Below are 1129451 nucleotides of genomic sequence, written 5' to 3'. Positions count from 1 at the left end.
GATAACTAAATATTTGTAGGTCCTTATTGAATTCTCAATTTTATTCTGTGTGTAAGCGGATGAAGAAAACAGTTATCTGTGTGAAATATGGTTCTGTTTTCTGGTTAGAACCCCGGAAAAGTGTTTTCTACTGGCTGCTTTCGATGACTGCTTTCGGGTTAAATCGTGAATAAGAAAATCGAGTGGAGATAAGTTCGCTGCGTTTTGTAGTGGTTGACGTGTTCACTTACCATTCTTGCGATCCTTATTCGAACTGTGAAATTTCATTGTTCCTGGACTGGAACCTGAAGCGTAAAACTGATCACCTTACCTTCATACAACAAATGATCGAACTATGATGCGTTTGGTTTACCGATGCAGTTCCCAATGCGCCACTGAACGCGGAAAAGGATGATGATGATAATGAAATATAAGAAAAAAAATCTTGATCAGCTATGTAGGTACTGCGTTACTTTGCTTCGCGCAAATTGTACACTTTGAACAGTGACTTGTCTAGCCGTCTAGATCTAGATCAGCGGCTCCTGAACTTTTAAAGAAGTCTCAAAAACTTTACAAGTACAGAAAACACCGTTTTTTTAAGCAATTGTTTATTAAAACCAAGATACTCACTTACTATGCAAGTCTTGAGTAAGACGGTTGATATTGATTAGTTCTAACAATTTGTATAATATTCGGTGTAGTTTCAACCAATGCATATCATAGGTTGTGCTTCAAGTTCAATCGGTTCCATGCTTTTGTTTTCATTGTCATCATTGCTGAAAATCCACATTCCCACCTGTAAGTAATGGCGAATGGGATCAGTATTTTCAAGGCAATTGCAAAGGATTTATTTTACGACATTAACTTATGCTTATGGCTATGATCTATGATAGATTTTTAATTTATTACAACAGAAAGGGAGACCATTTTTGAGGAGGAAATATGGAAGTCTAGGCATTTACAGGGCTTATGATATGTTAACGTTTATAATGAATTTTACACAGTGTGTAAAGTGGCCACTTTAAACAGTCAATGACAGGTCATAAGCCATGTAAATGCCTAGACTTCTAACTTTTTTTTATTTTTTTTATTTATTTACAATTTTAAAAAACCCGTTAGGGTTACATTAGAAATTTAATATTGTCTAGTCATTTTATGTCTCGTCTAGTCTAGTTAGTTCAGTCATCATGTGCTTTTTCAGATTGATTTTAAATTTGTCTCCAGTAAAAGTTTTCAAGTAGTAAGGTAGGTCGTTGTAGTGTTTAAGTCCATTATGTAGTATTTTTGACTGTCCTGTGTTTGTCTTTGCTTTTTCAATATGATAGTGTTTTTGTTGTCTGGTGTTATATTTATGTATGTCAGCATTTTTGACTAATATTATGTCGTCGTCTTGTATGTTTCCCAGTGTTATTTTGTGCACAATTTTTAAGGTCTCAATTTTAGTCAAGTAGTTTATGTCAAACTGGTGTGTTTTTTTGTACAGTTCAGTCGTAGAGGTCAGGTCAACTTCTCTTTTCATTGTTTAAAGTTGATATTTAGTCGATTTGTATTTCTTAAAAATATATATACGTACCACATAAATGTTTTGTTTTATAATGAAAAAATATTATTATATATTTATGTTCATATACCACTGATTTTCTCAAATTAAACGGTTTGGGTAGGTAGGAAAAAATAGCCTTAAGGCAACATGCCTGCCTGTATGGATATGTACGTAAACTGTATATTTATATAAAGTGTTTAAATAAAATAAAATAAACTCCTTTCTCAAAAATGTTTTCCCCATCAGTTGCAATAAATTTAGATTTTAATAGCTTCTAGAGGGGTGAAATCCAGCTTGTCTACACAAATATGTGGGCATACTCAAAACAGATGATAGATTTTATCTATCACTGCAAAGTTGAGATTATGAAATGACCAACAATTAATAAAATTAATCGCATACAGATTATTACCTTTAAAATACTTTCAGTATTTATGCGTATAATATGTTTTCTTCATTTTAAATTTTAGCATTTCAAATTTCTGTCAGTGAAGAGAAAACTATTTTTTATGAAAATCACAAATAATTTAGTCTAAGATACTTACGTATAATAATATAATAAGATGTTTCAAAATGGGAAATATAAAATACTCTCTACGAGACTTTTCAAAGACTACAGAAATTTTTCGTCGTTTTAAGTCAAGTACCTCAAGGTATATTCAAAGGACTTTTTCAGCCTTTGAAGTTCGCAAAAAATAATGTAGGTACCCACGTACTTCAGTAACCTAATCCTTATATAATAATTATTAACGTCTACTCTTGAAATTTAATTGAGAAATCGAAGACCACGGTCGGCTTATGCTTTGAGCATTAAAAAGCTGTCGTAAGTAAGTTTGAGTTCGACCCTTGATTAACAAATAAGTACATACTTAATGCCATTTTAGCTGACTGAAAAAAGTCATCTTCAAAATAACGCCATTTAAACTGAATAGTATGTAGGTACCTGTTTTCAATGATTTGTATGTGAATTTTTACTCCAGCTCAGGGCAAAAACTACAAAGCAAAAAAAGCGTTTTGAATTTTGATGGCTAGTTCACTAGGTAAAGTTTAAATAAGTTCCCTGCTTTCAGAAAACAAACGAAACGGTTTATTTATACTTATTTATCGATTATAAATAAAATTTGCCCTATAAAATAATTGCATGTCTTCAAAGGAGTTATACCTACGTTCTTAGTAAGACAGGACGCAATCCAGAGAAATAAAAAAAACCCCTTTTATGAGTTGAAATCAATGGTGTAACAATAATAGTTATTATATTTAGACATAGCAATGTCAAAAATATCAATATTGTGATGGTAAGTAAAATTTATACAGCTGAACAAGACTGATTACAGAAATATAATGACGAATTTATTATTTCGAATTGATAATCCCATATTGTCATGATCGCAGAACAACGACGCGTGTGATTTTCTTCAACTTTACACGAGAGCAATTAATTTTTTTTTGACTAAATTGCCACGACTCTATAAGTTCAAAATTACATCCTTTGATACCTAGGTTTTTATATGTATAAATATCGATTTTTCAAATCTGGAATGTAACTTTTACAACTTGGGTTTATTCATTGGCTTTCAAATCCATCTCCTTTTAGAACTAATTTGATTACAAAAATAAGTATCAGTTGCAAAATCAGTTACATCCACCGGTTGCCATTTATATATTTTTTCCACCAGTAGCTTCAAAGTAGGTTACGTCCAGAAATAATTTTGGATTATTTCGATAAATATCTGTATTTTAAGAACATTACTTGTTTTACAATATTTGAGTTTGTCCAAACGTTTGTAGACAAATGACCGGATTTCACCTCCTCGGGAGTCACTAAGATTAACAAATTACAACAGGGACGGAGAATACCTCCAATAAGGGAATATGGAAGTCTAGGCATTTACAGGGCTTATGACCTGTCATTGGCTGGTTTAAGTGGCCACTTTACACACCGTGTAAAATTTTCAATAAATTTTCTTTCAGTCAAAAATTGCTTTCAAGCGTTGCCTAGTATGTGAAATAATTCAGTCAAATGAATCTCTTCACAACAATAAAGCTTTCAGCTCTTTAACTTCACTAAAATAAAAAAATGGAAGAGTTGAAGAAATATGGATGTTCAAACATAGGCGAAATGGTGAATGTTACACGGTGTGTAAAGTGGCCACTTAAACCAGCCAATGACAGGTCATAAGCCCTGTAAATGCCTAGACTTCCATATTCCATTATTTGAGGTATTCTCCATCCCTGTTGTAATTTGTTAATTACTTGTTAATAAAGCCCTTTTTACTTTTCTCGATAAAGCTGAGAAAAAAAAGTGCGAAAAAGAAACCTAAAATGCCTATAACAGTTTTATGCGATTTTCTCACTACAAAAATTGGTGGAGGTAACTGACTTTGCAACTAGTACCCTCAAATATAAAAGAAAGTCGATGTCGCATTTTTCGCACATCCGCCGTTGTTCTACGATCACGACAATATGAAAACGATGCCTAAGGGTGTTCTAGAGCCTTCTCAGATAAAATCTACATTCATATTTATAGCATATTTTGAATCGGGTTGTGGTCCCGTGGCTAGTGTTGCGGACTCACGGGCCAAAGGCCCGAGGTTCAAATCCCACTCTACCCCAACTTGATTTCCATATTCTAATAGTGAGTTATTTACAACTCGTTGAAAATGTCCACCAAAATTGAAATATATGTGTTAATTATAAGAACGCTAATATTTATTTTTACTTTAAAAAAATAATAAATATATATATATGGGGAAACCTTTAGCTAACGTTTACATGTATGTAACTTTATTATATGTATTAAATTAGCAGTAGGTCTTTGCTTTGGGGATCGTTCATTTAGGCCATTCAAGTGATAGATGAACTTATAGAAGGTGTAAGGGTTACCTGAGGGAATAATTAAATTTATTCTGTTGTGATAATTGATGCCCAGGGTCGCATAAATACAATCTGAAACATTTTTATTGAATACCAAATGCCGACCTTCTTGAGCACTTTGTCCTCAACCTTAATCAGTAGGTACGCAACTTTTTTTGACTGGCAAAAATCTGTTTGTATTGAATATACTAATTTTTAGATTTCTTCGGAATTTATTTCAGTGCACATCATATTCAAATAGCAAAAATTGATTTGAAATTAAATTTGATAAATATATTGTTACAAATTTTTATGCAGAGTCATTATGTATTTTTTTAAAGAAAAATAAATATTTGCATTCTTACGATTGACTAATTTCGATTTCGGGACCATTTTCCACGAGTTGTAAATAACTCACTATTAGAAAATGGGTATCAAATTGGGGTGGTATTCCATGGTGGTAGTTCGAACCTCGGACCTCTGATCCGTGCCATGGGACCACAATCCGACTAATTTATAAATCTTATTGTATATCGTAATCATAAATTTGAATTGATGTAAATGAAATGTCTCACACGTCATTTGAAAAAGTAATTTTTGTTACTCCTTTATTGAAGAATGTCTCCCTTCGATTATTTATCGACTTAAAATTTTTTTTGACGAATATATATTGCGTTCTAATTTAATTTAAAAAAAAAAAATTAATACCTCTTAAAGAACTTTTTGGCGTATATGTGAAAGTAAACACACAAAGAAAATATCTCACTTTTTATTTCAACCATAACTACAAACACATACACCCAAGTTATTTTAAATCACACAAAATAATATCAAACATATATGAATACTTGACTACTGAAAAAAGGAATGTTTTTCAAAAAAAAAAAAATCAACCATGGAATGATAATATGCAATACAAGAATAACATACATAATTAGTTCATTGATAAAAGTTATAAAAAGCATATTTGTTTTTATTAATAAAACAATATTCATAATTTCGAAGACAAACAAAATGAATTACAAAGTATAAACAACATCGTAATTTTCTTTGATTTTCATTGTATGCATTTCATAAAAAAATAGATTCCAAGAAGAATATCACAAAATTACATTGTTAAATTACGTATATTTATATTCAAAACTAAGTCCGTACCAGGTTAATACAGTTATTCAGAAGTAAAAGTGGATTTAATTAATTTAAAATTTATTAAATATAAAAAGGTTCAAAGTAAGATTACGACATTAAATATTAAAAAGAAAACCTTTTTATTTTTATGAAAACCTTTTTCATTTCAGAAAAGATTCACGATCAACATGATGATATTTAAAGAGACAGTTGTAAAGATAATAAACAACAAATGCAATGCAAAACTTGCACAATTCAAAATTTTCGTTAAATTTTATATTTACATATAAATAAATAGTGTTGTCTTGGATCAGGGGGTCCGAGTTTAGAATCCCGCTCGAACACAAATTGTTTCCTATTTTCTAACACGGTTATATCTGACGAAAAAAAATGTCCCTAAAATTGAAATATTTGGATAAATCATAAGAATGCACTAAAAATAATTTTATGTTTAAAAAAAAAATACTCTTAAGAATATCGTGCATAATTGACAAGCGAATAAAATTATACATGTCAAACATATTTTAAGTATTTAGGTAAATAAATATGTATTTGTATGTAAGTATAATAATATATTTATTTACTCAAGAATTTGGTCAGAATACATATGTATATAATATTATGTTTCAATCCAGTCACTATTACGACAGTGTTTTACACTTACATAATTGAAAATACAGTGTGTTCGTAAAAATATACAGTTTTGCATTTTTCCCTTTTTAATATATTTATTAGCTACATAATAAATGTCACTCCAATTGATCCTAAGGCACATTTAAATATTAGTATTAACACTTATTAACTAAACAGCAACATGTTTTATTTCTTTATATATTATACAATATGCATATGATAATAATTGACTAGTTTAAACAATACGACAAATACATATTTTATATCTACTAATAAACTTATAGCATTTTACAATACAATACAAGTATCGATGCCTTAAAATGTAAATTTATAACTCCACATTTTTTTGTAATTATGACATTTAGCTCCCTGCATTCATACACAACAATATGTCCCCATTCTCAGCCAGTGCTGCATAGGGCACTGCATTGGAACTACAGTTGGTCCGTAACTTGATCATTCAATACACGCGTAGGATTTTGTTTGTAAGTGCAGGGTGGAGCTTCTACCCCAGTTGGAGATAGACAGAAGAAACGAGATTGTGGTTTGATGTATATTCATTACAAGGCGAATAAGATACGGAACTTAGTTATGAAGCGCAACAGTAACTGGTAACTGGAATAGACTGGACTGCATGACTGGCCTTAGCTGATTGACTGAACTACACGATGTTACCACGTCCTGCGGTCCACTGATAGGTTGTGATCTTCTGTTTATCGCGTCTTCATGGCGTTGATGAAGTTAATGTCCTGTAGAAGGTTGCACCGTATTGGCCATACGATTTTGTTACTGAGGTAATGTCCTGAGGGTAATAATGTATTAAATAGAAAATGCTGAATTGGTTTCTTTGCGTGTGCGTGTCATCGATCTATGAACGTTGTCCCCCATATATTTATTTATTTAAACGCCTTTTAGGATTTTACATGTTTTACATATATACAAATAAAGACGAAATGTGTTTTAACAAAGAAGTAGCAAAAAATATATAAATGATTTTTAGAAGAAAAAGAAAAATATCAAAAATATCATCTTTTCATATTATTATAAAAGTGGAAATAACAGAAGTGCATTTTTAAATATGAAGACAGAAATGCATTTTACACAAAGAAAGGAGCAAAAATAAAAATGAATTAAGAAGAGAAAGAAAAATGTAAATTAATTAAAAAAATTGAAAAAAATCATTACATATTGGTAGAAAATATATGAGGATACATAATAATACATACATCTATTGCAGTGGAGAACAGGAGTACATTTTTGCGTTGTATTAAAATAATCTTAAAAGTAGAAGAAGTTAGGAAAATACTTATTTAGAATACATATATAAGTCAATAAACGGTAAACAATTGAAATCAACATAGTATTATTTAGGTATTACAATTTGAAGATAGTAAATTGATACACTGCCTTTTAAAATTCAAAAGTGTTCTGTTAAAAATATCTACATCATTTTTGTATTCATTTGCAAACGCATGAATTCTCCTTATTGGCGAGTGTGCACTGTAGTTTGTTGTAGATACATTTATATATGAAAGTAAGATGATCAGTCTTACGCTTCAGACCCAGTCCGGGTCTTTTTTTTATTTATTCTTTAGATAACATACATTCGTGGAAAAAAAAACAAAAATCACAAAAATAAATCGACCAATTAAGTTATCATAAATTACTTACATATCATAATAAAAATACAATTTGAAAAATACGAGTTATGAGCTAAAAGAAAAAGTAAAGATATTTTTAAAAAATAGAATGGATAAATCTCTTATATGCATACATGCCACTACTTACAGTAGGATACGAAGCGCCCTAACTTGCATTCGATTTTCTTTTTCAGGATATTTACTTAAGAAATGTCGTTAAATCAAAAACATTGTTCAAGGTTCTGTTTCTAATACTAAAACTAGGTGTGGTTAAAAAAATGAAAAAGTTATTTTAAAATAGTTGTTTTTCCGAAACAGCTAAAACAGTTTCAACAAAAACTAAATTATTATTTAAAAAAAGATAATCTTTGGAAACAGCAGAAACAGATTTTAAACTGGTACTGTTAGAATAAATATTTAAAATATTAAATTAAACTCTTTCTAAAAAGAATGGTTTAAAGGTGCGTGGCAAAACTGTGGCTACCCCCACCCCCATGGAAACAAAAATGAGTACGAATATGTGAAACTGCATAAATAATTGTTTCGAGCAGCGTTGCTCATAACAAGTAACAATTTAATTCATCATCATCATCATCATCACCATTCCCTTCCCGCACCTAATGGAGCATAGGAAACTGGATTGGCACACCAATCGCCGCGTATTTTGATCATTTTTGATAAATGAAGGTAGGAAGATCAGTCTCACGCTTCAGGTACCAGTTCAGGGACTATGAAATATTTTTGGTGTAAAAACACCCTTTTAAATAAATATTTCACAAAATCGTTATTAACGTTGAAAATATGTTTAGTGTCATTTAGAGCGGTTTTTTACAGTTCTAATTATTTAACTATCAATCCAAAAAATATAAGTTTTCAATCATAAATTTCAAGTTAAATATAATGTCTATACAAAACAACTCGCCCTTAGCGTCACGTCACTTTGACGTCAAACGTCATGCTCGCTGAGTGCGCTTTTAACAAACATCAGGTTCAAGTATGGGCGCGAATAATACATGCCGTTTGTCCCTAAGTCCGCAGAACGTCTCGTTTTCAGGTGATTTAAAATAGTCGTATGGTAAACATTGTAATTATTCATTTATTCAAAAATTTCAATGAAAAAAAAAACGTTAAAAGACCTATGGAGTTATCAAATTTACAAATTAAGGTATTGATATTAGAAGTAAACCTAGTTATTTTATTACACAAAAACGAACCTACATATTACTATATTGACTTTTACTCTTTTATGTGACTAATATAAAATACATTCTTATTGCTAATAAAGGTATAAGACAAAATAAAACTTTTGACCCTCGAGGGGTTTGATAGAAATATATCACAAGAAGGACGGAGAAAATTATTTGAGGAAGAAATATTTAAATCCTGATATATACAGAGCTTATGACTTCTGATACACGCAAATGACGAAGTTAAGTTTACAAATTCACGAACTTATGGCTTTTTAGGCTGTGCCCGTATTAAACCATAATAATCAGCAAAAAGAAAAAATACATATCAATATAAATTAAATTAAAAATGACATGTGAAAAATAGAAAAATAATTTTAAATAATAAATAATACGAATAACAATACAAAAAAAGGAACGTTAAAAAAAATCTAAAAGACCTAAATAATAAAATATGAATCATACAAATTTGGGTGCATACATAATCAAATATACAAAATAATAGAATCATTAAAATTATTAGAAAAAAATACAAAAGCGTACTTGAGATATATGCCTTATAAAGTAAAAAATTAAAGTAATCAAAGTACTAAATAAAATATAACTAAATAACAGTGAGTACTTAATGATGAAATAGTAAAGAAAAACACCAAAATATATAAGGTAATAAAAGTACAGAAGGAAAGCAGATTAGTAAATTTTCACTCGTAAATAATATTAGTAATAAATTATATAATATGAATAATATTAGTGCTTCTCGAAATTGTATTTTGAAAATAGCAATACAAGTAACATCATTCCATGTCCGCTCTCCAGTTGTAGTACACGGTGTCCACAAAGAGCCTCCAGGCATCTCTGTCAGCTGTTAGCTGCCAGCTCCTGTGCAGCCTCCTAAGTCAGGTTTGCGTTCCGTAGTTCTGACATGAACTGCTGACGAATAGTCAGCAGCGACCGTCCATGACCCGAGAACCCGATGTCTTGTAAAGTAGGCCCGCGTGGTTAAGGCTCTCAGGAGGCATCCGCAGTAGGGTAAAGCTAGCAAAGAGTGCGCACTACAAAGAGTACGCGTTGAAATTTATTCGAGACACGTTTCCAAAGTTAACAACGCTGCAATTTTAATTAGTTACGATGGAATTTAAAGAAAGCAGAGAGGAAACAAAAACCGATGGGAAACTAATGAGTTGAGATAATTAAACGAGCTTACAATTCCTCCGTTGCTCTTTTTGCAAAGAAGCCATCGCAAATGGATTAGATACATTCGTCGAATGTGGGAGGCCCGACGTGAAGCATGGTGGCACATTGGTTTTGGAGCATTTAATAATAATTTGTGTACGAAATACTAACATTGTATTATATGCCTACTCTAACCTAACCTAATGGTTGTGCGCATTCTTACTTAGTATAGTATAAAAAATGTAAATGATTTTATAATAAAAAATCATGTTAATAAATGCCTCGACACGAATTATGCCCAGTGAGGTATTCATACAGAAAGTAAAAAAATATAAAGTTGTATGTGAAATAAATAAATAGTAGAAAAGTTCGCAAAACGCTACTTTTAAACGTATTTATTTATTTAATTTTTTTATTATATTTATTTATTTATTCATATTTTTCGCTTACTAACTATAATTAATAATAAAAATAATGTGACCTCACTGGGGTTTCCCGTGCCGAGGACACTTAACAATTTAGTTTTTTGAAATTACATTTGAGAATAAACAATGAAGACTAACTTAAAAAACAAACATAATTAACAAATATTCAGACAGTTTTAAAAACAAGGTATTTATGTACATCTATATTATTTATATTACAAAACACACAATGAAAATAACAAAAACCTAACATAAGCTATACAGTTGTGGAGATGAGACAATCCATTTTAATTCTACCTAGCTCCACTATCCATTTTTTTATAGCCTTTTTAAACATTTTGTCATTACTAATCGCTTTAATATATAGTGGAAGTAGGTTATAGATTTTAATTGAATAATACTCAAAATCCTTTTGTCCGAAATTGGTATTGGTTTGTATTTGTTTAAGTTGTCTATGTGTTGAGGATCTAGTGATTATATTATTTGTATGTGATGTATTATGGGGGTTATGTCTTTCATTTGAGTAAGAGTAGTTTTTGAATCTATAAATGAGTATTGTTTTAGCGTATAATTGTTTTGGTGTCATAAGTTGTGATTTATGGAATATTTCTTCAGTAGATGTCTGTATCGGGACTCTGAGTATTGTTTTAATTATGGATTTTTGTGAAACAAATACACTATTTAAAACTGTGTCACTCGCACCACACCAACTGATTATACCGTACTCCAAAATTGATTGGCACAATGCAAAATAAATCTTTAAAAGTTCCTGTACATTAATTATATTTCAAATTGTTTCGAATATTTACGTTAATCTCTTAAGTTTATTAGTAATATTTTCAATCTGCAGTTTCCACTTTAAATTTAAATCAATAATAACTCCTCAGTATTTGACATTGTCTGTCCTATCCAGTTTTGGGCAATTACAATGAGCACTTTGAAGACAATTATTATTATGTAGTTTGATGTTAAGATAAGCATTTTGTGAATAGTTTCTAGAACTGATTTGAATTTGCTTTTAGTATTGGTCACCCATTAACAATATATTCTTTTATTTATAAAAATGTTGTATTTTTTTATGATTATAGTTGTTGGTAAGTTTTTCATTGCAAAAATTATTAAAATAAAACGTTTGTCAAGAGTACACTCTTTGCTTGCTTTGCTTCATATGGCTTACCCAACCGAATTGCCTCCGCTTGATGACAGTTGTCACCGGAGTTTGCTGCGTCCATTCCATTATTTCTTCGATGCAATACGGGCATTTAATGGTACTGCAAAACTTCTCTAAAATATACAAAAATAATATAAAAATAGTCGTAAGTGTAACAGTTTTATTACATGCCTGGTATATGTAATAAAACTGTAACCGTTAATGTCGAAAATAAATAAATGTCGTTATGATTCACAAATAAATTTGCCAATGATAAACGCCCGTTAGACTATACAGGAAAAAAATCGAGTCAGAAGCACTTAAAATTAGGTTAAGTTAAATAAATGTTGCATTTTCAACAAAATGGGCAGAGTGGATTGAATGTAAAAAGTATGATGAAATAATCCACTTGCATTTACAAAGCTCATGATCTGTAATCAGGTGGTTTAAGTGATCACTTTACATATTGTATAATATTGACTTTTGTGACAAAATTTTCAAAATAAATAATTTTTCGCCTAGCGGTCTAATGGTTAGTGCGTTTGCCCACCATGCGAGAGGTTTTGGGTCCCATTTTCCATGTATTTATATAAAGAGGTGTTTTTGCACTAGAATATTTCATAGTTCCTGGACTGACACCCGAACCACCTTCATATAACAAAAATGATTAAAACACGTTGCGGTTGGTGTACTAATACAGTGTCCTATGCATCATTAGGTGCGGAGAAGGAATGAGAGTGATGACGGTAAACTTATTTTGGAGCACTTCTGTAGATTATATTGTAATATAGAGTTTTGGAAAGCACAGATCTTTCTATCTACATGAGTATAGAGTTTACAAACAACTATGGAATATGGAAAATCTGTGCTATCCAGAACAATAATTATAATAATGACCCGAAATAATTTTAAGTGGTCTCATAAAAAAGTACTTTATTTAATAAATACCATCATGTTAGTCCACTATGTTAATGCCGATTCAGTAAATAATATAAAACAACACACTTTTCCCATTTTCACGAAAATATTTGGATGATATAATTTTTAATTTTTGTGGTCCTAAAATAAACATAATTTTAAATCGAAGTTTAAAAATCACAGTGTCGTCAAAATAATAAGAAATATGTTTCACAATATTAAATTAATAGTACCTAGTATAATACCACAAGGATAGTATTTTTTTAAATCACTAAACTTTTTCATTGATCAATTTAACCAATTAAAAGCTCTGTAAATCCTGGACTAAATCCATTTTAAATATATTTTCTTCGTCTTTGTTGAGATCTATCTTGTGTGGTATATTTTAAAAAATAAAATACATTTTATTACAGAAATAGCTTTTTCGCCTTACATAAACTTCATTCTTACATTAATTTAGTGTTACTCTTTTTGTGACACGTTAACACAAAAAACTCAGCCACCCTACTATTATATCACTATTATGAACAATTACTATAGTGACTTATATTTTTACATATAGGAATATTATAAAACATAATGAACAAACTAAAAGAAGTAATCATTTGATGGACAACAAAGAAAAGCAATAAATGAATATTTATTATGATTAAAAAGTCATAATCTGGATAATTCTTTTTTTTCTGACTCGATGAACTGGATGATCGATGTTCTGTATAAATATTACATTTAATACAAATGATAACTGAGTTATTCATTAAGTGTTGCAATACGGACATGATTGAAATACGACAAAGAGGGAAAATACAAAAATCACAGAATAAATAAAAAAAATAATAACATTAATGATCGACAAGATACCACGATAATTAACTAAAGATGCAAAAGATAATATTACTTTTGTTATTTTTTTAGCGAGTTTTTCAATTTCAAAAATAAATAATCCATAATGTGTACTTTTTTATTTTCATTCATTATATTCTTGTCCTGGTGAGTGTATGCGAAAAATACACCTTGTTTACATGTTGATGCTAACAGAAAAATATTTTTTTTGGTTTTGATTAAACAGAAGTACGATATGTAAATATTTGTACCTCAGAGGCAGACGGATGCAAATCCAGAATTTGATGAAATGACATTTAGATTTTCGTATCCAGTTTATGATAATGTCCATTGATTTTGAAGAAATGTAACTCTTTTAATGAAAGAACCGATGTATTAAGATACTGAAAATACAAATGAATGGTATAAATTATTAGAAATCACTTAGAGAAAGTAGATTCTCTAGGCTTTGGTTGAACATTTGACGTTTGGATTTGCATCCGTCTGCCTCTGAGGTACAGATATAAAAAAAAATGAAAATAATCGTATCATGAAAACGAAGTTAATTAAAATTAAAATTCAATTGTTTGAAAGTATGATATTTTAATTACATTGCGACAAACAGTTTAATTGACCTTAGGCCAGACCTTGTGGGGTAAAAGGCTACATGAAAAAAAATGTAATATAATCTCGTAATTAAGGTTGCAGTTAAAAATATTTAATTTCGACCCAGTCAGGAAGCGAAACCAAAACGTTATGTTTGGTCGGTTAACACGCTCACTATTACGCCACAGGGCATTTAAGGACTTATATTACAATATTAGATTTTACAGATAATTGTATATTACATTTAAAATGTATAAAAATTAAGTTAAAATTGAGATGTTACTAAGTCAAGCTAGTACCTAAAAAAACAAACTTTCGATAATAGATACATATAAAATGTTTAAGAAATAGTGTATTTTTAGAAATAATACAATTTATCGCAACTAGGCAAATATCTTTGGTCTTCCAAATCTATACGTAGGGAAAAATAAATTTAACAATGTTTGAGTATGTCCAAATGCTTGCAGACTGGCTGGATTTCCTCCCTAGGAAATTATTCATATTTAAATTTATTTCAACAGAGGGAAAACATTTTGAGAAGAGAATATGGAAGTCTAGACATTTACAGGGCTTAATACATTTCATTGGCTGGTTTAAGTGTCCCCTTTACACACACGTAACATTCACCATTCTGCCTATTTTTAAACATCCACACTAACTCAACTTCCTTCTTACATCTGTTAACTTTTGTGAAGTAAACAGTCAGTGGAGTAAGAAGTCAACAGATGGAAGAGTTGAGGAAATAGGGATGTCCAAACATAGGCAGAATGGTGAATGTTAAATAGTGTGTAAAGTGACCACTTAAACTAGCTAATGACAGGTCATTAGCCCTGTAAATGCTTAGTCTTCCATATTCCGTTCTCATAATGTCTTCCATCTCTGATGCAACAAATTTAGATCTAAATAACTCCCTGGGGAGGAAATTCTGCTTGTTTACAAACGTTTGGACATACTTAAAACCTTGTGGATTATTTGTAATTCAAATGAGTAACAAGGTGGTGATTTTTTTTCACACAACACATAGAAAATCTAATTTATTCTTATTTTATCAGAAACATTTTAAAACGATATGTTTTTTCTAAAAACTTCAAATGAAACATTTATAATTCTCTTTTTTAACTCGAAACTAACTTATTAATAAGCCACACAATCTCACTTTTTGACAATCTTACTACATAGTTTAAAATTAAAAAAATATAACACTCACAACAAACGTGTAGGTTTTTTAACACTAACAAATAAACGCAATTATTATTAAATAAGGACATAATTTGCTAACATTCAACAGACAGACATTAATTTTAAAACAAGTAACACGCGAAAATAGTTGTTCATAGTACAATAAAAACAATACAAATGACTTAAATCCATTACAAGAAGTGCTGCTCTTTTATTATAAGGTTCTACACGATAAATTAAGGGCATTAGAGAAAATCTCTTCACTAGTTATTAACTACCAGATTTTTCATTATTTGTAACGTAACTTCAAACTTTATTGGTATGTGACAAGAAATATCTGTAAAACTATCGTACAGTTTTTATCATAAATTGCCTATACAAATATAAACTTAGATTTAACCCAAAATGTCGGCTTCGAGCTTTAAAATGATGGGGTAGTTATTACGAGCTCTTTCATTTCACGTTTACCAAATGCGGTGAAAATTTTATTAATTACCTATGGGATTCGGTGTGAAAACTGTATGAAACCCTGTCGTAAAAAAATAAAGATACCTACATTACACGTATACATACTTGGCCCATATTATTTTATGTCCTACAAATTACCTAACATAACAGGTTTTATGTAACGAAAGATTTTATTTTTTAAACCGAGACAACATTCAAAACCTTTCTCAAAATACTATTTAAGATTTACACTAGTAATATTTAGAATTGTTAAAACCAAAAATATATAGGCCTCATTGATAAATAGTATTTTCACACATCTACGAATAACTTCATTAAGAATATTGTCAAAAAACACATGAAAATAGTTTTATTTTAAATAATATTCTTATAACCGTGGTTTAGCGAAGTTATTTAAATAAAAAACATTTTGTATTTAATTCATTTCTGCCAACAAAAATCTACTTAAACAGGAAATCTACTGAGAAAATAACCGTACAATTTTTTCTGTAGTAAAATTTTGAATTATTTTATAAACCAAAAATTTCACCCTCCATGGCCTTTTCTGAAATTATAATCTTGATCAGTTTTCATTGCAGAACAAAGCAATTTAAAGGAGGGTATTTTAAGATTCCATTTTGTTGATTTATCAAGAAATATAGAATTGAGTTATAGCTTGGGAAGGTTTTTATTAAAATCATTCATAATTTAAATGAACTTTTGTATAGACGAAGAAGGTTACAGAAAGTATCGTACGTACTTGGGTAAGGCAACGTAAAATTCTTATGAAATCTCAGAGAAAAATGCGAGGGCCGGTAATTTTCGTCGTAAATAAAACGACTTCTTGGTTTACGTCTCTTAACAGCACATGGAAGGTGTGCTGACGTCACGCGGCGCGCCGCCAGGAAGGAGTTTCGGCAGCAAATGTATCTCTTGTGGATTAACAAGAAAGGATCGACTTTATAATATCAATTAGGGTAATTTGTCTCTCTGGAGCTGTTTTACACGGAATCTATCTTGAATTTTATGTGCCTATCGAGAAAGAATATTTAAGCACATGAAAACAACGTCACAAAGATTAGACGTCACACACATATTGCGTATTTTGTTGTATAAAGTCACCCAACTTTGATAAAAATTTCAATATCTCTGTAATCAATGACTGTGTTTAGTAAAACACTGTTTAAAATGCAATCTCTCACCGTTTTCTGCTTACTTATTTAAAAAATAATTATTTCACTGAATCAGTTATTTATTTTTTTATTGAAAGCAAATAGTTACACAAATTATGAAAATGGAATACCCACGAAAATGATGAAAATAACGAGTTTTTGGTGTTTATTGCTTTTAGAAAACGGAAACGATTATTATATTTAAACGCACGTTTTATTGCTCAAAATAATAGGAATTTATTTTTCAGAAAAAAAAACAAATACAGATAAGAAGGGTTTAAATCAACGGACTGATACAACTCTTGTAAAATAAAAATAGCTAATAAATAAGAAAAAACACACACAAATTTAGAAAATAACAATAAAAAACTCAGGCGATAGTAAATCAAATGCCATAAAATCTCTTTGATAGACTAGTTTTACCACACTTCTAGCAGATTACGGAAAAATTATCAGAATAGATTATAATTATTACTATTTGAAAAACACGAACGAAGAATGTGAATTGACTAAGCATAGAAAAAGCTCAATTTTATAATCAGTACCAAAATACGGCCCACTTTATATACATACATGTTATAGACACCCTGTAAACTTTAAGTGCTTTTAAGCATAATTTTCCCCCAAGAATGTACACATTCATAAAAGTACCAAGCTTTTTATGAAAGCTCGCTATTAACACATCCCATACCATGTAAAAAATACATTTCTTAGAACTAATATTAGTTAAATAATTTTATTAAGAACACGAACTTGTACTAATAGAGTTAATAGGAACAGGGGAGGAATGAATATTTGTTTTAGGATTTTATTAGCACAAACCCCTCGTTCCATGCTAATCGACAAAGAAATTAAATATACGTTTTGATAGACATTCGTTTTCTTAATAATTTAAATAGCAATGTAATAACTCACTGAAGAATTTATCGACAGCTCGATGGAAAGTGGAAATTGAATTTTCCGATATAAATTATAACATTTAAAATAGCCGTCTACATTTTACATCTTCGATTTTATTCATTCTCGCGATTGTATCATTTAGAAGTTGACATAACATTCATGAAATACAATAAATTTTCATTATGAAGATTTCTTTAATTAGATTTCCCCATACAGTTTTCCTACAAAAATTTTACCAAGAGTAGTATTTTACGGGAATTTTTTTTTTGTCAACAAGACAATATACAGATGGGGCAAAGGGTATGCCCGGGTTTTAAAAATCCGCTGCGGCCGGTGGAAAGGGTAGGGAGTTGGGCAGGGTCTCATTGTGACCCTTACGCTCTACCGTTTTCAGAGCGCATCATGGTTTGGACCGGAGAGTATCGTGGCTTCGCCGCCGCAACTTTTTTACAAAATGGCCGTTCTGTCATCGCGACGCAGAGAGCCATGCGCTTGCGTTTCAACATTCCGCGCAACATTTCGATCCCCGATGGAAAGACGATTAGACGCTGGGTTCGTGCTTTAGAAGAAACTGGATCCACAGCAACGCTTCGTGTAGTTGGAAGACCCAGAACTGCAACAACACGCGAAAATGTGGCCTTGGTGAGGGCAGCAGTCGAAAAGTCACCCAGGCGCTCTGCTCAGAGGCCTACGAGATCATGCTCGCTCAGGAAATTACACCTCTTGATTATGTAAACCGCCTTAGTCTGTCAAGAAATGCTCAACCGAATCCCTGAAACTTTTGGAGAACTGACGAGGTCCATTTTCACCTTTCTGGTGCTGTTAACAAACAAAATTTTCAGTTCTAGTCCGACACCAACCCACGGTAACTCCGTAAGAGGCGATATGTGCCAAAACACTGCCAGAAGTTTCAGAAATCGACTACAACTACTACAACATTATATTGCTGCTGAAGGCCACCATCTTGAAGAAATAATTTTCAAAACTACGTGAAAATAAACTGTTAGAACTAACAAATCTAATAAAAAAAGCATGTCTACAAGGTCAGTAGTTTTTTTATTGCTCCTCAAAACCCGAGCATACCTTTTGCCCCGCCTGTACAATAGAATCATAGATTTTAAAAGAGAAAAATAATGTACAGTCTTGAGAAAATTCTTAGATTTATATCTAAAACAGAAAACCTGTCAGATTAAACAACGCTCTACAAATAAAACCTATTAATCTTAAAACATTCGTCGGAAAAATAACGATATATATACATTTGCGTTTACCAGATAAAAGTGATATGTGACATTGAGAATATTTATTTTAGTTTATAAAATAATCGATTAAAAAATTAGAAAAACACGCTGGAACCTCATTTTATACGGCTTCGAAATAACACGGCCCAAAAATAAAATAAAAAGTTTTTTTGACCGTTAATTTAACAATGATTAATAGCAATATGATTATACTATTTATTGTTGTATGCCCCACACAGCTCTTTTACTTACTTAGTGTATAATATATGATAGTTATAGTAAATATTTTTTATTACCATTTAAAAAAAATATTTTATTACCATGTTATATTTAAGAAAAAAAAACTTTACAGGATTAAGCAAATTATTTTTTTAGAATCCAGAATCGATTTTTTTACGAGAAAATCTATCAAATATTGTTTTTGTGGTAAACCTTTTTTACATAGTGTTTTTTACAGTAAGGTGTGGAACGTATTCTCCGCGTAAAAAGGTTCTTGTGAATATTAAAGGAATTGTTTGGATAATCTGATCGATTGTATAGTGTAAAAAATAACATACAAAAAATCTTAATTCCAAAAGGATGGAAATCCAAAATAAAGGAAATACTTTTAAATTTGAAAAAAACAGTACATTATATCACAGAAAATTAACCGAAAATAGTCAAACCTGAAAAGTTCCTAAAAAAAAAGTTAAATTTGTCTAATTGTTTCTAAAACCCGTCTTGCAATAGATTTGAAACATCCAATATTTGTAAAATCCTATTGGCAGTTGAATGGTAATAATATTTATTTATCATTTTATGTCTTATGTATGTCTTGTATGTCTTTCATATGGTAACTTTAATTTAAAAGAACTTGTATGTTACCACCGAAAAGCGTTCTTATCTATTTTTAAATATAAAATCATAATGTACAAAAATGTAGTCACAAACATAAAAAATCACAAAAAATAATTCTGCGCTTTTGAATCCGATAGTGGTTAGCATAATAACGTGCAACTGTGTGCAAAATATCAACCAAACATTTTGTTGGCTTTATTTTTAATACACTTTGTAGGCATTTCGTTCTGTGTTCAATTCATAATTCTCTTTCAAAATATGGCTTCTCTCCGTTCATATATTCCACTTGTGACAGAGCTTTGCGAAAACATAACATGTGTAGTATGTATCCCAGCGTTTCATTCAAATTTCGCGATTACCGGCTTTGAGATGATTTACAACTGGGAATTCTTCGCAGTTAATATTGATTAACTTTACGATAAAGGAATAAATAGTGCGAGATATGTTAGCGTTTAGACGTCTTTTACGTTTTGCAAAAAAACATTTTGTCCTTGGTTTTAAAATGGGGTTTCAAGTAGTAATCGAATCTTCGGATTTCATTCGTTGGATTTTTTGCACGACCTTTTTAATGCTGTTGGGTCGCTGCATAAATTGCGGCTTGACGTACCACGAGGGGGGTTGCAGATCCTCGTTACCGTCTATCGTTTTAGGGAGCTCACTAATGTCGATTCCCTTCGTCACACAGTGGGTAGAGATAGTCTTGATACATTCAACCGCCGGAGTGACGCTGTGGCCAAGACCGCGCCTGGAGGAGGCATCCGCGCTCGGTTCCATGGACACCTGCTTCTTACCAAAGGGGACTTTCCCCATCTCCACCACCTCCACATCGTCCTCGCTCGTTATTTCGTGGTCCCTTATGGTACTCTGCAATCTGTGGTTTTGCTGATCGACGGACCAACCCTGGCGGACGGTACTCCGGCGACGTCTCTCCTTTTTGGAAAGAAGTAAATTCTCACACTCCTGCCGAAATTTTGGATGGGTTACAACATACACGAAAGGGTCGATACAACTAGCCAACTTGCAGCACATCGCGGGAATCATAGATATAATAGGTTTGATTAAGTGCTTGTACCCAGAGATACCCATGAGAGCCACGATGGAGTAGGGCGTCCAAGCCGCGAAGAATAGGCCTATTACACAGATAACGATTCCCGCTAACTTCAACTCAGTCTTCATCTTCTCCTTTTCTTTGCAGTGCTTGGACGATAGTCGCACGCTTCCGGTCACCTTTCTGCCGATATTTCTAGTGGCTATGACGACGCGTAGAATTTTGGCGTAGCAGAAGAAGATAATTACAAATGGAAGAACCCAAGCGGCGAGAAAAAATGCGAATATGAATATCTTGTGGTTTCTGTCGTCAGAGAGATAGTCGAAACTGCAGCTGGTGAGGTAGCCTTCGGGAACATAGCGCCCGAGGCCGATGTCCAAGGCGGGGATGATGGCGAAGAAGCCCCCGTAGAGCCAGACCAGGACCACGGACAGCTTGGCCCTCAGGCCCGTGATGGAGCGGAGGGGCTCTAGGGGGTACACCACTACACTGTAGCGGTCGAAGGCGATGGCGGCAAGAGTGCCGATGGATACTGTACCTGATAAGCCACCGACGAACCCGTATATATTGCAAGCTGAAAAATATATAAAATCACATAAAAAAATTACACTATAAAGAGTTATAAATAAATGCTTAAAGCTGGGTTTACACGAGGACAATACCTTGTCTTGTCCCAGTTCCGTGAATAGCCTCGACCCCACGGGACTTGGAATTGTCGGAAGACGATAGTTCCGATGTTGGGGCAGGACAATATTGTATTGTTCTCTTGTGAACGCTTCTTTATTGATAACTTTTGGACGATAAAATTTTACGATGAGTCATTTTCAATACTCATAAAATTTCCGACTTTTAACTATAAATCGGAGTTGAAAACATTTACTTTTCAACAATACCTGGCAGGTGTACTTCAGTGGGGATTGAATTGAAATAGCCTTCTCCGTTATGCATTTTCCCTCTTAACGGCTCAAAAGATTTAGCCTTGCGACAACTAAAAATCTGGTGAATGACTGCTGAAATTTTTCAGATTGCTTTACATGAGTGCTCTGCTAGATAGCCGTTGTGTGTTTCTTCCGTCTGCCGGAATCCTGAATTTAGTGTAGATGCGGTACGTTTTCAATTTCATTCGAAACAATTCCATTCCTCTGATTAATTTCTAAAAACGACATTTAAAAAGTCCTTTCCAGCATTATTCTAGTATAAAAGTACAAAAAGGCACTATAAAAGTTATTCTCAAGGTACCAATAAGATCACCATTTATAGAAATCTTTAAAGTCTTTTTTGAGCATGAGATATGCCTAATAAACGCTAAAAGTATTCTTCAAGGTGGATTTAGACATGGACATCGTCATTTTCCTGCTCAGGGACATAAACATATTTTTATTTTTATTTTTTATTTATTTTTTATTTTTGCACCACAACAGGCCAGGAGGCCCAATTACAGTGGTGAATTACATCACAGAACACCCAAGCTTGAGAAAAATCACATTTTAATTTTTGTGTTCTCACCGGGAATCGAACCCGGAACCTTCCGTCTGTGAGTTAAGCGTCTTGACCACTACACCACGGAGGCCGCCATAACAAGGACAAGAAATAATATAATTGTCAATATTTCTGACTTAAATACAACATTTGGTCAAAGATGCGAAGATTATTTTTCCGCCAAATTGTTTAATATGCTTATCTTAAATTTAATTACCCGATAACTAACACATTTCTTAAAATAATTCAAAATCTGACTAAAGCAAATAAGCATAGAAGAAATAAAAAAAATAAAATAAGTGACATTTTTTTATTTACGTTTTTACATCACAACAAGGCCCAATTAGAGTGGTGAATCCATAGCACAAAACACCCAGGCATTTGAAATATTTAAATTTAATTTTCAACCCTGTTCAGTCCTTATTAGAACGATTAACTTTGTACTAAAAAAATCCTATTGTATATAAAAATTATAGAAAAATGAAAACAATTTTTTAATAATATTGATAGTATACACGTGTTTGCACTGTTTAATTTCTAAAATATAAATAGTAAGCACTTAGTTACTAAACAAATAATCCTACAATATATAAAATAACTACACTGCTTAAAGCATTTTTAATCATTACCAATATTAGAATACACTTTATTCAATTATTAAGCTAAAGAAAAGTTACGAAAATATTAATTACACAGTATTATTTAATATGGTAACAAGCATATTATATATACAAATAATGTGTTTCCTTATTGTAATCACGTATTACGTGGTAAAAAATATGTATTATATAAATATGGACATCATTTTTATAAATCTTGTTCAGTAAATTCAGTTTATTTTATTTGAGATTTATTGTATGTTCATTGAGTATAACCAAGAAGAGTAGAACACATTTCGGAAGATTGCACACGGTGATACCTATTAAAACTTGAACATGAATTTTAATATGAAAAAAAATATACTAATAAAATATAACAAAGATAATAATGTAATAATAAAATAAATAATATAATTCTGCTCGATACATAAGAAGAAACAAAAATAGGGGAGTTTTCAAATGCTATTAAATATTTGTATTTAACCGATTTTATTTAACTGCTTTAATTTTTTAAGATCCTCATGACTTTTTAATTTGTTTTAACTATTTAAATTTTTTTATTACATCTTTTACTTTATTTTTAATATGTTTTTTTCTCTTTCTACTCGGTATTTTGCTATGTTTTTTTTAAATATGCTTTTTGCTATACACATACATTATTTTTTTTACTATGACTTTAAATATGTTTCTTACTATGTATTCTGTTTTTGTTTCGCATTTTACTGAGTTTTAAAATATTTTAATATACATATTTATATATTTTTAATGTTTTTTTACTATGTTTTCACTACATTTATTTATTTTTTTTATAATGTTTTCGCTTCGTTTTTTTACTACATTTTTACTATATTTTTACAACATTTTTTAATATGTTTTTACTCCATTTTTTACTTTGTTTTTCACTTTGTCCTCTATCCTTATAACTGTTTCTATATATTGATTACTGTTTTTTATATTTTTTTGACTGTCTTAGAACGGGGTAAATAACCATAGTTAGTAGTACCCGTCTCTTTGTCAGGACACCAATTAAACCAACAGGCAACCCTAAAATGCACTGTTAATAATTGTCATGGTATACATTGGAATAATCACCCTATAACTATTAAAATCAAGCCCCTCCTTTTATTCCCTCCCTCTTTTTCCAACTATTTCTCCCACAACATAAAATATTTTTATGACCTAATCAGTGCATGTAAGAATTGCCTTTTAAAATGCATGGCATGTTGGGTATTTGGTGATTTTTGCGCAACAACTATGGTGAAGATGTATAGTGGGTTTTGCATGCAGGTTTAATTGGTGTCCTGACGAAGAGACAGGTACGTCTCGAAACCGGTAGACATTGAAAAGTCGCTAAGTGGTTATATAAAAATATTTAATAACATTAAGTAAAATGTTTAACCACAAAGTTAATGCTTTAAATATTAAAAATAATTTGATAAATTGGCGAATGACTGCTATTCTCGTTTAAGATTCAAATTATTGATTGTACAAACTGCTTACTGATTAATTCTGTTTAATATTTTTTGTGATCAAACAGTACTTTCTATGATTGTTTATATTTCTTTTATTTAAAAAATGTGTTTAAATTATTATTCTATCTTCTTTTACAATATATTTTTCTTATATTTCTTAGTTTATATAATCAATATGTTATAATTTCGTTATTTTTCGCTTTGGTTTATTCGATAGCTTTGTCAAAATTAATCATTATTATAAGAATTTGTATTTATAAGATTATCATTACTATAAGATTTTTTAATGAACAATTTTTATCTACCTATGTACCTAAATTTATTTTACTAAAAGTATCTATTTTCCGTTAAATATGAACGAGAGGTTTTAAGTGTTTTTTTTGACAGTGCTTATTTCAATTTGTGTTGCAATGTTATTAGTTTAGTTGTTTTAATTATTACGAATATCATTAATTTTATACTATTCTTGTATATTCGCATTATTTTTATATTTTTGTTGTTTATACGCTTATTATAATTACCGTACCTACTATACAACCGCGATTCTTCCGAAATGTGTTCTACTGTAATTGGTTTATTTAGTGTACCGAAAGATGAGGTGGCTTTGGCCCAAAATTTGCTTTGATTCCAAAGAACATTAAATAAAATTAAACTTGTACATGACGATTTGTTGATTATTTTTACGTTAGTAGAAAAATTCTTAGTAAACTGTTTTTTTTTTTAATTTCAGCATTTAAGTATAATAGCGATATAATTTAGTTCTAAAATTTGGGTTAAAGTATTCCCAATATAATTAAAAAATATATTTTAGGGTAATTTTTTTTCATTTTTGTGCGGAATAAAGTAAACTCATCGTTATTTTATCTTAAAAGTATTCGTACACAAATATTAGATAAAATTTAACAACAAGAAATATATTTAAATGCCCCGAAATTCTTTCAGCACAAATATGCTTGGGTTACCAGAGAGCTCTTTCGAGCAATTTTTTTTATTCAACAACGAGCGATTTTCCCGTGTATGTGGGCACCGCCAAAGAGACTTATGTCCTCAGATACAAGCTAATTCAAAACTAAATACATAATTTGAAAGACGAAATATAAGTGAAGTAAAAATGTTTTCTTCGTTAAATCACTTAAGTTATATGTAGGGTATTTTTATAATGATAAGGAAACAGCTAAATTTCCCAATATTTTGATATTTCATTCTCTCAAATTTTTTTTTTCGAAATGATTGTTTTTCAGAGGCCTTATTTTTTAACAATTTCATCCCAGGAATAAAAAAACATCATTTTCCTCGTCCGGCCATTTTCAGAGTTTTCTGCATGGAGCTAATCAATTGCATCTTTATTTTGTACTCGTAAGTAAATGTGTTAGGGATGTGTTTGATACTCTGGGTGTGCCATCTAACATTGAAGTTTTAAAACGCTTCCTGGGCCTTCCACTTCTTTGTCTGGGAATTGTAACGGGCCATTGGAATTATACAAATCTTTTAACGAAAAAATATTTTCTGGTTCAGGTGAAGATGAACTTAAGACTCTGGTAGCCTTTTGTTTAAGAGTAATGGGGCAGGTTGATTATTTATGGTACATATTAGTGATATCAGAAATCAAATTAACTTTCCCAGCTTCAATACGCATTTCCTTTATTCGTGGAGCTATTTTACTATTTGATGTAACCCTTTTTTTTGACCCAGCATATGTTCCAACTCCTAGGCACCTAAGATACATTTTGGGAATTTCAACTGCAAAAATATGCATACTTTATTTCATAACTGAAGATCCTTTAATAGTTTTAATTATTCAAACAAAATTATGGTTGTTCACAACATCTAAATATTCAAATTCTTGTTTGGAGATACTTTGGCAAGGGCCAAAGTTGGGTAAAAAAATCATATTTCTGCCAAAAACGTATGATATTGTGTTGATAAATTATTTTAATTTTTGTATTATATTTCAACACAAAATTATTGCACGATATCACATCTCTCATAAATTCCAGATATAAGAAACGTTTACATACCTGTTTATATGATAATACGCAGTGTTTGCACACATACTTTGTTGATACACTTTTTTAACGAAATTCATACGTGACTGAGTTTATCTTACAGCTTTGGAACAATGGTGTGTTGCTTGTTCAAAACTGATAGAATGGCTAAATAACGTCTTTGTAGGAATGGGGACCGAGATATAGCTGTTTAATATATATTTTTTATTTTTAGACAAAGTATACCCCCAGGGCCAAAGTCAACCCACTTTACGGTAACTATGCAGTTGGTTCATTTATTATAACAATGCAATTGGTTTGTTTAGTATAATTATGCAGTTGTTTAATTTAGTATAACTGTGCAGTAGGTTAATTTAATAACACTAGGGAGTTGAGTCAGTTAGTATAACCATGTATGCAGTTGGTTCATTTAGTATAACTGTAGGTTTATATAATATAACTGTACAGTAGGTTAATTCAATAACACTAAGGAGTTGAGTCAGTTAGTATAACCATGTATGCAGTTGGTTCATTTAGTATAACTGTAGGTTTATATAATATAACTGTACAGTAGGTTAATTTAATAACACTAGGGAGTTGAGTCAGTTAGTATAACCATGTATGCAGTTGGTTCATTTAGTATAACTTTAGGTTTATATAATATAACTGTACAGTAGGTTAATTTAATAACACTAGGGAGTTGAGTCAGTTAGTATAACCATGTATGCAGTTGGTTCATTTAGTATAACTGTAGGTTTATATAATATAACTGTACAGTAGGTTAATTTAATAACACTAGGGAGTTGAGTCAGTTAGTATAACCATGTATGCAGTTGGTTCATTTAGTATAACTGTAGGTTTATATAATATAACTGTACAGTAGGTTAATTTAATAACACTAGGGAGTTGAGTCAGTTAGTATAACCATGTATGCAGTTGGTTCATTTAGTATAACTGTAGGTTTATATAATATAGCTGTACAGTAGGTTAATTTAATAACACTAGGGAGTTGAGTCAGTTAGTATAACCATGTATGCAGTTGGTTCATTTAGTATAACTGTAGGTTTATATAATATAACTGTACAGTAGGTTAATTTAATAACACTAGGGAGTTGAGTCAGTTAGTATAACCATGTATGCAGTTGGTTCATTTAGTATAACTGTGCAGTAGGTTTATATAATATAACTGTACAGTAGGTTAATAAAATAACACCAGTGGTGGTATTCTGAATCTTCTCTATCTCCTAGAGAGTAATTAAATAACATTTTTTTTGTATGCGTTTACATTTTGCTTCATATTTAACCACACTGATGATTAAACGTTAAATAAATATTAACACTTGAAATCAAACATAACGATTTTCATTAAGAACATTAGTGCGACCTTAAGCACTACTCAAAAAACTTTATGATGTTGAATTAACCAAACCGCACTGGCGTTTTCTGTTTTTTAAACAGTTTTATACGTCATTTGACGTTTCATTATCAGTGTGGCCATTATATGAAGCAAACAGTCGTTGTATTAAAAAAAAAAAAATCCCCGAATTTACCACTCTCTAGGGGGTAGAGAAGATTCAGAATACCACCACAGGGAGTTGATTCAGTTAGTATACTTATGGATGCAGTTGGTTCATGAAGTATACCTGGGCAGTAGGGTTAATTTAGTAAAACTGTATAGTAGGTTAATAAAATAACACCAGTGGCCCCGATTATAATTGGAAGTTAACAGAGTTATCTTCGACTGTCTATAAAGAAAAACCGATATATGTGTACGAACATGAGTATATTTGCATGGAAATTTAAAGTATCTTCGTCGGGAACCTATAATTGAAAATGTTGACCAGAAAAAATTGTATGCATATTCTGCTTTTCATACAGAAAACTTAATTTTACTTTGTAGATAAAATTGAAGATAAATGTTAACTTCCCATTGTAATCGGGACCCAGGGAGTTGATTCAGTAAGTATAACTATGTATGCAGTTGGTTCATTTAGTAGGACTATGCAGTGGGTTAATTTAATAACATAATGCAGTTCACTGAGTAAGTAACCTTCAATGTATGCAGTTGATATTTTTACTATATCTATGTAGTTGGTCCCTTGTAAAGTAGGTGAAATATTTATATTGCACTAAATACTTTATTGTTTTATTAGTATGTAATGTAAAGTAGGTATATATAATAGTAATGTTTATGGGAAAACATATATTTATATCAAATATAAATGTATTTGATAATTAAGTAGAAGTTATGGCATTTCATACAAACTGACTTGCAATAGTAATTACTATAAGAGCTAACGAGTCAATATTATATTTTAAATGTGGGACTTAGCACAGACCAAACGAACTACAAGGAAAATATTAATTACAACTGACTGTCATGCATAAGGTACTAAGGAATGTAAACTAATGGTTATTTCGGGTAAAGAAGATAAGTACAAGTAGCAATGATGATGTTTTGGAAAGCTAAGGGGTTTAGACTATGGCTCAGATATTTGTAGAAGCTCAGGACTCAGACACAGCTACTTAACAAGCCAAGTCTAGCAGCTCTAAGCTGAATTGCAATCGTTACCTCTCTGCCCAGTCGCTGGACCCAAGTGAATAGAGTTGTAAACGAAAGCTGGCATCTCACACATCATCATTAAGTCACTGAACGCAAGATTGACCACGAGGATATTGGCAGGTGTCCGAAGAGATCGGCATCTAAAAGAAACCAGCGAGAGCAATGAGTCGTCGAAATAATGTGACACGGGGTTACCTGTCGTGCCAAGGGTTGGCCCCAGGAATATGGAGTTGTAGACGAAGATGGGCATCTTGGATATCATCATGAAATCACTAATGGCGAGATTGCAGACTAATATATTAGCTGGAGTCCGCAGCGATCGGCATCTAAAATAAACAAAACGGATTTATCACGATGTTCCTCAATATTGTTAAAAACATCATTTTATAATTTACAAAATGTTCTTGGTCGGTTTTGTACAATTTATTATTTACTATCGTTTTTGTATTTGGAATTTAATTATCGTGAGGTGGAATTTAAAAAAAAAAAACTTGATTTTACCCTTATTTATACTATACTTAAGACATATGATATTAAAAAAAAACGAACGGCAATCTCCATTTACTGCATATTTTGAAAAATTAAAAAAAACTTAACTGCAATATACTGCTATTGAATTTAAAAGAGTCAAAGAAAAGTACGGTATGCATAGTTTTTTTTCAAAATTTGAGATAAATTATTGAGTTTATCTAATTGATTTTATGCATACCTATATTGATTTAATTTAAAATTTTAATAAAAATATGACAATAATCAACCAATTCTTTGCAAAACTATTATTTTTCGTCACCATCATGCTGTTTTGATGAAATTTACATTTCAAATCCATTGTTACACATAAATATTTGATATTTTAAAAATTAATATTTGTTCCTATGAAATTTTTTATTTCAAATCAAATTGAAGCAAATAGTGTTGGCAGTTGTCAGAAGAAATTTATAATAAAAGTAGGTTTTTCTCTACCTAGTAAAAAAATTAAAGTTATTTTTCAGGTTCAAAAACATAATATAATTTAAACAGATAAAACAAATTACAAGCAAAAGCACTTACAACAAACTTGAAATAGAATTACCTGCCATTGTTTTTACTATTGTATAAAGTGGTCTAAATAACAAAGTTTGCTTAATTAAGATTCAATATAAATAATCAAATATCTTTGAGAATATTTGCATTAAAATATAATTCACCACAATAATTTTATTCAACTACACCAGTGGTCGGCAAACCGTGGTTCGCGAGCCGTATGTGGCTCTTTTGCCACTCGAGTGTGGCTCACACAGCCTAAATTTTACTTTTCGCGCATATTGTCAACGGTCCTAATGAAGAACTTTTAGGATTATTGTCACTGATAGGTCAAACACGTGGCGAAGATATTGCAAATGTTGTCGTTAAATGCACAGAGAAACTTCCTCTTAAACTGATGGGGTAAAAAGCGGAATGAGAAATGGTTTTGTTTCTATTTTGAAGGCGAAAATTGATCACGAGATACGAGTTTACTATTGAACCATTCACCAAGAAGTGCTTTGTGCGTAGACATTTCTAGAAACAAATCGAATTCTTTGCAATTAGTAATCAATATTATCAACATAATTGTACAATGAGGAAGTTCAGTGTCTTTTTTAAATTTTTTTATTTGTTAATAAAATATTAAACTAAGCCAAATTTTTTAAATTAAAATTTTTATATATCGTATTATCAGCGCTATGATTTTTTAAAGTTTTGTGTTTCTGAAATAACTCCGCGTGTGACGCCAGAGAATGTTCTATGACAGTTCTTCCGATTGGTTCGTTTACGGTGACCAAACCGGATATCCTTCCATGCTTTCATATCATTGGATCGTTCACTTGAACCAGTGACGCCATTCAAAGTAGTGCGTTTTTATTAAAATAATTTTTTTTTTTTTTTTCGTACATTTTTAAGAAATTTCACGACACAATTTAATGCTCTAATTTTTACCGCGCGCAAGAGTACATTTTTTGTATCCAATTTCCCATAGGGCTGAAGTTCCTCATTGCTTAAGCTCTTTACCATAGTCAATTCTTTTTTTTTTTAATGGAGAGTGAATAAGCAAATCTTCTGCTGCTTAATAAGGTTCGTTGGCTTTCAAGAAAAAATGTTTCAAAACAAAAAGAAATTTGGCTCTCAAAAGAATTCTTAATTGTTGTACTGCTGATTTTTGGCTCTTTTGACTAATGAGCTTGCCGACCACTGTACTAAACCAATTGAGAAGCAATTTCGAAACGAGTTTTTGTCGGTAAATGTATATCTGGGTAATTATTTGTTGACGACAAAACTTAAAGTCAAATTAAGGTCTTCTTAGGAATCGGTAATTATTAAGGATTTGAGATCACGCAGGTCACCTGAGATATAATGTCAAAGTTTATCTCATTTCACCTGCTAATTGGATTGAGTGCGGTTCTCACGACAAACGTGATACGAGGAAAGGTTCACTTTTCTAGGTCCCCCATTAAATTAAACTTACAAGCAAATGGGAATTAAGGACCACAGTAATATTATACATCCAGAAATAATGCACAAATAAATAGGCTTAAAAAGATCTGATGAATTTACTTAAATTTGGTGCCTTTTTAAAGTAACTTTAAAAGCAACTTGAAGTTGACATTAAAGAAGTAAATATTTGTTGGAATGAGTTTGTGTCATTTAAACAAATGTGGTTTTTTAAAAAATGATAACTGACATATTATATCTGTACCTTAAGGGATAAAACGCGGAAGCCAACCTTTTGCCGTTTAAAAGTTAAGAATGCAGAAATTATCGCAATAAGCTATTTTATACTTAAACTAGCTGACCCGACAGCCCTTGTCCTGCCCGAACGTTGGCTTGCCTTGGAAGAAGACTTTTTATTGATAAGTAGGTACATAGGTACTTAATTTGTTTCTTTTTTGGGTGTTACCATTGCTCCTGCAATGGTAGCCGAAACGTCGGAACAAATCCAACACACACGGTATCACCCAAAAAAGAAACAAATTGATTATAGTGACCGTGAAAACCTTCGTACTTTTTTACCTAGGTACTTGTTTGTGATTAAATTCCAAAACTAAAAATTGTTCATATTTAAATATTGAAACATAAAATAAATATTTTTTCAAATATGGCATTATTTTTGCAAACGTCAAACTCTGGTCTTCTCACCAATATATGGGTGTACTTATGTAGGAATACGACTTTCAAGAATGCATTAAATTTAATATTATTTAAGTATAACCAAAAATCCAGTAAAAATAAATAAATGTAAAATATAAGGAATTTAAATAAAGAATCTGATTGAGATCCACAAAAAACGAATGCTGTTTGTAAACATTCAAAAACAAACTTTTTTTATACACAAAAAAACAACATATTTCCATTTTTTTGTAAATGCATTCTCCTCGAATGCAACCCTGGTAGATCAATGAATAAAATGTTTATGCTCCTTAATTCTTTTTTAAATATTTGACTGAAGATTTTAATATCTACGAACACACACAGCGCAAAGATCTATATCTAATCGAGTTGTGGTCCCGTGGCTAGTGTCTCGGACTCACGGACCAAAGGTCCGTGGTTTAAATCCCACTCTACCCCAACTTGATTCCATTTTCTAATAGTGAGTTATTTACAACTCGTTGAAAATGGCCCTCAAAATTAAATATTTGGGTAAATCATAAGAACGCAAATATTTCTTTTTTCTAAAAAAAATAATATTTCTCCGAAAACCGCACGTAAATTGGTTAAGCCGTTTAGGAGGAGTTCAGCGACATCACACGTATAGAGGAATTATATATATATATATATAACGAAGATAAAACACCGAAGTCCACTTTCGTCGTAAAAACAATGATAATATTACCTCTATGCGTGAAAATGCCCTTTTAAGTTGAAATAAAAATCGGAAGTTCATTTTGTTCTAATTCTAATCTAACATTTGTAGTCCCAGATACGGTATTTTAATATGTAGGTATTATTATTAAAAAAAATCATTATGTTACCTTTAAAGTGTTTTATAGATTGAAATTATCTCATTTGGTTAAAAATTAATGATGTTTTGAAAATCGTATAACCACAAAATTATGTTTCCTGAACATTTCGTTCAATGTGACTCCCGTGGTTTATCCTTAGACATGGTACAGCTGATATTATAATATGTCCTCCGTGAGTCGCGAGGACATACATAGGTACATCGCGGACCTCGACTACCAGTTGCGTGGCGCATTCTGTCGGTTCAATTGTTGTCCATGGATGTTAGTTTGTTTCCATTGACCATGGATGTAAGGAGAGGAACTGGGCTAGCGAGCACGCGTGAGTTAGGTATTTTATACGATTCGCGAAAACACGTCCGTCCGGCTCTTAAAGGTATTTTTTAGCATTTTTACCCATATTTAGGTATGATTATCTGTGTTGACGTATTCCATATAGAAATAATAATTTGTTTATAGTTAACCTTGCTTCTTTTTCTTGGCGTAAATATTTTAAACATATTTTTTTACTTTACTATATGCCAGTAGTTCGCCCACAGTATACGTTGTTTGCCGTAGCCCTGCAGGAAAGAATCCCATGGCATTAGAGCATTATTGCGGCCTTAAGTATTATCGAAACACTTAATTAGGTTGAATTGACCATACAGTATTAGTTTTTTCTGTTTTTTTAAACAGCTTTATTCATAATTTTATGTTTAATCATCAATGTGGCCATATATTGGTCGTCCTATCTCAACACAGGACTTTTAGTCCCATGGAGTTGGGACTTATGTCTCAAATAATGTGCAATAATCTAATGTATGTAAATAAATAAATAAATATGAAGCAAAGAGTATTTGCATGCAGAAAATAAAAATGACCTAATTACTCTAGGAGTAGAGAAGATTTAGAATAGTACCCCAGGGGCTAAAATTGAAAAACCAGAAGCAGGTGGTTAAAAGTACTTATTTTTTGCTTTTGTACTATATAAGCTGGGTCTTAGATTAACACTTATATTTTTACCACCAGCAACAGCTTTCATAAAATTTGTTACTCCGAAATTTTTTGTCTAAAATTCTTCACGTGTTATTTTATTTTATTTATTAGTGTTTACACGGCACAAATGCCTTTTATAAACATAAACATAAAAACATAATAGTGTTCTATTACAATACTATATGATAATATAATAACAATATATCTATACATACTCGTATTACACAGTTGTTTTATACATTATTCTATATAATAACTTTGGGATTTTAATACTTGACATACTTAGGTAAAAAAAATAAAAAAATAATAAAGATAACGCAGTATATTCGAAAAAGCAAAAAATCATAAATTATTGATTTGTTGGGATTGTTGCAATGTATATTGAAAGCCCTAGGTATAATACTAACTTATGTGTTATGTGTTTGAAATTGTGCTTCGTTAATAATATTTCTCTTATTGATTCAACTGACAATTTGTTTCTTTCCTTTGTCCACTGAGATGTCACGAGGGAAAAAATCCTTTCCATATTCGCGTTGTGTGGCATAGTACAAAAAAATATTGACAAATTAAATCATGAATTTTTCGCAAAATCGAGTGCTGTCTTTACAATGCATTGAATAAATGGCAAGACGCGTTGCTTATCCTCGGCCCCGCACCTACCTGCATAATGTTTTAAGATTTTGAGTGAATTATATAATGGTTTTTTGTGTGGCATGACAAAAATCCGGTCTCGAGTGTATATATATATATATAATAAAATACGGGCGGAGTGTTATCAAGTACTTGAAATCCGGTAAAAACTTGATTCGTGCGGTCAGAGCGTAACCCTAGGCAAACTTAACACTGATCTACATATAAATTAAATTTCCAAAATTTGCAAGCATTGTTCGAGTGTAAAGCGTTCCATTATAAATTTGAGTTACTGATTTTTTAATTTTTTTAAGGAATAACCCGCTAAGTCTCTATTAAGAGGCTTATCAGCAGGTGGGAAAGATGGGATATGGAAAGAGGTTTGCGATGGATTATTTCAAGTTATAGTACTCAATCATAAATATGTACCTAATTCGTACTCACCGATGTAAAGTTAAACCATCTTTTTTACGTTAAAGCGGACGGTTTTTATACGCTTTTACGACACAATCAGGCATTTTTCATTCCTGGTTTCAAATTAAATGTCAATCTCACGTTAACTCGGCTGGCGGTTAAAGAAAGACTAAATACGCGTTGGGCATGACTAAGCATTTAGGCATGAGTTGAATGTCATAATTTTAGAGGGCTCAGAGTGCGTCTATGTTTATTGATAGGTCGACGGTTTTATTTAAGAACACCGAACCTGTTTCTATGGTTACGTAAAATAATTTTAGAGTAAAGTTTTGTAAGAATACTTAATAAGGAGCGGAAAACGAGACAACGAAACGCCGATTTTGTATATTTTAGTTAGGTATAAAAGGTTTCGCACATAATCGGGGAAGCTTCTGCAAGACAGACAATTTATGAAAACCAAAACACAAAAATAGTCATTTACACATATTTAATTAGACATATTTAATTTTAACCAAATAAAATAATTGAAACTCAACTTTCGATTGTATTAATTTAATTTAAATATGATTATACTCGTATACTCAAATCTAGTAATAGAAAATCGTTGCCAGGTTCAGGTCGTATGATATATAATACGTTAAAATCCAAATTCACAAGTACACAAAACTATTAGTTACTGAGTCGAATAACACCAAGCATCTGTTTTTCAGTTGTTCTCTATTTTAAAAACCATTTTTTTTTTTAAATCTGTCAAGGTCAAAATATTTTTGAGAATTTTATTATAAAATTGCATAATACTATAGTCCCCCATGAATGCCTATGGGAGGGTCAGGTAACTTCACTTTCTAATAATTGTCATGTGTCTATCATTCACTCTATTAAATGACATTAATGTATTGTTACGTTACAGTGCGAAAAATATAAAAAAAGAAATATTAATTAACGGTTCTTCTGAACCTAGTTTGTAAAAAACCGAATGGCTCTCGTCCGCAACATGCAAATTGCTTGTATATTCGCGCGAACCATTACACTACGGGGTGGACTTTTCTCCACTCGATTTTCATTTTCAGGATTTTTGCCTTAAAAATAGGGGTCCAGAATTTTGGTACTATTTCCACACAGTACTATATTTTTTGTTTGCCTGGACGCATATTCGTAAATACCCAACGCGTTATCTGTTCGGGGTATTTTGGAATCCACCCGAAGTGTCTTCGTAAACAGTAGACGTGACGGATGGAGATGCCTAACGCGTTATCTTCTTCTTCAACCTTCTTTTCTCCACAGCTGGATATAGGCCTCTTCCATATCCTTCCAGTTTTTTCGGTCGGTTGCTGCTCGCTGCCAATTTTTACCCCCCCCCCCCCTTATCCACCCCAATAACAACGGAACAAACCTAATTATTGTATAAGACATTTATTGCGTAGCCGAGACACTTCAACGAAAAGGAGAATATTTATGTTGAGTGACGTTAGTACGCGTTACTTAGGGGCGCTAAATTTTTCGGTGAAATTGAACAGTGCTTATTAATAACGAATAGTACATTATTTACAAATATGCCTTTGGGACACGAATACATGATAACATTTTATGCTACTATTATCTTACGATAGAAATGCAAAAATATGAGATATAGTTCCATGTGTCAAGTCGTAAATATAGAAAGTATACAGGATTGTCATACTACGCACAAAAAATATCGTAAAGTTATGGGGCGACACTCATCAACAAATTTTCGTTTTGGGTGAAAAATACATATTTTAATAATATGAAGTTTAGTATAAACGTACTATACACACACAAATACATAGGTGTTATGTCATGGTGTCCTTGTTCTGGTTCCGTAATATATTCCACCAGATGACCCCCATAAAAAGGTTATGGGGTGTGAAATTCGTTAATGATACCGAAAAATTAACCCTTATCTTGGCCGAACGAAATTTTTTTTTTTCATAAATTTGAAAATCAGGTTGAAAATGCTTTAAAATTCCAAACAATTTTTTTTTTGTTTTAATCAAAGTTTATTATTAGTTGTGACAATGCAGTTACGAATGAAAAATGTCGTAAAGCAGTTTTAACTGAATGCCGTTTTAGTTCATAAGAAAAAAAAAATCGTATGTATCCTGTAGAAAATATTGTCAAGAAAAGGGTTAAAGGACTTAAAATACGTTTTTCAGCAAAACACGAGTGATTCAAAGCTGATGTTTTTAAGTTATTTTTTGCAAGGAGCGTTTGTTTCGCATTTAAATAAAGTATTCTATATAATGGGTCATACTTTATAGCAAAAATACATATTTCACGTAGTTCAAGGTAACTTCTAAAATAAAAAAAATGTCTTCATTATTACCGAAAAAACATATTTTTCTCGAATATTAGAAAAAAAATAAGTAAATCTTCAAAGCAATACCATTTTTTTTTTGATAGCTCTCCTCATAAAGACGATCAAAGGTAAAATGAACACCTGGAGGCATTGAGAACTCAAATGTGGCTTTATTTTTCAAATACTCACGTTAGGTTAGTGTTAGTGTAAAGTATGCAAAATTGCTAGTAAAATATACATTTTATGGTCATTTATATACATGAATGAACATGGAGACTTTTTACTTGTTTTTTTGGTATTTTAAATTTACCGTAATTTTAAACCGAGTACCCGAGTGCTCGTAAATTGGCAACTAGGAGACTGTATTAGTTTTTTTTAAATTTTTCCTAAGTTATTAGTTTTTTCGTTTTCTACCCAAAATGACCGTATTTAATGATGGTATTTTACGGAAAAATGGTAAATTACCGTAAAATACCAAGGAAATTTTACCGCTTTTCATCTTTGCCTACGGTATAAGCATGTGTTTACATAAACAAACAAACAAACCATCACACCGTTTCCTCGTAAGACTAGGCAAAGAGAATAGAACGCCACATCACTCCATCTTTGTATACAGATCTTGCTTCCTCTACATTCATACATCTTCTCATACACGCGCGCCGATTATTCCGACTTTTTACGTGTCCATCTTAAAGTATTTGTTAGATTTGGTCATGCCACGTCTTTCTTGGTCTTCCTCTATTTTTGCATCCATTAACATTCGCATTGTAAATATTTTTAGTCGTTCTTTCGCTGCCTATTCGCTCTACATGTCCAAACCAACGCTGAGCTCCGTTCTTGATTTTGTCGATAATGCTTATCTCAGCCTTACATAATGTGTGAATCTCAACATTCGTGCATCTATCGTACATAGTTTTACCAAACGTTCGCCTGAGAGATCGCATTTCGACAGCATTCACAAAGTCCATACTTCGCTCCCAAAAATCAGAGTCGGAAACAGAACTCCGTGAACTGCTAATTTCGCGTCTTGCGGCAAACATTTATTTGCCAAGGTTGATTTAAGTGCGCCGTTCACTCTATTCCTGGCACTCACCCTTCTTTCAATATCTTTCTCAGCCATTCCGTCCCTAGTAAACATACTGCCCAACACATCATCATCATAATTCCCTTATGATCATGCTCCTGATGGTCTATGAAATAGAACAATCCTGGACGAGCGTTTTACTCTCGGTCGAAAATCCTGTCTGCGTCATTCTGTCCTGTGGCCTTATTCTGTAACTAATTCGTTTCGTAAACTCATTCGTTTCGTATGAGAGGAACGAGAGCGAAATCGATCTTGATTGCGGATATATACATAGTATGACGAACGAAAGAACTTACGAAACTAAATGGTGACAGAATAACCCTGCTGATTAGTTATTTGCCCATGCTTACTATTCCTGAGATCCCAAGTTCGATTCCTGGCAAGGTCGATGTGAAATATTTATTTAACATATGTTTTTTTAGAGAAATATTTCACAGTCCTTAGAATTGGCGCCGAAAGCGTACGAATGATCATATTACTCTCATTTAACTAGATATTTGTTGAAACGCTGCAATTTAATAACTAATGCGTACGTCCTATGCACTGTTGGGTAAAGATAAGAGTACGACGATGATTATTTATTTATTATTGTAACTTATCGGCCTTAGCCAGCCTGACTATTAGTGGTGACCTCGTGGTCAGCGCGTTAGCTTACCAAGCAAGGGGTCTCGGGTTCGATTCCCGGCATGGTTGATATGAGTATTTACTAAAAAGGGTGTTTTCACACCAGAGTGTAAGACTGATCATCGTGTAACAAAAAATGATTAAGAAACGCTGCGATTAGTGTACCAATGCAGTGCTCAATGCACCATTAGGTGCGGAAAGGGAATGATGATGAACTTATTAGAAAATGTTGTAATAGAACCTTTCAAGGTAGAAGTATCAATGAATGAGCCGCAATTTAGTAAGCAATGATTTTATTCTGAAATGAAATACGTGCCATTCTGGTAAATAAGATGATTTTCTCAAGTGGAAGGAATAAAGAATTTACTACTTCTTTCTCGTATACGCTTATTACGTGTTATAGTAAAGGTTTTCGTTTATGCCAACGGATTCATTCACCTTAATACGAGTATGAAAATTGGTCAAATTCACAATTGAGAACTATTTATGTCAGTACGTAACTCATTTCATCCAATAAATAATTAACAAAATAGCTTGACTCTATTTAGTACATCAATTGTGAGTCGCGAGTATAATATAATGAACTCTATCTGACAGCTCATCACCTCTCAGGCTTTGTACGCTGATAACAGAAGGGAATGGTGGACTGTATAGAAATTGTGCTTACTTTTAAGTTCTTCCGTTTGTTTCCTTTATGAAGCACTTCACTTTTACTATTGCACAGATACCGGTATCGTGTAGATGATGATGACATGTATATTTTAGGCTGTCTCTGTAACACTAGTTTAACTTTGTTAGAAGTATGCAAACGCGGGTATATGATAAATACTTATCAGAGTTTTGACACAATGTGACTTGCTCACAGGACGGTAAGACACAACAATTTGAATTAGGAAGGATGTAGGTAGGATCGAAATATTTACAGTCTTATATGAGTTGCAAGTATAAAAAATGTAAATTCAGTACTTAACAGTTTTCATAATGCAAATAATTTTGTCAAATCAATATCAATACAAATTATGAATAAATAACCATTAAATTAATTAATCGAATTTCATAATTTTTTTTTCATTGGCAACCTTCAAACACACAGACGTACCTATTTAAAATTTGTGTCAATGGCTTTGACACAGCCCACGCTATTGATTTAAAAAAATATATGTTGATTACTCCTTACTTAATCCATGTCCACTCCTGAGGTGTAGCATATGGTGTCCACAAAAACTCTCCAGACCTCTTGGTCCGCGGCCAACTTCCGTGTGTCCTTCTAAGTCAGGTCGGCGTCGTCCCGGACTGCAGACGTTAACTGCCGACTACTCGTCGCCTCAGTTCGTTTTTATCCAACATACCAAAACACAATACTACAGAAATAGAGCTTTAAGGTTTTCTTTACTAAGTTGGCATAAATAATGACCACAACTTAAGCCAAAATTCGTTAAAAACCCCTTGAACAATACCATTTTTTTATTGTTATATGAATTCTATAAACTAAGGCTTTCTCAGAACTTTTGTACACAATCTCGATCTCAAATCTTCACAACAATTTCGTTAAAAATGATCTGTTGGACAAACACGAACTAAAGCTACGACCTGTCGGTCGTGGAAGTCCAGGACCGCGAGAACTGGATGCCTTGTAAAGTAGGTAAACGTGGTTAAGACTCTCGGGAGGCATCCGATATATCACCCAGCCAGCCATATCGCCCCCGCTTGATGACGGTTTTTACCGGAGTTCGCTGCCGATGTGTGCTGTCCATTAGTTAACTTCTGATCTCCAGACAGCTTTCATACTGTTGAATACGACGCTTGCTAATTGACTTCAGAATATTAAAATATTGTGTTCAATTTTTGTATCTTCCTCACATAATGTTATTAAATTTTTATTTTAATAATAATTTACCAATTTTGTACATGAGACGCATCTGTAAACTATCGATTATAAAACAATATTCCGAATATATAGCTTAAACCAGCCAATTATTATTATTATGGATAACTTATAAAGCGCCATTTTCGTAATATAATACCTCACTGGCGCTTTACAAAGTGATTCTATAGATAAATAAATCTAATTGAATTTTTTTAATTTGTAATTTAAGTAAAACAGTTTATTGGGTTATGACATGCTACGATTTATTCAAATGATTTAGAGAACAAGTAGGTTTTAAGTTTTTTCCAACACTTCACTTCACTCTCACAGCCTCCCACTTCTGCCGGGAAAGCATTCTATGCCATAGGGCCTGCAACCGCAAATACGCGTTCACCAAATTTAGTGCGCTGTTTGCGTAGAGGTATCATGCCTTTCCCTCTCGCCGTAGACGTAGCTGATCTAAACGTAAGACATCTGTCAGCTAGTTCCTCAGAAATGCATGATTCCCTCAAATATTCCGGAGCAGAGCTGTAACAGAGTTTGTATTCCACCTTCTGTGGAAAACGTAGTCAGTATAATTCCCGAAGTAGTGGAGTGATATGACTGAACTTAGAGATTCCGAAAATAAGTCATAATGTCGGGTCATAAGCTCTGCATATGTCTAGACTTCTACATTAATTCTATCTTTCAACAATATTTTGAGTTTGTCCAAACTTTTGTAGACAAGGACTGGATTCAACTCCCTGGTCCATGAAGAAGTATAGAAATTGAAAAAATAATATTTTCAGGCGTTGCCTAGTATGTAGGTGAAATAATTCAATTAGATAAATCTCACCTGCATAAATAAATGTTTCAGCTCTTTGACTTCTCAAACATTAACAGATGAAAGAATTGAAGGAATATAGATGTTTAAATATAGGCAGAATGGTAAATGTTACACAGTGTGTAAAGTGGCCACTTAAACCAGCCATTGACAGGTCAAAAGCCCTGTAGATGCCTAGACTTCTATATTACCTTCTCTTAAATGTTCTTCATCTCTGTTGTAATATGTTAAAATTCTATCTTTGTTGAAATTTTTCAAAAAATCCACCAAAATTACTTTGGCGCGATTTAGCTTTAGTTTATTATTAAAAAATATTATTATGTTTGTTTAAAAAATAAAGAATTACAGCAGGGCTTTAATCAGCAGCTAATCCGAACGCCTCTATAATCCGAACGAACCCCCTACCCCTGTGAAGCCCCTGTGGCTCTGGTTATTTGAATCAGATGGCATTTCCGGCAAAGATGCGAAAGATTTTGACCCCGAAGATCACTTCCATTAAGCCTTTTTGAAACAAAGGATTTTCAGTAGTAGAAATTAACAATTTCTTGATAAACAATCCTGATATTGATTGTCTAGAGCCTTTGACTGATGAATATATGGTAAAAAAGTTTAAAAAATGGCAGAGAAAAAGATGCATGGGCACCAGTCTGCAAGGATTCCACATACTCCAGCTGTGTCCGCTTCAAATATTTGCTTAAATTGGGCGGATAAAGTCGATATCTTAATTCCAGAGAAAATGCTTTTACGTACATTGACGGATTTAGCGTTTTCAATGTCGCTAAATAACACTCGTAAAAGAATTCAATTGGAATTCTTTGAAAAAGTATCAATAGAATTATACTTTAATAATACAACGTTTTGCATGATTAAAATATTTGCATACTAAATATTAGATGTACCCATAAGTAATAAATTATTTAAGTACCAACAAAAAAAAGAATTAAAGTACATTTCATTTTATTTTTAATCGATTTAATAATCTTGATCGTTATCTAGGACCTTTTGCCATCTTGTTAGTAGACTTTAATTTCCCTATTCATAAAATTCAGCATCTTTTGAAGAAAAATACGCTTCTAGGTGAGTTCGAACATCGGTATTTTTATTTTTTTCATTTTTCAGGTAGTGTTCCATGGACCGGAATAAATAAAAATCAGAAGGTGGTATATCTGGGAAATATGGGGGAGGTGGTAAAACCTCCCAGTTTAGCTGCCTTATTTTTTCTCGGGTTAATCTTGCTGCATGTGGCCGGGCATTAACATGTTGCAATACTACTCCTTTAAAAAAATAAAATTTTACTTGTTACGAGTCACAAGACCACGGATTGTAATATTGCGTATAAAACATGTTTACATGGTTATGCTCTGAGCTAGACTGAAGCAAACATTCCACGCTAAAAATAATTGATTACTTATGGGTACGCTTCGTACATCCGAACAGGGTATAAATTTTAGGTGTTCGGACTATCGAGGTCCTGCTGTATGTAAACAGGAAGTAAGTAACGACATGATTAAATAGTAAATACCTATATTTATGTTTTAGAAAATCTTCCTGTGGGATTTATCATTTCGTATTAAAGCAATTAAACAAAATGTTCTTGTAATGTTATATTAATAATAAAATAAATTAAATTAAATCTAGATACTAATTTTAATGGTCAGCGCGTTTGCCTACCATGCAAGACGTCTCGGGTTCGATTCCCGATATGATGGGTATGAAATATTTATTGAAAAGGTTGTTTTATTATTATTCCATAGTTCCCGGACTGGTACCTAAAGCGCAAGACTAATCATCTAACCTCCATGTAACAAAAATGATTAAGATACGCTGCGATTCGTGTACCAATGCAGTGCCTATGCACCATTGGGTGCGGAAAGGGAATGATGATGAAATATAGTAATATCTCAACAGAAAGGAAGGAAACAACATTGATGGAAATCTCAATTGAGATGAAGGAGTTGTAATGGAATGTGGAAATCTAGGCATTTACAGGGCTTATGAATGGAATCCTGATAGGGTTAAATTTCCGAAATAGTCTAAAAAGATTTTCCCGAATTCTTTATATGAAATCTCATCAAATTTATATCGCAACCAACTGGTCGTTTTATCGTAAATTTTCTGTTTAGCAGTTGTATCTAAAATTACCAGTTGAAAAATAAAAACAAAAAAAAAAACGATTTTTGGGAGAAATCTGTTTTGAACTTATTAAAGTGTTTGCTATACACTTTATTTCTTCTAGAATTTCACTTCAAAACTTTCTTACTTAACATATTTCCAGAATTCCAGGGAATTTGATATCGGGTATGTCTTGTTGGGTTTGGTCTCAGGTTCAATTCCCGACTAGGTTGACATAAAATATTTATTTAAAAAGGCGTTTATGCACTAGAATATTTCATAGTCCCTGGACTATTACATTACTATACACATGACGCGTGAGAGTGATCATCTTAGCTTTATTTTTTGTATTTTTTTGTATTTATTTTTATTAGAGAAGGTAAACATGAACAGAAATTATAAAAGGAAAAATAACGAAACCCATTAAACCGCGAAACCGGTATGTCAGCAGGTTTCTTATTTTTCCTTTACAAAGAAAAACGTTAGATAAATTATATACGTTTAAAAAGTAATATAATCATTGTTAAAAAATAAAAGCATATGTATTTTTTACACAAAATTGATTTACAAAAATTTAAATAGATTACTGTTAACATAAAATAATAATAAATATAAAGCCTTGTTACATTTTAGCCACTTAATTATTTTTTTCTTAAATATTTAGTCAACATTTTTTTTTATGGTCTGCTTAGGAATCTCATTGAAAATTTTAGTAATTATATATTGAAGTGTTCTTTGACCATACTATTGATTTGTAATAAAAAATATCAAAATACGCTGCGATTGGTATTCCAAAGCAGTACCTTATGGGCTATTAGGCGCGGAAAAGGAATGATGATTAATGTTTTTTTTTCAAATTTAAATTTGGAATTTATTTTAAAAAACGAGTACTAAAAGTAAAATTGTAGATGTGGGTAATTGGAAAGAAAAATTTTTGCTCTACAAGATATTGTGTTTGCTTTTACGTTACATTTATTATTTTATTTAATTACGCCTAAGCCTTAAAAATGTAATGTCGTAAATGTAGACAAAGTGTGCATTTTCGACACCTCTTTCAGTTCGCGTTCAATCGAGAGAATAAAGTTGCCAAAACTCCACGCGATATTTACGCAGTGTACGGTAAAGATGCTTTGCTTTATTTTATTTTTATTTTAATAGTATAATTATACATTTTTACAATTAAAAAAAAAACACTTGTTATATTTTTACAAAAACTAAAATCCCACCAATCCACTTTCTGTAGCTTGTTGGTGAAGATTATATTTATACTAACTTAATAATATTATTTACATTTATAAAAACAATGAATAACAAATAAAAATTAACAGCCGGAAAGATCAGAATATACATGTTTATACAAATAATAATATGAATTTGAAAACTTTGAATGAAGGGACATCTTGTTGATGGTTTTTAAGTTTTCTGATGTTGTTTTTAATGCGTTTTGTAATTTAAACAATATCGCGCGGTAATTACTACAACAACGTAACTTCAAAATTAGCATTAATCATCATCATTCCCTTTACGCACCAAATAGTGCGTAGGGTACTGCATTGGCACACCAATCGCGAGTATCTTGATTTTTTTTGTTACATGATGGTAATATGATCAGTCTCACGTTTCAGGTACCAGTCCAGGGATTATGAAATAGTTTTAGTGTGAAAACACCCATTTAAATAAATATTTTATATAAACCATGTCGGGAATCGAACCACAGACCTCCTGCATGGTAGGCAAATGCGCTGACCATTATACCGCGAGGCCGACGATGAGCATTTATGAGTTACCCACTAAAATACATATTTATCCTCATCCGAATGCTACAAATAAACAAGTCGTGCATTTAAATCATCATATTATTTATAGTTGGAATGAATCATGACTTGTCTATTCGTAGCATTCACGGAGCAAGATAGAAATATGTTTGGGAGATCCGCAATGAAAAGGCCACTTTTATTCAAGCTTTAATTTGATTAAAACTGTTGTTTCTAAACACAAACCAAGCATTTAAAATTAATAAAAAATATATCTGCTTCACACATTTAAAATAAAATTTGATAATCAAATTATTATAAAATAATAAAAAAATAGTTTTCGAAAAGAACTTTTGTGAAAACACCGTCGCTTTGAAAGGGCCAGTGGGTTTTATAAAACGGACGTAGAAATGAAATGAAAGATTTATTAACAAATACAAATTTAACAACTCAGCGGAGTAATTTTGGTGGACAAGCATACAGTAATATTTATATATTAAAAAGGTGAGACATGAGTATATCAGTGAAGATAAGTAAATATTTTTGATGAAAATAATCAATTTTTGACAAAGTTATCTCAGTAGTAATTTTGACAGAAAAAAAAAGTATTCCTTTTATACCACACTAGTAGGCAATGATCCATGTTAAGGAATTCGGCCTTTTGGGCCTCAAGAAATAGGCTTGTTTTACAGCCCTACGGGGCTCAGTTGATCGGCCCCTTGAGCCTCAGTTGATCGACTTCAGGTCTCGTTTGGCTAGGATCTCGAGCATCCTAAAATATCGCCCCTTTGGTCTTCACGACTTTTTTGTTCAGTGCAATTTAAATGTAAGGCATCACTTATATTTTTGTTGTTTTACAATTCACGCACTACTTTTTTACATTAAAGATTACTGGGGTATCCCGTGCCGATGGAGACGTTTTATGCAATTTTAAAACATGCTTTATTTAACATAATTAAATCATAATGTCAAATGAATCGGGTTGTGATCCCGTGGCTAGTGTCTCGGACTTACGGCTCAAAGGTCCGTGGTTCGAATCCCACTCTAATATTGAATTATTTACCACTTGTTGAAAATGGCCCTCAAAATGAAATATTTGGGTAAATCACAAGATCGCCAATATTTTTTTTTCATTAAAAAACAATACTAAGTTTAATTTATAGATCAAGAATAAAATTATGCTTAGGCATAGTGGTAGAATAAGGATGGTATAGTAAAATGTCTTAAACCTCGCAAAGAGTTATACTGGGTATAGGGCTGTGATAGCGACCATAGTTACTTATTCCACGCTCATACCTGGGTCCAACGTGGTAAGGCGCTGGGGCAAACCCGCGATCCATTATCTGTGATTTTTTTATTTTGTAAAATGGATTGCATTCATCTAAAATTTGAACAATTTATAAAACCTGCTATTTTGCCAGAGATTTTAAAGTAAAATATCGTTTATGAGTGTAAAAGTAACCATCAAACTTTCGTTTTATTCAGATTAATTTTATTCAGCACATATTTTAACAATGATCCTCGTTATGTTTTGCCGTATTTATACGAAAAAAAAATGTAATACATATTTAAATTGACATTCATCCAATCGTCTAAACATTTTTATCAATAGCATATTTAGGTATGCAATTCATTGTTTTTATGACCAATGTCGATGCTAAGATCAATAATTTGTAAGGGGTGTAATATTTAAGAATTGTTTTTCTTTATTCAAATAGAATATTACCTTTCTAAAGTTTCGTGACGCCCAGAAAATATTTTTTATTTACAGCCATAGAGATAATATATCATTGTTTACAGCTTGTTTTTTATAACAAACTCCGAGTGTTAAACACCACAGTTATCAAATAATACATAAATAAAAAAATACCATTATCTATTTTGATCGATTTAGATTCCGTAAGATGCTTGACATTAGTATAGTTTGTTTGGTTATAAATACGAATAACGTGTTAGTATTTGCAACTGCACATACGTAGGCCAAAACGATGCATCGTTAAAAAATAAATAATGGAATAAGCTTAGAAATAAATAATTTATTGAAAGTTTAGATATTTAATTATGTATATTTAAAAAATGGCTCTGTCTAATTTATCTATAAAAATTAAAATAATAAAAGCATATTATTATTTACATTATTGAATATAATTATTTTTTTCGATACATAAAAAAATTTATAATAATGTTAATATTCAAATAGGTAATAATGTGTAAATAAAAAAAAATTGTAAATGTAAAACGTAAATGTTAGATTCAAGAGAATTCATAAATAAAAAATATACAAACAGAAAAAAGGACCTATTTACCCCTTAAAATATTTATAAGGCTAAATATTTGAGAGCGCATAATTAGCAGCCTTATTTTTGTCCAAATAAATAACCTTAAAATTGCCACACGTTGCTTTTCGTACACAGCGTAATTCATTTAATCAGTTTTATAAAATCAGTTTAAATTAAAATAATCGGAACATTTAAGTTTGTAAGTGAAAATTCTTGATGGAAGTTCATTGTAATTTATTATATAAATAAAACACGAGTAATACTTTAATCCACAAATTTGGAATATCCAGTGACCGGTTTCATCGCTTTTGCGACATCTTCGAGATGAAACCGGTCACTGGATATTCCAAATTTGTGGATTAAAGTATCACTCGTGTTTTATTTTTTTAATAAATTAAAATAATCAGCTCTAAATCAGATGGAAAACATTTTTGAGAACGGATATGAAAGTCTAGGCATTTACAGGGTGACCGCTTAGCACACTGCGTATCATCCACCATTCTGCCTACATTTAATCATCCACATTTCATCAATTCTTCTATCTGTTGACTTTTGGGAAGTAAAAGATCTGAAACCTTTATCACTTGGGTGAGATTCATCCGGCTGAACCAATTCACCCACTAGGCAACAGTTTGTCAATTTTCAAACTTCTTGTATCAGTTAGTTTGATAAACAATGTTTTGAGTATGTCCAAGTGTTTGTAGACAGGCCGGATAGGGAGTTATTTAGATCTAAATTTGTTGCAACGGAGATGGAAAACATTTTCGAGAGGGAAATACGAAAGTCTCTATAATTGTTTTCGTGATGCCATAACGTCTATGTAGATTAGTTGGATAGTGTATATTAAATTCGACTCAATATTAAATAAATACCGCCCTGGAATTTCATAATAAATTATTAAGATTCCCTGGATGAGAAAATAAAAATACCGGAAACGCTATGAAGATATTTAAAACAAAATATAAAAAACCGGTCAATAGACTAATTAAATCTCAGACATTAATTTAATAAATCGTTTAATATTTAGCATTTCAATGTTACCATTTCCAAGTAATCGTTTGGTGTGTTAATTTTCAGTTAAAACGTTTATCTTTTATTATTTTTATTAATATTTTTTCTCTATATTTTTCCGCCTGAATTAGTCGCCTCATCAAACGGCTAGCGCATTTGTCGACCATGCCTGCAATGGTCTCGTCTTCGATCCCAAAAAAAATATTTTTACACTATTTTATTAAATTATGTTTTGCGGTTGGTGTAACAATGTAGTGTAATATTAGGCGCGGAAAGGGAATTGTGGTGACAATTTTAAAATTAGACGAAAAGAAAGTTTTTTTTTCTAAAAATAATAATAATAATAAACTGATAGATATTTTAACAGAAAACTATTTTAATAAAGGGGTATATGGAAGTCTAGGCATTTTATAGGGCGTTTTTGACTGGTTCTAGTGGCCATTTTGCACGTTGTGTAACATTTAGTGTTTCCTATGTTCAAACTTCCGTACAGCATTATTATTTGTTACAATTAAATATTTTTTCATCTCCAAAATAATTTAATGTGAACGTTCTGTTTTTCTGGTATTAACGCTTTATTTTTACGTTTGTATATTTATTCTTATTATTCCCTTCTAAAATAACACTTTCGTATAACAATATTTGAGTTTGTCAAAGACAGCATTTCACCCCCTCGGGAGTCAACAAATTACAGCAGGGATGGAGAACACCTTAAAGAAGGGAATATGGAAGTCAAGGCATTTACAGGGCTTATGGCCTGTCATTGGCTGGTTTGAGTGGCCACTTTATTAATTTTAAATACCCAACTACTTACTTATTTTTTACCAAACGCATGAAATTTGTTATTTCCTAAAAAAAATTTACTTTGCTATTGGTTAATTAAACTAATTTTTAAATGACAATAAACTCGTGAAAATTTTATTATTTACAAAAACATTAAACTGTATTATCCTTACAAAAAATATGATTAGTAAATAACACTTAACTTAAAAATAACAATTAAATTGTATTGATATTAATAACATATCTTTCACTTAACATATAAAAACAGAGATGAAGAACATTTTAGAGAAGGAAATACAGAAGTCTAGGCATCTACAGGGTTTATGAGCTGTCAATGGCTAGTTTGAGTGGCCACTTTACACACAAATATGAATGTTCAAACACAGGGAAAATAGTGAATGTTACACAGTGTTTAAAGTGGCCACTAAAACCAGCCAATGACAGTTCATAAGCCCTGTAAATGCCTAGACTTCTATATTCCCTTCTTTATGGTGTTCTCCATCCCTGCTGTAATTTGTTTGTAACCTGCTGTAACTTTCGTATAACCTTCTTAAAAATTATCTCAATTTTTATTGCCATAAAATTCCCTATGGGGGAACTAAGTTACGGACACACTAAACATATTGCTGATTCCGAGGTCGTGTACTGGAGTGCCCCCCTGAAGTGCAGTGCCATATTTTCCGTTGGATGCGTAAAAGAGATGGTGATATTTTTAATTTGTACATTTTTTTGCATTTTTAATAGACGTTTCAACATTTCGTCGCTTCAGTTCGTTTTTGTCCAACAAACCACAAACACAAATCAGCCAAAATAGAGCTGAATTATTATCTTTTCCGAAATTGGCATAAATAATGACCATAACTTAAAACAACATTCGTTATAAAGGTCCTTAAACATTTAAAAAAATATATTTTCATAATTTTATTTTTTTAAATAAAGGCTTTCTCAGAATTCCTGTACACTTAACTAAATTCGTTAAAAATGGTCTGTTGGACAGAAAAGAACTTTTTTCTTCCCATTTATCACATAGACACAGGTAGTGTTCTGCCACATGATTTTTCACTTGAAATTAAGCCTATTAAAATTAACTTTTTATTTTTGCTTGACGTTATGAATCTTTATTATATGTAAAGTATGATATATTTTTCGTTTAAGTAAAAAATAAAACTTTGTTATTTGAAGTCATGTCCATTTCAGGGCAAATGAATAGGAAAAACAATAATCGTAGACAGAGAAAGGTGTATAGTCAACAAATACAATAAATATTGTGTGATTTTTTAATTAAAAAAACGTGTCGAATATAACGTATTATCGATTAATTTAACTGACAAAACTGAACAATATAATATTTAAAAAAAGATAAAAAGCATACTAAGGAAATAAATATTCTACCACATATAACAAAAGTGTGTACAAGAGTAGTGAACTTTATAGTTCTCCTTAAAACATATTTTTCATACAGTGTAATATTTTTAAAATGTGACAGCATGTTAAAAAAAAATTGGAATATAAACAATTATTTCATATCAACTTTTCCAAGAATCGCACTCAGGGCCTTAAGCATGGTAGGCGGACGCGTCAACCAAACTAGGTGGCCCGTTTTCCTTTTTCAGGTGTTTTACCCTAGAGAAGCCGGAATGTCTATATTATAAAACTGAAAAAACATGTGTTTGTTTGTTTGTCCGTCACAGCATCTCTTCCAAAATGGCAAGTCGTAGCGACGTGAAATTTAGACACGCTATTCTAGATGCAATTTGTAGTTTATCTGTGATATTTCTAAGTCAAATCGACTTCTACTTCATAAATGCTCATACTTTTTAGTAGTACGTCGCGTCGAAGTCGTTCTACATCAACCACTTTTTTCTAGGTCTTCTTCAGAATTATTTATTTTTATTCTAGTCGAAAATACTCATAAAAGATTAAAGTTCTATTTCACACACAAAACGGTATTTTTAGGTACGGAAAAATGTCCAGTATAAAATATGATCGTTTGTTTACTTATTTTCGGTTTGCTTAGTCAGAAATAAATATTTTATTTAATGCTTAAGAGGAAACGCTCTCTGACAACATATTCCCGTATTTCCTCCCAGAATTATGGCGCAAGAGCAGTGATTTGTCTACAAACTTTAGATATTTACCATTGGCGTATCTTTTGGCATTTCCATGCTCTTCTGTATTTCTATTCGTATTTCGTTTAAAAAATTGGTTTAGTTTAGTTTCGGAGCTCTGAAATCGGGAATACGAGACCTTGATTTTGTCGATTTGAGTTCAGCATAATCGGTCCGACATGCAGTTGTCTTATTTGCACAGTATCGGGGAGGCATCTGCGAAGGAGTAACAGAAAAAAACTATGTTCAAATATACATTCATCAAACTACTTTGGTACCGCATATCCTCTAAACGTGTTTCTTAACAAACTACTTCAGTTTCGAAAACTAGCTGTCATCGTCAACACATGTAGCGTACTATCTAAAAAATCTATTGTCGTATTGTTACATACAAAAAGAAGAGAAAAACACTTTCAATATAAGAATCGAATGACGCCGAACGCATTTTGTAAAGTACTTGGCTAAGTATTTTTTATTACGTCACATCATTATTTTTTTGGAATCTACGGATTATTGGAGCAACAAAATTACACGCGTGGAATAAAATTCTGTCATTTAAATCTCGGAAAAGGGATTGAATGAGAAGGAGAATTCGGAAAATGGTCTAGCTTAAATGTAGTCACGGATTTTGGTACTAAGTTCTCAGATAATATTATATTATCAGCGAAGGACTCGGCATTTTTTTTCAAATATTCCCATGACTGGTACGACTTTACCAAGAGTGACACGTTTAACAGTGATACAATTTTAAGTGTTTTTGACAGATTGGTGTCATGTCGTTTAAATTCGCCAGGGGCGTAATTTCTTAAAGGATGTACCGAGTTGTTTAAAAATATACGTGTAATTGACGGAATTTCGAAAAGCTGCAAGAGACAAGCTGCAAATTATACAGCAGAGAGCAAAAATGTCAAACAAGTGTTCCGTTTCATTTTAATCTCAATCCGTATTTTTGGAAATTCGCACATTTAAATTATATTTACCAATAAAGCTACTAAAATCTCATCAGATTTAGAGGATTTTAAAACAGGGTAATATTTATTTATTTATGTTACAATATTGTAGTTAGCGTACTTTACAGGTTAAACTTCCATTACCTAAAAAACAGGAAGAATATTATTCAAAATCTTAAAACAGTAAATACATATTTAATCTGAGCGATGATAATGGCACAAATTCAAAATTATTATTTTTGGATTGAGTATGGCAAAAAGTTCCTGAGTATATTTTCTATTTGCACAATGCACAGCATAAATTCTCAAATTATTTATGTGACCAAAAGAAAAAATAATGCCAATCATTAAAAAAATAATAATAGTGGTACAGTTATTATTTAAAAAAACATTTATAACTCTATTGAAAAAAAAGTGAACAGTAAGTTGTGCCTTGGTTGTTAAATATTAATATTAGTTTACCAAGAGCATGGGTACAAAATTGCTTTCCTGTAAAAATGAGTTTTTTGAGTTGTCCGAGTGTTATTCTTATTGTTGCGATATATGTTAATGCCATACACTACACATGCAAACATGCATTGCTACATTATCTACATATACAGAAATATATATCTATATTGTATGATTTAAGTAACCACTTTAGACGTTGTAATACCTATTTGAAATTCAGCATCTAAATGTTTTCAATTTTTCCGTCTATTTATTTTTGTAAAGTAAAAGAGCTTAAACCTCAACTGACACAAATGTAATGCATTTTAATTACTCCTGTGAATGAAATTATATTCTAAGTGTCCTTTTTTTATTATGCCAGTATATATATTACGTTAGTTCCTTAGTTTAGGATTATATAGAAATTCAATTACAGGGAAATATCACATACTGCGAATACCGATAAAAATATATGAAATGGATTTAGAATAATCAATTTAGAATAATCAATTGTACCTATATAAACAAAATCAATATGAATATTGCGGAGAAATGTTTTCAAATACAACTTTAAAAAAGACAATATAAAAAAAATATGTCACTAGAAAAACGCGACATGTTTGGCATTGATAGTTGTGACGTCAAGATTCATAACGACGTTCTATAAAAAAATGAATGGTTTGGAGTAAAAAATGATCATGAATCGTGACGTATTAGGTGCGTGGCATGACTGTTTTTGCGGGAGCTCAAAATTACAAATCAAAAAATTATAAACATATATATATGCTACTAATAAGTTGCTTTTTTTACTGTACAGTATTTTATAGACCTTTAGTACTTTTGAAAAAACGTGATATTTTTCTATTTTTATCCAAATTAATCAAGAACATATTTGAACATTTTTACGGATTTCTATTTATTCAAGTAACTCTTTGGACAATTTTAAACTATTTTGCATTTAGTTTTGAGACCGTTTCTCTCCTCATTGGTATTTTTATCTTTTTTTTTGTGTTTAAGATGTAGGTGGTGAAATTTGAATTTTTTTAATTGATTCAGCCCATAATTATTTTAAAGATAAACATTATATGTTATCTGCACGTGACTGTGAAAAAGCCAATTCCTTTTTTAAATATGCATATATATTTTTTTAATAATAAAGGCAATGAGTAAATCCTTAATTTCTCGGACAAGCATCCCTTCCACAAATCCCTACCTCTCCCCCACATAAAAACGCATTTGACCAACGAAGCGATAAGCACCAGACGCGGAAAGGGAAGCGGCTAAGTAGGAGAGGGGCATGGGTTTGTGGAAGAAATGCTAGACCGATGAATTAAGGGTTCACTCCATTTTGTGATTGTAAAAAAATATTTTTTGTTAAAAAATTGTTAGGATTTAAAAAAAAGTTTACCATGAGGAATGTTCCCCTGAAGTTTCCGGTCTGGCCCTGAAACACCATGTATAAGAATTCTAATGTTTATATCTATCATATTTCTTAATCTACCCATAAATGAGATTTAAAAAAAAATTATAGTTGTCCGAAGTAATTTATTTAATCTATGGAATTTATCGCTTCATCATCAACATTAATGTTGTATTCGAAATTAAAAATACGAGTTATTACGCCTATTAAAAAATACCTAAAAATACACTCTTTTACGCATAATTCATATTTATATTTAGACCAACCTTATGTATATACTATTTAATGAGTATTTAAATACATAAACAAATAATTTATAAATACGACAGTAATGCACAACAATATTAAATAAATTAATAAAGAAATAAAAATCTAATCGAATTTTTTTAACTATGCAACCATCAATATTTGCTATATTTTAAAAATTTTAGTCATTTAAAATGAAAAAAATTACTTTTACTTTCCGTCGCTCATAAGTGGAAAATTTTGTAAATACCATATTTATTATAACGGCTGAAATAAAGTTTTATAAAAAAAGGGTTTCATTTTATGAAATCAAAAAAATGACGAACATTTTACATGAAAAGAAAATTGACAGGAAATTGATTAAATTATTTTTTTAACCTTTATTTGAGAAAACCTCACTTATCGCGAGAGAATATGAGAAAAATAAGAAAATAATATTTATACAAGGAGCAAATTCAGCAGCATGGGTCATTAAATAAATATAAAATTGCTATTAAGAATTGGATAGTGGAGGTGGGTTGCGCACGGATCGATGAGTAGATCAAGCCAAATAGGTAAAATTTGTGCACTGTATATGAAATTTGGTCTACAGATCTATATAAATTGGTTATTTTTCATGGTTATTTAAGTTTATATTGCTTATTAAATTAATGATAATTAGGTTTAATAGATTAAAAACGCTTTTATTTTTATTTTTATTATTATGTTAACTTTGTTAAATAGCTAATTTAAGGCATGTTTCACTTTTTGTCAAATGTTTCCCGTAGCATGGGACACCCCAGTGAGCGAACATTATTCTGTATAAAAAAGAAAAGAAACGTTGTTTAACTATAAATACATAAAAATATGTACAAAGATCAAAGGGTCTGAAATTTTTCAATACTGAATTCATAAGTTTTTTGTAAAAAACAGATTTTGAGTCTACGCATTTTCGAATTTCGACAATTTAATTTTTTGCCTACTGTGAACATTTTCAAAGTAAACATTAAGTTGACTGAAAACTCTTATCTGAATACTGTTTTCATGAATATGTATTTTAATATGAAGGACTTGAAAATAAACGCCAGCATAACGGAAAACTTTTACCTGCAAAACACCAAAAATCGAAAAGATATCTATTCGGATTTTTATAAGGACCCTCTTTTCATCGCACTGGTTTTAAATCCAGAATATAATACTCACTTAATCCTGTATACGTATACTACAACACAATATTCTCCCTTTAAGGAGCAGTATGCACAAGGTTTAAGCAGTTAGAAATATTTTAATCACTTGAGTTAAAAAATAACAACATGCTTCTTATCCTTCCTGGGCCTCGATTATAAAGGGATGTCAACAGAGTTATCTTTGATTTTCTATATAGAAAAACCTATAATTGGGTATGAAAATGAGTATATTTGCATAAACATTTAAAGTATCTTCGTCGGTAACCTATAATCAAATATGTTAAGAAGAAACAATTGTATGCATATTCTGCTTTTCCTACAGAAAACTTAATTTTACTTTGTAGATAAAATTGAAGATAAATGATAACTTTCCATTGTAATCGGTCCCTGGAGGATTTTTTTACAGAACGATTAAGTACCTACTTAGGCGATATAGATTCAATATGTAGGTAACAACGACAAATCTAATGTTGTATCAGCATCGGCTTATGGAAGCTATGGAGAAACGCCGGCAAACTGATACGATCTATACTGACTTTAGTAAAGCTTTTGATAAGGTGTCACATGCGATTTTAGTACACAAATTAAAACTATTAGGAATCTCGGGAAACATTTTAAAATGGTTCAAAAGCTACTTATCATCTAGGAAAATTTTAGTCAAAGTATTCGGTTATGGGTCGTATCAGTTTGAGGCATCTAGTGGAGTTCCTCAGGGATCTCACTTAGGTCCTGTTTTGTTTTTGCTTTTCGTTAATGATATTGTATCGATATTCGAGGGAGTGGACATTCTTTTATTTGCTGATGACCTGAAATTATCTAAGACTATTGCTTCTGTTAGTGACTGCGAATCTCTTCAATTAAACCTGGCGAGTCTATATACTTGGTGTCAGAGAAATGAGCTCTTTCTTAATATTGACAAGTGCAGTGTTATTACGTTTACCCGTAATAGAACTTCAATCAACTTCTCTTATAATATAAATAACACAGATCTCGTAAGAGTTACAGAAATAAAAGATTTAGGTATAGTGTTCGATGACAAGTTGTCATTTGCTCCACACATTGATGCAGTTACTAACAAGGCAATGAAGTGTCTCGGATATTTGCTGAGAACGGTGAAGGATTTTAATTCCATCGATTCGCTTAAATCTTTATATGTTGCTTTAGTTCGGAGTAACTTAGAGTATAATTCAATAATTTGGTCACCTTGCTATAAAATACATAACATAAAATTAGAAAAAGTCCAACATAAATTCCTTCGCTTCATAAATTTTAAACTTAATATTCCCGTTGACCAAATCGACTACAACTTCCTATCAAATAATTTAAAATTGTCTACTCTCTCGAATAGGAGAATCTTAACCGATTTAGTAAACCTATATAAAATTGTAAATGGCGCGCTGGACAGCCCTGATTTAACGCGACTGGTCAATATTAAAATACCTTCCCGTCGCACACGAAATAAGTCGGTGTTTGTCGAGGTGTCCAGCGGGCACAACTACTATGTAAATTCACCTATAGCTAGACTTCATCGCCTTGGTAATGAATATGGCGATGTTGATATATTTCGTTACTCATTGAGCATATTCAAGACCAAAGTACTACAGGCGACCGACGCGACTGAGTCTAGTCAATAAATCCTCGATCGTATTTATGTATGCTTAAAAGTTAGCCCGTGTTATGTTTTATATTTTTAGTCTATAAAACCCTTTTCAGTTTTCAACATTTTAAATAACTTCACTTTAAAGTTTAGTTTACCGGTGTAAAAAAATAATTATGTTTTATTTAAATCCTGTTATGCCTTATATTATAAACATAATATAATGTATGTATTATGTCTTAATAGTGTATTATGTTAACTATGTAACTTTATTTTTAAATTTTAATAATATTTTTTTTTTTTTTTTTAATTTTTATATTTGAAAAATGTTAATTATGTTTAATGTGTAACTTTTTCTTATGATATAGTATGTATAATGTAAAAGCCCCATGGGCGTCAACAGAAAGAAATAAAAATAAAAAAAACAGACAAAATTGATCCAAATTGAAGTCAAATGCACCCTAGAACATATTGACATGTTTATATTTGATGACTGTGACTCCAAAAGACTTGTCATGTTTTTAGTCACGTTTGTAAATTTATTTATCCATTTCTTTTAAGTATGTAAATAGCTGCTGTCATTTGAAAAAGTTTTTATCTTATTATTAAAATAAAAAAATATATATAATACACTTTTGTTCTTGGGTAAACAGCGATTTGTTTACCAAGCAGTTCAATAGCAAATTTATTGAATCTGGGCAGTATTTTTATTACATAGATCCTATGCACCTACATTTGAACGTAGTTATGCAGAAATATGCCAGTCCACAATTTTGAAAAATGAGATATTAGTGTTATTGGGTGCATTAAGGTCAATCAAATGTTATACTAAAAACAGCCAGTCCGCATTCATACAAAAAACTGTAATTATCACATTTTAAAGATAGTGTTGATCACAAAAATGGCATTTCTCAATTTGCTATGAACACCAATAGCACTAGAAAAATCTTACTAATTAAATATAGTTCTCTTAAATAAATGAAAAAGAAGAAATTCATAAGCATTTTAATTTTATTCATTTGTCAAAGTAAAAAGCATTCCAACTGTTGGGTAAATTTGATTATAAACTCTTTTCACAAAAGTGCTATTATCTCAGTTTATTTTTTTATGGCTGGCTGTTTTCTGCATAACTACGTTCATTTAATATGTCAACTGTTAAACCATTGCATTTTTTTACAGACCTTCGCATATATCAAGAAAATGTAATTTTAAAATCGCTTTATAATATTTTGGATGTTTGTAGCACTAACTTTGTAGTTCATTTTTATATTTAAAAGGTATACATAAAATTATTTTATTTACATTTATTGCAACAGAGAGGGAAAACATTATTGAGAAGAGAATATATGAGTCTAGGCATTTACACGGCTTATAACTTGTCATTGGCTGGTTTAAGTGGTCACTTTGCACACTGTGTAACATTCACCATTCTGCCCATGTTTGAACATCCACATTTCCTCAACTCTTCCATTCGCTGACTTTTGTGAAGTAAAAGAGCTGAAAACAAACTCCCTAGGGAGGAAATCCAGCCAGTCTGCAAGCATTTGGACATACTCAAACATTGTCAAAATCATTTTTATTTAAATTTATTGCAACAGAGACGGTAAACATTATTGAGAAGGGAATATGGAAGTATAGGCATTTATAGGGCTTATGACCTGTCGTTGGCTGGTTTAAGTGGCCACCCTTTTCCCTCTCTGTTGCGATAAATGTTTCCAGAAGTAAAAATCTGCCATTTGTAAAATCTTCTTAGAGCAACTTTGGTTTTTATGCCCCAATGTCCAGAATGTGTAGATTAGTCAAATTCATCACACGACTTGGAATTTTTTGGGATAGATCTTCCGGCTTTTCGTAGATCTCTTTGCGACTAAACAGTGTGGGATGAAGTTGGATTGGCATGGTTTAGCTCAAAGTTTTTGGTCTTTCGTTTTATTGAATATATTGTATACAATTATTGTTTTGCCCTTGTTTGTCTTTGCCAAATAGTTTTATGTTATTTTTGTTGAGTTTCTTGCATTTATGTTTCTTCATGTAACTGTTGTAATTGGCTTAGGCCGTATTTATATAATAAATAAATAAATGTAAATATGATTAACTCCCTAGGGAGGAAATCCAACCATTCTGCAAGCATTTGGACATACTTAAACATTGTAAAAAATATTTTTGTTTTATGAACCACTTTTTTTTGTCTTGTATTTATACCTTTAAAAGAAATCGCTTTAAAATCTTTATATTTAAAAAAAATCATACAATATTTCCTACGTTAGCACAGTTTTCTATTTCCATATCTCTTTCACGAAGTAAACACAGGAGAATTGATATTTCCGATTATAAATAGGTAACAGAACATTTCGCCGATAGGCACGTTTTTTTTGTTATCGGCCTCAAGGTGTGCTCGTTTTGTTATATTAAAGGCGGTGTCTGTCGATCCCCGATAGGTAACAATTTATTCAAAGCCAACTGAAGTGAAATGCAATGTTAACTCACACATACGCATTTTATTTATAAACATGTCTACCATTTTGGTAAGTGGACGAGGCATTTTAATTTACTCCCCTTTTGCTGTAAAGGGAAGGGATTTTAGGAGGAATTAATGCGATAATTAAGTAAACATTTTTCTTTTTAAAATTTTTACGTTACGATAAAATACGTTTATGTGTGCTCTACTTCAAGATTCAAAATAAAAATTAAATAAAATAAAATAATTATGTATTAGTATTTATATGACAACTAGCGGACCCGACAGACGTTGTCCGGCCCGAACGTTGGCTTGCCTGCTATTACCCTGGAAAAAGACTTTTCATTAATAATTAGGTACCTAGATATTTGTTTGTGATTAAATTCTAAAACTAAAAATTGTTAATATTCAAATATTGAATTCAATTAGGTACCTTGGTATTTGTTTATGGTTGAATTACAAAACATAAAATAAATATTTTTTCAAATATGGCATTCTTTTTGGAAACGTCACACTCCGGTCTTCTCACCAACAGAGGGATGTACTTATGTAGAAATACGATTTTTAAAAATGTATTGAATTTAATGTTATTTTAGTTTTACCAAAAATCCAGTATAAAGAAATAAATGGGTAGAAATTAAAAGGAATTTAAGGAAAGAATCTGATTAAGATCCACAAAAAAGAAATGCCGTTTCTAAACATTCAAAAACAAACTTTTTTTCACCATCTATCCATTTTTTGTAAATGCATTCTCCTCGAATGCAACCCTGGTAGATCGATAAATAAAACATTTATGCTCCTTACATCTTTTTTACAAAATATATTGGAGATTTTAAAATCTACGAACACGCACAGCGCAAAAATCTATGTTTCTCTGAAAACCGCACGTAAATCGGTTCAGCCGTTTAAAAGGAGTTCAGTGACATCACACGTACAGAGGAATTATGTATATAAAAATGAGGATCTTCAGCCCAACAGAAAATTGGATACAAAAAATGATTTCTTACGCGCGGTAAAAAATAGAGCAATTAGTTGTACGGAAAAGTTTCTTGAAAATGATTTTTTATTAATAAAAACGAACTACTTTAAACAACGCCACTAGTTCATATAAATCAACCAATTATAAAATAGTATTTTAAGATTTCCGGTTTTCGGTAATTCAACGGGCCAATCAGAATAATCGACCGAGAAGAAGCGGAAGATAACTTGAGACGTCACACGCGCAGTTATTTCTTAAATAAAGAACTTTAAAAAATCATTGCGCTGACAAAACGATACAACAAAATTGAAAAAAAAAAATTGGCTTACTAAAAATAGTCTATTAACAAACATAAAATATTTTTAAAAACCACTGAACTTCTTCTGGATATTTGCCTATATGGAATGCACGTCATTGCCTTTATATTAAGTAGATCTTTCTACTTCTCCAGGTATCGATATTGAGGGTAATCTCATCCTTATTTCCTATAAAATAAAAAAAAGTAGCAAGAGGATTATCCAGAATTTTCTTGACGCTTTAGATTATAAATAATGTAAACCGTTAACACCATTTTATTGACAGTAAAAAAAATTAACGGTTAAGCAACCTAGTGCCTCATTTAACGTTAAAAGATTCATAAACTCGTTTATCATAATCATTACTGTTTTTTGCAAATTAATGTAACAATTATTTTTTTGGTTGGATGATAAAATTTCAATCAAAATGGTACAAGGTAAAATTAATAGTAAAAATCAGTTTTTTTTTCTGTAAAAAAACGAGATATATAATAATAATCTCTTTGCGTTGTACAATAATATTGAAATTCGTATCCTCTTCTTTATATTTAATTACCCAATAATCTAGTTACCCGAGTTGATAGTTTAGTCTAGTTACCCGAAATAAACGAATTACCCAATTATTAAAATTTGAAGATCATTTTCTATCAGTCGTAAATAACCGTGTTAGAAAATAGGAAACTAATTGTGATAAAGGGGAGTGCGAAACTCGGTTCTTCTGATCCGGAGTTCAAAACATCGCAAAATGGTTTTATCATAATAATATGGAGATGAACATATTTTTTTATTTATTTGCCTAAATTTTTTTTTTATTTTCAAAATATTATTGGTTCAATTTTTTTTAATGAACATAAACATTTGGGTTACTGTCGTTGTTAACACAATAAATTAATCATAGAAGAACATTTTTTTTTGTTATTCTTAGATGAATTTATTGTGATAACGCATTTAAGAAGGAAAAATATGGTAAAGCAGATTTAACTGCATGCTGTTTTACTCGTGTTTAAGTTCATAACAAAAGAGATCGTATGTAAATAAATGTACCATAGGATATAATGCCTAGAAAAGGTTTAAGTAAAGACAATACCTTTTGTCCATTTCCACAAGTATAGTACGAGAAATGGGGGTGATTTCAGGCTTCATAAGTTAGACTTTGAACTCAAAACAACATGTCGTCGCTTAAGCGGCAACATGACCAATCTCATGTTTTTACTGCGAGGGTTAAAGATCTAGGCATCACTTTGGTGAGTTTCCTGACATTTCACGATCAGATCGAAACAGTTTGTAGTAGTTCGTTGAAGATGTTAGGATTCGTCTTGCGTACTGCCAGGGTTTTTGGTAGTACACGAGTACTGAGAATTCTTTTTAACTCGTTGGTGCGAAGTAGACTCGAGCGTAGCTCGATGATTTGGGGACCGTGTGAGTTGAAGTACTCTCTTATACTGGAGAAGGTTCAGAAGAAATTTCTTCGGTTTCTCTACATGAGGGAGTACGGATATTATCCATGGCTTTATCCCACTGAGTTCCTCCAGGGTATGCTCGGTTACAGTAGTTTGAAGACTAGAAGGAATGTGTATTTAACTACGCACTTCTTTCGATTGTTACGCGGTATTATTGACAACCCTGAAATTATGCGGGGCATTGGCTTTTATGTTCCGGATAATTACCTTAGACAGCGTCAGCATAGACTGTTTCACATTCCAATATACAGGACCAACCTGCCAATGGTTATGCCTGTTAGAAGGGCTATCTCTATTTTAATAATATTACTTTGGACATTGACATTTTTCACGTCTCTGAGGGAATTTTCGTTACAAGATTCTCTTACTTTTTTAACATACTATTCTCTGGATATTTTGGAAACTTATGTGTTTTTTTTATATATACCTAATTTTACCTTATTCTTTTAATTATTTTTATATGTGTGAGTAAAGATTCCATTTTGTAATGTAAATATATATGAATAAATGAAATTGAAATTGAAATTGAATTTACCAGATTGAGATAAGTATGTACAAAGCTTTGTAGCCCTCTGAATCAACCTGCATGCTTAGTTTTGACAAACTCCCACTAGAGTAGGGTTGCCATCCGTCCCGATATATCGGGACTGTCACTGTTATTGAGCCCTTTGTCCCGACGTCCCGATGAAACCTATAATATCCCGATTTAAACTTACCCAGTGCAACGCTGTTAATCAACAAAAAACGTCCAATGAATGTGAACATAAGGTGGCAGATGGTTTCAGCAATTGATGCATCTAAAGAACTTCATCAGAAGCTGAACTTGTATCGATAGAGTAGAAATCGATAGGTTCTGTGAAGGAAAAATGTATTTTTATGTCAATTTTGGAAATTGAGCGTGTATTTATTTTCCATTCCTGCATTCGTAGTGAAAAAAGTAATATAATTGATGTTGGCCCAGTGAAAAGAACCAATAAAAAATGTCATCTGCTGCTAGGTATTGTAAAATCAATGGTGCAGTAATATGTTAATTTTAAATCATAGAAAAAATATGGCTAGTGGTACTTTTTTTGCAAGAAGCACCAAGTAAAATGTCAGAAAAACATTTCAAATATATTTCTAAAAAACCGTTATAAAATTGCCTTTTGGTAATTACATATTCCCATTCCAGAACGTCCCGACGAAACCCTACGGAAATATGGCAACCCTACAGCAGAGCCGCCACAAATCGACTCATATTAACGTGACATATCAAAAATTTCTAGACAACATGACGTATATCTTATTCAGTTCTTTGTCTTTCCTGTAAAGTGCGAAAAATGAGATAGGTCATGTTGCGATATACCATAAAGGTTTAATGAGTTGCAAGAAAATCTCAGGGAAGCTATAAGCGTCTTCGCATTTAGATCAAAATGCTTAGTTTACATTGGGAATAAATAATAATACGACATGCAGAATTATATCAATGTACATTTGTTTTGATTATTAATGTACTGTTATTAAATTTACAAGCTAAATAAATAAATACAAGTTATTAAAAACAAAACCACTTTTGTTTGATTTAATAATATTTTGAGGCGTTTCCTAAGCGAACAATCCACATGTGAATACAGATTTCACCGCATAAAATCAAGATATAAAAATTAAAGAAATATTGTTGTTCAAAGACTAGTAAAATAGTGAATTTTAAACCGTTAATAAAATTACAGCCTACATAAGCCCTGTAAATGCACAAGCTCTGTATTATCCGGCTGTATATGTTCTTCATCCCTGCTAAAACAAACATCATTTTAACTTTATTATTAAAAAAATAGACGCGTTTTTTAAAATCTACTAAAAATATAACGTAGAAAACATTAGTCATTATCATCATCATTCCCTATCCACGCCTAATGCATTGGTACACCAATCGCAGCGTATCTTAATCCCTTCTATTACACGAAGGTAAGATGATCAGGCTTATGCTTCGGGTACCAGTCCAGGGATTATAAAATATTCTAGTGTGAAAACACTCTTTGAAAAAAATAAATTCATATCAACCATGTCGGAGTCAAACTCGTAACCTCTTGCATAGTAGGCAACAAGCTGACCATTATACCACGAGGCCGACGATAGAACATTAGTGCATATGTACATTTAAAACGTTAAAAAAAATATATATTTCAACTTTTTCGTCCGAAATATGTTTTCCAATTTACTTTTTACTTTATTTATTAATTTACACACTTAATAAATTACTTTTCACTCGGGTATCGAGCTACTATCGTGTCGAAACATTTTAACGATAAAATAAATCCAAATTGTATTAAAACGTGGAAAATAATGAGTTAAACGTGTACCCCACCCCTTATTTCTTGTACAATTTTGTTAAAAGCAAAATATGATTCTGTTTTCAGCCAATCATTAAAAATATATTTCACCATTGCAAATAATACGGGTATATTGCTGATCGATGAACATTTTCAACAAAGGCGGTCAGACGTACAACGTTTTTGCGAAGAGAATATAAATGGCGTTAATATGACTTATTTAAATTTGTTGCAACAAAGAGGGAAAACATTTTTGAGAAGGGAATATGGGAGTCTAGGCATTTACAGGGCTTATGACATGTCATTGGCTGGTTTAAGTGGCCACTTTACATCGGTAGTCAGATGGCAGTCTATGTTTTAATTTTCAAAAGTTTTAATTAATATTTCAGTAAATACACGCAGCAAAAAAATAAAAAAGTCAGCGTCATTTAGAATGGTAATTTATTATTGAAAAGCAACACTAAAATATTTTAGTTTGTGGATTAAAGTCTTAAAATTGAGACGTATGTCAGCTCTCCTGAACATTTTTGAAAATTACAGATGGTCGCTTCTGCCATCTGACTACCGACATGTAACATTCACCATTTCCCCTTTGTTTGAACATCCACATTTCCTCAACTCTTCTATCTGTGGACTTTTGTAAAGTAAAAGAGTTGAAACCTTTATCATGTGGGTGAGATTCATCCGGCTGAACCAATTCACCTACTAGGCAACACCTAAAAACAATTTTCCAATTTTGTATACTTCTTCTTTTACCAGGTAGTTAATTTAACGATGTTTTGAGTATGTCCAAATGCTTGCAGACTGGTTGGAATTTCCCCCTAGGGAGCTGTTCATATTTAAATTTGTTGCAACAGACAGGGAAAACATTTTTAAGCAGGGAATATGGGAGTGTAGGCATTTTTTCAGGCGTTGCCTACTAAGTGAATTGGTTCAGCCGGATGAATCTCACCCACATAATAAAGGTTTCAGCTCTTTTACTTCACAAAAGTCAACAGATGGAAGAGTTGAGAAAATGTGGATGTTCAAACAAAGGGGGAATGGTGAATGTTACACAGTGCGTAATGTGGCCACTTAAACCAGCCAATAGACCCACGTGTAAATTATGAGCTGCTATGATTTTTATTTTTTATGCTAAATCATGGCTAAATTATATGTTTATTTGAATAAATATGGAAAGGGACATTATTAAACTGTATGTTTCCATGTTTTTTTTTATTGTCTTAGGTTTAGAATAGTCCGTCTTTTACTAGTGGTAACACGATGTTACATCACCGCGAGCAAAGGGATTATTTGCCACCGTTTTTAAAAAGTTAATTAGTAAATTTGTTTAGTTTTAGAGCTTTTCGGTTCGTTATTATATTATACGCAATATGTGACAGTTCTCATATGTACCCTATAGGAACTTTGACTTGTTAACTATAAAGGAATTACAAAAATGAAAATTTGAAAGATATTATTGTTGAATTGATTTGTTGATCTGTAGTCAACAAATCATAAAATCTGACTAGTTTTTACTGTTTATGTCAGACCAATACCACAGTAATTCAATATCTCTAATCGTGTTAATTTTCTACCCGAGTACAGCCAAACGTTATATGACTTATCCTGACCAGAGGTTTTAGAGCCGAAGAATCATCCAATTACTGACTGAAACCGAAATTGCGGCTGAAACTCGTTTTATTGGCTGAAACTGGCCGAAACTGAAACCGGAACTTCGGTTGATCACTAAAAGCACGTTAAAAAAATATATCATCACTGCACTTCCGTCATATTTATTTTATTCTAAAGTGAGAAAAAAATAAATCGAAAGGAACCTAATTTTCGCCTAATTTTTAGTTAGGTATTATTCGGGTAACCAAGCATCTAAGATCACTAAAACCAGCCAATGACATAATTCCTGTAAAATAATACTGTTTTATTTTGTTCTCCATCTCTGTGAAAATATTTGTTAATGTTGGTGAAAACCCGAGCGGATTGAATCCGATATTATATTTATATCGGATTTGATCCGCTCGATATTTCTGCTTAAAATATTTTTCAATTTCCGAATTCTGTTCAATTTTAGAACATGACGTAAATTTTACGGAGAGCTGCATACAAACACTTATTCATAAGAAATTTTGGGTTTTAGATATAAAATCGTTATTTAAAAGAATGGTTGACTTCAAAACCATAAAGACAACATAAGTTGTGGTGTTTCAACATCACAAAACGTAAGTACGCGACCCAGGACTACTGGTAACATTTTAATTCCAAAATTAAAAACAACTACAGCACTAGTACAGCACAACATCATTTTACTTACAGAGGAATATTTTTCTATGACGAAATTAACAAAGGAAATAAAAAATGCAGTCAGGAATACAACATATTTAAGAAATAAGTGAATAGTTATATTTATAATTATTTTTTGTGTGGCACTTATTGAAAACACCGTTTATTTATTTTTTTGTAATTAATATGTTATACTAAAAAGATTAATAATTCAAAATAAAATAAACAAATTATTGAGACATCACTTCCCCGTTATGTAGAAAAATAATTGTTTTTTCTTTTACGTAATGAGAAACGTTAATGTAAATACATGTATTAAATATATATAAAAAATGTATTTAGTAGTAATATTGTATACTTTAAAAAAAATAGGTAAAATTACAGGATTCTGGATAAATGATATCATCTGTAAATCTCCGATTTCCTTACAGTATTCTTGAAAGTGGAAAAAACCATTAAGCAGCTTATAAAACAAAGATAAAAAAACACGTAATAATTGTAATAAATTTTCATAAAAGAAACTTAGGTACGTAAGTACTTTTTTCAACATATTGAATTTTAAGTAACTACACATTTTTCAACATACTGTATTTTAGATGGCTACACATATTTCAGCATATTGTATTTTAAGTACCCCTACTTTTTTACATGAATATTTATTTACATAATAATTGGTCGAGAAGCCTTGTTACAGTATATAAAACACAAGACTTGAGAAAAAACATATTTGATATTTCTAATCTCTCCGGAAATCGAAATCGAAACTCTTGTGTTTGTGGTAAGTGTTTTGATCATTATACCCAAAAAGTTTTAATTACAGTATAAATATTAAACCATTTTTTCTACTTGACTCTTACATGGTGAGTTAAGGCATGCATAAGAAGTGGAATTAGGTAAGCAGTTAGGAAGAAGAAATGGAGAGAATCTAGAAAAAAAGGGATAGTATGATGAAAAGTTGGGGTTCTAAGGATAGATAATAATGTTTTAGGTGTTCTTAAAGATTATCAGGAAGCTGCGTTTTTCACGCGAAGACGTAATTTATTAGGGTCGGGTATCTGTTTTAAACCCAACATGGATTTTGCAGTGAGTCGGAGCAAGTACATACGTAGGTATGAGTCGTTCCTGAGTGTCACATACACCGTACTTGAATATATATCTGCACCTCAAAGGATAAACCACGGAAGTCAGATTGAACGAAATGATCAGAAAACAAGATTTTGTGATTGTACGATTTCCGAAACAAAATAATTTCTTAACCAAATGAGACAATTTTCATAGCTTATAAAGAATTTTCAATTAAAAATAGACATTATTTTGATAATAGGAGTACATGTTGAAATTGTGCATCTAGGTAGACTTCTGATTTTGATTACAATTTAAAAAATCATTTTTACAACGAAAGTGGACTTTGATGTTTTGTTCACGTATAAAATAGCTTCTTGCGATAGTTTCTGCTTTTTAACAATACGGTAAAAAGTAGACTCCCGTGTTTAATCATCTAAGGCACAGATATTTTTTTGTCTTTGTGATACCTTTTTAAGGAATATCCCGGCTTGTCAGCAGATGGAAAAGAGAGGGTAGGTACGGAAGGAAGTTTTAAAAAATACGCCACAACGTCCGTATTAGTTGAGAAAATGATTTTCTTAATTTTTTTTTCGAATTTAGCCCGCGACCCCTAGTTTCAAAGAGTTCTTGTGCATCTTTTGGAGGTGTCCAATACAAGAATTCAAGCCCATATCACCGCTTTTAATAGCTACTGATTATTTTGTCTATATGCAACAACAAAATATTGCGATATATTGCGATTGATGCATCAATGTACTGTCTTATACACCATTAGTCGCTGACAAGGGAATTACTTTTAAAAAAAAAATTGGGTGTATTATTCTAAATTATGGCAGCGATAAACAACTGAATATTAATAATTCTGAAATACAGTATGTAGGTAAATAAATTTTCTATCCCTAGAGAAAACTGATATTATTACCGTCCTTTTTATTATTTGTTTCTTGGCTAGAAATAACAGCGATGCAATTCCTGCGAGGAAAATATTGTATTGAAAATATGTTGATATCTTTCCAAGTCAAGTGGAAGTTATACGAGGTACGTCGGTATTATTTTCTACAAAGTTCAAACAAATAGTCGTCTACTTGCTTCACAAATTGTTTCTGAGTTTCTGAATATATTTTCTCGTTAAGAATTTTACACTATTGGTATTTTCGAAGATGTTTAAAGCACCCTCTTGGAATTTGCATTCAGATTTATTCAACTGTTATTATTTGATAAGCTGTGTACTTGAATAATGCACGACACTTAGATTTCGTACATCGATGTTTGTACATACATTGATTATACAATAATTATACATTTACGTCAATTATTGTTTTTGTCACTTTTTAATGCCCTTTAACTAATTAATTATTATAATAATAAAAATACGTTTATAAATAAAAGTGAAATTAAACTATTTACGTATTTTTATTATTATAATTAAAATACAGTTCCACCAATGAATATCAATAGAAAAACTTAATATAGTTAATTATCGTTACGTATATGTTTAAAGTACTTAATTTTGAAGTACTTACCTGTATTTTACTTTAAAACGTTTGTAATTTAAATAAATTGTAACATCTCTCTGCAGGGCTCCGATAACAATAGAAAGTTAACGTCGACAGTTCATAAAGTAAAATCGAAATTTGTTTATAAAAATGTGAATATTTGTATGAAAATAAAACAAATTATCTAAGATCAAATCAACTTCCCATTGTAATACGTGCACAAGTATTAATTTTGTCAAGCAAATAAATAAATAGTTTTAAACACATCTTAGAATAGAATGCACCATGCAGAATACATTGATGTAAACATTCTAGTTTGTTGGCGAAAATTCTTGGTGGAAGTTCATTGTAATTTATTATAGAAATAAAGGACGAGTGATACTTAAATCCAAAAATTTGGAATAACCGTTAACCGGTTTCATCACGTTCGGAAAATCTTCGAGAATGGTATTTTAATTATAAAATTACATTTATTTATAGAAAAACAGCAAGGATATAATTAAAAATTTACAATAGTAATAGAATTTATTTACTTTCCGCCGAAGAACCTTTTGACAGTGTTCCAGGATAAATAAGATCAACTGAGTCATTTTTCTGTGAAGACAGCTTGCCCGACTATCCATTGTCCATTGTCCTGTCCTCGTGTGGACCCTACTTAATTAACCACCTTACTCAGTGTGTCAAGTGGTCATAATTCTAGTTATTTCTTTTAAACCCTTTTCCAATTAATCCACAAATTCACAGCTAAAATATTTTTCGTTTGTTGAATTACTTCGAAGCGATCTTCAGATTTTTACGGAACTCACTGATATAATATTATGATTCATTTAGGAATATTTCATTTTCAAGCACCATTCAATATTTTTCAGCAAGATTCCATGACCCAAAACTCTCTTGAAAAAGGTCATAGTGAACTTGCATTTATTCCAACTGTGCAGAATAATAAGGGTATGTCATTTGTATAACTGGATTATTTCTGATTTTGAATTCACAGTAAAGTTTTAAGTATTCGAGCTAAGAGCTACCGATATAATTTATAATCGGAAACGCAATCATTGCCTTGGAATTGAAACACCATTATTATTATCCTAAACAATCTCTAAAATAATTATATTTGAGTTCAAATATACGGAAAATGGATATAAGGGAAATGTTACCAAGTATCGTATTGAAATCGAATAAAACTTGTACTAAAATTTAATTAAAATTGTTTCGCAATTTGTAATGCCACTAGAACTTCCGGATTAAAAATCATACGTTTAAATTGAACTTTTTGACATCGTATTAATGAAAAATCGTCAATTAATAAATTTTATATTACTATTCATTCTTTGTATTATTTTTTTTAGATTATTTAGAAAAAAAATACGGTTATTTATATTTAAATCTAAAACATTGATAAATAATGTAAATAATTAAAGCGACCAAAATTTTTGAATGAAATAAAATACATTGATGTTTTCTATGAAGTAAGTTATTAACCCTAGTTATTAATCTTGGTGGAACGAATTTTTTTTTACTCGTTTGATGGTTAAAAAAGCTTCAGAACCCCAAACAAAAATGTCTGTTTTGTTTTAATTAAAGTTTATTGTAAATTGTGGTAATGCGGTTAAGGGTGAAAAATACGTTAAACCAATTTTAATAGAGTATTGGTTTACTCGTGTTTTAATAGTTCATGAGAAAAAATGAGATCATATGTATCCTAGAAGGATACACTAATAAGAAAAGGGTTAAGAATAAACAAACAATATGAATAAAAACTATTTTGAGTAATGAAAATTTTTGTAAATTAAGTACATTCAACTTGAAAAATATATGTTTTCTGATTTTTTAATTTTAAGAGTTTTTATTCAATAAAACACATGTGTTATTACAATATTAATACATTATAGGAATAAAAACATAAAGTATTAAAACATATTTGTCCCGGTAAACTATTAAATAATAGTTTTTCATCGGGTGCTCACACATTAGTTTTTATTAAGATTCAAATAAAAGAGTACAGACATTGTAACAATAATAATATTTATTTTGTTTTTAATTCTTTGTAAAAATAAAAATAGCATTAAGAAGAAAGAAAGAAAAAAAACTCAACAAAACCAAATAAAATGGGTTAAAATATTTTTTGAAATAGAAAAAAAGGTTTAAAAATCAATTAAGTTAAAGAATAAACATATTCTTGGACATATTTGAAAAAAAATGAAAAATTAGTGTCTGCTCGTAAATGCAACCAACAATTAAGAAATTATTTATTATTTTTAAAAAGGTCTTTTTCGATAAAAGTTATTAATATATATTTTTTTATTTCTGTTTTTAAATACAGTTATGTGAAAAAGAACCAAAATTTTAATTTCAACATTTTAGAAAAAATCCCGAAAATGGAAATAAAGTTAAGAAAAGTTCGTCTCGTTGTGTAGTGGATGACGTATTAGCCTGCCATGATTGAGTTTCTCATTTCGATTCCTGGTACGGTAGACATTCAATATTAATTTCAGAGGTTTTTCAAACTGCAATATTTCAGTGCTCCTGGACTAGAATCTGAAGCGTAGAACTGATCCTTACATTACCTTACTTTAATGTAATAGATGATCGAAATGCGAGGCATTTGACTTACGAATTCAGTGCCCTATGCACCATTATGTGCTTATTAGGGTTTGACGTTGATGATATATATAAAAAATAATGGCTACACAGCAGGGGCGAACCGTGTATAGAAGCGATTATGCGCAGCTTACCATTATATTTGACTAACAATAATAATGCTCTACTGTAACATTTTTTACAGAAAAACAAACAAATAATTACCATTTAGTTTTAATCATTTCCACTGTTTGTATTTTTATCCTAATATAAATATTAATATTAATAAAGCGCGCACAGCGCCTGCGGTGAGCTAAGAAACTAGCCGATTATTCCAGCTTATTTTTTCATTCAAATAAGTATACTATATTTTGAATGTCTTAACCCATGCGGGTTTTTTTACTAGATTAAACTTGCAGATTACACAAATTATTTGAAGATTCTTGATTTGGAAAACAGTATTTTAAACATTATTTCTTAAGGGTTTTTTTTCTTTGAGATGGTACTTTTGACATAAGACCATAATTATTTTTATGCGTTCTATTACAGGACATAATATGGCACTCGACGCGGCCGTTTTTAGCACTATTAATTTCTAGAACAATTCAGCCAGTTGACATTTCAATTAAATATCTAATATCGACTGAATTCATAGTGCTTTTAAAAAAAATAATTAATGAGTTATGTATGAAAGTAATGGATAATATATATTTATAATATAATATATCACGAAGTTACGTCGTTTGAGTTGATTTCATGGAAGAAAGTTATTGTATTTGTACACAGAACCACAGAAAAATATCAATTTATAGTATGTTTTACATACATTATATTATGTCCCTTTTATGTAGATAGAAATATATGATATTTTTTTATAGATTACCTGTTAATAAAATCACCATTCGCACTGCTACATAGGGGCTACGCACATGAAACACGAATTTTTTTATGCTGAATTTTTAACAGTAGCTAAATATTATTAAATTATTATTATTGTAGTTGGATAATTTATATAGCGCCATTTTTGTGAAAATCACCTCAAAAGCACTGTACAATTAATAAATATCCCAGTATGTCTTGCAGCTACAGAGCGCATGGATGGTTGGGATTCAAGTTCTAGTAAATATTTGTATATAACCACTAACCAACTTTTCAACGTCTACCGGTTTCGAGACGTACTCGTTTCTTCGTCAGGTTACCAATTAAACCAACATGCCAACCCACTATACACCTTTATCATAGTTGTTGCACAAAAATATAAAACCAACGTGACATGCATGCGAGATGGAGGGTTTTGAAACCACGCTAAACGTTTGTTAAAAGAGAAAACTACAGAATGTAACATTAACATACACACGGTCTTTATAGATCGTAAAGCATTCGATTCTGTGGAAACCTGGGCAATCATAAATTCACTTGAAAATGACAGGATTGATTTTAGACATACGAGGCTGATTAAATATGTATATGAAAATGTTACCATGGATGTAAAAGTAAACGATGATCTAAAGAAGAGGAAACTCAAGATCAAAAAGGGTGTCAGACAAGGTGTGACGATTTTTTTTATTATCCTTGGAAGACGTTTTCAAGATGCTAAATTGAAATAACAAAGGCATAAAAATAGATAGTAAGTATCTAAATTACCTCTGCAGACGATATAGTAATAATAAGTGAAGAGGTAAATGAACTGGTAACTAAAGTAAAATGATTATACGAAGCCTCTAGAAATATCGGCCTGGAATAGAATATAGACAAAACCAAGATTTTAAGTCTAATACCTAGCAACATATGTACTAGAAGTAAAACTATTGTTAACTGCTGTTGATAAGTACATTTACCTTGAGCACAAAATCAAGTTGGGAAAATTAAATCAAACTGCGGAACTAACTAGATGAATCGGGTTAAGTTGGGCTGCGTTTGGGAAGCTAAAACACGTTTTCAGAAATAAGGAAATCCCAAATAATCTGAAGGCCAAAGTCAACAACTCTTGTGTTCTGCTTGTGGCAACATGCGGTCTTAAAACCATGTCACTCAATGCTAGAAGTGTTCAAAATAAAGTGAACTCAGCGGTCTATGGAAAGACAAATCTTGGGCGTCTCCTTTAGAGACCGAATAAGGAATGAGGAGATGTATTAATGTAAGAAGCCTATGTAAAAACTAAAATATGTTATATGCAACTACTATGGGGAACAGGAAATCGAAATGATATAAACAGACTACAAAGACAGCAAAATAAAATATTAATGTTAGTATATGACCTACCCTATCTAACAGTAACGTAAGAACTTTTTAAACAAACCAAGCAATTAAATGTAACCAAACTCTTTAAACTAGAATCCTTAAAACTTATTCATAAATTAATCACTGATGTAATTGTAGACAAATAACTAAAACTTGAAAAACATGGACACAATACGAGAATATCAGAAAAATATCATATCCAACCTTCTAAAACGAGACAAGAACAGTCGAGACTAATAAACCATGGACTGAACCAGACAAAACTAAGCAAATGACTCAGAAAACCTTTACAAAAGACGCTAAAAATATTATCATTAACAGTAGAATGTGAATTTCAAAAGTAAAAATATTTTGTTAAATGTATGTAACCCGTAAGTGTTTATCAATGAAATTTTCAAATAAAAAAAAAATATATAAAAAAAACAGCCAATGACAGGTCATAATCCCTGTAAATGCCTAGACTTCCATATCCCTTCTCAAAAATGTTTTCCCTCTCTGTTGCCCAAATTTCAATACATTTATATTCATAATAATACAGATTCAACAATACATATATATATTTATATACACATATATATTGTTATGTGGATTCCAAATGGTTGATCAATATAAAATATATGAAAATAGTCGTTCGTGTTGGACACAATTGTCATTATATATTTTTTTCTCCTATCAACATTATTTGCCAACGAATGAAATCGTATTTATTAAAGATACCTGGCACAAAAAAATAAGGAAAATAAATTAAATCTTTTAAGAAAAAAATACCAAGTTACAAATTATAGCCCCCTGACATAACAGTCGCTATGAGTGTCTTAAAATTAGACTAAGCTGGCATCTTTTTTAATTACTTGATCTGCGGCCTCAGGCTCTAGGGCTCACTTAGATTGTTAATTCATCATATCAAAAGAAAGTCATCCCAGTGTTGTTTCAAAAAAATAATTAAGGAGGTTTGGATTTTATAATTAATATTTAAAAATAGAAACATATTAAAATTTATTTACCAAAAACCAAATGCAGTGTATTTCGACCACCTGTTTTATAAAACTAATGTGATCAGTTCTATGCTTCATGTGCCAGTCCAGGAACAATGAAATATTGTATTTAAACAACCTTTAAAATAAATATTTCACGTCCACTCCTACCGGGAATCGAATCCAGGACAAACGCGCCAACCCCTACACAACAAGGCGGACTTATCTCCAATCCCTTTCCTTATTCAGGATTTTTACCTAGGGTAGACGTTAGGGCAGACGTCGAGTCAAGTCTATTTTACGGACAGAACAGTCGAGTCTATTTCACAGACAGAAATGTATCTTTATCCGCCGGGACACATTTTTTTTAAAAATTGTTATTTATTTTTTTACGCTTTTCCCAGTTTTGGGTCAGGGTCGAGTCAAGGGGTGATTCATGCTGTAAAAGAAAAGCCTTCTGTCGACAAATGTATAAAATATAGTTCACAGATCAGAATCACATTTTGTGAAAACGGAAGACTAGAAAGAAAATAAACGGAAATTGTATGACTATTCATAAGAACTTTAATATCACGGGTATATTAAATTTATGAAATTTTCTGAACGGTGGCGTTGATATTAAAAACGAATTCAATGAAAAATAATATTAACAAATTATTGTAAGACTTCACTTATGTAAACAAGAATTGATTTTTTTTAACGTTAAAAGAAATGTTAATGTAAACATAAATATGTATTTAGTTTATATAATAATTGTATTTAGTTGTAATATTGTGTACTGATATTTTTTATCTGAATAAACTTATCCAACTAAACGAATTGTATTCATAAAAAAATGTCTTCTTCTTCTTTTTATCAGTCCGTTTCTCTCCACTGCTAAATATAGGCCTGTTCCAAAATTTTCCATGTTTTTTGGCCTGGGCACTCGGTTTCCACCCATGGCCCACAAGTTCGACGACGTCTTCAGTCCATCTCTTCTGTGGTCTTCCTACTTTCCTTTCACTTTCATAGGGTCTCCAGTTTAGTATTCTGGGGGTCCACCTATCGACTTCTTGTCTTGCCACATGATCCGCCCACTGCCATTTTAGTCTTCCAACTCTTTCTGCGATATCGGTCACTTTTGTATGGCGTCTTATCTCCTCATTCCTTATTCGGTCTCTTAAGGAGACGCCCGAGATTTGTCTTTCCATAGACCGCTGAGTGCACTTTATTTTGTGAACACTTCTAGCCGTGAGTGACATGGTTTCAAGACCGCATGTTTCCACAGGCAGTGATGTGAAAAGAAAACACATTGAATCAACAGAAAAATGTATTTGTAAAATAATAAACATTATTAACAATTTGAACAATAAAAAATATTAATTAAGACAAATAAATCAAACAATATTGCATATTCTATTTGAAATAAAACCAATTATCAATGACCACTTCTTTCAGTGAGAGTTGAGTTTCTTTTCGCTAACTTAATTTTTCTAAACCTATTTCAATAGTTGAAGTTGCACACCTTAGTTGGTTTTCCAAATTTACGTCTGTTATTGACGCCTTATTTTTATTTTTTTTATGTTTCATTTTGGACAAAAAGGCTTCACAGACGTTTGTAGATCCGAAGGTACTAATAATTTATTGGGCAAAATATCTTATATTTGGAATTTTTGTTGTTCTTATGTACGTTATTAAATTCTATATTTGGAATCGTGGGGTATACATTTTTTAGTTCAATATTGCATTTTAGGTAGATTAATTCCATTTGTAAGGTTTCTGAAACAGTGGAAACATTAAAACCAAATGGAAAACTGAACATTTCAAATGTTTTATAACAATTTACTAGTTCTGAAAAAAAAAGTATTGGTCATACAAAGAGATGCAAGGCGGTAATATTACCGCGGTATTTTACGGAAAATTTTACCAGATTTTGGTAAAATTTGATGTACTAATTTTATTTTCAAAGATATTACAAATACGAGTAGCTTTGTTTTAGGAACAATTATTAAAAAAATATTATTACTAATTACAATTACAATATAATTTACAATTATTAACAATTACATGACTGCGAAAACTAGGTTTAGATCCATTGAGTGGTTGTCGAGATTTATTATAAGTAAAAGACGTTCAAGGTCATTCCGTATGTACTTTTTTCACTTTTTTTTATAAAAAAGGTTATTTTGTTTTGAAATTTAACAGGATCGGTGGACATAGGGTCTTAAGTAAAACCTTAAGTTTGTGACCTTGAACGACCACCACTCATCCCGTTTTTAGTGTAAAATTACGTCCCTGTAGATTTTATAGGAAAAAAAAATATACAAAAGTCTGAGAAAATAAAATTTACTTAAAAATCGTAATTGTGTTTTTATTTTTTAGACCAATATTTTCCAAGATACACGTTTGAACAAAATAGCGGAAAAGCGGTATTTACACTAACTTTTTACTAAGTCTTTGACAGTTGACCTACGAAAAAACATCATCATCATCATCATCATTTCATGTCCGCTACTTAGTTTGAGCATAAATGGAAGTATAAACTATGTTGTGCAATATTAATTAGTTAGTTAACGAAATTATTATGATTTTTGACAACTATATGGATGCCGCCCGTCAATTGATATAGACTTTTGTACTGTCTAGAGTCGAATATCGTAATAGAATCTAGACGGGGCCGTATTACAATGGGAAGTTGACATTTATCTTTAATTTTATCAATGTGAAATTAAGTTTTCTGTTTGAAAAATAGAATTTGATTTTTTTTCTAAACATGTTCAATTACTGGTTGCCGATAAAGATACTTAAAATTTTCATGTAAATAAACACATTTTCGTATTTAAATATCGATGTTACCGTCTCGATATGTATCGATGAGGACGGTGTTTGTAATTGCCCCGTCTACCAATGAATAAAATGACTCGCATTCAATCTGTATGAAATGCCGCAGCGAGACTTATTTTTGGAATCTTTGAGTTCAATCACATCACTCCACTACTTCAGGAATTACATTGGCTACGTTTTCCACAGAGAAACGGAACACTCGTACAAATTCTGTTATTGGCATATGTACAAGTCACTGCACAACTCTGCCTCGGAATATCCGAAAGAACTATGCATTAATGAACTAGCTGACAGACGTCTTATGCTTAAATAAGCTGCAACCATGGTGATAGTAAAAGTTTTTGTGCCTGTACGCAACCATCGCGCTAATTTGGAGAATGCGTCTTTGCTGTAGCAGGCTCAATGGCATGGAATGCTTTCCAGCAGAGGTGCAAAACTGTTATAGTGAAGAGATGTTTTGGAAGAAACATAAACTCACATTTTCTTTAAATCATTTGAATAAATCCGTAGCATGTACAGACAAAATAAATTGTTTTACTCACTACAAATTATTATTTTAAAACAAAATAATTATTATTCATTTGCGGCCTACGTGGTGTAGTGGTCAAGACGCTTGGTTCCGGGTTCGATTCCCGGTGAGAATACCAAAATTAAAATGTGATTTTTCTTAAGCCTGGGTGTTCTGTGATGTAAGTCACCACTGTAATTGGGCCTCCTGGCCTGTTGCCGTAAAAAAAAGAATAAATATATAATCACTTTGTAAAGCGCACTTGAGGATACAAAAAAATAGTGTTGTTAGAAATCACAAACTCTTTTCATATCGCAAGTAACAACGATAGATATTATAATTATATTATTGATTGTTAGCAAGTATCAATCAACGTCAAAATTTCTCTTTCCACACATAATGGTACATATGGCACTGCGATGGTACACCAACTGCTACGTATCTTAATCGATTACATGAAAATAAGATGACTAGTCTTAAGCTTCAATTGCTAGTCCAGGGACTATAAAATATTAACATATATTCTAGTCAATAACTATGTCAGGAAACTAAAAGAAATAAAAAAATATCAAAAAGTGAAAAATTCATGAAATCAACGCCAACGATTTATTGATATTGACTGTGTTTGTAAAAATAGAAGTAACCCTTATTGTTTGAAAAATTGACATTTTATGCATAAATACATTTGTTAGTGTTCAATATACAGTCTTGAAAGTGAATTCAACCCGGAAATAAAAAATATCAAAAATATATTTGTGTGAAAAAACAAAGGCCCGGATATCTTGCTATCCGGCTAAGGGGCTCGCTGAATATCCGGTATCCGGCCAAACCACTATCCATTCCAAAAAAATTACACTGTCTACCATTTTTTTAAATATTTTTATTTTATTTAAATCTTAAAGTAGGTATCAGTAAAGTATCACATATCATACATATTGTTATGTGTGTTCTAATAATAACATTGCAAATATATTTAATTTATAAATTGTTTATCACATATGTCTAGACCATTATTTTAAATTTTGATATGTTTTTTTCTTAATAAATATTTTTTTCCATTTCGTAATACTTTTTAATTGCTTTAAATAAAATTGAATTTTGTGACTTTGCCTTTTTCCTAAATGGAAGTCTAATTTTGTTCTTTTCTCTAGTATTGTGATCGTGTTCATGCTGGTTCCGATCAATTTTTTTCCAAAATTCTGTTTTTTTTATTAGAGTTTATAATTTTATGAACAAATATCATTGTATTGTAAAATATTCTTTGTTTATATGTTAATAATTTCATTTCGTTTACCATCGGCTTTACCCTCGTATATCTGTTTTTTTTCAAAATGATTCTAAAGGCTTTATTTTGTAATACAGTTAGTTTATCTATGTTTTCTTTGTTTGATAAAAATAAAATGCTACTACAGTAGTTAACGTGTGGTACCTTATTTTTTTTCTCAATATAACATGATATTTAAAATACTGTAAACAATCGTAACAAAGATTATCAACTCTCAATAACAGAATCAAATAAATGGCCAAGTTTTCATAGAAAATAGTTCGTCGTTGCGCTTTAGAATTTAGCTCTGTTTAACAAAATATGTTCAGGAGACAAAAAACATCGCAGATTTAATGAGAAAAGAAATGCCTGGAACGTTAATTTTTCAATGTTATACTTAACTGAAGTACTTTTATCAAAATTGATACATTTTCATTTTAATTGTGATTAAAAATATTTTTTGCCATTTTTTGGCGTAGAAAACGTATTTAATAAAATAAATGCACATAGCCCGTTTCCAAGGCGCAACAACGATTTTTTGTGTTGATATTCATATACGCTGTTTGATTAATTTATTATTATGATGAACAAACGAAGCGAACGTGACAAAAAAATATTTTAATATTTCCAGAATATATAATTAAGTAAAAAAGGTTGTTTTTGCTAATTCAAGAAATTTTTGATATTCATCGCGTTCAAATATCCAACATTAAACTCAATTCGCAACAACCATTAGAATATTGTTTGGGAGTTTTCCAGAATATTGGTAATAGATCACGAGAAAAATATTAATATTTCGATTGTTGCTTAGATACACCGTTCGATGAATCTTGTATTTTTATAACAAATATTTATTTAAACAAGTTCGAAATACATAGTTTAAAAAAAAAAAATTCGGTGAAAAAACAAACAAATAACGCGCATCGGTCCATTTCCCCGTGGAGATAAACAGAGAGAACAGAACGCCATATCGCGTTGTATTTGCCTATTTATGAACGTACTCCGATTATTCTGACTTTTTGCATGTCCACCTTTCATCTTTTTGGCGGGGATTCACAATTTAAAGCCAGCAAATTTTAAGTAGCAATAATTAATTCAATGTCTGGAATTTATGAATGTAAGTTATTTATGTATGTATTTACTGTTTTTTTTAAATTGTTATTTAAGCCCAATGGACTTTTTTTTAAAATATACAATAAAACGAATGGATAGAAATATTTATATATAAATAGGAAGACAATATTAAAAAAAATTAATGTAAGATGGTTACGTTCGAATTTTCCTTTCAGCCTGGGTGTTCATTCAAATTCACTTTATGATTTTTTAACTCTCGTACTTACCGAAATTCAAAAGCGGATAATTTATTTTTTATTACTGGAACCCCTAAGTATGTCTCTATTTATTTTTTGAATACGCCAGTAAAAGCCATTACGCAGAAAGCTCGTTTTAAGCATTTGACAGCTGGATTCTGGCTGGTTTGTTTGTTTCGGAGCGACTTCCTGTCGTCCTTATAAATTAATAATGTGAGTTACGAACGTCAATACGGAAAGCGGCTCTTGTAGGAACTGCCACCGCGCTAACTTAAGTATTTAGAATTAGGGATCTCGGTATGTGTTAGAAAATGAGCTACCTCCCTAGAATAGGTATTTAGTTTGTAAATTAGAATAAGAATATTTTTGAGTAAACATTGTTTCGCGCTGCGCTGCCGCCGCTAGAATGCCGTGAGAACTGGAGGGGGTAGTGTCTATATACGTGGAGGGAGTGAGACAGATAGAGCGGGCGGGCGGCCTTCTCTATAGCTCTCTCTCTCTCCACGCGGCATACTACGACTAGGCACCGCTCGGCGGGGTGAATGGTGGGGCACACAGTGCTAACGGTATATAATGTGCACTTTTAAAATAAACAATCACCCCCCATCGCCGGCGACTTCAACTCAAAACATTAATCATTGAACAGCTGGCGCAACAACACAAACGGCATCTTCCTTACACAATACCTGGACAGACACGACAAACTCGACGTCATCGCCCCGGCTGACGTATTGGACATTGCAATCACATCCAACTTCAACCATTCACACTCCATTTTTACCACTAACGAACTCAATTCTGACCACAACTCCGTTTTCCTTATCTTAGACGAATTTACCAAAGTAAAAAAACTGTCTTCTCAATGAATTCTCCCTCCCCTGCTCAATAACAAACAGCGATGAACTAGACGTTAAAATCGACAAATTCAACTCTATCACCACTGACGCCATATCTGCAGTCTCTACCTCCAATCCTTTCCCTTGCAACAATCTGAAACAACTGATCTTATCTGCAACAACTGATCTTATCCAAAAATAAAGCACGAAGAAAATGGCAAAAATCTCAAGACCCCAGCGACAAAAGCTCACAACCATCTTCAGAGTAAGGTTAGAGTGACTGTCTCAGAATTTAGAAATAAATCCTGCAGAGATAAACTCCACAGCGTCAATCCTCAAAACGGCATCTTTTGTAAAATTTCTAAAATTCTACGAAACCCTTAACCCTCCTCATAATTCACGCCCCAACCGGCCTCCTCTTCGAGAACATAGACAAAACCGAAGCCTTTGCAGATAGTCTCGAGCTCCAATTCAGCCCAAACTACTCTAACACATCAACATTTCATTCATAGAAAAAAATAATTAGAAAATCAACTCAGTCCCCAGATCCCCTCAGAAAAACAACACAGTTTTCGTCACATTATCTTAAAAATTATCCAAAACCACCAAAACAAAAAAGCTCCGGGACCCAATGGAATCCCCAATATCGCCCTAAAATCTCTTCCCTTCAAAGGTGTCCTTCACCTGACATACCTCATCAACTACGCCTTCAGACTTCAGTACTTTCCAAACATTTTGAAAGACGCTAACGTAGTTCTTTTCCCCAAATCGGGAAAAGACCCAAAATTCTGTGACAACTACACACCTATAAGCCTTATTTCAGACGTTGCGCGTTGGCAAGATCTTCAAGAAAGATATTCTAGCTCAACTTTCAAAACACATCCAGACCAAAAACATCCTACCCGACGAACATCACGGCTTCAAAGCCATTCATTCGACCATACATCAATTGTTCAGAGTTTTCGAAAGCATTATGGAAGGATTCCAGAAAAATCTGACCACCGGCACAATTTTTCTGCGTAGCCAAAGCTTTCGAAAAAGTCTGGCACAACGGACTTTTTTACAAACTTCATCAAACCGACATTCACCCTAAACTATATGGACTTCAAAAATCTTTTCTTAAACACATAACATTTAAAGTTAAATAAAAAAACGCCTCATCCACCATCAGACGAATGACAGCCGGGGTTCCCCAAGGCTCCATACTCTCTCCCCTTCTATATAATATTTACACGCACGACTTTTCCATCCCCGATGACCGCTATTCCTTTATAGCACTCTACGCCGATGACACAGCCATTCTCACCCAATCAACCAGTACAAAAACTATCACTAATAAGCTACAGACTCACATCGACAAACTCCAGAGGTGGTTCGAACCGTTGGAGGATCGCCATAAACCCCACAAAAAGCATCGCTACCCTCTTCTCCCGACAACTCCTGCGCAAAAACCCGCAAGGCAATATCATCATGTCTGGAGAGAGGATAGCTTGGCACCCAACGGTAAAATATATCTTGGAGTTACACCCGACAAAAAACTCACCTGGCGCGAATACATTTAACTCATCATTCGCAAAGCCACCTCCGCCAGAGCATCACTTGGCCCCCTCATTTACAATAACAGCACGCTAAACATAAAAAAAACTACTGATATACACAGCACTTCTTTGTCCCATCATTACCTACGCCTGCCCCATCTGGGGTACCGCCACAAACTACAGTCTTTCCAAAACAAAACTCTACGAATCATTGTACAAGCCCCGTGGTTTATCAGAAACACAATCACACACCGGAAAACGAACAAACACTCAAACACTCGACACTTACATAAAAAAACTCGCAACAAAGTTTTTCTAATCTGTACATCGAAATTCCAACACTTCAGCTCCCATAACTGATCCGCCAATCTCCGACCTGCATCCATCATCTACTTCACCCCTTCCGTCCTCTGTATAAAAGAGGCAAAAAAAAGAAAAAAGTTAAAAAAATACGTTATTAATTTTTCAAAATTTAAAATGTATAAAAAAAGACTTCTTTCTTTTATAATATTTTTTAAAAAATAAAAAAAATAAAAAAAAATATATACCAGCCCACCATTAAAAGACCAAAGCCACGACTCACCATAGATTATGGAGGTGAGAGGGCAACCCTGGGAACTCCATTTCGCCACTTAAAGATATATAAAAACAATCACTTCTTCTCTGACGTTTGGCTTTTATTCATCTCTACTCGCTACTCCCCGAACAGGATTTCTACTCGACTTTACTTCACCTTCGCTTCACCCTGGACTTGGATTTTGGACTTCTCTCCCTACGGATTCCTGACCATGGTGAACTGGAAACCTGAAGTAAGAGGCCCTTCTGAGGACATCTCCGGCCTTGACGAGTGATCAAAATCGCCTAGCCTCCACTGCCTTACATCCAATGGACCGAAACGTGTGCTCTAGTGACTGCAGCGGAACCACAACACGACGCTGGTAGCGCGTTAGCTACAGATGTGTAAGGTAAATTTTTAACATATCTCAGTAATAATAACTTAATTTTATTGAATAAATATATACTTTAAGATACTAAAATATTTAAAACAAAATTTAGCGGTTAATTATCCGTTTGAGACTTATTGTCAACGGTTAATCGTTTTTAAAGTTACTATGAAAGATAAAAAAATATTAAAGCTACAAAAAAAAAAACCGAAAAATTCCTTTATTGCATACATTATAAAAATATAAAAAAATGTGTGTGCAGGAATTATTTCAGGTCGCGAATCCCATAATAGCACAAAAGAAGACTATTTGTTACTAAATAATTTGTACTAGGGTTATTGTTAGCTGACAGGAAGATTTTTGGTAAAAATTATAAAAACCATAAATGGATATATGGTTTTCTGTATAAAAGAGTTAATTCTGTACTCATAACACCTTCATCGTTTCCCCATCCAAACTCAGTGGTGCATAGGTCAATGAATTGTTACTCTAATTTGAGCGTATCTTGATCATAATTGTTACACATAAGGTAAGGTGATCAGCCTTAGGTTTTAGGTGCCAGTGTTCGAGAACTATAAAGTATAGTAGTATAGAACCTCAAAATTGTCAGGTCCACCATGCCAGGAATCAAATCAAGCATCTCAAACACCTTTGGGAAAATGCGCCAACCACTACACTACGAGGCGGACTTATCTCAATAAGGAAGTTCAGGGGTACGGGAAATTGGATATAAAAAATGTTTTCTTACGCGCGGTAAAAAATAATTGCACCGCGTAGTTTCTTGAAAATGAATGAAAAATAAATACAAATGATTTAAATTAAAACGATGTTAAAGTATTGGCAGAATGGTAAATGTTACCCCTCTGTTTCACCAAATTAAGATCTAAAAAAACGAACTACTTTGAGCGGTGTCATTAGTTCTACCGAATCAACCAATGATAGAATGTCATGACATATTTCCGGTTTACGGGAAGCCAACTCAGAACAACAGCAGAATACACTCAGTAATTTTAAAATCACAAAACTGCAAAAAATCAGAACGTCGATAATACGATACATAAAAACACATCTTTTAAAAAAAACTTGGCTTCGTTTGATAGTAACCACCTAATTCGATTTCCTTTTTCAGGATTTTTACCTGAGAGTAGCCATCGAGTCGAAAGCATTATTTAGTGTATTTACGGTAGTATACCGTAATAGTAAGTGATAATTTTAAAACGTAGCTTTAATATATTTTTTTGTTACTAACGCTTATGTTTTATTTTGTAAGATTTCAATTAACGGGTTCAAATCTAAATCAAAGACAATCCCGCTAGGGAATCAAGAAGGTTCACACTGCAGAATAAAACTACGTGACATAAAATTTTACTTCAACGGAACGAGGAAAACACACAAAAAACAAATGAATCAAACGACGTAAAATGAGTGTCGTTCAAATAATGTATACTCAGGATAAAACTAAGTTATTTTCGCAATGTAAAAAATAATTAAATTTAATAGAATCTATAATAATAAATATGGGTATTCAAGGAGTCGTTTAAATTTCGTCAACCAATAATAAATATTTCTTACATAATGAATTATAAAAAAATAAGATAAATATTAAATTTTAAAATATAATAATAATTATTATTGTTACTCATTTTTAAAATTTGTCAGAAAAATAAAAATGAGAGATAAATTTATTTGTTAATTCAAAATTACACTCGTTTAAATATAAGTGAACTTATTAAGGCTCTTTAGGCTGTGCCCGTGTCAAGCCATAATAATTAACAATAAAAATACATAGTAAAATTCATTAGATTAAAATAAAATGACATGTAATGCAATATAATAACAATCCAAAAAAAGGTACAAGTAAAGATAATAAAATTCCAAAGAATACAATTTTAAAAAGATAATCACACATAAATATTAAAATGTATATTATAAATTGTACAAATTTAGATTCATACATAATCGAATATACAAAATAACAGTATCATTGAAATCAACAATATAAAATTATAATAGTTAAATATAGTGGTATGCAAAAAGAATAATAATATTAATAGTATCATTGAAATCATTAGAAAAATAAAATGTTTATAAAAACATAATTGGAATGATAATTGAGATATGGTTTCTATAAACTCACCCTACACTGTAGTAGTAAATAGGAGTAATAAATAATATGCCAAATAAGATTGAGTACTTAATTGAATAATACAAAAATGCATAATGAAAAAAACATATAAATATCTAAATATATAAAAGCAAATAAAAGTAAAAGTATGGAAGGAAAGCAGATTTGTCAATTTTTGCTAATTGCTAATCTCAAACGTTAAAAAAAATATTACAAACTCGTCCCTATCGATGTGCATAATTATTTATATATATATATATACAAGAGCATATATGTATAAAAGCATAATTATTTTTGGCATCGAACGTAGCGTTATGAACACGTGCAAAAATGATATAAAAGTAAAAAAGATCGACGCATCTTTTGAACTTTTCAATTAATGTTTTAAAGATTTTGACTCAATATTTTTTTTTCATTATTCATCTTTCACTGCGTAAGCAAGATGCCCGGATCACTAAATAGAGGACCATACTGAAACAAATTATCCAAACAACTGATTTTTTTGTATTATTCGTGTGAAACAGAAAGGCTTAGTAGCCCGGGCAGGACTGAAAGAATATATATTTATAATTACAGATATAATTTTAAGTCGTTACATTATTTTATATTATTGGGAGAGCAAAAAGATATACCAAAAAACCTGCTATCCAATTACATATGTTTACTTAAATTAAACCAAATGAAGAAACGATTAAGAAATACAAAAAATATAATAATTAGTAGTTAAAAAAATATTCTTGATCACAAATAAAAAGACGAGAAATACCGACGCGCAAGCAGGTGGGGAGAAGGGAAAATAAGAAAAGAGATAAGGAGTGGTAGACGATAAATAAAAAAAGTGGGAGTGGGAAATTGCATTTTACCAAGGAAAATACTAAAAACGCTTATCATAAATAATATACAATAATGTTAATATAAAAATAAAAGACAAATACGAAATTGTTCCCACAAGAATAAAATGTCTGTGCGTGAGCAATCCCTATTTAGAGAAATACGTATTTTTATTTAAAAGATAATAATACGAGAACGCACATTTTGTAAAAGAAAAAAAAATCTGAAATAACTAAAATATTAAAAAAAACAGTACAAGTTAAAACAACGGAGGAATGTTAAAATAATACCATTCTCGTCTCAAACATAAAAGATAAATAAAGTAATATATTTTACGAACTGTATTTTTAAATATGGTTAAAGTTATTTTGTATTGTTTGTCCATTAATCCGAAAATTTTATCTCAAATCTAAAACCTCACAGAATTCCGTTTATAGAAAAATCGAAATATTTTAAACACGTATCTACGTAACTTTTAATAGTAGGATGAATGTTTTGTCGCGAACCTTTTAACAATGGATCGGATGAAATGAAATGAGTCGGATAAAAACACGGGTATAATAATTTGATTATATTGTTTGTTCTAGCTGTAAACATCTGAAAGTGATTTCTTTGATAATACAAAAACGCTTATAAGAGTTAATAAAAATAACACAAAATATCATATTATCATTCCCTTATTTCTTTATTTTTTTTAAAAGAAATATTTGCGTTCTTATGATTTACCTGAATATTTAATTTTGAGGGTCATTTTCAACGAGTTATAAATAACTCACTATTGGAAAATGGGAATCCAGTTGGGTTAGAGTGGGATTCGGAAAGCATGCCATAAAAGTCATTAAAAATAACAAAATTCTGTTTTTTAGATTCGCATCAGTTACTGCGGACAAATAGTTGCCAAAAACAAGTTTTTATTTTTTATTAATTAATAAAACATTAAACGATATTTTTTTTTTTAAGACAATCTACTTTTGTAAATTTAGTTAATGTTATTTATTTATTTATTTACGGACTAAGTCCATTCAAATAAATTGTAATGTAATTGTAAACGAAGAACTAAAACTTGTTAAAAATTGTTGTCAACATGGACATAATACGAGAATATCAGAAAAATATCACACACAACTTTCTAAAACAAGACAAGGACAATCAAGACTAATAAATCAGGGACTGAAATTTTACAATAAACTACCAGACAAAACTAAAGAAAAAGACTCAGACAAACTTTTCAAATGATTCAAAAAATATTATTTTGAACAACAGAGTATGAATAAAAATTGTTTATATAATTTTTGCTAAATGAATGTAATAATCCGTAAAGGTTAATAAATTAATTTTCAAATAAAATAAATAAATAAAAAAAAGGTAAACACAAATCTTTATAATACATACATGCACTATTGAAGTAAAATACAAATAAAGAAAATTAAAGCTAGGACAAAAAAAAAACACTACCTCAAGACAAGGTCTGGTCTATTTTAGTGATTATTTAAATCTAAAAAGACTTAAACAAAAAAGTCTGGGACATAACTGTCACTTCCAAAAAGAGACTAACTCTTGTGCTTGGAAAGCGACTTACACTGTTATAGTTATTTTGTAATTTGAAGTTATTTAATTTCGAATATACGTGAGAAAAATATAAACAAAATAAACAGTAAATAATATAGTAACACTAATTAGTATATAAAAAAAGAATGCAGTTTTTACTCGGGTTTAAATTTTTTTTTAAATGTACTTAGAATTTATTTACTGATATTTTAGTTTTCATAGTTTTTAGTTCCTCGGGGAGCTTTTCTTTATTTTTTATTCCTTTAAAAAAAAACTTTTTTGACCATGACTTGTGTGGAATTTAGACATTTTGGTATCTAAGTGACTTCTTTATCTAGATTTCGTTTATTTTTTCTTCTTTTTAAATTCATATTATAAAGTTTATTTTGTTAATAGTGTCTATTGTATGAACTTTAAATAATTTATAAAGATATTCCGTATTGAATGTTAAGGGTTTCTTTAAGATTGCTTTGATAATTAATCTTTGTACTATTTTAAAAGGTTTTTATATATTGGCATATGCACCAACCCCATCCAACAATACCATATTAAGTATTAGCAATTTTTAGATTTTTGATTCTTGGACTTTTTATTTTATATATTTAATTTTATTTGTTGTATCCAGTACTGAACAGGTAAGATTGCAATTCGTTTCATTGCAATTGCTTTGGTGAATAATTATTTTTATTACTAAATCTTAATTAGTTTTGTTAATAAAAAAATGGAATAACTTTTGTCTTTTCCGTATTTGAAGATAAAATATTTTGGTCAACAATAATTTCAATTTATTCAAAACGTCATTAGCTACTAAATTTACTGACTTCTAGTTGATTAAATCAACTTCAACAACTGTATCATCGGCATATGGTATTATTTTTTAATTTAAATTTTGATAAAATATGTTATTGACCAAGAACATAAATAGAAACGGGCCTATTACTGTACACTGAGGTATCCTAAAATCGCTAGTCTCCATTTGACCATATGTATCTATTAAAATACAGAATAAAAATTTTATACTGCAAAAAAAATAATTTAGTAATGATTGCAGCCAAAAATGAAGTATTTTAAGTAAGGTTTACTACCGTTTAGTTTGTTTTTGGAGAAAACTGATATCAGATACTTCTTTTGATTTTATCCTAAAAAAGGTCTTTTTTAATTAATTACTGTATGTATGTTGAAAATGGGAGAAAAAAACTATTTTTAAAGAAAAAAAGCGTTCAATTAATCAAACAAAAAGGCAACGCTTTTACATGTTTAGCATAGTTACAAGTGCTGTACATCAGTACAATATGTAGGTACCATACGGTAAATTAATGTCATTGCTTGCTGAACATCTCAGTCAAGGTAAGCTGTTTGACTGTCATCATCCGTTTTCAGGCAGCCAAGTTGCGCATCATATGATTTTCTAGAGTGCAAGTCAACGCGGACTAGGAAACACTTTTTCCTAATTTACGAAGCACATAGTCAAGAAACCATTAAGTTCTTTGTTCTCCTATAGAATACAGCGTTTGTTGTGGATATGATCCGCACATGACGTAAGAAAGTCACCTGGTTCTTGGTGCGTAATTTGAAAATATATATAAATCATTAAAATATGCGTGCTTATATTATAAACAAATGTATGTTTACATGGTTCACCGACAGGCACTAACACATTAACGTAGCCTTTTTATCATTTAAACGCACTGTACTCATGTAAGTTTATGCAAAATAAAACATCCGTTTTTTAGAAAATTAACAAAACTAATGGCTCTTACTATTAGTTATTTCTATAGAATTTTAAAGGCGTTCATTTAATAAAAGTATTAAATATCAAAGATAATCGGATACGTTAATAAATCAAATGAATTGTTCGTTTTATACCGATTCTCAATAAATGAGGGTTGCGAAAGGGGAAAAAATAACTTTGGTGAAATTCAAAAAAATGTATGAAGTAATCCTAAAATTTAATTCACCGTTTTAAATGGTAATGATCTATTTGAACAAAGGGATTATTTCTGAATACTAACATGGTCCAATTTAAATGACCTTTATTTCAAAAAGCATACTTCATGATCAAAAAACATAGTTTATATTCTGAAAACCTTTAATTCGTATATAAAAGAAAATGGACGTATTTACCACACTTGTACAATATAACCTTTTCATAAGAGCAAATCATTTAAAAAGAACGAAATGTATCTTTGTCAGTCAGGTTAGATATAATATTTTTATACGATCTAACGATTTACCCGAAAACACCTGTTGTCATTTAAAAATAAACATAGGCATCTAAGTCCATTTAAGAGGCAGAAAGATTTAGTAAAAAATGTACAAATATCATACATATTTTTTTATTAAATAAAAAAAATAGCTGTAAATATATAATTGTGCAAAAAATGGGAACCAATGTCGTACATTTCAACTTGTAATCTATTTACATGCTAAATCATTTGAAGAAATCCGTAGCATGTGACAAAAAAAAAATATTTTAATTAAATTACAAATTTAAAAGAATCACTATGTAAAGCGCCCTTCAGGTATTTTGTTACGAAAATGGCGCTGTATAAGTTATCCATAATAATAATGATGTAATAACTTTTTACATAAAAGTTATTAATTTTAAAAATACTTGGTACACTTCCACTTATTTATTTTGACCAATTAGCGCTTTCACCCTCTAATGGGCATCTTCAGACTGGTGAATATTATACAGTGTATGGATAATTTATATAAAACTAAATATTATCTTAAGTGAAGTTAAGTTAAATGTACCTACACTTAAGTACCTACACTTAATTACCTACACGTAAGTTAAATGTACCTACACTTAAGATAATATTTAGTTTTATATTAATTATCCATACACTGTATAATATTCACCAGTCTGAAGATGCCCATTAGAGGGTGAAAGCGCTAATTGGTCAAAATAAATAAGTGGAAGTGTACCAAGTATTTTTAAAATTAATAACTTATATGTAAATATAAGTTATTACATCATTACAATGGAATTCCATCAAGAATTGTCAATAAATATTCAAAATGAAATATTTACATGCAATTTAAACGAGTAAAAAGTAATAATGACTGACACATTTTTAGAAATTGAAATATTTTCAGTTACAAATAAAAATAAATTTCAAAAAAGGTTAATTAAAAGAAAAAACATTATATAGCGTAAAAAAATACGAATTTAAAAATCATAATTATCGTGATTGTTCTATTCGCACCTAGTCTTTTCACCTAATTTTTATTAGTTAGGTTAGTTGATCATTATTAATTAAGAGGATATGCGGTGCCTGACAATTTCGAAGAATTGGTATTTGAACATTGTTCTCGCAAATTCCTCCCTGATACTATAGCTTGCCCACCACATACCGCACACCGCATCTGAGGACATTGACAATAAGGACGTTTCGCTGTCGGGTTTTCTGCACCCTAAAACTTAACTGGTTTAGTTTTATGTGTCAATACATTTTCCGCTTTTCAAAAATATTTACCATATTTGTATACAGTACGTCCGAAGACGGCAGATAAAGTTAAAGTTTTTATTGGTTTTTGGGTGGTCGTAGCTCCAACAAGAAACAATTTATTAAAAAAGAAAAATGATAGAAACACGTCGCCAATGGTGAATATCTATATTATTTTAAAAAAAAAACACTACTTTAGTATCATAATAAGGTAGAGAATACGATAATACGTTTGTACGAAGAAAAGTCAGATCGCCTTTCCTCCTAAGTGCCAGTACAGGGACAGAGAAATATCATTTTTGATCAATTTAACACATATCAATATAAAATACAATGTTTGTTCACTAGATTCCTTGGCATTATCCCAAGATAAAATCAATAACCTCTACCTCTACTAAACTTTATAAAGGGATCTGGGTACGCTTTTTATGTGCATATATGCTTAGGACTTACTTAAAGAATAAACTAGAATATTTTATTGAAATACCAGCTAGCTAATGACCTATGTCAATTGAACAAAACAAATATCCACTAACAAAATTTTATTTAATTTGTACACCGAATTAACAAATGTCAGCGTTTAATATTGAAGCTAATTACCACACTATTTAGATTAAATATTTACGTAGGTTTACACACTTTTCCAATTTAGGTTTATAGGCACAAGGGTTAAGTTGACTTTAAATGCCTATTATTTATTTCTAACGTAGTAATAGTTTGACGGTTTTAATTTGTTGTACACTAATTGAAAAACATTCCAACAATATAAAAAATCCAAAAAATTAACTTAACAATTAGGTATGACTAAAAAAAAAGCGTTTCTATTTATTTTTATTTTGGGATCATTTTCAAATAATCGTAAATAAATAACCTTGAAATAACAGGGGTATTAAGATACATAGATGTAACAATAATAAATATTATGTAAAATATAAAATAAATATACGTGTATTTAAATGTAAACAAGTAATGGGATTAAGTGTTTCTTTTACTTCGTAGTGAATTGATTTTGACTTTGGACTATTATTTATAAGGTTCAATTTTCGCCAAGGCTCACATGTAATTTACTGGAGAGGCATCTGAATTTCTGAGGCTTTCAAGTGGTAAATTTTCATGATACGCGACATTTTGCCAATGTAGTTTTAGGCGACGATTTTTTTAAACGCTAAGTTTCAGCTTCTCAACAAGTTGTGAACGCAAGAGTAAAACGAATTTTCGGATGAGAAATTTGGACATGGAAAGTTGTAAGAAATCAATACCTTAAAAACAGCAATAATAACTTTGCGAAAGGATTGATTTGAACACCAAATTTTATATTTGTACGAACATCTATGAAGTTTGAACCTTCGTCGGATCTGAAAAATAACTTATTTGGTTTCTGATTTATTCTTGTCATGCTTAAAAACCAACTTACCTTTCTGTATCCCCCAGGAAAAGTATACAAAGCGTGGCTGCAAATATACTTTTCAGCAAGTTTTGATAGATTTAGATTGGGTTCCATTATGTTTTTGCTATTTTGTAAATTTAAATATGAAAGAATTGTGTAGGAAATTATCACCTGGTTTATATCCAAGTTGGTATTAAAATATATGAGAAAAAATGCTTACTTGAAAAACATGAAAATAACCAAGGCATTTCCAAATATCCCAGCTGTAAGGACAAACACGTACACCACTGCAAGAGTATAATGGGAAGCCTTGGAAGGTGGGGGAAACTGCAACCAGTGTGCGTTGATGATGTACAAATAATCCTCTTCGAACCAGCCATGCTCCTTCCACAACGATATGGGATAAAGCCGTTTAAATTGTTCCACAAGAGCGGCGAATGTTTCATTATCATTTGGGGCACTGTCGTTATAGGCCGTTGATTGAGGTATTTCTGTAGGATGCACGTCCTTAACCCAAATACGTTTATTACTGATAGCCGGAGAATTCTCCGATGAGTGATCCATACTTCCTCTAGGCATCTGTTGATTCACGTTAATCTCGACGGTATCGCTATAAATATGTTTAATCGCCGATCGGTTTTTGTTTCCACCGGCGTTTGATATGTTACTTAAATTACGAGTGCGTCGATTCTCTAATGTGGAATTGTCAGCGAGCAAACTATTATTAATTTTTTTATCAAACACATCCGCGTAATTAGTACGTGTAGCTATGCGAGAATTCCTCTTCGATCTAATGTTTCTTCTGAGATGTGTAGTTTTTGGAAACGATTGTTTATTGTTCGTCTGAATAGCCAACTGCTCCACCGAATTATTTATAAACATTTCGGTTAAAGCGTTATGTTTTAGTTTTTGCCACGATATGTGATTTCGGTTTGATAGAGAACGCGATGTGTGTCCGCGGCTTCGATCCGAACAGTGTATTTTTGGAATTAACATGAATTTATTATATTCACTCCGACCGCAGTAGTAAAAACTATGCAACAAAAGAATCCATAACCACCAAACCACATTTTTCGAATTCATTTTACAAAACAGTTTCATCACATTGATTTAAACAAGAAAATAGGACGTACAAGGAATAAAATTATTTTGAGGATCAAAAACACACAAAGAACAGTCAAGATTTTTTTTCGATTATTTCGATCCTTGTTAAAACTTTCTGTTCGTATCTGTTGTTAAGCGCGATGTTTCGCATTCGTAAATTTTCAAACGTAAAATCTTCTCGAGAGGATCCCTCCACGCCGGAAGTTTACGTCGTACTGACAAACTACGAGTCCTAATTTCCTCCCTGCGCGCATTCCTTAAAAACTCGAGCCAGCCTTCGTTACTCAGTGGGCTGGAATCCCCCGGGGTTATTTTGATTAAGAAAGTCTTTTGCGAAACATTATTTAAAAAACCTAAATGACGATCGTGTGATTTCAATCACGGTAATGCAAAACTTTATTTTGTAACACGAATTTTCGTTACGAACATAACATGTATAATTTAATAATATTGAGTATTTTCCCCCGAGTAAAACATTGATATCACTTTAATAGTAAAAGTGAATTAGATTTGATACATTGAAAACATAATGTATAATACCTGGATTTATGCAACCCACGCATAAAACTGTTTTATTAAAGCTTTAGGCAAATTACATATTATATTTATCAAATACGGGATAGTAACCAAGTCCGAAATATGTAATACGTTTTTAGGAACACGTTTAAGTTATCGGTACATAGTAAACATTTCTATGTCTAATAAAAAAAGGAAAACTTGTTGACGACGCCGACGTCTATTTGAAGTCATTTTTATAGGTACAGATATAATTAAGATTTATTTATTACACCAGACAAATATTTTATTAATCAATTTATTCATTAACATCAATATATTGCAACAGAGATGTAGACTATTTTAGAAAAGAGAATATGGAAGTCTAGGCCAGCGGTTTCTACTTTTTTTTGGGTATGGAACCCTAATTAATTTACATTTTTTTGGCAGAACAGTATCCCGTCAGTAAAAAAGTAAACTGACAAAAAATATATTATTAAGACCTATGACGCCTTTTTGTTTGCATGTTGTAATGTTTGACTTAAAAAAAAATACTATTTTGTACCACTACTTGTTTTCCATTTTCTAACGCATTTATTTACGACTAAAAGAAAATGGTCCTAAAATTGAAATATTTGGATAAATATTAAGAACACAGAATACATAAAAAAAACCATAATACAATTTCTTAAAATAGAATGAAAAATGTACTGCATGTTTAATGTTTTTTATTAACAGGTAAGAAATTCATGAATTGCAGTTCATTACGTTAAAAAACATTGAAATGCCTTGTGGTTTGTTCGTTAATTAGCAATACTAGAGTCTTAGGTTTACGGGTTTGGAAAAAGTAAACAGAAGTATTTTTTTACTTGAATACAAACTATTGGCCTGTATTCTTGGAACTTATTATTAAGTACCTTTTTTTAATGTGGCAACAGAGAAGGGAAACATTTATGAGAAGGTAGTATTGCAGTTTAGGCATTTACATGGTAAAAACCTGTCATTAGATGGTTTTTCTAAATGAAAATTCTCTAAAAATGCAGGGTTGTAATTAGGCACTTGGAAAAATATATACAAAAGAAAACCGCTTGAATCGCAGGAGGTATAAGGCCTCAAATCTTCTTAGTTTACGATGAAGCTTTACCGAGTCTCTGTTTTGCCTACATATCTGTTTTAATTTTATTGCCTAGTAAAAGAGAGAACCTTTGTTTAGCAAAAAGTGATCGGTAGTAAAAAATCTTCTATGTAGTGGGAGTCTTGGATGTATTTTTGTAAACAAGCTTAAAAATAATTATTATTAATATTTAAAGCAAGAAATTTTGATATTCGTGTTAAAAAACACATGAGGTGTCTTCACAAGAACAATTTCTCCGAATTCACAAATCACCTAATCAATTTTAATAATGACTTATAAAAATTCAGGAGTTAGAATCTTACACAGATAATAAAGAATTAAAAGTCAATAACATAAAAATATTTTACATTAGGAAAGCTTTAAAAAATAATGTCTCTTTTATCAATAACTAAACAACTTTTCAATGTAGCCCATTATACAATGTTCCATTGTAATGTTCATCCTTTACCTATTAAACTCACACCCCTCCCTTCCCCCCCTCCCTTTTTAAAAAACCATTTCTCCCACAATATCAAACTATTTCATAGGGCATGTAAGGGTTGCCTATTAAATGCATGTCATGTTGGTTTTGCTTAATATTTTTGTTCAACAACTATGGTAAAGATGTATGGCGGGTTTTGCACGTTGGTTTAATTGATATCCTGACGAAGAGACGGGTACGTCTCGAAACCTAAATAGAAAAGTGGGTAAGTTGTTATTTACAAGTATTTTGTAACATTTGATAAAAATGATTATTATGCTTGTTTATTAATTAAGATCGTGTTCAAGAAACACAGACTATTACGTAGCTGATATTTTATCAAGTTTAGTTTATATAAATCAACTCTGAGAACGAACTGTAACGTAGGACGATGACGACTTAGAAAAATGTGGCATGATCAGATAAACCAAAATCTTAAGTCTGGTCGTGTCAAAAGCGAGCAGAACCAGATATTATGTATGACAAGATGTATGAATTTGGAAAAAGCTAGAATATATGTATGCCAGGATAATAGAGGTGAGGGTGGTCAATCCTCTTTGCCTACTCCTACGGGGAAATGGCGAGATAGTAGTAGAACTCTAATTAATTCTAAAATCGTGAATGGCAACTTACCTTTTTTGCAAGATTATTGTTATGTATCTATATTGTATATTTACATTTTTATTCTTCATTTACTTAATCTCGCTTTGAATGTTTACTTTTACTACATTTTACATAATATTTTTATAATGTATGTTTAATTGAATTGTTATTTTTTAACATACAAGAAAAAATCTTTTTAGTATGTATAATAAAATTTTGTACCTCTTTTGTTTAATCTAACTACATGTACGTTTAATGATGAACTTTTGTTATTTTTATTGTTCTAACTTTTTATTTTTTATATGCGTTTTTAGATTTAGAAACTGCTGTGTTCTTTTTGCACTACAACAAGCCAGAAGGCACAATTAGAGTGATAATTTACATTACGAAATACTCCGGCTTGAGAAAAATGATATTTTAATTCATGTGTTCTCACCGGGAATCTCAATCCGAAAGCATCCGTTTGTAAGGCAAGCATCTTAACAACTAACAACGGAGGCCGCCATCATTAAGATGATGCTATATCTTCTAGCCAATAAACAATTAACTGATATTATTATGTATGTATTAGAAATATTTTCTAATTACACGAGAAAGGTGTATTTTTTATATTCCAAGGTAGATTATATTAAAAACCAGCTACGAATACTGTAAACCTTTACACCTGTAAAAAAACTTTAAAAAAAGCATTATGATGCACGATATGCAAAAAGTTTTTTTTTAATAAAAAGATCAAAGTAGAAACGCAGCTTTCTTATAGATTGGTTGAAAGAATATTCTCTAAACCATTTTTTTATGTCACGTATTCAGAGTTCTTTGACTACGATTAAACGAAATGGCTTCATAATATGAAAATGAGCTTTTGATTATAAAAATAGTAAAACTTGTAAGTGCTAGTTTCGTCCAAACTTCTAAAAAGTAAATCTACCCAACCAGCTTAAAAGATTCACTTCTTATTAACTAAAGTTTCTCAGCTTTTTATTAAAACAGATAGGTGTACCTTATGCGGGAATAAGAAACAAAACAGTGAAGGAAAAATATTATTTTGCAAGAAATAATAAAGGGAAGTTAACTTTGAGAAAATATTCTAAGTATTTCTCCGAAATTTTGCAGCCAAGCTCTACATTTAACGCCTTTCGAATTTTATCAAGATCGATAAATGTTTTAACGAAGATAGAAAACCTATTCAACAAACAGTATAAAGATTATAATAATAATCTACGTCTGTTATTTTATTTATTTTATTAAATTTTACAATACGCCCAAGGGGCATTTACAAAAAATATACAGGTAAGTACAAACATAGTAAGTAGTAATTTAAAAGATAAACAACGCTTTTTTTGTATACATGTAGAAACAATAAAAAGCATACTGCTCTGCAAAATAAAAAGTGCAACTTTACATAGTAAAAAAGAAAAAAATATATATGGATATAAGAAAAGTAATTGAATTAAAAAGCAAATTGTAAATAACTTGTAAAGAATTTACACAAAAAAATATATACATTTACATATACCTACTTATAAATAAAAAAAATGGTTTTAACATTTTTATTGTTAAAAACAAACAATAAAAGTTAGTTTACAGTAAGTATATATAAGATAATAACATAATATCTGGTACACAAAAATATTTGATACATCAATTTCAGAAAAAGATAATAAATAATAATACACATCAAAAACAGAGAAAAAATTATGTTATAACAACAGTTTAAAAATTATTTTTGGCGGGTCATCTGTGCGATTGGTTTGCTTCATGCACGGTCAGTCTCCACCCGTCTCTATTCTCCGCTTGTCTCTTCAACTCAGCGTACCCGCTACAACGCATGTCGGAGATAATCTGGTCCATGTAGCTTCAACGGGGTCGTCCTCTGTAATTTGTGCCATCTCACGTGCCCTCCGCAATCGTAAGAAGCAGGCCTGGGTGTCTTATGTAATGGCCTATCCAGTTGGCTCGCTGTTGTGCAACTTCATTGAGCGAGCATCTGGACTTCGCGCCCTGTTTAGTACCTCGGTGTTGGGTGTTCCCAACATGTTCCGACCGATGAATCCAGGAGGGGGCTGCAGGGGGCTCGGAGCCCCTCGTTAAATTTAACTTAGGCCGGCGAGCCACTTGTTAAATTAAGAGAAATCAATATTCTCAGATCAAATCAGTACATAAATGCAATTTCAGTGGATGGTTTAATTTAGATGTATCATAAAAATAAGAAAAATTGTTGCCTTTTGATATTTCTCGAGAAATATATTTATTAGGGATGCGCAATAAAAAAAACCTATTGGTTTTTTGTCTACAAAGTGTAACAATAGCCTGCAATCACCTAACAATGCTTTAAAACGCCGATGTTTGATATAACACTATATTTCTTCCATATGTTCTTAAATTATAATAATAAAAATACTTTATAGTTTTATTCCACTTTTATTTATAATTATTTTATAAATTTTTTACCAGTGACCGGGTTTCATCGTGACCGACATCGTCAGACTGGTGGGAGACTAAACAAATTTCTATGTTATATACAAGTGCAAACAGGGGTTGTAAATCATGATTTTATATAATTATGTAAATAAAAGAATTTAAATTAAAATCATTTAAGTATAAGGTAATAACAATTTTAAAAATATAAGTTTTGTTTGAATGTATATAATAAAAACTGGTGTAAAATATATAATTTTATGAAGTTTTATAATGAAAATGTATTTGAATTACATGTATTTAAATTTGATTAAAACTATAACAGGGGCCGCTGGTTAGTAGTTCCATCCACAGCTATGTCTCCGGGCCCGGGGGGTAATTAAGTGATTCTTAGGTTCTTAGATGTTCAACGCAACATTTTTGCGGTTCTTTGAACGATTGCCCGTCTTGCTTCACACGTGCACATTTTTCTTCCTTATACTGTAGTTATAATAATAATAATTGGGCATTGTTTTTTGTCATAATATAGCAAAACATTTTTAATCAATTTAAAATTTCTGCGTCAATCTTGGAACACTTCACTCTTGAAATCTGAGGTAGGTAAGTACATTTACTACTAATATTCAATATTTGATTTGTTGAATTAAATAATTTTCTACCATAAAAAACAAGTCATATCTATATTTTGTCGCTTGCTGTGCATATTAAGTATTTAAAATTATTTTTAATTATTATGTATTAGTGTTTTGGATAGTTAGAACAAAATAATACACATCCTTCTCCCCCTTCCACCTCCAACCCATCTAACGAATCCCCTTCCAACCACCTCCCCCCGTGAGCCGCTCGTTAAAAAATTGGCAGCCCACCCCTAGATGAATCCCCAACATGCGCCTGTAGCAACACATCTCAAACGTCTCTAGCCGCCCCGTTCTGCCTGTCCGATAGCTCACGTTTCATTTTCATACAATAGTATGCTCAATTGCATACAATAGTAGCTAAATAGAAAATTAAAAGCATAATAAAACAAAAAAACGTAAAATTCTAAAAAAATACAAAGAAAACTTGTACTTAAATTTGATTCTACATGTATTTTTTCTATTCAATAATAATGTTCATAAAATCATAGAGCATTGTGGGCCATTATGTCGTCTACGAAAAGTTTCCCATTTCCTTGAAGTTTTTCTTTCGTTTTTAAATCTAATTTTAAAAAGATTTTCGTTCGAATAAAGTAAATATTGTGGCCTGGTTTAGTGTATATATATAATATTCCTTTAGAATCCTTTCGTATTTTTTTCGCAGACTATACTCTCGAGAATATTTTTAAAAAAATGGCCGATGAATAAGATGGTCAACTCAAAACACCATTACAATCGATATTGTGTTACCCAAAATATGTTGGTATGGTATTTTAAGTTCATTACATTTTTAAATCAATTTAGTAATCCCTATAATATATTTTTTTTACCATGCAAAAATTTATTTGTGCATCAAAAAGCTTTATTAGTTCCTTCGCGAAGTGCTTGCCAGCAGGGCCGCGATTACAAAACCTATCTCCATTGGTACATAACGAGACGGTATAAAGTAAATCTTCATCGGTAACCTGAAATTGAACACGTATAAAAAAATAAATTGTTAACCTAAAAAAACATTTTTCATACAGAAAAATTATTTTTCTAGATAAAATTGGAGATTGGGATTCAAAGAAACGATGAGAAGAATCTTTAAATGAAATAATATAAGACAAAAAATTTAAGTCAATTTAAAAAACATCTTCAAAATAAATGAAACATTATAGTAAGAGCAGCATTATATTGATTTTATACACAAATACAATATAAGTAATTAAAGTAGTTTAAAAGTATAAAAGCATGTCAATGCAGCAGATAAAAAAAAAGAGTGACAGGTATAGCAAGTAATCTTTAAAATGTGAAAAAGCAATATAAGGAGAATATTTTAAATCAAAAGTAGTTGATAAAATTTCATTAAAGTGATTTTAGCAGTAATACAAATTTCAGTAGAGAAATTTGATGAAAAATAACAATATTCATATATGTAATGTGAAGTGATGTAAGAGAAAAAGGGATCAACGGGAGTTTGAGATTATAACCGAGCGTTTCCATTAACCAAAGTAGGTAGATGAAAATTTGAATGATCTTCATTCTGTAATTTATATTTCTTTTGAAAAAATCAACAACAAAAAAAAGTTATTTTTTAAAGCGTTATAATTCGGCAATATTTAAAAATATACCTTATATTTTTATTATTTAACTTTTCATTCATTGGAAATTGACGAGCTGATAGCCTAATGGGATTTTTTTCAACCAGCCATTTAAATAAAATATGTTTTTTATTGTTTGGTTCCAATGCGTATGTGAAAAAAAGCTGAATAAAATAGTTACTTAAAATAGAGACCAATTTGTGTTTAAGTAAATATATGTGAATCAATATAGAATCTAGTGTTTTATGAGAAAAAGAAAAGAAAAAGAGAGGAACTGAATAAAGTGTAAAGAAGAGATGAGAAATGTCGTTTTAGACGTGATTTAAATAAAGTTTTTTATTTGTTTTTATTTTTATTAAATCATACAATTTTTTTTTGTACTCCCAGGAGTTACAATAAACTTATTTTGGGACAGAATAATATTTCCATAAAGGTATGGAAATAATTATAAAATCGTAACAAATAATAATTTGTGCATAAAACTGAAATAAGATAGCAAGTAAAGTATATAATACAAAGAAATTAAAAAAAATAACAAAATAAAAATTGATATTTAACATTTACATACCGTAAGAAAGAAATATCCAAGGAAAAAGAAGAACTTAAAACTAAATTTCACCTTCAACGTACCTTCTCAAGTAGTAATTTTTTAAAGGAATATAGTTATTTTTGACGTTCTATAGGACTCCGGTAGCCTGCTGTACTCACTACAAGCAAGGTACAGCAGAGACCTTAGACCATACCTTGTCGTGCGTGATCCAGGTACGAGAATATTTTGACTCTGTCGCGTATTACATTAAGTTGCTGTAGAAACATTGATAGTGGATAGGATATGATTCCACAGCCGAGCTGCATGGACACTAAATGAGTTCGAAGAGTTTTGAGAGTATGAACGAAGAGCTAAGCCATAATCCGATTAGTGTTGAAAATTTTCAAGGAAGTATTGTAGAATCTTAGAGTACAGCGGACAGAAGTGAGAGGATGTGATAGTTTCACCACTCCGTTTTAAGCCATTTCAGTTGCCTAAGATAATCAGACATGTGGTCATATTTCTTAAGACCAAATATATTTTATTATTGCACCAGTAGTACCGGAAACATTAACCTTGGGTTGTAATTTTTGCGAATGAAAAAATGTTGGCAAAATAGAGTAACTAAATCAAATTTGAACTGCATATTGCAAACAATTTATTTAAGCGAAATCAATGTCTTTTACTTACGTAGATGAATGTATTAAAGAAGGCAATGCGCTATAAGACATAAGCTGTTTTATCAATCATCCTCATAATAAGTCATGGGCCGCGATTACGAATGCTTTATCGATATAACTTGGATTCCATTTTCTAATAGTGAGTTATTTACAACTCGTTGAAAATGGCCCTTAAAATTAAATATTTGGGTAAATCATAAGAACGCAAATGTTTATTTGAAAAAAAAAAAAAAAATTCATTTAAAAAGAAAACATAATTTTATTTTGTAGATAAAATGGATATATCTTAATGAAAAATAGAATAAGTAAACATTTTTTTTATAGACGTGTTCATTTACTGGTTACCGACAAATATACTTTAAATGCACACGGCCTCGTGGTGTAATGGTCAGCGCGTTTGCCTACTATGCAAGAGGTTTAGGGTTCGATTCCCGACATGGTTGTTATGAAATATTTATTTTGAAGGGTGTTTTCACACTAGAATATTTTATAGTCCCTGGACTGGTACCTGAAGCGTAAGACTGATTATCTTACCTTCATGTAACAAAAATGATCAAGATATACTGCGATACCAATGCAATGCCTTATGCACCATTATGCGCGGAAAGGAAATGATGATGTAAACGAAACGTTTTGTTCATAAATAAAGATTTTACTTTATACCGGTCTCGGTATGTACCGATATGCCTATATATATGAATGAGAACTATTTAAAAATATTACTAAGTAAGGAACGCGGAGAAAAGTTTCGGCGTCATTTATTGGTTGAATTCAACCATATGACGTCAGAGATGATAAGTCGGTTGAACATACTAAGATATATAGAGATAATAAAGAAGTAAAGAATATAATGATGAAGTAATAATTGTTCTCCTAAACCCCTCCCTTCTTTTTCCCTATTAACCATACATCATAAGCAGTTGTTAATATCAAACCCGTACAATCTTACACGCCAATACTAACATTGATACTGTCACACCTACACACAAACAAGCACAAATCAACATGCACATATCTACACTACACAAATAAATAAGAACATAAACTCACCTTCATTTACATTCCATTTTATTTAAATAGCGTATGGGCATTTACAACATTGGACTCATCAAACTCCAGGTGACAGGCCTGCCAACACAGAGAAGCAACACGGCGCTAACGACTGAAAACCTGAGACAAACTCAACCCGACCACCATTGATTCCTGTTGCCTTTAACACGTCATTCTTTCTCTCTTATAATATTCACCGTTAAATTGTTCCAATTTCCACGGTTAGGTTCAAACAGGATTGTTCGGTGTTCATATCGTTTTATTATATGTCGATAAAGTTGTAAATGAAACTCCAGACAAAATACGTAAGTTGAAATCATATATTTTATTATACGCTACCTTGCAACAAAGCACTTGGTAAATAATAATTTTATACAATTATAATAATCACACGAAACAGATTCCACTAGTGGAATTCACCAACAGGTCTTATATTCATACAATGTTTTTATTGTTTAATTTTCCAAAAAACATTTCGCTCTTTGATTTACCATTGAATTGTTATACACTTTTGTAATTTCTAATTGATCAAGTTTATATGGCAACATCGTATTATGTTCCACCATTATCGCAACTAAACAATATCATGTTGGGATCATTCTATTTGGTAGTAGATGAAAAAATCCGTGGGTGTATGATACTGTTCTCATCTAAAAACTTTATCGCAAATATAAAAGAAAAACTCGTCGAGATTATGTGCGTGCTACCCTTGAGTTTAATACCGAAGTTCTCGTAATGTTAATGTTTTGTACGTGAAATGTCTTCCTCTATCAATACCAGATATTTACCTCGATAATGCCAATCGAGGAAACTTCCTAAAGGTTTATTACTTTGAAAAATCCATATTATCTTATATTTCAACAGTACTTAGGTGATTTTCTCAAATTAACTTAATGTTTTTACTGATTGAATCGTGGAGTTTAGAAGTGAAAATAAGTATAAAAATAAACAGAATAAAATATATCCTAAAAAAAAATATTTATTGATTTAGATGTTTTCATAAGTAGAATATAAGATAATCAATATTTTGCGGAATTTTCACTCGACTCTGAATATTGAATTACTCGTATCAAATGACAGCTTTCATGGACTGTGAGTTATTCAAAGATAAGTGTCACTTTGTTATTGCTCAGAAGTTTATCTCACTTTATTCAATCTTTTAAGCCCAATTACTTGATATAATTTCAATAAAAAAATCTTAATTGGATTTCAACTCGCATAAGAGAACATTGTAATTCATTCCATAATAAGAAAACGGCTATCCAATTACATTTTTTCAAAGTACATATGGTAAAATAATAGAACATAAAAAGCGTTTTTAAATGGAGGTGGGATTTAAAGTTTTTCCAAAGTACTTCGATAGTAAGATTAGTGCTGACAGAGTATGGCTTAATATAAACTAACTACTTTGAATGCCGTCACTGGTTCATATGAATCAATGTATGATATGAGAGTTATGGAAGACTTCCGGTGTGCTTGCCGTGGATGGACCATGTCGAATCAAATCCGAGACCTCTTGCATGGTAGGCAAATGCACTGGCCATTGCACCACGAGGCCGACATGAAAACAACTAGTTACAACTTACATTATAATTAATATGTATAGTACAAAAATAATTTTAGTTGCTTAATTACAAGTTATTAAATTTAGACCCATTGTGTACAATTTTTTTCATATTTTCCATTCTTCAACTGATTGAATTATTTGAGCCAGTTTGTGTGAGTCATCTCTCTGTTTCTGAAGTACACACAAGGGTTGTGAATACCCTTATTTGTTAGTTTGCTTATATATTATTACTTTATTGTTTGCACTGCAATCTTTTATTTGTTATTATTTTTTTTTTTACAATGAGCCTTTTTTGCGGGAATTTAAAATCATAAATTTAAAAATACAAAAAAAAAAAATTTTAGTCGACAGTATTTCAGACCCTTATTAATTTAAAATTGTAAAAAAGACTTGATATTTCCCAAGTATGATTTTGCTCGAATAATGCTTTTTACGGCCGTTTTTTTTTATAGATTTTGTGAATTAAATTCTCTTTACTATAAAAAAATATAAAGGATTGAAAAGTCCGTATTTTAAACAATAAAATTCGTATATTTACAAAACATAATGGATTTTGTGTGATTATTACACTGTACAACTCTTCTTTTATTTTCTATAATTTTCCTGCTTCCTTTATACGAAGTATCCGATGCAATGTAAATACACTGACAAATAATACCATTCGTACCTTCATTATACTCGTACAATACACACAAATGCTACAAAGCTTGGGAAGTTTTCAAAGTGTTGACGTACACAGGAAGGTAGTAGAAGTGAACAAATAGATTCAAGAATTTAGCGAAGCAATATACTGAGCGCGATAAAATATCATCATCCCTATCCGCACATATAGCACTCCATTTTACTATTATTATTTTATCTAAAAGTTTCACTATTTAAAAATATATTTACGAGAGTAAGTCAAAAACTAATGCCTCCTATTTTTTCTACTTAAATACAGTTAGTTTAGTGAATTTTTCAATTTGGCGCTATTCCTAAAACCTTATTTTACAATCTACTGCAGTAGTAACTTCTTGCGTAAACAGGTGGCAGCATTGCAGTGGCTTGCAAAATGGCCGACATCGATGTTCGTATAAGATAGCGTTCTGTGATTGAATTCTTGAATACAGAGGTGAAACGCCCATTCAAATTCATGAAAGACGGAAAAATGTGAACGGTGATGCAACAGTGTATGTCAGCAGAGTTAGACGATGGATTCGTCGCTGTTACGAAGCTGAAAGATAAATACCGTTGGCTGACGAAAAGTGAAATGGCAGGCCGTTGACTGCATTCCACGATTGACTCCATGCAACATTCGTGGTGACTACAGTTGAATTGTGTCGTATTTTTTTCCTTAGTAAATGCAGAGTGGTTTAGAAAGCAAGATCGTGCATTTAATTACAGTGGAATACATGCCCTTGTTCCAAAACCGTGGAAATGGACGGAAATTATATTGAAAAGTGACAAATTAATCGTGGTTTTTAACCTATGCAATTGCATTTTAATTTCTTGTCAGTTAAAAGGAGAGAAAAATTAGGGGGCATTAGTTTTTGACTGACCCTCGTGTACATGAAATATTTTTAATATCTTTAACGTTTCTTCCTCTCCAATTAAGCAAGATGATGGCATTTAAAGATGGAGTTCAGGGGTCAAAATAGAGTGCGTTTCATAAGATTCTGTAGTTTGGCTAAGAATACTTTTTTTTTAAATTTATTAAAATTATTAGGAGACTGCAGTCTGATAAACAGTAAGAAAATCATACGATCGAACTGTTTACAAACGCCGTTTTTTCTAAATTGTTCCGTTAAAAAAAATATACGTCAATGCGTCACACAACTGAGAATTCTTCGAGATAGATCTTCCGGCTTTTCGTAGATCTCGTCGCCACTAGACAAGTGTGGGATGAAGATGGATTAGCATGGTTTAGCTCGAAGCCTTATATGTTTATCGTGTTTATGAATATATTGTGTACTATTATTTTATTTCCCTTGTTCGTCTTTGCCACATAGTTCTATGTTATTTTTTTTAAGTTTCTTGTAAATAAGTTTCTTTATGTAACTGTTGTAATTGGCTTAGGTCGTATGTGTAATAAATAAATAAATACTGTAGGAATTAAATATTCACAACCAAAATATTTTTCTTCAAACATATACGAGTATATATGATTAAATAAAAAAGGTATTAACAAAAATATTACAACTGTTAAGTTTTTGTAATGTTTAGTGAAGGCAAAATTTAACCCAGAATTTAAGAAAAAAGGAAACAAAATCAAATGCTTGTATTTCTTTTTTAAAATATGCATATATATTTTGTTCACATTTTTTCCGTTCATTCTATTGAAATAACTATGTATTTTATATATGCAACACATTAAAGTATTTTTTTGTGTTTTCTTCTTCTCTTAGTGCCCTGTCAGGTATATCCAACGTTGGCAATCACTCTGGCAAAAGTCTCCCTGTCCTGCGCTGCCCGGAAAATCTGCTCCACAGTCCTGAAGCCAGTCCAGTCTCGTATATTTCGCAGCCAGGACATCTGTCTTCTTCCAGCTCCTCTGTGACCCTCAATCTTGCCTTTTAAAATTAAATGAAGCAAGTGGTACTTTTCTCCACGCATTATATGCCCCAGATATGAAATTTTACAAACCTTTATGGTGGTTAAGAAGTCTCTGTGCGTTTTTGCTCGACTTAAGACTTCGGAGTTCATTATCAGGTCTGTCCAAGATATCTTAAACATTCTGCGATGCAACCACATATCACAAGTCTCCAGCCTATTCATAATGTTCACTTTCAGAGTCCAAGTCTCACAGCCATCCAACAATCCAAACCCCACATAACATTTTACCAATCTTTGCCGTATTTTTAAGTTGAGATTATCATTTCAGAAGAGGGATTTCATTTGATTAAAAGCAGCTCTTGCTGTCTTAATTCTGCATTTAATCTCTATATCTGGGTCGAGGGTCTCTGTTAGATTTTTTTGTGTGTTAATATTTTTTTTTTCATGTAACAATATTTCATTTGTTATTTTTGAATTTTATTATATGGTTGTAATTTATTGACGTTTATAAGTGATTCATGAATCCTATGTAAAAAATATACTTCTCTAAATTAAACTTACCTAAACCAAACCACTGGATGCGAAAGGGGGATGATGATGATTTTTATACTTTAAAATTCTTTAACACGAGGCGGACTAATTTACGACTTTGACATGAATTTATCTTTAACCATAAAACAAATATTTTGAGTTTGTCCAAATATTTCAAGAAAAAGGCTGGATTCAACCCCTTAGGGAGCTGTTAGAAATAAATATATTACAACGGAGATGGAGAATATTGCAGAGAAGAGAATATGGATGAATAGGCATTCATAGGGCTGTCATTGACTGGTTTAAATGCCACTTTACACGCTGTAAAATCAACAGATAGAAGAATTAATATAATATGGATGTTCAAATATAGGCAGAATGGTAAATCTTACACAATGTAAAAAGTGGACACTTAAACTAGCCAATGAAAGGTCATATGTAAGTACTGTGAATTATTTGACTTCTATATTACCTATTTTATGATGTACTGCATCTCTGTAATATATTTATCATAATAAAAACAAGCTGTAATCAAAAATAAAAATTGGTCAACTTTTTTTATTAAATTTAAAAATCAATTTAAGTCTTATTGGATCCTATAAAGTTCAAAGTTAATATGTCTGTCACGTAGTATCAGAATTTTCTTTGGAAATGTTAAAGAAGAATTTTTCTACAGTGTATTCGAGCCATGATCGCCAAAACTTAGTAACCGACAAAAACGATATTTTACAGGAAAACACTTCTTCCTTCCAATTAACAAGAAATACACTATGAGAATCAAGCTCTTGTTCTCAAAGAAAATGCCTAATAATTAAGAAGAAACAATATTTTTCCGTAAAATATTCCTATGGTCGGTTACGATGTTTGGCGATCATAGCTCGATATGTATAGTACTTTAAAAGTTCTTTAGACAACTGACGTCTAAATCAGCGGTTTCCAACTTTCATGTTACTGAGCCTCTCAAAAATAAATGTATTCCCTCGCTCCCGAACCGTTTATTTATTTTTTGATAGATTCAATAATATTAACTAAAAATGGGCGTTTTGGTTATTTAAAAGAAGTAGCAGCAACAGTTACTGTTTCGCAAATTAAACTGATTCTACATAACAGAACATAAAGCAGCGTGAGAAAAAACCTGGTACAAGCAAGTGCTATAGGTGGTCACAGTTCACGCCGCTTTAAAAACTGTTATATCTGTTTTTTAATAGTTTCATTTTACATCTTGACGGTATTTTTTTTTTACATTAACAGACTAAATTTCTTATGAGGCTTTTACAGCTGTTTATGAAAAATGACTGTAACCCATAGAATTAAGAATAGTCCAGAAACCGCATACGCGCATCAAACAGAAGGCGACTAAACTACTCATAAACGAGTAGTTTTACGTTTTGTGTTGCCAGGGTAGTCAATTTTTTTACGCTACTTTGCTCATTCAACGAGAGAGCTAATGAAAATTGGACCTCTCGGATTAAACAACGCCGTGGTTGACATTCGACCGAAATTATCTTTAAAACATCAAATATTATTTAACATGACATAAAAATATCCATTTAACATAAAATAAAACTTGTTTAATTTTTTAATTTCGAAGTTCATCAATTAAATTACTCTTGTTTAATTACGCTTTATTTATCTACTCTGTAGTGTCAATCAATGTCTCCATGTGTACAATAAAATCTTAAGAAAATTAATGAATTGTTTTTTTATTTAATATAATTATTTTTAATTTGTGTTATTTTTATATTTTTTGCAATCTGGCAACACGCATGCGCGAAGAGAATGCGCGATAAAGAATAACTGTATTAGAACAAGAGTCTTTTTTTTTTCCACCTTAGATACAAAAGTTTTAAATAATAAGAAATAGCACTATTCCAATGATTGCATTAAATTTATGGATTAAAATGTAAAACAAAAAATAAACTTTCTTTCACTGACTTTTTACTACTACGCTATGAAGTGAAATTTTATTTATTTTTAGGTATTATGGTATGAAAACAGCTTTTTTATTTTTTTTAATTGGTGCCTCATTTGGCAATAGTCCGCGCCTCCCAGGTTGGAAGCCACTGGTCTAAATTCAAGTCTCCTACAATAGTACGTAAACAGCTCGCCGTAACATAAATATTATATATGTCTCGCATACATCACATTCCAAAAAGTAACAAGTTGCATTTCTCACGAAGAAAACTGAGTCAGGATTAAATTTATTCAGCTCTTAATACAATATGAAAATGCAAGCCCCAGTACTGCAAATATTCAGTACTAAAGGTGCCTTTTCACGTAAGAGATAAGAAGAGAAATTTATGTTTATTTATTTCATTTTGTGTAAAGTAAAACATAATTGAACGTAGTTATGCAGAAAGCAGCCAGCCATACAAAAGCGAAACTGAGATAATAGCACCTTTATAAAACGAGTGAACTATTAAATTTACACATCAGTTGGAATGTTTTTGACTTTGACAACAATGATAAACAATGAATAGATTAGTTTTTTTTTGTATTACAAACAAGAATCTAATTTTGTATTTGACCATTTTTAATGAGTTTTACAGCACCATCAGATTTTTCCATTGCTGTGGGGTTTTTTGCAGATTGAGAAATGCCGTTTTTGTGATCGACCATATTTTCAGAAGGCGATTATTACAATTTTTTGTATGAAACCGGTCTGGCTGTTTTTAGCATAACATAGAATTGACCTTACTGCACCCGAAAAAACAAAAACCCCATTTTTGTAAAATTGTGGACTGGCTGCTTTCTGCATAACTATGTTCAATTCTGGAGATAACAAAATACGATTACCGATAAAAATATATTAAGAATAAATAATTGTATTTTTAAATTAATATGGATATTGCAGAGAAATGTTTTCATACATAAATGTAAAAAAGTAATTCAATAAAAATATGTTAGTAGAAAAACGCGACGTGTTTGGCCTTGGTTGTTGTGACGTCAAGACTCGTGAAATTTTTCTACACAAATTTCAATGGTAGGAACAAATAAACACAAATTTCATATTTAATTTTTTTAAAGGTTTATTATTTTGTTTCTTTTTATGTTTTATTTTTAAAAACGGTTGAGAACCCCTGAGCTCTTATTAGGAGACAGTTAGTATTATTCCTAGGGCATTTAATATACATTGCAACAATACCAACAAATCAATGATTTATGATTTTTGCTATTTCGAATATACCGCGTTATCATTATTTTTATTATTTTTCTACCTTAGTATGTTAAGTATTGAAATTCCAAAGTTATTATATAGAATATTTTAAAAACAACTGTGTAATATGTATCGATATATTGTTATTATATTATTTCATAATTTTGTAATAGAACACTGTATGTTAATTGTATTTATGATTATGTTTATAAAAGGCATTTGTGCCGTGTATACACTAATAAATAAATAAATAAATAAATCGTGACGTATTAGGGACGTGGCCAATGGAATGACGGATTTTGCGGCAAAAGTATTTTAAATTTATAATTAATACTTTGCATTTTTTTTTTAATGGACAGTATTTCATAGACCGTAATTACTTTAAAAATGTAATAAAAACGTGGTAATTTCCTATAAATTAATTACGCTACTTTTAAACTACTGACATATTACCAGACTACCTCCATCTTAGATATAGAAAATATTACGTTGCCCTCTATGTACAGTAAAAAAAAGAGGTAGAAAATTACAATACACATGCAATAATTCATGCAGAGCATCGTTGACATGTGGACAATACAATAGATATGGTCAAAATAACTTTGTCTTTAAAGGTGTAAAAAATTATAATAATCTTCCCAATGAACTAAAAACTATTAAAAATAATATATCAATAAATTAATTTAAAGTTAATCTAAAGAAATTTTTTGAACACGTGTAAAAACAACATTAAATTTTAATTAGTATGAATGTATTATTGTTTTATGTTTTTTCTTGATTCTATGTTTTTATTTATCTTTTTCATGTACTCGTATTTAAAATTATATAAACTCCTATAAATAAACAACATAAACAGTGTAAGTCACTCTCCAAGCACAAGAGTTAGTCTATTTTTTCGGAGACTTACAGTGATAACATTTACTAGATGTATAAAAGTAGATATGTTTAGAATTTTACAAAAACTTGTACTTTTTATGAAATTTATGAATAAAAAAATTAAAAAGATATGACAATATTGTCTTTTCCTAGCTCCGTGAACAGCCTCGACCTCACGAAATCACGAAAAATACTTTTTATGTAATACCAAGATGTATTGGAATAGTTAAAAAACGAACTAAATAAAAAAATCTGCCTCCGTTCTCAACGGAAAAAATACGTGGGAGCGACGCATTCGCGGTCCTGTCCGTGCGCGTTCACACGAGGACGATGCGGCGGCGCGCGATGGGGGGGGGGGGGGGTTATCATTGTTCCGCGCAGATAGCCGCCCGTCAATCTTGGTGGCAATGTCTGGGAACAATGTTTTGTTCTACAAATTGCTGTTTACACGTAGATAATGGTCGAGTTCTGGGAAAAAACATTATTGTATTGTCTACGTGTAAACGGCAATATTTAAACGGAAAATCAGGACTCAAAATGTAAAACAAATTTTAAAATAAAAGTGCACGTATAAATAGTGTAGCGAGCGGTATTTTTGAAAAATTTATGTAGAAATGTATTACTTAACATAATTGGTACACATTTTATTTAGTAGCCGTTCTTTCTGCACCAGCGAAGGTATTTGAAATTATCACATGTATAATCGCCACTTCCCGAGTAGAGCCATTTATTATTGATGAACAACATAGGTTCAGGAAAGACCGCTCGGTTGTGACAAATTCAATGGTTTTTACGATCTACGTAACGGAATATCTGGATGCAGGACATCAGGTAAACTGTTCATATAATGACTTCGCCAAAGCCTTTGATGCTGTCGACCATGATGTCTTATTAAATAAGCTGTATGAGATCGGTTTCTCGGATGGTATGCTAAAATCAATGGCGAGTTACCTCTAAAATAGAAACCAATTGGGCTCCTACGGTCTATTTGCGTCAAAGTGTTTCTATACTTTTTTGGGTGTCCCGCAATGCTCTAACCTGGGTCCATTGTTGTTCTCAATTTTCATTAATAATATTAAAAATGTAATTTTGAACTCGCGTTTCTGTTATTTGCGGATGACTTAAAACTATTTTTAAAGGTGACAAGTCCTGACGATTTTCGTCTTCTCCAAGCAGATATTTCTAATATATCTGAACGGAGAAGGCGAAACAAACTTAATTTTATTGTATTTGATTCTGTAAATGGCCTTGCGAAGTGTGTAAAATCAATTAAAAAAAATATTTGATCCGGGTCGTGGTCTCGTCAGAGATCCGAGATTCAAACTAATTCATAAATTAATACCATTTTCTATTAGAGTTGTTTAAGACCAGTTGAAAATGATGGCAAATTTTGTTTTTTTTTTTTGCAATGTTTGTATTGTCATTTTGTCCAAAATGAAAAAAAAAATGAAAAAAACAATTTTTTGGGTAGCACAAAATATTTATGTCAAGTCGAAATACCAGTCATTAATCAAGGGGCAAAAGCTTTATATTGTTTGGATTTAAAAAAATCATTTGCTTAAAATACGATTATATTTCAAATTAATTACAAAGAAAATCACCCCTAGGATGAAAATACTTTCAATTGACTTTGTACATTGATTGTAAAACAACTTTATCAAGTACTAAAGTTAAAATTAATTTTTTAGATAAATAGCTTCCAACGAATACGTTCATACAAAATAATGAGAAAGTTAAATTATTTTTTTAATTTTTACATTTTTTTTTTTAGACTATCAACCTTAGAAAAAAAAATACTAATAAAAATAAATGATTATTAAAAAGCTTACCTTGTAAAAAACATATCACAATGCTAGGACAGTATACTACCGCAAATACAGTAAATAATTCTTTCTACTCTCAGGTGAAAATCCCGAAAAAGGAAATCGAATGAGAAAGTTAAGCAGTTTTTTTATATTTTTATTATTTGTTAAAAGACTATAAAAGTTACCCAATATTTTTATGTATCGAATTATTAGTGCGAATTTTGCAATTTTTAAATTACTCCGCATGTTCGTCACATGTCCTCTTCAGTGAGTTCGGCTAAATTTATGAATGAATTGGAATTGTTCTGGTGAATTGGCTTCCCGTAAACCGGAAATCTATCACAACAATCTATCATTGGTTAATTCGGAAGAACTAGTGACGTTGTTCAAAGCAATTATTTTTTATTAAAATCATTTATCAAACCGCTCTACCATAACTTGATTTCCACTTTCTAATAGTGAGTTATTTACAACTCGTTGAAAATGACCCCCAAAAGCGAAATATTTGAGTACATCATGAGAACGCATATGTTTCACATTGTTTTAAAAATAAAAAATATATATATAATACTTTCAAGAGTCTTCACCGTATGCTCTAATTTTTACCGCGCGTTAGAAAACATTTTTTATATCAAATACAAGTACAATTTTTTCGTACCGATACTTTGGTGTGAAATATGGTGACAGCGAAAACAATGTTTGAAAGAAAATATAATATGTAGTAAGGTGTTCTGTCAGAAAAATTAAACCGCTGTCAAAACAAATAAGCAGCATTGTCAGAATATCCAATATTAATTGTTCAATCTATGATGTAATAAAAGGAAATGACTGAGAGGGTATTTATTCTTACTTCCGCGTTCGTTAATTAGAGTTCACTTGCCTGGATAATTGAACGAATACAAGTACATAAGTACAGAAGGGTCATATTGAGTAAAATTGATACCATGGAGAAGCGAACTATACATATAAAGACAAGCAAATGCAGAATCTATAGTGCATATTAGTAAGTAGAGTATTCCTTGCCGTTATTATTCAAATGATTATGTAGTGAAGACATTTAAAAAAAATGTAAAATGTAAAAAAGAAAAAAAAAACATTGCAATTCGATTCTTTACAAATTTAATAAATATGTAAATTTAAAAATCTCTTATTGTTTTAATGTATATTTCATTTTTACTTTCTATGTTTATTCATTTACATATGTTTTATTTTTCTTTTTAATACTAGTATTTTACACGTATCTTATTTAAAAAAAATTATAAATGGTATATTCTGTAATTTATTTTTGTTCTTCAATTTTTAATTACTAACGATATATTTTCAAATTTGTATTTAAAGCTTCAATTTTTATTATTATCGGTATGTTTTTCAATTTATATTTTTGTTTAATTTCTTAATTACTAATTTTATATTTTATAATGTGTATTTGTGGTTCGATTTTTATTACTATCTGTATGTTTTATAATTTATAATAATTATGTTTCATTTATTTACTATTAATGGCATGTTTTCTAATTTATTTTTATGATTCAATTTTTATTATTATTACTTGCATGTTTTCTAATTTATATTTATATTGATTTTTTCTAATGTTATTATTACTCTTTGAATTTATTAAGCATCATTTAATGATATTAAAAATATAAAAAAACACATGAAAAAAATAAGGTCCTTCCTAAACACAGGAATTTCCTAGCTAGTCGGGACCTGAAACAAATAAACTCTGTACATTTTAAAACTGTGAAATACATAAATAAATAAAAATAAAAAAATAAAATAAATGTAGGATTTTCGCTTGTTAATGTGAGGAACTTCTAGCCCAGTTGGAGGGGACAGAAAAAACTATGGCGATGCTTCTGTGTATTTATTATATGTGGAATAATGTAACCCGCTGACTGTGACTTTTTGTCACGGTGACATTTTGTCACTGTCACGTTGTGTCACTGTGGGTGCGCTCACTACTCATTACTGGTGACAAAATGTTCATTTGGCAGTGGATTTCGTAGAGGTCGCAGTTATTTGCGCTCTTGAATTGCGCAGAAGGAAAATTAAACGAAAGAAACACTATTGGGTACATCCCATATATAATGAACGATTATTAAAAGGAAAATTTTACTCCTTGTATTCTGAATTACGTCAATATCCTCTCAAGTTTTTAAAATTGTTTTCGTATGTCAATAAACAGTTTTGAAATAATTCAATTGAAATCTCGTCCCACAATTTCCTTTTCAAATGAATATCAGAGAATTCCTTTAATTTTTTTGTATTCAATGCTGGCCTTTTCTCTATGTCTTCTATTAACAATTCGTATCAATATCATCTTCTTTCAGAGAAGCAGCCATTTTAAATTTTGCCCGCATAAATAAAGGTTTCAGCTCCTTAACTTCACAAACATCAACAGATGAAAGGGTTGAAGGAATATAGGTGAATGTTTTACAGCGTGTAAAATGGCTGCTTAAACCAGTCAATGACAGGTCGTAAGCCCTGTAAATGCCTAGACTTTTATATTATCTTGTCTAAAATGTTCTTCATCACTGTTATAATAATATGTTAATCATAAATATAACTGAAAAATTCACAACACACGTCCGTTCGGTAGACGTCTGCCGGCCTAGTGAGCGCACTCCCATAGCAATGTACAGGCCGGGGCCGGGTGACAGTCACGTCACGCTGGAACTTTTAGTCACCGTATTGTCATGTTGTCACAGTGAGTGCACTATTATATATCTCCATAGCACTTGAAACTGTGACAAAAAGTGACCGTGACTTTTTGACACAATCAGCGGGGGGGGGCTCTAATGGAATTTTTCGAACTGATAAACTAAACCGACTGACTATTAAACTAGGGTTTCCTAGGACAGCGGTGCCCGTATTTTAACGGCCGTAGTGAACGGTGATGCAGTGGACAGCCATCGTAAAGGTGATTAGAGAGTGGTTTCCTAGGAAAACGTTGTTAAATGGTTTAATGACTCAATACTGACCGACTAACTATAATAAGGGTTTCACGGTTTTTTTAGTAAACGTCCCTATTGTTATTTCTTCCTTCGAGTGAGAAATCGAGGTCATTTTCAATTTCCCTGACTGTCAGCAATTTGATATCCGTGGTAGGTAATCAGTTCTTTGGTGGGTTTTGATTATTTGTTGATAACGTACAGAGAATGCATGATTCACTTTCTGCGCCGTTTTTAGGACGATATGCGCAGTGAAGCATTGGTTTCCGGATGAGTCCTACATTACCCCGCTCATATTAACGTATATTGACATTTATATTATTAACACATATTAATGTATCCCAATTTTTGTATATATGTAACATACCATAAAAGGGATTGAGGTAAAAAAAACACTGAAAAGTTCTAGGAACATTAGCAGAATTGTGGACTTGGACGGTAGACTTGCTACCTACCCTATGTTTTTGACCTTGACCGACTGCCGCTTACGCCGCCGTGCGCCATCTTTAAGAAATGTCGTTTTTAATCAGTACTATACATTATATAACTTCGTCCCTGTAGGGCCTGAGAAAAGTTTTTTTTAGAATTTGGAGAAAATTTTGTCTTCTGCATATTCAGAAATATTTCATCCTCTTATACGTACATAAACGGATATCTGGCAACTTTTTCAAAGCAATATTTCATAGTTTTACTAAACAAATACTAAAAAGTATTCTACAGTGATGAAGTTCAGTGTTTTCTTTTTATACATATTAATATACTATCAAACTAAGCCAAAATTTTAAAAAAATGTGTATCGTATTATCAGCGCTATGGTATGAAGCGTTGTGATTTTGAAATTTTTTCTAGTTCTCTAGAAGTTCTAGTCGGCGAGTTCTGCTGATTGTAGGTTGGCTTCCCGGAAACCGGAAATTTATTTATTTATTTATTTATTTGACGTAGTTTGAATTAGTTTTTGTTTTTAAATTTTCGAGAAACTTCGCTGTACAATTAAACGCTTTTATTTTTACCGCGTATAAGAAAACAATTTATATTCAATTTCCTGTAGCACTGAACTTCCTTATTAGTGCAAATTTTCAGTATGGCATTACCCTGATAAGGAGTAAAGAAAAAAGACAAATATTATACATGGAAAAATACAATATCTTTATAAAAGTTCTAACTGAGTGAAGAAATAATATTTGAACAATCAGGTTAGGCTAAAAAAATATTAATTAAAAAATTTACTTGACAAGTCTAGAATTAATTTAAAAAGTAGTATAATGCATAAATTGGTTAGAGATTCCTATTAACATCTGTTTATAACAGATAAATATTTTGAAAAAAAGTATGAAAATCTAAATTTATTGCAAAAAAAAGGGAAAATCTTTTTAAGACGATATGGAAGCCTAGACATTTTCAGGGCTTATGACCTCTTATTGGCTGGTTTATGTAGCCACTTTACACACTGTGTAACATTCACTATTCTTCATATTTGGACATATTCTAAACATTATTTAAAATGAAAACCAGTTATTTTTACTTGTTTATTTTCGAGTAACGGCGAAGTTTCTCGAAAATTGATAAAAAAATAATAGAAACGATTATTATAATATTAAATTACTTCAAAAGACGTCACTAGTTTTCCGAAATCAACCAATGGCAGAGTGTTTTGATACATTTCCGGTTACCTGGAAGCCAACCCACCAATCAGGACAACTCACCGTAGAAAACTTGAGATGTCAAAGGCGGAGTAATTTAAAAGTCACAAAGGTTTATAACATAGCGTTAAAAAAATATAATGTAATTATGGTAATACGAATTTAAGTATTGTTTGAATGAATATAATAAAAACAGAATGATTTTTAAAATCAAATTTATAATGAACCCGTATTTGTAGATGTAAAGAATAGCTCGTCCTAGGAGGAGGAAAATTTAGTTAGTGGACTGTATTGTTAAGGTAAGAAGGTTGCGCAACTCCACTAACCTGCTGATGATGAGGCGTGATGAGTGCTGGAACCTTATAATGCTGCTGGAAAATTATAAAATAAAAGAGGAATAAAACTTAAAACAGTATTTTTATCATGATAATTAAAACTCAGTTTCGTCAAGAAATGTCAGTAGAGAAACTCAATCCATTTTTATTAATTACGATATTTTTTTAATACTTAATATGGAATTACTCCTAGGGATACAGCTGTTGTGGAATTAAGTGGTAGAAAATGTAAATATTTCTCATCTTGATTTGAAACGTGAAACTATAATTTTTATCCATCGGACGAATTTTCAGTACAAACTTTTTATACATAGAAGTGTGAAATCAGATCTACAAATTATATTATTTAACTTAAGTACGGTGGAATATTAAAAGAAAAGTCAATGTATTACTGATCTTGTTATGAATTAATTTGATGAAAATCTTTTAATACGTATTCGTATAAACGTAAAATGTGTACAGGAAAGTTCGAATATTGTTGAAGTAACGGTTCAAAATGGATATACCAACTTGGTGAAAGTTTGATACACTTGTAACTTTTCTCAAAGAGTCCTTTATAAATTCATTTAAAGATAAAAGTTATTTTGATTTTACTTACCTACGTTATATTATTAACATTTGTTTAGTTTGATTATTTTTACCAAAAAAATTTATGAAACGCCATTAAAAATAAGTATGAAATATTTTACCAGTACCTAGATATTTATTTTATTCACTAGATATTCATTAATTTAAGGTAAAGCTTTTATATTTCTCACTTTTTTTTAAATTCCAGTATTCTATGAAATGTTATAGGTAGCACTATATAATATCAATAACACGACAGGAAAACACGTCAAAATATAACGGGTAAGAAATTCAAAGAGAAGAAAAAGGTATTATGTTATATTTTGAGTTTTATATTTTATACTTCATTTTGGACAAAAGATTTCGGAACATAAAATGAATAAGCCTGGCATTGTTCGGTTGAAAATATTTCAATACGAACACAATTTTTCACGAAGAACCTAAATCATTAGAATTTTAGTAAATGAGGATGAGATGTTCTTAGAACAATATAAGGCTGAAAATTATTTTTATTTATTTTAGTCACAATATATTTATGTAATATTTATTGAGACACAAATCCTAACTCCATGGAACCAAAGTCCTGTGTTGAGTTAGGACGAATAAATGTATAACACTTTAACAACATACATATCACCATATATATTATAAAGAACAAAAACATTATAAAAAAAGTACACGGAATATCAACATTTAAAATAACATATAATAAAAAAAATAAATTAAGTACATGAAAAAATAAAATGATATAAACCAATTTTTATACTTCTTCTTTTACCAGGTGTAAATGCCTAGACTCTCTATTCCCTTCTCAAAAATGTTTTCCCTCTCTGTTGAAATATATTTAAATATTAATAGCTCCCTAGGGAGGAAATCCAGCTAGTCTGTAAGCATTTGGACATACTCAAACATTGTTGAATTAACTACCTGGTAAAAAAAAGTAGTATAAAAATTGTAAAATTGTTTTCAAGCGTTGCCTAGTAGGTGATTTGGTTCAGCCGGATGAATCTCACCGAAGTGATAATGGTTTCAGCTCTTTTACTTCACAAAAGTCAACAGATGGAATAGTTGAGGAAATGTGGATGTTCAAACATGGGCAGAAGGGTGAATGTTACACAGTGTGTAAAAAGTGGTCACTTAAACAAGCCAATGACAGGTCAAAAGGTCGGTTCAGGTGCCAGTTCAGGGACTATGAAATATTCTAGTGTAAAAACACCACTTTTATTTATTGTTTTTTTTATTTTATTTATTAGGGATATTAACAGTAATATATGGAAAAAAATATAACAAATAAACTATACAGAGAATAAAACCAACAACAGATATCCACAGAAATACAATAAATATTCGTACAATACATACATGTTAGAGTGTTTGTGTGAGTGTAAGTGTAAGTGTGTGAGAGGGTGGGTGAGTGGGTGTTATAATGGAATGAGGGTGAAGATGTGTGTAAATATCATTACACAAGTGTCAAAAATAAAAATAAAAAAAAAATATTAAGAATTAGAGATAAAATAAGATTATTTTTTTATTTATTTTTTATTCAGAAAACAAACAGTCATACAAATTAAGTATAAAAAACAACAATTTTTAAAAATAAAAGACCAATTAAGTTTTCATAAATTATGCAAAAGATATAAACACATATAAAACATACACAAACATATATATTACATGCGGCACATATACATAGCATAAACCACTCAAGATGCACTTTCAGCAATTATCCCAAATAATCGACCCCGAAGAAATTTTCTGTACAAATGCAACATGCAGTTAAAAATGTCTACATCAATACTGAGTCCATTATAATGTCTACAGGTACGTCTAATGAATGAATTCGAGGTATAATTGTTTTTACAAGTTGGTACATAAAATTATGGAAATTAAGTATAAGACACAAAAGTGTGTTTTAAACTTAGAGTATATATATCTTATACTCTAAGGTTTTAAAACGCGCATTTTAAATGTTAATTTGTTACAATCAACGGGATTAATAAGGGGAAAGTTCAAATTATATTCACGAGCAAAACGTATAAGTAGAGATTTCTGGGCATAGTTCGTACGAACTGCTGGCACATAAAATAGAGCGCTCGACGTGTGACGGGTGCGGTAGCCAGGGACATTTAATGATAACTCCGACATAAGAGCCGGACTAATAAAATATATATTATTATACTCAATATTTCATGTCAACCATATCAGCAATCGAACCAGAGACCTTTTGCATGGTCGGCAAACGTGCTGAACACTACACCACGAGGCTGACATAAATATATTGCTTACATATTATATAAAATATTATAATTTTGACAAAGAAAAAGCCCCTTACAAAATTAATCGCAATATTCAGAAATCCCATAAGTCAACAAGTATTTAAGGGCTTCACAAAAAAACCGCTATTTATTTACCGCATTTTTTGCTGTATGAAAGCGTCTTATTTTTAAATAGAATGAGCATTATTGCCATTGTTATTTTATGAAAAAAAAAGTATTTTCAAAAAGAATTTTGAAGTAGCTTGACTTGTGGCATTTAGTTGATGACTTGGGGTATCTGAAAATTAAAATTAAAAATTTATCTTTCATTTATATAAATATATTCCCTCTATGGTACACTCAACACAGGACTAACGCCTACAGCCTCATGGAACAATTTTATGCAATAGTGCAGACACTACACATGAAAGAGGTTTTTAGTTTTCGCTGTGTGAACATTTGTAATAAGATTCCAAAAAAGATCACCTCCATTCCTGTCTGTAGTGAATTAAAATCCGGTCTCAAGCTGCTTGAACAGAATTTCCACGACATAAAATATTTAGTCGTCGTAAAATAGTTTTCATTGTTACCGTTTTATTATATCTTATATTAAATTTAACATACAAAGTGTTTTTTTTTTTTTACTAAGAATCATGAATTTTTACTCTTTCATTTAATTAACATTTAATATTTTATCGTAATAAATTGTAGAAATAACTACAGACTAATAAGGAACACTCTCACACTACCAAAAGTCAAACTAAAGGATGGGTCATAGGGTCTACCACAAACTTTGAATTCGGGCTAAGAAAAATCAGGTTTCTGGGCCCCAAAATATTCAATATGTTACCCAAACATTACAAAACCATGACCCAATTCAATTAAATAAATTTGTAAAAAAATGGTAATAGGATTATGTTTACTGGATTAGATGTAGAGAAAAAAAGGAAAACTTACTCAAAAACATTCTAAAATAATAAATGGTATATTTAAATATTGTATAACTCTATAATAAATTAACTAGTAGGTAGTCATGTTATTGTTTATTTTTGCATAAAAATGTCTGCCTTAAATAGGTTGTACCTAGTTAGGCAGACTAGACATAATCCAGCAAAATTGATTACCTAAGTATGTATGTAGTAGATAAAGAAATAGTATTTTTTTGTAAATAAACCATGATTACAATTATTGTTTTTATTTATGAATAATACTAACAATACCCATTTGCAGAAAGTTTTTTTGGGGTTTTCAATAAAATAATTGTTCATAAGGTGCAACATTTCACTGTCCCTGGATCGCCACCCGAAGCGTAAGACTGATTACCTTAACTTAATGTAACAGATGATCGAGATATACTGCATGCAATACAGTGACCTATGCACCTTCAGGTGCTGATTAATATTTAATAATGATGGTCATTTTTTTAGGGTTTATTTCTATCTTTTGACTTTCCTGGGTTGGTATTCCAAACGCTTTTATAGAGCGGTGTAGTGCGTTTTTACGTACTAAATTTGCGTTATACCGCACTATGAATGCGTTCAGAATAGCAGCTCTGGGGAGTCTACTTGTATTTCAGATGCCTTTCAGTTTATTTTTGGGCCCTTCGGAATATATTCAGAAACTAGTCAATAGATTTCCATTGCTTTCAATCGTTTTTATTTTATTTACTATCACCGTCAATTATTAATTATTGAATTAAAAATATATGTATATATATATGAATGTTATTTGGCTATTCCTACAAGGAATATCACTGTTAAATTAAGAGGCATAAAAAACGAACAAAGAATAAAAATGCCACGAGATAAAGAAGTTATTAAAGTGTAAGGGACGAAAACTTTAGAGAGATATGAAAGCTCGGCATTATATGAGTTTCAAAGAAATTAAATTGAGCTTTATAATAAGTAGCCGACTCAGACATATAAAAAGTTTTACATATTGAAAATTAAATTAAATTTATTATTTGCATTAAAAATTAATTATTTGAATCGAGTTGTGGTCCCCTGGCTAGTGTCTGGGACTCATGTTTCAAAAGTCCGTGGTTTGAATCCCACTCTACCCTAACTTGATTTACATTTTCTAATAGTGAGTTATTTACAACTCGTTGAAAATCGCCCTTAAATTTAAATATTTGGGTAAATCACAAGAACGCAAATATTTTTTTTTGTTTTTTTTTTCAAATAAAAAAGACTAATAGTTGGTTATCTATCTAATTTCCTTAAAAAGTTATTTTAACGATAATCCTAAATTAATTTATTCACGTATTTTTTATTTATTGTTATTCACATTTTTTTCGTTTACATTTGGTACATTTTTTATTACATAATATATAACTTTACAACTACATATACATGAAAACAAAAAAAAACACACATGGGCATAGCCTGTACGCGGGTATACTAAATATAGAATACATAAATCTATTGTGTAGATGCCTAATACATAAAAAATAAATATAAGTTAAAATTGAATGTTACATTCAGGTTGTTTTTTTTTAAATTGAGTTAGAGTAAAGAATCTGAATATAAGAAATAGAAAAAAATAAAAAATACTTCTAGGACAAAAAAATATTTAGTTGAAGTCGATAATTTAATTAGGAAAAAAATCAAATTAAAAGTTTATCAGGAAAAGAATACATTTACATTCATATTTTTGACCCAGTTTATAAATGAAATATTAGTAGAAGAGATGCTCAGAAACTTAAGATGAAACGTTGTTTTAACTTATTTATTTCTTACACAAATTACAGAATAATTGTGAATCTACACGTTTTAAAAATAAATCGATATATTTATTATTTCAGTCAGAGGCCCGGCCCATCCGGGTCCATCCGGCGTTTCTGTTTCACACAAATAATACAGTAGGTTCACTTTTTGTATTGTTTCTTCCAGCATCTTCCCGTATCTGCTGATTTAGGGGGTTAGCTAACTTCGTATTTTGTCTCCGTAAGAATAGATGTTAAAAGTAAAAAGTAAAAAACACGATTCAAAAAGTTCGAAAGTCGTTAAAATTTTCTTGCAATATGTGTTGACCCTTTTTACTCTCTGCCCAAGCAAGGATTCATTTTGAATGCTTAGAATATATTCCTGCACAAATATGTAAAGTACTTTGAATGTTGGAATAATAATATGAATTCCCTTTTTTCTGACGAAATTTCAAAACAAGTCGAGAGTATATTTTTTTTAAATTCTAACAATTTAATATTCTGACTTTTTAATTATGGTATTAATAATGATTGTATGAACACTTTTAATTTTTGTTTTTTTTTTTAATTGTATAAATAAGTATTCTAAATAACATAAAATATTGTATTTTATTACCATTACCATGGATAACATATACAGCGCCATTTTCGTGATATAATATCATAATTCCGCTTTACAAAGTGATTCATAAATTTAGATTTTAATTTGTCTCATAGATAACTTGTACAGCGCATCCTAGATCCCACTTGACTGAGGCCTGAAGAACCCATCAATTCAGGCCCATAGGGCTGATTTTATAAGCCAAGTGGGCAAACGCATTGAACCCCGTACGCCGATTAAATGAGGCCCGAAAGGCAGAATTTACTCGCATTTTACAGTTATCGTTAGCTGACTGTTATTATTTTAAATGACAGATTCTTTACTATTCAATTTTAATCACTTTACCAACCGAACTTTTTGTGAAGATATGTTTTTTTTTAATTAAACATTTACGTTTTTATGATTTACCCAAACATTTTAATTTCAGGGTAATTTTTAACGTGTCGTAAATAACTCACTATTAGAAAATTGGAATCAAGTGGAATTGGAATTTTGGTAGAGCGGGGGTTCGAACCTCGGAACTTTGATCCGTGAGTCAGTAACATTAGCTAAAGGACCATAACCTAGTCCTAACAATTCAGTGTTCCGACTGTTTCTGCTAGTTTATATTGATTTTTTTTTTTTTTTTTAAAAAGAAATATTTGCGTTCTTATGATTTACCCAAATATTTAATTTTGAGGGCCATTTTCAACGAGTTGTAAATAACTCACTATTAGAAGGAATCGAGTTGGGGTAGAGTGGGATTCGAACCACGGACCTTCGGCTCGTGAGTCCGAGACACTAGCCACAGGACCACAACCCGATTTTGATTAGAAAACAAGAGTTGCCTAGTAGGTGAATTAGTTCATCTGGACGAATCTCACCCACATGAGAAAGGTTTCAGCTCTTTTACTTCACGTAAGTTAACAGATGAAATAGTTGAGGAAATGTGGATGTTTAAACATAAGCAGAATCGTGAATGTTACACAGTGTGTAAAGTGGCCACTTAAACCAGCCAATGACAGATCATCAGCCCTGTAAATGCCTAGACTTCAAAATTGCCTTCTCGAAAATATTTTCCATCAATTTTCTCCACTCAAAAAGATCCTGTTTATTGACATGGTATTTTAATCGTTGAGTTTATTCGAAGACGCATCGGCTTATAAATTATTTTAGAAGTTATATTATTATAAAAAACGCCACAAATTTATATAACATATTTATTTTAAATTATTTTTCTTAATAGTTATTTAAATAAATGTTAGATTTATTTAATATGAATGGGTATATACTTTTACATGGGTGGGTTAGTTAAGATAGATAACTATATGTATTTATTTAATTATTTAAAAAAGCTTTTTTTAAGTAAACGACATTCAATAATTATTTTATATAATTCGCAGTAAAAATATTTTTGAAATTCGCTTAACATTTTATTTTTTATAATAAGATTGGTAGACAGTTTTATTTCATTGAAAAAAAACTAATATTTATTTTTAAAATAATAATGAAAGAAATCATGAATGGCCCTTAAAAATATGGTCTTAAAAACAAGTCTCAAAAATGCGTTCCTGGAGTAAAGAATTTGGAAAGTAGTATTTTTTTAAAAAATAACGTTAAGGTAATGAATACATTTTTAAACTTCTGGCTGCTAAAAAAACGACACGGGGGGAAAATCAGAGGGAAGAATCGTACAATATTTACTAAAAATCCAGAAGGATACACCTTTGAATTGTTCAATTCTATGTGTAACCAATTGATAAAAAATTGCTATGTCGTCATCATTTCCTTATCCGCACTAAGTGGAGGGGTGGTACATCTGGTACTCTATTGATTCACCAAGGAGGAAGTTCGGTGGTTCAAAAAAAATAAATTTTGTAATAGAATTAAACTAGGCCAAAAAAAATTTTTTTCGTATTGTTTTATAACAATAATAAAAATGCTGACATTTTTTATAGCTTTGTTTTCGTGAGAAATCACTTCAAAGGGCGCTGTACATTATGCTAAATTAAAATAAATAAAGTCTATCTTTAGTCAGACTCTTAATTACTATTTTCTTACAGACAAATTTTACAAATAACTTAAAACACATATTATGTTATAAAAAGTAGCACTTTTAAGTCAGGAAACGATTTTCCAAACATACAAGTTTGAATTTTTTCCTGAAATGCGATACCGTTGCATAATTTCAAGCTTTTAGAGGTTTAAGCGTTCTATGCCGAAGGTCCGGCTATTGCAAAAACTCTATCGCCAATTTGGCATAGCTAGGATTGTTTAATGTTTTGTTATTTTAAAAATCCCCATCGAAACTTTGAAAGTATTCCACCCGCGACAAGTCGAGATCAAGTCGGTGAGTTTTTCGGAAATCAAAAAGTAGAACAAAAAAAACTAACGGGATTAAAATTATTGTCTAAACACCCGATGACAAACTATAATTTAATAGTTAATTGGGACAAAATTTATGTTTTTCTATTTTTAATGTATTAATATGTGTATTTTATTGAACAAAGACTCTAAAATCATTATTATTACTAACCCAGTACAATTGTTAAAACAAATTATTTATACCCGTTAAACTTGCCAAACCCACTAAACCCGATAAAGCCGCTAAAGCCGCTAAACCCGCTCCTCTATCGTTCTTTGTTAGAGTTAGGATTATATACATGTATATTTATATATTTAACGATATATTTAACATGCCCCTTAATTTATTTAAAAATAAATTACGACTCATTCTATCTGGCTACGATACAATCCCACTTGCTTTTGAATGATGCACACGCTTACGCATACCTGAACACTTACGCTTATACAAATACACACAAACACACCCTCTTACATATTTAAGAATGTATCATAATTTAATAAGTATGATTATTATTTAGAAACTTCGCTGGTCTGTCTTTCAATCTTAACTTTATTATGTAATTTAATCATTGTTGACTGTTTGCTTCTATAAAATAAATAAAATAATATAACGTGAAACACGTTAAACGTCGATAAACATGGCTACCCCGGAAACCGGAAATCGATCACAAATCACAACAACATAGTTACGCTATAATTGATTGATTATTGTAAACACGTGTTCACATGAACCTGTGACGCTTCAAAGTAATTCGTTATCATTTCAACTATTTTTATTATTTTTTTCATACGTTTACGAGAAATTTTGCGGTGCAATTAAATGCTTTAATTTTTACCGCGTCTAAAAAAAAAATATGTATCCATTTTCCTATAGAACTAAACTCGCTCATTGCAGCGTATATGAATCGTTTGCTACATGAAGACAATATAAGTCTTACACTAAGATGACAAAAATATTTGTTTACATTGAAGGACATAATTACAAAGAATAAAAACAGTTTTACAGAAAAGTTACTGCGAAAATAGGAAAAAGCAGAAAAATCCAAGACATTTCTTGGTTATTATAATACGAGTATGTGGTACCCAAATACGTGATAAATGTATTATGTTTTGTAAGAAATCTTGTGATCACAAACATGTTTATGGCATAAACTATGTAGATACTTACTAAGTTCGATTTTGGCATAACAAAGACATCAATATATTTTATGAGTCAAGGTCCCCAAAGAAAATAAAGTAGGTACCCAGTACCTGCCGTCACAGAAAGTTCGTTTTAACTCAATTGGGGTGCTATTCTGAATCTCCTCGTGTAGGTGGAGAAGATTTGTAATTGAGGCTTTTTGTTTTCTGGATGCAACTACACTTTGCTTCTTATATGGCCACACTGATGATTACAGTCAAATTACGTAAAATAAATACGAACACGTGAAACCAAACATGAAAATGTTCATTTAGAGCATTATTGCGACCTAAAGCATTACCCAAAAGTGTGTTCATTTTTTCCGTTTTTTATACAGTTTTATAATGTCAAACTATGAAATGTTAAAATGGTTTATTTTACGTCATTTGACGTTGAATCATCAGTGTGGCCATTAGGTAAAAAATAAAAATCTTTACTTCCCCGCGAGAAGATTTTTTTTTTTTGTAAAAGAAATATTAGCGTTCTTATAATGTACAGAAATATTTCAATTTTGGAGGCCATTTTCAACGAGTTGTAGATAACTCGCTATTAGAAAATGGAAATCAAGTTGTGGTAGAGTGGGGTTTCAACCTCGGACCTCTGGCCCGTGAGTCCGCAACACTAGCCACGGGACCACAACCTGATTAAAAATAGAACACAAAGTTAAACGGTATAGCGAATATAAATAACATTTTTGACAAAGGAATATGGATGTCAGGGCATTTACACGGCTTATGACCTGTCATTGCTGCGTTGTGTTCATTTAACAGAGAATAACTTTTTATAAATTTTTGTTTTTTTTTTCATTTATTGATTTTTATGAAGTAAAAGAGCTGATACCTTTATAGGTAGGTGAGATTCATCCGAATTATTTCTCTTGTTATTTTGTACGGGTGCTTCTTTTGAACTAGTTGTTTAAATCAACAATACTCTGAGAAAATTAAAATTTTAGTTTTTATCATAAAAATGTGATAAAATTTACAACTAAAAAACCAAAATAAAATTCAACACAGATACAGTATACAGTGCTTTTGAATATTTAAACTTATGTTCAAGCGTGAGTGCAAGGCGTTCAACAAAGCAAGCATGCAATTTTTGCTTGTGTAAGAGCAAATAATGAGGAAGTTCAGTGCTACGGTAAATTCGATAAAAAAGCGCGGTTACAATTAGAGCATCAAATTGTAACACCGAGTTTGTTGAAAATGTATGAAATAAATAATAAAAATGATTTTAACAAAAAAGAAATAACTTTATATGACGTCACTAGTTCTTCAGAATCAACCAATTATAGTGTTGTGATAGATATCCAGTTTCAGGAAGCCAAATCACCAATCAGAAAAAACTCATCAACTACAATTTGTGACGTCACAGGGGTGTAATTTTAAAATTGTAAAAAGTAAGGAAATCGTAGCGCTGATAATACGAATTATATGTTTTTTTAATTGGCTTTGTTTGATAGTCTATAAACGAATAAAAAAAAACAATGAACCCCCTCATTGTATAATGTATATTAAAACTTTTTGTTACGCACACATGAGCAAAGTTTAATAAATATTTGAATGGACTGTGCATTATGGTATAAAGTTTCATTAAACGTAATTTTCGTAATAAACTACTGAAAAATGGGCTTAATGATATTACAACAGATATGAAGAACATTTTACAGAAGGGATTATAGAAGTCTAGGCATCCACAGGGCTTATGACCTGTCATTTGCTGGTTTATGTGGCCACTTAACGCACCGTTTAACATTCACCATTCTGCCTATAATTGAACATCCATATTCCTTCGACTTTTCCATCTGTTGACGTTTGTGAATCTAAAAAACCAGCCATGACAGGTCATAAGCCCTGAGGATGGGCTTTTATTTCCTTCTGTAAAATGTTATTTGTGTCTGTTGTAATATGTTAATATTGACAGCTCCCTAGGGGTTTAAATCCAATCCTTGCCTACAAAAATTCGGACAAACTCAAAACATTGATGGGCTTAAAGTGTCAACCTTTCCCCTATAGATATTATATTAATATTTTTCACACGGTTATTTCCGACTAGAGGAAAATGGTCCCAAAATTCAAATATTTGGGTAATTCTTAAGAGAGCAAATATTTTACATTTTGTTTGTTAAACCCTGTCACATCCGAAACCATGATTGATCGGTATGAGCAAAAAGACATATTCAACAAAAAAAAAATAGGACCGTATCGTCTTATCATCATGTTATCATCTCACCGCATGGCGGCCTCCGTGGTGTAGTGGTCAAGACGCTTGACTCACAAACGGAAGGTTCCGGGTTCGATTCCCGGTGAGAACACAAAAATTAAATGTGATTTTTCTGAAGCCTGGGTATTCTGTGATGTAATTCACCACTGTAATTGGGCGTCCTGGCCTGTTGTGGTGCAAAAAAAATATTAAATAAAAAAAATGAAAAAAATAAGTATCAACAAAAATTACCCAGGTACACTCTGGTTAGTGTAACAATGCAGTGCCACTAGGCTTGGAAGAGAAATGATATTGTAAAAAGTCGCCGCCAAATAGTTAAATTAGCCACTCAAGAGAGCGGCTAGGCTATTCATTAAAAGGTGTGAATAATACCTCGTCCTAAGAGGAGGAAAATTTAGTATGTGGACTGTATTGTTAGGGAAGAAAGGTTGCGCAACTCCACTAACCTGCTGATGATGAGGCGTGCCGAGTGCTGAAACCCTGGTGAAGATGGCGGTCTAAAATGAAATATTAGTAAAGCACTTCACTTGTTAATATTAGATTTTGTACTGATTTTTAATGTTGTTACCGGCACTCACACGTAGTATTATTGTTACATGTAGTGCGCTAGGAAATAGGAAGGACAGGTGGGTAGATATGGATGTGGTCCGAACACCGGCATTCATCCGAATGGCTAGGCAGCTCGTTGAATGAACATTTAACGAAAAGGTTGAAGGTCGCTTAGCTTTAACAATGTTTTGAGTATGCCCAAATGGTTGCAGACTGACTGGATTTCATATTTACATTTGTTGCAACAGAGAGGGAAAACATTTATGAGAAGGGAATATGGAAGTCTGGGCATTTATAGGTATTATGACCTGTCGTTGGCTGGTTTAAGTGGTCACTTTACAGACTGTGTAACATTTACCATGCTGCCTAGAGTTTAAGAAATGTGGGTGTTCAGACATTATTATTTTTTTATTTTTTTAGTTTGTTAATAGACTATCGAACCGAGTCAAAATGATTTATTTTTTATTTTTATGTAGCGTATGATCAATATGATTTTTTAAAGTTGTGAAATTACTCCTCCTGTGATGTCACTAGTTGTGGTCGGTGAGTTGTCCTGACATTTAAAATTGAACCTCGTATATATTGATTTTATTTATTTATTTATTAATTCAAAATTACAATAGTTTAAATATAAGTGAACTTATTAAGGCTTTTTAGGCTGAGCTCGTGTCAAGCCATAATAATTAACAATAAAAAGTACATAATAAAATTAATTAGATTAAAATGAAATGACATGTGATGCAATATAATAACAATCCAGGAAAAACGAGGTATAACTTATAAATAATACAATTCCAAAGGATACAATTTAAAAAAAAAAATCAGACCTAGATATAAAAATCATTGAAATCAATAGAAAAAGAATATTTACATAAAAACACAATTGAAATGATAATTGAGATATGGTTTCTAGAAACTAACTCTACACTGTAGTAAGATATAGAAGTTATAAATAATATGTCAAATAAGATTTATTACTAAATTAAATAATACAAAAATACACAATGGATAAACATAAAAATATATAAAAGTGATATAAGAAGCAAAGCAAAGGAAAAGTATAAAAACACGCTGAACGTGGCTTCTCGGAAGCAGGATGGCTATTCTAAACAGCGGTTTTAAAGTAGTTCATTTTTATTAAAACGTGTTTTTATTAATTTTTCCATTTATTTTCGAAAATCTTCGCCCTACATTGAAAATCTCTCATTTTTACCGCATGCAAGAAAAAATGTATATATCCAAATTCCGTAGCACTGAACTTCATTATTACAATCAGATGCAGAGTTGTTTAAGACTGTCTTTAAAGTAAAATAAATATTAATGTACACAAATTTGTATATTTGTGTGAAAATTTTAAGTTCATTCGTCGGCAACCTGTAATTGAACATATTTTTTTTTATACAGAAAACTTAATTCTACTTTGTAGATAAAATAGAAGATAAATGTTAAATTCCCATAGTAATACGGGCCCTGGGCTGCGATTATGATGTGAAGCTAAGGACGTCATACCTTCACCATGACGGTATAGTTGAAGATAAATTTTTCCAACCGATTACGAAGATACACTCTTGATCCCCCCACCTTCAAGTTTTGATGTAAGTACATCGGTTTAGTACCGACGGGTCTAGTTCCCCTCGATATGCATATCTACGCATTAAAAAATGGTGGCAAAATTTATTCCACCCGCCAATTTTTTCGTTAATTACGATTTATTTAAATTTTTAATCGTTCCAAGGTTAGCACTTTTTTCTTAAAAGCCTGTTTAAAATATGAGATAGAAATAAGTAAATTTTGAAGTCGAATTAAGTTCAGACATAACTGTCAGTTTTGAAAACGAACGCCTAGATGCACAGATATTGTGGCTAGATTCTGCTTTATGAACATATAAGAGCATCTAAGCGCAAAAATGTTGCCTCTATAAAAAAATAATTTCATCATCATTCCATAATGGTGCATTGGTAACCAATCGCAGCGTATCCTGATCATTTTTTGTTGTATGAAGGTAAAATGATCAGTTTTACGCTTCCGGTACCGGTCCGGGACTATGAAATATTCTAGTGTGAAAACATTATTTTTAATAAATATTTCATATCAAATATGTCGGGAATCGAACCTGAGACCTCTTGCATGGTAGGCAAACGCGCTGACCATTACACCACGAGGCCGACTAATAATTTAGTTATTGTATTTTTTCCATCTGTTTTATTATCTTCCTGAGTGCATTATCGAGACGTAAAAGGTCACTTTTAATCACTCTGTAGATAAATACTAACGACCGTTAAGCATACCGTCTTGGTAATCAAAAGTCATATAAAAATCGTATTCAAGCGATCATTTTTGGCTTGAATTGTGGTTTATAATCGCTTTGAAGTATCCATTTTTTATCACATAAATTTGAAATATAAATGAGAACTATTTCAAATTTTAATTACGTAAAGAACGCGGACTAAATTTTCGGGGTCATTCATTGGTTGGATTCGATTATATGATGTCGAGAAGACAAGTCGGTAGAACAAACCGAGGTAGATAGAGCCAGTACATTAAGTATACCGTCTCGGTATGTACCGATGAAGATAGCCATTATAATCGCGGCCCAGGTTCTATTTCACGCGCCGAACTGTATATCTATTCTTCTTTCTCCCGGACACGAGAATATGTTAATAAACCTATCTTATATACTTTTGTATATTCGATATTTGTATAAAATACCTGTTAAAGGTAACGAGTATGCTAATACAATACAGTAACAATCAAATTAATAAGGGGGAAGACTAACCTACCGATTAATTTCTTTTCAACATTCCCCTGTGAATAACCATTGCATGTTAAATGAGATTGGATCACGTAATATAAAAAACAACAAGAACAGCAAAAATTAAGTACTCGAGTACATACATATACTACATAAATATTTATTTATTCATTTTTACATAAACAGCATAAATTGCCTTTAGCATAACGGGTTTTTTTTGGCGTGATATAACTTTCGATTGGTAATACAAATCTTTTCAAACTAATGAAAATAGTTTTTTTACATTCGTGCCTTGTAACAACACTCAAATTATCATATTATTTATTTATTTATTAAACTTCTTTTACATATAAACTCCTATATGGACTTTAGCAGGCCTATTACTAAAATCAATACCTTCCAGCTAACCAAAAAAATAGACTGGTCAAACAAAATTAGAATTTTATAAAAATATTACAAATATATGTACATATTGTCAAAGTGTTGTAGTGACCATTAGCCTTAACATTACCTCGTCGTAAGATAAGTAATTTCATATAAAAATCATGTTTAAACCAGCATTTTTGGCTTTAACTGCGATTAATTTCAGTTTCAAATCATTTTGAAGTGGCTGATTTTCATCACAGAAGCCTATTTAAAATACGAAAAAGAAACGCATTAATTTTAATTTAGGATTAAACGCGGAGTAAAGTTTCATAACCACATATTCGTTGAATTTGAAAACTCGAGTAGTAACGGCCCATGTGTCTGATGATAAATGTGACGTCTGAGATTACGTAATGAAAACACGTATCGACAAGTCGATAGATCATACCGAGGTAGATAAAGATTAAAGAAAACTTAAGTATACTGTCTCAATATATACCGATAAAGATAGTTTTTGTAATCGAGGCCCACGGACTTTGAAATATTATAGGCATGGCCCCCTACTTTGTAAATTATTCAAGTTTGTTTTAAAATGTTTACTTTTAAATGAGAATAGTGGCTTCGAAAACTCGTAAACGTGATATTTGATTCCCATCAAAGCTTTCTAACAACTCTCGTTTTATTTCATCTACAAATTTGTTTTGTATACCTAATACCTACCAACATCAGGTACTTTTTGATGTTTGATAGGTATCTATCCGTCTAAAAACAAGTCAAACAATACCTTTTGTTCCCTTGTACATAAAAAGCAAAAGTAATACATTTATAAATCATTCTCAGTCAGATAAAGTTTGCAAGATGTAAAAATAATCTTGGACAAGGGTGGGTTTTATGTTTCATATCTCAATAAAATATTTTCTTTTTCTTAGCTGGATTAATATCTATCCAATGAAGGAATTTTTCGGAAAATTATTTACATAAGACATTTTATTGCAAGTATGTGAGTCCTATCAATTTTCAATTAAAAGATTTTTTGTGATTAAGTACTTATACATATTACCTCCGGAAAGTTCACTCACTTTACAGTAGTTTCATTTAAACTTGACTCACGGTAATTTTGAATATCTGATGAAATAGTATATTAGCGCAATTTTCATTACAAATAAACCAACTAAAAATTAACGGCAGTCAAATATTCAAATTTCAAAACCTAGTAAGGTACAATTTTTCTAATGGGGGACCAACAGTTTGCAACTAAGAAGGGATGGGTTCTCATTGACCTATTTTTTTGGACTGATAAGAGGTTTTATCAAAAACTCAGCCATTTGAAAAAGTATCCATATTTATATTCCTGATGGATATCTCCGACAGCGTCAGCACAGACTTTTTTACCTCACGGCATCCAGAATCAACCTGCTTCTGGTTATGCCGATTGAAAGAGCAATCAGGCAGCTGAACATTATCACTCGGGAGATCGACATCTTTCACATCAGTGAAACTATGTTTAAGGGGCAAATAACCTTACCCTTGGAGAGTAGGGGAGACCAAGGAAAGTTGAAACAGTTTTTACATTCCCCAGTTCATCTCAGCCAAAAAAAGCCCTACCTCTGTGAATTTTATACTTCAACATAGCCAATTTTATACACTATGTAATCTTAATAAAAAAAGCTAAAAATAATCAGGGTCAGTGAGAAAATCGGCTAAAACTGAAAGAACTCCCCACCTTACAACTCTCCTAGTACCGAAGTAAGTTAAACAGAGGTCAAGGTAAGTTGTAACTGTTTGGTATTTTTTATTGGACTGGATGTAATAAATGGACATGATTTTTCCAGTATTTGAACACGACCAATTATCACAGACTGTGTGTTTTCTTTTTCACAAATCGAAAGAGTAAAATGTAGTTAAGATTGTATGATGATGCGGCATTTCTGAGTCTCTGCTCTCTTAAGTCACCTTCTCATAGGCTAGTTTATAGATTTTTACGCTAGCCATGCTCCTGTCTGTCTTTCTTACATATTGATTGGGCATTCTGGAACAAGAACTAAACACAATTAAGTTTTAAAGTGTACACCACAAAACATTAGATTTGAGAAAATAGATTAAAGAGGAGAGTTGAAACAAGCTGGTTCAACTCTTCTAGGCCCAAAAAATTACACCATGTTTAGAATAATGGCTTTTACTTCAAAACAAGAGGCGAGATATAAAAAACAATATCACGCTTTGAAACTTAAATAGCAAGTGCATATTGGAAATAATATCACGTCAGCATTTAAGTAATACATACCGATTAACAGGCCATCAAAGTACCAGCCAAAAACATACTTTTGGTATTTTTTTTCGTTCAGATGTCGTATATACCCAACCACTCCCTGTAGGCGGCTGTTGCCAACTCCGTCATGTGGCGCATTAAAAAGGCAATAAATGCGCGATGTTGCCAGTTCTCTATCGATCATAGATTTTTTTTAAATTGCCATTGTTACAACTCTCCTCTGTTACAACTTTCTTCGTTCTCCCGTATTGTACCTTAATAATATCGAACCATTGATCAAGACTTCCTGGCTGAATTTGTCGTCCAAATATAACGGCTTAAACATTTTGTTTTATCTGTAACGTTATATTGGTAGAATAAATTTGAATTTAAAAATCCTTGTTGCTGTTGAAGTTTATAAGTTCGTATAAAGGTAAATGTAATGTTCCAAAATCTAGCAAAGAACATTCCATTCTTCGATAACAACAAAAAAAGCTATTGACTAACATTCACTTATTGGGTTATGAAATTGCAACAGGCACGTACTAGGTTTCGACATTGTTTCCATTGCTTTCCTTAATTCATATTTTTATCTATAATATATATTATTTCATCTTTAATTCCTGAAAAAAAAATTCGACCCACATGTACCTGAAACATTAATTTTTAATGTGTTTCTGGAGTAGCACCGCAAGCTTAAGATTGCTCACCCTCTCCGTGTAACAGAAATGATCTAGATACGCTGCAATCGAAGTACCAACGATCAGAGATTTTGACTCGGTTTATGTAATGAAAATTTTATATGTAGCCAACTTGAATACAACTCGGTCATATGGTCACCATATTAAAAAGTGCATATAAATAATATCGAAAGAGTTTAACATAAATTTTTAAGTTTCGTCAATTTTAAATTAGGATTTGCTATTTTTATTTTAAATGTTAAATTCAATATTTGATAGTTTCGAACTGTTACAACTAATTAACTTTCGAGTTCCGGGCCGGGTTGTCCGATTTAATAAACTATTCTACGTAAATGTATCTTCAACAAACTACAGTGCACACTCGCCAATAAGGAGAATTCATGCGTTTGCAAATGAATACAAAAATGATGTAGATATTTTTAATAGAACACTTTTGAATTTTAAAAGGCAGTGTATCAATTTAATATCTTTAATTTGAAATACCTAAATAATATGTTGATTTCAATTTTTTACCGTTTATTGACATATATCTGTATTCAAGATTAGTATATTTCTAACTTCTTCTTTTTTAAAGATTATTTTAATATAACTTATACGAAAAATGCACTTCTGTTCTCTCCACTGCAAAATATGTATGTATTATTATATATACCCATATATTTTCTACTAATATGTAATGATAGGCGGCCTCCGTGGTGTAGCGGTCAAGACGCTTGACTCACGCACGGAAGGTTCCGGGTTCGATTCCCGGTGAGAACACAAAAAATATAAATGTGATTTTTCTCAAGCCTGGGTGTTCTGTGATATGTAATTCGCCACTGTAATTGGGCCTCCTGGCCTTTTGTGGTGCAAAAATAAATGTAAATGTAAATGTAAATGATGATTATTTTTTTATTTTTTTTCTTACTCTTCTTAATTAATTTTTGTTTTTTGTTACTTTTGAGAAAAGAAAATTTCTGTCCTTATATTTAAAAATGCACTTCCGTTCTTTCCACTGCAATATATGTATGTACTATATGTTTAGTATACCCATATATTTTATACTAATATGTATGATATTTTTAATATTTTTCTTTTTGTCATTTATTTTTTTGCTACTTTTGTTTAAAATACATGTCTGTCTTTATTTGTATATATGTACGTAAAACATGTAAAAGCCTACAAGGCGTTTAAATAAATAAAATAATGGAGTGACCTATGCACCACTGGGTGCGGATATGGAAATAATAATAAGTAGTGAATAGAAACGAAATCTTCGTTTGTTGATTTCTATGGCACGTATGAGCACATGCTAAATTATAAATTTTTTTTCATAAATTAATAAAATGATTTAAACAAAACGTAAATTAGTACTATAAGTACTTTAAAACATGGGAATCGAATTTTAATAATAATTTAAATGGTTCAGCTTGTACATCAAGATATACACAAGATTTGCAACATATCAAATTTGCAAACTGTTTGTGGGTAGATGAAGGCCACGATTGAATATGTTTTTTGGCTTCCTGAATATTTATTTTAAAACACTTCAGGTTTTGAACACTTCAGGTTTTAATAGTCGTGAAACTCAATAAACATTGTTTGTCCTCAAATATGTTTGAATACTTAAAATCACCAACAGAAGTTTGTTATTAGTTGTAAATGACATGGTCGTTTTATAATTTTTTTAAATATTTTATTTTTAATCTTGAAGTAGGGGCCACAAACATATTTTTATGTATGATTTGTACATTTATTTTACTTATAAGTTGTTAAACACATATTTCTTGACCTTCTGTTTAAATTTATGTAATAAATAAAACCGGTCAGAGAACAGATCCTCGTGGTTATTCCTAATGCAATTTTTAGCGGATCAGAAACTTCGTCATTCACTTTTGTTATTTGTCACTCAGATACTCGTTAGACCATTTTATTTCTGTTGCTTTTATTTCTATTTTCTTTAATTAAAAAAAAGCTTTTTTGGCATCTAAAAAAACTACAATTACGAACATGTTTTTGACGGTTTCTTCTTTCCAGTCTTCCGAAACAAGGTTAATAGCCATTTTGCAGGATTGATTGGTTTAAATCCACATTTTTTTTATAGAACTCATCCCCTTATCCCAAAAAGTTAACTAGTTCATTATTTATAATATACGAGTATATCAATAATCGTTCATGCGTTCATCATTTGAAAGGATGTTAATCGGTCAATAACCGTCAATTTAATTGATCTTTTTTAAGTTTTAGTATTGGAATGACACATTATATTTTCCAAAATTTAGGGAACTCTCCATGTAATGTGGATTCATTTAAAATATCCAGTAAAAATGTTCGTATGTTCGGTAGCATTTCTTTTAATAATTTAATTGTTATTCCGTCAGGACAGGGTACAGATTTAATTATATTAATTATCATGTAAATATTTTTGGGTGCTAATTTATTTTATTTATTCATTCAAAATTATACTCGTTTACAGATTCATGAATTTATCAAGGGTTTTTAGGCTGTGCCCGTCATAAACCATAATAATTAATAAAAATAAAAATATTGACATAGTAAAATTACTTAAATTACAATAACATACGATGCAATAGAATAACAACACAGAAAAATAAAACATAAATACTAAAGAATAAAACAATAAATAATAACATTCCAAAGAAGATTACATAAAAAATAATCAGATATAAATAAAAATATAAAGTACCCATACAATTTTAGTTACATCAAATACAAATTATTTTTTAAAATAAATATTTGCGTTCTTAAGATTTGCCCAAATATTTTATTTGTGGGGGACATTTTCAACGAGTTGTAAATAACGCACTTTTAGAAAAATAAGAATCAAGTTGTGGTAAAGTAAAGTTCGAAACACGGACCTTTGGTTCGTGAGTCCGAGACAACACTAGCCACGGTACCACAACCAGGTTCTAATATTAAATAATATCCCAAATAACATTAAGTACTCAAGTCAATAATGAAAAAATGTCAAAATATATAATGAGCAAATAAAAGTATGGGAGGAAAGCGGATTAGTAAACTTTCACTAGTCTCGAACTTTAAAGTTTGACAACCTAGTTAAAATACAAATCCAAAGACATTTAAATTCCGGTTCTCCCTCTTCATTAAAATTATTAAAATTTAATTATTACCATTTATGTGTTGTATATTCGTATGCATCTCTTCCAAACTTCTTATAAACTATTTGTTAAATTTATTAGCTATATTAGATCCTTCTATTTCGTGTGGAAATTGGATGTTTTAATTTATTTGGTTTTTATTTTTTCTCAGCAAAGATTTAATTGTTGATCACAATTTATTTGGATCTCCCCTTTCAGCTTCAATCTTTGTCCTAAAGTACCTATTCATTTTTTATTATTATTTCGATCTTTATTTTATTTCCCTGTGATTGAATTTCTTCCAGTCATTATTATTTTGTGCTATTTTTGCAATTTTATACAATCTTTTCCTTTCGAACTGCATATTTTCAAAACAATTATTGTACCTTTTTATTATTAAATATTCTAATTTTTTATCGTTTTGTTGGTACAGTGTTAATAAGGGTATGTTTTTTTTTAATTAAATTCTAACTCTTATTTCATTCCATTTACATTAAGTTAGGTAAGTTTAAGTTTCTTCACGTCATATTGATTATAATTTGTAAATACTTTGAATGATGATTTGGTAGATTACTTTATATTTTGTTTTTCCAGTAACATTTGAATTATGATATGGTCCGTAATTTATGGAGAGTCCAGTAGATTTACTCACAATTCAAATATTTTTGACGTTTTAGTTACCCTTGTAGATTCTTAGACAAGTTGTTTCATTCCATTTACATGCATGACATCCATCAGCTTTTTGGTATATATTCATTACTATTATGCATATTAATATTGTAATCACTGACAATGATATAAGCTTCGTTATATTTAGTTATATTAGTTATGCACTGTCATTTTGATTTAAAATATTTTAGCACAATTACATAATTTTGACCTCTATAAAATTATTAATCTTCTAATACAAATTCCATTAAAAAAATGAAGAAATGCTATTTTACTCTCGGAGCAAAATATCATCTAGTAAGTAAAATAAATTAGTATGTGACATATAAAATATATTTTTTTAATGTGCAAAGTATTAATCCATAAGTCTTCATGTACATTTTACATTCAATAAAAAAAAAACAATTATAATAATATCCAAGAACAGGTATTATGAAAATCATAGAATATCTTTATTATATCTTCATCAATTTAATATTTAATTGTTACATACTGAATTTTCAAAGATAACGAAAAGGTGAATCACGTGTCAAAAGGAAACTAACAATATGTTTGAAGAAGGAAGCAGGTATTGATTATGCGAACTCTTTGATGCTAGAAACTCAATAGCAGTTATGTACGTAAATATCATGTCACTGTTTATATTATAATATCTAATTAATCATATAAGGGATGTCGGTTCATAAAGCAGAGCACCCTTAGTTTATGATACGATGGAAAATTATTAACAAAACCCTTTAAATTCTCAGACCTTTACCCTAAATTCCTTCATACCTAATTTAAATCCCCTCTCATGAGATAATGTTTTTTTAATGAAATATTCACATTCTTATAATTTACGCAAATATTTCAATTTTGGTGGCCATTTTCAGCGAGTTGTATGTAACTCTCTGTCAGAAAATGGAAATCAGGTTGGAGTAGAGTGGGGTTCGAACCTCGGACCTATGATCCGTGAGTTCACAACTCTAGCCACGGAACCACAACGCAATTTATTGTTTTCATTATATGGCGGCACCCCGTAAAATATAATACAGTTAGTTATCATTTTTACTTTATATCTTACATAAACGATTGCATCAGTCATTGAAACAAAAATTGTAATATTTTCCCATTAAAGTTTAGCGGAACACGAACGAGTGCAACTGCTCATATAATTGTTATAATTACTAGATACATGTTTATTTGTTATATTTTACTAGCCCAGAGATTGAATTTAGTTTAAGGAAGAGTAAAGAGACCACAAATATAAAATATTATGAGAATAAAAATAATGTGCTGAGGGAGTCTGATATAAGGAAATCATCCGATTTTACTATTTTGAAACTCCGTTATTTTAATATCGCGTCATTAAAAAATAAAATCAATAAACATTAGATAAACACAATTATTTTCTAAGATACTTTCGATGAAAAATATACTTAAAAATTGTATTTAAATATAATATAATTACCTTTTGACCGTCAGATTACGCCTATTGAAATTTAAACTAAACTTAGGTAGGTACAACATTGGTACTCAAATAAAGACAAAGTAAAATTTTAACGATTTAAATAGAAATTAAAAATAAATGAAAAATTTAATAGGTGAGTTATTAAAGAATAAAAAGTTTTTTAAAAAGAAATAAAGGCAATTTACGCATCACAAATTTCGCTGTATTTTTAAAATTATAAGCGAAATTTTGCCTTCAATAATTGCATAAAAAATCAAACAATAATCCACTTATACATATTGTACATTCTCTCACTAAAGTAAAACATTTTCAATTTGATATTTAGAAATAACAGTGCAAAAATTTTTTTTTTAAACTTACCAATATTTTATTTCAGGATTCAGATTCAATAGGCTTTTTACCTTTTCCCTGTAAAAAAAACAAGCCATATAATATTTGTACATATTTAACTTTTTGAATGTTTTATATTTTCATGAGAATTGATTATAAATGATTACCGGAAAACAATTGTAATTTTGAAAAAAATTTCACGATCAGTTGAAATCCAACAAGGCGATTACACTCTTTATCTTCCTTTGAGATTCGTTCTGCTCGACCTCAACTCTCCACAGTAGATATTCTACGCCCGCACAATACATAATGCAGACCCTTTAGTATTTGATGCTACGAGAGATTCTTGATTTTTATTCATAAAGGATATAAAAAGGAAGGACTCGACTTTGTAAGACGGAGAATGAAAGAAAGAGAACAATAGAGGCCGTTGAAGTGAAGAGAAGCAAGTAGCGAAGTTAATGATACGTATTATATTTACCAGACTTATGTTATTTACAAGTTTAATCAAATATTTTTTTACTGTCCATATTTGACACTAGATCGTTGTGACAGACCACAATTCAGGAATTTAGTTAAAGGAACTGTTGTACCCACCTACGTAACAATAATATGTTATTTATTATTATGTAATAAATTACAAGCGCTAAATTAGTGTTTTTCAACCCTTTTGAAAAAACGACCCCCTAACTCTTAAGTTAAAAAAATCTGGCGACCCCCATGGACCTTAATTTTATTATATCTACTACTCGTATGTTCGCGATTTGAACGGCAACGTATTTCGTTTTTTTTCTATTTAGAACCATATCGACGCCGACGCACGGTGGAAAGGCAAAATTGACTAAGTGAGAAAAATACTGCGCTAAGTAATGACAGTTCAAAGCTTATGGGTCTAATATTTCCGTCATTTTCAAATGCAAAAAATGAACTAAGTGAACAATACATGTTTATAATTTTTTTTGTGCACCTATCGTTCGCTTACATCTTTGCACATAATCGCGAAATACTGAAATGCTGTAAGGCAGCGTTTCCTATCCTTTTTAAGCCTGCGGACTGGTGAAAATAGAAATAAAAAATTGTGGACGAGTAACGCAGGTATACAAACTTTTACTTGTGCAATATTTTGTTTATTGGTTTTAATATTATATTATGTCAGGTATAGATATAACAAATCACGCTTTTATTAGTACAGGAATTTTAAAATGGGCGACAAGTATTTCTGCGGACCGGCGGTTGGGAAACGCTGCTGTAAGGGACATTGTGCAAATTGTTTAGAAGTGCGAAAAGAATACTTATAAAAAAAATATCAATATTAAAAATATTTTTTATCTAAATAATTTTTTTCAATTATTTGATGAATAATCTTTTGTGCATAGAAATCGGTAGGTTTATACGGCCTTTCAGATAATTCCTAAACAGAAAAACACCACATGTAACAAAAATGGTATTTGTAAGTTAGCAAACAGTTTCCCTCTCCTGAATAATTGACACTTTTTCAAATTTCATCCTATATGTGTATCGTGATTTATTATTTTTTAAATTTTCATGTGTGGTTCGATGTTTTGATATTCGAATGGAAAGTAAAGGTAGGGGAAAATAGCGTGTCCATTTGTGATTTATTATTACTATGCAACATCATATAACATAATCTCATAAAAAAACATATCTGTACCTACCTTGAATTAGGTAAATAAGTGAAATATTTGACATGTGTAAAAAACTGCATGTGTCAACCGCATTATTACTCTGAGGTAAAAAAAACAGTAGTTATAATACGAGTATAAATAATCATCTCAGATTGATTATTTTATTTTGTAGGTATTAGATGCCTACAATTACTTTTAAAAAATACACCAGTGAAAATTCTTCGAACAATTCAAAATGGTTCTTCATATATATGGAATTTTTGTTTAATGAAACAATAAAATAAATAATAGTGAATGTGTGATAGTTTTTTATTTGAGAATGTTTGAGAAAAACGTACAAGGAATGTTATTATTTTACTTATATTTTTTAAATATCAAACAATTTAGACCGACCCACTCTGTCTTGTTCAACAATTGAAAATAAATAACAAAGCAGATGATTGATATATTAAGTTATTTTTCTTGGATTTATCAAAATTATAAGACTTACCTACATTGGAAAGATCAGTTGGACTAGCCCTTCAATTATATATTTTTTTCGGACGTTATATTCTAGTATTGTACTACTTATAAATGATTGCGCAATCTGTAGGACTTACGTCTAAAGTACAAACTACACATACTAACTTAACTACAAGTTTCATGAGTGGGTAAGTTTTATCTAAGTATTTATGATAAAATTATAATGGATATTGTCAATTAAACATAAAAATAAATATTTCAATAGATCTTTTAAGAGTTATTTTAAACTATTTTTTCATTTTCGTTCAAAATATTATTTTTACATTACTTGCGTTAGTATTGACAACTCATATTTTTACATGACTGCAATTACTCAGTTAGTGGCTTTTATGTTTACTTTTAATATTTTTTTCAGGAAATACAAGTGGAGTTTTTAAATATCTACCTACTCAAAATATGTGAATGGTAAAAAAATAACAAACAATGTGAACAACGACATTGTTTTTTTGTTATTATTAAAATTTAAAAACATAAAAAAGAAAACATTTTTTTGCAAATTACAAAAACACCGCAAATAGGTGAAAGTAAAAAATACTTTGAATTAACGAGTTTCAATAAGTTCAAATCGTTAATGAATATTTAGAACAAGCTCTTAAGTAAATACATAATATTTTATTCAGAAATAATATTGTTTTAAACTGTGGCTACATTTCCGGTAAAAATATATTTTGTTTCTAGCAACATTAATTCTGCGCAAGCGCAAACCGCGTAAATTTAGCGACATTCGAATTTGCTCGATAGAAATGGTTCTAACCCGATTTGCCCGCTCACCTCTTTCATTTGTGAGAAAGTTCGTCTGCGCGGGTGTTTGTGCAGTTCGTCAAGAGCGAGTTTGTAATTCCATTTTTTTTAGTAAACGTTATTTTAGTAAAATGTATACGACCGTCGAAAGAGGTGCGCCTGAATCCACCAACTATAGGATATTTTTCAGTGAGTATTATCTATTGTATATATTGAGACATAACCTTTAACCGCCAGATATTCCGTTCGAGATGCGTGTTTGCCGCGTGCCGTGTATTGTTTTATGTTACACGTTTATAATGTGATGACGTTTAAAGTTTAAAGATTGAACAATTCAATTTATAAAATCCTGTTGACAGCTGTCAATACGGTACAATTTCCGATTCATTCTCCCGGCCTGTCAAGACACCAAATTCCGTTACATATTTCCCAATATTTATATAATTTTCGTATGATAGATTTTCAATGAAAATTTTAACTTTGCGTATTGGCATTTCTGTATAACTTAAATTTGTGCAATTTTTGTTATATTATTGAATTGTACGCCAATACTCAAAGCAGTTAATAATCTGGTGTGTTGCACCAAAATGAATTCCGGTTTCACGGTCTTGACCTTATCCGAATTCATAAACGTTGTATACTGAATTCGTGTTTTGTACAATTGAAAACAGTCTGTAATCGATAGATATTCACTTTATAATTCTCTACCTACTTAATACGACAATAATACTATTTTATCAAAATATTATCATTCCTCTGTGTCCAGGCGGGTGAAGAATACAGTTCTGTGTGTGAAATAGAACCCGAATCCTGGACGACTCGATGGCTGCTGTAAAAATCCTGATTAAGAAATCGAGCGATGATACATCAGTCTCATGTAGTGGTTGATGCGATCGTCTTCCATTCTTGAGATCTTCGAGGTGAGGTTTCGATTCCCCGCAGGGTGGACGTGAAATATTGATTTAAAAGGTTTTTTGAACTGCAGTATCTTATTGTTCCTGGACTGGCACCTGAAGTGTAAGACTGATCACCTTACCTTCATGTAACAAATGATCAAACTACGCTGCATTTGGCTAACCAATGTAGTGTCCTATGCACCACTGGCTGCGGAAAGGGGAGTGATGAACGATGATAACATAATATTTCAATTATTTTAAGTCAACAGTTAGATAAATCATTCAAAGTATTTTAATGCTCAGGGTCCGGAATGTAAATGCAGACAAAATTTATTCAGTGCTGACATTATTTTGCATTTATTGAATTTTTGCAGATGATCAGAATGGACCAATTTCACCCCTTCACGACATTCCCTTATATTCTGATGCAGCTAATACAATTCTCAATATGGTTGTAGAAGTTCCTCGTTGGACTAATGCTAAGATGGAGGTTAGTCCTATAATCATATTTAATTCACTTAAAATAATTACTTGTAATATATTTTTTTCTACTATTCCTGATTCAATATTTATCAAACAAACTATTTCGTTATTTTCCTGTACATGAACACACAACACTCTGTCTTTCCATACAGACTTTGCTGCCGCCGTGTTTTCATTGACAATAAATTTATTAAGCGTACATAATTATGTTGTCTCATTGTTAAACGCAGTTATCTATGAATCATCTGTTTTCATACCCATCATTTCCATAATGGATTATTTATTTTGGCAGACTGATGAAAAAGTTGAAATTTAAAGGATTTATAGATACCCTGTCTGCGTAATCTATAAGTGTGAAAGCACTACAATTAATTATATGAATCATACACGTATAAAACATGTGAGTCGAGGTCCTGTAAAAATACCAAGAAGGGAACATGGAAGTCTGGGCATTTACAGGGCTTATGTCATTGGCTGGTCCAAGTGGCCACATTACACACTGTGTATTCAGTATATTTTTAAACATCTACATTTTCTCAACCCTTTCATCTGTTGACTTCTATGAAGTAAAAGATCTGAAACTTTTATTGATTTGTGTTAGATTTTTTTTATTAAGAATTTCAATTATTTTACTATTGTAATTTTTGTAATGAGCACACTGAATCCACGCCTACATTCAGAGCGAATTAGTGGTCAATATAAGGATGCAGAATGCCGTTTTGCGCTCTCTTTTTGTAGAGTCACTTAGCAGATTAAAGTTCCATGATTTCAAATGATTATTGGCCCACATGAAGTTAGCTACCATTTTCATTTACTTATGGTTATGCCAGTAAAGTAATTAAGTAAATCTCTGTTAAGTTACAATAAACCATCAAGTGTTCGAAACAAAATGATTGGTCTATTTATTTGATCAAAAAACATATAGTTCACACTGCAATGTTAGTGAGATTCATCTGGCTTTAATTCTCAGCTCTTTTACTTCCCAAAAGTCAACAGATTGAAAAGTTGAGGAAATGTGTATGTTCAAACATAGACAAAATGGCTTCAGTTCATTCATTTCAGAATGGTGAATGTTACTCAGTGTGTAAAGCGGCCACCTTAATCAGCCAATGATAGGTCATAAGCCCTGTAAGTGCATGGACTTGAATATTCACTTCTCCAAAAAGTTCTTCATCTCTGTTGTAATATATTCTTTCTATAAGATCTTAAAATAAAATAAAGCAAATAATATGGTAACAAGGAACAAATTATGAGCTTTACTTTTTTCTATTTTTTTAATAAAACAGCTCAATTTTACTCCAAAAATCATTCAGGGTGTAGGTACCTGTAAGTCGTAGTTTATCATTCAATAATTTAAATTTTACTCTGCAAATAAATTTAATATAAGAATTAAGCCACTCATATTTTATGTCTACTTTCAGATCTAACTTCGTGGTTTTTCTACTGTAAAAAAGAACCTTGTAAACTGTGTTGACAAAAAACCTTTTTGTATTACGATTATATTTATATTTTCTGATTTGAAATGCTCAAATGTTTTTTGAATTAACTTATTATAAATACAATTGTATTGAATTATGTACAGCCAGAAATTAGGATAGAGCGAGATTTCTGAGTTTGAGAGAAAAGTGTCATAGAATCGAACCACATTGAGTTAAAAAAAACTCTGTTTTGTTTACAGTGCATAGATATACTTATTTACTATAAAATTAAATTTGTCTGCCTCGTGGACAATGCACCATTAGGTGCTAAAAGGTAATAATGAATAAATTAATGAAATATTAGTTTATGTATAAAAAGTCATATGAACTGGCTTTAAGCATCCATTATTTATTTATTTATTTATGGCTGTAGGTATTTTACATTATACATATTATTAATAAAAACAATTAACAAGAAATATGTTTACATCAATTACTTTGAAATACTCAGTCAAATCTGTATACTTGATAATACAAGTAAAAATAAAACGATCAATAAATTAACAAGATAAGTATTTAAGGCATGTCTCAAAATAATGTAAAATGTTTCCCTCGGCATGGGACACACCAGTGTGACACTATCCTTAATTTAAAAAACAATATAATGAATTAAACTTCTTAGATTTTCACGGCTATTCAGACGCACAATAAGTTTTTCTGGGTTATTATGCCGTATGTCATTCGTACTATTTACCGACGTTTCGGTTCGCATAACAGCGTCCATCATCAGGGTTGATGTTATTTGTGTAGATATATGTGTAACGTTTGGTACTCGGGATTTGTATCTGGTCGAGTTAAATAAATCAATATCTTTAGTATGTTTGTTCGCTGGAAAATAGAGTCTTGGAAACAAAGAATTAATATCCGCATTTGTTTTGAGAAATATATTATTGAATGGATTGAGAATCGATTCATTCATAGAATGAATTGTAAAAACAAAACAGTTAATAAAAAAATAATTAAGTTTCATTTGAAATGTATTTCATGTCTTTCTTTATTTAGAATTTGTTCAAAACATGAATGTTTTTATTGGCCTTGCTCAAATACTCTAGCCATTATTTCCTCCTTCGTATTGTGCCTTTCCAAATAATGAGGCTGTTTCATGTTTACCTTGTAATTAAGTTGACTTTCCTTGCATGAATACCTTTTCTTTCTTTCAATGTTTTGAAAAATACTTCAGTATTTTTTGACTAAATAGAATTGAATCAATTTTAATATTTGTTTGATACACAAATTATTATATCTTTTAATTTTATTCACATCATAAATGATTATATCTATTGATTGTGTAACCACTTTATTATTTTCAAGACCATTATCAATGCTTATTTATTTCTTTACTATGATTGGTCATAGAAATATAATCATATCATAACAATGATAAGAGAAGATATTTCTTGATTTGATCTTAATTTGTCACCTTGACTTTCAATTAATACATTATTCTTGTAATTATTATCTTAACTTATAATTTTGTTAACATATTGCAACAGAGATGAAGAACATTTTAGAGAAGGTAATATAGAAATCTCGAAGAACTCAAAATATTGTTGATATCCACCTGGTCCATGAAAAAGAATAGGAATTTAAAAAAAATAAATTTTTAGGCGTTGCCTAGTATGTAGGTGAAATAATTCAATTAGATGAATCTTACCCGCACAAATAAAGGTTTCAGCTCTTTAACTTCACAGACATCTAGAGATGAACGAGTTGAAGGAATATAGATGTTCAAATATGGGCAGAATGGTGAATGTTACACAGTGTGTAAAGTGGCCACTTAAACCAGCCAATGACAGATCATAAGCCCTGTAGATGCCAAGACTTCTATATTGCCTTTTCTAAAATGTTTTTCATCTTTGTTGTAATATGTTGATGTTAACAGCTACCCAGGGAGTTGAATCTAGTCCTTGTCTACAAAAATTTGGACAAATTTTGTAACAAATATTTATTTTTTAATAAAAAAAAAACTAATGAGGAAACGGATAGTTGTTTAGCCAGATCTCCGGATATTCGGCGAGCCCCTAAGCTGGATTGCCGAATATCCGGCCCATTGTCTCTCACCGCGACGCATTTAGTAGATCCGAAACGTTTTTATGCAAAAAAGATAATTTTTTAAATAACAAAGTTTACTTCCCTTTTCCCAAACACGGTCGATATCGATTAATCAATTTAGTGACGTTGATTTCATGAAATCTTCGCAGTTTAATAAATATTAGGTATCCACTGGATATTGAGCTACTATCCGGTATCCAGTCAGATAGTAAAATTACGCCGGATACCGGATATCCGATTCATCCCTAATAAAATCATTAATTCTTTATTATGAATTTAAATTATCTCTCATTTAAAATTGACAGGTTCCTTCATGGTACCTCTATCCTGTCTTAAATTAACCACAAAATAAAATAATTGGTGTTCTTATGTTATTTAGGTTTTTAAGTTGTACCGGTAACCCTCCTACAACACATTAGATAGGTACCTATAAAATGCTGTGTTATGTGAAACCATGTACACGAGACTCAGAGCCAGTTTGAAAAGGGAGACTTGGTGCTAAACAATTCAAAAATATTTTTTAAGGATAGATAACTAGAAAGAACTTTACAAGTTTTCTATGGTTTTGGTTTTACTTACTTTTGAAACTTTTTGTGTCAGTCCTTTTGCTCTATATTTCCTCTGGGCACAAAATTCTACACACGCTTTTTTTATAAATCTTTTGAATAAACCATATTATATATAGTTTAACTCTGATAATAATTATTAATGTCTTTTTAAGTCCCTAGGTCTAATAAAAATGCCATAAAATAATAATCTTTACTTTATTTGTTATATAGCTGATACATATTATGGCTCTTTGTACTGAATTTAAATAAATATTTTATGACTGACTGTATATACATTTATACATACATTATGTATTTATTTATCGATACTGGATAAATTTGAATACTTAAATTCATTTATTGCATTAAAATAATTTACTTTGGAATAAAAAATATCTTTTTTGTTAAAGTAAATTATTTTATTTTTTGTTCCACTCGATTAATCAACTATAGTTTGATAATCCCTTACTCATTGACAAACAAAAAGCTGTTATAAACAAAATCACGTTCAACAAAAACATTATCATTTGTTTTTTTTTAATATATGTTATGCACCTAAAAATTTAATACCTTTTTAAAAGGGGTCTGAACTGCAGTTAGAATATACAGGTCTTAAAAAACCTTTATTTACTTCAATTATTATATCTCTATCTGGATAAGGTCCAGCCGTTTCAACATAAGTAGGCATACACCTATATTCACAAGCTCTATCCACCAAAAACAGCTGTAAATTTAAAGAAAATATTTTAAAAAGTACTCAATATCACTAATTTTGTCTAGTCGGTTTTTTTTTTATTGGTTGGAAGATATTTTGTTTTTAGTAATAAACTTGCCAAAGTGCGTTAAAGTAAACGTTTAGATTAATGAATAAATTATAGTTGAAAATCAGAAGAAATAATTGTATTTTTTTAAACCTATACAATCGACTTAAGAGGGTTAATCCAGTATTCAAAATAAAAACTATTGTGGTTTAAACACAATCATGCTTATATAATCTATGCTGCATTGTTATGCATTACCCGGTTGATGACAGGCAGTAGAAAGGTGGTGCAGTTTTCCTGCCACCGGCCAAATATAAAATAGCTGCGCTGTCAATACGAAGAAGAAATCGTTCTGTTTCTGACACAAGTTGTAACTATATATTTTCGAAAAATGAGATGTCTTCATAAATGACATCAAATAATCTTTATTTGAAAATAAATGAAAACATTTCGCATTTGATAAATACAAAAAATAATATTTTATAACATTCGGCTTGCAGTTTTATTTGATGATTTGGGATGAGCTTTTAATTTTAAAAGCGGAGTATCTCACAACTAGTCAAATGTAGTTACCAACATGTGCCAGAAACCAGACAAATAGAACACAACTACGCCCCTAAAGTTATCTAATTTTTTATGCTGTTTTTAGATTTGCCTAGGGGAATCACTAAACCCAATCAAGCAAGATGTAAAGAAAGGCAAGCTCCGCTATGTGGCCAATTGTTTCCCTCATCACGGATACATCTGGAATTACGGAGCCCTTCCACAAACTTGGGAGAATCCTCAACATATCGATCCCAACACAAATTGCAAAGGAGATAATGATCCAATTGATGTTCTTGAGATTGGGTTAGTTTGAATTCTATGTTTAATTATCATTATGGTGTTTGATTATTTGAGTCCGGGCGGCTGAAGAATACAGTTCTGTGTTTGAAATAGAACCAGAACCCTAGAGAAATGTTTTTGACTCAATGACTGCTCTCAGGTAAAAATCCTGAAAAGGAAATCTATCGGGCATGAGTCTACCTTGTAGTGTAGTGGTTGGCGCGTTCGCCTACCGTGCTTGAGTTCCTAAGTTTGATTTCTGGCAGGGTAGACATGAAATATAGGTTTTAAAGCTGTCAGGTGGTGGTTTGCGGACTGGCACCTGAGGAGTAAGACTGATCACTTTTCCATGCAACAAAAATTATTTTCATACCCATAAATGGGAAAACCAATTCAATACTGTGTGCGGATAGAAAAATGAAAATGTCTAATTATTTTTTTTTTTAATATGTCATTTATTGATTTATCGTTTAGTTTAATAAACCATCAATTTCTTATATAATTTACTGTCTATTTTATTGATTAAAATTAATTTGTATTTTTTTTCTCTTCTTATCAGCCTATTTCTCTCTACTGCTGGATATAGGCCTCTTCTAAATGTTTCCATGTTTTTCTGTCCTGGGCACTCTGTTTCCATCTGTGGCCCACGAGTTCGACGACGTCGTCAGTCCATCTCCTCTGTGGTCTCCCTACTTTCCTTTTACTTTCGTAGGGTCTCCGGGGTTCACCCATTGACTACTTGTCTCGCCACATGACCCGCCCATTGCCATTATCGTCTTCCCACTCTTTTTGCGATATCGGTCACCTTTGTACGGTGTCTTATCTCCTCATTCCTTATTTGGTCTTTTAAGGAGACTCCCTACATTTGTCTTTCCATAGACCTTTTTTTTTCTGAATTTTTAATTTATTAACTTATTATGTCGGCCTCGTAATGTACGGGTCAGCGCGTTTGCCTACCTCGGGATCGATTCCCGACACGGTTGACATGAAATATTTATTTAAAAAAATGTTTTTACATTAGAATATTCAATAGTCCCTAGACTGGTACCTGAAGTATAAGACTGATCATCTTACCTTCATGTAACAAAAATGATCAAGATATACTGCGAGATCGGTGTACTAGGTGCGGAATGGGAATGATTTATTTATTTATATGTCAACGGTTCAAAGAACTTTTTACAATAAAAAGTTTTACAGAAATAATCACAGCAGTGAACAGTTCATTATGTATTATATAATATGAAATATAAGTATATAATTCAACTGAATAATTCAAACTAAACAAATTAGTTAAAGTAAAATATTTTTTAAAAAAAACTGCAAAAAAGTAAAAAAGAAACGTAACATATCTAAGATAACAATGAAAGTGAGAAAATCTTATGTTCTAAATATAAATATAACAAAGTAAAACTGAGAATAATTTAAGATAAACATAAAGTCTCCTAGTAATAATAAAAAAGAAAAATAATGCTACAATAATACTTTATAAATAATACGTTTTTTGAATCAACATGAAAGTTTGAATAATCTTAATAACACCTTTATTTTATCAGTTAGTTGGAAGAAGTCGGAATTTGGCAATAAATCCACAAATGTATAATTTATATATAAAGAAATAAACAAAATTACGAATTCAAATATGATGATTATGATGATGATGATGAGCTAATTATTTGGGTAGGTAAGAAGAAATTGACTGAAGCCAATATGCCCACCCATATGCATATGTATGTGTATGTAAACTGTATGTGTGTATAAAGTGTTCAAATAAATAAATAATGTGATGTATTCACGCATAACTGGGTCAGCCTGAAACTTATTAATAATAATATCATAATTGCAGTCTCAAACAAAACAATTCAAATTTTATGTAATTATTTTGGATCATTATCATACAATTAAACTTAACTGTAACCTTAAACTGGAAGAAAGGGTAGTAAAATAAGGGTTCAAGTCGAAAAGTTCGAAATATGTGTTGACCTTTTTTTTTTTTTACCTATTACCCATTTTATACATGTGTACACTGGATGCAAGGTAGAGAAAGATAATATTATTATCAAAATAATAATATTACTTTAATTTATTTTCTGACAAACTTTTAAAATGAATTTTATTATTCAGTTTATTCCTTTAAATATATTATTATGTTTTTAAACAGTTAAGAATTTGTAATTGTATTGAAAATATAAGAATATTATTTTTACATTGCGAAAATAAGGAAGTATCCTAAATAGTATAATATGTCTTAAATTATTATTATGGATAATGTATATAGCGCCAATTTCATTATTCAAAACCTCAAGGAATGTTTATTATTTGCTGAGGAAATTAAAATGACTTATAGATTCCCTTAAATTTTTGGTTTTTTCATTGTAAAAATAATTAAGTTGTGGTCTAAATAACAAATGTCTTTTATTATTATTATTATGTATAACTAATATAGTACCAAGATTCATGAATATTGATTTTAATTTGTATTATGGATAACTAATATAGCACATTCGAGATTCTAATTATCCAAGGCCTTAAGAGCAGATCGACGAAGAGGCCTGTAGGGCCGATTTAATAAGGTCAAGAAGACAGATTCACTATGGGTTGATTGAATGAGACCTAAATGGCCTAATTTACTAGCATGTAAAAGTTGGCGACTGCTAACTGTTATTATTTTTAATTACAGATTCTTCGCCATTTAATTTTAATCGCTTACTAACCGAACTTTTAGACTAGATATTTAATATCTGTATTAATATAACTGAGGCCCTTAGGATAAATTTATTAAGGCCCGTAAGGCAGACTTATTAAGGCCTAAAGCGCAGAATTTACTAGTATGTAACAGTCGGTGACAGCTGACTGTTGTTATTTTAAATTACAGATTCTTAAAAAAATCACTTGCTAACTGAATATTTGCCTAGGTATTTAATATATCTGTAAATTTTGTGTGGTTTTGGTAGCATAATTTTGAGTAGCAGATTCTTTATTATTGCTCCGAACTGCAAAAAAAAATCTGTGAGAGGCCCTAAGGGGTGATATTTTTAAGTGACAATGATCTTAATCCCCTAAGGCCTATAGGGCTGATGAAACGAAGCCTGGGGGCGTTTACTTGAGGCCCGAAGTGCTGAATCTTTCAGCACGTAAGAGTCTGCGATAGCCAACCGTTTCTTTCTATTTATTATTATTGCCTTGATTTGATTAATTATAGTTTAAAATGTAGAAGGTATAAGTTCTAACCTAGGATCTTAACTTATTTACAAATCAAACATATTTCAGTATTATGCATAATGAAATATTTAAATTACAGTGACCAATATCTACATTCTTTTTTTTTATTGGTCTTAATTTAAACATCGGCTACAGTTTTTTATTTTTGTGTTTGTAAATGTATGTAAAATATTGGTAAAAACATTCTGATATGAGGATAATATTGTATTTTTATATTAACTGTTTTTTTATCTTCTTATCAGGTACCGAGTTGCAAAGAGAGGAGAAGTGATGCAAGTCAAAGTACTCGGTACATTAGCACTCATAGATGAAGGTAAACGCACTACAAAAATAAACTTGCTAATACAAATGTAGATGTAGAATAGTGCTATAAACATTTATTTTATTTTATTTATATTATACTTACATACAGCTAACTGAGACAGTCTTTGTAATAAAATATATCTATAAACTCTGTCACATTATAATTACCATTTATTTTATTTTAATACTCCTTAAATGCTACATAGTTTAAAATAGCTTCAAATGTGTTCGTCCATAAAAATAATTTATTTACTAAAAACGCACTGATTTTCCATTTCACCTTACAAGTTAATAACTCCATAACTTGAGGTTACGGAGTTTGATAATACGAGTTGAGATAATAGGTTTGGTTAGTAAATGGCCAGCTGTGAAACTGGCATTGCAGGTTCAATTATCTCGGGTAAGGTATCCAAAATAAAAAACTTTTATTGGATTTAATTCTAATTTTATTTTTTCAAAATATGTGTGACGCGTTTCATCTTATTAGGACATTAAATATTTACAAAGTATTCTTATATACTAACAATAATTGCTGTTTGATGATATAGGTGTACAATAGTGCTAATCATTTATGGGGGTATTTAATAAGTACTGAGGATTTTTATATACACTGAGAAAAGTAAAGTAATTAAAAATCTAAAAAGGGTATACCAAGTTTATATTTTATTATATTTATATATTATTTTTTTTTTGTTTTTTTACCATATACATAAGAGGTAAAACAGAGTATACAGAAAATAAAGGATAATTACATAGCAATGAAATACATATTAACAGTAAAAATAGTAAACAAAAAATCCCACAAAGGCATGGCCTGTTCATAGGTATACAAGAAATGTTTATGAATTGACTTTGACTAATTGACTCAGTATGCCCTATACATTAAACAGCGGTTATTGTTAGTATTTAAGGATACTTAGTTATATTTAAGTCAGTTTGATAGTGTCCTAACAAGACGAAACGCGTCACATATATTTTTTAAAAAAAGGTTAATTAAATCCAATAAAAATGTTTTAATTTGGATACCTTACCAAATTTTAATATGGAATTCTACCAGTTATTTGCATACACAATAAATAGGTTTAATTCCAATTTGCAAAAATAATATTTTTTCTGTTGGTCTGGTTATGAATTATTTTTCCTTCCATATCCTCTGTTTTCAACCTGCAAACAATCCTCTAAAAAAAGGGCTTAGCAGGTTATTCTTTTATAAAAAAGCGCAGAAACTTGAGTATTTTACATATGATTTGTTTGAGTTGTTTGGTCAAAATAGATTGTATGGAAAACCAGATAAACCGATTGCATATATTTTTATTCACTAACAGCATCCTGATATTTAAAAATAATAATTCTATTTTCTGTTTGTAGGTGAAACTGATTGGAAACTTATCGCCATTGATGTAAGAGATCCTCTGGCAAGTCAGATGTCAGACATTGCCGATGTGGAGAAACACTTCCCCGGGTTATTGAAAGCCTCTGTAGAATGGTTTAAGATTTACAAGATCCCTGATGGAAAACCAGAAAACCAATTTGCTTTCAATGGAGAAGCGAAAAATGCAGCTTTTGCCAACAATGTGATTAAAGAGGTAAGATTGAACGTATCAACACGAATTGATTATATGTAGGTTTATTTATTTGTGTTAATGGCAATTGTATTAAAAAAAAAAATTCTCTGATATAACAAGTAGTGCTAACAACGAGTAAATCCATTAGATCCCATCTTCCTCGTAATAACCAAGTTTGAATATATGTAATTAAAAGTCTCGACAGTAACATTTTTATATGAAAAAATAATCAATCAACTTCGCTAGAAATACTGAGATCTTTATTTAAATTGTTGCTGAATTATTTTCGAAGATTCAAACAAAAGTGTCGTATTGTAATCGTATTCAAAAATATTGTATGTTTTTTTTAGTATTCATAGTAATATACATTATTTAAAAAATAAATTGCTGTTTTTTGCAGGTTCACGATTACTGGAAGTCCTTGATATTGAAGGAAATTGAAGTGGATAATATTAACTGGTAAATATACGAAAGATTTTATTATATGTATTCACTCAACCGTGAGTTTATATCATTTTCCTCAAGTTTAATCTTGCTGCAACAGTTAACTTAACTGTTTTTGTGCATTTTTTGCAATTTAAAACAGGTATATTATATATATGCATTATATATTTATAAACAATATTTTGCGCAAAGTACATTGTATAATTGTATACATACAGCACATTGTATAATTAAAATCAAAGCACTTTGTTTTTACCACTCATTATATATTTAATTACCGTCTGGTTCCGAAGCTATGCCAGCTTACTTGTCAAGACATAGTTTAGAAAAAAATAAACATTTATATATCAACGGTGGAAAGGCAAAATTTACTAAACGACGTGTAGCCAACTTTACAATACAATCCAAGCCAATCAAAGTTTGTTATTTTAATTAATAAAAAATCTCATATTTATTTTTTTTAACTGAATTATATAGGAATCATGTCAAAATGATAGGTATTATATGAGAGTTTTTATTAATTAAAAAAAAAAAAAAATACTTTAATTGGCTCTTCTGTAAAGTTGTTGCATTTTGCTTAGGAAATTTTGCCTTTCTACCGTCGATATATAACTATCAAAATTATACCTCGATGAGGAAGCTTGTGTAGCTTCGAAACCGGTCAGTAATTAAAAAAATAATAAGTGGTTAAAAACAAAGTGTTCTTATTTTAAATTTATAAATTAATACAATCACCCAGTTATATTACCAACCTATTACCTATATCTTTATTAAATTTAACATAACTGAAAAATATTTTCAATCTATTAGATATGTATTATTTTATCTCATTTTAATGATCAGAATTTTATTTTGCGGCGCATTTTAATGGATTTAAATATTCAAAAGATAAGTTTTTTAAAATTTAGATATTTCTTAATATTAAATGAAGAGAGGTTTTTTCTCAATATTAATTAATTTATTTTAAGAATGCGGTCATCTAAATAAAAGGTAACCTTAGGTTAAGTTCTTAACCAGCCTTAAGCATTTTAACAATTAAAAATATTTTCAGTGCAACTGTTACTGTTGAAGACAGCCCCTATAAAATAGATGTTGATGCAGCTAATGCCTTCCTCAATGCCAGTGATCCCCCCGCACCTGCCCTTTCAGTCGACGCTATAGGTAAATAATTTTCTGTCAGCACTGAGAATGTTCTAGTGTGGTACATTAGCTATCTTAATTTTTTTTTAAATTAGTAACAATCCTGTTTTGCTACTACATAATTCACTTAGTGTCTCTCTACATGTCTCTGTGGGTGTTTGAATCACTTTTAGTAATCTTACTATCATTTTTCCAATAATGCAAATCTCTTTTTGTCGGTCGACAGATAAAACTCATTAAGTACAGATTTATGGTAGAATAACTTTATGTCACTAAGTTCTTCATTTTTCAACAATCTCTTGCAAAACTGTAGTTAGTGAAATTAAACAATTCTAAAGAGCTGTTTCGGGGATCGCTTAATGAGCTTAGTAATTTTTCCATGCAAGAAATTGTGGAGAAATAGAGAACTTAGTGACATTGAGTCAATCTACCGCGAATCTGTACTTATTGGGCTTTACTCATAAACTTGGCGTAAAGTTACGCCTAAGCATAGTGGTATAATTTGGATGGGAATACCATCCTTCTTTTACCACTTTTATAAGGATGGTATTCTCATTCGAATTATACCACTATTCTTAAGTGTAAATTTATTCCAAGTTTATGAGTAAAGCCCAGTGAGTTTTACTTGTCAACTGACATATTGTAAGCACTTATGATATGGTTTAAATATTTTTTACTAGAATTTGGTTTATTATTGAAATATTTGTCATCTCTTTATTATCATAGATTTTTAAAGGTTTTTATCATTAATATTAATTTTTAAATATCTCTTTTACCATGTTTTTATGAAATACACCATTTTAAAAAACCTACCATAAATAAATAAGCAATAGGTTAAATAAGAAAAACAAAAAAAAATATGGTAATTGTGTATATGTGTATTAATTATGTTGTATACCGACAAATTATGCATATATTATTATTTTATTTCTTTGTCAATCTATTCTCCGCTATTTCATGAATCATTTCCTATGTTCGCAGTTAATAGATGGATATTTTTAAGCAACGATAGTGCAAAATTGAAACTATGAACTTATGCGAAGACTTATAAGAGAGTATGAATGTTCATACTTAATAGCAATGGTAATAATATACTAAATAAAAGTTGCTAAAAAATATGTAATTATGTAATATGCACGACTTTAACGCTTTTGATGTTTGTATGGTGGCATTCTTATTGTAAATATTTACATACATATTTTGCAATAATTAGGTAATAACTTGTAATTTCATGTGAGGTATAAAAACTTGTTACTCTATCACTTTTTTTTTACACACCGGGCCGGGGTGTGTATCCAGATAAGTCCTAAATTGTCATTTTGAGATACAGCAATAACAAAGTTTAAAAATTCCTCTCATTCATCTAATTATAGTTATGTTTGCTCATGTGAAGTAAATAATGATTTATTTTATTGACTTTTAATTTTATGTCCAAAATGCTGGCTTATTAATAAATATAATATTGCATTACGTTTTTGACGATTAAAAAAAGTGGCGGACTTATCTGGATTGGCACAAAATCTAATTAACTTAATGGACTTAACTTACTATACACATTATTGATTTATTTATTTATACAGTCAAAAACCAATGTGATGGTTATTTATTGTAGATTAAACCCGTGCGATGCTCTATTAAATGCTTTTTCATAATTTAAATAGTATAATCGGTTTTTAGCTAATCACTTTTTTTAGCTAATCACAATTTGCAATGTTTTACAGCAGAAAAACTGTTCATTGTACTGCAAATTTCCGAAGATTTCACCAAAAATGTTTTTAGTCTAATGCAAACAAAGGTTGGAAATTGGGTGTAGGTGCATATCTTTTTGCATGTTCACTTTCTGCTATTTCTCTATTCTAATTTGATGCACGGGTGTCTTCTTAAGCATACTAAAACAAAAACTAACTAGGAAAAACTATTAGTTGATAATGTAATGATATATGTATGTACATTCCTCATTGATTATTAAATCATCCTTAAATGCAATATTATTATAGTTAATATTTATAATTTGCTATTTAATAACCACTATCGGGATCACTGCTCGGTAGTGTTATACTGTACTCAAAATAAAGTGAAATGTACATATTTTTTTTATAGTAGCTAAATGATTACTACAAAAACTTAGAAAATTCACTACATTTGTATGTACTAAGGATCAAAATTGTTGATACCAACATTTAATTTTTTTTTTCAAGTTCATGGATCATTGAAATAAAACAAATATACAATAAATTACTGCATAAAATGTTTTCCTCATAGACAAATTCCAAGGTCAATAAAATAAATGTACTGACTTTTTTTGCTTTTATCTCGGTATTTGATAGTTCTACAGCTGATCAAGCCGGTACATGGTCTGAAAAATACTCGTATATGTATTTTCTTATGTTTTTTTATTTTATTTACAATAAATAAAATATAAGTATATGAACCAGTAACTTTAACCGATTTTTTCAAACGTATTATAAAAATAACTTCTTAAATTTTAATTCCTGATTTATTTTGTTTCGAAATTAATATCAAAATTGAATTTTGTATACTTTATAGACGTAATTCTGCATACCGAAATACCTGGTTAATCATCTAGCAGTCTTGAGGTCCTATGTTCGATTCCTGGCAGGGTGGACAGTAAAATTTGATTTTAAAGATTGTTTTACACTGCAATGTTTCATGGTTCCAGGACTGACACCTGAACCGTAAGACCGATCACCTTACCTTCAAAAAAGAAAAGTCAATTTTCAGAAATGAAATTGATATTTTGTAAATTCAATCAGAGAGTTAGCACATCCCTAAGTAAAACTGTCAGTCACCTACTCCTAGTAGAGGTAGTAAAAAAATTAAGCAGTTATTATAAAACAGTTATTTTTCCAAAAACTGGAATGGATATCTGAAACTGTTTTTAAAATAACAGTTTAGAGTAGTGTGGGCAAAACCCGTAGCCACCTCACGCTACGGGTTTTCGGGTTACGGGTCACGCTCCTCCAAACTGTTTTTAAAAAACCGTTTTTCAAAACAGTTTAATTTGTGTAACGGTAACTGTTACTGCTACTCCTTTTTAATAACCGAAACGCCCCTCTCTAGTTCCTAGATTTTTTTTGTCTAATTTTTAAAAAGTTAAATCTTTGTTTTTTAATTCAATAAATATAATGTGTACTGATTCTGTTTTTTTGTTGTTTCAGTGGATAAATGGCACTATTTGAACCTGAAGTAATGTTACATATTCCAATAAGTTAAGCACACCTTTTTATTGTCCTTTATGCTGTGGGATGTGATCCAATAATTTATTACATTCACCCTTTTTGGTTGTTATTTATTTTGTGAGATATACAATGTAATAGAAAAAATAAAAAGTTGTTTCAAACATATTTATTTATTTATTAATATACACGGCACGTAGTTCCTTTTACTTTACAAAAAATATATATCTTGTTTAGAAACAAAGTCTACAATACAATAGATAAAAGAGAAAAAAAAGTATAAAAAGTTCATATGTACATATTATATCACAATGGTTTTATTAATACATTACAACAGAGATGGAGATCATTTTAAATATTGAAATATGGAAGAATGGGCATTTACAGGGCTTATAACCTGTCTTTGTTTCATTGTTTATATTTTGTATGAAAGTTAACTTTCGAATAATGCGTGTTCCCAGCAGTACATATTGATTAAGTTCAGGTTTTTTTTATATTTTTTCATTTGCTTTTTTTTAAAAATTTTATGTATCGTATTGTCAGCGCTATGATTTTTTAAAGTTTTTATATTTCTGAAATTACTTTGCATGTGACATCAGAGGTTCTCTTCCGTTTATTCTCGGTCAGTTCTGCCCATTGGTCCATTCACGTTAAGTAAACCGGATATTTTTCTCAGCTCTCTTATTATTGGCTGATTCATATGAACTAGTGATGTTGTTCAAAGTTGTTCATTTTTATTAAAATGTTTTGAATTTTTTTTTTCATACATTTTCAAGAAACTCTATCTTTTACCAAACGCAAAAAAACATTTTTTGTATCCAATTGATTGAATCCGCAATAACTTTGTATCAACTCATGATAAATTATTATAAAATAAAATCTTTATTAGTATTAACATTTACAAAACAGATAAAGAACATTTTAGTGAAAAAAATGTGAGGTTTAGACATTACAGAGCTTATGACCTGTCATGGGCTGGTTTGAACATCCATATTTCTCCAGTACTAAATAGTTTTTTTTTTAATTCAAAGAATTATTTGCGTTCTTATGATTTACCCAAATATTTCAATTTTGGGTTCCATTTTCAAAGAGTTGCAAATAACTCATTAGTAAATGGGAACCAAGTTGTGGTAGAGTGGGGTGCGAACCTTGGGCCTCTGATCCAAGAGTCAGGACACTAGCCACAGGACCACGCCCCGGTTCTGTAAAAATATAGCTGAAGGTACTCATATAAGTTATATTAAAATAACACAACTATTTTCGGGAGAGCGCTAGTCCCATCGACAGGTCTAAAATCATTTAAAAATAAAAATGACAATATTTTATTTCTTATTTTAAATATAGTAGAAAATAATTATCTATAGTAGTGCAGCATGTTATAGTATATGGGCCTGACACATTCGGGAAGTAGCTAGGAAAGGAGGCAGAGACGCAGTGTGGAAACATTACTCGTCATGCCGCACGTCATGCTCCTCGTCGTGCCCATCGCTCCATATTTTGTTGGTTTTTTGAGCGCGAGTCAAAGGACCGGCAATATGAGCGCGAGTGAGTGGCCACATAATCGCGCGGTCGCAGTCTCGCAGTACGCATAGAGCGCTCACACAAGACATACGCGTCATTTTTGAATGATGTATATTTCTTTGTATGACATTTAAAAAAAAAATTATTATTTTAATTTATTTGTTTTTTTTACAATATACATAAGAGGTAAAACAGAGTATTAAAAAAAAAAAGGATAATTACATAGCAATGAAATACATATATTAACAGTAAAAATAGTAAACAAAAAATCCTACAAAGGTTCGTACTAGAAATGTTTATGAATTTTTGCTCCTATAATAAATAGACAGGTATAATATTTTTGTGTAATATATAAGAAAGAGAAAAGAAAATATTCTGTAAAAGATTATAAGGTATTTTTTTTATTTTATAGTAATTAAAAAAGGAAATAAAAAAAACATAAAAACATTCCATTCTAATATACATTGATATAATTAGCTGTACTAAAAATGCATAGCGCGCATGCTGTCACAGTTTCATCGTTCGTTGTGTAGAAAGACAAATGACAAGTGCGGAACGTCGCGATTAATTGCGCGAGTAGAGCAGTTTGAGTGAGGAGAGGGCAACATCGCGCGAGAGGGCGGCAGCGCAAGGAGCATGAGCAGCGCAAGGAGCATAGTGTTAGATACTACAACAATAATGGTTATCTTTAACCCTTTTTCAATCAATATTTAATGTCAACCTTGTTATGTATCGAGTCAGATACCTCATGCATGGTAAGAAAACATGCAAACCACTAGACCACAAGGTAGGATAAGAATTTAGGAGTTTCAATGTAACTTCAGGCAATATTAAGTCATATTTTTTAAACTTGCGAATTATAATGCATTTCACCAAAACTCAAAAGGATTATTTTTAATTATAAAAAAGGGTTTTATTTTTTTGTTAAGAAAATGGTTTAGGGTTTTGTGCACATTCTATGCAAACTGGGATTACATTTTTGCCTTGAACCCCCACTCAACTTACGTACATGGCCGTAGTTTTAATTTGTTCTGCCCACCCTTTCTATATAATCCTAGGTAATTATATCTAGTAGAGAATAGCGTAGGTAGTGCGAATGTGAAATGGACTACCTAATAAGTAATTAGTGCAAGAATAATACAAACAAATTAAAAACTAATCTATTTGAAAGAACGGGGATAATTTAGACTCATCAGGGCCGTATGACAATTCGTCGCCTCAGTTCGTTTTTATCCAACAGACCATAACCCAAATCTGCAGAAATAGAGGTTTAAAGTTTTTTTTACGAAATAGGCATGAATAATGACCAAAACTTGAGACGAAATTCGTTTAAAAAACCCCTCAAACAATTAACAAAAAACATTTCAATTGTATAAAAGGCTTTTTCAGAACTGTACACTCAACTGATCGGGTTGTGGTCCTGTGGCTAGTGTCTCGGACTCACGGACCAAAGGTCTGTGGTTCGAATCCCACTCTACCCCAACTTGATTCCATTTTCTAATAGTGAGTTATTTACAACTCGTTGAAAATGGCCCTCAAAATTAAATATTTGGGTAAATCATAAGAACGCAAATATTTCTTTTTAAAAAAAAAAAAAAAAAACTCAATTTCGTTAAAAATGGTCTGTTGGACAAAAACGAACTAAAGCGACAAATTCGTCGTCCATCTTTCAAAAAGGCGTATCTCATTTTTTGTCGAAATTGCGTTGTGAATATTAAAAAAAAAAGTTATATTTATGGACTAAATGGGCATCATACTGTCTTAAAATAATTTAAAAAACCCAGCGATATTCTGAATGATTTTTTTTAAAGGCAAAAATTTTCCCTACAAATTCTTAAAAAGTTGTCTCAAAAATTAACTAATTCGAGAAATGCCTTTTTAAAAGATGGACGACGAATTGTCTATAAAACCTAATTTTCTGGATGAAAAATTTTTAAACATTTTATTTATTTGTTCATTATAATAAAATTACGTATTCCAAACTCCATGAGACCAAAAAAGCCCCGTGTTGAGTTAATATGAAATTATTGAAAGTGGAAGCATAAATACAAATATATACACCTTTAAAAATACAAATTTAATATATCCATATTAATATTATAAATGAAAACGTGTGTTTGTCTAATTATTTGTATTTCCTTCAAGTCGCAACGGAGCTACCGATCGATGTATTTTTTTCCTTAGGGATGGCCGTAGAGCTTTATTTCGTCCCAAAAAAAATATCACTCCAACGAGAAAATTCTTAGTGGAAAAATCAGGAGCGGGAGAGCTGATAAGTGTCATAAAAGTACTTTTCATCCCGAAAAAAAATATCAGTCTTAGGAAAATTCTCAAGAAAAATTAATGAATATTAAAAGAGAATAACGATGCTACGTCGCCATTGACTTATTGACCGTCGTATTTTTTTGCACAGCGTTAGTTGGAAGACTGACAATCCATACAGGCTACTTATTATCTTGAAAAAATATATCATTCCACCGGAAAAAATCTTATTGTTAAGCGACGAAACCTATAATTAACACTTCAATGCCCATTTTTTAAAATTCTAACTAAAACATATTTTTATGTAAGTTTTTTTATGCAAATACTGGGAAAAATTATGAAAAAAAACTTTTTTTTTTTCAGTTTTAATTTCATATTTTAGTTTATGTGGACAATATGCTACATTGGGCATTAAAAGGTTAAATATACAAGAATATATGAAAAACAAGAAATAACGATTTTTATGAACATCTTTTAAAATAATAATGAAAGTTGCGGAAACAATTATAACTTAAAATCTTTTAAAAAAACTCAAATCACCCTTTGAACTTTAGCTAAATTCCACATTTGACAGAATACGTGCAACTGACTTTTTGTTTAAAATTTTACCAAAAAATTTTACCCTTATGGCGACTTTGTAAAATAAATTATAATGACTAGTAATACAATATAAGAAACTAGTCGCCGACTGATAAATATGTTTGAAATCACTTTTATACGCCGATTATCGGTATGCAGCAAATCGTCTACATAGGGCATTATAGGGTTAATTAACTAATTTCGCTCTAATACTACGCGAGCTAGGCCGCGGGTCAAAAACTAGTTTACATACAGTATATATATTTTATACGTGCTCAACAATTAATTACAGTCTACCGACGAAGATCCTTCAAATTTTCATACAAATTTACACTTTTTGTACAGAAAATTCTATTTCACTTTATAGACTGATAACTTTTCATTGTTTCCGGGGTCCAACTATAAGTTGCCAGCCTATATTATTGTGGATCACTTATATTTATAACGCCATTTTTGCCCGGGCGGATGACGAATAAAGTTGTGTGTGAAATAGAACTGGAATCCTGAACGAGTATTTTCGACTTGACTCCTCTCAGGTAAAAGTCCTGAAAAAGAAAATTGGCTGGAGAAAAGTCCGCGTAGTGTAGGTTGTTGTTTACACATTTGCTTACCAAGCTTGAGGTCCCAGGGGCCGTATTACAATGGAAAGTTAACAATTATAGCGTTTGTAATCGCGGCCCAGATTTGATTCTTTGCTGGATGGATGTGAAATATTTGTTTCAATGGTGGTGCTACTCTACTTTATTTAATTTTTCTTGAACTGGCACCTCAATCGTTAGATTGATCACCTTACTATCCACGTAGCAGAAAGTATATAGATACGCTGCGATTGGAGTGTCAGTGCAGTGCCCTATGCACCACTAGGTATGAAAAGGGAAATTATGACGATGATTGTCTTTTGTCAAAAACATCGATAAGTGTATCATTTAAAATTGTGAAGTTTCATTATTTTTATTTATGCTACACGCAAAATTAAACATAATGCTCAGAAAAAAATGAGGTGAAATCATGATAATAAATGAGAAAAATAACAAATTTAATAATATTTGCTAAATAAAATTATTTATGTGGTTTTTTAAAGGGAAAAATTTCATTCAGGAACAAAACGTGATTTTAGTTTTCTGTTATTATTGCAGAACTAGATTAATCGTTTTTTACTGACAAAATACACATTGAGTAAAGAAAAACCGTTGCTTTTCCTCAATAATTAGAATTATTTTGATGTTATTTTTAATGTCTCTCGATCCGGTCCAAATTAGGTAAGTAGGTATTTATTTACATCGTGATAAAATGTATTCATTTATCACTTATTAGATTCTAATAGTGTTCTACTTAGTGTTTCCACGCACCGCATGTCGGAGTATTTCTCGAGGAAGTTACTATTATAGCATCGTAATTATTTTTAAACAATCTATGCCTCGTATAATAAAAATACCAGACGTTTGTGACTTATAATTCGTGCAGGTATTAAATTTTCGGGACGGCATGCGCCATCGTAATAGTTAGGAAAAATTTATACAGTAATAGAACAATACAGGTGATGCGTTAGTGTTTATGGATATTTAATGAGTTTTGTTTTTTATTGTTTCAAGTCGAGCTGTAGCGTGTACATAGTGATCCTTTGCAATGGCAAGAAAGCTCTCTAGTCAGCATTCAGTTTAGATTCGGTATTCCACGCGCGGCAGTAATACTGTGTACGCGGACGAGTGAGCGAGTAACCCATTCTTCGGCGGAATAACTTATCTCTCATTCCCAGACATGCGCAAGAATCTCGCATCGATTACTGCACGCTCTCCACTCTAGAAGTGTATATAATACAGACGCACACCTCCCGTCAGTCGGGACCTCCTATATAGGCTATCCGTGTAGCCACAGTTCCTACCTCTCCACCGTCGACTGGATGCACCGCTCCAAACCACTTTTGTGAGACCGCCGCGGTCAGTCTGTTTCGATCGTCTGGTAAAAAAACGTCCCGTCTCACGGTCGAGTTCGCACGTAGAAAACATTGAGCTCAAACTCTGAAAAGTGGCCGCAAATCCTCCGGGATGAAGTTAACTTGGACTCTAGTGGTTGTGGGTATTCTCGCGGTAGCTGCTGCGGATGCCAAGAAAAAAAAGAAGTTTGACGGAGACTTCGAATTTGCCGACGAGGTAATTAGTGTATTAATTTTTCAATGTCGTTTTTGACAAAGCGCTAACACCACGGGCCATATATTGATTTCTGGCGTGAGATTCACCACCCCCCTTTTCGCCAAGGCTTATGGCCGAGTAATGCTGTAGGAACGCACTTGTGCGAAATAGGTTTTGGGCTGGATCGTTGTATAATTGGTTTTTATTGACCAAACTCGTACCTACACGGCCAAGTGTGTTATTGTGCGGTTTTATACCTGAGCTGGGCGCGGGCGTAGCTTCGCCTCGGGCAGGTGTAGAATGTATTAGTGATCGCTAGTCTCGTACACAAACACAACCATGCCTATTCACATATAAATATTTTTGTTGACATGTATTCTCATAAATAAAAATATGTCCTATTCAAATAAAATAACCAAGTTGAATCCTTTATCTTAAAATAAAATAATTATTATCAACATTAATACAGTTGTAATGAGTACAACATTTTATATTGGAAAAAATATATTGGCGTTTTTATGATTTATCAAAATATTTCGATTTTATATGCTCTTTCCATTTTTTTTACCAGAAAATGGCAATCACATTGTGGTATAGCAGAAAGCACATTTGGACCTCTTATCCAGAGTCCACAACATTATCATGCAACCACGACTCAACTCGTTATAGGCATTGTTTATATGTCTAATAGTAGAGTAGAGTAGTAATTAATTATTAAACTTATTCTGGGTTCGATTATGAAATATTTAAATCGTTTATATTTATAAATTATTTATATTTATTGATTTTAAAGGTATATTATGGTGTAGTGGCAATCGCATTTGACTACTACTATTTATTTATTTATTTAACACTTTATGTACATATACCTTTTATATAAATAGAAGGGCGGGCATATTCCCGTAAGGCGATTTCTTCCTATCTACCCAAACCTTTCAGTTTGAGAAAATAAGAAGTACATGAACATATTTTAGGTATTAATACAGAATCTTATAATTTTATACAAAATTTGAAACAAAAATAAACTAAAAATCTACACTATACAATAAAGAGAGATTAAGTTCCACTACTAATTAGGTTTCGGGCTCGTTTCCCAAAAGGTTAACGCGAATTTTTTTTTTCAACTATCTTTAATTTCGTCAGAAGCGTATGCTTATAACTTTACTTTCATAATATGTAATAAATTATCAAGATACACTAAAATTATTGTACTAATGAAGTGCTCTATGAACCGTTCATAAATGTGTCAAAACGCAATTTTTATAATATATTTTTATATGAAAGCGAAATTATTTCAGTTTTATGTTTCAGATGTAGCTAAAAAAACACCTTTGCAAATAAATCATATTTTATGTAGATCTTATCGGGAATCGAACCCGGGATCTAATACATGCTAGTCAAAGACCCTTGCCAGTATACCACGAAGCGAGAAATTCCTTCCGGTACCCGTTGGTCCCGAAACCAACGCCTATAAAGTACTATCACAAGAAAATCGTACAATCAACAGTTTTATTACAAAAATGATACTATTTAATTTATCCATAAAAAATGATAAGTATTTTGAAATAGATTGTTACACGAAATTTTTACAAAATTTTAAACTAAAAACTATTATTTTTGATTAAATTTTGTCTCGTACATGGAGGTATGCACTTATTTTCTTAGATATTAAAAATATAACCTACCTAATTCCATTAAGTAATTATTATAAATACTAAATAAATCTAAGAATTAGAACGTTGAGCTACAATGTATGAGGTTTCAGGTTCGATTCCTGATTGAGTCAAAAGATAAAAGATGCTATAAAATAGAAATTAAAAAATAAATGTAAAGTATTATAAGTATAAATAACGTTTCACTGTAGAATATTCGTTCAATATGTTATTTTATTGAATCTGAATGTCTTATTTAAAAAAGGTTTTACAAATCACACGCCATCAGCATGATAAAATTAAGATGGATTGATTTTTACTGTTTTATTTTTTTTCACTGTCATTTTCCTATCTGCACCCGATGGTGCATAGGGCACTGTATTGATACGCCAAATACAAAGTGATAAATTAATGTGATCAGTTTTACGCTTCAGATGCCAGTCTAAGGACAGTGAAATATTGCAGCGTGGAACCACCTTTAACACAAATATTTAACCTCAAACTTGCCAGGAATCGAACCTGGGACCACTAGCATGGTAGGTGAACGCGCCAACTACTACTCTGGAGGCGGTTTTATCTCCACTCGATTTACTTTTTCAGGAATTTTACCTGAGAGTACCCACCGAGTGCTAAACACTCGTAAAGGGTTTTAGTTTTATTTTACACCCATAACTTTATAAAAACATCCATCCCGCCCGGGTCAGAACTTAATATTTCTTATTTTATTAAAAAATATATAAGGTTTAACTTTCAGAATCACATTTTAAGACAAGTACGTACAAAATAAAGTTGTATAAAAGGTAATGGATTCGTGATATGTTCGTGAGATTATAATCAAGTCCATAATGTAAATTATAGGCGTAGGTATTATACACACCATTGTACAGAGTAACCTAAAAATAGTTATGCTTTGTCATTAGGTAGGAAATGCTAATTTACATCTAATACCTACTTGTGTTATATCATACATTACTATTTGGTAGTCAGATGGCAGAAGGGACCATCTGTAATTTTCGAAAATATTCAGGAGAGCTAAATTTAAGAATTTAATCCACAAACCAAAATATTTTAGACTTAAATTTCAATAATTAATTTCCATTTTAAATGATGCTGTTTTTTTTCTTTTTTCTATGTGCTATGTATTTACTGAAATATAGATTAAAACTCTTGAAAATTGGAAAACCGAAGAAATTATAGGTGGTCCCTTCTGCCATCTGACTACCGAATTAAAATATTATAGAAAAACATTTTATGTTAGTGCCAGAATAATGTACTAATAGCTTTTTATTATTTCGCCAAAAAGGAGAATGTTCACCCGGTGATAAATAAAATATTACCTGCATTATTTTTTTCAATTCGTGTTATTTTAACGCCATTATGTTTTTCTTTAAAGATTTACATAAAAAAAAAAACCTAATTGATTTTTTTTGTTCTACAAAAAATATGATATTTTTTTGGCTATGATCGAATGAAATTAGATATTTTAAAACACATTAAAACAGAAATAATATTTTAGGGTAGAAAATGTGGAATCCTAGGCATTACAGGGCTTATGACCTGTAATTGGCTGGTGTAAGTGGCCACTTTACACTCTGTTTAACATTCACCATTTACCTATGTTTGAACATCCATATATCCCTGTTAATGCCTAGACTTCTATATTTCCTTCTCTAAAATGTTCTCCATCTCCGTTGAAATATGTTGATCTTAATAATTCCCTAGGGGATGAAATTCGGTGTTTATATACTAGCATTTGGATTTTTGAAATACTGTCGAATTTTTCGTCATTGATTTTTAAAATGGAATAACCTGATAAAAAAATTTTGGGGCTTGTCAGCGGGTGGGAAAGAGAGGAAATGGGAGGAAGATATGAAAAATATACCATAACACTCAGACCAATTGAGAAAAAAAAATCTTGCAAATGGCGGAAATTCAACACGAGACGCCGGTTTCACTGCTGGTCGTCCCACCGTCCCACCAACTGCAAACTGCGCCACGGCGCTGTCAGTTCATAAAATTGTTTTTTTTTCCTAAACCGTGGCATATTTAAACATGTTTTTTGAAGCACATAATTGCATACTTCATAACATTTTAAAAATGCAAAGACATCGTTTATTTTACATTTTGAAGCAGCTTTTCTCGTCCTCGGCATTTATAATGCCCATTGAAAATTAATCATAAATTTAGAAATGTTTAACCTTACACGTTGACTGATTTATTATCGTTGAATACTATAAATTTATATATTCTTTACAATATTTAGGATAATTCCAGTTCGTCCATTTATCTGAGAGAGCTCTTCCAGCCTCTATCACAACATGGACTAGATATCTCTTCCTTCTAGTTACGAGAAAACCCTTTTAATACCCATTGACCGCTTTAACTTTTTTGCCTCTTTCTCATCTTTCACAGTATTAGCTGCTATATTGTGGAATAATCTACTCACTAATGACAGAGACGCCCCCTTTTTATTTACATTTAAATCAATATTGAAATGTCACTATCTAAATATTTTAGTTTTTCCTTTCTCCTTTTTTTTCCTTCCCATCCCCCTCCTTGCTTCATAGTATAGTGCAGATTTTTAGTTTATTTTTGTTTCAAATTATAAGATTCAGTATTAATACCTCAAATACGTTTTCTCGTTTTCTTGGTTCTCTGGATGGTTTGGTTTGCCCATCCTTATGTGAATATAAAATGTAAACGTATATAAAGTGTTAAATAAATAAATACATTTTTTAACGTTTTTACCAGATGCGTTGATCTTCACTTTTTCATATTCATACAGCGCGCAGCGGAGGGATTAATTTCTGAATGATGGCGACATTCCAATTTTATTTTTGTATTTATATTATACTAACTTGTACCCGCGGCTTTGCTCATATGGTATTATGGAGCAATTATTTAGGTATTTAATTGGTTGTGTCGTTTATCGATAAGAGTTTTTGTTAATCGATATGATTTTTCCAGATGGAATGGTATATTTTTTTAATTATTATTTTTTTATTATTTTTTTAAAATATTTTATTCCAGTAAAATGGATACATAGTGCAGAGCCAATTCTACCATATAAACATAAACATAAACACAAACATTTTATCGGGATTGAAAGTAGCTTGGTCTTGAAAGAAATACGATGATGTTTTTTTTTTTAAAGAAATATTTGCGTTCTTATGATTTACCCAAATATTTAATTTTTCGTGCCATTTTCAACGAGTTGTAAATAACTCACTATTAGAAAATGGAAATAAAGTTGGAGTAGAGTGGGATTCGAACCACGGACCATTAGTCCGTGAGTCTGAGACACTAGCCACAGGACCATAACCCGATTTTAAAAATTTTCATTTCAAACTTTCATGCCTCGAAAAAATTATGAATCCACATAGAACCTTGTTTCCCCAACGCGACGATATGGTGACATAGTATCGTTATTCTGAATCCAAAATTCTACTACAAACCAAAATTAAAAGCAAACCCAACAAACCATAGATAAAGCAAGTCAATTATAGAAATTAAGGTAACTAATTTCAAATAGATTATTTTCACATTCCACCTTACCGCCTACTCATTTTCAAAGAACGTTGCTGATTGTTGATATAATTTTTTTATTGTATTTTTTTATTCGGGATGAAAAAATAGTATCTTATTTTACTTCTTATTTCTCCGGCTATCCCTATGTAAAATATTATGTAAATCGTCGCTCCGTTGAGACGCGAAGGACACAAACAAACACACTTTCGCATTTATAATTTTAGTATGGAAGTAAGTGGAAGATGCAAAGAACGACGTTTGGGCGAATGAAATATGTGCTTCATTTATTGAATATTTGGTACTAATTAATTCGATACTTCATCATTGATATTGATGCTATCCATTTTGGTTTTAACTCTTTTTTTTTCATCTATCAAAATATTTTTAGGCGTTTACATTTAAATCCCTGTTTTATTTTTTTCGGAGTCGATAAAAGAATATTTTCAATGTTTAATATACCATAGACGTAATTCTGCGTTCCTAAATACGTATGTGCATAATAGGTGTAAGCTTTTTTAAGCTTTCGATAATGCTTTTTAACTTATATGACTTTATATTTCTCTTCTTCTTCTTTTCCACATTCGCTCCTAAGTGGAGCATGTGGACATCACCAGTTGCCTCCAGGAGACCCTATCGCCAGCCAGCACTCTCGCTTCTTCCCATGTCAATTCAGCGCCCCTTAATTCCGCCGAATAAAGTCTAAAGATCGTCATTGACGGCCTTCCAGGACGGCGTGATCCCGAAGGTTTAAAGAAGAGGCAACTAGGGTTTATGTTCTCTTGAGGCATGCGCAGCACGTGTCCAAGCCAGGTCTACCTCCGCATTCTCAAGACGCTCGTTATAGGAGGCTGCTGCGTCCGTTCTCGGACTTCAATGTTAGTTATAAAATCGAACCACCTTATACCTAATATTCTTCTCAAGCACTTACTCTCAAAACTCAGAAGTTTAGTGTTCTGAGCTTTGGTAAGGTGCCAAGATTTACACCCATATGGAGAACTGGCATTATACAAGAGTTAAATAATCGGCATTTCGTTTTGACCGAGTATAGACTAGAGTTCCAGACAACACGCATCATGTTAAAAGTTACTCCAGCAATTCCTAGGCGGGTTGCGAGCTCTTTATGCATGCTTCCATCCTCAGTTATGTGTACTCCCAAGTATTTAAAGCTGTCAACTTTCTCAATCCTCCGTCCATTATTATAGAGAGGCTGATCAGGGTCAGGACAGGATTTGTTGCACATAATCTGAGTCTTTTTTGTATTAATATTAAGACTCAGACGAGTTGAGTTTTCCTGCAGTGTGATTTTCAGGAAATTGTTGACACACTGCAGACTTTATATTTAGAGAGGACTTATATCGTCTACTATTTTCCTATGAAAAATCGGTTTATGGAACTGAAATCGACATTTCGCGATTAGATTTAGGAGTCGGCACATTCTTAAATTAGGCGACCGTATGGCGGCGCCCGTTCTTAGAAAAATTACATTGTTAATGTTCCCATTGTCCGAGCAAGTTATGTAAAAATATTATGATTTCCGGTAGCATTGAATTTCCCCAATGTCAATAATTGACAGATTTATCGTTTTTGTTTATTTATGATTCTTGGTTAGCATAGCAGATCACCGATAGATTGGAAATACGTAGAAAAATAGAGGAAAAAACACATACCTACAATAACTACATACGTAAAATATGTTAGTTTAGTAACTGTGGGAGGTAGGTAATTTCACAGTTAAATTAAGTCAATTTCTTAAATTGGGTCTAAAATTCTAACCATCCATGCGCTCTGTAGCTGCAGGACTTGTTGTAATCTAGCTCTTATATGGAAAAGGTTAAAAAAATTCTCAAAAGCCAACTTTTAATCATGCAACTGGTAGCTAGATTTCATAACGTCCGCACCCATGCTCTCTGTAGCTGGAAGCCATGTTTTAATCTAGCCCTCACCTGTTATTAAATTATAATTTCACAACGAGGAAGTTCAGTGCTACGGAAAATTGGGTTTAAAAATGTATGAAAAAAATAATTTAATAAAAACACACTACTTTGAACGACGTCGCTAGTTTTTCTGCCAGCTGAACTCACCGAAGAGAACTTGCAACGTCACACGTGGAGTAATTTCAAAATTACATAACTTTAAAAATCTTAGCGCTGATAATACGATGCATAAAAATATTTTTTTGGGTTGGTTTGATGGTCTTTTAATAAATATCAAAAACTAAATTACTGAACTTCCTCATGGAAACGAAAAACTAGATTTCCAACCGTCCATTCGCTATGCTAAGACGTGTTGGGATACTTATTGAACAGAACACTGGAGGCTGGAGGTGAATTTCACAAAAATGGCGCTATGTCACACGTCCTATTAATTCAATAGGACTTGTGTTTTCATTTTTCCGTAGGCGATATTATGCCTTTGCTATCGAGTTTTTTCTGTGAAAGACTCGATGGTCGGTACTTTCAGTATGCCTCTATTATGCATATACCTTCATAACTTTGATAGTACTGTAGGTACATATTTTTAATGGGTTAAGTAATCCATCCAATTAATTCTTAAAATAGATGTCAAAACAATTTTTATTAACAAGCACGCGACAGTATACGTACGTCCTCATCCATTTAATTAACATCTGCAGTTTGAGAAACTCTTGGCAACTTGGCACAACGCCATTACTCAGTAATAGGACATGAACAGTGACTCGAAAACATCGTTGTGGCCTGCCTTTATTTTCTGAAAAATATCCGCGCTTAGATGTATTAAATAATGCGTAATTATTGTGTTTTCCCAATTTCACAATTGAGGGTATAATTGATTTAAGCTGTAAACTACTCGATAAACTTGAACGATTTCGGAACGCGTGCATTCGGTATATTTTTGGTTTTAGAAAATATGAATACAAATCTGACTATCGTAGGCAACTGAAATGGCTCAAAATTAGACAGCGGAGAGACTATCACTCCCTCTCTTATTCTGTCTTAGTGGTGGGGGTCAGTGCTATGCAAGCTCCTGACCTCACTGCGACCTGTGAAGATCTATTGTGACAGGCCCCCGTGAATAGTTCTCGCCCTCCGAGGCCAGGATTATAAAGAGCCTGGCTACTGTGTGGAAGGCGAGAGTTTATATTTTGCTAAATCTCCCCCTCCAAGATTAGGTAGGGGCGAGTTCTTTAACATCCTCAGGTTTAACCAGTGGTCCCCCGAGGATGAGGCTCCTTTTATGGTGTAAAGCAGCACTCCATCTCACTTCTGTTCACTGTTCTTCATTGTTCCAACATTCTTATAAACCTCCGTGAAAAATATCAACTCTTATCAGTTTCTGGTTTACCTCTTCGTTCTAATTCTCAAAGTACCCTTTAAATTTCCATCCACAATTGAACGTGGTTATGCAGAAAACTGCCAGCCATAGAAAAGTGAAACTGAGATAATAGCACTTGAATGAAAAGAGTGAATAATTAAATCTACACAACAGTATGACATGTTTTTGACTTAATAAATTATAAACAATGAATGAATTAGTTATTTTTCATTTTGTAAATAAAAATATAATTACGTATTTGACCAGTTTTAATGATTTTTTAAGTATCGTAAGATTTTGTTGGTGTTGTGGTGTTTTCTGCAAATTGAGAATAGCTGTTTTGTGATTGACGCTATTTTCAAAAGGTGATTATTACTGTTTTTTTTATGAAAACGGTCTGGCTGTTTTTATGAGAACATAGAATTGACCTTGCTGCACCCGATAACACCAATATTTTATTATTTCAAAATAGTGGACTGGCTGCTTTCTGCAAAACTACGTTCAATTATTCCTCTTTCTTCTCTAACTCATAAAGTGTCAAAGCGGCTCGACTGTCGAATCGTCTCCTATCCAATAAAAGAGATGTCTCTTATTATCATTCCCTTTCCGCACCTAATGGTGCATAGGGCACTGCATTGTTACATCAATTCCAGTGTATCTTGATCATTTTTGTTACATGAAGGTAAGATGATTAGTCTTACCCTCCACGTACCAGTCCAGGGACTATGAAATATTCTAATGTAAAAACAGCTTTTTAAAATAAATATTTCATGTCAACCATGTCGGGAATCGAACCCGATACCTTTTGCATAGTAGGCAATCGCGCTGACCACTGTACTCTACTGTACTGAAGCCGAAAGATGTCTCTGCAGTATATTTATTAAAATCACGTCTAAAGAAATATCTCCTTTCTCTTCCTTAATCTATCCTCCTTTTTTATTTTCTTTTTATTTCCTTTTCCCATTGGTAATTTATAAACAAATATTGTTATTTCTATTTTTGTGTAACCTACCGTTTTAAAAAAACAAATTTTTTTGTTCAAAATGCTTTGAAACTTAAATTATAAAAAAAACACTTGTATTTTAGTGGTTTTTTGAAAGAAATTCCATTTAAATTATCTACAAAAGTTTAAAAAAATTAAATATTACTTGCAAACAATTGTTTCTTAATTATTGCATTACTAGTTACGTATAAAATATTAACTAGTTGTAATAAAAAAAAAATATATAAAAAAAAATCAAGCTATTATTTTACCAGTTTTTTGTGATTTGCTCAAAACAAAGACATGTGAACTTTGCCGGATTTGCAAATGATAGTACACTCAAAACAAAGAAATATGATATTTTCCGGATTTGCAAATAATAGTACACTCAATTAATTACATTTAAATCAGGTGACGGAAATTCTCTATACATCGCGTATTAAAAAAACTCAGAGGCCTTATTGCGTGAACTAGATCATATTATATTTCTAATAAACAAACAAACCATCACGCCCGTTGCTCTGTGGGGGTAGGCAGATAGGATAGAACCCCACTTAAGTCTGTCTTTGCAAACAGACCTCGCTTCATCCGCATTCATACATCTTCTCATGCACTCACGATAACAATTCCGACTTTTGATCGTTTTCAAGTATTAACTTTGTTGAATTTGGTCATGCCCTGTCTTTCTCGGTCTTTTTCGGTGTCTGCATCCATTAACATTTGCATCGTAATTCTTTTTAGCAGTGCTTTTGCTGTTCATTCGCTCCACATGTCCAAACCAACACAGGACTCCTCGATTGATCTTGTCGATAATGCTTGTCTCAGCATTATATAATGCAGGGATCTCGACATTTGTGCATCTATTACGCATACTTTCACCACACATTCGCTTGAGAGATCACATTTTGACAGCTTTCAGCCTACTTTCATTCTTGTATTTCCAGTATGGAATTGGAAAAACAATGATGCACTAAAAGTCCACATCAAAAGTTATATGCACATAATCATCAAGCAGCAATAAGAATTGCATCTTCTTTAGGAGTCAAAATAGAGGAACATGCATATCGCTATAATACTATAATCCTAAATAATACTTTTTATTGGTGTACACATTTAATTTTATTTAGTTCTTTGTTTCCCATTTTAAAGTAACATACACAATCATTTGTGTGCCAGTATTTATCTTTTTATAATTTTTCATTCAGACGTCATCAATAAAACATAGTAATTTTTCTGTTCTTAAATGAGTTTTTTGACAAAAACTCTAGGGAAACATTACATGCAATTATGAATAGGTTAGGTACCTAATATTTTGAAATTTATAGCAACAGTAAGGCGGCGTCGTAGCTAGGGTCATGGGCGGCATGAGCGGCCCGGACAAGATGTGAATTTTGCGCACCCAAGACTTATTTTCTAGGAAGAGAAAGAGAAAAGATGGCTGTGGGTCTGCAAAGTGCCTACCCTTCCTGAGGCAGACGTCCAACTGGCTAACCCCTAACTACGACGCTGCAGAGATGAAAAATGTTTTTAAGGAAGGGACATATGAAGTCTAGGCATTTACAGGGCTTATGACTTGTCATTGGCTGGTCTGAGTGTCCACTTTACACACTGTGTAATATTCAACAATCTGCTTAAGTTTTACATCCACATATTCTTAACTCTTCCATCTGTTGGCTTTTGTGAAGTAAAAGAGCTGAAACTTTTATTGAAGTGGGCGAAATTTATCTGGCTGAATTATTTCAGATATAAGAGTTGAGGAACTGTGAATGTTCACCTAGCGTAAAGTTGCCACTTAAATCAGCTAACGACATGTTATAATCTTCGTATGCTATGCCTAGACTTCACATTCCCCCCTTTAAAAATGTTTTTTATTTATTTATTTTATTTATTAAAAGAAAACAACAGCCATTACAACCAAAAAATAAATATTTACAAATAAACCAAAATTATAGGTCAATTATAGTTTTTTATACATTACTAAATACAATGTCAAAAAAAGAAGAAGAAAAGCGTACATTGAAATAGCCACTCCGCATCATTCCACGCGTAAAAAATAAATAAAATATTACAGTAATAATGAAATAATAAATAAAATAAAATATATATTTTTTGTTTATTCGGACTTAAAATCATTTCGCCGGCGGATCCATACGGAGCTATCAATCCTCCCTTCTTTCTTCTTTCAAACAAGATAAAATAATTACAATATTAAAGTGTACAAGAAAATAAAATATAAGGTGGTACAGTTAGATAAAAAAAAAAAAAAATTATTGGGGTTCTAGCATTTTCTTTAAATTTGTGTAAAATGAGGAAATATATATCTATTTCAGCAAAAAACGTGTTATAGTTATTTACAATTCTGGGAAAAGATGAATTCTTATTATTATTCGTGCTTGAAATACCAATATGAAATAATTGTTGCTGCCGAATTGTACGTTGCGGGATACGATTTTAATTTTCTCAAGCAGTTGAGGGTAATCTAAGTTGTTATTGCATATTTTGTAAAGGAAAACGGTATCATTGATGATTCTTCTTGATTGTAAGGTATCAATTTTGTGATGTACTGCAGCTTCTTCATAGTTATTGAAATGTCGATAGTTTAGGTTATTCAACTTTTTTTAAAAATTTATTCAATTCTTTTAATTCTTTAAATATATTTGGAATATTGAGGAGACCAGACAGTGGAATAATATTCAAGGATACTGCGTAAATGTTTGTCTCTCTGTTGCAATAAATTTAAACCTTAATAACTCCCCGGGGAGTAAAATCCAGCCTTTGCGTTAAACATTTGGATATACATATTTAAAAATTTTGGATTAAACTAATCCGCTGTTAAAATAAACGAAACAATTATTGCTTGTAATACGATGTATGTTTTTCTTAAAAATCAAATAAATAAATTTACGAAAGTAGCATTAGAAAGCAAAGCATGTTTTAATATCAGTAATGGTTTTTCTGAAAGCTTGCTTACATAAGGAAATATATAGGAAGTCTCGCTTATTTTATTGCGTTTGGAGGTAGGTAAATTACGGAATATGGGTTACTACTTGGCTACATAACAGTACTTCGTATGAATGTAAACAGTTTTACCAAATATATCAAACAAACATCGTAGCTATACGTCGGTTTATACTCGTTCGTAAATAAATTACCTAATGGGAAGTGGATCATTGGATCACGTACTAGACTAAAAATTATTGAAGAACAGGGTAGATATAATATTACATTTATGTACCAGTATTTTATGATGTATAACGCACATACATATCAATTATGTAAGTGAGGCGAAAGGGAAGGTTGCCTAATCGAAGAAGTATTCAAACATTTCGATTAAGGTAGCTTAACTCTTTTTTAATATACATAATGTATTATTTTAAAGAAATGTGGAGCCTTCATCTTCCCACTAAGAAACATCTGATATTTTTAATTAATGAGGTTTTTTACATATCGCACCTTTAGAACGAAAACGACTTAACTAAAAAAAACCTTAAAATGAGTTAAGATCATAAAACGACTTTAATGAACACTATCCATCTTTTTGTATTAAAAAATGCAACATTCGGGTGGTAATAGGACACAACCGTTACACTGTTACTCAGAGAATTTTGGTTCCGTGTCAATACGGAAGCGACGCTATTAGTGTTGTGTTCATATTGCTGTGTGAAGGACGCAACGCAGACAAACATATAGTGACCGAAAGCCGGTTGAGTCGATTTTATTCCGGTACAAATGGCAACTTTACTTTATTTTTGAAAAAAAAAATAAAACGACTAATTTAGCTTTGTGATTATTTCTTTCCGACTTGCCGATAATCTTAGTGACTTATTTAAGTTTATGTCATTTCGCGAATAAATAAAAACATTTGTTTGGTGACCTGATCTGACCTAATTAAAATAGTTCCACTGATGTAAAAGATGTCGATCTCCAAAGTAATAACGTTTAGCTGACTGACTGCTCTTGCAATCGGCATAACCAGAGGCAGGTTGGCTCTCGAAGTCGGGAGGTAAAATAGTATGTGCTGACGCTGTCGGAGATAACCATCGGGAACATCAAAATGTATGTTCTCTAAAATAACTGAGTTCTCGATAAAACCTCTCATCAGTCTGAAAAAATGGTTCAGTGTGAATCCATCTCTTCTAAATTGCAAACTGTTGGTCCCAAGCATGCCCAAGATAAATGCAGTGGAGTGGGATAGAGCCACGGATAACTACCATACTCCCTCATGTAGAGATACCTCAGATTTTTTTTCTGAACCCTCTCCAACATGAGGGAATATCTCGCTTCGTGCGGATTCCATAACACCTTGGCACTTCCAAACCTAGTCCAAACCAACGAGTTTTTTGGCTGGCTGGATGATAATGCTTTTAGCTATAAATCTGTCAAAGTACTTTTATTCTGTGCTTGAAGATTTAAACAAATAAATAAACTTTTAATTACTTATAGTAAAAATAAAATTAAAGGCACTTTATTTTTAACCACATAATATTTATTTAAGTACCTACCGAGCGGTTTTTGAGTTATACGGGCTCCTTTACGGGGTATATTATTTGAGAATTGTATATAAATCCCATTTGATAATTTTAACAGCGTATACTCGTACATACGTCTAATACATATGGAGGTAATAAATCAAGTATTTACGTAAAATATTGTTTTGTTTTTGTGGAGGTATAAGGTGAAGAGTGAGGGGGGTCGAAATTTATTAACCCGTGCCAGAGAAATTTCCGTGTCAGGACGGAATGAAGAAAACGGTTATGTTTGTGAAATATAACAAGTATCCTGGAGACTATTGTTCAATAATTCGATGACTACTACTTAGTACTACTTCTTTCTGCCTGGACACGGGAATCTTTTTGGTACAGGTCAAGCCAATCAATCCGTTATTTAAATAAAAAAATAATGCTTTAAAAATGAGTCCACTCTGAGTTTACCATATCATTTGGACTCGTACGATGCATGTGAAATAAGCCATATTATTTTACAGATTCATTCCACGCAGAAATTTGAAAATTAGAAAATAAAACTACGCGTACGAATACGTACATCAAGAGGAAACGCGGTCTCATTTTTCTTCATACAAACGTATTCTCGAATTTGCTCTCTGGATTATGGCACTTGAGCAATGATTTTTTAAACACTATAGATTGGCGTGACTTTTTACATACTATTTTATTATTTACACCATTGGAGTGTCCCTATCGTTTTGTTATTTTGATCAATTATTTACTATGAGAACTGCAATAGAACCATCCAAAAACCCCTAAAAGCGCCCAATTTCATCTGCTGTCTTCGGAAGTACGGTAAACCAATATTTAACAACTGAAAAACGCAAAAATACCAGCATAGAATATTGCGTTTTGATATTCTTTCTAAAAAAAAACTACAAAATCGGAACAAGTTTTTCGGGGCGGAAAACGGGATAGCGAAACGTCGATTTTTGCTAGGCATAATCAGTCCGAAATGCAGTTGTCTTTTTCGCACAGCGTCGGAGAGGCATTTGCTAGATAGTGACAGAAAAACAATGTTAAAATCTTAGAGTAACCTAATAGAGTCGGCCATACGGAGAAAAACCATTATATGTTTATTTATCACGAAGTTAGCCACAGATTACAGCAATACAACGGGCCGTAGGTACTTGAGCTGAGAATTCCGAGCGCTAACTGAAACCGTCCATTACACGTTTGTTGTGAAACTAAAAACTAAACCAAAACAAAAATTGATAATGCTTTTGTTCCATGCAATAGAGCTTCTCTAAAGAAGTTTTACTATGAGGTTCAAATACATATTTACTAAAGTTGCCTTGCACCGCATACTTCCTTTAACGTAAATATTACATATCAATGGTGGAAGAGATAGAAAAAAGGTGCGAGGAAAAGGTGAGTGATAAGTATTTTCAGCTATTTAACAAAGTAAACATAATAATAACAACAATTAAAACGTAATAAATCCAATTAACCTAATTATCATCAACAATAAAAAACTAAAATAATCATAAAAAAACATAGTCAATTTATATAGACCACATTTTTCCTATTTGGCTTGATCCACTCATCGATCCGTGTGCAACCCACCTCCACTATCCATTTCTTAATAGCAATTTTCTATTGTGAGAACTTACTAATTGTCCTTATGGATAATATAAGTAGATTGTACACGTTAACCGAGTAGTAGGGCAATCCTCTTTAACCGAAGGTTGTATTTATTTTTTTATTTTTTTTGCAGCATCAGGGTGGAGTATCTAGTAACTCTTGTATTTGTAACGGAAGGTAGAGAATAATGTTTACGTGCGCATAGTAACAAAGCTTTTACATAAAGTCGTTTTGGGAGCTAGTACTGTTAGATCGTGTTACAAAAATATTAAAGTTGCATTTAAATATAACGTGAGGTATACGATGAATTCTCTCAAGAGACTCCGAGTAAGTAATTTATCAACCAATAAATTAATTACAGACCTTCTGATGAAAGATAGCGTTATTTCGTGAATGTTTTCAATGTTTATTTATTTTATGATGTGAGTCAATTTTTATCAAAAAATCGATCTTAATCTATTAAAAAACACGTTTTTAGGTCGTGTCGAATTTCTCAACCAAAAAATCATAACTCGTTAGTGGTGCGTTTCGTAACAAAAGATCTTCACAGGTCACAGTGACGTCAGGAGCTTATAATTTAGCACTGACCCCCATTTCAATGAGGGGTGTGTTTCGGTTTTCAGCCTGTTTTAGGTTATTTCTGCTCACTACCACTGGTACATCAGTACATCCGGGATTTCCTCTAGCCCGCCTTACTATAAAAAAAGTTTCAAGTACGACATTATAGATATCCAAAATGTATTAAATATGTGGGTAATCTACCATAAAAGGCCTACCTTGATAATATAACTGATTAAGGATTAAATGAATACAAAAAGCTCAAATACCTACTAAAATACCCGCTATATTATCAGATTGTTTAAGTATTTATTTTACATATTTATTAATTAATCGGCTTTTAATTAATAACCCTTAGGGCTTTTACATATAAAAAACAATGTTTTGAGTAATTGAATAAGTCTATATTGAACCCCTTTTTTCTTCTCAAAAATGATTTTCTTTCTGTTACAATAAATGTCGATCGTTTACAGTTACAATTTTTAAAAAAAAACACATTTCAATATAAAAGTACAACGCGGTTCTATTGCGTATAAAATAGTCAAATTATAGAGGCAGTAAAAAATATTTTGGTAAAGAAATCCAAATTTTGCTGAGGCATATTATCATAGAAGAAAATAAAAAACATTAAATAAATTTGAGTGACTTGTGAACAATGTCAATTAAATTTTGAAAACTGTAAAGTCTTCCTTAGAACAAATTATCCTTGCTCGGACTCTTAAATCATTTTGGTATACATTTTTTTCATTAAAAATAAAAACCTTTAGTACACCTATTTGAAAAAAAAACGGATTATATTTTAATTATTGATCTTTCATAAAACAACGTCACCTCTATTATGTAATTCATTAATGTAACTCTAGTATGTAAGGTATTTTTGTAAGGTGTGTTTTTGTAGTGATTTTCTTCCGACTAAAGTAAACAAAAAGAAAGCGGTTTTGTTTGTAAGACGAATACCCTTCCATCGCATTCCTAATCCGGAGACAAACATTAATAATTTCACTAGTACCGTGAGAGTTGAAATGTGTACCTAAGTTTCTTCTGCGCTTTGCTTTGTTCCAACAACCTTATACTTCATGCTTATGTTTATAGGTAGGTGTACTTTGTCCCTAACAACTAGGTAAGGTTATGTTCGTGACCCTTTTCTGAAAACATAATCTCGAACTAACTCTGAAATATTTCATTGCTTTTAATGAATAAACTAATGGTAAATCTAATACTTTGTACTCTATTTTATGGGTGAAAAAGAATGATAAAGTAGAATAAGGTTTTAAACATTATATCATGTAAGTTATACACGTACACAGACAAAAATAATAGACCAGTGTTAGAAAATATAACTTTTGTCAGGTTACTCTCAAATTTGAAAGTTTTCCTTTGTAAATTCCCAAATCAAGAAAAATTACGCAACATTTCTATGTATTTTTTTACAATTATTGTGAGACAGTAGGAAATTATAACATATATTTTGAAATAGGCCCGCAAATGAAACTATGCGATGACTCTATTTCAAATATACATTTATTCGAAATTTTGACTAAAGGGACGGGTGAACCAAGAAATAAAATAAATAATTTATTGAGCGTCTCTAATAAACGTTCTTAAAATTAAGGTAAGCATCGCACATCGGGGTTCCACGCGGATTCGAGTAATTATAGTTTAAGTTTTTCTTATTTAGGTATGACTTTTTGTGCCGTTGTATCATATACATACACTTTTTCTCAATGTATTTTATTTGTAAACCTCTGAAATAATTTTTAGGTTGCTATAATTCTATTCGCTCACGCGCTTTATACTACGGCTGCAAAATGTTTGCTAATAATATTAGCTTTGTATGTCCATTAAATTTACAATAACATAATTTCTAACTGAACTTTCAACTATAAATAAGGTTTAGATTTCCATATGCCTATGCGCTCTGTAGCTGCAGGCCGTGTTGGGATATTTATTGAGGTGATTTTCAGGGAAATGGCGCTATAAAAATTATCCAGAATAAATAAAGAGAATGTATGATTTGGCGATAACGTGTTAATGTTGTATTATTTGTTCCTCACTGTGAAAATGTGATATTCCTTTAGTCTGGGTTTTTTATTCTAGAATATGTGACTATTTAGGCAGTTGTTGATGCCGTGTAAACAATAAATAAAAACAACACGTTTATGGATATAACAGTTTTACAAATATAAAAAAATATGGATGCATAATACATAATTATATTAAAAACAAGTTTGACAAAAACAAAAAAGGATTCTCACAAACATGATTCTTTTTGCACTTTTAACTCGGAAATTATAGGTTTAAAGATACACATTTGACCATGAATGGAAATTCGAGTGTGGAGGTATATTTTGCCAGTCGGGTTGAGTTGTTTTTTCAACAATCTTTTGATTCTTCTTCTTCTGCTGGTGGATCTGGTTCCACTGGCAGGGGTGTTGGTTCTGATGGTAAATCTTCGATAAATTTTGAGTTGTAGATTGGTAAATATTGAAGAACAGTCTTCCACTCGGTAAAATACAGTAACGCACAGAAACCAGTTGTTGCAAAACCAAGAAATGACCCAGTCCACGCTCTTACTAAAGTGAAATGCTTTTTCTTAATCATTTCTTAAATAACTGTGAATAGTTAAAAGCAATAATTTGAATATGCGGAATTTTGAAAAATTTTGCCCATAAATTTCATTATACCTCAGTTCATAGAATTATAAATAGTCAATTCTATGACTCAGTGCTAATAAACGAATAAACTGAATACTGACGATTGTTTTGAAATATTACACGTAGGTGCCTACAAAGCGCTCTAGTTCTTAAATTTAATCTTATTATTTTGAAAACTCGGTTGTGCCAAGGTAGGTACTAAAGTAGAGGGTAAGAAGGTATTACATATTTATGAATAAAATCTAAAAATGGACAAAATATGTGTCTTTACTTAATGAATTTGTTTGACCCGTGAATAAATCAATAAGTACTCTTAGTTAAAAATACGTTTACTAAAATAAATATAAAGCATCGTGTCTCTTGTTTTAAAAATTAGTGTAGCGTTGTTTTTTGAAAAGTTTGTAAAAAAATCGAATGAATAATAAATTTACATAGAATAAATTAATATTTAATATTTGTCATTTCATTTATAGAATTCTTTTGATTCGAATAAAGCAATTGAAAAAAACTATGATGTACCTATACGTCAGTGAAAAAAAAACGCACAAAGTACCATTGTTGTGTAAAAAAAACAAATAATATCCTTACGAAAGTATATTCAACCGAAACTGAAATTGAAACAGATAATTGAAAAGATTTAATCGAAAGAAAAAAAATGTTTCTCGGGATCTCTAATGTATGATCTCTAATGTATTTTGACATAGTTTTTTTTGTAATAAATTAGTGAAGTTTCCTTTTATTAGGTACATATATCTTTATTGTACAAACAACTGTTTTTGCGTCGGAAAAGGAAATTTTTGTGGGGGTAACGAAGGAAAAATCCATTCAGCTGATGTAAATGAGCTTAAGTTAGGTCTCGTGAATACACAATTTAGTTAAGAAATAGTAAGGAAGGTACAGATTAGCATGAGTAAGTTACCAGTGACCTTTCTCTTTTGATATTCACACACGCAATGTTTGCATCCATTACTCAAGTTGCGTGACTAAGACTAAGAAATATATAAATACTGAAATGCATATGATAAAGGTAAACATAGACATACGCCATAAAAATGCCTTTAATTTTAAAGTATAGGGTATGTGTTGGTAATGTAATATTTGCATTGTGGTAGTGAAGAGTTTTAGGACACGGTATATATTTGTAAATAAATAAATTAAGATTTTGTTTCAAAATTTAAAAGTAAATTCGTTAAAACTTTTATTGATTGTATTTTTTAGCATTACTGTTTTTTTACAAATTATTTTAAGTAATTATGTAATTACCAAGATTTTTATAGAAATATTTAGGTAATTGTATTTTTCTATGAGTTGTTAACTGATGTCGATTAGTAACGTTTAAAAAATAAAACACCGACCATTAAATTATTAGCCTCACTTAAAATAGCTGGTCGTAATTTTTACTCCTTTCAAATACCATAAAAAATAGGTCGGGATTTTTTTCCGGCTTATAGCAATTTTCTTATACTGACAACATTTTATTTCGGATATTCAAATTTTAAAATATCGTACTGTCAAATTCTTTTTACTTTTATCATATTACCAGAGATAATGTAGAACTATTACTAGTTCTGTAAATGCCTAGGCTTCCGTATTCCCTGTCTATAATGTCTTAGAGTTCAAGTGAAGATGATATATTCTTCGACTAACAATATCACTTTTATTTACAGGATGAAGGAAGAATCGTCTCTAGTAAATCCAATGAAAACAAACGATGGGTGTACTATCCTGACAGTGAGTACATATGTTTGTTTTTTTATTATTTCAAATAATATAATATTTATGGACTGAATGAATCTGTAAACAAATGAAATAAATAAATAAATATAATTTGTATATAGAGCTTAGAATGTTTTTTTTTTTAAGTTACAAGTTTTACTATCTATATTTATACTTTTTTTGTTTTTAGGTGATCTTTGTCAGCCTTTGAAGTGTCAGAAGAAAGAAATATGTTTACTGAAAGATTCGTATACTGCGGTGTGCGTATCTAAAAAAGAACTTCACAAAAATGGGTATGTTTGAAAATTATTTTCCTTTTCCTGGATTTATCTTAATATCATTGTTCTAGAACTAAATCTTACTGGACATAATTGTTATTATAGTGATCTGGTTGTCCCTGGAGGTCCAACTAACTTGGGAGTAATTCCTAACGAAAAAGAATCATCCGACAAAGATGATGATGTGTTTTATGATTCTGAAGATGAATCGGAAGATCAGTCAGACACTTTTGCGTGAGTAATGATCATGTTATCACCATAAATAATGTATTTGAATCCACAGTGATATCGTCTGTAGAAATATGAAATGCTGTAAGGGACAACGTGTAAATCGTTTAATAAAGCAAAAAAAAAATATAAAAATAATTATAATATTGTTTTTATATTTTTGAAACACCCTAAGCGAGCATTTCCTTTTTTATAAAATATTAAATTAGTAGGTTTACATATTTGTAAACTAAGAAGTAATATAGGTAGGTCCCATACAAAATAAATAAAACACAAAATAAATAAAACAAAAGGAAAAAAAATATATAAATATTTTTATTGAGCAATGTAATTACATAATTGATATTTTTTTTTTCTATACAATCTACTTTTATAATTTTTTAATGTTATAGCTGTTACTTTCCAAAAAAGAGATTAGGTCTTGTGCTTATAAATACATAAATAAAACTAAAAAAACAATAATGGGACTAAAATACAAAATGGCTAAATAATAACCCATTAAATAATAATAATTATTGTTAATAATGTAATTGATAGCCCAGAAATTGTTATAGGCATTTCATATCGAGTCCCTGTCCGTAGAACTCGTCAATCTGTACTCTTCGACATTCCTAACTCAATGACTAATTATTTTAAAAAATAGCACTCTACGAAGAATACAGATTACCTATAATGACAGTTTTAGTGACATTGACATACTACATTGTAAATACCATATTTTTATCAGATCTGTTAAAGACATTTTAAATTTATCTCCTGCTTGACTTTTAACTTTTAATTTGATTTTTAATTTTATCTTTCAATTTTAACTTTTTAATTTTAATTCTTAATTTTAACTTTTGATTTAAACTTTTAACTTAATTTTAATTTTAACTTTTCATTTTAACTTTAACTTTTACTCTTGATTTTAATTTTAACTTTTGATTTCAACTCTTAATTTACATTTACTTACATCTACTACCTGCATCTAATAATTTATTGTTGGTTGTGATTTTTTACAAATAAATTTAAATGTTCATGGAAGCAGAGAGAGAGGGAGGAAAGTAGAGTAGCTATACAATGTCTTCTACTTTTTATGTACTTTTTATGTAATATTTTTAGTTTAACTTTTTTAAAATTCAATTATTTTTCCCATCTCCTCTTGCATTCATAATAAATTAGTGTGAAATCTGTAATTGGTCTTACTTTTTTTAATTTATTCTTTTGTACCTTGTTTTATATAAAGACTGTATGATTTCATTAATAAATAAATAAATAGGGTATTTTCACAAGTAGAGAATAATGTTAAATATATCGTTTACATTTAGAGGGTATTTTTACGATGCTAATGATATAACTATCAATGTATTCAAAACGAGTTTTCATTAATAATTTTCGGGTTTCAAAATGAGCCGATATGAAACTCAGCATCTCGGCATCACGTCATTTTGACGACATTGTTACGACCGCCTACTAATCTTTTAATAAACATTGCGTACTAGTTTGGCGCCAAAATGCCATACGTGCAGTTTGTCCCACAGGGCGCATAACGTCTAGTTTTAGGGGTTATTCAAAATATGCATATTTTAAATCTTTGTAGAAAATTTATCCAACATCGCACAAAAAAAATATAAATACCGTTACCATCGTAATTTTTTGCCTATTTAAAAAAAAAGTGAAAATACCCTATTATTCTCTTTGAATTTTGTTATTGAACAGCAAAAGATATCAATAGAGATAAATTCATCGCCAAGTTTACGTTGTCTCTAAATAGGCGAGTAAACATTTAAATCTAGATTTATTAACATAAAATATTGCTGCCTGTGTTAGTGCGTACGAGTTTAAAAAAATATTTAAAGTTGTGAGATTCCTTAAACCAAGGACGTCCAACAAGCCATTAAAATTTTTATATGTAATCATCAAATCACCGGTTGTCCTTCAACTAAAAAATGTTTTTAAATTTAGTTTGCACATTAATGAATTATACTTAATTTGTTCAAGGGAAATCGATTAAAATTTATGTTGAGCTTTTTCTAGATTATAATACAAAGTGGAGAACAAATTGTATTCTAGATTACTTCTTACTAATGCAACAAACAACATTTTGAATAAACTAAATGAATTGAATATAAATTCACTATAGCACTCTATTATTTTTTTGCACCACATGCCAGGAGACCCAACTTCACTGGTAAATTACAGCACAGAACACCCAGGATGGAGAAAAATCATATTAATTATTTTTTTGTTCTCACCGGGAATCGAACCCAGAACCTTGCGTGCGTGAGTCAAGTGTCTTGACCATAACACCACGGAGGCCTTTTGCTGATGGTATAATGAGGAAGTTTAGTGCTATTGGATATTGAATATAAAAAATATCATTCTGACCATTTAATTGTACCATGAAGTTTCTCAAAAACCTGGAAAAATGAATTAAAATGAACTACTCTGAACTATATGTTACAAGTTTTAGTGAATCAACCAACAATAGAGTGTTCTGATAGGTTTCCGGGTAGCTAAATCTCCAATCAGCAGAATTCACAGACTAGAACTTTTGACGTCACACTCGCAGTAATTTAAAAATTACAAAACTTAAAAAAATCAAAGCGCTTATAATACGATAGATAAAAAAAGGGTTAGTTTGATAATCCATTCACTAGTAAAAAAACAAACGCAAACTACTAAAATTCTTCATTGTGGATATTTATGTTTATGTTTTATTTTTTATGTTTTTTTTTTTATTATTATCTGCATTTCGTAAACCAAATTAAAAAAAAAAAAAAAATGTGTTTATAAAGGAGTAATGTAATTTATCTCCATTGCAGATGCGAGTCTTGCCCAGTTGTGAAGCCGGTATTTTTGTGCGGTGCGGATAACCGGACTTACTCATCGCTCTGTCGATTAGACTACCATAATTGCATTCACCATACTGCTATTAAAGTTTCATGCAAAGGATTCTGTCCCTGCAAAGGTAATATCTTAATAGGCATTTACAAATCTTCGATTGATTCTATTGCACTCAAAATAAAATTGTCTATCCACTTTATCGGCTGCACTTAGTCACATTGTGATCTTGTGGTAGTAATGTGGACTTCGGATAAGAGATCTGAGGTTCACTCGTTGCTACCATAACTTAATTCCCATTTTCTAACACGGTTATTTATGACTAAACGCACGTAAGATTGAGTGATAATTTGGATGTATTACAATGGCAAATACAAAAAAAATGTATTCAAAAACTAAATACTGTTTTCAATATAAAACTTTATTTATCCCAATAAATAATTAATTTTACACTAAAGATTTCGGCGTGAGAAGTAATAAAAATGAACAAAATGATAATACAATCATTTGTCTGATACAGAATTATAAATATGAATAAAGTACCTACATATTTAAGTTTTATTGAGTACAAATTGATTTGATTTCCATTATTATAGATGTGGATAAAGCATACAAAAAGAAGAAGACGTATGGGGATCATCGAGCTAAGAAAACACCACCCGTGTCTCTCCATCGACCTCACGCTCAGTACAGTTTCACCCCGGAAGACTTTAAATATGACAACAAACATTATAAATATATCAAGTACACAAAATATAACAATGTAAGTTATATTATTGGTTGGTTATTCCATAAAAAAAACAAACGGATTTGACAATCTACATTTTTTTTTCCTTTGTTGATATTTTTAGAGTAACATTGTTTTTATTATTTTTGCAGATGCTCCAGGAAAAAGCACGTGAAAATTCTTTCAATGATGTCCTCGATACTAAACCTAACAGAGTGTCTTCTATTCATGGTAAAAATTTATAACGTTTTAAACATTATATAACACTACCATAAAAACAAAATATGCTCACAGGCGGCAGCGCAAATTATTATCTCTATGAGCATTACATACTATCGAATATCAAAATCAGTTTTCTTTCTAAGGTGTTTATCAGGAATCTTTTTTGAACATCAAAACATTTTTTTTTATTTATTAACAAAAGCAGAGAGAAAATAATATTTTTATCACACCCTTTTCAAAGACTTATCTACTCATAAATAATAAAAAATATAGCAATATCTAAGTAAGCGAAATAGATGTTCTCAAATAAAGCAATAACTGGATGTGATATTATTTCTTCATCACCAAATGTTTACGTGTTTTTTTAAATATATTTTTTTCGTATCAGGACGAGAAATGTATCATAATCTACTTAATTTTTTTTTCAGATAATAATATTTGGGATGAAGGTAACAATGCTGAAAATGGCGGAAAATCAAATGGCTGTAGTTCTTCAGCATTTGAGAGTATGGCAGATCGCTTGCTCGATTGGTTTGCAGTTCTCATGAATGATAACAATAAAAAGCCCAACTCACATTACCAATCAACAAAAGGTAAATATGTAAATTTAAATAAAATTTTACCCATAAAATTTTATTTTGTAGGTGTTTATTACATAAAATGTTCACACTCAAATTTAATTGATTTTGTAGGATTCCCATCAGAATGTAAAAATGAAGTTCGGTGGATGTTTGGACATTTGGATCGAGATAATGACGCAAGATTATCAATAAAGGATCTCTACTCATTAGGTATGAAAAGAGGTACAAAACATTGTTGACTTGTTGGCAATGTTAATGAGGAAATACAACATGTTCTATGACATTTTATTATTTATTTCTAACTTTTGTACAAAGTACTTGGGGGGGGGGGGGGGGGGGGGGGGGGGGGGGGGAGAGGGTGTTTATTGCTACATAGCAATTTATTCTAATGAAACATTCCAGTTGTAGTACATATTTTAAACATTAAAAAAAAAACATCCTTTTGTATTCATGTGACTTGATACCTGAAAAAAAAAAATCCTGTATTCCGAAAATTTAACCAATGCATACATAAATTTGCATGATTAATTCAAGCGTGCAATTTTAATGGGCATACCAAATCATTTTTTGGGTAGTTCATTTCAAGATAAAATTACTAAAACATAGGTAGGTATTCAAATAGTATCTACTCACTCCACATTGTATTAGTACATTGTGGAGTGAGTATCTAAGGTCTAGGTACTAGTTGTTAAGTTTTTGATTTATTAAAAGTTACCATGATTTTAAATGATTTTTTTTATGACTAAATATAGTTCAATTAAAATATAAGCAATTATTGTTTTTCTTTCATAGAATGCCATTTTTCTCATACAACTTTGATTGAGTGAAAATTTTTGGACTCGGCTAATCTCTCCACTGAATACATATTAGAAATATATTTCTATGTTGCATCTATTTTGTTTTGCAGAGCACGATGAGCAAGAAAGATGTATGAGGCCATTCTTGACAGCTTGTGACGTTAATAAAGATGCCTTCGTGACACGCAGTGAATGGTGTCGCTGCTTCCAAAAAGCTGATAGACCCTGTGTAGCTGTCACTAGAAGGACAGCTCGTAATCATTTCAGTGGTAATTTTGTCACATAAATATATTAATATTGAGCTATTTTTAATATGCGCATCATTTTTGTACATTCTCATTTTCATCTCTTTGAAAATAAGGAAGTTCACTGGTTTTTAAATTTTATTTGTTAATAGACCATTAAACTAAACCAAAATCGTTATCGCCAATGAGCTGAGTTGATATTTCAAAAAAGAACCCCGTGCGTATAAAAACACGCTAAACATGGCTTCCTGAAAACCAGAAATCTATCCCAACACATAATTGATTTGCTATTTTAAACAGCTGTTGACCAGAACCTATGTTTTAAAGTACTTAGTTCATTTTATTCAAAACATATTTTTATTGATTTTTTCAATAAACTTTGCTTTACAATAAAATGCTCCAAAGTTCTACTGCATGTAAGAAAACATTTTTTAGTGTGCAAAAGTATTAGTCAAATTTATTCCGTTTTACAAAAGTAACAAAATTATATAAATGTGATATTATCCAGTGTGGATTTTTAATTCTTAGAATCAATTAAAAGATTAAAATTATGTTATAATATTTTTATAACCTTTAAACGACGAAACAATTTGATTTAACATGAATATTTTTCAGTTTAATCAAAAAGTAAAATAAAGCTTTCATTGAAATTTCATAAAGTCGACCGCGATTCTAGTTGAGTGATTTCACAGTATTCAAATTTATATTATGTATTTACACCCAAGGCGCATTTACAAAATAAAAATAAGTACAAACATCAGTTATAATAATAAAATAACATAAATTATGCTAAAAACAGTGTTATATTATAAATAAAATAAAAACGAAAAATTAGCATGCTGTAATACAAATATTTGGAATTATTTAAATTTTTATTATTGTTATTGTTTTATTTATTCTTTTGAGATTTCAAAGAATTTTATTGCTCTTTGTATTTCAAATACTTATATTTTGTACCTTTTTTTTTTAAATTATTTTTTTTTAATTTAAAATTTTATATTCACACATTGTTTAATTAAAAAAAATAAAAATAAGATCTATACTTAAGCATGTTCTTTATATAAAACTGCTGTGTTATAGTATTTATGTAACATAATACTGTTTTTTTCTTCTTTTTCACAGTATATTGAAGTGTTTATGTTCTACTAAATATGTATTTTTGTAGGGTGAATTAATAAATGAATGAAAAAATAATGTTGCAAAAGAAAAATCAATGTAAGCATATTTTTACTTATGTACAAACTAGAAACAATGTTATAAAGTGACGTTAAAACAGTGTATTAATAGAGAAAATATACAAATAAAATAAAATACAATTTAATGTGATATGAATGTTAAATAAATCATTACAAAAATCTAAAAAAAAAAAAAACATCACAAATTTTAATACATTTAGTGTAATTTTTTTTATACAATAAGAGGTATCATTTATATGTGGTGTTTAAAAGTGTTTTTTTTTTATAAAACCCTTTAGGTGCATATGTTCCACAATGCGATTCTTTGGGCTACTACCGACCCTTACAGTGTCATGCGACTGTTGGCTTATGTTGGTGCACAGATAAACATGGAAATGAACGTGCAGGAACGCGCACAAAAGGAGAACCACGTTGCCCAGGTATTTTATATCTCTCTTTGTTTACAGCATACCACTACGCGCCTTTTTATCGTATTAAGTCTGCTCTCTTTCATCTCATGCTTTCATTTCTCTAGATACAATAATTAAATAATATAATTTTATTAAACATACAGAAAAACCTTGTTTTTTACTTTCCTCGATTTTACGTTTTCCCGCTTTTTACACCGAAATGTTCAGAACCAATTTTTCTTCATACATTCTCTGTTTTTTACATTTTCTATAACCCCGGTTAAAACCGCTTAAAAAAATTCGGAATTCATTTGATGCGTCAAAAATGTATGTCGTGAAAAATGAATGTATGTATGTATGTCGTAATAATGATGCCGCGGCCCGCGCGCCACCGCGTATGCAACGCGAATGAAGAATAAAAACAAGTAAACAACTAATAAAGGATAAATTATTTTCTTAACCTAAATTCAAAGCAGGTGCAGTGTAATGGACCTTTTTGTTTAAGTGTCTTTCTTTAGGGTTAGTCTTATACCCGTATGCAGAGACAAAACTTAAGGTGAGGAAAGTACATTCTAATCTTAAAGGCAGAGAATAACCCGAAGGTGAAGACAATAGAATGTACTTTCCTCACCTTAAGTTTTGTCTCTGCATACGGGTATTAGTTTTCATTTGAACAAAAACGTCATATTGACTTGTACAAATCATGATACACAGTTGACAAACGTTTAGAAACAATAATGTTTTAATATCATTAAATTCTGATGTTTAAAGCATATCAATATAAATATTTAAAGTTATAAAAAAGATGGTTCAAAAGGCCGCGATCTATATGACAGTTGTTTTTAGTGATGCCATAGAAAAAAAAGTGATACCGTATAAATAAAATTTCCCAACATTTAGGGGAAAAATTATTTTATGCAAATTCAAAATTCTGTTTTCGTTTTTTTTTATTTACACATAAAATAATTTTAACATGTTTTTTGATCAAATAAAAAAAAAACGATTACACAATATTGTTTGAAAAAATATAAAAATATTTTTTGTGAAATCATTAAAAAGGGTAAAAAAAAATATTGACAATTTCCACTTATCACCGTTTTTACTATTTTTCTGGAAGTATATGTACACTAGGGTGTCCCAGACTATAAGGGCAATTTTTTTTTTTACAGATTGAGACACGCATACCCTCTTATTTTGTTCCATTTGACCTTAATAACTGAAATAATAAATATTATTGAAATCGGATAGCGATAACCTGTGCCGACTTGATGTCAAACTTTGAATATAAAAGTTTGTATGGAAACCATAGAGGAATATTTTAACTTAATATTTACTTTGTAAATAAAACAATGGTACTTTGATTATTTTATCATATTTATTATGTTTTATACATATTAATTATTTAAAGGACATTATTAATTACATTTTCTTTTTAAGGTTTGTTTTTTACAGTCAGGATATACTTTTCTGTGTTCTTGTACGCAACGTAATAAATATTGTTTTTGTTCCTTGTCCACTGTGATTAAGCCATGAAAGTCTTGCATCAACTTAACAGCTCTTTCAGCCGTATTATTAACTGCTTTCAGTGACTGCACCTTCATTTTAGCGTTTTGAAACGAAGCATTAGCAGGCCACGAAGTAGGACACTCCATGATAAAACTGTCATCAATTTTGAGTCGCCTGAAAAAGGATCTGCTGTTCATGGAAACAAAGTCATCGATGTTTTTTTCAAAAAGAGGCCCGCTAAGTTCTTCTCTCGATGGAATGTAGCGTTTATTGTGGACCGATAGATTTTTTTTGGCCAAATTAGCAACTATTTTTACATTACTTTCTTGGTTAATATCATCGTCAAATAGAGACAAGATAGATACTTTGTCTGCTAAATACCACAAATGCTGGCAAAACTTCTGTATAGCCGCTTTTGATATAGTTTTGTCGACCATTTCGTATGCCTTCACAGCTTTCAAAAAGCACAAGTCCTGGTAGGGCGCTTTTACCGGTAAAGTGCATTGCAGCCAAGGCTTGACATAGGATGTCGCGATAAACAGGCAGACGTCTAATAGAGCTGTTTTGTCCTTATTTGACATTTTGAATTGAGAGCTAAACAACAATATTTTTAATTAATAAATAGCTCTCGCCATCCATCTTGCTTGGTGCATGGCGCCTGGAGGCCGAATTTTAAATTCATTAACTTTATCTCCGCCAAGAAATATTATGCAGAGCTCTATTAACTCTCAATAGTCATCTCTTACAATTTCTTTGGTCAATTCAGTTCTGTAATACTCTAAAGGTTCATCAATTTTAGAATTGTTCAGACGTAATAGCGTTTCTTTGTGGCTTTGTTTCTTCTCTACATTGATGTTTTTCCAGTTTAATCGAAAATTTTTGAATAAAGGGATATCGGGACTTGTAGTGACTTGGCTGATTTTGGCCTCGAACACAGCTTTTAGTACCAATTCGTAGATGTGATGGCGGCAAGCAAAAATCAACATTTCTCTGTTCAATTTCTGTTCGAGAAGCACGCATGCACCATTAATTCGGCCTGTGTTAGAAGCAGTAGTATCACAACAGAGGATCTGTGCTTTATCTTCAAGATTCCAGTCAACAATAGCATTCCAAACTGCTTGTGCCTGTTCGCTTCCCGATGAGTTTTCTAATTTTGGCACAGCAATAAGTTGTTCTTTATCATCTTATGAAATAACAATTGGTAGACATTCCTCTTTAGATTTGCGTACATCTAAAGCCGGCAACAATTTTCTATCCCAGTGGACAGTTACAGTATCTGGTACATCGTTTTGAAAATTAAATTTTATAGTTTCTGCGCGCTGTTTTCGCCTTTCTGTACGAATTCTTTGGATGGAGGACTTGCTTATAGGAAATTCGTCAGTGTTGTGGCCAAGTGCTTCAATAGTTGCTTTAATAATATTGACAGAATCTCTCATACTTAACTGACACCTGTCTAATGCCGCCACCAGTTTCGGAGTAACGAAATTTCTCTTTCTCAGAAGGTTTAATAGTATCGGGCTGTTTCCTCTCAATTGGAATGGACAAATCTTCTTGTAAGTCCGTTACTTCAGAATCAGAAGATGAAGTTTCTTGTAATGGCTCATGAGAAGACGTAGAGGGTGTTATGGATGCCAAATAAATGGCCAGCCGCTTTTGCTCCTGGATATTTCTAAGACTCGTCTTTTCTTCCTTTTCTGTCAATTTTTTGTCCACTCCAGCTAAATGACCGGGTCGTCCTGGCTCTCTCTGTGTTTTTGTAAGAAAATCTTATCTTCATTTATCTTTATTAATTGAAGCGCATCGGCATGTGCAATATCAAACAATTTTTTTGTATTTGTAACAAACTCTTGTCGACGCTGCTCAAACACATCTTGAGTTTTGTTTGCATCTTTTTGCAAATTTCTCCAATCTTGGTATAAGGCTACAAGTTTCTTAACACAGTTAGGTAAAGATTTAGTCGGTATACGTGCCTTTTCCCAATAAATAATTCACTCACGAATAGTAAGATTTGCACTTTCATTGACGCTTAAATTGACTTTGCGAATATTATAAAAGAAAATCACCAGCACTTGTCCATTAGAGGGAAGTTTAGAACCTGTAATTTGATGTTTTATATCCCCAACCAAAAATATTTCCTTTTTAGAACTGCGTAACTCCACAGACATGTTGACATAATGAAAACAATGCGTTCACTAATAAAAACAAACACGATATAACAAGCACATTAACACTTAGTTTGCACGCGCCGTACTATGTAAGTTCTGACAAGTTCCGATGCAAGTCGGCACGGGTTGCTGTGATTAAATTTAGGTGAAATTTTATTTATAAGTGTTTTGACATCATTCAAACAAAATTAGAGGGTATGCATTGAAAAAATAAAATTTTAATATTTCTGGGACACCCTAATGTACACTATAGTGTAGCAAATCAATTTTATTTTTATGTAATTCCTATTTTTTCATACATTTTTCATTTCCTCACTTTAGGTTTTTCCTCAGTTTTACACTTTTTTTCTTGCTCCCTTGAAAAACGTAAAAAGGGAGTTTTACTGTAATTTAATAAAAATGATGGGATACTAACCCCAAGTGTTAAGTGCTTATCATCTCTACTTTAATTTACAAAATTTATTCTTATTTAAAAATATATAAAATATGTCCTCCTCTGAATGGGTTTTCCCAATGAGGAATACATTGTTAATTCAATTATATAATGTATTCTTGTGAAGTACCTAACAAATAAATAAATAAACAAATATGAAAACTCAAAATCTGTGATCTCAAGTCTGAATGTTTTTATAAGGACTGCAAAATAAACATCAATTTCATATTTATTGCCATCAGTTTATTTTTTCAATATCAATGTTTAAACACTTCATACACCCAATGCCTAAGTACTTACGTATTTTATAAAATGTTGTTATATTATGAAAAAACAACATTCATTTATTTAATTATCAATAAGAATTTTTATTGTAAAGTGGCTTAAAATAGGTGGTTTATTCAAAATTATAAACAAAAGTTTCAAATTTCGTACCATTAAGTGAAAAATGTTTTTGGGATTAATAATAAATATATGTGTACCAAATTATAGTATAAAATTCTAAGCATGACCTAACTAGCTTGTAAAATAAATTCTTGCTGTTTTATTTTTTCAGAATCTGATGAAGCTGTCAGTTTACCATCTGATGATGAAGATGGTGCGGGAGAAGGCAGTGCTGACCAACCTCTCGATTTTTAAGAAAATATTTTCACAAGAAAACATTTTTGAAATAAAATTGGCCATGCCAATTATGTAGTGAACAAATTAAATCCTGGAAACAATATACTCGGGTAATTTACAGCATCAAGCGGGATCCATTAATATATATTATACATCTTTACCTAATAATTACTTTAGGTTTCCTATTTGTATTTTTACATCTTGTATTCACGAAACAACAAAGTTAGAACAAATGCTTATTGCACCCTATAGCATATGTGACCCAAGTGATGTGTGTTAGAATGAAAGAAAGAGTGACGCCACATGCTATTCCATCCTTTCCTTGCCATTAGATGATATTCTGTAAAACAAATTCTACTCTATACAAAATCCTTTTTACCTCAATTTTTTTTAAACATTTATATTGTATAATGTGTGGTTATAGTCTTTTTACATTATAAAATTATTTGGGTAGTCGATAAGATATTTTTTTTGTTCTATTGAAAGATTTTAAAAGATCATTCTTTCATGATTTTGAACTGAAGGTTTCATATGACAAGTATGTATGCCATTCTCAGAGAACCAAGAAACTACTCAGTAAACAGAAATTATATCCAATGGCTATCCACTATAATTTTATAGTAAAATGGTATTATGGGAGATCTTAATGAAATTTTGGAAATCAATTTGATATTTAGAAGTTATAAATTATTACATTTTCATTCTAAGTTGTATTTAGTGGATATGAAGTATTTGATGAGACATGAGTTTTCAAATGATTTAAGATTTGACTCCATGAAAAACAAATGGATGTATTTTAATTTCATTGTAATCTCATGATTGCATTAAATGTATGTATTGCATTTTTAGAATAAACGCAATTTGGCCTACTAAAAATGTTATTAACATAGTGAAGTGGGTTGTGCATCAAATGTGTAGTAGGCAATATTTACAAAGTATGAATAAATCTTAGAGGTGAATGTGCTTGAAATAATATGAACTAGTTGTAAAGATTTGTATAAGCCATTTAATCTTATGAGAGGGCATTCCTTAGGAATATGAAGATAATTAATCACTGAAAGATAATCCGTTTATGAATATCTTTTAGTAGCTGAAAATGCTTTGGACGCGATGATATAAAATAAAATAATCATAAACTCAACATTCCATTATTTATCAACCAATAAAATCTAAATTTGTGATGAAATGCTGAAAGAAAGCTTTTAAGCAATTGTCCTATTCCTGAAACGTCAATGAGAATATTTTCTAATACAGAATCCACTTAATTCTTTCATAAGGCAGAATATTTGATATTTTTACATGCAGCAGGGTCAATTTATTGTCATGTATGTAATCTATTTCTTATAGAAATATAATATTATATGACGTGACATTTAAAATAATTATTCCGTATCTATAAGTTGATTCAGTAGCTTCCCTGGCAATTCAAATGTCAACACGTAAGGTTGTTGTCAAGTGTGTTATAATATGCGCAAAACAAAAATCTATTATACAAATTGCCTGAAATATTATTATATTACATAAATACTTAACTGTCGATAGTATAGAATTATTTGTTAGTTTTTTTAGTATATTTTATGACATAGTAGTTGAAAAATAAAATTGCACACTAAGCTATATACATAATTTTAAGTTAAAAGAATACTTTGGAACACAAAACGAATTGTGCTCTAATTTATAGAATCAATAATTCTCAGGAAGTTTTACTTATTATGTAGTGCAATGAATTTATTTTGATGTCACTGGCTTTAATAGATTAGTCGTGATCTTTTCAAACTTCTTTGTAGGCTTTATTTTAAAATGAATACTCAAGTCCTATTGCGTCCCACAAAAAGTCTCACTAATTATGTTAGCAAATGTTTTCGATTGGTGTTTTTCCTAAATATTTTAAACAAAATATAGTACTGTTACCGTATAGTTTACAAAATAATCATGTGTTTTATTTCAAAAAACCTATGGGGAACATTTATTAAGATACAATATTGTGTGGTTACCAGGCTACGTATTTTAAAACAAACAAAATAACAATCATCGACCTTTATATTAACAACATAAAATATTATTAACAATATTTTGAGTTTGTCCAAATTTTTGTAGACAAGAACTGGATTCAACTCCCTGGGGAGCTGTTTATATTAACATATTACAACAGAGATGCAGTATGCAGGTGAAATAATTCAATTAGTTGAATCTCACTCGCATAAATAAAGGTTTCAGCTCTTTAACTTCACAAAATCAACAGATGAAAGAATTGAAGGAATATAGATGTTCAAATATAGGCAAAATGGTGAATGTTACACAGTGTGTAAAGTGGCCACTTAAACCAGCCATTGACAGGTCATAAGCCCTGTAGATGCCTGGACTTCTATATTACCTTCTCTTAAATGTTCTTCATCTCTGTTGTAATATGTTAAAATATTATTGTTGAAAGAAAAAGAAAAGGATTTGTAATCCCGCATTAAATAAGTGCACACTTACCTACATAGGTAAATTATTAATAAATCAACCATTTTGAAATATGGCATTGGTATGAGACTCCTTACCCAAGCCAATCGTAATAAAATTCTGTACTGGAAAAGATAAAAAAATTGCCACATTGGGAGTTGAACGGAGACCTCTTGTAGAGTATATTATCTACAGTCTGTTCAAATGTTTAATAAGTCTATGTTAGTATGTTAGTTTACTAATGTGTTAGTGCCTATCGGTGAACCAAGCCCAAATTTTGCTTGTGTTAGTGGGCACATCAGAATATTTTATTTGAAAATGTTCTGTCATGCACACATAAGGAAAGGTTTATTAAAGATTTGAATAGACTGTAGATACTGAATATTATATTACTTCGTAACAAAGGTTTCTTATTGTGTACGAGGATAAAGAATACAGCGCTGTGTGTGAAATAGAACCAGAATCCTGGATGATTGTTTTCAATTCGATGGCTACTTTTGGGTGAAAACCCTGGAAAATATGGTTAACACGTTTGCCTACCATTGCTGATGTCCCGGGTTTGATTCCCAGCAACATAAGGTCAATATTAAATATCACTTGATAAGGTGGTTTTATACTGCGATATCTCATTGTACTTGGACTCTGGAAATCCAACACTGTCATTGGGCTGCTTAGCAAAAATATATGACCAAAGTATCACCAAATTGTGATTCCTTTGCCATAAATTTGATAAAATCTAGAGTAAACAATATTGTGGGAATCTTGCAAACTGCCTGTAGTTGCACCATCTTTATGGAGACACTGATTGCAACAACCACACTACCAGTATTCTAATCATGCTTTTGAGTTTGATGGTTCACCAAAAGTATTCATAAAGCCGTCTAGGATGAATACGTTTCTTTTTTTGTTTGATTTGTTCCGATGTTTCGGCTACCATTGCAGGAGCCATCTTCAGGGTAAACTGAGTCATATAGTAGTTGCATATATCACTCAGTTTACCCTGAAGATGACTCCTGCAATGGTAGCCGAAATGCCGGAACAAATCCAACACACGGTATCACCCAAAAAAAAACACTGATAACAGTGACCGTGAAAACCTTCGCACCTATCTGCCTAGGATGCATCGTTGCACACCGTGAGAGCATTCGCGATGTGTGGACGAAATAGATGTGAAAAATTAAAAACTATAACTTCTACGAGTTGATAAAGAAAAAAGTGTTTTTACTTCATAAATAAAATAAACTCGAAAATAAAAGTCTTCTTTTTCTTATATCTCATATAAACAAAATAATTTTTGCATTGTTGTTGCACTAACAATTTAAAATGTATCTAAAATAATATTATAAATATTACTTAGATGTGCAGGATGTGTTCAAAGGGGAATATGACATATTTAAGTAAAACAATAGTTAAGTATGATATTTACATGTATTCGGTTAAATAATAAGCTATCAGAATTCCTCGATGTTATATCCAAAGGTGGTAAAGGAATAAATGTTTAGGTGGGTTTTCATTTCCTTTTCATTTTAATCTTTCTTTTCTACTGGGTCGTCAGCAAACTTCGTGTTGTAGATGGGAAGATATTGAAGCACTAATTTCCATTCGGTAAAATACAACAAGGAGGCGACTCCTACAGCTCCAAAAGCCGATCCTGTTCCAGCCCACAATCCCAAAAGCTGTATTTGTCTCTGACCAAATTTCATTTTTGAGATTTTTCCTTCAATAGACGGTTACGTAAAAATGTTCAGGAAACGCACGACTCAGCACCCGTAAGACCAAAATCTGACAGATTGCCACAGAGACAATGTTGTCAGCATACCAAATCAATATCTTTTAAAGACAATATTCACAGATATAAGAAATGAAAGTTAGAACTTGTCACAAAATAAAGGTTTATTATATATTAAAAAAAATAAATACGTATATTTACATTTATGCCGCCAATATAAGCGATCATAAAGTATGTATGTATTTTTAAATCTTAATTATCGTAGGGCCAATTTAATAGGTCACATTTGACACTTCATCAAAATTCAACAACATAACCTTGTAAAAGCGGTAGTAAAATATTATTTATTTTTTCGAATTTAGAACTGCACAATTGCTTAACTTTTTTCAATTACGATTACATATTTATTGTAATAGTGACAAAAGAAGGTAATTTTATGATTTACTTTCACTAATAAACCATTCTAAACATAATAAACTTTTTCTGTTCTAAACGTCGTTACAATGTTGCATCAGTGAACCCTTTTTCTTTTTAAACACTAGGGATGTTACCCAGAAAAATCAAATGTTTATAGTTTTGTTAAATTATGTACTTATTTTGTTCCTTTAATTTAAGATAGAAAATAATAATGGGACAGGGATTCGACTTATGATTTTGAAAATAAAATTACAGTACCCATAAATACTTTTTCATAGCAACTGAATTCAATTGACATATATTATGTTTGAAGTCCGAATCGATTAATTTACTTTAATCGATGTTTTTAAGCAGGTTACCTTAATATAATGCTAAAACCGACAAATGTCAAATGTGACCTATTAAATTGGCCCTACTATAATTTGTGATTTTTTTTTTAATGTTAAGATTTTGGCTCTGTTTCACACTGTTATTAATCCACCCAGACACGGAAACACGATAGCTACTTATTTAAAACAAGATTGAGAGAATAAATTGAAATTATTGAAAATGATAAATAATTAAATGGACTTAATAAATAATAAAAAATAAAAAAAATGGAACATTCAGTGCGCGTGCATGAGAAGATGAATTAATGTAGAAGAAGCGAGATCTGTATGCAAATATAGAGTGATGTGGCGTTCTACACTCTCTGCCTAAACTTACGAGGAAACAACGTTGTAATTTGTTTGTTTATAATGAATAAATTGAGATGTCGCTTACTTTGAGAAGAATATCTCGATTCTGTGTATATCTCTAAGGATGCACTTGTTATGGATTAGTGTCCGCGGTGAGCCAACACCGACCATGGATCTAATAGGAATTGGGTGAGCCGTGAGTCTACAATCTGCATTGGCTACAATGGTTACTGGTAACACTAGAAATAGCAGGCTCTGGCATTTCAGACAATTTCAGGTTCAGAAAATATCAAGATCAGGCAACACTGTTAAAGTTAGCCACTTTGTTGTAGCGATTGTCAAATCGTTGTTTTTTTAAAAATATTTTTTACGAATGTATAAAGTTGCGAATACTTGACTCTCAAATACTTTTATATTCGCTAATAAATATGTGGGATTCCAGTATATTTTTAAGTACCTTGACTCCGAAATTTTACGTAGCTTTAACCGGCACATCTTCTCTTATTTCGGGATTAATACTTATTTTTGAATGGTGGTATTTTCGCAAATATGGAACCTCTTTTATTGAACAGGTTTCCTTAAATCATATCAGTCCGTGGATTGGCGGCGGTGACAATAATTCTGATCAAAATGTAAACTCGAGTCAGAATGTCGCGGGAAATAATTGTCCTCAAACAATTCCCGAGTGTAAAGTATGGAGGAACCCTCTGAATTTATTTAGAGGAGCGGAGTATCAAAGGTTTTACTGGGCGACTAACAAAGAGCCCCTTACGTACTATGACATGAACTTGTCAGCTCAAGATCATCAAACTTTCTTTACCTGCGAGGGAGATGCGGGCAAAGCCGAGTACGAAATTATGCAGACAGCTTGGAGAGAGCGTAATCCCGTGGTTCGTATCAAATCAGCACAGACAGCGATGGAAAGGAATGCCGACTGTGCTCCTGCCTATATACTTCTAGCTGAAGAGGAAGCTACTACCATATTGGAATCTGAGAGAATACTCAAGCAAGCTTTGAAAGTGGCTGAGGCCAACTACAGAAAGTCTCAAAATTTATTACACCAAGGAGCTATAATGGAATCCATTCACAGGCGAGATATCAACATATTGATATACATCAAGAGACGATTGGCTATGTGTGCTAGGAAGCTCGGTAAACTAAAGGAAGCCGCTAAAACTTTCAAGGATCTGACCAAAGAAGTACCGCCAATTATGAATGTTCTCAACATACACGAGAATCTCATAGAAACATTGTTAGAGCAACAGGCTTACGCGGATGTCCAAGCTGTGTTAGCTCGATATGATGACATTAGTTTACCGAAATCTGCCACTATTTGTTATACTGCGGCTCTTCTAAAGGCTCGATTGGTCGCTGATCGCTTTTCTCCCGATATTGCATCTAAAAGAGGTTTAACAGCGGCCGAAATGACCGCTGTTGAAGCTATACACAGAGCTGTGGAATTCAATCCACACGTTCCCAAGTATATTTTGGAGATGAAACCGTTGATTTTGCCACCCGAACACATCCTAAAGCGCGGAGATTCAGAGGCCATTGCGTATGCATTCTTTCATCTCGCTCACTGGAAGAATGTAGAAGGAGCGTTGAACTTGCTACACTGTACGTGGGAAGGGACCTTCCGCATGCTGCCGTACCCCCTGGAGAGAGGCCACCTGTTCTACCCGTACCCCTCCTGTACGGAGTGCGCTGACAGGGAGTTGCTGCCATCGTTTCACGAGGTATCGGTATATCCTAAAAAGGAATTACCGTTTTTCATCTTATTTACAGCTGCCCTCTGTTCGTGCACCGCCCTGTTAGCCCTGATGACCCACCAATACCCCGAGCTCATGGGCCATTATGCGACAGCTTTGTTTTGCTACATATCACGGCCGTTTCAATATATCATCGACAAGATAGAGTGGGTCTTGCCTATAAATATTTTACAGCAACTATCAAAAATATAGTATCAAATTGACCAATTTTAAATCTCCATTGTGTTGTGTGAAATTCGTTCGTACGAGAGGAGAGTAATAATGTAATATCTCGTTTTTACCAGAACCAGTTATGTAAGTATTTGTGAATTGATTGATTTTATTTTTGGTTTACAATATCACATTTCAACTATTTTTGAATAAGTATGTTTCACAATATTGCATATTTTTTTATTCCCGAGTAAGATCTGAATTTAAAATGTTCCTGTTTAGTAATTATTTCTTATTAATAATTTATTCTTATTTGTATATTTTTCTTTTAAATTTAATATTTGATCTCATCATTATGTAGGTTATTGTGCACTCCAAACATGTTTAACAGCAATACTTTTTATTAAAAAATATTAAATACATTAATTTTAAAACTCATTATTTTACATAATACATATGTATGTATAATTGTCCTCCGTACTTTTAAATAAGTATATGCATAATGTAAAAAACCCATTTTTCATCATTATAATGAAACATAATATTTATGTATAATAATATTATCTAAGTATTATATTCAAAATAGGTTTAAAAAGTCAGCATTTGAGATATAGCAATATATATTATCCTTCATACCCAGCATAGTTAGATCAAATACAAATATTTTTTATAAATCAAATATATATTATTGCGTATAAATTTGAATTAAAATAAAATTATCACTTACATGTTTGATTTTATTACAGTAAAAAACATTTTCCTGAATTTTCCATACTGATCATTTATCTGCAATTTAGTAGTGCCGACAAAACATTTTGATTTTTTTTTGAATTGTGAGTATAAAACAAAATAAGATTTTTGAAAGAAAACAATGATGTAAACCAGTGTTTTTCAACCTTTTTGAATACGGGACCTTCTTGCGGGAAAATTATCTGGCGTCATCCCCTTAGGACCAACTTTTGCGAGGGTAGCAGTTATGAGAAAGGCCAGTTAAATAAAATTAAGGTCCCTGGGGGTGGGAGGTGGTGTCAGAGATATTAAACGATCTGGCGCTACCCCCCCACCCTCTCCTCCTAAATGCCAGTGTTTTTCATTACTTAGTTTTTATTTTTTACCTTGCTTGCGCCACAATGTGCCAGGGTGCGATTATTTGTACACTAGGAACACGTGTGAAATTGAAAAAAATGCCTCTTAAAGCAATGCTGGCCGCACGCCTCTCTAAACCTTAAAATGTCTGTCAAATGCGGGAAACGCTTGTCATAAATATGGTAATCTTAGTCGCCACCCCCCTGTCAACCCATAGGTTGAAAAACACTGATGTAAACATCAACACAATGACATACTTTTAATAAAAAACATTTTACTTATTGTAATAATTTAAAATGTACATGAAAAATGTGAATCAGGTTATTAAGACGTGACCAGATAATTTATTGATGAAAGTAATTAAGTAAAATTTAAATAATTTCTCCTACACAAGTTTGATCTTTACATTGCAGTATGTGTGTTTGTAATAAATATATTTTTGTCTGTTGATATTGTATAATTGTTGTTATTTATTATTATTAATATTAAACGTGTTTTAATGAATTTTAAAGATGTAAGTATCTGAATGTACTTAAATGTTAGTCAAATAAATTGTGTGCCAAAATTATTAGGCTTTTTATTTTCATAAATTATGTACGATTTGTATTGAGGAAATGATACAGTAAAATATCTGTGAAAAAATGTAAACAAGGTTTTTTTCATTAATATTCGTGAAGAAATCTTGAGCGCCGTTTTGGTTGCCTTAATTTGTAACTTTAGTTTTAAATAAATGAATCCAAAAGTTGTCACTTGGTTGCAAACAGTTTCCCTATGAGGCGTTTGTATATTTGTTTGAGTTCTTAACTAATTATCAGACTGTAGAAAAATGGAAGAACTGGTTTTAAATAAATTCATACCTTTTAACCCTTTCCCCGTGTTCAAAATTTACATATTTTATTTATTATTTTAATCACTTATTTAACATATTTTATCTTTTAGTTTAAACACTAATTTTGTTATTGACCATGAATATATAGACTGTTGATGAATACTTGAGCTACGAACCTTTTTGAAAGAAAAATTCTTACATATGCAGTGAGAACCGCGTAGTAGTGCTGTCATAGGCGCTCACAGATATACGTGAGGACCGCGGTGAACGAGTTAAACAAAATTAGTACTTTTAACAAGGTGATCGAAGGGTTATTTTTATGATTATCCTTTATAAAATCACAAAATGCATAATGCAGATGCAAAACAATAATTCTACACTCTAATTCCATAATATATACTGCAACAGACTGGAAAAGTAAAAATACCAAGTAAATGCCTTAATCTAAAATACATCTCGAGCAATGTAACAATAAATCTCATTTTTCTTCTTGCGGTGCCTTGTAAGGTCCCCCGATGTTGGCAATCACCACAGTGAAAGCATCTCGGAACTACTCTTGTATTCCGCAGCCAGGACAACTGCTTATTGGATATACTCACCATAGTGATTCCTGGGAAAAGATGACCAGAGTGGTTTCCAGTTGCCTTCTCTGGTGGATTTTTTGTCAGGTTTACCTTCCCTTAGCTGGACAGTTCTAGTATGGGGGCGCCAGAAACTCGCCTTTCATCCTCTCGTTATCTATTGTGATCACACCGTTATGAGTGTGATCCCATTGCCCGGGATTCGAGTAGGACTAGTCAGTAGTGTTGCCGGTGGAATGCAACTGGGGGTTCGCAGCATTTTATAGAATCACACCCTCCAGCAAGATGTGACTCACTGCGACCCTACTGACAGTTTGAACCTCATTCTTATGTTATTTAAAAAAAAAAAATTTTTCATTCCCAAGTATTACAATTTCGGAGGGCATTTTCAATGAGCTGTAGGTTTTCCACTACTAGAAAATGGGAACCGAGTTGTGGTAGAGTGGGGTTTGAACCATGGATCTGTGAGTCTGCGACATTAGCCACGGGACCACAACCCTTTGTCGTCAAGTTGTTTGTTATGTCTATTGGCAGGAACGTGATAAACAATACTACTATGCAATATGCATTGGAAATTTTTAAATATTAAATGGAACTATTTTTATTGTTTTTTCATACCTTTTAGAGAAGATCCATTGTACAATGAAATGTTTGCATGTTAAGTGATTTCGGACACTCGTGGGGGTAGAGAAAACATTGCTAGCACGTAATTAGTAGGTAAATTACGCGCTAGCAACCCATTCTCTGCCTCCGCAAGAGCATCCATAATACCAGCCAAAGAATATAAGATTGAACATAAAATTTTTGGAAGCAGTAAATTCTCTCATTTATAGAAATAATAAAACAAACATTTCACTATAATGTAACGATAGTTACAATACCACCAATTTATTTATTTTATGACTATAGATTTGAGACATACATTTTTTGCTCATTACAGAAGGCTTATAATAACTAAGAACATATTACAACATCCTCTATTCTGATTAAAAATTAACAAACGCCTTAAAAATAATGATAATGCACATAATATTATAATTACTATGACACATCAAAAGTTTATATAAAAGATATTTTCGAGTCTTTAAATCTTCTACACATGGAATGAATTAGTGTCCTTTGAACTAAAATGAATAATATTATCAACAACTAAAAAAATATTAACTTAATTTCTTAAGATTATTCAAATAAAATATATTCTGTATATTTATTTTTATGCTTTTAATTTTCTTCCAAGGCTTGTAGTACTCGAATGTTTGGATTCTCTTTTCAGTCGTCTCTGTTCTCTTAACACATCAGTTGGATCAATGTTCTGTTCATCCCACCCAGAGTTAGCTTCTTCCATCCATTCTCCCAAATCTGTAAGCTGTGCACCGAATATGTTAGAGAAGTGTTGTTATAAACAACCACGAACAGCAGGACCCTTTGTATTTTAGAACTTATAACAATTTCAATACATTTTATAATGGTGCAGAAAGAATTAACCCTCCCTTAGGAGTGATGTGTAGCCAGTACACATTGCATCTAATAACTTTAATTTCTCCATAAATATAATAAATTATGGGTTAAGATTTTTGGTATTCCTTCGTTATACATTTATGTACCGGTTAAAATATTTTTTTATCAAATAATTTACGTTTATTGGGAACAGAAAAAGCATTTTATCAAAAATCAGAGATAAATCACTGATACGATAGAAAGTTTACTAACGTGTCACATGTTGCAGAGTACGTAATAAAAGAGAAATCTCACAATATTTACGTCTCACTTTCGATAATACAGGTAAATTCGGGAGCGAGAGAGACAATAAAATGGTGTGATAGAAATAAACATATATACAATACACCGTACAATAACTACAAACTTATCTATTTGTCAAATAGTAAGTATATAATACTTTGTTAAAACTTTTGATTTCATGTTTACTTGGAATACAATAATTACAAGGTTGAGCTGAGCATATCCAGAGGTTGGCACAAACTTAAAATTTAATTTTTTTTTTGGTTTTAAATCTAAAGCTTGAAACCAACTATTCTTATGTACTTGTGACAAACTCTCACTGTGATCAGTCTACATTTCTTTTGTGTCATTAAGTGTAAGTGAAAAAATAATGTATTTATATCAAAAGTAATACTTACACGTACACTGTCTGATGAAACAGCAAGTCGGGATAAATCAGGGGCATTATTTAGTAATCTATCAGAGGAGTTTCCTATCACAACTTTTTTTTGTTTGATATAACGAGGAGTCATTTCCTGTAAAATAAAAAGTAATATATATATATACGAGGGGGGGGCCCAAAAGCAATGGGAATCGCGTTATGGTGGGAAGGAAAAGTGAGGATATTCATTTTTTGATCCGGTGTCTATTAGGGATATGTCTCCTGAGTTAGTTTGCGAAGTTCTGTCACTGTGAGTGTATCAATTTGTCTGTGGGAATATTTTAGTGAAACAACTTTTTCCATTTCACCAAAAATGTGATGGCCAATTGTCGAGAACAACGCGCGGCTGTAAAATTTTGTTTCCTGTTGGGGAAATCGGCCGCGGAAACTATTGTAATTCTTAAGACTGCTTATGGGGATGCTGCCCTAAGTAAAACCTGAGTCTACGAGTGGTTTTCACATTTTGAAAATAAAGAAATGTCAATTGAAGACCAACCCCGTTAAGGACGCCCCTCAACGTCAAGAACTGATGAAAACATCAACAAAATCAATGCTCTGATCAACTCTGTGAGATGTCTGGAATATAATGAAGTTTGATTCAGAGGGTTTGAAAAGATTGAGGGAGAGTATCTGGAAAAAAAGGGCAGATCTTTGGCGCACAAGGGACTGGTTTTTTCATCATGACAACGCGCCGACCCACACCGCTCTATCCGTAAAGCTGTTTTTGACCAAAAACGGCAGGACACCAATTTTTCACCTCCCCTACTCACCGGATCTAGCCCCCTGTGATTTCTTTTTGTTCCCCAGACTCAAAAGGGACATGAGAGGAAAGGGTTTTGCCACTGTGAAGGTGCAAAAATCGCTGGAAGGCCTAATAAATAAAAATAAAAACACATAATTTAATTTTATACATTGCTGTATGTTTTTGGATGGTAGGGTTCTTTCATTTGATTTCTTGCTAGAATCGAGAATTCGTAGGAGTCAGAAGAAAGTCGGAAAAAAAGGAACTTTCTGTTTCATATAGTTCAACCATTGGCAAACTCACCAGTGACACTGAAAATATATTTGGGTAGGTATGGGAAAAATTTGAACACTTAAAAACAAGGAAGGCATAGATCCCCTACTCTCCCGAAATAAAGTTATTGATACCTATTGTTATCAATACGCCGAGACTCTGTGACTGTAGATGAAGAGAGGTAAATTAAAAAACATAGTAAAAAACAAACCAAAATAGTAAAATTAAATTTACCTGAAATAAGTTATCCAAAACTTGATCATCGGGATTATATTGAGGAACATTAGGATGTGCTACCTTTTCTCGATACAACTGAATGTGATCTTGAACAGTTTGGGGTTTTCTGTTTGTCTCATCTCCCCAATATTCATTCCATCCAACAGACTCCTGAAACATAAAAATATTAATACTAATACAGCCTTAGCACTCCAAACATTCAAAACAATAACAAAACAAAAGTAAATACATCATTTCATCTGTATTTTTATTACATCTTGTTGTCTTTGTTAGAATTTGTATTGTATATTGATTTCTGTACGTAATTGGCGCTGTGTTAGGTTTGTGTTTTTTTATAATAATTTTCATAATATATTATACCAACATTGACTATAAATAAATGCATGTAATATTACAAACATGTTTTATAACTATGGTAACTTTTTAGTATTAAATTTATAAACAATCAATATGTTCCATATATGAAAGAAAAGGAACTGCAGATTATTCCTTTAACCCAATCCCAGCGGGAACTATCTTTAGACAGTCTGAAAAATCGTGCCCCGTACGCGGCAACTGTCTTTAGACATTTTTGACTTTACAGGTTGATACTTTGATAAGTGCACGATAGATGGCCAAACAGTTTGAATGAACATTTGTGGATGAGTGACATCTCTGAATAACTCCCAGGATTATATTTGTTTATTTTATAAAAGATTTTAATCAGAGCGGGCGAAAAAGTGACCCAACAGTTTTAAAATTCCACTCGGCAATGACCCCGAGCCGTATCTTGATTGTCGTATTTCGTTATATCTATAGAACTGTGCGTTGATCGTGTTATTGAATACCTCGTATTACTGTTGTACTGAAAAGATGTAAGAATTTTATTTGCAATATTAACGACTTTAAGTAATAACTACTATACTAAATGCATTAAAAACCTAATTTTGTTTAGTTCGCGTTTGGTTTTTCTAAAAATATACATTAGTTAAAAAATAATAAAAAATGAAAATAATCATAATATGTCAAACCGATGTGCATATTTGTGAGGGACAGATTTTAAAGTAAGCGAGAAGAGTTTTTTATGTTGAAAACGATATTCAAAATATTGTTGTTTCTATATATGCCACGGAAAACTCGGATATTAACTGACGATAAATTCACTTTTATTATTTTATATGTAGAATCTTAAAATCATAAGTATAAGTATTTTTATTTTAACAATAAAAACGACATAAATATGAGTTTTACTCCTCACGCATCTTGAAATTTGAACCGATGCGATGTTAAAAAATAAATAAAACAAAATTACTAAAGCAGTGCATTGCACATACTAAAGGAACCGCCTCTGTTTGCAACCCAATTTTAAACTGATAAGACAAGAATGTATGTCCTATTAGAGAACTTATCATAAATTAAAAATAAAACAAAGATATTCAATTTACAGCTGTGTCAATATCTTCAATTTGTAGACCCTATGAAACGTGATGTGGTACATTTGATTCTACATTCACAATGCAACATAGACGTCATAAACTGTGAACTGGAAAAAACTTAATGTTGAGAATTTAAAGAAAATTTGATGTTGAAAAAATATTTTGATTTATGTTGTAAAAAAATAATTAATAAAAACACCACGATATTTCATATGTGAAGTTTCACAATATTTTTCATGCAAATTAAGACAAATTAAAGTAACAAGTCATAGAAATATTGAAAGGAGCACATATTATTATAAAGTTACATAAGTTATTGTTATTATTATATATTTGATTTGTTAATATACTTTGTTTTTTTAACGCTTAAAATAAGTAAAATACGATACTATAAATCCGATTGACGAATCAGTCAGGGGTCTTCAAGTAACTATTGATAGGTTAAATAGGCACTCCGTTTGCATGGGTTTAAAAATCAATATTACAAAAACCCGTTTACTGTATAACACTATGTGCCTTGATGCCCAAAATCCCTAGACGAATCAAACCGAGTCATCGAAAGGGTCAAGAGTTTAAAAATACCTGGAGCATATGTTAAGGAAAAAGGCAGCTTTCAAAAATAACTGGGAGTGCGCCTAGGAATAGCAGGCGCATCATTCAACAGTATGTAGGCTCGTGTATCAGTATGAGTTTGTTTGAAAATGTTCTAACAAGACGAAACGCGTCACAATATACCCTTTGTATATTTTATAAAAAAAAAAGTAGAATTATAATCCAATAAACTTTTTTATTTTGGATACATTATCAAATTAAGTATGTAGGCTGTCTAGTGATCAAATAAGTGAAAAATAAATGCCGGCTATAAAACGCCTGCATAACACTTATTCTCCTATACGGATGCGAATCATGGCACCCAATAAGGTCCAAAACAGAAAAACACTGAGTTTTGAGAATAGATTTCTCAGAAGAGTCTTGGGTGTGCAGTGGATTGACTTTGTAAGGAATGAATAAAGAAGGTAATGTACGCAGCAAACTCCGATGACCACTGTCATCAAACGGAGGCGATACGGTTGTCTGGCCCGTATACTGTGGACGCCCTCAACCACGCTTGTCTACTTTATAAGGCATCAGGTTATCAACATCCTGGACATCCGCTGCTGATTGTTCATGTCAAAACTACAGGACGAAAACCTGACATGGGAAGATGCACAGGAGCTGGCAGCTGACAGATGCCTGGAGGCTCTTTGAGGACACAATATATTATGCTCCAACAAGGGAGTGGACACGGAATGTTAGTAACTATGATAAATCTATTTACATTTAAAGAATCATAAGCAGCTGTAATGGAAGGAAGGAGAGGAAAGATAAGAAAAATTCACCACATCTTTAAAATCAGTTTTAAGTAATATTTATTTTATTGAGCAACCATTCTTGCAAGATCTTACATATTAATGTGGTAAATATAAAGTCAAAATGAACTAAATGCAAAGTTAAGTTTTAATTTGAAATATTTAAAGGTTTGTGTAAAACAAAGCAAAGAATCTGGTCATTTGATTAGAGATGCTTCAAATTGTTAAAACATCATTGCGATTTCATAAGCACAATCGAATTGTTGATTTTTTTTTGATTGGAAAACAATCTCCAAACAATTTAATTAATTTTGTTATTAGTCCATGACAATGTTCCTCTTTCTGTAACTCGCTTTACATGGATATCAGTATCAGATAATAAATAATTGGTTTAGTATAAACATTTTCTAAATGTTTTAATAATTCAGTACTTACTTCATTTTCACTATTGTTAGGAACAATGACATGAGTGAGACATTCATCCGCATCATAACTCTGAGATCTTCGTCTTCCCCGAAAACAACATAATGCTCTTTTAACAGCACCGATTATGATCAGTATAAGGGCTTTTATTCTGTTAATAATGAAGTGCATATTTAGGTTATGTTTTCAATACCTGCAAAAACCATAGCGGTATCATGAAATTTAATTAGAAAAATATATAATTAAGTTAATAAGAAAGGAAAAGCATGATTTATAATGTTATAAATTAATAAAATACAACTATGTATGTCAATCTTTCAATGATACTATTTATTAAAGTGTGTCAAATGTAAATTAAAACTATTGAACCTACCATATAATATTTTGTTAGTAGTTCTTTCAAGAGATAAATATTGAAGATTCAATCCATACCAAATGAGTTCGAATATTACTATCTGGATTCAGAATTATAGAAATAAACTGACGGAGATAAGAGACATTTTAGATTTTTTATGAAAATTTGTGTTGACAGCTAATTGCAAGTCTCACCATAGAAAAATAAAATCATTGGCTTGCCGTAAAGTAGGTACCTATTTTGGTTTAGCTGGATGAATATTTTCTAACTTAACAACATAGTAGGAATAATTGAAAACATAATTATTGTGCTTAGAAGTTTTTCCAAAAGAAAAAATAAGTTTCTTAATTGAAAATGTCTAAAATATTATGTGAATTATGTTCGTCAAAAGACAAACTGCAGATTCCTTTGTTTGGCGAATATGCAAGTGAAAAAAGTTTGATTCATAAAATAAAAACGTGTTTACAAATTAAAGTTGTACCAGATGTGAATTCTGTCGCAAAGTGGATTTGTTACATTTGTATTCACAAAATTGAAATGTTTTTTGAGTACAAATCAATTATAACTGATACTCGACAAACACGGATGCAATTATTCAATCCGGAGCGTAGTTATATAATATCGAAAAGAAAACCAAAAGTTGTACGACAGCATGAAAATTCTTCTAGTGACGAACTTTTCAACACGAGTGAAAAAAGAAGCGGATGTAAAAAAAACGTTTTTATGAATTCTTCCAATAATAACAAAGAAGGAAGCAAAAGCAATAAACACTATAATTATCCCAAAGATTCCGAATGTATCCCCAGTCATAAATTTAATGAATCGATCAACCGAGAAAGTAATGAAAATTTGTACGAATTTCAGGAGTAGCGAAAATAAAATTCAACCTGTAACTCAAAAATCAAAACCGTTTGGAAATTGGAATCTTCGAAAACACATTACCAAAAAACCAGCGATATTGTTTGAAAAAAACAAACTTGATGCTAATGTTACCGCTTTACAAGAATCATTTTCAATTATTACAGAGATGAAAAATGAAGATCGATTTTCGTATATAAATAAACTGAAATTAAATACCCCCGCTGTTTCTAAGAACGACATATTGACGGAAAATTTATTTTCCGATATAGGGCTTTTGAAAAGACACCCTGTTCAAGTAAAACTCGAAGAAAATAATTACAACATTAAATCAAATAACGATGTAAAGTATTCTAACGACATGTTTGCAACACAGACACAAGAAGCAAATCTTTTTGAAGAGAGTGACCAATCTAATGATTTCAGTTTAACCCCTGATGTTAGTATTATAAATAGGTTAAGGCATGAACGGCATAATTAATAAGTTAAGGCAAAAGCTATACATGAATAATTTATAATTTCAAATTATACGTAGGTTAATGCATGACGTTTATGTATATTTTAACTCATTCCTATGTACTACAAATCCAATTAAAATATAAATGTTTCTTAAATTATTATTTTATGTTTTCTCTAATTTATGCAAGTAAAATAAATAACAAACAATCACGCCGTTTCCCGTAAAGGTAGGCAGAGAGGATAGAATAATATATTTCTCTGTCTCTGCATACAGATCTCGCTTTTTCTACATTCATATATCTTATCATGCACGCGGGTCGATTAATTATTTAAAAATATATAAAATCCCCCAATATTGCCAGCTTCGGAATAAAAAAATATTTAATTTCATCTATATAAAACATCACTTACGCATTGGATTTTTATAAAATTAAAACTATTCAAAAAAGATCATCTATTCTAATTTTCGTTAGGTGTGGATATGTAATGAAAGAGAACGTAAATAAGAAAAATCAATGTAATAAATACAAAAGATATTTTATTATTTATCATATTTTTCATTGTAATAATATATTATACTTAGATACTTACCTGTATACAAATAATACAAGTTTCAATAAAATACTCATGTTTTGGTATACATATAGTAGAGTAGAGGAGACAGGGGAAGGCCTATGTCGTGCAGTGGACTAACATGGGCCGATTATGATGATGATGGTGAAAGTAAATAGGTAATATAATATTTTTTGCTAGATTTAAAAATGTAATTTCATAGTTTCCTTATACTAGCGTCTAAAACCTGAGACTGATCATTCAGGAGTGGTATTCTGAATTTTCTCTACCCCCTAGAGAGTGGTAAATTTTGGGATTTTTATTTTTTAAATGCGACGACACTTTGCTTTATGTAATGGCCACACTGATGATTAAATGTCAAATGACGTATAACACCGTTGAAAAAACGAAAAAAAAAAATATGATTTGGTCAATTCAACCTAATGAAATATTTTTTATTATTTTTTTTTATATTTTCATGAAACTTTGCAGAACAATTAAATGCTCCATTTTTTTTCCGCGCGCAAGAAAACATTTTTTGTATCCAATTTCCTGTAAGGCTGAAGTTCCTCATTATAAGAAATTGTTGATGGAGTTTTACGAATGAGAAATTATAACTTACCCACCTTTATTAGTTTTATCATAATTGTAAATTGCGATAAAATTTTACGATAGTGTATGTTTTTTGTAAAAATTGTATAAATTTTAATAATTTGAACTTGTTTTAATTACTTACTAACATGCTTATTCAAAATAACCATTTAGTTTTAAGTGCACCGACGTTATCAAAACAAAACGTATTATTACCATGTTCGTGGGCCTGCCTTTAAAGGTTCTGCCAGAATAGAAGGCTTTGAAATCACAAATCAGTGGACGCCCAGCGTCGGCCGGGAAAGGACGTTGCATCGGTTGTGTTCGGGAAGCCGAGAAATCTCTAAGAGAATCGCGAGCGAACATATTTACGCAACAAAACTTAGTTAAATAGTTTATAATCTAGATTTCGCAATATTTTCGGGGTGTTTTTTTAAAAAGAGAATACTATGATTTTTTGTTTTTGTTAAATATTTTTTTTAAATGGCATTATAAATTATATTATGTGTGTAAATTTTTGGTTAAAAATATTAGTATTCTGTCATGACAAACATGTTGAATAAATTGGATTTGAAATAACGCATATAGTAAAACATTCATTTTTAATAGTTTAAAAGTTAAATGTTGATTTCACGCGTATTAAATAATAGTATTGCAACAGTTTGTTGAAATAATTATTGTTGTTAGGAGATTTTTATAGTTACAGCGACATTTTGTTTTTGTAACGTCGTCATTAATAAGTCAGTTACGAATGATGACTGTAACAGAAAGTAATGCCACCCGCAGTTTAACTCTGAACGGCTTAACAGTGACAGCTAAGATCCCTCTCCAGGGCTCAGTCTCTTGTTCTTCTACCCCGGAGAATTTATCCGAGAGCGACTTTTATCACGAACTAGAGATATATCAAAAATTATTAAGGGGCGACTGCGAAAATGGCTCTCCGAAAACACCGGCCAAGTGCACACGTGTTACTGAAGGGACGGATGACAGGGAGGGGGCTGAGGGCAGCGAGGGGCAGGGGAAAGAAAGTAAAGAAAACGAAAAAGAAAAAGAAAAAAGTCAGCATGAAGAAAAAAATGAAGTTGTTAGAAGCAAAGAAAAGAGATTTAGATCTTCCAGATCATGTAGCGTAGAAAGAATCAGGAGGATCAAACATGGAGAGCGTTGTAAGTATAACTACAGTATATTTCTCGTAAATTAGCTAATAAATTATACAGTTTTCATTAAAAGATCATGCATTTTGTTTACTCCGCTGAATTGATTACTTGTAAATTAAGTAAAAATTGGTAGTTTGAAAACTTAATAGTATAATGTACTACCATAATGTTTACAAATATTATTGGTGCAAATTATTTTATTACATCACCACTCAAATAATAAATTATTGTAGTTTGCGTTATTGGCATTTTTTCCAAAAATAAAAATAGCATGGAAAAATAATTGTTACCAACAAACAGCATGTGCTGTTGATTAATTTCATTTCTTTCGATTGACTTATTTTATTTATTTTATTAACATATACGGCAAATCTGCCTTTTACAAAAATTATAAATATGAAAATACTTGGTTTAATTTTTAAAAAAAGAATTACCTTTAACCCAAGATTTATAAACAAAAATTAAGCCTAAAAATTAAACAACATATTCAGTAGAACAATTTAAGAATAAATGTGAACATCAAATTAAATAATAATACATTTTTAAGTAATATAACAAGAAAATTGTAAAGTATTGTTTCATATAGCTGGGCAAAGTGAACAAAAAAATGTATAGATGATGAAATGTATAAATAAATAAATATAATTACCATTTACCATCTTTGAAAAAGTTTTGTTCAAACGGTTTTTTCTGTGGGATTGTTCTTTGGATATAATAGGTTTTTGCGTGTAGCGGTCTTTAAATTTATAAAAAAAGGTGCAAAATAGTTAAAAACACGTATCTTTAAAAATTAATGTAAAATTAAATAAAAAATGGGAAAATTATATATTTTTGAATATAAATTATGAAATGGAAAACAAGACATTTAATATCGATGAAAACTCAGTATTGAGGAAGAAAGTTGTTTTGTAAAAATATTTTTTAACTAGATACATTTTGATAAAAATATAATATCTCTTAATTTTCGCATTCAAGCAGTCTGCTAGCTGGTTTTGTTTGTGTATTGTGTCAATAAATTACAGTTTTTTAGCGAGGAAACTTGACAAATTGAATAAAATCAAAACAATTGTATACAACTTACTTTAATTTCTCATTCATTTAGTAAAAGGTGTTTTGAAAAGGTTTTATTTGGCTTTGTAATAAAGCTTTTACCAACTAGGTACACGTTAGTGGTAAATTGTATTTCCAAAATACATTAATAAATTGACAGTTCATGAAAGCTAATAATAAAACCGAATCAGCGTTTTTGATTTGTCTCTCGCAAGACAGTGTGTAAATTAAAACTATATAAAAATGCATGTATCTACCCAATTAAAGTAGGTACTTACGGATAAAAGTAAAACAGTTTTTAAAAAATATTTAGTATTATAAAAAAATGCAATAAACGTATCATTGAAATTCATCATAATTTCGTTTTTCGAACCTTATAAGATACATTTGTACTCCAATCGCCCCGTTTCAGTTATCGTTTGTAAATAAATAAGGCAGTTTCAGACGCCATTCAAGAATCATGAAACATTGCAGTAAAAATCAATTAAAGCGAACTTGAGAATTAAAGATTTTAAGCATGGTAGGCAGACGCTCTAACCAGTAGCCGAATCAATCTTTATTTAGTTATCTTTTTTAGGATTTTAACCTGAAAGTAGCCATATAAAAACACAATGCACACATAACTACATACGTATATTATATCCTACCGAAATTTATTCTGTCACAGCAAATTAATTAATCAATCTAGGGCAATAAGGAAATTCATTGGTTTTTAATATTTTTTTATTAGTTAATAGACTATCAAACTAATTATGATTTTTAAACATCGTGTTATCAGGGCTATGATTTTTAAAGTTTTGTAATTACTTCGTCAGTGACCGTATAATTTTTACCGCACGTTAGAAAATATTTTTTATATCCTATTTTCCGTAGTATTGAACTTCCTTGTTATTGTGAGAACATAAATTTCTTTTTAATTTGGTCTAGATATCTCTCAAAAGGTATCACCGTTTCTTGCGTTGTTTTTGTGTTTGTCAAATAATATTTTTTACTCGTGTGATATATGGAATTTCAATATTATAATGTTCGAGGAGAAATGTAAAACTTTTAGGTCAACTTATATGTCCAGATATATTTAAAATTTCAAACAAACAAACAAACAATCACGCCGTTTCCCCGTAGGGGTAGGCAGGGAGGATAGAACGCCATAAACACTCTATCTTGGCATACAGACCTCGCTTCCTCTACATTCATACATCTTCTCATCTTCAAGTATTTGATGGACTTGATCGTGCCATGTCTTTCTCGGTCTTCTTCGTTTTCTGCATCCATCAACATTTGCATCGTAGATCTTTTAGCCGTTCTTTCGCTGTCCATTCGCTTTACATGTCCAAACCAACGCAGCACCCTTTTCCTGATTCTGTCGATAATGCATGTCTCAGTCTTACACACTTAACGGATCTCGACATTTGTGCACCTATCGTACATCGTTTTACCACACATTCGCCCGAGGGATCGCATTTCGACAGCATTCAACCTACTTTCATCACCATTTTTCCAATTCCATATGCCGTGCTTCTTGCTAGCAGCAAAGCAGACCTGCAATTCTTGGTAACGAAAGTCTACGAGGTATGCAAGAAAAGCGATTTGCTTATGAATGTTGATAAATCAAAAGTGATGGTTTTTGAAAGGGATGAAAACATAACTAAATGTGATATCAGTGTGAACGGAGATATTCTGAATCAGGTAGAAGAATTTGTGCACCTGGGAAGTATGTTTACTAGGGACGGAAAGGCCGAGAAAGATATTGAAAGGAGGGTGAGTTCCGGGAACAGGGTGAACGGTGCACTGAAATCTACTTTGGCAAACAAATGTTTATCGCAGGAGGCTAAACTAGCAGTTCACAACGGAGTTCTAGTGCCAACTCTAATATTTAAAATTTCAATTCGTTGATTTCTGTTATACATATAAACTCTACGTCCAGGTGGATGAAGAACACATTGCTGTTTATGAAATAGAACCAGAACCCTTGACGAGAGTTTTCGACTTGACAGCTGTTCTCTGTTTATTTTTTATAAAAAAAATAAATATATGTTTTTACTATTATCACTTCAGTAATTTTAAAAATTATTTTTACAAGAAACTAAAATCCCACCAAGCCATTTTCTGTGGCTTGTTGGTGGTTGAAGCGGTGAAATACTGATTAGAAGAGTTGTTAAAACTGCAATATTCCATTGTTCCCGGACTGGCACCTGAAGCGAAGACTGATCACCTTTATGTAACAGATGATCGAAACATGCTACAGTTTACAAATGCAGTACCCTATGCACCACTGGGTGCGGAACGGGGTAATAATGATGATGCAAACTTAACATGTTTTTTTCTTAAAATAATTAATAAACTATAAGCTACAAATATTTGTTTACCTGGGGTACCAACGTATATATTTTATGAACGTTACTTCACCAACATTTTATAAAATACATTTTCAAGAGTTTTTCACTCATTTTACGAAGTAATACACACATATTATGTTCTTCTAGAGTAAAGCGTATCTCGAATGCACCCCCTCCATATGTTATTTATTATATAAACTGCTACAAAAACACATTATATATCAAAAACTTAATTAAATAGAGTGGAACAATATTTATGTGAATAAATAACAGTTTCAATTTATCAACAACAGAAGCAACAACAAACCATCACCCCGTTTCCCCGCAAAGGTAGGCAAAGAAGATAGAACGCCATATCACTCTGTCTTTGAATACAGACCTCGCTTCGTCTACATCCATACATCTTCTGATGCACGCACGCCGATTATTCCTACTCTTGACATGTTCATCTTCAAACATTTGATGGACTTGATCATGCCATGTCTTTCTCGGTCTTCCTCGTTTTTTGCATCCATCAACATTCGCATCGTAGATCCTTTTAGCCGTTCTTTCGCTGTCCATTCGCTCTACATGTCCAAACCAACGCGCACCCCTTTCTTGATTCTGTCGATAATGCATGTCTCAGCCTTACACAGTTCACGGATCTCGACATTTGTGCACCTATCATACATCGTTTTACCACACATTCACCCGAGGGATCGCATTTCGACAGCATTTCACCTACTTTCATTTTTGTTTTTCCATTTCCATACTTCGCTCCCATACATTAGAGTTGGCACTAGAACTCCATTGTGAAATGCTAGTTTTACCTCCTGAGATAAACATTTGTTTGCCAAGGTAGATTTCAGTGCACCGTTCACACTGTTCCCGGCACTCTTAGTTTTCCCTTCTCAGTCTTTCCATCCCTAGTAAACATACTTCCCAGATACATAAATTCTTTTTTCTGATTCAGAATATCTCCTTTCAAACTGATCTCACATTTAGTTATATTTTCGTCCCTTTCAAAAGCCATCACTTTCGATTTATTAACATTCATGAGCAAATTGCTTTTCTTGCATAAATCATAGACTTTAATATAAATATATTCAATAAGTACGCCAAAGTACTTATTTTTTGTATGTGAAGATAAAAACAAAAAATAAAAAAACAAAAAAATTGAAAAACTAAATATAAGTACTCGTAATGAGAATGTTCAGCGCTCTGGGAAATTGTGTATAATTTTTTTTCTTAAACGCGGTAAAAATTACTTCTCGAAAATGTTATAAAGAACTACGTCACAATTTCTTGTGAATTAACCAATCAATTACAGCGTTGACATGTGTTGTGATAGATTTCCGTTTTCCGGGTATCCATTTTTTAAACATTAAGTGTATTTTTAAATGTCAGCACGATTAACCAATATCAACTTTTTTTTGGTATACAATTGGTTTTGATATACTTACTTGTTTGTGAAATAGAATCAGAATCCCGGATGAGTGCTTTTGACTCGATGAGTATTGTCTGAAAAAATCTTGGAAAAGGAAATCGAGTGGGGATAAGTCGGCCTCGTAGGGCAGAGCTTGATGCATTCAACTACCATACTCGAGATCCCGGGCTCGATTCCCGTGATCAACGTAAAATATATTTATTCAAATGGTGGTTTAACGCTGTAAGATTTCACTGTCTCTGGACTACCTGAAGCGTAAGACTGATTACTTTGCATCCATGAAATGATAATAAACATGAGTGATAATGAGCTATTTAAAAAAAAAACAAAAAATTTACCTAATTTGGTTATGCAAATAGTTTATAAAAAAAGTGGATACGTATTTTTTTTAAATATTCGAGTGGATACGTATTTTTTTTATAAGATATTGGTTTATGGTTAATTGAGCATGCGATGATTGAATAAGTACAATGCTTCTGATGTCTGTGCTAAAATCTTATTAATGAAATAAAAAAAAATAGTTTAGTTTAGAGATTAAAGGACAATATTTTCTGATTTTGTTGCAGTTCCAAGTTTTCTATTTGGAGAGTTTTTTAAACTCAATTTCTTTCAACACCTACTTCAGTATCTTTGTTTCAGAATTTACTGCGGATTTCTCGATTTACTCGTTTCAGATTAATTCATATTTTTTTGAGAAAAAAACCGTTATTCTAAATTAAAGAATTGCCATTTTAAAAATTCATGTAAAATTCAAAACGATTAGTAATAATTTTTTCTTTTTATAAAATAATCAATTTGCAAATACTTTTTCTTCGTTGTATGTTTTTATAAAAGTTAATCGCAAACTCAGAAAATTCATATTCGTATTGTTATTGAGTAAAATTATAATTATTCATAAAATTTTAATTATGATGTACGGCTCACAATTTAAATTTTACTCTTAATTTATTAATTCGGTTCATATCACGGATGCATATAAATCGTGCTTATAAAAAAGTTGTTTACCATGTTAGTAAATCAAAATAATATGAACATAAAATATTAAATAATAAATTAAGATATAAAAGTAAAACAAAAGTTGTTTCTTAAAATGTATTTTTATCTTTATAGAGGCAATCTAGGAGTAATATATTTGACCAAAAAGAAATTATGTTTCTTCTCAGCTTGAATACGATGTTTACCTACAACTTTTGATTTATGTTTTCTAAAAATATATATCTGCTTACTTGTGGAAACATGTGCCAGTAAGAACTAACTGGAAAATGATATTTGATTTATTTTGCGATAGTAGTCAAGAAAGATTAATTCCAAAAATATCAGATGCCGTGAATTCTGAGAGAATAACTTTCAGATAGCCAAAATGTTGAAAGAAGTTAGCCATTGTGTTTACATCAGGTGAATATTCATTGAAATAGGGGAATCGCTAACGAAAGCTAAGGAATTATAAACGGAAATTCAGAAATCTTGTAAATTAGCGTAATTAATGCTTTTGTCGATAAGAATTTAAGAAATTCATCCATTAAATATAACTTTTAGTATCGAGTTCAAGGTTTCAGAAAAACATGCAAAACGCTAGAGGAAAATTGCTTGCCAGCCTTTATTCAGAAAACATAAATTAACTCGTATTTTAAAATAAATAATATGTTTTTGACAGAATTTTATATAGATACATGTTTTGATGTAAACAATAAAAATACTTTTTAAAAACAGTTTTTTTTTTAAGATTAGAAGCGCGAATTTATCAAGTAAACGGTTTAAAATGTACCTGTGTACCTTTTAATAATTTGTATTTTTATTTAAATATAACTATCGAAAATAAATAAACAATATGAGCATTATATTATTGTTATTAAAAACATTTTTCACTTTGTGTTATGACATTTTATACTCATTTGTTTATAAATTTGTATAAACCACTTTAATTTTCTTAATTACACTTCGATCGGTTTCGAGGTTACTACCTCATCGTCAGGAATTTAACTAACTTATAATTACACGCGTTGCTATTTATATAATAAAATATTGTATGGAAGAGACAGAAAATTGAAAGAAAGAGAGAGAAAGAAGATAAAATATATCATAACGGGAAAAGTTTTAAAAGAGGACTCAAAGTTAAATTTAATTGATTGTTTATTATTTAAAGTTTTTGATTAATGGCTTTACTAATTTCTAATCGTTCTAAATTATCTAAATGAAAACCATTTTTATTGACGTGCAAAATTTCACACCTGTTTCTTGATTAAATTCATGGTTTTCGGATATAAGTTGATTTGCAAATTCTGAAAAAATATTATTAATCAGACATCTTATATGTTCTTTGATTCTAACTTTAAATTTACGTGAAGTTTTTCCAATGTAGAAATTTGGGCAATTTATTCCTCTTTTAAAACTATTCCCGTTATGATATATTTTATCTTCTTTCTCTCTCTTTCTTTCAATTTTCTGTCTCTTTCATACAATATTTTATTATATAAATAGCAACGCGTGTAATTATAAGTTAGTTAAATTCGAAACCGGTCGAAGTGTAATTAAAAAAATTAAAGTGGTTTATACAAATTTATAAACAAATAAGTGTGGAATATTAGCATCGTTTAAATTATTCAGTAAAAGAAATATTATGTGAGGCAAATGTTTACTATCTGCTTGAATGATTTTAAGCAATCAAAAACATTTCGTGATTTATATATTAAATTAATAATAAGTGCATATATTTTCAAAATCGCACTATGGAATGTCTTTTATATTTTAATTATTTTAATTTTTTATATTATTTATATTATTAATTCCGTATTTATTGACCAAAAATTATGAACTTCGTTGAAAAAACATTTGATTAAGTTTTTTGGGATCGACGATCAAAAACGTTTAAACATTTTCATTTGAATTTTATGAGATTTCTGTATTGTTAACGTATATGTTAATTTAAATTTGAACTATATTTATTTATGATTAAAGAACAGATGCGTTATGTTTTATTTTTATTTTTACTAGTGTCTGCCCTTAAGAGACATAAAATTATTAGAATTGACTTGACATAAAAAAACAGAATCAAACAGATGCAATGTATTCATTAAAAATATAAGTACTATCATAGTAAAATGTACAAAGTGAAAATCTCTTTTGATTGGTACATTTTTGTTGTAAAAGTAAAGTAAAAATATTACGAACCGTTTTTCTATGTGAAATATTCTCTTTTACAAAGAATACCCGTAAACTTTAACAAAAACTTTTCAGTGGGAAAACGAGAAAATTATAACATAAATCCTAATAGCGAACTTGTTGATATCAAAATACAACAGTGGGTTTACACTGCAGAGAATAAAAACAGCTATTTTGTGTCAAGAGTTAAAAAAAGCGGAGAAATTAATTTGGAACCGGGTGTTAACTCACTCAAGAAGAACAAAGGAGTGGCGTTTTTATAAGATAGGAAGTTAAAATTATGCCGTTTATTGTGAGGTTAAAGAGAGAGAGATTCGTGGAATGTTGGTGTCAAAAGAAAATGGCGCTCAAGTGTATGTATGCGTTAAGAAATTTTGTGGTAAGATAAGCAATGTTTTATTTAAGACTGTTAGGCATTCCTGTTTTAGTCTTTTCATCCTTTTGTATTTAAGACCTAGGGGGAATTTAAATACAAATTTAGCCTAAGTAAATTCATTTCTCATTGTTTGTGTAGCGTTTCTTTTAAAACCGTAAAAAATCCTGGATACTTTTTAACTTGATGAAGAAATTAGGAAAAATTGTTACGGGTAGCAGTTGAACATATCTGAATTTATCGCAAGAGAGAGGAAAACATTTGGAAGGCTCGGCATTTACAGGGCTAGTGACCTGTTGTTGGCTGGTTTAAGTAGTCACTTTACAAAGTGTGTAACATTCAGCGTTTGTCGTTTGAAAATCCACATTTCCTGTATTTATAAGCCCTGTAAATGCCTCGACCGCCATATTTTTTTTTCTTAAATTTTCTCCATCTTTGTTTTAATATGTTGATCTTAATAACTCCCCAGGGGATGAAATCTAGTCTTTTTCTGCCAACATTTGGACCAACTCAAAATACTGCTGATTTCATGTAGGTACTATTTTTACTAAAACAGAAAATGCAAAAAGCCGTTTTAAATATTGCGTTCTTTATTCAACTGTTCAACATACGGATTTTTCAAATAAGGTGGTTTGGTGTGAGAAAAAACAAAATTAAAAGTGAAGTGGAGGAAATTACTTATAAGCACAAAAACCTTTTCCATTAGAGCAGCGAAATTGAAACTAGGCATCGTATACAAACCATCCCTAACAGATTATGTCAGTTCTTGTTGAGTATCTGCATTTTATCTATTGTCGATTAATACAGCTAAATCGACAGAAAACTTTATCCGAATCACACAGACCATCGAAAAAAACGTCGAAAAAATTTCTTTCGGAGAGGAAATAATCAATGGAACGGATAATGTATCGAAATGTCCCCCTACCTAAAAGTTCCAGACATGGGGATCATTTTAAATAAAGAACGTATCTTTTTCCGTTTTAATCCGCACTGGTGCGATATTTAACTGCTGACTAGTGTTGCGCGTAACTGATTGATGAATAATCTAAAAATTATTCATCATCGGTTTTTATAATATTCAATTAATTAAACTATAATTGATCTTCGCTGTTAATACCAGTATTAAAAAGAATATTAAGACAATTGTTAGTAAATGTTCATGATGAATTCAATGTTTTTTTGGGTGTACTAGACTGGATCTAGCAGTTCATTTCTAAGTTTTTTATAATTTATGACAATAAATATTTTTTTTGACTTCTTATGTTTTTTTAACCAATAAGGTACATATCTAAAGTATTATTTTTAAAAAATAATGTGAAAAATAATTATTTGATAAATTCCTTAACACATTGCAATTTTTATGATTCTCAACCATTTTTTTCCCGTAATGTTTTTAAACTGGACTTAAATAATTGTATTAACATAAATTTGATTTATTTATAATAATTTGTTAGTATCCAGGTAGACGAAAAAAAAAGTTTTTGGTAAAATAGAACTAGAATCCTAGACGCGATTTTTCCACTCGATGGCTACTCTCAACTAAAAATCCTGAAAGAGGAAACCCAGTAAGGATAAGTTAGCCTCGAAGTGGAGCGGTTTTATAAATCGACTTTTAGGTCATTTTTTGTGGGTTTTAAAATATTATTTAATCATCAAAATGCCGTCTGATTCAATAAAAAGACGCGTATTAGGGGTTTGATTTAGATTTTTCCTTCAGATATGTCGATGTCAATTTGAAAAAAAACTCTTTCACATCAATTTTTTCATATCAATCAATCAATCACTTTTTTTCTTCGTGTTTTCACCGGGAATCGAACCCGAAATCTCCCGTTTGTGAGTCTATATGTATTTTAAATACGCATACATATATCGTGCTGTTTTTTTTATTAATAGTCGTTACCAAACAAGTCAAAACGTTAATTATAACACCATAAAATGGCTGAAAAATTGCTCTACTACAATATTGCGATTCACGCTATTGGTCCTTTTATTCTTCATAACTACACATTTTTTCACGACTGATTATAAAATCGGTTATTTGATATGTAACTGATTTTTTAAAATGGTTATCGAATAATTCGGATATGAAAATAATAAAAAGATTCGATTATCACATCGCTACTGTCGACTAGACATCTGACGGCCGCCCGGGGGCGCAGGATGTCCTTCCGTCGTGTAATTGAAATTCCTTAGTACGCAACCCGCTCGACGCCGACGCCGACGCGGCGTTACCCTTCACACTCCACACTTGTTCCTTCAACTGGGATACAAGTCTAATAAATTACCAGCGTGCCATCTTGTCATGTAATCGTTACAGTTACTGACGCGGTATTTTCGGTCATATTATCTGTTGACTTGTAATTTCATCGCTGTCAGATTCCAAATTCAACTTGTCTTATTAACGACTAAACTATTTGCCGCCCATAACTTTCGGAGGATTCCTACACACGACTTAAATTTTCTGTTTAGTGGGTACGACAGAACTATTTTTTAGAGGAAACAAACAGTAGAATACCTTACATTATTTTCAGGTGTTTTTAAGAAGTTGAAATAATTTGGCAAAACCTCACCTACACCTCACCGCATAAACACTATTAAAGCTTTAGTTTTTTTTACTTCACAAAAAAAACCGAAAGATTTTTTTTTTTAGTTATGTATACTTTTACATTGTTTGTATTATTTTTTTATACAGAATAACGTTCCTTCACTGGGGCGTCCTGTGCCGAGAGAAACATTTTACAAAATGTAAAACATGCCTTAAATTAGCTATTTAACAAAGTTAACATAATAATAACAATAAAAAAACGTAATAAATCGTAATAGATTTCAACTGAATTATAGATCAACGACCGATGAAGCAAGTGATCATTTTAAATTGAATATAATACAACATATTCTGCAAGACTAACAGTATTTCACATTAGACACCCGTCCACATAAGTGCAACGTCCCGGAGTACATTAACTTCGTTCCTACCATAGAGTCATGAAGAACAAATGACTTGTAAAGAGACCACAGGGCGTGGTAACTTCAGCTAGTCCAATCAAGTGAGCTCAACGCAGTCACTTAGTTCCAACACGTAGTCCAAGTGCAGTCACTTTAACCTATCGTCGCGGCTACGCTCGTGCTTCAATTCTGAATATTTTTACGCCATGTAATGAATACACCATACAAATATATACTTCGCGTTTTCTGTCTACCTCCAACTGGGGTAGGAGCTTTAACCTTCAAGAACCTAAATCCTCTAGATTCGTCTTTATTGCATTTTGATCAATCACTAAACTATTTTTTTACGTGGATATTTGCTCAATATTGTGTGTGGTTCTGGTAGCATTATTTATGATGACGAAAATTCTAATTAGATTTCTAACTAACCTATTAAATGTGGCCGCAAGAGCGGATTAAACGAGACCCAATGATCCATTTTTTTATCGTTTAACAGTCGATGACAGCCGATGAAAGCTAATGAATGCCAATAAGTTGTGGGTGTATAAATTAAAAAATAAAATAACACTTAATTTCATTTTGAGACCAAATGCAATAACTATCTAAATTCAAACTTTCCTTATTGAAAGGCAATTATTATTTTACTTTTGAGTTAAGCGTCCTTAATAATTTTGGCTGTTTGTTTTATACGGTCAGTGTTTATCGAGTAAACTTCGCTTATTTTTGGAAAGGCTGGCTGGAATAATACAATTGGTAGGAATTATTTTGCTCCCAAAGGGACAAGCTCTATTTATAACTCCAATGTCCTTGTCACATTTATTAAACCATACATCATCGCTTGTGTCTACTGAGATTTATTCCATGGTGACAATTTGTCTCTGTTAAAAAGCTTTATTAAAGTTGGCAAATTGCTGGCATTTAAGTACTAACAAAATGTTATTTTAACGCGCATTATGTTTTTAATAAATGTACAACAGGGCCTCGGCAATCCGGACAGGTAAAAAATGGGACCTTTGCGGATCACCAAAGCATCCGGATTGCGATTTGCAAGACTTTAACAAAACATAATGTTTAACTTTAGAAATTTCTTTAATTATAAATAAAGAAATCGACAGTACAAACAATAGTAAGTAATAAACATGTTGGATACAGCGCGTTTGAAATTAAGCTAAAACTAAAATAATAAACTAATATGAAAACAGAAGCACGGCGCTTGAGATAGGTGAAATGCCTCCCGCATCCTCCGCGTATGCCTCACCCCATCCGTCCGGATTACCGCGATTGCTGGATAAGCGGGGGTCCGGACTAGCGAGGTCCTACTATAGTACCTTTAGATAAGAAACAAACAACGTTAACTTCAATAAAGATATCTGTTAAAATTAACAAATAACAACAGGGATCGAGAATACCTTAAATAAGGGAATATAGAAGTCTAGGCATTTACAGGGCTTATGACCTGTCATTGGCTGGTTTGAGTGACCACTTTAAACACTGTGTAACGTTCACCATTTTTTCTATGTTCTAACATCCACGTTTCTTCTATTTGTTTAAACATAGGCAAAATGGTGAATGTTACACAGTGTGTAAAGTGGCCACTTAAACCAGCCAATGGCAGGTCATAAGCCCTGTAAATGCCCAGACTTCCATATTCCCTTATTTAAGGTATTCTCCATCCCTGTTGTTATTTGTTAATCTTAATGACTCCCGAGGGGGTGAAATCCAGTCTTTTGTCTACAAACATTTGGACAAACTCAAATATTGTAAAGATATCTGTGTTTTTTTTAGTTCATAAAAACCAACAGGTGGAAAAATAGTAGAAATATGGATGTTTTAACGTTGGCTGAATGCTGAGTGTTGCCAATGTGTAAAATGCTCACGTTTACACATTTTAAACTGCGTATTATTCAATATTCTGCCTACGTTACTTTATGAGCATGATCAATATAATTTATTTATTAACTTAATTCAATTTATTCAAATATTCTCGAGTTATTCACATGATAAGAACACAAGTCCCAACTCCATAGGACTGAAGTCCTGGGTCGAGTTAAACAAAAATAAATACAATAGTTTCTAGATTATAAACACTGCGTTTCAATAAAAAAAGAACAAACAATGATAAATATTTGATTTGCACAGGACAATTAAAGGTTTATTTAAATATAACGTCTGATTTGTAATAACACTTTCATTTTAAACCCATGTTTTTTATTTTCTTCATAACTCTCATTTTGTTTAATTTAAGTGCATTCCTATTACATATGTAAATATTTTTAGATGCTATATTTCTCTTTTATCGATTATTTCTACTAATGTACCCTTTTTTATATTTTAAAATATTACTTTATTATGTTATTTTTTGTTGTAATTTTTTCAAGCAGTTGTTATTTTTACAATTCATAATACAATTTTATAAAAGTTCACCGAACCTCGAATAAAAAATAAAAATCATTGAAAAATCATATTGGTGCATTCATTCTAATATATATTTTTAAAATAAGCTTTCGGTTGGGCGCCACATTAGAAAAATGATTTAATCTCTTCAAGCATAGTGGCATCATACGATACCGGTTATTTAAATTTGTTTTCCTGAAGTCCCATGAATTTTTTGAATAGTTATTAATGCATAATGGTATCATACGCTACCTCTAAATACTAAGTATCAACCATATGGGGGTTGTAGCAATATTTTTTTTAGGGGTTACTTTGTTTGACAAGTGTGTTTCAGTGTGAATTAATATAGAAAATCACATGAAATTAAAGTTGGAAAATTTCGATTATTTTTTGTTGTTAATAATCTTAAGTAAATAATAATGAACATTTTTTTTATTTTCATCTTTAATTCATGCATGAAAAGGTTAAAATAAATAAATTATTAAACTTAATTTAAAAGCTAAAGATCTGCAGAGAGCTTATTATAAAAAAAATATCATAATATTAGGAAGATAGAGAAGATTTAACATTGTATCTCTTCAAGTTGTGTATTTATAATACATGATTATTTTCATAAAAACATCTTTAATATTTATCCCAGTAAAACCTCTATCTCTCCTTTTTTAGTAATTAAATTCAAGAGTAAGTGAAACATCTAGATTTATTTTACTCACACGTAACAGCAACTCTACCCCTCCGTGGTGTAGTGTTTAAAACGCTTGACTCGGGTACAGAAGGTTCCGGATTCGTTTTCTGGTGAGAACACAAAAAAATAATTGTGATTTTTCTCAAGCCTGGGTGTTCTGTAATTCACCACTGTAATTGGGCTTCCTGGCCTGTTGGGGTGCAAAAATAAACGAATGAACTTTGCGCTTCTAGTACATAATACGAGTTTTATGGTACGAATGCTAACAACATCGATAACTTTAACGCAAGTCTTGAGAATTTTGAAAATCAGTGTATATAATATTATGTACCTAGCTGCTTTAAACTCTATTTCTTGAATATGTTTGTATTTTATTTGTTTAACTGCTTTTTTGAAATATCTTTAATATTTCATCATTTTAATTTCCTTTTTGCATCTAATGGTGCAAAAGGCACTGCATTGGTGCACCAATCGCAGCGTATCTTGATCATTTTTGTTTCATAAATATGATGATCAGTCTTAAGCTTCAGGTGCCAGTCCAGAGACTATAGACTATAGATTACACAAACATCACTCTGTCAGATTTAAAATTTACACTAAAAATGTATTATGTAACTTAGTAGACATTATAATAATAAATATGTACATCTCCCCTCCCCTCCTTATCCTCTCTTCAAGCATTCTTGTTCTTATCCCGCCCAGTTTACAGAAACTTAATGATCTTAAAATAAATATGAAAAAAATCTTTGATTATTGAGTACATGAAAATAACATTTTTATATGTATAAATTGTATGTATTTATTTGATATGTAATAAATTTTCTTTACTAACTTTGTATACTATGTGGAAATCTGTTATTAGTTCTGAGTTTATACACTACATCTGTTTGTTTACTAAAAATATGTATGTAGAACTGTTGATTTCCCAAATAAAATAAAATAAAATAAAATAAAATAAAATAAAATAAAATAAAATAAAATAAAATAAAATAAAATAAAATAAAATTGAATAAAATAAAATAAAATAAAATAAAATAAAATAGAATAAAATAAAATAAAATAAAATAAAATAAAATAAAATAAAATAAAATAAAATAAAATAAAATAAAATAAAATCAATAAAATAAAATATCTACATGTATAAAAATAAATCTAATGCAAAATTTTCTCTATTTTACAGCTTATTTATATTTTTCTACACCAACTAACTATACTTCTAAACACTGATCTTTTTATGTATATTTATATTGTATTATTAAAATTTAATTTTGTTTATATGCTTATATATATTTTATTTTTTATGTGAGTAAAAGCCCCATGGACGCGAAAAAAAAAATAATAATTACTATTTTTTTAATGAAAATATCTTTACAAAGTTACACTTAATTAGTACTATGATTAAAGTTGTGTAATATTCTCTAGATTGGGTTCTTTTCCTGTTTTTATTTGATGGCGTTAGTGTTTGTTAAAAAATACCAATAAGACTCTAGAACCAATAAATAAAAAGAACTTATTTGATCAAGGTCTGTTCAGAGTTTCCCGGAATTTTGTTATATGTTAAACTAGTAAACTATGCATAAACACGTGTAACCAAATAATGACATTATTAATCATTATTACGTTACTATGGTTCTGCTCTGACTCAATATATTATTACATGTACATATATATATGTAGTAATTAAGTAAGCTTCTGAATATTAAGTAGCTGATTACACGAATACACGACTACTTCCTCTACCACCACCATAACGCCATTCCTCCATCATATACTACTAGCTTCTTCCACATTTATACTTTTTGTCAAACATGTCTTTCTACTTTTCAAATTACTAGATTTGAGATTTTGGTTTTTTGATCATGCCATGTCTTTCTTGGCCGTCTTCGCATAATGTTACACACAATATATATTTGAACATTGTTTTATCATCGTCCATTATTAAACATAATAAATTATTAAAAACAACCTTTTGGCTAATATTTTACCTTTTTTAGAGATAGAGTGAATTTTACCATTAAAATATTGCATTTATATTTAAAGTGGTGTAGATTTCATTGAAATTGAAAATCACGTTTTGAAAAACAGTAAAACATTTTTTTTAAATTTGGTGATTTGGGGGCTTTTTCCCAAAGGGCAAATTACTTCCAACCTAAAGGCAAAACAGCACTAAAGCGGCGCTGCGCGACAAAATTTTATATGGGGTACTGCGCAGAGTAGCACAGCTGTAATTTTGTTTGTTCATTCCAAAACAGTGAAAATAATATTGGGGACGCGCTGTTCAGTGCCGCGCAGTGCTGCTTTAGTGCGGTTTGACCTTAACCAATAAATCGTGTTTTTTATATTTTCTCAAGTGCAGCATTAAATTAATTATCTGTATTATATTTTGATGTGACGTGTTATTTTTTTATGTATTTTTTATATTGACGTGTTCGTCATAACATCAATACATTTATTTAAGAGTCCCGACTTAACATGCAGATTTCTAGCAAGTCGAGATATGAACATTAGTAATTTTGTCATAATGGAATATATTTATTTATTTAGATACATAAGTTTATTGTACATTATTTGAGGCATAAGTTCCAACTCCATGGGACTAGCAATTAGTTGACACAGACACATAAATATATCACTACAAATATAGGATAAAAAATATCAAAAAAAGTAAAACTCAAACATTCGGAAAATTGTCAGGGAGTTTCCTACTCAAATCCCTCCCACTAAGGAAAATTCAGTCCTTAACTACTTTCTTAAAAATAGTTTTTATCCTTGAGAGCTTAATACGCTCTTCCAAAATATTGTATACATATTTAAAAAAAATACTTATTCAATAAATAAAACAAAACAAAACAAATGATGTTAAAATAAAAACTAGAGATATGTGTTTATAAATAAATGAATTTGCTACTGGTCTCCAGTAGAAAAAAAGGAATTAAAAAAAGAGTTTGAGAGGGGTTTTGAAATGAAGAGACAGGAAATTAGTCATATTTTAAAACAGACAACATTTTAACAGTATTATTTATATTAATGAACTGAACTATATTTATATATTTATATTTAATGAACGAAATACACAATTTTATCATAGAGGACAATTATATTTTTTTTATATCCCGACTTGTTTGAAAATTCCGTCCGGACTCTTCTATATATAAAACAGAAACACTTATTAACATATTAAACATACAAAATAATAAAAGAAAAAGACAAAATAATGATCGAAAAATATAAATTTAAAAAAATTATACATGTCGAAAAATGGATTGCAGAAAGGTCGTATAAGAATACATGGCAATATGTTATTAATTATTTATAGTAATTTTATAATTCAAATTGGTAATTGATTAATGGTAAAAATAAGTACAAAATAACACAATAAAGTAATAATAGTAACACAACTACATATATGGTTGAATATGTTATTTACTAAACATAATTATAAAGTTAAAATATATATTTACAAATAATTATGCATCACTATTAAGTTTATTCAAAGATGATATACATATGTACGTATATGGATAATAATTAAGACAGCATCGATATCATATTTCGGGAGAGTACAGTAAATGTAATGAAACTCCCAGGTTTAATGATTTATGTGCTCGGTCTATTATTTCACAATAATCTACAACGTGTAAGGAAGTGATTGCCAATTAAATCAATAAAAAAATTACATATCTGTTAGATGTGTCCGTTCAATAATATAAACTTTTCAATGGGAAAATATTACATACTACGAATACAGATGAAGATATTGAAATAAAATGGATTTAGATAAATTAATTGTATTTTTAAAATCAGTATGGATATTGTGGAGAAATGTTTTCAGAAATAACTTTAAAAAATAAGTTATTAAAAAAAATATCCCTACAAAAACGCGACATGTTTGTCCTTTGTAACGTGAAGATTCGTGACGATGCTGAATTTAAATTTAAACGGCCACAAACAACGTTCAAAATTTACACGAATCGCGACGTATTGCGGGCTTGGCCAATGCAATCGTTTGATCTCGTGGGAATTCATAATTATCCATTTAAATGATTTTTTTATGCTACTAATAAGTGGTAAAAAACTTTTTTTACTCGGTAGTATTTTAAAGACCCCCCCCATTAATTTAAATGTGCGTAAAAAAAGGTGATATTTCCCTATTATTGGAAGTATTCATTTTAAACAAGAAATTGTTGACGAGACTAAATGCTGATTTAACTATGGCAGCATTGAAGTTTTCTCGGAGAAAACAGTTTTTCCGCCATCTCCTGATTTTCCGCTCTTGGCCAGAGAAGTTTGGCGCTCAAAATGAAATTCCCGCGTACTCAAAAAGAGCGCCATATTACGTCTGACGCCATTTTAGAATTTCCTTTTGGCGAATTAAACCTTTAACGACCAAGTTTGAATAGCGAAAAGCCAAACTAAACGAATAATAATTTCAGTTAACTATAAAATATAGATTGGCATTGTCAAAACGTTAAAAACCTTAATTCCTGTGCAATATGAACTATTTATGTATGTACATTTTATATATGTATAATATATTTAAACTTCATTTGAGTCCAATCAAATCGCAAAGATAAAATATACGTCATGTATCGTACTTTTATATTATTGCTTTGAACTCATGGATCAGAGGGCCAAATTTCGAACCCTGCTCTATCACAACTTTTTTCCCATTTTCTAACACGATTATTTACGACTTAAATAAAATGGCCACAAAATGAAAATATTTACGTAAATCATATAAGTAACAGTTTTAATTATATTGTTATTTATTTATTTGAAAAGAAATTTGACTTTTATTTAATAAAAAAACATGCCCTCCAGGTTACATATAGAAATTCATAAAGCTGACGAAAAAATACCACTTGCCTATTTATCATATTTATGTTATCTACAAAGTCTTTTTAAGCCCTTCTGCCAGTGGCCAGATCTCTCGCGTCCTCCGAAGTCAAGTCCGCGTCCAGTAGTTTAGACGTGAACTGCCGACGTTAGCCGACATATTATAAATGTAATTTCAATTTATGAGAGGAAGTAAGTATTAGGTGTTGACATCAGTTGTGTCGGTATTTTTTAAAATTTAAAAATGAGCACGAAAACTAAAACATAGTGGCAAATCTCATGCGTCATTCGAAACATTTTTTTTTGTTCTACAAGAAAATGTGCTTTTTTACGTTACACATGTTATTTTATTTGATTGCATGCCTTCAAAATGGAATATAAATAAGCATAAAAAATAAGCATCTTCGACACCTCCCTCTGTTCGCGTTCAATCGAGGAATAAAGCTGCCAAAGATGCTCGCGATATTTGCACAGTGTGTACGGTGAGGACATTATGAATTACTGACAAATTCGTTGTGAAAAAATAAAGGAGAATACATTATTGACTAAATTGTTGTACTTTTTTGTGGTGTCCTCTTGTCCTCTTCATTTGGAAAAAAACGGATACAACTGCCAGTTTCATAAAAAAACTTTTTTTTTCTCAATTGGTCAGGGTGTTGAGGTATATTTTTTATGACATCTAAAATTACTAACGTCTGAAATAGAAGCTTAGTGAGTGATTAAAAAAAAACACAAACAAAACAACCATCGCTCCCTTTTTTTCTGTAGGGGTAGGCAGATATGTCTTCTTCTTCGCAGTATTAATCCTGGGGATTGGTTTGCAGCAAAGTCCTGCATCTCGTCCTCTATTGGTCTCTATTCTCTGCAGCTCTCTTCAGCTGTAATGTGTCCCCTCAGCCATTCCCTCTATGATGTCATGCAGGAGACCCTCATGGCTTAAAATGTGGCCGATCCATTGGGATCGCCTCTCTGAAATGGTTTTGATAAGGCGCCTCCTTTCTTCGATTCTGCTGATAACCTCGTCATAAGTAATGCAGTCACTCCAGGAAATTTCTTATATTTTTCTGTAGTACCACATCTCGCAGATATAATAGAACGCCATATCACTCGTTCTTTGCATGCAATCTCGCTTTTTCTACATTCATACATCCTCTCATGCACAATTTGTTTATTATTCCATTTTTTATTATAATTCCAACTTTGACCCGTCCATCTTTAAGGATTTGTTGTATTAGATCATGCCACATTTTTTCGGTCTTTCTCGTTTTCTGTATCAATCAACGTTCGCATGGTTGATCTTTTTAGCCGTTATTTCACCGTCCATTCTCTCTAGATGTCCAAACCGCCGCAAAACTCCTTTATTGATGTTGTTGGTGATGATTTTTTTAAGCCTTTCATAATACTCATCTCCACATTTGTGCAACTGTCGTAAAGTTTTTCAACAAATTCACCTAAACATGCCATTTCGACAGCATTCAGCCTACTTTTATCCTTGTTTTTCTAATTCCAAGCTTAAGTTCCATACATAAGTGTCGGCACCAGGACTCCATCGTGAACGGGTGTTTTCTACTCCCACGACATACATTTATTTGCTTAAAACAAAAAAATATGGGGAGTTAAAAATATTAATGAATAGAGTCCAAATTTAATAAATTTGAGTGTGATGTTTTTATGGGTAGATTAAACAGATTTCTTTTTTGTGTGTTAATAACAGAATAGTACTCTTCCCATTTTCTCCATAAATTGCAATACTAGTATTGGCTGGAGATTATAATTTGAAATATTTTTTGGGAAAAATTTTATTGTATCCATATTTGTTTATATAATTATATTTTAAAATACTGTTAAAGCTTGTTTATAAATATACTCGATGTTTCAACCGTATGTTAACGTGAATTCATTTACTATCAAAAGATGTTAAATATTTGCGGTGAAATAGCATTGAATTTTATTAAAGGCTCCAAACTTTAAATCTCAATATAGTTTAGGATAAACCGACTTTATCTATTAAATTAGGATTTAAAATGAATAATTTTTGTGTATTAATATTGTATTTTTCCGATTTACAGATGCAAAAGGTCTCTTTGTTTAATATATTGTAAATAAATACACTAACACAATGAAACACAGCTTAAGGGGTGAATGGTGAATAAAATGGAACTTAAGAGGTTAAAGATCTATGCGAACCCTTTCATTAATTTCCCAATTTAGAGGATTATAATCGCACTGCTTTCAAATCCCGATAACACTCGATTTTCAAGTAAACAATGCGATTTCATTATAATGAAATATGCTTTTACGTATCGACTACCTTGTACTAACATTAAAGACACAGCTCCGGGTTAATTAAAGAAGTTGTTTTATTAACAACAGTTTGGCAGTAAATTTGGAAAACAATTTAATTAACTTGAAGTTCAAAATGTGTTTATCAAACTTAACTTACTGCTAAATGAAACAAAATATGTTTTTCCAAATATGAACAAGAATTCTGATTTGAATACGTATTTTATAAAATACAATAAAGGTATTTTATTTATTGTGAATGCAGTTAGTTAGTAAAACTTCTTTGTAATTTTTGGTAAGGTATTCAAAGCAAAATTTATTTAATAATATATGAGTATACCATGTTATGCATTAGGTTCGAATATTATCAAACTAACCTTATTATTAAAATAGTCGTCCTTATAATATACTAACAATAATAATTGCTGTTTATAATATACATAATAGGGAAATCTCATCCTTTTTTAGCATTTTTAAAGTAAAAAGAGTCAATGAAATACTGTCCAGTAAAAAAATACTTTTTTGCTACTTATTAGGAGATTTTTTTTTTAAATTTTTAATTTTGAATTCCTGAAAAAAGGCCCTTACAGTGGTCACACCCCTAATACGTCACGATTCATGTTCATTTTAAACTTTATTTCAAACCGTTCGATTTTTTTGAGAACATCGTCACATTGGTGGCCTCTGTGGTGTAGTGGTCAAGACGCTTGACTCACGCACGGAAGGTTCCGGGTTCGATTCTTGGTGAGAACACAAAAATGAAAATGTGATTTTTCTCAAGCCTGGGTGTAATTCACCACTGTAATTTGACTTTCTGGCCTGTTGTGGTGCAAAAAAATTATAAAAAAAATAAAAATTAAATATTGACGTCACAACTATCAATGCCAAACATGTCGCGTTTTTCTAGTGACATGTTTTTTATATTTTCTTTTTTAAAGTTATACATGAAAACGTTTCTCCACAATACCCATTAATTTAGAAAATACAATTAATTATTGTAAATTTAATTCATATTTTTGTATCGGTATTCGAAGTACGTGATATTTTCCTATTGTAAGAATCAAACATTCGGATCAATATTTCACGTCCATCTAAATCAAACCTAGAAAATAAAGAACGGTAGGTATATGCACCAACCACTACACAGCGAAGCGGATCCTTATCGACTAGATTTACTTATGTAGGATTTTTACCCGAGAGCAGTCATCGAGTCGAAAACGCTCGTTCAGAGTTCTGGTTTTATTTCACATACAGAACAGTATTCTTTATCCGCAATGCTGACAAAATATAAAAAATGCTCGAGGGAACATCGTTTCTAATTAAAAAAAAAAAAAAAAGTTTACTTTTTTCAACTACAATATACTGAATATTTGTCTGATGTATCAGAACTTTCACTAAAATCGGCAATACTTTTAACAAAAAATACAGCTTCCGCAATTTGGAAATAATGCCCACAAGGACTTCACCGTCTGAGCGTGGACCATTTTTTTTTATTACTCTATGTAAAATTATAGCATATGCATGTATGAATGAAATCGACATTTATACAAACCTACATAGGAACGAACTTATAAAGGGATGCATAAGTTATTTTAGTTGATAATAAATAGAAAAATTATACAGAAAAAAATAATAACAAAGAAAAACAGGAAAAGAAAAATTCATACTTATGATATTTTACCAATACGATTTGAATTTTAATGAAACAACGCTTAATTATTATTCTTATTCCACACAAGTCATGATCAAAATAACTTTGTCTTCGAAGGTGTAAAAAATTATAATAATGAACTAAAAACCACCAAAAATAATATATTAATTAATAAATTTAAAGTAAATCTAAAGAAATTTTTCGAACACGTGTAAAACTACATGAAGTTTTAATTAGTATGAATGTATTATTATTTTATGTTTTTTTCTTTAAAATGATATAAACTCTTATAAATAAACAACTACAACAGTGTAAGTCACTCTCCAAGCACAAGAGTTATTCTCTTTTTTTGGAGAGTTACAGTGATAACATTTACTAGATGTATAAAAGTAGATCTGGTTGGAATTTTTTAAAAACATGTACCTTTTATGAAATTTATTAGTAAAAAAAAATATTAAAAAATTAGGGGCCTATGTTCCTCTATTTCCAAAAAGAACTTATTAACAGCTAATGGAATTGATTAAGTACCAAAAAGAATAACGCCTTCACTTACAGAATATCTCCAATTAAAATTTTAATGATATTCTTGTTTACTTTGTGCGCAATTTTCTAATTAACTCCGTCTTTTAAAATAGGTCACCGCGCTTCATTTTATAGAGATAAGGGGTGATTTTTACAAGGAAACTTGAACCTGTATGCATTCACGAATCGACTCTTTTCCCAGGCAGTTGGCACAATCCCACCTTAGGCATTCTTAACTAAAGAGACATCTTTAGGTGGATGAGGCCGGTTTTATTCCGTAAATAACTGTAATTACTATTTGCCTTTATTATATGTTTTTCTATAAAATGTTGTATATATTTTGAAAAACTGTTATTTTGCCTTAAAAATAAAATGAGAAAATATTTACATTCCACCACTATCATAATAATTTTTCTTTCTGCGCCTAGTGGTGTTAATTGTTACTCCAGAACACGAGTATTTATTTCATTCAAACATTTTGGGAGACTCTAAAAAAAAATTATTCTTAATGTGGGTGGTGGGCGAAATAAGTTTGAGAACCAATGTACTAGGGTGATCAATTAACTATATCCGTTGTTTTTTGAAATTACAGGCATGATAATTAAAAGGTAAAAAAACAATACAAAAAGTAATTAAACAAAAAAATTAAAGTAATAAAAATAATTTCAAGATTCAAAATAAAAAACTAAAAAAATAAAAAAAAACAAGCTCAAAGTAATTACAAGAACAAACAATATTTTATAATTCTTGGATACCTAAAGCGTAAGATTGACTATTTTGCCTTCTTGCATAAAACAAATGATTGCTGAGACGATTAAAATTCCAACAAAATGCCCTACGCATCGTTAGGGTTTGATTTTTTATCAGCCGAAAAGGAAACAATACATTCATGATATTCACGCAAGAGAACCGTTATATTAACCATTTTTTTTACGTATACATTATATTAAACAAAAAACTATGCTATGAAAAACAAATTCTTTCTTGTTGACTCACCTCACGAGAATTTTTATTTACTAATATCATTGACGTCTTTTGCATTGTTTTTTTTTGTTAAAGACTATGATTTTAACAATAAAAAAGTTTTTTTTGCCAATAATACGTACTTTCGTTTAATTTCGTACAATATTGTAAAAATGAAATAAATAATGTTTGTACACGCCATTTCTTCTGATTGTAATACAAAATCTTCACACCATATCTCTATGATTTAAACATTCTTGTACCAAACATACATTCCAATAAACTTAAGCCACCATTTGCATTCAAATGAAATGTAAACGTGAATAATTCAGCTAACAACCCAAACAATCTCAATTAGATCGACGTACAATTGTCAAAATGAATTAACTTTGTCGTCAGTCCCTAGTGTTAGGGTTGCGACACGCTAACCGGTTTCGAATTTATTAATTAAAAAAAGGTTTGAAATAGTTTAATAATTCTTTGATGGGCAAACATGACATTATAACTGGAAAAGTGTGACTTTTCAGGAGAGCAAAATAACGTTCTTATGAACCCAATTATTTAGTTACCAAACCCATATTTGACAAATAATTCATTTGTGTTACCACATTCAAGCGATTTGTATAAATAACAGAAATATTCAAGATATACTACTTGAACCATTAAATATGGGACAGAAATGAGTCTGTTTATGCTACTAGAACTAATTTATACTATTTGTACCACCCAATGAACGATAGAAATAAGTCTACGTATTTATAAAAAAAAAAAACATTGTTTTGAATTATTATTAGTATACACGACACCTCGCCGTGCATACAGTTGAACTGTAGATAGGAGGTGGCTTGGAGCTGCTATTTGACCGGCTATCGGGTGATAGCTTTCTTCAGGCTTCAGTTTTCTTCTTCGGAAGGGCAGGCGGCGACATCAGAGGCGGAGAGGGCGTAGATATAATAAAAACGCAGTCTTGGTTATACACTATACACACTTTATTCAATAAAAATACAGAGGTTCTATCAAGTAATTTGTACCGTGCCGCAGTCGGGCACGGTACGAGACAGCATACATAAGCCGCAAGGGAGAGCGAGAAGGGGTCGGACTTTCCCGGCTTACGCCGTAGCACGCTCTCCTATTGGCTGGACAATTTCAGATATTGTTTTTACACGTATGCTTATAAGATAAAATAACTCCCTCGAGATGAGTTTTACATGTAAAGGGAGTATGTAGGCCTCTTCCCCGTATCTTATTTAATGTAGAAATGATACAGGGAAAGGTCCCACATACTGAGAAAAAGGGTGACATGAGTTTTAGAGGATTTGACAGGGTCTGATTCCCCGCAATCTGATACAAATATGTGGCTAGGGTCTCGATATCCTAACTTCTGCCCCTGCGAGTGACATAATTAACCGTCTTTATTTTAGGGGCAGCTAGTTAGATTACAAATCGAGACTCCTAGCCGAAAATAAACATAAAAACATGATATACAAATATTAACCTAAAAACACTGGCACCGCACACTCTCGTCCGAGCGCCATTCGTCGCCCTAGCGGCCACTCGGGAAGCTTCAGTCGCGGCCGGGGGTTCGACCGTCTCTCCGCGGTCATTCCGTCCATTTTCCCCGTGCAGCTACCATCTCCGCCTGGGCGCCCGCAAAAGGGCCGCTCGGCTTGGTGTCGGTGCCTAACGTTTGGCGCTCGTTCGCCGCGTCACAGGCCGTGTTGTATGTTGTATTATCGCACGCGCGGCGATGTCCGATACAATTAGAATCAGGTTGTGGTACTGTGGCAAGTGTCTCGGACTCACGGACCAAAGGTCCATGGTTTAAATATCTCTCTACCACAACTCGATTCCATTTTTTAATAGTGAGTTATTTACAACTCATTGAAAATGACCCTCAAATGAAATATTTGGGTAAATTATAAAAACGCAAATGTTTCTTTAAAAAAAAAAAACAAGTATTTTTAAAAAATCTTTTGAGTAGTTACATAAGTGTACTGTTAATAAAAATGATACATGCATACACAAGGAACATTTTTTGATATAAATTGCAAAATGAACAAAACAAAAAAATATTAACCGGGCTGTGGTCCCACGGCTCGTGTCGCGGACTTAAGTCCGAGGTTTGAACCCCACTCCGCTCTACCAGTGAGTTGTACACAACTCGTTGAAAATGGCCTCAAAATTGAAGTATTTGAGTATCTAAAAGGAGAATTATTATATAATATGTTATTGTACACCACAAAAAATAATTTAAATTTCCATGCGTTATATGAAAAGCGTCGATCGTCTGGTCAATAAATAAAATCATATAGTTCACGGTAGAAAACCATTTTTGTGATGTGGAATTAACGAATCTATACGATAATATAAAATTAATTTTAGAAATAAAGACGAGTAATACCATATAATCCACAAACTTGGAGTAATCAGTAACTGGTTTTATCACTTTTGCGAAACTTTCCGGACTATTATCTTTATTTTAAAATTTAATCTACACCCAACAAGGATAAATAATTGTAATTAAATTTTTATCTGATGGACCATTTTAAAAGTATTTTCTGAATTCACGGAAATAAATTCTATTTAACTCTGATTTAATTTCAATAATAAATTACAATGAATTTACACGAATTTTTTTTTAATGTTTTGCTTAAAAAATGGTTGAAGATTTAAAACGTCAATTCTTTCTCTCTCTCTTCCACGTCCGCTTCTAAAGGGAGCATGTGGACATTATCAGATGCCACCAGGAGACATTATCGTCAGCCAGAATTCTCGCCTCCTCCCACATCTATCCCGTGTCTCTTAGTTCCGCCAAATAAAGCCGAAAGATCGTCATCGACGAGACGTGTAAATAAGAGTCAACTTGGGTTTAGGTTCTCCTGAGGCATGCGCAGCACTTGACCAAGCCAGGTATACCACCGCATCCTCAAGAGGCTGCTGCGTACGTTCTCAGACTTCGTGAAATCGAACCTCTTTATGCCTAATATTCTCCTCAAGAACATTATCTCAGAACTCAGAAGTTTGGTGTTTTGAGTTTTAGTAAGGTGCCAAGATTCCCACCCATATAGAAGTACTGGCATTATACAAGGGTTGAATAATCGGCATTTTGTGTTCACCGAGTATCGACTAGAATTCCAGACAACAAGAATCGTGTTAAAAGTTGCTCCAGTAATTTCTAGGTGGGTTGCCAGCTCTTTGTTCGTGTTTTTAAAAAAAAATAAAAAAATATTCTTCAAAGTAAGCATAATTTACACGCTTATTGAAAGTTAATATATATATGAATAAACAAAACAACACAAAAAGATATTCAAGTTTCAAAAATAAACAAATAAATTAACACAAATAAAATAATATTGTCAGTTCCATACACTGCTGTCTTCTACGTATTCATTTAGTCCATAATAGACCTTTTTTCGCCTTTTATAAAAATGTTGAATTAATTGTCCGTCATAATTCAGACATTGTCGGGTATTCTAATGTAGAAGCGTAGGTACGCTGTGCCCCACAAACGATGTGCTTACCTTGCTAAGCCTTAATTTTGGGATAGCCAATTTGTCTTTTCTTTTAGTGCTATAATTATGTTTGTCGCTATTTTTTGAAAGAGAGATGTATTTTTAAGCACATAAATAATATTCTCACAAATATACCGTCACTATGTTTATTTAAAAAAAAAACTTTCTTAAAGAATCACAAAAATGTCATTTGTATATACCTCTCACTGCCCTCTTTTGCAAAACAAAAACTGCGGAAATATTGGCAGCCCGACCCCACACTAAAATGCCATAAGACACAATAGTGTGAAAGTAGCTAAAATAGATTATTATCGCTGTACAAACGTTATTAGTCGGATCTTCCTGACGGCGTATGCTGATGCACTAAGTCTTGCCGCTAAAGTTTTTATACGATTTTATCCTCAGTTATGTGAACTCCCAAGCATTTTAAAGTTTATAGATCCTCTGCACATTATTATGGAGAGGCTGATCAGGGACAATAAAAAAATGACACAGTTATGGATTTGTGAAGTTCAAGAAAAAACATTTCATATTAAAGAGTAATTAGTTTTTGACTTACATAAATTATTGCTTTAGAAAAATTTAGTGCATTTAGGTATAAGTGAATAAAAATAACAGGTAATTTTTATGCGATGGATTAAGACGGTATCTTGTTTGAAATAAATAATAAACCGGTGATTCGACTAAGCGATTAATCAAATGCCCTTGTATATTTGGGTGCCTTTATTTATCGATACACAACCTTCTAAATTTCGTATGTAGACATTTTGAAGCGGAAATTAGAATATAGCAAGTTAAATGGTTAGGAAAACATCCCTTGATTTCAGATTATTTTACATACATAGTTAAATGCTTCTATCCATATTTTGAAATAGTTTGTTTTGAGGTGCATTCTAGAAATTAACGAAATAAACGGACTCATTGACAGAGAGGGAAAAAGTTTTCGAGAAGGGAAAATGGAAGTCTAGGCATTTACAGGGCTTATGACCTGTCATTGGCTGGTTTGAGTGGCCACTTTACACACTGTGTAACATTCACCATTCTGCCCATGTTTGAACATCCACATTTCCTCAACTCTTCCATCTGTTGACTTTTGTGAAGTGAAAGAGCTGAAACCTTTATCGCGTGGGTGAGATTCATCCGGCTGAACCAAATCACCTACAGCCAATGACAGGTCATAAGCCCTGTAAATGCCTAGACTTCCATATTCCCTTCTCGAAAACTTTTTCCCTCTCTGTTGAAATAAATTTAAATATGAACAACTCCCTAGGGAGGAAATCCAGCCAGTCTGCAAGCATTTGGACATAATCAAACATTGTTGAATTACTACCTGGTAAAAGAAGAAGTATAAAAATTGGAAAATTGTTTCCAGGCGTTGCCTAGTAGGTGATTTGGTTCAGCCGGATGAATCTCACCCACGCGATAAAGGTTTCAGCTCTTTCACTTCACAAAAGTCAACAGATGGAAGAGTTGAGGAAATGTGGATGTTCAAACATGGGCAGAATGGTGAATGTTACACAGTGTGTAAAGTGGCCACTTAAACCAGCCAATGACAGGTCATAAGCCCTGTAAATGCCTAGACTTCCATATTCCCTTCTCGAAAACTTTTTCCCTCTCTGTTGAAATAAATTTAAATATGAACAACTCCCTAAGGAAATCCAGCCAGTCTGCAAGCATTTGGACATAATCAAACATTGTTGGACTCATTGACGTTTATTGCAACAGAGAGGGAAAATATTTTTGAGATAAAAATAGTATGGGGTTTTACTAGGCTTGTGAATTTGCTCATTTTTATTTCTTTGGGAAAATAACAACAATTTCAACATGAAATGTATACAATTTAACACTGTGCAAAGTATACCCTTCTGTTTTTTGTTTAAACATCCACATTTGTTTAACCATTCCATCTGTTGACTTTTGTGAAGAAAATTTGCTGAAACCTTTAATAATATTGGGTGAGATTCACCCGGCTGATGTATTTCACCTACTAGACAACGCCTGAAAATACTTTTAATTTTATTAAATGTTATAAAATATCTGTATATAACTACTTACCGACTTTTCTATATCTACCAGTTTCGAGACATACCCGTATATTCGTCAGGACACCAACCAAACTAACATGCCAAACCCATTATACACCTTCACCATTGTTGCGTTAAAATATAAAACCAAAATGCCGATTTGTTAGTTAAATCAACAATATTTTTAGTTTGTCCAAATTTTTGTATACAAAACCGGATTCAATCTCCTAGGGAGCTGTTAATGTTAACATATTACAACAGGCATGGAGAACATTTTAGAGAAGTGAATATAGAAGCTTAGGCATCTACAGGGCTTATGACCTGTCATTAGCCGGTTTATGTGGCCACTTTACACACTATGCAACATTAACCATGCTATCTATATTTGAACATCTATATTCCTTCAATTCTTTAGTATGTTGATAAATGTGAAGTTAAAGAGCTGAAACTTTTATTAATGTGTTTGAGATTCATCTGATTGAAATATTTCTCTCACATACTAGGCAACGATTAAATTAAAAAAAAAAAAATATGCTTCTTGGACCAGAAGGATTCATCAATCAGATGAATCTCAAACACATAAAAAAAGGTTCTAGCTCTTTAACTTCACAAACATCAACCGACGGTAGAATTGAAAGAATGTAGATATTCAAATATATGCAGAATAGTGAATGTTACAAAGCGTGTAAAGTGGCCACTTAAACCAGCCAATGACAGGCCATAAGCCCTGTAGATGCTTAGACTTCTATATTCCTTTCTCTAAAATGGTCTCCATCTCTGTTGTAATATGTTGAATGTTAGTTTGATTGGTGTCTTGACGAAGAGACAGCTACGTCTCGAAACCGATAGACATAGAAAAGTCAGTGAGCGGTTATTTACAATTATTTAATAACATTTAGTAAAATGATTGACCACAAAGTTAATGATAAAATAACTTATATTTAATATAAGTTCCTTATTAAAAAATATTTGGTACCCTTCCACCTATTCAGTCTTCAGACTGAAGATGCCCATTAGAGGGTGAAAGCGCTAGTTAGTAACTTATAATTACAATGGGATTACATCAAGAATTGTCAATAAATAACTGAAATAAAAACAAAGTAAATGCTTTAAATATCAATAGCTTTAAATTTTCTTTTATTAACACCGTTTGATTTGAGAACATATTATTAATTTAAATTATATATATATACATAACAAATTAAAATTCAAGACGTACATATTATAAAAAGAAAACACCAAAAATAATCTTTCCAAATAGTAGGGAAATCCTGCTCCGGAAAACCCCTTCGGATACATGGAACAGGTCAACATCCAGAGCGACGTTGTTCAACAAACTGTTGTAGCTAAGCACACCCTGGAGAAACTCGATCGGGTAGAGCCGAGGATAATACCCGCAATCTCTCATGTAGAGATATCTCAGAAACTTCTTTTAGATTTTCTCTATCATAAGAGAGTACCTCAGTTCACGTGGACCCCAAATCATCACAGACACTTTTGAGTCTACTTCGCAACAAGGAGTTGTAAAAAGTTCTTACTAGGCGGGTATTTTCGAAAACCCTGGTAGTCTGCAGAACGAATCCTAACATCTTTAATGAGTTATCTCTAATTGCCTCTATGTGATCAAATGCCGGGGCACCCACAAATCTAACACCCCGATCCTTAGCATTTGATTTTTGTATCAGATTCTGGTTGTTCATTTTGTAGCGAAAAAATTGAGTATTTTGGGCCCTAGTGAAAGATGCTTGGAAATATTAAACCTTTAAATTTGGATATGATTGAAGAAAACGACGTTATGTTTCGATGCGTATTTACTATATGATTAGTTATATACTACATAATTGATAATTGAGCTGTTCAAACTGATGAACTACTAAACTATTACTTCATGTTTGAACTAAATTATACTAAACTACTGATCTACGACTGATGGTACCTAATTCTACTGCTTTTATAGTAGTTGCTCATAGTGTTCTTTTTACTTCCGAGTGGAGAATTAAGGTCCTCTTCTATTTCGGCTTACTGTAAGCAATTTGACATCCGTGCTAAGTTATCAGTATTGTAATTGTGTTTATTTATTTTATTTATTTACAATTTTTATCAAAAATACAATTGTACGATCACTTTGCCCAGCTAACAAGGGTACATACCCCGTTCCAAGCTAGGCAATTACATTTCTATATATGATAATAGTTAACAAATTAATAGAGAGCACATACTAATAAAATATAAACTTACTCGTTACCCCATTTATATATTTTTAATAAAAAAATTGTGACTTCAAAAAAAAAAACTTTTTGATACACTGTAAAATAAAACATTTGTCAATGTCCAATAAGTTTATGTTCCTTTAATTATGTTTATTTTATTATAATACCAAAATTTTAAATTGTTCAACTATATTATGAAAACCCCTCTCCTCCACTCCTCCACTCTATTTCCTCATCCCTTAACCTTCTTAAGAGCTCTTTTTTTTCAAATGTCTTATATAATATATTATTTTTCTCTTTACTGTGTAACATGTTCTCTCATTATATTTGTGAACAACTTTAACTGGATGTATGTACCATTTTTCATATTTTGTATTCTTGTATAACAACTGTTGTTTTTCCTTAATAAAAAAAAAAAAAAAGTAAACACATTTTGATACATATACATACAGACATACACAAATATATATCTTTATATGTACACACACATATATACAGATAAATAAATAGAAATACATACATACATACACATATATACACATATACACACCCTTATACACATGTACATACATACAGACGTACATACACCCATGCGCATACACATACATACATTCATAAAACATAGACAATTTATTTATAATTCGAAACTTCATGTTTGCCTTCTGTATAAATATTTTTTTAAATTATTCTTTATTTTCATATCTTGTTTTCGACATTCAGTAAGAATCTCCAATCCGCGGCATGCATCAACCTTTCTGACTCCCTACGACCAATGTCATGAAAGAGCGAGGTCAACACCTTCCGCAACTTGACAACACTTGCGTCTTTCCACGATTCTGGCAAAAAGTAATGGACCTTTTTGCCTACGCAATAGTGTTGTCTCGATGCCAGAACAGTGTTGACCCCTTCACTTAGTATCAGATCCCTATTAAAGTATCTTGTATTATGGTTGTGGTTGACGCTTGAGTAAATGTCTCTATTTATGTGTGTAACCACTACCGTTCTCAATATATACTGTTGAATAACATTCAGTACTACAGTAATTCTTTGAAGAGCAAGTCGCTTGGATAACGAAATGTTTTTTTCAAAATTGCTCGGATTAAAGATTTCTGTGCAATTGCTTCCGGTTCAAGGGCGGGTTTTGTGCAAGCTTCCCAACCAATTAGACCGTAAGTCAACCCAGAATTTGCCAGTACATGGTATAGGTGTTTCAAGTCCGCGACTTTAATTATATTTCTAAGTGGGATGAAAAAATGTATCGAGCGCTATTATTTTGTTGTTTACGCACAACAAATGTATGATTCACCTTCTGCAGTGTTCTCAAAACGATAGTAGGTCAGGTGACAGTGGGCATTGGTTTCTGGGTGAGTTCCACGATACTATTAACTAATTTTAATAATATTTCTTCTTATAAATATTTCATCTCATTCTTACATAAACCCCCTTTTCTGTAATTTTACAGTTCACAAATTAGGTACTCGTTTATGTGTTAAACGTTTAATTAAGATACTCTTGTGACAGTAGAGTTAGGTTCGCAATTTGTACGTGTGTTAGGTATTAACATATATAGTTAGAGAACTTCCTTAAGTAACTAGGGTGATACCTCTGTGGTTGTTGAGAGTGTATTGCTTGTTTGTGACACTGGCACTATCAACTATTCTCACTGATACTGTGTTAGTATAGGAGTGTGGAGTATTTGTGTACAGAATTAAATAACATGTGAGTTTACACCGCCATTTTTATTCCCAATACAGGTATTAAGATTTTTTAAATATACAGATTAATGATAATTCTAGCCAATGACAGGTAATCACAGTTCTGTATATGCTTAGGCATCATCATGGATCGTACAGCTTAATTAAAATGGAAGTGGGTTGGAAACTTGGTGAGCCAAAATTATGGCCAGAATAATACAAATTGGCAAACAAAAGAGGTATTGGCCACAAAAAAATGGGTCGACGACATTCCTTCAATGATCGGTAGAACGTGGTTGGTAAAAGCGGTTGAATTAAGGTCTATAATAAGCAAAAAGGCAGCTGTTTGCAAAAGTCATATTTTAAAATATAAAGCTTTTGAGTATCTATCTTACCTTACACAAAAAAAAAAAAACTGTAAATAATCATAAGTAAAAACACAGTATGTCCGAAACCTGTGTGTGTTATATCTAAACTGAGCTTTTGCTTATGTACCTCTAGATATTTTTTATTTTATTGAAATAAACGGCACTTAGTTCCTTTTACATATAAATTGCATATAATAAAACACATACATGTAAGCGGAATAAGTAAAATAAAGTATTTAAAACAAATTATTTCCAAACAGTTATTTACAAATTAAGGAGTAAAAAAAAACAGTTAAAATTATATTACTTGTAAAAATACTCGAAAAATTAAATATTTGGTCATAGAAATATTTTGAACCTGTAAAAAAAAAAAAAAAGTAAGAAAGCAACACATTAATAAAAAAATAAAACAATTTTGGGTAACACTAAACGAAGATTTTTCTTTTTTAAATTACATGTATTATTATTTAAAACTACTACTTTGGTAACTTATATAAATATACATTTAAATACATACTGAAAAAAAAAATTGATAAGAGAAGTATTTTGTACCTTAAAATTAAATCTAGAAAAGAAAATAAAAAAAAACATTAGTAAAGAAATTTAATCAATTTTGAAGAGTACTAAATAATAATAAAAAAATGTTATCTAGAACTATTAGGTACTAACTTCTCCTACCCATGAAATACAGGTGAAGGGCCGTCCTACATATTGCTTAAAAATTTATAAAACATTATATCGTTTTTGGTATAGAAATAATTATTCTTATCGCTCATTGCTGTATATAAAATTTTCTTGTAGAACATATTATTGTTTAAATCTGCATTAACTTTGTGGATTAACATGATTAAATATATATTTAATAAAACGAATTGTTTTTAGACCACTTGAATTTATTTCAATGCACTTCAACGCATTTCCCATTTTTCTGCAATGCAATTTTTGTTGAATATTACCTCATATTTAACCCAGTTAGTGATTTTTGTCTAAAAACTGCCCCTTTGTTTATGATGACAGAATAGATGAAGCTAATTTTCTTCATACTTTCATTACACATAATAAACCAACACGCAATACACGCATGGGAATGAAATAATAATAAAAATATATTCCAGTAAAATCCCTAAATTGTGCAGAGCCAATTCTACCACATTAAACAAAAGCATATTTAATTTTAATAAAATATTGTAGAGATAACTTACATAATATGTATGATATATTATTTTAAAAGATAATAAATTCCTAAAAAATTTAAACTGAAGTAAGGAGAGAATTTTTTTGCACAAGTGAGATACAATAAAATAAAATTATTTATATTATGTCCTAATGGTTGTCTCAGCATTTCCAGTTATCGCGCAAACAGAGGAATATGAACCCACCCTGCAATGGTTTGTAGAAGTGTGTTGTCGGAGCTTTTTAGGCTTTCCCATAGGCTCCACGCTTTTTGGCGAAGTAGGGCAGCAAAGGTGTTCACCTGTCTAATATCTAAACGATATTTTCTTTTTCCACATTTGCCGCTCCTGAAGCAGGTGGACATCACCAGACTTTTCTAGGAAACCCTATGTCTAGTCAGCACTCTCGCTTCCTCCCACGTCAATCATGCGTCCCTTAGTTGCACCGAATAAAGCCGAAAGATCGTCATCAACAGCCTTCCAGGATGGCGCGAGCTAGCAGGTGTGAAGAAGAAGAGACTTGGGTTGAGGTTCTCCTGAGGCATGTCCAAGCCTAGTCCGCTGCTGCACCTTCAAAACGCTCGTTATAGGAGGCCGCTGCGTTCGTTCTCAGAGTGAAAGATGCCATACGTAAATATGAAAATCAATCATATGAATAGGGGAATATCACATGCCACGAATTCCGATAAAAATGTACAAAATAGATTAAGAAAAAATAATTGTATTTTAAAAATCAATATGGATGTTGTTGAGAAATGTTTTCATATTTAAATTTAAAATATAAATTATTAAAAAATATGTCCCTACAAAAATGCGACATGTTTGGCTTTAATAAATGTTTCGTCAAGATTCGTGACGATGCTCTATTTAAATTTCAATGGTCACAAACAAAGTACAAAATTTACACAAATCGTGAAGTATTAGGGGCTTGGCCAATGAATGTATAAGAATTTTTTATGCAAATTTAAAATTATTCATAAAAAAAAAATTATGCTACTAACAAGTAGATAGAAAAAACTTTTTTTTTACGAGACAGTATTTCATAGAACATTATTAATTCAATTGTAAAAAAAGTTATGATACTCTATTATGCTTGCTTAACTCAGCCGATGACAGAATTACGGGCTTTGTAAATGCCTGAATTTCTATAAACGTAGATAGTTTTTTTACACGGGTTAAAAATATTATGGTAAAAAATTTTTTTTACTTTCATTTAACAATGCTTTGTGGCAATATAATAAGAATAATCTTCGTTTTTGGAACTCCATTCAATGTTTTTTTTGCATACTAGGCACAGAAAAGTATGCACCTTTCTAACACTTTTTGTTTTTATGTTTTATTTTTTAATAAAATTAAAGTACAATCATACGTTAACGTTTTTTTTTATAATTCCTAAATGAATTTCAAACCTGAAAATCTAGCCACCATTGTTCTTTTTTAAGTGTACTTTTTTATACGATCTACGTAGAACGTATCCTCCATGTAAAAAGAAGTTCCAGTGAATATGCATATCGTATATTATTTTATTTACTTACGTAGAATCCTAAAATCTCTCTTGAGTAAACTCGGCCTATGGCAGGGGTGGGGTACACACCGCCCCACCCTCGCCTTAGCCGGGTAATTGCCAGTCGGTGACACGTCTCTAGAACACACGTGGATAGCTATATCGCCGCTAGAATGCTGTTCACATAACTTCCGCACATCCGGAGCAGGGGTTGTAATGCATGTTTTGATTCAGTTGAGTACAGTAAATGAAAAAAAGACGCCGTGTTTAATTATGTGCAAGCAAATTGCTTTGAGTTGTTATTACGAGCAAAATACCAATTATGGTTTCGTGGTAGCTTTGCAAACTTTTAAAAGCTAGAGGTTCGACCCTACTCTACCACAAATTGATTTCCATTTTCCCATAGCACTATTATTAACACATAGAGTAATGTCACTTGCACTCGAGCATATCTCTTCATGGACAAAAAACATGGACTTCTCATAAATCCAACAAAAACCCAAATCGTACTTCTTAGTAGTAAACGAATGTATTCAAAAGTGAAATTTTCCACACTTCCTCTTTTCAAAATATATGGTGCAGAAATTCCATTCATGACTTCAGTCAAAAACTTAGGTATTGTCATTCATAAGCATTTAGGGTGGCACGATCAGGTTAACGAAGTTAGTCGTAAACTTTATAGCAGTTTGCAGTCACTTAAAAGATTACAGAATTTATTGCCAATTAATGTTATGCAAACATTAGTCCAGAGCTTACTTTTTCCACTCCTTGACTATGCGAATGTATGTTATCCAGATGCTCACTCTGAATTACTTGATAAGTTAAAACGATTGCAGAATATTTGTAAATGTTATATCTTTGATCTTCGCAAATTTGACCACATAACCGAGTATCGCACGCAACTATACTGGCTCAGTATCAGGCATAGAAGAAACATTCACATTCTCTCACTTCTTCACATTATCTTAAATAATCCCACTTTGCCTATTTATCTGAGAGAGCTCTTCTAACCTCTTTCACAACACGGACTATTTCTTCGTTCTAGTAACGAGAAAACCTTTTTAATACCCTGTCATCGCTTTAACTTTCTTGCCTTCTCTTTCACAGTAGTAGTCGCTCGATTGTGGAATAATCTACCCACTAATGTTAGAGACGCCCCTTCTTTATTTACATTTAAGTCGAGATTAAAAAGTCACTATCTAAATATTAAAATTATTCTCATTTCCTTCTTTTTTCCTTCCCATCCCCGCTCCACTCTTCATAGTATAGTGTTAATTTTTAATTTTTTTTATTGTTAATTTTTGTTTTTAATTTTTGTATAAAATTGTAAGATTCAATATGTCCATGTATTTGTAATTTTCTCAAACTGAACGGTTTGGGTAGGTAGAAAGAAATTGCCTTAAGGCAATATGCCCGCCCTTATATGTATATATATATTGTATATATATATAAAGTGTTCAATAAATAAATAAATATTATTTACGACTAGCTGTTAATTAATTTTTTTAGGTACAAATTTTTTTATATTTTATTTTTAGTACAAATTTTTGATCAATCTATGTTTTGTTGGCTGGAAGAAGATATTAACAATAAGTCCGCCAAAGTTCTTATTCTTTAGGCTTGAAAATATAAAATAAAATAATTATTGTAGAGAATAAAAAGTAATAATTTTATTCATACCTGTGCGGTTCTGTGGATTAAATGATCCCTGTAGTACCATTAAATTTTTTTAAAGATAAAACTGTTTAAAGAGAACCGACATTTTACGAAACGTAAAAGTTTTGGTCTGATCTAAATAATTATGTTGCTATAAAGTTTCCCTTCATAGTATATTTGTTTGCATACTAATACATTAAAAAATGTACCAAAATTTGATGTTAAGATTTTCTATGACTTTTTTATACTTTGAAGATAGTAGCTAGAAACTGACCGAAGTATCAGAAGAGAAAATGCCACCCGGCGCTGAGTCCTGTAAAAAAACTCGCAATGAATGGCGCGGAGTGTAGACGCCAGCTGTGGTATACTCATTATATTCCAACGAAAAACTCCAGAAATTATATCAAGAGAAGATTTCATTCTACGCGTAGAAGAGTATATTGGAACACAACTGAAAATGACCGAACGTTTTAAAAGAATTAGTGTTTCGACGGAAGTAATACAATGTAAACATTGAAAGTTAAATTAAATTTACAGTTTAATGATGTTCTCCACCCGTGTTTGTTAGGTTAATTAAATAGAAATTCGTTCAATTCGTTATGAAAATACCACCAGAAAACACAAAGCTTGAAGACATATCCGATTAGCCGTTAGCCATATTCACTTTGCGGCGCATATTACAAGTTAAAATGTTGACGCGCGTACGTACTGCATATGAATCTACATAACAAATACCCGTAATATTACGTATGTACATACATTATGGTCACCATACGGGAAACAGCTATAGATTTAATTAAAGATAAGGATTTCATCTGGTGACCCACTTCTACGGTACATTATTATTTTTGTGTGAGCGCTTTCTTTTCAGATAAAGCCTTTTCGCTTGGACAGTAGTCAAAAGCAGACCGTATTTTAAGATGAATTTTGCATCACGAAAAACTCGCCAAAGGTTCTAAAAGCGGAAAGCTCCATCTGAATTGCTATGGCGTGATGTATTTTAATTTAATTTATTAAACAGTTTTCCAGCGTAACGAGCGAACCTCTACCAACCTAACTTGTGTAAAATTTTAAGGTAGTTAAGCTTAGCTGAGCGAGTTTTTATAAAGTTATTTTTATTCTTTACAAGCAGAATATGCCTCTTGGTTATTCTTTTTATGTCGTAACACATTAAATTACCCCATAAAAGTACAATAAACACACAAATAAGGAACTAAAGGTCTTTCAAATTATTTTACTCTTTGAAAAAGGTTACTTTAAATAACGGTACACACGAGAATTTGTCCTGTATACATTAAATGAATTTAGCCATTCTGTATTTTTAATCCAATGATTATTTTAACATTTTAAAAAGGTTTTTCTAGATAAATGCGGCATGCGACATGCAGTATGTTTGTTTTGAGTAAGTTCTAAGTAAAACGTTTGAAAACTTTGTCATTGTCTGGATTTTTTTTTTGAGAATCTAAGCCTAACTGACACCCAACATTTAATAGAAAATGACCGATAAATTTCAATATCGAGAACTGGAAAAAACAGAGATTTTGGTCAAAATTTAGCTAAAATCGCATTTATTTTTGTTTGGTTGTTGAATTCCTATAAAAAAGGATTTTTGTAATAAATTTACAAAACTATCGAATAAATCTGTTTTGTACACTTAATCTCATTTAAAATTATAGGAAAAGCAATTGAAGATAAGCGATTCGCAATAAACTGGTAATATCAAGTGTTCAAGGGAGGAATTTGAGACGATATCCCCTTTTATAGAACTCTCCGCGTAAGAAACGTAATAATACTTTTTGTCGAAAGGGCAAATAGCCAAGCATTTTCTAAACGATGGCCCAACGTTACCCAATACTTGAGATAAATATCTATTTTGGTAAGCGGCTCCGGTTTATAATTTGAGATACAAAATGGTATAAAATAAAAACAAATCGACTGTGAGCAGTATTATAAACAAATGACTTTCTTATCAGAAACTGCCTATAAGGGGTATTCTTGTAATGGAAAAGTAACGAATAAAGTAAGTAAAAACAACTTTGTTTTTAACCACTTATTTATTTTTCTACCGACCGGTTTCAAAGCATAGAAAAAGATAAAAACTTAAGCCATCTTGACTTGTCTTTAACAATAAAAAAAATAAAAATGATTTCGATATCTACCGTAAACCAACAAATACAGATACATTTACAAGGCCTATGACCTGTAATTGCATGGTTTAAGTCGCCACTTTACATACTGTGTAACATTCACCATTTTTCTCATGTTTAAGCATCCATAATTCTTCAATTGTTGATTTTAATGAAGCTAAAGAGCTGAAATCTTTATTGCTGTGAAGAGATTCATCTGATTGAATCATTTCACATACTAGGCAACGCCTGAAAACAATTTTCCAATTTTTAAACTTCTTGGACCAGTTGGTTGTATTACAATATTTGAGTTTGTCCAAATGTTTGTTGCCAAAATACTGGATTTCACTCTCTCGGGAGTCATTAAGATTAACAAATTACAACAGGGATGGAGGATACCTTAAAGAAGGGAATATGGAAGTCGAGGCATTTACAGGGCTTATGCCCTGTCATTGGCTGGGTTAAGTGGCCACTTTACACACTGTGTAACATTCGACATTTTGCCTATGTTTGAAAATCCATATTTCTTAAATTCTTTGATTTGAAGTTCCATATTTCTAAAGTTGTGAAGAGATTCATCTGTCATTGTTTCACATACTAGGCAACGCCTGAAAACATTTTTCCAACTATTAAACTTCTTCTTGGACCAGTTATATATTTAAGTATTAATGTAGTATTCACGAAATGATCAATACTTTTCGAAACTAGCGACAAAACTTAAGTATAACTCATCAAAATCGAACCATTTAGAGACTTAACCTTAAATTACCCCACTGTAAAACTAGATTAGCACAGAGACATGCACTTTTTGCTTCAAGATTATACAATATATTATATACTAATGATATGACAGGCATGAGAAGTTTTACCAATCAAACCTTTAAAAAACATGCAAAAATATTGGTATTAAATATTTATATTGTGAATTTTTACATATGCGTAAGTGTATGTGTATATATGTATGTGTATATATACTATGTATGTGTTAGTACATATATGTATGTACGTATGTATGACACTATATAATTGCTTTCAAGAAATGAATAATAAAGGTGGGCTGGTCACCGATTAAAGAGTTAATCAGGCCAAATAGGTAAAAAAGGATATAGATTTGTAATTTTATCTTATAGGATAAATGTATTAGTTAAAATTTTATAGAATATCTATTCAAAATTAAACATTTTTTTCTTCTGCACGGGACACCCGAGTGGAAGGAACCGCCGTGATAAAGGAATGCGTAGTAGCTCAAAAACCGGTTGGTAATAAAATAAATAATAAATGGTTGAAAATAAAGTGACTTTATTTCAATTATATATAATACATAGCCACGAAGTAAGCCCTTTTACTAATAAAAATACCGCTTACCTCATTGTTCTTCTTACCCATTTATTTCGTTTATCTTATAATATAATTTTCTCTTTTTCTTTATCAGGTAGAGGTGACCAGAGAAGCAAGACTTTGGGAATAGAATCATCAAATATTCCTCCCCAAAAATCAACTTTATTGTTCTCAACATCTTCAAGAGCAGCAAATGTAAGTAGAAACTATATTTTAAATTTGATTGAACGCTAACTTTTACAGACTAACGCATAGTAAAAAAATATTCTTATAAATTTTCACATAATATAAGTATTTTACAATTTACATTTTATGGGTTGAATTAGAAGACATTTTTAGAGGTAAGTATCAAGTTGTTAATAATTTTTACATTTTATAATTATTAAGGTGAGTTAAAACTAATATTCCCTTGTCAAACATACTAACCGACATACAAAAATAATTCTCTTCAAGGTAATGCCACTGCCTGGTATCACCAATACTATTTTGTATATCATAAACTTTTCTGCTCAAATTTACAAATTTAAAACACACGTTTAATCATGATATTCACAACCACATGACACGAAATTCAAAGAATCTTCATGTATCTAAATTTGGCTCAACGAAGTTCGGCAAAAAGTCTCGGGAAAATATTGGCCATTTCTAATTTAAACTGCCCGATGAATTAAAAAACGAAATGTAGAATGGCGAATCTAAAAATGTTGCAATTATTATTTTTACTCAAATATGTTGGATAGTGAAAGTTTTTAATTTAATTTATATAAATAGTGTACTATACTGCATTTCATGTTTCTAATATTATGTTTTATTACTATTTTGGATTGTTTTAACTTAAATTATATTGTGTCTCAATAATGTTTTCTTTTTATGTTCTGCCCCAAATCAGTGTTTTTTTATAACTCCTGGGAGTATTATATATTGTTCAATTCGACAATAATTATAATAAAATATAAATGTATTTTTACGAGGTTTTTAGTTTCTTGTTAGTTAAGGTTAATTCGTCATCATTTATCTAAGAATCTACACTGATAGATTGACTAATTTTTATAAATATAAGTTCTAGTAAAAATAGTTCAAAACGTTGTTACATCAGTTAAATTATAAATGTTTGTCATCAAAACTTAGATTGTTATGACTGAACTGAGTATTGCTCTAAAATGCAATATTTAGGAGAAAAAGTCTATACGGAAATGTAAATGGCTAAATCAAACGGCATTGGAGACCTTTTTCAGAAATATATCAAAGTTAGTATATGATTGGAACTTACAACTTTTAAGATTACAGTACAACTTCAATAAAGGGTACAATTTAATCTCAAAACGTGAAACCCGATAAATGCTCGTTATTTCGTATCGAAATAAATCAATACACTTTTCATTTCATATTTCGGGTCAATTGTGAACTATTTTAGACCGCAAATATTACCAAAGACTCAAAATAACAGAAATGTTGAGGTTTGTATCCAACAGAACAACATAGATACTTCAGCTTTAGGGAAACTATTGCAAAGCCAACTGCTGACAATAATAACTTTTCCCGAAACAAATCAGTAGACAGATTGTTCCATAAGTGGGATTATTTTGTTTTTGATAAGAATTTACTTTAAAATTTCATTCATATTATAGATAAACTTTTGATTTATGTAGTTGGATACTTCGATCTGGAAAAAAACATCTGGTGTTTTGTTAAATTTACTACTTTTAATTTTCCAATGAACTTTTCATAAACGACTTATATTTAATACCTCGAGATTGTTATCTATACTTTTTTCTAACCCAATTCCAAAATTTAGATTCTTAGAAATATGTACAAGTACAAGCAGCATTATCATTAGAAACTTTTGTAAACAAACTTGCTCGCTGTTTTAATAAAACAGATAAAGTTTTAGATTTTATAAATCTTAGCGTGGAAGTTTTAGGACATCATTTTGTAAACAACAAATTTGTATTTTTTGCTCATTTAAAGTACAAACATTTGAGAACGAATTACAGTTAAGATTTTTACAGATTTCTAATTGTTATTAAATATTTGTATACAACAACTTAATAACTTTTTTATTTTTACCGGTTTTTTGACGTACTCGTCTCAAAATTACCTTCACTATAGTTGTTGCACTTAAATGTAAAACCAACGTGCCATGCATTTTAATAAGCAACCTTTGCGTGCACTGATAAGGTTATGACATTTTAAAACATTAAAAGAATAACTAGAAATAGAACAAGAAATATTTTTAAAAATATATAAGTAGTATTAGAATGTTGATAATATTTTACAGATCATTACCAAACATAAATTACTTAAACAGGTTTGAATAGATTTGTAATTTCTGTTGATTATGTGTAGTATTTTGCTTTGCTAAAAATACAGTAGTAAAAACTAATTGATTAAACGTGTAACTAACTTTATATTATTCTACCTTTTAATTCTTAATTTCTAGATGTCGTCGAGCGAAAAACTCGGAAATTTTACTTAAATAATTAAGTTTTCTAAAAAGGGAAAATAACGTTTCGCTCTAAAAAGGACCAGAGTTCCTGATGCTTCACACCTAACGAAAATTGCTTCTTCACAAAACGAGGCGGGTATTCTTTTGGAAAATCGTTGAAAATTAAGGTCGGCAGTAACAAAACTTTATGGCTACACCCAAATAGAGGGCTTCTGTTCTATTTACAAGTGACAAGAACAGAAAAAGAAAGGAGTTTTTTTCAATTTAGAATACAAATTAATATATTGTCCTAAATTGAATTCGAAAAGACCGCACACGAAGTCTCTACACGATTAAAAACTCTTACAATATTGGTTTACGGATAAAAAAATGTCTTTAACATTTTGTGTGAAAAAACTCCCCCGTGTCACAGTGTGTTAACCTTAGGTAACCTGAGGTTAGGAAATGATTGCCTGATAATCCTTGTCTCTTTTCATATTATGTAAATTATATGTGTTTCTTGCTTAGTTATCTAATTAAATTACATCTCTTTGATTCAAATGATTTTTTTTATATATCTGTTTAACTGACCATTTGAGAAAATATTTCATTTGAAATTATTTAATATACGTAAATATGAGATATAGTTTTTTTCTCATGTCTTTAATTTTACTTGAAGCTTACAAAAAAATGTGGCAATCGTGGCAACATTTGTGGTAGTTGCCGAGTTATTAATGAATTTGGTGCAATTCGCAACACTTGTTACATCACAAGAACGGGCGAGTTCAAGTAAAATTAATAGAATGACGATCTTTATTATTTTTCATGAGGAAATTGAATATATTTTTTATCCCCTTATACATGGTAAAAAATGTATAATTTAATAGTCAAATATCACATACCACGAATACCGATAAAAGTAAATAAAATGGATTTAGAATAAATAATTTTATTTTCAAAATCAATATGGATATATAAATATATTTTTTTTAAAATTAAAATTACGTCCATAGAAAAATGCGTCATGTTTGACCTTGATAGTTGTAGCGTCAAGATTTGTGACAATATTCTAAACAAATTTGAATGGTCAGAAACAAATAAACATGAATCTTAACGTATTAGGGGCGTGGGCAATGGAATGACCATTTTTGCGGGAATTCAAAATAACAAATTAAAAAATATTTTTTATGCCACTAATAAATAACTTTTTTTTTACTGGATAGTGTTTTATAGATCTTTATTACTTTAAAAATGTAATAAAAAAAGTGATTTTTCTCTATTGCAAAGCGAAGTTTCGTGAAAATGTAAAAAAAATAAATGAAAATGAACTATTTTGATCGACGTTACTAGTTCTTCCGAATCAAGCAATGATAGAGTATTGTTATAGATTTACAGTTTATGAGAATCCAACCCACCAATCAGCAGAAATCACCGAAGGGAAATTATTACTGCCTAACGGTGTTCATTTTAAAATTCTATTTAAAGAATTACAAGACTACTGGTTCGGGAGACGATTAAATTTAATATTTAAGATACTTATATTTAACATTTTACGAAGTCCAAGCAGTCGGTTTTTTTCAATTAAGACTTAAGTAGAAATAAAATTTATAGAATCGGATTTTTCGTCGTTAAAAGGATGCGCGGTCTGACGTTTTGTCATGCAAACGTATTCACGTATTTTCTCCCTGGATTATAGCACTAAAGCGATGATTTTTTTACACACTATAGATATCGATCAGTGTTATTAATTTGAGGAGATGTCTTTTATAGAAGCTAGGATCATATATCAACCCTTAAGCGCCTTAAAGTTCCTTGTTTTATCTGCCGTCTTCGGACGTACGGTATTCAAATTTGATAACTGTCTTTGGAAAAAGTAAAGAGAACGGTGTATAGGGTGTGTTTGGAACACTAAATGCAACGCATCTCAATTATCTGTTACCTGAAGCGTAAGACCAACTACCTTATCTTCGCGAAACAGATAATTGAGATGCGTTACACATTGTATTCGAAACTAGTTCGTTAAAGGATTTATTTTGGATATTATTAGAAAATTATATCAAAATGATTTTCAAAGAATAGAAAATTTAGAGAAAAAAAATTCTACCTCATCTCTGTAGGAATATTGATAAAAAAATATATACCTACTTCCCCTCGGGAGAAATCCAGATTTGTGTATGTACAAAAATACACATACCAAAAAATAATGTTGTGTAATAAGATCTGGTCAAAATATAAGTATAAATAAATTGCAGAATCATCTGCAGGCGATTACTAGTACTTAATTTAACTCGGAAGAGTCTTAAATACATAAAATAAAGTAATATGCTAATTAAAAATACTTAACTTCAATATCAATACATAGATGGTGCTCCAACACGCTAGTGAATGCTTTCTCATTTAATAAGATATATACAAGAATCAAAATGATACCAATGTCGATATTCGCTAATAAGCGGAATGGGGAATGTTGTACGTAAAGTGGCCACTCAACCCAGCCAATGACAGGTCATAAGCCCTGTAAACGCTCGAATATCGATAATCCTGAATTTGAAAAAAAATTCTACCTCATCTCTGTAGGAATATTGATAAAAAAATAAATAGAAAATTTGTTTAAAAAAGCATGTTTCTTGACGGTTACTCAGGTAAAACTCCTAAAAACGAAACCAAATGATGATAAGTCCGCCTCGTAGTGTAGTTGTTGGCCCATACACCTACCATGCTTAAAGACCAGGGATTGATTCCTGGCATGGTCGACGTGTAATAATAGTTTTAATCGAGGTTTAACATTGCAATATTTAACTGTCACTAAATTGGTTGGAAAATTATTTTTAAATAATTTTGAATAAGACACTGTTTTTAAAAAATAAATGTTGCATATTATCTTTATATTTTTGTGCCAATATTTCTTATTCTGTTTTTTTACCAATTGGTATAATATGTAAATATTATTAATTGTCAAATTTATGGCAAAAGTGCCTTTTGTAATTTAAAAATAAATAAAGACTCATTCTTTCTGGCTGCGATACGATCCCACTTGCTATTTAATGATGCTCACACTTACACACACCTGAACGCTTAATCTCACACAAATACACACAAACACACCTCTACTCTTACTCTCATACAAATACACTTTAACACACCCTTTTGTTGTACCACGATTTAATATGTATGATTTTTATTTATAAACTTCGCTGGTCTGTTTTTAAACCGTATCTTTTTTATGTTATTATATCATTGTCGTCAGTTTGTTTCCGTAAAATCAATAAATAAGATAATAAATAATAAGTACTTGTCAAGAAAGGTACACGATACGTATAAGTAAAGCAATAAAAGGTATCAATGATAGCAGGATACTAAATGCCTAACACTCTTCAATTGGATGAGTCCGCCTTCTCCAGGCGAGTTTTCTGTGATCTCGTCATCAGAGCAAATGCGGAGAAGCCCCTGAAGCAGGCCGCAGTCGAAACATTTCACCTAATCCTGACATATTATAAATATTACTTCAATAACACAGTAACACTTATGGAACGGCTGCAGACATTCTGTCCAATTCTTTACCACCTTATAAGTCCACAATATCAAGTTTATTTGTAGCTGCTCGTCAAACTATTATTGACAATTCAATTTCATAAATTAAAAAAAATACTTACTTATTTATTTTTATTACCTTATATTTGTTTTTTATTTTTTACTATTATATCAAATATTATTGTAGTATTGGCAAATACGCATTTCATAGATATATATTTTTATTTCTTATTTTTTCGTGATAATATATGCTTGCTTGTTTATTAATTTAACTTAAAATTGTCTTTCTTGCTTACCGTAACACTTTATTTATTGTTTGCTTTATAGAATTTATTTCATAAGCTTATATATTTGCATTTTTTGTTTATATGCTTACTGTTTTTTCTTGCATACCTTTGTTATTATTGTTTTTTTTTTTACTTTGTAAAACTTTTGATCATATCCTTTTTAACTAATTTCACAATTTTTTTCTGTATATTCTGTTTATTATTTAGTATGTTAGCATGTATTTCATTTTTATTTTTTGTAAATGCCTTTTGGGCGTAATGAACAAAATAAATAAATAAATATTAAGTTTTTGATAGAAGTAAATAAATATTTTTTTTAAGTAAACAAAAAATACACTCTCCCTTTGAAGTAATTATTAACCTTGAAATTATGTTATCCACAGGAATTTTAAATAGTAAAATATAAAAGAAACGTTAAATAGTAATTAATGGAAAATATTTGTGGTAATGTATTGTATCTGCATTTCCTTCTTTCCTTTATTTGCTCATTATATATTTTGGTGTTTTGTTTTATTTTTTAATTTAATTTTGTATAAAATGTTATTTGGTGACATTTATTAGTTTAACTACTTTAATTCATACTTAACAGACTATATTGTCATTTTTATTGCAATTATGTTTTTGTATAGTTTTCTATTGATTTAAATAAATCTATTTATTTATTCATATAAAGATACATATTACAACAAAAAAAAGCGTATACCGAACCATATTATTTTGTTTATGAAATTATAATTCTTTAAATCTTTATTGCTTTGCATGTAGTAATTATGGATTTTAATTTCCTGTATATATTTAATTATTATGGCATAACAAGGGAAAAGCCTAAAAAGCCATAAAAAATTGTTCAATTTGATAGAAAATGTGATTTGAAATAAATAAAATAAATAAATGAATGAATAAATAAGTATCAGGAAAATGTAAAACTCCCTGTAGAATTTTTCAATATAAAAGACTGTCGATCGCAGTCGCTTAGTCATTTAGACTGCCATATTATTGCAAACTCTTCCGTTGGCTGAATTTGTTTCCGCTTTTTACGAATGACGATAGCGACAGAATCCAGATGAATCTCCTATTTACATAACTCTCCCTGGATAACTCGGCTGCTATAAATATCAAAACTTCCTTACTTTCTAGGGATTTATCTTCCACACAGTCAGATTTAGAAACGCGAATAACCGATTGATGTAATAAATCGAATAACTCAAAACCGATTCATGACCGGTCATCGATAACGCCGATTAAAGGTCACTGGTAACTGGCCAGTTGTACAAATCTATTTAACACGGTACACTCTGGTAAATCCTGCAAAAGGGAATTCAGTGAAGGTGAGTCGGTCTTAAGGTGTACTAGTTAGTGCTTTTGCCTGCCTGTAAATAATAATATTAAAAATATTATGATGCAAATGAATACTCCCTTTTTATTTATGATTTATTAAGTTAGTTCATAACATTTTAAGAACTAATATAAACTTTTAATAACATTACAATTTTTTTTTCAAAATTTCTCAATAACATATTTTTTCTAATTAATTTGAAATATTTCCATATTTTATATATCTTTTATTTCTTCAGGTAACTCACTGTAAAGCTTCAATCCCTTACACGATGAGTTTTGAAATTCTGTTTTTCGTCTCATTATCTTATCTTTTTTTATCCCTTGTTTCATATGTGTAACATTGTTGGTTACATTTAATTATTGTTTTTATTTTATTCATCCCCTTAATTATTTTATGCATAAAACTTGCTACATTATATTTAATTTACTGTTTTACTGTGAGCAAGCCAATTTTTTCGTGTATTATTTCTACATTAGAATAGATATTTCTTTCGAGTATAATCCTCATCGCCTTATTTTAAAGAATTTGTATTTTTTAAATTTCTCCTTCATTACTTACATAAATAATAGAAGAACAGTATTTTATGTGTGGACACATGATTGTTTTATATATAAAAACACTACTCTTTACATCTATTACATTTCACAATCTTCCCATAAATGATTTTTTTTTGTTACATATTGGAAATGTGTTTTGAAATTCAAATATCTATCCAAGTAAACCCAGAGATATTTTATTTTGTCCCCAGAATTTATATTTAAATTATCAATATTAATATTTTATTCCTATGTAATTTCATCATATCGTGCGTTTTTTTATGTTCGTCAGAAATGGGCCAAATCGTTTCAGAAAATAAATTAGGTGATGGAAAAATAACTGGCTTAAAATTAATTATCGAGTCGGTTATTGAATAATTATTAAGATATGTTGAACCGATATTTTAAAAGCTACTTTGTTGACGCGTTAACGCCATAAGAATTCGGTTTATTCGTAGTGTCTTATTAATATTTTATTTTTTCCTTTTATTTGTTTTTGGTACATTCTTCGTTTTGGTGTAATTTTTAATCAATCGACTTTTGATTATTTTAGAAAAACTTTTATTAGTTATTTTTATTGCTAAATTTTTTATATTTTTTTGTGTCTGTTTAATAAAGTTAGCTCTGTACAACTACTGTGTATTTTTACTAGGGTAAAAATTGGTCATCGTACCTAGTTGTCTCTGATTTTTTCGTTTTTTTTCAGGATTCGGTTTTAGCATACAAATTGTGTATAACTCTATGATAATCCATCATATTGGAAATTTGAACATTTGGAAAAACCAACTTTAAAAAAAGTCAACCTTTATTTATTGGCACCTAAACAGACTTATTTTTATTCTTAGTGATAAGAGTCAGTGCTATGCAAGCTCCCGATGTCACTGCGACCTGTGAAGATCTATTGTGATGGGTCCTCGTGAATAGTTTTTGCCCTCCAAGCCCAGGTTTTTAAAGAGCCTGACTACTGTGTGGAAGGCGAGAGTTTCCATTTTACTAAATCTCCCCATCCAAGCGTAGATCCGTAAAATATCGGGCTATCAGGTAGAAGGCGAGCTCTTCAGGTTTAACCAGTGGTTCCCGGAGGATAAGTCTACTTTTATGATGAAAAGGATCACATCACATAAACTGTGTATTGATGTTTCCTCATCTGCACTTCAGAACTTGTATCTAGAAGTTTCAGAATGATTCATTCTAGCAAGGTGTTTGTTCATTCTACACATTTACATTTACAACTTACACATTTTTTGGATTTTATGAAAAAAAAATTTTTTTTTAGGATCGGATACCACAAAGATACCAAATAAAAAAAAACCTTTTGCAATCTTAAGATCGCATTTTAAATAACCTTTTTTCAAAACCGATAACTTTTGATTTGATAACTATTCATTGCTTCGAGTATTTCAATATCATGAAATTTGATTATCGTAACCAGTTATTTGCATCACTAGTCACAATATTTTTTGTTAGATAGTTGCTGGATGCTTTGTGTTGCTCAAAAAAGATGTACTGTTGTACAGGCTTCGAGAAAATACCTATAGAAGATGTCCCAAATATTTAGGACGGTAACTAGGTCGAGTTGATGAAAGTTATTGTATATCAAAACTTTGTGATAGAAGAAAATAATTGCAGGATGTTTTAAAACTCAACTGAAAGCAGAACTTTTATTTAAGATTTCGTATAAGTACAAAACTCTTAAGAAATATTACCTGCGTCATCATTATTTTAGGGCACACTTATGTTTGTGATAGGTTTCCGGTTTACGGGTTACTATTTTTCTCAACGTTTAGTGTATTTTGACAGCTACGGGGTTCTACTTTTGAATGGCAGCACAACTAACCAACGAGAATATGTGACGTCACTAGTAGAGTAATTTAAAAAGTACGAAACTTTTAAATTCATACTTATCATATTTTTTTCGCAACATATCGGTTCCTCAGAACAGGCATTACTTATATAGGAACCGATAGATCCTCTCATGTATTCCGCTATACCGCACTTCTTTGCTTGTTTGATTTAACCATAGTGTTTAAGTAGAATATTTGTTTGTAATTTGGCTTATGTGATTTTTCTAATATATAAATAAACTAGCGAACCCGACAGACGTTCTCCTGCCCTAACGTTGGTTTGCCTGCTATTACTTTGGAAAAAGACTTTTCATTAATAAGTAGGTACTGAGGTACTTGTTTGTGATTACATTCCAAAACTAAAAATTGTTAATATTTAAATATTGTATTTAAGTAGGTACCTGTTTATGGTTAAATTCCAAAACATTGAATAAATATTTTTTCAAACATGGCATTCTTTTTGCTAACGTCAAACTCCGGTCTTCCAACCAACAAAGGGGTGTACTTATATAGGAATGCGATTTTTACAATGTTTTAAATTTAATATTATTTAAGTATTACCAAAAATCCATTTGAAAAAAAAATGGGTAGAAATTATAAGGAATTTAAGGAAAGAATCTGATTGAGATCCACAAAAAACAAATGCTGTTTGTAAAAATTCAAAAACAAACTTTTTTTATACACAAAAAACAAGATCTTTTTCAAAATGCATTCTCCTCGAATGCAACCCTGGTAGATCTATGAATAAACCATTTATGCTCTATACTTCTTTTTTACATATTAGATTAAAGACTTTAATATCTACGAACACGCACAGCGCAAAGATCTATATTTCTCTGAAAACCGCACGTAAATCGGTTAAGCCGTTTAGGAGGAGTTCGGTGACATCACACGTACAGAGGAATTATATATATAAAAATAAAGTTAAATATCATAAACAACCTTCTAAACGAGACAAGGACAGTCGAGACTAATAAACCAAGGACTGAAATTATACAATAAACTACCAGACAAAACTAAACCAAGGACTGAAATTATACAATAAACTACCAGACAAAACTAAACAAATGACTCCCACGGCCTTTACAAAAGATGTTTAAAATATTATCAGTAACAGTAGAACATGAATTTAAAAAACAAAAAAATATTTTGTAACATGTATGAAATTTGTAAAGGTTTATAAATATTTTTTAACATATTTTATTTATTAAAACAGGGCCAAGTCCATGTTGTAAGAATCAATTAATATCCTCACCAATTGAGAAAAATCTTTCTTGGATTTTTTTCTTGCAACTGGCGGCAATCGAATCCGCGACGCCTTGCCAATTTCACAGTTGACCGTCTAACCAACTGTGCTACGGCTCCTGTCTCGTCATGATCGTAGAACAACGACGCATGCGGTTTAATGTATTATTTACCCTTTATATCACAACTCAATAAGTACAAAAGTGAATAATTTAATACTTTGGTTAGTTACACATATACTCGTACTCTTATATTAGATTTTTTCAAACCTGGAATATTATGTCTTTTTAAAACGCACATTTTTCGCTCATCCATCGTTGTTCTACGACCCCGACGGTCTCTTGATTCAAATCGTGCCACCAGATATGAGTCTAATAATTTGATCAAGCGATAGAAGCACCACATGGAGACGTGACATTTGTATTTTGAAAATAATGACAAAAACCGAAATCATTGTGTATTTATATGTGACCTTTGCAGTGCGAATATCTATTTAACATGCAAATCACGAAACGTAAGCTGGGTGGCGAATTTGAATACAAATATGTTGTGCAATCAAACATGCGGTTGCTATATTTTTGCAATCAATGCAAAAACGCAGTTATCGCAAAATTGGAATATTTTGATACAAAACACATTTCAGGGAATCACAATGCCAAGCAAATTTGTAAAATTGTATAAATTAGTATAATTTACCATATAATACTGTTTTTTTTTGCAAAAAAAAACAGTTTGTTTCTTTCATGTATTAAAAAATTAAATTTATGTGGGACTACATTTTAATAAACCAAAAATATTGTACCATGACATATAAAAAATATTTTTTTAACGTTTCACAATATAAATATTGTTATACAGAGAGAAATGAAATACATGTACTTGTCTGTATAGTGTTTTAAACTGTGGGCAATACTGTTTAATTTTTTTGAATTTTCTCTCTATATGTTATGTTTTCTGTGTATTCTCACATGTAAAAAAAAGTAGGCCGTAGTGAGGACACATTATTTTGAATTTTTGATATTGTATACATATAATGCAAAAAGATAATTGGTAAATAAATTTTACAGCAGAGATATACCAACGTAATATTTACTAGCTAAAGGGAAAAAAATAGAGAGCTTCGTAGTTGGTAAGACGACCGACTGTAAAACTGGCGTTGGGGGTTCGATTTCCTCCAGTTACAAGAAAAAAATCCAAGAACTTTATTTTCCTGGTTAGTCTGGGTGCTGTGGTGTATTTTCCATAACTTTCTTTCATATCTTCTCTTTCCCCTCTGCTGAAAAGCCTCTAATAGATGCTCATCGGTTAAAATATATTCCTTTAAAAAATGCGTATATAAATAATAAAAAAATAAAAAAGCTTTAGAAAAGGAACTATGGACTTTACTAATTTACGGGGCTAATGACCTTTCGTTGTTTTAATGTTGTGGTGGCTACTTAAATTACAAAACGTGCCTTTTTTATTATTTTATTAACAATTTCACAGCAGGTACACGTTTTTAAAAAATTCTATACATATCTACTTTTACACATCTAGTAAATATTATCACTGCAACTCTTCAAAAAAAGAGACTAACTCTTGTACTCGGAGAGTAACTTACACTGTTGTAGTTGTTTATTTATAAGAGATTATATAATTTTAAATACGAGTACATAAGAAAAAAAAAACATAGGAAATATTAAGAAAAAATCGTAAAACAATAATACCTTCATACTAATTAAAATTTTATGCAGTTTTTACACGTGTTCGAAAAATTTCTTTAGATTTCCTTTAAATTCATTTATTGAAATAGTTCATTGGGAAGATTATTTTAATTTTTTACACCTTTAAAGTCAAAGCTATTTAAAATTGATAATTTTGACGAGTTGCGTAGACCATAGAGACAGGCGTCTCACGCTTAAATCAGCTACGTCTACGGCGAAAGGAAAAGTTATTATACATCTACGCAAACAGCGCACTAAATTTAGTGAACGCGCATTTGCGGTCGCAAGCCCTATGGCATGGAATGCTCTCCCAGCAGAGGTGCGAGGCTGTAAAACTGAAATGATGTTTCGGAAAAAACTTCAAACCCACTTGTTCTTTAAATCATTTGAATAAATCCGTAGCATGTGTCAACAAAATAAATTGTTTTAATTAAATTACAAATTTAAAATCTTCAATAAAAAAAAACAATAGCCGTAGAATCACTTTGTAAAATGCCCCTGGAGGTATTATATTACGAAAATGGCGCTATATAAGTTATCCATTATAATAATTTTGCATTAGCAAAACTACTACGGAACTATCTTGATAATTAAACTCTTATCTGAACCTGATGGTGCACAGGGCAGTTTTTCTAGTTGTTTTATGAATGTAAGGTAATCAGTCTTACTTTTCAGGCGTAATTCAGGATAAATGTAATATTGTAGGGTAAAATCACCTTCCAAACAAATATTTAATGCTGACCTTTCTATGAATCTAACCCGTGCCTCAAATACGTTTAGAAAACGAGCAAGCCACTAGACTACGGGTGGACCTTAATTCACTTTTTTTTTAGAATCCTACTCGACTAGAATTCTGGTTCTTTTTCAAAACTAAGAACTATGTTCTTCATCCACCAAGACACAGACCTAACTACCACGGAATCCACAACCTATTTATTAAAACTAATGTGTTCCAGAAATATTATTGGTTTTTGGTTTCTGAGCTACCGGAAATTAAATAGGACCGGTCGGCATATAAATCGAAACGAACGTTAATTAAATAAATATAAGGTAGTTTAAAATAAAAAATAAATATTTTAATTTAAATTATATAATGAGTAACCATAAAATAAGTGCTTTAAGTATAATTACTCCAATATTTATCTTTCAATATTAACCTTTAATGAATATTTTATTTAAATTTTACCACTACTTTTTGATATTTCAGACTATTAAAAAAAATCTGAAATTGATAATTAATTTTAAGGTTTTTGAATAATTTAATTAATTTTGGAAGAGAAATTTTCATAGCCATACTTCATGTGACTACAAGTTCTCTCCGTAATGTAAGTTTTGCAATTATTTATAACCCAAAAACAACCGAGAACTCTGAGACTACGCTGTTGTTGTTTTAAGTCATAAGATAAAACTAACTTTAAGTAACTAAAAAATATGAACTAGAAACCAATTAATAATATTAAGAAAATAAATAACTAAGGCTCTGCGATGTACAATCTATCTACAATCCTAATAACATTTCTTATTCAATTTACTTAACGATTTAGAAGAATTTGAATCGGCTTGTGGTCCCGTGGCTACTGTCGTGGGCTCACAGATCAAAAGTCCGAAGTACGCATCCCACTTTACCACAACCTGATTCCCATTTTCTAGTAGTGAATTATTTACAGCTCGTTGAAAATGGCCACGAAAGTGAAAATGTTTGAGTAAATCATAAAAACCCAAATCTTTCTTTTCTAAAAAAAAAGAAAAGATCCGATTTGATTAAGATATCATTAGATAATAAAACAGGTTTCTGCACCAAAATGTGCTAAAAAGTCAAATGAAGATGTTTAGTGCTACGAGAAATAAAATATAAAAAATGTTGCGGTAAAAATAAGAGCATTTAACTGTACGGCGAAGTTTTTTAGAAAATGCATGAAAAAATTAATAAAAATGAACGACGTCACAAGTTCTTGTGAATCAACCGATCAGCTACAGTGTTGACATATAATGTGATAAATTTCCGGTTTAAGGGAAGGCATTTTTTCAACTTTTAGTCAATTTTGATAGCTACGACATTCTTCTTTTAAATGTCACGACGACTAATCGACGAGAACTACTGACGTCACTGGCGGAGTAATTTAAAAATCACAAGACCTTAAAAAAATATGTCTACGATACATAATGTAAAATGTTTTTTTTTTTACATAGTTTTATAATCTATTAATTAATAAAAAAATAAATTAAAACCACTGAACTTTTATTAAATACATAGGGGAAAAGTAGTATAGAATACCTAGGCTTGAAGAACATCACATTCAATTATATTTTTAATGGAAATTGTTGAGCTTGGAGCTCTCATGCGTGAGATAAGTGTCAAATAGCTAAATGTTGTACTTGGCAGAATAAAATCGTAATAAGAAAACTCATGTCTGAGAAAAAAAAAATATATCGGATATATATTTTTTTTTTTTTTTACATATTTTTTTCTTTACATTTTACAGTTGGTATAAATAAGTCGCAAATAAAAAATACACTTTTAAATAAACGGAAAAAAATCCACAAACGCATAGCTTGTGTGTGGGTATACATTTTGATATAAATTTCAATAAAGGATGCTGGAAGAATACGATAGATATAAAAAAATAAACACCTTTATTAGAACCCAATTTTTTTGTCAATTAAAATAAGAAAACTACAATCAAAGTAAATGTTAGTCATAAAAAAAGAAGCGGTTTAAATCTGCTTTTTAACCATAATTTAAACAAAAAATTAATTCAAAATAAATAAAAAAAGTTAATCTCAATCATATTGTCCTTATAAAATGGGTTAAACAGTTTTGGAGTTTTAAAAAACGAGTGTCTTTACGTGAGTCGGGATTTATTTAGTATAAGAGATTTTAAGTTTTAGATCATTAACCAATTAGAAAAATCAAAATCACGAGTATATTTTTCACAAAAAGAGGATATATCCTTTAATAAATCGCGATCGAGTTTAAATAACCATGTATGTTTTCTGTAATGTGTTCAATTATTATATCGGAAATATCTTATTTTAAATCAATAACCATTAAATATGTTTATTGTGATTTCATATATTGCTTCATTTAATTTTTATTATTCCAACAAAAAAAATGGACAAAATATTACCAAAATTTTATATATCACATAAAGATTTTTTTTTATCGTTTTCTTTGTGAATGTAACTACTACTCTATAGCTCATAGACACGTTCCGAAGTGTCAAGTGTATTTTTAATACGTAAGTTGACTTTCAAATTAATAACAATTCCAGTTTAATATTTTATTAAAATATGTAACAGTTTTTCAATGTACGCTATGAAGACTTTAACTTATTAACTAAAAAGCAATTTCAAAGATAAATATATATAAGATCTTAGAACTACTTACTACATTCAGCAAATCACAAAATTAGTTCTGTTTTTATTTTTTATGGTAGCCAATGAAAATACTAAATCTAATTATTTGAATAGACAACCGTCCAATATCTCTAATTGTGCTAATTTTCCACCCAAGTACAGCTAAACGTAATCCGACAAATACCGACCGCAGGTTTCGGCCAAATTTTGGGTGAATCCGAAACCGCGGTCGGAACTCGTTTTTTTGGCTGAAACTGACTGATAACAAAAACAAAACCAAAACCAAAACTTTTGTCGGTCACTATAAATAACCATGTTAGAATGTTAAAAAACAAGTTATGGTAGAGCAGGGTTCGAACCTTAGACCTCCTGATCCGGAGTCCACGGCACTATCCACGGCACCACAATCCGTTACAAACTATTATAACATAAATATGTAATATTATTTTAAATTGGTTCTACTTTATAATTTGTAGGCCTTTAAAAAATAATATTGAGTCGGAAAAAAATTATGGGTAGATTTTATTTTTTGCAACTGATATTAAAATTACTATATTTGAGTTTGTCTAAATGTTTGTAGATAAAATAATGGATTTCACCTCCTCGGGAGTCATTAAGATTAACATGGTGAATTAGCACAGTTTGTAAGGTGTCCATTTAAACCAGCAAATGACAGATCATAAGCCCTGTCAATGCCTAGACTTTCTTATTCCTTTCTTTAAAGTATTCTCCATCCCTGCTGTAATTCGTCAATTGATATAAAAATATTTAAGAAGGTAAACATGAACAGAAAATATAAAAGAAAAAATAATGAAACCCACTAAACCGCGAAACCGGCTTGTCAGCAGGTTTCTTATTTTTTCTTTACAAAGAAAAAAAGTTAAATAAATTATATTATTAAGTCGGGTTGTGGTCCCGTGGCTAGCGATGCGGACTCACGGATCAGAGGTCCGAGGTTCGAGCCCCACTCTACCCCAACTTGATTTCCATTTTCTAATAGTGAGTTATTTACAACTCATTGAAAATGGCCACCAAAATTGAAATATTTGGGCAAATTATAAGAGCGCTAAAGTTTCTTTAAAAAAAAAAAAAAATATATGAATTTAAAAATTTTTACAAACATTATTTAGAACTAAAAGCTTACGTATTTTTCACAAAAAATATATTGACAAAGATTTAAATAGTTGACTTTTAACATAAAATAATAATCAATTTAAAACCTTGTTACGTATTGGCCATTGAATTATTTTTTCCAATATATTTTGTTAATATATTCGTCAATATATTTTAATTTTATTTTCGTGAAATTTCTTATGCTCGTCGAGTCATTAAACAATTACAGCAGTCTATTTACATAATAATTTATTTAAGAAGTGTATTCGTGAATGTATTTGACAAATTGAACAATAGAACGCCAGAAATTCATCTCACATCCGATATTGGAGAGCAAACACTATTTCGCAACAGCTCCTGGAAATGAATACCGTAATCTAAAACTGAAACAGGGATTTGCAAGACTATCGTTATAAAATAGAATATCCGAAGTTAAAGTATATAAACCGTGGTACTGTCTATCTATATCATGTACATTTTAGTAACTGCACATATTTACCTAGAGCGAAGTATTCAATGATAGGTATTGCCGGGGGATACGTTCGTGGCGTGCTGAAGAAATGTAGCTTGTGCTGTTCACGTTTTTTGAAAATCAATACAAATAGACATACTGGTAGGTTTCCACATATATGAAAATTCTTTTAAGAAGAAAAAATCATTTTTTTTGCACCACAAAAAGTGGAGGAGGCCCAAGTCGAGTGGTGAATTATAAAACAGAACACCCAGGCTTGTGGAAAATCACATTTAATTTTTGTGTTCTTATCGGGAATTGAACCCGAAATCTTCCGTGCTTGGGCCAAGCGTCTAAAGAACTAAGCTACGGTGGCATATAGAGGAATATTATGTTCGCAATGCATAAATAAAAAAGTACACAGGCAGCATTTGTGTAAATAAAAATCATGCATTAAAAAAAAAAATACAATACTTAAACTGAATCACAATCTAAATCGCTAAAGCTTTCCATGCTTTTATTATTGTCTTTGCTATTGTAGCCTCCTCGAGGTGCTATTTTAAATCTTCTCGCGGGGGTTGAGAAGAAAGAAATTCAAAAACTTTTGTTTTTTGCATGGGACTACATTTTGCTTCATATATGGCCAAATTGATGACTAAACGTCAAATAATTACAAACATGATGATTTTCGTTTAGAACATTATTGTTACCTAAAGCATTACCCAATACTTCATTAGATTGAATTGACTAAACGGTACGTATTTTTTTTCCCGTTTTTTAAACCGTTTTATAATGTCTAAGTGATTAATGTCAATTATATAACTGTTTATTTGACGTTTAATCATCGTGGCTATATATGAAACATAGTGTAGTCGCATGCAAAAAAATTAAAATCTACAAATTAACCACTCTCTATCTCCGCGAGAAAATTCAGAATAGCACCTTTGATGAATAATAAAATCGTCCATTGCGGTTTTTATAAATCCATTGTTCTTCAAACATCCCTCTTCAATGGACCTAACATTCATAATTCACACAGTTTTTCAGGGACATACCGCGAAATATAAATATTTTTTGTAATGCTCTTTCAAAACCATCCTTAATATTTAATGATAATGATAAAATTATAAATAAACTTATCAATGAAACTTCTTGATTTAGTTTTATTTTAAATTATTTTGACCAACGAGCGCTTTCACCTAAGTAGGCATCTTCAAGACTGCTGAGGACTGCTTAGACCTTCTTGGGCGAAAGCGCTAGTTGGTCAAAATAATAAAAAGTAAAACTAAACCAAGAAGTTTCATTGATAAGTTTATTTATAATTTTATCATAGTCATTAACTATGCAGTTTTATCAAGAAATATCAACAAAACACATCAACAAAACACATGACAGATCACTTCCTCGATTGCAATTTCAAATCCAAAATAAACCACCAAATCATGACCCGACAAGTATCGGCACAGCAGCTGATGGTACCACGACAGAAAAACTACTATGGTGACAGAACAATGGGTAGTGTAGTACCAAAACTGTACAATTTAATACCAGCCAAAAATCGTGAAGAAAAAAACCTAATTTCATTTAAAAAAATAGTCAAAAAATTATTAAACAGCAAGTGAAACTTAAGTGTATAAATATATCTTATGCTTTAATTATTATTAAACTATGTACTTACTTATAAATTAAAAAAAAAAAAAATTGTAATGTAACCCGCAGACAAGCTTCGGCTTTGCGGGAACAAAAATACAATTTTGTATGTTATTTACTTGTTAAAATGAATAAAACTTAATAAAAAATAAAAAAAATATCCTTAATATTTCGCAATTTTAAAAAAAAATTTTTTTTCGTATTTATTTTAAAATTTGCCCTTCTGAAGTTTCGCGATCTGGTCCTGAAACACAATGTATATATGAGGTGTTGCATTGAATGTCAAAATTGAATGATCTCAATGAATTTTCGTTTTATTTCCGATTTTCTTATTTTATTTTAATTATAATAATATATATAATAATAATAATATAATAATATAATAATAATAATAATAATAATAATATATATATATGTATAATAAGCAATCACATTACTCGCGATATTTTGTGCTTGACTGCGCAAATAAACTCGTTTCGTGGTCATTTTAAACAAGAAAGAGTAGGATTACGTCAACTGTTGGTAGGTAATAGTATGCCCAGCATTTATAATTGTTTTCATGTATTAGGAGAAAGCGGGAAAAGAAATGCACTTAGTTCGTTCACCGATTGCCACGAACGCATTTCCTGACAGTATTTTGTGATTTAGATTCACAAGAAATCTCATTTCTTGTATGATGAGTTTCCTTGCCGTATTTTTATTAAAGGCCTATAATTAATATTTTCCTAAAGTTTATACCTGAATTAACCATGTTTATTTATTTCCACACTTTATATGCGTATAAGGGTGGCCATATTACAATATGGAAATTTTTTCCTACCTACTCAAACCGTCCGATTTGAGAAAATAAATAGTACATGCGCATATTGTAGGTTTATAACAATATTTTATTATAAAACAAAACACTTTTTTTTAGACACAAATGAACTAAATTTTTAAACTATACAATGGAAAACGAGGGGGAAAAGGGAGAAGAAAAGAAGAGGGAGAAGGAAAAACTGAAATTCTAGAGTGATACGTCAATCGTGATTTAAATGTGAATAAAGAAGGGGGAGAGCGTCTGTAAATCATACCTAGATTGCAAAGAAACCTTGTAGTGAATTATGGCCACCATTTTTTTTACATACTTTCTCTGCATAAAACACAGCAGACAGCTATGTTTAAATCACGCCTGAAGAAACATCTCCTTTCTCTTCCTTAATATCTGCGTTTTTTTTGTCCCTTCATTAATTTTATCTCATTGAAGACACGTTTCGACATTAATTCATTTGAATACACATAATAGAAGTTCTATTTATTTTCGCATAGGTTTTGAAACTAAAATTATTCAACAATATTTTGAGTTTGTCCAAATTTTTGTAGACAAGGACTGGATTCAACTCCCTGGCGATCTGATAACATTTACACATTACAACAGAGATGAAGAACATTTCAGAAAAGGTAATATAGAAGTCTAGGCATCTACAGGGCTTATGACCTATCATTGGCGGGTTCACGTGGCCACACCAAAATTTTGGACAAACTCAAAATATTGTTGATAAATTCACCTGGTCCATGAAGAAGTATAGAAATTAAAAAAATTAAATTTTCAGGCGTTGCCTAGTATGTAGGTGAAATAATTTAATCACACAAATCTCACCCGCATAAATAAAGGATTCAGCTCTTTTACTTCACAAACATCAACAGATGGAAGAATTGAAGGAATATAGATGTTCAAATATGGGCAGAATGGTGAATGTTACACAGTGTGTAAAGTGGTCACATAAACCAGCCAATGATAGGTCATAAGCCTCGTAGATGCCTAGACTTCTATATTACTTCTTTTGAAATGTTCTTCATCTCTGTTATAATATGTTAAAATTATTCATAAAAATAACGCGTTTAATTTAGGAACATAACAACAAAAGCGTAAATATGAACTTATATGTCACCATCAAATTATTAAATCTGCCAATCAATCGAACCATTAGGCTGTTCATAAAATGCTGACATTCAATTGAACGACTAAGCCATTTGTTGAATAAATTAAGATATGTAGCTTAACGTTCAAAATATTAGTTGGTTAAAAGCCAGCCCTTTAGGACAGGTTAGATAAAAACAAAAAAATGCTATCTTAACCTAGTCGGCCTCGTATTGTAATGGTCAGTGCATTTAACTACCATGTAAGTGGTCTCGGTTCGATTCCTGACATGGTAGATATGAAATATTTATGGAAAAGAGTATTTTTACACTATAATATTTAATAGTACCTGGACTGGTACCTGAAGCGTAAGACTGATCATATTATCTTCATGTAGCAAAAAAAAATCACAATACTCTGCAACCGGTGTACCAATGCAATGCTCTATGCACCATCAGGTGCGGCAAAGGAATGATGATGATGATCTTAACCTAACCCAACATCACATAACAAAATGAAAGAAACATAAGAAAATAAAATTTAAGAGGTAATGTGACATTCAGCCCTTTCGTCAAACGTTGCTGACAACATTTCAACTAAGCGTCCATTAGCCATTAAATTGAATTTTGGCATTTTATCAACATCCTAGACGTCTATTGAGTGGATAATTAAACTATTTGGCGGTGACATATCGCCGCTTTTGTTCGTTTTTGTCCAACATACCATTTTTTATGTAATTGAGTTGAGCGTATAGGAGTTCTGAGAAAGCCTTTACGTACAATTAATAAATTCAAATGAAAAATACATCTGAAAAAATTTGTTTAAAGGGTTTTTTAACGAATTTTGTCCAAGATGTGGTGATTTTTTATGCCTATTTCGTAAAAAAATTAAAGCTCTATTTCTGCAGATTTGCGTTTTGGTCTGTTGGACAAAAACGAACTGACGTGACGATATATATGTAGAAATCATTAATAAAAAAGAAACATAAAATCTGTAGGAAATAAAGAAATCAAACAAATTAACAGTTCAGAAAGAAAAAAAACTTTAAGTGGAAAGCAAAATTTATTTAAAATGACAGTAAACGTATTTCGTACACATATCCAAAATTCGCTTTATAGATAGAGGGGTCTTCCTATCGGTCTCATTCATTCTAATTATTGAAAGTTTTAAATTAATGAACCAAGTTTTTAATTTAGTTCAAATCTTGCTTTCATTGCTCTATTCATTGTGAGTTTGGCAAGTTGCATGGAAGACTCATGTGAGATATTGTCATAAAATAACAAAGTAAAAAATAAATATTTGTTTTTTTTTTTTTAAAAAAGAAATGTTTGCGTTCTTATGATTTACTCAAAATTTTAATTTTGACGGCCATTTTGAACGAGTTGTAAATAACTCATTATTATAAAATGGGAATCAAGTTGGGGTAGAGTGAGATTCGAACCACGGACCTTTGGTCCGTGAGTCCGAGATACTAGCCACTGAACCACAACCCGGTTCAATTATTAAAATAGATAAAATTCGAATAAACATATTATGTTTTATATTTATTTGAATTTAAAATGCATCTTATTACGAAATGCTCCCGAAATAAAATATAATATCCGCCAGGGCAGAGTTAGTGTAAATAACAAATAAATAACAATATTTCAATAACCAGATTAAGGTGAAACATTTCTGACACTCTTAATTAAGATATATTGTCAAGTTACTTTAATTAAGGCAAATTCTCAATACCAGCGTGTTTGTCATTAGGATCCATCACGGCACGTCACACAGCGCTGAATGGCGTTACGTAGCGACGTTACACTGTCAATCAATCGCCTCTAGATATGTTACGTATCCATAGGAAAAGCATACAATTCATTACTGACGTACATCATACACGTTTGTTATCACTTTTGGCCATGTTGGTTCAAGAAACGGAAATTGAGATAATGGAAAAAATAACAGACAGTCAAACAGAGATGGAGATTCTAAGTTTTAAAGCGGATATCTATTTATTTATTCACAAATTAACTTATTATGGCTTTTTAGCCTATGTCCGTGTTAAGTTATAACTTGTCATTGCATTGTGTGCCTATGTCAAGTGGCTGCTGAAAGGGTTAAAATAGGGGGGGGGGGGGGGCATTTTTTTTACTAAATTGCAACACATGTATTTTACAATAATTTTATAATGAATTTTTTTGTAAAAATACATTAATATTTACCTGTCAATATAGATGATTCCAACATAATACAGAAATTCACAATGTACTATTTAACAATTTAACTATTTATTTGATTTAAGTACTTACTTAATAACTAATAACAAATTCGTTCTTCTTTAGTGTAGATATGTAAAATATATTAGAATTCATGTATCATTGTATCTCTTCCAGTCTAGACCAATGCCAATATTAAAATTATTTTTTTCAATCTTATTTTAATCCTAATTTTTTTATATTGTTATCTCTACCGGGACAATGCCCGCATTCCAACGAAACGTTTCGATATTCATGTACGTACGACACCTTTCATCTCTTTCTTTCTCATGCGAAAATGTAGGGAGAAAACATTAGCTCTGGAACAGTTACAGAAATGACCCGCGCGTGCAGTAATTTTTCTTTGTAATATTATAGCTGACATGTATAAAAATATTAAGATTAATAAGTGCTACTTAGATTTGAAAAAAAATATATATATAAAATCAAATTACTTTATATTATAAACTTTATTTATAATGTATTTAGGCACATTTTTTTTTTAATTAGTAGCAAATTTTGGGGGTCGTTGACCCAATGAACATAAGGAAAAGCCACCGCTGCCTATGTCTTTACTTTTAAAAATTTTATAAGGATTTTTTTGGTCAATTGTAAAAAAAAAATTGAGTTTAGAAATATATTTGACTAACGATACAATACGTACCGGTTGCGTATTAGGGAAGCGGTTTGGTAGAGAAGTGGTAGGCGTCTGTGGAAGGGATGCTAGTACCGAGACATAAAAAAGAAAGAAATTAAAATTATGAATTTTATTTATTAAAAAAAAAAGTTTTTAGGTTTTTTAAAAAAAGTATCCACTTTACTAACGTTACAAAAAACGTAACATAGGAATGGAAAGTATTATTTCCTGAGAAGACCGAAGTGTAGACCATGATCAAAAAGGCATATAAATTCTCAGCAAGGTATTTTTAAACATTTAGACCTAGTTAAAATAATATTGACTAAAAACCGGTATAAAAAGAAAAAGAAAATTTGTATTTACAAGCGTTGCCTAGTAGCTGAAATTTTCGTAATTTAGTCAGATTAATCTCTCCCACCTCATTAAGGTTTCAGTCAATTCCACAAAGCCAACAGTTGGAAAAGTTGGAATGTGGATGTTCAAACATAAGCAGAATGGTAAGTGTTACACAGTATGTAAAACCAGCTTCCTTGTCTTTTGAAAAATGTCTTTCCTCTCTGTTGCGATAAATTTTAATTTGAAAAAAAAACGATCTCATTAAATTATTATAAATTTATAATAAAGTTAATATTTTTATTAAAAAAAAAATAAACGTGTTTACATAGGTTTTGTCAGTTTTTTTCCAAATTTCAAAATGAGCACCAAAAGTTTAAAAGAATTGAAAAAGTTTAAGTCATCATCATTCTCTTTCCACACCTAATGGTGCATAGGGCACTGCATTGGTAATCCAATTGCAGCCTATATTGATCATTTTTATAACATGAAGGTAAGATGATCAGTCTTACACTTCAGGTACCAGTCCAGGGACTATGATATATTCTAGTGTGTAAACACCCTTTTAAATAAATAGTTCATATCAACAATGTTGAAAATCGAACCCGAGACCTCTCGCATGATAGGCAAACGCGCTGACTATTACGCCACGAGGCTGACCTGAAGTTTTATGTCATTCGAAAGAAAATTATCTGTTCCATAAGATGTTGAGTTTGTTTTTACCTTATAAATATTACTTTATTTGATTACGAGCCTTCAGAGTATAATGTTAAGTAGATGAAAGTGAGCATTTTCGACACGTCCTTCTCTTTGTGTTTAATCGAAGGCATAAAACTGCTCGCAATATACGTGCAGTGTACGGTGAAGATATTATGAATTATATACTTATTTGTTGATAAATAATGAAAGAGAATATATATTTGATTAATTTGTTGTATATTTTTTGTGTTCTATTGTTATCTTTATTTAAAAATAACGGACACAGCTTAAGTTAAAACCCAATATTTAAACGTAAAAAAAAATAATTTATGTATGTTAGTTATTCAGTAAAATAAATTTTAATGGGAAAGTTTGATATTAGAATATTATTTTAACTTAAGCATGAAATTAATTAAAGCACTAATTTTTTTAAAAAGTGAACAAATAAAAAAAAAAACGTTGAAAAAAAAGTAAACTTGTAATGTAACATGCTTTACATGCAAACTGTTTCAATGAATTTTGCATCTCGATGCATTCTCAAAGTATTTTGTTTGTTCGGATCTTTATCGTTCCCTTCAAATCCCACGTAACATGCTTTACATGCAAACTGTTTCAATGAATTTGCATCTCGATGCATTCTCAAAGTATTTTGTTTGTTCGGATCTTTATCGTTCCCTTCAAATCCCACGGGAGTTCCCATACTTTATCGTGATCAAAGCTTCCCTGACACGCGACCGAAAATTCATGGCTTATCCAACCTGAAAATCATTGTATGCCTAGAGATACATACTACAGTTCCGTACCTCTGCTTGACATATTATGGAGGTGACGTTTAGTGAATGTCTGGCAGTTTTGGAGGCCGGATCACCACATCTGGTCTAAATGAACAACGCCGTTAGATGAAATCACGTGTCTGGGAGAAATAAATATTATTTTTTTATGTGTAAAAATTGACATTTACAATTCAATAGACACGTCATAAGCGCGTAATATATGATATTCTTTTCCTTTTAAAATTTTATCTGCACACATTGTTTAATTTAAAAAAAAACTAAATATGTTCTTTATACAAAGATGCTGTGTTATACGTATAGTATTTATGTAAAATAATACTTTTGTATTTAATTATAAGTTTTTTACATTATATTGAAATGTTTATGTTATTTTTAAAATGTATCTTTTTAAGGTTAAAGGCACTGCGTGCCGTGTATATTAATAAATAAATATTTCGATTTGTGGATACTAATAACCTTGCTTGCCTTTATTCACTAAAGCTAGGAAACTGTTATGCGTTAAGAAAATTATTCAATATGAATCGAAAGGTCCCGTTGGTAGTATTGCGGACAAACGAATAAGAGGTTCGAGGTTCGAACCTCACACTATCCCGACTTGATTACCATTTTTTGATAGTGAGTAATAAACAACTTTTTAGACATGGCCCCAAAATTAAAATATTTGGGTAAATCGTAAGATAAAAAAAAAAACACAACTTCATTTAAAAATACAATAAATTTATTTGAATATGTAGAAAATAAGTAACATGCATTTTAAGTTCAAAAGCTTTTTCTGTTAAATAAAAAAAAAAATTACTTTCTTATGATTTACCTAAATATTCAATTTTGAGGGCTATTTTCAACAAGTTGCAAATAATTCACTATGAGAAAATGGGAATGAAGTAAGGGTAAAGTGGGATTCGATCCACGGATCTTTGAGCCGTGAGTACGAGAATAGCCAGGGTAGCTACAGGATCACAACCCTATTCATAATAAGTTATAACCTAATTGATACCAAGCAAATTGTCGAAAACTTTCTAGATCGAGTCCCTGTCCGTAAAACTCGGCAATCCGTACTCTTCAAAATTCCGTGCTGACAGACTTATTGTATGAAAAATATCCGATATTTATATAATCTTATACCTTGTGTTAATTAAAAATAATGTATGATTTCTATAATAAAGAAAATGCAAATCAAAGTACAAAAACAATAGTCGGTCAGCCAGCGTCGTATCTATGGTATAGAGTTATACAGAAATATGAATTAAAAATACATCTTATTTTCTTTATTTTTTCAAATGTTTTATTGCTCTGTTTTCTCGTTGGCGTGTCGTGGCACCACGACACACCACGCGAGAACAGTGTGATTCTAACCATATGAAATACACAGTCAGACAGGTCCTCAACACTCCGGTCCACATCACGACATCATGCCATAACAATGTAACCCTGCCTTAACATGCAGATAGCTAGATTATAATGTGACTATTAAATATACGTTAATGGTGGGAAAAGTGTTTTCCGCTCAATGGTTATTCTTTCAGGTGAAAATCCTGAAACTTGTTCAGTGAAACAAATTCAATTCCTAGTTTACTTAAAAAGGTGAAGTGTAAGACTTATCATTTTGCCTTTGTGTATATGTGTAACAAATGATTGGAAATGAGGAAAATTTCTTTTCAGATTCTCTCTTTTCCATCTACTGACAAACCCTCAAAATAAAGACCTAGCGGGTTATTCGTGTATTTTTTATTTGTAAATTTCAAGATTTTCACACTTCTTTCTCAGATAAGTTCTTTACATTTATTCAAACATATATTTGATAAACTTTCCAGAGAGTTAAATTCACAATTTAAATGGTAAAAATTTGACAAGCCTTCTTTAAAATATTTAAATAATTTACTTTGAAGGCTTACCTCTTTTTCAGATACAGCATGTCCTATTATAGAAAATCATCGGGAGTACTGACATGAATAAATGTACATTCAAAATGTTTGATATTTATAGTGTGAATCCTTTAAAGGCGGGTTTCAATGGTAAACCTAACAAAAGAAGCCATTTCGGATTGCGTTGTTGTGAGCTTTGTGTGCGTTTTTTGGATCTACCATTTTGATGTATTGAAAAGATCTGATTAAATTCATCTCCTCTCCTCGTTTACGCAGAAAATTCAGCCAAATTCACACTTAGGGGGCGACTTAGAGATTCAAGATACGCATTTCCATAAAATCATGAATTTTTCTGTACCTAACAGTGAATTTCTAACCAATTATGCGAGATATAATATATAGTCATATCGAAATAAAGAAAATATGAGAAAATTTCATTTCTGGAAAAAATTTAATAACGTCGAATGTTCCATATAAATATTCTAATTTTTCTTAAATCATATCGTGGAAATGAAATATTTAAAACGGAAAGTTTATATATTATATTGTGGGGACCAGAGAGTGAAAGACGAGGGTGAGTTGTTGTCTATGGCCGCAGTGCCCAATGGACCTATATAAGGGCGCGTAACTCGTCACTCACCCTTTGTCTTCACCAGTTAACAAATTCACTTCAAAGTATTCTTTGTTTAATCTTTGTATTTTCGTGAGTAATAAACCAAAAATTGTAAGTAGCTTAAATTATTTTGTTTATTTATTCCTTGAAGTTAAATCCATTTAAATTTATGTTTAATGTAAAATAACAAATAGCTTTTATCTAGTAGAGTATAATAAAACATCTATACACTATCATAAAATATAAAAACACAATCTGAAAACAAAATAATTAATTTATTTGAACAATTATTGAAGAAATCATTCATTGAACCTAAAATTTTAGAAAAACATCACAGAATTTATGGGATTTAAAATGTTTGTATTTGCTTAAAAAGCTCTTTAAAAAATAAATTAAGCAAATAGAAATTTAGAACAGTAAAAACTTTTATTTCTTAAAAATTTTGTACCCACCAATGTACCTAACTTTAGTTTAAATTTCAAGAGGTGTAATCTGACGGTTGAAAAGTAATTGTATTTTATTTATGTTTAACTTTCAAGTATATTTTTAATCAGAGAACGACTGTTTTTATTTGTTTATCAACTTAATTTTTTCAAAGGCGCGATTTAGAAAAAATAGCGTTTCGAAATGGCAAATAGTATGTTTTCCTCACTTTTTATCAGACTACAACCTTAATAAGAATGCTTTTTATAATTTGCATGCTGTGGACAGTTAAAAAGATTACTGGTCTAGTTGAGTATATTTTGATTTCTAATGTGTTTATGTGAGCGTTGCTAGTAATTTATTATTGTTTTACTAGTAAATACTTAATCCGCCTGGGCTCACACCAAAAACGGAGGATAGTGAATTTAATGCGTTAAGATTAGGTTAACAGATAATGTTGCCTGAAAAATGTTATGGTATCTAGGAATCTATGTAAGAGGAACTTTATAATTATGTATGTATCTAAGAAGTTTTGAGTTGGGTTTCATTATACAACTTGAACATGACGTGAAAAGGCCTTTAAAAATCAAAGTTTGGAAGATGCTACCTAAGTGGTGTGAAACTCCACATTGAAATGGTTGGTGCTAAGTGGTGTAAAATTCAGTATATCCCCCCCGTTGGTATAAAGAACTTTCTCAAAGTATGTAAGCATTCGAATAATGGGAGGCACATTTACAGGCTCTCGATATCCTTGCGTGCTCCGTAATATCCTTATCGGATTTTACTAGAAAAAGGTTCTAGATACACATTTACCGGTTAAGTGAAATTGATAAGGTTAAATATGCGTCTTCTTTGATGGGGAATTTATTGTAATAGCGTATCGTGCTACGAATATTATCGAAGGTATATTGTTATGTTTTTCTAAGGGAAGATACGAGTACGTACAAGAAGATTACAAGGCGTATTTTTCATAAAATAGAAATTTAGGAAAGCCAGTATTCTGTAACGTAATTTTGTGGGTTGTAAATATTTTTGGCTGATATTTAATGTTTATGTCGTAATTATTTTATGTAGGTTTTGTATTATTACGCATAAAGTTGGTTTATAAAGTTTTTTTAAATTTTAATTAAAAAATAATATTGTTGTTTCATCATCAAAAAAGGGTTGACCTTACATACCGCCATTTTCGTAAAAATTGCACTTGACATTATCTGTTTAAAGTCTCGACAGTGCGTTCGAATGAAATATAAATTTCTTTTGAGTTAGTAGTTATATTTAAACGATTTATATCAAAACTTATTATGCACTCATAAAGCTGAAGGTACTGTATATTATGCGGTATGTAGCTTCAAATAATACGAACTAAGCACAAAAATAATGATTGTTGCCAGAAACTAATTAATCATCAATATAAAACAATTGATTTTTGCTTGTTTTATTTTCATGCTTAAACTAGCGTTTTTGTATCATGTTTTAAAAACAAAAAAAGGTTCATAAATATGTACCAAATGGATCCTAACGTTTCGCTCTTTTTAACGTTTGAAAGGACATTGGGTATTCATTGGTTGTGTCCTTTTTACGGTTTCCTGTGGTGTTAAATTAACCTATTGACAACCTGCTTCACGCGGTAAATCCAGAATTTATGTTTTCGAAATTTAGTTGACAGACCACTTTGCTTTATTGCATGTCAAATAGCATTGCGTAGCTGACTGCGTTTTATAAAAAGTATTTTCAAGCGTTTTCCAGTAAGTGCAACGATTTCGTGAATTTTCATCCACATCAATACAGATTTGAGCACGAAAATGAATTGATAGAAATTTTATTACGAATAAAAAACTTTAATAGCCTTCCTACTGAAATTTATCAAATGAAAGGTACAAATAAATTTAAAAATTAAATTAAACGTACATTAAAAAAAAAAAACAAATTGATAATCTTTATTATATATATATATAAAAGGCAATGCTTGTATGTGTGTCTTCGATAGACTTAATAACAACTGGACAACTGGACAACTTAACGAATAGTTTTTCTCAAAATGAGGGGCTCTACGCTGAGTATTTTTATACTAACTCTAAAATCTTCAATTTAGTATGGAGAAAAAAAGTTAGGCGTGTTAATATTTTCTTTATCATTCACTAGGGTTGCGTTCGACGAGAATGAAAACACTAAAAATTAGAAGGATATTAATTTTTAATTTATAAAAGAGTTTGTATTTGAATTTTTAAAAAATAACATTAGTTTTTAATCAGATTCTTCCCAATCAGATTCTTCCCTTCAATTCCTTATAATTTCTACAAAAAAATATTTCTATATACTGGATTTTTGGTTATGCTAAAATGATATTAACTGACATTTAATACATTTTTCAAAATTGTATTCATACATATAGTGCAACCCTGTTGGTAAGAAAAGCAGAGTTTGATATTTAAGAAAAAAAAAAAAAATTTAATCAATCAATCATAAATAAGTACCCAGGTACGTACTTACCAGTCACACCGTCACACCGAATTGTTTATGTTTATTGAACAGTGTAAAATAAAGCAGTGTTTTTTTTTACAATCTATAGGCATTTATTAGTGGCGAATCCCTGTTGCTCATTTTTTTTCGATACACTGTTTATTATGGGAGCTAGAGCCATTCAAAAACCCGTAAAAATGGCCAGTTTTATCCCCTGTCTTCGGGTGGACGGTAAACAAATATGATAACTATTTTTGAAAAACACTTAACGTACCAACACAGAAAATTTTATTTTGATACTCTGTTCTAAAAAAGTTACAAAATTGGTTCAGTTTTGAGGTACCGGAAACGGGATCTATTTATCGAAAATCCATGTCACTGCATATCCACACAATTTATTTAAACCGATGCACTAAAATCATCATGTAATTGCACACACCAAATTTTAACTAAATACAATAATTGATTTCAAACTTTCGATATTGTTCATTTAATCTATATACTCCAATCTAGCAATAGCAACGCATCGCCGGGTTAAGTTCGTAATACACAAAAAACAATTATTGTAAAATGTAAATATTTTATATTTTTTATAACATATATTCTTTTGATACTCGTATTCATAATAATCCAGTATAAGTCCCTCTTAAAGCGCAATAGCTTGTCTTTTTTTAAAAGAGGAACAGTATTTAATAAAAATTATTAAATTATTGTCTAAATACATGTGATGTTTTGTGATGTTTGGCGTAGTAACAAAATTCATCGCTATCCTACGAGGGGAGGTGAAGGTTTCAGACTCCCCAAAACAAGAATACAGGCAACTAAAAACAATCATTATCATAGAGGACTTAAGATGTTTAATGAGTTGCCGTAAGAGATTAGCCATAGATCGTTTTGTGGGATGTCGATGATTTTTGTTAACAGCAAACATCCATATAAGTAGATATAGTGTCATTGTTTTGTTTTTGAAATTATTTTTGTATACATATTGTTTATAAGTTAGGTTTTAACTTGTTGTTCAAATTTTATTTATACAACTATCTAAATAAATAAACATAAACCTGGTCAGGAGTTACAGGATTCATAAATATTCGCCTCTCAGGAGAATATTATGTTATATTGATGATTTTATATTTTTGAGAGTACAAAGTACAACATTTAAAAACTAAAATGTTGTTTATTAATCAATAAATTAAATTAAACGAAAACGATCGAAATATATTAAAGCTTACTACTTCAAAGATGAACTTTTTATCTCTTCCACTACAAAAGTTACAAGTGTTTACGAGTTTTGCGCGGTCTGTGAGACTAATGGTTATCAATCTACTTTAAAAAATTTGGTATTAAAATTTAATATGTACAGAAATGTACCTCAATTATTATGTTTTATAAAATAAAGAAGTAATAAATTAAAAAAAACAAAAAAGATAAGAATAGAAAGGACAAAATGTAGAACAACATTGGTCTAGAGGTATTTCTCAGTGATAGGTCCAAAGATCTTTAACCAACCGGATCAAGTGACAAAGGAGTCTGAGTCCTTTAAAACTGTAAATTTGGTTTTAGTTATTGGTTTATTCAATGGGAATATATCTCTATGATCGAATGTAAAATAACTAAAGTGAAAGTTATGTAATGTTCCTAAATTCAATTGTGTTTTTTTAAAGAATGTATGAATTTTAAAGGAAGAATGCCATTGTAATCACAATTAAAATCAGCAAAGAAATTAGTTTACTTTCTCTAAATCTGATACTGTAAGGCTTTGAAATTGAACATATTTCCTCGAAATGCCTTAAAAAATTCTTATTTGTAAAAGAATGTTGGTGATAACAAATTACCAAAGTATGTGTAAGTGATCTGATTGAATGAATTGAGTCTAAATTAACTTTGATATCTCATATAAATATTATAAAAAACATTGACTTAATAAAAACGGACGAAACACAAAAAACCGTTTTTCTCTAAACCATATTTATTGACTTACGTCTCTTTGAAAAATTACTCTTCAATTACTTGTATATATAATATGATATCTACAAAGAGTCGAAGCAACCGTCTAGGGTTCAAACCCAAAACGGTATTCTTCATCACCCGAATACATAAAAAAAAGTAAAAAAAATATTAGAAGCGAGAGATAAATGTTGCTATGAATAAAAATGCCCATGCATTGTATGGTCAGAAAAATCAAAGCAGAAAATTTGAGAGTCAAAAGAAGTGGATGAGAATAAGATGTGTGAAGATGGATGTATATGGTGTTCCATCCTCCCTGCTTACCTTTACGGGAAAATGGCGTGATAGAAGTAACGGAAATGCAAGAAAATCGTGAAGAAAAAAACCTAATTTCATTTAAAAAAATAGTCAAAAAATTATTAAACAGCAAGTGAAACTTAAGTGTATAAATATATTTTATTCTTTAATTATTATTAAAGTATGTACTTACTTATAAATTTTAAAAAAAATGTAATGAAACCCGCAGACAAGCTTCGGCTTTGCGGGAGCAAAAATACAATTATGTATGTTACTTATTTGTTAAAATGGATAAAACTTTAAAAAAAAAAAAGGTACAGTGCGTATTTCCGTACATCACTGCAGTTTGAATGGCAACTAAGCGAAGTGTCCCCGTGTCCATTGTCAGAGAATTAATCAATTGCATATGAGCGCAACTTTTTACTAGAGGCATTTAAAAAAAAAAGAAAAATCCCTGTTATCAAATACTTTTATATTTAAAAAAAATATATAACATGTGATTGTTCTTAGAGTCATATTAAAAAACAAAAAATCTCAATTCACACGAATTAATTTACACAAAAAAGGTAAAGATGATATTTAAGATGAAAAATAATAAAATATAAAATTAAATTTTAACAACAATTGTTATCCAAAAAATACAAGAGCGTCAAATAATTTAACTTACAACCAACTTAAAACTAACAAAAAAAAAAAACAGTTTTAAGTATACAGCAATAAAGTTCAACCATTCACTTAATAATGACTTAAAAGATATACAAAACATATAAGTACTTAAAAAACCCAACAAAAAAAAAATTCTTGCAGCCCATGTGACGGGTGACATGCGAAGTTATTTTATCAACTTTTAATAGTGTCATGAAATATTTTATCCCCTCAAACCCGCATTTTTGCTAATTGGGAATATTTTGATAAAATATGCAGTATAATGTTTTGTGTAATTTAATATGAAAAGTAAAACGATGTATTTTGTCATGCATAAATGAATATATCTATCTATTTTATATCATAACAGAGACTGACAATTTTTTGAGATGAAAATATGGAAGTGTTAGTGGCTTGTTTAAGATATCAGTTAACTCACGGTGATCATAATTTTATTTTTATCCGCGCGGATACAGAAAACGGTTCTGAGTTTGAAATTTAAGTTTAATCCATTAATCCAGGACGAGTGTTTTCGACTCAATGTTTGACTCAAGAATGAAAAATGTCTTGTCTCTGGTAAAAATCCTAGATAAGGAAATCGTGAGCAGAAAAGTCCGCCCCGTAGTGTAGTGGCGTTTGTCTACTTTGCTTAATTAGTTTATAGGACGGTAAACACAGAAATATTTATAAGTCCCTGGACTGGTATTGAATTTCAATTTTATTTATTCATAAATATGTACATTATAAAATGGAATATTTTAATTCGTACATATAGAAATAATTAAAATAATAAGGTGAAATTAGGTAAATATAAAAATAACACATAAGTATACATAATATTCAGATAATAATATGTTAAAAAAGTATGAGAATCTTGTAACGAAAAACTCCCTCAGAGACGTGAAAAATGTCAATGTTCAAAGTAAAGTATTCAACATAGAGATAGGCTCTTCTTACAGGCATAACCATTGGCAGGTTGGTCCTGCTTATTGGAATGTGAAACAGTATATGCCGACGCTGTCTAAGGAATCTAATCCGGAACATAAAAGCTAATGCTCCGCATAATTTCAGGGTTGTCAATAATACCGCACAACAATCGAAAGAAGTGCGTAGTTAAATACACATTCCTTCTGGTCTTCAAACTGCTGTGACCGAGAATACCCTGGAGGAACTCAGTAGGATAAAGCCATGGATAATATCCGCACTCCCTCATGTAGAGAAACCAAAGATATTTCTTCTGAACCCTCTACCATAAGAGAGTTCTTCAACTCACACGGTCCCCAAATTATCGAGCTACTCTCGAGTTTACTTTGCACCAACGAGTTATAAAGAATTCTCAGTACTCGTGCACTACCAAAAACCCTGGCAGTACGCAAGACGAATCCTAATATCTTGAACGAACTACTAAAAACTGTTTCGATCTGATCATGAAATGTCAGGGAACTCACAAAAGCGATGCTTAGATCTTTTACCTTTGAAATCCGCATAATATTCGGTTCATTCATTTTACAGCGGAAGAAAAGAGTAGTAGACTCTTTTAACCCACTCTCCAAAAATATCCGAATGTCCCATTTCGCGTGACAAAAAATAAGTAATTGTTTCATCTGCCAGTCTGTAGCACTAACTATGCACAACGCTCTTTCCTCTATCGTTCTTGCTCTAATATAATGCTTTTTTTTCATCTAAAGGTATATTTTACATGCCCCTTAATTTATTTTAAAATAAATTAAGACTCCCTATTTCTGGCTGCGATACGACCACACTTACTATTTAATGATGCTCACACTTACACACACCTAAACACTTACTCCTACACTAATACACATAAACACACATCTACACTTAATCTAATACAAATACACATAAACACACCCTTTTGTTGAAAAACAATTTAAAAATATGTATGATTCTTATTTAGAAACTTTGCTGGTCTGTCTTTAAACTGTATTTTTTTTAATGTTACCACATCATTGTTGACTGTTTGTTTCTTCAAAATTAATAAAAACATAAATAATTTATTTCGTCTTCCCCATTCAGGTCAAGACAGGAAATCGTTCCTTCGTGTTCCTAACCGAAATTTAGTGTAGCCATTAATTACCCTATGCACCAACAAATACGGATAAAGGAATGCTTTTGTTTTTTTTTACTTGTAATTTACTAGTAAAATATGAATTATTTTATTGATTTTCTATTTTATAGTTTAAAAAAATAAGGACATTGGCGTCGTCGCGTCGTTGGCTTAAAAATAAGGCATCTATAAAAAATTAACTTGACATAAGTTACACAGAAAGTAAATAAAATAATCGAAGAAAATATTTTAATGAAAGTCATTTTAAATTAACAATCCACAACAGTTATTAATTTGAAAAATGTTTATTTCATAAACCAAGTCCCTGCGTCCGATGAATTCGTATTGTGTTATTGAAGAGTTATATTCAGAAATAAAGGAATAGTTCATTTCAACAACTGTCATTGTTTTTATTCTTTTGTTTTGATGCGGTGAAAATATCACGTGTATTTGGTATCACAATTGTGAATTGATGAAACATCAAGAAAAAAATAAGGTTTTTTTGAAATGCATTAAAATTAAACTCTCTTAAGAAAATTCTGTACAAGTTAAACAGCTTTTAAAGTATATATTAAAATCGTTATTATACATAATTATAGTATTTAATGAAGGTCCCGTTGTACACAATGTGTGACACGTTTTCAAAAAGTATAATTTTCCAAAAACATTAAGAGTTTGTCTGAATTTTTGTAGTCAAGGACTGATGAATCTGATGACTCACCCGCATAAATAAAGGTTTCAGCTCTTTAACTTTGAATTTAAAAAAATATTAAAATCATCAATCAAAATATATGTACTTTATTGAATGATAAGTCATTATATTTCTACCTACGATATTTTTTAATTTTTCCCATTTATATTTTTTATTACAAACGTAATTCATTAGTTAAAATGAATGTTTCAGATTACTTATTTTCAAAAAGATTTAAACTAGATAACGTTTATTGTATATTTACACTTTTCTCTCTGTTTTTACTAAAAAAAAGTTTTGTTAAATTATTATAAATCTTCGTCTCGAACTCAAAGGCTTTGTTCAATCGATTGACTGAGGATTTAAAGGCCAAAGAGAATACTTTATGGACCGTGACGCGGAGCTCAATGTCCTGGAAACTGGCCTTTTAACCACATTTTAACATCTTATCCATAATAAACGCCTGATCCTTGTTATAAATCCATTTGGAACTTATATTAAACGTAATAAATAAATAATATCGCTTCAACCACCTGGGCAAACGTATTTGAATAGGAAAGTTAACGCATTTATACCTAACAAGGTACGATTGCGTATTTTGGCTATAGAATTATGCCATACTAATTATGTATTTCAGAACTGGCATGTATTGGATGTTAATATAAGTTGTGTCCCAAATAAAGAAAACAGGAGAAATAAACAAAAAATAACAATAAATTGCTCAATAAAGTATTTTCCTCCATTATTTTACAACAAATAAGTCAAAAATTTGTAACCTCTTCACCGTGCACTGCGCAAATATCGCGATAATCTTTGGCAGCTTTATTTCCGTAAACAAAAATACAGAAAAAACGGAAACAAAATATGTCAACACCTAATATTTATATCTATTGAAGTGTTGTTTTGACTTTAAGCTTGCAATTCGATATTTTAAAATTGCAATTATTTTCAAATTGTCTTTGCAATACAGTACCTATTATTATATGTACTATGTCATATAAAAATTGGTACTTTAGTAAGGGCAGTTGTTATGCCGTTATACAAGGGAAAGGGTTCTAAGGTGGAGTGTGGGAATTACAGAGCTATCAGTCTTCTGAGCGCTGTCGGCAAAATGTATGGAAGAATACTGATAGAAAGAGTAAGAAACGTGACCAAGGAGAAAGTATGGGATGTACAGAGTGGATTTATGAATGGTAGAGGATGTATGGATCAAATATTTGCATTACGCAATATGACAGAAAAGTTTTTGGCGAAAAACCAGAAGCTTTTTCGCGCTTTTGTTGATTTGCAAAAAGCATTTGATCGAGTTGATAGGATAAAATTATGGATGGTTCTATCAGAGTATGGAGTGAGTGACAACCTTGTCCGCGCTATTGCTTCTTTGTACAAAGATAGTGTAGCGTGTGTAAGGGTAAATGGGTCATTAACTTCCTGGTTTGACATCCCTAAAGGAGTCAAACAGGGATGTGTAATGTCACCGTGGTTATTCAACATATACATGGATAAATGTATGAAAGAATTGAAAAGTATAGATGTGGGAGCGAAAATGAGTAATCTAACTGTCAGTTGCCTTCTGTACGCCGATGACGCAGTCCTCCTAGCTGACAGCGAAGAGGAACTACAATCCTTGGTTACAAAGGTTTACGAAGTGTGCAAGGAGAGTGATTTGCTAATAAATGTGCAAAAGTCGAACGTCATGGTCTTTGAAAGAAATGTAACTATGACTGAATGTAAGATTGTAGTAAATGGTTTGAAACAGATCGAAGAATTTGTATATCTGGGTAGTATGTTTACTAGAGATGGAAATATGGACAAGGATATTGAAAGGAGGGTTAGTGCCGGTAACAGAGTTAATGGTGCCTTAAAGTCTGTCGTAGCAAATAAGTGTCTATCGCAAGAGGCTAAATTAGCAGTTCATAATGGAGTTCTGGTACCAACCCTAATGTATGGAAGCGAAGCATGGAGTTGGAAAAAAAGGGACGAAAGTAGACTGAATGCTGTTGAAATGCGATCCCTCAGGCGAATGTGCGGAAAAACAATGTATGATAGGTGCCCTAATGTCGAAATTAGAGCAGAATGCAAGGCTGAGTTAAGCATTATCGACAAAATTAAGAAAGGTCTTTTGCGATGGTTCGGTCATGTGGAGCGAATGAATGATGAAAGAACGGCTGAAAAGATTTATGATGCGAATGTGTCTGGTTGTAGAAGTCGAGGAAGGCCGAGAAAGACATGGCATGATCAAGTACAACAAATTCTTGAAAGTGGTCATGTGAAAAGTCGGAATAATCGACGTGCGTGCATGAGAAGATGTATGAATGTGAAGGAAGCAAAGGAAGTGTGCCAGGACAGAGTGGTGTGGCGTTCTATCCTCTCTGCCTACCCCTCCGGGGAAATGGCGTGATGGTTAGTTAGTTAGTTAGTTAGTTATTTTAGAAAGTAACGATGTTCTATCCGAAACTGAAACTGAACTTAAAAAATGTGTACAGCATAGACAAAATGGTAAATGTTACACAGTGTGTAATGTTGCTATTTAAACTATCCAATGACAGGTTATAAGCCTTGTATATGTCTAGACTTCCATATATCCTTCTCTAAAATGTTCTTTATCTCCGTTGTAATTTGTTAAATATTAATTTTATCAATAAATAGTTAAGTTTAGTTTACAAATTAAACAAATAAAGAAAAATATAATGGTATCTAAAATGCTTAAAAAATCAACTAACATTTTGGCTAATTTTGTCTTGCTTTAAATATGGTTCCATCGCAATTTCCTTCTTTTTTACTTTTGTATCTTGTCACAAAGCACGTTTTTAAAATAATTACTTATTTATTGATTTACACAAATAGTCTGAAATAATAGGTAATTACATTGTTATTGCACGTCAATGTCCCAGCAAAAAATGATTTTACGTCAATAAATGGACAAGAAAAAAAACTTAAAGTTAGGCGTTAAAATAATTGAAAAATCTCCCAATTTTAACATGAATTTTAAATATTGGTTGGAAATTTTGTTAAGATTTTGATAGATATTTCAGCGAAAAAACATTTTGACAAGCGAACATGAAAGTCATAACTTGTCATTGACTTATCAAATGCCTGGGTTTTTTATGTTCCACAGTCACGAGTACCAACGACCCTTAAGGCTTTGGTATTCATATACAGTTGAAGTTTTTAAGCTTTACTAGATGGTTCGTTCAGTATTTAAGGAGAAAGAACTGGAACAAACTCGTTTTCGTTCATTTGATTTGAGAGAAGATGTTTTAAATTCAAAACAAGTATTCAGTATAGTTTAGTTACATTTCGTTACCTGTTACAAAAATAACAAGTAAAGAAAGTACCAGGAAAGTACAAGTCGTTAAAAGACAACAGATTTTTACTACGAGTCGTATTATGTCAATTATTATAAATTAAAATGATAACATATTATTAATGCTTAAAGCATTAACTCTGTGGTAAAATATTAAAAATTGGATCGACGATTACCTTAAAATTGTATGTTTTCTAATTTTTTTATATTTTTTAAAATTATTTATTTGCACCACAATAGGCCAGGAGGCCTAATTACAGTGGTGAATTACATCACAGAACACCCAGGCTTGAGAAAAATCACATTTTTAATTTTTGTGTTCTCATCGAGAATCGAATCCGGAACCTTCCGTGCGTGAGTCAAGCGTCTTGACCACTACACCTTATAAAATAAAATAATTAGTCATAATGAAATATTATCATTTTTTGTTGTATATGGGATTTTATGTATCCGTGGGGAGACACAAATAATTATGTTATACACAAGTACATTATTTATAATAAAAAACTACGAATTATAACAGGTCGAATAACTCATCTTATAAGGTACTATATTATATTTGAACTTATGTTTAAAGAGTTATAAATTATAAGTTAAAAAATTGAAATACTTGCTGCACTTCCATTCATGAATTGTTTAGCCCTTTTAGTTTGACCCTGTACATTGCAATAAAAAAAATTATTTGGATCGAATAGAATCCTTCCTTACTGTACATCGCCAACACCTGCATCCAATAGCTTTGTACCATTCTGTTTCATTGAAGTATTATTGTGTCTCTTTTGACGTATTTAAAAAAAGTTTAAATACTTTAGATAAATATTAGTTTAGTTTGAAAGATCCTTACACTGTATAATACTTATCAGTCTAAAGATGCCCATTAGATGTTGAAAGCACTTATTAGTCAAATAAATAAGTGGAAGCGTGCCAATTTTTTTTATTTTATAACTTGAATTTTAATAAAGTTTATCAAGAATCGTCAACAATTAACTTAATTAGAAATATTAGACACTGTTTGTCGATACATTTTTAAGCAATGGAAATAAAAAACATTTTAGTATAAGACGCCACCTACGCCAAACATATTTGTATATTAAAATATAACAATATTATAGGAAGAAATCAGTTTTCTCGCAGTAAAGCAATAAAATAAAACAAATGCTGGAAGCATAAACTTAGATTTAAAACCATAGATAAACATGAAAACTGACAAGTTTGAAATTGTACAGTAAATAACCCATTGGAGCAAAAAGACCTTGAATGAAAAAAAAAATATATGTAAATTTTTCATTGATAAACACTTACAGGTTACATACATTTAACAAAATATTTTTATTTTTAAAATTCACATTCCACTGTTGATGATAGTATTTTTAACATCTTTTGTAAAGGTTGTCTGAGTCTTTTGTTTAGTTTTGTCTGGTAGTTTATTGTATAATTTCAGTCCATGGTTTATTAGTTTCGATTGTCCTTTTCTCATTTTAGAAGGTTGTATATGATATTTTTCTGATATTCTCGTATTGTGTTCATATTTACTACAGTTTTTTTCCAGTTTTAATTCTTCATCTATAATTGCACCAGTGGCTAATTTATGAATACATTTTAAGGATTCTAGTTTAAAGAGTTCAGATACATTTAATGGTTTAGTTTGTTAAAAAAGTTATTTAGTTGCTATTAGATAGGGTAGGTCATATACTAACTTTAAAATTTTATTTTGCTGTCTTTGTAGTCTGTTTATGTCATTTTGACTTACTGTTCCTTATAGTAGTTGTATATAACATAATTTAGTTTGTATATAGGTTTCGTACATTCAATTTTTTTTCTGTTTTTGGAATAAAGTTTTTGCTATAATATTTGAGTTTTTCTAAATGTTCGTAGACAAAATTTTTTAATAAAAAAAAAGACTATAATGTCACCACTTTGCTAATTAAATTGTTGATATGAATTGTCCATGTCAATTGTTAGTCCTAACATGTTCAATTTGTACAATTTCAAATTCAGTTAGTCATTCATTATTTTTGTAAGCATCTACTTTATGAAATTTTTTTCTAGATTCTAAATGGACATTATTGCTTTTTTTTTTCAATAAGTGTAAGTAAGTTTGTGTTTGTCCATTTAGTCAACATAGTAAGGTTGAAATTTGAAATCATTATGTTTGTGGTTTTGATGTTAAATGTGATGTAAATGAAATGTTTTTCAGATCTAATGAAACAACCCAATAAAGAACAAATAAATCAATACAAACAAGATACGAATTTGGTTGAAAATAATTCTAGGAGACCTTCTCAGAATCTTCTCTTTATACTTTAAACCTATTGTGATGTACCTATGAAAGTTTATAGGCTCACAAAACCAAATAATGAATATTTATCAGGTTGTTTACCATTTCCAATATATGTTAAACAGTAGTTGACTGTAACTTGTAATATTATATTACCTCGTATCTCCCGGGTGTCATATAAACGAAAACTTCAAAAACTTTATTACTGCCTTATTTGTGCTTATTGGTGCATAGGATATTTAATTTACTCTCTATTTTTTATGAATGAATTATTTAACATCACGATAAATTGCAGCACTCATAATATTCCAATTTTAACAACTTAAATCCCATCAAGCCACTTTGTGTGGCTTGCTGGTTGAGATTTTTATAAATAACAATTTGATAATAATGTGACCTAAAAAAATGAAAAAAAAAAATTTAACAAATATGACTAATAGCCTCAAAGACCAGTTACATACATATAAAATATAAATATTATTTTTATTTACGCATACTACATAAACAAAATGACCAGAATGGATTGTACATCAATTCATACACAAACTCTTGATCGAGTAGCCATTCTCTTATTTTGCTCTTGTTCCACGGTATAATATATTTTAGACCTTTTGGCAATAAATTAAACATGCTAGGTACTAAATATTTATAAAACACGCCAAACCAGAATGGAGGATATAACGGATCGTGTAGCGAAGTTAAAGTGGCAATGGGCAGGGTATATCGCAAGGCAGAATGCCACAAGATGGACTCTTACAGTTTTGAAGCGGAGACCTTGACAGAATAAAAGAGGCATCGGAAGACCTGAAAAGAGTTGTTCAGACGATACAACCACTGCGGGGGGGAAAAATGGCTACAAAAAGCAAACTACGTAGGAGGATAGAAGGGTACGGAAGAGGCCAGCAGTGGATTGATGAAGGCTGAAGAAGAAGAAGAAAAAAAACCAGCACTGTATTTTTAAAAAATGGCCTAATGTTTCAGGTGACCGGAACCATGAAACATTGAACTGAAAAACCGTAATATGTTTAATAAGTATTTTACATCAACCTCTCCGGGAATCAAACCCGGGCCAAAGCTTCAAGTTTGGTAAACAAACCCCCTAAACTGGACTTATATTCGCTCAATTTCTCTTTTCAGGATTTTAAGTCAGGGGTTCTGATTCTATTCCACCCTGATACAGAAAGTGAAGCTTCATCGATATTGTTTATTTATTTATTCATTTATGTACGGCATTTCTGCCATTTACATATATGTGGTTTAAAGAGTGCCAAATATAAAAATACAAAAATATCTAAAATGATACATTAATATACTTGTACTATACATATTATAAATTACTTGAAATACATACATATTTTAAAGTAATTTTACAATAACAAAATACAAAAATCAATTAAATTATAACTATTCTAACCAAATCTCCTGAAGTTGATTTGCTCTTTTTAATATGTTGGTCACTTTTTTTTTAAAGTTAGGCAGAGATAAACTAAATATATCAAAATATGATGCATATTTATTCCCAGTGTTCTGTAATCTTAAAAAAGGTGAGTTATATTGAGCTACCGTTTGAGAATTTTTACAGTAAAATATTGTAGATGTTCTGCTAAATCTAGGTGGTACACATAATGAAATCTCTTCAGTAGATCAGGGGTATCAAACATTGGTTTTATTATTTTATATAAAGTCGTAACATTGGACAATGTTCTTCGTTCTTGTAATTTAATTAATTTTATAGTCTAAAATTTTGTTACAATTTAATTGGTAACTAGAAAAACTCATCTTAAAATAAATACATCTAAAAAACTTATTCTGAATTCTCTCAATAGAATCTGAGAAAGTGATTTGATAAGGTGAACATATTGGAGTATTTTAATCCAGACCCATCCATCTATGTTCAAAACTTCAACATCGAGACCAAATCTATAGTATATTAAATTAATGTTGGATGTCATTATTTTTCGCGTTATTTTACTATGAATGAGTTCAATAGCATTTGGTAAAATATCGAAGTCTCTATGGTAAACGCACACAAAATGAAAGAGGAAAAATTAACAACGCGCGCGAGAGATAAAGATAGGTTACTTATGTTTGATTTTAAGTTCGAATGAAGGCAAGTAAGGTAAATATGCTAACTTCGACTGGCCACTTTTTCGCGCTTGTCACCTATTTACTGTTCGGTAGAGAAAACAATTGGATTGAACTATACGTGATCTACATACAAACAGTGAGTGCTCGCTTTATAATACTCAAGGATATTTGTTTATTTAACTCACGTAACTAATTATTCATTTCAATATTTTTTTCTCTTATTACATTATAAAAAAAAAACGTTAAGTATTAAAGCATAATTTGTCTCAATAAACTATTGAATAATGGTTTATCATTAAGTGCTCAGACATTAGTTTTAATTGATATTAAAATAAAAGAGTACGGACATGATATTGGACACAAAAAATAATGAAAATATATTATTTCGTTTATTAAAAAAAAACATATAAAACGGTTAAAAATGTTTTTAAAAAAGTAAAAAAAAAAACCAATTACATAAAAAAATAAACATGCAAGTACTTAAATATTTTTGAAATATAATAAGACAAAAAAAAGATTTCAAAAAAGTGGGTGCTCATAAATGTAACCAAAGCAAGATAAAAAAAATAGAAGAAAAAAAAAAATTAATTTATATGTAGGTACAAAACAAAAATCAAATAAACCAATTGAAATAAAGATCTAAAATATGTAAATAAAATTAAAAAAGAAAGTATAAAAAAATTAAATCCGGAATTATTTTTTAGCATATTATTCCTTTATTTTTTTAATGCCTTATTTGTTTTTACTAGAGTGCTTGCAGTGTGAGCATTTAAGTATTGGGAAGTATATACCTAGTTTTCAACATTTTGTATGATTTCATTTTTTATTTTCAAATGTTTGCGTTACCAAAATATAACAAAATATAGTAAAACCGATTTTATTTATTAACCCTTACCCATGGCTGAAAATAAAAAAGTCATTTTTGCATATCACTATTAAAATCTAGTGACTGACCAAAATATTGGTTTCGGCCATTTACATCTAAATCAAGATTGAAATGTCACTGTCTAAATACTTGAGTTTTTTCTTTATTATTCTTCTTTTCTTCCATTCCTTCCTTTTCATTTCGTCGCATAGTGTAGATTTTTAGTTTATTTTTGTTTCAAATTTGGTATTAAATAATCAAATTCTTAATTAAAACTAATAATATGTCCGTATCAGGGGCGAGCCGTGATTTATTTTATAGGTAATCTATTAAAAATGTTCATTAATTTGTACTACATATAAGTACTTACATAACATGTAAGTAATGTTATTATAAATTACTACTTTTTCTGTGGTTCTGTGAAAATCAACTCAAACAACAATTATAACTAACCACGCGATATACGTAGCTTTTATCAACACTATTTTATTAGAATACTAAACTTGTACAAAAGTTTATTAACACATACCACAATGACATTCAACAGATATTTTCATTATGATCTGTCATTGACAGTACTGTCAAGACTTGAGCACTGGCCGATTTCTTTTAAAATGAATAATGCCTAAAACGGCCACTGCGAACGCCACCTGTCCTATGTGATACATAATATGTCAACGGTATCCCATCAAAGAAAAATAGTCCTTCGGAAAAAATGTTCGAAATACTAGTTTCCAAATAGAGAATCTTCTAAAAATATTTGTAATCTGCAAGTTTGTTTTAGTACTAAAAAAGCCGACTTGGGTTAAAGACGAAAAATACAGTGTACTTTTTTGTATGGAAGAATAAGCTGAGGTAATCGGCTAGTTTTATCGTTCAGTGAGAATGGACTGGGCGCTGGCGCTGGGCGCACTTCATAGATATTTTTTTGTAGAGAGATATAAACGGTGATTTATAATAAATAACAATTACTTTATATATTTTCCCACAAACATGGTTACTATAAATTATTATAATTTAAAGTCAAATATAATGGTAAGCTGTGCATAATCGCTTACTTTGACGATTCGCCCCTGGTCCGTATACTTCTTTTTTTCTCAAACCAAACGGTTTGGGTAGGTAGGAAGAAATTGCCTTAAGGCAATATGCCTGCCTTTATATGTATGTAAAGTGTTAAAATAAATAAATAAATGAAACATTGTATTCTGAACAATTTTTAAAATCAATATTTCACATCCACCCCAGCCTGGAATCAAACCCAGGACCCCAAATATGTTAGGCAATTGGGCCAACGACTTCACAATAAGACGGACTTATCTCCATTCGATTTCGATTTTACCTGAGAGCAGCTATTGAGTCGAAAACACTCGTCTAGAGTTTCGGTTCTATTTCACAGACAGAACTGTATTCTTCATCAGCCTGGATACAGAGTTATGAAATTACAATAATTTGAAATAAAAAAACAGCTCTCGTTACACATGCAAACATTAGTAAGACAATAAGATTTCCATAGTTTATATTCACATGTAATTCGTTGCCATAGTTACGACACTGGCAGTCTACGTTTTTATTTATGAATTAAAAACTATACGTAAATATATAATTGGATTATGTTTACGAATGAAAATATATTTATCGCCGGTGGAAAAGAAAAGTTCCTAAGCGACATGTAGCCAACGTTACAAAAGAGTTCATGTTTTTTTTCAAAATTAATAAAAAATTTCATATTTTAAATTTTTATTTAAATTATGTAGGAATCGTGGCAAAATTATAGGTAAACACGATTTTTTTGTTAATAAAAAACTTCAGCCTTACGGAAAATTGGATACAAAAAATGTATTCTTACGTGCGGTAAAATTTGTAGCATTAAATTATCTGGCAAAGTTTCTTGAAAATACAGGAAAAACAAATTGAAAAATATTTTAATAAAAACGAACTTCTTTGAATGACGTCACTAGTTTATAAGAATCACCTTCCACAACGACAAGAGAATTGTGAAAAATTTCCGGTTTAGTTACCGTTAACGGAACAATCGGCAGAACTGAAAGAGTAGAAACGGAAGATAACTTAAAACGTCACACGCGTATTAATTTCAGAAATGTAAAACTTTAAAAAATCATTGCGCTGATAATACGATGCATAAAACACAAAAAAATATTTTATCAATTGGTTTATTAAAAAATATAAAAAATCACTTAAGTTTCTCATTAAAAGTAATTTTTTTTTTTTTATTGGCTTTTCTGTAAAGCTGCTACATGTCGCTTAGGAAATTTTTCTTTTCCACCATCGATACTATTTATTCTATTTATCATAGTTGCAGTGGATTAAAAACATTTTTTCATCGCACATACATAAACACTGTTGATCAATCATTAATATAATTTTTCATTTTAAAATTTATTTTATTCAAAGTACGTCGCATTTTTGTTTAAAATTCACACGTAAAGTTATTTCATTCTATTTCATTATTGGTATTCTAAATCCTCGTAGCAATTATTTATTTATTTATAAATTTATTCCTATATAAACCAATTAATGTTAAATGAAAATGGAGTGTTTTGTGTTTATGATAGCCTCCATCTAACATGGCACAGCCTGTTCTAAGATGGAGATTTTCTATATTTAGAGCATAAGTAGTACTATACTAATAAAAGAATACCATAAAAAAGAAAAACTAAAACTACTTAATTATAAATGCCTAGCTAATCAAATGTAAGAAATTAAAAACCGTTATTATAAAAATATAAAGTATATATATGTGCAAAGAATACATGTTATTTAAACATAAATAACTGTTTGATTTACTGTCTTACATAATAGTAATTTTTCTTATCACGCTCTTTGCGCGTTATTTCAGCCTGCTTCCCATTATCACGACCATATTTCCAATTTTAATATAAAGGATATTACAGAATGTCGCCAGGATGAAACACGTCCACCGTTCTTTGCGTACCCAACCGAACACAATATAGATCCAGGATCAATTTGCTCCGCGTCATATTATGGTCACTGGCTAATTGATTTATTACAAGAATTTATGACCTGCTTTGATCCTACGCTCACGGAAAATTTACAGGCCGTTGTTAAAGAAAATTTAAATTTATAACCATAACTTTTATCCTAATCCTTAACGGTAATAGCATTTTTTTAAATGATTTTTTATTTTTTATTTATTAATCGAATACATAGAATATTACAAAGTATAATATAAATAGATTATAAATCCTAGGAGTTACTAAAACTTTATTAAGGTCTAAATACTAACAGTTTTTTAAAAGTACCTACATATTCAGAACAACAAAGAAACGAGACAAGTTAAACATTTTTATAACTATACATCACAATAAAATGAAAACCAAGAAACCTGCACAGTTTCTTATATAAAATATTTTTTCCGTTTTGTAGTCTAGTTTGTTTCTCATGCAAGAGGTCTCTGGTTTGACTCCCGACATGGCTAATAATAAATTTGTATTTTAAAACTTTTTTCAGACTAGAAATTTCATAGTCTCTGGATTGACACCTGAAACATTATAATGATGATTTAAAAAAATAATTGAAAAATAGATTATTTGCGTTCTTATGATTAATGCAAATATTTAAATTTTTGGGGCTATTTTTAATGAGTTGTAAATAACTGACTTTTTGAAAACGGAAATAAATTTGTGGTAGAGTGGTATTTGAATTTCCGACCTCTAATCCGAGAGTTCGCTCCAGCCACGGGACCGCAACCCAGTTCTTTACCTTCATGGAACAAAAATATTAAAAATACGCTGTACTTGGTATATCAGTGCTATGCCCTACGCACCATTTAAGGCAGAAAGATAACGATGATGATGAAATTATAAAATAAATAGTATAACTTTGGAGAGTACTTTTTGTGAATTCTGTTTTGTGGTGTAGTCCTTATCGAATAAGTATTATAAATGAGGACGCGAATTTCATTCGATACATTATTAGTTATTTATTTTATAAGGCAAACAAACAGTATGTACACAAATATTGCCCGTTTCTTTGTATATTAAAATAAGACACTAATGCATACACGAAAATTTACACTTAATACAAACACATAAATTATAAAATAATAAAGTTAAATATCTGCTTCTCTCAAAATTCTTATAATTTTTTACTTAAATTTACATACATTGGCACAAAAAATATCAGCCTCGGTAAATGTATTGTTTTATTGGTCGCATATTCTAGGTATTGTAGATTGTTTAAAATAGTTTGTTAACGCGTTTCCTATGTTAAACAGAAAATTTTGTCTTGTCGGTCTAGATGCCACACGGAATGGAAGTCTTTCAAGTAGGTTGGGATAATCAATTTTATTATTTATTAATTTGAATAAAAATAACTGGTCTAACATTATTCTTTGATTTTTAAGAGAGTTTATTCGATGGTACTGCATACTTTAAGCATGGTTAGAGAAGTTAATGTTTAACCGGTAGTCAACCTGCTTAAAAAGTCTTGTTGGACCCTTTCTAGTCTATTAATACTTACATTATACTAAGGTGACCAAATAAGAGTACGGTATTTTAGCTGGGGACGAACAAATGTTTTGTAGAGTTTTTCATACGTCTCTTATTGTTATGTTTTTAAAAGGCTTATAAAAAAAAAAGATTTTCATTAGTCAATTTAATATCGGCGTTCAGACGTTTAAATAATATAGTTCAGTGGATGAAATAGATTAGACTTGTAGTGCAGGAGTGGCACGTTTGCCTACCATGCCTGAGGTCCCGGGTTCGATTCCTGGCAAGAAGGATTCGAACTATTGATTTTGAAGATTTAATATATGCAAAATGGCATTTTTACACGTAAGTACCATAAATTTATTACAGAACTGAAGAAAGAAAACAGTTTGAAAATGAAAATATTAATAGTTCTGAAGATTTAAAATAAATACGTTTGCTTCAAATAACGCCATTGTGACAGTTTCAACATCGTATGATGTATTTGGTGCAGATTTTAAAATCCCTCGAGCAGTTCTGTAACCCGGATACTCGGTAGCTCGGGACGGGGAACAGTAGACAGTCGAGGGTAGACAGTCTGTTTCCATAAATCTGCTGACATTTCTGAAAGGAACACATACAGTGGAACTCAATTTCTAAGCTCTCAAGATGACTGTCCATCGTTTTATGCCAATTTTCCATTTGAAAGCACCCGTGAACAGACTTAAGAAAAACGCAATTTAAAGTCTTCTCGAAAATGTTATTTTATATTAATTTATTTATTTTATTTATTTATAGTTGGATAATTTATATAGCACCATTTTTGTGAAAATCACCTCAAGGGCACTGTACAATTAATAAATATCCCAGTACGTCTTGCAGCTACAGAGCGCATGGACGGTTGGGATTCTAGTTCCTCGTTTTCAATTAAGATCAATCAAAAATTATAACAGATAGGAGCTAGATTACAGTACGTTTTGCAGCTACAGAGCGCATAGACAGTTAGAAATTTAGCCCCCATGTACACATTTTAAAAATTGATAAATAAATTTAGTGTATTAATGATATTTAAAAAAAAAAATATGAAAAATAAAAAGGAGTAAGATTACAACACGTCTTGCAGCTACTAAGCGCATAGATAATTGGAATTCTAGACCCCATTTACAAAGTTTAGATATTTTAAAGTTGATATATGAAAGCTAGATAACCAATCATCGTGCAGCTACAAAGCGCATGGACGAGTGGAATTCTAGTAAAGTTAAAACAATATCAATAAATTTATAAAAAATAGAGCATAGTAGTAAATTGGTCAAGTGTTCATGCCAAGAAGTAAGCAAAAAAAAACTTAATAAATCAAACACTGTTTCATCTCCACGGTGAACAAAGGTAAAATGAACTGAAAAAAAAAAAAAAACAGGTACGTACGGGGGCGGACGTAATATATTTTACATTTTACGCAACTAAGCGTTAAAGCTTATCCATTAAAAGTAAATACATTTTAAAAACCCCAAATCACACAGGCGAATGAAAAATACAGTGCTGTATGTGAAATAGGGCCAGAACCCCGAGTAAGTATTTTCAACTCGATAGCTGCTATCATCTTGAATAAGAGAATTGAGTGGAGATAAGTAGGTCTCGCTGTAAAGTAGTTGGTGCTTTTGATTACCATTATTGAGGTCCTGGTTTTGATTCCAGGCCGGATGGACGAGAAATATTGTATTTTAATGTTGTTAAAACTGCGTCAATTCATTGTTACTTTACTTGCATCTGAGAGCGTAAGACTGCTTATCAATTAATTGCCCTTTGCACCGCTAGATGCAATAAAGAAAATGGTAATGAAAGACTTGTTTTTAAACAACATTTATTTTATGCAGCATACCTAACAACAGCAACATAACAGGGGTGAACTACGGTAGAAAAAAAAGGCTTAGGAAAAATCACGTGACCACATCTAGGAACCGAGGTCTAAATCCCTGTAAGAAAATAAGTAAAACAAGCATCTAAGCCATTACAACACGAGTGGTACTTTGTAATATAAGGATCAAATAGTGTATATAAACTTTTTTAGTCATTATATAAAGGGCTTTATACCGGTAAAACGTATAACTGATATATTATCATATTATTCAAAATTTTCCTTTGATAATAAATAATTTTGTCTAAGTATTAATATTTTTCTTCTTAAAAATATTCTCCATCGATGTTTTAATGTGTTCAACTTAATAACTTCCCAGGGGGTTTAATCCAGTCCTTGTCTACCAAAAGTTGGACTAACTTAATTATGAATAAATCAACTGGTAAAAGTCTAGTACTAATAAAGTTTTTACCTCTAACTTCTCAAAAATTAACGGTGGGGAAAAAAAAATACAGATGAAAAAAAAAGTTAGAAAGGTATTATCTTCACTCGATTTTCTGATTTAGAATTTTTCCCTGAAAGCAACCATTGAGTCAAAAACACTCGTCCGAGGTTCCGGTGCTATTACACACAGAATTGTATTCGTTACCCGCCTAGACACCAATTAGTATTTTATTGGTCTCAACTCAACCCTGGACTTTATTCTCATGGAGTTGAGACTTGTGTCTGAATTAATGTTTTTATTTGTATTATTAAAGAATAACCCGCTAAGCCTCTATAAAGAGGCTAATCAGCAAATGAGATATGGCTAGTTAAGAGGGTATATGGAAAGAGGTAATGAAAAATTCCCCACAACACCCAGACCAATTGCGAAAAAACTCTTTCTGGGATTTTTTTCTTGCAACTGTCGGGAGCCGAACCCATGACGCCAGCTTTACAGTTGGCCGTCTAACCAACTGTACCACGGCACCATGGCACCGGTCAAAATGGCGCCAGTCAATTATTATTTTTTTGTAAAAGAATAAATTAATACAATATAAATGAATTATGAAAAAAAAAACATTTTGCGAAGGTATAATATGAAAATTTACGAAAGAAAAAAAAAATATCGCAGCTTAACCTAACCCAATCTGATAAAATTTATAAAATATTATTTCTTTGATCGTACTCTGAATTTCATTAATCTCTTCCAAAGTTCAAGAGTACCTACGAACATTAAGGAATTCTGTTTGTTTAGGTAAGATAATGCTATTCTCTGACGTCACATTAATATTAAAATTTCATTCATACTTTCACGAAAAAGATTACAAGTTAACTGAGTTCACTATATTCCCGCGGGAAATGCTTATGGAAAATTAAAATGTTAAAATTACGCACCCGTTCGCTTAATAATTATCAATGAAAAATATAAAATTAGTTCCAAAAGTCGCAAAGCTAATTTATATGGCTTGTCGGTAAAGTTTCTTTACAAAAAAATAAACAATTATGATAATATTTATTTCATACTAATTACTGCTAACATAACTATAAGGAGCGTAAAAAAAAATATGCTTCTTTAAAAAAATACGCTTTCGTAGAATATCTTGAATGTCATCATTGGAAATTTTTTGTAAATACGTCGATGAACGCGTTTAAATTTTGATATTAAGAACTGGGAAAAATTACCTCGATTCATTTTGTTTTGGCTGTAATTACATATCTATTCCCTGAGAGTTTTTTGAAGTTAACGTTTCACAGATGCCATTTTCGTAAGACCACAGAGCTGGGCAGCTTCCTGTACCTGAGTACTTACACTTGTAGCTAACTTCCTTTTGCTGCACAGGGAAAACTGCATTATGTGAAAATCCTTTGAGATGAATCTGAGTGAAACCGCTTTATTTCCCACCTTATCTCGCCCTACGGAGGGCGGCGCGTAATTTATAAGGGCGATGCAACACAACTATTCACAATTTCCCGGAAGAACAATATCTCGTTGAAGCTTTTATGCGCGGCTGATAGGATGCGAAGTGGTAAATAAAAGTTGCGGGAATTTTCTGGCACTTTGCGCCCTGAGTTTGAAAAATATTAGGTGCGGAGAATAAATGTCCGCACCATTAAGTTAATTGCTGTACGCGAAGGATTGTAATCCCCGGTATGCCAGATGGTTTATATCGTCCGTTTATTTATGTATCTTACAACTAATTACTTCAAGAATTTTCTAATAAAGGTCTAGAAAATTTAATTCATGGTGAAATTTTTTAATGAAATTTGAATTCTCGTCTTCACGATATTCGCGATGAGATCATGCTAATTTATTACGTACCCTTGTGTTGAACGAATTATCAATATACGATATACACTGGGATTATACTGCCATCATAAGCAAAAAAGCAGGCAGCCTTTTTTTTTTTTTTTTTTTTTTTTAAGTGAAAAAGAAATATTTGCGTTCTTATGATTTACCCAAATATTTAATTTTGAGGGCCATTTTCAACGAGTTGTAAATAACTCACTATTAGAAAATGGAATCGAGTTGGGGTAGAGTGGGATTCGAACCACGGACCTTCGGTCCGTGAGTCCAAGACACTAGCCACAGGACCACAACCCGATTTAAATTATTTAAACCCGATTTAGATTAATTTTTGACAATAATTACGAAATGAGTTAATTTTCTTTAAAAAAAACAACCATTTGATATATCTATGGCAATGAGCGGTAATTTTTTTTCTCAGTACGAAAAACGATGTAATATTTTTAAAGCAATAATACAATATCTAGAGATTCACAAGCAAAAACTCGTATATATTTTATTTTATTTCATTTATTTATTTAAACGCCTTTTAGGCTTTTACATGTTTTAACATACATATATAAAAATAAAGACAGACATAAATTTTACACAGAAGTGGCAAAAAAAATACTAATGATTTTTAGAAGCAAAAGAAAAATATCAAAAATATCATCTTTACATATTAGTATAAAAGTGAAAAGAACATCAATGCATTTTTAAATATGAAGACAGAAATGCATTTTACATATATGATACATACAGGTTTAATGCTTTAGAAACAATTGACATACTGTGTTAATTTATGAATAATTACAGTTTTTTTAAATTTGCATAAAGTTTATATGTACTAAAAAGCATTGGCGAATGGTGATTTCATTTACAGGTCAGCCATAAAAATATAATTTATTTGTACCTACATAGTAGGTTCATAATATAATGTAAGTTAAATATACTATAAAATTGCTATTTTTTTATGTGGTTCTGTGTGATACAACAACTCTTATCTATGAAATCAACTCAAACTAAGTAATTTTGTGATATACTATATTGTGTAGCTATATTATCCATTAATTTAACACACAACTCATATAAAAGTTTATAATTCAGTCAGTGTTAGGTATTCTCATAATGATTAAAATGTCAACTGGCTGACTTGTTCAAGAAATGAATAATGCCAAAAACGGCCGCGTCGAGCGCCACGTATGTTGCGAGTCATATGTCAAAAGTATCATCGCAAAGAAAAATAGTCCTTTAGAAATAATGTTTGAAATACTGTTTTCCCAATCGAGAATTTTCAAAGAAATCTGCAAGTTAACTATAGGAGAAAAATTCCGCTACTGGGTTTAATATGTTCAAAATATGGTACACTTATTTGTATGAAGAAATAAGCTGGAGTAATCGGCTAGTTCCTTGGCTTATTGCTGGCGCTGCGCTGGGCGCGCTTTATTAGTATTTTTATTTATATTTGGAGAAACGAATGGTGGCAATGATTTATAAGAAATAGTCATTATTTGTTTGTTTTTCTATAAATAAAGTCACCGTAAAACATAATTACGGCTAGTTCAATATAATGGTTAGCCACGCATAATCGCTTCTATACACGATTCGCCCCTGCTAAAAAGTGTCTTATCTCAAATTATGACTTTTGCAAATAACTGCCCTTTTGCTTATGACGGCAGTATGGTACAAAAGCAGTACCTTCTTACACCAGAGGAAAATAATGATGATGAATGTTGAGGGTATTGGATCATACGACAGATCATGTGAGTATGTAATGTACAAATATTTGAATAAATAAAATTTAATTAAAATTTCATGTTATTATTTTGGGTTCCGATTGGCAAACCAACGAAGTGCTCTGTGCATAGTTAAGGTAGATATGTGTATAAAAAAGGGTGTCAATGTATATTTTTTCGCTTTTTAAAAATAACATGCTTTAATTTATGGTCGCATGCGTATCGTTAAAAAATAATATTGCATTAGCTTGTCTGTGTCCATGTGGATAAAGAATACAGTTCAGTGTATGAAAAAAACAAGCTAAAGGGCCGAATTTACTAAAATGAAACGGACGCTAATAGCTGACTGTTATTATTTTAAATTACAGATTCTTCATTATTCAATTTCAATAGCGTACTTACCGAACTTTTTGGATAGATACAAAATATATCTGTAAATTTTGAGTGGTTTTGGTAGCATTATTTTGAGTGACAGATTATTTTTTATTACTAATTAAGAAAAATAACTTAAAAAAAGTCCACCTCGTGGTATTATGGTCAGCTCGTTTGTCTACCATGCAAGAGATTTTAGGTTCGATTTCCGTCATAAAATATATATTTTTAAAAAAAATCTCAATTTGATATTTCATAGTCTCTGGAATGTCATCTGACGCGTAAGAATTATATTTTTATTGTGAAAAAACTTGACTTTGTAATGTTTAAATGACGTTTGCTTGAATGCAGCAAATAATATAGAATATTATTCTGAAGTGGCTTTTGCAGACCTCGGTACTCGTATTTGCTTCTAAAGTTACTCCAAGATAATGCAGTTTCAACTTAATGCAGTGACAGGAACTATGAAATGTCCTAAATTTAATGCAAACATGTCCTATTTGTACACAAACTTATTTAACGTAGAATTCACATGCTGCGATAAAGCAAGCATGCTTCTAAAAAAAATATTCCTAACAAAAGTGGTGAATTTCAAAATCGTAATAACACTCACAAAAATTTTTTTGAGAAGGATAAAAAATAAAAGTATTTTAAAAGTTTGCGTTGCCTAGTAGATGAAATATATTTAAGCGTGATGAATCTAACTCGCGTCAAAAAGGGATTCAGCTGATGGAATAATTAAAAAAATATGATAAGTGATCACTTGAACTACCAGGTCATAAATCAAGTCAAAATAAAGATTTTAAAAACCTATTTTAAAACATTTATGTTTATAGATATTTAAAGGTATGCAATATTTAAAAAAATGTGTTTTTTATATTAAGGACGCAAAATAGGTAAACAAGGTATTCCGTGGGCGTAACTACTGGCATAGTAAGGTATTACAAAAACACTATGTATCTTAACCTAGTGGGCCTCGTGGTGCAGTGCTCAGCGCGTACGCCTACCACGCAAAAAGTCTTGGGTTCGATTCCCGACATGGTTGACATGAAAAATTTATTTAAAAAGGTGTTTTTACACTAAAATATTTCATAGACCCTGGACTGGTACCTAAAGCGTAATACTGATCATCTTACCTTCATTAAAAAAAAATCAAGATACACAACGATTGGTGTACCGATGCAGTGCCCTATGCATCATTAAGTTTGAAAGGGAATGACGATGAAAAGTATACAATATTTTTTTAAATGTGCTTTTTATATTAAGGACGCAAAATACGCAAAAAGGTATTCCGTGGGCGTAACAACTGGCATTGGTATAGTAAGGTATTGAAGTTTTAAAAAAATATATGTGTGTAGTCAAAGAAAAATAAGTAAAGTTTACCATCAGTAAACAATTATTTCTATTTTAAATAATACGCGAACACAGATAATCATACCTTAATACGAGAGAAAACACAAAAAATGCTTTAGCTGTGGGCAAAATTAAAAGTCACAGAACCAAGTTGATTTCTATATTATATACGAAAAAGAATAAAGACAATATAAAAATAAATATGTATATTTGTTATGTCATACACTAAAATATTATCAATAGGGAAATATCACCCTTTCTTTTCTATATTTTTAAACTAATAAAGGTCTATAAAATACTGTCCAGTGAAAAAATATTTTTTTCCTAATTATCAGCAGCATAAAAAATACTTTTAAATTTGTAATTTTGAATTCCCGCTAAAACGGCCATTCTATTGGCCACGCCCGTATATGTCACGATTCATATTTATTTGTTCCTGGCTCTTGAATTTTGTTTGAAACATTATCAGGAATCTTGACGTAACAACAACCAAGGCCAAACACGTCGCGTTTTTCTACGAAAGTATTTTGAATGAATTATTTTATTTATATTTCTTAATGAAAAAGTTTGTCTACAATATCCACATTGATTTCGAAAATACAATCAATTATTCTAAATTCATTTCATATATTTTTATCGGTATTCGTAGTAAGTGATATTTTACTATTATAATTGATTTTGCCGAGCGTGATATTTATATAAATTTGTAAGGAGTGAACCGAGTGAATAATTATTTTCTGTCGAATGCAAACTTAGTCCTTAAAAAAATGTCTGAGATGAATATTGAAGCCGCATAAAAAAGCGCAGTCCTGCGTATTCACTAGTCTTCTGCCTCTCTTTAATGGTGCATTTACATATAACAATGACACAATTCCTTAACACAAAATAATACGAGACAAGAAAGTGAACACTTATCTTTTATTGTAACCAAACAATGTTCAAACGTCACGATTAGAATGATATAAAAGCTATTGTTTAATTTGAAAATAAATTTGAAAAGCTCTCGAGGGAAATTGAGGAGATAAAAAGAAAAACAAATATCGCGACACAAATGCGCCTGTTGTTTTACAATTTGGATATTAAGTCTTCAAACAGGGTGTTTTTGAGCGTTTATTGCTTGAATTCATTAATGAAATTAATTTTTAAAAATATGAAATTAGTTTAAATAGCAATATAGGAGGGGCGAGCCCTCCCAATAACCGATTATTTGCAGCTTACCATATTTTTTTGACATCGAAAGTAATGTTTTATATTACATTATTATTAGGAAAAAATATATAACAAATATAGTAATAATAATAATACATTGCATTACTTCGGTTAATCAATTTGCATCATATTCCATACAGTGAGGAAACTACACCTTTATCGGCCAAAATTATTACTACCGGATTACAGAAACTTGCGTAGCCGAAGATAAGACATGAATTTCGTTACGTTTCCAAACTCCAAATTTAAGATTTACCTTAGAAACTTACGATTACAGTAAAATCTTGCAGCTTTCCTAAATGCAATTTAGTCTTTCAACACTTTTTTATAAGGGCTCTATTTTTTTTTTCTGTTTTTTTCCTCCACTAGATGTACATTCTACATCCAAATAATTAACATTTGTTTTAAAACTCTAATAAATAAACCATAAAATACTATTATTTGAAAAGATAGAAATACTGTATGTATAATGCTCAGGTAAACTAATTAAATTTAAGTGCATACTTGTATGGTCTGTACGAAACATAAATGCATTACTTGTTTATGCATGTATACAGTTCTTTGTAAGCTGCTGTTTCCAGAACGACAGTAAAAAATATTCATTTTGACGAATGAAACAAAGTGAACAAAAATTATCCATTTATTATTTACTATTATTCTTTAAAATAAAACTGCTTCACTTAAGACAATGCAAGTGAGATAGTATTATACGCACCCGCTATAATGTGAAAAGGAGATAACGAATATGTGTACGAGTATAAAATATAGAACTAAGATTAGGATATTAATTAAGTCCTGTTCAGTGGTTTATAAGTTAATTTTTTGTAAAATACATAATATTACGAATTGACATTTTAATCCTTAGTTTCAGTATGAATACTAAAGTGAGTTTTTAAAAACAAAGATTCGCTAAACAAGAATAAAATATATATGAATTAAATAATGTTTTTAACGGACGATGACATTTATAGGTTATTCTTCAGTATCCATTTAAACTTTAAAAATAATGTTAGAGTTATAATAAAAACGTAACTAGAAAATTAAAATTGAATAGTGTCGAGAGTAAATTATGCATAAAGAATAGTTAAATGTATGACTTACACCGTTTTGTGAATATTAAAATGATATAAAAATCGATGGAAGAATGGTTCTAAAAAAGCAATAATTAGTGTTTTCGGTGAAGAATACTTTAAAATAATTTAGATTTCATCATTATTTACTAAGAAATAGTGTTTTACTTCAAGGCATGTAAAGGTAGTCACAATTAAGCGAAAATTATCGGTACGCTTATGAATAATACTATTTTATAAATTACTTTTTCGACGATTCATCTTGTATCTTGGATATGTCGTTGCTTCCGATGTAGGGGTTCGAGTCCTTGCGGGGTTCCAGTTTTTTGCAATTATGTTTTTTTTCTTAAATTCATTTTTTTGTTTATGAAATGTTTATGTTAAATTAGAAAACATTTTAACTGAAACTATTAGCCGCTGCTGCCATTTGTCATTGATTATTTATCAAATATAAAATAGTCCAGTTTTTTGCAATTATGTTTTTTTTAAATGCATTTTTTTGTTAATTAAATGTGCGTCTTGAATTAGAAAATATTTTTCTTAAAACTATAAGCCGTTAGTGCCATTTTTTATAGATAATTGATCAAATATAAAATATACTTTTTTTTATGTGCACCACCGCTATGGACATTTTATCAGAATTTTTGCAGCCTACCAATCTAAAAACTTACCGCTTGACACTGCAATATAGTAAAGTTAATATGCAAATTATACAATCTAAGGAAACCATATTATGAAAATTGTCTATTTCGAATAAAATAACACGTTTATGTATATGACAGAAGAGAAGATTTGTCATAGGTTAATTAAATTGGCTACTATACACATTGTTGATTTTTGTGAAGTTTAAAAGCATAAACCTAGATCAATTTTACCTACATACTAGGCAATGCCAGAAAATATACTTAATCATGGACAAATTGTTTTGATCAACAATATTTTCAATTTGTCCAAATGTTTGTTGATAAGAATTAGGTTTTAGCACCCAGAGAGTTATAAAGATTAATCAATAAAGGTTTCAGAAGATAAAAATGGAAGAAATATGGATGTAAAAAACAATTGAAAAGGGATTATGGAACATTTGTCGTTGGATGGTTTGATTGGCCCATTTACATACTGTATAACATTCAACATTCTGCTTATGTTATACATCAACATTTTCTCAACTTTGCCATCTGTTGACACCAACAAACATTTGGACATACTTACTCAAAATATTGTTAAAACGGATATCACGTTTAATAAACATATATTTTTATTTTTTTTTTAATGTTTTTCTTATTATAATTTTTTACCACAATAGGCCAGAAACCCCAATTACAGCGGCGAATTACATCACAGGCTTGCGAAAAATTACAAAAAAAAAATTGTGTTCTCACCGGGAATCGAATCCGGAACCTTCCGTGTGTGAGTCAAGCATCTTGACCACTACACCACGGAGGCCGCCTACATGTACAGTGCATCGAGAGCCTGGTCCTCTAAGGAGACAGTAAGGATATTGTTTTGGATGGTAACCAGAGATGAAATTTGGGTTCATCATTATGAACAAGTAATGAAATAACATTCCATGCAGTGGCATTAAAAGGGCACACCGCCCCCCTAGAAGTTTATGGTGTCGCAATCGGTTGGAAGGTCATGGCCACTATTTTTTGGCACGGTATCCTGCTATCTGGATTCATTGACTACATAGAAAATGGTGTTAATATAACCGTAACATACTACATTAATATATTAAAGTAGTTAAAAAACGTTTTAAAGGAGAAAACGAAAGGAAAATTAAATGGGTGCCTTGTTTTTAAAACAACAAGACCGTAACCTTTCTTCACAATGCGTCGCTTTAGTTTTGTTTAGTTTTTGTCAAACAGACCATTTTTAACAAAATTGAGTGTACAGGAGTTCTGAGAAAGCCATTATTTACAAAATACAAATGATAATAATATATATTCAAAGTCTAAAGTCATGGTCATTATTTATGCCTATTTCGTAAAAAAAAACTTTAAATCTCTTCTGCAGATTTGTGTTTTGGTCTGTTTGACAAAAATGAAGTGAAGCGACGAAATGTGGCATTGCATATAAAACCACCCTACGTTTAGTCCAGACTTGGCCCAGTCTGATAAACTAAATAAATAAATAAGAAAATACAAATTCTCAAATTAAATAAAAAAGGAGGATTCACATTTTCAAGTGACGAATACGTCAATCATGTTTTTGATAATTTTTTACATGGTGTGATGTAATCAATCGTTTTTATTTAAAAAAAAATAAAGCATGAATAATAATGTCCCCCATGTGTATTATAAATGAAAGCCTTGTTAAAGATGATAAAATCGTTGAGGAATTTTTTCAATGCGTTATTTTTATCCAATTTATTATTGATTTATCGTTTAAAGTTAAACTTGCGCTATGATTGAGTTAATTCAACCACGTTTACCGAGACTTATGTCAGATTAAATATTTAGTTATTTTGATGGACACTACATCTCTCTCAATCAATAACTGGTTTAGATGCGGTGATCTATTATGAATGTTGACGGTTGGGCGGATTTATGGGATTGATCATCTGTGAAAATGTCTAACAATTTGACAAAGTACCTCCGGTGAAGGGTTTGAACTCAGACAAGTAATTTGATATATTGAATCAAAAAGCTATTTGGAACAATATGAAACTGAAAAACCGGGATTTACGAATTCGTTATTTATGGTTACCCGTTTAAATATTTGACAAATTCAGCAGATTTTAATATGATTTTGGGATAAGATGTTATGTTATGTTTATTGTAATAATGTCTAAACTAGTAAACAATAATTTAAATCATTTTAAATATTTGTTTAAATATTAAAAAAATTACATTAACTATCTTAAAGTAGAATATTGATTGAAAGAGTAAGGAAAGTGATTAAAGATAGACTATGGGATATACAAAGTGGCTTTACGAATAGAAGATGATGTATTGATTAAATATTTGCTGTACCGACATGTATATAAAAACCGTCCCAACTGTAGAAAGGTAGGTAGACTAAAAAATAACATTTTTCCCATTAACACAATTCCCACGCCGAGCTCAAAAGATTGTCTCTTATTTTTGGTATATTTCGTTTTGTTTTTTTTATTGGTTTTTTGCTTAATATGGATCACTTATGTAAATATTGTTTCTGTTTAAAATCAGTTCAATTCAACTAACTCACGGTTCAAAACTCGAAAATTCGGACTTCGTCTCATACAATACGTATTTAAATTTTTTATTTACCTACGTCTTTGCGATTTTCTTTGATATTTTAAATTATACACTCACTCCTTGTGAAAATCCGTTTACTAAAAATTTTTACTGCATGTTTGAATTCGATTAAATATTATTTTTTGGTATCGTTAATCCAGTTATAAGGTAAATCAAAATTCCTTTTTGACAGCACAGGTTTAAAACGACCAACCAGTCATACATTTTGAAAGGTAATAGAATATCAATCTTTATTTGTGAAGTTTTTATGATTCTTCATATCGTTTAATATACAATCAGATGTTCCATTAAAATTATTAAATATAATAAAATAAACAATCATATTAAGTACATAAAACAGCGCGATTTGTGGTAGGAAAATCATATTTCGCACGCAAATTAATACAATTATGAGATAAGCTCTTTAAAATCTATTTTCCATTATAAAATCGATAAATTTAATGCTCTGTGGAAAATTTTGTAAAGCATTATAATTAAGTAGTCTGATGAGTTCATATGTGAAAGCGTATTATGGAATACGCGGTCAATAGAGTATGAAAATCAAATTACGCTTTTTATTTTCGGAAAAAACGAACCTTCTCTAATAATCATTTTTTGTTAATACATTCATTTAAAAATAAAATCATGTTGATTTTTAAAATTTGCCGTTTGCCAAAATCATGATTATAAATATACCCCATTAATCATATATATTTAACACCTATACACGGTAAATAATACTAATTTATTAACACAACACTTCCTATTATCTATTATGTTTTCATGGTAATAGATTTCTCTGGATTACGTAAAGTCTTCCTAAATAAGTTATGTAAGGCATACATTTTTAATACATTTCAAAATAATAAAAAAAACATGACAACCTTTTTATATATTAATTACACAAGTTCAATTGTTTATGCTATTATTTATCAATGTGCTTAAGAAGTTATTTTGACTTCTCTCTAAGCAAACTTACCAGGCATTTTCTTAATAAATTTATTCAATTGAATCCGGGACACAATTCTACAATGTTTGAGTTTACATATAATGTTTTGGATCCTAAAAATCTAAAATTTCTTTGTCCGAATTCAGAGTTTGTGGTAGACACCATGACGCATTCTCAAGTTTGTCTTCTGGTAGTGTGCGAGTGTTCCTTTTGATATTAACGATTTTGGTCTTTAAACAAACAATCGCCTTTTATCTCAAACCCCACTTTTTTTTAAATAACTTGACGCTGGGATTAAGGGCTTTTAAATTTCTTTAATGATCGATTTTTGAGCAGACTCGAGACGTTTCAGTTAGGATTTGTTATTTCCTCGCCATCTAATTATACTAAAAGTTATAATTGAGTAACACAAGACAATGAGTTGTAGTGTAACGTATTCTCTTTTTCATCTAAATAATATCAGTGGATTTCTATGACTGTTACTAGGTACATATGTACAATAACAGAAACGGATTAAATATAATTGTTATAAACATACCTAGTAAGCAATTGGTATGGTCATAATTTTTATTAAGTTAAGAAATTATAAATGTTGCATTTTTAACTTATCTTGAGATAGAAGCGTTTTTAGCTTGAATCTTGTAATCGAAGTCGAACTCTTTAAAATCAGAAGTTTGGTGTTTTGAGTTTTAGTAAGGTATTAGGATTTGCACCTACAAAGAAGTACTAGCATTACACAAGAGTTGAATGACCGGGCATTTTATTTAGGTGTATCGTAATGCAAATCTTTAAAAATGTAAATTGACTAGAATCAGAAAGTGATGTTTTTTCTTTAAAAAAAGGAAGCATTTACGTTTTTAATTTTACCCAAGTGTTTCGATTTTTGGGGACATTTTCAACGAGTTGTAAATAACTCAGTATTAGAAAATGGGCATGAAGTTGGGGTAGTGTGAGATTTTAACCACGGGCCTTTGATCCACAATCCGACTCATTTCGTCAAAGATTTGTTCGTTTATTTCATAAGGCAAACTACGATGATGTTTGTGCCCATTTAGATGATATTAATTGGTTCGATACTTTGTCTAATCTGAACATGGAAGACGCAACCCAGCAATTTTACGTTGTTCTAAATGGAGTTATAAACAATTTTGTTCCCAAGCGTCTTACAAATAATAATTGCCGATATCCTCCATGGTACACTCGACCGCTAATTAAGTTAATTTCAGAAAAAAAAAAAAATTCACAAAAAATGGAAAAAGTACTCTCAAGCGTCTGATTATCATACTTTTTCTTTGCTGAGGGAAAGACAAAAACGCATGAATAAGGAATGTTACCTACATTTTATCACAACTGCTGAATATAACATTAACCGAGAACCTAAACTTTTCTGGTCTTTTGTCAAGTCCAAGCGAGCTGGGTGTGATGTGCCTCTTCAAATGTCCTACAAAGATAATTTGGTAATTGGCGGTCAGAATATTTGTAATGCTTTTGCGGAATATTTCCATTCTGAATTTTTGGAAACTAATGCATCTAGTTGTAGTGTTCCTGCCGAAGAAAATAGTGTAATTGATCTTAATGCTATAGAAATAAATGAGTCATTGGTAACAAAATATCTCAAAAAACTTAAAGTCAGCAAGGGTGCTGGCTTTGATGGCATACACCCTTTTTTTTATTTCTAAATGTATTAAACAGCTTGCGCGTCCTCTTACTTATCTTTTTCAATTATCAATAAAGGAAGGCACGTTTCCTGAAATATGGAAAAAGGCAAATATTACACCTGTGCATAAAAAAGGAAATAAGAGTCTTTTAGTAAATTATCGACCCATTTCTCTTCTTCCCATTTTTAGTAAAATCCTTGAAAATATAGTAACCGATCAGCTCTTCGATGTTATAAAACCACATATTAATCCCAATCAACATGGATTCTATAAGAAACGGTCAGTTGAATCAAATCTTTGTGAATTTACCGATATTGTTTTGAATGCAATGGATGCAGGTTTTCAGGTAGACGTTTTATATACGGATTATTCAAAGGCTTTCGATAAAATAAGTCATTCGGTCTTACTTCGCAAGCTTTGGAACATTGGTATACGGGGGAATCTGTATCGTTGGATATGTTCCTACATTAGTAACCGCAGTCAATCGGTCTCACTCAAGGGATTTAATTCATCATTTAAACCAATCCCATCAGGTGTCCCTCAAGGTTCGCATCTTGGACCCTTATTTTTTATTATTTATATCAATGATATAAGTTTATGCATTCAAAACTCAAATTTTTTGCTATACGCTGATGACAATAAAGTATTTAAAATTGTGTCTTCAATAAATGATTGCGAAGTTCTTCAAGCTGACTTAGATAGAATCTGTTGCTATTGCAAGGACAATCAGTTATTATTGAATTCTGATAAATGTCTTGTCATGTCATTTACTCGAAAGAAAAAAAGTATACTATTTGACTACAAACTATCTGGGAAAATTGTCAATCGTTCAATGAAAGCAAGAGATTTGGGTGTACTGATGGATGATAAGCTTTTATTTAGAGATCACATAAATACAATAGTAGATAAGGCGTACAGACTTCTAGGGTTTATCTTACGAATCTCCAAGCCATTCTCATCACCAAATACATTAAAACTTCTTTACTATACTTATGTGCGAAGTCAACTCGAATTCGCTTCATTAGTATGGTCCCCTCAATATAATGTATATATTAATCAAATTGAAAACATTCAAAAGAAATTTATAAGGAGCCTGGAATATCGTTTTGGTAACATTGAAAATGATTACGGCGCATCTTTGATCAATTTTAATATAGAATCACTACAAAAAAGGCGCCTTAGATATGATTTAATTTTTCTTTTCAAAATTCTCAATAACATAGTTGATTCGCCGTATCTTTTACAAAATATTGGTTTCCGTTGTCCTCTTCGCTATACTAGATTAAATTCCCTTTTTTATGTACCAACTTGTAAAAACAATTATACCTCGAATTCATTCATTAGACGTACCTGTAGAAATTATAACGGACTCAGTATTGATGTAGACATTTTTAACTGCACGTTGCATTTGTACAGAAAATTTCTTCATGGGGTCGATTATTTGGGATAGTTGCTGAATGTACATCTTAAGTGGTTTATGCTATGTATATGTGCCGCATGTAATGTATATGTTTGTGTATGTTTTATATGTGCGTTCATGTGTGTGCGTGGATGGCTCGGAGTGTACATTCGGTATTTTTATTTATTTTAATTTATTACCTCCATGGAAAACGCAAATGTCAACAATTATCCTTTTTTCACTTAAAATTATTATTTATTTTTTATTTTTTGTCACATTTAATGTTTATATCTTTTTAATTTATGAAAACTTAATTGGTCTTTTTATGTTAAAAAATTGTTGTTTTTAATACTGATTTTGTATGACTGTATGTTTTCTAAATAAAATAAAATAAAAATAAAAATTTGAAATTCTAGTGCTAGAGACCACCACGAAGTGATTAATTCAGGCTTTTGTAATTATTTCAAATTTTTATTCTGCCATAGTAAAAAAATAAAAAAAAGCGTTCGCAGAAACATTCATAAAGTTTTTGCTAACGAAACCAAGTTATACAGTAAATTTAAAACATACCTACATGTTTTAAAACAAATTTTCAAACTAAATGTTATTAAATATTGGTACATAACCACTTACCAACTTTCTTATGTCTACCGGTTTCGAAACATATCCGTTTCTTTGTCAAGACACCAATTAAAAAAACATGCAAAACCCACTATACACATTCATCATAGTTGTCGCACAAAAATATAAAACCAACACGACATGCATTTTCATAAGAACGTGCACTGATTAGGACTAACATGTACTGATTAGAATATGAAAATATTTAATGTTGTTTAAAAAATAGTTGAAAAAAAGGAGAGGGGATAAAAAGAGGAGCTTGAGTTTAATAGGTTTGGGGTGACCATTACAATGGAACATCGTAGAACGGGCTATGTTGAAAGGTTGTTTGATTATTGATCAAAAAAACCGGTAGACATAGAAAAGTCGGTAAGTGGTTATATACAAATATAATATTTAATAACGTTTAATAAAATGATTGACCACAAAGTTAATGCTTGAAATATGAATAATTTTTCAGACGTTTATTTGAAGTGATTTCTTAAAAGTAGAGTAAATATTGTAACTGAGTACAATATATTATGGTGATGTGTTCAATAATCAGCTGGGAAAAAGTGTGCCAAACACTTTCTTTTGTTTGCCCAACATTGAGAAAGATTGTTTCGATATACAAAGAATGGAACCATATTGTTTCAAACTTTACCGTACGATACAGCAGTAACATGGCTTTGGTTTAGTTAGGGTAATGCTAACATAGAAATGATATTGCAGATATTTTTTATTGTAACGTTTTTTTAGAAGAAGAAGACAGTACTGTCGAGTTTGTTTTATTCATTTAAATTAAAAAAAACTGTAATTCAGTTTCAATTTACATATTCAATAATAATACCGTTTTTATTTGTTTTACATGATAAATTATGAATAGTGTTTTTTTTTAGAAAGTTGATATTTTTTTAGAGTTAATTTAAGGATTGGACATAACCTTCTGTAATACAATTTGCAAGTATCATAATGTATGTGGTAATCTGGACAAGAAACTTCCGATGTCATTCATTTTCAGCCTCCTGCCAATACTGACAGTTGGAGCTGCTCTTCCCCAGGGATGTTTATCGACTTTTCAGCCTAGATCCGTTATGTTCAGCGTAAACGAAAGTACCTCTTGTAGGGTGTGTTTCTTCTCCAAGCTTGGCAGTTCGGTGACCAGAGATCTTGTTATTTTTATCAACCTCAAATAAGATGCCAACAAGTGCTCAGTTGTCTTGAAACGAAAATGCTATATATTCTTTATTTTTACAAATAGGGGTAAGCGAGCAAAAATATAGTATTCACCAAGATAGACCGAACAAATAAACGAATAAATGGGGTTCTTAACTTGTCCTATAACCGGAACGAATATAAACATATCATAAACCTATCGCTTGATGTTCTTAGATACCACGACGCTCAGCACTGAGCAAGATGACAAAGAAGAAAAGGATTTTATAATTATCCTCTTGCCATATTGTTCATCAAGAACTTACCAATAAATTAATATACCTACGCTAAAAAAATAAAGCTGTTACGTGGTTAGTAAGCTGGCAAGCTTTCATCCCGTTTCAATGCTATATTATTATCGTTGCCATGTTCGCATTTAGTAGTACATAGGGCACGTATCGCAGCGTATAAGCAGATTATTTATGTGCCTTAGATAATAAAACACGGGAGTTTGCTTTTTGGTGTTTTGAGCAGTTAGATATGCAGAAATTATCCCAATAAACTGTTTTATACGGGAATAAAACACCAAAGTCCACTTTGTTATAAAAAATATTATAAAGTTGAAATAAATATCTGAAGTCCACTTTGTTTTAATGCAAGAAACATCAGAAAATTTTACATGGAGACTTTTTTTTGATTAAAATTATTGCATTTGTTTAAAAAATTTTGGAAATAGCACAATCACAAAATCTTATTTCCTGAACATGTCGTTTAATGTGTTTCCCGTGGTTAATCTTTTAAGGTACATATTTTTTATACACATGCAGGCAATATGATAAATTGATTATTTTTATGCTTAAGGCGCTAGTTTAAGGACAATGTAATTTTGCAGTTAAAATATTACAAGCGACTTATACTTTACAATGTTTTTATTTCGATAGGAATTTAATGCTAGAAAAAAAGTTTCAATAATTATCAATAAACGTCCCAATCACATATTTAAATACAAATAAATTAAATAGATTAACGTTAACATATTCTTCTATTAATTTACTTTTTCCGTAGAAAACTCGAGTTTAATATGCTGAAAAACATGGGAACCTTAAAGTTTTCTGGGCCGATAAAATGATATTACAAGTCAACTAGCATGATGAAGCAAAGGATAATTTTTTACCATATTGGTAGCAATATTAAACCTTTTCATCCCTTTAAAGAAAATAACGGGTAAACATTTTCTTCGCTACAATGCAAGTCTGACAAAAGTTTTTTTTTTAATAAAAAAATAACAGTGGTTTGAGAAGAAACGTATTCTTTGTTTCAAAGTTAGATACGGTTAGATTTTCAGTGGACTGCGAAGCTCTACATTGAAAAATCGACAAGGAAGATATTAAGAGAGATTACAAATAATAGTTCCATTCCTGACCATGTCTACCAGTAACATTAATTTTCAAATACGTTTTTTCATTATAATTCATCGTCTTTCAATAGCTCAGATTAAGACTTTTTTTCACTTTCACGTAATATACGTACATATTGCACATGCCAGTATAAATTTATTTTTATTTTTACATTTTATATTATACATATAAAATCCATATACGTATAAGGGCGAGCATATTGCCTTAAAAAGATTAGTCCTACCTACCCAAACCGTTTAATTTTTTTAAAAAAAGTAGTATTGAACATATCATAGGTAAATATATAATAATAACTACAGTTAATTAAAAATCTATGCAAAGAAGAGGTAATAAAAATAGGTAGGAAAGAAAAAGTAGAATGTAAAAACTCAAATATTGATTCAGTGACATTTAAAAAGTGATTTAAATGTGAATAAAAGGCGTCTCTGATATAAGTGGACTTCTCTGATTTTAGTGGGTTTCTTTGATATTTATTTATTTATTAAGAAAATCATACAACAATTAAAAAAGTAAGACCAATTACAGATTTTACTGAACAACAGGCTAGATTCGTAGCGATGTTCTATTTAAATTTAAATGGTCACAAAAAAGTTCAAAATTTAACCGAATCATGACGTATTAAGGGCGTGGCCAATGCAATGAACCTTTTTCGAGGGACTTACAAATTATAAATTTAAAAATATTTTTTATGCTACTTGAGTACAAGAATCCCAGATCCTTTTTTATTTAAAACTGTAAAACAAACAAACACGTTATTTCCGTATCTGCCTCTATTATTGGCCACTGGTTTGTTGTAGTACAAAAAACAGAATACAAAAATACACAATATATATCAGATTTTGGTCTAGATATACTGTTGTTAAAATATATTGCCATCGCATAGTTAGAAATTTATGTTAATATAAATTTAAATAGGGTAACAAATTATAAGACAACTTTTATTATTTTCCGATAGTCTTAATCGTATCCAGAGTCTCCAACACTACCACGGGATCAGAACCCGTGTTTCTTCGCAACGGTAAATTCATTTGAATTGTACAGATTATATTATATTAATAAGTTTGATTAGTTAGCAATAAAATAAAATATTTAAAAAAAAACTAAGTAAAAGAAAAAAGAAGCAGATAAGTAAAATTAAAATAACGTTAGTTAAGCTACGAGAATTAGTGATGTCCCATCTCTGTTGCAATTATGTTCTTTTCATGTTCCCAACCACGTAATCAGAAGTATAAATCTGTTATTTATCAAATCTTCTAAGAGCAACTTTTGTTATTATGCTCCAATGTTCAATATATGTAGATTAGTAAATTTGTCTCACAACATAGAAGGCTTTTGTATTTTTTTTTGCCATTAACAAATAATGGGATGAAGATGGATTGGCATGGGTAGGATTGAAGTCCTTTATGTTGATCATGTTAATTAATTGTTTTCTTTATTTATAACAATATTAAATTTTTTTGTCCAAATGTCCGTAGACAAAAAAATTGATTTGAAAACATTTTATAGAAGGGAATATGGAGGTCCAGGCATTTACAAGGTTTATGACCTGTCGTTTGCTGGTTTAAGTGGCCACTTCACACACTGTGTAACATTTCATATTCCCTTCTCTAAAATGTTCTCCATCTCTGTTGTAATTTGTTAATCTTAATGACTCCCTAGGGGGTAAAATCCAGTCTTTTGTCTTACAACATTTGGACAAACTCAAAATATTGTAATAAAACCAACTGGTTCAAGAAGTTTAAAAATGCCTAGTGTGTGAAATAATTCGATCAAATGAATCTCTTCACAACAAAAAAGGCTCCCAGCTCTTAATTTCAATAAAGTCAACAGATAGAGAATCGAAGAAATATGGCTGTTCAAACATAGACAAAATGGTTAATGTTAGACAGTGTGTACAATGGCTACTTAAACCATCCAATGGCAGGTTATAAACCCTGTAAATGCTTGGATTGCCATATTTCCTTCTCTAAAATGTTCTGTATTTCGGTTGTAATTTATTAATTTTATTTATTTATTGTTTATAAATATATTGTATACAATTATTTGATTGCCCTCGTTTGTCTTTGTCTTTTGTTTTTTTTTATTTAATAAAATATAAAGTTATAAAAATAAATACAAGATAAAACAAAAGTACAAAAACATAAAACGAAACTAAATACCACACCGAAAAAGAGGCAACCTCTTGAGGCTGGCTGTGGGATTTTAATATTATTAATTTAAGTCCCAAATAAACATATATTTTTAAAAATAAATGACGGTATATAAAATATTTTTTTATAATTAAGTGCATATATATATGCATGCAAATGCACATGCGTGTGCAAGTGTGCATGCATGCATAATTATACACATACATACACGCCTCACACTCACTCACACGCACATACACACCTACTTTCATTAGGGTGGTCCTTGTATAGGTAAAAAAAATATTACATTTCATACATTTTTTCGTGTAACTGTTGTAAATGGCTTAGGCCATGTACATTTTTAAAAAAAAAGTTAATTTCATCAACAAAAAACTGATGCAATTACCCTGAAGAAGTGATAGCGTCTGGTGTTATTTTTATAAATGGTTGGCGAATGTCCCAAATAAGTTTTATGTGCAGATGGTTCGGAAGTTTAGGGGAAGTTTCTTCCCAAAAAAAGAAACAGGAATTAGATGCTGCAGGCGTCAGGCGGACATGGGACACGGAGGGGAGACAGATGTGGCTGAAGTCTGGACACAGAGATCGTATCTCTGATATTAGTTGGGACGATACATGAACATGAACATATTGTATTTCGTAAGAAATGTGACATGTACATATTAATTTATTGACGGCATTTCTGTTTTTTATATTAATACAAGCTGAACCCGGCAATGCTTTGCTATTGCTAGATTTAAGTATTTACTCGCATATATATATATATATATATATATATTAGATTTAAGTATATACTCGTAGAAGATCAAGTGCCGAAATTTAACTATTTATTATAAAACAATTTCTGTATGATATAGTGCTACCTATCTTTGTTCATTCACTCGAATATCAAAAGTAATACACAAGTTTATCTGACATCTTAATCAAAGTAAAATAATAATAATAAGAATATTTAGGCGGGAAACATGCGTTTAGTAATAATAAACAAAATTAAAAAGAAGCGGATATACTCGTATTCCTTGGTACCTACACTCTACACTATGCACACAGATGCGTTTCTACTATCATCTCCCAAGGAACAGCCAAATGTGAACCAAGTGTTTTTACAGTTATTTATTAGGAAAAAGACAATAGATCCTGTTTACTGCACACCAAAATAAAACAACTGTCTTGTTAACCTTAATAATAAGTTAAGGAATGGTATCTTTGTTTAGTGTTTTATATATTGCTTTTTGTGCTGTTACACGTTCACTTAATTGCCATACTTACTAGTTCTTTGCTCAATGTATTTTTATTGCGTTTCTTAAAATTATTTTTTATTATAAACTTTTTAAATCATTCTACTGTTGTTGAAATTCCAATTGTCGATGCATTTATAAGCTGCAAGACTTTTTGTGAAGTTAGCTATCATATTAATTTTATCATATTATGTAAATGTTATCAACTATCAAATATCTAAATTTAGTAAATGGGGTCTAGAGTTTCAACCGTCCATGCGCTCAGTAGCTGCAAGACTTATTGTTATCTAAATTCTATTTTTTTTAAATTTGCTTTTTATTTCGTTTTTAAAATATCACTTAAACTCTAAATTTCATTGTCAAATAAAAAATTTGAAAATAAAAATGTAAAAAGGGGCTAGATTTCTTATTGTCCATGCGCTCTGTAGCTGCAAGATGTTCTGTTATCTAGCTCATATATATCATAATTGTAATATATCATAATTGGAGACGAGGAACTAGAATCCCAACCGTCCATGCGCTCTGTAGCTGCAAGACGTGTTGGGATATTTATTTATTGTACAGCGCCCTTGAGGTGATTTCACAAAAATGGCGCTATATAAATTATCCAAAAATTATTATTATATCATTAGATATGTACATATACATAATTGTTTTTGTGTTTCAAATGACACAAATTGCGAGTAAATGCGCTGTCAGGGAAAATTATTGAATAGGTATTTGATCATTGCTTTTCTGCCACTGGCTCGCAGATACCTCTCCGACACTGCATGTCAAACATTTTTTGCTCAATTAAAATAAACAAAATCCATGTTTCGGTGTCCCGTTTTCTGCGCCTCAAAACTGAACCGATTTTGTTTTTTTAGACAGTATAAAAATGAAATTTTCTTTATCGGAACGTAATGCGATTTAAAAACATAGTTATATTTCTATCACAATTTTACAGGTTTTGGGATGGTTCTAGTTCCCATAATAAACAATTTATCAAGAAACTAAAATTAGAAAACGCTATATGTTAATATCTACGGTGTGTAAAAAAGTAACTGCTTTAATGTCATAGAAGAAAATATGTAATAATACCTTTGCATAAAAAATAAATAAATACAGAATTTTTATTGAGTATACTGAGAAAAAATTATTTCATAGTAGTTTTACGTAACCATAAAAACAGATTTGGTGCTTTTTAATAAAACTATCGACCTATTAATACACATAGACGCACCCTGAGCACTAAAAAAATATGATGCTTAAGGCTGTAGTCTGGTAAAACGAACGCAAAATTAGGAAATCATATGATTTCGCCATTTAAAATCGACTGTTTTTTTTTAACCGTGCAATAATAAAAACATTAAAAAAACATAAGTCATATAAAAATACTATTTTTAAAGATATTTCTGTTCAAGAATATACTTGAAAGTTTTATGTAACTAAAATATAATTACTTTCAGACAGACAGATTACGCTATTTTAAATTGAGACTAAACTAAGGTATCTGAGATCTCAAAAAACCAAGTATTGAACTAAAATTTATTGTTATAATGTAAATGTTATAAATTGAACATGAAAGTGGCCACAGCAAAATTTTGATTTTAAAAAGAAATACTAGCATTTTAAATCAGATACATTTTTGGGGAATTTTCCTTTGTTTCTACTTAAAATTATGCCTTTGGTAATAATTTTTTTTAAAAATTTATTTAAATACTTTAGTTGAAACCTTTTTTTATAGAATTGTATTCTCTTTATTTGAAAAACGAAAATAATTCTGGTTGTAATATTAAATTTAAAACAACATCTTATAGACTTTTTTATGATCTTCAGTCCAGCCCTTACCGACAACGGATAGGCATCAAATGTTTTTTTTCCGTTTGGTTATTAAAATTTATTTTAAATATTTAAAAATCATTATTTTTTATTAGAAATGTTACGTTCTCACGATTTACCAAAAATTGAAATTTTTGGGTTCGTTTTTAGAGTTGTAAACAACTAAGTATTTTAAAATTTACTTTAATTGTAATCATTTTTATTTTTGACGAGCGGATAAAGAATACTTGATGGCTTGTTTTCAACTCGATGGCTGCTCCTAGGTAAAAATCCTGAAAAAGGAAATCGATTGGAGAAAAATTCACCTGGTAGGGTAGTTGCTAGCGTGTTCGCCTATCATGTTAGAGGTTTTGGTTTCGATTAGATATGAAATATGTGTTCATAAGGTGGTTTTACAGTGCAATATATATCCCTGGGATGCCACCGAAAGCGTTAAACTGATCACTTTACCCTTCTGTAACACATGGTCGAATACACTGCATATTCTTTTGACAGTGCCCAATGCGCACCAGGTGCTAATGGGGGTTAAGTTGTTGCAGAGTGGGATTTGAACTTCAAACTTCTGATCTGTAAGTCAGCGGTACTAGCCACAGAATGACAACTCATCTTAAAGACCCTATTATTAAGTGTAATAGGGTAATGTTATGTTATTTTAATGATTTAAATATGTACTACTTTTCTTTGCACAGATATTTGATTTCACTTGTAAATTGATTATGATTGTAAATTAGGATGTCTGAAAATAAAAAAATGTTATTAATCTCAGTAAAAAAAATGAATGTCAACTGTTTATTTAGTATTTTACCACTCCCTGTTACTACCAGTTTTTAGGGTGATTCTAAAAAAAATAATTGAATTAGTTATTTTTTGTTTTGTACACCATTTTGTAAACGAGATCTCAATTATATTGTCATGGTATGTTTTACAATCAATAAAGTGTAAAGCTTCGCAAAGCAAGTTTAGTAAAATTTCCATTGAAATTAAAAAATGGCATTTTTCAATAAAAAATTGGTTTATATTTTCGTTTAGAATTACCTTAATTCTTTTCTCAATTTTCCTTGCATTATTTCTAAAATTTGATTATTTTTCTGGATGTTCAATAGCACTTTTTGCTTATTTATAATTTTTAGATATTGGAAGACGTTTGTGCGTCTTGCAGTCCACACATGTGTAAATCCAACACAAAATTTAAAACGTACCAAGAAAATACATTTGTTTCATTAGGTAGGTATCCATGTTTCCATTCCATACCATATAATAGAGAACAGAGGAGAGAACAATTTTTTTTATGGTTATTCAAAAGTGTTTAGTAATTAAAATTCTGTCAAAGTTATTTGAATATTTTAACTGACAAAGAAACGTTCGTTTTAACCTTTACATTAGAGCAATGGAGTGAGAATGTCAACCCTGCTTTCCCCCGAGATGCCGATGTAATTTGAAAGATTTCACAATTTGGGGTTCGGATGACACGGTCCAGCCATGTAACTGGTAAAAGATAATGTTAAGTTTTCCACCCCCAGACGATAGGGGTGTGATAATCCTCGGAGGCTGTGTCCTGCTGACAGGTCTATTACTATGTACGAGACACGCCATGATTTATGGTGCTAGAAGGTAGAACCTTTCCCCGCACCTTGCAAGGCAGGCTGTGCAACCTAAATTCCCGTAAAGATAAAGGTAACTTTCCGAAAAGACCGACTTAGCGATACTAAAAAACGATTTGAAAAAATCAGATGAAATTAATTAGTTTTCATTATGTCTTAAGAAAAACGTTTATCTTTTAAGTAAGGTTATTAAAATGTATGTACAACACGTATTTTTTTTATTCTTATGCTCTTTCCAAAAATCACCAAATCGGTTTAGTCATAGAAAAATTAGTCCGACGAGCAGTTGTCTTTTTTGCACAGTATCTGGGAAGCGTTTGCGAGAGAGTGCAAAAAAAACAATGTTTATGTACCTGTACATAATTTTTTTTTTGGGATCGAATATCCTTTTTAGGTTTTGAAAGTTTGAATAAAAATTGTGATTGAAAGTGGGAATTATGTTGGAGTGGAGCGTTCGAGCATCGGATCTCTGATACATGAGTTCAGGAAACTCATGTGGGGGCACAGCCCGGTTTTATTTTTATAAATATTTGTTTATATTCTTATGCAATTTTGAATCAAATGAAAAAAAAGGTTTTTATGAACAATTAGTATTTATAATCAATTTTGATATTTTTAAAACAGAATTGATGTACGTTTTTAAATAGGTACTAGCGGACCCAACAGACGTTGTCCTGCCAGATCGTTATTTATTATCTTGGAAAAAGACATTACATTGATAAGTAGGTACCTAGGTACTTGTTTGTGATTAAATTCCAAAACTAAAAATTGTAATTATTCAAATAATATTGAATTTGACTAGGTACCAAAATACTTGTTTATGGTTGAATTCCAAAACATAAAGTCAAAATTATTTTAAATATGACATTCTATTTGCGAACGTCAAACTCCGGTCTTCTCACCAACAAATGGATGTATTTATAAAGGAATACGATTTAAATAAATGTTTTGAATTTAATATTATTTTAGTATTACCAAAAGTCCAATAAAAATAAAAATGAATAAATGGGTAGAAATTATAAGGAATTTAGAAAAGAATCTGATTGAGATCCACAAAAAACAAATGTTGTTTGTGAATATTCAAAACAAACTTTTTTTATACACAAAAAAACATTTTCTTTCTATTTTTTGCCAATGCATTCTCTTCGAATGCAATCCTGGTAGGTCGATAAATAAAACATTTATGCTCCTAACTTCTTTTTTACACATTCGATTGAAAATTTTAAAGCAAAGAATTGTCTGAAAACCGCACATAAATCGGTTAAGCCGTTTAAGAGGAGTTCGGTGACATCCCACGTACAGAGGAATTATATATGTAAAGACATACTGGTAAATTTAAATAGAATATGAGATATGACAACAAAAGAAACTAGAAAACTGGAGATTAAACAGAAAAAAGTGTTAATTAATATTCCTAATACAATTTTTTTATTTATTAACGTTTTTGATAAAACTGCACTTATAAATGCAAATAATAATCAATTAGCTATTTTTAAATTAAGGTGATTTTTAGATATAAATATTTAATACACAATCATAGACTAAAAATGGAAAATATTATTAGATTTATAAATATTAATAATTGTATGTATCAACAAATTTTGAGTTCGTCCAAAGTTGGTAAACAAAAACCTGCAATTCAAAACACATAATTACAGTTTTAGCCCATTATCTTCACTAAAATCAACAGATGAAAGAATTAAAGAAGCATGGAGCATAGCACACGTTACGCAGTGCGTAAAGTGATCACTCAAATCACCTAATGACAGATCATAAGCCCTGTAAATGCGAAGACTTCCATATTTCCTTCTCGAAAATATTTTACATCTCCGTTGTAATTTAATAATTGTATATATTCTAATCATGTTGACATTTCGTATCCCGGTATGAACATTTGTTAAATAAAATTTTTCAGTATTGAATATTATTTAATCTTCATAATATAAAAGCTAGTTTTGGTAGAACCATAATATAAGGTTGTGTTAGAATATTATGAAGAATGTCACTTTCTTTCCGGGTGGATAGTAGTGGAATGTGTGTTTATTTAGTTAAAACGGGGTGGTTTTGTGTTATTTTACATTTTATAATGTAATTTATAATTTAATCTCGTGGGAAAATACAAATACCCACAAAAGACAGATAACAACTTTTTTTGGTATTACAGCGTTTATTTGAGTTATTATGCATTGTACCGTTAGCAAGATATTTTGTTAGAGACAGATAATTTGTTCTTGAAAGGAGTATGAAAAACTAGACATTTTCAGGACTTATGACCTATCTTTACATACTTAAAATTATTTATGTGTTTCATTGTTTTTGCAATGTACATGGGTTCTATGTTTCAGGACTCGACTTTAAAGTATGCTTTTGTGTTAAGACAGGACCTGATTATAAAATAATTTTAATCAAAATCTAATAAAAAGATTACCACAATTTTTTGCAGTATAAAAGGTGATAACTTAAATTATTTACTAACTAATGAAACGTCATATAAAACTCAACAAAAACTTATAACTCTGCACTGCCTTCTTGAAAATAATTTTATTGGAATTAAAATAAATGTTAATATATTACAACAGAGATGAAGAACATCTTAAAGAAGGGAATATATAAGTCAAGTAATTTAAAGGTTTATGCTCTATCGCTGGCTGGTTTATGTGACCACTTTACACACTGTGTAACATTGAAAAAATAAGGAATATTTTCTGGCGTTGCCTAGTATGTAGCTGAAATCATTTGGTCAGAACGTAACCTGTGTCAAAAAAGGTTTCAGCTTTTTAACTTCACAAAGATAAAAAATAAATAAAAATTGAACGAATGTAGATGTTCAAACATAGGCAGAATGGTGAATACCCTACAGTGCTTAAAGTGGCAACTCAAATCAGCCAACGACAAGTCATAAGAAATGTCAAAGCTTAGAATTACATAACCCCTTCTATAATTTATTCTTCATTTCTTTGTAATGTACATTTTTTATTTTTGAATATTGAAATGGGGCACACATAAATACATTCATATGTGTGCTTTTATAATAACAATGTACAAATATTCCATTTATAAGTTGTTAAACACTTGTTTCATTTTAAACCTTTTTTTAAATTTTGTTTTTTTTCCATACATGTTTTTTCCCATATCATAATATCTTTTGTCTTTCATAATAATAACTCTCAAAGGGGTTGAATCCAGTTCTTGTCTTAAAAAATTTGGATAGACTCAAAATATTGTTGATAATATAAATAAAATAAACAGTTTTTTTAACAGCAAATTCCAATAATTTAGTGTTTGCGGCAACGTCCAAGTATAGGAGAAACGTGTCTAAAATGATCCCTCCAAGAGGAAATTGATATTTAATATATATATATATTTTTTTAAATAGACAAGTTTCAAAAAGTGTAATCATTTTTCTATCTACTACAATTCGTCAAATTGTGTTATTATTCAACCTGTTATTTCTATATCGATTTTAGCAAAATCCTACCAAAGGATTATTTTGCCCTACCGCGTGTACAAAATAATACCTTAAGGATCATTCAGAAGTTATTGTTACTAATAAAACAAAAACATTAAAAAACTGACAATTGAATAATGATGGAGATAGGTATTGTTTTATTTATATTGTTTGTGCAGTATAAAAAATGTGCTGTATTACAACTTTATATGATGTTTAAAAATGACTAACCTTAGATCAGACAGGTAAAAATTATAGTTTTTACGTACACTCGTTCTCGCGTCTCTCCACCATTACTGTAAAATGATAAAAACTTTATTGTTTATGTGTTTAAAGAATGAAATAAAAGATGATATTAGAAGGTTCGCTAAAATCTCAAAGGATCGTTTTACCTCGAGGGATCATTTTGTACATGTTGACCCTACTTTATTTATTTATAGATAATGAAAATATTCTGTCAGGCCAAGAAAAAAATAGAATAAAAGTCCTAGACGAGTGTTTAATACTCGATAGGCCACTCTTGGGTAAAAATCTTGACAAAGGAAAACGGGCGGAGAAAGTCCACCTCGTAGCTTAGTAGCTGGGGTATTCACCATCATACTTCAGGTTGCGGGATCGATTATAGTCAGAGTGGACGTGCACTATTAGTTTTAAAGGTGCGGTTCACTGCAACAGTTCCCTGTTCGTATCTGAACTTCCATGTTACAAAAATGATACGCTTTAAATGGAGTTAAAATGAAGCACCCAATGCACCACCGGTTGTGGGTAGAAGAATGGTGATGATGACTTTCGAAGTAAAATAAATGGACGGCTTTTGATTGTTTACGGTTTCCCCATAATATGTAGCCATTTTATCATCCCCGCACTGATAAATAAAACATGATACAGCCTACATATAAATGAGTGTTAAACGTAGTTAATTTGAATTCATGGGAGAATAAATTCTCTTTTCTCTCTGGAAAATAATAAAAAGCTATCAATCTTGTAACGCTATACGTAATTATATGATGGGAATTCCAACGAACTCATTAAGTTAATTTTTTTTAGGATTTTTGTATTTCTGTTTTATGATTATTAAAGAATAATAATAATATTTGGCTGATTTATATAGCGCCATTTTTGTGAAAAATCACCTCAAGGGCGTTTTACAATTGTATACCTAAACTTACATTTTAACTTAACTAAAGTGATATATTATAATTCCAGATTTAAAATTGAGGTTATGATAGTCTAAAGAAGTGGAATTTTAGTTGTGATTTGAACGGATTGTCGATGATTTGTAAGTTTGAAGGCTATTGGTTCCAGGCAGAAGGGCCGGCAACGGCAAAAGCACGATCCTCAAATCTAGTTTTTGAGGAGCGCCGGATTTCGACAAGTTTTTCTCTTCCTGAATCAAACGCTGACCTAAGAGAAGATTATCTTTGACATGTATTTTCCCTAATACAAAGGTCCAATAAATATATTTGATCCATTTCATGAAGGAATTTGAATACTGTTCAGCAAAGCTTGTATTTTATTCTCTCTGGGCTCTCGAAGATGTTGCGAGATGTGAGAATATTTTTTCACTCCCGTAATAAACCTTGCTGCTGCGTTAAAAAAAACAGATTGAAGTTTATTAGGTTAAAAGTTTTTATTTATTAGTAAGAAATATGTATTAAATGATACAATATTTCAAATTAATATGTAAAAACAGAGATGAAGAACATTCTTTAGAAGGTAATATATAAGTTTAGGCATTTACAGGGTAAATGACCTGTAATTGTCTGGTTTGAGTGGCCACTTAACAAATAAAAGTAGTTAAGCAAAAGCAACTGAGATAATAACACCTTTATGCAAATAGTGAATAATCAAATCTACACCATAGTTGGAATGTTTTTGACTTCGTTAAATGATAAACAATGAAAGCATGAGTTTTTTGTAATACAAACAATAATTTCATTACGTATTTAACCAGTTTTAATGATTTTCAAAGTACCGTAGGATTTTTTTAGTACTGTGGGTGTTTTCTGCTAGTTAAAAAATGCTGTTTTTGTGATCGACACTATTTTCAGAAGGTGATTATTACAGTTTTTTTGTGTGAAAGCGGTCTGGCCGTTTTAAGCACAACATATATAATTGACTTTGCTGCACCCGATACCATCAATATCCGATTTTTTCTAAGTTTTGGACTTGCTGCTTTCTGCATAACTACGTTTAATTGTTCTTTATATGTGTTGTAATATATTAATATAAGTAACTACCAAGAGGGTTGAATCCAGTGCGTATCTACAAAAATTTGGACAAACTCAAAAAATTGTTGAAAATGTTTCGATTGAAAATGTGTTATTTTGCTAAAAATGTATTAATTTATTTAAATCTACAATATAGCACAACGGCCAATAAAAATTTTTAACTCTACGGAAAATTGGATACAAAAAAAATTTTCTTATCAGCGCGAGCGGTGAAAATAAAAGCATTTAATTATAAGGAAAAGTTTCTTGAAATTGTGCGAAAAAAATATTGCGATAAAAACGAGCGGCTTTAAATGTCGTCACTAGTTCATATGAATTAACAAATGATATGAGAGTTATGGAATATTTCCGGTTAACTTATCGTCAACGGATCAATCGACAGAACTGACCGAGAAGAAGCAGAAGTGAACTTGGAACGTCACACGTGATGTTATTTCAGAAATCCAAAAACTTTATCACCGATAATACGATACATAAAATTTTAAATCAATATTTTTATGGCTTAGTTTATAAAGCTATTGACAAATTAATATATTTTATAAAACCACTGAAATTATGTTTTATATATATTAACAAGCGGACACAACAGTCGTTGTCCTGCCCGAACGTTGGCTTGCCTGCTATTATCTTTGAAAAAACTTTTCATTGATAAGCAGGTACTTAAGAACTTGTTTATAATTGAATCCCAAAACTAAAAATTATTAATATTCAGTACATATATTTTTGATATCTATTGTTTGTATCTACATTGTTATTTCTTTCTGTTTGTGTTGTTCTTATGTTTATTGTAAATGAGTGTAACTTGTTTTCGGCCGATGTAATCATATTTTGGTAGAATACCCTAATAAAGGAAAAAAATAGATACTTGTTTGTGATTGAATTCCAAAACATCAAATAATAAATTTTCAAATATTTAATTATTTTTACAAATGTCGTTCTCGGCTCTTATCACCAACAGAGGTGCACTTTATTCATGAATACGATTTTCAAAAATGTATTGAATGTCAGTTAACATTATTTCAGTATTACCAAAAATAATGTAAGGAAAGAATTCTAATTCTAATGTATGAAGTCTATGTAAAAACTAAAATATGTTATACAAATAAATTTTCAAATTGAAAAAAAAAAAATCTGATTGGGATTTATAAAAAGCGAATGTTGTTTGTAAACATTCAAAAACAAACTTGAAAAAAACAACAACTTTAAACAAGTCGAATGCAACCCTGGTAAGTGAATGAAAAAAAGATTTATGCTCCTTACTTTTTTTTTACAGATAAGATTGAAAATTTTAATATGTATGAACATGCGCAGCGCAAAGATCTGCATTTCACTAAAAACCGCACGTAAATCAGCTAAACCGTTTAGGAGGAGCTCAGTGACATCACACGTACAGAAGAATTATATATTTAAAGATAAATATTTACTGAAACACGTTAAAAAAGTGCAAAATATAATATTAAGGAAGAACACGTAGTTCATAAAAAATTTAGTAAACGTCTAAATTACTAATACACATTACGATACATAGTTAGAGAGGAAGAGTCCAAAGATGGTAATCCTAGCATGGAAAAGATTTACCACAATAAATTAAGCATGTACCCACATTTGTCATTTAGACACCAGCATCAAATTTAATATGCAACGCCATTTTGTTTTTGAAAAAAAATGCATTTGTTGTTAATTTGTAAGTTGTCATTTATATTCTTGTTCAGCTTTGCCGATTGGTACCGTAATTCGGAAAATTTTCACAACTCTCTTATCATTGGTATGAACTAGTGACGAACTAGTGACGTCGTTCAAAGTAGTTCATTTTTATTAAAATATGTTTTTTTTTTAATTTTCACACATGCTCAACAAACTTTGTTTTACAATTTAAAGGTTTTTTTTCTAAGCGTCAGAAAACAATTTTTTGTAGGGCTGAACTTCTTCATTCTGGTTAATTTTCATGCACATAACCGTCTCCTTAATCCACTCAGATATTTGTAGATCAAATACTAAAAGTATATTGCAAAAATTAACATCAAGGCTAAGTTCTATTTTTTACTGTCACGAAAATATAAATTTTCTAAGGAGAGCAAAAATTTGTCCATCACATTTGATAAAATGAAATTTCTTTAACTTATTCTGATGCTTGATTTCAGATTCGGCTTTTTCTCTCTCGAATTCACCCACAATTCAGTGGCAGTAACTCCGTCAATGTGGAAAGGGAAGGTTCTCTGAGATAAATAAAAAATGGTGGTATTGTCTACGTGAGGCTATGTATTCAATAAAGTATGTAATAAAATTGTGATTCCGAAAGCCTACTGGAATAGGAGTCTACGTCCACGATAGCATGTGAGTCGGAAGACAATCGTATTTGAAACGGACGACCGCATCAAAAGTTTCAGATTAAAATTTCTTCATGCTAAGCAAACATTTTTTTTTTCTTTTTAAGCGTAACGTAATGCATCCAAATTATATAAATTCAAAACATTATCTGATATTTTCTTTGCTGGTGAAATAAAATGTTTTATAATACAATATGTCCATGCAAGTATTTTTAATAATAAATTGGAAAATTAAAAGTTTATTAATAATTCAAAAAATAGTTTTTTCGATTTCATGTATTCTGAATAGACTCAATTTATTTATTTGGGTAGAAAACAATTGTTTAGACATATTCTTAAACTTAAATTGTAAAAACAGTCAATAATCATTTTTTATTGTTCATCATTATTACCTTTCTGCACTTAATGGTGCATAGGACACTGCATTGGTACACCAATCGCAGCGTATCTTGATATTTGTAACATGAAGGTAAGATGATCAGCCTTACGCTTCAGGTACCAGTCCAGGGACGATGAAATATTTTAGTGAAAAAACACCCTTTCAAATAAATATTTCATATCAACCTTGTCGGGAATCATACCCCAGAATTTACGCATGGTAGGCAAACGCGCTGACCATTGCGCCACGAGGCCGACTTACGTTACATAAGTTATTTATTATGTACGAGTTTGTAAGATTTTGCTGGTTGAGGGTTGGAGCTCGTACTTCAGTTGGAGGTTGACGAGAGGAACAATGTCGATGTTTGGTGGTGTAATTCTGCATGTTGAATAAGAGACAATACTTGGTTATGGAACGCGAGAGTAACGGCGATGATGAGTCAAACTGGCAGCACATAAACTACATGCTGAAACTGATTTTCTGCATGATAGGGTTGACTTGGTTGGGCTGACTACTTGGGCTGACTTTGCTTACTTGGCTGATTGGGAGTTACCACGCCCTGAAGTTCCTTTATAGGCCACGTTCCTTTATTCTTCATGTCTCTAAGGCGTGAATACGCTGCAGGACGTTGCTCTAATGTAGACGGATGACTAATGTGCAAAACTGTTGGTCTTGCTTCAGTATAAAATAATGACCTGCTTCATCGGTCGTTGCTCTAAATTTCAGGTGAAATCATTGAACGTTTATGTGCCGTCGATCAATGGACTAAGATTCCCAGAAGTATATGATAATAACCTAGTAAATAAATTTAAACTTTATCGAATTTCATCAATTCAGAAACTGCAAAAAAATATTTGCATATGTAATGCATGTATAAATTATAATAAAATTAAAACACCATGTACGACAAAAAATATGTAAATTTATTCATATACTTTTAAAATATGAGAAAAAAGGTGATGTTAAAATTAGGTGCGGAAAGGGAATAGTAAAATAATTTATGAAATTTGTTTTTTTTCAAGTTTATTGATTTTTAAGACAAGTAATGATGAGATAGTTCGATTTTCTTTTTTTGTATTTGTTTATAAACTATTAAACTAAGCCAAAAGAAATTAAAAAATATTTCTTTGTATCGTATTATCAGCGCTACAATTTTTTTAAAGATTTTAAATTTTGATATTACGACGCCCGTTACGTCATAAGTTTTCGGTGAAAAGTTCTGCTAATTGGTGAGCTGGTTTTCTAGAAACCGGAAATCTATCACAACACTATCATCGGTTGATTCAGAAGAACTTGTGATAATGTACAATGTTGTTAATTTTTGTTGAAAAGTTTGACCACAAAGTTAATGCTTTAAATATTATTTAAAATATCAATATATTTTATAACGTATTTTCAAAAAACATGCGCAGAGGGCTTTCAAGGAGAACCCGCAGGCATTCAGGTCATCGCTTTAAGACGTCCGATATAAATTTAGCATACAAATTTATATCGCATATTTTAATAATATGATGAAGTTCAATTTGGGATTACGGAAAATATTCCGTCCTATTTTCATAACAAAAAATGGGTATTGTAATAAACTTGAAAACAGAGCGTATAAAAATATATTGATATTTTGCGTAATCTGTGTTTCAAATAACAATTTAAATATGTATTGAGTTTACCGGATGAAACTATTTTTATATGAAATTTTTACTTAAATCTATTTGGAAGTGATGGTTATTAATGTAATTTATATAAATGGTGTGAAGTATTGTGTTTTATGTTTCTTTTATAACGTTTTCTTACGATTTCGGATCTATTAACGATTTATGATATTATGTATTGTCACAAAAATGTTTTTTTTTTATGTACGGTCCCAAATAAGGTTTTTAATAACTCCTGGGAAAATATTAGGTAATATATATATTTCATGTTTTATTAATACTTAAAAATATAAAAAAATGATTTTACAAACCCCTACGGCTTAAAATATTATTTAATACAATAATTTTTACTTTTTAATTCAAAATATGTGTTTGAAATCTTTGTAAAGAAGTCTTTCGGTTAGTTTGGTCTGGAAGTTTGTTGTATAATTTCAGTCCAGTACGTTGTATGTGATGTTGTTTTGATATTTGTTTATTTATTAAACGGACTTATGCAGTCTATTCTAACGATGGTAAATACAATTGATTTTAATAAATACAGGTACTAATGAAATACAATGCAACTAAATAAAATTAAAGCCTGGACATAAAAAAAAAATACTACCTCAAAACAAGATCCGGTTTATTTAGTGGTTTTTTAAATCTATACAGACTATTCCCCAAAAAAGTCCAGATCTTGTCTCGAGTTTACAATACGACACGATCGGGACATTGGTGCATGCAAACCATAGTTTTAGTGCTGTGTTAATCAAGGAACAGCTCATTATTATTTCGCAACCGGCGGATTAGAACATTGAATGCCACGTATTCCAGTAACGATGGTACATCAATAAAACTCTTCAGTAAATTAAACATAAATATGTAGTCAATGTTATTTCTACGTTTTTGTAGACTTGAGATTTTTAACATTGACTCCATTTCTCCGTAGGTGTAGTCTCCCTTCTCATGGCCAATCATCCATGCTACGTTTCTTAGTAAACGATATTGCACCGATTCGATATGATTTATTCGGCCTACATAGAAGGGAGACCAGATCACGGATGCATATTCTAAAAAAGAACAAACAAGTGAGCAATAAAGTGTTTTAACGATGAACATATTAGTAAAGTCACTAGATGTCCTGCTAACAAAACCTAAGAGTTTTAGTGACTTGATAATCATAGTATCAATATGTTCATTAAAGGTCAGTTTACAGTCCATGACAACCCCGAGGTCCTTAATAGACTTGACTACATCTAAATTAATATTTTCTATTTTGTAATCGAAGGAGATAGGTTTTTTTATTCCATAAAAATACATTATTTTACATTTTTTAATATTTAATTCTAGGTAGCTTGTTTTGCACCACATATTAAAAGAATCAATATCTGACTGAAGCAGCAAACAGTCATTTCTATTTTAAATTATTTTAAGAATTTTACTTTCGTCCGTAAAGAGCCAAAAACGAGTAAAGGAGAATACATTTGCTACATTTTTAATAAACAAATTAAAGAGAAGGGGCGCCAGATGGGCACCCTGGGGTACACCTGATGTAACATCGATACTGGCTGATAAATAGTTCCCAATACTAACCTTTTGTTGTCTTCCACATAGGTTCTATGAATGACAAAAACGGGTCTTTTAATCCAAGAGCATGTAATTTAGCAATAAGAATTTTATGATTACCTTTATCAAATGCCTTTGCAAAGTCTGTGTAGAGAACATCAACTTGCTGACCACTCTCAAGTGCGTTGGTAATAGTATGTGAATATTCCAGCAAATTTGAGGTACTTGATCTAGCAGTTCTAAATCCGTGTTGTTCCTCAATCAATACATTTTTAAATAGTGGGGTAATTTACGAGTTATTAAAGAATCAAATAATTTAGGGATATTCTCGTATTGTGTCCTTGTCTGTTTAAAAAAATAAAAAAAATCGGATTGGACCGAGTTGTAGCTAGTGGCTAGATACCAAGTTTGCACCCTGCTTCACTACAACTTAATTCCTATTTTCTAACATTGTTTGAGTATGTCAAAATGCTTGCAGAATTTTCCAATATCGAGTTATTTTAAACTCCCTAAAAATTACCCTTAAAATTGAAATATTTGTGAAAATCATAAAAACAACTTTCTTTCAAAACTAGACGTTAATATGGTCTAGGTTTATAATTGTCAATTCGCTTTGTAACTGCAGGACGTGTTGTAAACAAAGTCTTATGTATTATTAAAATAAAATTTCATTGGGAACGAAGAGCTAAAATCTCAATAGCTTTTGCGCTCTGTAGCTGCAAGACGTGTACAGATGTTTATTGTACAGCGCTTTTGAGGTGATTTTTACAAATTTCAATGGCGCTCTAGAAATTATTCTAAATAATTAAATACATTGAATAAATGCATTGGCAGCTTATAGTCACACAATTAGGAACGACCCATGCCTGTAAACTTACCCTGACTCGCTAGAAAATCCACAATGAGTCGGAAAACTTGTAATGTATTCCTTAAAACACTTTATGTGGATACACATTGCGCATTTATTCAAAGATTGTACAAATACATACATAAATACATATATGTAAATATTCATACACAATACACACATGTACATACTATATTTATGCAATCTATATTTTATTAAATGTGTTTTATGTATTTATTTATATAGATTTATGATAAGGTTCTAGAAAAATAATTTTGTAACTGATTTAAATTTTCAGGCTTAATGACTGAGTGAGAAATTATGAATGATACCATATTTATTTTAAGAAAATAATATTTTAATAAATTTAAAATAATTTCCATTTGACATTTGTCAGATACAAGTGTACCTAATGACAAAATTAGTTATCCTCCAAGAAAATGGTCCATTTCCACTCATAGATTACGAGGGGCGGGTGGAGGTCACGGGCGGACCGGAAACAGGAAATAGCCAATGATGGATGAACTCAACTCCTTCCGAAATTGAAAACTCATTTCACCAACATAAGGGCGTAATTTTTGAAAGGGGTTGTGACACGCTAAGCACGTCGTAAAAATATTATTTATTTTCGTTGAATTTTCCCGCGTTTCTTACCAGTCATGGCGATATTTTAGGAAAATATCAATCTTCTGAAAATAATATTTTACATGTTATAAATGATATGCATATAAAATTGCTAAAAGCTTATAATCCTAGTGGGGTTATTCCATTTGTAAAAATACTCCATATCGAGGTGAATAAAGAATACAGTTATGTTAAAAAAACTAGAAACCTGGTCAAGTGTTTTCGACTCGACGGCTACTCTCAGGTAAAAGTCTTTTAAAAAAATCGAGAAGGCGTGAGTTCCCCTAGTTGTGTTGAAGAATTTGATGCATGAAATCTTCTACCTAACGTGTGTATAACATGTCATAAAAACAGAATAACAAAAAGTAACTATATTAACGCTTTACGTTAGTAAGTAATTAAGTAAGTACTGAACTACATGATAGAACTAACTGTATGAACTGACTGAGGCTGACCAAACTGACAAAGTTGCTATCACTTATTTATCGTTATTTTACTTTTTTGTTGAATCTTGAGGTTATTTACTAATTCCGTGTGTCTTAGCGATTTTATACTCGCTCGTATCAGCATTTTGTAATTAGTTATTTGAATGTTTTGAAAATCTATTGTTTGCATACAGCAAATGTATGATTCACCCTTAAGTCCCACAGTTTACTGGTTGGCGCATTTGTCTATCATGCTTAAGCTCCCGAATTCGAATCACTGCGAGAAATATTTTTTTAAGCAGTTTTTATACTGCAATATTTCACTGTTCCTAGATTGGCCAATATCACAGACCAATATTGCATTAGTATAATGAACTGCAGCATATCTCAATGATTCATAACAAGAAAGTTGAAAAATAGACTAATTTAAGTTTGTGTTTTTTAATAGTAGCTTTAACCATTTTTTTCAACACGCCAGTTGGCGTGAGGTATCTATGTGTTTTCAATAAATTAATTGTAAATAAGATTCTGCAGAGAAAACTGATTGCAAACATAAAAATACCAATCTTATTTTATAGTACAGGTAATAAAGTAGTACAGCGACTGTAATGAAAGAAAATGAGAAACAAAGTAATTTTCTCCTTTATGCCCTTTACAATAAAAACACTGTTTAAATATTCATTAGATATTTTATAACGATTATGCATATTTTCATAAGAAATTTTGGTTTAATTATATTTTTAAACTAAGTTTTGGTTATTTGTTGAACATTACATGGGTTTATAATAAATTGAAAAAAAAAAAACGGTTTACATCTAAGTGATCAAATGACACAGTTATTGATATTAAATTATAATAATCCTAAAAAATAAATAAAACAACTTTGTTTTAAACCACTAATTTTTTATTATTTTTTACCACTGACCGTTTTTAAAGCAAACAAGCTTCTTCGTCAAGGTTTACGTAACTAACGAATTAATTCCTATTTTATATTTATCATGTTTACTAAATACTACACGTGGATCCAATAAATCAATTCTTTTTTTCTTTACAAGGGTGGTAATTTGATATCTTTATTTTCGAAGCTAGACAGGAGAGGACTAAAAGAAATATTGTTTATTTTGTTATTAATGATTTTTTTCTTAATATCAATCGCTTTTTTCAGTTATAGGTGAAACAATTCAATATATGAATCTCACCCGCAACAATAAAGGCTTCAGCTCTCTAACTTCACAAATGTCAACAGGTGGAAGAATCGAAGGAATATAGATGTTCAAATATAAGCAGAATGGTGGATATTACACAGTGTGTAAAGTGGCCACTTAAACCAGTCAATGACAGGTCATAAGCCCTGTAGATACCTAGTATTCTATATTCCCTTCTCTAAACAGTTTTTCATATCTGTTGTAATATGTTTATATTAAGAGCTCCCGAGGGGGTTGAATCCAGTCATTGTCTACAAAAATTTAAACAAACTCAAACATTGTTGAGAAACAAAAAAGTAAAATAATGTACCCTTTACTAGTGCGGTGATTTCAACAAGTTTTTAAAAAGTTCTAAGAAAAAGAATCTTGTAACGTAAAAATCATGTATATACTTTAAAAAAATGATTTCTTTCCTGTATTTTTATTGTTTTTTTTTTGATTTGTTATGATTTACATAAGTAAATAAGTATCACCAAAAGTCAAAGTATCAAATTTTTCCCTTTATACTAGTATTTTACCCCTTTGACTGTCAGTTTAGGGTATATCTAGAATCAAACTCTAAATAAAACTTGTGCATTCATTACTAAAATATTATTATTATTAATTTATTACGTTTCTCATTGTTATATATTTATAGATATAATAACAAACATTCTACCAATTATAGTTTTGGTTTTTTGAGTTTTTATTGCGTAGAGTTTTTTAAGCCCATAAAATAGAACAAGTATCTCTAAGCATAGCAAGCGAATGAATCATAAATGTTACTCGTAAAAGTGTTCAGACTTACAGACATATATTTTCTTTCAATGAGGAAGTTCAGTATTTTTTTAATGTTTTTCATTTGTTTATAGAATATGAAACTAAGCGAAATTTATATTTTTATATATCGTATTACCAGCGTTATGATTTTTCAAAGTTTTGTATTTCTGAATTAACTCCGCGTGCGACGTCAGAGGTTGTTGACATGACAGTTCTTTCGATTGGTTCGATTACGGTGACCAAACCGGATATCCTTCAATGCTCTCATATCATTGGATGGTTTATATAAATCAGTGAAGTCATTCAAAGTAGTACGTTTTTATTGAAATATATATTTTTTAAAAAAATGTACATTTTCAAGAAATTTTAATGTACAATTTCATGCTCTAATTTTTACCGCGCGCAAGAAAAAAAATTTGGTATCCAATTTCCCGTAGGGCTGAAGTTCCCCATTCAAACACTGACAGTTTAAATAATTTGAATGCGACAGAGAAGTTGAAAATAATGGTTGAATTTTGTCTCTAGCGAATAGGTATATACATTCCTTTTGTATCAGGCGTTTTTATAAGCGTCATGTTTAAAAAAAAAAATGAATGAAATACGTTAACGTATTTCATTCATTTTTTTTTTTTCAAACTCATTTAAATGAGTTTGTTATAATTGTGTTAGAAATAATGAAACAACACATTTAAAAAAAAATTATATCCGACAAATGAACGTAGTTATGCAGAAACAAGCCAGTCCACGATTTTGAAAAAATGAGATATTGGTGTTACCGGGTGCAATAATGCCTATTTTATGTTTTGCTTAAAACAGCCAGGCCAATTTCATAGAAAAACTTTAATAATCACTTTCTGAAAATAGTGTTGATCACAAAAACGGCATTTCTCAATTTGCAGAAAACACCCACAGCACTAGAAAAATCTTACGGTTTAAATGGTGATGGAAAGATTAATAATAATGGTGAAATCTAGTTCTCTTAACCTAGCCAGACCAAATAGGGGGATTTGAATCCCTTATAAAACTATTTTAATTCGATAACTCGAGTATTATTAAAGCTATTGGCCATATATTTTCTGAAATAGTTAAAATAACAGAAAGAAGCATTTTCCTGTTTTTATTATTAATTTTTCAAATCCTTTTATATTAAAACAAAAAAGAAGACGTAAATAATACTAGGGTCGATTTCACTTTATTAACATTGGCGTTCGGCAAACTAGCAAAAATGAATAAAATACACGAATGAGTCAAATATTTGTACGTGAATACATAGATAAATTATTGCACGATCATAAACACTTCCAACTTTTTATTCTCGTGACGCGATAATAAACAAGTAGGCGTTGGGGTCGTTTGATCCTCCCGTTCGGATGATGATGTAATTTTTTGATGCTTAGCGAGGAAAAGGTTAAATAAATTGAAGTGGATGAATACTCAAGTATTTTAATTTCATGAATTTATGAATTTGAAAATAGCTGTAATAAAAAATGGTTTTAATAAAGAATGCTTTTATATTCCAAGTTTGAATGAGGTATTATTCAATATAAGATCTGGCTGTTTTCTGCAAAATGCATATTTTGGGTTGTGTGTTCAGCCAGACTTAAAGAAGTCTCCTCAATTCCTTTAGCACATAATTAAATTACGTCGTTTGAAGTTAGAATGATTCTTTACAATAAAGTACCCTAATATAAATATAAAATAATATGTTAAATCTTCTTTTAAAAACGGTCAATAAGTCCCTCCCTTTGTTCATAATACTTAAAACCGCTTCATTGGAGACACGATCAGGCCATGAGATTCGAAGCAATCTTCTGCACAATCAAAGCCTGTGCGAAAAACCAATTGCCTTTATAACGATTATATTTTATAAATTACGAGAATTGAAAAAAAAACATTTCTATAATAAAAACTATTGCTTTTATCATTACTGAGATTACAATTTAGCCCCCGTAAATTGCGGGCCACTCGAGTATTGTAATGGAAAAGAGGCTGATGACAGAAAGAAATATATTATGGAAAGAAATACATATACCACAAGACCAGCAAGATGGATTGGCGACATTTTAAGGTTCACAAAATAAAAGAAACAAGAAAAGGCTTGTGCACGTCATTAGGCGACAAAGCTGAATAGGTTCATACCAAAATATCGTATTTTGTGTATGTAGAAAAACAAGTTACAAAATATAAAACATTACTAAAAACATTAATACTTATTTACTTATTTAAACACTTAACATACATATACAGTTTACATACATATGCACAAGGGCGGGCACATTGGCTGTATTATTATTATTATTATTATGGATAACTTATATAGCGCCATTTTCGTAACAAAATACCTCAAGGGCGCTTTACATAATGATTCTTTTAAATTTGTAATTTAATTAAAATAATTTATTTTATAGTCACATGCTACGGATTTATTCAAATGATTTAGAGAACAAGTGGGTTTTAAGTTTTTTCCGAAACATCACTTCACTTTCACAGCCTCGCACCTCTGCTGGGAGAGCATTCCATGCCATAGGGCCTGCGAATGCAAATGCACGTTCACTAAATTTAGTGTGCTGTTTGCGTAGAGGTATAATAACTTTTCCTCTCGCCGTAGACGTAGCTGATCTAAGCGTTAGACGCCTGTCAGCTAGTTTATCTGGAATGCACAGTTCCCTTAGATATTCCGGAGCAGAGTGTGCAGTGACTTATACATAAGCTAACAGAGTTTGTATTCGACCCTCTGTGGAAAACGTAGTAAGTGTAGTTCCCGAAGTAGTGGAGTGATATGACTAAACTTAGAGATTCCGAAAATAAGTCTAGCTGCGGAATTCAATACAGATTGTAGGCGAGTCATTTTGTTCATTGGTAGACCTGCATAGTAACCATTACAATAATCGACTCTAGACACTACAAACGCATTTATTAATTGACGGGCGGCATTAACCGGCAAATTTTTGCGAATGCATTTAATTTGTCTCAGCTGGTAGAAGCATGGACTTATCGTTTTACTAATTTGAGCGTCAAGAGAAAGGTCAGAATTGAGTAGAACTCCCAGTAGTTTAACGGTGGGTAAAGCGGTACTCCCAACATTGGGTAGAGCCGTATCCTGGATCAAATTCTGTCGTCTGGCTGAAGCCACCCACAGTTGTTCAGTTTTTGATGGGTTTAATGTTAGTCTGTTTTCAGCCATCCAGTTTCTTATTTTTTTTATGCATCCATCAATTAAATTGACAATCACACTTCTCTCGCCTGGTTTGCAATAAAAATATATCTGCGTATCATCTGCATAGCAGTGAGACCACAATCCACATTCTTTGATAATGTTCTCTATATCTTTAGTGTAAATGAGATAGAGGAGTGGTCCGAGTACTGACCCTTGAGACACTCCTGTAGACACCCGAAAGTTGGTATATAAGGGTATGTATATGTATATTATACCCTTATGATATACGTTTTAATTAAAAATCGGTAAGCTATGTAATTAAAACTTTTCGATAAGATTTCTAACCTTAAATCTAATGTTTGTGACATGAAAAAAACACGTTCAAGTGAAAATTGAATGAAAATGTAAATTGGTTTCTTAAATTGTAAATAAGATAATTATTTGATCGAAAACAAGAAAACACGTTATGATATAATAACGTGTTAGTAAATATGTACAATGTATCCTTTTTAAGATTACCCTTATACTATTTACATATTACAACTGAGATGAATAACGTTTTGAATTAAGGAAGGAAGGAAATATAGAAGTCTAGGCATCTACAGGGCTTATGACCTGTCGTTAGCGGGTTTCTTTATGTATCATTTAATATTATGATTATATTTGAACATCTATATTCTTCCAATTCTTCCATATGTTGGTGTTTGTGATGTTAAATAGCTGAAATCTGTAATGTGGCCACTTAAATCAGCCAATGACAGGTCATAAGCTCTGTAGATACCCAGATTGCTATATTCCCTTCCCTAAAACATTCTTTACATAGGTTGTGTATGTGTGTAAATATGATTTAGACAATACGCAGTTTGGATTCAGAAAGGCTTTTGGTACACGTGAAGCACTGTTTAGAATGAATGTCCTTCTACAAAAATGTAGAGATCAGCAAAAATACGCTTTTCCTTGCATTATTGACTACAAGAAAGCATTAAATCAGCAAGTGCCAGCTGGACGACAAGGATGTTGACTTCACAAATAATCTTTACTGTCAGCAGGTAAGATTAGGTCGCAATGAACCGAAAGATATTGCAATTAGGCCTGGAAATGAGACAAGATCGTATATTAGCGCTTTTTCTATTTAACCTTATCTCGAACAAGATCTTTAAGAATGCTCTCTCTGATGTCGGTAAGGGAAAAAACGAAATTATAAAAAACATTAAATATGCTGACGATACCGTTATCTTGGCTGACAACGCATGAGTCCTTAAAAAACTCCTTAATAAAATTGACGAAGCCGGTAGAGTACTGGGCTTGAAAATCAATGTGGTTAATACAAAAATAATGGTGTTTAGCCAAAAACCCTCACAATAATTCTGTATTGCCACTTTATGGTAAAACAATCGAAAGAGTGACTAACTTCAAATACCTTGGCAGTCAAATAAATTCTGATCTGGATCCAGATAGGGAAATTAGATGCAGAATAGAGATAGAGCGATCAGCATTCAATGGTATGAAATCATTTTTCTGCAGTCTTAATTTAAAACTGAGACAGAGACGGGTCAATACTGTTCTACGCGGTTAGAACATGGACTTTCAAGGTGAACTCCACGAACCAGTTAAAGGCTTTTGAAATGTGTTTTCACCGTAGAATCGTAGGAATCCTGTGGACAGATTTAGTAACCACCGTGGAGCTGCTGAGACGAGCCGGTGCCGAAAAAAAACTACTGTCTTGAATTAAACAGAGAAAACTCGCATATCTAGGCCATATTACGCGCGGAAGCAAATACGTGGTTCTACTGCTTATTATGATGAAAAAAATCGAGGAAAAGCGTGAAGTTGGAAAACGACAGATGACGGACAGGACAGACGGGAGTGCTCGGGGTTGAGGCGCTGTTCTAGTTGGCACAGGACTGGAATGCCTACTCTAGAGTGTCCACCAACCTGGACGTGACGGACCTGATATGGCACAGAAATAAGAAGATATATGTTGTAATATGTTAATATTTACAGGTTCTTAGATAGTTGAATCCAGTTCTTGTCTGCAAAAACTTGGATAAACTCAAAACGTTGTTGACTTATTCCATTTGTTTTGAAATACAATTTATTTAATAAACACATTTATATGTAAACTTTACTACGGTACCTAGGTATATACACGTTTGTAGACAACTACCTAAGTTTATTCTCTAGAAGTTTTTTGAAAATAGACAAATACACCCGTATTCATGTATATAAATAAGATAAACCACTTTTGGAAAGGGTATACGGAAGTCTAGGCATTACCAGAGCTTATAATCTGTCACAAACTGGTTTAAATGGCACTATATACAGTTCCTACTGATGTAACATTCAACATTCTGGCCATCCGTGTGTTGTTATATAGGTATATTATATAAACGAATTATCATCATAATAATTATGATGGTATTAATAAACGTATACATAATATACCTATTTTTAAAGCATTTTTTAATTCAATAAAAAAAAATATTACATTTAAAAAATAATAATTAAACATTTATTTATTTTTTTAATCGACTCTTTCCATGCTGCCAAGTTATAAAAAAATATTCCTCTTTCCGCAACCACTGGTACAAAAGGCACGGTAAACCAAATGCAGCGTATTTCAATCATCTGTTGCATGAAGCTAAGGCTGATTAGTCTTACGCTTCACGTACCGGTCCAGGAGCAATGAGATATTTCAGTTTAAACAACAGTTAAAATTAATATTTCACATTTTTCCTGCAAGAAATCGAACCCAGAACCTCAAAAATGATAAGTGAACTACAATAATGCGAGGCGTACTTATCTCCACTTAATTTCCTTTTTCAGGATTTTTATCCGAGAGTAGCTACAGAGTAAAAAAAATTCGTTCAAGGTTTTTGTTCTATTTCACACACAAAACTTTTTTTTTATCCTCCTGGACAAAGAGGTGTTCATAATATATTGAAACAACTTTCAAGCGGTAAACTTTAATACTTTTTATTGTAAAAACGGTACTTTTAAATCTTCTTAAAAGCTCTTCGTTTTTATCTTTAAAGTACTTTTAACCTTGTAACACGAGTCAACATCGAATAAAAAACTTGATATATCTGTCTTATTTATTTAAGTTGTATTTTTTGTAATCTTCAAATGGATATTTTTACGTCAGATTTGAAAAGTAAAGTTTGTTTAAATATGCTGGATACAGTATTTCTCCTATTATAATTAATTATCCAAAGTAAAGTGATGCCGATACTACAATAAATCTGTTTAACTGTATAAAAAAAAAAACGATAATATAATCTAAATAAAAAAGACAGAGATGCTGTTTTATGGCCAGTGTTTGTATGAAAGAGACAATAACAATGAAAAAATTCGTTTAATCAGTCGGTTATTTGGCAGTAAGCGAGAGTGCACGCTAGTTATATGACCGGCGTAATTATGTTTTTTTAATTTTGCTAAAACAAGCCTAAATTATGTTATGATTTGTTTAAACTATAGAAAATAAATTATTTAACAATATGCTTCTATGTTTTTTTTTTAATGTCTTAACTTCAGCATATTCCATCTTTTGTTTGTGGTACTACGATGTTACACCACCGCGTGTAAATGAATTTTTTAGCCATTTAAGAGTTAAAGAAGTATTTGAATTTTATTGTTTTCAGGAATTTTCTAGTAATTGAAGTAATTCAAACGAATCTCACCCAGATCTTAAAAAAATCAACGTTTTTACTTTCTCAAAAAACAAAAGAACATTTTAAGAAATATGAATGTCCCAAGATATAAATAAAATAGCGGCTCTCGTGGTGTAATAGCTAAAACGCTTGACTCACACAAGGTTGGTTCTAAGTTTAATTTCCGGTTAGTTGGCAAAAATGATTTTTTTTAAGCCTGCCTATTCTGTGCTATGAATCAACACTTTTAATGAGCCATGACATAAATGCAGGTGACGATGCGAAAGAGATAAGTATAGAAGAAATTAAAAATGCTGCTAAGTATATGAAGAATGGGAAAGGGCAAGGTTATGATAACATTGCCACAGAGTTTATAAAGGCTGGTGGAGAGGTATTTTTTGTATGGCCACATAAGCTTTTTAACCTATGTATAAAGGAGAAATACACTCCCCTTGATTGGAGGAGAGCTGTTGTTATGGCTTTATACATTTGCTTATGAATGTTGATAAATCGAATGCGATGGTTTTTGAGAGGGATGAAAATATAACTAAATGTGAGATCAGTGTGAACGGAGATATTCTGAATCAGGTAGAAGAATTTGTGTATCTGGGAAGTATGTTTACTAGGGACGGAAAGACCCAGAAAAATATTGAAAGAAGGGTGCGGGGAACAGGGTGAACGGTGCATTGAAATCTACTTTGGCAAACAAATGTTAATCGTAGCAGGCTAAACTGGTCGTTCACAATGGAGTTCTGGTGCCAACTTTAATGTATACGAGAGAAGTATGGAATTGGAAAAATGATGATGAAAGTAGGTTAAATGCTATCAAAATGCGATCCCTCAGGCGAATGTGTGGTAAAACGATGTATGATATGTGAATAAATGGCGAGATACGTGATCTGTGTAAGGCTGAGATATGCATTATCGACAGAATCAAGAAAGGGGTGCTGCGTTGGTTTGGACATGTCGAGCGAATGGACGACGAAAGAACGGCTAAAACGATCTACGATGCGAATGTTGATGGATGCAGAAAACGAGAAAGATCGAGAAAGACATGGCACGATCAAGTCATGAGAAGATGTATGAATGTAAAGGAAGCGAGGTCTGTATGCAAAAATAGAGTGATATGGCGTTCTATCCTCTCTGTCTACCCCTACGGGGAAACGGCGTGATGGTTTGTTTGTTTGTTTAATGAGCCTCCTGACCTGTTGTGGAGCACAAAATAAATAAAATGGTAAAAGTTACACTTTGTGAAATGTGACCACATAAGTCACATAATCAGAAATCATGGACACATAGATACGTAAATACCTCGACACAATTCTTTTTCTCAAAAACGTACCCATTATTATTGTAATGTTATTCAAAACGCAGATAAATTTGTGTGCGGTAGCAAGGAGAAAATTTTTGTGTTTTTTTAATCCTAAAATATATCCACTCTTCTTTGTGAAGTTATAGTGTATCAACAAAATGTCACGCTCATTTCAGTTTCAACTGCCAGAGACGAGGAAAGTCACGGTATGCCGTATACTACCCATGTATATTGCATAAGAAGGGCACTTAATTTGCATTCGTTTATTTTGAGCGTGCCCCTGCATAAACTTCTGAAGGAAGCAGTGACATAATATACATAATATATCCCAGGTGTAAGCAAACATACGAACATACATTCTTTCAAGGATAGAATTACCAAAGGGAGAACGAGTGATGGAATAATTAGCATTAGCATCTTGAAATCATTTTGAAATATGAAAAGTATTATTTGATTTTTCTATTTAGTTTTTCTATTCAGTTTTTCTACTTGGTTTTTCGTATTTTTTTTTCTCTCACAACACCCCTTCTACGGAGGTGTCTTTGGCATAGAGATCAACTTATTAATCACATTTATTAAATCAATGCTTTCACAAAGATAAGATAAACCAAAAAGGAAACAAAAGACGATAAAAATTATTTTCTAGCTCGCTTTTATTTGTTTATTTATTCCATTTTTAATAGAAATTTATTTATTTCGAAATAGATACCATGATTTGGTCTGACACACGTTTTGTATATCCGAATTATGTTTCCAATAACCATTTGTTCATTGTACTATACGACATTTCTTAGGCATCCAGATGTTTACTAACTGAGATTGATATGTTCTCATCATCACTATGGCTGCATCATCTGCATGGTATGTGATGTCAATAACCTTTTCTCCGTTAGTAGATTTATTACTTTTTTTTAATCTTAAAAGCGTTTTTTTTATATATTTATTCCGCTGGTTTAAGAAAAGGTTTTCGGCGTTTATACTGTTGTGCTATATTTAGTTATAAAGGTGCTAAACTTGCTTTGTTTCTTTGTTGTTCTCAATGTGTTATTTATTAAATGTTACAATTTACAATTTGAAAATATGGGAAAAAGTTATTGTAATAATATGCTTTGCTATTTTGGATAGCAAAGTGAAATGAGAAAATAGCATTCATTTTCATGATTCGAGAAAACACGTTTTCAAAAGTATCTATGCATGAAAACTGCCGGGATATTCTTGCCAAAACGGTAAATAAAATTCTATTGTTTTGGAAAGGGCCCGTTAAAATATTCAGGATAAATGGTAAGGGCTTAAATAAATACCACCACGTTTTAAGGGACGCTGCATGCCTTTGAAACGGCCTTTTTTAAACACCTTATAGCCACAAACTAAGATATATTACGCCGTATGAAGTAATTGTTTATTTCTGCGTACATTTTGAATTGGTTGAATTTCATAAGCGCGTTAACGTGCTCTCGGAGGGCCGCCATATAAAAATAGCACGTAAAGACGTGCTCCTTTGTACGCGTTTTACGGGCCAAGGTCAAGTATTCTAAACGATTTTAGATTTTATACACTCGGAGACATTTTATTAAATTCTATGACGCGAGGAATTATTAAAATTATCGGCATAACAGTGGTTCAAATGAAATCTATGTTTAATGATTGACACGCGTCAATAATGCAGGGTTGTCAATTATTTTTAAGAGTCCCCTTTATTATTGCGTATTAGTTTTTGTCAAACTTAGTTTGTCATAATATTTAATTATTTTGCCACGGTTTTATTGTTTATTTTTTTCCTGTGTTTTATAAAACTATTATTTGTGCGTAGAATAAAGCGAGTTTTATATTATTGCTCAATTGTTTCAGATCTTTTTTTAATAAAAAAAATATTTATTTTTATTTTTAAACACCAGTTAAAGTTATATAAAAAATATCACAAGGTCTAGTCATGTTATGTCTCGTCTGGTAAGTGTGGTCATCGTGTGTTTTTTCAGGTTGATTTTAAATTATTCTTCAGTTTAATTTTTTAAGTGGTAAAGTAAGTCATTGTAGCATTTTAGTCCATTGTCTAGTATTTTTGAATGTCCTTCGTTTGTCTTTGCTTTATTGATTTGGTAATGTTTTTGTTGTCTGTGATTATATTTGTGCAAATGAGTATTTTTGGTAATAGTTATGTCATAGTCTTTTATGTTTCTTAATGCTTACAATTTTTTAAGTCAAACTAGTGTTTTTTCGTAGAGTTTAATCGTAGGGGTCAGGTAGGGTAAGTGACATGTTAATAAAATTATTTTATTTTGTTGTCTTTGCATTCTTGTTACGTCTGCCTTGCTACCGGTTCCCCAGAAGGTGATCTGGTTGCTCAATTTGCATTTTACGTAAGTTGAGTACACCATGTTTTTTTCTTTTTTTGGCATGAAGTCTTTAATTTTGGAGAAGAAGCTATGAAACGATGTCATCACTTTGGTAAGTCCGTCTGTGTGTTTCGTTTATTTTGATTGTCTGTCCATGGCGAGTTCAAGGTATGTTTGTTTACTTCACAAAAGTCAACAGATTGATGAGTTATAAAAATGTCAATGAACAAAAACAGGAAGAATGGTGAATGTTACACAGTGTGTAAAGTGTCACTTTAAATAGCCAATGACGGATCATAAACCCTTAAAATGCTTATGATTTTTACATTCCCTTCTCAAATTTTTTTTCCTCTCTGCTGCAATCAATTTTGATCATAATAACTTTCGAGGGAGTGAATGAAATCCAGTCCGTTTTCGAACATAAAGATAAACTTAAAATATTGTAGATATGTATTTAAATTTTTTAGTAAACAAAATATATGCACTTTGGTAGGCTTGTTACTTAAAGCAATCCCAAAGAACAGACTGGTTACTATATGAATATGAATATGCATTTTTATTTTAAAACTAGAGCTGTTTTTTAATGGACAAATAAAGCTTGCACATACTAACGGATTATTAACGATCATGTAATACACATTATTTTATGAGAAATGTGGATATTACAGCAAGAAATTTCAAATAAACATGAAGTTTAATCGTTCCACCATAAGGCTTGAGAAGTGATGTATTATTATATCACTGCTGAAAGTTAGATCTTCTTTGTTGTTAGTTTTAGTACGAGTTTCGTCCGTATACATTACACAAAATCCTTCTTTTTGATATCGATTCTAAAGCAAAGCATCTGACCCCATCTGGGCTAAAGGAACTCTAACAATAATACATTAAAACTTGCTGAATACGTCACGTTGAAGGACTAGATAGGATTGTTATACAAAGTGGGTATTTCTAGCTTAACCTTCCAACTTACAGTCTACCGGGAAGGCTGTAATCCATTTTTATTTTTAGAGAGGTCGGCTGTCCAATTTTCAAACCAGGCAACTAGAGCAAATTTTTGTCAAGGGATGGCTATAACTAGAAATGATCCTCGATTTACATACAAATGCATTGATATACAACGCTTTTTACAAATATCCGTCCAAAATTGTAACTCATTCCCTGAGTCTTACAAATGCTTAACATTGTATTGGATATATATTTAAATATATCTAAACCTAAAAATCAAATTTAGTAACGGCATAGGACGGTGAGATAAGCCAGACTAGAGTTTTTTTCTGATGTTGAAAAGATACAATTTAAAATTGAATGGTGGTGTTCGACTTAAGCTTTTTTATAAACACAGTATTTTTTAATGGGTTGTCGAAAAAATGTTATATATTGTGGAATAATTATAATTGAAAGAGTTAAGATTTATCTAAAGTCAAACGATTTTCAGGCGTAGCATAATAATGTTACCTCGACTGTAAAAGGAAAGTGTTATTATGATTCCATTGATTTTTTTTAGTAACTCTTTTATTTTTATTTCACTTTAATTATGTTTTATTAGAAAATAAATTTTTGCGTTCTTATGATTTACCAAAATATTTTCAACGAGTTGTAAATAACTAATTATTAGAAAATGGGACCTTACCTGCCCTTCTCGGGACCAATCATGGCAGGTAAAAAGGTAATAAAAACGTAAAAAAGATATTCTTAGAAATTAAATATTCCATCCAGAATTATCTTCTTTTTAAGAAAGAAAAAAATTCAATTTTCTAAAAAAAGGTTTCAAATAAAATACTTCAATAATTTGTATTTTTTTAAAGTACTATTGAAGGCATAATTTTCCATAAAAATAAAGGAAAATGTCACAATTTGAAAATGTATTTCTTTTAAAACAAAAAAATTAAGATTTTGCTTCGGCCACTTTCATGTTCAATTTATTACCTTCAAATAATTACAAGAAATTTTAGTTCAATAGTCTTTATATGAAAACTCAGATACCTAAGTTGTGTCAAAGTTTAAAATGGCGTAATCTGCTGGTCCAAAAGTAATTATATTTTAGTTACATAAAGCTTTTAAGCATATTTTTTTAAATAGAAGTACCTTTAAAAATTATTGTTTCTACGTAATTTATGTTTATTTATTTTTTTATTATTCCACAATTAAAAACACCTTCGTTTTACAAGGGTAAAATCGTATAATTTCCTCATTTTGCAGGCATTTTACCAGACTACAGCTTTAAAGTAAAATAAACATCTTGAATAATTTTTTAACCCGTTTTCATAAACTTCTCATTTTGCTTTCCAAATTTTCTCCTGCGAGAGAAAAATAAAATTATGTTGTATTATAAAATTTGCTGTAATATGATAGAGTTTAACATGATTGCATTCAATTGTGGTCGAATTCAATTTACAAATCGATTTCTGTGCCTCTTTAAATTTATTTTGAATCTTCAAGTACAAACTTAGACTTACTGCTAAAAATAATATCTTACAGGCAAACAAATTTTATATAAATAAATATGTCTTTAAAACACGAGTGCTCAAATTTTAATTAATAAATCGAAAAAACACTTGGACGAAAAAATGCATAAAGCTTGAAATATTTTTTAAAATCTAGAAATTAGAGTCTGACATATTCTTATGGTAAAATATATAGGAATATGCATATTTAGAACAACATCAGATCATCGCCTTCCAAGCCAGATTGTGCATACTAAGATTCTACTAGAAACCGTTTACTATGCAAAATATATGCCTCTAACATCTTGATCGATTTCTAATATTCAACCTACATACATAAATTATTTAAATATTTTTCTTCTTCTTCATTTTAACGTTCACAGTTCGTACCAAAAAGTAAAGAAGGCGTCGCATAGTTTAGGCTGATATAAAATGAGGTAAAACAAATCTTATATTTGGGAATCCACATAGATTCACAGCTCTCGTGGATTCACCATTTTGATTATGTTGAATCTAAAATCTCTTCAATCACTGGTATAATGCATAGGTTAAGGGGAGTTCTTCTACTATTTAATGATACACTCTCATTTGGTATACTTGTCGTGCATCTGGGGATTTGCCACAAAAAAGTATGTATAAGAAATACAAGCAATATAAAATAGAGCTATAAGAAACAAATACGGTATACCAATAGAAACGCATGTCAAAGACATTTACAAACTTACTTACATTGTCCAATTTTTTGTCATACCGTATGATGAGATTGAAAAAACGGTGCTTCAAGGCGTAAATAAAGACTCTCACTAATATTGGCCATACCTTCAATCGTGACGTCCACCAGTATAATACGCGACAGAGTCAAAATATTCACGTACCTGGATCACGCACGACAAGGTATGGTCTAAGGTCTCTGCTGTACTTTGCTTGTAGTGAGTACAACAGGCTACCGGAGCCCTATAGAACGTTAAAAAATGAGTATAAAGAGGTACGTGGATGATGAAATGTTGTTTTAAGTTCTTCTTTTTCCTCGGATATTTCTTTATTACTATATGTAAATATTAAATATTAATTTTTATTTTAATTTCTTTGTAATATAAACAAAACTTGCTATCTTATTTCAGTTTTACGTACATTTTATTACTTGTTACTATATTATTATTATTACCATACCTTTATATGAATATTATTCTGTCCTAAATTGAGATTGTTGTAACTCCTGGGAGTACAAAAAAAATGGTATGATTTAATAAAATAAATTTAAAAAAACTGCAATCCACTAACTGAAATGATTTAGTTGTTGATTTATTTTATTTAGTTCAGTTATCGGCGTAAATTTATAAATTTGTTATGACATCTTATGACATATCCAAGCATTATTATTTTATAGGAATCAAAACTTTCAGAGTGTCTTCCAACTGTTTTCCCCATCTAACACGGCTAAGTCTGTTCACTGATGGATATTTTTGCTAATACAATTAACATCATCATTATCATCTTCCTTTTCGGTACATAATGGTGCATAGGGCACTGCATTGGTACACGAATCACAGCGTATCTTGATCATTTTTTTGTTACATGTAGGAAAAGTGATCATTCTAACGCTTCAAGTAACTAGTCCAGGGACCATGAAATATTCTAGTGTAAAAACACCCTTTTAAATAAATATTTCATATCAACCATGTCAGATATCAAACCCGAGACTTCATGTATGGTAGACAAATGCGCTGACCACGAAATTATAAGCAGTTAAATATCAATACTGGAAAAACTGTTATAACGGAAACTAGAACTACTTTAATATTTTTTTTAATGAAGCAAGTTAAATATAAAAATTAAAATTTTTTGAGAAATATAAAGTAAAGTACTTACCTAAATAAACAGTAATCCGAAAAATTCAAGTGAAAAAACCTTTACCTGTAATACACAAAATTCATGTTACGTTACCTTTAAAAACGTATTCTATCTTTTTATTTATCTTTCTTTTATATGTCCAGGTAGGCGAAGAATACAGTTATGCTCATTAAACATTGTATTTCATTTTTAGGATAGTATATTATGTTCTTTTTGTAAACAAAGGTTGCCAAAAATAAAATAAGTGAGGTGTGAACGTATACAAAATATTATCAAAAGATTCCGACTTGTATTAAAAAGGCCATTTTATGACGGGGTACATCTTAGGATTATTTCTGTGGAGTAGGAAAAGGTTTTCATTTGTATAAAATCTGCAGTTACCAGGATAACAGAAGATAGGGAGGCTAAACGAGTACGCTAGAAATATCAACTGAAACGCTACTGGCGTACATTTACAGTTGGATTCCACCATTCAAATTTTTCTTTTCTTTATTATAAATAAGAAGACTTATTCATCATTTCTGCTTTCCTGTGACGGTTGGGGTAGGTATGGTTCTACTCCATCTTGTTGTGATGAATACTTAGGAAAATTAAGGCTTACCATCCCTTTGTTTGAAATTTTCTTTGTATTTTCTGGATAAAAACAATACTAGCAAAGAAAATAATTTGGTTTTGTTTTGATTCTGGGTCAAGTTTTTTTTTTATGTTCAAAAGAAAAGAATGTTTATGTGTCTCAACTTTTACCATAAAATTCTGTTTTTAACAGCTTAAATAAAATAGTTGTAATCAAATAAAAAAAAATTAAATGTATATAATGCAAAATAATATAAAAAAAAAAAAAAAATGAGGTAGTATTTTATGAATACCTATATGTTACAGAATTCTTTTAAAAATATAGAGTAACAAATAATTCAAAGTATTAATATTATAATTCATAATAGGGAAATATCACATTCTACGAATACCGATAAAAATATATGAAATGGATTTTAAATAATAAGTTGTATTTTCAAAATCAATATGGATATCGTGGAGAAATGTTTTCATACATAAATGTAAAAAATAAATTTAATAAAAATACTTTGCCAGAAAAATGCGACGTGTTTGGCCTTGGTTGTTGTGAAGTCAAGATTTGTGATATTGTTCTAAACAAAGTTCAATGGCCAGGAACAAATAAACCAGAATCGTGACGTATTAGGGGCGTGGCCAATGGAATCACCATTTTTGCGGGAATTCAAAATTACAAATATAAAAGTATTTTTTATGCTACTAATATTTGGCAAAAAAATTTGTTTTACTGAACAGTATTTTATAGATCTTAATTACCTTAAAAATGTTTAAAAAAATGTCCCTATTTTAGATTTTGTGGGATTGATTCCGTTTGCAGCACATAAAAATAATTTTTGACGGTCTCCGTAAGTTCGGGCGTGGCTAAGTGGTTAGTGCATCCACGTCTAGTATATAATATAGTTTATAAATGGCCGAGTTATTAGTTGTAAGTTAGGTAGAAGGGTGTTTTCTTGCTTAGCCATGACCGATTTTTCCGTCTCGGGTGCTTTTTTACACGTTGTTGGTCAATATTTTCTAAATATTTTTTTTACGTTTTTGTATTCTTGGAATTTTGTGTTTTTATTAATATTTTTTTAAAATAATATTAGAATTTCGTCTCGATGTTTTTCAATTATATTTTAATCATTGTCTGAGATCCTTTTTTTCAAATTATTATTTTATTTTAGAAAAAAAATGCATATAATTTACAACGAGATAGAACGCCGTACAGATTTTTCTTAATACATATACTTTCGCATATTTTCATAAAGCAGGATTGATATCTTAAAGTGTTGCTTTCCTAATATTCACATCATCATTCCATTATCCACACCTAATAGTACATAGGCCACTATATTGCTACACCACCGCTTACCATCATCATTTTTCTAAATAAAGGCAAGATAATTAGTCGTACGCTACAGTTACCAGTCCAGGCTCTGTGAAATAGCATTAATATTACAGCTAATGGAAGTCCTGTAAAAAGCTTGATAGTCATATTCCTTTTCATATGGAAATAATGTATGAAAAGAAATATGAATTTATAATAACCAACAATATTATGAGTTTATCCAAATTTTTGTAGACAAAGACTGGTGATCGCACCACTCGCCAGATGCGCGTGGCTGAATGCTCGATTTTTCCGTGTTGCTGGTTTGCGGATTTTGGCGTTGCTATTGCGTTATCTTTATTCACTTTTCCACCAAATCCCAATACGAATGAATGCAAAAACCTAACTTGTAATGGATTTTTCAAACTCTAATGTTCGAACTTCTCTCGCGGCAGGCTTTATCAGATGTTTTGTGGTCAAATCAGTGCTTGTCGGTTTCTAGATTATTGATTCATGCGAGAGCACGTCACAGTAGATCAGAATGACTTATTGATAAGTAAAATAACTTGCTAATGATTGAATTGAGAATATCATGATCACATGCACATTTGAAGACAGTTCAGTTGTAATTGGGCTGTAGAGAAAAATATTGTATCCACAGTAGAGATAGACATTTTGTTTTTTTTAAATAAAATTAGCAGTTAAAGTTATTGTTTCACAAATTAAGGTGTTTCGTGAAGACGTTTAAAAAATAATAGTTTGCTGCAGTGTGTGGACCCCCTCCCCAATGTTGAAAATCAATGGTTTAGTGAAATGCAGGTTTTTTAGTCCTAGGTTTTTTTAAGTTCTAAAACCTTTTTTAAATATTATTTTATGCGTTTTAAAGAAATATTATTTTATGGAAAAACATTAATATTTTTAAGCATAATACTTTTTTAAAATGGAAATACAAACCTTTTAATTCACAAAATGCCATTTTGTTGATACCCCTATTTATGTTTTCATTCGGTTTATATGCGTACTATATGTGCATTAATATTAATTTCAAATTTACAATAAATTATCTACGCTAAATTATCCATATTTTTTTTAATAAATAAAAAAAACTGTATGACACAAAGTTTACCCTTAAGATGGCTCTTGCAACGGTAGCCAAAACGTCGAAATAAATTGAACACACACGTTATCACCCAAAAAAGAAACATTTTGATAATAGTGACCGTGAAAACCTACGCACCAATTTACTCCATACCTGTCTTTAAAATAATTCAGCAAGATGAATCCTACCACATCAATAAAGATTTCAGTTTTTTTTACTTTACAAAAACCAACAGGTAAATAAATAAAGAAATATGAACATTCAAACAGAGGCAAGATTGTGAATTTTACACAGTGATAAATAATCACTTTCATCATCATCAAACCCTTATTGGCAACCGATGGTGCATAGGGAATGGCATTGTTAAATAAAACGCAGTGTATATCGATGGTTTGTTGCAAGATTGTAAGGTGATCAATATTACGCTTCAGGAGCCAGTCCGGGGACAGTAAAATAATTCATTGTAAAATCACATTTGAAAACAAATATTTTATGTCAACCCTCTCAGAAATCAAATCTGGGACCTCAACCATGGTAGGCAAACGTGCCAACCACTGCGTTACGGGGCAGACGTCTTTTTGTCAGTATGTTATTGTTAAGATAGGAAATGTGAAGTGAGATGGATATGATATTTAAAACTAGACAGGAGTAGACTAAAGTAAATATTATTTTATTTCAACCTCCATCTCATTTTACACTTTTCATCTTTATAAGAACAATATGACAAAAAGACTTGACATATAATCTTCATATGTTGATTCATTCGTTAATTGTACCTTGGTAAGGGTGCTTTTGTAGCTTTATAAACGGTCGGTTAAAAAAAAAAAATTTGGTTAAAACCAAAGTTGTTTTGTATTTACTTTTTAATTAAAAAAAATAAATATTTTTGGCCGTTTGATAACTCCTCCTCACAGGGGTGTCGAGTTTAATTCACATGATACAAATTCCATTAATCTATGTAACCAACACGTGACTAAGCGTAGTGTAGATTCTAACCCGGTGTAAAATTTAGAAATCTCCGAACCTGTGAACCAAAGGGTTTCCTATGCCACGTGCCATTTTTACAGCAAATATTTGAGAGCTTTGATGTATGTAGATGCATTATTGAATTAAAAAGAACGGAACTATAAATTGGCCTAAATTTACAATCAGTAGCGTAAAAATGAGAAGCAAACTGAAAAGTTTATTTATTTATATTTAATTTGTTTATTTTTTACTCGGAGTAGATATACATATTAATCATTTGAGTGCATTTAGGCTCTTTAGGTATAATTCGCGTTGAATATATTAAATAATATTTTTAATATCAAAAACATTATTCACTCGAAATTTACAACTTTTAATACTATTTGTTTATAAATTTGTATAAACCACTTAAACTATTAAGTTGTTCCTTCAACAGTTGTGAGGTTCACTGCCTCATCATCGGGAATTTGATTAACTTTGAATATTTAAAGCATTAATTTTGTGGTAAAACATTTTTCTGAACGTGGTTAAATATTTGTAAAAAACCAGTTACCGACTTTTCTATGTATACTGGTTTCAAGATGTACCTGTCTCTTCGTCAAAACGCCAATTAAACCAACATGCAAACCCACTATACACCTTCACCATAGTTGTTTCTCAAAAATATTAAACCAACATTTTAATAGGCAATCCTTACATGCACTGATAAGGTTATAAACATATTTAAAGTTATGGGAAAAATAATTGAAAAAAGAGGAAAGAGATGAAGGGAGGGGCCTTAATTTAATAGGTTTAGAGTGACCATTACAATGGAATATGGTATAATGGGCCATATTGAAAGGTTGTTTGATTATTATAAAAGGAACATTATTTTTTAAAGCTATTATAATGTAAAATATTTCAATATTATTTCATTTTAACCCTTTATTATAAGATTTTCTCTCCTGTATCTTTTTTAAAGTCATGATTTAAATTAATTAGACAATTCGCAAATTTGGAGAAATCGTTATTGAGAAGACAAATTATGTGTGCTTTAGCACAAATGTCGAAATTTCTTAATGTTCTTCCAATGTTAACTTTAGGACAAGAATTACATTTTAATTGGTAAACAACTGAATTATTTAATAAAGTATTTTTATTTGTTTTGCACGTTGGTTTTATTGGCATCCTGACGAAAAGATGGGTACGTCTCGAAACCGGTAGATATAAAAAAAGTCGATAAATAGTTATATACAAATATGAAATAATATTTAGTCATTTAGAATCACTCGCGTTAAATATTGTGAGAATGGAATAGAAGCCAAAAAAACAGAGAATTATGCATAATTGATTATTTATTACGTGAAGTTTTTGGTCATGGCTTTACTTATGTCTAATCATCCTTGATTGTCAAAACGATAAACATTTTTTATTTATGCACCCTTTTCTTGATTAAAATTGTCGTTTCCAGATAAAAGGTGAGTGCGAATTCCGAGAAGTAATGAGAATGTTCAATAGTTTAAAAAATATATATTTGTTAATTGACTATTAAAATAATCTAATTTAAAAAAAAACTTTTCAACTATCGTTTTATCAGCGTTATGATTTTTAAAAGTTCTGTAATTCTGAAATTACTCCTCGTGTGACATTTCAAATTCTCTTCCGCTTTTACTTAGTCAGTTCTGTCAATTGGTCCCTTGACTTACGATAAACCGGAAACCTTTCACAACCCTCTTATCATTGGTCAATTCATATAAACGAGTGACGTCTTTCAAAGAATTCGGTTTTATTAATTAAAAAAAAATCCATACATTTCAAGGAACTTCGCCGTACAATTCAATGCTCTAATTTAAACCACGCGTAAAAAAACATTTTTTATATCCAATTTCCAGTAGAGCTTATCATCCTTATTGTTGTTAAGAAATCTTGTGTGTTCTTGTAAATCAGATAAAAACAAAATCAAAAACAAGATAAATAACAAACAAACAAGCTCAACAGCACCTTTAAATTAATTTGTTAATTAAGTTCTCAAGAAAAATGTTTATGTAAGAGTCGTTTAAAGCAATATTTGAGAATTAATACGTTTTTATTTATTCGATTTCATATTTCATCACATCCCCCCTCTTTTAAAAACCCGGTGGTGCATAGAGCACTGCGGGAAACAAATGTAGCGGAATTCAATCACCTCTTACTACAAAGTATGGCGATCAGTTTTACGCCTTATGTCCCAGTCCTGTTTTGAAAAAAGTTAAAAATAATTTTACTACTTTAAATAGAAATAATATATTTAAAGAAAAAAAAAATATTTGCGTTCTTATGATTAACCCAAATATTTAATTTTGAGGGCCATTTTGTAAATAACTCACTATTAGAAAATGGAATCGAGTTGGGGTAGAGTGGGATTCGAACCACGGACATTTGGTCCTTAAGTCCGAGACACTAGTCACAAGACCACAACCCGATTTACATTACATAGTGAAAATTGATGTCTTGACTTGGGTTGTGGCCAGTGAGGTTTTCATACAAATATATAAATTGAAATAAATAAAATATCCCAAGTTACATTTTTTATTAAATATTTGAGGACATCTTTGTTACTTATATTTTTGATTCTTTACCGACCTTTCGTTCTAAAGAGTCGATACAAAATACTTATTTTAACAATCCATGTAACATATTGCTTACTGTGATTAAATGTAATTAAATGATGAGCTTTGATTAATTTAGTTTATGCTCCTAATCGTGTTACCTAAAAGCGCCAGAGAAGTGGGTTGAACAGTGTGTGTTACTGTTACTCTAGAGCTCCGTTATTCACCTCATTCTAGAATATTCCAAGTCAGGTATTCTCATTTACCTAAAATAAGGACAATCTCTGTTCTCAACCACCTTCTTAAAATAATAATTTGCTATTGAGCCTTGTAAATTTTTACTGTTTTTTTATATACCTACAGTAAAAGCGTCTTTCCTTTTCCAAAAAGTATTCTTTAATACTAGTATATTTCTTCAGTTTTGCATATTTAATATCAATTGTTAAAAATAATTTGGCGAAAATTTTATATATCTTTTCCAACAGCAAAAATAACAGAACTTTGAAACTTTAAATGCCTTCATTGTACACCTAACTGCGGTGTCGTTAATTTGCAATTAATCAGATAGACACGCTTGGTACATTATATTCTAGTTTCCCAGTAGTAAGACAAAGAAGGAATATAGTAATATTTCCAAATTTAACCACAGCTTTACTTCTCAGATCCCGCTTCGAAAAGAATAAAATCGCAGTAAAACAAACAAAATAAACACCGACACGAAACCCCTTTACCCCATACTTACATCTAGAAAACGTTAAAATAATTCGCCCCATACAACATGCAAAATATTTTTCAGTCTACACTCACTTAGAAGGTTGGAAAAATTCTTACCCATTAGTACTAAATGCACCCTTGTACAAGCATAACTACATCCCATTCCAGATTACGCTAATGTTTCCACGAGCTGTGAGCAACTCGATAAACTTGAACGACTTCAGAATACATGCATAAGGTACATTTTTGGTCTTAGGAAATATGACCTCATTTCTGATTATCGTAGGCAACTGAAATGGCTCAAAATTAGACAGCGGAGAGACTATCACTCCCTCTCACTTCTGTTCAATGTAATTCATAGTCCTTACGCTCCTATATACCTGCGTGAAAAATTTCAACGCTTATCAGTTCATGGTTTACCTCTTCGTTCTAATTCTCAAGGCACTCTCTTAATACCCATCCACAATACCTCTTTCATCTCTGACTCATATAGTATCCATGCGGCTCGACTGTGGAATCATCTCCCACCCACCATCAAAGATGTTACTACATCATCTCTGTTTAAATCACGTCTGAAAAAACATCTCCTTTTTCTTCCTTAATTTCTCCTCCTTTCCTTTTTCCTCTTTCCTCTTTTTCTCTTTTTCTCATTGAGTAATAGTTTTGATTTAAGGTAATTTATAAACAAATACGTTTATTTCTATTTTTATATACTTTTAGCTTTTTAATAAATTTTTTTATTGAATATGTTCTGTAACTTGAATTATAAAAATAAAACTTTTATTTTATTTGTTGGTTGGAAGAAATTGCCATTTGGCAATAAGCCCGCCAATGCATCAATAACCTTATGAACAAAAAGTCAAATAAAAAAAACATGCACTCAAACAATGAAAGAAAAATAATTATCTTTCCAAAGCGCGTTAGTAGGACATCAAATTGTCAATATAATACTTGCAAAAACACAGAGTATAAAATTATCCTATTGAATTTACGCGAACTGACACGCCGCATAATAATAGCGAAAAAAACAAATTATGTCATTAAAAAAACCTTGTTCTTGTTGTTTTTGGATTATCAAGCTTTAGAGAAGAATATGGTGTTATGACAAAAGGGAATATGTGAAACTAAGGAAAGACGCTAGTCTTTAAAAATAGTTTCAGGAAATGGATGGACGTTTTTACTGTAGGCATTTAAAAAACAGTTAAAATTTTGCTAGTTTTAATAACAAATTATTATTCTTGGGAATGTTTGGGATTTAAAAAAAAATCTTGAAAATATAGACTGTCCTGATTTCAGGTAAATAAAAATATCCGACGTAGAATATTCTAGAATAATATAACGACGTAGAATATTCTAGAATAAGGTGAATAACGGAGCAATAGTAACATATTTGGTTTAACCAACTTCTCTAGTGCTTTTAGGTAATTGAACTCACGCGATATTCCCTTTCATCATAATGCTTTATCCTTTAATAAACCCAAATAATCTCAATAAGAGCAGTAAGTAAAAGGCTTTTTATAAATTATATGATTTGCATTTTTCGCTGTTATTATGCCGCGTGTCAGTAAAGTTTAGACTGCACCGCAGTGCAGCTTGTTTAATTCACATTGCTAATTAAAAACATGCGAAATATATGAAATTCAAATAATAAAAAATATAAGTACTGTACCAACAGTTTGTCGACTCTAAAAACTCCAATGTAAAATCATTTTTTTTTATGAAAAAGCTTCAAGTTTAGATTTATCAACAATTTTAATATTAAAAAGGTTGAAGAGTCCTGTATGGCAGATTTATCCCAGTTTGCCAACCCCTTTCAATAGCAGCTGAAAGCTCTCATCGCATTCTCTTCTCGGTGCAAAGTTCTCATCAAAAGCTTTGACTTTCCCGGCGTGATGTACTCTGAGGAGCGCTTCAAAATAATGATCAAACTTTCGATTTTTTCATCTAATACGGTAATCATCAATTCTTTATCAATAATTTGCCAAAAAAACACGAAGAAATAAAAACAAGATTGTTATGGAATCACGTTTGCGTTTGTAATGGATACGGTTTTGCACTAATTTTAGTAATATATTTTTTTACTAACCATGTTAAATGTCATGCAATTGAGATATTTTTTAATTTGTGATATAAATATTTAACATTTAAGTTAAGAGAAATGTTTTAAATTAAGAATAACTTTAAAAATAAAAATAAATCATTTTATATAAGTAATATAATATTTTGTAGGATAATACTTATTGATTATTTTTTTTATTTACATTGTGTTTATTTTGTAGAAATAATTGTATATAATATGTTTTTGTTTCATTTATATGTTTGTGTTTAATTTATTTCACAGAAACAAGCAGTCGATAATGATATAATAAAATAAAAAAATACGGTTTAAAGATAGACCAGCGAAGTTTCTAAATAGAAAATATACATATTTAATTGTGGTACAAAAAAAGGGTGTGTTTATGTATATTTGTATGAGAGTAAGTGTAGATACAAAAAGATTCAAAAAAATAAATGACTTGACTCAATTCAGTGTAAAATTAAAATATTAATATTCAATGACTATTATTTTACTCACTCATAAACTGGTAGTTTTTTTGTTCTACTTATATATTTCTATTTATGCTTTATTCAATTAGTTCGTTAGAATTCATATAAATATTATCACACGTTATATGAAAAATATTCATTCAATATTTTTATTAATTGATTTGAAATATTTTACGACTATTCCATTTACTTATTTGGAAAATTTATTAAAAAATATAAATCCTTGTACAATGCGTTTTAAAGATCTGTTTTTTTTATTGGTCTTCTCATCTTTTTTATCACTTGATTCATATGAATTGCATTGTTATTTAAATTATTTCATGTTTTTGATTTTGAATGTCCACACAAGAGATAAATTTAATTTATAAATCAAATTCCCAATTGACTCCTTTTTAGTGAACAAGACTTGATCATTGATGGAAATATAAATAATAGAATACAAATCTAAATCATCATCGCATTGATGAACAAGCTGCATGCAGATAACCGGCAAAATTTATGTTTAATTAGTATTAGGATGATACTGTGAAACAAAAAGATAAAGTATAGTTTGTCTAGTTTGATAAGAAAATGTATAAAACCAACGGTTCGGGGATATCAATTTTATTATTCGACAATTTAAAAATAAAAAACAGTTAATTTATATTTATCTTGCTTGATAGTAATAGAAGCTTTATATTACTCATTAGTAGTTTATATTTTAAATTATTTTTTTAATTCGGTTGTGTCGACCGGTGTTTTTCGCAAAAATGTTAAGGATAAAAAAAAACATAATGAGGAATTCCACTATTTTCAATTTTTTTTTTTTTTCTATTAACGTACTATTTAACTGAGCAATTTTTTTTTTGTGCGTTATTTACAAAGATATGATTTTTTAAAGTTACATTTATCAAATACCGCGCCAAATGACTGTAATCAGTGTGTTAATTTTCAGTAGTGACGTCATTTAACGGTTGGCGTTCTTACTTTCACTAACCGCGGTTAGTTGTATTTCTCCAGCCAATAACAAAACTGACAAGAATCTATGGAATATTGCTTTGATGACTTCATTTAGTTGATCGTAATTTGCTCATTTCTATGTTATGGTTGTTTTTACGAACGTTTCGATTTGGAAAAACCTAGAAAATTGACATAATCTCTGGTTGAAATGTCAACAAAGTATTATTTGCCGGATTTCAGGTCGTAGATTGTAATCGAATTATTTGCCGCCAAAAAGTTTGAGTTTCCAATTTTGTGAGCTGTTTAAATGTCAAAACTTTTCAATCACAGATTATACTCTTTTTTTTCTATGGTCAAAACGTTCCTTACATGGTGCGGAGGCTTTAAAGCGGAAACCGAAAATACCACATGTAGATAAGGAGTGTCGTCATTATTTACGATTTTAAAATAAATACCATTTTTATCATTTTTTATTTATTTTTGCGTGCGTTTTTGAATGTGGTATCGTTTTTGAGCGTGGATCATCTAGATTCGAACCCTGCTCTACCACAAATAGTTTCTTATTTTCTACCACGGTTATTAACAACTAAAAGAAAATAGCCCCGAAGTTGGAATATTTCTATAAATAATAAAATCGCAAATCTTTTTTAAAACAAATGAGAAACTGGAATAAAAAACACAGTGTGGAACAGTGTGTTGTTATATTAGTCTATTTTTATTTATAGAACATATTTATTAGAATTCATGCAAATCTCATATTTTTTATGTTTTCAAAAATTAAATGAATAGTAATATTTTGTAAAGAATTACATTTATTTCAAATTATTAGTGTTTTTAAAAGATTCACCGCCTTTTAAAGTTTTTCAATCGTATCAAATTTGCGTTTGTAGGTTACGCAATAAAGACAAATATGTCATTATTTTCTTGTATATTCATGTAGATACTTCAGTAGATGAAATACAAGCGATTGGTTCAATTATGTTTTTTATAGCTTTCTTTTAGTTTCCAACTTTTAATGACAAGAAATAAGAAAACCTTCGAAAACATTTTATGAGATTTTCCGATACATTCATGCTCAGAGGACGTAAAATAATTTGGGTAGTTTTTTAATTTCTTCAGTAACAAAAAAGTAGGTAACTGTTTATGTACCCTTCGGACTCTTACCGTAGTAACGTAATAAAAAAAATTCGCCTTGTGAATTTGTAGTAAGCGCCTTTGCCTACCATGAAAACCTTTTTGGGTTCGAATCATGACATAAATTCCACGGAATATCTAATTAAAAGTGTGTATTTTTACTGACATATCTGATTTTAATTTCGACGATTATCAGATCATGGATTACCTCTTTGTTTACATTCTTAAAGCCACGTTTATTCTGATCCATAATCCTTTCATTTAAGAAAATAAGAATGTTTTCATACATTTGACTATTTGTTGGTATACATTTGTACATTGGCAGGTTTATTACGAAATGGCATTTTCTTCCAATCAAGTAATACAATTAAAGGTGTTGTGTAATATGGTTTTAGCTTCAAAGCGAATGCGAGAGAAAAAAAATCCACAAAAATAAAAAAAATGTAAATAAATTTATATCGATGTTATTTTTTAATGAAAGAAAAGGAATAAAGATAGAGGAAAATATGATAGATCAAAGAAGAAAAAATAAATATATATTTAAGCGTAATTTAAATGGAGCTTAAGTCTTAACACTTATTTATGGAAGTTAAACATGGAACTAGCGGAGGAAGGATGAATGCCGACTGAACGTGGTAGAAATGCGATTTCTTAAACGAATGTGTTGGGAATCGATGTATGACAGGGTTACGAATGATGGAATCAGGCGAGAGTGTAAATCTTAGTAAGGTTTAATTGATAAGATTAAGAAAGGGTCTCTGAGATGATTTGGTCATATAGAACGAATGGATGATGAAATAATGGTAAAAAAAAGAGTTAACTTTCTTTTTTTTCCTTCAATCCGTCAGCACTTAAAATTTCCTTTGGTTATCCCTGATCACTGAACACGTATTATAGTCTTGTTCCTTTCCCCCTCTCCTCTATTATTTCTGAATGCAGCTTCTCGCTACTATCCGTGACCCTGTTACAGGTCATGTCCGATATACAGATCTGGTAGCTTTCAAAAATGATTTCAAGGCTATTAAAAAGTTTTGTGATCATTTCGGCGAATTAAATCGGTCCATTCAATTTAATCCCTGTCAGTAAAAAAATCACTTCCCTGTTTTCCATAATCCAATGAAATGCTTAGATTACCTTCTTTCAGCACAAATATGCTAAGGCTACCAGATTACAAAGAGGTCCTTTGATCAGCTTTTCTCGTTCGGCAACGAGCAATTTTTCCGTGTACGTGAGCACCGCCAAGGAGACTTATGTCCTCAGATGTGGTATGCTGTATGTGGTGGCAAGTTGTGTCTGCTTTTTATATTTATGTACTTTAATGTATAACCGCGTAAAAAACTCTTGTCAAAACATTCAATTCATCCTCTGAAACTTACAACGAAACGTCTATTTATACTTTTTCGTTTTATTGAAATGCTAAACTTGATCATGTAACGTATTACAACCAACAAAATAAATATTTGTATTTATGCAAAATGTTCAACTATCCCAAAGTTTCACAGAACCTTGAACAACCTAAGAAGACGATAAAACCACTTATGCTAACTCAATCAAAACTTTAGCGTTTAACTCTTGTGGTTGATCAAGACTCACTCTACTAAATAATCGCTTATTTAAGGCCGTATATGTATATTAATTCGCCAGAACATCATTATATTAGTAGTAACTAAGTAAGCAACCGTACGTTTAAAATCATCTACCTTAATATTTATCTTTCCTCATAGTAAAGTGTAGATTTTATCTAAAATATTTTCTTGTCCTTTTTTTAAAAATTAAGAAATATTTTATCTTTAATTAAAATATTTCACAGTTATCCCTTTACTGACTGTAACAATTAAAATTCTTAACATTGCACGGTGGTCCCGCGTTCATATAGGAGCGGTCATAGCCTTTTGCTGCTGTAATAAACATTCAAAGCATATGCTACTATATTTTAAAAAAATACTTTTCATGAGAATGACTCATTTCAGAAAAAAAAACAACTCATGTTTATTGAAAAATATAGTTTATTAGTTAAATAAAATAGGAAAAAAAATCATAACAATGAAACTTAGTATAAACACATCAAAACCTTATAATTTCTTAATATCGGTTTATTTAGTAGGTACACAAAAATTACAATTTGACACAAAAATACATAGTGAAAGAGTACAAATATAAAACTAAATGTACAAAAAAGTAACGGTTAATTAGAAATCTAGCATGGGTGTATTCATTTTACATAAAATAAAAATTTCAGCACATAATATTAACCGAAATCCATATTTTCAAAAAACTATTAGTTGCACTTTAAAAAAATAACAATTGTCATACCTCTTTTGACAATATAGACTTCTTCTTACGAGGTAAATTCCTAAGGCTTGAACTTCAAGGATCTGAAGTAAGAAGAAGTCTATGTAGGAGATCGGTATTAGATAAAGTGCGTGAAAGTTATCGTGTGTTATCACGCCCATAAAGATTAATATTTTTGTTGCTTGATTAATTCTGAAAATATTGAACAGTTAACACGGTAACTAATAAACGTACTGATTACTATAATTATCACTTTCTTGGATGAACTCACTTTCGATGCAAATGAACCCTTTTGGAATCCTAGGTAGTTCTTATACTTAAAGTTGATTTGGCCATAAGTCACTTATTACCTGCAGTGACACATCATAATTCGTACATCAATATTGGAGGGCTGTGACCTACGGGAGTACCACCGAGGCATTGCAATAAAGTCGGTTATGGTAATTTTTTTTATCCCTTTCCGCACCTAATGGTGCATAGGGCACTGTGTTGGTACACCAATCGCATCGTATCTTGATCTTTTTTTGTTACATGAAGGTAAGATGATCAGTCTTACGCTTCAGGTACCAGTCCAGGGACTATGAAATATTCTAGTGTGAAAACACCCATTTAAATAAATATTTCACATCAACCATGTCCAAAAGGAACATATTTTGTACTCTTGCTCGATTGTGTGGGTACCGAAATACCCAGCCAGCCATTTAACCATTACACAGTATAAATCATCGGAAAAAAATATTTTAAAAGCAAAATTCATATTATAGAAAAAGATATAAAGAATAAAAAATAAGTAAGGTAAAATCAAAAAGGATTTAAAGTTAAAGAAAAAAAAAAATATTTCAATGTGTAACAAAATTAAGAAGAGCGGCAGTTAAGCGCCCTGCTCCAAAGCTACCATATCCTCGATTTATTTAAATATTTCACCAGTTGGCTGATTATGATTTTAGAGTTTTTCCCCAGCCGTTCTTGAGGCTCCGGTTCCACAGTAGTCAATCATAGTGATTTTTTCAAAAGCGCTTAGTAAGTTTCCGAATTTGAAAATGTTTCTAGCAGTATCTTATATAATAAAATGAAATATGAATATATATACTGCAGTAACTAGATGAGATGTCAATTTCATGACACTACACATAAACTCTTCCTGTATTAGCCTACATTAGCGGATCACGAAAGGCTTAGACAATAATTAAGCTGTGGTAGGTATACTTCCCCTTGCTGATGAGACAAAAGGAAAGTTTCCGTTTGATGTACTTCTTGAGCTTGTAAAATTACTCAAAGTTGGAAGAGACCTTCAACCCTTGACGTTGTATATAATAGATTGCTTTTAAAAAAGAGTTTTTAAGAATATTCCATATTAAAAGTTTCGTAAAAGCATTTAAAATGAATAAATATTTTTCATCATACTTACAAAAAACATAGATAATTTTATCAACAATTGCTAAGTGAAACTAGATTTTTTTTTACAAAATGGTACAAAAACTTTTAACAAAACGTGGTGCAAGTCTCGATCAAATTCACTACATTTTTTAGCTGGTGGAATTGTGTTGTTTTACAGAATGAAATCCAGTTATGTTTCAAATTTAGTTCTGTTGTACTAAATTTATTCGATTTTGTTAATTAAAACCAACCTTTTCAATAAAATTAGTTTTTTAGTACCGAACAGCATTTTTCACTTACTTATTTTCCTGTTGAAATGTCTTAAAATAATATCTGGAAGTTTTTTTTTCTTTGCTTTTGTTTTATATATCCTCCACTTAGTTTACGAAACAGAAATAAGGAAATTTGATTTAAAAAAAACATTTAAAGTTCCCGGCATTATATATCGTACATCGGTCCTTAGAAAGCGTCTGTCAGGCATTTCATCAAATTCGACATTGTAGAGCGTCGTCTCTGTTGCACGATTCAAATTTAAATCAGAGCAGGGCTGTTAAAGTTTTCATACTTATAATTATTGTAAGCATGTTAAGCGGTGGCCTCCGTGGTGTAGTGGTCAAGACGCTTGACTCACGCACGGAATGTTCCGGGTTCGATTCCCGGTGAGAACACAAAAATTAAAAATGTGATTTTTCTCAAGCCTGGTTGTTCTGTAACGTAATTCACCACTGTAATTGGGCATCCTGGCCTGTTGTGGTGCAAAAAATGAAATGAAATAATAAATAACATTATAAATAACTGTAAGTATTTTTATATCTGATTAATAATGAGATGTCAAACGATTGAGAAAATATATCGTTTTTTTTTGTTCTATTTACAAATTAGTACGGTATTTTTAGGTTTACAGATTGTTGGGAACAAAAAAAAACATAACTAGAAGGTAATAATGAAGAGTAACTGAAAACACATCACAATTTAAAAAGGTGTGTACATTAATATTCAATCAATTTTGAAAATCCGAAATAAGAAAAAAAATCCCGATTAAAACAATTAATAAATTCAATCTGCAAGTTATTAGATTCTTCTTCTTCTTCTTATCAGCCCGTTTCTCTCTACTGCGGGATAAAAGCCTTTTCCAAATTTTTCCATGTTTTCCTGTCCTAGGCACTCTGTTTTTATCCATGGCCCACGAGCTCGACGACGTCGTCAGTCCATCTCCCCTGCGGTCTCCTTACTTTATTTTTACTTTCTTCGGGTCTCTAGTTTAGTATTCTGGGGGTCCACCTATCGACTTCTTGTCTCGCCACATGATCTGCCCTACTCTTTCTGCGATATCGGTCACCTTTGTACTGCGTCTTATCTCCTCATTCCTAATTCGGTCTCTTAAGGAGACGCCCAACATTTATCTTTCCACAAGCTGCTGAGTGCACTTAATTTTGTAAACACTTCTAGCAGTGAGTGACATGGTTTCAAGACCGTTTGTTGCCACCGGCAGAAGACAAGAGTTTTAGACTTTGGTCTTCAGATTATTTGGGATCCATATTTCTGAAAACGTGTTTCAGCTTTCCAAACGCAGCCCAACTTAACCTAATTCGTCTGGGCAGTTCCGCAGTTTGTTTAAATTTTTCCTATTTAATTTTGCACCCAAGGTAAATGTTTTCGTCAATAGCAGCACCAAAAGTTTTACTTATCTGGAGTAACTGAAATAACTCCGCATGTGACGTCAGAGGTTGTTCACTGACAGTTCTTCCAACTGGTTCGTTTACGGTGACCAAATCGGATATCCTTTAAAGCTCTCATATCATTGGATGGGTTATATGAATCAGTGACGTCATTCAAAGTAGTGCATTTTTATTGAACTATTTGCGTTTATTTTTTTCGTACATTTTTAAGAAATTTCACCGTACAATTTAATGCTTTATTTTTTACCGCGTGCAAGAAAACATGTTTTTATCTAATTTCCCAAAGGGCTGAAGTTCCTCATGGTCTCAACCATCCTTAAGAACGCTTAACAACCACTGGCGGACATTACACGTGACACGTGTATGACAAAGACGGAGCTCTACAAAGCCAAATATAGGCGAAGGTCTCTTTCTTTTTTTCTAAATAGGGAGAGTAAGAGGACACAACCAAAAAAAATCTCCTTTAATTCAGTGACTCAATGTGTTAAGGATACGTTCCTAGAAACACATTGTCGTGGTGTGTTGTGACGCGCCACAATCCCCTTCAATCACTCTGGCGCAGTCTGGCGTTGAATAGGGACTGCACCGTGGCGCGCCACGACACACCACACTAGAGCAATGTAATTCTGACAAAAACGAATGATATTTATTTATTCAATGTATGCGTAAACACTAAATAATAGTATCAAAACTATTTGAATACCTTACTGTATTTATGAGTGGTGTTCATATTAAATGGTAATAATTTGATAAAATCTATTGCACTATAGGTCTCCACACAGTAGTCAAGCTCTTTATAGACCTGGGCGTGGAGAGCGAGAACTATTTACGGGGACCCGTCACAATAGCTCTTTAAAGGTCGCAGTGACGTCAAGAGCTTGCATAGCACTGACCCTCACCTCAAAGAATAAAATAAGAGTAGGTCTCAAAACGGCAATGTTTAGTCGTAAAATACGTAAACAAATAATTTCTTAAATAAACATGTTTAGATGTAGATATCGTAGAATCAGGTTTTGGTCCCGTGGCTAGTGTTGCGGACTCACAGATCAAATATCTGAGGTTCAAATTCTACTCTACTCCAACAAATCATCATTTTATAATAAAGTGATTTATTTACATTTCGTTAAAAATGTTTCAAGAATTTAATTATTTGAGTTAATCTTGTAAATAACAATGATATCGATATATTTGCTAACTTCTTTCAGTAAGGTAATAAATCGACATTTATTACCTTACTGAAAGAAGTGAACGCAAAAAGGCGTAGTAAATATAGAACAATAAGTCTTATGAGCCACATTCTAAAATTTTTTCTGAAAATCATTCACGGAAGAATATATAAAAAGTGTGAGGAAAATTTTAGTGAAACACAATTTGGTTTTAGGAATGGATATGGTTCAAGAGAAGCTCTCTGTTGTATTCAATTGCTTGTTGAAAGATGCCGTGACATGAACGTAGATGTATATGCATGTTTCATAGACTATGCCAAAGCTTTTGACAAAATACGTCACCAAGAACTTCTAGAAATTTTAAAAATAAACAACCTAGATTCTAGAGATATAAGGATAATTGGTAACCTATACTGGCATCAAAAAGCTGCAGTGAAAGTGGATGATGAATTGACATCGGATATAGACATATTATGTCGAGGAGTCCGGCAAGGATGCATTCTGTCTCCTCTCCTTTTTAATATGTACTCGGAAGCCATTTTTAGAAATGCACCAAATGAACTAACAAACGGCATTTGCATAAATGGACAAATTATAAACAATATCCGATACGCGGATGATACTGTCCTTATAGCAGATAGTATGGAAAGCCTGCAACTATTATTGGACAAAGTTTACACGGCAAGTTTGAATAAAGGGCTAGAGATGAATATTTCCAAGACTAAATGTATGGTAGTTCGGAAAAAGCCACAAACTTTCCCAATGACTTTAAAACTTGGAGCGCAGTTTATTGAGCAAGTTCATCAATATAAATATTAAGGATGCTGGCTGAATGATAAATTGGATCATTCGCAAGAGATCAAAGTCAGAATAGAGGTGGCGCGAGACTGCTTTTTCAGGATGCGTGACCTTCTTTGCTGTAGACCTCCGAATGCGCATTACTCGATGTTACGTCTTCTCAGTACTTTTTTACGGCGTCGAAACGTGGACACTCACCCAAAACACTTCAAAAAAGATCAAAGCCTTTGAAATGGGGTGCTACAGGAGGATACTAAAAATCTCCTGGGTGGATAGAGTCCGAAACGATGATGTTCTCCGACGGATGGAAAAAGATAAAGAGGTACTGAATACCATAAAGAAAAGAAAACTTGAGTACTTAGGGCATGTGATGAGAGGTGAAAAATATAAAATTTTACAAGTCATTCTACAGGGAAGGATTGAAGGCAGGTAGAAGGCGCTTCTCTTGGCTTAAGAACTTGCACGACTGGTTCCATTGCAGCACTCAGTCCTTATTCAGGGCAGCTGCCAATAAAGTAAGAATCGCAATGATGATTTCCAACCTCCATCGGGGAGAGGAACCATAAGAAAAAGAAGAAGAGTTAGTCATAAAAACACAAAAAAGCCAAATAAGTAAACCAATTTAAAAATCTGCTTGAAAAAATATGTTTTCAATATCTTCCTGTCCCCTAACTCATTTTGTTCAATACAGCAGTACTGTCGGTTTTGTGTATTATGACTTCGGTTGGAATAAACTAAACGAATTTTTATTATTAAATGTTTTTTACGAGTACTTTACAAATATCCCTAAATGTTTGTTCTCAATATTTATGTAAATAAATATTGTTGTTGTTGGTAAGGCTATCATTAAATCGACGTGAAATACAAAAGAAATTAGGAATTTATTATTCTATTATGAGATTCTCTATCTAAAAGAAGCACTTAAGTAGATGTTTTCGAAAACAATTCTAAATAGGAAAAACAAATTCTTTTCATTTCTTCTTAAGAATTTTTTTTATGCGAAGTCCACGTTAATATTTTATCCTTATTCTTTTATTCGTATTAAGAGCAATACAACTAGACATTATCACTAGAGATGGAAAAAATATGTTGATACCTATAAGCAGAAAAACAGTATATTTGTCACCGCCAGATACTTAAATCAGCCACTCAACTGAGCGATTAGGCTGTTCATTAGATGCCGACATTCAACAGAATGGCTAAGCCGTTCGTTGAATAAACGTTTAACGAATGGGTTGGATACCCCTTTAATTTTAACTCTTGTGTGGCTATGATGTAACACTAGTCTACGAAGGATACAAGATTTGATATATTATCTCTCTTATTCATTCGAATAATTAAGTTGGGATTTTTGTAATTTTCAAAAGGGCGTTTTCACATCGGATTTTGAAAGTAAAATTTGTATAAACATGCTGGATACAAAAAATATTTACCCTTACTACGCTAAATAAAATATACGAATGAAAGTGATGCCAATACCATAATAAATCCCTTAAACTGTATAAATAATTAAACGAAAATATAACTTATAACAAATAAGACAGAGACGTTGTTCTGTGGCAGGTGTTTGTGTGGAAGAGACAAAAACAAAATAATAAATTCGTATAATCAGGCGGTTATTGGCAGTAGGCAAAAGTGCACGCTGGTTGTATATACGGCGTATTTATGATTTTTTAATTCATTTTGCCAAAGCATAAAGCATGCCTAAATTTTTTTTATTTTTTTATTTAACAGCATCAACAATATTTTTAGTTCGTCCAAACTTATGTAGAAAAGGACTGGATTCAACTCCTTGGAGAGCTGTTAATATTGACATATTACAACCACCAATGCCAATGACAGGTCATAAGCCCTGTAGATGCCTAGACTTCTAAATTACCTTCTCTAAAATGTTCTTCCCCTCTGTTGTAATATGTTAATTTTAACAGTATGTCCGTTTTTTTTTTTTAATGTCTGAACTTCAGAATATTCAGTCTTTTGTTCGTGGTAACATGATATTACATCACTTCATGTTATTAAATTTTGTAGAACTGCAACAATAATAATAACTGTCTTATTTTTTAAATTAATTTGTTATGTGGGGTTAGATTAGGTTGGGATACGTTGGGTTATGTTTAACAATAAATATAAAAAGTTGTTTTACTAAACTTAACGCAATAATTAATCCTTAATTTAATAAAAAAAGTTAAGTAAAAAAACTACATTCTTTATTATTTTACTTATCCTAACGTATCCCAACCTAACACGGCGGCTTTTGGTTTGGCCGTTTCCGAAGGCCTAGTTTTAACCAGCCAACACGTTGAATGTTGGGATATTTTAATTCATTCCACGAACGGCCTAACCATATAGTTAAAAGCCGGCATTTTATGAACAAACTAGCTGCTCAGTTAAGTGGCTGATTTGACTATTTGGTGGCGACAAATACATTTTAAGACTTTATAAACGGGATTTGCAGAATGAGTTATTCGCGGAAATAAGAGAAAAAGCATGTTTTCTAAAAATGCATTATGTGATTTTTGTAAGAACATTATTAAATAACAAAATAAAGTATTCATTTCATGAAAAAAACAAGATTAGTCTTTTATTTTAATAACTATATTATTATAATTCATTTTTTTAACACCTGTTTTTGACTGTTTGCTTTATAAATGATGGTTGATAAGGCTCTCTTGGCATAAAGATACCAGTTCAGGTGCAATAAAATATTGTACAAAATGTTACACGTTCTGTAAAGGGTCTATAAATCAGCTAATTACTAAATTATCTTTAGGTATTTCTGTAAATGCCTAGTTTTCCATAAACATTTTCACAGAGGTTCTCCATCATTGTTAAAATATCCATAAATGAAACGTTGTCTTCAAAGAACTCATTAAAAAAAGAACTCTGCCATTAAATTACACTCGATACATTTTATCTATTAAATAAGTTTTCCAAGGAAATCGGAAATCAAAACCGGTACCTCATGCACGGTAGGCAAACGCACTGACCATTACACCATGAAGTGGGTTTGGTTTGGTTTAAAAATGATATCCAACAATAATGTGTTTTGTCTTGTTAAGAATACATGTGTATATATGAGAGTGATTTTACATAATATTTATATTTTAATTGAAATAATTAAGATATTCTGCTTTAGATCTCTTATGAATAATCTTAATTAAGTATAAACTTAAAATCCTTCTTTTCCTATTTATCAAACGTTAAAAAAATGATTTAGAATACCTACAATCGATCATCTGAATCTGTTCCAACTTTCTGTTTAAATACACAAATATACCTACAGTTTTAAAAACTTTGTTTTATAAAGTTCTTATTCTTCAGGTTCTAGTGACAATGAAATACTGTAGTGCAGGACCACCTTTATAACGTATATTTCACATTCACCCTGAATCTAACCTAAGACCTCAAGAATGCAACGTGAACACAGCGATGCGGCATTCTCAGAATTTTTAACTGTGAGTAGTCATTGAGTCCAGGGATTTTATTTCCAGGGACGTTTTAGGCCTTTGTGCACACAGAAATTGAGACTTTTAGAATGGGGTCCTTTTAGAATTTCGAGGCCCCCATCAGGCCGGGGGCCCTGGGTTCATGCCTCACGTGCCCTTATGGAAAAGATGGCCCTTCCTATTTCACATACAAAACTGTTCACTTACCCCGCCTGGACACAGGATACCAAAACAATAAGGACTGTTCTAATGTGTTAAGGCAGATAGCCGCAAGTTGAATACAGTCGTTTCGAGATAAACGCGTTTGTATTTTTGTTTTTTTTTTGTTGCTGGTTTTTAGTTATTTAAATAATTTTTTGAATGTATAGGGTTTTAAAGGTATAAGATAAGTACATAGATATTAACAAATTAACAATGTTATTGACACAAAAGTATAGTAAGTTCCACATTACTAAAGAAAATATATTTTTCCGTTATATATTTCCATTAGTTCTGTACACGGTAAGTACAAGGAACTTAAATTGATGCTCTTTGGCAAAAAAATATCAAAATTTAACAACGCTGTGGTTTTTTGGTTAGTGAATATCTCAGTAAAGGAAAAATTAGCAAATTTAAGTTTTTTATTAATTTATACTTTTCGCCTTATTTGTATTGTTTAAATTTAAATTAGTATCTGTTTATAAAACCTTTTCAGTAAATAAAAAAAAAAAACAAAATGGCTGGTGCCATATGATAGATGGAATATAGAGCCGCTACTTATAGGAATGCATTGATATATATTACGCTTAACGACCGCAATTACGGCGGTTTGGCTTTGCACGTGTGAGTTGAAAGGCATTTTTTTTAATACGCCTCCACTCGATTGCGAGTGATTTTGGCTCTTAAAAATAAGAATAAGAAAGTAAAACAATATACGCTTTTGTAAAACGACAAAAATTAAGAGTAGTTAGACTTGTGGATTTTATTTTTTTTTAGTTTATGATAATCCACGGCAGGGTAAAAGAAATGTATTTTGTGAGTATCGTGATGACTGAAATTACATAGATATCATGCTCCAAGTCTGATATAATAGAATATGTCTTCATGATAACAAACCATTGCTCAGTAGTAGCCTGATACTATATTTGGTCTCGATTTAACGTCTTGAATATTGAGTTTGATTTGTAATGATCTTTTGGTCCAATAAAAATTAATTTGAATTTAAAATATAAGATACCTTTATGTATTACATATATCTCATTTATCGCACTAAGAGTGTTCAATATTTTGGAAGAGCGTATTAAGCTCTCAAGGACTAAAACAATTTTCAAAAAAGGAGATAAGGACTGAATTTTCCTTAGTGGGAGGGATTTGAGTAGGAAACTCCTTGATTATTTTCCGAATGTTTGAGTTTACTGTTTATCATATTGATGTGCCATGCATGTGTTTTTTTTTCTTTTTATGTTTCTGATCTTACAATTGTGGTGATATACTCATGTGTCTGCGTCCTATCTCCACACAGGACTTTTAGTCCCATGGAGTTGGGACTTATGTCTTAAATAATGCACAATAAACTTATGTCTGCAAATAAATAAATAAAAAAATTGAACAACGGTTGAAATAACGCAGCTGTAAAGGAAGTTCTAATGTTGGACAAATCGATTTCAAACACATTCTTAAATAGTTCACGACCTTAAAGTCCGTTTTCGCGAATGGCTTTCCCATGAAGAAAAACGCTTTCGAATGGGTTTATTACCATACTGAACAGAAGGTGCTCACTATTTTTGCATATACTTGGTGAAGATATACTACGTTCTCCTCACACACGATGAGAATATTATAAGAAGCGTCAGCTGTCAAAGATTTTCATGCCTTTTATATTCTGGCCTCGAAGACAATTTGAGAGGATTGCTTTCTCGGAAGAACAAAATATGATTACATTTGAATACAAAAAATTGCACCAACATAATAAATGTACGTACATACAAATCAGCATGCTTAATACATACTGGAAATATGAAATTGGAAAGTTTCACAACATTTTGAGGGTATCTAAGATGTTTATAGATATTAATAAATTAAAAGTAGTTATTTAGTTATTTCGTAACGTTTGGGAGGAGTTTTTAAATTAACAAAAAATTGACGAATAGTTATCTTCAAGTCTACTTTAGTTGAAAATAATATACTTGCCTGTAAAAAAAAATATTGCATGAACAATATAATTTTTAAAAAATACTTTTATTTTTCTGCTTATAATAGAATTTGTCCTATCAGCACGTTGGTTTTATTATTTGTGTACCTACTATGGTGAAGGCGTAAAGTTGTATTTGAATGTTATTGCAATATATGTCCTGGCGAAGAGGCGGGTGCGTCTCGAAATCGGTATTCATGAAAAAGTCGGTAAATGGTTACATATATGGTCACTGTAATCAATATGAATATTTTTTGGATGATCCCGTGTAAGTTGGATTCGTTCTGACGTTTCAGCTACAATCGCTGGAGCCAATTTCAGGGTTAACTATAACTATATAAAGTAGGAACAAATCCAACTTACACTAAATCACAAAGAAATCAAAAAGATACTAATTGATAACATGTAACTGTTAATATTGCAATTAATGTCATCGTGCCTCAACGGTAAATATATTATTTAATTATTCCATATCCTTACAAGTAACATTAATTGTGGAAACTTTTAGTAAAATTGAAATTCATATGGCATCTTAGTCAAAGTTTTCTATTCTGTTACGCTTAATCAGTAGTAAAAAAATATCATTATTATCTATTGTGTTTCTGTACGATATTTACCATATTTAAAGAAAAATGGTTGTCATTGTCTTCAGTAAAAAAAAAAAAAATATTTTCTCCAAGACCACACAATTTCCAGATTTTGTAAACTAATGACAGGGCGCGTGAGATTGTAGTGTCCATTAGGGGAGTTTTAGTAAAAGTTTCAGAAAAATTTATTATCCTTTTTATTAACTTATATAATTGAAGTAGAAAGGACCTAACTCACTTGCATTGAAGTGCGGTAAAAGTTCAAATATTGAAAAAAAGGCCCCAAATATGCCTAAACGTGCTGATCGGTCAACAAATAAAAGTAGTAAGGGAATAATACTTCACGAAGAAAGTTATTTTTACGAAGATATCGCAAACTGGTTGGGTGGTGGTGCCACAAAGTTTGCTGTGAGGAAAAATTTCCAATGGAAACTGTTTAAAAAACTGGAAGAAACCCGAAATTAACCAACCAAGGTATTGGCAGATTCTGCTGCCTGTCTTTACAGAACCGCCACGCCGTCGAACATATAAAGACATTAACGCCATCTTGAAGACGTCACAAGTGCACTCTGATAACCAAACGATTAAGATGAAACTTTGTGAAAATGGTTTGCGAGTGAGAATTCTTTGAGAAGTCATATTTTTATCAAAATCAGGGAAGAAATTTTCTGGATTACGCCTTAGAATGCAGAAATTGAACGGAAGAAGATAGCTGGGCCAAAATAATTTAAAATGACAAAACTTGAATCTGCATCCTTGAGAGTAATAATGTCAGGTTTGTTAGTCATCGGCCGGGCAAAAATTTGTTGCCTGAGTTCACCACGGCCATCGCAGCCACTATGAAACACCCCATGAGTGTCACGGTGTGAGCCGAAATGGCAAGGCGTGGTGTTGGATATCTGACAGTCGTTGAGGGTAATGTCAAAGCCAAAAAATATCAAGACGTGGTCTTGAAGCCAAAACTGCTGCGTGATTCTGAGCAGCTCATCTTTCAGCAGGATGATGCTCTATACCATATCGCTTTTTTAAATGTTACATGTAATCAAAAGCATGCCAATATGTCGTCAAATGGTTGAGAAACGCAAATGCATGGATTTACTATTCCAGTACAGACATTTTCGACTATAATTAAAATTAAATCACAATTAAACCAAAAGTTTTCATAATTAATGTCACAAGTGTACAACGTATAAAGCAATTGCATTAATCAGTCAATGTCAACAGTCCGAATAGATGATTATTTTTATACTTACTTAAATTGCTGTTCTAAAAAGGAATAAGATATCTGATGAAAATATTATTTTTTTAACTAAAATTATGGATACAATTAGTTGGTTAGCGTTATTTAATATACAATAATTATTAAAAGACAATGAGTGCCTTATTACGAAAGAATTTGTTAATTTCTTTGTCAGAAATAATTTTTGTTTCACCGTACAAGACAAAGGACTCGTCCGGCAATTAGGACGACTAATATTAAAATCTCGTAGCGAACAGTATTTTTTTTCCTGTTTGTACAGGTTTTTTTTTATGTATAGTCTTTGTTATTTATTTTTTATCTTTTTTGAATATTTAACTAATTGTAAATCAGATTTAGGTAAAGTCTTTGTGATTTATTAAATTCTTAGGTACTTAAAATAAGAAAATATAAGAATTTTGTTGGATTAATAAATTTTTCGGGTGACGTGATTCGGTCAAGCTTGGGACGTAATTAGATTGTATATGGGGTGAAATTGCCGACCCTAAATATAATAATAAAAGCATGTTTCTAAATAATATAAAAGCAAATATTTTTTCAGTAATTGAATTATGTTATAAGATTCTTATAATCATAAAATGAATAATACTTAAATCCACAAATAAAATAACCAGTCACCGACTTAATCGCTTTCGCGACATCTTCGAGATAAGCATCTTTATACGTCTAAAAAGCAAAGTTAAAAAAAATATTATTAAATATTTCTATATAACCAATAACCGACTTTTCTGTGTCTACCAGTTTCGAGACGTACCCGTTTCTTCGTAAGGACAACAATTAAACCAACATGCAAACCAACATGCAAAACCCACTATACACCTTCACCATAGTTGTTGAACAAAAATATAAAACCAACACGACATGCTCTTTAATAAGCACATGGACTGATTAGGACAAACTAGCACTGATTCAATTATGAAAATATTCTATGTTGTTTAAGACATAGTTGGCAAACGGAAGAGGGGATTTTAAAATTTATTTGACACTTTATATACATATACAATATTTATACATATAAGGGCGGGCATATTGCATTACGGCAATTTCTTCCTACCAACCCAAACCCTTCAGTTTGAGAAAATTATAAATACATGGACATATTGAATCTTACAATTTTACACAAAAATTAAAAACAAAGATTAACAAAATAAAAATATATAAAAAAAATACACTATTCTATGAAGACAGGAGAGGGGATGGGAAGAAAAGAAGAAGGATAAAGGAGCAATTTAAATATTTAGATAGTTAAATTTCAATCTTGACTTAAATGTTAATAAAGAAGAGGCGTCTCTAACATTAGTGGGTAGATTATTCCACAATCGAGCGGCTACTACTGTGAAAGAGGAGGCAAAAAAATTAGAGCTATGACAGGGTATTAAAAGGGTTTTATTAAAGGAGGATGGAGGGAGGGGGTGAGTTAAATAGGTTTAGGGTTGACTATTATAGTGGAACATCGTATAAAGGACTACATTAAAAGTTTGTTTGGTTATTGATAAAAATAACATTATTTTTTAAAGCTTTATTAATGTAAAATATTTACATATTATTTACTTTTAACTTTTAATATTTTTTTAATGTTTGATCACAAAGTTAATGCTTTGAATATTAATAATATATAAAAAAAAAGTTAATCATAATTTACTATGCTTCTATGAGCATCTTTCCTTTTTATGTCCAAAATTTGCAGATTTGTCAATTCATCACAAAACTTAGAATTCTTTGGGGTAGATCTTCCTGGTTTTCGAAGATCTCTTCGCCATTAACACTGTGTGACATGAAGACGAATTTGTATGAGTTAGCTTGAAGTTTTATATATACAAGTATGTTGATCGTGTTTTTAATTATATTAAATACCATTATTGGATTGTCTTTGTTTGTCCTTGCTACATGTTTATATGTTTTTTTTTGTTCTTGTACATATGTTTCTTCATATAACTGAGACGAGTCTTATTTACTTATAAAATCATCTGACACCTTTTATCTTCCATTTTTTACAAGCAATATGGCACATTTTAACCCTCTTGCAAAAATTTTCAGACTATAACAAAATAGAAAAAAAGTTCATATTGACATTTATAATGATAATAATAATAAAAAATATATGACAATGTTTCCTAAATTAAATGTGTAATCTTTATTTTTGTGTATGTAAATTAATTATAGTTTATTTGATTCTATTATTAATTAATTCTGATATCACTCGTCACTCGTATCACTACTAAGTATCACTCGTCTTTTATTTATATAATAAATTACTTCCGACATGTTCTTATTTTCTTTTAGTCTTTTCTTTATTAAAAAAAATAGTTTCTTATCTTTAACTCAACATTTTTTCTTAAACTCAATTTTTATTTTTTTAACTCAATCTTTATAAGATAAAAATCTTTCACTTAATCTTTATTATTACTTAAAATGTTTAATTAAGCGACAAACTTATTTGATATAATTAATGAAAGATGGTGGAATTCTATAATTGAGGATATGTATAAAGAATTTAAGCAGTGCTTACTTACAAATTGTATGTAGTATTTTATGTATCCTTGTTGAACTTCCAAATAAAATTAAATGAAAAAATTAGAAAAAAACTCTTGTAATTGGCTAAGGTAGTATAAACATGAAATAAATCTGTGTCTTGGGTCTAAAAGGGCCAATGTCAGATTTAATATTTTTCTTGCCGACATTTTGTAGAGGGTCAATGTTAATTAAAAAAAATATGCGTTTTAATATTTCGTGTACTCTTGAATATGTGGTAGTGTTTTTAATTTGTTTTCTTTTTCAAACATGTCGAATAGTTGATTATATTTCTTTAAAATGGCTGAAAAATAACTCTCCTCAAAATTTTTGATTTACGACATTGGGGCCCCTTTAAAACCAAGCCACAGAAATAATGGATTCAGCAATGGGAAATATATATGTAAGGTGTTCATGAAGTAATTCTACATTTGCTTTATTTTTTTACGAATCGATGTTAGGAATTCCCAATTTTTTAAATTAATTTATGGTCTTTAGAAGTAATCCATTATTGTTCAAATCAAAGTGTGTTCTTTTAACCGTGTTATAAAAGCTCTCTCTGCTCGTTTTGCCTACGTAGCGTATTTTTTTACAGTATTAACAATACATTAAAAAGGTATATTCCAGAGTTTGGATACTTATCTCTATATGATGACTGGTTATTTCAAACCTGTGGATTAAAGTTTAACTAGTATTTTTTTTCTGTAATAAATAACAGTGAACTTCCGCTAAGAATCTATCAAAGGTGAATTACAATAAAATAAAACAGGCAGTCTTTATTGTACACAATCATTCAATTCTAGATTTATGTGTTCCGAACCGAAAATATTTTTTCCAATATTAATACAGGATGAATGTGTGATATAAATATTATTAATTATGTACAAGAATCAAATAAAAGGAAACCCAGACTTCGCGAAATCAGGCCACAAAAATAATATCCCTTGCCCGAGAAAAATCGAATGAAAAATGACTGGTAATAATGTCATAATAAGAATCAACAAAAGAGCGTAAAGTATTTATCAGGTCACTATGCTTAAGAATTAAATAATGAAAAAAAAAACATTTGTAAAGTAAAATTTTCTGAGTTAAACCTAGACATGCGTAAAAAGCAACAATGTTTTGAGTTTTTTCAAATTTTTGTTGACAAGAACTGGATTTGACTCCCTTGGGAGCTGTAAACATCAATAAAGTTTTTAGCTCTTTGACTTCACAAAAATCAACAGATGGAAGAATTGGAGGAATGAAAATGTTTAAATGCAGGCAGCATGGTAAATGTTACACAGTGTGTAAAGTGGCCACTTAAATCAGCCAACGACAGTTCATAAGCACTGTGGTTGCCTATACTTTTATATTACCTTCACTTAAATATTCTGCATCTCTGTTATAATATGTTAATGCATAAATAAGTTTAACAGCAACAACTTCTTGTGATGTGTTATATGTCTGATGTTAATAATTAAACAGTTATTTTGCAAAAAACAGTAATTTTAATAAAAAGTTTTATGTATAGGGCACTGTGTCTTAATCAAATATAACATGAAGGTAGGGTGATCAGTCTTACGCTTCATTTACCAGTCCAGTGACAATGAAATATTCAGTGAAAATTTATGAACAAATATTTCATGTTGACCCTCCTTAAATCAAACTCAACACCTCAAGCACGGTACGCGAACGCGCCATTCACCATAACCTAATATTTCTCTACTCGATTTCCCTTTTCACGATTTTTGCCAAAGAGTAGGCATCGAATCAAAAACACTTGTCCAGGATTATTTCAATTTCAATTTATTATTACAAACATATATTCTCCTTCTTCGCAGTCTCAATCCTGGGGATTGGTTTGGAGCAAAGTCCTGCATCTCGTCCTCTATTGGTCTATTTTCTCTGCAGCCCTCTTCAACTCGGTATATGAGGCGCAGTTTAAATTCTCGCACACTTGCTCTAAATACTCCCTTCGGGGGCGCCCTTTGTTATTTGTCCCTTCAGCCGTTCTCTCTATGATGACATGCAGGAGACAGTCATGGCGTATAATGTGGCCAATCTATTGGTCTTGTCTCTCTGAGATGGTTTTAATTAGGTTCCTCCCTTCTTCGATTCAGCTGAGAACCTCGTCATTAGTGATGTGGTTTCTCCAGGAAAGTTCTAATATTTTTCTGCAGCACCACATATCGAAGCTTTCTGTTTTTATCTCTTTTGGTAAGGCAAAATGTCTCACAACCGTACATCAATATGCTCCATACATGTCTTGGAAATTTGCTTGCGGAGTTTTAGATTTAAATTATTTGACTCAAAAATCTTTGATTTTTTGTTAAACGCAAGCCTTGCTCGGTGTATGCGGCAGTCGACTTTTCTTTTTGTTCTCCTATCCCAGGTGATTCTGTTTCCAAGGTACACAAACTTTTTTGCATTTTTAAGAGTTGCTCCTGACATTAGAATATTCATTCGCTGCTCATTACGGGCCACATTCATTACTTAACTTTTGCTTCTGTTTATTTTTATTATTTAAAACATTTCCCATGGATGTCAAAGCTTCAGTGAGTTCTTCTTCACATTTAACAATCAGGGTGATGTCATCGGCAAACCTTATCAAATATATGTTTTTTCAAAATATATTCAAGGCCTACAGAACACGAAAAAAAATTTTGCGATATAATTTAAATGAGATCAAATAGTTAAATTAAATTTCTATTGTTCTCTTTCACAGACAGAACTATATTCTTCATCCGCCCAGACACAGACAATTTCTATAAACGAACCAAAATATTAAAACGTTTCAGTATATATTTCCTTGTATGCCGCCAAAAACTCAAGGGGCCGTATAAACTTGGTACAAAGTTACGCCTAGGCATTGTGGTAAAATACGAATAGGAATACCATCCTTATTCTGATTTTTTAATGAAGATGGTATTACTGTCCTTATCCAACACCAAGCCTAGGCATAACTTTATATTAGGTTTATATGTAAGGTATTTAGCCCCTATTTTACTGTGAAATCAGATTTACTTAATAGTCTACATAAAAATTGTATGAAACGAGTATAATACAATTTTAGTTGTACATCTAGAACTTAATTAAGGCTCGAGGATCTTGACAATGACAGTTCAATTAGGATTGATTTCACAAAGCGCGTTACAATCGTCAATCTGAAGTAGCTCTCATTAGCCTCGGGCAGACAAATACAAGCTAGTACGGGGATCTCCAAATCATTATGATGATAATTATTCATCTGTGATGCTTCCAAGTTTCAAATAAATTATCAGTTGAATGATCACTTTGTGAAAGTATGATCAATTTACGAAGATGCTGCGATTTGAGAGAAAAGTCTTTTACACAGATATTTCGCTTATTTTCCATCAAATTTATTATGCATTCATATCAGTTAGACACACAATAACATAGCTACAAAAACGTAAGAATTATAAAATAATATATATGCAGATATCTAGACCTTACCTGGTACCTTGGACGATAAAACACAAAAGGCTACTTCTTGCCGTTATGAAGTTAAAAATGCAGAAAATATCGCTATTTCATTCGTGAATAAAACACCGAAGCTCACTGTCGTCATAAAAATGAATAAAAGTTCACATTTTTTAGCGCGAAAAACATCACTTGGCCCAGACAAGCTATTTTTTAAAACTAATCAACAGGCTATTAGAGCCCTAATGGATTGCCTATAATGAAATATAATACATTCCATTAATTTAACCTAAACAATCTTAAAATCTATTTAAATGTACAATGGGTATAATCATGGCATGATCTAGGCAGACATGGCGAGTTTACATCTCAAGTCAGGAGTGATAACACCGCTTGCTTCTTTAATGTTTTTTTTGCTTTTTAAACACATCGATAGTACTGTTTAGTGAGATTTTGTTAACTGTTCCGAGGGTCATTGGCTGTCTGAGCAAGGATATTATTGGCATCTACTCAGTGAGATATTATTTTGTGCAAGAATATTAAAGCAGCCAAAACCGGCGGCCTCCGTGGTGTAGTGGTCAAGACGCTAGACTCACGCACGGAAGGTTCCGGGTTCGATTCCCGGTGAGAACACAAAAATTAAAAATGTGATTTTTCTCAAGCCTGGGTGCTCTGTGATGTAATTCACCACTGTAATTAGGCCTCCTGGCCTGTTGTGGTGCAAAAAAAAAAAAACATTCTAAATGACCATAAAATTGGTTAACAGCAGATTATTAGCATAAGTTGCTTTTAAAAATAAATCGTTAATCGTTATTATAGAACATCATAACATTTTTATAAAGAGATGATTTGAATTCCCAAAGACTCGAGTTAAAAATATCAATATGAGAGGTACATTCATTTCCTAGTCTGTGTATGCGCGGTATAGGTGAACAACAAAGATAGTTGATTTGAAAAGGGTGACAATAATATTGGCGAGTATTTTGTCTAGTTCTACGTGTTGGTATGTAAATATTTATTAACACTGTATCCCGGAGCCGTGTAAACACGTGATTATATAACCACGCGTTGTGTCCCAGTCCCGTGTTTTTACGTGGTTTACCAGCTGTCTAAAAAAGTGCATTTTATTGACATCTAGTGGCTTTTATTAGTATTTTTTTGCTATTTGTAAACTACGTGAAAACACGGGACCGGGACACAACGCGTGGTTATTATAATCACGTGTTTACACGGCTCCGGGATATAAAGCACAAAAAAAGACTGAAACCCTGTTTATGTGCTAACATTGGAATGTGGCTCTCCATAAAGACCAATGTTGGCAAAACTATCATACAAAAATGTTTCAAATTGTTTGAATTAAACACGAGAAGTTTCAATTGATTGAATTCAGTATTTTTATAATTATAACATTTTTAAGAAACCCTTCACAAAGCAGGAAATTTCACAAAAATTGGCCAAGCACAGGGTAAATTCTATGTGTATTGGGCCGGTACTCATAGTGTTAAAACTAGGGGTCCTGCGATACTCTAGTTATGTCAATAATTAGGATTTCGTCTGGCACTCTTTGATCCAGATAATTGGAGTTTTGATGGACTGGGTTTATGACCTGCAATTGTCATGTTCATTTAATGATGACATATTGTGCAATATTCATCATAATTGAACATTAATGTTTCTGATCTCATGATGTCCCATTTCGTATATAAATAGAACCTTAATATACGGTGTGCCAAAAAATGTTCGTCCCATATTAAAATACTCAAAATACAAGCAGAAATTAAAAAAAATATTATCACAATAGGTGGAACTGAAATTAATCATGAAACTATGATCACCCTATACTCCACATTACCTGAATTTTGTTGAAATTTGTAGCAATGTATTTAAATTTAAAATCAATCATATCATCATCATCATTCCCTTTCCACCCCTAATGGTACATAGGACACTAAATTATTACACCAATCGCAGCGTTTCTTGTTCATTTTTGTTACATAAAGGTAAGAAGATCAGTCTTACGCTTCAGGTGCTAGTCCAGGGAATATAAAATATTCTAGTGTGAAAACACCCTTTTTAAATAAAATTTCATATCAACCATATCGGGAATCGAACCCGAGATCTCTCGCATGGTAGGCAAACGCGTTGACTATTACACTACGAGGCCGACGACTTAAATTATTAATTAATAAAAATGCAAATTATTATGGTTTATCAACAAAAAATACCATTTCTTTATCTACTACATACATAATTAGGTTATAGATTCCTCTGGAGTTTGTCTAGTTTACCTTACTAGGTACAACTTGTTTTAAGGCAGACATTTTTATGCAAAATAAACTATAACCCGACTACCTACTAGATGATTTATTATACAGTTACACAATATTCAATTAAACCATTTATTATTTAAGAATGTTTTTGAGTAAGTTTTCAAATTTTTTTCTACCCAAATCCAGTACCCATTTTTTTTACAAATTTATTTAGTTTAATCCGGGTCATGGTTTTGCAATGATCGGGATATATTTGTAAAAAATATTTTGGGGCCCAGAAACCTGAATTGCATTGTCTGTATTTGACATAATATTGAAAACCCTAATTGAATTCAAAATAACAATTCAAATAGAATTAAGTATGTAAAAAAAAATGCATTGATGTAATAACTTATATATATGCATACGTTATTAATTTAAAATATTTGGTACAATTCCTCTTATTACAAGTGGAAGTTATTAATAAGTGGAAGTGTACCAAGTATTTTAAAAATAATAACTTGTATGTAAATATAAGTTATTACATCATTTCAATGGTATTCCATAAAGAATTGTTAAAATATAATTTAAATAAAATAAATAATACAAATGAAGTTACAAACATAAATCAGTGTACAAAATAGTATATATTTTATTATTTTATTTTATTAACGTAAAACGCAAATTAGTATATTACACAAAAATATAATACTTGTATATTTGACTATATATATATTTTTTTTAAAAACGTAAGTTTCCCTTTGCCCGAGATTTATAAAAAAATTAAACCTAAAAATTATACAACATATTCAGTAGATAGTTTAAATAATTTATGAATAAATGTAAAAAACAAACTAAATAATATAATATTTAAGAATAAAATAACAAGAAAATCATGAGTACTCTTTCATACAGCTGGACAAACTGAACAAAAAATTGTTTATATTATGAAATGCATAAATAAATAAATATAATTACCATTCACAATCTTTGAAAAAATTCAAAAGGTTTGTTCTATAAGAACAATACCTACATTCAATCTATCGGATATCATCTTTATATATATAATTCCTCTGTACGTGTGATGTCAACGTACTCCTCCTAAACGGCTTAACCGATTTACTATAAATATAAATCAGTATAAATAAGTTTGTTTTTGAATGTTTACAAAAAACATTTGTTTATGTGGATCTTAATCGGATTCTTTCCTTATAATTTCTACCTATTTATTAATTTTATTGGATTTTGATAATACTTAAATAATATTAAGTTCAACACATTTTTAAAAATCGTATTCCTACATAAGTACACTCCTTTGTCGGTGAAACGACCGGAGTTTGACGTTTGCAAAAAGAATGCCATATTTAAAAAATATTTAACTTATGTTTTGGAATTCAACTATAAACAAGTACCTACTTAATTCAATACTTTTTGAATACAGAAAATTTTTAGTTTTGGAATTTAATCACAAACAAGTACCTAGATAAAAAGTATTTTTCCAAGATAATAGCAAGCTAGCCAACGTTAGGGCAGGACAACGTCTGTCGGGTCCGCTAGTATATTATAAAAATTAATAGAATTTAGTAGAAAGTCATAATTGTTGAGAAGCATAAATTAAAGTAATCAATCATGTACAAAAAAACGGTTTTTAAAATTAATATTTTTATAATAAAGGTACGTAATGTGTACATGTGTATATGCGCATGTTATGTAAATTTATGATTACCGATGCATTAAAAGTTCTCAGACTCACGAGTCGTTCCTAGTTGTGTCACTTTAAGCCTGGTCTTTGTATTTAATAAATGTATAAACTAAAGATTACTTATAAGATGGTAATATTAGATGCTCTTAAATAACGAAAACCCAGTTTTTACGTAATAAGAAAAAAAATTGCCATGGATCTAATGTAATGCGTTTGCGTCCTTTATTCTATTTATCACACGTCTTGTGGTTACATAGCTCGAGCTAAGCATAAGCCATCTTGATTCATTTCTTCCATTAGGGATGTTTTTATTAGGGACTGTTCATCAAATTTATTGAAAGAATCTTTTGTATTAATTTTATTAAAGTTTTTATTATTAAAATTTTATTTTTGTATGAAAATACATTTGCTATGATTTCGATAAGAATCTTTTGTTAAAATGATACATTTGAGAATATTTTTTAATTTAAACACAAATTAATCAGGAAGAATGAAGAATACAGTTCTTTGTGTGAAATAAAACCAAAACCCTGGATGAGTGTATTGGATTCGATGACTTCTCTTAAGTAAAAAGCCTAAAAATCGAGTGATGATTAGTCCATTTCATGTTCTACTTACTTTTCTTTCTATTTGCCTACTTCTCCTATTCTCTTAGGTTTGATTTCCAGCAAATTCAACAAGAAGTATCAAATAGATAGATTTTTTTGTAATGATTTATAGTCATTATAATGATCATATTAATTTTATGTAAATATAACCGGGTTGTAGTCCCGCGATAGTGTTGTGGTTTTACGGGGTATAATTCCTAATCGTATTCTACATTCTCTCGATCCCATTTATCCAGCACAAGTTATTTAGGACTTATTTTAACATAAAACTAGTCTAAAAAAATGTATGTATTTTGTTAATAATAAGAACTCAAATATTACATTATTTCGTTTTTTTATGTGTATTAAATATGATTGCTGATACGCTGCGATGAGATCCCGACGCAACGAGAATGCAATGTTTTATACACCATTGTGCGGAGAGGAATGATAATGATAATTTTAACTTTTAAATCAGATTTATCGCTTTTAATAATTAGCTGTGCATTTATTTTTTACTTACTTCAACGGCATGTACTTACTATAGATAACTATAGAGTCTTGAATGCATTTTTTTTAGAGTTTTGTGTTATCATTTTCTTTACTCACCTTTCCTTTTTAATATCCGTTTCGACGTATCAAACAAAATATTGATAAGACTATTTTTCTTCTTGAGGTGCCTTACCAGGTCCCCTCGACGTTGGCAATCACCACAGTGAAAGCATCTTGGTCCTGTGCTACTCCGAGGCCAGGACAATTGTTTGTTGGGTATACTTGCAATAGTGATTCCTGGGAAAAGATGAGCAAAATGGGTTCCTGTTGCCTTCTCTGGTAGATTTTTCTGGCAAGGTTACCTTCCCTTAGCTGGGTGGTTCTGGTTCGGAGGTGCCAGAAACTCGCCTTTCATCCTCTCGCTATCTGCTGTGATCACACCGTTATGAGTGTGATTTCATTGCCCGTGGTTCGAGACGTGGACAATAACGGTTTGGACTAGTCGGTTGCGTTACCGGTGGAATGCAACTGGGTTTTCGCAGCATTTGAAAGAATCACACCCTCCAGCAAGACGTGACTCACTGCAACCCTACTGACACTTCGAAACCCTATTAACAACATAAAAATATGTTTCAAAATCCTAGCTGTAAGTAAATACAAATGCTGTCAAAACTATGGCAATTAACCTGCATGATTTTACTATCAAAGATTATATCGCGAGATACTTGCAACTAGATAAATTAAAAATCAGCATTTGTCAGTTACTCACTAAAAAAAAATTTTTTATGATTAAGATAAAATTATAAATAAACTTATCAATGAAACTTCTTGGTTTAGTTTTACTTTTTGTTATTTTGACGAACGAGCGCTTTCGCCTAAGTAGGCATCTTCAAGACTGGAAAATTGTTTCCAACGTTTACAGTTTTTGTACTATTCATAACATATTTTGGAGATAAGATCAAATAATTATTTTTTAACAAGGGACAGAAAACATAAATACTGGTGACCATTTTTGAGGATGCCTACTTAGGCGAGTCGTAAAGTCGTGCATTCTAATTAACATAATGTGATGTTAATAAATCACGACTTGCCTATTTGTAACATTTTTGTAGGAAGATACAAATATGTGTTTTTAGTGGGTAACTCAAATATGCTGATTTTGATGTCACGTAGTTGTAGTAATTACTTTAACAATATTGCTCTCAACCCTCCCAAAATACGAATTAAGGAAATACGTATTTTCGTTTCTTTTACAAGCATTTTTGTATAATGTGTCAAGATGTCTCAAGTTTTAAATATTGTATTCCGATGATGCGGTTATAATTGACGATTCAGTGGTGGTTTTTAGGTCACTGTGGATAAGCTAAATAAAACTCCGCATACATAAGTTTAAAAATCAGTATTGCAAAAACCCACGTACTGTGTAACACTTCGTGCCTTGATGCTCGAAATCCCCCGAGTCTGTCAAACCAAATCTTTGAATGGGTCGAGAGTTTCAAATACTTGGGAGTACATGTTATAGAAAATGGCAGCTTTCAAAAATAGCTGGGAGTGCGGCTAGGATTAACAAGCGTCACATTCAACAGTATGAAGGCTGTCTGGAGATCAAATATTTAATCAGTGAAAACCAAATACAACCTATATAACGCGTGCATAACACCTTTTCTCCTCTACGGATGCGGATCAAAGCACTTTACTAGCGGCCAAACAGCAAAATACTGAGTTTTGAGAATAGGTGTCTCAGACTAATCTCGGGTGTGCGGTGGTTTGGCTTGGTGAGGAATGAAGTAATAAGAGAACGGACGCAGCGAACTCCGGTGACAACTATCATCAGGCGGAGGCGATACGGTTGGCTGAGCCATATACTGCGTATGTCTCCTGAGAGCCTTAACCACGTTGCCTACTTTACAAGACATCAGGTTCTTGACGTCCTGGGGTGGTATTATAAAGGCTTTCGCGGCTGTATTATCTCGTGTAATTACATATTAATTACACGAGAAAAACTGTTTTCTCGTGCCACGAGAGCGGTTCAAAATATCACCCCTGGACGTCCACCGGTAACTGTTTGTCGGCAGTAGATGATTTATATTTTTACCTCGTTCTACGCATTTGACATATCCCCGAGAGTCACAAAAGTCAATTAATTTATAACGTTTATTTAAATATCTCCGTTTTTCAAAAGTTAGAAGAGAAAAATAATTTTGCGATTAAGCGGAGCAAGATATTTTTATTTTCTTTCGTGTAAATGAGATAAAATTCCTTTGCCAGTACAGAATGTATTGGAAAATAGAGACTTGATTGAATAACACGAGTCCCTGGGCATTTATAACTAACTTTGATAAGCCTATCTCTAGAATTTACTATCTTCTTATTTCCCCGAGGAAATTGGATTATTTATAGTAAATTAGCATGTCCTTTTTTATGTTACAAAAAAAGATATCGTATTGAAAAAATCACTTTGCATTTCAGATGAAACAGTTATTCAGATCGACGTCAATGAGATTTAAAAAAAAAAATGTATTTTTGCGCTGATCAAAAAAAATTTTCACATGATGATCACCATTTAATGAGTTTCAACACTCATGGAATAAGTTTAGAAAATCTGCATTGATTTGTGACAAAACAGTTTTTAAAAAAATTGAAAACGGATTATAATTTTGAAAAAAAATCATATTTTTTATTTAATATATAAAAACATACAAAAAATAAATGAAAAACCCGCCAAGCCATGCGGCCGGCTGGTCAGCTGGTTTCTATTTTGAATAGATAGATAAATTTAGAAGGTAATGTAAGCAATACAACGCATAAAACTAAATACACATTTTGTCTTTATAACATTAAATTGTTTTGAAAAGTGTAATCAAATGTTCATAAATTGCCTTTTTAAAAAAACGGTAAATGTATAGGAATGTAGATTAAAGAGAAAGTAACAAGGCGTTATTGCAAAAGCTGTAGTAAGAAATAAAATAATTTAACATATAAAAAATAGAATTTTTGATCAAAATATTGTAAGGATCAAAAAATCTGTATTTCTGAGAGTAAACAAAGTAAATAAATGATAAAATAACAAGTACAGTACGGCCTCGACAATCCGAATAGGCAAAAAACAGAACCTTTGCGGATTACCAATGGGTCCGGATTGTGGTCTGCAAAACAATAATGGTAATAAAACAAATATGTTTAACAAATTACAACAGGGATGGAGAATACCTTAAATAAGGGAATATGGAAGTCAAGGCATTTACAGGGCTTATGACCTGTCATTGGCTGGTTTAAGTGGCCACATTACACACTGTGTAACATTCACCATTTTGCCTATGTTTGAACATCCATATTTCTTCAATTCTTCCATCTGTTGATTTTAGTGAAGTTAAAGAGCTGAAACCTTTATTGTTGCGAAGAGATTCGTCTGACTGAATTATTTCACATACTAGGCAACGCCTGAAAACAATTTTTCAATTTTTAAACTTCTTCTTGGACCAGTTGGTTTCATTACAATATTTGAGTTTGTCCAAATGTTCGTAGACAAAAGACTGGATTTCCAGCCAATGACAGGTCATAAGCCCTGTAAATGCCTTGACTTCCATATCCCCTTATTTAGAGTATTCTCCATCCCTGTTGTAATTTGTTAATCTTAATGACCCCCGAGGGGGTGAAATCCAGTTTTTTGTCTACGAACATTTGGACAAACTCAAATATTGTAAATATGTTTAACTTTAGAAATTTATTTAATTATGTTAATACATTGTAAAAGTTGTCCTTGTCGAGAATAATAAACACATAGGATGGCTGTGCGTTTGAAATGAACCTAAAAACAGACAACGAAAACAGAAAAACAGAAGTGAAATGCTTCCCGTCTCCCCCGCGATCGCCCCCTTCCCATCTGTCCGGATTACCGCGATCACCAGATAATCGGGGGTCCAAATTGATAAACAACGTAATATTAGACTCAACTTATAGTCAACAATGTTTCGAGTTTGTCCAAATTGTAGACAAAGACTGGATTTAACCCCTTAGGGAGCTGTTAATATGAACATATTACAACAGAGATAAAGAGATTTTTATCCAAAGGAATATAGAAGTCTAGGCATCTACAGGGCTTATGACCTGTCATTAGCTGGTTTAAATGGCCACTTTACACACTGTGTAAAATTTACCATTCCGCCTATATTTAAACATCTATATTCCTTCGATTCTTCAACCCGTTGACGTTTGTGAAGATTCTTCCATCACGCAACAATAAAGGTTTCAGCTCTTTAACTTCACGAACGTCAACGGATGGAAGAATCGATGGAATATGGATGTTAAAATAAAGGCAGAATGATGAATGTTACACAGTGTGTAAAGTGGCCACTTAAACCAGTCAATGACAGGTCATAAGCTCTGTAGATGCCTAGACCTCTATATTCCTTTCTTAAAAAAGTTCTTCATCTCTGTTGTAATATGTCAATATTAACAGCTCCCTAGGGTGTTGAATTCAGTCCTTGTCTACAAATATTTGGACAAACTCGAAACATTGTTGATAAATCTACCTGATCTAAGAAGAAGTGTATAAATTGATAAATAATTTAAGGCGTTGTCGAGTATGTAGGTGAAATAATTCAATCATATAAATCTCACCCGCAACAATAAAGGTTTCAGCTGCTTTACTTCACAAACGTCAACGGATGGAAGAATTGAAGGAATATATATGTTCAAATATAGGCAGAATGGTGAATGTTACACAGTGTTTAAAGTGGCCACTTAAACCAGCCAATGACAGGTCATAAGCTCTGTAGATGCCTAGACTTCTATATTCCTTTCTACAAAAAGTTCTTCATCTCTGTTGTAGTATGTTAACAACTAATAGTTATACAACTAGGGCCCCGATTACAATGGAAAGTTAACAGAGTTATCATTTCTTTTCTAGTAGATTTTTCTGTACAAAAATGTGTGATTTAAGTATCTTCGTCGGCAATCTGTAATCAAACATGTTTTTAAAGAAATAATTATTTGTATGAAAAATTTCAAACAGAAAGTTCGAAATAACTTTATAAACAACGAACAGAACCCGGCAATGCTTTGCTATTGTTATATTTCAGTACATACTCGTTTAGGTATATATTATAGACTAGGGGACCCGTGAGACATTGGCTTCCCTGCTATTATCTTGGAAAAAGACTTTTCATTGATAAGTAGGTACCTGACTACTTGTTTGTGATATAATTCCAAAACTTAAAATTGATAATATAAAAATATTTCATTTAAGTAGGTTCCTAGGTACTTGTTTATGATTGAATTCCAAAACATTTAAAAAATATTTTTTCAAACATGGCATTCTTATTGCAAACGTCAAACTCCGGTCGTCTCACCAACAAAGGGACGTTACTTATGGAGGAATACGAATTTTAAAAATGTATTGAATTTAATATTATTTAAGTGTTACCAAAAATCCAATAAAAAGAAACAAATGGTCTGGAAAGAATCTGATTTGAGATCCACAAAAAACAAATGCGGTTTGTAAACATTCAAAACAACCTTTTTTATCCACAAAAAAAACATCTTTCCATTATTTTGCAAATGCATTCTCCTCGAATGCAACCCTGGTAGATCAATGAAATAAACATTTATGCTCCTAACTTATTTTTTACATATTCGATTGAAGATTTTAATATTTACGAACACGCACAGCGCAAAGATCTATGTTTTTCTGAAAACCGCACGTAAATCGGTTAAGCCATTTAGGAGGAGTACGGCGACATCACACGTACAGAAAAATTATATATATAAAGATAGACAGAACAAAGTTTTTTTGATGTTAATAATTGTGTTAACCTCTCGTTGGAATACGGGCTTAGGAACGACCCATCTCTGTAAATTAAAAAAAAAAAAGAAAATGTGCTCGTTATATGCCTTGTATATATGAAACAAATACTGGTTATATCCGAAAAAAAAGTATATTTGTATAAATGTAATATCGTAATCAATGTTTTTGAAGGAAAAGTATAATAAAAGGCTGTGATGATATTTTCTATTTTCATACAAAAAAGTCGACATGTATTGCCGGAGGGGTTCGTGTAGAAATATTTTTATTCCCCGTTTTCTGTTAGGAAAAATACATTACATATTTAACTGTTACAGTTGAGAAGAAAAGGGTTGCGGCAAAAAATCGAGAAAAGTTCCAGACCCAAACATTCATAATATGTTTTGATCTTCGATATCATTGTCATACAGGTTAAAATCGAGTTAATTAATTTTAGTAAATATTAGTATATTTACAGTTACTTACTTTTTATTTGTACCGGTATCTAGACGCGCCTGTCTCTTCATCAGGATACTCACTACACCAAATATGAAAATACTGTAATGCACTTTTGCCTTTACCATACTATAAATAGTATTTACGAAAAAATACATAAATTACATGCATATCTAAAGGGGATGCAAACACCACCATGTCCGAACATTTACTAAAATAAGGTTAATAATGTTAAGCGATATGTTGCAGAATGTGTAGGAGGGGGGGTTAGAAGGGCAGGGGTTAAGAGGTTGAAAGTTCGCAATTGGTTAATTTTTAAATCAAAAGTAGGCTGCATCTAAAAGATATTTGATCGTTTATTCATCATTATCATTCCCTTTCTGCACCTAATAGTACATAGGGCACTGCATTGGTACACTAATCGCAGCATATCTTGATCATTTTTTGTTACACGAAGGTAAGGTGATCAGTCTTACGCTTCAGGTACCAGTTTAGGGACTATGACATATTCTAGTATAAAAACACCCTTTTTAATAATATTTCATGTCAACCATGTCGGGAATCGAACCCGAGAGCTCTTACATGGTAGGCAAACGCGCTGACCATTACACCACGAGGCCGATCGTTTATTAGGGGAATATTATTTTTCAAAGCTTTTTAAATGTGAAATACCTCAATGTTGATTAATTTAAGTCCTCTTTTATTATTTAAATGGAAATTTAAGTACTGTATCTTGATTTTAATTTACTAGATGATTGGCAAACTCTGAAAAATTACTATTATTTCAATATCTCATGTGTTCTTTAATGCAAATATTAAAACTACGTGACATTCCCCAATATACCTTGATAGACATGAATTGCATTGTAATTCGTACGCCCCTGAGTTGTTCAATATGTCATTTTTATCTTTAAGGTTTAGAAGTAATTTTCTAATATTATTTTTTGTACATTTTTAAATATATTCTTTGTCAAGAATTTGGATATTGTAGTCAAGCTATTATTAACATAAATATTTTTTCTTCATTTACAAATATTTTTATATCTTTGTTGGTATTTATAGGAGGATATAAGAATTTATCGACCAATTTTTGTTTAAGTGATCGATTTAAAAGGTTTTGTGTTTTTATTTAAAATCGAGGTAGTTGCTGTTTCAGTATCAAAATAAATTCCTGGGCATTTATTGTTTGGTGCACATCATTATATTGTTATGCTTGCCATGCTTATGTGATGAATCTTCCTGTATTTTCTCCGTCAATTTCATTCAAAACTATTATGTAGTCCAAGGAAACTCTTAATCGGTCACAATTTTAACGATTTTTAAGTAATTTTGTTAACAATAGGGAAATATCATATACTACAAATATAGATGAAAATATATGAAATTGATTTAGAATAATTGATTGTATTTTAATCATATAGATATTGTGGAGAAATGTTTTCGTTTTTTGTAAATGTGTTTGTTTTTTGTAATTTAAAAAAAAATACGTTTTTCAAAAAACGCAACATGTTCGGCCTTGACATTTGTGACGTCAAGATTTAAGACAATGATCTTAAAAAATTTAAATGGGCAAAATAATAATAAAAAAATAGCCATACTATGAAATGTTCGTATTTTTATACTGTAATTTTTAAACTAAGCTAAATTATTGCTGTATTATTTTTAATTTTGTAGTACCAATATATATTGTTATATAATTAACCCTTCAGGTAATTTTAATAAAAGTGGCGCTTTAATATAAATAAATCGTCTCAGAACACTTAAACTCTTCAATGTTACATAAATAATTTTCATTGAATAAGTAATGTAAAACTCTTTTTATTGATACGGTGAAAATACTGGGAAAAAACGAGTTCGGGTTGAAGGATAAAAGAAAGTTTTAAATTATATTCTAAATCCAATAATCGGTTGGGTACCAAAACGAAACTAATGTTCCGTAAAATTGATATTGACGCAGAAACGTATCACGTCAAACATGATTTTGGCAAGGAATGTGAAATAATTTAGGATTGGAAGGGCACTTGTGACGTCACATTTACGATGCACGCAATTCGTTACAAGGGCCCCTCTTAGCAAAATTCTCATGGGAGAGCTCTAAAAAAATCATGTTATTTTATGTATGTATACATGGCTGTGTTTGCCTTTGATTGTACGCTGTATTTTCCATATTTCATACGGTTGAGACTCGGATTTTCGTTTGCATTGTATAAAAACTAAGATTTAAAATATTTACTTCATTATTTTGCTATGAAATATTAAATGGTTGTCTTAGTTTAGGTTCACTACATTATTTATAACAACAACAACAACAAACCATCACGCCGTTTCCCCGTAAGGATAGGCAGAGAGGATTGAACGTCACGTCACTATCTTTGCATACATATACCGCTTCTTCTACATTCATACATCTTCTCATGCACGCGCGCTGATTATTCCGACTTATGACATGTCCGTTTTCAAGTATTTGTTGGATTTGGTTATGCCATGTCTTTCTCGGTCTTCTTCTATTTCTGCATCCATCAACATTCGCAATGTAAAAATTTTTAGTCGTTCTTTTGCTGTCCATTCGGTCTACATGTCCAAACCAACGCAGAGCTTCTTTCTGGATTTTATAGATAATATCGCATTAAAAAACACATACAATTTTGAGCTAATAATGGTTTTTCAGGGTTTGCTGACCATCTTATAACTTCAAATCACGATTTGATAAGGATAAAGGAGTAAAAATTTTACATTCAAATAATTAAAAAAAGGACTGAAATGAAATAATATGGAGATTTTTCCCATTAAAAAGCCTTAAAAAAAGATATTCCCGTAAATAAATAAATAACTTTTCAGTCTAGCCTATTTTTTAAATTAAAAATGAACCAATCGGGTTACCCCACATCTACCCCCCTCCTTCACAACTCCCAACCAATTCTTCAATATAAGATTAAATATTTTTCAATTAAGCCTAATGCATGTTTAGACATGGTGTTGTTCGCATCTCTTTAAATCTGCATGTGATTTATGTATTTTTGGAAATATAATAATAATAAGAGTGAAGATGGAGTTGTATTTTAGTATTTTCATGTTGGTGTAGTGAGTGTTTTTTTTTTTTTTTTTAATATTTATAAATCATAAAACACAAAGTATTTTACAAGTATAATACGTTGAATTACATTCCCAGAAGTTACAACAACTCAATTCAAGACATAAATAATATATGCATTTGGAAAATAACACATATTGAGAACAACAAAGAAACAACGTAAGTTTAGCACCATTACAACTAAACGTTTTGACAAAGAAACGGGTACTTCTCGAAACTGGTAGACTAAAAAAGTCGGTAAATGGTTATATATTATAAACTAATGTTTACTAAAATTAGTTAAATTATCAAAGTTAAAAAAAAACTTGTTTTGGCATTGACACGAGCCGTAAGATATATTATTATTTTATAAGATGCAGTTCAAATATGGTTATGGGCGGGTTAATCAGGATTCAGGATCAAACGGTTATTCGCCATCCATACAATCTGTGACCCTAAAGTCAATGAACTGCAACTCTTAATGGCTACTTTATATATATTATTGTGCATATGTCTATAAATCACGCCCACTTGTACTATTTTTCAAACCACTATCACAGCGGCTCTCAAACCTTATCGTGTATTTCGGATGCCGTTTTGGGTAAGTATTTTTTTTAAATAAAGAAATAGGCAAAACAATAGGCACTTTCTAATGATACAAATATAAAAAAAACAAAATAGAAGGTCCATTTTATCTTAAATATAGAGGTTTTCGTAATTATTGACGAATACAGCGACATTTTCGAGAATGGAATTATACTCAGTAAAAAATATTAATGCTTTTTGTAGATATTTTTAGATTAAATTAAAAAATTTAATGATTTTAATAAAAATGTCTTATCTATAAATGAATAACTATTATTATTTTATGAAAAAAAGTTCTATCAATATTAATTACAAATCAATATAAAGTTATTAATGAAATATGAATAAAAATTTTAGATACATCTTAGTTTCACTATGTATTATTTAATAATTTATTTGTATTGTATTTCTTTACGTGTTTATATTTTAATGTTGTATGTTGATGTGTCTAAGTATTTATAAATGTATTGATTTAAGTACAGAAGGGACACGGAATTTTCTAAACATTCGGGACACAAAAAAAAAAAAAAATGCTTATATAAAATTGTGTATGTTAAATAAATAAAATCAATCAAATTTCTAAGTTAAGTTTTACTTTGTTTAATTAGACCAACGATCATTTTCGCCTTAGAGGGCATCTTCAGGACTGGTTCTGTTGATGTATAAATAGCAAAAAAGATTTGTTTGTCGAAAATCAAGATATGTAAGATTTTAAGAAATATGGATTTAGGCGAAAGAGAGCTAACAAAAAGGATGTGGAATATGTTATAATGTGGTATATAACACGAGTTTTAGATCTGATAGTCTCTACCATAAGGGTAAAACTGTTTTGGTGAGCGGGCATTGTAATTTGAGAACTGCTTAAGAAAACAACTTTTAATAACGCAAATACTAAGATAATGCTTAAAATTTTTTCCGTTGTTGAAGAAAAAGAGTTCCGTTGTATAAAAAAATTACAAAGATTGCGCCGCATTTGAAAAATAAAATTTGAAATCATACGCCGCGCACACAAATGTGAATTGTACAATGGCTTTTAGAAAAAATGCTCTCAATGCTCTGAATTTTGATTTTGTACGAATATTTGTAGAAAAAGGCGAAATTCTATCCCCTGGGGAATTATTAAGATTGAAATTCTTGAGTGTGCTTTATCTCTGCGGCATTATTTTTCAATAAACATTTTGTTAGAAACAGAACAGTCAATTGATTCCGGTGTTTTTTTAAATATATTTTATGATGATTTAAAATACAAAATACAAAATGAGCACGTGATAATTTCGCACTTCCATGAATTTTGCAAAATTATTCCGGGGCAGTTGCAATGAATAAGATAAAGACATAATCAGACAACGTGTTTTTGAATTTACACAATGCAAAGTAAATTAAGCTAAGTGTGGATACTTAAATATTTGTGTGATGCATGAGTGGGTATGCGCGAATGTGTGCGCGGTGATTTGGCCTTGTTGATGTAGAATATCCGCAATCGTGTTTGTGTAAAAGAAATACGAAAACTTAGTAAAAAAAATCTAATATTTTGAAATTTTTGGGTTGAGTTATTCGACCTCACAGGTCACAAATTAGTCACCTGCAACTCTTAGATCCGGAAACGAACAGCATGCTTATTTTGTCACAATTTCGTTGCGTTTGTTTGTTCGTTCTATATATATCCATCTCACTTTAACGCAATAAAAATCGTATTTCGCTCTCGTTTCCTTTCGTACGATACGACCGAATTTACGAAACGAATTATGTTTCTTTGTTTTTGTTTTTTAGAAATATAAACAAGGGTCAATTTTATAATTTTGTGATGAAATTGGCGCTGCATTATTTCGCCTTTTAAAAAAAAATCGTATTTAGATAATAAGTTTAAAAAAAAACAATATTCTCCATTAGAATATCTATACGAAAATATGTAAAGAGAGCAAAGAAACAAAATACATAATCAGAGTAAATATTCAATTTTATATCTTATATTTTGGATACAGAAATTTACAAAACAGATTCACTTAACAATGATTGATTAGATTTGGTTCAATCTGATTTTATTTAAATCAGGTCCGTCATATTCATTAATCAATCATCAATCATAGCTTAATGAGTTCGTTTATAGGATAAATGTGTTTAAGGTAACATATTAAACAAAATTTTAAAAAAAGAAAAAAAAAACACCATATTAAAAAAGGAAATGAGAAGGAAAGAAAAAGGATAAAAAAACAAGTTAAATATTGAGACTGTTACATTTTAATCTTGACTTAAATAAAAATAAAGAAGGGGTCTCTGACATTAGTGGGTAGATTATTCCACAATCGAGCAGCTACTAATGTGAAAGAGGAGGCAAGAAAATGTTTATGTTACATAGTGTATAATGGAGCCAGTTAAAACATACAATGACAAATCATAAGCCCGATAAATGCCTAGACTTTCATATTTCCTTGTATAAAATGTTCTTCATCTCTGATACAACATTTTTATATTTATGTTCAAAGCATCAACTTTGTGGTCAAACATTGAATAATTTATTTATTTATTTATTAACGGACATTGTCCATGTATACAATTTATAAGGTTTAAATATTACAATAAAAGAATAGTTTAAAACATTAAAAAAAAAGAAAGAAGCATTGACAAATATAAGGGACATCGAGACAAGATCTGGACTATTTACTTAGTGCTCGTTTAAATCGTTGTAATCTTAAACCAAAAAAGTCCAGATCTTGTTAAATGTTAGTAAATATAAGTATTTAACCACTTACCGACCTTTCATGATTAGAGACGTCCCCGTCTCTTCGTCAGGACACTCAACACACCAACGTGCCAATTCTAAAATACACTTTCACCTTAACCTCTAGGATAACTCTATTAACTTCATATTGTAATCGGAGCTCGATGTTACTTGTACAAATGAGCCAACTATTTCTTAATCATTTAATAATTATTGTAAAAAAACACTGAAATTATATCCGTCACTGCCCTAGAAGAATAAATATAATCTTTGTCTGCAAATATTTTTGATTAACAAAACTCAATATATTGTTAAGAGGTAGTTTTATTAGGGTTTAAGGTCTAGTTTTATACGTATCTTTTCTAATGGGGATGACTTTTTAATTAATCATTTACCTATCTCATTTAAAGTGCTTTAAAGGTTAATGAATTTAAATGTCAACCGATTTCGATGTTTAAATGTTTCGTGGCTTACCTGTATCAAAAGAACACGCGACGTGTAAACTGACCTTTTGTAAATACCGATAAATCTTCAAGATGATCAAGTAAATGAAAAGTAACTTTTTAGAATCGTCATCATCATCATCATCATTTGCGCCCATTGCAGGGGAAAATAACTAACGGATGATTCAAAGGTACAGGATACAGGAGTTAAAATTTTACATTCAAATAATAAAAAACGACTTAAATTAAACAACATGGCAAAAAAATAACATTTCTCAAATAAATAATTAAACATCTTTTGAGTAAAGCCCACTATTTTAGATTTTTGAATTGATCAATCGTAAAACGTTCAACCCCTTAGCTCCTCCCCTTCCTAATCCCTACCACCACACATGCTGCAACATTACCTAATTTTAGTGCATGTTTGGACATGGTGGTGTTTGGATCTCCTTTAACTCTGCATGTGTTTTTTGTATTTTTTCGTAAATACTATGTGTACTACGGTGATGATAAACGTGAAAGTGTATTTTAGTACTTGCGTTTTGGTGTAGTAGTGGGTAGTCATAAAAAGTCGGTAAGTGGTTAAATACTAATATTAACTAGTATTAATTAAAATGTATGACCACAAAGTTAATGCATAGAACATAAATAATAGTTTTAATTCTGTTTATTGACGTACTTTGCAATGTAAAAATAGGTCTTCTAAGACAAAAGTTGTTCAAACTTGTCAGTGGTAGAGAATCCTTTAAAAATGATTCTAGCATAGTTTTCTTTTCGTGTGTGGTAATTTTCTTTCAACTGCTGGGTGATTTTTAGCTCGTAGGGATAAAATATAAAAAAAAATATCTTCAAAATGTAGTATACCGAGGTCTTTTTAATGCCAGTAGATGCTGCAACCTTACGGTTACATTTAAGAGAATTTCGAAAAATTTTGTCTCACACGGTTCTTCTTACCTCAGACCTTCAACTTTTGTTGAAGGTCCGAGGTTGATTTTCAATTAACACTGTTTTTTAACTGTATAACGTTTAGCATTTTGTTTTATTTTCGGTGTTGAAATTTGAAAATAAACGGACACAACTTATGTTAACACCTAATACAAGACATCCACATTCATTCAAAAAATCAAAACTGTATAAAAGAAAATAGGCAAAAATTTACAGAGCTTAAAGTTTGACCGCTTTGTCAATTGGTTCATTGATCTTGCAATGAGCTATTTTTAGGTTCGTTGCCTAGTTGGAGCATATAATGTCCACAAATAGCCTCCACGCCTCTCTGTTAGGTGCCAGCGTCTAAGCATCCAGGTTCGTGTCCCGTTGTTCTGAATTAAACTGCCGAAAAGTCAGAAGCAGTCGTCCAGAACTTCGTGGTTAAGGCAAACGTGGTCAAGACTCTCAGAAGATATTCAGTCAACCGCATCGCCTCTGCTTGATGACATTTGTCACTGCGTTCGTTCTCTCATTTCTACATTTTTAACAATGCAAAAAGTCTTTGGACATTATTTCATCTTATAAAAAATTCAATGTCATACTGACTGGAGCTAGATGAATTGCTGGAGTAACTTTTAACACGATGCCTGCCGTCAGGAACTGTAGTATATACTAGATCAAAATGAAATGCCGATTATTCAGCTAGATGGATTTTAGATCATCATTATAATATTCAATCAGTTTTATTAAGCCTTTCGTATTCCCGAATTCCCATAGGGTTGTTAAAATACCAAACATCAGTTTTAAAAAATACTTTGAGACATTTATGCAAAATTAAATTATTATGTCGGAATGAATTCACAAAAAAGGAACCAAATGAAACTGACGTAACATTTCAAGTGAATTAAACTATAAATGAAAGAGACTTCATGAAAATTAACTTTTCCATTGACGTATTGAAAAAGGAATTTGAAGCCAGCTTGTTATCCTTTTCAGCCCGGGTGTTTAATTAAAAATACACTAAATTAAAGTTTTACTTACTTCAATTTTTTTTTCTGCGCATACTTGTAGTCGACATTACACGGAAAAGTGATTTTTTAAGTTTGATAGCTGGCTTCTGGCTGGTTGGTTTTGTTGTGGAAAATCCCCCTTTATTGTAATTATTAATGATTATTTTTATAAATTTTTTTTGTACAATCGCTTCAACGGTTGGAATTCTAGATCCTCGTTTCCAATTGTGATATATTTTTTTAACTGATAGAAGCTAGATTACAATCCGTGAACATATAATTTGTAGAGTTTTTCTTTCTTTTCTTTTTGAATTATGTTATTAATAGCTTGAAAACGATTATCTATTTTAGTTGTTTTTCTTTTCAACTCCATTAATTTTCTAATACAAAATATTTACAACAAAAATAAAAAACCCGCATTCGTGTTTTACAAACTAATTTGCAATTATAATATTGAAGTTTGTAAAAGAGTAGTAATCTTGTACAATCAAATGACAGGTGTAGGCAAATCTAATGCGAGGTTTTTTTAAAAACTAATTAATTCAAAATGGTCGAATCTACTCGAAAACCAATCACCAACGGTGATTAGTGTTTCATTCAATGCATTTTTTTAAAAGCTAAGAGTTATTTTACATAATAACAAATTTGTTCCGTCAGGAAGTAAAGAGTTAACATCATTTCTTAATTGATTCTTTAGAGTTTTTATATTAAAAAAATCGATTACAAATAAAAGCTAGATTACAAAATGTTTTGCAGCTACAGAGCGCACAGTCGATTAGAATTCAAGACTCCATTTATGAAATTTAAGTTTGAAATAATTTTATAGTCTTTTCGTCCTTATTAATAATACATAAGCCAAGTTTTGCAAATATTTTACAAAAAGTAAACTTATTTGATTGAATAATCATATATTGTATGACAAAATTTTACTTTTGGTAAAAACAAACATCCATATGGGTAGAATGTCATCGGAAAGCGTCTGGATTCTATAACAATGTTTTGATTTTGAAATTATTTATATTTTGTTTATTAGTTAAAGCATAACTAAATGTTAAAATTTTATTTGTGCAACTATCTAAAATAAATACAATACAATACAAAATAACACATGTTTTCTTAACTATATTGTTTTATATCTGATTTGAACCCATTGATGTTAAAATAAACCTCAAATAATTTCTAAAGTATTGTAGCGTAGAGCGAAGTACTTAAAATTAACATTAACACTGAAACGCTTTTTCAGTTGGCAAATCTTTCTGGTCTTGTTAGGACATTACTCGCTGCATTTCTTCACGATCTTTTGTCTCCTCTGCGCGCAGGGCCCTTGGTCAGTTTGAACTATATTGTGAATGCTTTTTGATAAAATTATATGGTGATAAGGTGTATAACTTCTAGTAATAAATATTTCAAACCTAATTGGTATTGATCATTATAAATCCAACTCGCAAATCAATATCCTATACATGGAAACCCCGATGTGATCTGAACACGCAACCTTTTAACAAAAATAAGTTTTTCAATAAATATAGGCTTTCATCGATTATCCGAAAAATTCCCTAAGTATTTATAATACAATGAGTTTTTTGTGTCCACAATAATTAATTCAGGTCTGAAAGAGTTGAGCAAAATGCCTCAAGGAATTCCAATATTACCAGCCTTGTAATACCCTGGTAGTATTGCAACGTATTATGTTAATGTATAGATAGTTGCCATTATACTTTGAAATGCAAACTATTGAAATTGCAGTATTTCGTGGGTATTAAAGTAGTAATAATGGGCCGTAGAAATAAGAACGATAAGTTTATAGGATGGTTTTCATTATTTTTCCTCTTTTCGCGATGAATTTTGTACTTAAAATATGTAGATACTTTTTTTTTTTTTTTGCAATTATGTTTTTTTAAATTGTATTTTTTTAATCAAATATTTGTTACATTAGAAAATATTTTTACTGAAACTATTAGCTGCTGGAGCTATTTGTTAGGGATTATTTATTAAATATAAAATAGACTTGTTTCTTATATGCCATACTACCGCTATGGACATTATATCAAAATTTTCGTAGCTTACCAATTTAAAAACTCACCGCTCGCAACTGGTAGATATATAGATGTATTAGGTTTGTTATGTAACACGTGAAAAGTATTTGAAGTAGTGACTGAGGTATTTATTATGTTAATATTTAAACAACACTTCAAAATATTTTAACAGGAATTTGTATTTTGTTAAATTTATATTTCATTTAAGTAATCGGTACTATGTGTCATTCACACCTAGGGAGAGAAACATTTTCTGTAAAATTTAGGTACATTCAAATCCATATGGTTTAGTTTTTTTGCGCGGCAAAAGTCCAGGAGGCACAATTACAGTTTTAAATAACAGCACAAAACACCCAGGCTTCAGAAAAATTAAACTAAAATTTTGAGTTCTCGCCGGAAATCGAACCCGGAACCTTCCGTGCATGAGTCAAGCGTATTAACTACTACACCACAAAGGGCGCTAATTATTAAAACTAGTTATCTATAAAAAAAAACACTATTGAATTTTTTTTATATGTTTGAAAACGACATTATTATGTTTTATTTCAAAAAACGCTACTTTGTGTCTTTTTTAGGAAATTATACAAATGCATTTTAAAAAACAAGCGTACAAACACAGTAAAGAGGGTTTTGACATGTAAAAAAGAAGATATTTTAAAATGTTTTAACATGACTTTATTTTATTTTAATTTTATTCTGCAATTTTATATTTGCATTTAACATGTGATAATTAAACAAACATATTACTTACCCAAACTTTTTCTTAAACTAAACTGTGCAAAAAAAATACATCAGTTTGACCATAGATATATTAAATACAGTTTGACATAAAATTCTTGACAAAAGTTGAGACGCTAAAAATTGTACAGAATATTGCTTTGGGAAACAAAGGACGATGACATGATATTAACAAAAAACGCTGACATGCACAAATATAATACCAGACAACATCAACAGCACTACCACATTAAAAAAAGCAACGACAAACGCAGGACAATGATTCACACAACTTGAAAAATTACACTGGAGACAAATTCAAAATCAACCTGAAAAAGAACACGATGACTGCACTAATCAGATGAGACATAAAATAAATAGATCTTATAATATTTCTTATATAATCCTAACGGTTTTTTTGAAATAATAAATAAATAAGAAGAAGAAAAAACGCAATATAAAATATACTTACAAGTGAGCAAAGATAAGTTCTTTATAAAAAAAATATATTTAAAAATAAATTAATGCGAAATGAGAGTAAACCAACAATTAACAAATACTCAAAAAGCGTGATAAGGGTAAATAATATTAATATATATAATATACAGAAATATTAATTAAATGCAGAGGAAAACAGTCAAATCAGCAATTTCGAAATAGAAGTGTTAACACATCAAAATATAAATAAGTTAACACGTGAAATAAATAACTTATTTGTTAGTTAGTATTTAAAAAGCAACCAGCGAATTGAAAAAAACTTATGTACAGATATTATTGTTAAAAAATTATTTATTTTAACGCCGGTTTTTTAAAGTACATTGGAACTTAAATTATTCGAACTTCGACTATCCGAATTCGCTTTCAGCAAGCAATGACTTTCATTTACTGTACGGTATGTATTTGGTATGTATATACAGTACTAATGTTCAGCACTTGTAACTACGCTTAACATGTTAACGTGTTGCCTTTTAATTTAATTAATCATAAGCTCCTTTTCTTTAAAAATAGTTTTTCTCCCATTTTCAAAATAAATACAGTAATTAATTAAAATATACAATTTTTTCGGGAAAAATCTAACGATCGGATCTTTTTATTATCCGAATGGGGTCCGGTCCAAGTGTTTAGGATAATTGTCGCTCTACTGTACATTAAAAGTGTGCTAGAAAATGGAAATTTTATTGTGGTTGAGCGGGGTTAAAACCATATTCCGTGATATAACCACGGGACCACAACCCAATTCAAATGTATACCGTACAGGAGAAATATATTTAATTTGGAGAATATGAACATTGTAATTAAATGTATTACACAATAGATTTAATTTTTACTTATTAAAAAAAGTCAATTATCAAAGTTGTATACCGTTTGTTACACAAAAAAAACATGACTTATAAAAATACTTTTCGGGTTTGATTTCCGGTAATATCACAATGAATTAGTGTAAATTTTTGGAAGGGTGTTTCGCACTATGTTATATAATACTGTATTAAGCCCATAAGTCTCTCGTAATATATTATGTTAATTATAATATTGTTTTAATTAGATTTTTTCAAATTTTAAAAATACCTTTCGTAAAAAGTAAATTTAACGCCAATAATATTTCTTTATTAATAAATTACATAATAAGTACATGTTTTTTTTTATTCTACACAAATCTACTTTTATACATCTAGTAAATGTTATAACTGTAACTTCAAAAAAGAGACTAACTCTTATGCTTGGAGTGTGACTTACACTATTATAATTATTTATTTATTAGTTTATACAATTTTGAATATACAAGTACATCAGAAAAAAACAAATACATAGGGTATATAAAGAAAAACAAAAAATAATAATACATTCATACTTATAAAAAATTTATGCAGTTTTTACACTTGTCCATAAAATTTCTTTATATTTACTTTGAATTTATTTATAGATATATTCGTTTTAATTGTTTTTGGTTCATTGGAGAGGTTATTGTCGGAATATAATACGAAATTCAGTTGTTATTTTCATTTAATGTAGTAAAACACTAAAAACATAAACCACATTTATATTTTTTAGTAAAATCTTCAGAATTCACCTATTCACACTCAGTGGTGCATAAGGCAATAAAAATATCAGTCTTATGCTTCATAAGCTAGTCCAAAAACGACGTATTGTTATGTAGTAGTACCTTTAAAACTATATTTTTCGTTCACCCTGCCAGGAATTGATTCCGGGATCAAATACATGGTAGCAAATTGCGCTTAACACAACACTAAAGGGTAGTGTTATCTTCCTTTGGCTTCCTTTTTCAGGTTTTTTTAATTTTTTTTATAGTACATATCGGGTCAAATAAACACTTGTCCAGGGTTCTGGTTCTATTCCATACACGGAACTTTATTCTGCATTTTTCGGGCACGGACTCAATACTTTACTTTTTATTTAAAATACAATGGAGAGTAAAAAATTACATTATGCACTGAAAAGTGCTGTGAGCTGTATGTGAAATTCAAACAGGAATTTTAAACGATAAAATGTTTTACAAACTCGGTTTTATTCCTGAGCTTTAAATTAAATTCTTCAACAATTTTATCTCAAAGCTCAACATCGTGGATCCTTTTAATGGAAACAAAACAGGGAAATTAATTATCTTATTTGTAAAATCAGCTAATTTCCTGGAAATCCTCTTCTCATTAAGCTTGGGAAAAAAAAGAATTTGAATACTTATATACCTGGCCCGCGATTACAAACGCAATTTTCTCAAGTACATTTTGAGATGGTATCAAGCAAAATTGATATTTATGTACCAAAATGTGAATATTTATAAGAAAGTTTAAAATATCTTCATCGATAACCTGTAAATGAACATGTTTTTAGAGAAAATTTAGTTTTAATTTATAGATAAATTGAAGATAAATGTTAACTTTTCATTATAATACGGGGCCAGGTTATTATACAAAGGTAAAAAAACAGCATTTTGCTTAGGATTAAGATTAAAAAGGGGTAAAAAGGTAATTTTAAATTAATTAATTGGCGGCCTTTGTGGTGTGGTGGTTAAGACACTTGACTCACGTACGGAAGGTTCCACGTTCAATTCCCGGTGAGAATACAAAAATAATAATGTGATTTTTTCAAGCCTGTGCCGTAATTCATCACTGTAATAGGGCCTCCTGGCCTGTTGAGACGCAATAAGAAAGTATATACATTAAAAATAACTCACTATTAGAAAATAGGTACCCGGGCCTCGATTATGAACTCTATCTTCATCTGCACATATCGAGACGGTATACTTAACATCTGTATAATCTGTATCTACCCTGGTTATGCTTGTCAAGCTATCTTGGAAGCCATGTCATTTTAGTGCGTATATATGTATGTGTGCCATGACGTTCGCTTCCCCTTGTTTCATATCGATGTGCATACCCAAAACTTGAAATCAATAGAGAAAATTTATCTTCAACTTTACCTCATGGTGGAGGTATGACGTCTTTATCCCTCTATCATTAAATTATTCAAAATACAAATTACTGTTTACTGTTTTAGTCAGATATTGAATTGAACTAGAATTAAAGATGAAAAAATGTAAAATAATGTATTTTTGTAGAATGAAAAAACCTATCTCCTTTGATTACAAAATAGAAAATATTGATTTAGATATAGTCAAGTCTATTAAGGACCTTGGAGTTATCATGGACTCTAAACTTACCTTTAATGAACATATTGATACTATAATTAACAAGTCACTAAAACTCTTGGGTTTAGTTAGCAGGACATCTAGTTACTTTACTAATATGTTCACGGTTAAAACACTGTATTGTTCACTTGTTTAATTAATTGTATTTTATTTTATTGGTGTTTGTATTTATTATACAAAATTGTATTTACCATTTTTAGAATGGACTGCATAAGTCCGTCAAATAAATTAATAAATAAATAAATCATAATCAAGGCCCAGGTTGTAGTAAAGTGGGGATCGAGCCATGGTTCTCTGTTTCGTAAGTCTTTGACCTTAGTAACGGAACCACAAATAGATTTAAGCATGTATTTTAATGCAAAAAAAACCAAGGAACTTTAAAGCACCGTGAAAATGCAATCTGAAAATAGAATGAACATAGGTGGGAATATTATAGTTCTCTGTCTATGGTAAGCTCAGAGCCTTTGACGCTGATGTGCCATAGACCACAATATTCTGCTTTAACGCCTTCATAATAATTGTGATAAAGTCCAAGTAAAGTTAATTTTACACCTTCATGCAAAGCGTCCGTGCAAAATTCAAAACACGACGAATTTTACGAATTTTATTTCCATAATAAATTACAATGAACGAATTTTCACTAAAAAACTTGAAGAATTAACTCATAGACTTCAAAAAATTAAAGAAGTTAAAAATTTTCTAACATAAGAAGCTTGACGAATTTTGGTGCTGATAGAAATTTCAACAGTAGTGCCTATCACCTACGTAAATGGTGTTAAAGACCCATGGTAGTGTATCGAATTCACAAATCAGTGATGCGAGGATCAAATCCCGCTTTACGACAAACATTTCCAATTAGAGCTAGTTAAAAAGGCTAGAAATGAAATATTAGTTTAACAACTCATAAAAACGCAAATATTTTATTTAAAAAAAAATCCCAGTTCTTGGTATCGGTTAAGAAATGAGATACGTTCATAAATTAACTTGGCAGATCTGATATTGCGAAAGCTCTCAACAAGCTGCGTAAAGCAGTTTGGCTGCACTTACCACAAATAATAAGGAATATAATACCTTATAATGTGGCTTATGTTGGTTGTGATCGAGGGAGTGGAGGAGGGGACAGGGGAGAAACACGAGGAAGGTCGCTATAGGCTTTCGCTGTATTTTTACTTGGTCAAACCGCTTCCAACGGTCCACTGGTTATGGCAAAATTAGCGTTAGCATCGTGAAATTATGATAAATTAAAAATACCAATAGCAAATGCTAAATGAACGTAATAATTTTAAAGATATTTTATTCTGAAGTCCTAAGAAAATTTTATCACGAAGATCAATGAAAAATACGTAAATATAGTCGGGTAGTATATTATATATTTGTCGGCCACGCGGTGAAATGACCAGCGCGTTTGCCTGCCATGCAAGAGGTTTTGAATTTGATTCCCGACATGGTTGATGTGAAACATTTATTTTAAACGGTGTTTCAACACTAGAATATTTCATGGTCTCTGGACTGGCACCCGAAACGTAAGACTTTCATTTTTTTTTTTCATCTTTCCTTCATGCAACAAAAATGATCAAGATACACTGCAATAGGTGTACCAATGCAAAATGAAGAATAGGGAATATAGAAGTCTATGCGTTAACCTAGCCGGACCGGATAGGGAGATTTGAATCTCCCATATACAGATTTTTATTATTAAAGCTATTTGCCGTATATTTTTTGTAATCGTAAAATTAATGGAATAAAGCATTTTCCTGTTTTTGTTTTGAAATTTTGAAATTGTTGTTTTTTTTTAAATATTAAAACAAAAAAAGAAATAAACAATACAAGGGTCAATCTCACTTTATGTATATAAGTATTTGGAAAACTAACAACAATGAATAAAATACACGAATGAGTAAAATTTGTGTACGCGAAAACATGAATAAATTATTGCACGGTCATAAACACTTCCAACGTTTCATTCTCTTGACGCCATATACAAGTAGGCGCTGGGGTCGTTTGGTAACTCCGTTCGGATCATGTGTAAATTTTGCATGCTCAGTGAGGGAAAGGTTAATAGAGTTTATGACCCGTCATTGACTGGTTTAAGTGATCATTATACACTATGTAACATTTACCGTTCTGCCATGTTTGAACATCTATATTTATAACTTCAAGTACAAAAAATAAGTATTTTGGCGGACTTATTGCTAAATGCAATATCTTCCAGCCAACCAAAAACCAGACTGGTAAAAAGAAGAGATTGGTCAAAAATTTGTATTAACAAAACATAAATACATATATAAAGATACATTCACATGATAAAAAAAACCTTATTAATTAAAAATAACAGCTGTTTTTTAATTGGGAGATAAGGCTTGCACCTATAAGCATTAAAATATATTTTTTAAAGTACTTTATGCTATACGTATTTTAATGATGAGTAATGGGGGATCAGATAATGAGTTTGGAAGGAGAGAGAAAAAAGAACCAAGAAAAGAAAAAGAGACAGAAAAAAATATTTGAGAAAAAGAAAGCAGTAAAAACTCTACCAGTTCAGGATTCTGGGTATATATAATAATGTTTCAGGCGTTTCTTGAAGGTGGCTATAGAAGGTGCATTTTTTATATGAATAGGTAGCTAATTCCAAAGTCTGGCAGCTTGGATGGAAAATGAATAGTTGAAAAATAATGTGCTATGTCGAGGAATGGAAAGTGTTCTTTTATTTTATCAATTTCTACAATTTTGTAAAGCTCCTTAAGGAGATACACTTATTGCAAATGTCTACTAAAATAAGGTATTGGTCCTAATAAGTAAATATTTAAATCTACGCCATAATCGTTTTCCTTCAGAAACTAAAAGGGCATAGGACACTGCTTTGGAACACCAAAAATGGCAAGATGATCATTATTACACTTAAGGTGTCGTCAGTCCAGGGATTGTGAAATATTCTAGGGTAAAAACACCTTATTAATCAATATTTGGGGCAAACTGTATCAGGAATAGAACATGAGAACAGATGCGATGATTATTTAACCACTAAGAAGTTTAGGAAATCTTACTTATTCAAAATAAAAGAGAAAGGACAGAGTTCAAATAAACAAAATTACTTTAAATAATTCCGCTCTTAGAAATTCCAATAAAAGCTGATAGGTTTGTCACAAAGACAATATCTTACATGCTTCTAAGAATCCTGACAGATTAAAGAATCTGTGATTTTTTATTCTGTTTTATTGAGTTTTTTTTAGTATTTTTCTTTGTTGTTATTTATGTATTTTTATCTGTATCCAGGCATATGAAGAACACAGTAAAGTATATGAAAACCCCCAGAAAACTAGTTCGTCTCGTATGAAAAAAATGAAGTCACAAATATTTTGGTTTTTTCATTTTCATACAATTTCTAGGAGTTAGAAAAATATTAATAGAATTTCATTTTCAATTTCTTATGAGAAAAATTGTTTCTACATTCGTCAAATTCTATATTCGCTAGATCCCAAGAAACCGATTTTGACGAATATGAAGATTCTTGTACTCTGAACAATAAAAGTTCACTTGCTAATCTAACAACTTTCGCACGCTAATAAAATTGAATAACAATGCCAATAATTGGCATCAGTATGGTCCACCGCGATTTCAGTTTACTCTGAGTCTCCGGTACAAGCAGAGCCTGTTAAAAGGCCGTCGATACTCGCATATAATACGTACCGCGTGTGTGTGCCACTAAAAACATAACATATCTTCCACTTTTTCATTGGTCCAGTCTTTGTTTGAACGACGGCCAGGAATGTTTTGTTTTGCAATTTAGTTTTGTGCGGTCTGGTTACGAAGATTTGATAAACGTGAAAGTTTTTTTTCAAAAATGTTAATCTCTCGTTTAATAAATAAGTGTTGTTTAATCAAAAATCTTAGAACCACGCAGACATTCTGGATTTGATTCCAGTCTGGATCTATAATCAACGATGTTCCTATGGTGTTGTCACTTTGATTTAAAATGTCATCCTTTATTTTACCTATTTTAACTATTTTACCATTGTTTTTAAAATTTCATTTGCTTTCGCGGGACTACGTAAAATCATGAGCTTTTATTAATGAATTATTAATTAGTACATAAAATAATTACTTTGTGATACCTTCAGATTTGTTTCACTGGTTTCTTGAACTAAATATTTTAGCAATTATATAAACAATTTTTTTCCCTGAAATAGAACCAAAATATCAGATGAGTGCTTTGGACTCGATGGAATAAAATGGAGAAAAAATCACCTCGTAATGAGATGGTTTGCAATTCACCCACTCTTTTGAATTCTTGGATTCGATTTCTGGCAGGGTGGACGTAAAATATTGATTTAAAATGTTGCTTAAACCACAATATTTCATTGTTTCTGGACTAAGGCCCGAAGCGTAATATAGATCACCTTGTTTTCATCTTATAGATGATCAATGTATGCTGCATTTGTTTCACAAATGCGGTGCCCTTTGCACTACTGGGCGCGGAAAGAAGAATGAATTAATAAAGACACTGTTATTTATATTGTTTTTTTTTTTAATATATCGCCATTCTAATTTTTAATGTTATGATCACTATGTCTATCGGCTAAATTAATGATATCAAAATATTTGTTTTTTAGAGAAAATTGACAAAAATTAGTATTTTTGGTAGTATAATATGAAAAAAGTGCAACTTTTTTAAAATACGAGAACGTGTTTTAATATAAAAACATGGTAATTCTGAAATTTATATTCATTTACTTTTAACAAAAAAATTGTCGGTAATGTGTGACTAATTTTATAATTGCGAAATATTTTAGTGTTGTGATTAAAATAATTTATTTTATATGCGAGGTGTGAAAGTGACATTTCGTGTGCTTTGGAAAACATCCGATAGATGGCAGTCATGCGACGGCTTTTAGCGAAGACGCTAAGTTGCCATGACAACACTGAGATCAGCGAAGGTTTGTTATTTTTTATTTCTTTATTTCGTTATTCAATGCAGGCATTATCGATGTATGATGGAGGGATGGAAATTAAAATAACATATTTTTTCAATTTAAATACAGAATAATTCTTTTGGACTCAAAATTAAATTACAATAGTCATGTGGAAACTACAATAAACAAGGCATATAAAATGACTGGATTTATCATGCGGTTGTGTAAATCTTTTTAAAACTTAAATACATTTATAATGCTTTACATAACATATGTACGCTCCCATCTTGAATATTGCACTGCTATCTGGTTCCCTGTTTATAAATTGAATATGAAAAAAAATAGAGAGTGTTCGAAAAAATTCCGATACAAGTAGAATACAAATTTCATTTGCAGTTTCCAAATTATAAAGCTTCTTTAAAATTCCATAACCTTGGTTCATTAACACACAGAAGAGATATTAGAACAGAACAGAACTAATTAATCTACTGGCTCACCGTGCAGGCCAACCAGACTGTCTGATATTTTCTATATTCCTAACATTAAAACTAATTATCGGAATCATTCAACCATCCCTCGTATATGTGAAACACTGAACAAACATATTAATAATCTTGATATATTTAATATTTCAAATAATAATAACAAATTACAACAGGGATGGAGAATACCTTATATAAGGGAATATGGAAGTCTAGACATTTAAAGGGCTTATGATCTGTCATTGGCTGGTTAGGGTGGCCACTTTACACACTGTGCCTATGTTTGAACATCCATATTTCTTCAGTTCCTCCATCTGCTGATTTTAGTGAAGTTAAAGAGCTGAAACCTTTATTGTTGCGAAGAAATTCATCTCACTGAATTATTTCACATACTAGGCAACGCCTGAATAGGTACAAAAAAGAACTAATATGCTTGATTTAGAATAACAGAGAATAAACGTTTTAGCCTTTTTTGCTCTTTATTTCTCGTCATCAAATCAAATGCAATTTTACAATCCTACTTTCCTTCACCACTCCTCATCAATTTCATAATATTTTCCTTACTATTTCCTTATTTTGTCCATATTTCTTTTATTTAAACCGTCGACGCTATATTTAAGTATAATTAAGTCTATCCATATTATTAGATGGCAGACTCTACTTTTTTTGTATATACATTTTTTAGTTTGTATTAAAAATAAATAAAAATTATAAAATAATACATTGTTATGGTCTGATCAATGCGCGTTATACATTTATATTCATTGTGCTATTTATCATTCTCATTTTAAAATATTGCTTTATATTTTAAAATACACACGTAAATTGAACATTTTGTGTATGAAATCATTTTTAGTCTTGCAATACTTACATATTCGGTAAATCAATGGCATTTAATTAAAAATGTACGTTTTTGGAGAAAATAAAATGAGATTTATTAGATTTGATGTTACGTAAAAACGTGCATTCGTGTGTGTTGATAAATTGCTTTTATAGCAAATAATAAAATCTATGTTGTTGTGTTTACTTAAAGTTAGATTTAGCTATATATATTTGTATTTAGTTATGTATACAATAGTTGTGAATTATTTATTTATCTAAACCTTCAAGTACAAATCATAAGTACTTTGCCAGACTTATTGCCAATATCAATATCTTCCAGCTATCCAAAAATCAGACGGGTCAAAAGAAGGGTTGGTCAAAAATTTGTACGAAAAAACAAAATATAAATCAAAAGATGCGTACATGAAAAAAAACATAAATTATTAGAAATAACAGATTTTTTCAAATAGCAAGATGAGGTTTGCACATATTTAGTTCAATAAAAGTGAATAAATTAAATTTATTTTAACAGAGACGGAATTTTCTTTTGAGAAGGGAATATGGAAGTCTCGGTATTTACAGGGCTTATGACCTGTCATTGGCTGGTTTAAGTGGCCACTTTACACACATTTAAATATGACTAACTCCCTAGGGAGGAAATTCAGCCAGTCTGCAAGAGTTTGGACATACTCAAACATTGTTAAAAATAAATAACATTATACATATTAAAGTATGAGGAATGTGGAATCAAGTATTGAGTTAGGAAGGAGAGAGAAAGAGGAACCAAGGAAAAAAAACATGTTTTTAAAAAACAGTAAAATGAAGAGAGCTTAGGATTTTATGGACATGAAGTAAAATATTATAATAATAAAAATACGTGTTAAGTATTATTCCACTTTGATTTATAATTTTTACCAGTGACCGACATCCAGTCTGACGGTCATTAGTAAAAATTATAAATAAAAGTGAAATAAAACTATCTATTTTTTTAAAATAATTATAATTAAAATTCAGTTCGACCAAGAAATGTCAGTAGAAAAACTAAAATCCATATACAGTATAGGAATGTTTCAGACATTTCTTGAAGGTGGCTAGAGAACGTGCATTTTTTATAAGAAGAGGAAGCTTGTTCCAAAGTTATATCTATAAATAAACATTTAAAAATAAATAAATACATTTATTTGACAACCGTATTCTTCTTCTTTTGCAGTTACAGAGTGCATGGACGGTAACAAATCAAACTCTTATTTACATTTTCATAATTATTCCCTAATTAAAAAAATTATTATGATGTGAATGGAAGATTACCAAATATATCACTATTATCAGCCTTCTCTTGTTCAACGGTGAACATAGGCCTCCCCCTGAAGTTTTCATATCTTCCTTCCCTGAGCTAATCTAACCACTTCCTGCTACCTGTCGTACGTCATCAGACCACCTTGTCTAAGGCCTACCTACAGTTCTTCTGTCTATTCTAGGTCACCATTGTGGTTCCAGTTATATGACCAATCTAGCTTCATTTTTGGTTGGCTATTCTATGGACCACATCTGTGACTTTTGATCTTGCTCTTATCAATGTTGGTTCTTCTGTTCAGTTCTGTCAACGAAATACCATGCATTTTTTTTCATAGTTTTTTGTGTCATTGAAAATTAATGTTAATTATTTTTTAATTTTTAATTTTTTAATTTTTTCTTACTTTCCTTATTCAATTTTTATTTTTTGCTCCTTTTTTGTGTAAAATACATTTTTGTCTCCATATTAAAAAAAAAACTTCTGTTATTTCCACTTTTATACTAATATGTAAAGATAATGTTATTATATCGTTGTCGACTGTTTGTTTCATTAAAATCAATAAATTATATTTTTATTCTTTTTCTTTTTCTTTTAAAAATTATATATATATTTTGCTACTTCTGTGTAAAATACATGTCTGTCTTTATTTGTATATATGTATGTAAAACATGTAAAAGTCTAAAAGGCGTTTAAATAAAAAAATAATAAAGCATTTAGTATATATTTCTCATTTAAAATAAAATATGTTTCTAGATACATATATAATTCATCTCTATTTGTTAGACAAATTTTCGGTTGCATCTGCAATTTAAGCCTGAAATCTCCTCGCGACTTTCCTATCTTAAATGGAGTTAAAAGTTTACAAAGTACTTCTGTTCCCCTCTCGTCTCTTCCAGAGTGACCTAAATTTGTGCACTTCATCTCTCCTCTTCTACACCGGTTTTCCTCTGCAATCAAGAATCTTCCGTTACGGTTCGCGTAGAAATGCAATTCAATATTACGGGCACTGCAAGTATTTCTAGGTTTGTATGAATATGGATAAACGTGGCTACAGTAAGACGCATCACGTTAGGATCTGTAGAAGTTATCGTCACTTGTCAATCGTCGTGTAAAGAATGTAATAAAAATCACTCTCATGAAGATATGCGAGGAAGAGTTGTATGATGCCTATTAATGATTATGCCTGACTAAAATCGACAAAATCGGGGTCTTGCATTTACGGTTTTTCTACCCCCAATTTACACTTATTTATTTTGAGAAAGAGTGAAAAAAATACAATTTATGTGTAGCCATTTTTTTTTAAACAAATACTTATCACATTTGTACACCGTACCTCTGAAGACGGAAAATAAAACTAGGCTCTTTCAAGGGTTTTTGATTAGTCCTAGCTCCTCTAAAAGACAATAAAAAAATTAACGAACAATGGGGACACGTTAATAGTAGATATCTTTCGGGCGTACAAAAACCATGGCCCTAGAGTCAGAATCCAGGGAAAAAATAAAGAAATAGTGAAAGTGTATATAAGTTTGCAGCGTTGTGTAGTAGTGGCACTTTTTACTATATACCTTAGTTTTGATTCCCGGGTTCGATTTCAAAGCAGAGATATAAAATTTGCTAACAAAGTGGTTTGATACTCCAACATTTTTCTGTCCATGGAGTCGTAATTGAAGAGTAAGAATAATCACCTTAGTTCCAAGGAACAGAGGTTTAAGATACACTGCATTTGGTGCACCAATGCAGTGTCCTATGTACCGTCGAGTGCTGATAGGCATAATATGATGAAATCAAAAACGCTAATATTACCTTTAGCGTAAACATAAGGTAGCTTACCTCGCTTGTAAAGGTCCACGTTTCTGTGGCCAATTGATAGATACATAATATCGTGAGCATACAAGGAAAACCTCTATTAACTAACCACTATTATCAAATCACTTTCTCAGAGTCTATTGAGAGAATTCAGAATAAGTTTCTTAGATATATTTATGTTAAGATGAGTTTTCCTTGTCATTAATTAAATTATAATAAAATTCTAGAATCTCTAAAATTAACTAAATTTCAAGAACGAAAAACATCGACCGATCTTACGACTTTGTTTTATTCCCCTGATCTACTGAAGTTGATTTCATTCTATGTACCACCTAGGTTAAGCACAACATCTACAATATTTTATTGTAAAAATTTTCAAACGGAAGCCCAATATAACTCACCTATTTTTAGATTATAGAATACCGGGAATGAATATGCATCATATTTTGTTATATTTAGTTTATCTCTGCCTTACTTAAAAAATAAAGTGACCAACATATTCTTATCAAAAAGAGCAAATCAACTTCAAGAAATCGGTCTAGAATTGTTATAATTAGATTGCTCAAAGTATTTTGTTATTTTACAATTAATTGAAAACATATATGTATTTCAAGTAATTTATGATAAGTATAGTACGAGTATATTAATATTTTATAATCGATTTTTTATTTCTTTTTATTTACAAGCACTCTTTAAACTACATATTTGTAAATGGCAGGAATGCCGGATTTACCGTAAATGTGTTTTTCTATGCATTTCATTAATATTTTTTTTTATTTTTTTTTAATTTGCTAAATAATTCTTTCGCACGTTTTGAGGATTTATAAATTGGTGGTTCATTTTTATTTGTAATTTATTTCAAAATGTTTTTTTATTCTATTTACTTTTTGCCATGTTTATTGTATAGACTATATTTTTTTCCTAGCGCAAAGTTCCGTTTATTGGAATAATAAAACCGTCAATGTTGTTAATCGACACAAGTTAAAAATGCAACATTTAATTTATGAGTAGTATGTGATAAATAAATATTAAAATTGTTATTTATAAACATAATAAAGTATTTAGATTACACATAGTTTTCTTGATTAAAAGTTTTTGAATTTTTTATTTTAAAATATACTAACACGTTTTATGGTCCAATGCTGTCAAAATTAAACCTATTTATAGGTGGTTGGTCGAACTTTTGAAAAGTAGATGTTATAGGTCAAATATTTTTGCAAGGAAATTGGAAGGGTTATTTAAACGACATTTTGTGAAAGAAAAAAGGTAAGATTGATATTTTAGTGCTTCTTTTAGGGTTGAAATAAGATTGATATTACTTTGGAAAATATTTCATTTTAGACTAAATATTTACAAACAAGCAATCGGAAGAAGAAATTCTTTGAAATATTATATTGGTAATATATTTTGAATCAAAAACTTTTTCGCTTATGAATCTTTTTCATACGAAGTGAATTTCTTACTTCAAATTTCAATCACTATCATCGTTCTCCTTTTTTTTATACCCAGTCGTGCATAGAGCACTGCATTTGTAAACCAAATACAGCGTATTTCGATCATCAGTCATATAAAGGTAAAGTAATTGCTCTTAAGTTTTAGTTCCCAGTCCAGGACTAATAAAATATTGCAGTTTAAACTACCTTTTAAATCAAAACTTCATGTCCACCCTGCCAGAAATCAAATACGGGATCTCAAAAATGAAAAACGTACGCCTTAACCACTACACTGCGAGGCGAAATTATCTCTACTCGATTTCCTTGTTCAGAATTTTTACCTGAGAGTAGCCATAAAGATCATGGATCAAAGGTTCGAGGTTCGAACACCATTTTCTTTTAGTGAGTTATTTACAGCTCGTCGAAATGGCCCCTAAAATTAAAATATTTTGGATAACAACAAGAATGCAAATATATAAATAAAAAAACACACAGTTTTATTTTTAAAATTTGAATTAACGCAGTTTTTTAATTTATAATGAAACGCTTTTATTTAATCACACCAACTTTATTTATGTACAAAAAATTGATTGATTAAAATTTATATAAAACAACAACAACAAATTAAGTCTCTACTCCACTAAATTAAAGTCCAGACCTGCTATTACAAATGCTGTCGTGGTCATAGAAAAAGCTTTTATAGCGCGTATTTACATACAAAATACGCGCCATAAAAGTGTTTTTTTACGGTTGCGAGAGCGTTGGGAATAGCAGCGCTGGCGCTGGGTTGAGTTAAGACAAGTAATGTACTAATAAAACAACACATTTTTGTAGAAAAAAATATATTTATCTTAATAAATATCTGATTTGCATGGAATAATAGCTTCATCAGTTTATACAATTAAAACATCATTAAGCAGTAATCCAACCCAAATCCCCTGGTTAACTTAAATTCAGCCCTAAACCATAAAAAAATTGTTTTGTTCTTATAAAACTTTTGAGTATGTCCAGCTGTTTATAAAGATGTAAAAAGGTGATTTAATCAAATTTTATTAATATATAATCAAATATAAATGTCGATGATTTCTTTTCCAGACGAACTTTTTATTTGCTTTCGTAATTTTTCTTTATTTAATTTTATGCTTAAATTTTATTATTTTTTGGTCTCTTCATCTAGGTTTAATTTTCTTTTTTTATTCTTAACAAAAATCTATTTTTGTATAAAAGCAAATCTGAATGAAAGTTTATATTTTTATTTTATATCTCAATTTTACTTCCACACCATCGATTTTACAATATAAAGTAGATTTAATATACCCATACACAGGCATGCTCATATGTTTTTTTTTGTTTTAACAAGTATATATTATGTTATAAGAAATTTACTAAAATGCAAATAAAAAAATGAATATAAAAAGTGATTTTATCGAAAATGACGTTTATGGATAATCTTTCATATTTGCCCCTTTATGAGGTAAAATAGTTCATCTGTGATGAAGACGTTTGTCATAACTCAAGATAATTTTTATTTTTTACCACAATAGGCAAGGAGGCCCAATTATAGTGGTGAATAAATTATTTCAGAAAGATGAACTTTAAGAAATCTATCGCCAGCAATGCTTAAAATATGTTTTTGAGCGCCCACATTTCTTTCCTAAAAGTTTTAATGGATCTAGTCAAAGATTGAATAGTTAACTTGAAATCCCTTATTGTAAATCCAGACTCGGACACTCATTTTTCACAATTCCAATATTGTTCAATGCATTTCATAAGGACGATGAAGATAAATTATTTGAATTTGTTTTGATTTAAATTTGTGTTGAAATTATGGATAAAAAAAATAATTTAAACGGCTTTTTTTTTTAATGAATAGAATACACTTAAATGAAAAGTTTCATATTTTTATTGACAAAAATATTGTGTTCTAATATTAGCACTATTTTTTTATTTTTTGATGTCTATTGTGTACTTCCAGTAGCCTTTATTTAAAATAAAATGAATGCAATTCATGATGTAAAAACTTAAATATTAATGTAATTTAAAATATCATTACAATGGAATTCCATCAAGAATTGTCAATAAATTATTTAAATCAAATAATGTGTACTATTAACATTAAACATTAATGTATACCAACACACAGGCCATGCATTTGTGGGATTTGTTTTGTGTTTATTTAAGTTTTTTGTATTTGTAAAGTGCAATGAAAAAAAAGCAATAATTAAAAATAGGATATAAAAAAAATCACAGTACAGGACAGTAAAAAAATGAGAATTTAGTTCTTCTGTGCGTGAGACAAGCGTCTTAACCACTTTAAAATAGAGGCCGTCAATTTGTATATATCAACATTCAACCCGTTTCTAACGACACAATATTACTTGCAATCAAGTAGTTTCTAATTCACTCACGATACCAAATTTCCCGAACTCACATAGAAGAGCTTTAAAGTCCATTAAACAATTCTGCGCCCCCATTAATACAGACATGGGAATACGTGGATTCAGACCCCCGCTGGGCTTTCGTCACACGTAAACGAATAGTAGTGGTTAAACAATGGATATTGCCCATAGAGCGCTTAATCCACAGCCGTTAGGCTGTATCACGACTTTTAATCCGTTGGTGGGAGTTGTAAAAAGGTTGGGATTAAATCGCGATATAGCCAACCCACCCTAACAATACTCGCTTGAATAACAATTTAGTTACGGTCCATGATTCAGTTACTATTCGCTTACAGGTGAGATACAGGGGCGTGCGGTGATCTTTTCGAAAGTAGAGTTAGACAAAACATATTCTCTTTGTAATATGTTGTTATGTTTATTAACGCGGTTCTTCTATTACATAAGTTTATTTTCGATAGAAATAACCAATTTTAGATTTGTCAACGTCATCTATTTTCATCATTTTTAAGATGTTATAAAAAATAAATCATTAGTTTTTTGTTTATTTATATTTTATGAAAAAAACATCAATAAATAAAATATTTGAAATACTTTTTTTTATATAGACTCGAAACTACGTTTTTTTCATTGAACGAATTTTAATTTTACAAGTAAAAATTTAAATGCATAATTCGTTACAGAATGTTCAAACAATGAGTTAGGATAAAATAAATAAAAAGTTTAAATACATTTGTTCCTTTCGTGTAGGTACTCCTTTCGTGTAGGTAATCAAGGCATTTTGATTGCTGAAACATTTATCTGATTATTAAAACAAAAGTTTTTATTGTTGATTTGTATACTTTGTTTGATACGTATTTTTTTTGTTTGTTTTTATTTTCACTTCCATTAATCAATATATATTTTTTCAAATGTTAAGATTATTTGCACGCCCTTGGTAATAGGGTGTGTTTAGAGATTTGAAACTGAAATAAGGCTCCCTTTACCATTGTGAATTTTCTCTCTTTCACATTTAAATCCAGTCAAATTTATGGCTAGGTTTAAGGTGGGAAGTTCCCTTAATTGAGCGCGCAAGAAGGTTTTGTGAATATTAGGTACGCTCCCCGAACAATATTTTTTCATGTAGGGATGTAAATAAATCTTTCCATACTGTTTGTAACGCAGTTTAGGTGAGAATTTTTCACATTGTGACAGTTGTAGCATTTTTATTTTACCCCTTTTAAAATATTTGTAATAAATACATGCAAAGCTATACTAAAAAGCATTATATACGCACAACGAGTAAATATAATGCCCTGTGTTGCAAAGTAAGTTAAGTTTTCAAATTACCGGTCAATGCACTAACAATTTGAAAACGCTAGCTTCTCAATAAGGGTCAGCCGAGAAAGTAAGTTTGCAATAAAATAAATGTGGTGATTTTTTCATTTTTCTCTTTATCGCAAAAAAGGCGCTTGAGTTACTTTTTTTTAATCCATTCAACGAAGATGTAATAATTATTTTATAAAAATGTATTTTAATAAAAAAACTTGGTAAATCACTAAATATTTTAGCCTTTAGTAATGAGATTTTAAAATCCTTTGCAAAATTCATATTAACGAATAAATACGCAAACAAAAAATATGAATACGAACCATTTAATGTTATTTTAAATTGGGTTTTATTTCACTTATATTCTCAATTATTAAATTCTAATAATTAAAACTAGGAAATTCATTAAGCTATCAAATATTTGGTTTTCATTTCTGAATTCGATAAATACACAATTTTTTAAAGGCAAGTAATGTTTAAATATATTAAGGCTTCCATAAAACAAACTCTTTGAAATATGAATTACTAACACCTGCACCACGTGTAAATAGTAATTAGTTTCACGTTTTTTAGTCAAAATGAATGAAACACTCTTTTTTACTGAACCCCAGACACTAGAAAATAATCGATAAAAATTGTTAAAACTAAAAATTGTGTTTTAAAATTATAAGCAAAATGCTGTTCCATCTAAAAAGCAGAAGAAAAACCAAAGAAAAATAAATTATTTTTTGGCACCACTACAGGCCAAGAGACCGAATGGAAAACCTAGGCTTAGAAGTTACATTCAATTTTTGTGTTCTCACTGGAAACCGAACCCGGAATCACCCGTGCATAAATTAAGCGTCTTAGCCATTACACCACGAAGACCTCCTTTTTCAGTAATTTACTGTAGGTGCTGCGTTAAAAGGTGTTTTTTCAATTAATCAATAAACATTATGTATTAATTTTGTAGGGTTTTAAAGGATAAATAAATATTGGAGACGATATTTTACTGGTATGTAATATTTGAATCCATTTAATCTAATTGGTAAAATAAATATTAGTCAGACATTCCTACATAAAAACAATATGTTATGATTAAAAAATTAAAACAAGGACAGAGAATATCTTAAAAAGGGAACATAGAAGTCTAGGCATTTACAGGGCTTATGACCTGTCATTGGCTGATTTTTCAGTAGCCACTTTGCACACTGTGTAACATTTACCATTTTGCCTCTGTTTGATTATCCATATTTCTTCAATTCTTTCATTTGTTGATTTAAGGAAAGTTAAATAGTTGAAACCTTTATCGTTGTGAAGATATTCATCTGACTTCATTATTTTACATACTAGGCAACGCCTGAAAACAATTTTCCGATTTTTAAACTTTTTCTTGGACTAGTTGGTTTTATTACAATATTTGAATTTGTTCGAACGAAATATGGATGTTCAAACATAAGCAAAATGATGAATGTTATACAGTGTGTACAGTGGCCACTTTAACCAGCCAATGATAAGTTATAAGCCCTGTAAATGCCTAGACTTCCATATTCCCTTCTTTAAGGTATTTTCCGCCCTTGTTGTAATTTGTTAATCTTAATGACTTTCGAGGGGGTGAAATCCAGTCTTATGTCTACAAACATTTGAACAGATTCAAATATTGTATTATGTTTTGATAATTATTTTCAATTACCATTTTTTTATCCAATTATATTTGATTCGTGTATATGTATTTAATAAAATCCACGATACTGTTTTTTAATTGTGATTAAAATAATATGTTAAACCTTTCATATTCTATTTTTGAATATTTTATTTACACGTTAGTTAAAAAAGCAAGCATTAAAATCTATTTTACTTACTAAAAGTGTAATTTTAATGGAATATCTAAACTTGTTTGAAGTCAAGCGAACTGGAGAAAGCTAATTTCCTGTTAGCTGGTATTGGGATTTCATATTTTGGTTTTTTATTTAGCGATGTTTTTATTTAAAAATATAGACAAAGCAGAAGGGCTATCAAAATCTTGATAAACGATCGAACTAACATTAATTAAATTGCTCTTGTGAAAATGCATCAAATTACACAAAAAATGTGCAAGCAATTAGCTTTTTCCCATTTTTTTATAATTATTATTTTCACGTTAGCAATATATTACAATGGCGCGGTAACGGTAATATTGTTTTTTTCCGAAAGACTTCAGATTAACTTTCTTAAATGGTCTAAATAATGCCCATTTAGAATTACATGAAAACATGATATTTCGCGCCCTGTTGGACAAACGGCACATATTTCGTTACCGCGCCATACTTGTACCCAATGTTAAGAGCGCACCCGGCGGGCATAGTCATAGTGACGTGACGCCAACTGCGTGCCGTTTTGTATGTGCTAGTTTTCAACCTTTAAAATACGAATAAACTCTAATTTTTGTAAATACGGATAGTTATGTAATTAGAATTGTAAAAATTCGCTTTAAATATTCAATATTTTTTAAACATTAAGCCCGATTTAAGAAAAATAAATACTTGTATTAAAATACAGGATTTTTTAAAGACATGAGTCATGTTTTTTTGTTTTTTTTATTATTGTTGTTTTATTTTTATTTTTTTTAATTGGATTTATACGTAGAAGCTTTTCACGGATACGATTTTTTTCATATTTTTATTCTATTGTATTTGTTTACATATAGAAAGCTATAATAATTAACGCGTAATTTTGGTTTATTTGTAGATATTGTTTTTTTTTGTTGTTGCAATTGCTGCCGTTTTCTTTCAGTAAATAAAATATTTGCATTTGTAATTGACTTATTTTTTGTAAAAAAATAAATATTTAAGGAATTATAATTTAGAAAGGATAATCTTTCGGATTCCGATGGAAACTTTTGTGTCCAAGCTCAGAACCATTCTGTTCATTTGTGAGGCACATTTTCCGGAAAACTAAGTATTTTCCTTCAACCGGTTTGGAACTTGGCTACTGTGTATTTGGGTTTTGTCGATAGATGACAGGGTATTTTCATATTTTAATAACCAAAACGTTCATGAGTTGCCGGGTAAAAACCGTTGCTTAAATAACAATCGAATAAATTAAGATAATAAAAAAGTTACAGATTATAAAAAGTCCTTTATATTTTTTTCCAATAACAACAATACTTACTTAAACCGGGTTGTAGACCTGTGGCTAGTGTCTAGGACTCACGGATCATAAGTCTGAGGTTCAAACTCACTCCCATTTTCTCAAAGTGAATTTTTTACAATTCATTTAAAATGACGTCTAGAAATTGAGTATTTGGATTCATCATAAAAACGCAGATATTTATTTTTCATAAAATTTAATTTTAACCGAATATTACTTATTTACTTTATAAATGTCCTCTCCCTTAGTGGAGAACTAAAATATATATTTTAAAGTGTATAGTTCTGTGTTATCGTTTTTTGAATTTCAATCAAATAATATATGAAAAGTTAGTAAAATATTTTTGTAAAACTTACTTATTTTTCATTTTTTCAAACAAAAAATACTTAAATTAGTCGAACAAAAATATGAAAATTTCAAATTCTTTGTTGGATTCAATATTTACCCATATGTACGAACCGATATATTGGTAAACTCACTGGAACAAATAAAGCCAGAACGTGGAAAAAAGCTTTGAAAAAAGAGCTTATAAAGCTCTAGATGAGGAAAAAACTCAAATGAATTTAATTCGCAGACTGAAGCACTGTCTGTGTTTGTTTAGACTTTGCACACAAAATATTCGATTGTTTGTTGTACGGGAAAATTCTGCTAATAAAATCTTTCCGATGTTTTATCTGAGCTCAAACTTCACTTAAGTGTAAGGCACTGTTATAAAAGCATTTTTGTTTGTATTTGTTAATTAAAAAAGACCTTTATAAAAACAGATATTGAACTAACCATGGCTAAAGCTTATAGTAACTATAAGTATTTTTCATCAATATTTTAAGTTAGTTTTAATGTTTATAAACAAAGCTGGATTCTACCAGCTTGGGATTTTTGATGATTGACGTTTCTAGATATTAATATTTCTCTTTTAAAAATATTTTCAATTAAATTTAGTACTAAGTTCTCGCAACGCATAGCATTTGAATATTTCATGAAGGTAATTTTAGTCTTACAATTCAGGTGCCAGTTCAGAGACAATGAAATAAAGAGTAAATTCACTTTTTAATTAATATTTCACAAATGAATATCTCGCTTGAAATTGATACCAGAACGCACGAATCACTTTACGGTGGATTAATCTCTACTAAAACTTCTTTTTATGATTTTTATCTAAGAGTTTGTGAGTCTTGAGTCAAAACCACTAGTCCAGAATTATTCTAGTTCTATTTCAAACGCAAAATTGAATTTTTCATTCCTTCAGGACATTGAAATAAACAAATGTATAATGACAATTGTGAAATACGAGAATTGATGTTCGAATCTTTTCAATAAAACAATAATATAAACGATAAATGTTATGTTGTCATTTCCCCTCTTAATAGTTTTCTCGAGTTTCGCCATTAAAGCTCGAGTCCCTTTATAAGCTCCTAATGCGATATATTGGTCGTAATAGCCTCTGAAAATGAGAAAATTAATTGAAAAGCTCTCTTTATAGACTTCAACTTTATGGCAGAAATAAACATCGTAATAAGAGGGTATTATTCAAATGGTTATTCGTGTCATTTTGTTTGCTTCCCCTTGGTTTATTGGAACCCAATATAAACAGCAATGATACATTTTGTATTTGGTTTAATCTTCTCGTTATTTGGGAGTTGAGTCCATTTTGTTTTAACGGCTACATAAATTTTCATCCTTAAATGTTCCTGAATAATAATTGTTTGTGAATCGTAAAAAATAAATTCAAATTTGGAATTTAAATAGCGTTATCAGTTCATTTATACATTAATGGTTTGAGATATGAGACTTCGTCATGATTTGAGATACGAGACTTCGTCGTTTTAAAATTATGCAAACATGTTACGAAATTCTTTTGAATGATAACGTAGGACACATAAGTTTTCGATTTTAAATCAAGTTGTACAATAAGACAGATGTGGTTATTAATTTGATTTTATTAAGGTTCAAACTTGATTCAGTATATCAGCAAATAAACGTTATGTTTTTCATTATTCTTTTTAGTATTTTTGTTACTAAAATGTAATTTTACACTAAACTTTCCTTCATTTATCCTCTTCGTAATTCTCCGTATATTCCCTACCCACCACTTTCTTCTTTTGCCAGTATTTTTAAGTTTCAAGAATATTATTTTAATTAATATTTTTTTATGATGCCATCATTATTTTAAATTGGTAAATTTAAAACACATCCAATTGGATGGCAGGTTTTTGTGATGTATTTTCTTTTTTTCGATACATAATGTAATGTAAGCTGTAAAATATTCATGTTACAATACATGATGCAGAGAAAAAAAAGAAAGTGTCAATATGTTTGTATTGAGGATAAAATATAAAAAAAACGATCAATAAGGTGTTAAAATAAATTTTGTTTGTTTTTTTACAAATTTAAAAATAAGCACCAATAGTAAAACAAAATGATTAAGGTTATACGATATTCGAAAGAAGATTTTTTTCTCTACTGGTCGACTAACTAGAGCTGGCGTGTTCACAAAACTAACACAAACGCATTTGAAATCTAAAAGATGTTGATTTTAAAAAGGTTATATTAAATTTTGACCAAATGTGCTATCTTGAAAAAAATATCAGTGTTGGATAAAAGGGTTGTGTATATGAAAAAAAACAATGGGTAAAGAAAATGAAATATGTTAATTTATTTTTACACAAGTAGATTTTTTATCAATAAAAATACTTTGTGTCCATCATTTTCGACGAACTAAATAAAAAACAGGACATTTTTTTTACTGATTGTTTTTTTCTCTCCCTTATCCAAAAAATATTAAAAAACACAGCACATTTGGCTAAAATTTTTCAACTAAATTTTCTATAAATTAAAAATGTGTTTGTGTAAGTTTTGCGAAAGCTCCAGCACAAGACCTGTACATGATTAGATTAAATGAAAAAATATATTAGTAAAATAGTGTTTTCAATCCATAGTTAAACATTGAATTTATATTATTATATTTTTACTATTTTAATCGCAGCAAACTTCACACAAACGCAGAAGCATGATGTGTTTATTTTATTTCCATATCATTAGCAACTAACAAAGCATTAGTAGTCTATGTCACGCTCATAAGCGCATCTGAGTGCGAGAGACACAGCGATTATTTTCATGCGTATGCCGTGTGATGTTATATTATATATACGCTTATCCACAGATACGACGCAATGCGTTTGTGTAAGTTTTGCAAACGCACTGCTTTATTTATTTAATTGCAATTATTTAATTGACCAGTATAGGATATTAAGTTTGCTTTTGGGTTGCTAATATTATTTTATTTTATTGCATGCCATCAAAAAGAAATGTCAAGAAGATGAAAGTGAGCATTTTCGAAAATTTCTAAATGCTTGCTTAAAATAATTTCGTCACAGTGTGCATATTAAAATTTAAAAATAGAAAGAGAAGTACATGTTTTTTTTCGTTTTTTTTTTTTGCACAGCAACAGGCTAGAAGTTTAAGTAGTAAGTGATAAACATCCATGCTTGAGATAAATAATTTTTGCTTCAGGTACCAGTCCACGGACTATGAAATATTCTAGAAAGAAAACACCCTTTTAAATATATATTTCATATCAACCATGTCGCGAATTAAACCTGAGACCTCTCGCATGGTAGGCAAACGTGCTGACCATTACACCACGATGCCGACGGTATTTATCAACTTTATGCCAATCGAAAAATTAATATAAATAAAAATACAGTATGTCAATAGTTTCCAAGCATAAAACGTGAATGTGTCCTATTTACACTATGGTTTTACTTCTGAATATCTGTTCTGTGTTATTGCATAAACAACGTTTTACCGATTTTCGCACTGAATTTTTTTTTACGGTTTTTTGCTTTATATTCGATGGCTAGAAATTCATTGTAAGATATTGATTTTTATTTATTTATTTATTTTATTTTATTTTCGGTTCACAAACAGTAAAAGATATCACAATATAAATACAATTTATAAAATAAAAAATAATAACACTAAACATCTTTCGCCAATTATATGTGAACACCAATAGTCACAAAAGAAAAATTTAAAATATATATAGACCACAATTTAGTTTTCATTATATGTTATTAAAGCAGTTATTATAATTTTTATAAGATTAATTTCAATAAAATTTAATCGGAGATAGATACAATTTATATAATCGAATATACTTTTACTAGATTATTGATAAAGTCTCGTAGTAGTAATAAGTTTTTTTAAATGTATATCAATAAATTAAAGTAATAATAGTCACAATAAAATAACATAAATAAAAAACAATACGTACTCTTATTTAGTATATCCGTTTTATTATTGTTGTACATGTTAGTTATGGTGAGTATATATATTTAGGGTGTGAGGGTGTGTGTATATGTGTATGGGTGTGTGAGTATTGTGTGCATGCGAGAGTGTGTAGTGAATATAAGTGAACTTATCGAATTATGGCCAGTATGGTTAGTGGATGTAATAAAGCAAGTATATTACCATTATGGACATATATTATTCATCAGAAATTTTTAACACTTTACCAATGATCAAATACTTCACGGCAACTCTGACAGTAATTAAGAGTTTTAACTTCACAAATAATTTTATTTATTTAAAGCTGGGAACCTGGTGCTGGTTACTCTAGTGAGATACTTAAGGAAGTTAAAGAAAGAATGTAGTGGAAATCTTAACAGTTCTAGCAGGAAATTAAATTCCCTTCTAGCGTTCATTCTGTTCTAAAACCTCTAGTAGGTACAGGGTGCACCATATTGCATCCGTATTGACAGACCTAACTATTGAAGCTCTATAAATAAGCCAACGTTACTTGACTAAGTTTTTAAAATAAAATTTCGCAAATAAAATTAATCACTAGCGAATATTTGTATTCGTTATATCTTTAATCTTCGCAAATTTGACCACATAACCGAGTATCGCACGCAACTACACTGGCTCAGTATCAGGCATAGAAGAAACATTCACATTCTATCACTTCTTCACAATATTTTAAATAATCCCACTTCGCCTGTTTATCTGAGAGAGCTCATCCAACCTCTTTCACAACACGGACTATCTCTTCGTTCTAGTAACGAGAGAACCCTTTTAATACCCTGTCATCGCTCTAATTTTTTTGCCTCCTCTTTCACAGTAGTAGCCGCTCAAGTGTGGAATAATCTACCCACTAATGTTAGAGACGCCCCTTCTTTATTTACATTTAAGTCGAGATTGAAATGTCACTATCTAAATATTTAAATTGTTCCTTTATCCTTCTTCTTTCCTTCCCATCCCCTCTCCTCTCTTCATAGTAAAGTGTTATTTTTTTTTTTTTACATATATTTATTTTTGTTAATCTTTGCTTTTAATTTTTGTGTAACATTGTAAGATTCAATATGTCCATGTATTTATAATTTTCTCAAACTGAACGGTTTGGGTAGGTAGGAAGAAATTGCCTTAAGGCAATATGCCCGCCCTTATATGTATATTTATTGTATATGTATATAAAGTGTCAATAAATAAAAATAAAAAAATATAATATACAGACACGTTATTTCTACACTAGCTTCATTATAATGAACCAAATATCAAGTTGCGATTGATTACACAATGACCTGCGGAATATTGAATTTCCTTCTGTGTCCAGGCAGATAAAGAATACAGTTACATCAACAATGTTTTGAATATGTCCAAATGTTTGTAGACAGGCTGGATACCCTCCCAAGGGATTTCTTTAGATTGAAATTTGTTACAACGCAGAGGAAAAATGTTTTTGAGTAGGGGATATGGAAGTCTAGGCATTTACAAGGCTTTAGACCTGTCACTGTTACATATTTGAAACCTTTATCATGTGGGTGAGATTCATCTGGCTGAACCATTTTACCTACTAGGAAACGCCTGAAAACAATTTTTCAATTTTTATGCTTTTTCTCATACCAGTTTGTTAGTTTTAATCAACAATGTTTTGAGTATGCCCAAATTTTTGCAGCTAGGCTGGATTTTTTTTCTAGAGAGTTGTTTAGCTCTTAATTTGTTGCAACAGAGAGGAAAAACATTTTATGTATGGATGTTTAAACACATGCATAATGGTGAATGCTACAGTGTTTAAAGTGGTCACTGGTTTAAGTATAGACCCTGTCAATAGCTAGATATTTTTCTAGACAATAATTTTTGATCTAATGCAGTTCTGTGTGTGAAATAAAACCGCTCTGGTTTCTGCAGTTCTGTGTGTGAAATAAAACCAGAGCCCCAGACAAGTGTTTTCAACTCGATAGGTAATCTCAGGTAAAAATTTTAAATGTGAAAATAGAGTGAAGATAAGTCCACCTCGTTGTGCAGTGGTTGACGTGTTCGTCTACCATTTTTGAGATGTTCGGTTCGATTCCTGGCAGGGTGGACACAATACTTGAATTTTACTTGTTGTTTGAATTGCTGTTTTTCATTGTTCTGGTACTGGATCCTGAAGCATAAGACTGATCTCCTTACCCTTCATTTATTGATTTATTTTATTCACAATATATTAATGTAACATTTAATGAGACACAAATCCCCATTCCATAAAAACAAATTCCTGTGTTGAGTGAAGACAAGTATATGTGTAATACTTTGACAACATTTATACATATTATCACGTTTATATTATACGGAAACAAAACATAATTAAAACGCACATGGCAAATCAATATATAAAAGAACAAATCGGTAGTCAGATGGCAGAAGGAACCGTCTGTATTTTTATTAAATGTTCAGGAGAACTGAAATACCACTTAATTTTAAGACATTAATCCACAAACTAAAATATTTAAGTGTTAATTTTCAAAAATAAATTACCATCTTAAAAAACATTTAAGTTTGTTTTTGAAAATTCTTGATTTATTGTAATTTATTATAAAAAATTAAAGACGAGTGATACTTGAATCTACAAATTTGGAATATCCAGTGACCGGTTTCGTCGCTTTTGTGACATCTTAGATAACGCGACCACATCAACCTTGAAACGACTGTACAAAAAATAAAATCGTAATTAATAAGTAGTCGCAAAAGCGATGAAACCGGTCAAATTTGTGAATTAAAGTCTCACTTGTCTTTTTTTTCCACAATAAATCATCTAAACAATGCTGCTTTTTTTCTATTTGTACTTACACACACGCAATTATAGCACCAATGCGGTGCCTTATGCACCTCTGGGTGCGGATGGAAAAATGATGATGATGAATATTGAACTTTAAAAAAATAAATTGCCGAATCACGATTCACATACAAATCAATCTACTGCTTTTTAGTAAACCTTATTTTCATCATCACTTTTTTTATATGTTTACATCGAGACAATTCCAATTTTTATATATCCAAAAAATGGTTGAATTAATTAACCTGCCGTGTAGCCTCCATGTATCCTCAAGGGAAAAAAAACCTTTTTAAGGGAAACATCGGGGAAAATATTGGTCGCTTTTAATAAATTCAATAGGAAGAATAAAGGAAAATAATATCTTGTTATTTTTTACATTCCAAATATCGGATTAGAACATTAATATTATTTTCATTACGTAATTATTTTTCAACTTATGATATTGAAAAATTCCATTTTCAACAGCGCGCCTTTTAATTGAATATTAATTTATCTTCTTTCTTTTATGTCTTCGAATATTCCAATTACTTTTTTATTCGTGGTTGTAAAGTTCAATTATTGTCAAGCGTTTAAAAGCAAATGATTATTATTCTGACGTCGGCATTGGCTATATTATTAACCCTTTAACGCTCCTTACCGATAAGTAGATTCGCAAAAATGAGACAGTTTAAATAGGTTTAGTATTACATTTATAATTATAATAAATAAACTGTTAAATGTATTTACCAACATTTATATGGTTTCGAGGTAAGTACGTTGCCGGCATACAGTGCTGTAAAAAAATATTTGAACAGAGCTCCGCAATTATATTTGTGTATGTAATTTTTATTGTAAGCAAGTGACTTGTACAACAGGGTCGTGCGGTGAAGTTTTTGACTAGGACAATATTTTGAGTCTGTCCAAATTTTTGTAGACAAGGACTGGATTCAACACCCTGGGGAGCTGTTAACATTAACATATTACAACAGAGATGAAAAACATTTTTAAAAATGTCTAGGCATCTACAGGGCTTATGATCTGTCATTGGCTGGTTTAAGTGGCCACTTTATACAAATAACTAAAGTAATATAGATGTTCAAATACGGGCAGAATGGTGAATGTTACACAGTGTGTAATGTGGCCACTTGAACCAGCCAATGACAGGTCATAAGCCCTGTAGATGCCTATACATCTATATTGCCTTCTTTAAAATGTTCTTCATCTCTGTTGTAATATTTTTTGATTGGGGAAGCTATCACTTCGGTAAAATATGTACCTACTACCAACAAAATATTTTTACTTTGGTGCTTTAAGTAAACTAGATTGTTTTATTTGGATTGGTTTGTTAGAATTACTTCACAGACTTCAACAAGAAACTCTGTGTTTTTTTTCAATCAAACCCATCTCAGATCGCTTCGCTTAACAACATGTTTATTATTTTTTTAATAGGATAAAACAATAAGATACTGATTAAGTGGTCAAATTTTTAGGAAATCATTGCTTACATTCAATTTATGGACAGAACGCGCATGTTGTATAGGTATTAAATAATATGACTATGTATATCGATCGTCGGCCTTGTGATGTAACGGTCTGCGCGTTTGCCTACAATGCAACAAGTCTCGGATTCGATTCCCAAAATGGTTGATATGAAATATTTATTAAAAAGGATGTTTCTACTCTAGAATATTTCATAGTCCCTGGACTGGTGCCTGCTTCATCGGTATTTACTGGGACGGTATAAACAAATATCAATATTTATGTACGAAAGTGTGCATATTTGTAAGAAAATTCAAAGTATCTTCATCGGTATCCGGTAATTAAACACGTTTAGAAAATAAAATTGTAAACATATTCTTTTTTTCATACAGAAAACTTAATTTAACTTTTTAGATAAATTTAAGATACATTTTATTTATTTATTTATTTGACACTTTATATACATAAACTATATATATACATATTACTTTAAGGAAATTTCTTCCCACCTACCCAAACCGTTCAGTTTTAGAAAATTATAAATACATGGACATATTGAATCTTACAGTTTTATACAAAAATTAAAAGCAAAGATAAACAAAATAAAATATATTTATAAAAAAATTAACACTATACTATGAAGAGAGGAGAGGGGATGGGAAGGAAAGAAGAAGGATAAAGAAACAATTTAAATATTTACATAGTGACATTTCAATCTTGACTTAAATGCAAATAAAGAAGGGCCGTCTCTAACATTAGTGGGTAGATTATTCCACAATCAAGCGGCTACTACTGTGAACGACGAGGCAAGAAAATTTGATCGATGTCAGGGTATTAAAAGGGTTCTCTCGTTGCTAGTACGAAGAGATAGTCCGTGTTGTGAAAGAGGTTGCATGAGCTCTCTCAGATAAACAGGCGAAGTGGGATTATTTAAAATATTGTGAAGAAGTGATAGAATGTGAATGTTTCTTCTATGCCTGATACTGAGCCAGTGTAGTTGCGTGCGATACTCGGTTATGTGCTAAAATTTGCGAAGATTAAAGATCTAACGAATACAAATATTCTGCAATCGTTCTAACTTAAATTTTAACTTCCCATCATAATCGAGGCCCTGAAGCGTAAAACCGTTAATCTTACCTTTATGTAAAAAAAATGATCAACATACGTTGCAATCATTATACCAATGCAGTGCCCTATGAACCATTGGTACGGCAAAGGAATGATGTTGATGATTTGAATGATGATAAATTTAATATGCTGACTGGTTTCAGAATATCACCGTTTTTTTGACAAGGTTTAAAAATAATTACTTAACAAAAATTGATTGAAATTATGATGAAATCAAACAATAATAAAGTGCTTAAAATATTGTGCTTTCTGTTTCTGTTGAGATAAGAGTCCGTGTTATTATTCTTCACTCCGCAAGGCACCCCCATGTTTGAAACAATCGCCGCTCTCCATACAATGTGTAGGTAGTTATTGTTAATTAAAACCGCTGACCACAGAGTGATATTCAGAGAGCCACTCCAATTTAAATGGCTGCATTGTGTGATTGTTCCGTTATGTGTATCTCTCGAGACAGGATATGCAAAGTTTTTCCATGCGGCATGAGAGGATGTCAGTTGTGAGTCCTGAGTCCTGAGTCCTGAATAGCCGGCTATGTAGTACCTACTATGTATTATACTTAAACCAAATGAGAACCATACGGGATGGTAGTGATGTGCAAAACAGAATGAGTGATTCAATCGGAGTACTGATAACTGGTTCGATCTTAAAATATCAATTGATGAAGTCTGGCAATAATCTTTTGCGATAAACCCTCAAGCCTAATTTAACCTAGTATCGCACGCAACTACACTGGCTCAGTATCAGGCATAGAAGAAACATTCACATTCTATCACTTCTTCACAATATTTTTAATAATCCCACTTTGCTAGAACGAAGAGATAGTCCGTGTTGTGAAAGAGGTTGGATGAGCTCTCTCAGATAAACAGGCAATGCAAAATCACGTCTGAAGAAACATCTCCTTTCTCTTCCTTAATCTCTCCTCTTTTCTTTTTTTCTCTTTCCTCTTTTTTCTTTATTCCCATTGAGTAATACTTTTGATTTAAGGTAATTTATAAATAAATAGGTTTATTTCTATTTTTATATATCTTTAGCTTTTTATTTTTTTTTCTATTGAATATGTTCTGAAACTTGAATTATAAAGATAAAACTTTTATTTTATTGGTTGGTTGGAAGAAATTGCCATTTGGTAATAAGTCCGCCAATGTACAAATAACATTTGTACAAAAAGTTAAATAAATAAATAATGTGCATCATTGATAAGCCTTTCATTTGTTGTCTAATCATAAACCCGCAAAACAATGACATAAATAGAAAGGACCGATCATCACAAGCGTAACATTAGACGTATGTATGTATTTGTGTATATATATGCATGTATGTGGATGTTAATGAATGCATTAAAAGTACTCCGACTCAACACAGATATGCGAGCGAGTAGGGGCAAGTTAAAAAACATGAGTCATTCCTAGATACGTCACTATAAACTGTGTATCTGTATGCATTTTTGCGTATGATCTAGGACGTAGGCATTACGCTATTATTAAATAATATATTTGCAATTTATTAAAACCATTATTTACAAACAGAATTTTTTAGATGGTTCTGTATTTAAAATAATATAAAATCGGCACATTGTTTTATAATAAAACCTGTGGCCGTATTCCAACTTAAAACGGCCCTATAAAACTTGAACTGTTATAGTCAGAAATAAAAGAACCTCACAAAAAATACGATTTTTCTTGCAGGTGATATTTTAAAAATAAATAATTAAGTCTGAAAATTCAAAGTTAATAAATTTAATTTAAATCTGACCTACTTAACATATTACTATGATCGTATAACAATGACGCATGTGATTTTTTTCAAGTTTACAGTTTAGTTTTTTTTAACTCTTTATTTCATAACTTGAAAATTGCAAAAGTATATTCTTTGATATCTGGGTAAGTTATATCTCATTTGTTTATCAAATCTGGAATTTTAAACTTTTATAAAATTAGTGGTTAAAAACATAGATGTTGTATTTATTTTATTTTATTTTATAAAACCTTTTAAGATAAAATATTTCAAAAGTCCCATGTTTCTCCTATACGTCGTTGTTTTAAAATTACGATGATATGTATTTATATTTTGCTAACGGTGTGGATATTTTTATATATTTTAGGAAAAAATATTTGAAATGTGAAAATATTTTTAAATCGGAGGACTAACATATATTTTTTGCACAAAGTAATTGTGATTGTTATTATTCTAACACACAAACTAAAACATACTTAAAGAGGAAATCGAATGTTTTTATGATAAAAAAACGGCTCTAATTAAGAACACAATCTGCTGTTTGGAATGTCAAATTTACGATGTCAGTATGTATGGTCCCAAAACTATTACCACCCTCTGTATAAGTACTATGTTCATTAATATATGTATCCGGGGTAAGTATATTGTACTTCGTACAATATCGCATATTGGTTGAGTCTTTCCTGTAGTGATGCTCAGTATTCGTATCGATAATATTTCATTAAAAAAAATTATAATCGGTTATGAAATTATCTAAACGAATAAATACGATCACATTGAATGAGTGCAACATACTAATGAAACATTAAAAAAATATGTATATATCGTACATTATTAACGTCGTAAATGCTTGGTTTGTTTACCATATTCTACTGGATAAATATAATAATATCGTTACATATTGTTTTTAGGGTGACTTTTACGTTACAAATTAAATTTTTAACAATCAGGTTAAGTTATTAGTTCATATTCCAACTGAAATAAAATCAATCAAAATCTCTGAACGATCGTTATCGCGATGGCTACTTTCAGGTAAAAATCCCGCAAATCGAGTGGAGATAAGTCCTCACCGTGGTGTAGTGATTGGTGCGTTCGCCAACCTGGATTAAGCTCTGGTTCGATTCCTGCCAGGGTACATGTAAAACGTTTATTTTGAAGGTGGTTCAATGTAAAAAATATTTCAGTGTTCCTAAAATGACACCTAGGCTGGTATTTCAAACGCTCTCGTGGCCGTATTATCTTGAGTATTAACAGACAAAATATACGAGAAAAACTGTTTTCTCGTGCCACGAGAGTGGTTCAGAATAGCACCCCTGAAGCGAAAGAACCTAACATAACCTAACTTAATTTTCTTGTAATAGATGACCGATATTCAATTCTAAATTTGTTCCAACATAGAGGGAAAACGTTTTTTAGAAGGGAATATGGAAGTCTAGGCATTTACAGAGCTTATGACTTGTAATTAACTAGTTTATGACCGGTAATCATCTGTCTTCGTCGAAGAAACGTAGAACGGAGATGGATCTTAAATGCATTTTCAAAACACTTAATGCTATAATTATTTATGTTCCATTTCCGTTACAAAAATTTCTTTTCATGTTTCACAACCGTGTCACCAGAAATCTGCTACTTATCAAATATTCTAAAGCAACACTGAAGGGGTCAACACTGTTCTGGCATCGAGACAACACTATTACGTAGGCAAAAAGGTCCATAACCTTTTGCCAGAATCGTGGAAAGACGGGAGTGTTGTCAAGTTACGGAAGGTGTTGACCTCGCTCTTTCATGACATTGGTCGAAGGGAGTCAGAAAAGTTGATGCATGCTACGGATTGGAGAACCTTACTGGATGTCAAAAATAAAATATAAAAAATAATTAAAAAAATATATATTTATAGATGACAACCATGAAGTTTCGCATAAATACATTGTCTATGTTTTTATGAATGTATGTATGTGTATGCGCATGGGTGTATGTACGTGTGTGTGTATGTACATGTGTATATATGTGTATATATATATATATGTGTGTATATATGTGTATGTCTGTATGTATATGAATCAAAATGTGTATCCGAATAAGTTTATATTTTGTTTGTCTGTGCTCTATATTAATTTGTTAACTATTATAATATATTAAAATATAATTGCCTAGCTTGGAACAGGGTATGTACCCTTGTTAGCTGGGCAAAGTGAACATGGAATTGTATTTTGATAAAGAGTGTGAATAAATAAATAAATAAACTTTTGTTTTTATTCCACAATGTTCAGAATGTGTAGATTAGTTAATTCGTCACACAAATTGGAATTCTTTGGGATAGATATTTTAGCTTTTTGAAGATCTCTTCGCCATCAAAATAGTGTGGGATGAAGATGGATTGACATGGTTTGCTCGAAGTCTTATGTTTAAATTGATCGTGTTCTTAAATAAATTGTACAACATTGTTGTAGTGCCCTTGTTTGTCGTCATTACATAGTAACGTTTTATGTTTTTTGTTCACTTTTTGTACTATGTTTCTGCATATAATTGTTGTTATTGCATTAGGCTGCATATTTAACAAAAAAAATAAAAAATCGTCTTTAAATTAAAATTGTTACGCTTTGGTCTATTTTTTTATTTTTAATCTTTAAATATTTTGTATTTTGATGAAATGTAAGTTTAGAATCAACCATTACACCCAATTCACTAACTTCCTTACGATTTTCATTATCTACTTAACTAATTGAATATAAAGTTTGATATTTACGGTAAAACTAAAAATAAAACGAGAAGCTTCGAACTAGACATGAGATTGGCTCCGGTTCGGGAGGAGTGCATTCCATTTGAACTTTTCATTTAACTCTGTGATATGCTTTCGTTAAGAATAAGCCAAACATTATGAGTTTTCAATATGTTGTATTTATCATTTCGTACAATTTAATGATTCTATTATATGCCAAGTCTTTTTTTTATTGTTTGTCTTCGATGATTGATGATAAAAAAAAAAAAAATTGAAATTTTAACTATTAGTATCTATACATTTAGTTGTTTATTCGATCAATTTAACTTATCATGTTTTCAAACGGGAATCTTTAGACCAGAAAGTATTATTTGTAAAAAAAACGTGATAATGAGATCATTTGTATTTATTAGTGTATTATTTTATTTTCAATATTATCTAACATAAGCTAGGCACCCCATTTTTCCATGCTTCAATTTTTTATTTTTTTCATGTTCTTAGTCAATCTACAGGCTTATTAAAGCCCTAATACATTGGAATTATTGATATATAATACATTAAAATTATTGATATATAATACATTAGAATTATTGATGTATAATACATTGGAAATCTTGATATATAATACATTGGAGTTATTGATATTTAATATATTGGAATTATTGATAAATAATACATTGGAATTATTGATATATAATACATTGGAATTATAGATATACTCAACATTGGAATTATTGATTTTTAATACATTGGAATTAATGATATATAATATATTGGAATTATTGGTATATAATACATTGGAATTATTGATATATAATACATTGTAATTATTGATATATTCAACATTGGAATTATTGATTTATAATACATTGGAATTATTGATATATAATAAATTAGAATTATTTATTATATATCAATAATTCCAATATATTATATATGAATAACTCCAATGTATTATATATCAAGATTTCCAATGTATTATACATCAATAATTCTAATGTATTATATATCAATAATTTTAATGTATTATCTATCAATAATTCCAATATATTAGGGCTTTTATAAGCCTGTAGATTGACTAAGAATATGAAAAAATACACAATGTGTAAAGTGGCCACTTAAACCAGCCATTGACAGGTCATAAGCCCTGTTAATGCCTAGATTTCCATATTCCCTTCTTAAAGATATTCTCCGCCCCTGTTGTAATTTGTTAATTCCAATGTATTATAAATAAATAATTCCAATGTTGAATATATCAATAATTCCAATGTTGAATATATCAATAATTCCAATGTATTATATATCAATAATTCCAATGTATTATATATACATCAATAATTCCAATATATTATACATTGGAATTATTGATATATAATTTTTTTTATTTTTTTTTATTTTAGCACCACAACAGGCCAGGAGGCCCAATTACAGTGGTGAATTACATCACAGAACACCCAGGCTTGAGAAAAATCACATTTTTATTTTCCGTGTTCTCACCGGGAATCGAACCCGGAACCTTCCGTGCATGAGTCAAGCGTCTTGACCACTACACCACGGAGGCCGCCAATAATACATTGGAATTATTGATAAATAATTAAAGAGATGAAACCTTTAGAATCTCTTCACAACAATAAAGGTTTCAGCTCTTTATTTTCACTAAATTCAACAAATGGAAGAATTGAAGAAAAATGGATCTTCTAACAAAGGCAAAATGGTGAATGTTACACAGTGTGTAAAATAGCTACTTAAACCAGCCATTGACAAGCGATAAGCCCTGTAAATGCCTAGACTTCTATAATCCCTTCTTAAAGGTATTCTCCATACCTGTTGTAATTTGTTAATCTTAACGACTCCCGAGGGAGTGAAATCCAGTCTTTTGTCTACAAACATTTTGACAAACTCAAACATTGAATTAAGGTTAACCAAAGCAATCTTAGAATTTTTTATAATACACAAAAGGTATAGTCATGGCATGATCTAGGCAGACGTGGCAAGTGTGTTATCTCAAGCCAGGAGTGATAACATCGCTTGCTTCCTGAATGCTCGCCTTTGCTGTAGGAACACACCGACACTACTATTATGAAATTGTATAAACCAGTTGATTAAATTATAATTTAAATATGCACAGAATGATAGATATTTCAAATTGTTTAAGTGAACATACCCGAAACGTTGCTAATTTAACTAACCGGGATAAGTAGAAGTATAAAAATGTTTTCAGGCGTTGCCAAGTAGATAAAATGGTTCAGCCGAATAAATCTCACCCACATGATAAAGGGTTTGAGACGTTTTATGAGCAAATTTCCAGAAATATTTATTTTTTGATTGGCCTACTAGAGTATTTGGATTATGTCATATCGCGTATGTACATTGATATTTTTTGTATGGTATAATACTAACATTTTAAATTTTCTCATATTTAAGTTATGAAACTGTAAGGTGTACTCTTGTCTAATTTTTTTTTTTTAGACTGTTGTGTTATAAGAAACAAAATGTACGTATGCAACAAAAATGAGAGTACAACAGGGCGTTCAAGAAAAATATTTATAATTTTGCCTTCTTATGATTTACCTAAATAGAGAAAATCTAGCCTGTCTAAAAAACATTTGAGCATAATTAAAACATCGTGAATCCCATTTTAAAAAATTCTTTTGAAACGATTTTTTTTTAATCGCACCAATAATTCACGATTTCTTTAAATTAATTGGATTTTCATTCGACATTTGTAAATGTTTCCAATGCATTCCTTTATTACCTGTAAATATGTGGCTATTGGTCGAAGAAGTGTCGTTCTTTCATACCGGTTTCGCTTCTGCTGGACTCGGAACCAAGGACAACAGGACGCAATAACGTGCTAGGATTGCTTTTTATCACGCAGCCAGTGGAGTAACGCTTCATCAGACATTCATTCCGCTTTTTGTAACTCCTTAATTAAGGCATTGCTTATGAATGAGCAATTATAATAAACTAAGACTGATTTTGCTGTTTGATTTCAACATTAATTGATTAAAAATTAATTGGTCCAATTTTGTTTTTGTAAACGCCGCGTAAATTGCTAATTAATGAAATATTTGCTTTAACTTTTGATGCGTTCTTCTCCCAAGTATATTTTAAAAACACAGTAGAACTCTAAACTCCGTCATGCGGATTGCCAAATATATAAGTTTTTAATTTTAATTTAATTGTGCAATTTACTTTCCTGGACACGTTCAAGTAAGTTTAATTTTATTTATATTATTTTATTTGGGAAATCAACAGTTCTACATACATATTTATAGTAAACAAGCAGATATAGTGTATAAGCTCAGAACTAATAACAGATTTCCACAAAGTATACAAAGTTAGTAAAGAAGATATATTACATATTTAATAAATGCATATAAGTTTAAACACATAAAAATATTATTTTCATGTACTCGTAAATATTTTTCAATAATCAAAGAATGTTTTTATATTTTTTAAGAACAGTAAGTTATTGTTAATTGGGTGGGATAAGAAAAAAAAATGATTGAAGAGAGGATAAAAAGGGGAAAGGAAATGTACACATTTATCATTATAATGTCTACTAAGTTACTTAATGCATTTTTAGTGTAAATTTTAAATCTGACAGAGTGCTGTTTGTGTAATCTATATCTTTAAATTTTGTATTGTACACTGAAAAAGTCCTACGAAAAAAAGCATTTTTAAAATACGATGTTTTACTTATTGGTACTGTCTACAAATCCTGGCTGGCACATGTATTGTTATTAAACAAAGTAGTTATGTACAGTCAACTATTCCTGTCATAATTTTGTTAAGCAGTAGTTGGTCTGCACACACTCTGCGGTATTGTAGAGGTGTGATTCCAATTTGCCGTATTATTCAAAGTAATAAAACCAGGCACTCATTAATCCGGATGATTGGAGTGTTACTGTACATACATATTCAATTGCCCGAACCGGGTTTTAGCTCCGTGCCTAAGTAGTGTTGGGGACTCATGAATCAGAGATCTAAGGTTCGAACCCCAAACCCCACTTTTCTGAAATTGATTCCCATTTTTTGATAGTGAGTTATTTACAACACGTTAGAAATGCCCCACAAAATTGAAGTATTTGGATAAATCAATACAAACACAAACAAAACAAGCCATCACACCGTTTTCTTGAAGGGGTATGCGTTGATAATAGGACGCCATATACATCTGTCTTGGCATACAGACCTCGCTTCCTTACATCGTCTCATGCACCCACGCTAATTATTCTTGCTCTTGACGTGTCCATCTTCAATCATTTTTTGGATTTGATTATGCCATGTCTTTCTCGGTCGTCCTTGTTTTTTGCAACCGTTCTTTCACTATCCATTTGTTTACTTTTCATTCGTTCTACATGTCCAAACTAACACATCGTCCCTTTCATGATTTTATTGATAAGATTGATCAAATTGGTTTTGTATTTTTGTGCAACTACTGTATTGAATGTGTTAGTTTGAGATTTTAATAATGGTCTAATTAGTGTCTTGACGAAGAGACGGTGCGTCTCGAAACTGGTAGACATAGAATAGTCGTTAAGTGTTTATATATAAATACTAAGTAACCATTTCGCTCACATAAATATACTTTACACACAAATTATCTGACACTTATTTACATTATGACAAGCATCACGTAAGCCATGGTTTCCTAAGAAAGCGGTGCTGTCATCTAGCTGCCGTCATGTGGCGGTGGATGACGTCATTAAAAAGTTGTCTGTACAAACTAATAGCCCAGGTTTCCTAGATAGCGTTGATTGTGAGCAGAACGTCAAACGTCAGTGCTGCCATTTGCAGGACGGCGGTCAGGAGGTGCGAACAGTCTTCGAACGGTTTTTTGGAAAAAATCGTAATGCTTTATGAAATGTGAAGAGCAAAGATTATAAAAAACCTCTGCTAAAACAAAATTTGTGGGAAATATCGGGACAACACTTGATATATCAGATACGTAGGTACTATAATTTAAATAATAAAAACTGTGTAATTGCTTGAAAAAAGTTTATTATTTATTATAATATTGTTTTAATATTTCAAAACATTTCTTATAATGATATTATTTCTACGTGGTTTATGTCTATATTTTGACTACTAAACAATATAACAAATTGCGGGCTTATTTCAGCGCAAATCTTTGAAACAATAAGTTGTCACGGATGCCAGATACCACTTTCTTTAAGTTTACATCTCTGGGCACCGTTAAGGTGGGCATCTTATTATGCCCACCGAATTACGGTATATTACGGCCGCTAGATAATGGCACCGCTTTCCTAGAAAACCATAGCTGTACACCAAAAGCACTTGAAGGAAACTGAACTGGTTCATTAAAAGGCTTCCGTGGTGTAGTGGTCAAAATACTTGTCTCACGCACGGAAGGTTCCGGGTTCGATTTCCGATGAGAACACAAAAAATAAATCTGACTTTTCTCAAGCCTAGTTGTTCTGTGTTGAAATTCACTGGTTTAATTTGGCCTTCTGGCCTGTTTTGGCGCAAAAAAAAGTATTTAAAAACAAATATAATTGTAATGCACGTTCCTTCATAAAAAAAATTAGTATTTGAAATTTTTTTCAAAAAGTTCTTAAGAATCATAAGCTTGTTGTTATTTTGTTAAGGTTTTAAAAATAAAATTCTAGTTATATTTATAATTTATGTGATTGGTTGATCGCAAATTTAGTTTTCTTTATAAAAATTATATACACACGAATTTTTATCTATTTACGCATAAGATATTGTTTGGTGACATAAAATACATTCCGCCTATATGTATGAACATATTTGTTTGTCCGACTGGATGAAAAATACGTTTGTGTGTGTGAAATATAGCCACTCGATTTCTATATCCTGAATATAGAAATCGAGTGGAGACAAGTCCACCTCGTTGTGAAGTAGTTGGCGCATTCGTCTATCATTCTCGAGTTGCTAGGTTCGAAACCTTTTAAAAAGGCAGTGAAATATTAATCTTAAATGTTGTTTTAACTATAATATTTTATCGTTTCTGGACTGGCATCCAAAGCGTAGGACTGATCACCTTACTTTTATGTAATATATTATCAATATACGCCAAACTTGATTTAGCGCAGTGCTTTATGCACCACTGGGTGCAGAAAGGAGAATGATTGTGTGATGACTCAAAATAGATTCCCCCTATAAAGTAATAAAAATGTTAATAAAAAATGACTTTAAATATTCAGGTCATTTATTTATTGAGTGTTCGTGTTTAAGAACTCTTAAACTTCATTTATTCGTTTTGCAATTTATTTTTGCGTCATCGTCAGTAAAATATATAAAATGGATTCACTGAATAAATAATTAAGCTCCGAGTGAACTACATACATTATGTAACATAAAAGCGCAATGAATGTTTCGTAGCGATTTATTCCATCATTTGAAGCACCCATTAAATAAACCCATAAACTAGCGATGCGCGTAACCGATTAACAGATATAACTGAATTATTCATAACGGGTTGTAATCGTTAAGATGGTCGATTGACCAAAATTATCAGTGGTTATCGGGTATTCTGTTACGGAAATAATCGGTAAGATGTTCAGTAACTTATTTGCAAGGTACAAAGGATATAATGTATCCAGATATATATCGCTGGGGTTCAAACTTTCAGTAGGGTTGCAGTGAGTCACATCTTGCTGGATGATGTGATTCAATAAAATGCTGTGAACGCCCAGTTGCATTCCACCGGCAACACTTCTGACTAGTCCAACTCGTTAGCGTTTAGGTCATGAACCCCGGGTAATGGGATCACACTTATAACGGTGTGATCACAAAAAAAACGAGAGGATGAAAGGCGAGTTTTTGGCGCCTCAAAACCAAAACCAACCAGCTATGTGAAGGTAACCCCGATATAAAATCCACCAGAGAAGGCAACGGGAAACCACTCTGGTCATATTTTCCCAGGAATCACTACGGCGAGTACATCAATAAGCAGTCGTCCTGGCTGCGAAATGTAAAATTAGCTCAGAACAAATACATATGCTTTCACTGTTGTGATCGCCAACGTCGGGGGGACCCGGCAAGGCACTAGAAGAAGAATATATCGCTGAAATATGTAAATAAATTTAAAAAAATACATAGAGTAAAAACATTTTTGAGAAGGGAATATGGAAGTCTAGGGCTTATGACAGGGTTAGACAGGGCTTATGACCGTCGTGGGGGTACGGGCGACCACTCGCCCGGCCCCCCCACTCTGTTCCGACGGCCGGCCACGTAAATAGCGGCGTCCGCCCGCGCGCGGGTTTAGTCGACAGTACGCCGCGCGGCGAGCAACATACAAATATGAATACACTTACAAATAGACACACAATACAAAATACATACATTAAACACAAATAATCCAATCTTTTCCTATTCTATACTTTCCTCGGTATAGCCAAGAGCGAACCCGAAAGTGGATCGAATCGCCTTTATTATGGATTCGGCCCTTGGCTTTCACATATACCGAGGACTTAAATTATCACATATTATTTATAAACAAACAATATCACAAATTATACAATCAGATGTGGCTTCTATCGTTTTCAGCGCGTCCGGAACACATTGGAATTATTGATATATAATACATTGAGTTAACAAATTACAACAGGGACGGAGAATACCTTAAAGAAGGGGATATGGAAATCTAGGCATTAACAGGGCTTATGACCTGTCAACGGCTGGTTTAAGTGGCCACTTTACACTCTGTATAACACTCACCATTCTACCCATGCTTGAACATCCACATTTTCCTTAACTCTTTCATTTGTTGACTTTAGTGAAGTAACCACTTGAACCAGCCAATAATAATCATAAGCTCTGTAAATGCTTAGACTTCCACATTTCCTTCTCAAAAATGTTTTTCCTCTCTGTTGAAATAAATTTACATATGTAAATTTTATTTATAATTTAGTCTCTTCGTTTTTCTGAGATATTCCTGCATTTCTCCATGTTCCACTTTACCGAGATTCCCTGGACACCATAAAGTCGCGTTCGTTACGAGAACCGGAATGGGGAGTCACCCGGAGCAGGAGAATAATATGCAGCAACAGCAGCTCTAGAGATATTATTTTCATTCTTTGGTTCTTGTTCAGTCCAAATGTGGAGGTAGGCTGGGGAATGAAAAGACCGCAAAACTAGCATTCCCATTTAAATATTTTAACCAACACCCTTAAGGCATTAGTCACATGTCATACGCCAATGAAGACTCCCCGTTATTTTTTATTCATGGTATTTCAATAGTTAACTTGATAAAATATTGATTTCTGTTTTATCCTTTGTGATTTTCCTTGTTTAAAAAATGTTACATCCGTATTTATTTATTTTGTTGTTGTTGAGTATTTGTTAGGTTTGGTCATGCCGTGTCTTTCTCGGTCTTCCTCTATTTCTGCATCTATCAATATTTGCATTGCAAATATTCTTAGCGGTTCTTTCGCTGTCCATTCGCTCTACATGTCCAAACCAGCGCAGAGCTCCTTTCTTGATTTTGTCGATAATGCTTGTCTCAGCCTTACATAATGTACGGATCTCAACGTTTGTGCATCTGTCGTACATAGTTTTACCACACATTCGCCTGAGAGATCGCATTTCGAGAGTATTTAGCGTACTTTCATCCCTGTTTTTCCAAGTCCATACTTCGCTCCCATACATCAGGGTCGGGACCTGGACTCCGTTGCGAACTGCTAATTTTGCCTCTTGTGACAAACATTTATTTGCCATATTGAATATTTTTTCATAAAATTTTTGAACCGGGCTTTATAAACATTTATAAATACTTAAGATATTACTGATAATTCTTTCCAAAACCGATTACCGATTATCGTAACTATAATTTCCAAAATCGATAACCGATTATCTTAACGATTATTCCATTTTTTAACGGTTATTTTTTAATGTTGTAATTATTATTCGGTTATAAAAATAATTTGGTTATTCGATTATCTTAACAGATTATCGGCATGACTTCCATAAACCAAATCTTCTTTGCGTTCCGACTCACTTTTCTCAAATAAAAGGACGGTTTGTCTTTTTTATTGATTTATTTATGACCCCCAGAGTTAATATCTTTTTTATTACAACATAAATCAAAGGAAACTTCCGCAACGTGTCTGAAAAAGGGTGCCCAGAACTACGGTTAAAAAGAGATTGTTCAATATCCAGTTAACTATTACTGGAAAATTAAGTTAGTATATTTATAGTAAAGTTTTGTGAGTTTTTAATTCAAAGTGCGAAGAAAGTGACAAATCTAGTTTAGGGTGTTATAGAAAAATAGGTCAACCCAAATTTCATCATCATCCCCCTTAGAGCACCCAATGGTGCATAGGGCACTGGATTAGTTTATCAATGGCAGCGTATCTTGTTCATTTTTTTGAAAGATGCATGTACAAAGATTTACTTCCATATTTTCTTCTCAAAAGGTTTTCTCTGTTGAAAAAAAAAATATTAGACATCTCTTATGATTTTTAATGTCACATATTGTTTGTCAGTTATCATTATCAAATGATAACTTCAATTTCTTGAATTGAAATTATTTAAATTTTAATAAAATAAAAACTGTGTTATTATTTTTTCTCTCTAATCAGGTGGGAGATATTGCATTTTTACTAAGAATTGTAGAAATATTAAATTACTGAAGATGACTTATTTAAAAAAAAAAAAATTATACCACTTACAATTATTATTTATCATAGTGTTAATAATGAATACCATTATTTGAATATACATAAGTTTGTCTATTTTCTTTTTTCATAATTGAAAAAATGTTTAAAACTTTTTGTATTTTGAAAACGGAATTTTTAGGGCTTACGTTTGAAAGCGTTCTTGACATTATGTTTTAAGAATTATGAAACAGATTTTTGTAAATGCAACCTTGATTTTCACCAAAATCACGCTATTAAAATAATCCAGATTAAATTAAAGTCACATAGCATAACAAAACACACACACCCTCACATATTATATATACATATTATACACGCATGAACACACCCTTAAATTCATATACTCACAGATTTGCCTTCTTCCAATTAATAATGTTAACTTAAGAAGTTAGCGTATAAAAGTGAAATACATTTTACGTAACATTATATGAATCATTTACATATGTACAATTGATACAAATTAACTTTGTTTTTATAAATTAATTTTTAAAAACGTGATGTTTATTTTTCAGTATATGGGATCATTCCCAGTAAATGGGACGGACCAGGCGTCCAGAGCTGAACTAGTGACCAAACAACTTCATCACATGAAGGTAAGATCAAATAAAGTAAATTCTTGTTATTATAAAAATGCAATTTATCGCAAAGATTTCCTCGCCGTGATGATTCTGCAGACGGCCTGCAATGTCTACTCAATCGGCTTGTTGGAACAAATTTTTATAATTAATTATTTGTTTGTCAATAAATAACCTCAATCAGCGTATGCAAATGAGGAACTTCAGCCCTACGGGAAATAGGATATAATAAATGTTTTCTTGCGCGTGGTAAAAATTGAAGCCGTAAATTTTATTACAGTTTTCTAAAAATGTCCGAAAAAAATAATTGAATAAAAACGAACTACTTTTACGACGTCACTAGTTTATATGAATCAACCAAAAATAGACCACCAACTATGCACAGAACTCTCCTCTAATTTGTTTGGAGCATTATTATAAAGTATTTTTCAATAACACAGACATATTTAACTGCAGTAAACTCACTTTTAAAACAAAAATAAAAAAACTAATATATGAAAAAAAATATCTTTCTTTATAAAAAATTAAAAAATTACATTGTAAATTTAAGTTGTTTCTATTCACTCATGTCAAACACACACTCACCCGTGAAAACACACACACTCAAACACATACTCAAATGTCAAACACACACTCACCCGTGAAAAGTGGCGCTATAAAATATTGTTCAAAATATACTATCACGGGTAGGTAGAGTTTGCAACGAAGAAATATTTAGTAGCATAAAAAAATAAAGAGAATTACTAAATAAAATTAAGAAATGAAAGCTAGAATACTTCGAACGTTTTCCGTGAGGAGAGAAATACGAAATTGTTTGTATCATATTATAAAGACAAGTTGAAGGAAAACGCAGTGTAAGAAGAAGACGTATCTCTTGGCTTAATGATTTAAGAGAATAAGTCCTCTCTAGCTCCAAATCCTTAATCAGAGCAGCGCGGCGGCGAACAAAATAAAAATTACCGTGATGATAACAAGCCTACGTATTTTGAAATTGTACTTTTTTGAATGCATAGAATTTAGATGATTATTAAATACAGATGTAAAGCTTTAGTTGCCGAATTTACCATAAATTTATTTGGCCTGTTTAAATGAAAGAAGATATAAAATATTTATTGAATGTATTTTTTTTACAAAAATATTTCATAGTTTCTGGACTAGTGTTCGAATTTGTTTTGATTAGATATAAATACCACCTTGGCGTGGATAAATAAATTATGCGTGCTTGAGAAGATGTATAAATGTAGGTAATTGCAAGGTATCTATGAAAAGACAGTGTGATTTAGCGTTCAATCCCGTTTGCCTACCTCCATGGAGAAATGAGTTTGAGAATCAAGAAAAATCTATAAAAAAAAATCAACACGGTGTCAGTTATTTTTGTGCAAATTCATAAATCTTGATGAACTAACAGCTGTACTTAGAATGGATAGTTAAAATAAATTTTCGAAATTTCAATTCAAATTGCGAATGCTGAGTCACTGTTTTCCTAATGTGACGTCATAATCTCGAGCGTTGACTACCTTACAACTCAAGAATGAGTAGTAAGGTAGTCACCTGAACACTGAAACTAAAATAATAAATAAAGATAACACCTATATGAGAAGTCAGTTAGAATATGCTTCAATTATATGGAATTCTCAATATAAAATATTGACGAGTGTAAATAATCTAGAAAGGATAAATAAAATAAAAAAAAAATTTTTTAATACAAATTTTATTGTACACTCAATGCAATTCAAACTCTGGAGCATAGAAGAATCAATTATTCCTTTTAAAAACTAGTAAACAACGTCTTGGACTGCCCTTTACTCACAAGTTCTAAAGAATATATTGTGCCCAACAAAACAAGACTACATACTACATTTAATTTGCCAGTTCTTCTTTCTGTGCCATATCAGGTCTCCCGACGTTGGCGATCACTCTAGAGTAGGCATTCCGGTCCTGCGCCAACTGGAACAGCGCCTCAACCCCGCGCATTCCCGTCCAGTCGCGGATGTTTCTCTTCCTTCCAACTCCACGCTTTCCTTCGATCTTTTCAATCATGATTAGCTGTAGGAGTGCATATTTGCTTCCGCGCGTGATATAGCCCAGATATGCGAGTTTTCTCTGTTTTATTGAGGACAGTAATTTTTTTTCGGCTCTGGCTCGTCTCAACACCTCCACGTTGGTCACTAAATCTGTCCACGGCATTCTCAGCATTCTCCGGTGAAGCAACATTTCAAAAGCCTCTATACGGTTCATAGAGTTCACCTTGAGAGTCCATATTTCAACCTCGTAGAGCAGTATTGACTACACATAGCACTTGACCATCCTCTGTCTCAGTTTTAAATTTAGAGTATCACTGCAGAATAATGATTTCATGCCATTGAATGCTGACCGTGCTATTTCTATTCTGCATCTAATTTCCTTATTAATTTGCCAGTACCTAGGACTAACTAAAAAAAAAAGATTTTTTCTTTAGAGCATGTCTTTATTATAATACTGTTCTCTCCGGTTACGCAGACATTTTTCATCACTCCTATATGAAATATAGAATATTCCTTATGACAGTACGCCTGTTTGCTGTTAAGTTATACGATGTCAGTAATTATGCCTGTTTATTATTATATTTTGTACCATCTACGATATGTTTTTTATTATTCTTTAAATGTATTTTATTTTAATTTACTTTATTTTTATAACAATGTATAAAGGTACATATATGAAACTTTATTTTATTTTTTATTTGCATCTTCTAAGTGCCCAACATTTCTAACATTTAAAATTTATTTTATTTTGATACCTATTTTGTACCCATATTTATTTAACAGCTTACATCACCGTGGAAAATTTATATTGACTGTTTTCACAATGAAGAACTTCAATCCTACGGGAAATTGGATACAAAAAGTTGTTTTCTTACGCGCGGTGAAAATTATAAGATTAAATTGTACTGTAAAATTTCTTGAAAATGTACGAAAAAAATATAAATAAATATTTTAATAAAAACGCACTACTTTCAATGGCGTCACTGGTTCATATGAACCATCCAATGATATGAGGGCTTTGAAGGATATCCGGTTTGGTCACCGTAAACGAACCAATTGGAAGAGTAATTTCAGAAATACAAAACTTTAAAAAATCATAGCGCTGATAATACGATGTAAAAATAAAAATAAAAAATATTTAAAAATATTTTAAATAAAATTTGGCCTAGTTTAATAATATATAATAAAAATAGAAAAAAATACACTGAACTTCCTCATTTTAGGGTCAAAATATATTTTTATTTTCCACATGCAATATATGTAAAAACGGTTGTTTTCTTCCTAAATAAATAATAACATTAAACAGATAATCTAAAAATATCTCCAAACAATATAAAACCATTGTTTTAAAAATTAAATCCGCGTTCTCTCTTTTTTTGTTTCTTGCTGTATCGATATAAACAAATGGTACATCGGATAGACTTCAAAATCTGTTCCTTAGTTGAGTCAAGTCAAGCTTAATCGAGAGACCAACCCCGAAAATAAATAGGAAAGGTGGAACAAGTCTTGAGGCATGATTCAGAATAGTGTATAACTTTGTATTTTATTCATACATATGTTGTATATACTAACATTTACCCGCGGCACAGTATTGGCAGAAATTATTAAGGTAATTAATTAGTTTGGTCGTTTAAAACTAAGGTTTTTTCCGATATCGAAAGAAGCTTGTATCGATTGTTGGTCATCTACCTATCTATAGCTTTGTAAAAAAATTCGACAATCCGTTAGTCTATGGTGACGTAGCAGCGGTATTCTGTAAAACGAAAACCAAACGAAACTAACCATAGATAAAGCAAGTAAATAATACAAATTTAAAAAAATAATTTCAAATTGATTATCTTTAACAACCCATCTTACCACCTATTCATTTTCAAATATTGCTCATCGTTGATATTTTTCAATTTTTTTTCTTGTTTTAATAAGTATTTTTAATTTACTTTTCACCTCTTCGGTTATCACTGAGACGTGAAGGAAACACAAAAAAAAACATCAAATACATTTTCGTTTTTATTATGTCATAATGGATTATACATTATTTTTAATGTTCTAATTTGTTCCATTGAGTATGAGTAGACAAATTGCAATTTAATGCTGAGCTAAACTTATTGATTTAAAATAAAATATAGATATATTAAGTCGCTTAAATAAAACGATAGACAAAAAAATCTGGCCTTAATCTGATATCTCCAGAATAAGTTCGGTGAAAAATGAAGACCAGGCATAAATGGAAAGTCGTGGTTGTAGAAAGATTTATGAAAAGTTGGAGAGTCATTCAACTCAAACTTTTATTCCCAAAATTTCAATCGCCAACCTTGCTAAGGGCTGTAAAAATCTCTAGCAATGTAATTTTATCCTTCTTGGTCTGAGAACACAGTTATCCTTTTATTAAATTCTCCGAGGGATCGTTTTGTGGAGGAGTTTTTGCGAGGACATGGTTAAATTATGCACCCTGAGGGTAGAGGACAGAAAGGAATGGAATTCGGCAAAAAGGAAACTGTTACTAGAACCGCCAATGGTGTACTTAAACAAGTTTTATAATATCATTTATAACTTGATACATTGTTTCATTTATTCTTATAACCTATTTGCTTACTATATAGTCTTACTAGACGTGTTTATGGGTTTTCAAAATATTTTTCAAATTTGTCGAAATCTATTCACAAAAATAGTAAGAGTAATGCAAAATTATTTTTAAAGGGTTACCTTAAAGGTTTTAGAGGTTTAAACGCGTACATGTAATATTTTAGGTAAACATATACAATACACATGCTTTAAGTTTCAAAAAATTGCATTCATGCGATTTAGTTTAAATAAAAAAAAAACATGTTATTGATATTTTTTACGTAATGTAATATTAATAAAAAAAATTATTTGGTCATGTAGAATGGATGACAAAAAAATGGTTAAACAGTTATGTATGACGAAAATGATCGATAACGTGAGACGAGAATGACCAAAAAAGACGTGGCATGATCAGATAAACCAAAATCTTAAGTCTTGCCGTGTCAAAAGTAGGCAGATTCGAAGGGCATGTATGACAAGATGTATGAATGTGGAAGAAGCTAGAAATGTATGCCAGGATAGACGTGTGTGGCGGTTTTTCCTCTCTGCTTACCCCTAAGGGGAGATGTCGTGATGGTAGTAGTATATTTGTTCTTAAGATGTTATGAACTAACTTAGTAAAATATAAATAAAGGAATAGTAAAATCTAAACATAAACGTGTTTTTTAATTTGACTAATAAAATATAAAAAAAAAAAATGTAACACTTTATATACATAAAATATACAATAAATATACATATAAGGGCGGAAATATTTTTTAAGGCGATTTCTTCCTACCTACCCGAACCGTTTAGTTTGAGAAAATTACAAGTACATATAGATATTTAATCTTATGATTTTATACAAAATAAGAAACAAAGAAAAACAAAAAAATATTAAAAATTAATTCTATACAATGAAAAGAGAAGAAGGGATTGGAAGAAAAGAAGAAGAATAAAGGAACAACTTAAGTATGTACATAGTGACATTTTAATTATGACTTAAATATAAATAAAGAAGGGGCGTCTCTAAAATTAGTGGATAGATTGTTGCATAATCGAGAAGCTACTACTGCGAACGAGGAGGCAAAACAACTAGAGTTATGAAAGGGTTTTAAAAGGGTTCTGTCGTTACTAGAACTAAGAGATAGTCCGTGTTGCGATAGAGATATACCAATTTATATAAAAATTACATCATTCCATGTCTACTCCCTAGCTGAAGTATTAGGTGTCCGCAAAGATCCTACGTGCATCTCTATCGGCTGCTAGATCCTTCGCATCCTCCCAAGTCAAGTTCACGTCCCGTAATTTGGACATAAATTACCGACAAACAGTCAGCAGCAGACGTCCAGGGCCCCGATTACAATAAGTGTTCACACAGTTATCTTCGACCGTCTATAAAGAAAAACTGATATTTGTTTACGAAAATGAGTATATTTGCATGGAAATTTAAAATATCTTCGTCGGTAACCTATAATTGAACATGTTTAGAAGAAAAAATTGTATGCATATTCTACTTTTTATACAGAAAACTTAATTTTCCTTGTAGATAAAATTGAAGATAAATGTCAACTTCCCATTGTAATCCGGGCCCAGGACGTCAAGGACGAGTAAAGTGGGCAAGCGTGGTTAAGGTTCTTAGGAGGTATCCGCAGTATATGCCCAGCCAACCGTATCGCCCCCGCTTGATGACACACAGATCAAAATGACTACTTTCAACATAAGAAAACAATTGACTTAAAAAAGCAATCATTACGTATGAATTAATTTGAACATGTGTCTTTTTTTCCAAGCTTTCACTGATGTATTTAGTATAAGGGGTTGCTATGAAACCACTCAAGTGAACGAATAAAAGCATGTCAAAAATATTTACTACCGGTAGTAAAACTAACTATTGAATTCTCGAGAATTATTTTTCATTATGAGGAATTACCGTAAAAGCATTTTGATTGAAAAACTTTATCAAATGTGTAAGGAAAACTTTTTTTTAAATTTAGTGCCGGCAGAATCAACGTTTATTTAAGTGGAGTCCAGTTTTATTCTTACACTAGGAAAACAAAATATTAAATAAATTAAGTACGTAATATAAATTACAAGTAAAGTTGCTTATTATTTCATGAGATTTAACCTGTTCTGATATAAAATAATTTGCAATAATTATTAGTCAGATATTTTTTATATATCTGAATAAACCGAATTATTTTTAAAAAGAAGACAAGATTTGACTGACACAAAACTGCCAAATTGTTTTCAAAATGTTTTCGTTTTCTTGACAATAAGTACAAAATGTTATCATTGAAAGAACCCTCCGATTAGTAAAATGACGTTTCTTTTGGAACGATTAAATAAATAAAAACTAATTGCTTTTCTAAAATAGAACTTTTGTCATCAATATTTTGAATATATTCACGTGCTTCCAGGAAAATGCGTGTTTTTTAAAAGAAGGAAAATTTAGAATGTTTGGAATCGATGAAATGTTATCAGTAAAAAAAAGAATTAAACATTTTTGGGCCTATAAAATATGCATGTCTCTGTGCGAGCCTCGTTTTACTATGTGGTTTCTAACACACGATTCCTTCTTTGACTTGAACTATTGGAATTACTTGTAAATAAATTTTGGTTCTTAAATATATATTTTAAACATCGAAAACAATATATTTGTCTTATGCTTAAAAGTTTAGCTTCTTGGAACAATTGGAAAAAGGGAAAAGTGCGATTTTTGTGATGCATTATTTTTAATATATATTTTTGAACCGTTTCTAATCGTTTAATATGGTTATTGTATGGTCCCCCCATCCAATTATTCCATAGGAAAGCGATGACTGTACAAGTGCATAATATACCATTTTAATAGTATTTGGCTGGGCGTAAATACTTAGTCGTTTGAACACGTATTTTTTCCGTTTTTAAAAATTATTTATCATATTTGTAATACCGTACGGCCGAAAGCGACAGATAAAACTTGGCCCTTTTTTGGGTTTTTGGATGGTCCATTAAGAAAAAAATATCAAAAAAGCAAAAACATTAGAGACACGCCAATGCTTAATATCTACAGTGTGCAAAAATCACTGGTCTAGTGCCATAATTTAGGGATAAAATAAGGGAATATGTTTGTATGAAGAAAAGTCAAAGCGCCTTTCCTATTATGATGGGGAGGAAAGGAGAAGTATGAATTTACTAGGTGTATGCGTATATGGTGACCATTACAACTTATCTATTATGGTGAAGGTGTATGTAGGTGGAATCCAAAAATACTTAAAAATATGAAATTTATTGAAATGTTTTACAAAAAAGTTGATGCTGTAAATATTAATAATGAATAGATTGCATTTCAGAGTAATAACGCGCTACAGCTATAGAGTGTTGCAAACTTTTGGTTTGGTTTTTCGTTTAACAACAAACGTGTAACGATTGGTTTAATCACTGTGCTTGCGATTCTTGACCTGAGTACCTACGGCCCATTGTTGATAAACTATAGCCTACTTGGTTATTGTTCATTCTAGAATGGTTTTTATCAATATTGGCGGCTCTATAGCGGTAGCGCATTATTACTCTGAGGATTGCACCTTCTTTATTAAAAATCCATATCAACATTGGTATTTTACTACAAGTATCGGTTAAATCGTGTTTCGATGGACCCCTACTTAACTAAAATAATATTGGATGTATTTTTTTATTTTTTTATTTATAAATCATATAACACAAAGCATAATACATTGAATTACATTCCCAGGTGTTACAATAACTTAATTAGGGACATAAATAAAATTAACATTTTGAAAATAACACATATTGAGAACAACAAAGAAACAAAGCAGGTTTAGCACCTTTATAACTAAATATACAAAAACAATATATACGCCTAAAACCTTTTCCTACACAAGCAGAATAAATCTATATAGAAAAACGCTTTTAAGAATATAAAAAAAGGAGTGAATCCACTAAGGGAGATAAAGTCATTAACATCACATGCCATGCAGATGATGCTGTCATAGTGATGATGAGAACATATCCATCTCAGTTAGTAAATATCTGTATGCCTAAGAAATGTCGGATAGTACAATGAACACATGATTATTGGAAACATAATTCGGATATCCAAAACGTGTATCGGACCAAATTATGGTGTATACAACAGAGGCAAGGTAAAAAAAATACGAAAAACCAAGTAGAAAAATTAAATAGAAAAACTAAATAGAAAAACCAAATAACTGCTCAGAACGTCAGAGATGAAAGCACTAAAGGAACTCGCGGGGAAACCTAAAAGAGGCAGAATCTAGAGTCAAGAAGTTAGACGGATTTGCGATACCTATTGCATAGTAAATAGATTATGGAGAGATTACGTCCGTAATTCCATTAATCGAAAGCTTTAAAATCCCCTTGACCTTTGCTCACAAAATCCCGGCCATTTGCCGTCTGCCCAGAAGACCACTAAGGAGAGGGAAGAACAGCTGAAACTCAAAGTCTCAGGAGTTGGCTTTTAGCTGATACCAAATTAATCGATCTTAACCGAGAAGAAGAGGAAGATTAAACTTTCAGAAATAATTTTCACTCAGATCTTCCAAGAAAAGGTTTAGGTAGAAGTCTTTGAGAGCCACGCTTTGCAATTTACCCATTTCATTTTCTTTAATTTTGGTCGGTAGTTTATTATACAGCGTTCGAGAGATATTCTCCAAGGACTTTTTACCAAACTTGGTAGAATGAAATTTTGGTATATGCAGGTTTTTTGAGCTGCGCGTATTGTGGCTATGGATATCGCTATAAACTATTTATTTCGTGAAACTAATAATAACCCTTGACTTATTTCATAACGTTGCATTGTTTGTTAATAAAACGCGAGACAAGTTGCTTGAATTATTATCTATGCTTAGAGTACCGACTTGCCATTGCAAAATAACATCCTACAGGTCATAAGTTCATATAAATTCTACAACTATGCTAACCTCTGTCTACCGGCTGATTTAACAGTTATAGTATATTATGTCATCGAGACTTTTATGGGACAAAATAAATTATTTGAATAAATTTGTCACAACTGCTAAAAGCCTGATGAGAGTTTTACCGATATTCCTAGGTGATTTCGTTTAGACTGACAATAACAAAAAACAAAATATCCAGTCTAATAAAATATGATGATGTCATATTTTAAATCCCACTGCATAATTATAAGCTGACTTTACTTGCGGCTTTGCTCGTATGGCATTAGGGAGAAATCAGTTTTTTTTAAAAAAATATTGATTTATATTTATTAATTAAAATAATTGATTCGTGTTTTTTTTTCTATAGAATCAATTTTTATAATTTTTTTAATATTAAAGCTTTAGCTTTCCAAAAAAGAGACTAGTTCTTGTGCTTGGAGAGTGACTTACACTGTTTTATTTAGTTCGGCAGTTAATGCGTGTTGTAGTTAATCAATAAGAATTTTCTTGATGGAATTGAATATTTTATTAATATATGCAAGATAAAAGTAGCTCGTGTCGATTGCCGGTCCTCTAGCTATCACTATGGAAAAAAACATGACGATCCGCAATCTATAGCGATGTTGCATTGTAATTCTGTTTACCAATCCAAAATCCTTCTCCCAAACCAAAATCAATAATATACAAAGCAGCTAACATATGGAAATTTAAATAATTAATTTCAAATGGATTATTTTTGACATTCAACTTTACCGCCTACTTATTTTCAACTAATATGTTGCTAATTGTTCATATTATATTACATATTTTAATTTATTTGCGTTTTTTATAATTTTGGGTGGAAAACAAGTATCTTATTTTACTTCTTACCTCTCCGTCTATCCCTGTGCGAAACACCATACCAATTGGACTCTCCGTTGAAACGTAAATAAAGCACAAACAAACACACTTTCATTTTTATAATATAAGTATGGATTATATAGTTGAAAAAACTGAATTTTACTCCCTTGGGAGGGTTTACAATTAAAAATTATTTCAACAGAAGAAAAACCTTGTTTAAAGGGACATATGGAAGCATTTACAAGGCTTATGACTTGTTAATGGCTAGTGTGAGTACCAACTTTACACACTTTAAGTTTATAGAAACAATTTGGGATGACAAACAAAATTCCTCTCTGATTTAAATTTATTTCAACAGAAATGGGAAAACATTTTGGAGAAAGGAATATAAAAGTCTCGGCATTTACAGAACTTATGACCTGTTATTGGCTGGTTTAAGTGGCCACTTTACACGCTGTGTAACATTCACCATTCTGCCAATGTTTGAACATCCATATTTCCTCAGGTCATAAGCCCTGTGAATACCTAGACTTCCATATTCCCTTCTCAAAAATGTTTTCCCTCTCTGTTGAAATAAATTTGAATATGAATAACTCCCTAGGGAGGAAATTCAGCCAGTCTGCAAGCATTTGGACATATTTAAACATTGTTGAAATTCCTCTCTCTAGATATTTTGTGATACTAAAAAGACATCTCATCAGAGATAGAGAAATTGATTATGTATGATAAATTAAATTAAACAAGTAATCATCAGTTATCTGGTTGTGGTCGCATGTCACGAATTTTGAATTGGGAAGTCCAAAGTTCAAACCCCGCTCTACTACAACTTGTCACAAATTTTTTAGTTCGGCCATTTTATGCATGTCCCGGAATTAAAATATTTGGGAAACAATAATTTTATTTTTTTGCTATAAAGTAGGACACAAGTGAGTGGGTAGCTATATAAGTACCTACCGGATAAGTTGTCTACTGCAATTACAACAATATATTTTGGAGTCGTACATTCCTGTTGCAAAGTTAACTCGAAGTTCCGATAGATATCGAATCCGAGTGAACCCCCACGAACCAATGCAATGCAATCTCTGCGTGGCTTGCCAACTACAACCTCCAACTTACTGCAGCCCGTATACTAGGTATTGGAAGACCGGGGGACTTACTTTGCACTCACTCGTCGCGTGCGACATTCGTAAATTTCTAAACAAATTTCAAGAAGAGTGCATTGAAAAACGGTTGACTTTAACTAGAGTTCCCCGAAGCATTTGACATTAAGGGCCGGTTGCATCAAAGTTGGTATAAATTTAGTTTAAAGTTAAATATTTATACTTAGTTACGGCTCAAAATCTGGTAACTGAAAAATTCCGTTGCATTATTTTACTTAAGTTAAAGTTAAGAATGTTGCCACTGTAAAGGTTTCACGCTAAAAATTGTTGGGATTTTTGCGCAAGCACGTACTTATTTATTTACATGTAGCAATACACATGCCCCGCGACGCGTCTTTGGGCACAAACGTTTAAATTTCGTTCCAATTTTCAGTGTGTGCGAAAGGGCGAAGCAACACTGCGCATTCGGAGAAGAAAATAACAAAAGGGACATCGTCCTTTTTGAACTAGATAAAAAATTAAAAGAGCAAAAGCCAAAACAAAATGAGGAATTTTTTACTCTAGAAGTAGAGCAAAGAAAGGACATTTTTCGGGCAACTATGGCAGCCTTAAATGCCCAGAAAGAGTAAGCTGAGCTCAATCTTGCTATATTTAAAAATAAATAAACAGCATTTCAATACAGTCATGATTTAGGTTTATTTTACACCACGCCGCTGATGATCAAGTCCTGTGTTTTGAAAAATAACTCTTCCCACAAAAAATGGTCCGTTCGTGGTTTGAACAGTTTTTTTTCGGTTTAGAATATTCTCGATGATAAATTCGTCATCGGAAGACGAAAAATCAGATAAAATTTTGTGCAACTTTTCATAGATCAATCAATAGATTTCAACACTCACGACGCTTTTTTGACAGATGGCAGATCGCATTTAACTTTAAACTTAACTTTAAACGGTCCCCTGGCGGCCGCAAATAAAAGTCACTTTTTTGCTAATATTTAGTTAACTTTTTTTGATGCAACGCATTTTGACATAAAAGTAACTTTTATTTGACTTTAGCCCTGACTTTAACTTAACTTTTGTCGATGCAACCGGCCCCAAGTCTCACATGCGAGATGTACTCTATGTTCTTGAAACCGTCAAATTTTTTTTATCCAAAATGATTGCTATTTATCTTACGAATTCATGTCCTGAAAGCTTGCTTACTTTTAACATTACTGTGCCTACTTTTATGTTGGCAAACCGGGAGCCCTTTGCTGCATTTGCTCTTGAAGTCGTGTATGTGCTTGTTTGCTTAATATTTATTTTATTAGGTAAACAAACAGTATGTACACAAATATTGCCAATTTATTTGTTTATTAGTGTAAGAAACTCATGCACACACCAAAAAAATGTTTACACTTAATACAATAATTTAAATTATGTTAAATATAATAAATGTACTAGAAACGTAATGAAAAAATATGTATATAATAATTAAGTTAAATATCTGCTTCTCTAAAAATTTCTTTAATTTTTGACCAAAATTTACATACGTTGTCGCAAAAAATATCAGCCTCAGCAAATATATTGTTACATTGGTCGCATATTCCAGGTATTGTAGATTATTTAAAATAGTTTGTTGACGCGTTTTCTGAGTAAAACAGAAGATTTTGTCTTGTTGATCTAGATGGCACACGGAATGGAAGTCTTTTAAATAGGTTAGAAGAATCAATTTTATTATTTATTAATTCAAATACAAAAAAACTGGTCTAACATTATTCTTTGATTTTTAAGTGAGTTTATTTCATGGTACTGCATAATTTCAACGAGGCTAGAGAAGTTAATGCTTAACCGGTAGTCGACCTGCTTAAATTTTTTTTGTTGGAACCTTTCTAGTCTATCAATACTTACATTATAGTAAGTTAATATGTTAATATGACAACAAAATTGAATTGAGCAGATTAAAAACCAGTTAACCAATTGATTTTTTTTTGAGTATACGCTTGATAGATATGCTTTGATCTGTCAAACATTGTTTGTGTAAAAGGCCGGCCAATAATCGTTTAATGGCAGGAATAATAAATGTATTTGATTATTGAGTAGAACTATACTGATATTATAGCAATGCTGAATTTACCAAGAAGTATTGTTTTATTTATCATGAAAATAAATAATTTTAAATCTGCTATCTATCAAATCTTCTAGGAGCAACTTTTGTTTTTATGGCCCAATGTCCAGAATGCGTGGATTAGACAATTTGTGACGCAAATTTTCAACACAGAATTTTTACGTACCAACCAGACACTTTTTACCCTAGTGCCTTTGCCTTTCTCAAAACCCTTGAGATTTTTATAATTCGAGAACATTATTGTGACAAAAACAGACAAATCTCAACACTTTTTTAATTTATCTAAACTCGCTTTGTAATATACGTGTGCATATTATATGAAACAGAAATAATATTTGAATTGCTTTTTGTATTTGAAGTCATACATATTTTAGAAACGATATTAACTGATGTTTCCAAATTGTGCATGTTTAATATATATTGTATTATTTTTCAATTTCCAAATAAGTACATAAATCAATGACTGAATGAAAAACACAGATATGTGTGTGTGTGAAATAATAAGTCCACCTGTTAATGTAGCGGTTAGTGCGTATAATGTTTGGGAACCTAGGTTCAACTCCTGACATGGTAGACGCTGATTTTAAAGTTTGTTGTTTACTGCAAAATTTTGTTGTTTCTGGACTAGCACCTGAAGCGTTAAACAAGTCGCCTTACCTTCCATGTTAACAAAAGGGATATATATACGGTGTAATTGGAATTCCAATGTACTTTCCTATGCACCACTTGGTCCAGATAGGTAAATAATTATAAAGGTGAACTTTATTATAAAAACAAATTAAACACACGTACAATTTTGTAGTAGAAGAATGGTTTAAATGGGTAAAGGAAAATATTTCCTTGTTTCATACGTTTCTCATCTTTTAAATGATAATGCCCCAATATCCAGTACGTGTAGATTAGTCAATTCGTCACACAACTTAGAATTTATATTAAAAAGATCTTCTGGATTTTCGTAGTTCTCTTCGCCACTAACACAGCGTGGGATGAAGATGGATTAGCATGGTTTAGTTCGAAGTCTAATATATTGATCGTGTTTATGAATATATTGTATACCAGTATGCCCTTGTTTGTCTTTGCTAAATTTTTTTTAAAACTTTTTATTTTCTTTTATTCAGGAAACATACAGTACAGTTACAAAGTTTAATATTTTACACAATTGGACTTAATTCTAATGGACCAGTGAAGTTTCTATATTAAAAAGCAATTAAATGTAATGTTAATTATGAAAGTATAAAAAAGAGAAGGAAAAAGAAAACATAAATGAAAGTTGTTTAAAAATTAAAATTTAAGTGAAAAAAATATATTTTAAGGTTAGTAAATAGTCAAATGTTCTTTTTGTTTGGTTTCTTGTCCACAATATGTTTTTTCATATAACAGTTATATAATATAAAAATAAATAAAAACAAGCTATAGTATGTTATCACTTACTGTTTTTACTCCGGTAATTCTGTATTATTAATTTACCGCTGTCGTCAAAGTACTTATTTGAAAAGCAAGAAAAATCTTTTTTGTTATCTATTCATCACCATCATCATTCTTATTTCCGCACCCAGTGGTGCATAGGGCAGTGTATTAGTAAACCAAATGCGGCGTATTTTGATTACTTGCCTCATGAAGGTAAGGTTAGTAGTCTTGCACTTCAAATGCGAGTCCAGGAACAATGAAATATTGCGGTTTCAACAACTTTTAAATCAATATTTCAAGTCCACTCGGCCAGGAATCGAAGCTAAGACCTCAAGAGTGGAAGGTGAATTTGGCAATTACTTCACAACGAGACGCACTGATTTTTCCCATATTCTTTTATTCAAGATTTTAAGTTGAGAGCAGCCATCGAGTCTATAGCACTTATACAGGGTTCTGGTTCTATTTCATACACAGAACTGTATTTGTCATCCACTTGGACACAGTAGGAATTCCTCAAGTTATTCATTATGTTATTAATATCCTAGTTGAACAATGGTTATGTCTGTTGGAAGATTTATCTATATGTTAAAGAATATTACTTTGGACATTGGCATTTTTCACGCCTCTGAGGGAGTTTTTCGTTACAAGATTCTCTTACTTTTTTAACATAATATTATTCTCAAGATATTATGTATACCTACGTGTTATTTTTATATAAACCTAATTTCACAGACTTTATATTATTATTATTTTCTTTATTTATGAATCAGAATATCATATTTGTAATGTACATGTACATTAATAAATAAAACTTGTTAAAATTAAAACTTAATAAATAAAAAATATTTATAAAAAAGCAAGGTAAATAATAAAGCAACTCCCATATAAAATACTTACTGTAAATAAAACTGAAATTGAAATATTGCTATGATTCTGTTATACTTTTCTTCACGTAGTTGTAAAATTAAAACAAAAATTGACTGATGTAAAATATTATAAACATATAGATTCATGATATCGCGAAATCAAATGGATTAAAATAGGTTATTGATAATAGTCATAGACATAACATATTTGTTATTGTTGGATTGTTTTCACTCCTAGTTGTAATTAATATGCGAAAGATTTTCTATGAAATGCCGATTCGACAAAACCATCGAGATTTTAAAATGTCGCATAATTCCTGAATAAGACCCCGTATATTTACTCATAATATGTGAATAGAGCTTTACCATACAGACACGTTCATTCGCTCCATGCCTCCGATTACATCGAGCTTAGTGCTACATGGTATACAGCAGTAGACCCATAAACCTGTCGGATGTTTCCCTAACTAAACCATTATTAATCCCATGATGCAACTAAATAATCCAAACTATAAAATATATTTTTTAACAGACTGTTATTTCTAGGTTATAAAAACAGCGAATATATTCACATAGAAAAAGTAATTTTTTCATATTTTTTTTAATCTTCTTTTATTCAGGAAACATAAAGCATAATTACATAGTTTTACAGTAAACAAAGTTAGACTTAACGCTGATGAACCAGTGATGTTTCGATTATTATTATCTTATCATTATATCTTAGGTTTTCAATTGATTATCTTTACTTTAAAGTAATTAAAAGTTAAGAATTTTAAAAAAATAAATAAAAAAAAACATGTTCGAATAAAAAAAAAAAACATTTTCAAAAAAGAAAAACGTATAGGTATATACATACTACATACATATGTTAAGGGATTAAAAAAAACGACTAGAAGAAACTTTAAAAGAAACAAAAGACAATAAATTTAAGTTAATTTAAAAACATCTTAAAACATAATGACATTATAGTTATAAAAGCTATACACTATTTTTAAAAGAAATTTTAAAAGTAATTGAAAGTAGTTTAAAAGTATAAAAAATATGTAAAGCGCAGCAGAGAAAAACAAAGGAATTACAAGTATATTAAGAAATCTTAATTATTTTTTTTAAATACTAAGAGAAGATTTTAAACTTATGGTATTAACATTTTTATTAAAGCGATACTCGTAGTAGATAGTATATTTAAAAAAATTGTTACTAAAACTCCAGTCATGGTTTAATTTTAGTTGTTGTTGATATTTGTGCTACAGAAACCTAATTATTTTCATTTTCATTAATTTGGATTTCAAAAAAATATTTTTTATATCTTATTGGTATATTATATAAAAGTTATTGATTGATTTGACCCTCATGTTATTTTAATGAAATCGATTTAATAACAAAACAATTACCTTCTAAAACTCTACCCTCAGAGTAATAAGGCGACACAGCTGTAGATATGATTTCACTCTATTGCATAGAACAAAAGCGTTGCAAATTTTTGGTTTGATATTTAGTTTAACAACAAACGTGTAATGAACGGTTTCGGTTTACGCTAGCAATTCTCGACCCGATCACCTACGGCTGAATGTTTTGTTGTAAACTATACCTAATTTCGTAAAAATTAATAATAATTTTTGTCCGTATGGGTGGCTCTACGACTAAGGCGCCTTATTACAGTGAGAACCTACATAACTAGGTACAAACCTCAAAGTGATAAGGTGCCACGACACGGTTATAGACCGCCCATATGATCGAAAATCATTCTAAGATGATCAATTACGAATTTGGCTATAGTTTACAGAAAAACAATAGGTCGTAGGCACTCAGGACGAGAACCGCATGCGATAAAACCGTCCATTACACGTTTGTTTTTTAACCGAAAATTTCTCAAACAAAATAATATTTTCATAATTTAATCAGTGCATGTTTGTCCTAATCAGTGTATGTGCTTATTAAAATGCATGAAGGGTTGGTTTTATATTTTTGTTCAACAACTATGGTGAAGGTGTATGGTGGGTTTTGCATGTTGGTTTGAATTGATGTCCTGACAAAGAGACGGGTACGTCTCGAAACCGGTAGACATAAAAAAGTCGGTAAGTGGTTATATACAAATATTTGATAACATTTATTAAAATGTTTGACCATGAAGTTAATGCTTTAACTTTTAATAATAGATTATCAATATGTTTAAGTAATTCTTCTGACTTTTTTGTACCCAAGCATACATTTTATTTTTTACAAAATTATTTAATTGAATTCGGGTCATGGTTTTACAATGTCCGGGCAATACATTCAGTATTTTGGGTCCCGAAAATGTGTATTTTTTTGCCCAAAATCAGAATTTCTGTTTAGACATTGAGTGAAATTATGAAGGAGAATACATTATTGACTGATTTGTTGATTTATTCTTGTGTCCTCTTGTTAACATAACTTATGTTAGTTAACAAATAAGTCAATAATGTATTCTTCTTTTTTATTTAAAAATAAATAAGTGAATAATTCATTGCGTTTTCAGCGGACGCTGCACAAATATGGTGAGCACCTTTGGCAGCTTTATTTCCTCTATTGAACGCGAACAGAGAGAGGTGTCTGTCACTTTTGTCTACTTGGCATTCCATTTCGAAGGCTTGTAATCAAATAAAATAATGAATGTAACGTAAAAACAAACACAGTATCTTGTAGAACATAATATTTTCTTTTTTACTTTTGTGGTTCATTTTTAAATTTGGAAAAAAAACGGACAAAACTTATGTGAACACTTCTTCATAAAATACTTGTACGCATAATTGGTTGATACAGCAAAAATAATTCAAAAATAGACAATCCATCAAGAAATCACTTTTTCCATGTACCTTTACATATGTAATATTATTTATGTCAATTTGCCTGACGGTCTCCCCAAAAATCACGTACTTACCTATACGATAATCACAAAAGCTTGTACATTTACACGCAAAATAAGCGGGCAGTTATAAAATTCACCTATTGAACATGAATCTTTCCTATCCGTTGTATTTCCTTTGTTATTCGGTCGATAAGTTTTTTATTCGGGAAATGTCAAGCCGTTTAAAAAAGACGAGTAAAAAGGGCAATGTTTCATGCGCAGGATTTAAAATACGTAAAGAAAGTCATCGACGTTTTTTTTGTTAAGCTCGCTATCGTTTTATGTGACTTTTTACTGACTGCACTTTTCAGGACCGGCTTTACAGGAAGAACCCTTGCAAAGAGAGACTCACGTTTCACCTCTGTGTCACGTTCATGTTTCATACGATGCTTGACAACGGAACGGTAAAATGCAGCTTTAGGGTTGCACTTTTATGTGCCTCATTCTTTATTTTTATCTCGTTTAAAGTACTTATGCGTTTCTTACTCAAAGTTAATACGCTGAAAATAAGATGAACTGAATGCAAATTATTTTTCATAACGAATTGTTTGCATTGCTCATAGAATCAATTTGATATCGAAAGTAATCAAAAGACTTTTGGCTTTAATTTATTTGACTTATGCATTGATTTTTTTCTCCTATTATATTCCTTTTCCTTCAATTTCAATGCATTTTGACACAACGATAGATACGACAAAAACAGCGTTTTGGAATTTTTATTTTAAATGACATGTAGTATTTAATAAAATCATTAAGTCTTTTCTTATACGAATTAAGAGTGAACGCGTTTTTGTTATCATATCCTTTTCCCTAAAAAAATAAAATACGTCTGGAGTCCTGCCAGCAGGACTTTACAACCAACCAGTGGGCACATTTTCTGGTTATGTTTTTATTTTGATATATTTTAGACGTGTTAGCGAGGCGCAATTTTCAAGAGTATTTAGTGCGTCTTTTTTCCTCTTGATAAGGGTGGTTTTGTCAATAAACTATTTCTTTTAGTTGACTCATTTCACAGATTTACTCAAAATAGCATTAATGAAAATACACATTTATTAGGTATTTGTTCCAAAATACTTATAAATTAACTTAATCCTAGGATGGTAGCAGGGGTGACACGTCACCTCAGACAACCGAACACGCTCTAATATCTTGAAAGTGATTTATTGTCTCGTTCTAACATGTCACGTGTTCTCTTGTTTTGCTGTGCGTAATTAGTAGCCGTTGCGCGTGGGCAGCGGAAGGTCGTGGTTTCAGGGATCTTGGTATGTGTGGGGTGACACGTCACCCCTGTTACTATTTACGTGTAAATTTTCGTATGCATTCTCAAATAAAGTTACTGTTTCTTAAGATCAAATATAGCTTTGCTCAATAAATTTGCTCAAAGACATTGAACGTTACTTAACGAATATTACAGAAAATTATGATGAAGATTTTGCAATACTGGAGACTGAAAAACGTCAGCTTGCAAAAATAACGTCCTAGTGCATTCAGATATAGGGAGTGTCATTTTTGGCTCTGATTATGTTGACGTGCTATTGGCTTAATTATGAGGTAATGTTTCAAAACGAAAAAATGGCTACCTCGGGTAATCCGTTGCGCCATCATCAAGTAGAGAACCCTTTAGTGTAATATATTTAACCTTCAGCGAACTCCGCAAGCAATAATGATAAGTAGTCAAGATAAGAAAGATGCATTTATGTTGTTATTCTCAAAGTCTATTGGTTTGATAGTAAAATATACATATCAAGAGATTGAAAGACGTGCTCTTCAGTATAAATATCAATGTTTAGCTAACAAAACAGACTTGATAGAAATACAACTTTCGATAAAATGATGCATAGTTACTCGACAGCCAGAGGTACACGTCGCTGGCCTCTTAGATCCTTATTTGGGATGCTAGATCAAGCAGGCATCAATGCTATGATATGATACCTAAAGGCTTAACGTCCTAATACACCAGCCAAGAAATAAAGAAGTGGCTTTTTGAAAAATTTGGCGTCACAATTGGCTGAACCACATTTGAAACGGCGTTTACTGGCAAACTTACCTTGTGAATTAGTAAGCACTATTAGTGCTATTCTAAACATTCTAGAAAAGATTTTTGAGGGTCAACCACCTTCTTAATTGCAAAAACAAGCTGGCCGTGGGTTATGCCCACGAAAAAAATATTTGAAATTTAAAACTGTGTGCATTAAATGTAAAACGCCAACTTGTCCTGTATATCGAAAAAAAAATTGTTAGAATCGTGTTAAAATACCAATTTTACATGTTTTAAAAATGAAATAAAGTATTGAAAACTAAACTAAAGAAAAGTTTCTAATTGTATGTTTAATTATAAAATCCAGAGCTAATTACTTCTAAACTGTGTTTTTTTCTTCTTGAATTATACTGGGGTGACCGATCACCCCAATTACCATTCAAGCTTGAATAAAATATGTTACTATCCTAGGGTTAAGTTTACAAGTACAGGACTGACATATTTCACCAATTGCATTTAATTAAATAAAAACAAGGCATTGACAAAAGTTAATTATTCCTATCATGTTCTTGACAAATTTGTTCATTCATTTGATAAAGAGTCATTTTTTTTGCACCACAACAGGTCAGGAGGCCCAATTATAGTGGTGAAATACATTACATAACATCCAGGCTTAAGAAAAATAACATGTGTTCTTACCGGGAATTAAAAACAAAACCTAACGTCCGTAAGTCGAACGCCTAAACCATTACACCCCAGAGGTTACCAATAGAAAAATATCATTCTTTTTTTTGCACAATTTTAAAGTAATAAGGGTTAAGCAAAAAAAGTTATTTTTAAATACTTATTAGTAGCATAAAAAATATTTTCAAATTTATAATTTTGAATTTCCGCGAAAACGGTAATTGCATTGGCTACGCCCCTAATATGCCACGATTCATGTTGACTTTGAACTTTGTTTGTAACCTTTAAAATTTTTATAGAACATCGCCTCGAATCTTGACGCCACAATTGTCGATACAAAAAACGTTTTTTTTAATGTTTCGTTTTTAAAATTATGCATGAAAATATTACATCACAAAAATTATATTAATTTTGTGAATACGATTTATTTTTCGTAATCCTTTTCATATATTTTATTTTAGTATTTGTAGAAATTGTATGTGATATTTCCTTATTATTGGAGCCGTATTGCATATTATTTATTTATTTGAGAATAATGAAGTTAAAACTTATGTAAACTTTTTGATGTATTGTCGATGGGTGCTACTGTGATTCATAGTTCTTTGGTTTCACTGATAATCAATCTTCATGTCTTGACCGGAAAGGGTTCCGTTCCACTTCACATTGGTCTTTGGCTGGAAATGGAGGGTTGCGGTTGATTTCAACTTTGTAAATATAATAAAAATAACACTTATTTCGAAAAGTATCTTGTTGATTTTACATTACGTGTTTGCTTTTTATATTCGACTGAAAAAGAGATTGAAATAATAAAAAAAATGGGGTGCTTAATTTTAATGGTATAATTTATTCGACTTACTCGTTCAATATTAAAGATTTTTATTCATTTAAGGCATTTTGAGTACATTTCCTTCTTTAACCACACCATTTTTTTTATTCCTTCGCGATACCTACTATTTATTACTTCTATCTTGTTTATTAATGTCATTTTTAGTGACAATCATTTCAATAGCTTTCCAAGCTTTACGGATGAAAAGGAAAACATTTGGAGGGAGAAGTGAAAGAAAAGGGTACTTTGTGGTTTGTGAACTGTAATAGGGTAGGGGAGACATGTACAAATCGGATGTCTTGTATGCACTGGTGAAACGCTGATATTGTATAAACATAAATATATTGATAAACGGATGTTTTCAAAATTCTCTAAAAATAGAACTTACATAATACATATATTGAAATGAAATAACTAATTGACCGAATAGATGCTGCTAGTTCAGATCTAGGACTCTCAATGAATATGAGAAAAACTAAGCTTATTATCATTGATTGAGCTAATAAAGTAGCGCCATTATCCTTACTGCGCAACTTAGAAAGAGTCAACAATTTCATTTCTTTAGGTTCTCTCATCAGCGATGGCGGTGGGTGTGAAGATGAAATACGGCGACGTGTTGGTATTGCCAAAAGTACTATGAGTCGGCTAGTGAAGATCTGGAAGAATCGCAGTATCGCAGTATATATATATATAAGAATCGCAATTAACACCAAAAAGAGACTGGTGAAGGCCTTGGTTTTCTCAGTGTTCATGTACGGTGTGGAGTGTTAGACACTGAGGGAATCTGAAAAGAAAATGAAAAAAATGAAGTTTTCGAGATGTGGCGTTGGCGGCGAGTGCAGCGGATTCCGTGGACGGCCAGACGCACGAATGCATCTATTCTCCAGGAACTGGACATGGAAAAAGACTGATATCCATGTGCGAGAAAAGAATCCGGCAGTACTTTAGGCATATTTCGAGCGGGGACTCTAGAGGGGATAGAATTTAGATATTTTAATAGATTTATTAGAATAGTTTGGAAAAAACTATTTTCCTCGGAAGGAACAAGGTCGCGTAGACGTCAACTGACAAGATGGAGCGGCACAGTCACTGAGTTATCAGAATCATCACTGACGAATACCTATAGAAGAGCACAAGACCGTTCCAGATGGAGGGAGACTGTCCACAGAAGAGCCATGCCTGGAGTCGGGCGTAATCACCATCCTCAGACATGAGGCACGGATTGAAGAAGAAAAATACATAGATGCATTCATATTAATTTATCTGAGTTGCATTAAACCGTTGCGATTTAAATAAAAAATAAAATAAGCATAAGGGTTATTTAGATCTACGTAGCTTCTATTTCAATATTTTTTTCGTATTGTTCTTAAGTTTATTATTCTTAAAAAGAAATAATTAATATAATAATGGAAGATAAAATAAAATTCTAAGCATTTACAGGGCTTCTTACTTGTCAGTGGCTGATTTAAATGGCCACTTTACAATGAATCCAGTTCTTGTCTACAACAACAACAAATCACGCCGTTTTTCCATTAGGATAGGTAGATAGGATAAAACGCCACATCACTTTATCTTTGCATTATTGCGTGCCGATTATTCCGACGTTTGACACGTCCATCTTTAAGTATTTGTTGGATTTGGTCATGTCATGCCATGTCTTTCTTGGCCTTCCTCTAAATCTGCATCTATCAATTGAGCCGTTCTTTTGCACTACATTCGCTCTACATTTCCAAATCAGCGCAGAGCTCTTTTCTTGATTTTGTCGACAGTGCTTATCTTAGCCTTACATAATGTACGGATCTCTATATTTGTGCATCTATCGTATATAGTTTTACAACACATTTGCCTAAGATATCGCATTTCGACATTCGGCCTACTTTTATTCCTGTTTTTTCAAGTCCTTACTTCGCTCCCATACAACAGGGTCGGAAACTAAATAGATTTTTCTTGGTCTTTTTCACCCACACCCACATCGAATTGACCAAAGTCTAATATGTTTTAAATTAATTTAATGTATTCGCACAAATTTTTTTACTAATTCATGTTTTGGATTTAAAAAAAATATTGAAGAAAAGAATTTCAACAAGGAAAATAAAAATTGGAGAAAAAACTCAAATATTACCACGAGATGGACGGAATAGATGAAAAACCGAAAATAATATATTTTTTTTCATTTTCAAAGTAATAAAGATCTATGAAATACAGTCCAGTAAAAAAATTGTTTTTGCTAATTATTAGAAGCATAAAAAATACATTTAAATTTGTATTGCTGAATTCCCGCAAAAACGGTGATTCTATTGGCCATGCCCCTAATTCGTCACGATTCATGTTTATTTGTTCCTGCCATTGAAATTTGTGTTGAACAATATCACGAATCTTGACGTCACAGCAAAAGGCCAAACACGTCGCATTTTTCTAAGAACGTGTTTTTATTGAATTTCTTTTTTACGTTTATGTAGAAAAACATTTCTCTACAGTGTCCACATTGATTTTGAAAATAAAATGAATTATTTTTAATCCATTTCATAATTTTTTATAGGTATTCGTAGTATGTGATATTTTCAAATTCTGTATGATGTATGTTTGTAAGATTAGCACCATATCACACATAATAAAACCGCTTGCGTCTGGGCAATATGTGTTCAGCGCTATTCTACTAAGCGGGATATTAAAACCGATCAGACGGGCGCCCTTCGCAATAAGCGGGCGCATTGACCGGCCCGCGGCCCTTCGGAATGCCGGACGGCCCCTGATGTTTGGAGACATCCATTCGGGATTCTTTATCCGGATATTGAAAGGTCGACCCGGCACTGCCGCTGAGTTCACCGTGTTCCTATCTACGTACCCTTTTGGGAGTCTGCAGGCTGTGGTTTGTCGACACATTGTTCTTTTGTTTCGACTCTCTCATTTTAAACTAAAAGCCGACTCTTTTTCGAAAAAAGCTTATAATATCTTAAATTTTAGTCCCTTTAATTTAACTACATTTTGTCTCCTATTATTTTTTTGTCAGTGGCCAAATGTGTGGAGAATACAGTTTACTGTGTGCAATGCAATTAGAACCTTAGAGAAGTGTTCTCGATTCGATGGCTACTCTCTGGCTAACGGTTAGCGAGTTTGCTTGCTAGGCTTGAGGTCCCGGGTTCAATTCCTATCAAGAAAGATGTAAAACATTGGTTTTACGTTAAAATATTTGATTGGCACCTGAAGCGCGATTTTTATTGCCTTTCCTTCTATGTAATAAAATTGATCCAGATACGCTGTAGTTGTAGTAAAAATGCAGTGCCCTATTCACTACTGGTTGAAGAAAGAAAAAAAAACGCAAATAAGGAAAACATAGTGCAATCTTTTTTTTTATATAAAAACACGCTTATATACTACGTGCATGAACGCTAAATATAAAATTACTAATTAAAAATATTTTTCGTACAATAATCAATCTTTATGCTTCACCTGAAATAAAAAAAAATAAAAACCCCTAACATTCGTATCGATAGGATTAAAATCTTAAACATCATTTTCAAAGAAGGTAAGTTTCTTCGTTAGATTAAAAATGGACTTTTTTTGGATGGAACCATTTTTTCCATAACGATTAGTGTAACGTTGTTGGTTAGATGTTAGAAGATATTGCTTCTTAGCGATACAACTGCCAATATTTGAACACGATTTATACTTTGTATATAAAGATTTAGATAAATATGACAGTGAATACCTTTACTCGATAAAAAACCTGCAGACATTTTTAGAAATGCGTATTCCTCTAAAATGCGTGTAATTTGTCAAATGACGATCAGGTTAGGGTTGCTTTCCTAAAAGGGTAGAAATAAAGGATTACACTCATATGCGCACTAGTAACCCTACTTTTATGCTATCCACCAACCGAAAAAACACACAATACAAATAACCACCATTAGATATTAAAAAATGAGTTCCTCTTCTCAACTATACATTCCTGGGATTGTGGGGTTTAGTGTCCTCTCGGCGAGCTTTCTATCGGCTCTTGCCTCTGCTATCTTTATTGTCTTCAGTTTCTGCTTTTCCTACCTCTTCCACACACTATTATATACGTATGCATGTTCCTAGGTCTGCTTCTAGGCCGTTACCATTGGGATACCCAATTGAATAGAATTTGATGTTTTATCGTCGGGCATTATTTTTTCGTTTCTCACCCATCACAACCTTTGTGACTCATTGGAGCGAAACATTATTTCATTCTTAAATAAATTTATGTTTTCATCAATCTTTTTTTTATTGCAAAATGGTGATTATTTTAACATGCAAATAAAAAGAAAGAAAACAATTTACTTAGAAACAGTTATTTGGGTTCATTTTTTACTCAAAGCGTTTATCATTTTAGTATGGCGGTTCGACGTAAATAAGGTTAACAAATTACTTTACATAAAATATAAATTATGACTGGTTCTGTGAGTGTGCATGTGTGTTAAAATATGCTCGTTATTTAAACCAGGCCTGTAACCCCAATCAAATTTGAATTTAAAAATGTGCCTGCGATTTGTATTTTAATTGGATAGAAACAGCAAAACATTACCCACTGTCATAATCAATTACTGATGATAATTCATTTCCAAACTTTGATTAAATGTTTTCAAGGTATTTAAATGGAGAAACATCTAAAACAGAGCCAAGGTAAATTACAAATTATATTGTATTTAAACTTTTTTTTTCTTTTTTTTTTAAATTTTATTTGTAGAAGACAAAATTTTAAATTCAGTCGGATTTATAGCATCTACCTAATGTTGTTAGTGTTTAAAAAAGAAGAGGTATAATTTATGGTTCATATCTTAATTAATATCACAACTATGTATTTGTCTTACATTATATTAGTTCTAACGTAATGCTTCTATTATTTTGTACATTGGATCATGTCAGTTTTTTTTACAGTATACATAAGAGGTAAAACAGAGTTTTAAAAAATAAAGGATAATTACATAGAAATGAAATACATATTAATAGTAAAAATAGTAAACAAAAAATCCCACAAAGACATGGCCTGCTCGTGGGTATACAAGAAATGTATGCGAATTATTGCTCCTATAATAAATAAACAGTTTTAATATTTTTGTGTAACATAAAGAGAAAAAAAATTCTGTAAAAGACTTTCAGGTATATTTTTTTTAAGTAATTAAAAAAGGAAAAAAATATAAAATATAAAAAAATATATAAAAATATTCATATTCAATATTTAAAGGCCAACAAAATATATCATAGAAAAAAAGAGTTCATATCTTTAGTTTGAATCCAGGATAGTGCGTGTTTTTTAAAAGAAGGAAACATTTTTGAAAGTTTGTGATCAATTAAATATTATCAGTAAAAAAGGAATTACAAATTGTTGGGCTTATAAAATATGCATTTCTCTGTGGCCGCATAATTACATTGTTAAATTTTCATTTTAATATTTGGATATACTAAACGTTATTTTCTTCCAGCTGTTTTAATTTTATATTAATTTCCTGTTATGTTTTCCCAATAATTTTTGCATATTTATAAATTGAAAATAATAATAAATATAAAATATTTTTTTTATGTTTTTAAAGTAATTTCTTTATTTTCATTCTCAATATTGTTTATGTACAATATTTACGCGATTTAAAAAATATATTAGTTTTCTTCGCTTAATTTAATTATTATGGGTTAGCACAGGCACATCCTACAAAGCCATTATACAATTGTGAGCATGAAAAGTGTTTATTAATTTGAAATGAATACAATAACATTAAATAATCCTTATTTATTTTTTTTGCAATTGTTTCCTTATATCCACGAATAAAAGTTGGTAATATTGCAAAATATCATTTCCCATCCATTTTTTATTGTATTGTCTAAGTACTGAAAACCGCAAAAAATATTAAAAGACAAAATGAATTGTGTAGGGCGTAAATAACCCATAACGATCAGTAAAAATAAGTTTACCTCAAGAATCTGGACTGTTAAGTACAGCAATTGGTTAAAGTCTTTAAAATATAATAAACCTTTGTTTCAAACGTAGTCAGATGAAGAAAGATTATTCATAACGTCCAACTGACAACGATCTTTCTGTGCAAAGTGAAATTATTAATCTTGAAATACGAGGGTTGCTACTTAAGCTGTGAGATATAGCAACACTAGTGCGAATATGTCAAATCTGACATTATCATCGTAAAGTTTGCCATTTTTAATGGTAAACGTACTAAAAACGTTTTGTCATACGAGTGATATTTGTGTTGTTTACAGATACTTAAAAAAAAAATTGTCAAAAAAATGGAACTAAATCGTGAGCATTTTCGTGCGATGATTTTTATGATTTTTGACGTGGATTAAACAAACAACATTTTGCCGATTAACTCTCTGCGACTTTTAGCGATGAAGCACCATCTCAAGCCACCATGTTTTGCTGGTTTTCTGAATTCAATCGTGGCCGCACTTTGTTACAGGACAAATTTCCTGAAGGTCATTTAAAATCAGCTTTTATGCCAGAAAAAATCGATGCTTTGCGTGAATTGATATTGCCAGATCGTCATGTGACATACCGTGAGATTAAAGCATGCTTGGACACTAATTTAATTTGCATACATTCAATATTGCGTGAAAATTTGGTCGTCAAAAAGATTTGTTCGTGTTGGATACCGCATTATTTGAAAAACGCTCAAAAAAAGGCCCGTGTCGATTGGTGCGAACAAATGTTAAAAAAATTCTATCGCGGTACTTCAAAAGACATCTATAGAATTGTGACAGGCAAAAAATCATGAATCTACGCATATGAACCTGAAACTACTACTATAACAAGCGACTGTATTTGAGACGAGCCAAGTCCAACAAAAGTTATGCAAAAGCGCACGAAGCACTTTGAAGCAAATGGAAGCCTTATTTTTAGAATAACTGGACATGTCACCACTGTTTCATTAAAACAACGTAAAATGGTCAATTTTAAATGATTCACAACCATTTGGTTACCAGAAATTTTTGAAAAAATAAGGGAAACCAATTGCAGAAGACAAATCATTCTCCACTACGACAATGCAAGTTGTCACACATCAGCTGAAACAAGTGAATTTTCGAGCAATGTTTGATTATGTCCAAATGCTTGCAGACTGGCTGGATTTCTTCCCTAGGGAGTTGTTCATATTTAAATTTATTTCAACAAAGAGGGAAAATGTTTTTGAGAAGGGTATCTCTGTTTTCGAGAAGGGAAAGTCTGCAAGCATTTGGACATAATCAACCATTGTTGAATTACAACCTAATAAAAGGAGAAGTATAAAAATTGAAAAATGGTTTTCAGGCGTTTCCTAGTATGTGATTTGGTTCAGCCGGATGAATCTCACCCGCGTGATAAAGGTTTCAGCTCTTTTACTTCACAAAAGTCAGCAGATGGAAGAGTTAAGAAAATGGGGATGTTTAAACATGGGCAGAATGGTGAATGTTACACAGTGTGTAAAGTGGCCACTTAAACCAGCCAATGACAGGTCATAAGCCCTGTAAATGCCTAGACTTCTATATTTCTTTCTCAAAAACATTTTCCCTCTCTGTTGAAATAAATTTGAATTTTGAAGCATTCATAACATCGAATTGATGGGTCATTTGCCGTACAGTCCTGATTTGGCACCCGATGATTTTTTCTTACTATCAGATATCAAAAATTAATTGCAAGGTCAACCTTATTTGACGTCTAAAGAAGCGGTTGATACAATTATACGCTAAAACAATACTCACTCATAGATTCAAAAACTAATCTTACTCAAATGAAAGACATAACCCCCACAATATATCACAAACAAATAATATAATCACTAGATCCTTAACACATAAACAACTTAAACAAATACAAACTAATATCACTTTCGGACAAAGGGATTTTGAGTATTATTGAATTATAATCTATAACCTACTTCCACTATCTATTAAAGCAATGAGTAATGAGAAAATGTTTAAAAGGGCTATTAAAAAATGGATAGTGGAGCTAGGTAGAAGTAAAATGGATTGTCTCATTCGCCCATACCAATACTAAATCAACTGCTCCACAACTGTATAGCTTATGTTAGGTTATTGTTATTTTCATTGTGTGTTTTGTAATATAAATAATATAGATGTACATAAATACCTTGTTTTTTAAACTGTCTGAATATTTGTTAACTATGTTTGTTTTTTAAGCTAGTCTTCTTTGTTTATTCTCAAATGTAATTTCAAAAAACTAAATTGTTAAGTGTCCTCGGCACGGGAAACCCCAGTGAGGTCACTTTATTTTTATTATTAATTACAGTTTGTAAGCAAAAAATATGAATAAATAAATACGTTCAAATCACATGTTTTGGAGGTACCTCACTTGGACTGAAAAAAGTTCTTAGAAAATTGGTTCAAACGCATGCAGAAGTGTATTGATCTTCAAAGAGAATATTTTATAAAACATTAAACCCATTTTTAATTATATATATTTATTTTTACTTATTGATCTCAAAACCAAAGTAACGACCCTCGTATGCCGTGCAAAAACGCACCGGTTGAGAACTGTAATTAAAAACATTCACGGGTAAACCCATCCTATTTGCTTTCTGTAGTTTTGTTGAAAACAAGTGTTGTACTTAAAACTAGTTAAGTTAACAATTTATAATAACAATTCTCGTATGATGTTTGCTATTTGTTAAGCTAGTAAGAAAGATATATCGTTGTTTGTCAAATAAAATACACATACTGCTGTTTCCTTTAAGTTACAAATGTATAAGTTTCCTTTCTGGGAGTAAAGTCCTTTCATCCCTTTGCAAAGAAAGGGTGGAAGTTTGTCAACCGCGAATAATTAGAATGTTTGAGAAGGGTGATTTTATGGTTCTGTATGGTTTTAGCATTTGGCACATTAACCACAGCCATCAGTGGGGATTCATCAATGTTTACGGACACTTGACTCCAGAAAAACTTGAAGATGCATTTCCATGACTTTTAGGAAGAGCTTTGTAATCATAATTGAATTGAAATTACTTCGAGTGAACATTAATCTCATACGTCAAATTGTCAAGTCATATTTTACTTAGCTTTAAGTTCGTTTCTGATAACACATTATTTCAAAACATGAGTTTTCTCGAAACCGGTCGTCGCATACCTAATCTATTTTAAAACATATTAAAACATTCATACAGATAAAAACCCGTACATTAAAACAACAGTTAATCTTGACCCTTTGCTAATTCTTTATATTCCCATTACTTTGTGTTGAAACATTTGAACTTATCGACTCCTTGGAATAATTAGGTTCCAACTAACAATTTGAGTTTATTTTAGTTACCGAGTTAAAACAGTTCTATCTTTATTCCTTTGTTCACACCATTTATTGTTTACCATGTTCACAAATTGTCTCACATAACAGCCGACACCAACTATCCATCCAACTATCCATCCAACCAAATCAAATTCGCGTCTCGTGGTTCTGATGTGAACTGCCGATTGACAGTCCGTAGTAGACGTCCAAAACGAGAACCTGATGCCTTGTAAAGTAGGCAATCTTTCAGGGGCATTTGCAGTATATAACTAAGCCAAGCGTACTGCCTCCGCTTAATAACAATTGATAACGGAAGTAGATACATTCGTTGCTTTATCTTTTCGTTCTTCATAAAATCAAATCACCGCACACCCAAAATTATTTTTAGACACCTATTCTAAAATTTCGTATTTTGCTGTATTAGGCCCTAGCCAAGTACCACGTTTCGCATTCATGGAGAATAATAAGTTCAATATAAACGTTATTTTCACTGAATAAATAAATAAGACGTATTCAATTGTAATAGTGAAAAAACATGCATAGTTTTATTCCACTTTAATTTATATTTTTTACCAGTGACAGGGTTTTGTCGTGACCGACATCGTCAGACTGGTGTCTGATGTCACCAGTCTGACGATGTCGGTCCCGACTTACACAAATCCTGGTCACTGGTAAAAAATATAAATAAAAGTGGAATAAAACTACACACGTACTTTTATTATTATAATAAAAATGCAGTTCCACCAAAAAATGCCAGTAGACAAACTCAATCTAGATGTATTCAATGCATTAAACATAAAAAATATTGTATCACTGTAAATAAAAAAATTAAAAAAATATCCCGTCACTTAATAGTTAGTGGTTATGGCAAGGGATTTTTCTGTATTACATGCTTGTGCGGTAAACGTTTTGACGAAGAGAGAGGTATGTCTTAAAACCGCTTATCATCAAAAAGTAGATAATTGGTTATACACAAATATTTACTTGTACTTCACTAGCTTTTAAAAGTAAATAGTACTTTTGTCACTTCACCTATGTAAGTACATATGTAGGCAATATATGGATTCAAAGATTTTTTTGTACAATTGCGTTTTGTTTGACTGTAATATTTTTCAGCTTTAGTCAGAATAGCATCTGAATGAAAAAAGGATTTTTAGAAGGAAATGAGCTATTGTGATGTTTTCTTTGTTACTGTTCTGAAATATGTCTGGAGAAATTCTTCAAACCTCTCGATTTGGAATGCAGTCAGCCAATAAAGAGCCCTATTAAGCAGAGTCCTGTTTTTAAATTATTTTTTTATGCATGCGATAAATAAAATCCAATCAACAAAAGATTAAATTCAATTGTTCTGAACTTTGCTTGATATTTTAAATACGAAATTTTTTGAATTTGAAAAAAATATGACATTTTTTCATATGTTTATTTATTTATTTTTATTTATTAAGGAAAAACAACAGTTGTTATATAAGAATACATAATATAAAAAATAGTACGTAGATCCATTTAAAGTTTATCACAAATATAATGAGAGAACATGTTACACAGTAAAGAGAAAAATAATATAATATTTAAGACATGAGAAAAAAAAGAGCTCGTAAGAAGGTTAAGTGATGAGGAAATAGAGTGGAGGAGTACAGGAGAGGGATTTTATGTTATGTTATAATCATAAGTTAATTTTGAATAATTGGTCAATCGTATTTTATTTAAATCTTTTTTCCTCTCTTTACTTTATTTTCTTATCCTTTACTTTCTTTCAGCGCACTTTAATTTGTATAGTCCTTTTTTATTATTTTTTCCCGAGTTTGTAACGTTTTTTGTTATTAAGTTCATATTTGTGAAAAATTCAAAATTACATATTCTTATGCAGTGCATTTAAATCTTCAATAGACTAGGCTTATGTGTGTATGGGAGAACGTTTTCAAAAAAAATATTCTAGTGCGTTTACTAACACTTAGTTAAAATGTTTACTTAGTTCACTGACAGGCTATAACACAATAACATTCAAACGCAATGTATTATTCATTAAATGTATATAATTTATTTTGAGATTATAAATGAATTAAAAATAAAAGTGTACAGTAATATTTACTGCGTAATTTCATCCGGCGGCACCTGTGGTGTTATGGTTAAGACGTTTGATTCACACATGGAAGGCTTAGGGTTCGACTCCCGGTGAGAACAAAAAAAGTGATTTTTCTCAAATCTCGGGGTTTTGTGCTTTAAATCACAAATGTAATTGGGCCATCTAGACTAATTACATTAATGATAAATATTTTTTTTTATAACTAGTTAAATAACATAAAATAAAAGAGTTTTAAAATAATTATTAAAATGTCACATTTTGTACGTGGTCTTTCGTAGAACAAAATATGCTATGATTTAATTTTGATAATTTTTTACGTAAGAAGTTTTTACAATCCATTGGAAAACAAACGATCTTTTTAGATAAGCTCTGAGCCGCGGAGTTTCTCAGAGTGTACAAATATTTTATAAAGATTTAAGAAAAATATTTGCTATTTTTAAAAGTCTTGTCCGTATCCAGGCAGATAAGGAATACAGTCTCGTGTGAAATTGAACCCAAAACAGGTAGGTGTGTGGTTCACTGATTGTGATGTAGGTGATTTAAAAGGAACCCTCATTAACAAATCTTCTAGTTCTTCCCAAAATTGAAAATATTTTGTTTTCTGCAATCTTTTTCGTTGCCACCGTAGTGTTATAATAAAATGTAAGTTTCAAGTGTACATATATAGTTTGGAATTATTGATAATTTAAAAATAGGTTAATGATAATTCGATATAGGTTGATATTGAGACGTTCATATACTAAAGTGTTCGTACTATTTAAAGACCAAATTTTAAAAAAAATCCTGGACGAATGTTTCAAGTGAATAGTCGTTTAATGGAAAAATTCTCAAATAGGCCATCCCATGTTTGAGATTTTGAGTGTGATTTCTAGTAAGGTGAACACTTAGTATTTAATTACATGTAGTTTCATACTAAAATATTTTACTGTCCTTGGCCTCGCACCTGACGCGTAAGACTAATCGTCTCACTTTCATGTAGGTATAATTGTAAAACATTACATTTGGTGTCCCAATGCAGTACCCTTTGCGCCGTTGGGTTTGGATAAGGCTATGATTGAAAACTTTTAATCCGTTTTAAAACGTACTGTTTTGAGTTCCAGTAAGTCTTACCTTTCCAAGCCAGAAATCGCATGCATGTGACATTTTTTAATGCACTTCTTTCTCAGATATTTGTATAAAACATAAATTTTAGTAAAATAAATATAAAATATAAAGTTTATATTTGAAGCACTAACTTTGTGGTTATTCATTATAATAGAATAAATAAAACAACTTTGTTTTTAACCATTAATTTTTATTTTTCACCGACCGGTTTCAAAGCAAACAAGCTTCTTCGTCAAGGTTTACGTAACTAATGAATTGATTCCTTTTTTATTTTTATCATGTTCACTAAATACTATACGTGGACCCAATAAATTAAGTCGTTTTTTCCTTACACGGGTGGTAATTTGATATCATTATTTCGAAGCACAACACACCTCTCATCATTACAACAAGAACAATATGACAAAAAGGTTTGATTTAATATTAAGCTCCAAATGTTTCGATTTATTATTATTTAGTGAAAACTTAAAAATAAAATATTATAAGATTCATGAGTTAATAATACCACGATAAAGAAGCTTGTGTAGCTTTAAAACTGGTAGAAGAAAAAAAAGTGTTAGAAAATATTGTTTTATTAACATATTACAACAGAGATGAAGAACATTAAAGAGAAGGTAATATAGAAGTAAAGGCATCTACAGGGCTTATGACCTGTCAATGGCTGGTTTAAGTGGCCACTTTACACACTGTGTAACATTCACCATTCTGCCTATATTTGAACATCTATATTCCTTCAATTCTTTCATCTGTTGATGTTTGTGAAGTTAAAGAGCCGAAACCTTTATTTATGCGGGTGAGATTCATCTAATTGAATTATTTCACCTTGCTTCTATATTACCTTCTCTTAAATGTTCTTCATCTCTGTTGTAATATGTTAATATAAACAGCTCCCCAGGGAGTTGAATCCAGTCCTTGTCTACCAAAATTTGGACAAACTCAAAATATTGTTAATATTGTTTTATAAATTTTTTATTAAAATGAATAACCACAAAGTTAGTGCTTCAAACATAAATTTTATTAAATATGATTTTCATCACATCCGTTAATGTGATTTTTTCATGAGATTTTTAAAGTTCCACAAATGGATAGTGGATTTCTGGAAGAAAATAACTCCTATTTAATTTCCGTGATTGGTTTCCCGAAGTTTCTGCCCAACAATGGTGGTTCGTGGCCTTTGTTAGGGAATCAGGGAATCGGGGAAGCAACGTTCCGTAATACCTACACTAAACAGTCATTAGCTGCAATAGTTTGTTTTGAGTGGCCCTTGAACCGGGATCCACAATTGTACTAGACTACGAGACCGTCCTTACTTTCAAAGAAGTCATACTGCTGGGTAAAATAATGCCTTTTCTTTTGTCTACTAATGTTTTAAAGAATAGACAAAATAAACTAAATTCTCCAGATAATGAGTCCGATGCATAATATACAATCTCAGGAAGTATGAATTAAGATCAACTCGAGTATTGTCAAATTACCAAAAAAATATATAATGCAATAATATAATTTTTTTATTTAAAAGAAATCTTAAATTAAAACACAAATAAAAATATTTTATTTGTGTTTTAATAAAAACATTTCATAGATGTTCTTTTAAACATTGTTTAACACAAAACCTTAAGTTGGAATTTTAATATTAAGTCCTAATAAAAAAAGGCATCCTCCGTGGTGTAGTGCTCAAGACGCTTGACTCACACACGAAAGGTTACGGGTTCGATTCCCAGTGAGAACACAAAAATTAAAAAAATGTGATTTTTCTTAAGCCTGGGTGTTCTGTGATGTAATTCACCACTGTATTTGGGCCTCCTAGCCTGTGAAATGTGAAAAAAAAAATAAACTAATTAATTTAAAAAGACAATTTTTTTACGAATTAAACAGTATAAAAACAGAACATTGTAATAAAGCTATGGTAGATGAATAAATGAAAATTTTAAGGATGACGACTGGATTAGGCCAAATGAAGAAGAGCGGATACTTTTTTTTTTAATTTTCAAACAATTATTTATACAAAAAATTAAAAAATGCAAGATATAAAAACTTAATGTTAGAGCCGTTTTGAAATAATTAGTTTTTTCTTTAAATCTCAATAAAATATACAAAATCCGATGCATACAGATTTAAATTAAAGAATAATGTTAAAATCTGTTAAACTACAGATAAAAAAGCAATAAAAGCAAATCGTGGTTCATAAAATAGAAATAAAGACGCGCAGCCTTTGGAACAGTTTTCGTTGTGTAAAAGGGTTGTTTAACAGAAAGATACATACCATAAAACAAATAAAAATATAGCCATGAAGATGGGATTTTATAAAAGGCGAATTGAATATGGTAATAATGAACAGAAAAAGATCAATAGAAGGTAGAAATCCATATTAATTCATTAGGTACATTGATTTAGCTTTCTTATCAGTGAAAAGTTATGTAACTTAACTCTACCTTCCTGGTGATGTGTAGCTAAGTACACATTGCATCTAATAACTTTAAAATCTCCATAAATATAATTTTTAAATATAAGTATTACTATGGGTTAAGATTATAACCCAAAGTTATATTTATATTGTATTCGATATTTCTCTGTTACACATTAACGTATAGGTTAATTTTTTTTTTGGTTTAATAATTTATGCTTATTGAAAACAGAAAAAGCATTTTATTTAACATCGGATATACTCGTAAATCACCAATACAAAACAATATTTACCAATGTGTCACGTGTTGCGGAGTTCGTAGTAAAGAGTATCCTAATATATAATTGTCTTAAGCACTCTTTACGTCTCACTCTCGATAATGGAGGTATATTCGTGAAGGAGAGAGACAATTTCACGCGTCACACGCGCAAACAGCAAAATTTCTAGTACTTCTCCCAGATGCCAGTTAGTTAAGTTAGTAGCTCTCTGACTTTTGTTAGAGGCGGTTCTTTCGCCCGCGCTCGGAGCATGAGCTTATGGCTTTTTCGTGTTTTTAGCAATATGTTAAAAAAAATTATCACATTTGACTTCAACTATAAATAATTAAAACAATTGCCTACGAATATTTCATTTTTTATCTTCTAAAACCTCTCATTTTTTGCACGTGTAATGACTACACAGCACCGTAAAGCGCGGATGTTTTTGGGATGGTAAGAAAAAGGTTAATTGTACCTTGGTAAGGAAGTTTGTATAGTTTCGAAACTAATCGACCAATAAATGAATATTGAGTGGTTTAAAACAAAGCGCTTTTATTTTGATTTTAATTATGCTATTTATACACACAAAGTGCTTCAAATATAAATTTTAAATGTAAATTTTATTTAAGCAAAAATTAGTTAAATAAATGCATTAAACCAATGCCTTCTTTACGACTACTTTTAAAGTTAGTAGCATTGCGTTATTATTATTATTTTTTTTAGTTTTCTTTGTAACATGAATGTAATTTATTATTTTTATACTCAAGGTGACAGTTCTGGGAGAGTTGAATATTGCAATAAAAAACTATGAAATGCTAATATTTTCTTTTTACTTTGCCAGAAATCAAATCTATGACCTCAAGCATGGTATGCGAACCACTTTAAAACGAGGCGAAGTAATCTATAGCCATCTTATTAAAAATACTATTTTTCTCTCAAGGATTTTAGATCTATTTCTGTTCATAACTGTAGGTATTCTACATCCGCTTGGACACTGCCAATAAAAAATTAATAACTCTGAATTATTTTCTACCCAAAAAAAAACATTTTTGAAATTATGACTTAAGATGATTCAATATTAACAAAGTTAGCGGACTATTCGCAAAAGTTATTTTAAGGCTGGAGTGTCTTCAAAAAATATTTTCGAAAGGTGAACATTGATAAAAACTTCAGCTAATACAAGTATTTATTCCACTTATTTGTATTCTACTCGTCCTTAGAGCCGTCGGCTAAACGGGGTAAATGAGGCGGACTTTGAAAATATTTTTTACCCCTCTTCAATCTTCTGAAGGATTTTCCAGGCTGAAACCTCTTTTTAAGAAACATTTAGACGCTGCCTTCTTGATTAAAATTTTATTCGTCTCTTAAAGTTGGTTATTGCAGGAAAGCAGATATACATGTAGGTATGTGGGCACGTGCTTTATAAGGATAACAAAACAAAATTTGAGAAAAGAAAATAATTGGACGATGTTGTAAAAGATTTCCAGAGATTCGTCGTTCAGGCATACAAATAGACTACAGTATTGATCCGTCTAAAAAAGTACTGTAAAATTTAATAAAGATTGAAGCCATGTTTTACTTAGCGAGAATTTATTTATTTTCAGTAAAAAACCAACCTAACTTTTTAAATTAAACAGAAAACATTTTTAAAAAATACAAAAAACAGAACCTAAGTACCAGGGCGAATCGTCCAAATAAGCGATTATTTCTTTATTTATTTAAACGCCTTTTAGGCTTTTACATATTTTTACATACATATATACAAATAAAAAAAGACATGTATTTTACACAGAAGTAGTAAAAAAATATAAAAATTATTTTTAGAAGAAAAAGAAAAATATCATCTCTACATATTAGTTTAAAGTTGAAAAGAACAGAAGTGCATTTTTAAATATGAAGACAGAAATGCATTTTTTACAAAAAAGGAGCAAAAATAAAAATAAATTAAGAAGAGAAAAAAAAAATAAAAATAAAAATCATTTCATATTACAATATTTGAGTTTGTCCAAATGTTCGTAGACAAAAGACTGGATTTTACCCCCTCGGGAATTATCATGTTAGAAGAAAATAAAGGGGGATACATAATAATACATACATATATTTCAGTGGAAAACAGGAGTACATTTTTTCGTAGAGGTTATATTAAAATAATCTTAAAATTAGAAGAAGTTAGAAAAATACTAATTTAGAATACAGATATTAGTCAATAAACGGCAAACAATTTAAATCAACATGGTATTATGTGTAACTTACCATTGTATTAGATTATTGATAACAATTATTAATAGTAGTTTAAATGATTGGAAAATAAATAAAATCTTTTTTATTTATTAAAAATTAACGTCATCATTCATATCTTCCTAAACAATAAATTTAAACATTTATAATCGCACTCAGCGCTCAGCCCGTTCCCAGGAGGGGAAAAAATCTATAGAAATAACTCTGATTATTTATTAATAATTACAACATCTCAAAATCCAGTTGCAGTTTTTCCTTCTCAATTAAGCTGGCAGATTACATTAATATTAAAAACTTCTTTTTTTTCAGTATTGAGTAAGCATTTCAAATATTATTTTCTTAATACCATTTTCCTTTGATAGTATACAAATGACATACGGCACTGATTCTTTCATATGCCCGTCTTAACGTAATGTTGGTGGCGTTTCGCTCTGTACATGTGTAAATTTTTAGAATAATTAATTTTTCGAAGGAGTCGGAGTGGACGGTGGCGGTCACGTGGCGGTGCTCAGTGATTACATTTGTAATATTATTGAGAATATATGTAATGAATGTCACTGTTTTATTTGTTTTGAATTAAACTAATGAAGAGTTTTCTTACATGTATCGGAAAATTATCAATTGTTGTTTATTTGGTAGATTATGAGTACTAATTGATTTAATTAAAAATAAGTAGATATTCCGTCTTCTGTTGTAAGCAGCTGAAGCGGAAAGCTGATGTTGTATACACACAAAACTACGGAAAAAGAAGCCGTAAAAAGAAGAACTGGATTGTGGCTCCACGGTAGTATTGTGAACTCACGGGTCAAAGTTCTGAGGTTCAAATCCCACTCGACCACAACTCGATTTCTATTTTTCTAGCACAAGTTATTTACGACTTTAAGGAAATGGTCTGAAAATTTAAATAATACGAACCTAAGTATTTTTCTTTTTTAAAAAAAAATAGAAACCATATTTTTTTTACATGTGTATACAAAGTAAACGCAGGTACAAATGAAAAAAAAATAGCTTAAATATAACAAAAGTAACCATTTGCCAATGCTAAGTACGTATTTATCGGTCTAAAACATTAATAATAATAATACTCGCATGTAGTTTGAATTGAAATTGTACTGAAGAAAGCAGTGTTGCGTAAAAGTACTAGATGTTTTATCTTTATATATATAATTCTTTTGCACGTGTGATGTCACTGAGCTCCTCCTAAACGGCACAACCGATATACATGAAGTGCAAAAATAATTTTGTATTTTAAAATTAATTATTTTATGTTTTGGAATTCAACCATAAATAAGTGCCTAGGTACCTACTTATCAATTAAAGTATTTTTCCAAGCTGATAGCAGGCAAGCTAACTTAGCCAACGTTTGGGTAGGACAACGTCTGACAGGTCCACTAGTTTATTATATATTTACGGAGTAAGTGCATTGGTAAAATAACATTTGACACGATTTCAATTAGATGATCATATAGATTTTTATTAAATATTTGAAATAAAACCTCGAATTATCATCGAGCTTTAAATAACACAATACATATTCAATTTCTCTTCCGGCATTTTTTCTCAAACTGTTACTTTAATTAAAATCAGTAAAACACGTAATTTAGTTTTTAAGAACTGTGTTGGGCGAATAATAACCATGAAAGATAGTATTTTCTTTAACACTGAAAAATCAACGGTATACAGTTTGTTTGACAATTTCCTTCCATGATCTTTTCATCCCCTGATTCGTAAATGTACCTTTATTTAATACTTTGGTAGAAAATCCTTGTACCTTCTAAGGGCGGTTTCTTTTACAACGAGATAAGTGCTATAAAATTGATGTATGATGAATAAAATTGCGGTTAGTCATACCTTTTGCTTTCAGATGTATGTTATGAAAGAAAGGAATATTTCATTGATGAACGCGCTTTGTGGCTTTACAGATTTAGCCCCATAAAAATGATTTATGGTCTGTAATAGATTTTACGGTATTTTTGTTGTTCGATGTATTCCATTTAAACCGAGGCCATGGTAAAGAAGTAAACTGCTTAAACCATATGATGCTATATTATTGGTTTTATTAATCATTAAACTACATATTTTATTTATAATGATTATACATTTGAAAATAAAATTATTATTTTATGATAAAATAGTAATATCAAGATGTCGATGTTTGCACAATTGCAGAATTTTAGTTGCAACAGTGTGCAAAGTAATTGTGCGATGTAACCAACCAAAGACAGGTAGCTTTTACACTCGTATTCCTTATTTCTTGATCTCGAGTTATTTTACGTTTGAGCAGAAATACTAAGCACCTTTATTGTTAACGAGATATTTAAATTGTCGTAAAGTAGGAAATAACTGTTTGAAATGGGAAATGGTAAAGCTGGGCTAAACCTGACCACTGATTTGTAAGTCCAGAAAACTACCACTGGTTAATCCAATTGTTAACTTTATTTATTTTAAATGAAACTTTAAATTTGACTTTTCAGCCTTAGAAATTCTGGTCAGTAAAATATTTATGTTTTATATAATTTTGCAATCTTTGACCTGGATCCTTAAATTCTACGGGCTCAATTGATCACAATTTTAGTTTCGATTAATACTTTGATTTATAATTAAATAAAAACTCCTGTACTTCGTATAACAGTTATATTAGATAATTCAATACAATTATAATAGCAAGGGTGTGTGACCGACTAGGAAGGCAAAATCTTAGTGAATAAAGCCGGCCGCCTTGCGACGTTCGCAACATAACATATTATATAATAGTTTACACCATGATTGGTTTGACACATGTTTTGTTTATTAAAATTATGTTTCCAATAATCATGTTCTCATTGTACTATACGACATTTCTTAGGCATTCAGATGTTTACAAACTGAGATGGATATGTTCTCATCATCACTATGGCTGCATCATCTGCGTGGCATGTGATGTTAATGATCTTTTCTCCCTTAGTAAATTCACTACTTTTTTGATTCTTAAAAGCGTTTTTTATATATTTATTCTGTTTGTGTAAGAGAAGGTTTTTGGCGTATATATTTTTGTGCAATATTTAGTAATAAAAGTGCTAAACTTACTTTGTTTCTTTGTTGTTCTCAATACATGTTATTTTTTTAATGTTAATATTGTAAACGTCCCCAATTGAGTTGTTGAAACTCATGGGAATGTAATTTAACGTATTAAACTTGTATAACACTTTGTACATGATTTTATACATGATTTAAAAAAAAAAAATATTTTTATTTTTTTTAAATACCTATACATTACTATACTAATACTTTACTTTACATACTTTTTGTATGCTTCTATCCTCAGTTATGTGGATTCCCAAGTATTTAAAGCTGTCAACTTTCTCAATCATCTGTCTATTATTATCGAGAGGCGGATTAGGGTCCGGACAAATTTGTTGCTTTTTTGTATTAATATTAGGACGCAGACAAGTTGAGTTTTCCTGCAGTTTATTAACAATTTTCTGAAAATCACCAACAGACTTTTCAAAAATAACTGCACGATGATCACCTTACCTTCACGTTACAGGTGATCAAAGTACGCTGCATTTGATTTATCAACACCCTTTGCAGCACTGAGTAAAAAGAGTAATGATAATGAACTAGTTAAATTGATGTGATTGAAAATTAAAAAAATATTTATCAATATTATATAAGGAAATATGAAACTACGTTTATTTATATTCGATCAACAATCACTTCTAATAGAAAAATATTTAAAAAACTAAATAAATTTAAAGAACATAACTTTTTTAAAAATATTTATATATTCATATTTTTCGCTTACAAACTATAACAAATAATAAAAATAATGTGACCTCACTGGGGTTTCCCGTGCCGAGGACACTTAAACAGTTTAGTTTTTTAAAATTACATTTGAGAATAAACAAAGAAGTCTAACTTAAAAAACAGACATAATTAATAAATATTCAGACAGTTTTAAAAACATGGTATTTATGTACATCTATATTATTTATATTACAAAACACACAATGAAAATAACAAAAACCTATAAGCTAGACAGTTGTGGAGCAGTTGATTCAGTTTTGGTATGGGCGAATGAGACAATCCATTTTACTTCTACCTAGCTCCACTATCCATTTTTAATAGCCTTTTTAAACATTTTCTCATTACTAATTGCTTTAATAGATAGTGGATGTAGGTTATAGATTTTAATTGAATAATACTCAAAATCCCTTTGTCCGAAAGTGGTATTAGTTTGTATTTTTTTAAGTTGTCTATGTGTTAAGGATCAAGTGATTATATTATTTGTATGTGATGTATTGTGGGGGTTATGTCTTTCATTTGAGAAAGAGTGGTTTTTGAATCTATAAGTGAGTATTGTTTTAGCGTATAATTGTTTTGGTGTCATAAGTTGTGATTTATGGAATATTTTTTCAGTAGATGTCTGTATCGGGACTCTCGAGTATTATTTTAATGATGGATTTTTGTGCAACAAATACACTATTTAAAACTGTGTCACTCGCACCACCCCAACCGATTATACCATACTCCAAAATTGATTGGCACAATGCAAAATAAATCTTTGAAAGTTCCTGTACATTAATTATATTTCGAATTGTTTTGAATATATACGTTAATCTCTAAAGTTTATTAGTAACATTTTCAATCTGCTGTTTCCACTTTAAATTTATATTAATAATAACTCCTAAGTATTCGACACTGTCTGTCCTATCCAGCATTGGGCAATTACAATGAGCACTTTGAAGACAATTATCATTATGTAGTTTGATGTTGAAATAAGCATTTTGTGAATAGTTTCTAGAACTGATGTTAAATGGAATAAAGTTGGTTTTAGATTTATTAAGAGTTAAGTAATTAGTATCTTGCCATGCCTTTACTATATTCAGATATTTTTCAGATACTTTGTTTTAACTACACGTTACTCTCTTCGGGGTTATATAAAAACTAAAAATACTTATGTAAAATAAACAGTGAACAGATTTGTGGGAGTCAATAAGGATAGAGGAGAGGGTAATTGTGTTTATGGAGGGGATATAGGTAGATAAAGGAATAATTGTAATTAAGGTGGGGTTAGAATTTTAAGGGATAGTTCTAAAAATAGGGGTTTGACTTAAGTTTAATTGATTATTCATAATTTAAACATTTTGTTTGACTGCTTTTTTTAATTAAAGAAGATGCAAATTACTTAATTGATTAGTTTTATTATTTTTGCGTAATATTTCGATTTCATATTAAAAATAAAGGAAGTGGTTATTTATTAAAATATATTCGATAAATTCCAGATAATTGTTCTTGTTGAGACATCTAATGTATTTTCTGATTCTTATTTTAAATAATCGCTTTAAAAAAGTTTTTTATAAATGAAAAGCTTTGCAATTATGGCAAGTAAGTTTGTACACCCCTGATTTATCTAATTTATTTGTTTTATCTTTTGTATTTTAAATAAAATTTCCCATTTTATTATTTGTGTAGAGTGCCGATCTTACATCGCTGGGCAAGTCTTTTAAAATTTGGTTGCTTGAGTTGTTAATGTACAATAATCTCATCAATCATTTATCGTCATTTAAATCGGTTTTTTGAATACAGATATTAACAATGAACGTTTGGTTTTTGTTTTTTGTTTAAAATATTATCTACTATTTGGGTTATACCTATTATTAAAAGCAATGGTTTTGATCGTGTTGAGTTTTAACAGCGAGTTATTTTTGGACATTGGGATATTTAATAAACGTTAGAGTATTTAAGAAACCAGCCGGTTATGTCAATAAAAAGTGGTTTATAAAACAAAATAATTTTCAATAAAATAAAGAAAACAACTTTGTTTTTAACCACTAATTTTTATTTTTCACCGACCGGTTTCAAAGCAAACAAGCTTCTTTGTCAAGGTTTACGTAACTAATGAATTGATTCCTTTTTCATTTTTATCATGTTCACTAAATACTATCGGTGAAAAATAAAAATTAGTGGTTAAAAACAAAGCTGTTTTCTTTATTTCATTATAATCAATAACCACACAGTTAGTGCTTCAAATAAAAACTTAATACAAAATAATTTTATTTATATATCTCTAAAATATAACAATGATCTACAAAATTAGTGCTACAAATATTCAAAACAATATTTTTTAAATTAGATATTTGTTAATACAGCAAAGTTACGATCATGTAGTCACTCGAATGAAGTAGTTATATTCTCTTCCTAAAATGTCGGTCTTTTGTTTGTGAGGTTAAAATGAACAAAAATAATAAAACGTCTTGTGCATTAAGACCATTTGTTTTCCCCTTGTAGACTCAGGATCACTGTCCCTCTTTTGATGTCCTTTTAAATCAACTGAGACATTGTCAAGCCCCTTTATCCGAGGATTTCCATCCCCATGGCCCTTCTTCATATTATTGTTTCCCCTTATATGTCCAATATGTTTTCTGTCCAAATTTTGCAGATCCATCTCAATCTTCTGTCACCCGTGGCGTTTTGTGTAATTCTTTGTTTTTTGTGCACGCACATTGTTTTATAAGAATTTCATTTAAAATTATAATACTTATTTTAACATAACAGAGACGAATATAAAATAAAATTAATTGAAATTAACAAATTACAACAGGGATGGAGAATATCTTAAATAAGGGAATATGGAAGTCAAGGCATTTACAGAGCTTATGACTTGTCATTGGCTGGTTTAAGTGGCCACTTTACACATTGTGTAACATTCACCATTTTGTCTATGTTTGAACATCCATATTTCTTCAATTCTTACATCTGTTGATTTAAGTGAAGTTAAAGAGCTGAAACCTTTATTGTTGTGAAGAGATTCATCTGACTGAAAATGCGACGATTCATCTGACCGGCCTTCGTGGTGTAGTGGTTAAAGCACTTGATTCACACACGGAAGGTTCTGGATTCGATTCCCGGTGGGAAAACAAAAATTAAATTGTCATTTTTTTCAGGCCTGGGTGTTTTGTGCTTTAATTCACCACTGTGATTGGGCCTCGAGGCCTGTTGTGGTGCAAAAAAAAGAGTAAATTAATTAATAAAATGGTAATTTTTTTCAATAATATGTACGCTGATGCGTTTTTTTAAAGTTTAAAATAAATAATATCTTTATAATTTTTAATTTGATATTTTAAAAATTGAAAAAAAAAATCACTCCAATTTGTATAAAGTCATCAGTAATAATGATTGAAATGAAAATGATAACATTAATTTGTTTCGGAAAAAACTTAAAGCCCACTTGTTCTCTAAATCATTTAAATAAATCCGTAGCATGTGACAACAAAGTAAATTATTTTAATTAAATTACAAATTAAAAGAATCACTATGTAAAGCGCCCTTGAGGTATTTTGTTACGAAAATGGCGCTATATAAGTTATCCATAATAATAATAATAATAATAATAATTAACAAATTACAACAGGGATAAAGAATACCTTAAATTGGAGAATATGGAAGTCTTGGCATTTACAAGGCTTGTGACCTGTCATTGGCTGGTTAAAGTGGCCACTTTATATACTGTGTAACATTCACCATTTTGCCAACTAGCCATAAAACCAACTGGCCCAAAAAGAAGTTTAAAAATTGTAAAATAGTTTTAAGGCGTTGCCTAGTATGTGAAATAATTTAGTCAGATGAATCTCTTCATAACAATAGCTCAGCTCTTTAATTTCACTCAAATCAACAAATGTAAGAATTGAAGAAATATGGATGTACAAACATAGGCAAATGGTGAATGTTACACAGTGTGTAAAGTGGCGACTTAAACCAGCCAATGACAGGTCGCAAGCCCTGTAAATGCCTAGACTTCAATATTTCCTTATTTAAGGTATTTTTCATCCCTTTTGCAATTCATTAATCTTAATTACTCCCGAGAGGGTGAAATCCAGTCTTTTGCGTACAAACATTTGGACAAACTCAAATATTGTAAAAAAATTATAACACTTTTGAAATTTTGGTTTCTTGCGTTAGTCATTTTAAAAAATCTATTGATTTTCTTACTCTTTGAAGCAAAACGAGCTTTATCTGCAAGGTTACTGATTAAAAAAACAAACATTGGAATACAGTTGTTATTTGCTCTAAAAAGATTAAATTTTTATTCGTATTTATAAGTTTTATTAAATAATTTATTGATTATTTATATGACAATATAAAGAAAACAGTTGTGCAAAAATTGTAGAGAGCTTAAAATAAAACAAAGTTTTCACTTGAATTCCGATCTTTTCCTTTGTGTGATCGTAAAAAAAACTTTCAGTCGTGGATATGTTTTTCCATCAAACGTACGTATTGAAGAGTTGCAGTATGAAGGGTGCTATTTTATAGCATTGCAATAGCTGCACACATAAATAGTAGGTAGGTAGGTAACTAAAAAAAAAATATATTAGGATGTTTAATTATACTTCGAAAAGTTTCGGAAGTTTTAGTGATCCTCATTTAAAAAAAATAGCACCACGAAAACTTCCGTGATTAAAAAATAGAACGGCTGAAACGATTTACGATGCAAATGTCAATTGGATGCAGGAAACGAGGAAGGCCGCGAAAGTCATGGCATGACCATATTTAGATCGGGTTGTGGTCCTGTGGCTATTGTCTCGGACTCACGGACCAATGGTCTGTGGTTCGAATCCCACTCTACCCTAACTCGATTCCCATTTTCTAATAGTGAGTTATTTACAACTCGTTGAAAATGGCCCTCAAAATTAAATATCAGGGTAAATCATAAAAACGCAAATATTTATTTTCTAAAAAAAAACAAATACTTGAGACAGACGTGTCTTTAGTCGGAATAATCAGCGTGCGTGCATGAGAAGATGTATGAATGTAGAGGAAGCGAGGTCTGTTTGCAAATACTGAGTAATATGGCGTTTTATCCTCTTGGCTTACCCCTATGATGAAATGGCGTCATGGTTTTTTTTGTGTGTTTGTTTAATTGAAATTAATGTTTTATGTTAAATCACGCTCTTACATATCACATGTGAGTGGTGGTTTTTAAGGTAGCTTCAAATAACGTTAGTAAAAATCTTTATTTTACAATATCAAAGCAAAAGGAATATATTTAAACCGGGTTGTGGTTCAGTGGCTTAGATCAGAGGTTCAAGGTTCACATCCTGCTCTACCACAACTTGGTTCTCATTTTCTAATAGTGAGTTTATTTACAACTCGTTGAAAATGGCCCCCAACGGAAAATTTTAGGAAAATCCAACGTAGTTAAGCAGAAAGCAGCCAGCCATAGAATAGTGAATCTGAGATAATAGCTTCTTTGTGAAAATAGTGAATAATCAAATCTACACAACAGTTGGAATGTTTTTGACTTTGACAAATGATAAATAATGAATACATTAGTATTTTTATATTACAAACAAGAATCTAATTATGTATTTGACCAGTTTTAAAGATTGTTAAAGTTCAGTTAGATTTTCCTAGTGTTGTGGGTGTTTTCTGCAAATTGTAAAATGCCATTTTTGCGATCGACACTATTTTCAGAAGGTGATTATTATAATTTTTGTATGAAAACGGTCAGGTTGTTTTTAGCAGAATATAGAATTGACCTTACTGCACCTGATAACACCAATATCCATTTTTTTTTATAGTTGACTGCCTGTTCTCTATATAACCACGTTCAATTATAAGAACACAAATGTTTCTTCTTTTTTAAAAAAAAACAACTTTGATTTTAGTACTAAAAAATCATAATTCACAACATTATAAGCTACAACACAAAATAAACTGTGAACATATTTATTTATAATAGATTAAAAGTTTTTCTAATGATTACTTGTTATAAATTTATTTGAAATATAATAAATAAAATAGTAATTTCTAATCGTATTTTTTAAGCAATTGAATTAAAGTTTTTTAAAAATAATAAGATGAAAATCAAAAACATGTACTATTTTAATTTGTTTTTACCTTGAACAAAATACTCATCAAACACAAAGACAAATCATCATCCCTTTCTGCTCTGGTACACCAATTGAAGCGTATCTTTATAATTATTTTTGTTACATAAATGTTAGATCAGTCTTTTAATTCAGGTGACAGTAATATAGGGGTTTATTTTAGGGCATAGTGTTTAATTTTTTTTTATTAATAAAAATGGAATTGCTGGTTAAACTATGAAATGGCAGCAGAAAATGTACGCCTGAGAAAGCCCACACCATGCTAAATTTTCTTTGTCACAAACTGAAACTTTCATTTACTGCATTAAACTCTGAGAAAACTGTATTTATTTTGCACACATCTCTGGTGAAATAAAATGAGATTGAAGATATCAAAACATATAAGATTTAAACAATTTTGTTTTGATTGAGAGAATTGAATATACAAGCAAGGTTTATATGAATTTTAGAGTGGTAGAAAAATATTTTCTCAAAAAAAAAAACAATGACGTACCTGCTTTATCTAAAAAAAAATTTCGCGGGAAATCTGCATTCCCGAATTTTGTATTTTAGAAATAAAAAAAAATAATACCGCCTAAAAAAAGTGGATGAACGTGAAAAGCTGTTTCAATCACTTTTTAATAATTATTATTATGTATTTTAAAAGGCAGGATTGTTGGCCTCGTGGTGTAGTGATCAGCTTATTTTTATACAACGCAAGAGACCTCGGGTTTGATTTCTGGCATGGTTTATGTGAAATATTTATTTTTAAAATATGTTACTGTTATATTTTAGTCCTGGACTAGCTCTTGACGCATAAAATTGATCATATTACCTTCATTTAAAAAAAAATATCAAGATTAGCTGATTCGTTTATCGATGCAGTACCCTATGCACCATTAGGTGTGGAAGAGATGATGATTATGATAAAAAGAGAGAGGATAAGGGATAAAATTAAGGAAGAATAAGGATTTCTTTATTCAGGCGTGATTTTAACAGGCAAACTGTAGAAACATCATTAATAGTGGATGGGAGATGATTTAAGTGTCAAGCCACATGGGCACTATACGAGTAGAAAAAAAGGGAGAATTGTGGATGAAAATCAAAATGGTACTTGGAGAATAAGATCGAAAAGGTTAACAATTAACTGGTAGACGTTTAACGGAGGTATGAAAGAGTGTTAGCACTATAAAGTACACCGTACTGAGTGTGACGGTATCTTTGCTGCCTAATTTTGAGCTATTTCAGTTGCCTTCATAACCAGATATGTAGTCATATTTCCTCACACCGAAAAAATACCAATTGCAACAACGTATTTTTATACCGCTTCTTTTTCAAAATAAATACATAAAACAAACTGGTATAATTTTTCCGCTACAGAAAATCTACTGGAGAACATTCTTATATCTTAAACATTTAAGAGTATTTCATTTTAAAATCCTAGTACATTATTGTTTGTTCCTGCTGGAAAACTTTATCCACCAACTGAGTGCTAATTCGTAAATTTGAAACTTTCAAACAAGCTTGAATTGAACTTTTCCATTAAAGTTGTTATTTGTATTTTTATTTCATTTTCTGTTCTGAGCTACTCGCAAACTTATTTCAATTTATTTTTTAGAAATTACGATTATTTAGGTTCTCACAATTAACCCTAATATTTCAATTTTTTTCAACGAGTTGTACATTAGGATGGGCTGATAATTTTTTTTCCGAATTTTGAAATAAAAAGGGTCTAAAAAGTTGCATTTTGGATTACTCAAAATGCAAAAATATTTAAAAAAAATATTCGATACTACTTTTGGCCCTTAACCAGAGCTTGAAGTTTTCGAAAAAGTCAACGCAAAGTAAACCGGCTGTCATTTCGTATTTAAGTAAAAAAATCAGTCAAATTAAATGTCAAAATGTGCATTAAATCTTTTTAAATAAGCATCTAAGGGCGTGAGTTGCACTTTGTTTTGAAATAAATGGGTAGCATTGTTTTAATAGGCCATTGTTTTCGTCAATATTAGCCAGGCGCTCGACGGAATTAGTTCCGCGGAGTGTAAACTTTTTCCATTTCGGTAGTTTTAAAACGCGTTCGAATTTGTAATGTGATTAAGTTATTTCTTTACTAACACAAAATAATTTTATCAATAAAGATTATTAACAAAATGTTTAGACAGTGATAAACTTCAAACCTCGGTTAAAGGCCAAAAGTAGTATGAAATATTTTTTTTAATAATGTTTACTTTCAATGTGATCCAAAATGCAACTTTTTAGACCCCTTTCACTTTGATATCTAAAAAAATAAAAAACCCCATACATCATCGGCCCACTCTATTGTACATAACTCTTTACAGAAAAATATGGTCATTTAGTTGTGGTAGAGCAGGGTGTGAACTAAAAACCATTGATACGTAAGTCCGGAATTCTAGCCGCGGGACAAATTGATTGATTTATTTTTTAATGACGAGAAAAAATAAAGAGGTTCGACATTACATACAGTTTTTATTAAAAACATACATATTTTTATAATTTGTCTATACTTCTGGAACGAGCATCATAATTCATTTTCAAAATTTTTTTTTTCTTATTTTGTATCTAAGACCATATAATTATGATATACCAGAAGTAGAACGTAGAACAATTTTTGTATACTTCGTACTGAGTCCAAAAGTCCCCCCTCTACCCAACATCTCGTACGCGCGCATGCGTAAAGTGGCTCCGTAAAATTTTCAAGACCGTGAACAATATACACAAGTATAAGATAATTTTGTGTTATGTTATGTTATATTTTACAACATAAATTTTACAGACTGGACAAAAAAAAACAGGTACTTTTATTAGGTAAAACTACTAAAAATAAACATTTAATACTCATTAAGTAATTAAGTAAATTAATACCGTTTAAATTACATTAAGGTTCATTAATAGAAAGCCGGGTAAAAAAATCGACTATCTTGGCAATGCTAACAAAATTTGCGCGATCCGTAGCTGCAAGACGTGCTGTTATTTAGGTCTTATCACCTATTAAATTCTATCGTTATTGGAATCGTGGAACTAGGATCCCAAACGTGTTGGGATACTTATTGTACAGCACCCTTGAAGTTATTTTCACATAAATAGTACTTTAAAGTTATCCATAATAATAAAGAAAACCATAGAAATCTAACCCCGGATCTCTTGCATGGCAGGCAAACGCGTTGACCATTTGACTATAATATACCGATTTGTTGCAATAGAGAGGAAAAACATTTTTGAGAAGGGAATATGGAAGTCTGGGGATTTACAGGGCTTGGGACCTGATATTGGCTGGTTAAAGTGGCCACTTTAGACACTGTGTATATCTGCCCATCATAAATAAATACTTAGGAAGGAAATACAGCCTATCTTCAAACATTTGGGAATACTTAAAACATTTTTGACCACAATATGCTATAAAAAAACTACAAATATTTATATCGACATATAAACTTAGTAGGTTTTTGTATTATATAAAAAAAAATAATACCAGAAACACAAAAATATCTACACCAGTAAATGTAATATCAGCCTTGTAGTGTAGTCTCGAGTTTGATTCCCGACATGGTTGACGTGAAATATTAATGTAAAAATGTGTTTTAGCACTAGAATACTTTATAGTCCCTAGACTGGTGCCCGAAGCGTAAGACTGATCATCCTACCTCCATCCAACAAACATGATCAAGATGCACTGCGATTGGGGTACCAATGCAGTGCCCTATTCACCATTAGGTGCGGAAAGGGAATGATGATGAAATTTAAACTGATGTAATATTTAACAATGTTTTTAGTTTGTCCAAATGCTTGCAGACTAGCTAAATGCCTAGACTCACATATTCCCCTTCTCAAAAATGTTTTCCTTTTCTGTTGTAACAAATTTAAATGTGAAAAACTTCTTAGGGAGAAAATCCAGCCAGTCTGCAAGCATTTGGACATTTCCAAAACATTGTTGAATTAACTACCTGGTGAAAGATGAAGTATAAAAAAAAAAAAAAATGTTTTCACGCGTTGCCTAGTAGGTGATTTGGTTCAGCATGTTGAATCTCACCCACATGATAAAGGTTTCAGCACTTTTACTTCACAAACGTCAACAGGTGGAAGAGTTGAAAAAATGTGGATGTTCAAACATGGGCAGAATGGTGAATGTTACACAGTGTGTAAAGTGGCGACTTAAACCAGCCAATGACAGGTCATAAGCCCTGTAAATGCCTAGACTAAAATATTTCCAATTTCAAAAATGTTTTCTCTCTCTGTTGCAACAATTTTAAATGATGTAATATTGTTTTTTGAAGCTTTAATTAACCCTTCATAGCTTTCTTTGTACAATAGTTGGAGAAGGGGTTTGAAGTGTACTAGCCAATTCAAAGCAGTCTTATTCTGTATTTCAGTAGCAACTAATTGCTTACAAAAACGTAAATGCAGCTCTTGAGTCGTGCGTTTATTATGCAAACGACTAAAGTTCTTCAGCGGTATCACTAATAGAAAGTAATGCACTACTGCCAGACTAACTGCTGTTGATCACTTCGAGACGGGATTTATACAAATTAAATACGAAAAGAGTAACGGTTTGCAGCGAAATTAGACGCTGAAAAGTTTTCTTGTTTAGAGGATGTGCGCATATGAATATAAAAATGCAAAAGTAATGAACTCATTAACGTATGTATTTAGATGTATATTTTTAAAATAATGAAATAAGTATATTTATATAAATAAATATTAAAGTCAGTGCATCATTTATCTAACAGCAATTAAAGAACTCTTTACACAATTTTATACAACGAAACTCTTTATTTATTTATTGTTAATACGGCCTAAGCCAATAACAACAGTTACATGAAGAAACATATATTCAAGAAACTGAATAAAAATAACGTTAAACTATGTAGCAAAGCCAAACAAAGACAATAAAATGATGGTGTACAATATATTCATTTCCATTCTGTTCCATGTATCCGAAGGGGTTTTCCGGAGCAGGATTTTTCTACTACTTTGAAATGAGTCTCTTTCGTGTATTTTTTTTTCTTTTTTATAATGTGTACGTATTGAATATATTTTTGTAATGTATATGTTATATTTAAAATAAATAAATTGAATTGAATTCATAAACACGATAAATATATAGGACTTCGAGTTAAACAATAAAGAAATACTTACATATTATTTATGTTTAAAGCATTAACTAGTTAAACATATACATGAATGTTAGTAAATATCACTCTATAACCACTTACCGACTGTATATGTCGACCAGTTTCGAGACGTACCCGTCACTTTGTCAGGGCACTCATTACACGAACGTGAACATAGAAAAATACACTTTCAATCAATATTAATAACATAATTTTTCGTGCATGTTCAGACGTGGTGTTGATTCCATCGCACTATAACTGCACGTAATGAATGTATTTTTCGTTAATACTTTGTATACCACGGTGAAGGTGAAAGCGTTCTTTAGTATTTGCATGTAAGTGTAGTGACCGTCCTGATGAAGAGACGGGTATGCCTCGAAACCGGTAGACATAACAAGTCAGCCAGTGGTAATATACTAATATTTAGTAACACTAAAATATTCTTCCAAAAAAATTTTTAAATATTTTAAACGATTATTTTTGAAAACATGATTAAATCTTCTGTAGAATAACGGAAAAATTCCAAAAAGTTTGTGTGATTAAATATGCTTTTACTTATTTTCATAAACTTTGATTTATTTTTTTCTTCAATGATATTTCTATTCAAATCTTTAGAACAATATTTTGTTTTTCTTATAAGTATCTAAGTTTAGTCTAAACTTTAGTCACTATATCTGAGCAATATTTTGAGTTTGTCCAAATTTTTGTAGACAAGAACTGGATTCAACTCCCTGGAGAGCTGTTTATATTAACATATAACAACAGAGATGAAGAACATTTAAGAGAAGGTAATATAGAAGTCTAGGCATCTACAGGGCTTATGACCTCTCAATGGCTGGTTTAAGTGGCCAATTTGCACACTGTGTAACAGTCACCATTCTGCCTATATTTGAACATCCATATTCCTTCAATTCTTTCATCTGTTGATGTTTGCATAAATAAAGGTTTTAGCTCTTTAACTTCACAAACATCAACAGATGAAAGAATTGAAGGAATATAGATGTTCAAATATAGGCAGAATGGTAAATGTTACGCAGTGCGTAAAGTGGCCACTTACACCAGCTATTGACAGGTCATAAGCCCTGTAGATGCCTAGACTTCTATATTACCTTCTCTTAAATGTTCTTCATCTATGTTGTATTATGTTACTATATCTGAGTTTAGTCTAAATTTCAAAAGACGAAATCTGCCGGTCAAAAAGTAAGCACATTTTTGTTATAATATTAAACAATAAATCTTTTTTTTTTCAAAAACACCTATAAATTTCTAAAATATGTTTATAAATTAGCCACTGATGTAATTGTACACGAAGAACTGAAACTTGAAAAACATTTAGTTATTATGGACACAATATGAGAATATCAGAACAAAGTTAGTCAAGACTAATAAACTAGTGACTGATATATAAATATATATATATATATTTTTTTTTAAAGTAATAACTTGAGTATTTATTATTTACTCAAATATTTAAACTTTCAGACCATTTCCTAAAAGTCGTAAATAACTTGTGCCGGAAAAATGGAAATCGAGTTGTGGTAGAGTGGGATTTGAAATTTGGACTTTTGGCCCGTGAGTCCACTTTGCTACCACGGGACCACAACTCGGTTTTGAATACACTAAAATAATACAATTAACTACCAGATAAAACTAAACAGAAGACTCAGACAACCTTTACAAATGATGTTAAAAATATTATCACTAACAGTGGAATATAAATTTAAAATATAAAAAATATTTTGTTAAATGAATGTAATCTATAAGGGCTTATAAAAAAATAAAAAAGTAATTACTCTAGTTTTCTACGTCTTTTAGTAATCATCATTCCATATCCACTCCCTAGCTGGAAGTATCCACAAAAAGGCTCCATGCATCTCTGTCGGCCGCCAACTCCTTTGCGTCCTCCCAAGTCAGGTTCTCGTCCCGAGGTTCTGACATAAACTGCCGGTGAACTGTCAGCAGTGGACGTCCAGGACGTCGAGAACCTGACGAGGTATCCGCAGTATATGACAACCGTATCACCTCCGCCGACAGTTGTCACCGGAGTTTGCTGCGTCTGTTCTCTTACTACCTTATTCCTCACAAAGTCAAACCACCGCACACCTAAGATTCTTCTGAGACACCTATTCTCAGAACTAAGAATTTTGCTATTTTGGGCCCTTGTGAGGTGCTACGATTCGCATCCGTAGAGGAGAATAGGTGTTATGCAGGCGTAATATGGGTGGCATTTGGTTTTCACTGAGTAAATATCTAATCTTCAGACAACCTTCATTCTGTTGGATGTGGCGCCTGCTACTCCTAACCGCAATCCCAGTTCTTTTCGAAAGATACAATTTTAGTATTAGTTTAGTTTAATTTATATATAGTATATTTTTTCCATAGGATTCATTAAATCATCTATGAACGTCAATAAATAACAACTTTAGAATACAATAATTGAATAATTAGTAAATCAAACTCAGGAAACGAAGAAATTCAAATCAAAATCACAATAAAAATCAATAATCTTGAATCAATAAATACGAATCTTATGCCAAGCTGTCCGAAAGGACACTGAAAATCTTCGTCGACACTATAGTAGCTCTTTCAAACAACATGTGCTTGAGAAAATACTCTTTTTTTTTTGCTGGCTAAGTTAAAATTTCAAGAAACACCTTGTCGTAGAATCGTATGCAGGTTTGACGCAAAATAATATATATTTTTTTCAGTTTTGTGTTGAGCACGACAAGCTTATCTTTAGTTTTCGTGTTGAACCCATAAAAATCTCTTGTTCTCAAAAAATCATTAATATTTTTGTGTACACATTAAAAGAGTTTATAAATATATTGACACGTGACCTTTAATACATTAAATTCATTTAAATCTGAGTAAATTGCTAGAACAGCTCTTTTTTTCAGCACAAAAACAGAATCAATATCTGCAGCATTTTTCCACAGTAGAATACCGTAAGATATAACTCTGATATAAATAAGTATTAATATAAAAGTGTTCTTTATTTTATTCACATAAAATGTCCATTTTACAACTGGCCAAGCCATGTTAGATATATACTAACCCCACTATATGACACTTAGTATTAATATGAAAACATTCTACTCTTATGTTTTTTTTATATTTATTTATTTATTTTCAAACACAGGAATTGAGTTACATTTAGTTGTACATATTTCAGCTCTTTAGGTAGAAACCTGTATTGAGCTGAAATGTTTTATAAAATTTAAACATAATATAATACTAAATTTGTTCGGACACTTTGGATTACAATACAATTTTTTTTTTAAAGTATAGCTGAATTTATAAAACAAACCTATAAGTTTACAAAAAAAAACAAAAAAAAAATATTTGAATAAATTGCTGGTAATAATTTTACAACTATCATAAAAAATTTTAATAAATAAAAATAACAACGACAACGCAACATAAAGGAACAAAAAGCATTTCTTTTAGATAATTTTTTGAAAACTAATTATTAACTATAAACGTTACTTTAAATTTTGTAATAATTAATTGAAACATTGTTAATTATTTATTTTTAAATACCAATAGTAATCTTATACGAGATAAGACTATATAATGATGAAAAAAGAGACAAAAAAGTAAATTACCAAAAATATTTTTAAGAAAAAATGTAAATTAATTGATGAAGCCTTTTTTTTAGTACAAGTTTAAAACTATTAAAAATACATAAAATACAAACAATAAGCAAAACCATCTTTAAATCAAACATAAAATATAGAATATAATAACAAACAGTAAAATCAGTAATTTAAAGCAAAATAGAATTTATTTATTTGTTTTTTTTTTTTTTTACATTGTTTGTATTCTTTTTTTTTACCGTGCCGGTGTCCCGTGCCGAGGGAAACATTTTACAAAATGTGAAACATGCCTAAGATTAGCTATTTAACAAAGTAAACGTTATAATAACAATAAAAGAAATGTAATTAATCCAATTAACCTAATTATCATTAACATAATAAACAATAAAAAAACTCAAATAATCATAAAACACACCACCAATTTATACAGACCAGTAGAATAAATTTCATACACCGTACACACATTTAACCTATTTGGCTTGATCCACTCATCAATCCGTGCGCAACCCACCTCAACTATCCATTTTAATTGTATTGTACAACAATAATGAATAAAAACATTGAAAAATGTCATTATAGAGAAAAAACATAAATTTTTATATAATTTTACAAAATACTCAAATAAATACAAAATATACAACAAAATAACTTATTCAATTAAAAAGATGTCGTTAAATAAATCAAGATTCATTGTTTGTCAGTCCTAAAAGCGTCTTTTATATTTCGCCATTTGATGAAATCGTGAACAAAGTATATTAACAATCGCGAGTCGAAAGTAATCCGCGTTTTTCTGATGAAAATGCAAGCCAGACATTTCCAATCAAATCAGGTTGTGCTGTTTGTACCAGGCACCTAGATGAAATCGAAGTAGTGAAATACTTGTTCAGTGAGAAAGTCGATTCAAATGCCAGTAACTGCAAAAGCTGCAATATTGTATCCTCTATTCCACTGTTAAATATAACGGTTTCTTAAAATTGTTTCTTTGTTTAATTTTACTAGATGGTAACCATTCGAAATACGTATTTAATTGACCATGTTATTTTGTTATGTATTTTTTATTATTATTAGATGTATGTGTGTCGTTTTTTTCACTCTCATAATATAGTTCAATCATCATTGCACCCATGGAGGTTTTCCAAGGTTGCCTAAGAGTAGTAATTGAGCTTAAAAGACTTGTTAAGGGTTTAAGTTCTATTTGACACAAAAAACTGCATTGTTCGTTCGTCCGGACACAGACAACAATATACAGTAAAACTCTTAACTATTCTGATTTATGAGTGTCGGATTTTATTGTTTTTGACATAATACAGCAAATTGGAATTACGTTAAAAACTTACTAAAATGTGTCCAGCAAATTAATTGCACAATAAAATTTTATCAAAAACTTTTCCTTTTTTTATTTTTTTATAATAGTCTGGATCCGGATGGGTAACTGGAGTTTGAATAAACAGAGTTTTACTGTAATTTAGCTAAGCAGTATTTAATGAAAAAAAAAATAGAAAAATCAACATGACATATCAGTTGATTTGGTTGGTTTTAAGACGCATGTTTTTTTGTCGATAATTTTGTAAATAATTATATTTACCTCATTTTAAGAAGAATGATATAAAAAAAAGAATTCCAAAAAAAAAACATCATTAAACTCTTATCTGCACCTGATGGTGGATAAAGTACTGCATTTGAAAAGTACGTGCAGTGTATCTCGATGTGTCACGGAAAGGCACGGTGATCAGTCATACGCTTGGTCAGGGACAGTAAAATATTACACTGAAATCACTTCTTCCACATACCCGAAACCGTTTTAAAGACCGGACCTTCCAATCGGTTTCACTTGTATAAAAAAGCTAAATAATGATAAATTACACAATCGCGCATGTATCACTGCTTATTTAAAGGTTATAAACGACATCCATATAATAAAAGTCACAGTGAAAGGATTCTAAGTACGTAGGTTGTAAAAGATTGCAGTGTAAAACCATATTTTTAACAAATATTTCATGTTGACCCTTCCAGAAATAAAACCCAGGACCTCACGCATGATATGCAAATGCGTCAATCACTAAACTTTGAGGTTGACTAATCCTTATTCGATTTCTCCATTCAGGATCTCTACATGAGAGTAGCCACAGTTCAACCACACCCGTCCAGGGTTCTGGTTTTATTTCACACACAAAACTATATTTTACATCCGCCTGGATGCATACAAATAAAAAAGTGCGATACGTATATAGGAATTATCTTTTGAATTTTTAGCATACATCGGATAAAAATATTAGTAAGTTACAATAAATTTAAGATAAAATAGATATTTTTTATTTACCGTATTTACGAAACGATATTTAAATTTAAAATATAAACGTTTTCACCCAGCATCTCTTCTATTTTCGATTAGAAAAAAAAATCAGTCTTATTAAATTGGATCAAAATTTAAATCACCAGTATGAATGTTATAAAATAGCCAACAGAGTGACGCAATAAACATTTAAATGGAAAACGTGACTATTATGCAAATAAAGAATTTATAATACAAAACCAATCACTTTTATAAATGGTTCCGAGCAAGAGTAAAAAGGATAAATTGAATAACTTGTGGCAACACTCATTTTTCGGCGGCATTTTAGCATAATTATCTGCAGTACAGGGTGGCGCATGGGACTTGTGTTTTTTTAATTTAAATAAATCATTTTTAGTATTTCAAAACTTAATTTATTTGATTTCTCACTTTACCACAATATAGAAAGTTTAATATTACATGGTTTTGAAAGATGGTATTAGGCAAATGTCATCTTTCATGGTCTTAACACTAGGGAATTTTTTTCGCGACGGCGACGGGTATGTTCGCTATTTGTCCGGAATTTTGTCCTCCAGGATATCGGAAGTCTGATGTTGACTGCTTTTAACAGGAGATTTCAGGAAACTTCAGATAAAAAAATATAAAGGGCTAAATCAAAAAAGCGCGCGGGCCAGCAAAGGTCCCCCCTCAGGGAGGTGAGCCGCTTGGGGAAGGTTTCTCACAAAAAGTTGTTGCCCCATTTTGTTGGAACCACACGTTTTCTAGTTTTTTAGCTTCGAGAGCTGGCATAAAACGATCCTGGATCATAGTCAAATGATGAAATGCATTCACTGTACGACTGTTTTCTTTAAAAAGGTAGTGGTCGATGATTTCAATTTTTGATATGGAAGTCATAATACGGTGACTGTCCGAGTGAAGGGGTATTTGAAGAAGGATTTGTTTCAGTTCAAACGAAAAGCCCACTTCACGGCGACGCCGACGCGACGATTAAGCGCGCGTGTGAGTAAGTAGGCTCCTTCCAAAAAAAAGCTCTCTTCCATCCACCACTGTATATTTGTGGCTGAAAACTATAAGAAAAAAAATTTCTAGCTTCTTACCTTCTAATGAGCCCATTTTTTATCCTCTGCGTTCCCCTTTAGCCTTCATGGCGCCGTTTTAAAAAAACACAAACTTCGCGCGCCACCGAGTATATTGCGTCCCGCGGCTACTCAAATTGAATATTCTAGATTTAATACGATCATATTCTTTTATGTCTGACACACGGAAAAAGAATTCGTTTAGCAAAAAAAAACAAGATATGAAGTATTATCAAACAACCATTAACGTTATGCATAAAATAAAATAAACAGGTTTTGAACACGACAATAGTCTTAGGATAAAATGGTGGTAAAGGTAACAAGAGTGGAAGGCGGGCTTATCGGTATAGGTAAGTGGCGTAGAATGAAAAAGTTCAGTGATATATGATATTTGATATAAAAATGTTTTTTTAAACTCGGCAAAAAAAATTAAATAAAACGAGTAAAATGAATTTCGAATTATGGGTGTCATACATATGGTTCATTCGAGCATAGTGAAAAATAGGTTTATTGATGCCAGGCTACGCAGAAATAAAAGTTAAATAAATTATTTATTTAATCACGCTATGATGTTAGTGTCTGACGAATTTAATTTTATCCAAAACATTCACTTACTAACTTCTCGAGAATTTCCAGTAAATGTAAATTTTAAATCAACTACTGATTTCCGTTCTCTTCAAACTACTTGAAAAAAATAACAGAGTATTTTTTATAACCCGAAATTATCCTTCCTGAAGAATTTTGAATTGATTGGCGGGAAAAGTTTTAAGTTTGGCCAGAGTTTCCGAGTCTAGCCATGCTTCCATAGGAAAGGGTAGATTTGGTAACCGTGACAACGGAATTTGTGTGTATACCTCCCTTCCTCATAATATACGGGCGAAAGTGCCGCGGGAATATAAACTGCATATTAACTGAGATTAAACCGTTTAGATATGAAAAGGACACGTTTATTGAATATGTTATACACACACATGAAATAAAATTTATGTAAAAACGTGCGAAAGTGTATTAAAATACATAGCATGTAAAAATACAGCGCACCGTGAATATCTAAGAGTCAGTGTTTTTGTAACTATAAAAAAAAATACTTTTAACCAGGCGACAATGAACCTTTTTTACACTACGCGGTGAATGAACCAGATGTGGGATACCCATTACTAAAAATAAATTTTCTATCCTTTTGTATTTTTTTATTTCTTGGACGGATAAACTGTAATATACATTTTGTTTTTAAAATATAAAAAAAATATAAATTGATATTTATTTTATTTTATTAAACATAAATTAAAACACAGTAAATTGTGAAGCTTGGAGGAAAAGAGAGTGTAAAAAAGTTTATTCGAAAATCAATTCAAAAATACATCGAAATGAACTAAGATTCAAATAAAAACTTAATTCTTAGAAATAATATACGAAGGTAGAAACAATTTTTTAATTGAACAGTATTTTGGTGATAGCATAGATTTTTTCAAAACTTTAGGATGTTTTTCTGTATTGTATGTGCCTGAGAATGTTACACCAAACTATGAACCTGGGTGCAAGGCACAGAACTTTGAACTTATCAATCTCAGCCCACGCGCAAGGTACTACTAAAACAATGCAAGCTATCGATACTCTAGTCTTGTAATCCAGCTACTGAATGAAAGGGGATGCAACATTGTCAATTATATTGCAGTGAGCGATTAAAAATGTGCCAAATGTCTCACTCCCAGGTTCATTGACGCCGGGTTAAACAAAATATAAAAGATAAAAAAACTACGGGTCTTCGTAGGGTAACCTGTAAAGTTGCATGATCTGGGCCCCGATTACAATGGGAAGTTGATAAGAGTTATCTTCGACGGTCTATAAAGTAAAATCGATATTTCTGTACGAAAATGAGTATTTTTGCATGAACATTTAAATTATCTTCATTAGTAACCTATTATTGAGGTACGAGGTTTTCGCGTAACCTAAACTACTTAATACCGAGAACGCGTACGATGTTTGCTCGGAGACACTTTTCATATATAACTCCAAGAGTGTTCAACGTCTTGGATGAACATATTAAGTTCTCCAAAACAACGTCTATTGTAACGGATTGTATCGAGGGGTAGAGACCACTGTATGAGATTGCTTCGGGAATAAATGCATAACATCGCTGCTGTTTTCATTATTATCCATATACGTATATCGTATATGTGTATGTCATCACTGTCATACGTATTATTATATAACTTTTGATTCCATTTTTGACATGTATTATAAATTTTTATTATTTTTATTTTTCTATTATTATTTTGTATATTTTGCATATTGTTTTGATTATTTTGCATATTTTTTTTTGATTACCTGTATATTGTTTTAATATGTCAATAAATATTTTTGATTTATATATCGAAGAGTCCCGACTTAACACGGAATTTTCTAACAAGTCGGGACATAAAAAACATATAATTGTGTCTATGTAAAATTGTGTATTTTGTGCATTAAATAAAAAAAATTGAACATGTTTAAAAAAAAGTATGAATATTCTGTTTTTCGTTTATTTCATTATTTATAAATATAATTTATTTTTTTAGAGCAAATTAATTTGTTCTAGCAATAAAAAATATATTTATACAAACGGAGATGATTCTTGATAAATAAAATTTTCTTGGATGCTGTAAACACTTATGTTATAAAAGATTACTGGCGCTGTTATACATTTTTTATAGGTCTAAAAACACGAGCGTTCATAGTAAATTATTAATCTACTAAAAAAAAATTTAAGCAAAATGAAATTTATTTATTAATTAGGTGACAAGATAAGTGTGTGATTTATTTATGTTTACAAAACATTTTAAATAAAACAAAATCAATCCTTCATTTTAATATAACTGAGGAAGGGGATCATTTAATACACTGTGTAACATTTACCATTTTGACTTTGTCAGAATATCCTATACGAATTTTGATAAAATGCTTAGGTGATAAATTTTTTTTATTTGTGTTTTAACCGTCTCATAATACTATTTAGTGGGCGTTAGGATATGTATTTTTTTCCGAATAATTGTTGCACAAAATTTTCGAATCGAAATTTTAATTTAAACAAGTTTCTGATGTAAACTAAAGGAAGATAGATTTTTTTTTCTCACAATTGAGATGAACAAAAAAATATCCTAAAATAAATTATGAAAATTATGTCCAACATGTTTATTTTTTGTAATTGCTAACTATCGTCAGCTTAGTGGATCTAGTAGTGTAGTGATTGGCATATTTGTATACTATTCAAGAGGTCTCGGGTTCGATTCCTGACATGGTTGACATTAAATATTTATTCAAAAAGGTGTTTTTACATTGGACTATTTCAGTCTCTGGACTGCCATCTGAAGCATAACCTGATCTTCTTACCTGAATGTAATAAAAATTATCAAGATACGCTGCGATTGGTGTACCAATAAAGTGCACCATAAGGTGCGGAAAGGGAATGATGATGATGATGATGCTTATTTTTTCTTAAGCAGCCCAAAAATATGATTTATGTTATTTTAACATGGAAATGACAAGTTGAAAAATATAAGATGGATGAAACATGGTTTTATAGCGTTGTACTGGTACTACAAATCCCGGAGTTTATTATTGGTGACCATCCCCTATTTGTTGACTAATGGGAGTTTTCATTTTTTGTGTGAATTCCTTAGAGATAAAGACTTAATCGATGAGTAATAACAAAAGCGGATAGAGCGATGCCCCTTGGGATGACTGGCTTATTATCCGTGAGCAGAGGGAGGATTTTTCTTTTAATTAAAATATTTTACTGCCCTTGTTGTTGCTTGTATTACATTTAAAATTTATTAGCAATTTTTAAATGTCTCACAAACTCGCAATTGTTAATAGAACCTTCAATATGTGTTATCATTTTGTGTGTGAGGGTAATAAGTGTTCTGGACAAAAATACAGATAAACATAGATCTAAATATTTACTAATATTTATAGAAATGTTTGTCCACAAAGTCAATGTTTTTTTTAATTTAATTTTTTTATTTTTTTTTATTTAAATCTTAAAGTAAACACACATATCATACATATTGTTATGTGTGTTCTAATAATAACATTGAAAATATATTTAATTTATAAATTGTTTATCACATATGTCTTGACCATTATTTTAAATTTTGATATGTTTTTTTTCTTCATAAATATTTTTTTCCATTTCGTAATACTTTTTAATTGCTTTAAATAAAATTGAATTTTGTGACTTTGCCTTTTTCCTAAATGGAAGTCTAATTTTGTTTTTAATACATATATTATTATTTCGCCTGTAAACTCAGGTTCATATACAAGTACTTTATGTTTTTATGCTTTGACGCTTACTGATGTATGATTAATAGATACGCCATTCCTATATTTGTTCCATCTTAGATAAAGCCAAAATTGTTTTGCCCTCAAAAATCAAAATGTTTTTTTAAATCACTATGTTCATGGAAATATTTATCTCAGAAAAAAACTCAAAGACTGCAACTATCTACAAACTGAAAGCACAGGAATGGTTCTACCTTTGATGCGATGAGGTTGTTTTCAATATTGGCGCACTAGATGACAAAGTTCTCTAAAAATTATTAATTAACTTAAGATAACAATTTTTCCAATTATGTGCTCCTAGAATTTTTATTTAATGTGTTGTAATGTCAAAAATCCAAATATTTTATATTTGTAAATCTTAGGTCTTGAAGTTAGCTAGGTACCATACGGATGGGTCAAGGAAAGAATGGGTAACAAAGATAATAGGCAAGGAATAATTTTGATAAATTCTGTTTTGTACTAAACATCTACTGACAATAGAATCAGGCTTGTAACAAAAAAAATTTTTTCAGAGTATCAAGTTTTAAAATTGCTTTCTTTCAAAATTTATAAAAAGCGACAAAGCATGTTTAATCATATTTCCACTGAAATATAATCTTGAATATTAACTTGGATTATTAACTTGGGAAAATGCAGATCCTTGTACTAAAAATCTGCGGTAAAGAAATATTAGAGCGCGAAGAAACGCGGTAAGCAACGGTGAGAAAACAGGAGAAAACGTTAGTAAATTTTAATGGTTACGATGTGTTAGATATTCTGTGGGTTGAAAGGTTAAAACTTTAGTTTTACTTTGTTGAAACCACTGTTAGAGCAACGAAGTTAATATTTAAGATGCAGTAGTTTAATAGAAGAAAACAAACGAAATTTGGAATAAGTTAGAATTTATTTTAATTCAATTCAATTCATTTATTTAAAAATAACATCTACATTACAAACATACATTCAAGACGTACATACTATAAAAAATAAACAAATACACGGATGAGACTCATACCAAAGTAGTAGGAGAATACAGCTCCGGAAAACCCCTTCGGATACATGCAACATATCAATATCCAGAGTGACGTTTGCGTTGTTCAGCAAAGCGGTAGCCCTTCCAACAGGCATAACTATCGGCAGGCTGGTCCTGTATATCGGAATATGAAACAATCTAAGCTGACGCTGTCTTGGGTAATTGTAAGGAACATACAAACCAATGTTCATCATGATCTCAGGATTATCGGCCATACCACGAAACAAACGATAAAAATGTGTGGTCAAATACACATTCCTTCTAGTCTCTAAACTGTTGTAGCTTACCCTGGAGAAACTCGGTCGGGTAGAGCCAAGGATAATACCTGCACTCTCTCATGAAGAGATAACTCAGAAACTTCTTTTGGATTTTTTCTATCATAAAAGAGTCCTCAGTTACTGTAGCCCCCAAATCATCGAGCCACTCTCGAGTCTACTGCGCACGAAAGAGTTGTAAATAGTTTTCAGTACGCGGGTATTTCCAAAAACTCTGGAACGAAGGACATTTATGCACAATGAACATGTAAATTTTTTTATTGATTCTGATTCCACTTCACACTCAGAACTGTATTCTTCATCTGCCCAAATAAATAAGAACATATTTAATAGCAAAATAGGTATATATGTAATATAACTTATTTTTGTTAATATTAATTTATGGTTCCAAAAAATATGTACAATCTTTTTTATCGAGTACAAAAAAAATAATCTCAAAGTCAGCCATGTTTTGTATGAAATTTCATAAAAATCGTAATCATCGAACCCTTACCCGCACTTTTTGGTGCATAGGGCACCGTGTTGTAAAATTAAACGCAGCGTATCTCGATAATCTGTTACAGGAAGGTAAAATGAGCCAGGTGTCAGTCTTACGTTTCAGATGCCAGTCCAGGGACAATGAAAGACTTCAATAACGAAAATTTCATTTCAGTTTTTTCCGGAATCGAACTCAAAATCTCAAGTTTGTTAGACGAACGCTAGCCACTACATTATTAAGCCACCGTTTTTCCATTTGATTTATTTTTCAAGATTATTACCCGAGAGCTTTGGAGATTTAATTTCGTCTCTCACACCGAACTATGTTCAGACAATATATAAATAATTGGAAAAACTACGTCTTTATTTTAAATGTACTCACTACTACCCGCGCCACAGAATGGGGAATAAGGCGAACAATTTTTAAAAAGGCGCAAACTTCTTGAAAAGGCGCGAATTCCATTTGCATTTGAGTTCTAGCTTTTTTATAACCTTTCCTGTGTCCCGACGAAAGGATAAAACTCAACTCGTAAAATAGAACCAAACTCTTGTGCTTCTGATCTGATGGCTTTTCTCACGAAAAAGATCAACGGAAGTAATTGGTCCACTTCCTCTTATACAGATATGTGTATTTGTGAGGTCCTGGTTTCACCCTTTTCCTGGCAACGGCGCATAGTGGAAATATAAAACAAAACTAATTTATTATTTTTCCAGAGAAAAAGGAGACTTTATTCAAATTATTTAAAAAAAATAATGTTCATTTATTATGTTTACCTTGTATGACTATCAAACTAAATACACATAGCCTAAAAAAAATATTTTTTAAATGAACATGGTATCGATGAAGTTGAAAAAAGAACTCGTTTTCTGGTAATTTTTAAAAATCTCCAGCTGAGCGGCGATTACAATTATTTATATAAATGGCTGATTTTTTATGAATACACATATTTTAGAGAATAGTCAGTGGAAAAGCACTTGGGGCGTAAGACTGGCCATTGATCATTTAGCTGTTGCGTTGCTGTCAAAAGATTGAGATTGACATATGTACACTACGATCAGTGAATCAATGTAGTGATCTATGCATCATTAGCTGTAGATAAAGGAATGATGAGGATGATAATATAATATATAGTTGAGACAGATTGTCGCGGACTCCCGATCAGAAACTTGTAGGTACAAATCTAGCTCTAAAACTACTTGCTTTTAATTTTCAAATCATATTTATTTATTAAGTGTTTCATGGTTATAAAAATAGGTTACTGTAAAATGATTTGTTTATATTGTATTCCCTACTGAAAAATCCTAAACCGAGGAATACATTTTGGAAGTTTTTTTGACGAAGAAAGTTTGTTTTGTTTCATATTAATATACGATAAATACACGATGAATATTTGGAACAGTATAGGACCTACATTGCCAAAATGAAGTATCTTCTTACTTATTGTACTAACAAATTAAAATGAATACTTTTATAAAGGTAAATATTTATTTTTGAGGTCTAGGGTCTGCAACTTCTGGGGCCTTACTTATAAACCTGGTATAAAATTACGACTAGGAATAATAGTAAAATAAGAACTTATAAACCTCGCATAATGTTGTACTCTGTACAAAGCTTGAATAGCGACAATAGAAACTTATTCCACCCTTATATCTGGGTCCGACGTGATATGGCACTGGAATAAGTCCGCTATCTGTAATCTATCACATTTTGTTGTAAAATGGATTGCGTTCATCTCAAATTTAAATAATTTAGAAAACATCCGATATTTTTTCTTTTCTAGAGATTCTAAAGTGAAATATTGCTTATGCGCGTAAAAATAATCACAAAATGTGCGCTATATCCAGATGAAATTTACTAAGCAATTGTTTTTGAAATTATCCTTTTTATATTTTGGAGTATTTCGACATAAAAGATTTATCATCTACATTTAAATTTATGAAATAAAAATGTATATATCGAACCGTCTAATCTTTTGTCAATGGCATATTTAGATATGAAAGTAAATGCTTTTATGACCAATGTCAATTTGTGCATAGCGTAATTATTGAATATTCTCATTTAAGTCTCATGACGCCCAGAAAATACTGATTAATTATAGTTTGTTTTTTCATTAAAAAAATCAAATGTGTTCACGTAAAACACAACAACAATAAAATAAAAGATCAAAAAATAAATTTCATTTCGATTTTGAACGACTTGGATTTCGTTTATTACGCTCGATATTTCTTTTCTTTTGTTATTAATACAAATGTGATATAAGCATTTGTATCTGCTCATGCGTACCCAGCTGTTTCAAAAATTTACTTTAAAATGTGGCATGGTCAAAAGTCAAAAGGTGGAATAAGCTTAACACAGTTATTCTAGGTCGTAAATATTTTTATAAGTAACCTTCTTCTTACAGCGGGTATATATATTTATACCAGGTTTAGTTATTCCAAAGCAGAAGCTTGGTATAAGGAAGTCTAATAAGTAAGGCCCCAGAGGTATGCGTTAGCTTGTAGCCATATGTCCCTACAACATTTAATTATTAGAAATATGTCTCAAAGCGCAAATTCACAGTTTTCGCTGTGAGTATGAAGGTAATTATTGATTATATTTTGTCAAATTAAATGGATAACCTTTTCGAATCAACGCATTAAATATACGCTTATAAGGCAGGGGCTGTGGAACCCTTTATTAAGTGCATAAACTAGAAAGCTCATAATTTGTTTGCGCCGTCTAGAAATTTATAATATGGTAAATTTCAGTGTCTCGCGTCTTGCCTATAATGAAAGTAGTAATATCAACAGACTTCGTAAAGTTCCTTGATAACCGCAAAAGTAAGGCAAAAAGGATTTTCTTGTATGAAAAATGGAAGCGGAGAGCTTCTAGTAGACTTTATTAAAAGGCGTGGCTTGTTCAGCTCTCGGGGACGATCTTCTGATTAAAGGAAAAACTATTTATGGCTTTTTCTTAAGAACTACTGAGATAAATGGGAAAAATACGCTTTGAGAGCTAAAAATATAATTCAAAGCTATTAATAAACAAATATAAGCGTAAGAGAAAATTGGGAAAGTTTTTATAAGTCAAACACTAAAAAGCAATCGTAGAAGTTGAATTTGCCAAAACTTCCATTAGATATTTTAATGGAGGGTACAGTGTTAGTGAAATTTTTAGTTATGTTAACATATTACACCCATGGATTTAAAGCCAACAGTTATTTTGTTTGATGTGTCCAAGCGAAAGAAGAATACAGTTCTGTGTGTGAAAAGAACCAGCATCTTGGACTGGTTTTTGACTCGATAGCGGCTCTAAGGTAAATTTACTGAAACAGAAAATCGAGTGTAAATAAGTCCGCCTCGTTATGTAGTTATTGTTGACGCTTTCTTATACCATTATTGAGGTCCTGGAGTCGATGGCTGGCCTGGTGGACATAAAATACTGATTTCAAAGGTTATTTAAGCTGCAATATTTCATTGTTCCTCGACTGGCACCTCAGCTTAGGTCTGATCACTTTAACCTTAACGATGGTTAAAATACGCTGCATTTAGTAAGTCAATGCAGTGCCCTTTGCACCACTAGGTGCGGAAAGGGAAATGATTATGATTATGATGAATTTCTCCATTTTATAAACAGATATAAGACGAAAACAGCATATTTCAAAATTGCCAAACTTGCAGACCTTTGCCGCAGCTTGTTAATTACGATAATACTATGATTAATATTTATAGACTGGGAACTGGGGATTTTTATAAAAGCGTGTCAGTTATACAATGGAGTGGCAATATAAATTATTAACAATTGGGTTGCTTTTTATTGCCAAATATCTCCTTATTGTTTATATTTATATGTTATTTTTATTTTTTCTTTTTATTACATTTGTTTTGATTTTCTTATTATTACTAGTATTTACACGTATGTTTAATTTTTTTAATTATAAATGGCATATTCTCTAATTTATATTTGTTCTTCAATTTTTATTATTATCGGTATATTTTCAAATTTATATTTATGCTTCAATTTTAATTATTATCGGTATGTTTTCCAATTTATATTTATCGTTCATTTCTTAATTACTAATGCTGTATTTTATAATTTATATTTATGCTTCAATTTTTATTAATATCGGTATGTTTTCAAAGTGACATTAATGTTTTATTTTCTAATTAATAATGGTATATTTTCTTATTTACATTTATTATTTATTATTATTTGAATTTATTGTGCATCACTAAATGAAATAAAAAAACACATGTAAAAAAGAAGGTTCGTTTTAAACACAGGAATTTCTTAGCTAGTCGGGACCTGAAGCAAAGAAACTCTGTACATTTTAAAACTGTGTGATACATAAATAAATAAAAAATTGACCTGCTTGTAAAACAATATACCTTTGAGTTTGTTTTGAATGAAATTTTATAAATACCTGAGTGTTTTGTGCAATAAATCAACACAATATTGCATTGGTGAATGCACTTTGATTGTTCTTGGTAGTATTAAATAATTAACCTTTGATTTAACGTATAACGTAGATGATTTCGATGAATCTGTCTCATTTAAAATGATCCATAAATAATCAAAAAATTAAAAAGCCATCCAAGTTGGATTTTAAACATTTGTTACACGATGAGAATAATAATAAAATAATAAAGGTCAAATGGAGGTCATAATAATTAAATGTTGTATTCAAGAATCAATATTTTTTGTAGTTTTTTTTTACTTTTTCTGTTTTATTTATATATATTTTTTCAATCTTTTTATACAACACCGGCCACAGAGCAGCGTCTCTGCTTTCCTTGTTATGAGTTTCATCTTCGTGCACTCTCTTATGCAGATGTATTTCTGTATTGGCGGACATTCATTCTTCGCGTAGCCAGGATAAATATTTGTTGTAGTATAATCCAGCATGGTTATACAAATTTTACTATTCCAATCCAGTGCGAATATAACCGTTTGAAGATTATAAAAAATAGAACTTCACCGTTAAAAAAAAGATTTTTCCAGCCTTGTTATTCTTTATAAAAAAATAATACAAACAATGAAAAAGTATAAATAAATAAATATAGACTAGAGTGAAATCACAACCACACAAGAGTTGATAAAATAAATGGTTATTAGTTAAGGTGGGCTTTTTTATGTTACATTTTAATTTTGATTTCTTCAACTATATTAGATTTTGTTTGTTTATTTACATGACACATAAAATACAATACTTGAAGGTTAGTTTAATTTTGCATTATGTCGTATGTTAAATAAATCGTATATGACAATAAAAAAAACAGAAGTCCTATTTTTGTGGTTTAAACATTTATTCTATAAATTTAAAGTACGCACAAAAGTGAGTACTTTTTAGTTTATTGCGTACGTTTTTCCGGTGTTGTGAATAAACAATTCTTCAAATATACGACTTCGGCACTAAATTAAACACGCGTTTGCCAATACAGGATTGTGCGCAAGTGGCCATAAAACGCACTCGTCGTATTGGTACAATTCGAGAAAAGTCTAGAATGAATAAGAACTAGAACCAGAACATGTATAGCATCAGACTAGTTTCAAAGGGCACTCTTTGTGAATAGTCCCCTTCCGAATTGGTAGGGTAACAAAGACTGTTTCTAAGGGCTGGAATTGCTGCTTTATAGGTAGGTATATAAATAAGGGAGAGATGAATTGTACGCATGGAAATTGGCGTGTTTCTCAAATAAGACATTACTCAAAATGTCTCAAACATTCATTAGCATTTTACGGCGATGCAAATAAAACATTTGTTGCAGCGTTTATTTAATTATCGTTCAATCATATATACATATATATTAGGTGAATGCAATGTCAAATGCCAATTGCTTCTATCAGTTTATCCTTTAACACACTGTGTAAAAAAACTTACTAGAGTCCCTGTCTGATAACCCGAGATTGGTAAATAATCGCCTGATAATAACTGTCTCTTTTCATCTTACTGAAATTATCTGTGTATCTTGCTTACTTATCTAATTAGATTTAACTTTTTTCTCTCAAATTAATGTTTTAAATATTTGTTTCAGGGTTCTCGATGTTTTGTCATTTTTATAAATACCGATGGACAAAACATTTAATTTAAAATGATCTAATTTACCTAAATATTTGGTACGATATTTTTCTCTTGTGCTAAGGTTTAATCGAAGATTTAAAAAAAAAGTCTTGGTAATGTTCATGTTGTGGTCGCGATATTAGTTAATAAACACAGGTATGAGCTGGTTAAGAAAACTTTTTCCTTTTTCATAGCATATCACAGCAGAGAAAGACGTTTGAGAGAAGAAAGTTTGAATGTCTAGGCATTTGCAGGGCTTTTGAGCTTTCATTGGTTGGTTAAAATAGCCACTTTACACATTCACTATTCTGTCTATATTTAAATTCCAAATTTATTTCATTCTTCCATCAGTTAGTTTTTGTGAAGTAAAAGAGCGAAAACCTTAATTAACGTAGGTGAGTCTCAGCTGACAGAATTATTTAACCTACTAGTAAACGTCTAAAAATATTTGTCACTTTTCAGTCGGCTTAATTAACGATATTTTGAGTCTGTCCAAATGATTGTAGAAAAAGACTTTATTTCATCCCTCAGAGGGTTTACAAAATAAACGTACAACAGCAGAGAAAAATATAATTTTTAGAGAAAGGAATATGAAAGTCCAAGCATTTACATTTACTTGTCATTGGCTAGTTTTATTGGCCATTTTACACTTTTGATGTTGGTTATTAATAATTTAGCCATGTAATAACAATTTTTGAAACGTATTTATTCGACTTCTGTTTTTATTAGATGTTTTTTAATGGAAAAAAAAGTTGCTAAGAAATTTTGTCATACGTTCTGTAAATGCCTAGGCTTCCATATTTTTTACAGCTTTAACTTGTTGAAAAAATGTCTTATATTAATATCAATTACGTCAGGGAAAATAACGACTTAATAAAATCGCAGACATATTAAACAAAAATGTTTTCAACGATACCGGAGTATTGAAAAATTTAATAAGTAAAAAGTTAAAAGTTCGTGAAGATAGAAGTAATAAAATATGTAAGACTTAATACAAATTATTTTTATCGTTTCCCTTTCCACATGCACTTGGGCATAAAAAAACTGCATTGGTACCCCTTGTTGCAGCATAAGGAAGTTAAGGTGGTCAGTCTAACGCTTCAGGTGCCCATCCAGTAGTTTTTTTTAAATTGAAGAACCACTTTTAAAACAAATATTTTCCACTCCTTCTGCCGGAAATTGACCCCGGGATCTCACGCATAGTATGGACGAGATGGACTTATCTTCATCCGACATCTTTTTTCATGATTTTTCTGAATATAGCCATTAAGTCGTAAATGCCCGTCCAGGGTTTTGGTTGTATTTCACAATTAAGGGAAAAGTTGTAATTGAGTTCCGTTAAATTAATAAATTGTCAAGTTAAGTTAATAAATTGTCTTTGTCCGCATCCTCCTCTCCGTTGCTCTCTATCCCTGAACAAATATAAGTTTTATAGTGAGAACATCTTTTAATATAATTATGTATCCCCGTACTGCGGGCCAACTGTTTGTGACACCTGATTTTTATAATCCGAATCATTTCAATCAAACTTATATGTTATTCTTATTTATATATTATGTAGGTGCATATAATATGTATTCGTGTGTTCGTTTTGAATCAACGTTCGCGTATTGTCAAATCTTATTTTATTGTTGTCATTATATCGTATTTCTTGCATTTTGTGGTTACCTACCGTATTGTATGAGACTCGTCGCACATTATTCATTCGATGTGTATAACTTAAATTTTGAAATAAAATCCTTTTTTTTCAGAATAAGGTTTTGAAATTCAACATACTTTTTAAAAAAAATACAAAAAAACAAAAAGGTTTCTAACTTTTTACTAAGCTCTTTATTGTTCCATTTTTAATACAATTACAAGTTTTAAACAAATGTTTTTTTATACTTACGCACCCACCCCACACACACGCACCCTCTCCCTCATTCATTCCTACACGCACATGTATCCTCTTCCTCATTCATTCACGCATACACACATTCACATACACATGAATACAAACGTCACACAAATACAATTACGAAACTTCTTTTCTTATATATTATGTGTCATTATATTAACAGTGGATTTTTTTAATTGGCTTTAGCATTGTTAATATTTTTCTACTTATTTTGTTTATGTAATAGCTGTAAAAATCCCTAATAAAATAAAATAAAATAAAATAAAATAAAATAAAATAAAATAAAATAAAATAAAATAAAATAAAATAAAATAAAATAAAATAAAATAAAATAAAATAAAATAAAATAAAATAAAATAAAATAAAATAAAATAAAATAAAATAAAATAAAATAAAATAAAATAAAATAAAATAAAATAAAATAAAATAAAATAAAATAAAATAAAATAAAATAAAATCAAATAAAAATAAAACAAACAAATAAATGAAATAAATTAGGAACTGTGAGTTTTCTATTATTTACATCAAGTTCATTTGATTTGTTTTTATTATTATTCTGAAAAAATCTCTAATTACTTAATCTCATTGCTTAATAGGGAACGCAGTTCGATTTTTCTTCATACAAACGTATCCTCGTATTTTCCACCTGAATTATGACACTAAAACAGTATTTTTTTTACAAAATATAGATATTTACCATTTTGTGTATTTTTATGGTTTTGGTTTGTTAATAAATTGTTTTTCATGGATGCTAGGACAATTAAAAAACCCCTATAAGCGTCAGTTTATATCTGCCGTCATCGAACGTATGGAACACATATATGATTTTGAAAAATGGAAAAGTTATTGACACCGAAAATTTCATTTTGGTTCTCTTTCTCAAAAAAAAAAAACGGTTCAGTTTTGGGGTGCGGAAAACGGGACAACAAAACCTCGATTCAAATAAACTATTTTGAACTCTACGTGTAGTTTTTTTTCACACAATATCGGGGAGCCATTTGCGAGAGAGTGAGGGAAAAACTATATTCGAATACGTATTTATCAAATTTCTCTGACACCGAGTATCCTCTTTATATTGATTACTATTGTGTAAAATTTATATTTACTCTTTATATAGTTAACATTTCTACTAGTTTTAGATTCAGTATGCATTTAATGTAAAATTTGTTGTTCTTTTTTCAAAATTGAAAAAAAAACTTAAATAAATGCTGATTATGTTTTAAGTTTACCAAATAATTATTTTAATGCCTTTGTACTATTTTTGAGTTGACCACACCGTCTGTTTCTTATTTTTTTCTATTGATCAAAAACCAATTACTTTTATCCAGGTATAATCTGGAGCCCCTAGATATTGTCCCTTACAAACTAAGTTGAGCCTGTAACTGACATTGAAGACATAATAGGATTGCATCTTTGTGATGTTAATAATTACATTTTTGTTTACTTTCTGTTTTTTTGTTTTTGTACTTCAAACAATAAAAAAGCTTATAAACTTCAGTAATAATGTGGTTATTACAGGAAAGGAACCGGGCAGTGGTACCGTAGCTATTGTTGTGGATCAAACGTCCGAGGTTCGAACCCCGCTCTACTTTAACTTTTTCTGTCTATTACATATTATTACACAACGAAAAAAAACTCTTTTTATATTTATAAATCACGTCTGAAGAAACATTTCATTATTTTTCCTTAATATCCCCTCTTTTCCTGTTTCCTCTTGTTTCCTTTTTCCCATAGAGTAATAGTATTGATCTAAGGTAATTTATATACAAGTACAATAATTTCTATTTTTGTATATTTAGATTTTTATTTTCTGTTGAATGTTGTAGAATATTTTTTGAAAATATATTAATTTTATAGTTAAGATGTTTCATTGTTAAGTAGCTTTGATTATTTAATGGCAATAAACAATTTGGAGGTTTGAAATTAGTTTCAGGAGATTAAACTATCGATTCCGTTCGTGATCTAATTTACAATCTTAGTCTTAGTTTCTTGTATTATGTTTCTCTAAGAAATCCTTTGAAATACGGGTAAACTTTATAATTATCTACAATCTTATCATTAACTAAATACTTACGTAAATCAAATTGCGTTTTTTTGTGAAGTAGTTTAGAAAATATAATATTTTTATAGTTATTTACAGTATTGTGCGAATTATTGGAATAAAATTCCTTGTAATCATGAAATACGGTTTTTGAAATATTTTAAGTTACAGGTGACGTACAATCACGAGATATTTTTTATTCAATAAGTTGTTTTTTATCTCTTTGCTTTTAAAACATCCTGAACATGTTTTGGCATGGAATCAATTCAAACTTCGGAAATTTTCTTTTATTCTGTCATCTCGAAACCAAATCTGAATAACAACTTTAATCATCTTTATCTTGGTGATGCAATCCAATTTTTTTTTCTTAGATTTACTAATCACCCGCAAATTTTCTCTAGGGTTAAGGTCAGGGGAATTTTCTAGAACTTCAATACGTGTAAAGGAGTTGAGTCCCGTTGAAATACAGCCCTACCATTAGGACAACATTGACTAAGTTCTGTACTCAAATGCTGCTCTATACTTTAGGTTATTCATTATTCTTTCTATTGGTATCAAAGATTCGGTCCCCACGGACAAAGAGCTGCCCCAAAACATTTTCTTCACAGGATATTTCACCGTTTGGTCAATATGAGCCACAGTAAGTTTTTCATCCCCACTTTTTATAACGAATTTTGTGCGATATCCCTGCACAAGAAAGTGGATCTCATCTAAAAGCAGTCCTTCTTCCAGTCTTCTACAGTCCATTTAGTATATTCTCTAGCCTAAATGAGCCTTTGTTTCATCAAACGTGCCGTCAGCTGTTTTTTCTGTGGTCGAATTTTTACCAGATACCAGATTCATTGAGTCTACTCGTACTGTTGAGTCATGTATTATTACCCCAGATGCTGCTAAATCTTGTTAAAATTCGTAACTTATTTTTTTTGGGTTTAATTAACTATTTTTGATTAAAGATATATTTAATCTTGGACACTAGTTTTCCAGTTTCTTCCAGATTCCCTAATTTTCTTTGATTCAACTAACCCTGTTTCTTTTTTCTTCTTAACAATCTTGCTGACTGCTCCCTGACTCACAAAACATTAATTTGCAATCTTTTTCTTAGTCATTGATGTATGTTTACTTAAGGTATAATTTTTTTCCCTTTTCCTCGGCGTAATATTAATGTTTTGAACCAACTCAAAAACACTGTTTAATATGTAAGCAATTTATAAAATAAGTCCTTGATTGAGAAAATGTAAAAAAATACAACGAATAGTACACCAACAAACACCAATATAAGCTCCTAATGGATTAATGAACTGTAAGTCATAATTTAGCGCTAAACAACTGTCAAATTGACATATGAGTGTTGCTATGCGTAAAAATGACAAAAATTACTCTTATTCCATTAATTCGCACAATACTGTAAATATTCAGATATTTAATTAAAATCTAATGTTACTGTATTTTATAAGAAGATTTATACTGCATTTGTATTTCTAAAGGCCACATTTCTTTCAATTATATTGGTTTATCTTGTATTTTTTGTATGCCTTATACAGCATTTTCTCGCGTATACAGCATACTCTATTTATTAATACCCTTTTATACTGTATTTCTAAATACTGTACATTTTTTTTCTTCTGTATAGTGTATTTCTTTAATTTTATGTAATTTATGATATTTATTTATGAATGTTATTTATTTATGTGCGCCTACGAGTATCGTATATTTTGTACGCAAACTGCATAACTTGTAAGTTAAGTTACGCACTGCTGCAGGAGTTACCGATAATTATACGCCCCACTGTCTTAGTATATTAAAAGATTTTGTTTCTTGTTTGTTTTAAAGCAAAATAAAATACAATAGATTTAAAGTAATACGAGAATTTTATTTCACGTAATCAAAAGATGAATAATACATAAACCATACACCTGGATGAGTATTTTTCGACTCGATGGTAAAACTTCTGACAAGAGAACTCAAGAGGAAATAAGTCTGTCATAAAGTGTATTAGCAAAAGCGTTCGCCTACCATGATTGGGCTTTCAGATTCTAAGTTCGATTTTTGACAGGATGGACGTAAAATACTAGTTTAAAGGTGATTATATACTGCAATATTTCATTGTTTCCGGACTTGGACCTGAAGCGTACTATATATTCCACTAATCATTAATGTAAAAAAAAAAACATGACATACTGCAAATGGAGTTCTAATGCAGTTTCCTGTGCATCTCTGGGGCGAATTTGGAAACGATGATGATAATGGACATTTCAATAGAAATTGGACTGTGAATGTTGTCAAACTCGCTAACAGCAAGTCATAGGCCAATTTTTCAAATTTATTTTCTCCGATAAATTCCTGGTCTAAAACAGGCATTACCTTCATGTTTTAAGTCATTTTAGCCAACTGATTATGCCCAATCAATTTAATACCAGTCACTGAAGAATTACCTACCCTTTTTTTCTTTTTTCTTAATTCTATAAAGTACAAACTATATGATTTAAATATTTTGAGTTTGTCTAAATGTTTGTAGACGAAAGACTGAATTTCACCCCCTAGGGAGTCATAAAGATTAACAAAGTACAAGGATAACATTTTAGAGAAGGGAATATAGAAGTCTAGGCATTTACAGTTTGTTCAAAGGTTTGAAGACAAAATAATGGATTTCACCCCCTAGACAGTAATTAAGATTAACAAATTACTAAGAGAAATTTAAAAAAAGGAAATATGGAAGTCTAGGCATTAACAGATCTGTAATTGGCTGGTTTAAGTGGCCATTTAACACACTGTGTAACATCTATTGATTTCAGTGAAGTGACTATGCAATTCTTTTAATACCTTTTTCCGCACGGAGATGCTAAGGTTACCAGATCACAGACAACTCTTTCATGAAACTTTTTTTGCTGGGAACGCGGAATTTTTCCTTGTATGTGAGCTTCACCAAGGAGATTTTAGTTATCCGTTGCCATGTGCGCAATATGGTGGGCATGCTCTCTATGTACCCACATAATTGAAATAAATTTAGTTTTTCATGTGATCAATTGCTAGTATTGAATTGAAATAACATATGTTTATTTAAAACACATGTGTTCATTATCACAAGCTCGTGAATTTATTTTGATGCAGTCGTTTTTTTATGTATTATTTATTTAATGGAAAATTTAATATTTAGTTTTATGCTATAAGAAGAATACAGTTATGTTAGTGAAATAGAACTGACCCTGAACGAGTATTTTAGACTTGATGGCTGCTCTTAGATGAAACTCTTATATGAAAAAATCGGGTAGAACAATGTTTAGGTCTGTCCAAATGCTTGCAGACTGGCTGGATTTCCTCCCTAGGGAGTTATTCATATTAAAATTTATTTCAACAGAGACTCAAACATTGTTGAAATAACTACCTGGTAAAAGATGAAGTATAAAAATTGGAAAATTGTTTTCAGGCGTTGCCTAGTAGGTGATTTGGTTCAGCCGGATGAATCTCACCCACGTAATAAAGGTTTCAGCTCTTTTACTTCACAAAAGTCAACAGATGGAAGAGTTGAGGAAATGTGGATGTTAAAACATGGGAAGAATGGTGAATGTTACACAGTGTGTAAAATGGCTACTTAAACCAGCCAATGACAGGTCATAAGCCCTGTAAATGCCTAGACTTCCATATTCCCTTCTCAAAAACGTTTTCCCTCTCTGTTGAAATAAATTTTAATTGGGTAGAGATAAGACCATCTTATTATGAAGTGGTCGGTGCATTTGCCTAAATTTTTGAGGTTCTGGGTTCGATTCCTGGAAGGGTAAACATAAAATATTTAGTATAAAGATGATTTTATCTTCAATACTTCATTATTCCTGGATTAGTATTTTAAGCTTAGGACCAATTACCTTACCATCATGTAACATATTATCGTAATTTGCTTGGTTTACAATGCAGTGCCCTATGCACTATTGAGTGCGTTATAGCGTTATGATTATACTATAAAATAACATATTTATTAAAATTTTTTAATGTACTTAAAAGAGAAAATCATATTTTGTTTATCGAAAAAACGTTGAAAGCTTCATCTTAAAGCTTATTAAAATTACCCCACATTGTTTTGTAAAATTGTACTTTTAAAACCGCCTTTTTTTGTAGTCTCTTTATAAAGTTTTTAATAGCGAGATCACCACAAAATGAGCATCTGCTTAATCGACATTTTCAATCCAACTTTTGTAGCGTGTTAATTTTAAGTTTTGTCAAGCTTAACTAGTTCATAGTAAGAGGAAGGGAGGCTTTTAGCTAGAACATTTGTACCCGGAGCACACGACCGAGCAAGAGAGTACCACAAACGGGGGTAGATCTCTTTATAATATCTACATTTAGATCAGGGGTAGTTATTTGCAGCTTTTTCAAACATAAAATACTATTACCAAAACAGGAATGCCGAATGTTAAACATTGCATTAGTGATCATTTGAATTAAACTATCCAACGATTAATCACGGTCCCCGTAAATGCCTAGACATGCATATTTAATTTTTTTAAATTTCCTTATATCTATCGAATCAATAAAATTGAGTGCCACTTTATTTTAAACAAAAAAGTGCAAACCTAAATATTTACTTTAAGTAAAAACGATCATACTTACGAGTATAATATCAGTCCAATTTTTTACGTGTTTGCCATCATAGGGATCAAAATATTTACTATCGAAGGTATTGTATAAATAAGACTAATTCGTTGCTGGCAGCTATTTCAGAACCTTTTATTCAGTTAATTTAGCTAACATTTATTAAAGTATATTTAAAATAATTTTTTTTTTTTTGGTACAGATATGAAAAATTACATTGACAATAACTGTTGATAGTATTTCATTTGAAAATAATGTTTAATTATCTAAAAACGAAGTTTGATTGTTTTTACATAATTAATATTATCTTTTGGAAAAAAATATTCATCATCATTCCTTTTTCGCACTCAATGGAGCATTGGGTACTGCGTTGGTACAATTATCGCATCGTATCTTGACAATTTTTGATACGTGAAGGTAAGATGATCAGTCTTACGCTTAAGGTGCCAGTTCTGGGACTATGTTTTTGTAAATATTTTACGTTAACTGTCGGGAATTGAACCCGATACCTCTTGTATGGTAAGCTAATGCGCTGACCTCTATGCCAAAGGCCGGCAAAGGAAAAAAAAATTATTACCATCATTTGCTATATTCTCTCCAGAAAAACTCTTCGATCAAATTACAATTTAACTTACAGTACATAACAACTTAACTTAACTTACGGTACTTCCTATAATTTATATAAATTTATATATTTTTTCCTAAAATGTATAATTTTTAAAACGAAACATTCATCAAACGGTAAATAATGGTGTTGTTTTGAAAAAAATATTCCAAGATAAAAGCATATTTTACGCAAACATATAAATCTAGATTATTGAAGTGTTTTTCGTTGAAAACGCCTGCTACTTTTCACGTGAAGATATAGTGAAATCATCCAAAAGGTTTGAGGCTTGGCTATTAAGGCTTTATAGATTCCATAATCGGTGGATTGAGCCCCAGAGCCGGCTTCCTAAGTGTTTTATTAGGGGTTGGTCCTTCGTGATATTAATTTTATATGCGCTCTTAAACTTTTTATCATATGTGATTCGCCCATTATGTGCATACTTAAACATATGGAGCACGTGTAAAACACTTGTTTATTAGATGGGCATATAATCTAGATAAGCATCTTGGAACTTTAAAAATATGAACACCTTTAACTGAAAGGTTATTTGCAAATGTTTTTGGTTGTCAAACTAAAGTTTTTCAAAGATCAAAGTTTTAAAATCAATAAATAAGTTAGGGTCAATCCTCGAAGAAAAATATTTCAACTATTGACCAAAAAATAACATTGGTTTTATTATGTACTCAATGATAAACTAAATAGATTTAAATATATTAGGTTAAAAAAATAAAGTATACACTCTTATGTATTTATATATGAATTTGTTTTATATGAAAATTCCATCTTAATTAACCTTATGACATTTACAGATACCTCTATTGAGCCTTTATTTGTATGATTAACAATATAAATATGAAAGTAGAGTCGTGATTTAAAAAAAAAAAAAAGTGTTATCAATTTAATAAATTCATTTGACAAAACCCGTCATGAGTTCCTTGTTCTTAAACTATGTCAATTCAGGTGAAAACCGTTAAATGGTGTACTTACTGTGCACAGTAGAATTTGTGTGTTTTATATAAGGTTTAAAGATTGCGTTTTACAAGTTTTTTCGTAGATACTATTATTCGTAGAATATTTACGATAATGAGGGGGTGGAGAAGTTGGAACCGTTCCAGAGCCATTACTGTCATCCACGATTTAACAATAGCCATACCAACAAACGTGTTACTTCGTGACGTCAAAATACGGCACAATGGGAACCATTCGCGAGGAATATGGGTCACCTGCTTTTAATGATATGCCGCCTGCACGTCAGGAATTTTCCATAGAAACTTATCCACCCGAAGAAAGCTTGAGATGAATAGTTAAACTTCTGTACGGCTCTCGAAAAGAATTACGAGCTTTCAGATATCGAGAGTATAATGGAAGCTTTCATCATATGAATCGCGTATACATACGTTGTGCTTTGCATGTCAATATCCGGTATAAGAAAATGCTCCTTTAGTCAATTTCAATAAAATCGATATCCATGTGTTGAAAATAAGATTGTAAATTTTCACGGTCACTGTTGTCAATAAATACGAATTGTCTTTTTTAACATATAGGACAGGTGCGCGTGAGCTGATTTGAGACTAAATAAGAAAGATGGACCACAATTGAAGTTATTAATTAAGTTGTTACACACGAGTAACATCCTACTTTCTTGTACATAAGGAATTAACGAAGAGCTGTGAGCAGGCGACACAAAATGCCAAGATATAATGTGGTGAGTTCTTCTGATGCATGGTGTTTAGTATCACACCCGGGCTGACGTTGCAGCGGACTACGCGTTGCGGGTTAAAGCGGAGTTTGGACCTGCCAACCTCACGGCTGTTGGTGTTCTCGCCACAGACTAATCCCGTGTAGATTCGATTTGTTCTGACGTTTCGGCTACCGTTGCAGGAGCCATCTTCAGGATAAACTACCAGCGAGTCCTATCTACACGGGATCAAGGAAAAAAACTATACATATTGATCCATTTTTTAAATTCTTATTAATAATTATCATACACTTAGCACCTAATGGTGCCAAGAGCGCTACATTGACCGATATTTATTCTTGGTTACGTAAAAAAAAAACAACTGTTAAAAACAAAAATCCTTAGTCTTACAACTAAAAATTAAACATTAGTTTTTCGTATCTATATGCACATTTTTCTCTTCTCTTTTCCACATTTATTCCGAAGTGGAGGATGTGGACATCATCAGACTCTATCAGCCAGCACTTACGTTCCCTCTCACGTCGATCCTACCTCTCTTAGTTTCACCTTATAAATCCGAAACATCGGCATCGACGGTCTTTTAGGATGGCGGCAGCTCACAGGTGTAAAAAAGAGGCAACTTGTGTTTAGCTTCTCCTGAGGCATTCGTAGCACGTATCCAAGCCAGGTCCATCGCTGAATCCTCAAGACGCTCATTGTAGGAAACTGCTGCGTCTGTTTTCACACTTCAATTTTAGTATTGAAATCGAACCACATTATGCCTAATACTCTATTCAAGCACTTACTCTCAAAACTCAGAAGTTTGATGTTATGAGTTTAAGTATGGTGCCAAGATTTGCACCTATATGGGAGTACTAGCATTATTCAAGAATTAAATAATCAGCATTTTGTTTTGATCGAGTATAAATTAGAGTTTTAAACAACGCCCATCTTGTTAAAAGTTGCAACAGAAATTCCAAGGTTGGTTGCAAGCTCTTTGTGCATGCTTCCATCCTCAGTTATGTGAACTTCCAAGTATTTAAAGCTGTCAACTTTTTCGGTCCTCTCTTCATTATTACCATCATTCTCTTTGCACACCTAATATAATAATATCTAGCAGCGTATCTTGATCATTTTTGTTACATGAAGGTAATATGATCAGTTTTACGCTTCAGGTGCCAGCTCAGGGATAATGAAAAATTCCAGTGTAAAAACACCCTTTTAAATAAATATTTCATATCAACCACGACGGGAATCGAACCCGAGACCTCTAGCATAGTAGGCAAATACGCTGAACATTACACCACGGGGCTGACGATGAAGAATCATCATTATAGAGAGGTTGATAAGGGTCAGGACTGGATTTGTCTTTCTGTTATTAATATTAAGACCCAAACGAGCAGAGTTTTTCTGCAGTTTGTCGACAATTTCTTGAAGATCACCAACAGACTTTTTAAGAAGAAGCGCATAATTTACTCCTTCAAATACTAAGTCATGTAACATTCATAAGACTATTGACCATATGATAGATAGTGCCGCGGACTCAATAATCAAATATTCGAGGTTCTTTTCTCGCTCTGCCATAACTTGATTCCAATAATCTAGCATAGTTATTTAGGACTAATTGAAAATTGTAACATTTTATTTATCCATAAGAACGAAAATATTTCTTTAAAAAGGTGGTTTTAAATATGATTTATTTATAATTGGTTATAAATTAATAAACTCACTTTGAATGATTTTGTAATGCATACATAACTGGTAAAAAAAATCTTTGAACCTGAAACACGTGAAACGAAGAAATTCATTATTCTTTTTGACAATCGGGTTAAAATTGTTTGAAAGTTGATAGAATTCAGGATAGGGTTTGAGCATAACGTTTATAGTGTCAGTAAATTTACGATAAATAAAATTGATTTTCATTTTCACATTGGTTTTTTCTTTTTGTTTAAGTGGATTAAGACCTTTTTGTTAAGGTTTTAAATTTGTTGCACGATTCGAAAATTCTAGGGATTAGATTTTAGGGTGAAGTGTCGTGAAATACTCCCTTAGCGATCGTAAGGCTTTATTGACACCCTCCACTTCTCTATCCCCGTCCTATACCACGTAGTACTACAACTTGCACTTTACTCTATACCGAACGAAATTGCTCACTACATTAGGAAATAAAAGAAGAAAATGGGAAGCCATCTGGATTTCTATGAATGCCGAGTCTTTATTTCAATAAAATAAATTTATTATTGTAACTAGCGGACCCGACAGACGTTGTCCTGCCCAAACGTTGGCATGCTTGCTATTAGCTTGGAAAAATACTTTTCATTGATAAATGGGTATTTAGGTACTTGTTTATAATTGGATTCCAAAACTTAAAATTATCAATATTTAAATTTTGAATTTAAGTAGGTACCTAGGGAGGTACTTGTTTATGGTTAAATTCTAAAACATAAAATAATTCATTTTCGAAAATAGTATTCTTTTTGCAAATGTCGAACTCGGCTCTTCTCATCATCAGGGGTGCACTCTATTCATGAATGAGATTTTCGAAAATGTATTGAATGTTAGTTAATATTTTTGTATATATTTTTTTTATTAATAAATTTCATAAAAGGTACATGTTTTAAAAAAAATCTATACACATCTACTTTTACACATCTAGTAAATGTTATAACTGTAACTTTTTAAAAAAGAGAGACTAACTCTTGTGCTTCGAGAGTGACTTACACTGGTTTATGAGAAAAAAAAGTCCATATAAAGAAAAAACATAAAATAATAACACATTCATACTAATTAAAATTTAATGTAGTTTTTACACGTGTTCGAAAAATTTCTTTGGAATTACTTTGAATTTATTTATTGATATATTATTTTTCATAGTTTTTAGTTCATTGGGAAGATTATAATAATTTTTTAAACCTTTGAAGACAAAGCTATTTTGACTAGTGTGGAATTGAGGAATATTATGTTGGTATCTGAGTGACTTATTCATCTCAAATTCTTTTATTTTTTCTTTTTCATAAATTTGTAAAATGGAATTTATTTAATAAAGAGTGTCTACTGTATGAATCTTAAATATTTTAAATAAACTTTCCGTATTTAATGTTGAGGGTTTTTTTAAAATTACTTTAATAATACATCTTTGTACTATTTTAAGAGGGTTTAATATATTGGCGTATAAACCACCCCACCCTACAATACCATATTGTAACGAAGATTGTACAATTTAGTAAAAGTTATTTTTCAAATTATTTATTTTAAAAATATTCCGTAATCTAATAAATAGGTAAATACATGTTCTAATTTGTTTAACTTCTTTCCATTTTAAGTTTTGGTCTATGTATACACCAAGATATTTAATTTTATCTGTTGTATCAAGTACTGAACATGTAAGATCGCAGTTAGATTTGTTGCAATTTCTTTGGTGAATAATTATTTTCACTACTGAATCTAAATTTGTTTGTTAATAAAAAATAAAAAATGAAAAAAATACTGTATTAGTTTTATTCAAAATTCAGGAAAAAGAAATAAATGGGAAAAAATGATAAGTAATGTAAAGAAAGAAACTGATTGGAATCCATAAAAAGTTAATATTGTTTGTAAACATTCAAAAACAAAGTTTTTTAAAGCACAAAAAAACAACGTCCTTAATTTTTTTTGTACATGCATTCTCGTCGAATGCAACCCTGGTAGGTGGTTGAAAAAAAGATTTATGTTTCCAACTTTTTTTTTTACAGATTCGATTAAAAATTTTAATATCTACAATCACACGTAGCGCAAAGATCTACATTTCGCTGAAAACCGCATATAAATCGGTTAAACCATTTAGGAGAAGTTCAGTGACATCACACGAACAGAAGAATTATATATATTAACTAGTAACAAGTAACAAGTTTTAAGAATGAATCTGATTGAGATCCACAAAAAACGAATGCCGTTTGTTAACATTCAAATTTGAACTTTTTTTGCATGCAAAAAAAAATAATTTGTCGCCAGTCTCTGTTCCATAGAATATAACCAAAAAAAGAAGAAAAAAATGAAATGTTAAATAAATTAAAAAAACTATTCAAAATTAAATAAATTTTTATTGTATTTTATTGAAATAAACTGCACTTAGTGCCTTTTACATATAAGTTGAATATAATAAAATACTTACATGTATGTGTAATAAGTAAAATATAGTATTTAAATGAAATTATTACTAAACAGTTATTTGAAAATTGAGGAGTCAAAAAAAAAGATACACGGTTTAAAAATAATATTACTAGTTATAAAAATACTTAAAAAATTTAATATTTGGTGATAGAAATATTTTGAACCTGTAAAAAAATAGAAAAAAAAAGTAAGAAAGCAACACATATAAATAAAAAAAATTTTAAAAATTAAAACAATTTTGAATAACACTAAACGAAGATTTTTCTTTTTTAAATTACACGTTTTATTATTTAAATATACTTCATAGGTAACTAATATAAATATACACATAATTACCTACATACTGTTTAAAAAAATTGAAAAGAAATTTATTTTGTACTTTTAAATAAAATCAAGAAAAGAAAAGAAAAAAATATTAATAAAGAAATTTTAACAATTTTAAAGAATGAATACTAATTGATATCGTACTATTAGTAGTATATAATAGTGTTTTGCCGCAAAAATATTTCAATAAAAAAATATGCATTATGGATTAAAACATTAACAATGCTAATACTTTATGATTTACATTATACAAGAAATATTGCAAATATCCGTAAGTAAAGTAAGAAAACATATTAGATTGGTGGTATATCAATGACGTTGTTTTGGTGTCTTTTTGGCCAGTACTTTCTTGTATAATCTATGCCTGATATAATTTTTCTTTTTTTTTATATTAAAATAAATATTAGCGTTCTTATAATTTTCCCAAATATTTCAATTGTGGTGGCCATTTTCAACGAGTTGTAAATAACTCACTTTTAGAAAATGAAAATCAAGTTCGGGTAGAGTGGGGTTCAAAACTCGGACCTCTAATCCGTGAGTCCGCAACGCTAGCCACGGGACCACAACCCGATTCGATGTAAAAAAGTATAACGATTGTAATTTATTAATTATTTTTTGTTATAAGCACCCTAGGATCATCTATAAAATACATAAGTGCTAACGTACTTAAAAATAAAACAGAAATAATCAAACGAGTAAATAAACAGAAAAAAATATACAATGTTTGATTATGTCCAAATGCTTGCAGACTGGCTGTTCAAACATAGGCAAAATGGTGAATGTTACACAGTGTGTAAAGTGGCCACTTAAACCAGCCAATGACACGTCAGAAGCCCTGTAAATGCCTAGACTTCCATATTCCCTTCTCAAAAATGTTTTCCCTCTCTGTTGAAATAAATTTAAATAAGAAAAAAATGTGATTTAAAATTAAAAATAATAAAGGCAAATACAAAATACAGTAGGTATGTAAACAAAAAATGCAAAGATACAAAATAATTTAATGAATTCTGTAAAGCAAAAAAAATGTTACATAAAACAAAAAAGGAAAATGTAAGTGAGCTAAATAATCGAACGTTATTATTACGAAAAAAAGAAACAAAAATATACTAAATGCGTGATTGCCAATGTTCAAATGCAAAGAAGGTCAATTGAGTATTGAATAAAAAAAAATAAGTATGTTTTTCAAATAAACAATTATGTTACAAAAAATGAGGATACAAAATTATAAAATAGGCGATAAATAATTAAGTAAAAACTAAATAAAATATTCGAATAAGTAAAAATATATAAACATATTTGAAGAAAATATGTATGTTAAAAATAAAAAGAACCATGCATGGCGGTTTTTCTAATATTAAAACATTATTAAAATATATATATAAGAAACATATCGTTAATAATTAGCGAAGTATCACATACCACGAACATATGAAATGGATTTAGAAAAATTGATTTTGCTTTCAAAATCAATATGGATATTGTGAAGAAATATTTTCTTACATAAATTTAAAAAAAAAAATTTCTTAGAAATATGTCCCTAAAAAAACGTGATATGTTTGGCTTTGATAATTGTGACGCCAAGGTTCGTTCTCTTTAAATTAAAACGGTTACAATGCAATGACCGTTTTCGCGAGAATCAAAAATTATAATTGTAAAAATATTTTTTATATTACCTTCTAATAAGTAGTAAACAACAAAAAAATCATCACGCCGTTTTCCCGTAGGAGTAGGCAGAGAGGATAAAACGTTACAATACTCTGTCTTTGCATACTTAGCTTGCTTTCTCTACATTCATACATCTTCTCATGCACGCACGCCAATTATTCCTACTCTTGTCATGTTCATCTTTAAGTATTTTGAACACTCGATCGTGCCAAAAAAATTTTTGACTACAGTATTTCATAGACTCTTTCTTTAGAATTTAAAATTGTAAATAAATGTGACATTTCCCTATTACGTGAAGAATGAAAGAAATAATCGAGTAACAGTATCGATGTCAAAACATGATATAAGTTCATGGTAAATACGGCATGGGCGCCGAAAATAACGCATAGTATTGCATTTAACCTGGCGAAATCGGGTAGTTACTATTTAACCATTATTTTAACAAGTAACGCTACAAATGTTTGTAAAACGCTTTCGTCCGCCGATATAATAAATGATGTCTACCAAACCAACCTTTACATTTACACTTATTTAACATCGGCCATTCTTAAACAGTGTCATATTTGAACTATTTTATTTATGAAAATTGAGAATTTATTTAAAATATATTTTTGAACTTTTTGAGACAAATATAAATGTATGTGACACATTGGCATTGCTTTAAAGATTTAAATAGAAACAAGTATTTTAACTATTATATTTTTTACTTTTTATTGAAAATTTTGCTTTTTAAATTGTGCTTTTATTTAGTTATAAATGCAATATCTTGGTTAATTAATCTACAAAGAAAAAATAAATTATTTGAATCGTTACTGTGATATTACAGGCTCAACAAAAGGCCTGCAATTTTTAAATGACTGTAAATATTAATTTTGAACTCGTCCCGAACATATTTTAAATTAAAATTGTTGATGTAAGCATACAATTCATTTTAAATTCTCAAAAAATATTTTTCTCAAAAAAAGTTTTCAATCTTAGCTATTTTTATACACGAACGACGAAGAAGTACTTTGTTGTTTGAAATATTTATAAAAACATGCGGGGATTCCCTTCTTTCTTCTCAAATGTATTTATTTACCTTGCAAAATATCCAGAAAAATATTTTAAATATCCACGTCTGCAGACGCAACAAACTCCATTTGTTTACGAAAATGTTCTTATTCCCTGCATCAAAAGTCGTATTAGGCAGATGAATGAATAATAAATTAGGTAAAGTCTCTTCCAATGTAGCATCTGATGTCAGACAAAGGGCTTTAGTGCGGATGTGGGTGGGTTGGTGGAAGATACTGGAATGATAAAGAAAAACATTGCGTTTCTGTATTGCAAACATTTCGCATTCAGTCCCCCCATTAATTTCCATTTTCCAGACCTCTCCGGCACCTGTGGCTAGAGTTTTTCATTTCCGACCCAATCTGGCAAAAAATAAGCTCAAAAATGAAAGTACTCTTCTAAAAAAAGCTCGACTTGATTTAAAGGTAATTGGATTGGAAAAATAGCTCATAGCCATCTACAATAAAAATCAGACGCTTTGTATAAAAAATGAATACAAAGAAGCAATCTTGTATTAAAAATGTAAAAAACATTGCCGTCAAAAATTTTACTAGATGTTAGTTAATAGCTGTATATAATAAGTGTAAATCATCACAGATTTTCTAGCGAGTCGAGCCAAGTCCGCATGCATGGGTCGTTCCTGATTTTGTCACTATTAACTGTGTCTCTGTTTCCAAAAAAATTATATACAAGGTTACTAAAAATAAATAAATAAATATTTTTTTAATTCACCATCTCTTCATTAGATCCCACTAAACGCTTTCACTGTAGTAGTTGTATAAAAATAAAGAACCGATGTGCTGTTAGGGCACATGAAATTTGTGCCTTACACTAATGTGCATTGAATATTATATTAAAAAATTGATTATACGAAATATGATCTTCTCTAAACCAGAAGATATAGAAAAGTCAGTGAGTGGTTATATACAATTATTCACTTTCATTTAATGTCAGTCTTGTATCCATTCTGGTATTTGTTTCATTTTTCTTCATTGATTTCGTTTGTCCATCTGAGGATCGTTGCCATAGATATACCATTGGAGTGCCCTATGCACCACTAAAACACGTATTTACATTTCAGCAACTTGTTTAGACATAAAGTAAATTAAATTTAAAAAATCAAGGTGTGCAATAAATAATATCAATTTTTCTGAATTATTTTTCAACGATATTGATTATAAACGAAATATTTTGCTTAAAATTATTCTTTAATATAATATATCGATTTAGTTCGTTATCCGTGACTGGGGTAGGTTGTCCATGAACAGTAGCGGTGTTATTTGGACTATATTGAACTATCAAGCCGAGCCCCGTAGTTTGTAGTTCAACTGAATATGTACGTAACTACTGTGTTTGCTATTTTCTCGAGTGGACAGTTTTTCGCAGTAAAGACGCCATTGAAGCTGTGCGTTGATTGAATTTACACGTGCCAAGCGGATTTTTTTGACCCTAGTGCCTTTTCTTTTTTTTACAACCCTTGAGATTTTCTTCATAGAGAACATAGGTGTGATAAAAAAAGACTTATCATGATTAAAATATTAGAATGGTGAATGTTACACAGTGTGTAACATAATATATTCCGTCAGTTCTTTCATATTTTGATATTTGTGAAGTTAAGGAGCAGAAAAAAAATAAAAAAAATTGAAATAACTGGCTCACTTTATGAAAAATGAAACTTATCGACAGGGAAAAATCCCATCTGTCGTCTCTCTGGAATAATTTATTTTTGAAACCAACACAGTTATTGTAATAAACAATACATAAAGAATAACAAAAAATAACAAGATCAATTATAGGTTTCATATAGGAACAAAAATTAAAAAAAACAAAACGTACAGTTTGCTAGGGGTGAAAAGAAGTGGGATGGGAAAATAGGGAAGGAAGAGAAGAATAAGAAAAAGTAAGTATATATAAAACAATGAAAAAAGAAATAAAAATGTAAATAAATGTACACATATAACATACATACATATACATTCACACACACATCCATGTATATATAGAACATATACACATACACTAATGCGCATACATACGCGTACAAACATATAATTAATAATAAAGTAATGAACACTAATAAGTAAAACGATAAAAAAATAGTAACTAAAAGTTTTGCTCTTATGACGTCTCTATCGCAATTTTGATATATTTTTTAAAACGGTACTTTTTTTCGTTAAAAAGATCTATCGCTCTAAAATTTTTATCACATAACGGGCATATTCGATATTTATATTTATTTTTACCCAAATTCGATTGTTGAAGAGATGCTGAAAAAAGATGACTGAGTCTACTATTAAACCAGGGTATTCTTAATTTTATAAGCGATAATAGTTCAGCAGAATCAATTTCGTTATTAATGATTTAATATTTAATTTAATTATTTTCTTACATTATATTGTATAAAATATAAAACTAATGTTGTTTTGATAGAAAATTTTATGTATTAATCAAATGAATTGTTTGTAAACATGTTTTCGTACCAATCCATAAGGGTTTATTTAATAACCTGTAGATTATTTCAATTAAAACAAAAAAAATATTCGTATAACTGTTGTGATTGGCTTAGGCCGTGCATAAATAAATAAAATTAAATAAATGTATGCTAAGATCAGCTAAATATACAAATAAATAAAAATAAATTTAAACAATATTGTGACTTTAAAATATTTGAAAATAAAATTCTCTTCAGAGTTGGTTTACTTATTTTATCTTGAATAGCCAAAAAAAATCATTAACATGCCAGTATATGTACTATATACTATGTACTATGTACCTACATTTCATACTTACTTTCCCTCTAGAAAATCGTAAGAACAAGGACCATAAACTATTCTTGTATCTAATTTCCAATCTAGGGGTAGCTTACTCAGTTCATGAAAAACTTTTTTAGCCATTGCCACAGTTTGACGCCAATCGCCGCTCCTTTCGATTTCCGGTATAAATAACGCGTTAAATGGCGAACTGGAGTTCGCAGTTCAGATTTTGACGTTTGTAGTATCTAGAATGTCTTGCGTCACGAAGTTTATTAAACTTGATAGGGAAATATTTTCATAACCTAGGGAGAAGTTCAGTGTAGCATTGATGGTCATTATTGTTTAAGGGTCGAATAATTTTTTTTTTTACTTTACATTTAAAGCATTAACTTTGCGGTATTTTTTTTACTAAATGTTACTTAATTATTATATATGACCACTTACTGACTATTCCATGACAACCAATTTCGAGACGTACCCGTCAGGTCTTCGTCAGGACATTACTTAAACTAAAATGCGAATTCCTTTGTACACTTTCACGTCGAATCGGCACGTTGGTTTTATATTTTTGTGCAACCACTACGGTAAATGTGTGTAGTGGAATTTTTCGTTTAGTTTAATTAGTGTCCTGATGATGAGACGGGTACGTCTAAAAACAGGTAGACACGAAAAAGTCGGCAAGTGGCTACATACAAAGTGTTTATTTATTTAAAGATGTAAATATTTATAAAACGTTTGATTTTGATCAGATATGTTGTTATTATTTATAAACATTTTTTATTCAACGCAGGTTGTGTCTTACTAAAGGTAAGCTCCCCACATGTCTACATTGCAAATTTTAAAATCAAAATTTAAAATCCGTTTAATACGATCCGTCCGATGCGTGCAATAGGGAAATATAGGCACTTGCCTTTAAGAGCCAAAATGTACACAAGCGATTAAAAAACCCAAAAAAATGAACACAAGAATAATATTTTAATTGTAGGTACTATAGTAAAATAATATTATGTCCAAATCCGAATTAAATCATAAAATTCAGTATTAACATACGTATTACACTACAAAAAGGTAATCGTAATTTTAAACATTTACAAAATATCAAAATGATTTAAAAAAAAAGAACATGCGCACGACACGAGGATTTGACATATCTTCAAGGGAGAGATTTCCCGAGTTCCGAACAGTTGGGCTACGGACTCCGTGGCGGTTACGCGTCTGTTCCGGTCCGTCGTTAGCTCGGCGTCGCGGCGTCGTTTCGCGGCACGTCGCGCCTTGGGGGCTCAGTTGGCCTTTATTGGAAAAGTTGCTTTAAGTTGTTTAGTGCGGCTGAGATTAATAGCCATAGCGTGTGATTACAGATGTTCTATCCCGGAAACCACTTCGTGTGAGGAGCCATTTTTCACGACGCGATTACTTACTTTAATTGGTAAATATTGACGAAATTTATTTATAAGTACCAAAATTATTTACGATAATGACAATTACTTAATTAAAAACTATTAAAACATCCGTAAAAATTGTTTTTAATAGTTTAAAATTAAATTATTTGAAGTGAGAAGTAAATATATAACTTTTTAAGTTTTTCTATTATTGAAAGACATATATTTGTATTTTTTAAAGTCTAGTCCATAGCTAAGAAAATAAAATTTTCGATGCCATTGGGATATTTCAAAGTAATAATTATAATTTTCAATAAAAATATTTAACAAACTATACCAAGAAGTTACGAAATGATAACATCAAAATTTAGTAAACAATATATAAATCAAAATTTTCAATTTAACATTTAAGTTTGTTGGTAAAATTCTTGGTGGAAGTTCGTTGTAATCAATTATAAAATATAAAATATAAAAGACGAGTAGGTTGCTGGTTATTCGAATTCGTGGATTTAAGTTTCACTCGTCTTTGGTGTCTATAGAACATTTTCAATTAATGTAATCTTATTTTCTTGAAATCTACATTCAACATTTGTCGTTATGAGACATTCGTGTTTATATTTTTTATGTTGGATATAAAGAACAAATAAATTTCCAACTAAATAGGTATTTCGTACTTTTTATTTCAAGTATCAGATTTCAAATAGGTAAGCGCAAGAAGTGCAGCTGTATAAAAACGAAAAAATTCTACTGACGCTTCACGATTTCGGGTATAATTTCTTTATAAATCTTATTTATTTATTTTAAAGAAACAAACAGTCTACAATGATAAAATAACATTTAAAAAAATGTGGTTTAAAGACAGACCAGTAAAGTTTCTAAATAAGAATCATACATATTATTCAATTGTGTTACAACGAAAGGGTGTGTTTATGTGTATTTGTATGAGAGTAAGTGAAGATGTGTGTTTATGTGTATTAGTGTGGGAATAAGGGTTCAGGTGTGTGTAAGTGTGAGCATAAAATAATCTTATCTTTTTTTAAACATAGGTATACAGAAAGAAATATATAATCATAATTACGTAGTGTATAAAACTATCCTAACATTTTGTAATTTCTTAATGTATATTAAGTCGTCTTTGTATATATTTTCACATGCAAAAAAAAGTTTATTTTTAAAGGTCCCCGATACGGATAACAGTGAAGTCTCATTTTTTTATTTTATTTCGTTTTTTATAGTGTGAAAAAAATTAATTAAATTAATTAATAAATCATGTTTTATTCACATATCGAAAATCAAAGTACGTACTAAATAAGAAACATTCTGTTTATTTTTTACAACAATTAAAATATTTCAAATTTCTTTGAAACTAATATTAAATATTTGCATTTATGTGCAGTATTTTATTTTCGACCGCACATGTTTTGAATAAAGCATCTAATTTCGGCGAAAAAAAAACCTTAAGCGGCAATTAAGTAAATTGTGCTAAAACATTGCTCTCATTAAATATAAACGTAATCTAGAATCCAAATTCAGTGGAAAATAAAAGATATCCACATTTATTTATTTTGGCGTGTCTAAAAGCAATAAATTTAGTTTTTTTGGGCCGCTTTTCTTGACAATCACAAACGGTATTGGTACTTGCGTACTTAGAATTGGACCTTTAGACTGAAAATTTATTCTGACATTTTCAAAGGCTTAATAGGCGTGTTGATTTATTCGAAAACACAAATATACGCCAATCGATCTTGTATTGATCGATGTGTAAATAACTGAATCAAAGTAGAAATAAAATGTCTTAAAATCAACTCATGTAATTTTTAAACTTCTCTTTTGTTTTAAGACGAATTTGTATGGAAAACTTCGATCATAAATAAAAGTTAAGCCCTCTATTTTTAATTTATTTTTTTAACAAATTCTTTAAAATTCTTTTTTAAGTCACCTATATCACAAATAATGCCGAGGACGCGGTTTCAGCTCTGCTTGATGCACTTATCCCTACTGCTGAAGTAGATTAGAGAACATACAATATTTATTCCATTACCCTCGTCATCACCACCAATCTTCTCATAAGAACTTGGAAAAATCGTCTTCAATCTCAATTTAAATAATGCGTCTGATCTAGATTGAATTGATACTACGCTTGTAAAAATTTGCTGGTCTTTAGCTTTATTTGGACTTCTTACCATGTTTAATATTTGTCTTTCCAAAGGTATCTTCCCAGATTGCTGGAAAACAGGATTGATGAAAATTGACCCTAAGCGCTCTGTTCAACCAAGTACTGGTCCTAAAGCGTAAAGACCAATCATTCTTCTGCATATTCTGGAAAAAAAATAGAACGACTTATTTGTAAAAGATTTGAGTCTCACTCAAATGTAACTTAACCGATAAATGCGAAGCAATTTGGGTTTAGATTCAATATTTCTACAAAAGATGCCATATTTTCGAAAAGCAGTTTTGCTAAAAACACAAACAAAAAATGTGTCCTTAGTATATTACTTGATATCTCAGGTGCCTTCGATCATGCTTAGTGATCAATGATTCTATCTTAGCTATGACTGCGAAAAATACCTGCAAATTTATTTTAAATTATAAAAGCTAATTTTTAAATCAAAACGTTGTATATCCCAGTGGTAGCACACTTTTATCACGTGAGATTTCATGTGGCTGTCCTCAAGGTTCTGTTTTGAGACTCCTTTTGTGAAATGTATTGTTCGATAATTTTCTCGAACTGACCCTTCCTTTATCATGTATGATTCAGGTTTTTGTCGGTAATGGATGTATTTTGATTGAGGACGATTGCCACGGATCCCTGGAAGGTGATGCAGCTAATGCGTTAAATAGAAAAACTGATTGGGGTATTTAAAACAAATTAAGTTTTGCTCCTCAAAAATCATAATTCCTACAATTAAAGAGCAATCTTGTGTGTCCTCTTTCAATCGAATTTCTAGGCACTTTTTTTCAAGCTTCAAATTCGGTTTCAAACCTAGCTGAAATTTAAAAAAAAATTGTCTTGTACTTCTTATGCTAAAAAAGCTGTGAATTTGGGAAAGACGACTTTCAACAAAGTTGCTCGCTTGGCCAGAGCCAGCTGGGGGTTGTTTTTTGGGTTGACTTTAATAGTATATTATGAATCTGTTTTCTTAGGCATCGTTTGCTAGGCTGTTAGGCAAACCGATGTGAGTTGCAATGTTTTAGGTGAATTATACTAAGCGGACAAAGTCAACCTCTTCTGGCTCTTACTAGAGCATATATGACATGTCGACGGATGCACTTACGGATCTAACGGGCTTATCTCCTTTAAATCTGGAGGTCCAGTGACGATCCGTTAATTTCTGTCCACTTAAAAAAAAGTTTTCCTCTATTTTTGGTGACGTCTATCTACTTCCAACTGAAGGAATGTCTCAATCGGACATAAAAAAACAATAAAGATGCTCTTCTTGATGCTTGGCAATCGCGATGGGAATCTTCCCCTTCAGGGAGAGTGAATTATTTTTTTCTCCTTAAATCCGTCACCGCTTAAAATTTTCTTGAGTTATATCTAATCACTAGACTCGCAGTTTTTATCAGGCCATAGTAAGCTTAATGACAAATGATTTGTTTTTATATTGTTAATTCCCATTCGTGCTGCTGCGGATATCCTAATCAATCTTCTGAACACATCCTGTGGTCTTGTCCTTTTCTTTCTATTTATGATAACCAAATGGAGCTTTTCGCTACTGTCCTTGACCTTGTTATAGGTCCTGTCGGATAAACAAATTTGGTGGCTTCCAAAAATAATTTTGAAGCTTTTAAAAAGTTTTGTTATTCTTTCGGTGAATTGATCGTGTACAATCTATTTAATCCCAGTCTGTGAAAAATTCGCTTCCTTCTTTTCTCAATCCAACGAAGTACATATTTTGCACTTCTGGATTACCTTCTTTCAGCTCAAAAGCTACCAGATTACAGAGAACTCCTTCGGGTAGATTTTCTCGTTTGGCAACGAGCATTTTTTCCATACACGTGGTCACCGTCAAGGAGACTTATGTCCTCAAATGCGGTGTGTGGTATGTGGTGGCCAAGCTATTTTGCAAATAATATCTCAACTTTCTTCTCTCAATCTCCTTCGCACATTGATAAACTCAGTCATTTAAAATGAAGATTGAATTACTTTGTGTTATTTATTTAAAATATTGAATTACATCCTCACTAGTTCGAAGCTGCTCAGTAGAAAGCGAATGCGCTTATTGAAAGAAAAAAACAATTGAAACCGTTCTTAGGTTTTTTTTTATCAATTATGCTCACTGCGTTAGTATTTTTATATAATTAAAAAAAAATAAAGATTTAAACATTTTAATTAAATTCCAAATCTTTTGCAATAAAAGACATGATTGAGAAAGGATATGGTGATCTAGGCATTTACATGGCTGTAGTTGGCTAGTCTGAGTGCCCACTTTACACATTGTGTAACATTCACTATTCCGAAAGACAACAGGTGGAAGAGTCAAGGAAATGTGGAGGTCTACGAACATTTATGCATACATAAAACATTGTTAATAACTAGTAAAATGCTTTACGCATGGAGGGTTTCGGTTTAGATTCCTGGTGAGATCAAAATAATCAAATGTGATTTTTTTAAAGTCTGGGTGTTTTGTAACGAAAGTCATCACTACAATTATTAAAATAAACAGAGAGCTGAATTTCATCCTTTGGGTTATTCTTTTTGTTTACTTAAAGTAATAATGTTTTATTTTATTTTATTTACTTTAATTAGCTTCTTGATTTCTTTATGTTTAGTTTTATTATTATGAACGTAAAAAACATTTTTGATTTTCTTCCCTAAGGATATTTTAAATCAATTAGAGTTTTTTCCTTTCTTACCCTCGAGGGGTTTGTTCCGAGAGCATGTAATTATCTCCATTTTCTCGTTATTTCTCTCCATTTTTCTGTTTGCTTTGTCCCGGATTTTAGCCTTATACGGAAACTGATCAAATATTATTATCATCGAATAACTAAGTATCGCCGGTCTTTTAAATCGCCGAAGTTGGCAAAAAATAATTAGCATGTCACAATTTAAGGGGAGAGACATTTTGCTTCTTAGGAATATTGTAATCTAGAGGGAAATTTGAGGAGAAAATTTTTACTATCGCAGAAAAATTGTTTCTATTAAATTTTTTAAGCTTATGCATATTAGTTTGCAAGGAAATCTGAAAGAAGAGTAAAAGTAGATATTTTTCAACACTTATTACCAAAATTATTTTAAAATTTCAAATCTAATTCAGGAACACCACCAAATATGTTAAATATTAAATTATTGGGTATTGACATTAGTTGTATTCGTTTTTTCCCAAGGAAGAGAAGAAAAGGAAACATAAAAATAAATTATTTGATATTTATTTATTCGTACAAATGTCTATTTATTAAATGTATAAATTACGAAAAAATAATAACGTATCCCTTACTCTATGAGGTTAAGACCCCTGTGTTGAGTACAACCGCTGAATAGATAATACACAGTACAACATAATGGAAAGTGTAAACATGCATACTTCATTCATTTATTAAAAGAAAACAACAGCCATTGTAACAAAAAAAATCAATATTTACAAATAAACCAAAATTATAGGCTTATTACAGATTTCTAAATATATACGTAAATAAAATGCAAAAAAATAAGAAAAAAACAAAATAAATATTATTAAACAATACCAAAAATGAAAATTCAAAACATAAACATGTATTTTAATAAACATCTGGGCAACTCGCTTAATAGTATATTAAACTATGCAACATCTCGTAGCAGTCTCCTGCTATGGTTTCTTCCCTTAGACAAAATCCTAACTTGATCACCAATCAGTAAATAATGTTTTCTCCTTCAGTATTTTACAGTTAATTAGTCAATAATTCATAGCACCGTACACAGCGCAAATATTACGATCACCTTTGTAAGCTTTATTCCATCGATTGAACGCGAACAAAAGCAGGAGTCGAAAATGCTCACTTTCGTCTACTTGACGTTCCAGTTTTAAAGCTTGTAATCAAAAAAATAATGTAAGTATGCAACGTAAAAGCAAATACAATGTCTTGTAGAGGAGAAATTTTTCTTTCAAGTGTTATGTGGTATAATTATATAGAAATGATGCTGTATAGAAGGATAGAATGAAATTATGTTCCAAAAAATTAGCGTTGTCGCATGAATATTGTTTTGCAAAACGCGTATTAGAAAATATTTTATTTCTATGCCAGTTTACCGAAAATTCAAAACTGTATGTCGCGCCTTTATCACTGCTTCATATTTACCGACTATAAGTTAGGTTCCAGAAATTTTTCAGGCGTTGCCAAGTATGTAAAATAATTCAATCAGATGCATTTCTTCCCAACTAGAAAGGTTTCAGCTGCATAACTTCACTAAAATTAACCGACGGATGAATTGAAAAAATATGGATGTTTGAACATGGGCGAAATGTTGAATGTTACACAGTGTGTAAAGTGGCCACTCAAACTAGCCAATGTCAAGTCATAAATCCTTTAAATGCCTTGACTTTCATATAACCTTCTCTAAAATTTTCTCCATCTCGGTTGTAATTTGTTAATCTTAACTCCCTAGGAGATGAAATCCAGTATTTTGTCATCAAACTTTTGAACAAACTCAAAGTTTTGAACTTTACCATTTCGTTATTCTTTTGGTATTCCTTTTTTAATTTGAAAATATAGAACATGCTGACACTTTGAGTACCGGCCGAATACACATAGAATTTACCTTGTGCCCGGCCCATTTTTGTGAAATTTCATGCTTTGTGAAGGGTTTCTTAAAAGTGTCATAATTATGAAAATACTGAGTTAAATCAATTCAAACTTCTCATACTTATTTGAATCAAATAAATACAAAAAAAAATGTATGGTAGTTTTGCCAACATTGGCCTTTAGGGAGAGCCACATTGCGCATTGCACAAATACAGGGTCTCACTCCTTTTTTTGAGCTTTGTATCTTGGAGCCGTGTCAACACGTGATTATTACAACCATGCGTTGTGTCCCGGTCCCGTGTTTTCACATGGTTTTCCAGCAGAAAAAAAGTACTAATAAAAGTCAGTACATATCAATAAATTGCACTTTTTTAGACAGCTGGTAAACCACGTGAAAACACGGGACCGGAACACAACGTATGGTTATATAATCACGTGTTTACACGGTTCCGGGATACAAAGTGTTATCACCTGATTCAATTAATATTTAGGTACTTATACAAACATTTGATATATCTTTGATGGGTGGACATAAGAGTATAACTGCAAAAGTGCAACTTTTCAGGAGAGCAAAAAAACCATATTATGAACCCAATTATTTAGCCACAGAACTCTTATTTTGCAAAGTAGGTTAGTATTTTCTCCGCTTTTCCCTGCTCACAACATGCAACTTTCCATTTTCAAAAGATGACAGCAGTAAGTTTTCCACTCACAGATAACTTTTGTTCTAACGTGTAAAACCTAACTCACTCTCATGTTTTGTTCAATCTGATTTAAATTTCCGCATATTGCTTTAATTAACTAAGTTTCCTGTCATTCGTGACGACAGACTAATTTATGAACATAAATATTAACAGAAATATTCCAGATTTACAACTTGAACCATCTAAGATGGGACAGAAATGAGTCTATTCATACTACTAGAACTAACTGGTTATCTGTAAGAAGGAGACTTAAATTTAATATGTTGATATTTATACATAATTTTTTTCACGATAAATTACCAAAATATTTTAAGGATAAAGTTGTCTTAAACAAAAATTGTCATGAATATGCTACTAGACAAAAGGATAAAATAAGACTACCATTATTGAAAAGAGCTGAGTCGCAAAATTGTTTGATGTATAAGGGTTTAAAAATGTATGATGAGATGCCTGAATGTATGAAGAATGAAAAGTGTCTGAAAGAATTTAAAAATAAATGTATAAGTTACTGTAAGGAAATGTAAATATATATAGATGATGTAAATGTACATAACATTTTATATTAGTTTTAATATAAGCTAACTTAAGAAATAAATTAAATAAAAATTTATTTTTTTTTAAATGTATTTGTCACTCAATGAATGATAGACATGAGTCTACTTATATTACTGAGACCATCTTGTTCTATTCGTGCCACTAAAAATATGACACAAATGTGAATACTTATTTAAGTAAAATCAAAGTTTCATAAGCACAAAGTTGTTTATTTATGTTTCAAGTAGTAATAGAAGTGTACTGTTAATACCATTGATGCAGGCATATACAAGGAACATTTTCGCATATAAATCACAAAATGAACAAAAATGCGGTTTCCTATTATGTCCGCCTATCAAAGATATTCATTTTTATAAATAGCCCCTCCATTGGTACAGGCACGAATAAGAAATGTATGTTTCATGAAATTCGTTTTTTTAAACTATGAAATATCGAATAAATTTTGACAGGAAAAATACTTGAATAGTGAAACCAGTATCTCAACAGAGACGAACGGAATAATTATTCAGAAATGTGGAGATGTTAGCATTTACATGCCTTAATGACCTGTTAATGGCTCGTTTAAGTGATTTTTTTACAAAATATAATAAAATATAAAAAAATCTTAAATAATAATAGCCCCATTTTTGTGAAAAATCACCTCAGGGGCGCTTTATAATTATATACTCAAACTTACTGTATATTATATTCCCCGGTGTAAATTTAAGGGTACGATAAACTAAATAAATGAGATTTTAGTTGGGATCTGAATTGACTGGGACTGTCAACGAATCGTAAGTTTGAAGGCAATTGGTTCCAGGCAGAGGGTCCGGCAACGGCAAAAGCATGATTTCTGAATCTAGTGGTCGGGGAATGCCGGGTTTTTACAAGTTTTCTTCTGCCTGTATCAAATGTTGACCTAAGAGAACCTAGATTTTCTTTGACGTGTACCAAATACAAAGGTCCTACAGGTATCTTGGAGCCATTTCATGAAGGGATTTGAATAATGTCAAGGGTCCAGCAAAGCTTGTATTTTATTCTCTCTGGGCCTTTTAACCAGTGCAAATCTCGAAGATGTTGTGAGATGTGAGAATATTATTTTACTCCGTAATGAGCCTAGCTGCCGCATTGAAAACGGATTGAAGCTTATGAGTTTGGTATTTTGGGAGATTTGCGTATATTCCATTACAATAATCCAGACGCAAAACGACATTAGCATTTACAAGAGCTTTAGTTGAATCTATAGGAATATATTTATTATTTATTTTTGTTATTTTTATTTAATATAATATAACGTCACAACATTTTAACAAAAAAAGAACATGATAAAGCAAAATTACAAAAAAAAAAAACGAAATGAAATACCACACCAAAAAAGAGGCGATCTCTTGTGCTTGCTGTGGGATTATAATATTAATAATATAGGTAAAAAATACACATATATTTCAAAAAATAAATGGTGGTATATTTAAAAAAATATATAACTAAGTTCATAAACAAATGCATACAAAAGCGTATGCGTGCGTACACATGTATATTAATTATACACACACATACACGCACACTCACCATTTCTTTGTACGGATTTGATTAGTCGGAGATGGAAGAAACCAGCACTTACCGTTTTATTAACCTGAGAATGAAGAGAAACATCTGAATCTAAATGGACACCAGTATTTAACATTAATACTAGGTACACAATGTGTATTATGTAACATTCACCATTCTGCCTATTTTTTGTGATTTATACATCTATAAAATTTTCCTAAGCGGTATACACATATTTGTTAAAAGCGGGTGTCGTTTCACACTATTTGACACTTCTTCATTGGCGATATCTGATGACTTTTTGCTTAAGTTTTTTTTTTATAGCAATATTTTTTTTTTGTTTGTGCGATCAACCATTTATTCGAATATTATCGTCAACCTAAAATAATTTTATTTTTTATTTTTTCAATCAAATTTAACTACTCATTTATACTAGGTATTATTGACAATGTTTTGAGTTTGCCAAAATATTTTTAAGCTAATACTGGAATTTAAGGCTTTTAGAAGTTTATCTAACTAGACCAATTTGTTTAAGCAATTTAGTTGAAGTAATAATGCGCATTTTACGTGTCTATTTTTTACATGTTTTTTAAATATGTGATTGGTTAAAACTCTAATGTCTGTCATATGAATAGTATAGTCTAGGAGGTACAATAGTAATCATAATATAATCTACGAGGCTTTACAAGGGGGTTTTCTAATTTTACTGAAGGGGTACTTTGATATTTTTTTCATTTTTAAAATAAAAATCTTACCCCGTAGATATGGAAACGTCGATAAGTGGTTATGTATAAATATTAAATACCATTTATTAAATGGAAAATTAACGTGGCGCTCTTATTGACACATCCTGTACGAGTGTATCGATGCCAATAAAGGATTAACAAAATGATTTAAATTAATATCATTTGTGTCATCAATTTAAAACTGCTAAGTCTGTTTGTTTTGTGCGCCCTCAAAATATTCAGTTTATAAGTCAAGATATTTTAATAAACTCATTTAAGTTTTGATCGTGCTCATAGTCTATGATTTACAGATTTTAATAACGCAGAGGGGTGACTCGAGAAGGGGTCATTATGAACGAAATGAATAGCAAAGATGCCGAAGCGACTTTAATAAGTACATAAAGAGCTTATCGTTATAAAGATCGACCGACGAGTTGTTGATGCTTAAACTTCTTAGATTTTCACGGCCGTTCAGATGCACACTACTGGGTTATTATGCCATGTATCGTATGTACTATTTCATGAAATTTCGGATCAACTTACAGTGTCAATTATCAGGGTTGATATTTTTTGTGAAATAGATGTATAACCTTTGGTACTAAGCGCGGCATCTAAACCGTTTTCGGCACGTCAACAATAATTAGAGATTGTCTTAAATGAGCAAAGGACCAAACCCTCTCGAAACTGATCGTATTTATAAGCTGAATTATAAAAACGGTCTTAAGGTGTAAAGACTGCAGACTGATTGAAAAATTACAACCAAAGTAAAGGAGCAGCAGGTTACCCCCATAAATCAGCTTTGGTCCAACACCACACAGAAACGGGGAATAAGTTTTCCTCCTAGCTATCTAGTTTCTAGTATCTTAGGGATACCCAAAAGTCACTCAACTCGATTGGTATAGAGGCGATTGAGATTTACAATATCCTGACAATATAAACAGAGATGTGTTTAAAATCATCTTCTTACCCCGTTATAAACAAATCGCATAAAAGCGTAGACCGAGAAGCGCCACAGATTTCAAATTGACAAGCTGTAGACAGCAACGACGACGACACGGTGCAAATCCTTAGAACTTAAGGTTACACATCTATTTTACAAATAACATCAATCCTGATGATGGACACTATTATGCGATCTTAAACATTGGTAAATAGACATACGGCATAATAACCCAGAAAAACGTATTGAACAGTTGTTAATGCATTCCGCTGTTTAAAAATTAAACTCTTCCACTTATCTTTAGATGAATTTCAGCATTATTAATAAAATAGCACATTACCAAAATGATCGAAATAAACTGGGTTATGGTCCCGTGGTAGCGTTATAGACTCGCGGGTCGAAGGTCCAAGATTCGAATTCCACTCTTCTATAACTCGATTCCCATTTGTCCAGAACTATTTATGACTTTTAGGAAATGGTCTGGAAATCGGAAAATTTAGGCGAATTATAAGAAGTCAAATATTTATTTTTCTGTTTAAAAAAACAAATAAATAAATGTTTGAGAGGGGTATTTATAAATTCTTTTAATATTTTGACAAAAAACATGAAAAAATTGTGATATTGTGATTCGTAACATCAGCAAAAATTGTAAAGTTGACATTGTTTGTCAAATATATTTGTATTTGTTTATAATGTGCGACTATTAATTTCAATGAAAATGAATGAACTAAATATATAAAATCTAATAATAAAGGTATTGTAGGTACTAATTGTTGTTATTTTTAGATTCAATTTAAACTTTTTATAAAGGTGTTATAAAAATTCATTTCTTGACCTCTTTTGTTCAATCGATTTTCCCTGCCGCTGAAAAAAGCGAAGAAAAATTTATGAATAAATAATTAGCACACAGCATTTAGAAACAGTCAATTGCAAGCATTCTAGCCAGAGAAAAGTTAAGTTTTTGTTGTCATTTAAATGGTTGTAACTTTGTTGTTACAAATATTTAATTCAGTATGCGAGCATAATTATTGGTAAATTAAAAAATGATTTCTACTCAAGTTGAAGAAAGTGTTGACCTCGCTCTTTCATGACATTGGTCGTAAAAAGTCAAAGAGGTTGATGCATGCCGCAGATTGAAGATTCTTACTAGATGTTGAAAATAAAAAATAAAAATAAAGAATAATGAAAAAAATACAAAAGGCAATCATGAAGTTTCGCATATATTAATAAATTTTTGTGTCTTTTATCTATGTATGTATGTGTATGCGCTTGGGTACTGGTGTAATTTTTATAAACTGGCGCGTGTGTAGTATATACGCATTGTGTAGTATCAGTGAATAAGCCCGTGGTATGACATCGCACGGCATACGCATTATAAAAATAATCTGTGTCTCTCTCACGCTCAGATGCGCTTATGAGCGTGACATAGACAACTATTGCTTTATTAGTTGCTAATGATATGGTAATACAATATACACAGGATGCTTCTACGTTCGTCTAAGTTTCGCTGCGATTCTTAGTAGTAAAATATAATAACATGTACAAGTATTAAGTTACGGATTAAAAACACTGGTTTATAAATACGTAGGTATTTTCATTTAATTAAATCATGCATAGGTCGATTATGTAGTGATGGCGCTTATGCAAAACTTAAACAAAAACATTTTTAATGTACATAATACTGATTTTAGAAATCTTGATGCTATATATTGTTATATTAAATGTTTTTAAAAATCTCTTTTGGATTAGAGCGAAAAAAAACAATTACTTAAAAAATGTCATATATGTATTTACTAGTATTTACTTTTAAACAAGCATATTGTTTATTTAATATTTTGTGTTCATCATAATAATAATTAATCGGGTGTAATTAAAATGCACAGTACAAATTATATTTTATTTTATTTTTTATTTTATTTTATTTTATTTTTTTATTTTATTAGGGAAATCAACAGTTCTACATACATATTTTTAGTAAACAAACAGATATAGTGTATAAACTCAGAACCAATAACAGATTTCCACATAGTATACAAAGTTAGTAAAGAATATATATATTACATATCAAATAAATACAAACAATTTATACATATAAAAATGTTATTTTCAAGTACTCAATAATCAAAGATTTTTTAAATATTAATTTTAAGAACATTAAGTTACTGTAAATTGGGCGGGATAAGGACAAAAAAGGACAAAAATGCTTGAAGAGAGGATAAGGAGGGGGGGGGGGGGGAGATGTACATATTTATTATTATAATGTCTACTAAGTTACATAATACATTTTTAGTTTAAATTTTAAATCTGACAGAGTGATGTTTGTATAATCTATATTTTTAAATTTTGTATTGTACATTGAAAAAGTCCTACGAAAAAAAGCATTTTTAACATACGATGTCTTACTTGTTGGTACATGAAACAGGTGGTACCGTCTACAAATCCTGGCTGGCACATGTATTGTTATTAAAACAAGCAGCTCTGTACAGTCAACCATTCCTGTCACAATTTTGTAAAGCAGTAGTTGGTCCGCACACACTCTGCGGTATTGTAGAGAAATGATTCCATGGAAGGTGGAGGCAGTGAGAGTAGATACATAAGAAATACCGGTTTTGTATTTAAGGTACTTTATAAATTTGTTTTGAATATTTTCTATTCTACTTATATATATGGCATACTGGGGATTCCATATCTGAGAGGCGTATTCCAAATGGCTTCTGACAAATGTATAATATAATGAAATAAGGGCCTTTGGATTATCAAAGTGTTTACTCATTCGAATTATGAAACCTAACATGCTCAATGCTTTGGAGATAATTTTATTGATATGCGATTCAAAAAGTAGTTTTGAGTCTAAAACAATCCCAAGATCTTTAATTTCGTGCTTTCTCATTAGTACATTATTGTTTAGTTTGTAATCAAAATTAAGAATTTTTCTTTTCCTTGTGAATGTAATACAGACACATTTATTTATATTCAAAAACAGTTTATTTTCAATACAATAGTCAGTTAGACGATTAAGATCGTCTTGAATCATTAGGCAATCTTCTTGAGATTTAACTTTAGCGTATATTTTCATATCATCGGCATAAAGAAGAAATTTTGAATAACGAAAGCAAACATCAATGTCATATCGGAGATAATATGCATACACACTTATTGACAAACAATTGTTATTTATATACTTAAAACAATCTACACAATTTCGCATTCTAGTTCTAGAGTAATTAACTATAAAAAAAACCTTTTTAAAAAATTTAAATTGTCCCCTGTTCTCAGAAAGATTATAATTAGCAAAATGCAACATTTAAAAAAATGATTTTAAAAAATAATTTAAAAAATATAAAATAATGCAACAAAGTATTTTTGTTCATAAATATAATTTTCTTTAACAAATTGTATTTATTTTCATATACACAACCCTCTAATCCAAAACCGAATTTAAAAAAAAGATTGCTCATTTGGTTAAAATTTAATTCTTTTTTTTAAATCAACATCCCGTAGGTTTTGAATGCGTTAGTGTGAGTTTTCTGAACGCGCCAACTTATGTGTATGTATGTGTGTATGTATGTATATAAATATATATATATTTATATATGTGTATGTATTGATATACGCATTTTTTTTCTTATTGGTGGGGGTTAGTGCTATCCAAGCTCCTGACGTCACTGCGAACTGTGAAGATCTATTGTGACGGGTCCCCGAGAATAGTTCTCGCCCTCCAAGCCCAGATCCGTAAAGTATTGGGCTATTAAGTAAGGGGCGAGCTCTTTAACATCCTCATGTTTAACCAGTGGTCCCCCGAGGATGAGGCTCCTTTTATGATGTAAAGCATCCCATTTATATAGAATGTGTATTGGTGTTTCCTCATCTGCACTGCAGAACCTACATCTAGAGGTTTCGGAAAGGTTCATTCTAGCAAGGTGTTTGTTCAATCTGAAGTGCCTTGTAAGGGCTCTAGTGATAACCCTTACTTGATAAATATAGCGCAGGAAATTGGTAAAATAAACCAAAGTAGGGAACAAAATGCCGAACACTCCTCTAGTGAAACGGAAGGCCTGTTGACTTCCAACAGGCCGGCTTCTCCTGAAGAGTTTTAAGTGGTTTCCTCTCCACGTGAGCAAATGCTGAGAAGTTCCTGATTAGCCCACATTAATATATCCCTCCTGATTCCAATAGTTTAGATAAATTTTAAGATATTTAATTGCAGAAAAATCCACTTTTTGAATTATAAACCTTGTATATTATAAGCAAGGTAAATAATAAAGCAACTCCCATAAAAAATATAAAAAAACCCTTACTTGATCAATATGAGTACACTAGTAAGTTTATATTTTATTTGTCGGTTATTTTTTTAACTATTATCATTATTAAAATGTAATTGCCTAGCTTGGAACGGGGTATTTTCCTTTGTTAGCTGGGCAAAGTGTACGAAAAAATGTTTGTTATGTGATAAAATGTGTTAATAAAGAAAAAAAGAAAAAAATGCATTTGCAAAATTGTTATTGATGATTGCAAATTGTTTTTGCTAACTGATTTTCAAAACATCACATTAATTATTAGAGCTTCTCATCCGCTTCCCTCATATTTGCGTCTCTCGAGGGAGGCTTCTACTTGGTCGGTGAAGGCTTTAAGTGTACTCAAAAGTTTGAGTGATAGGAGAGATAATTCTTGACGCGTAAACTGCCTGGAACGCTGGCGTTGGGGGGTTGGAATCAGATATTCTACCAAGAAAACGAGAAATGTGCCGGGAATTCCACATTTTAACTCCGAATCTTTTTGTCTTATTCCCGGATATCTGATTAAATACGATTCACGGCAAAAAACTTGAAGGCCTGGCTTTATTTTTTTGCGATCTTTCTAATGCTTGTAGAAAGAGGAATTAAGTATTTTCCCTTTTATTTTATTCTTTCGAAGATACAATCGAGAGCGTCACTATCATGATTTGATTACAAAAACTACAGGAGGTTTTTCAATTTAATATTATTATCAGAAGTTTCAAATATCTCTTTTTATAAGTAAATATTATAAAGCTATGTCGGCCTCGTGGTGTAGTGGTGAAGAGGCACGTTTGCGTACCATGCAAGAGATCTTGGTTGCAAAAATATTTTTTTTTCTTGGACCAGTTGGTTTTATTACAATATTTGAATTTGTCTAAATGTTTGAAGACAAAGACTAGATTTTACCCTGATTTAAGTCATGTAAATGCCTAAACTTCCATATTCCTTTCTTTAAGGTATTCTCCATACCTGTTGTAATTTGTTAATCTTAATGACTCCCAAGGGGGTGAAATCCAGTATTTTGTTTAAAAACATTTTGACAAACTCAAATATTGTAATAAAACCAACTGGTCCAAGAAGAAGATTAAAAATTGGAAAATTATTTTCAGGCGTTGCCTAGTATGTGAAATAATTCATTCAGATTAATCTCTTCAAAACCATAAAAGTTTCAGCCATCAAACATCACTAAAATCAACAAATGGAAGAATTGAAGAAATACGGATGCTCAAACATTTGCAAAATGGTGAATGTTACACGGTGTGTAAAGTGGCCACTTAAACCAGCCAATGACAGGTCATAAGCCCAGTAAATGTCTAGACTTCCATTTTACCATCTTTAAGGTATTCTCGATCCCTGTTGTAATTTATTACTATCATATGTGTTTTGTGTAAATAAGATTGTTATATATGTAATTTTTTTTATTTTCATCAACTCGGCAAGAAAAAAACGAAATCCGACATTAGCCTTTTTTGACGCAATACACACATTTTATGTTGACCCTTATCAAACTAAATCCATCAAACCAAATCTAAACAATGACCTATGGCATGGTAGGCGAATGTGCCAACTACTACGCTACAAGGCGGACATTTCTTCTCTTGATTTCCTTCTTCGGAATTTTTATCTGAGAGTAGCCATCGAGTCGAAATCACTCGTTCCGGATTCTGGTTCTATTTCACAAACAGAATATTATTCTTCATCCGCCCGGATACACGTGTTATAAATGATTGTTATTAGTTCTGACCCTAGACCGGAAGTCCCGTTTCTGTAGGCGTTTTACTTTGAGTAGTAGTACTTGAAAGCTTCGAATTTAAAGTATTGCTTCCGTCCTTAGTAACGTAAGTGTTTAGCGTAAGAATATAACTCGAACTATTCCATACGAAACACGGAAGTGTATAATCAGACATTCGTTAAGACCGTAAATAAAAGGAGTAATCTAATACTGTCACACTCGTAAAATATTTACGGTGTTTATTCTACGATGGAATTCATGAAATCTTTTCATCCTTATAATGTTGTCATTATTCCTCTTCCTCATCCAGAACATAAAGGTTAAGTGATCAGACCCACGCTTCAGGTGCCAGCCGAAAAACATTAAAATATGGCAGTTTGAACCACTTTAAAGGTTGTGGTGTATAGGACACTGAAGTGGCCCACCAATTGCAACTTATTTTTTTGACAATGACGAACGTGGAAAATATATGGAAGAACAGAGGTATATTGAAAGCGACAAAAATGAGATTGTTCAGAACTTAAGTCTTTCAATTTTTTTTTTATATGTGGCGGAAACATGGACGCAAAATGACACTATATGATATGTGCCCTTGAACATCTCAAGGGCACTACATCAGTGCTGGAGGCGTATGATAAGAATACTCTGGACAGCCAGACGCACCAACGTCTAAATTGTTCAGGGACTGAAGCTGACTGACAGACTCTCGACCATATGCCTCAAAAGAGTTCTCCAATATTTTGGTCACCTCGCAAGGAAAAAGGAAGATTGTCCGGATAAGATTGTTGTGGTCGGCAGCGTAGAGGGCAAAATAGGACAAGAGAGGTTTCTCATGCTCTCGTCGGACTATACGGAAAAGAGGCACTTTCTTTGTGATAGTTCTCAGAAATGCGGAGTGCCAATACAAGTGGAGGACTGCAGTCTCGAGAGCACGACATGGTGGTCACGACCCTAAGTGATGAGGGACCGACTTGGAAGAAGATATCATTTTTGTAACTTTGAAAGTAATTAGTAATTGATCAGTTCCGCGCTCAGGTGCCAGTTCAGAAATAATGAAATGTTGCAGTTTTGACAATCTTTAAAATCAATATGTCATGTCTACTGTGCCAGGAATTGAACTCAGGACCTTAAGAACGATAGGCATGCCAACCACTACAAAACAAGGCGGAGTTGTCACCACTCGATTTCAATATTCAGGACATTTCCCAGACAGCAGCCATCAAGTCATAGTCTTTCAAGGTTAATGTCCATTTTTATCTGCTTGGCCAAAGACAATGTTATAAAGAATGTGAATAAAATAAACACTACAATGTTTAAGATATTTTAATGTAATAAAATATTTCGAAAAGGTTAAGAACACTTTTTAGATGAAAAAAAATCAGTTAAGGCATTTACAGGTATGACGACCTGAAATTGTTACCTGTTCGTACCTAGTCTTACACATTTCATTCTCAATTTATTTGTTTTTGGAATAACAACCGATTACTACTAATATCGCTAGTTCAAAGAAAAAAAAATCTGCAAATAATCCTTTATAAATGTCCACAGCGTGCGAGTTAAAAAAATCATAAGAAGAAAAAAAAAGTTAAAAATAAATTAACACATAGTTTGAAATGGAAGAAACTAAAAACTATAAAAAAATAATAGAAATAGAAGGTATAAATGTTCATAAAAAGATAATCTAGGGCAACAACTATTCCAAAACCCTTCTCTTCAAAACTTCTTAATTATGTGAAGTTAAAAAGTGCTTTTATTGATGTCGGTATTTATTTTTTAATAAAAATAAATATGAGCGTTTTTATGATTTACCCGTGGTCGCGTGGTGTAGTGGTCAGCGCATTTCCCTGCCATGCAAAAGGTTTCGGGTTCGATTCCCGACATTGCTGATCTGAAATATTGATTTTAAACGGTGATTTAACACTAGAATATTTCATAGTCCCTGGACTGGTACCTGAAGCGTAAAACTGATCATCTTACCTTCATGTTACAAAAATGATCAAGATACGCTACGATTGGTGTACCAATACAGAACCCTTTGCACCATTAGATGCGGTAAGGGAATAAATGAATGAATATGATTCATCCAAATATTTCAACTTTGGGCCATTTTATTAGTTTTTAAATAATTTTACTAATTGAATCGGCATTCACTTTGTCAAACTTTATTTTAAATTATTATAAAAATATAACTTTGTTATTAGTGTTACACGATTTTTGTTATTTTACAAGAACACTACTACAGATTCGGGAGAGCACTCCCATCGACGGGTGATAAAAAACTTATAACTTATATCACCCGTCGATGAGAGGAGTTTTCACCCAAAACTATAGTAGTGTTCTAGCAAAAGAATAAAATGTGTGTAACACTAATAACGACCACAATCCGTTAGATTGTCTCTAGGAGATACACACGGAAAAATTAAAAATAATTGCGAATATGGGTAAAATCGTAAATGTTAAACAAATAATAAAGTGATAATTTAAACAAGCCAATGACATTAATCCTTGCAAAAAAATGACCTCTATCTCAGTTGTAATATTTCTATTTAATATTTTCTATTTTGTTGTATTTAAAAAAAATTGTCAACTAAGATTATATTTAGAGGCTTGTCTGCAGGTGGAAAAGAAAGGACACAGGAGAAAGATATGAAAAATACACCACAACACCCAGGCCAATTTCGAAAAAAATCTAGTGGAGAAAAGTTTGGGCCTACCGTGCTAACCCTGAATAGGTTCGATCGATTTCTGGGAGGGTTGAAGTGACGTTATTTAAAAAAAACGTTTTAAACTAAAACAAATTTGTCATAAATACGAATCACACCCTATCTTCCTGTAATAGATTAAATGCATTCAGTTTGTAATGTAGTGTCCTAGCACCATTGCAAGCGGATAGTAATTCGATTAGGCTGGCGATGAACCATTTTTAAGTTACAAGATTTTCACTTTCACAAACTTCCCGCCGAAGTAAATAAAGACTCTACCAGTTTAGAGCTAAAAAGCAGACGGTTAAAGCATTTCATAATTTAAAATTAAGACTTTGAATTTAAAAAAAATACTAAATGTGTTGTTGTGACTACTGGTTTCGAGACGTACTCGTCTCTTCGTCAGAATACCAATTAAACCAACATGCAAAACCTACTATACATCTTCACCATAGTTGTTGCCAAAAAATATAAAACCTACACGATAAATACTTGTGCAACAACTATAGTGAAGGTGTACAGGGGGTTTTGCCTGTTGGTTTAATTGGTGTCCTGACGAAGAGACGGGTACGTCTAGAAACCGGTAGACATAGAAAAGTTGGTAAGTGGTTATACAAATATATAAATATTATACAAATATTTAATAACATTTAATAAAATGTTTGACGAAAAAGTTAATGCTTTAAACATTAATAATTTGAAAAAATTAAGAAAGTTATTATTTTTCCTCTTTTATAACCTCATGCTATTTTTTTTTCAATTCATAATACTGTTTTTATAATTTTTTTTTTTGATTTTGTATAATTGATTTCTTTTTCTTTCTTTGTATTAGAAACTCGCCGACAAACTATTATTTGTTTTTATGGATTTATCATATTAGGAATAAAATTTATTATATACTAGGAAACATAGTACTAGAATCCCAACAGTCTATGCGCTATAAAGCTACAAGACGTGTTGCGATGTTGATTGTACGCACTTGTGCGCCCTTGAGGTGTTTTTCACAAAAATATAAATAAGAATAACAACAAAGAACTGTTACTATATTCCTAAATCTGTTTGTGAGATCAGGCAATGTTTAAAATACATACTTTTACGTCGCATAAAGAAGATAAGTATCTTGAAACTAGTAATACTCCTTTGATTTATGTGTTCCGAGCCCTGTTTAGCGTTTCCTTCGCCGGATATGTTACTTATTTGTTGAACGCGTATTAGGGAACTTCCTTCCAACTTCCGTTTTGACTAGAATTAATTGTGTAAGTAGACATTGTTTCTACGTGTGTAATTGTTTCGAGTGCGTCACGTCCGGTACACAAGTGAGTAGAGGAAATAACATTATTGTTTCTCATATCGGTGGGTGTTCTCAGGATATGAATGGGTAACGAATGTTTGCTGAGGAATGACAAACCAAGAACATCCATTTTTAGACTGAAATAATGTAAGCCGAAGGATGTATGGGAACATTTTTAACTCGTATATTGTATGAACTAATGATTACGCGGCGCAGTACGCAATTTAGTTATTTATTTATTATGTATTTCGTTGGGAAATTCCGAGCCAAAGAATACTTTTCCCAAGTTTTTTGACCAAGTAATTTACTAATTTTATTTTTATATACTAAATGTAAGTATAAAACAATTCAGTTTAAAATATTTTTTTTCAATTTACGCACTTTTAGACAAAGAATTATTTTATACAATAAAGTTCAGTTAACATACTACATATACTACATACATTTTACACCCTCTTTGAAAAGTAACAGTATTTTTAAATCTCATTAATATATTAATTATAAAATTCTGTGCATAGGATTTATTTTATACGATTCAAAAGATCTACGACAAACACAATTCTTTTTTTTAATTTGATAAATATGCTGTGAATAAAGTTCACTATATAGGTTTTGCAAATTCTTTGACAATGATACATTAAAATTATATTTTAAAAATGCATCGGCATTAATTAAGATTGTTTTAATTATAAAAAACCTTAAGAAGTAAGAAAGTACCTTAAGAAGTAGAGTTTAATAATTTTTTTTGTAGAAAAAGCTTATTTTTAGGTTCTAAAACCAATACTTTCACTGCCTATTTGAATGTCTGAAAATAAAATGTAATTGCTTATTATTATTTTTTATTTTTCAGGAAGCGGGGCGCGCTATTCCCGTGCTGATTGTGGTGTCTTTAGCGGGCGTAAAAGTATGCCGCCCGAACGATCAGGTAAAAACAAAAACTTTGTTTATAAACAGTAATTAGTTATTTCAATTTCTTAAATCAATTTATCCTTTATAGTATCATGTGACAGTTCTGTTCCAAACCATTTCAAGGCTCACGAAATCCAAAATGAACACCAAAGTTCATTTTAAATCAATGTACACATGTACACTAGGGTGGGCCGGTAATTTTTTTTTCTGATTTTCGAAATGAAAGGGGTCTAAAAAGTTGCCTTTTGGATTATTCGGAATGCAAAAAATATTTAAAAAAATACTTTTGGCCCTCAACCAGAGCTTGAAGTTTTTGAAAAAGTAGATTTTTTGCGCTAAATCGGCTGTCATTTCGTATTTAAGTAAGAAAATCGGCCTAATTCAATTTTCTAATGTACATTAAATTATATTAAATAAGCATCAAAGGGCGTGAGTTGCTCTTTATTTTGTAATAAATGGGAAACATCGTTTAAATGAGCCATTGTTTTCGTTTATATTAACCAGGCGCTCAACGGAATCAGTTCCGCGGAGTGTAAATTTTTTGCATTTCGGTAGTTTAAAAACGTGTTTGGATTTGTAATGTGATGATGTTATATCTTTACTAAGAAAAAAATGATTTTAGCAGTATGGATAATTAACAAAATGTTCTGACAGCGATAAACTTCAAACCTCGGTTGAGGGCCAAAAGTAGTATGGAATATTTTTTTTAATAATTTTTACATTCAATGTAATCCATAATGCAACTTTTTAGACCCCTTTCACTTTGATGTTTAAAAAAATAATAAACGTCATACATCACCGGCCCACTCTAATGTACACATTGTACACATTGTACACATGTACACATGCACACATGTACACTTTGCAAATAAAGTACATTTTCTCATTAACAGACGATAATGTTGGTTGATAGAAAGTTCATTTGAGATTCACTCGCCTCAAGACTAACTGGGACGTGTATTTGAAAGATTCGAAAAAAGATAATTATTTATTAGTGCTATTTAGGTAGTTCGTATTTAGTATTTAGCGTTGTGTTTATGAGCAAAATAATTGTTTTAACATATTTCATACTTCTTTGACCCTTTAAAATACTAAGTGGCATTTTAACACTCATCATCATCATCATTCCCTTTCCGTACCTAATGGTGCATAAGGCACTGAATTGGTACACCAATAGCAGTATATATTGATTATATTTGTTTCATGAAGGAAAGATGATCAGTCTTACGCTCCAGGTGCCAGTCAAGCGACTATAATATATACCAGAGCATAAACACCCTTTTCAATAGGTATTTCATATTAACCATGTCGGGAATCGATCCCGAGACCTCTTGCACGGTAGGCAAAGACGCTGACCAGTACACCACGAGGCCAACACTATGTGACATAAAATGTCACGCTCCAATTTTCTCACTTTAAAAAAAATATTGTGAAAATTTTGTAAAACTAAAATCCACGTGTTTCATTATTTGCAAAAACCTATAAAAACATTCAATATTTTTGCAATGAAGTTGAGTAATAAAGGGCTGAAATACCACATTTTTTTCATGTTTCATATGTGGTGATATCCATGAGACTTAGCCATGATTCCATCCATGATTTTACTTTCCACAGAGCGTACAGATGGCACATGCGCTCCGTCGCATATCGTACGCGACTTGTGAGCCCGCGCGCGCCCTTTTCGGGTTCGTGGCTCGGGAACCCCGAGGTCCTGCTCACTCACAGTTCTGCCATTCTTTTACCACGGATACTGCTAAACTGGTAAGTTTTTATTTTTTTGTTCTTTTTTATCCGCTCCAATGTGGAGCACGTGGACACCGCACGCCTCCAGGAGAGCCTATCGCCAGCCAGCACTCCCGCCTCCTCCCACGTCAATCCCGCGTTTCTTAGTATGGCGAATAAATCCGAAAGATCGTCTTCGATGTTTTTTTTAGGACGGTGCGGCAGGAGCCCGTAGACGTGAAGAATAGACAACTTGGGTTTAGGCTCTCCCGTGGCTTCCGCAGCGTCCGTTCTTAGACGTTAATGCTAGTTTATATAACATTATTATTTTTTTCATAGTGTCGTCCTTAATTTATATACATATATAATAATAACGTAATTCCTTATTTAATTTTATAATGAACAATAGTGAAAGTTAAGTTTCCTCCAAAATAATATGCTTTTTAAATAGAAAGCAAAATATCATTGTTACCAACCAATATAAAGAATAGTAAGTTAAATACAGGAGTAAGACGTAAGCTCAAATTATGCCTAATGGATTTTTTTAATAAATTAATGATATTTTTCATTCTTAATAATGTAATAAAATATGGTATTTTTTAAATTTATTTTTTTATTTTATTAACAAAAACGGCAAATCTGCCTTTTGCAAACATTTATTATATAAACATATTTGGCTTAGTATTTTTATTTTTTTTAAACATAAATTTCCTTATACCCAAGATTTATAAAAAAAAAAATTAAACCTAAAAATTATACAGCATATTCAGTAGAAGGTTTAAATAATAAAACATTCTACAGTAATACAACAAGAAAATCATAAGTTCTGTTTCATAAAGCTGGGCAAAGTAAACAAAAATCTGTATATATTATGAAATGCATGAATAAATAAATATAATTACCATTCACCATCTTTGAAAAAGTTCAAAAGGTTTGTTCTATAGGAACAATACCCTACGTTAAATATATCAGATATGTGGGAATAACTATTGCCGAGTTCATGAAGTCTATTTAACACGGCATTACAAGTATACACTGTCCGTGAATTGTTGCTACAAAACGGTGGCACCTGTAATGTTAGTAATGTTTTTAAAATAAAATTATTTTCAATGAAGTTTGAGTTGAGAGATATATTTTAAAATCTGCTGACGAGTTGTATGCTTACAATTCAGGGGGAATTTAATTTTAAACATCTTATGTAAATATTTAAAAAATAAATTTAAAAATCATCTTTTTATCAATGTAAAAATACTTTTACTGATGTTTTTATATTGAGTTTTATAAATTCAGTCGTAAGAATTGCTGGATATTTTTTAGGTTATTACGTAAGCTACCGTTATTTCGCTTCCTAAAATGTAAATTTTATTTTATGTTCATCTATACGAGATTTGCAATTTTAAAAAATCAAAACGGGGGATTCGTTCCATGAGGTAAAAAACACAGTGTAAAAAAAATTCCAAATTAAAAAATTAATGCTGGATGGATTTTTTTGTATGAAAATCGATTACTTATTTTATTTAAGTAAATTAAACTGTGTGCTAAATATTTATTGTACCTAAGATTTAAAGAAAATATAACATGACATTAATACATTTTTCAAAAATCGTTAGAAAGATTATTTACCATCGCTGGTATATTATATGCTCATTAGGTAAAAGAGCAATGTATTGCATTCCAAAAGGCGGCCTCCGTGGTGTAGTGGTCAAGACGCTTGACTCACGCACGGAAGGTTCCGGGTTCGATTCCCGGTGAGAACACAAAAACTAAAATGTGATTTTTCTCAAGCCTGGTTGTTCTGTGATGTATTTCACCACTGTAATTGGGCCTCCTGGCCTGTTGTGGTGCAAAAAAAAAAAAAAAATGAAATGAAAAAAACAAATTGTATAATTTATATTACTTTTACGCATTGTTTAATTAATGTTCATAATATATATTGTACCGTGTTATTTCGAAACCGTGTAAAAACGCCATTTAAAACGAAGTTGTAGGGCATTTTTGTACATATTAAACAGTTATTTTTTTATTTTAATCATTAATGCAATATAAAATGCTGTATGCGTATATAGAGTGTTTAAATAAATAAATAAAAAAACTTCCTTGAACTGATGACTAATGAAAACAGCAATGTAAAAATGGACAAGAATATAAATTACAATGACTAGTAGTTTTGAAAACTTTTAATACATAATACAAAATAAAAAAGCACCATTTGCATGAACATTACGAATAATTAAGTTTTCAATCAAATAAGTAATAAAAGCACAAAAATGAGAACACCACAATACCTTTTTTTTCAGATGTAATGTAATCAAATATGCATCTAATTCAACGTTTCAAACTAGGTTTAATCTTCATCTAATGGATACAGTTTATCTAATGAAGCACCTTCCAAACTCAATCACGCGAAAGCAAAGTTTAATTTCCAAAAGCTCAAACCCGCTCGACTGATAAGTCCTTTGATATGAAAGTATGGAGGGCAATGATGCGTTACGAAATTATTATATAAGTTGCTCAAAAGGCTGGAAATACGATATTGAGTGTGAAGGCTATTTTCAATCCGCTCACCTTTGAACACGTTAACACACCTGATTGTGCATATAAGTTTATTGAAATAACCCAGCTATAATAGGTTAAATACGAGTACTATTTTTAACAAATTATTACAAAAATCAACTCCGTTTCATTGTTTCAAAGGTAGTGAACGGTAATTTTCATTTGTTAGGTTATTATTATGTACTTACATATTAACAATTTTATTTATATTGGTATAATAATTCATTTCATTATTCTTTACGTGTATGATTTCGTATATTTTTGTTAATTTTATTGTATTGAAATTATTCCGAATTCTAAAAAATATTTTTGTCCAACATTTTTCCAAATATTTTTGTCCAATAATTGTGTTGTAAAAATATTATGTATAGCGTCGTCGACCTGCCAATATCTGTTAAGTAACATTTCAATAATAAAAGTATGGTTTATACCTATTGATGATGAGTTAATATATTTTTAAAAAAATAAAAATTATGTAATTTTATTTTGAAAAAAATAGATTTATATACTTTACTGTAACAAAATTGTATAATCTGTATATGAAATTAAATGTACTTTAAATTAGTTGCAACAGAGAGGGAAAACATTTTTGAGAAGGAAATATGAAAGACTAGGCATTGACAGGGCTTATGACCTGTCATTGGCTGGTTTAAGTGGCCTCATCACACACTCTGTAACATTCACTATTCTGCATACGTTTAAACATCCACATTTCCTTAACTCTTCCATCTGTTGACTTTTGTGAAGTAAAAGAGCTGAAACCTTTATTATTTAGGTGAGATTCATCCGGCAGAACCAATTCACCTACTAAGCAACTTAATTATTTTTTTTATACTTCTTCTTTTACCAGGTAGTGTGTGAAGTGCCACTTAAACCAGCAAATGACAGGTCAAAAGCCCTGTTAACGCTTGGACTTCCCTATTCAAAAATGTTTTCCCTACCTGTTCCAACAAATGTAGATCAAAATAACTCCCTAAGCAAGAAATCCAGCCAGTCTACAAGCATTTGGACATACTCAAAACATTGTTGAATTAATAAAACTTTTGAAAAATAATGTTTACTGTACAGGTATTGCCGGCGCAACGACGATAATTATATTTTGCAGAAAAAAAAATTAAATCTTTCATCTATATTAATTTATTGAAAGCCCATGGAAAATGGAGTTGTCAACAGCACCAATAGTATAATTTTCAGTACATAAGTTGCAAGGTGTTGGACTTCTTGATTTTGTATAAATCCATTTCAAGACCATTCTTTCTAGAAGCTTTGCATAGTTCTTTTACTATAGTTCCCAGTTCATTTACCTCTTCACTTATTATCACTGCATTGTCTGCAAAACGAAGGTGATTTAAATAATAACCATTTATTTTTATGCCTTTATTATTTTTTCATAATCTGATAATTCTTTTTTTTGCATCACAACAGGCCAGGAGGCCCAATTACCGTGGTGAATTACTTAAGAAAACACCCAGGCTTGAGAAAAATCACATTTTAAATTTTTGTGTTCTCTCCGGGAGTCGAACCTGGAACCTTCCAAGCGTGAGTCAAGCGTCTTGACTGCTACACCACAGAGGCCGCCATCTAATCAACGTCTTAAAAACATCTCTTGAGACTAATGTAAAAAGTTTTGGAGAAATCGTGTCACCCTGTCTTACACCCTTTTTAATCTTGATTTTCTCGTCGTTAGGTCGTCGTATACGTTCAGATTCATAGTAGCATTTGCATATACATATTTTATCAACCTCGTTCATCTAGAATAAATTCTGACATTTTCAAGTGCACTAATAATTGCCCAGGTTTCCACAGAATCGAATGCTTCACGGTGATTCACAAAAACCACGTGTATTAAAGTCATATGAATTCAAATGTTCTAAAAGTCTATGTTAACTATTTCTCTTCCGCACCATCTTATATTTGAGCCAAAACAATTGGATTACATTGGAATGCATGCACCAATGCAATGTCCCAATAAAAAAATGAAAAAAAAGAGAAAGTATTGAAATAAATGGACGGAATAAGTCAGTAATTTACAAAAAATAATAAGTAAATACTAATAATAAATAAAAGACCAAGATAAAATGTTAGCGGGTTTATTTTGATATTTATATATTACATGCACTATGTGCAGAAGTGCACGTGCTCAGTGCACACTGATTTAAAATGTTCCCTTGCTCTAACGGTAGTATGCGGCGTACTGCACCAGTGACCTGTAAAAATGCTTCCATACAAAGGCCATTTCCGCTTTAAGTACTCTACTGATTTAATGTAAATATACCCTAACCTAAGAATCTAGTAGATCCGCTTCGGAGTTTAAGGGTTGTAGCGTGAAATATTCCGGGATTCTATTTTTGACAAGTTCGACATGGTTTTAAACACTGTGTTTTACTACGAAATTGCTTATTTCAATAATGTTTTCAGTATGTCCAAATTTTTTCAGACTGGCTGGATTTCCGCCCATGGGATTTATTCAGATCAAAATCTGTTGCAACAGAGGGAAAAAAAATTGAGAAGGGAATTAGGAGTCTACGTATTTACAGGGCTTATGACCTTATGTTGGCTGGTTTAAGGGGGTTGGTTCTCTGGTTTGATGGGTTAAAAAATCGTTTTTTTTTAGCATGTTTCCTTAATATATCTTTAATATGTTAGTAAAGTGAACTTTGAAAATTTGAAGACATTATTAAGATACAGCAGTTAGAAGAGGCAGGTATTTGGAGCGCTGGTATGAGTTGTAACTGTACTTGAAACTTCAAACGTGTTTTTCTCAATACTATGTTTTTCAAACTTTCTTCCATCATATCTTGAGAACAGCTCCGCTGATTCACTTCAAATTTATAGGGTCGATTCAACATATATAGACGCACAGAACGATTAATTATCACTCCAAAATTTTAAATGTTTTTTTTTTGACAAAAAGTTGATAAAAAATACATGAAATTCGAATTTTTTTGTTCCGAAGTCTGTCGAAAATCCAATTTTCAATTTTTCTTTTCATAATAGTCCATTCCGTGGATATAAGCTTACAAATTAAAGCACCGCCAATTTTTGAAGTTTCAAATAAGCCAATCAGTTGATTTTGTAGAGGGAATGAGCGTCCATTTTTTCGAGGGAGGTGTTCTTAGAGCGTTATAATTATGGTTTTTATAAATATTTTTAGCCTTAAACTTATATGTTTACTTTTGAAACCCTTAAAAATAAATGGTAAACATTCCAAAGTTCTTGCTCTTCATTAATTGTCACAAAAAAATCCCAAAAATATGCTGAAAAATCCGACCGTCAAACCAGAGAACCCCCTTAAGTGGCCACTTTAAAATAAATTTCGTATCATATTTAGCTCATTTTATTTTAATTGTACGTATCGCTAGCCCAAAGCAACAGTGAGATAAACCCAGAATTTTCAATTTTAAGAAAATCATTATGATATGTTAAATGAAAAAAAATAACTTGGCTATTTCATGTATTTGAAAATAAAGAATTCGATTCATAATCAACTTTGAATGATTTAATACAGTCCGACCCTATGCAAACCTAGAAGTCCGATTATCTTAGAATTTGTTTTTAGCGATACCTCACTGTTGCTTCAGGCCAGCAAGAAAAATGAAACGTAACATACTCACAAATATTATTTTTCTTTTTTAACTTTGACGAGGGAAGTTGCTCGAAGGGTGGTTTTCGGAATGTTGTAGCCTTAGTATATAAGAGTATATTAACACACACATACCCTAATGCATGGAGACCGTCTCACATTCTGACTGTCTTATTCTATTAGAATAATGAATTGAAGAGTTTCCAAATATTTCCTAAATATTCAACTTGGATTACGTTACATAAAAGAGTCTAGCATACATTTTTATAAAATTTTAATAAATTATGTTAACATTCCCCCTTTAGGTATGAAAATATTTCCCTTCGCTTGAAATTAGCATCGCAAATATCTGGAAATTTATGGAATAATGCGATGATGAGACTTCATACAAATAATTCTTATTTTCAACATTGGTTTTTATATTTATTTATACTTTTACAATGCTTGAATTTTTTTTTATACGGAATAATGTGCCCTCTCTGGGGTGTCCCGTGCTGAGGGAAACATTTTACAAAAAGTGAAACATGCCTTAAATTAGTTATTTAACAAAGTTTACATAATAATAATAATAAAAAACATAATCAATCTAATTAACCTAATTATCATTAACATAAAAAGCAATATATATTAAAATAATCATAAAAACATAACCAATTTATATAAACCCATAGACCAAATTTCACAAACAGAACACATTTTACCTATTGGGCTTGATCCATTCATCGATTATGTATGTCCAAATGTTTGCAGCGGACTGGATTTCCTCTCTAGGGAGTTATTTTGATCAAAATTTGTTGCATCAGAGAAAAAAAACATTTTTGACAATGGAATACAGAAGTCAAGGCATTTACAGGGCTTATGACCTGTCATTGACTGGTTCACTAGAAACATGTCCACCTCGTTGTGTGATCGTTAGTACATTTGCTTTCCATTAGTTCGATTTCTAAGAAAGTCGACATGAAATGTTGACTAAAAATGTGGTTCAATAATGCAATATTACATGTTCCTATACCGACGCCTGAAGCGCAAGCCTGAACAACTAAACTTCGTGTAACGGATGACCATTATTTGGTATAATAATGCACTGACTTATGCACCATCGGATGGGGAGGTGGGGGGGGGGGTATGATGATAATGATTATGATATCTTTTAGGTGTGCAGTCATGAATGTTTTTGTAGATTATTTTATCTATTCAATAAACATTTTATTTAAATACTCGTCTATTTTATTTTTGGACAAAAAAAACTTTAATCAAATTAGAACAATTATAAATAATAATAAACAAAACAAAAACACTGTTATCTGTAACTACCACGTACTCACTCTCACCCTCACCCACCCTCACTCACTCTCACCCATGAAATAATATAAGAGAAGGGCCGCCTCGTAGGTTCTAAACTTCATATGAAATGAATCACCGATATCTTGGTACTTATAACCCAGCGTATAAAGTAAATTGATGACTGTTGATGATGACCAAAGTATTGTTCCCATGGTATTAATAGGTTTGGCGAGTTGTCCTTTTTCGGTACATTAAAGTTAATTTGTGATAAAATTGCAGGGGTGTCAAACATATGCATTTGTTGTGTGATATTATTGACACACTAAAATTTATTATTGTATTTAAATGTGTGAAGTTAATTGCTCAATAGTGATAAAGTACTCTCTTATGAAGGTATATCCATCGATTGTAGTTATTGACAAACATTATCGAACTAACCCCAAAATTCATTCGTAATTAAGTCTATCAAAGCCTTTTGATGCCCTAAAACCAGTTTTTTATTTATTAAAAAAAAAATATATTTTAATCTCGCAAAATGTTTATTATTATTAAGAATAATAAAAATAATGATGATTTATTAACAGAAATAATTTATTACAAATTTTATCAACTACATACACACATAGGTAATAGATTTCTCTGTATCATTGTCTACCTAACTAGATACAACCTGTTTTAAGGCAGACATTTTTATGCAAAATAAACAATAACATTACTACCTACTAGTTAATTTACTATACAGTTAAACAATATTAATTTATACCATTTATTATTAAATAATGTTTTTGAGTACATTTTCCATTTTTTCTCGACCTAAACCCAGTAACCATTTTTTTGCAAATTTATTAAATTGAATCCGGGTCATGGTTTTGCCAAGTTTGGGTAACATATTGAATATGACGGCCTCCGTGGTGTAGTGGTCAAGACGCTTGACTCACGCACGGAAGGTTCCGGGTTCAATTCCCGGTGAGGACACAAAAATTAAAATGTAATTGTTCTCAAGCCTGGGTGCTCTGTGATGTAATTCACCACTGTAATTAGGCCTCCTGGCCTATTGTGGTGCAAAAAAATTTAAAATTTAAAAAAATAAATATATTTTGGGGCCCAGAAACCTGAAATTTCTTTGGCCGAATTCAGAGTTTGTGGTAAACCCCATGACCTGTCCTCTAGTTTGACATCTGGTAGTGTGAGAGTGTTCCTTTTGGGATTTGGTAGAATAATTTGCTTTCACAAACATTATAATTCTAAAAATATATAATTGTTTTACATCTAAAATCTAAAATTTCTCAAATAACTTGATAAACATTAAATTTTCTTTGTTAAATGTTTGAACAAAGATGAAGGAAAGAAAGAAAAAATAAAGAAATCAAGGGATTCTGGTACTTACCATAATTAAGTATTTGGTTGGTTTGAGTTGTCATAATTTTATCCATGTTTGAGCATTCATAAATAATATGAAATACTTTATATACTCATTATATATTGAATTTTTTCACCAAACGTTTTTTTCCGCTTATAAATCAAAAAATAATATTTGCAATCTTGTAATATGTACCTTAATTCCAACGAGTAGTAAATAACTTACCATCAGAAAATCGGAATAAAATCGTTGTAGAGTGGTGTTAAAACCATGGACCTCTGATCCATGAGTCTGCATCATTAGCCACGGGAACACAGCCCGAATTAAATGTTTGTATATAACCACTTACTCACCGACTCTTTTATGTCTACCGATTTCGAGACGTACCCGCCTCTTCGTCGGGACACTTATTACACTACCATGTAAATCTTCCAACGTCATGTTCAATAATTGATTGTTTACAATGCTTTGCTTTCAGGCCGTACTCGCCTTTAATAAACAATCAAAATAATATTTTTACTACGAAGTTACTACTTCAAATATAAATAATGTTTTGTCGGGGAATTGGGTATTAAAAGCATAACATAAAAACTAATAAATATAGTGCGATTTGCATGTTAGTGTGATTAGTGTCCTGACGAAGAGAATGGTGTTTAGTAAATAACGGCATTTATCGATATTATTCCTGGCTGATTACCTTTCTTTCCCATCCTTTCCCTATTATGGTACATACCTTACATCAAGAAAGAAGATATTCAAAATTAGAACATTTGGATTTGGAACAAAACAAACATTTTCGACACATTACATAAGATTGCATAAAAATTCTTGGATTCGTCGCGCGTCGTTCAGTCCGCTTTTCGTTAATAAGGGTTCGTCTCGAAACCGGTAGACATAGAAAAGTCGGTAAGTGGTTATATACAAATATAACCTGTCTTTTTGCATACCCAGAAGTAATGTGGTATGTTTTCATAGCAATTTTGCAGGATAGCAAAAACAATATTTTTCAATTTTATTCATGCTTGTAACTTATTGAATTAGCGTGTTGACATTATAATGGTCAGTTTTTTTTAATAAATATTTATGGTAGTTCTTTGAAAATATAAAAATAACACTGTGGCATCAAACATCATACATATTTACTGCAGTGTTATTCTCGATATTTTACTCCATCGATTTAAAAGAATACTGTAGTTTGTGGCATATCTCCCACAAATGAAATTGATATCCTAAAAAATAGAAAAAAAATGTGGTTAGACAGCAATCATAACTCACAACAGCCTTATTTAATCTTACAATAGTTCTGTCCTCGTAAGCAAATAGGCAGCTTTTCGACAATAATTACAAAATGAGTTAAATATGAGGTAATGTTCTACAAGAAATTCCCAACCATCTATACTTATATCATAAACACGAATGTGTGTCCTTCACGTCTCAACGGAGCGATCGATTGACTCAATTTCCTGCATAGTGAAATAGCCAACTTACTTTTTAATCCGATTTTTTTTTTTAATCCTGAAATATTGTAACAATGAGTAACATTATTTGAAAATAAGCAGGCGGTAAGGTGGGATGTCAAAACAAATCAATTTGAAATTAATTCGTTTAATTTCTGTAATTGACTTGCTATATCTATGATAACTTTGGTTTGCTTTTCGTTTTAGTTTTTCAGTAGTATATTGTATTTGAACATAATAAAGTTGCTACGTCACCATATACTAAAACTAAAGGATCATCGTATTTTTTTCATTGCAATAGTTGGAAAACCAACATGTTTTTAATCTTGATAAAATATATCAATCCATTAGAAAAATTCTTATTGATAAACAAAAACTCTTATCGATAAACGGCACAACTAATTAATTACTTAAATAATTTCTCCCTACTACCACTTAAACGAAGACGCGGGTAAAAGCTAGTTTCATATAGGTAAAGCAAAAACCAGTCAAAACAATATTACAAAAACAATATTAGTAAAAAGTATATTATAAAAATATATTAAATGTGGCAAAAAATTGGTTGTTTTCTTAGAATCAAATGACAAACTATGTTTTTACTTATGACTGAGTTGATAAATTCTCACATGTGTCGTATCTCAAAATACGACTTTGCAAATAGTTGCATTTTCACTTATGCGATGCGATTTATTGAAATGTTTGACGGCAAAAATAATGGTTTAAATTTTATTATTTTATCGTGCACTGAGTATTAACTAAATTTATGAATTTTTATTCGCGATGGTTTCACTGGGACCGCACACAGTGTGATAATTTTGCAGTTAGCTCGGTATTGTTTATTGCTATCCTACATGGCTAATGCGTTTAGCTGTCTTAAATTAACTGTATCATCCCACACAGGAATTTCTTTAGCTAATGACAGCTTATCTCGTTTGGTCACCACCATCTTGAAATACATTTCCCGCCAACGCAGCTCGTGACAGTGTTTCAGCACATAAAAAATATCGCTAACAAAAGCGTATGTGTAAAGAAAAAAAGGTGTTAGACATGAAACTCGTTAGCAAAAAAGGAATTAGTCCCTACCTTATTTTTTAAATTCCTCAAACTTATTAAGTTCTAAATTATCGAATCTTTACATTTATTTGTTTTTAAATTTGTATAAACCACTTAATTTTTTTTTAAGTACACTTCGACCGGTTTCGAGGTTACTACCTCATCGTCAGGAATTTAACTAACTTATAATTACACGCGTTGCTATTTATATAATAAAATATTGTATGAAAGAGACAGAAAATTGAAAGAAAGAGAGAGAAAGAAGATAAAATAAATCATAACGGGAATAGTTTTAAAAGAGGACTCGAAGTTAAATTTAATTGATTATTTATTATTTGAAGTTTTTTAATAATGGCTGTACTAATTTCTAATCGTTCTAAATTATCTAAACGTAAACCATTTTTATTGACATGCAAAATTTCTAAACACGTTTCTTGATTAAATTCATGGTTTTCGAATCTTTTTTTAAAAATCAAAAACTGTGTTCCAAATATGGAAAAAAATCTTATGTATGAAGCCTATGTCAAATCTAAAATATGTTATATGCAACAACTACGGGGAACAGGAAACCAAAATGATATAAACAGACTACAATGACAGTAAAATAAAATATTGAAGGTAGTATATGACCTCCTTTATCTAACACCAACTAAAGAACTCTTTAAAAGAACCAAACAATTCAATGTTAACGAACTTTTTCAACTAGAATCTTTAAAATTTATTCATAAGTTAGCCACTGATATTATTGTAAAAAAAGAATTAAAACTTCTAATAAACATGGATATAATACAAAAATATTAAAAAATACCACATACAACATTCCAAAACGAGACAAGGAAAATCGATTCTAATAAATTAGGGACTGAAATTATACAATAAACTACCAGACAAAACTAAACAAAAGACTCAGACAAACTTTTCAAGCGATGTAAAAAATATTTTTATCAACAACAGAGTATGATTGAAAAATTATTTATATTATTTTTGTAAAATGAATGTAATAATCCGTAAGGGTAAATAAATAAATTTTTACAATATTTGAGTTTGTCCAAATGTTCGTAGACAAAAGACTGGATTTCACCCCCTAGGAAGTCATTAAGTAAAACAGATAACAACAGGGATGAAGAATACCTTAAATAAAGGAATATGGAAGTCTAGGCATTTCAGCTCTTTCACTTCACTTAAATCAAGAAATGGAAGAATTAAAGAAATATAGATGTTCAAACAAAGGCGAAATGGTGAATATTACAGCGTGTAAAGTGGCCACATAAACCACCCAATGACAGGTCATAAGCCCTGTAAATGCCCAGACTTCCATATTCCCATATTTAAGGTATTCTCCATCCCTGTTGTTATTTGTTAAATATTTTTTTAAAAAAAATAATTAAACAACAATAAACTATACAAATAAATCAGCGAAAAGTGACTTTTTCCTCTTTACCAAAGCCACAGGTTTGTCGTTCTTGATAAAATCTCTCGCGGTTAGCATCCAGTAGGTATTTGACTACAATGGTTTTGACATAATAATTAATTTTTTTTCAATATTATTTCTTTATTGTCCAGTGCAATCTGTTGCATTGTGCAGTGCATGTGTGCATTAGTGCATGTGTGCATAGTGCATAGAGACGTAAATGCCGTAAACTTAACACATTCCAAGGATTCGACCTGATCGTTTATTCCCAGCGTGGGTACTGCACTCTGCAGTACTGTAGGTAGTTAGTAGTTAGGTACCCTCTATACCTACTTCTGAGTGCAAGCAATATCAGACCTATCGTATCAAAGCTACCTGCTTAAGACTTGTTCGTACTATGCTATTCAACATTGCATCGTTAAAGCTTTTGTTGATTCAACTGAATAGCTTAGTTCCCACATAATATTGTGAATAATGTTATATTGTCCATGCTTGTTAAATTAAATAAACTTTAGGATTCCATTTAAGACCACCAGACTTAGATGTAGTTTCTACACAAAATCATTTCAAACAAAGTATGTTCAGTTCTTAGTTATCTCCGTTGGTGCGAATACATCTGAATGCCAATAATTTTCACGAAAAGCACGAAAATTATGTCAAGTACACAAAAATAAGTTATCAGTAAAAACAAACATTTGAACAAACTCAAATACTGTAGTAAAAACAATGTTTAAATTAGTCACTCTTTTGCTACTTAATTACTATATTGATGAAATAATCTTTCCATATTTGTATATAGGTGTAATTATGTGGGTGTATTCTTTATTTCTTTATAATCGGTTTTATTCTTCCAGATATTAAATGACACTTTATCAACAATATTTTAAGTTTGTCCAAACTTTTATAGATTATTATTATTTAACTCCCTGGGAAGCTGTTTATATTAACATATTACATATTATCAGCTCTTTAACTTCACAAACATCAACAGAGGAAATAATTGAAGGAATACAGACTTTTTAATATGGGCAGAATGGTGAATGTTACACAGTGTGTAAAGTGGCCACTTAAATCAATCATTGACAGGTCATAAGCCCTGTAAATGCCTATCTCTGTTGTAATATGTTAAACTACACTTTGTAAAAAGTAAAAAATAAATTGCGTACTTTTTAATAACTTCTATTGTATCTTTTTAAACATGTTTTAATAATGTTACTTTTTAAACCTTTGTATTACTGCTACTTTTTATTGTTTATAATTTTTATTATGTATTAAGCGAATTTGTATTACAAAAGCCCTACGGACGTTTAACGTATAAAAATATTGAAAAATATTAAAAATTATCTTTATGTAGAGTCCCAAAATAAATAGGAGTTGTTATCAAAGATGTATAATATTTAAGAGTAAACTCTGGCTTTAATTGATTACAGATTATAGTTCCTTGAGATATTATTATTGACCTGTTTATGTATAAATTTGAAATAAGGAACTGTATTTAATCACGGTAAATACCACTACTACTACTTCTACAATCACGCCATTTTCCCGCAGGGGTAGGCAGAAAGAATGGACCGCCACACACTTCTAACCTGGCGTACATTTCTAACTTCTTCCACATTTATACATCTTGTCATATATGCCCTTCGGTTCTGCCGGCTTTTGACATAGCCAGACTTAAGATTATGGTTTATCAGATCATGCCACGTCTTCCCTAGTCGTCCTCGTCTCCCGCTACCGTTTATTTTCGCCACATATTTCTGTTTTACCATTTTTTGTCATCCATTCGTTCCACATGACCAAACCATCTCAGATACCCTTTTCGAACATTATCAATTATACCTGATTCAGAATTATAAATACCGTTTATACACACTTTATGTATATATTTAATATATTACAACAATTACACGGTAAATACCGTTTTTTTAATAACCTCTTAATCATTCTCAAATGAATAAAATTTCATCATTTATTAATACAATAATATTTTCTGGATAACTATTAAAATCATTAATTTTTTTTAAAAATATAGTTAAATTATGTAAAAGATTTTTCAATTTTCAGGAAGTTAATTATATAAAAATAATCACGGGTACCCGTCACAATAAATCTTCACAGGTCGCAGTGGCGTCAGGAGCTTGCATAGCACTGACCCCCACCACTAAGAATAAGATAATTATGTCAGTAAAGAATCTCAATCTAGTTTTGAAATGTGTTGATAAAGCAAATAATTATTACAACTCTTTTTTTGGACTTGCATGCATTATACTAACCGTACGTTTTTTGTTGTCGATTATTCAAAAGAAGCGTACTCGATTCTCCTAAGAATATTATTCACAGCATTCACCTGGAATTCGATGCAGTTATCTATGGGACGGTCGTTGATTCCGAATCGGTATCCGGTGCGAACGCCCCTGGTCCGCTGCCGCGAGGTACTGGGTAGGTAGTAGGTACACCATTGCCATCTGTCGTGGTGGGGGAACATTCCATCCAATACCATTGGCCGGCGTGAGATTGCCGCTTGTGTTTGTCTTCATTCCATCTCTACAATATCGCGCGCGAGAAGTCCGATCGAACAAAACTACGAACCCCTTTTTGAATTACTCCCAGAATCCGCTAAAAAGCAGAGACAACGGTGTTTGAAAAAATAAGGTAATAAATGTGCAGTGTTTATTAAAGTATTTTGTCTGTGGCGCTGTGGAAACGGTTGTTTCACAGAGCAGTGCGCGAATGATTCGAAATGATTATTTGAAATTCCAATCGGAATTCCTATGTGACGTTTGCGGACGTCCGCATTTTCGACTGTTCGCATTGTTTAGTGTCGTGAGAACGTCGCTTTAACTCTATATTCATATAAATTATTTTCTCTACATGATTTTGAACTAATTGTGTAAAATCTAATTACGGTGTTATCAATGAATTTTCAGTGTAGTTTGTGAGTGCAAATTTTAAAGTTTTAGTCAGTGTTTATGATTGACAGTTTGAACAATTACTGTGACTGTCACGGATCATATCGGTGTAATTGGAAGTTTCGATGAAGCTCTCCCGGGCAGTACTGGAGATGGAATAAAATAAAGATGGTCACAAGTCGCTTGCCAACAGTAAGTCTAGAACTGGTTCAAGTTATTAAAACTATAAATTACTTTAATTGTACCGTGTTATTAATATTTTCTCTGCCCCGTCGCAAGGCACAAAAATTAAATTCAAATTACGTTCAGTCGGATAGGTATTGGAAATTACGTTTTAGTTTGTTTTAGTAATAGGCAGTTTGTTACAGAAGAAATCATGTTTGAAATTATTAATTCTCATGGAAGTTATAATTATGGATTTATTAAAAAACTGCCATAAACAAGTTTTCATTAAATCTTGGCTATAGAAAATCATTATTTTTTTATATTTTAATTAGATTTACAAGTTTTACTCTTATTTTTTTATTTTCATAATGTCGGCCTCGTGGTGTAATAGTCAGCGCATTTGCCTACCATGCAAGAGTTCTAGGATTCAATTCTCGACATGGTTGATATAAAATATTTATTTGAAAGGGTGTTTTTACACTATAATATTTCATGGTCGCTGGAGTGGTATCTAAAACGTAAGACTCATCATCTTGCCTTCATGTGACAAAAAATATCAAGATACGCTGCGATTAGTGTACCAATGCAGTGCTCTATGCACCGTTCGGTGCGGAAAGGGAATGATGATGATGATGATACACATATTTGATCAAAACAAAATGAAAAAAAGGCAAAAATGAGAAGAGGAATCGCTAATGAAATGTTAACAATATCACATAATATTAATTTCGATGCCTTCAAATAGTCAACATTTCTTTTTTTTCGTTTATTGAAAAAAAATATTGACAAAATTTGTGTAAATTACAAAATGGTTGGTTCATAAATAATTGATAATAACCTTTCTACCTCTCTAATAGAGTGAAAAGTCGTGTTTAGAGAGGAAGTTCATTTTACATTTTTTTATATATATATATATATATTATAGTCACACATTTGTCTTAAATTTGATTTACATTTAATTTTTACTATCTTAAACAGATTTTTTGCAAACATTAAATATTATTTTATAATTTTACAACTCGGTATATAATATGTATAATTGTACTTTCTTCATACATTATAATTTTAATTATTTGAATGAAAAGATAGTGTCTACTGCATAATACGTTAACGCATACTATATCGACAATCTTTTGAGTATGTCCAAACGATTGTAGACAAGCTGGCTTTCTTCTCTAGGGAGTTATTTAGGTCTACAGGTATTGCAACAGAGAGGTAAAAAAAACATTTTGGAGATGGGAATATGGGAGCCTTGGTATTAACAGCGTTTATTACCTATCATTCAAGTTCAGGTTCAGTGCCGGAATACGGCGTTTATTGGCAAAAAAATAAAAGTACATGCGATACAAAATAAAACAAAATAAATATTTGACATCAAACTAAATTGCAAGCAAATAATCAGAGCATCTTTACTAGATTAAAAAATACCTGGTCTAAAGCTACATTTATAATATAAATATACACTATAATATATTATAATAAAAAATATAGTTCTACATTGTAATAAAAATAAAGAAATACCAAAAATGAAATCCTTATAACATTTATGAACAAGTAAAAAAAATTAAAACAATGATAAAAAAAAAAAATTAAATTAATATACGACAAAAAAGTCAATAAAAAAATTAAATTTAAATTTAAAAATATTTTTTTAACAAATTGATCACTAACAGTTCGATTTCAAAAAACTAAAAAAATCAATTTAAAACGAAGTTAAGAAAATGACGGATATAAAAATATTGTATAAACCAAATGAATGCAAAATAGACATTAAATATTGAAGATTGAAGGCAACATTAAATTTTTATTCTTAGAACCTCATCCAGCTGACATCTTCCGATTCTAAGGACTTCAGCTGGGAATAAATTTTTGAAAGAATGAGCAATGTCTTGAGGTATCTTATTATAGCATTGAGGCATCATTGCTAGTTTATGTGACCACTTTACACTCTGTGTAACATTCATCATTCTGGCTTAGTAAAAATATCTTAGTGCCTTAATGCCCAGATTTTCATATTTTCTTCTCAAAAATGTTTTACATTTCTGTTGCAACAATTTTAGATCGCGTACTACTTAAACCGTACCAATACATTTTTAGTCTACTAATAAATTTCACGAACGATTAGTTTTTATGATTGTGCGTTAGTACAATTCCACAAGACTGCGAAGAATTAGGATGGACTGATTTTAAATAAGTCATTTTCATTTATTAGGTGGCTACTGGCTACTCTCAGGAGATTAGTCGACCTCATGGTGCACCAAATAGTGCGTTTGCCAGCAATGAAATAAGTTTTTAAAAATTAAGATATACCATGTCCGTAATCGGCTAATGTCACTTAGTACACCAAAGCCTATATTTATTTCAGAAATATATTGTTGAGGTTAAAGAACTGTCATTATCGTGTAAACACAAAGAATTTATATCTTTGATAATAACTTGAAACCTTTTTTTATTGTTTTGTAAGTAATTAATTTATAAATATTAGAGGGATTTATTGGCCTATCACACGAATGCTCTAATCTAATTTAACGCTTTCAACCCGGGTGTTCATTCCAACGTACACAAACTTTGAGATTTGTATTCTCCCGTACCTACTGAAAATGAAAAGCGGCTAGTTTGTTATTTAATCACAGGTATCCATAGGTACGTTAATTTTTATTCTGCTTATGTTTTTATATATTAAGTATTATATTACATACACAAAATTACACATTTATAAAAAAATGCTTTGACTGTCTAACTATGGTTATTTTTCCCGTTCTAAGACAGTAAAATAAAGTAAATAAAAAATACAGTATTCAAAACATGGAAAGAAAGCAAGGCATAAAAAATAGTGACAATATAATCAAAAACATGGTAGAATACATATTAAAAAAAACAAAGTAAAAAATGTATTTTAAGAAACAGTAAAATATCCAACATAATACATAGTAAAAAACATAATAATGAAAAAAGTATACACTGTAAAAAAAAAAACTTCGAAGTCGGCATTATTCGAAAAAGTTTGTCTTTTTAGTTTAACACCGGCTTCTAGCTAGTTTTTTAGTTTTGGAGCAATAAGACTGAATGTTTTTATAAAATATGTTCAAGCTCGGTTTTAAACCTATTTTACTAAAATAAAATTACTTGATTAAATAATATCACTTTTATCATTGGGCACTGCATCGGTAAACCGAATGCAGCTTACCTCGATCAAATGTTACATGAAGATGAGGAATATCAGTTTTACGCTTCAGGTGCTAGTCCAGAAACAAAAGTTTTAAAAACCTTTAAAATCAATTCTACACGCTCGCACTACCAGGAATCGAACCTAGGACCACGAGAATGGTAGGTGAACGTCCCAATCATTTTGCAACGAGACGAACTTATCTCTACTCGATTTAGTTATTCAGGAATTTTACCTTAGAGCAAACATCTAGTCGAAAGTACTCGTCCAGGGTTCTTGTTATATTTAACTGACAATACTGTTTTCTTCATCCACCTGGACACAAAGAACATAATATTTTGTAAAACGTGTAGTTGACGTTGTAACACGTGTGAAATGAATTTTTACTAATTATTTATATTGAAAACCCAAATATTAATTGATTCATTAATAATGAATATTTAAAAATTTCTCATCATCATCGTTCCTTTTCCGCACCTAATGGTGCATAGGGCACTGTATTGGTACATCAATTGCAGCGTATCTTGATCATTTTTGTTACATGAAGGTAAGATGATCAGTCTTACGCTTCAGGTACCAGTCCAGGGACTATGAAGTATTCTAGTGTAAAAACACCCTTTTACTTAAATATTTAACAATTATTACAGGGTATTAAAGATAAACAAAAAATACGAACAATTTTTAAATAATGCCTTTAGTTCATATTAAGAAATAGAAATTAATTCAGGTCTTAAAGGGTTAAAACTAATTTGATTGAAGGTAAGATCGTGTTGGGGTATCTAGCTCAGATATATGAACCATGCTCGCCTCGTCCATATAACGCGTTAAAATATCTTAATTTTTAGGGCCATCGCGCATTGTAAAAGTTGTCGCACTGGAGTCGACATACTCCAAATAAATATATACGAAGTAAGCCTGTTTTTTTAAAACTTTTTGATTGCTAGGTATTTCAGAACATGAATTATACCTAGTGTAACAGCTAGTAATCTCGTGTACTCATGTAATACTCACAATTTATAAAATGTACCTTTCAACCCTGTATAAGAATAAAATATGGCCGATATAGGGATAAAGATAAATGGCAAATAAATAAATGGCTGATAAAGATGATGAAAAATCATTTACCAAAAATGCTGAAATACACAAATATTATACCAGACAACCAAAATATTACCACTTTAAAAAGCAAGACAAATACACTACATTCAAAAATAATGGAACACTACAAAGACTCACCTTACCACTTGAAGAATTACGTTGGGAACAAATTTTAAATCAACCTGACAAAGCACATGATGATTACACTAACCAGATAATACATAACTAAGCTTTATAATGTTTCTCATATAATCCCGATAGTTTTTAAAAATAAATATAATTACACTTAAAAAATGTATTTAAAAATTGATGGAAATAAATGAAAAGAACCGTCAAAAAACGAATTACCGCATATTTTGTGTAGAAAAATATGCCTTTCTCCAGCTCATATTGCAAGAGAAGATAGAAAATATACGTAAAAAGCCACGAAAGCTTTGGAATCTTAGGCAGTAATTTGAAATACCAAACGCAGCAATTCATTCATTGCATTCATCAGAATGGCCAAGGATCGAAAGGAGTTTCAATTCAATTAATTTATTTAAATATAGCATATACATTACAAACATACATTCAATATGTAAAATGCATGAAAGAGATTCATGTCAAAGTAGTAGGAGAATCTTGTTTCGGAAAACTCCTTCGGATACATGAAACAGATTCAGAGCGATGTTGTTCAGCATAGCAGTAGCCCTTCCAACAGGCATAACCATCGGCAGATTGGTCCTGTATATTGGAATATGAAACAATCTATGCTGACGCTGTCATAGGTAATTATCAGGAACATACAGACCAATGCTCATCATAATCTCAGGATTATCGACAATACCACGTAACTATTGATAAAATTGTGTAGTCAAATACACATCCCTTCTAGTCTCTAAACTGTTGTAGCCAAGCATACACTGGAGAAACTCGGTCGGGTAGAGCCAAGGATAATACCCGCACTCTCTCATGTAGAGATATCTCAGAAACTTCTTTTGGATTTTCTCTATCATAAGAGAGTACTTCAGTTTATGTGGCCCCCAAATCATCGAGCAACTCTCGAGTCTACTTCGCACCTATGAATTGTAAAGAGTTCTCAGTACGCGGGTATTTTCAAAAACCCTGACTGTACGCAGAACGAATCTCATCATCTTCAATGCATACCACTTTTAGTGACTGCCGCCAATCTACGGTGGTACGAGAAGCGACGAATAACAAAATTAGATTTAATTGCAATAAACGTCAATTTTGTCAGCATGGAAATAAAAAAAAACTAAAAACAATGGTAAAAAGATGAGGCGTTATTGTGATTCGGTTTGACCTGTCGTGGTTGGTAGCCCTTCATCTCTTGTGTGGTTCAGATTATCAAACCATACTAAGTGATAATTTTTCTCTCGTTATAGTCATGATAATACGAACTTAATTATGCACTTAAATTAGATTAGACTTAATAAAATACCTGTTGTGTCCTAAAGTTAATGTGCTATGTAAGTAACACAGGGATGTCAGATATAAATCTGAGAAACAAGAATGTTAAGTAGATATCAATGTATTTTTAACTTTAATTGATTAACTTAGAGGTTTACTCACTTTTTCGATTTTGTTTCTTTGTATAATCATTTTCATTAATTTGATTGCGTTTTTTAGATTGGATTAGAAGATTTATTTTTACAGTGTGTTTTTAAAAAAAAAAAATATATTTATACTCTACAACTCATCAGAATTCATTTTGTTAACTGTTTTCAAAAGCCACGGTGTTACATGAATCCCCGGAAATAAAAGTTAGTTAAGAAGACCATAAGAAATATAAATGTTTAAGTAAAACGGTGAACAAATATGAAGAGAATTTGTCTTCTTCTCAATAAAAGTGTACAATCTACTTCTATTGTCCTTAAAAACAATTAGCAAGTACTTGCACCATAAAGTTGTTAGCAAGGGGTGGGTAACAGAGATGGTAGGCGCACGGATTGAATAATAGATGAGGCCAAATGGGTAAAAAATGGGTTTTTATTATTTTTTACTTATGGGATAGATGGAAAATTATTTTTAAAAAATATGTATGTTTTAGACATACATCAAAATTATGGAAAATATTTCATTCGGTATGGGACACCCCCGCGAGGGGGTGTGGAATTTTTTTTGGAACAAATTAATAAAAAAATAGCCAATGACAGGTTACAAGCCTTATTAATACCTTGACATAAATACTTCCTTCTCAAAAGTGTTTTTTCCTTTTGCTGATATCAATTTAAAATAATTTATTTTTAAAAAACACCTCATTCATCTTTTTGTTCATATTACCTTACTCATCTGGAAAGGGTTGTTCAATAATTTTTATGTTAGTGTCCGGGTTATTTTTAAATTTTGTTTGTTTTTTATGTCGAGCATATGGTGAATGAGACAAAATAAAGAGCCAGTGATTCACAATGCGGTCAAGTTACACGGACTTCACGGGGCTATTCTTACAAAGGGTGATGATAAAATACGATTTTAATCCCAAGATTTTTTATCTGCCTATCTATTATAGTATTTTTGTATTCGTAGGCGGACTGTGGGTTTATTCAGGTAAATGGTTTGTGAATTAAATACAAACTGTATTGAATTTTTTGGTTTCATTCTAAACTGGGACCCAGGAGAAACTATTAAAATGCCAGTTAATTCAAGATGGTAAGTAGTTGATAGCGCCGATGGGAAAAAAATAGACAGCTTGTTTTTTTAGCCAATAGACAGGCTTTCAGAAGCCTTTATGTATTGGCATAAAATATTTATTTACGTTGAATGAACTTTACTTAAACAATCTCAGATATTAATCAAAATTAACGTAGGTATGGTAATATGTAGCATGATCAAGGCAGACCAGTATTTGTGATACAGCAGGGTGCGAACCTCAGCCCTCTGATTCGGAATTCACGGCACTACCGAGAACCATGATTCGTTTTAGTTTTCTTTTTATTTCTGTTTAAAAATATTTGATTTGATTGTGCTTTTATTATTTCCATATTGTGTGAGATTTGTTTTTACTTACGTATAGTTTTATTTGATTTTCTATTGAAAAAAAAAGTTAAATAATGGTTATAATTGACACGTCCAAAGTATAACAATTTTTCAAACCCACGGCTAGTGTTTAACCTATTAGCTACCAATGTTCCCATTTGGAACTTATAGAATAGATATTTTACAGTACCGAAATATTGTTTTATATTTCGGATTTGTGACGTTTCTTTTGATTTTATACGATCAAAATCACGCGTACGACTCAACCAGTTGTCATTTGACATACGAAATAAATGGATTTTTTGCATTTTTCTCAGATCGATACATTTGTGATTGTAACATACAAACTGTGAGTATTACTATTTTCTTTTAAAATCTTACGACCAAACGTCTTTTTAATTAAATTATTACCATAAATGTAGAAAAAATACGCATTAAAAAATATTTTTAAATTGATGAATTCCAGACGTGCGTCTGAAATATTTTTTTGTTTTAGAAAAACTATTGATATGCCGTGTTTGAAATAGTAACCATTTAAAATAAGTAACAGTAACAGCTACTGTTTCACTAACTGCAAAACTGTTTCTAAATAACATCTTAGAGCAGCGAGGGCAAAAAATTTAATTCAAGTAACCGCATGAGGCCTCCTTTAAAAATTGCTTTTTTTTAAGGAACCGTCCTGACAAGACATATTCTGACTAGTTTTTCTTTACAGTAACAGTTATAAAATGGTTTCACCAATTTTAAAAGAAAAACCCTTTTAAAATAACAGTTTGTCTTTTTGTGAAGCTGTTCTGTTTGTTTTATACTTTTTTTTAGCATCTCTAGTTCAAATAGTATTTTCATGTTAAAAAACGTAAAATAAAGGGCGTTTTCTCCTGTAAAACGCAAAAAAAGTGTACAAGACTATGTCACCTTAGGGTTAATGAAATTATTTTATCAACAGACAGGTGCCGTGGGGCAATTGGTAAGACAGCTAACAGTAAAACTAGCGTCGCGGTTTCTATTTTCGCCAGTTGCAAGAAAAAAATGCAAGAAAGATTTTTTATCAATTGGTCTGGATGTTGTAGTATATTTTTTATAGTTTCCTTCTATCCCGTTGAAAAGCCTCAAGAAGAGGCTTAGCGGGTTATTCATTTAAAAAAAACATAATTTATCTAGAACTTTTTATTCGATCATTCAGATTTTGTTCATTGTCTTATTTGAAAAAGTCTTAGTCATTTAGCTTAGCTTCAAGAAATATGTTTGATGGATGAAAGATAATAAATTTAAATGCCTCCATATTTAACGTTTTGTGGATGGTAATTGAAAGAAAAATGCCACATTTAGAGGAATAAAGATAAATGCATTTCTGCCGCCTTCAAATCTGACGTCTTGTTTGAATTATGATCCTAGTGATTTATTGCTTTTAGAATTATTATTCTTAAGCCATCAGCGTCGGTCGGCATCAAGACCCAGGGAAACCATGATACAATGCCCACTTTTTCCATAAGTTTCTTTGAAAGTAAATGTGGAAAAGTTTTACGATTATATTTGACATCAGTTAGGCTTTCAACTTTAGGATATTTAAGGAAACGTATAGGAACTCTTGCAACCTTCAAGAAACGCCTGAAACATTACCATATTATATCTTTAAAAGGCATAGGCCTATTTTCGCCATTGGACAAGAGACGGCTGATGATAATTATGATGATTATGATCCTTAGAATCCTGACCTGCCTTTATTTTATTGTTTTTTAATATTTCTTACCTTTCTTTGGTTCCTCTTTTTCTCTCCTTCCAAACTCATTATCTGATTCCACATTGCTCATCCTTTAATATGTGAAACATAATTCAATTATTTATTAAATTTGTTTAATGTACGTCCGATTTCAACAGATAAAACGGGATGCTTTTATGGGTTTTTGGATAGTCCCACCTCCCATAAGAAACAATTTCCCAAAATAAACGAAATTAAGAAGACATGTAAATAATAAATATCTGTAGTGTTTGAGAAAAATACTGCTCTTGTGCCATAATCCAAGGAGAAAAAACGGGAATAAGTTTGTGTGAAGAAAAGTCAGACCTCGATCCCTCTTAGTTAAAATATGTATATATTGTTTCTAAATTATTTTTATATATATAATTCGTCTGTACGTGTGACGTCACTGAACTCTTCCTAAACGGCTTAACCGATTTACGTGCGGCTTTCAGCAAAATGTAGATCTTTGCGCTGCGCGTGTTTGTAGATAATATTAAAGTTTTCAATCGAATCTGTAAAAAAAAGTTAGAGGCATAAATCTTTTTTTCATCGACTCATCAGGGTTGCATTCGACGAGTATGCAAATACAAAAAAATGGAAGGATGTTATTATTATTATTATTATTATTATCACAGATAACTTATATAGCGCCATTTTTGTGAAAATCACTTCAAGGGCGCTGTACAATTAATAAATATCCCAGTACGTCTTGCAGCTACAGAGCGCATGGACGGTTGGGATTCTAGTTCCTCGTTTTCAATTAAGATCAATCAAAAATTATAGCAGATAGGAGCTAGATTACAAGACGTCTTACAGCTACAGAGATGTTGTCTTTTTGTGTTTAAAAAAAGGTTGGTTTTTAATGTTTACAAACAACATTTGCTTTTATGGATCCGAATCAGATTCTTTCCTTACATTCCTTATAATTTCTTCCCATTTATTTCTTTTTACTGGATTTTTGGTAAAAATAAATAAGTATTAACTGACATTCAATACTTTTTTTCACAATCAAATCACATTCACGAATAAAATGCACCCCTGTTGGTGAGGAGAGCCCAGTTTGATATTTGTAAAAAGAATTCTCTATTTAAAAATGAATTATTTTTGGTTTTGGAATTCAATCATAAACTGATAATTAGGTACATACTTCAATTCAATATTTGAATAAAATAAATTTTTAGTTTTAGAATTCAATCATAAACAAGTAACTAGATGCCTACTTATCAATGAAAAGTCTTTTTCCAAGCTATTGGCAGGCAAGCCGTTTGGGCAGGATAACGTCTGTCGGGTTATAGTTTAATATAAATAGTTGAAAATTTTCCATTAGCAAAAGCATCAACGATTGGTAAATTAATATAGCATTTGAATATGGAAACAAATATATTGTAATATGTGCTATGTTCGAATATAATGTTTGTTCTATTTTAAGACTAAATAATGAAATAAAAAAACATCTTTTAAAAAAAGAAATTTTTTTTAAGTAACTTTATATTTGTTACATGACGGTAAGATGATTAATTAATGCTTCAGATGCTAGTACATAATCATTTCCTTATCCATCTTCAGTGGTGCATAAAGCACTGCATTAGTACTCAAATTTTGGCGTTAAAGGATCATTTTTGTTCCGTGGAAGGTAAAGTGATTTGTTTAATACTTGAGGTTCCAGTCCAAAAAAAAACGATATATTAGAGTAAATTACTACGCTTAAAACTAATATTTTACGTCCATCCTGCCAGAAATCGAATTGAGGACCTCAAGCATGGTAGGCGATCGGACAAACTTACACCCTAAAAGGCGGACGTATCTTTACTCGATTTCATTTCATTAATTTTACCCGAGAGTAGTCATCGAGCCGAAAACTATCACACATATGCCAGTACAATGATTGTATAATAATGCATTGTAAAAACACCATTTCAAATCAATATTTCATGTTGACCTAACTGATTTACCCGAAACCTCTTGCATAATAAGTTAGTGAAATTATCACTTGAACACGTGCCAGATAAATAAATATGCAATAATAGAGGGGTTTTATTTGAGTTTATTGAACAAATCGATAACGTAAACTTATAAAAGTATTCCAAATCAAATATTTCAATGTGTTTCTCCATGTTAATTTCATGATTGAAAAAATGATTTATCTGCGATAATGATATATACATACTGTTTTTCCTGTCAGGATTAGTTAATAATACCGACGGAATTTTTAATTAAAACCGAAAGAAGATCGTTATACGGAAGCCTAAAAAATGGGCAGATGAAATATTAATTACTTAATTTTTTATTTTGATTCGAGGATACTTTAAAGCTACCTGAAGGGGTGGGTAGATCTAACTGTTTCGTAGATGCAGGTAGATGAAATATTTTACCCTTTTACGAGAATAAATCAAAATAACTGAGTTCTTTTGATTATTTTACTCAAGGGGGTGGTCTATCCAGAGTCGTTTAACACAAAAAAAACTACCCACGAATATAATTTCTTTGAGGGCAAAGATTTTAATTTGAATTTGTATTCGGGGGCAAGAAAATTACAGTTGTGTGTTTAATACAACCAGAACCCGGGATGAGTTTTTGACTACTCTCAGGTAAAAAAATTCGTCCATAGTCATTAAAAAAAAGTCCGCCTTGTAGGGAAGTGGTTGGCACACTTGTCTACCATACTTTAGGTCCTTGGTTCGATTTCTGGCAGGTTTAATGGGAAATAACGTTTTTTGACGTTACTACACTGCAATATTATGTTGTTTCTGGACTGACAACTAAAGCGTAAAATTGATCACCGTACCTTCTGAGTAACAAAAATGATCCATATACATTGCAATTGGAGTAACAATGCCGGGCTTTATGCACTGGGTGCGAATGGGAATGAGAAATGACGATGCTGAATTTATTTGTGTCGTTACTTTTGTTTTTTTTTTTGAAAATGCCTCTTATTTACGATTTGTTAAAAATAAACATTTGTACTAATTTTTTTAAAAGTTACTGAGCAAAACATTTAAAAAAAGGAAGTCAAATCGATCTTTAATTTATTTATCACGCATATTTAATAAAAACTTTGGTACCTAAATTGATGTTAAAGGTTTATTTCACCTAACAACAAAAAATCTTTTGCGGTTTTAAATTCTTTCCATTTAAATGTCAAATTTATTTGTACGCATTGACACGAAGCAGTTGTGTTTTGATAAAGATTAGGTAATATTTTGTACCAAGTAATACGAGTACTTTTGCAAAATTGAGTGTAAATAATTTAAACGTTTAAAATATTTAAAAAATGTCCTTTAAATATAAAGAAAAAGTATAGACATTTTTTCTGATGCAAAACCCGTATAAAATACAGCAAAAATAAAGCGAGGAAATTTTATTGAATCAAGGAATCCGTCTAAAAAAATTTTTTTTGATCCTATTGAGCTTCAATTATTATTTAATTTATTACATAGTTTTATTTTGTTATTAAATCTTATGGATATATATGATAAATACGGATATGGTAAAAATGTTGGCACAGTGCGACTTCAAGTAATATTATATGTGAAGTGAGAGACAAAGATAAAACGCTGGACCTCAGACACTCAATTCTTTATACCCGTGACCTTAAATCACAAAAATGTTCAAAATTTATTTTTATCTTTCAATCGTATTCAAAATGAACCCAGCCAACTTTCTTAAACGGCGGAGTAATGTTAAAAGTATGGCGATTAAATTTTAACTGTTCCTTCAAGTGTAGCGAAAGGAATGGAGGAACTTAGAACCTTGCAGTTAAAGTAAACTTATGCTCTAACCAGAGGTTTTATTGACTTTTGAACAGTTACGGTAACCTGTGATAGAATGAGAAACTTACTAAAGTGAGCAAAACTTTCAGGCAATTTAGACGGCAATTCTCCTCCATGGAATCATACCATTTCACAGTTTTATTGTTGAGCCACGTTTTGTTTTACTTTACACGAAAGTTGTAATTTTGATAAATAAATATAAAAAACACGATGTATCCCCTTAAAATTATAGTAATAGGAAATAATGCCATTCTTTCCATACATGCGTTGTTTTCTGTACATCTATTCACATATTATCTTTTGATCTAGCCGGACCGAAGGGGAGGATTAGAATCCTCCATACACTGATTTTAATTCGATAACTCAAGTATTATTAAAGCTATTTGCCGTATATTTTTTGTGATCGTGAAATTAATAGAAAGAATCATTTTCCTGATTTGGTTTTTAAATTTTGAAAAAGTTTTTTTTTTTTTTTTAATATTTAAACAAAAAAAGGCGTAAATAAAATAAGGCTCAATTTCACTTTATGTACATAAGCATTCGGCAAACTAACAAAAATGAATATTATACACGAATGCGTAAAATATGTGTACGCGAAAACATGAATAAATTATTGCACGGTCATAAACACATCCTAGTGTTATTTTCCTGACGCCATATACAAGTAGGCACTGGGGTCGTTTGGTCCCCCCGTTCAAATCATGTGTAATTTTTGGATGCTTAGTGAGGAAAAGGTTAAAGCACACACGCCGATTATTTCAATTTCTGACAGTATTTCATATTCAAGAATTTTTTTGCTGGATCAGTCTTGAAAACTCTTTCGTCGTTTTCGTTTTAAACATTCATCCAAATCTTCCTTGCTGTATACCTTTGTATGTTGTCTGTTCTCAAGAGGGTTGTTTCTCTTGTGAGGTGGATCTCCAGCTGTCCTTTTATCTTTTGGGAGGCCATCCACGAGGAAGAGTTCCATGAGGCTGATTATGAAGCGCAATATAAGGGAGTCTAGTATGGTCCATTCTTTAAATAGGACCGTACAAGTCCCTCTTTCGTAATCTACTACGTCTTAAATTGTTACCAGGCTCGCATATTTATTTTATTCTGTTGTAGTTTTCATCAACATACGCAAGATACATATTTTTAGCTGTTCTTTCGGCGTCAATTTGTTCAACACGTTCAAACTAGCACAGCACCCATTTCTTATTTATTGGCAACATTCTAATAGTAAATGAAATAACCAAGACCATCTCAACAGATGAAGAGAAGTGTATTTTGAGAAGGGATTTTGGAAGTCTAGCGCTAATAGCGCGTTCACTGCATCAAAAGTGGTCTAAAAGTTTAAAAAAGTGGACTTTTATTTCATCATTACTATTCTCCGCTCGGAAAATGAATGTCAGTCAATAATCTCAATTTCTTTGAATTGACAAAAACAGATAACTTAGATTTATTGAGAAGCTTAAATTTAATTAGGAAGGCAGTATGAAGCCAATATATTCTAAAATTGTCTATCCGTTTCAGAGTACGTCTTGGCCGTATTTTGTTAAATGGGCGTTAAAAAATGCCCATAGAACTGGAACCGCAACTTATTCTATCACTTCACATCAGAACTAATCGTATTTAATTGAGAACGGTCTTACCACTGTCAGGTCCTATCAATGACTTAATAATTTATTATCGTCATTTCATTATCTGAACACAACGGTTATTTAAAAAATGAATTTATTAGATCATCAAAGTCGAAACTAAAAAGTACGTCATTAAAAACTATGCATATGGTATTTATGTGTTTTTAAAAATGGTCAAATAAAATCATTAACCTGATATTTTCATGTTAATCGAGTACTTCCTATATGCTTGGTTATTAAAGTTTAGAGGCTTTGATGTATTTAGATCGTGTTGATATACTAAGAACAGCTTTGACAGTTTGTATGTTCTTAATTGGGTCGCTATGGCATAAACTTTTCGTCTAACATTTGTTTTTTCATTAAAATAAATTATTAGTATTCGTTTTTCATTTATTTTATTGAACATTTTGAACAACGTAACAGTAGCGAGCGGTGATTTATTTTATAGGTAATCTACTAAAAAAGTTCATTAATAAGTTATGTAATTAATTTAATTTTTAATTACTATTTTTTCTATGGTTCTGTGAAAATCAACTCAAACAATAATTATTATAACCCCCGCGATATACGTTACACTAGTTTAATACTTTACTTGTACAAAAGATTATTAACAAATACCACAATGACATTCAGTAGATATTTCCATTATGCTTTGACTGTCAACGCTGAGCACTGGCCGGTTCCTTTTGAAATAAATAGTGCCAAAAACGGCCACTGCAAACGCCGTATGTCTTTTGTGATACATAATATGTCAACGGTATCCTACCAAAGAAAAATAATCCTTCAGAAATAATGTTCGAAATACTATTTTCCAAATAGAGAATCTTAAAATAATAATAGTAATTTGCAAGCTTGTTTTAGTACTAAAAAAGCTGACTTGGGTTTACTTGGGAATACGCTGAGGTAAACGGCTAGTTTCATCGGTCATGGTTATTATAAAACATTATTATCGAAAGTAAAATATAATGGTAAGCTGTGCATAATCGCATATTTTGACGATTCGCCCCTGCAATGTAATGCTCATTGGAGGGCTAATTGATTTAAGAAATCTCTTTCAATCAATTGAAAACATTTTTTCAACTCTTCCATCTGTTATTTTTGTAAAAGTAAAAGAGTTTAGTGAAACCTATATTGCTGTGGGTGAGATTCATCAGGATGAACTATTTTACCAACTAAGCGACTCCTGTAGACGCTTTTTCATTTAATGTATTTCTTAAAATTGTTTATTCTTATGTTTTAACATAGGGCGAATAGTGAATATTACATAGTGTGTAAAGTGGTCACTTATAGCAGCCAATGACATCTCACAAACCCTGTAAATGTCTAGACTTCCATATTTCCTTCTAAAAAATGTTTGACATATTTTTTAATTTAGATCTTAATAACTCCCCAAGGAGTGAAATCCAACTTGTCTGCAAACATTTGTGCCTACTTAAAAAAATGTTGACTAAACTACTGCGAGTTGGTTAAATTTTAAACTTACTTATAAATTTCATGTTCTTGCCAATTTAGATTTTAAAATTTTGACAATGGACTTCAATGGTTTTTTTTTTTTTTATAAAAAGAAATATTTGCGTTCTTATGATTTAACCAAATATTTAATTTTGAGGGCCATTTTCAACGAGTTGTAAATAACTCACTATTAGAAAATGGAATCGAGTTGGGGTAGAGTGGGATTCAAACCACGGACCTTTGGTTTGTGAGTCCGAGACACTAGCCACAGGACCACAACCCGATTTTGATATGGTTGACACATTCATGCGTTAATTGAACAAAAAAAAAACTTTCAAACACAAAAAATATTATTCAATTAAAACATGGTTTAGGAATGGTCTTTTATTTTAAAAAATATATAGCCGTATCTCCATAAAAATAGATAGAGAGAAAAAAACTCTTCACCACTATTTATTTGCATACAGACCTCGTTTTACTACGTGTCATGAAGCAACTTTACAGTAAATAAATGTTTTTTTTTTAAATAAATACAAAATCCTATGTTTAAATTGTCTATATAAATTGACTATAAACAACGCAACATTAATAGTATATCTTCTTTTTGCGGTGCCTTATCAGGTCGTCCCGACGTTGGCAATCACTACATCGAAAGCATTTCGGTCCTGCGCTACTCCGAGGCCAGGACAACTGCTCGTTGGATGTATTCGCCATAGTGATGATAAGATGACCAGAGTGGTTTCCTTACCTTCCCTTAGCTGGTTGATTCTGGTTTGGAGGCGCCAGAAACTCGCCTTTCATTATCTCGTTATATGTGGTGATCACACCATTTTAAGTGTGATTCCATTGCCTGGGGATCTCGACGCGGACGTTAACGAGTAGGACTAGTCAGTTGTGTTGCCAGTGGAATGCAACTGGAAATTCGCAGCATTTAATAGAATCACACCCTCCAGCAAGATGTGACTCACTGCAACCCTACTGACATGACGGTTTGGAACCCCAAAAGTAATAGTTGATGAGATTTTTTATTAAAAAAAAAAACAAAAATTGGCTACACGTCGCTTAAAAACTTTTGCCTTTCCATTGTCGATATATCTTCTTAAGCACACGTCAATTATTATTCCTACTTTAGACAGTTCATCTTGAAATGTTTAAGTGTTATGTAGTTTTCCCGGTTTGAATTATTTATGAATATGCAATAAATTTATAAATAATACAAAAAAAAACATCATAGGGGTCTTTTTTTTATCTGCGCTACTAATTATTGTGTAAAATCGGTATTGTTTTTGACCAGTCAGTTTTATTTTAAAGTTTTTTTTTGGATGTTATGGGAAATATAGTTTTGTGAACTAATCAATTTATAGAGATTTCAACTTTATATTTTATATTAACATATTACAACAGAGATGAAGAACATTTAAGAGAAGGTAATATAGAAGTCCAGGCATCTACAGGGCTTATGCTTAGGCTTATTATATTTTATACTTGATGCGTTAAAAGTTTTTTCGATCCACTTGGAAAGAGAGAATTATGTGAAAAATACGTGGCTATTAAATTTCTCCGCAATCAATCATCTTTGTAGAATTTCTATCAGAGATGGACTGTATCATTCTTATGATACCTTAAGATTTTTGTTGGATATTCAAAACTAGGAACAGAAAACGACTTAGAAAAAGATAGCACGCTTACCCAATAATTAAGAAATAAATTATATTCATCACTCCAACCAATGACATTTCCATAGACATGTGTGATGATTTTATGGTACATCATCTTTAAAATCATAATCTTTAAAAAAAATTAACGCTGATAATATAATAAACTATTTTTTTTTAATAATATTTGGCTCAGTTTGATATTATTAACAAATAAAAAAACCGCTGAACTTCCTAAGTTGCAATAGATTCCTGTATTTATTTAGTTAAAACTTGATGAATATATTTACTTATTTAAACCTAGTAGGCATTCTTAAAGACGATATATACGCCATAAATATGACAGAAAAAAATGGATAATAGTATATTGTTGTCGCTCAGGCTAAAGTCACTAACTCTCAAAACATATTTTTTTATAAAATGTACAATAGTACAATGGTACATGGTTTGAATGCAAAGCGTAAAATTATATTATTAAGGAGACAAACGTCATCAAGGTAACTTTGTTAGAAAAAAGATGTGTAAATCGGAATGATTTGTTTTTCACTATGTGACTTTATATTATTAAAACACAATAAAAAACATGTTAAAAAATATTACTCTAGATAAAAATATTTTTTTCAACATAAAGTATAATAATTATTTCTTATGTTTCCTTCTTTTCACTAACTCTTAAAGTTTGCATTGTAATAGATAAACAAGCAAAAGTCACTTAACTAAATTTTAGCCACGTTGGCTCATTTAAAACCTTTCAGATATTTTTAAATATACAAGAAGGAAAAAATTAATAGTAAAATTTAATTATTAAAACGACATGTGTTAATTATGTCATTTACACAAAACCTTAAAAACGCAAAAATCTGATTTGTTTTTTGTCTCCAAACTTTCAAATTGCGTTTTTTTAAAATTATATTTTTTTGGATAAGTGACTTTTGCCTGATTGGCGATGATATAGTCAAAGTAGATATAAACAAGAATATATCTTGATTAATATAACAGAGAGGAAATAAAATTGGACAAGGTGGGAATGGAAGAGGGGGAGAGACGGTTATAGTTGAATTTGATTCCGTGATCACTTGAAAGAAGACAAGGGACAAGAACTTTAAAATATGTGGTTCCGGTAATGTTAAATTTGTTACCAACCAATCTGAGAAATGGCTCTACCAAAAGTGACAAAGGCAAAATAATAGACTGGCTATTCGATCAGTAGTTAGAATATTTAAAAAATTGAATATTTGTAAATATAGATATATACTCGTATATAAAATAGAATTTATAACTTAGTAATATTCTCATAGATGTTTATGTGTGTATGTCCATATGTATGTATGTGTATATATGTGTATATATGTATTTATGGGTATGTATGTGTGCATGTACGGGTATATTTATGTATGGATATGGATGAGGATGTGATATAGATATAGATATAGATATAGATATAGATATAGATATAGATATAGATATAGATATAGATATAGATATAGATATAGATATAGATATAGATATAGATAAAGATATAGATATAGATATAGATATAGATATAGATATAGATATAGATATAGATATAGATATAGATATAGATATAGATATAGATATAGATATAGATATAGATATAGATATAGATATAGATATAGATATAGATATAGATATAGATATAGATATAGATATAGATATAGATATAGATATAGATATAGATATAGATATAGATATAGATATAGATATAGATATAGATATGGATAAAGATATGGATATGTTAATAAATAATATTTTTAATAAAATGCTTTGTGCCTATTAAATATGTACACACTTCTATTTTAAATTTTGGTACTCCGGTTCCGGTTCGGTTCAGTTTATTTATTTTTTATCTTAAAATTGCGATATCATTCACTTATTTTTTGCTTTCTTTACATCTTTCTAAATATTTTTTTGAAAGCATAAATTACATTTACTTTTTTTCGCTCCATATATTTGAGTTAGTAGTAATTATTATTATACAACTATGTAGGACTATAATATGATTAATTGTAAAGGATCTTTACCGACAAGCCATATTCATTGGCTTGGTGAGTCCTGTATAAAAAAATAATTTTAAAAATGTTTTAAAAATAATTGAAATGTAATATTGTATGTAAATAATAAATAAATAAAAAAAATATAAAAAAATAAAAAAAGACAACTTGTTATCAAAAAAATAAAGACTGGGATATTTATGTTCCCTTTCCACATTATTTTTTCTTTTTTGTCATTTTTGTGAATGAAAATAATTAAATTCGGCTCTGGTTATTGAAATACTGTCATCCTGATTGTCCAGATCCTGTCTCATCCTCCCCTAACCCTTCCACTGCCACCCGCTCAAACTTGAAATAATTATACGGACAGCTCTCGCTACCGGTTTGTAATACAACAATTTCCAAACAACTTTTCTGCAGGTGCTCCGTTTATTTTATGATATTTTTATAGGTTATGTTTAACCCTTTACCGCGTGTAATTTGGATTCAGACGATTTCATCGAAACGTAATAACTTAAAGCACATCACATCCCTAACAACAATATAGCATTCAATAGGAGATACCGATTAAACAGGAATACGTAAGTTTAGGAATTTGTAGTAGTCGTGTTCATAATCTGTTATGATAATCGAATAATCAAATGATTTCTTAAACCGACTTTTATTTTATTACATTTTTAACCATTAATAAAAATGATCGTTTAAATAATCAGTTATTTGTCATTTTGAAATAATTATAACTATCCTTTATTTATTATGAGAGCAAAAATTCATTAACCCTTTCTTGTATACCCACGAACAGGCCATGCCTTTGTGGGATTTTTTTGTTTGCTATTTTTACTATTAATATGTATTTCATTGCTATGTAATTATGCTTTATTTTTTTCATACACTGTTTTATCACTTATGTTTATTGTAAAAAAACAAAAAAAAAAGGAATGTTAAGTGATGTAAGAGAAAAGGGGAAAAGAGGTTATAGGAGGCTGCGGCGTCCGTCCTCAGATTTCAAAATTAGTTATAAAATCGAACCACATAATGCCTAATACTCTCCTCAAGCATTTATTCTCATAACTCATAAGATTGATTTTTTGAGCTTTAGTATGCACATCACTAAAACACTTTGCCCGTATTTTCAATAATGATAATAATTTTTAACCCGTTCCAGGTTTGCATTATCTTATAAATTCACAACTTTTATCTACGTCTAAAAAACACATGTTTTAGATGCGTTTAAAAACACATTAAATTGTTTGTCATGGTGAGTAATTTGTTATTTTTGCCGGGAATTTATGTAGCCACTAAACATTTCACCCACTCATCTTAATAGTTCGCTCGACATACTCTTAACAGTCTTTACTGACAAGTTGAATATCTTTATATGGAAAACGTCATATCAATAATGTAAGCTTGCTGTCTGGCTTGTATCAACAAAAGTTCACCTTCAGTACGATGTTAGTTCACTCAATATTAGTCCATTGCCCACTCAAAACTATGTAAATAAATGGTGATTTCTTGTTGAAACGGTAATTTCGTATGTAAACAAATATAATATATTATTGAACATTGATAAAAATGATCGTGCGATAAATTATTGCCTAACGTTATTAGATTATTGATTTTTCCTTTGAAGATACATTAGCACCCACTTCTGTTGTTTTTTTATTTTTGTAAACAGTGTAAGAGATATTTTTTTCTGTATAAATATCAGTAATTTATTATGTATGTTCATTTCACTGTACAAGCATTTTTATTATAATATATCGACGCTGGAAAGGAAAGAGTTACCAAGCGACATGTATCATCTTTACAGACGGGCTAATTGAAGTTTTTTTTTTTCACTTAATGAAGAATTTCGTATTTTATTTTTATTTAAGTTATCTAAGAATTACGCCAACATAATACGAACCAGTATGTATGAGATTTTTTTACATAAAAAAAATAATTTTATTGGCTCTTTTGTAAAGTCGCTTGGTAACTTTTTTCTTTCCAGGGTTGATTTGTCAATTTTATTGTACTTACAAGAAGTATTTATTTTATATAAAAAAATTTTACTGAACACGTATTTTTTTATGTATGATAACTTCACCGTGCAAGCATATTTTTTATAAATTATGTTTATTTTATTTTAAAAGTATATTTATTATATATAATGTTTATTTCACTGTACAAGTCTAGTTTGTTTTACCATGTTAACACCCAACAAAAAAAAATACAACGAATTAGTAAATAATTTATTCTCCATCATTATTTTACGACAAATTATTCAATAACTTACAACGTCTTCATCGTACACTCCGCAAATGTCACGAGCAGCATCGGCAGCTTTATTCCTTCAATTGAACGCGAACAGAAGGAGGTGTTGAAAATGCTCACTTTCGTTTACTTGACATTTCATTTTGAAGGTTTGTAATACATATAATTAAACATAATAATTTTATGTACCGTAAAAGCAATCACAACGTCTTGTAGAGCAGAATATTTTCTTTACCATTTTGTTTAACTTTTGGTGCTTATTTTTAAATTTGGAAAAAAAATAACAAAACTTATATTAATACCTAATATATTGTGTTAATTTTATTATACTAGTATTTTATTGATATGATTTATTAATTTTATTGTGCAAGGCAGTCAACAGATAATATAGTTTGAAAAATATCGATGTTTAAGCATAGGCAGAATGGTGAACGTTACGCTGTCGTTAAAGTGATCACATAAACTAGGTTATGACAAATCATAAGCCATGTGAACGTTTAGACTTCTTTTTTTCCTTCTCAATAGGGTTTTTCATTTATGTTAAAAATCTATGAATATTGATAAACTTTCTAGAGGGTGTTTGTTCACAAAGATATTGATAAAGTTAAAAATTTAAAATTCAAATTGAAGCAAAGGTTGACTCATTTGACCACCTACCATGAAAGGTATTATAAAATATTTTTATTTTCAATTGAGTCTCCAGTTCGCAGTTATATCCGGATAAGGGAAATAATGTTTATAAACCTCAATGGTTGTTAGAAAAGGGGGAATTTTTTTATTTATTCAGTCATGGATTCCACGAATAATTGGAGATGATTGCGTCATTTGTTTTTCATACGGTAAACTTATATTCTGTAAATCTAATGTATGGCAAACTCCCGCACAAGAAAAAAAATAGCCATTCTGAACAATCTGCTTTAATTACGGCCTTCGAACAAGAACACAAATTTCTCATGGTATTTTTTCAATCAACCGCGCTGTTGGTCCTTTTAAGCATGTACATAAATTTATTAATTCATATAAAGATACATATTACGAAAAATAATAACATATCTCTTACTCTATGAGGCCGAAAATTCTGTGTTGAGTTGGGATACAACATAATGGAAAGTGTAAGCATGTATATTATCAAAGAATAGTAAAAATCATAAATTTTAATTAACATCTGAACAACACATAATTTTTAATTATTACAACGCATTTTATTAAGTTGACTTGTATGGCATTTGGCTTGGCCATGTACTGCATATGCCTCTTGAGAGCCTAAACCACGCTAGCCTCCTTTACAAGGCATTAGGTTCTCGCAGTCCTGGACGTCCACTGCTGATTGTTCAAAGGGGGCAAAGGTAAGGAAAGAGTAATTGTGCCCTCTAGACCAACACTTCTCATATATCCAGAGAAACCAGAAGGAACAACGGCGGAAGAGACCCAAAACACTCTCAAAAAAGTTTTGGATCCCAAGCAAGATGGTTTTGTTCCAGTGCGAGTCCGCAAAATAAAGCAAGCGGGAATCTTAATAGAGACCTCTAATAAGGACGGACTTGGTCAAATTAAGAAAGCAACGGATAGATTGAAAAGTCATGGTTTCAACCTAGTTGAACCTAAAGGGAAACAACCAAGGGTCGTCATTTATGACGTCCCCAAAGACATAAAGGAGGATGAGTTTCTGGAGCAAATGTATGAGACCAACCTAAGAGATCGTCTTAATATTTCAAAAGAGGATGTTATTAAAACTACGAGAAGAATAGCACTTTTTGGCCCACGGGACCGTACCGTGGTTGGTTGCATTTATTCTGTACACCCGGAGGTCAGGTCTGTCCTTGTTGAACAGGGACATATCATAGTAGGATGGAATAGCTGTAGAACAAGAGACTACATTGGGGCCATCCGTTGCTTCAAATGCCAAATGTATGGTCATGTTGGCAAGTATTGCACACAGAAAGAGGAGGTGTGTAAATATTGTGCTGGTGTTGGCCATGGTGATACAGGCTGCCCGAATAAGAGTGGCCCAAGTAAGTGTGCCACCTGCACGCGATTTAAAAAGCCCAACGACCACCTAACGGGATCACAGGAGTGCCCAGCATATCTGGCCGCTGTAAACGCATACATAAGACAAACCAATTATGGGGATTGACAAGGTTAACCTAAAAATTGGGCAGGTGAATCTTGGCAGATCTAGGGCTGCGACTCTTGAGTTGCATCGGGTATTCGAGTCACATAAACTAGATTTAATCCTCATTCAGGAGCAGTACACTGTCTTAGGCAGGACTGTATACCTGGGCGAGGATATTACGGTCTTGGAAACAGGTACTTGCCCCGGTGCAGGTATAGCAATCTGGAATCGCTCCCTTAGACCGTTGCTGTTGCATCACCTGTCTGATGACTACAGACTTTACATTTCCCTGATCCTAGGAGGTGTTGAGTTGGTGGTAGTCTCGGTATATCTGAAATACGACCAACATGCTGGACCCCATGTCCGGGGTCTGCAGTCAGTAATGCTATCTTACCGACATGCCCAATTCATAATTGGGGGAGACTTTAATGCACGTTCTGCGATCTGGTTCGACACGGTGCGGTGCCGCACACCGAGGCAAGATGCAGTGGAAGAGTTTGTGATGGGATCTGGATTGATCTTGCTCAACTCGGAAGGTCAACCGAAAACGTTTTCGGGTCCATGTGGAGAAAGCAACATCGACCTTACCCTAGTTTCGGGTGGCCTTGCCACCTACACTACAAGGTGGACAGTTCAAGCCGGTGAGATGTCTAGCGTTCATAGATTAATAACTTTTTGTATTGGAATTGAAACACAAAGCCAGGTAAGGACGGACACTTGGTCTTATAAGACTAGATCTGCGGATTGGTATCGATTTGGTCAGGATCTTTCGGACCAGTTATTAAACTTTGACGTTAGAGCGGCTAGAGGGGACGTCACACTTGGAGAATTTTTTAATTTGTGTGTGACCCGGTCAGCTGATTCGAGTTTAGGTCGATCTAGACCTAGCGGACGGTTAAAGACACCTTGGTGGAGCGAGAAACTAACCTCGCTTAAAGGTTCTTTCAAAAGGGCATCCCGTAGGTTGGGAGTTGCCCTCAGTAAGGTGATCTCCGCAGACGTGCTCGAACAGTATAAAAATAGGGTAAATATTGCGCGGCGCGCCTATCGTGCTGCCATTTTAAAAGCTAAGCAAACGAATTGGAGAAAGTGGATCACTGAGATGGGAAACGCAGATCCTTGGAGCCTAACCAGTGTACTAAACAAGAATGGAAAAGGCTCGGACAAATATTTGAACAACGTGATTGTTGGTAATTTAACTACCTCCACTATCGAGTCTACCTTGAAGGCTCTTTTAGATTCACTGATTCCACAAGACTGTGAAGTAAATGATTCTCCGTACCACACTCTGGTCAGAAGAATCAGCGTCGCTGACCCTAGTACCAGTGATATCGAGGTGTCTGTTGTCACGGAGGGTGAAATCGATAAAATCATAAAATCCCTCGGACCAAAAAAGGCACCTGGTATTGACAGAGTTAACGGAGAAATTGTGAGAAGCGTATGGTACTTTGCCAGGCGTGAATTCACAACTCTGATGAGTTTATGTCTAAAAGCAGGGATATTCCCAAAAGTTTGGAAAGTAGGATTGCTGCGGATCATCCCGAAGGGTACGGATAAAAAGGAATCTGATCCCAAGGCTTACAGGCCAATAACGCTCCTCCCAGCTCTCGGTAAAGTTCTTGAAAATCTCATTAGAAATAGGTTGGAAGGCTGGCTCTCTGCTCCCTCTCCAAAGCAGTACGGTTTTACTAGAGCCCGGTATACGGAGGATGCCATACTTCGTGCCAGCAAATGGAGAGACGATTGCCGGGCGAGATTTGCCTGTGGGATATTCCTCGATATCTCCGGTGCATTTGACAACGCCTGGTGGCCGATGGTGTTGACAAAATTAAAATCCAGAGGTTGTCCGAAGGAACTTTTTGGGATCATCCGGAGCTACCTTAGTGATAGATCCATCTCTGTAGTCCACGGATCCATAACCGTGTGTAGAACGACGACCATGGGTTGTCCACAGGGTTCTATCCTGGGGCCATCACTATGGAACATACTATTTGATGACTTGCTGCGTTTACCTTTTCCGGCAGGCAGCGATATGGTGGCTTACGCAGACGACGCTCTTCTTCTCTTGTCAGGAGACACTAGAAGGGAGTTGGAAATTAGGGGGTGTGAGGCACTTAAACTAATTTTAGAATGGGGAAATAGGAACAGACTAACATTCTCACCGCAAAAGACTATGGGACTCATGGTGAAGGGTATCTCTGACAGAGGAAGAAAACCCACAATCAGGATGGGTGGGCGGGGAATACGATTTTTCCAAGATGTAAGGTACTTGGGTGTCCTTTTGGATACCCAAGGATCGTTTTTGGCTCATGCCAAAATGATATCCTCAAAGGCGTCTTCGCTTTTTATGAAAGTACGAAGGGTGAGCCGAGCAACGTGGGGAATAAAAAGTAATGGGGTCCGACTAATATACCGAGGAACTTATGTCGCACAATTAACATATGCTGCTAAAGTTTGGGCTCATCGTGCATCCTCTGGTGGCGTCTACAGGACCCTCCTGAGTGGCCAAAGAGCCCCTCTAATTGCACTCACGGGTGCTTATAGAACTGTGTCCACAGCCGCTTTACCTGTCCTGGCCGGGGAACTTCCGGCAGACTTAGAGGTAATGGAATCTGTTGCGGTGAAACTACTAAAAAAAGGTGAGTTGGTTACATATTTTGACATCAGTGTTCAACACCGAGAGGGTAGTAGATTAAAACCATTGACAAAAAGAATAACAGAAAAAACTATTGAAGAGTGGCAAATTAGGTGGGATGCATCTCTGACGGGGCGCTGGACGCATACATTTTTTCCGGACATACGAAAAAGACTAAGCCTAAAGAAAATTAACTTGAATCACTGTGTTGTCCAGATGTTGTCTGGACATGGTGAGTTTAGGTCAAAACTATATGACCTCGCACTAGTAAGAGATCCTGAATGTACTTGCGGGGAGCCCCGTCAGACGGCTGAACATATCCTATGGCATTGCCCGATTTTAGATACTGAAAGGGAAAACATGCTAAACGGCTTGACAGAGGTGACGAGGCCGATGTGGAATCCAAGCTTATTGGCTAATCCAACTAACGTCAAAGCATTTTTTCATTTTGTGAGCGAATGGGTAGAAAAATGGGAGGAACTGGGTAAAGGCCTACCATGAGTACTAAATCAGTTTAAGATGAAGGGATGCATACTTGGGTACTAGCATTGGTTGTCTGAACTGAATTCTTGTCCGTCTGTGTTGTTTCTGTCCCATAGAAGGGAAATGGTAAATTACAAATTTAAATAGTAGACTAACTCAAGAGAACCACGCGCCGACCATGCTCTAGGACCCGTTTCGTCTGCTTTAAGGTCTGTGAGATTGTTAGGACGATTAAGGTCTTTGCATAGGATTGTTTCTACTGTTGGTATTAGGAAAATGGTTTTTGCGAGGAAATCAGTACTATGAAGAAAAGTAATTTCGCCTGAGTTCGATAGGGATCGTGTTAGGATCTGTGTTAGGATTTTGCCGGTAGTGTCTTAATGATTTGATGTTCCACTGTGATTTGTTATAGATACGTATTGTTTTTCTTCTGTTGATTGAGTGCATGTTGTATAGGGCAAATTATTCTAATGTTTCCTATATGTATTTGGGTTTCGTGTCGTTTGATTGATTTGTTTGTATTACTACGTTCTTCTTCCTTTCCGATGCGGGATCTGGAGCGTACGGCCGCGGTCTCAATTTAGAACTAACACTGTATTCCTCCACTGTAATACTGGGAAATTAGAAAAGGGTGATTGTGCTGACCATGTATATTTGATTGATCACAAACTGACAAAACTGCAGTGAGGGGTACAATGAAAGTTTTTAAAGTTTATTTGTTTTGTTATTTTCGCGGTTTGATTGTAAAGAAATATTAAATTTTCGCTTAATTAGTTTAAAAAAAAAAAATTGATATTGATATGCGAAACTGAAGAAAGACTCAAGTCTTTATGAACAGTTTCGGGAAAGGGGTGGATGCTTTCATTGCTGATTGTTCGTCAGCAGCTCATGTCAAAACTACGGAACGCGAACCTGGCTTTGTGGTCTCCGTATGCTCCAACTATGGAGCGGACATAGAATTCTGATGATGGTGATTTAATTAAGTTGTAATAATCACATTTTAAATTTTAAATTTATTTTATCGATGAATTTTTTTAAAAACTTTTAATAATATATGTTACAAATAAAAAATACACTATCACCTAAAAAAACAAAAAAGTCCCACAAAGGCCTGGCCTTTGAGATGGTATACATTTTTCACAAAACATTAAAGCTCGTTTACTGGAAGAATACGATAGATATAAAAAAAATACTAATTTACTTTTATATTAAATATTTTCGATCATTTGTTAGTTATAAAAGCGTTTAATTTTCTTAGAATTTTAAATATTTTTTATAAAAGTCCTTTGTTCCAGTCCCAAGTATTTTATGAAAAGAAGGTTAATGTGCACTGCTTGATATGGAGTCATAACGCCGTTTTTTTATACTTTTTACCAAAAGTTCTTGCAAACTTTGGTCTTGATAGCAAACAGCCTGCTTTTGACACATTACAAACTTTAAATTAACTACTGTTCACATGTTAAATAAAAACCCATAAAGCTTAAAGTTTTATATTATGCCTGCTTAAAGATTGAAGAGAAGGCAGAATATTAGTTAATATTCAATACATAATATATATAACTTATTTAGTAAAAAACATTCTAACAAAAACCGAAACTTTTATTACTTTTACAATACTACAGTGTAACATTTCAAAATAAACTAAAGTTTTTATTTTTAATATTACATTTTTTTGGAAACTGATTATTGTTTCTGAGCTATTATGCCCTGTATTATTCGTCCTCTTTACTGAATTTCTGACAGTATTACGGCGTTGACATGGAATAATTTTGAAAAACGTTATTGATTTTTTAGCTTGAGCTAAACACTATTTAGAAAAAAAGAGTACAGTTTGTACCAATGTAAAACGGAATCATAACTCTGGACAGAGAATTCATAAATACAGCGTTTCTCATTCATTTATTACATGAAGGTATCGTGTATATGCGAAGTATTGCAGTGTAAACCTATAATTTATTTGAAAAAATATCACGCAATTGCTATGTAGTACGAGAATATCATCATCACCATTCCCCTTTCCACACCCAGTGGTGTATAGAGCACCGCACTTGTGTACCAACTACAGTCTATTTTACATATGCTACATGAAGGTAAGGTAATCAGTTTTAAGCTCCTTGTGTCAGTCCAGAAATAATGAAATATTGCAATTTAATCAATATTTCACTTCCACCTTTCTATAAATCGAACCCAGGTCCTCAAGAATGGTAGACAAACACGCCAATCACTTACGGTGAGACAGACTTGTCTCCACTCGATTTCCTCATTGAATATTTTTACCTTAGAGCAGCCATGGAGTCGAAAACACTCGTCCTGGGTTCTGGACTTATTTCACACGCAAAACTGTACTTTTTATCCGCCTGAACACAGAATAGTACCTTGAAAATAGTGTATAGTACGAGAATAACGTGTGTATTTATTAAAACGTAATTGAGTGTTAGTAGTTATTGGCCTACAAAGCGTGTTTATAAATGCTGAAAATAAGTAACTCATCTGCGTAACTGTGGTGGCTTCTGTCCGTTACAATAAATCATTCGATCGGGTCATAAACGGTACGTAGTTAGTAATTTAGTCCATTACTGCAGAATAATTCAGAATTAATGTACGTAGCCGTACTAGATACGTGTGTTTGGTTTTATTATAGACAATTCTAGGAACGCGACGCTCCCCGGTAGTAATTACTTTAATAACTTGCATAAAATGTTGCAGTGATTTATTACCAGTTATTACAATGCTATTTGTTTTGTGGTTGTACGGCTAAGTATTGCATTTCTCACTCAACTTCGTGATAATTAAAGTATAACTGTTAAACGCCTTTCCAAGTAAGCAAAATATGGCGGAGAAGCCACTATACTTATTTATCGGGCGATTTTAAACCGTGAAACAACACATTGAAACAAAAAAGCAAATGTCTGTTTGAATAAATGAGTTTTTATTGTGCTTGAAAAAATGAAAATACACATTTATTTCTTGAGAACGATATCCGACTGAAAGGACATCAGATGTTTTTTTTTGTTTAGTTTTTTTATTAAAATAACTTGAATAAAAATACACCTATTTTTTTGCATGTTGGCCTTATGTTGTAATGTAAGCGCGTTTGCCTACCTTAAAAAAGTCACATTTTCTTATTATCACCACCCCCTTTCCGCACCTAATGGTGCATAAAGCACTGCATTTGTACACAAATCGCGTCGTATCTTAATCCTTTTTAATTTTTAAAAAACGTTTTGTACAAAAGGTTAATTCTACATTGGCGGGCTTATTGCCAAATGGCAATTTCTTCCAACTAACCAAATTTTTGTACATGAAAATAAGATGAGAAGTCTTACGCTTCAGATACGCTTCAGCCAGCCCAGGCACTTTGAAAATGTTGTTGAGTAAAAATATCTTCTCAAATAAATATTTCATGCCAACCATGTCGGGAATCGAACCCGCGACCTCTTGCAACGTGCTGACCATTACACTACGAGGTGGACATTTTTACTCAGATATATTTCAGACAATGTTAGATTTTTTTGTGACTACCTACGAACTGTTACAAAATTTTAAAATATTGGTCAATATGAAGTTTTTTTTTTTTAAAACTTCTTTAAAAAAATTTTTTTTCCTTATATACTATTTTGAACTGCCATATAGTTTACTTTGCACTATAAAATTCGACGATAAACTAAAACGCGTTTTTTAAATAATATAAACTAATTACACTAAAATATTTTATCAAAAACAATATATTCATTGCTTGAGATGAAAATAAATCAATTCTTCACTTGACGCATGCACAGTAAGTAAGAGAGGTTTTAACCAAAAAAAAAAATTAATACAAATATTTTCATAAAATGATAATATTGTGTTAATTCGAACTCTTACGCACAAGTTTGAATACTGTTTTGAAAAACCTCAATTTGTTTTCTGTCAATCAAATAATCATAAAAATGTTTATTTTGCTGTTAAGAGTTGTTAAGGGAATAGCCACCAGCACTTGTGTAGTTGTGTCATTAAAATCGGTGACTATGTGATTATTGAGTTGTAAATTCTTCCTGTCACTTGGCGAGAGGCAAAGTTTAACCCCTTTTGATCCGAGTCAACGTTTTGTAAAATCACTAATTTAAAAAGGTAGAAGCCAAAATGCATTTAAAGGAAAATAATCTAATCTTGGTTTTTGTTACATATTTCAACATAATAATCATAATAATAATATTTGAAAATCTTTATTTACCATAGTATAAGTATACAATATGATAAATACAAAAAATAAAACAAAGGTAAACATGGTTATATGATGGACTTATTGCCACTATAAATTTCTTACAGCCTGAGCAAAAACAAATAAAAAATACAATAAAATTAAAAATTAAATCAAGAAGTTAAGAAAACACAAACAGAAAAAACATTATATCAGTAAAAGTGTCTATTTTTTATTTGCCTTTTTGTACATAATGTTATTTGTACATTGGCGGGCTTATTGCCAAATGGCAATTTCTTACTTTATTTACATTTTAAATTATTTCGTTGCATCTTTTAAATATCCATTTATATTATCGAAACATTTATTCATTAGAAACACTTTAACACTCTTGCAAATCGAATAATATTAATAATTTCGATTGCAATTGTAAGATATGCATATTTTATGTATAACAACGGCTTAATTTCCCATCCATTATAAAAAAGAGTTATGATATAAATTCGCTTTCGAAATGGGAGTCAACAATTATTTTTTCAACTGAATGATAGAGTTTTTATCTTTAACAAAAAGCATTAGGAGAGATCATAAAATAAACAATGAAATTAAAATAAATGTCAAAAACAATATATGTTATGTCCTAAATGAGATCATTGCTATATATATTTATACCTAAAGAGTAAATTCAGTATTTAAAAAAATATATATTTGTTAGTAGACTATCCAATAAAGCCAAATTGAAAAAAAAAATGTGTTTCGTATTACCGTCGCTATGAAGTTTTGTTATTATTAAACTACTCCGCCAGTGACGTCAGTAGTTGTTGCCGGCGAATTGTTTTGACATTTAAAAAGTAAACCGCGTACGTATAAAAATACACTAAATATGGCTTCCCGGAAACCAGAAATATATCAAAACACACAATTGGTTGGCTATTTTAAACAGCTGTTTAATAGAACTTGTGATGTTTAAAGTAGTTTTTTTAATTTTTTAATTTCATATATTTTAAAGAAACTTTTTTATGCAATAAAATGCTCTAATGTTTACCGCGATGATGTTCTCCGACGGACGGAAAAAGATAAAGAGGTAGTAAAGACCATAAAGAAAAGAAAACTTGAGTACTTTGGGCATGTGATGACGAAAAATATAAACTTTTACAAGTCATTCTACAGGGAAGAATTGAAGGAAGACGCAGTGCAAATAGAAGGCGCATCTCTTGGCTTAAGAACTCTCGCGACTGGTCCCATTGCAGCACTCAGTCCTTGTTCAGGGCAGCTGCCAATAAAGTAAGAACTGCAACAATGATTTCCAACCTCCGTCAGGGAGAGGAACCATAAGAAGAAGAAAAAGTGTACCGCGTGTAAAGAAACATTTTTTATATTCAATTTCTGGTAGAACTGAACTTTTTCATTTTTATTACCATTAACATAAAAGTCTTTCTTTTTGAATATACCACTTTAAGCACAAAGTTCTGTATTGTCGATTTTTCTAGTGAATCAATAATATTACAAATGTTATCACTCTCTCATAAGTTATACTTTAGTATTAAAAGTATACTAGTTTTAGGTTAAAATTAACAAATCATTTGATTTGGAAATAAAGTTTAAATAAAAAAAATGTATTAAAATCAGTTACGTAGTGATGTAGGTTTACTGGTATTATGTATTTGTATAAAATATTGCTAAGGTAAACAATATTAGATTTTTACACCTTGACAATGAAACAGTCATGTTCTGAAATTAAAACGTAACTTAATTTGAATTTGATTATAGACTTAACGAATACCTACGTACTGAAGATTACGACTGATCATCTTACCTTCGTGAAATAGATAATAGATGAACGCTGCATTTGGTAACTATGATATATTATGTCAAATGCTCCTTGAGCACGTATAAGAAAATTGGAATATCGATTTTTTTGAAACTTATAAAATATTTATACATTGTTTTGTAATATGTCATTGAATATTTTTTTGCGAAAAGTGTATTTATTTTAATTGCATCGAGGTATAAAACTTGTATTATGTAGATATGTTTGATGCAATTTTATTGACGTGAGCGTATCTTGATCACTTTTCTTCTATGAAGTAAGATGATCAGTATTACGCTATGGATTATGGAATATTAAAACCTAAAAACAATTTATTAAATCAATATTTCATTTCAACCATGGCGGGAAGCAAACCCGAGACCTCAAGCATGGCAGGCAAACGCACTGACCACTACACCACGAGGCCGAAATTATTTTTTTCACATGTACCTTATATGTTTGTTTATTAAAATAAGTATAAGAGAATATTTAAAAATCTTAAATATCTTAAAATTTTAACCTAATTTTGGTAATTTTAAAATAAAAAATATTTAAATCTAAATTTGTTGCAAAAGACAGGGAAAATGTTTTTGAGAAGTGAATACGGAAGTCAAGGCATTTACAGAGCTTATATAACCTAGAAAAGAAATCCATCTTGTCTACAGACATTTTGACATTCTCAAAACATTGTCGTACAAAGATTTCTTTCAAAATATAAGTAAAAAATTGTATTCACTCTTTTAAGGTTAATTTTTGTAAGAACCTTTAGGGATCTTTCTTTTGGACTTATTTATTTATCTATTTCTTTATCCTACCGGATGATCATTTATTTCTTTAGGTGCATTGTAATAAATAATTGTTCGGCCTGAAAGTGTTTTAATGGCGGCGCTTCTCCAGCGGAAGACAACAAGGCCGTTAGTCGTTAGTAGAAAAGTGGAGTCCGGTTGGAAAATGGGCCAGGAAATAAATAATGGGGAGTTATAATACCAACCTGAACTCGGAACCTGAATCTGGGAAGCGTCAGCGAGGAAAACCTTCATTATTACAGGTGCTACGCTCCAAATAAATATCTCATGATAAATCTACCACCCGCTCTGAAATGTTCAAGAACTCAAAAACTTTTTTACAACCAAGAATTAGATACACTCGTATTTGGTTGATTATATTATGTGTACATTTCCGTCTAAAATTTTTCACAAGTATAAATCTAATATTAGAACACGTTACAAAAACAATCAGGATACGCTGCAATTTATTTATTTATTCAAATTTTTTGCTTACAAACTATAATTAATAATAAAAAGAATGTGACCTCACTGGGGTTTCCCGTGCCGAGGACACTTAACAATATACTTTTTTTAAATTACATTTGAGAATAAACAAAGAAGACTAACTTTGAAAAACGAAGATAATTAACAAATATTCAGACTGTTTTAAAAACAAGGTATCGATGTTCATCTGTATTATTTTTGTTACAAAATACACAATAAAAATAATAAAAACCTAACATAAGCTAAACATTTGAGGAGCAGTTGATTCAATATTGGTATGGGCGAATGAGACAATCCATTTTACTTCTACCTAGCTCCACTATCCATTTTTTTAGAGCCTTTTTAAACATTTTCTCGGTGTAATGATAATGATTGATTTGGTCATGTCATGACTTTCTCGGTCTACCTCGTTTTCTGCGTCTATAATCATTCGCATCGTTAAAAAAATAAGACTTGTTTATCAATCATTGGCGGAATCATAGCCTTTCTTGTAAAACCAACATTAAAAAAAATCTATTTGTACAAAACTCTTCTCTATAATTAACCAAAAGATCAGCTAAAATTGATAAGGAAGAGGCGCCTGAACTTTTTAAAAGCAAGGGTGCCTGTCCGTAAATGCTATTCTATGGCTCAAATTTGTTTCTAGGTATCGGTTTGATAGTACATATCAGAAAAGGTATATATATAATATACATAATACAAGGCTAGCACAACGTGAAAGCTTGTCTACTGACGAGGTTTTTAAACAAGTATTGCCAAAGAACACTTCATTATTCAGTTCCTAAAATTTTCAAAGGGATCGTAGCAGATCTTAAAAGAAAATTTTAACAAAACTTTCAGAAAAAAATAATTCAATGGCTAATATGCAACAAGGCTTTATATTGATTATTATCTTATGTTAACAGTCAACTATTTAATTTTTTGTAAATATGTTATGTGAAAAATACGCATGCTTTTAGTACTTAATAATGTTTATATCAGATCAGTCAGATTTTTAAAATTATATATATATTTTTGTTTCTCAGTACAAATTTTTGATCAACTCTTCTTTTGACCAGTCTGTTTTTAGGTTGGCTGGAAGATATTGCTTTAAGCTATGAATCCGCCAAAGTACTTATCTTTTGAACTTGAAGTTTTAAAATAAAAAAATACAGTTCTGCGTGTGAAATAAAAACTCACAGAGGAGTTTACGTTAAAAGCTAATTGATCTTTATTATCGCCTTCTCGGGAACCGGTTACAAGACATACATAATGAGCATACAAAAAAACAGAATAAAATAATTAAACAAACATGCATACACCCTACCTGACCCTTACGACTAAACTGTACGACAAAACACACCAGTTTGTCAAAAAATACCGGACAAAATTGGTTTCTTCCATCATTGTCAATAACCGACTGAAACTATTTCACACAATCACCTGCCACAAAACAGCGTCTCTGTCTTCTTTGTTACGAGTTCTATCTTCGTGCTCTCCCTTTTACAGATTTATCGCTGTATTGGCGTCACACTCATTTTTTGCATAGCAAGAATAATTGTCTTTTTTTATTAAAATCCAGCATAGTTCTATAAATTTTACTTTTTAAATCCGGTGTAAAAATATTCATTTGAAGCATACGAAAAATGCAATTTTTTAAAAAAATAAGAGAGATATATCAGTCTTGTATCGTGTGTAGATTAGTGTGACATTACAGCCACATAAGAGTTAAGTTTATTTGTTCAATAATCGTTGTTCAATTCAAATACTCTAAATTTTGACCGTTACATTCTCCTTTATAAACGAATTATATTTATTTGTCCATTGGCCAGAGGTTACATTTTAAGAAGTAGAATTTATTCTGGATTACATTACATGTTAAAACATTGCTTCAATTGAGCATATTTACCGCGCTGGGACATGATAAATCACAGAGGAAACATTATATCTCCATGTAAATATGTGTGTTCAAATATAATATGTCAACTCCTGTTCACGTTAGGTTGTCCTCGGCTTATAGACGATGCTGGCTGGCTGTAAAGTCACGCTTGTCCGCTCTGTCTGCATATTCATTTCAAGAAGAATAACTCGGATTTGATGCATATCGGATTGAATAACAGTATTAAACTTCTTACCTTTGGGAATACTAAGGCTTGTACTGAAAGCCTATCTATCTTTTCCCGTTGACAGCTGTTGCATTCTTGTGTTTGAATAAATGACTATTTGCGCATGTAACTTAACTATCCTCGCAACGCTTTATTATGCACCGTATATGGCGAAATCATTACATGTATAACGATATTACTTTAGTGAGTTGTTTAAAGATTGACAAAATTAAGAAAAAACATATTTTTATAACCTTATACAAAAACAATAATGTATTCTTAGATAAGCGTTATCTTTATTTAATTATGCAAAATATTATATTAATTTTTTGCATTTTTATACTTAGTAGCAAGCAACATTCAGTTATGGCCGATTGCTTCATGATAGGGAATTTGGCCTCTCGAACAACTGCCCAAATGTAATCGGCCCTCCAGGCTTTAGTTGATCGGACTCGGGCCTCGGTTAGTTAGAATCTCGAGCACCTTGAAATGTCGCCGCTTTGGGCGTAACAATTTTGTTTGGTCAGTTCAATGGCTCTCAGGCATCGAGTAACTGATAACAGCGGGATTTTAGAGTTTTAGCGGACTGTATGGAATTGTTACTCACTTTTAAAGTTTTCCGATTGTTTCTTTTATGAAGCATTTCACTATTGCTGCAGCACGTATACCGGTATTGTGTAGATGTTGTAGATGATGATGAATTGTACAATTTAGTATATAACACACTAAAGTTCACTTTGTACGAATATGCGGACGCAGTATATGATAAAGATTTATCAGAGAGGCGAATTTTCACATGTGACTTTCTCACAGAACTGTAGAAGCAACAAGAGTTTTGAAATATGAAGGATTTGGGAAGGAAAGGAATATTTACAGTCTTATATGAGTTGCTAGTATAGAAAATGTAAAATCAGTACTTAACAATTTTTTTTTTGTTTAGTGAAATCTAAATGTAATAATGAAGAATTTGTCTTTTAGAATAATGCTACCGAATCCGCGCACAAATATACAGATATAATATATTCAACATCTAGACAAAAAGTTTAGTCAGTAAGCGATTAACATTGAACAGCGAAGAATCTGTACTTTTAAATAATAAAATTCAGCTATTACATGCTAGTTAATTTGGTCCATCGGGCCTCATAAAGTAAGCCCTGTAGGCCTTAATGAATTTGTTCCAAAGGCCTTGGCTAATTAGGATCTGGGATGAGCTGTATAAGTTATCCATTATACAAAAAAAAACATTTTTATGAATCACTTTGTAAAGCCCCCTTGAGGGTTTACATTACTAAAATGGCGCCTTATACGTTATCCATATTAATAATATCGATAAAAGACATGTGGGCCTAACTTATTTATTTATTTATTTGTTCTTTGTATCCTGTGCCGAGGGAGACATTTCATATAATTTTTAAACACAATTAAATCATAATATTAAATACTAAGGATAATTTATAGAACAAGTATAAAAATATGCCTAGGCATAGTGGTAGAATAAGGATGGTAAAGTAAAAAATCTTAAATCCTTTATAAAGTTTTACTCGACATAGAGCTGTGGTAGCGACCATAGTTACTTATTTCACGCTTATACCTGGTCCAACGTGCCTGTGCATGACAGACACAATTAATTATTTTTAGAATAATAAAATATAAGATATAACCTAGGTATATTCAATTTATGATCGAATGATTAGTAGTGCAAACATAATTCATATAATTTTTATGCGAATATTTGTCATCATTATTATAATTTCCCAGTTATTAAGTTTATAGGGCACTGTATTGGTACTCCAATTGCTGCGTATCTGAATACATTTTATTATATGGAAGGTAAAGTAAGGTAAATTTATGTGGGCCCTATTTCAAGATTCAAAATAAATAAAATATTAAAAAATAAAGTGATAAGTTTTAATTTAAATTGAATAACTTATTTTAATGATGTGGCTTGTGTATATGAGAGGGTTGTGGATCCATAGTCCTAGTTCTACCATAAATCAAAATCTGCTATTTATAAAATCTTCTAAGAGCAACTTTGGTTTTTATGCCCTAATGTCCAGAATGTGTAGATTAGTCCATTCATCACACGACTTGGATTTTTTTGGGATAGATCTTCCGGCTTTTCGTAGATCTCTTCGCGACTAAACAGTGTGGGATGACGTTGGATTCGCATGGTTTAGCTCAAAGTTTTTGGTCTTTCGTTTTTTTTAATATATTGTATACAATTATTGTTTTGCCCTTGTTTGTCTTTGCTAAATAGTTTTATGTTCTTTTTGTTAAGTTTCTTGCATTTATGTTTCTTCATGTAACTGTTGTAATTGGCTTAGGCCGCATATATGTAAAAAATAAATAAATATCTTGTTCTGTTCTGACACCGTTATACAACTAAAATAAAATGTAAAAAGGATCAGAAAATTAAAAACGAGACGGAAATGAGATTGAAATAAATATTGTAATATATATTACAGGCATGGTTCGTCCTGGTTGTGTTATCTGCTTATGTTTATATAAAGATTTTAATGAATAATAAAATTAATATTGAAGTAAATTATGGTAAATGTAATTTTAAAATATTTAAAATGAATTGAGCCTTTATGTTTTGAGCACTTTTAATTTGAGATAAATTATTATTTTGACTAAGTTTATTGATTTCTGAAATACCGTTCCGTGATTACGTATTTTGCAATCTCACAGTCGAATGTGTGGTAAAACTATGTAGGATAGATGCACAAATGTTGCGATCCGTACATTATGTAAGGCTGAGACAAGCATTATCGACAAAATCAAAAAAGGAGCTCTGTGCTGGTTTGGACATGCAGAACGAATGGACAGCGAAAGAACGGCTAAGAATATTTACAATACGAATGTTGATGGATGCAGAAATAGAGGAAGACCGAGAAAAACATGGCATGACCAAATACAACAAATGCTTGAAGATGGACATGACAAAAGTCGGAATAATCGGCGCGCGTGCATGAGAAGATGTATAAATGTAGAGGAAGCGAGATCTGTATAGAGTGTTGTGGCGTTCTACTCTCTCTGCCTACCCTTGTTGTTGTTGTTATCATACTTAAAGTTATTTTTCATTTTTATATTCTAATATTTTTTTTTTGAATCGCAAAATAATAGACGCATTTAATTAGGCTGGTTTGTGATGGAAAAATAATAAATTTGTTAGTTTAAAATATCAAGCAATGAAGGTTTCTTTCCTTAAGTCCTTGACATTTTCCCAGGCCGCGTAGAATGGAGAGAACCGAGCCGGGTATTATTGACATTCCCAGAATACAGTTGTCGTTTCTCAGAACTCGAGAGGCGGTCGTCAAACCGCCATTTTAAATATTGCATGGCTTTGTGGAGTATTGTTTTTGCACAAGAAAATAGGGCAACTCGTCAGCCCTCGACAGGAATAATTTAAAATAACGACGTATTTATACCCTGTAAGAATAAGGTTATGTTATTTTTTTACATGTCGACGGCCTTACGAAAGACCAAAGAAACCCAATTTGGATTGTAGGATTGTACAAAAGTAGGAGGGCAGATTTGATTTATTAGTTTTGTGTTTTAAAACTTTATTTTATTTTTTTATTTTTATTTCATTTTAATTTTCCTTTATTTGGGATTTTTACAGCTATTACAAAAACCAAATAAGTAGAAAAATATTAACAATACTTAAGCCAATTTTAAAAATCTACTGTAAATCTAATGACACAAAATATATAAGAAAAGAGTTAACGTAATTTTATGTATGTGACGTTTGTATTCATGTGTATGTTAATGTGTGTATGCGCGTGTATGAGTGAGGGAGAGGGTGCGTGTGTGTGGGTGCGTAAGTATAAAACAATAATTGTTTAAAACTTGCAAATATATCAAAAATGGTACAAGAAAGAGCTTGGTAAAAAGTTTGATACCTTTTTGTTAAAATTTAAATCAAGAAATGTTAAAAATTGTATTCTTTAAAAGTATGTTAGATTTCAAAACCATATTCTGAAAAATTAACATTTTATTTTAAAATTTAACTGATACACACTGATACACACTGAATGAAAATGAAGTTAATAGTGATTGATTTGTTTATTTATTTAACCTTATAGACCAAAAAAAAACGGTTCTATACATTTTTTTACAAAAAACAAAGAATTTGTGTTTAATTTTTAAATATATTAAATATCATTCCAAAACAATATAATATGAGAATACTGCCGGCTCCTATAACATTCTGTTTGAGTTTTGAAAAATTTCCTTTTTTGTATTACACAACTCTTCCGATTCCCTTTTTAACTATCCAGTTAAAAAAAATATTATGTGTCTGTCACAGAAGTGTGATTTTTTGTTTGTACCTGGTATTATAATAATATTTGTGTTGAGTTTCATTAATTTATTATAAAACTCTATGGCGTATTTAGAATTCATAATTTTGTACACAGATTTAAGGTATTATAAAATATCCTTCTTAACTACATAACATTTATAGTAAAAAGTACCTTTCTATATAATATATCGATTGAACAATCTAAAAAAGTTACTGGTGTTTACGGATTTTATTAGCTACATAAAAATAGTGAAAACTAGAATAGGGTCGACGAAAAATTGCATACGTTGAAAAAAAAATCATGCCATTAAAAAAAATTAGCCGACTAACAACATAACAATAGAATTTGACGTCATTTCTCTACAGAGATAGGGACTGTTTTTAAACACATACCTCATATCCTCTAATTAATCAATCTTATCATGCAAGCACTATGATTGGTTAATTCCTTTTTTCAAAATTTCAACTAGGAAGTTCAGTGATTTAAAAAAAAGTTTTTAACGGACCATCAAACTAAGCCAAAAATTTGTTTTTATTTTTATCATCTGTGTGTTTTCCTGACATTCAAGAAGAGAACCCTAGACACTATAATTCATGCTGAACATGGGCACCCGGAAACCGAAAATAAATCACAACATATAATGATTGGTTATTCTAAATACGTGTTTACCTAAAGCTGTGACGTTTCAAAGTAGTTATTTTTTTTTTTTTTTTACATTTTCGATAAACTTTGCCTTAAAATTAAATGCTCTAATTTTTATTGCTTGCAAGACAACATTATGTAAATCCATTTTCCAGTTTTAATAAGAAAAAAAAAATAATTTCAAAGTATACAAAACGGGTATTCTGTACAGGTACGAATGGACACACTACGTGTATTTTTGTAAATAATTTCAGCAGCATTTGACTATTTTCGTGATACCATGATAAATTAACTTTTCCATATGTAGCTACCTGAAATACTCATTATTTTAAGCCGTTATCAGGTTTGAGGTTGTAACTTTAATCGAAACGAATTTCTTATCTAGTTTATAAAAATCTTTGTGTTATTTACGCACTGCACGCAATGTGAATATTATACCTGTCACATATCCTACCTGTTAACTAAACTGAAACCTCAGAATGTAAAGCCCGACACCTGCTTCGCTCATTGTTACGTCCAAAGCTCACACAATCCTCCCTCGAAACAAACTGTTTGTTTTCTACGTACTAATGAAGGGAATTGATTTGTAATGGGACAAGAAGTATGGCGTGCTACACGCAGCACACGCTCCACGGACCGGTCTGAAATTTCTTGTATAGAAAAATAAGCTTTGGAAAGATCGGACCGGGGTACCCTTTTAATATGATTAAAATGAATAATATGCTTGCTGAAACATACGAGCAAACAATGGGTATTTATTATTCTTCTTCCTATGCCTGCCGTTATGTATGTAATGAAATGGTGCATAAGACGCTGCATTGATAATGGTGTGTGGGAAAGCGAAAGCACCTGGATAAACACTGTCAGGTAGCCGACATTGGAGCACTTTTTAGTTGGCAACGTAGATTCAGACCCAACATTGCACTGCACAAGGAGCTATTTTATACGCGAGCTGTCACAGTTCGTGACATTTTCTCTGGTCCATCATACGAGCCCGCTCGTAGGTAGTACCCATTTTAACTTAAGTTTGAATTCCTTTTAATTAATGTAGTATGATCTTGTGTGCGTTTTTGCAGTAAGTATTCCATACTTAATCCATGTTTATTTTTCAAATTTCGAGTCATTGAATGAGTCAGAATACACGTTTAACCATTTTACCACAAATGGTGACCCCGACGTGATATTTTTTTTTTTTTTTTTTTTTTTAAATTTATTTACTTAAGTTAATTAATATTACATTGTATATTAACTAATATATTTACAATTATAACAAATACTTATTAAATATTTCTTACATAACTACATTATTACAATAAACATAACATTTTTTTTTAAATCCGTAAGTTTTCTTTCATTCTTCATACTTTCAGGCATCTCATCATACAGTTTTAACCCTTTATACATTAAGCTATTTTGTGATTTTGTTTTTTTCTTAAGTGGTAGTCTTATCCTATTTCTATTTCTTGTCCTATATTTATGTACATTTCTATTTAATATAATTTCACTTATAAAATACTTTGGCATGAGATTATTAAACACTTTATATATAAATACAAATACATTATACAATAGTCTTTTCTTTATTCCTATCCAGTTCAATTGTTTTCTCATTTTTTCAACACAATTATATTTGCTTTTTTTCAGTATAATTCTCATTGCTCTATTTTGTAGTATTTCAAACTTGTTTATGTCTCCCTCTTTAGCTAAATATAATATAGTAGAGCAATAGTCCCAATGAGGGGCAATTATTGTTTTCTATATAAGTTCTGCACTCTTTTTATTTATTTATTTTCGAATTCTTCCTAGGAAGAAAATCTTTTTTGAAATTTTCTTATGATATGATGATGGATTATTTGTAAAATTTACTTGCAGAAAATCACAATGAATTCTTGCATCTTTTTTTGATTTGAAATAATGTTTCTCAGTTTTTGCAGCACCCAATGATTATGCCATACAATCGCCTCAATTCAGAATGATTAGGCTGGTAAATACTTTCACGATCTTGATTCATTTAGCTTGATGTAAACATATTATCGCATTAAACTGCTAATAGATCTGTCATGTTTATTACATTTTTGTTTTTATTATTTAAATATATCCATGTTTTCACTATTTGGTTTGTTTCGTAGTTTAAGTTTTTTGATTATATTTTATTCATGTACACAACGAATTGAACTGTACCCGTTAATAAAAAATCTCACGACGAGGCAATTGATTTAATTTTTGAAAAATAAGTTATATCATTGATAAAATGACCTCAAAATTAGCCCTTAGATTTAGTTCGGGATTGTATTTAACTCACATAACATTTTATTTCATCCACCCAGACACGAATACTATTGTCACCAATGCGTATCTTCTTATATTATTCATTTCTAATGTATTATTGTATTTTGGAACTTTGTTTTTTTTTTTAAATAGCCAAATTTTGAAACATATCTGCGCCAGCGGTTTAATAATAAATATAACGTAGAGGGAGCTAACCCCTAACAAGGTCAAAGACCAAATAAAACTATATCTATCTCTCACGTTCCATGACTCCATTTGGCTACGTTCGTGTTTAGTACTGACCCTGATTATTTAGGATTTATTGTAATGCTTTCTTAAATTGTTCCTACCCGCGAACTGGGGAGGGTGGCACAAAAAAACACAGCCAGCCTGACGCCGAGAGGGAGAAGCGTAAAAAAATATTATTTTTAAGTTTAAAGCTCCGATAAAGCTTTAAGAACGTTTTTTCTCGCTTTCTTTGTAAAAGTTTTACGGACAAAGGTGGCATTAAACACGAATTTTGAGGAAAGTTCGTTTTCTTAAATAAAAGGAATTTTATGGTAAAGATGTGGTTATAAGACGGAAAAGTTTTATTGAGGTTTGCGTCATCGTCATTGTTTGGCGGGTGTTGTGCGAAATCGGTACAAAATATATATTTTAAGTTTTTTTAATTACCTGATGTAGCTTGATATTTATATGCCAAATAACCCAATATCTTTTATTTATTAATGGAAATAATAAATATTTTGCAAACATGGAAGATTTTTAAAAGAACTAATTGATTGGGTAAAATGAATAAACACTGGTGGGTGATTAAAACATAAATTAATTGGACCAAAATTTCTGAAAATAAACAATTCGGTTTATGGTTCGTATAAAATACATTTCAACGAAAATAGGATTGATACGTATGTATTTCACTTGTGAATAATATCGTTGAGTTTTTGGCACGTGTTGGTAACTACAAATATTCGAAAAATAGGCTGTTTTCAAAAAATAGCATTAAATAATAATTGTTTAAAAAGTAAATACAAATATTCCAGATTTTGTAAACATGATAAAGCATATTTTATGTTGTTCAACTGCGATTTTATTTTTATTGTTGATTTGGGACGAGCTTTTAATTTTAAAAGTACAATATCTCACTACTAGTAAAATTTCAATAACCAACTTGTGCCAGAAACCGGATGATATTAATCAGTTAAAAAAAGAAGAGTCGTGTTCTGAAACTGATATCATATAGCTAAATGAAACGATTTTGAACAAATTGAAAAAATACATACTGAGTTTTGTAAAGTTTTCATTTAAATATAATTTACATACCTAACGTGAATATTATTAAGACTATTTAACAAAAAATAGAACAATTTATAAAAAAACTATCTGTACTATTATTATTTTAACCCATTATAAGAACATTCCAACGTTATAATATTTTTTAACTCTGAAGCCATTAAGCAATAATTTATTAGTTGCTAAATTACATGTGCTGCTTAGATTACTAGTTTTTAGTGTTTTGAAAACGTTTTTTTTTTAATGTGCGACATATGCGCTCAGTACATGGAAAAAAAATAACAACTATGAAATAAAAGGTATTTCAAAATATTAAATGTTATGAATTTCTGTAGGATAATCAAACGCAACAAATGTTGTGATGAAAAACGAAAAAAAAACTTGGAGATATGAGTGGACTTAATTTTTTTTATCAGTAAAAGATGTCATTCAGCACTAAAAATTCGTGAAAAAGTCGCAAAATTGCAAAAAAATTGACTTTACCAGTTTTCCTTGTATGCTCACAATTTATCGTTTCATTTGTAAATACAATTTTATTTATATATATATATTATAAGTTATATTTTAAAGTTCTTTTTGAATATTTCAATAGCGTCCAGCTAGTGTTGTTTCTATGACAATGAGTTTTAAATAAAAAGTAAAAAAACTAAGGAAATACGTAGATAGTAGGTTTACATTTTTCTTAGGTGATATTTTATACGTCTCATTTTATTATATACAAAAAAAAATCTCAAATTGTCGAGGGCAATGCAATATTTGAAATAATATTATCTAAGACGTAGTTATATTTAGATTCACAAAACCTGACGGCTGACAACCCTTTACTAATTAAAGTCCTCCCTGGAACTCCCTTAATTTTGAATCGGTCATTTGAGAAACCCCACAGGTCAGGTTTTTGGCGGATGTGACTTTATTTCAAAACGTGCTTCATTCTGGTAAGAAACTAGATATTAAATTTAAAGAGTAAATTAGATGTAAATATTTCATTCAAAATTAAAAATCAAACCAGTTTATCTGAAAAGTTTAGAATGCCTGATTAATGGGTGTTCTCAAGTGATTGATTCAATGATATAGTTTGACTATATCTTTCAAGTTTAAAATGACATTAAATTATTAGTTATTCTCAGATTCAGGCGACTGTGGTTGTGATTTTTACTAGTTACTAGAATAACTGTTCCCATTTTTTATATACCTCAGTGAACGAAGCTGATTTTTTTTTCAAAATTCGTTGATTAAACTTTGAATAAAGTTTGCCGTTTGATTAATTATGTTTTCCCTATTTTTTTTTTAGATATTATCGATATTCTTAATAAGTAACAACAAACAAAATGTTCCTTAGTTCTTAAGCGACCAACTTGTATCTTTTTTCTTACAGTACTGTTTTACCCAAAGCATTGCCTAAATTGCTACTTTACATAAAGCAGTAAGTAATATTTGAGCAATGTCTTAATTACTCTTTGCTTATTTGTGTGCTAATGAGCAAACGTGCTTGAGTTGCAACTGTTTACTCAAGCACCAAGATTTAGTAATAAGCAATAACTCTAAACTGCATTCGAGTGAAAGCTTAATTATTTCATCTGGGGGAAGCAAATTATTCTGTTATATTAACCCCGTTGGTTTTTGAGTTAAGGGTGGTAAAGTGGGTCGTGCTTTTCTTAATTTATCAAAGCCCTTTGAAGAACGTTCACACAAATTAATTTTGATTTTAATTACGGTTACTGAAGTGAACGGTGAACACATCTGCTAATCTGTTTACTGTGACAACCCACTCACACATCTGGCACCGTGGCCTTTCGAGCTTCCTATTATGCATATTATAATTTGCGAAGCGAATAGTTGCCTCCTATTTTGATAAACCGTAATATATTATATTAATATTTTAAATGGCTCACAAGAAAACCTGACATTTCTAAGAAGCTTGTAATTAAATTCTAAAAGGCGTATTATGTCTTATTGGCGTATTATGACAGGCGACGTGGCGCAGTTGGTTAGACGGCTAAATGTAAAACTGGCGTCGCGGGTTCGATTCCCGCCAGTTGCGAGAGAAAAATTCAAGAATGATTTTTTTCTCAAGTGGTCTGGGTGTTGTGGTGTCAATAAAATAGATATCTTTACATCTGCATTATATCATAATTAATAACTAAACATTTGTTCACACTTATAGCAAATTGTAAAAATGAATTTTATTTACGGATTTTAATTGATGTTATTTTAAGAACATTATATTTTTTTAAATAGTACAAATAATTGATATAACTTAAACCTTTAATATATATTTTTTTCAATATTTATTCAAAAATTAAATATGTTTTATAAGTTTGCATTAAAAAAGATAAAATATCCAACAATAATTGTCCCGAAAAACTTTGAAGTAATAGTTTGTCATTGGGAGCTTAGACATTAGTGTTAATAAAAATTTTAATTGAATAATAGACACAAATATAACCTTAAAAAAGAAGAGTGAAAAAAATACAATGGAATTAAAGAATAAACGTGTACATTAATTATGATTTAAATGTTTTTAGAAAGAAAAGTGGCGGGTGCTCATTAATGCAATGAAAACAAGAAAAAAAAATATTAACAAAATGTAAATTTTAATCCAACTATAAGCATATGTTTATATATTTATACATATCTTTTAAAATTAAAAAGACCTCAAATAAAGATCTAAAATTGTATAACTAAGGGGGAGAGTTAATACAAAAAAAAAACAATTAAATTTTACGAGCGAAGGATAAAAATTCTGTATTTTTTTTTATAACTTTTGAAACAAAAACATGATTTTATTCTTATTAACTGATTTACGGTTCAACTTTCATCCGTAAATATTATTTTGGTTAAAAAATTATCATTTTTATATGTATTTTTCATTTATTATACGCAAATTGTCGTTGAGCCGGCAACATCTGTTAAGTTACTTTTTTTTTAATTTAAGGAAGTAAATTCAATAATGTACTTTTTTATGAAAGATTTTTAATGTTTTCTAATTGATAACAAAAATAAAATAAAGGTGAATTTATTTAGAAAAAAAAATTAAGTGTATTTTGTTGAAACAAAATTTTGTAATCCTAATTTAAAATTAAAAATACTTTTAAAAAAAACAGGTTTTGTCGGCGCGGCGCATCTGTGAAATACAAAATTTTGATAAGAAATAGTAACATTAATAATTTGCATACATTTAAACAGCGAATACCCAGTAATTTTGGAAAGAGAAAGTTATTTATTGATAACATTTGTACTTTAAAAAAAATGATTGCACCTGTCTGTAAAACTGGGGTTAATTAAATACATTTTTATTCATAGAGAAATGACTCTTGGAAGGTAAGTTTTTATAATTAAGTCATTCCTACAATCTCATATCAATAAAAAATGTTTTGGTATAACATCACACTGATCCGTAGGAAGGCTTTTTTTTTCAAATAATTTTACTTTTTCACCACGGTCAGTCATTGTTCGGTCATCAACCGTTTCACAAACAAACTAGCCGCGACGGATTGAACCCATATAAAAATATGTACATATTTAAAGCCCAATAAAAAGGACCATAGGTATAACTAATGCATTAAGCCATAAGAAATTAAACCAACAAGGAGAGCTGAAAGGGTTATCGCTGACGATAGTTCCACTTTTGTAAAGCCCTTTACACTTCTTAAACCTTTATAAGGGCTTCCAAAATAAACTTTATGGGCCTTACTTATAAATCGGGTATGAAGTTTAGCTTGAGAATAGTGATAGAATAATGATGGTAAAGCAGAAAGTATTACTTATAAACCTCGCATAGAGTTAAACTCGGTTTAAATCTGGGATAGTGACCATAGAAACTTATACCTGCTCATTATGCGGTATAACGCTGGAGTAAGCACGCGATCTGTCAAAAGTCGTATTTTTCGGTAATCAAAATGGATAGTTAATCAGTTTTTTTTTCAATTTTAAACAATTTCAAAGTCCTGCGACCTTCTCCATGTGATTCAAGTGATTTTAAATTATTTGTTTAAATAATATCTGAAACCTTATATATTTGTATGTGTTTTAATTAATTGTGATAAAAAAAGAAACACGAATAACTTATAGAATTCGTTTTTAACTTCTCCTCCTCTTTCTTATTTTGATTTCTTTCATAACGGTTTTCTCCGTGTTCTCGATTACACTGACAGTAGTCTCGATTTGACTTTGACGTTTGTTTGTGTTGTTATAAAAGTTACTGCGCACGCGTACATATCAGTGTTGACTGTTTAAAAAAATTAAGCATGAAATAACCCGTGAATTCTAGGAAGTAAATATTTTTATAAGTAAGCTTTTTTTTATATCGGTTTTAAATAGTTGAACCGGGTTCAGGTATTTCTTAATATAAACCTGGTATAAGGAAATCTAAAAAGTAAGGCCCAATATCCCTGATCGGTTACTAATTTATAACCTTTAAACAAAATTTTCGGGATAGTGGTGAATGTTACACAGTGTTTAAAGTGGTAACTTTAACCAGCCAATGACATATCATAAGCCCTGTGAATGTCTAGACTTCCATATTCATTGATATACATTTTTGTACTTTTTTTTTGCGACTTTATAATATACACTAATACTTCAATTTTGGTGGCCATTTTCAACGAGTTGTAAATAACTCACTTTTAGAAAATGAAAATAAAGTTGGGGTAGAATGGGGTTCCTCGTTCGAAGGTTCGAGGTTCGAACCTCGGGGCCTCTGATCCGTGAGTCCACAACACTAGCCACGGAACCACAACCCGATTCTTAATGTTGATTTTTAATAATTAATCATTTCTAATATGTTAATATGTTTCTATAATGAAGATTTAAAACGTCATTAGAATTATTAGAATTTCTAAGAAACCGGTAAACCGCTTTTCCATCCCTTCCTTTCACGCATCGCCCTTCACGCAACCGCTATATCTCACTCCTGTTCTACGCTGAAATGTCCTAGCCTTCTTGTTTATACCAAATTTATGTACTTTCTCACGAAAATTTACTGCGTTTCTTCGCGCAGTAATCCTCGAAGACGACACAAACGTTTTTTAAGTCTCAAAAATATTTCTTTGGTATAAAAAATACGCTTACTTTTCAAACATTTCATTCCGTACTGTTTTTATTGATTAAGTCTTAATTTGATTGAAGCTGACAAAAATAACCGAATGGGTTACTTAACATATAGAAAAATTTGTATTATATTAAATACTTATAAAAAATTACATTATTCTTCTGAATTAACATATCAACGCAGAGCCGTTTGCATGATTAGGTATGTATAAGAGTTATGAGAAAAAAATACGTTATTATTTATTTTTCAAAAAATAATCTAGATATATTTTCTTTTATATAGTGATGAGAAAATTCTGGGGTTTTCTAAATTTATCAAACTAAGCCAAAAAAAAAGGATTTTTTAATGTTTCATAATTTTGAAATGACTCCACCTTTGACGTCACGAGTTCAAGTCAGTGAGTTTTTCTGAGTCTTCCTACCCCAAAAAATACGCTAAACGTTGAAAAACAAACCCCCCTGGAAACCGGAAATCTACCACAACACATAACAACGCTATAGTTTATTCGTTATTGTTCACCTGAACCGGTGACTTATTAAATTGGTTCATTCTTTTTTTTCGTACATTTTCGAGAGACTACGCCCCATAAATATATGCTCGTATTTTTACAGCGTATAAGAAAATATTTCTTGTAACACTAAACTTCCTCATTCGACAAAGATACAGCCTTAAACAATCTGTAGATATTTTTGTCAATACAAAAGTTATTAAAAAATATATATATTTTATTTAACAGTTAAAACGGGCAAGAAATGAAACTTAGTTTAAAAAAAGAAACAATGTTTAAAAAAAATCAGCAAAAATTACAGTAGCTAGAAAGTAACACTGAAAAACTCACTTTAAATGTAATGCAAGAAAAAAAGAGTAAATACTTGTAAGTATCAATGGAAATTTTGTTCAAAGTATTATTCCAATGAAAAAGTAATAATTGTTAAAACAATACTAAAGATACATTGTTTGTTCACACATTTAATTTATAAACATGTCATCGAAAAGCTAAAAACAAAACAGTGGGGCAATGTTTGCCAAAAGCTACATTTACATTTATACTATATAAATGTATGTAATGATCATAAACCCAGCACTGTTTATATGATACCCAAACTTTTGTTCATGGGTAAAGATACCCAAGGGGTAGTGTCCAGTGGCATCATAACACATATAGCTAAAAGTTGGAGAGTAAACTTATGTGGATTCGCCATGTTAAGGTGAAATCCTCTCCCGTTTCTGTGGCTGAAGTTATCATGAAATATTTATGTAAAATGCCGTTGAAAATTAACATTCAATCTGAATTTTGAGTCGCACATAGATAACTGGGCATTATTGTTCCTTTATTTTAAAATGTTTTGTATGTGAAACACAACCAGAGTCCCGCACTAGTGTTTATGACTCCATCTTAGTTAATAATCATCAAAATCATGTAGGGATAAGTCCAGATCGTAGTATGGCAGGGTGGCACGTTCGCCTACCATATTTGAGATCGCGAGTTTGATTCCCATTGAATGTAAACACGCTTTATGCCGGAAAGGTAGTTTTACTCGCGTGCCCGACTTGTGCCTATCGGCGGGAAAGGTAGAAATACCCGTTCGTCGCCGGCTCCACTTTAAAGGCGAAAAAGGTAGATCTTCTTGATTATTTCGTATATTTTATGTCAACGCTTCAAAATGTTTCAAATTATACACACACATCTATGAAAAGGAAGATAAGCTCTCTTTTAATTTACGTACACACATACTTTTGCACAGCTCTTGTGAGAAATATGAGGGCTTATGCGTAAGATGCTTTGTTTAGTCAATGAGTTGATAAATTATATACGTCTTCTTTTCACACATTATTTTTATATGATTGGTGAGCAGAAAGTCGATATTATCGGATCGATTTTTCTATAATATGGACTGTTGTTTTTTCGTCGTTCTGCGAATGTGAATATAGACAAATACCCGTCGAACATATACGCGCTCTGAGCCCTCAAAAATAATGACACTTAACTGACGCTCAAACGCGCAGTGATGTTCAACGCGTATTTAGTCGTTCTTTGACCGCCAGCCGGATGTGACGTAGGTTGGACATTTACAATCTAAACCAAAATGCCTACTTGGGTCGTGAAAGCGGGTAAAAACCGTTCAGGTTCAAAAAGAATGGTGTGACTTTTCATTGGGTAGTTTTTGTTTATAAGTGATTAAAAAGCAATAATTATTGATTGATTTGATGTTTATTTTGTATAACTCCATTTTAAACTTATAAGAAATCAAACACTTATTTGAGTCTACTGAACATTTTATTAAATTTTAACAAATATAAAAACAAAAACTTCGAGATAATTATTTTGCTTTGTTAGGGCATTCGTTTGAAAATGGCCTAACAAGGCGAAATAATTGTCACGAAATTTTTGTTTTTATATTAGTTAAAATAAAATGAAGTGTTCGGTAGACTCAAATCAGTGTTTAATTTCTTATATTATAAGCTTAAAATAATTCATATCGAAATATAAGTTTTATTAATTTTAAATGTCAACCTACGCCTAGCGGCACAAAACTAATAATCTTCTTACTTACAGGGTTGTACTGGTAGAAAAACTGTATTTAAATATAATAAATGTGAGTTTATATTATTTGAGCATTCCCTAACATCCAACAAAAAGAGATAAAAGGAATTTTAAGGAAATAATCTGAGTGGGATCCGTAAAAAACTAATGTTGTTTCGAAACATTTAAATATTAATTTTTTTACTTACCGAAAATGAGTATCTTCCCAGTTTTGGCAGTATATGCATTCTTGTCGAATGCAGCTCTGTAGCTCAATCACAAATAACTATCGACGTCCTTAAAAACATACTAAGAGTTTGAGCGATCACAATGAACAATAATGAACATGCTTAAGTTATCGCAGTCATAAGTCAACGCGTGTGTAATCTCTAAGTCAACACTCGTGTCGGTTTGTTTTTTGTTTTCCTCGTAAATAAATACAGTCCACTGGTGAAAAATTGGCGTTTACTATAAAAAATAGTACAATATATTGCATTTGCTAAATAGTAAGGAGTATCTAATACAAAAGGGTGAAAATTAAATTACAATTACTATGGCGACTGCTTTTCTTGACATTTGGCTTGCCAACCGCCGCGCCGGCAAAATGCAATGAATAGCGTGATAATTAATAAATATATAAATAAAAATAGCAGTTTTGGAATATTTTCTATATGTACACCGGTGAAATTCAAATATGTGATTGCGCAGCAGGATTATACGTCGCGAAACGTAAATATTTTGACATTTAATTTTAGGTGTTCACGAATGTTCCATTGTGATCGCGAATACGATAAACAACCATGGTGGGAAATTGTTATCACGTCGCTTATTAGCACGTCGATAGTTATTTGTGATTGGGCTACTGGTATAAATGAACAAACTCGGTAACTATGGGGTACGTTAGGTGCTCGTGCTAGGGCTCGTCTAGGTGTTGATGAAAGTACCTATATATTTTTTTATGTAGTGTCATAAATATATATGACTTCTACTCCCTTTTGTTAAATGATGATGAGAAATATATGTTGAGTATGTATTCGGAATCTCATAAAAAAGTAACGGATATTTTAGGAGATAAAATGAAAAAAAAGAAGAACGGATTTTTATTCTCTGCGTTAACCTGTAACATTGTAGCAAAGCCCGGAGTAACAATTTGTATAACTATAAGGTGGTTTCACAATGCAATATTTCCCCCCGGTTTGGCTGATGCGTATTTTTTAAATTAATTCGACTTAAAATAAAAATATATTTTAATAATCTAATAAAGAGTACGTAATATTATATTAATATGATCCTTCTTGCAGCATAATTTGCCACTGAGAAATAGTATTTATTTTAATTTCCTTTGAAATATTTTAAAGCATAAAAATACCCCCTGTCCCCTAATTAGGTTGTGAGATTCTTTTAAAGTTGAATCGTTAAATCTCAACAGAGCTGTGACAGGCTAATTGGGTTAATCGTGCAAATGGCAGTCAGAGAACCAAGCGCCACTTTGTTACTCCTTCAACCGCCATAACGACGCTGGATGAGCTTGCAAAATTCCTTTCTTAGCTGTCGGAGGAAATCGTGTATACGACAGGAATTCTAACTATTTCGTAACTGTCTTACGCTACAACCACTCAGCCTTAGTCATGAAGGCTCAGTCCGTGGAAAGTTTTATTTTGTAATTGTTTAAATTTGGTGTTCCTCTGTCAAAAGTCTCCAGTGCAATAGATGCACCGACATAGTATAAACAAAAACGTTTTTCTTATACTAACCGCGTTGCATATATCATATTTAGCGAATTTTTTTACATGGAAAAATAAATATTCGCGTTTTTTTTATTTACCCAAATCTTTTAATTTCAGGGGGCATTTTCAACTAGTCGTAAATAACACACTATTTAATAAAGGGAGTTAAGTTGTGGTAGAGTGGAGTTCAAAGCTCATACCTTTCATCTGTGAGTCCGCGACTCTAGCCACGGGACCATGACCCGGTTTTTTTTCCATTGCAACAAACAATTGCAAATAAAGAGATAGCAAACCACGATGCATGTGAAAAATATATAATAAATCAAATAAATACATAGTTCCAGAGTTCATATACTGTCTGTAATGAGGAAGTTCAGTGTTAAAACAAAAAAAAAACTGTTAAAAGATAACCTACTACTTAGATTTAAGACTACTTAACTAAGCCAATTTTTTAATTTTAATTTATCGTATTATCAGTTTTGTATTTCTGAAATAACTCCGCGTGTGACGTCACAAGTTCTCTTCCGCTTCTTCTCGGCCAGTTTTGCCGATTGGTCAATTGACGGTAAGTAAACCGGAAACCTTTCACAGCTCTTTTATCATTGGTTGATTCATATGAACTAGTGATCAAAGTAGTTCGTTATTATTTTTAAAAAAAATCGTACGTTTTTGAGAAACTTTGTCGAACAATTTAATGCTTTAATTTTAACACCGCGGATAAAATCATTTTTTGTATCCGATTTCCCGTAAGACTGAAGTTCTTAATTCTTACTAATTATGTGCCTTAAATTGTATTGTTTTATTGTATTTTTAAGCATGACTAATAGATTTACCTACTATTTTTTTTTTTTTTTTTAGTTTTTTTTTTACAATATACATAATAGGTAAAACAAGGAATTAAAAAAATAAAGGATAATTACATATTAATGAAAAACATATTAATGAAATACATATAAACAGTAAAAATAGCATACAAAAAATCCTACAAAGGCATGGCCTGTTCATGGGTATACAAAAAATATTTATTAATTTTCACTCCTATAATAAAAAGACAGGTATAATATTTTTGTGTAATGAAAGAGAAAAGAAAATATTCTGTAAAAGATTTCACGGTGCTTTTTTATTTTATAGTAATTAAAAAAGGATATAAAAAATATTTTTTACAAAACATAAAAATATTATAGGGAAACAAAATATGTAATAGAAAACAAAAGTTAGTATCTTTAGTTTGAATCCAGGATCGTGCGTGTTTTTCTAAAAAAGGAATTATTATTACATAAATGAGATTAGAAACGATTTAATAAATTACAGTTCTGAATTTTGATTGTAATGTAACCTGGAACCAAACCACAACACCACGAAATTTATCCCCACTTTATTACTTTACTTAGTATTTTTACCCGAGTATTAAAAAATTGAACAGTAAAATTATATCATATGTAAATACACTGAATACATGAAATGTTTGCATTTAAAAAGTTTTTTTTTTTAAACTCATTTTCTATTTATAGTGGGAAAATGTCTTTTTTCACTGCAAAAATCCCATAAAGCGTGCAAAACTTGATGGCAAATAACTTTTCTACCACTCATCAGAATTGATGTAAATTGACCGTAAACGATGACTTATTACCGAATTTAAAACGTAAATTTATCATACGCATTGCCGATTTTTATGACCAACACGAACGAATATTTAATTGGCAGCTTCCTAGTATCGTCCGGCACTCTCATCCATCTTTATTAGCTGCGGTTCTTTGGGCGCGTTTTATAACGCGAGTTTAATCATTTTACAGTTTGGGGTATTAATCGCGGATTCATCGAGTGTCCCGCGAGATAAACACAGCCATGAAAACACGTTTATTTTGTGATTAATGTTAATATTATCGAAGGATAGTTTACAAACAAACTTTATCCGTTTAAATACAAAAAAGTTTGATGTTTGGGTTATATGTAACAAATGGATGATATGGTAAATAAGGTATCAAATAGATCGTGCCCGAACATCACATAAAATTTGAATTATTTTCATTATTCAAATGCTCGAAAAATCACTTTGAGACTTTTTTTTAAATTGCTACACTTAACATATTTTTTCCCCCTAAAACTATTATAATTTTTCAAACACATTTAATTATGTACCTACTTCCTCATGTGCACCATAAATTTAATGTATATAGAATGACGTCATTTGATACTTATTAAAAAAAATGTTCTTTATTTATTTATTTATTTGGGAAAAAAACTACAGTTTCTACATATATTGCATACAGAAAATAAGAATATTTGTAAACTAAAATTGTGAAAACAGTCAATTTAAATTTTCCACAGTGATGTAATACATTGATTAAGTAGGTACATTATGGGTATTAAAATAAAAGCAATTTTAAAATTGAGAAATGTTTATTAGTTATTAACGTTTGTTTTATGTCACGTAAAAGCCCTCTGGGCATAGATAAATAATATTAAAAAAAATAAAACACAATATATGTAAGACCGGCTAACATAAGGAATCAGAACACAACAGATTTCATCCTCTGTTCAACGCCGACAGCCTCTGAACTAATATGTGAAGTTTAATCTCTAAAGCTCTTGATTTTAAAATATTATAATCACTTTAAATTCAGTGAAATACAAATCTCATGTACTATCCTAATCGAGTTTCATTGAACTATAATAAAAATAAGTCATTTTACTTGTAATTTAGTCATATTAAATCCGGAATACCTAATACCGGATCTTATCCCGATAAATACGGTGAGCGTCAATAGAAGATGAGCGAGTCCGCCTTAGTCAAGACAGTGCATTCGAATGTTTAATGGCTTATATTAATGCGTTAGTGCATGTCGGTGAACCCAGTAAACGTACAATTTTTTTTGTGAGTGGGCACACTATAATATTTTACATTAAATTTTTATGTCACGTACTTATAAACGAAGGCCATTAAATATATTAATGCACTGTACACATGTTTTTTAGGGGGTTTTAAAAAAAAAGAATGTTATTGGACGATCGAAAAATGCATTTTTTTGTGTACCGTTTTATCATCGCTACGAAAGTCTTGAATTTTTTTCAATACTCCACGTGTGATGTCTAGTCTAGTTCTCTTTGGTGAGTTGTCCTGATTGTTGAATTGGCTTCCCATAAACCGACACCTTTCCCGACACTCTACCATTTGTTGATTTAGAAGAATTTTTGCATTTAGAGTAGTTCATTTAAAATAAATAAATAATACATTTTTAAGAAACTTTACTGTACAATTAAATGCTCTAATTTTTAAAGCATGTATGAGAAAAAAATTCATTTTGTTGAAAAATAAGCTCATATTCAAAATAATATTAAATACTTTAAATGGCACCCAACATGTGGGGCAATGTTTCATTCTGTTACCAAATTTGTAATCTCAATATCTAAGTATTTTATTTTTAGATGTTTGTCTCTTCTTTACGTTTATGGAAAATCAAATTTTAAAAACTTGGCAATCGAGTCATTAACCCAATATGGAATACCCGAGACCCATCAGTTTTGCATGAGAACCGTTTCGACTAGTTTTACTGCGCACGACGAAATACTTAAACTACAGTTCGAATTACCGCACAAGTGGAGAACAAAAGAAACAATTAATTGATAAAACTTTAATACCAACTATTAGGACGATAAAAGACGATATCCCGTTGCTTCATTAAATGTCAATTGTTCCAAGAATACCTCAATCTGTTTACAATACAAACGGATCAGTTATTATTCAATAAAGCGTATGAGTGCGCATCTTTTTAATTGGTTTTAATTATGGTTATAAAACGCTATAAAGCATTAATTTGAAAATGCAAATTATCGTTGTCATTAATAAAAGGTGGATGCGCTAGGTATATAAATATTCATATAGATGTATACATTTTAATTTTTGTAAATTTATTGCATAAAATAAGTATACATATTTAGTAACAGGGAATCTATATAAAACTAGTGAATAGAAAATGAAAACGGAGTGTTTACTGTTTAGGATAGTCTCCATCTAACATGGCTCAGCCTGTTCCAAGATGGAGATTTTTTTATCTTATAAAAGCGAAAAAAACAATAACACGGGGACAACCAATAAGGACGTGGTATGATCAAGTTAAACCAAAATCTCAAGATTGTCTTGTCAAAATCAGACACAATGAAAGGGTATGTATCACAAGATGTAGGTACGAATGTAGAAGACTCTAGGTATGTCAGGATAAACGCGTGTGGCATTATATCCTCTTTGCCTACCTTTACAAGGAAATGGTATGATGGTAGTACTAGTATATTTTATATTCCAAACCTTTAATCTCTGGACTAGCATTAGAGTCTAAGACTAAAAATTATTCCTTAATATAACAATCAAAATATACAAATGAAATCCCAGGGCAGTGATAGAACTAACGATACTAATAAATAGGAAACAGACATAATATTATTAGAAGTTTGTCATCATAACCAGAACAATTGTGAAGCCTTTTAAACTAAGCGCACTTCCCTTTTGGTTAGGATCAAAATCTCTTTATATATCGGTGTAGAGAACAATCCAGAAAAGTGTAATGATGCATTCAACATAGGTTAGAGTCCTTATTCCACATTACTGCTACAATATTGATAACAAAAAGTAGAACCGCGTGTAGACTCGTTTCTTGTAGACACTTCATCACCCCAGCTATGTGGCCATTTCCTTCAACTGGGTTATTTATAAACATGAGATGTGTTTAATGATTCGGTGTTTGGACTCAAAGCTTTTAGTCTGAAATGGTCCATTAATGTGTCAACACACAAGCTTCTGAATGAAGTTGACTATAAATCCGTAACGTATTACCAAACGCGCCTCATTAACCCATACCATTCCTGTCCAAAACTGCTAATTGGGAGTTTCAAATTGTCAATTATTTTAACCGGTTTTCGAATTAGTTTTTTTGACGATTTAAGAATTTATTTTTTTCTAAAAAGGAAAGGTCAGTAATTAAACAGTATCAAAGTGGAGTTTTTTTGAGTTGTTATGCCGTGTGCTTTTAGAATATTTGCTGACGTATCTAATATTACGGCGTGCCAATATTGAAGAAATGAAGACAAATCAGGAAGACGTATTATGTCCTTTAAGCAGCCCAGTAAATGGAGTCTGTTATACTTAACAAAGCAGAAAATATTATTTTTCTTGTTCTAAAGAATGGAGGTCAATGCTATAAAAGCTTCTGACGCCACTGCGACCTGTATAGATTTATTGAGACAGGTCCTGGAAATTCTTTCTCGCTCTCAAAGCTTGGGATTTTAAAGAGACTGGCTTCTGTGTGAAGGGCCAGTGCTCTTATAATGATTAATCACCCCCTCTAAGCCCAGATTCTTAAAGTATAGGGCTATTAGGTAGGAGAGCGCTTGGATTTAACCAGTGGTCCCCCAAGGATGAGACTTCTTTTGCGATATAAAGAATACAAAATGTAAGTAAGCGTTTCATAATCTGCACTCCAGAACATACATCTAGAAGTTTTAAAAATATACATTCAAACAAGGTGTTTATTCAATCTGCGGTCATAATTCTAGTGATAACCCTCAATTGGTTTTGGTCAAGCCTCATTAGGTCGAAAACAAGCCTTTGCGAGTACCCTTTTAGTGGTTCCTTCGAATGGTACTGACCAGGTGCTTTTTGCCATAGCATTATGCTCTGCCCCCGTGTCCTCGATCTGAGTTCATTACGAGGAGCAAATTTGGGCTACCCACGGTGGGGCTCTGGGCCTATCAAGAATGTCTTAGCTCCCAGCCTCAGTAGCCTCCTAAGCAGTAACTATAGTATGAGTCATTATTTTTGTATATTTGATTTTCTTTTCTTTTTTTGTTTGAGCAGTTGTTTGTAAATTTTTTGCATATTTTATTGAATAATTTTTTAAATAAACATCAGCTTTTAGGGGATCTGAGGTGAGGGGGCGTATTAGTCCCTTTCCATACATTCTCTTCCCCTGCCATTAATCTGCATAGAGTTTGTATTTCTTAGAAATAATTTAGTTAACTTTTAATAATTGAGTTAACTTCTATTCGCTGCTGACAAAGAGTCCCCCAGGACTCTATAACAGCTGCGAGTCGATGGTGGGCTTTTGGATCCCTTTAATGAAGTATCTAAAAGGCCGTGAAAATCCAAACAGTGTAATTACTGACCATTCTCTTTCATCAAAAATAATGTTAATAATTTTATGAATTAATCATATTTTTTTTATATCCAGGCAGATGAAATTAAATGGAACCGTTTTCCTGGATGAGTGTTTTTGACTTGGTGGCTACTCTCAGGTAAAAATCTTAAAAAAGGAAATCGAGTCTAGAAACGTCCGCCTTAGAGCGTAGTGGATGGGGTGCTCGCCTACCATGCCTTAAGTCCTGGGTTCGGTATCTGTGAGGGTCAACATGAAATATTTGTTTAAAAGGTGTTTTTACCCTGCAATATTTCACTTTCCTCTGATTGGAACCTGCAGCATTAGATCGATCACCTTGCCTTCATAGAGCACATGATAAAAATATACTGCATGTACTTTTCCAATGCATTGATGTATTGGATAACAATTAATCAAATTTAGGTAGTTGTTGCAAACCATAAAAATACTTCAATAATGTATTTTGAGTTGTAATGTAATTAAGTTAATTAATCTGAATTATTTACAAGCTTTAAAAATCACTTACACGTAAAACTAAAAATAATTAATTGGCTCGTATGAAACCACAAAACTCTCAAAATAGTAAAAATTTAAGTTTCTTGTATATAATATTAATTTATTTAAACACAGAAAATCGTACATTTTGTACCACATCAATAATTTTGTAAACATGCCTTATTAAGTAAATTAATTACATTATTTTGATTGGGACTCAATACAAATAATAATATCTTTCATCAGAATTTATCATGGTTTTAATTCAGATGTAATAGTAAACCATGTACAAAATCATATTTATACAAATCAGGGCCTGTATTACAATTGCAAATTGACAGAGTTATCTTCGATTGAATATTGTACAGACGTATAAATATACATATTTTTTTTTATTGAAATTTTCATAAAAATAATAAATAAATTTTCATTTTACTTCATAGACCATTGTAGATACCTCTGTTAACTTTTCATTGTAATCGGGGCTCAGAATATATTTTCTTTTACAATCGGTAATACATTGTACAATAAATCTTCAACAGGAATAAAAACAGTCATTACTGTAGTATTTTTTTGTAGTGGAATTGTGGGATTTTACATTCCCGTGCTAGTTAACGAGCTACTTTGGGAAAGTTGTGTGCATTTCCGATTTTATTTTTGGAAAGTATTTTATTTATACGTCCACTATTTTTGAAATCTTGGAAAGTGTTTTACATTTTTGTCGCTACAGAATTATTTATTGTAGTTTACCGTTTTAGCTAACACCAATCCACACATGTATATATATTCATATTTTTTTGCAATAAATTACCTACGTATTTGAAGAATTTTTCTTGTGTATGTGGGTCAGTGCCTCACATAACCAGACGTCACCGCAACTTGTGTAGATCTATTATCACGGGTTCCTGTAAATAAGTTTTCCCCGTCCAAGCCCAGGTCTGGTCTTTAAAAAGCCCCGCTACTGTGTGGGGAATTTTAAAAAATGAAGAGACACTAATTTATTCAAAGTTTATTTCGATGCATTTTTTTGAGATTTCAGTACGGAAATATTCTGTTTATTTCATGACATAGATTTTTTAAAACAAACAACTAATTATTGATTTATTTATTTTCGGAATTATTCAGTCCATTCAACAATGGCTAACACATTTCCTTATAATACATACAGCATACAGGTACAATAGAAATAAAATACTACTAAAGAAAATCAAAGTTTGGACAAAAAAATAATACTACCTCGAGACATGATCTGGTCGATCTTAGTGATTGTTTTAATCTAGAAAAACTAACAACAAAAAAGTCCAGATCTTGTCTCGAGTTTACAAGGCGACACAATCGGGATATTGGTGCATGCAAGCCGTAGCTTGTGCTGTGGTAATTAAGGAACAAGACAATATTATTTCGCAACCGGCGGATCGTAACTTATGAAAAATACATTTAAAAAATAAGATTTCATGAGGAGAAGTCAGTATTTACATATTTAAATAATTAAAGGAAACGATTGTTTTCATACAACGATAGCTAAGTTTAAATAATGCATTAAAAGTTTTGTTGGGTTTTCGTTGAAGTACTAACACAGTTATGTACCATTAGGTACGGAAAAGGGATTGATAATCATGACAAATCATCTAAAATAAAAAATACATAGCAGAATAGTTTTTTACATGCATAACATATTTATTTTCTTTTCACACATTTTTACAAATTAATTATACATATTTGAATTTAAATCATGCGTCATTTTTATTATTTTTTAGACTAAAGTAAATTCAACAGTCTCAAGACTCTTAAGTCCTATCCATTTTAAAGCGATCTCCCTAGGCGATGAAGTGATTAGGGTCTAGCTTTAGTGAAATGATCTTAGATAACATAAAATTAATTTGATAGCTCGAACGAATGTGAAATGGACATTCCGAATACATTTGTTATAACGTAATTTGAGTAATTATTTTCTTACAGAATACAGATTCCAAATCTGGCATAATGATAGATGAGAATATGGTGTTAGTTTTACGATTAATAAAAAAATATGCATACACATTCTTGCCGGGAATTTTCGAAGCTACAAATTATCTTACACGTACCTGGCAAACCCGCATACCGAAGTATCGACTAAAAAAGCTGACTTTAATCAAAATAGTATCACTTTATATAATATACAGGGGTGTATGTGGGTAATAATTTTACGAAATAATTAATTTACTATTAGTTTTTGTAGAATTGTAATGAATTATTTGTAATTTTTGACTCGGCGATTTATCCCTCCCGCAAGCGTAATTATAAAAGAATGGCATATTTTATTGTTTTATGTATCGATTAGAATGAAAATCAAAAATATATTGATTAGATTCCGCGAACTCAGCAATAGTTATTCCCAGGTATCAAGTATATTTCATGTAGGGTACTTTTCTTATAGATTACACAAAAACCTTTAGAACTATTTCAAAGACGATGGGCGGTGAATATACCTTGAACGAAATTAATATTTAAACCATTAATTTTGTGATTTTTTTATTTTAATATAAACCTTGGCGTTTTATTATTTTATATGCTTTTTATAATTAATTTTAAGACGTGCTATTTAATTTTACTGTGTAATTTTCATTTCATAACTTTAAGTAAAAAGAAACACATGTTATTTTAGTAAATAATTTAAAAAATAAGTTTTTAAAAAGGCAATTGTGCTAAATATGTTAGTAAAGCAATACAAATATTTAAAAGATGGTCATCTTCACTCTTGATACTTGTAAGTAAAGATTTTTTGGCATCCATTTTTTAACATTATTTATATCTCGATATTTTAAGATGTAACTGTTTTTACAACAAAAGATAAATCTAAATAACGATAAATGTTATTATTTTTTATAAAAATACATGGCATAAGTACCTTACCTACTTACATAAGGCACATATATATTTTAGTAAATCGGGGTAGTATGGCAAGAAAAAAAAGAATTAGAATTTTTCGCATGAAGAAAAAGGAATATTATCAAAAGTAAAATATCAGAAAATAGTTTGTTTATTATTTAAGCACAAATGACCATTAAAAAGTAAATGTATGTAGTTAAAAAAAAATGAAGTAAGAAAAACACAGTCGAAATGCAATATTACCCGACTAGTGTGGTATTATGGTATGACTAAAAATTGAGGCGTCCGCTTCTCACAAAAGTTTTTGCAGATACAAAGCTATTTTTTTCTCATTTTCTTGTCCCAAAGAGCACTAACGACCGAGAGTCTCAAAGTTAATATCATTTATGTGCCGCATTAAAATGCGTCCAGGTACGTTGAAACGTCTAGAAATCTCGCGAATAAAGCATTTTTCTGCTTAATATCGTCTACAGCTTTCTGCAGTGCTTCCGCCGTCCATCGTGCTCGAAGATGTTTTGTTTTGTACTGTCGAGGCATTTCAAAATAAATAAAAACACAAAAGCATACAACCCCAACTAACTGTGGCATAATAACCCCAAATAACCACCGCGTGAAATTCTAAACGTCAAAATAAAACGCACGCAAAATGGCATTACAAGCAAAAAGTTGCGAGTCATGGGTCTCATTTTCCAAATTTATTCTGAAAAATTCATCTACAGCGTCTACTTTTGATACAGTGACTATCACAAATGTAGTTTCAAGATACTTTCAGTGATTGTATTTTCAGGTTTACCTTGGGTTTTCAGCTTTAATTCAATAACTGTTTCACGGCGATCGCCATACGGTCCGTTTTCCATAAGTAATGCTATAGTGAATAAATGGACACTTTTGCAACGCCATCCGAGCATAAACTAAGAAATTTTTGCGCGATTTATAGTTGTGCGGCATATTGTCAAACGCGCCATGTTTTTTCCTAGTTGCTATATGTAATAAAACTTTGCGAATTTGATGCAATAAGTATTTAAACTCGTCAGAAAAACCCGTAATCAACGGACAAATGTAGGAGAGTGGAGATAATTTTGAATAACGTAATATTTCGCACACAAATTACTTTATTGTTTTTATTTTTCTATGCCAAATTGAAGGATTACCTACTAATTTATTTTGAAAAGTCACACTCCGTTTATAATTATAATTGAAAATCACAAAGTTAGTGCCACGAAACATCATTATTAATATCCAAAATATTCGTATATTTCATCCCGTATATTTTATAAAATGATTATTCTTTCAAATTAATAGTCTGAATTCATTAACGCGAGACAATGAAATTTATGCATTTTAATAGTACCTACCAACGGCAATTTCGTAAGTGGTATTTGTATGTTAATACAAGCGCCCCCTCGGCCATGTTTCAACCACTAAAACGAACAGTGGAATAGCTTCAATGATAATAGCATACACGACTCATGCTAACAAATTATAATTACTATGCCCAGCCTTTAACGTGTTGCTCAGACCTCATGTTTTATGGAAGTTTGTTTACTTTAAACACACGTGGTAGGCGAGAACGACAACACAGATGATTTATTCATGTTTTATGAAGTTATCAAAATTGTATCGCGCGATTTATATCTCGAGAAAATAGTCAGTATTATCGGCTCAATAATAATTGTTTGCATTCAAATGATAAATGTTCCGATGACGCTGTGATATTTTAACCCGACGCCAACGCTTTCCGAAAACAACATAGCCTAGGTATGCATATTTCAAACAGTAAATTATTAAGATTATCAACTTTGGTATTATAAATATACAATTTATTTGCATAAGTAATACAATTATGTTTATACCAGAATACTAAACGACCACATAAACAGCGTTTTTCAACAATTAGTTACATAGGTAAGATTTTCATTCTTACTCTTTATTTCGGGGAATGAGTGATATAAATCAATATTTTATATTGATCCTGCCAAGAAACGAACCCAGACCTCATGCATGGTAGGTGAACGCGCAAACTATATACTATAAAATGTAATCATCTCTCACATTTTTTTTAAAAATCAAGCAATGATACAGTGTTGTGATAGACTTCCGGTTTCGGTTTCCAGGAAGCCAGCCCATCGATCAGAACAACTCACCGAAGAGAACGAGTGTCGTCAAGCGTAGTGATTTAAAAGATCACAAAACTTCAAAAAAAATCGTAGTGATGATACTTTAAAACGATAAACATTTTTTGGCTTAGTTTGATAGTCCATTGATAAATAAAACAAATATTAAAAAATCAGTGAACTTCCTCATTTGTCTCAAATCTGTCTATATTCTTCGTATTTTTATAATTTTTTTTAACTCGCTACTAAGGTGTTCTAGCCTATAAAAATATTTACACATTTGTCGGTTAACATCAAAAATGGACAAGCATTTTTTCACAAAGAACACTTTTCTGAAACTGATTATTGCTTTTCGACTAAATTGTTATTTAGACTATATGTAGGTCTGACGTAGGTAATAAAAGTATTCTACGTTATTTGATTTGATCGATTAGACTTAGTTTCCGTGTAAAACTTATATATAATTTGGATGTAACTAATTTTGATATATCGGAATGGATTTAACTAGTTTTAATAACATTAATTCGTGGATTTAACCAGTTTTGATCTAATCGGTCATTGAATGTCTGTGTCAGGGTTGTCACTTTTACGAAGTAAAAAATAAATAAAACTAATCGTTTTGAATGTTATTGTGTTATTTAAGTGTTATTGAGTGTTATTGAGTGGATGTTGCCAATTTTGATATAAAATCGAATTTCTGACAGCAATTATTATGGTATAATATTGGATTTTCCCATTTTTGAAATAAGTATTCTATGTAAAACTAAACTTTCAATCGTGTTTCCACAAAAATGTTTTTTTACCAATTTTGATATCCACCGACACATATGTTTATGTAAATAAGTTATATACTCCTAGGTAGTTAGTTTTTGAGGTAGTATTTAATATTACATTACATACGTAGCAGCCTCCAATCATGAGTGTCTTGAAGATGCGGCGGGGGACCGGGTTTAGACACGTGCTGCGGATGCCTCCGGAAAGCTTTTACTCAAGTTGCTTCTTTTTCACATCTGCGGGCTTCTGCTATCCTGGAAGGCCGCTGGTGATAATTTCCCGACAGTATATTCTGTACGTGGGATTGGCGTGGGAGGAGGCTAGAGTGCTAGTTAGCGATCTTCTGGAGGCGTCTGGTGATGTAGAAAAGAAGAAGAAAAAGATCTGCAATATATTTACAAATTCATCTTTTTAATATCAAGAATGATAATAGGACATTGTCTCGTTGCCTCGCATTTATCAAAAATAGGCGTCTTTACTTCGGCAATGTGTCTTTGTGAAAATGACGATGAGACATTAGATCATCTGTTTTTTTACTGTCCCCTCTACGAAAGAAGCGAATTCCTTCAAAATATTTGTGAAGAATATAATACGTTCCCTCTTAACGTAAAATTTTTACTCGCCCAGAATGATTTGGATACTTATTTACTTCTGACTAAATAATCTAAAGGACAAATAATAAAAATATTTGAATTTGTTAAATATTATTTGCCAAATTTATATAATAAGTATAATTGAATGTCCCTCTTTACTTTTGGCCCAAAATTTCATGTTATGTTTACGTTTAATTTAGACGGTAATTATATTTTATTGTCACATAACTCTTTCATACTGATTTTAACTACCTAACATTATATTATATTTTTTCGTGGGTATGGGTTTTTTTTTGTCGTTCACTGAAGCGTATATTCTTTAAATATCTTATTATTGTTTCTAGTTTAAGAGCCAAAATCACTCGCAAACGAGTGGAGGCGTATAAAAAATAAAAATAAAACCCTTGCGGGTCACATACATACAAAAAAATATTTTTACTTTTAAAATTCACATTCTACTGTTAATGATAATATTTTTAACATCTTTTGTAAAAATTGTGTGAGTCTTTTGTTTAGTTTTGTTTGCATTGTATTATTTTAGTCCTTGGTTTATTAGTCTCAACTGCCTCGTTTTAGAAGGTGATAAGTGATAATGATATTTTTATGATATTATCGTGTTGTGTCCATGTTTACTACAATTTTTTTCAAGTTTTAGTTTTTCGTCTACAATTACTTCAGTGGCTAATTTATGAATAAATTCTAAGGATTCTAGTTTAAAGAGTTCAGTTACATTTAATTGCTCAGTTTGTTTAAAAAGTTCTTTAGTTGCTGTTAGATAGGCAAGGTCATGTACTAACTTTAATATTTTATTTTGCTGTCTTTGTAGTAATTTTGATTTCCTGTTACCCACAGTAGTTGCATATAACATATTTTAGTTTTTACATAGACTTTATACATCAGAATTTTTTCCGTTTTTGTAACAAATTTTTTGATTAAAAAAAAAGACTCGATAATGTCGCCACTTTGCTAATTAAATTTTTGATATGAATTGTGTTGTTAGTCCTAAGTATTTAACATGTTCAATGTCAGTTAGTCGTTCATCATTCATGTAAGCATTTACTTCGTGTCATTTTTTTTAGATTCAAAATGGATAATATTGCATTTTTTTCATCAAGTGTAAGTAAGTTTGTCGATTTAGTCAACATATTTAGGTATTTGTTTATGTCATTGTTTGTCAATACGTCTGTTTAATTTTTAAAGAATAGTCCAATGTCATCGGCGTACATAATAATTTTTCCTTTAAATTGTACAGTGATAAGTAAATAATTATTGACTGATGATATTTGGATACTGATTGCAAAGTGGTACAATGCATTTATACCAATTAATGATAGAGCTGATCTGTTCAGAGCAGTGCTTTAGTCGGTAGCCGTAATTGTGGACTCTCGGTACAAGCAGTAAATAATATTATAGATATCAGGATATTTCCCTTTCGCAGGATAATGATGGATAATTACAGCTTTACCCCGAAGCGCTGTTTGATATAATGGCGCCAACGCATATAATTGTTAGCCCATCGCTATATTGATTTTATTTGATTTGTTAGTTATACGGTTGGGTCATGGTTAAGACGTTTCATGGGGAGTTTTGAGTTCAATTCCTACTGAGATGACAACAATTGAATGTGATTTTTATCAAGCCTGGGTGTTTTGTTATTTATATATATGTTACTATAATTTACCGCTGCAATTGGGCTTTTGGCCAGTTAAAATACAATATAAATATATATATATATATATATATATATATATATATATATATATATATAATGGATATTTTCAATTTATAGCTTCTTTGTTAAATAGTTTTTATTCTTGACTAGATTTTTTGTTGACATTAAAATATGTCTGTGTTATTTTGTTGTCCTGTACTTGTTTTTCATATAAAAATATATCCAATTTTATTAAATTTTTATAAAAATATTACCAATTTTTTTAGTTCTTACTCGTACATTTAGTGAAGCAGAAACATTTTGAAAATTATATGTGGTCCTTATAAATTTGTAGAAAATATTTTATTTCGAGTAATGGTTTTATGTCTAGTACCCTGTATTTTATAAAAAATAAAGTTTTTCACGTTGTTTTAAATTATTATTTTTAAATAAGCTAAAAATTACGATGGTAACCATATTATTTATTTTTCGTGCTACGTCAGATAATTTTTCTACAATGATTTTAACCATGCATACGTAGAATAATAAAAAGTCCACAAAAATTAAAATACCCAGTGACCGGTTTCATCGCTTTCGCGACATCTTAGAGACTGGTATCTTTATTAAGGAGTTGAATGTATTTATACTATAAAGGTAAGGATAGAGAATTCAAAGTGATATAAGAGTTAATTAAATAAAATTATTTTTATCTTAAGGGTCATTAATAAGTTTTTTTCGGGTTAACTAATGAGTTGATATAATGCTATTTTAGTGAGTTTAAGTATATTATATCAAGTTAAGAATTAATTTCAAGTTAAAGTATATTACATATATCAACTCATTAGTTGACCCGAAAAAAAATTGTTAACGAAAGCGATAAAACCGGTCACTGGATATTCCAAATTCGTAGATTAAAGTATCACTCGTCTTTTATTTCTATAATAAATTACAATGAACTTCCATAAAGAATTTTCACTTTCAAACTTTAATGTTTTAGTCTATAATTCTGTGGATATATATTTTGAATTACCTGAAAAGAAGATGTTGCACACAATACGATAAATGGTACATAATATTACTCTATCGCGCCATACCTGTACGCAATGTTTGTTAGAAGCGCACTCGGAGGGCATGACGTGCTACTTCAATTGACTTGACGCCAACTGCGAGCCGTTTTACGAACTCGTATTTAAACCTAAAAAATATGAACGGAAACTTGATTTTATACACGAGTACGACAATACGAGTGTATTAATAAATCGTCCAAATCTGCTTTGAATATTTAATACATTTTCAATATTATTCCTGATTTATGAAAACACCTTAGAGTGAGAAAAGTAGACTGTTTTTCTATATCGCTTTTAAAATTAATTTTTGTAATTTTACAGGGGGTAAAATATTTTTTGAAAATATGAACCTACATTTTTGGTCTCTGTTTCTGCTAAGGTGGAGATATATTTAATATGTTTTTCCTTATTTCAGGCGGAGGAGCTTAATGCGTTAGTAGGCAATGCGTTTCGAATGGCTTTCGCAACCCAACTACATCAACCACCCCCAACTGCACCTCCATCACACCCCCACTCCTGGGTATGTTTAAGAAAAATGTCTAAAATCATATATTTTTTATTGATTTATTCGTGGCGTTTGTTTCACTATCAACAAACATAAAAATATCGTAAAATATGTAGATGTATTTTTTTATTATTATAGGAGACATACTCCATAATTTTTATAATTTAATATAATAAAAAACCATACTTAAAACAATAAAGTTTCCAAATTATATTACATGCTCAGAAAAATAACAATATTTAGTATTTATTTTAAATGGCAATAGTAATATTTTAAGGAAAAGAAAACACTATTAAAAGTAATTAAAATATAATTAAAAACATGCTCAAAGCAATTACGAGAAAAATCTGTATTCCGAGTAACCTAAAAAAAACAGATTTAAAAATAATATTGAAAGTACAATAATTAAAATTTGTATAAACGAAACTATTATTATAAAAAAACCGTAATAAAAAGTTATTTTTAATAAGGATATTAATTTATCCATTAAATGCATAAAATGTTTTTAAAGCACATATAAAAATATAAAACAGTTAAAAAGCGATACTAAAAGAAATTACAAGACATGAAATGAAAGTAAGTTTAAAAATAACGATAAAAGAAATAACAAATTACAGTAAGGAAAGTATTTTTTTTAAATAATGCGATACGAAAATAAAATATAAAATAAATAACAAGATGAAAGTAATAAAAATAATAATATTTAAAGTAATTTGAAAAAGATAAAAAAAGCTATATTTAAAATTATCTTTAAAAGTTTAAAAAAGAGTAATACTTATAAAAAAATATTATAAAAGAATTTAACATTTAAATTAAATTTAGTTAAGAAAACAATATTAAAAGTTATAAAGTATCCCAGCAAAGAACTTTATACAAAAGACAAAAACACAATATCAAAAATACACATTCAATGTAATGTCAGAGAAAAAATGGTAATTGCTTATTATAACAAAATCAATGGAAGTTTTGTTCGAAGGTTCTCGACACACTACTCAATACATTATAGAATTGTAATCCTATATGGTATACAGTTAGTTTATATATACATATTTCACAATTGGAATTGATTTTTAAAAATATATTGAAACAAGCGTGATAACATTTCACGTTTTGCTGTTTTTCTTTTTAAACTAAATGGTAAATGGTGAAGATTTGTTTTAAAAAATAGGAGTCATTGTTTTTATTTATTTATTATTACAACTAACGGCCGTAGCCAATTTGTACAAAATTAAAGTTAAGTACAAAGTTATATAATATGAAGAAAACATTGTTAATTGTTATGGTTAAACTCAGTAAAATTAATGTATGGTAAAAAAAAACAATAAAATATTTATAGTAAAAGAGTGAAGTATAGAAGAAAAGTAGTAAAAAAGATATGCGTTTTAGGTTTGTAAATCGTACATAGGTACACATTATTAGGTACACAAATTCAGCATTAATAAAAATAAATAGACATTTATATGAGTATATTATACAAACAGACTGAATCTCCGGTTCATCGGTTATTGTTGCAAAGTCAGTAGTACTTACTTTTTATGTACAACCGAATGAGCATGAACTCATCAGGTAGCAAGTATGACTGCTTGTATATATAATGTTTCAGGGGTCTCAGACTAATTATTTTATTAATTTTTATTTAAAATTAAAGAAAATACGGATTAAAAATCAAATAAAAATATTGCATTTAAATTTTTTCATTGTAATGTCATATATTATCCGATGGATATGTTTTGAATGGTGGAATTATTGTACTAACAAAAAATCAGCTTAAATTAACAAAAATTAAAATACCACTCTACACAACTTTTGAATGCATTGGCTGTAGGGTTAGCGCAGGCAGCAACCATTTTACCTTAATCACAATTTATAGACCAGGTTCTAAAGCACCACCTCGGAAATTTTATTCGGAAATAAAATCTTTACTTGAATGGGCCATCACTCGTACAGAAGTAACATACGTAACTGGAGATCTGAACATTCGTTTCGACCGCAAGACGGATTCAGAATCGGTTCGTTTTAATGCACTTTTAAGTGATTTCGATTGTTCACAAGAAGTAAATACCCCTACACATGATGCGGGAGGTACACTTGATGTTATAATACGACGGAATTGTGATAAAAAAATCACAGTTTTTGTAACAGACATCGGACTTTCAGACCACAGATTAGTGCACTGTAAAATTAATATCCAAAAACCAACACCAACTTACAAAACACTCGCATCAAGGCCATGGAGAAAATTAAATTTAGAACATTTTAAATCCGAACTTCTGACATCGTTGATTGGTCCGGACATTGACCGTCGCTCAAACGACGTCGATCAATTGGTTGGGTTGTACAATGAGGTACTATCTAACCTGATAGACAAACATGCACCATTTACTACGAAAACTATTCGAAAAAGGAAATCTGATGCATGGTTTGACGAAAATTGTCGACTCAAAAAGAAAGAGCTAAGACGTCTAGAACGCAAATACAGAAACACACTGTCAACTTTGGACCGATCAATATGGTTAGATATGCAAGCCTCTTATAGGACATTTATAAAAGAAATAAAATCTAGTTTCTGGTGTACAAAAATCACTGAACAGAAAAAGTCTCCAAAACAACTCTGGCGAAGCCTTCAATCTGTTCGTGGTGACTGTATAGCAGAGACATCTAACACAAGCGCTACTGCCACTGATTTTGCCGACTTTTTTACAAATAAAGTCGAAAAAATCAGACTGGCGTGTAGTTCAGCGAAAAAACCTGTAATTTTAGATAATGCCCTTCAAAAATTCAGTAAATTTGAACCAACGTCTATGAATGAGGTTAAAAAAATTGTTGCGGCATTACCCAACAAACAATGTATATTAGATCCGATGCCAACATGGCTTTTGAAAAAATGCATTAACGTATTAGCTCCATTTTTAACAGATTTATTTAATACATCCATGGAGCGCAGCATTGTTCCGAGAGCCATAAAAAAAGCAAATGTAACTCCACTTTTAAAAAATTCCCAACTAGATGTGGAAGATCTTTCCAGTTTTCGCCCTATTTCAAATCTTCTCATCGTATCAAAAATACTAGAAAAAATAGTTTCTCACAGGCTCGTTAACTATATCGAGCGGAATTCTTTATTTTCGGTAAGGCAATCGGCATACCGACGTTTTCATTCCACGGAGACGGGAGTGATAAGAGTACTGTCTGACATTATAACGTCGGTGGACTCTGGTAATCTGGTGTTGATGGCTCTTCTGGACATGAGTGCTGCATTTGATACTGTAGACCATAATATTTTGCTTGAACGTCTGGAGAAAACTTATGGTATCCGTGATCAGGCACATATGTGGTTCAGTTCATATCTTAATAAAAGAGAATATGCAGTCGTGTTCCAGGGTAAAAGCTCAACCAACTTTCGGGTGTCTACAGGAGTGCCTCAAGGGTCAGTACTCGGACCACTTCTCTATCTCCTTTACACTAAAGATATAGAGAACATTATCAAAGAATGTGGATTGTGGTCGCACTGCTATGCAGATGATACGCAGATTTATTTTTATTGCAAACCAGGCGAGAGAAGTGTGCTTGTCAATTTAATTGATGGATGCATCAAGAAAATAGGAAACTGGATGGCTGAAAACAGACTAACATTAAACCCATCAAAAACTGAACAACTGTGGGTGGCTTCAGCCAGACGACAGAATTTGATCCAGGATACGGCTCTACCCAATGTAGGGAGTGCCGTTTTACCCACCGTTAAACTACTGGGAGTTTTACTCAATTCTGACCTATCTCTTGACGCTCAAATTAGTAGAACGATAAGTTCATGCTTCTACCAGCTGAGACAAATTAAATGCATACGCAAAAATTTGCCGGTTGATGCCGCCCGTCAATTAATAAATGCGTTTGTAGTGTCTAGAGTCGATTATTGTAATGGTATCTATGCAGGTCTACCAATGAACAAAATGACTCGCCTACAATCTGTATTGAATGCCGCAGCGAGACTTATTTTCGGAATCTCTAAGTTCAGTCATATCACTCCACTACTTCGGGAACTACACTGGCTACGTTTTCCACAGAGGGTCGAATACAAACTCTGTTGGCTTATGTATAAGTCACTGCACAACTCGGCTCCGGAATATCTAAGGGAACTATGCATTCCAGATGAACTAGCTGACAGGCGTCTCACGCTTAGATCAGCTACGTCTACGGCGAGAGGAAAAGTTATTATACCTCTACGCAAACAGCGCACTAAATTTGGTGAGCGCGCATTTGCGGTCGCAGGCCCTATGGCATGGAATGCTCTCCCAGCAGAGGTGCGAGGCTGTGAAAGTGAAGTGATGTTTCGGAAAAAACTTAAAACCCACTTGTTCTCTAAATCATTTGAATAAATCCGTAGCACGTGACAACAAAATAAATTATTTTAATCAAATTACAAATTTAAAGCTTCAATTAAATTAACTTAACAGTAGAATCACCATGTAAAGCGCCCTTGAGGTATTTTATTACGAAAATGGCGCTGTATAAGTTATCCACAATAAATAAATAAATTGAATGGATTAACTCTACTATAATGGCAGTGATGTCATATCCGTGCATGTGTATACAAATACTTATATTACGTTTAATTTCAATATTTCTTAAGTATTTATTCATTTATTTGTTCACAGAGAAGCATACATATTTTACAAAAAAAAACGTATCCCTAACTCTACGAGACCAAAGCCCTGTGTTGAGTTGGGATACAAAATAATGGAAAGTGGAAGCATGCACATTATTAAACAGTAAAAAAAATAAAAATTTAAAACGATTACATGATATGGTACAAAATTATTTAAATACAGCATATTGTTAATACTGATAAAAACTGTATTAAATAGGTCCGTTAATAATGGTGGCCTCCGTAGTGTAATGGCTAAGAAGCTTGACTCACTCTCGGAAGGTTCCTGTTGTATGCAAAACATATTATTAATTTATTTATGTATGGGTATTATGTATCAAATTTAGCCTTTGTATTAATTGTAAATATGGCAATTTTATAATGATAATGATTATTTTCTGATGATGGTTTCATCGAAACCTGTTGACGAAAACATTTTTCACAAATTGGGAATAACGTATATATTCAGGAGGGATTTTTGTTATTCATTGCGTAGGGTGCCTTATTTTAAACCATTGTAAAAAATTTATCGCGTTTTATATGTTTTTACAACCGTTGTTGAAAAAAATCCGACATCGTACGAAAAAACTAATAATACCACCTTGGTAATGTTCTTCTAATTAAAAAATGTTTTAAAATGTAAATATATCTTATTCGGTGTTGACACTAGTTTCGTAAACTCTAAAAATATCTCTTTCCAGTCACCATTTTGCCAGGAAATTGCCGCTGAAGCGTTATCCTAACTACATTCCGGAAAGATAACATGTTCTTTAATCGCCTTTATCGGTTCAAAATAGCAGGCCAGTTTTCCTGCCGCCCGAATTTCCCTCTCAATGTTACAAAATGGCGAGTTAAAGCCTAACCGGTCCACTCTTTACCTGGGAGTTTCTGATTGGAAGGAAATCGGCTATAAAGTTTGTAAAGGAAGCCATATTGATAAGGATATATCTATGGCCGCTCCGCATACTGTACCTACTTACGATATCCTAAACAACCTAAATCGTTATGGTAATAGCTGGGCATTCGCAAGCCCAACCTTTACCCTAAACTTTGTGATTTTAGGCTTCTTGTCAGTGAAAATATTTTGTAAATGATTCACCCCAATAAAACTCACCTACCCATTTTAGTTTAGTAATATAAAGTAATAATGATTTTTTTAACAAAAAAATTTGCATATGTATTCGTAATATTCACACAAAACCTTCTAAAAATATTAAGTACCATATACGTATTCGTAATATCTTGCAAACATTGCCTTTCATATATATAGAAGATTTAATACGTAATATAATGTCCTAATTATTATAAATATTAATCTTACTTTTTTTCCATGAGGAGTCCTCAATAAGGACATTGCATAAGATAAATAATTTTATTTTATCTCATTAATGCAAAAAATATTGGTTTTTTTTCTCTCTTTTCCTCCAAGTGGATACTCATTTCGTATTATTCTTTTTATAGCTGAATAAAAGTGAATTTTGCGACATCGCTTTCTTTTTAAATGGTAGTTTGATCTTTAATTTTTTTGTGGTTTTATGGTTATATTCAAGTTGACATTCTTTTTTTTTAATACTGTGTTATTTTAGAATCAGTAATTTTGTGCACGAACGTCAAGGCATAATAAAATTTTATTTGCCTATACATTTTTTTGCACCACAACTGGCCAGGAAACTCAATTACCGTGGTAAATTACAGTACAAAACACCCAGGCTCGAAAAAAATCCCATTTCAATTATTTGTGTTCTCATTTTGATAAAATTCTTTATCATATTATTATGTACGATATATTTCGTTACGTACGCAGTGTACGCACGTAATCTTTTGTGTATCCATCGCCACCCTTATAACACGACATACTTCATATGAGTAAATCATGCTTTATTTTTACTTCGAAAAAAGCATGAGATTCCTTACATAATTTTAGCTGCCTTCATCAAAGTATATAGGAAAATAATACAAGTCTCTCTTTTCTCGCGTTTTATTTCCAGGGCATTCTTGTTTTCCGACTGATTTGGCCTATTTGTGCGTTTATAACGTCGTGTAGCGAGAGGCAGCGGTTTCGTTCGGATATTTCTATGGCGTATATTTTTATGTCTCCAATAGTGAGCCTCTCTAGATAGGCTGAATGTGAGTTTAACGCCACTCGGTTTATTTCCACGGCTGGCATTATTCCCCCAATCTTCCCCGACGTGGAGTGATTTCCTTTTTTCTCTGTCCAAGGAAGGGTTTTAGGGCCTGTCATACGGTTTTACAAGTAATTCGAAGCCGGCCATTAAAGTCTCGAGATGTTTGAGGCGCTGAGATCCAGAGAGACTTAACCGACTTTCGAACCTTTTTTACCAAAATGGCTTCCAAATCATAATATTTATTAAATAGGCATATCCATTGTGGAATAACATGATAACATACATAGTTTCGGAAATCACAGATTCTTCCATCAACGGGTGTAGTAATAAACTAAATATTAATACTCGTATATAAATATAAACAATTTAGATAATTATAATACTACAATGCCAAGACTTCCGGGGGTGATATTCTAAACGCTCTTGCGCTCGTAGAAAACACTTTTATCTCGCGTATTTTGTGTGTAAAAACGCAAGATAAAAGTGTTTTCTACGGCCGCGAGAGTTGTTCAGAATAGCACCGCAGTGGTGCTATTCTGAATCTTCTCTAGAGAGTGATTAGTTTTGGGATTTTATTTTTTTTAATGTGTTTACACTTTGCTTCAAATATTGCCAGGCCGATGATTAAACGTCAAATAAATATGAACACGTGAAATCAAACATAATGGTTTTCATAAAAAAAAATTATTATGGCGACCTTAAGCATTATGCAAAACACTTAATAAGGTTGAATCAACCAAACCATATTAGTTTTTTTCCGTTTTTAAACAAATATTAAGCAAAATGTATTCGCGCGCAAAAAATGAAAATCCCCAAATATATTTCTTTACTACCCCCGCGATAAAATCCATGATAGTACCCCAGATGATAAAGAGCTCTTTCGAGCTGCTGTGCAATGAGTATATTTTCTTGTGCGTCGGTACCGCCATTGATACTTAATTCAAATGCGGTGTGCGAAATATGGTTGGCAAGCAGTCCTATTATTTTTAAAATTTCATTTTTTTTCCATACGAATTTTAAAATTATAATTTTATATTCGAAAACGAGTCGGTACAGTTTTTTTTATTTGATTACTCCGTTTTTCATATTAAATTGACGGCAAATGTCGCTTAAACTCCTACGTCTCTCAGCGCCTCATTTCAGCTATCGCGGAAAGCCTTGTTATGTTTTCGAATTATATCTACGCAATGACTAGCAGAAAAGGAATCGCCCTTACGAGAATTAGCGCGAGTGGATTTATATCCTTTGCTTTATCGTTTCTAGGGATTATTACAATGATTCCATTAGTGTAAATTCAGCTTAGGTACTTATAAAACTGATGACTCATTATGATACATCATATTAACAAAGTGTATATTTTCGTTAGTGTTATTCCGTTAAATTTAAGTACATTATTTATAAATGTATTATTATATTTTTTGTAGAAAACTGTCAATATTATTTTACAAACAGCATATTATATTTTCAACATAAATGAAACGTAAAATTAGATTGGGTATTTGAAAGAGAAAAGCTCGTTTACAATATTAATTACTTGGTGGATACTCGTCCGAGTGTTGCTGAGTTTTTACATTTGGAGAGCTCTTGATAAAGCTGATTTATGTATTGTGTTACAGAAAGAAGTAGCTAACAACCGTAATACGGAGCTATCCAACATGGGAATACGGGCCCCGAATACTATTCCTGGCCTAAGGCATCACTACCCGCATAACTTCCCTGGAAATCATAGGTAAAGTATTAGTAAAATAATTGTTATATTCTAAAAAAAATAGCGTGAGAAAAGTATTTTTTAGTTCTGTGCCTTATAGTGGCGTTTTTTCACAATGAGACGATAGTTTAAACCTTTATTTAGATGCCATTTACCACTGTTTAGTATACAACAGCATTTATCGATTTTACTCCTTGCCAAGTACCTTTCTTTCCCATCCTAATAGTACCTACCTTACATTAAGATGGAAGAAATACAAAAATAGAACATAATCAAAATGTTGACATAGCATTGCATAAAAGTTGCATAAAATGGGTGAAAAATTCTTGGAATCGTCGTGCGTCGTTGTGAAAGTTATTATAATAAATCGTAAAATATTACAATCATAGTGAACTTTCATCATCCAGTGCCCAAAATAAACGAACATCCTCATAGCGTCAAAGGTAGGTCCATTTCCGTGCTCCTTTCCTTCGCTCAAATATTCCAACAAAATTGAGCGCCAAAGTAAAACTATAAATGTGATACGTCATTCAAAAGTAAATTTTCTGTTCCACAAAATGTTGTTTGTTTTTAAATTACACGTATTATTTTTTTTGATTACAAGCCTTCAAAATGGATAGTAACCATTTTCGATACCTCCTTTTGCTCGCGTTCAATCGAGGGAATAAAGTAGAAAACAAATAAGGAGAATACATTTTATAGTAATTTGTTTTAAAATTATAAGGAGAATTATAGAGGCCGGTATTAAATAAAAACACGTTCCTCTAAAACCGCCATTTATAAAACTTTTACCTTAAGAGTGGGTGTTCACATAAGTTGGGTCCGTTTTTTTCCAAATGACAACAAGAGGACAAATTACAACAAATTAGTAAATAATGTAATATTTTTCATTATTTTCCAACAAATTAGTCAATAATTCTTTTTATTTGTTTACTCCTTTATTCCCTCGGTTGAACGCGAACAAAAGAAGGTATCGAAAATAGCCACTTTCATGTACTTGACATCCCATTTTGAAGGCTTATAATCAAATAAAATAATACGTGAAATGTAAAAGCAACAAATATCGTAGAACATTTGAAGCTCATTTTTTTATTTGGGAAATAACGGACAGAACTTTTTAAAGATTTGATAATTACTCTTTTCACTAAGGTGCAATTATCTCAGTTTCACTTTTCTATGGCTGGTTGCTTTCTGCGTAACTACGTTTAAATGATGTATGATTGTATTTTTTTATTTTTTATTTATCGATTAAAGAAATAAGTTACATAAATCAATAGGATAATCGGGTTGTGGTCCCGTGGCCAGTGTTGAGGACTCACGGATCAGAGGTCCGAGGTTCGAACCCCACTCTACCCCAACTTGATTTTCATTTTCTTATAGTGAGTTATTTACAAGTCGTGGGAAATGATCACCGAAATCGAAATAGTTGGGTAAATTAAAATAACGCTAATATTTCTTTTCAACATTTTTTTTAAGTGGTACAGAAGCTTGTAAGAATAAACGATCAATTGTTTATGTCTATGTCGCCGCCAAATAGTTAAATCATTCACTCAATTGGGGGGCTAGGTTGTTTATTAAATGGCTACGCCGTTCATTTAATGAATTAATATAACTTAACGGTCAACGTGTTGGTTGGATGAAAGCAAGCATTTTAAAAACGGCCGAACCAAAAGCCGCCGAATAGGTTGGGTAAAGTTTGATAATAATAGTAAATAAAAAAATATTATTAATCTTAACCCAACCTAATCTTATCTAACATAACTTTATATAAGCAAATAAATTTATAAAATAAAACAATTATTATTGTTGTATTAAAATCAAAAAGGCTAAGCTACGTTCAGCACTTTCGTTAAATATTGCTTTCTATATTTTGGTTAAGCGTTCGTTAGCCATTTAATTGAATCCCTGTATTTAATGAACAGCCAAGCCACCCAATTGAGTGGCTGATTCAACGATTTTGCGGCGACATCTATATCATTTGATATCATGTGGATTTTGATGATAGTGTTAGACAGGTACATAAAATTGTATTTTTTTAAATAGGAACATTTTATTGCACGGCGGAATTAAATATAACAAAAATATTTTGAGAATAAAATATTAAGAATAATCAAGATTTCAATACGTTATAATTAAACCTATGTAGGTGTGACGTCACGACTGACAAATTAACTCACCAATCACAAACATTAATTTAGTAAAACAATGAGAAAATGTGATACCTCGAATTTAAAAATTTAAGAGTAAGTTTGAAAAAAAAACAACATAATTTCCCTATCCGTACCCAGGGGTGCATAGAGCATTGCATTGCAATTCGAATTGAGCGCAAATGGGTCGTTTTTGTTACACGAAAGGTGATCAATCTTACGTTTCTAGTGCCAGTCCAGGGACAGTGAAATATTGCAGTGTAAAAACACCTTATTTTAAACAAATATTTCACGTCAACCCTGCCAGGAATCAAGCAAGCATGTAGGCGAACGCGCTTACCACTACATTACGAGTTGGACTTATCTTCAGTCAATTTTCGTTTTCAGGATTTTTACCCGAGAGCAGCCGTCTACTCGTCCAGGGGATCACACAGTGTTATTCTGCCCATGTTTATGAACAATCATATTTCTTCAATTGAAATTAATTCGATGCTGGTCTTCTAACGAAAACAAGGGAATAAAAGAATCTGTACTTAAGTCCCTACTCAAAACACTTTTAAGAACTATCTCAAACACTTACGAATAATAAAATAAAATTTTATTGATTGATTTTTTTCATTTCTAGTTTGAAATCAACAAATTTAAAAGGAGATGTGCAGGAATCAACGAGTCCAAGCAGTTCAGAGGAATCCAACTCACCAACGGAGCTGAACTCCTACAAGAGGTTAGCGGACAAACCTCCTCTCATGAAAAGACTGGCGTTGGGCCTGTCAGGAGCTCTCATGCTGCAAGCTGCCCATACTGAAGACAGCACACCGCTTGTTCCAGATACGCCAACTAGGTAAACAAAGAACCTACTAATATTAATGTTGAAATTGAAAAGAGCAAGTTGGAGCAAACTGCGGCCTGTTTCGCATTTTTGTAGGGCCAGCAAGAAAAGTATATTTTCCCACCTTTTAAACTTTATTAAAAAAAAAATTAACAGTCTAGAATTTATCAACTTACAAACACAGATCTATATAGCGAGTGATCACAATCAGGGAAGTAATTGAGACTAGGTAAAAAGATACATCACAGTGACATAAAGTGGTAGTGTTATTATATAGATTGTATACCCTTTTGTTGGGAATAAAAATAATGAACAATGAATTGACTCCGCTAACTTTTATCTCCCGCTTACTACATAACACCACATAACACCTGAAATTAAAAAAACCTTGAAAGATGTAAACTAGTTTCATTCTACTTATTGAATTGTTAGTCATTAGAGAATTGCTAATTTTTTTATGTTGAAATTCCTTTTTATCATAAATTCTGTCATAAAATATAACATTATGTACAAATAGTATTTTACTTGCGGCCTGCTGTTCATTTTAAATTCCTAATACGGCCCTCCGTTCAAAAAGTTTACCTAGGCCTGCCTTAACCTTTTATAGTGCACCAAGAACAAAGTGGCACATAAATATGCCACCAGAATTGGGATGTTTATTTTGAAATATGTTGTGTTAATAATGAGTCCTATGCCACAAAAGTATCGTAATAAATATGTACTAGTACATCAGTCTTCCATTCTGCTTTTTTAAATGCAATCTTAAAAAAGAACATGACGAAAATTAACACAAAATGTGTGTCCAATAAAGGGTTAAAGTAAACTCTAAGGTTTAAACATAAGAAAAATGCCAAATATTGTAAGTTTTAGAATTTATTATTTATTAGTATTCATCATGAGCTTGTCAGTCCTGGGTGGCCCTTGGCTGCATCTAGAAGTCTCCTCCACTCATGACGGTCTGCTGCCCTTCCTTTCCAGTTCCCCACTTGCAATGTTGCCACATCTGCATTAAAGCAGTCCATCCATCGCATTTTGAGCCTTCTTGCTCTTTGTCGTCATTGTGGTAGAGATAGAGTTATGCAGAAGACTATGGGGTTGAGGTTGTCCATTTTAATAATACACACCCACCTCGAGGTCCTCAAGCGCCCCACTTCGATGAAGCTGATCACATCCAGTTCTCCGTAGATGTCATATAGCTCCCTATTGTAGCAACGATGCCAACCAATAGTTGTTTTCTTTCACAGGGCCATAAACAACTTTCAGGATCCTTACAGTTATTAGTGTTACATATGTTTATTATATTAAAAGATCACAGCTACTGATGATACTTATCACCGTAGATGAGAGGAGTGCTCTCATTAACACCTAGTACCAAAGTGTTTATCTTATAATAATTTATCATTAGTGTTACGAATGGAGTGTCTATTAAGCCAGTGAAATATTTGTTTTAAAGGCGGTTCTACAGAATGAATGCAGTGCCCTTTGCACCACTGTGAATGGATGGGAAGTTATGGTGATGATAAAGTTCACCTTAACCTATTTAATTACCTGCATTTTAAAAGTTCTTTCATCTGTTGATTTTTGTGAAGTAACTATTATTATTATTAACTCTTGTCGATGTTTTTCTCACATAATTATGTGATGAATTCATCCCCTTGGATCATTTTTTGTGTTTAAATATGCTATCTCGACTTCGATGATAACATCTTATTCCTGTTTCTCATTATTTTAAGAACTCACAATCCAGTTATTATACTACAAATTATTTTTTTATCTTTTCAGTCCATTGCACAAGGCTATATCACTAAATGGAGGGTATGTGAATGAGGCAATATCGGAACCGGATATCAAGTCGGCCATAAAGGATGTATCTAGAAATAATATTATTTTAACAGAAGAGTCAATGCAGAAGTCATCGATTCAAATGAAACGCATCCATATAGACAATGTAAATTTAAATAATGCATCGCCTTGCATTGATAAAACTGCCTCTTCAAACTTCGAAAATGACCTACTGAAGATAAATAATAATAAAAGAAATAGGTACGTACATCTTCCATTTATTAGGTAATTTGCAAGTTTTTAATTTGTTCATAATAGGCCAAAAGGCCCAATTACACATAAAACTTCTAGGTTTTTCCAGACCTATATTCAGGGTCTATAATCAAGGAGCACGGACTTAATGTTTTTTGATGCTGAGCGGTTGAGTTTTGATAAAAATTGCCTCCTAGATATATAAGAATATAATATATTTGTGAATATTGACCAACTGATTTCTATCTAAACTCAACCGGACAACGTCACAACACACTACGTCCCTTCTGTGCGCATTAAACTATACTTATTATTGAGATATCACTAAAAATAATTTAATCAATCAGTTCTTTACAAGCTCGATATTATTGTGATCTGTGCACATTTGATGTGCCATTTTTTTACTAATTGAAAATCAATGCTTCAATCTATGGTTAATAAATTGTAACAGAGATGGCATACATTTCAGAGAAGGAAATATGGAAGTATCATGAAGAGATTCATAACATAGATAAACATTTGGAACTTTTCAAAAAGTTTGTTTTTGGTATCACAAAATTCATATTAAAAATATCAAAATGGAATTTGAGTCAAATCTAGTCAGAGTAAATTTAGAACAGCAACAATGGATAATGATTTCTCAATAAAACTTTTTTGGGTTTGCCCATTGGGATTATAGTTTTTTTTAACCTCTTTTGTTGATTTAACGGGACAATTTACAGCAATATATTCTAAGGGACGGGGGCTATCGATAAAATTGTTCAAACTTTTGAACAGTGAAGACAAGACAGAATTTACTATGAGTAAATGAGACATCTAGATTTGTTTAGTTGATTTTATTAAATTCACTGAGGACACCTAACTGCAACTTCATTCCTAAAACATGGATGAACGCTGCACTTCTGGTACGTAGTACATAAAAGTTCTCCGATTATAAATTGGTATTATTAAACACTAAGTAGTAAAATGTTTGATTACAAAGTTAATGGTTTAAATAAATTATTTTTAAAACATCATGGAAATTGAACTTGTGACCAAATATTACATTATTGTCCATCAGATAATTGATATTGCAATCTAATACCCGTATGCAGAGACAAAACTTAAGGTGAGGAAAGTACATTCTAATTTCAAATGCAGAGATTAACCCGAAAGTGAAGACAATAGAATGTACTTTCCTCAGCTTAAGGTTTGTCTCTGCATACGGGTATAATTCTTTCAAAACTCACTAAAGCAAAGTAACATCCCGGTGCAAAATGATTATTGACATAAATTTATGTTGTATTTTGTATAGAATATTATGGGTGTTTCTACCTTTATCATTCTTTGAAAGTATTTTACTTTAAAAAGAGGACTCTCATGCAGTCATTATCAATAATTCAAATTCAAATTCAAATTATTTATTCACAAAGTAACATAGCAAATAACAAAGGATTTAAGACGTTAAATTAGAACTTTATATCAAACCAAGAACCCTTGAGCAATGGTTCGACATTATTAAGGTATAATACTCTCTAATGGCAAGAGTATTTGCCTCTTAAACATAGTTTCACTAATGTGAAAGATGTCGATCTCCAAAGTGATAATGTTCAGTTGCTTGACTGCTCTTCCAATCGGCATGAGCAGAGGCAGGTTGGTTCTGGAAACCGGGAGGTAAAACAGTCTGTGCTGACGCTGTCAGAGACAGCCATCAGGAACATACAAATTGATACTCTCTCTCCATATCACCGATGCACTCTCAAACCTCGAGCGAACCAACGAGTTGTACAAAATTCTGAGTGTACGGGGATTCTCAAAAACCCTTCCAGTTTGGGGAACAAAACCCAACATCTTTAGTGCAAGGTCACAATGTTCTCTCGATGTGAGCATGAAAAGTCAATCTGCTTTCATAGCTTACCCTAAGATCCTTAATTGTTGAAACACAGATGAGTTGGTGGCCACCCATTGCGTATCTGTGATATACTGTACTGTGATATAGATATAATGAGTGAAAGATAAAATTATGCATTTTGAAATATTGAAATACATTTGATTGATATAACTCCAATCTAGGATATTGTTTATATCGGACTGAAGGCGCAAACACTCGATTGAGTTTTTTATCTTAAGGAATAATTCCAAGTCATCTGCTAATAAAAAAAATCTAAACGTTTGCAGGATATTAAGAATTCCAAGCTCAAGCAGTTCATCATGTGCAGGAAGTGGATCTCCCCCGTTGTTACCGGCTCGGAGTGACTCCCTCAGTAGCAGGGAGGAGGCTGAACTGCGATTAGCTCCATGGTTTCAAGCTGGGATTCCTAGAGAGGTAATTCTTTAATACCATGTCTTTACAAATTAATAAACTAATTTATAGTAAAAAAAATAGCCGAACAAAATTACAGAATGTATTGAAAATGCCTTAATTAGGTTTTGCTAAAAATCTTTCACTGTCTTTCGGTGTGTAATTTTTCATGACATCAAATTATTTAGCAAACTAAATCAACAAATATGCACCTACAATTTACATTACTACCTACATACATTGTAAATATACATATATGATATTCATATATGTATATTTACAATGTTTACTTGCTTACAAAATAGCAATAAATATAACATTTTAATAAAAACATAAATAATATTAAAAAAGATATATAACATTAGTAATTATTATAAATTTTATTGTGAAATATAAATATTCACCTCTAATGAAACTTTCTTTACCAAAATATATATTTTTTTAATAAATAATTAAATTTTAATTATGTAAAGAAATCAGTATAATTATTGTATCAAACATGCTATAAATGAAAATAGTAGCAACAATATCCATATAAAGCAATCAAGTACTAACCTCAAAAACAATTTAATGAAACTTGACATTGAGGTTGACGTTATTTGGATTGGGTTGTGGTCCCGTGACTAGTGTCATAGACACACAAATCAAATGCTTGAGGTTCACACCCTGTCCTACTACAACTTGTTGAAAATGGTCCCAAAATTAAAATGTTTGGGTAAATCATAAAAACACATTTCTTTTTTTTGATAAAAAAAATCTGTTAGATAAAAATCAATAATTTATAACTATTGTGCATTTTCAGATTGCTCTCGAGGTGTTGGGGAACCAACCAATTGGTGCCTTCATGGTTCGCGAGAGCACAACAAAGTCAGGATGCTTTGCACTATCGCTGCGAGTTCCCAGGGACTTCCAACCCAGTGGAATAGCACATTATCTCATTCTGCATACAAATAAAGGATATAAAATTAAGGTGAGTCTTGAATTAAAAATAAACAAAATTTGGTGTAAGTCTTTGGATTATAATTATTAATATATTCATTTTAAAAACTAAATAGGTACACCTTCCTACCAGCAGTATTTGTGTCCCAAAAATGTAAATAAATAAATTATTTGTGAATTAATAAAATAAAATAATAATGCATGGTAATTACACTTTGTTTTGCCACTTTTTGTTTCCAAGTAGCTATAATATCCAGAGGTATGATCTCAAAGGATTTAAGGTTTTATGTTCTGTGAGTTTTGTAAAAGTTAAAAAATCATGATGAACTAGATAATTACAGTCATGATTTGAAATGACATAATTATGTGTCATTGTGATTTTCATTTATCAACATCTTTATTCCTACTTCCCAATACACTCGAAATGTCTGATAGAAAATGATTTCAATATTCTAATAAAATTTATCTTTATCTACATGTATACTCTGCCAGATCTAAGGGGCGCTAGTACCCTGTGTCACTTACTGGAAAGGAACAGGAATGTACACATTTGTAAATTAATATGAGTATATCATTCTTTCTTCACTTGTAAGCAAGTGCCTGGTTCTTCGTGCTATCTTAACCTATAGTAGGTCCGGCTCCGCTCATATTATATAGTAAAGTGGCAGGGGTCAGTGCTATGCACGCTCCCTGACGTCACTGCCACCTGTGAAGATCTATTATGACAGGTCCCCGTGAATAGTTCTCGCCCTCCAAACCCAGGTCTATAAAGAGCCTGGCTACTGTGTGGAAGGCGAGAGTTTACATTTTGCTAAATCTCCTCCTCCAAACACAGATCCATATAGTATCAGGCTACTAGGCAGGGAGCAAGGTCTTTAACATCCTCAGGTTTAACCAGTGGTCCCTCGAGGAGGAAGCTCCTTTTATGATGCAAAGCATCACACTCACATGTAATGTGTATAGATGTTTCCTCAACTGCGCTGCAGAACCTACATCTCGAAGTTTCAGTAAAGTTCATTCTAGTAAGGTGTTCGTTCAATCTGCAGTGCCCTGTAAGGGCTTTAGTGATAACCCTCACTTAATATTGGCTGAGCTTTATTAGGTTGAAAGCAACAATTTGCAATTACCCTTTTATCAGTTCCTTCGCATGGTGCTGACCAGGTACATTTTGCCAGAGCATTGGACTCTGCTTCCTAGCCCATGACCTAAGCTCATTACGAGGAGCACATTTAGGCAACCCTCAGTAGGGGGTTCAGGACCTATCAGGGGCTGTCTCAGCTCTCAGCCTCGCCAATTCATCAGCAGCCTCGTTACCGTCGATGTTTGTGTCCAGGTACCCAAATTAATGTCACACTTTTACACTCAATTAAGCGCCTATAGGCACCAAGGTCAATTAAGAGTCGATCTCGACAGAGTTCAGTGCTTTTAGAGCAGCTTGACTGTCAGAGAGAATATAAATTCTTTTGTTTTTATATTGTGTGCGCAAATTTTCCTGTGCGTAGGCATAAATAACATAGAGTTCCATTTGGAAAACAGTGGGATAGAGCCCTAGGCTAGTGGAGAACCTTTTCGCGGGCTTGTAAATCTTTCGGGAGCCATCAGCGACACAATGTCTCCTTCCCTGTAGGGTAGGGGGCTGTTAGGCAGCCATTGTTCCCTATCAGGTATGAGCACCATAAAATGCTTTTGGAAGTAGAATTCCATAATCATTACATCCGATGTCATAGCTGACATCGGATTATCGATGAGGTATTGCTGTAAATTCCTCATAGTTCTCATAGAATACAAATAAAAACTATGTACCTGTCTTGTGAAGTAAAGCTGTAAAAGAATACTAGAAACTTTGACAAAAAAAATGATACATATATAATGAGTAAAATTATTGTTTTGTTGCAGGGCTTCACAAAAGAGTTTACTTCACTGACTGCCCTCATTACGCATCATAGTGTAATGCCAGAACTCCTTCCCTGCCCCCTATCGTTGTCTCGTTACAATCCAAGCTTTTCAAAAACAGATTCCAGCAGAGATTTCGAGGATATAGATACTGACCCGGATTACAATACGCTAGCTGACTTCCGAAAAATGATGGCTGATTTGAATGTGTGATCAGTGCACTTTGATAGTATAAATATGTGAATTTATTTATTTAACTTCGCTTCTAGAGCTCAGAAGTAATGCAACGTGACATGAGACAATGTATTGAATTGAATAATTTGAATGTGATTTCACAAATGCTACGACTTATAAATATTGGGCATAATTTGTGGACGCTTTGAATTATTTTTTGTTTTAGATACATAAACCAAAAATTATTATATTGTCTGTAGAAATACAAACAATGTTTATTTACATAAATATGTCTGTTCTCATTAAAAAAATTAACTTAATAGCAAGAATAAATTGTATTGTATTTTGAGTCATAGTAATATAATATTTTAGTAATATTTATGTAACAGATATATTTATTTAATATAATATTATTCACCCAGCACAATATTGAATTTTTAATGAATGTAGAAATTACGTTATGTATCTACGTATTTAAGATAACTTCCTTGAGGAATGTTAACATTTATTTAGAATTTTACAAAAATACACTGTCATCGCCTATTATTAATAATTTTAGATTGTGGTTTTATACTGCACGAGCTTATGTTTTTTCAATCTTATATTTTTATGTTGGTGATATTATGTTGATCATTTTAATTGACAAATGAATATGATTGGAATTACCATTAATATTTTTTAGTGCGGTTAAGCCTTAAAACATTTTAATATTATGTTGAAATAAAATCGCTATATTACTAACTTCAACAGTACATTCATTATATTTCACTTATTAACATCATTAAGAGTAAATTCATCATCACCATCTGACCCGATGGTGCCATAGGACACGGCATTATTTAATAAAATACAGCGGATCTTGATCATCTGGGGTAAAGTGATCAGTGTTACGCTTCAGATGCCCCAGTCCAAAAGCAATGAAATACATATTTCATTCCATCGAGTTGAAAACATAGGATTTTAATTCTATTACAAACAAAGAACTGTATTCTTAATTTGCCTGGGCACCGACCAAACAGTGATTTATTTCCTTACAATTATTCATGTTAAACATTCCATAAAATACAATGTATCGATTTTCACATTGTGTATGATGAAATTTCTTTGGATTTATTGTTTTATAAATATACAATCATTTAATGGTTTGACGTGATGACAGAGAAGTGACCAAGAATAGAGTTTTGGTTTTATTTATCTTATCAAGAAAAATATGTGTTAAAACGAACAGTTGCAAGAATCTTAAAAGGAAACGCTGTATCACTTTTTTGCATTCAAACATATTCCCATATTTTCTCCCTGGATCCATGGCACTAGAGCAGTGATATTTTACACACTACAGATATTTACCATTGGCGTGTTTCTATTATTTTGCATTTTTAAAAAATTGTTTCTTATGGGAGTAAGGACCATCTAAAAATCCAAAAAGGCGCCTTGTTTTATCTGCCATCACAGTATACAAATATTATAAATAATTTTGAAAAATGAAAAAGGTACCGACGCAGAAAATTTCATTATGATATATTTCGTAAAAATAATAACTAAATCGGTTCAGTTTTGGGGTGTGTTTGGGGTGGGGGACAGCAAAATGTCGATTTCAGTTAAGCAAAATTAGTCAGATCTGCAGAGTTGCCTTTTTCGATCAGTATCAGGGAGGCATTTGTGAGAGAGTGACAGAAAAGCTATTTTCAAATATCTATTCTTCAAAATTGTCCGGCATCATATATCCTCCTTAATCTTTTCATCAAATCATAGATAGTTGAATTTGATAATGTGTATTTGTCAAACCAGTGACATATTTAAACTTATTAGTAAGATTTTTATGTGCAAATTAGGATTTGAACCGTATAAAAAAAGTCATTCTTACTATATTTATACAAATATATAATATAACTAAGATACAAGTATTGCTTACTTCATTGCTATTACTGAATTTAATTGGAGCGTTCCATCATTTATTAATAAATCCTAAAATTCAATTCTTTTTTTTTCTCAGATGTAATACATAATATAATTACCAATTATGTAGAAGATATCACTGAGGGCATGTTTTTTCAACATATCGTACATATTTCATTAGGATTTTTCTCCGTTTGTTTATAATTATTCTAATCATGAGACTAAATTTTAAACTGTTAGTGTATTTATAATATTGTAAGTCATCAAGAATCTAATAAAAATATGAACATAATATAACATGCTGCCTATAAACATACAAACATATAGTATTTTAATCTATTTAAAGAACATATGTGATTATGCAGTGTAAAAATTAAGTCATTATAAATATTTAAAACAAAATTTAACATTGTAACATAGTTATTTTTAAATGATTATTTTATTTTATTTGATACCTATCATGTTATTTAGTGAATGTAATTTATGATATTTATATTGAATACTTAATAAATTTCTGACAATTGCTTTTATTTTTTTGTTAAATGGAATATTATGGTTTTTTACATTTTTGGCGCTTAATTCCTTCTACTTTTACTGTGTACTACCATTAAACTATTTCCAAGTATCTTAAAATACATTCTTTGCATTCTCCCCATTTATACAACTTGTTATAGATGGCATTAGATTGTGTCTGCTTTTGAGAAGACCTATATCGAGATTTTGGCTTATTTGATGATAAACCAAGTCATTCTTGGCCGTTCTCAACCTACGTTACCATTCACTTTTGTCATACGTTCTACCATTCTTTCTGCATACACGTGTTCCACACAACCCTACATATTTTTAGAACCCTTAGTATTATCAGTTATTTATGTGAGTGATTTTTATTTGCAGTCCTATTTCATTATTGTAACCCTGTCGTCATACACGGAAGTACGATTCGGTTTGTAATTTATTTGGGCCATCCAATATCAGAATTTCATAACAAATCTTTTTTTATATAGACACAGATATTTACTTTAGATTTGGCGGCCTCCGTGGTGTAGTGGTCAAGTCGCTTAACACACACAAAAGGTTTCGGGTTTGATTCCCGGTGAGAACACAAAAATTAAATGCGTTTTTTTCTCAAGCCTGTGTTTTATATCATGCAACTCACAACTTTAATTGGGCCTCCTTGGTCTGTTGTGGTGCAAAAAAAAAACAAAAAAAAATATTATCACACTTGGTGGTTCAAACTGTTCTACCTAAGTTTTGGAACACCGGTTATAGTTTCATTTTGATCTTGAGCAGAGTAAAAATTTGCATATGGAAGCATACAGAAATGAAAATATGTTCATTTGTAATGTGCACTGGCTCTCAAACTGAAAATAAATTGCCAAAGTTGATGAAACATGTTTGTTAAAAAAAAATAGTTTAGTTTTAGCAAAATATGTTTTAAACTTGTCTTAAATATGATTTAGAACATCTATAATTACCAACACAAGTTAAAGAAAACAAAACAGTATTTGGGAATGCCAGGAATTAACAAATAAACTTGCCACTTTTTAATTTGATAGGTAGCCATGTGAGTAAACAAATCTTAAATTTTGTGTAAAATTTTTCCATGCAATCACTGCGCAAAAAAATGTGTATAATGTGCAAAACAGTATACCAAAAAAAAGAACAATGGTGGATTGGTGAGTACTCTCCAAAGTCAGGGTTTATATCCTGTAGTTTTGACATGAACTGCCAATGAACAGTCAGCGGTGGACGTCCAGGACATCGAGACCCTGATGCCTTGTAGAGTAGGCAAAAGGCACAAAGTTACATCTATAAAGTCCAAAAATTAAAATGTTCCCTAGTGTTTTTTTTCCATTTATTATTATTTAATAAACGTACCTAAAAGATATCACACTTCTGATGAAATAAAGTCATAACTTTAAAAAAAGAATTTCCAGGAGAGCCTAAAAATCAAAGTATTGTTACTTTCAGATTTGTAACTTAAAATTATGTAAGGGGTCTTTTCTTTTTTTGTAAAATTTTCATAAAGCAAACTAGGGGTTTTCATAAAGCAAACTAGAATTATGTATTTTTAAAAATAATCATGAAGATTTTCTTAAATAATTTATTCTGTAAACTTAAACTAAAAATTTGTTTTCTTCCAGTTATGACTCTTTTAAGGTTTTTTTTTAATAAATATTTACAAAAAAGGAATGCAAGAAATTCCAAACAAATATTTATCAAAAATTTCGTTTTATTTACAGACATTTGGGCAATTGAAACAAAAAATAATTATTTGGTATTGAAAATAATTTACATAAGGTAAGTATGATAGGTTTATAAGCGATTTTGTAAAGATGACTGTAATTTTTAATTTTGAGGCATACATACATATTATATATCTTAAACTAATTTTGCTTAATCCTTATCCGGAAAACCTAAAATAGTACTCAATAAAGCCATATACATACATACACTATATTATATTTACATTGATACTTATAAAATTTTCTTTAGCAATTATCCCCTGTATCAGAAGTAATTAGTTAAATATGAAAGATTCAACGATCCCACATTGTCTTTAAATATGCAAATGTAACCAAAACTAATCATAAGTGATGAAAAGGTAGGTAGTTAGAAATAGGAAGAACAAAGTAAAATAATTTACAAAAAGTTTTTTTTTATGCACATGCATAAATAAAAACAGATTTAAGTTAATAAATATTCAAATTTGTACAGGTAATTAAAAAAGATAATGTAATAATTGTTTTTTAATAACTTCGCAGTTATCAAATTATTTTAAGATTGATTATGTGAATCAGATTAGCAGTTTTTTTTATTTTACAAATTGTTTTAATGAGGTTCATACTAAATTTATATTTATGTATGAGTACACATAAAAAAAATATTCTGGGAATGAGTGGATATGTATTTTGAAACTGATTACCAAATTAATTATATGTATATAAATTGCTCTCTTTTAAATATCTACATATATATATACACAATCTAGATAGTTCAAATTTCTTGGGAAACGGAAATCGAACAATTTTCTGTATCCCAATAATCCAAGATTCAATAAGCTGAATCTAGCGGGATCTAGAGCCCCGTCACAAAGTGAAAAGGGACTGGGACACACATATTTGTAAATTAATACATATTAAATCATATTATTCACCCCTCTCTTGTAAGCATGTGTCTGGTTATTTGTCAACTGTTATGTTTGTCAGCTGTCTTTGGCCAATTGAACATATGGCAAGTTCAGCTCTGAAGTGACTGAAGTCAATGTGATGAGTTGACTAAAAATGGCGTGATGTTGAATTGTTTTACACTAAAAACACTAGAAATATAGTTTTTTACCAACAAATTTTATTATTTCCCTCAAATAAATCGACATTAATAAATTTATTTCACTGTATAGTGTACTTTATTTCTATTGACAGAAAAAAAGCATATTCCCACATTAAAGTAAAATCAAACCTATTAAGTAAATTGTTTATGCCCTGAGTTATCATTTATACACTATTTTTATGTTTTTATCCGGATAAGGCTTAGACAGTTTTCATATTATTATTTACAAAAAGAGGCAAATATTATGGACAATACATAATTGGTTCATTGTCATTGTCTGATAAATTTTAAAGCAAATCAATTTCTTTTCTTAGATGACTATTTACATAACACTTAGATAGGTTATCTGATTTAGGAAGAACATCACAACCGATAGTATGTGGAGGGCATACTATGTAATATAACAAATAAAAATATTACTAGACTATCATGGAACAGAGCTGCTGATATGTTTGATGCGGTTTTTCTGGGCGACCAATCAATTGTACTTACTGTGCTGCCAACATCTGTAAAAAGAAACCATTCAAGGTGTAAATAAATTACTTAATTGAAATATTATATTTGAAAATTGTGGTGACGATGGAATTTGCACATAAGGGATGTTATTATTGTAGAGTCAATGCCACAGTCACAAATTTGCATCTTGGCCGGTTATATAAAGAGTACCAGAAACTTAATTTGATACAAAATATATGTACAAGGTACTAAAACTGCTATATGTAAATATGTAAAGTATAAGTAACTAAGATCCTAACATAGTACCTGCTTACAAACCTCTACTGTGACTTGATTAAATTAGTGTAGTTAGTAACCTTTAAATGAGCAGTGATACATGCATAATATTATGGAATTCGAAGGGTGCCCGAGTTAAGAATTTTTCACAATACTGATAATGATAAACTAATTCGATGTTATTAAATTGATAAAAATGCTGTAATCCAATAATTGCTCACATTAACAATATTTTCAAATAGACTGGAGTAACTCGACAATTTGATACAAGTACTTAAAAACAGTTTCTGCTATCATTTGTGTTTGCAATACGGTCTTGAGGAAAAATGACAGTATTTGCTTTGGTGAAAGTTGTAGAGTTAAATTCGATTAAAATAGGGGGTTAGAAATGGATTTTTTTTTGGAAAAAGTAACTTGTTTTTGACAAGAAAACATTGCACTTTAGTATGAGCAAAACCAATAGGAAGACACACGGCCTTTAAAGTGGTTTTCGGGTATGTGGAGGGAGTGCTTTTATTGTACTTTACTGTTACTACTTAAATAATATTATTTCATAAAACTAGTACAATATTAACTGAAAAGAATTTATCTTTAAAATTATGTTTTTGCAGATATTGATTTTGATATTGACCTAACGATATGTAACCAACCACAAAAGTTGACTTAATTTGCTTTTATATAAATAAGCATAAAATCAATTGGTGCATGGTTTGGAATAATTTTGGTGATTTAAAAACAACAAATTGTTACAAAGTTGGATTTTATTATGAATACAAAAAAAAAGATAAACACTTGCCATCTATGAACAAAACTTTAAACTATTTTCTTGTTTAGCAAAGAAACATACCTTTTATCCTTTTCGTTGTTCGAAATGTCGTTAGATTTCTGTAGTCTGGAACCATTGTCGGCTTATTTGCAATGGTATTGTGTTTGCTTTTTACCTTTTTGTTTACTGTAAACAAAATTCAAATTAACAACATGAAAAATGAGCATTATTTATCTTTACAAATGCACACTAATTCTTCAACTTTATTGACTTGTACCTAGTCAAATTGTCACAGGTGAAAAAACGCAATAAAAAATTGTAGTTCTGATGAACCAATGATTGGTTTCCTAATTATAAACTATCTGTGCATAGGGTAAGTATGGGAATCTAAAATAATTATTATAAATTAAGAACCTTACATGATCAATTTTATGCCTTAGGTACGATGGCTCATGTTATTAAAATTAACATGTCTCATTTTTCTTGTAGAGAATCGAACCCAAGACCTAGATTTTGAATGTTCAACGCGCTTCCCACTTGGAAAATTTCCACCAAGGTAGAAATAACTCGTCTTATTAGCTGTTTAATACTTTGTAAGAACATTTTTGAAATTTAAATTATTTTCTATCCAGCAAATAAATATTTTTATAATACAAAATGAGAATTTTGTAAAAAAAACATACCTTTGGCTACAGTTGTTGTAGGCATTGTAGTTGTCGTTGTTGTTGTTGTAGTAGTTGTAGTGACGATGATACCTACAACAATAATAAATAATAGACATTGAGAAATAATAACTTTCAATGGTGATGCTTTCTGATTTTAAAACATCTTAAAATAACATGCAGATTAAGATCTATTTGAATTCAAGTTGAAATTTTACGAATAAGATCTGTTGAAGATCTACTCGTATACTCGTCGCTTTAATTCGTTTTTGTCCAACATACAAAATTTAAAGACATAGATTACACAAACATCACTCAGACAGATTTAAAATTTACACTAAAAATGCATTATGTAACTTGGTAGACATTACAATAATAAATATGTACATCTTCCTTCCCTTCCTTCCCCTCCTTCCCCTCCTTATCCTCTCTTCTAGCATTTTTGTTCTAATCCCGCCCAATTTACAATAACTTACTGTTCTTAAAAAAAAAAAAGAAAATTCTTTGATTATTGAAAAATATTTACGAGTACATGAAAATAACATTTTTATATTTGTAAACTTACATATATTTATTTAATATGTTATATATTTTCTTTACTAACTTTAAATACTTTGTGGAAATCTGTTATTAGTTCTGAGTTTATACTCTATATCTGTTTGTTTACTATAAATATATATATGTAGAACTGTTTTCTCAAATTAAATAAAATAAAATAAATAAATAAATACCTTTTTTAACGAAATTGAATACAGAAGTTCTGAGAAAGCCTTTATTTATAAAATTCAAATGAAAACGGTATTTAAATAAAATTGTTTAAGGGATTTTTTAACGAATTTTTTCATTGTATATGCCTATTTTGTAAAAAACTTTAAAGCTCTAAATCTGAAGATTTTTATTTTGGTATGTTGGATAAAAACAACTGAAGCGACATACTATGTAGCTTAAATTAGGAGTGAAAAAGAGCATTTGCTCTGTAATAAAAAGTAAATACCATAGAATTATAATATACCAGAAGGCGCGTAGAAAAAAGTTTGCAAACATCCCGCCTGCGCGCATGCGTAAAGTGGCCGCAAAATGTTGCCAGACCGCGAACAATTATTATCATAACACAAATATTAGATAATTTTGTGTTATGTTTTACCACAAAAAATATTTTACTGACGACTATAAAAAAACAGGTACTTTTTTTAGGCAAACGTAAAAGAAAACATCAAATAATATTTAAGTAATTTTAATAAATTTATTTAACGAAATATTATACTAAGGTTTATTAAAAGAAAGCCGGGAAAAAAATCGACTTACCTAGCAATACTTGAGTGTTTTATTTCACAATCTGGCAGGAGCGAATTCATAAATAATATTATTTGTGAATTCGCTCCTTACACATAAAATGTGATCCCACCCTATTTCCGCTTAATCTCAGCAGTATTTTGACACTTAAAAACGACACAACACGGCGGAATTGAGTTTAAATCGTCAGTTGCGTACTAAGCGACGTCTACAGAATAACAAATGGCCAAAACCTAAAACTACTCATTTATGAGTAATTTAGTCGGCTTCAGTTTGACGCGCGTACGCGGTTTCTAGACTTTTATGATTCTATGGTAAATTATGTATATATATATTTTAGGACTTTATATGTGTGTATACTAGAAAGTTTATATTTTATTTATCTGTTCTTTATTTTAAATTGTAAATTATTCTTATGCATGAAAATGTAATTGACTAGCTTGAAACGGGATATGTACCCTTGTCAGCAGGGCAAAGTGTACAAACAATTTATGAAATATGTATAAATAAATAAATAGAAATAAATAAACAATCAATGGAAAAAAAATTGTTAGCATCTCCATTCATACATTAGCTATGCATTTATAATAATGCAGTTATTTTTTTGTTATATTAGTATAGAAATACTTACACTATAAAACATTAAAAAAAATATCCATCCTTAGAGCAGGCTGAGCCGTGTTAGATGGAGACTATCCTAGCTAGGGGTGCTATTCTGAACTGCTCTCGCGGCACGAGAAAACAGTTTTTCTCACATATTTTGTATTCAAATACACCGGTTAATACGGCCGCGAGAGCGTTTGGAATACCAGCCCAGAAGATGCTCCGTATTGTTTTTTTTTAATCACTAGTATCATATAGATTCCCTGGTATTTAAATATTTACTTATATTAATGAAATAAATTTATATAATAAAATAAATAAATGAATACGGAGAAAAACTATCATTTTCGTTAAAAATGAGTCGTATGGATTTAGGATCAGCAAGAAAAGATGAACATTTTTATATTTATAATAAAGTTCTTATCTCAGAGCATTATAACTCTGAAGACCAAATGTTTTTTCAAAAATAATATACCTTTAGACAAAATGGTGCAATTTCGTTGATTTTTATACGACGAAATAATAATTTTATTTTTATTTTTTTTATATTTTTTTTAACCATATTTTTTTACAAAAATGAAAGAAAAACTGCAATAAAAAATTCTGAATATTTCCCTAAAATAATATAACAAAAATGAAAGCATATTTATTTTTGTAATAAAACATAATATGTGTAACAAAATATGTACTCGTATGTTTGTTCATAAAGCTTAGACATGCTAAAATCTTCATTTTCGACAAATCGCTAATTTCCTCAGAATTTACTCCGATGAAGTTATGGCCTTTTTTCGTATGATGGCCGTATTGTTTTGGCTTTTTTTAAAACGCATTTATATGATAGTAAATAAAGTAGACATCACCATTGTGAAGAAAAATCAAGTTGATGGTAGATGAACTGGGAGTAATCCTCGAATCTCTGATTCGGAGTCTAATAAGTATACTCGTACATATTTAATACCAGGGAATCTAAAAAAAACTAGAGACTTAGAAAATGAATTCGGAGGGTCCTCTGGTTAGGATAGTCTCCATCAACATAGCTCAGCCTGTTCTAAGATGAAGATTTTGTTATGTTTTGAAGTATAAGTAATTCTATACTAATATAACAATAAAATAAAAAAAACAATAAAAAACTTTAACTACTAAATGATAAATGCATAGCTAATCAAATGTAAGAATTGAAAAATCATTATTATTCAAATATAAACCATTGCAATATTAATTAATTTATTTTATAATATTATTACCGTATAGTTTGATTGATCCATCTGTATCGCCGAGCGAGTTCTTAGAAATGCATTTGTACATTCCCAAATCATTTTGACTAACTTCACTTATTTCTAATTTCATAATTAATTTGTATCCATTTTCCACAACTGACGTTTGATATTTATCACCTGAAAAATAAATTTAAAAAACATGTTAATATTTTCGCGTTTAATTTATTTATTTGATACAGACAATAGGAATAAATTATCTACTAAACATAACTCAGTCAGTTTATTTAGAATATAAGTTAATTATGTTGTATTGCCAAGAGAGGAAATTCAGTGTTAGGGGAAATGAAAAATATTTTTCTACACGCGGTAAAAATTAGAGTATTAAACTGTAATCCTGAACAGCTAAGATTCTTTAAAATATATATTTTTTTTAATTGAAAATTAGCTAATTAAATGACGTCACAAGTTCTTCTAAATCGAAGAATTCTGATAGATATCCTGCCCGGAGGAATTAAAGAAATACAAAACTTTAAAAAATCGTAGCGATGATAACATTAAAAAAAAACGATTGTTCTTGCTTAGTATGATAGTCAATTAACAAATAAAAAAAAATATAAAAAAACACTGAACTTCCTTATTTTAGAATTGAGTACATTTTCTAAGAACAAAAAAATGAATATAAAAGGGAATGAAAAAATTCACACTTCACGAACATATTTATATACGATGTATTATAAACGCTTAAATTTTTTTTTATTTATTTATTAACAGGCAATTGCAATAAACAGAATACCATGAGGTCGACTAATCTCCAGTCATTATCGTTTGAGTATTCAAATAATTATTTGTATTGTAAATAGGTACATTTTTAGCAAATGTGACTTTTTTATAATTTGGTATTCGGCATTCGGTTGAATAGTACGCAGTATTTGGCTGAATACCGAATATTAAAAAAAAAATGCCGAATGAGCCAAATACCAAATAGTAGTCGAATATTTGTGGCATCTCTAATCTCAAGTACATATTGTTTTATTTTTAAAAAAGCATTAGTAGTCCTAGATACGCTATTTTAAAATGCGATTTTATTATGAAAATGAGCATTTTTAATTTTACATTGAACGTCAAACACAAAATCTTATTTCATGAACGTTTTGGTTAATGTGATTTCTGTAGTAAATCCTTTAAGGTACAGGTTTATAATATAAATGTAAATAATACAAAACTATATATTCTCTTTATATTAAGCAGGTGCCTTTATATTAATGAGTTTATCAAATTGTCCAAGAGGTTTGAAAACATAAAAACGTTATATTTATCTTAAAACTTCCCACTGAGACAAATAACATTTTTGTGAAGGGAATATAGAAGTCTTGGCATTTACAGAGCTTATGAAATGTCATTGGCTAGGTTTGAGTGGACCAACCAATGACAGGTCATAAGCCCCGTAGATGCCTAGACTTCTATATTTCCTTCTTAAAAGCATTCTGCATCATCATCCTAATCATTCCCTTTCTGAACCCAGTGGTGCATAGGGCACTGCATTGGTAAACGAATCGCAGTGTATCTTAATCATATCAGGGACTATGAAATATTTTAGAGTTAAAACAGTAGATTAAATAAATATTTCATGTCAACCATGCCGGGAATCAAACCCGAGACCTCTTGCATGGTAGGCAAACGCGCTGACCACTTCACCGCGAGGCCGTCAAGTTGTTACTACCGACCTTCCTTATCTCTGTTGTAATATTTTAATATAAACAACTCTCTAGAGGGTTGTATCCAGTTCTTGTCTACATAAATTTGGACAAACTCAAAACGTTGCTGTTAAAACTTCCCCTTTTGACATCCATTCTTTCTACCAACTACCCTTCATATGTTAAAATAATCATTATAATTAATAAACTTAAACTTTATTCATTTTATAATCCATATAAAATAAATCGTAGTTGTTTCTTATCTCGTGTTCTAATAAAATTAAAAAAATCTTATTTCTTGCCATGTAAAATTAAAACTTTTTTACTGAGAGGATAAAAAAAGTCATTTCATCCTTACTATTAGCTATAACGTCTCCCTTTTCTCTGGACCAATAGTTGATGGACTTAGGCGAAGCTTCAGAATGACACTCTAGGGACACGGAGTGACCATAGATGGCTCCAACCAGTTGGTTTTGGATCCAAATCATTGGAGGAACTGAAATCATTGAAAAACATCAAAAAGTCTTATTAAAATCAATATTTCTTTTGGATGCCTCATGTACTTTCATCAAATAAATTATTTCATTATCAACGGACACATTCCAATTTATATACATGGACGCGAAATATATTTAAAAAAGAAAAGAAATTACAACAATAAACAAATAGCAAAGACATGTGTGTATACTTGTATAAGTCTAATCACAATAGGCAATGGTGGATATACGTAATAAAGCTCTTTAGAATAACTTTAATTTTACTTTTGACTTTTATAAGGGCCAGTTACATCTGTTGGGATATAATCCGTTGGAAGATTATCCCGACCTGAGATTAGTTGATTACAGTTATTTAGATTGAGGAAGTTTGGTGTTACGAGAAAATGGATATGAAAATTGTTTTCAAACACGTGATAAAAATTAAAGCATTAAGCAAATGGCGAAGTTTCTTGAAAGCATATGAATAAAATGGTTTTAACAAAAACGAAATACTATGAAACGTCACAGGATGTGGTGAACAATAAGCAATGCATTAAAGCGTTTTCATGTGTTGTGATTGTTTCTGGTTTTCGGGTAGCCATGTTTTTCAACGTATAGCGTATTTTAACAGGTATGAGGGTTTCCTTTCAAACGTCAGGAAAACTGACCGACTTGAACTTGTGATGTCACGGGCGGAGTAATTTCAAATTACAATGACGAAAACTAAGCGATGATAATACGTTACATTAAAAAAAACTTCTGAACTTCCTCATTATATAGGTCAATATTATTAAATGATACCCGATTAAGATTTTATAGAAGAGTTTTTTTTTAAACTTACTTTTCAATTAAGTCATTTACAATGTATGATAAAGACCTTTAGAAGTTAAATGGCATGTATGCGTAGAGAGCTGTCAGCGCAGAAACTAGAGTAATCTGTCATTTTATAATGTTTAACAGCACCCTCTGTTGACCGGTCTTGGATTTCGTATTTCACATCAAGAAAGGTAAGTGAAATTAACAACAACGGATAATTTTGTCTTATTTTTTTCACACAACCTATTTTGGCAATTTTGAAGAAAACTCAATAATTTTTTAACGGTAAACCTTTTTTACATAACATTTATGCAACTTGCCTTAAGATGTCTTTGGTTTGATTCTCCTTGTCTAAAACTACTCGATGTCTACCTCTTAGTCCTGAAATCAATCCTTGCAATCGGAAATCCCGATAACTAAGGTTTTACTGCATATATTCCAATTAATTAATTTACCGAAATAACCAAATATTTAAGGCTTTATTTATATTGGGACAAAATATCAAACCAAGGGCTCTTGAGCAATAGTTCCAACATTATTAAGGTATAATACTCTCCAATAGCAAGAGTATTTATTTGCATCTTAAATATAGTTTCGCTGATGTAAAAGATGTCGATTTCTAAAGTGATAATGTTCAGCTGCCTGACTGCTCTTCCAAATGGCATAACCAGAGGCAGGTTGGTCCTGGAAGCTGGGAGATAAAATAGTCCGTGCTGACGCTCTTGGAGATAATCATCAGAAACATACAAATTTATACTCTCTAAAATGGCTGATAAAACCTCTTATCAGTCAGAAAAGATGTGTCAGTGTGAACCATTCCTTAAATTTTGCAAACTGTTGATCCCGAGCATGCCCAAGAGGAATTCAGTGGGATATTCATCGGTAACTACTACCGTACTCCCTCAGAATTTTTTTCTAAACCCTCTCCAACATGAGGGAATACCTCGCTTCGTGTGGACTTTATATCACCGAGGCACTCTCAAGCCTCGTCCGAACCAACGAGTTGTAAGGAGTGTACGGAATCCTTGAAAACCCTGCCAGTTCAGAGAATTAAACCCAACATCTTCAGTGCAAGGTCACGTGTTCTCTCGATGTGAGCACGAAAAGTCAATCTGCTTTCATAGATGACCTCAAGGTCTTTAATTGTCGAAAGACGCTTGAGTTAGCGGTCATCCATTGTGTATCTGTGATATACAGTGCGCAATACTCTTGTGAGATAAAATTACGCATTTTAATATATATTTTTGATAGTATATATCAATATAATAATTATAAATATTATTTGACCGCGTTTAGTGACAGTAAAAGGGAAAATCACACTTAATAAATAATAATTTGCTCAAACGGTTATAAGCGAATATACAAATTTACAATTTCATGCCGCCATAACGTTAACATTTAAAACGACCAAAAACGTGTCTGGTAAGTATTACAATTCCAGCTTTGTTGTTCCGGAAATAAAATTAAGAAATACTCTGATACCGTTATAATTGCCGGGAAATTAATTATTATTTACGAGGATAACACAATTGCGGGTATTTCGATTAATTCTAGCTTTACCTTATATCTGTTAATTTTCCAAAGGGTTTTATGAATATTGTGGTCGGCCCTTTAACGACCGCAAAATAAAACAATCCACACTAATGTTTTGAATAAGACCTACAATTTTGTTGCCAACGGCAAACATGTTGTCTCTTTTAGAATTTCGAATTTCAAACTTTCTACAGCGTGATTTTTTCGCAGCAGCATTCAAAAAAGAGAAATGTAACATTTGGCTCGTTAGATTTTCACAAAAACTTTGCCAGAAATAAATGCATTGAAATGTGAAGAGTTTTGAGAATGTACGAACGAAATAAATATCAAATGTGAAATATGTAACACTCGATAATATTATGATAATAATATAAATGAATTATTTACTCAATGTAAATATCCTGATGAAATTTTTATGACAGGGGTGGGCATATATGTACATGGGGTCAACGAGAGTCACATTCTGGATTTAAATATACACCTACATTGTATAAAGAACCACACAATTGTCACGTTTGTACGTAGTGTTAAGAGGATTTGCGGTGGAAGAGCAATTTGATGAATAAGCATTTGAATATATTACGTAGGTTTTTTGTCAATCTCTCACATATGCCTCCCCAAACACTGCGTGAAAATATCAAATGCACGTCGCACTGATTATGCCTAGCTAAAATCAACGAAATCGAGGTTTCGCAGTTCCGTTTTTTGCACCCTAAAACTGAACCGATTTTTAGTATTTTCAATGAAATAATGAGGATGAAATTTTCTGTATGCAGGTTTTTTTTTTTTTTTTTAAGTCATCATTATTGTACGTACGAAGACGGCAGACAAAACTAAGAATTGTGAATGATTCTGGCTGATATAAATGACAATAATTTTATTTAAAAAATATACATAGGTTTACAAAAATAAGAAAGAAAACAATGTTTATGTTTTTGTTGAAATTTATTTAGTAAAAATAAAATATGTCTACCTTTAGGAAAGGTAAGGTGGATTCCTCTGGGTGATTATAGAAACATTACCGATAAGTACCTATTTATTTTTCGCAAAAATGGTGTAGGTATGTTATTATTTAAAAAAATATACTTTTAACTTTAAGAAAAAAAACTCACTACAATACAAGTATAATACGGAAAAAAAGTATCTCTATTTTTTAGTGGAGTCATCACTGAAAAAAACAGTAATTTTGCTTACGAACAACCTAGGAGTAAAAGAGAAAGAAACAATTTTGTGTATTCAGCGATAAAGCTTAACAATTTACATACTTTCAAAAGACATAAAATATATACATAACATTAACATACTTAAAAAACCACTTTAAAAAAGTGTCTTTACAGTCCATGTGTCGAGTGATATGTGATGTTATTTTATCTACTTTAAATATTGCCATAATATCTATACCTTAGAGGATAAAACTTGGGAGTCCACTTTTTACCGTTATGACATTTTAAATGCAGAAATTATAGTAATAAACTATTTCGTACGTGTATAAAACACCGAAGTTGTCATATAAATACATTTTTAAGTTGAAATAAAAATCTGAAGTCCACTCTGTTTTAATGGCAAAAACACTAGTAGTCCCAGATACGCAATTCTAATGTGTCCTATTATTATTGAAACAATCGTTATTTTACATTGGAAATTCTGTATAAATTGAAATTATTCCGAAAATCGTATAATCACAAAATCTTCTATCCTGGAGATTTCGTTCAACGTGACTCCCGTAATTTATCCTTTAAGGTAAATATACATATATTAAATCCCCTCGTACCTGCACTTTTGCTGATTATAAATATTTTGTGGCAATAAAATAAGTTATTTTATGTAACAATTTAATATGTAAAGTAAAACGATGCGTTTTTTCAAAAAACAATAAATTTATACCTTAAAAAAGTCAAAAATTATTTTGTGAAATTTCATTGTATATATATGGAATAGAACTTAACTGGAAAATGCCAGTAATTCATAAAAACGGTTTTTGTTACTTGGTAAATTTTTCCTTGGCGGGGATGATTTATGTAATTTTTTATTATGATTATTTATACTTACAGTTGACATTGAGGGTGACCCTTTTGCTCACGGAAGGAGGTACACCATTGGAGGCTATACAGAGATACGCCCCTGCGTGAAGACGACTCGCCTTGTTGATAGTAAGCTGACCCCCATCAAACCACAGTGCTAAAAAAGATAAATATTATTATTAATAAAAGCTCGTCTTCTAGAAATAATACATAAGATAGAGGGAAAAAAACTTTAAATAGTTGCTTTAGATAACTTTATTTTGTGCAACCATTTTGCTCGCTTTTACAAAATGACTTTAATTTAATGTGAATTAATTTAGCATAAGTTAACTCAACCGGCCGGTTTACAATCTTGAAAGTTACTGTCTAATTTTACAAATTACAAAAAAAAGGTTTTAAAATTATTGTATGATTGTATTATATAAGGACGTTCATGGTTATTTTTCCAATAGACGCAAAATTATCGGTCTTTGGAGTTTAAACAATTATATTTTAAACACGTATATCCATATATATGTGCAAAAACAATGTATATACAATATTATGAAAACATTTTGAGAAGAAGAGTTTTTAAGAAAAAACTAAAATTGAAATCATCAAAATTTTGGGTTTATTTGTGTTTTTGTAGACCATTTTCACCCTCTAGGGAGTTATTAAAATAAACCTATTACAACAGAGATGAAAAACATTTTAGATAAAAAAATACGGTTGTCTAAGAATTCGAAGGGCTTCTGATCCAATTAAACCAATTGGTCCAAGAAGAAGTACACAAATAAAACAATGTTAGTTTATTAGTTAAACGTATGTTAAATGCATATTTATAAGATTAGGAAATATATTATGACACAACAGTTTAAAAATTGCATATCACTCAATTGTATAATCTTTATAACAATATGGTGTTGTTGGATAGGGTGTGCATATGCCAATAAATTAAACCCTCTTAAAACTGTACTAAAATTAATTCAACATTGAAAATCTGTACAAACTATTTAAAGTTCAAACAGTAGATACTATTTACCAAATAAATTATATTATAGAAACATATTACAACAGAGATGAAGAACATTTAAGAAAAGGTAATGAGAATTTAATAGATACATATTAAATCAAAAACAAAAACGCAAACTTATAAATAAGTATGTATATTCGACTCCTACAGTAAATAAAGCATATTCACCTGTAAAATTTGACAAAATAATGATATCAAATTACCACTCGTGTAAGGAAAAAACGACTTGATTTATTGGGTCTACGTGTAGTATTTAGTGAACATGATAAAAATAAAAAAGGAATCAATTCATCAGTTACGTAAACCTCGACGAAGAAGTTTGTTTGCTTTGAAACCGGTCGGCGGAAAATAAAAATGAGTGGTTAAAAACAAAGTTGTTTTATTTATTTAATTTAATACAAACATTAGTATTTATGAAAAATAATAAAATACTCTCGAATAGTCGTTAAAACAAGGAGTAAAATTTTATAGTTTCACTAGTAGCTTTTCAATACACGAGGTTGGTTGAGTTTTCCGATTCAGATTACCAAACCGTTCTCGTTTTGTGGAATTGTAGCTTTATTTTTAAGGGTGGGTGAGGACAGAAGAGAAAATACACCCGCAGATACTATCCAATTGATGGTTTCTGGAACAAGTTTAAGACCTCTAAATGTTTTATCACTCAGAGCATGGGAAACAGAATACTTGTAAGAGTTCGTATGTAGAATATACTTGAAGCTCCCCACTGCATCGGAAGATTGTGTGGAATTTGATTGTTGGAAGTGTTATAAAATTTATTGCAAATATTCATTAAACAGGATTTATTTTTATGTAAATTTTCAATGTACCCAATGTCTAGAACGTGCAGATTAGTCAACTTTTCACTCTATTCGAAGATTGGCATTGTTTAGCACAAAGTTTTTTGTAGAACATGTTTTAAAAATAAAGACCCTTATTTTACATTGTCTTTATTAAACCCGCTTATTAAATTTGTGTATATTTTTCTACATGTAATTGTTAAATGTAATCAATTGGTTTAAGCCATTGATTTAAAAAAAGACTGGAGCTTTTTTTTTATCTCAATTTTATCTGCATGTTGGAAAATGGTAAATTCAATAGTTTAAAATGTTCAACGAAATGTTAAAGGCAAGAGGCAACGAAAGGTCTATTATCGATTATCTAGTCATCGACTCTAGATTAAATGCATTATTGACAGAATCAAGAAAGGGGTGCAGCGTTGGTTTGGACATGTAGAGCGAATGCACAGCGAAAGAACGGCTAAAAGGATCTACGATGCAAATGTTGATGGATGCAGAAAACGAGGAAGACCGAGAAAGACATGGCACGATCAAGTCCATCAAATACTTGAAGATGGACATGTCAAAAGTAGGAATAATCGGCGTGCGTGCATGAAAAGATGTATGAATGTATGGGAAGTGAGGTCTGTATGCCAAGATAGAGTGTTATGGCGTTCTATCCTCTCTGCCTACCCCTACGGGGAAACGGCGTGATGGTTTGTTGTTGTTGTTGTTGTTGTTGAAATGTTCACTATTCGTATAACACTTTGGTAGATAACAATGTATGAAAAATTATGCCATTCAAATATGTACAATTGAATGTAGTTATGCAGAAAGCAGCAAGTCCACAATTTTGAAAAATTGAGATATTAACGTTATTGGGTGCAGTAAGGTCAATTCTATGTTCTGCTTAAAACAACCAGTCCGCTTTCACATAAAAAACGTATTAATCACCTTTTGAAAATGGTGTCGATCACAAAAACGACATTTCTAAATTTGCAGAAAAAACCCACAGCACTATGAAAATCTTACGGTACTTAAAAACGTCATTAAAACTGATCAAATACATAATTGGATTCTTGTTTGTAATATTTAAAAAAAACGAATTTATCCATTGTTTATCATTTGTTAATGTCAAAAACATTCCAACAGTTGTGTAAATTTGATTATTCACTCTTTTCACAAAGGTGCTGTTATCTCGGATTCACTTTTCTATGGCTGGTTGCTTTCTGCATAGCTACGTTAAATTATTCTGATCAACAGTATTAAGAGTTTGTCCAAATGTTTGTAGACAAACATTGGATTTCACTCCCTAGAGAAGTATAAATATATGATTTTTTTTTTCGGGGCCACCCGACCGTCGACGTCACTCGCGTGCGAGTGAGTAAAACACAACTGATTAAAAACCGACGTGTCTAATATCCAATTAAATAATTACCGTGATAAATATTTTGATTTGAAATTAAATTTTACTATAAAACATTCTGACTTTATTTCATACTGATATTATATGAGATGAATAAGTCACTCAGATAGCAACCTAATATTAAAATTCCCAAATTTCACTATTTAAAATAAATTTGTCTTAAAAGGTGTAAAAAATTATAAAAATCTCCCCAATGAACTTAAAACTATTAAAAATAATATATCAATGAATAAATTTAAAGTTAATCCAAAGAAAAATTTTGAACTCGTGTAAAAACAACATTAAATTTTAATTAGTACGAATGTATTATTGTTTTATATTTTTTCTTTATAAATCCTATGGTTTTTTTTCTCATGTACTCGTTTTTTTAAAATCATATTAACTCTTATAAATAAAAAACTACAACAGTGTAAGTCACTCTCCAAGCACAAGAGTAAGTCTCGTTTTTGAAGAGTTACAGTGATAACATTTACTAAATGTATAAAAGTAGAAATGTTTTAAAAAAACATGTACCTTTTGTGAAATTTATAAAAAAAAAATATCTAAAAAATGGACTGATGAAGATTTTTATATTATATTTCATGCGAAGGTTATTCTATGTTATTATATATAATAAGGGAAAAAAGCTTAACTGAAAATGGTTTAAAAATTAAAATCAAAGTAAAACAGTTGTGTTAAATCAAGTATCTAGTTGGTATTTAAATAAATGGAAATAGTATGAACATGAAAAAACTAAATGAAAGTAATTAAAAAGTAAGAATTAACATAAATAAGAATTAAAGACATGTGCAAATGCAAAAAAAAAAAATTTGAAAAGGAAAAATTTATATATACTTACATTCTTTAAAGAATAAAAAAAAACATATGAGAAGCAACCATAAAAAAAACAAAAGAAAATAAATTTAAGTTAATTTTAAAAAACGTCTTCAAATAATAACATGAAAGCAGCAAGATATTATTTTTAAAAGCAGTTATAAAAGTCATTAAAAGTAGTTAAAAAATATAAAAACATGCAGAGTGCAGCAGAAAAAAAAAGAAAAAATATCGGTATTTCAAGTAATCTTTCAAATTTTAAAAAGCATTTAAGTATGTAGGTACCTAAAATAATGGTAGTTTCAGCGTTTTTACAAAAAATATTGCGCGAAGAACAAAAATGATTAAATAGTTACACGTCATATTTTAGTCAATATGTGGCTATACAATGTAAACATACATACACTGGTAAAAGAAAACAAAACATAAATGGAAGATTTAAGAGTCTAGCCTAAGTTAGGATTATCAGGATATTTTTACGTCCTTGCTATATCAGGGATAACCATAAACAAGAAATAAATAGGGAAATATTTCATATTTAGGATAAGGGGGAATGTTTACCAACATCGGGTTTCTGACTTTATTTTTGTAGGGAGCATCTAATCACTTATTTAATATAACGTCCTTTCGTTCGAGAAACGTCTTTGATTATACTGAAAACGTATTTCATTTCGTGCACTAATCTATACCATATTTTTACTCCACAAGTGTTGTGCTCAGTGGATGTTGTGAGTGTACTAAAACTAATATAAACTTTATTAAAGTCATAAAACGCTGTGTTTGTACCAATTTCCCTCATGAAGCCGATTTCACAGGGGGCAGTAAAGATACATATAGGTGTTTTTGCAATACAAACACGAATTTATTTGTTACTAAAAATCTCAAAGTTTCATTATTGTTTTTTAAATTGTTATTTTTGTTGAACCAAAATATAAAACAAAATTTTGAAGACGTTGATTGGGGCAGCATATCAGGTCAGGAACCTTTAACTTATGTTCAGATATAATAAAGGCATAATATTTTCCAATAGCAAGAGTATTTGCATCTTAAATGTAGTTTCATTGATGTGAAAGATGTCGACCTCCAAAGTGATCATGTTCAGCTACCTAAGTGATCTTTCTATCGGCTCGACTAGAAGCAGGTTGGTTTTAGAATACGGGAGGTAGAACATTATGTGCTGATGCTATCAGGAGATCCATCCGGAATATAAAAAATGATATATCCCATAGTGGCCGAGTTCTCGATATAAACTCTTAGGGGGTCCGATTTCAGTCTTGGCCACTTTTCCTTATAAATCTTGCGCTATATACAAAACGGTGAATGTTATATAGCTTCTAGTTTCCAGATTCATGAGTTGTTTGTTTGTTTCCATAAACTATGGACTTAATGTAGTTCTATGGTAAATAATCAAATGGCGTCAAATTGCAGGATCATGGAGACCAATTTATGGAAATTACGTTGTCCCCAAACAAAAAAATGCTTTTTATTATTCAAGAATTACTTGCATAAGCAACACGATTAGTTTTATATAAAACGAACTGAGGGATCAAATTATTACAAACTTCAACATAATAAATTTGTAATTATATTCAAAGATAACCTGAAGGATTCTGTGAACGGAAGCCACATAACTAATTCTATGGATTTGCTCAATCACTATCTGATTTACCAATTTGAGTTTCCATTGTTCTATCAAGAGTGAACCAAACTTTGAACGCAAATAGATGATCAGATAAATGTTCACGTTATACCTAAAGTTTAATTTCTGCTTTATGGTCACTTGCTTGTAAGTATGTACATATCTAATTAATATAACACATAGAAGTTGAGTCAAATAAAGTTTAAAAACAAATTCACATTTGTTGCATCTTTGTCAAAGCAAACAGTAAGTGTTGAATGAAAAAAAAACAAAATAACTTATTTTCCCATTTTGACGAAAACGCAAGAATGATGAACTTAAAACTTTAACTTGACTTTTACTGTGCAACTGGCTCTAAGTTGTGAATATCAATTACTATAAACATCAAACTAATGGTTGGTCACGTTGGCTCTTTATAGTTGGTCACGAATACACAGCACCTTTCATTAAAAAACTTTCACAATCTCTGCTACCATTAATTTTTTGCCAACATAACTTATAAGGTCCCTGATTTATTATTCTGCTTCAGCTTCTTGTAATTATTTAGACTTTAGTGTTCAAAGTGAAATTTTTAAAAAAATATCTGAATAATAAAACAAAGAAATATTTGTTTTAAATATGAATATTATACGTCATATGCACATACAATGGATTTCGGACTCAAATGACCGATTGTTGTCATTGAAAAACATTAAAAAAAACATCGGCAAAAAGAGGGGTCTATCTCATTTAAGTAAAAATCTGTCAATAAAAAAAAAAAAAACAAATCATTTAAATGATAGCTTTAACACTTTTTTGAGGAATCTTTAGATTTTAGTAAACCTTGGTAATTAAAAACCAAATGCATACCTGGTATGTGTTCTCGAGACAATTTATCCAATCTTAGCAATTTAGCGCTAGGCTGAACGTCTTCAACAAAAAATAACGAAGACAAGACATAACAAAGTAACAAAAACAAAACTTATAGCAAAGTAACGAAAACGAAACAAGGAAAGCAGAGTTCGGCAAACAAACAATACGTATTGTTACTAGCACAGCGACGGTCGACTTAATATTGAAATGGAAGACTGCCACAAACAGTGAGATGTGGCATCTCGACAGCAAAATGACGTCTCCAAAGTGGTGGTGGTGACTCTCTGCACCGACTAGAGTAGTTCAAAGCACAGCGCATGTCCATGGAGTCGTATTTTTTGTAATTAATGAAAGATAGATAAAATACATTAAAAAAAACCCCAAGACAGCCACTACGATGCAAATTTGCAATAGACAATAAAATAATAGAGCAAGTAATGCACTTAAAGTACTTTATATCCAGCAGCAAAGAGCTCTACGAAGAAGTAATAGAACAAACGAAGAAAGCCACCGTTGAGCCTGAATGCTTAAGAAATTATGTATAGAGTATCGAACGTATGCCAAAGGAGAGGAATGTGCGAGTTTATAAAACCAGCATTAGACCTATCATGACACACGGCATTGAAACAAGGGCCGATACCGCTAGAACAAAAAGGCTCCTAAGAATTAGTGAGACGAAAACTTTCCGACCCATTGCGGGAACGACAATACGAAACAGAGTAAGAAACTCCAAAATAAAGAGGGTCTACGACGTCGAAGATGTTGTGCGATGGGGAAGATCAAGAAGACGTTTTTGAGGAGAACACGTGGAGAGAAAAGATTTGAAGAGAATGGTAAATATAGTAGCAGGTGCAATACCAGACCACCAAAAAGATGGCGGGACAGTTGGACATAAAAATTAATATACATTTTAATATTTTTTCGATGATTTTTATTTACAATGTAAAATTTTTTTTTTACTGTTATTATTTTCAAGTAATTGACTTTTTTGAAAACCATTCTAACATTTATCGTCAGTGATACTGCTATACCGCGTTACTATCAATTGATTTTTTTGTCATAAGAATCTAAAAAGCCTTTTGCTAATATATTACTTACGATTTTAATCAAGTAAAAACGCCACTTAAGTATGAGAAACCCTTTCATTATCTAGAGTAAAAATAGCATTAATTTATAACTAACGGTTCTTTGTCCGTATAAGTCCGTACTTATTCCCGTGAAACATTTTTGTTATAAAAATAGTGTTAGCGGTATTGCAGTATCACCGACGATATGTAAAGCATACCTAGTACCGTTAATGAAACGAAATATCTATTGCTCACGAAATAAAGAATTGTCTGAATTACACCGTCTGTAAAGAGGGTAAATTTTCTTCTTGGTGGAATTTTATTATTTTATTTTTACAAAACCGCGTTAATTAGAAACTTATCAAAGAACCCTCTTTGGCACTAAATTGACAAAACATTTGTAAGATTTTGATAAAAAACTTTTAAGATGTTTCTTACTAATTACTTTTTTAATGATAATTTTTCGTGCTTGTAAATGACAAATAATTAAGAAGAAAATTAATCCTAGGGATAAGTAATATCAAAATACTATTTATTATAAAGATAAAAATAATAATTTGATGGCCCGAGACACTTGTGTGGTATTTTATGTACTCAAACAGCTAATTTTTCATTAAATTTGTCAAAACTTTACTATTAAAACCAACGCGCATCCATCATTTCTCTGAATCAATAAATTAGTTAATGAATCGTTAGGATCATTAAGTCGTGCTGCTGCCGACCGTGCATCAATACTTCAATATAAGTTATATGAAGAAAAACGACTATTATGCGTTTCGAAATAACACGCTACAAAAATTAAATGAATTTTATTTTGAACATTAAGTTGACAATGCGTAATACTAAAATAATTAAAATGTTCGTCACTGAAATGCCTCTACATCGCTTTTTTATTTAATTGGCGTATAATTAAATTTTATAGGATAGTGAATATACGATTCTAAAGTATTTTGATGTCATTTTATTTATTACACGGTACTATGTGGAACGTATCCCATGTTTATAAAATTGGTTCCAGTCAAAAATATCTTAAACTGTGTGACTCGGTTTGGGTTACATTCTTTCATGTCATTGAAGTTTGTAGATTTCAATCGCCTTTCAAACATTTATGCTATTTTTTTTAGTTGTTGTGCCGTGTATTTATTATTCTTCTTACTGATGTTTTGGACAGCGTTACTACAGCGTTGTTACAGCGACACTACCACTTACCCAATAGCCGGTTCTTTAATTAACTTATTATTTAAGAGCCAGTTAATGGTTCTATTAGGAACTTTTTGTGTTTCAATTTAAGAACATTTTGTCATACATTCAATATTGCAGTCTTACTGAGATCGATTAAAAAATGGTCGATCGGTTGTTACTATGTTTGTTCATTTATACATGAGAATAGTGAAGCGGTTGCTAGTCACGTTCATAAAGTATCTTCTCTCGAGTTCAATGCAAATAAATCTTTTCCCTTCGAAGATGCATGGTAACCGCGTAGAGAACTTTAATTATTTAAACGAAAGCTGTCAGGAAGTCCCGAACGACGGAAACAGAATTCGAATATATTTATGTATACCAAATACTAAAAACTAACACCCAATACTACAAAATAAAGTTATTTCGAATGTACGAGTGATTGAAAAATCTAATTTTTCGATCCTTGAAACGAGTTATGCTACATGTAAGAAGTATTATATATTTACATTTCGAACCGAGTTATAGTCCCGTGGTAGTATTGTGGACTCACGAGTCAAAAGTCCGAGGCCCAAATCCCACTCTACCACAACTTGATTTCCACTTTTCCAACACAAGTTATTTTCGACTTTTATGAAATGGGCTGCAAATTCAAATATTTATGTTAATAAAAAGAACTAAAAAAAAAACACAATTAGATATATTTATACATTAAGGACGGAGATTCTGCCTTAAGTGAAACAACCAGGAACGACCCACTTCTGTCCATGCTTTTATGCAACGAATGAACTACTTAAAAAAAAAATATCTATTAAAAAAGAATATATGATAATTTAATAAAAAAATTTGAACCAAGCATAAACGAGTATAATAAATGCTTTTTGGCGGATTGATAACTATCAGCAATATATTCAATGAACTTAATGAGCGTTTGAACTAAAACATTAAAACTATATGAACGTTTTTTGTCGTTGACAATTTGTTATAAAATCCCATTTTTCTTCTTTAAATTCCTTTAATTTATCTTTTAGTTGTGTTTTATAATGTGTTTAAATTTTTGCAATATGAATGAAGTGATTTTATTCAATATTTAATGAACAATAACAAATCTATGGATCAAGACATTTGAACACATGTAAATTTATAGCCCACGCAATAATTTTTTGTATCCTTTTAGACTACATGTTTATAATTGGAATATTCACACTCTGTTACTCTGCAGTAATACATAAAAAAAAACAAATCAAATTGTCATTTATTTATTTCATTTCAGAAAAGTACCAATTGTGTTTATAGAGCAGAGCAGTTTTTTTTTAACAAGGATCGTTTTATTTTTGATAACGAGTCCAAAAATTCTACAAAATATGTGTTTGAACTCGGACACCATTTATAATCGACCTCTAGGTGACAAGGATTAATTTGTTGCATATGACCTTTAGTATAACCTCTTTCAAGGAAAAGGTTGAATTTCCAATCACACTGTATATCTCCATTATGCTGTATACTATAACTGTTGTTCAATATCATGGTATTTTCTTAAAAGAATGCTCATATGAATTATTCATATTAAGGTTTACAAAATGCGTAAATATGTACATATTCCGATTCGTTCAGGAGTCTGGCAAACCTTTATTTCTTTGTTTAACAAGTAAACTGGAAAGGGGTGAGATTTTTCTTGAAATAGGTACTCCATGTTTTTTAAGAACCACGTTTTTGTTTCAGATTTTAAATACATCAAAATTATTAAAACGATATTTCAAAACGAATAAAATACAAAATTCATTGCACTTCAGTAACTTAATTGAAAAATTGAATTGAATAATATTAAAATGTTTTATTTTTCATTAATGTAAGTAAATAGTAGTATTTAACCACATACCGACTTTTTATGACTATCGTTTTCGAGACGTACCAGTCTCTTCGTCAGGACACTCACTACACCAACATGCAAATACTAGAATACACTAAACTTTCACCTTTACCATTATCGAAATATAAAAAATATTTACGAAAAAATACGTTGATTACACGCAGAGTTAAAGGGGATGCAAACACCACCATTTACGAACATACACTAAAATTGGGTTAGTAATATTTAGCGATGTGTTGCAAAATGTGCTGTGGTGGGAATTAGGAAAGGGTACGTCTCAAAGCAGGTACACATTAAAAGTCGGTAAGTGGTTAGATATTGATCACTTTCCATATTGACGGGATGGATTGTAAAGTCAAATATTGATGATGTGAGTAATAACGGGTACAATACCCAAAGAGTCAATGATCAAGATAATCATAGAAATAGGATTTTCATCATATGCACACAAATTTGAGTTTATAGAAAAAAATATTTGTTTTTTTTTCTGTTACCGTGACACGAATGAAAGAAAATGGTTGACAATCAGGTAGCAGAAGAAATTTTATTTGAGGTAAGGAGGTAGATTTTGAAAGGCTATTAAGCTGGATAGGAAGTTCAGAGAAATTACTATTTAGAGTATTTAAATCAATATAAGTGTCTGAATCATCTTTAGATTTAAAACATCCTAGTGTCATTAAAAATTCCAGGATTCTAGAGGACCAGCATTAATTAAAGATTCATGAAAGAATCAACGTTTGACATTATGACACATCTGTTGAAATCTATTTCTCAGTGTCCTATCGGTTTCCCAACGTGCTGTACTCGGTTTGTTTTTTGCCTTGTTTTGAGTCCTGTTTTTTTTACGCATGAAAAAAGCTATATCTGGCGTAAATCAAGGGGTTGCACGGTATTTGGTATCCACTTTTTTGATTAGTGCATGCAGATCGTGTAACGATGGCAACTTCCGATTCAAAAATCAACCTTAGAATCAATGTCAATCATAGTGAAAAAGTTTTCCCATTTTATAATATTAGCATCAAAGACAAGTGGTTCTGTTTCGAAAATCTCACCTTTTTTGTTTTCTCACAGGTAGTAATTGATAGGAAATAAATAAAAGATCATGACAAGATAAACCGCTAGCAGTAAGTTGACCATGAGAATTGACCAAGTTTTTAAATTATGTATTGAATGAAAATGAATCATATTTAAACTTCTTAGAATTTGAGTTCAAGTTTAATCTCTAGAGTTACAAAGAACAATGCTTAATATACGGAGCGTCGGTTAATTAGAGATACTGTCGAACTTGAAACAATAAAGGCATGACATAGTAATCTTCACCCAAACAGACAGCTCTTAACCCCGAATTAGCCTCTTGAGTTTGTCCCTAGCAAAAGTTTAGTCATTTCGCGAGATCCCGGTATAAAATTAGCATAAAACTCTGCGTGCTACTAATGAAATTTTAGTGCGTGTCGAAAGCGAGAATTTTAAAGTCATTAAGGCAAAGAAAACAATACGCCGATCGCTGGAATTAGAAATTCGCGCCTTAGAAATCAGGCAAAGGTTTCGGTCGCCTCTGTATAAAGGCTAATCGATTCAATTTTCTCTGCCATAGGATTAAATGAATTTCAATTGAATTCGCATACAATATTTTCACTATCCTATTTGAATTCTCGATTTTATCCGTGTCCGAGCGGAATAAGAATACAGTTCTGCGTGAAATAGAACCAGAATCCTGACGAGTGCTTTCGACTTGATGACTGTTCTCAGGTAAAAGTTCTGAGTAAAAAGGTCGTTTTCTACCACAGTATTTTATTTGCCTGTACTGGCACCTGGTGTACCGATGCAGTGCCCTATACACCATTAGATGTGGAAAAGGAACATTATGATGAAGATGATGTTTGATTACTTTTTTGTCAACAGATCAGTGAGCACAGTATCCCTACCTGACGGTGAAAACTTATTTTAACATTCAATACTCAATAAGGTAATTTTTAAAAAATAATTATCTTTTACCTAATTGAACTGATTTTCTATTTATTTTTATGTTAATTAGTATTAAATTAGAAACTATCTAATACTTAAAAGATATGATAAAAAAAAAGTTTTTTATGCATTCATTTATTTAAAAGATATATATATATATATATATATTGTACTTAAGCTATAAATATTTTACAATATTTTAAGTTTGTCCAAATGCTTGTGGAGAAAATACTGGATTTCACCCCCTAGGGAGTCGTAAAGATTAACAAATTAATACAGCGATAGAGAACAATTTAGAGAAGGGAATATAGAAGTCTAGGCATTTACAGGGTTTATGACCCGTCGTTGGCTGGTATAAGTGGCTTCTTTACACACTGTGTAACATTCACCATTTTGCCTATGTCATCGAGCTGGTCTGGCGTGAACTGAACTTGTTGGGCTGACTTACTGAACGGACTGACTGACGTTGGTTGCGTCCTGTGGTCTCTTTATAGACGACGTTCCTTTGTAGTTCATTTATTCATGGTAGGGACGATGTGAATGTGCTGTAGAACAATGCTCCCGGTTTAACGTGCAATACCATAAGATTTGCATTATACGTATGTATTAGATTCGATAGAAAATGATGACATTGCATCGTCGGTCATTAGCCTACTTCAGGTGAACTAATTTAACACTGTGTCATCGACTATGGACTATGGATCCTACAGATCTTAAAAGAAAATGTTGACAAAACTTTTAAGAAAAAAAGTTAAACGGCTTATATGTAATAAGGCTTTAAAATAATTATTATTTTGCGTTAACTGTCATCTATTTAAATTTTTGTAAATAAACTTTGTGTAAAAACTATGTATGCTAATAGGTCTTAATAATGCTAATGTAACTTTTAAAATTTATATAATTTCTCTGACGTTTTTCTTTGTACAGAAAAAAATGACGGTTTAGTGGGTTTCATTTTTTTCCTTTTTTTTCTGTTCATGTTTACCTTCTTAAATAAAATAAATCATCTATTAGTATCTTTAAATTATGCTCAGAGACTGAAGCGTCTTTATTTCCCGGGAACAAAGTGCATCGCACGGTTGATTAAGGAGTTTCCTTGCTCTCAATACGGTATTGTTGGAAATTAGGGGCAAAGTCATTTTCATCTTTATTACTAGAGAAACTTTGGGTATCTACAAAGGATGAATAACTTCCTTCTACAATTTCCAGATTGTATAAAAACAAAATGTCTAAACATTGTTTTTCATTAAATCTATCACTGATTTTGTTTTAATTACTAGAAGAAACAGTTAAATGTAATAATAATACCTTACAGTATTTAAAATTATTGGGTTATTAATCTCGGAACCAAACTACAAAAAAAACTGTTTTTTAATTTTTTTACACAAATTTTATTTTTTCGAAAAATGGAATTTGACAATATTTTGAGTTTGTCCAAATTTTTGTAAACAAGAGCTGGGTTCAACATCCTGAGAAGCTGTTATATGACTATACTATATAACAGAGATGAAGAACATTTAAGATAAGGTAACATAGAAGTCTAGGCATCTACAGAACTTATGACCTGTCATTGGCTGGTTTAATTGGCCACTTTACACACTGTGTAACATTCACCGTTCTGCCCATATTTAAACATCTTTATTCCTTCAGTTCAGCTCTATAACTTCACAAACATCAGCAGATGAAAGAATTGACGGAATATAGATGTTTAAATATTGGCAGAATGATGAAAGTTACACAGTGTGTAAAGTAGCCACAGAGACCAGCCAATGACAGGTCATAAGCCCTGTAGATGCCTAGACTTCTTTGTTACCTTTTCTAAAATGTTCTTAATTTCAGTTGTAATATGTTAGTATTTACTGTTACTCAAGACGAAATTTTAAAGACAATATTTCAGTATTTAATTTTAAACAAAGTATTTCTAGCATAAATGAAAATATAACTTTTTTTTTTCAAAGAACCTAAATAAATAAATTGATAGATTTTTTCTATAAACATACAAATGATGTACCTCAATGCGTTTGAAAGTTTAATAGCCTTTAGTCGGTAAACCTAGTAAAGATATATTTTTTTTGTTTGGACGCACATTTGAATAGGTGTATTATTAAAAAACAAATGGATTGAACAAACACCAATCATAATAATTATGTAAATGTTCTTTATTATAAAAAGTTAAATATTCGGCTGTTAGAATCTCAGGTAAAAATATTAATATTTTCCTTATTAATCTAGAAGTAAAATAAACAAGTCTACTCACAAAACACGATTACTTTTTAATCCGTGTTTCTTATCAAGATTAATTTGTTAATTAATACGCTTATTTTATTAAAGTATTTTAAAAAGTTTCGGATTAAAATTTTAGTATCCAAGATAAATTTAAAGCAAAACGGTTATTTTATGAAAAATAAAACACCTTAAGTATCCATTACATGAACATTTTTAATTAAATTTTTAAATCACTTTTTTTAGTTTTAAAAAATACGGGATTGCGTTAAGTTTAAGTTATTTTAAAACGCTTTGTAGTTAAGCCGTGGAAACTTTAAAATATTTTTTGAATACTTAATACTTAAAACGGCAAATGTTTTATCCAAGTTTTATGTCATTTCAGTATTATTTTAAAAGTATATTTTTTTAAAAAAGAAAGTACTTTAAATAAGATCATTATAATGAATAACAGACACTAGACAATTTTCATACTTTATATGCATTTTCAAAATATTTAATGCAATAAGTGATGCCTCATCTCTGTTGCAATCAATTTCTTTTCATGTTCCCCAACCATGTCACCAGAATTTAAAATCTGCTATTTATTAAATCTTCTAAGAGCAGCTTTTGTTTTTATGCCCCTATGTCCAAAATGTGTACATTAGTCATTTCATCGCACGACTTGGAATTCTTTGGGATACATCTTCCGGCTTTTCGTAAAACTCTTTGCGACTAAACAGTGTGGGATGAAGTTGGATTGGCATGGTTTGGCTCGAAGTCTTATATCTTTCGTTTTTATAAATATATTGTACCAATACCATATTTGTTTTGCCCTTGTTGGTCTTTGCTACATAGTTTTATAATCCTTTTGTTCAGTTTCTTGTATTTATGTTTCTTCATGTAGCTGCTGTAATTGGCTTAGGATGTATATACTCGTATAATAAATAAATAAATAAATACAAATTTACTTTTGTAATTAGTTTTAAGAAGTAATTAATTACTAAAATCAATCAATGATAATTAATAGAGAGTTTAACCAAATGAGAATTTTGAATAAAAATTTGTTTATTTCAATTTCGACGAAAATAATTCCCTCACCTGAACAGTAATTAATTTTTCTAATTGAGTACCATTTCGTCAGCATCATAGAACAACGACGGATGTGTGAAAAATTTGAAAATGTCTTTCTTTTTTATTTGATCTTTAAAAGGTTTTACTTTTAAGGTTGGAGAAATACAGAATAAATATAACTAATCCGAGTACAAAATGAAACAATTTTGTGCGTATAAAGTTGTAACCTAAAGTGTTAAAAAAATTGATTGAACCGCTCCCATGTAAAGTTGAAAAAAAAACCCACGCGTCGTTGTTCTAAGATCATGCCGATTTGTTTTAAGATTTTTTTTCGAGGTTAACAAAACTATTTTGCTTTGCGTATAAGTTAATAATTGAAGAAACAAAATTAACATAGCTGTACCTACAAAATACAAAACCACAACTCATAAAATTATCATTGTTTTACATAGGTAACTAAAGTATCAACACATGATAAAAATTGTTTTTTTCAATAAGGGATTGTCACTAGGGTTGTAATAAAATAAAGCTGTTTTACACGGACTCATTACGCGCCGTGTTTGAAATATGTAGCTGGAGGCGGACGCTACGCATCCCACGAATTGCAAGACCTACGAACGTCTTCTCTAGAAATTATCAATACGCAAATTCACAAGGACACGCAGAATAGGATTTATCTTATCCGGACATACACAACAACTACTACTACAACTACCATCACGCCATTGAAGGGGTAAGCAGAGAAATGGATCGCCACACACGTCACATTCATACATCTTGTCATTTATGCCCGTTGGTTCTGCCAGCTTTTGACATGACCAGACTTAAGATTCTGGTTTATCTGATCATGCCACGTCTTTCTTGGTAGTACTCGTCTCACTTTACCGTTCATTCTTGCCATGTATACCTGTTTTACCATTATTTCGTCATCCATTTGTTCTACAAGATCAAATCATCTTGGAGACCATTTCTCAATCTTATCAATAATACCTGACTCAGATTTACACTCTCGCCTGATTTCATCATTTGCAACTCTCTCATACATTGGTTTCCCACATATTTGTCTACCTATATTACTAAAAATAACGAGAAGAGTCTCAAAAAGCTAGAACCTGGTGAAAATACACCTAAATTACATGTTTTATATTCAACAATGTTGTGAGTGTGTCCAAATGTTTGTAGACAGGCTGATTTTTTTCCCTAGGGAGTTATAAGGATCTAAAGTGTATAAAATGGCCACTTGAACTAGCCAGTAACAGGTTATAAGCCCTGTAAATGCCTAGAATTCCATATCTCCTTCTCAAAATGTTTGGACGCAGCAAACTCCGGTGAAATCTGTCATCAAGCGGAGGCGATATGGTTGGCATGGTCATATACTGTGGATGCCTCCTGAGAGCCTTGACCACGCTTGCCTACTTTATAAGGCATCAGGCTATTGACGTCTAAGACGTCCACAGCTGACGGTTCATCGGAAGTTTACGTTAGATCTTTGGAACGAAGACCTGACTTGGAAGAACGCACAGGAGCTGGCAGCTGATAGAAATGCATGGAGGCTCTTTGTGAATACCATATGTTCCAACTAGGGAACAGATATGAAATGATGATGATGATGAAGGTGAAAACGCAGACGCGGCTTTTACAAATGATAACTTTTGTCAAAAAAAAATATTCTTAAAAGTAAAAACATTCGTAGTGTCGTGAAAATCAAATACGTGTTTTTCTTCATCGTAGGATTTAAATTAAGTTTTTGTAACGGGTCCGAAATCGATATTATATTATTTCCCAAATAAATATTATTGTATTGTATATTATAAATAGTACCAATTAGACCATAGTCCCCAAGAGTGACTTTTGGTCCGGTCCCATCATAAAATGTTCGACCGTGAGACTTTCTCCGAACGAGAGAACGATTTCCCACAAAACAAAAGTACCAAATAAAAGAATTCACAGGATTTTCTTTAAATGCAACTCAACTTGGAGTAGGACCGAGACAAATGGAGGCGTTTTATAAACCCCGTGTCTCCTGACAACAACCCAGGATGGTCATTATTGAGCAAAAAATTAACAATGAAGACACGGATCAATTGAACGTAGTTATTCAAAAAGCAGCCAGCCGTAGAAAAGTGAAACTGAGATGAAAGCACTTTTGTGAAAATAGTGAATAATCGAATGTACACAACTGTTGGAACTTTTTTGACATTAACAAATGATAAACAATTGATAAATTCGTTTTTTTTTAAATTACAAACAAGAATCCAATTATGTATTTGATCAGTTTTAATGACTTTTTAAAGTACCGTAAGATTTTTCTAGTGCCGTGGGTGTTTTCTGCAAATTGAGGAATGGCGTTTTTGTGATCAGCACCAATTTCAGAAGGTGATTAATAAAGTTTTTTTGTATGAAAGCGGTATGGTTGTTTTTAGTAAAACATAGAATGGACCTTACTGCACCCGATAACATCAATATCTAATTTTCTCAAAATTGTGGACTGGCTGCTTTCTGCATAAATACGTTTAACTGAACTTAATTATGCTTTATTTTATTTTTTATATTAAAGGGATCGTTTTTTGATATTTAGTATATGGGTATGTGAAATAAGCACTTAGCGTTATGAACACGTCATGTGCGCAAAGATTCTGAAAAAAAGAACTATTGATCAGAGAGGAAAAGGATTCTCAAAGTATTATTATATTTTATTTATTTTAAAATTGTACAACAGTTATCAATTGAATTTCTGATTCAAAGTGTTTATATCACAGTGGCCTTACTCGTGTTTTTGCAAAGTTTGGTACCAATGCGCGCGCAAAATCTGATAGACAAAAACTGTGTTTAAATCATGACGTGATCCAAATTTGAATATGTGTTTTTTAAATTTACAATTAAAACTAATTTCAACAATATTTTGAGTTAGTCAAAATTTTTGTATACATAAACTGGATTCAACCCTCTAGGGAGCTGTTAATATGAAAATATTTCAACAGAGATGGAGAACATTTTAGAAATATATTTTCATGCGTTGCCTAGTACGTTGGTGCAATAATACATTCAGATGAATCTCACCCGCATCAGTAAACGTTTCAGCTCTTTAAATTCACAAACAAAACAGATGTAACTGTAGATGGAATAATAATAATAAATATAGGCAGAATTGATGTTGATGCCTAGACCTATATATTCCCTTCTCTAAAATGTTCTTCATCTCTGTTGTGATTTATTAAACCAATTTGTTTAATTAACGACATCATAATATTTTCTAAGTCAAAATCATTCTAATTTCAGTATTTTTAGTATGATTTAGTCTCTGGCGAGTACCGGATTAAGCCCCTTTAGAATTTTATCCAGACTGACGTCTCAACATATAGAAATAAATAATTAATTATTCATTTGTTTATCGAATATTATTGAAACAGCCTAAAGACGCTCGTTAGAGGGTGAAAAGGCTGGGTAAATTTATGTATTTTTTTTGAATACTCAACAAGTTATTACTTTATTACAATGAAGTCTCATCACGAATATTTGTCAATAAATACTATATATTTGGATGATGGTGAATTTTTTTCAATTATTTTTGTAGACTTAAAAAAAGCTTTTTATACGGTGGACCATTAGATTCTATTTAGTAAACTGGAACATTTGGACATAGTTGGCATACCTCTGGAAATGTTTCGAAACTATATTACTAACAGATATTGCGTGGCTTAAGATGGAAAATAATCCAGTAATCTAAGTAGGATATCTTGTGGAGTTCCGCAGGAGTCAATCCTTGGTCCACTTTTGTTCCTCATATATATTAATGACATAACTAAGTGGGGTTTAAGGGGCAGTCTTTAACTGTATGCCGATGATATTGTTATTTTCTACCATAACTGTAACCTGAAAGAACTCTAAAACAAAATGGAGACGGATTTCTATGGTCTAGCTGACTGGATGAAATTACATAAATTAAGTTTAAATGTTAAAAAAAAACATCGTATATGATTTTTGGGAACAAACAAGACTTAAATATCAATATTTCTCTCGGAACTGGCTAAATTGAAAAGACTAATGTTACTAAATACTTAGGACTATTTATTGTCTCAAAACTTTCATGGAACTACCAATACGAACATGTAAAATCAAAAATAGCACCCGTAACTGGCGTTTGGCATAGATTTCGTGGCTTGTTTCCTCATTCCGTGTTTTTTGCTATCTACTACGCTATGATACGTTCCCACCTATCCTATATATCATATAAACAGGGTTTCGCCAGCAAAAATCAGATCTCAGAATTACAAGTTCTTCAGAACAGAGCTCTGAGAAACATTCTTGGACTGAAATGGGATTCCATGTCATGGATCTTAACCGACAGACAAAAATACGACCATTCAAGGTGATGCCATTGCGTGACATAACCGATACTATTTTGAATATCAAAAACTTTTCTTCTCACACAAATTTAAAATACACATTTGGTCATGATATTCACAATTACAATACGCGTTACTTAGGGAATTTTTATGTATCTAAGTTTCGCTCAACGAAGTTCAGCAGAAGTTCTTTGGAAAATATTGGCCATTCTGAATTTAATAAAATGCCCGATGAGCTAAAACATGAAAAGTAGAATAGGAAATCAAAAGTGTCTCAATGAAAATTTTTACTTAAATATTTTTTATAGTGATAGTTACTAATGTTATTTATATAGATGGTGTAAAGTACTGTATTTTATGTTTCTTATATAATGTTTTCTTTCTTATTCGGATGAATTAACTATGTATGATATTATGTATTGTCACAAAAAAGTTTTCTGTATGTGAACAGTCCCAAATGAGTTTATTTTTAATAATTCCTTGGAGTATAATATGCACTATATGTATTTTATGTTTTATTAATAATTATTTAAACATATTTTTGTAGTTATTAAGCAAAAGTTCAAAATTCGTAATACCAAATAGTCCCTTATACTATCTTATACTACCCTTATACTACCTTATACTAGCCCCTGTAAACACCTAGACTTATTTAATTTTTATTTAAACACTTTATATACGTATACAGTTTACATACACGTGCATAAAGGCAAAGATTGAGGCAATTTCTTCCTACCTACTTAAACCGTCCAGTTTGAGAAAATCAGTGGTATATGAACATATTGTTTGTTTATTAATATTTTCAGTGTAGAACAAAATATTGATACAAATTAATATTTTTTAAGAAGTCAAAATTGACTAAATATCTACACTATACCATGAAGAGAAAAGGGGATAGAGAGGGAAGAAAGAAGAAAAGAAAAGGAAAAAACTGAAATATTCAGAAAGTGACACTTCATACGTGATTTGAATATTAATAAAGAAGGGGGCGCCACTGAAATGTAATGTAACCCGCAGAAAAGCCTCGGCTTTGCGGGAACGAAAATACAGTTATGTATATAATTTATTTGTTAAAACTCATTAAACTTTACAAAAAAAAGAATCAGTGGGTAGATTATTCCATAATTAAGCAACGACTATTGCAAAAGGGAAAAAACAAAAATTACGTGAAAAAAAAAATAGAAACGGAAAAATAGATGTTATACAATCTTTAATAAATCATAAATGTCACTTAAGATATCTAATTTTAAAAAAAATCCTTCATCACTGTTGAAATTTGTCAATTTTTTTAAATTTCAAAGAACACTGAAGTTTATTGATCCTTGTAAAATGGGCTTTATACAGTTTGTCGCGTCTCGAAGAGAAAGTGCTACCCTAACAAAAGATATTTTCTTTCCTGTCGGTCGTTCTATTTTCTTTGGCAAACTTTCTTTATTTTGTTCCGCCGGACAGAGGTTTCCAGTTATCTCTGTTTCTTTAGTCTCTGCCCGAGGTGGACTCCAGTACACCTACTGTGGGATTACCGGAGATTAACCTCAGGACCCTTGGGAGGTTCCTGTCTCCACAGAGATTGCGGAGTGCGACAGACCTAACGATGCTAGGTGGTCTTCTAGACAATCTTGACTGACAAAAGTATCCAATCACCCAATAGCACATTTCTAAAACGACAAAATGCTTCAAATTAATAAATTGATAAAAACGTTAGAACACAAATCTCACCCCACAAAACTGTCATTAGTCTAAATTAGGGTGTTTTAATCAATAATGTTTTGAGTGTATCTAAATGTTTTAAAATAGGCTTTTTTAGATCTACATTTGTTGCAACAGAGAAAGAAATCAGAGATTTCAGCTCTTTTGCTTTACAAAAGTCAGCAGATGGAGAGTTGAGGAAATGTGAATGTTCAAACATACGCAGAATGGTAAATGTTACACAGTGTGTAATGTGGCCACTTAAATCAGCCAACGACAAGTCATTAGCTCTGTAAATGCCTAGACTTCCATATTCCCTTCGCAAAATGTTTTCCCTCTCTGTTACAACAAATTGAGCAGTTTGATCATTTTATTTTCTCTCTTAGAACACTCACGTCTCTTATTTTTTTTTAGTAAAATATCGAGAAAAACAATGCAGCAATTATGATGTTACAATATTCTTCTCGTGTTTAAACAGTCAAATGAGCAAATACCACAAAAAATACTAGTCATTAAATAACGTAAATAATGATTGAGTTACGAGCAGATTTAGACATGACATTTAGACACATACGATAATGTACTTCCAAGGTGCGAAATATTAAAATGTGCTTTTTCCTAAGCCTGGGTGATCTTGTGGTGCAAAAAATACAGAGTATTAAAAATGTTAAATCTCAACAACATCTTACATACATTTTTTTATACTTCATCTAAGTATTAAATCTTAAAAATATCTTTTTTTTTTCATTCTACCCTTATTAGCACCCGATGGTGCATAGAGCACTGCATTTGCATTCCAATCGCAGTGTATGTGGATCATTTTTGTAACATGGAAGGCAAGGTTTTCAGTTTTACGCTTCAGGTGCCAGCCTAGTAGCCACTATTAACAAAATTTCACGTCCACCCTGCAAGGAATTGAATAGGTGGTCGCGCCAAACACTACAACACGAGAGCGACTTATCACTACTTTATTTTTATTATTAAGATTTTTACCTGAGAGTAGCCAACGAGTCGAAAATACTGTCCGATTCTATTTTATACAGATTTTTTGGTATTCTTCATCCATCCGGACACATAAGTTATATTCTTAATAATTTTTAAACCAAATGATTTTTTTTAACAATGCTAATCATTAAATGATTTAAATATTTAACTAACTTTCTACAGTATTAAATAAATTAATATTATCGTGTTAAAGGAAAAGCTCTTTGATTGATTTTTTTATTTTTGTACCTAATGAGTTTTTTTTGCAGTTTTAAGCTACTTAAATTGTTGATAATTTTAATTATGTATAAAACATTTTTTACGTACATTAAAAAAAAATATCTACATGTTAAAAGACAGTTTTAAAATAAATTTAAATGTATCTTTGACAACTTTGTGCCATACTTAGCAGATGATTTCTGTTTCATAAAATTTTGTGTCATTGTTAATACCAAAGGGATGAAAACTGAAAAATGGCATTTTATTTATATAATTTAAATGCAATTGGAATTACCTCGGTGAACCTAGAAAAACAAATAGATGGTTGTTATAATAGAGAAATTAGTTATAATTACTAGTAATTGAGACAATAATGCTATGGGTAATATTTTATAAAAGTTGTTTCATAATAGATAGTAACCAAATATTGATCGAGAAACTTTCCCTAAACCCAACCGTATCGTGATAAATTAGGCTACCAGAAATAAGCAGTAAATCGAAAGTGTTATGGATAAGATCGAAAGAAAAACTCTTGGAAAGTTCGAGAATGTTAACAAAAATCTGATACTCCTTCAGTGTGATTGGACAAAACGAGAGTTTAAAAAAGTAAATAACTTTTTTCCAAAAGTACAGACAGCAGAAGTGTTTTATAGTTTTATCAGTTTTTAAAAATACCTATGATAAAATAATCAGAAACGTATCAAAATTATTCATATTATTTGATTGGAGCGGATACTTTAATAAGGCTTTATCACTTTTGAATAAACAATTTCAAAAATAACTTCTCATTATATAAATATTTTATTGGTTTACTTTAAAAGATAAAATGTTTTCAGAATATAATCGTTCCCCTTCGTTAAAAGCTTTTAGGCAAAATGATCTCAATAAAACTAATTACTTAGACATTTTATTTCAGTTCAAACGCTTGTTTGCTTTCGTAATAAGAGTGTTTGAATGTTTGTTGTCTAATTAAGACGATTGTGGTTGGAAGCATTTACTTAAATAAGAAGAGGAATATTCCGTTCAAATAATACAGTCTTAATTATTGCGTCTTAAGAAGTGATTCTCTACTCATAGCACTTATTTATATTTAAGGCATGTGCCACAAAACACACCATAATTCGTAAACACTATAGGTGTCCTTAATAATTATTAAGGCTTGTTTATTTTATTATATCAAAATAAAATTTTCGTAAAACGCTTGCGGCATTTTTTTGTGGCTAAAAAAAAATATGATACTCAAACTTTGTTAATAATTTCAATACATTTGTAAGATTTTTTCTCTTTTTCCACATTTTTATTTATTTTATTGACAAAAATAATATGTATATTCTACAAATTCTTAAGAATTTAACATTAAAGAGCATTGTTGCTAGCGATCATACTATAATCAGACTTTCATTCAGGAAAAGTAACAAAATAAAATTTTATGTAAAGCAGTAAAAACACGGGAAACCACATTTAACGAAAAGAAGAAAAAATTCATACTATGTTAAGACATATTTATCTGTTAAAATATTTAAAAATGAAACATATTTCTAAAATAGAGTAATCAGAGCATAAACACAAATATGTTTACTTCAAAATTTCAAATATTAAATAAAATAAAAATAATGATTTTTTTCTGATTTCACTTCTATATTGTATGTTTTTTTCATACAAAATGCAGAAGATTACACTCTTAGTTTTAAGGTTAAAAATAAAGTCTTTGTAATATTTATTAAGTATTTCGTAGTAAAAAACGTGACACAATTTCGTAAAAATGTATTCCTCACTGGAAAATTTTTAACTTTTCATTGTTGATAAACAACATTATTTTATTATTATTAGCAAAAAAAATTAAAATCCGGTGTTTTGACAGCTTTCTAAAAAATAATTAAAAACGTATTTTTTAATTTTGCACATTTATTCGAAAAAAAAAAGAAAAAAAAGGTAGAAAATTGTAGTGAGACATTTGTGCCCCTTCGTGTTACAGTGCCTCAAAGTATTCTCGATTGTCAAAGAAATATAAAATACGTTTGAATAATTTGTTTGGCGTTCGTAAAGCGGAAAATATGTTATAAATAGCACACATATTTTTTTTTAATGATTTTTTTAATATTACAAATACGCGCATTTATTGGTTTTACGGCGAGTGAATCTCAAATGAATTTTCTAGTAACTGACACTATTATGTAATTATATAAATATAATAAAACGTACTTTAATTAAATTGAATGATGAGTATCCGTGGTGTAACATTGATTTAAAATGAACTTTGGTGTTTTTTTATTATTTTTTAAGCTCTTAAATGGTTTGTAAGGGAACTGTCACTTGATGCTATAATGTGTTAATACCATCAAACAGTTTTATTTCACTTTTCCCATTTTGAAAAAATAACTCTCTGTCTTCTACACTTCGAAAACCATATTTTTCACCCTATAATGATTTTTATATATTTTTTATGCCAACATAATGTGTTTCTCTACTAAATCATACGTGTGAGAATAAACTACTTAAGTTTAAGTGAAATACAATGGTTTCTTTTACAAATAATAATCGGATGAGCTCTTCAGTATTGTGTAAAATCCGAGTGTTACCATAACAATGCGAAGTAATATTTCTTGTCGAATCAAAGTAGGAACTTCCACACAAAATAAGATTTAAATTGAATAAGAAATGTTCTTCGAAAGCCTCAGATAATATTTGTTTAACTAGATACATTTGCCAGAAGACCTTTTGTGATAGACTAAAATACTGATATGAAAAATACGAATAAATAAAACATTCGCAAACATATTTAGAAGATGTTTATTTGTGAATAAAAATGTAATAGAAATAAACAAATGTACGGTTTACGATAAAACATGAAATTGTCGGATAAATAAGAATAAAAAGTCCTTCACTTTAAAAAATCAATCAAAAGAAAAATTAAAGAAATACAATAGATTTTTGTTTATTTTTTAAATTTTTTTATCAAATTATTTACTGACAATTCTTATTGATGCCCATTAGAGGCTGAAAGCGCTAATTGGTCAAATAAATAAGTGGAAGTGTACCAAATATTTTAAAATTAATAACTTATTTATTTTACAGGAACAAACAGTCGACACTGATATAACAACATAAAAAGGATACGGTTTAAAGACAGACCAGCGAAGTTTCTAAATGAAAAGTATTTTTTTAAAATTTTTTTATTGATTGAATCGGCATTCACTTCGTAACACTTCATTATAAATTATTATGAAGAGTAAACTTATTAAATTGTGGTACAATAAAAGGGTGTGTTTATGTGTATTTGTATGTAAGTAAGTGTAGAGGTGTGTTTGTGTGTATTTGTGTCGGATTGTGCATAAATGAGTGTATATATTGAGTATATTATTAGGTGTGAAGTAATTGTAGAAAAAAAGACAATAGAAATAAGAGCACAGATAGAGAACCTTGACATATAGTCACTGCAACATTTTATTAAGGTCCGATTTTGCTTTTATTAGAATAGGCGAGGATGTATCATTTTTTTGTACATAAATACGGCAATCTTTGATCCATACTTATAGGTAAATATAAGTTATTACACCATCAAATACAACAGAACTTCGTTTATCTGAACTTCAGTCATCCAGATTGTCAAATAACCGGATCATTGTAAGAAAATATTTATAAAAAGAAGACGTTTTTGATCAAAATTTAATTGTGCAATTTACTTCGCTGGTCATGTATGATAAAGTAAATTTTTAACGTGATTCCAATGCGCTGTATAATTTAAGAAGCAATATAATCTGGAACTTCCTAACCCGGATAATTGGAGTTTTACTGTATGTTAATTCAAACAAACTGTAAATACCTATCTTTCATATTCATCAATATTGATCAAATCCACAGTACTAGTTTATCCTTACCTAAAATAATTGTTATTTGCAAAACAAAAGGCCAAGAGGCCTAATAATTACAGTGGCGAATAACAGTATAGAACACACAGGCTTAAGAAATATCACAATTTATCATTGTGATCTTACCGATAATCAATCTCAGAATCCCCCGTGCGTGAGAAAAATATCTTAACTTTTTTATTTTATAAATAAAAGACTAGTGATAATTTAGTCCACAAATTCGCTTGAGTATCAGTCGTCTTTTATTTCTATAATAAATTACAATGAACTTCCATCTAGAATTTTCTCTTACAAACTTAAATGTTTTAAATATCTTAGGTATTTAAGCGCGGAGGCGGGAGTCGCCTAGGGATTAAATTCATATCATAGTTGATAAAATTTATTCAGAGTCTAGGAATGCTGCTGGGATCAACAAAAACAGGATGGGATCACATTTTATGTGTAAGTAGCAAATGCATGTGTAAGTACCAAATGCATTACTCATTTTTAAAATTATTTTTCCACCTGTCAGATTGTCAAAGAAAACAAATTTGATGTTTTGTTAGTGTTGCCAGGGTGGTAATTTTTTTTACGCTTCTTTTTATTTATAAAGGTTTTAATTGATTTAGTGAAACTTTAGCTTCCCTGCTGATGAAAGAAGGAAAACGGTGTGTATAAATAAGGAAAGGAAATCGGGTGGAGATAAGTCTGTCTTGTAGTGTAGTGGTTGGCGCATTCACTTAACATTCTCGAGGTACCGGGTTCGATTCCTGGCAGAGTCGTTCCAAAATGTTTGATTTAATGGTGCCTTAACACTGCAACATTTCACTATCCCTGGAATCGTACCGGTAAGACTAAGTAAGTAAGGCTTATCACCTTACATTTCCTGTAACAACAACAAATATCTAGATACGCTGCGATTGGAGTGCCAATACAGTGCCCTATGCGCTATTGGGTGTGGTCGGGGAAATTTTTATGATTGTTAATAAATAAAAAGATTCGGTAGAATCTCATCCACATCTGTAAAGTCTTCAGACCTTTTAAGTCATTGAAATAAATCTTACCAAGCACTCTTTTATACCCTCTTTGTTACAAATACATGTTTTTGTTTTTTTTTTTACTTACGTACCCACACACACGTACAAGTAGATATACATTTTCACACACACACACACATGAATACAAACGCCGCACATATACAATTTTGTAAACTCTTTGCTTATATATTATGTATTATTAGATAAACAGTGGATTTTGTAAAATGGCTCTAGTTTTGTCTATATTTTTCTCTACATATATGAATGCATAAGGAAAAATGATAAAATTTCAAAACTATAACAATAGTGAAAAGTAGGTTAATACACACAAGTAATCAAAAATACTTACCAAATTTATAAATAAATATGAAAAAACAAAAAAGAAAACACATTTTTAAACATAAAGAAAAGTTTAAGAATTATTTTGCGTGAGAAAAAAACAGATCAGACTCGTTTTATAACTATTAAGCCCAGAACCAAATATATCAGCATTATCCTCATACTGATGACCATATCTGTGGAGATAGTTGGTCCTAGAACTTGCAGAATAAAAAGTAAATTCGTGGCGCGTATCTCGACCAGGTACACGAAAACACACCAACTCCAGCAAATCTGGACAGTCAATGAACGAATTGATCACTTTATAGAGTAATATTAGGTCTGTTACTTATTCTACTTATTGATATGTTATAGCTGTAAAAATCCCGAATAAAATAAACTAAATAAATAAATCAGAGGTTAGAAGAAACATTTTGTAGAATTGTAAATGTAATAAAGCGTGTAAAGTGGTCACTTAAATAAGAAGATGGACAAGTCAAATGCTGCGTTTCGTTGCATTCTGGTACATTAAACACAGCCTTTATTGATTAATTCAATTAAAATGCAAATGAAGCAACGGAGTGAAAAGCTGTGAAAGGAAAGAGGGTTAACTGTGCCATTATGGGAATAAGTATTCTGTTTATATTGTACGTAGATATTAAAGTCACGACTTGCTAGTAGTAGTAAAGTCATATAGCTGACTTGTTTAATAGCAGTTAAGTTGTTAAATTCTGTTATGGACAGAAGGAATGAAAACAGGTTAAGTGCCTTGAAAATAGTGTGCATGTTCTTAAAAAGTTCGAAGAAAGACGACTGAATCTAAAAATTATCGCTCACCCGAGTTCTAACATAATTCACAATATACAGTTTTTTTACTTTATAATATTTTGAGTTTGTTAAAAAGTTTTTAGACGAAAGCTAGATATCACCCTTTAGGGAGTTATTAAGATAAGCATGAACATATATTTTTTAAATGATTTATTTACATTTTTAAACAATTTCACATAATGCAATTTTTATACTCCGTTTTTATTTTCAATGGCAACTTTATTCTATCTTTGTTTATAATTTTGAAAAACAGAGATGGAGAACATTAAGGAAAAAATTGTTTTAAGAAGACAAACTCAAAATATTATTTATTAAACCAACTGCTCTAAGAAGAAGCATAGAAATGATAAAAAACGTTTCCAGGCGTTGTGTAGAAGGTGAATTAATTCAGTCAGATGAATGTTTCCCACATCAATAAAAGTTTTTGCAAATCAAAAAAATTTAAAAGTTAAGTTGGAAAATTAACTTTGGGTGTCCTCCCTCGTGTTTTCTCGTCGCGACGTTGACAATCATCATGAAGTAAGCTTCTCTATCTTTCGCTTTTCGGAATTCTAGGTGAGAAATATAGACGGTCTGATAACTACCCGTACCTCATGGCCGAACATAACTGTATATGTAATGTTAATACTCCTACTCGAGTACAAGGAACCTCTGAATTTCGTCTTGACCATGTCAACACCAGAAACGTATACAATCCTACCACATTTGTTATACACAACGCAATATCCGACCACTACACTACAAGAATTAGTATAAAATAAAATACACAAAAAAGTAAACCAACTTCTAATAATTATCGTTACTCTATCATTAATTACGCAACCCTTCTAAAAGAAGTCGAAAAAGAGTCGTGAGTAGAAATATGTCAACAATCTGTTTGTGTACAGATATTTATTTTTAAGTAGGATTGATATTTATCTAGGTAAACTTCACTAACAAGCCGCAAAATAGTATTTCTTATGTATCAACTCTCACTGCCTTCACCTACCATGGAATCACTTCTCTGTGTGTGTGCGGACCAACTACTACTTTACAAAATTATGACAGAAATAGTTGACTGTACAGAACTATTAAGTTTAGTAACAATACATGTGCCAGCCAGGATTTGTAGACAGTACCACCTGTTTCATGTACCTAAAGTAAAACTGTCTGGCGGTAAACGGCCTTGGTTGTTGTGACGTCAAGATTCATGATAATGTTATAAACAAATTTCGATGGCCAGGAAGAAATAAACATGAATCGTGACGTATTAGGGGCGTGGCCAATGGATTGATCGTTTTTGCGGGAAACCAAAGTTTCAAATCTAAAAATATTTTTCATGCTACTAATAATTAGTAAAAAAATATTATTTTTACTGAACAGTATTTCATAGACTTTTATTACTTTCAAAATGTAAAAAAAGTGATATTTCCCTTTTATAATCAACTAAAAAGACCCCTCTTTCTAGTTGATTACGATAGGAAAATATCACGTTCATCCTCATGACATTAAATATTTGGTGATTTTTATTGACGCTAACCTTAACTGGAGAAAGCACATTGATTACCTTGTGGGTAGAGTAAGAAAACGAATATACATATGTGTTCGTAAAGTTACGTAAAATACTGTCTATGATAGACATACGAAGTGTATATTATGGCCTCTGTAATTCTGTTTTGGTCTACGGATGTGTATTGCTGGGGAGGAGCTGCAAGGACTTTATTAGACCCACTAATAAAAGCTAAAAAAATCTGTTTTGAGAGTAATATCAAAAAGGCTACATAGGTCCCGAGGGGAGAGTTGTATAAAACTCTAAAATTGAAACCCATAAACACTGGGATACCCTAGCAGGGTACACCATGCACACGAAACACGAAGTTCAGTAAGGAATGACTTAATGATGCCTTGGGCGCGTGTAGCGGTGTTTTCAAAATCTTTTTTTTTACGGGACCAAAGCTATATAATTTAGTGCCTTACATCTGTAAAAAAACGAAAGAAGAACATGTTTTGGGAAAAAAATGGCGAATGGTTGATAGACATGGGAAGCAAAGAGTTTTCCCTATTTTTTTAAACATTTTTAAAGTAATAAAGATCTATGAAATACTGTCCAGTAAGAAAAAAAAATTTGGCTTATTATTAGTTGCATAAATAAAATTTTCAAATTTGTAATTTTGAATTCCGCAAAAACGGTCATTCCATCGGCCACGCCCCTAATACGTCACGATTCATGTTTTTTTGTTCCTCGCCATTGAATTTTGTTTAGAACATCACGAATCTTGACGTCACAAAAACCAAGGCCAAACATGTTTCGTTTTTCTACGAACGTATTTTTTATTGAATTTTTAAAATATATTTTAATTGGAATTCGTGGTAAGTGATATTTCCTTATTGTTACTTAATTTGTAGATAATTTGTTTATATTATAAACATACCTTTATGTTATGTACAATAACGTACATACAATTATATTATATCCATACTCATATATTATATTCATACTTATATATAATATACATGCATTGTAAATTTATTTCACAATATGTATCTATAAATATTAAAAAAAGATTTGTCTGTTTACACTTTTGCACATACGTTCCCATATACTTTTATTTTATTGGTTGGTTGGAAGAAATTGCCATTTGGCAATAAGCCCGCCAATGTACAAATAACATTATGTACAAAAAGTTAAATAAATAAATATATTTTTTTTGCCGCAACATATAGGAACCAATAGATTTAATCCGCTCTAGTATTCCGCTGTACCACATCGCTTTGCCTGTTTGATTTATTCTTAGTGCTTTAGTAAAATATTGGTCTGTAATTTGCATTCGTGATTTTTCAAATATATAAATAAAAAAATGTATTCGGACTAAAATTTAGATTAAGGTACTAAATAATCACGTGACCTTCTATCTGTAAGGCGTTCGCATTTGAGCGCGTAAAATAAAATCTTAAGACTTAAATTCACAAATTGCTTCCACAAAGAAAATTTCAATCGAGAATTTCGTTAAGTCTATTTTTCAAACACAAACAATCCATCAAACAATAATGGATCGAAATAAGAAAATCAATGTAAACATTTTCCGCTAGATGTTGCAATGAATAATTAAGGTGTCAAATCCTGATCAAACGGATAATGAGGAATATTGTACGGCATTGTACGAGTAGGTAATAATGCTTAAAATGAACGTAGTTATGAAGAAAGAAGCCAGCCATAGAATAGAAAAACTGAGATAATAGCACTTTTGAGGGAGGAGTAAATAATCAAATCTACGCAACAGTTGGGATGTTTTTTACTTTTCAAATGATAAATAATGCATGTGTTCCGGACACGCAAATAACGTTGAATTGGACAAATGAAAGTGATATATGTAAATGATAACTAACTGAGTGAATTGATAAACGAAGCTAGGAACCCGGTATTTGTATGACTGAGCGCTAGGCTCCCAATAAAGATAAATGATTCGCTTTCGAGCCTGGCCTCAGTAATACCGGGGGAATATAGCCAGATATCACTCTTTTTTGTCTGTATTTCATATTGTGTCTTAATCGTGTTTGTAAGGCCCTGAAAAGGGCCAATACACCACTCAGACAGGGTGGAAGGTCCTTTTCAGGGCTATTGAGGTTGACTTGCGGTCGGCGCAGCTGTGCCCCTACCTTCCGACTTTGTCTTTGACTCTGTCTGACTCTGTCTGGGAGGCCGGCTTCTCGTTTACGCCGGGAAGTCTGACTGCGGCAGACGCGGGTGTCGAAAGCGCACACACGTGGTAACGCGTACATAACAGTATGCATTCGATATTTTTATAATACTATAAAATGGGTGCGCGTGAATTGATTTGAGGTTAAATGAGAAAGATGGATTTTAAGTAATGTTATTGTTTAAGCAGTTACTACGTCCTATTATTTTGTACAAAAGGAATTTACAATAGCAAACACTGGCGGTGAGCTGGTGGCCGGGCGACACGAAATGCCAAGATGAAATGTGAATCTTCTTCCGATGCACGACGTTTAATATATTGTCCGAGCTGATGTTGCAGCGGGTTCCACAACACAAAAAAGAATTTAATGATGTATTTGACCGGTACTAATTATTTAAAAATAAGTCTGGCTGTCCACTCTTCTCAAAATGTGCATTTTGCCTTTGGTAAACTCTGATGCGTATTGTGTCATTATGTGTTGAACATATTTTTATTTGTTTATTGGTATATAAGGGCAAATACATGTAGGTAATCTCTCAATTAACTTGTTTTACCAAATTTGAAAATAATTTAATTATTTATTAAAGGAATTTTGGGATTTTCTCTAAGCCTGGCTGACCACAAAACTTAAATTATGCATTTTGTAGAAAACAGCCAGATCTAATATTGAATTATACCTCATTTGAACTTTGAATGTGAGAGGTGACATTTTGTATTTAAACATGGTTTTTAAATACAGGTATTTTTTATTTTAACTTTTTTGTTTTCTTACAATAAACATAATAATAAAACAGAGTATCAAATAAAATAAAGCATAATTACATATCAACGAAATACATACTAATAGAAAAATAGTAAACAAAAAAATCCCATAAAGGCATGGCCTGTTCGTGGGTTTACAAGAAAATGTTAATGAATTTTTGCTCCTATAATAAACAATGGACAGTTATTTTAAAATGAATAAATTAATAAAATAAAAATACATGGGTATTTATTCATTTTGATTTACTAGAATTCTAGAGGCATTAATCTTCCCATCAGCATCTGTACCGTAAGGTTTTTTTTAATGCTGTGGGTGTTCACTGCAAATTGATGAATGCCGTTTTTGAGATCAGTTCTATTTTCAGAAGGTGATAATTTGCCGGCCTCGTGGTGTAATGGTCAGCGCGTTAACCTGCCATACAAAAGGTTTCGGGTTCGATTTCCGACATGGTAAATATGAAATATTAATTCAAAAGGGTGTTTTCACACTAGAATATTTCATAGTCCCTGGACTGGTACCTGAAGCGTAAGATTTCTTAGATCATCTTACCTTCAAGTAACAAAAATTATCAAGATATGCTGCGATTGGTGTACTAATGCAGTGCCCTATGCACCATTAGGTGCGGAAAGGGAATGATGATGATGATGACAATTATTTTGTATAAAAGCGGTTTTCTGTTTTTATCAGAACATAGAATTGACCTTTTTTCACCTGATAACACCAATATACCATTTTTTTTATTGTGGACTAGCTGCTTCCTGCATAACTACGGTCAAATAATCTGTCAAATACATAGCGTTATGAGCCTCTAAGTGATCTGTATAGACACATTTGCTTGACTAAAATCAAGCTATAGGTTTTCATTATGCGACAGAGTAAGTAGACTGTTATTCTCTTAATATATATATTTTTTATTTATTTAATTACAGACATTGTCCATAATGATGAATGATAATGATCATTGACCCTAATGTTTATTTATTTATTTTATTGGGTAAACAAACAGTATGAACACAAATATTGTCAATTTCTTTGTATATTAGTGCAGGACACTGATGCTGGCTTAAATATAATAAATAGAAAATAAACGAAATGAAAAAATATGTTTATAATAAAAAAGGTAAATATCTGCTTCTTTCAAAATTTCTATGATTTTTGACCTAAATTTACATACATTGTCACAAAAAATATCAGCCTCGGTAAATCTATTGTTATATTGGTCGCATTTTCTAGGTATCGTAGATTGTTTCAAATAGTTTGTTGACGCATTTTCTGTGTAAAACAGAATATGTTATCTTTGATTTTTTTTTATTATTATTTATTATTTATTTTTTCACGCCCATAAGGCTTTTACATACATGAAAATTTTACAAAATATAAGTATATAAACAACATTAAATTTAAAAAATACAATATAAAGCAACAAAAGATAGAACGGTGTTAAGAAGTAAAGTTGGTATAAAAAAAGAAGATGAGTATATAAACAGCATAGATTAAAAAAAAACACAATATAAAGAAATAAAATAAAGGAACAAAATAAAGGAACAGTGTTAAGAAGTATAGTTGGTATAAAAATAAAAAGATGAGTGTATTAACAACATAAATTAAAAAAAAAAAAAAATACAATATACTGTAATAAAATATAGAACTGTGTTTTAAAGTTAAGTTGGTTTTAAAAAAATTAAAGCAATATATATATATATTTCTATTTTTTTAATAAGCTAAAGAAATACAATTAAAGGTTTAAAGCAGCTAGGTACATAATGTTATAAAATACAATATGAACAGAATATTTAAATTGCAATTGCAATTATATATCTATAACAATTATAACTTAATACTGTTAATAAACAAAAACATACTTTACGCTCAGAGTACACACAAAATATTAAACTAAGTTCTTTTATAAATATTTTTTATTTGAATCTTGCATTTTTTTTTTAATTACAAAAATCAACATTAATTAAAATATCGAATCATACATCATAAACTTATATGTATTTATAAAATATGTAATATATTTTCTTAACTAAATTTGTATACTTTGTGGAAATATGTTATTAGTTCTGAGTTTGTACAGTATATATGTTTGTTTACTATAAATATGTATGTAGAACTATTGATTTTCCAAATAAAATAAAATAAAAATAAATAATACCTAATTATGAAGAGAAAACGAGGTTTGATTTTTTTACAAACGAATTCCCGTATTTTCTGCGTTGGTTGTGGCACTGGAACAATTTTTTTTTCACAAGATAGATGTACGACTTTTGCTCGGATACATCACTCTATTATCGCACCGAGAGTATTTATGATTTGTTAAGAGCGTATTAAGCTCTCAAGGATAAAAACTATTTTCACGAGAGGAGTTAGGGAATGAATTTTCCTTAGTGGGAGGGATTTGAGTGGAAAACTCCATGATGATTTTCTGAATGTTTGAGTTTGCTGTTTACCATATTGATGTACCACATATTTATTTTTTTAAGTTATTATTATATTTCTGACCAAATAAAATATTAATGATGATATACTCGTACGTCTGTGCCAACTAATTACACGTCACAACTCTACACAGGACTTTTGGTACCATGGAGTTGGGAGTTATGTCTCAAATATGTATAATAAACTAATAATAAGTTAAAAAATGAATAAATTTATCATTGGCGTGTCTTTATTATTTTGTTTTTTGTTTATAAATTATTTTTTATGGGAGCTAAGACCATCCAAAAACCCTTAAAAGGCCCCAATTTTATCTGCTGGCTTTGTACGTTCCGTACACAAACATGATAAATATTTTTGAAAATAGCACTCTTTCTTTAAAAAAAAAAACTAAATCGGATCATAACAATATTTGAGTTTGTCCAAATGCTCGTAGACAAAAGACTGGATTTCACCCTCTCGGGAGTCATTAAGATTAACAAATTACAACAGGGATGGAGAATACCTTTTAACAAAAAGGTTTCTAACTTTTTACTAAGCTCTATATTGTACCATTTTTTAAACAATTAACAAGTTGTAAACAATTATTTTTTTCATACATAAGCACCCACACAAACGCACCCTCTCCCTCATTCATTACCACACGCACATGTATCCTCTCCCTCAGTCATTCACGCATACACACATTCACATACACATGAATACAAACGTCACACAAATACAATTACTAAACTTCTTTTCTTATATATTATGTGTCATTATATTTACAGCGGATTTTTTTAGCTGGCTTTAGTATTGTTAAGATTTTTCTAATTATTTTGTTTATGTAATAGCTGTAAAAATCCCAAATAAAATAAAACAAATTAAAATAAATAAATAAATAAGGGAATATGAAGTCTAGGCATTTACAGGGCTTATGACCTATCATTGGCTTGTTTAAGTGGCCACTTTACACACTGTGTAACATTCACCATTTCGCCTGTATAACTAGTGTGTGAAACAAAGTCAGATGAATCTCTTCACAATAATAAAGGTTTCAGCTCTTTAACTTCACTAAAATCAACAAATGGAAGAATTGAAGAAATATGGATGTTCCAATACAGGCAAAATGGTAAATGCTACACAGTGTGTAAAGTGGCCACTTAAACCAGCCAATGGCAGGTCATAAGCCCTGTAAATGCCTAGACTTCCATATTCCCTTATTTAAGGTATTCTCCATCCCTGCTGTAATTTTTTAAATCAGATCAGTTTACGGGTGTGTATATCGGGAAATTAGACATTGGTTTATCGATTATAGAAAGGCATAAACAGTCTTACGCGATATGCAGTTGTCTTTTTTAGTATCGGGAAGGCATCTGCGATTGACAGAAAAAATCTGCCACCCCATATCCTTTTAAATATACCCGTCAGTAGTTATATAGGTAATAAGATGAACTAATGTGTACCAAAATGTTAGTTGTTTAAATATGAGCAATGCTGTAAAATAAATTTATTCAAATAAAGTCTGATTAATATTAGAGGATAAATTACCAAAGGTTTTTAAATATAAGACCGCAATTACAGATAGGATAAATTTTCGTACAAAATTATTTAATTAGGGTGTGGTTATATTTACATCCCACTAATTCCTTGACTAAGGGAAATAGTAACAACTAAAAGATATAATTATCAAATGTAAATATTCAAGGGGTAAATCAGAAGTATTCAAACCAGCATAATTTAGTTTAAAAACGTTCTTTAAAATAAACTTGGTTTTCTTAAAATCCTTATAAACTTATTTTAATAATGAATTTTCCGAAATCAGCAAAATGTTGCGACTATTTGCATTTTCAGCTAACGTGTTAGTATTTTATTTGTTTATTTATGCAGATAAAAGAGCTTAAGATATAAATTTCCACCAATGATTTCAAATGTTTTTTTACCGGTTTACATATACGAATTTTACGCCTTTAAATGTAAGTCAACTAACTTATTCTAAACATTACTGATTAGGTAGATAGTTATAATAAAAAATATGAATTACGGAAAAGTAAGATTTGCACCTCGGATTGATTCCCGACATGAAAAATGTATTTTAAAAGGCGTTTTTACACATTAAAAATAAATTATTATTTAATGTTGTTACTGGCACCCGGAGCTCAAAACTGGTCAATGGTCATATTTATTTCATTTAACAAAATACTATCGGGATACGCAGTAATCGGTGCAACTATATAGTGCCATATGCACCATCAGGTGTGGATAACAAAATACTTATGTAGGCACACTTAAAAAATATAAATTAGATTAGTCAACTTATTAATTGTTATTGTTGTTCAAGCGATGGCGGGATATGTTAAGACCACCATAAGTGCTGCAATATAAAATTTTATCTTATGTTTATATTTATGTTTATTGTTATATTTATGTTTATTGTTATATTTATGTTTATTGTTATATTTATGTTTATTGTTATACTTTTGTATATATTTATATTTATGTTCATGTTTATATGGTAGAATTGGCTCTGCACTTTATAGCCATTTTACTGGAATAAAAATTTAAATAAATAAATAAAAATTTAAATTAATAAATAAATTTTTAAAAAAATTGCCGGTGAAATTTTTTTTTTCTATAATCTCCTTAGGATTATTCTTTTTGATTATATGTTAATTTATTTAACACTTTATAAACGTATACATTTTATGAACACACAAAGGCAAGCATATTGTCCGAAGGCGATTTCTTCCTACCTACCCAAACTGTTCAGTTTGAGAAAATTACAAGTACATGTACATATTCTAGATGTTAATACACAATCTTATAATTTTATACAAAATGTTAAAGAAAGATTAACTTAAAATCTACTCGATACTATGAAGAGAGGAGAGAGAATGGGAAGGAATGGAGAAGGAGAAAGGAAAAACTGAAATATTTACATATGGATATTTACATTTTGATTTTAATGTTATAACACCAGGACAACAGTCATTGCCAAAAATAATGTTTGTACCTCAGAGGCAGACGGATGCAAATCCTGAATTTTATACAATGACATTTTGATTTTTGTATCCAGTTTTTGATAATATTCATTGATTTTGAAGGTATTTAAGTTTTAAAGGAAAAAAAATGATGTATAAAGATACTGAAAATACAAAATGAATGCCATCAATTATTAGAAAGAACTTAGATAAAGTAGATTCTTTAGGCTTTATTAAAATATTTGACATTACTTTATTACATCCGTCTACCTTTGAGGTACAAATTTATACCTTTAATTTATTTATTGGTTACACCAGCTATATAAATAACATTAATAACTATCACTATTAACAAGATTTTAGTAATATTTTTTAATTGTGACATTTCTGAATTTTTTATTCGACTTTTCGTTTTAAAGCTCACCGGGCAGTTTATTAAATTTGGAATGGCCAATTGGTATTTCAATTATATTTTTCTTATAATTTAATCTTCATGCGTCTTTCGTTTTCTCGCTTCACATAGTTATTTAGGTATTATCATTCATAAAGATTAAGGGTGGCACGATCAGGTTAACGAAGTTAGTCGTAAACTTTATAGCAGTTTGCACTCACTTAAAAGATTACTGAATTTCTCGCCAATTAATGTTAAGCAAACATTTGTTCAGAGCTAATTTTTTCCACTCCTTGACAATGAGGATGTACGTTATCTAGATGCTAACTCTGAATTACTTGATAAATTAGCACGATTTTAGAATGTATGAATACGATATATCTTTGATCTTCGCAAATTCGACCACATATCCGAATATCGGACGCAACTACACTGGTTCAGTATCAGGCATAGAAGAAACATTCACATTCTATCACTTCTTCACAATATTTTAAATAATCCCATTTTGCCTGTTTATCTGAGAGAGTTCTTCCAACCTCTATCACAACACGGACTATCTCTTCATTCTAGTAACGAGAGAACCCTTTTAATACCCTTTCATCGCTCTAATTGTCTTGCCTCTCTTTCACAGTAGTAGCTGCTCGATTGTGCAATAATCGACCCACAAATGTTGGAGACGCCCCTTCTTTATTTACATTTAAGTCAAGATTGAAATTTCACTATCTGAATATTTAAGTTGTTTCTTTATCCTTCTTCTTTCCTTCTCATCCTCTTTCCTCTCTTTATAGTAAAGTGTTAACTTGTTGTGTATTTTTATTTTCTTAATCTTTGTTTTTAATGTTTGTATAAAATTACAATGTTCAATATGTTCATGTACTTGTAATTTTCTCAAACTGAACGGTTTGGGTAGATAGTAAGAAATTGCCTTAAAGCAATATGCCCGCCCTTATATGCACATAAACAATAAATGTATAAAAATTGTTTAATAAATAAAATATATAGTTATGATAGCAGTTTTTATTATGAGATAAAATAATAGTCAATTAAATTATTATTTTGAATAGGATATTCACTGACAAGTTATATAACTAAATTTACTTGGTGAGTCTTGACTAACAGTATATTTGTGCTACGTTCAATATATTTTTAAAAAATCGTTAATTACTCAAAAACTAGTAAACTAACAAAGAACTTCAGCCATACGGGAAGTTGGATACAAAAAATGTTTTCTTGGGCGCGGTAAAAATTAGAGCATTAATTGTACGGCAAAGTTTCTTGAAAATGTACGAAAAATATGATAAATATTATTTTAATGAAAACGCACTACTTTGATTGACGTCTCTGGTTTATATGAACCAACCAATGATGCAAGGGTTGGGAAGGATATCCGGTTGGCTTACCGTAAACGAACCAGGAAAAACTAAAAGAGAACATCCTCTGACGTCACCCGCGGAGTTATTTCAGAAATACAAAACTTCGAAACGGAAATCTTAGCGCTGATCATACGATAAGGAAAAAAAATATTTGATTTAGTTTACTAGTCTTTAAACAAAAAATAAATTTAAAAAAACAGTGAACTTCCTCACTAAAGATATGTTCTTTTGTTTCAGCATTTTGTTAAAACATCGGTGTTAGTTCAATAAAAATCTCGTGTGTTGCGTAAAATAGACTGTTTTCAATTTGACTAATACCCACAAGTAATTTAATATCATCAAGTAATTTCATATCACCCGTAAATAAATTTAATATCAATTAAATTGTAAAAGTATTCACTACGACTAATTCAGTTTTATCAGCGTAGAATTAAAGTACTTTTTTTTCTAGAATTAAAAATTGCAAAATACTTCCCACAATGTACATAACATAAAAATAACAAATAAAACAATGTTTTTGAAAATAGAAAATTATTTTTTCTCAAAATTTGATTGATCCTGTTTAATCAACAATTGGAACACTGTTTTCACCAACCAAAGGGGAGTTGTAAATGACGTTTGTATAATTAGGTGTATCTATTTAACTAGAATCTCAGATTATATAACAGATGTTGTCAGCCAAAGTCATTCATATACAGAAATTGATTGAATTTTAACAAGGCAATCAATCAATTTGATTCGATTCAAATAAAAAATAATACTGATGTTATAAGATTTGATGGTGTGAGTTTTTACAAGGTTTTAATGATTTCTAATAAAATAAACGTAAAACAACTTTGTTTTTAATCACTTATTTTCTTTTTTTTTCACCGACCGGTTTCAAAGCTACACTAGCTTCTTCGTCAAAATATAATCAAGGTATACTTAACTTATTATCTATCTTGATTAAAAAAGCTCGTGTTGCTTTACAACCGGTCGTTAGATTTTTTTTTTGGTAAAAAACCAAGTTGTCTTTTATTAATTTTATTGTAAATGAATAATCACAAAGTTATTGATATATAAATTTATTTTAACAGAGAGAGAAAACATTTTTGAGAAGGGAATATGGAAGTCTAGGCATTTACAGGGCTTATGACCTGTCATTGGCTGGTTTTAGTGGCCACTTTACACACTGTGTAATCTAGACTTCAATAAATGTTTTCCCTCTCTGTTAAAATAAATTTAAATATAAATAATTCCCTAGGGAGAAAATTCAGCCAGTCTGCAAGCATTTGGACATACTCAAACATTGTTGACAAAGTTATTGCTTCATATATAAAAAATAACGTTTGTATTATTTTATATATATTTTTAACAATTATTATCAAAACTATTTTAAATTTAAAGGGTGGCTACGTCTTGGTATAAAAAATGTTATGAAATAACGCCTTTGGATCTGTAAAATAAAGATTAATTAACATCAGTTAGATGATAAATCGTTTTCAAAATAACCTATTTTTATTGTTTTTTCCATTTATTTTACTTTGGTTGTTCGGATAAATAAATTATTTTTTAAAAATATAAGTTTTGACACTTACAGTTAACACAAATATTTAAATTTTGGTAGCCATTTTTGATGAGTTGTAAATAACTCACCATTAGAAAATGGAAATCCAGTGTGGGTCGAGTGGGGTTTAAACCTAGGGCCTCTGGCCCGTAAACTGGCCACGGGACCACAACCCGATTCTTTATTATTTTAATTATTTTTCTTATTTTTATACATCTATAAAAATGAAATAACAAACAGTTTATAACATAAAAAATAATTAGGTCTATCGCATTACCGTAAGTATTTTTGATTAATCCTTTTTAGTATGAAATTAGTATTCCTTAACAAGTGTATCTGAGATGCCTAAGGTTTTTGAAAATATTTCAAGATTCTGGTACTCTGGCCACTCTGCATAGAATGCGTATTTATTTATGACTATCATCAACCTTAAAGACGAGTAAGCGTTATGAAATTTATTTTTTTAAATTCCACCTCTAATTGTAGAAGTTAGATCAATTCGATTTTCTCCCGATTGCCAATAGATTCATTGAAAAAAAAGTAAAAAAAGAAAAAAAGAGTAATTTATATTTTCATTTTAAGGCTTGGGTTCCAAATATTATACCCAAATAAATAGAAGACAATGCAAATTATACGTCAAATAAAAAGCATTATATTAACCAATCGTTTTTTTTCAATTGATTCTTGAAACTACATTATTAATTTTACAATATATTTATAACGTGCTTGTTGATAAAATAAACTCCCAAAATTATCTTAAAGGTGCAAAATATATTATTTATTTTGCACTACAACAGGCCAGGAGGTTCATTTACAGTGGTGAATTACATCACAGAACACCCAGGCTTGAGAAAAATTCCTTTTTTAATTTGGTTTTCTCACCGAAATCGAACCTGAACTTTCCGTGTGTGAGTCAAGCGTCTTGACCACTACACCACGGATGCCGCTATATACCTGCTATTCTGCTAACGTCCAAACATTTTAAGTTTTTCAATCTGTTCATTTTTGTTATGTGAAAGAGCTGAAACCTTTGGTAAAGTGGGTGAGTAGCATCTGACTAAATTATTTCATCATCATCATCATTCCATGTCCGCCACCTAGCATATGGCGTCCACCAAGATTCTCCAAGAATCTTTGCCAGCTGCCAGCTCCTGTGCATCCTTCCAAGTCAGGTTCACGTCCCGTAGTTCTGACACGAACTGCCGACGAACAGTCAGCAGCTGACGTCCAGAACGTCGAGAAACTGATGCTTTTTGAAGTAAGCAAGCCTGGTTAAGGCTCCCAGGAGATACACAGCATATGGGCCAGTCAACCGTATCGCCTCCGCTTGATGACAGATGTAACCGGAGTTTACTGTGTCCGTTCTCTGATTACTTCATTCCTCACCAAGTCAAACCACCGCACACCCAAGATTCTTCTGAGACACTTATTCTCAAAACTCAGAATTTTTCTGTTTTGGGCCCTAGTTAGGTATTACGATTTGCATCTGTAGAGGAGCATAGGTGTTAAAAAAGCGTTATAAAAGCGGTATTCGATTTTCACTGAGTAAATATCCAATCTCCAGACAGCATTCATACTATTGAACGTGGCGCCTACTACTCCTAACTGCACTCCCAGTTCTTTTTGAAAGCTGCCATTTTCTGTAAATATATACTTCCAGGTATTTAAAACTCTCGACCCTTTCGATGATTTGGTTTGACAGTTTTAAGGAATTTTAACCATAAATATTACAGTACATGGATTTTCGCTAAATCGAATTATAACATTACTAAAAAGGTACAGACAATTCTCAAATAAATAATTAAATATTAAAAATGGTCTCTCACGTGAGGCTGGAAGGGCCACCAGTCGTCATTGATAAGCAGTAATAGTCGGCAATAGCCTTAACTTTTTTTTTTTATAACGAACGAGTGTATTCGGAATTGAAAAATGTTCTTATTGAATAATGCAATAGCTATATTTATACCAAATCGTATAAAAAAATACTTAAATATTATTTTTCTACCGGGTATCGAAAAAAATCGTTTTTAATAGGTTTGTATGTTGCATTTAAATTCAACAACATCAAGAGGCTTGACCCGAATACTATTTTTTTTTAAATTAAAATAAAAAATAAAAAAACTGAGCAGGAATTATAATAATAAAAAAAAAAACATCACAATAACTTGGTATCTAAGTATTGATAAAATGATTCTCATTGTTATGTGAGTATTCAAAGGACCTTGTTATCGCTACCTATGAATAATTTATTATTCAGGATTTAGTTGCCATCCTACGCATAATATAACATGATTTACTCAGATCCTTAAGATCACTAGGAAATAAACGTGACACGTGAGTTCATATGTACATAATATTATACCAGTATATTATTATGTATTAATATTGTTTTGATGCGAATAATGCCTTTATATACAGAAACAATCAATTAATTCTCATTGACATCGCTTAGCAAGTAAAATAGGTAATTGATCAATTCTAATTCAAAGAACTTAGTTCTGAATAATTTCCTGAAAAACTTGAAAAATTAAAAACTTCCAGGTGGATTCAAGTATCATTTTTTTGAGTTCAAATCATTTACTTTTTTTATCAAAAAAAAAAAAAAGAAATATTTGCGTTCCTTTGAATTATCCAATTACTTAATTTTGAGGGCCATTTTCAACGAGTTGTAAATAACTCACTATTTGAAAATGGAATCAAGTTGGGGTAAAGTGGGATTTGAACCACGGAACTTTGGTCCGTGAGTCCGAGACACTAGCCACAGGACCACAACCCGATCTATTATTATTTCTTCTCGTTATATAAGTAATAAAATAACGAACATGTGTAACACATTAAAAATCGCATATTTTACCTATCTCACCCACCTAGATAAATAAAAATCTAACCGCCGCGCTAGTCCAACCAGGGGTGGGATTCCAAACGCTCTCGCAGCCGTATTATCTCGTGTATTCACATACAAAATACACGAGAAAAACTGTTTTCTCGTGCCGCCAAAACGGTTCAGACTAGTACCCCAGACATACGTTTTACTATTATTTGCCTGTCGTAATCCGCTATTTGCCACACCAACATGCAAGATACTGAAGTGACCCAGAAGCTAGCTTTCAGTCCTCCAGTCAACTGACTAGGATTGATTCGGAAGGTAAAATATTTAAGCTCATCTACTAGGATCATTTAGCCCGCATCTCAATTCTTGTTGCCGAAAGTCACCTCTCCGCATGGCCATTTTGCCTCTCTAGCGAGAAAAGAATAATATATGTGGTTGCGGAGATTGAAAAAATTGACAAACGACGAGAAGTCAAACATGTACAGTAAGGATTAACGGTTGTTTAATTGATGTATTAATCAAAATATTTAACGGTTTTACAAAATATATAACCACCTTACCGATGGGTTTCCGATGGGTTTCCGATGGGTTTCCTGACAAGTCGAATAATATTTCATGTTTTTGTTAATCATTCAGAAAACCATTTACTATAATAAATATAAGTAGAAATGTCAATGATATATTCTATATATGGACTGGATAAGGTCGTCACATAAGCTTTTTCAATTTTTACACTTCTTTATGGACCAGTTATTTTGTTGATTAAAAATATTTTAGTTTGTCTATAAATACTGGATTTCATCCATAAGGACATTATTAAGATAGATATTTTACAATATTTATGTGGAAAAATTTCTCAAATGTTCTCCTTCTCTGTTGTAAAATGTTACTATTATTTTTATTTTTAAGCAAAGGAAGGTCCTTAATCATGAAGTTGCTATGGTATCGAAATAACTTAAAACTGCCAAGGCAAGGGGGTGAAATCCAGCCTTAGTCTACAAACATTTTGACAAACTCAACAACAAAATACCTTTAAAACTGAGTTATATAATACGTAATAATTTATTTTTTTTAATTCGTCACTTTATTAAATTATACTATCATTTGAATATTTCAATTATTTTTTTACTGAATTTCGTGCATAATAAACTATAATACCATTAAGACTTTGGCTCTAGGATAACAGTATTCTCGTGTTAGTTTACTCGTGTTCTCGGTTGCCGCTGGCTAAGAATGCTTGTTGCCTATAAAAGGGATTATATTTCTCAATTAAATTACTCTAAGAGCAGTGACCATCAACCCTTAGTCCCAGTTTCCTACAGATAATGGGCAAGTTTTTAATTACACATCAGTCCAGATCAGTTAGCAATAATTTACGTCATGTGAAAAAGTTAATTACCTAATTGCCAGGCGTGTTTGCTCTTAGGTGAATGTGTAATTACATTGTCAAATCACGAATCCTAACAGTTATTTGTTGTGTTATTACGTAAAAGAAATGGGTTGAATGCTTTTGTCAATTGGCAGTAATATTAATTAAATTAAACCATTTTACCAAAGCCATGCACATTCATCGAAAAACACCATTATACTCGGCTCACTACCGCTGTTTTTTATCCAAAATAATAGAAGACACATCAATTACAGTATCAGTTTCAAATAAATACTTTGTATTGTAAACAATCGTGTGCACTTCAAAGTAATACACATAATAATTTAATAAATAAAAATACTAGCATGGCGCAAAGGTAGCTTGCAAATAAGCTTTTTTTATTTGCGTGTTTAGATTTTTAAGCTTATAAATAAAAATAATAATTAGTTCTTCCAACTTTTAATCGGTTTCACTCATATTTAAAACATTTTAGTATCGTCAGGTTACATTTAAATTTAAAATTAAAATTGAATTTATCTCTAAAGCTTTCAATGCTTGTTTCGCTGTGAGTTTGGCAATTTATATGAACTTGAACTACAAGAACAGAAACAAAACCTAATTTGAAAAACTGACACCTAATTAAATAATTTATTAACATATTACAAGAGAGATGAAGAACATTTAAAATAAGGTAATATAGAAGTCTAGGCATCTACAGGGCTTATGACCTGTCAATGGCTGGTTTAAGTGGCCACTTTACACACTGTGTAACATTCACCATTCTGCCTATATTTGAACATCTATATTCCTTAAATTCTTTCATCTGTTGATGTTTGTGAAGTTAAAGAGCTGAAACCTTTATTTATGCGGGTGAGATTCATCTTATTGAATTATTTCACCTGTTGATAAATTACCTGGTCCATGAAGAAGTATAGAAATTGAAAAAATAATATTTTCAGGCGTTGCCTAGTATGTAGGTGAAATAATTCAATTAGATGAATCTCACCCGCATAAATAAAGTTTTCAGCTCTTTAACTTCACAAACATCAACAGATAAAAGAATTGAAGGAATATAGATGTTCAAATATAGGCAGAATGGTGAATGTTACACAGTGTGTAAAGTGGCCACTTAAACCAGCCATTTACAGGTCATAAGCCCTGTAGATGCTTAGACTTCTATATTACCTTCTCTTAAATGTTCTTCATCTGTGTTGTAATATGTTAATATAAACAGCTCCCCAGGGAGTTGAATCCAGTATTTGTCTATAAATAATTTATGTTGATTGTCATTGGCAAGAGTGCTGTATTGTACATTTCAATAATTGAATAAATAAATATATAGAAAAAAAAAACTTTTCATACATTTGTATAACGCAGTTACGAAAATCTATTCCAAGACAGTATTTAAATAAATATATTGAAATCAACTGGAAGGATTGTTAGTATTATATTGTGGCAACAATACTTCGATATCATATGGTAAAAATGCAGTCATCAATGGACTTCACACTTTAGGCAATGAGTACCAGGACGTTGATGACTCATTTCACATGAAATTCAGTACATATAGAACGGCTCTTCTCCTGTATTTCATTGGTAATAGTTCTAAATAACTATTTGTTACTATTGTCAAAAATTGTTTAAACTTCTTTATTGGAGTTTTTTTTATTTTTTCGTTTCTTTTCTTGAATTTATTCATAAGTGCAAAATATTTCTCTTCATCATTTTTTTTAAACTTATTATATATTTTTATAGATAAATATATACTTTTTACTTGAGTATTAGTTTTAAATAATATTACCCATAATTATTTTTTTTATCATTTAATATTATTCAAAATTGTTTTCTTAGTTTATTTTTAACTGGATCAAAGTATTTCTAAATACAAAAATACACAAATGATTATTTTTTATCGATAATTATATAATTGGTAATATTATTTTTTTAAATTTGCCTATAGTTTTTCTTTTTTAGACTTTCTTAATTTGTTAATTAATAATATTGTTTTAAATGCTCTGTATACTGATATGTATGTTTATTTAATTGTATTTGTAACTAATATGTAAAAGGCACTATGTGCCGTTTATTTCAAGAAAATAAAATAAAATAAAACAACGACACCGAGGTTCGAAATATTGTTGATTTACAAAATTTAAAAAATATGATCCACTTACCATCAGTCCCGTTCGGCAAGGGCAAGGGTCGGCTATTTTCTCTCCGCCAAGTGACGGACGGGGAGGGCGACCCGCGGGCGGCGCAAGCCAACTGGGCGGTGCCGCCCTCCTTCACGACCACGTCACTGCTGGTCGCCGAGTCCACGATGTCGGGCGGCACTTGACATGAAACCGGCAATCATAACTTTAGTTTTGTCTGGAATTATGTAGAAATGTGACGGAAAAGCAAAAAGATGGATAAACCACACACTACTGGCCACAGTTTGAAGTTTTCATATAAATTGATTAAACTTATTTTTTCTTGAATTTGTTTTTAAGTTTTTATTATTTTTACTATTTATATTTATAAACATAAATATATACTATTTACCTAAGTATCAGTTTTAAAAAATAGCACATATAATTATTTTTTTTTATCGTTTGGTGTATTTTTAAACTGTTTTCTAAGTTTTTTTTTACTGATTCAAAGTACTTCTAATACCAAATTATCATTTTTTATCGATAATTCTGTAACTGCTTATATTGTATTTTTTTATAATTTTTTTCTTTTTTAGACTTTCTCAATTTGTTAATAATAATATTTATAATAATAAAAATACTGGATAGTTTTATTCCACTTTTATTTATAATTATTTTATAAATTTTTTACCAGTCACTGGGTTTTGTCGTGACCGACATCGTCAGACTGGTGTCGGTCACGACGAAACCCGGTCACTGGTAAAAAAATTATAAATAAAAGTGGAATAAAACTATAAAGTATTTTTATTATTATAATTAAAATGCAGTTCAACCAAGAAATGTCAGTATAAAAACTTAATTATAATATTGTTTTAAATGATCTGTATTATTTATAACTATACTTACATGTATGTATATTTAACTGTATTTGTAACTAATATGTATATTTAACTGTATTTGTTACTAATACGTAAAAGCCACTAAGTGCCGTTTATTTCAATAAAATATGAACCAACTGATTTGTTAAAGGTAAAAAAACTTAAATCTTTGACATTTCAGTAATTATTTAAATCCAAAAAACCACTTTTTCTGGATCTTATTGAACAAAATATCCACGCTAGTTAAACATATTAAAACAGTTTATTAAAAGTAATTTTCACAGTTAAGTAAAAAAAGAGTTAAAACATTAAAAACAAAAAAAATACCATTTTGTCAGTTGGTTCACTTTACCTGCCATGGGCTCATATTTAAATGGAAATAAGGTGTGTTTTAATAGAGAAATAAAAGACAAATAATACTTAAATCCATCAATTTATAGTAACCAGTGAGCGGTGTCATGGCTTCCACGACATCTTCGAGACTGGTACAGTCCATGCGTGATCCGTTCATATATTGTATGGAACCAATGCTTCCCTAAAAAAATGACTTCTGAACAATTGTACCAATTTTTTTATATATTATATAATCAAGTATAAGTTCAGTAATATTTTTACTAACCACAACAAATATTTTTTAGTAAGTTTGCTGTTTTTCGTTGTGATTTTAGATGGTTTCCATCTTCATTCATGAATAACTTCTGGGAAATCGCGACAAGCACAGATACAACCTTTTGCCTGCGCAGTTATGCGTGAACTGAAGTAAAATTTTCTGCGCTCCATCTTTTAAAGAAATAAGAAACTGTTTAAACCTGTTGGTTCCCACAAGGCGGTCACCCAGTACTGAATATACAAGTCAGTGAATGCGAAACTTGAGATGGTTAGTAGTTGTGTTAAAGCAATTCTAACAAACCAATATATGTTTATTTTTCGTTCATCGTGACTGTTTTATAACAAATTTAGCCCTTTAATTGATTATCACGATAGTATTTTAATACAAAACTAGAAATATAACCACTCTATGTTGAAGTTATGGCAATAAATATCTTCTTAGTTTATTTCAAAGCACTTAATTCAAACTTCTGTGTTAGTAATAGTATTTGCATGGTACTAAAAGACTGCTTCCCTGATCAAAAACCTCACCGCATGCCTCTAGTACAGTCGTTTTGGCGTTGCTGGGCTTGCATTGTCAAAAACAATTAAGTATGCGAGTGTATACCAGTCTCAAAAACGTCACAAAATTGATGAAACCAGTCATTGTTTTTTCTGAATTTAAGGAATTAAATATCACTTGTCTTTTATTTCTATAATAAATGAAAAAATATTTTTTACCAAGAATTTTCACTTACAAACTTGAATGTCAACATATTATAATAAAGATGGAGAATAATTAAGAGGAGGGAATATTGAAGTATGAGTATAGATAGGGCTTATGAGCTTTCATTAGCTGGTTAAAGTGGCCACTTTACACACTCGTTAATATTCATCATTCTGCTTAAGTTTTAACATGTGTATTTTTTAAATTCAATTCTTTCATCTGTTTTTGGAAAGTCAAAGAGCTTAAACCTTCATAGATACGAGTGAGATTCATCTGATTGAATTATTTCACATACCCACTAGGCAACGCTTGAAAATATTTTACAATTTACAAACTTCTTCTTGAACCAGTTAGTGAAATCAAGAATATTTTGAGTTTATCCAATCACAACAACCTCAACAGGTATAAAAACTTGTATGAAAATAGTAAGCGAACTGTATAATTTCAATTATTGTAGTTAAGGCAACGCGAGAAAACTTCAAGTAAAGAAAAAACATCTCATATTTAAATTAGGTGGTGGTCCGGTGGCTAGTGTTGCGGACTCACGGGCCAGAGGCCCGAGGTTCAAATCCCACTTTATACCAACTTGATTGCCATTTTTAGATCGTTAGTTATTTACAACTCGTTGAAAATAGCTACTGAAATTGAAATATTTGGGTAAATTATAAGAACGCTAATATTTATTTTATATAAAAAAAATTATTTAAAAACTTTTTAAAATTTATAATAATAAAAATACGTTTATAGTTTTAATCCACTTTTATTGATAAATGTTTACTAGCGACCAGGTTTTGTTGTGACCGACATCGTCAGACTGGCGGGAGACTAAACAAATTTCATGTTATATACAAGTGCAAGCAGAGGTTGTAAATCATGATTTTATATAATTATGGAAATAACAGAAGTTGAATTTAAATAATTTAAGTATAAGGTAATAAAAATTATAAGAATATAATGTTTTATATTATTGAATATAATTTATAAATAAAAGTGGAATAAAACTATAAACGTATTTTTATTATTATAATGATAATGCAGTTCCACCAAGAAATATCAGTAGAAAAACTTAAACTTTATTTAATTTAAAAAAAAAAAAAATTAAGGAATAACTTGCTTAAAGTATTTAGAGGCTTGTCAGCGGGTGGAAAAGACGGGACATGGAAAGAGGTTATGAAAAATACACCTAGGCCAATTGGATAAAAAGTTTTTCTTTTATTTTTTCTGACAACTGGCGGGAGTTGAACACGCGACGCCAGTTTAACAGTTGGCCGTCAAACCAACGGCGTCTGTCAGCTAAATATCATATACGTCGGACTGTTTATTTATGTGCAACTCAGTTTCTATTATCCGGAACCAGCGAACTAAACTGTTATAGCTTTGCAATTGAAAACCGAGGGTATTTTTTTACTTCTAGCTCGCTAGAGACCCATTTGTCAGGACTGAGAGGAAAGAGGAAGCTACCCAATAGAAGGGTACCATTTGACTGTATCTACTTTCTCGCAACGTGTAAAATACCCACACAGCGCGGTTGAAATTCTAGATAAACTCACTCATTGGCTTTGTACGAGTCTTTTATAACATTTTTTTACCCTGATATATAAATGTTTTAAATTACATACACGTATTAAAAAGATCGTTTTTCCAATGTATTTTTATTACTGCTTTTAAAGGAAACCGTAGTGGGCTTTGAATCCAATCGTCCGCAGAAATTACAAATTACTCGGTGATAAAAGCACGTCCACAGAAAAGTTCGCTTCGGTTTAGAATTACTCTTAAACTATTTTACGAACGTACATTATGTATACAGTATACAATGTTTTTCAACTTTTTTCAATACGCAACCTCTTTACGAGATAAAAAAATCGGGTGAACCCCCGGAGCCTTAATTTTATCATACCACTCGTATGCCAGTGATTTCAACGACGAATAATCTATTTTATTTTCTTTACGTTGAAACTATTTTATTTTTTGTTGTTAGTGAGGGGGAAACATTTTCGAAAAGAGAATACGGAAGTCTAGGCATTAACAGGGTTTATGACCTGTCATTGGCTGTTCTGCCCAGTAAGTTGAAGAAAATCGGATGTTTAAACTTGTGCATAATGGTGAATGGTACACAGTGTGTAAAGTGGCTTCTTTAACCAGCCAATGAAAGGACATAAGCCTTAATAATGCTGACACTTCAATATTCCCTTCTCAAAAATGTTTCCATCTCTGCTGCAACAAAGTTATTTCAAATAACTTCCTACGGTGGAAATCCAGCATGTCTACATACATTAGGACTTACTCAAAACATTGTATAATATTTTTAATTCACTAGTACCCACAATATAGAATTTAATGCAGCAGGCCGTCAGCAGCAAGAAATTTAATTCGTTAATGTACATTATTTGGTAAATCTGCCTACAAAATAAAATTTAGTAAATAATGGTTTCCTGTCAAAAAAATATATTGCTTGCTTATGCTTGATATTTAAAAGGTCAGAACGTTTGCCTACCATGCAAGAGGTTTCGGGTTCGATTCTAGACATTTTCGACATTAAATATTGATTTAAAAATGTGTTTTTACACAAGAATATATCACAGTCCCCAGACTGGCACCTGAAGAGTGAGACTGATTATTTTACTTTCAAGTACAAAATGATCAAGAAACGCTGTGGTTGGTGTACCAATGCAGTGTCTTTTGTACCATTAAGTGTGAAAAGCAAGATGCCCTTCGAGGAATACGCATTGTTTTTTGGCTCTAACGGGATTTTTATGGGATGATCTTCATGGTGGCAATGCAGAATCGAACTCAAGACATGTGTTGACTATTTCCGTAAAATGGAAAGAGAATTTATCTACTAATACACCAACAAGTAGTGCTGGGAGGTTTGTATTGGTCGAGGATCGGGCCAGGCTGCTCATTCGCCACCGTAGTGTGTTATTGAGGACCTAGTATGTAGGATTGGGTTTTCATATATCGTGTGGTTAATACAGTTGGTTGTTAGGTTGGTTAATAGGTAGGTTGATAGATTAGTTGATGAGTATTAGACTAGGATGCTAGATTTTTAATAAATTAATGCTAGGTTTTTGTCTTTAATAGCGTGGTGCTAGAAATAGAGCGAATTAAAAAACAATGATTTTCTTTTGGGTTAAATAGGTTTGAATTGTTTAGCCATTTGGTAAGGGTTTTGATTCTGCCAATCGGACTTGTTTCTCCCGGTTTACTAACAAGCTAATAAATTAACATACCCAATCGCCGTCAGAAATAGGAAAATTTGATTGAGGGGACAGACGAATTTACTGTATATACTTATGTTGCTCTGACGGCAATAGGGGCATTGAAAGCAGCAAATGTAAAATTAAAATAAAAACGCCCACATTTTGTAAACAAAGAATAAATTTGCCGTTCATAGCAACTGAAATTTTTTTTTTTTGCAATGTGCGGATCTAAACAGAGTCCACAAGACCTTTAAAATAGATCCGGGTAAGTGGGTAGGTTTTCAATGTACCTTTAGGCGCGGATAGGAAATGATGTTGACAAAAGTTCAAATAAAATAATAAAGGTACCAACCGTAAACAAAATAAAACAAATCTTCAAAAATAAATTCATACAAAGTATTCCTAAATTTATTGTAACAAAGAGAAAAAAACATTTTTGAGAAGGGATTATGGAGGTCTTTGCATTAACAGTGCTTATAACCTGTCATTTGGAGGTTTAAATAGTGACTTCCCACACTGTGAAGTATTCACCATTCTGCCTATGTCATCTACATTTTCACAACTCTTCCGTCTGTTGACTTTTGTGACGCAAAAGAGCTGAAACCTTTATCATGTGGGTGAGATTCACCCGGCTAAACTATTTCACATACAAGACAACGCCTGAAAACAAATTGTCATTTTTTATACTTCTTCTTGTACCCGTAAGTTTAATTAACAAAGTTTCCCCTCTCTGTTGTAAAAAAAAAATACGTAAAGAACTCCACAGGGAGGAAAACCTAGCCTGTCTACAAACATTTGAACATACTCAAAACATTGTTGACACAGTATTTCAATTGTAAGTTTATTTTCAATGATAATCATTCATAAATATTTTTGTGAACTTTTTGTGAACGTCAGGATTTACAAATAAAACAGCGTTGTCAAATGAGATAAATTTCCGTTTGATTTGGAATCAATCGTTAGAGTAGTAAAAAATAATAAAAATCTAGAAGACTAATGACCCGAAACCATTCAGCATAAAGTATTTCGATCTAATAGTTATCACATTAGCTAGCTATTAGAGTTCGTAGGAAGAAGATTGATTAGCGACGAAATCTAACCAACTTCTCAGTCGTATTTTTTCTCGTCTTTTGTTACAAGCACAAAATCTAATTTACTGGAGCTTTGTTCATTGAGAGCCGATAGGATAATAAACCATACATTCCATATCAATCCAAGATTAGATCGCAAATATATTTACTCACAATAACCATAAAATTAAAATCGTGTAAAAGTTTTTAAACGTTAGTAAGGCTAAATTCTTAACATGTGAATTTATTGCAGAGACAAACACCATCAAATTAATTAAATTTTAGTGAAATGTATTTATTCACTCCAAAACAAATAATACGGCCAGAAGTCGAGATGTCAAAACTTACTTTTCTCGGTACCAATATAATCAGGAAAAAAATATTTATTTACTCACGTGCCTGCCAAAATTAAATTATTTTCTAATTACCGGGTCCGAATTACAATTGAAAGTTAAAATTGATCTTCAATTTTTTAAAGAAAGTAAAATTAAGTTTTCAGGGCGAAAGATATATTATATGAATATTTTAAAAAAAACATGTTCATATGCGGGTAACAAAAAAATTAATAATCAACTTTCATAAAAATATACACATGTTTACATCAATTTAACTTTAAAGACAGTCGAAGATAATTTTGTTAACCTTCCATAATAATTTCCATCAGTAATCGGAGCCCAAGTATCCGCAAATGTGTTTATTTTTTACTGCTTCTCTTGGTAGTCGGCATTATACAGAAAAGTAAGATTTTAGTTTGACAACAGTTTCTGACCGGTTTGTTTTGGAGTGAATAAGCCTTTTCGGCTGTGCCCACATATTTGCTCGTAACCAAACGAAAAATGATATATTTTGTATTGTATTATTTATTTTTGGTCTTACCTACAACCTCGAGATATCCCATTTGACTCCTCATGGGTTCCGTATTAAGTTGGCACATGTACCAGCCCCTGTCCGCCTCCCTTAACTCCTTGACGTGGAGTCTCCAAGCTCGCCGGTCAGCCTGAGATACCCCTATCCTGTGGTTTTTGGTGATCACGTGGCCCGCTATCGTCAGGATGGTTTGCGTGTCTACCCTTAGCCAGGCCACCTGGAGATAGAAATCAAAAATCAAAGATTAGAAATTACGCAGAATTTTTGAGTACGCTAAATTTTGCAGGCAAATATTATACTAAATTATACGCAAATCTCCCAAAATACAAAACTGGCAAAGTACAATAAATATTAAATGTGGTAGCGAGGTTCATTACGGGAATAACAAAATATAAAATGTCCAGTGATAATACAATTGACTATTGTCAAAAGAAAGAAAGCCTCATTCCTTGGTCACATATTTTGTAATGAGAAATATCTAGTTCATCAACGTATTATGAAAGGAAAGATAGATGGCATGTGGGATGGCATAAATGCTCAGGAATCTTAGACAGTGGTTTGGTGTGCTGGATACAGAAGCGCTGATTAGACTGGCCTAGGATCGTGACGAGTTCAATAGCTCAATCACAAATAACTATCGACTTGCTTAAAAACATGGAAAGTGTTTGAGCGATCACAATGAACAATAATTAAAAGCTTATATTATCGCAGTCAAAAGTCAACGCGTGTGTAATGTCTAAATCAACGTTCGTCTCGGTTTGTTTTTTGTTTTCCTAGTAAATAAATACAGTTTACTGGCGAAAAATTGGCGTTTACTATAAGAAATAATACAATATATTGCATTTGCAAAATAGTTAGGAGTATCTAATACAAAAAAGTGAAAATTAAATTACAATTACTATGGCGACTGCTTTTTTGACATTTGGCTTGCCAACCGCAGACCAAATGCAATAAATAGCGTGATAAATAAAAAATAAATAAATAAAAACAGCAGTAATGGAATATTTTCCATATTTACACCAGTTAAATTCAAATATGTGATTGCGCAGAAGGATTATACGTCGCGAAACGTAAATATTTTGACATTTAATATTAGGTGTTCACGGTTGTTGCTTGATTGTGATCACGAATACGATAAAAAACCATGGGTGGTGAGAAATTGTTATCACGTCGCTTATTAGCACGTCGATAGTTATGTGATTGAGCAACAAGACGATAGATACCGACCTCCGGTAGGAGCGGCAAAGGAACAATATAGGAGAATGAAATTAAAGCTTTGTTGGATAGTGTTGAAACTCTTCCGTAAAATGCCTTCGATATTTTAAATATATCAAAAATACACGTCAAAGAAAATTCACCTTTTGGTTAACGTTTGATTCAGGCAGTAGAAAACTTGTCGAATTCCGGCGCAATCCAAACACTAGGTTTATACACGTTTGGAACCAATTGCCTTTATACCTGCGCATCATAGACTTGGACTAGATATTAACTTAAATAAAAAACGAAGGTAAAAGGAAATATTTTAAAAAAATGGCTTTCTCACGGCAAAGCAACATATATAATAAAATTTATTTATTTATTTACTATAAATACGGCCAAAGCCAATTACAACAGTTACATAAAGAAATATAAATGCAAGAAACTGAACAAAAAAAACATAAAACTATTTGGCAAAGACAAACAAAGGCAAAACAATAATTATATACAATTTATTCATAAAGACGAAAGACCTAAGACTTCAAGCTAAACCATGCCAATCCAACTTCATCCCACACTTTTTAGTCGCGAAGTGATCTACGAAAAGCCGGAAGATCTATCCGTCATTAACATGTTAAGAAGTTAAATCAAACAAAACATAACCTTTGACCAACAGTGACATACATATGAAACTAGAGATAAAAGACTGAAAATTTTACCTTTCCAAAGAAATAGAAGGCCTTGAAATATTTCAAATCAATAAGATGTAAAAAGTTCTTGATGAATTTTTGCATAAATTAATTGTTATATTATAAATGTTACAAAACAATTATTGTCATTATTATCATCATCAATGCCCCTCCGCACCTAATGGTACATAGGGCACTGCATTGTTACTCCAATCGCAATGTATCTTGATCATTTCTGTTACACGAAGGTATGATGATCAGTCTTACGCTTCAGGTACCAGTCCAGGGACTTTGAAATATTCTAGTGTAAAAACACTATTTTAAATAAATATTTCATGTCAACCATGTCGGAAATCGAACATGAGGTTTCTTGCATGGTAGGTAAAAGCGCTGACCACCACGTAATTACACCACACAAATTATTGTAATAAAGTAAATAGAAAAATATGGTAATGTTATCAGTTTTGAAAATATTATGAACCTACTTAATAAAGCATAAATTTATAATTTAAAAATTAACTAATGAAACTAAACGAAGAATTAGGATTAAATTTTTTCTTGTTTTTTTTTAATATTACTGATTATGTCTAAATGACTCCCGAGGAGGTGAAATCCAATCTTTTGTCTACAAGTATTTGGACAAACTCAAATATTGTTACTGATTATGGATTTCTATAAATAAATAAATACAAAAAAACATCAGTATCACTGAGAAAAAAAAACTCTATTATCTTATAATATTCATAATTCATACTGAACTTTACTCCTCTACTCCTTTTTGTCCTCCCTTTTGCTCACAGTATGAAAAATTAAGGAAATTTTATTAAAATATTTTCTTACCTTAAATGTTTGTAAGTTGTCAACAATACACGTTAGTATCGCCTCTCTTCCAAGGGGGGTGGTGACATTGCCGATAGCCTCCCCAAAACTTGGTGTTTCTAGAACAAGACAAGGTTTTTTGTGTGAATATAACTAACTCAAACATTCTCACGTATTCAATAAAAGTCTTGGAATGGGGTTGAAAAAAGGGATGAATTTTTATTTTCGATGTTTTAGGTTTAGCCCTACGACTAGGCATCCATAGACATTTGTTAGCAAGCGAAGGTACATATTTGAGGTATTTTGGATATTAAATACATTGAACTTTCTTTTCTGATTCAAAAAATATAATACTTATTTAGTGAGGTTATTTATTCATGTAAAATATTATTTGTTATGTAAAACAAAAATTTGGTTGATTTATATGTACTATAGTATTTTATGTTTTTTAATGATATTTTTATATCAGTTAGAACTTTATACTACTACTTACTTAGTACTACTAAGTAATTACTTTTTCCATTTTTTTTCCTACTTTTTGTCCTAGTGGATAAACAATACAATTAAGTGAGTGAAATAGTACTAGAAACCTGGACGAGCATTTTTGACTCCATGGATACTCTCAGGTAAAATATATTTAAAAAAAAATTAAGTGGAGATAAGTCCGCTTCGTAGTGTAGTGGTTGGAGCATTTGCGTATCATACTTAAGGTTCCGGGTTTTATTATCCCAAACAAAGCAAATAAAATGTTAAAAATTTACAAAGTAAAGAACGTTTCAAAGTATATGGTACATAATATGCATGTTATACAACAATGTTGGTGTTTCTCAAAATGTACAAAAAACTATTTTGATATATTCTTTAAAAATTTTCTTGAATGCCATCTTATTGAAGTGCGTATGAATTTCGTGTCATCATAAATTAGAGACACCTTTATTACTAATTAGAAGAGGGGACGTATTGTAAAAAATGATATTCATTTATGAATCTTTTCAAAATATATGTGAATTTAAAATACGTCTTCATTAATAAAAAAAAAACATCCTGCAAATTTTTACAACATATTATCGTTGAAAAAAATTACAATATTGAAATTAACAATATTTTATTGAGTAGTTGAAATTTAGAATATTAAAATCAACATTTTTTTATTTCGTTGCTGAAATTTAGAACATTGAAATTAACAACTTTTTATTGGGTTGTTGAAATTTAAAATATTCAACAAACCACTTTGATAAATTTGAAGAATAAAAAATTCACTGAAATTTTGTATAAAAAAAGAGTTTAATTTGATAATAGTATTATTCAAATTTTAATGTTCTTATCTTTATTTGTGCAAGTATATTCGATTTATCAAATGTTTATTTGTATTACAGTAAATAAACGAATTTATATGGTAGGTACCTTAAAATGATGAATTAAAATAAACATTAAAATTGAGGATCGAAATATACTTATCTAAAAAAAAACAAATCACCCCATAAAATAGCATATCAAAATGTAGGTGACTGAAAATGACAAATCGAATTGCATTTTGAAACAATTGTTAATGAATCTTAAGAATGGTGAATCGTAACGTAATGTAATATAGTGAATCAAAGTGTTGAATCAAAATGAAGTGTTAACTTCAAAATAGCAAATTCAAATTTTATTTATGTAGATGTTTGTAATAAATATTGTAGCAATTATAAATCCACCAGATTTGAACCATAATTCATTTCAGTCAAAAGTTAAGCATTCTGCCAAATTAAAATTGCTTTGATTCTGAATGGTCAATGAAATTTAATTAAGCAGAACGGAAGTGCCCTGGTCGGAATCAGCTTGAACTTCTTAGTCTTTTGTTCGTGTCAGGGTTCATGGAAACTTTGCACCGCATTTAGCGAAGATCGGCAGTTCATCAAGGGGTAGGGGTGGGCGGGCGTGCGGAGAAAGAGTATGGGCGGGACAGCCCATCATCACAACTATTGATGCGCGTAACAGGTAATGATAATCGAATAATTCGATTCTTTCTGTGGTTAAATAATTAAAAAATATTCGAGGTTAAATAATTCGATTATTTCTCTGATATAATAATTTGATAATTTCTATGGTTAAATTGATTTATTTATTTATTTTACATAAACGGCATAAATTGCCTTTAACATATATTGAACATTAATATGAAAAAAAAAAATACATTTATAAAAACATAACAAAAAATTATAAAATTGCATAACTATAACAATAGTAACAAGTAGATAAATACACATAAGCAACCAAAAATATTAACGAAATAAATATGAAAAAACAAAAAAAGGAAAAACATTTTTAAATATAAAGAAAAGTTTAAAAATAATATTGCGAGAGAAAAAAAGAAATCAGACTCGTTTTATAACTATCAAGTCCAGAACCAAATATATCAGCCTTGTCCTCATACCGATTGCCATATCTATGGAGCCTAGAGATAGGCAAGTGCATGTGATAGTTGGTTCTAGAACTTGCAGAACAAAAAAGAGATCTGTGGCGGGTATGTCGACCAGGATAAATAATTAGATTATCCCCTTAATCGGACAGTTAATTTACTGTTTATTTTTATTGATTTATTTATAGTTTTAAAAAACCCTTTACTGATTATGTAAACATAAGATTATTATAAGGTCAAGTCAAATTATATTTTGTCTGGTCATTGTATAATATTTATGACTGTCCTGCATTTTTCCTCGCTTTTTTTAATGTGATATTATTGTCATTGTCTGGTATTACATTTGCGTATTTACTGTTGTGTCATGGTCATGTGTTTTTTATTTATTTTTATTTTATGTAACACTTTTTATACATATACAATATACGTATGTATACATAAAAGGGCGGGCATATTACCTTCAAGCAATTTCTCCCTACCTATCTAAATCGTTCAGTTTGAAAAAATTACAAATACATGGACATATTGAATCTTAAAATTTAAACAAAAATTAAAAACAAAGATTAACAAAACAAAAAAATTATAAAAAATTAACACTATACTACAATATAAAACCTTGACACTATTATATAAATAGAGGAAAGGGGATAGGAAGAAAAGGAGAAGGATAAAATAAAATTTTTAATAGTGACATTTCAATCTTGACTTAAATGTAAATAAAGAAGGGGCGTCTCTAACATGAGTTGGTAGATTATTCCACAATCCAGCGGCTACTACTGTGAAAGAGGAGGCAAGAAAATTAGAGTGATTACAGGGTATTAAACGGGTTCTCTCGTTACTTAAACGAAAAAATAGTCCATGTTGTGAAAGAGGTTGGAAGAACTTTCTCAGATAAACAGGTGAAGTGGGATTATTTAAAATATTGTGAAGAATAAGTAATAGAATGCGAATGTTTCTTCTATGCCCGATACTGAGCCAGTGTTGTTGCGTGCAACACTCGGTTATGTGGTCAAATTTGCGAAGATCAAATATATAACGTATACAAATATTCTGCAATCGTTCTAATTTATCAAGTAAATCAGAGTAAGCTGGATAACATACACCCGCAAAGTCTTCTTTTCGAATGAATTTATGTATACTACTTTTTTAAACTCAATTTTTTTCAAGTATTTGACATCAAACTGTCTTATTTTTTTGCACAGTTTAATCGTAGGGTTCATGTTAGATAAATATTAGTTTTGTGAATATATTTAGTGAATTAATTATTTGTTTTTTTCAGTTTCCATTTTTTCTTTAAACAAATATGCTAAGAAGCCAAAACTATATTGGTAAATTAAATAACAAACATTTAGGCCTGTAAAGCATAATTTTTCCATTCAATCACATGTATTTATAGGCGGCATGTCTCATATTCTAGAAAACGATTATTCGGTTATATTTATCAATCGGTAATGCGCATCACTAATCGTTTTCAATGACCAAGACTTTAACTAAGTTTGTTATGGTTGAAAATCATACCATCGACACGGAGGCGGGGTCGTGATGGAGAAGACAATTTTTGATTAATTGTCTGGCATCGAAAACCAGACGTTTTAATTGAGTGATATTAATTGAATAAAAATACGATATTGAAATCATCACAAGCGCCGTCGTGCAGTAGGTAAAATGGCCAACTGTGAAACTGGCGTCGCGGGTTCGATTCCCTCCAGAAAAAAATTCAAGATATATTTTTTGGGTATTGTGGCGTATTTTTCATTACCTTCTTACATATCCACTCTATCTCACCTGCTGACAAGCCTATAAATAGTTATGTTTAAAAAAAAAACAAAAAAATTAAATCGTTACTTTAAAAAACGAAAAAAAAAAAAAAAATTAATGTCTTTTACTCTCCGAAAAATCTGTACTCTTCAATCATAAAACTGTCATTGTTTTTTGGATTGACGGGGTTTTTGTTTAAGAAATTTGATTAAAATTAAGTAAACCTAAAAGTTGATTTTTTTTTTGACAGAATAAGCCCTTAAAAAACCTAGACTCTTATATTCTCTTTTCAAAAAAACTCTACATTTTTAGTTAAAGAGTTTACAATCAATTAACAAGTAGTATTAAAAAAATAACATTCTCAATCGATAAAACATTGTTATTTAATTTATTTTTTTTATTTTTACTACAAAAAGTAAAAGTTGAAATTCTAAAAACCTCCTGCATTATTTATTAATGGCTGATACATATCTCTATGTTTTGAAATCACCATTCATAGTGGTAGTTCATTTGAAAAAAAAAACGCTTTCGTTTTGAATAACGTCAATCTTAATAAACGTTTGAACAATTCATTAAAAATAACACCAATTAATTTAAGAGCAAGGAAAAAAGCCAAAATGAATATCAAAAGAATAGAAACGAGAGTAAAAAGTTTTTGGGAAAGAAAATAAATACAGGAATTTTAGAAATAAAAGCTTTTATATCCAGCTGTAAGCTTTTGAAAGTCCTTGCAGCATCCGTTATTATGTTTTCTAAAAGTTATCGTGAATAACTTTGTATGAAGCTTTTATCATTGAAATTAATTTAATAATAATACAAAAAGTTTCTCGACGGTTAAATTAATTTTACTGTTAACATTTGACAACGCTTTTAAGATTTTCAGAATGGTTTACACTTTTCAAAGTTTGACGCGATTTCGTGGATAGTAATGAAAATGTCAGTAATTTTCAAATATAACATCATTATACGATACGAGTAAAATCAAAGTTGAAATTAAATATTATCCTTAGAAAATCATCTGTTAATTTGATTTAATTTATGAATTCTTTTTTGTTTGCACTTTTAAACACAACATAATATTTTTGAAACGTTTTTAGGTACATTATTTATTAATATCTTTCCGAACATTGTTCGAAAATTTTGCAAATTTTATTGGTTTATCCAATGTTTACATAGATATTTACACCTTAAAACAACTGATATTAGATCGAATAAAAAATGGTAGACCAGCTTTTACTTGCATAACGCGATTATTTATTTTAAAATGTGACTCAACCAATAATCTAATCAAATAATAAATTAATAGTTATCAACTCTTACTGTTAAATAAATCACTTTCTTCAGGTATTTTTCCAGATCTATGGAAACCAAGTTATATGTCTCTTTTATTTAAAAATGATGATATTACGCAGGTTATTGATTATTTGTTTACTATCAAAGATTTCTAAATTAATACAATAAAGTTTTACTGGAATAAATAATATTTACATACGTATTTGTTTTTACGTAAATATAAATAAGTTTTTCTCCAATTCACGGGAAATGTAAATGTTCTACAGTTTTAAAAGTTTTTTTAAACCGTTTTTAGAATTGTCAAATAACCGTTGTATTCTGTAATATGAGTATGAATATTTGGCTACCGTTGTTAATGAAATGGAAATGGATTCTATACCCTTTAAACTAATATTACAAAAACCATTTGGGAAATCGAATTTTGAACATTAAAACGATATTACGGTACTCAATGAAAGTAAAAATTGAAACAAATTGTAAAATTGACGCTTTTAGTGGTTGCTTAAAAATATTTTCAGAAAGTTTTTGATTAAAAATTTTGAAACATCCCATAGTTGTAAATGAGAATTACATAACCTGATTGGATGAAAACTGGGTAATTTCATTGAATAATTCAAATGTGCGTAATACAAATATGACTTTTTTAAATAGTTAAATTAGATGAAGATATGTTTCAATTTATTCGTATACAAACTAAATGTTTGGCACATAATATTTTTTATTTGGTAAGTACGCATTCCATGATACCGAGCCAAATATAATTTGGTGCAAGTAGGAGAATAATTTCAGAACTAATTGTCTAAGTTTAAAATTATAAAATTGTAGCAATTTAAAAAATTGAAAGCCCTCAAAACTTAAAATAAAATTAAAAAAAAACTGTTTAAGATATTTTTATTTTAAATGTTTAAATATAAGTTCTAACGATGTTATGAACTAACTTGATAAAGCATAAATAATTATTAAATGTGGAACAATGGTAGAGATCAAAGTTTTTAATTTATATTTTTAAAATAATTAGGTACATACGAGTACATATTATATAAAAATCATATTATAATAACAATCCTAAAAAATACGAAAGTTATTAGTAAAAAAATATGTAATAAAAATCATACATTGTTACAAAAATAATCCATAAACCAGAATAGCAAATAAATATGAAATTAAAATAGTTGTAAAAAAAATAAAGCTTATTACTAGTTTATAAATTATACAAAACAAAATAACAGTAGTAATAATTATCACAGGACTCTTGGCCTCATAGAGTTGGGGATACGTTATTATTGTAATATGTGTCTTTAAACAAATAAATAAAATCAAAAAATAAAACACAATCCATTACAAAAAAATATTGAAGCATTTAATTAAAATTAATAGAAAAAACGACAAATGTGTAATGAGGAGGTTCAGCGCTACAGGAAATTAGATATAAAAAAAAATTCGTATGCGCTGTAAAAATAAGAGCATTAAATTGTACGCCGAACTTTCTTAAAAATGTATGAAAAAATAATATAAATGATTTTAATAAAAGAAAACTACTTTGAACGACGCCATCAGTTCTTTCAATTCAACCAATAGTAGTGTTGTGATAGATTTCCGGGCAACAAGAAATCAATTCACCAATGCGGAGTAATTTCAAAATTACAAAACGTTAAAAATTCATAAGGAGCGTTTTAAATTTGTCTAGGTTTGCAAACGAAAAAAAGTATTAAAAAAACACCGAACTGTAATGTCATTGCAAAAATAATTAAGATTTAATGTATACAGTATAAGTATAAAATAATGGAACGAATATTTCAAAACTATATTGTGATTGGTTAATACTTAATCCTACCATGAAATATTAGTAACGCAGTGGGTAAAAAGTTTATCACTATAAATTTCGTACTAGACTTTTAAAAAAGTATTATCTTATTTTATTTTTATTGATGAAAATTCAATGATGAGTTATCAAATGCATTTTTGCACAAATAAATTATAATTACTTGATTCTTAGTTAAGTTTGTAATTACTGTTAATGGTAAGTATCAGTTGACATTTAAATCACATCACATAGAGTAATTATTTTGATTCCCAAGTGCATTTGTTTGTTGCTCTTGTTTTAATACGATTCATTTTGAGCCTATCATGTATCCGTCACTTATAATCGTATTCTGATTACCCCAAATATGTTCGTGGTTACTCAAGACTATTATGCGCTAAGTTATTGTACCATGTTATCGAGTATTATTTCAGAAATGCATTTTTGCCGCTTTTATAATGTCAATATATCCTCATAAAAATTTTAACACTTTTGATAATATTTGACAGGCATTTTCGACTTCATTTGCTTAACTCTACTCTTTTTATTTATTTATTATTTTCATACTAAAAAAAAAAAAATGTTTTTCTTTTAAAATTAGAATGCACGTATTTAAAAAAAAATACTTCAATTTATTTAAATTATATGAATAAAATATAAGTCTTTTATATTTCAATACTTTTATATTGTACAATGCGTATTTAAATTATGGAATGGTTTTTTAAAAGGAGATTTAGTACTCAATAATGATATGAAAAAAACAATAAAGTTTATAAAAATCAACAAATGGAAGAATTTAAGAACCAAAAATATTCGAACATCGGCAGAACGACGAATGTTAAATATAATAAAAAGTCACCACCTGTTTAAGTCATTGATCACTTATTCGTAAATGCCATTTTGCGGGAAGTCTTATTTATTTATTTAAAAAAAGAGGACAACCTATTTTCATATAAAAGAAATTATACATCACAAAATAAACGCACTCTTTAACGATCAACTGTTCTCAAATCGATGGCACCAAAATATAAAAAATAGTAACAAAATTAACATAATCATCATTATTATAATATTGTTCCTACCTAATGGTGGAAAAGGCACTGCATTGGCTACCAATCGAATTCTAAATTGATCATTGTCATTACATAAAGGGAAGATTATCAGTCTTACGCTTCAGGTGTCAGTCAAGGTGCTTTAAAATAATATAGTGCAAAAACACATGTTTAAATCAATATTTCATGGCAGCCTTACTATTTTTAACCTTGGTAACTGACAGCATAGAACACTTAAGCTTGAGAAAAATCACATTTCATTTATGTAATCTCACCGTGAGCTAGGAACGTCCCGTGCATGAGTCAAGTATCTAAGCCTCTACACCACGGAAGTCACGACGTTTTAGATCACGAGGTAGACAAAATTAAATCTCATCAATACTAATATAGAAACAACAGATTCAGCATCACCAGGTACCAGGGGCGAACCGTGTATAGAAGCAATTATGCGCAGCTCACTATTATATTTGACTGACCATAATAATGTATTACTGTACGTTTATTTACAGAAAAACAAATAAATAAGAACTATTTATTTTAAATCATTTCCACCGTCTGTATTTTTATTCTAATATGAATATTTATATTAATAAAGCGCGCCCAGCGCCTCCGGTGAGCCAAAAAACTAGCCGATTTTTCCAGCTTATTTTTTTTATTAATTTTACAAATAAGTTTACTATATTTTGAATTTCTTAACCCCAGTGCGGGTTTTTTCTCCTAGATTAAACTTACAGATTACACAAACTATTTGAAGATTACTGATTTGGAAAACAGTATATCAAACATTATTTTTAAGGGCTATTTTTCTTTAAGATGGTACTTTTGACATAAGACCATAATTACTTTCATGCGTTATATTGCAGGGCATATGGCGCTCGACGCAGCCGTTTTTAGCACGATTAATTTCTAAAACGATTCGGCCAGTTGACATTTCAATTGAATACCTTATATCGACTGAACTCATAGTGCTATTTTTTATTTATTTTTCAATGAGTTATGTATTAAAGTAATGGATAATATATTTATATAATATAAAATATCACAAGGTTACGCCGTTTGAGTTGATTTTATGGATGAGAGTTGTTGTATCACACAGAATCACATAAAAATATCATTTTATAGTATATATTACTTGTATTTTACTATGTACCTTCTATGTAGGCACAAATATATGATATTTTTGTATGGCTTACCTGTAAATAAAATCACCGTTCGCCATTACCAGGTACTCAAATTACTATTTTAATAAGTAATATACCCTTAGAAAATGAGTTTTTTTTTCTTAAAAATAGAACGGTAATAGCAAAGTATACCATATCCGTCTGAAAATTTGTTCTTCGTTAGTCACGCCATCAATATTCTGAAAGCTTTACTGCACATAGGTTATAAGTTTCAGGAAAATATACGCCCAACTACATCAAAAGTTTGAGCTTAAGTTCGCAATATACACGAATATGGGCTAAAGCTTCTTTCTACTAATAAGTGGAAAAAGTTTTCCAAAGATGTATAGTATAGTATTCATGGTAAAATATTTGTTGATTTTTGCTGACTAGTGATTTTTGGGGTAAGTCGAGATTACTAACTTTCATGTGACCTGTCAACAATATTTAATTCTATGTTACATTTTTGGCAAAAATTGATTCTGATTGATTGATGGAACCGAGTCCGCGGTTGAAACTCGTTTTATATAATAACGAAATGACTAATATGCAACTAGGTTTTATATTGATTATTTTTTTATGTTAACATTCTACTATTTAAATTTTTGTATTTATACTTTGCGAGAAAAATGTGTATGCTTATTCTTTAGTTCTTAACAATGTTTATTTTACTTTTTAAATTTATATGATTTCTGTAACTTTTTTCTTTGTAAAAAAAAGTAACCCGTTGACAAGGCGGTTTTGCGGTTAAGTGGGTATTAATATTTTTCTTTTTATTTTTCTATTTATTTATATTTTTGTTTTATTATCATATTAAATAACATACACAAAATTATAATTTATACAATTTTGCTTTGACTATCTAACTAGGGTTATTTACTCCGTTCTAAGACAGTAAAAAAAAAAACAGTAAACAATATATAAAAACAGTTATACCTAAAGATAGTGGACAAAGTGAAAAACAAAGTAAAAAAACGGAGTAAAAACATGGTAAAAAATTAAGTAAAATCAAAGTAAAAACATGGTAAAAAATTAAGTAAACACGTAGTAAAAACGTATTAAAAACCAATTATATTTCTTTTTTTTATTTTTGTGCGTGTATGTTCTTCTTCTTAAATAAGAAAATTGGCAGAAATTGGCAAAAACAGAAATCAAAACTGAAACTTCGGCCGGTCTCTAATAATCATCCCAAATCTATTTTCTAGTCAAAAACGGTGATAAACAATTTAAATTTATAGTTCTGTGATAGGTACGTAAGTTTTTTGGATGTTAATAAAAATTGTGTCTTGCATGTAAAAGTGTTTTTCTCACCTATCATTGTCTCTTTGAATATATATCAAAAATAATCCAACCCGTTCAAACCACAAAGAATAAATTTGAATTCAAGTCGTAACTACCCACTTAAAAATGATCTAACCAAGAATCTTCCCGGAGTCTCCGAATCTCGACTTGCACCCTTTTCAGTAGAAAATAATAATATGTTATCTATAAAGATTTAATCATTCATGACCTTTTGAAAACAGTATTCCTTTAACTTAACAGATGGAAGAATTGGATACAAAAAATGTTTCAATTTGACTAAAGCAGAAAATAAGGTAGCCCCTCTCGGAACAGAGTTTCCAACTAGAAAAATAAAAATAATGTTTTAATTTGACTGAAGCATAAAACAAGGTAGCCCTTCTCGAAACAGAGTTTCCAACTAGAAGGACATTTATTTATACTTAAATACTGTAATTACAGTAAAATAAAGTGTCAATGTATTCCTACAGCCAAGACAAGCATTATAGAAGCAAGCGGTGTTATCACTCCTGACTTAAGAAGACACACTCGCCATGTTTGCCTAGATAATGCCATGACTATACCTTTTACATACTATATCTTTAAATAGATTCTGACATAGTTAATGTAGAGTTAATTCAATATATTGTATTTCGTTAATAACAACCTATTAGGGCTTTCATAAGCCTTTGGATTGGCTTAAAAAAATAATTCAAATACATTATGATACATGTATTTTCATTTAAAACAGATATTGACATATCAATATTTGAAATTTCAAAACCAGTTTTTATTGTGATAGTTTTCTGGGCCAGTTTTACAGTGGAAAGTTAACAGACGTATCTTTAATAGTTGTCTATAAAGCAAAATAAAATATTATCGATGAAAAATTTAATAAGTATTCATTTACAGGATAATGAAGAAAATCAAAAAAAAATCGAACAAATATACGTATTTTCGTACGAAAATTCAATTTTGCTTTGTTAGCGTATTATGCAATTGAGGTTCAGGTATTCTCATACTGTTTCTATGTTCATTATAGTTGTTTTGGATTTCGAGCTCTTTTTATTATTTACTAATTTGTAAATAAATTTAACGTGACTGATTTATGAAAAAAAAACAGATGATAAAGGCTCGTAAATTAGAGATAGATCTTGAATATTTTTGATTGAAAACGATATGATATTATGTTATTATGAAAAAACGACCTGATAAAAAAATGTATACATTAAAATTCAGACAGATTGATACTAGAGATTTCTCGATTCTCTTTGGACCAGAGGGAATTTTAACAAACTAACCAACGACGCTAGTTTAGAGGTTTAGTGTCAACCCAACTATGTAACAGATCTCATGACGGAGGCTTTAAATAATAAAACCACTTAACAACGCGTTAAGAACATGAGAATAGATATTCATTTGTATTTTAAACATAATACACATATATTTATTTTTTAATTTTATTGGTGCCGTGTTAAGACTTTCAATTTATAAGCATTTTTCCCTTGAACATTATAAATGTGTTTAGTTACACCACAAAAAACCAAAAACATATTTTTCAGTTTAAACAAACAGTTTTGCCAAAACTGACAAAAATGCAACGATTATAATATTAAATGCTTTCTGTAATTTTTACGTTTTTTTTTGCCATTTAACTGGCTCGGGTATTATTTTTACCTATTGTTTCTGTTTCGCTTTATATGTTTTCAAAACTGTACGCAAATATTTAAAAAAATATAAATACAATCAAAATCAACATTTAAAAAAAAATATTTTAAAATACCTAATCTTATATTAAAAACCTTTATAATGTTAAATGTCTTAAATATGATATCCGATCCCATCATTACATTTTAAATAATATTTATACAGAATTTAAATGAAATGTAATAAATTATTTGTTTAAGGAATTGGAAATTTTCTAAATGAGAAATACAGTAAACCCCCAATTTAAAATTTCAGGAAGATCTTAGACCTTCTTTATACGAGGAATTGTAGTAATGGTCATATTAAAATATCTTAGGCGTTTTACCTAACTCGTTTGCCCAGTATAATTTCGTGAATAAAGATTTTAGGTTTCATTAAATTAAGAAGTCTTGTCAGGTGATCAAATATGTAAAACGGGTCTTTGAAGCAAATTCAACACCGTTAAAAGATTCAGTATTCTAAGCGATGATATTTGGGAATATGGTGGGGGAAATCAAGGATAGGTAACAGAGGAATTTAAATGTATAGGTAATGAAGTAAGGGAGAAATGAAAACTGTTTTCCGGTTAAAAATATTATTTTTCCCTTTTCCGACCTGCGGAGGACATTTCGGAGATAGCTGAAGCGTAACTCATCTGACGTGATAAAACAAATGATCGTCATACGTGCCCATGTTTGCGTGAATTCATTTATTTATATCAGTCATAGTTTATCAATTGCTGACTATAATTGATTTATTATCTGTTTTTCTTAAAAATTTACTTAATAACTATACATTAACCGTCATTAACATTGTTTTGCAAAATCTTTAACTCTAAATTTGTATGAAAAATACCATATCTACTAAAACCGTGATTTGAGCGAGATGACTACGATTCATGTCGGTGAATCGTGCATTCGAGAGAGAAGAAAATATCCATAATCCAGGAATTACTAACGCATGCGCAGATTCGAAGCATGAATTTCGTTTGTAACGTCACTTTTAACAAGCGCAATGACATAATATTCGTGTAAATTTAGTTGATTTAGTAACGCATAATGTACCGGCCTCGCAGCGCAATGGTCAGCGCGTTTGCTTACCATGCGAGAGGTCTCGGGTTCGATTCCCGACATGGTTGATATGAAATATTTATTTAAATATAGTGTTTTTACACTGGAATATTTCATAGTCCTCGGACTGGCACCTTAAGCGTATGACTGATCACTTTTACTTCATGTAACAAAAACGATCAAGATACGCTGAAATTATTGTACCAATGCAGTGTCCTATGCACCATTAGGTGCGGAAAGGGAATGATGATGATAAGTAACAAACTATGTGCGTTTAGTACATTAAATGTTAGTGCGTATGAACAGTAAAGCTAGGGTTTCCTAGGACAGCGGTGTCCGTATTTTAACGGCCGTAGTGAACAGTGATGCGGTTGACAGCCGTCGTAACGGTGACTAGAGAGTACCTACCGCATCACCGTTCACTACGGCCGTTAAGATACGGGCACCGCTGTCCTAGGAAACCCTAGCTTTAGCAAACAAAAACAATGGCGAATTTAGCATTTCAGGTTCTGATGCGCGAGCTGTCATATTATTTCCGCTCGTTTACCAATCCAAATTTATCCTATTGTTATCATATTATCAAACTTTATAAAACAGGTTGACAAAATGCAATGAAATGCAATGCCAGGCTTTTTGGTTAGGAGCAGCCAGTACCGTCTAGGAACTATAAAAGATTGCAGGGAAAATACTCGCTCCACATACTCGAAAATCATTTAAATGACTGTGGATCTTTGTATCGGGTGTTAATTGAACTAAAAAGCATATTTTTTCTCAATAAACTAGTTACACTTTCAAAAAAATCAATTTAACATACTTCAATTTGAACTGAGTCAAACTGTATTGCTTTCATTGCCATTCTCACTGTGAGTTTGGCAAATTATATGGATATATAAAGCAGTGAAGAAGAACTACCTTTGATATCAATATTTCACGTACGCTCTACCAGACATCGAGCCTAAGACCTCAAGCATGGTATACAAATGCGCGGACCATTTGAACATGAGGTGAACAATACATACAATAGTTTGTCATGATGTAAAACTGTGATAAAAAAAAGGTAACATTGGTTTTTATTTTTTATTTTTTTTTATTCTTTTAATTTTCTTCATCGCCTTCAAAATACTCCCCTCCCGATACTATACAATAATACAAACGTTCTTTCTAATCATCGGAACAATTGTTGAAGTACATTTTTGGAATGGCCTTTAAAGCGCGCAGCGATTTGGTTTTTATCTATTCAATCGTGTAAAAATGGTGTTTCCGGAGCGGTCTCTTAAGCTTAGAGAATAGCCAGAAGTCACAGGGTGCTAAATCAGGCAAATACGATGGTGATGGTTGCGGAACGATATGAGTCGAATTTTTGGCGTAATGGTCTCGAAGCACCAATGCAATGTGAGACGGTGAATTATCGTGGTACAAAAACATTTTTTAAATTTTATTTTTTTAATAAAAAAAATTTGTACTCCCAGGAGTTACAACAAACTCATTTTGGGGCAGAATAATATTTACATAAAGGTAAGGTTATAATAATAAAGTAACAAGTAATAATATGTACATAAAACTGAAATAAGATAGCAAGCAAGTAAATAATACAAAGAAATTAGAAACAATTCATAAAAAAAAAATATTAAATATTTACATATTGTAAAAAAGAAATATCCGAGGAAAAAGAAGAACTTAAACTAAATTTCACCTTCCACGTACCTCCCCAAGTAGTAATTTTTTTAAATGAAAGTAGTCATTTTTTGGCGTTATATAGGACTCCGCTAGCCTGTTGTACTCACTACGAGCTAGGTACAGCAGAGACCTTAGACCATACCTTGTCGTGCGTGATCCAGGTACGTGAATATTTTGACTCTGTCGCGTATTATACTGGTGGACGTCACGATTGAAAATATAGCTAATATTAGTGAGAGTCTTTATTTACACCTGGAAGCACCGTTTTTGCAATCTCATAATACGGTATGACCAAAAATGGGAGAATGTCAGTAAGTTTGTCAATATCTTTGACATGCATTTCCATTGGTATACCGTATATGTTTCTTGTAGCTCTATTTTGTATTACTTGTATTTCTGATACACACTTTTTTGTGGCAAATCCCCAGATGCACGAGTATTGTTTCTTATAATGACAATAGCTTCACGTAAACGTTACATAACGCTCAAATAATATTCCCTGTTTGCAGTTTGGCCTGGCGCGGCAGAAGGAATGCATAATGCACAACGCCACGATAATACATGAAAATTGTTCACATGATTTTGATTTTTGAACCACTTTGGCGTGATCTTTTCGGTCTTGACTAATCTTTTGCAGGGTATTCGCTTGATTTGTAGGTTATTTTCGAATCGTATGTATAGATCTTTGTCTCATCTCCAGTTATGATGCATTTTATCTTATCCTGATAGTTAGCAAGTAATGTTTTACAGACTTCAACGCGACGCTGTTTTCCTGAAAAATTAAGTCTTTTTGCTCGAAATGAGATTTCACTCTTTCCAGACAAAAAAAACTTGAAATAATCTGTAATGATCCAAATGATATGTATATTATTGTATTTGTAGTTAAGTAATATTTTTTTTAATTAAAAAATATGCGTATTTTTATTATTATTTAGAATGTATGAAAAACAAGTTTAGGATTATATTATTCATTTCATTATTCCATGTCCGCTCCCTAGTTGAAGCATATGGTGTCCACAAAGATATTCCAAGCATCTCTGTCGGCTGTTAGCTCCTGTGCATCCTTCCAAGTCAGGTTCACGTCCCGTAGTTCTAACACAAACTGCCTACGAACAGTCCGCAGTGGACGTCCAGGACGTCAAGAACCTGATGCCTTGTAAAGTGGGATTGTAACTTTCCATTATTATTTTTAATATTTATATACTCATTAACCCACCTAAATCTAGACCATATATTTTTTAATCCATTCTCGATTTCGTATATCCACGCACAGGCTATGTCTATGTGTTTTTTTGGTTTGATATATAAAGTTATATGTAATAAGAAAATGAACTAAAACGTTAACAAAAAATGTAAAATAATGAAATAAGATATCATATTTAAATTTCATACATTTCTGCTCCGCATTAGTTTGTACATAAAACTGAAATATGTATGTACATAATATGGCATTTAAAGGTTAATCATTTTTTGTTTCGAGATTCGACTTTTATATTGTACTATAAAATATAAATTTATGCCATATGTGTGTATCCATTTACGATTTTTGTTTGTATCAAAAATATGTAACATTCTCCCAAAATACTATTCCGATACCCACAGGCAATTCAAATACGCTTAATAAAGCACCCTTAGGCGTATAAGGAGCATTAGGTTCGATTTCTCTGCAAATATTGATAAATAATTTCTACCGAGGAAAACACACCCGATCTAATGTAATTTCAATTTACCGAATCCTATCCGAGAATTCTCTCTGGCGTTTCCGATCCATCCTAGAGTTTTTGAGCAATTTCAAAGGTAGTATTGAAACATTTCCGTACACCGGAAACTGGAAATATAGCCTTAATACGACCGGATATCAGGAACCATCTGTCGTAGTTGAAAGGAAACGTATACCAAGAATATGAATTTAAAATGCATTGGGAAAACAAAGGGGATTTAGTTTACTGCGTCACACCTGTTACCTTCAAACGACTGAGTTACATTTGATGAAAATGAAATAATAAATATTATTATTTTTATTTTATTTCAAAAACAAACCCTATTAAAACACAGTCATTATTTAAAATAATATTCAGTGTTAATTTTTATGGTTTTTATACTTAATGCACTCAAATTAACCAGATATTCTTATACAAAGCCATTTGGTCGAAATTTAAACAAAATATTCACGATAATAAGATTTTTAAATAATTAATTAAAATTTAAAAGAACAGCAACCTATAATAATATTATTTATATATTTTTGACAACAATTATCTAAAGTTAGAAAACTATTAAGCTTTATTAATTATTTCACAATACACATATATATGTATATGTCAATAAATACTTACTTTGTTATATTTTTTCCGAAATTCAAATATAAATACATAAATTCCCCAATAACTTTTACACTTAGCCTTGCCTTAACAATTGGTTTTTCCTTCAAATATGATTAATGTAGATGCTATTTAGTTCATAAGATTATTTTTATTTTCTACTTAAGTACCTTAAAATTCATAATTGAACCTTGAATTATCCATTTAATCTTCACATGCGTTTGAAAATGACCTAACAAGGTGAAAAAATTGTCACGAAATTTTTGTATTTATATTTTTTATATTTGTTAAAATAAAAGAAAGTGTTCAGTAGACTCAAATCAGTGTGTGATTTCTAATATTATAAGTTTAAATATGGAGTTCTACGAAATAAACACCAAATCAATCAATAAGAATTTAAAGGTATTTATTATTGAAGCTTGACAATGTAAAATTTTAAGTTTGAATGAAAAATGAAGTCTGTGTTATAATGAAGCTATTTTAGTTTATTTTTTTGTTTTCTATAATAATGTTAGGATGTGAACCCTCGCTTTGCAAGTATTGTCATTGAATAAGCGATACCAATAATAGGTCACCTTATAACGTAAAATACGACCCTTTCTCGAGGGGACACTTTGGTAAAGTATTCCAATTTAAAAGCACCTACATATTCTGTGATACGTGATATTATTCAAAATTGAAAGAGGAAATTTTGTCTCCAGTGTACTTTTTAAAGGGTAAACTTTGGGGTCCTTAATTTTTTTCTTAAAAAAGTTTAAATTAGGTTCAGCGATTTACATAAACAGAAATAATAAACTTTTTAAAGGCCTCCCCAAAAGCTCCCGCCTAACTTCATACATGTTGTTTGTTTGAGTATCGTTAAAAATATTATTTACCCTATTAGTCGATTCCGATAAAGCTTAAAATCAATCCGGAATTCATTTGACAAAGCAAAGTAACCAAATGATTTCCCCTAGTCCATTAGATGGTATTTTGCTATCAAATAATGACAAAGAAACTCTCTTCATTCATTTGCCAATAACAATAATATAATTTGGATGCTAATGGACTGGGGAAGTAAACTGTGTTATCTCAGATACAAACATTCAAGATGGGCGCAAATTAAAGATTATTATCTTCGTTTTTCTCGCAGTTTAACGTTATTTAGATGAAAACGAAAGGTCATAATTATGAAAGTAAAGAGAAATTTCAATAATGTTGATAATAACGTAATTTTTTTGATGAAATAAAAGAAAACAGTTATTAATTTCTGTTTTGCAGCGTTTTTACAGTTATACAAAGCTTATTCTGAATGTTTGTCCAGGCGGATGAAAAATATAGTTTTGTGTGGTATGAAATACAAGTTGATACGACTACTTCGATACAAAATCCTGAAAAAATTTACTGCCAACCTTCCAAGAAATCTAACCGGGATCTCAAAAATAGTAGGCGAATGCGTCAATCATTACGCAACGTAAGGAACTTTTCTTCACTCAATTTTCTTTTTCTGGATTTTTATTATTATTTATTATTTTTACCTGAGAGCTACCATTGAGTCAAAAACATTCGTTCAAAACTCTGTGGTCGTTGCACCAACAGGTAATATTACATTCTTAATCCTCTCGGATCCAGACCGAAAAAGGAAAAAAAGGGTAGGATAAAACATTGAAAAAAGAAATTATAGGTGCACGCTGCACAAGATTAAAACTTAAAGGAATTAAAATAAAATTTGTCCATAGTACGGTGGGTATCGGTAATACTTGGACGCAAGTTTCTAAAGCAGAGGTTAATAATTCTTTTTAAGTAGCGCAAAGTATGATGGGAAATAAAGTTTTGCCGCTGTATAGAATCACGTTATATTTAAAGCGCATCGTTATTGCAACAGCATTAAAGTTGATCTGCATTAGCAAGTTGACTACCGCTCTGCCAAAGGTGGAGAGTGCGGAATACCATTTTTTTTCATTGCGTACCTAATCGCTTAAATAATGTCCGTTAAGTGGCTAGTAGGCTAGCGGCAACGTGTGAGTTAGATATTTTATACGATCCACAAAACACGTTTACCTTGCAATATCTCAAGCATCGCGACGTCCATACGGCCCTTAGTTTTATCTTGAAATATTTTTTTAAGGACAAATTTTGCACTTGACAGTAATTAATTTAACGTAGTTATGCAGAAAGCAGCCAGCCATAGAAAAGTGAAACTGAGATAAAAGTACTTTTATGAAAGGGATGAATAATCGAATCTATACAACTGTTGGAATGTTTTTGACGTTAGCAAATGATAAACAATGAATATACTAGTTTTTTTTTACATATCAAACAAGAATCTAATTGTGTATTTGACCAGTTGTAATGATTTTTAAAGTACTGTAAGATTTTTCAAGTGTTGTGGGTGTTTTCTGCAAATTGAGAAATGACGTTTTTGTGATCATTTCAACTTTTAGAAGGTGATTAATACAGTTTTTTTATGGAAGCGGTCTGGCTGTTTTTAGCAAAACACATAATTGACCTTACTACACCCGAGAATATCAATATCTCATTTGTTCAAAATTGTGGACTGGCTGATTTCTGCATAACAACGTTCAATTATTCTTTTGGTTCACTGTATACAAATTTATACTATACTTGCGGAAGACAAAATCAATAAAAATTAATAATGTTATGTGAAGGACAGACCCATTTTTTTTATTAGCTTTGCTATGTTTTTGAAATTATATTTCGTATTAAGAAAAAAAAAATACATTCTTGCAGGACTTTTAATATTGTGCCTACAGCTAAGGCCTTTTTTGGCGTTTTACATAAATAAATAATAGTTTACCTTTGGTGAATATTAGCATATAACCACTTACCGACTTCGAACGTACTCGTCTCTTTGTCAGGACATTCACGTCACCGACATGCGAATACTAAAACACACTTTCACCTTTACCATCACTGTAGTATACATAGTATTTACAAAAAAAACACATAAAGTACATGCAGGGGTAAAGGGGATGCAAACACCACTGTGTCCGAACATGCACTCTTGTGCAAGTTCATCAATTTGATGACAAATATTTTAAGATAAAACCACACGATTTAGGAATTTTGTCGATTTATTATCAGTTAAGGAGCCAATGTTCATTATAAATGGATGTTCAATATTTCCTTATTCCTTAAAAGAATGAGCTAAAAAGCAAACAAAGCTATAATCTGTAATGTCATGTTACATAAAACAAAAAGGCGAGATATTTTGAAATACGTATGTTTAAAAATCAAAACTTTCATATACATTTTTGTATACCATTAAATAAATATTCAGTTTTCTGTCGTTTATAAAAATTATCATATAATTTAGGCCTGTCAAAGCAAAATACGACTTTATTTTTTTTTAAACATTTTGAGAACCGGCCAAAGCCAAAGACACATAGAATTTTCCCTGTGCCCGGCCTATTTTTGTAAAATTTCATGCTTTGTGAAGAGTTTCTTAAAGTGTCATAATTATGAAAACACTAGGTTAAATCAATTCTTGCTTCTCATATTTATTTAAAACAGTTTAATAAGTCATTTTTGTAAGAAAGTTCTGTCAACATTGGCCTTTATGGAGAGCCACATTGAAATGTTCGCACATATACCTACAGCGTCTCACTCCTTTTTTTGTGCTTTGTATCCCGAAGCCGTGTAAACACGTGATAATAATAACCACGCGTTGTCCCGGTCCCGTGTTTTCACGTAGTTTACCAGCAGCAAAAAAATACTAATGAAAGTCACTAGATGTCAATAAAATACACTTTTTGAACAGCTGGTAAATCACGTGAAAACACGGGACCGGGACACAACGCGTGGTTATATAATCACGTGTTTACACTGCTCCGGGATAAAAAGTGTTAATAAAATAGATAAATCATGCTTTGTATCCTATTTGGACGCACGTGAAATCACAAAAATTAAAACAATGTAAAAAATATCAACCAATTTCTAATAATCGTTTAAGTTTTAAACATACGACATTTAAATATTTGTGATATCCACGGGAATGAATTCAGTTCTGTAAGGATTTATAAATTTGCATTTAAAAATCCCTTATATTGTTTAGGGGCGAACACATTTTTAAACAAAATCTGTAAATGTACAAGTGATGTCCCATCTGTGTTGCAATTAATTTCTGTTCGCCAAAACTCAAAATTTGCTATTTATCAAATCTTCTATGAGCAATTTTTGTTTTTATGTCGCCATGTGTCGATTAGTCAATTTGTCACACAACTAAGAGTTCTTTGGGATATATATTTAGGCTTTACGTAGATCTCTTTGCCATTAGTGTGCGATGGAGATAGATTGGCATGGGTTAGTTCGAAGCCTTTTTAGTTGATGTTTCATGTTTTTTTAATATTCATATTTTATATTAACTTTGTAATTCACTCTCCTATACTCAAGATACATGGGTGTGGTAATGAATTAGAGCAAATATTTGATATCTTCAATACATATTCTGTTCATGAATTAATACGAATTCTCACTCGTTATTTTTTAGAAAAATAATGGATTTATTTAAAAATATATTATTAAATTTAACTTTGTTTCCTGGAATACGTGATTTTTTTATTTCTTTATTTAACATGTTAGACATAATTTTAAATTGTACATTGGTGGATTTATTGTCAAATAGCAACTTCTTCAAACCACCTGATGATGATAATTTCACTAAATAGAGGTATTATTTAGTAATTTAACTTTATTTTTAATTTTTGTTTTATTGCTCAAAAAACTTTTATTTTTTTAAGTACTATGTTGTTTTAATTTTTTAATTATTATTGTCTGGTTATTCTCAACTTTACTGTGTTATATTTATATTTAGAACATAAGATTTTGTCATGGTTATTGCTATCTTTTATTTAGAAATGTTATGTTTCTTTTTAAGTTTTTGTGTTGTATGTTTACTAAATTGTTTAGTTTTAATTATTCTAATATTTCATACCATGTATGATTATTGTGCACTGCTGTGATTATTTTTGTAAATTATTATTTTTTTGTAAAAGGTTCAATGAACCTATGATGTATAAATAAATATATTGGGTACCATTATTTTATTTCCCTTGTTTGTCTCTGCTTCAAAGTTTTATGTTATTTTTGCTCAGTTTCTTATACATATGTTTCTTCAAATAATTTATGTAATTGGTTCAGGCCGTATATTTAATAAATAAATAAATAAACGTGCTAATGTATTAAATTAACGTTAAAAAATAAAAATACTTATTGAGGTTAATATGCAAAAAGGGGAAAAATACAAAGAAAATTATTATATTTGTCTCTTTTCCGTAAACACAGGGTGCAGAACACGTGTCGGTAAGCACATTTTTCTGTCTCCCCCATATTTATTGTCTTTTTACGAAATATGCAAGCTCATATATATTTTGAACGCAGAATGTGTTTTGAGATAGCTTTTGTTTTATTCATAAAAGAAAAATGAACACAGAACAACAATAATAAATAATCAATACACTGTTTTTTAACGTACATGAATTTTCCAAATTTATTGCACGACAAATATGTTCAAACAATTTTCAGAATAACCCCCGCGTAAACCACATTATTTTAGAAACCTCTTTTTTGTAAATTTTATTTTTTGCATGCGTGCATAGCATTTTTAATTTGTATGATTAAGCGCCGGTTTTATAAATAATCTATCAAATTTCCGTCAGTGCTCTTAATCATTAAACGTGAAAAATGATAGTTGACAGTTGTATGTTTTTAAAACCAATTATGTATACCGACGGTCATTTGTAAGCATTTTAAGTAAATGACTAATTTTATTATCATTTTATGTATTTTTTTTATAAATTGTCTATAGTATTGGGAATTCTAAACATTCTGAATTCTAGAGTCTCTGTCAAAGCACACGTAATTTACGGCAAAAAATTTTCTTTACCATTAGTAAGTATTATCACCTATTATCCTAAAATATTTTTTAAAAAATGTTTCGTCGGCTAGTTATATTAAAAAAATATCTTCGTTTACAATACTATTTAAACATAAAAAATATTTTATAAATAAATTATCTAATATTTTGTGTGAGAAAATTCATCGTAAAAAGATTTTATGAAACAAGTTAAGTGTGCAAATATATAACATTGCTGGTAGGTCAATAATGCTAGGTATTTTTATCTTGTCGTTTGTATACATCAAACAATGAGTATAGGGCATCATAATACAAAGCGGAGTAATAAAATAATAATAATGATAATCAAAATATAATAAATAGTCATATTTGACAAATAAATTTAGCGGAGAACGAAAGAATTGATGAAACAACAATGTATCCAAACATCTGTCAGTGTCAAATACGGAAACGGCGAAGAAGATAACGGATTGTAATGAATTTGACTGGCCAAAATCAGGTAGATTGTAACTATTTACCTTTATTTTACCAACCGGTATCCCTACAAAAGGTAATAAAATGCTTTTATCGGCCGCGTTACCAAATTAAGAAAAATTAAAGCATTTAGTCCTTTCCTAAAACTGTTACTGAATTTTTTTTCTTCAGTTTTGCAAATTTACTATGAGTTTTTTTCGAATAGAGTTAAGTAAAATTGCAATAATTCTTTATAACCAAACGGAGAAATACAGTGATAGTTTCGAAATTTATACCGCCGCCATACGTCCTAGATTTGACACATCGAAAAAGGAAGACGAAAGGACTCAAAATAAACAAAACAAGCGATGACAATAAACCCCTATGCACATAGAAAATTTTCAAAGAATTCGCCCAATACAACAAGGACTAAAAAAAACATGATTCAGATTTCAAAGAACATAGGTTTATCAAATAATCAAGACAATAGCGGCGAAATCCTAACACAGATCCTATCATATCCCTATCGAATTCGCAAAACCCTAATTTTCCTAATACTAACAGTTGGTACAATTCTGTGCTAAGACCCTAATCGTCTTAACAACCTTTTAGACTTTAGAGCAGACGAAGTGGTTTCTAGAGCACAATCAGCGCGCGGTCCTCTTGAGTTAGTTGACTATTTATAATTGTTTTGTAAATTACCACTTCCCTTCGATAGGACCACAATAACACAGACATATTATATGAGTTCAGCTGGGATCAGTTAAAAATGGTGCTAAGTTTATTAACGAATGTTTATAAAATCGAGGCTAATTATTATAGTACAATCACACTTACAGATTACAGCGGCCAGGGTTTTTAATATACGAACTTAACCCGGAAATGCTTTACTTTTGTTAGATTTGACTGCATACTTGTATGTAATTTATTTTAAATGAACTTAACCGAAAATTTGAAATAAATTATTTTATTCAGTTAAAATTAGACATGTACATATACATTTTGATTTTTTGTGTTTCGAATTACATAAATTGGGAGGATATACGGTGACATGGAATTTCGATAAATGAGAATTTGAACATTGATTTCCTGTCGTTGTCTTGAAGATGCCTCCCCGATGCTATGCAAAAAAGACAACTGCATTTCGGACCTTTTAAGTAAAATAGAGAAAATAGACGTTCTGTTGTCCCGTTTTCGCACCTCAAAACTAAACCGATTTTGTTATTTTTTAAAAACAGAGTATCTAAATATTTTTTTTTGTATTAGTGCGTTGTGTGTTTTTCAAAAATAGTAATAATATTTGTTTACCATGCGCCCGAAGACCGCATATAAAACTGGACGTTTTTATGGGTTTTTGGGTGGTCCTGATTCCCATAATAAACGATTCATCAATAAAGCAAAACTACTGAGACACGCCGATGGTAAATATTTATAGTTCCATAACTTAGGATGAAAATACGGGAATACGTTTGTATGAAGAAAAGTCAGACCGCGTTTCCTCTCAAGACAAAACATTTTTAAGTATACTAACAAAGTTTGCGTCATAATGCTTTTACGAAACTAAAGAAACAGGTTCGGTTTTTTTAAAATAAAACCATTTACCGAACAGTATACATAAACTTACTCAGAGCTCTCTAAAATAATGACACTTAACTCATAGCCAAGGCATATTTAGTCGTTGTTTAACCGCTAGCTGAGTTTTGACGTGAGCTTGACATTTAATTCGAAACAAAAATGCTTGGTTGTATCGCAAAAGTAAGCGTAAGTTCTTGTTTATGATTGAATTTCAGAACCTAAAATAATTCATTTTTAAATATTGAATTTAAATAAGTACTTGTTTTTGTTTGAATTCCAAAACTTTTATTAATTAATTCTCAAACATAAAATTATTTTTCCTGATGTTAAACTCTCTCTGCTCTTTTTGCCAACAGGGGTGCACTGTATTCAGGAATGCAATTTTCAAAAACGTATTGAATGTCTGTCAATATTATTTTAGTATTAATAAACAACAAACAAACACATAAACCATCATGCCGTTTCTTCGTCGGGGTAGGCAGAGAGGATAGAACGCCATATCACCCTATCTTGGCATACAGACCTCACTTCCTCTACATTCATACATCTTCTCATGCATGCACGCCGATTATTCCTACTTTTGACATGTCTATCTTCAAGTATTTGATGGACTTGATCGTGCCATGTCTTTCTCGGCCTTCCTCGTCTTTTGCATCCATCAACATTCGCTTCGTAGATACTTTTAGCTGTTCTTTCGTTGTCCATTCGCTCTACATGTACAAACCAACGCAGCACCCCTTTCTTGATTCTGTCGATAGTGCATATCTCAGCCTTACACAGTTCACGGATCTCGACATTTGTGCACCTAGCATACATCGTTTTGCCACACATTCACTTGAGGGATCGCATTTCGACAGCATTTAATCAACTTTCATCATCATTTTTCCAATTCCATAATTCGCTCCCATACATTAAAGTTGGCACTAGAGCTCCGTTGTGAACTGCCAGTTTAGCCTCCTGCAATAAACATTTGTTTGCCAAAGTAGATTTCAGTGCACCGTTCACACTGTTCCCGGCACTCACCCTCCTTTCAATATCTTTCTCGGTCTTTCCATCCCTAGTAAACATACTTCCCAGATACACAAATTCTTTTACCTGATTCAGAATATCTCCGTTCACACTGATCTCACATTTAGTTATATTTTCATCCCTTTCAAAAACCATCACTTTCAATGTATCAACATTCATAAGCAAATCGCTTTTCTTACATACATCGTAGACTTTTGCTACCAAAAAATGCCGGTTTCCGTTGCTGCTAGCAAAAAACACGGCATCATCCGCATACAGAAGACAGATATCAGTTATAACACTCATTTTTGCTCCCATTTTTAAATCTTTCAGTTCTTTCAAACAGTTATCGATGTCTATGTTGAACAATTATAGTGACATTACATATCCCTGTTTGACTCTTTTAGGAATGTTAAACCACGATATGAATGACCCATTCACCTTCACACATGCTGTGCTGTCCTTGTACAGATGCGCAATAGCCCTTGTCCGGTTACCATTCACTCCATACTCCGATAAAACCTTCCACAATTTCCCTTAGTCAACTCTATCAAATGCCTTTTGCAGATCGACAAATGCGCAGAAAAGTTTCTGGTGTTTGGCCAGAAACTTTTCTGTCATATTTTGCAGAGCAAATATTTGATCCATACATCCTCTTTCATTCATAAATCCACTTTGTTTGTCCCACACTCTATCTTAAGTCACTTTTCTTACTCTCTCAATCAGTATTCTGCCATAAATCTTTCCAACAGCGCTCAAAAGGCTGATAGCTCTATAGTTTCCGCAATCCACCCTAGAGCCTTTTCCCTTATATAGAGGCATAACAACAGCTCCTTTATAATCAGGGGGAGTGTTTTCCTCCTCTGAACATAGGTTAAAAAGCTTATGTAGCCATACAAAAATTATTTCTCCACCCGCCTTTATAAATTATGTGGCAATGTTATCATAACCTTGCACTTTCCCATTCTTCATTTACTTAGCAGCACTTTTAATTTCTTCTATACTTATCTCTTTTTCATCGTCACCTGCAATTATGTTTACTTGAGAAAGTGGTACACTGGCTATATTTCCTGTTTGCGTTTTGTACACCTCCTCAAAATATTCCTTCCATCTTGTTTTAATTCCACTCTCATTCGTAATCATTTTTCCATCGTTTCCTATTAGTGCTGTCATACATCCGCTATCCTAGGGTTTTAATAAGATTTTAGTTAAATGAAATAAATGGGTAGAAATTATAAGAAATTTAAAGAAATAATCTTATTGGGATCCATAAAAAACAAATGTTGTTTGTTAACACTTAAAAACAATTTTTTTTTACAAAAAAAAAACATCTTTCAAATTTTTCGTATATGCATTCTCGGCGAATGTAGACCTAGTAAACGATGAAAAAAACATTTACGATCCTAATTTTTTTTCTACTGAATAAATTACAGATTTTAACAAAAATCTACATTTCGCTGAAAACCACGCGTAAGTCGGTCCAGTAGTTATTCAATATATCGAGGACGCACATATGAACATTGCCTGTAATATTATATAGATGTAGTTTAAGTTCAGCCTTATTGTACAATCTAAACTCTTACTATGCAAGCAATTTACATGCTAGGCATAACACCCTCATTTAAAGAAAAACTGATATTTTGTTTAAAATTTGCATTTGATAATGGTAACATTTACATTACAACCGATTTTTTCTAAAATAGCTTTATAAAATATTATGTTTTCACTTTATAATTACTTTAAGACATATATATCGGAGGGGAACATTTTCAATTAACATTATACTCCGCTTTATTATTTTACCATTTTCAATCAACTGATTAATTATACATATTTTCGTATCATAATGAATATAAACACACTGCATTAATTGCAAAATATAAAACAATATTGGTGTACCAAAATGTATTTTATACCTTAATTTATGTACAAAGTAAATACAGCATGTAATCCATAAACTATCCCATATCTTTAGGTCAATACGTAACCTCTTATCCATGAATAATTATATTTCATTTTATGAAACTCAATTATAACTATAAAAGGATGGGGAAGCACTAATAAATCGATATTAAAACCTCTCAAATCTGCTTAAAAATCAATAATTAAAATCATTTTTAAAAAGCCCTTTAGGTACCTTAGTGTAAAGCTTTTTGAGGAATTCGAGATCTTAGATATAGGGCAATTATATATTTTTAGAATAATAATGTTTATAAAAGCAAATTGTTTTATCAAATTCCAAAAGGAATACTCCCACAGTACCAGAAATCAAACTATAGGATAGGCTCTACCACAAACTCTGAATTCGGGCAAAGAAATTTCAGGTTTCTGGGTCCCAAAATATTCAATATGTTACCAAAACATTGCAAAGCCATGACCCGGATTCAATTTATTAAATTTGAAAAAAAATGATTACTGGGTTTAGGTCGAGAAAAATCGGAAAATTTACTCAAAAACATTCTTACATAATAAATGGTATAAATTTATATTGTACAACTGTATGGTCAATTAAGTAGTAGGTAGTAATATTATTGTTTATTTTGCATAAAAATATCTGTCTTAAAACAGGTTGCACCTAGTTAGGCAGACTAGATATGATCCATAGAAATCCATAACCTATATGTGTATGTAGCAGTGACGAATGGTGATTTTATTTAGAGGTAAGCTATAAAAAAATATCATATATTTGTACCTACATAGGAGGTACATAATATAATGTGAATAATATATACTATAAATTGATATTTTTCTGTGGTTCTGTGTTATACAACAACTCTCATCCATGAAATCAACTCAAACGATGAAATTTCATGATATATTATATTACATAGATATCTTATCCATAACTGTAATATAGAATTCATTAAAGAATAAATAAACAATACTACTATGAATTCAGTCGATATTAAGTATTTGATTGAAATGTCAACTGGCCGCATTGTTCTAGTGTTAAAAACGGCCGCGTGGAGCGCTATATGTCCTGCAATATAACGCATAAATGTAATTATGGTCTTATGTCAAAAGTACCATCTCAAAGAAAAATAGTCATTTAGAAACAATGTTTGAAATACTGTTTTCCAAATCAGGAATCTTCAAATAATTTGTATATCTGAAAGTTTAATCTAGGAGAAAAACCCGCACTGGGGTTAATACATTTAAAATATAGTTATTTGTATAAAAAAATAAGGTAGAATATTTGGCTAGTGTCTTGGCTCACCGCTGGCGCTGGGCGCGCTTTATTGAAATTTATATTTATATTGCGATGAAAATACAAACCGTGGAAATGATTTAAATAAATGTTAATTATTTATTTGTTTTTCTGTATTTATATATGTACAGTTACAGTAACAATATAACATTAGTATAGTAAGTCAAATATATTTGAGATGTGGTTGCATCGCAGAACGCTTAAGATATCTTAGACAGACCTGATAACAAATTCAGAAGTCTTAAGTCGAGCTAAAACAAACAGAGAACTCTTAACCACCATAAAAGTTCGTAAAATTTCATATCTGGGGCATATAATGCTTGGAGAAAAGTACCACTTGCTTCATTTTGAAAGGCAAGATTGAGGGTCACAGAGGAGCTGAAAGAAGACAGATGTCCTGGCTGTGAAATATACGAGACTGGACTGGCTTCAGGACTGTGGAGCAGATTTTCTGGGCAGCACAGGACAGGGAGATTTTTTCCAGAGTGATTGCCAACGTCGGGGATACCTGGCACGGTACTAAGAGCAGAAGAAATATAATGGTAAGCTGCGCATAATCGCTTCTATACACGGTCCGCCCCTGGTATGTAGTAGATAATGTAATTGTTATTTTTGTTGATAAACCATTATTTTTTTTATAATTATTATTATTTATCAACCTAAAATGCTTTGATCAACCAAGATGCTTTGGAAAACATTTGATGTTCTTGTATGTGTTACATTTTGTTATCAACCAAGATGCTTTGGAAAACATTTGATGTTCTTGTATGTGTTACATTTCGTTAAAAAAGATGTCTGAATTGAAATAAAGTGTAAATATTTTGTATGAAATCCGTGACAATTTATAACCATGTCGTTGCGTCGGATTTTTTCTTAGTTTTAAACGTCAGAAGCTTTTCCAAACTTAAAAGCACAACACAGAATCAAAACTAAACATTTGATATTATATGCATTCGAACAATAACGGTTAAAAAAAACTACTATTATAGGCAATTGTTATGTATGCCTAATACTATTCTTTTTTTGTCATGACCGTCATGTAATCGCTGATTTGTAAAATAGTTAAGCGTATAATTCAAAAATAAAATATGAGTTTAATTTTGCTTAAATGCTAAAAAATAAATTGTTGCATTTTTTTACATTTAAGTACCTATTTGTTCGTCGTCTTTGAGAAGAGTTTACAGTTTCCGCAGTTCTGCGTGTAAAATAGTACCATAATTCCACCGAGATATAATTAAATAGAGATAATGCTTCATAAAACTTAATTTTGAAATATTTTCCGAAAAATGAGCATTGTCGCGTGAACATTGTGGTGCAAAATACGTTGTAAAGTTAAAAAAAAAAACAGTCTATGCTAGGTTACTGTGAATTCAAAGCTGCATGTCTTGCCTTTTTACACTGCTTCACGTTTACTGACTACCATTTAAGTTGAATGGAATCTTAAAATAATAACACGACACTGGCTAGAATTGCCCATACAGAGAAAAACAATTCTATGATAAATCTGACTGGGCAGAAATCTCCTCTGGTGTTCCCCAGGGAAGTCTACTCGGTCCCCTATTATTTCTTATATATATAAATGACATTGATGTTTGCTTTCGTTATTCAAAATTTCTTCTTTATGCCGATGATATGAAAATATACGCTAAAGTTAAATCTCAAGAAGATTGCCTTATGATTCAAGAGGATCTTAATCGTCTAACTGACTATTGTATTGAAAATAAACTATTTTTGAATATAAATAAATGTATCTGTATTACATTCACAAGGAAAAGAAAAATTCTTAATTTTGATTACAAACTAAACAATAATGTACTAATGAGAAAGCACGAAATTAAAGATCTTGGGATTGTTTTAGACTCAAAACAACTTTTTGAATCGCATATCAATAAAATTACCTCCAAAGCATTGAGCATGTTAGGTTTCATAATTCTAATGAGTAAACACTTTGATAATCCAAAGGCCCTTATTTCATTATATTATACATTTGTCAGAAGCCATTTGGAATACGCCTCTCAGATATGGAATCCCCAGTATGCTATATATATAAGTAGAATAGAAAATATTCAAAACAAATTTATAAAGTACCTTAAATACAAAACTGGTATTTCTTATGTATCTACTCTCACTGCCTCCACCTTCCATGGAATCATTTCTCTACAATACCGCAAAGTGTGTGCGGACCAACTACTGCTTTACAAAATTGTGACAGGAATGGTTGACTGTACAGAGCTGCTTGGTTTAATAACAATACATGTGCCAGCCAGGATTTGTAGACGGTACCACATGTTTCATGTACCAATAAGTAAAACATCGTATGTTAAAAATGCTTTTTTTCGTAGGACTTTTTCAATGTACAATACAAAATCTAAAAATATAGATTATACAAACATCACTCTGTCAGATTTAAAATTTACACTAAAAATGTATTATGTAGTAGACATTATAAAAATAAATATGTACATCTCCCCCCCCCTCCTTATCCTCTCTTCAAGCATTTTTGTCCTTATCCCGCCCAATTTACAGTAACTTAATGTTCTTAAAGTTAATATTTTAAAAATCTTTGATTATTGAGTACATGAAAATAACATTTTTATATGTATAAATTGTATGTATTTATTTGATATGTTTTATATATTTTCTTTACTAACTTTGTATACTATGTGGAAATCTGTTATTAGTTCTGAGTTTATACACTATATCTGTTTGTTTACTAAAAATATGTATGTAGAACTGTTGATTTCCCTAATAAAATAAAATAAAAATAAAATGATGATAAACTACAAAGTTAGCTACATATTACAGCCGTACGACGGGCTGAGCCGTTGGTACTCGTGTCGTGAATTGCAGGCGCAAACTGAAACCGTCCGTAACACGTTTGCTGTTTTACTTAAACAATTTTAAAAACTTTTGTTCTATGCAAAAGAAGTAGAGGGCTTCTCTGGTGAATTATTACAGAGAGGCTGAAACACAAGATGGATGCTTAGTGCTGCATTTAGTGTATACATATATATCAATGCATAATCCTAGTGTTTTTGACTAGATGACTACCCTCAGGTAAAAATCACAAAAATCGATGTCGAGTTAAGATTAATTCGCCTTGAGGTTGATAAGAGCTTAAAACTTCAATGCTTGAGATCCCATGTTAGATTTCCATCGAGATCAACAATGTAATGTAATGTATTATGCATTTAAAAGAGTAACTTCCATTATACTATTTCATGTTCTCTGGACTAGATCTGAAGTGAAAGACTGATCATCTTAGTTTTATGTATCAGACGATCTTGATAAGCTGTAAATGCAGTACTAATTCAGCTCCATATTCACCACTTAATGCGGATAGTGACATGATGATGATAATGATGCTTTTAGCAGGTTCACTGCTGACTCCACCATTTGGCGGAGTTCGAGAATAAGGAAACAGTTTTCAATCCGTATGCCTGTTCCGCCTATTGGCGGAGTTATTATTTTTACATTTTTCTACAAAAATATATTCATATTCTTTTGCCTTATTATGCATTTTTTATTATTAGATCTCCCAGCCGATGAGATAATAATAATAAAAAAACCTCTCCGTTTTTTTTCAAAGATTTCAATATTTTAAACTGACAGTGAACATATCAATGGACATTTGTTACCGTGTTGACAACTGATAACAAAATATTGATCGTTGGTTATGTGTGCCCCTCTTTTTTATGTGCCAAACGATGCCGGAAAGCAAATTGATTTACTGGACAGTCAAATAATCTGTGACAAACTATTAAATCGGCTTTCATTTTGTTTTAGAGAAACTTCGAAAAATAATTGTATATTGAATATAAATACTCGTATGATGTATGCTTGAAGACGGAATTGGTGATATGTGAAAGGAAGTCAAATGTGATGGTATTGAAAGGAGAAGTGAGGTTACTGAGTAAACAATAAATATTAACAACGAAAGTTTTCAACATATAGAAGGATTTGCGTACCTAGGAAGCATGTTTTTAAGAGGTAGAAGAGTAGAAAAATGTGTTTAAAATAGAGTGAATGTAGTTAAAAATAACGGTGAACTCAGCACAGTAATTACTGATAAAAATATTTCATTTGAAACTAGACTAACTATGAATATCGAAGAAGCTAAAAAAGTATGTCAAGATAGACACGTGGAGCGGTTCATCCTCTCTGCCTACCCCTACGAGGAAATGGCGTGATGGTAGAAGTAGTAGTAGTTGTAGTAGTACGAGAGGACAGCATCCATGATTATCTATTTTCAAATTACTTTTTTTATTATTTAATATAGTTAAATAAAATGATACATGTTTTTTTTTTTTATTGATTTATTTAGTTAATCTAAAAATGGTAACTTTCCAAAAAGAGACCCGGAAAAGGAAAGTGACTCACACTGTTATAGTTATTTAGTAATTTGAAGTTGTATAACTTTAAATAAACATGAATATGAAAATAAAAGTAAAAAATACTACGAAATAAAGAGAAAATCAGAAAGTAATACTAATTAAAATAGAATGCTGTTTTAACTCGGGTTCAAAAAATTTCTTCGAATTAGTTTTGAATTTATTTACTGATATAATAGTTTTAATAGTTTTTAGTTCATTCGTTCAACAACATTCTTTAAATAACCTAAGGTTTCTTTTTTAGAATAAATTATGAACATTTCAATATAACTCAGACTACAAGTCATATAACACACTTTGACAAACTAAAAGAAATCTAGTTTTGAAAAAACTTTTAAGCCATAAATATAAAAACCCTGTTAAATATTTATCTTTGTCACATCGCGAGCTTATGCGGTGAAAACACAACGTTTCAGTCAAAAACGCTGTGGGTTGTTTCACAAAACTTTTAGTGGTGACTTATATTTGGAAGAATTTTTCAAAATGTCTTGACACTACCCTTAGCTACCCTGAATTACCATAAATAACAGTTCATTCTGTGTTTTTGTAAAGGTTACCTAATTTTAAAAGAAATATATAAATTTTGTTAATTCATTACTTAAACAACATTACTTAATAGTAAACTGATGGAAGAGTTCAGAAAATGTGGCTGTTGACAGATAGGTAGAATGGTGTTTGTTACAAGTGTGTAAAGTGGCCACCAGGCAATAACAGGACATAATCCCTGTTAATGCCTTCATTTTCCTTTTACCGTCTCAAAAACTTTTTCCTTTTTTTTGCAATAAATTTCAATCTTAACAACTCCTTAGGGAGTGAAATCCAGCCATGTCTTCAAACATTTAGACATACAAAAATATTGTCAAATCAACTAACTGGTTTTCAAAGAAGTATAAAAGTGAACAAATATTTATTTAGGCGTTACCTAGTATGTGAAATAATTCAGCCATTTGAATCTCAGCCACATTAATATAGGATTCAGTCAATTTGCTTCACAAAAGTCAACAGTTGGAAGAAACGTTAACAAAATGATGAATAATACAAGGTGTGATTGTGTTTTGTTTCATTTTTATTTATTTTTAGTTCACTAACAGTAAAAGATATCACAATACACTATTTTAAAAACAAAAGAAAATAATCCTAAACATCTTTCAACAATTATATGTGAACATCAATAATGTCAAAAAAAATTAATTAAAAGTTATATACCCTAAAATTTAATTGATAATATATATAATTTATGCAATTTATCTAAATGTAATTTGAAAAAGATATAATTTACACAATTTATTAAAACTTTCAAAAATATATTTAAGTTTGCCGAAAGCAGCCTAACTTAGCCCTATTCTTCTTGGTAATTCCGCTATCTGGTTATCTTTACCAAGTTTGACTTTGTGTCATAGATAAATGTATTCATCAACCACATCGATTTTATTATCGTTAATGAAAATGTCTCGTCCTGTTGGACTTATATTCTTTGTTTTATGAATATGCATTTTCAAACCAATCCTTTTTGAAGCCTCATGGATTCTATAATCATTTCGCCTAGATCATCCATGTCTTTACTTATGACCACTATATCATCTGCGAATCTGAAGTGACTCAAGTACATGCCATCGATCTTTACACCAATAAACAAGTCCCTATATGCTTGCAAAGACAAGTATATGACTCGTGCATATTGCCGGTGACAACATACGGACTAGAAACCATGTCTATAACACAAAAAAGTAAAGAAAGACAGATGCTCGGTATATGAATAAGAGACAGAATAAGAAATGAAGAAATAAGGCGCAAACCAAAGTCGTGGATATCATGGATCGTGCAGCGAAATTGAAATGACAGTGGGCAGGACACTTGGCGAGGCAAAATAATGGCAGATGGACACCCAGAATAATAAAGTGGAGACCGTGGGCAAACAAAAGAAGTGTTGGAAGGCCATAGAAAAGATGGGTCGACGACATTGCCTCTAATGTCGGTAAAACGTGGATAATGAAAGCGGGTGATAGGAAGGAATGGAGACGTTTGGAAGAGGCCTTTATCCAGCAGTGGAGAGAATAAGGCTGCAGAAGAAGAAGAAGAAGATTAAAACTTAATTTAAATACTGAAAAATTTTAAACAGTCTCGTAATAACAATGAGCTTTTTTTGGGTTATACCCATCATAGTAATAATAGTAACAAAAAATTGAAAATTATAAAAAATTAAATGATGAAGTAACATTGAATTAAATTAGTAAGGGAATTGAAGAATTCAAATAAGGTTGGTGACTTAATAGTTATAAAAACAACTTTCAAAATGCGAGCTCTACAATTAGAATCTAATGCTAGTCTTTAAATCTTTAGTGATATCAACAATATTTTGAGTTTGTCCAAATTTTTGTAGACAAGGACTGGATTCAACTCCCTGAGGAGCTGTTTATATTAACATATTACAACAGTTTTTTAAAAAATTTGGATAAACTCAAAATACTGTTGATAAATTACCTGGTCCATGAAGAAGTATAGAAATTGAAAAAATAACATTTTCAGGCGTTGCCTAGTATGTAGGTGAAATAATTCAATTAGATGAATCTCACCTGCATAAATAAAGTATTCAGCTCTTTAACTTCACAAACATCAACAGATGAAAGAATTGAAGGAATATAAATGTTCAAATATAGGCAGAATGGTGAATGTTACACAGTGTGAAAAGTGACCACTCAAACCAGCCATTGACAGGTCATAAGCCCTGTAGATGCCTAGACTTTTATATTACCTTTTATTAAATGTTCTTCATCATTGTTGTAATATCTTTAGTGATATTTTAAATTGTTAATGTTTGTTTCCTCTATTAACAATTATTCTTACAATGTCTTAATTTTGCAATTTTATGATGTTTACGAATACTTACCTGCGCAATATAAATTTTCAAGACAAAATTGATACTTATTCACTTGGATGCACACCCTCACCCTCAAATTCATACCCTAATACATACCTTTATACACACACACATACCCTCACCCGCCCACCATCTCTCTGTCTCTCACACTCACACATACATTCTCAATTTATACCTACTTATTTATGTATAATGTACATTTGCCGTATTACTGATGATATCCAAAATAAATCAAATAAAATAAAACAAAAAAATTAAAGCTTAGTGCAAAAAAAGACAGTTTGTGTGTCCAGGCGGGTAAACAAAACAATTATTCATTTTATTTAAAGCTTCAAGACCAAAGAATAAGTACTTTGTCGGACTTATTTGAAGAGTCTTCTAGCCAACCAAAAAAATTGTACTAAAAATGAAAATATATATCAAAAGGTACATACATAAAAAAAAAACCTAATTAATTGCTGTTTTTCAATTGGGAGATAAGGCTTGCATATTCTTCTTCTTAGAGGGGGAGGGTCAGTGCTATTCAAGCTCCTGACGTCACTGCGACCTGTGAAGATCTATTGTGACGGATTCCCGTAAATAGTTCTCGCCCTCCAAGCCCAGGGCCACGAAGAGCCTGGCTACTGTCTGGAAGGCGAGAAAGGCTTGCACATAAGAACCATCATTATTTTTAATAATAAATTTATAGGTTTTTACAATTTTTCAATAAATATATAAATTTATTACGCAAAAATGTATCTTCCCTTACATAGCATTCATTTTTTTAAAGGAAAATCCTGCTCAGCTTCTAAATTAGAGGCTTGTCAACAGGTGGGATAGAAAATATATTGAAGGAAATTATAAAAATTATACCACAACACCCAGAATGATATTGAGAAGAAATTTTTTTTGGATCTTTATTTTGCAACTGGCGGGAATCAAACCCGCGACTCCAGTTATACAATTAATTGTCTAACCAACTGCGTCACTGCGCCATTAGTATATTTACCTTGCTCAAAAATAACATTATCTTTGTAACGTATAGAGAATACGTTTCACCATTACTGCTATTATTCTTGAAATTTTAATTATTTTTATTTATTCATACAAATATACATACGAGTATTGAAAAAAAAAACATGAATATACCTAACTCCACAAGGCCAAACTCCATGTGTTGAGTAGGGAAACAACACAATGGAAAGCTTTTACTCCGTGATTTTCATTACGTTTTTTAAAGTTTCAAATAAAAAAAAACTGATATCACAATTGAGTTATGAATTATTTACAATTGTAATATAGCTAATGCTAGAGGATATTAATTAGGCATATCATTATTGTATAAGCTTGTGGTTATATGTGGCCTGCAGAGGTAGAATAGAGGCTTACCACCGATTATACAGCTGTACCACGTCGGTTGCTAGAAATGTGGTACACTACAGCTTAGTTCTAGGAAATTTATACTCCACCTTAGGAGATAATAATACAATTATACACAAATCAAAGCACACGCGGTTACAACAAAACTTAAATATTTAATTCTCATACCGCTAGGCTTTTTGTCACACGAAGTTTCCGCGTGTTTCGTACACAAATATATTATTATAAATGAATCTACAGTCTATTTAAGTCGTAAAAAACTTTGCTTATGTGTGTGAGAGTACGTATAAATACAATATTTTTGTGTGCTTTATTCCAAACAAAATACGAATGTTTATTTCGTTCACCGACAGGCACTTACACATAAACAAAAGTTTATTAAACATTCGAACGCACCGTACGTCTCTACATACAATTATTGTTTTCACATAAAACGACAGGATTTAAATATAAAAGAGAATATGTTAAAGGAGTCATTTATTTGGTGTTTTTTATTCATCATCATCATCATTCCCTTTCCGCACCTAACGGTGCGTAGGGCACTGCATTGGTACATAAATCACTGCGAATCTTGATATTTTTTGATACATAAAGGTACGACGATCAGTCTTAAGCTTCAGGTACTAGTCCAGGGACCATGAAATATTCTTGTGTAAAAACACCTTTCTAAATAAATATTTCATTAATTAAATTTTTAATTTTAATTTTTATAATCCGAAATCTTCTCAACTTCGTTCGTTCCTTCAGACTTTTAGTTTTTTTTATTTATTTGTCAATTTTACTTCTATTTTATTGGTCTTTTTTATAGTTAAACTTTTGTGTTTAATTTTTTAACTTCCCTCACAGGCGTTTCAAGTATTTTATTTTTGATTTTTTTATTATTTTTGTCGTGTATTTTCTTCATAATGTATTATTATAGTGTTTACGTTTATGATTATAATATGTAGCTTTAGAACAGGTATTTTCGTATTTATTTCAAATGAAACACTTTGTAATTTTTACCACATAAGAGTTTAATATACTATAACTAGTTTCAGGTATTCTGAATTACTCATCGTCAGTAGTAAATAAAAACTGTTTATATTTACACCTGATGATGGGAATTTCTAAACCTAGTTGTGTTATTATATATTAAACTCTAATGTTGTAAAAATTAAGTAGTGCTTCAGTTGAAATAAATTCAAAATGTTTTTCCACAAAGTAAACGCAGAAACAATACATAATATGGGTATTTTCGTATCTAGTGAAGCTGCTAGAAATATTTTCTTGCAATTTTTACACGTTAAACACATGTTTTACTTATTTTACTTTTGTTTGCCAATAAATAGCGTATTTTGGCAATGAACTGAACTCAATATTTATGCAACAGTGTTTTGAGTATGTTAAAATGTTTGCAGACTGGCAGAATTTCCTCTCTAGGGAGTCCCTTCTCAAAAATGTTTCCCTCTCTGTTGCAATAAGTTTAAATCGGAATATTTATGCTTTATTATAACATCTTGAAAACCAATATAAACATTAGATTCATTGTTTCCCTATCTACTAATACTAGTATCTGCTTAATTAAAAAATAAGCATTATATCATTATTGATTGATTGATTTGGTGTTTATTTTGTAGAACTCCACATTTAAACTTATAATATAAAAAATCAAACACTGATTTGAGTCTACTGAACACATTATTTTATTTTTACAAATATAAAAAAATAATTCGTGACAATTGTTTTGCCTTGTTAGGGCATTTTTAAACGAATGAACATTTATTTTTATTTGATTTATTTTTTGTTTTTATATTTGTAAAAACAAAATAAAGTGTTCAGTAGACTCAAATCAGTGTTTGATATCTTATATTATAAGATTACATAATTACATATTACCTACACACATACATCAACTTTGAACACATTATTTTATTATCTTGAGAACTGAATTCCTTATTTTACTCTTGTTACATCTAATAGTAAATCTATGGTATATGGAGTTAAATAAAAAATATAGTGTACCATGTAATTTAAAGTTGTTCTAGCACCTTTATTACGAATTTTAGATATAAAGTTAAGCGAGTGATATAATTATGAGTTTGATATGTTTTATGCATAACTTTTTTTTTGCACCATAACAGGCCAGGAGGCCCAATTACAGTAATGAATTACAACACAAAACACCCAGGCTTAAGAAAAATCATAAATTTTTTGTGTTCTCACCGGGAATCGAACACGGAACCTTCCGTGCGTGACCATAACATCACCGAGGTCACCATGTTAATTACACAAATAAAATAATTGTGATAAGATATTACATTTATTTTAATTATTTATTAAATAATACCTATATTGTCAAAGATTTAGGAATTTCTATTTCTTTTATTTCTTCAGTACACATTGTGTAATTTTAATAACCATTTTTAAATGATTTTTGAGACGATTTATTAAAAGATACTCTTTTAACAAAATAAAGGGGCCTCGAGTTGAACTATTTTTTTTTATTAATTTATTAGAATAAGCACTACAAATTTATATCAAGAACATTTTGATTATGAAAAATAACCATGTACCATACCAAAAATTCAATTTTGCTTCAATCGCAATGCGCCATTAGATACAAATTATGCCAAATTGCTCAATTTGATGATTTTCTTAATATTTCTAAAGAAAAGTTTAAGTGCTCAGCGCTTACTTTTATGAAAGTACTTAGGTGTTTTCCTAACATTTCGAGTAATAAAGATTTAAATTTAACAAAAAATTTATAAAACTTCTTAAAAGATATCACAAATTTGTTCAGAGATACGATTATCTCCCATAAATCATAGGTTACTGAACCAAAAACTAAAAACATGATTGTGGTTTAAATATTATAAATATGCTTTTTGGTGTATTCAATTTGTAACAGCACGAAACACAAAAGACAAGTCTCGACAAATTCTAAGAATGATAAGCTCGTGATGTTGACATTTAGATATCACACTAGATTTGTTTATTTAATTAACTAATTAATTTCGAGCAATCTTCCGATTATAACACGCAGAGAGAACGTCATTACAACAAATCCTCTGACTGAGGTATAATTTTAACGTTGACATCGTGTACTCATGAATTATTTAAAACCGAATCTTTCAGAAGAAAACCTTTATTTTAAATAGAGATAATTGCTCAATATCATCTACATAAGTGTCGCAACTGAATTAGTTAGAATGGTTTAATAATGGGTACCTTCCTTCAGATATTATTACGTCATTAACACGAATTTGTGGTTTAGGAGTTTCGCAAGTATGTTGGCGTTAGCAATCTACCTGCAAAATATGCGCAGGTGGAGCTTCGCGGCAATAGGATTAACTATGAATTATCATTAAATTATTTATTACCAGAATACAAACGAAGGCTTATCAATACATACACGTGCATGTATGTACAACATAATTAGAGATATTGAATCTCCGATAAAATAGAGCCAAAACTAAAAACATTCTGATTTTGAATGAAGTACAAAGAATAACCTTATTTTTTATTTTATTTTATACAGTTTTTTTAGTAATGACTATTAGCTTATCGGATAAACCATTTGTAGGGTCGAAGCACCAACGAATGACCGTTTAAAGTTCCACTTGTAGTGAAATCCACATTAAATGTATAAATTGTATTATTTAAGCGTACAAAATAAAAGAAAACATTATAAAACACATTAGTTTTTCTAAGTACTTTTACTTTTCTATCGAAATACGAGTACAACAATTATAATTAATATTACTCTAAAAAATAGCAGAATCACCAGCGAATGACCACTACTACCCCAGTAAAAATAAAATTTGGTTACATCATAACATTATAAAACACCCTAACACATTAGAATATGGATATATTCAAAGAATTGCAAGAAATAGCATCAAATAATACACTTACCACACCTTTCTTTATAAAAAAACACTATCAATCTCAGAACAATAGCGGGGATACGCACTATTACCTTTTGACAACTCACAGTTCAAAACTGATAGATTTGTTTCTTTCCAAAAAATGTGTCCGCCAACTGCTTTTGTCATAGTTTCTAGTGTTAAAAGTTTTTTGACTGGACACATGTAGCAATTCTTATTATATTGTGTTTTATTAACCAATGGTCATTTACTGGTACTTTGACCCTATATTTATATTTTTCCGACGGAACAGAAGCAATTGTGGGTTTATAATCTCAAACAATTAGCGATGTTAAAATTTATATTTAAACAAGTTAATTAAATTAAATTTATTTCAACAGAAAGGAAAAACATTTTTGAGAAGGGAATATGGAAGTCGAGGCATTTATAAAGCTTATGACATGTCATTGGCTGGATAACTCCTTAGGGAGGAAATTCAGCCAGTCTGCAAGCATTTGGACATACTTAAACATTGTTGAAGTTAATTAAAAGTCAAGGAACATACTCGTACTATTAGTTTAACGGTAAAAACCACGTTTGAATGCAAAACGTAATGAATATTTCCAGCAGAAAAAATAATTCCGTTTTTCGCCAAAGAGACTAATTGCATATCGTGTCAAAATACACTATTTTTAGAAAAAACGTGAGACTGGAGATTTATATTGCAAAAGAAATACGAAATTTGGATTTTTTTATATAATTTTTTTAAACGCATTATTTGTCTATGATAACCATTGAGGTAATTTAAACTATGAGCGTTCGAAATATGGTTCCTCAACCTACGGCTAATTGGCATGTTTGTAAGAACGGGCTTTAGTCTGTTGCTAGCGTTCGCCGGCTTCTTTCGAACTGTTGTTTCCTCGTAATTACTAAAATGCCTATATGTACGCTAAGATACTGCAAAAATTGATCTAGAAAATATAAAAAAAGGAATGGTATAACCTTTCCTTATAATACTTGTTAAAATATGTATTTTAATGTCAAAAAACGTCTCATTTATTGGAACCTCCCGTGTGTGAGTCAAGCGTCTTGACCACTACACTACGGGGGCTGCTATTATGGTATTATCATCAGAATATAAATATATAGAGGAATATAACAATACAAATATAAAATAAAAAGTTCGTGGTTAGGTGATCATGTGAGGCCTGTTTGAATAAATATCACACAAACATTTTTGAAAATCTTAATAAAATAAGGAGGACTTACGTCAAATTTTGAAACCTCAAGGGCTGGTTTGGGACTACATCTCTTTGATTTAAGTTTAGCCACGCTCTGTACTGACTTGCTTCTCAAGATTTTTTGACAGCGCTCATGAAGCCGCCGCGCCGGTCAGCTTTTAGATTCGGTCGCTTGCCATCCGCAAATGGATTGCCAGGCAAAATAAAAAAAACACAAATCTTAATTTAATAGCGAGCACCTGTCCTATTATAAAATATGTTACCATGTATAACAATAAAACAAAAAAAACAATGAAAAATTTGTTTTGACAAAGTATATATAGTAAATGTATTATATTTTATTAACATTGTACTTTTACTATGTAGAACAGATTACTTAGAATTAGTTTTATAATACAAAAATATACACAATTTTCCAATTTATGGAGTTCAAGACAAGGTGAGTCTCATGTTTAAAAAAAAAATTTAATGCGTTAATATTTGCTATTATTTTTCAGATTTCCGGAATATTATTAAAGTTTTTTTTTTACATTTGAATAGTGATTTCAAGCCGTAGTTAGGTTGCATTTGTGTAAAGGTAAACTATTTAAAAATCTTGGGTTTCTAGAATTTTGTAAAATATCGTGTTTTTTTTATTTGAAAGTTTGTATGATAGATGCTTTTTTAAAGATGTCATCAATTGAAGGTCCATCTAGTTATTTAAAAATTAAATTTGTAGGGTAAGTTCTAGGCTTTTTTAATACAATATTGCGATTGTTTTTTGGACATTGTACTCTGTACTGTAATATTGTTATTCTTCTTTGCTTACCAAATACACTGACTTATGTGATCCTTTATTAAATCGTTTCTATGTAAGTTTGCATAAATTTCAAATACAACATAAATGTGCGCTATAATTTCACATAAAATAATATAAAAAAGAAAGGCCCGAGCTCAGACGTTTAAGTCTCTGTGCATTTATTCTCAATTACCTTTACTAATGGTAATATTAACAGTATTTTTTGTTCATAATGTTATTATATTTTATAGAAGTTATAATGTATTGTAATTTGGAAAAATAACTTAATGAAAAATATATTTAAAGAAGGTATTTCTAAAGATATTTTGCGAGAAAATATTTTATTTAGGACAGCTAAATAATTATTTTTCAAAGACCACCACCAACGTTAATTTATAAATTTGTCGGAAACGCGTATAATAATATTTCAAGAAATTTCCAGTTTTCAAAAGTCAAACAGCATTTTCTGGGTCAGAAGTTTCGGGCTGGTGGGTTCTCTTTTTACTTTACCAGCAGTTTATTCAGTTCCTCATTCGCAAGTAAGAAGAAGTTTTGTTCGAAAGATAGAATTATTGTTTTGTTATAATAATAATAAATTAACGGTTTAATTAAATTTATAATTAAAATAAAAGTAATGCGCAGTTCACATTCAAAATAAAAATTTAAACATTTGCGTGGTTTTGAACATATAAAGCGAATGAATTGCGAGAGGATGGCTCTAAATATTTACTACGCGAATGTTGATAGAGATGCATAAAACAAGGAAGACCAGAAAAGAGATGGCATGATATGCCAAAAGTTGCAATGATCGAATGACGTGCAAGAGAAGATCTGTGAACATAGAGTAAACGAGGTCTGTATGAGGACAGACAGCCATTATTCTTACGGGAAAACGGCGTGATGTTTCATGTCCTAAAAGCGCCAGGTGGTGCACAAGAAACTGCATTCATACACTGAATGCAGCATATATAATTTGTCATATAACGATAAGGCAATGAGTCTTACGTTTCAGGTGCCAGTCGAGAGACTTTGAAATTTTGCGGTATAAGACTACCTTATAAATCAATATTCCATGTCAATATATTTAGGAATCGAACCCGGGACGTCAAGTATGGTAGGGGAATAAGACAACCACTTTACTACACTACACTATGAGATAGACTTATCCCCAGTCAATTGACTTTTTAAAGGTTTTTATCTAAGAGTAGGCATTGAGTCAAAAACACCCGTCTATGATTTTGGTTTTATTTTCAAATAAATACTTTGCAACATCGCAAGATACAACCATGTCGATCGTGCCAGACATCAAACCTAAGGTCAAATCCTAATCATGCTAGGTAAACGAACTAATGACAAAGTGTAATTTTGTTTTGAGTAAAGTTAGGGTCGAATCTACGCACCCCAAGACCACAAACGAACGTTGACCATTTTTTACACAGCGGTTTTATGACAGTGATTTTCCGGCCTTATGGAGAGAATCAATCGTTGATGGACTTAGAAATTGTCCGGATTTATTGGGTTCGTACTATTTCTTTGACCCGCCATTTGCAATACGTACATGTCGAAGGAAACATTTTTTATCACAGACGCCTACGTCTTACTAAACAAAATATAGAAAATGTACATTTATTTGTGGCTTTCGTAAACCACCAAGATTACAAAAAAATATTGAGAGATATTTTTAACAGATCCATATAGTCTCTCGAATGAAATTTTACGTCTTGGTTTTAAAAAGTCTTTTATTTTATCTTATTCAAATAAACAACCATTTGTTTCTTTTATATGTAAGGATAAAATTATTAACAATAGAATATAATAGATATAGCACCAACCTGAGAATAGCATAGTTGACTTTATAGTTGTGGCGATTCAAATTTAAATAATTACTACTTAAAGTATCTTAAATATATTGTGTGGGACATTGTTAGATTCCTAAACATTTCTTCTTCGTGTGAGTTTATAAATTGTTGTGAAATTGTGTGTTTCTTAATGACAGTTCTCAATCTTCGGATTTGATATTTTACACTGTGAGTATTGTCACATTGATTTGTTTACTTCATCCTTGGAGTATATAGATGTATATACTCTAAGACTTCATCCAATATTCACGGATAAATATTATTAAAAGAGACCATAGACTACTGAACTTATTTAAATAAAAAAAACCATAAACAAACAATGTCTACAAGATCGAATTCCACAGAGCAGAAGTTCATGGAATATATAGACAAAAAGTTTACTGAACTAAAAACAGATTTATTCCGTAAAATGGAAGCAGAGTTCTTGGATATTAAAAAATTCCAAGATTTTATTAATGTTAAATATGAAGAGATAAATTCGAATCTAAAAGTACTGATGGATTTACCAAAGAAACATGAAAAATTATTATTAGAATGTAAAATATATGAAGACAGAATTACTGCTATTGAAATAAAACTTGCAGAGGCTGAGCAAACAACCCTAAAAAATTGGGTGGAAATAAGTGGCATAAAAATTTTACCATCGGAAACTACTCAAGAAGCTTCCAATAGAATAGCAAAATCTTTTGGCATACAACTAGGCCCCTTGGACAAGGCTATTATTCCTCAGGCGATAGCAAACAAACCCCGTCTACTCATATTTAAGTTTAACGAACACGACAAACTTAAGACAATCGTAAATTCTAAAAAAAATCCCCAAATCTTAAAAGACATTTGTGCTGAAAATTCAAAAATTTACATAAACGAAGCCAAATCCAAATACTACAAGGACCTATTATGGAATACAAAAATTATATCTAAGGAAAAGGACTACAAATTTGTGTGGTTTAAAAATGGAAAGATTTTGGCCAGAAAATCGGATGACTCTGAAATCTTCCAGATTAAACATTTTAAAGATATAATGAGAAAATTCATCTAGCTACTTATGTCTTGTGCCAAATGAATTTTATGAATACTTTTTTACATTATGCTTCCTGATAATATAGATTATTTTGATCAAAATTGTTCACCAAAAACAATAGTGACAACCTCTATATCTGATTTAAATACAGTTGTTACTACCAAATATACACCACAATTAAAAATCATGCACCAAAACATTAGAAGTATAAACAAAAATTTTGAAGAATTTATAGTAATGCTTCATGAAATAAAACATGAATTTGACATTATAATCCTTTCAGAATGCAGAATAAATCTTAATAAATATACTCCGAAAAACATTAAAAACTATAAAGTTTTCAATACTACCAAACATCACCAACAAAATGACGGAGTGATTGTGTATATAAAAAATAACATTTACGCCACAGTGGTAGAAGTCTCTATTGAACATGCAAATTGTCTGAAACTGACTATAAATAATGACACATGTATACTGGGAATATATAGATCTCCATCAGTTAAAGATATATCTCCATTTCTTCATACCTTGGACTCCACACTTACTGAAATACGAGATATCAGGAATATATATCTTATTGGAGACATCAACATCAACACTCTGGATTCAGAACATCGACACGCTAGAGCAAATGACTATGAATTTCTTCTCTTTGCTCATGGCCTACTGAGTGCCATAAATCAACCTACTCGTGTAGATATTAACCCAGCCAGTGTGAATACAACTGGAACTTGCATAGATCATATAATGATTAAGTCGAATAAAGACGGTAATCCACCAATCCACTATAACCGACCATTATACTCTTATTTTTACTACTCAAACAGAGCTCACCCAGAATTCTCATAATTATTCTGCAATTAAAAATAAAATTGATTATGATAAACTAACCAACTCATTAACATCGAAAAATTGGGATGAACTATATTCAATCAGCAACCTAGAAGATAGCTGGAATTATTTCATTGAATTCCTACAGACAACAATACGTCAATCTGAATCTCCCACAATTAAAATTGCACATAAAAATAAAACAAAAAAACCATGGATAACACAAGGTCTGCTTAAAAGCATTAGGAAAAGAGATAAACTACATCAACAAACAAAGAATAACATTTATGACATTAACCTACTTAAATTGTACAAACAATATCGTAATCTTTGTTCTAAACTTGTAAAAACATCTAGAGAAAATTACTACAAAACCCTCATCCAGGAAAATAATGACCCAAAAAGATTTTGGCAAATTATAAGAGAGATGTCCTATACTACTAATAAAGGCACATTACAACCAACTGAAATTAGAAAGGAAGATAAAAATATCAATTTTGAGGAAAATTCTGAAGAACTACTCAATTTTATAAATAATTACTTCGCCAAAGTTGGATCCAATTTGGCAGAAAAAATTGATAGACCTGGTACCCATTTAGCCTTTGCTAGTACCACCAAATCTAAATCAGTATTTAAAATCTCTCCAACGACTGAAGACGAAATCAAAATCATCATTAATTCTATGAAGGCTAGCAGCTCTTCAGGTACTGACGAAATTACAATGAAAACTGTTAAAACCATATGCAATAATATATTGAAGCCACTTTGCTTCCTTATTAATAAAACCATAGAAGAAAGCACCTTTCCAAATAGTTTAAAATTAGGATCCGTAATACCCGTATATAAGAACGGAAATAAATTAGACATAATTAACTATAGACCCATAACTATATTAAATACATTTTCAAAAATTATTGAAAAGGTTATCAAACTTCAATTATCTACATATCTAGAAAATAATAACATTTTGTCAGAAAATCAATTCGGTTTTCGAGAAAAAAAAGGAACAACAGATGCAATAGCAAAAATGATCCAGTTTATAACTACCCATTTGGATAGAGGTGATAAATGTATTGGTATCTTTCTCGATCTATCTAAAGCATTTGATACTATAAATCATGTTACACTTTTCCAAAAACTTAGAGGAATAGGCATCGACAATAAAGAACTAAATTTTTTTCAAAGTTATATGCACGACAGAAAACAAGTTGTCAAAATAAATAATAAAATAAGTGACCAAACCAATATTACCTACGGAGTACCTCAAGGTAGTATTCTAGGACCAATCTTATTATTAATATACATAAATAATCTGTGCCATTTAAACATTGATGGTTCTGTTATAAGTTTTGCTGATGACACCGTTCTATTATTCAAAGATAAGACATGGAAGGAAACATATGAAAAATCCGAAAGATATCTGAATATAGTAAAGGCATGGCTAGATACTAATTACTTAACTCTTAATAAATCTAAAACTAACTTCATTCCATTTCAAATCAGTTCTAGAACCTATTCACAAAATGCTTATTTTAACATCAAACTACATAATAATAATTGTCTTCAAAGTGCTCATTGTAATTGCCCAATACTGGATAGGACAGACAATGTCAAATACTTAGGAGTTATTATTGATATAAATTTAAAGTGGAAACAGCAGATTGAAAATGTTACTAATAAACTTAAGAAATTAACGTATTTATTCAAAACAATTCGAAATATAATTAATGTACAGGAACTTTTAAAGATTTATTTTGCATTGTGCCAATCAATTTTGGAGTACGGTTTAATCGGTTGGGGTGGTGCGAGTGACACAGTTTTAAATAGTGTATTGGTTGCACAAAAATCCATCATTAAAATAATACTCAGAGTCCCGATACAGACATCTACTGAAGAAATATTCCATAAATCACAACTTATGACACCAAAACAATTATACGCTAAAACAATACTTACTTATAGATTCAAACACTACTCTTACTCAAATAAAGGACATAACCCCCACAATACATCACATACAAATAATATAATCACTAGATCCTCAACACATAAACAACTTAAACAGATACAAACTAATACCACTTTCAGACAAAGGGATTTTGAGTATTATTCAATTAAAATCTACAACCTACTTCCACTATCTATTAAAGCAATTAGTAATGAGAAAATGTTTGAAAAGGCTATAAAAAAATGGATAGTGGAGCTAGGTAGAAGTAAAATGGATTGTCTCATTCGCCCATACCAATGCTGAATCAACTGCTCCACAACTGTATGGCTTATGTTAGGTTTTTGTTGTTTTCATTGTGTGTTTTGTAATATAAATAATATAGATGTATATAAATACCTTGTTTTTAAAACTGTCTGAATATTTGTTAATTATGTTTGTTTTTTAAGTGAGTCTTCTTTGTTTATTCTCAAATGTAATAAAAAAAAAACTAAATTGTTAAGTGTCCTCGGCACGGGAAACCCCAGTGAGGTCACATTATTTTTATTATTAATTTATAGTTTGTAAGCCAAAAATATGAATAAATAAATAAATACTCATTTTAGTAAATAGAGTTGTTTATAATTTTTTACTATACTTATTTATGGTTTCTTTATTTTAGGTCTTGTTTAGTCCATTAAGTAACACTTAAACTCGTTCATTGTATACAAAAACGAGTTACAGATGTTGTAGTCCCTGGGTAAGCATAAAACTGATCATCTTACATTCGTGCAATAAAAGTGATCAATAAATGTTGCGTTTGGTGTACTAATGCAGAGCCCTGTGTACCATTAGATGTGAAAAGTGAATAATGATAAATTGAATATCACAATTTAATCATATCTATTACACAAAGTTTTAACGATCAGTTTTACGCTTCAGGTTCCAGACCAGACAGTAAAATATCGCAGTGAACCGCTTATAAATAAAGCAGTAATAATATTTAACATTTTTTCTTGCTAGGAATTGAACTCGAGACTTTAAGCATGGTTGGTGCTATATATAATAAGGATTTTATATACTATAGAGGATATTGTATTTCAAAAGTAGAAATAAAATTTATTTGTTTTATGAACCACTAGTTAATTGTCACAACCGACTAGTTTCGGCAACAACACGTTGTCCTTTTCAGGGTTGTGTAAAAACTAAACATACATAGGTAAAAGAAACAGTGAACAGATTAGTGGGTGTCGATAAGAATAGACAGGGTGGTGATTGTGATTATGGTGGAGTAGAAGTAGAGTAAGGGTAGTTGTTTTTAAGGTAGGGTTAAATTTATATTTATACTTTTTACCTTTGTTATAATTATTGATAATATTAAAATTCTGATTGACTGCTAAATTTACATAAAACAAAATTTTTTTTTTCATATCTCTAAAATATAACAATAAACTACAAAGTAAGTGCTACAAACATCCAATACAAACAAAAAAAATATATTTATAAGATACTCTCCTTATGATGATAGGACATTTTAAGGTTATTTTTTTTTTTTTTTTTTAAAAAGAAATATTTGCGTTCTTATGATTTACCCAAATATTTAATTTTGAGGGCCATTTTCAACGAGTTGTAAATAACTTACTATTAGAAAATGGAATCAAGTTGGGGTAGAGTGGGATTCGAACCACGGACCTTCGGTCCGTGAGTCCGAGACACCAGCCACAGGACCACAACCCGATTTCATTTATTTTGATTAACTTTTAAAAGACTTTGGTAAATAATCCCTTTGCGCAGGGGGATGCAACATCATGTCACCTAGTGTAGAAGATGGAGTATTCTAAAATTCAGACATTTAAAAAAAAAAACATGGAAAAATGCTGTTTAATAATTCCTTTTTCATAATTCATGCAAATGAACATATCATGATTTAGCCCTGTTAAAGCAAAATAAATTAAAAATCATAACTACGCCGCTTATATTACGCACGTGCGTCCCCCATCACTGTCATCAACCTACTAAATCTGTTTCATATAACACCCGCCACAGAACAGCGTCCCTGTCTTCCTTGTTATGAGTTATATCTTCGTGCTCTCTCTCATACAGATGTGTTGCTGAATTAGAGGACATGCATTCTTCGCGTAGCAAGGATTAATATTTTTTGTATTAACATCCAGCATAGTTATATAAATTTTACTTTTCAAATCCGGCGTGAAAATGTCCATTTGAAGATTACAAAAATACAAGTTCATCATTAAAAAAAAAATAGAGATAAATCAAATCTTGTACCCTTTGTCGACTAGTGTGACATCACATCCACACAAAAGTTTTAAAAAAAATAGTATGAAAAAAATACGATGGAAACAGTATTTTTTTCCGTGCGATGTCGTAAACTTTCTAAAATAGTTTAAAATCCGCATATTTTGAATTAACTGAAAACAAGACGTTTTGCACTCTACGATTCACGGGACACACAGCACGTATTACGTGCGCGTGCCATGCTTGTACGCAATTTTTGTTACCAGCAAACAATTTTTTTTTTTCTAATTTGAAACGGTAACTTTCTTCGCTACTCCTTTTAAATAACTAATTCGCCTATCTCCATTAGGGTCTAGAAACAAACTGCACAAAGTTTTACATCTCTGTTAAAATACCTCTAAACATATTTACTAACATAAAAATAACCTGTAAAATTCTTATTGGAATCGCATTATTTTTATTTCGTTCCGTTTTTTATTTTTAAAATTGTCATGTGAGAAAATAAAGTGTGGCAAAGTTAAAATTTAAAGCGTGTTTGTTAAAAAAACTCTGAGCAAAATATGGAAATACAGATTGTACACTGTGGGTAAAAAACGTTACCGACTGCAAAATAAGTGTCACTGTAAAATATCACAAACACTTTAGTTTAAAACCACACTTTTGTAAAAAATCACTTTGCTTTTAAAGTTTTTCGAAGTCACTTAGTTAAGTTTTTTATTTGGTCCTCGGAAGGCAAAAAATGACCTTTTGACACTCACGAACTTGGGTTTTGAAGATAAAAATGTGAATGTTGTTTCCTTCAAAGAAAGAAAAAATCCAACTGGAATGTTTAGTACCTGTATGCATAAAAACAAAAGAAACAGCAATTTTTTTACTGTGGTTTTTTTGCCAATTGGTTGATAACTTGACTTTTTTCAAAGTTAAATTGCAAATTTTAAAATAACCATTAACTCTTGTCTGGCTATGTAACACGAGTCTACGTTAGATACAATAATTGATATCTATTAATTTATTTTATTTGATTTATTTTGGTTCACAAACAATTGAAAAAACATATGACATTGGTACAATAATCACATATTGTTATTTTAGATATTGTTCATTAATTATATGGGAACACAGCATGCACAAATAAAGAAAAATAAGTTTATAGTAGAAGTTTTTTAAAATTGGCTAGCTTAATTTAAATCTATGATTGTTTTAAAAGTTATTATAATAAATTATTACTAGCAGGTAATTACAAATTATTTTACCTAACTAACATAAGTGACTATTAGATTTTATTTTATTTGGGAAATCATCAGTTCTACATACATATTTACAGTAAACAAACAGATAAAGTGTATAAACTCAGAACTAATAACAGATTTCCACAAAGTATACAAAGTTAGTAAAGAAAAAATATTACATATTAAATAAATACATATAAGTCTATACATATAAAAATGTTATTTTCACGTACTCTTAAATATTTTTCAAAAAGGTAGACATTTTTATGCAAAATAAACAATAACATTACTTCCTACTAGTTAATTTATTATAGAACTCTTTAAATTATATAACGTTTGTTTTTCATCATAATCATTCTTACAATTTTGTTAATAGAGTAATACGCATTTTGAAAATTGACTGTATACAAGTATGTATAAAACATAAACTAAGCATATCTGGAAAATATCGACAAATAACATATTTTCAGTATCTGCTTATTTTAACTTGTGTTTAATACGAAGAAATGGTAGCTTTTGTAAAATGTAGGTCAAGTATCCTACTTAGTGGGAGACAAAGCAGAAAGACGTACTACTATCTTTAACGCATTCGTTAACAAATTGTTTCCATTTAACACCAACATTTTCGCCGTTCCCGGCCGCTTGAAAAATGCGAACAGCGAAATTAACAGATTGGAACAAGGAATAAAGTGCGAGAATAAATTCGATTGTGGTGTAGAGATGGGTTCAGCAGATTAAGCACCCATTTTTAAAGGAGTTCACAATTGGAAAAAAATGGCTGCCGAGAGATAAAAATATCGACCATTCTTGTAGATTTATCTGTGTATTATCTTTGTGAAAAACATTTTATTTTTCCATATAATCAGTTTAGTTTAGTGTCCGCCTCAAAGTTTAATTTATTTATAAAACAAATTGAATAAAATCATGGTTCGGTATATATCTTTGATGCGCAGACATAAGAGAATAACTGCGAAAGTGCAACTTTTCAGGAGAGCAAAAAAACGTTATTATAAACCAAATTTTTTAGCAACAGAACTCATATTTTGCAAAATGCGTTATTATTTACAGATAATTTTATATGTGTTACAATTATTGAGTAATTTGTACACATAACAGAAATATTCCAGTTATACTAAATGAATTATTAAAGGTCGAAAAAAATGAGTTTACTTGTACTTCTAGAACTAACTAATACTATTTGTACTTCTCAATGAATGATAGAAATTAGTCTACTTATATTACTGAGACTATCTTGAACTATTTGTGCCACAGAAAATATGATTCAAAAGTGCATGTTTATTTTATTAAAAGCAGAGTTTAATAAGCACAAAGTTGTTATTTATGTTTTGATTAGTCATAGAAGTGTATTGTTAATACCATTGATGCAGTCGTATGCAAGGAATTTACTATATAAATAAAAGACGAGAGATACTTTAATCTACAAATTTGGAAAACCCAGTGACCGGTTTCATCGCTTTCACGACATTTTCGAGACTTTGAACTCATAAATAAAGATACCAGTCCCGAAGATGTCGCGAAAGCTATGAAACCGGTCACCGGATATTCCAAATTTGTGGATCAAAGTATCACTCGTCTTTTATTTGTATAATAAATAACAATGAAAGTCCATCAAGAATTTTCCCTCACAAACTGAATTTTTTTTTATCCAAGGATCATTCTCGCAAATAAATCACAAAAAAACAACAAAAACGTAGTTATACTCTTATGTCCGCCCATCAAAGATAATGGTTCAACTAGCATTTTATTTTATTTACCGCCACAAAATGGGATTTATTAAAAAAAAGTTGCATAAAATCATGGTTATAGTATACATTCAACTAACAATATTTGGTTTTCAGTAAATATTTACAGTTGTACCGGCAATGATAGTCATTATAATTTTTATTTTAGTTATTAATAACATTGTACATACCTACATTTATTAGGGACAAACACAGTTTATAACAGCATAGTCAGGAACGACCCATCCCTGTGAATTTTTCCCTAAAGCTAAAGAATCCGTGTTAGGTCAATTAATCTATTGTAATTATGATAAAATTAGTACAATTTAATAATTATACTTGAATTTATATTGTAGCATGTGTTACAATACATTATAATACATACCAGACAAAATGAACACTAACATGATAATTCTGCGTCCGGACGGATGAAGAATAGAGTTCAGTGAGTTCAATAGAACCAGAACCGTGAGCGAATGTTTTCGACTCGATGGTTGATCGGGTAAAAATCCTGAATAAGGAAATAGAGTGGAGATTGGTCCGCTCCGTTGAGCAGTGATTGGCATGTTCGCCTATCATTCTCGAGATTCTGGTTTCGATTCCTGGTAGGGTGGACGTGAAATATGATTTTAAAGTTCGGGCTGTGGTCCAGTGGCTAGTATCTCGGACTCACGCCCAAAGATCCGTGGTTCGAATCCCACTATACCCCAATTTGATCCCATTTTCTAATAGTGAGTTATTTACAACTCGCTAAAAATGGTCCTCAAAATGAAATATTTAAGTAAATCATAAGATTGCAAATATTTATTTTACTTTTAATAAAAAATAGAAAAAATGTGATTTTAACTACAATATTTCATTGTTCCTGAACTGGCACCTGAAACGTAGTACTGATCTTCTTACTTTCATATAAAAGAAGATAGGAAAACGATGCATTTGATTTACTTATGCAGTCCTATATGCATCACGAAAGAAATTTATGAGATATAATTTACTACAATATTTCATTGTTTCGGGTCCAAGATATCTAAGGAGAAAGACCGATGCGTAATACAAATGAGTCCATTGCGGGTGAAGTCAACTAACTGACTACTACTACTACTGCTACCACCACGCAATTTCCCCGTAAGGGTAGGCAGAGAGAATGGACCACCACACGTGTCTATCTTGGCATACATTCCTAGCTTCTTCCACATTCATACATCTTGTCATACATGCCCTTCGGTTCTGTCTGCTTTTGACATGACCAGACTTACGATTTTTGTTTATCTGATCATGCCACGTCTTCCTTGGTCATTCTCGTCCTACGTTGCCGTTCATTTTCGCCATATATACTTATTTAACCATTCTTTTGTCGTTCATTTGCTCTACGTGACCAAACCATCTCAAAGACCCCCTTTTAATCTTATCAATTATATTTGACTCAGATTTACACTCTCGCCTGATTTTATCATTCGTAACCCTGTCATACATTGATTTCCACACATTCGTCCAAGAGATCGCATTTCAACCGCGTTTACTCGGCTTTCATCCTTCCTTTGCCAGTTCCATGTTCCATAAGTGTTGGGACTAAAATTCCGCTGTGCACTGCCAGTTTAGCTTCGATCGACATATTTTTATTAGCAATTACTGTGCCTTCTTTAAACTATCATACCCTCAATTTTAAATCTGGAAATATAATGTATCACTTAAGTTAAGTTAGAATGAAAGTTTAGATATGCAATTGTAAAGCGCCATTGAGGTGATATTTACAAAAATGGCGCTATATAAATCAGCCAAATATTATTATTATTATATTAGAGCGCCGTTTATTTTGTTGCCCGCATTTTTAAATTCACTCTCCTTTCCTCATCTTTTTCTACTCTTCCATTTCTTGAAAATATGTTTCCTAGATACACAAATTCTTCTACTTGTTTGAAACACTCGTTGTTTACATTACTAACTGATAAAATGATAAAAAAATTGTATTTAAAGTTAAAACTCCATGAGCTTTTCGTCTATGTTGTTTATTTTACTGTTGTCATAGGATATTAATTATTAATTAACATAAATATTTTATAGATAAAAAAAAGAAATTAAAAACATTTTTGCGTTATATTGATAAGAGAAATGTAGTACAGGTAAACGTCGTTTTAGGCCGGTTCGATTTACGCCAATTTGCAAATACGCCGGTAGGTGCCGGCGTGGGATTCCCCGGTTCAGCCGACTCCAGACGATAGCAGGCGCTGCGATTCTCATAGCAGACACACTTTTAAACGTTGTTTTATTTTATAACCGTGTACGCGAGCAGCCTATTGTATGTGTGAAATTGTTTCCGTATTAGTTTTCTTTTAGTTTTTAAGAAAAATAAAAAGCTGTTATTTTATTTTTTATTTTATTATGATTAAAATTAAAAGAATATTAAAATATTTGTAGTTTGTGCTTTATGATTTGGTAAGAAAGGAAGCAACAATCAAAACAAATGAAATTGGATGCTTTTTTTCAAAAAAGTGTGAGAATTTTATTTAGTACCGATGAACTGGTGAGTTAGTATTTATTTGAAAAAAAGTTATTATTTATATCAAGAGATTATAATTTATTTTGTAAGCAAATATAAACCGTATTAATTAAAACATTTATAATTTATTTTGAATATATATAGGATATGACGTATTAAAAAAACAAGTAAGATTGTTCTTAGAATTTCGACACGAAACCTAACCTTATATCTTCCATAAAATTTTGTTAATTTTAAGCCTATATTTTTCACGCCGGTGTCTCTCAAAACGGAACCTTGGCGTAAAAAGACGTTTTTTTGTATAAGAAATAAGTTTACTTCACCTTTAATATGTCAGTTAGTTCACTTTGCCTTTAATGGCCTTTAAAGATTGCTGATACACTGCACTCGGAGTTCCTACACACGCTGTGCCCATCATGCGTAGACAATAGTATGATTTTATTTATTTTATGTAAATTGGAAATGAGATGTTTGTGTGTTATTAAACTTCAATCTTGTATTATAACACTGACTAAATAATAAACACGTGTAATTATTACTTGTATTATTCATATTGAAGCGTATCGTTACGCAAAATAAACGTATTTTCGAAACATACAAATTAGATCTAAATAATTATTATCCAACTTGTTCGAAATTAATTACAGCACGAATAAAAAGTTCAATTCAATTGATGTTTAAACTATTTTATTTATTTATTTCTTTTAAAGACATTTTGAGAAGTGCCATTGTAATAAACAAATGGTTTTTTGTATCAAAAATCCATTTATCTATATATTTAAACATTTAAAATACAAATATCGATAAATCGAATGTGATGGTTTTTGAAAGATGACTTAATGTAAAATCACTGTGAATGGGGTTATACTAAAACAGGTAAAGAAATTATTAACCTAGGAAGTTTGATTACTAGGGGTGGAATTACTAAGAAAGATATTGAAAGGAGGGTGAGTGCCAGAAACAGAGTGAACATTGCACTTAAATCAACCTTGGTAAATGAATGTTTGTCGCAGGAGGCAAAATTAGCAGTTCACAATGGAGTCCTGGTGCCGGCTTTGGTGTATGGGAGCAAATTATGGACTTTGAAAAACAGGGATGAAAGTAAGCCGAATGCTGTCAAAATGCGATCTCTAAGGCGAATTTGTGGTAAAACTATGTAATATAGATGCACAAATGTTGAGATCCGTACATTATGCAAGGCTGAGATAAGCATTATCGACAAAATCAAGAAAGGAGCTCCGCGTTAGTTTGGACATGTAGAGCAAATGGACAGCAAAAAGACGGTTAAAAATATTTATGATACAAATGTTGATGGATACAGAAATAGAGGACGACCGAGAAAGACATGGCATGAACTAATCCAACAAATACTTGAATTTGGACATATTGAATGAAAATTGGAATTATCGGCGCGCGGGCATGAGAAAATGTAAGAATGTAGAGAAAGCGAGATCTGTATGCTAAGATAGAGTGGTGTGGCGTTCTATTCTCTCTGCCTACCCTTACGGAGAAATGGCGTAATGGTTTGTTTGTTTGAAATAAATATGCAGTTTGTATACATATAAGAGCTGGCATATTGCCTTAAGGCAATTTATTTCTACCCACCCAAACCGTTTGATTTGAGAAAATAGTAAATATATGAACGTATCGTAGGTATATGGAAATATCCTAATTTTGTTTTAAAAAAAAAACAAAGTTTTAATAACAGTTTTAAAACACTTGTAAAAAAAAAAAAATGTATTTTTTTTTACAGGTGCTGTTGTTTTTTAAAATAAATAAAAAATGAATTCTATGATATTTTATTTTTAACAATGGTTACTTAATATAAAATGGAACCTAGTGGTTAAAAACAAAGTGGTTTTTTTTTTATAATAATAATGAATAACCGAAAAGTTGGCGCTTCAAATATATATATATATATATTTTAATAATGTCTATAACTAAATACCGTCATGTGCAATGTCGCTTAGATATTTATGCCTACATATATACATATACATATATATACATTTGAACATATAAATATGTCGTTTAGCATTTTAATATAAATATGTTCTATTTAATAGACACACATGTGTAAGTTCAAAACTTTGCTGTTCTGCTAACGTTATTCCAAAAATAAGCACACCTTTCAATTAAATGAAACCTACAAAACAAATAGGGTGCCATTACATTACCTAAATAATAAGCTTCTCTACATATTAATAAATTCACAATATTACTTTGTTGATCCGTCTAACTCCATTGTCCTTTAATAAACATGAAATAAGCCTTTGTCTAAATAACTGCTAACCAAATTTAATTCATTAATACTTTAAATAATGCATGGGATTTTCGGTTTAATCTTAAGAAACCCACCAAAGCAGACATGCTTAGGTATTTTTAAGTCTGTAACGGTTCCATATACAATAATACATATTAAAATATATCATAATGAATTTTTAAACATTAAAACCTTTGTAATTTTCCACAGCAAATTCACAGAGTCAAGAATTTAAAAATAATTTGATTGCATTGATTTATTGTTTTAAGGCATGAATTTCAAAAATTTGGTAATAATTTGTAGAAACTTCGAAGTGTTATAAAAAAATATAAATACACATATTCATTTAAAAATTACAGCTGTTTTTAGTGGGCAGAGAAAGCTGACCCATATAAACATAATTAAAAAAATAGTTTGTTATACACATAATATGATGAGAAATTTGGAATCAGGTTATGAGTCTAGAAGGAGAGAGAAAAAGGACCCGGAAAATAAAAGAAATAAAACTAAAATTGAAAAAAAAAATAGGATGATTAGGATTTTAAGGATATATAAAAATATTTTAGGCGTTTTCAAAAGGTGGCCAAATACTCGTATGATGTTTTATTGATTTAAATTATTATAAGATTTTTAAAAAAGGTATCTATAGAATTTAAAATAAATTTAAAGTTTAAAATAATTTCAAGAATTTAAAGAGTGAAGTACACATTCAAGAATAAAAAAAGAACTTTTTGAAATTCTTGTAAAAAAATAATAAATTTGAAGATATCTTAATAAAATCTTAATAATGCAAAGGATTTTAAATATTCGAAATAAACTGTAGTTTCAAATTATTGTCTGATATTAAGAAAATGGAAATGAAAGATTTGTCAAAACCAAAAAATGTAGGCACAAAAACTGTGATCTGATGATGAGAATAAATAGGAGAGTATCTGAGAAGGCTTGGATAACGATATAAAATATTTTGTATTTTTCAACCAGACCCGTCGTTTCCTTTTTGAATCAAAGTTTTATATCTTCTCATGTCTTCTGATTTAATAAGGACTTAAGAATTTCTTTTATGCGTTAGTCTCAACTGTTGGCTGATGACTTAAACTTTGATAGCATATCCTCACTTGTCTCTTTGTGAAGTAAAAAAAAAGCCTAATCCGAGAGGTCGCCCTTATAAATTAACTTCGAGTTTTTCCTTTTGAAACTTCGCATACCTTTGGGCAACGGTAATGTTCCCGAGAGGAAGTCGAATAAAAAACACAATTAAACTGCGGAATAGAAAAAAATACACAATAAAATAAGAAAAAGTTAGTTTAAGAGGACGCACGGGAAAGTTCTGTTGTTTGTTGAAAGTTTTCGTCTGAATTTGTTTATTAGAAAACATTCATTAGTATTGCGTTTTCTTTTCCACTTGTTTTCCAACATTTAAAAATATTATGTAGGTTTCAAACGCCTGTTTTATACTGCACGGATGTCAAATATCAACACCTTGTAAGTGTTTTAAAGGAAAATTTCGGAAAGGCCACAAAGCATTTCAAACGTGGCCTGTATCTTTCGAAAAACAACTTTAAAAATTAAATGTTGCAAATCTTGTAGACATGTTATTTGGAAGTACAGGTTAACCATTTTAAATATGATTAAAAATCATTTTCCATGTTTGCAATTCTTCAAACTTTTAAATATTTTGAAAAAAATATCTGAAAGCCATATTGACGTGGGCGAGACTCATCAGAAGTCCTTATCGAAAAAATAACCATCCTTCGTATACTAACACTTGCATATATTAAAAATATTGCTTTAATTTTTCTATTTATGGCTGCAATTTTTTATGATCATTGAAAAACTAAGATACGAATAAAAATATTTAAATCTCAGCCCATATATATGAGTTCAGTATTAATCACTATTTTTAAGATAAAAAAAGACACTCAATTATTTAAAAAAATAATTTATACACGTGGACTATTTAATTTCCTAAATATTTAGCTAATATACTTCAATGATTAGAAAAAACTTGACATCTTCATAATTGTTGCTCATAGCTTGGTTATTATAAATTTTTCAAATAGTCCTAATTACACTTTTTACATAAAGTATTGACTTGACTTATTATGGTAGGTCTAAGGTCTGTTACTTATGGAAACACCTATATAAAATTAGGAGAGACACTCAAACTATATAAGGAATGAATCCGTCGTGTTGAATATTACATTATTCACAAGGATTAGTGATTAAAATTAGTTTAGCTCGTGAAACTTAACATGAAATTATTTCATTGGTTCCATACAGGAGGCACTAAGTAAACAGTAAAAAACATATTTTGGTGTTATATAAATTAAAAATATTTTAGAGACGAATTCTGTTTGAATACGTTTAGAAACTTCGAGAACAAAGGCAATCGCTTCAATTTTTTATTTTTTTATTAAATAGTTTTTTAGTTGATTGAGTCTGAGGTAAAATTGTGTATATAGCAAATGATTGCTCAAAAATTTTCAATTAATTTTAAGGGGTTCATTTATAAAGCAAATTCGATAAAATCATGGGTAATAACATGGGTCTTAAAGATTTTACTAATCACTGTACGAGTAACTGAACATAGCACAACATAAGGGTTGCCAATTAAATCGCCTGGAAATCCGGAAAGTAAAATATAAAAAACCACTTGCGGCAAATGCGAGTCTATTTAATTTTTAAAAATGTTTACAAAACAGATGATTGAAAAATTATCAATAAAAGAAACGAGGTTGTCACTAGTTTTTTTTTCTTAAATTGTAAGAATTAACACTGCGCGCAGAATCCAAATGGCTTTTCGAAGTAATTTTTGAGCAATAGCAGAAGAGAATAATAATGTAATGGTAGGATAGCAATAGGTTTAATGCATGCATTTAATGTTTAGACATGAGGTTAAAATAACACACTAACATTTCCACTGGAAAACACAATGTGATTAATGATGAAAGGTGGGTTTGAGAGGGAAAGAAACCTAACAATGAAGATAATTGGTGTCAAAGTCCACTTTCACGACAGTGTCGCGGGTACCTTGGTGTAACTCTGGGTAGATCGGAATCTTTCTTGACTCACGTTGAAGATATTTTGAGCAAGGCCCATACTCTTTTTTATGAAGGTGAGAAGAGTCAGTGTGGCCACCTGAGGGTTGGGTAGGGACGCAGTTAGACGGATCTACAGGGGTATTTAAGTCGCCTAATTGTCATACCCGGCTAAAGTGTGGTGCCATCGCGCATACATACAAAGAGCTTTTCTAAGTGGGCTAACACCACTTCTGCTTGCCATCATTAGAACATATAGGACTGTATTGACGGCAGTATTTCCAGTCCTTGCGGGAAAACTTCCAGCCGATTTGGAGGTGATGGAGTCTGACGTGGTGAAAAAACTAACATATGTGAGAAAGTAGATTATTTTGGCTTAACCTTCCAGCTGCGTAAAAATGTCCGACTAGTTCCCCTGATTGCTGCTGTCAGAATAAAGATGCTTTATAAATGGCTTATCAGATGGGACTCAGAGCCTGCAGGGAGATGGACTCATTCTTTTTTCTAGAATATTTTCAGCAGGATGGAGTTAAAGTCCCTTAAAATAAGTCAATACGTAACGTACGTCCAGCTAATAACGGATCATGGTGAATTCAGGGGCAGACTCTATGAATTTGCCCTTGCTAAGAATCCAAATTGTGTTTGCGGCTTGGGCATGCAAACAGTGGACACATCCTTTGAAGATGTCCTATTATTAACGTGGAAAGGGAGACAATGCTCGATGACTTGACGGAGGTAATGAGACTGACATAGAATCCCGATTGTTTCTGCAATTCGAACAATTTTGGCAAACTCGCAAAATTTGCTAGCTTATGGGTAGAAAAGTTGGATGGTCTTCGAAAAATCTAAATGCGCATTGTTTTTTGGCTCTAATAGGATTTTCATCGAATGATCTTCATGACGGGAATACAGAATCGAATTTAAGTCATGTAAACAGAAGAGGTAGAGGGGTGGTAACGGTTCTATTTCTCCTAATCGAACTTGTTTCTTCCGGTTTACTAACAAACTAATAAACTAACATATCATGTCACCGTTAGAATTAAGATAAGACTCAGGGTGACCACAAAATGATTGAATATACTTAGATTACTTTGACGGCGATAGGGGCATTGAAAGCAGTAAATATAAATTCTGAAAAGAGAAAAGCACGAATCTTTTGTAAACAAAGAATTAATGAAAAAAAAAATATTAACCATACGTACCAGCAAAAAAATTCTAAGCGTTTTTGCAATGTGCGGATCTGAAAAGAGGCTACAAGACCTTTAAAACGGATCCAGGTAAGGCAATGTTTCAATTTGCCTGGACTGGCACATGATGAAAACGACTGATCACCTTACCTTCTATGCCACAAAAATGATATATTTACGCTGCAATTGGAGTGCCAATGCAGTAACTTATGCATTACTAGGTGCTGATATGGATATGACGATGAATCATTATATTTTATCCATGTTCCAAAAATGAACAATATTGTAAGTTCAAGCATACGAGAAAGGGTGAATGTTACAATGTTTTAAATATGTTTATATAGTCACACATGTGTTGTTAAGAATAAATATCTTCGCCTCTTGAGATATCTATCTATTTAGAAAATTCGTCGTAATTCGTGGGTACATCATTATCTTAAGTGTCAAGCAATATTACACGCAGTAAATCTTTTCCTCGGGACAGTTGTCCCGTTACAGATCTGACACCGGGTTGGCCAATAACAATCAATCATTCCAGTTTCCGGCTAATCTCACCTTGGCAATCTGGACCAAGTGTTACCACAGGCAGACCCGGTGATATCTCTGTAATCGATATTACGCTGGGGGGTGAAATGGATCTTCTGGCTATGACTATCCACTTAAACCACTTACATAAGCTAAGAGATGAAAGGAAATATTATATTTAATATCGTTTCCCTTGTCTTTCAATTTTTGCCCTATGTAAATTTATTTTTTGTTTATATATTGTGTCTTAGTATTACAAAACACGTTATATAAAGAAAAAAAATATATATTAGTTTAAAATTTACATCTACATTACAGCACATATGCCAATTACAATGTAAATATGACTATTTAAGAAACATGCAAAACTAGCGGATAATAGAAAAAACATAAAAATATCTTGATATTTTTATGTTTTTACATTATGTAGTTTTGTATAATTTAATTTAGTACATACTATTATTTGGCATATGATTTATTGCTCCTATTTCTTATATTTCTTACTAAAGTATTGAGTGAATTTCTAGAAAACATATCTCAATTATCATTTCAATTACGTTTTTATATATATATATTCTTTTTCTGTTGATTGCAATGATACTCTTATTTTGTTTTTTTTTATTAATACTACTCTATTTTACTATAATTTTACTACCTACTATCTTTTTTGCATTGTATTCTTTGTAATTTTATTATTTATTACATTTACTTTTTTTTCCTAGATTGTTATGTCAACTAGGTTGTTATGTCATTATAATTTGATCTAATTAATTTAACTATATATTTTTATTGTTATTTATTGTGGCTTGACACGGGCATAGCCTAAAAAGCCTTAATTAGTTCATTAATATTTAAACTAGTGTAATTTTGAATGAATAAATAAATAAATAAATAGACAATTAAGAGGAAATCATCATCATTATTCCTTTTTTACACCTAATGGTGCATAGGGTACTGTATTAGTTCACCGATCGCAGCGTATCTATGATTTTTTTTACATGAAGGTAAGATGATCAGTCTTACGCTTCAGGTACCAGACCAGGGACTATGAAATATTCTAGTGTGAAAACACCCTTTTAAATAAATATTTCATATGAACCATGTCGGGAGTCGAGCCTGAGACCTCTTGCATGGTAAGCTTACGCGCTGACTAATACACCACGAGGCTGTATTCATGATTTAGAGGTACAGACGTATAAACACGTAGTCCATCAAGACAATAAAATACAAAAAGAACTAAATCACCATTATACATAATGGTACATAGTTAAAGAGGAATAATCTAAAACTAAAAATAATTATAGCATGGAAAAGATCCACCTTACTTGGTAGGCAGTTCGAAAGACCAATCATCCTCCGCACAGCATCATCAACTGTAAATTGGTCCTTCATTCAAGAAAAACAATCGGCCTGTGTTTCTTAGGTCTCAAAAATTGCGCAGTGCATATTCTGTGTATTTTTTACTCTGTCTATTCGCTGGTAAAAATTCTGACAAAGGAAGTAGAGGAAAGATTATTTAATTAATCAACGTCGTAGTGCGTTGATAAGTAAGCTTGCCTACCACGTCTGAGGTACCTAATTCAATTCTTAGCTAGGCTGATAACAAATGTTTTTATTAATATGTATTACAAACAATTGACAATACACTGCGATTGGAAAACTGGAGAAAACCCTTTTGACAACACTGTTTAGAGCCAATAGAAGAATAAAGATGGTTTGCATTTTCTTTTAAAAATTAAATCTTTGGCCTGTATATTTAGGTGCTTATTTTTGAAATGACGGTTTTTTACAAACTGACGAATTTGAACGTGAGTATCTTTCGTTTTTGTAGATTTTTTATTTAAATTCTTTATTTTACTTTGAAAGTCAGTTCGACTTTTGTGTTTTTGACATTTGTTTTTGCGCAGATGATTTCATGAATTTAATAAAGTTGAAAATTTGCATATTATTTAAATACGAGTTCCGTCGCGGTACCAGCATGGTGCAACATCAAGGATGTGTATGGGCTAAAAACCATAAACGAACCTCCCGTTTTTGTTTGACTGCTTCCTTTCGGGAAATTTCAACCCCAATATTGAACCTCGTGAAAAACTGGAGACCAAGGTTGAAGATAAAGAGTTAGGAGCATTATTGAAAGCTGACTTATCTCAAACTACGACTGAGCTAGAAGCAGCTTTTAAAGTTTGTTATAAAACAATACTTAGTATTTTCACTGAGATATGATTTAATAGAGATGTTGCTTCATAAAACAATATTTTGAAATCATGTTTCGAAAAATGAGTATTATCGTGTAAACGCTGACGTGCAAAACGCAGAGTAGAGTAAAAAAAACGGACTATGCCAATTAGCCATGAATTCGAAACTGTATGTCGCGCTTTTTTACGCTGCTTCACGTTTACTGACTTCAAGTTAAGTTCCAAAACTTAGGTTGGATGGAACAAAAGACGAGTGTTTAGTGCTACATCCAGTGTTTACATAATATGTCAATGTGAATAATTCACACAAAGTTGGAAAAGAAAAAATCTCGAGAAATAGGTACTCTGTGAGCCGAATAAAAGGATGCGTCAAGCGCACGTCAATGTCAGCATGCCTTTGTTTTATGATTGAATCAAAAGGCTCCAGCCAAATAATGCCTAAAATGAAAGATCACCATAAATGAGCTTTTGGTAACGATATGATGGTCCTGTATCGGCGTTATTCACCACACCATAATGGAATCTGGTTGAATTGTAATTATTCACATATGATATGTTATTGTCAAAAATTGCAGACAATGAAGGAGAGGAGAAAGTCTGCAGAAAAACTAGCAAAGCTGGTCGATCACTCATCATCACTGCTGCTTGCTGACAACGCCCGACCACACACTTCACGGCATATGGTCTTGAAGTTACAAAACACTGAAAATTGAGACTTTCCGTCACCCATTTACTTGCCGTACTTGCTCTAACTGATAATCTTTTTAAAAGTAAATAAATATTTTTTTACAAGGGAAAAAATTTACTCAGAGAAGTCAGTGAAAAATGCTTTCAAAGCTTTTGTGGACGGCCACACCCTCCAGGGCTTTTGCAGCAAGAATTAAATCGACTACCATTAAAATTGCGAAACTATAATATTATTGGATAGTAATTCGGTTAGTTCAATGCATAAATTTAATCTAAAACATAGTAACAAATTATTGAGATATAATATATTTCATATATTTATTATAAAACCAACGACTCTTACTAATGGTCCTGAGTATTTGAATATGTTATATTATTTAAAATTAAAAGAAGTATTACAATTATAGAGTATTCATCATAACCGATTATAAGCTTTAATACTTGACAGTTTTATGGAAATTACACGCCTGTAAGAGTTAGCATGTGAACTCAAAAATATACAGCAAATGCTTCTTTACTATTTCCATTTTATTTCTAGATAGAATTACTCTATTCAAAGTCATTCATAGTGGCATTTGCATTCCGTTCCAACCGTATTTTATTTAGACTGACGTCAGAATGACGTCATATTCGTTTAGTCAAATTATGGGTAACGTTGCAAACGACAAGATAGCCTCATTTTTTATGCATTTCTTTTGGTATCTTGCTTTCAAAGTGCTAAATTTTGTAATATCGCATTTAGAAAATGTTTTTTTATACACTTTCTCAAGTCACAAGGCATTTTAGTCATATGGTAAGTAAACTACATATATTCATTTAAGTAGCACATATAAATAAAGTTTAGATGCAATGTTGAATATGAGTTATTTTGTAAACAGGAGAGTTTTAAAAATTCTGTTACAAATGAAAATGTGGCAAAAAAAATTGAAATCAAAATGAAGGTAAAAAGATAACTCCAGTTTTTAATGTCCATATTATGATTGAGTTTTTTGAGACTACATAAAAAAGAGTTTAAAAAATAGCCTCGATTGTGTAGTACACCTACAAGGATTTTTATTTTCGAGATCATATAACATATTTTGTATCAAGTATGGGTAAAAATGAAATCTAAACTACTATTTACCATTAATTTTATTATCATATTACAACAGAGATAGATAACATTTTGAGAAGACAATATGTTAGTCTAAGCATTTATAGAATTTTTTTTAGGGCTGTGATTATGAACGGCTGTATTCATCGGTATATACTGAGACGGTATAAACTAATATCGATATTTCTATACTTGATAATACTTGTATGAAAATTCAAAGTTCTTCCTTGGTAATCGATAATTTAACATGTTTAGAATAAACAATTGTAAACGTATTAAATTTTTAAAATAAAAAACTTAATTTTGCTTTGTAGATAAATTTAAACTTCGTATCAGAATACCTACAATGGGGTCCATTTATTAACTTCTTGTCTACATGACCCGCCCACTGCCATTTTTGTCTTTCCACTTCTCCTGCAATATTGGAGACCTTTGTACGGCATCTAATTTTTTCGTTATTTATTCGGCCTCTTAAGAAAACGACCAACATTTGCTTTCCATAGACCGCTGAATGCACTTAAATTTGTGGACACTTCTGACAGCGAGTGACATGGTTTCAAGACTGTATGTTGTCACCGGCAGAACACAAAAGTTGTAGTCTTTGGCCTTTAGGTTGTTTAAGATTTCTTTTTTTTCATTTTTTTCCTCAAGTTTCCAAAAGCAGCCTGACCTAACGCTTCAAACACTGTTCATTAATGACACCATAATACTACATGTTTCACTACGCAAAAATGTTTATTATGAAAGAGAAACGATGGTGTAATGAGTATTAATATTTTCCTATATAACAACAACAACAACAATAACAACAACAACAACAACAAACCATCACGCCGTTTCCCCGTAGGAGTAGGCAGAGAGGATAGAACGCCATAATACTCTATCTAGGCATATAGACCTCGCTTCCTCTACATTCATACATCTTCTCATGCACGCACGCCGATTATTCCTACTATTGACATGTCCATCTTCAAGTATTTGATGGAGTTGATCGTGCCATGTCTATCTTGGTCTTCCTCGTTTTCTGCATCCATCAACATTTGCATCGTAGATCCTTTTAGCCGTTCTTTTGCTGTCCATTCGCTCTACATGTCCAAACCAACGCAGCACCCCTTTCTTGATTCTGTCAATAATGCATGTCTCAGCCTTACACACTTCACGGATCTCGACATTTGTGCACCTATCATACATCGTTTTACCACACATTCGCCTGAGGGATCGCATTTCGACAGCATTCAACCTACTTTCATCATCATTTTTCCAATTCCATACTTCGCTCCCATACATTAGAGTTGGAACTAAAACTCCGTTGTGAACTGCTAGTTTAGCCTCCTGCGATAAACATTTGTTTGCCAAAGTAGATTTTAGTGCACCGTTCACCCTGTTCCCGGCACTCACCCTTCTTTCAATATCTTTCTCGGTCTTTCCGTCCCTAGTAAGCATACTTCCCAGGTACACAAATTCTTCTACCTGATTCAGAATATCTCCGTTCACGCTGATCTCACATTAAGTTATATTTTCATCCCTTTCAAAAACCGTCACTTTCGATTTATTAACATTCATAAGCAAATCGCTTTTCTTGCACGCATAGTAGACTTTTGTTACCAAGAATTGAAGGTCTTCTTTGCTGCTAGCAAGAAACACGACATCATCCGCATACAGAAGACAGATAACAGTTATACCACTCATTTTTGCTCCCATTCTTAAATCTTTCAGTTCTTTCATACAGTTATCGATGTAAATGTTGAACAACCATAGTGACATTACACATCCCTGTTTGACTCCTTTCGGATTATTAAACCACGATGTGAATGACCCATTCACCTTCACACATGCTGTGCTGTCCTTATACAGTGACGCAATAGCCCTTGTCAGGTTACCATTTACTCCATACTCCTATATAAACTTTAAAAATACAACAAATACAAAATAATTATGAAATTTTACGACTCAATTTTTTGAAAACAATCGGTTCGTGTTTTTTCTAAAGTTTTTTCACTGTATGGCGTAACTTTATAAACTTATGTTAATTTTAGGAGTTTTTCGTTAAATAGTTTTATTCTGCGAATTGGTTTATGCATTTTGGAAAACGAAAATATGATCACGGTTAAAATCGTACTTCCTTCCTTTTGTCTACGGGCTTCTGTTTAGTTTATTAGAATAATTAACTTAGTTGTTTCCAAGTACTAAGTTCTTAACAAATGTATGGAATAAACCTGCCCATATTGAATTAATGATGTTTATTGTTTGGCATAAGATTATGAAATTTAGAGTTCAGTAGAAGCAAAACAACTCTCTCTTCTTGAAAGGAACATTGAGGTGGATCACTAAAAGAAATAAAAACAGAGAATAATAATAAATATAAAATATTTATTGTGAAGACGTAATTTTCGAAAATGCCATGACCACTTCTGTTAAATTTGAGTAAATGTGACTTTTAGGTTCTAAAGTTTGTATATTGAAGCAGAACAGTGAAGAAAATTTAAAATTTAGCAATTTAAAAATATTTAATCCATGTTCAAACAGCAGTGATATTGATACATTTGAAGCAAAAACGATGCTCGAAAATGAATGTGAAAAAACATTCTAAAAAAATCGCGTTTTTGTACATGACCGTTTTTGAAAACTACTTCCTAACTTATAACCAAAACCAAACTAACAAAAATTAAATATAAATATTATATATTTACATAAAACGAGTTGAACCCGGCACTGCTTTCGTATTGTTAGATTTGAGTACATGCTAGTATTAAATTAACACAATCAAAAATTAGATATTAATTATTGTATTTAGTTCAAATTAGATATGTACATATACATTATTATTTTTGTGTTTCGGATAATCTAAATTGTAAAGATATGCGGTGACAGTGAATTTTGATAAAACGGTATTTGAACATTGTTTTTATGTCACTGTCTTGCTGATGCCCCCCGATACTGTGCGAAAAAGACAACTGCATGTCGTACGTTAAAAGGTGCCTAACTAAATAATGTATACCTTAAATATACAATGTTTCGTTGTCTCGTCTTCCGTACATCAAAATTGAGCCGATTTTGTAATTTTTTTGTCAGAGTAACGAAAAAAAAAAGTTTTTTTGTTTGTTTTTGCATTTTTTATAAATAGGTATCACATTTCCATACCGTGCGCCCAAAGACAGCAGATAAAACTGGGCGCTTTTATGAGTTTTTGGATAGTTCTAGTTCCAAAACTAAATTTATCAAAAAAAAACTAAAGAGAACGTTAAAAGTAGTTATCTATAATGTGTAGAAAAAAAACAATGTTCAAGTGTCCTAATCCGGAGAAAAAATATGGAAATACGTTTGTATGAAGAAAAATCAGACCGCGTTTCTTTTAAGCATTGTTAAGTATACATACAAATCTTCGCTTTATGATGATTTTACGTTACCATAGAAACATGTTTGGTTTTCATAAATTTAACTATTGCCCTATAAATACACATAATGTACCTTAAGCTTTCTAAAATTATGACACTTAACTCATGCCCAAATCATCAGTCATTCCCAATACGAATTTTGTCAATCTTTAACTGCCAGCTGGATTTCGAGCGCTTGACGTAAGCTTGACATTTAATTCGAAACCAAATTGTATCTTAAAACCGTGTAAAAACCGTTTGAATAAAGGTAAAATAGGTGTTGAAACTTTGCGTTTTAATTACCTAATTACTTGTGTATGGTCGAATTCCATAACTTAAAATTATTATTATTCACATTTAGAAATATTTCTGTAAATGTCAAACTCTGTACTTTTTTTGCACTTAATGTAGGATTACGATTTTCGTATTGAATGTCAGTTATATTATTTCCGTAATACCAAAAATCCAGTAAAAAGAAAAAAATGTTAAGAAATAAAAATGACTTTAAGGAGAGAATTTGATTAGAATCCACAAAAAAAACTAACTCTCTTTGTAAACATTCGATTCTAATCTATGTACGAGTATATACAAAAAAAATATCTTCCCAATTTTTTAGTATATGCATACTCGTCAAATACAACCCTGGTAGGTTGATGAATATAACATTTACACTCCTAACTTTTTTCTAATGATTAGATTTAAGATTTAAAGAGCTGTAAAAAGCCTAGAACAAATTTCATCATTCTGAAAAAACCGCACGATAATTGGTCAGGTAGTTATTTAGTCGATCTAGAATACACATACAAATATTACTTTTTATATTAAAATAGTATATGGATTATTGTGACCTGCTTTGGTCACTTTCTTTAAGAAATATCTGAAATATTAATATGCATATATCCAGAAGGTCTTACCTTTTACATTTTCTTGGGTATACTAAAGCTTACATGATAAAATAACTATACCTGATATTGCTATTTACCTTTAGTATAAAAAAAGGTTACTTATAAATATATTTAAAAACTTGTCTTACTAGACTGAGGTAATATTTTTTTATTACTATGCCACATGTATACTCGTTAGTGTTTCGTATTAGTATTAGTAACAAAACGAAAACAAACTCAACAAATAATGTCAAGCGTGTACCGTTTACGTGTGGTTAATAAAATAGATAAATATGACAGTATTGTCTTGTCGTAACTCTATGAACAGCCTCGACTGAGAAAGATAAAACGCTTGGACAATACAAAAATTTGACCGCAGTTCACACGCGAGCGTTGCTAAAATGAATATCCGACGGGGTTTATTACGAGCGAGTTCGCGAAAAATATATTCAATTTCATTCCTAGATATATTGGAATCGTTAGAGAACGAACTGAATAACAAAAATAATTTTTAAAAAAGGCGTAATCATTGTTCGGCCTGCCCATCTATCTCGGTGGCAATGTCCCAGTACAATGTTTTGTCATACATATTGCTATTCATACGTGGACATTGGTTGATTCCTAGGACAGAACTTTCTTCTATTTACCATGTGAAAAAGGACTTAAATAAACAATATCCAAAATGTTATTAAATTATGAATTGAAATTAGGTAATAAGTTTTAAATATATGTAACAATGTATTGTATAAATAAAAGACGAGTGATACTTTGATCCAAAAATTTGGAATATCTTCTCTATGTAATCACACTCACGAAAGACGGGGCACTAAAAAAAAAAAACCTAAACTCATTAAAATAGCATAATATCAAGTCATTAGTTAACCCGAAAAAAAATTGATAATGATTCTTGAGATAAAAGAAACTTTATTTAATTTACTTTCATATAATTTTGAATTATCTCGATAGATAGGTAAGGATTTACTTCTGTTTTTTATAAATACATTGAATAAATACATTGAGTCTCAAAGATGTCCCGAAAGCTTGCCCACAACATACCGCACACCGCATCTGAGGACATAAGTCTCCTTGGCGTTGCCCACATACACGGAAAATTTGCTCGTTGTCAAACGAGAAAAGCTGCCCGAAGGAGCTCTCTGAAATCTGGTAGCCTTAGCATTTTAGTGCTGAAAGAAAGTAATCCAGAAGTACATAATATGTACTTCATTGGATTGAAAAGAGAGGGAAGTGAATTCTTCACTGACTGGGATTAAATTGATTGGACATGATCAATTCGCGAAAGCGATAAAACCGGTCACTGGATATTCCAAATTTGTGGATTAAAGTATCACTCGTCTTTAATTTATATAATAAATTACAATGAACTTCCATCAAGAATTTTCACTTACAAACTTAAATGTTTTAAATTGTATCAATATAAGTAACTACATACTTGGTACTTTAACAATTAGATATTTATTTGACCAATTAGCGCTATCGCTCTCTTACGGGCATCTTTGGACTGGTAATTAGAGGGTGAAAGTGCTGATTGGTCAAATAAATTATAAGTGGAATTGTGCCAAGTATTACAATTTAAAACTTTTATAAAAATATTTGATATTACCTAATTACAGTGGAATTTCATCAAAAAACGTCAACGGATAGCGCAAATCGAATTGATTAATTGATTGCATTATTTAATTATTGTGGTGTTTGACACTTGAAATTTCTTCTAAAAGGACAAACCGTAAATAAATAATATTATCCGGGCATCATGAGACGTTTGAAAAAGAATGTTCACAGTACAGTAGAAAATAATCCAATTCATATATATTTCGCCAGGTTTGATATTATTTATAGGCTAAGACGGTTGGACAAATAAATATGTAAGAATATATAAATACATATTTAGAAGTATTTGCAAAAGGAAAAAAGTTTTTTTATTGGAACTACAGTGAACGGACCCGGCCCCACCTTAGCAAGCAACCGCTTGGTTAGAAGGTACAGTACTTCTTACTTAGTTAAGCAAGTTGAACCGAATTCCGTAAATTAAGTTACAAATAATGAGGTTGAACTAAACTTGAATGTCAAAATATACTATTCACAAAACCAATAGGTAAATATGGACTATCCACCATTTAATATTCGTGTGAATAATTTAAGCACACTGGAGTTATCACGCCAGGCGTTAAATAATTACAATTAACCAACCTACTCTTAACATTATTGTTCCATGTCCCTCTTCACGGCTCTCGGTCAACTGTTTACCAGTAGCAAGCCGTGATTTATTTTATAGGTAATCTGCAAAAAATGTTTATTAATTTATACCCACATATAAGTATATAATATATATGTCTTCTTCTTCCAAGTCGGTCCCTCAATGCTGAAGATCGTGATCACCATGAACACTTCTGATTATTTTGTTCAACTCTAGTCTGTCCTCAGCCCGGCGAACTGACTCATCAAATTTTAGCCCCGTAGCCACCTTTATTTGATCAGTCCATCTATATGGGATTCTACCCGGTTTCTCCTATCTTCAACTCGGCCAAACATTATTGCTTTTTCTAGATTGTCTGGCTCACATCTAGCAATATGTCCTAAGAAAGCCAGTATTCTTCTTAAACACACCACTGATAGACGAGTTGTAATATAGAGCTATTCCAGTATCGATGCATTCGTTCTTCTGGCTGTCCAAGGCACACGCAGCAGCCTTATCTAACACTACATCTCGAATGCATCGATCATTTTCCTCTCGTATGCACGCATTGTCCACGTTTCAGCCCCATATAGGAAAACGGAGAATACCAGGGCTTCCATCAACCGCTTTTTTGAGTTTATTGATATACCTCGATCTCGCCAAATCTTATCCAAACGGTTCATTGTTTCTTTGGCCATTTGAATCCTGCGACCAATCTCAGGTCTGCAACTGCCGTTGTTGGAAATAACCGAGCCGAGGTATACAAAATCATCTATCAGCTCAAGGTCTTGCATCTGTTTTGTTCTTAGGAGACTGCCAGCTCTTTCTACAATCATTAGCTTTGTCTTATTTTTATTAATTTTCAGACCCAGAGCCTCACTCTCCAACTCTATTCATCTGAAGGCTTCTGCTAGCTCAGTTTCATGTTTGGCAATCAGTGCCGTGTCGTCTGCATATCTCAGATTTGGTATTTGTTGACTTCCTACTTTGACGCCTCTATTCCACCCATCAAGCGCTCTTCTAATAATATATTCACAGTAAATGTTGAAAAGTTTTGGCGACAAGATGTAACCTTGAAGCACACCTCTTTATGCTTTAAATGGAGCTGACAGTGCATTCTCCGTCCTTACTCTTGCCAACCCATTCGTATATAAATTTTTCACCAGTAATGTGAGATGCTGTGGCACACCCATTTTTATATGTAATGTAATTATAAATGATTTTTTTACTGTGATTCTGTGAAAATTTACTCAGTAAACAATTATTACTAACCACGCGATAAACGTAGCTTTATTCTAGACTATTTTAATACAATACTTGTACAAAAGATTAAACAAATACCACAATGATATTCTGCAAAAACTGTCAACACTGAACAGTGTCCAATTTTTTTCGAAATGAATAATGCCAAAAACGGCCACTGCGAACGCCACATGTTCTATGTGATACATTGTTAACGGTATCCTATCAAAAAAAATAGTCCATCGAAAATAATGTTCAAAATTCTAGTTTCCAAATAGAGAATCTTAAAATAATATTTGTAATCTGCAACCTTGCGTTAGTAAAAAAAAGCTAACTGATGTAAAATATAGTGTTTTTTTTGTGGAGAATCTAAGCTAAGGTAATCGGCTAGTTTCATCGTTCACTGAAAACGGGTTGCTGAAAATGGGCGCTGGGTGAACTTCATAGATATTTTTTTGTGGGAAGATATGTAAGTGGAGGTAATTTGTAATAAATACCAATTGTTTTATATTATAAATATTTAAAGAATTAACTTTGTAGGGTACATCTCGAAACCGGTAGACATAGACAATATTTGCTATTTATTAAATCTTTTAAAAGCAACTTTTGTTTTTATGCCCCAATGTCCAGAATGTGTTAATTAATCAATTCATCACACGACTTGAAATTCTTTGAGATAGATCTTCCGGCTTTTTGTAGATCTCTTCGCGACTAAACAGTGTAGGATGAAGTTGGATTGGCATGGTTTAGCTCGAAGTCTTAAACCTTTCGTTTTTATGAATATATTATTTTCCAAATTTGTTTTGCCTTTGTTTGTCTTTGCTACATTGTTTTATGTTCTTTTTGTTCAGTTTCTTGCATTTATGTTTCTTCATGTAACTGTTGTAATTGGCTTAGGCCGTATATATAAAAAATAAATAAATAGAAAAGTCAGTAAGTGGTTTTATAAAAATATTAAAGAACATTAAGTAACAATTGTTTTATTTATTTTCGTATAAACATATTTCCTATAAAACATTATTATCGAAAGTAAAAAATAATGGTTAGCTGTGCATAATAGCTTATTTTGACGATTTGCCCCTGTTGTATACTCATGTGCGTCATCCCTAGTCAGGTTTGCGTCTCGAAGTTCTGACATGAACTGGTGTCAACACAGTTCAAACTGTCAGTAAAAATATGTCTACGACGCTAAAGATTTACAACCTGGTTGGTGTATTGTAAAATATACAAGCACGGTTGACAAGAACGCATTAAAAGTTTTATTACATTAAATCTTTTTTATCTCAGTTTTTTATGCGTCCAGTTGGATAGAAAAATACAGTTTATATGTTAAATAGAAGCAAAACCCTGGTGAGTGCTTCTGATTTGATGATTACTTACAGGTATCTTTAAGATTGTTACTCGAGAGCAGCCATCGAGTCAAGAACAGTCGTCCAGGATTTTGGTTCTATTCTAGAACATATTTACTGTTGATTATGCCTATGGGGAGGATGATTGGTCCGTTAAACACCCTACCGAGTGAAATTAATCTTTTTTATGCTATAATTACCAGTTTTAGACTCTACTTGTCTAACCATGTCTCATAATGAGAATTAGTGGCTTAGCTTTCTTTGTTTACTATTTGGACCGTATATTGTATCTTATGCGCTCTTTTTTACAACACGTTTTTGTATAAACCTGATTATTAACCTACATAAATACAATGTAATTTGCAGTTGTGTAGTATAAACATTTAAATTAAATAAAACGTTTCATACCATGAACTGTATTTTTTAGCTTCACAAACATATTTGAAACAACGCCTTTACCGGCATCCAATGGTGTATAGGGGACTGTATTGGTAGACGAAGCGCACCGAATCTGGATATTTTTTTGTTACTGGATGAGGAATTGAGCGTAGTTATGCATTAAGCTAGGATTCATATTACGCACAGGTAAACCATTTCAAAATACCGATACCGATACGAACCACGGCTGATACAGTGTTACTCACCAACATTATATCTGATAAAATAAATTCCCCCGAATTGGTTACCCGCATTCATCTTAAGGTACCACAGAGACAAACGCGTTATACACAACTTTTCCACATACCTAAATGCAGAACAAATTTGTCAAAAAACGCAACGATTAACCGTATTATGGATACGTATAATAGGAAATTTAACGACATAGATATATTTACCAAACATATTAAATTTATCAAAACTGCCATAGGTAATAAATTGCTTTTGTCCGCATCCTCCTCTCCGTTGCTCTCTATCCCTGAATAAATATAAGTTTTATAGTGAGAAGATCTTTTAATATAATTATGTATCCCCGTACTGCGGGCCAACTGTTTGTGACACCTGATTTTTATAATTCTAATCTTTTCTATCAAACTAATATGTTATTCTTATTTATATATTATGTAGATGCATTTAATATGTATTTGTATGTTCGTTTTGAATCAACGTTCGCGTATTGTCAAAACTTATTTTATTGTTGACATAATATCGTATTTACTGCATTTTGTGGTTACCTATCGTACTCGTATTGTATAGGACTCGTCGCACATTATTCATTCAGTGTGTATCAGTTAAATTTTAAAATAAAATGCTTTTTTACAGAATACGGTTTTCTTCACTAAAATCAACAAATGGAAGAATTTAAGAAATTTGGATGTTCAAACATAGACAAAATGGTGAATGTTACACAGTGTGTAAAGTGGCCACTTAAACCAGCCAATGACAGGTCATAAGCCCTGTAAATGTCTAGACTTCCATCTTACCTTATTTAAGGTATTCTCCATCCCTGTTGTAATTTATTAATATAAATTAACAGTTGAAATCAAAAGTCAAAATTAAAATTAAAAGTAAAAATTAAAATTTAATTTAAAGCTAAAAGTTTAAATCACATGTAAAAATCAAAACTTAAAATTTAGAATTGAAATTAAAAAGTTACATTGAAAGATAAAATTAAAAGTCAAATTAAAAGTTAAAAGTCAAGCAGGAGATAAATTTAAAATGTCTTTAACAGATTTGATAAAAATATGTAATATGTAATAAAATGTAATATGTCGATGTCACTTAAACTGTCGCTATAGTGTTATTTTTCAAATAATTAGTCATTGAGTTAGGAATGTCGAAGAGTACAGATTGATATGAAATGCCTCTAACAATTTCTGGGCTATCAATTAGGTTATTAACAATTTTGTAGAGAAAGCTCATATCCAACATGCGCGCCGATTTATTATCAATATACCGTAATTTTAAGTAAGTCCAAACTAATGGTAATCGATAAAGCCAATTAACTTCCTTCGTCAATAAATCATCTTAAAAAAATTCTTGACTTTGTATGCATGGGCTCAAACATCAGGGACACCGATGGTTGTGACAAATTAAAAGGCGGATCGGTATGGCTAACGGTGCAATGGGTAGACTCGTCAAGATATGGAAGGATCGAAGCTTTACCAAAAAACAAAGGTTCATCTTGTTGAAACTCCGGTTTTCTTCATATTCCAACATGGAGTAGAAATATGCACATTAGGTGAGTCAGGGAGAAAAAATATTGATGCTTTCGAAATGTGATGCTAGAAAGGAATGCTCCGGATTCCATGGACGCGATGCGTACCAATGTGCTTATACTGAATGAATGAAATATTGCGGACTAACTGCCAATTATATGTCATAGGCAAATCCTACATTATTTTGGATAGATCGCCAGGAGAGAACCAGACAGTCTCGAAAAGTTCGTTCTGATCGGTGGAGTGGAGGGAAGAAGATTCATTGGTCGCTCACCTCCGCGATGGAGTGACTTAATTAAATCTACGCTGGAGTCTTCAGTGATTGATGCTCTTCACTCTTCCCAGAATAGGACCACCTGGAGGTAGACCACAAAAATAATAATCAAGTGCAGCCGCCATTCTCAGTCATGAGGAAAAGAACGAGAAAAAAAAATACACCATAAATGTTCATTCTTAAACCAGGAATCCTTCGTACCTATTATAAAACATGGTCACTAAGAAAATATAAATTGCCCGCTCTCTCATCTTTTTACCTTTCCTACAAAAACACGATAACGCCATAATTGATCGAAGTTATGCAGAAAGCAGCCAGCCATAGAAAAGTTAAACTGAGATAATAGCACCTTTGTGAGAAAAGTGAATTATCAAATCTACACAACAGTTGGAATGTTTTTGACTTTGACAAATGATTAACAATGAATACATTAGTTTTTTTTTTATATTACAAACAATAATCTTATTATGTATTTGAACAGTGTAAATGAATTTTAAAGTACCGTAAATTTTTTCTAGTCCTGTGGGTGTTTACTGCAAATTGAGAAATTCCGTTTTTGTGATCGGCACTATTTTCATAAGGTGATTTTAACAGTTTTTTTGTTTGAAAACGGTCTGGCTGTATTTAGCGGAATATATATATAACATAGAATTGATCTTACTGCACTCGATAGCAAAAATATCTCATTTTTTTGAAATTGTGAACTGGCTGCTTTCTGCATAACTACGTTCAATTGTGTTTCTACTACTTAAAATCGTGAAACGGCATACGTTTCACGATTTTTAGTAGTTAACAATAAAGTTTTTCATAACTAAATAACACTGCTCTACGCATCATTTTAACTTGAAGTAATTTGATTATTTTAAAAAAAAGATTTTACCATTAACCAAAATTGCAGTAAGTTTAGATGCATGGATACGTGAGGTTTACCTTTCCTTCAAAAGCTCATTTTTATATGGTAAGCGATAAACAAAAGTATCATAAACGATCTTACGTCCATATAATACTCGTATATAAGGATTGTAACGGAACCCTAATACTAACAGTCCGCAAACTTATGCTAGGTACGGGTGCGGTGGCGACTTTTCGACCACCTTGTACCTTTTAGGTTGATTTATATGGACGAATAACACTTTATTGTTTTTATTGGCAATATCGTTTGGGCTAAGGAAAGGGACAGGTGGAGCGAGGGGAGTAAGTAAATCGGACCTCCCTTAGCAGAAAAAATCAACCCTTGTAATGAAACCTAAAAATATGAACCAATTTATAATAATGCCCGAGGATTTTTATCGTGTGTAAAAAGCTGAGGCGAAGATTTGCGGTTTTTTACTTTTATTATTTTTCTCAAGGGCTGAAATTTAAACCGGACAACTAGTACGAAATTAATATTAGTAGGTTTACAGTTTTGATTTCGATTTTAATATATAATTTAACAATATATAATTAACTTCACAAAAGTCAACAGATGGAAGAGTTGAGGAAATGTAGATGTATAAACGTAGGTTGAATGGTGAATCTTGAACAGTGTGTAAAATGACATTTTAAACCAGCCAATAAAAGGTCATAAGACGTGTAAATGCCTACGCTTCTATATTCGCTATTCAAAAATATTTTCCCTCTCTGTTGCAACAAATTAAGATCTAAATAACTCCCCAAGGAGGAAATATAGCCTGCTTATAAACATTTCGATATACTTAAAATATTGCTGATTAAATTAACTTGTATAAGAAGTATAAAAATTAAAAATTTGAATCTCACCCACATGGTAAAGGTTTCAGTTCTTTTAATTAACAAACGTCAACAGATGGAAGAGTTTTGGATGTGTAGATGTTTAAACACAGGCAGAATAGTGAATGTTACACTGTATGTAAAGTGGCCACTTAAACCAGCCAATGCTATGTCAAAAGCCCTGTAAATGTCTAGACTTCCATTTCAAAAACGTTTTCCCTCTCTGTTGTATGCACAAAAATGAACATACAAGATACGAGTTTTTTTATTCGCTCCGTTAGCGTTGCAGTTAGTGCGTTTAACTAGAACAGGTACGCGTTTTCGGTGCAGTTCTTTATTTTTTTGCACCAAAATAGACCGAGAGACTCAATGTGATCAGAAACATTACAATTATTTTTTTGAATGAAACTATCGTCTTCAGCATGATTTTAAAGAGGCTTCAATTTCAATCGAAAAAGTTTTTTTTTTTTTTAAAGCATAATTATACATTTTTACAATTTAAAAAAAAATTCACTTGTTATATTTTATACTAAAACTAAAATCCCACCAAGCCACTTTTTGTAGCTTGTTGGTGAAGATTATATTTATACTGACTTAATAATATTATTTACATTTATAAAAACAATGAATAACAGATAAAAATTAACAGCCGGAAAGATCAGAATAAACATGTTTATACAAATAATTATATATACATTTATTTTTTAAATACAAGAAAATATATGAAAAATTAAAATATTTACACCTAAGCTACTATTCATATATAAACTCTTGATCGAGTAGCCACTCTCTTATTTTGCTCTTGTTATAATGTAAGTTAAATTTAAGTTCTTTTAGTAATAAATTAAAAATTCGTGTTGACATGAAAATTAGTTAAAAAGATGAATATTTCATACAACACGGACTGGTAAAAAAATATTATTAAATAAAAGCCGCACTTGACATCAATACCGTAATTTATGCACCGTTTTGTGAACTAAAAATGTGATTTTGAATTTCGCAATGAAGAACTGAAATTTTCTGACAAAAAATAATATTAGAAACCAAAGTAATTGGAACAATGTGGTCTAAGAAATCAACCAATAATTCGAGATGAGTGATTCGACAAATAGTGCTAAATACTTTATCGTTTCACCGCAATCACGGGCCAGGTGAGTGAATCTAACACACGACGCGACGTAATGACCCGGAAGCTCTATCAACACATCCTGTTGTACTAACCGAATTGGGAATTCTATTTCCCCTAGCTCCAATTATAGAAAGTTCCACTAGCCGGTCATTTTCTCGTAGAACGTTCGACAGTACATACCACATACACGTGGGTGTGAACGAGTTTGGACCGAAATCTGCAATTCAAATCGAAGCACTGAATCTTACGAAGTGACATTTTATAGTTGATGTTCGGGAAAGATACTGGAACATGATATAAATGTGAATAGACGCTATTTTCATGCACTTACATAAAAGAGACTTAAATATACTACTAAATTATACATTGTATAATGCACACTTTTTTTTTGTTTAAGCATTAAAAATAATGTTTTTTTACTATAATTACCCGTACGGAGGACACCTGAAATTAAATATATAAGATAGTTGTACTTTTTTATACATGCAATCAATGCACAAAGAAAATAAACAGAAATAAAATTACAAAGTTTCAAAGCTATATTTCTTGCAGTTTGAAACACTACATTCTTTTTTTTCTCAATATATCTTTTGATTATTTATATTATAAAACGTACAAAAAAGATAAAGAGAGAGACTTTTTTATTAAGAGGGAACGCTGAGAAGGAACAATTAAATCATTGTAGAAAACAAGGAAGTAATTTATTTATTTATTTATCATCATATTATATTACACACAAAAAAATATAATTCATACAAAGTTACTTTAACTGCCTAACTAGGCTTACTTACCCCGTTTTAAGACAGTAAAAAAATATAAAAAACAGTAATCAATATATAGAATAGGTACGGGGTTGCCCAGCCAAAGTTATGCTAAAGCAAATGTATTTCGTTTTTTCTGAATTCAAAGTAAGCAAATTATTATTCAAACTTTTTTTAATCCTTGTCGAATCAGTACTTGCTTTTTAATAGAGCTCTAGCCAGTTTGAGGCATTGTAAACAATAGCTGTATCATCAGAAAAGAAAAACAAAACAATTGAGGAAGAAGTACGGTAGTGTAGACAAAGAAAAAAATATGTTAAGTCTAAAATAGGCCATGATAAAGAAATAAAAACATGTACTTAGGTAGAAGTAATTGAGAAGGGATCGAAAAAGTCTAGTTATGGAAAAATAAAAACGAAAAGATAAAACAGATAAATGGAAGGAACTGTGATTTTGATCATCTAGGCCAGAGGCTCTTAAAAGGTGTTCTTAAAAAGGTCACAAGAGTTCCTAGAGTTAGAGCATATTGTCGTAGAAAACAGGCAGTTGAATCAGCTGATTCAAACTTGAATGGCTTTTGGATTGGGCTTGACTTGAAAATAAATACCCGCAGACATTGAGAAGGTTATCATGGTTCTATTTCTGTTTGTAAAGACTTAACGGTATGAGGATTGCTTTTAAGCTCATGCTCCGTCATCTGTTCATCTGTGCTCCGTTTCTTCCAAGATCTCACTAGCATAGGGATGATGATATAGTATGACCAGTATTTATCAGACCACCCTGATACGTAACCCAGAAACCCATCTTAATATCCACTCATAAACTTTGAACATGGAGTCCTGTCTCTATAAAAATCACTGAGTCTTAACGTTATAACGCACCTAATATGGAGGGTCTGATAATAATTAAAAGATTGGCCAGGCCCCGTACTTCCAAAGCTGAAATTTAAAACGTTCTTTCCGCACAAAGCCACAAAGATGAGTCTCTCAGATACGGGTTTGACTATTAAAGCATTTAAAAAGGAATATGGATGTTTCAAAATCGAGTAGGGAATATGAAAAACAAAAATGTCTGGTCTAAATGTCCCCTTATCGAAATAATTCTCATCTTGGTTGTGGTGGCAAAGTATTTCTATAAAATTAAGAGCAGGTTAAATTTGTTACATTAACCCTTCCGGGCTTAAGGGGGGCATCCAGGGTCTTCCAGGTAGCGTACGTTTTCAAGAACATTTTCGTTAATCATCATATTAATTTCATTATTTGGATTTATGTTTATGTTATAACTTTTACTTGTAGTATTCTTTAATAATATCCGTGCTTCCACATTATTTTATCATAGAGTTAGAAATACGTTTTTTTTGGTAATAATTATCTTCAAATGAAGAAATAATATATAATAATAATATTACGAATGTTTCAACATTATTTTTAAAAAATTCTGCCAAATTCTTCAAAAAATAATTAATATTTTTCTTCGCTTTCTCCCCTTGCAAACTGCAAACATTACAATCCATCGCAGTGCAGTTTGATAATTGTCGATATATTGGTCAGTTTGCAGGTGAGATTTTTGCTTTTTGGTGGTTTTTTTCTAGTAATAACCACAAAAATCCGTATTTCACGCTTTGAATTAAGCATTCCCCCTCACAAGTTCCTGCTGTACCGTCTCGCTACCGAGTAGCAAGATCAGTGATGTTTAACGTATCACAGTGAGAGCAGCGTGATGTCATATAGCATCCTTCTGCAATTGGACTTTATGATAACATATATGAATTTCGCAGAAAACTTAAAAAAACTTTAAATCATGAAACAGTTTTTCAAACACTACCAGGACAATGATAATGAATTTTTTAAAATTCATTTTAATCATTTCAGCTAGGACATTCTTTGTACTCTTTTTAGGAACTCGCGGATTTTTTTAACGTTCTGGCTCGGAATGGTTAAGTTCCGCAATAATTTGGAAGCCGTGAAAATATTGTTAACGCGCATAAAGGCTAGGGGACAAATCACAGAAGGCGCTACCGACGAGAGTATTTAAAACAAGTGTACGAGGACCTTAACTGCGCCTTATGCCTTAAAACTGAAGTGGGCTACAAAAAATAGAGCGCAGTGGAGGACGATATGCAGGACTAAACTGCAAAGGAATCCCCGGGATTAAGACTGCGAAGAACGAAGAATAAAGACAAATTTCTTTGACTGACAACTGAAGTGTGTAATTGGTATTATTGAAAAAAAAACTGCCATATGTAGCAGATAAGTTAGTGATACAATAACAAACATAAAAATATCCGCATTAGTATATTATGGCACTCTGCTCTAACGCTTGATATTCGGTGAAAATATTTGAAAAAATACTTTGAAGTTTGAAAAAAACTTCAAATATAAGTCTGAATATGAAAAAAGGGGAGGTGAGACTTGATCAAAAGCTGAAAGAACAGTCAAAACACAGTGATTTATTTCTAAAATTTGTAAAAAATACCGTGATATACATGTATTGTACTAAAATAAGACAGCATTACAAAAAGTAAAGGAGATTTTTTTTTTTAATTGGGTAGGTGGTACAAGGCGCGTGCGGTGAATATTATCAGTAGGCATGCTGACAAAAAATAATCTTTTTTTATCTAGTGGGTGTGATAGCACATAAAGGTAGATACATATTGCATAAAATTACTTTTAAAAAGTGCGCTTTAGGTGCAAATGTCATTAAAATAATTATAATTAATAGTTGATCAATGATCATATTTAAATTAACGGAGCACAGGAACAGGCGCGTCTAGCGCTGAAGCTGTAAACATTTGGACTGTACCTTAAACTCGGGGTGTTCTAGAATTTTAGTTATTTTTCAATAACGCTCTATTTCAAATTTAATGCTTTACGTTATAAAAGAAGTTTTTTCTTTGCATTACTCAAGTTAAATTATCTTATCTCCTCGAGTCTCGTAAAATAATACGACAACGCGCGCAACAACTTTAATGCGCGTGCTTGGAAATTCGAACATTTCTTATAAGACTGGAATCAAAATGAATAGTAGTATCCAGATTACAGCGTATAAAATGATAACTATTAACTATCAAGGCCAAGGTATCTTGATTTAGGAGAATAAGTCTAGGCATTGAAATGGCTTATGGCCTGTCGTTGGCTGGTTTAGATGAAGAATTGAAGTAATATTGATGTTCGAAAACAGGCAGAATGTTGAGTTCAATTCCATTCAATTCAATACGTTTATTTAAATAGAACATATACATTACAAACATACATTTAATACGTACATATTAAGATAAAAGATAAAATGATTTTATTTTTCCCATGACTTTATCTAAGATAAAATATCTGGAAATAATAATCGACCAAAATATTAAATGTAAAGAACAAATAGATTTAATGTGCAAAAGACTAAGAAAATTATTCCACATATTTTTAATGCTTAGAGGTTTCTAATCGATGGATCAATTGAAGACAGTTTATAATGCTCTAGTACAGTCAATCATTCAATATGCAATAGTTGGATGGAGAGGGGCTTTTAACGCTCATCTTAGACCCATAAATGTTCTAAAGAAAAAAATAAAAAATTATACTAAATAAACCATCCTTGTTCTCAACTACCGAACTGTTAAAAGAATTGAATGTTTTAAGAGTGGAAGATATCTACGAAAATTGTTGTATGCTCCAGGTGCATATAGAGAGCCTCCCATCGGACCGTATTACGGGAAGGTAAGAACATGATGCCTTGCTCTACAGAGAATTTACCACGGCTAAACATTTTAATATAATACACGGAAAAACAAAAATTTGGACAAACCATAATATGTTTTTTTTTCTATTTGATTTCCAGGTGTGTTAAAATAAATTAATTCCATCTCATTGAAAAAAGTCAAGTCTTCAACATTGAATTGAAATATAAATTTAATGTTTTTTGATCATTCAGATGTACGGTATTCAGAAAATATCTAATAAAATATTTTATTTCATGGAAGATACATTTCTGTGATTTTTATCTTACAGTTGAATTAGGGCGTATTTCTTTGAAGGACTTAATGCTAACAGATTTAATGCTTATTTGCGTAAAATCTTCTTTTGCCAAAAAGGTAATTACATCTATACACAGCTTTTTTGGTTTTCTGACGTAATCCGAATTAAAAAGGCCCCCGAAAAGACAACATATTTATATTATAAAGCTTTGAACTTTTATTGCGGTTTGATGAATTTGGTAGTTCTTTACCTGGAACATCATTTAAAAGCAACATAATTAGGTTATTTAAATACATACATTTATTAGGGACTTCACACACCTACTTCAAATAAATTTGGATTTATATTTAAGATTTTAATTTGGGTTGCTGATAGCAATAAAATTTGATTAAATATTCATATTACGCAGTTGTATATAAATAGGATTTACTGTGAAACTGGAGTCACGGGTTTGATTCCCACTAGTTTCAAAAAATGAAAAAAAAATCTCAATTAGTTCTGGTGTTTTTTTTTAATGTATTTTTAACGTTTTTTTTTTTTCATCACAACAGGCCAGGAGGTCCAATTACAGTGGTGAATTACATCACAGAATACCCAGGCTTGAGAAAAATATAATTTGATTTTTGTATTCTTACCGGGAATCGAACCCGGAACCTTCCATGTGTGAGTCAAGCGTCTTGACCACTACACCAAGGAGGCCGCCAGTTGTAGATTATTTTTCATAAATGTTTCCGTGTCCTCTCTTTCCCACCTGCTGACAAGCCTCTAGGATAGAGACTCAGCGGGTATTAGTTTAATAAAATAAATAAATATATATATTTGAAAAAAAATTATAAATAAAATATGTTTGTAGAAAAATATACAAATATAAATAAATAGAAAATACACGACTTTATATGAATAAAATAAAAAAAATGCGAAAATGTGTTTGTTTGTTGTTTGTGTTTCCTTCACGTCTCAACGGAGCTACCAATTTACTCCGTATTTTGCATAGAAAAATCTGGAGAGGTAAGAAATAAAATAAGGTATTTATTTTTATTTTGAATCAAAAACAGAGTACAATTAAAAAAATATATCATAAATGAATAAAAATTTTTGAAAATGAGTAGGCAGTAAGGTAGGATGTCAAAAATATTCAATGTGAAATTAGTTCATTAAATTTCTATAATTGACTTGCTTTATCTATAGTTAGTTTTGTTCGTTGATTGGTTCGGGGTCTCCACTGGAGTGAGGCAAGGCTGCGTCCTTGGACTGTTCTTATTCATAACACTGATGGATTTTATTTTATGCAAAACAATACCACCTGATCGGGGAATAGAAGTGAACTTCCCCTAAAGTTGTGCGAATTGGAGTATGCGGACGATGTAGTTCTTTTCAAAAAGTTTGTTGGTGATTTTCCAAATTTCAGGAAAACTCAACTCGTCTGGGTCTTAATATTAATAAAAAAAAGACTCAGATTATGTGCAACAAATTCTGTCCTGACCTTGATCAGCCTCTCTATAATAATGAACAGAGGATCGAGAAAGTTGACAGCTTTAAATACTTCAGAGTTCACATAACTAAGAATGGAAGCATGCACAAAGAGCTCGCAACCCACCTATAAATTGCTGAAGTAACTTTTAACATGATGCGTGTCGTCTGGAACTCTACTCTATACTCTGTCAAAACAAAATGCCGATTTTTCAACTCTTGCATAATGCCAGTACTCCTCTGCAGGTGCGAATCTTGGCACTTTACCAAAGCTTAAAAGAAGTATATTAGGTATAAGGTGGTTTGATTTTATAACAAACATTGAAGTCTTAGAACGGACGCAGAAGCCTTCTATAACGAACGTCTTGCTGATGCGGCAGTGGACCTGGCTTGGACCCGTGCGGCGAACGCCTCAGGAAAACCTAAACCCAAGTTATCCCTTCTTTAAACCGTGGGCTCACGCCGTTCTAGAAGGCCGTCGATGACGATCTTTCAACTTTATTCGGCGGAACTAAGGGGCGCTGGATTGACGTGGGAGGAGGTGAAAATGGCTGGTGATAGGGTCTCCAGGAGGCAATTTGTAATTTCCACGTGCTCCACTTAGGAACGGATGTGGAAAAAAATAAAAAGAAGAAAACGTTTGGTTCGCTTTTCGTATTTTGTAGTATTTTGTAGTATTTTGTAGGATTTTGGATTAGTGTACAGAATAACGATGCTACGTCTTCAGAGAATGGATCATCATATTTTAAGATCGGCAATCGATACAAGCTATTTTCAATCCCGAAAAAATGTATCATTTTAACAGGAAAATTATCATTGATAAACAACACAACTAATAAGATTTCCTAAATAATTTATTAGTAATACTATTGTACGTGAGCGAAGCCGCGGGTAAAAGCTAGTAATTTGATAAAGATTTGACTAAAAATACTTCGATCTTTCTCAAGAAGTTCTTAAATCTAAATCAAGATATAAATAACAATTTTCAGTGTTACGTTGAATATTTTTTAGGATTACGGGGAGTATTAGTACATTAATTTTCCGAAAACCAAATTTTATGACGGCAAAATCTTTCGTGATTACGCAGATGAAATATGACATCATAACAGGGTTTAAGTGAATTAGAGAGAAGACAGGTAATTTTTTATAAGTATGACAGTAAAGACATGATCACTTTTATAAATCGCGCTTCAAGACAGCCTCACAAACTAGATTTAGCACCCTGCAAAATATTAAGCAATTAGCAAATAATTAAACAGGTGCCAAGTTGCTGATTTTTGAAATTTCTGTTATTACAAACATAATTTGAACGTGGCTTACATTCATTTGCGTATGAATTTTAAATGAAATCATTTTTTGCTCCAAAGCTCTTTTTAAATAAGTTATCCTTATATTATATTCAACAGCTATGAACTACATCTAGCAGTTGTGGTAGTATGTACAATCTTTTGTAAGATTATGTAGCAAAAATAGCTTCTAAAACAGTGCAATATTTGTAAATTTAAGCACCCAATTGCTTATATAGAATGGGGAAGTAATCATCGTAGGCTGCTTTATACAAATTTCCAGCTACCGGACTCCCCAAATTGTATTTCTCCGCAAACTTGGCAATAGAGAACTTTCCTCACCCATCAACACTCTTGTTGGTAAGTTTGCTTTCGGTAAAATTAATCTTTCCAGGTTGCTTGAAAACAAGGAATACGTAGCGATGGAGTCCCGTGTCCTTGGGGGGGACCACTGCCGATGTACTCGGAGACAGTTTCTCCGCCAGAGACGGCGTTCCCTGGAATGTTCCCCACCAGCCAGTGGTGCCATTCTCGGAATGTTGGAGTCTGGCAACTTGGAGCATCGGGATCAGTCATGCACAGGTGTAGAAAGAGCCCGTTTCCGCCTCCCATTCAGTAGTAGGGAGGGAAGTTCTGCACCTTAAAGGATAAACCACGGGAGTGACATTGAACAAAATGTTCGGAAAACAATATTTTGTGATTCAGCGATTTCCAATATAAGATCAGTTTGAATGTTCCCAATTAGAGCAAAAACTCGTGAACTGTTTTACGCACCCAAAAACCGTGCAAATTCAGCTAACAATTCACCCATTAATAAGGCAATTCGCTTGCTGAATACGGCTTCTCCCTTATAATACGGATCTATTTTACTGTACATTTCGGCAGTTTAGCAGCTATCTGCTTTCTATTCATTACCATTTAATTTATATTTACAGTCTACATTACGTAATGGATAACAGCCCGTGAAGTAATGCAGACCTCAAATGTCAAATAAATAAATATTAATAAGTTTTGGAAAAAATGATTTCATTTCAACTTATAACGAACTTACAATGCAAAGTTATGTTTTTGAAAAATAATATGATAGTACATATTGAAATAGTGTATCTGGGACTACTGATGTTTTTTTTGCATAAACAAAGTCGACATAAGATTTTAGTTTCAACTTAGAAAAACATTTTACGACGAAAGTGACCTTCGGTGTTTCATTCACGTGTAAAATAGCTTATTGCGATAATTTGTGCATTTTTACATTCAAAACGGCAAAAAGTGGACAACCACGTTTTATGCTCTAAGGCAAAGTACAGAGTAAGTCAATTGTATTTTCTCCCATCAGATATTTTCACTAATTTGATGGAGATAACCAGACCACACGGTAAATAAGGCAATACCCGTGGATCTTCCCCGACAGTTATCCGGAGTAAGACCAAAGTACTACTGGATAACTCGCCATCAAATCAAATGCGTTTTTCCATTCCTACTTTCCTTCATTCATTCTTCAACACTCATCAATTTCCTTGTATTCCTTCCCACTATCTGCTTGTTTTGTCCATATTTCTTCTATTTTAATATAAAGTACATTTAGTCTTCATATAGTTTAAACCGTAGTTGCTTTTTTTAAGTAAAATTAAGTAAATTATGTTATTAGATGGCAGGTCTGTATTCTAAATAAATATATTATAAAATATAACTCATGCTCCAAAATTCTGTCAAGAACGGTCTTGATGATAGTGATACCCAGCACCGAAAAAAATAGAGTCTAAAAACGAGAAAAGCCAACTTCAACAGCCTACTTGGTCAACGATTTGACACAATGCCAAGCAAAAGAAAAGAAAAGAAGATATTTTTATAAATTTAAAGAATTGATCAAACTTGATATAATATTTGTGATAATATACTCATTTGTTTGTGTCAACTAATCTTTAACTCACCCTAGAACTTAAAGTCCCATAGAGTCGGAAATTGTGTCTAAAAAATTGTGTAATAAACTTCTTATAAGTAAATAAATGAACACCGCAAGCGAACGTACTGCACTTAACAATTATTAAAAAAAATAATAGCACTTAATCACCATCATCATCATTTCATTTCCACACCAGATGGTGCATATGACACTACATTGGTACATCAAGCGCAGCGCATCTCGATCACTTTATGTTACATGAAGGTAAGATGATCAGTTGTACGCTTCAGGTACCAGTCCAGCTACTATAAAATATTTTAGAGTGAAACCGTTTTGAATAAATATTTCATATCAAACATGTCAAGAAGTGAAGCAGGGACCTTTTGCGTGGAAAGCAAATGCGCTGACCATTATACGACGAGGCCGAAAAACACTTCATAGTCAATTTAAAAAATAATGTAAATGGCAACACACATATTTTCGTCCACGTGATCTGTAGCTGCGAGACGTATTGGAAAATTTATTTGTATATATTATGTAATAGCAATTAAAAATACGAAAAATCGTTTAAATGGATACGTCAAATAAAGTTGGATTTGTGAATGCGAATACAATCATATTAAAGAGTAGATGGTTTTAAATTTTAAATTATAATTCTAAGTTATTGTATTAAAAAAACATGTACGGTTTTCAATTTTCATTTTGTTGCCTCAAATAATTATCAAAATTGTATTTATTTGAGTGGTTTGGGGGTCTGTTCGTAAATTATTACATTTAACCTGAGCCACGTATTTGATCACATTAATAATAAAATTAATCACACTAGTTTTGATATAATTCACCTCTCAGATTTGATTAAAATTTGTTTGTCATAATATTCAATGGTCAACAGTAAATACATTGCTTATATTAACAATTGACAGCCTGAGCGTGAATATAAGCTTAAAATAAATTATAATATCGGGATTAAATTAAAATTAATGCTTTCATTTTAATAAATAGCAAAATTAAACCCTTCACAACCCTTGCGCACCAAAATATCTTCCAGAGAATTTCATTTACCTTTCTAATCTATTTTATCCTTCTTTCTAGTCTATCATTTTGCTCTTCTTAAGAGGTAACACTTTCCATTCTTCAAAATTCCCATTATTCCGCAGCAATTCCTCTCCTATTCAATGTGCAAGACTTTAGAATGAGCTACCTCTTCACACAAAAAGTCACTTATCATGGCCACTTTTAAAACTAACATCCTGATTTTTTTTTTTTTCCTGGATCCTCTTGCTCTCTCCTTCCAAATCAGATTTTTTTTTACTGTCTTTTATAAAATTGAATTTGGTGACTGCCTTTTTTCTTCAAGCGAGTCCAATTTTTTCCTTTTCTCTAGTATTGTGATCACAATCATGTTGTCATCAAAAAAAATCAGCGTTTTATTTGAAAATTAGAATTTTATGCACATATTTCATCGTATTGTAAAATATTCTATGTTTAAATACTTTTAATTAATTTAAAATCAAATTTACATTTGTTTTTCGTTTTTTTTTTCAAAGTTAATGCTTTGTTTTGTTATATGGATAGTTTGTTTAAACTTTCTTGGTTTGATTGAAATAACATGCTGCTACAATAGCAAATAACTGGTTCAATAATCGTGTTATTGATAATTTTACAAGAAACCCTATCAAGAAATCATCTAATTCTTCTCTGAAACGTTTTTAGACAGCTGACATACTTGAAAAAAGGCGAGGATTATAAATATGATAATATTTTGAAATCCCTTGAAAATCTTGTAAACAAGGCGCGTAAAAATTTTGAGTTCCGCTGTTCTTCAAATAGGTACTAGATTCTTCGCATCCGAACTTCAGCAGGAAGAGAGTGGGTTGGAGGGGTAAAGAACAGAGTTCTTCAATTTGAATTTCATTTGAAATTTAAATCCGTAATATGTAATATGTAGTGTCATGAAAAAAAACGTTGATTTTGACAAACGGTTTTTTAAAATAAAAAAATCAAATTGACATAATGAATTATTCGAAAATGTATCAGGTGCCGCCAAACACACAATAATTTTGTTAGTTTTATTTATGTTCAAAGCTTTAACTTTGTGGTAAAACATTTTAAAAACTGTTATTAAATATTCGTACTTAACTACTTGCCAATTTTTTTGTCTACTGGTTTCGAGACGTACCCGTCTTTTCGTCAGAACACTCACTACACTAACATTCAATTAATAAAATACACTTTCACCTTTACCATCACCACAGTTTACATAGTATTTATGGAAATTCGTAAGTATTGATAAATATTGTTGTATTGTGTATGAACATTTATGTGTACTGTGTATGTATGTGCGTTGCGTATAAAAATGTGGACATGTACGTGTATCTTTGTATAAATATATAGTCTGGAATACAAAATATTTAAGAAAGAAGTAAAAAATTACATTTATAATTCTTCTTTATCTAACACTGATTGAAAACATATTTTTATAATTAATTTATGTTATTCTAAAAATACTATTAATTAAAAATAAAATAAACTATTGTAAGACGTCACTCCCCATTATGTACACAAGAATTGTTTATTTCTTTTACGTAATGGGAAACGTTAATGTAAATAAATGTATTTGATTAATGTAAAAAATTGTTTTAAGTTGTAATATTGTATTTTTATTTGTTATTGATAGAAAAAAAAAAAAAGAATTCATTTATTGGGTAGTTATAAATGCAGCCCAAGTCTCCAGTATTAAAACGGATTTTCTAGCTAACAGAGGCAAGTTCTGAGTCCTAAGTCGTTCTGAATTGTGTTACTTAAAGCTTTGTTTTTAAATAGATTGAATTTATGCACTTTGTTTTGCTACGTGCTAAAATAAATATTTAAAAGAAAGTTAAACTAGAATAATCCAAAATAATGAGTGCCAGACGTTATCCAAATACACAGATATCCGGATAGTTAGATTGACCACTAAATGAAGGCAATGTGTTGAAAAAAAACGCAAAATATACTCCTAAGATCACTTCATATTGCTTTTAAAATAATAGAGCGAATCGGAATCGCATTAAAAACTTACTTAAACATGTCAAGCTAAGTTAATTGGTTTAAGGAATAATATCTCCTTTTTTTATTTCCTGATGGCGATCCTGATATTAAGCAATCCATATGACTGGAGTTTGTCTATATTTTTGCTTTTTGTCATGGTAAAATTATATCTAGCAGGTAATAAAAAAATACTATTTTACAACATGCAAATGCAAATGCAAATGATGAAAATGCTTTAAAAAATATAACAGTTTCGGAAGCACTGGTAAAAAATATAGGGCTCGCGGATATAGGCACCGTGATATAGGCCTGAGAATATTGCCATGATTTAGGGTTGCCCGATTCCAGACTATTAGGGAAAATTCCTATTTCACGGGCTCAACCCTATTCGCCCGCCGAATTAATTTCAAATTTGAATTATGTTAAATTTACAGCGTTGTTAAGGTAGGCTAAAAGTTATATTCGCAAGCAGATTAGAAGTTGGCAAATTTTCTCAACCTTATAAACGTTTAATTGTATGTAGACTCTTTCCCTTCGTATTCTGAAGAATCACGTTTTGAATATTTTTTTAAGTAATCAGCACCTTTTAAAAAAGCAATTTATAAGCGTACATATATTTTTCGAATAATATCAAAATCCGCAGTACATTATTTGTTTTTTTTTAATGCTTTGGACTGATTTTATCATTTTCATAATTTTTAAAATTTTCATGAATACATTTATATTATTTTTACAATGCTACGGTTTCCTTTTATAAGGAGCTTAAATTTATAGAACTATGCAGGTAATATTGAAAATAACATTTTTGAAATGTTTAAATTTTATGTTACGGCTTACCGTTTGAGAGCAGTTAAAACTTTAGTACATAATAATTTGTAATTCCGTACAGAATGGGCGATGCCAGCCAGTTAAACTTTTTATTAAGAATATAGGTTTTGGCTTGATGGTGCAAAGAGCTCCTAAACCAGTTGGAAATGACTAAAGAAAACTATGTTGATGCTTTTAAACTACTCCATTTCTAATCTTACTTCCACTGAACTACTAGTGGTACCTCAGGGTTTAACTGCCTTGAAAATAGTTTTCTAGGGTGAAGAATTGAAGTCATCTTTAATATCTCTAACTGTCAAAAACTCGAAATCCGTGCTAAGTCATCAGTGATTAAGATGTTTTTATCATTTTGTTGTTAACGTATAGGAAACACACGATCCACCTTCTTAAGATGACAATAGGTTGAACGACAGTGGGAATTAATTTCAGGGTGAATCTAACAAAAATAATACATGATAAACTAAATTTAAAAAAATAATGACGTCTCTTAATTTCAAGTAGCTATAGTTTACCGCGTGGGAGGGGTTGTTGCGACGGACAAACAAACAAACATGTATTTTTGGTTTTGTAGTACGGAAATTTTATGAGAACCATATAAAGTACAACGGCTTTTACAAACAGTTTTTAAAATAAATACAACAAACCGGTATTAATTATTGAATTTTTATGGAAAATAACATGTTTGATTGATTAACAGGTTAAAAAACCTTTGACAATGTCACTTATAAACATGCTCAAATGAACGACAAAAAAACAGTATTACGTAGCTAGGTATGCAATATATACACACACACGTGTAATAATTTATTGATGGTCAAATTATTATTAATAGGTGCAGAGACATTCGCACACTTAGTTTTAAAAAATGACCGATCTTTTTTACATTAAAATATTTTTTCATTTTTTTGCTACGCAATATTGAAAGCTAAAGTTGTACTATTAATCAAAATACTTTCACCGTATAAAGGATAAATAATGGACATTTATATATCATATCTCCAAGTTGCTCTTCGCCGCATCGACCCGGAAAATATACTCGTATATTCCCAGAACCATATTTGCTGCTAATTTAGGTCGATATATTACTCAGGAAGTCGAGGGGTAATACCACTTCGCATATGGCATATGCGATCATAAACATCAAACATAAAATCATGAATCTCAAAAGCATTGTTTTTTATCATCGTGATTTTTTAACATCATTTTCATTCATTCCTCGGCTCCGGTGGAAAAAAGTATATTTCTGCGAGTGTAATGGAACAAGATCTCTAGATGAGTGTTTTAGACTCGATATCTACGAGTATTGTATAGCATTATTTTATTGCCCTTGTTTGTCTTTGCTTCATGGTTTTATGTTTTTTTTTTTCAGTTCCTTTTTTAAAAATCTTTTTATTATCATATTTTATTACAAACACAAAATAATAATTTATACAAAGTTGCTTTGACTAGCTTACTAGGGTTATTTGCCCCGTTCTAAGACAGTCAAAGTATCTATAGAAAAAAACAGTTATCCATATGTAGAAACAATAATAAAAAAAGGACAAAGCGAAAAACATTGTAAAAAATGTAGTAGAAACATAGTAAAAAATGAAGTTAGAACATAATAAAACAAAGTTAAAAATGTAGTAAAAAAATAGTAAAAAATGTAGTAAAAAAACAGTAAAAATAAAATACACAGTAAAAAACATATTTCAATTCATGGTAAAATGGTAAATATATGTGCATGGGAAAAAACAAATTTAAAAAAAATAGCAAAATACCGAGTAAAATTTTTTTTTTTAATAGAAAAAGAAAGTAAAAGATGTAACAAAAAAAATATGTACATGTATATGGTAAACGAAACATAAATATTGAAATAAAAACATATTTTTTAAATGTTTCTTAATTCCATTGTTTTGTAATTGGCTTAAGCCGTACATACAATAAATAAATAGTCTTAAGTAAAACATGAGAAAAGAAATCTAGCGGAAATTAGTCGGCCTCGCGGTGTATTGGTTAGTGCAGTTAGCTACCATGACTGAGATCCACATATTAATTTCTGGCATGGCCGAGGTGAGATATTATTTTTAAAGGTTGAGTTTTTCTACTGACATTTCTTGGTGGAACTGCATTTTTAATTATAATTATAAAAATACGTATTTAGTTTTATTCCACTTTTATTTATAAATTTTTACCAGTGACCGGGTTTCGTCGGCAACATCGTCAGACCGACATCGTCAGAAACCCGGTCACTGGTAAAAATTTATAAATAAAAATGGAATAAAACTACATATACGAATTTGTATTATTATAATTTTTAAAGGCGTTTTATTACAGCAATAATTAATATATTCTTGAATAAGAAAAGCATTAAAAAGGGAAACTTCAGTCGCCTTTGTCTGCTGAGTGCGTTTTTCCAAGTAAGATCTGGGGATCCATAGTTTTTTTTTTAAAATCTGGCAAATTTCATTGTACATAAAAAGAGTGACGGAGACAGATTTATGGTATTTTAATAAAAAAAAACAATATATTTCTTAGTGAAGGAAATATGAAAATCTAGATAAATTATAGGTATCATAAATTGTCATCGGCTATTTTAGTGACCTCTTTACACTCTGTAATAAATATTATTGTATGAACATTTTTATCCTTTGATGTTGTCATCTGTTGAAGTTTAATTCTGTATCAAAAAAATCTATTCTTTAAAAAAAAATTGCAGTGGTTTAACATTTTACATTAGCTTTCCGGACATTGTAGAGCGAATGGGATGTTTGCAACTGCTGAATTTCCTAGCTGGAATGGATCGACATCAAATAACAAGCCTAAAAAAAAGCCGAGGAAAAGTTCAATATTATATTGAACCAATTAATGGAACGATGCTCGGAATCGCGGTTATGAGAGCATTGGAGCAGGACGCTTAAGTGTCATACTTTTTAATTTAGATTATTCTACTTAACCTTTTATTTCAATTCTATTTAAATTATTTTTTTATGTCAACACGTGTTTGTTTTAATATTGTTCTTTCCATTGTATTGTTAAACAAATAATGGTTTTCTTCTTTTTTAAAAATAATTATACTACTTTGAATGTTCTTTGTATTGGTTATATGGCTGGTTGGGTATTGCATTTCCCAATCGAGCTGAAATAAAATTGTTGATATTATTATTATTTACCAACAAGCTACATAAAGTGGCTCAGTTAGATTTTAGTTTTAGTAAAAATAAGAAAATTAAAATGTTGAAAAATAAAAAATTGTATAAAATATGTTTGTAGGTATGTATTTGCACCTCAGAGACAGACGGATGCAAATCCAAACGCCAAATGTTCAACACAAGTCTAAAGAATCTACTGTTGAAATGATTTCTTATGAGTTATAACATTAATTTATATATTTAGTATGTTAATACATTGGTTCATTCATAAAAAGACTTGTATTTTAAAAAAAATCAATGGACATGGTCATAAACTGGATACGAAAATCGAAATATCATTTCATCAAAATCTGGAATTGCATTCGTCTGCCTTTGAGGTACAGATATTTTTTTAAATATTTTAAATAAGTCAACTTACAAACGGCTTAAAGTTTCATAAGTTAGACCATTCGTTTTGAAAATACTAAAAAAATCTTAATCTTAAATTGTAAATGTTAAAAAAAAAAAAAATGTTTTCTTAAGATTTACCCAGCTATATAAATTTTGGGGGCATTTTTAACGAGTTGTAAATAACTCACTATTAGAAAATGGGAATTAAATTGGGGTAGAGTAGGCTTCAAACCTACAACCTCTGATCCGTGAGTCCGCAACACCAGCCCTGAGATCACAACCCGGTTCGACATTTATTTTTTATTTTTTAAAAAACAAAAAATATAATTAAATGGAAATATCACATACCACAAATACCGATAAAAACATGTAAAATGGATGTTGAAAAATAATTGCATTCTCAAAATCAATACGCATGTTGCGGAGAAATATTTTTATGCATAATTTTCAAAACGAAATTATTGAAAAACATATCTTTAAAATACGGGACATGTTTGGCTTTCACAATTGTTACGTCAAGATTCGTGACAATGTTCTATTTAAATTTAAACGCTCACAAAGTTCAAAATTTAACCGCACCGTTTCGTTTTAGGGGCGCGGCCAATGCAATGTACCGTTTATGCGGGAATCGAAAATTATAAATTAAAAATATATTTTATGCCACTAATAAGCACCAAAAATATATTTTTATTAATTGAAATTATTTCATAGACCCTTATTGATTTTTTTTTTTTTAAAAAGCAATATTCTTTCGCCTTGTAGGGTATTTTCAAACAAATGGCATTAGTAAACTCAAATCTGCTTTTTATGTATGAATATATTAAAATACTCGTACATATGGAGTTTAACAAAGTAAATGCCCAATCGATAATACTTTTATTTATCTGGATGATTCATCACTCCCTTTCTACACCTTATGGTGCATAAAGCACTGCTTTGGTACACCAATCGCAGCGTATCTTGATCATTTTTATTACATGAAGATAAGATGAACAATCTTACGCTTCAGGTACTAGTACGGGAACTATGAAATATTCTAGTGTAAAAACACCCTGTTTATAAATATTTCACGTCAACCATGTCGTGAATCGAACCCGAGACCTCTTGCATGGGCGGCAAACGCGCTGACCATTACACCACGAGGCCGACAAATCTGGATGATCAGTAAAATGAAATAAGAAGGATGATTTGTTTGATTTCTTTTAAAAGAAAATTCGATAAGTGCCTATCTTAACTTTACTTTAGTAAGTGGGTTATCAATCAACTCATACAAAAACCCTAAGTTCTTTGATTCATACGTTTTCACATATTACCGATAATCCTTTATGACCCCTAATAATAGTCAAGGATTAACGTGATGTAGGACCAATCCATCGATTGACTTTCAAGAATAGTATGTAAGGTTAGGTTTGACCTTCAGCAAAGCGAGGATTGTATAAGCCAATGGTATTACTATGTTATGGTAATTGAATATGTAATCCTATTGATAGAAAGGCCCAGCCGTCGGTAATACCTTCATAATTTACCACTTACATATATTTCGGATCTTTAAAAATTGTATTCTCAATCTCGAATCATTTGGAACATTTTTCTTACTGATGATTTGATTTTTTAAAATTTAAAAATTTTACAGGAAAAAATAAATTTGTATTTCTAGAATGTTGTGAAGTTTGTTTTTCTTTTCACGCCAAACAAAATGGCCATTTTAAAAACTGGTGGAATATTCTTGCCAGTCCAATATTACAAAATACGTGTATCATCGACTTTTTGTCCTTGGCGCGGCACGGCGCCGTGCTAAATTCCATGGTGGGACTTAGCCTACCTCAGGCGTACACAACATCAGCTCATGTCTCTGGCTATCCTTCTTTTACGCTTCAAAGAAGAGTTCTAGACTTTTATTCTGTTTCTTTTTAGTTTTGCTAAAAGATGAGTAAATTAGAAGTAGGACTCTTCAACTCTAGAAGAATGTTATTTGAGTGAAACCGCAATGTTGTTTCCTTATATTTTCAATCCCTCTGTTTTCAGGAAAAAAGCATGGGATGAGTTTCCAACTAATTCAAATCCTCACAAGCTATGGCAATTTTATGTGCTACTTGCACCGTTTTTAACTTTCCGAGATCAGCAGCTGTCTATGTGATGATGAAACCTCTCAAGGTAGTCTCCGCTAGTTGATGCATTGCACCCTTTTCAGCGTCAAAAGACATAACTTGGAGGCGTGATGCAGAAGCGTTGGTGAGGATCTAAGATACATCTATTCCGTAATAAGTCGCAACGACAAGAGGTAATATCTTTCAAAATTAGAATAGTACTGATAAGAAGGACAATATATTGTTAACATGCAAAATAATAACTAAGTAAGACCTACTGATGTCTATCAATTATCAGGCTTCTCTTGAATGCGTTTTCTGTGGTTTCCTCTTCATTTAGCAAATTTAAAGAAGTTCTTACAAAAGTCCACAATCATAATTTCCTAAATTTCTCTACACTTCTCAAATAATGATAGCCAGGAAACAAAATCCACTTGTGAAATATAAGCTTTGTACAATATAAGCAAGGTCAATAATACTGGAAAAATTTAATCATATGTAAAAAATCTTTCTCTTACTACAACCAACAAATAAAATTCAAAAATATGAAGAAACTGTGGTTTAACTAGACCCAGTACTCCATAAACCATTTTATTCTAAACTACAAGACCAACATTCTCCACACTTTCCTACCCTACTCCCGTCCTCTTTCAAATTATCTATCCATCTTTATCTAGGCCTCTGGACTCTTTCCATTTCTTAAAACATTTGGTGCCTTATTAATAGAGAAATGTAACTTTTTTTTGAAATTTTTAAATTAATAAAGGTTATTGAAATACTGTTCAGTAAAAAAACAATATATTTTTGCTAATTATTAGTAGCATATAAAATACTATCAAAATTGTAATGTTCAATTCCCGCAAAAACAGTGATTCTATTGGCCACGCCCCTAATACGTCACAATTCATGTTTATTTGTTCGTGGCCGTTGAAATACTTAAATAAAAATATCACAAATCTTGAAGTCACAACAACCAAGACCAAACACGTCGTGTTTTTCTACGAACGTATTTTTATCGAAATTCTTTTTTACATTTATGTAGAAAAACATTTTTTCACAATATCCATATTGTTTTTGAAAATACAATTAATTACTCTAAATCCAATTAATGTATTTATAACGGTATCCGTAGTATGTGATATTTTTCTATTATCGGGCATTTTAAAACTTATTTAACGTGATTCAAGATCTCGGATTAACTCTTGAATCAGACTTTACATTTTCCACTAATTTTAATGATATCTATGAGAAAGCTTTAAAGTTGTTGGGTTTCGTGTACAGAATATGTTACCTTTTAAAATATTTATCATCCATAACTACTACTACCATCACGCCATTTCCCCGTAGGGGTAGGCAGAGAGAATGGACCGCCACACACGTCTATCCTGGCATACAATCCTAGCCTCTTTCACATTCATACATCTTGTCATACATGCCCTTCGGTTCTGTCTGCTTTTGACATGACCAGACTTAAGATTTTGGTTTATCTGATCATGCCACGTCTTCCTTGGTCGTCCTCGTCTAACGTTGCCGTTCATTTTTGCCATATTTACTTGTTTTACCATTCTCTCGTCTTCCATTCGTTCTACGTGACCAAACCATCTCAGAGACCCTTTCTTAATCTTATCAATTATACTGTATTATCCATAATGTATTTGTATAACACATTAGTTTGTAGCCATTTGGAATTTGGATGTGCTGTTTGATCACCACGTTACATAACTCACACAAATTTAATTGAATCTGCGGAGAAGAAAAAATTTCGTTATCAAACGTAGATAAGCTGAAAGTCAAGAAACTGATTAAAGACTTGACGTATCTTTATCATAAAACAAATTGTAATATTGATTCTACATTCTGTTTCGAAAACGTACCTCTAAATGTTTCCAGTCTGCGCGGCAATTAAGATCGTACAGTACATTTTATCGTTCAACCTTCAATTATAATAAGTCACACTGAAACGCATTATCTCGTATGTTTTAAATTTTACCATTATGTAGAAAATATTGCTGATATTCATGTCTCTAACGAGACTTTTGATAATTATATGAGGACTATTACTGAATTCATAAGATCAAATAGTCTTCTATGATAATTATGGACGTAAAATTGTAATGACTTGTAGATATGCATAGTTTTGGTAATAAATAAATAACGTGATAGAATTGAATTGAGCTTGTTCATTAAAAAAAAAAAAAAACTATACACATATTTTACAAATGTACATATTATGTTCACATATTATTATAAAAAATTGATCAATATTTTTATATAAACAAGCGAAATAATTGTGATTTATAAGTCTTTTGTGTTGTTTATTGTTTGTTAATCATCATAAATACACAATTATTATACGTATCTTATCCATCGCAGTTTTTGCAACAAATATAAGAGTAATATTGTATTGTCTATTTTTTTAATGAAATATGCCTTTGTACCGAGTCGCATTATTTAAACCTTCTCAGGATGAACACATAAAGAAAATAATGAAATAATGAAATAAATATGAGCAAAACAAGGAAAATATTGTTTTTTAACTTCAGACTTTTTTAGAGCGTGTTGCATGTGCCATTATTACTCAGCAGAATAATTAGGGGTACTGAAGTGTTCTGGCTCTCTTAACTTTTTTATAAGCTTTTCCAACTCTAGCGGAATTAATGGCAATAAACGAACGTTCTTCCTGAAGAAAGAAAATAAACAAAGCGTCTCTTCGCGCTATAAACGTTGGAATAAAATTACAATTAACCAACATTTATTACTGAAACGATAAAAAATATTATAAATTTGTTATAAGCGCATATTCGGCGATGCATAAACATAACATTAGGTGTTAGAGTGATATAAAATAACTGAGAAAAATTTTATTGAAAAGAGACTATGGAAGCCTTAACAAATAAAAAGGCGGCCATTGTGATAAACGACGCTTGATTCTCGTACGGAGGTTCCAGGTTTGATTTCTGGTGAGATCATAAATATGAATATGATTTTTCTTGAGCCTGAGTGTTATGTAATGTAGTAAAGCTTTTTAAAGCAACTGACTGGTTTAAGTTAATATGTTTACATGGTGAGCATATAAATAAATATTGATGTTTCGTGGATTACTTTATTATTTTTACATACGTTAGTCGCATTATATTTCTGTACCTCAGAGGTAGACGGATGCAAATCCAAACGTCAAATGTTTAACAAGAATCTAAAGAATCTACTTTCTCTAAGTGATTTCTAATAATTTATAGCATTAATTTGTATTCTCAGTTTCTAAATATTTTGGTTCTTTCATTAAAAGACTTACATTTCTTTAAAATCAATGAACATGATCATAAACTGGATACGAAAATCGAAACGTCATTTTACCTTGCATATAACGTACGAGGTTTATATTTACTTTAAAGAGATATTAACATGTTAAAACAGACATAAAGAACATTTTACAGAAGGGAATATAGAAGTCTAGGCATCCACAGGGTTTATGACCTGTCATTGGCTGGTTTAAGTGGCCACTTTACACATTGTGTAACATTCTCCATTCAGCCTTTATTTAAACATCTATATTCCTTCGATTCTCCTATCTGTTGACGTTTGTGAAGTTGTAGAGCTACAACCTTTTTTGTTGCGGGTGAGATTGATCTGATTGAATTATATCACTTATATGCCTGAAAATATTTTTTTTTAAATATGCTTCTTCTTGGACCAGGTAGATTCATAAACAACGTTTTGAGTTTGTCAACATTTTCCAATTGTATATACTTCGGAATTCACTTTACAGAAAACATTTATCAAGGAGTTTTGTTTATACAATTTAAGAATCGGGTGGAATGTTTTGGCTGTGGTCTTTTTAGGAGCTAATAGCGAGGAAACCTCAGAAAACTCACTAGGGGACGGCAAACAGCTGTCGTTCGTCAACCGAATTTTGGATTTATTTAAAAGGTGTTCGACATTCGGTGTCCAGAGCCTTAATTATGATGGGAAGATAAAATTTATTTTCAAGTTTATCTACAAAGTGAAATTAAGTTTTCTGCATAGAATTAAGAATTGTCCAGAAACCGCATACGCACATCAAACAGAAGGCGACTTAACTACTCATAAATGAGTAGGTTAACGTTTTGACCCATTAGTTTCTTTGTAGACGTCGCTCAGTACGCAACTCCTGATTTCAATTTGACTATGCTGTGTTGTGTCCTTTTAAAGTGTAGAAATACTGCTAGGATCTTAAAGAAAAAGGATGGTATCCCATTTCATGTGTAATCAGCAAACAGATGTTTGTATAGCAAATGCATTACTTAAAAATTTAATTATTTTCCATCTGTCAGATTGTCAAAGAAACAAAATGGAAATTTCGTTAGTGTTGCCAGGGTAGTAAATTTTTTCACCCTACTTTGCTCATCTAATGAAATAACTAATGAAAATTAGGCCTAGGATTAAACAACGCCGTAGGGGACATTTGAAAAATTATTTAACATTTTATAAAAATATCCGTTTTATGTAAAATAAAATTTGTTTTTTATTTTAAGTTCAAAGTTTATTAATTCAATTACTCTTATTAAATGACCCTTTATTAATCTTCTCTGTTGTGTCAATCAATGTTTCCGTGCGCACAATATAATTTTAAAGAAATTAACAGATAGTTTTTTTTTTACCTTACATTTGTGTTATGATTTTTTTTCCATCAAGCAACATAACGCGGTGACGTCACGAATGCACGCGGCGAAAGAAGGGCATAGTGGGGGAATTAATGGAAACAGTCCGATGTATTCAAGTATGATTCTACGCTCCTTCTGGAGTATTCTTAATTCTATAGTTTTCTGTATGAAAAATAGAATATGTTAAAAAAAATCTAAAAATGTTCATGGTTATTGATGAAGATACTTTGAATTTTCATACAAATATACTCACTTTCGTGCATAAATATCGATATTAGTTTATAGTGTCTCAGAATATACCGATGAATATAGCTGTTCATAATCGCGGCCCTGCTGTCATTAAAACCTATTTTTACCTAAACTATATCTTACGACCTACCGCTTTTAACATTTTGTGGATTATTTCAATCATGACAAATCAGGTATGCAAATATTTGGATTTGTGTTGAGGTCAGCAAAAGATTTTAAAGCAATATTACCAATCAATAAATATTGCTCATTGGTTAGGAGTAAGTCAGAATAAAACTCTTCAATTTAGTTACCTCTATATGTTACCCATTGTTCTTGTTCTTTTTAAACTCACAATAGTATTTTATTAATAAAAGCTACAAAAAATTTAAAAATGTGAAAAAATTTACACAATGGTAGAGTGGAATGATAGGGTAAAAAGTATAAACACTTAAAACAACGTAGACGTGAAGACTCACCATACGTTATTGGAAATATTGGATTACGCTGTCCTCGGCATTGTACTAGACTAATTTCACTTTTCCACGTACCTAAGTGCACGGACTATCTCTTCGTTCTAGTAACGAGAGAACCCTTTTAATAGCCTGTCATCGCTCTAATTTTATTGCTTCCTTTTTCACACTAGCAGCCGCTCGATTGTGGAATAATCTACCCACTAATGTTAGAGACGCCCTTTCTTTATTTACATTTAAGTCAAGATTGAAATGTCACTTTCTAAATATTTAAATTGTTCCTTTATCCTTTTTCTTTCCTTTGCACTCCCTCTCCTCTCTTCATAGTATAATGTTAATTTTTTTTAATATATATATATTTATTTTTGTTAATCTTTGCTTTTAATTTTTGTATAAAATTGTAAGATTCAATATTTCCAGGTATTTATAATTTTCTCAAAGTGAACGGTTTGGGTAGGTAGGAAGAAATTGCCTTAAGGTAATACGCCCGCCCTTATATATATATATATATATATATATATTGTATATGTATATAAAGTGTCAAATTAATATAAGTGCAAAAATTGATACTTATGGGATTCATTTATTGACCGCGATTGTACATAATAACTATTTTCAAAAAATACACATCATCTTTAGTAATAGCATGCTGGATAAAATATTAATACAATCCATTTATTTTTCTGTTCTTTTTATTTTTTCATTTATATATATTTTTATTTCTTCGTATTTTTTTAAAGCACTTTAGTTTGTTAGTGAAAATTCTTGATAGAAGTTTATTGTAATTTATTATAAAAATAAAAGATGAGTGATACTTTAATCCACAAAATCGGATTATCCATTGACCAGTTTCATCGCTTTCTTGACATTTTCGAGATTGGTACTTACTAGTTCTTTGCTCGATGTATTATAATTGTGTTTTTTAAAATAATGTTTATTATTAACTTTTTAAAATCATTTGTATGCTGTTGAAATTCCACTTGTCAATGCGTTTCAAAGCTACAAGGCTTTTAGTGATGTTAGCTATCATATTATAATTATCATATTTTGTAAATGTTATCAACTTTCAAAAATCTAAATTTAGTAAATGGGGTCTAGAATTCACAACGGAGTTCTAGTGCCAACTCTAATGTATGGGAGCGAAGTATGGAATTGGAAAAATAATGATGAAAGTAGGTTGAATACTGTCGAAATGCGATCCCTTAGGCGAATGTGTGGTAAAACGATATATGATATATGCACAGATGTCGAGATTCGTGAAGTGTGTAAGGCTGAGACATGCATTATTATAAATTTGTGGATTATATTCTAAATTTGTGGATTAAAGTATCACTTCTATTTAAAAATTAAATTTTTGATTTGCCTAAGTAGATATGTAACTAACTTATAATAACTTTATTGATGTATTTTTTGTTATTGTTTTTCGGAGGACTGCATGTAATCTAGAAAACAAATAAAAAAATATTTTAAAAAGCTAGTATGTTACGTACTTTGTAATCCCTTATCATATATTTTTTTTTTTTTTTTCAACGCAGATAGGTTTTGAATTGAAAATCAGATAGATATGTGGCGTTTTATTGTGACTGGTGGGACATATGATTACAGAATTTGACCATCTTTGAGTTGTAATTATGTCATCAGAATTTATACACTAGTTTTTTTTTTATTTTGTTTAATAAGATGAAAACCATATTCTACTATATTTAAGAAAAAGCTAAACTGTCAATATGTCTTGTATAATTATTATTTGAATGAATGTGACTGGTGGGACGCTGAAAAATCTTCTACTTTTGTGTATTTGAAGGCAAATTTCCGCCAAACTACTCAATATTCAAAATTTACGTCATTTTCTCACTTTACATGGAATGTCCCTAGATAGACATGAATGTTAACTGTCATTTGTATATTTAAGTTGTCGGCTTAACCTTGCGAAGTAGGAACCCGAGCAGCCTGGCAGTGCCTACCGCATTGGAACAGTATACAAATTCCGTATTCAAAAATAAAACTGACAGCTTTTGTTTTTTACTGAAAACAAAATAAAATGTCTACTGAGATCGCCTGAATGAAACTAAAAGCATTTGCATCTATTTACCAAGCTTTAATACTCAAAGATACCGGATTTAGAATGAAAAATCCGTATCATTCCCGCATATAATATCTGGTGGAGCGAGAGTGAACACTTCAAACAGGTAAGTCGATTTCCATTCCATATTAAGTGGCAGTAAACGTCCTTAGTAACATGTGTGTTGGCTGACCTTGTTGGACCATCTTGGATTAGTTCGTGCGCTCTCTAGCTATCAAAGAAATAACTTTTGCGCCTTTTTCTCGCGCCACCAGCCCCATACGGCAAATAAAATCCTTAGGAAATCTATTTGGTATGTATTTCTTTACCATTAAAGAAATCCATTTACATATATGTATTTGTTTGTAAATAACAGCATATTTTTATGCATCCACTCACTCCAGTCAGTAAAGGGAAATATATTGATGCACACACGCCATAAAGGAAGGTTCTAAGAGCTAAGATGAAAATCTTGTGAGAATAAATTTCCTGTTTGCATGTGAACGCAGGATATTGAAATCCTTAGCGTTTATTTTTAAAGGGTATAACATTTTTACCCGCACCATTACATTTTAACATACACTATCACATTTTTTCATAAAGAGCGTACGTTTTTACAAGTACAGGTAACTAAAGTACTTAAATATCATCGCCGTTCAAGTAAAAGTCAGTTTTGATTTGAATATGCCATTCAAAGCGTAAATTTGAGCTCTTTAAGAGGCTAAATTCACCAAAGTTACTTAGTTAGAAAAAAGTTGAGTAAATCGAAATTATTTGTTGTAAGTGAAAAACAGTGGTGTGACCTTTAATAAAATCTTAACAAGCATAAATCACTTAAGGCAGAAAGAATTTATTGACAGTTCAGCAAGTTCTTTATTATTTTTTAAATATGAAAGTTTTCTTCCTAAAATCAGCATTTTGTTTGTGTACAAAACAATAAATGAATTATTTTTTTTTACGTTTAACATATTTTTAACCAAAAAAATTAATCATTATTTGTAATGTTTCCATCCTGTTACCAATTATATATACATAAAAGTTGCATTGTTCTAATAGAAAAGTAACACGATTGTTTAAAAACATTTTACAAGTAATAAACGTCTATGAAATGCTGTCCAGTAAAAAAAGTATTTTTTTGCTAATTATTAATAGCATAAAAAATATTTTCAAATTTGTAATTTTAAATCCCCGCAAAAAACTGTCATTCCGTTGGCCATGCCCCTAATATGTCACGATTCATGTTTATTTGTTTCCGCCCATTCAAATTTGTTTAGAACATTGTCACGAATCTTGACGTCACAACTATCAATGTCAAACATATTGCGTTTTTCTAGTGACATGTTTTTTTTAGTGTCTTTCTCAAAGTTATATATGAAAACATTTTTCAACAATATTCATACTGATTTTGAAAATACAATTAATTATTCAAAATCCAATTTATATATTTTTATCGGTATTCGTAGTATGTGATATTTCCCTATAAAAAGTAGCTGAATCAAATTTGAGCTTCCGTGCCTCATTAAAAACCTTTCAGTTATATGAAAATACATTTGAAAGAAAAGAAAAATACATAAAAATCTGATTTTTCTAGTTCTCCAATGTTTGTCCCAATTTTATTTTTTTTTAAATGCGTTTTTAAGGTTGACATGATTTTTACGTGTTTTATTCAAACAAATGATCCTGTACTATTGAAAATGCTTGCGCTGTATTTCATATATTTTTATTTTTTTTGAGATAGGTATGCGTTTTTAGAAATGTTTTATCTCTTTTCCGTGATTGATTTTTTATTCAAATAACAGAGAAAGATGCTGTTTTGTACTGTAAAAATAATTAATTTACAATCTCAAATACAGAAAAAATTACTTACGTTTTATTCTAATTCAGGTGGCGATAAACATAATTGAAAAATTCTACACGTGAATATTACAAGTGTATAAAGTGATAACTTAATTCAGCCAATGACAGATCATGAGCTTTGTAAATATCACCACATCCATATTCACAACAGTTTCATCTCAATTTCAAAAATATATTGTAAAAGAATGCGTTTTTATTATTTTTATTTGACTGTAACGTGTAGAAAACGAATATTACAAAGTGTATGCTAAGGAATGCCAAAGTAAACTATGTTGAACCTTTTTTAATGTGAATTCCTTTAACATAAATATAAGTTCTAGTACAAAAGGCATCTTCCATATTATGGACTGAAGCACCGACATAGATACTTACTTAATAATCCTCGCATAATATATTTCCTTGTGTTATAAATCACTGTAAGTTGATAAATGAGGCCTTCCGTTATTTGTGTTTAGGTAAAAAAGTAAACAAAATGATTTTTTTGGAATCTTTTGGGACCGCGTTCTCATATGTTCGATACAAACCAGCTAATGGATGTATGACATATTTAACTTTTTCAGGATCAGATAAAGAAGAAAACTCTGTAATTTATAACTGTCCTGAGTGAATATAGCTCCTTAATGTTAACTATTGAAAGCTTTTGATAATACACTGAATCTCTCAGGCTCTTCCGACAGGGGTGGAGTGGAAAAATATTCCATTTCGGTAAAAAGTAGGGGAAATGCTTCCGCTACACGAATCAGAAACACGATTGGTAGCAATAGTATTGAAACCAGGGGCGTTGCGCAGGGCAATAAAACTTCACGTTCTCAACAGCATTAAAAATGCCTAAAAAATAAAAGATTTTTCCAATTCAATTGGAATTGGGGTAAGGCTAAATACTAAAAGTAGTTTTTTTTCATTATTGCTGGTCCACCATTATCACGTTACCGCACAAAATGGTGCAAAGAGCACAACATTGGTGCAGAAATCGCAGCGTATCGTGATCATTTTTGTTACATGAAGGTGAGATGACCAGTCTCACGCTTCAGGTGCTAGTCTAGGGACTAGTGTGAAAACACTATTTTTAATAAATATTTCATATCAATTATGTCAGGAATCGAAACTGAGACCTCTTGCATAGTAGGCAAATGCACTAACCACTACGCCACGAGGACGATGAGTTGTTGCTTCATCAAGCTAGTTTCAATCACTTTAAAAATTTATTTATTTTTTGGAAAAAAAAGAAATATTTACGTTCTTATGATTTACCCAAATATTTAATTTTGATGGCCATTTTCAACGAGTTGTAAATAACTCTCTATTAGAAAATGGAATCGAGTTGGGGTAGAGTGGGATTCGAACCACGGACCTTTGGTCCATGAGTCCGAGACACTAGCCACAGGACCACAACCCGATATGTCATAATAATGTTCCGACCGTTTGTTTTTTAAATCGTTAATTCAGTGGAAAGATGACTAATAATAATTATGAGGCATAGTCTGAAAGTAAGTGTACTGTGATCATAACGGGATGTGTTGTTTTGTTTTTTAAGAGTTGGTAACACTGAATAGTAGAGGGGGATCTTTTGACACAGCGAGCATCGCAGAAACACGTTAGCACGTAAAGTCACGTTGCAGTGTCCAGTTGCGTAAAAGATGTCGGTTAGAAATCCCGCCAAGTGTGAGCCACATGATGTGATCCGCTTCCTACTTGCGGAAGAAATAACACCTGCCGAAAGTGGAGGCAGAACAAATAACAATGATGTGCGAAAAAGTCATGGCCTCAGTGTTTAAGGACCAAAAAGGCATCATTTGATCGATTTTCTGCCTCAGAGGGAGACCATCAATGCTTAACAATATGGTCAGACTCTAACAAAACTCAAAAAGAGCATTCAAAATAAAAAGAAGGGGAAGCTGATGAGAGGAGATTTAGATCACACCCGTCTTCACGCAGCCTTAACCGTTGGAATACAGTTCGCACCACTGTGACGGCCGTCCTGCAAATGGCGGCACCGTTGCTTCGACGTTACGTTCGCGGTCAACGCTCTCTAGGAAACCAGCGCCATTGATTTGCATATTCAACGTTTTAATGACGTCACCCGCCACCCCGTGAGGGCCGCTCCGTGACGGTACCGCTGTCCTATTGAAACCATAGCTTCAGCCACTAAGGCGCTCTTGGACTCATTTGGTTGCGTTGTTTTGAACCACCTCCCATAATTCCCTGACTGGCGCCTACAGATTATCATGTCGTCACCTCCCCGAAGGCACACATGGGTTGAGTATTTTTAATCGATGAGCAAGTGCAAAAAAAGGTTCTCAAGTAAGGTATGAAGCTGGCGGGACAGTTTTTTGAGGAGGGCATAAAGAAATTTGTGCCACGACTCACCACATGCATTGAACGGGATAGCGACAATGTGAAAAAAATGACAAAAATGGATTATCAAATACGTACTGATTTTTTTAATACTTGTTTTCTACGATAAATATAAAAATCTGGTTCAGCAACTTTCTAAACATGCCTCGTATGATACGAGTATGTCATCTTCATAAACTTTGAAGGAGAGCAATTCGAAAGTTTGATGGGCTCAGCAGGCTTATTCTGTCACAATTTTGTTTCGCAAGTCGTTCTTTCGTCATATTCATATTCTTCTAATGCGATCAAAATCGTATTTTACTCTCGTTCGCTCTCATACGATACGAATGAATTTACGAAACGAATTAGTTTCAGAATTAGGCCACTGAAAAGTTGAAATTTCAGATCTAAATTGGTTGCAACAAAAAGGGAAAATATTTTTGATAAGGGAATATGGAATTGATGTATGGGAGCAAAGTATGGACTTGGAAAAACCGGGATGAAAGTAGACTGAATGCGGTCGAACTGCCATCTCTCAGGCAAATGTGTGATAAAACTATGTACGATAGATGCACAAATGTCGAGATCCGTGCATTATGTAAGGCTGAGAAAGACATTATGGATAAAATCAACAAAAGAGGAAGCTTTGCGTTGGTTTGGACATGTAGAGCGAATAGACAGCAAAAGAACTGCTAAAAATATTTTTAATGCAAATGTTGATGGAAGCAAAAAAAGAGGAAGACCGAAAACGACATGGCATGACCAAATCCAACAAATACTTGAAGACGGACATGTCAAAAGTCGGAATAATCGGCACACGTGCATGAGAAGATGTATAAATGTAGAGGAAGCGAGATATGTATGCAAATATAGAGTGACGTGGCGTTCTATCTTATCTGCCTACTCTTACGGGGAAACGGCGTCACGGTTTGTTGTTGTTGTTGTTAGAATATGGAAGTCATTTCAGGCTGGTTTAAGTGGCCATTTAACACACTGTGTAACATTCACCATTATGCTTTTGTTTAAACATCCACATATTCTCAATTCTGTTGACTTTTGTAGAGTAAAAGAGCTGAAAGCTTTATCATGTAGGTAAGATTCATCCGACTGAATAGACATGGATATTTTTATCTGTTATGTTATCCATAGTGTTGAAGTGCTTTATCTGTTTAGTTATTTATTGTTTACTTTTATGCACGAACACTTTACAAATTTACTATTATGCTCAATGTTTGTTTTTGTAAATTTATTGATAACTTTAAGTTGCCGGAATTTCAATCGTCCACGCACTTTGTAGCTGCAAGACGATTCGTAATCTAGCTTCAATAGGTACATTTTATCCTTCTTCTTTCCTTCCCATCCCCTCTCCTCTCTTCATAGTAAAGTGTTATTTTTTTTATACATATATCTATTTTTGTTAATCTTTGCTTTTAATTTTTGTATAAAATTGTAAGATTCAATATGTCTATATATTTATAATTTTCTCAAACTGAACGGTTTGGGTAGGTAGGAAGAAATTGCCTTAAGGCAATATGCCCGCCCTTATATGTATATTTATTGTATATGTATATAAAGCGTCAATAAATAAATAAAATACATTTTATCAACCATCAAATATCCAAATTTAGTAAATGAGGTCTAGAATTCCAACCATCCATGCGCTCAGTAGCTGCCAGACTTGTTGTCATCTAACTTCTTTTTTTATAAATTTGTTTGTTATATATATTTTTCAATATCACTTAATCTCTGACAACTTTATTGTCACATAAAAAATGTAAATAGGGGCTAGATTTCTTATTGTCTATGCGCTCTGTAACTGCAAGACGTGCTGTAATCTAGCTCCTGTATATCATAATTGGAGACGAGGAACAAGAATCCCAACCGTCCATGCGCTCTGTAGCTGCAAGACGTGGTGGGATATTTATTCATTGTACAGCGCCCTTGAGGTAATTTTTACAAAAACGGCGCCATATAAATTATCCAAATATATAAATATATATACCATCTTTAGAAATAAAGAAATGGTTGACAAAACAAGATATGTTTGACATATGATATTTTGCCATCTTGAAGAATGACAACGAAACGATAAATTGTCAACCATTAGTCCATTTTCACAAATGGTATGTCACGTGTGTTGTCATGTCATGTTGTTTAAGTGAAATATCTAAATTTACCGTCTTTGACACTAGAAAAATAGGTACGTATTAAAAAATGAAACGGCTAATATTCTCTAACCCTATTTAACGGAGATATACCATATTTTTCAAGATGTAATATGACAGAATATGAAAAATAAAGACATATTTTGTTTACATATCTTACCATTAAATTATTTTATTTGAGTACCGACCGAATACACATAGAATTTACCCTGTGCCCGTCCCATTTTTGTGAAATTTCATGGTTTGTGAAGGGTTTCTTAAACGTGTCCTAATTATAAAAATACTTGGTTAAATCAATTGAAACTTTTCAGATTTACTTGAAATAATTAAAAAAGTAATTTTTGTATGATAGTTTAGCCAACATTGGCCATTATGGAGAGCCACATTGCACATTCCAATGTTCGCACATATACAGGGCCTCACTCCTTTTCCTTTTTTGGTGCTTTGCATCCCGGAGCCGTGTAAACACGTGATTATAATAACCATGCGTTGTGTCCCGGTCCCGTGTTTTTACGTAGTTTACCAGCAGCGAAAAAGTACTAATGAAAGTCACTAAATGTCAATGATATGCACTTTTTAGACAGCTGGTAAACCACGTGAAAACACGAGACCGGGACACAACGCATGGTTATATAATCACGTGTTTACACGGCTCAGGGATACAAAGTGTTAAGAATTTTTCTTTATGAATCGCATATGTCCAGGCAAACAAAGAATAAAATTTTGTATGTGAAATAGATACCTAACCCTGCACGATTATTTTCGACTCGATGGCTGCTCTCACATAAAAGTTATGACTAAACACATCGAGTGATGATAAGTCCGCCTCGTTGTGTAGTGGTTGGTGCGTTTGCCTTGAGATTCTGGGCTGGTATTTGATATGAGTCTGAGTGCGTTTGCCTACCATACAAGAGGTCTCGGGTTCGATTCCCGACATGGTTGTTATGAAATATTTATTTGAAAGGGTGTTTTCACACTAAAATATTTAATTGTCCCTGGACTGGTTATATTTGTTATATTTGAAGAGTTAAGAAAAATAAACTACAATAATTCTACAATGAGGAAGTTTAGTGGGTTTTTTAATTTTTTTTTGTCAATAGACTATTAAACAAAGTAAAAAATTTTTTCTTCAATTTTTATATATCGTATTATCAGCGCTACGATTTTTAAAGTTTTGCATTTCTGAAATAACTCCGCGTGTAACGTCAGAGGTTTATTTCCGCTTATTTTCATTTAGTTCTTCCCATTGGTCCAGAAGCGACAAGCAGACCGGAAATCTTCCATAGCTCTTAGATCATAGGTTGATTCACATGAACCAGTGACGTCATTCAAAGTAGTGCATTTTTATCAAAATATTTTTTATTATTTTTTCCGTACATTTTCAAGAAAGTTTGCTGCACAATTTAATGCTCTAATTTGAACCCCACGCAAGAAAACATTATTTGTATCCAATTTCCCGTAGGGCTGAAGTTCCTCATTACATATTCATTTTTGCTATGTACCTCCATATTTTCTTAAATTGAAAGGTTAATGTAGGTAAAAAGAAATTGCCTTAAGGCAAAAATATATGCCCGGTCGTACAGTATGCATTTACCTCTATAAATCGTATATTATTTAAACAAAATTATTATTAAATGAAAAACTTGTGGAGTTTTATCCTCAACTACCCTTAGAGGGTAATTGATTTTACTATTGTGGTAAATGGTAGGTATTGAAATATTGTAATTATTGTTATAAAATCGCTTGCGAATAACATAATTTATCGGTATCCTACACAACACCAGATACAGTTTATCTACAATATTTTGAGTTTGTACAAATTTTTGTAGACAAGGACCGGATTCAACTCCCTGGGGAGCCGCTTATTCCAACATATTACAACAGAGATGAAGAATATTTAAGAGATGGTAATTTAGAAGTCTAGGCATCTACAGGGCTTATGACCTGTCAATGGCTGGTTTAAGTGGCCACTTTACACACTGTGTAACATTCACCATTCTGCCTATTTTTGAACAGATGTTATAAATATAGAAATATTCCTTCAATTATTTCATCCGTCGATGTTTGTGAAGTTAAAGAGCTGAAACCTATATTTATGCGAGTGAGATTCATAGAATTGAATTATTTCACCTACATATATTACCTGGTCCATGAAGAAGTATATAAATTGAAAAAATAACATTTTCAGGCGTTGCCTAGTATGTAGGTGAAATAATTCAATTATATGAATCTCACCCGCATAAATAAAGGTTTCAGCTCTTTAACTTCACAAACATCAACAGATGAAAGAATTGAAGGAATATAGATGTTCAAATATAGGTAGAATGGTAAATGTTACACAGTGTGTAAAGTGGCCACTTAAACCAGCCATTGACAGGTCATAAGCCCTGTAGATGCCTAGACTTCTAAATTACCTTCCCTTAAATGTTCTTCATCTCTGTTGTAATATGTTGGTACAGTATATATATATCGAATGCACTAACTACTACGCCATGAGACAGAAATACTACATAATATTATCTCCACTTGATTTGGTATTTGACAAAAATACTCGTTCAGTCTCTTTCACAAACAGAAATGAATTTTTTATATGCCCAAACCGGAGTCAATTACATATAATGTATAAGTAATGACAATTCGCAATGCTCTAAAAAGTTTAAATTTTAGTTCCCCTTTGGTTTTCAACATTATTTACCATGTTTTTTATTCCAGTGCCGAAAACAGATCCATTAAATTAATGTAATATTAAAGTAAAGGGTAAAAATATTTCATTCAGTATTAATTTTTAAAGAATGATCGGAACAAAATAAAGTTCTTAATTATGAAGTTTAAATAAATCAAAAGGCAGTTGATCCTTGTAACTTTTAAAAATAAGTTTGTAAAGCGAGTAGTCCAAATGATGATCTTCAAAATATAACTTCTTTGGATATGCTCAAGAATATTTTTCTTTTATTTAAGCCTGCTTTTATTTTTCAGCGAATTATTAGGCGAGATAATAATCCCCCGTGAGATATACATGTATACGAGTATGTACGTAGATTTTTATAATAGAAATGTGATATCTAAAGAAGGAATGCCTGATTTATGTAAGGCGATATAAAACCCGCTGATTTACGCGCATTTTCATAGCCGATGCTAAATCCCCGAACGGAATAATGGAGAAGATATTATATTTTATATGTACATTATAATATAAAGCTGGGGCCACTTAGGATTTCAATGCCGGGCCTTTTGAGACACCGCCACCGGCTAGAGGCTAGCCTGCGTATGCATGTTATCATACGTTTTACAATATTAGTTTTTTTTTTCATCAGAAAAAATAACAGAAATCATATAAATGAGTAAGAAAAAAGTATTTTCTCTTACATGCATACAGTTAAAGTTGTTCTCAAATACGAGGTTAGACTGAAAAGTAATGCACACATGCTTGTAAAACACAAGCATATACAAAACGGAAGATTGAGCAAAAAGTTTATTTAAGTACAATTATTTAGCATACAAATCAAATATTTCATTTTCAACAGTCGCCGTTAAGCCAAACACATTTTTTCCAATGTGCTATATTTTTTAATTCCGTCACATAAATTTTTATACGATTTTTTTCGAATCCAGGGCTTAATAGCTGCCTTTACCTGATCGTCTTGTAAAAAAAAATGCGAGGCGCACGACCCAAATCAAAATACAATGCAAAAATTACGTAAAATATCACTTGTTTTTTGGAATTGTATTTAGTAACATATGGAAAACTATAATTAGCGATTATTTCGTGTTCGAGAGGATTAAGAAAACAACTATGTGTGTGAAATAGAACCAGAATCCTTAACGAGTGATTTTGAATCGATGGCTACTTCCAGGTGAAAATCCTGAAAAAGGATTCGCTGATCATATTTGTGTTCCCGAGTTCGATTCTTGAAATAGTCGACATGAATTTCTGATCAAAAGGTGGTTTTATACTGCAATTTTTCACCAAATTTATATTTTGGTAACTTATATCAAAGGCATTGAAGAAGTTAAGTAATTTTTCAAAATACTGATGACTTTAACTTAGAAAAATTGATTCTGTGAAATTAATTTATAATTGTTATGGATTTCCGTAACTAGGTTATACAAGTAAATGAAAGAGATTTTGTTACCGTTTGTGTAATTTGAAATTCGGTCGTGCTGAAGAATGTAAATATTCGACATTAATGCTCATAGTGAAAGGGGCAATGAAACAAGCAGAATTTAAATTAACAAAAAACGCGGATTACGAAATTGAAATAAAGATATTGAAAAGTTTTTTTGTGTTTTCAGTATGAGCGACACCGATATCAAGACCTTCGGTCAATGGTTTTCAAGTATGTGAAAAAAGTACTTTTACTGCAGTATTTAATTGTACCTCAAGCGAAAAATCTTTTATGTAACAGATCAATAATATACGCTTCAATTTCGTATCCATCTCAAGTCACACCTCCCATGTTTACAAGAACAACATGATAAATAGAATTGACTTATTAGCTCCATGTTTCAATTAAATATTAAGTTGATACTGTAAAAAAATAAGATGATATTCTACAGTTAATACCTTGATAAAGAAGCTTGTGAAACTTTAAAACCGGTCGGCAGAAAAAAAGTGGTTTAAAACAAAGTTGTTTTATATTTATTTTAATATACAATGCAGTGCCTTTTGCACAATTAGGTGTAGTTAGTAAAAGTTTGTAGTTTGTAAATGACCTAATCATACTAACAAGGTCGGAATCATTGAACTAGAGATACGTTTCTTACATCTCGTTCATCTAGTTCGCGAACAAGAAGAGCGCCGAAATAAATGTATCTTTTGTATCTCGTGTCATTTGCATATCTAGTTCATTCATTAACTATGATTGCATCCTTATATCCGCGGCAGATTAGGTGCCTACATACACGTTCTGTGTCTATAGTAGGTACCTACATGCCGATGGTGGTTCCTTTGTTTGGAAAAAACATGATCTTTGTGCAAAAAATGTATAAATGATTTTGAGCGGACGGAGATTTCTTTAAGTTCAACACGAGAAATAAAAATATGCTTCCTGCAAAAATAGAATGCAAGACTGCTAGACTGCAAAGAAATAATTATTATTTTGCCTCAAACTGCATACAAATTTACAACATGCTACCCCTTAAATCCAGGCTTTGTTAAGAACAAATTAAAGAAATTGTTAAGCACAGGCTGTTTTGAAAGAGCTACTATATAGTCGAAGAATATTTTCAAGACAAGATAACTTGGCACAAGATTCGTGTTTATTGATTTTAGTTTGTTGATTTAAATTGTTGTGTTGCTTTGAATTTATTCGTTTGTTAGGTCTAATTGACTAATTGTTGAATTGTACGTATTACATAGTTGTAATTTACTAACGTTTATAAGTGATTCAATGAATCCTATGTAAATAGTATAAATAAACCAAAATGAGCCAAATGAGCTTAAGATACATTCGTTCAATTGAACTACTTAAGAGATCCGGTCACTTTGGTGATGTATATCGAGTGATACGTATCCTCTCGGTGACAGGGTCTTATCCACCTCTAGTAAATAAAAGAGTGACGATAACCATGATGAGTGTAATCCATGCAAAATTTGTGAACTCAAGTTAAGAAAATACACTTTGTATTATCAATGAAAATGTTTACCTAGCGAGCAATTCCTTTTCAACAATAGAGATATATCACGTACTACGATTACCGATAAAAACATTTGAAATGGGTTAAGAATCATTAATGTGATTTTCAAAATCAATATGGATATTATGGAGAATCGATTTTATGTATAACTTTAAAAAAGAAAATATGAAAAAATATTTCACTAAAATATCGCGACATGACATTGATAGTTGTGACGTCAAGATTCATGACGGTGTTTTATAAAAATTTGAACGGTTTAGAACATACTTACCAATTCACATTAATCATGACGTATTAGGGGCGTAGCCAATGCAATGTCGTTTATGCGGGAATTCAAAATTACAAATTTAAAAATATTTTTTATGCTACTAATAAGGAGCAAAAAAAAATTGTTTTTACTATGCACTATTTCACGGACCTTGTTTACTTTAAAAATGTAGAAAAATATGTTATTTCCCTATTGAAAGGTGTTCTCAGATATGAATTCCATATTATGGTAAAAGTAAATAGAATCTATAATAAACCCTCTTCTTCACATACCTCTTGTTTCATCTAATTATAGGCAAAATTCATATTTATGGCGAACTTTTAATAATTTTAATGTAATAAATAAATCATTTAACATAGATTTATTTGAAAATAATCTTAATAACGTGCGGCGTTTGCTTTCGAAATAACTTGTAGTATTTTTTTCTTTTCTTTTGAATTTACATTTAATTACTATTCATTTTGTGTTCGAGAATCTTTTTTAACTTACTGTGATGCTACTTGTAAAACCTGTAATTGGCTTATTTGTTTTTTGTTTTGTTATATAAATATGATGTAATTATAGCTGTTGGTTATCCAAATAAATAAAAAAAAAATAAAATAAAAATAAAAATAAAATAAATAAAACAACTTTGTTTTTAACCACTATTTTATTATAATGAATAACCACAAGGTTAGTGCTTCAAATATAAACTTTATAGAATCTATAATGCTTCGAAATAATGTTCAATTTTTTTTTTGGTGAGACTGAAGTGCTTTCAAAATACCTAGAAGGCATTTTAATGCATTATTGTAAAAGATACAATGATTTCTTGTTCTAAGAGTCCATTTATTTAAAAACATTCATATTTAAACGTTTTTATTTCGATCAAATAGCATTGCAAAACGGATCGCCAATTCTACCAGGAGAACGCTTTTCAATTACTAAGGAGCTTAGATTCCTAATTCCAACAAAGTGCACCAGATGCAATCAAGGAAATGTATATGCAATTCACTTAAAGCAATGGCTTGAATGTAAGAGGAGAACTCAATTAAATACATTATTTAGTGAAAATGTACAAAAAAGTTCTATGAGAAAGTTCAATGATTCGGGAAATCGGATATATAAATGTTTTCTCATACGTGGAAGAAATTAGAGTATTTAATTGTACCGCGAAGTTTCTTTAAAATGCATGAACAAAATAATGAAAACAAACTAGTTTAAATGACGTCATAAGTTCTTCTTTATCAATAGATGATAGAGTGTTATGATATCCCTGATGATAGAGTGTTATGACTCCCGTTGATCCCTTTTTCTTTTACATCACTTTACATTACATTCATTCATATTGTTATTTTTAATAAAAAAAATTCTACTTAAATTTTTATTACCTACTGATAATATTGCTTTAATGAAATTTATGAAAATTTACATTACTTCACATTACAGCCATTCATATTGTTATTTTTTATAAAATTTCTCTACTGAGATTTTTATTACTGTTAATATTGCTTTAATGAAATTTATGAAAATTTACATCACTCCACATTACATCCATTCATATTGTTATTTTTCATCAAATTTCTCTGCAGAAATTTTTGTTTCTGATAATATCGCTGATAATGTCGGACTCGTGGTGTAATGGTCAGTGCGTTAGCCTGCCATGCAAGAGGTCTCGGGTTCGTTTGTTTTTATAAATTGACTTAAATTTTTTGTCTTATATTTTATTTTTAGATTCTTCTCATTGTTTCTCTGAGTCCCTTAAAATATGTATCTGTATATTTATTTTTCCTTTCTAAAAATGTTCTTTTTTTTACATCTAAGCATGTTATTCATTCTTTATTCTAATTCCTACCTTTTAATTTCTTTTACAATTTTTTTATATTTATTTTTAATATTAATTCCTTTTGTAAATACTAACTACAAACGATTAAATACTTTTTTGACTTTGATTTTAATTTTTAAACAACTTCCATTCACATTTTTTTTTCTTCTCTTTTTTGTACTTATTATCGTTGTATTGTAGAAAAGTTCATTGATAACTTAAGATATAATTATAATATAAAATGGAAACTTCACTGGTCCATTAGAGTAAAGTCTAACTGTGTAAAACATAAAACTGTGTAACCGTACTGTATGTTTCCTGAATAAAAAAAATAAAAAATAGATTTCTGATTTCCGGAAAGCCAATCCACCAAACCAGACAACTCACCAAAGCGAGCTAGTGATGTCACGTGCGGAATAACAAAAAAAAACAAAGCTTTAAAAAACCTTAAAGATGATAATACGATACACTTGTAGGCCCTTTTCACACATGCCTCATCAATCCACCTGGCCCGGTGATTTTACCGGGCTCACCCTACAAAAGGTGACAAGTTGTGTATGCGTTTGTAGGATAAACGCGGTAAAGTTATCGGGCCGGGTGGATTTGCGTGGCATGTGTGAAAAGGGCCAAATACAATTTTATCGGTTATTATTTTATGTGAAACTGACCGTAGGCTTAGGTTGCTGAGGGTTGGAGCTCCTACCTTAGTTAGAGATTAACAGAGGACACGAGGTTGCTGTTTAATGCGTATTTATTACATAGAGAATAAATAATAAACTACATGATGTTGCACGAATGTTACGGCGATGAGGTGTTAAACTGGCTGCACTGGGGCTACCTGATTAACTGGCTTACTGACTGACTGGGTATTACCACGCTTGTCTCTTTATAGACCGCGTTCTTTTGTTGTTCATTTCTCCATGGTAAAGACGATGTTAATGTATGGCAAAACGTTGATCTCGTATTTCGAAGAATGTAATGCATTGCATTCAATAGAAAACGCTGAGTTGCTTCATCGGTCGTCACACTATAATTTTAAGTAAAATTATTTAGCACGTGTGTCATCGATCAATGGACTATGAACCCCACACATAAAAAAATGCTTTTTTAATCTGGATTAGTTTGAAAGTCTAATAAAAAATATTTAAAATATCACTGAACTTCTTCATTTAAATCATCAAAGGTATTTTTTATTAGAGTATTGTGATTGTTTTTAATGGCGGTAAACATATTTTTTGATGCCAAAATAATTTTGCAGTCAAATGATAGCCAAAGTTTCCAAAGAGGTTTAAAGTCTGTTCATTACTGTTAGAACTTCCAAAGAATCAAACCAACCGCGTGATATACTACAGAGAATGGCATTTTTCACACTTTTCCTCCACATTCAAACGGCACGGTAAAAGAAGGAGCATCGGCATTTATTATATTCAACAATGTTTTAGTTTGTCCAAATCCTTGCAGACTGGCTGGATTTCCTCACTAGAAAATTATTCATATTTAAATTCATTCCCACGTTATAAGGTTTCAGCTCTTTTACTTCACAAAAGTCAACAGATGGAAGAGAAAATGTGGATGTTTGGACATATGCAGATTGGTAAATGTTACACAGTGTGGAGTGTGGCCATATTTCTACCTTTTGTTTATGTCTGTGAAGTTTACGAGCTAAAACCTTTACTGATGCGGGTGAGATTCATCTGAATGTATTATTTCCGTACTAGGCAACAAAATTTTCTTCATCTCTGTTGAAATATTTCAATATCAACAGCTCTCTAGAAGGTAAAATCTAGATCTTGTCTACAAAAATTTGGACAAACTTAAAATATTGTAATAAAACCAACTGGTCCCAGCAGTTTAAAAAGTTGAAAATTGTTTTCAGGCGTTGCCTAGTAGGTATGTGAAATAATGCGATATGATGAATTTCTTTACAAAAATAAAGGTTTCAGCTCTTAAACTTCACGTTAATCAACAGATAGAACAATTGCAAAAATATGGATGTTCAAACATAGGCATAATGGTGAATGTTACACAGTATGTAAAATGGCCAATTAAACCAACCAATGACAGGTCATAGGCTTTGTAGACCTAGACTTCCATATTCTCTTCTCTAAAATGTTCTTCATCTCTGTTCTAGCTTCCTTATATATTTAGTTTATTTAATGTATAGTGTAATATCAAATGTAATTTGTTTGATTAACATCACGGCCCCGATTACAATGGGAAATTAACATTTATATTCAATTTTATCTACAAAGTAAAATTAAGTTTTTCTCATGAAAAGTATTATACGCATACAATTTTATCGGTTTTTTTTTTATTGATAGTCGAAGATAACTCTGTTAACTTTCCATTGTAATCGAGGCCCGGTGTACCAATGTAGTAGGTATATTTAATTTGTACTACGGTATTATAATAAAATATATAAAAAAATCTTCCCCCTTGCATACATTGTAAACAAATGTTACCAATCATTGCAGGCCCTCTTTGTTGCTTTTTTGTTGCGTATTTTACAAAGGTAGAAAAGGTAGACATATTTTAAAAGAAACTTTATTTTAACTTGTTTTCACTAAACCTATTTTTAGGTTTAATTGTTAATTAAGGAAGTATCATGTTTGCTTTATTTCGAAATAATATCAAATATCTGAAATTCAACACCGAAAAACAAATCTGATGATCCAGTTATTTCCCTCCAACTGCTTCATTTCACATTTAAAATATTAAACAAAAGAACGATATCTATTCTCTGCTATGAAATTATTCGCTTTTCATTTATTTCGGCCCATTTCATGCCTTGTTCTTTGAGATTGTATCATTCTAGGCTCTACCAAGCACAGCGATAAGGTCTATATTAGTATATCCTGTAGAATTATCTAAAAATATTGCTTTTATCTCTTGAATCAAACGTTTTTATGGAAACCGCAGATTATGTGGATGACCACATTATGATGATAAGATTTTTTTGTGAGTTAACTCCCATTCCATCAATATTCAAAACTTAATCATTATGTAACTTTTGTGCAATTACAATGGTGAAGGTGTCTGGTGAGATTTGCATGTTAGTATACTTAGTAGCCTGATAAGAGACGGGTAGTAAGAGAAAAATCTTGTAGTTTGAAAATCAATTTTATTTTGGCGAATTCATCACTCGCTACGTTTTCTAATTGAATTATTTGGAATTCTTAAATCTAAAAATAAAAACATCATTTACTTTATATTGGGTAAGTAAATAAAGACTCTGCGTTAAATTTGAATAAATATTGGTATAAAATGTGATTCCATGACCGTTAAATTTATCTTCAACTGTAATTTTAGTTATGAAATGTTCAGCGTGAATTGTTGCGGCAACTGAAATTTGTGGTCTCAAAGGAGAGATATTTGTTATTTACGTAGCGGGTCGTCGTTATTTTGCATAGCTGTATGACGTCATTGCTTTCAGTTCAAAGTGCAGGTAAATGCGGGAACGAATAATAAATAAATTTATTAGAAAAATGAATTTTCGATGTAAGTTTGAAGTCATTATTTACTAGTTATCAAATAGAAAGCTTTGATGCATTTGTCGTGATAGAACTTTCGATTGGTAAAACTATCGGTTTGTCAAACTTAAGATGTTGTTTTTTTACGTGTCTGCTCTGCAACAGCACTCAAATTGACAACGTAACGCTTTTTTTTTTAAAACAACGCTTGCAAATCATGGAAATTTACATTGAACATAAGTGTTTTTAGTAGGGCCAATTTAATAGGCCACATTTGACACTTCATCAAAATTCAACAACATAACCTTGTAAGGGCGGTAGTAAAATAGTATTTATTTTTTCGAATTTAGGACTGCACAATTGCTTTACTTTATTCAATAACGATTACATATTTATTGTAATAATGACAAAAGAAGGTAATTTTATGATTTACTTTCACTAATAAACCATTCTAAACATAATAAACTTTTTCTGTTCTAAACGTCGTTACAATGTTGCATCAGTGAACCCTTTTTCTTTTTGAACACTAGGGACGTTACCCAGAAAAATCGAATGAAGATAGTTTTGTTAAATTATGTACTTATCTTATTTTGTTCCTTAAATTTAAGATAGAAAATAATAATGGGACAGGGATTCGACTTATGATTTTGAAAATAAAATTACAGTACCTATAAGTACTTTTTCATAGCAACTGATTTCAATTGACATATATTATGTTCGAATTCCGAATCGATTCATTCACTTTAATCGATGTTTTTAAGCAGGTAACCTCACTATGAAGCTAAAACCGACAAATGTTCTGTTTATTGGCCTTCACGATCCTGTGATTTGACGCCTTTGAATAATTTCCTCACCATATCTGCCCTCGTCTTTACTGCAGACGTCATGATTGGTCTGATATAAGTCTTGTATAAACGGATCTTGCTTTTAATCTGCATGTGTTTGTTGTCCAATACGATATTTCTAAAGCATTCAGATATTGCCGAGGAGTTATTAGTTTGTTCCCTCACTTCGGAGCATAGGCCACCGTGGCTCGAGATTTCAACACCTACATATTAAGAAGACATGATCTGTTCTACTGTCTAATTATCTATCATCAGTTTGTTAAGCTTTTTGTTTTTCTGACTGAGATACTCATGTTAGATTTCTAAGATGCTAGATGAAACTTGTGTAACATGCGGTGTAAATCATCTTCTGGTTCTGACCCTATAGTTGCATCGTCTACGTAGCATGCATAGAACACTCAGCTCAGAACGTCAAAGATGGAAGGACATCTGGAACTCAGCGTTTTAGGAATCACCCTCTAGTCAATAACAGATCAACCTATCTTAACGAAGAAGAAAAGGATTATTTTTTATAAACATTCATAATATAATTATTTAAAGTAGTGAGATTATTTTAACCATAAAAACATTAACAAATAACAACACACATAAAAGCAAATATGAAAGACTTGGGATTTAACGGGCTTAGAACCTGTCATTGCCTGGTTTAAGTGGCCACTTTACATATTGAGTAAAATTCAACATATTGACTATTTTTGAACATTTATATTTCTTCAATTTTTCCATCAGTTAGTGAAGTAAAAGAGCTAAAACCTTCATGGTTGTAAAGAAATATATATCTAAATTAATTTATTTCGGATACTAGGCAACGCGTTGCAACGCCTGGAAACAATGTTTATACTTCTTGGACCAGTGAATGTTACACAGTGTGTAAAATGGCTAATTAACTTTAACCAATGACTAGTCATAGGCCCTGTAAATGCCTAGACTTTCTTTTTTCCTTTTCTAAAATATTCTCCATCTCTGTTGTTATTTATTAATCTTAATAACTCACTAGGAGGTGAAATTCTGTCTCTTGTATATAAACATTAGGACATAAAGGAATTAATTATTTTAATATATTCTCATAACTCGTAAACGGAAAAAAATATTCAAATCGTTTTTTAAGTTATTAAATTGTTAGGATATAAATTATAAACGTTTACTCTTTAAGAAAATGACTTCTTATAGTGTAAAATCTAGGGTTTAATTTGACAATAAAAATTGACATATTTCATATCGATAAAAGAATGAAACAATAAATGCATAATCTTTTGAAAGTTGCAGTTGTTTTTTTTATAACTTTAAATAAAATAGTAGACAGATTTTTTTTAAAACCAAATTATGCACTTTTTGATAATTACAATTAGATATTAATTCGGCATACCAGGATTTTGAGTTCCAATGAAGGTAATGTCACAGTACTTTACTTATAGTCAGCCTCGTGGTGTAGTGGCCAGCGCGTTTTCCTATCATGCAAAAGGTCTCGGGTTCGATTCCCGATATGGTTGACACGAAATATTTATAAAAATAGGTCCTTCAAGACCAGAATATTTCACAGTCCCTGGACCGGTATCTGAAGCGTAAGTCTGATCATCTTCCCTTCATGTAACAAAAATGATCATGATACACTGCGATTAGTATTAAACAATGATGATGATGATGATGATTATACTTATAGTATTCCACACCTTAATATCTGACTCTACGTATTGATCATCTAATGTACTTCAAATCCCGCGCGATTCCAGATCCTCATTTTGAATGAGTTGCTATTTTTAGCAGTTTATCTCTAAACGCAATATTCCAGGATTTATACTACTGTTCGTACATTACATGCGACTGGGATCGCTCTAGTGGATGGGAAACAAGTTCACTTTTCCCCCGAGAGGACACAAAAAGGCGGCAAATTAAATTAAAAGTATGCTGAGGATTTTCCAACATGGCCGCGAGAGTAATTTTCAATCGAACGGAATATTTTTGCAGCTTTATTTTCGCGTGTTTTGATCTAATAAGTCGGGGGATTCATATTTTAGGTACCAAAAAAGATATCTTTTAAAATGGAATTAAATTGTCTCATCATTAATTAATTTCTGAGAAGGAAACGATTTTCCTTTTAAAACTGAATACTTAATTAACTTGCCATTTCAAGAAAACATTAATTTGTACCGATAATTGGAATCATTAAATTTCAGTTACATTTGTAATATTTAGAAGTAATTCATTAAATATCCATCTGCTTTTCGTATTTTCATACGGAATTTTTAATGAGTTAGTACAACTTAACGGTTATTTTATTACGACTAGAAACTGGTAAGTTAGAAAATAAAGATGGCAGTCAAAAGAAAGTATAAAATACTGAAATTAAAACACGTTGTTAATGTATATATATATATATATATATATATATACATAACGTCATGTTGCCAGCAAAAATCTAATGCGGTTTTCTAAGGTAGTTTCTGTGTTAACCTTTAAAAGTAAATATAAATGCAAGTATTGAAAAACAAAAATAAATAGAAAAATAGGATAATAATTCATAAATTAAAACACGAGCACTTTCAACCCCTAATTCGCTCTTGTGTAAGTTTTATAAGTTTAGGTGTATCGCTAGAAGATTGCTTACATTTTCAAAATTGGCTCAAACAAAGTGTCGAAGTTCTTATCTTTTTAAACAAATTTTTCCCAAAGTGATGAATTTAGGAATAACGGTTTATCAGAAAGCTTGTAAAAATATTATATCCCTTAACAAGAAGCTTAGAAGAAATTTAAAAAGCACTTATATAAAGAGGTCGAGTTACTTTGTGTTTTGAGTGAAAAAGTTTCTCCATTTCCATTTTCTGAGGTGTTTTCGCATTAAAACAACCACATTTCTGCCATCAATAAGTTTTACTACATTCAATTTTCAAAAACTCTTTAAAATACTAGCGGTAAATAATCTTTTCGATTTTTGTATAGCATAGCATTTTTGCGCTACTTATTTAAATAAACATTTTTTGAAAAATTATTTCAAAATCTTATTGCGGTTGTAATAAAAGTTTTGTAAATTTATAAGATTTAATGAAATTAGTTAAGAATAAAACTTATAATAAGGTACAATGCCCTTGAATTTTTTTTTAAATACAGATATGTTTATGAGTTTATGTACTTGTGGGAGGTATGGTGAGTGGTAATAATATTGAGGTTTGTCGCACGGGTGAATATAAAAATATTAAAGCGAGTGACCGTGGATCGCCTTGCTGTCGCTTCCTGCTGTGCTGCCTAAGGGTGCGATACCCTAACGATACCTAACCATTCAGGTACAGATATAGATAGATACCAGGGGCGAACCGTGTATAGAAGCGATTATGCGCAGCTAACCATTATATTTGACAAACCATAATAATGTTTTACTGCAATTTTATTTACAGAAAAACAAATAAATAATTTATTTTAAATCATATTTATCTAAATATAAATATTAATATTAATTCAGTGCGCCCAGTACCTGCGGTGAGCCAAGAAACTAGCCGATTATTCCAGCTTATTTTTTCATACCAAAATGTATAGATACTATATTTTGAATGTCTAGATTAAACTTGCAATTTATACAAATTATTTGAAGATTCTTGAATTGGAAAACAGTATTTCAAACATTATTTCTTAATAGCTATTTTTCTTTGAGATGGTACTTTTGACATACGACCGTTTATTTTCATGCGTCATATTACAGGACATATGGCGCTCGACGCGGCCGTTTTTAGCACTATTAATTTCTAGAATAATTCGGCCAGTTCACATTTCAATTAAATATCGACTGAATTCGAAGTACTATTTTTTAATGGGTTATGTATAAAAGTAATGTTTAATATATATATATATATATGTAACATAATATATCACGAAGTTACGTCGTTTGAGTTGATTTTATGGATGAGAGTTGTTGTATCACACAGAACCACAGAAAAATATAATTTATCGTAAATATATATTACTTACATTATACTTTATACCTTGTTTGTAGGTACAAATATATGATATTTTTTTAAAGCTTGCCTGTAAATAAAACCACCATTTGCCACTGATAGATACAGACATAGATAGATGCAACAAAAAACTTATAAAATAATTATACATAGCACATTGTACTCTATTATTATTACTCTACTATAATTAATAAATATATTTTTTAATGTAAACATTACATTATTATTATTTTTTGCTATAATTTTTTTTTTTTTTAAATGCCAATAAAGATTATTAGTGCTTTTTTTATTATTAAGTGATATTATTTTAAGAACATGTCTTTGCTTAAATTTGGATTATATAATATCCAAAAAAATGTATAGATAAAGTACCAAAAACTAAACTGAAAAAATTGTGTCATGGTCCAGAGATTTTTAATAGATTTTTTATGAACTGAAAGAAAATTGTTACGTGCGTTACAGATAAACAATATATTTGAAACGCCTTACACCAGAATGTGTCTATGGACCAGTGAAGTGGCTAGGTGTATAAATATTGCATAATATAAAGCAATTTGTTTTTATACCTTATCCTTGTATTTTGTGCTGTGAAATTTACTTAAATAAATATTAATATTTTGAAAAAACGATAAATATTCTAATATTTAGTTTACTCCTATTTTTTTTCCATTCAGTATACCAACTCATATTTATTTAAGGTCTTATAAGTTTTGTTATTTTTTTAAAAAGCGAACTGCAATATAACTAACTACCCATAAACAAACAGCATTAATACTACCTAGTGTTTTTTTTGTAGAAATTTTATCGCATTTTGATATATTGGCAATCGGTGATCTAAGAGAGGGGAGATAAACTACCCGCATTCGTATTACCGTACATATAACCCTTGTAAAAGATAAGTTGACGGCGCGTGAAACTACCCTCGAAGGAAGGGGATGAATGATTGCGATTCAACCAAAGTCCACGGGCATACTAATACAAGGCAAATAAAAGTAAAATTTGAAGGTGCCGACAATCAAACGGAAGATAACCCTAGAAATACAAATATTTAGGTCCTCTAGTAAAAGCTCTAAGCTCAAAGATAAAGCAGCCAAATTTTTAGCTTTTTCAAAGGCTTTATTCAAAAGCTCAAATCTTTAGAGCTGGGTGGCAATTTTTAATCTTTTAAGGAACGAAGATAATTAAATTATTTAAATTGAAACATTCGAGCTATAAAGGGTAATATTTTGGGAGATATTTTGTCTTAAAATATTTTATTACTTCATTTTATTTTAAATTAGTAAAATATTAGCATCAGAGAGACAATAAAGTGCCTTAATCACTTCGGATTAAATGATAATGAATAGTTATGTTAAGTATATAAAGGAGTTTTATAAAATTAAACGTTTAAAAAAACTATTTTTGTTTATTATTTGGTTGAAACATTAAATATAGTTCTGTAATAAATGCTTTTGTTTTAAGGTAACGCTTTAAAGTACTTCAATCTTCAAAAAGCTGACAATATTGAAAAACGTTCAAGATAAATGCTTATATAAATCAATAAAATAGGTTTTAAGTATCATGTTTAAAAAATACTTAAGGTATGCAACGGAAAATCCATTCACTGAGTTTAAGATGTTGAATGAAAGACAGTTGATGCAGAAGCGTCCTACTACTTGAATTTTATGATGAATTATATGAAGTCAAAAGAACTTAACAAAATTTAATTAAATGGTCCCACTTGTAACGAACCCCTTTGGGAAAAAACCATACAATATATTTGCTCCAAAAAATTTTAATGACATAATTAAATTAAGGACTTAAAATGTAAAACTAGTTTTAAAATGAAGATAACTGCACACATAAATAGTGTTGCAAGGGATTTTTTTGAGAAATGTATGCAGAGACTAATGAACTTATTTTTTTATATAATTGGTTCACCATAGAATTAAGAATAGTCCAGAAGGAGTGTAGAATCATATTTGAATACATCGGACTGTGTCCAATAATTCTCCTACTCCGCCTTACTTTCGCCGCGTGCATTCGTGAAGTCACCGGGTAATGTTGCTTGATGGGGAAAAAATAATCATAACACAAATGTAAGGTAAATAAGATCAATCTGTTAATTTTACTAAAATTTTATTGTGCACGCGGAAACATTGATTGACACAACATAGTAGATAAGTAAAGCGTCATTTAATAAGAGTAATTGCATTTATTAACTTAGAACTTAAAATATAAAACAAATTTTATTCGACCTAAAACGGATATTTTTACATCATGTTAAATAATATTTGTTGTTTTAAAGATAATGTCGTTCAAATGTCCCCCACGGCGTTGTTTAATCTGAGGTCTAATTTTCATTAATTCTTTCATTAGATGAGCAAAGTTGGGTAAAAAAAATTACTACCCTGGCAACACCAACAAAATTTTAATTTTGTTTCTTCGACAATCTGACATCTGGAAAAATAATTCAATTTTTAAGTAATGCATTTGTTATATACACATTTATTTGCAAATTGCAGATGAAATGTAATTGAATCCTGTTTCTTTAAGATCCTAGCAGTATTTCTAAACTTTAAAAGGACACAACACGGCATTGTTGAATTCAAATCAGAAGTTGCGTACTGAGAAACTAATGGGTCAAAACGTTGACCTACTCACGAATGAGTAGTTGAGTCACCTTCTGTTTGATGTGCGTATGCGGTTTCTGGACTATTCTTAATTCTATGTGGTCCACTAAATCCTAAATAATATTTTTAATTGTCCCTCGTTGTTACAAATGATAAATCTTTATGCCCTAACCAGAAACACAAGAAACCATAAAATGTTTTATTGTACTAACAGCCGGACAGTGTCCAGATTCAACACTTCTCTAAATCGGATGCAAAATCTCGGTAATGAATTTGCAGAACATCTCAATATCTGGAACATGTCGCTTCCCAAGTATAAGGAGAAGATGGTTGCAATATTTCTGGACAATATTTAATATCTTGTATCTTTGATATGTTAGGTATATTTATTTATTTATTTATATACGGCATTTCTGCCATATATGTGGTATAAAGAGTGCTTAGAAATAAAAATATTAAAAAAAAAAAAAATTGAGTGTAAATATTAATATACTCGTACTGTACACATTATTAATTACTTGAAATACATACATATTTTAAAGAAATTATACAATAACAAAATACATTAATCAATCAAATTATTACTATTCCAACCCAATCTTCTGAAGATGATTTGCTCTTTTTGATAAAAATATGTTGGTCACTTTATTTTTTAAGTTAGGCAGAGATAAACTAAATATATCAAAATGTGATGCATATTCATTCCCGGTATTCTGTAATCTAACAATAGGTGAGTTATATTGAGCTACCGTTCGAGAATTTTGACAATAAAATATTGTAGATGTTCTGCTTAATCTAGGTGGTACATAGAATGAAATCAATTTCAGTAGATCAGGGGTATCAAACATTGGTTTTATTGTGTGTGCGTGCGTGTATACGTGTATATGTGCGTGTATGTATGTTTGATATGAATATATGAGTATATATGTGTATATGTATGTATGTATGTATATATATATGTATGTGTCTATGTATATATATAAAATGTTTCTATTTGTTTTTAGTTTTTATATGCAACATTTTTATTTGATTTTTGATATGGATTTTCTTTAATTTTAAGATATAATAAATAAAATAATTGGTTTGAGACCCCTGAAACATTATATATATACAAGCAGTCATATTTACTACCTAGATGGGTACATGCTCATTCGGTTGTTCATAGGAAGTAAGTACTATTGACTTTGCAACAATATCCGATGAACCGGAGATTCAATCTGTTTGTATAATATACTCATATAAATGTTTATTTATTTTTATTTTTGTGGATATCAATGTGTGCCCATGTAAAATTTACAAACCTTAAATGCATATACATATTTTCTACTACTTTTCTTCTATACTTTATTCTTTTACTATAAATCTTTTACTCCTTTTTTTACTATAAATGACTTTTACTGAGTTTAACGATAACAATTAACTAATTTTTTTTTATAATATATTACTTTGGATTTAACTTTAATTTTGTACGAATTATGTACGAGAATATCCTAACCAGAGGACGCCACGTATTAATTTTCTAATTTATTAAATATGTATACATATGCAATAAATTTATAAAATGAAATTAATATATCGTTAACTGTTGTAAAGTAAAAAAGCATAAAAATAGAATACATAAATTTATTTTATGTCCTTGAACGGGCTGCGAGCTAACTGTTTATAACACCCGACTATTATAATTCTTATAATTTATACCAAACGTACATGTTATTATTATTTATACATTCTGTAGGTGCATATAATTTTTAGGCGTATGTTCATTTTGGACTAACGTCTTATTTATTGTTGACATTACAACAATGCGTACGATGCATACGAATATACTGCATGTTGTAGTTACCTACCGTATTATATGGGATTCTTGCACATTATTTTTTGAATATATATACCAATAAAATTATGACATAAAACGCTTTTTTCAGAACAAGGTCAAATCAAACCTCTTACAAAACTCTCTCCTATACTCTCTTCGATATTTTATTTATTTATTCACACTCTTTATCAAAATACAATTCCATATAAATGCACATTTTAAATTATGTTTTTTTTTTTTACTTACGCATACTAACACATGAGTACAAACGTCGCACACATACATGTAAACTCATTTCTTATATATAACGTATTTATTTATTTATACATCAACGGTTCATGTTATTGGATTAACACTGGATTTTTTAAATTGGCTCTAGTATTGTTAGTATACTTTTACTTATTTTTATGTAAAAGCTGTAAAAATCCTGAATAAAATAAAATAAAATAAATTATTAAATACATGAAACAATAAAGGGTATTACAAAAGGTGAAATTCAATTTGGAAAAAAATATTTGTATTTATTTTATCAATTATTCATATAAAACATTGATAACTAAGGCTCAAAAACAGCCATTGATGTGCATATTTAGAACCCCATTATCATACGTGGTTGACATGAAATAAATTATTAATATAATGGTAAAATCCTCTAAAAATGACAAATTTTAGAAAACAAACAATAAATGCAGTAATGTGTTATTTTTTACTTTATACTTTATCAACCTATTATTTTTTTCCAGTAATCGGAGGTTTAGTTTCAAAGTTATTACGTATATACACCAATAATTAATTTGATATGTTTTAATCTTTTTTGGTAAAAAATGTTTATTCCATTTACAAGATTTATTTTTTTTAAACTTCATTCAAAAATTTAAAGAAACTTTTATTGTTTCATAACTACGGTATGTATAACGTCAAAATTGTGTTTTAAAAAATATATTTTTCAGTAAAATATTCAGTGATTTTTCTCAGAATAATCAATAGAGGGGCTAACAGTATGTCTACCAACGAACTATTTTAAAACACTGATCATTTTCAAATAACAACGCTTAGTTGGTTTTTCAATAAAGTGCCCAACGCAACATAAGGGTGGATAGGAAATAATGATGATTATTACACCAATGCAATGTAAAAATTTGATAATTGTAAAAAAATATATGAAGAATAGAAAATTTTAGGAACATCTAAGCTCCAAAAACAAAGTTGCTGGAAATAAAAAAAACAATGTCATAACAGAGAAAGAGAAAATTTGAGAGGGGAAATGTTGGATTGTAGGCATTTACAGGACAAATGTCTCCTCATTGGCTGGTTTAAGTTGCCACTTTACACACTGTGTAAAATTCACAATTCAGCCTATATTTGAATATTCTTGTTCCTTCGATTCATCCATATGTTAATTATTGTGAACTAAAATGGCTAAAACCGTTACTAAAGCGGATGAGATTTTTTTGTTTCACCCACATACTAAAAAACTACAAACAATGCTTGTCAATTCGCATTAATAAAAAAAAGGTTTTAGTTCTTTAACTTCACAAAAATCAACAGTGAAAGTTTTTCCACACACCGAAACGGTTTTAAAGACCGGGGGGCCTTCTTATTGGTTTTATTCGTACAAAAAAATGATTTTTGTCAATAAACGAGTTACTCTTTAAAAAAAAAAAAATTATACATCGCCACTTTTGTTGAATTTAACTCTACTAATTTCATAAGCCACTTTCACTGCGTTTCTGGCAAATTATATTAAAGACCTTTCTCGAATATTGTCTTCGTTCTCAACCATATTGCAAACATAAAAATCAACAGATCGAAGGATTGAAGAAATGTGGATGTTCAAACAGAGAAATAATAATGAATCTTAAACAATGTGTAAAGTAGCCGCCTAAACCAGCCTATACTGCCTTTTTCCTATCTCTAAAATGTTCTGCATATTATCTGTTGTAACACGTATGTTAAATCTTTTCAATCAACACGGCAAATTGGTAAGTGCCACATTGTGCTACGGTTACCTTTCATCAACGGATAAGTTTCTATTATTTGCAATTACCCTTTTAGTGCAACGTTTACCCAACCCATTTTCTACGTACTCTTTATTTCTCTATTATAAACTCATTTCTAGGTAAATTATACGTAATAAGAGTAACCCAAAACAATATTTAGTTTTAAATTTCACAATTCCTAAGTAAAACACATGGTTATTTCTTCATTGTATGCACTTGAACACGGAGTATCTAACAGTTATTAGGAAATTTAGTTCGTTTTCAATGATAAAGTTTATTGTGTGACTTTTTCTCGGTCGTTCCTCAGTTCTGGGGTCGTGATCATTTGTACTCTCACCAGCCATTCCATTGACAAAGCGTCTCCACTCTTCACGGCTCTGCGCTCTTTCCACAGCCCCATAAAGTGTCGCCCATGAGTTTGTTTTCATCTGGTCGATCCATTGAGCTGCAGCTCTGCCTCTGCTTCTTCGTCCTGGCACACTGCCCGTGGATTATTATTGTCTCCAGATTTTCTGGGTCACGTCTAACTATATGTCCTAAGAACTGCAGCATACGTTGCCAGCATATGGCCGATAGGCGAACTTCTATGTTGAGTTTCTCCAGTATATTTTTTCTTCGGGCTGTCCATGGTATTCTCAGCATTCGACGCCAACACCACATCATCTTTCTCCTGCTTACGCGTTTAACTGTCTACGTTTCTGCTCTTTATAAGAATATTGGAAACACAAGCGTACGCACTATGAACATTTTAGTTTTTTTCGAGATGCCCTAATCTTGCCAAATTTTGGTCATATTTTGCGTATTTTGCGCATATTTTGCGATTAGGATGCGTCTTTTAATTGCTGAAGTGTGTGACTATCATGTCATTAATCCTTTTAACTTTAATAATTTATATGGTTACATAAAATGACAGACATTTTTTTTATTTATAATAATCTACTTTTATTTACGTACTTAGTTAATCTTAAAACTGAAACTTTCCAAAAAAGAGACAAACTCTTGTGCTTGCAAAGTGTTTGCACGGTTTTAGTTATTTAATGGATTTGAAGTTATGTAAATTCAAATATGATGACAAATTAATGTCATGTTAAAATGAGACGTTACAAATAAAATTACATACAAACAAACATGGATTCTGAGATTCCAATCACAGGAGTAATTTTAGATTTAAAAAAAGCCCTCGATACGTTACATATTGAGACCATGATGAAAAATTCAATGATATTGGAGTAAAATTTCAAGAATATCAACTACCAAAATCATACTTAGCAAATCAGAAGCAGTATACATATGTAAATAATAAAAAAAGCTAAATACAAACAGTAAATTTTGAAGTACCGCAAGGATCTATCTTGGGTCCACTGTACAATTTAAAAGGAAAAAATATTATGTATGACGATGACATTAGACTGTTCAATAAAAATCAAACCGAACAATTATATTAACAAAGACCTAGTTATGTTGACTAAATGAACAAACACAAACTTACTTACACTAAATAAAAAAAAATGCAATATTGTCCATTTTTAATCAAGAAAAAAGTCATAAAATAGATGCTTTCATAAACGAAAAACGACAAATTTAAATCGAACATGTGAAATATTTAGGAAAAACAATATATAAACAATTGACATGGACAACTCACATCAATAATGTAATTATCAAAATAGAAACATTATCGAGTCTTTTTACAAAAATCAAAAACTTTGTTCCAAAAACGGAAAAAATCTAATGTATGAAGCCTATGTCAAATTTAAAATATGTTATATGTAAAAATTATGGGAAACAGGACACCAAAATGACGTTAACTGACTACAATGACAGCAGAATAAAATATTAAAGCCTGTTTATTTCCTTTATCTAACACCAACTAAAGAACTCATGAAAAAAACTAAACAATTCAATGTTAATGAACTTTTTCAACTAGAATCTTTAAAATTTATTCATAAGTTAGTCACTAATATCACTGTGACAAATAACTAAAACATGAAAAAAAAAAGTGATAAACATGGACACAATACGAGAATATCAGAACAATATCGCACACATCATTCTAAAACGAGACAAGGACAATCGAGACTTATAAATCAGGGACTAAAATTATACAATAAACTCACAGACAAAACTAAACAAAAGACTCAGACAACCTTTACAGAATATGTAATAAATATAATAATTTACAGTAGAATACAAATTTTACAAAGCAAAATATTTTGTTAAATGTATGTGATCCGTAAGGGTTTATAAATAAAATTTCAATATAAAAATAAATTTAAAAAAATGTAATTCAACTTAATTATATATTATCAAAAAGTAGTATGAAAATGCAATATGTTCTTAAACTTAAAAATGTCTGTTTTTTACAACAGATTTAAGAAACATTTCTAAAAAGTTTGAAAGCAATGGTGGAAGATGGCGACTGCCGTGATAATACAAGAATATCAGAACAATATCGCATGCAACATTCTAAAACGAGGCAAGGACAATCGAGACTTATCTATCAGGGACTAAAATTATACAATAAACTCTCCGACAAAACTAAGCCAAAGACTCCGACAAACTCAAAAGATGTTATCAACTATGGAGTATGAATGAATGAAATGGGTTCGAAAATAAACTTTCAAATATATATACATATTTTTTTTAAACATACATATTTACAAATATAAAACAGTTAAATTAACGCACATATTTATGTACTATAAACCTATGAAAATTCATTTTATATTCAATATCAAAGGAAAATTCTTTATTTTAAGCACCTTCTTTTTAGAATATTGAGTTTCACTAACCCATTAAGTGCCAATTATTTTCCCCTTTTACTAGATACAACGCCATTATTATAAGGACGTTTCTACCTTATTATTACGATTTGAGCGCGTAATATGAATAGTTTTTCTGAAAATAATTTTTAAAATGAAGAACCTGTATAAATGGTATTTTATTTTTGCATTTAAAATAAAAGTAAGTAATATGTGAATTTTTTAAATATATTATTTTTCCATATTTAGGATTGAATAGGCAAGACGTTTTGAAATTCTGTACGAAAATAAAAATACTTTTACAAAAGTGCAACTAATCTACTTAACTTGCCGTTTAAATAACAATTTACTTAGCCAAACGCGTAATTACACTGTTACAAAACGATAAAGCAAACAGTTTTTTTTTTAATCGTAAAAGTTCGGAGTTAATATTTTCAAAACATTGATGACTATTGTCATCAATCGGAGGCAATAGGGTTGGCTAGGCCATACTCGTATACTGCGAATGCCTCCCGATAATCTCGACTACAATTGCCTACTTTACAAGGTATCAGATTTTCGACGTTCTGGACGCCCGCTGCTGACTATCGAAACTACAGGACGTAAACGTACCATGGGAGAATTTTCAGTAGCAGAATAAATGGCATCATAATTATGTTCCAGCAAAGGAACAGACATGGAAAAAAACCTAATTGCTTTTGATTTTTAGCTTGAATAATAGCGTTTGATTACAAGCATTAATTAAAATTTTAAACACGACTTTCAAATTTATTGTGATTATTTTTAATAGGCGTGTTTTAGAAACACGCATTATATACACAAATATGGCTGGGGTGATTTATTTGACTTATTCACGCTGGCGTACGTGATGTTTTAATTTAATATCTTAATCTGGTGCCTATTTAGGTAAACTAATTTTGTACACGTTGTTTGATGTCCATTGAACATGAAAGTATTAAAACATTTTTTACAAAATGTCACAGAAAAGGAAATAATTAACATATAAAAATTAACAAATTTAAAAACAACACATTTATATTGGGACCTAACAAAGTCGCTTTATTTTTTTTATTAACTTGATTCAAAGCCGCCAAAAAAAATTAACCACAACATATAAATGTTCACCATTGTCATAGCCGGGCGGTGCATAGGGCATTACATGAGTGCTTTGTATGGTCTTATTTTTTTACAATCATCACTATCATAATTTCCCCATCCGCATCAAATCGAACTCAGAACCTCAAACATGACAGGTGAAAGCACCAACCACTAAAATACGAGGTGGACATACCTATACTCGATTACGTTTCAGAGATTTTTATGCAATCTGAGTCCGTATCCGGAAGAATAAAGAGTATAGTTCTGTGTTTAAAATAGAATCAGAACTTTGGACCAATGTTGAAGTTTTTTTTTACTTTTCCACAAACATAGACAAAAACAGTATCAGCCTTAAAACATCCGTAAAAGGGAAATATGACGTTTTTTTTACAATTTTAAATGTATAAGTGTCTAATTCTGTCAATTCAAAAAAAAAAATCTACTTATTAGAAAATATTTTTTAATTTAAAATTTTGAATTCCCGCGTAAACAGTCATTGTATTTTTCAAGCCCCTAATACGCCACGATTCATGTTTTTTTTAAAACTTAGTTTGAATCTATTTTTTGTTTTTTTAGACCATCGTCATAAATTTTGACGTCACAATTATCAATGTCGCGTTTTTCGAGGAACATTAAAAAAAAATCTTTTTTAAATTTATGTATGAAAACATTCCTCCCCAAGATCAACATTAATTTTGAAAATACAATTGTTATTCTAAATCCATTTCATACATTTTTATCGGTGTTCAATTTTATTTTTAATTTTATTTATTCATGTGTATGTACATTACACAATGTAACATCTTAATTCATACAGAAATAATAAAAATAATAAGGAAATATTAGGTATATTTAAAAATAACACATAAATATACAAAATATCCAGAGAATAATATGTAAAAAAAAAAGAAAATCTTGTTACGAAAAACTCCCTCAGAGACGTGGAAAATGTCAATGTCCAACGTAATATAGTTCAACATAAAGATAGTCCTTCCAACAGGCATAACCATTGGCAGGTTCGTCCTGTATATTGGAATGTGAAACAGTTTATGCTGATGTTGTCTAAGGTTGTTATCCGGAACATAAAAGCTAATGCTCCGCATAATTTTAGGGTTGTCAATAATACCGCACAACAATCGAAAGAAGTGCATAGTTGAATACACATTTCGTAGTATGCGATATTTCCCTATTGTTTCAGAAATATATTATCACTTACACCTTCACTATAAAGACGGACCCTGTTTTTGTGAACCTTGTTCAAATTCGTAGTCTCGTATCGTGGTCATGTTTCAAGAAGATAAGATAAAATTAAGATCGTATTAGAGTATCCTTAAAGACAAGATGATAAGGATCAGGTTGCTCTATAGCCGGAAGGACCAAATCAAGGATTGAGAGAATTCTTAAACTTAAGTGTGCTAGAAATACATACGTTCAGAAATTCGAGAAAAGTGGTAAAAGGAATATCCTACATCGCCGAATAATAAAATGATTTTTTAATTTTTTTTTTTTTTAAATTACAAAAATATGGGAATCATATAAATGTATAGACTTCTATCAAAATAAAATAAAAATAAAAATAAAAGAAAATGGTTTTCAGGCGTTGCCTAGTATGTGAAATAATTCAGTCAGATGAATTTCTTCACAACAATTAAGGTTTCAGCTCTTTAACTTCACTAAAATCAACAAATGGAAGAATTGAAGGAATTTGGATGTTCAAACATAGGCAAAATAGTGAATGTTACACAGTGTGTAAAGTGGCTACTTAAACCAGCCAATGACAGGTCGTAAGCCCTGTAAATGCCTAGACTTCCATATTCCCTTATTTAAGGTATTCTCCATCCCTGTTGTAATTTGTTAATCTTAATGAATCCCGAGGTGGTGAAGTCCAGTCTTTTGTCTACGAACATTTGGACAAACTCAAATATTGTAAGAAAATATTTATTGCAAAACGTTTGTTTTTATCGTGTTCGAAAGAATGACATATTAAATAATATAAAAAAACCATAACTAACATATAATGTTTTATTTCAATCAATTGCAATGTGTTATATCAGTTTCCAATTCTTCGAGAGTTGTTGGTTTGTTTCCACAGACCTTGGAGGTTTCTTTGCTCTATGGGAAATAATTCAATCGCGTCAAATCACAGGATCGTGGAGGCCAAATCACCGCACCATTTCTGGAAACAGTGTCCCCAAACTCGTCACGCAGTAAATTTATGGGTTCACGAAGAGACCTTTATATTTGAAGTACTGAAAACAGGTTTTGAAAGTGAATTTCCACAATTTGCAAGCGTTGTTCAAACGAAAGGCGTTCCATCATAATTTTGAGTATTTTTACAGAACATAAATACAAGAAAACATTTAATCGTTATGATGTAATAACTTGTATTTACATATAAGTTTAAAAAAATACTTGGTACACTTTTACTTATTTATTTTGACCAATTAGCGCTTTCACCCTCTAATGGACATCTTCAGACTGGTTAATATTATTAAGTGTATGGATAATTTATATAAAACTAAACATTATCTTCAGTGTAGGTACATTTAAAAAAAAGTTGAAAAATATACAATACGCAATATTGCAATGGAATTTATTATTAGCCCCTTTATTTAGACCCTGTACATTGTAATAAAACAATTTTTTTTTTCATATAATAGAATATTCTCTTAAAGTACACCGCCAACACATGTTTCAATCATTTGTCTCACTCTGTTCCATTGCAATATTGCGTATTGTATCCTTTTTAACTTATTTTTAAATGTACCTACACTTAAGATAATATTTAGTTTTATATAAATTATCCATACACTGTAAAATATTCACCAGTCTGAAGATGCCCATTAGAGGGCGAAAGCGCTAATTGGTTAAAATAAATAAGTGGAAGTGTACCAAGTATTTTTTAAATAACTTATATGTAAAAATAAGTTATTACATCATTACAATGGAATCCCACCAAGAATTGTCAATAAATAATTTAAATGAAATAATTTAATCGTTAGATTGAGAAATGATAGCATTACCAAACGAAAGTTATATTATGAAAAAAAAACACCTGTTTTATTCCCGTTTATAATCAACCAATTTTCCTTGTTTTACTATCTGCATACATAAATATATTAAGTGGCTATTTCTACAAATCTTATACATGTATATGTATTCAGTTTTAGATTATCGTAGAGTGTATGTACTGAGGGTGGCTCAATAAAGAAAAAACTCATTTCTTCTTCAAAACGTTATTTGCCACGACATAGAAGTTTTCTAAAAAAATATGTTTGGCCTCACTTATAAGCCTGGTACAAAGTTACGCCTGCGCATAGTGGTATTTTTATCCTTATTCTGCCACTATAAAAAGGATGGCATTCCAATCAGTATTCTACCACTATGCCTAGGCGTAACTTAATACCATGTTTATGAGTAAGCCCCGTTATATTTTGTTGGTGTCATCTGTACGTATATGTACAAATGGTTAGGGCATAATTATGATGGTGGTCTTAGGGTTCTATTCAATTAACATAGTTTTATATGTATAAAGTTTCTTATGTTTAACTCAATTTTATTTCTTTAACTCAATCTTTATTCTTATCTTTCACTAAACTTAATCTTTATTATTACTTAAATTGATTTTACACACTTATTTTATATAATTTATGAAAGATGGTGGAGTTCTATAATTGAGAATATATATAAAGAACGTTAGTAATGCTTACTTTAAAAATGTGTGTATTTTATGTATTCTTGTTGAACTTCTTAAAAAAAAAATAAAAAAATAACGATTATATTATATATGTTTATAGTGTATACTGACAAAAAAGAGATTTTAGCAAAACATAACCATCGCGTTATCTTATTTCCTCAGAAATTCGACGAATAGACTGCCAACCCCGTTTTTTATACACCTACTGTACAAATTTTATTTTCTTTACGTTTGCGCATTTTTAACACGTCGTCAATTAATAAAAATAATAATATAAATCAAAGTTTATTTACAAAAATAACAATAACTTTATCTACTACATAAACACTAAGGTAATAGATTTCTCTGGATCATGTCTAGTCTGCCTAACTAGGTGCAACCTGTTTTAAGGCAGACATTTTTATGCAAAAATAAACACTTACATTACTACCTACTTGTTAATATACGATACAAATTTACAAAATTAATTTATTAGAAATTTATTTTTGGTAAATTTTCCGATTTTTCTCGACCTAAATCCAGAAACAATTTTTTTACAAATTTGTTAAATTGAATCCGGGTCATGGTTTTGCAATCTTTGGGTAATTACTTCGACATTTGTTTAACATGTTCATTTGTCCATTTTTTACGAATTAGCTCAAAAAAATATACAAAGAATGGCGAAGTTAATTAAATAATTAGAGATAAATGTGATCAGTAAAATTAACTTTTACTTTATTTAAATAAAACCAAAAACGTTTCGGAAGTGTGCTACTCTTTAAAAAAAAATACTAATTCTCAAAACTTTTTTCATTATTTCATAACAATTAACTTTGAATCAAATGCTGAAATGGAAAATCTTCCCAAAAAACCCAAGGATATTTATTATTATTCATAAATACGTTAAAAATAAACGCAGATGATATGCATTTCAAGAATAGACCTTAACTCATAACATCCATATGGCACGTGTCTCCGTTCATACATAACATGATTGTCTTAAGCGTATGGTTCCGGGTTATATTTTGCTGGATCTTGAATAACAACCCAAAAATAAGTACATTTATTTAATATCAATGTCACAGTGACACAACCAGGATCGACTCATGCCTTTAAATGTGATTTCTTCCAAGTCTAAGTATTTTGTGGTTTAAATTCACTATTCACTGCAAATTACAATATAAAAATATATATATTTGAAAAATACTTTTTTGTACTTTTTGCAGTAAAGTTAGTTTTTTGTGAACATTTACGTTCTTAAAAAGACTTTTCTTTCAGGAAAACTCATGTAATATAAAAATAAACGCCGCTCGCTTAAAAATAACCTCGCACTTTGCAAATAATAGAAATTCCAGTCACGAACACGTTGACAGCACTAAATGAATTTAACTAGTTACCTATGTACATATTATTTTAGGATCAAGATTGGTTGGAATGCAAAATTGAAACGAAGGGTAGAAAAGTCGAAATCATTTAAAGAAGGTTCTCATCAACTTGTGTTTGCCATAGTAAATACGTAAAAGATAAAAAATGAAAGAAATAAAAAGATAAGATAAAAAAGCAAAAAACACCACTTGCTTACTTTAGAAGATTGCCGTCTACTGTTGGACATGGGGGTGTTTCATGACATACTTAGTGGACGCCTTGATAGTCCGGCTCTTTTGTCGGAGTTATCATTAAATGTCCCCGGCTACCGCTACCGTCACACGTCGAGCTCTCTATTTCATCTGCCAGCAGTTCGTACGAACTATGCCCAGAACTCTCCACTTATACGTTTTGTTAGTGAATATAATTTGAACTTTCCCCTTATTTATCCATTTGATTGTAAAAAAATAACATTTAAAATGCGCGTCTTAAAACATACTTTTTTGTCTTATACTTAGTTTCAATAATAAATTCTTATTTTATCTTATTTTATTTTATTATATTTTATTTCTAATTCTTAATATTTTAAATATATTTATATTTTCGACACTTGACACTTGTGCATTATTTACACACATGTCCACCCTCATTCCAATATAACACCCACCCTCTCACTCACTTACACTCACACAAACACACTAGTATGTATTGTACGTGTATTTAATGTATTTCTGTGGATATCTGTCATTGGTTTTATTCTCTTTATATTTTATTTGTTGTATTTTTGTTACATGTATTACTGTTGATATCCCTAATAAATAAAATAAATAAAAATTAAAAAAATCGAACTCATATAAAATGATAAACTAATAAATTGTTGATAAATTTTAAATTTAAAGCCCTAACTTTGTGGTTATTCATTATAATAAAATTTTAAAAAAAGTAAAATAATTAATTAGTTACATTAAAACCTTAACAAAAAACTTTCTTGCTGCAAATTGGTCGGTGAAAAAATAACCAATAGTGGTTAAAAACAAAGTTGGTGTATTTATTTTATTATAATAAATTGTTGATTAAGTAAAATGTAGGTATCTATCACTTTTTGGTATTAAATACAAGTAATACTTAAATCCACAAGTTTGTAATGACTTGTGGTCAGTTTCACATTTTAAGCAACATCTTCGAGACGGATATCTTATACAATTTAATCTGTATAGACAAAAAGTAGTTAGGATAATGAATTGAAAATAATTTAATAGTCGACTTGAATTATTTTTGTATGAAGAACTATTTATTTTTCAAAATGCCAAATATGCAAGCTCACGTAATGTTATTTTAATGAGTTTTTAAATATATGACATACTCTATCTTTAAAAATCCAATCCCTTGTCCGTGGCTACGGGTAAATATCTCAACGGCTGTAATAGTGGAGATGAAGTGCATCAGCACGGCGGAACAGGCGGAAGGCGCGCAAGGGCTGTTGGGAGACAGCGGCGTCGGCAGGAAGTTGTGTCGAGGATGGCAGCGGAGGAACAATAGTCAACGGTGCCATCCCAATCCCGCCAAGACAGTAACCCCTCTTGCTAACTGTCTTGGCCTCAGATGGCAACCGGCCGTAAAAAAAAAAACAATTCCCAAACAACAAATCTCCTAGTTCAACGTGTAGATTGAGGCTTAGAAGGGCTGATCCTAAGTAAATTGAACATACAGCCAGAAGTAAGAAAAATACTCTATTGTTAAAAAAAAGGTTAGTTCTGAGGGTGAAAAAAAACCAGAACCCTGAACCAGCGCTTTTTACTAAATTGCTACTCTCAGGTAAACAATATGAACAATGAAATCGACTGGAGGTAAGTCCTCCTCGTTCCGAAATCGTTAGCGCCTTCGCCTATCATTATTGAGGCCCTGGGATTGATTCTTGGTAGGGTGGATATGAATAATTATTTTGAAGATGGTTTTACACTGCAATATTTTAATGTTCCCGGAATATCACCTGAATCATAAGACTCATTACCTTACCTTCCATATATCAAAATAATATCTAAATACGGCGTGATTAGAATGCTAATTCAGTGCTCTATGCACTACTTGATGTAAATAGATGATGATGGTTGAGTATTATTTTTTATTAAAGCAATAAAAGATCACAAGTATATTTACAAACTAGGTATATCCAGTGATAGGTTTCATCGCTTTAGCAATATCTCCGAGATAGATATCTGTATTAAATCATTCAATTTATTTATTTATAATTCAAAAGGATAGTGAATTGAAAATCATAAACGTGATAGTATCCCATTTGATAAAAAAATTATTCCTAAGAAGCATTTTACAAAGAACATCTGATATGAAATTATATAATGTTGTTTCAAATATACAGACATACTTTATTGTCCTGACTTTTCTTAATTTTTCAACAAAAATACCAGTCTCAAAGATGTCGCGAAAGCGATGAGACGGGTCAATCAAATTTGTAAAGATAATATATCCATTTCATTCGCGTTTGTAAATTTTTAAAAACAAACTTAAATATTTTGAAATTAATTTTAATGAATTCGATGTACGATACATACATAATTTAAATGATACATTTCTTTCACATAAAGTTCATCAAATAAATGTCAAATTTATCTTAATGCTTTAAATGCATTGTTTATCGAATCAATTAGCAATTAGCTAATCAAAGCGAAACAAACCAATATCATTTATTTGAAATCCACTAAAATAGTGTGGCAATTTTTATCGGTAAATGTGTATTTTGCAAATCCTTTAGTGATGGTAAAATCGATGCAATTTGTAGCAGTCAGTGGGTACTTGAACGATAGCGCACGAAGCACAATATTGAATTTCAGCTTCAAGTCGAAACGGATGCAAGATAAATGCACTCTCAGTAATGTCAAATGCCTTTCCAACGTGAATCAACATACAAACTACAGAGGGATTCAAATTGCGAATATAATAATTATCTGTTGATTTTTGGTATTGAGAAATGATTGACTTTTTACAATTGGTCAAAAGCAGATCTTTATAGTTTTATTCAAAAATGTTTTGTTCAAAAACGATGATTTTATAAAATTAGGTTTTAAATAAATATTCTGTTGAGAAGTGGACGAGGTGTGAAGAATATTAGTCTTAGGAGGAGAAAAATTTAGACAGTGGACAGTATTGTCGGGGAAAGAAGGTTGCGCAACTCATCTAACCTACTGATGATGAGGCGTAACGTGTGCTGGAATCTGACTGCTGAAACAGGCGGTCGTAAGATGCTGGCACAGCTTGTTTGGAGCTGACGGTTTAAATGGACGCTGGCACAGCTCGATGCTGACAGCTGATGAATGATTTGTCATGCATTTTACTTGGAAGTTGTTATATAAGTACTGCAATTTTAAAGTTGTTACCGGTACTCAAACTCAGAATTATTGTAGCATGGAGTACGGAGAAATGAGTATGACGGGTAGGTAGGTATTGATTAAGTTGAGAGTTGGTTCGAACATACACTGTTTTATTTTTGTGTCTTTTTTTATTTTTATAATATAGATATCAGTCTCGTAGATGTCGCAAAAGCGACGAGAACGCTCACCGGTTATTCCAAATTTGTAGAAATAAATACCATGCGTATTTCGTTTCTTTGACAAAACTTTCACAATTTTTTTTATATTAACAATCATGAATATTTTGAAACTAATATAATTGTATTTGGTCAAAGGTGGATCATTATGGTTTTAGTCACCTATGTAATTCCCTAGTCAGTGGTTTAGGTGAAAATATTTTACTCAAAAATGCTAATTTTTTTATGTTAGGAGCAGAATTGAACTACGATTTTTTTTATTCAGCGATGTGCCTAATAAATTTATAAAAATTAAAATCAAGATAAAGAAACGATAAAAAATTGAATTCCGAGAACGGACGCAGCAGTTCTCGATGGAATGGTAGACCTTGGTCAAACACGTGCATCGAATACCTCAGGAGAGCCCTAACCCAAGTCGCCTCTTAACACGAGCGGGCTTATGTCGTCTCGGAGGAGAGTTTGTATTTATAAGGAATAATAGAACTAACCTTATTTCATGTGCAGCTGACAAAAAGTCTTCCAGGACTTTACAATAGCTGTGGGTGGATGGTTTTTGTATCCCCTCGATATCATTCTGGAAGGCTGCCAATGACGATTTTTCAACAATTTTTGGCGAAACTTAGGGACTCATGATTTACAAAATAAATACCGCATAAAAGAATACGGCAAATATACAAAATATTACGATTGGATAATTATTCTACGTAGATATATAGAAACGTGATGAAAAAAATGTAAAAAGAAAACTATTGCTATTTTTGAAATAACTAAATCTACAAATAAATTAAAATTAAATATATTGCAGTTATTTAAAATAAAATACTTATTGAAATTTGATACAAGAATAATAGCTAACATAAACTTTTAAATATTTCTTTAGGATAAACAATATGACTAATAGGTAGATATAAACTGTATTAAAACCAATATTAACTTTATAAACTTTGTCAAATGTAAATTTCAAAATAACAAAGCTGTTGAAAAATGAAAATGTACCTGATGCAAACAATTTTGAAGGATTTTCGAAAAAAATAAATTAATCTTCCATTTGAACAAATACACCGCAAGACAAATAAATTTACGAGTTCTCAAAAAAAACTAAAATTGACATATAATGAATTATTCTTGATATTTAATTAGTTTTTTTTTATATTGTTTGACATATGTGATGACTACTCGTTATTTCAAGGTTAAAATAAAAAATCTTACTCATGAATTGTACTTAGAAATTGCCATTATATATCAGGTATCAGATTACCCGAACCTTAGAGACCCATAACGGTTCATTTATGGTCGAGTGTTTGTGATGGAATAATAAAAGACATGTTATTTTTTAATTCATATTTAAGAAGTAGGTTCTTATCGCTTTATTTTAAATTAAAGTATTTTACATTTAAACATATTTATAACATTTAAAAATATTTAGTACTTAGTGAATTCACCTTTATTTTTTATAACATGTAAAATTCTATTATTTAGAGAAGCGTAAAGCGAATCTAAAATTTCTGATGTTATTTCTTCTTCCCAAACTTGAATTCAGTTTTTTTTAAATTCCTCAATGTTTTTTTATTTTTGTTTCCCGACTTTTTTTTTCATAATCGCCCATAAATTTTCTATCGGGTTCAAATCAGGGCTATTCCTGGGCCACGTCAACGATTTTAAGCCAATTTTCTCCTTGAATTCATTGATTTATAAAAAAACAATAAATTATTTATCATGTGGTCACAAAATGCATTTAAAAATATATATATTTGTACTCACAGTGCGGGCTCTATGGCACGGCGCAGAATCGTCCTGAAAAATTGGGTCCGCGGTATACTGCGTAATGTCCTCGATTGTTGGAATAATATGTTTTTTTAACACTTTTTTGTACTGAATGGCATTTATCGTACCCTGTACAAAATTTAGAGGTCCTAAACCGTATGCTGTCATGCACCCCCAAATCATCACGTAGGGTGAATGTTTAACGGTTCGAGTGACGCACGACGGATGATATCTTTCCCCACGTTTTCGTCGAACTATCTTTCTGCCGTCTGGACCAAAAAGGTTGAATTTTGATTCATCAGAGAAAACAACATTTTGCCAATCCTCCAAGGTCCAATTCTGGTGCTCTTTCGCCCAATCCAGTCTAGCCTTCTTCATTTTGTCCGTGAGTAATGGTTTCTTTGCGGGACTCCGTGCTTGGAAACCATGCTCCAACAGCCGCCTGGACACTGTTTTTACTGAAAATGTTGATGTGCTGGTAGACTGCACCTCTGCGTGTATTTCAGGTGCCGTTAAAAATCGATCGCGCATAACAATTTTTTTTATTAAGCGATCATCTCGGGCAGATGTCACGCGCCCCCGTCCGCTTCCTTTTTTCCGTTCTATGGATCCAGTTTCTTGGATTTTTTTTAATAAAAACCTCACTGCACCTTCTGAATACCCAACTCGACGAGATATTTCACAATTAGATATGTTTTCTTGCGACAATGTGATTATTTTGGATTTTATCGCAATCGACATTTGCTTTGCACTTTCCATGATTGTAGTGTTATGTTCACTCAAACGCGGGTAAAACAAGACTGTTGAGACATTTTAAAATGTAAATATTGTAGAAAGGTGACACATAGTGTCCTTAATTTATTAAACAAAAGAAAGAGGTATCGATAAAGGATTTCTTAGAAAAAGGGTTCAGTAAAGTCAAGGGGCGCGGTAGCAGGTAAACTCGTAATTTTTTTTGTCTTGCGGTGTATGTAATATTCCAAGTTATAAAGAAATCCTAACCCATACGAATACTGTCAAAACATTTCTTTGTGACGTGGGTATTCGTTATTAAGTTATTCTAATGTTCTTTTTAAATCCTTTGTTCACTGACGAAATAAAATTGTTTTAAACTTAGAAACACTTTTCCGAAAATAAAATTGATGTTTGTGAGCTTTTGATATTTTGGTTTCCTCGAAAATCCTTTTATCACTCTTTTCACTAGGCATTTAGTGCCACCAATCATACCCTTTGTAAATGCGCAGACTTTCATATTCCCTTCTTAAATTTTTTTTCCCAACCCGTGGCGAATAATTTCATCTTTTAACTCCCAAGTGAGTTAAGTCTAGCCTTGTCAACAAAAAAATTGTATTAATATAAATATTGTTGATTCATAAGTACCATTAAATTTAAAGTTCAAATTAAACTTCGTTGAAATTTTTTTATTTTTAAATGTATGATTAACAAATAAAAAACATTGTTATTTTTAACTAAGAAAAATAAATACAACTTCTCTCAGTATTTTTAAAAATGCGTTTCTGGAGTCTAGTTTCTTGAAAAAGTAAGTGTGAAAAATATTATTGGACGCAAAAAACACATTTTAAACAATAAAATATTACATTAATAAAGCAACATATATTTTAATTGTTTATGTAACATAATAAAATCGTTTAGAGATGCTTCTGCAAACTTTATAAACATAATTTTACATTCCGAATTTTTATTTCATTTTCACTAGTTTTTATGAAAATTTCAGAATAATTTTTATTTAAAGGTTAAATGTTAATAAAAATGATTTTTTTTAATATTTGCGTTCTATGATGTACCCAAATATTTCTTTTTAAGGAGCCATTTTTAAGGAGTTGTAAATAACTCACTATTACAAAATGGGAATTAAGTTTGGGTAGAGTGGGATTCGAACCACGGACCTTTGATCCGTGCGTCCGAGACACTAGCCACAGGACCACAACCTGACTCTACTGATGTTATTGATTATGTACCAGATCGTTACAGTAAATTTTTAATTAAGAAAATACGCATTTAGTACATATGGAAACTCGGTACCTATGCGTCAAGTATTTTTTACTGACAAAATCCATTTTTAACTCGTATTTACAATACAGACATTACTAAATTAGCACCGAAAAACTTTAAAAAAAACTATACAGTACTCCCTCTTTGATCCGGTAGGTACTTTTTTCTTCGGCTCTGCAAATATCCGTTTTTATACAATCCGTCCACGCCAATGGAATACTGTAGAATATTTATACAAAACTACAGTAGCAAATATACCACTGCAGTAGCACTGTATTGCAAATGTATTTTTTTCGTTTTTGTAGCTTTAGTTTATGTTAACACTTCAAATGCGTGTATGTTCTAATATTGTGTAAAATGCAGTATAACATTTATTTGTTTATTAACGGACATTGTCCAGTTATACAGTTAATAAAACAATATAATAATAGTTACAAACATTTTAAGAAAGAAAAGAAGCATTGACAAACATAAGGGACATCAAGACAAGATCTGGACCATTTGTTTAGTGCTTGTTTAAATTGTTGTAAACTTAAACCAAAAAAATTCAGATCTTGTCTTCTATGTAGTCAAATACACATTCCTTTTTGTCTCTAAACTGTTGTAGCCAAGCGCACCCTGGAAAAACTTGGTCGGGTAGAGCGAAGGATAATACCCGCACTCTCTCATGTAGAGATATCTCAGAAACTTCTTTTGGATTTTCTCTATCATAAGAGAGTACTAAGCTGATCGATGAACAGTATTTCATTGTTTCTCAACCCACGAGTCGGAATATGGAATTTTACTTGTCCCAGTAATTATTGCACATCGATTATACCATTTAGTATGCTGAACATATAATATGGAGTCAATATTAGTTCTTCGTTTTTGTATACTATATTTATTTTACATTGACTCTATATCAGCATAAAAATAATCACCTCTCTCTAGTCTAAGCATCCACGCTACTTTTCAAAACCAGCAATGTTGGACTGTTTCAATGTAATTTATGTGATTCACATATAATGAAGACTAGACCACGGAGGCATATTCTAGAAGAGAGTGAACCTTTGAGCAATAAAGAGTTTAGATAGTACATACACGTTTACAATAAAATATTGCTTCTACCATTTAAATGCGTCAATATGAGTGATTTCCAGAAATCCGGCATTGCTCTTTATGTTATATTTGCCGGATTACCGAGAGACCACTGTATTTGAGTGACATATTAAAAAAAATTACACAGTACTTCCTCATAAGGACCGGTAATGATTTTAAAGAAGATTTTTTAATCAATTTCGTACATAGTTTATTCCAAAAAGCATAATGCAGGAATAATACGGTATTATTTTTTAATAAAAATAAGAATCCATTTGTGATATTCCAACACAGTTATTGATGAAAAAAAAGCTTCAGAGTTGAAATATGATATTTCAGCAAATAATACAAACGTGGTTTGACTTTGTAAGGATAAAGTAATAAGAAAACGGACGAAGCAAACTCGGGTGAAAACTGTAATCAAGCGGAGGCTATACGGTCAACTTGGCCATGTGATGCGGATGCCTCCTGAGAGCCTTTACCACGCTTGTCTTCTTTACAAGGCATCAGGTTCTCGACGTGCTGACTGTTCGTCTGCAGTTTGTGTGAGACTTACGGGACGCGCACAGGAGCTGGCAGCCAACAGAGATGCTCGGAGGATCTTTGTGGACACCATATGATCCAACCAGGGAAATGGAATTGTGATAATATATTAAGTATTTAAAAAAAAATGGAGAGTATCAAATCATCTGGGCGGCATCATGGCGGCCTCCGTGGTGTAGTGGTCAAGACGCTTGATTCACGCACGGAAGGTTCCGGGTTCGACTCCCGGTGAGAACACAAAAATTAAAATGTGATTTTTCTCAAGCCTGGGTGCTCTATGATGTAATTCACCACTGTAATTAGGCCTCCTGGTCTGTTGTGTGCAAAAAAAAATAATGTAAAAAATGTAAATCTAATACATTATTTTTAAATAATTCAGTGGGTATTAAAAATCTAGGACGATAATTGCGTTACGTTTCTTAATACAAAAAAATATGTTTCAAATGGCAAATTTTTTGTTTCTACAACCGTTTGAAGATTGCAAGTTGTATTCAGCATAACTACCATATAGTAAGATAGTGAACCACAATGAAATCCATTTTTTCAGCAGGATATTTCTTTGAGGCGCTTTTGCATGGCAATACAGTATTAATAATGATGAAAACATATTATATTTTGCATCTTTAAATAATGTAAAACAAAATAGTGCAGGAAATTTAATAAATCGCTTCACGGGAAAAGTACGCCATTCTAAAATGTGTAGTTTGAATTATGTTAAATATTTTTGATAGTGCAGGAACACACTGCACTTCTTACCTGTACAAGTTTAGTAAACTGCATACTAAGGCATGCACCTAACTCTATTCCCAGTAAATCCCTCCCCGGTGAAGAGAAAAAGTACTATGGAAGTAAAAGCGATTGAGAATAAGCATGTTGATAACGTTTAAACTATTACCAGTTGAATTCATAGATAGTTAAAATATAGTTGACCATAAATTATTTTTACGTATTTATTTTTTTAAATCGTCGGTTAATTTTACTTTTCGTTTTTCGTCGTTTTCGTCGTTTGATTTTGTCGGCCTCGTGGAGTAATGTTCAGCGCGTTTGTCTACCATGTAAGAGGTCTCGGGTTCAATATCCGACATGGTTAATCCCTGTACTGGTACCTGAAGCGTAAGACTTATAATCTTACCTTCATGTTACAACAATGATCAAGGTACGCTGCGTTTCGTGTACTAATGCACTGCCCTATTAATCATTAAGTGCGGAAAGGGAATCTTGCGATATTAAAATTTGTGTAGTTGTGATTAAAAAATCTTTACAATATATCTAATGTACTAACTTATTAAATATATAAATAATAGTATTCTTACCTTATAGACATTTTCCTTTTCTTTTTTTTTTTAAATATATAATACAAGTAATCACGAAGATGTAATTTTTGATAAAGGTGTTTGTTTATTGTATCTTCTACAATTTTCGGTATTATTTCAGTCTTTTTTTTCTGCAACTTTAAAATAAATATTTTTTTCAAAACATTGTGGCATGGCTGACACATATAAAATTAAGAAATAGTACATTTAATTTTTTGAAACCATAAATTCAATCAAAATCTTTCGAGTATGTCCAAATGTTTGAAAACGGATAAGATTTCACTCCCCAGGGAGTTTGAAATAAATAGTGAATTAAATAAAATACCCATTGGTTCATGAATATATTGATTATGTCACTTATACTGACCTAATATTATTGTAGGTACTTATTTAGCTTCGTACAATCATGCTCGTGTTAATATATTTTATTGTTTTTTTTTTATTTTGCTAGTAAAATTCATAGAAAAATATGCAGGTTCATAAGATTATTATTACAAAAATACAAAATAACATTTAATTTTTCTTATATATACTTATTAAATTGAAATTTTTAATAAATTATCAAAGTATGAAAACCGTTTTTTTATTGGTATAAAAAAACTGATGAATAAAATAAGGCGATAGTATTGCAAGATAAACTGAATAAATATAGCAAAAATAAATTTAATTAACAAATTACAACAGGTATGGAGAACATTTGAGAGAAGGGAATAAAGAAGTCTAGGCATTTACAGGGCTCATGACCTGTCATTGGTTGGTTTCAGTGGCTAAGTTAAGGGTTGAATTTAATAAATTTAAAGAGCTGAAACATTTGGAAAAACTCAAAATATTGTAAAAAACGTTTGATTGATTGTTATCTTTCTCATTCCAATTAGTTTCTTAACTTTTTAAAATGAAATAAATTATTTAATATCAATGACATAAGTATAGTTCATCAAAATTATTAATAACTTTTGCATAATATGTGCGTAAAAATAAGTTTTCATATGAATTATTCTAGTGTGCTTACTAACACAAATGAAATTAGTATTTTTACTAGGTTCACCGACAGGCACTAACACATCACCCTAGAGTTATTAAACATTCGAAAGCACTGTACCTATATACATATCTAAAAAGATAAAAAACATTATGTTTATCACAGTTATTTGGAATTCGATGTTGGTTTAAGAAGAAAAACCACAAAAAACACCAAAAATTTTAAAATTAAGATTGATTTTGAAACAAGTGAGGTTCATATAAAATAATCCTGTATTAGTACCTATTACCGGTATAAAAACCATTGCTCTGTAAATGCTGCTGAAACTACAAATCTCGATGAATTGGCTTCATATTTTTTATTTTCTCTAAATCTATCCTCTGTTGTATACACCATAATTGGTCTGACAAACGTTTTGTTTATCCGAATTATGTTTCCAATAATCATGTGTTTATTGTACTATACGACTTTTTGTAGGCATCCAGATGTTTACTAACTGAGATGGATATGTTTTCATCATCACTATGGCTGCATCATCTGCATGTCATGTGATGTTAATGACCTTATCTCCCTAAGTAGATTCACTACTTTTTTATTCTTAAAAGCGTTTTTTTATATATTTATTTTTCTTGTGTAAGAAAAGGTTTTGGGCGTATGTGTTGTGCTATATTTAGTTATAAAGGTGCTTTATTTCTTTGTTGTTCTCAATTTGTGTGATTTTTTAAATTTTAATATTATTTATGCCCCGAATCGAGTTGTTGTAACTTCTGGGAATGTAATTTAACGTATTTTACTTGTAAAATACGTTGTGCTATATGATTTATAAATAAAAATAAAAATAAATTACATACAAAAATAAAGAAATAAGTATTTTGATGAAGTTCACTGTTTTAATCACATATTTACGTTTTAAGTGAGGAAAGTAATAAAATTTACCAAGTTAACACTCGCACTCGCATTGAATAAACAAAAAAAAACACTAAAACATTTAAGGGCAAGTTCGGAACATTGGGTATAATAAAAACAACATTTGATATGAATGCCGTTCTTGGAACATAATCTCCTTACACGCGTGAATGCTCTCACGACTTTCAGAAACCCTTGAGCATAGAATTAAGAATAGTCCAGAAAGAGCGTAGAATCATATTTGAATACATCAAACTGTGTCAAATAATTCCCCCACTATGCCTTACTTTCGCCACGGGCATTCGCGATGCCGCAGCGTAATGTTGCACGATGGGAAAAAATATAATTATAAAACAAATGTAAGGTAAAAAAAAGCAATCTGTTAATTTCTCTAAAGTTTATATTGTGCACGTGGAAATATTGATTAACACAACAGGGTAGATAAATAAAGGGTCATTTAATAAGGGTAATTGAATTAATGAACTTTAAACTTAAAACAAAAAACAAATTTTATTTTACATAAAACGGATATTTTTAAATCATGTTAAGTAATATTTGATGTTTTAAATTTAATGCCAGTCAAATGTCTACGAATGAGTTGTTTAATCCGAGATCCGATTTTCATTAGTTCTCTCATTAGATGAGCAAAGTAGGGTAAAAAAATTTACTACCCTGACAACACTAACGAAATGTTTACTTTGTTTCTTCGACAATCTGACAGATGGAAAAATAATTAAATTTTTAAGTAATGCATTTGTTACATACACATTCATTTGCTAATTACACATAAAATGTGATTGCATCCTGTTTTTTTAAGATCCTAGCAGCATTTCTACACTTTAAAAGGACACAACACAGCACAGTCAAATTCAAATCAGGAGTTGCGTACTGAGCGACGTCTACAAAGAAACTAATGGGTCAAAACGTAAGCCTACTCATTTACGAATAGTTTATTTGCCTTTTGTTTGATGTGCGTATGCGTTTTCTGGACTATTCTTAATTCTATGCGCTTGAGTATAAAAATGAGTAGTTTTCCTAACTTATTCGATGTTACAAGTTTATTTATTTCTTTCGACGGTAGAAAAATGCATTTTACAAATTCAGTCAAAATTACAAAACAGAAGTATAATTTCTCCCCTCTCTATTCAATACATAAAACATGTACGGAGTCTACAAATAACTGTTTCTAATCTTCACTTAGCCGACAACTTTACTTGTGCACGCCCGTCCGCATCATGTCTGGGTCTCATAGTTCTGACATAAACTGCCAACGAACTGTCAGCAGTGTCCAGAATAATTACAGAAGCCGGTTCCTTGGCAGCGGGTTAATCCATGGTTAAATCCCTCAAAAGGCATACGCAGTATATAAAATAATAGTTTGTACCCACTAAATCTTAAAACATGATAAATTTAAGTTTTATTGCTGAAAACAACGTTTATTTACTAGAATTATGTAAGGCTGAGACGAGCACTATCGACAAAATCAAGAAAAGAGCTCTGCGCTGGTTTGGACATGTAGAACGAATGTTGATGAATGCAGAAATAGAAGAAGGCCGAGAAAGACATGGCACGACCAAATCCAACAAATACTTGAGGATGGACATGTCAAAAGTCGGAATAATCGGTGCGCATGCATGAGAAGATGTATGAATGTAGAGGAAGCAAGATCTGTATGCAAAGATTTAGTGATGTGGCGTTCTATTCTCTCTGCCTACCCTTACAGAGAAACAGCGTGATGGTTTGTTGTTGTTGTTATAATATGTAACTGATCTAACTTTAATGTTAAAGAATTTATACAATTGAATTAATAGTCATTAACATATTACAACAGACATGAAGAACATTTGAGAGAAGGTAATATAGAAGTCTACGCATCTACTGGGCTTATGACCTCTTATTTATTTATTTATTTACATATATAAGTTTATTGTACATTATTTGAGACATAAGTCTTAACTCCGTGGGACTAAAAGTCCTGTGTTGAGATGGGACGAGCAATAACAGGAGTATATCATCACAGATATTACAAAGGATTAAGGAAAGGAGAAACATAAAATTAAGAATAAAAAAAAAACATAAATGGCACAGCGATATGGTAAACAGTAAACTTAAGCATTCGGAAAATCATTAAGGAGTTTCCTACTCAAATCCCTCTCACTAAGGAAAATCAAGTCCTTAACTCATTTCTTGAAAATAGTTTTTGTCCTTGAGAGCTTAATTCGCTCTTCCAAAATAATGAACACTCTCGGTGCGATGAATGAGAGATGTCTCTGAGCAAAAGTCGTGCGGGTTTTGGGTATGACATAATTCATGCTCTGGAAAAACCTCGTTGGCCACTTATCACTGTGTAACATACACCATTCTGCCCATATTTAATCATCTATATTCTTTCAATTCTTGTATGTGTTGATGTTTGTGAAGTTCAAGAGATAAAACCTTTATTCATGCTGGTGAGATTCATCTAATTGAATTATTTCACCTACATTCTAGGCAACGCCTGGAAAATATATATATATGTTTTATTCCCCTTTTTTTTCAACAGATGAAAGAATCGAAGGAATGTTTATGCTCAAATATGGGCAGAATGGTGAATGTGTGTAAAGTAGCCACGTAAAACAGCCAATGACAGGTCATAAGCCCTGTAGATGTCTAGACTTCTATATTACCTTTCTAAAATGTTCTTCATCTCTGTTGTGATATATATTAATAAACAGTTTCTATTCCTTGTCTACAAATATTTTGACAAACTCAAAATATTGTTGGTATTAAAAGTCCCTATTTTTAGGAGCATATTTTGATAAATTGTCCTGTTATCTCAATACCATTGGTTCAATTTTTTTTTCATAATCCATTGCAAAATATATATATATTACAAACTTTGAAATCTCCACCAAAAACGGAAAATTAGTTAATGATGTTAAAATAAACTACGCATAAAAACCAACCTACCTAATCGTAATTCAAAACCGTCTCTAAATCTTGCAAAATAAATTAAAAAAATTATAGTACTTGAAACCGCAAACTAACATTCTCGATTGAGTTAGTGAAGCATAATTCGAAATCTCTCAAATTTTTTTGCAAATATTTTAGTAATTTCTTCAATGTAGATTTCTTGGTATGCCCTTATTTATTTATGATAATTGCAACAAACTCCCTTTTCAAGATATTTCACGAAACTTTATAATAAAAAAAATATTTTTTTAATACTTTAAGACGAAATCATCTTAAATAAGATTGTGTTTATCATTAATTGCAATTTATCTGAACTCCGAATTGGTCAATTCTATTGATAAAATCCCTTATTCTCTCCTCTACTTTATATTCTTATCCTTTACTTTTCCTGTGCACCTAAGTGCACTTCTTTTCTTGCAAATTTATTTTCTTTACTATATACAATTTTTAAGAATTAAATTTGTATTTGTAAAAAACTTATACCAAGTACATGTACCAGTTTCAATACTTCTATTAATTTTTTTATAAAAAACTGTATTTGTGTTCTTACGATTCACACAAATACTCAAGTTTTTGTGGTCATTTCGGACTGGTAGTAAAGAACTCACCGTAAATGGGAATGAAGGGTAAGGTTTGAATCTCGGACCTCTGATGCTTGAGTCTCCAACATTAGCCACAAAACCACAAACTGAATAATACTTAATGTACTTTTGTAGTTTTTTTAATAAAACAATTAGAGTAACCCCATGTGTTTAAAGACTTTTCTGTGGAACGCGGGTTTTAAAAAACATATTTTTCTTCTAAATGAACGGAAGAACGAGCATTTAGCTCACAAATTTTGAATACAGAAGACACAAAACATGTGAATATTTCCCAACAAACACAATTAGACTCGTAATGAGCTTTACACTTTATTTTTGAATAACTGTTTAGATTCCTCAAAGATATCCAAGTTCTCATCAATTTTGTATAAATGACTAGCGGACCCGACAGACGTTGTTTTGCTTAAATGTTGGCTTGCTTGCTATATACTGGTTGAACAAACGTTATTTCGTAAATAAGGGCACACGTTATTTATATTTGCCTTTTTTGAGCTATTTGTATATTCGTAATTAAGGTTCGTTTTTCGTTTTATCTTTTCATGTGATTGGCTAAGAGTCTTCGTTGTGCTTAAATCTAAATTGTGCAAAAATCACTGCTCTAGAGCCATAATCCAGGGAGAAAATACGAGAAAACGTGTTGAGGAAGAAAATTCAGAGCGCGATTTACCCCGAACCCTCTAAAATTATGACACTCAACCCAAGCCCAACGTGAATTTAGTCATTCTCTAATCGCCAGCCGTGTTTTGACGTAAGTTTGACATTTAATTCGAAACCAAAATAAATGAAAACTAAAATGCCTGATTGTGTCGTAAAAGTGTGTAAAAACCGTTTGGATAAAAGGAAAAAGACTTTTCATTGATAAGTAGGTACCGAGGTACTTGTTTATGATTGAATTCCAAAACTGAAAATTATTAATATTCCTGAATGTTAGCTTGCCTGCTTTAAGCTGGTTCAGCAAATGTTTTTTCGTAAATGTTATTTATTTTTACCTTATTTGAGCTATTTGTGTATTCGTAATATGGGTTAGTTTTTTGTTTTATCTCCTCATGTGATTGGTTAAGAATCTGTTCTATGAAGGGAAGGTCAGGTAACTTGTTCAATTGGAGTGTAAAACAACTTTTTAAACCAATATTTCATGTTAACCTTGCCGGTGATTGAACCCGAGATATAGAAAAAATATAAATTTTATAAAAAGTGCACTTTTAAGTATGTCTTTAACGTACAACTGATGTTTTTTTGAGTTTATAATTGATTATTATACGATCTTTCCCGTGATTTAAAGGGTCTTCGGGAGATTATTGAATACTAAAACTATATTTTTTATTCTCAAAATCTATTGTAAATATTTATAACTGATCCGTAGCATTGATTTACCCCAATGTTCTCGCAATAAGAGATACATGGCATGTAATAGTAATTTTTGATTGACAGTACTGACAATAGCTTTTTTGGTGAGCTCGCTGAATTGGTATTCAAAATTATTTATTTAATCTGTATCATTTATATTATATAATATGTTACATATAAAAAACAAAATAAATTAACATTATAAATAAATGGATTTGCCCCAAATCGCTGCCTTTTTATAAAACCATTTGTCCATTTATTCACATATATAAATAATTTAAAATTGATGTATGAACTTATGAAAATAACACAAAATATTTTACATTTTCCGTTTCTTCAATACTCTCCCGCTGAGGCGTACAATTCCTATAAACTCTCATATGATGACAATATTGACATGAAAGGGTTGGAAGCAGAGAACGGAATAATATCCTTTATGTTAAAGTAGGTTCTATATTATTATCCTTTTTACGCATAAGCCACTCAACTTGTACTTCAATCCTTATTTTTTCCCCTTTTACTAGTGAATGTTTTGATACTTCCATTGTATGGAAAATAAAGCACAATAGGTTTCTCTCCATTCAATTGGAAGGAGAATTTCAAGTTATTTGTCCATTTGAAATAAAAGTTTTTAAAACACGTTGATTTTAAATTCGTCATTTATGTAAACGAAATACATATAAACTCTATTATTATGGATAATTTATAAAGCGCCATATTTGAGAAAATCTTCTCAGGAGCGATGTACAGTAAATATCCCAACACATCTTGGCGCTATATAGCGCATGCACATTATTAAAAAAAAAAATGTTTTTTTATATTATTTTTCAAAACTTAGTTTGCGAATAAGAGCTGGATTACATTTCCTGCAGCTACAGAGCGCATAAACAGTTGGAATTCTAAACCCTATTTGTGAAATTTTTGTTTCAAATAATGTGATAGTTTATGATACTTTAGTTAACTATGAGAAGTTATCTATATGGGTTTAAATTAAGGAATGATGACTATTGTCCATGCGATGATATTTCTTCACAGAGTATCGAACATCTGTTATTTCAGTGCCCATTTTTCAGTTTGCAACGCAATAATCTTGAAGCAGAATGCAGGAAAGATGGAATATCCTTAACAGATATCCACACTGTAGTAAAAAGTAGTTATCACGCGCCATTGTTCTTGAACTTTGCAACAATGGTGATTGGACTCATAAAGGTAATAAACCAAAATCAGTGATCGAACATCCCATTTCCAAGACAAACAAAAACAATTTTTACGATTACCTTAGCCTTGTACATGACACGTAAGGCTACTAAATACAGGGGTCCAAATATATATTTAAAAAAAAATAAAAAAAGATAGTTTAATTTACCTTTCAAAGCGCATTGACGAATAAAATTTTATAAACTTACCAATAATTGAAAAAAAATATATACATTGAGCCAAAGTACAAAGTTAGTCAGATTTAATTGATGCAATTTTTAAAATCGTTAATTTTTAGAATCGGATCAAATACATTCATAATTTACTATTTTGATCGTCTAAAGTACTTTCATATTATCTTCAATTAAGAATTCTGAAGGATTTTAGCTAGTTTGATATTTTTGCTCGAATTAATATTCAACTGTATAGATGCCCATGATATTCTTGCTCAGATTAACCTTAACGTACCTCACCGTAACTAGCGTACCAATGCTGTCTTTGCTGTAAGAAATTATTAAAAAAACATCGGATTATTTTCCCCTCTGCCAAGAATCCTCAGAACAAAATCTCACTAAACGGTACTGTCGATGTGCTCCAACAGCAAAGGTAAACATTTAAGAAGCAACCGGTGCTGTCACTCCTGACTCGCGATGACACACTTCTCATGTCCGCCAAGATTATTCATATTTATACCTTTTGAAATTTTAAATAAATTTTAAGGCAGTTTAGATTAAGGGTTATATAAACAGATTAATGCCAATCTGTTAGGGCTTACATAAACCTGTTGATTGGTTTAATTAAATAAAGTGTTCTTGATAAAAAGATAACAAAAAACAATTTAATAAAAAAACACTGTTTTCACATATTATACTATACTATTAGACTACAAGTATAAGATGTTCGATAAATCTACTAATATATTAATCAAAATACAAATAATCACACCATTAATGCCATGTTGATCTGCCATTGCATTCCAGATACAAACATCACTTCCCATACAACTTCTTATGCTCGCGCGCCGATTATTCTAACTTTTGAGATCTCTAACGTCAAGTATTGGTTGAATCTGGTCATGCCATGTCTTTTTTAGTTTTTCTCAATTTCTGCATTCACCGCAATTTGTATTCTAAATCCTTTTTGCCGTTTTTTTTAGTCCATTTGTTCTACATGTCCAAACAAACGCAAAACTCCTTTCATATTTTTTGTCAACCAACCCACTTTTGACTACCCAAAAAACAGTAGCTTAAATTCAATTTAAAAAACTTAGAACGAACCCTTCAAATTTGATTCTTAAAAAACTAGGTAAACCTTCGATTGATGACTAATTAAAAAAGCATATATTATACAAGCTTTAAAAAAAAACCTACTAATTTACAAAATTCCCGAAAACCCTAGATTTTTAAGCAATTTACTTTTACACAGATGCAACACAACTGCGGTTTTAAATTATTATTCATAGGGTGGGAAAAGAAACTTCAATAATCTTCCAGAAATCTTAAAATCAATAGCAAATATCAAAACATTAAAAATATGGCAGCATCATCTGCATGACATGTGATGTTAATGACCTTATCTCCTTTAGTAGAAAATCAAAATTAAAAAAACACATTAGACCCACCCTATCCTGAGCTCCATACGGTTGAAGATTGTGTATGTTTTAGAATATAATAAATAATTCTAAGAAATATGTTTTATATTTTAAAAATAAAATCTAAATCAAATTGAATATATATTAAATAATATGTATTTATAGATATACATGTAAAATAAAAACTTATGTAAAACGAACTCCGTCTCTAAACACAAGTTTTAATTTAACTAGAGAGATAGAAACGTTATAATTAACTATGTGCCTATGTACAATATACTTTGTCAATTTAAACATCAAAAATGGGAAAAATCGTACATGTTTTTACCTCACATTTGCCTGAAATTACGCATTTTAACAGCATTCAGCCTACTTGCGTCCTTGTTTTTTCAATTCCATACATACCGTTACCCCGTTCCCTGCACTCACCCCCTGCTTTCAATATTTTCTCAGAATTTTCTAGATACACAAATTCTTCTACCTGTTTTTGGATACACCGTTTTCAGTGATCTTACATTTCGAGACATTTTCATAAAAAAAAACACACTACATTTGATTTATCAATAGTCATCAGCAAATCGCTTCCCTTGCATACATCATTGACCTTTGTTATCAAAAAATTACACGTTATTCGAAAGAAAATTTTATATATTTTATTAATATTTGTATATAACCACTTACTGACCTTCCTATGTGTACCGGTTTCGAGATGAACCTGTCTCTCTGTCAGGACATCGATTAAACCAACATTCAAAACCCACTATGCACCTTCACAAAAATATAAAACCAACTTGGCACGCATTTTAATAAGCAACCCTTAAGCTAGGGTTTCCTAGGACAGCGGTGCCCGTATCTTAACGGCCGTGGTGAACAGTGATTTGGCGGATAGCCGTCGTAACGGTGACTAGAGAGTGGCTTTATTTTTTAACGGTGTTATCAACACCGTTTTCCTAGGAAATCACTCTCTAGTCACCATTACGACGACTGTCCACCGCATCACCGCATCACCGCATCACCGCTCACTACGGCCGTAAAGATACGGGCACCGCTGCCCTATGAAACCCTAGCTTTATTCGGTTATAAAAATATTTCATGTTGTGGAAGATACAGTTGAAACAAGAGAAAGGGGATAAAGGAAGGGGCGTGAGTTTTAGAGAAGTATAGGGTGACTATTACAATGATCACAATGGATTATCGTATAATGGGCTAAATTGAGAGGTCGTTTGATTATTGATCAAAGGAACATTATTTATAAAAGCTTTCCATATGTGAAATTTTTTAGAATTATTTACTTTTATCACTTTAATATTTGAATGTAAAATTTTAACTCTAGTGTCACGATTTAAATTAATTAGGTGATTTGCAAATTCAGAAAAAATATCGTTGTGAAGATAAGTCATATTCGTATGTTTTTAACACAAATATCAAAATTTCTTGATGTTCTTCCAACGTACGTTGAAGGACAAGAATTGCATTTTAATTAAAAGTTTCCGTTTTATAAGATACTGTATTTGCTTTTACGTTACAAATATTAGTTTACTAGATTACAAGCCTACAAAATATAATGTCAAGTAGACGAAAGTTAGCATTTTTGAAACCTCTTTCTGTTTGGGTTTAAAAACTACTCGCGATATTTGCGCAGTGTACGGTGAATATTCTATGAATTATTAACTTATTAAAAAAAAAAAATGATTAAACAATTTGTTGTAATATAATGTAAGAAAATACATTATTGAATCATTCTCATCATCATCATCATTCCCTTTCCGCACCTAATGGCGTATAGGGCGCTACATTAGTACACCAATCGCCGCGTATCTTGATCATTTTTTGTTGCATTAATATAAGATGATCAGTCTTACGCTTCAGGTACCAGTCTAGGAACTATGAAATATTCTGGTTTAAAAACACCCTTAAAAATAAATATTTCACATCAACCATGTAGGGAATTGAACCCGAGACCTCTTACCGAGACCATTACACCACTGTTAACCATTTTTAAGATCGACTGTCATCTTGTTCTCTTCATTTGGAAATAAAATGGACAAAAATTGTGTTAACACTTAGGACATAATAATATTTATATCACAGCAAATGTTTTTTTATTAGTTGTTTTATCTTATGACGGATAGGACAGATAATAATAACTCATATGTGTCGTATTATTTTGCAATATCCGATAGCAAAATTGAAATATCAAATAAACATGTAATCAAAATATTAAAAACATATTTATTTGAAGGTTTTTCTTCCTTACCCTTGGTTATTAAATAAACCGAACCTAATTGGTCAGACGCTGGTATATAGAATATTTAATTCAACAGCAAAAAAACATGTTATTTATAACGGTATTCATAAAATAAAAGCGGAAATTAGGGAAGATTTTTCGGCTTCCATATTTTTAATGTATGATAACAATTTGTATACCTAATGTCTTCAAAAAACTGTGCAGCATTTTTTGATATTTTTTTTAATATCGTCAAATTACACATAAACTCAGTTTTAAATTATTAAAAAATAAAATAAAACTTCGTTGTGAATATTCCAAATATTAATTGTATTTAAAAAAAAATACAAGTATAGTTTGAGCACTCCTCCCATCGATGAGCGTACAAATCTGTTTCACCGGTCAAGCAACGAGTGCTCGATTAAAACGACAGAACGTCATGGCATTGTATCTGATACATGATGATTGGGTGAAAAGTTCTAAGCTTCAAGAATAATGAAATATTGAAATTAAAACAACATTTGAAATCAATATATTACGACCATGTTTCTAGAAATCTAATCCAGAACTTCAAGTATGGACGGCAAAGGTATCAACCACAACACAACGAGGCGGATTTATCTCCGTTCGATTTCCTCCAAGATTTTTACCTGAGAGCAGCCATCGAGTCGAAAATAGTCGTTCAGGGTCCTGGTTCTATTTCATACACTGAACTGTATTATTCATCCGGCTGGGCACAGAGAGGTGATGAGAGATGATTTCTTGATAAAATAAACGTTAGCTTTGCAAATAATAATTTTGTTTATTTCATAATAATGTGTCATGAAAGTATACAAAAGTACTGCCGAATAAATAGATAAATGCATTTATAAACCCATTCATACGTATTAAGTAACTTTTAAAGAAGGAAATATAAACGTCTAGGGTATCAGGCATTTACAACATGAATAAGTAATTTTTTTCAAGTACTGTATTGCTAGATATATTTAATCCCTAGCTTTCTAATGAAGTAAGGTTTCCTATTCTTAAATAGCTAGTAGTGATTTCATAGTTTTATTTTATAAATATTTATTATTCTTAATTCTTATTCTTAATGGTGGGGTCAGTGCTTAATAAGCTCCTAACGTCACAACGACATACGTTGACTGTTAAAAAAGTATCGCGAATTTTGTGTTTTTTCAAAAACTATTTATATATGCATGTATATCTATTTTGTCTGCTTCAAAGAAATTCTCACCAGATATTATACACTTGTTCCAACGTTTTTTCCATTCTTTGAAGCACTAAAAAAATCATTTTTTGTGATCTTGTTCAGCTCCTCCTTCGATGACGTCTTTATCTCCTCAATCGTAGCGTAGCGTCGTCCTTTCATGGGCCTCTTCAGTTTCAGGAACAGGAAAAAGTTACAGGGGGCCAGATCTGAAGAATACGGCGGCATGATTAGTGAGTTCTTTTTGGCCAAAAATTCGCTCACAAGCAACGATGTGTGAGCAGGGGCGTTATCATGGTGCAAAAGCCAATTTTTGTTCTTCCACAAATTCGGGTGTTTTTGGCGGATTGCTTGGCGCAACTTGCGCATAACTTGTAGGTCATATTTCTTATTGACTATTTTACCCTGTAGCAACTCATGATGCACCACGTCCCTGAATTCGAATAAACCGGTAAGCAAAACCGTCACATTCGACCAAACTTGGGGCGCTTTTTTCGGTCTTGGCTCGTGCGGCAGCTTTCATTGGGTTAGTTGAGCTTTGATTTCCATGTCATAACCATAAACTCATAATTTGTCACTAGTTATAACCCTCTTGAGCAAATTTGGGTCGTCGCTGACAGAGTCCAACCGCTCGTGAGCAATGTTTTTGCGATGCTGTTTTTGGTTAAAATTGAGCAATTTTGGTCCGAATTTTGCGGAGACCCGTCTTATGCCCAAATCATTGGTAAAAACCAAATGGCACTAGCCAATCTATGTGTTTAGGTTCTCAGAAACTTTTCTAACGGTGATTTGACGATTGGCCAATACTATTTTCTTCACTTCATCAATGTTTTCGTCTGTTGTTAACGTGTTGGAGCGTCCGGCACGCTCTTTGTAGTTCACATCTTCTCGGCCCTCTAAGAATATTTTTTGCTTTGGTCCAAGGTAGCTTCACCGTATACATTCTGAATGCAACCACGCACTTAATTTTGTTTTTCACACAAAATTTTATAAAGATTCTTTGATCCGTTTTATGGAATAGGTAAAAATCGAAGATGAGTCAAAACAGATACAAGCAAAGCAGCTGTCTAAAATTAACTTAACATTAAAAATAGCAGAACTTGTCGGCATAAGTTACAGACATTAGTGTCAACATAACGTCACAAAAAATCGATAATCGAGTCGAGTTTGTGTTGATATATTGAAATAGGTTCCCGTAAATTAACTATCCTCCTTCAAGCCCAGGTATTTAGAAAGCCGTGTTACTTAGCGGAGGACGAAAGCTTAAATATCTTTTGCTAAATCTCCACCACCAAGCACAGGTCTTTAATGTATTATTAGGTATACTGCGAGCGCTCTAACGTCCTCAAGTTTAACCAGTGGTTCCCTGAAGATGCGCCTTCTTTTGTGACAAAACATATGACTTTTCTTTAATGTAACAACGACAATTGTTTACGGTTTAAGTTTAATACGATTACAATAGGCAATCTTTTTGGTAAATATTTGCGTTCAATAAAGACAAAGTGTACAATTTAAAAATTGTATTTTAATTAAAGGTTATTCTTTTAACACAACATCGATCTCTTTTAAACTCGTTAAATAAAATTACCATTTGAGCAATAAAGAAGGGTATTTCATGTTTTTCTGATAAATGAGAATCAAATTTTAATTTAACGAAATCATTTTAGCGAAATTAAGCTGTAATATTGTAAAAACAATGTACCCAATTAAAAACATTATATTTGGGATTCATTTTATTAAATTGGGGTTTCTGATTTAATAATAAAACTCTTTTAAAACAGCCTCGTTTAACAATTCAAACGTTTGAAAATATACAAAAAGCATCATGATAATATAAAACGTATTTACACGAAAATTAAAAATCACGTTTTAGTCATTTAATTTTCATCATCATCATCATCACCATTCCCTTTCCGCACCTACTGGTGCATAAGGCACTGCATTGGTACACCAATCGCAGCGTATCTTTATATTATTTGTGAGATGAATTTCATAAATCATGCATGAACATGCTTCACAAAATTATGACAGGAATAGTTGACTGTACATAACTACTTAGTTTAATAACAATACATGCGCTAGCCAGGATTTGTAGACGGTACCACCTGTTTCATGTACCAATAAGTAAAACATCGTATGTTAAAAATGCTTTTTTTCGTAGGACTTTTTCAGTGTACAATACAAAATTTAAAGACATAGATTACACAAGCATCACTCTGTCAGATTGAAAATTTACACTAGAAATTAATTATGTAACTTGGTAGACATTATAATAATGAATATGCACATTTCCCTTCCCCCCCTTATCCTCTCTTCAAGCATCCTTGTTCTGATCCCGCCCAATGTTCAATAACTTACTGTTCTTTGAAAAAATATTTGATTATTAAAAAATATTTGCGAGTACATGAAAATAACATTTTTATATGCATAAACTTATGTGTATTTATTTAATATGTAATATATTTTCTGTACTAACTTTGTATACTTTGTGGAAATCTGTTATTAGTCTGAGTTTATACTCTATATCTGTTTGTTTACTAAAAATATGTAAATAGAACTGTTGGATGCCCAAATAAAATAAAATTAAATTAAATTAAATATGATAAAATAAAATTAAATAAAATTAAATAAAATTAAATTAAATTAAATTAAATAAATAAAATAAAATAAAATAAAATAAAATAATATCAAATATAACAAAATATAATAAAATAAAATAAAAGAAAATAATATAAAATAAAACAAAATGAAGGTAAGATGATGAGTTTTACTCTTCAGGTACCACTCCAAAGACTATGAAATATTCTAGTGAGAAAACACCCTTTTAATTTTAATTTTACTCTTCATTTATTTTTTTCTACGTTAATTGGGGGCAGCTATAGTTATTAGGCATACTGCACTTATTGGACATCTTAAATCTAATGGTAGAATGAAAATAAATGTAATGCGTTCATTTTAAGAAAAAAACACCCAAACAAATGTTTATTTTATGGTGGAGAAAATTTTTTCCGTTTACTTATTTTTGGCCATTAGATTTAAAGTGTCCATTTACTATTTTGCACCTAAGCTTTTTTATTTATTATACGATCGGTAATGCCGTCTTTTATCAAACTAAAGTTGTATTATTTTTCGTGTTTGTGTTCTGTTAATATATTTCAATTAATAACGTTACGCTTTGAGGCAGGGTTACATTGATATTTTATTTTATTTTATTTTATTTGGGAAATCAACAGTTCTACATACTTATTTATAGTAAACAAAACAGATATAGTGTATAAACTCAGAACTAATAACAGATTCCCACATAGTATACAAAGTTAGTAAAGAAAATATATTACATATCAAATAAATACATATAATTTATGCATACCAAAATGTTATTTTCATTTACTCGTAAATATTTTTCAATAATCAAAGATCTTTTTAATATTTATTTTAAGCACATTAAGTTACTGTAAATTGGGCGGGATTAGGACGAGAATGCTTGAAGAAAGGATAAGGAGGGGAAGGGAGATGTACATATTTATTATTGTAATGTCCACTAAGTTACATAATGCATTTTAAGTGTAAATTTTAGATTTAATTTTACTTTTTTATTTTTATATGCCGTGTTTGTCGTGTAGTGGAGTGGTATATTGGGGAGCTATCTGGCGCGCACCACTTATACGTATCAAAATTTATTGAAACAGAGATGGAAAACATTTTGAAGAAGGGAATATGGAAGTCTAGGCATTTACAAGGCTTATGACTTGTCATTGGCTGGTTAAAGTGGCCACTCTACACACCGAGTAACATTCGCAATTCAGCCCATGTTTAGACTGACAGTCCAGTTTAATGTTTTTTTATTTCAATATTATTATTTAAGTAGTTAGTAATACAAGTACGTTAAATTTTGGATTTCAAATAGATTTTTTTTTCTTAATATCATTCAAATAGCTAGTAATCCATAGTGATAGAATGTTTTGGTCGTTTTTTTTTCTATTGGTACCTACAAGTACTTACATGCAATCACGCAATATTTAATTTAATTATAATAATAAAAAAACTTTATTGTTTTATTCCACTTTTATTTATAATTATTTTATAATTTTTCGCCAGTGACCGGGTTTCGTCGTGACTGACATTGTCAGACTGGTGGGAGACTAAACAAATTTCTCTGTTATAAACAAATGGAAGCAGGGGTTGTAAATCATGATTTTATATAATTCAGTTAATTAAAGAATTTAAATCAAAATCATTTAAGTGTAATGTAATAACAATTATAAGAATCAATAATAATTATATGTTTTTAACAATTATATGATCAAGTAACACACGTGCATTCTCCATTATTGTATCCATTAAAATACAAACAATGAAACTAATCGATAAGAATTAACTGCCGGGAATTTTTGCTTTCAGATAATTACTTAATTACCCCCGGGCCCGGAGACATAGCTGTCGATGAAACTACCAACCAGCGGCCCCTGTTATAATTTTAATTAAATTTAAATACATGTAATTCAAATACATTTTCATTGTAAAACTTTATAAAATTATACATTTTACACCAGTTTTTAGTATTTACATTTAAACAAAACTTATATTCTTATAATTGTTATTACCTTATACTTAAATGATTTTAATTTAAATTCTTTAATTTACATAATTATATAAAATCATGATTAACAACCCCTGTTGGACTTGTATATAACAAAGAAGTTTGTTTAGTCTCCCACCAGTCTGACGATGTCGGTCACGACAAAACCCGGTCACTGGTAAAAAAATTATAAAATAATTATAAATAAAAGTGGAATAAAACTATAAAGTATTTTTATTATTATAATTAAAATGCAGTTCCACCAAGAAATGTCAGTAAAAAAACTCAATATTTATTTAACATGAATAGATTTATTTTAAAATATAAATTCATTATGTTTATGAGACAGTTAACACAGGCCGTCAGTGTCAAATAACTCTACGTAAATGGGTATTTTACTGGGGACAAAACAAATAATCGATCCTTAAAATTTCTTGGTTGTCATACAGAGATTATAATCTAAGAAGGTTTATGTATAACCAATAATTTGAATGCAATTATTAAAATTCTTTAACTTCCCAGAGATACTTTTGAGTACCACCCTCTCCCGATTTGTGTTTTGAGAAAGTGAAAAATTTTCTTTCAACATAAATGATCTAACTGTATTTATGCTAAAAAGGAAGCATCACGCGTTTTTTTTTTCAATTTTAAAGTAATAAGGGTCTATGAAATACTGTCGAGTAAATTTTTTTTTCCTACTTATTAGTCACTGGTTAATTTTTAATTCCCGCGAAAACGGTCATCGCATTGGCCACGCCCCTAATACGTTACGATGCATGTTCATTTTAAACTTATATTGTAACCGTAAATTTTTTTACAGTCACCAATCTTAACACCACAATTATCAAGGCCAAACATGCCGCGTTTTTCTAGCGACATATTTTTATATTATTTATTTTTTAAAGTTCTGTATGAAAACATTTTTTCCACAATATTGATTTCAAAAGTACAATTTATTATTCAAAATCCATGTCACATATTTTGATCGATATTCGCATATGTGATATTTTTCCTATTTATAACCATCAAAAATTTATACAATACAATTAATTTATGATAATAAAAAAAATATTGTTTGCTTAAACTCGAAAGATTTGAATTGAAAAAAATAAAAAATGTTAGTTAAATAATTCAAAACGTTAAACGAGTAAATTATTTTTAAAAGTTGCGTAGATTTTCACGGCCACTTCAACGATAATCAAAAAGTGAAAAAATAAATAAAACCGGAATAGAATTCAACAATATATTAAGTTTATCCAAGATGCGTAACTGGTTTAATTCAGAAGTACGTGTTATAATATATTGAAAAACGCTTTTCTCCCCCTATCGTCCAAAGGTCATTTGCGTAGTTTAAAGGATAATAACTATAAACATAATTATTTATTGGATAAAATAAGGCCCTAATAAGATCCAATTACCTATCCACAATCAAACGTTATTAAAAGTAAATTTTCCTAATAGATCTCCCAAAACGATGTCATTATATTCAGCAATAAATCATATATTATTATCATTAAACCGTATTCATCATTTGCCATTTTGGAGTAATTACCATAATTAATTTACTAAATTTCATAAACGATAAGGCGATTCTGAGCTAACAAAGTCCTTTGACAAGCGTAATACAAAATTTAATGTGTAAATAAATATTTTCTTTGGGAACTGAAAGAGACTTCGACATTGGGGGTTTCGCTACCCACAAATGAGCTTAAAAGAGATGAATGAGACATTATTCAATTCAAAATCGTTTTTTCTTATTAACACAAATATCTAATATAATATGGTAATGTAATAATGTGTAAAAAAATCGTCAATTTTTTATTATTTTTGAATCGATGAATACTACCAAGTTTATTCAACAATGTTTTTAGTGTTCCATAATGTTGGTAGACTGGCTGAATTTATTCGTCGGGGAGTTGGAACCACTCGAGGTGTTTCACATTTGAAAAGCTAATAAAAATATTATTCTCCAAATAAATAATCAAACATCTTTTTATTAAAGCCAACTTTTTATTTAAAAATGATCCAATCGGCTAACTTTCAATCTCCTTCCACCGTCCCTTCTAAACCCACTCCCCACCCCCATCGTTTTCCAACTTTCTATCATACCACTTAATTTATTAATTTAATTTTTAGTGTATATTCGGACTCGATGGTGTTCGCACCTTTTTTTTTCTTTTTTTTATTTATTTACAATTTTAAAAAACCCGTTAGGGTTACATTAGAAATTTAATATTGTCTAGTCATTTTATGTCTCGTATAGTCTAGTTAGTTCAGTCATCATGTGCTTTTTCAGATTAATTTTAAATTTGTCCCCATTAAAAGTTTTCAAGTAGTAAGGTAGGTCGTTTCCTATAACTCTTCATGTAATTTTTTTATTTATTTGTAAATACTCTGTATGATAAGGTGATAGTACGGGTGAAAATGTGTTTTCGTACTAACTTGTATGTTAGTTTAGTGAGTGGTATGATGAAGAGACGGTACGTCTAAAAATCGATAGATATAAAAAGTTGGTAAGTGGTTACATAACAATATTTACTATTATTGGTTTATACGACTATAGTTTTAGGTAAATACGAGTATTTTTCAATTAAAAAGTGTTAGTAATTAAACCGTGTTCAGTTTATCATTTTTAAATGATTATAACACTTATTGTAAAAAGAAAACGTCGTACAATTATATTAACAGTACATACGTTGACGGATTACCAAAGATATTACTTGAAATATTTCAGATTACCGATAAATATTTCAAAAGTTTTAAAACAAAATCTTATTGAAACTCATTTGATATATTTATTTCTACTGACACATTCAAATTATCGTATAAATTCTAAAATGTGTTTTGTTTTGTACGAGAAAATAAAATATGCAATATTGAAAAAAAAAAAGCAATTCAATACAATATGAGCAGTTTCAACTTATGTCACATCAAAGCTTTTGGAGGTGTTGTTTATTATTCACAAATCTCTGTCATATTCAAGGATCCAAAAAACTATTTATAAGTTAGTTCTAGACTTAGACGAGGGTCAGACTTATGATAAGTTGATGGCAAAGACTAGATAATTCTTGACTCAAAGTAAAGTGCTCTAATTATTCATATTTACAACTAAAATTTTGGTCATTATTATTTTTGTTAATAATTAACATAGCGCCATTTTTGTGAAAATCACCTTAAGGGCGCTTTACAATAAATATCCCAACACGTCTTGCATCTACATTGCATATAAACGGTTGAGATTCTAGTTCCTTTTTTCCAACTAAATTTTTATTTAATAACAAATACCAGTCAGACAGTTACCACATGTCTTGCAGCTACAGAGCTAATGAACGGTATGAAATCTAGCCCCCATTTACATAATTTAAAATTGAATTATAGGTTTTATAACATTTTTTTTCAAAATCATTTACAAATAAGAGCTGGATTACAACACATCCTGGAGCTACAAAGCGCATGGACGGTTGGAATTTTTAACCCTTTTTATGAATTTTAAGTTTGAAATACTTTGATAGTTTATGTCATTAACTTTAAAGAACGTCTTGCAGCGACAAAGCGCATTGACGAATAGCATTCTAGAAACCTAACAATGGTTTGAAGAAAAATATACATTTGGCGAAATAGAAGGTTAGTCAAGTATTTTTGATAAAAAGTAAACAAATAACAAAAAAATAACTGTTTTCACAAATAATATTATTGTTCACAAGATGAAAGCGAGTACTAATGTCCGAGGGGTCTGCTTGGTAACAGAAAACATGTCAGCCACATCCTTTCGGTTAATTTCTAGTAAATAAATACACATATGCACCGAGGGATGATTATTTTTGTTCCATTGGTTTCGTGTTCATTTTGAGACGCAACTTTAGAGTGGTATATATAATTAAAGAAGAAACAATCCCGCTCATTTTTTCTGAACGCATTGTGTACACTTTGCCGAACGTTCATATGAGGTTTGATATATAATTTATTCTGTAGGTTATGTATGTATTAATAAATGCATGTTCACTTTCAACAACACTATTATTGGTATATAAGCACTGTCATAGTAGTTTATTATGGAAGGTATTGTTCAAGATAGTTAAATTTGGGCACTTCTGAGTCACAAATAAATTAATTTTAAAATTTTTCTAAATAAGTAAATTTTCATTATCTTATAATAAGAGCAGTCATAAAATTAAGTTTGAAAATTACTCCTTTTCACATATTTTAATTGAGAACATATTTTTGAATTTTAAGCCGGAGTTGGAGAGAGGAACTATATTCTATGCCCAACCTTTACGAAGGCTGAGCAAGAAGAATTAGCGGAAATAAAGTTCGTAACTTATTGGAACAGCGAGGATTTTTTTTTTTAAAAGGGGATATGGAACTTTAGTCATTTACAAGGCTTCTGGCCTGTCTTTGGCTAGTTTAACTAGCCATTTTACACATTTTGTAAAATTTACCATTCCGCCTTTGTTTAAATATCTACATCCATTTACAGCCTATCTACAAGCATTTAGACAAAATTTTGAAAATAAATTTCATAAAAAATGTATTACACAATTTTATTAAGAAATAAAACACATATGGTCAAAATCAATGTTCATGAATAAATATAAAAAGCTGAACCATATTTTAAAGCAATTATTCTAACTAAAAAACGCGCCGTATTGATTTTCTTATGTTTAATTTTTATATAGATTCCCAGGTATTAATTTTGTATAAAATTTATAAAATAAAATAAATACAAATTAACATTATGTTTTCTATTCTGTTTTTAGCGAACAAAACATAAAAGTAGAAAAAAACTTAAAGTAAAAAATAAAGTGTTTATAAAAATAAAAGTAAATTTAACCCTTTTGGTCTTAAGGTTATAAGATCTCCATGTACTCATGTTGAAACGTGAAATGTTCCGGAAAAGTTAATGACTTGAAAGAGTTCTATTACTTTATTTAATCAGTCTTAATTTCTACCTCTTGTTAAAATTGTTTAACTCCATTACTTTCATTAAATGTCAATGTTTTGTCGAGCTTTTTTCACATAAGTTAAAAATTAAATAACTGTTACTTTTAACCTTGCTGATTAGCCCAAATGATGAAACCATAGATCAAAACCAACAATAATTGATTTTGACTTTCTATACAAATATTCCCTAGGACTTGAGAAGTATTCGCTCCGAAATTCCCAATCCTATAGAGATAAGCATTTTTTTAAATAGTATAAAAAACAACTACACGATAATAGGTTATCATTAGTGACCTAACTTTGAGGTTGACGTTTTTTTTAGAGTCTCTATTCAAGAAAATCGCATCACATTATCATATTATTTTTTAAAACAACACATAAAATAATAAACATATTTTGTCCTGAGGTGGTATTTTGGATCTACCCTGAAGAGCTATGTATTTGAAGATTATTTTTTTTTTTATGCAATGACACTTTGCTTCATATAATGGCCACACTGATGATTAAACGTCAAATAAACGTAGTTGTACAGTAAGCAGCCAGCCATAAAAAAAGTGAAATTAAGAAAAATTACAGACATTAGTGCGAATTAAAATTAAAATTGGTCGGCCTCGTGGTGTAGTGGTCAGTGCATTTGTCTACCATGAAAGAGATCTCGGGTTTGATTCCCGACATGGTTGACATGAAATATTTATTTAAAAAGACGTTTTTACGCTAGAATATTTACGAGTCCCGGACTGGCACCTGAAGCGTAAGACAGATCATCTTACCTGCGTGCAACAAAAATGATCAAGATACGCTGCGCTTGGTTTACCGATGCAGTGCCCTATGCACCATAAGGTGCGGAAAGGGAATGATTATGATGAAAATTGAAATACTAAAGGCATAATATTGCTTACATATAAAATAATTTGCATACATTTTATTTGTTTTATTTTTGATGTTTTTTAAAAATGTATTTAAAATAATCTAAAAAAACCAGATAAAATATTTCAAACTATTTTAAAAGTTAACGAAAAAAAAAAAGTAATATTTGAATAAACATATAGTGGCTTTAATGTTTTTAAGAGAAGAATCACAAATTTTAATTAAAATTTACAAAAAAATATTAAAAATAAAATTAACTATTTGAATTGATATCAAAAATACGTAAATAAAATAAAAAAGGCAAAGGAAAAAAATAAGTGTTTAATTTACCTGGTTTGGATATGAAAATAAATGCCTAATTAATTAAAGTAAAATTCCTTCAAAAATTCACAAAACAGCAATCCAATTCTGTCGTATTCATTGTTAATTAGTGTGAATGTTGATATATGTATATGTATACTCATGTACGTGTAACTATATTTTTAAATAGTAACAGGTAGAGAATATTTTTTGTCACCATATTATGATAATGTGCTAATGTTAAAAAACAAAAGAAACATAAATTTTCAAACGTAAAAAATAATAAATAATCACAAAATAAGTAAAATGATGATATGAGTTTATAAATTAATGAATCAGTTTTTCAAATCGCAATAATTAATGACTTACCAAATATTTGGTTTAAAAATAAAATATTGTTAATGAATTAAATAACGATAACTGGAAATTAAATTAAGAAAAAAAGCTGTCATTATGATGATGAAAATCATAAAAAAATATCTTCTAGAGAGTAGAAGATAGTCATTATTAGAAAACAGATGAAAATAGCTTTCTTAAGAAACAAATCTATTGTTCCAAAACATTGTCTTTTTTGCGGTGACCGAGTTTTTGAATAAAGGAAATGGGTTGCACTAGAAGTTATGGTTTTTTGGTGTTGGAAAAAAAGCATTTATAATTTTACTATTGTAATTATTTAGAAATATTTTCTGCACCGTTTAAATAATAGATTATTTTGTTGAATGTCAAATGCAGTTCAAGTCTAATTAACTATGAAATACTAATTTAATTCAATTTATTTCTTCAATAAGAATATTATTTACTTTGTTTTTTGAATGATGGATAAATAAGAATCTACCACAAAATCTCACAATGGTACCTTTTGTGAAAATGTACCCGCAAAAATCAACATTGTAATAAAGTTTTGATATAATTTTTCGCAAATTAGAAAGTTTAAGATTTTTAATCATTTGTAGATTAAGTAACAATTTACGTGCTCAATTCGAAGAAATATTTTGCTTGTTGGAGACTTATATTTTTGACTTATGTTAATTTCGATTTTTTTTTTAATATTAAACAAATTGCCCACCACATACTGCATAATGCATCCGGAGACGTAAATCTCCTTGGCTGTGCCCATGTACACTGAAAAGTTGCTAGTTGCCGAACGAGAAAAACTGCCCGAAGAAGTTCTCTGTAATCTGGTAGCCTTAGGATCATCGTCACAGAAGGAGGTAATCCAGAAGTACATAATATGCACTTCATTAGATTGAGAAAAGAAGGAAGTGAATTCTTTACTGACTGGGATTAAATAAATTGGACATGATTCACTCAGAGGGATGATTACAAAACTTCTTAAGGATTGAAATTCTTTTTGGAAGCTACCAGATCTGTATACACGACAGGAGCTATAACAGAGCCACAGAAAGTAGCATGAAGCTCCCATGGGTAGTCAAAGATAAGAGAAAAGGGACAAAACCACAGGATGTGTTCAGAAGATTGATTAGGATATCTGCAGCAGCATTAAAGGGAATCAACAATGTTAAAATAAATAATATGTCATTAAATTTACCATGACCTTATAAAAACTGCCCAATCCAGTGATCTTATACAGTTGAAAATGGTTTTAAGTAAGCTTGTTCTGGTACCTACGATATATTTTTTATTTAAATCTGTAGTGTATTTTGAAATCGTACGCCACCACGGTATATAAAAATCCAAGTTATTATATCTTAAATAATCGAAACTGCGCAGAAATATCAATACTATATCAAGCTATATTCCTCAAAAGTTTAAGCCCCAACTCTTGCTTTAGATCACTCGCATAAAAGTTTAAATTGTTTTTTTACATTTAAATTTGTTTGAACAGAGACGAAAAACATTTTTGAGAAGAGAATATGGAACTCTAGGCATTTAAAGGGCTTATAATCTGTCATTGGCTGGTTTAAGCGGCAAGTGGTAACAAAAAAAATACCTTGAAGATGGTTTCTGCAATAGAAGCCGAAACGTTGGAATGAATCCGCACGGGATTACCCAAAAAAGATACATTCATTATTCCACATCTATTTTTGTCTTTTTTTTCGCATAAGTTTGGATACTTTGATTATATTTTTAAATAGCACCCTTTATTTTATCGGTTGGTTGAAAGATATTGCCATTTAGAAATAAGCCCGCCAATGTTCAAATATGTATGTACAAAGATCTTAATATATAAAAACCCGGAATCTCCCGCGTAGTAGCCAAATATTCGATTTTAAAGTATGTTTATTTGTAGATAACATAGCTTAGCGTTGCTATTGCTATGCTTTTTTTAAAGCTGATCCTGTACATGTACGTGTTATTCATACAAGATTTTTTGGTTATAGGACATAAAATTTATCTTCAAATCGCGATAAACATGTCCTTAATTCTTTATGACTTATCCATAAAGGGGTTATTAAAACAACGAAAAAATGTCCCTCGTGAATCCTTTTTATTGATTGCCATATCGGTCGTTTCAATAAATATACTTTTTATCCCTTATCTGTACAAGTTAATATATTTTATAAACTAGGGTTGGCGATATTCTATCGCATTTTCAATAATAACCAAATCTTAAACCAAAGCAGTTTTGACTGTAGAAAACTAAAATCAATATTTTAAGAATATTTTCCCAAGCCTTTTTTATAGTCAGTGATAGCACTACCTCTATACACACTGAACAGCGCTCTTAAAAATCGAGATTCTTCTTATTGGCTTTACTCATACTTCAAGTTGAAAATATAATCGCTTTTCTAATTTTAAATTTTATAAACTGCAATTTTATTGGAATTCAACTCTGCCGCTTATATTGTCCATTTCACAACAGGCACCGCATCATGCTGCAGTTGGTAAGACGGCCAACTTGGACTTTGCAACAATGGTAATTGGACACTTGAGAAATAGTGAACAGTAAAATAATAGAAACAGCTAAACAATAAACCATTAATACAGTTAAACCTGTTACTGTAAAGAAATTACACAAGTTAATTCACAAATGCATAATATCTTCAACTGGTTCGCAAACAGCCACGAGACCTCAAACGAAAGAAAAATGTGACTCAAGGGGAATGGCGAATCTTTTTCTTCATGTAGATAATAAATATTCAAGATTGGCTATGATTGGTGAACAAATACAGTTCCCTATGCACCATCTGATGCGGATGAAGGTTTTGTGATATTAATGAATATGATGACTAGTACGTAGAGTGTTGTAACAATTATATTATTATTTGTACTTAATGGTGCAAAGGGTATTAAAGTGATGCTGCGTATCTCGATTACATGTTTATTATAAGACGACAAAGCCATCAGGCGATTCAGGTCCCAGTTCGGGAATAGTGAAATTTTGCAACCTTTCAAACAAATTTTCTGATCCAAAAATGGGCTGGTGTTAGCTTCTAATAGCATGTGCCCTATTAGCACGTTGATTTTATATTTTTGTGCAACTAAGGTGCACACTGGAATTTGGATGTAAGTGTAATTAGTAACCTGACGAAAAGACGGGCGCGTCTTTAATCCGGTAGAAACATAAAAGTTGAAAATTGGTTGTAAACAAACGTAAACTAAATTTTAGCTGGTAAAAAAACATTTTACTTTTTGTTTAATCCACCTTTCTGTCTATGATTAAACATCCATATATTTTTCATCAATTGATCGTTGTGAAGTAAAATATCTGAATCCTTTATTGATTGAATTAAATAATTTCCGAGCATTTGAAAATAGCAAAAATATTATTGATAAAACCACGGCATCGCTTAGTAGGTAGATTTAATCAGTCAGATTAGTCCTACCCCCTTCATAAAAAAAATTCAGCAATCTGTCTTGCAAAAATCTACAGACGGAAAAAAATAAAAATATACTTGTATGTCCAAACATGGAATTTTATCATGTTTGTAAAGTGATGAGTTTTATTTATCGCTTAATTTTTGGTAAAGCTTCGAAAGAGGATTCGGAAAGCTCCCGGAACTAAAATTTGCACATTGAAATCAATAAATCATCCCTATTTCATCACGATACTCGTGTGATACTAAGAACGAAAATTTATATCCCAATAGGAGTAAATAATACTACGTATACTGTCCACCTATGGAAATGGATAGGACAGAATACTGATAAGATTTATGATTGCTGAATATGTGAATGGGGTGAGTTCTGAATAACTCATACATTTTAATGTTTCAGTTATCAAAAACCAACAAACACAGTGGGACTTTTTAGAACGAGCACCTCATATAACGAGTTTTTTTCATAACGTGTCAAACAAATTGTGAAAAAAATGCTCCCTTAACAAGTGACGTTTTGCATAACGCGTGACGCAGATAGGGGAAGTCCCATCTTCACATAACTCACTTGTGAGCTGGGACTTCCGCGCCGGTACGTCAGTCTCTGGTTAGCATTTGTTCTGCAAGCACCTTTGTGGCACATGAAGTCACACATTTTCTCAAACTTGTGTTCAGACATTATTTTTTTTCTCCAAAATTTAATTACCTTAGCAAAAATGTCCCTGGAAAAAAAACCATAAGAAAACAGTTTATTACTTATACAAAATAACACAACAAAAATGTATTTTTGTAACTAAATTTAATATTGTTAAATTAAGACATTTTTTTCTACCATTTGCATAATTTCAATATGGTCATGAGGAAAAATGACAATACGGAGATAATTTTTCCTTTCTTTGAACGAGGGAGTGAAAGCGGTAGACTTAAAATAAATAAAAATCGTGGATTATTAAATTGACCTTTTAAAAATTGACTCGTTTTTTGAAAAAAAAAAAATGTTTTTCAGTTTGAGCAAAACCGAGAGAATGACCCTTGGTGTTTGAAATGGTTTTTGAGTACGTGGAGGTAGTGCAGTAATTGTTGCTTTTTGTGAAGCAGAAGAGCTGTTTTTTTTAGATTGTACCGAATAGTTTATGCTAATAATAGCTAGGAAACAATTGATAAATTAAAAATAATTTGAGGTATTTTTAAATATACTAGGCAGTGTGTTTAATGAATATCAGCCAATGACAAGACTAAGCTTTGTAAACACCTAGATTTCTCAATATCTATATATTTTTTATTTCCACTTTCAAAAATGCGCATCGGTTAGAATAATATCAGCAAAAAAATACTTTTCAATAATATATTCCGCTTTTATAACAATTTTTGGAAATGTTTTTTTTTTAGAAAGATTTTTTTTTTGTTGCAAAATGAACAGATAAAAATATGAATACATTATTGAGTTATTTTACCGAAATATACATATTGCAAAGTGTTTTCTGAAGTGGGTAACTTTTTCTCAGAAGGAAATTTATGACGTAGTGATATAAATGTGACACATAAGAAAAATCATTATCACTAATGTCTGGCCATATATTAATGCCATATAAGAAGAATAACTTGTGATATTAAGTTCTTCCTTCAACGTGATTGATGTCCTAAATATAAAAATACGTTATTTACATTTATTTATTCGCGATTTTTATTCATTCTTCCGACAAATAACAAGTATTTTACCAAATGGGCCACAATAAAGTTAAAAAAAAAATTTACAAAAATGTTTTCAGTATGTCCAAATGCTTGCAGACTGGCTGAATTTTCTCCCTAAGGAGTTGTTCATATTTAGCCAGTCATTTAGTCAGCCAGTCTGCAAGCATTTGGACATACTCAAAACATTGTTGAATTAACTACCCGGTAAAAGAAGAAGTATAAAAAATGGAAAATTGTTTTCAGGCGTTGCCTAGTAGGTGAATTGGTTCAGCCGGATGAATCTCACCCACATGATAAAGGTTTTGGCTCTTTTACTTCACAAAAGTCAACAGATGGAAGAGTTGAGGAAATTTGGATATTTAATCATAGGCAGAATGGTGAATGTTACAGTATGTAAAGTGACCACTTAAACCAGCCAATGACACGCCATAAGCCCTGTATCTGCCTAGATTACCATATTCTTTTTTTCAAAAATGTTTTTCCTCTCTGTTGCAACAAATTCAATTTGTTTATATTTATGTTGATTTTTAAAATCATAATCAATACTTTCTTTATAAAGGGTCTTCCAATAGGGATGATACAATTTTAAATGGCTACAATGGCTACACTGCATACTATGTTTTATCATTCCTTATGTCATTTGTGTTCAGTATAGATGCCATTTAATCATGGAAACATACCCGTTTCAACAACGTTTCGAAGTTATTAAATTGTTTTATCAAAATCAGTGTTCATATGTGAATACTGAGAACAATTTTAGAATAATTCATGGATGACATTATTCAGTTAATCGACCCACTATTTTTCGTATTGTAGACAAATTCGAAAATTAATTTTGAACGATACAAGAGTAGCAGTACGACAAAAAAAGCACTTACACAAGATAATATTGATGCAGTAACAGCAAGTGTAAGAGATAATACAAATGTATCAATTGAACGTCGTCCTCAAGAATTAATTCTTTCTCAAACAAGATGGAGAATTTTAAGTAAAGATTTGAGTTTACATCCTTACAAAATTCAATTGGTTCAAGAATCAAAGCCAGCAGACCAACGTCGTTTATTTGCTGAATTTGCTTTAGAACAAATCAATGCAGATTCATTTTTTACCGTTCATTGGTGTTAAGTGATGAAGCTCATTTTTGGTTATGTAAACAAACAAAATTGCAGAATTCGGAGAAACGTGTTATTGGTGAAATAACACCAAATTTATGTTAACAAGTCATTAAAAAATGGTGTTGACAGAATGCGGTATGTACAGAGAAGTCGTGGTGCTCACATGAACGATATTATTTTTCATCTTTAATGGCATAATGTAACCTTTCAAATAAAATAAAAAAAATGTGTCTCACTGAATAATTTATGTGTTTTTTGAAAATTTTTAAATTGTATCACTCTTAATGATTAAATAATAATTAATAATAAATTTAATATTTTTTTAACTCAAATATACAAAAAATCTAAAACTGTAATTGTATGTAAAGTACGTTATAGATAGTTTGTCTAATTTTATGTACTTTTTGAAAGAACCTTGACTCACTTGTTTTATACATTTATGATTCATATTATTGATTGAACGTAGTTTTGTAAAAAGCAGCCAGTGCTCAATTTTGAAAAAATGAGATATTACTGTTTTCGAATTCCAGAAGACCAATTATATATTCTGCTTAAAACAGCTAAGCCGCTTTCATACAAAAAACTATAAAAACCACTTTCTGAAAATTTCATGATGGCAAAATGTCATAAAAATGAATGTCACCTCATACATTCAAAGTTTGTATTAGGTTTCATTTAATATTAGATCTGGCTGTCATTAAAATCATTAAATCTGGTAATATACATAATCTTTAACCTACTTTTACTGTCTATTTAAATAATAAGATGTAAGAAAATGTTCAAAAAGGCTATAAATAAGGAGCTAGGTAGAAGTAAAATGGATTGACTCATTCGCTCATACCAATATTGAATCAACTGCTCCACAAATGTATGGTTTTGTTATTTTATTGTGAGTTTTGTTATATAAATAATAAAGGTTTATATGCATTAAATATAAACATTAATACGTAGTCTTTAAACTGTCTGAACATTTTGTTCATCATCCCTCTATATTAAGTTTTCTTTGTTTATTATCACATGTAAAAATATTAAAAAAGTAAATTGTTAAGTGTCTTCGGCACAGGTAACCCCAGTAAGGTCACATTGTTTTTATAATGTATCTTTGTTTTAAATGGAAAAAAAAAGTTTTATTAAAAAATTAATGCATGCATTATTTATTATTTGCTAAAATAAAAAAAATCCAACTGTTGTGTTAATTTTGTTATTCACACTTTTCACAAAGTGCTATTATTTAAGTTTCACTTTTCTATGGCTGGCTGTTTTCTGCATAACTTCGTTCAATTGCAGTACTTTCAAATTTATAAATTACTTAGATCGGGTCTAAGCTTATAACTGAGTTGCACAGTTTAAATCCATGCTGTGCCAGCGGGTGCCCTGCAGGACATCGGACCCTCCTTAAAGGAAGATCCTTGCAGTGTTTAACTTTTATCTTGGTTATTTTGTTGATATATCTGTACATAAAAAAGGAGATATAATATATTTTTTCCTAACCGCGGGAGTCGCATTGAACAAAATGTTCGAGATACAACATTTTGTGATTGTGCGATTTCTGGAACATCATCACTTTTGAACCAAATGAAATAATTTCAATCTATAAAGGATATTAAATGAAAAATACGTATTTTCAAAATAATTATAGAACATATTAAAATATCTCGTATCTAGAATAATTGATGTTTTTTGCACTAAAACGTGGACTTTACATTTTCACATCAAAAAATGGACACCAGTGTTTTACTTTCTAAGGTACAGATGTAATAAAGATATTACAGAGAGCGAGAAAGGGATGACCTGACAAAGACATACAATATACACAACAGTCACGTAGCTGACCAAATTTGGAAAACATGTTCGAGCTTAATAAACAAGATGCTCGTCTTCGAGGCCACAGTCTCAGGCTAGAGAAAATCAGATTCAATCTTAATCCACTGAAGCATTTCTTGAGCAATATGGCTGTTAATGGTTAGAATAAGCTGCCGCAAGAGCTGATCTCAACGTGCTGTTCAACGGGTTTAAAAACGGACTAGATTTGTTACAGAAAAGTGTGCCAACAACTAACTTTGGTTAAAATAGATTTTAGCATATCAACTTCCAACTGCTCCCATTAAATTATTAAATTATTCATTCATTAATATATTTTTATTATTATTATTAAGTCTATAACTTAAAAACCAGGTTTTTAAAGGAAATTCGAGCATTTATTAAAGAAAATCTTTTGCAATTTCAAAAAATAATTAATTTAGTATTATAAATGTTTGTAAAAGGCAGATTTGCCGTTTATGTTAATAAAATAAAATTCTGTTATTCAAATTATTATCCATCGGACGATACATTTTCCCATCTTTCTGGCTTTTTGTGGACGCCATCCCAAAATAACCGGTCATCTTTTTAATCGAAAAACCAATTGAACCAATGACTAATAAATAAATAATAATTAAACTAAAATAATAAAAATAATAAAATAACCCAAAAATTTGGAAAACATTTTTTAACATTCTGAAAGTATAGGCACTGGTTAAGTGATAATTTTACTCTTTGTGTCTCCAATATTATATTAGTCTGCATATGTTTGAACACAATTAAGATAGGTAAGTGACTGAAACTTGACTTGTGACTGTTTTTGGTGAGAGTATAACATCATTATCAACAAATATTTTGAAGGCATTAGTTCTAACTATTAATTCAAATTTTGAGTCATTTATTAAACTAAAAATATTTTTTTGACTTCAAACATAGCATATATATTTATAATATACCATATCGTGGGCTTTTTCAATTTCCCTTCCTCTACTCACTCACCCTTTAATTTGTGCGTACAATTTAAGTGTGAATATGACAACAGCATAATAACATGATTAGTTGTTATAACAAAACTCGAAATTGATTAACTAGACTCGTTGTTTTGTTGTTTAAAAATTGAAGCATGATTGCGAAACGCCATATTTTTACCAGATTATGTCATATTACATCACATGCAATAAAGCTAGCCTAAATATTTTCTGGGCATTATTACATATCTTGCATTTAAATAAAGCATGCTTACGAAGCAAAATCATTATTTTTCATGTAAAACCGTCATACCCTTGTCAGAAAGCACATAATTGTATCAGATGATAAATAAATAATGCCTGATTGTGGACCAACAAAGTAAGTAATTTTATAATATTTTTCTGACCGCGACTGTCTGGTACACGCATAAATATAATAATATATTTGCATTCATCATCAACATCACTCTTTTTCTGAACCCAAAAAGGAATAGTTTAAAGAAACTGTTTATCTGAGAGAGCTCATCCAGCCTCGGACATCTCTTCGTTCTAGTAACGAGAGAACCCTTTTAATACCCTGTCATAACTTTAATTTTCTTGCCTCCTCTTTCACACTAGTAGCCGCTTGATTGTGGAATTATCTACCCACTTATGTAAGAGACGCCCCTTCTTTATTTACATTTAAGTCAAGATTGAAATGTCACTATCTAAATATTTAAATTGTTCCTTTATCCTTCTTTTTCCTTCCCATCCCCTCTCCTCTCTTCACAGTAAAGTGTAATTTTTTTGTTTAATGTATTTTTATTTTGTTAATCTTCAATTTTTTTAATTAATTTTTGTATAAAATTGTATGTTTCAGTATGTCCAAGTATTTATAATTTTCTCAAACTGAACGGTTTGGGTAGATAGGAAGAAATTGTCTTAAGGCAATATGCCCGCCTTTATATGTATATATATGGTATATGTATATAAAGTGTCAAATAAAATAAATAGTTCCCTGCATTGGTATATCAACAGAATAGTATCTTTAATATATAAGTTGAACGTGCTGATAGGACTCATGGTATTAGAAACATACATTTTTTAAATCATAATCAGTGCACGTTTTTTCACTAAAATCAAAGCAGGTCGGTGTTAGCTTCTGGTAGCATGTGCCTTATCAGCACCTGGTTTTACACGTGTGTGCAACTACTAAAGTGAATGTGAATATAAGGATTTGACGATATTTTGACGAAGAAAACGGTTGACATAGACGGCTGAAATAAAGCCCTAACATCGTAATCAGCCAGATGCAGTTTTGAAGCAGGACGCTAAACTTTCGTTTTCTTAATTCTGTCACCTACTGTACTAATTTTTTATTTTTTTTTCTCTTTTTTCAGTTTTCTGTTGAATATTTCCTTTGTTGTAAATTGTTTATATCTGTTTCTGCTATTTTTTTATCTTGTTTTCCTTATTATTTATACTTTGTAATCGTTACATGGCAAGTTGGGTACTGCACTACCCGCCCAATAGAGTTGGAATAGTTTTAAAAATAATTAAAAATTAAAAATCGAGTTGTGGTCCTGTGGCTAGTGTCTCGGACTTACGGATCAAAGGTCTGTGCTTCGAATGCCACTCTACCCCAACTTGATTCCCATTTTCTTAAAGTGAGTTGTTTATAACTCGTTGATAATGGCCCTCAAAATTAAGTATTTGGGTAAATCATAAAAACGCAAATATTTATTTTCTTTAAAAAAATAATATTAGTTTTCAAAATTCTATTTTTTTCGAGGTGAATGATAGGTGCATGATACGCCTCTATTCCATTTAGTCCTTGGTCAAGTTAAGGGCAGGGTTTGGTTAAGACTTCGTTAGTTTCTTCATTTGCTAGATCCAGCTTCGGCAGACCATCCTCTTGCTTACTTTCCCTCAACTTTGGTCCTTTTTACTACCAGTTTTAAGACTATCCTCACTTTTTCTCGTTGTGTATTCCGATGAACAATAAAATCTCTTTTCTACTTGTTGTAGAGTTTTTTTAGTTATCATTAGTAACAAGAGGATGGAGACCTTTGTGCGTCTTACAGTCCACGGAACGCATAACATCCGCCTCCGGTTCCATATTTCGAACACATCAAGCCATGTCTTATTTTCCTTCAGTGTCCATGTTTTCACACCATACGAAGCAATGAAGAACAAAAGATTTCGCTGGGCAAGTTTTCATTTTTTTCAATATTATTGAGTTTTCCGTATCTTCGTAAGTAATTTATTTTTATTGATTGGTCCTAAGACAGACCAAAGTTGTAACTCTTGTAATAAAATCTCAACAACTTGTTTTTTTAAAACACTTTATTGGAAAGCTTACAAAATTTCCCCCATAAGGGCAAAGTACATAAAGCTTAAGAATAAAACCAATGACGATAGCCAAAAATAAGACCAAAACGTTTACGGATTATCTCCAGACGTTGTCGAACAAACTCTTAAGATGAGAAACTTGGGTGCTTTCACTAGGGTCCGATTATGGGAAAAAAGACCGAAAAAAACCCAAATTATCTTTTCACTCTAATAATTTTTTTTAAAACATTATTTGAAAGTTTTATAACTTCAAACTACAACGTTATAAAAATAAACGGGGCTCAAGATCTTACAAACTAATAATAAAAAAATAAATTAAAAAATATGGAGGTATTTCGTGTTCATAAAAGGCCAAAAAATATAAACAATATATGGCTCACATTTTGACTATTAATGATAGCCGGCCGGCGGTGGCGTAATGACTGAGACGCTTGGCTGGTGCACGGAGGGTTTCAGGGTCGGATTCTGATTAGATAATGAGCATTTGTTTTTCTGCGTCTTAGAGTAATACATTATTATTGGGCCTTCTAGCCTGTCATGGTACTAAAAATGTAAAAAATACTTCAATCAAACAATCAGATGCCTCCGTAGCAGTTCTTCTTGAGTATCCAGGATAATCCTTCAAAAACCACTGAATTATAATATGATGCAATTATTGCATGTATCCGCAGAACTGGTGGCGGTGGAGGAAGCATCCTGAGGAAGTGAAGGTGAAGGTGTGTGGAAGTGAAGGTGAGGGTGTATTTTTATATTCACATGTTGATGTAGTAAGTGTTATGATGAAGAGACGAGTTCTCAGTCATTAGAAGTCGGGTTTTATACTTATAATATTAATATGCAGCATCAATTACTCACTAATGACTGACCGAAGTTTCGATTTTGGTCAGCTAAGGCCGATAAATGAGTATCGATTTTAGACGAAAATTGGCTGAAACGTCGGCACAGCCGAAACCTTAAGTCAAAATGAGTCAGATTACATTTGGCTGTACTCGGGTATATCTTACGCCTCTCAAATTCTAAAATATTTCATGTTTGTATTTTTGAAATTCATTCAAAGTTAATGAGCAAGTCAATACAGCGTAGTTTGAAAAAGTGTTACAGGTAAGTTATATTTTATTTATTTTATTTTATTAATATCGAATACAAACAGATGTACAGGTTAAATTAATATTTTAAAAAAAAAACAATTTAAAATGTATACATAGTAGGGCCTGCCATTCAACTTTATATGTTACTTAGACAAAACCTACTCTTTCATACCGATAACCATTGAATTTACTATGGTTTTCATTCCCCTATGCTCAGAATTCTTAGGTCTGCCAACAAACATACCAGCCTTGATTTCTTTGATAACAAGTTGTTTTCTTTTAAACGATCACTGAATCAAATTCAAGTAAAAATCTCTCTCCCGCTTTCACTCCCACAAAGTCTTCTATATACCATTGTGCTTTCTACTTTTTTTTATAATATTAAAAATGCCCATCAGGCGTAAATATAAATAAATTAACAAATAAATATGTATACCATAACGATCGAAAAAGCGTTTAAAATAAACGAATTTGCTTATTAAATTGAAGTTTTTTAATAAACAGTAATTTGAGTTTGTATAATTTTTTGTAGACAAGGATTGGATTCAACCCCCTAGGGAGCTATTATAATTAACATATTACAACAGAGATAAAGTGCATTTTAGAAAAGGATGTTCAAATAAAGGCGAAATGGTGAATGTTACACAATATGTATGACAAGCCATAAACCCTGTATATACCCTTCTTATAAATGTTTTTTTGTCTCTGTTGAGATATTTATCTATTTGTTTTTACTTTTATATTGTTTGTATTCTTTTTTATACAGTAAAATCACTGGGGTGTCCCGTGCCGAGGAAAACATTTAACAAAATGTGAATCTTGCCTAAGATCGGTCTATGGAGGATTCAAATCACCCCCTTTGATCCGGCTTGGTTAATATATTTTAAAAGAGAAAATGCATTGTATCATATTCTTACACGAGGAAGTAATCTGTCAGTTGTTATTTTGACATATTTAGAAGTAACTGCATTGTATCTCCTGACATAGTCTGGAGAATAGGTAAGATAGATAAACTTTTCAACTCAAACTTTTAGTGATTTGACATTTGATGGAGTCATAATCCACTGAGACTGCTTCTACGAGTATATAAAACACAATACATACGTACTGTGGGGACCAGAGAGTGAAAGACGAGGATGTGTTGTTGTCTATGGCCGCAGTGCCCAATGGACCTATTTAGGGGGCGTAACACGTCATTTGGCCTTCTCTGTCTTCACCAGTATTCAAATTCAATTTTGTAGACGTATGTTATGATACTCTACTAGATAGTAGCTATTTGTTACTTCATGTAAAACATATGATTAAATGGATTTAACCCGAAGGATTAAATAAATAAAATAATTAAAGTTATTGATTGACTTGGTGTTTATTTTGTAAAACTCCATATTCAAATTTATAATATTAGAAATCAAACACTGATTTAAGTCTACTGAACACTCTATTAAGATTATTTTTATTTTCGACGTAAGTACCTTGAACTATATAACTATATGAGGACATTCAATCCATCTAATCTTCACATTCGTTTGAAAATGCTTTAACAAGGCAAAACAATTGTAACGAAATTTTTATTTTCTTTTTTTTCATATTTGTAAAAATAAAAAAAAGTGTTCAGTAGACTCAAATCAGTGTTTGATTTCTAATATTATAAGTTTTAATTTAAGTTACTTACAATTATTGGTTTATTACACACGAAAATACAGCGATTAAACAAAGAATACATTAAAGTGAATTTTAATACTGGTGAAAACAGAAAAGGGCAAGTGACGTGTACGTGCCCTTGAGGTGATTTTCACAAAAATGGCGCTGTATAAATTATCCAAACATATATATATACATACGTGCCCATATATAGGTACATTGGGCACTGCGGCCATAGACAACAACATAACCTCATCTTTCCCTCTCCGGTCCTTACAGTACAGTAAAGCATTTCTATGGCAAATGCTGTTTTGGTTAAAAAAACTTGTTTAACAATTTATTTATGAAATGTGTTTTTTTTGTTTAATTTGATTACAACCGTTTTAATTTTTTGTTTTAATTTTATTAAAAAAATATATATGTGAATTGTTGAATTGCTAAACTAGCAGTTCACAACGGAGTTCTAGTGCCAACTCTAATGTATGGGAGCGAAGTATAGAATTGGAAAAATGATGATGAAAGTAGGTTGAATGCTGTTGAAATGCGATCCTTCAGGCGAATGTGTGGTAAAACGATGTATGATGAAAACGATAACGATGGTGCACAAATGTCGAAATCCGCGAAGTGTGTAATGCTGAGACATGCATTATCGACTGAATCAAGAAAGTGGTGCTGCGTTGGTTTAGATATGTAGAGCGAATGGACAGCAAAAGAACAGCTAAAAGGATCTACGATGCGAAAGTTGATGGACGCAGAAAACGAGAAAGACCGAGAAAGACATGGCACGATCAAGTCAATCAAGGGATTTTATTGCTATGTAATTATTCTTTATTTTTTTAATACTCTTTTTTTACCTCTTATGTATACTGTAAAAAAAAACCCAGCCAATGACAGGTTTTAAGCTCTGTTGATGCCTAGACTTCTATGTTACCTTCCTTAAAATGTTCCTCATCTCTGTTGTAATATGTTAATATAATATTATTGGTATTTCGTATTTTAAAAAAGTTATAAACATTCATTAGCCAACAATTTAGAAGTTTGAGTTTAAATTGGTACATCATCACTTTTTTAAATATTATTTTGTAGTGAATAAACAAGTCTGAAAAGCTAATGAAAAGACGCAATCAATTTATTTTAAACTTGTCGTCATGTCAGTTCTATCATTTTATGGACGTAGTCGAACATACGGACTCTGGGATGAGTTAAAATGAGCTCTCTATCTCGTTTTATTGATCTGTCAAATGCACACAAATCACACTCGACACGTATTTGTGTATGAATAGACCCTTCAAAAACGCTTACATTTTATATGGTATTTATTCAGGCGGAGAATTTGGTTCGCATCAACCTGAAACTTCGATTATTTTATCAAACAATACAGGTATACCTAACACGAACTATACCCGAGCGTAGATATTGAAAATATTTTCTTACTGCAAACATTGTTTTGTTTTGAATGTTTGATTTTGTTGTCCTAACTTTCCTCGAAGTATTAAATGTTTTTATCAATGCAAAAACCTGTTTTCACGATACTGTTCACCCCTAAACATTACTTTTAGAATTTTTTCAACCAGTATTATTATGTTTAAGGAGTTTTTCTATAGTTTTGAAACTAAAGTTCCCAAACGCGGCTGTGTACCATTTTTCAAAGTATTTAAAAAAAAAAAATCTATCATCATTCATTATCTTTGTTCCATTTTTGCTGCTGTTAGTGCAAAACGCACTGAATATTTTGAAGAATTGCAGCTGTTAATACGATTAATCTAAGGCTCACGATGCTAAACCGTAAAGATATTTGATTTCAGGACTTGATAAACGGAAGTCAAACTTGTTTGCTACTAAACTATTTTTTTATCAAAGAGTTTGTTATACCAACGATAGTAAAAATTTCATATAAATATATTTTTTTTGTACTGTTATGATAATCAAAGATTGCATCACTGCTAAACAATAAAACATATTCGACACACTGACAAACCATATTTTTTTTTGTTTTGGAAAATATATTTTACCATATCTTAAAAGTATACAGTAAAGTATGCAGTGCCATGGAATACACTCTTAAAAATCGAAAAATAATGTTAGACCAGTAGACCAATTAAAAAATAATAAAATTGATTCCCGTAATCTACTTGAAAGGCTTCCATTCCGTATGCCATCTAGACCGACAAGACAAAATCTTCTGTTTTATATAGACAACGCGTCAATAAACTATTAGAAACAATTTGCAATACCAAGAATATGCTAGCAATATAACAATAAATTTACAGAGGCTGATATTTTTTATGACAATGTTTGTAAATTTAAACAAAAAATCATAGAAATATGGAGAGAAGCAGAGGTATAATTAATTTTATTATTACATACATATTTTTCATTTCATGTCATTTTTCATATTTGCCATATTTAACTTAATTTAAATTTTTATTTTAAGTGTAAACATTTTTTTTGTTTCTGCACGAGTGCTTTACATTTATACTTCAATTAAAAAATTTACAATATTTATGTACATATTGTTTGTTTACCCAATAAAATAAATAAATATAAAAATTTAATTAATTAAATTGGGTAAAACAATATTTACCCTTTACTTAAAGTACGTTTTCATAGTTCCGATATAGTAATTCTATTTGTTGTAGGCACTAGAATTTATAGAGTGGTAATAATTGGAACATGTCGGCATTAAAATTCCACTCCATGTTAATTAATCTGTGTTTCACGTTACAACAATGGAACTGCTTGTAAAATAACATTCCAAGTAATATTTGGTATCAAGGAAAGTTAGGCAAAGTTTAATTAGTTTATAAATTATAAAAAAAACATAGTAAAAATGAGTGTTTGAGTTTGATCAATTTAAAATCCTACTGCGAGTATCAATAGAACTTGGTAGTTGATTAGTAAAAATAGATTCCTAATAAAAAAAATTAAAATAATTAATTTTCGTTTCTATAAAAATAAAATTGATTTTAATAATATTATCAGTGTGAAAGGCGCGGCAGCACAGTTGGTTAGACGGTTAACTGTGAAACCGGCGTCGCGGGTTCGATTCCCGCCAGTTGCAAGGAAGAAATCCAAGATTTTTTTTTCTATTGGTCTGGGTGTTGCAGTGTATTGTTCATGGCTTTCTTCTATATCCTCTCTTTTTCACTTGCTGAGAAGCCCCTGAAATAGGTTATGCGGGTTATTTCAATTTAAAAAAAAGTTAAGGCTGTTTGATAAAAAGTACGGAAATTATAGGATTTCGCCATTTTAAAACGCCGCGCCGTTCTTGCCATATCACGATATAAAAAAAAGGTAAAAAATCAACATTATATAACAATTAATTATTAAATTAATTTTCTAATGTATTTCTGATAAAAATTTGTAGACGGTTTTATATAAATAAAATGTGATAATGTAGGCATAAGTATATTTTACAGATGAAAAATAAAAGCTAAATTATTATACCAAACAGTCCTCCTTCGAACAAGTTTAACCTTAAATTAATTAAGTATAAACAATATTTCGCGTAGTACCTATAATAGAAAATGATATTTCCATTTTCTCTCCCTAGTTGGAGCATAAGGAGTCCACGGAAATGTTCAAGGCAGCTGCCAGCTCCTGTGCATTCTTCCGAATTAGATTCGCGCCCCCGTAGCTCTCATTTGAACTGCCGACAGTCAGCTGTCAACGTCCAGGACGTCGAAAACCTGACGCCTTTTAAGGTATGCAAGCGTAGTTAAGGCTTCAAAAGGCATCTACAGTACAAAGCCAAGCCAACGATATCACTTCCGCTTGATGACAGTCGTCACTGTCATTTCTGTCGTTTCTGCGTCCGTTCTCTTATTACTTCATTTTTTAGAGTCAAACAACCGAACACCCAAAATTTTTCTAATTCATCTATTCTCTAAACTAAGAATTATGATGTTTTGTGCCCTAGTGAGGTGCCACGATTCGTATCCGTATAGGAGAATGGGTGTTATACAGGCGTTATAAAGGTGGTATTTGGTTTTCACTGAGTAAATATGCAATCTCCAGACAGCCTTAATACTGTTAAATGCAGCGCCTGCTATTTCAAGCTGCACTTGCAATTTTTTTTAAAGCTACCATTTTCCGTAACATTTACTCCCAGGTATTTGAATTTCAACCCTTTTGATGACTTGGTTCATCATCAATGATCAAGGCATCAAAAATTAAATTAGGTTTTTAAAAAAATGCAAGCAAAATATAAAAAATTCATTCTTGAAAAGAAGGCGCCGTGGCGCAGTTGGTTACATGACCAACTGTAAACTGGCGTCGCGGGTTCGATTCACGCCAGTTGCAAGAAAAAATTCGAAGAAAGATTTTTTTCTCAATTTGTCTGGGTGTTGTGGTGTATTTTTCATTACCTTCTTCCATATTCCCTCTATCCCACGTGCTGAAAAGCCTCTAAATAGAGGCTTAGCGGGTTAGAAAAAAAAGCATTTTAAATTACATAAAATTTGGGCTTTTTTAAAAAAAAAATTGATACATTTTTTCTTGAAAAATCGTTAAAAAAAATTTAATGTTTTAGTTCAAACTCATTTAAGAATAATTGATTTTTTTATTTTTAGGAATAAAATATTTCATTTCCACAGTAAATTTTTAGCAAAATTTTAATGTTGCGAATGGTTAAACGAACATTTAAAATGCATCTAAAAGGGCGAAACCGTTCCAATTTCGTTTTGATTTTATAACTTTTCATTAGACTACAGCCTTGACTGCTATAATAATTAATGTAAATTTTTTTTTAGATATTTTAAAATTATTTTCAAACCTGATTGGTTTTCCAATACAATTATACAGTCCAGTCATGTGATGTTTCGTCTGGTAAGTATATGCATTATGTGCTTTTGAAAAGGGTATGCAGTGACAGGGAATTTCGATGATGAGTAGGTATTTGAACTTCGTCTCTCTGTCACTGTCTCGCAGATGCCTCCCAGATATAGTGCAAAAAGACAACTGCGCGGCGGACTGATTTTGCCTAACCGTAATCGACAAAAGTGACGCATCGCTGTTTCGTTTTCCGCACCTCAAAACTGAACCAATTTTGAGATTTTTGAGAAAAAGAATCAGAATAAAATTTTCCAAGTTTCGACTTTTTCGGAATTTCAAAATTATTTATGATATGTTAACACTGTACATCCGAATATGGCAGATAAAACAAAGCGCTTTTATTGGATTTTTGGATGGTCCTAACTCCCATAAGAAAACAATTGTTTAAATTTTTTTTGCCCGATACATGCCTTGTGCTACTATACTGGAAGAAAATATGGGACTTTGTTTGTATGAAGAAAAGTAAGATCGCGTTTGGCTTTAATATTGATTTAAAATTTGTTTTTAAACATAATTTTTCAAGCAGTCAGGTAAATCATTGTATTGTTTATTATTCTTTACTCTCTTGTTGTTTTCCGTTCTTATTTTTGTGTGTGATAGCAATTTCGATAACCAATATGTCATCGTTTTGTATGTTTCTAAACACAATTTTCTGTACAATTGTAATGTTTCAATTTTAGTCTAGTATTTAATAGGAAACTGGCCTTTTTTTGGTGCAGTTCAGTCGTAAGGGTCAAGTTGGGTACCTAATTTGTTATATTAGTTTATTTATTCATTTATTTATTTTCACTTTTTATCAAGAATAAAACTTAACGTTCACTTTGCCCAGGTAACAGGGTTACTTACAGGGCAATTACATTCTAATAAATGATAATACTTAACATATCAATTGAAAGCACAGACTAATAAAATATAAACTTACTCGTATACATATTTTGATAAATATACATTCACACATACACAAATATACACATATATATATACACATATATATACACATGTACATACACACACACGTACATACACCCATGCGCATACACATACATACATTCGTAAAACATAGACAATTTATTTATAATGTGAAACTTTATGGGTGCCATCTGTATTTACATATTTTAAAATTATAAAAACATGAAATAAATATTTTTTCAAATATCGCTTTTTTTGCAAACGTCGAACTCCGGTCTTCTCACCAACAGAAGGGTGTATTTATATAAGAAAACGATTAATACAAATGTGTTGAATTTAATATTATTTAAATATTACCAAAATTCCAGTAAAAAGAAATAACTGGGTAGAATTTTAAGGAATTTAAGGAAAGAATCTGATAAGGATCCACAAAAAATAAATGTTTTTTGGAAACATTCAAAATCATTTTTTTTAATACACAAAAAAACAACATCTTTCTATTTTTTTTTAATTCAACCCTGGTAGATCGATAAATAAAACATTTATGCTTCTTACATTTTTTTTACATATTCGATTAATATCTATATTTAATATCTTCGAACACGCACAGCGCAAAGATATATATTTCTCTAAAAATTGCACGTAAATCGGTTAAGCCGTTTAGGAGGAGTTCAGTGATATCACACGTTCAGGGGAATTATATATATAAAGATAAGGAGATTTCCGACAAGTTTTTTTTTTTACTTTTTAGGGGTGGTTGCAGACAAAATCAAATCTAAAGTTTCATAATCCAACCTGTCTTCAAACGAATCCTATTTTTATGAATTCTATTTAATTGAATACAAAGAAGTTGAAACGAAAAATCTGACATGAAAAAAATCACCTTAGGCTCGAAGAAGTTAAAACGTAATTTTTCAAATGTACTTGAAATTTCCCAATTTCATATAAAATTACTAAAAAAACGCTTTTTGATACCCTAACTGGTTTTTTATTTTCTATCCCATTTTAAAGAGGTTTTGTTTCAACGAAACGTCGACGAATTCGGTTTACTGGAGAAAATGTTTCAATAAAGTATTCTAATATTATATTAAAGTTATAAAGATAATTTTTTTTAAATATCCGTGATACTAACTAGAAAATCTTTATTTTAACAGTTTAAAGAAAAATATACAAACGTAAACAGAGCGAGGAGTTTTCAATTTATTTATCGTTTTGAGTGCGAATTCACAAACCAAACGTTGTATTTAATATCCTTTGTTTGTAAATTTGAGATCTGAAAATTAAATCTTAAGATAAGCACAATCGAAGAAAAATTATTCGTAAGAACGCCGAGTTAAAAACCATTTGGGATGATTTGTGTTCCGTAGGTTATGTCGCGGACTCCGGATAGTGGGTCCGAGGTTCGAATCGGGGAACGTTTCTGCTAGGGAGCGAGTAGGAGATTTGTGAGCACTCTGACATTTCATGAACACATAGAGATAATCAGTAGTAATGCATTGAAGATGTCAGGATTTGTTATGCGTACTGCCAGGGTTTTCGAAAACACCCGCGTACTGAGAACTCTTTACAACTCCTCGGTGCGAAGTAGACTCGAGAGTGGCTCGATGATTTGGGGGCCACATGAACTGAACTGAAAATGAACTGATTATGATAGAGAAAATCCAAAAGAAGTTTCTGAGATATCTTTGCATGAGAGAGTGCGGGTATTATCCTTGGCTCTACCCGATCGAGTTTCTCCAGGGTATGCATGGCTACAACAGCTAAGAGACTAGAATGAATGTGTATTTGACCACACATTTTTATCGATTGTTGCGCGGTATGATCGATAATTCTGAGATTATGATGAGCATCGGTTTGCATGTTCCTGATAATTACCTAAGACAGCGTCAGCATAGATTGTTTCATATTCTGATATTCAGGACTAACCTTCCTATGGGTATGCCTGTTGGAAGGGTTACCGCTATGCTGAACAATATCGCTCTGGATATTGATCTGTTCCATGTATCCGAAGGGGTTTTCCGGAGAAGGATTCTCCTACTACTTTGACATGAGTCTCTTTCGTGTATTTTTTTTTCTTTTTTATAATATGTACGTATTGAATATATGTTTGTAATGTATATGTTATATTTAAAATAAATGAATTGAATTGAATTTAACTGAATTGAATAGACCAACGCACTATGCAAATTATGCATCAAATGAGATAATGAAAAAATCTGCACTCGATTGTTTTTCACCCTATATTAATCGCATATAATAATAAGAAGTACTCCTCCGTGTCGCCCTTAACGTTTCTACCGCATCTATCGTACTAACATTAGCTTGGAAGAGGTGAATAAAAAACTTGCTCTCCCAAAAATTTCATTTTGTATGGAATATGTAATATGGAAAAAGAAGCATAAACCAGCCAAACAAATGAGCAAAAAATATCCGTGATACTTATATGAGATATTAAGATTATCTGGAGCAACGCAGCACTTACTGACTTGACCCAAACCTTTTTGAAGAAATATTTGGAAAAAAATTGTTCCAAATATGTATAGCATAGTTAATACGCGACATATTCCTATACAAATCACAAGACGTCACTCATCTGTTTTGAAGAGTAAGGAAGATATAAATTCTTCACATATTGAAGTGATGTTAAATTGAACGTAGTTATGCAGAAAACAGCCAGCCATAGAAAAATGAAACTAAGATAATTGCACCTTCGTGTAAAGACTAAATAGTCAAATTTACACAACAGTTGGAATCTTTTTGACCTTAACAAATGATAAACAATGAATACATTAGGTTTTTTTAAGTATTATAAACAAGATCTGTATTATTTAATTGACAGTTTGAATGATTTTTAAAGTTCTGTGAGATTTTTCTAGTGCTGCGGAGGTTTTCTGCAATTTGAGAAATGCCGTTTTGGACATCGACACCTTTTGCAGATGGTGATTAATACAGTTTTTTTGTATAAAAGCGGTCTGGTCGTTGTTAGCAGAACATAGAATTGACCTTACACTTGATAACATCAATATCTCGTTTTTTCAAAATCATAGACTAGCTGCTTTTTGCACAAATACGTTCAATTGTCATTATTATTATTATAAAAAAAGGAAAAGTCATGTTTTTGGACCAGTTATCGCGTTATGTTATCGCAGTGTTACTGATGTAAGCGCGTTAATGTAAAATAAACATATCAATACTGCATTTGCAGTTAAACTAACGTATTAAATAAGATGACAAAGATTTTCTGAAAATAATAGAATTCAGGCAACAGACCATTCTATACCTTGATCAGAGATAATTCAGGTATCTTAAGCTATAATTAAATTGGAGAACAGAAAATTATAAAAATATTCTCAAAAGCGGCTTTGTTTTGTGCTTGTGATAAGCTGAACACATTTTTTTTTTCATTGTATCCACAGATATGTATTTATTTATTTTTAAAATAATGTTACTAGTTCAATAAAAAGACAGATAATGAAAACTTTATTTTTATTAGCTCAAGGCGAGGATTGAACCCACAACCTATGGGTTATCTGCACTGCAAAGGTTGCCAGGTAACTCTTCTTTTACACTTCTTGATTATTTTGCCACAGACCATCACTGGTTTGAATCACGCTCTAGCGTAAATTGTTTCCTATTTTCTCAAACGGTTTTTTTTATGCCTCCAAAATTGAAATACTTGAGGTGAATCGAAAGAAAGCCAAAATTTCTTGGCCTTAAGAAAACAAATGATAATTAGCAAACAAGTTTAAAAATATAAGATTTTTGATAAAGTTTAACCTTATAGCATTATTTTGACGTTTTTTTTATTAGCAAAAATAAGTGAAACTTGCTTAAAAAAAACTCTTAAGCAAAACTTTGACTTGATATTTTGAAACGATAATTTATAATCGAGACGCTCAATATGTTGTTTTAAAAGATGTATTTTGCTAGATAAAACGAATAAAATATACTCAAAAACTTGTTCAAAATATTAAATTCATTCATAAACAAATACTCATAATTTGATGCAAAATATGTTACATCTTTTAAATTGTACCTCCATACTTATAAATACGCACGTGCATAAAAATAATAAAACGATTACTTTATTTTAAAAAAAAAACAAAAAATTATGTTTCTATTCATATTTAAAATAATAATTGTTCAAAATAAATTTATTTCATAAAAACAGAACAAATTTCTCTCATTAAAACGCACAAAAGGTAAAAAAACAGGTCGTTGTTAAATAAAAATTAAATGACAATCATATCATTGTTTAATTAGTATAATATAACTTACCGATGACATCTCCAGAAGAAAGGGAAAAATACACCATGACAAAAATTGCAACGAACATTTTATCACGAGCGTATTTCAAACAAACTTTTAACATTTTTCAAGTAACGGTTTTCAGGTATCAGACTTGACTAAGTTCATTTGGACCTTTCAGGAAAGCGTTCGACAGCTTTTCCGTTTCCACAGCGTCTATCTGTCATTTTAGACTTTGATTTTCAAAATCAAAACTTCCGCCGAAATTTCAGGGATGTTTCCAGCGGTAGAGGGGTGATTGTTCGCGGACTGAACGCTGACCGAACACTGAAACGGGTACTCGCGACGGCGAAGGTTTTGTTGGAGGCTCTATTAGTACCGGCGCCGGCGCAACCTTTGCTAGGGGAATTTCTCGCCCATATTCCTAAGGATGAGGAGCAACTTTTTGCCGAGGCGGACAAAGTGATCTAACTAAAGGACAGTTGTATCCGGTTATCTGAAATCCTTAATTCAGTAAGTGCTTGATTTCCCGGTAGACAGTATTATTGTTCTGATAAAGATAATGTTTCTCTCACTTAATTTACTTATTAAGTTTGAGAAAAGACAGCCTTTGTATCCACTCAAACAATATTGTTTAGAAAATATAATAAGGACGAAACGATATTTCTTATTATGTACGCTATCTTAATAATGTACATTTATTAAATTATGCAAAAAATGAAAGCATGTCCACTAAAATAATAAAAAGTAATAATTTATGACAGTATAATTATCAATTGACTATATTAGACACATAAAAGCAAGAAAATTAATATTCTTTGAAAAAACAAATAATTTTTCAAATCAGTCATTTATGGTACGTGGGCCACTGCATTATCTCACTAATATCTCCGAATCTCGACCATTTTTGGTAACATGAAGGTTTGATGATCAGTTTTTCGGCCTCGTGGTGTAGTGATCAGTGCATTTGCATGCCATGCAAGAGATTTTGGGTTCGATTCCCGACATGGTTCATGTGAAATATTTATTTAAAAACAGTGTCTACATACTAGAATATTTCATAGCAGATGGACTGGCCCCTGAAGTGTAAGACTGATCGTTTTTTCTCCATGTAACAAAAATGATCAAGATACGCTGCAATTGGTGAACCAATGTAGTGCCCTATACTCTATTAGGTGCGGAAAGGGAATGAATTAATTAACATACGCTGCAGATGTCAGTCCAGGGACTATAAAATCTTGGGTATACTGGCAAATAACGTTAATTTGAAAATATGCGGGTTTGACTGATGCAGTATGGTAATGTTTTTAATGCTTTACAAACTAGCAAAATACACTAAGTCATATCAAATATCATATATTTGCAGTTTTATAAATTATTTAAGGTTAAGTCATCTACCCGGTTTTTGATTCAGGCAAAATTTTTAAATAACTTGATATTTACTCAATATAAAATTAAGAAAAAGAACAATTAAAAACTTGCTCTTGAATGAGCACTCACATCTGACTATATTTAAATAAGATATAAAAGTAATGTTGTATAAAAAAATGGCCGAAGAACGATGCTATTGATGTACCATACAGCGCAATATTCAGCATTAGTTGCCAAAAGGTAATAATCATTTTTTTTTTTTTTTTTTTTTCGGGAAATTACTTAATAGTCTTGAACTAGAAACATTTATTTTTTTCAATTTTGAGCAATATTTAACTTTACTTATTCGATATCTATGTCCAGACGTATGAAAAACCTGTGTTCGGTGTGTAAAAAAGAACCAGAATTCTGGACTGTAAATATAATAATTATAATATTCTTTAATGCTGTTTTACTTTTTTTTTAAACTACAAATAAAGCGTTTTGAATAGCTTGAAAGAATGTTTTTCCCGGCATTTCATAATAAGAGTCTTAGTGCTTTGCCGTAGCGGTAAAGCGTTTGCGGCGGGGTGCGGGAGCGGTATCTATCGCGCCTTGCCACGCCCGCGCGCTTACCATGGACACTACACTAGTTTACCATATGTTTGAGTTCACTGCGCCCGCACCGCGCCGCAACGCTTTGCCACTATGGCCAAGTATAAACTTTTTTTATTTTATTTATTTAAAATTTATTTACCCTTACGGATTATTCCATTCAATTTACAAAAAAATACATACTCAAATACAAACCTAAACAATTAAACTACAAACTTAAACATATTTCCTTTTCAATGATTTCATCAATTATGGATTCTGACATTACTTTAGATAGTAAACTCTCCTATTGTGAAAACATTGATCATATTGTAATCAAATCTTGCTTTATTAATAGAGTGACGACGACAAAAGCAAAGGGATAAATATTACTATGTTGAAATAGAGCAATCTCTTAATCTGTCTTCATTGGAGAAACATAAAAAGGAAATGGACTTCATATGCATTTTAAAAATACTCAATGCTATAAATGATGTCCCATTTTTGTTGCAATCAATTTTTTGACATGTTCCCAACCGTGTCATCCGAAATCAAAATTTTCTATTCGTCAAATCTTTTAAGAGCAACTTTTTTTTTTTATGCCCCAATGTCCAGAAAGTGTAGATCAGTCAATTCGTCACAAAACTTGGCATTCTTAAGTATAAATATTTCAGTTTTTTAGATCTCTTTGCCATCAACACAGTGTGGGATGAAAATGGATTAGCATGGGTTAGCTCGAAGGGTTGATGGGTTAAATCGGGTTGTGGTCCTATCTCGGACTCACGGACCAAAGGTCCGTGGTTCGAATCCCATTCTACCCCAACTTGATTCCCATTTTCTAATAGTGAGTTATATACGACTCGTTGAAAATGGCCGTCAGAATGAAATATTTGGGTAAATCATAAAAACGCAAATATTTCTTTAAAAAAAAAAAAAAGTCTTATATGTTGATCGCGTCTATGAAAATATTGTATATCATTATTTTATGGCCCTTATTTGTCTTTGCTACATAGTTTTCTATTCTTTTGTTCAGTTTTATGTACAGTTTTGCACAACATGTATGTTTTTTTTTTATATAACTGTTGTAATTGGCATAGGCCGTACAGATGACAAATAAATATAAATGTTGAAATCTAAACAGTATGGTGAATATTACACAAAGTACTGATACCATAACTAGACCTTACAGGAAGCCGTAATAGATTGAGATTATCATGTCACTGCGCAATTTTATTAATAATTTGAAAAAAAAAAATTATAGCTTGCTAATAGCTTCCTAGGTCACCAGATTGAATAGTTGCAGAAATGTGAAGGAAGAATGATAAATGTTACACGGTGTGTAAAGTGGCCACACTTTCATTCACAAGTAAAAAAGTAGACTACTTCCAAATAATTAATATCAGCTAAAAAAACTTATTTTACGAGCATCGAACGTTGAAAATTAGCAAGTATCAAGCGTTAATTGGTATACTGGTGCAGTGCACAAATATAAAGAGTACAAAACATACTCTGTATTCACTTTTAAAAGACTTTTTAAAAAATGTTGAAAATGTTCAACATATTATTCCCCGATCGCCTGCAGGAAATAACCTTTGCCTTTGACTGCGACGATTCGTGCTCTAGAAAAGACGTAACATCTTTCACTAGAAATCGCGCATATAAAATAAAATATCAGACGTAAAACGGGAACATAATGCCAAGGGCATTATAGTCTGCATTAAAACTACTCGTAAAATACCTGATGAGGATATTCGATGCCAGACAATTTTGATGAATAGGTATTAGTATATAATTTTATCGCCACTCTCTCGCAAATGCTTCCCTGATACTTAAAAAAGACAACAGCTCAACGGAATGATTATGACTAACTAAAACCAACCAAATTGACATCTCGTTGTCCCGTTTTCCACACCCCAAAGATGAAACAATTTTTTTTTCGGAAAAAGTATCTGAATAAAGTTTAATTTTTCCGTTTTTCAAATTAATTTATCATATAAAGTTTATATTTGAAGCACTAACTTTGTGGTTATTCATTATAATAAAATAAATTAAACAACTTTGTTTTTAACCACTAATTTTTATTTTTCACCGACCGGTTTCAGAGCAAATAAGCTTCTTTGTCAAGGTTTACGTAACTAATGAATCGATTCCTTTTTATTTTATTTCTATCATGTTCACTAAATACTACACGTGGACCCAATAAACAAGTGTTTTTTTTTTCCTTTTTCTTTACACGGGTGGTAATCTGATATCATTATTTTCGAAGTAAGACAGGAGAGGACTAAAATAAAATTGTTTATTTGGTTATAATTATTGTTTTCTTATTATGAATCGCTTTTTTAATTTCTAAGATTTCTAAGTTGTCTAATTTTAATATTTTATTTTCAACATAAACTACTTTTAATCCAGTGTCTTTATTGAAGTTATGATTGTTTTCTATCAGATGATTTGCAAATTCAGAAAAATTATTAAAACTTAAGCATCTTAAGTGTTCTTTTACTCTCATATTAAAGTTTCTTTTAGTTTTTCCAAAGTAGATTGAATCGCAATCATTACAATTTAATTGGTATATTCCTTATTTATTATATTTATGGACTTTGTTTTTGTGATTTTTTAACACTGTTCCTATATTATTAGTTGTGTAGAAAGCCGGTTTAATGTTTGATGGTAGGGAATTTGATAATTGTTTTGAAAAAATGTCATTTATAAAAAGAATCCGCCTCCATTGTTTACGTGGGTTTGCTTTATTTACTGGGGGAGTTGAGTATAAATATTTGTTTATAAGTTTGCGTTTTTGTTTTTGATTTAATATTTTATCAATTAAGTTCTCATTATATCCAATATTATTAGCAATCTGTTTTATTGTATAAAGTTCTTTTTTTAAAATTAGTATCATCTAGTGGAATTAAAAAAGAATTTTAAAAAAAGAACTTGTTTTATTTAAATTATTAATTTATCATATTTTATATTTTACGTCCAAAGACGGCATATAAAACTGGGCCTTTAAAACTGGGCGTTTTTGCCTGATTTTAGCTCCCATAAGCATCAATTTATCAAAAAAGCAAAACAAAATTGAAACGCCAATTGTATTAATCTAAAGTGTGTGTATGAGGCACCAGTTTCATCCTTTCTTGTCTTAATTTAATGTAATATAAATTTTTAAAACAATTATTAAGATTTTTATAAATAATCTTTAATTTTAAAAGTCCGATGCACTCCACTTCCATTATTTGTATTAAGTTTATTAAGAATAATGATTCTTTGGACCTGTAATTCATTTCAGAATTTTCCGAGTAATTTTCATTTTGAACAAATAACTTATTTTTACAATGTTCCGGCGCAATTTGAACGCGCTAGGAGACGGTCTGTTTACATATTTTTAACCAAATTTTATTTTGTTCATTTATGATGTTTTTCGTAAGAAATCATATAAATCAAATCTATGAAGACTGGTGGCCTCCGCAGTGGAATCGGGCCTTCAGGGCGCTCGTTATCGTGCTTTGAAAAATTGTTAGACCATGATTGAAAGCGTGAAGTTTCAAATCTGGCCCGTGCGAGATGGAAAAAAACGACGTCTGGTGCACCAAGAACTCGATCTCGCTGCGGTCTTAACCGATCGTCATGTCTCCATAACATCTTCACTTTGGCATGAAAATTGTACATATTTCACATTTTTAATATTCCATCCATTTTTGATCAAGCCGTATCAAATTCATCTAATTCAGGTATCTTTTCTTTAAGCGGCTATATCAATGTTCCTTTTTAAAGTATTTACCTGGACTTAGCGCTATGCGATTGGATCGGGTAAAATCTATCTAAAACATTTATTTAACATTATTTTTTTTACATTCCTGATTTTATATAAATGTCGATGTTAATTTAGCGCCACAAGCCGATCCTTTAAAAATAAAATTATTTTCTTTTCCAACCTGACTGGACTTTGATAACCTCATTAATTGATTTTTTAATTCTTTTATTTTTACCTGTTTGGAAAGAAAACACAAAATAATTTTAAATGTACACTTTTTGGGTTTGTGCCGTGACCGACAGTGGCTGTACATATATAATATAATATAATATTTGGAAGATGCAACGGAGAAAATTGAAATGTTTTTAATATTAACATGACATCATAATATTTTACTTTAAAAATAAAAAAAAATGGTGATTTTTTTTTTTAAATTAGAGAATGAAAGCACAAAAGGCAATCACTTACGAATTAAGTTTTATTTTTTTGTCACTATCCAGTTTTACGTAATTTGACCGTATTATTCTTTGGGTGAGGTTGAAAACATTTGAGAAAAATTAAAACAGCACAAGAGTAAACTTACATTCAATTATATAAAGAAGCACCGTATTCTTAAGGAAGTATACTGGCAAGGATGAACAGGATTGCACAATGTTTGATTTATTAATTTTAAATATAATTTTTTACTTCCACTGACAATGGCGATTCCAAAAATTATGATATGTTAAAAATCTGATGTATTCCAAATACAAAGTCTTTAATTTTTCTATCTTGAGGAAAAGGTAAAGATCACACGACCATTCGTATTAATCCTATATTAAGGAGATTAATCCATATTAAGGAGAATATGGGAATAAAAGATAATCGGCCAGAAGTACAATGTAAAGTGTTTTTTTGGACTAAACAACTCCATTGAATAAATAACATTCCATGTACAAGGATAAAGGTAAGAATGATACATTATTGTCTTAGTTGATTGAAAATATATAATTATAAAGAGTCATTCGGGTGCCGCGAAAAAAAATAAAAAGTTAAGTTTTTAATTTAAAGAAATGAAAAATCTAAATTATAATAAAGGGTATCGGATAGAGAATATAAAAGAAAATAAAATGTAAGATAAGTATACTGAATCTGAGCTGGATTTATACACTTTAACTAAATTAAAGTCACATATTTTACTACATAAGATGTTCAAAGTTATTATAAGTTATTATAGTTTAAACAACATTACACTAACATTTACTATAAAAATAAATCATGGTATTCATTCTAATACTCAGGGCACTCTCTTAATACCCATCCACAATTTCCCTTTCTTCTCTAACTCATAAAGTGTCCATGCGGCCCGACTGAGGAATCATCTCCCATCCACCATCAAAGATGTTACTACAATATCTCTGTTTAAATCACGTCTGAAGAAACATCTCCTTTCTCTTCCTTAATCTCTCCTCCTTTACTTTTTTTCTTTTTTTTCCTTTTCCCTATTGAGTAATAGTTTTGATTTAAGGTAATTTATAAAAAAATGCGTTTATTTCTATTTTCATACATCTTAAGCTTTTTAATTTTTATTTTCTATTGAATAAGTTCTGTCAATTGAATTATAAAAATAAATTTTTTATTTTATTGGTTGGTTGGAAAAAATTGCCATTTGGCAATAAGCCCGCCAATGTACAAATAACATTACGTACAAAAAGGTAATTAAATATTATTATTTGACTTTTAGCTACAGCTTGCCCCTCACATACCGCACACCGAATTTGAGGACATAAGTCTCTTTGGTGATCCCTATATACGCGGAAAAATTGCTCGTTGCAGAACGGGAAAAGCAGTTCTCGGTAATCTAGTAGCCTGAGCATTTTTGTGCTGAAATAAGATATTCAAAAAGCACACGATATGCAAATCATTGGATTTAAAAAAGGGAAGTAAATTCTTCACTGATTGGGATTAAATTGATTGGACATGATCAATTCGCCGAAACGATTACAAAACTTTTTTAAAACCTTAAAATTCTATTTGGAAGCCACTAGATCTGTATATCCGACAGGACCTATAACAGGGCCACGGACAGTAGCGATTTGTTTACTGCAGTCGAACTTGGTTATGACGATCATGAAAATAACGAGATCTTGGATGTAATCGGCAAACACTCTTTAACAGTTGAGTGATGATTTTCTCCATACATTTATTCACTTTTACAACGAGCTTACTTCCCGGACATACCGAAAAAAATATTGTCAAAGGTTGGGCAAAAAATTTCAGTTTAAAAACATAACTTTCAAAATAAGAACTCAAGTAATAAAATCCACTCGGGCGGTTAACCTAAAGAACCAATACCGCAGGGCGTCAGGATTGGATAACGTTTATGACAATGTAAAAGTGTATATTTACATCATTGTTTTTTTCGCAAACATTGAAACAGTATAACACATATTATGGTTAAAATAGCTTGTAAAAAATCCAAACTTTGTGAACTCGTTGAGTGCTAGCTCGACACCTCATTACAATTTACAACTTCCTACCTATTTATGAATGACATTCTTGTTTCTGGGTTTTTTGATGGACAACGATGTTTTTCAGATTTCTTAATGTTCTATGGCCAATGTATAATAAATCTTACAAGTGGGTGATATAAGTTGTAGAACAGATCAGTTGAAAACTAATCTTTGCATTTTAAATTTCTTTATTAACTCTTAAAAGACTGTGGTAAATAATCCCTTTGCGCGCGGTGATGTAACATCGTGTTACCACTAGTAAAAGATGGAATATTTTAAAGTTCAGACATTTGAAAAAAAATAATGACATTAAGACGTTCTGTTTAATAATTCTTTTTCCGTAATATATGCAAATAAATATATAATTTAGGCCTGTTATAGCAAAATAAATCTAAAATCACAAATACGCCGCTCATGTTACGCGCATGCGTCCCTCATCACTGTCATCAACCGACTGAAGACTGAATCTATTTTCGACAACACCCGCCGCAGAACAGCGTCTCTATCTTCTTTGTTATGACTTATATCTTAGTGCTCTCTCTTGTATAAGGTTTCTGTAAAGATGTGTTGCTGGATTGGCGGACATTCATTCTTTGCGTGGCAAGGATAAATATTGTTTGTATTTACATTTAGCATAGTTATACAAGTTTTACTTTTCGAATCGGGTGTGAAAATGTTCATTTGAAGATTACAAAAAATACGAATTCATAATTTTAAAAAATAAGAGAAAAACATCAAGTCTTGTGTCCTATGTTGACAAGTGTGACATCACAGCCACACAAGAGTTAATAAAAAGATAATAATAAAAGAGAAATTGAAAAATTTGCTGTTTTTATTATTAATAAAATTCAACGTGGCTCGAAATATGTGGATATGTGTTATCTCTTTCTTCACCTATGATATCTGCATTGTTAAAACATGAGTGTTTATTTATCTGCATTTGAAAAATACATCGCGGACCCAAGAAAATATATAATAAAAAAGGATTGACATAATAATGTGTGTGTACTATAAATATATTCCATTTGTGTATTTTTATTTGGATTACAACTTTCAAGTTATGTGTAATATTTTCTCTATTCTTGCATTTACATTTTTTCAAAGTTATTTGTATGAATTACATATTTATTTGTAGTAACATACAATGTTAAATGGAGACTGTATTTTTTTAAAAAACAACATTTTTCTGGCATAATAAAAAACGTTTATAACGAGCAAATTCAATTGGTCCCATCTTCCTCGTTATAATCAAGTTAGTATTTTTAAAAATAATTTTTGTACTTGGTATAAAGCTAGTTATTTTTACTTATTTTGTTTTATGTGTAAAAATCTTTTCAAGAATATGTTAAAATAGGGGCACAGTTTGCAAAAACTCACAGTGAAAGCACTCCTTGAAACCGAAACAACCAAACAGTTTATCTCGTAAATCAAACATTTTTTTGTGGACAAAAACTGAATCATTTTTTCAAATTTCAATGTCAAGAATAGCTTTTTTATTTAAATTTGTATCTACTGGTTTTATTATTTCTTTTACTGTGTGATTGACATTTTGTTTAAAAACTCTTGCAAAGACCAAGTAGTTTTTTTATTGGTTTCACTCGTATGTCAAACGTTTTTTGTGGACAAAAACTTTATGTATTATTTTTCAAATTTCAAAGTCGAAACTTGCTTGTTTATTTAAATAAAACTCAATTGGATTTATTATTTCCTTTACCGTGTAATTTATATTTTGATAAAAAGCTTTTGTCAGATATTAGCATTCTTACGACTGTATTGCAATTATGTAAACTAGCAAACAAAAGAAAGCATTTCCTGATAATTTAATGAAATTAATTAAATGCAAACATTGCATACGTAGGTAGGTACGAGACGATTTTTCGTGTAGCGTTGTTTTTCGTTAAAATAATCTCGGAAACATGTCCGCCATATTGAACATCAAACTTAACGCATTTTTTCTAAGGTTGTATCTTCCCGGGAGGTTCCTATCCAGCAAACAGGACTTAATATTTCTGAAGCATATCAGGAATTCAGAAAGGTTGGGGTTCAGAGGGAAGATAAGGGGGAAATTATATTTATTTAAACGCTTATAAATCCTGAACCTAATTCTATTTACGCCAAGCGAAAAAGTGTGAATTTATTTAAATTTTCTCTGTCAACTCTTCCCCAAGGAATAAATAATTCTGGTAAATATGGCTGTATACTTTTGCAGGGTCCACTGCTTGTTAGAAATATTTGGGAGGGGATTTTTGAAATTAAATTATGGCCCTAATCAGTTTTGAAATATTTCGGTAAAAACAAAATGCGTATTTATGTTAAATTTCTTATAGGAATAATAACGTATTTTTCATCAAATTTTTAAGAATTCTCAATTCATGTCTGTAGCCCAAAATTATTCAACCAAACTAGTGAGGCGTATTTCTTGATAAAGCTATAATTAATTCATTCATTTATCTTAAATATTTATTTTTCCCGATTTGAAGACAGTTCAATTTATGAGGTAATTTAAATTTATTTAATTTTTAATCCATAATATAATTTGAGCATTGGCGGATTATTGTCAAAAGGAAATTTTTTCCAACCATTCAATAAAATAAAAGTTTAATTGATATAAATTATGTTTCTAAACATTTATAACAGAAAATAAAGATTTATTGATAAGGACTCTTGCAAAACTATTTACAAAGCAATTATTGAACCACACGTTAACTACTGTAGTAGCATTTTATTTTTATCAAACAAAGAAAACATAAAAAAACTAATTGTTTTATAAAATAAAGCCTTTAGAATCATTTTGAAAAAAAAAACAGATACACGAGGGTAAAGTCGATGGTAAATGAAATGAAATTATTAACATATAAACAAAGAATATTTTACAATACAATGATATTTGTTCATAAAATTATAAACTCTAATAAAAAAACAGAATTTTGGAAAAAAATTGATCGGAACCAGCATGAACACGATCACAATACTAGAGAAAAGAACAAAATTAGACTTCCATTTAGGAAAAAGGCAAAGTCACAAAATTAAATTTTATTTAAAGCAATTAAAAAGTATTACGAAATGGAAAAAAATATTTATGAAGAAAAAAACATCAAAATTTAAAATAACGGTCAAGACATATGTGATAAACAATTTGTAAATTAAATATATTTGCAATGTTATTATTAGAACACACATAACAATATGTATGATATGTGTGCCCTACTTTAAGATTTAAATAAAAAATAATAAATAAAATGAAAAGCTAAAGGCATACGAAAATAGAAGTAACAGTATTTATGTTTATACTTTATATATATACTTTATTTTATATAAATTATATAAAAGACGAGTGATACTTTAATCCACAAATTTGGAATATACAGTGACCGGTTTCATCGCTTTTGCGATATCTTCGAGACTGGTTTATTTATTATATAATAAATAACAATGAATTTCCTTCAAGAATTTTTACTTACAAACTTAAATGTTTTATAAATAAAGCTCAATGGGAAAAAGGGAATAAAGAAGAAATAAGAAAGGAGAATATATATTAAAAAAAGAAAGAGGAATAGGGAATAAGCACTTTTTTAAAACATTTTCACAGTATTAAGGGTCTATGAAATACCTACTGTTGAGTAAAAAAAAAAAAGTTTAATTTAAAATTTAAAAAATTAATAGCATAAAAAATATTTTTGAATTTGTAATTAAAAATTTTTAATTCCTGCATAAACGGTCATTGCATTGGCTACGCCCCTAATACGTCACGATTCATGTCAATTTTGAACATTGTTTCTAACCCTTAAATTTCTATTGAACATCGTCACGAATCTTGACGTCACAATTATTATTTATTTTAATAATTATTATAATAGAAAAACGCGACATGTATTGACATGTCGCATTTTTCTAGTGACTTCTTTTTGAAAGTAATGTATAAAAAAATTTATCCACAATATTCAAATTGATTTTGAAAATACTTTTAATTATTTTAAATCCATTGCATATATTTTTATCGATATTTGTAGTATGTAAATTTCCCTATCGTGGATGAGTATTAAGAGAGTGCCTTTAGAATTCGAACGAAAGGGTAAACCATGGACTGATAAGTGTTGAATTTTTTCACGGAAGTATATATGAGCGTTAGGACTATAGAATACTTTTGTACGCAGTAACTTGGAGTTTGCATCCGTTGTGTGGAACCACAATACCTGACATATATTGAAAGAATTATAAATGTTAAACGAAAACGTATGAAATACCTAAAATATAAAAACAATAAAACGATTTGCACCTACAGCCAATCCGCTCAACAAAATTGAATTTAAAGCCTTTAAAAATAGACGCACTATATCTGAATTACGCCATTTACATAAATTATTATATAATAAAGTAGACTCTTTTGACCTTCTCTCTAAAATTAATCTTAATGTCCCCTTTTGCGTGACAAGAAATAAGTATTTATTCCATCTGCCAGCCTGTAGCACTAACTATGCACAACACTCTTTCCTATATCGTTCTTGCTCAAACTATAATGCCTTTTTTTCATCTATTGATATATTTAGCATGCCTCAAATTTACTTAAAAATTAATTAAGACTCATTCTTTCTGGCTGCGATACGCTTCCTCTTGATATTTAATTATGCTCATGCTTACACACATCTGAACACTTACTCCCACACAAACATACCTCTACACTTACTCTCACACACAAACCTACCCTTTTGTTGTGCCATAATTTAATATGTATGATTTTTATTAAGAAACTTCGCTCTTTTGTCTTTAAACCATGGCATTTTTATGTTGTTATATTATTGTTGACTGTTTGTTTCTGTAAAATAATTAAATAAATAAATACAGTGAACAGTAGTGAGAGACAGAGATAGTCTCTCTGCTGTCTAATTTTGAGTAATTTGAGTTGTCATATTTGTGACATAATGTGATCATATTTTTAGGACAAAAAATATGTCGAATGCGTGTATTCTGAAGTCGATAATGTATTTAAAAAAAAATAGAAACCAGCCAGTTAAACATTTCTTTTTAATAAAAATATATAAAAAAACATTTTCATTAAATGTAAGAAAATGACATTTAGATTTTTTTTAATGTACAAGATAATACAATTTTGCGATGTCTCTCTATGAAATAATTGTGCTAAAAATCATAATAAAACCTTAAAGTAAATGCACTATTTGAATAAGTGAATTATTATGCGAAGAAATTAAGTAATTTGCATACCTGAATACATGCGTTTGAATTCTTTTGTACATATAGAAATATCTAATTTTCAAAATAAATAAAAAAATCCCCAAACAATGTTTTGTGAGGCACGTTTTTTTAAACAAATACAATTATTTCACTCAAAAAATTGATTGAGCTTTATAGACGATTGAAGATAATAATCTTATCTTCCCATTGCAATCGTGACCTTGTTTAAAGAAACCCATTTATATAATATATTCGATAATTTTTACGCTTTGTCGATCATCGCCTTCCTGAGCTTGCGAACCAGCGTATCCACCAATGATGGTTTCAACGAGTTGTTCTGCCTGCTCCGTTTTGTCCTTATGACCATAGTCGCACGGAATGTCGCCAATCTCCACCTCTGGGTCGGGTCCTCTTTGAAGAATCGATTCTGTGGATACATCTCTAACTTCACCACTGATGTTTCATGCGGAATAATCTTCGATCTTAACGTATACAATATCCCGTCCTTCCTGATACTGATTCTCGTAGATTCTCCAGTAGAGGCACCAGAAACTGATGGTGTAGACAATACTTCATTATTACTGCGATCCATAGTTTTATGTCAATTTTGCCTTCCTTCCTGTTAATGTGGCAGATTATCTCTAGCTCACAACTAGCCCTCAGTTTATTATTAAACATGTTAAAAATTTGTTCACAAAACGTCTTTCTTTAGCGGACGACGATAAACGAATGAGCCGATGGGAGCTTGTCGCGGCTTTTAGCCGTTCGACCAACAACCGCAGCAATTTATTTTGAACTGATTGTACAAACCGCACGTGATTTAATCTATAATGTAACCAATGTAGCAATTAACTTTAACCTGTCTGATTGGATGTTTACTTATTTTAATTTATTCTTGTATATATTTTTAATTAAATGTTATCTTATCTGTAATAGGTCGACTGAGTGCGGTTGTTGGTCGAACGGCTAAAAGCCGCGGAGCTATATTTTTAATTAAGTGTTATCAGTGGCGAGCGGTGAGTTTTTAAATTGGTAAGCTATGAAAATTCTGATAAAATGTCCATGGCGGTAGTATGGCATATAAAAAACAAGTCTATTTTATATTTAATAAATAATTCCTAACAAATGGCTCCAGCGGCTAATAGTTTCAGTAAAAATATTTTCTAATGTATCACAAACATTTGATTTAAAAAATACAGTTTAAAAAAACATAATTGCAAAAAAAAAATGGAACCCCTATGGACTCGAACCCCCGCCGGCGTCATTAGAAAACAACGACCCATCCGCGCAGATATTTTGCGTTTTGGCCTAGGCGTCGAAAAAGTAATTAATATACTAGATATTTCATTAGCGTACCGGTGCATCTTTGGTTAAGTTAGACTATTATAATTTGTCTTGAAATAAAACACTATTTCTTAATAAATGATAATAATTAAATAATTTAAAAGTATTCCTTACCGAGTACGATAGTTCACCAAACAAAACATAAATTACGTTTTAAGAATCATTGTTTCATCGACTTTTATATCACATTATTATTCACAAAACGACATTAGTTATGCATATTATAATTCTTCATATATATTTATTCTTAACACTATACACTTGTAACATTTTTACCATAACTCTAACTTAATTTTAAAAGTTTAAATAGATACTGAAGAATAACCTACAATATTCAACTGTCATCGTATGCACAAAAACGAATTACAATTCAAAAACAATTAGCGAATCTTTGTTTTTTAAAACCCACTTAAGCATTTAAATTATATTATGGATTAAAATATCAATTCGTTTCGATTAAAATATCAAAATATTAATTTATTTTAAAGCAAATTTACTTTCAAACCACCGAAACATAAGTATGATCAATAACTTACTTATTATTGTAACTTCCCTGCTAAGACATACAAAATATATTCGTTATCTCTTTCTCACACATAACGAGTGCGTATATTGTCACCTGCCTTAGACTGCCGTAAGTCAAATTCATGTATTTTAAAGAATACTAGCCCTTTAAAAAAGTATTGAAAGACTAAATTGCATTAAAAAAAGCTGCAAGATTTTACTGTAATCGCAAGTGTAATTTTTCGAACGAGATTCTAAAGTTTTAGGTTAAGGACGTATTTGAATTAGTGTATTTAAGTCAGCCGAGTAATCTCGTGTAATCCAGTAGTAATAATTTTGGCCAATAGAGGCGCAACTGGTCGCTGTATGGAGTAAAGGAATATGATATAAATGTACTTATCCAAGAAAAGTAATATATTTTTTTGGTGATGTGTTTTTTCCTTATAATACTACAGTATTATAAAACATTACTTGCGATGTCAAAAAAATATGGTAAGCTGCATGTAATCGATTATAAGGAGCATTCGCCCCTGAGTGTTATCTTATCTGTAATAGGTCGACTGAGTTAAAATTACCGAAGGCATAATTTTAAGTAGAAATAAAGAAAAATGTCCCAAAAATGAATGTGATTTAAAATGCTTCTATTTTTTTTCAAAAATAAAAAAAATAAATTTTGCCGCGGCCACTTTTATGTTAAATTTATTATCTTTAAATTATTTTTTAAATTTTTTGTTCAATACTTTGTTAAGATCCCAGAAACCTAAGTTTAGTCTAAATTTGAATTGGCGTAATCTGCCGGTCTAAAAGTAAATATATTTTAATGACAAAAAACTTTAATGTTTTATTTTTTAACAGAAATACCTTTAAAATATATAGTCTTAACAAATTCATGTTTTTTTATTTTTTTATTATTGCGCGATTAAAAAAATACATTAGATTTAAAATGGCAAAATCATATTATTTCTTAATTTTGCGTTCGTTTTACCAGACTACAGCCTTAAGTTATCGTGATTAAAAAATATGGGTAACATTTGCCTAATTGATTTTTAGCGAATGTGTTGATACGACGTTATTAATATATCATGTGTGAATAAACGACATAAGAAAAGCTAATAATTTAAAATTGAATTAACCTGACAAGAGAAACGTTACCCGATTAAAAACAGCATACATCTCTCAAAACTTACTGTGGCAAAGAGTATTTGTTTATACATGTGTATGTATGTACTAAGAACACATAAACCAAAGTTAAAATTGAGTGCACCCTACTCACACTGGTAAACTTAAGTGCGACTTTGCCTAAGGTTACTGACATTCACTTACTTACGTTTTATTTGAAAATTGCTCTTTGTATTTACGTAGGAATTCACAGTTTCTCTAAATAATACATTCTAAAATTAAACGTAGTTATGCAGAAAGCAGCCGGCCATAGAAAAGTGAAACTTAGATAATAGCACTCTTGTGAAAAGACTTAATAATCAAATCTACACAACTGTCAGAATGTTTATGACTTCAACAAATGATAAACAATGAATAAATTAGTTTTTTTTTGTATTACAAATAAGAATCTTCGACCATATTTTGAGTTTGTCCAAATTTTTGTAGACAAGGACTGTATTCGACTCCCTGGGGAGCTGTTTATATAAACATATTACAACAGAGATGAAGGACATTTAAGAAAAGGTAATATAGAAGTCTAAATTACCTGGTCCATGAAGAAGTATAGAAATTGAAAAAATAACATTTTCAGGCGTTGCCTAGTATGCAGGTGAAATAATTCAATTAGATGAATCTCACCTGCATAAAAAAAAGTTTCAGTTCTTTAACTTCACAAACATCAACAGATGAAAGAATTGAAGGAATATAGATGTTCAAATATTGGCAGAATGGTGAATGTTACACAGTGTGTAAAGTGGCCACATAAACCAGCCATTGACAGGTCATAAGCCCTGTAGCTGCCTAGACTTATATATATTACCTTTTTTTAAATGTTCTTCATCTCTGTTGTAATATGTTAATAATTTTATGTGTTCGATATGTTGAATAAATGAATAAAAAAAAAATGATTTTAAATTGCATTAATACACAATCCAAATAATCAACTTTGTAAATAAGGGCAGATATTAAATTCACGTTTAATAAATTTACACCTATGGATTATTTAAAAAGGTGTCTCCATACGTCTAAGTTAACCAACCAAAAATTAAAAATATACGTGAGAAGGATTACTTTACTTAACAAGATAATTATTTATGTTCGTTTAAATCTGTACTTGTAGATTCTGGCAAAACCTCATTACCATTAGTTTCGGTTTTACCTTAACGAAATACTGTAACAGGGGCACTAAAGGATGAGAAAAGAGCTTTACTAACGATCATACTTTAAAGTGAGATAAATTGTAACACCTGAAATGTGTACCTTAAATATACCCTGGAACATTAAACAAATTGTTAAGTTGGAACAAGTGTTAAGCTCAGATGAAATCGATTTTTTAGTCGTTGCGATATTTTATGCTCGTATTTGATGACTTAGGATGTTTCCATCCCTATTTTTATTTTTTTCATTTATTTATGAACATGTTTTATCATACATACAATGTTATGTTTACTTTGCCCAGCTAACAAGGGTACATACCCCGTTCCAAACTAGGCAATTAAATTTTAATACATGATAATAATTTATAAGTTAATAGAAAGCACAGCGTAATAAAATATAAACTTACTCTTATACACATTTTGATACATATACATACATACATACACATACACACATACACATACATATATATATATATAAACAGGTTGTTTTTTAAACCCTGTCACATCCAAAACCACGATATTCAGTTTAAGTAAGAAGACATATTGGCACATTAAAATAAATTTTTTGAACGACTAAAATCTTAAAAAAATTAAATGTAAATAAAAAATAAATAGTTGCATACTCTTGTAGGGGAGAAACGAGGAGGGGGATGGGGGAGCCTGATACACTGTTAACCGCACAGCCGCGCCCCCCTCGCTTCTTCCCTGCAAAAGTAAGCAACTATTTGTTTTTTTTAAATATTTTTTTTTTTTTAATTTTCTTCTTGCGTATACTAATCACCGTAGTTTTAGATGTGACAAGGTTTAAAGAACATCCTGTTTGTATAAACACAATATATATACACACATATATACACATATACATACACAAACATGTACATACACCCATGCGTATACACAAAAATACATTCATAAAACATAGACAATTTATTTATTATGCGAAACTTCATGATTGCCATTTGTATACATACATATATTTTTTTATTATTTGTTATTTTTATATTTTATTTCCGACATCCAGTAAGAATTTTCAATTCGCGGCATGCATCAACCTTTCTGACTTCCTACGACCAATGTCATGAAAGAGTGAGGTCAACACCTTCCGCAGCTTGACAACACTCCCGTCTTTCCACTATTCTAGCAAAAAGTTATGGACCTTCTTGCCAACGTAATAGTGTTGTCTCGATGCCAGAACAGTGTTGACCCCTTCACTTAGTATCAGATCTTTATTAGAGTATCTTGTATTATGGTTGTGGTTGATGCTTGGGTTAATGTCTCTATTTATGTGTGTCATGTCAATACTATTTACTACTTAAATAATCTTATTTATTGTGTATGCAGATAATTGGTAGAAATCTCTCCAAAAAAAAACTCCTTCGTTGGATTTAGTTCAACTTTTATTAATTATTGTTACGACGCGTTTTGCCTTGTTAGGACATTATCAAACTCTTTTGTTTGTATTAAGTTTGATTATGTCCTAACAAGGCGAAACGCGACACAAATATTGATAAATAAGTAATAGTAGAATTAAATCCAATAAAAGTGTTTTGTTTTGGATACCTTACCAAACTTAAATAATCATAATTCCGTAGGGCAATTCATCGGTACGACCAACCAAATGCGGTGTATCTTGGTCGTTTTTTTTATATGACAGTAAAATGATCAGTCAACGATTTGTCGACCTCATGGTGTAATGAACACCGCGTTTGCCTATCTTTCAAGATGTCTCGGGTTCAATTCCTGACATGGTTGATAAAAAATATTTATTAAAAAGGGTGTTTTCATACGAGAATACTTTATAGTCCCTGGACTGGTACCTAAGGCGTAAGACTGGTCATCTTAACTTCATGTAACAAAAAACATATCAAGATACGCTGAGATTGGTGTACCAATGTAGTGCCCTGTGCGCAATTAGCTTTAGATAACGATTTTAGTGTAGAAGACTCTTTTTTAATTAAATGTTTTTTTAAGTGGATCCATGTCCTGGCGATTAAAAAATACAATTTTGTGTATGACAAAGAGCCATCCTGGACGAGTATTTTAGATTCGACAGCTACTATCACGTAAATTTAAAAAAAAAAATAGAAGATAAGTCCACACCTGCGTGTAGTGGTAAGCGTGTTTGCCAACCAAACTTAAAAACTAGGGTTAGATTCCTGGCAATGTCATAAAGAAATATTGGTTTTGAAAGTGATTTTCCACTGTCCCTAGACTGGCAATTAAAGCGCAAAGTTGACTACCCTACCTTTATGTAACAGAATTTCAGGTTACGCTGCGTTTGGCGTACCAATATAGAACCATTTATGATTTCAGAAAAATGCAAAATGCTGGCTACGAGCTCACCCAGATGCTTACGGGTCATGGTGGCTTCATGAGCTACCTGTATCGCTTCAAGCTCTCAGAGATCGACAACTGCCCATGCAACGATGAAACTCCTCAAGATGTCCCTCACCTGTTGATGCATTGCCCCTTTTTCAGCTTTCAAAGACAACAGCTGGAGGCGCGATGCAGAGGCCTGGGTGAAGATCTATGCGACATCCCATCGGTGATAGGTAATAAAGAACTCACACGAGAGGTAGTATCATACATGATAAATATAGCGCAGGAAATTTGTAAAATAAACCAAAGTAGGGAACAAAATGCCGAACACTCCTCTAGTGGAACGGAAGGCCTGTTGACTACTGCCAACAGGCCGGCTTCTCCTGAAGAGTTTTAAGTGGTTTCCTTTCCACGTGAGCAAATGCTGAAAAGTTCCTGATTAGCCCACATTAATATATTCCTCCTGATCCCGATAGTTTAGATCAATTTTAAGATATTTAATTACAGAAAAATCAACTTTTTGAAATATAAACCTTGTATATTGTAAGCAAGGTAAATAATAAAGCAACTCCCATATAAAAAAAATATAGAACCATTGCTCTTATGCAATTTTTCAATGTTCGTTTTGCATAATTTTAATAAAAACGGAGGTTTGGTCTAGAATGCGAGATTTTATTTCTCTTTGAAATATGGTTGAGTGCAAGATTATTTTTTTGTTTTACTACTGTAGAAATTGATTAATATTTCAATTGATTTATAAACATGTAAGTATTACGTAATAAATAAGTGAGTTACCCGCATAAATTACACTGAACTGTTTTCTCTGCAATTTGCCGGGAAAAACAGAAATAAAACAATACAAAAACATGTTTTTCATCCCGGGCATAATAGGGGCACAACTAAAAAAATCGTTTTTAGGCAAAAGCAGTTTCTCATTTTCGCGATTCCCAAAAACAAAGGAAAATCTAAAATTTTAGTTATTTGTGCCATCCTATTTTAAATGTTTTAAAATGTAACAATATAATAATGTTTATTGTGCCCCTGTTATTTCGTGACTTTCAATAAAAAACATTTTAATGTAAAAAATGTGTTTAAGATATAAGTTCGTTCGATTTTGAAATTTATTATTTTATTATTTATTTATTTGACGGACTTCTGCAGTCCATTCTAACAACGGTACATACAATTTCTTATAAAACATATGTACAAGCGCTAGTAAAATAAAATACAATTAAATAAATTAAAGCTAGGACAAAAAAAAAAAAATACTACATCAAGACAAGATCCGGTCTATCTTCGTGAATTTTTAAATCTATAAAGACTTATACCAAAAAAGTCCAGATCTTGTATCGAGTTTACAATACGACACAATCGGGACATTGTGCATGCAAGCCATAGTTTGTGTTGCGTTGATCGAGGAACAGCAAATTATTATTTCGCAACCGGCGGATCGGAACATTGAACGCCACTTGTTCCAGTAACGATGGTACATCAATTAAGCCATTTAGCAAATTAAACATAAATATGGAGTCAATGTTATTTCTACGTTTTTGTAGACTTGAGATTTTTAACATTGACTCCATTTCTCCGTAAGTGTAGTCTTCCCTCTAGAGGCCAATCATTCATGCTACTTTTCTTAGCAAACGATGTTTTTATAATTATGTCCGAGAACGGATGCAGCAGCCATAACGAGAGTTTTGGGGGTACGGCAGTAAATCTGGCTAAGACATGTGTTGCAAATGCCTGGGTTCATTTATTTATTAAGGATGTTTTATGTTTGGCCATTTTTGTGAAAACCACCTCAAGGGCGTTGTACAATAAGCATCTCAACACGCCTTGCAGCTAGAGAACGCATAGGTGGTTGGGATTCTAGTTCCTCATTTTTAATAAAGTTAAATTTTAATTAGTATTCAGGAGCTAGATTATAGTTTTGAAGCTAAATAGCGCACGGACATTGAGAATTCTTCTCCATTTACACAGAACAAAAAAAATAGTACGATGTGTTTTTAATTCTTAATTAATCGTTTACAAATTGAATCTAGATTACATGTCCTGCAGCAAAAGAACACTTTAGCAATTATGAACAGTTGAAGTTTAATTAAATATAATACTAGCGGACCCGACAGACGTTGTCCTGCCTGAACGTTGGTTTGCCTGCTATATTCGCTTAGAAAAAGACTTTTCATTGATAAATAGGTACTTAGGTACTTGTTTATGGTTGAATTCCAAAACATGAAATAATTATTTTTTCAAATATGGAATTTTTTTGCAAACGTCAAACTTCGGTCTTCTCACCAACAGAGCGGTGTACTTATGTAAGAATACAATTTTTTTTAATTTGTTGAGTCTAATATTATTTAATTATTACCAAAATTCATTAAAAGTTAATAAAAGGGTAAAAATCAAAAGGAATTTGAGAAAAGAATCTGATTGAGATCCATAAAAAACAAATGCTGTTTGTAAATATCAAAAAATAAACTTTTTTATACACAAAGGAAAAATAACATCTTTCCGTTTTATTGTCAATGCATTCTCCTCGAATACAACCCTGGTAGATTGATGAATAAAACATTTATGCTCCTTATTTCCTTTTTAGATATTAGATTTAAGAATTTAATATCTACGATCACGCTCAGTGCAAAATCCATATTTCTCTGAAAACCGCACGTAAATCGGTTAAACCGTAAGAAGAAGTTCGGTGACGTCATACGTACAGAGCTATATATATATATAAAGATAAAATCTAGCATCATTAAAAGTCTTGCAGCTATAAGGCGCATAAACAAGTGGAATTCTAGCAACGTAAAAACGATTTTTAAAAGTTTACAAAACAAAAACAATAAAAATACATCTAGCATTAAACTAGTATGTTTGGCAAGTGTGCATGATGCAACACAAAAAGTAAATGGTAAAAAACTAAACATAGATAGCAATCTTTACATATTATTATGGTTAGCAAGATGTCAAGAGCGGTGGTCAATAACCGAAGGGTGGGTGTTTTTAGTGTTTTTTTCCCATTGTCCTCTTCCCCGTACATAACGAAAAAAACATTTGGCTTACAGTTGCTTTCTGGGAGATAGTAGATGCATATGTGCGTAAGTAATGAAAGTACCAAGGGATCCATGTGCTTCTCTTCAATTTTTTAGCGAGGATCACTTGTTTATAAGGATATTGTAAAAAATACATTTGTATTTTTTGATACTTTATTCGGATAACCAACAGCTATATTTATAAAAAATAAAAAACCAATAAGCCAATTACAGGTTTTCACAAGTAGCACTAAGTTAACATAAAATAAACAATGTTCTAAATCCAAAAAAAAAAATGAAAAAAACACGACAAAATTATTTCAAAAACAAACGCCGCGGGTCATTATGATTATTTGGAAATAAATATATGTACTCGTCATAGAATTAAAAATAGTCCAGAAGGAGCGTAGAATCATATTTGAATACACCGGACTGTGTCCAATAATTTTACCACTTATACACACTTTTGCCACGCGCATACTTGAAGTCACCGAGTAATATTGCCAGATCGCGAAGAATATAACCATAACACAAATTTTAGGGAAAAAAAAAGTTACTTTTTCTAAAATTTTATTGTGCACTCGGAAACATTGATTGACACAACAAAGTAGATAAGTAAAGGGTCATTTAATAAAAGTAATTGAATTAATGAACTTTGAACTTAAAATATAAAACCAATTTTATTTTACATAAAATGGATATTTTTATATCATGTTGAATAATATTTTATGTTTAAAAGATAATTTCGGCCAAATGTCCACCACGGCGTTGTTTAATCCGAGGTTCAATTTTCATTATTTCTCTTATTATATGAGCAAAGTAGGTTAAAAAAATTTACTACCTTGGCAACACTTACAACATTTCTATTTTGTTTCTTCGACAATCTGACAGATGGAAGAAAAATTCAATTTTTAAATATGCATTTGTGACAAATACATTTATTTGATAATTACACATGAAATGTGATTGCATCCCGTTTCTTTAAGATTCTAGCAGTATTTCTACACTTTAAAAGGACACAACACGGCATGGTTAAATTCGAATCAGGAGTTGCGTACTGAGTGACGTCTACAAATAAACTAATGGGTAAAAACGTAAACCTACTTATTTATGAGTAGTTGAGATACCTTCTGTTTGATGTGCGTATGCGGTTTCTGGACTATTCTTAATTATATGGTACTCGTATTATAATGATTTTGTTATTATATTAAAATTATTGAAAGTTCGTCATAAATATGAATTTCGCCTATAGTGAAATAATACACGATAAGTATGAAGAGAAAGGTCATTCCTAAGATCTTTCTGATGAACATTAATAAAGAGTTTCGATAGTAATTCAGGACAGTCAATTAAACCAGAAGCAATTTTTAATTGATAAATTATATCAGCTATTTTGCGACGTTTTTTCAGATAATGATTGATGATGATGGTGTTTTTGAGATATTCGAATGTATTGGTCGGATTTAAAGTCAAGTTTTAACCGGATATACATGTAGGTAATTTAAAAAAAATAAATATTTTCAATACGTGATGTCTGCACATTGTACACAGGATTCCATTTTTGTGATGCATATTCCAAGTTGCTTTGCACCAATGTACAGTAAAAGATTTTGAGTGTACAATAGAAATTTTGGCACTCGATCGTCACAAATAAACACATTTTTAACAGGAGTTGTCTCAATTTTAAACTAGGAGCCGTCGATAACGATCTATTGGCTTAATTTGGCAGAACTGAGTTAGTAAATATCAAACGCAGGTATGTCCACAACGATTCACCACAGTGTCCATGTGGACCAACTACCTTCTGAATTAAAACAGAGTTTTTTGACAGTGTTTTTTATTGTAATAATGAGAATGTTTTAATATGAACAAATATCACAAAAAAGTTGGGCGGACATACTGGCGTTTGATATTTATCAACTCAACTAATGTACACAGGATTGACGTGGGAGTGGGCTAGAATGCTTGGTAGCAATAGTTTATTCTGATGACGTCTGGTGATGTCCACATGATCCAGTTATAAACGGATGTGGAAAAAGAAGAAATATTTTAAAGAATCATACTATGTGGATAGGAAACATATGTATCAACGTACTGATTATATTGTGGAAGGCATTACCATCAAGCCGCAAAGTTGGCAGAGCCAAACACCGCTTTGGCCCGCAACGCGTAATCCAATGCAACGTCAGCTCGGACAAGTTATTAAACGTCGTGCATCAGAAGAATATGCACATTTTATCTTGGTATTTTGTGTCGCCGTCCATCAGCTCCTCGCCAGTCTTCGCTGTTGTAAATTTCTTCTGTACAATATTGTAAGGATGTAACTCGTGTGTATTTACTCAACAAATAACTTTATTTGAAATCCATCCTTCTCATTTAACCTCAAATCAATTCACACACAAAATAATAATTTTGGCATTTAAAAAAACACATTCACTTAGCACAATGTACAATGCATACATTAGAAAAAATATTTATCTTTTATCCTTAATAGTACAGTACAATGTACTATGTATATTTTCTTACATTAGTTTTTTTGTTGCATGTATCTTTGTAAGTACCGTACCAAAATAGATGCAAGTTGTATGTGTATGGTGTAGTATCGGTAGGGTATCGTACCCGTAGGCAACGCAGCAAGGCGATCCACGATCATGAGCTTAAATATTTTTATATTCACCCGAATGACAGCGAACTACCCTGCTATCTACGCTCACCATATCTACCACCAGTACATGAACATATATATATATCAGCCGTGAAAAAAAAAACCTAAATTATATACCTAATAACATATGTTAACAAGGGCATTGCGTCTTGTCCAAGAGTTACATCGCTACAGTTCATGAAGATATCTGTAGTGGGATTATATCTCTGATTGATGAAGGTAGTTTATTATATGTGAAGTTTTAGTTATATTTCACTACAATCGTGGTAGAGCGGGATCGATGTGGTCCTAAGTTTAGGAACCATGAGGGATTTGTTTGAGTTAGCTCTAGTGTGGTGTGAAAAGTCAGTATATTTCAGCGTGTGTATGGTTTTGTGTATAAATGCAAGGATAAATTTATTGAACAGTTGATTTAAAGTTAAGACAGAAATCAAATGTTATAAAATATATGCATATAACCACTAATCGACTTTTCTTTGTCTACCGTTTTCGAGACGTACCCGTCTCTTCATCAGGACACCAATCAAACCAACATCCAAAACCCACCATACACCTTCACCATAGTTAATAATAAATATATATCAATACTAGAGGGCCTGACAGACGTTGTCCTGCCCGAACGCTGGCAAAAGACTTTTCATTGGCAAGTTGGTACCTAGGAACTTGTTTGTGATTAAATCCCAAAACTATAAATGGTTTATATTCAAATATTGAATTCAAGTAGGTACCTAGGTACTTGTTAATGGTTGAATTCCAAAACATATTTTTTTTATTGTTCAAATATGGAATTCTTTTTGTAAACGTCAAATTTCGGTCTTCTCAACAACGAAGGGGTGTACTTATGTAGGAATACGATTTAAAAAAATGTATTGAAAATGATATTATTTAAGTATTACGAAAGAATCTGATTAAGATGCACAAAAAACAAATGCTGTTGTAAAAATTCAAAAACAAACTTTTTTTATACTCAAAAAAACAACATCTTTCAATTTTTTTTGTAAATACATTCTCCTCGAATGCAACCATGGTAGATCGATGAATAAAACATTTATGCTCCATACTTCTTTTTTTACATATGAAATTGAAAATATTTATATCTACAAACACGCACAGTGCAAAGATCTATATATCGCTGAAAACCGCACGTTAATCGATTAAGCCGTTTAGAAGAAGTTCAGTGACATCACACGTACAGAGTAATTATATACATAAAGATAAAACCAACACGACATATATTTCACATTAGGAAAGCTTTTTAAAATAATGTTCACTTGATCAATAACCAAACAACCTTTCAATATAGCCCGTTATACGATGTTCCATTGTAATGGTCACCCTAAACTTATTAAGCTCAAGCCCCTCCATCCACCTCCTCCTCCTGTTTATCTCAACTATTTCTCAAACAAAATTAAACATTTTTATAATATAATCATTGCATTTTTGTCCTAATCAGTGCATGTGCTTATTAAAATCATATCGTGTTGGTTTTATATTTTTGTGAAACATTATGGTGAAAGCGTATAGTGGGTTTTGCATGCAAGTTTAATTAGTGTCCTGACGAACTGACGGGTACGTCTCGAAACCGGTAGACATAGAAAAGTTGGTAAGTGGTAATAAACAAATATTAAATAACATTTAGTTTAATGTTTGACCACAAAGTTAATGCTTTAAATATTAATAATATTGAGACAGAAAATTCTGAAAACAGTAAACGATGGGGGTTTTTGTTGATTATTTTAACTATAGTTTCTGTGATATTATAATGGGTTCCAGGTTAAATTTTGCAGCATTGCCCCAACCAATTATGTAATATGAGAATACGCATATTTAACTCAAAAACGACAATTTTGGACTTGTGCCATTATTATCGCTTAGGTGCAAAATGTATCTTATTAATTAACGACATGCCATTTGCATTTTCAAACTGTGATGACGTAGAATGCAAAGCATGAAAGGACTCTTCAAAATTCAATGCATTATTTTAACTATGAAAAACAAATCATTATGCTCTATTCACTCGCAACAGAAGTAAAAATACACTTATGTGGAGTGTTTCATGCAACTATAGAGCGTGGTGTATTACACGACATATAAAATTTTATTCAGTTAACGAAAATTGTTAAAGGGGTTATAATGTTTTATGTAGATACATGTTTGTGTCATCTTCATACTGTAAATTTTTACAACAATGAAAATAATGATCTTAATTGAAGTTATTAATTTAAATTTCTTGCAACAGAGAGGGAAAACATTTTTGAGAAACAAATATGTAAGTCTAGGTATTTACAGGGCTTATGACATGTCAATGGCTGGTATTATTGGCCGTTTTACATACTGTGTAACATTCACTATTCTGCGCATATTTAAACATCCACGTTTCCTCAACTCTTACATCTGCTGACTTTTGTGAAGTAAAAACGCGTTGGTGAGTAGACCTACTAGGCAACGCCTGAAAACTGTTTCCAAATTTTTTTACTTCTTCTTATGCCAGTTGGTTTCATAAAAAAATGATTTTTATAGGTCCAAAAATTTTTTGTAATCTTTAAATGAACATTTTCACACCGGGTTTGGAAATTATCTTTTTTAAATATGCTGGATTTTAATACAAAAAATATTTATGCTTGCTATGTAAGGAATAGATAAATGAATGAAAATGATGCAAACACCACAATAAATCGGTTTTACTGTTTGAAAAAGAGCACAAGAATAGAACTTATAACAACAAAGACAGAAACGCAGTTCTGTGGCTGATGTTTGTGTGAAAAACAACAAAACAGATCGAAATTCGTTCAATCAGTCAGTTATTGCCGGTAAGCGATCATTTAGTTTTATGACCGACGTATTTATGATTTTTAAATAGTTTTTCTATAACAGGCCTTAATTAAATTATTATTTTCATAAAGGAAAAAGAAATAATTTTATGAATGACTATGATGATATTTACGTTGTCGGTTCAGGTCCCGTGAGTTGTGTCGTGGTCTCTTGATCAGCAGATCCAAGGTTCGAACGCCACTCTACTTTAACTTGTTTCTCATTTTCAAACATGTTTATTAACGAATCAAAGAAAATCTAAAAAAAAAAAAACAAATATTAGGACAAATCATGAGAACGCATTCCGATTTATATTTTTTAAAAGGTAGTAGTGTTGCGCTCGACTAACACTCTAGCGGATCCACGTTCAATTCTTGTCAAGGTTGATTTTAAATTTTTGTTAAACAGTGTTTGAACACTGTAATATTACACTATCCTTGTACTATACGTAAAACGTAAGACAGATCGTCTTACGCTTTACGTATAGTAAAAAGCTGTGCACGAAGTTCCTTTAGGCGCAGTGATGTAACATCGTGTTAATACAAGCAAAAGACAGAATATTCTGAAGTTCAGACATTTGAAAAAAAAACATGGAGACTTGCTATTAAATTATTTCTATTTTCTTTTATGAAAATAATAATTTAATTTAGGCCTGTTTTAGAAAAACTATTTAAAAATCATAAGTACGTCGGTCATAAAACTAAATGATCGCTTACCGTCAATAACTGACGGATTGAACGATTTGAACAGATAGTCGAAATAAGCTGAATTTGGTATACAAATACAGTGCCTTATGCACCTCTGGGTGTAGATAGGGCATCGTGGTGATCATTTAATGCTATTTTGATTGCACATAATTGCAAAATAGTATATGTTGTTAACAAAAAAAATAATTTTACCTTCTTTGCACTCTCAAGGAATGTACACTACGTTCCTTATCTCTTCCAGGATTTAAAATTTCTATTAACTTTATTTTTTTAATGAGTTACTAAAATATACCTAGAATGAAATGAATTGATTGCTTATTACTAAAAACTAACATTACATTGATTTGAATAAATGGCTTAAACGATTTTCCATTTAAATTTTCTCAAGTCTGAGAAAAATAAATTAATTTAAATAGAAAAGTAAAGAGATGATCCTTCGAATAAATTGAACCGTTTCGCGTGAAAACGCAATTTGCTTTTTCATATTGAATCACAACTGACAGTGCCCATAGACATTTCCACTAAATGACGAAATTCCAAAGGATTTTCTAAATGCCTGTGGAGCTTTGCAGAAGTAAAGATCTTGTGAACTTCTCCTAAAGAATGCTTTTGAATCTCTATAGTTGATAATGGTATTTGTATAAAAGAATTAGAATCAGTACCATAAATATAGAAATTTAATGTTTTATCAAATTGTCGTTTGTATTTGCTAGATGGTTTTATTTTCTTTTTGTAAAGTTCCTTGTAAAAAAGTTTCTTCATATGGCTTTTGTAATTGTTTTAGGCCGTATATACAATAAATAATTAAAAACAAGATCTTCTACCTTATTTCAAAATACCCACATATATAATTCAGTTATTATTTATACTTTCTGTTAAATAAGTTCTGCATTTGAATTAACAATCTATTCTTCCCAAACCCATCCTAGCGAATATATAAAATTACGTTAAGTATTTCATTTAATAAATTGTGATTTTGTACGATATAATATGTTAAATATATTTATTTTATTTTTTATTATACAATCATACGAAAAAAATGTTTTTATTTGTACTCGCAGGAGCTATAACAAACATATCGGAAAGAAATCGGGCAAAGAAATTTCAGGTTTCTGGGCTTCCTTAAATATTCAATATTTCACCCAAAGATTGCAAAACCATTACCCGAATTCAATTTAATAAATTTGTAAAAAATTGGTTACTGGGTTTAGGTCGAGAAAAATCGGAAAATTTACTAAAAATACATTCTTAAATAATGAATATTGTATAACTGTATAGTAAATTGACAGGTAGGTAGTAATGTTTTAAATAAATGTTTGAACACAAAGTTAATGCTTTAAATATGAGTAATGTTAATGTTTATTTTTGCATCAAAATGTCTGCCTTAAACAAGTTGCACCTAGTTAGGCAGACTAGACATGATCCAGAAAAATCTATTTCCTAAGTGTGTATGTAGTAGATAAAGTAATTGTTATTTTTGTTAATAAACTATGATTATTATTATCATTATTGTTAATATACTGAAAAAGCAAATTAATGCTGTAAATGATTAGAAATCACTTAGAGAAAGTAGATTATTCAGGCTCGAGTTGAACATTTGACGTTCGGATTTGCATCCATCTGCCTTTAAGGTACAAATATATATATACCTACTCAAAACTTTAAGATACGGGGTCGGTAGTGTATCTTCGTAATTGCTCTGGAGAATTTATCTTTAATTATTCCGTCAAAGTGAAGGTATGGATTCTTAGCAGACTTGGAATATTACATTGAATACATTTAACATTCGTTATTCAATCACCATTATCAATAGACAAATAAATGAGAAAACATGAGAATAGTTTACATAAACGATTGCAATTTTTCAATTTTTTTTCAAATACAAATGGTTTAATCCAAAAGGATTTTTATTTTAAAAATTTTTTTTGGCGGCCTCCGTGGTGTAGTGGTCAAGACGCTTGACTCACACACGAAAGGTTCCGGGTTCGATTCCCGGTAAGAACACAAAAATTAAAATGTGTATTTTCTCAAGCCTGGGTGTTCTGTGATATAATTCACCACTGTAATTGGGCCTCCTGGCCTGTTGTGGTGCAAAAATAAATAAAATAAAATTTCAAACAAAAATTTAAAAAATTATTAATATTATGATAAAATTAAAATAATTACTTTTTAAAAAACTTTTTAACCTTTTCGTCCCGAGTGTGAGTTCAAATATACACGAAATTTACAATTTAATAACTTGCGTACCTACCGAATTTAAAAAGCGGATTTTTTTTTGTAAATTACTGGAATACGTATTTTTTCAGTTTGACAGCTGGCTTACGGCAGATTTGTTTGTTTTGGAATAAATTCAAGTGGTCCTTTTAAATGGTATTTAAGACAAACCATCAATATAATTTACTAATATCATACTAATTTGATCGAATAAACATACAGTGTAAGATTACATATTACACATGATCACATATTACATATTAGTTTTTTAATTCGTTATCAATTTAAGACCAACTGTTCATTGAAAATTAAATTAAAGTACTCTTTTAATTATGAAAGATTAAAAAGACTATCCATTAGTAATCCAATAGTAAGTGCATTATACAAAATAGTTTTTTGTATCTACAGGAGTTAATTTATCTCTCTTTAGTCGAACCGAGAGTGTTTAATATTTTGGAAGTGCGTATTAAGCTCTAAAGAACAAAACATATTTTTAAGAAAGGGAGCTAAGAACTGGATTTTCCCTAGTGGGAGGGATTTGAGTAGAAAACTGCTTGATGATTTTCCGAATGCTTAAGCTTACTGTTTACCATATTGATGTGCCATATATATGTTTTTAAAAATATTTTTTATAATTATTTTTTACGTTTCTAATCCTATAGTTGTGGTGATTAACTCGTGTGTCTGTGTCATAAAATTGCTCGTCCCATCTCAACACAGGACTTTAAGTCCCATCGAGTTGGGACTTATTGTCTCAAAGATTGTACAATAAACTTATGTATGTAAATAAATTTAGATCTGAAAAGGTTAGCGTTCTAAATATTCACGTAAAATACGTGAATAATATTTTGTACATAGAAATGAGTATACTGTAATAGGCATTGATTTACTTATTCCAAAGCAAGTGAATCATGGCCAGTTTTTCATGGAACAGTTCGCAAAACAATTCCAGTCGATTGCTTCAGAAAGTGGAAATAATTGTTTATGATTACGACGTGAGTTCACTAGATCTGAGAGAAATTCTCGCCAATGGAACGTACTTTCTATGTTCCTGTGGAATTTAAAGTAGAACCGCTGTGGACCAGCGTACATTTCTCATCGACTTCCACAAGGGAGAGTGCAATGGAAAATTGTACTACCGGGAAATTGTAAGCAGACACCATTGTGTATCGACATATAGAGATATGTTTTTATTTTTACTACCCCAAAGAACGAACTGCTATAAAATTTGATACATTAAATGAAACGTGATGCGGTTATTAAGTGAAATAATAATTTATTACATTTTTTAAAAACAAGATAAACTGTTATAAGGATCATCCATATTTGTTCAATTCTTCCATTTGTTGATTTTAGTTAAGTTAAAGAGCTAAACCTATATTGTTGTGAAGAGATTCATCTGACTGAATTATTTCACATACTAGGCAACGCCTGAAAACAATTTTCCAATTTTTAAACTTCTTCTTGGACCAGTTGGTTTCATTACAAAATTTGATTTTGTCCAAATGTTTGTAGACAAAAGACTGGATTTCATCCCCCTCGGGAGTCATTAAGATTAACAAATTACAAAAAGGATGGAGAATGCCTTAAATAAGGAAATATGGAAGTCTAGGCATTTACAGAGCTTATGACCTATAATTGGCTGGTTTAAGTGGCCGCTTTACACACTGTGTAACATTTACAATTTTGCCTATGTTTGAACATCAATATTTCTTCAATTCTTCCATTTGTTGGTTTAAGTGAAGTTAAAGAGCTGAAAAAGTTTGTAAATAATATATTTTTATGAAAATTTAGGTTCCGTATGTTTATCGCTGGAAATTTCGGAAAGTGATCGAAAGAATCACTCAAAAATTTGACAGAACATTGTATTAGTAAAACAGTGTTTTTATTTACTTTTTTATTTGGAAGTTCCAACGGAAAGGTAACATTTTATGAGTTTTAAATTGACTCATAATTTGTCACGGTTAATAAGTAATGAATGACAATTCTACTCAGTGATGCTAGTTTACCTATTTTAGCCAAAGTTACAAAAATTAATTTCCCGTACAATAAGAAATAAAAAATTGATAAGATTTATAAATCTAATTATGTCTGAAAAATTACATTACTGTTTCAAGTCATTTGTTTTCTTTTGCCACAGTGAAGCGTGGCCGGGTTCAGCTAGTTGTATATAACTTATAACCACTTGTCTATGTCCAAAGATTTTGAGACATATTTGTCTCTTTATCACGATATGAATGACACTAACATGCAAAACCTACTAAGATACACTTTCACCATAGTAGTCGGGCAAAAATATATAATCAGCGTTCTGATAGGACCCATGTTATTAGAAACCAACACCAACGTGCACTATTATTACATATAATACTGCTAATGTAATAGTTAAGGCATTGGACTCACGCATGGAAGGTTCAGGGTTTGATTACCGTCGAGAACACAACAATAAAATCTGTTTTTTCTCGAGTCTGCGTGTTTTGTGCTGAAATTCATCATTATAATTGGGTCTTTTGGCATATTGTGGTTCAAAAACCATAAAGAAGGTGTTTCCATGGTAGTGTAATTAGTGTCCTAATGAAACGACGGGTACGTCTCGAAACCGCTATACATAAAAAGTCATATACCAGTCTAGCAGTCTGTTAGTAAAATATAATAATACAAGATTTTATAATTATCTGCTTATTTCTACGGAAAAATATCGTGATTCTAAATTTTTTTGTAAGACTTATATCTTTATGGATTTGGTATTATAAACTGGTAAAACGCACGATAATTTTTTTTTTAAATTGGCTTGACTCTTTCTATTCTCTGTTTTTAATACAGATATAAAAAAACTTCTTAAAATATAATCATAAATCGTGTTTTGATTTCTTCAAATTAATAACAAAACGTATTTATTTTGCAGAATCGTTTAATTCCTACCTAATGATACTTCAATTAATCATTTCTTATTCATTAATCACTCGAGTTTTTCTCCGGAATATATTTATGACAGTTAACGAATACCAATAGCGTTTCTGATTTCTAGATTTTCCGGTAATTTGGCGTTCTCTCGACACTGCTTTCTTTCGAACTAACAAGGAAAGGATGGAAGCGAGGACTAAGACAATAAGGGCTATTAAGAAGATATTCGCTTCGGGTCATATTTCTTTTCCTTTCTTGAAGATGATGAATGAAGCCAATATAAGCGTCAGTGTAGCTTCCACCTTCCTGCGATGGGGAGACTACTTTGCACAAATTTAACCAAACGAAGGTGTTTGCGATCGATAATACGAAAGATTGTTTGGGCTTTAACTTTGTGTAGCCGGACAAGTTACGTTTTTTCTGTGATGAGCGATAATTTGCCTGTAATTTAGGGGAGTCAAAATAATATCAAAAGCAGTGAAATTTAAGTTGAAATTTATTGAATATGTTTAATATATTTAATATATGAAAAAAAAACATTTTGTTTGGTATGTAGGATTTATGATGGTATTAGTGATCCTACCTCAGTTGGAGGGGGACGGAAGAAACGATGTTGGTGTTTTTATTTGACGTATCGAAGTTTTTTTTTTATTTCATGTTTAATGAGAAACCACACTTTGTTGTGAAGCACGAGAGTAACGGCAATGAGGAGTTGAAATGGCTGCACTTGAATTACATGCTGAAACTGATTTTCTGCACAAATGGGTTGACTTGGTTGGACTGATTTGTTGAACTGACTTACTTGAGCTAACTGAGCGTTATTACGCCCTGCGGTTTCTTTATAGGCCACGTTATTTTATAAATCATGTCTCCATGGCATCAATGTACTCAATAAAATGTTGCTCTTAAGTAGACGGACATTTTATGTGCTATACTGTTATTCTAGCGGGATATAATGTATTGTGTTGAATTTCTTCTTTCATTTTTCGCTCTTTATTTCAGATGAAATTATTGCAGGGGTTTGTATCATTTATCAATGGACTATGACCCTCACATGAATTATATATAAAGAAATACCAGTATTTTTTAATATTAACAATTTCATGATTAAATACCGTTATAATCTACGTATTTGATTTTACTTATTGAAAAATGCTTAGTATAAACCATTACAACCATCATGCTCCTATCCACACCAGAAATAGTAAATAGAGCACTTAAATGGACACGCAATAATTTGTTACACAGGAAAATTGATCAGTCCAAGGCCCCCGTTCAGTCCAGGGATAGTGAAATATTTCAGTTTAAACACACCTTAAAAAACAAATATTTTAACAAAACTCTTCTCGGATCTGTATTACAGTGCAAAATTAACAGCATTACGTCAATTGTCTATAAAGTAAAATTGAATTTTCTTTAGGAAAATGTGTATATTTGTGCAACAATTTGAAGTATTTTCATCATGTAACCTATAAATAAACGCGTTTGTTATTTTTTAATTATATAAATAAATGTGTTTTCATACGGAAAAAAATATTTATCTTTATAGAAAATTTAAGATAGTTGTATAAACTTCTTATTTTAAACGAAGCCCAGGAATCGAATATGGGATCTTATACTTGAAACCAAACCACTACGCTGTAAAACCAACTTATTCTCAATGATTTCCTATTTCAGGATTTTACTTGAGAGAAGCCATCTAGCCGGAAACAGTCGTCTCGGGTTTAGGTTCCTTTTTACACCATATATATATTTTTTAATAAAAATAAATATTTGCGTTCTTATGATTTACCCAAATATTTAATTTTGAGGGCCATTTTTACGAGTTGTAAATAACACACTCTTAGAAAATGGGTAACGAGTTGGGGTAGAGTGGGATTCGAACCACAGACCTTTGGTCCGTGAGTCCGAGACACTAGCTACAGGACCACAACCCGATCCGTATATATATATATATAGGTATATAAATATTTTTCTTTTTCAACCGCTTGGACATGGACATATATGTCATTAATGAAATGTATCATTTTATACAACACATACTATAATTAGTGAGAAATAGAGCCAAATATTTTTAAGTGGAAACTTAAAAAAAAACTAAATTTCTACATACCAGTCATTTTGAAAGATTTTTCCAAGAGCATGCAATACTTAAATAAACATTCGTTAGGGTGTTGCTATTTTCGTTTTTGATAATTGATAATTGATAGTTTAATAAATTGATAATTTTATGGGAAACAAACAAACTTTGTGACGAAATGAAGTTACTATACGCATATGTTTGACATTCGTATTCGCTCTCTTTTCGGTTACATACAAATTATTTACGAACTTAAAGCTCTTGTTGACTCCTGTGCTAAGTCAACAGCTTTCTACTTTATATAAATATACACTGAAAGCATGCAAAAATGAGATATTATATTTTCCTAACAAAAATAGGAGTCAATTCTGACTAAAAATATTTTGCAAATCACATTATTTTTATTATTGTGTTTAAACATTTGCAAAATATTTATATATAATTTTTTTGAGGGTTGTACCTAATACACAAGAATTGTATTAAAAATTTTTTAAATGTAATTTTTACAGCACCTATGAGAATATGTTTAAGCGTACCCTATTTCAAGATTCAAAATGAAAAAAAAAAATGGAAAAAATATATATTCTTCATTGGTGTTACAAATTAATTATTTAAATACGCTGCAATTCAAAAGTGATGCATCCTCATATGAGTTTATAGATATCAAACGTAGGTACGAACGATTCACCACGGTGTCCATGTGGACCTACTAGCTTCTGAATTGAAACAAGAGTTTTTTGACAGTGTTTTTATTGTAATAATGAGGACATGTTTTAATTTGAACAGTACTGAAATGATCATGTTTTTTTCTCTCCATTTTGTAGAACAAATATTTTTTAAAAATGGGATGACACGCTGGTGTTTGATATTTATCAACTTATATTTGAATGTTGACAAAGGTATAAAAGGAAATATATACATATTTCATGTTTGCTAATAACTGTGCCAATAAATAAGAAAAACCAAGACTAACTGAAGTTTATGTGATGGTCAGTATAAAATTGTTTTTGTTTTTTTTATAACTAAATAAAAAAAATATGCAGTTAAAAATGACGAAATTGAAATATAATCTATATTTTGTTAATAGAATTGCAAAAAATAATTCGTTTTAAGGAGAGACAATAGGCTAACGACCATGCGTGAGTTAGATATTTTAAACGATGCACAAAAAAACGTCTACGTAGTTTTTTTTTTTTCATTTAAATTATTTATTGACAATTCTTGATGGAATTCCATTGTAATGATGTAATAAGTTATATTTCCATATAAGTTATTAATATAAAAAATACTTGGTACACTTCCACTTATTTATTTTGACCAATTAGCGCTTTCACCCTCTAATGGGCATCTTCAGACTGGTGAATATTATACAGTGTAAGAGTAATTTATATAAAACTAAATATTATCTTAAGTGTAGGTACATTTAAAAATAAGTTGAAAACGATACAATACGCAATATTGCAATGGAACAGAGTGAGACAAATTATTGAAACATGTGTTGGCGGCGGTGTACTTTAAGAAAATATTTTATTATTTGAAATATATTTATTGTTTTATTACAATGTACAGGGTCTATCACCAGTCTGAAGATGCCCATTAGAGGGTGAAAGCGCTAATTGGTCAAAATAAATAAGTGGAAGTGTACCAAGTATTTTTTAAATTAATAACTTATATGGAAATATAACTTATTACATCATTACGTCTACGTAGGTTGTATCAACAACGCCTCTAGCAACGATGTCTATCCAGTTCCAATGTTTATCTCAAACTGTATTTTTCAACAAATAATTCAGTCAGAAGAATCTCTTCACAACAATAAAGGTTTCAGCTCTTTAACTTCACTAAAATCAACAAATGAAACAATTGAAGAAATATGGATGTTCAAACATAGGCAAAATGGTGAATGTTACACAGTGTTTAAAGTGGCCACTTAAACCAGCCAATGACAGGTCATAAGCCCTGTAAATGCCTTGACATCCATATTATTATTTAAAGTATTCTCCATCCCTGTTGTAATTTGTAAATATGTTTCTGTTTGACGGTAAATAATTATTTACCCAGTTCGCTCCATACAAATTTATATGAAAATCGCGCACGGCAAAATCAATGAAAATTAATAATATTTATACTACGACAGAACAAATACACCAATATTTGTTCTTTTTTACTGGCTTTATAACGTTTTGCGATTCATCATTTCTATTTTAAGGGAAATATTTTGAAGTTAAGATCCTTGGAAGAATGAATTCTGGCTAGAGGCATTTTTTAACGTTTTCGCCCATATTTAGGTAGGATTATCCGTGTTCACGTGTCAAGTATTATAGAATTTTTTAGTCAATAATAAACATTACTTAGGTTCTTTAGCGTATATATTATAAATTGTTTTATAATACTTATCTATTTGCTAATTCACCAGTAGAACAGATCCATGAACTTGCGAACCAATATGCTAACAACACTGACGTGAGCCTTGTAAACTAATGCACATATTCTGTTATATTTATTTATTGAATTACTTCAAATTATATTGAATTAAAATGTTACAAACCCAACTGTTTCAAACTTTTAAATTGTATTTCTATATGTTACGTGTTTGTATTTTATTTGTTTATCGAACTTTTTATTTTTAATTTAATTTCAACCACAATCACATATTATAATCTTTCTTGTCTCTGAGTGTAATGTAAGTAATTACGTTTTTTTATGCTTAATTTTAAGCGTAATTTAAAAATTCTTCTACAGTAGTGCTATTGGTTTGCATGTAAAGTGACTAAATTTAATTGTCACGACATTTGATCGAGTAACGCTGCCCCTGTTTTCTTAAGAGTTTTTATTTATTATAATACTTTTACGTCGGGGATCTTCAATTTATACGATGGTTCGTTGGAAAAGAAGTAGATAAAAAAATTATAATGAAATATTGATAGGTAATTGTGTCAAACATGAATGACTATTTTTATAATTTAATATGTTCTTTTATTTTTTTTATTATTTATTTATTTAAACAATAAAATGGCAAACACAATTTTTTAGTAGTAACTAAAAATTCAAATGAGATTTTTTTTCCCTATTTAATAGTATTATCTTATTCATTTTGATTTTGTTTTTATTTATATTTATATTTTCTTCTGTGGAAGAAAAATAAAATCTACTCAATACAATCGAGATTTATATATTTGGTAAAATCTTGCGTACAGAAAAAATAAGGTAATAATAATTTTAACTTCCAATCATTACCTATCATGCAAGAGATCTCGGGTTCGATTCCCGACATGATTATTATGAAATATTTATATAAATGGTCGTTTTTACGCCATAATATTACATATTCCCTGGACTAATACCTGAAGGGTGAGACCGATCTCCTTACCTTCGTTTAATAAAAATGATCTAAATGCGCTGAGATTGGTGTATAAATTCAGTGCCCTATGCACCATTAGGTGCGGAAAGGTAATGGTGATGATGATGATAGTGTATTTTTTAATGATTTGTTGTTTATATACTCGTATTTCATAATAGAATTCTTATTTAAGTAAAAGCCTTATGGGCGTGAAAAGTTAATAAAATAAAATAAAAATAATAAATAAAATATGCCAGTAGTTTTGCCCAGGGTCCTTGTGGCTTAATATTGCGCCCTTAAATGTAGTAATACGTGGGTTGTGGTCCAGTGTAAGCCTTCAAACCGCGCCTTACCACAAATTGTTTTCTATATTTTAAGAAAAATGAAAAATGAAATAATTAAAATTAAAATATTTAGAAAGCTAGACAGAACGAAAATTTTCCATTTCCAAACAACTGAAGTACCTAGAGCGTCTACACGTGTATTGTATTTTAACGCAATTTCCCAATTCAAATAGTCCTTTTTAAATGGCGAACATAGTCTTAAAGAGGTGAGATTAGCCATTTACATATGTGCGGTCCGTTTCACGAGACCTTTGGGATCACCCAAATGAGGCCCTGGAGGCTGATTAAATGAGACTCTAAGGACCGATCACACGAGGTCTTAAGGGCTGAGTTTCTTAGAATGTAACAGTTGGCCTTTATCTACCAGCTAATTGCTAAAATACCCTAAAACTTACACCATACCCTTACGAAGTAGCTTTATCTAACATAGAATAAATGGATTTATAGACGAATAATTAAAAATACAAGACGTAAGAACATGTTTTTTCATATTTCTAAATAAATTATACAAAAAAAAAATTAAAAATGTCGATTGAAAATCATAAAGGCATTAAACAATACTTTTGTATTCGTCCGAGCGTATGAAGTATTCAGTTATGTATATGGAACCAAATTTTAAAAAAAACTGGGAGTGCGGATAGCAGGCGCCATATTCAACAGAATGAGGGCTGTCTGGAGATCGAATATTTACTCAGTGAATACCAAATGCCGCATATACAACGCCTGCATAACACCTATTTTCCTCTGCGGATGCGAATCGTGTCACCTCACTCGGGCCCAAAACAGCAAAATTCTGAGTTTTGAGAATAGGTGTCTCAGAAGAACCTTGGGCGTGCGGTGGTTTGACTTTGTGAGGAATGAAAAAATAAGAGAACAGACGCAGCAAAATTCGGTGACAACTGTCGTCTAGCGAAGGCGATACGGTTGGCTAGGCTTTATACTGCAGATGCCTCCTGAGAGGCTTGACCACGCTTGCCTACTTTACAAGGCATTAGGTTTTCGGCGTCTTGGATGTCCACTGCTGACTGTTTGTCGGCAGTTTTTGACCTGACCTGACTTGGGAAGACGCAAAGGAGTTGGCAGCTAATAGAAATACAAAGAGGCTCTTTTTGGATACCATATGCTCCAACTAGGGAGCGGATATAGAATGATGATGTTTGGAATGAGAATCTTAGACGAGTGTTTTAGAATCAATGTCTACTCGCGGGTAAAAGTTATGAAAAAGGAAATCGTCCTGAAATAATGTTTCCAGAATGTGTAGTTATTGGTGCGGTTGCCAATCATGTTCAAGGTTCCGGGCTTGATTCCTGCCAGGTAGGCATGGGCTTACCTTTCATGCGACAAAAACGATTTAGTCACGCTGCAATTGGAGTACCAATTAAGTGCCCAATGCACCACTGGGTGTGAAAAGGGAAATAATTATGTGCCGTTGAATGCAAAAGAGGGAACGATAAAAAACTACAAAAAATATGTTTTTGGTTTAAAAATGAAAACCTACAGTCGTTCGCAATCACAGTTTTCATAAAAATAATAATTGGCGAAAATTTCATAATATACGGCTTAATAAAAATTTGAGGATCATTACATGTGATTGGAAAAAAAAAAAAATTTTAATAGTTAAAGGTCGTTAAAACATGTATTTTTAAACAAGATTTTAAAAATATTAGTAAACCATCCCAGTTGTGTCTGTTTTTTCCAAATTTAGAAATGAGTGTCTCAAGTAAAAGAAATTAGTAAAAGTTATACGTAATTCCAAAGAAAATTTTCTGTTCTACGAGATATTGTGTTTGCTTTTACGTAACAAATATTATTTCAAAATGGAATGCTAAGCTGACGAAATTAAGCAATTTCGACACCTCTTTCTGTCCGTGTTCAATCCAGGAAACAAAACTGTCAAAGCTGCTCGCAATATTTGCGATGTTTATGGGGAAGATACTACGAAATGTTGACTAATTTGTTGTAAAATAATGAACGAGAATACACCAATGGCTCAGTTTCATAGAGCGATAACTAAAAATCTAAAAGTTTTGATTTAAATTACTTTCTCCTCCTCTCTCCTACTATCGTCGCTTCTATTGCATACACCATGGTTGGTCTGACACGCGTTTTGTATATTGTATATCTGAATCTTGCTTCCGATCCGCACGTGTTCATCGTACTCTTCGACATTTCTTTGATTTTCAGATGTTTTACTAACTGAGATGGATATATTCTAATCATCATAGCTACTAAATGCATCGTCTGCGTGGCGTATGATGTTAACGACTTTATTTCGGTGGCCTCCGTGGTGTAATGGTCAAGACGGGAATCGTACCACTTCCTTCATTCTTGAAAGCGTTTATTCTGCTTGTGTAAAAAAAAGTTTGTGACCATTTTGCTGTGTTATATTATTTAAGTCCCAAATTGAGTTGTTGTAACTCTTGGAAATGTAATTCATTTGCATTATACTTGTAAAATACTTTGTGTTGTACGACTTATAAAATAAAATCAAAATATATTGTTCATTATATTTAAACAAAAATCCTTATAAAATGGTTGACTCTGAAACATTATATGTTTTCAAATCGACATAAATAAACGTTTTAATCTCTCAGCTCTATAACTAATCAAAACGTGGTGATAATTATTTGCATAATACCTTTAATCCTAAAACTAGTGACCATTGCATATATATTTTATATAAATCTGTACATTTCTAGTTCCCTTAAGGTTATAATAATTATTTGTTACAAATCAATTTAAATGTGTCAAAACTTTGGGCAGCCATTTCTCAAAACTAGTAATTTCCAGTTATCTCTGTATGGAACTCAGCCATCGACATTATTGACTAATTTGTTAACATACAGCAGAGATAAAAAATATTTTAGAGAAGAGAAAACAGAAGTCTAGGCACCCACAGGGCTTATAACCTGTCATTGGCAGGTTTAAGTGGCTGATTTACGCACTGTGTAACATTCACCGTTCTGCCTTTATTTATTTATTCATATTTTTTTACATTATAATCTATGATTAATAATAAAAATTATGTGAACTAAGTGGGGTTACCCGTGCTGAGGACACTTAACAACATACTTTTAAAAAAATATATTTTTACATGGAAGAAAAAAAAAGAATAGATAAAAATCAATAATCAGAGTTAATTAACAAAATTTTCTGACAGTTTCAAACACTGCATATTTATGTTTATATTTAGTTTATGTACATAAATATTATTTATATTACAAAAGGCACAATGAAAGAAGAAATACATAATTTAAGATATACATTTGTGGAGCAAGTGATTCAACATTAAACATCTATATTCCATCGGTCGATGTTTGTGAAGTCAAGGAGCTGAAACCTTTATTGTTGCGGGTGAGATTATGATTGATTGATATGATTGAATTATTTCATCTACACACTAGGAAACGCCGAAAAACCAGGTAGACTTATCAATTATATTTTGAGTTTGTATAAATTTTTCTTGACAACGACTGAATTCAACCCCCAAAGAAGCTGTTTATGTTAACAAAATAAATAGAAGGAAATATAGAAGTCTAGGCAAAATGCCTAGACTTGTATCCTCCTGTGATCTTCATTTAAATAATGGGAACAACTTATGTCAACACGAACAAATGAATCAATTTATTATTAACTTTTTACAATCGGATTGCCGTTTTATGATGGTGTTTTAAATAATACGAATTTAACCGTGTCTTGAGCGAAAGGCCCTTGGGAGGTCATGTCTTTGCTTGACTGCATCTTTGCTGCAAATGTAACTCGGAATAATAATAATTTTGCACGTGTCTTGTATCGTGGTATGAAGAGACGTCTAGCGTTTTGGGAATATTGGGCGATGTTCAAATAAACTAGCAATTTATTATTATATTCGTTTATTTTTTAAAAATTTATTATGCCAAATAATTACTTATTTTATAGTGCCTTAACAAATAACAACAAAGATGGGAAACATTTCACATAAAAAAATATGGAATGGTTCATGACCATTGTCATTGACTGATTTAAGTGGCCACTTTACACACTGAGTAACATTCATTATTTTGCCTATGTTCAAACATCCACATGTGTTCAATTATTCCATCTGTTAATTTAAGTGAAGTCAAAGAACTTTTGGACAAACTCAAAATATTGTAAGATATATTTGATTGATTGGTATCTTTCTTTATAAAATTTGTAACTTTATGTTTCTTAATGAAATAAATGATTTAACATTTAACATAACAAAAAAGTTTCTGGCTAAACATCAAAAACTTTTCTGCGCATTTGTCTATCTGCTAAGGGCGTTTAATAGATTTGAGAGAGAGAACTTGTGGAAAGTTTTATCGGAGTATGAAATGAATGGTAACCTGACAGGGGCTATTGCGTCACTGTACAAGGACAGCACAGCATGTGTGAAGGTGATTGGGTCATTCACATCGTGGTTTAACATTCCTAAAGGAGTCTAACAGGGATGTGTTATTTTCCAATGGTTGTTTAACATATACATCAATAACTGTATGAAAGAACTGAAAGATTTAAGAATTGGAGCAAAAATGAGTGGTATAACTGTTAACTGTCTTCTGTATACGGATGATGCCATGCTTTTTGCTAGCAGCGAAGAAGATCTGGAATTTTTGGTAACAAAAGTCTACAATGTATGCAAGAAAAGCGGTTTGCTTATAAATGTTGATAAATCAAAAGTGATGGTTTTTGAAAGGGATGAAAATATAACCGAATGTGAGATCAGTGTGAACGGAGATATTCTGAATCAGGTAGAAGAATTTGTGTATCTGGAAAGTGTGTTTACTAGGAATGGAAAGACCGAGAAAGATATTTAGGAGGATGAGTGCTGGGAACAGGGTAAACGGTGCACTGAAGTCTTCTTTAGCAAACAAATGTTTATCGCAGTAGGCTATACTAGCAGTTCTCAATGAAGTTCTAGTGCCAACTCTAATGTATTGGAGCAAAGTATGGAATTGGAAAAATGACGATCAAAGTAGGTTTAATGCTCTCGAAATGCAATCCCTCGGGCAAATGTGTGGTAAAATGATGTATGATAGGTGCACAAATGTCGAGATCCGTGAACTGTGTAAGGCTAAGATATGCATTATCGACAGAATCAAGAAAGGAGTGCTGCGTTGGTTTGGACATGTAGAGCGAATGGACATAAAAAAAAACGGCTAAAACGATCTATGATGCGAATGTTGATGGATGCAGAAAACAAGGAAGACCGAGAAAGTCCATCAAATACTTGAAGATAGACATGTCAAAATCGGGTTGTGGTCCTGTGGTTAGTGTCTTGGACTCACGGACCAAAGGTTTGTGGTTCGAATCCCACTCTACCCCAACTTGATTTCATTTTCTAATAGTGTGTTATTTACAACTGAAAATGGCCCTCAAAATTAAATGTTTGGGTAAATCATAAGAATGCAAATATTTCTTTTTAAAAAAAAAAAAAGTAGGAATAATCGGCGTGCGTGCATGAGAAGATGTATGAATGTAGGGGAAGCGAGGTCTGTATGCAAAAATAGAGTGATATGGCGTTTTATCTTCTCTACATATCTTTACGGGAAAACGGCGTGATGGTTTGTTCGTTTGTTTGCAATAACATAACATAGCCCCGCCCTAGTTCTTGTTTGTTCGATAGACCATTTTGCAAATTCTACAAAAGACATTTAATTTAATTTTAAAGTCAGATAAGTAAAATCAGTAAGTGGAGATTGGAACTCAAAAAATGCTGAAAATACTATGTTATATTGTAAAAAAAAATCTTTAGCTTTATGAACGCGTAATAAAATAATGAACATATTGGCATTCATAAATATATTTTTTTAAATGGTCTATTAAACATACAAAAACTGGAGCAACGATAGGTAAAGTCCATTTAAATCTTTAATAACTTCTGCATTAAGTGTGTGTTACAGTAAGTTTTTATTCAGTTGTTGGTGAAGCAAAAAAGCTGAAACGTTTTTTGGTTGCAATCTTGATATTACGGTGATCGTGTTATATTTTTACATGTTTATGAGCGAATACCGCAACATATACTGGACATTATAGTGATAATGTATATTTAGTTACATTTCAAGAAGTTTGATTTTGTTCTCCTGCAAAATGGCTGTATTCTCCATCTAGGGTATTTTACAATGTAGATATCTCTCAAAAACATCATCTTACATATTACAATGTTTCTGTATTTATTCAGTTCTCTGTATCTGTGAAATATATTTTTACGTTGCGATTTCCACAAGTTACGTATGAGTGTAAATGCGCTTATAGTACAACATGTAAAGGCACATTTGGACATAAAAAAATGGCGACATTACAATTTGAAAATGATATTAAATTCCCCAGGAATGGCGCCATCACCCATGTCTGGGGTTCTGACGACTTGCCCCGTGGGGCATCTTGGCACGTCACGCATACAACACTAGTTAGAGACTCCTTAAACTGTGTAGTTATAACTGGCTGATACTCTCTTCGAACCGTTGACGCTTTTCTTAGGTTATCGCTAATCATCTAAATTTCACAGATTTATCAGGCATGGTAAATTAAATTTAAAATATTTCAAATATAAAGTTTATTTTTAAAGCACAAACTTTGTCTGATAAAAAATAATCATAACTTCTTGATATCATGACAATTGATCAAAGAATCAAATTCAATGTTGCCAATGAAATAAACAAAATTATTAAAGGAATAGTTCCGAGATATTTTCAAAATAAACTAAAAAATAATGAGTTCTTTCATAACTATACAACAAGAGGATCTAAAAATATAAGACTGGAAAAGAAATCAAAAGCAATGTCCCAGAACTGCCTTATGTACAAGGGAATACAACTATTTGAAGAAATGCCAGAAAGCATAAAAAATGAAATTAATGTAAATATATTTAAAATTAAATGTAAAAAGTATAAATGTGAAAAATATGAGATAGTATATAGTGTAAATAGTGAATATAATTAATGAAAATGTACATATGAAACAGTTAATATTATAAATTAGGATATTAAGTGTATAATAGTGATTAATAATGTTAGAATAAGTATAGATGTAAATATTGTGTTGTAAATATATATTAGACTATGTTACATAGAAATAAATAAATAACTTCGATATAGATACTGGATTTAAAATACTTTATGTTGAAAATAAAATTTTAACATTAGACAACTTAGAAATCCTAGAAAGCGATTCAAAATAAGAGAAAATAATTAATAACCAAATAAACAATATTTATTTTGGTCTTCTTCTGTCTAGCTTTGAAAATATTGATATCAAATTACCACCCTTGTAAGGAAAAAAATACTTGATTTATTGGGTCCACGTGTAGTATTTAGTTTACATGATAAAAATAAAACAGGAATTAATTCGTTCGTTACGTAAACCTTGACGAAGAAGCTCGTTTGCTCTGAAACCGGTCGGTGGAAAAAAAAACAAAATAATAGTTGTTAAAAACAAAGTTGTTTTATTTATTTTATTTTATTTTTAAATATTTTTTTTCTCATTAGTACTGCTGCGGATATCCTTATTTATCTTAACAACACATCCTGTAGTCCTTTTTTTCTTCTCTATGAATACCGAATGTAAATTCTCTCTGCTATCCATGGCCCTGTTATAGGTCCTGTCAGATATACAGACCTAATGGGTTCCAAAAAAAATTCAAGGCTTTTCAAAAGATACAGATTATGCACTGTTGAATTGCTTTCTTTCAGTGCAAAGAGACCGAGGCTATCTGATTATAGAGAGATCCTTCGGGCAGATTTTTTTGTTTGTCAACGAGCAATTTTTCTTGCATGTGGACACCGCCATGCGGACTTAAGTCTTCAGATGCGATGTGCAGTTTGTGATGTGGAAGCGGGCTTATACTGTATTCTGCCCGAACGTTAATTTTTCAATGCATTTATATCAAACTAAAATGTAACGGAGACGTTGAGAGGATCTTCGGCGAAAGGACGAAAAAGGTATTTGTACATGCATAATTTATACCTTCGTTAAATGGAACGAAGCGTAAAAAAAAACTCAGTTAAAATTCTTAATATTTTGTTTTTTTTTATTGAAAAAATAAATATTTGCATTATTATGATTTACCCAAATATTTAATTTTGAGGGCCATTTTCAAAGAGCTGTAAATAACTCACTATTAGAAAATGGAATCGAGTTGGGGTCCAGTGGGATTCAAACCACGGACCTTTGGTCCGTGAGCCCGAGACACTAGTCACAGGATCACAAAACGATATACATATAATTGTAATTTAGTAAATTTTCCTCTTTGCCTTATCTGCCCAGCGGACATATTTTTAAATATATTATCAGTTAGCTTTGGCGGTTTGTTATTTTTTCAAATAGCTGATAGTTTGTTTGGATAAATAAAAAGTTTTTTGAATTTGTTTGTATTGAAACTGAGTGTCAGTTCGTTCTTATTTTTATTCCTACAGTTTTGTCGCCAGTTCTTCTCTTAACGACGAGTCACGGAAGCAACTAGTCGATATTAACACAAAACCTAAAAAATATATCGAAAATAAATATGTATCAAAAATGACGTGCCGCGCGTGGATCAATCTATAAATACAAAAATCTAAAAACGAAAGCAAGCGCATATAAGATCGATCAAGTGTGATTCTGGAAACAGTTCCAAAAGATACAAAAGTATAAGTCATTGTCTCCATTTCATTAATTTCCTGGATTAACACTGTTTAACTCGGCGAATATCTCAAATCAAAAATACTAAATTTTCTTTGATCACGTTTCGAGAAAAGAGAAGGCCTTGCTTTATAGACGGAACACAATAATAATGAAGATTAATTATAACAATAAGAAGGGTAAAGTTCTTGCTGATTTAAATAAAGCCTTGGCAATTTCGAATTTCATAATTTTATTACTTGCCAATGGACCAGTTAAATTGTTTTATAATTATTGTTTTTAAATTGTATTAGTTATATTTTTTAACGTAGTCAGCCGATAGTCAGCATCCATGTTGGAAACAAATTTGAACAATTCGTCAATTCAACGTTTCAATTGATCGAATATCGTAAGACTATATTTAAATTGTTAAACCAATGTCAAAATTATGATAAATAAATCGGAATACGACCAGATTTGATAATAGGTATACCACAAAAGGCAACTTTGTATATGTACATGTACAACGCACACTATCAAAATAACAAAACCATAAATATATTTATATTGTGAAAATCAGTATCTTAAAATTTTGTTTTTTTTTCGGATTAGTGATAAGGATTTTTTTTTTTAAAGAAAAAAAAAATATTGGCGTTCTTATAATTTACCCTAATATTTAAATTATGGTGGTCATTTTCAACGAGTTGCAAAAAACTCACTATTAGAAAATGGAAATCAAGTTGGGGTAGAGGGGGGTTTGAACATTGGACCTCCGGCCCGTGAGTCCGCAACACTTGCCACGGGACCACAACCCGATTCAATTAATGCGATTACTGAAGTCAACCGACTTACTAAAATGTCGGATGATCGAAAATGAGTAATCCGCGGCATCTCTTACACAAACTAACCCTTTATATCTCCTCATTGTGCCAAAAGCGTTTTCCATAATCAAAAAGCGCCTTCAACTGCTAACAAGTTAAATTCTACTAGGTTTATTTTTTGGCGATGAAAAGGGTCAAATTGTCTTTGGAACTTTAGGTCAAGTCAAAAGACAATACCCCTGTCACTTTGCTACTTAGGGGCGGGAGCAGGAATTCAATATATTACTAGAAATAAAATAACGTGCCATCTCATACCTGCTCTAATATATTTATACGGCTTAATTTTGACACAAGTTGGGTACGAGTAAATTCATTGTGTATTAATGGGAAATATCTGTATAAGTTTTGTGTAGGAGAAAAGCAAGTTTATGGATTAGAGTACATTAATAATACTTACAAATTAAAATAATAAGTGAATTTCATTCAAATCATGACTGAGTAAGCTTACAAGTCCCCGTAATATAATGTCTGTAAAATAAATACAATTAAATGTTGATTATTTAATCTTAGTGATCGTGTGATGTAATTTACTTCTATAGTTACATAGGTACTAATGTTTTGCTGTCGTGGTAAAAAAATTGAACAATAACTACTCTACAATGAATATTTAACGTTAAATAAGAGATATGATTATAACTAATGTAAGTAAATATTACAGTATAACCACTTACCGACTTTTGATCTTTACCCGTTTGTTCCAGAAATATGTCGGGCGTTGGCTTCTGGGGGGATATATGAAGTGAGTCTATAAAAATTATTCGGTATTGTGTGAAAACAACAGTCATTATTTTAGCAAATTGCGGGAGAGATATGAAAAAAATACGCGTTACTCATTAGCAAGTGTAATAAAGGACTAACTAACAGGTGACTGAAATCTGAGATATTTCGCTGTCGTTAAATCTTAAAGTTTAATGGAAAGTTATAGAAGAATCACTCGTGCTGATTCCAATAGACTTTGACAATCTTAGATGGTTCAGAAAATGTGTAAAAACAGGGAGGATTAGAATAATAAAATATACATACAAATAATTTGGTAATATTATTAAATTTCTTCAGAATCATCCAATATAAAAACACTAGTAAGAAAAAAAGTCCTCTCTAAATATAGGGAGCCTTCTTTATAAATCTGGTATAAAGTTATGCCATGCAATAACATCATACCAGGTTTGAACGTATTTATTCAGAAAGCAGCCAGTCATAGAAAAGTAAAACTGAGATAATAGCACTTTTGTGAAAAGGGTGAATAATTGAATCTACACAACAGTTGGAATGTGTTTGACTTTAAAAAATGATAAACAATAAAAACATTATTTTTTTTATATAACAAACAAGAATACAACAATGTATTCGACCAGTTTTATTAATTTTTAAAGTACCGTAAGATTTGTCTAGTTTTGTGGGTCTTTCTGCAAATTGAGAAATGCCGTTTTTGAGATAGACACCATTTTGAAAAGGTGATTATTACAGTTTTTTGTATGAAAACGGTTTGGCTGTTTTTAGCAGAACATATAATTGACCTTATTGTACCCGATAACATCACTATCTAATTTTTTTTTTAAATTGTGGACTGGCTGCCTTCTACATATATACGTTCGTTTATAATTAAGGCCCAGAAAATTGTTCTCAAGGGACCTGAAAAAATTAACCTCTTTACTCTGTAAAAACAGTTAAATAAATCAAAATATTGTACAAAATATTAATTTCATCTCAATTACTTGTGGCACAGCTTTTATTTTGATATAAAACAGTAAACAACTATTATTTAAAAAAAGGAAAACGTTTTTTCAGGTGGTATAAATTTGACAACCACCATGCCAGTAAGGAAGTAAACAACATTGTAAATAAGTCAGAGACTAGAGATTTATGTTAGCGGAAATGTAATGTCAATATTGTATTATCAATGGTGTGATAAATATTTACCACGGTTCGAGTATCAGAAAAATTCATTGCATATGTGATTATTGTTTTTTATACCACCATGCTTCAAAGCGTTAAAAGCGTTAAAAGCGAAATGGTAATTTAATACCGCGTTTTTTGTTAAAATTCAAGAAAAACTATTGGGGCTCAATGGTCATTAGGCATTTTTTTTTAAACATTTAAAATAAGCCGATACAAGTTAGTGAAATTTCAGTTGTGCCCATGTATTTGAGAAATTATGTTACTTTACTGATAGCACGGGTGCTGTGAAACTGTTCTACTGTAAAAATACGTTTTTAAAGTTGTGCTCCTATTATTCCCGGGGAGCGGTGTGTGTTTTTAAATCATTTTATTTACATTATTTGTAGTTGCTAGCGCTGGTAAATTGCAAAATCAACACTCTAGTATAATTTATGCGAGTGACTCGCATAATTTTATGAATATTTCTAATACTTAATTGTCCGAGAATTAATTTAATTGTGTCCTGATAAATGTGAAAAAATCTTGATATGAGCCATTTTTCAAAGTAAAATATTTTACTTTTTTGCAGGTATAAAATTTACATTTTTACCACTGACTTTGTGGTTATTTATTATTAAAAAAATCAAATAAAACTACTTAGTTTTTAACGACGTATTATTTATTTTTTCTACCAACCGGTTTCAAAGTAACGCAAACACCTTTTAAAGGTATAATTAACTTATAAATTCTACCCTATTTTATTTTAACAGTCATTACTAAATTTAACATCAAATCTAAGGAGCTAAGAATGTAAGTCATTTTGTCATACTGTTCTTGTAAAGATGGGAAGTGAGATGGGTACGATCTTTAAAACAAGATAGAAGTGGGCTAAAAGAAATATTGTTTATTTCGTTGTTTCTTATTTTTTTTCTTTTTTAAACAGCTTTTCCAATTTCTAAGATTTCCAAGTTGTCAAATTTTAATATTTATTTTCAACACAAAGAATTTGTGATCCGGTCAGAAATATAAGTAGATTTAATATTAGTAGTTGGTATTTTGTATTTGATTTCTCTGTTTTCATCGTAACCAATTTTCGGAGAATGGAAGCTGTGATAGGTAAGCGGTTTACCGATAATTGCCTAGTTGCTAAAACAAACCCTACCAACTCAAAATCGGTCATTAATACTATTATTATACTATTATTATTCACTCTACAGTCACATGGGAGATACAGTTTCCACCTAAAATATGCTAACAAACTACAAAGTATAATATTGCACTACCCTTTGTGTTGTCTGGAATAAATTCTGTACCTTGGGAGATTGAAATAAATGTTCAGAAAAAAAAAAATTGTGATTGCGCAATTTCCAAAATTTTGAGCCGAATGAGATAATTTAAACCTATAAAGAACTTTCAATGTTAAATAATGTTTTTTTAATAATCATACTACATTTTAATATAGTACATACGATATTGTTTTTTGCATTAAAACAATCTGGACTTCAGATTTTTATTTCAACTTTATTTTTTATTTTATTTTTATTTTATAAACGTAAACGGAAAATCTGCCCTTTACAAACATTTATAATATTGACATTTTTGGCTGAATATTTTTTTTTTAAAACATGAATTTCCTTATACCTAAGATTTATAAAAACAAAAAAAAATAAAAATTATACAACATATTCAGTAGAAAGTTTAAATAATAAAACATTCTACACTAAACAACAAGAAAATCATAAGTACTGTTTCACACAGCTAGACAAAGTGAACAAAAAACTGTATATGTATATATTATGTAACGCATGAATAAATAAATATAATTACCAATCACAATCTTTGAAAAAGTTCAAAAGGTTTGTTCTATAGGAACAACACCCTACACTAAATATATCAGATACGTGGGAATAACTATTGCCGAGTTCGTGAAGTCTATTTAATGCGGCATAACAAGTATACACTGTCCGTGAATTGTTGCTACAAAACGGTGGCACCTGTCTAGTCATTCTTCCAGGCACCCTGAAGTTGATGAGAGATAACAGTTCAAGGCAATCCCATATTGAATAAATTTAAAAGGTCTATAAATTTTTCTTCCATCGTTAAGTTTTAACAAATTTAATGTTTTTAGTAAAAAAATCGGAATTTAAAAATTCATGACTGATTCTAAGTTTAAAATTTATATACCGTAAGATTTTTTTTTGGACTCTTTCAAGAGAATTTTTGTGGCAGTTGTAGTAAGGAGTCCATATTGTAGAGTTATACTCGAACTGGCTTCTCACTAATGAAGTATACATCAACTTCAAAGTGCCTATGATTTTGAATTCCTTAGTCACACGTAAAATGAAGCCTAACATTTTTAGAGATTTTGGGAGGTCTTCCACGAGGATAAGTACCATGCGGCTGATTATGCAGTGCAATATAATCGAGTCTAGCTAGTAGTGTACATTCTTTGGATTAGCCGCACCAGTCTTTTGATGAGGAAAGTAGTTCAGGGCAACTTTAAGAAGCATTCTTGCGATAAAAGTGGACTTTGGTGTCTTATTCACGTTTAAAATGGTTTATTGTGATAATTTCTGCATTTTAAACTTCAAAACGCCAAAAAATCGACTCCCATGATTTCTTCCAATTAAATTTCAATTTCAATTTGTTTAATACGTTTCTGTACATAAGAAAATGTATATTCAACGCAAACAAACACAATCAAAAAAATTAACACTCAATTTGAATGTGAAATTAAAGTAAAAATATGCAGTAATTCTCTTCTTAATTGCTCTTCCTACTGGCATTACCATTGACAGGTTGGTTCTGCAAGCATGATGATAAAACGGGTTAAGCTGTTTGTGTCTAAGGTAGTTATTAGGAACGTAAAGAAAAATACTCTCCATTGCACCAAGTTGATCGTTATACCACGGATCAATCAGAAAAAAATACATAAGCAAACATCCATTTCTTGTTTTCTCTAAACTAGAATATATTATTATTTATTTTACTGTACTATAAAGCGCGTTCGACTGACTAACGAGTCCTTGATAATCTATAAGTACCTGTTTGACATTGGTGGACCAAGTAAACATACGTATTTTTATTGTGTAAGTGTGCACACTTATATGTTTTATGTGAAAACCTCATGTTACAAACACAAGAGGAAAAATTATCAAATATTTGAATGGACAATTTTTGAAATCATTTTATGGTAGTTCTCTATTTGCACCTAGTTTTGCACAAGGCACTGCATCAAAACATCTCACCGTGTCTCCATAATTTATTAAATGAAGTTAAACTGATCTAAGGCATTGAAAATCACACTGTACAACAATATTTCATATTGATCTTATCAGGAATTGAACCCGGGATCTAAAATGCATGGTAAGCGTTTGGTAAGAGGCGCCTCCGTGGTGTAGTGGTCAAGACACTTAACTCACACACGGAAGGTTCCGGGTTCGATTCCCGGTGAGAACACAAAAATTAAAATGTGATTTTTCTCAAACCTGGGTGCTCTGTGATGTAATTCACCTCTGTAATTAGGCCTCCAGGCCTGTTGTGGTGCAACAAAAAAAAAAAAAAAAGAGGTTATTATAAAAACAAAAAAAAAGGATTTCGAGAAAGCCTTCTTGTGAAAATTTCCTATAATTAAATCAGTGGTTTGGCAATGTCAAATTTCATATTTTTCTTGCCACTATTTTATAGAAGGTCGATATCAATTAAAATAATTGTTTTTTTAACCTTTTATACCCACAAACATGAAATTGTAATGTTTTTTATTCATATTTGTCATCACTTGCGTCAAACAGTTCATTATACCCCCCCATCAAATGGTTAAATAATTTATCTCCTGTTATATAACGATTTACGACACTAGTTCTCATAGATCCAAGCCTGAGAAACAGCTTACTTTTGGATCTTATGTATCTGTATGAGTAAAATTTTAACTCCTGTATCTTTACTAAAGTCAAGATTAAAACTTCTTAGTAGATTTGCGAATTCGGAGTAGTTGTTATTGTGGAGACACGTTATGCGTTCTTTATTTATTTATTTATTATATATACGGCCAAAGCCAATTACAACAGTTATATGAAGAAACATAAATGCAAAAAACCGAACAAAAAGAACATAAAACTATTCAGCAAAGACAAACAAGGGCAGAACAATATTTGTATACAATATATTCATAAAAACGAAAGACCTAAGACTTCGAGCTAAACCATGCCAATCCAACTTCATCCCACACTGTTTAGTCGCGAAGAGATCTACGAAAAGCCGGAAGATCTATCCCTAAGAATTCCAAGTCATGTGATGAATTGACTAATCTACACATTCTGGACATTGGGGCATAAAAACCAAAGTTGCTCTTAAAAGATTTTATAAATAGCAGATTTTGACTTCTAGTGACACGGTTGGGAACATGAAAAGAAATTGATTGCAACAGAGATGGGAGATCAATTATAGTATTAAGTATTTTGAAAATGCATATAAGGTCCATCTCAGTTCTACGTCTCTCCAATGAACACAGATTAAGAGATTGCTCTATTTCAAAATAGGAATAATTACCCCTCTGTAATCCGAGCAACCATGCCACTTGTTTTAGAAAACGGTGTTGGACAGACGCGGGTTAAAAGGCAGGCAGGCAACTTAGGTTTAAGTTATCCTGATGCATGCGCGGCATGTGTCTAAGCTAGGTCCACCGCCGCATCCTCAAGACGCTCATTTTAGTACGCTGCTGCGTCCGTTCTCAAACTTCTATGTTAGTTGAAAAATCGAACCACCTTATACTTAATATTCCCCTCAAGCACTTACTCTCAAAGTCAGAAGTTTGGTGTTCTAAGCTTTGGTAAGTAGTTATGAAATATATAGGTGAATAAAATTTCGGCTTCGATTTTTTTATAAATAAATGCACCGAAGTGAGACTGAAAAAAGTTGACAACAGATGTTACAAAATTCCATCATTGTTTTGCAATATATTATGTGCCATCGTGTTCTTGTCATCTCGTCATGGTAGGCAAACAATTTGACAGCGTTGCAAATCCTGGTCGTTTGTTCACCCGACAGCGTAGCTTCGTGTTTAAGGGAACATTTACAGGTACATAGGAAACTAAACCATAGAGTTTACTCTAGACATTAGGGATGAGCAAAACCAATAGATATAATAATAATTCCTAAAAAAAACTTTCGTTCGTTATCATTTAAGTGTAATATGGGCGGAACACTTCAAGTTATGAAGAGCGTCCTGAAAATTTAGAAACTAGATGACAAATTTTTATTATTTGTTTTTAGCATTAATTTGTCAATACCATTATTTTAAATGTATATGTTTTTTTTTGTTTAAATTCTTTACAAGTTATTGACGATTTTCTTTTTAATTTAATCACTTTTCTTATATCCATATTTTTTTCTTTTTTACCATGTAAAGTTTCACTTTTTATTTTGCATAGCAGTATGCTTTTTATTGTTTCTACATGTATACAAAAAAGCGTTGTTTATTTTTTGAATTATTACTTACTATGTTTGTACTTACCTGTATATTTTTTGTAAATGCCCCTTGGGCGAATTGTAAAATTAAATGCATACAATTTTTTAAAAATAAATTAAAATCGCAGATATGATGTACTTATATAATATAATTCACAATAATGTTGATTCAGTGTTTTGTGTTGAAAATGTGTAATAGAAAAGTTCCCCGTAGGCGTCTGAGATCACCTGATACCTTTTACTTTGCACTTTTTACTAACAGTATAGCACAATTTTATCCTTTTTTAAAACTATAACAAAATATTCAAAAAAAGTAAATAAAGATATTAGTTAATTAATAATTGATTATAAAAAATATATCACCGTGTTTTCGAAATCAAATGCCAAATTTATATTTTTGGTGTGTGTAAATTATTTTTTTTTATTTCAATTTTTTTTTATTAATATTTTTTTTTATTATTAATATTATAAATAATAATAATACACCAGCTGCTATTAAGCTGATGTGTGTATATCAAGTGTACCTACATGGTAATTAAATATTATAAATTGATGTGTGCATCTCGGCGGTTTTTGAAAACATTAACTGAACTAGCACCAATCACTTTCTTGGGAAGACCATTCCGTTTCTCCACAACTTGGTTTGTCAGGAAGTTCTTCCTGGGGTTGGATAAGAAGGGGGTACTGTTTAGTTTCAATGAATGAGCTCTGAGATGGCGGTTTTGATTCATAGTGAACATTGATTTCAACTTGGGTACATTATATTGCTCAGTTAAGATTTTGAACATTTCAACCACGCTGCCTCCGCTCTTCTAGTGAACTTAACCTAAGCTCCCTTAAGCGGTATTTATATATTTTTTTTTTTTTTTTACAATACACATTAGAGGTAAAACAGAGTTTACATAAAATAAAGGATAACTACAAAGCATTGAAAAAAATATTAACAGTAAGAATAGTAAACAAAAAAATCCCACAAAGGGGCATGGCCTATTTGTGGGTATACAAGAAATGTTTAAGAATTTTATCTCCTATAATAAATAAACAGGTATAATATATTGAAAGAGAAAAAAATTCTCTATAATATGAAAATGTACCTACTTTTTTATTTTAAAGTAATTAAAAGAGGAAATAAAAAATATTTGAAAAAAAAATATTCCGTATTATTTAAGGACAACAAAATGTATAATAGAAAAAAAGAATTAATATCTTTAGTTTGAATCCAGGATAGTGCGTGTTTTTTAAAAGAAGGAAAATTTTGAAAGTTTGGGATCAATGAAATATTATCAGTATAAAAATAATTAAAAAATTTTGGACCCATAAAATATGCATGTCTCTGTGCTTCTTTTAATATCTTCTGTTTTTTTTTCAAAACAATTAATCTTATCTTTAACTCATTCTTTATTATTAGTCGAATTGATTTAATTTAGCTACGAGTGCATATTTATTTTATATAATTTATGAAATATGCTGGAGTTCTATAATTGAGGATATATACGAATAATGATAACAATGCTTACTTACAAATTGAATGCATTTTATGTATCCTAGTTGAACTTCCAAATAAAATAAAATAAAATAAAATAAAATAAATAAATAATAACCGGTGATAGGCCTTTCAAAGACAACGCGTCTGCGACTCATGTTCCAAGAGAAAATGATTATCTTTTTTTTTGACAAGTCAACAAAAAAAAATTCTACCAACATAAACTTAATAAAACATAAATAAATAAATAAATAATGAAACAAAATATCGCAACGAAAATTTGCACAACCATAGAAATTACCATGAAGAATCGATTTATGCATTTTCCGCAAAAAGGGCCTATAGTACAATGGACTCTTGTTTCAGCTACTACCTCAATAGGTAAATATCGGTTTGTTGTCAAAATATTTTTTATTTATTAAGGGCCTATGAAATACTATGGAGTAATGTTTTTAATTTTTTTTGTACTTAAATTTATAATTTCAAATTATCGCGAAAACGGTTCATTGGATCAGCTACGCTCCTAATACGTCACGATTTTGTTAAAATTTGAACTTTGTTTGTGATTGTTTAAATTTAAATAGAACATCGTCACAAATCTTGAACTCACGATTGTCAAGGCCAAATATGTTGGGTTTTGGCTGAGACATATTTTTTAAGAACTGAATTTTAAAAGTTATATTTTAAAACATCTCCACAATATCCATATTGATCTTGAAAATACGTTTTGTTTTTTTTTAGCTCCATTTCACATATTTTTATTGGTATTTGTAGTGTGATATTTTTGTGTAGGTATCACTTTCTTACACCAACGTTATCATGTGCATCTTGATGCGTTGTCTTTTTTAAAATTGTTTAGGATAAATGAATTTTTTTTTAAAGTCAAGATGTAGTTTTTATTGAAAAAACGTATTTGTAAAACGTCAATGATTTTAAGCAGTTTTTTTCAACGAAGCCTACTGTGCGCCGTCAATTTAATTTACTTGTATTATGTCATACTACAGCTTGTAAACTTTTGTCGGATCGATTCCAATCCAAATATAAACATTATTCGATTATCTTGACCGAATGTTCGCACCACTTTACTAAACCAAAGCTGTATCTACACAGCCTATGAAAGCGTGATATCACATTAGTTAGAGGAATACAGAAGAGAATTATTAGACGAGTGTGAATATTCAACTCATGTGATTTTCACCGCTTTCAAATGACCAAAATTTCAACACTTATACTCCGGTTTAATCTATGTTCATTAAGTTAAATTGTTATTATAATAGATTCTTCAAAGAGACGTAGAAGTTTTTCAATGTAGAAGTACTCGTATATATATTGGCTGGACATGACTTATTAATGCCTATCTATTTGTGCCTTACTTAAAGTGTTTTTTTTAACAAATAAAATGTTGCGTATTTTTTTGCACCACACAAGGCCAGAGCCGCGATTGCAAACGCTATCATCATCAGCACATAGAGAGACGGTTTAAATCTTGTGTGGCTGTGATGTCACACTAATCAACATAGGACTGAACTCTTATTTTTTTATATTATGAATTCGTATTTTTTATAATCTTCAAATGGACATTTTGACATCTGATTTGGAAAGCAAAATGCTTATAACTATGCTAAATGTTAATACAACAAAATATTTATCCGCTACGCGATGAATGCATATCCACTAATTCAGCAACACATCTTTACAAATACCTTATACCTTATATGACAAGGAAGACAGAGACACTGTTTTGCGGCGGGTGTTGTCTAAAACAGACTCAGTATTTAGTCGGTTGATGACAGTGATGGAGGACGCACGCGCATAACGTGAGCGGCGTACTTGTGATTTTAAATTTATTTTGTTATAACAGGGCTAAATTATATGATTATTCGCATGAATTATGGAAAAGAAATTATTAAACAGTATGATTCCATTTTTTTTTTTTCAAATGTCTGAACTTTATAATATTCAATATTTTACTAGCGGTAACACGATGGTACATCACCGCGCGCAAGGGGATTATTTACCACAGTCTTTTAAGAGTTAAGGTAAAATCGTTTATGTCCAAAAATGTATTTTTTTATGAATATATTTACATTAAAAAAAAACGAATCTTTTTCCTTTAGGTATTATTGAACATATTAACAAAAAACGATTGTAGACATATTATATATTAATACAGAAAACTTAATTTTGTTTTTGATTTTTCTAAATCGACTGATTTCTAGACGAACCCGTCTCTTTATCAGGACACTAAATATTCCAATATGCAAATTTTACTATTCATTTTCGCGTTCGTACGTAAATACGTACTAAATACGCGCTGAACAAGCGTTCTCTACGGCGTAAAATAACGAATGTAATGTATTTCTTATATGGAATAAATATGATGCAACTAATTAATTTCGGTACATATTTGGACATTTTTTAGTAGTTTAAGCGATTTTAAGTAATAAGGAAGATCCAAAAAATTACTCCAGAGGATCAATTTTGCGTAAAGTCACTATAAATTTGGTTGTGTAAAATAACACCTCCTTCACAAACCTCAATATTATAATAAATAAAGCAAATACGTACTTTTGTTTATTTTTTTTTTTGCCCTGATCATAATGCTGGTTTTTCATTTATTTTTGTAAATATATCGTATTGGACTAACGACAACTTTTTATATTGCAATTGCCTGGCGGTACAAATGTGTACCACTTTTTTTTTATGTAAAGAGTTTAAAAAAAATAAAAATTTATGGGTTTAATCGTTTTCAAGATATGAGTAACATAATTCAAAAACTCTACTTAATCAGTGTTCGGGAATCAAAGGGTTAACTTATATTTTTTTACCGTAAAAGTAGTTCGTTTTCTATGATTTGCAATTTTTATCGTTTGACTTACATATTTTTTTAGTATAAGATTAAAAATATATTATGTACATTTTCTACTAGCCAGTCAACAATAATACATAAATCTTCCAGCTTTTATGATATGCATCAAAATCAGAGCATCGTAATAATTATGCGGAAACTAAAATGGTAGTAATTAAACCGGAAACAGAATCTATCAACGGGAGTCATTGCTATTAATTATACCCGGCTCCGTACAGTTTAATAGACGACGGAGAGTAGAAGCGGTTTACGTAGTACTCGCACTGAATACTGGCTACATCAGGGTTCGTGGTTACGCGTCCTCATTATCATGCAAAATTATTGGCGAGGATAATCAAAGAACACCAGCACCCAAAGGACAGACTCGCAATACTGATTTACGGTCAAAAGATTTCTGATTTGATTAACCGCTCAAATGTGCATAATGCTTTAGACTTTACTAATACTTCTTAGGTGTATATTTATTTATTTTACAGAAACAAACAGCCGACAATGATATAATAACATAAAAAATATACTTTTCAAGGACAGACCAGCGAAGTTTCTAAATAAACATCATACATATTAAATTGTGGTATAACAGAAGGGCGTGTTTATGTGTATTTGTATGAGAGTAAGTGTTCAGGTGCGTGTAAGTGTGAGCATCATTAAATAGCAAGTGAGATCGTATCGCAGCCAGAAAGAATCAGTTTTAATTTTGTATTATTTTTTTTCAACTAATTTATATTATTATTTTTATTATTATGGATAACTTATATACCGCCATTTTCGTAATAAAATACCTAAAGAGCGCTTTACATAGTGATTTTATTGTTAAATTAATTTTATTGTAGCTTTTAAATTTGTAATTAAATTAAAACCATTTATTTTGTTGTCACATGCTACGGATTTATTCAAATGATTTAGAGAACAAGTGGGTTTTAAGTTTTTTCCGAAACATCACTTCACTTTCACAGCATTGAACCTCTGCTGGGAGAGCATTCCATGCCATAGGGCCTGCGACCGCAAATGCGCGTTCACTAAATTTTGTGCGCTGTTTGCGTAGAGGTATAATAACTTTTCCTCTCGCCGTAGACGTAGCTGATCTAAGCGTGAGACGCTTGTCAGCTAGTTCATCTGGAATGCATAGTTCCCTTAGATATTTCAGAGCAGAGTTGTGCAGTGACTTATACATAATACAACAGAGTTTGTATTCGACCCTCTGTAGAAAACGTAGCCAGTGTAGTTCCCGAAGTAGTGGAGTGATATGACTGAACTTAGAGATTCCGAAAATAAGTTTCGCTACGGCATTTAATACACATTGTAGGCGAGTCATTTTGTTCATTGGTAGACCTGCATAGATACCATTACAATAATCGACTCTAGACACTACAAACGCATTTATTAACTGACGAGCGGCATCAACCGGCAAATTTTTGCGTATGCATTTAATTTGTCTCAGCTGGTAGAAGCATGAACTTATCGTTCTACTAATTTGAGCGTCAAGAGAAAGGTCAGAATTGAGTAAAATTCCCAGTAGTTTAACGGTGGGTAAAGCGGTACTCCCTACATTGGGTAGAGCCGTATCTTGGATCAAATTCTGTCGTCTGGCTGAAGCCACCCACAGTTGTTCAGTTTTTGATGGGTTTAGTGTTAGTCTGTTTTCAGCCATATAGTTTCCTATTTTCTTGATGCATCCATCAATTTAATTGACAAGCACACTTCTCTCGCCTGGTTTGCAATAAAAATAAATCTGCGTATCATATGCATAGCAGTGAAACCACAATCCACATTCTTTGATAATGTTATCTATATCTTTAGTGTAAAAAGGAGATAGAGGAGTGGTCCGAGTACTGACCCTTGAGGCACTCCTGTGGACACCCGAAAGTTGGTAGAGCTTTTACCCTGGAACACAACTGCATATTCTCTTTCATTAAGATATGAACTGAACCACATATGTGCCTGATCACGGATACCATAAGTTTTCTCCAGTCGTTCAAGCAAAATATTATGGTCTACAGTATCGAATGCAGCGCTCATGTCTAGAAGAGCCATCAACACCAGATTACCAGAGTCTACCGCCGTTATAATGTCAGATAGTACTCTTATCACTCCCGTCTCCGTGGAATGAAAACGTCAGTATGCCGATTGCCTTACTGAAAATAAAGAATTCCGCTCGATATAGTTAACGAGCCTATGGGAAACTATTTTTTCTAGTATTTTTGATACGATGGGAAGATTTGAAATAGGGCGAAAATTGGATAGATCTTCCACATCCAGTTGTGAAATTTTTTTTAATGGAGTTACATTTGTTTTCTTAATGGCTTTTGGAACAATTCTGCGCTCCGGAAATGTATTAAAAATGGAGCTAATACGTTAATGCATTTTTTCAAAAGCCATGTTAGAATCTGATCTAATAAACATTGTTTGTTGGGTAATGCCACAACAATTTTCTTAACCTTATTTATAGATGTTGGTTCAAATTTACTGAATTTTTGAAGGGCATTAGCTAAAATTACAGATTTTTTCGCTGAACTTCACGTCAGTCTGATTTTTTCGACTTTATTTGTAAAAAAGTCAGCAAAATCAGTGGCAGTAGCGCCTGTGTTAAATGTCTCTGCTATACAGTCACTACGAACAGATTGAAGGCTTTGCCAGAGTTGTTTTGGAGACTTTTTTGGTTCAGTGATATTATTAATTCTATTTTTAAAAAATGCCGATTAGGCGTTTATATAAATAAATACATAAACTTACACATATCTGTATTCTCAATTATTATTTTTCTAACTTCTTTTAATTTTATGATTTTTAAATCCAAATGATAGGGAAAATGCGCCTTTTTTCTCTCCACTGCAATACATTTAGGTATTCTATGTAAACTTGTAAACCATATTTTTTTACGAATATGGAAACACATTTTTTTTATTACGTTTTTGAATTCATTTTTGTTTCGATAACCTTCCAAATTTATCACGTTCCATGTTTTTTAGGATCTGAGTTTGAAATTTGTGATTGATTTGAATAGTAATCTTTTTTTTATTTGGATATTTAGAAAATAGCTAAACCATATACTCTATATGTTTTTTTCATATATAGGCTTGTGATTAGACTAATTTAATGATTTTTATATATTTTATGTAGTTTATTTCTTCGTTGAGTTGAAATTTAAAGTCTACTAATAAATTAATAATTAGATAGTAATATTAACTTTCAAGTAAAACTTTCTTAAAATTTCTTATCTAAATCGTCTTCATCGTTCCTTTTCCGCATCTAATGCGTACGTGCGTAGGGCACTGAATTGGTACACAAATCCCAGCGTATTCTGATCATTTTTGTTATTTGGTCAGTCTCACGCTTCAGGAACCAATCCAAGGACCATGAAATATTTTTAGTGTAAAAACACCCTTTTAAATAAATATTTCATATCAACCATGTCGGGAATCGAACCCGAGACCCCTTGCATGGTAGACAAACGCGCTGACCATTACACCACGAGGCCAACAACAGAATTTAAGGATAAATTCTGAAAATATTTCTTATTATTTATAGTTTTGTAAAAATTTATGAACATTTTTAATGAAGTCAATATTTAGTGCGGAGTACTTTCCTTTGAAAATATTTAAAAACAATTAAAAACCTGTGTGCATTTTAAGTCAAATTGTAAATTTTTATTATTGTTGTACTACCTACATACTACATGCTTATCAATAACTAAATCCATACAACCGAAATTGAAATGCAACAGTGGAATTTTAATATCATTTATCTAATCCACGGAACTTTAAGCCGATTATTTAAAACCTAAATAATGTATTAAGTAATAAAATAAATAATTACTCGTATTTAAAAAACGCAATTATTTAACGTCGCGTCGCGTCGCTGCGTGTCTAATAAATTAATCGATTGTCTAATAAATTAATCGAATGGTTTTACACTATTATTTTTTTATGTGTAGTTTTGTAAAATCGTACGCAAAATTTCGTCTTGTGCATCAAAAATACGCCAAACAAGTAAAGCAGTTAAATATAACAGAAAAACTTAAAATGATATATCGGTTATAGTTGAAGTTATTTTTAATTTTGTTACAGGAATAATTTACTTTACGATTACATAAATAACGTAAATATATTTTTTATTAACGGAACAATTTTCCCATGAGCATATGCAGCCTGAAACACTACATGAATTTTAGGTGCTAGCTCTTTTTAAGTACTAATAATTATAATAGATAACATATTTTCGTAATATAATACCTCAAAGGCGCTTTACATAGTGATTTCATAGATAAATCAACTTAATTGAAGCTTTTGAATTTCACATATTTTATCATTCCACCGATTGCGTAAACTTATGTTACTAAAGTTTACGTTTTGATTGGTATATTTTTTTAATAATGAAATGATTTCCTTTAATAATTAAATGATTACGAAAAAAAAACTCGAAACTCAATTCTCAAAGTTTCCAGTAAATCACGAAATTGTTTTAAGTACTAGGAATTTTATTCAGGGACATACGCTTAAAAAATGACGATTTTTAATGAAAGCAGGTCTTTTTTTATCTATTCATAGAATACAATGAATAACAACAGGTCAAAACGATAAACTTGAATGATCGAAAAAAATCAAAAAAAGATGATCAAAATTGTAGCGAAGAACCGTTGATTTTTCCGAAATTTCTAGGATCGTGTAATTAAAGAATTAACATATAACATTGACTCAACTTAAAATTGATACATGATTTATTACTCAGTAACTATATTAGCTAACTACTGAATAGACTTCCGATGGAAAATTACTTTTATGTAAATTAAAATGATAAATCTGAGTTTAGCTTTATATACCTATATAAGTTTTGCCGGATCTCCGTTGTTTCTTGCATCTGTTGGCAAATGCAACATTAATCAAGTAGCTAACCAAGTTATAAAATAACGTTAAAAAATATCTGTGGTTCGTTAGACTTTACAAATTATTGTTCTCAGTCTTCGCTTATATTGCTATACAAAGTGACGTAATATTTTAATTCGATAATTATAACTTCAGCGCAGTGAAGTGGACATCTTTTAACAGAGAAGACATTACATTAAAAATAAAATCAAAAGCTACGTTTTATACGTATTACAAGGCAGATTTTTCGTTTGTTTATAATCAAATTGTTGTGATATTAACATTGAATAAAAGAGTTAATACAAAAAAAATTCTGGCAATTCAAAGTATGCACTCTCAAAAGGCTCAACCACAGATTACAAAATCACAAAGGTTATTATAAAATTTTTCAACAACAAAATAAAATAAAACCATAAATTTTACATCGCAACAATGTAGGCACAACAGGCCAGGAGGCCTAATAATCACAATGCAGAATACCCAGAATACCTATTTTTACGGTTTAATCGGGAATTGAACCCAGAATAGTCCGTGTGCGAGGCAAAAGTAGTAGAGATGACACTCGAGCGCCAATTTACATTTAGTTTTTTTCTTAAAATAATCAAATATCCAAGTAGGATATAATATTATTTATGTGTAAAGTATCAACGTGGTCAAGCGTTAATAAAATATTGACCAATATTTCTACATAAATACTTAAGTGATTTCTCTATATCCAACGGTTTAGAGACGTACCCGTCTTTTCGTCAGAATACGAATTATTATTTGTGAGTAAGATTTTATATTACATATCTTTGTTAAAGTCCAAATAAAATTGATTGGGTGAACTGTAAATTTGGAGAAGTTATTATTGTAGAGACACCTCGTGTGTTCTTTACTACGAATATTTAAAAAAAAATTGAACTTCTTCCATCGTAATTTGAAAGATGAATTATACTTGGCTGAGACCCGAATTTTACAGTTATTAGTATTCTGACCAAGAGACGGGTACGTTTTGAAACCGGTAGACATAGAAAAGTCGGTAAGTGTTCGTATAAAAATATGAATGAACATTTATCTAGAATATGCCTGTATATAAAATGGCTCAAAATTAGACAGCGAAGAAATAATCACACCCTCCCCCCTTTTCTCGTTGTACTTCATAATCCTAACGCTCCAATACACCTTTGTGAAAAATTTCAATTCTTATAAGTCTTGAGACACTCTCTTTAATCTCATCCAGAATTCCTACTTCTTATAAAATGTCGATGGGACTCGACTGTAGAATCATCTCCCATCTATCAAAGATATTTTTACAATGGCATATATGTTTAAATCACGCCTAAACAAAACATATCCCTTCTTTTCTTGATATTTCCTATTTTCCTCTCTCTTTAGTCCCGTTTTCCATTAAAGGCAAGTATCGATATTCATAAATTTAAAAATTCTTATTGCTAATTCTTTTTATTTATCGATCTTGTTATAAAAAAATTATTTCGCATACATTTTGAAACTTTTTAAATAAAGTCTTTTTTATTAGATTATTGAAGGAAATTAGCATTCGGTTATGAGTATGCTTATGTGTAAATATTTTTGTAGGGAAAGTTAATTAAATAAATAAATTACATCGCTATAGTGAAATGTAAGTAAAATATGACGATCATCATAATTTTACCCTTATCTACACCTCAAAGTGCATAGGGCAGTGCAAGAGTTAAAATGATTGAATATACTTTCAAATTTACGTAATACCCGAATATCATTTATAATTTTACATGAATTGATTTTACTAAAATTGTAGTTTTATTTTATACAAATTGATAGCTCTGTTCCATATAGCTGTAATTTAAAATGACTAATTTTGAGATATAGGTGACTAAAAGTGACTCATCTAAACTGATTTCCAAAAACCAATTATTTATACCACCTTAAGTAAAGTAAATGCATATATTTTTATGCAAAATATATACAGAATAGTTTGTAGTTTTAGAAGAAAAGTTGTTTTTACAAAATATCACAAAAATAAAAAAAACAGTTTTTTTTTTTTTTTAAGAAAAGTAAATAGTTGAGTTCTTACGATTTACCCAAATATTTAAGTTTGAGGGCCATTTTCAACGAGTTGTGAATAACTCACTATTATAAAATGAGAATCAAGTTGTGGTAGGGTGGGATTCGAACCACCTTTGTGCTGTGAGTCCAATACACTAGCCACGGGACTAAAAACCGATTCACTATTTTATTAATAGTTTTACCTAGTAAAATTAGAAAGGAGTGCTTATTTAATATAATCGATTGTAAAATACCCTCATAAGCATAAAAAAAATCTCTGGATGTTGATCTGTTTCATCCACTCGAAGGGGTTTTTCGGAGCAATATTTTTTGTACTATTTTCACAAGAATCCCTTTAATGTATTTTTTTCTTTTGATAATATGTACGTCTTGAATTTAAGTTTTGAATTTTTGTGTTATTTTAAGTAAACGAATTGAATCGAATAAAAAAGTAAATGTTTTTGACAATAATTACCAAATGAATTAAATATGATGTAATATTCTAAAAGGGATATTTTAATCGATTTGGTACGAGAATACAAAAAACAGAGAAAAAAACCATTTCAACACGAAGAAGAATTTGATGTTTTTATACGCTTTTAAGTGTATTAAGCAATAACGCCGTATCTTGAGATTCATTAGCAAAAACACAGTGATATGATACATACAGATTTGCGCTTTGAAACAATTGACATACTGTATTTTTACTCACAATTATTAACATTTTTTTTTTGCATAAGTTGGTAAATACTAAAAAGTGTCAAATCTTTAAATAGTATTATAGTATATAAGGCAGTATAACTCAAAACTGTTTTTTTTTTACTTGTCGTTCTATGGAAATGAACCATTGAAATGTACGGAGGTATAATACACGATAGCTCCTAGGCAGAAATCCACCGTCATACAAGTCTGGATAAAACATCTTTGCCTAAACAAAGTCTATGGTGCGTTGTGAACGTTCAGATTTTTTCAACCAAGAATTTTATGCGCACATTTCAAAATGTAAAAATAAGAAAATTCTACAACCAAATGCACAGACATGTTTTTTTATTATTTGTGTTCGCGGAGCCGTCTATGTTGAAGTCACGTCTTTTGCCAATTTTATTGCACTCGTAAGCAAATTTTTGAATTTATCGGTAAATTTAATGTACCACAGAAGTTAACTGAAATGACGTTGTAAATCTATTATTATTTCGCAAGAGTTATTGCCAGTAATATTCAAACATGCAAATCAAGACCTAGTGGTCAATGACTGGCTATTAAAGTTATGATTACTATGTACCAATCAGAACTAGCTCCTTCTGTATATTTGAAAATCTTAATGTAAAATCTATAAAACAACTTTGTGTCAAAGTTTTGTTACTATATGCACGTAAACATTTTTCTCTGCCTTCTGTTACAAATAAAAGAGTTACTAGATACTCCACCCTGATGCTGCAAAAAAATAAAAAAATAAATACAACTTTCGGTCAAAGAGGATTGGCCGGTTAAATTGTACAATCTACTTCTATTATCCATAAGGACAATTAGTAAGTTAAAATTGCTATTAGAAATGGATAGTGGATGTGGGTTGCGCACGGATCGATGAGTGGATCAAGCCAAATAGGTAAAATGTGTGTAGTGTTTGTGAAATGTGTTCAATTGGTCTATATAAATTGGTTATGTTTTTAACATTTATTTTAGTTTTGTATTGTTTACTATCTTAATGATATTTAGGTTAATCAGATTAATTACGTTTTTTTTATTGTTTTAAAACTTACTGAGTCGGTCTATCTACCCATGTATACGAAGTGCCGTGAGTCGTGACTTGGTCCAGCAGTCCAAGTCATGTCTTTCGACCAATGGGAGCGCAAGTTACGACTCTATCATTGGCTGTAAATTACGGACAAACGAGTGCCTGCGCCGCGATTATGAACGCTATCATGGTTTACTAATAAATCTAAATAACAAATTATGTTTGCGGGTAGTCAAAGATTGCTTAGTAAGCTAGATGAACCTTCACATAATCCTCTTAATGTCAATGATACCAATATTCAATACAGGAAATCCGTAAAAAATCTAGGAGTACAAATAGATGAAGATATCTGCTGGCGAGTTCATACTAATGATTTAAGCCGCAAAATATTTTTCAGTCTACACTCACTTAGAAGGTTGCAAAAATTCTTACCCATTAATACTAAATGCACCCTTGTACAAGCATTACTACTACCTATTCTAGATTACGCTGATGTTTTCATGACTGATTTAAGCTGTGAGCAACTCGATAAACTTGAACAACTTTAAAATATATGCATAAAGTATATTTTTGGTCTTCGGAAATATGACCGCATTTCTGATTATCTTAGGCAACTGAAACGGCTCAAAATTAGACAGCGGAGAGACTATCACTCCCTCTCACTTCTGTTCAATGTACTTCATAGTCCTAACGCTCCTATTTACCTGCGTAAAAAAATTCAACACTTATCAGTTCATGGTTGACCTTTTCGTTCTGATTCTCAAGGCACTCTCTTAATACCCATCCACAATTCCTCTTTCTTCTCTAACTCATATAGGGTCCATGCGGCTCGACTGTGGAATCATCTCCCATCCACTATCAAAGATGTTACTACATTATCTCTGTTTAAATCACGTCTGAAGAAACATCTCCTTTCTCTTCCTTAATCTCTCCTCCTTTCCTTTTTCTTCTTTCCTCTTTTTTCCATTTTCTCATTGAGTAATAGTTTTGATTTAAAGTAATTTATAAACAAATAGGTTTATTTCTATTTTTATACATCTTTAGCTAAATTTTAAAAATTGAAAAATTGTTTTCAGGCGTTGCCTAGTATGTGAAATAATTCAGTCAGATGAATATCTTCTCAACAATAAAGGTTTCAGCTCTTTAACTTCACTAAAATCAACAGATGTAAGAATTTAAGAAATATGGATGTTCAAACATAGGCAAAATGGTGAATGTTACACAGTGTGTAAAGTGGCCACTTAAACCAGCCAATGACAGGTCATAAGCCCTGTAAATGCCTTGACTTCCATACTCCCTTATTTAAGGTATTCTCCACCCCTGTTGTAATTTATTAATATCTTTAGCTTTTTAATCTTTTTTTTCTACTGAATATGTTTTGTAACTTGAATTATAAAAATAAAACTTTTATTTCATTGGTTGGTTGGAAGAAATCGCCATTTAGCAATAAGCCCGCCAGTGTACAAATAACATTATGTACATAAATTTTCATAAATAAATAAAATAAATCATCGGTAAATGTCGAGACGCTATAAACTAACATCGATGTTTAAGTACGGATATAATGTATATTTGTATATGAATTCAAAGTACCTTCGTCGGTAACCAGTAATTAAACATGTTAAAAAAATATACATATAAACAATTTTTTTAGTTAGAACAGAAAACTTAACGTTACTTTGTAGATAAAATTGAAGATACATTTTAACTTCCCATCAGACTACGGACCCTGGTTACGATGATAGTTCTAAGTAAAATGCCAAAACTAGACGTCTTAATTATTTAAAACAATACAACTTTAAAAAGTAACATGTTACATTAACTGGTACACTATCATTGGTTGTTGTAAAGGGTCGCTTTACAATCTGTGTACCGTTCACTATTTTGTCTTTGTTTGAACATCCATATCTATTCATTTCTTCAATCTGTTGATTTTTGTCTGTCAATTAAAAATCCTGTTGGATATGCAGATCTGGTGGTTTCCAAATAAAACTTGAAGACTTTGTAACGTTATTGTATGTTATTCTTATTTATATATTATGTAGGTGCATATAATATGTATTTGTATGTTTGTTTTGAATCAACGTTCGCGTATTGTCAAACCTTGTTTTATTGTTGACATTATATCGTATTTACTGCATTTTGTGCTTACCTACCGTACTCGTATTGTATGGGACTCGTCGCACATTATTCATTCAGTGTGTATCAGTTAAATTTTAAAATAAAATGCTAATTTTTCAGAATACGGTTTCGAAATCTAACATACTTTTAAAAAATACAATTTAAAACATTTCTTGATTTAAATTTTAACAAAAAGGTTTCAAACTTTTTACCAAGCTCTTTCTTGTACTATTTTAAATATATTTACAAGTTTCAAACAATTATTTTTTTAAACTTACGCACCCACACACACGCACCCTTTCCCTCACTCATTTACGCATACACACATTAACAAACACATGAACTCTTTTCTTATATTATGTGTCATTAGATTTACAGTGGATTTTTTGAATTGGCTTTAGTATTGTTAATATTTTTCTACTTATTTTGTTTGTGTAATAGCTATAAAAATCCCAAATAAAATGAAATAAATAAATTAATACTTAAAGTTTTGTAATAATTTCGGCAAATCGATCATGTTCAACGAATTAACTCACAGTCAGTGAAGAATTCACTTCCCTCTTTTCTTAGACCAATGAAGTGTGCATTATGTGCGTCTGGATTACCTTCTTTCAGCACAAAGATGCTAAGGCTACCAGATTACCGAGAGCATCTTTGGCCAGCGTTTCTAGTTCAGCAACGACTTATTTTTCCGTATATGTGGGCACCGCTAAGGAAATTTATGTCTTCAGATTCGGTGTGCGGTATATGGTGGGCAAGCTGTTGATTTTTGTATTTAATTGGGTGATTCGGAAAATGGAGTGAACTTTTTTTTGACTTGATGGTTTTGAATTTTTTTTATGATAACGCACAAGAACAATGAACAACCTTTAGTGTTGGGCTGTTTTAAAACCTAGGGATGTGCTATAATTATCTTGAATCAGTGGAGGAGAATAGGTGTCCACAAACGTTATACAGTTAACTTTGATATTTGTTTAAATAAAATCGATTATTCTTAGCTTTTGTTAACAAATCAAGTTTTTACAGGTAAGAATATAATGAAATTGCTAATCTACCATTTAACCTGAACACAAAATTACATCATCTACCTACGTCATTAGCGCGAGTAATTAAAACAAGTACAAAAACACAAAAGCCAAATGGTTTTGTGGTTGTTTCCAAAACTTGTTTGTACTAACCTGATAAGTAAAATGCGGTTACTAAAAAACGTAAATTTCTAATAGAAAACTAATTCATGAAATTTAAAGGTTAAACAAATACTTAAAATTTTATTACCCTTATTTAATTAATTAATTATTTAAATGTCCGATGCGAATATTTTTTTTTTTTTTTTTTCCAAAAAATAATCGCATTTGTTTTGATACATTACCACTTAAACGAACATATGTACGCAATTCATAATATGTGCACTCAAACATATACATGTCAAATCGACACACGGTTGTCTCTAATGTACGAAAACATACGGTTATCTTTCTAGGATAACAAATGTGTTTTTATTGATTTCTGCATTAACTAAAACAGCAAATAATAGTTAGAATGAAAGTGTAAAATTGTTGTAAAAACAAACTATACTTACGAAAAACTAAATATTTCGTATGTTATAATATTTGTATGAAACGTAAAAAATCAGTCGTTGCATACATATACTAGAAAAACACATTCTTCTATTTTAAAAAATACTATTTTTACACTTCCATGCTAGTATGGCTTATTTGAAATTCTGCAAAAATAAATGCATAATTATTATACTTAATCATGTACACAAACTTAAATACCGTTATGAAAATCGACAAACAAAGATACTTCCTTTCAAGGTGACGCCACTGCATGATATAACCAATACTATCTTGAATATCATAAACTTTTCTGCTCACACAAATTTGAAATACACATTTGGTCATGATATTCGCAATTACAATACGCGTTACTCAGGGAATATTTATGTGGTTCGCTCAACAAAATTCGGTAGTAGGTCTTTGAAATATATAGGCCATTCCTCATCATCTAATAAAAAATCCAGAAGTGTCGCAATTCAAAAATATTACTTTAATCTTTTTGATAGTGATAGTTATTAATGAAATTTATATAGATGGTGAAAAGTACTGTGTTTTATGTTTCTTATACAATAATGTTTTTTTACTATTTTGGATGTATAAACTATGTATAATATTATGTATTGTCACAAAAATGTTTTTTTTATGTACGGTCCCAAATGAGTTTCTTTAATAACTCCTGGGAGTATAATATGTACTTTTTGTGTTATATGTTTTATTTATAAGAAAAAATATAAAAACATAGTATTTATCTAAAGCAAGGTATCCAAGTCGGACTTGTGGTGTAATGTTCAGCGCGTTTGCTTACCACGAAAGAGGTTTTGGGTTCGATATCTAACATGGTTGATATGAAATATTCATTTAAAAGGATGTTTTTACGATAAAAATATTTCATAGACCCTGGACTGTTACCTGAAGCGTGAGACTGATTATCTTACCTACGTGTAACAAAAATGATTAAGATAAGCTACGATTGGCACCATTAATTGCAGAAAGGGAATGATGAAAGTATCTAAAATAAAACACTTTTTTTCATTTTAATTCTACTTTGATTTTTTAAATATTTAAGAGTGTATTATGTGACGTGTAAAGATTTAATAATGTCGTTTTGGTTTGAATGTTAGAAAGGTTTAATAAACGTATAGGTTTGACAATGTCCTAACAAGACGAAACAAGTCACATAATACACTCTTATCTATTTTAAAAATAAGAGTAGAATTAAATCCAAAAAAGTGTAGTTGTATATTTAAAAATTAAAGGGTAATCAAAGATATTTGAATTTGAATACTTTTAAAAAAATGCATGGAATTCTTCTCATTATCTGCATACACAATAAATATGCAAATTTGTTTCACTTAACAGTCAGGAGTTGAGACCGGTCATGAGTCTACCTGTCGACCACTTTAAAAAACGAGATATATTGCTTCCAAGATATAAACTCTTAACTTGCGGGAGGTCGTCTCATTGTAGACGACCTCTAGGCACAAAGAACCGCATCAATACATTAATGGCAAAGTATTGACCTTTTTCCAAATAAGGGTAAAATATCAGCTAAAACTCCTTCCCTTTCTCAACACCTCTTAGATATAGATAGCCAAGAAATGAAATCCAGTTGTAAAATATAAACCTTGTACATTATAAGCAAGGTCAAAAATCCTGCAACTCCCATTAAAAAAAATGTTTATCAGTCTAACGTTTCACGTGCCAGTCCACGTACTACGAAATAAAGAAAAGCCCTATTGCGTAGAAGAAACCAGTTCCGATTTTTTTCTGAAGTTGTTAGTTTTATAACAAGCGTATAACGAACGATTTCTGTTTGCGCTTGCAATTCTCGACATAAGTACAAACAGCCCGTTTTATTGCTGTAAATTGTAGCTCACTTCATGGTTGAAAATCATATAATGGGTTTTTGTCTATATGGGCGACTTTATAATCCGGTGACGTATTATTAATCTAAGATAAAAACACAACTGATTTTGTTTTCATGTCAACCACGACCACAATTGAACCCAAGGTCTCTTTTATAGTAGACAAGCGCGCCGACTATTACACCCTAAAGCGATGAAAAATAAATGCACTTTAATACACCTGGAAATACGTGAACCTGTAAATAAGGTTATTAGTTTGTTTCTAGTCTTTGGAAGATTGTATTGCTTTGATAAAAAAAAAAACATAAATGTTTTGTAGTTACTGCGATCTACCTCTCATATTACACAGTTACCTTGATAATACGTTTGAAAAGGTATATGGCCCATTTCACACGTATTGTCCCAATCTTCATGATACGGTAGTATTAGGGTGAATCGATTTAAATCATATGTTTTTTATTTGCAATATTTAGTGCCTACTCTTAGATAAAAACCCTGCTGAAGTAAATATAGTGGAGATTGGTAGGCATCTTGGTGTACTGGTAAATAAATACAAATATAGTACAATTTAATTTTGCAGCCTCCGCTTTCGATTCACGGAAGTTTTGGGGTTCGATTCTTGGTGAGAACAAAAAATATGCTTGTGATCTGTCTAACGCCTAGGTATTATGTGTTGTAATTCACCACTATTTATATTTAAATCACTATTAAAATGTAACTATCTGAATATTTCGGTTTTTTTTTGTTTCTTTATTTCCTTCTTATTTTTACCACCTCATCTTCTCGTGGTAAAGTCTAGATTTTACTCAAATTAGTTTATGTTTCTTCAATAAACATGTTTATTTCGATTTTAAATAAAATTTTAATTTAAGAAAATCTATTTCACCTACAAATAAGTATTGAGTAGGTAGGAAGAATTCAATCAGTTTTGTGTTGAGCTGTTCCCTGTTTGGCTGTGAAAAATTCTACTACTTTACAAGTTAGTTCTTTATAAGCATTTTTGTGACTTGTTAATAAAGCGGGTTTCTCATTTATTTATGTTAAAATATAGTTTTTTTTAATATTGCAGTTATCCGACGAATCCAACGGAAGAATGGTAGACGAACGTGCCAAACACTACACAGCCAGGTGGACCTATCTCCACGCGTTTACTTTATGCAAGATTTTTACCTGACTACGAAAACACTGGTCCAGGGTTTTGTTTCACACACGGAGCTGTATTCTTCATCCGCCTGGACGCATGGTTCAAATAAATATATATAATTGGTCTTCTTGGCCAGTTACGGTGCAAAAAAGAAACAAAACAACTAAAATTCATTTTTAATATTTAAAGCATTTACTTGCTAGTAAAATATTTTATTAAATTTTTGTAAATAAATGTACATAATCACAAACTGACTTTTCTATGTCTACTCGTTTTGAGACGTTCACGTCTCTTCGTCAGGACACTATTTACACTAACATCAACTACTAGAGTGAAGGCGTGTTGTAGGAATTGCATGTTGGTGTAATTAGAGTATCCTGACGAAAAAATGAGAACGTCTCAAAATCGGTTGATATAGAAAAGTAGATAAATGTTTATATACAATACAATTATTTACTAATATTTGACAAATAAAAATCCATTCTTCTTGTGTAATTTTATGGTGCCGTGTGGATTTTCGGAACCGTCTGAAATGGGCCAATAAGTTCTTCGGAGGAAGGGAATACTAGCAACATTCGGCATCTGATGATTTTTTCATCCCTCAACAACCCTCCTTTTTGCCGACTCCTAGCAAGGGATGAAGGGAACCCTGTTAATTAAATACACACATTGTATTCACATCGGAGTTACAAACGCGATGAAGTTTCTTAATGATGTTGCAAACTGGGTGTATTTTTCGCGATCGAAAATGAAAACTTTCCTTAACATGCGAAGCATCATACGCAGGCTTTGTTAATTCAATGGAAGACACTGAGTTGTATCGAAATAGGTATAGGCTACCTGAATTTCAACCGAGGTCGTTGTTTGGATACATTCTTTTCATTAAATTTTTATTGAGTCGATTTTATAATAAATAAAATAATTAGAATGAAGAACTAGACAAGATAAATATTTCCAACTTGGGCCCTGTTATTTGATCACTATTCAAAAACAGCTGAAAATCTGAAGATAAAGTAAAATTACTCTATAAAAGTAAAATAGATGTTTTTGGTATTATGGGCACTGGCAATTCCAGGTGCCGGGCTTGCCATCGCAGTAAGGCAACACGTCACCAACAACCGAAATATTAAATTCGGACTATCTTCACACGGCGCTGATTTCGGTTGTTTCGACGTGATGTTGTTAACGACTTTTTACATTTAACGTAAATTAATTCATATATTACGGTTAGGTTCAGCTGGTATTGTTGGCATCCATTTGACTAAATTCACTGTTTTTTATAGTAAATTAAGTTAACGTTAAACTCCATATAAACACATAAGTGAAATCTTTCATTTATATACGCTCATCCCATAAAACATTCAGATAAGTCAAAATTCGGTATTATCATAAGGAGTATTTATTTATTTATTTAAATGTACAATACAGCACTTCTGCCAATTACAATGTAAATAAATTAAATAATTAGATATCTACAAAAACACGATAAAAAAAACAACACAATATGTTATTAAAGTCCATAAAACCAATAGTAAACAAAGACAAATAAGTCACTAATACACATTATGGTACACAGTTAGAGAGGAAAAGTCTAAAACTGGTAATTCCAGCATGGAAAAGATCCACCTATGGTCAATTTGTCTTGCATTCTGAAAGAACAGATAGTCTGTGTTACCTAGCTCTTAAATAGTTGCTCAGTACATATAAGTGTATGCGCTCCAAAATGTTGGGATGGTAAATTAACCTGTTCATAAGTTTAAAGGCCATCATAAGCAAGGAAAACAATTTCACAGCAGTAATAATTAATGTGTATCTGTACGGATGAAAAATAAAGTTCATAGTGTAATGTAGAAACTTCAGGGGCGAAGCACCCACCCGATTTTCCTTATCCACCGACCAGATGAGTCAAGTAAAGTATAAAACTAGAATTAATTTCACCAAAATATACCCCTCTCAATCCGTCGAAGCTTATAAAGCATTTTTTTGTTGTAAAACTTCGTCCCAAATCAATATTTACGGAGTTTAAAACATGCAATACAATAATTATGCAAAAATTTAGTTTTCCAGAAAGCGTTTAAAACAAATTAATAAAATGGTTAAACAAATTGAAATTCTACCCTGCACACAACTACATTTGACTATTGAACGATTAAAATATGTGTTACCAGTTATATGCCAATTTGCAGGGTACAATTCCACATAAATTATTTACTTATTTTAATTTTCAAATTACTTTTCAGACAAAAAAAATACTTTCGTTGTCAAATTACATACAATTTCTCATACCATTATTGATTTGTAACATACATGGGTCAACTTACTTATTAAATTAATGTTTTTGTTTGTACATAAGATCAAACCAAAATTAAATAACAGAATCTCAAATAAATAAATGCTCCACGGCAATGATTATATTAGTCGAAAGTATGAGGTTCCCCCCTTTTTTATTCTGAATAATAAATTTACTCCATACAAAATCGTTCGTTTCGAAATTCTTTAAAAAATTTTCTCGCTTAGATCAGAACTCTTGAATATAAACACCTCTATAAAACTAAAAATAAATTTAATACTCTTGTTGTAAAATGTCCTAAGTGTATTCAAGTAATCTTGCAGATTATCTTATGTGTTCATTTAGAGTTTAACGTTAACTTAATTGACTTTAAAAAACAGTGAATTTAGTAAAATGGATGCCAACAATACCAGCTGAAACTAACCGTAATATATGAATTAATTTACGTTTAATGTTAAAAGTCGTTAACAACATCACGTCGAAACAACCGAAATCAGCGCCGGGTGAAGATAGTCCGAATTTAATATTTCGGTTGTTGGTGACGTGTTGCCTTACTGCGATGGCAAGTCCGGCACCTGGAATTGCCAGTGCCCATAATACCAAAAACATCTAATTTACTTTTATAGAGTAATTTTACTTTTTCTTCAGATTTTCAGCTGTTTTTGGATAGTGATCAAATAACTGAGCCCAAGTTGGCAATATTTATCTTGCAGATTACTTGAATACATTGACTTTGCCGGAACTTGCGTCAATTTGCAATGTGAGAAAAGAAATTTCGTAAGACTTGAGATGTTCTTATGTGAGGTAATCACTATTTCTTTGACCACAAAATTATTTCCCGCAAATAATGCTTCAAAATGGCACTTGTTTTGACATATTTTAGCTGGGTCATTTTTGTCAAACCAAAAGGTAATTAAAGGGTCAACAAAAGGTAATAAAGGGTATCGGCTTGTCAGATATGCCCAGGATCAATATTGAGCAAAAATGACATTTTTAAATATTTTTATATGAGCATTGCAAGTCGCCTCATTTCCTCGTGGTTTCAAAACATAATAAAATAATGGTACAATAAAAGAAACCTGTCAAACTCAAGTCCTATTTGTGGTTTGTCACAAGAATGATTCTCAATTGCTGAGATTAATGTTTTATACTTACCCATTAAATGGGATCCATGATTTTTAAGGTTCAAGAAGGCGTCCGAAACCGTCTCGGATTTTAGTTCACGCCAACTGCTTGTATTATTTGAAAAAAAAGCATAGTGCAAAAAGATTGTTTGATGCGACCTATCGCGTATCATAGAGAAACGGCCAGTATGACCCGTGCAAAAATATGTGACGATGAACCTACTCAAGTTTATTTGTCACAATAGAGTGAAATGGAACCAAAATCTTAGACAACTGCTTTAGACTAAGTCAGAGGTTTCGAAATCGATTCCTGGCTAGGTCATGGTTTTGATGTGTGGTTTTACAATCTGCATAGTTCCTAAAATTGCACCTGATGCGTAAGAATTACTGAAACACTTTAATAGAAATAGCAGTACAGTGTCTTATGCACCATGAATGACTTTGATTTTACATTCTTATTTTATTTTGAAATCAATAAGAAAATTAACACAAAAATAGTTTTTATATCAGAAACAATGAAAAGATCAGACTACCAATTTATTTATTAGGATTATTATTTTTTTAGGAAATTTCATACAAATTATAAATTTAAATGCTTTCATATTAGAGCAATCAGTGCTTTCACCTTTCAACTGGTCTAAAGAGACTGGTATAAGGTCTATTAGTTTTTACCTAATTGCATTCAAATTCTATCAATAATTGTCAGTAAATAACATGAATCGAAGAAAACGTATTTATTTTATGAAGGAACAATGACAGACAACGGGTCATTTGTTTCATACCTCTAAAACTCTATCATAATTTATATTTTTGCACTTGTGGTGCATAGGGCACTGCATTGGAACTCCAATTGCAGCGTATCTGTTACTTGGGAGGTAAAGTGATTCGCCTTACGTTTCAGGTACCAGACCAGAAATATTGCAATGTATAACCACCCAAAACAAACAAAACTTCATGTTGACCCTATGAGGAATTGAACAGGTGTATTAATAATGGTAGGCAAACGCGTCAAGTTTTACACTACAACAAGAAGCTACCTCCAGTCAAATTCATTTTTCAAGATTTTTACCTGAGAGCAGCGATCGAGTCGAAAACAATCGTCCAGGATTCTGATTCTATTACACACACACAACTACATACATTCATTATCCGCCAGGACATAAAAAAAACATAATATGTGCTCGTACATAGATTCCACACAGAATATTAAATTCCGCTAGACCTGTCACCCTTTATAAATTCATAGAATGCAACATCACAAAATACTATCTTACACAAGGTTGTAAGGAATGGAAACAAATATCCTTGCTTGGTTTGTCTCCTTACAGCGTTCAAAGTCAAACGATACCTTTTTCTTGTGTGCAGATATTTGAGTGCCTTTGAAGTTAGAAACGTGTTACAAGAATCCACAGTATGATTAATGTTTTCTTTGAGTTAGAAGCGCAAATAGATGCAAAATTCTCATTACATCTTAATTTTTTTCTTTCGTCATTTTATCTTTGGACAATTTTTAGATAAACTAATACAAAAAAGTAGAAAACATTTGTAGTAATGACAGTATTTGCTATAGGTATATTTAATTGGCACCGCAATGCGAAATTTATTTGTCAAATAAATATTACGTCAGGCGAATATAGTTGGTACGTAATAAATATATAAAGTATTAACATAAAAATTACTCGCAAGAGAAAAATTACATCAATTGAATATAAAACACAAAAAAACAAATAACAAAATAATCACAACATTTTTTTTCGGTTTGGTGTTTTTTGGTCAAAAAAATACATTACTTGCAATACAAAAATAAACTAATTGACTGGTAAAACTGCAAGAAAATATTATTAGCAGCTTCACTAGATACAAAAATATCTGTTCTTAAGCTACATACATACATATATACAAATATGTATGTATAAAATGATAAAAAACCAAAAAAAACAAACTTAATAAATAACGCAAAAATCGGGAATTAAAAAAACTAAAACTTTGTTTTAACCAATAGAAAAGAAAGAACTCAGTAGACCAGATCTTGAAGTAGGTTTTTTTTTGTATCCTAAATTAACTTTAATTTTATTTCATTTGTACTTGTATTTAGTAAGAAAAAATGTGTTTATCATCGTTGAAATGGACTGTATAAGTCCATCAATAAATAAATAATAATAAAAAAGAAATGATTGTGCCGTGAAAGCGTGTGAAAATGTTTATATGAAAGATATAACCTAGGTTCTTGCTTATGGTTAAATTGAAAAACATCAAGATATTAATTTTAAAATATATCATTATTTTTGAAAATGTCTAACTCTGCGTTACTTACTAACAGTGGCGCATTTTGTGTAAGAATCCGTTGTTAAAAAATGTATTAAATGTCAGTCAAAATTATTTAAGCATTACTAAAAATCCATTAAAAATAAGTCAATATGTAGAAATTATAAAATGGTAAGAAAATTACTCAATCCAGTACCCTTTTACAATAATTGCTGTTTGTAAACGTTCAAATACAAACTTCAAAATGCAAACTTTAAAATACAAAAAAAACAACATTCTCCGAATTTTTTGAAAAATGCATTTTTGTCGAATGCAACCCTGGAAGTTCGATGAAAAACACATATTCGGTCCTTACTTTTTTCCTAAAAACGTATTTAAAAAAATATATTTAGAAACATAATTCACGTATATTATTTTATTATTTATGCTTATTGTGATTATTTTGCGAAAAATTGCGGGTAAATATTGGTCCGGCAATTATTAAGTCTATAAAAAACAAACTTTCATTTATTCATTTTTATAAACCTATATTTTATTTGTATATAGATTTACCATTTTGATATTTTTGGCGATTTCAACATATTCTTTTATTTTTGGAAGTTATATATTTCAAATTATCAATTTCATTATCACTTAAACATAGCAAAAACATAAGTTGTAACAAATCTCATTCATCTAAAATATTTCCCATTAAAACTTTGTTACATGATCCCCTATTGCTGCCTGCGGCCATTGTATAAAATGACTAAACTCCATGCCATTGATCACAGCTGTCGCTCTTCATATGGAATCATTTATTGGAAAATCAAATCATTCGCTTGATTTAATGATGTGATAGAAAACTGCCAAGTATTTTATAAGTTCTTCAACGAAATAGCCTATATCACAGAATATAGTAAAAAAAACTAAAATACTTGTTTTATCGGGTTTCGTTAGATTCGGGTATTGAAATTGTTCTATTTACTTCATAGTTTCATCATCGTCAATTTCCTATTCGCATCCAATGGTGCATAGGGTACTTGTAAAATAAATCTTATGTTATCAGACTCACGTTTCAAATGCTAGTCCAAGAACATGAAATATTGTAGTGTGAAATCATTTTTTTTTTTAAATTTATTTATTTTGTTTTATTTAGGAAACATACAGTACAGTTACAAAGTTCAATATTTTACACAGTTAGACTTATCTCTAATGGACCAGTGAAGTTTCCATATTATTAAGTAATTATATGAAAGGTAAATTAACCCAGCCATGAAATTAAAGTACAAAAAAGAGAGGGAAAAAAACATAAATAGAAGTTGTTTAAAAATTTAAATTAAAGTTAAAAAATGAAGAAAATTTGTAAAAGTAATTAAAAGTATAATAGATATTTCGAGTAAACTGTTACAGGAATCAAACCCGCAACCTTCAGCATGGCAAGCAAATTCACCAACTATTTGATTTTTTTTCCAATCAATTTTTGTTTTAAGGATCTATACCGGGGTATAATAATTTTATATCATTTTAATTAAATCGATACTATTGCTAAATGCGAAAAGGAAAAGAGGAAATGAGGATAGAATCAGGAAGGCAAACAAGATACTTCTTTAGATATAATTTAAATTAAGGTACTGTTTATACATACTTGATATTGGATGGGAGATGATTCCACAGTCGAGCCGCATGGACAATATATGAGGTAGAGATAAACAAGTAATGGTTGATGGAAATCAAAGGGGTGCTTTGAGAATTAGAACGACGAGGTAAACTATGAACTAATACTCGTTCAAAATTTTCACAGATGTATAAAGAAGCGTTAGGACTATGAAATAGAGTGAACAGAAGTGAGAGGAAGTAATAGTCTCTCCGCTATCTTATTGATCCCCCTTCACACGGAAAATACGATAAATATACCCCCGTGCACATTATGAATATAATATTTACTTGGGATTGTCTGTAAGCCATATTAGGGATAAGTCTGAGAGATAGAACAAGAAACAAAGAGGTTAGAAGACGAATAAAAGTCACTAATAGCACACAAAAATCACGCATAGTGACCCAAAAATGGCAATGGACAGGCAACGTCACCAGACGCTTGGAAAAAAAATTGTTAAAAGTCTGTTGACTAGAAACCACGAACGACAGAAATAAGCGCAGTGTGGACACAACTTTTTTATTTGTGCCACCTAAAATCACAGCGTCATTTGGCCATAGGAGTCACACTTACCAAAAAAAACAACTTTTCGAGCAACAGTAATTTACGCACATGACATGATAATGAATTAACGCAGGATTTTTAAAAAAATACGGCAGACATAATATCTGTATGCAAATAGTAGCAAAACTACGGTTTCCATCAATATGATGAAATTAAGTTATTACTATGACGAAATAAAAAACATATACTGTGTCCTCTCCAAACCAACTAAACTCTCTGATATTTTCTATATTCGTAATAATAAAACTAATCATCGGAAACATTATACGATCCCTCGTATGTGTGAAGCATTTAACAAGAATCTTAATAGTCTTGATATATATATTATAGGTACAGAAGAGAACTAATATGCTTGATTCAGAATAACAGAGAAGAGACGTTTTGTCTCTTTTCTTGCTCTTAATCATTAAATCAAATGCAATTTTCTACTCCTACTTTCCTTTAATTAACTTTCACCATTCCTTATCATTTTTTTTCTTTTCCTTCCCACTATCTCCTTGTTTTGTCCATATTTATTTGACTTTAATATATATTTTATTTATTAATTATAATGTTTTAACTTTAAACCGTCGCATCGTCGCTTTATTGCAGTAAAATTTTGGGAAAAAACAGGCCCTACTATGTATACACTTTTTTTAGTTATTAGTTTTTTAAATTTATATTCAATTAACTTGTACATCTGTTTGTATTAAAAATAAATATAATAAAAAATAAATAAAAATAAACTTTCATCCTCCATTACACGGATAATAGCATTGTTTTCTTATTTCTTTAATAACAAGGATAATATTCATTTTTTAATGTAACTCGACCCCAAATTGTAGATTAGGAAAACATAAAGTAATTCCGATGATTTTTTAAATTTGTATTTTTGTTATGTATGGTTACGCCATTTTTGACAATGTGTACCGACGTAAATTAATTTATTTGCCGGTCTCCTATTCTCTTGCCAAATTCAATCCAGTCCCTTTCGCACTAATAAGAAGATTTCGGAGAACAAATTAAAAGTTATTATTTGTCACCTGAGTTTAGTGTTCGCTTTGAGCTCGATAGAAGTACGTGCTTAATCGCTAATCAATTTTCGGTACATAAATGCATTGCAAAATATAAAACATAATTAATAATAAACACAAATAAGTTTACTGTGAAAAAGAAAATAATGATATTACAGTCTGGAAATTCACCGTTTAAGCAGAGAAATGCATAAACAAATACAAAAAGGTCAGTTCATTCAATCCATTTTATCCATTTGTTTTGTGACATTTACTAAATTTAATATACCTGCCATCGTGAACCAGATTATGTTGCGTCAATGTGTGTCAATATATTTAAAAAAATAAATTTACTTGAAAACCTCTCATTAAAAAATAGAAGATGTAAAAATCACTAATTTTTCTCGCCTGAAACGTTGAGTTTTAGAAGAAACCGTAGTTTACCTTTCTCATACAGCTAGCAAAGGCTGTGTGCCTTTGGTTTAATTGTAAAAACATGTTTTTAAGTATAAGGCGTAAGATACAATGAATTATTTTTTCTTTCACATCAATGGTAAAAGAAGACATTTTTGCATTTGATTTCAAATAAAGGTGAATAAAAATATTTTTCGATCTACTAGTTTCATTTTACGTACGTACTCGCTAAATTATATATTATCTTTTTCTCATTTCGAGTGTTGAAATCGTATGATAATGTAAAAGATGGATGGATTTTTGTTTTTGTTTTGTTGTTTATTTATGTTCCACTGTCACCCAATAGAAAGGTATCATTTGTTATTTGTTACTTTGTCAACGAAGCGTATTATTTGATTACTCCGACTTCACGTCATTTAAGAGAATGATGTATGCATCAGAAATACAGAAAATATTTCGCAATACACGTGAAAAATTACTAAAACTTTTAAACAAAAAACCTGGTAAAAATATTCTGATGTAGGATGTTATATAAACGAACTGAAATTTCTATCGTTTTTATAAAATAACTAAATAATGATTCAAAAAGTAAAGTTAGCACTCACATGAAAAACTCTCTCTGTCCTCAGAAAATTCCTCACACCAAAAAGAAGCAACAAACACAAAACTTTCACTAACACACGCAAAAGTTTTTTTCAATATAAAGATACTCAATTTTTATGAAAATTTACCGTTTTCTGTGCGCTAAACTTAATATAATATACACAACACATTACCGAACATACAGTCGTGTTTTTGAATGGGTTCTCAAACGACGCACAAATGAAATTGTAACAATTAGCTCAAACTCGTGGGTATTAAACTTTTCCATTTTGGACAAAAGTAGACAGGTGATATTATTATTTTATAAATTTGCATTACCCTACAGTTACAAAGTAAATTAATGATAAAATTGAGGCAATTTAATTGCAGGACTCGATTTGTCATTTTTACTCTATAAATTATGGAAATGACATAGATTTTTTTGCAGTGTTATAAAAAGTAAAAAAGGCAAACGGTTTAACTATTCTAAAACGCCGTTTCTACATAGAATTAGTCTTAATTTCAATAGTCTAAATCTGCCGGTCAAAAAGTAATTATAATTAAATTATTCAGATATACCTTAAAAAATAATACGAGTAGTATTTATTGAATGTTTTACAAAGTCGATAAAAGAAAAAACAGCGTTTTAAAATGGCTAAATCGTACGATTTCTTTACTTTTTATCAGACCACTGCCATAATTGAATTTTCCTATCTAAAAATGTTGCATTTAAATAAATGAAATGGTATTTCAATAAATGTATTTCAAATAAAATGTTGAACATAGGTCCAGAATGATGATATTTTTAGAAATAAAATATGATATTTTTCAGACTCAATTTAAAAAACTTAGTGCAGTATAATAAATTAACTGGAAATATAACTATTTTTCATGAGAAATAAATTGTAATGATACTTTTATATTCTATAATAATAGCGCGAACTTAGTAATTTTCAGAAATATAGCGTCGTATAAATCACGTTATATTTATTTTATGATTCTAGAATAAAGCCTTTATTTAACATCGAAACACATAAAAAAATAGAACAATTTAGATTAAATTTGCCAAAAAAGAGTCAGGCTTTTGTGTTTGGCAAGTGTAAAAATAATATACAAATAAGAAAAAGTATTATATGCCTTTTAAAACAAAAAATTTAGTCTGTAATAAAACTTCGAACAGTGGTAATACGTGTTTTATTTTGTTCTTTATTTTATACATTTCAGTAATTGCATTCAATTTTATTTCGTTTATTGACGATTCAAAATCCCTGTTTCCCACCAGTATAACAATGTCAATCACGATACAACCCTGATACTTATAAAAAAAACATTAGTATGCGGTCAAAACAAAAAAAAAAACCTATTTTTTTTAAAATTTCAAATAAAATTTAAAATCATTTACTAAGGGATGAAGTTCAGCCCCTGTCCATAAACATTTTAGCATGCCTGCACAAAATATTGTCGTTTTATAATAACGCAGACTGATAATGCAATAATATTTTTTGAAAAACTAAATGGTTAGGCCGTTTTGATGTGCCATAGCGTAAATTCATTTGTATACATGTCTTCTTTTCTCTCACTAAATTCAATTATCTCCCTTTTATTTATTTATTTATTTATACTTTTACATTGTTTGTATTCTTTTTTTATACAGAACAATGTTTTCTCACTTTCCTTACTATGTTTTTGCGCTGTGACTTTTACAAATTGTAATATACCTGCTGTCATGAACCAGCTTACGCTTTACCCCTAAAAATTATATAAAATATTATTTACGAAAGATAATGCAATACATAACGTTTATATATAAATAAAGGCAGACTTTATATTTTAAGACGCTCAAGATACTACGTTCCAAGGATATGCAGGGGGTTTTATGCTAATGGGAAAAGAAATCTTCTCTGGTCCCGCGCTTCGCCTTAGTTGGGCACATAAATTACTCCACATAATCTCAACTTCATACCTGTGTCAAATATTTTATTTATTTTTATTTTATTTTTATTTTATTAGGGAAATCAACAGTTCTACATACATATTTTTAGTAAACAAACAGATACAGTGTATAAACTCAGAACCAATAACAGATTTCCACATAGTATACAAAGTTAGTAAAGAATATATATATTACATATCAAATAAATACAAACAATTTATACATATAAAAATGTTATTTTCAAGTACTCAATAATCAAAGATTTTTTAAATATTAATTTTAAGAACATTAAGTTACTGTAAATTGGGCGGGATAAGGACAAAAATTCTTGAAGAGAGGATAAGGAGGGGGGGGGGAGATGTACATATTTATTATTATAATGTCTACTAAGTTACATAACACATTTTTAGTTTAAATTTTAAATCTGACAGAGTGATGTTTGTATAATCTATATTTTTAAATTTTGTATTGTACATTGAAAAAGTCCTACGAAAAAAAGCATTTTTAACATACGATGTCTTACTTGTTGGTACATGAAACAGGTGGTACCGTCTACAAATCCTGGCTGGCACATGTATTGTTATTAAACCAAGCAGCTCTGTACAGTCAACCATTCCTGTCACAATTTTGTAAAGCAGTAGTTGGTCCGCACACACTCTGCGGTATTGTAGAGAAATGATTCCATGGAAGGTGGAGGCAGTGAGAGTAGATACATAAGAAATACCGGTTTTGTATTTAAGGTACTTTATAAATTTGTTTTGAATATTTTCTATTCTACTTATATATATGGCATACTGGGGATTCCATATCTGAGAGGCGTATTCCAAATGGCTTCTGACAAATGTATAATATAATGAAATAAGGGCCTTTGGATTATCAAAGTGTTTACTCATTCGAATTATGAAACCTAACATGCTCAATGCTTTGGAGGTAATTTTATTGATATGCGATTCAAAAAGTAGTTTTGAGTCTAAAACAATCCCAAGATCTTTAATTTCGTGCTTTCTCATTAGTACATTATTGTTTAGTTTGTAATCAAAATTAAGAGTTTTTCTTTTCCTTGTGAATGTAATACAGACACATTTATTTATATTCAAAAACAGTTTATTTTCAATACAATAGTCAGTTAGACGATTAAGATCGTCTTGAATCATTAGGCAATCTTCTTGAGATTTAACTTTAGCGTATATTTTCATATCATCGGCATAAAGAAGAAATTTTGAATAATGAAAGCAAACATCAATGTCATTTATATATATAAGAAATAATAGGGGACCGAGTAGACTTCCTTGGGGAACACCAGAGGAGATTTTTGCCCAGTCAGATTTATACCCACCAATTACTACCGATTGACATCGATTACTAATATATGATATCAGCCAGCGCAGAAGATCACCATGTATACCTATAGCCAAAAGTTTGCGTGTTAAGACTGAATGGTCAACTTTGTCAAAGGCTTTGCTGTAGTCAGTATATATAGCATCAGTTTGGAAACCACTTTCCATTGTGTTTAAAATATCATTTGTAAATAAAGTAAGGTTTGTAACGGTCAAGCGTCCGGAGAAAAAGCCATGTTGTTGAGGACAGATATAGGATTTTACTGCATGGAATAATTTTTCATAAATAATTTTTTCAAATAATTTAGCGAATGTCGATAGTATTGAAATTGGCCTATAGTTGTTTGCGTCATTTTTTGATCCAGATTTAAATATGGGTGTGATGTTTGCTTTCTTCCATTGAGATGGAAAAACACATTCCTGGAGAGACTTTTTAAATAATATAAAAAGTGGGAGAGATAAATTTTGGTAGCACGCTTTAATAAAAATAGGAGGGATCCCGTCTGGTCCACTACCTTTATTTATGTCAAGTTCCTTAATGAATTTTCTTACGATTGCTTGGGTTATATCCGCATATTGGATATCAGCTGATCCATAATTAGAGTTATTTTGATTGAACAGAATAGGTATTGTTTTTGGAGTAAAAACGGATTTAAAGTAGTCGGAAAATAAATTGCATATGTCTATTCCATTATTTGCAGTTTGGTTTAGGTAGATAATTTTATTAGGAATAACATGAGAGGTATTTTTAGATTTTACATATGACCAAAAACGTTTAGGATCTGTAAGAATTTCGCTCTCAATTTTTTTATTATAATTTATATAACTAATATAAGATAAATGTTTTAATCTTGATCGTAATAATGAGAATGCATTGTAATCAAGTGGGTTTTTATGTAATTTATATTTTTTGTGGTATTTCAATTTTTCTTTGCTTATTTTAATAATAGCAGGATTATACCAAGGTGGGTATTTGTTTACCCAGACATCCTTCACGGGAATATAATTATTAATCAGGTCATTAATAATATTATAAAAGACAGTAAGTGCATCATCCACATTGTTGTGAGCAAATAAAGTTTTCCAATCGTAGGTTATAAGTTTTTCATTTATAGATTGGTAATCACCATTATGAAATTTTTTAATTTTTTTCTTTGACGATGTGTTAAGAGGATTATTAGAAGCTATAGAAAGAGACATGTTAATTGCTTTATGATGCGAATCCTCAGTCACCAGTGGACTATCACATACAGATAAAGTACTAATATTTTGATTGCAAAGTGCCAGGTCCAAAATTCTTCCTAATCGATTAGAAGCATGATTGAATTGATTTAATCCCAGAAAGCTAATGGAATCAGCAAATTCTAAACCAGAAGGTGTACGGTAATCAATTGGATGAAGGAATAAATTGTTATTAGTCTTTACCCAGGAGATTTCAGGAAGATTAAAATCTCCCAAAATTAAAAAAGTGTCGTTTGATGTACTATTCTGAATAATAATATTTAGTTTTTGAAGAAAGTTATGAAGTAGGTTAGCATGTTTGGGTCCTCCTGGTAAATATATACAGCAAATGTTTAGTTTTGATTTAGAATTTATTGGAATCGAGATCCATATATCTTCTGCTTCAGTTTGCCACTGTAGTATTTCAATGGCATTTAATTCAGTCTTTGTCGCAATAGCTACACCCCCTCCAAGTTTTTGACCTGTGAGGGAATATTTTCTATCGCGCCTAAATACTGTGTACCTGGGATCGAATATTTCGTTATTACTAATACCATCCACCAACCATGTCTCCACTATACTCACAATATCCCAGTCGTCACAAATAACATTATTGAGGAATATATCAGATTTTGTGCGTAAACCTCGCACATTTTGAAAATAAATGTTAAGGGAGGACTCCATAATTGATAAAAATAAATCTAAAGTAATAATATAACATATTAAAATTAATTTCAGCAGAGATTGCGATCATGATAGTACATAATAAAAATATTGTGAGTTTGGACCTTGGTTCTAGAGATGCGATCATACAACATAATATTATACTCCTCATTATTGGGACAAACTCAGGGTGGAAAAGAGATTTTATAATATTTGCATGTTTATTTGTGTGAATTAATTTAAAGTTGAAATAGTTTCCAATATAGAGAGGTACTAACATAAATGCAGTAAGCCGCAGATTCAGAGAGGTTGTAGTGTTGCTTGTACGTCGCTTAATAGATTGCGTTAATGCTGGTAGGTCAGTGTAAACAGCACGCACGCACACTGTACAATTATGAGAGAGTGACAGATATAAATTAAAGTTTAAATAAGTACAACCAGAAAGACATAGTTCTTTCGGATCTTGACAATAGTTGTGTGCAGTAATAGGTAATTCTGAAAGCATTTTTTTAAAGATATACGACTTGCATTTTAATACTGCTATACAAAAGGGATTGGGGTTATGGTTCTACGGGTAACCTCAATTCAGGCTAAACGTGATAGCCTAGGTAAATAAAGCTTCTTATTAAAATCAATTACCTGTATTTTTAAGTAATTATTTGCATCTATTTTTTTAATTTTATTGTGCTTTTATTTATCTTAACTGCACCTGATTGTGTATAGTAAAACTTATAATAATAATGGTTTATTAACTCTTGCGTGTAAATGATGTAACAGAAACCACGAACATATCTCTCTTATTTATTTAAATTATGAAGTTGCATTTTTTGCGATCTTCAAATGTACATTTTGACATCAGTTTGGAAGGGAAAATGTGTATAAATATGCTTGATTTATACTTGATAATACAAACAATATTTATCCTTACTATGCGAAGAATAATTATACGAATGAAAGAGATATACCACAGTAAATCTGTTTTACTGTATAAGAAAGAGCACGAGAATAGAACTTATAACAAATAAACCAGTGGCCAGTGTTTGTGTGAAAGATTCAAAAATAAAAATAAAGAAATTCATTCAATTAGTCGGTTATTGGCAGAGGGCGAGAGTGCACGCTAATTATATGACCAGCGTTTTTAAGATTTTAAAGTTTATTTTGCCACAAAAAGGTATTATATTTATTAATCAAAAGCATGTAAATATTAAGACTTTTGATTGTGATAAAAATATGATACATCACCTCATGTAAAGAAACTTGAAGAAGTCTTTTGAGAGTTGACGTAATTTCTATGATCGACTACTTTTTTTTGTTAATTTATTTCTTTGGAATGCGCGTAGTCTGCTTATTGACCTTTAATTTGTTTTAAGTCAGACATTTTTAAACACTCTTACCAATACAGTTTTTTTTTTAAATGAAGATAACTCTCAAGTGAAATGTATCTTAAAAAACTTCATTATACTGCATACTTTACCGAGTAATAACCCTCTTTATTTTGGTGTTGAAAATACTGAAGTTTAAAATCGTATTAAGATTTTGAATAAATTATATGCACCCTATTTTTGAATGACGTTTTAGAGGTGATATTTTTATAATGTTATTCTTAATCTTGAGTGCGGACATAATAATATATAAAATATGTAAGGAAAGCCTCATTTAAAATATATATATATATCAATAATAACAGTAAATGTTCATGTTTTTGAAGAAATACATAATTTTAGTAGATCTTGGTTAAAATTCATTCGGTTATTTTGAATAAGTATTAATTTTGTTCGTTTCAATTATTAATGTTATTATGTTTCTAGAAATTCCCTTCAAAGGTGTTCATTAAGATCAAAATATGTTTCTAACAAATATGGATAGCGTTTTTAAAAGGGAATAAAAGGGTCTAGGTATTTATAGGACGTATGATCTGTCGTCGACGGTTTGAGTAGTCACCTAAATGTTGTGACTATTCATTTATTCGGTTTGAATTTTTTTAGCACAGTGACCCTACATAGGACAAAAACTAAACAATATAACGCCAAAATGTTAAAAGCACCAGCTAAAAAAGTTACTGGCTGCTTTCCTTAGTAAAATTGGTCCCCAAGAGTATGAGAGATTGACGATGGCTGATAGATGGTCAACATATATTAATTTTTTCATGTGTTGAACTTTAGAGGGCTAAATTATTTTTAATGTGTTTGTGTTACCCCTTTTTCCCAAAAACAAGTTTTTGAATGGGGTTACAATGAAAACACCTAACCATTTCACATTTTTTTTTATTAAATACGTGTGTTTTTTTCTAGTTTCAAAAAACATTTTTTTTTTCAATCTGACAAAGAAAAAAAAAATTTTAAATTTCCAATTAATAATTTGAACAGGGTTATCATGTTGGAAACTCAAAGCAACTTAATATTGTTATATAATTTGATGTGCATATTACGATAAATAAAAAATGCCAAAATTGTGAAAATTTCGTAAAAGCCTCAAGCTAAAAAAGTTACTGACTGATTTCCTTGGTGATATTGGTCGTCGTCGTAAGAGTCTGAAAAGTGTATGATAGCTGATAGATGGCCAACACATTTTGTTGTTTGAGTTGATAATATTTTTTGTTTATTTGTTTCTAAAGTACTTTATTGTTTTTATTATGTAACTATTCTTTCAAATCTTACATTTTCAATAATCATAATATTTGACATTATTAAATTCCCGTTGAAAAATAAAATATTTTTACGAATGAGTATGAACTTGATTTCCAAAGTAAAATGAAAAATATTTTTTTTTTTCGATAATCGTTTTTTCAATACCTCTTTTCTACTTAAATATCGGCAAATCTATCTTTTCCAGTAAATATTTATCTGCTTTCACTCAAGTTTGTTTCTTCTGGAAATGTTAATATTATGTCGTAAGCCTAACCTGTAAAACTCGTAAATCCAAACTAACTTTTTTTCAGGGGAGAGTAAAAACAGTTTCAACTTCAGAAGCAAACTGGCGCGAAGTTTTTGTAGGAACATATTTGTTTTGATAATGCAACACTACGATTATACAATTTTAACACACATATTGAGAGACGGAGACTACTGCGAGACATGGCATATTTTATTTATTTATGCTTTATTAAGTTAGTTCATAACATCTTAAGCACTAATATTAACTTTTAATAATATTACAATTTTTTTATCAAAATTTCTTTATAACATATTTTTTCAAATTAATTTTATATATTTCAATTTTTTCTATTTCCTTTATTTCTTCAGGTAACTCATTGTACAGCTTCAATCCCTTGTACAATGAGTTTTGAGATTCTGTTTTTTTCCTCATTGGTAATTTTATCTTTTTTTTACCCCTTGTTTCATATGTATGACATTGTTGGTTATATTTTGTTATGGTTTTTATTTTATTCATCCCACAAATTGCCACATTATATTTAATTTGTTGCTTTACTGTGAGCAAGCCAATTTCTTTGTGCATTCTTTCTACATTAGAATATATTTATTTTTTTAGTATAATCCTCATTGCTTTATTTGAAAGAATTTGTATATTTTGAATTTCTCTTTAAAGAAAAAAAGAATGGAAGAACAATAATTTATGTGTGGACATATTATTGTTTTATATATAAGAATACTACTTTTTAAATCTATTACATTTCGTAATCTTCCCATAAATGATTTTTTTTTCGATTTTTTTTGTTACAAATTTAGTGCGTTTTTTTTAATTAAAATATCCATCCAAGTATACACCGAGATACTTTATTTCGTCCACATAATTTCTACTCAAATTATCAATATTGATTTTGTAACACTGGGGTATTATTTTTTCCCAATATTCATATATTTTGTTTTTGCATAGATCCATATATATATATATATATTTATATATATATATATTTATATGAATATACATATTTATTTAAATATATATATATTTGTATATATTTATATATATGTATACGTGTATTAAGCATTTTGTATAGATGTTCGTTGAAATTTATGTTTATGTAATAATTTTTGTTTTCAGTATTTTTTAATAATATGCATGCTTCCATTTTATATTTTGTTGTATCCCAACCCAACACGGGGCTCTTGGTCTCATAGAATTAGGGAAACGTTATAATCTTTTTTTCTGTAATATGTATATTTATATGAACAAATAAATTAATTAATGTGTAGATTAATTTTCTCTGTCAACTCTATCGAACGCTTTTTGCAGATCGACAAATGCACAGAAAAGTTTTTGGTTTTAAGCAAGAAATTTCTCTGTCATGTTTCGTAAAGCAAATATTTGATCCATACATCCTCTCCCATTCATAAAACCACTCTGAAGATGGACATGTCAAAAGTCGGAATAATCGGCGCGCTTGCATGAGAAGATGTATGAATGTAGAGGAAGCGAGATCCGTATGCAAAGATAGAGTGTTGTGGCGTTCTATCCTCTCTGCCTACCCTTATGGGGAAACGGCGTGATGGTTTGTTTGTTTTTATATATAGATTATTTAAAGTCTTAATAGTAAACGCCAAAATAGCATTTTTATAATTTGTGGATTTTCGAGTTTTACAAGTTAGGGTGACGATAATATACATTTTTATCTTTAGAAAATGAAAAACAAATAAGCATCAGCCAACAATAAATCATCCGTTTGTCAATATACATCAAAACGGTTGTTGAAAAGGAAACTTATTTATTCTGTAAATTGATACAAAATGGATCTTTATGTATATTTTATTAGTAATATTTTACCGTGTCGAGTAAAAATAATAAAATTCGGTCATTATAACAACTTCAGTTCGTGTTTATTATTGACCTTTTTCCGAAAACATATTTTATTATTGAATAAGTAAAAACATATTGTAAGTTCAACTCATTACCTTTGAAGCTTTGCACAATAGTAAGAGAAGGAATGTTGTAGACTGTTTAGAAATTGTTGTCACTTTAAAATTCGTCCGTTTATGTTTCTTTTGTGAAACACTTCACTTTACCTGTATCATGTAGATCAGTGATTCCCAAAGTGGTCTATATCGACCCCCAGGGGTCTATGACAACCTGCAAGGGGTCTACGTCAACGAAAAAAAAAATTGGGGGTCCATGAAATGAAAATGGGGGTCCACGAAAGTGGATCTCAACATTCACTGATAGTACCTCTGTACTTCTGGCTGCAAAAAAACATACCCGTTACTTATCCTGTATTATGGAGTATAGCGAGAAAAATTTTAATTTCCTTTCCATCGTCATACCTAGTGGAAAGAGGGTTCAGCACTGTTACCAATCTCCTAACGAAAACAAAATACAGACTGGGCATCATTGGCCGAGGAGATTAAAGATTAAACCTGACAAAATTGACGCCAAATGTTGATAATTTATTATTAAAGTACCAGGTTCATCCTTCCCACTAAAAATATTTACTCATTGCCTAGTTTATTTTAAGTTTATTTTATGTTACGTTTATTTTATATAACAGATACAATATTTATTTTTTTATTTGAAAATTTATTTATAAACCCTTACGGATCATTACATTCATTTTACATAAAATAATATATTCATTTTTCATTTATACTCTGTTGTTCAAGATAATATTTTTTACATCTTTTGAAAAGTTTGTCTGAGTCTTTTGTTTAGTTTTGTCTGGTAGTTTATTGTATAATTTCAGTCCCTGGTTCATTAGTCTTGATTGTCCTTGTCTTGTTTTAGAAAGTTGTATATGGTATTTGTCTGCTATTCTCGTATTATGTCCATGTTGACTACAATTTTTTACAAGATTTAGTTCTTCGTCTACAATTACATTAGTGGCTAATTTATGGATAAATTTTAATGATTCTAGTTGAAAGAGTTCAGTTATATTTAATTGCTTACTTTGTTTAAAAAGTTCTCTAGTTGCAGTTAAATAGGGACGGTCATATACTAACTTTATTATTTTATTTTGTTGTCTTTGTAATCTGTTTATGTCATTTTGATATCCTGCTCCCCATAGTAGTTGCGGATAACATATTTTATTTTTTACATAGGCTTCATACATTAGAATTTTTTCCGTTTTTGGAATAAAATTTTTGATTTTTAAAAAAAGACTCGATAATGTCGCTACTTTGCTAATTAAATTTTTGATGTATTATTTTGAGTAGTTTTCATTTAAATTAAATTAATAAATGTATGAAACTTAACATTTGTTTTCACTTTAAGTTTTTAACATTAACTCCACTACAGTTAGAAATTTATGAAAAATCAATATCGGGTAAGTAGGGGGTCTACCAAAAACATGGCAAGGGGTCTACGACACAAAAAATTTGGGAACCTCTGATGTAGATGTTGATGACATTTATGTTTTAGTTTGTTAAAGGAACACTAGATTCATTCATCAGAAGTATGCTGAACCAGGTATATGATAATGACTTATCAAAGTAACAATTTGCACAATGCGACTTGCTCATAGGATGATAGAACAACTTCGTGGTGTAGTGGTCAAGACGCTTGACTCACGCACGGAAGGTTCCGGGTTCGATTCCCGGTGAGAACACAAAAAAAATTAATGTGATTTTTCTCAAGCCTGGTAGTTCTGTAATGTAATTCACCACTCTAATTGGGCTTCCTGGCCTGTTGTGGTGCAAAAAAAAATGAAAATGAAAATAAAAAAATTAACTATTATTAGTATTGGGAAGGATGTTGGTAAGATCGGGATATTTAGTCTTACATAATGTATTAGTTACAAAAATGAAAAATATAAAATTAGCACTTAAAAGTAATTAATGTTTGATTTTATTAAAACACATTAGAAAACACTAAGGGCTAGTTGCAGTAATAAAAGCCTTTGTGAAAAAATAATTACATTGAATGTTATACAGTGTACAGTGGCCACTTAATCCAGCCACTGATGGATCATAAGCCCTGTAAATGCTGTGACAAAATTATTTCTGTACGTCAGAGGTATAGAATATTCAGGAGAACCAAAAAACGTTCTCCATGACGGAATTCAATTTTAAGAAATATTATCGTTCTTATATTTACCCAAAAATTTAAAAACAGTTGTAAATACAAAAATGTTTGAGTATGTCCAAATGCTTGCAGTCTGGCTGGATTTCCTCCCTAGGGAGTTATTTAAATTGATTTCAACAGAGAGGGGAAACATTTTTGAGAAGGGAATATGGAAGTCTAGGCATTTACAGAGCTTATGACCTGTCGTTGGCAGGTTTAAGTGGCTACTTTACACACTGTGCAACATTCACCATTCTGCCCATGTTTGAACATCCACATTTCCTCAACTCTTCCATCTGTTGACTTTTGTGAAGTAAAAGAGCTGCAAACTTTATCACGTAGGTGAGATTCATCCGGCTCTCAAAAATGTTTTCGCTCTCTGTTGAAATAAATTAAAAAGAGTTGTAAATAACTCACCATTAGAAAATGGAAATCCAGTTGGGGTATAGTGAAGGCCTTGGACCTTTGATCCGTGAGTCCGCAACACTAGCCACGGGACCACAACCCGATTTGTTTATTATACAAAAATATTTTTTAAATTAATTTATATACCTTAATAATACGAGATAATTATTAATAATGAGATGAATTTGCAATTTAAATAATTTGTTTGCCTTCAAAAATTAAAACTATAAAAATCAGGTCTTTAGAAAGATTTTAGCAGTTTTATAATACCCAGCACATATTGTGTTAGATATAAAAAAAACATTCTTATATGTAATCGAGCGAAACGTGATTTCATCAACAATGGCGCTTAGGATCGTATACCTCCGACCGACAGATTTAAATTATGTACTTCATCACACGGGTTTTTTGCAATGGCAACATTTAGGGACATTTCTGTGGTAAAATTGGAACGCTTAGATAAAAGCCGGGTCGTTTTTTCTTGTTTGGTGGCTCGAAAAACATGCACGGGTCTTGGATCCCGTGTTTTGGAGAAATAAAGTGATTTATTCTATACAGGGAAACAAAGATCGATTCCTGATGTATCACTTTCAAAATTTTAATTTTAACATGATTTGCAGCAAAATGCCTATACTTCTTTATTCCCGTCTTTAAAATGTTCTGCATCTTTGTTGTTATTTATTAATATTAATAAATCCCAAGTGGTTGAATCCAGTTCTTGTCTACAAAAATTTGGACAAACTCAAACATTGTTGAAGTATGAACATTGAAAAGTATTTTTAGGTGACGCATACCTAGTAGGTAGGTGAAATAATTATGTCAGAATCTCACCCGCAATAATAAAAGTTTCAGCTCTTTAACTCCACAAGCGAGGTTCTTAACAGAATCGAAGAAGGGAGGCACCTAATTAAAGCCATATCAGACAGACGAGCTCAATTGATCGGCCGCATTATACGCCATGAGGGTCTAGGACAAAATAGAGGGAATGGCTGAGGGAAAAATTACATAGGGCGCCCCCGACAATGACGGGAGTATTTGGAACAAGTGTGCGAGAATTTAAAGTGCGCCTCATATGTCAATTTGAAGAGGGTTGCAGAGAATAAAACCAACGGAAGATGAAATACACGACTTTGCTGCAAACCAATCCCCAGGACTGAGACTGCAAAGAAGAACTTCACAAAGTTCAACAAATAAAAAAATTGAGAGATAAATTAAAGATTTTTAAACATAAGCAGAATTGTGAATGTTGCGCAGTGTGTAAATTGGCCACATAAACTAGCCTATGACAGGTCATGATCCCTGTAAATTCTTAGACTTATTCCCTTCTGTAAAATGTTCTTCATCTTTTAAATTTTGGCGGTTTTCTTTCGCTTGTTCTCTTGTTTTCATGAAACCTTTTTTATCTATTTTGAAAAAAATTCAATAAATATGCATATGGTCTTAAATTACCGAATTCTTTTACGCATCCTTTCCTCTGCATACTGAGAATTATAGATATTTTTTAAATACCTTGCGGTTTTCAGCCCTCATGAGGTGCCACGATTTGCATTTGTAGAGAAGTATAAATAAGGAAGACGTGTCTAAAACCATTTAGAGTTTGAGTTCTGTAACTAAGTCATAAAAAATAAAAACGTTTCTAATTCATTACTTTTATAAGGAATATAAAACATTAGGGTTATAGCCACCATTTCAATTTGACGCTTCGATTATCCTTGTTAGAAAGAAATAAATTAAATCTATTTAAGACAGCAAATTTCATTGAGTTCTTCAATCAAATATGTAGTTATAATCCTCGCCCAGAGATGGCGGACGTTATTTTCGCTCGGTCGGTATTATCACGCCTGAAAAAAAACGGTCACATGTGAATGGAAACGCAGACTTGTGACAATTTTGGTTACCTGCTCTGACTTGTTCATCAAGATCTCTACCGCAGCATTACGGTTACCTCATATCCACAAGCCAATAACGTATCAAACCTATACAAATTATAATCTCCTTGAAGTGCTCTACAAAAAATGGATAGAAGCGGACGCCATTGGATTTTCAAAGGCCAGTTCTCTTTACTATTTGTTGATGGGTGATAGATAATTTTTGTGTATTGAGCTGCTGGCAACAAATATATAAATCAAAGTTCTATTTACACGTACTGACAATCATTTTTGAATTAATAGGTAGCATTTTAGAAAATCATAGTTAGATTTTTTTTAATGTGGAAGATCTCATTTTTCCGATTTAGCTTCAGGGTTGTACAAAACCGCATACCTTTACCACGTTGCCCCGGAAATTAACTAACAACGGTTATATTAAATTTCGTCTAGTTTCTCTTGTCCTTAACTTGTTCAATTTTTGTGGGACCACACTTTGCATTTAGCGCATTGCACTTAGCCTACGTTGGGATGATTTTTATTCTTTGAGAATTGTCAATTGAATTGTATTGACAAGCAAATATAGCTTTTTTTGTTCTTGTTTTTGCTGAAGAAATTTTAGGACATTCGTTTTTGTGGTTTGTTTGAATCTAATATAAATTATTCTTTCATATTTTGCAAAAAAATGAGTTGTTCATTTTGTATGGAGATAATTTAATACCTCTACGGTAGAGTAAACCGTTTTCTTCTTTAAACCATAATAACTCTTAGGATTGTTTTAATATTAGTTGTAGACACCAGAAGAGTTTGTTTATGGGTTATGTGTAGTGTGATAGGAATTAATGGCATCTGATGATGCATTTGGTTAATTTGTGTTACACTGGAGGTTGAATGAAATCTGGTCAATTTGCAGTGCAACAGAGGTTGTTGATATCAGATTAATTTGGGTTGCAGTTAAGGTAGAATGTCTCGTGGATCCTACTGAACAAAATCATCTATTGTTTTTAGAATCGGCGTTTTTCTCTGCTCTATTTTTATATATTTAATTCCTCTGTACGTGTGATGTCACTGAACTCCTTCTTAGCAGCTCAATCGATTTACGTGCGGTTTTCAGAAAAATATAGATTTTTGCGCTCTGCGTGCTCGTAGATATTAAAATCTTCAATCTTATATGTAAAAAAGAAGTAGAGATCAAAAATGTTTTATTCATCGATCTACCAGGGTTGCATTCGAGGAGAATGCATAAACAAAAAAAGGAAAGATGATGTTTTTTTGTGTAAAAAAAAGTTTGTTTTTGAATGTTTACTCAATCAGATTCTTTCCTTAAATTCCTTACAATTTCTAGCGATTTATTTTTTTTCGCTGTATTTTTGGTAATACTAAAATAATATTAAATTCAATAGATTTTTAAAAATCGTATTACACAAGTACACCCTTTTGTTGGTTTAGAAGACCGGAGTTTGACGTTTGCAATAAAAATGCTTTATTTGAAAAAATATTAATTTTATGATTTGGAATTCAACCATAAACAAATAAATGAAAAGTCTTTTTCCGAGATAATAGCAGACAAACCAACGTTCGGGCAGGACAACGTCTTTTGAGTCCGCTATTCTAAGTATATATTATTTCACCTCTAGCAAAATCACCTTTACTTTTCGGGTTTGAAATGTAGATTCAAGCAATCAGTAAGTTTCAGCTGCTTTCATACAACCCATAATTCCATCATCTACACTCATAATTGTTTTCCTAATTTTACCCGTCTTAATCTTTTTTTTTTTTTTTGCAATTTATGTTACCCCTGTTTGAATCGGATAGTGTGTAGTGCACTGCTTAAGTACACTAAATGTAAAGTATGTTTATCAATCATAAATCAATCGTTTATTGATGAACAAGTGAATATTGCTTCCTTTAACGTAGGGCACTTGTATGTTAGCACAAAGTACTGCTGATGTTAGTTATTCATTAGTCATGTTAGTAACATGTAAGGAAACTCAATTTTAAAAGTCAAATATAATTGAAATAAGTGTTTCGATATTTGAAAAGCTCTTAAAATTTAGATATTACACCCGATGCAACAAATATTCTATGGTGTCAATATCATAAGTCGGAAAGTGCTTATAGACAGCTAGGGTGAAAGGCTTTCTAAATGAAAATATTTTAAAAAGGTATTCTTTTCAAAAAGAGGCATTAAACGCTAAAAATATCGATTCCTAAGAAAACTTAAATAGGTCTGGAAATACAAGTTTCTGAAAAAGACGGTTTTAAACTGCTGAAGTAATTTTTTTTTACAAACTACTTTAATTTATTTTTAAAAAATAAAAATATTTGCGTTCTTATGATTTACACAAATATTTCATTTTGAGGGCCATTTTCAACGAGTTGTAAATAACTTACTATTAGAAAATGGAATCAAGAAGGGGTAGAGTGGGATTCGAACCACGGACCTTTTAGCCGTGAGTTCGAGACACTAGCCGCGGAATTTTAGTCCGTGAAATTCAAATAAATACTCTTTTTTTATACGCAGGAAAAACGAAAATGAAATAAATATAATCAAAATTAAACCCATATAATTTTATTTTTTTAAATATAATAACTACTTCGAGACAAGATCTGTTTTGTTTTATTAATTGTTTAAATCTTGAAAGACTTACACCAAAAAAGTCTAGATCATGTCTCGAGTTTACAATATGATACAACCGGGACACAGATGTATGCAAGCCATTGTTTGTGCTGTGCTGATCAAGGAACATCATTATTTCGCAATCGACGGATCGGAACATTGAATGCCACTTGTTTCAGTTACGATAAATGTTACAAATAAACAACAACCATATAGCACAAAATTGATTTAACGAATACATTTATTTATGTTTATGTTACTGCTATTTCACAAAAGCGAAATGTTGTTGTTCAAAGAAGAAACCGATTTTAAGTTTTTAAAAAATATTTTTAAAAAAATTAAATAAACATAAAATTTAAAATATTTTTTCCAAATTTAAAAATGATCACCAATAGTAAAACAAAAATGGAAAAGTATCATCTGTAAGAACATTTTTTTTCTACAAGATATTGTATTTGCTTTTATATTAAAAATATAATTATTATATTTGATTACAAGCTTTCCTAATGGAAAGCAAGTAGATGAAAGTGAGCATTTTTAACACCTCTTTCTGTTCTCGATCCATCGAGGATATAAAGCTGGCAAAGCTGCTCGCGATATTTGCACAGTGAAGATGTTATAAATTTTGACTAGTTTGCTGTAAAATAATGAAGGGGAATACATTATTAAGTAAATTGTTCTGATTTTTGTTTGTTTTTTCCTCTTGTTCTCTTCAATGGGAAAAAAAATACAAAAAAGACACAAATTTTTGTAACACCAAATACATCGTATTCGTTAAACCGTTTCACTATCACCACAAATAAAAATTCGCCAAATGGATTACAAAAATCATAATTATCACCCATATTTTCTCGCCCAGTAAACAATATTGTACCATCCACAAATAGGCAGTTTTACATTTAGCATACTTTAACGCAATTTTTTATTTATTTAATATGAAACTGATTTAATGTCATTCTATGAGCTTTTTGAAGACGATAGCAATGTATGAGGACAAAAAGTTCCCGAAATTTTATTCAAGGTTTTATTTACAAGTAACTCGAGACATGTATGGACCTACGAGAAGTATAAGGTATAATCTTTTTGAAATTCTCTTACCCGATAGATGCTAAGCGTTCATCCCGCTTCAAACACAAACATGGCGCATCGCTTCCTTTATGTGGAGTTTCTCATATTACACGGGTGAATTTACTTGGAGCTTTTAAGGAAAATAAAGAAGTATAACTTTCAATGAAAGAACGATGAAGAGGCACGTTCTGGCGAGCATACAAAGATGGAGTAATCCTGAGAAAAGTAGCAAACTTTCGTGTTGATACTAAAGTTTTGCCAAGAACATTGTTACCCGTTGTATCTATTCCTTTTTCAATTAAGCATCAAAAGAATTTTATCAGCACAGTTCAGTCTTCTAATTAATTCAATTAAAGATGTTATAAATGGTTGTGGTCTCATGTCCCGCGGTGATATCAGTGATCCGAGGTTCAATCTCTGCTCTATCACGGTTTTACTCTCGTTCCACAAATTTATTTAAAAATGTTTCGTTAATTATATTTCCCACTTTTTAAAATTATATTTTTTTGTTAAACCATACTAATATTATTATTATTATTATATTATATAAATATATGTAGCGTAACCCAACATAATGCAGTGTCCTTAATTATCAATAGCATTTTCACCGTACACTACGCAGTTATCGCCCAGTGTACGACAAAGCAGCTTTAGTAGCTTTCCCTGATCGAACGCGAACAGAAAGAATTATTAAAAATGCTCACTTTCGTCTTATTGACGTTACGTTTTGAAGGCTTGTAATTAAATAAACCAATATGTCTTAACATAAAATCAAACACAATATTTTGTAGACCTGAAATTTATCTTTCTATACTCACCTTCACCAACTTTTGGTGATAATTTTAAAATTAAAAATAAAACGGGCATAACCTTTTTTAACACCAAATAATTATACTTCAGTTTGATTCTCATTATACTTTAGATTCAAATTAATTTCTTTATCCACCGGAATACTTTACGCGATAGAAAAACATAATTGAAATGTATGTTACGTCACCTGGGTTCATCCAATTATTTAACAAAAGATTGTAATATTATAGGTAGTATAAAAAAAAAGAAAATTTAATGCAATTAAGCGTCTATAAATGTTGATATATTGCAACCGAGATAAATATAGAAGTCTAGGCATCTAAAGGACTTATGCTTTGTCATAAGTTGGTTTAAGTGACCATTTTACACACTGTGTAATATTCACCACTCTGCCTATATTTGAACATCTACATTCCTTAAATTCTTCCGTCCGTTGATGATTGTGACGTTAAAGATCCGAAATCTTTAGTTATGCGTTTGAGATTCATCTGATTGAATTATTTCACTCACATCCTAGGCAACTCCTGAAAACATTGTTGATCAATCCACCTGTGCCTCAATTATAAACGCTATCTTCATTTTTTTATATCGAGACGGTATACTTAACTTCTGTACTATCGGTGTCTTACCTCGGTATGTTCTACCTACTTGTCATATCGACATCATATGATCAAAACAAGCAAATAGAATGACCGCAAACAATTAGTCCGCGTTTTTTACGTCATTAAAATTTAAAATAGTTCTCATTTAAAGTTTAAATAGGCTTCTGTAATAAAAAGTGCTTACTTCAAAGTGATTATAAACTCCAATGAATGCCAATTCAAGCAAAAAATACTCGCTTGAACATGAATTTTGCAAGACTTTTGGAAATCACCCAGACGGTACGCTCAACGATCGTCTGTATGTATCTAATGATCGACTACAAAGCTGGCTCCTTTAACGTCTCGATACATACACTCGGAAAGATAGTAAAACAGATGGAAAAAATATAATAACTAAATATTTTTTTTAGAGTGGTAGCTTTCTGACGCATATAATCTGTGTCTTATTTGTTAATAAGACAGAACCTAGCGACATTATTTTCACATCTAGGCGTTTGTTTTATTAAAATGACAGTTATATCAGAATTTAATTCGATTTCAAAACTTACTTATTTCTCTCTCATATTTTTAATAGGCTTTTAAGAAAAAAAGGGCCAACCTCAAAACGATTATAAAAATTTAGTAAATCATAATCAAAGAAAAAATTGATCGGTGGAACAAAATTTTGTCACTTTTGATGCGTAGATGAACGTATCGAGTGGTTCTAGACCCGTCGATATAAACCGATGTACTTACATCAAAACTTGATAGTGGGGGTATCGGTAGTATACCTTTATAGTCGGTCGGGAGACTTTTATCTTAACTATGACGTTATACTGAAGCTATTTCATTTTAGAGCGTAAATATGTGTACCGTGACGTACACATTCCTTTGATTCATATCGATGTACCTACCTAAAATTTGAAGGTTAAGGGTCGATAGTATATTAGTAACTTATGACGTCTTTATCTTCCCATCATAATCGAGGCCCTGGTCTAAGAAGAAGTGTAAAAATTGAAAAATGTTTACAGGCGTTGCCTAGTACGTGAGTGAAATTATTAAATCAGATCACACACACCAATAAAGGTCAACAGGTGGAAGAACTGAAGGAATATAGATGTTCAAATATAGGCAGAATAGTGAATATTATACAGGTCATCAAACTTGTAAATGCCTAGACTTCTATATTACCTTGTCTTAAATGTTCTCCATCTTTGTTGTAATTTATTAATATAAACAGCTCCCTAAGGGGTTGAATCCAGTTCTTGTATACAAAAAATTTGTCAAACTCAAAACATTGTCTATGAATGTTATAGTGCCTGTTGGCGAACTGAGTATAAATACACTTTTTGCTTGTGTACGCAAGCATGTTTTAATGGTGTTTATGAAAACTTTTTGTCATAAACACATTGACATATTTCTACTATTGAAATTTGTTGCAACATAGAGGGAAAATATTTTTGAGAAAGGAATATGGAAGTGTAGGCATTTAAAGGGTTTATGACTTGTCATTAGCTGGTTTAAGTAGCCATTTTTCACAATGTGTAACATTCACTATTTTGCCTTTGTTTGAACATTCACATTTCCTTAACTCTACCATCTGTTGACGTTTGTGAAATAAAAGAGCTGAAACCTTTATCATGTGGGTGAGATTCATTAAGAATTAGTTAAGCCGGATGAATGAATGACAGGTCATAAGCCCTAGACTTCCATATCCCTTTCTCAAAAATATTTTTCCTCTCTGTTGCAACAAATTTAAATATGAATATCTCGCTAGGGAGGAAATCCCAGCCGGTCTGCAAGCTTTTGGACACACTCAAAACATTGTATTTTTACTAAAACTTAAGCCAAAGTTTTGTCAGCCATTTCAATGTAATAATAAAAATAAATTACATTGATTATGCCTCTGTCCAGACGAATGAAGAATACAGATCTCTAAGTACAGTTGTTAGCTAAAATACTGTCAGGTAAAAATCCTGCAAAGAGAAATCGACTGGGGAAGTCCGCCACCTGGTAAAGTGATTGGCGAGTTTGTCTTCCACGCTTTAGATTCTAAGTTCAATTCGTGGCAGGGTGGATGTAAAGTATTAGTTTTAAATATTATATTCTGCAATGTTTCATTGTTTCTGAACTAGCACGTGAAGCATAAGACTGATCACCTTCCCTTTTTTATAAAAAACGATGGAAATATCAAGGAAAATTATAGGCGTTTTAATATTCAAATAAAATATTTCAAAAACGTTCATTTCAATGAGAAATATCGTGAATCGGGTGATAGTAATTCACGATTCCAAAGCGTTTTATTTTTTCAAGGCAGGCAATTTGGGTATAAAATTTATACTTCCCGAGCTAAGATTCAGATATCCTACATTTCCAACATGAACAAATGTACATCATCCCGTACAACAGAGAAGAATACAAATGAAGCAATTAAGAAGGAGCTTTACTATTTACCACTCGTTAAAAATATTTATTCCAACTTCGTGCAACAGAAAAATGGAGCAGAATAAGCTTTCTCAAGTGCACCTAGCTTGGAAGGATTAAACTGTAACTTGCAGTTAATTAAGCTTTGAGTAATATGCAAAGTGCAATTATAAAGCCTTAATCATATCTTAGATAGCAAATTAATACAGGCTTCAAGTTAAGAGTTTTTTAAACTACTTAAGATTCAATTAACAGGAGAAAATTTACTTTCTCAACATTTTTTATATATTTTTTAATAAGTTATATTTTATTTGTAAGTTATATTTTATTTGTAAGTTCAATTCGTGGCAGGGTGGATGTAAAGTATTAGTTTTAAATATTATATTCTGCAATGTTTCATTGTTTCTGAACTAGCACGTGAAGCATAAGACTGATCACCTTCCCTTTTTTATAAAAAACGATGGAAATATCAAGGAAAATTATAGGCGTTTTAATATTCAAATAAAATATTTCAAAAACGTTCATTTCAATGAGAAATATCGTGAATCGGGTGATAGTAATTCACGATTCCAAAGCGTTTTATTTTTTCAAGGCAGGCAATTTGGGTATAAAATTTATACTTCCCGAGCTAAGATTCAGATATCCTACATTTCCAACATGAACAAATGTACATCATCCCGTACAACAGAGAAGAATACAAATGAAGCAATTAAGAAGGAGCTTTACTATTTACCACTCGTTAAAAATATTTATTCCAACTTCGTGCAACAGAAAAATGGAGCAGAATAAGCTTTCTCAAGTGCACCTAGCTTGGAAGGATTAAACTGTAACTTGCAGTTAATTAAGCTTTGAGTAATATGCAAAGTGCAATTATAAAGCCTTAATCATATCTTAGATAGCAAATTAATACAGGCTTCAAGTTAAGAGTTTTTTAAACTACTTAAGATTCAATTAACAGGAGAAAATTTACTTTCTCAACATTTTTTTTATATTTTTTTTTTTTTACGCCTTTAAAATATTTAGGGAAAGACTTATGTGCAATAAATCCTGTCCTGACCCTGATCAGCCTCTTTTTAATAATGGACAGAGGATCGAGAAAATTGACAGCTTTAAATACTTTGGAGTTCACATAACTGAGGATAAAAGCCCGCACAAAGAGCTCGCAACCCACCTAGGAATTACTGGAGCAACTTTTAACATGATGCGTGTTGTCTGGAACTTTAGTCTATACTCGTTCAAAACGAAATGCTGATTATTCAACTCGTGTATAATGCCAGTACTCCTATATGGGTGCGAACCTTGACTCCTTACCAAAGCTCAGAACACTAAACTTCTGAGTTTTGAGAGTAAGTGCTTGAGGAGAATATTAGGTAAAGGGTAGTTCGATTTTATATATATCATTGACGTCCGAGAACAGACACAGCAGCTTCTTATAACTTGAGGATTCGGCGGTGGACCTGGCTTGGACACGTGCTGCGCATGTCTCAGGAGAACCTTAATCCAAGTTGCCTCTTCTTTAAACCTGTGGGCTCCCGCCGTCCTGGAAGGCCGTCGATAACGATCTTTCGGCTTTATTGGACGGAACTAAGGGGCGCTGGATTGACGTAGGAGGAGGCGTGGGAGTCGGCTGGTGATAGGGTCTCCAGGAGGTAACTGGTGGTGTTCACAAGCTCCACTTAAGAGCGGATGTGAAAAATAAAAAAATGTTTATTTATTTAAGGCGGAACCATTGAAAATACTTTCCTCACATACCTGAAAACCATTTTAAAAACCGTGGGTTTACCTATTGGTTTCGGTCATACAAAAAAACATGTTTTTTTGTCAAAAAACGAACTACTCTTTTAAAATGCTCAATTTTCCGATTTCATATATCGTGATTAGAATTTAATTTAACTAGATTACCTTCACTGCCCCTTTCACTGTGAGTTTGGAAAATTATGAGGAGGGCCTTTGTCGGATATTGTCATTCTTCTTAACAATCATATTGCAAACACGAATGGTGGCAAAAATTTGTATCAAATGTTATAAAAGTCTATTTTTACATAAATTGTAAATGTTGCATTAATCTTTCTTTTTCTCGTTTTTATAACGATAAGTTTTACTTTTTATTTTTGATTGCAGCGTGCATAGAATTTTTATAGTCCGGAAACCGTGAACGCGTATTAATTTGGTAAAACAGAGTATTCAAAGAATAAAGCATAATTACATAGCAATTAAATACATATTAAAAGTAAAAATAGTGAACGAAAATCCCACAATAGCATGGCCTGTTCGTGGGTACACAAGAAAATGTTAATGAATTTTTGCTCTTATAATAAATAATGGACAGTAATAATTTTATGTAACATAAGAAAGAAAAAATAAAATATTATGTAGGAAATTATTTTGTATTTTTTTGTAGTTATTAATTAAACGGCGTGATGGTTTGTTTGTATTTATATATATAAACTAGCGGACCCGACAGACGTTGTCCTTCCGGTCCGGAACGTTGGCTTGCCTACTATTAGCTGGTTCAGCAAAGGTTTTTTCGATATTCGAAATTCCGTGTACGTCGACGAATATTTTCCTTCGTTCACGAAGATGTTGTAGCACAAAAATATAAAACCAACATACCATGCATTATAATAAGTAACCCTTACACACACTTATTTGGTAATTTAGATTTTTATGTTGTTTTACATTTTTGAGCAACAATTATGGTGAAGATATAGTGGGTTTTATATGTTGGTTTAATTGGTGTCCTGACAAAGAGATGGCTGCGTTTTGAAACCAGTATACATAGAAAAGTCGGTAAAAGGTTTAATAGGAATATTTAAAAACATTTTTTTTAATATTTCGTCACAAAATTAATTCTTGATATATTAATAATAATTATTTTATTGTTTGATAATTTTAAGGTCTTATTGTAAAGTAAGAAGGTACTTGTACTTTATTTTATTTCAATCGTTGTATACAGTAAGATGTGTTTGATTGAATGTGTAAAGTTTTTTTTTTTAACCAAATGAGAGTTTTGCTGTAACTTCAAAATTGACTTGAATTTTTATTTAATGTTGTCATTTTAGAATAACAATAGTTTACTTATCATATGCAGATATTGTTATTCAATACAATGTATTTGGAAACAAAGGTATCAACATAATTTCATTGTTGCTGGTTGAGTAACGTATGTTTGAAGCAAGTCTGCTACCACCCGACGCCATTTCGCGGTCTCCATCAGTCATCCCCTGACGCACCCCGACTGTTGACGATGCCTCATTGTTGCGAAACATTTTTCATGTTTAAGGGAAATACAATAGCACGATATTTTTCTACACCCTTTATCTCGCGCGCTGTCAACGATGATACCTAATAAATGTATAAATGGCGGCCTAGTGAAAAAGTAGTAGGGGCCATCGGCATGTGCCAGATCGTCAAATATCAAAAAAGTATCCTTAACCAGTCCTCCATTAAAAAAATATTAAACAACTTATTTGAACCGGGTTGTGGCCCCGTGGCTAGTGTTGCGGACTCGCGGATCAGAGGTCCGAGGTTCACAGCGTTCGCATCCTGTTCTACCACAACTTGGTTTCCATTTACCAATAGTGAGTTATTTACAACTCGTTGAAAATGGCCCTAAAATTGAATATTTTGGGTAAATCATAAGAACGCAAATATTTATTTTCTATTTAAAAAACCAAAAAACATTTATGTTTAATGTATTGACTTTGTAGACAAATACTTTAACTTATGTTCGAAAATATTAATATATAAAAACTTACCCAGGGTTTTTATCTACCGGTTTCGAGACGTACCCGTTACCCGTCTCTTTGTCTTTTCACTCGCTACACTACAGGCAAATAATACTTTCTCCTTCACCATTTTCATTAAATAAATCGATAGTGAAAATTAAAACCAGAAGACGAATCGAACTGAATTCTAATTTTTGTTATTATAAATAAAATGCAGTTTTACCAAAAAACTGTCAATATAAAAACTCATTTTATCAATAAATTTTAGAACACAAAGTTCCAACAAAGATATGTTGTTATTGTTTTGTGTGTTCGGTGTGTGGTATTTGAAATATATTACAGTGACAATTAGTATTATGTTATGTTTGTTTTGTGAGCAAAATTAGTTTATGTGTAAAAATACTAATTGTTACTATCAATATCAAAGAGACTCAGCTTCCATTTGTAGCGGAGAGCTGAGTTGCTGAACAAGTCCAATCGCACATCTTCTCATATTTTGAAAGAGTACTGATTGTTCTTCCTTATCGACAATTTTGAACTGCTCTGGTTCTGTATTTATTGTTGTTTAATTTTGCATTGAGTCGAGTGCGACAAAAAGAGGTAATAACATTTATTTTAGACAGCAAATCGGTAAAATTACAGTACTGAATCGTCTACATGCGCTGGGTAATAAACATTCGGATTTAGGTGACATATTTTTATTGAAATTTCCAGCTTATAAACAATTACTTGTAAAACATTTTAGTGTGGAATCAATATTTTAATTATGTTCTTTCTAAGTAAGCATTGAAAAAGTTGTTACTGTATATACTCCATTGTAAATACTTATGTATGTATGTAATGTAAAAGGTACTTGTTACGTTAATTCTTGAAAAAATAAAATAAAAATTGATCCGATTAAGAAATAATTGATCGGCAATTATGCGCCGTTTGTGAAGGCAAGGTAAATTAAAATAACTGAAGCTTTGAAATTTATATTCTAAAATTATATTTTTCTTGCCGTGTTGACATTTAAGCTTTTATGTATTTTATTATTATTTCAAAATATTTATGCACCACAACAGACCAGGAGACACAATTACAGTGGTGAATTACAACACAGAACACATTTTGTGTTCTCACCGGGAATCGAACCCGGAACCTTCCGTGCGTGAGTCAAGTGTCTTAACCATTGCACCCCGGAGACCGCCTTGAGATTGTTGTTTGGTTGAAAGAAGCTTCTTAGCAGCAATGTTATTTGTCCGTTTTAGGGTAGCAAAAACCCGACAATGTACCTGTGTAGTACATTTAAATCAAATAAATCCAAAGAGTACCTAATTAGAATGCATACTTTGATACCGTAATATATAATCTAAGAGAAATATTATATCCTGGTATGGTGAACTAAAACGTAAATAATATATTTCCTATACTAATAAGTTCATCATCGCAAGCGATTTATATCAGGAAGGCTTTTCCTTTGAATATTCACGGAAATTCATTTACCTTTCAAATGAACCTGGAAAATCCTTCCTTTATATAATATCCTTAAAATGATTTAATATTCTGTTTTCTGTCTGACCCTTGTGAATATAAATAATCACATAAACATATGTACACACTACATGTTGTTATTTTATTACTGAGATTTAAAAAAAACAATTTTATACCTTTAACAGATATGAACAATATACTAATTAATGTACCGTTTTTTTAACCATAAGTTTTTTATAAAGAAAACCTTAATTTTAAATTCAAATCATCCTCATTTTCGTACACATATCCAGTGGTGTATAGAGCCCTGCGTTGGTTCTTCATTCACCGCATATCTATATAATTTATATTAAATGGTAGGTAAAGTAATCAGTCTTACGTTTCTGGTACCAGTCCAGGGACAGTGAAATATTGCACTTTCAAGCCAACTTTTAAAACAAATGTTTATGTTGACCTTACTAGGAATCTAACCTGAAAACTCGAAAATGGTGCGCAAATAGGACAAACATTGCACTACGAGGCCGAATTATCTCAATTAGATTTTTGTTCAGGATTTTTACCGACAGTAGAAGTACAGAATGATTTAATTGTTTTTTGTCTTTTTTTTATATTGCTCAGATATGTTCACGAATTTGATCATTGATAAGTTAAAAAGGTGCATTATTTGTTAATACGAGTTGGGGGGGAGAATCTTTAACGTTAGCTGATTATTACATTTGTTGATATCGATACCTAATTTCTTACCCCCTGCTTCCACCCTGCTAAATAATTTGGCCATCTCCTCCCCACTGCCTGCCAAGAGGTTACTGTCATCTGCGTAATTAAGATTGGATATTTTTATTCCAGCTATTGGAATGCCACCTTCCCAGCAATCTCAGGATTTCCACATTATGTATTTTCGATATACGAGTATGCCTATTAAAGTGATCAGGTAAGAGAATACATCCATGTTTTACTCCTTTCTCAACTCTTACTTACCTAAGTGCTTACTCCTTTTCTCTTACATCACATTACATACGGATTGGTTATTTTTAATTAAATTTCTTTACTGAAACTCTTGTAACTGTTAATATCGCTTTTATAATTTTAATTAAGTTCCTTTAGTTGAAAATCTTATGTTAATATTCCTTTTCCAAATTGTAAAGATTACTTGAAATACGGTTTTTCTTTCTTTTTTCACTGTTGATTTTATTTGTTTAAACAAATTCGAACAAATTTTGGCTTTACCTTTAAAATTAACACATTGCTTTATTTAAAATTAACTTAAATTTGTTGTCTTGTATAGTTTTTTCTTACCTGTGCTTTTTTTTATCCCTTTAAATATGTATATATATTTTTCCTTTCTGAAAATGTTTTTTTTTTGTATTTGAGCATGTTTTTTTTATTCTTATTTATTTTAATTCTTACCCTTTTTTATTATTTCCGTTTATGTAAATACTAACTAGAAACTGATAACATAACTTTATTTTACTATGATTTTAATTTTCAAACTAGTTTTATCTACGTTTTTTCCCCTTATAATATGATTGAACTTGAAATATAAAAATAGTTTTTAAATTACATTTAATTTTTGTGTTCTCACCGGGAATCGAACCCGGAACTTTCTGTGTGTGAGTTAAGCGTCTTAACCACTACACCACGAAGGCCGCTATGTTGATTGATAACCCGAGCATGTAATAATATGGAAACTTCACTGGTCCATTAGCATTAAGCCTGTTTTGTATACTATACAACTATGTAATTATACTGTTTGTTTCCCGATAAAAGAAAATAAAATAAAAACTCTAAAATCGATCGATGTTTGGTCCTCAATCATGACCACGGCTTTTTTATGTCTAATTAGCCCGTCTAGGTGTTTTAGTACTCCCATATCCCTTAAAATATTTCATATATTTTGGAATAGTGTAAGAAATATACCAGCATTAGAACTTGATAATCTTAGCATTTTTCTATGAGCTCTATCATATTTGGTTTTTATACAAAATGGCAATTTAAAATATGAATATCTTATATTTTGTTATGTAACGTGTACTAAAAAAGGGTTAATTGACCATTAAAATATTATTTTAATCATTTAATTTAGACAAATTAAAATTTTAGTATAAAATCAACTTTACAATAAACATCAATTTACGCCCTTCTCCAGAAATTATGAAATACATTTATTATGTAATATTACTAACCGAATACTTGTTCAGTGTACGCAAATTGTTTACCTTGCTGAAATTAAACATTTCTTTCCAATTTTTTTCAATCTTACAAATCAATTTTTAACCGAAAAACAGTATTAACGGAGGCTTAGAAATATTTGGTTAAGCAAAGATAAAGGGTATTTTAGTATTTCGATTCTTAATGGATTCGCCTTTTTAGAAAACTACGTTATATGTTATATAGAAACATTAACTTTATTTTACTTATTGATGTAGAAAACCGAGTAAAACGAGAGATGAAAAATAAATTCAGGCGCCCAAGGGAGAGATTATCAGCGAGAATAGTATTTGAGTGATTTTTATCTCTTCGTAGATGAAAAATATCAATTTACATAAAACATTGGAGGAAAACGTGGAAGTTCTATGAATTCAATTCTAGTTTAGCGTTTGATTAGTCCTAGTACTTGAATCAAAATAATTATTTACCTAAATAATTCAATTAGTTTTTTAGGCAGAAAAAGGTAGGGAAACCCGGATAATTCAAATAAAATAGAAATTTCACTTGAATGTGCGTTTAAAAATGAAATTTTACATTATAATCATCAAAAAATGTTTTTTACTTTGGTTCAGTTTCAGTGCTGCAAAGCAGCGTTTATTTTATAATAAAAAAAAATACATAAAAGAATTAGCTACCCACTAAGTCTAAAGACTTTCCTGTGGGAAACATTTTTTTATATTTTTTTTATGACAGGTTTATATTACATTTATTTTATTTGTATTTTACAGATTTATTTATAAACAGGCACTATAAAGTATCTAGAAGATATTTCTTCAGTTCTTTTTTTTTAATTTGAAGATTTTTCATGTTAATAAAGGTTTGTGGGAGATCATTGAACAATCTTGGAACAACGCAATTTAATGTTCGCTCTCCGAAGTAATTTGTTATTCGAGGAACAGACAGGGAGGCCTTAGTTTTTAATCTAGTGTTGTGAGTGTGGGAAACTCTTTTTTTATATTCCGGATCAACAAAGTGATCTACAATCAATTTGTAGTCACAAAGTTGTTTTACCGGCAGGACATTACAGAATTTAAAATATACACTTTCGCCCATATGTTTCGCCTCACGGATTATGCTATCCGGTACGACCCCTCAACAGTCTCACCTGAATATCATAAATTTTACCCAGATGAGACTGGAAGGTGAGACCCCAGACACGCACTCCGTAAGATATAATGGATTCAATGATCGAAGTATATATGTATCTTAACGTTTTGAAAGGTAGTATGGTTTTAATTTCATAAATCACCTTAAGTCAGTACCTTAATCTGTCGCAGATTCCATTAATATGAACACCCCAGCTAAATTTAGAATCAATAATTAATCATAAATATTTATGATTATTTACAACATCTATAATAGGACAATTACATTTATCTGATTCTATATTTAAATTTGAATGGAGGCAAGAATTTATATGAGCTTGTATTTCTATTTCAAATTCACATTTAGTAATATATGGTGAGGATACATAAACAATTTTAGTTTTTTTAGAATTTATTACTAACCCATAGTCATGCGCCCATTTAATGAGATTTGAAAAATCTTCTTGAAGCATTTTTTGGGCAGTTTTTTTATATTTGAATGGCTTATTACAAGGGCAGTATCGTCTGCGAATTGGAAGCAATTCAAAAATTTTACATGGTTTTCCATTGAATTACAATATTTTAAGTAATGAATCGGTCCGAAGACTGATCCTTGAGCTGTTCCCATAGACACAACTCTTTCATTACTATAATTTTCTCCAACTTTTACTTTCATGCAATGATTTTTCAGGTAATTTTCCATAATTTTACTATATCTACCCCTTATTCCTGCAATTTCGAGAGATTTAACAAGTGTTTCATGGTTTAGCGTGTCGAAGGCTTTTGAAAAGTCTATCATCAATACAAAAACATGTTTTTTATCATAAAGCTCCCCGTTTATATAATTTGAAAATCTAGAAAGTAGAAGCGTAGTACTCTTTTTTCCTGGAATCCATATTGATTTGAACATAAAATATTGTTTCTAGATAAAAATACATTTATACATTTAACATATTACAACAGAGATGAAGAACGTTTGAGAAAAGGTAATACAGAAGTCTAGGCATCTACAGGACTTATGACCTGTCAATGGCTGGTTTAAGTGGCCACTTTACACACTGTCTAACATTCACCATTTTCTTAAATGTTCTTCATCTCTGTTGTAATATGTTAATATGAACAGCTCCCCAGGGAGTTGAATCCAGTCCTTGTCAACAAAAATTTGGACAAACTTAAAATATTGTTGATAAATTACCCGGTCCATGAAGAAGTATAGAAATTGAAAAAATAACATTTTCAGGCGTTGCCTAGTATGCAGGTGAAATAATTCAATTAGATGAATCTCACCTGCATAAATGAAGGTTTCAGCTCTTTAACTTCACAAACATCAACAGATGAAAGAATTGAAGGAATATAGAAGTTCAAATATAGGCAGAATGGTGAATGTTACACAGTGTGTTAAGTGGCCACTTAAACCAGCCATTGACAGGTCATAAGCCCTGTAGATGCCTGTACTTCTATATTACCTTTTCTTAAATGTTCTTCATCTCTGTTGTAATATGTTAATATAAACAGCTCCCCAGGGAGTTGAATCCAGTCCTTGTCTACAAAAATTTGGACAAACTCAAAATATTGTTATTTATACATTTAACAAGATATTTTTCAAAAACTTTATTTATAGTTGGGAGTAGAGAAATAGGACGATAATTTCCGTAGTCCGAATGTGATCCCCCTTTATAAATGGGTCTTACGATTGCAGTTTTAAGAGCATCTGGATAGGTTCCGTTTTCAATACACAAATTTAAAATATGACTTAGAATAGGACTGATTAGTTGAGAAATAGTTTTGAGGTCTCGCGCTCTAATACCACCATACCCAGGAGCCTTGTTGTTACTTAGAGAGCCAATAATATTTTCAATGTCCCGTGGTTTACATTTTGGTATATACAGTGACAATAAGGAGGAATTTGCTGCGTTTTTTTGCAAAAAAAGAGATTGGCATTCGTGTCCAAGATTTTTTACATCATCAATAAACTTCTTACCAAACTCATTTGCAATCTGTTCATTTGTTTTGTTTTTTCCAAGATATTTTATTATTTGATTATCATTATTTGATTGAGATTTCCCCATTATTCCATTAATTATTTCCCACATTTTTTTAGGATTTCCCTCTGCCTTCCTTAGTTCGCTGTCGTAATAAATTCTTTTGGCTTTTTTTATTTGCATCGTTGTTTTATTTGCATCGTTGTTTTATTTCTCGCTTTTACGCTTTTACTTACTTCGATAGTTTCTGTTTGTAGGACTACTTTTTCATTTACGAAATAGATTATCCCTCGATTTCATTTCGTTAATTATTAAATTATTAATCCATTTATTCCGCGATACATTCCTTTCAGAGTTAGAAGGATCATATACTACGTCTTTACTACATTCGTGGTCTATGCTATTAAACGTGTTATTTAATTGAATGATCAAGTCGTTTGCATTGTCGGAATGCGATAGTAATATACTATCCCAGTTTATTTCACGAAGTTTTGAGGGTTTCTTACGCTCTTGTCGCACTCGTACCTTAGAATGCATTAACTTATCGCCGTCTCACACTTTACGTAAACTCATTATAATTGGATAGTGATCCGATATCTTTAACCTAATAATTGAAGAATTCGACAAGTAAAATTTACTTTTGAAATAAAAATGATCGAGACACGCTTGTTTAAGTGATCCTGATACTATGACCTCCCGAGTAAAAACCTTAATTAAAGATTTAAGTCCATAGTTATTTACGATATTTAATAAATTTGACACGTTATTTGTATGTTTATTTGTTAAGTCGATGTTTACATCTCCACATATTATAAGGTTATCATTTTTAGAAACTGAAAGGATGCACTGTTCGATATTGATAAGAAATCTACTTACAGACTGGTTTGGCGGTCGATATATTGCGATTATCACAAATTTACGTGTATTCCAAGATAAATTCACTTTCACTCCCTCGACAAAGCCATCACACGAAAGCTCCACAAATTCACATAAAATAGAAGATTTGACAAATATTAAAATACCACCACTTGTGTTATTTTTCCCATATAAATAATGTCTTTGAAATCCAAGTATATTCGGAACAATATTCACATTAGTACACGGTTCAGTTATCACAATTACATTAATATAAGATAAATATAGATTTAAAGATGCAATTAGCGCATCGAAGTTATTTTTTCCTCTCTGTAAATTGATGTGAAGTATTGAAAACATTTGATTGTAATTTATTTGTTGATCGAAATATTCTGACACTGTATCGCACACACGGGTCTCTTCGTCGTCATCTGCATTTCTTTCTCGGTCTAGTCCTTTCATCGTGAATGGTATTCAATTTCTTATTGAGCTGCATTTTGGTGGGATTTCCGAAGAATTAGGGTTTTAACACATTTATATCGTTTTCTGATTGAATTCGAAATATGTTTTTGTCGTTTTCATTTTTTCTGGTGAGTATTTTACCTCCACGAAACCATACGAATTTAAAGGTAGGTAGTTTATTCTTCGTTTTCCAGAGTAAATCCTTAAAGAATGGAATCATATGTTCCTTTATAAATATAGGATCTGCGTTTTTATTAAATATATCATTTGTGGTTTTCTTCTTGTTATAAACATATCTCGCACTTTTTTATTATTAAATTGAACTGTTATAATGTCATCCTTTTAAGGATTTTTGGATTCGTTACGGTAAATATAATCGACAGAGTTACTAACGTTTATATCAAGACTATTGCAGATTTTTTCTAGGATTTGCTGAGCTGGTAGCTCAGATTCGAAGACTTTTACGCCATGAATTTCCACATTTTTAGAACAGTTATCTTGCTCGATAGTCGCAATTTTTGAGTTCAGTTTTTTGATCACCTCAACTTTTTGCATCTTTTGGTTTTCTTTCAACACTTTGGTACATTCTTCAAGTTTGGCACACATTAAGTCAAACTGATCACTAATAAAGTCCCTTGCCTCCTTCATCTCCTTTAGTTCCTTTTGCACTTCAAATATGATAATCATTTTGCTGTTAAAATTGAAAAGTAACTGCCTCACTGAGCAAGTTTCAGGGTCAATTTCACTATCACTATTCTCCTTCCCTGGAGCTGTGCTGGCGGTCGCACTGGAGCTTGCGCTGGACGCGGATTCCCTGCAATTGTTACATATCCAGGTGTCCCTTTGTCTCCAAAGGGTCGTTTCCCTCCCAGGTTCACATTTAAAATGAAAGAAAACTCCACATGGTCCCCTGCACTGAAGCGCTTCTGAGTTTTTGTTTGACATATTGCCTTTAAATTTATTGCACTGCATTTTAGATTGTAGGTAGTTAGGAATTTTATTTCTGTGTACTGAACCTGTCACCTCAATGGTTTATAGACAACTGACATGAGTTCCAAATAACATGAGACCATAAATTAGTTTTAGAAAAAAATATTCATTTCGAGAGATAGTGAAATCCATTTTCGCCTCGTGTTAAGCCGGACACCGCATTGCAAATAAAAAGCAAGATTCTCAATTTGCCAATCACTTCATTGAAAATAATCATAAAATTCATATCACAAATAAACCAATTCCATTTCATGTTAAAAAAAAAAAAAGGGCGTAAACTTATTATACTCGATCAATTTCACAACTACTACTACTACTACCATCACGCCATTTCCCCGCAGGGGTAGGCTGAGAGAATGGACCCCCACACACGTCTATCCTGGCATACATTTCTTGCTTCTTCCAAATTCATACATCTTGTCATACATGCCCTTCGGTTATGTCTGCTTTTGACATGACCAGACTTAAGATTTTGGTTTATCTGATCATGCCACGTCGTTCTTGGTCGTCCTCGTCTCACGTTGAAGTTCATTTTCATCATATATACTTGTTTTACCATTCTTTTGTCATCCATTCGTTCTCTGTGACCAAACCATCTCAGAGACCCTTTCTTAATCTTATCAACTATACTTGACTCAGATTTACACTCTCGCCTGATTTCATAATTCGTAACCCTGTCATACATTGATTTCCCACACATTCGTCTAAGAGATCGCATTTCAACCGCGTTCACTCGGCTTTCATCCTTCCTCTGCCAGTTCCATGTTTCACTTGCATACATAAGGGTTGGGACTAAAACTCCGCTGTGCACTGCCAGTTTAGCTTCGATTGATATTTTTATTAGAAATTACTGTGCTTAGTGCTCCGTTCATTTTGTTGCCCGCATTCACTCTTCTTTCTACATCTTTTTTACTCTTCCATCTCTTGAAAACATGCTTCTCAGATACACAAATTCTTCTACTTCTTCAAGACATTCGTTATTTACATTTATTATACAGTCAGTAAACTTACATCTTCTTTCAAATAACGTTTAAATTACACAAGTTTACAAGATAAAAAGGAGAAAGAAAAAAGGAAAAAAATATTCTTCAATTCGCACGTCCTGTTTCTGTATTTTGAAATTAGTACTTTAAATCTTTGCGGCAATTTATTGAACTCCTTGAAACCTATATATTGCAAAGTTCTAGTACCAAAGTTTGTAGACTTCACAGGTCCAAAATAAATGTTATTTTTGATCGAGTACTGTACTGGTGGATGTCTTTATTGAAAGAAGGCTTTATGTTACCATGCGTTGAGTCGAGAGTTGTATTATGCTTCCCTATTTCGAAATAACTTGATACTACAAGTTATTTCGAAATAGGGAAGCATGCTAAAAGGTATAATTTTTATTGCACAATAAATGTCCTTTACATAAGTATCATACTCACGGTGAATTATTATGACAACCTATACCTTTTTTTGAGGAATGTAATATATGGATAAATGAGGTTGTATAGAATCAAAAGCAGAACTTTACCACACAAGAATTTTGGCTAGTTCAGCCTTTGATTCTACACGACTCAATTAGATTATTTTTTACGTATTCTCAGTAGATACATTACGTTTCGTAAGCAGATATTATGATTTATTCCAATCAGGAACACAAACAAAGAATCTTAAACGAGATACAAATTTGCCTCGTTATTTGATTTGGGATGTCATTTGGTTCACATATAATGATAAAAAAATACCCTGTACACAGCCAATATCAAACCTACTTTACATTAAATATAAAATAAAAAAATATGTTTTAGTGTAGAACAATAGGAAGTCGTCGGTAACTAAAAAATATATAATACGTGCCTTAAATAAGCAAATTAATATTTTATTAAATGTTATTATTAAATGTATGTAAATGTCTACCGACTTTTCTATACCTACTGGTCTACATAAATCAACTATATGATTGACTAGAGTCTTTACGAATTTTTCTTATTATAATATGTACGTCTTGAATTTAAGTTTGTAATTTTTTTATTTTTTTTCACTACAATATATGTATATGTTATTTGAAATAAATGAATTGAATAAAAACGAATTTCAACATTAGCTAGTATTTTGCATTTGAACGTAGTGATGCAGAAAACAGCCAGTCCAAAATTGTGGAAAAAATGAGATATTGGTGTGATCGGGTGCACTAAGGTCGTGTTATATTTTCTAGGTTCTGCTGAAAACAGCCAGATCGCATTTATAGAAAAATTGTAATAATCACCATCATCTTAAAACAGTGTCGATCACAAATACGGCATTTTTCAATTTGCAGAAAACACCCACAACACTAGAAAAATGTTAAGCTCTTTGAAATTATAATTAAAACTGGTCAAATACATAATAAGATTCTTGTTTGTAATATTTAAAAAAACTAATTTACGCATTGTCTATCATTTATTAAAGTCAAAAACATTCCAACTGTTGTGTAGATTTGATTATTCACTCTTTTTACAAAGGTGGTATTATCTCAGTTTTACTTTTCTATTACTGGCTGCTTTCTACCACGTAAATAACTACGTTCATTTTACTATCGAAAGGTTGGAAATTTTGTGGGTATGAGCAGGAGAGTTCGTTTGTATTTTATTTAGGAGGAGTAAGGCTCTTTATAATTTGAAAAAGAAAACCGACCTCAGTTACTATGACTTAATCAAAATGATTTCTATCGTCTCTGTTGAAATATTGGTCTTTCGGTTAATTTAGCTATCAATAATATCTTTATCTAAGTGTTCATTTCATGATTTGTTTGACTACTCTCGCGCATCACATAAATATTTATGAACAAGTTTTTAAGGATCAAACAGGTGTTTCTTATTGGGTATCTTTCGGCTGACATATGGAAATGGGAAGAATTAATCGAACGGCTCCGCAATGTTTTACCAATCCAATATATGTTTCTCCTCACGCGTTCAAGTCATACAAAATAGATGTTTCTTGATTTATTTGGGATGCCGTACGGTGACATGTGACGGTATCGGAATATATCAAGCGGCCGAAAGTAAAAAATGGCGGTTGTATTGCTTACGTTAGTGGCAATTTCATTAGGGCGGGAAGAGTGAAAATAAAAATACGTGGGCGGGAAAAGAAGATTTGTCTTATACAACGTCCTCTCACCATTTTGTCGCGCAACACTCCCCACTTAATGGATATTGAAATAAACCGAAACAGAGTGTATAAGTTGTTTTATTTGTTGACAAAATATTCATATAATTAACCCACAAAGTCAATAATAACACCAATTATTTTGTTTTGATTTGTAATTGTAGTTTTTTAAAGTTGCTTTGTAAAGCAAATTCGGAAGCGAAAGGTCTTTTTGTGTCAATCTGAGTGCTATTTCGATTCTATTTACTTTAAATGAACGGTCGATAAGTTCATCAATCACAGTACCTTAACAAAAAAGCAGATACTAAATCAACTTAGGTAAAAAACTTCTTGAAAAAAAAACTCAGGGTCACTTATTTGCCCCAAAACAAATCATACGACATCTTAAGAAATTATTCATCCGACTCCATTTATCATTATTCTTTTCATCTCGGTTTTCCATTAAGTCTCCGCGCTTTCCGCTGTATATCGAGGGTAGGTACAATTCATGTCGTTCTATCATCAGGGGTCGCTATGTTCGGAACATGATATATGTGATTTTGACAAAGTTCTCTGTTTCCAGTTCTTATTTTATCTGTCGCTCTATACAAAGTTCTCTAGAAGTCTTTCATCACATTTCTTGCCACGTTCCTACAGACAAATGCCTTTTATCGTCTTCGCGGTATTTTTGTGTGCATCGATTTTTCTTTTATTTACTTTAATAACGTTGTCTGTTGAGTTGACGTCACAACTAACTTCTGGAGTCGGTTTCTTATTTCTGAGAAATAAAGTTTTTGTAGCAGTTACGCCAGAAATAATATAAGAATATCGCTCCGGCATAATTACATTATGTTTACATTATGCTTTGATAATAATTACAAGGAACCGCGTGCTACGTCAGATGAAGTAAAAAAGTTGGAATCGTAAATATCATGTTACGAATTACCTTTGTTAATTATATTACGTATTACATCATTTTACGTAAATAATTTCGAAAGGCAAATACTAATTTGGGTTAGATTTTTGTTTTTGATTCGGAGGCGCGTGTCATAACTTACTTAGTATTTTTATTTATTTATTAACGGCAATAGCCAATTTTTACAAATTTTACAACTCAATTAAAAAGTAATGAAATGTAAAATTCATATTGATACTATAATTATCACATACATATTATGATGAACACAAGGGTAGATTATGATTGTTATACGTTAGAATAAAAAAAAAAAAATTTACATTAACATGTTTTGAGTATATCCAAATGTTTGTAGATAGGCTGGATTTCGTCCGTAGGAAGATTTAAGATCGAAATTCGTTGCAATAGAAAGGGAAAACATTTCGAGAAGGAAATATGGATATCTAGGCATTTACAGGGCTTATGACCTGTCATTTGCTGGTTTATGTGGCCACTTTACACACTCTCTCATTTCACTCCATGATATCACCCACATGATAAAGGTTTCAGCTCTCTAACTTCACAAGTGTCAACAAATGGAAAAGTTGAGAAAATGTGGATGTTTGAAAATAGTCAGAATAGTGTATGTTGCACAGTGTGTGGAATGATAGTGTGTAAATTGACAGGTGCCGTGGCGTAGTGGGTTAGATGGCCAACTGTGAAACTGGCGTCGCGGGTTAGATACCCGCAAGTTGCAAGAAAAAAATCCAAGAAAGATTATTTCTTAATTGGTCTGGGTGTTGTGGTGTATTTTTCATTACCTTCTTCCATATCCTCTTTATCCCACCTGCTGACATGCCTCTAAATATAGGCTAAGCAGGTTATTCCTTTTTTTAAATAGTATTTTTTTATAATAATATTTATAAATACATATTTTTTTTTTTTCTATGCATTTCACAATAGGAAATCTACGTAGCGCCCGATATAATCAACTCCATTAAGGTGGGGCGCTTGAAATGTGCTCGTCAAATACGTAAGTTACAACAAAAAAAATACACTTACACGAAAAAAAAAAACTATGCTTACATCGAATGCAAAACCCTTATTAAAAAATGGAAAAATAATCATACTAATTATAACAGACTCAATCAGTTGTACATAGGAAAAAGGTGCATACTACCGACATTACAATAATAACCAATGATCCAAAAATTGAATGCAGACACTTGGTTAAACTTAGAATCTCGAAAATTTTAATCTATAGATCTCATATTCCCAAAATTGTCAAGTTTGTCTAGCTCATTAGTTTTTGTTTCAAATTAATGTTATTGTTTTATTTTCACAAGAAGTTTATTTCTTAACAAGAAAATTTTACTTGTATTTTTTAAATTACGTAAAACCTGTTAAAATTAACAGCTTCAATAAAAACAATTAAATTATTTTTTATACCCAAATACTAATAAAGATCTTCAATAATCAAACTAATGAAGCATTTAAAATTGCTTTATTAAAACATCAGCACGCTATTTTATTTGATAAATTGTTATTTCTGACAAATGTCAGAAAGTTTTGAACTTCTTTCAAATTCTTCTATAAATTATTTAATTACCCCTACAACTCCTTTGACAGCTGCGTGATTTAATTTTGATTGATTATGCCACAAACACAGATCGGTAGTTTGCAAGTAAGCTATTGGAAAGCTTGAAAAGCTTAAGATGTCAATATTATATCAAATACTTGTATAGAGATTTTAATATAAAGTTAACTCATTCATTTTAAAATCTAATTATGTGAAGCCTTTGCAAAATTCTGAAGGTTAATTATTTACCTGACCAAACTTTTATGAAAAAAGCTTCTGTGTAAAAGGAAATTGAAAAATTAAAATGAAGTGTTTTTATTTTGCTTCAGGAAAAGCAATAAAAATGGTCAGTGCTATGGGAAATTGGATAAACAATTTTTTTTTTCAGACGAAGTGAAATTAAGAGCATTTAATGTATGGATATCAATAAAAAAGGCCTAAAATGACTTAACAAGTTCTTTTAAATCAACCAATGATAGACTGTTGTGGTAGATTTTCGGCTTCCGGGAAGCCAACCCACCAAACAGGACAACTCATCGATAAGATCTTGTGTCCTCACGTGCGGATTAATGAAATATAAATAATTAAAAATAGCATATCTTTAACAAATTGTAGCGTATTATCGCCACATAAAAATAAAAATGTTTTTTTTTGCTATTTTTCATAGTTTTTTGACAAATAAAAAATATTAATGAAAAGGACAGTAAGATTGATCGTCTTATATTCATGTTACAAAAATGATCAAGATACCTTGCGATTAGTATAGCAATGCAGTACCCTATGGCCATTAGGTGCGGATAGGAAATGATGAAAAGCAAACACAACATCTTGAAAAACAAAAAAAAAATGTAATACGTACCTATAACCTTTATCATTTTGAAAATCTTGTGGTGCTTATTTTTAAATTTGGAAAAAAACTGTCACAACTTATGTGAATACTTTATGAGTCCTAAATATTTAAAATTATTAAATTAAAATTTGTCAAAAGAGATCCGAGAATATATGTGCGAGCAATAAATTAATTGAATGTTTTTTAAATTAATTTTAACAATATAAAAAATATTTTTAATATTCTATGGTAACAATGTATTTTTTTGGAAATTAAGTAATAAGAGAATATCGCAGCAAACTCCGGTGACAACTGTCATCCAACAGAGTCAATACGGTTGACTAGGCCATGTACTGCGGATGCCTCCTGAGAGCCTTAAACACACTTGTCTATTTTACAAGGCATAAGATTCTCGACGTCCTGGACGTCCACTGCTGACTGTTCGTCGGCAGTTCGTGTCAGAACTATGGAATGCGAACTTGACTTGTGAGGATGCACAAGTGCTGGCAGCTATCAGAGATGCCGGGAGGATCTTTGTAGACACCATATGTTTCAACTAAGGAGTGGACTCATTTTAAAATTCGATGGCCAGCAGCCGTACAAAACTAACGTTTTTTAAATATTTTTTTATCAATATTGAATATTGAAAAAAAATTGACCAGAAAAATTGTGACAAAGAGAATGACTTTGTTTGTACATTAAGATTTAAACTCATAACGATTATTCGCATACAACTAATTTATTATTTAAAAAATAATCACCTAGATCGGAAGTCGCATAAAGGTGAAGTTGTTTAAGACCGATAATCGGTAATAACCTTTTATAACGATAATTAGGTAATAATAACCTTTATAAATTGAAATAAGTTTTAAAATTGGTGTATGCTTAGAATATGATTTGTAAATTATGCTATACGGGCGTTTTACTGCTATCTCATTTATATAAGTGTATTTACAAGGAATTATATATTCAACATATTTTAAACTGCTATCTTAGAACTAAAAAACTGTTTTTAAATGCGAATACTGCCATCGCTAGATTTAAAAAAAAAGAGGAAAAAAATTGCAGATTCATAATGTTATCGACCAAAAGAACCTATTGCGAATAAAAAAATATTAACATGAAAACAATATTTGTAGTGGATACTTGTCAAAGCGTTCTTGTGATTTGCGTAATGAAGGCGTTCAGTGTTACGGATAATTGGATATAAAAATTGTTTTTTTTACCAGCTTAAAAATAACAACATTTGATTGTATGGCGATGTTTCTCGAAAATGTACGAAAAAATAATAAAAAAGGTGATAAAAAAAATAAAATTGAGATTAATATTCCGTTTTTTACCAAATGTAATGTAATTAGATTTTGCAATGCTAAGACAGCTTGTTGATACGAAGCCAAATTGTTAGAAGGTGAACATCTTGTTGCATTTCATTTTCACAATCTTTAACATTACGATTGTGATTATAAGTAATTGTGTTGTTTGCATACAGTTGAAATTTACCTTTAATACCCCAGTGAATAATATAATTCATATAAATTAAGAATAGCAATAGCCCGGGAACGGAACCATGTAAGGCTGAGACCAGCATTTTTGACAAAATCAAGAAAGGAGAGCTGTGGTTTGGACGTGTAGAGCGAATGGACAGTGAAAGAATGGCTCAGAGGATATACAATGCGAATGGTGATGGATGCAGAAAACGAGAAAAATCGAAAAATGCATGGCACGATCCAATCCAACAAAAACTTGAAGATGGAGATGTTAAGAGTAGGAATAATCGGCTTGCGTGCATGAGAAGATGTATGAATGTAGAAGAAGCGAGGTCTGTATGCAAAGATGGAGTGATTGGCATTCTATCCTCTCTGCTTTCCCTTTTTTTCTGTTGTTGTTGTTGGTATATTGACAGTTTTTTTTTTAATCGCAGAATTTCCTCATAATTCATATTTTAAAACAAAACAACTAGTCTGAAAAACTGAACTTGAAAATGGAATTCGTGAGTCTGTGACACTACCACGAAACCATGATCCGGTTCTTATGTGTTGGCTAAGATAACAGAAATTTGAGTACACACACATGAGATAACTTTGGCATTTCAACATAATTCTGAGTTGGCCCTTAATGTACCTGGCTACCGCACCCGTCACACGAATCTATCTCTTTTCCGTGTACCTACAGTTCGCACCAACTATGCACAGAACTCTCCTCTGATTCGCTTGACGCGTAATTATAATGTAATTTTAAATAACATAGACACATTTAACTACAGTAAATTCACTTTTAAAACCAAAATTAAAAAAACTATTAGATGAAAAAAATTATATTTCTTTATAAAAAAAATATATTTTTACATTATAAATTTAAGTTGTTTCTATTCACTCATATTAATCACACACTCACCCTGTCCATAAACCTACCCTCACACCCATATTCACATACCTACCAAAACCACATTTTTTTACACACGCATCCTCGCACAAAAAAAACTTGCACACATGCACTGCTATGAATTAATATCTAACTGAACTGGATTTTTATAATTGTGTTTATAAGAAAAACAGATTTGGCTTTAGTTTATGTTTTTTTTTTATTTTTATGTTGTGTAAGCTTTTTTGTATTGCTGTTGTTTTTCTGAATAAACAAAAATAAAAAATTAATTAAAAAAATGTGGATTTTCTGCGCGCGATGAATCAAATAAAATAAATTTGTCTTATTTTCCCGAAAAACAGATGGTGCTATGAATTGAAACAGTAAAATTATGTTTCGCGTATTCTTCCGCCACAGCTGCTAGATATGTTATGAAAAACCGTCACCGTCAGCAAAAAATATATTAAACCCTTCAGTAAATTGTAACAGAAAACTTTAATTTCCAAGTAAAGTAGTTTTTGTAAAGTTAAGTTTTTACCGATTTACTGATTTCAAGCCCTGTAAATGCCTTAACTTCCATATTACTTCTTTTAAATGTTTTCCCTCTCTGTTTGGAACAAATTTAGATATAAGTTTGTGTTTATTTGTTGATTGCTTTATTAAGTTATGAAAAACGTTCATAAAAACTCGTAAATGTAATCCATGTTCAAAATAATAATTATATATATAATTCTTCGGTACGTGTGATGTCACTGAACCCTAAACGGCTTAACTGATTTACGAGCGGTTTTCAGCAAAATGTAGATTTTTTTTTTTTTTTTTTTCATTGATAAACATGTACCTAGGTAATTGTTTATGATTTAATCGCAAAACTAAAAATGATTCATATTTCATTATAAAATTAAAGTAATAACCTAGGTACTTACATAGGTTGAATTTATTTTTTTTATTTTTTTTATTTAAATCTTAAAGTAGGGCACACATATCATACATATTGTTATGTGTGTTCTAATAATAACATTGAAAATATATTTAATTTATAAATTGTTTATCACATATGTCTTGACCATTATTTTAAATTTTGATATGTTTTTTTCTTCATAAATATTTTTTTCCATTTCGTAATACTTTTTAATTGCTTTAAATAAAATTGAATTTTGTGACTTTGCCTTTTTTCTAAATGGAAGTCTAATTTTGTTCTTTTCTCTAGTATTGTGATCGTGTTCATGCTGGTTCCGATCAATTTTTTTCCAAAATTTCGGTTTTTTTATTAGAGTTTATAATTTTATGAACAAATATCATTGTATTGTAAAATATTCTTTGTTTATATGTTAATAATTTCATTTCATTTACCATCGACTTTACCCTCGTATATCTGTTTTGTTTCAAAATGATTCTAAAGGCTTTATTTTGTAATACAGTTAGTTTATCTATGTTTTCTTTGTTTGATAAAAATAAAATGCTACTACAGTAGTTAACGTGTGGTTCAATAATTGCTTTGTAAATAGTTTTGCAGGAGTCCTTATCAATAAATCTTCTGATCTTCTTTGCGCTGGGCGTGTTCGTATATATTAAAACTTTCAATCTAATCGGTAAAAAAAAGTTAGGAGCATATTTTTTTTTTACCGACTTTCTAGGGTAGCATTAGACGAGAATGCATGTACAAAAAAAATTGAAGAATGTTGTTTTTTTGTGTTTAAACAAAGTTTGTTTTTGAATGTTTTATGGATCGCAATCAGATTCTTTCCATACATTCCTTATAATTTCTTCCCATTTACTACATTTTACTGAATTTTTGGTAATACTAAAATAACATTAACCGACATTCAATACATTTTTGAGAATCGCATTCATGAATAAAGTACTCCCCATGTTAGTGAAAAGAGCCGAGTTTGACATTTGCAAAAAGAATTCAATTTTTGAAAATGAATTATTTTTTGGTTTGAAATTTAACCGTAAACAAGTACCTAAGTAATAACTTATCAATGAAAAGTATTTTTCCAAGCTAATAGCAGGCAAACCAACGTTCTGACAGGACAACGTCTGTCGGGTCCGCTAGTAAAATATAAATACTGTGTGTCTGACGTCATTTGTAAAGTCCATTTTTAATTTGCCCTGTTGTTCTGGGTTATTCTCCCCAAAAATATAGACTTTGTGAATTCCGTAATGTATGTAAAAATATATTTATAAAACATAAAATGTCGTTTTATTAACAGAAGTGTACACAATTTCATACAATATCTAAATCAAAAATAACTCAATAATAGACAGATGCCAATACTTATTGCTTCAATACAAGAAAAATTGGCGGCCTCTGTAGTGTTTTGGTCAAGACGTTTTACTTACGCACCGAAGGTTCCGGGTTCGATTCCCGGTGAGAAGACAAAAACGAAAAATGATATTTTTCTCAAGCCTGGGTGTTTTGTGTGATTTACCACAGTAGTTGTGACATTTGGTTACTTTCAATCGAACAAAAATATTATGCAAGATTTGAGTTTGTCCAAATGTTCGTAGACAAAAGACTGGAGTTCATTCCCTCGGGAGTCATTAAGATTAACAAATTACAACAGGATTGGATAATACCTTAAATAAGGGAATATGACAAATTCAAATATTGTAATGAATCCAACTGGTCCAAGAAGAAAAATTGTTTTCAGGCGTTGCTTAGTTCGTGAAATAATTCAGTCAGATGAATCTCTTCACAACAATAAAGGTTTCAGCTCTTTAACGTCACTTAAATCAACAAATGGAAGAATTAAAGAAATATGGATGTTCAAACATGGGCAAAATGGTGAATGTTGCACAGTGTGTAAAATGGCCACTTAAAGCAGCCAATGACAGGTCATAAGCCCTGTTAATGCCTAGACTTCCATATTCCGTTATTTAAGGTATCCTCCATCCCTGTTGTAATTTGTTAAAAATATTATGGATGATTGTTTTCAATGCATGATATAATAAATGTTGCCAATCACCAGCATTCCCGGAATTGGTTTTACAAGAGCCGCCTACGTTTTTTTTCAGGTTTTGGGAATAAAATCGGACGGCCTGGAAAATTATTGTGTCAAAAGAATACTTGTGAATGAACTGAGAAGATAAAGTGGCTTTCCAGAAAGTATTGCTTAAATAAAAGATAATGCGCTTACTAACAGAGTAGTTCTTTCAATGCAAGAGGTCGCGCTTTCAATGCGATACAAGAAACAAATTACTACTTTCAATGAAAGATAGTATGCTTACAATGCAAGAAGTAAATAATTCAGTGAAATTCTTACTGGATGTCGAAAATAAAATATGGAAATAAATAATAGTTTTAAAATATAGAAATACAGATGACAACTATGAAGTTTCGCATTATAAATAAATTGTCTATGTTTTATGAATGTATTTATGTGTATGCGCATGTACGTGTGTATGTATGTACATGTGTATATATATATATATATATATGTATATATGTGTATGTGTGAATGTATATGTATCAACATGTGTATACGAGTAAGTTTATATTTTATAAGTCTGTCCTCTCTATTGATATGTTAACTATTATCATTTATTAGAATGTAATTGCCTAGCTTGGAACGGGGTATGTACCCTTGTTAGCTGGGCAAAGTAAATAAAATCAAAAAAAAAAAAACGATTTTCATTGTTTTTAAGGAACTAAATTTTTAGTTTAATACATTTTAAATAAAATCCCTGAAGCAATACTTTCAACGCCAGATGTTTTTTTTTTTAATTGTAAGTAAAAATAATTAAAGCCAAATTTATTTTACGATAAAGTATTAAGGTTCCTATAAGTAATTTTAAAATCTTAAGAATGAAAAGGAGCCATATTTCCTTCAAACGCAAAAAAGTTTTATCCCAAGTTGTATGTTAAGGTGATTATAAGAGATTTAAGATTAAAGCCGTGATTGTCCTGGTAGGAAGATTTATTCATTTTCAGTTAAAAATTTATGGTCCAAGATGTCAGCGAGGAAAGATTATGAATTTCATTCATTTTATTGTGTGCACTGGCTTGGAATGCTGAATACTTATACAAATAAAGCTGTTATGGTCCCATTTCAGAGCAATTTCGTCAGAATTAAGCAATATTGTTTTCACGTGAACTGTTTTAATAAAGATACGGCATCAAATATTTTTTTTCCTACGTTTTTGCTAAAAGTCAGTTTTTATAAAATAAATATTATCAGCGCTGTAAGTGTAAAAGCACAAAAATTATATTTAAAACTTTGTATTTATTTACAAGATAATATATGTAAGTGTTTGAGCCATAATCTTAAACGGTAAAAAAATATATCGAAATTTCCGACAAGAAACCCGTTTTGCTGGTGTAAATACTATGTATTATACATATTTTTTTTTTTTATTATTTTTTTTTTCAAGAATTAACGGTACAAGTACCTTTTACATTACATACATACATAAGTATTTACAGTGGAGTATATACAGTAACAACTTTTTAATGCTTACTTAGAAAGAACATAATCAAAATATTGATTCCACACTAAAATGTTATACAAGTAATTGTTTATAAGCTGGAAATTTCAATAAAAATATGTCACCTAAATCCGAATGTTTATTACCCAGCGCATGTAGACAATTCAGTACTGAATTGCTAGAATATATTGAGATATGATTGTTGCAGTGATAAAGTTGAACTAGCCTAGTCACTCTAACTGGTACTTTAAAACCAATGAGGGCCAAAATTTCACGGCTGTCCAATACCGAATTAACGATTTTAAATAGAACTAATAAATCATGAATAGTTCTCCTGTCCCTTAATTTAATCAAATTTAATATATTTAATAAATAATCATAGTTACGAAATTCATTACGTATTCCTAATTTAAATAATTAAATTAAAATAAAATATCTGCATACTAGTAATATTCAAACATGTCAACACTTGGACCAAAGCCAGCATATGGTGGAATGCATTAAGGGAGGTCTTTTCCCATGCTTAAAGATTTTTTTAATAAATCGTCCTCGATAGATAGATGAATCGAATTGTTACATAGTTTAAGTAAAAGAGCTGAAAGTAAATATGTTCTCCGACTTTGTTATAATATCCACATACATCAAAATCAGTACCTGCTTGACCACAAACATTTGGGTAAAATTTACCTAAAATATTATAAATCGTACCTTTTCGAATGTAGTTGAGCACTAGTTGAAAATTTGATACCTATATTTGTCGGAATCTCCTACATGAAGTAAAAAAGGAGATGAAATATCACTATCTAAATGTTTGAGTTGTTCCTTTCTCCCTTTTCTTTCCTTCCCATCCTTTCTGCTTTCTTCATAGTGTAGTGTAAATTTTAGTTTATTTTTTTAATTTTTTTTTTTGTAAATGATAAAATATGTCCATGTACTTGTAATTTTCTCAATTTAAACGGTTTCGGTAGGAAGGAAGAATTTGCCTTAACGCAATATGCCCGCCCTTATGTGTTTATAAATTGAATATGTTTATAAAGTGCTTAATAAAATAAAACATTTCGTTTAATTTCACTTTTATTTTAACTTCTCTAACTATTGCCATATACAAAGCTTATGTTTACTGTAAAATGTATGTTCCTTCTAACTAGTGTGTGAGGATCTCGTGAGATAATCGGCTATGTTCTTATTTCAAATACTTCTCTACATTTGCTTTAAGTAAAGAAAACCACAGAAAACTCATTCAGGAGAAGCCGGACTATTGACAAAAATCCTTTAGACAGACCTTACGTTCCCCCAGACAGTACTCGGCATTTTGTGTTCTTCTTTGGTCTCTTTCAACAACTGCCTTTACTATATTCAACATGACATGCATTGTATGTTATTACATCACGTGTTTCAAAGTCTTTATGACTTGTTAAGATTGAGTGTCGTGTTGTGTGAACTTATTTTCGATCCTTGATGGCACCAATATGATAAAATAACTCAAACTTATTCTTCAGATTGAACATTTGTATGGGTTAGATAAAAGACGTAATTTTGACGCTTTGAGGTGTATATATTTTGATTCAAATTATACGAAATGTTTAAACGTTAGCATTTTGATTAAACTGAACAAGAAAATTACCCCCAGTGTGACCATGGAGTGGACCATCAGCCGGTGGTAGCACATTTGATAATTTTATCAACAATAGGGGGCGCCTTTGATTCCTGCAGCACTGGCTCGTGCAGCGAGACATGTGGGAAGTGTCGTTGTATTGTTGATAGACTAGAAATCAAGGTTGTTGCAGTGGCAATCTGTAATTTGAGAAAATAATGGAAAATTCGTATTTCGATAGACATAAAATTATTTATTTAATTGGAATATTATTATTCATAACTTAAAATAACAATTATAATAATTATTTTATTCCACCTCTCTTGGGCAGTTATTATATTTATTTATTTATTTAATTTTTTGTACATAATGTTATTTGTACATTGGCGGGCTTATTGCCAAATGGCAATTTCTTCCAACCAACTAATAAAATAAAACTTTTATTTTTATAATTCAAGTTACAGAACATATTCAATAGAAAATAAAGATTAAAAAGCTAAAGATATATAAAAATGTAAATGAACGTATTTGTTTGTAAATTACCTTAAATCAAAACTATTACTCAATGGGAAAAAGGAAAAAAAGGAAATGGGAAAGGAGGAGAGATAAAGGAAGAGAAAGGAGATGTTTCTTCAGACGTGATTTAAACAGAGATAATGTAGCAACATCTTTGATGGTGGATGGGAGATGATTCCACAGTCGAGCTGCATGGACACTATATGAGTTAGAGAAGAAAGAGGAATTGTGGATGGGTATTAAGAGAGTGCCTTGAGAATTAGAACGAAGAGGTAAACCATGAACTGATAGGCGTTGAAATTTTTCAAGCAGGTATATAGGAGCGTTAGGACTATGAAGTACATTGAACAAATATTATACCTAGTCATATACGCAGATCAATTAAAGTTTAAATAAAAAGAAAAAAAGCACAGCAATATTCGTATGCAAATTATCTTTACATCACAAAAATACTATCGTAGAAGAAGTATAAAAATTGGAAAATGGTTTTCAGGTGTTGCTCAGTAAGTGAATTGGTTCAGCCGGTTGAATCTCAACCACATGATAAAGGAATGGTGTATATTACTCAATGTGTAAAGTGGCCACTAAAACCAGTCAACGACAGATTGTAAGCCCTGTAAATGTCTAGACTTTCATATTTTAATATCATTTTTTTTCCTTCTCTGTTGCAACAAATTTAAATCTAGTATAATATTGATTAGTAAATTATACCTTGATACGGAAGTTTGTATAGCAGCAAAATCAGTCAGTAAAAAAGTAGTTTTTTAAATTTATTTCTGCAATGTACTCACGTTCACTGTGGTGATTCCTCCTTGTTTTGATACAGCTCCGCTAGCATTTCCAAGTATGAAAAGTGAGCACAGTGCTTGGCGGAGTGTCAAAGTTGTATTGGATGGAGTGCACTGGGTCTAAATATTGTTCTCAACCGTCAGAAAAATATCTGATACTGAATAAATTTAAATGAGAGGTGTAAAAATTAAAAAAAATACTCCCAGACATTGTCTTGTATGAAAGATAAAATATCAGTTAGATGAAATTCACTCGCCCGCATCAATCAAGGTTTCAGTTCTATAACCTCTTGAAAATCAACAGTTGGAAGAATGAAAGAAATACTCTTGTAAATATAAATACTTACTCAGCGTCTGATGAGTTCAGTCTTCTTGGCGTAACAAAGAGTGTAAAATGACCATTCAAATTAGCCAGCGACAGGTCATAAGCCAAAATATAAACATAATAAAAAAAAAAATATTTTTATAGCATGAATACATTAAATGAAAGTCATTTTATTCTAAACCATCTATTTTAAATAATATAAAGTCAATTTTCTAGGGAAACTGGATGAATTTTGAGGGAATTATCCTCAAAAATATTGAAGCTTAAACCAATTATCTTCAGATAGTATACATCACTTTCAGGAATAAAATATTTCTGCTTCACACATTTTAAAATAACTATGGTGCTTAAAAAGTTTTTATCACATTGTGAAGAAATTATTAGTTGCCTATCAGCAATTATTCCATGTAATGAGAGTATTTTGAGGTCAATTTGCTAAATCACCAGTTGCTTAGAGACCTAAGTATTTACAACTAATCTATGTATTTAAAAAAACAGAAAAAAAGTTTAATACTAAATTTTTACCTACATATTTTTAGAATTGATTTAAAACGAAAAAAGTCATGCTCACTTTTACTAAAAAAAATCTTTGATTGGCTCTCCTGTAAAATTCACGTTATGGCGCATCAGTAATTTACCCTTTTTACGGTCGATATCTAATGTTCCATTAGTGGACAACCCTTCAATTAATTTCTCTCATTTACCTGTATATTACTTTATTTTATAGTTGGAAGAGACGATTTCGTAGACGATGACTGCCCATGAGCATATGAGCATGGTGGTCTTACACTACCATCTTACTTCTTGCCTTTTACTATAGTTACTAAATCATTATTTTAGACGGTCAGGGCATAACATAATATTTCTTTAAATTTCCTAAATTATCTTCTGAGATGACGGGTATTGAAAGTATATGCCTCTTTCATTTCATTCTTGAATATTAAACAATGTATTTTACTCACTTATAATTTCAAGACATCAACTTTTCTACCATAGTATGATTAAATCAATGTAAACAAATAAAATGTGTGGTGTAATGCTTGTCCAATATTTTTATTATAAATTTTAATTAACTTCCACCAATAGTTTTTCCTTACAAACATTGAAAGAAGAACCGATTTAAAAATGTGATTTACCCAATATTTATATTTTAAGAGCCATTTTGAATGAGAAATATTTAAAAAAAGGATAAAGTTACAAAAGCGCAGGGTTTAAACCACAATCCTCTGATCCTTTAGTCCGTAATATTATAAGTCCGTTTTTCTATAAAATGTTAGTTTAAAATATAGTTTTAAACTTCAATATTTTCAAGTCTTGGACACGCACCTGAAACGTTAGATTGATCCCCTAACCTTCATGAAACAGATTGTCAAAATTCGCTCCATTTGGTTGACAATTGCAGTGTCTTTTGTACTGCTGGATGCGATAAGTAAAACGATGGTAATTTTGGTTTTATTTTGTGTGTAATTCATTTACAAGGCCATAGGCAACTTTACCAACAAACTCCTCTTTTATAGTAAAAAGAGTTCGAAGGAACATACTTTTTGCAGAAAATATAAATAATTTTTGTACAAAAAAAGCAAGTAAAAAATAAACAACTCTCAATAGAAAAAAGTGTTACATATTAAATAAATAAAGAAAAAAGTCAAAAGTTAGTTTTTATTTATAATTTGCTTTTTGCAAAACACTGATGTCAGTTTAAAAGACAGGACCATTAAACTTAAGGAGCAGCGAAGCATTTAATAATAGTAGCAGTTATTGGGGCGCCCTTGATTGCTACTGTTGCAGCTCGGGTGGCAAGACATGCGGGAAGTTCAGTTTGAATATTCGACACACTTGCTACCAAAGCTGTTGCTGTTGCAATCTGTAACAAATAAAAATGTCTGGTCATCATGCGTTTAAAATTATCCTATAGTCATAGAAATCTGTCTCAATACAAATGAAGATGTAATGATCGTGGGAGGGGACGGAAGTAGAGGAAAGTAGAGGGAAAAAAGGATCCTCATTAAATGGACTGATAAAATCAGAGCTGCCACAGGATCATCGGTGGTCGGAGCGATGCGTACGGCGCGGCATTGTATCGGGAGACGTGAAGGATAACAATCCAAAACGTGTTCAAGATTATGGTCACGACTGTCAGCAGTTAGGAAAACGACGCAGATGACGTGGAAAAATTATTTGAGAATTAAAAAATAAGGCCAGTTTAGGCGTTTACGAGTATATGATATTTAGTAAATGCCTCATATATATTTTTTTTATTTATTCGAGAGATACATGCGTTATCCATTCACGATGCTTCGGTATCACTCGAAAATGCGTCTTCCATTCGGGATTTTTCGTTATCACTCGGGCGATCGTTATTAATTAGAACTTTTTAATTTCGTAACACTACAAGATTGCCACTGATTAGCGCCTGCTAATATCACTCAACATAAGCACTTTTGATTTTATTGTGGTATCTCGGCTTCGCCACAAAAATGTTAATAATAATAGTTCGAATAATACAGTTTGTTTCGGATATTACTTGGATGGACAACGCGTCATGTTTCTCTATCTGAGCTATTTACATAGGCATTTCGGGTTTATTCTGAAACATCCCAAACGAATAATACATCGGTTATTTACAAATATGCGTCCAACACCGATATTCATAGGAAAATATCGGTGATATCGCAACTGGTACGGATATAAAATTTAAAAAAATGTAAAATATAAAAAAGACATCAACGAAGTTGTTTACATAAATTTAATCAAAGAAAAACACAAACAGATAGAAAATGTTCTGTTTTGTTTGTTTCTTTTCACACCATTCGAAAGCGTCGAATACAATATTGAGAATTTCGTCGTTCAGAATCCGTATTCTGTCACAATTTTGTTTCGTAAGTTCGTTCGTTTTTCATATATCCACCTCACTCCAACGCAAAAAATCATATTTCTCTTTCGTTCTCGCTCATATAATACGAATAAATTAACGTAACGAATTAGTTACAGAAAAAGGTCTCTGGGCAGCGATTGCAATGGCAAATTAAGGAAATCATTAAGGAAACCATGACGGTATAGTTGAAGATAAATTCTCCCGAGCGATCACTAAGGTACACTACATACTTATTTGTTTATTTATACTTTTACATTGTTTGTATTCTTTTTTTTTTTACAGAATAATGTTCTCTCACTGTGGTGTCCCATGCCGAGGGAAACATTTTACAAAATGTGGAACATGCCTAAGATAAGGGTCTAAGATTAGGGATTAAGGTCAAATTTTGGAAAAATCTCATTAAAGTATAAAAGTTGACATATGTCTCAAATTATAAAACTTTAGCTAAGGAAAGTAAGATCCAATAATTAGCAAATGGCCTCCTCTACGTGTGAATTTGCTATGGTGGGTTTAGTTCCAGTCACCTGTATATTTTTTTTATTTATTTATATTTAATAATGGCAATTTTGAAGGACATATTAATACATAGAAAATTATTATAAAGAAAAGTAGAAAGAAACAACGTTATATATTAGACTTTGTAGGAGTGGAAGCGGGAGAGAAGTGTTTATAATTGAATTTGATTCAGTGATAGTTTGAAAGAAGATAACTTGTTATCAAAGAAATCAAGACTGGTATGTTTGTTGGCAGACCTAAGAATTCTGGGCATAGGAAAATGAAAACTATAGTTAGTTCTATGGTTATCGGTACGAAAGAATGAGTTTTGAGTAAGGTTATTTAATTTTATTGAGCTCAGTAGTTCAGGCGCACCAAAGAGTGAGTTAAGAATTTTGAATTGGACTACAAAGTCTGATTTATTTCAACGGGCTTGAAGAAAATATATATTTAAGCTAGTTTCTAACTCATTATTGGTATCTGGATAAGCCCAACCTCCAGCCTATCTTTCTCAAAAATCGATGTTGAACTGATTCAATATTCTTGATGATTCATCATAATATGGAGACCGGATAACAGAGGAATATTCTAGGTACAGGCGAACTAAGGAACAGAAAATAAAAATAATTGTTTCGCTGTCGTCAAAGGAGGTAAAATGATTCGCATAAAATAAAGACAAAACAACTCATATTGCCAATGGCGAAAACGCAACAATTATTAACATACCTTGTTTGATGCAAATGGCCATTATTAACATAACTATTATACATTTGTTAAATTGTATTTTTATGTTTTTAACGTGGATTATTCTTTCAGACTATTGAATAAAAGAAGATAAAATGGAAGAGTGAAATTTTCCAGACACTTCTTTGGATTTGCTTCTTAAGAGAAACCTAATTTGTGCGAAATATTTTGTTTTTACTTACGTTTGTTGTGATGATTCCTGTTTGAGCTACTATTGTTCCACTGGCTTTTCTAAATGCTGTGAAGGAGCATAAAACCTGACGAAGCGTGACTGTGGTATTAGGAGGAGCACATGTGGTCATTTCTCCCTCAACCGTCGCCAATGTAGTGTTGACTGTTTGAGCGGCAGCAATAATATTCCCAATAGCACTGAACGCTTTATCAGCCTTTTCAGTTATGCAGCCCAGCATGTTGCTTACTGATTCGGATGTGAAGGCATCCCATTCAGGTGAACTTGCCTTGAAAAACATTTGTTTTACAATCAACAAAAAAGTGTAAATCGAATAGCTTAGAACATTATCGTGTTTTATAAGTTTGACTTGGAAGCATTTTTGAATTCTTGGTTCTAAAATTTTTAGATCTACAATTAACGGTATTGCTTGTTTATTTATCAAACTGTTAACACAACTGATTTTAAATGAATTCCATATTTAAAATGATAGCAAAAGTATTTAAACTAGCGTTAATGCAGTTACACAAATAGTTATTTAAACCATACCAATTTATACCCAACTGTTATATGCTAGAAAAATCTCGTTTGATCTGCCCTACGAGCTATAATGAATCTGCCTTCCTGACTTTATGTAATCGACCCTTCGGGTCTCATTTATCTCAACACAGATTTATTCAATATCTATGCAAAATTTCACATATAATTGGAAGCGATTAAAATTGAATAACGACGAATTTGTTATTTAAAATAATAACAGTCAGCTGTCGCCAACTGTTTCGTGATAGTCAATTCTCATTTGATAAGCTCTACGGGCCTTAGTTAATCTGTTCTCTTGGCTTTATTAAATAATACCTATGGGCCTCAATTGACCAACTCTTAGGGCCTTGGTTATTCGGACGCACTTTATTATTTATGCATAATAAAAATAAAAATTGAATCTTGGCACTATAAAAGTTATCCGTAATAATAAAATACTTTTAATTATTTTCGGAATTTTAAAAATATTAAAATTTCAGGAAATCTATAAACACACTATCTGAGTTATCTAATAACATTTCAAAAATGTTCCTTCGTTTGTTTACCATAGTAATAATTTAAGACATTTTATATAATTTAGGATACTTATAACGTTTATAAAAAGTGTTTTAACGATTATTATTTGTGTAGCAAAATTACGCGTGCACGTACATGAAATATATTGTAAACATAAGATCAACACACATTTTTTAACTTTTCAATTCAAGTTTGAAACTTTTTGACTTGAACCTTTATTTTAATATCCTTCTTCCAGTTTTAACTTACAGGAGTCAAATTACTGCCAAAACCAAAGGGCCCGGATCACCAAATGAAAGCTAATACTGGAAGATACTGAAAGAAATCATGGAAAAAATAGACCTTTTGCATTATTTGTGTAAAACCGATACACCTAACGGTAATACTATTTCCTTACATATCTGCATTTGGAGTACTTTGTAGTGGATACTCCTGCTTTCTGCGCTGCATCCAAGATCACGGTTTCAACAGCATTTAGCGTTTTTATGATTTCATTTCCAGCAAACAATTCGGCAGTATCGACAGCTGCCTGTAGCTTTGTCTTCAGATCCTGTGCTGCAGTTATTCCCTTGTTCATTTCAAGCCGTGCTGTCTCTAGCAACTTGACCACTGCCGTGTTAATATTATTGAATATACTCTTCGTTATTATCGTTGCCTCGACCTGTATAAAAATGACGTTTTTGAATTAACAAAATTACTCGACAGTCAACAAATAAACGTCATCATCATCATTTCCCTGTCCGCACCTAATAGTGCAGAGAACACTGCATTGGCACTCCAATTGCAGCGTATCTAGAATTATTGGTACATGGAAGGTAAAATGATCAGTGATCGTGATCGCTGCTCATTTTACCTTCCATATCATGATCACTTAGGTGCCAGTTCAGGAAGATTGAAATACTGCAGCTTGGATACGCTTTGAAAACCAATAGCCATCGAGTCAAAAGTGGATTTTGGTTCTTTTTCACATTCAAAACTATTTTCTTTATCAACTTGGAAATGGACATTACTTATCTCAAAACTGAAATATTCAATATGGTTAACTGGTGTTTTGATAAAGTAACAATTGTATTCATTTATTTTTGCTGTCCAAAATCTTATTTTCAAAAATATATTGCCAAGTAAAAAAAAAACAAGTTAAACTAAACTAAGAAAAATGATAAATAATTTATATTTACTTGCCACTCAGAGAAAGCTTATATTTTTAAAAGATTTTTTTTGCACCGCAACAGTCCAGAAGGCCAAATTACAGTGGTGAATTAGCAAATATGACCCCCATGCTTGGAAAAAATCCCATTAAAACTTTGTGTTCTCACCGGGAATTGAACCCAGAATCTTCCATGCGTGAGTTTTCCATTTCTTAACTTCAATTTTATTTTATTTTTATCCAAAATTTAACGGAAAGCACGTTTAAAATCCAACGAGGCTAAATTGTATTCGTAAAGATTGTCATTCTGCTTAGCTTAGATAACAGTCTTACACCGAAGAATCAAATTTATCATTTAAATCGTAAAATGTAAAACACGTGAGACTTTGAACATATTTTTCAACGACGTAGTAAAGTAAGAGTAAAGTAATATTGTAGTTTATTTTTCCTTACATTATACGACAAGGTGACTCCACACAAAAATAACAGAAAATATAACTTGGGTCCCATGTTGAGTTCTCTATAGCTATTCGACAGTGTCTGTGATTTGGGTGGTTTGTCAATTTATTATAAAGTAAAACCTGATATTTTTTCAGTTGGAGACTATGAATAATTTGTCATATTTTACCTAATTAGATAAGGAAAACTCTTTAATTTTTTGTGAATTTACTGTTTACATAATATGAGTAAAATTTCCTTTTAAAAGGATAAAAATGTTCGAAATGTTATTTTATATTTGCATATAACCACTTACCGACTTTTTAATTTTTACCTGTTTCAAGACGCACCTGTTTCTTTGGCACGACACCAATTAAACAAACATGCAAAACTCACTTTACGCCTTCACCATAGTTGATGATGCCCAAACGCTCGGTCATGTCCAACGCATATTTAGTCGTTTTTTGACCACCAAACGGGTTTTGACGTGATCTTGACATTTAATTCAAAACCAAAATGCCTGATTATGAATTGAATGCGCGTAAAACTCCTTCGGAAAAACGAAAAAATATGATATAACTTTTTGTTTGTAAGTAGGTACCTAGGTACTAGTTTATGATTGAATTGATGGCAATAATAATTAAACGTAGTTATACAGAAAGCAGCCAGCCATGGAAAAGTGAAACTGATCAAATAGCACCTTTGGAAAGATAGTGAATAATCAAATCTGCACAACACTTGGAATAATTTTGACTTTGCTAAATAATAAAAAAATAATACATTAGTTTTATTATATTTCAAACAAGTATCTAATTACGTATTTGACCAGTTTTAGTAGTAGTTTAAACGTACTGTAAGATTTTTTTAGAGTTGTAAGTGTTTTCTGCAAACTGAGAAATGTCATTTTTTAGATCGGATCTGTTTTTAGAAGTAGATTATGACAGATTTTTTTATAAAAGCGGCCTGGCTGTTTTTAGCAGAACATAGAATTGACCTTACTGCGCCCGACAACATCAATATCTCATTATTTCGAAATTGTAGTAATAAATGTAGTAGTAAATTGTAGGAATTGCACAACTACGTTGGATTAATAATCCTTCATTATTTTTCGAATGTTAAAGTTTGCTCTTTGCCATATTGATGTGCCAAATATTTATTTCCATAAATATTATTATATTTTTAACCCAATACAATATTTGTGATGACATACTCGGATGTCTGTGTCAACTAATTACTCGTCCCAACTCAGAACATATCTTTTAGTCTCACGGAGCTAGGATTTATTTCTCAAAAAAGTGTAACTACTTATTAGTAAATAAATAAATGATTGCATAATATAAAATAATATTCAAATTTATATATTTATTTGTAAATGTCAAAATGCTCTTTTTTGCTTATGTGGGTGCCCTCAATGTAGGAATAAGATTTTCAAAAATGTATTAAAAGTCAGTTAATATTACTTTAGTGGAACAAAAAATTGAGAAAAAAAAACAAAAGTGGGTAGAAATCATAACATGAAAAGAAAAACAAAGAAATCTTCCGATTTAAAAAATAACATCCTCAAAATGTTTAGTATAGGTATGCGTTCCCTTCAAATGTAGTCCTGGTAATGATGAATAAAACATTAACGCTTCTTTTTTATATGAAACAGATTGAAGATTTAAGGGTACATAAATACACCCAGGACGAAACTCGCCAATTTGCAAAAAACATCGCAAATCAGTCCAGTAGTTATTTAGACTATCAAGGATACACATATTAACATTTATTTTGTTTTTTTATTTATTTTGAATCTTTAAATATGTCACACATAAACATATTCTCATGTGTGCTTTAGTAATTAGAATGTACATTTCTTTCATTTATAAGTTGATTAACACATATTTCTTAATCTTCTCATTGAAATTTGTTTTTTATTTCTTCATAAAGGTTTTTTCCCACTTCATAATATCTTTCAACTGCTTTAAATAAAACAGTTTTTTTTTACTTCGCCTTTTATCCATAAAAATAAGCTGTTCTACCTTTTTTTTTATCTGAAATAAATCGGTGATTGGAGACGGCGGAGTTACGAATAAACCTCCATATTTGAAACGACTTTACTAGGGATTTATCTCACATGGCTACTAAATAATTATTTCATCATCATCATCATTCCCTTTACGCACCCAATGATGCATAGAACACTGCATTGGTACAGTAATCGGAGCGCATCCTGATCATCTTTGTTAAATGAAGGTAAGATGACCAGTCTTACGCTTTAGGTACCAGTCTAGGGACTGTGAAATATTCTAGTGTAAAATCACCCTTCCAAATAAACACCTCATACCAACCATGTCGAGAATCGAACCCGATACCTCCCGCATAGCAGGCAAACGCGCTGACTACGAGGCCGACAAGTATGGCACTCATTGATTCAGATAGTTGGATCTCGTCTTTTGCTTCATGTAACACAATGTTACAGCACCGTCCATGATGGGATTTTTTTTCAAACATCTATTTTTGCACTAGATATTCATTAATTCAAAAAATTTAAATGTATATCCATAACCAGAAACAAAAAAAAATACTTCAGAGGATCATAATATTTCTTAAAAGTTTGTGAATTATCTCCTTTTATGGAGATGGCGACCATTGGAAGTATACGCTTCAAATATTTCATGTTAGATGATTAAGCAAAGAATTTTTATATTACTTTATTATTTTAGGATATTATGAATCTGTTTACTATTTTATAATTAAAAATAAATTTATTGTGATATACTCCTCTTTTATATTTATTATTAATTACAATTTACTTCTACGAAGAATTTTCCTTTGAATTGAAAAAAAAAATGTGCGTTCTTATGATTTACTCAATATTTCTGTAAGGGTCTTTTTTTAAATAAATATTTGGACCCCTGTATTAAGCAGCATTACGTGTCATGTACAAGGCTAAGGTACTCGGAAAAAAATCGTTTTTGTTTATCTTATAAATGGGATGTTCGATCACTGATTTTGCTTGATTACCTTTATGAGTTCAATCACCATTGTTGCAATGTCCAAGAACAATAACGCGTAATAAATACTTTTAACGACAGTGTGGATATCTGTTAAAGATATCCAGACTTTCCTGCATCCGCTTCAAGATTATGGCGTTGTCAACTGAAAAATGGGCACTGAAATAACAAATGTTCGATACTCTGTGAATAAATATCATCGCATGGACAATAGTCATCATTCCAATAGACAGACAATTGACATGGAAAATTCATATCAACAATTTAATTAGCCAAGTGGCGACATTATCGAGTCTTTTTTTAAAAATCAAAAATTTTATTCCAAAAACGGAAAAAATTCTAATGTATGAAGCCTATGTAAAAACTAAAATATGTTATACGCAACTATTATGGGGAGCAGGATATCAAAATGACATAAACAGACTACAAAGACAACAAAATAAAATATTAAAGTTAGTATATGACCTTCCCTATTTAACTGCAACTAGAGAACTTTTTAAACAAACAAAGCAATTAAATATAACTGAACTCTTTCAACTAGAATCATTAAAATTTATCCATAAATTAGCCACTAATGTAATTGTAGACGAAGAACTAAAACTAGTAAAAAATTGTAGTCAACATGGACATAATACGAGAATATCAGACAAATACCATATCCAACTTTCTAAAACAAGACAAGGACAATCAAGACTAATGAACCAGGGACTGAAATTATACAATAAACTACCAGACAAAACCAAACAAAAGACTCAGACAAACTTTTCAAAAGATGTAAAAAATATTATTTTGAGCAACAGAGTATAAATGAAGAATGTATATATTATTTCATGTAAAATGAATGTAATAATCCGTAAGGGTTTATAAATAAATTTTCAAATAAAAAAAATAAAAAAATTAAAGCGATATAGGTAACTTCTCATGGCTCCGTGTCCATTAAAAATTTTGATCGTCTTGAAATTACTTTCGTGATGACGACGGAAGTTTGCTGCATCAGCCAGGTTGAGAAAAATGATTTAGTAATTTTACCTGTAAAAGAAGCGCGGCAATGTTCCTTCCAACGCTGCTACGTATTTTGTTTTATACAGCGTTTATCAAAACTAAGACGACATTCCGAGAAAAAAGGTGCCGTTTTTTTACAAGTTACGGCTCTTGCTAGTTCATCTGCTCTCTCATTTCTTACGATATCAACATGTCCTTGCCTATAGAGTGCCGACTGCAAGAAGAAACTTTTGCGTTTTCAAGAAAATTGGATACAATACATTATGTAAAACGTCAGTCTACATGAGAGCACCGTTTTGCAGTATTTAACTTTATTTCACACTTCATTCCTACTATGGGCGACATAAAGCACAAAGGAACGCAGCCTATAAAAAAACCTCAGGTTGTAGTAACGCCCAGTTAGCTCAACGCAGTTACTCAGTTCCAACATGCATTAACTTGTCTTTGCATTTCTTTGTTGTATTGCTTTTATTATTTGTTCCTGTATTATTATTGTTTTTTGTTGTATGATTTGTTTAAATTTGACATTGTCCGTAAATTTTTTTAATTAATATATATATTTTTGTTAAATGTAATCCAGGTGCAGTTAGTTCAGCTGATAATCATTTTTTATTTTTCATGTAATAAGTACGTATACAAACACATGATTTTGTCTGTTATTAATCTCCAAGTGGGGTAGGAGCTCCAACCCTCACATCTACCTAAATCCTTTATTTATTTATTTTATAAACATAAACAGCAAATCTGCCTTTTACAAACATTTATAATATTAACATATTTAGCCTAATATATATATTTAAAAAATTAACCTAAAAATTATACAGCATATTCAGTAGAGTGTTTAAATAATAAAACATTCTACAGTAAAACAACATTTATTTCTTAAAAACTATTTTGAGCCAATGAGTTGTAAATAATTAATTATTCAAAATAAACTATCAATTTATGGTAGCTCAGAGTCGAAAATTGCCTGTTTCCATACCAGAAAATCTACTACGAAGTATACCGAAATCACAAACTTTATGAAGATGGCGGAAAGCGCAAATGATATAAAAGATACTATTTAAATTATTCTAACAAAAAAAATAAAAACTTCTAATATTTCGAGTTTGTCCAAATGTTTAAAGACAAGAGACTGGATTTTATCCCGTGGGGGAGTCGTTAAGATTAACAAATTACAACAGGGATGAAGCTTATGACCAGTCCTTGGCTGGTTTAAGTGGCTATTTTACACACTGTGTAACATTCACCATTTTTCCTATGTTTAAACATCCATATTTCTTCAATTCTTCCCACTGTTAAATAAAATATAGTAGCCGAAACCTTTATTGTCGTGAAGAGATTCATCTGATCGAATTATTTCACATACTAGGCAACGCCTGAATTTCCCAATTTTTAAATTGTAATATTAATTTGTTTTTAAATTTTTTGGACCAGTTGATAAAACCATCGGCTAGAGTGAAATAATTCGATCAGATGAATATCTTCACAACAATAAAGGTTTAAGTTCTTTAACTTCGCTAAAACCAACGGATGGAAGAATTGAAGAAATATGAAAGTTAAAATTTTATATATGTCTACCGTGTTGAAGAAGGGTGTCCAATAATTTGATATTAAACATTTAACTGTAATAATTTAAAATTTATGAATACATACATTTAAATAAAGCAATAGCAAAGCATTGGCGGGTTTATCTAGTTTATTATAAAGTTGAGCTTGATATTTTTTTCAGTTGGCGACTATGAATAATTTTAGTAACATAACTAAAACGCAGAATTTTTTTGTGTATTTTCTTCGTACATGATATTTAAAAGGATAAAAATATAATAATATTGTATATGTGTAAATTAATATGTGTATAATCATAATCAAATAATTTTCCATTGTCCTTGGTTTTTATGAGGAAATTAAAGTTATTCAATATTACCACATAATTGTTTAGTAATTATTTTA

At 31.0% G+C, this 1129451-nt stretch overlaps 9 protein-coding genes and 1 pseudogene across 16 annotated transcripts; 4 read left to right on the top strand and 6 right to left on the bottom strand.

Annotated features, from left to right (window-relative positions):
* Positions 1-20343: 20343 nt before the first annotated feature.
* On the bottom strand, positions 20344-95125 carry LOC148283836 (opsin-2-like). Its single transcript, XM_088243158.1, has 4 exons — positions 94932-95125; positions 94464-94682; positions 29175-29305; positions 20344-21455 (listed from the first exon to the last, which is right to left on the bottom strand). The coding sequence occupies exons 1-4, from the start codon at positions 95123-95125 to the stop codon at positions 20344-20346; spliced, it is 1656 nt and encodes a 551-aa protein (XP_088099284.1).
* Positions 95126-147214: 52089 nt separating this feature from the next.
* Positions 147215-164353, top strand: Nurf-38 (Inorganic pyrophosphatase Nurf-38). Of its 2 annotated transcripts, XR_015825493.1 has the most exons (9): positions 147259-147463; positions 148545-148660; positions 154142-154341; positions 157779-157849; positions 159208-159425; positions 159805-159863; positions 160900-161009; positions 161970-162071; positions 164168-164353. XR_015825493.1 is itself a non-coding variant. In XM_088243143.1 (8 exons), the coding sequence occupies exons 1-8, from the start codon at positions 147277-147279 to the stop codon at positions 164197-164199; spliced, it is 993 nt and encodes a 330-aa protein (XP_088099269.1). In that variant the 5' UTR covers positions 147215-147276; the 3' UTR covers positions 164200-164353. The 2 variants fall into 2 exon arrangements, 1 of the variants encoding a protein (XP_088099269.1); XM_088243143.1 differs by lacking the exon at positions 161970-162071 and having other exon boundaries at positions 147215-147463.
* Positions 164354-169869: 5516 nt separating this feature from the next.
* Cow (Proteoglycan Cow) lies at positions 169870-205284 on the top strand. 2 transcript variants are annotated; one of them, XM_088243142.1, is made up of 12 exons: positions 169870-170697; positions 191098-191161; positions 191337-191439; positions 191530-191658; positions 194457-194602; positions 195072-195238; positions 195355-195433; positions 195853-196017; positions 196117-196215; positions 196913-197071; positions 198522-198662; positions 203293-205284. In XM_088243142.1, exons 1-12 carry the CDS (start codon positions 170593-170595, stop codon positions 203373-203375), a joined length of 1440 nt encoding a protein of 479 aa, XP_088099268.1. In that variant the 5' UTR covers positions 169870-170592; the 3' UTR covers positions 203376-205284. The 2 variants fall into 2 exon arrangements, with proteins under 2 accessions (XP_088099268.1, XP_088099266.1); XM_088243140.1 differs by having other exon boundaries at positions 196117-196227.
* Positions 205285-207211: 1927 nt separating this feature from the next.
* Positions 207212-207589, bottom strand: LOC148283833 (cytochrome b-c1 complex subunit 10-like). The gene has a single exon (XM_088243139.1). The coding sequence runs from the start codon at positions 207503-207505 to the stop codon at positions 207329-207331; it is 177 nt and encodes a 58-aa protein (XP_088099265.1). The 5' UTR covers positions 207506-207589; the 3' UTR covers positions 207212-207328.
* A 1338-nt stretch (positions 207590-208927) lies between these two features.
* Positions 208928-212195, top strand: LOC148283832 (protein ST7 homolog). Its single transcript, XM_088243130.1, has one exon. The coding sequence runs from the start codon at positions 209054-209056 to the stop codon at positions 210584-210586; it is 1533 nt and encodes a 510-aa protein (XP_088099256.1). The 5' UTR covers positions 208928-209053; the 3' UTR covers positions 210587-212195.
* Positions 212196-213890: 1695 nt separating this feature from the next.
* Positions 213891-220206, bottom strand: LOC148283831 (uncharacterized). The gene is made up of 5 exons (XM_088243138.1): positions 220014-220206; positions 219653-219833; positions 216451-216603; positions 215179-215295; positions 213891-214406 (listed from the first exon to the last, which is right to left on the bottom strand). The coding sequence occupies exons 2-5, from the start codon at positions 219809-219811 to the stop codon at positions 214254-214256; spliced, it is 582 nt and encodes a 193-aa protein (XP_088099264.1). The 5' UTR covers positions 219812-219833; positions 220014-220206; the 3' UTR covers positions 213891-214253.
* A 2532-nt stretch (positions 220207-222738) lies between these two features.
* Positions 222739-700861, top strand: LOC148283830 (EGFR adapter protein-like). 6 transcript variants are annotated; one of them, XM_088243134.1, is made up of 13 exons: positions 435778-436107; positions 436766-436859; positions 436946-437089; positions 474009-474089; positions 591770-591844; positions 593443-593589; positions 679581-679685; positions 688052-688164; positions 690916-691131; positions 692902-693162; positions 695311-695458; positions 696237-696404; positions 698270-700861. In XM_088243134.1, the coding sequence occupies exons 3-13, from the start codon at positions 437066-437068 to the stop codon at positions 698477-698479; spliced, it is 1548 nt and encodes a 515-aa protein (XP_088099260.1). In that variant the 5' UTR covers positions 435778-436107; positions 436766-436859; positions 436946-437065; the 3' UTR covers positions 698480-700861. The 6 variants fall into 6 exon arrangements, with proteins under 6 accessions (XP_088099257.1, XP_088099258.1, XP_088099260.1 ...); XM_088243131.1 differs by lacking the exons at positions 435778-436107; positions 436766-436859; positions 436946-437089 and adding exons at positions 222739-223621; positions 265935-266035; XM_088243132.1 differs by having other exon boundaries at positions 435773-436107; positions 436766-437089.
* A 2806-nt stretch (positions 700862-703667) lies between these two features.
* Positions 703668-979515, bottom strand: LOC148283828 (lachesin-like). The gene is made up of 10 exons (XM_088243137.1): positions 979217-979515; positions 774160-774257; positions 771443-771650; positions 764146-764304; positions 715508-715636; positions 710992-711129; positions 708967-709116; positions 705848-705919; positions 705246-705350; positions 703668-704172 (listed from the first exon to the last, which is right to left on the bottom strand). Exons 1-10 carry the CDS (start codon positions 979308-979310, stop codon positions 704030-704032), a joined length of 1296 nt encoding a protein of 431 aa, XP_088099263.1. The 5' UTR covers positions 979311-979515; the 3' UTR covers positions 703668-704029.
* On the bottom strand, positions 864603-865264 carry LOC148283829 (protein D2 pseudogene; annotated as a pseudogene).
* A 138706-nt stretch (positions 979516-1118221) lies between the features above and the next one.
* Positions 1118222-1123600, bottom strand: LOC148283827 (uncharacterized). The gene is made up of 4 exons (XM_088243128.1): positions 1123516-1123600; positions 1122313-1122576; positions 1120873-1121148; positions 1118222-1118440 (listed from the first exon to the last, which is right to left on the bottom strand). The coding sequence occupies exons 1-4, from the start codon at positions 1123570-1123572 to the stop codon at positions 1118297-1118299; spliced, it is 741 nt and encodes a 246-aa protein (XP_088099254.1). The 5' UTR covers positions 1123573-1123600; the 3' UTR covers positions 1118222-1118296.
* Between the last annotated feature and the right edge of the window lie 5851 nt (positions 1123601-1129451).

Source organism: Micrasema longulum, unplaced genomic scaffold (assembly GCF_059751315.1).
Source record: "Micrasema longulum isolate JH-2025_06_02 unplaced genomic scaffold, ASM5975131v1 h1tg000191l, whole genome shotgun sequence".
NCBI classification, from domain to species: domain Eukaryota; kingdom Metazoa; phylum Arthropoda; class Insecta; order Trichoptera; family Brachycentridae; genus Micrasema; species Micrasema longulum.
This window is presented reverse-complemented; position numbering and strand designations above follow the sequence as displayed.

Excerpts from the sequence above, each read along its gene's own strand:
- Cow (XM_088243140.1), top strand. The coding sequence starts at position 170,593 with ATGAAGTTAACTTGGACTCTAGTGGTTGTGGGTATTCTCGCGGTAGCT. Across the intron at positions 170,698-191,097 it reads ACTTCGAATTTGCCGACGAG|GATGAAGGAAGAATCGTCTC; the intron begins GTAATTAGTGTA and ends TTTTATTTACAG. Across the intron at positions 196,018-196,116 it reads ACATTACCAATCAACAAAAG|GATTCCCATCAGAATGTAAA; the intron begins GTAAATATGTAA and ends TTGATTTTGTAG.
- LOC148283830 (XM_088243131.1), top strand. The coding sequence starts at position 223,207 with ATGATGACTGTAACAGAAAGTAATGCCACCCGCAGTTTAACTCTGAAC. Across the intron at positions 223,622-265,934 it reads GATCAAACATGGAGAGCGTT|GTAGAGGTGACCAGAGAAGC; the intron begins GTAAGTATAACT and ends TTTCTTTATCAG. Across the intron at positions 474,090-591,769 it reads AACAACTTCATCACATGAAG|GAAGCGGGGCGCGCTATTCC; the intron begins GTAAGATCAAAT and ends TTTATTTTTCAG.
- LOC148283831 (XM_088243138.1), bottom strand. The coding sequence starts at position 219,811 with ATGCACTTCATTATTAACAGAATAAAAGCCCTTATACTGATCATAATC. Across the intron at positions 216,604-219,652 it reads CTAACAATAGTGAAAATGAA|GAGTCTGTTGGATGGAATGA; the intron begins GTAAGTACTGAA and ends TTTATGTTTCAG. Across the intron at positions 215,296-216,450 it reads TTTTGGATAACTTATTTCAG|GAAATGACTCCTCGTTATAT; the intron begins GTAAATTTAATT and ends TTTATTTTACAG.
- LOC148283827 (XM_088243128.1), bottom strand. The coding sequence starts at position 1,123,572 with ATGGGACCCAAGTTATATTTTCTGTTATTTTTGTGTGGAGTCACCTTG. Across the intron at positions 1,122,577-1,123,515 it reads GAGTCACCTTGTCGTATAAT|GTCGAGGCAACGATAATAAC; the intron begins GTAAGGAAAAAT and ends ATTTTTATACAG. Across the intron at positions 1,118,441-1,120,872 it reads CAGGAATCATCACAACAAAC|ATTGCAACAGCAACAGCTTT; the intron begins GTAAGTAAAAAC and ends TATTTGTTACAG.
- LOC148283836 (XM_088243158.1), bottom strand. The coding sequence starts at position 95,125 with ATGTTTATAAATAATTCGGTGGAGCAGTTGGCTATTCAGACGAACAAT. Across the intron at positions 94,683-94,931 it reads GACAATTCCACATTAGAGAA|ATTCGCCGCTCTTGTGGAAC; the intron begins TCGACGCACTCG and ends TGATAATGAAAC. Across the intron at positions 21,456-29,174 it reads GCCAACCCTTGGCACGACAG|CTTGCAATATATACGGGTTC; the intron begins GTAACCCCGTGT and ends TATATTTTTCAG.
- Nurf-38 (XM_088243143.1), top strand. The coding sequence starts at position 147,277 with ATGGTTCTAACCCGATTTGCCCGCTCACCTCTTTCATTTGTGAGAAAG. Across the intron at positions 154,342-157,778 it reads ATTGATGTTCTTGAGATTGG|GTACCGAGTTGCAAAGAGAG; the intron begins GTTAGTTTGAAT and ends TCTTCTTATCAG. Across the intron at positions 159,864-160,899 it reads GAAGTGGATAATATTAACTG|TGCAACTGTTACTGTTGAAG; the intron begins GTAAATATACGA and ends AAATATTTTCAG.
- LOC148283832 (XM_088243130.1), top strand. The coding sequence starts at position 209,054 with ATGTGGGATTCCAGTATATTTTTAAGTACCTTGACTCCGAAATTTTAC.
- LOC148283833 (XM_088243139.1), bottom strand. The coding sequence starts at position 207,505 with ATGAAATTTGGTCAGAGACAAATACAGCTTTTGGGATTGTGGGCTGGA.
- LOC148283828 (XM_088243137.1), bottom strand. The coding sequence starts at position 979,310 with ATGTTAAAAGTTTGTTTGAAATACGCTCGTGATAAAATGTTCGTTGCA. Across the intron at positions 711,130-715,507 it reads GGTCACCCTCAATGTCAACT|TTCCTCCAATGATTTGGATC; the intron begins GTAAGTATAAAT and ends CAATGATTTCAG. Across the intron at positions 709,117-710,991 it reads GGGAGACGTTATAGCTAATA|GTGATAAATATCAAACGTCA; the intron begins GTAAGGATGAAA and ends TTTATTTTTCAG.